General features: G+C 46.9%; 6 protein-coding genes and 1 pseudogene across 8 annotated transcripts; 6 read left to right on the forward strand and 1 right to left on the reverse strand.

The window, feature by feature from the left end:
• The first annotated feature begins 3,224 nt into the window (after positions 1-3,224).
• Positions 3,225-40,500, forward strand: SEC23B (SEC23 homolog B, COPII coat complex component). 2 transcript variants are annotated; one of them, XM_060120440.1, is made up of 20 exons: positions 3,225-3,677; positions 5,980-6,203; positions 7,600-7,657; positions 10,261-10,347; positions 11,706-11,942; positions 12,066-12,151; positions 13,301-13,445; positions 13,864-14,022; positions 14,381-14,496; positions 16,508-16,631; positions 17,870-17,950; positions 22,363-22,452; positions 23,171-23,277; positions 24,671-24,824; positions 27,460-27,537; positions 30,462-30,623; positions 31,456-31,542; positions 34,493-34,648; positions 35,032-35,097; positions 40,028-40,500. In XM_060120440.1, exons 2-20 carry the CDS (start codon positions 5,983-5,985, stop codon positions 40,115-40,117), a joined length of 2,304 nt encoding a protein of 767 aa, XP_059976423.1. In that variant the 5' UTR covers positions 3,225-3,677; positions 5,980-5,982; the 3' UTR covers positions 40,118-40,500. The 2 variants fall into 2 exon arrangements, with proteins under 2 accessions (XP_059976423.1, XP_059976424.1); XM_060120441.1 differs by having other exon boundaries at positions 3,225-3,659.
• An 11,261-nt stretch (positions 40,501-51,761) lies between these two features.
• On the forward strand, positions 51,762-53,202 carry SMIM26 (small integral membrane protein 26). The gene is made up of 2 exons (XM_060079038.1): positions 51,762-51,917; positions 52,891-53,202. Exons 1-2 carry the CDS (start codon positions 51,800-51,802, stop codon positions 53,055-53,057), a joined length of 285 nt encoding a protein of 94 aa, XP_059935021.1. The 5' UTR covers positions 51,762-51,799; the 3' UTR covers positions 53,058-53,202.
• A 7,856-nt stretch (positions 53,203-61,058) lies between these two features.
• On the forward strand, positions 61,059-177,802 carry DTD1 (D-aminoacyl-tRNA deacylase 1). 2 transcript variants are annotated; one of them, XM_060077880.1, is made up of 6 exons: positions 61,063-61,187; positions 67,011-67,101; positions 69,055-69,290; positions 88,113-88,219; positions 169,032-169,199; positions 177,210-177,802. In XM_060077880.1, exons 1-5 carry the CDS (start codon positions 61,145-61,147, stop codon positions 169,182-169,184), a joined length of 630 nt encoding a protein of 209 aa, XP_059933863.1. In that variant the 5' UTR covers positions 61,063-61,144; the 3' UTR covers positions 169,185-169,199; positions 177,210-177,802. The 2 variants fall into 2 exon arrangements, with proteins under 2 accessions (XP_059933862.1, XP_059933863.1); XM_060077879.1 differs by lacking the exons at positions 169,032-169,199; positions 177,210-177,802 and adding an exon at positions 121,899-122,137 and having other exon boundaries at positions 61,059-61,187.
• A 40,924-nt stretch (positions 177,803-218,726) lies between these two features.
• Positions 218,727-219,197, forward strand: SCP2D1 (SCP2 sterol binding domain containing 1). Its single transcript, XM_060119892.1, has one exon. It carries the CDS (start codon positions 218,727-218,729, stop codon positions 219,195-219,197), a length of 471 nt encoding a protein of 156 aa, XP_059975875.1.
• Positions 219,198-349,574: 130,377 nt separating this feature from the next.
• LOC132503778 (ferritin heavy chain-like) lies at positions 349,575-350,119 on the reverse strand. Its single transcript, XM_060120570.1, is given in 2 exon segments — positions 349,575-349,648; positions 349,651-350,119. Coding segments are annotated over 2 exon segments (513 nt in total). The 5' UTR covers positions 350,105-350,119; the 3' UTR covers positions 349,575-349,589.
• Positions 350,120-454,269: 104,150 nt separating this feature from the next.
• On the forward strand, positions 454,270-935,591 carry SLC24A3 (solute carrier family 24 member 3). The gene is made up of 18 exons (XM_060078238.1): positions 454,270-454,720; positions 523,175-523,303; positions 736,257-736,333; positions 801,160-801,234; positions 804,944-805,028; positions 805,378-805,481; positions 876,630-876,704; positions 886,230-886,255; positions 892,756-892,809; positions 897,676-897,809; positions 899,792-899,952; positions 900,719-900,983; positions 908,930-909,096; positions 911,949-912,063; positions 913,454-913,566; positions 920,631-920,693; positions 933,875-933,940; positions 935,442-935,591. The coding sequence occupies exons 1-18, from the start codon at positions 454,270-454,272 to the stop codon at positions 935,589-935,591; spliced, it is 2,310 nt and encodes a 769-aa protein (XP_059934221.1).
• A 16,166-nt stretch (positions 935,592-951,757) lies between these two features.
• On the forward strand, positions 951,758-951,842 carry LOC132477187 (U6atac minor spliceosomal RNA; annotated as a pseudogene).
• Positions 951,843-960,401: the final 8,559 nt, after the last annotated feature.

A 960,401-nucleotide genomic window follows, 5' to 3' on the forward strand; every position in this document is an offset into this window, starting at 1 on the left:
AAAGAAAAGCTTTGCTGAAACCCTTCGGGGCATTTCCGGGTTTTGGGGGGGCATGAGCCACCCATTACCTTGCACAGCCCTTCAATAAACCTTTCTCTGCCCTAAACTCTGACGTTTCAGTATTGTTTGGCCTCGCTCTGCGTCAGGCACATGAACTTGTGTTCATTAGCATATCTAGGGGTCCGTATATCCAAAACACTGAATGGTTCATCCTGGTTTTTGTACTGAATTCCTTTCAGCGTGTGTTGTAGGTCGGCTGCAGTGGCTCATGACTTGATCCTTATAGAACTGGATGGCAGACAACATTGTTTTACACTCTCTATGTGTTTGTGCATCTGTATGCCTTCATGGCTGTAATCGCAAAGGTCTTCACCTCTTGTAAGAGTGTGAAATGGTTTACTAACTTTAGAGTTCTAACAAATTCGATTATTACATCTTTTAAAGAAGTTTTGTTCTCATTGCCTCTTGCCATATTAATTATTTTAAGCTGGTTATTTTCTAGGAAACAGCAGACGTGGAAAAAACTCTTAGCCAAGTAGGAATTATCCTTTTGTAAGACACATTTACATTTGTAAGGGAAATCTCCATTTGTAGGTTGTCTCCCTCTCTGTACTAGAAAGAGGATTACCACATCTCTATAAAGTTATCAGTGGAGAAGGCAGTGACTTAAATCTGCTCAACAACCTTACCCTTGTTTACTGCGCTTTTCCTGGTGACTTCCCATAACTGACTCCCCACCCTCAATATCCTCTTTTGTCTTTAGCTGAGGATGGTTTTTAAGGTGAGGACTTCAAACATTTTGGCAAGTTACTCATTTTCCCTAGGTCTCTCCCATGTATACATGTTACTAAATTTCTATTTAATTTTCTCCTGTTAATCTGTCTCATGTCGATCTAATTCTTAGGCCAGCCAGAAGAACCTAGAAGGAAGGAGGAAATTTTCTTCCTTCCCAATGCCTATCAAGATAACTACACAGTCGCATAAATCAACTATTCCTAAAATTCACTATTCCTAAAATAAGGAAATTAAACTTCTAATACATTAACGTGCTAGATTTAAAAAAAATCCTTCTTACAGTAATTTCTAGTACTAGGAATCCAGGTTCAAATAAGTCAAGCAAATTTTTGGCAAATGATATTTTCTTAATGTTTGGTTAAAAAAAAAACAGCTATGTCTTTCTGTAAAAGAGAAGAATAAATCTGACTCCACACTGGATCTGTTTCTTTTACTTTAACCTTTGTATTCTATTGCTTTGTATTCTATTTTGCTTCAAGTTAATCACTAAAGGGATGTTGCCTACAGCTTAAAGTATACATAATGGCCAAACTCGAGAAATTCTGCCTCCCATGCCTGAGTGTTTAGCTCACAGGAAACATCCTGACCAGGCCCCCCTGTAAATGGCTGCAGGAAAAAAAGAAATTAACACATCCCCTCCTGAGTCTGGCTGGAACTGTGGCAGGAGGTAGATGGGCCCCAGGCTGAACAGTTTTTCCCCTGGGGACAGAAACTCCATAAAAGCAGGATGATGGGGCTTCCCTGGTGGCGCAGTGGTTGAGGGTCCGCCTGCCGATGAAGGGGACACAGGTTCGTGTCCCGGTCCGGGAGGATCCCACATGCCGCGGAGCGGCTGGGCCCGTGAGCCATGGCTGCTGAGCCTGCGCGTCCGAAGCCTGTGCTCCGCAACGGGAGAGGCCACGACAGTGAGAGGCCCGCGTACTGCAAAAAAAAAAAAAAAAGCAGGATGATGGAGGAGGTTGGGCTCTGCCCATATAAGAGATAAAAGACCACATATTCCTCATTCTTGAAGTCAAGGAGACCTCCCTGACTGCACATGTGCAGAAAGCTTCCTTGGAGGTCAAAAAGGGAGGGGGTGCCACCTCCTAGTATGTGACGTCAACTACCCATAGGCCTCTTCACTAGAATCCATCTTGGCTAAGAGATGCGCACCCACACAGGGGAGAACCCTGAGATATACCAAATTCGGACTCAGAACCAGACAAAACAAGATGATTGGTCAGAGGAAACCATGAAGAAGTGCCCCATAAAAGTGATTCAGACTGCCACGAGGGCATGAGCCCGCCCGTGTGGCTCTCCACACGTACTGTGTACCCTTTTCCCTCTTAATAAACACTTTACTTGCTTCACTACTTTCCGTCTCTATGTAGTTCATTTCTACACAGCTGATGGGCCGGGGCCTTGTCACTGGCCACTGGTCCCTGGTGGTCTGGTGGCTGGGATTCAGCGCTCTCATTGCCGCGGCCATACCTGAAGCAGGTCGAGGCCACCCGAGGTCAGAACCAGACTCCTGGCTCTGCGACTTTCTGAATAAAGTCGCTAGTCCTTGCCCCAACTCATCTCTCAATTGGCCTGTTGTGCGGCAAGCGGCACCAGCTCGGACTTGGTAACATTTTCTCACTGTGAAGTATGATACAAATGTGTATTGTATCTTAACTGAGTGCGTCTCTTTACTGAGAGAATAATTGATTCGAACTTCCTGAACTTATACCAGTTTAAGTATTAAAAAACCTACTATTACTCTTACATAATGCTTTAGATACACGAAAAGTGTAAACTTGTTCAATAAAACAACCATTATTCGACAAATTTTTAATATTAACAGCAATTAATTTCATAGCACATCGGCTTAAAACTAACTTCTATGATTTGTTAGTCACTTAAAACTTTGTACTAGTATTAAATTGAGCTAATTAATTCTTGGACGCCTTGATATGCTTTAAGCATACTTTTAAGTTTATATAATTTTGCTTATTTTTATATGCTACAGACGGGCTATATCTCTGGGTCAGATTAATAAACTGGTTGGCTTTGCCACTTATAAGAAGGGGTAAAAAGGCCATGGTGGCTGTAGAAAGCCGTGCTCTATGCAGTTTGGTGTTCCGTTAGTCTCTTAAAATGTTTGACTACGACAGTTCCCAATTATTCACCTTCTCATGGAAGGATGACAGGGATCGAGAGGGATTAGCCTCTGCGCTAACTAACGCCAGGCTCCGCAGAGAGCCGGAAGGCACCTGTGCGCGAACGAGGGAAGGAAACCCTGCAAGGTGAGGAAGAATAACTACACCTGTTTAACTGACAGGACTCCTGCGCGCATGCGTCCCCACGCTCAAGGCTCACGCTCCCTTAGCCTCGCCCCTTTCTGCGCGCCGACACCTCCTTCCGGCCAGCTTCGGTTTCCTCCGCGAGGAGCCCTGCCCTCTTCCGGGGCCACACGTCAACGTTCTCGCTTCCCGGTAACTAAGGCGATGAGAGGGACTTCCCACAGAAGCGAGCGGACGTCTTATTGGAGTAGGGCGAGCTCCTGAGGCGCGCAGGCTGCGCCTAGGAAACAGTTCCCTAGGCGCCGGTGTTTCGTGAAGCAGAAAGGTTTAGAGGTGAACGTGGAGAAACGTGTATTCTGAGTAATTGTGATTTTGAAGAGCCAACCACGTCTGTCTTGCCCTGTTCCAAGATGGCGGCGCAGCCTTTCTAAGTGTCTTGCTTCCGCTCGCCCGCCGGGGAGGCGCTCTTTGATTGGCCAGCGGGCGGCGCCGCGTCGTGACGCACAGGGCGCTAACCAATCGGCTTAGGGCTGAGTTGGACTTGGCGGTGGGAACTGGAGTCCGGCTGTTGCAGCGGTGGGTGCTTACGGCTGCGGCCAGGTGAGCGGCTCCGGCCAGGTGAGTGGGGAGCACAGGTTATGAGAGGCCGAGGGCAGGGACCGGAGTCTCTGCTAGGGGCGGGTGGGTTGCTTCTGGGGCGAGGCCTTTTCCCGGCGGTCAGAGGAGCTGAAGGGCCCGAAGACCCAGGGGTCTGCTGAGAGTGACGTGGTCCCAGCCAGGTGGGGCGGCCGGCTGGCCGGATTCTGGCGCAGAATCCCTCGGAGTCGCGGGGGACGGAAGGACCCAACGTCCAGTTTACAGTTGAGGAACTCGAGATTCAGGTTAAATGACTTATGCTTCGTGACAGAGCCGGAGCTAGAACCCAGGTCTTCGGACTCCCTTTAAGGATTAAACCTTGCTTTACCTTCGTTGTGTCCTGAAAAGTCATATCTTAAGGTGGAATGAATGGTACAGATTTTTTTTTTTTTTGGGCAGATACGTCTACAGGATCTTTACAGTTTTACTTATTCGTTCATTCAGCTGTTAACCTATTCTGAAAGCCTTCCCTTTTGAAAATATGGTGTTAGTGGTAGACCCGTCTCTCTAGAAAAATGCACCTTGGCTCATGCACACAAGTTTGCATGCAGTTTCAGAGGACTTATTGACCCTGTGAAGTCCCCTGTTGGCTATGTGCCCAGAGTTAAGAATCCATGCTCTTGAGAGAGTGACCAGAAGAGGCAGTGGGAAATGGAGAGCGCAGGTTTTAATATGTGGATGCCTGGGGACATGGGATGGAGATAGTGCCTTTTAATAATGAACTGTTTTGAGAAGGAAAACAGCCACTTAATGAAGTCTACCGAGGTGCTTGCTGAGAATTGGGATGTTAGAACTTGCTTTCATTCCCACCTGAATTACCCTTTACTAGCCAGGAAGCTGCAGAAGTGTTTTCTGTGTACACAGAACTACAGTTTCCCGCTTTTGCCAGAGATAACAAATAGATGCCTTAGAGTTTCAGTTGGAACAAACATTTGGAATTTTTGTGGTCTGCGTTGTGAGTAATAGAGTAATTCATTTGCATTTATAGCCCTGTGTTGTTCCCTTAGTCCAAATTAACAGTATGGCATTTCTCAAAATAGCTTGGAGACAGTCATTATTCAGCATTGCATAAGTGAACACCAGAGGCCACTTACAGAGTCTTTTTAAAAAAATATATTTATTTATTTTTGGCTGCGTTGGGTCTTTGTTGCTGCTCACCGGCTTTCTCTAGTTGCGGCGAGCGGGGGCTACTCTTTGTCGCTGTGCGTGAGCTTCTTGTTGCTTTGGCTTCTCTTGTTGCGGTGGCTTCTCTTGTTGTGGATCACGGGCTCTAGGTGCGTGGGCTTCAGCAGTTGTGGCTCACGGGCTTATTTGCTCCGCGGCATGTGGGATCTTCCCGGACCAGGGCTCGAACCCGTGTCCCCTGCATTGGCAAGCGGATTCTTAACCACTGAGCCACCAGGGAAGCCCTATAATAGATTCTTTAATTTCTTTTTTTCCCCATTGTTCTCGAGAGTTTTGTTCCCTTGAACCCTAATAGCTGAAGTGTGTGTTAGCCTAGATTTTAGTATGTAAACAGGATGGAGTTGGCATTATCTGGTTTGAAAAACGTGCTTAGTCTGAATGGCTGTTTTATTAACTGGAATCTTCCAAGGCATGAGCATAAGCAACTGTGGTGAGGGGACAGGAGCTGGTGAGGAACTCACTTAGCATAATAGCAAGTGTGCCTTTGTAATTTTGGGGATCCCAAGTAGAAGTACCTTGGCTAAGAACTGGTAGCTGTTCTTGTTGTGAATAGGATTCGCACTTCAGTATCCAGTTCTTTTCTCCATAATTAACAACGGAAGGAGGGAAAGGGGACAAAACCAAGATCGCTTGGAATGTAAATTATAATACAGTATTTACTGGAATAAAGCAAGGAGGAAAGGGGGTCAGGGAGGAAGGTAGCTGGGTGCTGAAACAGGGTTTGAGACTTAACCCTTGGGCACGGTGCTGAAATTGGCTTGGCTGAGATGATATGTGATCCAAGAGGAGATTTAAATTACTATTATTCACCTACATGCAGCTTAGAGATAACCAAATGATTGTAAGCCTTCCACCCCTTTTATTTTTTTAAGGCTAGAAAGGAGGGTTGAGAAAGGAATGGGAGAGGTAGCTGTGAAGTTAATTGGCTCTTGGGAGTCAGAGAGAAGTGAGATGTTGTCATCCTCCAGTGACAGGTTCTTCCAGACTAAGTGTTTAAGAAACGTGGTGTTAGGTGGTCATCTTTTTTTGAAGTTCAGTTAAGAATTTCACGTATGATTAAACTTTATCTTTAGTGGTTTTTTTTTTTTTTTTTTTTTAGACAATGGCAACATACTTGGAATTCATTCAGCAGAATGAAGAACGCGATGGCGTGCGTTTTAGTTGGAATGTGTGGCCTTCCAGCCGTCTCGAGGCTACAAGAATGGTTGTTCCCCTGGCTTGTATCCTTACTCCTTTGAAAGAACGTCCAGACCTGCCCCCTGTACAGTATGAACCAGTGCTTTGCAGCAGGCCAACTTGCAAAGCCATTCTCAATCCACTTTGGTATGAATTCTTTTAAAAACTAGTAAAAATGATGAATACAGTAAATTATGACTTTCCTGTGATTCTCCTAAAAGTGACTCGGTTGGGCAAGATGTCAAATTTGAGATGAGTAGTAAATGGTGAGAGTCTTAGGTGATGAATGCTTGTGGAAATCTCCGTGGCCTGATATTCCACATAGAATTAGAACTTATGGGAATGAGGTGGAGGTAGAGGGAAAGGATTTGTAATTTTTGTTTTTTTCTGATTTTCAGTTTGCTTTTGCCTTAACTGTTGTTTTTATTGGTGCCTTTTAAAGCATTTTCCAAAAAATATGCAAAAGCTTTAGAGAGTTTTGTTGTACCTACCTGGTATGGTGATGCTGTATGGCAGGAAGAGGTAATAGGCAGAAGAAATTTGAACTCTTGATGATTTTATTGTTAAGTGTTAACTTTTTTGTGCCTGAAATGGTGACCTATGATAGCTCTCTTAAATGTGGGCACTCTGAAAGAATTTTTTTTTTTTTTTTTTTTGCGGTACGCGGGCCTCTCACTGTTGTGGCCTCTCCCGTTGCGGAGCACAGGCTCCGGATGCGCAGGCTCAGCGGCCACGGCTCACGGGCCCAGCCGCTCCGTGGCATGTGGGATCTTCCCGGACTGGGGCACGAACCCGCGTCCCCTGCATCGGCAGGCGGACTCCCAACCACTGCGCCACCAGGGAAGCCCAGAAAGAATTTTTAAACAAGTGAAGAGTGTCATAAATACTCTTTAAAAGATAAACTTTTTATATGAGGGAACATTTTTTACTTCATTCTCTTTGCTCTTACTTGGTGTGCCCACGTATAAGATGCTGCTGCTCTTTTAAAATAATAGCTGATCGTTAATTTTCTAAATGTAGAAAGGGGGGGAAAGCAACTATAAAGCATTATCTTGAACCAGTTCTAGGAAGTGTATCAACCCAGAAGCATTCTGCTCAACTTCTTCAAGTGAACTAAGTGTGGTTAAAGTCTGAGTTGTTTTTCCTGTGTGTTAAATGTCCTTTTAGTATTAAAATTTCATAGTTTCATATATTTGAACAATAAAGACATTAGAAAAATCATAAAGAGTACGTTTAGATAACAGGGCAAAAGGAAATAGCCTATAATTTTTATAACTCACGAATTTCTAAATATTATCTAGGAAATCGGAAAAGAGCAAAAAGGCTTTAGTAGTTGTTCATTGTTGCTGCTTGAAGGAACCTTTCGGTGCACTCAGCAGCCAGAACTCTAGCTGCAGAGAATGTGTTGCATACCTTCATCCATTGAGGCACCCACACAGGAACACACATCCGTGTGATTTACTGAACAAGAAGTTTACACTTAAATGCTTTCTACCTTAAAAATGAAAATGGTATCTCGTTGTAATATTTCTTTTTCTCACAGTCAGGTTGATTATCGAGCGAAGCTTTGGGCTTGTAATTTCTGTTTCCAAAGGAATCAGGTATGTGAACTGTAATTATTTTACAAGTATTTCCTGTGTTTCAGTTTAGTTGTCCTACTCTGCAAAAAATTAAGTGAGGTTGAATTTGTGTCTGCCCTGGCACAGGGCACCTGTCAGGGTGATATTTCTTAAGCCTAATAATGGATGTTGAACATATGTGATTTTTGTTTTGAATGGTCATTCAGTTTCATTATATGAGTCTTTGTCTTTGCTGTGGAGGGGACATAGATTTCCTTTTTTTTTTTTCTTAAATAGGTTTTCTGTAAGCACTGAGAATGTTACTCTAGAAAACAGATAAGGTGTTTATATTACATTTGACTTCAGTTTATTCTAATTGGATAGTGTACATTACTGGATTTTCATTTTCTGATCTTTCTAACTTTTAGGGTCAAGTTGATCTTGTTTTGATTTAAACATTTTTAACTACTAAACTAGGAGCTCACAAATGATGAGAGAGACTTTTCTTTGAAATGAACTGTGCCTGTGGAGGAAAATGTTCAAAAAGTGGATTATGGTGATTATTGCACAATTCTGTGCATTTACTAAAAATCATTGAATTGTACATTTAAAATGGGTGCATTTTATGGTATATAAACTATACCTCAATAAAGCTGTTAGAAAATAATTATGCCCAACATAATATATAGTGCTCTAGCAGATCTTAAGATATTAATAACATCCACTTGTTTATTCTTATATTTGATCATAATTGGTTAACAGTCTCATTCTCAGATAGCACACACTGAGTCCAGTGGTGAAGAGACCAGTGTGCAGTTGATGACTTTTAAGTATAGTCTTGGGAATTAGAAGCAGATACCGTACAAGATTTATCTCCCTGGGCGATTCAGAGTATATGCAGATCTTAAAAACATTCCTACCCCCTATTATATTCAGAATTGATGTCTGTTTAATGTAATTTATTGTTAAAATTATAAGGCATCTAAAGACAATGTCAACAGAGTAAAAGTCCAACCCATAGAATGGGTGAAAATATTTGCAAATCATGTGTCTAATAAGGGATTAATATTCAGAATATATAGAGAACTCCTAATACTCAACAACAATAGGAAAGCCCAACTCAGAAATGGACAAAGGACTTGAATAGATATTTCTCCAAAGACGATAGACAGATGGCCACTAAGCACATAAAAAGATACTCATCGTCACTAATTATTAGTGATGTTTACCAAATGGTCCAGCATTCCCACTTCTGGATATATACCCAAAAGAACTGAAAGCAGGGTCTTGAAGAGATACTTACACACCCATGTTCATAGCAGTATTATTCACAATAGCTAAAACATTGTGACTGCTCCGAGTGTCTGCTGACGGTTGAATGGATAAGCAAATGTGGTCTGTTTGTTCAATGCAATATTAATAGCCTTAAAATGCAAGGTGTTCTGACTTATGCTACGTGATCGAACCTTAATGATATTACTGAGTGAAATAAGCCAGTCACAAAAGACAAATACTGTATGATCCCCCTTGTATTGAGGTACTTGGAGCAGTCAAATTCATACAGACAGAAGGTAGAGAGGTGGTTGCCAGGGGCTGGGTGGGGGTGATGGGGAGTTACTGTTTAACAGGTTCAGAGTTTCAGTTTTGCAAGATGAAAAAAGTTCTGGAGATAGATGGTGGAAATGGGTACACAACATTATAAGTGTATTTAAGACCACTGAACTGTACACTGAAAAAAGATTAAGATGGTAAAATTTACCACGATTTTTAAAGATTGGGGGAAAAAAATCAATGTACAGGCTACAAATTTAAAATGTTTGTAGCGAAAAAACAAAACACCTATGACATGTTAAGCACCGAAAAGCAGGTTGCAAAATTGTGTGTATAAGGTGATCTCAGCTGTGCTTAAGTAGAAAAAGTGTGGAAGGAAATACACCGGGATGTTGACAGTAGCTGCCTCCAGGTGATAGGAGCATGGGGGGTTTGTATCTTTTATCTTATATTTTTCTTGTACTTCCCAGTTTTTCTACAATGAACATGTATTACTTTATTGATAACAGCTAGAGTAGTAAACCCAAATAAAAGCTTTAGTCTTCCATGTAGATTACTGATGAGACAGCTAAAATTTCAGCCCTTAATTTGCAGGGCAACAATTTGGAAATGGTTTTTAATAGTGTGTGTTTTAATGATTTAGAAGTTACAAGATAACCTAAAACTGCATTAAGAAAAAGTTCCAATGTGATATAGATATAGAACAGGATTATAGATTTTAAATTCTGATTAAAAAATGATTGATTGATTGATTGATTGATGCCCCAGGTCTTAGTTGCAGCATGCAGGATCTTTAGTTGCGGCATGAGAACTTTTAGTTGCGGCATGAGAACTTTTAGTTGCGGCATGCACGCGGGATCTTGTTCCCGATCAGGGATTGAACCTGGGTCCCCTGCATTGGGAGCTCACGGTCTTAACCACTGGACCACCAGGGAAGTCCCTTAAATTCTGATTTTTGTATTTTAGTAACATGTTCTACATTTTGTGCTTTCAGAATTAATATGTGGTCATTAACTATTTTTATAAATGGAAAATAAAAGGCATAATGTATCTTTCAGCCCTCATGAAGCATTGCTTTGTTTTCTTCTCTTCAGTTTCCTCCGGCTTATGCAGGCATATCTGAGGTGAATCAGCCTGCTGAATTGATGCCCCAGTTTTCTACAGTTGAGTACGTGATACAGGTAATTGTTTGCTGCACATTTAAGGAGCAGTGTTAAATTGAGCTTCTTTTGAAATACTTTGTCTTCTTTGTCTCTTGCCTGTCTGGACGATTTAAAGCTGTGAGGCCCACAGGATCCTGAACATTAGGTCATGGCACGTGTGCACGTGTTGGCATCGTTTTCCCGTCTCCATAGAAGGCTACCAAAAAGGTAGCACTGATTGAGTTCAAAACCCGCCCTCCACAGCCTTGTCCGTCTCAGTTGATGGTACCCCATCTTCTAGTAGTTCAGCTTAGAAATCTTAGATTCATCCTTGACGTCTCTCTTTTTCTCACATCCCATATCTAATCCGTTAGGAAATCCCTTGCAGTCGATATTCACACTTGATCCAGAATCCAGCCACTTCTTTCTCCCCACAGCTCCTGTCCTGGGCCAGCCCCCGCCTCTCACTTGAATTATTGGGGCAGTCTCATAGCTCTTCGCCCTGACTTTACCCTTGCCCACTTTTATTTTATTCTTCACCCAGCAGCCAGGGTAACTCTTTAAAAACATCGCATTAGGTCTGTGTTCAGAAACCTCCAGTGGCGAAACTGGCTCCCTTTTCACCTGCAGTAATAGACAGCCTTCAGAGTTCTGTGTGAGCTGGCCGTGTTACCCCTCTGACCTCAGCTTCTTTTAGGGTCCTCGTTCAGCCAAATGGGCCTCCTTGACTTTGCTCAAGCGTGCTGGGAACAGACGTGCCCCTGGGCCTTTGCTCTGGCTTTTCCTCAGGCTAGAGCTTTCTCCCCTATATCTGTATTGCTCCCTCCCTCTCCTCCAGGTTTTTGCTCAAATGTTACTTTCTTAATAAGGCTGCCCTGACCTCCCATTTAATGGTGGAGCCTCCCTGCCCCCCCACCCCCACCCCATGCCCGGCCTTCACAATCCCTCCCCCTTTCTCTGTTCTGGAAAGTTAGCTCCTGAGGCAGGCAGGGATCTCTGGCCTTTTGGTTCGCTGATGTATCGCAGGACCTGGAACAATGCCTGGTGTTCAAAAATGTGGAATAAATTGTTGGATATAAAGTAGTCTTTACGTCTAGTTTGTTTTGATAAAACGTTGTTTAATGAAGTAAGTAGAGGTTTGTTTCGATGTTCCTATCCCTGACACTTAGTATAAATAAAGACTTGTTACTTACATAACCTGTTTTGCTTCTTTTTTGGCTGAGCCATGTGGCTTGGAGGATGTTAGATGCCCGACCAGGGATTGAACCTGGGCCCCGATAGTGAGAGCGTGGAGTCCTAACCACTGGACCACCAGGGAACTCCCTTGTTCTGCTTTAAAAAGAGCTGGTTATGTCTATTTGTATATTGATCATTGTGCTGTTTTTCTTTGCATAAAGCGAGGTACTCAGTCCCCTCTGATATTTCTCTACGTGGTGGACACATGCCTGGAAGAAGACGACCTCCAGGCACTCAAGGAATCCCTGCAGATGTCCCTGAGTCTCCTTCCTCCGGATGCGCTGGTGGGCTTGATCACGTTTGGAAGGATGGTGCAGGTCCATGAACTCAGCTGTGAGGGGATTTCCAAGAGTTACGTCTTCCGGGGGACGAAGGATTTAACCGCAAAGCAGATACAGGTTAGTGCCTTGCTTGTCCCCAAGCAGGACCAGGGATGTTTCTTAAAAATTCATTAGGGAAAAGGGAAAAAAATGTCATTCACTTGTAGTGTGAAGGGAAATGAGTCTTTCTGGTTTGTGTAGGACATGCTGGGCCTGACCAAGCCTGCCGTGCCCGTGCACCCAGCGCGCCCGGCACAGCCGCAGGAGCACCCTTCCATTTCCAGCAGGTGAGCTTGGACGTGCACATGCACAGTGGCAGCCGTGGGTGGGAGGGAGGGACAGCGGGAGGGCTTTTGTTTTTTATTTTTAGAGGGGAAAAAAAGACTCAGCCTAACCAATATTTAATGTTTAATAACAAACATGACAAGTCAGTGTACGTTTAAAATTTATAACTAAGTTAATATATAAATATATATATACACACACACATACACTTGGGGCAGATTTGCTCAAAATATTTTTCCTGTTAGAGTTGTATCATCACAGAGGTTTTGAGACCACTGTACGCAGTCATTCCCCCTCTTATTAGATACATGGCTCTTGTCCTTTTTGATTCTTAAGTAAAGCTGGGGAAACTGAAAAGGCTCCTGTTGGGTGTCCTCTAACAAGCCTGAGATCGGGCACTTCGTTTACATGGCCCGCTGTGCTCCTAGGGCTGCCCAAGGCTGGGTTAACAGTCGGCAAACATGATAAGATGCTTTGTTGACATGCCTGGCACAGCCTCTTCTCTAAGAAACTGGTGTTCCTCCCTGTATGACTCCCAAGGTTTAAGAGAAACGCAAATGGAGTCTTCAGAACATGAAGATTGTCCACGTCCATGAACCTTACATGGACTGAGTTCATGTTAGCATGTCCTTAGGGTTTTTTGCTGCTTAAAATTTAATTGAACTGATTTGCTCCTATTTGAAATTGATTTTTTTTTCCATGCTATATATGCAGGTTGCTATATGCTAGGCTTTTTGTTTGTTTGTTTGTTTTTGCGGTACGCGGGCCTCTCACTGTTGTGGCCTCTCCCGCTGCGGAGCACAGGCTCCGGACGCGCAGGCTCAGTGGCCATGGCTCATGGACCCAGCCGCTCCGCGGCATGTGGGATCTTCCCAGACCGGGGCACGAACCCATGTCCCCTGCATCAGCAGGCAGACTCTCAACGACTGCGCCACCAGGGAAGCCCTATACTAGGCTTTAAATGACATTCCTGAATAAAATTGCTTTGAGTTTTTTGTGTTTGTAGTTAGAGACAACTTTGAAGGAAAAAAAACTGCAGGTTTTTTCTACTCTGATACTTATTTTGAAGAGCAGTAACTATGTGTCATGCAGGCTGAAGACCAGAGTACTTTATTAAATCAGGTTTGACGTGTCCATTCAAAATCATGCAGATTTCTGCAGCCCATTCACAAGATCGACATGAACCTCACTGATCTTCTTGGGGAGCTGCAGAGGGACCCATGGCCCGTACCTCAGGGGAAGAGACCGTTGCGATCCACTGGTGTTGCTTTGTCCATTGCTGTTGGCTTGTTGGAGGTAACTCAGAATTTACTGGGACCTATCGGACCACACAAGCTTTCTCACAGAAGGTGTGTTTGTTGGCCTTGTCTGAAAAATCAGCTGTGACCGCAGTCAGCTGGCAGTGTTAATTTATCAGAACGTGGTTCAGTGATTGTTATTATCCACACTGAAGGAGCCCTCGGTGTTTTGAAAATACAAAACGTTTTCATGAGAAACACAAGGCCATTAGGGCACCAGGATCACAGTAAATAAAAGTGCGCCAGACCCTCAGGTTGAAAGAGAGAAGCTGCTTCTCAGCAGCGTCATCTGCCTTTTGCTGCAGTATTGTCAGTAGTCAAGACAGCTGAGGACAACTCACATTTGGAGCATTTCTGTGGGAAACATGCTTGGGGTGGGCTGTATGTTCCTAAAATGCTGCCACTTACTGCTTTAGGGCACTTTTCCAAACACGGGAGCCAGGATTATGCTGTTTATTGGGGGTCCCCCTACCCAAGGACCTGGCATGGTGGTTGGAGATGAACTAAAGGTTCCCATTCGTTCCTGGCACGATATTGAGAAAGATAACGCCCGCTTCATGAAAAAGGCAACCAAGGTAGGTGCTCCTGGCTCAAGGCTGTAAGTGTGGTCACCCAGGTGGGGTTTAGGCTGCCCTGGAGTGACAGCTGCTCTGCTGAGGCCATGCTTTGTGGTCAGTGAGTTCCTCTTGCTGAGATGACCTTCCAGATCTTGGCTGATGTTAAGTATCTGTCCCGGTTCTGAGACCTTGGTTAGAGTGGGTGGCCCTAAAACTGCTAAAAGTGTTTTGAGACTGAAAACTGCAGTTTTATTTTATTTGGATGTTATGAAAGAAACTGTCTCCATATTCCTCTCTGATCACATCCCTGGTGTGGTAAGGCACGCCTAGTGAGTGATGTTGCTGTTCCATAAAGATAATTTTTCTCTCTTTGCAGCACTATGAGATGCTTGCTAACCGAGCTGCTGCAAACGGTCACTGCATTGATATTTACGCTTGTGCCCTTGATCAGACTGGACTTCTAGAGATGAAGTGCTGCACAAACCTTACTGGGTATGTGGACAGTGAACCCCTGGGAAAAGTGAGAGTGCTTATTCTAAGGAATGAGACTTGAGTGATGGAACCGTGGGAGTGGCCAAGGCTGGCTCAGATGAGTGTTCAGGTCACTCTGGGCTGCAGTTTCGGTGCCTGGGGAGGGTGTGGGGGCCTCTTGGAGGAAGAAGCTGTGATCAGAAGGGGGTCAGGGGTCACTGTGAACTTGTCATGTCAGAGTAACTTCATTTCTTAGAGTTGTTGCAGACACCAAGGCAGGAAAGCAAGCATGGGGTATGTGGCCTTCAGCACTTCCTTGTGAGAAGGGGGGAAATAGGCTGAATGCTAGAGCAATTAGGAGCCCCCTCACCTGGCTTATTAACCGCACCTCGTGACAGCCGGCACTCGCTCAGCCTGGAGGGTGCGGTGCAGGGCGGGCTGTGAGCCCAAGTCCTTAAAGTGGGATGGTGCCCGGCCAACCGCCTTTGGGGCCCGTGGGCACACTCGAGCCTCACCCCAGACCTCCTGAATCAGAGGCTGAGGATGCAGCCTGGTGGTGGGTTTTAACAAGCTCTCCGGGGATTCTGGTGAGAACCACCGGTGGCACCACGAGTCTGAAGGCGCTGCAACATCAGCATCACCCGGGAACATTCAAAACTACTTTTGGTCTGGGTCTTGTTCTTAAAGTCGGATTTAATTAGCATGGTGCCTGGCCTGGGCGTCAGCATATTTAAAGTTCCCGAGCGTTTCTGACGTGGAGCAGAGTTTGAGAAGCACTGGTGTGGCCCCCGTGTGCTCCAGGCACGCCTGAACACAGACAGCGTCTGGGAAACCTGCATTTGTGTGCAAGTCCCTGGAAAAGCAGTGGCAGAGAGCTGTGGGTGGGCCTGGGGTTCTGCATTTCTAAGGAGCTCCCAGCTGGTGCTGTGGGTCCTCACTGAGTAAAGGGGAGGGCGTAGAACCCTGGTCATCTGCAGCTGTCCTGGGGACCAGCAGGCGCGTGAGGTGATAGAGGACCAGCGATGCTGGCCTGGCTGTGCCGCTGAGTTCACTTAATACGCTGGACTCCCCCCAGTGCCCTGCGGGAGTTCTCGTCTTGGAACATCACAGGAAAACTTCCACGTGTTTGTGAACACCCCCGAGTTTATACACCAGAGTTCACGTGTGTGTGTCTCTCCTCTGTGGCGAGGGACCAGCACTTCTCTCACACTCTCAGTGAGGCCTTTGACCCCTGAGTGACAGTATTTAGGGCACATCACCTGTTGCACAACTATAGTATCGGGGAAATATGTGAACAGTGACACTGAGAAAAAAAAAGACTTAGAGGTTTCAGTTGATGGCTTGAAGTGAGCCAACCGTTTGGGATGACTTCCAGCAAAGGCAAGGTGACCCTGGGCTGTGTTATGGGGTCCATTATCTTCAAGGAAGATCACAGTCTTGGTTTCCTTGGGGCTAGTCACACCTTACCCAGATTATATCATCATTTATTTTTTTAAACTTTTAATTTTGAAACAGTTAACAGATTCACAAGAAATTGCAAAAATAGTACAGCGAAGTCTGTCCATACTTTTCATCTAGCATCTCCCAGTGGTAGCATCTTACATAAAACATAAATACAGCACCATGTCAGAACCAGGAAACTGACTTGGTACAGCACAGTTAACTGTTGATACATCACGGACCGTACTTGGCTCTCACCAATCTGTACATGCGCTCATTTTTAAAAATCTGTGTGCATGTCTAGTTCTTTGAAATTTTTATCCACTCTATAGGTTTGTATAACCACCACAGTGATCAAGATACAGCACCGTTCTAAAGAATTCTATGTTTAATGTTTTAAAAATAGTGTCTTTCTTGAGTACAAATTGAACTGGCTGTTTTCCATTGTCAGTAAGTGATGAGTAGCACCTCTGTGGACAGGCTTGCTTTTTTCCTCTTCTCTAAAATAATTGTTCATAAATACCCAGGAAGCATCTGAATGGCTTTGAGTCATCCTAAAGGTTCACTTTCTTTTTCCGTTTTTCTTTCCTAGAGGCCACATGGTGATGGGAGATTCTTTCAACACTTCTCTCTTCAAGCAGACATTCCAAAGAATTTTTAGTAAAGATTTTAATGGCAATTTCCGAATGGCATTTGGTGCTACGTTGGAAGTAAAGGTAGAATAGATTTCTAAAACCTTAATGAAAGAATAGTGTTCTTACTTACTTAGTAGTCATAGTTGGGGGAGCCTCACCCTCGGGACACGGGCATCTAAAGATAAGTTCAAAAGTTCTTAGCAAAATAATCCCAACAAGGTATATTCATTCTGTCCTTTGCTTCTCAAGAATGACCTGCATATTTATCAGTGTTTTATTTATTTTATTTTATTTATTTATTTATTTATTTTTTGCGGTACACGGGCCTCTCACTGTTGTGGCCTCTCCCGTTGCGGAGCACAGTCTCTGGACGCACAGGCCCAGCGGCCATGGCTCACGGGCCCAGCCGCTCTGCGGCATGTGGGATCTTCCCGGACCGGGGCACGAACCTGTGTCCCCTGCATCGGCAGATGGACTCTCAACCACTGCGCCACCAGGGAAGCCCCAAGTGTTTTAAACCGTGAGATGTCTGCTCTCCCTGCAGGGAGGGCAGGCCTTACAAAGGTGGTGGGCTAGGTGCCCACCCAGCCACCGGTTTGTGTTTAGCACCTGCCTGCAGACTAGCCAGGGCGCTCTAAAATGGGGCAGCATTGTGAGTTTGGCTCTTGTTTTTCCACGTAGGGACTGATCACTCTACACGCTTGATTCTGAGTCATTGAGAAAACATTCAGAGGGGCCGTTAGAAAATATGATGGCAAATATTTCTTTGCAAATTGGCAATAATCATTAAATAATCTAGGTTAAACTTTAAACAACATTGTCAAATGTTTGAAGTTTTTTTAAAAAGATGAAGAAGGATGGACTTTGCTGAAATGAATTCAGATTTAAAAGTCTGAGTATGTTGGCCTCGTCATGGTGTCAGAGTTCATAAATTAAGTATTTTTAAAGCAACACAAAACAGCATATTCCCTGATTGACATTTGTAACTAGTTACAGCAGGTTTGTGGCACAGGAGAAGAATGCGGTAGTATTGGTAGAATTGCTGTCTTCCGTGTGCACGATAGTTTCAGGGTTGAGAAGGCAGAGCATGCTGCTGCGTCTTTGGAACAAAGATAACTCTATCTCTAAAGGAGGGTTTTATTAAAGTTTTAGTCAGTTCACAGCAGCCCTGGAGAAGCACATACAAGCTTTTGCATGCTAGAATCCCTGTAGGATTTTCCCTTGGTGGAATAATAACCCTGCCGTTTTGGTTGTGTCCTTTGTGAGGGGGTGGTTCTTGGTGGTTGTTAACTGTCTGCTCTCATGTCATTCTGCCTCAGACCTCGCGGGAACTGAAGGTTGCCGGAGCCATCGGCCCTTGTGTGTCTCTGAACGTGAAAGGACCGTGTGTGTCAGAAAACGTAAGGAAAACTCCTCCATCACCCTCACCGCCTGTGCCTGGGATTTGACCCCTTAGACGTGTCGGGGCTGGCTGACCTTGCATTGTGTCACCTGTTGGCTTGTGTCTGTGGTGAGGGGAGAGGGGTAACTCACTGACGCCCCCAGCCCTGAGGGGTTGTGTCATTTCTGTCTTTTTTCCATCCATCGGTCTGAACGGTCAGAGAGGAGAAAGCTGAGGCTCAGAGAGGTCAAGTGTCTTGCTTAGGGTCAGAGATACCAGCGGGGGAGCTAGGTAGGGACCAGGTTCCCCACCCAACTACCCTTGCTTGGGTGGCCACGCCAGAGAGCCACCAGGCATTGCATTCTGTGCGGCACAGTCCTGCAGGGACAGACCCATGTGCTTATTGCCCTTGGAAGGGCTCCCTCTGTCTCGCTTCGCAGAGACCGTTTTGAGCTGGTTGGGCAGTGGGTGGCACTGTGGCACATGGAGACAGCGGTGTTCCTTGAGTGACAGATTTGAGTACATGGAACGAAGTTCAGCTCTCACTAGGTGGGGCGATGGCCTTGCTGGTGGCCCACTTCCTCTGATGACACTTGAGCTGCCAAGTGAACACTTTTGGTCCAGTGAGGCCTGTCTAGGCTGGGTCTGGGCTGGGTTGTCACAGTTACGTCCTTCCTTCACCGTCCTCTTCAGCGTGAGGCTGGATGGGAGAGTCAGGCGTGGGCTCAGGGTGCAGGTGTGGCCCTGACGAGGTGCTTCATGGCTCTGGGATCCAGCATCTCTGTCCGGGAAATGAAAGCAGTAATGGGACCTACTGTACAGCACTGTGGGGAGGAATCCACGAGCAGCCCAGGTGAGGCACTTAGGAGAGTGCCCAGGATGCCCACCCAGGGTTTCACCTTCCCATTGAAGTTTTTGTCCTCATCAGCAAGGAACACTCGTTAGTGACTACTTAGAGTAAGTTTTTATTGAAGTTACCAGAGGCAGGCGGTTTGAGAGGATATTCCTGTAAGCCTCTGGGTGAGGCAGGTTGTTACCCAAGCCCCTGTGGTGAGTCCCTGATTACCCCCATGTACTCAGGGACGTGTACTCTTGTTTCTTGGCAGGGCTTTGGGAGGCTGCCCTGTTCCAGCATATTCTCCATAGACTTAATATCTGCCTAAGAAGGTATTACAACTTAGTACAGCTGTTCCAGGATCCAGTAGGGATCAGCCGTGAAATTTCTGGATAGGGGGTGGAGGAGGCAAAGGGGAGGAAAGTACAGTTTTCAGACACGCAGGGAAGTTCTGAGTAGAGCATAATGCGTCTGTGTCCCCACCACATAGAGTCATCGTTGACATTTGGTCATAATTCCTCTGCCCTCTTTTTGGCCACATTTGTGTTATCTACCTGATTTCATCTATTTGCCACATTCTTTTATCATATCAATATTTTGCTTTTGAAAGCAAGTTGCAGACGTCTCAACACTTAGTCTGTCAGTGTTGCGGTGTGCATCTTCTGAAGACAAGGGTCTTCTATGTTATTCTCAAACCTGAGAAAACAGTGATTTCCTAATATCATCTAACATATAGTCATATGCTTTCCCTAATTTCTCTCCAGATGCCCTTTGCAGCTGTTTTTCCTCTCTAACCACTATTGTATTTGATAATACATATCCTTAGTCTTTTAAAATGTAGGATGGTCTTCCTGTCATTTTATTTATGCTTTTTTGCTTGTTTTGTTTTGTTTGATGATGTTGGTCTGTTGAAGAGACAATGCCAAGTGCCAGGAGTTTTCTGTAACCGAGTGTCTCTGTTTCCTTGTCTGACTTGTTTTCTGTCCTCGCTGTATTTGCTGTGAAGTGGAGGTTAGATGAATGATTAGATTCGGGTTAAACCTTTCTGTCCCCCATGCTTCCTGAGTGATCTGTGTACCTCTGTGCTGAGTTGTGGTGAGGTGATGACTGTCCTTCAAGTACAGGGGCCCGTTTCCTTTTTGCCATTAGCAGGAGATCTGTTGAACAAGATTGTAGCACGACATGAGTATCTTGTTTGCCAGTAGCCTTTCACCTTACGGTTTTAGGTTATCCATTGATTATCCTGAATCAGTGTATTTGAATCACAATAAACTGCTGATTTCCTAATTCCATCTTTACAGTTCTTCTGATCAAGGCAGGGTAGACGCTTACATAAGGAATTTGTGTATTAATGAGAGAATACAATGCTTGTGGGACTCTGGAGGGTTTGTGGCCACACCTGGGGGTTGGTGCTATAGGGGAGGGAAATTTTTCTTTTTCCTCTACCCATCTTAGTTTCATTGGCTGGGACCCTGCAAATTAGACTGACGAAACACAGCTTAACAGGAGAAAAACAAACAAGTTTATTAATGTGTGCGTCACACACATAACACAGCGCGTACATACTCAGCGATGAGCCACTCAAAGAGGGAGTTAGACCTTGGGATTAGTTGCATCTTAACAATAAATGTTCTTTTACAATAAATGTGCAGATAAGTGACAAGACAAAGGAAAGGGACCTTGATCTTCTAGGGGTGGCAAGTTGTGGAAGCGTAGACAGATGGGGGAGACGGATGGGAAAGGAAGGTGGTTTTGCCAAGAGTTGTGTTACATATACTCTTCTGGTGCTACCTCTGGACTGATAAGCATCTAGCGTTGTCTTTGGTGGTTAAGAAGCTCCTGCCTTCCTGGTAGGAGGAGGACAGAGAGTTTTCTTATGTCTGCTTTTTAAAAATTACCTACAGCCTAAAATAATCTTTATGCCAGCCTGGCATATTTTGGGTGACATGCTCTGAATCCCCTTGATTTGAAATTTTAACAGGTTTCGTATTAAAAATGGAGTCAAAAGGTGTGGAGAGAGATTGGAGAGAAGGGATTAGCAAGGCAAGAAAGGGGGGCAGACAGGCTCCTCTTACTTCCTTGCCATTGTTCGTGGGTGCAGCCTTCACTGTCCAGCAGATGTTACGTGCCTCTTTTAGAAAAGGCCCTGAAAGGGAAGGTGAACGCCTAGGAATCCACCCATCTCACGATCTTGCTTAGGAAAGACTTGTGAAACGCAGGGTGTCCTCCCCAGCCTCCACCGCAGAGCTGTGGCTCTTTCCCCTCTGACCATCACCTTCCTGAGATTGCTGGTTCTGTGGCCAGGGACATGGGCTCCTGGCATGGCTTTGTAGAGAGACTGGACTGGTGTCAGCTGTACTCAGCTGACAGCGTACAGTTTGGGTGGATTCAGAGTAACAGAAGAGGTATCATGACTCTCTTAATGCATAATTGTGTTACTTTCTAAGGATGGTATCCCATGTTATAATGAGGTGTTAAAATGTATAATATTCACTGTCTCTAGAATGATCAAATGTATGTTTCAGAGTCTAGTCTTGGTTAATGGTTCTAGGTATTTGACACCTGCAGACTTTTCTTCTAGGTGTCATGCTTAAAACAGTGATACCCTTCATGTTTTAGTGTACTTTTTTTTTTTTTTTTTTTTTTTTGGCAGTACGCGGGCCTCTCACTGTTGTGGCCTCTCCCGTTGCGGAGCACAGGCTCCGGACACGCAGGCTCAGCGACCATGGCTCACGGGCCCAGCCGCTCTGCGGCATGTGGGATCTTCCCGGACCGGGGCACGAACCCGTGTCCCCTGCACTGGCAGGCGGACTCTCAACCACTGCGCCACCAGGGAAGCCCAAGTGAACTTTTTATTTATCACTGGGAGCCATTCAACTAGTCAACACAATGCAGCCTTCACATGATTAAAATCTCAGTTCTCTTACCAAGAATTTATATGTAGCTTTTGCATAAAGGAATTGGGTTAAAATTAATATTTAACAGCTAAAGTTCTGTAATTATTTCTTGTTCTAATCATGGTGGAAGAAGTACAGAAATCTTTCAGGCTAAGCAGGTAATTCTTTTTCTTTTCAAGTATTTACTCGTTCCCCATCCCTGACTTGATTGTCTCAGTTGACATCAGTGTTAGGTAGGTAGGTAGTGAGTGAGTGAGTGAGTGAGTGAGTGTGTGTGTGTGTGTGTGTGTGTGTGTGTGTGTGTGTGTGTGTGTAAAGCTCAACGACGTAATGAAAACTGACCAGAGTGCCAATATAAAAAGCCTAATCGTAAAGTACTGTGATAATGTTAAACTTTATTCTGGTCTGTAATTGTACTTGTTTCAGTGAAATTAAAATTTTTTTTTTTTCCCCTTTTCTTGGCCGCACTGCATGGCATGTGGGATCATAGTTCCCCAACCAGGGATGGGACCCGCGCCCCCTGAAAGTGCAGAGTCCTAACTTCAGGAACACCAGGGAAGTCCCAAAATTTAAATTTTCATTTGGAATGAGATACTCTAAGGGACCTGCCCTTCTCAGAGTCAGTGCTTTTCATCAGCAGGTAATCACAGGAGCATCTTTTTTGTTTCATTTCTTTTTAATCCCTCTTCTCTCCCCTAGGAGCTTGGTGTTGGTGGCACGAGTCAGTGGAAAATCTGTGGCCTGGATCCCACATCTACGCTCGGCATCTACTTTGAAGTAGTCAATCAGGTGGGCTGCATTTTTTCATGAATAGTCGCGTCTCAGTGTTGTGTTTTCTGATTTGTTACAGGCTGGTGGCCTCCGGTTTCTTTCTCCACAAAGTGATGCTACTTTGGGCTTGTGTTTGGCCTGATCTTAGTCTGACATCATCTTTTTTATTCCTTCCAGGGTTTGGTCAGAGTCAGACAGCAAACTGCTTTTGTCACTTTGTTGTTGAACTGATAAGGTCATCAGAAGAGGAATGGCTTTTGCCAGCCATCATAATGTTGGTGAATTTTTGAGTGTGTCAGTTTTTCCCCAGTGTTTTATTTTTTTAAATTCAAAAGTACAGAATGATAAATAGAATTGTACAGTGTATACCCAAGTATCAACCACTCAGGTTCTGTAACTAACATTTTGCTCTGATTTGTTACACATCTAGCCATTCCCCAATTCATTGTGTTTGGATGCATTTCGAAGCAAATTGCAGTCACCAGTGTCTTTCATCCCTAAACCCTTCAACATGTATATCAACTCACGTTCAGTATTTATTTCCATATGGTTCTCTTTTTTGAGGTAAAAGTTGCAAACAGTGAAATGCCCCGAATTTAAGTGGACCATTCAGAACGCATCAAGAGCCTTGCGGTCACTGCCGTGTCGGTCGTCTTAGGACGAGTGCACAGGCTCTGTGACCACTTGTGTGGGGTCATGCGGTGACAGTGACAGGTGCTGGCCTCTCATCCTGCAGCACAACGCCCCGATCCCGCAGGGGGGCCGCGGCGCCATCCAGTTCGTCACGCACTATCAGCACTCCAGCACCCAGCAGCGCGTCCGCGTGACCACCATTGCCCGCAAGTGAGTGGCCCTGGCTTCCTCTCCGCTGAACCTCTGGCTTTTTGCTTGGAGAGAGAGTCTAACATCTAGTAGTTTATCTCTGTGATTCCGCTGAGTGAATGGTTCTCACCAGCCCTCACTGGATCGTTTGATCAGAGCAGGACAAGGAGGAGGCACTGCCGGCGTATAAGACTCTCCTTTCAGTAGGAATAAGTTCATTAAAAGTTATTTTTCACGGGCCTCCCTGGTGGCGCAAGTGGTTGAGAGTCCGCCTGCCGATGCAGGGGATACGGGTTCGTGCCCCGGTCTGGGAGGATCCCATATGCCGCGGAGCGGCTGGGCCCGTGAGCCATGGCCGCTGAGCCTGCGCGTCCGGAGCCTGCGCGTCCGGAGCCTGTGCTCCGCAACGGGGGAGGCCGCAGCAGTGAGAGGCCCGCATACCGCAAAAAAAAAAAAAAAAAAAAAAAAGGTTATTTTTCATTATTTATGAAATAAGTGACCCATTAATATACCCTCCTTATAAAAGATTCAAGCAGCACATAATTATGTAAAGAATGGGTCTCTCCCACTCTCCCCAGAGGTAAAATGCTATCACCGTACTGACACGTAACTTCACAGTCCCATTTCTGTGCAGTTACAGACCACGTGTGTGTATTATATACATGATGGCTTATGTGAAGATATTCATAAGCTTTTCTCAAGAATGTGTCAAGGACACCTTCCATGTCAGTGCATAAAAGCCTCTACCTCATTCGTTTTATTTTATTTTATTTTGAAAAAAAGTTTTTCGAAGTATAGTTGATTTACAATATTATATTAGTTTTAGTGTATCGTATAGTGGTTTGAAACTTTTATAATTTATACTCCATTTAAAGTTATTATCAAATGTGGGCTATATTCTCTATGCTGTACAGTATATTCTTGTAACTTATTTATTTTATACATAGTAGTTTTTACCTCTTAGGCCTCGCCCCTTCCCTCTCCCCACTGGTAACCACTAATTTGTTCTCTATATTTGTGAGTCTGTTTCTGTTTTGTTATATTCGTTTGTTTCATTTTTTAGATTCCACATATAAGTGGTAACACAGAGTATTTAATATTTGTCTTTCTCTGTCTGACTTATTTCACTAAGCATAATAACCTCCAGGTCCATTCATGTGGTTGCAAACGGCAGAATTGCATTCTTTTTCATGGCTGAGTAATATTCCAGTGTGTGTGTGTGTGTGTGTGTGTGTGTGTGTGTGTGTGTGTGTGTGTGTGTGAAAATACAGGAACAGATTATGTGTGTACACACACACACGCACACGCACACACACAGACACACTCATCATGTATCCATGCCTGTGTCATACTGGAGAGCCAGCTCTCAGGCCTCTCCCGCATGCAAGCGCAGCACTCACTCTGGAATGGTCAGTTGGGCAGATGCGCAGAGTCAGCTCAAACACATCGAAGCAGCGTTTGACCAGGAGGCTGCAGCGGTCCTGATGGCGCGGCTGGGAGTGTTCCGAGCGGAGTCGGAGGAGGGGCCGGATGTGCTCCGGTGGCTGGACCGACAGCTCATCCGACTGGTAAGCTGGGGACAGTGGCACTACGTTCAGTCTTGGTCTCTGCTCTACTTTTGAGAAAACTGCCGTTTAAACCTATTATTGTATACAGCCAGTAAATAAGAATTTTATCAGTGGCTTACCTCATGCCAAACACCAGACGTTCTGAGAATGATGTAAAAGAAGTGTTAAATATGCATCTCCCCCAGGGGCTCACGTTACAGTTGGGAAGAAACCACACACAGGCCGTTTAGGTAATGGTACACATCTGAGTGTGTTGAGGGTTGACTTAGATGAGTCCCTGTGAATCCTGTGGTTCTCTGTTTTCCCTCTAGATCTTGGAGGGTTTGGGGGGAAGTAGGGGTCCATGGCCCAGTGAGTGTGAGGAGATGCCTGGTGTGTCATTCTGGGTCTAAGCAGGAGAGAGAAACCACGCGGTGGTTTAAACGGGGGGGGTGTTATATAAAGAATGAGTGTCACAAAGGGGATTAGAATAATGAGGGATGGTCTAGTAAGAGGTAAAAAGAAGTCTGAAGGATACAGGATAGTAGATCCTAGGGGTGCTACTTCCAGGCTGAGGTAGAACACCCCAGCAAGACCCGCATCCCCCCCAGGGCTGACGGAGCCCCAGGTGGGGCAGGGCCATGGCTCATTGGGTCTCTCAGAGCAGAGACGTTGCCATGGTGCCTGCTGGAGGGACTTAGTAGAAATTCACCCTCTGTGGCACCGAGAAAACCGTTCACCAGGAGGCGTCTCAGCAGGGGCGCACGGGGCTGGGGGGCTGCAGGCGCCCGTGCTGCGTGAAGACGCTGCAGCTGTCCGCTGACCAAGCCTAACTTAGTGCCCTGGCAGGGGAGAAATATTTAAGGGCCCCAGATCCATTTCACAGCCAGCGAAAAGGGTAAGTTTGGAGCCACGAAGCAATAAATCAGTAATTGAGATACCTTATGATCTTACCGTTTGGAAATTCCCAGCACGTGTTAGTGATCGAAGGTCCTGGAAAGCACAGTAACAAAACTTACGTAACTTGGTTTAGCCCTATGTGTACCCTTGCTGTCCCACAGAGTCATTTTTTCAGGGAACGTCAGCATTGCAAACGTCATTTGAAATTGAGCAGAGGGTCCAAGTGGTTGGCGAAGGCTTCTGGTGGGAAGTGAGCCTTGAGTCAAGTCTTTTTAAAGAGAGTAGAAGGCAAGGCTTGCCAAGTGGAGGGCCCAGCACCCACAAGCCTGTGGGGTGTAGCTGGGCATTCAGTTCATGCTGGGGACCCTGGAGAGGCCGCTGTCACGGGTGGCCAGCGACTACGGTGGGGGAGCAGCAGTGCAGGTCGCTTGAGCAGTGCCTTGACTGTAAAGTGAAGTCTCTGCCTGGGTGTTAGAGAGAGGGGAAGGGGTATAAGTGTGGTTCTTAGGCAGGGGCGTGAGAGCAGCATGACGCTGTGTTCACACTGCCCGTCCCTGTGTAAGATAAATCGGAGGGCGAAAGGGCTGCTGTTACGGAGGCCAGCGGAGGATTTCGCCGGCTCCAGGGAGCTGAGACCGAGGTGGCGGTGGGACAGTTGGAGGGGAGAGAAGCTTTGGAATCAGGCTGTATGCCGGGAGAAGAATTGACCCAACCTGGTCGAACTATACGTGGAATCAAAAATGAAGAACATCAATGCTAACTCAAGTTTTAAGTGTGGGCAACTGCAAGCGTGATGGAGCAGTGGGAAACAGGGAGGGAGCTCCAGCGGCTGTGAGGGGGAGGGAGGGGAACCCCCTTTTCTAATGTACTAGTTTAATTTATTTTGAATGTGAACTTGCACGTCCAAGGAAAGCCACCCTGTAGTTGGGATAGGTCCTGACAGGAGCTCGGGTCGGGGGTCAGCACTGCACGTGGGGGAGGGATTTGGGTGACTCTGGCCTGGCGGTCATGTCGTTTGTAGCCGAGGCAAGGAGGATGGGAGCAGTGGGCCAGGAACTAACCTTGGAGGAACCCGCCGCCGTCAGGAGGAGGCAGGGAGACGGGCTGTCGGATGAGGGGAAGAAGATCAGTCGGAGAGGTGACAGGATGTAGGAAGGGAGAGGTGACAGGATGTAGGAAGGCGCTGCTGCGGCGGCTGAAGGAGGGCTCAGGAGGTTCGGGGAGTCACGTGGCTCGTGCTGGCAGGGAGTTGAGGAAGGTGAGGTCTGTGCAAGGATGCGGTCGGAAGAGGGTCACTCCCAGAGATGAGCTCTCTTTAGACGGTGGGCATCTGACTCCCTGGTGAAATGAAGTATGTGACATGAAGAGGAAATAAAGGCAGGAAGAGACAATGTTCAGAGATTTGCCTGTGAGAGGAGGAAGAAAATGGAGTTGTAGGATAATAGAACATTAGACCTGTCTGTAACTGCTAGGATGTCAGAGTCCTGGAGGATTTTCTTATGGAAGAGGTGCCTGAGAAGGCTTCTCTATCTAGCCCCTCGCTGTTGGAGCGGCCTCGGCCGGCATCGCGTGGAAGCTGCTTAGAACGTGGGGCCTTCAGCCCTCCCCCAAGATCTGCATTTAACACCCCCTGGGTGTTGGGCGGGGCAGGCAGGGGCGGAGCTGAGAGTGGGGCATGGCCCTCCTACTCCAGGGAGTTTTCAGGTGACACTCACTTAGGTTTTCTGTGTGTTTTTTTTCTATTTTCTCTCAATAGTGTCAGAAGTTTGGACAATATACCAAAGAAGACCCCACATCTTTTAGGTTATCAGATTCCTTCTCTCTATATCCTCAGGTAAGTAATATATGTTTTTTAAAATAACTAAAGAAGGGCTTCCCTGGTGGCGCAGTGGTTGAGAGTCCACCTGCCGATGCAGGGGAAACGGGTTTGTGTCCCGGTCCGGGAAGATCCCACATGCTGTGGAGCGGCTGGGCCCGTGAGCCATGGCCACTGAACCTGCACATCTGGAGCCTGTGTTCCGCAACAGGAGAGGCCACGACAGTGAGAGGCCTGCGTACCACAAAAAAAATAAATAAATAAATAAATAAATAAGAAAGTGATAGAAATAAAACTTGCTGCTCTCGGGGTCAAGTCAGGACTCTGTGTGTTTCGAGACTCCATTTGGAGGTGATGAGGTCCTTCAGTTCAAGGCCAGACAGTGCCTGCGCCCCACGGAAGATGCAGGTGACACACAGAGAGCAGGTGCACAGACTTTGGGGAGAAGGCAAAACAGGATTGTTGCTGTGAGGCCACAACACGACCTCTGATTTGTAGAAGTTCTGGGTGGATGGTCACCCGTGAACATGAACACAGCAAAATGAGACCGCAGTTACCATAGTAGACGTTGGTGATGTGTCTGTAGTGGCTGTGCTGTGTCGTGACTGAGGACCCTCACGTCGGGGGACCAGGTGTGTGGAACCGTTCAGAGCAGGGAGGGGGTGGTGGAGCGAGGTGCCACAAGCGGGGGTCTGGGTGCTGCCTTTTCTGAGCCTCCACCCTTGTCTGTAAGTGTGGCAGCTGGGGCCCAGCCCCGCTTCAGGGGCGAGGCTGGCTGACCCCGGGTCCGCTACAGGCTAGGCACCCATTTGGCTTAGCGGCCAGGAGCCAGCTCCGCAGCTGGGCCTGGGGTATGCGGGTCGGGCCCCTCACAGATGCAGCTTCCCCAGAGCTGGAGGCAGACTCAACCTTTTTCCCCTCCTCCTTCAAGGATGCCTTAATGAGGAATAAGCAGGAAGAAGCAAACTCTCAATCTTAAGTGAACTTGTTAGGACTTCGGTACTCTATCGGGTATTACCTTTCTGAATACTTGATTTAGCAAGTGGATGCAGGCCTCAGTCATGAACTTGTACAGCTTGCACTCTCAGGGCTAAAGGAGGGGGGCTTCAGAGGTCACCTCACTGGATGCTCAGCCTAGGGTAGGGCTCTGCAGTCCCCACCGTGTGCCTGTCTGTCCTGTGCCCGAGCAGTTGAGGCTGGACGGTGCTGTGGAAAGAGGCCGGGCCTGGCCAGGGTCAGGGCTGAACCAGGTTCCAGTGCTGGCTGTGTTGCTACCAGTCTTGGATGAGGTCCCGAACCTCTTCAGAAGGATAGAGCTGGTCTGGGAAGTGGCATGCAGTCTTTCTAAAGCTGGGGAATCTTTTCTTCAAGAGGAGCCTCTCAACAGCCAGCACAGAGAGCAGACAGACGTGGTGACCCGCACCCCTGGGTCCCAAGGATCCGCTAAGGCTCGGAGGGCAGTTGGAAAACCACCAAATTTAGATGATTTCTTAGATTCCTTCTGTTGAAGCGTCTAGCATAGAGGTCCAGAGCCAGGCAGCCTGGAGCAGAGGCCGGCTCTACCGCTCAGTGGCGAGGGGTGTTGGGCAAGTTGCCTGCCCCTCGGTCTCCTTGCCTGTGAACTAGGGGTGGTAAGAGAGCTTTCCTCGTGGCTTGTCGGGGGGACTCGATCATTCTTGTCCAGTGCTCTGTGCCCTGCATGTAGGATGTGCTGACTGTCAGCCTGGGTCATTATTTAGGAACCTACAATTCATTATATTCAAAAGCTTCTCAGGAAGCTTTGTTTGTTTGTTTTATTTTTGTCTGCGTTGGGTCTTCAGAGCTGCACACAGGCGTTCTCTAGTTGCGGCGAGTGGGGGCTACTCTTTGTTGCGGTGCGTGGGCTCCTCATTGCGGTGGCTTCTCTTTTTGCAGAGCACGGGCTCTAGGCGCGCGGCTGAGTAGTTGTGGCTCGCGGGCTCTAGGTGCACAGGCTCAGTAGTTGTGGAGCACGGGCTTAGTTGCTCCACGGCATGTGGGATCTTCCTGGACCAGGGATCAAACCCATGTCCCCTGCATTGGCAGCCGGATTCTTAACCACCGTGCCACCAGGGAGTCCCTCTCAGGAAGCTTTGTACTTCTCAAGGCAGGTCATTTTCATCTTCTGGCAGCTCTTTAGCGTGAGCTCACAGCTGCTTTCCCACCCCTGCTCCTCGGGGGCTGGAAGGAATGCATCTCTGTCTGCAGTGGCGACTCCTGGCCTTTTCTCCCTTGAGCTCCTCACTCCCAGCAGTCTGCCTCTGTCTCAGCACTCTGGCCTCTCTTGTGTTGTCACTGTGCCTGGCGTCCCTCCTCTGCCTCTGGCTTCTTCTCGCACGTCTTTTAGGCCCCAGTGGCTTTGGGGACGCTCCTGCTGCACCTCCACCCCCACCCCATCATACCAGGACTTTCCTGCGCTGGGTTCCTGAGTGTGCCTTTTCCCCACTGGAGTGTGACCTCTTCAGAGCAGAAACTCTGCTCTGCAACCTGGCCCGGTGACTCCAGAAAGCAGTGCTTTGCCTTGCCTTTTTCACGCAGAAGCTTTAACACGCCCAGAGGGCCCCCTCTTTTTCTAAAAATTATGTTTATTTCTAATTGTAATGAAAACCCCATAACATAACATTGACCACCTTAACCGTTTTTAAGTGTGCAGTGTGGTGTAGTGTTACATATGTCTGATTGTTGAGCAGGGAATCTCGAGAACTTTCTCATCTCATGAACCTGAACTCTGTACCATTAAACAGCAGCTCTCCCCTCCCTCCTCCCTGGCCCCCGGGGCTTCCATTCCACTCTGGTTCATTGAACCCAGAGGCCTTGTTCTTAAGGGCTGGGTTCTCCTGTTTCCAGGGCGGGGGCAGGTCTGCTCTCTGCGTGTCTAGGAAGGTGACAGCTGTGTGCATTTGTCTTTTTCTCTGTAAATGCAGTTCATGTTCCATCTGAGGAGGTCTCCATTTCTTCAAGTCTTCAACAACAGCCCTGATGAGTCGTCGTATTATCGACACCACTTTGCCCGACAGGACCTAACCCAGTCCCTCATCATGATCCAGCCCATCCTCTACTCATATTCCTTCCACGGGCCTCCAGAGGTAAGGGCCGCTGTGAGTGCTTCTCCCACAGTTGGAATCACCTAATACAGACTTTTTTCTAGCACATTTACTCTTAGAGCAAAACTGTAAAAAAGAAAACTTTGAGTCTTTATAGTAATTTAACATTATTTCTGAATATTAAAAAAATGTGCATAGGAAAAAGTCACAGGACGTGTAAAATTAGAAAACAGTTTAAATGTTCAATAGCAGGAAAATTAAGTAATCTAAGAAATATTCACAAAGTTTATGTAACACAATAAAGTAAATCCTTATGTTAAATAAAAAAGTAGAAACTTTTCTAAATTATGACTTTTTAAAAGCCTGCAAGAATTAAAAACTATAAGGAAATAAACCAGAATTTCAATATTTGTTGTTCTTGAGTAGAAATTTTCAAATTTTGCTTAATGAATGTAAGTTTAAGTTACTTTTCTTATTGAAATAAAAGTCATAGTCAAATGTATTTTGTAGTAAACTTTAAAATTTGTATTAAAGGATGTTCTTTTTCATGTAGGCATTGGACTTCTCTGTCATCTACAGCAGTAGATTTGAGAGAAATGTGTCTCTGATAGAATGTATTTCTAGCACAAAACAGAAAATTTGGAATTATTTCTGGTTCCTAGAGCAAAAGATCACATTCATCTCACTTCGCAGTTGATGAGGGATTATTTGGAGCCTGTTTTTTCTACAAAGTTGAAATCTAGAACTGCCTAGTCAGGGAGCAGAATGTGGGAATTTGGCACGAAGCTGAGACCCTCCCTGCTGGGTGTGGGGTTGGCGGGTGGCCGTGTGGACACCGAGGGAAGACCCGTGCCATCTCTCCCTTTTGCTTCAGCCTGTGCTCCTGGACAGTAGCAGCATTCTAGCTGACAGAATTTTGCTGATGGACACATTCTTCCAAATCGTCATTTATCTTGGTGAGGTAAGATGAAGTTAATTTCTTTCTTACTATCATTTTTTACTAATTTAGGTTGTTATGACATTTGAAAAAAGAATTTGGGCTTAGAAAACCCACAGTTTATTATAATGAGTATAGTGGCTTTTATGCTAGTGAATAAAATTTTTTTTTAGGACCCTGAAAAAAGGGGGTATTTATATATTTAGTAATTTTAATATTACTTGCTATAAGTAAACGCCAGGTTGTCCTTTCATTTTTTTTAATTTTTATGCAGCTTTTTTTTTTTTTTTTTTTTTTTTGGCCACGCTGCAAGGCTTGCGGGATCTTAGTTCCCCAATCAGGGATTGAACCTATGCCCTCGGCAGTGAAAGCGTGGAGTCCTAACCACCAGGGAATTCCCTAATTTTTTATACACTTTTTAAAGGTTACTTTTCTCATGTTGTACAACACATCCTTGAGCCAGTAGTTTGTACCTCCCACTCCCCCACCTGTATATACAGTGCCCCCCACTCCACAGACCACTCGTTTGTTCTCTATACCTGTGAGTCTGCTTGTTTTTTGTTACATCACTAGTTGTATTTTTCAGATTCCACATGTAAGTGATATCATACAGTATTTGTCTTTATCTGACTTATTTCACTTAGCAGAATACCCTCTAGGTCCATCCATGTTGTTTCAGATGGCAAAATTTCATTCTTTTTTATGGCTGAGTAGCATTCCATTGTATATATCTACCATGTTTTCTTTATCCATTCATCTGTTGATGGACACTTAGGTTGCTTCCAGATCTTGGCAATTATAAATAATGCCACTATGAAAATTGGGGTGCATGTGTCTTTTCGAATTAGTGTTTTTGTTTTATACAGATATATACCCAGGAGAGTAGAATTGCTGGGTCATATGGTAGTTCTATTTTTAGTTTTTTGAGAAAACTCCGTACTGTTTTTCAGGTGGTCCTTTTTTTTTTTTTTTTTTTTTTGCGTTACGTGGGCCTCTCACTGTTGTGGCCTCTCCCATTGCGGAGCACAGGCTCCGGATGCGCAGGATCAGCGGCCATGGCTCATGGGCCCAGCCGCTCCACGGCATGTGGAATCTTCCCAGACCGGGGTACGAACCCGTGTCCCCTGCATCGGCAGGCAGACTCTCAACCACTGCGCCACCAGGGAAGCCCCACCTGGTCCTTTTAAATCACTATGATTTATTGCTTTCTGAGTTGTCAGGCAAGATCAGTTTACTTTTCGTCAGTAAAATTTTTATATTCACACTGTCCTTTCAGAGTTATGTTAGAGTCACTAGTAAATACTGCTAATTTGGGGACTAGAGTTTTTTCTCTGAGATAATATGGCCCAGTGAACCTTATGCCAGGTCTGTGGATCCCTAGGATGGCTATGGATGCTGTTCAGGGCAGCATGCATTTCTTTCTCAAAGAGGTTCATGCCCTAAGGAAAGGAATGGCTCCTCAGGAGAAAATTCTTTAACTGAGTGTTATATTCATGGATATATTCTGTTTTTTGTCTGTTGTACATTTTTTACCTTCAGTACATTGTTTTGGCAACTGACTTGACTTCCTGGTGTCTGTACATTAGAAGTGACTTCAAATGTCCTGAAAAGATGTAAATTGTGTTTCAGCATTCTTTAATGCCCTAGAAAGAAATGGTTTTTCTAATACTAACAGGCATTTTATAACTTTAAACTGTTTTCAGCATATTAACAGCCACTCTGCTAGCCACTTGCCCACAGGTGCCAGGTCATCAGTAGTGGTCCTAGACTTAAGGCTGGGTGACCGACCAGCTGCTGTTCCCACTGATGCCTTCGGGAGCTTCCTGTGTCTTCAGCTCATCCCTTATAGACATCTCTGACTACAGCCGCTATCCTGTTCCTTCACACGTTGATTGAGCACCTTCTGTGTGCAAGGGATAGGTTCTAAAGATGAAGGCAGATGACCTCGCTCTCGCCCTTTAAAAGTCCTCAGCCTTCTGATTGCGGGGGTTCTTATGAACTCTTGGTCCCAAGCAAGCCTATGGGCATTCCCTCCACACCACCACCAGTCAGAAATTAAGACCTGGGAAACAGTGCTGGGGCCGCGGGGGAGGTGAGAGCAGGCTGGTCTCCTGACAGCAGTTCTGTTTCCAGAACACATTCCTCACTTGTTACGTCTTCTTACTCCATTTTCTCTCTCCATTGCTTTCTTTTTTAGTATCCCCCAAATAACATGTGAAAGCACTTCTGTTTAGTTATAAAGATATATTAATCAGTCAGTGAGTATTCATTTCCGGCATGATTAAGGTGTGTTTCCTAGCACAGTTGCTGACGGGAATGAAAGAAGGATTGAGACACCATGTTTAGTTGGGGAGACAGTCTTTCCTTTCCACACTTTGGTGTATTGCCTTCTGCTTGTTGCCTGATTTACACCCATGCTTTGATTCTTAGAGTTTATCTCCACCACCAAGAGGCTCGGGGCCCGGGGGAGCAGGGGTTGGGGTGGAGTCGGTCCCACCCGCCCGTGGGGCTGCCGAGCACTGGAGGAGGGCATGAGATGTGTGCCACCAGGAAAGAGAAGGGACAGTGGAGTCTGTATAGGAAACCAGCAAACCCCGTTCCCTACCAGGGGTGGTGAGGACGTGAGGGCTAGACTGAGTGATAGCGGGGGAGGTGGAAAGCAGGGGAGCCTGGGGCTCCTTGGGGCACCCGATCCAGGGTGTTTGTCAGTACAGTTAGAAAGGGGAGGGGAGGTGTGGTGGGCACTGACATTTCTGGCGGGACTGTGCAGGTGGCAGTGTCGTGGGCGCAGTGCTCGGCTTACTCATGCTCCTGGTCAGCTCCACGTGGCTCCCCTCAGACACTTGTCTCTCTCGACAGAAGACTTTGTCACTGGAAATAAGTTCCGGGTGGGACGTTAGAATGTCAGGGGCATCAGAGAAGGCTGTCATCACAGCACCTCCACGATAGTTTTGATTTCTTTGTTTTGGTGTAGACCATAGCCCAGTGGCAGAAAGCGGGCTACCAGGACATGCCTGAGTACGAAAACTTCAAGCACCTTCTGCAGGCACCCCTGGATGATGCTCAGGAGATCCTGCACGCGCGCTTCCCCATGCCGCGGTACATCAACACGGAGCACGGAGGCAGCCAGGTGAGCGAGCCCAGCCCGGCCCTGATGCTCTGTTGGCTTTATGATGCATTCTCATGGCTATAAATCCAGACTGCCTGGTTCGTATCTTATATGGTGACATAAATTGACTTACAGGTCAGCTTCCAAATATGACTTCTTTTTAAATGAGTGGTCAAAATATGTTGGTGTAAGGTAGAGGATTGCCAGAATGAAATACACTTCATGTTTCAGGAACCCTAATAAATGGAGAGGCTTTGGGCTTAAACTAAAGAAATGGGTTCCTATGTGGTAAAAATTTTCTAATTTAACAAAAAAAAAGTAAAAACTTATTTTTCCTATTACACTAATATTAATGCCACTTTTAATCTTTAAATCTAAATCTCTCCCTCTTTTTTTTTTTAAAGGCTCGCTTCCTTTTGTCCAAAGTGAATCCATCTCAGACACACAATAACCTGTATGCCTGGGGACAGGTGAGTAATTGTCAGGTATTTGAGGAGGAGGCCAGGCTGCTTTTTTAAAAACTTGTTTTTAAATTCTACAAATTGGGGAATTCCTTGGTGGTCCAGTGGTTAGGACTCGGCGCTTTCACTGTCGGGGCCCAGGTTCGATCCCAGGTCCGGGAACTAAGATCCTGCAAGCTGCAAGGTGCGGCCAAAAAAAAAAAGAAAAGATAAATAAATAAATTCTACAAATTTATTGAATTGAATCCCTTTTGGCCCAGAGACAGAGTAACTTGGGTATTTTGCTGGGAAGAAAAGTTTGAATAATACAGTAATCCCCCTTATCCATATTTTCGCTTTACAAGTCTTTAGTTACCTGAGGTCGGCTGTGGTCAGAAAATTCCAGAAATAATGCATTAGTTTTGAATTACACACCATTCTGAGTAGCCTGGTGAAATCTCACACCTTCCCGCTCCCTCCCACCTGGGGAGTGCGTTATCTTTCTCCAGTGTTTCCACATTGTATATGCCAATATTAATTAGCACCTGTACAGGAAAACCTTAGTACGTGCAGGGTTCTGTTCTACCTGTGGTTTGAGGCAGCCACTGGGGTCTTGGAAGCTGCCCACCCTGGATAAGGGGGGGCTAGGGACTTCTGTGTAGGCTGGGGGTGGGGACATGCCCTGTGTGGATCCCCTTCTGCAGTACACAGCGGAGTCTGACAGGTTCAGGCCAGAGGACAGAACGCTGAACTGTGGCCTCTACGTGCTTCCCTCGGAGACACAGTGGCATTGCCCAGAGTCCCCACACCTCTGTCTCCCCCAGGAGTGCAGGGCAGACACATGGACTCACGCTCGCCGTTCCTTCTGCCGCCTCTTCACTTTTTAGCTCCAATTTCCTTCTTTATCTAATTAGTCCCAGCATTTATGTCTCCCTCAAATTAGTCTTTTCTTTCATTCTGTTTTCTTATAACATTTTTTGGGAGGTAATTGTAAGTTTATATGCAGTTGTATGAAACAATACAGAGAGATCCCCTTTGCTCTTTACCCAGTTCCCCCCCCCCCCCACCAGTGGTAACATCTTGCAAAACTGTAATACAGTATCATAACCAGGACGTTAAGATATGCATTTCCACCAGCACAATGATCTCTCATGTTGCCCTTTTATAGTTATGCTCACTTCTCTCCTGATCTCCTGTTTTATATTTCTATAATTTTGTCATAAAAAAGTTAACATGTGTTACATACACAGGGAACTGTATTCAATATCTTGTCATAGTCCATAACGGAAAAGAATATATGTATGTATGTATAGCTGAATCACTTTGCTGTATACCAGAAACTAACACAGCATTGTAAATCAGCTATACTTCAATTTAAAAAAAACGGTTACATAGGGCTTCCCTGGTGGCACAGTGGTTGGGAATCTGCCTGCCAGTGCAGGAGACATGGGTTCGAGCCCTGGTCTGGGGAGATCCCACATGCCGCGGAGCAACTAAGCCTGTGAGCCACAACTACTGAGCCTGCGCGTCTGGAGCCTGTGCTCTGCAACGGGAGAGGCCACGACAGTGAGAGGCCTGCACACTGCAATGAAGAGTGGCCCCCGCTCGCCACAACTAGAGAAAGCCCTCGCACAGAAACGAAGACCCAACACAGCCATAAATAAATAAATAAATAAATGTATTTTTTTTTTTAAAAAAAAAACAGTTACATATATGAAACCACATGGTACCTAAACTTTTGGGATTGGCTTTTTTCCCTCAGCATACTTATCTAGAGATTCATTTAAGTGTCGAATTTATAGGTAATTTGTTCCTTTTTATTTGCCGAGTAGTATTCTGTGGTATAGACATACTGCATTTTATTTAATCATTCACCCATTGAAGGACAGCTGGGTTGTTTACAGTTTCTTTTTTCTTTTTTTTTTTTTTTTTTTGGCCGTGTTGGGTCTTCGTTGCTGTGCGCGGGCTTTTTCTAGTTGCGGTGAGCGGGGGTACTCTTCGTCGCGGTGCGTGGGCTTCTCATTGTGGTGGCTTCTCTTGTTGTGGAGCATGGGCTCTAGACGCGCGGACTCAGTAGTTGTGGCTCGCAGGCTCTAGAGCACAGGCTCAGTAGTTGTGGCGCATGGGCTTAGTTGCTCCACGGCATGTGGGCTCTTCCTGGACCAGGGCTCAAACCCGTGTCCCCTGCATTGGCAGGCGGATTCTGAACCACTGTGCCACCAGGGAAGCCCTTGTACAGGTTTCTTATAAACTTTTTTTTGGGGGGGGGCATGCCGCACAGCTTGTGGGATCTTAGTTCCCCAACAAGGGATTGAACCTGGGCCCTCGGCAGTGAGAGCGCCAAGTCCTAACCACTGGACCACCAGGGAATTCCCTGAACATTTATTAAATCTATTTTTATTTCTTTCATCAGTGTTGTGTATTTTCACTTTCTTTTTTTTGAGTGACTGTGAATGGTGCTGTGCTTTTAATTTCAGTGTCCAGTTGTTCATTGCTATTACAGACCTTGCTCAGCTTGTGATGCAATTGCATCCCAAGAAATCCATCATCACTTGAAAATGCATTTAATACACCTAACCTACCGAATATCATACCTTAGCCTGGCCTACCTTAAATATGCTCAGAACACTTAGATTAGCCTACAGTTGGGCAAAATCATCTAACACAAACCGTATTTTATAATGAAGTGTTGAATATCTCATGTAACTTATTGAATGCTGTACTGAAAGTGAAAAACAGAATGGTTGTGAGTGTCTTGGTTGTTGACCCATATGATCATTGTGGCTGGGAGCCACCCAGTATCATGGGGGAGGATCGTACTTCATGTTGGTAGCCTAGGAAAAGACCACAATTCAAAATGTCTATGGTTTCTACTGAATGAGTACTGCTTTTTTTTTTTTTTTTTTTGCGGTACGCGGGCCTCTCACTGTTGCGGCCTCTCCCGTTGCGGAGCACAGGCTCCGGACATGCAGGTTCAGCGGCCATGGCTCACAGGCCTAGCCGCGGCATGTGGGATCTTCCCAGACCAGGGATCGAACCCGTGTCCCCTGCATTGGCAGGCGGATTCTTAACCACTGCGCCACCAGGGAAGCCCCATAACAAGTGATTTTTGATTGAGATGTGGACATTTTCTTATTTGTTTTGAGTCTCTGGATCGATTTCAACCTGTTTTGGCTGGCTTTTTGTCACATTGCTCTGGCAGGGAAGGGGACGGTACATTGTTTCATTTCTGCCAGGTGAGACGGGGGTTCAGGTTTTCCATTGGCCTCTGTTGACACCTGAGGTGGAGGGCAACTTCTTGTTACTGTGTGTGGGGACGGGAGTTCCAGCTCCCTACCTGGTTCCCATTGATTCTCCTGTGGAGGTGGCCTTGTCTCTGGTGGGTGATGGTGAAAGTGCTTTCTCTGCACTAAGCCTTCTCTGATACCACCCCAGTGGGTGGGGTGTGGACATCTTATTACTACCAGGTATGGGGTGGAAGTCCAGGCTCCCTGTATGGTCTCTGCGGACACCATGGGTGCAGGGAGACTTCTTACTGGCCAGCAGGGATGAAATTCCTGGCTCCATATTTGGCCCTTTCTGATATCACCCTGGTGGGATTGTTGGGTACTGCCATGTGAGGGTGCAAGTCTACACGATCCGCTCAGCCTTTTCTGTCTTGCTAGGCTGCCCTGGTCTTTTGCTAGAGAAAGTGGGCTCTTTTTGTTGTAGTTTTTGTCTGTGCTCAATAACTGTTGCCAGCTTTTTCAGCTCCAAGTCTGGCGTGCATGCATGAGGCAAAAAGGAAGCCCTGGGAACTGGCCACTGTGTGGTTCCCTGCATCCCAGGGTCGCTAGTTAATCTGCTGTCTTTTCACCACCTTTCAAAGTCTTCTTATGTTTGTTTTATATAAAACATCTAGGGTGTTTACTTGTACTTAGTTGAAGGAATGAGGAAAAGTACATCTACTCTTTCTTCCCAGAGAAATCCTTTTATAAAACTTTAATCATTCTTATATTTTTCTGATTATAACAGTAGTACCGTTTTGGGTTTTTTTTTGCGGTACGCGGGCCTCTCACTGTTGTGGCCTCTCCCGCTGCGGAGCACAGGCTCCGGACGTGCAGGCTCAGCGGCGTGGCTCACAGGCCCAGCCACTCCGCGGCATGTGGGATCCTCCCGGACCGGGGCACGAACCCGTGTCCCCTGCATCAGCAGGTGGACTCCCAACCACTGTGCCACCTGGGAAGCCCCCCGTTTCATTTTTAGAAGACTAGTATATGTAAAAAAAAATTTAGAAAGAAAGTTTAAATTACATAGAATGCTAGAGTTAAGTACTTCTGGCTTCTTTCTAGTTAATATAAAAGGTATATATATCATGTATATCTGGGTGTGTGCGTGTGTGTGCATATGTATATACATATTTTTTAACAAATTGGAATCTTATTAGAAATCAAGGTTTCTATTCAGTACTTTTTCCCTTAACGTTAATTGAATCATAAGCATTTCTTGGTATTGCAGAGATCCATCTGTTTAGTGGATACTGATTCACTCATTGTGAATACGCTGTTACCAAGCTTCTGTTGTAAGCAGATCATTTAAGAGCATCATGCTGGTTGTGGCAGGGTGGTGGGGAAGATGAGAGATGGGGCATGTGGGCCCCTAGGAGATCATGCCTGCTGGGAGCCAGACCCTGGATGAGTCATCAGAACTACACAGAGGGGTAAAGTAGAAGGGCATATGCTCAAAACTGTCTGTAGTGGCAGGAATGACCTGATATGGGTGGATCAGGGAAGGGCTTTGTGAGGAAATTATGCTTTAGTTGAAAAGATTAGCTAGGCAGAGGATGGGGCTGGGTGGCAGGAGTGCTCTTGGCAGACGGACAGCACTTGCTAATTTTGTGAGGGGAAGGGTCCTTAATAACGTATGAATTCCAACCAACTTCTAAGAGACCTGCCAGTAAACCTTTTTCACTAAACTTCAGGAAGCAGGAGCACCCATCCTGACTGATGACGTCAGCCTGCAGGTGTTCATGGACCATTTGAAGAAACTGGCTGTCTCCAGTGCCTGCTGAGCTGAGGACATGAGAAGGAAATGGAAGAAAACACTGTTACACTGTGCACACAGTTGTATATAAAGTCTTAACATTCCTTTTACTTTTCTGCTGCATTTTAATAAATAATCAAAAGAAGTGTTATGTAACTCTTTAGATTTTAATTTGCTTGTATTCCTTATCTGTGCCCTTTTCTTTACACCATAAAATTATAAGGTCATAAACGTTTTGGTACCGGTAGATGTTTATATGCTTTTTGTATCCTAACTTTTAGAGTCTGTATAAAATCAGAGCTAATGTATTTTGGCTGCTTGCTTACATGAAAATCGTAATGATCAGAAAGGAAATAAATCTGGATGAAGAAGCACTGGTTAAAATAATGCTAATACAAACTTGATTTCTGAGGTCTCTGTGTGTTTTAAGTAAATTCCCCAAGAGGTAATTCCTGAACTTAATCTTCATTTACTGTCCAAATATTAACAGACAAGGAAAAGGAAGAAATATGTGAAACTTTATTGAGGCAGAGTGGTCTGGAGTGGCACTGTTCCTACCGCACCTGAGATGCAGAGAACAGATTGCTGGTCACCAGAGGGGAAGGGGTGGGGGAGGGTGAAATGGGTGAAGGGGGTCAGCTGTAGGGTGCTGGATGGTGGTGAGCACACTAGCGCATACAGAAGTTGAATTATAATGTACACATGAAGCATATGTTATAAACCAATGTTACCTCAGTTAAAAAAAAAATTCCAGCTTATTCTACTCAGTGGAGTTCATCCTTGTTTAGAAGTTTATATCCCCTTTTAACATGGGCCAATTGCTAGGACAACTGTCATCCAGGAATTTCTTTTGTTTGGACTCCTAAGTTAGTTCCAGTTTTCCTTTTATCTCATAAGTCATTTTGCTGCCTTAAGTGACTGTTCCTAAAAAGAGCAGACAAGAGATAATTCACAGAACCTGTTCTGCCTTCATACCTGACAGCTTTACTGAGTATAAAATCTAGGCCCAAAATAATTTTATCTCAGAACTTTGGAGGCGTTTTCTCAATCATTCAACAAATAATTATTCAGTATTTGCTATGTTTGGAGTAGTCTTCTAGGGCCTGGGAATGTAGTCAATAGAACAACAATTCCTGTTCTCACAGAGCTTATATTCTGGGTAGGGGAGACCAACATTAAAAAATTAGAAGTAAAAAAGAAAAAAAACTAGAAATAAATTATATAATTTTTTAAGAAGCTAATGAGTGCTATGTAGAAAAGTAAAGCTGGGGACTTCCGGGTAAGATGGCGGAAGAGTAAGATGCGGAGATCACCTTCCTCCCCACAGATACACCAGAAATACAGCTACACGTGCAACAACTCCTACAGAACACCTACTGAACGCTGGCAGAAGACCCCAGACCTCCCAAAAGGCAAGAAACTCCCCACATACCTGGGTAGGGCAAAGCAGAGAGATTCCCGCACAGAGGAGCGGTGCCGAGCGGCACTCACCAGCCCGAGAGGCTTGTCTGCTCCCCCGCCAGGGCGAGCGGCGCTGGAGCTGAGGCTCGGGCTTCGGTCAGAGCGCAGGGAGAGGACTGGGACTGGCGGCGAGAACTCAGCCTGAAGGGGGCTAATGTGCCACAGCTAGCCGGGAGGGAGTCCGGGAAAACTCTGGAGCTGCCGAAGAGGCAGGAGACTTTTTCTTCCCTCTTGGTTTCCTGGTGCGCGAGGAGAGGGGATTAAGAGCGCGGGGTAAAGGAGCTCCAGAGACGGGCGCGAGTCGCGGCTGAAAGCGCGGAGCCCAGAGACGGGCGTGGGACGCTGGGGCTGCTGCTGCCGCCGCCAAGAAGCCTGTGTGCGAGCGCAGGACACTGTCCACACCGCCCTTCCGGGAGCCTGTGCAGCCTGCCACTGCCGGGGTCCCGGGATCCAGGGGCGGCTTCCCTGGGAGAACGCACGGCGCGCCTCGGGCTGGTGCAACGTCACGCCGACCTCTGCCGCTGCAGGCTCGCCCCGCACTCCGTGCCCCTCCCTCCCGCCCGGCCTGAGTGAGCCAGAGTCCCCGAAGAGGCTGCTCCTTTAACCCTGTCCTGTCTGAGCGAAGAACAGACGCCCTCCGGCGACCTACACGCAGAGGCGGGGCCAAATCCAAAGCTGAGACCCAGGAGCTGTGAGAACAAAGAAGAGAAAGGGAAACCTCTCCCAGCAGCCTCAGAAGCAGCGGATTAAAGCTCCACAATCAACTTCATGTACCCTGCATCTGTGGAATACATGAATAGACAACAAATCATCCCAAATTGAGGAGCCAGGAGTCAGTGCTGTGCCTCTGAGGTGGGAGAGCGAACTTCAGAACACTGGTCCACAAGAGACCTCCCAGCTCCACGTAATATCAAACGGCGAAAATCTTCCAGAGATCTCCATCTCAACACCAGCACCCAGCTTCACTCAACGACCAGCAAGCTACAGTGCTGGACACCCTATGCCAAACAACTAGCAAGACAGGAACACAACACCACCCATTAGCAGAGAGGCTGCCTCAAATCATAAAAAGTCCGCAAACACCCCAAAACACACCACCAGACGTGGACCTGCCCACCAGAAAGACAAGATCCAGCCTCATCCACCAGAACACAGGCAGTAGTCCCCTCCACCAAGAAGCCTACACAACCCACTAAACCAACCTTAGCCACTGGGGACAGACACCAAAAACAACGGGAACTACGAACCTGCAGCCTGCAAAGAGGAGACCCCAAACACAGTAACATAAGCAAAATGAGAAGACAGAAAAACACACAGCAGGAGAAGGAGCAAGATAAAAACCCACCAGACCTAACAAATGAAGAGGTAATAGGCAGTCTATCTGAAAAAGAATTCAGAATAATGATGGTAAAGATGATCCAAAATCTTGGAAATAGAATAGACAAAATGCAAGAAACAGTTAACAAGGACCTAGAAGAACTAAAGACGAATCAAGCATCGATTAAAAGCACAATAAATGAAATAAAAATTACTCTAGATGGGATCAATAGCAGAATAACTGAGGCAGAAGAACGGATAAGTGAGGTGGAAGATAAAATAGTGGAAATAACTGCTGCACAGCAAAATAAAGAAAAAAGAATGAAAAGAACAGAGGACAGTCTCAGAGACCTCTGGGACAACATTAAACGCACCAACATTCGAATTATAGGGGTTCCAGAAGAAGAAGAGAAAAAGAAAGGGACTGAGAAAATATTTGAAGAGATTATAGTTGAAAACTTCCCTAATATGGGAAAGGAAATAGTTAATCAAGTCCAGGAGGCACAGAGAGTCCCATACAGAATAAATCCAAGGAGAAATACACCAAGACACATATTAATCAAACTGTCAAAAATTAAACACAAAGAAATCATATTAAAAGCAGCAAGGCAAAAACAACAAATAACACACAAGGGAATCCCCATCAGGATAACAGCTGATCTCTCAGCAGAAACTCTACAAGCCAGAAGGGAGTGGCAGGACATACTTAAAGTGATGAAGGAGAAAAACCTGCAACCAAGATTACTCTACCCAGCAAGGATCTCATTCAGATTTGATGGAGAAATTAAAACCTTTACAGACAAGCAAAAGCTGAGAGAGTTCAGCACCACCAAACCAGCTTTACAACAAATGCTAAAGGAACTTCTCTAGACAAGAAACACAACAGAAGGAAAAGAACTACAATAACGAACCCAAAACAATTAAGAAAATGGGAATAGGAACATACATATCAATAATTACCTTAAATGTAAATGGACTAAATGCTCCCACCAAAAGACACAGACTGGCTGAATGGATACAAAAACAAGACCCATATATATGCTGTCTACAAGAGACCCACTTCAGACCTAGAGATACATACAGACTGAAAGTAAGGGGATGGAAAAAGATATTCCATGCAAATGGAAACCAAAAGAAAGCTGGAGTAGCAATTCTCATATCAGACAAAATAGACTTTAAAATAAAGACTACTAGAAGAGACAAAGAAGGACACTACATAATGATCAAGGGATCAATCCAAGAAGAAGATATAACAATTGTAAATATTTATGCACCAAACATAGGAGCACCTCAATACATAAGGGAAATATTAACAGCCATAAAAGGAGAAATCGACAGTAACACAATCATAGTAGGGGACTTTAACACCCCACTTTCACCAATGGACAGGACATCCAAAATGAAAATAAATAAGGAAACACAAGCTTTAAATGATACATTAAACAAGATGGACTTAATTGATATTTATAGGACATTCCATCCAAAAACAACAGAATACACATTTTTCTCTAGTGCTCATGGAACATTCTCCAGGATAGATCATATCTTGGGTCACAAATCAAGCCTTGGTAAATTTAAGAAAATTGAAATTGTATCAAGTATCTTTTCCGACCACAATGCTATGAGACTAGATATCAATTACAGGAAAAGAGCTGTAAAACATACAAACACATGGAGGCTAAACAATACACTACTCAATAACGAAGTGATCACTGAAGAAATCAAAGAGGAAATTAAAAAACACCTAGAAACAAATGACAATGGAGACACGACGACCCAAAACCTATGGGATGCAGCAAAAGCAGTTCTAAGAGGGAAGTTTATGGCAATACAATCCCACCTTAAGAAACAGGAAATATCTCGAATAAACAACCTAACCTTGCACCTAAAGCAATTAGAGAAAGAAGAACAAAAACATCCCAAAGTTAGCAGAAGGAAAGAAATCATAAAAATCAGATCAGAAATAAATGAAAAAGAAATGAAGGAAACGATAGCAAAGATCAATAAAACTAAAAGCTGGTTCTTTGAGAAGATAAACAAAATTGATAAACCATTAGCCAGACTCATCAAGAAAAAAAGGGAGAAGACTCAAATCAATAGAATTAGAAATGAAAAAGGAGAAGTAACAACTGACACTGCAGAAATACAAAAGATCATGAGAGATTACTATAAGCAACTCTATGCCAATAAAATGGACAACCTGGAAGAAATGGACAAATTCTTAGAAATGCACAACCTGCCAAGACTGAATCAGGAAGAAATAGAAAATATGAACAGACCAATCACAAGCACTGAAATTGAAACTGTGATTAAAAATCTTCCAACAAACAAAAGCCCAGGACCAGATGGCTTCACAGGCGAGTTCTATCAAGCATTTAGAGAAGAGCTAACACCTATCCTTCTGAAACTCTTCCAAAATATAGCAGAGGGAGGAACACTCCCAAACTCATTCTACGAGGCCACCATCACCTTGATACCAAAACCAGACAAGGATGTCACAAAGAAAGAAAACTACAGGCCAATATCACTGATGAACATAGATGCAAAAATCCTCAACAAAATACTAGCAAACAGAATCCAACAGCACATTAAAAGGATCATACACCATGATCAAGTGGGGTTTATTCCAGGAATGCAAGGATTCTTCAATATACGCAAATCAATCAATGTGATACACCATATTAACAAGTTGAAGGAGAAAAACCATATGATCATCTCAATAGATGCAGAGAAAGCTTTTGACAAAATTCAACACCCATTTATGATAAAAACCCTGCAGAAAGTAGGCATAGAGGGAACTTTCCTCAACATAATAAAGGCCATATATGACAAACCCACAGCCAGCATCGTCCTCAATGGTGAAAAACTGAAACCATTTCCACTAAGATCAGGAACAAGACAAGGTTGCCCACTCTCACCACTCTTATTCAACATAGTTTTGGAAGTTTTAGCCACAGCAATCAGAGAAGAAAAGGAAATAAAAGGAATCCAAATGGGAAAAGAAGAAGTAAAGCTGTCACTGTTTGCAGATGACATGATACTATACATAGAGAATCCTAAAGATGCTACCAGAAAGCTACTAGAGCTAATCAATGAATTTGGTAAAGTTGCAGGATACAAAATTAATGCACAGAAATCTCTGGCATTCCTATATACTAATGATGAAAAATCTGAAAGTGAAATCAAGGAAACACTCCCATTTACCATTGCAACAAAAAGAATAAAATATCTAGGAATAAACCTACCTAAGGAGACAAAAGACCTGTATGCAGAAAATTATAAGACACTGATGAAAGAAATTAAAGATGATACAAATAGATGGAGAGATGTACCATGTTCTTGGATTGGAAGAATCAACATTGTGAAAATGACTCTACTACCCAAAGCAATCTACAGATTCAATGCAATCCCTATCAAACTACCAATGGCATTTTTCACAGAACTAGAACAAAAAATTTCACAATTTGTATGGAAACACAAAAGACCCCGAATAGCCAAAGCAATCTTGAGAACGAAAAATGGAGCTGGAGGAATCAGGCTCCCTGACTTCAGACTATACTACAAAGCTACAGTAATCAAGACAGTATGGTACTGGCACAAAAACAGAAAGATAGATCAATGGAACAGGATAGAAAGCCCAGAGATAAACCCACGGACATATGGTCACCTTATCTTTGATAAAGGAGGCAGGAATGTACAGTGGAGAAAGGACAGTCTCTTCAATAAGTGGTGCTGGGAAAACTGGACAGGGACATGTAAAAGTATGAGATTAGATCACTCCCTAACACCATACACAAAAATAAGCTCAAAATGGATTAAAGACCTAAATGTAAGGCCAGACACTATCAAACTCCTAGAGGAAAACATAGGCAGAACACTCTATGACATAAATCACAGCAAGATCCTTTTTGACCCACCTCCTAGAGAAATGGAAATAAAGACAAAAATAAACACATGGGACCTAATGAAACTTCAAAGCTTTTGCACAGCAAAGGAAACCATAAACAAGACCAAAAGACAACCCTCAGAATGGGAGAAAATATTTGCAAATGAAGCAACTGACAAAGGATTAATCTCCAAAATTTATAAGCAGCTCATGCAGCTCAATAGCAAAAAAACAAACAACCCAATCCAAAAATGGGCAGAAGACCTAAATAGACATTTTTCCACAGAAGATATACAGACAGCCAACAAACACATGAAAGGATGCTCAACATCTTTACTCATTAGAGAAATGCAAATCAAAACTACAATGAGATATCATCTCACACCAGTCAGAATGGCCATCATCAAAAAATCTAGAAACAATAAATGCTGGAGAGGGTGTGGAAAAAAGGGAACACTCTTGCACTGCTGGTGGGAATGTGAATTGGTACAGCCACTATGGAGAACAGTATGGAGGTTCCTTAAAAAACTACAAATAGAACTACCATATGACCCAGCAATCCCACTACTGGGCATATACCCTGAGAAAACCATAATTCAAAAAGAGACATGTACCAAAATGTTCATAGCAGCCCTATTTACAATAGCCCGGAGATGGAAACAACCTAAGTGTCCATCATCGGATGAATGGATAAAGAAGATGTGGCACATATATACAATGGAATATTACTCAGCCATAAAAAGAAATGAAATTGAGCTATTTGTAATGAGGTGGATGGACCTAGAGTCTGTCATACAGAGTGAAGTAAGTCAGAAAGAGAAAGACAAATACTGTATGCTGACACATATATATGGAATTTAAGAAAAAAATGTCATCAAGAACATAGGGGTAAGACAGGAATAAAGACACAGACCTACTAGAGCATGGACTTGAGGATATGGGGAGGGGGAAGGGTAAGCTGTGACAAAGTGAAAGAGCGGCATGGACATATATACACTACCAAATGTAAGGTAGATAGCTAGTGGGAAGCAGCCGCATAGCACAGGGAGATCAGCTCGGTTCTTTGTGACCGCCTGGAGGGGTGGGATAGGGAGGGTAGGAGGGAGACGCAAAAGGGAGGGGATATGGGAACATATGTATATGTATAACTGATTAAATTTGTAAAATAAAAAAATAAAAATAAATAAAATAAAAAATAAAAAAAAAAAAAAAGAAAATGATTCCTTAAATTGGGAGTATGGAATTAACAGATGCACACTACTATATATAAAATGCATAAGGATTTACTGTATAGTAGGGGGAACTATATTTAATATCTTGTAACAAACTATAATGGAAAAGAATTTTTAAAAGATTATAGATGTTTACATATATATACAAATATATATAACAGAATCATTTTGCTGTACACCTGAAACTTACCTAATATTGTAAATCAACTATACATCAATTAAAAAAAGATGATTCCTAATTAAAAAAAATAAAAAATAAAAAAAATAAAGTAAAGCTGGGAACTCCTATTAATTGGCTGTCGGGCCATCTGGATTGATTCCAATGCTCTACCTTTTGAATTTGTACTTACTGCCGTCTTAACCTCTGCTCAAAATTCTGAGAGGGTTTCCTATCTTAAAATGTTTAACAATTACATTTTAAATGCCTAAGGCTTTTATTTACCTTTTCCATAGAATATTCTTCTTATATTTGGGATATAATTTTGAATTGAGGTAGATCATATAGAAGAGTACATAAGCCTGTGTATCCAGTTTAGGGTTGAAACTTCCTCCTTGGGCCTGTTTCCAATTGACAGGAGGAATGTGATAGACCCAGCTGGCTCTGGTGTCTCTCCAGTGACAATGAGTGAAGGTGCTAGGGGCACCCTGAGCCATGCAGGTCCCACTTGTGGGTGCTGGTGGCTGTTTCCAAAGAACGTGGAGGTGGGTGTTAGTGTTCTTTGGAGAGCAGCCATCCCGAGAGGGAGACACTGAGCCAGTGTGCCTAGTAACTATAAACTCCATCTTGAAAGCAAGGAAACTCCTGAAATGATCAATTAGGAGAGTGGCAGCCTGGATGGAAGGCTGGAATCCAGCCAAGGCCTCAACAGAGGCAGCTTTTAGACACAGGTGACGGATGAGGTGTTAGGTGAGAGGGTGAGTCAGGAAACGTTTCTTTCCTGTTGGGGGGTGGGGCACAGTAGGGGTGGCATTGATAAATTCAATCCTGGCTGCTCAGGGGTGGCATTGATAAATTCAATCCTGGCCGCTCTTGAGTTTCAGGAGCTTGTGGGGTGGAACTGAAAATGTCCTGCAGGTTGGCAGTAATTAGTATGCATTTATCTTTCAGGAGAATGTGGCGTATATTTGAGAGTCATAAACGTATAAAGTAAATTACGTGAGTAAAGTTGCTCAGTATGAGAAGAGAAGCAAGCTTGGAACAGAATACTGGTTTTCCTGTTTTGTTTTTAACAACCTTATTGGGGTATAATTTACATATGATAAACTGCACCCATTTAAAGTGTACAGTTCAATGAGTTTCAATATATGTGCACATCCATGAAAGCACCACCATCACATCACCATCAAGACACACAACATTTCCACTGCCCCCAAAGTTTCTTCAGGCCCCTTTTAGTCCTTCCCTTTCTGCACACCCTGGTCGGAGGCAACTACTTGTCGGCTTTCTCCCACTATAGATGAATTTGGTTCCAGAATTTTATGTCTGGTTTCTTTTGTGCCTGGTTTCTTTCACTTAGCATTACCCATCTGTTATCCATACAACTGCATGGATCAGTACAGTAGTTCCTTTTTTTTTTTAATATTTATTTATTTATTTTTGGCTGTGTTGGGTCTTCGTCTCTGCACATGGGCTTTCTCTAGTTGCAGCGAGTGGGGGCCACTCTTCATCGCGGTGCGCGGGCCCCTCACTGTCGCGGCCTCTCTTGTTGCGGAGCACAGGCTCCAGACGCGCAGGCTCAGTAGTTGTGGCTCACGGACCTGGTTGCTCCGCGGCATGGGGGATCTTCCCAGACCAGGGCTCGAACCCGTGTTCCCTGCATTGGCAGGTGGATTCTTAACCACTGCGCCACCAGGGAAGCCCCAGTAGTTCCTTTTATTACAGAGTGGTAGACTCACATTTCCTTTATCCATCCACTAGTTGATAGACATTTGGGTTGTTTCCATTTGGGGGCTCTTATGAATAAAGCTCTGTGAACACCCATATACGTACGTTTGTGTGGACATAATGTTTTCATTTCCTTTGGGTAAATAAGTAGGAACTGAACGTCTGATTCATACAGTAGGGGTACTTCAATTTTTAAGAAACTGCCAGTATTGCAAAGAGGTGGTGATATTTTATGTTCCCACCAGTAAGAGGTTTGATTGCTCCAAATCTGTACAACCCTTGGTATTCTCAACATAATTTTTAGTCATTCTAATAGGTGTGTAAGGGTGTCTCGTGGTTTTAATTTGCATTGCTGTGATGACTAACAATGCCCCTGTACTTATTGGCCATTTGTATATCTTCTTTAGTTAAGTGATTGTTGCCTGTTTTTCAGTTCGGTTGTCTTTTTTTTTTTTTTTTTTTTTTTTTTTTTTTTGCGGTACGTGGGCCTCTCACTGTTGTGGCCTCTTGCGTTGCGGAGCACAGGCTCCGGACGCGCAGGCTCAGCGGCCATGGCTCACGGGCCTAGCCGCTCCGCGGCATGTGGGATCTTCCCAGACCGGGGTACGAACCCGTGTCCCCTGCATCGACAGGCGGACTCTCAACCACTGTGCCATCAGGGAAGCCCATCGGTTGTCTTTTTATAATTGAATTGTAAGATATCCTTATATATTCTGATATAAGTCCTTTGTCAGATATACCTACTCTGAATATTTTATCTTGTGGCTTGTTTCATTTTCTTAACTGCCTTTTGAAGAGCAAAAGATTTAATTTTGAAAAAGTCCAATTTACCAATATTTGTTTTGTGGTTTATGCTTTTTGTATTCTAAGAAATCTTTGCCTATCCCAAGATGGCAAAGATCGCTTTTTAAATTTTTTATTTTATATTGGATGTAGTTGATTTCCAATCGTTGTGTTAGATCTTTTCTCCTCGGTTTGTAGTTTTAGCTTTTATATTTAAGCCTATGATCCATTTAGCGTTAATTTTTGTGTGTGGCAAAACACCAATTTCTAGAGGGTGGGAGAAATGGGAAGAGCCCTGAAGGATAAATAGATTCTGAAGAAAATTATGTTTTCGAAGCTATGAAAGGAGCAGGTGGAGTCGTATGCGCTGGAAATCAAGTCTGATTATGGCTGCAAAGTAGTTACTGGCTATGGCAGTTTACTGAGTGTCCACTCTGTGCCCAACACATCCCTTTTGCTCTCAAGTTGTTTGGTTTCTTGGAGTGGAGGTAGATTATGCTTCGAAGAAATGTACGGATAAGAGAAAAGCTGATGGTGGATCGAGTGGAGACTTGTTTTTGAGGCGCGGGCTGGTTTGTATGATGGAGTAAAAAACAACAGAATGAAAAGGGCGTGAGATGGAGGTGGACAGTTAGAGTGTAGTTGTTGGGCCAGGGCCCTGAAAGGCAGAGAAGAATGGGACCCACAGCCCAGTGGAGGGACTGATTCAGACATGGAGGGACCCACGCGCACCAGACAGGGCTCCAGGCAGGAAGATGGGGAAGATGAGTTGCGGGGCGTAGACGGGGTATCCTCGCAAACCTGAGAGCTGGAGGAGGGAAGGAATTATAAGCTTTTACAAGGGCCACCCAAAGCCTATGTAAAGCAGGCCTTACAATTTTGCAAGTGGGAGGTTTGCCTGAGAGAAAGTGTCATTGGGGCCCGTCACATAGGAGGCAAAATCGTCTCCGGAGCCCAGGCGCCAGACACGAGTGCGCTGCCCAGCGCGACGTCCGGACTACACGCCCCAGGATGCATCGGGGCCGGCGCAGGAAGCGGCCACCCGGGGAGGCTCCCCCATTGGAGGCGGTGGCGGCGGCGACACGCCCACCGGAAGGCCCGCCTCCGCCCTGGGACCCCGAGGAGCGAGGTATTCCCGGCGGCGTCATGCGTCCGGAAAAGGCCCTGTCTTGGTACCGGCGGATGTCTGTGCTGTACGGACTGGGCGCCTGGACCATGCTGGGCTCCTTGTTTTTGTGGAGTCAGAGAAAGAGCAAACCGCCAGGTACGGCCCTCGGGCGGGACCTCCGGGGGACGCGCGGCATTGCGTGGGGCGTGTCCGGGGGTCGCAGAAGTGGCTTCTCTGTGCTGCGCGAAGAGACCGGGAGCGGTGCTTAGAGCCGCGCGTTATCGTGGAATCTGCCAGCCATGACCTTTTAGAGCCTCTTCCCCGAACCTTGCTGGTTTATTGAGCGAGGCCGCCCCTATCCTCGGAATTTGAAGAATCCGTGAGGTTCCAGGTGGAATTTCAAAGACCCTGGATGGTGGTTTAAAGAGGCGATGCTTCTGTAACTTCAGCCCTGCTTTGGTCACATGGTCGCATTTGGCGACCAAACGATTTCGCTGACTTACACCAGCGAAGGAGTATTGAAATCTTCCCAGTTGCTGGGAGGAAAAGGAAATCCCGCAGCTTTCAAAAATGTTCTGGAAATCTATGGCTTCGTTTAGAGTAGGGGCTGCCTGGGGCTGAAGGGGAGGAGCTGGTGGGGGAGCGATTGCTACAAAATAAGGGGTTTCCTTTTGTGGATGAAAATATTCTACACTTTATTTTGGTGCTGGTTGCACAGATCTGAAGATATTAAAGACTGAATTTACATTTTAAATGAGTTAATTGTATAATAAGGATTATCTCAGTAAAGCTTTTTATGTAAAAACTGTGCTGAAGATTACATTTGGTGATGAAGATCACCAGTGGCCTGAAAGTGCACATGTCAGTATTAAGCATTTTAAAACATTTATCTCTGTAGTGGTCATTTAAAAAAAATTACCTAAATTTTATTTTTTACAGAAAGAAAACAGTGTCAGGAACCTGATGGGGGTGGGGGTAATTCTTAGTTTATTTTATTTCAAAGACTTTACTAATAATTTTAATGAGTGCTGCCTAAGTTAAAAGTTAGTGATCAACTATACTTCAATAAAAAAATAAAGTAAGATAAAATGAAAGTTAGTGATGCAGCTGTTCCTTTTTTTTTTTTAAGGTGGTGAAATAGAACAAAAGGATGTCTCAACAAATGAACTGTCTGAACCCCCGAAAGGGTTTTATGTGGAAACGATTGTCACATATAGAGACGATTTTGTTCCAGTTACTGCCAGGATCATCAACTATTTGAAATCATGGACTGGTGGCCCTGGACCAAAATCATGATGGACGGCTGAATTCTGAAAACAGGACTTTGGTTCAGCATATAAATTTGAGAGATACTGTGATTTCCACTTTCTCTTTGTGAAAAGTGTATACATTTAATTTTGCTGTAAAATAGAATCACTAATAATATGCAATAAATATTTCCTTGAAGAAAAGTAAATTTGCATATTCAGGAGGTGTCCTTCTATACTCACAGGAGTAAAAGATTGAAGTGAAATGTATTGAGTTTCCATAAGCTTGGTTTTCTGAAATTAGTTCATGTAACTTTATATTCCTTTCATGTTGTTGTCAGACATAGCTTTTGTGGTCCCTTTAAGCAAATCTCCATGTTCAGTTTGGGACTTAGAGCAGCCCTTTGGGCACTAGTGGGTGCTTGGTAAGTATGTTGTGAATTAGATTATAACTCCTGGATTAAACAGACTCGATCTGTTCTCTAGGAGCAGTACAGATACCCTCATTCTTTCAGCAGGAGTGGATTAAACCCCAACGGTGGTTACCAGTATTCTAGAGATAGGGGATACAAAGTGAGGACAGCGGGCTTCCTGCCCTTGAGTGCCTCAGTGTTCTCTCCGCTGGTCTCATTTGGTTGCAAGTAACAAACCCACATAAATGCGATTAAATCAGAAAGAGATGTTTATTAAAAATGTGTGTGGACAGGGAATTACCTGGTGGTCCAATGGTTAGGACTCGGTGCTTTCGCTGCTGTGGGCGTGGGTGCAATCCCTGGTCGGGGAACTAAGATCCCACAAGCTGTGCAGCGTGGCCAAAAAAAAAAAAAAACAAAACAACTGAGTATAGACAGCTCAGAATTCAAGCAGAGTATGTTGAGGTCTTCGGAGGGCCTGGCAGCAGGAACCGGAATGTAGCCACTCACTGAGCCTGCCTGGGGATTGCCTGCCTTGTTGCCTTTCTCGCTGCACACCAGTTTTGTCCCCGTTATTTCTGTAGTAACATCACTTTGCAGCTACCGTGTCAAAGTCTGATCAGCTTCTTCCCAAGCCAGAGTTTGTCTTCCACTCCTGTGAGAGTCAGTTCCCTGTGTATCGGATCCCTTCCCGTGGATCACTGGGTCCTGCCTCAGTAAGAAACCAGCATTCGTTGCCCATTTGGGTAGTGTTTCTTGTGCGCAGCTATTTGGGACCCTGTGAGGACTAGGGATTCCTGGTAGGACAGGAATGGGACATTTCTGGATTCCTACTATAGTACTGTCACCTTCAAACCTTTGCCTTGATTTCTCCTTGGTGTCAGTTCTACCTTGTGGGTGGCCTGAGCAGTGCTTTGGGGCAGTCAACCTAAGTGACAGAGGCTCCAAGATGGCAAGTAGCAGCTTCAGATGTCAGCAGAAGAGGTTCCTTACTGGACATCAGAGGTCAAGAATGGGTCAGTGCCAGTGGGGTGGGCACCCTGGTGGACCCCTGTAATGGGCATCAAACATGCAAGAAGCAGCATACGATGGTGGAAGGGAGTTTCTGAATGGCTTCCCAGAGCAGCCTGCTTCTTATCACCTTGGAATCTCAGTTTTATGCCTGGGCCCTGGCTGCCAGGGAGACTGGGAAAGCACGTTTCTGGCTTCCGCATCAGGGCTGTGTTGACCCTCAAAGTGAGGCATCTCCTACATATAGGAAGGATGATCACAGCATGCTGGGCAGGTAGATACCAGGACAAATGTCCACCCCAGGCAGCAAGCCAGACTTTCATCGGGAGGCACTAAGATACCTGCCTCTGTAGGTCAGTTTCCCCAGAGAAGGTTTCTCCACCCGGGGATGGATGCCTGGCTGTAGGAATTCTGGGAGCTGAGTGTGTGTGTGTGTGTGTGTGTGTGTGTGTGTGTAATATATATATATATTATATACATATATATATATTATATATTATATACATATATATATATTATATATTATATATATATATATATATAATATATATATATATATATATATATTCCTTCTTGTTTAAAACACTTCAACCCCAACTGCTTGTGCTAAGACCATGTTCTCTCTCCATAACGCTTATTACTGACCGACCAATAAAACCGCTGTGGCTCCAAACAGCCTGGAGCTTCAACAATTCCCGTAGTTCTGCTGAATCTTGGCTTAAATAGGCCTTTGTGGACTAATCTAACAACGAAAATATAATTTAAAGTGTTCTTCTGGGAAAAGGTTTTCAGAATTCCAAACGTCTATCTTGCAAGTGCAGTTGGAACGCGGTCTGTTCAGAAGTTGGGAATCGCCCATTGAAGGAGAGTTTGCAGGATTGGAAATAAGTTTCCCGAAATTCTGAGATCTGGTAGTATTTAGAGGGAGTGGGTTTTCTTTCTTTTTTTTTTTTAAGATGTATGTATCTCCGGGGCGTGCGCCCCCTTCCTGACATCCGTCCTGCTGGAGGAGCCATCGGGGACCATTCAGATGAAAAGGACTCCTGAGGGATAGTGGAGCAACAAGAGACAAGGAATTGGGTTTCCGGCCCTGTGGAGTACCACACAGCCCAGGGCTTTAGGAGAGAAAGAATCAACTTCTACGTAGTTTAAGCCATTGTGACTTTGGGTCTCTGCTACAGTTGATGTAACTCTAAGCAAATCACATCTCCCTATTAATTTATTTTTAAAAATGGAACCTAACTTTTCGTGATAGAAAAATCCCCTGTGTTTTCTGAGCTTTGGTTTCTTTTGAAGAAGAGGTATAATATCTAGCCTGTCTACTAATAGGGTTGTGACTGTCAAAGGAGAAAGTGTTTGTGCACACATGATTATTCTCAGGAATAGAATGTCTTAGCTACTCCTGGAAATGAGGCGTGAAAGGCCTTCTTTCTGGTGATAAATGCAGTCTGCTTCTGTCGTCCTCCAGCCGCTTTGCTTTCTTCCCTGTGGCCCCCCCCCGGGAGTTACCTCGTCACAACTGGCCTGTCCTCTGAAAACAGGGCTTCCATGGGTAGTACCTTGCTTCTTCAGCACAGCAGGTTAGCAGCGTGTATCAACATGGAAAATGGCACATCCTTGGATCCGGCAATCTCACTTTCAAGAATTTGGGAGATTCCTGACAAGATTTAGGAAGATGCCTCTTCAACATCACTCGTTCAACATGGCCTCGAGCTGAAACAACCTCTTGGTCGACCGTGCTGATTGCCTTCCCAGCACCCACTGATCCCACTCCCCTTTTATAGCAGACCCTGAGCTCACCCCGTCAGGTGCTTCAGGGGGACTGGCCCAGGTCCTGATTGGTCCAAGTCAGTGTTTCTCCAGGGGGCGCTGTAGCCTCCGTGGATGTTGACAGTCCACTTTGTGAGCTGCCCCAGGTGTTGCAAGAGCTTTAGCATTTCAAGTTCCTTGGGCACTAAACGCCTGTAACAGTCTTCACACCTTGTGACAGCTTCAGACGCCCCTCCCCACACACATTTCCGGTAACCCCTGGGGGGCTCTATGCCCCAGGTGAGAACCTCTTATCTGAGCCAGTCAGGGGGAGTAGGTCCCATCTCCCTTGCTAGTGATTGGGTTAAGCATGGTCATGTGATCTCACGCTGGCTGGTAAAACTCGAGGGGCTTCTGGGCAGGGTGTCCCAGCTTCAGAGGAAGCACCGGGAGGAGATAGTCTCCCGTACTTCTGAACGTTGTGTCTGCTTAGGATGCCCAGTACAACCACAGCCATACTGTAAATCTATGACCCCTTGTTAGCCAAAAAATCAAGTTCACACCTGTATTCATTCAGCAATGTTATCTGAGCTCCAGGCAGTGTGCCAGATGCTTAGGATAGAATGGTAAGCGTGAGATACTAATAGAACACATTATCGGGCACTGGAGTGATTGGAAGTTGCCAGGAAAAGAAAAAAAGTTGCCAGAAGATTATGAGGGAAAAACCATAGGATAGCGATGGAGAATAATGGGGAACCAGGACTCAGCTTTGTCTGTGTGGTCAGAGAAGTTCTCTCCGAGGAGGAGGCATTTAAGCTGAAAATGAAAGGAAGGAGAGGAGCGAGATGGACAAAGAATGGGGGAAGGGCATTCCAGGTGGAGGACCAGCGGATGCTGAGGTCCCGAGGTAGCAGCGAATGGATGACCTGAGCAATTTAAAGAAGATCAGAGTCTGGAACGTGAAGACTGTATTCCAGGAACCACTTGTATCTCTTATGGAGAATGGATTGGGTGAAGACAAAAGTTGCAGTAAGGAGACCACTGAGCAGCCGTAGTAGATGCAGGTGAGAGATGACGGGGCCATGGCGCAGGATGGCACTGGGGCTGGAGAGAAGAGGGCGCATGGGGTTCGTTTGGGGGAGTGAGGAGGTTTGTTGATGGACTAGATACTCAGGGAGAGGGAAAGAGCAATCATGAGTCACTTATGGCTGGAGGAAACAGTGGAGCCATTTATTTGAATCAGGATGGCCCAGCTGGTGGAGTGGGGGTGGTTTGGGGGGATTGCAATTCAGTCCTGGCACTAACCACCCAGACTTAGCACACACCCTGCAAGTCTAAGGGCACGTTCCCCTAAAGGGCAGCCCTCAGTTCAGATGCCAGGCGCACCTTGGGGGTCCCCAAGCCACCTTTACTTCCGACCAACTGGCTACAAATTTGGGAGTTTTTTATGACTCCTACAGGTTTGATAACTTACTGCAGTGACTCACTGAACTCAAGAAAGCCTTATACTTACAGTTTTATTATAAAGGATACAAATCAGGACTAGCCAAACGAAGGAACACATCAGGCAAGGTCTGTGAAGGTCCCCAACAGAGAGCTTCAGGTTTCTCTCGGTGGAACCAGGGTGCAGTTTCCTCATCCGTGTGTTCACCAGCCAGGACGCCCTGCTAAGGTTCAGTGTCCACAGCTTTTATTGGGGTTCCATCTCATACGCCCAACTGATGGACTCATCTGCTGTGTGACTGAACTCAATCTCCAGCCACATCCCACCGCCCCTCCTCAAAGTCCCCCCCTCTAACCACATGATTGGTCTTTCTGGTGACCGGCTCCCACCCTGAAATGTTTCATTAGGAACTCTTATCCCTTGGGAAATTCCAAGGATTTTAGAAGCTCCATGCCAGAAACCCAGAACAAAGACCAAATTCTTTTTTATACGGCAGAGGTGGAAAGCCTGAATCCCATTTTCAGTCTGTTAATTTGGTTCATGGAAGTGGAGAGGTCAAGAAGGCATTTGGAAGCACAAGCACAGAGGATGTGTTGGGAATGGAAATGAAAATGTGCAAGTCAATAGCACAAGGTGGAATTCAAAAACATGAGGAGAGTGGTGATTTAGCTGGCAAAGGAGAGCGTGCAGAGGGAAGGAGGCACCGCAAGAGGTGCTGCTGGATGCTTTTGCCTCCTGATATTGACCTTTTCGAGCTCGATAAATATGTAAAAAGAATCCTGGTGTTTTGGTATATTTTTTAAATGTTTTATTTTGAAATAAGTTACCTTCACTTATAGCCCAAGTGGTCAACATTTTACTTTGCTTTATCACTCTCTTTATTTCCTCTGTATATATCATTCTTCGCCAGATCTGAAAGTTGGAGATATGTTGTCCCTTTACGCCTAAGTACGTGTGTGTATTTCCTAAAAACAAGGATGTTCTCTTACATAAAAATCAGGATATTAATATTGATTCAATGCCATTATCAAATCCAGCAGTTCTCAAAGCATTCTCTGAGATCCTCCTTAGAGCTGAGATTTCCAACTATTTTTATAATAACATATAGACAATATTTGACTTTTTCATTCCTATTCTTTCAAGAGTGTACAATGGGGTTTTCAGAGGCTTCATGGTAAGTCATGATCTCATTGCTCTAATGTCAGTATATAATGGATTTATTATTGTCATTTAAAAAACTATCATAAGTCAATATTTAACAATTTTTCTAGGTTGTAATTTCTAGTACAAGTAAAAATCTTAAGATATAAGCTATTTGGGGTGTTCAATAATTTTTAAGAATGTAAAGGGGTCTTGAGATCAAAATGTTTTGAGATATGTTGATTTGATGCAAAATTTAAAAAAAAATTTACCAATTGTCCCAATATGCGCTTCTTTCTTTTTATTTTTTTTCTGGCTAGGATAAAACTCAGTTCATGCATCACATTTAGTTTTCCTGTCTCTTTAAAAGTCCCCTTTAACTTGGAACAGTTCTTCAGACTTTCTTTTTCTTGACATTTTTGAAGGATCCTTCTAGTTATTTCGTAGAGTGTTCCTTAATTTAGGTTTGTCTGATGTTTCTTCATGATTGGATTCAGATTCTACATTTTTGGCAGAAATACCACAAAAGTGACATGGTGTCTTTCTTGGTGCAATATCAGAAGTATATGATGTTTGTTTCATTACTGGTGATGCTACCTTTGGCAATTTAGTGTGCAGTATTTAACACTCAAGTATATTAGTATAGTCTTTTCTGGCCAAATGACTCTTCCTTGTTCTCCATTGGAAGCTTTTTCTTGTAGGAGAGGAAAAAGTTTCTCTCACTCTCTTGAGGTCCCTGGCTGGGTCTGAAAATTAAAGTGACAAAGACAGATGAACAAGAGAAAAGCATACAAATTTATTTAAGTTTTACATGACATGAGAGCCTTCATAAGGAGATGAAGACCCAAAGAAACAGACCTGTGTAATTTTTCTTTTTTTCTTTTGCGGTACGCGGGCCTCTCACTGTTGGGGCCTCTCCCGTTGCAGAGCACAGGCTCCGGACTCGCAGGCTCAGCGGCCATGGCTCATGGGCCCAGCCGCTCCGCGGCGGCATGTGGGATCTTCCCAGACTGGGGTACGACCCCGTGTCCCCTGCATCGGTAGGCGGACTCGCAACCACTGCGCCACCAGGGTAGCCCGACCTGTGTAATTTTTGTTGTTAGGTTTGACGAAGCATGAGTAGTCATGGAGGAACATGATAGGTTGAGGAATATGAGGTAGGCAGAGTAAACTGGGGGAAATTTACCAAGGCCTGTTGGTTCAGATTCTTCTTGGTGTGCTTTTGTCTTTGGAGATAAGGCTGCTTCTTCCCTCCCAGTATAGATAGGGCACCTCTCACATTTATGACCTGTTTCAGGAGAGAAGGGTGGGGACCTGGGGCCCTCTACCTGAGCGCTTGCACCTGGACAAACATCTACAGCAACAGATACAAAGAAACTATGAGACTGCAAATAACTGCACCCGTGCACATTCACAGGGGCAGTTATGAACAATAAGACACGAAAAGGCCACAAACCAACTGCCACTTCTGAGGTGCCAGGAGGAAAAGCAGGGTAGAGCAGACCCAAGTTTGGTTCGGGAACATCCTGAACTCCCTCCCTCTACACCCACCAGCACTATTAGGCTGTAAGAAGAAGACACACTGAGAAGGGCTTGTTTTTTATCAGTGATAATAATTTGTTAGAGTAATACTTGTACAGTCCTTTGCAGCTTTCTAATACTTTTGCACAGTGTATATTATTCAAATCTTCTAACAAGTCTGGGAGAGGGGCCAAGTATCAGTATTAGAGGAGGAATTACAATTACAGAATCACATATCTGCGCACTGCCAGGACACGGCTAAGTCAAATGAATACCAAAACAGTTAAATGACTATTTTAGGCAGCAGATACTCTCCTGTCTGGTTTCTGAGGAGTTACAGAGGCAGGAAGACAAGGGAAAAAGAATTTGGGAGAATCTGGGGGCAGAAGGGTGGAAACATGGAAGGAGGCACACGATTAGGATTAGGATTCAGCACAAAGCTGGGATTCAGGGATGACTGTCTCTCAGGCCGGGGATTGTGAAAAGAAACCGGGGCAGAAACTACTGTCTGGGAACCAGTGAGTCGGGCTGGGGTGTGAGGGCGGGGAAGGGGGTTGCGGGACTCCAGCATCCGGGCGGGGCTCATCTAGCTGTACGGGGCACAGGACCAAGAGTGGGCGGGGCCGGACCGAGAGCGGGTGGGGCCTCTCGCGGGGGCGGGGCCACACGGAGAGCTCAGATGGGCGGGACCAACCGGTGGTGGGCGCGGCCTACGTGGGCGGGCCGTCGACTCGCGGGTTCGGGGGGTCGGAGCGCGCTTCCAGGTGTCCCCGGCAGAGGGCGCGGGCAGCTGCGCAGCCCGCGGAGTCCCGAGGCCGGAAGCCGCGCGGCGCCGCCCCGCTCGCCCCAGCCGTCGCCATGAAGGCCGTGGTGCAGCGCGTCACCCGGGCCAGCGTCACAGGTCAGTCGGGCGGGGCCGGGCCGGGCTGGACGCCCCCGGGCCGCCGCCGGCCGCGCGCGAGCCCGGCCCCCGCCGCCCCGAGTCCCCGCCGTCCTGGGGCGCCGTCCACGGGCTGCAGGGTCTCCGCCTAGTGTTGCGGTGACCGCGCCTCGTCGTCTTCTGGAGCGTTTCCTTTAGTCCGGAGCGCAGGTGGCCTCCCGCATCCCCCGAGCGTCCCCCGAGCATCCCCCGGCCCGCCCTTCCACGCGGTGTTGCACAGACGACGCGTTCGGAGCGTTTCCGGGGCACACACCCCCTCCCCAGCCTTCTGCTCCGCGTTTCCCTTTCTAGCCGGTTTTCTCCGTGTCCCGGTTCACCTGGAGCTTGACTTCCCTAAGGTGCCCGCTCGTGACAGGTGCTCGTAGGGGTGGGTTCTGACCGTGTCTGCCCACGTGACCCGGGTGGGAGCCCAGAGGATCCAGGATTAGATGTTTCTCTTTTCCACCAGTTTCATGTGAACCGAGCCACGCAACCATCAGTCATGGCTTGAACACTGCGGTCTAGTTTGAACATCAGGGGTCCAGATGATTAATAGGTAGAAGGAAGTCCTTTTAAAAACTCAAGCCAAGATAAGCAGAAATAGAGACACAGAGGTAGAGAACAAACGAATGGACACCAAGGGGGAAGGGGTGGGTGGGATGGATTGGGAGATGGGGATTGACATATATACACCTACACTATTGATACTATGTATAAAATAGATAACTAATGAGAGCCTACTGTACAGCACAGGGAACTCTACTCAATGCTCTGTGGTGACCTAAATGGGAAGGAAATCTAAAAAAGAGGGGATATATATACACATATAGCTGATTCACTTTGCTGTACATCAGAAACTAACACAACATTGTAAAGCAACTATACTCCAATTAAAAAAAAAACCTCGAGGGAAGATAGTATAGATGTTAAAAATTCTTTGAATGATTAACTTTACATTGTCTTATAGTCTTTCCTATTTTTATTGGCAGAATTCTAATATTGTTTCAGTTCAAGTAGTTCTAGATATCCTTTCCTTCAAGCCTATACCAAATGTGTGTTCCTATGTTCAGGAAAGTATAAATCTAAAAACGAAACAACAAAATCCGCTAAAGAAACCATCAAACTCAGTAAAACCATATATTTAGATCCGAGATTCTACTTTTCAGTTCTGGCTAATGATTTCTAAGCTGTTCTGATAAGTGATTTTTTTTTTTTTTTGCGGTACGCGGGCCTCTCACTGTTGTGGCCTCTCCAGTTGCGGAGCACAGGCTCCGGACGCGCAGGCTCAGTGGCCATGGCTCACGGGCCTAGCCGCTCCGCGGCATGTGGGATCTTCCCAGACCGGGGCACGAACCCGTGTCCCCTGCATCGGCAGGCGGACTCTCAACCACTGCGCCACCAGGGAAGCCCTGATAAGTGATTTTGGATATCGTCCTGGAATAGTAGGGAATAGTATAGCTCTGGGACTTATGGAATTTTAAAACAAAGTGGGGTTTTTTTTTGTTTTTTTTTTTAGCATTTTAGTTAATATGTAACTTCACTAAAACTGGGAAAATTCATAGATGAAAAGATTTTCTTGCTTTTTTTGAGAAGAATCTTGCAGCCTGCCCTGTGTGGTCATGATGGCCAGTGAGCAGACTTCAGAGAATGTAAGTTTTGATCAGAATGGAGAACTCTCCATTGTGCTGATCTGGAATATCAAAAACACATTTCTGTGAGATTAGCCGAATAGTTTGAATGATCTTACTTTACTATTTAAGTTGTATGCTTTTAGTTAAAAACAACAAGTTAACTGTGCTGGAGGAAACTTTGAGTTAGCCTTGTCTTCTACTTGCATTGTAATGGAGAGAGGTTTTCTGATTCCTTTAGAATGTGACTGACTGGCTTCACTTCCATGTGGCCTTTCTCGAATGGCATTTTATTTCAAAGGTTCTAAAATGTCACTTCCGGTTTTATAGGTGGGACAGAGTGTTAGGAGTCACATATTACGTGGCAGGCTCACTTTATGAGCTTGGTCAGGCACATTTGATGCCTTAGCATGGTTATTGTGATGATCTAATTTTAAAAGCTTTATGACAGAACACTTCAAACATATTCATGTGGTTACACAGATGGAATAGTACCATAACCCCCATGTCCATCCCTCAGCTTTATAAGCCGAAATCTGAATAGAATCATAGAATGTTGGGAAGAGATTGGTTGGGTTTGAATGCGTTAATTTGCGAGCTAGTGAATTCTTCTCAAAGAGGAGGTCTTGGGTGATGCCACTGTACATGGCATCAAATAAACATTGACCAAATAGCTCAGGTCTTTTCTAGCCCTGTGACCTTTTGTCTAAAATGGTGATTCTCAAGTTTTTCCCCTTGGAAATCCGTTTGTCTGTAATAAAACATCACTTTAACCTCCTAATTCTTCTGCCTGAAGGAGGGACAAAACTTCTCCAAAATGAGAGAGCGAATTGTGTCATCTCAAGGCTTCGGTGCATAATTCATTTCTTATTAGGATAATACCACATTATAAAAATATTGGAACTGTTCAAATAGTGATTTGAATCACTTCAAATAGTGATTCTATTTTTGAGAATCTATTCTAAGAAGATAATCCTAATTATAGAAAAAGCTTTAGAAGGATGAACAGGTGGAGCACAGAGGATCCTTAGGGCAGTGAAACTACTCTGTACGATACTGTCATGGTGGATACGTATCATTACATTTATCCAAACCGATAGAATGTCCAACACCAAGAGTGAGCCCTCATGTAAACTGTGGACTTTGAGTGATAATGAGGTGTCAGTGTAGGTTCATCATTTGGAACAAATGTACCATCTGGAGGGGGACGTTGATAGTGGGGAGACTGCATGTGGGGCTGAGGGTATATGGGAAATCTCTATGCCCTCTGTTCAGTTTCACTGGGAACCTAAAACTGCTGTATATACGAAAGTATATTAAAAAAAAACACCCAAAACTTTAGTGTATAAAGATTTTCACCACAGTGTTACCTATTGAAGTGAAAAATTTTAAAACAAGCCATTTATCCAGCCAAATAAGATGGTTAGTGCATCCATGAATGGAATGCAAATGTTCCACTGGATGGGCTGCAACTATTAAAAGATGCTTAGGAAAAGCTCATAATGTGGAAAAATCCTTATGAAATGTTAAAAGATGAGACACGGGCTTCCCTGGTGGCGCAGTGGTTGAGAGTCTGCCTGCCGATGCAGGGGACACGGGTTCGTGCCCCGGTCTGGGAAGATCCCACATGCCGCGGAGCGGCTGGACCCGTGAGCCATGGCCACTGAGCCTGCGCGTCCGGAGCCTGTGCTCCGCAACGGGAGAGGCCACAACAGTGAGAGGCCCGCGTACCGAAAAAAAAAAAAAAAAAAAAAAAAGATGAGACAAAAATTTATACACAGTATTATTCTGGTAGTTGAGAACAAATATGAAGTAAAATCTGTGAATAGAGGAAATATCAAAAGGAAATCAGTAACGTACTAAAGTGCTTGTCTTCGGTTGTTCTTTTTTCTTTCCTGTTTCTTTTATTTTTTTAAAGTTTTCTATACTGCATATGCATTACTTTAATGGTGGACATAGTTCAATCATCATTCTTTTTTAAGTTTTTAAAATATACTCAGGAAAATTTTAAAAATATATTGATATTGTAAGAAAATAATATTGGGCTTCCATGGTGGCGCAGTGGTTGAGAGTCCGCCTGCCGATGCAGGGGACACGGGTTCGTGCCCCGATCCTGGAGGATCCCGCGTGCCGCGGAGCGGCTGGGCCCGCGAGCCATGGCCGCGGAGCCTGTGTGTCCGGAGCCTGTGCTCCGCAGCGGGAGAGGCCGCAGCAGTGAGAGGCCCGCGTACAGCAAAAAAAAAAAAAAGAAAATAATATTGACTTACTTAAAGAACAAATAAAGCCACAGTTTTCTAAAGCACTGCAAACAAGCAAGCAACCCCAGTTGTTTACTGCTTCTGTCAGGATAGCTGATTTGTTTCAGATTTTGAGTCAGTGGCTCAAAGGACAGTAAATCACTCATAGTCCATTATAAAAAAAAGCAGCACAGAAGAAAATATTAAAATATTTGTGTCTTCTTAATCATAAAACTAAGAGAAGTTAAGCTTTAATAGGAATTATTTCAGGGACTTCCCTGGTGGTCTAGCGGTTAAGACTCCGTGCTCCCAATGCAGGGGGCTTGGGTTCGATCCCTGGTCAGGGAACTAGATCCCGCATGGCGCAACTAAGATCCTGTGTGCTGCAGCTAAGACCGGCTCAGCCAAAATAAATAAATCAGTAAATATTCTTTAAAAAAGAGTTATTTCAGGAACAAACTGATGCTCGTGCTCCCCTTGGGTCTGTCAGATGGTCCCTCGTCAGACACCTGCAGGAAGAGGGTTTCTCACTCTTCCTTAGCTTGCAGGATGTGGCAACATGGTACAGTCTGTGATGCCTTGTCGGGTATATTTATAAATATTATTATCTAGCAGAAGCAAATAACGAGAAAATGGCAGAGTCGACCTTTCTCCTGATTGGAACATTAGGTCAGTATACAATAAAATAACCAAACATCAATAATCTAATGAGCTTCGGCAAAAAGTTGGCCAAAAAAAAGGAAAATTATGAAGATCAACATTTGAAACATGGATTTATTTTCACCACCATAATGATGTGTCTTGACCTAAGTACTGTGCCAGCACTGAGATACTGTCTACTGGTAGCAGAGTGTACATTTGACGCTAAATACATATGCAAATGTTTGGAATAGGAATCTATGTTCAAAGAATTTTTTTTATGCATGGACTGCCTCACTCAAAATGATTTGGAGATCATTGGCTTAGAATGCAACGTTAGTAATAAACTGGGAAATAATAGAAGTTTGCTGACTTGAAGCTTAACTTTTATTTTTTTTTAATTTATTTATTTTAAATTAAATTTATTTATTTATTTATATTTTATTTTTGGCCGCGCTGGGTCTTCGTTGCTGTGCGCGGGCTTTCTCTAGTTGCAGCAAGCGGGAGCTACTCTTCGTTGTGGTGCGCAGGCTTCTCATTGCGGTGGCTTCTCTTGTTGCCGAGCACGGGCTCTAGGCATGCAGGTTCAGTAGCTGTGGCTCACGGGCTCTAGAGCACAGGCTCAGTAGTTGTGGCGCACAGGCTTAGTTGCTCCATGGCACGTGGGATCTTCCCGGACCAGGGCTCAAACCCATGTCCCCTGCATTGGCAGGCGGATTCTTAACCACTGCGCCACCAGGGAAGCCCCTGGAAGCTTAACTTTTAAACTGTGTTTTTTATGTATGATATATTTATCTTTTCTGCAGTAAGTAGAGAAATCATTTCTTTATTTTTATGACACAAATGTTTTCCATTGTGCATTGTGTATTGTGTTATCAGGTTTGCTGATTTCCAAGAAGAGCAGGCATCTCCTTTTTGAGAATTACTGTAGCTGAGCTGGATTCTCTGGGGAGAAAAACTTTTGTTGTTACAGATGGGCAAATTCATAGAAAGTTTCAGGGGTCTCACCCAAGGTAGCACAGATGAAAGCGCGGCCTGAGAATCCTGCGTAATGGTTGTTCACTTCACACCTCATTCATTCCAAATGTAAAGTCAGAATGGACAAAGTATGATTATCATACTGCATCGACGTAACCCCTTTCATGTTTCAGTACCTACTGACTTTGCCAGAGAAGTTACGAGAAGTATGTGTGATGTTTAAACTTTCCTGTGGATGCTCAAATGTGCTTCACAGCACCTGTTTGGTTTTCCCTTTTGTTTCCTTTCCCTTTTGTCTCTTTTCCCTTTTGTTTCCTTTCCAGTTGGTGGAGAACAGATAAGTGCCATCGGACGGGGCATCTGCGTGTTGCTGGGTATTTCCCTGGAAGATACACAGAAGGAACTGGAGCACATGTAAGAGGCGGATTTCCACGTCACTGCCTTTCTAGTGGGACATGTGCTGGTCATCTAGCTGGCTGGCTAGCTATTTAAATAAATTATACATATATATATATATATATATATATATATATATATATATATATATATATATATATATGGAACTTCCATAGTATTTTGCTCCTATAAAGTGAGACTCTGTCAGTTTTACCCATGTCCCTTTTTTTTTTTTTTTTTTTTGCGGTACGCGGGCCTCTCACTGTTGTGGCCTCTCCCGTTGCGGAGCACAGGCTCTGGACGCGCAGGCTCAGTGGCCATGGCTCACGGGCCCAGCCGCTCCGCGGCACGTGGGATCTTCCCGGACCGGGGCACGAACCTGTGTTCCCTGAATCGGCAAGTGGACGCTCAACCACTGCGCCACCAGGGAAGCCCCCATGTCCCTTTTGATGCAGTGTGGTTATCTCTGTGTCACAGATGGGGAGAGCGAGGAAGAGCCGTCACCCAGTGAGTCAGCGACAGGGCAGGAGCACAACTTAGCTTCTGTCCCTATTTGCTGCTGCAGCCTTGAACCATTCTCTTAGTGTGAAAACCAAGCCTCTTTTCATAGGAATGTTTTATGTTTTCAGTTTGAGCAGTATGATCTGGGCACTGTTTACACATGTTAAGAATGCCCAGTTGTTCACCATTCACATTAGGATATGGAGCTCAGAGAGGTTACGTTACCTGCCGAAGGTCATGCACACGTCCTTAGCAAAAAGCCTGACTCCACATTAGAACCTAGGCCACCTGGCCTGGAAACCAGTGCTCTTTTTACTAAGGTGGGAGGTTTGTCATTGCTGTTGGCCCTTAGTACAGGCAGCCTGCCCCTCCTCATGTTCATTCTCCCCTGCACCACTTCGCACATGTACTTCAGATGCTTGGATCCATTTTCTCTGCCCCTGGTGCCCAGAGCCTATATGTGATGGTTGCCCAGTTGTCCCTTTTGTATTAGGTTGAAAACCAGACTTGGAACCAAGCTCCTGCTAAGGTGTTGATGACTAGTTCAATAACACTCACGGATGTTGGTATTTTAAAAGCTGTCCCCTGGATACGCAAAGAGGGAGCGAAGTGGTGTAATGGTTAAAAGCCGGGGGACTGGTCTGAATCTCTCCGTGGCTCTGACAAAATGGAGAGCTAGTACCTAACTTGGTTAAGAGCAATGACTCAACATAAGGCAGACCCTGCTGTGGAGAAGGGGTGATGAATAGCGCCCACCGCAGAGGGTGCCCATGTAAGGTGTTGGCGAATGAGTATTTGTTCAGGCTTTGAACATGTCTTCAACATCATCCGGAAAGGTGGCTTCAAATGGTGGAATTTTAGCTTTCACGGAGGTAGTTCTTTGTCATTCGTCTCAAGTCTGACCTTCTAAATGCTACCTGGTCCTCCTCCTTGCCAGGGTGGCCGTCCTTTGTCATCCACGTGTATAGGGCAAGCCCCGCTGGGGCGTAAGGAGCACGTGACATAGTTGTCAAGGTGTCTTTCCCCAGATCGTTTTGCATATCTGCAATGACCATGAGTTTTCTCCGGGGTATTTGCTGAATTGTTCATTTTGAGAAGTTCCAAGAAAGGGTATAAAAGCGGGGCATCATTTATTCCAGTGTAAAGATGGAATTCTGTAAAAAATCCGAATTGAGCCCATGTTTCATCCGGTTCCCACTGGAAGCTGCTATGAATTGGAGGGGCTGACAAAAAAAAAAAAAAAGCAAATCACCAATCAACGCTAATAGGTAGGACTATTATTACCCCTATTACAGATGCGGAAACTGAGGCACAGAGTAGAAAGTAACTTGCCTAAGGTCACCCCTCCTGTAAGTGATGGAACCAGCACAGTGTCCCTAGTCAGCAGGGTGCTGGTGACATTTGGGGGTGTGGGTGTGTCTGGGGGGGCTTGTGATTCTCCAGGTAGCTCTCACCCCTGTTTTCCCCCAGGGTCCGGAAGATCTTAAACCTGCGTGTGTTCGAGGATGAAAGTGGGAAACACTGGTCGAAGAGCGTGATGGACAAGCAGTACGAGGTGCTGTGCATCAGCCAGTTCACCCTGCAGTGCGTCCTCAAGGGGAACAAGCCCGACTTCCACCTGGCGATGCCTTCAGAGCAGGCGGAGAGCTTCTACAACGGCTTCCTGGAGCAGCTGCGCAAGGCGTACCGGCCGGAGCTTGTCAAAGGTAGGTGGGAGCCCAGCGCCCAGGAGGGCGTCCCCTGGACACTTCCCGGCTGGAGAAAGGCAATCTGCAGATGCAACATTTCCTTTTCCAGAAAGTTCACTGTTTACGCTTATTACTTTCTTAAAACAGCATAAGGGCCGCTGCCGCCACCATTGTTGTGCGTGTCCTCTGAATGCCCCAGTACCGTTTACCCTTCTTTATTCATCTGTCCACATTTGGAATGTTTAGCAGCCCAGCAGTGCACTTGATATAGTGGTGGTTCATTTCGGTTGCTTATCCTGCGCAACAGAGAAATACAACTGCCAGACGCAAATGGGAGCCATGTGTCATTTTAAATTTCTAGGAGCCATATTAAAAGAAAAAGAAACAAGTGAAATTAATTTTAAAACCGTATTTCACTTAGCCCAGTATATCCACAATATTCTGCTTTCACCCTGTCGTCAATGTAAAGAGTTGTTAATGAGATAACTCACATTCCTTCTTCTTACTGAAGTCTTTCATGCTCACAGTGCATCTCGATTCAGACCAGCCACATGTCCAGCGCCTGGTGGCCGTGTGTGGCCCTCAGCTGTCATTTGGACAGTGTAGGCTTAACGGCTTGTCATGGGGACTGCCAGCCTAGCCTGACTGATCAAGATTAAGCCTAGAAAACTGAGAAGAGTGAGAAGAGCGGGCCTGGTTTGTGGGAGGATTATGAATCGGAACTTATGAATCTTCTTAAGAGGGTGTGTTTCTAGTCTGGTTTCATGTTCCTAGTGTGCTTTTCCTTCAGAGTTACTGGGAAGCGTATTTAGCTTCCTTTGGTGGTGCCCCTCAGGGTGAGAACTTGCTCAGCAGGCTGTCTGCTTCCGAGTCTGACCGCAGCTGCTCCTGCTGCTGTCGGACTCTCGTAGCTGTTGAGTAGTTGTTAATAGTTGACTCTGTAGTGTTTCCTACACTTTAACTTTCTCTCAGTGAACCCAAACCCAGGTCCCTTTGTTATTGGGCCTGTTTTCAACCGTAAGTAAGAAAAGTCATGACATGACTTTGGAGCTCTGTAGCAGAGCCCCACATCTCTGAGGGTCGTCAGCTCCTCTGATGGCTCGTGTTCTGAGGAGTGATGTTCCAGACCCTCACTGGTATTTCCTTTCATTTTAATTCTCCTCTTACTTGTGTCAGGTGTCCATTTGCCAAAAGGACAAATGGATTCTATGTGATCAGGACCCTCCCGCCTTAAATCAAATCCTGCTCTTTGCTTGGGTCCTGGTAGAGCAGCATATGTTCGCTTCTTCGGGGAACATCCAAGTTTAGAACTCCATTGGCACGTCCGATTGTGGATGTCCACTGGGGTCCTCTGTCCGTCGTGGCTTTGCTGCAAACATGGTTCTTCCCAGAATTAGCAATTAAGCCAAGTGCTTTGAATAACAATTTTTCTTGGCTGAGCCAAGGATTAATGCTGCCAGCACTGTCTTCTCTGCTTGATGTTTATAGAATCATCCCATTTCTGAGTAATCTCAGACGTATTTGGGGATGCACTGAAGTCCTTTGAAGGATGAGCAGAAGGAATATCATGAAAGGGCTTCCCTGGTGGCGCAGTGGTTAAGAATCCGCCTGCCAGTGCAGGGGACATGGGTTCGAGCCCTGGTCCGGGAAGATCCCACATGCCACAGAGCAACTAAGCCCATGTGCCACAACTACTGAGCCTGTGCTCTAGAGCCCACGTGCCACAACTACTGAAGTCCGCACGCCTAGAGCCCGTGCTCCGCAACAAGAGAAGCCACCGCAATGAGAAGCCCGCGCACCGCAACGAAGAGTAGCCCCCGCTCGCCGCAACTAGAGAAAGCCCGCGCGCAAAAACGAAGACCCAACGCAGCCAAAAATAAATAAATTTATATATAAAAAAAGGAATATCATGAAAGCACAGGGGAGGGCCCTTTCCATGGGAGAACAGTGATGGTCTTGAAGGAATGCTTGAGTGAAAACAAAACCACTTGCGTCTAAAGCCTTAAAGAGGAGTGTTTTATTATTCAGTGCTTTGTGTTCCTAAAAACACCTTTTACGTTTTGAAAAAGTCTGTAGTTCATCCAGGTAATTATATGAAGTGCCTGAAGCAATGTACTGTAAACAGTATAATTTTTTTTTTTTTTTTTTTGTGGTACACGGGCCTCTCACTGTTGTGGCCTCTCCCGTTGCGGAGCACAGGCTCTGGACGCGCAGGCTCAGCAGCCATGGCTCATGGGCCCAGCCGCTCCGCGGCATGTGGGATCTTCCTGGACCGGGGCACGAACCCGCGTCCCCTGCATTGGCAGGCAGACTCTCAACCACTGCGCCACCAGGGAAGCCCCAACAGTATAATTTTATAATGTATCAGAATTTAAGCTCATGGGATATGATACCTCTGATCATTTTGATGAAAAACCAACATGAATTATGCCACAGGTTTTAATCAGAATTTATTTTCTGCTCCTTTGGGCTTTCAGAGGCACTACAGTGATTTCCCAGGGCCTCCCTCCCTCTTCGCCTTTTATCTCCTTTATGGTCTTCAGTGGAACGAAGCGCAGGGAGCGTGTTTTACGTGCTTGCTGTTTTTTGGTAAATTTTGAGGTTCTGGCTTCCAGCTCCAGTACGGAAAGTCCTCTGTGACCTGGAGGGAAGATGGAACGCAAACTGCTAAATACGTTTTCTTTCTTCTAGGATTTTTAGGACCTCTTTAGTGACTTTAAGACTTAAAGGAGTTTAATTCAAAAATTAAAACATTTAACCCTAACCCTAAAAAATTTTCCAGTTTTATTGAGGTATAATTGACCTATAACACTCCATTAGTTTTAGTGGTACAACATGGTGATTTGATATACACATATATTGTGAAATGATCACGGCAATAAGTTCACAGCCATCACCTCACATGGGTTGACAGCTAAGGTAAGGGTGCTGCACCTCACATCCCCAGAACTTAGTTATCTTCTAACTGGGAGTTTGTACCTTTTGACCACCTGCACCCTCCAACTTTGGCAACCACCAGTCTCTTCTCGGTATTTATGGGTTTGTTTTTTTTTTTAGGTTTCGTAATATAAGTAAGATCAGACAGTGTCTTTCTTTGTCCAACTTTTTCCACTCAGTGTAAAGCCCTCACGGTCCATCCATGTCGTCACGCATGGCAGGATCTCCTCCTTTTGTGGCTGACTGGTATCCCACTGTGTGGCGAGACCACATCTTCTTTATCCCTTCATCACCAGCGGACATTTAGGTTGCTTCCATGTCTTGGCTGTTAGTTTAATTAGACATTTATTTTCACTCCCTTCCTCTTTAATGACTGAAACTTTATTTCAAATGCATATTTAATCTGCTTCCCTTACTTGTTGTTAAGGGCTGGATGGAGGGTGGGTCATTGTCCTTTTACTCCTCTCTTGCTTCTGTGCCTCCACTGGTACCCATTGCCTTCTGGCATTTTCACCAGCTGCAGCTCCTCTCCACTGCCCAGCTGTGGCTCATGTGCTGGATGGCGAGTCTGCTGATCTTGGCTCCCGGCCTGCTCGGTGCTGTGACCCCAAGCGCTTTCCCTGGGTTCCGTGTGGAATGGGAACCCTGGAGGGCAAAAGCTGTTTATGGTGTGGTCCTCACATGTTTCTATTATAATTGTTACTATTATTAGTATTAGTGTAAAGCATGCCAGAAGACATCTCTCTGGGGCTTAGTATGTGCCAGGCACCGTGCGAGAGTAAACCCTCTTTGTGCTTACGTCACTGAACCCTCACAATGACCCTAGCAGGTGGGCACTGGGATCACCGCCATTCTGCACATGAGAAGACTGAGGTGCAGCAGAGTAACTGAGGAAGGTCACTCAGCGTCTAAGTGGCAAAGCCGGGAATGGAACCAGCCGGCATCTCTAGAGCCCGAGCTTCATTCTATAACACACCCGCTCTTGATTTGTTTTCCTTTTCATTGTCCTTCTGAATTCATCACATCTATTGGGATGCCTTCTCTGCTGCTCAGACTCAAGTAGGTCCAGTAAGAGGGGAGCAGGAAGGGTTGAGGCCAGGGGGTCGTACATCTCGGAGCAGTGATGTTAATCCAGAATTTTAGTCCTGTTTTTGTTGGGGGAGATTTTACTGGTTCTTTCAAGTCATTTCTGTGCCTCCTGTGTATGTAAGTCACTGTTTATCTGCCTGCCCCGTGCGGGACTCTGGGTATATGGTGCTGTCCCTGCTGTGAAGGAGCTTCCAGTCTGGTGGGGAGAGAGAGGGCACATGGCTGCTTCTGTTAGAGCAGAGAGAGCCTCTCATTCTGTAAAACCACCTCTGAAACTGCCAGAGCTCATGGCAAACCACTGATGACCTGTGGCTGGTCCAGAAGGGTGTGCACGCTTGTTTTCACTTTCATAAAATGCAGTCCAAAGAGCTGCTGCTGCCGGTGCCTGGGGCTTTCCCGTGCCCCCACCGTCTCGCTGCCTTTGCCTGAGAACAGCTCTGACCCCGTGCAGCCTCTGTGCTGTGCACACACTCCCTCGTTTACCACTTGTGTATGAGCGAGTTCTCTCTACGGAAACAAGTATGGGGCCAGAACCTTCAGTCATTTCAGTGTGATGCATGCTTTGAAGGACTGACCGACAGGGGTGGGTCCTAAGATAGCGGTGGCCGATGGTGTCTGTTCCCTGTTTATCTCCTTGACCCTTCACACTAATTCCCACCTGCAGGGCCGTTAACTCTTGATGCGTGTACTGGGCTTCTAAGTAGCACCCTGGCTACTCACAGTGGAAACACCCCACTTGTTTCTCTTCCCCAAACTCTAGGGCCTCTTCCCCTCCTGTTGCCCTGACCTGGAGCACTGGCCAGACGAACCTCAGAGCAGAGGTCAGGTTTACCAGGACTCTCCTGGATTTAGCGCTGAAAACCCTTCATTCCCAGAAACCCTTTGGTCCAGGGCAAACTGGGGCAGCTGGTCACCCTAGAAGTCGCCACGCAGCAGGGAGGTGCCCGGAGCTACCTGAGCCAGGTGGGGTCCTCAGTGCAGGGTGCACATGTTCAGTCCTGTGAGCATGGGAGGTGAGGTGGGGCTGAGGGTGACCGTCCTCCTCGCACCCACCTCATCTTATCCCCCCAGGGCCTCCCCACATTGCTTGGCTTCTTGGAGTAGCTGGATTTCTACCACGGTGCCAGCAGTAGGTGCTCCAAGGGACAGGAAGTGGAAGCGCCAGCCCGTGAACCAGGTCTGGCAAGTGGCCCCACATCACCCCCCAGATGCTGTTGGTCAGAGCAGTTTCTCAGCCCACCCAGCTTCAAGGGGAGGGGTGGAGACCCACCTTGCAGTGGAAAGAGTGTCAGAGTTTGTGGCCATCTTTACTCCCCCCCCAGCTCGTAACTCTGGTACTCTCAAAGGGTTTTCTCTGGGCCCTCTTCAAATAATTGCTGTAGGGGGAAATCCCTACCGCGCAAATCCATCAGCTCTCCCCTCTCCTGCAGAATGAGCCTGAGGTGAAGGGCGCTTTATTGGACCCCCAGCCTGAGTGGGCCCTCTGCAGCCAGGAATGTCCATCCTTCGCATGAACGCTGAAAGCACCCTTCAGTGGGGGTCATTCACCACTCTCAGAGTTGAGATTTGAGCATGCATTGCTTTTATAGTTAGGAAAAAACCAAATGTTATACCAGAATGGAATAGTTGAAAAGAGGGATCTCCACTCTCAAGCGTCTTGTTCCAACTCCGAGCTGTTTGTGATGGAGCCAGGAAAGCATTCACCCAAATCAGAAGCTTCCACGGTATTAAAAAGAGCTACCTGCGTATTCCCTGCAGGGCTGATCTGTCGTGGGCGGCAGAGAGCTAGAGAAATGTGGGAGGATGTGTAGGGAGTGCAGCAGCTGTCTGCCTGCCTCCCCTCTCTTCCCTCTGGGGTACCCCATCATACCCCAGCCCCTACAGGTTCATCTCGCAGAGAAAGTGCCAGAAGGAGTAAGACCACGTCTAGTGTTTGCTTCATGGTTAGTGTTTAATTTTTCACGGGTTTGCTTAATTTTCTTCTTTTTTTACTACTTAAAACATTTTAGCAGCATGAGTGAGCTTTCAGTGGAAGCCTATTTTATGTATTTTGGTGATGGCTGTGATGCCCGAGGCATTATTGTTCATGTAACTTTAGGAAATCACAGTGTGGGATCACATTTTTCCTGTGATCTGAATATGTAGACCCTGAATCAATAAGGTTGTAAACTCTTCCTATTTTCCCTGCTGAAAGATTCAGACTTTTCTTTTCATCCTGAGTTATTTCAAGTCTTTGGACAGTGACAACAGTGAAAGGAGTTTCTTTCCACCTATACCTGTATCTTCTTCTTTTTTTTTTTTTTTTTTGCGGTACGCGGGCCTCTAACTGTTGTGGCCTCTCCCGTTGCGGAGCACAGGCTCCGGACGCACAGGGTCAGCAGCCATGGCTCACGGGCGCAGCTGCTCCATGGCATGTGGGATCTTCCCGGACCGGGGCACGAACCCATGTCCCCTGCATTGTCAGGTGGACTCTCAACCACTGCGCCACCAGGGAAGCCCATGTATCTTCTTTTTAAAAATTGCCTTTATTTCTTCTGATTGAATTGCTATTATAGATTCTCCTGGGCAAGAATAAAGAGCTGGTCTCGCAATTCACGGCCAGAAATATGGAGGAAGCTCAGGAAAAGAGATAAAGGGGACGAAAGAGAATAAGAACAGTAGGTAGAAGGAGTCTGAGAGGAAGAGGATGGATGGGGCAGCATAGCTACCAGGATGAGCCCGTCCTCATCTCCCTGGACCCAGAGGTATTCCTCGCACAAAACAACAAGACACTGTGATATGTGAGGTGCTGTGCCGTGTCCTCGGGGTCCTGAACCACTGCCTTGTCACTGACCCTGGTTTTAGGTGACACAGACACTTAGGCAGGAAAGGAGAGCTGGTAAAATCAGGTGGTTGTTAACTTTGGAATAATCAACTAAGCAAATCAAGGAAATCATGAAGAGCTAGGATTGAAAAACAAAAATGGGTAGAACTGGCCATTTGGGCAGAGGGAAGGTAAATTATGGTAGCTACAGAAATGACATAGCGTAAGTGTAAAGCAAAAAGAGAAATGAGGAAGTTGATCCTCAAAATACTGAAGAGAGGGCTTCCCTGGTGGCGCAGTGGTTGGGAGTCCGCCTGCCGATGCAGGGGACACGGGTTCGTGCCCCGGTCCGGGAGGATCCCACATGCCACGGAGCGGCTGGGCCCGTGAGCCATGGCCGCTGAGCCTGTGCGTCTGAAGCCTGTGCTCCGCAACGGGAGAGGCCACAGCAGTGAGAGGCCCGCGTATCGCCAAAAAAAAAAAAAAATACTGAGGAGAGTAAAAGAAAAGGAAGGAAGAACAGAAAATATGCATGGATTTGGCCAGAATCAGTCACAGGTCTCTATGAAACTCCTGCGTGACAGCTTTGGCCCAGGCTGCAGTCTGCCGGGTGGGCTCTGTCGGCCCTGCACCTTTTTGCGTGTGTGAGGCTGTAGTATCCCCAAAGCTTTGATCTTCTAGGGTTTTTACCACCTCATAGATGAAAATGGCATCTCATCGTAGTTCTAATGTGCAGTGTGTGTTTGAACAGTTTTCAGATGTTTGAGTGACTTATATTAAATTTCTGTGAACTGTTTAGGTTCTTTATTTCTGTGAGCTTTTTACATAAGCTATGACTTGCAGATATTTTTTCATTTATTTTGTCATTTGTCCTTTGACCTTGCTTAGGGGATTATTTGCTAGACAGTCATTTTTCATCCTTAATTAGTTGATTATCATGTTTTGGAACTGTTTGTTGGATTTTTACTGTGCTTTTGTATCATGTAAGGTGTGTCTGGCCCACAGTACTCTTTGGAGTTTTCCTAGCTATTCTTTTTTTGGCCGCACCACGTGGCTTGCAGGATCTTAGTTCTCCGACCAGGGATCGAACCAGGGCCCCTGGCAGTGAGAGCACCAAGTCCTAACCACTGGATGACCAGGGAATTCCCCTAGCTATTCTTTTTTTTTTTTTTTTTTTTTTTTTTTTTTTTTGCGGTATGCGGGCCTCTCACTTTTGTGGCCTCTCCCGTTGCGGAGCACAGGCTCCGGACGCGCAGGCTCAGCGGCCATGGCTCACGGGCCCAGACACTCCGCGGCATGTGGGATCTTCCCGGACCGGGGCACGAACCTGTGTCCCCTGCATCGGCAGGCGGACTCTCAACCACTGCGCCACCAGGGAAGCCCCCCCTAGCTATTCTTAATTGTTATTTTTCTATATGCATTTTTAAATCAGCTTGTCTAGTTCCAGAAAATAATCTGTTATTTGATTTGCATTAAATTTATAAATTCATAATTCCTTTGTTTCATGATAATACTTACTCTTAGCATATTTCCTTACCTCCCTTAACTGTTTTGGGACAAACTGCAGCCCTGGCAGGACGCCAGCCCTCAGCTTACCCTGGGCCCGTGCAGCTGAATGTGGCTGGAGACAACGTCCACATCAACTGGCCTCACGGTCATGACCTTGACCTGCAAGTTGGCTCAGCAATTGTGATACGTCGGCCTGTTCATTCACTCGACTGTTCTCTCTCCTGAAAGCTCCATCCTTACTTCCCATTTTCCTGAGAAAACGGAAGCACTCAGAAGAGAACTTCCAGAATTCCGCCTGCTCCACCTGCTAACATCTGCACCAGGAACCAGCCTGCCTTCCTTCGAGGTGGCTGGCCCCATGCTCTCACCTGTGCAGGGACTGAGCAGGGACGTTCTTCTGCACCATCTTCTGTCTCTGAGTCAGTTTTGCTCCCTCCGCCCAGACCATCCCCACCAGCTTGCAGGTCTGCTGTTGGTCCCCCCATTGTGGAGACAGCCTGTCAGCCCCACCTCCAGCTCCTGCCCCAGTTCTCTGCTCCACTTGACTGCGTGGTCTCTGGAGGGCTGTCTGCCCCCATCCCACTCCAGTCCGCCTTTGCCTCTCTCACCGCTGTAACTGCTCTTGGCGAGGCGCCATGCCCTCCACTTGGCCGGGTTAGTTCTCATCCTCAGCTCAGCGGCCCATCAGCAGGTTGAGTCCTGTTGCTTCCTCCCTCCTCGGTGGGACAGTAGTCGTTCACTGGGCGTTTAGGACTCCGCACTCTCCTGCTTTTCCTCGGGCTTCACCACTTGCCGCTTCTCAGTCCTTGGTTACTTCTCCCTACTTCCTCGGCTTTGTAACATTAGAGGGCTCTAGCCTTTGAACTTTTCTCATTTACACTGGGTCCTTGGGCATATTGTTCAATGGCTTTTATTTATTTATTTATTTATTTTCTTTTTGTGGTATGCGGGCCTCTCACTGTTGTGGCCTCTCCCGTTGCAGAGCACAGGCTCCAGACGCGCAGGCTCAGCGGCCATGGCTCACGGGCCCAGCCGCTCCGCGGCATATGGGATCCTCCCAGACCGGGGCACGAACCCGTATCCCCTGCATCGGCAGGCGGACTCTCAACCACTGCGCCACCAGGGAGGCCCTGTTCAATGGCTTTTAAAAGCCATCTAGGGAATTCCCTGGATGTGTTCCAGGACTCCACACTTCCATTGCAGGGGGCACAGGTTCGATCTCTGGTCAGGGAACTAAGATCCTTCAAGCCGCATGGTGTGGCCAAAAAAATAAAATAAAAATTAAATTCTTGGGCTTCCCTGGTGGTGCAGTGGTTGAGAGTCCGCCTGCCGATGCAGGGGACACGGGTTCGTGCCCCGGTCCGTGAAGATCCCACATGCCTTGGAGCGGCTGGGCCCGTGAGCCATGGCCGCTTAGCCTGCGCGTCCGGAGCCTGTGCTCCGCAACAGGAGAGGCCACAACAGTGAGAGGCCCGTGTACTGCAAAAAAAACCCCAAAAAACAAACAAACAAAAAAACAACCGAATTGAAAAATTGGTGGAAGACCTAAATAGACATTTCTTCAAAGAAGACATACCGATGGCCAAGAGGCACATGAAAAGATACTCAACATCACTAATTATTAGAGAAATGCAGATCAAAACTACAATGAGGTATCACCTCACACCAGTCAGAATGGCCATCATCAGAAAATCTACAAATAATAAATTCTGGAGAGGGTGTGGAGAAAAGGGAACCCTCCTACATGGTTGGTGGGAATGTAAATTGATACAGTTGCTATGGAGAACAGTATTGAGGTTCATTACAAAACTAAAAATAGAACTACCATATGACCCAGCAGGCCCACTACTGGGCATATACCCTGAGAAAACCATAATTCAAAAAGACTCGGGCCTCCCTGGTGGCGCAGTGGTTGAGAGTCCGCCTGCCGATGCAGGGGATACGGGTTCGTGCCCCGATCTGGGAGGATCCCATATGCCGCGGAGCGGCTGGGCCCGTGAGCCATGGCCGCTGGGCCTGCGCATCCGGAGCCTGTGCTCCGCAACGGGAGAGGCCACGACAGTGAGAGGCCCGCATACCGAAAAAAAAAAAAAGACTCATGTACCCCAGTGTTCTTTGCAGCACTATTTACAATAGCCAGGACATGGAAGCAACCTAAATGTCCATCAACAGAGGAATGGATAAAGAAGATGTGGTACGTGTAATTGAGTGGGCCAAAAAGTTCATTCAGGTTTTTCTGTTAAGATGTTATCAAGCCTGAACGAACTTTTTGGCCAACCCAATACAATGGAGTATTACTCAGCCATAAAAAGGAACGAAAGTGGGTCATTTATAGAGATGTGGCTAGACCTAGAGACTCATACAGAGTGAAGTTAGTCAGAAAGAGAAAAACAAATATATTAACACATATATGTGGAATCTAGAAAAATGGTACAGACGAACCTATTTGTAGGGCAGGAGTAGAGATGCAGACATAGAGAACGGAGATGTGGACACAGAGGGGGAAGGGGAGGGTGGGACGAATTGGGAGATTAGGTTTGACATAAACACACTACCATGTGTAAAATAGCTAGTGGGAGCCTGCTGTATAGCACAGGGAACTCAGCTCGGTGCTCTGTGATGACCTAGATGGGTGGGATTGGGGGTAGGGGGTGGGAGGGAGGTCCAAGAGGGAGGGGATATGGAGATATATGTATACATATAGCTGATTCACTTCATTGTACAGCAGAAACTAACACAACATTGTAAAGCAATTATACTCCAATTTAAAAAAATAGTGTATTTCCTCCAGCTTCTATTGATAATATTTGACATGGCCACAGTGCCCTTAATAAGACCAGGAAATTAACTTTGCTGAAGCGCTGTCGACTGACCTACAGACCTTGCGTGAATTCTGCCAGTGTTCCCACTGGCGTCCTTTTCCTGGTCCCAGGATCCAGTCCAGAACCCACGTTGCACTTGGTCGTTGCGTCTCTTCCTTAATCTCTTCCAGGGGGTGACGGTTCCTGGGTCCTTCCTTGTCTTTTGTGGCCACTTCGGAAGGGTGGCTAGTTTGGTCAGTTTGTCTGTCCATGTCCCGCAGCATGTGTTTGCCTGAAGTCTTCTCGACATTAGGTTCAGGTTGTGCGTTTTGGCAGGAACACCACGGAGGTGATCTTGTACATTAGATCCTGGGTACACGCTATCGATCAGTCTGCTTATTTGCCAGATTTCTCTCTGGTCAAGTTATTCTTTTCCTCTTTGTGTAAATATCCTGTGTGGAGATACTGTGAGACTGCCAACATCCTGATATCCAACACACCCCACCCACTGATTTTATCTTCATCACTGGTCTTTGCTGCAGCAGTTATCACTGAAGTATTTGCCTAGTCGGTCCATCTTTTTAAGTGTCAGCTGTGCTGCCTGGGAGGTGGGGAAGGTCATCAGGGTGCCTTCGTTACCAACTGTGAAAAAAGCAGGTCACCACATAGTCTTTCTCAAGTTCAAAGGAGCGAGCTTCCCTTGCTAGCCGAGTGTTTCATTTTTTTTTTTTTTTTTTTTTTTTTTCCGGTATGCGGGCCTCTCACTGTTGCGGCCTCCCCCATTGCGGAGCACAGGCTCCGGACGCGCAGGCTCAGCGGCCATGGCTCACGGGCCCAGCCGCCCCGCGGCATATGGGATCCTCCCAGACCGGGGCACGAACCCGTATCCCCTGCATCGGCAGGCGGACTCTCAACCACTTGCGCCACCAGGGAGGCCCGAGTGTTTCATTTTTAAATAGGCAGGGGAGTTGATTTTTTTCCAGTGTCTTTTTCTCTAAGTATTAACCTGGTGAATGCCCTTCCTAATCAGGGGCTGTGCTGACTCACCTTTCACTGGTCACTGCACCGTGTTCCTCTGGTGTGTGTGCCTGCGAGAAACTGCCCACATGTTCCTGTACAGTTTTTTGCCTCTGTATTCAAAGGCGAAAATGGACTATGCTTTTTTTTTTTTTTTTTTTTTTTTTTGTATATCCAGTTTTTATGTTAGGGTAATACTAGCCTTGCAGGATAAATTGGAAAGCGTTTCATCGTTTTCCGTTGGCCTGGACCAATTTAATCAACAGAAAATATCTGTTTTAATAGATCTTGTCGGTCCAGCCCTTTGGGTGGCCTTCCTTGGTCACGGCCCTGGTCAGGATTTCCAGGACCCTTGAGCCCCTGTAGGCAGTTTGCCTGTGTCTCCTTTCCATCTGGAGTTTCAAATGCATCAGGAGGAAGCGTACAGATTTTTTGGGGGGGTGATTTAGAACGATCCCTGCATCTAGAATCATACCCTTTTCTCATTGTGGTTTGTTAGATGTATTTTCCCCCTTTGCTCTCTGTCAGAGTTTTTAATATTTTTTCAGAAAACTAGCTCTTATTTAAGGAGACATACATAGCAACCAAATGAAATGTGTGCCCTTGTTTGGATCCTGACTGAAACAAACTAAGTTTTAAAAAGATTTTAAGATAATTATGGAAATTTAAATGAGGACTAGACATTTGATACTATTAAGGTATAATATTGTTAGATATGTCAATGGTTTTAAGGGGTTTTTTTTAGAGTCTTTATGTTAGATGTCATATTAAAATGCTTAGGGGATAAGGAAAAAAAAAAGAAAGCTAGCTCTTAATTTATGAAGTCTGGTTGTATTTTTGTTTGATATTTTATTTTTTCCCCTTAATCTTCACTTTCGAAATTCTGCGTACCTCTTGTGTGTGGTCTATTTGGCTTCTTTTCCTGGTTCCATATTTCACGTACTTTCAGTCTTCTTCCCTGACAGGCGCATTTAAGGCCCAAAACTTCACTTTTGCTTGGCTCCTCTTTCCCCCATCAGCAGCTCCCGCGGGCCTGACCTTTGACATACACACAGAATCCAGCAGCTACACACGGCATCTGTGGCCCCCGCCCCGCCTCTCCTCCCACCCAAATTGTCGCGACAGCTCCCTAGTGGGTCTTCCGCCTCCACAGCAGCCCGAGTGAGTCACTTCTCCACGGATGCTGATCCTCAGGTTAGAACAAGCTTTCAGGTTTGGGAAACATTTTGGGATTCCCTCTGTCTTCTCAACAACAGATACAAGAACAATTACATATATATGTGTCCATGGGGGTGGGGAGCTTGCCGGCCACTTGAGCGCTGGGGCTGTAGCCCAGGAGGTGGCGGGAGCTGATGGCAGGTGGTCCGGAGCAGAGACTCCCTCTGGACAAGGGTCAGAGTTTACAGGCTCAGTCCTTTGAATCCATCTTTAAACACTGAGGCTGCTCCTGCTGTGTGTCTTTTGTCCCCAGAGGCCCTGAATTGGGTCAGAACCTTGCCGTGAAGCCCCTCCAGGGCCACTCTGCTCCCAAGGTGAAAGACTTCTTCCCTAGTCTGTGTCCTAGACCGTGTCCAGCCTTGGCTCGGCCCAGCACACGAGAGGTTGTGCAGTGAGGTGAAATGACGGTATTAATATATTCCAATAATAAACACATGAGAAACTCATAATAAAAAGCCAGCGACATGGAGAGGCCCTGAACTTAACTATAAACCCTCGCCCATTATCACAGTCCCAGGGAAAAGTTACAGGTCAAGTTTAAGTTCTGTGTCATATTCAGGTCTAAAGGAGTTAAAGTCTGAAATCAGACCCCGTGGCCGGACGAGCTCAGAAGCTGCCCTCCCTGGTTTCTCACTCAGCTGCTCTCGGTGGAGGGGAGTCTGCCTGGTGGAATAGGTTCTTTCAGAGCCCTGGCCTGGCTCTGTCACACACAGAGTCCACTCTGTCACACACAGGTCCACTTGAGCCCTTCAGGGCCTCAGACACTGCATCGTTCTCTTGCGCCTCAGTGAGGAGACCAGGCATCCTTGGACACGGGTATCCCAGGCAGCAGGACGCCGAGGACACCGGCCGAGCCCGGGGAAGTCTGAGCAAAGCTGGTGGTCAGGGATGACCTTGCCTTGAGCCTCCCTGTCGTGCAGGATGGGCAACTTCAGAGCTTCAGCTAGGACGAGAATTTAACCTCCCAGTGAGGGGTTAATTTTGGTCCTAGGCATTTACCATCTTAATGTCCGTTTCCCCAGAAGCTGCTCCTGTTCTTAGGTCTGCAGTTGGAATTGGGGACGCCCCTTTGGGGACAGGTGCCCTCACCCTCCTTCGAGGAGGCACTTTCCATCCTGGGCCACAGGGCCTGTCCCCCAGTGTCTCTTACTGTGGAGTCCCGGTCCCCAGATGCCTGCTGCCTAGAGCGGGTGTCTCCCTCCAAGGCCTGGACCACCGCAGAGCCAAGCAGAGACCGGCAGTTGGGAGGGACTTGGGCCCAGGGAGAAGCCGCAAGATTCCGGTCAAGGTTGCTGTTCTGCGGCCTCTGTGACCCTGAATGTGGCATGGAGTCAGATGGTGGTTCTGACGTGCCCACCTGGGCCTGGCCCTCACGCTCTGAGAAATCCAAAGGGCCTGGAATGTACCCTGTTTCTGACAACTGAGTATTTCCCCAGCCAAGGTACTTAGGAGACGCCGTTCCTTGAGCCCTGGTCTCTGCTCTCCAAGCCCCCTCGAGCTAGATCCTTACCCCAGTGGTGGTTCCCCCCTGGGCTGAGCTCTCTGGGGAGCCGGGGGCCAGGAAGCAATCGGACTCTGTAGAACGGACAGAGCTGCCCTAGCGCCAGGCACCCCCCAGGGCCACACTCCCACGGGGACCAAACTCCTCCAGCCCCATGGCCCTAGCCTCACCACCTGCTTAATTTGAGTCTCCGATTCCACACGTTTGCTTGATTTCTTGGTTCCCAGCCTGTCACTCGATGTTGGGGTCTCCATCAGTAACCCCTTTCCCCTGCGTGCCCAGGCTCAGAACAGGTTGAAAGGAGAACAGAGAGGAAGACTGGGCGGTGAGGATGCATCCTGACGGCAGAGGGAGCCGCCTTTGGCGGGGAGCTTAGATGGGCGGGCCTGAGGCTCAATGTCTGGTGCGGGTGTCCAGGACCGTCTGCAGAGGTGGGCCGAGCTCCAGCCGGGTCCCAGCTGCGCAGGGCCGACCCTGGAGAGCAGAGAACACTTGTGTGCAGGGCCTTCTGCTCTCCCCAGTTTTCTTCAAAAGCATCTTCTTCAGTTTTGTTTTCTGCTATTCCCCCCAACCCCCCACCTTTTGTTCATATACTCCCCCCACTCCCCTTTGCCCATATACCACATGGACAGTCGTAGGAGTGATAGCAGTAGTTGTGACCAGGTTTCCTGCACGCTGACTGCCGGGCTCCGGGCCCGGTGCCCTGCCTGTACTAACTCACGTGCACCCTCCTTGTGGTGACTGGCCTGTTGTCATCCTGGAACAGACTGGGGCACAGAGAGGCGGGGCAGGGCTTCTCGTTGGGTGGTGGCAGGCAGTCAGCTTTTGCAGGTGAATGGGGCGCTCTGGTTTGGGGCTGGTAGAGCCCTTGGACCCTGCAGGGTTGGCCCCAGTGGGGAGTTTTTCTGCTGGAAACATGGGGGACTTATATTTAAGAGTGACTTGATTATATCATCACTGGAGCCTAGATGTAGTTTTGTAGATATGTTTCTGTCTTTTAAGATTATTTTAAAAAAAGTTTTTATTTTCTCTGGCCAATGTAATTTTTCTTGGGGGCTTTACTCTTTGATGTGGACTGGAAAAGAATGTTACCATTTTAAGATCTCTTAAAACATGTCTTTGGATTTGTTATCCGAACAAATGGAAATTCAGATAATAGTTCTGTTCTTAACTGAAGGAAAACAGGAAAAGAAAATAAATTTCTTGCTACTTGGAATGATAAACACGGTGAAGCATATGCCATATATCCTGACAACAGAAATTCAAGGTCGGAAATAATTCCTTTCCTCCTGAGTCTGCCTTCAGCTTCCCTGCGGAGTGCAGGAGCTGAAATTTGTTCCTAATTGTAGCCGTAATTTTAGCCTGCAATTAAACACATGATTTCATCCCAGCTGATGTCTTTTTAGCTCTTCTGACATGCATAACACAAAAGCTCTGTAGATTGGAGCGGCCACTTTTATCTGATGGGAGGTCACAGGAAGTCACCGTTATCTGAGCATGACTGGCTGCCCAGTGGGAAGTAGATTCATCTTGCCTCTAAAAAGGGCACACAGCTCGGTTTCCAGGGCTACTGTCTGTGCCTGTTCTGCTGAGACCCTCTGTGAGGTCAAGAGTCATCGGAGCGAGTGCCAGCAGGTGGGGCGGAGTTGAGCTGGTGGGAGTCCCTTGCTGCTGCAGCGGGTCTGGTATCCAGAGCCCTGGAGCCGAGCTGCTCTGGGGAGGGAGCTGGAGGGGCTCCTGGTCCAGGCCCGTCCTGGGCTGCTCTTCTCCTCGGCCTGTCCCCCAGAGATTGGCCTGTCCTCCGGAGGTCAGCCTGTCTCCCTGGAGGTCGGCTTGTCTGCCCAGGGGTCAGCCATCTCCCCGGAGGTCAGCCTGTCTCCCCAGAGGTCGGCTCTCTCCCCGGAGGTGAGCCTGTCCCCCAGAGGTCGTCCGCCCCATGAAGCGAGGGCTCCCTGCCCAGGGGAGTGTGGGGAGCACCAGAATGAAACAGGCTTCCCTCCTCCAGGTCCTGAGAGCCCATCCTTGCTGCGGTGCATGGTGACCCCCAGGGCTGGCATGCAGGCATGGTCCCCGAGTGTGATGCTGAGAGCAGACCCTGATTCTGCACAGGCACGTGCCGGCCGCGGCCCTGAGCGCTTCTGTGCTCGGGCTCCTTGAACTTTCACCATGACCCAGGGCTTCTCGTTGGTCTCCCTGTGGTGCAGGTGGGATGCCGAGGCCTCGGAGCTGGCTGGGGGCTGGGTCCAAGTCCTGTTGCCCTTCACATCCTGAACCCGGTGGAGCCTCCTCCAGGGAGCCCCTCTGATTCCCTCCCCATCCCCTAAGTGGGGGGACTCTTACCTCCAGGGTCGGGATTCCTCAGGGTTGAACGGTGCCGCATCATCACCACCCTGCACCCATCTGTCGCCTCTGAGACCCTGGGCCACGAGTGCCGGGCTGTCCGCGCCCCTGAGCTGAGCAGGGTCTTCTGGTCTCCAGCAGCGAGCCTGGCGCTTCACTGCTGTGAGTTAGTCTTCAGCGGGGCGTGGATCTCGCGCTGTCTGCTCCGTCATGGTGGGAGGGAGCAGAAGGGCTCACACTGGCTTTGCTCTGTGGACCCGGCACCTTCCCCCTGTTGGGTTGATCAGGAACGGCGTGCAGTCACTCGAGCAGGTGTCCGCATGTGTCATTGGCTGCGTTTGGACCCAGTGCACATCAGAAGTTCTCGGGAGGGTGGAGGCAACGTTCGGATGACTGCGCGGCACCAGCTCTCAGAGCGTGTGCTGGGCTTTCTTTACAAACGTCGTTTGTGAAGAACGTCGTTCAGCGTTCGGGGGTTGATCAGGTACAGTTTGATTGATCGGACACAGTTGGCGTGGGTTTGGGTTAGAAGGTTCGGAATAGGACCTGGAGAGGCGCTTACGGGGCGGTCCGTGGCCACTTTGGGGACGCACCCCGGGGAGCAGGACGGCTCTGCAGCCTCGCTGGGGCGAGGGGGAGCCGAGTGGCCCCCAGCTCTGGGCAGTCCTGTCCTGCGAGGACCGAGGTGTCCCCTCGGTTCTCTGGCCTGTGGGACCTTCTGTAGGTTGACCTGCCTTTTGGCCTCATGGTGAGGGACCCCCCCCGCCCGCCGTGTCTTACACAGAGGGCCCCGCGGGCCGCTCACAGGGCCGTGTATGAGGTGGTTCTGGGGGAGCCTCCTAAGCTGTTTGCCTACTGTGTTTGATTTGTTTAAAAAAGTTCATTAGGAAACACCCAGAGAACAGACACCGGGGGCTCACCGGCCAGGCAGTCTCGTGCTTCACGTGTCTCTCAACCGCCCTGCCCCCACCCGCCCGTGTGGAGGTCGTTACCGCCCTGCCTTTGCCGTTCGTCTTCCTGCCGTGTTTCTTCATGCATCTCTCTCCACAAGTGATAGAATTTGTTTTGGTGTTTGAACATACCATCTAAATGGTGTCGCACTGATGTGTTCTCACCACTGTTTAAAGATCACATTGTGGGTTTGAGATTTGCTGCGTTGACAGGTGTGGCCGCCGAATGGTATTCTGTGGGAGAATTCAGGCAGAGATTCTGCATTGGTTCCCCTCCGGGACAGTCACACTGGGTCCACTTTCTCTCTTATAAACACTGCCAGAGTGAACACCCTTGGCTGTCTCCTTTTGGATAAGAGATTCTAGAGCAGACGCCCCAAAGTGGAATTCCAGGCTTGTAGGGTTCAGCTTGAACTTGACCTCCACAGTGGTTGTACACTTTATCTTCTCAGTGTCTCGCAGGCCTGTTAACCCACGTTTTCCCTGACCCTGCCCTCTTGCCAGGTCTGCAGGGCATGTGGAGGCACCTCTGCCGTGTGGTTTTGTGTTTTCCTTACTCGGGGGCGCAGAGGGGGGAGTTGGGTGGTCCTGCTCCCGGGTTTCTGATTACACTGATGGAGGTTAGCTTTAATCTGAGGTCTCCACCTCTTGTGACCGTTGGAATTGCTCTTACAGACGGCAAGTTCGGTGCCTACATGCAAGTTCACATTCAGAACGATGGGCCTGTGACCATTGAACTGGAATCTCCGGCTCCTGGTGCTGCTACCTGCGACCCAAAGCAGGTAAGCCCAGAGTCAAGGGTCGGGTCTGTCTCCTGGGAGCCGGGAACATCTTTTGGCCTTGATTGAGTTCCTGGAGCACTTTTGAGTCTGAGGTGGAGAAAACGCCTCATCGTAGTAACCTAGAGTTTATTTGCTACATCCCTTCCCGAGAACGCACCTGTCGCCCCGCGTCTCTGGGCTGTGGCCTTGCCTCCACCTGACTCCATTCCAGAGCCCAGCCCTCCAGGCCAGTCCCGGGCGAGGTGCCTGGGCGTCCACAGGCCGCTGGGTGGCAGCAGAGGAGCGGCACAGCTCCCCTCGGCCGGACCCGGTCCCCAAGTGTGGAATGGTTGCGTGGAGTGGGTTTATCCCAGGTGTGGGTAGATGTGCCACCTGAGGGTCTTTGTAAATCCTTATTTTTCTAAAGCAACGTCTGACCTGGATTTGCTGCCAACTCTGTAAGCTTTCAGAAAAAATTTAATTAAAACAGAGAAAGGAAATCTGTGCTAGTCCTTGTGAGCTGTGTGCTTCCCATAGGTGCTTAGCACTTCTGAAGGCTTTAATTAATGCAGCTGCTCAGTGGCCTTTGAGAGGCAGGAGGGCGGGAGGAGTGAGAGCGGGGGACGGGCAGCCCTGTCCTCCCCCCCCCCCCCCCCCCCGCCTTCTGGGACACCGAAGTGGAAGGATGCAGGGGTGGTGGGGAGCATTATGTAAACGTAAAGCTCTGTGACCTGTTCAAAGTCATCATTTCCAAGGGGAACAGACCTTTTCTCTTATGTTACTGATTCTTTGGATTGATAGAGAAGCAGGATCACATCTGGCGCAGTAGTGTTGGGCTTGAAAGGTGATAATTGAAGTTCCTGGAATTACTGATAACACGAAAGAAAATCACAAGTGAAAAGTCCACATGAAAAATTAAACTTTTTATTTTGATGTAACTTGAGACTTACAGGCAAGTTGAAAAGAGTCAGAGTTTCCATAGGCCCTTTACCCGGCGTCCCCTAAATTTCCCGTCTTATGTAATCACGGTCTGCTCGTCAAAATGTTGACCTTAATATTGATACAATACTGTTGGCGACGCTACAACCTTACTTAAGTTTCACTAGTTTTCTCTAGTGTCCTTCATCTGTTTCACGATAATCTGGGATCCCACGTGGTGTTTACGGCCTTTCCCGGTCCTCGTGGCTTTGGTCTGCTGCTTCTGTAGAATGTTCCTCGGTTTCCTTCCCTGTGGTTACACTGAGGTTGTGCATTTGACAGGTTCATCTTTACCTGGTTTCGCAGGATAGTGGCCTCTCCCGGTTTCCTCTTGCCCCTGGCTGTTCTCCCTCTGCTTTTATTTGATCACTGTTTTGTTGTTTTGATTGATTATTCTGCTTCAACTGTATTTGGAGAGAAAATTTGGTCAAGTTTTTTCATTCTTAATATTTTTCTAGAAGTGATAGAATAATACATGAAATCTTTAGGCTCTTCAACCTTCTTGAGCAAGCACCCCCTCTTTTCTTCTTTACCATAAAGAAAAAGACAACATTTTTTAAACTTATTAACAGGCCATGCTAACTTGTTACAATAAGAAAGTTAGTTTCGTTGGTTCTGAATCTTTTAGGAGCTTTCTCTTCAAATGCAGGAATTGTCCTGAGTCAGTTTCAATTACTTGTTCTAGTTAATGGACTCCAGAAGCCTCAGACCCTATAAACTGCCCAGATCTCTGTCCCCGAACTGTCAGGAGGTAACGATAGGCAGGCACAGGGTCTCTGGGGGTGGCCTGTCTGCCTTTTCCCTTTCAGTAAGAACAGGCTTCCTCTTCGGGCTTATAGCTGATTTGTTCACTTTTGTGTTGTGTTTTAAAATACAGGTTCTTTAAACCTGAACAAATGAACAATGTGTGTGTGTGCTTTTTTTTTCCTAATTGAAGTATAGTTGATTTGCAATGTTGTGTTAGTTTCTGCCGTACAGAAGAGTGATTCAGTTATACATATACATGTATCTATTCTTTGTCCTATTCTTTTCCATTGTGGTTCATTATAGGATACTGAATGTAGCTCCCTGCTCTACAGTAGGTCCTTGTGTGTGTGTGTGTGTGTGTGTGTGTGTGTGTATTTAGGCATCAGGTGTCTTTTTAGTGTGTGACAGTGTGTTGCGGGGGAGGAAGTGCCGTGACCTGGTCCCTGCTCCAGGGACGGATTCAGGGCAGCATAAACCGGGAAGGTTCTTGACAGTGACGGGGGTAAAGGACAGTGTCCGACAGCTTGGGACACATCACAAGGACACCACTTCATGCTCCACCTTAAACCCCTCGGTGCCTTCCAGAGACATCTGGGTTCCAACCTGAGCCACGTGCCCGGCTGCTGTGGCTCGCGGCCTGCTCTGCACCAGCCCCCTCAAGACCCCCGCTTCCCCTGCCTCTGGACCCTGGTCTCAGCGTTTGTCTCCTCCTCGGAGGGTATCCTCTGACCCCTCAACCCCAGTGGGCCCCCGTCAGCCCCTCGTCCCATTGCTCTGAGTCTTTTTCACTGCCTGCGGTGCAGTTTGTTCTGGAGTCGTGTGTCCTGGGCCCATGAGCTGCGTGTCTGTGAATGTTCTTCTGGCATTGCCGTCGGCACAGAGCTGGCCTGGACTCCCAGGGGACTGGTGGTTTTGCTGACCTTTAAGGATGTGAGGTGGGGGAGGAGGCATTCTCAGTTGTTGTTTCCAAACTTGCACTTGAAATAGGGCTAAATTCCTGTTTTTAAGAGTCCCAGAGCTCTATTTATGGGTCATGCAGCTACTGCTGCTGAAGACTGGGCTGGTAAAGGCAGCTAGTTGTGTGTCCGCCTTAACCAGGTCTCTGCTCGTGTCTGGAAGCGGCAGCCCCTGCACGTTTCCCATGGCTGCATGGGCACCGCGCCCAGCGCAGTAGGGGCTGCAGTGTGGGTCCCCTGATGTTCCCGACGGAGGGAAAGTGGAAGAAGAGGGGTCGTGCTCGCTCTGAGGGACATCCCCCGAAGAACGGGGTGGAAGCAGTAGCAGAGCCACCAGACAGAGGCTGTCTTCCCCATATGGCACTTTCGTGGAAGAACATGGTTCTGGTAGGAACATCCTGATTATAACCTAGAGAAGATCGGCTAGTGCGTGAGTTCTTCTGTGGGTGGCTAGATACAGGGAAATTTCAACACCCTTGCCAGCCGGGCCTGTGGGGAGAAACTTCCTGTTGCTCTTGTTTTCATCTTAATTGCTTTCCCTTAGAGGTGGGTGGGGGGGGTGGGAGGTGGTTCTTTAACCTGAGTCTCACATGGTTGGGATTGCACATGGTGAGAGCAGGTGGGGGCTTCCCCCCCCCACCCCAGGAGGGCATTTCAGTAATTGCAGGGCTCTTTCCTGGGGCCCAGGGCCCACCTAGTTCACAGTGTTGCCATTAAGTATTTATATTTTCACTGATTTAGTGGGCTTGTAAACCTCACCAAATCGAAAGGCTGGAAGGAGCTGAAAAAATGAACTTTCAAATACACATCCTTGAATTGGCTCATGAGTTTATTGACAGATCTCTGGGATAAGTTGACCAGTGAAGAATGGTGCCAGAGCTTTCCATTTCATGCTTCTCTGATTATCACCCTCAGTTCACCTGTAACTTTCTCTGCACTCGTCTTACCAGCAAGCACCCATCCCTTTGCCCTGAAACCTTGGGATGTCGAGATTGAGACGCTGGTGGCTTCTGTAGGGTCATCTGTAGGGTCAGGAGGAAATGTGTGGGCTAGAGAGGGGGTGCGGAGGGAGCGCCGGTCAGCCTCATTTACCCGTACTTTTCCGTAACACGTGCTGCAGAATCCAGAAGGTGCAGCGGAGGACAGGCCAGGACACAGGTGGCAGCCCCCCTGCAGGTGCACAAAGGCGGGTCTGAGTAACCGCACAGTTCAGTCTGAGGGACGGTCTAACGAGAAGCGTTCCGCATATAAGGACGAGTTATACTGATGCCCATACCTTTGCATTTCTTCATGGAAGAACACTTATTTAAATGTACGTATTCCCTTTTTCGTCCTGTTTTAGGCTTGAACTCTGGTGCGGACTCCCCGGTCTCTGTTGGTGTCAGTGTGAGGTTTTGCGTGGCCTGAGCCGGGCCACAGGGCAAGCTTCTGGGTCTGGTTGCCACAGTGGCCCTGGATCCTGTCCTTCACTCCGGTCGCTGGTTCATTGTGTCACATTGATCTATTGGACAAATGTTGACTGAGGGTCCTGCCTTGTTTATACTGAAGTGTTACTAAGACAAAAGCGGGAACTTAGCAAAGAGCTTCATCACAGAGTTTCTGTGGCTGCTTGTGTTCATCTTTTTTTTGTTGTTGTTGGTTTTTTTTGTTTGCGGTACGCGGGCCTCTCACTGCCGTGGCCTCTCCCGCTGAGGAGCACAGGCTCCGGACGCGCAGGCCCAGCGGCCATGGCTCACGGGCCCAGCCGCTCCGCGGCATGTGGGATCTTCCCGGACCGGGGCACGAACCCGCGTCCCCTGCATCGGCAGGCGGACTCTCAACCACTGCGCCACCAGGGAAGCCCTGTGTTCATCTCTGTCACCGTGTCACCGTGGGTGTGCTGGTGACCTTGAGTCCTGGGACCTCACCTTGTACGGAAACCTTCTGATGGGGCAGGGCTGGCACCTGCCAGACGGCTGGGCTGCAGGCATCCCTGCGGGTTTTCTCATCCTTTCAGCGCGAACATCCACTTTCCTGCATAACCGTCCGGCCAAGGGTCGGGTTTGGAGGCTGGGGGGCTTCTCTGCTCGAGCAGCCAGGGCCCCTGCTGAGTGCCATCGGTGCCGGGCGCCCTGCCCAGGGCATGTGTGTCTGGCTGGTCGGAAGGGTTGGGAGCCTCGTAGAAGTTCCCACCCAGGCTGACTGCTTCCACGTTGGGGAGCTGCAAGGGCTTGCTTTTGTTTTAGCATTTTAATTTGTCTTTATACAGATGGTTGTCCTAACTCAGTATATACCATAGAGTTAAAAAGAAGCCTTTCCAAGAGATACGTGACTGGCTCTGCCTGGAGACCCACTGATGAATTGATCAGTCGACAGAACTTCATCTGTGCTTCTTCAATCCATAATGGGTCACCGAAATTGTGAAAACTGAAAAGAGGGGCTTCCCTGGTGGCGCAGTGGTTGAGAGTCCGCCTGCCGATGCAGGGGACACGGGTTCGTGCCCCGGTCCGGGAAGATCCCGCGTGCCGCGGAGCGGCTGGGCCCGTGAGCCATGGCCGCTGAGCCTGCGCGTCCGGAGCCTGTGCTCCGTAACGGGAGAGGCCACAACAGTGAGAGGCCCGCGTACCGCAAAACAAACAAACAAACAAACAAACAAAAAAACTGAAAAGAGTTTGTTTCCTGCTATTGGAATATGGCTGGTAAATTAAACACTGCAGTCTTCTCCTCTTCCACCTTTGACACATGCAACATTTCTTAATCTCCAACTAGAGAAAAACATCTGTTTTGCTTTAAATAACTCTCTCAGGGCACTAATGGGTTAGTACATTTAAGGTTTAAGGGTTTTGTTTGTTCCTGTGTATGTGTTTTGGGCAGATTCTTAGTATTTTAATCTTCTAATCTCATTTGGGGATGTGTTAGAAAGACAAAACTTACGTTACTGAGTTGGCCTACTGAAGATTAACTAGCATCTTTCTTTATCCCCAAGGGAAGGAGGTAAAGTTTATCCTGCCAGGGATTACACATTGAGCACAGCAGTAATGTAATCATCCAGACTCAGGATTATAATTGGGAATTCTTAGCTTTTTAGCTAAGTTATTAGGAGCTTCATAGTCCCGGGTAATTGTAGAAAAATGTTCGGCCAGTCAGCGGTATTTTGTAGAAAGCCTTGTTCAAACATCTGCGTTACTAACAGAGAGAGAAGAATGATCTGGAAATGAAGGAAATAAAAAGTGCAGCTCTTCCTATAATTTTTTAAAAAGGACTGCTCAGTAAATAAAACCCTTAACTACCCAGAGGTGTTTTGCCAACATTTGTCAGCCTGACTGACCCAGGGTTTATCTTTTTTTTAAACCTGATCACTCTTTAAGATAAGGTCAAGATGGGAGGGTGGGGTGTGAATTGGGTCACGTGGGGTGTGAATTGGGTCACGTGGGCTTTTAGGGGTTCATGAACCACGCTGGGCTCACCCAGGTTTTCTTCGTGCCTGTGCGCGCCAGTGCTTTTGCTGGGAGGTTCCAGGGCTTTCATCAGACCCTCCGAAGGCCCCAAGGAAGCGAAGATGCTTGGGGGGCCGGGAGCAGTTGGGTTCAGGGATTACTGTTCTCTCTCCACCAGAGTCACTCAGGACCACCGACTGTAAGCGCCGAGGGTTTGTATTAAAGGGAGGAGTCTTGGACACCGCCCCACCCCGCCCTCCGCCCCCAGGTTTTCTGAATCCGAGTTCCTGGCGTGTCTGGACCTGGAAGGCAGAAGCGTAGCAGGTTTGTGTTTTTAACCAGTTCTTCCTGGGCCCTCCAAGGACACTGATGTCGAAGAACTGCTGGGCCGGAGACAACTGGACGGTCGGACGTTGCCATTTTAATCTGCTCCAGGCGTTGGTCTCTTCTGGACCACGCTCCATCCCCAGCTGAAATGTCTAAAAATACTTTACAACCTGTGTTACTGCACCTGCCAGGAAGCAGGCTGGCTGGGCTTGATTACTGAGGTCACATATGAGGCCGTTGTCATTCATCACCCACCTCAGTACCCATCCCCCACCCCCCAGCGGTGATGGAAGTATTCCCAGGGCACGGGGCCTTCTCGACGCAATTACAGATGTGTCAGGGAAAGCCGATAGAGCGACAGCGGCTCAGCACGTTAGTGACGTATGACAGGCCCTCTGCTGAGCAGCACTGAGGCCTGAGCTAGTGGAATAACTCGTTTCTGAAGAGAGATGAACCCTAAGTGTGGGCGAGATTGTAGTGCTGAAGCCTCTTAGAGTTTTTAGTTGAAAAGCAATTTATAGTTCTCTTGGTTTTTTGGGTACCAGACATGGAATGCCTTACTCACTGGTCGGCTTATTGATTGGACTAGAATAAAAACCCGGGATGATCAGCACCTCAGTCTTTGCTTGGAGAATTGCAGTTTAAGGAAATGCATGATGTCGAGGCTTCTGGGCAGTTGACTGATCACTTTTGTTTCAACACACGTGGGACACTGTTAAACGTTCATCTTTTATGGTGCATTACTTGTTGGGTTTATGGTAAAGGCTTTTCGCATTGAGCTGTGGGACTCGTTTCCTGCAGGTTATTTTACTGTTTCTTTTTTTTTTTTTTTGCGGCATGCGGGTCTCTCATTGCTGTGGCTTCTCCCATTGCGGAGCACAGGCTCCGGACGCGCAGGCTCAGCGGCCATGGCTCACGGGCCCAGCCGCTCCGCGGCATGTGGGATCTTCCCGGACTGGGGCACGAACCCATGTCCCCTGCATCGGCAGGCGGACTCTCAACCACTGCGCCACCAGGGAAGCCCCTATTTTACTGTTTCTTGAATACTGTGTTTCTGTTCATCCCCCTGAAATGAATTCCCTCTCTCTTTACCTGTTGCTGTCTTCCCCATCTTTAAGGTCTGTTTCAGACTGTGCTTCATCCAAGGTGCTCACCTCAGTGCCATCCAGGCAAGGCCTTCCTGCCTTTGAGCCTTCACTGCGTGGTGTGGTCCATGGACTGAATACCAGCCATGTTTCTCCTTTGTTAGTTTGTTTGTTCATTTCTCCATCTATCCTTCCACGCTTGTGTCCATCCATCTGTCCGGTCCCCTACCTACCACCCACTCCTCTGTCCACCCAGCAGATAACTCAAAGGGTGCGCGCTGCTGCTGGCCTTGCGTCGCGAACAGCGCTGGGCAAAGTTGTACCCTCATGGTGCTTGCATTCTAGTGGGAAACATACACAGCAAGTATAATTTAAAACTGTAATATTATAAAGAAATCAAAGCCGGGAGAAGTGTAGAAAGGGCTACTGAGAAGGGCCACCTCAGGCACAGGAGCTGGGGGTGGGGATGCTGAGCTGGGGGGCCGCCACGTGGAGATGGGGAGGAGTGTGCTGGACGGAGGGGCTGGCGGGTGCAGAGCCCCGGGGAGTGGTAGGGGGAGGTCGGGGGTGCAGGGAGAGAGCGGACACGAAGGCAGAGCCATGACCCCAGCCTCATGGCCAGGGTGAGTAGTGTGGGTTTTACTGGCAGCGAGCTGGAGGGTTACTAGAGGGTTACGTGTGTGTGTGTGTGTGTGTGTGTGTGTGTGTGTGTGTGTGTTCACAGAGCTGACTGAGACTGGATTGTAGAGCTGGCCGGGGCAGAGGTGGCGGGGGGCACTTAGGAGGTCCTGCAGCAGGTGGCCAAGAGCTGTGGACAGGAGCTGGACGCCCCTGGAGGGTCTCGGCCGCCCCGGTGCGCTGCCACCCCCAGCGGAGCTTCCCTAGAAAAGACTCGTGTTGGAAATCTTTTATCCCGTGGTGTGAGCGTCAGGACACTCTGCAAAGTCCAGCCCCCACTGGTCACTACAGGAAGGACCCTATTCCTGCCTTCCATGCAGGACGGTGAGGGAATCCCGAGCTTCTTTGAGTTTCTAGGTTAAGATCAGACATTTCGACATCAAGGGGTGTGACACTTGCCCTGGTCCTGAGTGACCCTGGGCACAGGCTGGATGCTAAACCAGAACCTCTTTTTGAAGCGGTTCAAAAAGAGCAGATTTTGGGGATTCAGTTCCCTGTCTTCAGGTCAGCGTGATGCTTCACTATGGCCCAGCTTTCCCCTTGATGCAAAAAACTTTAATTATAAGAAGAAATTGTGAAAAGCCCAAGAATCAACATTTATATTGAATTTGATTTGTATGTACCATTTTAGCTTATATTGTCAGGGCAGTTTCTAAGCCTTCAGAGCTTGTCAGGGAAAAGAAAGGGTTTATTTTTGGAAGAGTGTGTCCCCCTGTGTTCACCGCTCTTAGGAATTATGGAGAGTAATTGTCAGGAGGGCGCAGCAGCTCCAGGGCTGGAGGAGGCTGGCAGCAGATCCAGAATCCCACAGCGGCTGCTTTTGCCTGCCTTGTTCCCCAGCCTTCATTACTTTTGTCAATATGAAACGCAGAAGAGTAGCTCTTCCATGAAGATTCTTCACACAAAATGTATTCCTCTGACGACTTTCCATAGAATGTGAAGTCAGTTTCTTTTTCCATTTTTAACCATGAAAGTGCAGCCTGCAGCTTCCGTGTCTGTGGGACAGGAAGAGCTAATTTGTGGCCTTGTTTGCATTTCCACCCTTCCTGCCCCGTGGGGTCGCGGTGCCAAGCCAGGGTCTGTCAGGGAGCCAAGGCGCTTTGACGGCTCGGAGGGCAGAGGCCGCTGTTAACTGTCGGTTTCGTTGCTGGCTCATGAAACCTTGGGGGATAAGGACAGTATAAGATTTCATTTCAAAGTCCAGACTTCATCTGGCCTTATGCCCTGTGGATTCCTTTTTTTTTTTTTCATTTCATGTTGTCCCTTTGCCCTCTTTATTTTCTACAGGGAAGAGTCTCTTATTGTCATTTAAAAAATTTCATGCCAGCAGTGTATTGACTGGAAAGTACCAGGTTAGAAATGTTAGCATTATTATTATTTTTTATTTTTATTTTTATTTTTTTTATTTTTATTTTTTGCGGTACACGGGCCTCTCACTGTTGTGGCCTCTCCCGTTGCGGCGCACAGGCTCTGGACGCGCAGGCCCAGCAGCCATGGCTCACGGGCCCAGCCGCTCCGCGGCATGTGGGATCTTCCCGGACCGGGGCATGAACCCGTGTCCCCTGCACTGGCAGGCGGACTCTCAACCACTGCGCCACCAGGGAAGCCCATCATTATTATTTAAAAAAATTTTTATTTATTTTTTATTTTTGGCTGCGTTGGGTCTTCGTTGCTGTGTGCAGGCTTTCTCTAGTTGTGGCGAGTGGGAGTTACTCTTCATTGTGGTGTGCGGGCTTTTCATTGCAGTGGCTTCTCTTCTTCAGTAGCTGTGGCACGTGGGCTTCAGTAGTTACGGCTCGTGGGCTCTAGAGCGCAGGCTCAGTAGTTGTGGCGCATGGGCTTAGTTGCTTCGTGGCATGTGAGATCTTCCTGGACCAGGGCTCGAACCCATGTCCTCTGCATTGGCAGGCAGATTCTTAACCACTGAGCCACCAGGGAAGCCCAGAAATGTTTTTTTGGTGTGTGTGTGGTACGCGGGCCTCTCACTGTTGTGGCCTCTCCTGTTGCGGAGCACAGGCTGTGCACGCGCAGGCTCAGCGGCCATGGCTCACGGGCCCAGCCGCTCTGCGGCATGTGGGATCTTCCCAGACTGGGGCACGAACCCGTGTCCCCTGCATCAGCAGGCGGACTCTCAACCACTGCGCCACCAGGGAAGCCCTCTTTTCACTTAATTTTTATATATGGTGTAAAGTGAATGTCGTAAGGTTTTAGTTGCAGGCAAGTTGGAAAAACAGCACCAGTGACTTTCCCTGAGCCACATGAGAGTAAGTTGCTGACCTGATACCCCATCACCCCTGAACATGTTAGTCTGTATTTCTTGCAAGCAAAGACATTCTCTTATAGAACCCCCAAACATCCATTAACATCAGAAAAACTAGGGAATTTCCTGGCGGTCCAGTGGTTAAGACTCCACACTTCCTTGCAGGGGGCATGGGTTTGATCCCTGGTTGGGGAACTGAGACCCCACGAGCTGCGTGGTGTGGCTGAAAAAAAAAATCAGAAAAACTATCATTGGCATTTTAATACCATCCAGTCCTCAGACCCCATTCATGTTTTAGCGGTTATCCCAATAGCTGGTCTTTTGCAGTTGTTCAGAATCACGTTGTGTTCAATTGTCATACGTCTTTAGTTTCCTTCATTCTACGTTAGTTCCTTGGTCTCTCCTTGACTTTCATAACCTTGACTCTTTGGAAGAGTACAGGTCAGTTATTTTGAAAATGTCTCTCAATTTGGGTTTCCTTAGGATTACATTCAGGATGGATGTGTGTACATACATGCACATGTGTGTGTGCATGCATGTGTGTGCACATGCCCTTGACCTCCATGGTATTGTTGGTATTGTTCTGCATTTACTGTCCTGAAACAGGCTGCTTTTCCCACCAGCAATGTTGTTTGTGTTGTTACATCTACAGCTAGTTCATTCATTTTAACTGCAAGACAGGATTCTGTCATGTGAATACACTGCCTTTGATTAGCTGTTCTCCTTTTGATGGACTTAGGGGTTGTTGGCAGTTTTTTGCTGTTACTAACAATGATGCAAAAATCATCCTTGTTTACATTTCTTTTGTGGATGTAGATTTTCGAGGCAACAGACTTTTATTATTATTTTTTAAATTTGAAATATTTCAAACATGCTGAACGTATGGAGAGTGATAATAACAACACTGAACTTTAGCCAGTGTGAATGTTGGGTCTAGAATCTTTAAGTTGGTAAAGTTGTCATCCCAGTCAGTAAACGGGAGTTTTACTGACACTTGCTCAACGTTACTGTCCCACTGAGTGAGAATTATTGTTAATGATGAGATTACCTCAAAAGTGTGTAGCTTTAGGGACTTCCCTGGCGGTCCAGTGGTTAAGACTCCGAGCTTCCAATGCAGGGGGTGTGGGTTCCATCCCTGGTTGGGGAACTAAGATCCCACATACCGTGCAGTGCGGCCGAAACAAAAAAAGTGTGTAGCTTTATTAAGAGAGAGGTATTTTGGGAAAACCAGTCAGACTTAAAAAGCAGAAAATGTGGGCCTACCACCCAGATGTGAACTGGGAATAAACTACCACATAGGCGCAGCCAACTGTCCTTTTAGTTTTTCTTCACGTCTCTCTTAATAGAATTTAATGAAACAAGACAGGGGGAGGAATCACCGAAGGTTAAGGATAATGGACCTGAAAGACTTGGTTGGCCCCTGGGGAGACTCACCTCTCAGCTGGGTCCGTTCCTTGGCTCTGGCGTCAGGTGACGTGAGAAGTGCCTTCAGGAGTTCATTCGGAGCCTGCTTCAGGCCCCAGCATAGACCTGGGATAAATCAGCTCTGTGCTCACGTGTGACGTTTGGAAAATCAAGGGAAGGAGAGGGAGGGAATCAGGTCAGAGCCCAGCTGGCTTCACAAGCCACGGGAAACAGAATTCTCCGAAGATAAATAAGGCCATAAATTCAGGGCTTAGAGAGACGCGGCAGTGACAGGCAGCCTCTTGAGTTTTGCTGAAGCGTCTCATTTTTCACCTGTGGAAATGGAAACGCGCTGTCTCCTGATCCCCACCCACACCTCCAGGGAGAGCTCTGCGGGCCACCCTGGACTGCAGAGTCCTCGACTGCTTACAGCCTCGGCTGGAAGCAAGCTTATGGCCGGCTGTGTCTTCCCACCAGGAGTAGAAAAGCGGGATCCACTCAAACACCAGCTCCTACAAGTTTAGGAGAGAGATACGGTCTCAGTACCTAGAAGTGAAGTCTCTGTGTTCCGTCGGTGGGTGTTTCCTGGGTTTTGCTTCTAATGCTAAATAACATTCCTCCTGGCCTGTCTATGAATAGTGGAGTAAAGGGAACCACGGAGGTTTCCTAACCTTTAAACTGCTTTGGACTCCTGTTCCTGGCTGAAGTTGTGCTTGGTGGGAATGTGGCTTTCACTTTTTAAGTTCTGATACCTGGACTGTGGGTAGAAAAAGGAGAAAAAGGCTCACATCCTGAAAGACAGTGGCAGCAACGGTAACCACAGCCAGGCAGCTCATTTGGGGCCCTTGGGGATTCATTTTCCGTGCTGTGTGAAGTTCTGTGTCAGCATTTTAGCATACAGCAGAGTGGACATCACTTGTTTCGGTCATCACATGAGGATTCCGGTGTGGATAGTAATCCTGAGGGTTTTTCCTGCATCCTTTCTAGGGATGCAGAGTGTTCGGCCTTTGAAGTGATGCCGTCTGGGACCTCAGGCGGCTGCTGCAGGTCTGTAGGCCGGGAAGTGCCAGTGTAATGGGTACCTACTCACATGTGTCCCCAAGGCCCTGAAAGAGACCAGGGCGGAAGGGAGCCCTCTCTGGACAGGGGTGAGAGCAGAGTGGCCACGTCAGACCTTCACCCTAAACACTATCGCCTGCTTTCTGCATTCAAAGCAAGTTCTGGTTCAGTGGGAATCGTGGCCTCTCCGGGCTGTCAGCACCCCGCTTCCTCAGTCCCGGACCTGACATGCTCCCCTGACACCGTGTGCTCCAGGATGCTGTGTGTGGATGGGGCGGCAGACACACGTCGTGTGCACATCTGCCCTGCTCACGCGCACGCTCCCTTGTCCCACTGGACTCTGCTGCAAAACACAGGAGTCGAAGATAAAATTATTAAGCATTCCACGATGGCAGCGGCAGAGCAGTGGGCCAAGTGCAGGTCCTCTGAGCACGAGGCCCCGTGTGCCTGCTGGGATCGCGCGCCCGTGAAGCCAGCCCCGCGCCCTCTGTCATATTGCAGTCTGCACCTCCTCTTCCTCCCCCAGCGCCCACGCTCCCGGCCCCGACCCTGATCACCCAGCATCATACTACAGCCTGCCCCTGCCCCCAGCCTGCTCTGTACTTCCAGGGCCTCCTACCCGCCCCACTTCTTGCTCTTTTTTAAAGATTTATCACCTTCTAAAATATTATAACTGTAACTTTTGGTTACCTAAAAAAATCATCGTCTATTTCCCCTGCTAGAATGTAAGTTCCCAAAGGGCAGGGATCTTCCACCAAATAAGGGAAGGCAGTTCAGAATTGAATATTTGATATTTATGGTGTAAGAATATGACATGTCATAAAGTAGGCATTACACATTAATGGCAGAGGAAGAATTTCACAGTAAGCAGTAATTGGGCACCTGGTTGGCAATTATGGAAAAATTAATCATTTTACAGCCTTACTTTTTACTATACCTTAAAATAAATTCCAGTGGAATTAAAGAGATAAATGTAATTTAAAAAAATCTCACTGAGTGTACTGGCCTTCCTAGGTATAAAATGTCTTACAGCATTACAGTTGATAAAAACAGGTGGTGCTGGCTGAGCAAGAAACCTATCACCAAGGAGATGAGAGGCCTGAAAGGGAGACCGATTGTCTATGAGAAGTTTGGTTTGTAATAAAGATAGCGTTTCAGAGCAGGGCAAGAGGTAGGTTTTCATCAAAGGTGTTATGACAACTGGCTGGTTCATTTTAAAAATTGAACGCAGTAGCGATCTATAAACTTGTGTGAAAAACATAGCAGCTCTGTTATTGTATGAAACAAGCACATTTCCAAAGAATACATGTAGTGTGATTCCAGTTTTATAAAAGCAAAGACTATCTGTTGGTATGTATTTCATTTATCTGCCTCACACTCAGGGACCTGCCATCTCTCATACATTCTGATAAAGAGAGGATTTATCTTTTTTAAAAAATTGAGATATAATTGTCACATAACGTTATATTAGTTTTAGATGTACAACATAATGATTCAGTATTTGTATATATTGTGAAATGTTCACAAGTCCACTTAACATCCATCTCCATATATAGTTACAAATTTCTTTTTTCTTGTGATAAGAACTCTTAAGATGTGTGCTCTTAGCAACTTTCAAATATGCAGTACAGTATTATTAACTATAGTCACCATGCTGTACGTTACATCCCAGGACTTATTTATTTTATTACCAAAAATGTGTACCTTTTTTTTTGCGGTACACGGGCCTCTCACTGTTGTGGCCTCTCCTGTCGCGGAGCACAGGCTCCGGACGCGCAGGCTCAGCAGCCATGACTCATGGGCCCAGCCGCTCCACGGCACGTGAGATCTTCCCGGACCGGGGCACGAACCCATGTCCCCTGCATCGGCAGGCAGACTCCCAACCACTGTGCCACCAGGGAAGCCCCCAAAATGTGTACCTTTTGACCCCTTTTACCCACTCTGCCCATCCCCCACCCCCCGTTTCCGGCAGCCACCAGTCTGTTAAGAGAGGATTTATCTTAAACCTCTCAAGACTGGTCCCCTTGAGAGTCTCTGCATCTTCTGGCCCTCCCTGCGGGGCTCCGCTGACTGTATTCCTGGTTAGGTTGGAACTCCTGGGTCCTGGTATAGGGTGAACCCTAGGCAGCCTGCCCCACCTGAGACAGGTCAGTGTGATGTTTCTGGGGGATGATCTGAGCATCAGAGCTTCTCAAAGCTCCCCAGGAGATGCCAACATGCAGCTAATGCTGAAAACCACTGTTCTTGTTGGATCTGGTAAGAATTCCTCCTTTTGAGGCATAACAAGATCGAGGCCAAGAGCCGCTCCAAAGGGTTAGGGCATGGGGCTCAGCAGATTCTCACAGTTATACAGAGACAGACGTGCATCTGCGGTACTTCTGACCAGCCCACTTATTAAAGGGTGCAGAATGCCCTCTGGGGTTGTCTGTCCAGAGGATGGAGATGGAGCCTTTAACTACTGGTTCCCACCCCTGTTGGCTTTCCAGGCAGGCCAGCAGGCTCCCGTGACTTCTGAAAAGGCCCCGGGGCAAAAAGACCCTTAGTACTTGCTTGAGGGAGGGAGTCCCGGCTGTCAACTGAGCTGGAACTTGCATGGTACCATCAGCAGCTGTGGCCAAGGGGACGGCGTGCAGGCACTCAGAGTGATTCTGTGTTTAAGTCGCATATCCTTATGCACCCCATCCTTAACATTAAGTGCACTTCTAGGCATTTTGGGGGATTCTCATTAAATGTTACCTGGAAAATTATAGTTGTAAGAGTGAAATATTCTTTAAAGCGGCGAGGGAAAAGACTCATTTCTGTTTATGTTTTCAGTCTGGTAGAGGAGCTCCTAGGAAGAATAAGTCAATCAGATCCTTAGGCAACGCTTTTTCTTTCGTTCCTGCTTGGCTCCTGTTTGGGAACCAGCGGGCTGAGCCTGGAGGGGCCCATCCAGCCTTTGGACCAAGCCAGGTGCAGCCTGGAGGCCTCGGCAGGTGGTGATGGGTGAGGGGACCCTTCTGGGGATGCATGCAGTGACTTCCTGGGCCCAGCTTTGTGAAATGTGTCGCTGTGTGGGTACCTCATCTTGGGTGTAGTCTTGAAGGACATGGGGTCAGGGATGCCACATACAGGGCCCCTCACAGGGTCAACCTTCCCAGCCCCCTCGGGCACCTGGGTCTCTTTGGGGAATGCACTGGCTCCTTCAGCTGTGGGCACCCCCAGACGGGAGGGACAGTGGCACCGGGGTTGGAGGACAGGTGCTTGGAGCAGGTGTTGGCTGACTTGCTTTAGAAATGTAATTTTTTTTAACTTTTTATTTTATATTGGAGTATAGTTGATTAACAATGGTGTGTTAGTTTCAGGTGTACAGCAAGTGAATCAGTTATACATATACATGTATCTATTCTTTTCAAATCCTTTCGCATTTAGGTTGTTACATAATATTGAGCAGAAATGTAATTTTTGCGGATGTGGCATTTAACAAATATATTGTGCCTGAGTACCATGTCACCTAATATTAATTGAAGAATAGTGACCAGATTCATGAATTATCTTTGCTTGAACTTAAATACTGATCTAATGTATACAAATATTTGAAAGTAGTAGTTGAATTTGGTGCTTTGAGTGTGGAATAAAAATATGCTAAAAAATGAAAGCAGCTTATGAAATACAAGTAATTTTACTTACCAGGGGCGTATAATAATATGAGAGGTAAATCAGCTCAACAGACAGCCAGTCTGCTTGTTTACGAGTTAGCCAGACACGGATTCATCAACTTCTAAACTCTCTTCTCTCTTTGCATAGTAGCTCTGCTGTTCTTTCCAGAAGTTTCTTTTTTAAAAAAAGAAGTGCTGACCAAATGTAAAACTGATAGCTATTGGGAAGCAGCCACATAGCACAGGGAGATCAGCTCGGTGCTTTGTGACCACCTAGAGGGGTGGGATAGGGAGGGTGGGAGGGAGGGAGACGCAAGAAGGAAGAGATATGGGGATATATGTATATGTATAGCTGATTCACTTTGTTATAAAGCAGAAACTAACACACCATTGTAAAGCAATTATACTCCAATAAAGATGTTAAAAAATAAATAAAATTAAAAAAAAAAAATGCTTAAAAAAAAAGAAGTGTTGAACTATATCTAAAATAGATAACTAATAAGAACCTGCTGTATAGCACAGGGAACTCTACTCAATTCCCTGTAATAGCCCAATGGGAAAAGAATGTAAAAAAAAAAAGAGTGGATATATGTATATGTATAACTGATTCACTGTGCTGTACACATGAAACTAACACAACATTGGAAATCAACTATACTCCAATAAAATTTTTTTTAAAAAGTGTTGAGAATGTTTTTGTTGGGGAGGGGTGGAGAAATGTATAACTCTAAAAGTAAACCTTGCTTTTGAAAAATGAAGTTGTTATACATGAAGGAGGATTATAATAAATAGCAGACTGTCATTGTTAATAAAAACAAAGTTGAGAACTAACAGTTTCTAAGCTTTGCATCCATGCGTATGATCGTCACAACCACCGTGAGAGGGGAGAAGCTCAATTCTCTCCTTGATTAACTTGTTCAAGGTCTTGGAACGCGGCCGCTAAGTGAGTGAGCTGGGTTCCAACAGAAGACAGTCTTTTAGGTCATCCTGCCTCAGGCTTCTTCTTACTGAACTTCCTTAACTACCATCTTTCTGATTTATAACATGGTCTGTTCAAACAAAGTCCAGTGGGTGACGTTTGGTCCTTCAGGAGTCAGCTGATCTAGAAGTGGATTCATGTCCTTGCCAGTGACCTCCAGTTTACTTGTAGTTGCACTGAGGTTTACAGGTCTGTGTGTTCCTTTTCTCCCCAAAAGTTGGATGGTATTGACCAGAATCCTCAGTAGCTGCTTGCAAAGCCGTCTTTCAGGGCTTACTTATTCTGTTGTATTTCTCCAGGTTCTGGGAATCACTGGCCCATCTCCAGAGCCTCTGTATCTCACAGTTAGAAGTATTGTCTGTGTTTGATAGGCTGGAAACAATTTTGTTGAGTAAAAGTTTAGGTTAATAAGGGAATCATATGCAAATAAAAGTGTCTTACAAAGTTAAAAGAACCTACTTTTTTGAGCATTAATCGGTATTAACAGTGTTCTTTTTGGTAAGATCACCTTTATCTATCTATCTGTTTTACTGAGGGATAGTTAACATGTAATACTATGTTAGTTTCAGGTATACAACAGTGATTCGACGTTTAAATACATTACTAAATGATCATCATGATAAGTCTAGTAACCATCTGTCACCATACAAAATTACTATGGTATTATTGACTGTATTCCTTATGCTGTGTATTATGTTCCTGTAACTTATTTATTTTGTAACTGGAAGTTTGTACCTCAGTCTTATTCATCTTTTCCCAGCTCCCTCCCTCCTCAACTACCAGTTTGTTCTCTGTATCTATGAGTCTGTTTCTGTTTTGCTTTGTTTGTTTGTTTTTTAGATTCCACATGTAAGTTAAATCATATGGTATTTGTCTTTCTCTGCCTGACTTACTTCACTTAGCATGATACCATCTAGATCCATCCATGTTGTTGCAAATGGCAAGATTTCATTCTTTTTTATGGCGGTTTAATATTCCAGTGTGTGTGTGTGTGTGTGTGTGTGTGTGTGTGTGTGTGTGTGTGTGTATGTATACATACATATATATATATATATATATATATATATATATATATATATATATACACTCTATCTTCTTTATCCATTCATATATTGACGGGCACTTGGGTTGCTTCCATATGTTGGCTATTATAAATAGTGCTGCAGTGAACATAGGGATGCATATATCTCTTTCAATTAGTGTTTTTGTTTTCTTTGGATGAACACCCCGAAGTGGAATTGCTGCATCTTACGGTAGTTCTAGTTTTAATTTTTTGAGGACTCTCCATACTGTTTTCCATAATGGCTGCATCAGTTTACATTCCCACCAACAGTGCAGGAGGGTTCCCTTTTCGTCACACCCTGGCCACACTTGTATGGTCAGTTCATCTATGACAAAGGAGGCAAGAATATACGATGGGGACAAGACAGCCTCTTCAATAAATGGTATTAGGGAAACTGGACAGCTACATGTAAAAGAATGAAACTAGACCATTTTCTTACGCTATATACAAAAACAAACTCAAAATGGATTAAAGACTTAATCATAAACCATAAAACTAGAAGAAAATAGGCAGAACATGCTTTGACATTGATCTTAGCAGTATATTTTTGGATATGTCTCCTCAGGCAAGGGCAACAAAAGCAAAAATAAACAAATTGGACTACATCAAACTATAAAGCTTTTGCATAGTGAAGGAAACTATCAGCAAAATGAAAGGGCCACCTACTTAATAGAAGAAGATATTTGCAAATGATACATCCGATAATGGGTTAATATCCAGATTATATACAGAAACCATACAGCTCAATATCAACAAAACAATCCGATTAAAAAATGGGCAGAGACCCTGAATTGATATTTCTCCAAAGAAGACATATAAATGGTCAATAGACACATGAAAAGATGCTCAACATCACTAATCATCAGGGAAATGCAAATCCAACCCCCAATGAGACACTACCTCACACCTGTCAGAATGGCTGTCATCAAGAAGACAACAAATAACTAGTTTGGGCACATTATTATTTTAAAAGGTAATCATGAGTTGGAAAATGAATAAATGTTTATGGATCATGCTTCTGTATTTTATCTGTAAAATATAAAGTTATTTCAAAGAGTGTTTTTGGTTATTAATCTGTTTGACTATGTTTTGATATTCCATTTAAATTTAATTTCAGTAACAACAAAACAAGAACTGAATCTTAGGGTCTACAATATAGTCTAGAAAATGTGGGTCCATTGGAAATGCTTCCTATTCAATATATTTGTTTTTCAAACAAGGTCATGAACTGTCTTAAATTAATCTAGATCTAAATAGCTTCGATTACCACTGAATTTATGTGAGTGATTTTCGTAGACTAATGAGTTAATCGGCAGCCCATTCTAACCACTGAGGTACTAGAGCAATTGCTTTATCTGCCTGGGTTAGTTTTCTTGCCTCTTTTATTGAACATAATCATTTCTGATTATTGCAAGGGTTAGTCAGCTTTAATTATGGCAGTTTTTCTAAAATTTACATTTTTAAAACTTTGTATTATAGGAAACTTCAAACTCACATAAATAGAGAGGATGGATAGTGTAACAAATCCCCATGTACTCAGCATTCTGTATCAGTGCCTATCATCCATCACAGAAAATTCACATCTTATGGGTATCCCTGTGCGTGGCCCGGCTGTGGGCACTGCTGATTGAGTCTAGCAGAGCACACGTCAGGGGTGTGTGTGTGGGGACCACAGAGAACAGGTCGTTGAATGGCTGTATTATTTCCCTGTTTGATGGGCATTTAGTTTAATTTTTTTTTTTTTTTTGCTAACACAAATAGGCAGTGTGGCAGTAAACATGCTTGTATGTAATTTTTTTCGTACTCATGTGAGTATTTCTGTAGGATAATGGAGGAAACATCTACATATGAAGGAGGCTTGGATATTTTCATTCTTCCCTATGAAGATATTGTGTAACCTGCTAAATTTTAGCACTTTTGCTCTTTTCTTAGAAGTTCTAGGTTAATTATTCTCTGAATGGAATTATCTTTATTGGGACTATCTTAAGAAATGCTAGCTGCCACAGCAGACACTAAGAAGTCTCCATGGATTAACACAACAAAAGGTAGTATCACCAAAGTACCGCCTGGGTTGGTAGGGGTCTGCTCCACTTGCTGCCTCAGGGATCCAGGCTCCCTCCAGCTCGTAACATTGGCCTCCCCGGCAGAAGGAGAGAGGGGTGGAGGCACCTTACCAGCTCTGACGCGTCACCTCTGTTCATGTTTCTGTCAGGGTCACTCACTTCATGGGGGGCGTGGGGTTGTGCTTGGATGTTGGGTAAGCACCATGGCTGTGCCCGTCCTCAGCTGGCAAGGAAGGGGATGTTGTATACTTGACGGCCCTTGGCCTCCAGCCCCATGTTTGCCTGTCCAAACGCTTAAAAGTCTTTGCCCCCCAAGGGAAAGGAGGTTTGAAATCAAGCTTAGACTCCTTGTGTCTCAGTCCCCTCCTTAACTATGGCTGTGTTAGAATAGCCTTTCCAAGTGTGTTCTGGAAAACTGGCATCTGAGCCTGAGGAATGGATTTAGTGTCATTTATATTCTAATGGCAATATTCTTTTTTTTTGTTGCCTTAAATGTATTTTATTTTTTAAACTTTACCTTGAAAAGTTGCAAAAATAGTACCCAGGGGACCTGTATACCTTCACCCAGCTTCCCCTGGATAAATTCCAGTCCACAGATCTTATTTGTATTTTGTCAAAGGAGATAGTTTGACAAGTAAAGCCAGAGTTGCTCTCAGGTTCCTGTTTGTACATCCCCATCACCGATGGGTGGTCTCTCTTTGCTCACAGGTACTCCTTTTTTTTTAATTTTAATTTTATTCTATTTTTTGGCCGTACTGCGTGGCTTGTGGCATCTTAGTTCCCCGACCAGAGATCGAACCTGTACCCCCTGCAGTGGAAGCATGGAGTCCTAACCACTGGACCGCCTGGGAATTCCAGGTACCCCTTCTTTACAAATGAACAGGATGAACTGAGAATCACCCAAAGACCCCAGTCTGGGCCCCACACTGCTGACTAATCTGTAACCCAGTAGTTTATGCATTATTGCTCTATTGACAGGATGCCAGAAAAACAAGAAGGAAAGCCTTTCTTATTTATTAGATGATAACAAAGAACCTTCAATAGTCTTGGAGACTTTTAAGAGAAATATGACCTAAAACTCTTCTTAGATCATCACTTTTCCATAATCTCATCCGAGGCCACAGATAGCACTGCTAACCTTAATTAACTGAGTTATCCAAATATGGGCTTGGACACAAAGGATCAGAATGAGGGCGTCTAGATGAATCAGCAGAAAATCATTCTCACTGCTGCCTTAATTCAAGTCTACTGAATGCCTGGACTCTTGTAAAGAAATACAGGTATATTAGTCATCTATTGCTGGGTAACAAATTACCCAGACCTTAGTGGCTTAAAACAACCATGAACTTGTATTATCTCATACATTTTCTGTGAGTCAGGAATTCATTAGTGGGCAGTTTTGATGCAGGGTCTCTTGTAAGGTTGTAGTTCAGATATGAATTGTGACTGGAAGATCTGCTTGCTTTTATTATTATTATTTTAATTTAATTTTTATTTTATATTCGAGTCTAGTTGATTTACGATGCTATGTTAGTTTCAGGTGTACAGAGTGACTCAGTTATCACTCAGTTATCAGAGGACCCACTTTTAAGACAGCCCGTGTGACTGGCCATCTGAGGCTGGCTGTTGGCAGGAGGCCTTGGCTCCTGTCCACACGGGCCTCCCCATAGAGCTGCTTGACGTGACCACTGGCTTCTCCGAGTGAGCCGCCCAAGAGAGCGAGGTGGAGGCCACAGTGTCCTTCAGGACCTGGCCTCTCAAGCCACCCAGCACTGTTTCCTCAGGATCCCGTTGGTGACACACATTGGCCCTAATCCATGGGGGAGGGGGCGGGCACACATGGCCTGAATTCCAGGAGGTGAGGCTCCCGGGCCGTCTTGGAGGCTGACGACCACGGTGGGAGATGGAGCAGAAGGGACAGGGCATGGTGAGCCTGGACTTGTCGTTTACTGAAGAGGTCATCTTAGTTACAGTTCCCTCATAGTAGAGGTTGGGTAACCTCTACTGGATTTTAATGAAAAACAGAACAGAATCAAGAACCATCAGCATAAGGTGGGCCTCGTTGCACTTAGGTTTGGTGGCAGAAGTGGAGCTGTGGTCAGAAGGTGTGGACCCAGCTCCGACCTCTGCTTCCTGCAGGGGCTCCGAGTCTCCTCAGACACGGTGGGGACGATCCCTGCCCTGCAGGTCTCACAGGCTGGTCATGAAGGGTGAAGTCCAGTGCGAGGGGATGCGTGAATTGTACGGCGTGTTGTGGGAATATTAATTATGATAATGAGGAAGATTTTAAAAATGCACTGAGAGGGACTTCCCTGCTGGTCCAGTGGGTAGGACTCCGTGCTCCCAATGCAGGGGGCCTGGGCTCAATCTCTGGTTGGGGAACTGGATCCTGCAGGCCACAACTAAGAGTCTGCATGCCACAACTAAGATCCTGCATGCCGCAACTAAAGATCCTGCATGCCGCAACTAAGACCCGCAGCAGCCTAAACAAACAAACAAATAAATAAATATTAAAAACATAAAATGCACTGAGATTTGTTCAGTGCTTAAACCTGGAAGCAACTGATTATGTTGTTCAGACCCAGTATCTTAGGATTATTATTATTTTTGTGTGTGCTGGATAAAAGCATTGGTGACGAAGTGTCTTTATTATGAGGAGCTGTGAGGTGAAAGCCCTGGGTTGGTGGCAGGAGCCTTCCCGGTTCTGTAAGGAGGTTGAGACACAGGCGATACCTGCGTCTGGGGTCTTCTCGCAGCCTTCCCGCCTGGGCCTGGGCCCTGTTGCCCTCTCCCTTTGGCCAGTCCTGAATTCTTGCCTCAGCTCCTTGCCATAGATGAGTATTTCAGTCTAAGGATCCCCTTCTGCCTCTCCCGTGGTGTGGATGTGAGAACTGACTCAGGGTCCTCAGCCATTAGGTCAGAAAGAGAACAACAAATATCATATATGAACGCATATATGTGGAATCTAGAAAAATGATACAGATGAACCAGTTTGCAGGGCAGAAATGGAGACACAGAGGCAGAGAACAAATGTATGGACACCAAGGGGGGAAAGCGGGGGGTGGGGGGTGGGGGGATGAATTGGGAGATTGGGACTGACATGTGTACACTAATATGTATAAAATAGATAACTAGGGCTTCCCTGGTGGCGCAGTGGTTGAGAGTCCGCCTGCCGATGCAGGGGACACGGGTTCGTGCCCCGGTCCGGGAAGATCCCACATGCCGCGGAGCGGCTGGGCCCGTGAGCCATGGCCGCTGAGCCTGCGCGTCCGGAGCCTGTGCTCCGCAACGGGAGAGGCCACGACAGTGAGAGGCCCACAAAAAAAAAAAAAAGAAAGAAAAAATAAAATAAAATAGATAACTAATGAGAACCTGCAAAAAAATACGTTGATTTAGTATAAAAAAGACTTAAATAGATGTACTAGTTGCTCATTTTAGCAACTTAGAGAAAATTGAAAAATGTAAAAAAATTCAATAAATCCAGGAGACATTAAGAGAAAATTAAATTTGACTAGATAAAAATTAACCCTCCTGTAACGTAAAGAAATTCAGAAGATAAATGTTAGACTAGGAGAAAATATTCTCAACATTTTTGATGGAATTTTTTATTGAGGTTATTACAGGTTCACATGCAGTTGTAAGAAATAATAGTGAGATACTGTGAACCTTCACCCAGTTTCCCCTAATGGCAGAGCCTTGCAAAGTATGGTACAATCAGGACATGGAGACTGATGTAATCCATCCATCTTTAGGTAGTTCTTTTTTTGCCTATGGCTGTCTAGTAGGTCCAGCATCATTTGTTGAAAAGACTGTCTTTCCCCCATTTTTACGCTTTCGTCAAAAATCAGTTGGACTTACTTGTGTGGGTCTGTTTCTGGGGTCTCCATGTGTCTGCCGCTCCCCCATCACCACACTGTCTTTGCTCTGGTGTTTATACAGTAAGCCTTGACGTTGAGCACGGCGACTCCTCCCACTTTATTCTCCTTTGTCAGACTTGTTTTAGCTCTTCTAGACCCTGAGCCGTTCCACATTAATTTTAGAATAAGCTTGTTATGTCTATGAAAACCATGCTGGCATTTGGATAGGAATTGCATTAACGCTCTGAATCGATTTGCAGAGACTTCTGTTTTTTACTGTGTTGTGGCGTCTAATCCATAAACATGGTATGTCTCTCCGTTTATGAAACATTTTCTTTTTTAAAAATAAAGAACTAATTCTTAGAATGTATAAAGAGCACCTACAAATTAATAACAAACAAGAGGCCAAAAGACATAGGAAACTGGGAAAAGGCTACTATTAGGCAGTTCCCAGAAAAAAAGACAAATGGTAACCAAGGTTTGAATAGAAGCTTAATCTCACCCATGATGCAGGAAGTGCAGATTAGAAGATCCCTTTGTTTTGTCTGGTAAAAATTAAAAGTTGATGGCATCATTTGATGAGAGTACAAGGAAGTGGGGCTGTGATACACTGCTGGTGGCAGCAAGCGGGTGAAGCATTGTAGAAGACACTTAGCAACGTTAATCAAAATTAGTAGCAGATAGAACTTGACTGAGCAGTTCCACTGCTTTGAGCATCTCCTTCAGAAGTCTGTGCGCCTGTGCACGGAGATATTGGTACAAGGATGCTCCATACAGTGTTACGGAAACAACCAAAATGCTAGTCAATAGGGGAAAGGCTGGAGAAATTACCTCGTTCATAGTGTAGGATACTGTGCACTAGTTAAAAGACTGAGGCCCACCTGTATGCACTGACATCTCAAATTATATAAGAATGGCCACCTGTATGCACTGACGTCTCAAATTAGATAAGAATAGAAGTCAAATTATACCCCTCCCCCTTTTTTGGTTCTGCTTTCCTTTTAAACAGATATAAAACAGCCATCTGGTCACTACTGACTTTCTTGTCACATTGTTGAACAGATACAGCTGCTTCAGATAATTCCACTGTGGCTCAGGGAGGCTAAATTACTGATAAATTAACTTTATTTTTATGGCCCTTATTTCAAAATCATTTTTATTGCCTTCATTATGTGCCAGGAATGGGGAATAAAGGTCCAGGGCTGGGGGGAGGGCTCGAGCCTCAGCAGGAACGACGTGTCTCTGGCTTTTCCCAGTGGTCTGGCCCTCCCAGTTCCCTGGCCCCTTGTCATCCTACTTGGGTCAGAAGGGCATTGCTAACCCCTCTGAGAAATGGCTTTTCCTTTGACAAGGTCTTAATAGGGCTGGTATCCTGAAGAACTCTTGTTTTCATGATCCAGTTTGGCAGAAAAGTTTCATAAAAAGTATCTGACAATAGTTGACTGAGTACCTTGATCTATGCTCCTTTCAAAATGGATTGTGCATTTAATTTAGTAAATCAAAATATTTATTTTTTTCAAAGAAATTTCAGAACAGAGTTGCTTCTCTGAGCCGAGTTCAGCTTCTGTACGTTGTTTTCCGAGTAAAAATACTTTACTGTGAATGATTTAAGATAAATAAGAAGGAGTAAGACAGTAGACACTGGTGTATCCACTCCCCAACATAACAAAGTGTTCTTCTTACTTGTAGACTCTTTTTTTTTTTTTGGCCGCACCTCATGGCATGTGGGATCTTAGTTCCCTGACCAGGGGCTGAACCCACGCCCCCTGCAGTGGAAGCATGGAGTCTTAACCACTGGACCACCAGGGAAGTCCTTACTTGTAGATTCTTGAAGACATTCCAGTGAACGGGGTGGGGGAGGGGGCTGGCCATTTTAATGTCCCTTGTGCTAACGCCTTCTGATTGAGTATTGGTGTCTGGGGCCCAGCTCCTTGCTGCTTCTTGTACTGTCCCCTGTGATGGGAAATCCTCCAGCACAGCTCAGATTCTGCAGCAATGCAACACCATGGGAGCAGACTCAGGAAATGGCTTCTTGTGATTTCTCTGTAGATGAATTTTAATATTCAATACAGGGTTTATAGGAAGCTGTTCCCCTGCTCTTGCCAAGGCTATTGCAATACTGGCACTCTTGGGTGAGGCAGTGCAGGAGTCCAAATATGGTCCCTTTCCCCCTCCTGCTTCACCACCTCCCCATCTGTCCATCTATCCATCCCTCCATCCCTCCATCCATCCACTCCTTCATCTCTTCATCCATCCATCCATCCCTCTTGGCAGTCCTTCATTGACTGAGTGTTCTTTGAGCATTTCCTGTCGTAGGGCTCTGTCCCGGGCATGGCCAGGCTGTTGAAGTCCTGCTTAGAGCAATAAGGGCAGCTTAGACCACCCTTGACCAGTCCTACCCATCATTCTGCATCTTCTTCTGGCCCTGCAGTGGCTTCAAGGTGGAGCCACCCTCCATGCTGGTCCTGTACCTGGGGGTGGCTGTGACTGGGGGAGTTGATTTGATTGAGGATCTTGGGTCAGGCTCTGGACACCGTTTTAGGCACTTTGTATTTTATCTTCAAAGTCTTGGGGGGCCCTGGAAGGATTTTAAGCAGGGAAGTGACATGCTCAGCCGTTCTCATTCTACCTCTGGTAGTGGTGCGGAGTGCCTTGGGGTGGGAGGCAGGTGCGTGATCCAAGGCCAGCAGCTGGTCTGTTTGGAGGCCTGTGGGCCTCCCCCTGACAGGGCATCTGGAGCTGGGTTAGAGCCCCCACCAGCCTCGAATCCCACCTCCTCCCTCTCCCTCCTCCAGGAGGGAGACTCAGACACACAGGCTGCAGGGGCTACAGACTTAATACACCAGTGGCCTCCAGAGTGGGCTGTGGGGAAGAAAAGCCATTTGGAGAATGGGAAGTAAATATCACCACTCCTATTTATATGCATCTGATTTTTAGAACATTCTATTTTTAGGGCATTTATAACGTTCCTAGTGTGTGAGTTCCACAGGAGATGTACGTACGTTATATGTAAGTGAGTGTGCATCACTGGGGGCACACGCCCCGTGCCTTTTACCAGTGGGGTGGATGCTTCCTGAGGGTGGAGACCATTGCTGGGGGGTGCCGGTCCTTGGGGGGCTGGGGTAGGGGTGTTGGCAGTTGTGCCCGGGTCCCTTCCCATGACTGGTTGCTTTACTAGGGCCCTGGCGTTGTCTGCAGCACTGTCCTCAGAAGGCCTGTGCTGGCAAGGTGTCCACTCAGCCCTCTGGTGGTGGCTGACCTGCCCACATGCCACCAGTGACTGCCCCCAGTGACCCAGGTCACGGTTGGGAAGCCATCCACAGGCATCCTCTGTTGTGAGCTGGACACTGGCTGCAGGGTCAGACCTGCATTCCCATCAGGCCCTGGAAGTGGTGGTAGTTCTGCCTGGGGCAGGTCATTCAGATTTTCTGGGGACCTCTCCTGGTTTGTAAAACAAGGCGGGCCTCCTGCGCAGGGCGCTCCAGTGGAAGGGCCTCAGGCAGGGCCCGGCACGTGGTGTCCCCACACCCTGTCGCACACACGGGCCAGCACAGACCGCAGACTCCTTCCTGACGGTGTCCAAAGCCAGGACCCCAGGGGGCTACCACTGTCCCCTCATTAAGGCCCAGGGTTCCCCTAACACACTGATTTCCAGGAAGATCCTGGCTCACCCAGCCTGGCTATCCACCGTTCATTTGGATGGTGCCCCTGAGTTCAGAATGTGACAAGTGGCTTTGATAACAAAGTGAAAGGTCCTTAGCATTTGACGAACTACAAACACTAAGGCTCAAACATCCTTTGCTGCCTTTGTTTGCAAGGGTTACTTTGTAGTCTGAAGTCTAAAAACGAAATGAAAGTCAATTTTCATAGTCTTTGCAGTAACCTTGGAATATCTTTACAAAAGAATGAATCTGATCTGCAGGGTTTATTTTTATAATCTCTTGCATGTTCCTTGCATAATGTATCTTTTCAAACTTTTTATTTTGAAATGATCTTAGAGAAAAGTTGCCAAAATAGTAATAAGTTTCTTCGTCTGTGTTGACATCTTACCTGAGCACAACACGGTTATCAAAGTAAGGAATTAACATTGGTACAATACGATTACTAATCCTCAACCCTCACGTGAATTTCTCCAGTTTCCCCACTTTTCTGTTCCAGGACCCATGTTGCATTTGTCATGTCTCTTTGGTTTCCTCCAGTCTGGACACTGCCCCAGTCATGTTTATATTTATATCTTCATGATATATTTTTGAAAATGTGTAAATCTGAGTTGGTAGAAATCCTTTGACCGTAATTTTATTTTCTCCTCGAAGCCCCTGTGCCCCCAGCTACGACCTGGCGTTTTCTGCTGGGTCCCAGCGGTGTGTGCCTGGCACGTAATAACGGCTCAGTGAACGGCAGCCATGGTCGGCATGTAAACGAGGCGTGGTCACTGCTGTGCCGCATTCCTCACTCCCTCATGGAGAAGCTGGTCATCGGTCTCCTTACCTGGCCCCTGTGGGCAAATGCTTTCAGTTTTCTCCAGTTCAGGTCTCCACGTGCAGGTGTGAGATGGGCAAGCGCCCCAGGACGCTTGTGTGCCAGGAGCGCCTGTTTCCAGTCAGGACGGCAGAGGCCATGACGAGGCCAGCCCGCTTCTCTGTTATAGACATCCGTGCTCAGGCCAATGCAGGCCAAGCCCGAAAAAGCCCAGATCTCACTGTTCAGGTTTGTGCTCAGTAAACCACACTTCCTCTGGGTAGCAGACTGCTTATAGGGTGGCCTTTCCCAGGACTTTGGGGTGCTCTAGAAACTTCCCCGGGGCTGTGGAAGGATGTGTACAAAGGTGGCTCTGTGTTTACAGACTGGGCGTGATATTGGGCAGAAATCTGTTGTGGTGGTAGGTGGATGGCAGAGAGGAGGAAGGGCTGTTTTATTCTAGAGTTTTCTGTAAAAATGAGTTACCTGGACTCTGGAGGTGTGCCCAGCTTTTTGTGTATTCAGTTCAAGAGTCCCAGTATGTGTGCGTGTGTGCATGTGCACATGTGTGCAAGTGTGTACATGTGCGTGTGGGTACACGTGCGTGCACACGTGCGTGCATGTACATGTGTGCGCGTGTGTACACACGTGTTCGTGCGCACTGTGTGTACGTGTGTGCGATCACATGTGGGTACATGCATACACGTGTATGCGTATATGCATGTGTGTGCGTGTGTACATGTGTGCACCTGTGTGTCTGTGTGTGCCTGTGCTTACGAGACAGACACATAGTCACACACACGCAGAGAGTCAGAGATCAAGAGGCTCGGATTTGCCCAGCACCTAGGGCTTCTCTGGGACACAGGACTTGCAGCATTGACCCTGGGACGGTCCCAGCAAACTGCAAAGGACCTACTTGGGGCAGAAAGTGATAGGGATGGTGAGACCTGAGAGATCTCCCGTGTGAAGTTTCTAGTCATCGTCTTCTGCCATTGGCTCATGTCCGTTTTTAAAGAAATTCTTATTTTAAAAAGTTTTTTAAAAATTAAGATTATCAGCACTTAATTAGTCTTGTTTTATCAACTTCCTCCCTATGTTTTGCTGGAGAATTTTGAAGCAGTTCCCTGATACCCTTTCATTCCATTACATCTGATTTTTTTTAAGTAAAATTTTATTTTGGAGTAATTTTAGATTTACAGAAGTGTTGCCAGGAGCACAGACTTCCCAGATACTTCCCACCCATGTATATCATTGTCACCCTCTTGCATTTCCACGGCACGTCTGTAAAAATTAGAAACTGACATTAGTGCGTGACTGCTGATCAAACTCCAGGCTTTGTTTGGATCTCACCCGTCTTCCATTCACGCCCTCTCTCCGTTCTAGGGCCCAGTCCAGGGCACCCCATTACCTTTCCTTGTCTGGGACAATTTCCCTGTCTTTCTCAGTTAACAGAGGGAAAAAGCAGCATTTTTCATGACCCTGAAGTCTTGAGGCATTCTGGCAGGGTACCCTGCAGAATGCCCCCACGTCTGGGTTTGTCCCATGTGTCTTGTGATTAGACTGGGGTTATGGGCTTTTAGAAGGAGCACCGCTGACATGAAGTGCCCTTTTGTGTCTCATCGTATCGGGGGGGGGTGTGACATCCACGTGACGTAAGCCTTGGTCACCTGGCTGGCGTTGTCTTGGCAGGTCTCTTGGCTGCAGGGTTGCTGTTTTTCCATTTCCCTACTCTGTTTTTGGAAGTGAATCCCTAAGCACAGCCCACCATGAAGGGGTTCAGGGAAGAGAGGGCTCTACCTCCTGGGGGCGGAAATATCTACATGTATTATTTGTAGGGTTGCAGGACACCCAGATGACTTTGATTTTTAGATAAACAGTGAATAATTTCTTGGTGTTAGTATGTCCCTTGTGATATCTGAACTTCAGATTTAACTGAGCGTCCTGTATTTTGTTAAATCTGGCAACCCTAATTATTTGGAATTCTTCTGTAAGAAAAATCGGTCTCTTCCTCCCTACATTTGATTTTTAGTTTCATTGCACCATCTTCCTATGATAGTTTTCTTCCCACTTTCTGTCATTCTCTAGCAGAGTTTGATGTATTTTAGTGATTACACTTTGTCTACTTAATTTTCTTTTAAAACAACATGGAAAATTGTTTTGTTTTGTTTGCCTCACAAGATGAATTAGCGTGAGTGTGTGTGTGTTTAATCAAAGGATTTTTCTCATTACATGAGCCAAAAAGCACATTTGTTTCCAGCCCCTATAAATGAAACCCAGAATTGAAGGAAACAAGATTTGTGCTGAATTTGCAAGTGTGGATCGTGGGTGGGGCAGGGGAGCAGGACGTCCACGCTTCTTAAGCAGCAGCGAGCATGTGGATTCCACTGGACTTGACCATGCGTGGCAGGTGTGGTTGCCTCAGCTCCCTGACTTCGGGCAGGTGTGGGAGAGCGCTCACTGAGAGGATGTGCAAGTGCGGAGGGCTGGGTGGGCGGGGACTTCCTGTTTCCTGGCAGTCGCCTCGCCCCTCCGCTGGTGCTGCGTTGCACTGAAGCCGCAGTTCTGCAGCACCGTGGCCTTGGTGTTCTGTTCCCCGCAGCTGGTACCCATCACATCAGGGCTGTCTTCTCAGCAGCAGGTGTTCCAGGACTGCCCGTTCAAAGGTGCCCCAGCTCCCCCTGGACAGAAGGCCGCTGTGGTCCCAGGGCCCCAGGGGGGCCTCCCCAGAGCTGAAGTCGCCGAGGGGCAGGCAGAGGGGGTTCAGGGCTCGGTGAACGGGACGTGGCTCCTCCCTGCTGACAGTTGCCTTCCTAGTTCATTGGAAAGGATGCACTGGACTGGTTGAATGTCCCTTGGAGGTGAGAGCTGCCTGGAACATAGGAGGAGCTTTAGTAAATGTTGTCCATGGAATGAGGGCATCCTTCTTTGCCCGGCCATCCTCAGTAATTGTGACAAGGATCTACCTGCCCTACCTAAACTGACTCCCTTTTCTGTGTTAACAATGCCGGTCCCTTGTCTTTGCTTAACATCAGTTTTCTTGAACTGTGGGGGCTGACTCCTGCCAGGTCTGCACAGAAAGCCTCCAGCAGCCCCGGGGCTCTGGTGCCCTTCGATTCGAGCGCCCTCCCCTTTTCCCTGCGAGGATGCGGCTGCCTGTACCTCTGCTTCTGGAGGGTCCCTTTGCTGCCCCGTCTCTGGCACCAGCCCAGTCCTTGACCCGCCCTCATCAGGCTGGGATGGCTTTCATGGCCCGAATGAGAAACGCTTACAGGTGCAAAGATGCACAGGGCAACTTATGAAAATACCTGCACATGCGTACAGGTAATACATTTAGTCTGAGGCTGCCAGTGCTTTTTTCATAAGGAAACAAGGAGCATCGTTTTCCATATAGCTTCCCGAAGGTGTTACACGTGTCTGTGTTTGGCTCTTGTAATCCTGTTGAACAGAACAACATATGTTTGTCGATGTGTTTACGTTTTTTTCAGGTACCAGCTGTCTGTAGTACAAGTTTTTATTATCTATTTTTGAATTATGGTTTGAAACTTAAAAACACATTGTGAGATATTGCTGTGGAAAGGAGTGCTCCATGCTACCTGACTGTATGATTTGTTTTCGCAAGCTGTTTTGAGTTCTGAATTTTCTTGGATTTCTGTTTACGGGATGCCAGCGTGTTAAATACACAAATTGTAAAACAGTGAGGTCAGTTCCTAACCAGCTCTAAGAAGGAGCAGGCAGCTGTGTTTTCGGTGAGGACTCTGGAGGGAATGCGTAAGCACTGGAGAGTGACAGCTACATTCTGCATTATTTGTAGGTGAGGATGCCGGGGGCTGGGCCCTGGGACAGCGGCCCCTTCGTCGGGTCAAGTCAGCTTGACCCACACCTGTCGCAGGGACCCGTCCTGAGTGTGGCCCGGCAGGGAGCTCATGGTGTGAACGGGGTCACTGTCACAGAAACGAGCCCCCCCCATGATTGTTATGCGGCGTGACTCCGGGTTGGTGTCCTTCTGGGTCTGGAGTCGTGGTGGAATTGACAAGTGAAGTAAGCGACACAGCTCTCATTTTCACACAGACCACGACCTCTTCTGAACCGCTCACTGTCCTTTTATGAGGAAACTTAAATAGCTTTACTTGCCCTTTTCCAGATTTTTCTGCTTCTTTTTATAGCTGGACTATGAGGTCACCAGAAGGTTTTCTTTTCAGCTTTAATGTTACTGAATCGAACATTTTTGCAGCTGGGGCGCCTTGTTTTCAGATATTTGTTTCCCTTGGTTCTGGCTAACGAGCATCTCGGACGTGGGGAGTGTCTCCCTAGAAGAGGGTTCTCTGTGGGGCGCAGCCCCCCGCTGTCTGGGCTCCATCCTCTTTAGCGGTTAGGGAAGGGGACACCATGGACCACTTGTTTGCAGACCGCCTTAGCGGGGACCCCTTTGTACACATATGATTGCATCCTCAAAACTGTGGGGACCGGTGAGAGCGAGCCCGCGGGGGCTTAGTGCTGCACCTGCAGGAGGCGGTGGGGAGCGCGGGCCCTGAGGCCACCTCCCAGGCCACCCAGCGCGGAAGCCGCCCCTCTGGACTCGGGCGTCCGTGGGCAGGGACGCCGCACTCCTCGGGGTCTGTCCTTGGTGCTGCTACCTTCCGCGGGCCAGCGGCTCCCTCTGACCTTTGGGCCAGACGGTCCTGCTCAGAAGCACGTCAGCCCCAGTGTTTCCTTGGCCGTGTTCCTTTTCCAGGTCACCTTCAGCCTCTGTTGTCGGCCGGGCCCTTGGGACCTGCCCGTCTTCCTCGGCCACCTGCTTCTCACGGATAACCAGGGCCTGTTCGTCAGCATCTCGGGTGTAACGGTAACGGCACTAGTGGTGGTGACGGGGCCCGCGCTGCGTTCTCAGCCTCGCCCTCGCTCGGGTGACCCGTCCTTCCCGTGTCCTTGCTGAAGTGCGGGCTGCTCACCGCAGGCTGGAGTGACTGTAATTGCCCCTCGAGGGTCTGCACGAAGGGTTTCTGTGCCACGCCTCGCATCCCGGGCTTGCTTGATCTTTCTCAGATCTGTGATCACAGCCATCCCGCCACGTGTCTGCTGGCTCCCCTGCCCTCGGGGAAGATGGGACCTCGGCCTGTCCCTGCCTGGGTCACCAGGGCCTGTCTCCCATGGCCTCCCTGTCAGGGCCGACAGCGTCGGCGGAAGCTCACTGGTTTCCTCACCCCCAGGATGGGGCTCGAGCCCCTTCCCGCCGCATGGCCGTGTGTCCGCTCTCGTTGCCCTGAGATGTACGTTATTTCCATCTGACTTCTCTAGAGCTCGTGCCCTGTTCTGCATTAAATTACAAACCAGAGCTCCCATCACCGATCACAGAACGGGCAGTCGACAAGCACTCACGGTCTGTTAGATCTGAAGACAGTCACTGCTCTGTGTCCCTGCACGAGGATGCGGGGTTCCTAGGCCCCCGCCTTGTTTTCCATCCTCCACGGGAGCTTCACACCGAGCAGAACAAAGAAGACGGTGGGGTGAAACTTGCTCAGGTTTCTGTGCGTCGGGACCTCATCTCAGTGTTGTCCATTCACAGGCCGCTGTGGGTGTGGTGCCCTGGGGGGGGGCATCCACGTGCTTCTGAAGCTCAGGACGAGGCCTGGCTCCTCGAGTCTCGGCTATCCGCGGTGACAGCCTCACGGAAGTGGGGACGAGAGTTGCTTTGTCCCTCCTTGGTCAGCCTTCTTCGAACGTCTCCAAGGTGTAGATGCGCTTGAACCCGCGGAGCGTGGGGGGCCTGTGTCGTTGGCGGGAGGGAGGGGCCGCCCTGCATGGCTGTCCTCAGGCCGGGGGGGCGTTGGTTAGGGGGGCTCCTCTCTCCTTCTTCAGTATTTGTGCCATTCTGAGACTTTGGTGTGATTACAGTGTAAATTTTGTTCTCTTACTTTCGTGGCTTATTTAATTGAGAACATCTGATGAAAAAACGTTTAAAACATAGCAGTTGTAAAGGATCTGGGGTCCCACAGAGGTTAATTGATCCTTATGATGAATGAAAGAGTATCCTGTGAATGGCCTCCCTTCCATTATTTCCCAAGGCCTCCATCCCATCTCGATCAGCGCGGAGCAGCGTCGTGTTTTTGGCCGATTGCACTGTGGGTTATGCTGCTTTCAAAGCCTTGACTTCGTAACCGAGAGGCTGCACTGGAGTAAGCTGGGCCCCTCACTCCAGTGCTGTTCGTTGCACCAGGCGTTAAAAACGGCATCAGTGTGGTCATCTGTTCTATTTTTTATAGACTCTGTCATCGCTTTAATCGGTTGTTGTTAGAACAGCTGTTTTAAAAGGAAGATTTTGGCATGACTGTATTTGCTTATTTAATTTCTGATGATTTGCAGGACATTTATTTCTACATTAAAAAAAAAAAAAAGCTGTGGGCCATGGGAGCAGGGCAACCCGTTGGCCCTTTCCAGACCTGGTCCTGGAGGATAAGGAGGTGGCTGGGGAGGAGGTTTGCCGGGAGAAAACGTAAACTTGAAGAGCTCGGCCAGCAGGCAGAAACCTCTCCATTTACAGTCAGTAGGACATTCCAGAGCTATCTCAATGCCAAACCACCTTGCAGGATGGCTTTTAAGGATGCAGAAGCCAAGTTACCACTGTTTTCACATCAGCAAAATTAAAAAGAAAATCGTCATCCTGTTTAGAGAGACCATACTAGCCAGTTAAGGCTTTTGCAACTTTGATCCCTTTGTAAAGTACCAAGCTGACTTCAGACTTGGACCTGAGTTTGGTTTACATGCCACAGCTAAATAATCCAGTGATTATTTTTGGTTCTTTGAATTTGAGCGCTCATAGAAAAGCTTATCAATACTAACTTGCGAAAAAAAGATTTGCTTCCGTGTTTGTGCCAAAATATACTTCCTAAACTGGTATTTCATAGCAATGTTTGTAAAATAATATTGTAACTCTGTATTTTAAAGAATTTTACATTCAGAAAAAGCCTCTAAGGATAAAAGAATTCTTTGAAAGATTCTTTATTCTTTTATTTTATTTGAATCGTCTTCCCTACCTTTAAAAATTTTGGGGTAGCTGGGGGAACTTGTTGGTTAAACCTAGTAAGTCAGCATCGCGTCATCAGTGGAAGTGGTCATGGTGAGTCCTGTGGTCTGGCAGTTTCCTTCTGGCTAATCGATACATTGGCTGATCTGGGGCTGTGTGGTTACGATTGTACAGAAAATGTCTGTTATGAGAAGACAGGCAGATGCTGCTCAACCCATCATCAGGCTTCCTTGGTGTAGACGACGTCTCCTGCTTCTGAGCCACGGGGTGAGCATCTGCTGTCATCCAGCTGTGTCCTGTCTTACTCACTCAGTACCTGCTTGTCTGATGAATGAATTGCCACAGAGTGTACAAGTGACCAGATGTCATTTGTCCCTAGGGAGTAGCTTGTTGGTGGAGTGCCACCTGGTCTCCATGGTGTTGTCATTATCTGTGAGTGTTAATTGATAACCATGCTGATTAATCTGCCCAGTGTATTAAAGTCTTAAATCGAAATTCTGAGGTTTTCTTGGATGTTAGTGTGATTTTTGTTTTTATGTGATGTTTTAAACCATTTGAGATCAATTGATCAACTTTTTTTTTGAACTCACCTAAGCACCTTATGGTTAATAAAACGTCAAACCTTTTCTGGTGTGAAAAATGCTACAAATCAAAGAACATGTCTATGAGTCATATTTTATTTGGGGGTTGTTATTCATTTATTGGGGAAGGGAGTGGGAGGGGCTTAACTCTTTGCATGTTCCTACGCTTATGTAATAAAAAGGGAAAGGTCTAGAGTGATGAAAATTATTCTTGTCAAGTTTATGATTCTTGCCCTTTATAGAATAATGTCCGTGCCAGTTGATGAGAAAGGTGGGAGTGCGGTTTCTTTGAAATACCATCACTCATCGTCCTCAGAAGAACTTCAACTCTTTAAAACCTGGGTCACGTCTAAATTGACACTAAAAGCCTCCCTTCTACAGGGTAGGAGAAGTGGCATTTCTAGCTTATGCCTGGGGAAGCAAGCACAGGAGTCTTTGATGGCTGAGTGGGCTTGAGTATTTTTCATCCAAGTGTCCTGCTAACCTGTTCTGGCAACATTTATCTGATCCTTTTTCTCCACAAAAACAAAGTATCCAAAACGAAATAAAACCCTACACTGAGATAGTTTTCTGTTTAGAATTCACAGTTAAAACATTTTGTTACATTGTATTCTGATACCAACCATTTGAGAATCACTTTTTCAAAAATATTGGTAATAAAGGGGAGAAGATGCCTCTTTTCTTAAGTTACCAAATTAAATTTCTCAAGTTTACGTTTCCCCCTGTATTTGCATTGCTCAATTTATTTTTCCACGTAGATTTATATCAGAGGTACTTCTCTCCTACTTTCTTTTTTTTTTTCCAATTTACTGATTTGATGATATAAATATACATGGAAACTGTTGCAATTGAACTATTCTGAGCAATAATAATTTTGTTGACTTGGAAACCTGAGTTGTCTTGATTTCCAGTGTTTGTTTGCATTGCAGTGTTTAAAGTAACTGACAACCCTGAGAACCTTACCAAAAATTTGTGACAAAAAAAAAAAAGGAAAAAAAAAAAAGGAAGGGGTAGGGTGGGGAATGGAAAAAACGCTGTTTAAATTACAAACTGCTTGTAGCAGTTACGTAGGGAGGGCAGTTAACCCACGTCACTTAAAATATGGTCATAACATTGAGAGTTAAAAATAATTTTGATTGTAGAAGAACTAGGAGCAGAAATCAAAAAGTCCAGATGAGTTAAAAGTTCATCAGAGACACTTTTGGGCGGCGGGCACCATTTCGAGTGTTTCTTTGTAGAAGGTCATCTGTGCTGTGGGCTGGCCTGCAGTTTGGGGCCACATGTGTGATCTTATGACCCCAGGTTGATTCAGAGCGCTGTCTGTTGATAAGCTCAGGTGCTATCTCCTCTGGGGGGGGTTGGTGCCCCTCCGCTGCTGTCCCATTGAGAGTGTTCACCAAGCACTGCTGGAAGCTAGCTGGCCTCCCAGCTGTCACCGGAGGAGCCCTGGACCACAGTGACAGAAACGCATCCCCGCCCCTGTTCCCTGGGGAGCTCCCTGCAGAGCCGCCGCCTGTGCAGAGACCTCCCTGCAGCCACGCGGGTGAGGACCCCCCGCCCCTGAGAAGTGAAGCCTGCCTGGGTCATGTGGGTCGTGCTTTAAGTCAGACCATGTGTGTTAGTTAGCTAGCACTGCGTAGCCAGCTACCCCAAACTGAGCGGCTCAACACAATAGTAAATGTTTTTCACACAGTTTCTGTGGGTCAGGAATTTGGGCCGCGCAGCTGGGTGGTTCTACCAGGGAGGCATCTCCTGTTAAGTTACAGTCACCATGTTGGCAGGGCCTGTTTCCTGCGTGGCCCTCGGGGCTGGCGAGCTGGTGCTGCCTGTTGGCAGGAGGCCTCAGTTTCTTGCCACGGGGACTTTGCCACAGGGCTGCTCCGGTGTCCTCCCAACATGACAGCTGGTTTTCCCTAGAGCCCGCCCTCTGAATCACACGCTGTCATCTGTGCAGTGTCCTGTGGGTACACTGGCCAGCCCTGTGCAGTGTGGCTACACAGGGTCACAAGGTCCTGAAGAATCTTGAAGACTGGCCGCCACACCATCCCAAATGTACCTTCCAGTCAGTAAAATCCATCCTGTCTCCCCATCATGAACTTAAAGATGAACAGAACGCTTGCTGAGTGCGGGTACCATATAATGAATCATAACCTGGAAGCTTGCAGGGTGGCTGCCCAGACATAATAGAGGAAAGCTTCATCCTTGCTGAGTGCGTGGCAGAAGCATTTTATTCAAACATTCTTTTAAAATCAGTGATAATAGTTAATCTTGTCTTTACAAAGGAGAAAATAAAATCACCTTTTAATTCTACCCTCCACAGCACCAAATCTGTTTTCTGTGTAGTGCTTTCCCACACGCCCTCTATTTTAATCCCAAATTTGCAAAAATGGGATCACTCTGTACTGTTTTATAACCTAGTTTTTCCACTGATGATATCGTGGACATTTTTACACATCTTGAAATAATCTTTTCAACCTCAGTTTTAATGGGTGCCTACTATCCTGCCATGAGATGAATCCTAGTCTCTTTAACTAACTCACACTTGTTGGACATTTAAGTTATGTACTAGCCTCTCCTCTTAGGGGCGGTGCTGCGGTGAGGTGCATCGTGTCCTAAGTCTTGCCCCGCAGCCCGGGTTGATTCTTGGCATAGTTCCCAGACCGGCAACCACTGGACACACACTCAGGGTGTGATGCTTTTATCAAGAGCCTCCTCCATCATGTCTTTAGCAGGCGCCCCTTCCTGAGCATTGGGCTCTTCACATCAATGTGAATTTTTGCCAGTTTGATAGGTTAAAAAGTGGAAAAAGACAGAAATTTTGTTTATTCGGAGTATGCCTCACTTAAAAAAAGGTCAGTTAATTCCTAATTGCCCAAAGAAGTTGTGCTGAGGCGGCAGAGGGAGGGGAGGAGCCTGGCCGCGTGGAAGGAACGGCCACGCCGTTCAAGCAGAAACCCACGCAGCCTCCCCTGTGAGAAGCCAACTCCTCCACCGACGATGGAGCCAAGAAATTGGAAAACTGACTGTTACGTTTCATCCCTCATTTCCCTCTGACCCCCGCCGCAACCTGCAGGTTCTGTCCAGCTGAAGAGCAGAGAGCACAGCACAGGGGTGCCCATCCCCAGGGCGATGGGTGTAGCTTCCGAGCATGGGGGGCAGCGACATCCTGTACCCCTTTGCTGGCTCCTCGGAGGGCGTTTCGGTCACACCTGCTCTCGGCTTCAGTGCTGTGTGACTTAGGGCTCAGGGGTGGACAGACCTTTGGATCCCAGCCTGGTGCCCAATGCTCGTGTGTCCTGGACAGAGACCTGCTGGTCCTTTGAAGAATTCCGGCCCAGGCCCCGAAAGAGCAGGACTCGGAAGGTGCCGGGAACTGCCATGTATGCAACTCCAGCTCCTGTTTCCCAGCATATTTCTCTTGTTCTTCTTCCTACTAACTGCCCCTCCCCTCTCCAAGAAAGGAGCAGAAACAGGCCTTTCGTATACATTCTTTTATTCAAGTGACCAAGTAGTTAATCCCAGTCATAAGTAATGTACAACTTAAAAATTTCTCTTGCACGTGAACTTGATGGGGGAGTAAATATTTTCTTCTTCGGGGCTTTTGTTTTCTCTGCCTGGATTCACGAACTTGACAACCCTTTACAGCCTGCGTGCGTTTAAATGTTTGCAGCTTCAGTGTGCTGCTTCTCTCACCCTAAAGAAAACACACACAGCTCTTTCCCTTGAGGAGGTGAGAAGGGGCTGCATTTTTTGTCATCCGGAGCCCTGACTTTTGAACCTGATGCTGAAGAACCCATGTTGTCTCTGCAGCACTGATGACTCAGGGAACATTTCAGTGAAGAGTCATTCCTGGTTTATTGTACTGTTTTGTTTTGTATTTTCTCTGGGGAGCTGTTTTCTATCATCCAGGATACTGGACACAGGGGGTTGGGGCGGGAGGCTGAGACTGGCTCAGTGGCCCCCAGTGTCCACCCTGTGCTCTAGGTGTTCAGCCAGCACCGCTTAATGAAGACGTCTTACTTCCCCAAATGTCAGAACCTTCCACAGAAACACATCCCCACAGCTCAGAGGAGACCTGCTTCAGCTTTACTGCGGGGAGGGCAGAGAACTGTGGGGCTGAGTCTGGTGAGAACTAGACCCCAAATGCCCTAGTTTCCTCCCTTTCCTTGACTTTGCTAGACTCTTATCCGAATACATCCACAAACAAAGGCACAATTCAGGAGCATCTGCTCTACCACAGTCTTAAGCAGTGATTTGAGAAATAGAGTTGCTTCTTTTTAAAAATTAAGTCTCTACTCTGTACTGGACACACAAGTGTGATCTTCCTAAAACATGGGTGGTGAGAGGGCAGAGAGGGTCTTGATTCTACAACACTGCATCCTTGATGCTCTGGTCTCTTGGGTAGTCAGTGCTAAATGCAGGTTTTCCCGAGGTTTTCGAGATGATAGGAGAGCCTTATGGGTGGAAATATAGAAGAAAGGCATAGAAAAGAATTTGAAACCAAGAGGCAGTCAAGACCCAAATGTCCGTGGCGCCAAGATAGGGCAGCAAAGCAGGCAGTAGAGGGAGACTGCTTGTGCACGGGAGGAATCTGGCGCTGACGGCCTCGGGTCGGAGGGGCTCTTGGGAGGGCCAGGACCCCCACCTCGGCCAGCATCTGCAGGTGCCCCAAGCCCAGTCACCTGATGGGAGGAACTAGAGCTGATTGTAAGAGGTTCCCAGGTGCCGGGTGGACTGTTAACACCCTCACTGGTAATTCAGCTTTACTGCCTGGAAATTGTTCTTTCTTTGGAACTGAGTCTTCCTAGTTTAACCCACGGCCTGCCTCTCACCACCTCTCGCTGGCGATGTGGTGTCTCTGCAGTTCTGATAACTTGCTGGCCGTTTTCTGCACAATCATGGTAATACACTTCAAGGAATTCGTATTTTGAAACTTGATTACAGGTGAAGCCATATTGTAACTGTGATCTGTTGTGAAAGAAGAGATCTGAAACGTGTGTGAAACTTTCAGGACTTGAAATGAATATTGTCTAAATGCTTGATGTTGAGATGAACCATTTACCATCCAGGAAGACAACATTTTACCTTTTTGGTGTCATGCTCATTTTCTGTCTCGACCTCCCTCTGTCCTGCCCCTTGTCACCTCCCCAGCCTCTCCACTTGCGTCATCCCGTCCCTCCCCTGCTCATCCCGGGTCCCCATAGAGAATTGATTTCATTTCTTTTCAGTGTACTTTGGACTTAGAATCAGTAAACTCTTCCAGACACAGGTCTTCTCCTTGCTGTCCTGTCCCTTGACTTTCTAGGAGATCGCTTTTCTCCATGTTTGGCTTTACCATCGGTAGGATGGCTCATGAGGGATGGAAGGAAATGCTGGCGAGATCCCAGGCTTTAAGTCATTTGAATATTAAAGAAATGTCAAATTTGCTGTCAGAGTTAAGCTCATAATGAGCCACGTCCTCCTGAAGTCAATCCAAGAGTGAGCCTGGTTTTCCTGAGGCCACACTTTTGAGTTTTGAAAGCTTTCCTGATTTACATTTTCTTTGATTGCAACTGAAAAGGCCTGTTGGCCTGACAACAGTTGCTATGGCGATGATACTTGTGGTTAGTGCTGTTGGGCAGGTGCCTCTTTGTTCACGGTGTGGAACGAGGTCCTGTTACACAGCGCCTGATGGTGACTCATCCCCGCCTTGCTCTCTGCTCTCTGATGATACTCTGGGAGCCGTGTGACGCACATCCCATCTGTGGTACTGATTGTCAGTGGCCTCTGCTGTCTGTAATTTTCTAGGGAGTCTGGAACTTGAGGTCCGTTTTTTGAAGAACAGATATTAAAGATGAGATTTTAAAATAATTACCCTCTGATTTATATGTGACACTGACCTGTCTGATGGACAGGAGGGAAGATGGATAAACCGCTGCTGGGAACCGACCTAATCAACCTGGCCATGGCTCATATTCTTTTTGGTGGGTAATAATCACTACCAGAATGTTTGAGGTGGGTGAGGGTTAGTTATTTCCCCCATAACCTCTCTGCAAGATGAGATGGAAACAGTCATCAAACCAAATTCTCCACAGGACTGATTAGAGACGTGTTAAGCAGGTACGAAGCAGCTTCTCCCCCGTCCTGTCAGCTTGCTGAAGCCCCCATGCTCAAGTAGGTGCTGCATCTTCTAGACTTAGAGGCAGGAACTGTTACCTGTAGGGTCTGCACTGGGTCCCTGGGTCTGCATTAGGATCCTGGTGCAGGACCAGAGTACGTAGCATTGCTCACAGATGAAGGAACCTGGGGCACCTTTCCCAGGCATGGAGAACTACACACCTAGGCGGATACTTACACTCTATTTATGCAGGGTCGGGGAGTTTGCCTCAAATATTGTAGCCACTCCACATTTCATGAATACCATTTATGTCACTGGTGAGAACCTGTTATGCAGATTAACAAATCACTAATTTGCTACTGAGCGCCCACTTTAAAAAATTTTTTTAATTTATATTTTATTTTTGGCTGTGTTGGGTCTTCGTTGCTGTGCGCGGGCTTTCTCTAGTTGCGGCGAGTGGGGGCTACTCTTCGTTGCAGTGCACGGGCTTCTCATTGCGGTGGCTTCTCTTGTTGTGGAGCACGGGCTCTAGGCGGGCAGGCTTTAGTAGTTGTGGCTCACGGGCTCAGTAGTTGTGGCTCGCAGGCTCTAGGGCTCAGGTTCAGTAGTTGTGATGCACAGGCTTCGTTGCTCCGCGGCACGTGGGATCTTCCCAGACCAGGGCTTGAACCCGTGTCCCCTGCATTGGCAGGCAGATTCTTAACCACTGCGCCACCAGGGGAGTCCCCTGAGCACCTACTTCTGACATTCATTTGTTGGAGCATGGCCCGTGGCCAAGGGGTGGATAATGAAGCCCCTGGCACCGCTGCCTCTGGAACTGGGTCCTGATTAGAACACAGGCCGCCCCTCCTGCTGTGTCAGTTCTTGACGGGCCATGTGGCCAAGACCTCAGGCTTAGGGAGATAGCAGAGCAACCACGCAGCTACTTTCTGCAGCAGAGGCAGTGGCCTTTCACAAGGCAACCTGGAGCAAGTGGGAGCCCGTCCTGCAGGGGCTCAAAAAGTATAGGTGAATCCCGTTCAGAGTGGATGATGGGTTAAACTTTGGCAACATCATCCTTTTTTGTTTTTTGGCTGCGTGTTACAAAAGCACGGAGTCCTAACCACTGGACGGCCAGGGAATTCCTGGCAACATCATCTTAAAATGGTTCCCTGAATTAGTGAGTTGATTACAAGGACAGTTTTCTACACTATAAAAGTCTCCCAGTTGGTTCCTTATCCCTAAAAGCACCATGGATAGGCTTCTGTTTGAATGTGTATCAATAATTTATTGGGCTCATATAGTTTTTAAGCATTGTTTCGGTGAAGTTGACAAATAGCCAGCTGAAAGAAGTAAGCATTCTCTACTCTTTATCCCAGTGATTGTTTTTTTCGGTCTGGCAAGTGCTTAGTGGTTAAGTGATCCTGAGTCCCGAGCCACACACCATCCCACAGGAGCCTCCTGAGGGGGAATGGGAGTTCGTTATCTCTGGGTCAGATACCAGCTGGACATACTGAGCTATGTGTCAGTTTGGGGCATCTTATCAGCAATCAGATTCATTTACAGCCCGGTTTGCTTGCAAGGCGTGGAGTTCTTTTAAGCATTACAATGCAACAGTCAGGTGAGGCCTTTCACAGATGCTTTTATGACTAGAGGTCATCTACTTGAGCTCCATTAATTTGCCTGGATTGCACATATTGTTCAAGGTTTACCTCACTGGGAATTTTATGGGCTCCATCAGAGGGTGTCTATTTTTGGAGGAAGGTGTTTTACTGGAAGGTTTTCAATATGGAAACAAAACATCACTACCTAGAGAGGAATAAGAATAGGAATTAGAGGGGCTTCTTGTCAGAAACCATGCACACAAGAAGAGAGTAGAGAAGAATATTTCAAGTGGTGAAAGAGAATCCCACCAATCTAGAATTCTACATTCAGTGAAGTTACCCTTCAAAAGTAAGGGCAGGGCTTCCCTGGTGGCACAGTGGTTGAGAGTCCGCCTGCCGATGCAGGGGACACGGGTTCGTGCCCCGGTCCGGGAAGATCCCACATGCCGCGGAGCGGCTGGGTCCGTGAGCCATGGCCGCTGGGCCTGTGCGTCCGGAGCCTGTGCTCCGCCACGGGAGAGGCCACAACAGTGAGAGGCCCGCGTACCGCAAAAAAAAAAAAAAAGTAAAGGCAAAATAAGAACTTTCTCAGACAAACAAAAAGTGAGACCGTTCATCACCAGCAGACCTGTGTTGCAGGAGACGTTGAAAGAAGTTGTTCAGGGCAGGAGGAAAATGATACAGGTCAGAAACTTGGATCTCCATAAAGAAGAGTATCAGAGAAGGAATACAGTAAGGCGAGATCAATTTTTTATTTTTTATTCTTAATTGATCCAAAAGTTAGCTGTGTGTTCAAATCTGTAATTGTAATGATGCCCTGGGCGATGCTAGCATGTGGGTGGGTGAGCTGCAGGGCAGCCGTGTCACCAGGGATGGGAGGGAGGAATCGGCATGCCCTTACATGGGACCTGCACTCCAGGCGTTAACACTGCAGTGTTATTTGAAGGTGGACTTGGATTAGCTACAAAATGCATATTGTAAGCTCCAGGGTGGTCACAAAAGTTTTAAAAAGAAGTGTAGTTGGTCCACTGAGAGATTGAGCACACGTTCGTGGAGACGTGTTTATGTCCTCCTATGTTAGATAAGATGTTTCAGTTGCCCATTTCAATCCTTGATCAGACTCCTCCTCTGAGGGTGGTGTGTGGTACGTGTGTCTGGTTGATGTGATGTGTCTTTGCCCATTGTTGGACACTCCATGCTGTAGCGTGACCGTCTTTGGGTAGCTCTACGGTTTGGAGCTATAGCAGTGTCCCCACATGTGGGATGTATGTCCCCCAAACCTGAGCAACCGGACCAGGTGCTGTGCCTCCCGCTTGGTTCCCAGGGTTGGCAAGGGCGGCCGTTTACTTTAGTTGCCTGAGGAATAGCACGGGCGGCTCCTGTCCAGGTTCTTCCTAAGAGCTTGACTGTTCCTTTGGGCCCTTGGGCACTGGCTGGGTTTATCGGCCAGACTCTCTGAGTCACGTCTGCCACCACTGCCTTGTTCAGGCCTAGCTTGCGCTCAGTTTCTGATATTATATCATCAACGCGCTTCAATTTCTGATATTATATCATCAACGCGGAGTGTTATCACACTCAGGACCTGCATTCGGTACAGACCCTTCCTAACCAGGTTACAGCAGTAGCGGGTGAATTCAAATAGCTGTGGCAACACAGTAAACGTGAATTGGGATTCTTCCCAGGTGAAGGCGAAGCACAGTTGACTCTTTTGGGGTAGGACTTGAGACAAATGCAATTTACGAGATCAATGACTGAATGTCTCCTGTAGTTTGCACTTTTTCTTGGTCAGAATCCTGTCAGACTGCTGATGCTGTAAGCGTTACTACTTTCCTCAAGCCTTGATCCCCTGCAGTTCATCTCCAGGAGCCACCCGCGTCTTTCTCAGGCCACACAGGGCTGTTACACAGAGAACATGCTGGTACTTCTAACGTGTCGTTAATTAAGGCGGTGATTTCATTTTGTCCACCAGGTATTCTGTGTTGTTTCACATGAATGGTACGAGGTAGGCAACGTGTCCCCAGTCAGACGTAGTATCCACCTCCACAGTACATTCAGGTAAGGGGGGGTGCGGCCAGTTCACATGAAGTCTGTCCAGACATTCTACTTCTCACCCAGACTGCATCCGCGTATCCTCCCAGTCAGGGCCTCACCAGTGCGTCCTGGAGTCACAGGGCACTTGGCTCCATATCAGGGGGCCTCAGAAAAGCTTCTTCACTCGCGGGCCCTTTACCCACCCACGTGCATGTGGCCTTGGGTCCTCAGCCGGGGTCAGGCTGAGAGACTGGCTCCTTCATCAACTCTCCTCCTGACTAATCGGTCATAATATCACCCCAGTGATCGGGGGTCAGCCTTCACATCACCATCCTTGCCTTCTGGCTTTTACAATTCCTCCAGGCTGTAGGACGCAGAGCACATTTGTTTGGGTCCTGTCAGTATCGGAGGCCCGGGGGGGGGCGTCCGTCTGTTGAGCTGCCATCGGTAACGTCCCATTGAGACCTTTGCATCGACACTGTCAATGTCCAGCTTATTCACCTATTTCTTTCTTTCTTTCTTTTTTTTTTTTTTTGTGGTACGCGGGCCTCTCACTGTCGCGGTCTCTCCCGTTGCAGAGCACGGGCTCCGGACGCGCAGGCTCCACGGCCATGGCTCACGGGCCCAGCCGCTCTGCGGCACGTGGGATCCTCCGGGACCGGGGCATGAACCCGTGTCCCCTGCATCGGCAGGCGGACTCTCAACCACTGCGCCACCAGGGAAGCCCTTACCTATTTCTTAATAACCATTTAGAGACTCTGTGCTGTTGGGAGGGGTCTCTTGGCCACCCCCTTAGTCTTTCCCTGTTATCTTGTGAATCGTTCTAATGCTTTTTAGCATCTTAACCACCCTTAAGAGGAAGCTGAGACAGCAAATCTGATACAGTGTCTCAAACTGTTCTCGACTTTGTAGCAGTGAGGTTACCTGGGCCCCAGGTTAAGGGGCCTTTTCATCACAGCAGTTTTCACAACCTCAGTAAAGGGCACACATGTGGATGTACATCCCAGTTATCATACAGCCAGTCCAGAACGGCTTCACACGCAGTAAGTATATCAGCCACTTCATCTGGGGTGTTCTATTTTGCATTCAAAGGAGGGGCAGGATAAGTCTCCTTCTTCTTGTCAGCAAACTTTACAGTGGCCCAAGTCCAGTCTGTCAGGCTGGCTGTCCCCTTGGGAGCAGGCCGCTGTGTGTTTTCGTCGTGTCAGAGCACCACTGATTGTTCAGTCGTGAGCTGTGGGCCCAGCAGTGACCCAGACATGCACCTCTGCTCTGCAGTATTCAGAACCAAGGGTTCTGCTTTTAGCTAAATTCTTCAGGAATCTGGCAATATTGACCTGTAAGATGAGATAGCTCCTTCACTGTACACCCCTTGGTTTCAGCTGCAGTAGTTTTTTTGGTTTTGCCCTGACCCCTGGCCACTTGGAATACTTCTTGGTGACTGACCGCAAGTCACAGATGTGCTATCTGTTATTCCAGCACAATTTTTCCATTTGGTAGTGACCATGAGGCTAGTGGCCATAGCTCAGACTGCCCGAAATCCAAGCTTGATGCAGGGCTGGGATCTGAGCCAGCAATGTCCGTTGCTTTCATTTTAGTTATCCCAGCTAACAGTAATCAAAGGATTGTTCATGGAGGCTGTTTCTCATCATCTTGCATTGTTTATGCGTCCAGTGAGCCAATTCCTTGGGAGTTAGATCCATCATTTCTAAATTCCAGTGGTAACTCACCCCCAGCAGTGATCACAGCACAGCTGCCGTCTGTACCGTGATGACTCATTAGCCACCAGACATCAAAGGTTCAGTGAGTCCGTTGTTCTAGGGAATCCCACTTCTGACACGTCTCACTTCTGTCTTGGGGTCTCCAGGACCACCCTCAGGCTCGGTGATTTGCTAGGAGGACCCCGAGGGCTCAGAAGTTGTTATACTTGTGGTTATGGTTTATTACAGTGAAAGGATACAGAGGAAAATCAGGAAACCAGGTGCAAGCCTCCAGATGTCCCCCAGGTGCTTCATTCCCCAGGGACGATGTGTGACCATACGTGTAAAATGCTGCCGACCGGGGAACTCTGCTCCGTCCTTAGTGGCCCGGCCCTGTCCTGCAGGTGGGTCACGTGGGCACAGGTACCTGCATGGCTGACCTCAGTTACTGAAGCTCCAGCTGTTCCCCACCATCACCTGGTTAAGTAAACTGTCTGGACAGAGTGACACAGGGCCTCAAGCTGGCAGAACTCTTCATCGTTCAGAAGGTTCCAAGGGCTCAGTTCCCCGGAGCCTCCCCAGGCCGGTCATGAAAATGGGCCTTTCTCAGATGTGTGCCGGGTTTGAGCAGCCCAGGCCTGCACACCTTGTAATTTTTTGTTGAAGGCCAGGCGTGTTGACGAAGGCATAGGTGCTGAGGTCGAGAGACCCTGGACGTGAGGATTTACGTTCGTGAGCCTGGAGTCAGTCGTCTCTGCGAAACAGTTGCTGTAGCTGGAGGCGCCAGAGGCTCTTCATCGTTGTCTCCCTTCTCCTCCTTGGAGAAGGTCCGTCTCCAGCCCTTGGCTCTGTGAGCCCTCGTGGTTGCTGGAGCCCGTGCCGGGTGGTGAGGGCTGAGTGTGAGGGAGCATCTAGCCGTCTCCCCGTGAATGTCATCCCCTCAGCGAGCCTGTGTCTTGGGCTGTGGTACCGCTTCCCCCTCCACCCCCGGCTCCCTTCCCTGACTCCTCCTTCCTGGTCTGTTTCCCTGAAGCCCTGACCCCTGTGGCTCTGTTTTTCGGCCTCACTTAGACGAGGAGCCTGGAGAGGCTGGAGCGGGAGCAGTGCCCTTTCCAGAGCTGCGGTCAGGCTCTGCAGGGCCGGCTCCCCCGGGAGGAGGAGGCTTTGCTGTGGGCGGGGTCTTCCCCGTGGAGGCCGGCGCAGCGCCTGGTGGTCGGTCACATGCAAGTGTGAGGAAAGGACCCCAGCGCACGCCGGGCTCCACGCTCCGTGCCCAGCAGCCCGTCGGCGCCCCCAGTCCCGCGGCTCCTGCTTCCGCAGGCAGGCCTCGCTGTGTCTGTCTCCGGGCGCCCGTCTCCCATGTCGCGGGTGGTGATTCACTCTGCGACCTTGGTTCAACCAGAGTGGTTGGTGTTCAGTGTCTGCTACTTTCTCTCTTTGGATGGGAATGATGCCCAGGGTTTGCAAGTGTCGGAGCTGAAGCCGGAGTCTCTCAAAGCCCTAAGTGAAGGGGCCTGAGAACGGGTCCCCACAGAGGCTTCTGGAAGGAGGGAGGGGGTCTAGATGGAGGGCAGCTGAGGGCCAGAGCCAGTCCCCGCCTCGGGGCACGGAAGGAGGGGAAGGGGGGCGGGGCGAAGGTGCTGGAAGCTGGGGGCAGTAGGGGTCCGAGTGAGGAGCGTGGGAGAGAGACAGCGGCTCCTGCTGTGCGTCCGTGGCCTCGGGTGACAGGGGACGGTGCAGGGGCAGAGGGTCCCTCGGGGACAGGCGGCTGCCTCCTCCGGCCTGGGTGACCGTGGCTCGAGAACGTGTGGCGCCTGTGGTGGCTGCACTCACCCCCGTTCACTTAGCAAATTTAGAGGACGGAGAAACAGGGTAGTTCGTACCTAGTGCTTTGCTTTGGCTTTTCTCAAAGCTACGTAAGAGCTTGTGCTTTGATACCGCGTCACTGAGGACTGATGGGGGCGCCGGGTGATGCCGCCGGGAGTGTGGGGCAGGGACGCGGACACTGGGAGCAGGCAATGCAACAGAGCCCGGCAGAGGAGCCGCCGCTTCCCCCTCTCAGGTCGCCCTGGGCCCCGTCCTCCCAGCAAAGCCCCGCGGCCTCTGGGGGCTCCTGGTAACCAGGAGCCTGCTGGGCGCTTCTGGGTCTCACCTCCTCTCTCTGGGGCTGCACTTCTGCCACCTGGGTCTGTACCTCCCGAGCACAGGGTCAGCATCATGTGGGGCGCGGGGACCCAGGTTGAGACACGTAGTTACATGTATAAATTACATGTTATTTATCTGTATCAAGATAACAGAGTAGCCATAGTTTGTGTTCTGTGCACACTCAGTTATTATGTAAACATTTCCCCATTTTAACTGTTCCTCTTTATCATAATTGTAAATGGCCACAGAGTAGTCCATGATGTGACTATAACAACTTAAAAAAAAATCTATTGTTGGGTATTAAGTTGTTTCCTTTTTTGGGGGACGGGGGTGCAGTGCTGTAGTGTGTGTCTGTACGTATATTTCTGCCTACACCTCTGGTACCTTCTGTAGGGTAAAGCTCTAGAAGTGGAATTTCTATTATATTTCCTTATATATTTTGGTTAGATATTACCAGTTGGCCCTCAGAAGGCTTATAATTTACATTCATAACAGCAGGGTGTTCTTGCCAATATTGTGTATGCTTTTAAAATCTTTGTCAATTTTGTAGGTGATAAGTGATCTAGGTGTAACTTACATATCTTTTCTTATACGTGAGATTGACTCTTTTAAAATATTTACCAGGGATTTCCCTGGTGGTCCAGTGGTTAAGAATCCACCTTCCAGTGCAGGGGACGTGGGTTCAATCCCCGGTGGGGGAACTAAGATCTTACATGCCACGGGGCAGCTAAGCCTGCTCGCCACATCTAGAGAAAAGCCTGCGTGCTGCAACGAAGAGCCCACGTGCCTCAACTAAGACCTGATGCAGCCAAATAAATAAATGGATAAACAAATATTTTTTAAAAGTACATTTACTAGCTATCTGTATTTTGTGTGTGTGTGTGTGTGTGAATTGCCTGTTTCTTATTTCTTCTTTTTTTAAAAATCAAGGTATTCTTTTTCCTAGTGATTTTGTCTTGCCTTTTCTCCAGCCTGTCCTTCCTTGCAGGGGGCAGTGGCTTGGACTACTCATAAACCAGGTTACAGCAGACGTTCTTGTGAAAGAGATTTCATGAGAAGCTGACTCTCTCAGTTTTTCTACAGATATTTATCCAGCACCTGCTTTGTGCCAGGTGCTTCTAGACACTGCGATATGACAGTCAGCAAAACAGGACATGCACAGAGTGTGTATCATGCATGGTGTGTTGTGTGGGAGGGTGGTGTGTGTGGAGCTCTGGGAAACAGTACACACATAGACAGGTGAGTCAGGTGGTGACGAACGTGATGGCGGAGAGTAAGGCCGGGAAGGATGGGATGTGGGGGGGTCCTGGTGGGCCGCGTTTTTAGGGAACCGTTTGTATCAAGGCCTGAGGGAGGGAGGAGCAGTATCTTGGGAAAGGCATTCCAGGTGGAGGGAACAGCCAGTGTGGGTCCCAGAGTCGGGCAGTGCTGGGTGGGTTTGAGAAACAGCCAAAGAAAAGTGTGTCTAGCAGGGCACATGGGATGTGAGGGTGGTGGTGCTGGTGGGAAGGAGGTGAGGGGTGCCAGGCCGGGGACGTGAGGCCTCAAATCCGAACTGCTTTAGAATTTAGGACTGTGGATTATTACCGAAGGAGCTTCTGATGAGGAAGCAAGCACTTCCCAATGCTGGCAACCCAGGCCAGACTCAGTGAAATAGAGAAGAAAAAGGAGGTTCATTATGATTGTAGTAAATAAATATAGTGTTTTGAATGATGGATTCACAGTCTTTTGACAGCAACGAAGAAGGCAGTTTTCTAGAATTTGAGAAAACTTGTTTGCAGAAGGTTGTTTAACCTTAACTCCTCCTTAATCTTTATGCAAGTCTTCCTGACCTCCTCTTCTCCTACTTCTGAGGTCGTTCAGTTAGTCGTTTCTACCTTTAGGCAGGGGGCCATTTCCCACATGAGCAGTCTCATGCCAGGGGCTGGTTATCTCTCTGAGTTAGTAAAACCCCTACCCCCGCCATCTGTGTTTGAAGCTGAAGTTACATCTCAGGACAAGAACACATTTCCTTGACTCTCAAAAGATATTTGTTCGTTCAGTAGTTGATTTGTTCGTCTTTCGAATATTTATTGATTGATTACCTGCTGTCCCATACATGGTACTGGGACAAAACAGAGCCATTCCTCACTGTGGGGGTGAGGGAGGCATTCTCCAAATAGTCCTACAAATAAGTACGTAATTGTCAACTGCGGTAAATGCCATGAGGTGTAAATACAAGGGGTCATGTGAGTGTGGATCTGGGGTCCTGGACTCAACAGGGTGTCAGGAAAGCTTCTCTGAGGAAGTAGAGTTGAGCTGAAGAATGAGGAGCATTGAATGAGGTGAAGTGGGATGGGAAGAGCATCCCGGGGGCAGGAGCCACGTGTGCAAAGGCCCCAAGAAAGAGAGCAGGTGACTCGGGGGTGTTCTTCTGAAATGGCAGGGAAATGCATCACAGTTTTTTGTTTTTTTGTTTTTTGTTTTGCGGTATGCAGGCCTCTCACTGTTGTGGCCTCTCCTGTTGCGGAGCACAGGCTACGGACACGCAGGCTCAGCGGCCATGGCTCACGGGCCCAGCCGCTCCCCGGCATGTGGGATCTTCCCGGACCGGGGCACGAACCCGTGTCCCCTGCATCGGCAGGCAGACTCTCAACCACTGCACCACCAGGGAAGCCCCATCACAGTTTTTAGATGCATTTAAATACACTCAGGGTGTAAACAGTCACCCTTTGAGCATCTGGAAAGACCCTTTTCCGGAACAGTTTACTTTCCTAGAATAGGTAGCTGAATGCTATTTTTGTTGTCTGCTCTCATTTTATTTCCTAGTGTTTGGACTTCTAGCTACGATGCATTCACAGAAATTCCCTGAGCAAAGACTTCCTTCTTGGGGAAGCAGTGTTGAATCATGCAGAGCCCTGTGCTGGGGAGCTCGGAAGTCCTGGCCCCCTGCTCACCCACGATGGGGGTGGGGGAGGGAGACGGAGCTCCAGTGGCCAGGAGGGGAGGACTGAAGGAGAAATCGAAAATGCAGAACCCTCTGAAAGCATTACAGACCATCATGGGTTGAAATTAGAAGCAGTGTGTGCATTTTTAATATTCTGCTCGGAAAAGGCCTGTAGCCCATCAATGTTTAATGCCTGGATCATAATAGAAAGCTGAGCAGCTCTCCCTGGCCCCGTGGGTTCCAGCCTGGTCCAGGGGAAAGAAGTCGGGTTCTATTTTAGGCCTGTCTTTGGGACCTGGATCCCACCGTGTAGCGAAACCCTTGAGATCTGAGTTGCCTTTTCTCTCCCCTATGAATAGGTCCATCTGATAGAAGAAAAGTAGTTTGCTCTGTGTTATCCACCCCACCCCCTTGTATATATGCTATGTGCCGTTTTCAGGGGTTATACACAATTCGGTATTTATAACTTTTTTTTTACCAGTTTTCTCTCCAGATTTTTGTAGAATCAGTTGTAGACTTTCTTTAGGGTAGTTCTGTTAGGGATAGAAAAAGGGGGTAGAATACACATTAGCTGTCCCCCCCCTTTTAGCATTCATGTGAGCAGTGATGCGCTGAGATTTTCGTTTGCTTGTGGATGAGTGACCCCCTATCCCCAGGGAGATTTATTTGGACAGTGGCGTGTGCGGGGGCTTTGGGGGACAGGGAAGAGTCTTTCATCACTAATAGTGTTTTTACAGCTGCCAGTGCATGTTGACAGTAAAGACCAGGGTGACTTTTAGTCAGTATTTTTTTTTTCTTTTTTTTGCGGTACGCGGGCCTCTCACTGTTGTGGCCTCTCCCGTTGCGGAGCACAGCCTCCGGACACGCAGGCTCAGCGGCCATGGCTCACGGGCTCAGCCCGCTTCGCGGCATGTGGGATCTTCCCAGACCAGGGCACGAGCCGTGTCCCCTGTATCGGCAGGCGGACTCTCAACCACTGCGCCACCAGGGAGCCCTAGTCAGTTTTATGATTGTTTAAAACCATCTAGACTAGCACCGTCCAGTAGAGTTTTCTGTGATGTTGGGAGTGTATTGCGTCTGCGCTGTCCAGCACGTTAGCCGCCAGCAACTTGTTACTAGTGAGCACTTCAGATGTGGCTGGTGTGAGTGAGGAGCTCGACATTTAATTTCAGTAAGTTTCGATTTAAATAGCCCTGTGTGGCTGGTGGTGACCGTCGTGGACGGGTGCAGGGCGAGGCAGTGCCCGCCTGTTGCCTGCACCCTTGGCCCTACTGCTTGGAGGACCTCATGCCTGGTGACCATCAAGCCAGCTCTCAGGCTGCCCCTCACCTTTTGGTGTCGGTGCCGCGCATAGAGGCAGAAGACAAAGTGTGCCCGTGACAAACGTGACCACCTTGCTTGCAACTTAAGGTGCAGTGCCGAGTGTATAAAAGCGCATACTCTTATTGAGTGCCTACTGTCTTCCAAAGATGTGTGCGCCATATCGGAACTGTGCCCTTCTCTGTAGTTTACGCCTCACTCGGCGTGCCCATGGCCAGTGCAAGGACTGAATGGAGGTTCCCCTCTTCCGTGTGTGATTAGATAGCAACATGATGTTTGCAGATTGGAGGCTTTCTTTGTCAGAGATGGAGGTAATGGAATGGTTTCTGACTTCGTAGGGGTAAGTCTCTGGCATGTGGTGTGTTGGTATTAACATGAGCTACACGATCTCTGTATCTTTGCTTCCTCTGGCTGTTTTCCAGTGGGAATGCCACACGTCTGGGCCCTTGGGGTGCCTGGGGCTCGTGAAGGAAGAAGAGGTCGTCTCCTCTGCCTTTGTCACAAAGTTGACTGATTTCGCCAGAGCAAGGACTAGCCCGACTAGTAGATAGAGTCGTTGAGGGAAGAGGACAGGTACTCTGCCAGCCATTGATCTGGTTATCCATGAGGCCAGTGGCCTAAAGGGACGTCCTGGAGGCAGGCTTATCAGGCTGGAAGAGAGAACTGTGGCTCCAAACTGGGGTCGTAGCAGCTGACACCAACAGCCTAGGAGTTCCACTTACTTTTATAAAATCTGCCTGATGGTCTTCCTGCCAATAGGATAGAGCTGCAGATGAATTAATCAGCCCTCCTTCTTAAAATACCTCATACCTTGAACTCTTTTAATTTGATATATGCTGCTTGTACATTTGCACATTTTCTGGAAACATGACATGGATATAGATTCATCTTTTCTGCTTTTAATTGGCACCTGAGTAACCATGTCTCAAATTTTTGGTAACTGGTCAATTTGGTACCAGAATTATTCTTTGCTTTTCTTCCTGACCTTCTGTGCCCCTTCCTTGTGGTAGTTGGGGGTGGGTGGGAAGGGAGGGGCTATTTGTTCTCAAGACTCACTTATATCAGCGAAGAGAAAGTGGTCAGTGAATAATGTTGTTGTTTTCTACCAGCTTTTGTCCCAAAACTGCATCTTCAGCATGAGTCATGCTTATGTCCTTTAGCTTCTCTTCTAGCTCCTTAACTAAACACCTTGAAGGTACCAACCTTCACACCCACTGTGTGTTCAGTGCCAGTGTGGTCTCCACATGGGAGTGGACTTGTGCAGGGTGATGTGGGAGCGGAGGTCTGCAGCATCGTTGGGAAGGCATGGCGCTGCGTTACAACAGGATAGGTTAGACCCGGCTGACCATGGGGCAGGCACCAGCCACATCTGGCTGTGGAAGTTTAAATTCACCAAAAGTAAATAAAATAAAAACACCTTCCTTCTTTATGGCTGAGTAGTATTCCATTGTGTGTGTGTGTGTGTGTATACACGCACCACATCTTCCTTATCCAGTCATCTGATGATGGGCATTCAGGTTGTTTCCATATCTTGGCTATTGTAAATGACGCTGCAGTGAACAGGGGGGTGCAGTTAGTCTTTTTGTATTCTTTGGGTAAATACTCAGAAGTGGGATGCCTGGATCATATGGTAGTTCTGTTCTTAATTTTTTGAGGAATCTCCTTACTGGTTTCCATAGTGGTGGTGAGTATGCTGTAGGGTGTATAGCAGTGGAAATATAATGTTGTATACGTGAAACTTATATAATGTTATAAACCAATGTTACTTCAATTTAAAAATAAAATTGGGCTTCCCTGGTGGCGCAGTGGTTGAGAGTCCGCCTACTGATGCAGGGGACACGGGTTCGTGCCCCAGTCCGGGAAGATCCCACATGCCGCGGAGCGGCTGGGCCCGTGAGCCATGGCCATTGAGCCTGCGCGTCCGGAGCCTGTGCTCTGCAACGGGAGAGGCCACAACAGTGAGAGGCCCACATACCGCAAAAAAAAATTAAATAAATAAATTAATTAAATTAAATTAAATTAAATGAGGATGGTAGTACGACAAATGTTTTTTCCTGAGCCCCACAGGCCACACTTCAAGTGCTCAGTGGCCACCTGTGTCTAGTGGCTGCCGTATTAGCGGAGACCAGGACATTTCTGTCACAGACCAAGTCCTAGCGGAAGGGCTGTGGAAGGCATTTTGGGGATGAGCTTTATTTATCCAGCCAGCAGGTGTTGCTGAGCGTCTCCGTGTCAGGCCCTGTTCTGACCACAGGGCCACCATGAGAAACAGGGAAGGCCTGGCACTCACGGAGACCCCGGCGTAACAAACATCAGGACATCTGCGCCCACTGCTGCCTGGGGCTCCGGGTGCTCCTGGGCACTATCCCTCTCGTACAGGGACAGCATGTTTTACCAAAGGGGAGAGTGGCTAATGCTGCAGAGAAACAGCCCAGCACATCCTAGGCATCAGTTTCGTCAGCGTTCTGAGCTCCATTTTCTTCCATCTGGAGAGTGGGGCTTTCAGTACCTGTCCTGTGGAGCAGCGGTAGAGGTGCAGAGAAAAGAGGTATTTGTGAAACCCAGTGCTCAGCACTCAGCATTAGATAGACTCTTATTACTCTAATCTTTTCCATCACAGAAATGGTTTAGAAGCTTGAAAAGCAACTTCAGCTGGAGGCAGGGGGAGGGGTGGCCTTTTCCGGGAACAGGAACCGCAGGGTCAGGTGCAGCTTCCAAGCTCCATCCCAGCATCCGCGAGGGATGCCGCTCGGCTGAGAGGATGCTCCCAGTGAATCCCTGGTGTAAAGGGGGTGCTTTGCAGACTCCTGTTCTGTCCGTGTTTTTATAGATGTTTTGTTGTTTATACCCAGGCTCCGTCGGCCTCTGTGTAAAGAGCACATCTTCACTCACGAGCCTCTCTTAGAATTCTCCAGGGGAGCAGAGTGTGGGCTTCGCTCCCAGCCCTGGTGCGTTTCCCCAGGCTCAGGACTTCAAGTGTTTGAGCGAGTCAGGTCACCTGCTGGGACAGCCCCCTCGTCGGGGCAGGGGACAACAGCCTCTTGCCAAGATGCGACTGGATGGCCAGGTGACACCTGCAGTTTCCACATCTTTCTCCCAGATCTTGTCTGGTCTCCCCAACCCTTCAGGTCATGCTGACCCCAGGTGTCTGCCCTAGATTTGAGGGTCCTGTGTGGGTGATTGAAATGCACGTTAGTGAGGAAATTCTTGGGACTGAATGGCATGTTCCAGCAGTCTAAAAAAGAGTTACTGTGCTCGTAGGTGACTGTAGTTTTTTCTTGTTTTTCATTTAAAAAAACCTGAGAAACTAGAGGAAAATCTTGTACTCAAGACAGAGCACATCTTTTAAAAATGATTAAACAACATTACAAAAAAACCATTGAGCCAATGTACTCTTCTTAATGCAACAATTTAAATTTCTTCTTTATAGTCTTTTCCAAATATTCACATAATCTTTGTTTTGGTGTAATCACCACGGACGTCTTCCAGTTAAATCTTTTCTTAAATATCTTCAGTGAGGATGACTGATTTTTATATTTAGCATTTTTGTGTTTGTATATTAGTTATTAAGTCAGTCTACTATAACTTACTAACTTTCCTTTATGGTTGGACATCTAGATTATTTTTAATTTTTTCACAGTTGTAAGTAATGCCAAAGTGAACATCTTTATTCCGATAATGTTTTTTTTTTGATGTAAGAGAAATTCTAAGAAGTGGGTATGATCACATTTATGGCTCATATATATAAGCAAGTCAGTAAAACTTCATCAAAGCACACATTGAATTTTACTGTTCTGTTAGGCTTTTCTAGAATCTGCTGATGTATTTGTTTTTAACAGTAACTACATAGCTCAGTTCTGTATTGTTAATGAGAAATGACCTTAACTTTTTATTATGGAAACATTTCAACAGTTTAGACAAATATAGCATATAGAACCCAATGGACCCAGCGTCCATGTCATCATCACCCAGTTATGGCACCTCTGATATCATTAACCCTCTCACCTTTGGTTTTATTTTGAAGCAAATCTCAGTACTCGCTTCAGAATTGTTTCATCTCTTTGATATCTAATTGTGGTTTTGATTTGCATTTCCCTGAGGATTAGTGATGTTGAGCATCTTTTCATGTGCCTGTTGGCCATCTGTATGTCTTCTTTAGAAAGATGGCTCTTGGAAAGAGTAAGACGCGGAGATCACCTTCCTCCCCACAGATACACCAGAAATACAGCTACACGTGGAACAACTCCTACAGAACACCTACTGAACGCTGGCAGAAGACCCCAGACCTCCCAAAAGGCAAGAAACTCCCCACATACCTGGGTAGGGCAAAGTGGAGAGATTCCCGCACAGAGGAGCGGTGCCGAGCGGCACTCACCAGCCCGAGAGGCTTGTCTGCTCCCCCGCCGGGGCGGGCGGCGCTGGAGCTGAGGCTCGGGCTTTCGGTCAGAGCGCAGCGAGAGGACTGGGGCTGGTGGCGAGAACTCAGCCTGAAGGGGGCTAATGTGCCACAGCTAGCCGGGAGGGAGTCCGGGAAAACTCTGGAGCTGCCGAAGAGGCAGGAGACTTTTTCTTCCCTCTTGGTTTCCTAGTGCGCGAGGAGAGGGGATTAAGAGCGCGGGGTAAAGGAGCTCCAGAGACGGGCGCAAGTCGCGGCTGAAAGCGCGGAGCCCAGAGACGGGCGTGGGACGCTGGGGCTGCTGCTGCCACCGCCAAGAAGCCTGTGTGCGAGCGCAGGTCACTGTCCACACCGCCCTTCCGGGAGCCTGTGCAGCCTGCCACTGCCGGGGTCCCGGGATCCAGGGGTGGCTTCCCTGAGAGAACGCACGGCGCGCCTCGGGCTGGTGCAACGTCACGCCGACCTCTGCCGCTGCAGGCTCGCCCCGCACTCCGTGCCCCTCCCTCCTGCCGGGCCTGAGTGAGCCAGAGTCCCCGAAGAGGCTACTCCTTTAACCCTGTCCTGTCTGAGCGAAGAACAGACGCCCTCCAGCGACCTACACGCAGAGGCGGGGCCAAATCCAAAGCTGAGACCCAGGAGCTGTGAGAACAAAGAAGAGAAAGGGAAACCTCTCCCAGCAGCCTCAGAAGCAGCGGATTAAAGCTCCACAATCAACTTGATGTACCCTGCATCTATGGAATACATGAATAGACAACAAATCATCCCAAATTGAGGAGCCAGGAGTCAGTGCTGTGCCTCTGAGGTGGGAGAGCCAACTTCAGGACACTGGTCCACAAGAGACCTCCCAGCTCCACATAATATCAAACGGCGAAAATCTTCCAGAGATTTCCATCTCAACACCAGCACCCAGCTTCACTCAACGACCAGCAAGCTACAGTGCTGGACACCCTATGCCAAACAACTAGCAAGACAGGAACACAACGCCACGCATTAGCAGAGAGGTGGCCTAAAATCATAAAAATTCCGCAGACACCCCAAAACACACCACCAGACGTGGACCTGCCCACCAGAAAGACAAGATCCAGCCTCACCCACCAGAACACAGGCAGTACTCCCCTCCACCAAGTAGCCTACACAACCCACTAAACCAACCTTAGCCACTGGGGACAGACACCAAAAACAACGGGAACTACGAACCTGCAGCCTGCAAAAAGGAGACCCCAAACACAGTAACATAAGCAAAATGAGAAGACAGAAAAACACACAGCAGGAGAAGGAGCAAGATAAAAACCCACCAGACCTAACAAATGAAGAGGTAATAGGCAGTCTACCTGAAAAAGAATTCAGAATAATGATGGTAAAGATGATCCAAAATCTTGGAAATAGAATAGACAAAATGCAAGAAACACTTAACAAGGACCTAGAAGAACTAAAGATGAATCAAGCATCGATTAAAAACACAATAAATGAAATAAAAAATACTCTAGATGGGATCAATAGCAGAATAACTGAGGCAGAAGAACGGATAAGTGAGGTGGAAGATAAAATAGTGGAAATAACTGCTGCAGAGCAAAATAAAGAAAAAAGAATGAAAAGAACAGAGGACAGTCTCAGAGACCTCTGGGACAACATTAAACGCACCAACATTCGAATTATAGGGGTTCCAGAAGAAGAAGAGAAAAAGAAAGGGACTGAGAAAATATTTGAAGAGATTATAGTTGAAAACTTCCCTAATATGGGAAAGGAAATAGTTAATCAAGTCCAGGAGGCACAGAGAGTCCCATACAGAATAAATCCAAGGAGAAATACACCAAGGCACATATTAATCAAACTGTCAAAAATTAAACACAAAGAAATCATATTAAAAGCAGCAAGGCAAAAACAACAAATAACACACAAGGGAATCCCCATCAGGATAACAGCTGATCTCTCAGCAGAAACTCTACAAGCCAGAAGGGAGTGGCAGGACATAATTAAAGTGATGAAGGAGAAAAACCTGCAACCAAGATTACTCTACCCAGCAAGGATCTCATTCAGATTTGATGGAGAAATTAAAACGTTTACAGACAAGCAAAAGCTGAGAGAATTCAGCACCACCAAACCAGCTTTACAACAAATGCTAAAGGAACTTCTCTAGGCAAGAAACACAACAGAAGGAAAAGAACTACAATAACGAACCCAAAACAATTAAGAAAATGGGAATAGGAACATACATATCAATAATTACCTTAAATGTAAATGGACTAAATGCTCCCACCAAAAGACACAGACTGGCTGAATGGATACAAAAACAAGACCCATATATATGCTGTCTACAAGAGACCCACTTCAGACCTAGAGACACATACAGACTGAAAGTAAGGGGATTGAAAAAGATATTCCATGCAAATGGAAACCAAAAGAAAGCTGGAGTAGCAATTCTCATATCAGACAAAATAGACTTTAAAATAAAGACTACTAGAAGAGACAAAGAAGGACACTACATAATGATCAAGGGATCGATCCAAGAAGAAGATATAACAATTGTAAATATTTATGCACCAAACATAGGAGCACCCCAATACATAAGGGAAATATTAACAGCCATAAAAGGAGAAATCGACAGTAACACAATCATAGTAGGGGACTTTAACACCCCACTTTCACCAATGGACAGGTCATCCAAAATGAAAATAAATAAGGAAACACAAGCTTTAAATGATACATTAAACAAGATGGACTTAATTGATATTTATAGGACATTCCATCCAAAAACAACAGAATACACATTTTTCTCAAGTGCTCATGGAACATTCTCCAGGATAGATCATATCTTGGGTCACAAATCAAGCCTTGGTAAATTTAAGAAAATTGAAATTGTATCAAGTATCTTTTCCGACCACAATGCTATGAGACTAGATATCAATTACAGGAAAAGAGCTGTAAAACATACAAACACATGGAGGCTAAACAATACACTACTTAATAACGAAGTGATCACTGAAGAAATCAAAGAGGAAATTAAAAAATACCTAGAAACAAATGACAATGGAGACACGACGACCCAAAACCTATGGGATGCAGCAAAAGCAGTTCTAAGAGGGAAGTTTATGGCAATACAATCCCACCTTAAGAAACAGGAAACATCTCGAATAAACAACCTAACCTTGCACCTAAAGCAATTAGAGAAAGAAGAACAAAAACATCCCAAAGTTAGCAGAAGGAAAGAAATCATAAAAATCAGATCAGAAATAAATGAAAAAGAAATGAAGGAAACGATAGCAAAGATCAATAAAACTAAAAGCTGGTTCTTTGAGAAGATAAACAAAATTGATAAACCATTAGCCAGACTCATCAAGAAAAAAAGGGAGAAGACTCAAATCAATAGAATTAGAAATGAAAAAGGAGAAGTAACAACTGACACTGCAGAAATACAAAAGATCATGAGAGATTACTATAAGCAACTCTATGCCAATAAAATGGACAACCTGGAAGAAATGGACAAATTCTTAGAAATGCACAACCTGCCAAGACTGAATCAGGAAGAAATAGAAAATATGAACAGACCAATCACAAGCACTGAAATTGAAACTGTGATAAAAAATCTTCCGACAAACAAAAGCCCAGGACCAGATGGCTTCACAGGGGAATTCTATCAAGCATTTAGAGAAGAGCTAACACCTATCCTTCTGAAACTCTTCCAAAATATAGCAGAGGGAGGAACACTCCCAAACTCATTCTATGAGGCCACCATCACCTTGATACCAAAACCAGACAAGGATGTCACAAAGAAAGAAAACTACAGGCCAATATCACTGATGAACATAGATGCAAAAATCCTCAACAAAATACTAGCAAACAGAATCCAACAGCACATTCAAAGGATCATACACCATGATCAAGTGGGGTTTATTCCAGGAATGCAAGGATTCTTCAATATACGCAAATCAATCAACGTGATACACCATATTAACAAACTGAAGGAGAAAAACCATATGATCATCTCAATAGATGCAGAGAAAGCTTTTGACAAAATTCAACACCCATTTATGATAAAAACCCTGCAGAAAGTAGGCATAGAGGGAACTTTCCTCAACATAATAAAGGCCATATATGACAAACCCACAGCCAGCATCGTCCTCAATGGTGAAAAACTGAAACCATTTCCACTAAGATCAGGAACAAGACAAGGTTGCCCACTCTCACCACTCTTATTCAACATAGTTTTGGAAGTTTTAGCCACAGCAATCAGAGAAGAAAAGGAAATAAAAGGAATCCAAATGGGAAAAGAAGAAGTAAAGCTGTCACTGTTTGCAGATGACATGATACTATACATAGAGAATCCTAAAGATGCTACCAGAAAACTACTAGAGCTAATCAATGAATTTGGTAAAGTTGCAGGATACAAAATTAATGCACAGAAATCTCTGGCATTCCTATATACTAATGATGAAAAATCTGAAAGTGAAATCAAGGAAACACTCCCATTTACCATTGCAACAAAAAGAATAAAATATCTAGGAATAAACCTACCTAAGGAGACAAAAGACCTGTATGCAGAAAATTATAAGACACTGATGAAAGAAATTAAAGATGATACAAATAGATGGAGAGATGTACCATGTTCTTGGATTGGAAGAATCAACATTGTGAAAATGACTCTACTACCCAAAGCAATCTACAGATTCAATGCAATCCCTATCAAACTACCACTGGCATTTTTCACAGAACTAGAACAAAAAATTTCACAATTTGTATGGAAACACAAAAGACCCCGAATAGCCAAAGCAATCTTGAGAACGAAAAATGGAGCTGGAGGAATCAGGCTCCCTGACTTCAGACTATACTACAAAGCTACAGTAATCAAGACAGTATGGTACTGGCACAAAAACAGAAATATAGATCAATGGAACAGGATAGAAAGCCCAGAGATAAACCCATGGACATATGGTCACCTTCTCTTTGATAAAGGAGGCAGGAATGTACAGTGGAGAAAGGACAGTCTCTTCAATAAGTGGTGCTGGGAAAACTGGACAGGGACATGTAAAAGTATGAGATTAGATCACTCCCTAACACCATACACAAAAATAAGCTCAAAATGGATTAAAGACCTAAATGTAAGGCCAGACACTATCAAACTCCTAGAGGAAAACATAGGCAGAACACTCTATGACATAAATCACAGCAAGATCTTTTTTGACCCACCTCCTAGAGAAATGGAAATAAAGACAAAAATAAACACATGGGACCTAATGAAACTTCAAAGCTTTTGCACAGCAAAGGAAACCATAAACAAGACCAAAAGACAACCCTCAGAATGGGAGAAAATATTTGCAAATGAAGCAACTGACAAAGGATTAATCTCCAAAATTTATAAGCAGCTCATGCAGCTCAATAGCAAAAAAACGAACAACCCAATCCAAAAATGGGCAGAAGACCTAAATAGACATTTCTCCACAGAAGATATACAGACTGCCAACAAACACATGAAAGGATGCTCAACATCTTTACTCATTAGAGAAATGCAAATCAAAACTACAATGAGATATCATCTCACACCAGTCAGAATGGCCATCATCAAAAAATCTAGAAACAATAAATGCTGGAGAGGGTGTGGAAAAAAGGGAACACTCTTGCACTGCTGGTGGGAATGTGAATTGGTACAGCCACTATGGAGAACGGTATGGAGGTTCCTTAAAAAACTACAAATAGAACTACCATATGACCCAGCAATCCCACTACTGGGCATATACCCTGAGAAAACCATAATTCAAAAAGAGACATGTACCAAAATGTTCATAGCAGCCCTATTTACAATAGCCCGGAGATGGAAACAACCTAAGTGTCCATCATCAGATGAATGGATAAAGAAGATGTGGCACATATATACAATGGAATATTACTCAGCCATAAAAAGAAATGAAATTGAGCTATTTGTAATGAGGTGGATGGACCTAGAGTCTGTCATACAGAGTGAAGTAAGTCAGAAAGAGAAAGACAAATACTGTATGCTGACACATATATATGGAATTTAAGAAAAAAAAATGTCATGAAGAACATAGGGGTAAGACAGGAATAAAGACACAGACCTACTAGAGCATGGACTTGAGGATATGGGGAGGGGGAAGGGTAAGCTGTGACAAAGTGAAAGAGCGGCATGGACATATATACACTACCAAACGTAAGGTAGATAGCTAGTGGGAAGCAGCCGCATAGCACAGGGAGATCAGCTCGGTTCTTTGTGACCGCCTGGAGGGGTGGGATAGGGAGGGTGGGAGGGAGACGCAAAAGGGAGGGGATATGGGAACATATGTATATGTATAACTGATTAAATTTGTAAAATAAAAAAAAAATAAAAATAAAAATAAATAAAAAAAAAGAAAGGTGGCTCTTTAGGTCCCCTGGGGGGTGGGTATCATATCTTCTTAACACTTTCTGAAGATTCTGATTGGATTTTTAAATGTTCATTTCTATTTGCCCAATTAGCTCTGCTCAGAGTCAGTTGTTCTGTTTATTCTACATGATCCTTCTCTTTTGAGCTGTGGATGCTCCCTCAAGTATCTGGATGTTTTTGGCTGGCTGTCCGTACCTAAGAATGCTGACCGGAGTAGGTTAGGTAGTTGGTAGGTAGTTAGTTTTACAGGTTGGTCGTTTTGGTTTCCAGTGGGTCTCTTCCTACCGGGGCACTCAGCCTACCTGCATATGTGGGCAGGAACCTCAGAAAAACAGTGCAGGAGCCCTGCTTGACTCAGGTTTTGAAAGGGTCTGTGCAAGGAGTGGAAAAAAGGACACCTAACCAACGGCAAATATGAGAGACTTACAGTAATTCTAAGAACGGCGTTTTTGTTCTTATTTGTTTGTGTTTGTTTTTAAAAGTTATTTTTATTTCTCAACCATTTTGCACCCCAAGGACACTTGGCAGTGTCTGGAGACATATTTGGTTGTCACAGCTGGGGGAGGGGAAGTGCCACTGGCTTCTAGTGAGTAGAGGCCAGGGCTGCTGCTGAACACCCTGAAGTCCACAGAACGGCTCTCACAGCAAAGCATTCATCTGTCTTCAAATCTCACTACTGCTGAGGTCAAGAAACACTGATCACGGAGAGTGTAGCCCTTTCAAAGGGCCGTCAGGGCAGGGTGAAGGATGGACCTTCTTCACATAAGAACCTTGACAGCAGTGCCCATTTGGGGTGAAACAGGTCTTTCTCATAGTGCAGGGCGGTGCTGATGTGTTAGGAAAAGCACCTGCACTGTTCCTGGGTCTGTCTAGAAATATGTGTATTTTGAGGAAGGAGAATCTCGAAAGTAAGGTGGCTCTGAGCATTACTTCTGTCCTCTGATTTCATTGTTAGCAAACTTCCTCGCAGAAGGCGAGACTTCCTGGTGGCTTCCTGAAAAGGGACTTGTGGCTGATGACAAAGGTATCTCTGGGCGGGGTGGAGCAGCCTTTGTTTGTACCAAAACTATAGCGGGCGGGCGCTTTTATAAGTATGTTTTCTCCCACACAAATGGCATTCATAAAGAAAATAGTAGTGATAACACACGTTAGATTTCTGAGACAGTTTGCCTGCTGTGTCCCTGGCTCCTAGTGGGGGATCTCCGTCTGGATCCCAAGACCGGGAGCTCCGCCCCTGCTTTGGGCGCCTGGAGCCAAGGTTTCAGTGGAATTCCCAGAAGTGCCGTTTTCTCTGACGGGCTGCGAACTCGAGAAGTTTGTGCTCAGTGGTGTTTTCTCCTTGCCTGTTCTGTTTGGAGGCCAGTCAGGTTGTTGGAGCCGCTTGGGCAGAGCAGTGGCTGAAGATGAGGGGCTGTCGCTCGTGTGTGTTCTAGAAACATTTATTGCATGATCTGTGGTCACTGAAAAAGGACGTATGTAACGTGCGTGCGTACAAAGCCTACCGTTAGAGTGACTGCCCCCCACTTTCAGATGGGAGCCCCAGCCGCTGCCACCCAGGGCTGTCGCCGGCCCTCCCCTCACAACCCCCTGCCTCCCCCTGAGACACCCCGGTGCTGTGTTTTGTGCTGGTCCCCCCCACCCCTTTGTCCCGAGCGGCTTCAGCCCACGCGTGTGTCCCTGGCTTTCTTGTTGGGGCTTGTCTGCTGCACGTCGTTCTTTTCTGTCGGGCTCGGCCTAGCGGTGGGACCCTCGTGTTTCAACGCCCTCCGCCACCAGACAGGTCCTCGGAGCTGAATTTGTACTGTTCTCAAACAGCTGCTTTTTTTAATTGGTGAAGAGAGGGGAATTCTAGGGTTTGATGGCTGCAGCGATAAATTTTCCATAGCAACACCTCAAATGGTAAATCAGTCTGTACAGAATGTCTCATAATGTATTTAAATCCTCTTTCTGTGGACATTTAGATTGCTGCACAGTTTTTACTGTTGTAAAAAGCAATTTAGTGAACACCCTTTTGGATGTATCTTTGTGCACGAAGCCACTTATTTTCCACGAGATAAATTCCAGGAGATGAAACTATTGGGTCAAAATGTGCAGACACTTAGTGTTTGAGATGTGTGTTGCCAAATTGCGCCCCTAAGGTCCACATGTACTCTCCATCACCAGCATTCAGTGTTCCTTTCCTTAAACCCTTGCGAAGGCTGGTTTATCATTGTTTAATTATCATTGTTTAATCTGATTATCATTGTTTATTATTATAATTAATAATATATTATTATCATTGATTATCATTGTTTAATCCTTGTCAACTTGATGACTCATAAACGATCTCATTGTTTTTATTTGCATCAATTGCTAGTGAAGTGGCACTCTTTCTCATAAGCTTATTAGGCATTTGCGTTTCATCCCATTTAAGAAGTTGCTTGTGAATCTGAATTTTAGATCCCGATAAATTTAATTTCTCATTTACATTTTATATTTCCTTCTTCACCAGTTAGTTTTGGGACTTGTCACTCAATTTTCTTGGTTATATTACTTGACACAATTTCTTTATTACTCTCTCAAGAGGCTGGAGTTCTTCTGTTACTTATTTATGCATTTATTTTTTAAGGGTGGGCATGGCCATAAAACATTCTGGATACTTGCAAGTTTGGGAATGTCCTGGTTGATCCGGGAATGCTTGGGTCGCCAGCTTTTACCTTCAGGTTCTACAGGTGTCGTCCCGACGGTTGGTTGGCCTCCTTCCTTCCCTCTGTCTACACATCTGTCTACACATCATGCAGTCATCCCTTTGTTCATCCAACACACGTGTCACCAGTGTTTTACTGCATCCTGGCTCCCTGCTGGCATTTAGTGGTGTGCCCTCCGTGTGGATTTCTTTACCTAAATTCCCCTGACTGTTGGTGCCTCCAGGATACCCTGGAGCCCATGGGATGTTCTTCCGTAATGTCTTTGCTTATTGCTTTTTTGGTATCTGCTCTGATCTCTCCTTTTCTCCCATCCTACATATATGACTTATAAGTTTCTATTTTTTCCTCTGAGTATTGGAAGGGTTGCATGAATTGATTTTTCTGAGTCATTAATTTTTTTCCATAGTCTTGGATCTGTTGTTAACTATATCTACTGTATGAGTTTTCTTTCTTAAACAAATTTTAAATTGCTTATTAAAGCAATTATGTGCATAACTAAAAATCATTTAGTCCATAAAGGCTTGTAATGAAAAATAACCTTTTCTGCCTGTTTTCCCTCGTCCTTGTCCTCTTCCCCACAGGCAAGTGCCTTTAACATATTTTAAGCTATTTCTTTGGGTGCTTCCCCCTCTGTCCCTAAATAAGAAACTTTTACTGTTTCTTTTTTTTTTTAAATAAATTTATTTATTTATTTTTGGCTGCGTTGGCTCTTCGTTGCTGCGCACGGCTTTCTCTAGTTGCGGCGAGCAGGGGCCGCTCTTCGTTGCAGTGCGCGGGCTTCCCATTGTGTTGGCTTCTATTGTTGCGGAGCAGGGGCTCTAGGCGCACGGGCTTCAGTAGATGTGGCACGTGGGCTCAGTAGTTGTGGCTTGTGGGCTCTAGAGCGCAGGCTTGGTAGTTATGGCGCACGGGCTTAGTTGCTCTGCGGCATGTGGGATCTTCCCGGGCCAGGGTTCGAACCCGTGTCGCCTGCATTGACAGACGGATTCTTAACCACTGTGCCACCAGGGAAGCCCAAACTCCTACTGTTTTTTGATGTTTTAAGCTCTGACATCATTTATTTCATGCTACTGTAGAGGGGGAGTCAGCACTGCTCATGCCACACACCCTCCCATCTTTCCAGCGTTTTGATATCATTTTCATGGAATCAAAAAATGGTGTTTATGTTGCCATGACCCTGTGACTGTGGGTCACCACAGGGCCCAAGTCGTACCCTGTCATTTTTGTCCTTGTTCAGCCTTTTGCTTTTCCGGGAGTATGTCCTTGTCTTTCTTCTCTTCTTGAAATCTTGTTGGAAGCACTGTATTTTCTGCTCCTGCTCCCAGACCTCGGAGCCCAGGCGTTCTCTTTCGAGGCCCTTCCTGCGGGAGCCCCGTCTACCGGAGTGCTCGCCCCACTCCCCTGCCCTGTGGACGGGTGGCCACCCCCTGCCCCTCCCCGTGTCCCGGCTGCCGAGCACCCTGGCCTTAACTTCTCTTCAGGTTGTGTGCACTATTTTTCTGGGTCCCACATCTTCATTATTTTGCACAATAATTCTTCATCGTTCCAAATCTGTTCCGTTGGCATTTGTACATGTAAGACCCAGTGGGGCAGAGAAAAGGTCTCCCCTCTTTTTTAAGACTCTTGCAAATTGAAGAAACATTTTGAATCATTTAAGGAACACTACTAGTTTAAAATGCTCGTGAACAGTTTTCTGGTACCAATTATGCATTGGAATACGAAAGCTGAAATTGTTTTAGTGTCTCCTGAAACTTCGCTACAGCCCGTGATTATTAACCAGACACGTGCCAAGAGAGACCCCAGCCTGAGGCAGATGGTTTTTTGGTTTGGGTTTTTTTTTGAATTTTAGAATTTTATTAATTTTTTTATACAGCAGGTTCTTATTAGTTATCTGTTTTATACATATTAGTGTGTATATGTCAATCCCAATCTCCCACTTCATCCCACCACCCTCCCCCCCGCCCCTTTCCCCCCTTGGTGTCCCTACGTTTGTTCTCTACCTCTGTGTCTCTATTTCTGCCCTGCAAACCGGTTCATCTGTACCATTTTTCTAGGGTCCACATATATGTGTTAATAATGTTAACGCAGATGTTGATGAAGTAGGTGCCTGTTATTTCTGCCCGCAAAGAGCAGCGGCCTAGAGAGGAGGGGGAACTGATAGCTCAGCCGTGGGGCGGGAGAAGCCGCCGGCCTCCGGCCTCCGGGCGCCACAGCCACTGCTGCTTCCTCAGCGGCGGGGAAATAGTTACCTTCTTGCCCATTACTCTTGAAATTTTATAATTAGCCCCCATCGAAGGAAGAGGCCAGGCCACAGGAGTGGGTTGTGTCGTGTTAGAAGTGCAGTTGATACCTTATCCCCAGTGGGGTTAGGGAATGGAGGACAACAGAGTAAAAATCCTGGCTGCTAGAATATATCGTTTGCCCTGTATATGGGTGACCAGTTTTCAGAGAATTCACGTGTATAGTGAGATGTCACAGGACTGTACTGCGTACCTCAGTGCCTTCAGTGGGGGTGGAGTCCTCATCACCCCCATGGCCCTCCTGTGTCTGGGGTGCCCACCAGTGGAGAATACTGGTTAACACGGGGCCTGTAACACATAAGAAATGATCACGTTACAATGTGGCTCATTTCAAAGCATGTAAAATGCTTCTGGTTTGGGTGCCCCCCGAAGTGAAAGGCTTTCGGTACAGGTCTTCCCGGTACAGGAAGCACGGTGAGGGGTGGAAGTGAGACGGGGAGGGGGACCTGCGTGTCGGTGACCCCTGGGCACCCCCTGGGGGGCCGCATGGAACACATCTCAGCGTGGGTACCGTGCGGCCTGAGGGGGCTGAAGGTGGACCCCTAGCTCTCGTTTCCCCCTGGCCGAGATCACGTCCAGAAGTGCTTGTCTCCAGACATGTCTGCTGCCCACACTCAGGCCAGGTGCCCCCCTGGGCCCGGGGGCATCTTCAGGCCGAAGGTGCAGGTGCTCAGGCTGGAGGAGGTCAGAAGTCGTGGGCTGACACTGCAGGGACCTCTGGGCTGGGGGACGTGCAGGCCCTGACAGCCTCTGCCGCGGTGATAGAAAAATCCACGCCTTTGCTGACCTCGATCCCATGATGGCCTGAAACAAGCCGCCCCGGGTCCTGAAGGCTGGAGCCACCCCAGCGTGGACGTGGACGGGAGGAGAAGAGGGTAAGAATAATGGGAAAGACAGCCGGGCACCCCACCCTCACTGCCACTCCGCATGCCTAAGAGGGTTTTTGTAAACAATGGGGAATTAGAAAATAAAATTAGATTGCACGATTTCAGATGGGAACGGATGCCTCCTTGCCTGACTTTTTTCCTTTTTAATTCCCACGAAAACCTCAAGCAGAGTTAATAATGTATGAAAATTAGGTACCATGTGAGCACATTGCTGTGTAATGTTTTTATTAAGCAGCCAGTTGATTTAAAAATAACACAACATGACAGTTGACATAATGGCAGATGCTTCAGAGTGTATGGAAACATCCTCTTTGAGGGTTCTGTCAGATTTTCCATTACACAAGGACATTTTTAAAAAAGAAGCTTTCAGAATTATCACATAATATGAAATTATATCAAGTTACAATTCGATAAAACAAAGTTGCCCAAATATAAATTCCAATTGCTTTTTAAAAAATGGCCTAGTCAACTAGAGCTAATCTGTGGAAGTAGGTTTCTACAGATGGCTTAAAATTCCACAGTAGATTCACACTTCGGTCTTCTCGGAGTTTTGCGAGTCTCATAGGCTGATGGGAATTTGCCTTTTCTTCTTCCCCCTTCCCACTCTCTGCCCTCTGGCCTGTAGGCGGCAGAAGGAAACAGGGAGAAGCAAAAGGTCATGGACCCAGGGGTGTCCAGTAGCTCAGGAGATGTCCCGCCCGTGGCACGTGGGCATCGGGCCCGGGTGGAGGTGCCCGTTCCCGGCCTTGAGCGCTGGCCTCCGTCATTCCCTGAAGGCTCTACCCCTGAAGGGGTCCCCGCCTGACGTGGAGGGGCTGTGGGCTGCTCTGGTCGCTGTGCACGACCTCTTGGGCTTTCCTGCATCTCCAGGTGGTGCTGGCAGGCCGCCTCCGTTGTGTGTGGTCGAGCGGAGCCCCGGGCTTCCACCTGACCCCAGGAGGCCCGTGGAGGTGGAGTACTGCTCCACTCCACAGTGCGTCTTGCTTACTGCCTCGAACGTGTTAGTTATTCAGCAAAACAGTTCTCTGGTGTCAGCGTGCTCTGCAGGGTGAGAGAATGGTCAACACACTGGTTTCAATGACTCGGCACAGTCAGGGCATCTTTTCCTGGCGGTAGGAGGTGGTGGACACAGGAAAGACAGCGAGCCTCGTGGAGTGAAGGTTCTAGCGCTGTTGAAAAGGGTTCACGGGCTGGTGGGTTTGGGACATTTTGTCCTTTAGCTCCTGTCCTTCTAAGGGGACGTGCCAGCCATGTCCTTCTTCTGCAGCTTCCTGTGGTCGCCCGCTCGTGCCTTCTGACATCAGCAGGGCCACAGGTGTGGGCCAGCGCCCGCGGAGCCATCATACCTTGCGGTATTTTACAGCGTAATTGCAGAGGGGACATTTGATCTTTATGACTTTCTTGGAATCTTTGCAAGGGGTTGGTTAGAACAGAACCTTTCCATCTACATCACGGTCTATAAAAATCCTAGTAACTGACTTCATGGGGCTTGCGCTTTTCTTTTGTTACTTTCTTCACTCTCTAATTAGATTTTGCCCATTCACGGGACAGAACAGTCTGGCCGGAAATAACCAGCATTAAAATAACTCAAAGGCAGGGCTGTACCTGGCATCACCCTAGCAAGATCAGAGCAGGGTTGGCTGCCCCAGACCTGGGGCTAACCTCAGAAGCCCCTGTCCAGGTGAGCTTCGGCCTCAAAGGAGTCAGGTCGACTGGAGGCTCGGCTGGGAGTCTGGTGGCCTGAGGCTCCTCCCAGCCTGGCCACTGCCTGGCCATGGCCTTGAACTTGCTCTCTCAACTGACTCCACTTCCCTTGCGCTCAGAAGCAATCTGGGAGTAATAATACCTGCTCTTAACTTCTCGGAATGCTCAAGGTGACAAATTGGTTGTCACAATCTAAGGGGCCATTTATTTCCCTAGTGTGAAGACAGACTTTACAGGGATGAAATTAAAATCTCAGGTTATATTCGTGGGCCCTTTGAGGAAGGAGTTGCCCCTTTTAGTCAACTGTAGTCTAAAAAAGAAGAAGAGGAAGACCTGAAATCGTTTTTGTGGGACTTACGTGAACATACAAAAGCATCTACAAGAAGCTGTAATTTTTCACATCATTTCCCCAAATTGTGTTGGAAGCAAGTCTGAGATATGGTCTCGCTCGGAGAATTACCCTTCCATCAGGGGTTCCTGGGCCCCTGTTTTGTTTGGAAATGACTTGCAAAGAAACCATCTTTCTTGAACCCCTCCAAAACCGCTTCTAGTGCCTGTCAGCTGCGTGGTTTGGACGTTCCCGAAAGAGGCAGGCGGGTGGTGGCGACTGCAGACACAGAACTCTCTGCCAGCTCCTTTGAACCCTTCCAGCCTCGACTGGTGTCCCCAGCTGCAGAGCAGAGCCCTTGGCTGAGCTTCCCCTGCACACGTGGAATCTTGGGGACGCCCAGAGTCTGACTGTACGCAGAACGCGTCCTGGGAGCTTGTGGTGTCCACGGCAGCCTGGAGGTGCTCCTTCATTTAATGTTCTGTGTCATCAACCAGTGGATCAGCCCACAGGGTGAAGGGATCTGCCTTTGGAGATGCTTCAGCAGCGCTGTTCTATGAGAAAGACCAGGGCAGGTAGGAGTAACTCACATGTCTCAGAGCCTGTCCTCTGGTGCCCAGGGCAGGCGGCCTGGCAGTAGAGGCACAGAGGGCAAACTACCAGCCCGAGTGTCTCCGCTTCTCCCCTTCCAGTGGTCTGCTGTCCGCCCCCTACCCCGGGAGGGGTCCCTCCCCTGGAGTGCCCACACGGCGCCCTGCTCTGTGGGTCCCATGTGTTTCCTTCTCTTGTGCTGCTGAAGAGCGTTAGTTACGCCGCCGAAAGGGGCTCGAGCCGGAGCCTCCGGTCCCCCGGAGGCCATCACCTGGTCACTCCCCGCCCCCGTGCTCATTTGTCCAGTGTCTCATGTGCACTGCGGACTGCCCATCACCACGGCTGTGATCATCAATGGAGACTCAGGGCTCTCCCACACCCAGCCCCCCAGCCGGCCAGCATCGCCTTTGTGCCCCAGTCCTGGGTGATGGTGACCCCACAGTGCCCTGACCCCCTGTGCTCCCGGCCGGACGCCCCCCTTACTGTGGGTGCTGCGCCCTGGGCAGGACTCAACCCCCTCCCCCGCTTCTCCTGGTGGCCTTGACCTCACTCGGCCTCTCGCTCCTCAGCCTGTCTCGTGCAGCCCTTGATGTCCAGTTCAGTCACCTCTGTGTCATCACCCTGTGCCTGGGGGGCCTGCAGCGTGGCTGGTGGTGAAGCGTGAACACAGAGTCCCGTGCTGGTCCTGGGAGGCCTTCTCCTCCCGCCTCCAGGGACTCCTGTCCCGCCGTCAGCCCTGCTTCCGTCAGCCCTCCCTGAACTTGGGGGCACCCCCCACCCCCCGCCAGCCCTCCACATGCTGGCCACCCTGTGTTCCCTGCTATGATGCTCTGATGCTCACTGCTTTCTGGGGCTTCCCCGTATCAGTGGCCGGCCTGGGCCAGACTGGTCTCCCTCACCCTGGTCCTCCTCTCCCGCTGCCACTGACGGGCCCCACTGACAGGGCCTTTCCTTAGGTCAGGATCAGGGGCCCTGGAGAGGCCCTGGAGAGCTCCCTCTGGGCCCTCATTGCTTTGGGGGCTTCCCCATCCCGCTTCCTCCTCCAGCCTCGTTTCCGGCTCACTCATCTTAGGTTTGAGCCTTCTGATTCTTCAGCCACAGGGTAGAAACATACAGTCACGTTGAGGTCCTACAGCGGCTTGTTGCTGAACCACCACGGAGCAGGATCCGGGTTAGGGCCGGTTTCTCTTTAATTAGGCAAAGGGAGTAGGCTGAGGTCCCTGCGTGTTCTCCACCGGCGAGGACAAGTGCTTCAGGCAGGATGCTGGGGGCACCGGTGCCATTGGCTTCACTTCAAAGTAGGGATGGTGTTAGCTCCCTTCGTGCATGCCCAGGGCTGAGAACAGAGCCTGGCTCGTGAGTGGGGGTCGCCAGTTATTTATGTGATGGACAGTCGGCCCCGGGAAGCCAGCGCTCTGCTTGGTTCTCCTCTGTGTCCCTGGCACCTAGGACAGGGCATGACGTGTAGCCCAGTGCTCAATAAATATCTCTGACATGAAGTTCATAGATTAAGGAAGAGGGGCCACGTGAAGCCCTGGAAAGAATACGGAGTTTGGCGTCTCGAGGCCTGGTCCCATCTCTGCCTTTTGCACACTGTGCATGACACCTGAGCAAGCCCCCCACCCTTTTGAAGGCCCATTTCTCCTTTACTTCGATGAGTGTGTGGTGAGATGCTTTGCTTTCAGCTGCACGTGCTCCAAACCTGGCCGAGTGTGGCTGAAACAGGGAGGAGCTTAGTGACCCCCCACCCCCAAGAGGATGGCTGATTCCTCCGGCTCGGCTCCATCCCTCCCCAGAGGCTTCTCTGTACCCCTGGACACCTCATCTTCGTTCCAAGAGCTGCCACCGCTCCAGAGGTCCTTGTCCGTCCCCGGGTCTCCATGCACCTTTGTTTATTTGGGAGAGACACCTTTCTCTGAAGCCCCCTGGCGGTCCCTCAGGTCCTGGTGGCTGTGAATGCTGTCCCCTGCCCATGTGACAGCGGGCTCAGACAGTGCTACTTCTGAGCAGAAGGCTGTTCATGCCAGCAGGGAGAGACGAGGGAGCTGGAGGATGACTATAGTGTAGGCTGCCGACAGTGGCTTCTCTGGGGGACGCTGATGAGAATACAACTTTTACTGGGTTGTTCAGAGAAGTCGGGATCAGGTGGGCGGAGGTGCAAAGCAGGGTACCTATGGGGGGCTCTATCTACCCCACTGACTTTATACCTTTGTGCAGATGCTTGTTTAAAAAGAAGATGTGAGGGCTTCCCTGGTGGCGCAGTGGTTGAGAGTCCGCCTGCCAATGCAGGGTACACGGGTTTGTGCCCCGGTCCGGGAAGATCCCACATGCCATAGAGCGGCTGGGCCCGTGAGCCATGGCCGCTGAGCCTGCGCATCCGGAGCCTGCGCTCCGCAACGGGAGAGGCCGCAGCAGTGAGAGGCCCGCGTACCGCAAAAAAAAAAAAAAGAAAAGAAAATGTGAATGCCCTGGTAGGGCTTGCGGGAGGGCTTGTCCTCCGCAGTGTGGCCTCAGTCTCCATCCTGCCCTAAAGTCTTATAGTTACTTCCCTCATTTTGCTTCTGCCTGGTCCCTCAGGGCATTAGTACATTTGCAGGCCTCCGTGACAGAGCATTGTTCAACTAGTTTATTTGTACATTAGGCAATCAGAGCATGGTCATCTTAATTAAAAAGAAAGTTCTTTATTTTCTCAGTGGATTTAGGCGTGAGTCAGGGAGGTTTGGGTCTAGATATTCCAGCCCGCCCTCCTCTGGCCCCCGTCTTCAGAGATCCACCATGAGAGGCATGGGCTGGCCTTGGGACGGTTACCTGGCCCCTGGCCGTGTCTTGTGCCTGGAGTTGCCTTTGGAAGGTTTGGGTTTCTCTTTAAGGCGCTAGAGCCTGTATGGTTTGGACACTGTCTCCTTTGCAATATGGACACTCTCAGATGATTAAAAAGCAAACAAACAAAGAAACAAAAGTCCTCCATTTTGGTGTCTCGGTCCTGTGTTCACAGGCCTGTGCAGTTTTTATTCTCCTTGACGTAAGTGTGCTCGTTAACCTGAAAGCCGTGAACATGCTACAGGAGTCCGTGTGCAGCACCAATTTCTTTTCTTATTTTTCTTTCTTTCTCATTTGTTTCCTCAAAAAAAAAAAATCCAATTGCTTTCTTGCCTTAAGATGTAAATTCCACATTTTGGCTGCATTGGATTCCAAGTTTTCCGAGAAAAGGCTTACATTTATTAGGTTAGTTCACAATGTTCCCTCAGAGAACTTTTACTTTGAGGCGTGGAGCCATATGTGGTTGGGTTGTTTTAAGATAAATAATGAAAGAGAATCAGCATTACATCGTTTACAGAAACTTGGGCTATGCCTGTCCCTTCGATAATTGTCACTCGTGATTCAGTGATTCACAAGCTTCGTCCAGGGTGGTAGGGATGGAGCTGGGGTCTAAGGTCGCGCTGATGTTTCTGCAGTTTGGCTCGGTGTTGATGGCGCCTCTGGGCCAGTGCAGAGTCAGACGGTGCTGTGGGGCCCTGAGCAGCCTCTGGGAAGCCTGCTTCCGTTGGGAATTATTCCCCATCACCCTGCCAGGATCTGGCTTCTCCGCAGCATTAAAGAGTAGAAAGCGAATAACAGGTTGGATCACAAACAAGCCTTTGCGTGAGATGGAATCTCAGCAGTGTGGGAGCCTTGGTTTGGTTGTGTCACTGGCGATAGTCAACATTTTTTTATATTTACCTCTAAAGAGGGGAAACAAAACTGAGAAGGCCTCTTTTTTTTTTTTTTTTTTTTTTTTGCAGTACGTGGGCCTTTCACTGTTGTGGCCTCTCCCGTTGCGGAGCACAGGCTCCAGACGCACTGGCTCAGTGGCCATGGCTCACGGGCCCAGCCGCTCCGTGGCATGTGGGACCTTCCCGGACCGGGGCACGAACCCGTGTCCCCTGCATCGGCAGGCGGACTCTCAACCACTGCGCCACCAGGGAAGCCCTGAGAAGGCCTCTTTTGGAAATAAAAATCATGCTTTCTCAGTGTCTAACTTGGAACATGTTCACGGTTATATATGTGCGTTCGTAGATGTATCCATCCACCTACAGATATGTACACATATAGCACACACGTGTAAACACACATACAGACACTGATGTGAATGTAAACTGCTGACAGCAGAAGGCGACTATCACAGTTCACTGCCGAACACTGATTCCCAGATGTTTGGATTTCGTGAACTAGGGACATGAAATATAAAAAAGGAAGGGGGCCAGCACGAATTGCCAACTTCATGTTTTCTAAGGTCATTAAAAATTTTTTTTGGTGATGGACGCTAACTAGACTTACAGTGGTGGTCATTTTGCAGTATGTACAGCTATGGAATCATTATGTTGTACACCTGTAACTAATATAATGTTACATGTCAATTATATCACTATACAAATTTTTTTTTAGTTGTAAAATACACATAACATAAAAGTTACCATCCCACCCATTTTTATTTTTATTTTTATTTTTATTTTTTTTTTTGCGGTATGCGGGCCTCTCACTGTTGTGGCCTCCCCCGTTGCGGAGCACAGGCTCCGGACGCGCAGGCTCCGGACGCGCAGGCTCAGCGGCCATGGCTCACGGGCCCAGCCGCTCCGCGGCATATGGGATCCTCCCAGACCGGGGCACGAACCCGTATCCCCTGCATCGGCAGGCGGACTCTCAACCACTTGCGCCACCAGGGAGGCCCCATCCCACCCATTTTTAATTGTACAGCTCAGTACGGCTAAGTACATTCATGTTGTGCATCCAAGATCATTTTGCAAGAAAAAGAGCAAGACAGAAGGGCCCCCATTTACCATCCTAATCATTTCTTAGAAGAAAGAGCATTTAACACCAAAAGGGAAACAAGAAAGGAAGGCTGGCATCTTGATGAAGGAAATTCCTCCCACATCTGCGGTAGAACAGCACAGAGAAAAATAATCGTTCATGGAAAAATAATAGTGCAGAGGGAAATATATAGCAAAGAGCTCTTTAAAATGCTAATAACCTTTTCGTTTAGCAGTGTATACAAATGTCGAATCATTACATTGTACACCTGAAACTAATATAATGTTGTCTGTCAATTTTATCTCAATTAAAAAATGCTAGCCTGTTGTCGTCTTTGCTCAAGATCATCCTATTCACCGTGCCTGTACCTGAGCTGTTTTTTTTACCAGGCCATGGCCAGAGGAGCTCAGCTTTGCCACTAAGTGCACAGTTTAGCAGTGATACTTTTTCACAGCAAGACTTTGTTGACGAAGGAAGCTGTGTGTTGCTTTACATCCTGGCACGAGTCTTACCGTCAGTGGTCCGAGGGCCAGTAGCAAGCAGTCCACGTCTGACAGCAGTCAGCATCTCTGTTCTAGAGCTGGTTTTGTTGTTATAGAAGTGAAAGCTGACAGTTACAGTTGGAGCCCATGTATATTCATCCCACTGTGATCCCATTCTCTTCTCTTTCTTCCCAAAGTTAACTGGACTTGGTTTGTATGCTCCCAGTCCATCCTCCATCTGCCTGTTAGCGGCACGTAGTGCTTTGTGAAAATGGGATCCTACTGTTCTGGCCTCTGAAGCTTACATTGGTTTGTCTAACGTGGGTTTAGAGACGTATCTGTTTTTTGTTTTTGTTTTTTTTTGCAGTACGCAGGCCTCTCCCTGTTGTGGCCTCTCCCGTTGTGGAGCACAGGCTCCGGACGCGCAGGCTCAGCGGCCATGGCTTATGGGCCCAGCCGCTCCGTGGCATGTGGGATCCTCCCGGACCGGGGCACGAACCCGCGTCCCCTGCATTGGCAGGTGGACTCTCAACCACTGTGCCACTAGGGAAGCCCTAGAGACGTATCTGTTTTGATACATGACCATCTGCTCTAGATATCGCTCTGTGGGACTGTGCCACATTCTAGTTACCTGTCCTCCTACAGTGGACTCTCAGGTTGTTTCTAGGTTCTTGCTAAATACAAGCAATAGCACAGTGCACGTTCACAGGAGCCTTTCCTGCAACACGAGAGGGAATTTATCCAGGTGAGCTTTCTGGGAAGGGAGTCCTGGGTCAAAGGGGAAGTGAAGCCTTCATTCAAAAAATTGAATTAGCTTGTTAACCAAGCCAGTTGTTTACTACAGCTGTTCAGGCACCTGGGGTTGGGAGGTGGGGGAGATAATATCATAAGTCCACCATTAATAAACTTGGTTTTCTGGACCAAATTGAGAGATGCTGATTGTTGATCTACCTAAAGGTTTAATTCAGAGTCTGAGAATAATAAAGCGATGATCTGGCAGGTTGGTTACAGTAACTTTTCTTTGCGTCTTTACGGGGCAGAGATCAGCAGGGAACAGCTGGCCCCTCCCTGTTTCCCCCTTTCCACGTGAATGGGAAAATGTTTGCAGACTTGACCTGGGAGGCCCATGAACCTGGGTGTTGCCGTGTGTCAAGCTTTGTCACAGATGGTTTTTATGGTCCAAAAAAATCCCGTGACCATGGCTTGGCCCATCTCCTTGGATGAGTTTCTTGGCAGGTCTTTCTGGGGTGGCCGAACCGTTGTGCAGAGTGTCAGCGGATCCGTCTTTCCACTCTCTGGTCTGTGGTCTCTGAACAAGCTGGGGAGACACCCAGGGCAGCAGTGGCCCCGGGTGGCCTGTGGGACGTGTGCCCTGTGGCAGTGTCCCCGTGTAGCCACCACGCAGCCCGCCAGGAGCACCCAAGGTTTGGTCTGTGAACGAGTCAGGCTTCAGTCTCAGGACAAACCGAGGGCCCAGACGATGTCTCATGTGCCTGATGTACTTTATTCACAGCCTTCTCTCACCTTCAGCAACTGGTGGAGAAAACAGTGAGTGGGAAGACAAAGTGGTGAGAAAAAAGCTATAGAGACATCAAAGAAAAAATAACAGACGAAAAGCCTTTTCATTTACAGGCTCTGCTCAGCCTGTCAGAGAAGGCTGTTAGTGGACCCTCCCCAAAACCCCAAGACAGGCTGAGTCGTGGGGAAATCTGACGGACGTCATACATCTGATGTGTCTGTATTAAGGATGCTGGTGTCTGACAGACACTTGGTGTGGGATCTGGCACGTCGGAGCCGCTGCGATGCCCCACGTTATCAGACAGAAAGCGTTTTTAGTGGTTGCTGCCTGTGAAGTAATTGGTGCTTTGGACATACAGGCACGAGTTTACATTTGTAAAATAATTCTTTTTCTTTTTCATAACCAGCTGTCGAAGCTTGAAAAGCAACAGCAGAGGAAAGAAAAAACCAGAGCCAAAGGGCCTTCTGAGTCAAGCAAGGAAAGAAGCGCTCCTCGCAAGGAAGACCGCAGCGCCAGCAGCGGGGCTGAGGGAGACGTGTCCTCGGAGCGGGAGCCGTAGGGGGCCGGGGTGCAGGTAGGGCCCCCCCGGAGCTGCGTCGGCACCTCACGTCGGGGGCACCAGTCAGGGGTAGACGACAGGGTGGCTTTGGAGGCAGGGCTTGTTTTATGGCGGCTCCTTGTGGTTTCCTGAGATCTGCTTCCTCCAGGGCAGAGAGAAGAGTTGAGATGCGCCCACGTCAGGCAACGACTGCGGCTCCTGGCGCTTCTAGAGTGTTGCAGACACGAGCTCCTGCCTCGGCGCTCTCAGCAGCTGCGGGAGGCCTCCCCTCACAGCCTGCGGCCTCCACGTCCCCCGCGCGGCGCTGCCCGTTCACTTTCCCGAGACGGGAGTGCCTCACGGTTCCCTGTAGCTTGGGTCCACCTCCCTGCCTGGAGGTCACAGGCCTCTGGAGCTTGTCCCAGCCACCCGATGGCCCTCGGCTCAAGTTCATTCCCCGTGAACACATCACGTGGCGGCATTCTCAGGAGCAGGGAGGGGACAATCCCGCCAGAGCGCTGGGCAGTGCACCGGTGCCGGGACTGTGGGCCGGGTGGACAGGGACGTGGCCATGGCTCCAGGGGTCCAGGGTGGGACCTGGAAGGCCTGGTAGAGACGGGGCGACGGGGACCGAGGGCAGGGAGTGGCCCAGCGGAGAGCAGAGAAGGAGCCGGAGTTGTGGGTTCAGGCAGAGGCGGTAGGGAAGGGACATGGGGCCCTTTTCGGGAGCTTGTCTGAAGGCAGGGGCGGAGGAAGGGCCCGGGCCATACAGGGTCCGGTGTGCAACTCGGAGAAATGTGGGTTTTGTCCTGGGATCATGGGGAACCTTTTGAAAGCTGTCAAGTGCACAAGTGACACAGTCAGATCCTGAGTTTCGAAAGGTGACCCCAGCAGACGTGGGGAGCAGGCTGGAGGCGACAGGCCAGTGACAGGGCAGTTGCAGAAACCGAAGGAGCCAGGCCGGGCGTGCAGTCTGGAGCCTTCGGCTTGTGGACTGTGGTTCAAATCAAGTCGGCCTTGGGTTCGCCCTGGAGATGCCACATGGCAAGAGGGAACACTCGTGAGATGGCTTGTGCCTTCTGAAGGGGGTGGGGACCAGGAGTCTCCTGCGGAGTGTCCCCAGGATGTCTGCTGCCGGTGCTGAGAGAGATTGCCGAGCCCACAGCGGACCGGCCGGCAGACGTTAGTAGAGCAGACGGGCAGGGTGGAGAACTTGGAAAGGAGGGGTTGCTGAATCATAGTTTTATGGGGGGCTGTGGGGGATTGTCAGTCCTGTAAGGCCCTGTTGACTTTCCCCAGTCACCACGTTCTGTCCAAGTGTAACTCCGGGGAGGTGACAACCGTGCTCACGGGTCTGGGCTCACGCGTGTCACATGCCCAGGCGAGCGTGAAGCCGGAGTCACAGGGGAGCCCTTCACACTCGGCCTCATTTGTCGCCCCACCTTGTTCACAAGCCCCACCTTGTTCTGGATCTTGATGCTGTGGCTTCAAGCCGTTGGTTTTTATTCGTGAACTGAAACAGTTGTTATAAGTTAGGGAGAGTCTTCTGAATGTGGAATTTGGTGTATAAATAATGTTAAATATTCATGAAAACACAGTAACCTTTTATGTGGCATTTATGTTATGTAGAACTTCCCCTCCAAGATGATGGGGATTTGCACATCATTGTCAATGGTCAGTTTTGTTGTCAGAAATACCGCCAGTGCTTCTGATTTACGGTCCATCCAGAAATCCGAAATCTGGGGGTGAAACGTGCCACACAAAGACAGTGCACAGGGCGGCTCTTTAGGTTAGTTTTCTAATTATGCTAATTAATAAAGTGGGTCCAGCAGGGATTCAGAACCTCCTCAGGTGCTTATTGGCATCCTACCAATTTCTGTGTGACAGTGAGTAAGTTATGTAATTTCTGCTTCCTTGGTTTTTCTTCTGTGAACTTAGTGAGTGAAGCTCATCCCTTCAGCGACGTGGGGAGATGCAGGCAGGCACGAGCCACCATGCCCAGCAGAGCACCTGGTTTTAGCCACGCTCCCGGATTTGCAGACCTTAAAGGGGTTAGGCTAAGCGGCAGCTGGTACTCCACGGATATATTGGGGGTTTTGCTGCCCGTGGACTTTTGTTGCCCCTTCTGCTGGACTTTGTCATCCCAGTCGACCCCCAAAACCACCACCCAGTATTCAGATGTCTGTAAGAGCTGAATTACGTGGTGACAGACAGAAGGTAACCTTGGCATGGGCCCTGTTCCACTGAAAAACAGCAGCCCCCCCACCCCCCGCTCCCCCAGTGAGGGGAGCTGCCGTTTTCATTTGCTGCAGGTTTCATTTACTTTTCTTTAAAAACAGAAAGAGCCCTGGGGAGCCTCACAGGCCCTAAGGGGAGCAGCTTTGAGTTTCCGAGGCATGAGGGAGAAAAAAGAGGCGAGAGAAAATGGAATGAGAAGCTGCATGATCTTGGGTGTATGTTTCTTTGAAAATGAGCTCAAACCTCCTTGGTTCGGAGGACCTCCCCAGGGCGCCGCCATCTCTCTCTCACATTACAGACATTTCTTATTTTACCAAATGGACGTGAAACTGCTAAAATTAACTTCTCCTTTGTCCTCTGTCTCATTCCTTCGGGCTCCTCATCGTGCTGGGAGGATTCACGGTTTTCTGTGCGGCTGCAGCTCAGTTTCCCCCCCATTCTGGCCCACAGCTAAAGGGAGGAGGGCTACTTCTCATGCAAAGAGTGTGGTTTCTGCCTGTGATCACAGGCTGCAGTATCCACTCGTTTGAGTATTGACTTAACTGCCGTCGTGAGTGTGTGCACGAGAGGGGCACGCTTCGGGCCAGCACCCCGTGTTTCTGTCCTCAGATGTCAGCCCTCGAAACCAAGCAAGGAAAGCGTTTGGGAAGCTGCCGTCTGTTTGCTTTTCCAACTTGACCTTTGTCTGTATAGTGAGACGTGTCCTGGCCAAGCACGTTTCTTCCTGATGAGCTAGAGCAGGGGTGTGTGTGTGTGTGTGTGTGTGTGTGTGTGTGTGTGTGCGCGCGCACGCGCGCGTGCGCGCTCTGTAAAAGGCTATTCCATCACTTTGCACTGTTTTTTTCCCTGTAGAAGGTGGGATCTTTTATTCCCAGAGCTTCACTTTGCTTCCCTGTGTCAACATTCATACCACTTTTCAAGTCCCTGTGCATTTCATGGTATAAAATACACTATGCCTCTGAGGTAGTGTTTTTATTTTTTTTTTAACATTAAACAACCTTTTCTCAGTGGCTGCCCTAGAGTTTGCAGTATACATTTTTTTCCCTTCTTTCATAGGCATAAGCTAGTACTAAAATCCCCAAAACACTTACGGTGTTACTTCATGATATTGAAGGAACATACGATAAGATTTTCAAAGAACACAGTGGCAAAATATTATTTAATCCAAATTCACTGTTATATGGGCCTATGCTTTTTAAAATCCATGATGTTTATATTTACTAAAATCTGGAATATTTGAAAAATAATGTGGGGATAATGGGAAATTTTTACAGAATTCTAGGATGCCCAATAATGCCTGGATAGCATATGCAATTAGTGGAAAACAATAATCTATCTTATGTGACATATCAGTCAAAGAGAAATGATACCTTCCATTGTGAGGTTAATGAGTTATTCACAATTATGTCATTTATAGGATATAACAGAGTTTGTGGTATACATTTTTAACAAATCTGAGCCCACCTGCAAACAGCCTGGCCTCCTCACCTGTGCAGGTACCTCATGGCAGCATCTCCCAGTCCCTCCCTCATGTTCCTCGTGACCTGTGTCACTCACGCCACTTTCATGTGCTGCACAACCCAATGCATTGTTGCTGTTATCATTTCATAAGTAGCTTTTTAGATGAACTAAGAATAAGAAAAAGAACAGATCTTATTTTACCTTAATTTCATCTCTCATGCTGTCCCTTTCGTTATGTCAGTCCAAGTTTCGGAGCCGTATTGCGTCCCTTCTGCCTGAAGAACTTCTTTGAGCATTTCTTGCAGATCAAAGAGAGTCTTTGTTTCTCTTTCACTTTTGAGGGATAGTTTTGCTGGTATAGAATTCTGGTTTGGTGGTTTTTTTGGTTGAACACTTTAAATATTTTATTCCACTCTCCCCTTGCTGGCATAGTTTCTTCTGAGATGTCCTCTGTTATCTGCAGCCATGTGCCCCCTCCTCCCACTCCGCCCTCAGCTTCTTTCAAGACTTTCTCTTTGTTTTTTTGCAGTTTGCATAGGATTTGCCTAGGTGTGGTTGCTGGTTGGTGTTCTCTGCTTCATGATCTGTGATTCAGTGTCTCCTGTCACTAAGTTTGGGCCGTTCTTGGCCATTGTTACTTCTCTGTTCTCTCTGCCTTCTCCTTCTGGTGTGTGTATGTTACCCCTTTTGCAACTGTCCCACAGTTCTTGGATGGTCTCTTCCTTTTTCCGTTCCTTCCTCTCTTTGCAGTTCGGTTTGGGAAGCTTGTAGTGACCTGTCTTCAGGCCCACTGATTCCTCCCTTGGCTGATGAGCCTGTCGAAAGCACTCTGCATTTCCTTTTGATTCTTTCTGGGGCTTCCATGTCTCCACTTACATAACCCATCTGTTCTCGCCCCTTGTCTACTTTTCCCAGTAGAGCCCTTAACATATTAATCATAGTTATTCTTCCTTGTCTGATAATTCCAGCGTCTGTGTTAAACATCTAAGTCTCATTCTGATGATGGCTTTGGGTTTTCTGAGCTTCTGGAATCTATAAATGTATGTCTTTCAATACATTTGGGGAATTTTAAGCAGTATTTCTTCCAGCGTTATTTTTTGCCCTGTTTTCCCTCATCTTACTGGGAGGAGATTACTGTTGCCAAGCCGAAAGTGTTGTTCTGGCCTTTGTTATACAGGATGTTCTGCTTGCTCGCTGGTACGGAGCAGGCATATTATGTCACTTTACTGGCAGGGGGGTTGGATTTACTTCATGCCCAGGCTTGCTCCTCAGTTGCCTTATTTATTAGAAATAAATTGGCAAGAATCTGGCCATAATAATTGATTCTGTTTATTGCTCAAGTGCAGAGCTAAGCTTGGTGGTAACCTAGAGTGTGCTAATAGAGTAGGCACTACCTGTATGTGGATATTTAAATGTAAATTAATTAAAATGAAATAAAGTTTAATTTCCTTAGTCACAGTAGCCACATTTCAAGTGCTCAGTAGCCACATACGGCTGGTGGCTGCTGTGTGGCACAGAGCTGATACAGGACAGCCAGTCACTGCAGAAATTTGCTTGGGCAGCACCAGCCTAGAGGGATCAAAGTAAAGTTTGAGACTGTCATCTGAACCACTGTAAGTTCGGTAAGACGGACATGGTTAAATATATACAAATATACGTTACAAATTCTACATGGGGTAGAATTTAATCCAAAAAACAAAAACTAACTGCTGTCAGAGTTTGTTCCTTCCACAATCAGGCGACATCAGTTGGTTTTTTGTTTTTTTGGTTTTTTCCTGCTTGCTTTATTAGTTCACACCAAGCTTTCCTTTCTCAGTCAAAAATGGCATCACTGTCCCCATGTTCTCACCGCCAAGTCAGGACCCGCATGCAGCACTCACGTGCCAGAGGAGTGTCTGCTCTGACAGTTCAGTGGAGGCCTCACTGGGGTTCCTAACATGCTACAGGGGCTGCGTGAGTCCTTCATTGATGACATCGAATTCCCAGCAACTCATGTTTTTCTGTGGAACAGCCTGCCTTTTCTGTGTAAACGAGCTCATATTAGATTCCCAGCTTTGACTGGAAGTAAATAAATAAATAAAACTTGGATTGGGTTCTTTTGACTGTGGTTTGGAGAGCCGGTCTGTGGTGTGTGCGTATCCTGACTAGCACTCACGTCTTCTGGTTGCTCGAATGGCCTGAAGCCAGAAACAGATCAGCTGGAAGTCAGCATCTTTGAGAGACTCCGTGTTTAAACAAGCTGTGGAGGGATCCCTTGCTCCTGATCCTGGTCTATTCCCTGCTGCCCCCAACGGTTGAATGCAGTGAAAGAGAACCACCCCAGCAGCTTCTTTCATAAGGCCATGAAATGGTGGTGCCAGGCTATTAGACACCTCTTAATGCGTTTATAACATTTTCTCTAAGCAGGTGATTCTATGTCTCTCTAATTTTACAAAGTTAGAGACATACTGTCTGCATAAAGGTACCTGCTTTTGTCATAGAACAGAGTATCATGGACATCTTCTCGATCGTTCATTCTTTTGTAGTAAACCTTACCATCTCCATCTGCACAGCAAACATTTGAAGCATAAGTTTACTACCGCAGTTCATTAAAACATGTAGAGTATTTAACTGGTGCAAATGTAAAAGAATAATGTATTCAAGCAGGATCCCAAAGCTCATTTTAAGTTCAAAAGCAAAGGTTTTAATCTGTGCCAAGAACATAGAGTTCCCCAAAGGTGGAATGTGGGAACTCATTTCAGGATTGTGGTTACTAGTACTGCAGGTGAGGAAAGAGGTATTAAGAGGCCCCAGGTTCTTAAGTTTGGGTTAACATCTTGATTAAAATATAGGAGCAAGTGGGTTGCTTTTCTTGACTTTAAAATGGGAGTATTACGGTCTCCAGGAATTAGGTTGTGTATTCCCCTTGTGGTTTTTCAGGTATTTCCTAGGAAGTAGTGTTGTACTTTGGCAGCCAGGGTTCAGAGCACGAGGGTAGGCCTGGGGAAATTTTGATTCCTTGTGTGGGTCCAGATAGACCTGAAGAACATGGACAAGATGCAGTTCCAACCAGCCTTTCCCATGTGGGCCTGTGAGCCTCGGTGTCAAGCTGGGCTCAAGAATGGAAGGCTGGTCATTCCATGGAGGCGTCTGCTCATAACGTGACCCTTTCTTGAGAACGTGACCTGTGTTGAGTACATCTGGAAGCATGTTCACAGATGTGGCATCACCACGTGCAAATGACTGTAATCTTTTGAGTTTACTGGAGTTCATCCAATTAGAGTTTAGGTCTGAGGGAATAGAAACTGCTGTGTGAAGTTTGGGATTTAGTTAAACTTGGATGACAAACGCCTGCTGCACAAATCTTGGCACAACCAGCTGGCTTTTGTTGTGGGTTCAAAATTGCAAAAGGAAACGCAGGACACTTGGGCATTTTATACAGAAGAACCTGCCCTCCTTTGAGCAGTATTAAAGATATTCCAAGAACAAGCATTTAGTTTATACAATGTCCCTATGCTTTCTTTAGGCTCCCCACCCCTCTGCCTCCCTCATTGTTAAAAGGATGTGGAAATGAGACTTTTGTATTTTTTTCAAGGGATTTGTCCATCTTATCCATGTCTAATTTGTGGGCATAAAGTTGTGGTATACCCTTTTTATTCTTCTAATGTGTGTAAAGTCTGTATTGACGTTGTCTCTTTGATTCCTGATATTCCTAACTTGTTTTTTCTCTTTTTTCTTGGTAAGTCTGACAAGAAGTGTATCAATTTTATTGAACTTTTCATTTATTTTCTCTTTTGTTTTTCTGTTTGAAACTTCATTCCTTCCTGCTCTTGTTATTCCCCTCCTCCTGCTTGTTTTGGGTTTACTTTGCTTTTATTCTTTTAATTCCTTAAGGTGGAAACTCAGATTATTGACTTAAAAGCTTTCTTATTTTCTAATGTACGCATTTAAAGCTATGAATTTTCCTCTAAGCACTGCTATAGGCGAATGTCACAAATTTAGTTTGTTGTATTTCAATTTTCATTCACCTTAAAATATTTTCTAACTTGCCATGTGACTTCTTTTTGATGCAAAGTCCATTTAGAAGTGTGTCGTTTAATTCCCAGATATTTGGTTGGTGGCTTTTTGAGCTCTAAAGGTGAAGTTCTAATAAATCGGTGTCTCTTTGGTGAGAAGGTATTTGGATTTATACATGACAACACAGCAGATTTTTCACAGTAAAGTGAAACACTGTCATCCTCTTGTCGTTGTAAGAACTGAAAGGATATCTCAAGCTATTTTGTTATGCTTGGTCATATATTTTAATATGAATTGAAGGCAAATTTTGGGACTCTTCTGAGTAATGTGTCTTATCTTTGTTCTTTTTAGTGCATTATCACTGGGCAGAACTGGATCCTGAAAAATTCATGAAAGATGCTAGGCACCTACTACTTTAAGGATTTGGAACTGAATCCTGAAAAGGAAGATGGAAATAAGAAACTGGGAACATGAATAGCCCTGCAAATACAAAAACAAAACAAAATGAACCCACCAAAGTAGTGTTACCGTTTTCTGTTGCTGTTGTGATTTAGTAGAGGAGGGGGTGCTGCCAGTGTGGGGAAGGTGCCCCATGCACAGGGCAGGCAAAGAATACACCCAAGCGTCCCCCTCAGAATGGCTGTGTTGGTCCCTGTGATGTCTCAGCTTGCTCTCGGAACAGGCTGGCCCAACATCACTTGTCATCGAGTCCCCCTTTCACACTGTGGTGTATTTCCGCGTGTCCATGGTGGGTCCCAAGTGCATTCCTGCTGTCTGTGTTTTTCCCATCACTGGCTAAGCCAGGGCTCCTTTTAGGGTGTAAAGAGAATAGTCATCAATGATAACGTATTATGTGAGACCTTTGCATCTTGTAAATTTTATCTGTTTTTTTCTAAACAGAAATAAACTCCAAAGCTCAACAGACTACTTTATTCTTAAACAAATCCTGCTAATCCTGCTATGTTTCTTTTTAAGGATTTTGTCTGTAGAGATACAATGTGTCTGACCCTTCTCTGTATGTATGTACTTCTTTTCAAATAATTCTTAGCAAGAGGTCTTCCCTGAGTGGTGCACACAGGCCCCTGGTTCTATGGTGAGAGCCTGTCTGTGGTGATGTATAGCTGATGCCCTTTTCCTTGGACACAAGACAGCAGGAATGGGGAGTGTATGTGGGAAGGGAATCCTGTTTCAGAAAGGCCAGATGACTGATACCATGTGCGTGAGGCTCAACATCTGATTTATCTACCTTTGGGACGTGGGGGAGAGGCTTCACCATGTCGGACCACACAGCTGCCCTTTTTCCAGGAACTGCATGGTTGTCCATGTATCCAAGTCCCCACAGCAACATGAAGAAAGAACCACATTCTAACAAAGAGTTTCTCAGTTAGTTTTGATCTAGTGGTACAACGATAGTGATCATTTTTAGACTTTATGGGATGTCAATAGTAATATATCTATTGCCGTACATAATATACATTTATATAACCTATCTATAATATACTAATGCTTATATAGTTATCCTCTCTTGAAATACTTCTTGTCTAACTATAGAAGAGACGTCCTTATTTGGCATTTTGGTAATGCTGAAACTTTTTTTAAAGCCTACAGCACTGGCTATTCCCAGGCAGTCTCCCATGTAAGTACTAACCAGGCCCGACCCTGCTTAGCTTCTGAGACCAGACGAGGTGGGGCGTGTTCAGGGTGGCGATGCTGACACTTGATCTGCGACTTTGTAATAAGACCTGAGTCCCTCTACTCTGACCCAGTCGTCTGCTTCAGATAAGAACATAGCTAGAAAATATGAGGGGGAAAAAGCTCAAATCACATCTCCAGTGTACCTTCGAGTACTTGGAACATAGAGCTGGAAAGGGGGTTGCCAAATTGCCTTATTCTGACCCGATGCAGATGGTCCAGTAGAATCCCTGATGGCGTAAACCTCTCGGTGTGAAATGCCATCCCGGATGCAGAGCCTGGTCAGCTCCCCCAGCGCACAGGCACTCAGGTCTGGGGAGCTCTCCCATTTCCGTGGTCTATGTTGGTTTTTACAGAGTGAATTCAGATTCACGCTAAAGTTACTTGAATCTCCAGTGTTGTAAACTCAGCTGTAGGTTGGTGGACTTGCTGAACAGATTTTTCAGACGTTTTCCTGCCACAGCGTTTGATCACCAGCAGCTCGTGCTCAGTGAGCAGATGCAGCCTGTCGTGGGGTGATGGTCGAGGGAACCGCACAGAGAGAAGAGCCTGCATGCTCGACGTGTGGATGGTGGTGAAACAAGACCCTCGTTGCTCACACCCCGGCTCGCGAATCCCACTTCAGAGGGACTCAGACACGTCGGAGTGTGAGTAGCAGCGTGTGGTCAACTTGCTGAAAGGTCTGAAAAAGGTAAAGGGAGACAAGGGGAAAAAACCAGAACTCTGAATATCTGAAGGACGTGGAGGAGACGCTGGGTTAGAAACAAAGCTGAGAGCAATGGGTGTAAGTGTCATTAACACAGATGCTGTCTTGATAAATGAAACAACACAATTCAACAGGGGGTGACGATGTTGAGAGCATTGGAGCAGAAGTTCTGAGCCTACTTACGTGTGGCGGGAGCTTTTATTTATTTTCATCAGAGTTCCACGACCCCCTGCACACACCGAAGTTCGCAGGTGCTCAAGTCCTTTATGTAAAATGATGTGGGACACTCGGCCCTCTGTATCGGCAGTTTCGCATCCATGGGTAGGGAGGGCTGACTGGATTTTTAAAATCTTCCCTCCCTCACAGTATGCAGGGAAGATGGTAGATGTCTACTTTTGTAGCATTGGATGGAGGGAGGCTTTTGCATCATCCTGAAGGTCACTTTCAACTCCTAGCCACAGAGAAGCAGCATGTACACCCTAAAGACTGGCTGGCGAGGGTCAGATCTGACCACAAGGCAAGGTTATGAAGGAAAAAATGAAAGCTCAGGAAGAGACCGCATGACATCCACAGCTGCATCAAAGAGGTCCTTAATTTCTCCCTTCCCCCAGCTCCCTTCACTCTCCTTCTGAAGATCATTTCCAACTCTTGCTGTGGACGAATGGCTAAAATTAGACTTGGGGTGTAGTTCTGCTTGCAGAGTGTAGAACTCCCAGTCTTCACGTCCCAACATCTCCAACTCCTCCTTTCTGCTTATTTATAAAGCTTGCTGTTTATTGTCCATTAAAATATCGCTTGAATGAGGATGGGAGGGAAAGCCATGTATGGCTTTCCTGAGAGGTCTTGGCAGACCTCAGGCCTGGGACTTTACACAGAGCACTGCCGGACGACACTGGCTAGCAGGGGCTGTTTAATCTTGCCTTTCATGGTTTACTTTAGAGGAGACCAAACTCTTCTGGCGACACAAAACATAGACCAAATAAAGGCGCCTTCCAGGGCTGGACACTCCACAGTATCACCGCACCTCGGTGGTCCTTGCGAAGGCATCTTCTCTGCTGGGTGGCATCCCGAGTGGAGGTGGTTGCCAACTGACAGAGAACAGAGAAGCCATGCCGAGGTCACATGGAGGTCAGCAGTGCAGCCGGGACTCCACCCCAGGTCTGCTGAGACCAGCTTCCCAGAGGCCTTGTCTCCCCAGTGGGCAGAGCTGCACTCACTCTCAAGGTCACTCTCAAGGCCACATTGTGTGAGAAACTGCTGAAGAACTAGAACAGATCGTCCTGGAGAAGATGGACAGTGATGAGGCCTGAACGCGTGGCAGTGGCCGGCTCACCTGCCCCCGAGGGGTCTGTTCCTGCTCAGCCTCCTGCCTGTGCCCCCCCATGCCCCCTCCCTGAGTCCAGGCTGCCCACCTGCTGGCGGTGGTTTGGACCTCCCCTGCTCTCCCCCTCCCCCTGGCCAGCCCCACCTCGTCCTGAGGGTCTCAGCTCCTCTGGAAGGTGCACCAAGCCCACCTCCCTGCTGCGGAGGAGCTGTTAGCTGCAGCCCCTGCAACAGACACCCCAGTACACTGCCAGCTCCATGGTGGAGCTTCTAACCCACCGCCCCTCGGGCAAGAGTTAAAAACAGAAAAGTTATTTTAAGGCCCCCTACAAGTATGGAATATATTATCAAAAATGAGTTTAACAAATCTGAAATACCATCACTAGAAGATATTGTGCTAATGAGAATTTAAGGTTCTGTTTACCAGAACCTCTAAAAATTTAACGCACTAACCTCTATACCCCAGGAGAGAACAAGAACATGAATGGCAGTGGCCAGAGACCGACTTCCTTCAAAACTGATTTTCCATCTTCATCTCTGATACCATCAATGGGGGGCTCTACCTTTGATATTTAGTCCATGTCTTCTGAGATGAGGTGCTTTAACTCTATTTTTTAAAAGACCTAAATCAGCAATGAATTGCAAATTTAAGAATTCCCAAAGTGCCTGGCTGAAAAAGGGCAGAAATCTGACAAATCAGAAAGCTCACCTCTCTGGTTTTGGAGTTACACGTGATTTGTTCTCTGAGCTTCATCCCCCATCTGTTCACTTGGCGCATGGTTGTAGGGTTAAAGGAGAGAGTACGCCAGGCCGTCAGCACAGGGCCTCCCGGTGGCGCCCCCGGGCACACCAGGCAGGTCCCTGAGATGACTCAGCCCCACGTGATGGAAGCTGCTTTCTTGCAGTGGCTGCATCCCTTCTTTGGCTCACACCAGGCCTGCAGACGACTAAAACCCCACGCGTATCCCATGTAATCACTGTCTGGCCAGTGAAAGATCCCCAGTGAAGAACTTATTTGTATTCCTGTTGGGTGCAGGCCTCTTGGGCCCCAGTGTCATCCCGGCTATTCCTCCAGCTTTGCGTCATCTTCAGATGAGTTTTCTGTCCTTATCCAGGTCTCGGCTAAATGCGCTGTGTAGCACGGAGTTGGCACCCTGTTTGAGATCTTCTTACAGATCAATAGATGCATCAGTTATGTTCTCACTCACCCCACACTCCTCCTCCCCATGTCGCTGCTTTTGTCGAAATCAAACGACACTATTTTCACAGTATTTTGGTGATTAATCCAATGATCCCATCAAAAAATATTAGTACAGCACAACCTACTTGTGAACTCATGCTGGCTTCCGATGATCGCTGTGTTCTTTTCCACGGGCTCACAAACGATCTATTTCATCACCGGTTCTAGAATATTTTCAGGAGTATACGTCTAACTGGCCTGATGTGTATGGAATCCATCTTTTTGAAACTGGGATTTTGGACATGTTTGGTTTTCTGTCCCCTCTCTTCTTTTCAGAATCTTTTTCCAAGTTATCAATGGTAAGTCTGTTCCTTAATTGCATATTTAACTTGTTTCAGAATTTTGAAACTTCATTTCATTCAGAGAACCTAGTCTATGTCTCGACCTACCGCAGGGCCCCATATCCCCTTTCCGATGTTTATTTTGCCTTTTCTGAGTTTGAAACAAATAACTAACTTAAAGTGAGCACTTAGCCATGACCAAAGCTATTCTAAGTCCTTTGTGTGTCACCCCTTGTAATCACCAGAGCCCTTTATTTTCCCATTTTACAGATGAGCAGACTGAGGCTTGGAGAGGCGAGGTAGCTGGCCAGAGCTGTGAAGGGTATAGATCTCACCCCATTTACAGTAAAAAGCGAGCAGTAGTGGAAGCTGGCGTCAGCCTCTGCCGGCCCCCGAACTCCATCCCCAGGTGACCCACCAGGCCTGGTGATGCCTCCAAGACAGACTGCCTCCCTGCCCTCTCCGCTCCGTCCACCCTGCTCTTCCCGGAGGCTGACTGCTGTTGGGTTTGGACAAAGGAGGTGTCTGTGGGTGGTCCAAGGACCCAGTGACGAGGGCAGGTGTGAGTCCCCCTCATTGTGGCTCTGGGTGCTTCTCCCCCCACCCCTGGCCCACTCCTCCTAATCTCCGCAGCCTAATGGTGACCAGCAGTGGGAGGCGTGAAGTCATGAGGACCGTGGCCCGCTCCCAGTTAATTTTCTTGGAAAATTGTGGGGCTGCTTCTCCTATACTGTTCTTTCTGTGTCACATCCATTGTGTCACAGCTTTCTCTGGCCCCCTGCCCCCCTTTACCTTAAAGTCCTGGGTAGAGGTCCCTTGGTCCCGGCCGTGCAGTCCTAATGTTGCAGGCCGGAGCCCAGGGCCACCTTCCTCTCCCAAAGAGTACCTTCAACTAAAGGAAGAGATAGCAATGCTAAGTCTCTTGGTGTCCCCAAGTCTCTTGGTTTCTACCCAGAGTGTCAGAACTTTAGAACTGCACTGTCCTATACAGTGACCACCTGGCCACATGTACCGAATTAATTCAAATACAAATCCAGGCCCTCGTTCAGCAGCCACATTTCAGTAGCCACGTGTGCCTGGTGGCAGCTGTATCGGCAGGGCCCTTAGAGAACATTTCCATCATTGCAGGACGTTCTAAGGACAGCACTGATCTACAGATGCGTTCCAGGCTTCCTTCACAGGAAGGAACCCTGGGCCTCAGGAGCAGGCAGGGCAAGCGGAGGCTTGGTCGGCCTGTGTCTCGGCGGGCTCGCTCCCCCAGCTCAGGGGTGCCAGCCTTAGGAGGACAGCAGCCACTTAGCAAGCCCATCACCTCCAGAGCCACGTCGTCACCTCCACTCCTGTATTAGATGACTGTCCTCCTGGGGCGATGACAGCCATTGTTCCCTCTGCTGCCCCCGTTTTATGCGTCTGTGTGCGCACCGCTGTGCATGCATTGCTGTTGGGGCCCCGGGTTTGAGCTCACCGAGGCCTGGAGGAGACGTCTGCCTGTTGAGCATCACACAGTGGCACCAGGACCTTCTCTTTCTCTTACTTCTATTGCTTACAACTCTGGTTCCCTTCTCCTCCACCATCTCATGTAGGTACCATCTTTTTTTTTTTTTTGGTAAGTATGCTTACTTCTACTCTTAGAAAATTTCACATACATGATACAAAATTATTAACTGTAGTCACCACCCTGTATGTTAGATCCCCAGAACTTATTCGTCTCATAACTGAAGGCTTGTACACTTCTTAAAAAATTGTATGTTTCAGGTGTTCAGCATTACAAGTCGATATCTGCATACACAGCAAAGTGGTCACCACTGCAAGTCTAGTGACCGCGCATCACCACCCAGTTGCCCCTTCACCCATTTCACCCAACTGCCAACCTTATTTCCCTCTAGTAACCACTGATCTGATCTCTGTACCTATGAGTTTGTTTTTGTTTTATTTTGATTGTTTTGTTTTTTTAGATTCCACATATTGTGAAATCATGTATCAAGAGTATGTGCTTTCTCTGTCTGACTTACTTCACTTAGCATAATACCTTCAGGGTCCATCCATGTTGTTGCAAATGGCAGGATTTCATTCTCTTTTATGGCCGAGTAGTGTTCCCTTGTGTGTGTGTGTGTGTATACCACATTTTGTATATATATCACATCTTCTTTTATTATTTATTTTAACATCTTTATAAGAGTGTAATTGCTTTAAATGGTGTGTTAGTTTCTGCTCTATAACAAAGTGAATCAGCTATACGTACACATATATCCCCATATCCCCTCCCTCTCGTGTCTCCCTCCCACCCTCCCTATCCCACCCCTCTAGATCATCACAGAGCACCGAGCTCATCTCCCTGTGCTATGCAGTTGCTTCCCACTAGCCATCTCTTTTACATTTGGTAGTGTATATATGTCAATGCTACTCTCTCACTTCGTCCCAGCTTACCCTTCACCCTCCCTGTGTCCTCAAGTCCATTCTGTATGGTATGTCTGTGTCTTTATTATTCCTGTCCTGCCCCTAGGTTCATGAGAACCATTTTTTTTAGATTCCATATATATGTGTTAGCATACGGTATTTGTTTTTCTCTTTCTGACTCACTCTGTATGACAGACTCTAGGTCCATCCACCTCACTACAAATAACTCAATTTCATTTCTTTATATATATATATATATATATATATATATATATATCTCACATCTTCTTTATTCATTCCTCCTTTGCTGGACACTTTGGTTGTTTCTGTATGTTGGCTATTATATATAATACTGCAGTGAACATAGTGGGTGCATGCATCTTTTCTAATTAGAGTTTTTGTGTTCCTTGGGTAAATACTCAGAAATGGAATAGCTGGATCCTATGGTAGTTCTATTCTTAATTTTTTGAGGACTCTCCATACTGTTTTCCATAGTAGCTGCATCAGTTTATGGTCTCACCAACTATAGAGTTCCCTTTTCTCTACATCTTCTCCAACATTTGTTATTTCTTGTCTTTTCAATGATAACCATTCTAACAAGTGTGAGTTGAAGGCTTGTAACCTTTGACCAGAGTCTTCCCATTTTCCATGCCCCCCAGCCCCTGGTAACCATCATTCTACTTTGTGTTTCTAGGAGTTTGACTTTTCTTTTGATTCCACATTTAAGATCATACAGTGTTTGTCTTTCTCTGTCTGACTTATTTCACTCAGCATAATGCCCTCAGGTTCATTCCATGTTGTTGCAGATGACAGGATTGCCTTCTTTCTCTTGGCTGAATAATATTTCATTGTGTATATTGACCACATCTTCTTTATCCATTCATCCATCTCTAGACACTAATGTTGTTTCCGTATCTTGGCTATTGTGAATAAGGCTGCAATGAATGTGGGAGCGCTAGTATCTCTTGGAGATACTGATTTTGTTTCCTTCAGATATATACCCAGAAGTGGGATTGCTGGATCATGTGGTAGTTCTATTTTTAATTTTTTGAGGAACCACCATACTGTTCTCCATAGTGACTGCACCAATTTACATTCCCATCAACAGTGTACAAGGGTTCCCATTTCTCCATACCTTCACAAACACCTGATATCTCTTTTTAAGAATAGTTTTCCTAACAGGTATGAGGTGAAGTCTCGTGGTTCTAATTTGCATTTCCTTGAAGATGAGTGATGTTGGGCACTTTTTCATGTACCTGTTGGCCATTTCTATATCTTCCTTGGAAAAATGTCTATTCAGGTCCTTTGCCCATTTTTTAATCAGGTTACTTATTTATTGTTTGCTATTGAGTTGTATAGGTTCCTTACATATTTTGACTATTAATTCCTTACCAGATATATGGTTTGCAAATATTTCCTTTCATTAAATGGGTTTCCTTTTCATTTTGTTGATTGTTTCCTTTGCTGTACAGAAACTTCCTAGTTTTAGTCCCTCTTGTTTATTTGTTTTTTTTTTGCCTGTGCTTTTGGTGTCATATCCAAGAAATCATTGCAAAGAACAATACCATGGAGTTTCTTACCTATATTTTCATCTAGGAATTTTATGGTATCAGCTTTTATATTTAAGTCTTTAATCCATTTTGAGTTAATTTTTGTGAGTGGTGTAAAATAGGGGTCCAATTTCTTTTCTCTACATGTGGTTATCCAGTTTTCCCAGCACTATTTGTTGAAGAGACTCTCTTTTCCCCATTGAGTATTCTTGGCTCCCATGTCAAATATTAATTGAACATATTTTATAAGCATATACATAAATTAGGTTTATTTCTGGTTTCTCAGTTCTCTTCCATTGGTCTATGTGTCTGTTTGTTTTTTTTTTTTTTTTTTTTTTTTTTTTCTTTTTGCGGTATGCAGGCCTCTCACTGTTGTGGCCTCTCCCGTTGCGGAGCACAGGCTCCGGACGCGCAGGCCCAGCGGCCATGGCTCACGGGCCCAGCCGCTCCGCGGCATATGGGATCCTCCCAAACCGGGGCACGAACCCGTATCCCCTGCATCGGCAGGCGGACTCCCAACCACTGCGCCACCAGGGAGGCCCTATGTGTCTGTTTTTATGCTAGTATCATACCATTCTGATTACTTTATAATATAGTTTGAAATCAGGAAGTAAGATGCTTCCAGCTTTGTTCTTTCTCAAGATTGCTATGACTGTTTGTGGTCTTTTGTGGTTCCATATGAATTTTAGGATTTTTTTTCTATTTCTGTGAGAAATGCCAATGGAATTTTGCATTGAATATATAGATGGCTTTGGGTAGTTGGACATTTTAAGAATATTAATTCTTCTAATCCATTAACAGGTGATATTTATACAATTATTTGTCTCTCTTAATTTCTTCCATCAGTCTCTTATAGTTTTCAATGTATAGTCCTTTTACCTACCTTGGTTAAATTTATTCCTAAGTACTTTATTGTTTTGATGCCATTATAAATGGGATTGTTTTCTTAATTTTTCTTTCCAATAGTTTGCTGTGTGTAGAAAGACAACTGATTTTTGTATATTGACTTTTTATCCTGCAACTTTACTGAATTTCTTTATTAGTTCTAACAGTTTTTTGGTGGAGTCTTTAGGGTTTTGTTGGTATATAATTGTTGAACATAGTCTCTTATGATCCTTTGTATTTCTGTGGTATACAAAAGTATTAAAGTCTCCTGTTTCATTTCTGGTTTTATTTGAGTTTTCTTTCTTTTTTCTTTTATCTAGCTAAAGGTTTGTCAGTTTTATGTTTTCAAAAACCCAGCTCCAGGGCTTTGCTGGTGGTGCAGTGGTTGAGAGTCTGCCTGCCGATGCAGGGGACGTGGGTTTGTGCTCTGGTACGGGAAGATCCCACGTGCCGCGGAGCAGCTAGGCCCGTGAGCCATGGCCACTGAGCCTGCGCGTCCGGAGCCTGTGCTCTGCAACAGGAGAGGCCACAACAGTGAGAGGCCTGTGTACCGCAAAAAAAAAAAAAAAAAAAAAAAAAAAAACAGCTCTGAGTTTTACTGATATTTTCTGTTGATTTTCTTGTCTTTGTTTCATTTATTTCTGCTCTGATCTTTGTTATTTCCTTCCTTCTGCTAACTTTGGGTTTATTTTTCCCCCTATTTCCTTGAGGTATAAAGTTGCGTTGTTTATTTGAGGTCCTTCTTTTTTCTTAAGTAGGTATTTATCGCTATGAACTTCCCTCTTAGAACTGCTTTTGCTGAATCCCATAAGTTTTGGTATGTTGTGTTTCACTTTCATTTGTTCTGAGATTTTAAAAATTTTCCTTTGGTTTCTTCTTTGACCCATGAGTTTTTTAGAAGTGTGTTGTTTCATTTCCACATATTTGTGAATTTTCTATTTTCCTCCTGTTATTTATTACTAGTTTCATATCATTATGGTTGGAAAATATCCTTGATATGATTTCAGTCTTCTTAAATGTGTTAAGACTTGTATTATGACCTAACATATGATCTATCCTGGAGAATGTTTTTGTGTGCTTGGGAAGAATGTGTAGTCTGCTGCTGTTGGATGGAACATTCTGTGTATGTCTATTAGGTTCATTATTATCTAAAGTGTAGTTTAAGTCCAATGTTTCCATATTGATTTTCTGTCTGGATGATCTGTCATTGTTGAAGGTGGGAGTATTGAAGACCCCTACTCTTACTGTGTTGTCTATTTCTCCCTTTGATCAATTAGTATTTTCTTAATGTATTTAGGTCCTCCAGTGTTGGGTGCATATATATTTACAATTGTTATAGCCTCTTGATAATAAATTGACTGCAAGAAAGTGAGCATCACAAGAAAGCTAGTCACATGAATTTTTGGTTTCCCAGTGCATATGAAAGTTATGTTTACACTATACTGTAGTGTATTAAGTGTGTAATATCATTATGTCTAAAAAAGTACATTTCTTAGCTAAAAAATAGTTTATTGCTAAAAAAATGCTAACCGTCATCTGAGTCTTCAGCAAGTTGTAATCTTTTTGCTCATGGAGGGTCCTGCCTCTGTGCTGATGGCTGCTGACTGATCAGGGTGGTGGTTGCTGAAGGCTGGGGTGCCGTAGTTATTTTCTTAAAATAAGACAACAATGAAGTTTGCTGCATCAGTTGACCCTTTCACAGACAATTTCTCTGTAGCATGCAATGCTATCTGATAGCATTTTAAACACAGTAGAACTTCGTTGAGAATGGAGTCAATCCTCTCAGACCCTGCAGCTGCTTTATCAACTAAGTTCACGTCATATTTTAAATCCTTCGTTGTCATTTCAACAATCTTCACCGCATCTTCACCAGGAGTAGACTTCATCTCAAGAAGCTACTTTCTTTGCTCATCCATAAGAAGCAACTCCTCATTTGTGAAAGTTTTATCCTGAGATTGTGAAAATTCAGTCCCATCTTCAGGCTCCACATTTAATTCTAGTTCTCCTCTTCTCAGATGTTCTGTAACATCTGAAATTACTTCCTCCACAGAAGTCTTGAACCCCTCAGTCATCCATGATGGTTGGAATCAGCTTCTTCCACCCTCCTGTTAATGTTGATATTTTTACCTCTTCCCATGAATCATGAATTTCTAATTGGATCTTGAGTGGTGAATCCTTTCCAGAAGGTTTTCAATTCACTTTGACCAGATCCATCAGAGGAATCATTATCTATGCCAGCGAAAGCCTTATGGAATGTCTTTCTTTTTTTTTTCTTTGGAATGTATTTCTTAAATAATAACACTTGAAAATAGAAATGACTCCTTCATCCATGGGCTACAGATGGATATAGTGTTAGCAGGCATGAAAACAACATTCATCTCATTGTGCATCTCCATCAGAGCTCTTGGGTAACCAGGTGCATTGTCAATGAGCAGTAATATTTTGAAAGGAATCTTTTTTTCTGAGCAGAGGATCTCAACAGTGAGCTTAAAATATCCAGTAAACTTCTCCTCTCTAGATACTAAAGTCCTGGAAGGCATCTTCTAATATAAGGCTGTTTCATCTCATTGAAAGTCTGTTTAGTGTAACCACCTTCATTAATGATCTCAGCTAGATCTTCTGGAGAACTTGCTGCAGCTTCTACCTCAGCACTTGCTGCTTCAGCTTGCAGTTTTATGTCATGGAGACAGCGTCTTCCCTTAAATCTCATGAACCAACCTCTGCCAGCCTCAAACGTTTCTTCGTTTCTTCATTTCTTGTGCAGCTTCCTCACCTCACCCAGCTGTCATAGAATGAAGAGAGTTAGGGCTTTGCTCTGGATGAGGCTTTGGCTTAAGGGAATGTTGTGGCTGGTTTGATCTTCTATCCAGACCACAAAACTTTCTCCACATCAGCAACAAGGCTGTTTCTTCTTGTTTGTGGGCTCGCTGCTTCCTGGGGCCTTTAGCAGATGCCCAGTTGGCCCTGCAGCTTTGCCTCTGCCCTGTTCGCTGCCCCCCATCCATCTTCACTGTCACGCTGGTCCACATTGCTCCCACCTGGACGACCATGACCACTTCTGACAGGCTTCCTGCTTTCCCTGCCCGCTCCCTCCAGTCTGTTGTCTTATACACTGAATGATGTGAAACAAGCCACTTCCCAACTTAAAACCTTCCTCGGCTTCAGCTCCAGCCTCCTTATCGAGGTCTGTAAAGTTCCCAGTGCCTTGTGCCCACCTGGCTTTCTGCCCCCCACCCCTCCCCCATTCACCCTCTCTGACCTCACCTCCAGCATCACCAGTGTGTTCTAGTTAGTCCAGGTCTTTCCTGGTCTTAGCACTGAAAGTCTGACATCCCAGGAAATAGGGATGGTTGGTCACCCTACATCAACTCCCTCTGCTCTCAGACCTCACCTCCCACTCCTCCCCTTTGTTCTTTGTGCTATTAACGTCTTTGACCTTTGTTTTCCGCATTTGAGCCAAGCTCCCTCCTACCTCAGGGCCTTTGCACGTGCTGTTTCCCTGCTGGAATTCTACTCTGTCTCCAGCTGGGTTCTCTAAAGCTTCAGGCCCATGCTCAGTTGTAATAGTTCCAAGAAGCCTTTGTGAGCGCCCAGTGTTCAGGAGGATCCCTGTCCCTCCCACCAGTGCTCTAAGAGCACTCTGTTCTTTTCCTTCTGGCGCTTAGTGAAGCTGGACAGTCCACTCCCTGGTGTGTGGCCTGGTTGCTGTCAGGCTCTTCCACTGAACTGCAGGCTCCTCAAGGGCGGGTCCATCTGTCTTGTTCACCGGGAAGCCCCAACCCTGGCGAGGGCCATGACTCTGTGGAGTAAATGAGTAAATGTATGTGGAGATGGTCACCTGTTCGGGAAGTCAGTTTCCATCTTAACTAGCATTTTTAGTCTTCTCACAGAGAAACAGGTGATTTTCTATTGCTTGAACTATTTTTTTTTAATGAAAGTTTCTTATCATGATCTTCATTCCGTTAGGATTTCCCCAGATCTGCGGATGATTCGTGTAGATGTTTCTATCAATATTTGCTCCATCGACCTTCCAGTTAACTCTTAGTTTCCTACTAGGAGGGGAGGAGGATAATAGCATATTTTAGTGACAAAAGGATCCAACCGGATCTTTGCTCTGTCATGTGGGGGGCACGAAGGTGACCGGTTTCCAAGGTCTCATGCCAGAAGCCTGGGTCGAGTGCCGTGTTTACCCCCTGCCGTGGGCTCAGACAGCCTCCTGGCAGGTGCCGGCACCCCAGATGCACGTGCCTCTGGAAGAACACCAGTTTGAACTGCACGGGTCCACTTCCACAGGGATGTCTTTCAATAGTAAATACTATATATATATAAAATAGTAAATATGATCTGTGGTTGCAGAATCTGTGAATGCAGAACCACGGATACGGAGCGCTGACTATAGTTACACACGGATATTCGACTGCTCAGAGGTTGACACCCCTATCCCCTGGTTGTTCAAGGGTCACCTGTACATCACTCGGAGTGAACGTACACTCAGTGGTTTTCCATATGAGGCTTCAGGACTGCCCTTTTTAAAATTAAACAGACAAGTCTGTCTTCTCAGCCTCTGCTTTCTGTGGACCAGGGCAATGTTCCCTGCAGCCCTGGAGCAGCACAGACTAGAATCAGGCAGTGGAGAGGTTCTCAAATCCACCTGCTTGTCACAGTCACTTGTTGAGTTGGTTATAAAAACAGATTCTGGCGAGGGCAGTTCAGCACCTGAGCTGGCATGTGGTGTGTTTCTGATTTGGGAACTGCTTCTCTAACCAAGTGGTTCTCAAAGTGGGGTCCCCAGACTAGCAGAATCAGCACACCCCGAGAACTTGCTGGAAGTGCAGATTCTCAGGCTCCACCCCTGACCTGCCGAATTGGACACCGAGGGTGTGACCTGGCAGCCTGTGTTGTAACCAGCCTCCAGCTGGTGCTGATACAGCTAAGCGTTGAGCACCACTGCCCTCACCTCTCCAGGTAGGAGGCCCGAGAGGCACGCACCAGGGTAACAAGCATCACATCTCTGGGTCTACCAGGGGCTCTTGGCCTTAGCTTTCTAGAACAGTCACCTGGGGAGTTTTTAACAATCCCAGTACCCAAGCTGTGTCCCAAGCCCATGATATTCCCCAGGCGACTCCAGTGAGCAGCGAGGCTGAGAACCAGCGGGATGGTAGACCTTGCAGTGCACTTTCCCCTTACAAAGCTCCTTAACCACACCCTCCTTCCCTTAAACTATAAAGATAATGCACGGGGGATAGTATCTTACGTTTAAAAATGCTTTTGCAGACATGACCCCTGAGCTGGAACAACCTTGTGCTACAGCCAGAGACGGATCAAGAAGGAAACTGACTTGCTCGAGATCAAAGAAATAGAGACTGGGCCATGGCTTGAGCCCAAGGCTTTGTTTATTCATTCGTTCAGCCGTCTATGTCAGCTACTGTATGAGTTTCCAGGCACACAAAGATGATGTAACTGAGCCCTGATCCCAGGATGCCCTGTCTGCTGAGAAGACGGGCAGACAGATAGACAGGTGTGCAGAGCAGAGTGGCAAGTGCTTCAGTCCAGGGTCTGGAGGAGGCTGAGCAAGCTTTCCAGAGCCTTCGGGGGAAGTGACCTCTGAGGGGCATTTGCCGGGCAGCTTGCTTGGTGGTCGGGGATGTGCAGGGGCTGCTCAGGCATCAACGGACAGCTTATACAAAGGTGCATCTGGAGCACGAACCTGGAGAAACATGGAGCACCCTGGGAACCTCAGGGAGATTTACTCTCTGGACAGAAGGCGTCATCCAAGACCTTGCAAGTCTTTCCCATCTGAGTCTTCCTGTGATCCATAAGCAGGTTATTCAATAAAATGGGGGTGGTATCTTGAGGGCAATACCAGTCCAGGTTCTGGACCATTTTTGGTGGGAATCAGAGGAAATGGGCTTTGGTATCAGGGTCTTGTCTCTGTCATCTGGGCCAACCACAGAGGAGGCTTTGCCTTCTTTGTGGCATAATGAGGGGGTGCCCTCCTGGGAGGGCTCTGGGCAGGAGATGACAAAAGCCGATGGTGTCCCAGAGCTCAGCATTTGTAGAAGGTGGAGCAGAGAGGCTGTAAGCGTCCGGGCAGAAGCCGCAGGTCTGGCTTCCCATGTTGTAGAAGTTCTTAGCGGTTGTGCCTTGGTCGGGCCATTGGACCTCGGAGCCTCTTTCTTGTCTGTGTGGTGGCTGTGCCTCCCGCATGGCATTGCTGTGAGGCTCAGGGCGATGATGCCCAGGACCCCGTGCAGCGGGACAGCAGCTGCTCAGCCAGGGCTGCAGCGAGGGGAGAAGGGGCTGGGAGTGGGGGACGGGGACTGGGCTCCGATCAGGCGCAGGGGGCCACGAAAGGCCTGCCGGGGGCTTCAGGTTCCGGGTTTCCTTCTGGCACACGTGGACGCAACTCCTGCAGCTGGAAGAAACATAAATACCACGTGGACAGCTGACAGCAAAGAATGTGCTCCTGGCATTTCTCAGTACTTCCTGCAGATGGGGCGCTTCTAAGTAAGGGCAGGGAAAGAGGAGGCCCTCCCTTCCCCGGGGGTGGTGGGTGAGTCCCAGAGAAGGACGGACCAAGCTGTGCTTCGGTTGAGAGCAAGGTCTCAGGCATAATTACAATCCTCCCAACCCCGGAAGGCTTTGGCCCTGCACAGAGAGGGATCGTTTCCCCTCACACATGATATTCCGGACGCCCCTCCCCAAGATGATGATAACCCCTTTCAGTAAACTCACCTCTCAGAAAAGCAGTCTATATTAACAAAAAATAAACTATGTTTTGGCATTTGGGGGCCAGTGATATGAAGACACTAGAAATATGGAGAAAGATCCCTGGGTTTCCAGGAAAGTGGGATTATGACCTATCATAATAAACAGTTTAAAGGATTACATTTTAAACCTTTTGTATGGAAATAATTTCAAACTTACAGAAATGTTGTAAGAATAGTGCAGAAAAAATACCCTTATATCCTTTATCCAGATTTGCCTATTGCTGACATTTTGCCCCATTTGCATTATCGTTCCTCCCTGTTCCCTTTGCATATGTGCAAGTCCAGGTGTCACGTGTACTTCTGATGGACGGGCTGTAAGGCAGAGGTCCCAATCACCACCCCTTGGGTTCAATTAACTTGCTAGAGTGGCTCACAGAACTCAGAGAAATACTTAACTTACTTCATTAGCAGTTTATTATGGAAAGATGTAACTCAGGAACAGCCAGATGGAAGGGATGCACAGGGCAAGGGGTGGGGAAAGGCTCAGAGCTTCCGTGCTCTCTCCAAGCTCGCCACTCTCCCCAAACCTCCATGAGCCTCTCCAGACCCTGTCCTTTTGGGGTTTATGGAGGCTTCATAACTTAGGCGCAGTTGATTAAATCACTGGCCTCTGGAGATTGGTTGAACCTCCAGCCCCTCTCCCATCCCCAAGATCCTTAAGTGAGGTCCAAAAGTCACCTCACTCACATAATAAAGAGACCTTTGTTGCTCTTATCACTTAAGAAATTCCAGCGGTTTTAGGAGCTCTGTGCTGAAGACCAAATATATACTTCTTATTATAAACCACAGTATGACACCCGGTAATGTCCTTTGTTGCTACACTTTCACTCGGGATTCAGTCTAGGATCAGGCTGCCTTTCTGTAGCTTCTTTTTCCTCCAGACTAGCCCAGGAGCAGATCAGTTCCCCGCTGTGGGCCGTAGTTTCCTCATCTGTAAGATGCGGGGGCCTGAGTTCTGTGATACCTGATGGCCTTTAGATATTTAATTGAAGTCCTGCTTTCTAGAGGGTTGGGACTAGCTTTGTATTTGAGGGAGCTTACGTCTCACTTCCCTCTCTAAAACTGGACTGTTGGCATTGGAAGCAAATCTAAAGACTCTGTCCTGGTCTCTAAGAGATCTCAAAGGTTAATGGTTTAAAGTAATAATAGTAACAATGCATTTGGTGATTATAGCATATGGATAAGTGACATGAATGACACAATGTCACCAGGCATGGGAGGGAGGATTTGGGAATCCTCTGTTATAAGGTACCTGCACTACACGTGAAGTAGTGTAGTGTTAATTGAAGGTGGACCTAGATTCGTTTCAAATGTATATTTTAAACTCTAGAGAAACTACTACATGTTTTCTGTAAGAAGCCCACTTTAAATATAAAGACTCTGATAGGTTAAAAGTAAAGGGATGGAATAAGATATACCATGCTAACACTAACCAGAAGAAAGCTGGAGTGGCTGTGTTAATTTCTTCAGAATGAGGAAAGTTATTATGGGTGAAGAAGGGTGCTACTTACTGGTAAGTGGGTCATTTCCCCAAGAAGACATTACAATGTATGTGCCTGACACCAGATGGTCAAAATATGTGAGGCAGAAATTGATAGACCTAAAATCAGAAATAGACAGACCACCATTAGAGTTGGAGACTTCAGCATCCCCCTGTCAGAGACGGACAGGTCAGGCCAGCAGAAAATCAATGAGGATGGAGTTGCCCTGAACAGCACTATCAATCAACTTCATCTAATTGACTTTCACAGAATACTCCATCCACCATCCGCAGAATCCACATTCTTCTCAAGCTCGCATAGGACATTCATCAAGACAGATCACATTCTGGGTCATGAAACACATCATAAATCTAAAAGACCAGCAATTGTACAAAGTTCTCAGACCACAATGAATTAAACTAGGAATGAATAACAAAAAAAATGTAGAAAACTCCCCAAATATTTGAAGATTAAACAACATACTTCTAAATAATTCGTGGGTCGAGGAAGAAGTCTTGACAGAAATTTAAAAATATTTTGAACTAAATGAAAATGAACATGCAGCTTATTAAAATTTGTGAGAGGAAGCAAAAGCAGTGCTTAGAGGGAAATTTATAGCATAAATGCATATATATTAGAACAGAGGAAGGAACTAAAATTAATAACCTAAGCTTTCATCTTAGGAAACTAAAGAAGGAGGAGTAACTTAAATTTAAGGCAAATAGAAAAAGAGAAATTAAAAATATATTCAGTCCATCCCCCAACCCTGAAAAAAAGATGTGAGAAAGAAGTAGCTCCACTGCTTGGAGAAATAATTGTGATAGTAATCGAAATAATGACATTAACGATGGGGGTGGTAATGATGATGGTGATGATGGGTGATAATTCCATAGTGCTGTTTAGGTACCAGCACTGCTCTAAGCAGATCTCATGTGCTCACACATTTAAAACTTACAGTAACCCTCTGGGGAAAATACTAGTAGAACCCCCGTTTTACAGGTAAGGCACAGAGCCATTATGTCACTTGTCCAAGGACACACGGCTACTCAGGACAAGAGCTAGTATTTGAATGAGGCCATCTGGCTCCAGAAGAGGCAGAACCACTCGGTTCCTGTTCCGTGTCCTGTCCAGAAGAACAGTGACTGGTCTTCTAGAACAACGTAGGTGGATTAGGAAGATGTAAACGGTAGAAGGTGGGGCCGAAGATGCCATCACAGGCTGTGCAAGAAAGACAGTTGCTCTTATGACCCTAGGGAAGTTGTTACTAATGTTTGAGAAATCACACAGGATAGGAGTGCTGCCAGGAGGTTTGTGGCAGGTAAGTTCTCAGCAGAAATTTGCTGGGGGAGTGCCACATGCTGTGTTCCAGACAGGACATTTGTCAACAAAGGAGATGAAGTCAAGCTCATCAAGAAAGCAAATTTGTACCTGAAAGGAGAGCCTTGAGTGATGCCAGAACCTAGAGCCCACTTTCAATGCAATACAGTTAAACAAGTTTATTTGGGTGAAATAAAACTTGCAAAATACAGGCCAGGCAGGATCTAGCTGAAGAGGAGTTTCTGCAACAAAGAACTTGGGGTTTAGCAAACCACAAGCTACAGATGAGTTGCAAGTATGATGTAGCTGCCAAACATCTGGTTCTGTCTCCAGCCTCACCGAAAGGGATCTTGTGTTTGTGCTAGCGACTTTCGAGCTGGACCCCGCATCAGAGTGAAAGGACTGAAACACCTGAGTCCTGCCCCCAGAGATGCTGACTCAGTGAGTCTGGGTTGAGATGAGAGACCGAGAATGCTTAGAAGCTCTCGCAGTGGGATTGAGAACTACCGGTCTCACAGGCAGCTGCCCCAGAAGTGAAGTCAAGGCAGTTCTGAACATCAAAGTGGAGAGAGTGCGAGGAACTGGGCCATCCAGGGTCAGCCTGGTTCACAGTAGGGACCCGAGGCCAATCTCTGTCCAAAGATACCTCCCAAAGCTGTTACTTCACTTTAGTCTTGGTTCTTCAAAGAGCCCTTAACCTTGGTCAACTCCACATGCCAGAGGAGCCTTCCTCAGTTCTGGGCTTTCCCAGCTTTCATGAGAGATGCCGTGGGGATGACAGTGGTGGTTAGAGAAGTGTCTCGGAGGCAGCTGACACACAGCAGGTCCTCCTCCCCAGAGATGCTGGGTCTCTTCCTGTCTCTCCTTTGCTTGCTTTCCAGGTGTGAGGCGTGTACTATAGCCATGCAGCCTTCCCGGGTGGTGTGGTACCTAGCCTCTATGATGGCCCCTGAAGACTGTCACCTCCTGGTATTCAGGGCCTTGTGTAGTCCTTCTTTCACTGACCTGTGTGATCAGTAGAACAAGGCAAAACTAATGATGTAGGACTTCAGGGGTAAGTCAGAAAAGCACTGCACTTCAACCTTGTTTTCTTGGGGAAGCCAAGCATCATGGTATGAAGACACTAAAACATGCAGTGCCCATGCTTGATCCCCGCAAGGAAAGGAACCAGCTATAGCACCAACCTGCCACTCGTGAATGAACCACCTTGGAAATGGGTCCTCCTGCCCAGTGGAGCCTTCAGATGATGCAGAATCAGCGAACACCTTGCTGAACTGTCACCACAACTGCACACCTCCGACCTTCTTATCACATGAGAAAAACAAACCACTGATCTAAACTCTAACCCATGGCCTGGCTGCCTGTGTTTTGTAAATACAGTTTTATTGGAACGCAGCCACATTCATTTGTTTGTGTGTTGTCTGTGGCTGCTTCCACGCCACAGTGGCAGAGATGAGTATTTGTGATGGAGACTGTGTGGCCTGCAGCCTAAAATATTTACTATCTTATCTGGCCCTTGGAGAGAAAGTTTGCCAAACTTTTATCTGAGCCATTGCTTTTTTTTTTTTTTTTTGCCATTGCTTTTTTGAAAAAACTTTATTGAAGTATAGTTGATTTATAATGTTGTATTAATTTCTACTGTGCAGGAAAGTGATTCAGTTTATGTATATATACTTTTTCATACTCTTTTCCATTATGGTTTATCACAGGATATTAAATATAGTTCCCTGTGCTGTACAGTAGGACCTTGTTGTTTATCCATCCATATATAATAGTTTGCATCTGCTAACCCCAAACTCCCAATCCATCCCTCCCCCACCCTCAGCAACCACAAGTCCGTTCTCTATGTGTCTGTTTCTTTTTTGTAGATAAGTTCACCTGTATCTTTTTTTTTTTTTAGATTCCACATATAAGTGACATCATATGGTATTTGTCTTTCTCTGTCTGACTTACTTTGCTTAGTATGATCATCTCTAGGTCCATCCATGTTGCTGCAAATGGCACTATTTCATTCTTTTTTATTAAGCCATTGTTTTCTCCCCCTTACTTGCAGCTGAGCACAATACTTAAGTGATGAGTGGTCCAATCCACAGGGCATTTGCTCTTGAAAAACCAGGTGACTCAGTGATGGGGAAGCTCGTGAAGAATCTTGTCAGAAAGACCACCTGGCTTTCTAAACTCTGCACTGACTGAAGATTTTGTTCATCTACAGCATTAGTGAGGAAACAGAGTCCACCTTAGCTGCTTCAAGAGACTTTAACCAAAGGACTTCTTTTTTTTTTTTTTGTGGTACGCGGACCTCTCACCGCCGTGGCCTCTCCCGTCGCGGAGCACAGGCTCCGGACGTGCAGGCTCAGCGGCCATGGCTCACGGGCCCAGCCGCTCCGCGGCATGTGGGATCCTCCCGGACTGGGGCACGAACCCGTGTCCCCTGCATCGGCAGGCGGACTCTCAACCACTGCGCCACCAGGGAAGCCCCGAAAGGACTTCTTACAGAGGTGAGGGAGGGTCAGGAGAGCAAACACAGGACATTGCGGCAGCCAGAGGCCCTTGCCTCCTGTAGGCCTGTGGGGAGAAGGGAGGAAGTGCTGCCGGAGCCCGCTGGTGCCCTGAACCCCACTGATGCATTAGGATCAATGAATAATTATGAGCTACCTAAGAATGCAGATCCAGTTTGAATGAGCTGTGTCGGGGCAAAATTGGGTGCTGGGGCAACTACCCAGAGGAGGTAGCCTCTGGAATCTCTCTTGCTGCAAGTCTACCGTCTGAGGAACTGTGCAGAGTAGCTTGTGGCCTCATCTGTCTGCACCATTACTACCTCTTTACTTGATTTTGCATGAATAATCGCAAATGCCCAAACCAGGTTTTAGTTGTCATTTTATACAGACTTTAAAACCACGAGTACTATCTATAATGAAAAGAGAAACGGACTTCTTTTTTTTTTTTTTTTTTTTTTTCTTTTTGCGGTATGTGGGCCTCTCACTGTTGTGGCCTCTCCCGTTGCGGAGCACAGGCTCCGGATGCGCAGGCCCAGCGGCCATGGCTCACGGGCCCAGCCGCTCCGCGGCATATGGGATCCTCCCAGACCGGGGCACGAACCCGTATCCCCTGCATCGGCAGGCGGACTCTCAACCACTGCGCCACCAGGGAGGCCCCAGAAACGGACTTCTTGTAGCATTTTTCACCCCCAGGGAAACCCAGAATGTTCAAACTCTCTCCAAAGTACAAAGGAGTCTCTTCTCTAGAGATTTCCCAATTTTATGTTTATTGGGTCAGAGCAAAAGAGCCCTTGAAAAGCAGAACCAGACAGGATCTTCTCCCACTGCCCCCCCCCCCCCCCGCCCACAAGAGTCTTTGGCTCAGAGCTCAGCACTCCAGGTGGCCTCACCTGGTGATGTGCACACACGGCTGTGCTGACTGTTACTTTGGGTGTATTGGTGGTCTCACGTGTCAGAGCAGGACTGCCACAGCCCTTCGTTTGCTGAGACCCAGGTGCAGCCCCTGCCACGGTTCAGATGTTTGAAAAAAGGGGCCATAGATGCCTTCCCCCGGGCGGCTCCCGAGGACTCTGCCTGCGGTGCAAGCAGCTTCAGCGTAACTGCCCTGCTGTACACGGGCTTGCTTGCCGTTCCAGTTACTATTGCTATTTACAAATTACCGGAGAACTTAGCTGCTTAAGACAACCATCTTATTATGCTTAACAGATTCAGTAGGTCAGGAAGTTAGGCAGGGCATGCCAGGGATAACTTGTCTCTGCTCCTTGATTTCTAAGGCCTTTCCTGGGAAGACTTCAGTGCTGGGGCAGGGGTGACTTCACACTTGGGGGCTGGAATCGTCCCAAGGCTCCTTCGCTCTCATGTCTAGTGCCTGAAGCGGGAAGACTTGAAGACTGAGAGAGCTGACACTCACCCTCTGCTTCCCCACGTGGTTGGGCTTCCTCAGAACATGGCAGCCTCCACATGTTGACCTTCCTATGGGCCAGCTCAGGCTCCAAGTTCTGGTGTCCAGTGCACAAGGTGAAGCCGCATGCCTTTTTTGATCCAGCCTTGGAAGTCACACAGCATTATTTCTGACATTGTCTATTGCTCCAAGCAGTCATAAGCCCACCCAGATGCATAGGAAGGGAAAACAGTCCCCACTCTCTCCCCGAAGGGAGCATCAAAAAATTTTAGGGTCATGTTTTAAAACTGCCATACTTGCAAATGGGGGAGCAGTTTCCTGCGCCTGGTAGAAAGTGACAGAAACTTAAACGTAGCATTTTCTCATCTGGAGGTTGGAGGAGCCCACCCAAATAGATGCACACAGGGCAGGCTGAGTGGATTCTGTTGTCTGCAAATAAGAACCCTGCCCGCTATAAACTCTCACTAGCTCCCCTAGTGCTGTAGTGTAAATGTTGAACAGCAGACTCTTTGTCCCCCACTGAAAGCAAAAGAAAGCGAAAAGCCCTGTATCATTTTGTGCCTCCATCAGCAGTGTATGAGAATTCCAACTGCTTTGTCTTCTTGCTGACACCTGGTTTTGTCAGCACTTTACTGACGTTGGTAAAAGAAGGAATATAATTTTTAAAAATGATCCAATATCATAATGTGACTTTGGATGGGGACAAGACATTAACACACAAACACACACACACACACACACACACATTTTTATAAAGCTTGAAATGCAGTTTTAAAAAAAAAGCATGTTTCTTAGGTCTTTTGTGTCCAGCTCATTTTTTAAAAAATTTTTATTGGGGTATAGTTGACTTACAGTATTGTGTTAGTTTCAGGTATACAGCAAAGTGAATCATTTATACATATACATACATCCACTCTTTTTTAGATTCTTTTCCCATACAGGTCATTATAGAGTATTGAGTAGAGTTCCCTGTGCTGTACAGTAGGTCCTTATTAGTTATCTATTTTATATATAGTGGTGTGTACATGTCAGTCCCAATCTCCCAATTTATCCCTCCCCAGCTCCTCATTTTTTGACCTATATGGTCACAGATGAAGAATTCAGGGAAGTCTTCAAGGTCTTGTTTGATTTAAACTAGAAAACCTCTCCAAATCTGCGGGCATAGCTTCCCGAATTGTTCCTGTCTTCTCCTTGAAGAAGGGCTGTCTCATCACTGTCCAGGACAGTTTTCTTCACATCCCGGATTGTCCTATGAATGTGGGAGGAGACTATGACTAAAGCAGCTCAGGTATGAAGGTTCAAGCCCACGACCAGTCTGGAATTTAGGCGTCATTTTCGTTTTGAATAAGGAAGCACATTCAGAGAAGAGAGGCATATGGTTAGCAGCTAATTAACGGCCTTGGTGGAATTCTTATCAGTTCAGGAGACAGTGCTAATTTGAAACCATTGCCAGCTCCATCTGTTAATGAGCTGTGCTCCTTCCCTCCATGCTGCCCCCCAGTGTCCCCCCTGACTCCCAGAGTCTGTTGCAGCTGCTGGGGCTGGCGTCTGACCTCAGCTGCCCGGCTTCAGCTTTTCATCCACAGGGAATTTTTCTTGTATCACCATCCAAGGCAACATTCTCAGTACATGATCCCTGATGCCCAGAGAAATCCTTGGTTATTGGTGTCAGGGTCTTTTACAAAGGGACTAGGACCCAGTGCAGTGTTGTGTTTGCTGGTGTGTGTGCGTGTGTGTGGCAGGGATGGGGGAAATAGAAGGCAAGGTGGGTGACACAGGAGGCAGAGGGGTGGTAAGGTCCCTCATTCCAAAGGATCAAATAAATTACTTCCGGGTAGTCCATCATGTCAACATTTCCTGTTGCCTTTTCTTCCCTCCTTGGTGCTGACAACCAGACCCTTTGGGATCCGGTGACTGGAGGACACCTGCGCTGAACCGCTCAGGTCCACGCAGCCCATACTCTGCCTCTTGAAAAGTAGACATAGGAATTGCATTCATTATCTTGTGCTTCACCTTTGAGGCTTCCAGAAAAAGGAATTTTACTGTCAGGCCTCAGTGGAGGGAGTCCGTTCCCCTAACAGTAAGGAAAAGACTAAAACAGCACACAACGGGGCCTGTAAAGTGTGTCCTTCTTGTAGAATGTCAGACACAGCCTGTCATCTGGTTTTAACTAACTTGCCCAACTACAGGCACAGCTATACTCACTCCTGAATTCCACGATGGCTGTTTATTCCTGTGTTTTCACATCATTTGTGTTTGTGATTCTGAGGTGACAGATTTGATTCCCCTTGATTCTCCTCCCCACTCAGTGTTTGACCCAGAGTATCGGTTAGCTTTTTCTGTGTAACAAGCCACCTCAAAACTTAGTGACTTAGAATAACATATATTATTTTTAATTGACTTTATTTTTTTAAATTAATTTATGTTTTTTGTGGTGCGCGGGCCTCTCACTGCTGTGGCCTCTCCCATTGCGGAGCACAGGCTCCGGACGCGCAGGCTCAGCGGCCATGGCTCATGGGCCTAGCCGCTCCGCGGCATGTGGGATCCTCCCGGACCGGGGCACGAACCCGTGTCCCCTGCATGGGCAGGCGGACTCTCAACCACTGTGCCACCAGGGAAGCCCTAATTGACTTTATCTTTTAGAGCAGTTTTGGTTTCATAGCAAAACTGAGTAGAAAGTGCAGAGAGTTCCCATATACTCCTGTTCCAATACCTGCATAGCCTCCCCCAGCATCCATACTCCCCACCAAGATGGTACATTTGTTAAAATCAGTGAACCTGCATTGAGACATCATTGTCACTCAAAGTCTACAGTTTACATTAGGGTTCACTCTTGGTGTTGTACATCCAATGGGTTCTGACAAATTGATTACGTGTATCCACTATTATAGTATCATACAGAACAGTTTCACAGCCCTAAAATCCTCTGTGCTCCAGCTCTTCAGTCCCCACTACGCCCAAACCCTGACAACTACTGATCTTTTTCAATGTCTCCATTGTTTTGCCTTTTCTAGAATGTCATATAGCTGGAATTATAAAGTATATGGCCTTTTCACATTGGCTTCTTTCACTTAGTAATATGCATTTAAGATTCCCCCATGTCTTTCCATGGCTTGACAGACCATTTCTTTTTAGTGCTGGGTAATATTCCATTCTCTGGATGTACCACAGTCTATTTTTTTTTTTCTTTTTTTTGCGGTATGTGGGCCTCTCACTGTTGTGGCCTCTCTCGTTGCGGAGCACAGGCTCCGGATGCGCAGGCCCAGCGGCCATGGCTCACGGGCCCAGCCGCTCCGCGGCATATGGGATCCTCCCAGACCGGGGCACGAACCCGTATCCCCTGCATCGGCAGGCGGACTCTTAACCACTGCGCCACCAAGGAGGCCCCACAGTCTATTTTTTAACCTACTGAAGGACACCTTGGTTGCTACAAGTTTTGGCAATCATGAATAAAGCTGCTATAAATATCCAAGTGCAGGTTTTTGTGTGGACGTAGTTTTCAGCTCATTTGAGTAAATACCAACAATAGCTGGATCATATGGTAAGGGTATGTTTAGCTTTGTGAGAAACTACCAAACTGTCTTCCAAAGGAGCTGTATCATTTCATGTTCTCACCAGCGATGAATGAGAGTGCCTGCCTGTTTCTCCACATCCTTGCTAGCACTTGGTGTTGTCAGTGTTATGGATTTTGGCTATTCCAATAGGTGTGGAGTGGTAACACACATTTTTCATTTCTCATGGTTCTGTGGGTTGTCTAGGTGGCTCTTCTCACATGGGCTGCTCAGCTGGGGCTGGGTGGTCTAGGCATCTCATGTGTATTTCTGGGGCCTTGGCCACCATGGCTGGGGCCTCAATCCATGCAGTCTCCTATCCTCGAGCAGGCTAGCCTAGGCTTCCTCACATGGTGGTGGAATGGTTCTAGTAACAAGAGGGCACACCCAATCGTGTGGCACTTTTCAAGCTCCTGTTTGTCTTACAGTTGCTACATCCCACTGTCTAAAGCAAGTCACTTGGTCAGACCCAGACTGCAGGGATGGAGAGATGGACTTCACTTCCTGATGGGAGGAGCTGAAAACTACTGTGACCCCATTTCCTCCATCTATGACAATTGGTGCCTGGGACATCTAACTCAGCAATGGGATAACCTCTGACACTACATTTGAAACCCCTAAATCTCCATCTCAGGAGTCACCCAGAGAAGAAGTTTCTTGTTAATACAGGGAAATATTACAGGAAGGAGATTAGATAATCTCATTCTTCTTTTCTAATTACCCAGTTGGTTTTGTTCCAAAGGGGTAGGCATCATCTCCTCGGATCCATTAGCAACTCACAGCCTCTGGTCTTAATGCTCCATAAAAGAAGAGCAATACATTAATTCTTGTCTTCATTTCTTAACTACTGAGAAAAATGTTGTTGAGTTTAGGGGGTGATAATAAATCATGCGTCTTCCCCTTCCATCTTTGGAATCAGTTGAGAAATTGATGCAAGCAATGGGAATTGGAGGTCAAAGTAGCACCTCTGTTGCTGGCAGCCCTGGACCAGAGAATGTGGTTTGGGCGACAGCCAGACAGGGCTTCCTGCTTCTTCCCCTCCGGACTTGGGTTGCCCATGAGCAGTGGTACCTGGGTCTGCAGAGCAGGTCCACTGGTTTGAACAGGCAAAAGAATTGTTGCCTCTCACGTTTCAGGTCACGGCAGTCAAGACAGAGGGATCAGAGCGGCGCTTGGGATCCTGGGGAAAATGGGCCACCCAGGATCTGTGTGGCTCTGGTTCCTGCTCCCTCCTCACCGCCAGTCAGCCGTGGCCCTGCTTTTCCCACAGGTAGGAGTGGGGAGGGAGAGTGGAAGGTTAGGTGGACGCTTTCCTCCAATACTTTCTGTTCTGATTTTCGGGCAATTTTTCTGTGTGCATAAATATTTAAAACCTCTCATTGAAGCCTAATATACCTATAGAGAAGAGCACACATCATAAATGTATGGCTCAAGGACATTTTCCCAAATGTAAGACACTCATGTAAGACACCCAGATCAAGAATTAGAAAATTACCAGCCCTCTGGAAGCTGTATGAACTCCTTTTTGGCAGGGGGAGGAGGGAGTCTGGCTTCTTTTGTTCAAAATTATGATTGTGAGTTTCACTATGTTGTGTATAGATGTAGATTGTTAATTCCCATTGCTGTTTAGTATCCTACTTTGTGGATACCCTGTAATTTATTTATCCATTCTTCTGTTGATGAGCATATGGGTGGTTGCCAGATTTTGGCAACACATTGTAATATGTGTCTTTTTTGAAAACAAAATGCAGGTATTTCTGGTTGCTATATCCCTAGAAATATCGTCTGGGGCCCAGCAATTCCACTTGTACAGATATATCCAACAAAAAGACCTAACCATTTTAGATACTGAAAACTCTTTTCCAGAGTGGAACAGTTTGGCGCTCCCGCTGGTGGCATTATGAGAGTTCCAGCTGCCACCTCCTTGCCTTCTAATACTTTGGAAAAGTCCAAAGTTCCTGTTCTATAAATGAGGGTGAAATACCCAGAGAGGGAGAAAATGAATCCCCCTATAATTGAAAAGGGAAACAAATATTTTAAAATAATTTTTTAAAAATTAAAAATGCACCAACCCTTCTTATTTTTTGGTGCCTTTCAGAATAAGTTGCAGACAATTAACAGATGGGGTCTTTTTAGGGGCAACACCACCTTGCAAGCAGAAGAGTGATTTATAATCTAACTTTAGAAATGCGAGATGCTCTCAAAGTCTCACCCAGCTCTTCAGAGGAAGGGTTTTGAGGACAGGAAGTTCCCCCGCACAGAACTGTGATAAAGCACCAATTAGTGGCTACAGCAACATGCTCCTTAATTTGAAAACAGGGCACAGAGTGTTAGCAAGTGAAGAAGAGTGATTGTTCATCACTCAGTCTGATGCATCTCCTTTGCAGCAGAGGCGAGAGGAGGAAGCCTCTCTGCTCCATTTATTCTGGCTTTCGTCTGACTTCTCAGAGGAAGGACCAGATGCTCTAATGAGGGGTACCAGACACTGAAAATATCTGGACATCAGGAGAGAACATGCTGACAGCTTTCCCTTCGAGAAGGCTACCTCCCCTCCGAGCTCCTCGGGGCACTTTATATGCATTACCTGGCAGCAATGTTTATTATCTCTTTTTGCAAACAGTAGAAAAGTGGTGCAGAGAGGCTAAAGAGGCGCACTGGAGGCTACAGGGTAGCCAAATGTTCAGCTCAAAATAGAAACCGAGAGCCCTGGGAAATTCAGACAGCCTGAGAGGGTCCTGTAATCTCTGGACCCTTCTGTGTCTCTAGACAATAAGCCTTTCCTTGAAAGAGTTCTTTCTCCCTAACGACAGGACCGCCAGCTCTCCTCCAGGATGTTGTAAAAGGGTGACATTTAACAGTGGAAATTGGAAACTCTAATTGACTTCTCCTACAGCAGAAAAACAAGTGCCCTGTATTCCTTCTCTTGGCCCAATGTTTGTAATTGTCCCCTTGGGGTTCTACGTTGAGGGAAGCTGAAGAGGCAAAATAGAACAGTTCACTTGAACTGGTGTAGTTACACACTCGAGATTTGTTTTTCCTTCACAGTGGAAGATGTGGAGAGGCCATTGAAGCAGACAGGGACACTAGACCGTGGCACCGAAGCAACCCCAGAATCCCTTGCAGTGATAAATAAAGAGCTGGAGGTGAATCCTCCATTTCCAGATCTGGGTGAATGGGGAGGCCCGTGATTATTTGGATTGGTTGTGTTACTTGCTTTGGCTAATGGAATTTTAGCAGAAATGTGAACAAAGTCTTGGTATGTACTTGTGCAGGAGGTCTTGCCTTCTTGTGTGGTGGTCTTCCTCATGAGAAGAACCTGCCCCCAGGAGCCTGCTGGTCAAGAAGAGTGAGAGACACTCAGGGCCTGGAGCCTAGCCCAGTGGAGTACCCCCACTACATTGGCCAATCCCTAGCCTCTCTGCAACCATGTAAGCCAGAAATAATTGTCTATTGCTGTGAGCCTCTGAGCTCTGTGGTGTTTGTTATGCAGCACATTATGTTAGAGCTGACTGATACAGGGCTGATGAATGGAGAATAGGTAGAAACAGATTCTTCGTGTGCTGTGGACAAAATTTGCCAGTGTTCAGCTTGGACTCATCACATAACAAGCACCTACTAACTGTGAGAGGAACTGAATTCAACAGGGTGATTGTATTTCATATATTTAAAAAAGAATAGCATGAACCACACTATGTGTGCTGAATGTCTGGCCTGCCTGTGGAAATCTTCTTTTTAATTGACCGTAACTTTTATGAATCCTTTTCTAACAGTTTTTTTTCCCATTTCTTCACTGGTCAGTATGTTAGCATCTATCTACAATTCAATACTGGGCTGAATCATGAACACTCATATACCCACCACCTAGATTCTACAATTAACATTTTGCTGTATTTGCTTTGTTACATGTCTATCTATCTATCCATCCATCAATCCATCTTATTTTTTAATGCATTTCAAAACAAGTTGCAGGTATCAGTACACTTTACTCCATAGAGAATTTTAACAGATGTATATACCTGTCATCCCTGAAAGGCTCTTCATGCCCCTTCCTAGTTAAACTCATCCTCACGCCTCAGAGGAAAGACTATTTTGTTTTTTTCCATTATAGATCAGTTTTGCCAGTTTTAGAACTTCATATAAATGGAATTATATACTATGTAGCCTTTTGGCATAACTTTTTTTTTGAGGATTTTTGCATCTATATTCATCAGTGATATTGGCCTGTAATTTTCCTTTTTTGTAGTATCTTTGTCTGGTTTTGGTATCAGGGTGATGGTGACCTTGTAGAATGAGTTTGGGAGTGTTCCTTCCTCTGCAATTTTTGGGAGGAGTTTGAGAAGGATAGGTGTTAGCTCTTTTCTAAATGTTTGATAGAATTCACCTGTGAAGCCATCTGGTCCTGGACTTCTGTTTGTTGGAAGAATTTTAATCAGAGTTTCAATTTCATTACTTGTGAGGATCTGTTCATATTTTCTATTTCTTCCTGGTTCAGTCTTGGAAGGTTATACCTTTCTAAGAATTTGTCCATTTCTTCCAGGTTGTCCATTTTATTGGCATAGAGTTGCTTGTAGTAGTCTCTTAGGATGCTTTGTATTTCTGTGGTGTCCATTGTAACTTCTCTTTTTTCATTTCTAATTTTATTGATTTTAGTCCTCTCCCTCTTTTTCTTGATGAGTCTGGCTAAAGGTTTATCAATTTTGTTTATCTTCTCAAAGAACCAGCTTTTAGTTTTATTGATCTTTGCTATTGTTTTCTTTGTTTCTATTTCATTTATTTCTGCTCTGATCTTTATGATTTCTTTCCTTCTGCTAACTTTGGGTTTTGTTTGTTCTTCTTTCTCTAGTTCCTTTAGGTATAAGGTTAGATTGTTTATTTGAGATGTTTGTTGTTTCTTGAGGTAGGATTGTATTGCTATAAAGTTCCCTCTTAGAACTGCTTTTGCTGCAACCCATAGATTTTGGATCGTCGTGTTTTCATTGTCATTTGTTTCTAGGTATTTTTTGATTTCCTCTTTGATTTCTTCAGTGATATCTTGGTTATTTAGTAACATATTGTTTAGCCTCCATGTGTTTGTGTTTTTTTCCCTGTAATTTATTTCTAATCTCATAGCGTGTGGTCAGAGAAGAAGCTTGATATGATTTCAGTTTTCTTAAATTTACTGAGGCTTGATTTGTGACACAAGATGTGATCTATCTTGGAGAATGTTCCATGTGCACTTGAGAAAAAAGTGTAATCTGCTGTTTTCGGATGGAATGTCCTATAAACATCAATTAAATCTAACTGGCCTATTGTGTCATTTAAAGCTTGTGTTTCCTTATTAATTTTCTGTCTGGATGATCTGTCCATTGGTGTAAGTGAGGTGTTAAAGTCCTCCACTATTACTGTGTTACTGTCGATTTCCTCTTTTATAGCTGTTAGCATTTGCCTTATGTATTGAGGTGCTCCTATGTTGGGTGCGTGTATATATACATATTTTAATTAATCAATCAATTAATTAATTAATTAATTTTGGGCTGTGTTGGGTCTTCGTTGCTGCGTGCGGGCCTTCTCTAGTTGCGGTGAGCAGGGGCTACTCTTTTTTGCGGTGTACAGGCTTCTCATTGCAGTGGCTTCTCTTGTTGCAGAGCATGGGCTCTAGGCACGCGGGCTTCAGTAGTTGTGGCTCACATGCTTCAGTAATTGTGGCACATGGGCTCTAGAGCACAGGCTCAGTAGTTGTGACATACGGGCTTAGTTGCTCTGCGGCATGTGGGATGTTCCCGGACCAGGGCTCGAACCCGTGTCCCCTGCATTGGCAGGCAGATTCTTAACCACTGCACCACCAGGGAAGCCCCATATATATTTATAATTGTTATATCTTGTTGGATTGATCCCTTGATCATTATGTAGTGTCCATCCTTGTCTCTTGTAACATTCTTTATTTTGAAGTCTATTTTATCTGATATGAGTATTGCTACTCCAGCTTTCTTTTGATTTCCATTTGCATGGAATATCTTTTCCCAACCCCTCACTTTCAGTCTGTGTGTGTCCCTAGGTCTGAAGTGGGTCTCTTGTAGACAACATATATATGGGTCTTGTTTTTGTATCCATTCAGCGAGGCTGTGTCTTTTGGTTGGAGCATTTAATCCATTCACGTTTAAGGTAATTAGCAATATGTATGTTCCTATTACCATTTTCTGAATTGTTTTGGGTTTGTTTTTGTAAGTCCTTTTCTTCTCTTGTGTTTCCCACTTAGAGAAGTTCCTTTAGCATTTGTTGTAGAGCTGGTTTAGTGGTGCTGAATTCTCTTAGCTTTTACTTGTCTGTAAAGCTTTTGATTTCTCCATCGAATCTGAATGAGATCCTTGCCAGGTAGAGTAATCTTGGTTGTAGGTTCTTCCCTTTCATCATTTTAGGTATATTGTGCCACTCCCTTCTGGCTTGTAGAGTTTCTGCTGAGAAATCCGTTGTTAACCTTATGGGAGTTCCCTTGTATGTTATTTTTCATTTTTCCCTTGTTGCTTTTAATAATTTTTCTTTGTGTTTAATTTTTGTCAATTTGATTACTATGTGTCTTGGTGTGTTTCTTTTTGGGTTTATCCTGCCTGAGACTCCCTGCACTTCCTGGACTTGGGTGGCTAGTTCCTTTCCCGTGTTAGGGAAGTTTTTGACTATAATCTCTTCAAATATTTTCTCGGGTCCTTTCTCTGTCTCTTCTCCTTCTGGGACCCCTATAATGTAAATGTTGGTGCATTTAATGTTGTCCCAGAGGTCTCTTAGGCTGTCTTCATTTCTTTTCTTTCTTTTTTCTTTATTCTGTTCCATGGCAGTGAATTCCACCATTCTGTCTTCCAGGTCACTAATCTGTTCTTCTGCCTCAGTTATTCTGCTATTGATCCCTTCTAGTGTATTTTTCATTTCAGTGATTGTATTGTTCATCTATGTTTGTTGGTTCTTTAATTCTCCTAGGTGTTTGTCCTTTAATTCTTCTAGGTCTTTGTTAGACATTTCTTGCATCTTCTCAATCTTTGCCTCAATTCTTTTTCCCGAGGTCCTAGATCATCCTCACTATCATTATTCTAAATTCTTTTTCTGGAAGGTTGCCTACCTCCACTTCATTTAGTTGTTTTTCTGGGGATTTATCTTGTTCCTTCATCTGGTACATAGTCCTCTGTCTTTTCATTTTGTCTGTCTTTCTGTGAATGTGGTTTTTGTTCCACAGGCTGCAGGATTGTAGTTCTTCTTGCTTCTGCTGTCTGCCCTGTGGTGGATGGGGCTATCTAAGGGGTTTGTGCAAGCTTTCTGATGGGAGGGACTGGCATAACATCTTTGATATTCATTCCTGTTGTGTCTATCAGTAAAGGTCCTCATTTAAAAAAATTATTTATTTAGGCTGCTCTGGGTCTTAATTGAGCATGCGAGATCATTGTTGCCACGTGTGGGATCTTTAGTTGTGGCCTGAGGACTGTTAGTTGCGGCATATGGACTTCTTAGCTGCTGCATGTGGACTTCTTGGTTGCGGCATGTGGACTCTTAGTTGCAGCACGTGAACTCTTAGTTGCGGCATGCATGTGGGATCTAGTTCCCTGACCAGGGATCGAATCTGGACCCCTGCATTGGGAGTGTGGAGTCTTACCCACTGGACCACCAGGGAAGTCCCAGGTCCTCATTTATTTTTTAAAAATATTTATTTATTTTAGTCTTTGGCTGTGTCATGTCTTAGTTGTGACACGTGAGATCTTCGTTGCCATGCACAGGCTTCTCTCTAGTTGTGGTGTGGACTCCAGAGTGTATGCACTCAGTAGTTGCAGCGCGCAGGCTTAGTTGCCCCATGGCATGTGGGATCTTATTTCCCTGACAAGGGATCAAACCCACGTCTCTTGCATTGGAAGGCGGATTCCTAACCATTGGACCACCAGGGATGTCCCAATCAGGTCCTCATTTTTAAGTGAATAATTACAAGATCTTTGCAGACTCTCTTTACATTTGGGCTTCTGTTACGTGTATACAGTTATGGTAACCACTGTTAAATACTTGTACGAAACATCTTTCCAAAACAGGCATCACTCTTGCTTGTCTGTCAGAGATCTTGTTCTTTGGTTTTCACCCCCACCCCCCTCCCAGTTTAGCATTAATAAATCTTTCAAAGCTGACGAGAGAATTTACGAAGATTTGTCCCATAGGCACAGTGTTTTTGACTTACTGAGTTCAGGAAAACTTAGGGGCTGATCCAGCTCTTATGATTAATTGCATCTGACTTTTTTCCAGGGGGTTGTCAGCAATTTATTCTTCACAGGTCTCACATCCGGTCCAAACTGTGCATTAGTGGGAGTTGTCTTTTTGCTTTCCTCTGCTCTGGTGGGGTGACCACAGTCCATAACAGTGAGTGGGGAAAAAGGAAAGAAAATAAGAATAAAGCGGCATATCCTCCACAATAACTAAATGCCAGTGCTCAGCTTATTGGACCACTTTATCCCTTAGACTTAGCTTGAGATTTTAACTAGGATGTTTCTAAAAATCAAAGCACACTGCATGGTTCCAGCTTTGCTCTTGGACAAATTAGTGCAGCTGGAACTACATTTCTCAGAATTCCCCTCCCTGCAGACTTCTCGGGTTAGCGTGGGCACTGACGTCGTGGGAGCCTTGGGAGACAAAAGTGATGCAACATGTGTGTCTTTCTACTGGAAAAAGGTGGGCGCGGGTGCTCAGGTGCTGTTGAGCTCGAGGGAGCATCCTGGGTCCGGCTGGCTCGCCTGGTGAGCGAGGGCTTCCTCTGCCACTGACCACTTCCCCAGTGTCTGGGACGGGCTGCTGCCGCGCTGCCCTCAGACTCGGCCCCTGTGTAGCCAGCTCCCTACCCAACGTGGGGAAGGTCACATCCCTCTAACAAGTCCGTGATCTGTGCCATTCTTACCCCTGCCCCTTGGTGGTCTCCTGAGTGGAGACACCCTCTTCAGAGGATGCGCAGTGTTCACTCTTGGTTCTCCCTTTTCTTTCCTAACACACCGATTGGGTTCCACACTCCTCCACGCAGCCAGGAGGTTAGGGAAAGCTGATTGAGTCCTGCCTCAAAGGTGACTTGGTGAACCTGTCCGCTGAAAAAAAATGCACAACCTAAAAGCTGAGGATTATGTTTTATCTGGTGGACAAAACTGAGGACTTAAGCCTGGAAGATAGCCTCTCAGATGGCTCTGGGGACTGTTCTGAAGAGGTGAGGGAGCAGCCAGCATATCAGGAGTTTTGCAACAACCCCCCCCCCCCCAAAAAAAAACAGGTAGTGGAACATCAAAAGGTTATTGTTCCTTAAAGAAAACCTGACACCTCAAGTTAAGGAATTTAGTTGCTTTCCTTTGTATGGGAAGATCCTGAGATCATTCCTTTGATATGCACCTCAGCTCTCTAGGGTGGTTATCCTGCTTTTCTCCATACTGAATCCCTTCAGGGTGCACCGTCAGAGTTGGCTGTAGTGGCTGAGGGCTTGATGGCCACGACATCCTTGGTTTACTGATCTGGCAGGTGACATTTTCTAGCCACAGACCTAAGCTGATCCTGGTAAGTGTAAGGAACACCGTCCTAGCCAGTGAGATGGAGGCAAAGTCGCCGAAGGACTTGGGGAGAATATGCCCTTCCGGTAAAGCGAGAAGTGTAGGAGAAAATGGCTCTTGTTCTACTGAGTGTTGCCCCAAAGTGTTGCCGCCACAGGGGTCACTGGCCTTAGAAGAACGTGCAGCAGAATGATGGAAGGAAGGACCCTGGGTCCTTGAAGCCTCATTGAGCTGCTCAAGGAACCAACCCTGGAGTAGCCAACGCCTCCAGCTTGCCTGGGACTTGCCGGATTTAACACTAAAGGTCCTGTGTCCTGGGAAACCCTGGTCCTGAGCCTGCCTGGTGGTGCGTCCCTCTAGCCCTGTCTTAGGACTTCTTTAATGGGAGATATTCCCTTTACTATTGAAGCCCGTTGAGTTGTGGCTGTTTTTGGTGCTTGTAGCTGAAAGCATTCTAGATGGTCTAGGACAGTAAAAGAACACGCCTTTTGTTTCCGACAGTGGTTATAAAAGAGGTATTCTGAAAAACGTTTTGAATAATGTCAACATCATTGGAAAAGTGCACTGCTTTTCATAGAAACTTTGTGTTTTTGTTTGTTCAAATCAGTTTTATTAATTTATGGGCAGACATAACTTATACATTTTATCTAATTAAAAAAAAGTTACCACTTGGGCATACATATGGCATATGGTAAGATAAGTATAACTGTTTTATTTTAAGTATTTGCCTGTCTTTGGGCCTTTAGCTGTGTCTTAAAATAAGAAGCCCTTACATTGGCCAGTGATGCCTTTTGGGAGTGTAAGAAAGGGGTGATCTCTGTTCTATATATTTAAAAATATAAGTTACTGGGACTTTAAAAATATATTTGTGCATGAGTTTGGTGTAGTTCAGTGACTTTTTTTTCCAGAAAGAAAGGCTTCCAGGGCTTGGCACTGTCTTCCGGTGGGTGTAGTTTACTAATATCATTATTGATCTTTGCCCTTTCCTCTGTCTACACCTGTCTTAGCTTGGGCTGCTATAATAAAAATACCACGGACTGGATAGCTTATAAACAACAGAAATTTACTTCTCACAGTCCTGGAGGCTGGAAGTCCCAGATCAGGGTGCCAGCCTCTTGGGAGAGCCCCATTACATGTTGCAGGCTGTGGACGTCTCATTGTATCCTCATGTTAGAGAGCAGAGAGGGGAAGCAAGGTCTCCTGTGACTCATTAGGGCACTAATCACACTCATGAGGACTCCACCCTCATGACCTCATCCAATCCTAATTACCTCCCACTTCCTAGGACCATCACATGGTGGGGTTAGGGTTTTAGCATGTGAATTTAGGGGTTGTACAAACATTTAACCCATAACATTCTGCCCCTGATCCCCCAAAATTCATGTTCTTTTTGCATGTAAAATACATTCATCCTGTTCCCTGACCCCTCCAAATCCTAACTTGTTCCAGCATCAACTCTAAAGTCTAAAGTCGAAATTACGTCTAAATATCATCTAAATCAGATATGACTGATGCTCAAGATATGGTTCATTCTGAGGCAGAATTCCTCACCAGCTGTGAACCTGTCAAGACAAACAAGTTATGTATTTCCAAAATACAACAATGGAACTGGCATAGGATAGACACTTTCATTGCAAAAGCGAGAAATAGGGGGAAGAAGGAAGGGGGTATGGGTCCCAAGCAAATCCAAAACCTGGCAAGGCAAACTATGGGATCTTGAGGCTGGAGTACAATGCTCTCTTGGGCTCCATGCTCTGCCCTTCAGGTTGACTGGGTAATAGTCCCAGATCCTCTGGGGCAGAGGTGCTGTCTCCACCCCCAGTGCTGTGCTAGACAATCCCACCCCCACTACTTTGGGCAGATGCCATCTGGCCTGTTGAAAACAAGGCATTCACCCCCTTTTTGAAACCACAGAGGCAGCTTTGGTCTCTGAATTGCCTTTAGGATCATCCTTCCCTTGCTTTTCTTAGCCAAATCTTTAAGCTCTGCTTCCTTTTTGCTTAACAATTCTGTCTTGAAGTTGTTTCTGCCTTCTCACATTTTGCTACAGCCAGTCAGGAGGAACCAAGCCTCACCTTCCACACTGTGCTTAGAGATCACGTCAGCTAAATATCCAGTTTCATTACTGGCAAGTTCTACCTTCCATAGAACACTAGAACTTGGCCACAGTTCAGCCAAGTTCTTTGCCATTTTATAACAAGGATGGTCCTTCCTCTGGTTTCCAATAATGTGTTCCTCATTTCTGTCTGAGACCTCATTAGAATGGCCTTTATCGCCCATATTTCCACCAACATTCTGTTCATGACTATTTAGGTAGTCTCAGAGAAAGTTGAGGCTTTCTCTACAGCTCTGAACCCATCCTAAATTGCTGGTCCATTAAACCGTGAGCTCAATAAATGCTTATTGTGTTAAGCCATTGAGTTTGGGGGTGGTTCTGCAGTGTTATCACAGCAGTTGATAACTAAGACAAGTTTTATCCATCAGGGACAGCTGAATGGACTGTCGGAAGGAGTTACATATGTTGGCTTTACAGGCAGTCATACCTTATACACTTTCACTCAGAAGTTACCCAAAAATCACCCACTTACGCATGCTAATGTCCTATTTAAAGATAAATGTTACTGGACCATTTTAAGTACATATGTGCGTCTCTAGGCCTTTAGCCTTGTCGAAAAATGGTGTGCCCACCTGAACCAGATCCCACCAATGGGAGCTGGTTTCTGTTCCATATATGTAACAGTTTCAAGTGAGTTATTGTGGGTTTTGGGAAGGGATTTTTGTATGAGTTTGCTGTAATTCAGTGGTTAAAGATGGGGCAACATCCCCTAGATGACCATGTACCTTCTTTACAATGGTTAGGATAATGCTGGGGTTGCTTCCCAGGATGCTGATGGGTAATCATGTGTGACTATCTAAATTTAAATTAATTAGAGCTAAGTAAACTTAACTCAGCTCCTCAGTCATACTAGCCATATGTGAGTCTCAACAGCTACCGCTTTGAACAACCCAGACCCTGAACATTTTCATTATCTCAGAAAATTCTGTTGCGCGGTGTTGGTCTCAATGCTTGTGTTCAACTTTCTTATTTACAGAATCTTTTTGGTCTAAACATCTAGTTTCTACTTGATTATTTGATTCTGACAGCTCTCACTCTGTACCCTCTGGGAAAAATGAGTTATTATTGTCTAGGTTATCAACTCAAGCTAGTCTGTTTTGACACCTGCAATGTTAAATATTCTTTTTGTTACAGGTCACAAAGCTAAGCATTAAAGTGGAGTCTTTATTTGTTTATGTATACTGACAGAGGGAGCACCCCTTCTGCCAGGCAGAGTGAGGCTTGCGAGGGAGAGAGGGCAGCGGAGAGAACCAGTCTGAGTTTTAAAAACCCTAACAGCACTTCCCTGGTGGCGCAGTGGTTAAGAATCCGCCTGCCAATGCAGGGGACACGGGTTCGATCCCTGGGCCGGGAAGATCCCACATGCCGCGGAGCAACTAAGCCCGTGTGCCACAACTACTGAGCCTGCCGCTCTAGAGCCCGCGAGCCACAACTACTAAGCCCACTTGCCGCAACTACTGAAGCCCACGCGCCTAGAGCCCGTGCTCCATAGCAAGAGAAGCCACCACAATGAGAAGCCCGCGCACCTCAACAAAGAGTAGCCCTTGCTTGCTGCAACTAGAGAAAGCCTGCATGCAGCCACGAAGACCCAACGCAGCCAAAAAAATAAATTAAAAAAAAAAATAAAGGGAGTGACGGGCATAGAAAATGACCATTTAGCACACATCACACTGATGGGCCACAGATGGATGCAAGCAGAAGTAGGCTGGAGTATGATATGAAACAGGATATGTGCAAAGTCTCAAAGTATCTTCCTGCAAGATACTTATTCATCACAAAGGGAGAAGCAGTAACTCTGCAGAGAGAGACCCAGTGGACACCACCTTAACCAAGGGATCAAGGTCAGCATCATCAGCATCACCAGAGGTGGGACACATTGGCACCATGTACCCCCTGATACGATGCACTGAGAAGGCACAAGATCACTTCTGTGGTATTCCTGCCCACACTCCTCAACCTAATCATTAGAAAACATCAGGCAGACAAAAAGTGGGTTCTGGAGTCATTCTACTTCTGTTTAAACCTGAGTGCCCTACTGACTAGTTGTGTGACTTTGGAAAGTCACTTCGTTTCTCCTTGCCTCCATTTCCTCATCTGTAAGAGGAGGATTAAACTTAGTACCCACCTCAGAGGATTATAAAGAGGATTAAGTGTGTTAATACATGTACAGTGCTTAGAACAGTGCCCGCTCAGTGAGGGCTGTGTTAGTGTGTGCAGCCATCATGTGAGACCAGCAGCTTCTTCTGCTGATCTTAGGGATATTTGTTTCTTTTTTTTTCCTTTTCACTGTGCTTCTGGAAGCTTTCTGATGCAGGCCCTGGTGCTGATTCCTCCTCCAAACAGCTGTTTTGTTCTAACAGCATTTCTCACTCCACCCCCGGGCAGGCAAAGCATGCCTTAAGGATCATCTACTTTTGAAGGAATCAGAATAACTGCTCTCTCAGTTGAGAGAAAAAAGACAGAAGTGAGGGCTTCCCTGGTGGTGCAGTGGTTACGAATCCGCCTGCCAATGCAGGGGACATGGGTTCGAGCCCTGGTCCGGGAAGATTCCACATGCAGCGGTGCGACTAAGCCCATGCACCACAGCTACGGAGCCTGTGAGCCACAACTACTGAGCCCGTGTGCCACAACTACTGAAGCCCATGCGCTTAGAGCCCATGCTCCGCAACAAGAGAAGTCACCGCAATGAGAAGCCCACGCACCGCAACAAAGAGTAGAAGTCCGCGGGCAGCAACGAAGACCCAATGCAGCCAAAAAAAATAAAAAATAAAAATAAATAAATAAATTTCTTAAATAAAAAAAAAGAGTTGAAAAGACAGAGCTCATGTCACCAAAGAACCTTCTGGGGCCAGTTTCTCTTATTCCCAACATGGGGTCCAGACCTCTCTGGGCTGGGCTTGTGGAACCTTGTGGTTTGGGTGGTGGTGGTGTGGATCTGCCTCACAATGACCTGTGTGAGCCCTCACCCCATGTCACATTTTAGCATCTGCTTGGCCAATAAGACTGCAGCACACAAACCAGTCTCATCCCCCACTTGGCCTCTCCTTTGATGTCACAATATGAACTTGTGGATATTAATCTGGCTACAGCTGCTCACAAACCAGTTGGCAAGGTCAAGAGGACCAGCACAGTAAGATGTGGAAGAGAATTGACCATCAGCTCAAGATCAAAACCAGGGATGGGCCTCAGGCAAGCCAGCTCAAGGAATTGGGTCCAGCTCAGGAACTCACCATGCCACACCCTCTAGCGCCGTCAGAATTCCAGAGCTTCCCCGTGTTTGAGGACATCAGTTATCACATCAAAGAAGCAGGGGCCCAGCTGGTAAAGAAAGTCAATGCCATCTTTCAGCTGGACATCACCAAGAATGGGAAGACCATTCTGCAGTGGACCATTGATCTGAAGAATGGCTCTGGGAACATGTTTCCAGGACCCGCCAGGCTCCCAGTGGACACTGTCTTCACAATCCCGGAGCCTGTCTTTATGGAGCTGGTTTTGGGCAAAATGAACCCTCAGAAGGCTTTCCTTGCTGGCAAGTTCAAAGTGAGCGGCAAAGTTCTCCTTGGCCAGAAGCTGCAGAGGGTTTTCAAAGACTGGGCTAAGCACTGAGCCTGCAAATCTACCAAGGAAATGACCAGCACTTCCCTTTGATTATAACGTTCAGCAGAAATCACGCTTAAGCTGAAATTAAAACAAAAAGTATTCAATATGTTTACTCAGATTCTTCCTATTCAAGTTTAATTAATTTTCCTGCTGGTGTGTAAATTTGGAGCGAGGGTTCTAGAGCCGTAAAGAGTGTTGGAGCGTATCACCTAAAATCTTTGTCTTTTTCTTTTCTTAGGTTCATTTATGTCATAATATGCTAGGGTGAAAGCCCCAGGTTGAGAAATGGGTGGTTTTGACGGTTGGATTTAAATGCTCCAGTGATTGAGTTCCTGGGACTTTTGTTTTGAGTCTGGTGCTTTGGGAAAGAAGTGATAACATCACTGTGCAGGTCTGCATTCCAGTCGGTAGCTTGGCTCTTCGAGGAACCTTAACACGGGTGGCAGTGTTCTAAGAGGGTGGGCTCCAGAGCTGTGTGGATGGCGTGAGGCCGTCGAGAGGATGCGCTCTTGGCGTAGTGTGACTTCTGATGGATTTAATTCCAGGAGAGTCAAAGGGCTTGAACGATGTTCTAGGCTATTTGTGTTTAAACCAGAACATGCATCAGATTGCCTGGAAGCCCAGATTGCTGGACGCCCCTCAGGGTTTCAGCTCTGTAGGTCTGGACTGGGGACATGTGCATCCCCAGGTGATGCTGGTGGGACCACCCTTGCAGAAGCCCTGCTGCCGTTCATGCATAGCTCTCGTTATTGATCATAACTGTTCTACTCTAGACCCACAAGATGCTGTCATCATATAAAGATCTGCTGCAGGCAGATTACACAGCCCGCTTGTGGGCCATTTCTGGAGTGTCAGGAGCTTGTGTGCAGAGCATTTTTTTTTTTTTTTTTTTTTTTGTGGTACGCGGGCCTCTCACTGCTATGGCCTCTCCCGTTGCGGAGCACAGGCTCCGGATGCGCAGGCTCAGCGACTATGGCTCACGGGCCCAGCCGCTCCGTGGCATGTGGGATCCTCCCGGACTGGGGCACGAACCCTCGTCTCCTGCATCGGCAGGCGGGCTCTCAACCACTGCGCCACCAGGGAAGCCCCGCGCAGAGCATTTTACAAAATAAGAGGTCATGCTGGGAGACTTTCCCTGCTGGAAACCCTCTCCAGACACTGGGAGGACTGGAATGGAGCGGCTGCAGCCTGATGTGGCCTCCTTGTGAGTGTGTGGGTCATTTGTTCCCATGTGACCAGTGCGTACCTTATCTTGTAGGTTAAAGACACACAGTGTGGACCCTCTGAAACCTGTATGGGAGCTCCGTGAAAATGGCCATGCTCAAACACATGCCTACCAAACGATCCAGCTATTCCATTCCTAGGCATTTTCCCAAGTACAAAAATTTGTACGTGAATGTTCACAGAAGCTGTATTTGTGATTGTCCCAAACTGTAAATGAACCAAACGTCCATCAATGGATGGACAAATCATGGTCTGTCGTATCCTGGAATAGTACTCAGCAATGAAAAGGGATGAGTTTTTGAAGTGGGCACAAGTACACAATGGATGTCAGAACTGTGCCAAGTGAATGAAGCCAGAGAAAACCAAGTATGTACCATATGATTCTATTTATATAACATAGTAGAAAATGCCAGCTGTAGTGGCAGAAAGAAGATCAGTGGTTGCCAGGAGACAGGGATGGATGGGGAGTGGGTAGGGTTGGGGGGTATTATAAATGGCTATGAGGAAACTTGGGGGTGATGGATATATGTCCTGATTGTGGTGATGTTTTCACAGGTGTATATGTAGGTCAAACATCAAATTGTGCACTTTATATACACATAGGCAGCTTATTATGTATCAGTATAACTCAATAACACTGTTTTAAAAGCCTCCTGCCTTCCATTCAAAATGAAGTTGTTATAAAGAGAATTTAAGACTTCATGCTTCTCTGGGTGTGAGTCCTCTGACCTCATCCTGTGTCTGTCTTCCACTTTCACTGACCTGATGCCCCCGCACAGGCTCCCTAAGCTCTCCATGTCGGAACGAGGCAGAACTCACTGCTGACAAAATCTCATTCTCTCAGAGGGACGCGAAGAGACCATTTGTTGAGTTGACGCTCAGCGCTGGGGTCGGGAGTCGCTGACGGTTTGGGTGTGAGACATGGAGCCCCCCCTAGTTTCTTAGCTCACCTGGGTCACTTGGCAGGTGAGGAGGTAAGCAGTATGATGTTGCTGCCAGCGCCCCCGCCCAGGGCCGTGGTGGGCGTCTCAGAGGCTTCAGATGATATCAGATACCGTTGATATCCACGCTTACCTTGCCTGGTCCAGGCCTCACTGTTCAAGCTGTATTACAAGTGTCAGGCATGGCTGTGCAGGCGTTTGGGGGCTGCTGTTAGGGACATGGCTCGCCCGAGCCTGTTCCCTGAGCGGTCCTGCTTGTACCTCTGGGGATTGGCCCTAAGACGGGGTTGCTTGGAGATGGGGAGGGGGTGGGGAGGGGAGTTAGGATGGGAGGGGTTACAGAGGGTCATGCCTGGACTGGCATCTGACCACAGGCTGGAAGGGACCTGTGACCCATCATCACTTGGGACAGAAACATGACTCAAACCAGTTAGGCTCCTTCCTCAGGAATTCGGAGCTGGGAAGCTGAGAGATTGAGCTACAAGCGGGCCGTGGGGACAGAACCCAAAAGACTGAGATGTAGGAGGGATGCCTGCCATGGTAGGAGCTGGACAGGAGGGCCAAGCCTTGAATGAGGAGGGGGCTGGTTTTCTAGTGAGGGAGGAGAGTCCAGGCCTCGGGAAACACACAGCAAATCCCTGTGCAATCAAAAGAGCAAAATCACGTGATGCCAGGATGCCACATGGAGCAGCTAGACGGACTCAGATTTTGGAATCAGAAGCGTAGTTTCAAGCCAGTCACCACCTCACATCCATGTAATCACAGGGGATTAATGAACCACTCTGGCCTCAGTGGCCTCATCTGGAAATGGGCCCGTAGCCCTGAAAACATCAGGTTGCTGGGGTGCTGGGAGTGGGTCCCCCGCACGGTCACTGGGAGAGGTGGGTCTTCCACGTTTGTGGATTCCCCTTCCCTTCTGGGTGAGGGGAGGGGGGTCCCTATTGCCTCCTGAAAAGGCCCATGCTCGGGGCCCTTCTGCCTTTGCTCTTACACAGAAGGTCACATCTGGTTCAGGACACATGTCTCTGTGTTTCTTGTTCTGCACAAGGTTGGCCAGCACAGTGTTTTTAAAGTTTGAATGAGAATATTTTATACAAAAATCGGATTTCTGGATTCTCTTGAGGAGCTGGGTTATTTGGTCACACTGGGCCCTATTCCTGCAAAGCTTGGTGTCCGGGGGCCGGGATGGGCCCTCCAGCCGGGCCAGGCCCTGCCCTGCACTCTGCCTCCTTGCCCCCCAGGCTGTGTTGGCGGCCCTCCTGCCATCGAGACTACGCTGTTGTTTTCTCCAGCAGAGGCTGCTTTGCTGGGGTGCCATGGGTACCTGCCTACGTGACCTCAGCTCCTGTGGTATGGGCCTCACTCTCACCCTGATGGAGCGACCCTGTGTTAGTGTCTAGTGCCCTCCTACAAATCACCACCAGCTCTGCAGCTGCAAACAGCACCGTTGAGGCTCTCGCAGTGTCTGCAGCGGGGCACTGGCTTCTCTGCTTCCGTCTCATCTCGCAGGCCTGAAATCAAGGTGTTGGTGAGGCTAGGCACTCATCTGGGGCCCGGGGGAAGGATCTGATCCAGATCCTCTGGGTTGTGGCCTCATTCAAATCCTCGTGGTTGTCAGCCAGGGATGTTCTCTCAGTTCCTGAAAGCCACCCACGTTCCTGGTCACGGGGCCTCTCCATCTGCAAAGCCAGCAGTGGCACGAGGAGTCCATCTCAGGCTTCAAATCTCTCTGAACTCTTCTGCCTCTGGGTTAAAGGATGTGGGCGATAACACTGGGCCACCCAGACAATCCAGGATAATCTTCTCTCTTAATGTCAACTGATCAGTAACCTTAATTACACCTGCGGAGTTCCTTCTGCCATGTAAGGTAATGCTATGTGGACCGAACGATTACGCCCCCCTTCCGCTCAAATTCACACACGCGTGCCCTTTCTCCACCAGGTGAGGACACAGCAGGAAGGTGCCACCTGCAAACCGGGAAGAGAGCCCTCAGCAGAACCTGACCCTGGGGCACCTGACTTCAGACTTCCAGCCTCCAGAACTGGAGAAATAAATGCCTGTTGTTCAGGACACCCTGTCTACAGGGTTTTGTTATAGCAGCCACCGTGAGACAGGCAGTGTGTTCATGGGTATGATGTATCATCACATCCACAGTTTGGGGGATTGGGCTGTAGCATCTTCCTGGGGGCAGAATTCTGCCTGTCTCCCCCTTGAACCTACCATCTAAGTTCTACCCACCCTTTGGATCCTCCTCCAGGAAGCTGCCCTGATCCAGCTGTCATCTTCCCACCGCTCTTATGTCCCCCCTTTTTTCCAGCCCTGGGTTATGGCTATGGGTGGGCATTATCCTGTCTGGGTCAACCAGATATCTTGGTGGCCCAGGGTAGTGTCATTTCACACTGCTGTCTTTATTTGATGTTCAGTTGGTGGCACCCCCTTGGTCAGAGGGTCTCAGCCTGGATGACAGGTTACAGGGCTCGACTGCACACCCCCCAGTGCTGGTATGCCCCTGGGGGCAGGGATCAGTCAGGTCCTCGCCAGCTTTCACTTTATCTCATTCTCTTAATGCTCGATACCCACTGTACATGCCAAAATTGCTTGTTGAATGAATAAACAAACTCCCTAAAATTTTTTCAAAAAACACACGTGTGGAAAAAATTCCAAATGGTACAAAGGAGCACACAGAAAATTCAATTCTCATACTTCTCCTGACCCCCTTTTCCTGCTTTTGTACTCAAAGGCCCCTGCAGTTACCAGCTTCTTGTGTGTTCTTCCAGATGTGCACACATCCCAATGGGCATGTTCCACCTCTCACCTTTTTGTTTCTACGGGAATGGCAGCTGGTCTCAGATGTTCCTTTCCACCGTGCATTTTAACTTATTCCAAAAGGTAACACATAGATCTCTTCTTCAAAGAATGACCAACTGAAGAGTCAAAGTTTAGACCTGACTTACCCAACTGAAACTTTTTTCATAGTCACCTGTGTCCTTTAGGGAGACTCTCACGATGGGCTGCTTTACAAGTGAAGGATGCAAAATGGACTCCTCTACCTTGGAGAGGGATTTACTCCCCTTTGCTGTGTGAGCAGTCCTGCAACCCTCAGGAGCTGTGGGCCAGGCTGGGGGATGCCTGTACCTGTGGCTTCTCCTGATCTTTCTGTCCTTCTGGGCTCTGTCTGCCCGAGGCCTCACAGGAGTACCTAGTGTGATGGGCTCCAGGGGGAGGATGCGAAGACCCTGCCAGGCACTGGGCCCTCCCTCTGGGTCCACAGTCCTGATCAGTTGACATCAGTAACCAGTCCCTCTGGGACCACACACGGGTTGTCTCAGCTCGCAGAGGGAGCCCTGGCTCTAAAGCAGGAATCACCAGGTAGAGCTACAGAATCAGGTACTTCTGCAGCTGGCAAACATGGGAGCAGGAGAGAGTGAGGGACTCTGGTGGGCCCCAGGTTCACTAACAGGCATCCCAGTTTCCCCCATAGCCAAGAATATTGCATTTACTTGCCTGAGCACTAAAGGAGACAGAAAATCTATTCTGATGAAGTATTTTTTAAATCACTTTTTGGTGAGAGGCAAGGAATCTTTCTCCTGGGAGAATGCCCCCACCCCAATTTTATGTGGATGTTAAGGAAACCCACACTCGTGAGTTTTTCCGTTTTTCAGTGCCAGGTGATGACCGTGGACAGCTGGTATGGAAGTGAGGGGCTCTTTCCAGGAACAGCCCTGAGGTGTGGGTGTCGGCTTGGATGCTGAGCATCCTCAGAAGCTGGCTCTTCATCACCTATTCACAGCCTGCTCTTCAGCTTTCCGGGGACTTGCCTCTCTCTGATTGGGCGGGTAGTGCACGGAAAGGCCTCCAGGCTGTCAGAACTCAGTACAACCTCTTATTGAAATCTTACCATTTCAGGGGTGGAATGGCTCATTCATGTCACCAGCATTTATGGTGCATCTTCCCCGAGTGGGCTCCGCGCTCAGCGTTGAGATGCGGTGGAAGAAACACTCACTCCCAACTCAAGGAGACGACACCACCTTGGATCGGTGTCCAAGGGGATCAGAGAGGCGAAAAGCATGCCAAGGCCAGGTGGGTGGAAGGAGTTAGGGCAGGCCCTGGGCTAGAAGAGCTTCCCCGGGACGCCACCTCCTTCAGCACAGGGAAGGCTTGGCCGCGCCTGGAGCCGGGAGGGGATGGAGCAAATGGCTCGTGGCCTGTGGCGGTTTCTCTGGGGTGCCCAGGCCGGGATAGAGACCAGATGGAGATTCCGGAGTAGTGGGGGCCTCACAGCTGATTTCTCCACCCGTCAAATGGGAACCGGGCAGCCTCAGCTCCCACGGGTGGAGCCATCCACACGAGATCCAGGACAGCACCAGCAACGAGGCCAACTTTCCGTTCTGGAGAGTCTGAGTTAGGGCAGGTTTGGGGTTTTAGCAGTGAGCTGCCAGGTTGCATTTGTTCACTGACTTATCCGTTCATCTAATGACCTTACAGCTCCTCTGTCAAGTGCTGGGCACTCACGATATTAAGCGGGTGTGAACCGTTATTCACCAGGCCGGGGTTGGTCCTGGGTGGTCAGGACCAGTGCGTTTCTCCTTCACCACACACGTCATCCAACCTTCTGGGAGTCGCCGCTGGTTCCAGGTGCTGGAGGACAGTGGCCAGCTAGCCCAGGGGCCTCCTCTCCCGGAGATTTTATTCTCGGATGCGGGCAGTGGGGAGACAAACAACAAACAGTAAGTGACCAGACAAGACCTCAGAAAGTGAGTATGATGAAAAGAGAAGCACACGGGGACTGTGCCGAGGGGACGGGGTGGCCCGGGGCGCCTCTCTGAGCAGGGCTGCCTGAGTCTGCCGCTTAGGGAGCAGACCCTGGACAAAGAGTCACGTGGGTGGTGGTCCCTGGAAACACCAGTTGGGGTGTGGGGACGTGAGACCGGGCAGGAGCTGCAGGACTTGCATCTGAGCAGGTCACCACTGTGGGTGGCCGGGGCTCAGTCCCACAGGGCATCCGGGGAGATGCTGGGGACGCAGCTCAAGCCTCTCACCCAGGACAGGGCGGTGTGGGCTTCTCAACCTGCCCCTTCAGTCTCTGGTGGGGGGCTGCTCCTGGGATGGGGGTGCTCACTCCCAGGCAGAGCGGGCTCCAGGCACCCAAGGAAGCCCTCAGGCAGCTGCGGTCAGCTGGAGAAGACAGGGGGCAGTGATAGCGGGACCCAGAGAGGGACCTCGGCGGGTTCTGACTCCCAGGCACCCCAGCACTGGGGGCTCTGATTCGTGCAGGCAGCAGGACATGTGGGTGCGAGCCTGGACTCTGGGGCCAGGGTGCCTGGGGCTGGGTCTCGTTCTGGCCACTTCCTAGTTGTGGGACCTCGGGTACCTTGCTGTTATTTATTTATTTTAAAATATACCTGTTACAGGAGAAGGCTGCAAGCTCCAAGTGTGCAGCTCACACAAACTTTCCCGAATGGAACAAACCCTTGCAACCAGCACCTGGCTTGAGAAATAGGACACGACAGCACCCTAGGACCCCCCGTCACGCCCCTTCTGCTCTTCCCTCCTCGAGGGTGCCCACTGTTCTGACTTCTGACGTCATGGTGGTGCCTGCTTTTGTATTTTAAGTAAATGGCTTCTTCCTCCCAGCATCTTCCTCTTCCTTCTGTGTCTGAGCCCCGGGCACGTTTGTGGGACGTTATGGTTCATTCACTTTACTGCTGAGCGGTGTCCGTGGTATTCGGATTGTTTCCTGTTGGGGCCAATTTCCACCAGGGCTGCTGGGAACCTCCTCATGCGTCTGTGTGATCGGAGGTCCCTCTCCATCACACACATTACCGTGTGTTAGCGTCTCATCCAAGTTTGCAGTGACAGCCACCACATGGCGTCTTGCACCCAGCAGGCGCTTCATGAGTGCTGGCAGAGCCTGGGTTGGGAGGCAGGGTGAGTGCAGGGTGGAGAAGCAGCCCATGTTGGGGTCAGGCGTCTGGCTCGCTTGGTGTTTGATCTGCTCCATAGGCTGGGACCCCACCTGCTGGACCCCACCTTCTGGACCCCAGAAGGAAGCTCTGTCGGCAGGAGGGAGTCGAGCTGGTGCTCATCTGCCACACGAGTCCCCACAGCAGATGCTGGAGATGCTCTTTTCCTTTACTTTGGGGAAAAAATGTCTTCCAGACCTGCGACTTGGATAATCACAAGAAACATCTGTGACCTCCTAAAAATATCTGCTTCGTGCCATTTTGTGGAGCACAATGTTTATATAGCCTAGCAGTGTAATTAAATGGGTGTTCAGTTAACTCTCAAGAACAGCTGGAGGCTCCCCAAGCCCATGATGGGGTCTGCAGGCGCCTGTGAAGCGGGCTGCGCAGGGGACCCTGGCTTTCGGTGGGGCTGGGGCCTGGAGGGGCTATAGCGATGCGGGCCGGGGAAGAACCGGGCAAGAGACTGTGATGCAGGGCTCCTGCCCCCCGGACCGTTGTATGGTGCTTAGTTCCATGTTTCCATCTGGCAACCCCTGGAACATTTCCTACTGAGGAGAGGTTTTCCCTTAAAGAACTCATCAGAAAGTGCCTCATCCCTAAGTGGCTTTTTTGGCTGTTTTGTAGCCTGAGGAGACTAAGTGTGGTTAATGGTAGATTTTTTTCTGGAACCGTTCATGCTTGTTTCCAGGGAACTACATATATTAATCAAGGTTTTAGCCAGTAAGGACTGGAGCTGCGTGCTCTCTCTTTCTTTTCACCAATAAAGAGCACTGCTGAAGAAATCTTTTTGATGAAGGATTCCCCTCGCTTTTCAGCTGAGCAAGTTTATTTGAGTCCCCAGAGGCTTGCAAAGCAGGATCAGAGCCTATTAGGGTAGCGATCTCAGAACCGCTCTGAAGACTGTGTGTCCGAAACATGAGCTGGTTGGGGGTGCGATTCTAGGGGACTTTGAAGGAGAAGTCCGGAGTTAGGAAGAAGTCCAGGGACAGTGCCTCTCCCTTGACTACCCCGTCCTTTGGAATCCTGCTCTTCACATGCGGAAAAGGGACAGCCCATTTTAAGCATATATTCATTCATCAGCAATAATGGCTGAGCACCTACTACGTACTGTACCACTTGGCCCTTCACCCAGTATGAAGGATGCAATGGTGAGCAGAATGGACATCTCTGGTCCTCAGGGAACTTCTGGCGTGGTGCCTGGCTACATACTGTGGTGAGGGCTCTGAAGGAGAAGCTGGATGTGGTGAGGGCAGCTTCACAAGGAATGAGATCAGGGGAGTGAATGGGAGGTAACTTGAGGTGGGGCAGAGAAGAGACCACTCCAGGCAGAAGGAACAGCACATGCAAATGTCCTGTGGCTGGCAGTGCAGGATAAGCTCCAGGAACAGAAGACCAGGCCAGTGGGGCTGGAGCACAGCAGTCAGTGGTGGACAGTGGCAGGAAGCTGGATGGCAAAGAAGCACCCTGGACAGAAGGAGGCAGCCAGATCATGGCCCTCAGGCTGGGGCCAGGACTTTGCTGTCATCCTCATATGGTCTGAGGCTGGGACATATCTGCTAAGATCTGGATGCCATGCTGGCTGGCCTTATCTTTTTCTGGAAGAGAAAATTGGGTTGGGGGATGACCCTTTCCAACTGGATCCAAAGACTGGAAAGCTGGGATTTCCAGAAAGATTTAATTTTTTCCCCTATATTGAGATCTGTGGCTCCAGACTCCTCCAAGCTCTGATGGTGACCCTCACGAAAGAGGTGGCTCTATGACATCACTGGAGGGACAGTGACCAAAGGACCTAAACCCAAGACTCTGCTCCAGGAAACGGAAGGCTTCGTTTCAGTGTCTGTCCAGGCCACGGCCTAATGGGTCTCTAACAGACTCAAGAAGAGAAACAGCCGAGAGAAGAAGGAAAGCCACCCTCTTGTGTTCCCAGTGGCACCATCTTCTGAGTCTGCAGGAATCTCAAGGCTATGAATATGTAGCAAGGCGGTGGTGGGCAGTGGGCAGGCTGGCCCCATGGGGCAGTGGGAAGTGGGCGGCAGGGTCAGAGGATGCTGGTGGCATCTTGGTTGTACGGCCAACCAGCTCTGTGACGCCATCTTTTCCTCTTCAATGGGCTACTTTGTCTTCAATCCCACAATGGTGGGCATGACCCCAGCCAATCCCCACTTCCCTTGGATATTTATAATTGTAAAATAAACTCGGTATTTGGAAGGTAACTGGGAAAGGGGAGGTCAGCTCAGTGATAATAGTAAGAGGTGGCATTTAGGGCACATTGGTCTATGTGCCAGGTACTACATTGCGTGCCTAACACGTATCACCTCTGCTAGGAGAGGTCCTGAAACGATTCCCACTGCTTTGGGAGGGTGAAGACCCGTCAAGGTCCAGGCCTCAAAAAGGTGATGGTGCTCCCCCGCCACTTCCAACGCATGTGATTAAAAACAAACAACGTGCACAACTGTAAATCAAGTGCAAGATAGATCAATCAAATTCTGGTTCTATCTCCATGATGACTAGTTGGATGTCTTTGAAATATTATTATGTATACTTTTGGTGACTTTTACGTAAATTTGAATGATGTGATTCTGAAAGAGTTTAATATAAAAATAATAACAAAGTCTCACTTTAGGACCCAAATGTAAAATGAATACCAAGACCTTAAAGGTGGGCAGGAATTGTGCAGGTTCAAAGCCCTCAAGATAGAACGGTTTGTAAGCTGTGTTTAAGCTACTGTCTGTGCCAGGGGGCTGCTCTCACCTGGTAAAAGCATAGCCCACCATCCTTTGTGAGCACTGTGGAAAGCTTGGTCTTGACCTACATGAGCTGGTTTTTACAGGAGGTTTTCAGGAAAGCATATTTTGGAAAACAAAAAGCCTGAGTGCCTTTGCATTGCATTGAGTGCCTTTGAACTGCAAGTGGCCATGGGAGGGACCTGCTCTGCCTAGTGGGTCATAGGGGTGGGGGTGGGGTGAGAGACCAGGTGACTTGCACCAGGGCACAAGGTCGGGGTGGAGCTGGGATTTGAAAACAGGGCTGTGTGTCCTTGACCTCCTCCCATAGAATGGTGTAAAGAGCTAAACAGGACTTTGGAATTCACCAGATCCAGGGTTTGCCTTTCAGAGTTGAGTAAAAGGAACTCCAGAGAAGAACTGAAGGACCCAGGGCCGTGGTTGCCGTGATTCCCTGGGCTTCACCAGCTTTCCGGGGGAACTCCTGAAGGTGGACCCGAGCTCTGTTTCAAGCTGGTTTCCTGCCTCGCTATGTGACCACCAGGAGGTCACTTGCCCTCTCTGGCTCCAGTCTCTCTTCTCCCAGGGAATCAGATGAGTTGGATTAAGTGTCCTTTCACATTCCTTCAGGATGGAAAGTTCTCTAACTCTGATTCCACCCTCGTCTCATTGAGCCAGTTCCCATGTATCTTGGGAGGGGATTGGGGTGCTGGAAGTGGGCAGGCCCGGCGGGATGGGGTGGTGTAAGTGAACCAGGAATGCAGAAGCAGTCATTTTTCTAAGGGAAGTTTATTTCATAAAGAACAAATTAAATTTTCTTTCCTTTCTTTTCTCTTTTTTAAAAGAAATAGCCAGTATCAGAGCTCAAGGCAACTGACTAGGCATCCCATTAGTCATAAGGCTTTCTCACATCTCCAAATATTCTTTCTGAAGGTGGTCCAGTGTCTTTTTTTTTTTTTCGATTTTTTTTTGGCTGTGCTGCGCAGCTTACAGGATCTTAGTTCTCTGACCAGGAATCAAACCCATGCTCCCTGCGGTGGAAGCACAGAGTGCTAACCACTGGACTGCCAGGGAAGTCCCTCCATTGTCTTTTTTTGCGTGGCAGCATACCTTTACTTACAGCCACAAAAACTGCATCACACGTGACCTCAGCGCTCTGTGGCTTGACGTGGTGCGGTTCATTCTCACAGACCCGCAGGTTGGCCATGGGGCCGATAGTCCAGGCGGACTTGGTTCTCCTCCTTCTGTCTTTCCTCCCCGCTTCCTCCTCCTCAGACCAGCGGGCTGGTCCAGCCGGGCGTGCTTTCCCCGTGGCAGTGGCACAGAGAGCAGACCTGACCAATCCTGTGTGCACATCCCTGGGTAACATCCCACTGGCCACAGCGAGTCTCAGGGCCAAACCCAGGCCAGAAGTAGGAAAGTGTGTTTCCTGCAGTCAGAGGTGGGGGAAGAGAGTGGCATGTTGGGACAATAATTATTGTCACTGTCCATGATTACGATGGACAGGCTGTGGTGGCTTTGAAACATGCCTACAAATTCTTCGATGCTCCTCCCACGGAGGGGTGGAATCTAGGTCCCCCTGCTTTGAATGCGGACGGCCTCTGTGACCGCCTCAATGAATAGAATGTGGCAGAAGTGACCAGTGTGGCTTCCTAGGCTTCTGCCAGGGCCTCGTACCTGCTCAGCCTCGTGGGAGAAGTCTTGCCACCCTGTGGGAGACCCCACATGGGGAGACCAGGGAGCAATGCTCAGGGGTCCCCAGATTCCCAGGGAGGAGTCCTTGGAGAGGAATGCAAACACTGCATCTCTCTGAGCAAGAACTGCCTGGCCGGGCCCAGTTAGCCCCCAGACTCTGGGCAAAACAAATGATTGTTTTAAGCCATTTATTGGGCAGGGGGAGCTGCTGATTATGCAGTATTAGATAAGTAGGAAATCAAGGTTGCACTTGCTAACAAGGAATGGAACTCAGGGGTGAACAGCAGCTCCATCACTGTGCCCAGCTGTGACCTTGGATAAGCCCTGTGACCCCTCTGTGCCTCAGCTTCTCCATCTGTAAAATGGTCATGTTCCTGGCCTCAGAAGGTTGCTGTCATATTATGTCAAACAGGTAGCACAGACCTGGGTGATAGCAGGTGTTCCGTCCATGTTGATGGAATAAATAACCCCTTGCTGTTAAATGTGGCTCCTAGGGTGTGGAGGAAGGGGGCCAAGACTGGCTGGGAGACATAGGGGCCACGGCGTGGGCAAAGGTAGTGGCTGCAGCATGGCCACGGGTTCCCGGAGGCTGTGAAGTGCGGCTGTCAGCGGTTGCTGAGTGCGCTGTGTGTGCCTCCGATCTTCCCCTAAAAAGGAGTTTCTTGTACACATATTGGCTCCTTCCTCCTCTTAGCTGCACCATAATTCAGCTTACAAATATTCCGACATTTATTCATCCGTTCTACGGTTGGAGGGTAGTTTCCAGATTTGCTTCCCCTCTACCGGTCTCCCCAGCATGCAGAGTTCTCCAAGCTGTCTGAAACACTTAGAGCACGTGCTTAGAACTGAGGGCAATAAGAATGTTTCTTTTGTAAATTCAAATCCACCCCCCTCCAGCTGCCCACACTGCCCATGTGTCCTCACTGGCTACTCCAGCCTCTCCTGTACTGGGCCAGATTTCAAGGGGTGGTGGGTAAGAACCCACTCCCTCTCCTACCCCAACCTTCCCTTCCAACTGAAGCCCAGTCTTGGAGGCTCTTTCCTTTCCCACCATTAACATACAAGTACCCGGGAGGCATGTCTCTTGAGCCTTCTAAGTCGTCTGTGCCCAGAGAGAAGAAAGCCAGAAGACTTTTCCTAAGAACCTGTCTGGACCAGGGATCCAGGGACACTTGGTGTCTGAGGGAAGTGGTTTTCTATTTAAGGAGGAAGGGAGAGGGAAGTGCCAGAAAGCGAGGGTGGGGACTTTGACCACAGACTCTCTGCGGTTCAAGGTTCTGCCTGACTTTGGCCCCGTTTGGGGCACTGTGATGGAGTGACAGCTTGGATCTGGGTTTGTTAAAGCCCAGGAAATAGTACTTTCTTCAACCCAACCTAATCCTAAAGGGCACCTTTTCATGATGCCTCACTAAGGAATGGAGAACGTCACAATTAAAACCGTGGCACCCTGCTTTCTTATTATTTAGAATTTGTTTATTTATTTTATTTTATTTTATTTTATTTTATTTTTTTGGCTGCACCACACGGCTTGTGGGATCTTAGTTACCAACCAGGGATTGAACCTGGAGCCAAGCAGTGAAAGCACCAAGTCCTAACCACTGGACCACCAGGGAATTCCCTTAGAATTTAACTTATTGAAAGAACATTTTCAGACTCAATTACATGAAGATTTTATCATATATTACTCTTGGGTTAACATAAACAAATACAAGCAAAACAAATTGGTTAATGTATTCTAAATTTCTTAACATCCAGAGTCTGATTTTTCTGATTCACTTTTGACTCCAAATTGTTGATTCCTGTGGTCCCCTCTCCCCCCTGACAATAGCATCCCAGTGCCCTCAAGAGCCTTGTTGATGTAGCAATTCTTAGTATCATCCACACAAGAACTGAAAGCCATTGGTTTGGGGTTCTCCATCTGGCTTTGCAATCAGGGAGAGCTGGCCTGCTTCCAGTCCCCGCTTTGGGATGGCTGCCGACCACAGATTTCCCCTTCCTCTCGTGCCCACCCCAGCCGGGTACTCTATTGCCATGCAAGTTTTGATGCTGGTGCTTTTGACATTCAAACATGTACAGGCCACAGCGACTATATGACTGCTGGTTGTCAGGAAGTGGTTGTCAGGAACCTTTGATAATAAGCTGCATCTCACCCTCAGAGCTGATAAGATGGGAAAACAAGTGTGTCTTAGATTCGAGGCAATGCCACAGCCCCCCAGCTGCTTGCAGGTTGGCTTTGCCATCCACCAGAACCGTGACTTTCCATAATGCTACTGCCTGGTCATGGACTGTGACCTGTGTCTGAACACTTGGTTTTACTTCACCTTTCTGGAAATACTGCATGTAAACTGATGACATGGCTCCACTCCCCACACTCCACCCAAGTAAACCTAGGAACACAGCTCAGTGAGCTTTCTGGAGCAGAATGAAAAAGTCATATCAGACTTTAGACCCAGGAGGTCTGTGGGTGTGTTCACCATCTAGTCAGCATCAGAGCAGCCCCAGAGTGGGGGGGGGCATCTGTGTGGCCTCCCCCTTCCAGTCCTAGTCCCCTCATGTGGGGTGACTCCCGGGTCTGGACTGACAGGCATCCAGCCTGTGAGAGAAGACGGAGCAAAGGCCTAATTTTCTGCTTGACTGTCCGGGTTTGCCCAGGGTTATGCTTTAGCACTGGTGGATGAATGCTCTGTTCTTCACTGCAGCTCCGTTAAAGCACTGCCTGGAGACCCCTATAAAAAAGTCTGTTTATGTTTTGGACAGGGTTCATTCAGAAAAAGGCTCAGACGATTCCCCAGGGGAACTTTCCTGTTTATTTTTATTGACTCGGGAGCCTGGAAATTCAGTGCTCATCTCCCTGGCTTCAGAGCTTGCCCAGGAAAGGGTCTAGAGGCTTATCTTCCTTTTTAGAGTTTCGTTGCGGATGACTCAGCCACATCCCAGCCACGGACTGAGGCCTCTGCCTCTTTTCCATATAGGTTTTGGGCAAATTTACTTTCTTAGTAAATTTCCTGGAGACGTGTAGGGAGAGATCCACTTTCATTGAGGAGATGCTCTGAGTTTTGGAGACGAAAACAAATGCTTCAAGTCTGAATGAAAGAGGAATAGTTTAGAGATGAAGGGAAGGCTTTTCCCAAAGCTCTGGGGAGAGGGAAAGGGGGGAGGTGGCAGAGGCCTGGGGGGGGTTGGCAGGAGACCCCCTTGTGGGAGTCTGAATCATTGATCTCAATTCTTCCCCCAGCCGTAGGACAATGAGCCCACACCCTTGCCATGGCCTCACGGATGGGGGGCTAAATGCTCCCCCCGACCCCTGACTTTAGGTCTGCCCACTTAACTTGATCTGGCCAATGTGGTGTGAGCAGATATGCCCTGGGTTGAGGCTGGAAATGCTCTAGGACAGCTCCTTGAGTGGCACAGTTCACCCAGCTGACATCCAATCTCAATGAGAAAGGATACAAGCTGGGCACCAAAAATGTGGTTGTATTAGTCAGGGTACTCCATGGATATATATATATATATATATATATATATATATATATATATATATATATATATATATGTATTATCTATCTATCTATCTATCTATCTATCATCTATCTATCTATATCTATCATCTATCATCTATCTACCTATCTATCTCTCTATCTGTCATCTATCTATCTATCATCTATCAAGATTTATTTTAAGGAATTGGCTCACACGATTATGGAGGTTGGCAAGTCCTAAATCTGCAGGGTCGGCCATCAGGCTGGAGACTCAGGCAAGAGCAGATGTTCTAGTTCAAGTCCAAGGGCAGCCTGCTGGCAAAATTCCCTCTTGCTCGGTGGGGAGTCAGTCTTTCCTTGTATTCGGGCCTTCAACTGACTGGATGAGGCCCACCCACATAATGGAGAGCAATCTGTGTCACTCAAAGCCCATCAATTTAAATGTTAATCTCATCCAAAAACACTCTCACAGAAACATCCAGAATAATATCTGACTGTATAGCTGGGCCCAGCCAAGTTGACACACAAAATTAACCATCAGAGTGGGCTTTAATCTTTCTCTGGCCTTGAGCATAAGAAACCCTTTTGCTCCCATTGGCAGGTTTTAAGTTACCAGTAAGAGGGCTAGCATCCAACCAGAGTGCTTTCCTTCACCTCTCATCTTACCCCAGTGGAAGTGATGGGGGCCATTGTGGAGGAAATTTCGATTGGACCTACTGAATTCACCAAGCTTTGTCAAAATATAGTTGCTAACATTCTTTGAAAAATGTTTTACTGAATTATAGCATACGTCCACAAAGGTGCACAAATCAGAACAGCTTGATGAATTTCACAAAGTGGACCAACACAAGATCAACATCTAGACCGTGATGAGTACTCCAGAGACTGGAAGGTCACTATGCCCTTCCTAAGGCTCACCACCACCTCCCTTTCTCAGATCACAGATTAGTTTTGCCAATTTTATACTCACGGCAGGTATATTTCCCAAAGATGGCATTACTAATATACCCCTGCTCTTCTGAAAACGTGGTGCTGATGTTCCTCCACCGAGAGGTGGGGTCTCTGTTCCTTCCCTGGGAAAGCGCCTGGGCCTGTGACTGTTGCAGAAGTGACATCATGTGGCTTCTGGGGCTAAGTTACAAAGGGCAATGCAACCAGGTTTGGAACAAGTATCAGACGACCTCAGCGTCTCTGTGTCTGAATCTGTCAAGTCGTCAGGATGGTCATTTTCCCGAAAAGGAGCAGGAGGATGCATCCTTTACTCCTTGACACTGCAGGGTCCCAGAGCCTTTGGGGTGCTCCTAGCGGGCACTGCACCCTTGCCGATGAGGTCTTGGGTATTTGGGCTGGGACAACGTCCTCGGGGCTAACCATGTCCAGGGAAGCTGCTGAGAGGCCGGAGATGAGGACAACGCAGGCAGCAGAATCAGGAAGGAAGAGGGAGAGAAAGATGGAGAAAACAGTAGACCGGGAGGGAGGAAGATGCGGAGGAGGAGAGAGCCACGTGCGACAGAGATTGGCCGGGACCTCAGTGGGCTGCTCCCATGTGCCGCGTAGCACAGAACAATGAACTTGAAGGGGTCACGTGAGCCTCAGGTTCCTCAGCTGTAAAGTGGGATCATCTTCATCACCATCTACCTCCTCACGTTATCATGAGAGTCCATTGGCATGATGGCTATCAGGTCCTTATCAACGCTGGGCTGTTCACGCCTGCCACCCTCGAACCACCCTCTCCGTCCTGACAGGTGTCCTGAGAGGTTGACCACCATGGGCCGCACCACTGGACTCTCTTGCCTTCAGGTTTCCATCTGGGTCTGGTCCCTGGGTGGCACCAGAAGGAAGGACAGAGGTTGAGGTGTTTCCTCCCTCCCCACTGCCTGCTGGGGCCCAAGTGTCTGGAAGGGACCGTGTCTTCTGTGGTTACAGCTCCGGACCAGGGTCCCTCCTCTGAGGCTCCTGCGCTCACTGGGCTCAGGTGGTCAGGACTCCCTGCCACCTCAAGGCTCTGGGTGTTTCAAGGTGCTTGCCTTTATTCCCTTAATCTCTCCCACTTTGATAAATTCCTATCTTGGACTTAAAAGACAGTCTCTGTTCCCCATTTTTGCTGAACCCTTAAGACACTTCTCTGCCCAGCCTTGGGTCTTGCAAATTTCTTGTGTCTGCCAGTTGTTGGTGCTGAGATTGAAATGCTGTCCCACAGGCATCACGATGAAAGGGTGCCTTGAATTTAAGCCCACGTGGAGGGGACAGTCCTGGGGTGTTCTTTGACCAAAACTGTTCTATAAAAACTATCTTGAGTCCGTTTTCATAGGTCTGGATTGTGTGATGAGCAGGCAAAGGGTCCTTGTGGCAACTGTGGAAGGTTGGCAAGACTGTAAAAGGGCCACATCCCTCCCTCGTAATGTGACTTCACAGCTCCTCCCATCAAGAGGGGGCTAGTCCTGTAGCCTTGAATCTGGACTTGGACCTGCTTCAGCCAGTGGGATGAAGCGTAGGAGATGGGGGCCAGTTCTGGGCCTGTGCGAGAGGCCGTGCCCACTCCTGCTTGCTTTCTGCAGGCCCCGGTTCCCGTGGTGTGTGTCAGCCAGAGCTCACTGCCTAGGGAGGAGAGGCCCACCACAACCGGGCCGCTGCCCCAGTTGAGGCCTGTGCCTGTGAGGGGCCGGGGTAGACCAGCCAAGCCCTGTGCACCCGGTTGCAGACACGCGAGGGCACCTGGCTCAGGTCAGAACCACCCTGCTAAGCCCGACCTAAATTTCTGACCCAAGAATTGGGAGCTAAGTAAGTTGTTACTGTTTCAGAGAAATTTGTTGCAGAGCTATCGCTGATTGGTTGGTACACTGACCTCGGGTGGCCCGGCAATATCTTCCAAGGGCGTGGCAGATGGGTGTGGACATGGGTCACATCAGGCTGTTCGCAAGCTCCCATCATGTACCTCAGTTCTCATTATGGGGGGTGGGAATCGAAGAGAGACTCCCTTTCTTTCTTTTTTTTTTAAAAGATGTTGGGGGTAGGAGTTTATTAATTAATTTATTTATTTTTGCTGTGTTGGGTCTTCGTTTCTGTGAGAGGGCTTTCTCTAGTTGTGGCAAGCGGGGGCCACTCTTCATCGCGGTGCGCGGGCCTCTCACTATCGCGGCCTCTCTTGTTGCGGAGCACAGGCTCCAGACCCGCAGGCACAGTAGTTGTGGCTCACGGGCCTAGTTGCTCCGCAGCATGTGGGATCCTCCCAGACCAGGACTCGAACCCGTGTCCCCTGCATTAGCAGGCAGATTCTCAACCACTGCATCACCAGGGAAGCCCGAGACTCCCTTTCTTATGGAGCTTAGTGAGAGGAAGACGATAGTAGCAGAGCCGTTGCTTCTGCCCTCAGTGTCTGGCTCTGAGCTGAGAGCCAGAGCTAGCAGCGTATCTGGTCTCAGTGTCTCGCAACACCGCTTCCTCTGTCCTAACCCCTCTGTTGCTTTTCCTGTGGAAGCAGCTGCCTCCATGCTTCTGGTGCGTCTGTGTTTCAAAACTCGAGCCGTTCCCAGAAGGCAGCCCGCAGAAGCACAGACTCCCAGGTCTTGACTGTTCAGCCGGCTGCAGAGCCATCCAGGAAGCAGAGGGAACCTGCCTCTGTGTTGCTCTAAATGGAAGAGTTAACGCAAGGATGTGAGATGGACGGGAACAAAAGCCGTCATCAGGAAGAAAGCCGGCCAAGGATGGAGGGAGGGCTTCCCTGGTGGCGCAGTGGTTGAGAGTCCGCCTGCCAATGCAGGGAACACGGGTTCGTGCCCCGGTCCAGGAAGATCCCACAAGCTGCGGAGCAGCTGGGCCTGTGAGCCACGCCGCTGAGCCTGCGCGTCCGGAACCTGTGCTCCGCAACGGGAGGGGCCACAACAGTGAGAGGCCCGCGTACCACACACACAAAAAAGAAGAATGGAGGGAAATGAAGATCCTGGGTGGCACCGGGGCCCAGGCTCGCTGTGCTCCCCACACACTGCTCTCCCCCAGGCCTCCCTGCTGCTGGGTGAGCTCGCAGGGCCATCCGTCCCCCTCTGCTCCGAGGGCCCAGGGCCCAGATGTTTCTGTAGGAAAGGCGGGTGCAGACCCAGGCTGGCTCCCTGCTGGCCACTCCTCCTCTCCCAGATGACCTGGCTGCTCTTGGAATCCACATCCTGTGTCCACAGGGTGTCCTTAGTGTGAGTTCAAGGGCACCGGAGCGACTGAGGCTGGTGTGCCAGTGTTGTGTTGAGGACTGGTGAACCAGCAAACTTTGTCTTTTCCTCCAGATTTCATGACAATTATACATTTATTTCAATCTTTCCCGAATGCCTGTAGGTTCCCTGAACCTACAGGGGTCTCTTCTGTTTACAGAGGGATCCCCAGTAACTGGTACAGCGCGGGGCACTTACTGGGTCATACGTATATACAATATACATTGTAAGTCAACTATATACGTCAATTTGAAAAAACAAGCAACCTTGTTTTTAACATCAACCCTGAGAGGGAGGGAGACGGGAGACCGAGGCCGCCAGCACCTGTGGTGACCACAGAGGGGGAGGGGCTGGAGGCAGGCAGTGAGCAGTTTTCTTTGCTTGGGGGGGTTTCTGTACTTGGGGGGTCCCGAACTCGATGACTTTTCAAAGTTAGAACCAGACTCCTCAAGAGACAGGCACTCATGTGCTAATAGTAATCTGAGGTGAGGCTGGCTCCCCGGAGGTCTGTCTGATCTGCATTGGGGTTACCCTGTGATAAGGCTCAAGTGACCCAAATGAGGGACCACAAAGACATGGGGCTCTGAGATGGACTCAAACTGCTCTCCAGAAGGGCTGACTCAGTGTCTGGTCTTCTGCGTGTGTGTGAGGGACGTTTGCTCTGCTGTTCTCAGCACAAGGAATCCTTAGGAAGTGATGGGTGGAGGAGGATGTGTCATGTTGGGTCTCATTCATTGATGACCAGACCAAGACGATATGCTCATTTCGATATTTATATTTCTTCCTTTGTAAATTTTTTAATTTATTTGTCCTTTCTTTTGGGGTTTTAAAAATTGGTTTTGGGGGGAAACCCTAGGTCAATTTTTATTTCAAAATGTCTACACAGTTTTAATTCTCCATTATACAAATTATTTTTTATAATTCAGACATTATTCACTATGTCCTGTAGAAAAAATTTGATTTTTGAAGGCTCAATATGTTAGCTATTGAATATTAATTTATTTTTAAATTAATTTTTATTTATTTATTTATTTATTTATGTGGGATCTTAGTTCCCCAACCAGGGATGGAACCCGTGCCACCTGCATTGGAAATTCAGAGTCTTATCCACTGGACCACCAGGGAAGTCCCTTGAATATTATTTTTATACTGCAGGCTGAACCTAACTGACAGTTCCAGTTAACAGCAAACTCTTATTAGTTGGGTTATCTTTTGTTTTTTTGGCCATGACCCACGGGCCCAGCCGCTCTGTGGCATGTGGGATCCTCCCGGACCGAGGCATGAACCCATGTCCCCTGCATCTGCAGGTGGACTCTCAACCACTGCGCCACCAGGGAAGCCCATACTTGGATTATCTTTAAGTGTTAAAGCCATCAACCAACTGTCTCTCCTCTGTGTTGCACATCTCTTTTTTTCTGGATTGGATTTGACTTTTAGCTTTGTATATGGGTTGCTTTTGTCATTCAGAAAGCTTAAATTTGATGTAATCAGATTTGTCTTTTCTTTTGTAGTTTCTTCTTTTAGTGCGCAGAGAAAACTTCTCTACCCAAGATCATGTGGATCTCTATTAATTCTATCCTAGCTTTCTCTCTCACATCTAACTCTTGAAGGCAGCTGGAGTTTACTTGAGAGTCTGTTGTAAGGCAGGAACATACCTTTGTTTGTAGGAAATGGCATTTAGATACTTCAGTGGGGTCCTAGTTCCATACTTCCTGTGCAGGCATCAGGGAAAAGTTGCCTTCCAGCACTTTGGCATCTTGAGAGGTGAATCAAGTTAAACTCTGTGCTGCCTTGAGCCCGGGCGTCCTCTGGTGGGGTCGGGTTGGGGGGCGGGCAGGGAAATAGCCTGCTGTTAATTGACAGCATATTGCTGTTCCAGAGCACCCACCAGACCCAGAGCTCAGAGAACAGCTCTAGGCAGGATGACCACACATTTATCATCCACCCAGGACACTTTTGAGAATGAAAGGGAGCACATTAATAACTATGCAAGGCCTACAGGCATAAACTGGGATTTTCCCAGGCAAAACAAAGTGTTTTGTTCCCCTACCTACAGGGGACCGACTCTCTCTCCTCTGAGGACTGAGGACAGTTGTCTCCTCCGTGTGGTGACAGGGGCATCTGGGCACCTTATATTACTGACACCCAGCTTCTAGGTGAGCACAAGTTGTCTGGCCAGACCCTTTGACAAATAACTATGTCTCTTTTCAGGGAGGAAGCAGGAGGAGGAGAGAATTGAAGAAAAATCGACGTATGTCCATTAGGATGCTCGTTATTCCTGGGAGAAAGGAGGCTTGGGGTCACGTTCCCTTTAGAAGGGATGCTGGTCAGAGTTAGTTACATAGGAGATCAGTGGGCAATTGATGAACCAGTTTGCACACCCAGGGAGCCTTGCTAGCACTGAGTACAGTAATGAATTTCCCAGGATAAGAATGGCCTCGTTTTTCAGGGAAGAGATGGTCTGATTGGTTTTCTGAAATAAGCGATAGACGTGAAGATTTCCCTGCCTTCCGTTTCTCTCTTATCAGCACCAGAGCACCTCGTGCAGAGGCAGGATTGGGCATTGCAGGGACTTCGACCCATACGGTACACAGGCTCCTGCAGGCTGCAGCGGGCGATGCTGCTGCTTGGGTTTTTTCCTGCAGAATCGTTGTTGCTGATAGTGTGTGTGTGTGTGTGTGTGTGTGTGTGTGTGTGTGTGTGTGATTGTGCCCCTGCTGCTTCATTTTGTTGATAGAAGACGGGGTTGGCAATGGCTTAGAACCATGATAGGGTGTAAATGAAAACAGAAGCTTGCCCTGGGAACAGGCTCCTGTTTGAAAGTCAACTGCTTCATCGAAGGTGGTTAAAAAGCACTCTCTGATGGAATCAGAGGTTTATTATGTCAGTTGAGTAGGCCGGGACAGTGGATATAGATGTTAGCTTTGCTTCCCCAAGACACACTATTCAGGGTTTACTTATTTCTCGACAGGTTGTAACTGAAAAGTGAGGCTCACATATATAGATGATGGCTCTGCAAATGACAAAGGGTCGTATTGGTTTCCTGCGGCTGCTAACAAACCACCAGAACATTAACGGCTTGAGCAAGATGAGTTTATCCTCCTGTAGTCCTGGAAGTCAGAGGTCTGAGATTGGCTTCCCTGGGCTAAAGCCAGTTCCCTCTGGAGCCTCTGAGGGAGAGTTGGTCTCCTCGCCCTTTCAGCATCCAGGGGCCGCCTGTATTCCTGGGCTTGTGGCCCCTCCTCTGTCTTCAGAGGGCATCTCTGCTTCCAGTATGACAGCACCTTCTCCAACCCTCCTGCCTCCTTCTGATAAGGACGGTGACGATCACATCCAGATCCACCCACGTAGTCCAATCTCCGCATCTCAAGGTCTGTAGCTTAATCATACCTGCTAAGTCGATTTGCCATGTAAGGTCACATTCCTGGGTTCCAGGGATTAGGATGTGACCTATTGGGGGTCATTATTCATCCCAGCACAGGGTCTCTTGATCAGCCTTTTGGACAATAAATTCTGCATTCAGTCAAGGCCAATGGCTCCAAGCAGACTGTTTCTCCCAGGACAATGGTGATGCCTTTGAATTTGACAGTGTTTTTCCTGATTTATGAGGGAAAACTGGAGGCAGCAAGGCTCCAAGACAAGGCTGCTTGGCAGCTCCTAAGAGGCTGAGAGCTTTAAATGCCAATGGAAATACTGATGGAGGTGGACGCCGTGCACACAAGCAGATGGAGCCAGGCGGTACAATGTTCAGACGAACGTTTACCCAAAACAGGCTCCCAGATGTCAGAGAAGTTACAGACCACGGAGAGAGCAGTAGGAAACAGGGCTCGGTGTCCTAGGCGGTATCCCGAGGAAAGCAGCTGATGGCGGCCCTCAGAGCTGCCGGGAATTGCTGGTGCTCCTGGAACACAGCCAGCGGGGTTTTCAGATCCTGACTGGCTGGTTCCCTCTCCCAGCTTTAGAGCACCAGCTTCTTCTTGTATTCTGCCACTTGCTCCACTGCCTGCAAGTGTGTGGGAGGTTTGGTGTCAGTCACGTCAGAGGGGACTTCACTGCTGTCTTTGCTTAGTCTCCAGCCCGTAGACTGGGTCCTTCTACTCCACGGATGCTTTTAGGTGCATAGAAACAGGCTTAGGGAACAGCCAAGGGAGACCCGGAGGACCTGCTATTTCAGGGTGGGACAAAGAAAGCCCAGACAGTGCCCAGACAAATGAAAATAGGGAATGTGTAGCCACTGTGGAAAATAGTACAGAGGTTCCTTAAAAAAATTAAAAATAGAACCACCATATGATCCAGCAATGTCATTTCTAGGTGTACTTCTGAAAGAAATGAAATCATTACGTCAAAGAGATATCTGCACCCCCCATGTTCATAGCAACTTTATTTACAATAGCCGAGACATGGAAACAATTTAAGTGTCCCTCAACAGATGAATGGATAAAGAAAACATGGTATGTACATTCAATGGGATACTATTCAGCCATAAAAAGGAATGAAATTATGACACAACACATGCTACAACATGGATGAACCTTGAAGACATTACGTTGAATGAAATAAGTCAGATAGAGAAAGACACATACTGTATGATCTCACTTACGTGTGGAATCTAAAAAAAAACAGTGAGAGGCCCGTGTGCCGCAAAAAAAAAAAAAAATTATGTTGTACACCTGAAATTTATAGAGTGTTGTATGTCAATTATACCTGAATTTTATTTTTTGGCTGCACCATGGGGCTTGCAGGATCTTAGTTCCCCGACCAGGGATTGAACCCAGGCCCAAGGCAGTGAAAGCACCAAGTCCTAACCACTGGACCTCCAGGGAATTCCCATACCTCAATTTTTAAAAAAGGAAATGTGGTTTGGGCAGCAAGTAAAACCCAAAGACCTTGAAAATCAAGGCTCCCTTTGGGGCATAAAAGAAGAAAATCCTCAGAAAACTGACAAAGGATGGCTGAGATGTTGTTCTCATGGTGTTCCATGCCCCCACCAGAATCTCACACCCTGCCCCGCCATGACCCTTTTGACCATGCAGGTGGCCATGATTCAACATACAGCATCAGGAAAACATTACTTTCTAAGTAGGCTGTGTGAGAGAATGAAAGTCTAGGCGCTCTGGATTCTGGTCTGAGTCGCCCTTATTAAGACCCCAAACTTTCATGGACTATCTGTAAAATGAAGGCTTTCTCTAAACCAGTGGTTTTCAATATTTTGGAGGTGTCAGGACCTTCTTCAGGAATCCCACACCAGTAGTTGTATTTTTTAGTTGAAAGATAATATAAAACCGTGGCGTCCTACTTGTGTTCCACCGAAAGTAGACACTCCGAGCAAGGACTTGAGTGCCAGGAGTTGGTCTGCAAGGTGATTCCACAGAAGCCCAGATGAGGGGATGGGGAAAATGAGACTGGAAAGAGAGAGAGAGAAGCCAGTAAAGCATGTGAGGATGAGCAGGGTCACTCTGTGGGCAGTAGGGGCTCATCCTCTGGGGTCCCCTAAAGTGCTTCTCGAAGGATAATCCCTGAACCAGCGCGTGGGCATAGCCTGGAAGTCTTAGAAATACACATCCTCAAGTACCCACCCCAGACCTACTGACCAGAAGCCCTGGTGGTGGGACTCAGCAATCCACGTTATTCAAGCCTCCCAGGTGATTCTGCTGCACCCTGATGTCTGAGAACCACTGGTTTTCTAGAAACACCTGCTATTTTAAAGGTATGTCTTCTCTACAAAGAGAAGTGGCCTGAATTTGGAAATAATGAGTATAATGCTTTTTCTTTTCCATAGCAGGGTAATACTATGTTAAAGAATACTTTCTTTCCAAAGATAAACAGATATATTTTCACAAGATCATTTCTCCCTTATAAGGTGGCTTTGGATGAGAAAATTTTCTATAGAGAAGTATCTTATGCTCATTTTGATACTGCTTCATTAATTATTAATAGCATTTTAGGATGTGGAAAGAGGATAACTGTCATTCAAACTGAATGTTTGTTTACCCGGAATAATATGGCTCACTTAAAGTTTAATTTGATTTAACCAAAAAAAACAAAAACAAAAACAGAACCGACCCATTGAGAGGTAGAGGGGTGGGGGTGGGGAAGCTGGGGTGATCACTCAGCAACTCTGTTCCTTATTAGTTGAGGTTGCTTGGTGACCTGGACCCCCTGGCATCTACACTGCCCTGAGCACAGTCTGAGCAAGGTCCCCTGGTGCTGGAGAAAGCTCTCAGGCAGAGAAGCTCAAGGACATGGGTGCTTCAGGTGGGATGTTGCCATCCCATCATCTCAGGGTACAGGAACTGCCCACCGCAGCTGCAGGAAGACTCAAGAGCTTAGCTGAGGGTTGCTGGTCGGGCTCGCAAGAGAGTCTGCTACACATACTGAGAATTCCGTGGCGTCTATACATATTTACGCATACAGGTGCATATAGTGTGTGCATACATATATCACTAGATTTATGGTTAGGGTTTAGTTAGAGGTGGAGGGGATACTTATACTCCTTGCTTATTTAAATCAGTACAGAGCTTGCATGTCTGTGGATTTACTGGTCACATGGTGTGTAATAATGTAATTTTGCCCTGTCATCCATGTTGTAACTTGTGTGGAGAGACATAATTTTTTTTTTTTTTCTGTGTAAAATGGCTCAAGAAAAAGTCATCAGCTAGTGTTGGCCATGTAGGTGGAGAGAAGAAAGTTCTCAGCTGGATAAGAGACATAAGAAAAGTAATAGACAGTGGTGTCATCTGTGCAGTATTTAGGGTGATGAGATCACAAAGATGTGGGACGGTACCTCTTCCACATGTCACCGTCTGCAGGACTCTGCCCTTTGTGGTCTCCAGGTTCTCCCTACATGGCATAGAGAAGGAGGCTGGCATGAATTAGGCAGCGTCCCAGCTCAGAGAGCTGGCGTGCAAGGCACGGCTCTCATCCAAATAGGACTGGGGTACCACACGGGAAACTGAGGCAAAGCCCTGTCATCTGGTCCAAGCCACGTGGTAAGGATTAGGTGAAGGTTGATGGACATCAAGACATGGAGGAGGGCTCCCCGTTTGACGTTTCCCGGCTCATAATTCCACAACAAATTGCTCCACCCCCCGCTGGGTGGGGTGGTATCTCACAAGGCTGACCCATTGTGTTCTCCAAGAAGCAGATGCTGACTGAGTCAGCAGTGCACAAGGCTCCCGGAGCAGTAACGCCGAGGAAGCAGAATTGCGTCGGGGGCGTTGTCAGACCCAGACGCAGACCTGGAGACATCCGGCCCAGCCCAGCCGACCGTTCGAGGCGTGTTGGATAGAAATGTCTAGGCCCTTCTTTGCATTGCTGCCTTGCTCCATCCTTGGCTGTACGTGAGCTCAGCTTAACCCCGAGGACGTAAAGCTGGAGGCTGTCAGCAAGACCAGCGAAGTAATTTGCAGGGCCCAGGGCAAGATGAAAATGGGGACCCCTGCTCCAAAAATACCAAGAAAGTCAAGATGGTGACAGCAGAGCATTTAGCTAAGGATGGACCGGAGCCACTGTGTGGGTCACCTGGCCGAGAAGCCAGCCCTGGCTGGAGCCGACCACGCTGCTCGCACCTGCACGCGTGTCCTGTCTTGAAGGGGATCTGAGCAGTGCAGCCCCACATCCGCCGCAGGTCAAGACGTTCTGTGAAGTCTTAGGAAGTAGCTCACTCTGTCCCCGGCTCTAAAATACATGCCCTTGTTCAGGACTAACTCAGGAATGGGTGCCTCTGACAGAACAAGCCTAGAGAAGAAGCTGAGGTTGTTTGCAAAATAAGTGATGTTTTCTCAATTTATGGAGGAAGGAACTGAGAGAAGTAAGTTTCGATGACTTGCCAGGAGAAATGAGGCCATCATTTGCTTTGGCTGCAACATGGATCCCGCCCCACTCCCCACCCCCCCGCCCAGTCAGAGAATCCTCATGACTGGTCCTCCGAGACCACAGAACAACTTTGAGTTAAGGCTTTATGGACCACGTGTTGGCTCTCCCTCTGTGTGAGGGGAGAAGGACATCCTCCCCAGAGAATGGAAATTGACCTTTATTGGTCCTTTCCAGCAAAGACCCTGAGTTGGTGGTATGACACCTACATCTAATTTTTGGAAAGAAGGAGGGAAATTTCCAGAAAGCTGTTAAGATTCGGGCTGCCCTGGCTTCACTTTTTCCCTATTTTATTGAGATAGAGTTGACATATAACGTGTTAGTTTAAGGTGTTTATGATGATTTGACATATGTATATATTGCAAAACGATTACCACATTAAGTTTAGTGAACATCCATCAACTCACAGAGTTATAATTTTTTTCTTATGATGAGAACTTTTGCACTCTGTAGAGGGAGGAGTTGCAATGGCTTCACCTTTTAAAAAAACAACAGCAGTGCCATGAGGTGGTTATTGTTTTTCTTTTAACTTTAACTTTTGATGCAATCTCACATCTACAGAAAAGGTGTAAGAATATTTTTCCCAACTGTTTGAGAATAAGTTACAGACACAATACGCCTCTACGCCTCTGCCCCCTCTATTCCTTTTTATTTTATTTGTTTATTTATTTTTTGCGATACACGGGCCTCTGACCGTTGTGGCCCCTCCCGTTGCGGAGCACAGGCTCCGGACGCGCAGGCTCAGCGGCCATGGCTCCCAGGCCCAGCCGCTCCGCGGCATGTGGGATCATCCCGGACTGGGGCACGAACCCGTGTCCCCTGAATCGGCAGGCGGACTCTCAACCACTGCGCCACCAGGGAAGCCCTGCCCCTTTATTCTTTACCCCTTTATTCTTTAGAGTATATTTCTCCAAAACAAAAATCCTCTTACAGAAGCACTACCCCATTATAAAAATCAGGAAATTGAACATTTATAGAATACTATTATGTAGGTAGGCATCACTGGATTTCCATCCTTTGTAGCAGAAAAAAAAAAAATCCTAGCTCAAACACTGTAATCAGTTGTCAGGTCCCTTAAATCTCCCACAGTCGGGAGCAGACTTCAGACATTTTGTCTTTCATCACCTCGACGTTTTGGAAGAGTGTAGGCCAATTATGTTGTAGAACGTTCGTCATTCCGAGTTCCTCTGATGTCTCCCCACGATGAGACTCAAGTTGAGCATTTTTGGCAGGAATGTACAGAAGTGCTGGTCCGTCTCCTCAGTGCGTGATGCCAGGAAGCGTGGGACGCTGATCTGTCTCATTACGGGGAGCGATAACTTTGATCACTCGGTTACAGTGCTGTCTGCCAGGCTTCTCCGTTGTAAAGTGGCTATTTTCCCCTTGTAATGCATACGTGTCTCGTGGGGAGATGCTTTGAGACCAGGCAAACATCCTGCTATCACTCAGACTTTCCCCCTGAGATGGTTATTTTTAACCCACACTTTTCAGATGCAGAAACTGATGCTTGGAGAAATGAAGTGACTTGTCCAGCTCAGGATGTTTAGCAAGGAAAACTCTAGTTCGAATTTCCTGACTGTACAGCCCACCTGTGTCTTCTCATCTCCTGGCTTCACAATGTCAGTTCCTAAACCCATCCCTCAGGTACCAGATGCCGCCAGCGCCCCAGCTGTGTCCCCTCAGCCCATGTGCTGCAGCCCCTCTTCCAGATCCCCATACTCGAGGGCTTTGCGTGGCCATGGGCACCTGTCTGCCACCTGTGCCCTCCGGCACAGCCCCTGGGGACAGCCCTCAACTCACTAGGGACTGCTCTCTGGGATGGGAGTTGCTGTAGAAATTCCTCAGCGACCCCGCCCACTGGGTGGAAAGCTTGGGGTGAGTTCTCCCCTGTTCCTCAGATGTCCCTGGCTGGGTGGAGTTGCGGGCAGCCACAGCAGTGACCTGCTGCACAATTTACTCTTCCCAGCTTCCCTATATCATGCACCCCACATTGTTTCCTGGGATCACCTCCTAAATAAAGTGCTTGCACAGGAGTCCTCGTCTCAGGGTGTGCTTCTGGTGGGGAGCTAAACTGAGGCTCCTTGTGAAGTCTTAGGTTCCCTCCCCAACCCCCTTTCAGGGTCCCTTAAAAAGCAGGGTCCCCAAGAATGGGCACAGCCCTTGAAGGGGGGTTTGAGCAGGCCAGGTTGTTTCTACTGACATCTGAGAGGGGACCAGGAGGGGAACCTGAGCAATTATACCCTTGCTAAGCTTCAAAGAATAGGTCTGAGACATTTGCTAGTACAGAGACATGGCTGAGAGTGTGTGAGCAGCCAGAAACCCAGAGTCTGAGCCGGCAGCCGGGCAGCCCTCAAAGCCCAAGGGTTTGTCCCACCTCAAGTCCAGGGAGCGGGGCTTGAGTGTCCTGCACCAGGGCGGGCATCTAAACTCTCATGCGGGTCATGGTTCCCGAAGCGTAAGGGCGCTGGATGACATAGGTCCCAGGTGTGACCAGTGAAGCGTAAGGCCCCGAAGGAGGGGTGGGCACACAGAAATGGCATCTTAGTTTGCTAGGGCTGCGACAACGAAATGCCACAGACTGGGTGGCTTATGCAAAAGAAATCTGTTTGCTTACAGTTCTGGAGTCGGAAAGCCCAAGATGAGGATGCCACTGGGGTTGGCTTTGGTGAGTCCTCTCTCCATGGCCTGCAGACACCCCTCCTGCCGGCAGGGTTGTCACTTGACTTTTCTTCTGCGCCCTGATGCCCCTGGGGTCTCCTTTCTGATAGCGATGCCTGTCATACTGGACAACAGCCCCACCTTAACGGCCTCATTTTAATCACCTCCTTAACGGTCCCATCTCCAAATACAGTCACGTTGGGCATTGCGGCTTCAAGCTCTGGACTTTGAGGGATACAGTTCAGCCCACAGAAAATGGTAAGGGGGCTCTGAGGCCATCTGGGTGGAGTCTGACAGCGTCCGTGCAGGCAGACACCTCCGACTTCAGGTTGAAGCCTGGCTGTGCCTTCTTTAGCGACCACTTCACATTGTGGGTGCCTAGAAAGGGTCCTGTCACCAGAATCCCCAAGTCTTCCCAAGAGCTGCGCGCATCTCCCGGCTGCACACCAACAGACTCTCAGTCTTCACTCATCTTTTTTTCTTGATTTTTTAAAAAAAAGTTTTATTTTATATTGGAGTATAATTGATTAACAATGATGTGTTATTTTCAGGTGTACAACAAAGTGATTCAGTTATACATATACATACATCCATTCTTTGTTTTTTTAGATTCTTTTCCCATATAGGTCATTACAGAGTATTGAGTAGGGTTCCCTGTGCTATACAGCAGGTTCTTATTAGTTATCTATTTTATACATAGTAGTGTGTACAGGTCAATCCCAAACTCCCAATATATCCCTTCCCCCCACCTTCCCCCTGGTAACCATAAGTTTGTTTTCTACATCTGTGACTCTATTTCTGTTTTGTAAATTAGCTCATTTGTATCATTTTTTTTAGATTCTGCATATAAGCGATATGATATCATATGATATTTGTCTTTGTCTGTCTGACTTACTTCACGTGGTATGATAATCTCCAGGTCCATCCATGGTGCTGCACATGGCATGATTTCATTCTTTTTAATGGCTGAGCTTAGGCTTGGGTACTTCTTGCTCTGTGCCCTGCAATAAATGCTGTATTTTCCTTCACCACAGCCCTGGTGTCACTAAACTGACTTTTACCAGGTATGGTTCCGTAACAGAAGGAAGACTCATTTTGTCTCTGGGGGCTTCTTGATTACCACTCAGCTGGAGGTCGAGGCATTTGCCTTCCAGGGTGTGACTATCCCTCCAGCTCTGCAGCCATTTCCTCACAGACTGCCTGTAGCCCAGAGGAAACTCCTCCTTTTCCACCATGGCCACCCTACCCCCACCAGATGTCAGCTGGGGCCGCAGACACCTGGGGGCTTATCTGGGTCAAGTCCAAGATGCCTTCTCACATCGCCGCCACCTGGGAGCTGAGCTGGGTTGGCGGCCTCTTCAGCTCAGGGGTCTCAGGGCGGTTGACTTCTTAGATGGCAGCTATCCTCACTCCCCACCCCTGCCCCCTTCCCCCAGGGTGAGCATCCCAAGAGGACCCCGAGGAGCTGCAGGACTTTTCCCACCTGGCCTGGAAGTGACTCAGCATCTCTGCTGTCTCTGTTAACAAGTGAGTCCCTGGGGTGAGGCCACAGTCCCAGGCAGGGGACGCAGAATCCGCTGCCTCTGAGGGAAGAGGGCTGACAGTTGGCAGATGGATCTCAAGCCATGAGGGTGGTGACGTGAATTTTCCACATTCTCTGTGTCCTCATAGACATTTTGGTGGAAACTTGGGACAAGCCAGAGGAGAGTCTGGTTTCATCATGTTTAGTGGAAGAATCATCTCCCTGCTGTTGTTTGTGGGGTCTGGTTTGTCCCCCTGGTAGTGGGAGGGAAGCTGGGCACAGGCCGAAGCAGAGGGCTTCCCCTTAGCCAGGCTGACACGTGGGGAGCACAGGAGGGGGAAGCTGGGCGCCTGGTCTAAACAAGGACTTACCTCAGTCTGGAGTGGACCTGCCATTCTGCATTTTAACAAGCTGCCGGGTGATGCCGCTGGGCCGCTGGACCACACTGGGAAAAGCAAGGGGCTAAGCCGGGCTTGGGCGCCGGATCCTGCTGGCGTCATGTTCCTCATGGGCCATAGGCTAGGAGTGGGCTTTATACTTTTTTTTTTTTGCGGTACGCGGGCCTCTCACTGTTGTGGCCTCTCCCGTTGCGGAGCACAGGCTCCGGACACGCAGGCTCAGCGGCCATGGCTCACGGGCCCAGCTGCTTTGCGGCATGTGGGATCCTCCCGGACCGGGGCACAAACCCGCGTCCCCTGTATTGGCAGGCGGACTCTCAACCACTGCGCCACCAGGGAAGCCCGGCTTTATACTTTTTTTTTTTTTTTTTTTTTTTGATAGTTACAATTGCCCCCTCCCTTTATTTTATTTTTTTTAATTTTTTTTATTTTACAAATTTAATCAGTTATACATATACATATGTTCCTATATCCCCTCCCTTTTGCGTCTCCCTCCCACCCTCCCTATCCCACCCCTCCAGGCAGTCACAAAGAACCGAGCTGATCTCCCTGTGCTATGCGGCTGCTTCCCACTAGCTATCTACCTTACGTTTGGTAGTGTATATATGTCCATGCCGCTCTTTCACTTTGTCACAGCTTACCCTTCCCCCTCCCCATATCCTCAAGTCCATGCTCTAGTAGGTCTGTGTCTTTATTCCTGTCTTACCCCTATGTTCTTCATGACATTTTTTTTTCTTAAATTCCATATATATGTGTCAGCATACAGTATTTGTCTTTCTCTTTCTGACTTACTTCACTCTGTATGACAGACTCTAGGTCCATCCACCTCATTACAAATAGCTCAATTTCATTTCTTTTTATGGCTGAGTAATATTCCATTGTATATATGTGCCACATCTTCTTTACCCATTCATCCGATGATGGACACTTAGGTTGTTTCCATCTCTGGGCTATTGTAAATAGGGCTGCTATGAACATTTTGGTACATGTCTCTTTTTGAATTATGGTTTTCTCAGGGTATATGCCCAGTAGTGGGATTGCTGGGTCATATGGTAGTTCTATTTGTAGTTTTTTAAGGAACCTCCATACCGTTCTCCATAGTGGCTGTACCAATTCACATTCCCACCAGCAGTGCAAGAGTGTTCCCTTTTTTCCACACCCTCTCCAGCATTTATTGTTTCTAGATTTTTTGATGATGGCCATTCTGACTGGTGTGAGATGATATCTCATTGTAGTTTTGATTTGCATTTCTCTAATGAGTAAAGATGTTGAGCATCCTTTCATGTGTTTGTTGGCAGTCTGTATATCTTCTGTGGAGAAATGTCTATTTAGGTCTTCTGCCCATTTTTGGATTGGGTTGTTTGTTTTTTTGCTATTGAGCTGCATGTGCTGCTTATAAATTTTGGAGATTAATCCTTTGTCAGTTGCTTCATTTGCAAATATTTTCTCCCATTCTGAGGGTTGTCTTTTGGTCTTGTTTATGGTTTCCTTTGCTGTGCAAAAGCTTTGAAGTTTCATTAGGTCCCATGTGTTTATTTTTGTCTTTATTTCCATTTCTCTAGGAGGTGGGTCAAAAAAGATCTTGCTGTGATTTATGTCATAGAGTGTTCTGCCTATGTTTTCCTCTAGGAGTTTGATAGTGTCTGGCCTTACATTTAGGTCTTTAATCCATTTTGAGCTTATTTTTGTGTATGGTGTTAGGGAGTGATCTAATCTCATACTTTTACATGTCCCTGTCCAGTTTTCCCAGCACCACTTATTGAAGAGACTGTCCTTTCTCCACTGTACATTCCTGCCTCCTTTATCAAAGATAAGGTAACCATATGTCCGTGGGTTTATCTCTGGGCTTTCTATCCTGTTCCATTGATCTATATTTCTGTTTTTGTGCCAGTACCATACTGTCTTGATTACTGTAGCTTTGTAGTATAGTCTGAAGTCAGGGAGCCTGATTCCTCCAGCTCCATTTTTCGTTCTCAAGATTGCTTTGGCTATTCGGGGTCTTTTGTGTTTCCATACAAATTGTGAAATTTTTTGTTCTAGTTCTGTGAAAAATGCCAGTGGTAGTTTGATAGGGATTGCATTGAATCTGTAGATTGCTTTGGGTAGTAGAGTCATTTTCACAATGTTGATTCTTCCAATCCAAGAACATGGTACATCTCTCCATCTATTTGTATCATCTTTAATTTCTTTCATCAGTGTCTTATAATTTTCTGCATACAGGTCTTTTGTCTCCTTAGGTAGGTTTATTCCTAGATATTTTATTCTTTTTGTTGCAATGGTAAATGGGAGTGTTTCCTTGATTTCACTTTCAGATTTTTCATCATTAGTATATAGGAATGCCAGAGATTTCTGTGCATTAATTTTGTATCCTGCAACTTTACCAAATTCATTGATTAGCTCTAGTAGTTTTCTGGTAGCATCTTTAGGATTCTCTATGTATAGTATCATGTCATCTGCAAACAGTGACAGCTTTACTTCTTCTTTTCCCATTTGGATTCCTTTTATTTCCTTTTCTTCTCTGATTGCTGTGGCTAAAACTTCCAAAACTATGTTGAATAAGAGTGGTGAGAGTGGGCAACCTTGTCTTGTTCCTGATCTTAGTGGAAATGGTTTCAGTTTTTCACCATTGAGGACGATGCTGGCTGTGGGTTTGTCATATATGGCCTTTATTATGTTGAGGAAAGTTCCCTCTATGCCTACTTTCTGCAGGGTTTTTATCATAAATGGGTGTTGAATTTTGTCAAAAGCTTTCTCTGCATCTATTGAGATGATCATATGGTTTTTCTCCTTCAGTTTGTTAATATGGTGTATCACGTTGATTGATTTGCGTATATTGAAGAATCCTTGCATTCCTGGAATAAACCCCACTTGATCATGGTGTATGATCCTTTGAATGTGCTGTTGGATTCTGTTTGCTAGTATTTTGTTGAGGATTTTTGCATCTATGTTCATCAGTGATATTGGCCTGTAGTTTTCTTTCTTTGTGACATCCTTGTCTGGTTTTGGTATCAAGGTGATGGTGGCCTCATAGAATGAGTTTGGGAGTGTTCCTCCCTCTGCTATATTTTGGAAGAGTTTCAGAAGGATAGGTGTTAGCTCTTCTCTAAATGCTTGATAGAATTCGCCTGTGAAGCCATCTGGTCCTGGGCTTTTGTTTGTCGGAAGATTTTTTATCACAGTTTCAATTTCAGTGCTTGTGATTGGTCTGTTCATATTTTCTATTTCTTCCTGATTCAGTCTTGGCAGGTTGTGCATTTCTAAGAATTTGTCCATTTCTTCCAGGTTGTCCATTTTATTGGCATAGAGTTGCTTATAGTAATCTCTCATGATCTTTTGTATTTCTGCAGTGTCAGTTGTTACTTCTCCTTTTTCATTTCTAATTCTATTGATTTGAGTCTTCTCCCTTTTTTTCTTGATGAGTCTGGCTAATGGTTTATCAATTTTGTTTATCTTCTCAAAGAACCAGCTTTTAGTTTTATTGATCTTTGCTATCGTTTCCTTCATTTCTTTTTCATTTATTTCTGATCTGATTTTTATGATTTCTTTCCTTCTGCTAACTTTGGGATGTTTTTGTTCTTCTTTCTCTAATTGCTTTAGGTGCAAGGTTAGGTTGTTTATTCGAGATGTTTCCTGTTTCTTAAGGTGGGATTGTATTGCCATAAACTTCCCTCTTAGAACTGCTTTTGCTGCATCCCATAGGTTTTGGGTCGTCGTGTCTCCATTGTCATTTGTTTCTAGGTATTTTTAAATTTCCGCTTTGATTTCTTCAGTGATCACTTCGTTATTAAGTAGTGTATTGTTTAGCCTCCATGTGTTTGTATGTTTTACAGCTCTTTTCCTGTAATTGATATCTAGTCTCATAGCATTGTGGTCGGAAAAGATACTTGATACAATTTCAATTTTCTTAAATTTACCAAGGCTTGATTTGTGACCCAAGATATGATCTATCCTGGAGAATGTTCCATGAGCACTTGAGAAAAATGTGTATTCTGTTGTTTTTGGATGGAATGTCCTATAAATATCAATTAAGTCCATCTTGTTTAATGTATCATTTAAAGCTTGTGTTTCCTTATTTATTTTCATTTTGGATGACCTGTCCATTGGTGAAAGTGGGGTGTTAAAGTCCCCTACTATGATTGTGTTACTGTCGATTTCTCCTTTTATGGCTGTTAATATTTCCCTTATGTATTGGGGTGCTCCTATGTTTGTTGCATAAATATTTACAATTGTTATATCTTCTTCTTGGATCGATCCCTTGATCATTATGTAGTGTCCTTCTTTGTCTCTTCTAGTAGTCTTTATTTTAAAGACTATTTTGTCTGATATGAGAATTGCTACTCCAGCTTTCTTTTGGCTTCCATTTGCATGGAATATCTTTTTCCATCCCCTTACTTTCAGTCTGTATGTGTCTCTAGGTCTGAAGTGGGTCTCTTGTAGACAGCATATATATGGGTCTTGTTTTTGTATCCATTCAGCCAGTCTGTGTCTTTTGGTGGGAGCATTTAGTCCATTTACATTTAAGGTAATTATTGATATGTATGTTCCTATTCCCATTTTCTTAATTGTTTTGGGTTCGTTATTGTAGTTCTTTTCCTTCTGTTGTGTTTCTTGCCTAGAGAAGTTCCTTTAGCATTTGTTGTAAAGCTGGTTTGGTGGTGCTGAATTCTCTCAGCTTTTGCTTGTCTGTAAACGTTTTAATTTCTCCATCAAATCTGAATGAGATCCTTGCTGGGTAGAGTAATCTTGGTTGCAGGTTTTTCTCCTTCATCACTTTAATTATGTCCTGCCACTCCCTTCTGGCTTGTAGAGTTTCTGCTGAGAGATCAGCTGTTATCCTGATGGGGATTCCCTTGTGTGTTATTTGTTGTTTTTGCCTTGCTGCTTTTAATATGATTTCTTTGTGTTTAATTTTTGACAGTTTGATTAATATGTGTCTTGGTGTATTTCTCCTTGGATTTATTCTGTATGGGACTCTCTGTGCCTCCTGGACTTGATTAACTATTTCCTTTCCCATATTAGGGAAGTTTTCAACTATAATCTCTTCAAATATTTTCTCAGTCCCTTTCTTTTTCTCTTCTTCTTCTGGAACCCCTATAATTCGAATGTTGGTGCGTTTAATGTTGTCCCAGAGGTCTCTGAGACTGTCCTCTGTTCTTTTCATTCTTTTTTCTTTATTTTGCTCTGCAGCAGTTATTTCCACTATTTTATCTTCCACCTCACTTATCCGTTCTTCTGCCTCAGTTATTCTGCTATTGATCCCATCTAGAGTATTTTTTATTTCATTTATTGTGTTTTTAATCGATGCTTGATTCATCTTTAGTTCTTCTAGGTCCTTGTTAACTGTTTCTTGCATTTTGTCTATTCTATTTCCAAGATTTTGGATCATCTTTACCATCATTATTCTGAATTCTTTTTCAGGTAGACTGCCTATTACCTCTTCATTTGTTAGGTCTGGTGGGTTTTTATCTTGCTCCTTCTCCTGCTGTGTGTTTTTCTGTCTTCTCATTTTGCTTATGTTACTGTGTTTGGGGTCTCCTTTTTGCAGGCTGCAGGTTCGTAGTTCCCGTTGTTTTTGGTGTCTGTCCCCAGTGGCTAAGGTTGGTTTAGTGGGTTGTGTAGGCTTCTTGGTGGAGGGGACTACTGCCTGTGTTCTGGTGGATGAGGCTGGATCTTGTCTTTCTGGTGGGCAGGTCCACGTCTGGTGGTGTGTTTTGGGGTGTCTGCGGACTTTTTATGATTTTAGGCCACCTCTCTGCTAATGCGTGGCGTTGTGTTCCTGTCTTGCTAGTTGTTTGGCATAGGGTGTCCAGCACTGTAGCTTGCTGGTCGTTGAGTGAAGCTGGGTGCTGGTGTTGAGATGGAGATCTCTGGAAGATTTTCGCCGTTTGATATTATGTGGAGCTGGGAGGTCTCTTGTGGACCAGTGTCCTGAAGTTGGCTCTCCCACCTCAGAGGCACAGCACTGACTCCTGGCTCCTCAATTTGGGATGATTTGTTGTCTATTCATGTATTCCACAGATGCAGGGTACATCAAGTTGATTGTGGAGCTTTAATCCGCTGCTTCTGAGGCTGCTGGGAGAGGTTTCCCTTTCTCTTCTTTGTTCTCACAGCTCCTGGGTCTCAGCTTTGGATTTGGCCCCGCCTCTGCGTGTAGGTCGCCGGAGGGCGTCTGTTCTTCGCTCAGACAGGACAGGGTTAAAGGAGCAGCCTCTTCGGGGGCTCTGGCTCACTCAGGCCCGGCGGGAGGGCCGTTATACTTTTAAAGGGTTCTAGAAGAACAAAGAGGAGCAGCTGGCAGAGACCATCGGTAGCCTGCAAACCTCACGCTGTTTACCGTCTGGACCTTTCCGGAAGACGTCTGCTCACCCCTGATATGAGCTGTCCAGAGTTCATGCTGGGCTGGAGCTGTAGCTTCTCTGCTCTTTGGTCTGTCCCAGCTCCTGCGACCCACGTGGGGCCTTTGCCTGGGACCCCTGGGGACCCCACGTTGGGCTGCACACTTGGTGCTGCCTGAGAAAGCTCTTCCCCTTGAACTTTCACCCCTCTGATCCCTCCCCCGATGGCCCTCTCGCTAGTGCTCAGCCTTCAGTGGGCCTGTCCAGCCTTCAGCCCTCACTGAGTGTGGAAGGGGCTGGGCTGGGGGTGAGGGTGGGATGGGACTGCTGCGATCTCCAGGGTAGAGGAGGGGGATGGACTGGGGGTGAGTGTGGGAAGAGGCCGATGTAACCTTGGGGAGTAGTGTCTAAGGGCAGAGCCAGCTTTCACCCTGCCAGGATTAATCTCCCACACTTACATCTCCTATATGTAGTAGCCGTGGTCATTTTAAAACAAGGCCCCCAATTCTTTGGTATTTCCTCCCACTGAGAGGTAGGGTCTCTGTTCCCTTCCCTTGAATCTGGTTCTGTGACTGCTTGACCAGGAGAATACAGCTGCAGTGCTGCGGTGCCAGTTTTCAGACCCAGGCCATTCCTTCTCGCCTGGCCTCTTGGGGTGTTGCTATGGGAACCCAGCTGCCATGCTGTGCGGAAGCCCAATAGCCTGGGGGCGCCCGGGGGGAGAGGAGGCAAGGCCGCTGACCTCACCTGGCCACACCTGGTTGAACTCCCAGCGGACAGGAGCCCCGCCTGGGAATAATGGGAGTGAGTCATATTATAGCGGCCTGGTCCGGCCCCCACGTGCAGCAAGAGATGAGCTGTCCCAGCGCAGCCTGCCCAAACTGCAGATTTGTGAGCAAAACAGTTGACCGGTTGTTTTAAGTCACTGTTTTGCCGAGCAGCATTGTATAACTGGGAGATTCACACTGAATCTTTCTGGGCCTGGGCTCACGTGACAAGGCTCCCATTTGCTCTCCTGGGCCCGGGATGTGTCAGAGCCCAGGAAGCATAGGGTGACAGAGAGAATACAAGCCTCTCTTGCAACAGCTGGATGGGGAGAGCTCACTGGGAGATGACTCACCCACATTTTGTAACTTCCATCCTGCTTTTCCCACTGGCAGCAGCACTCAAAGGCGATGGAAAATACATTTGTCACAAAAACAATATTTGACTCGGCAGAGACACCATTAGAAGTAATCCCGCCCCTTCGGTATCCCCGCTAGGAGCAAATCATTTAGTTGGGCTGTATTTCTCTTATAAATGGGCTTGGGTCATGAGGCTTTTCTGTTAGCACTTGGGGATTTGGGGCATGTTTTCCCGTTATCCTAGTGTTCCTGCCCTAACGCTGCTCCTTAGGTGCTCCTTTGCAGGAGGTCTGTTATATTGACAGATGCATGTTGGGGGTATGTTTGCAGCCCACAGTGAATTCTTTAAACCACCTCCCTCATCCACAGAGGTGACCTGTGTCAGCCATATTTGCCCAATATAACCCCACCTCTCAGGGCCCAGTGGATCAAACTGGGGTGTGTGTGAGTAGGGGGCATGGGACAGTTAGCCCAAACTGTGCTTGTGTCTGTCTCTGAGGGTGGTGGGGAAGGAGGAGGTCCAATGGCTCAAAGAGAAGGATGCAGCCACACACAGAGGCAAGTGGAGGCTGGGGGTGAAGAGAAATCCAGGGCTCCGTTCCAGCCCTTCCCGGCCCGACCATTCTTGCTCAGGACTCCCTGGACCCTGACGCCGAGCCTCCTGTGTTACTGATGCTAGCTTGAGCCCATTTCTGTTATTTTTCACCACATTGTTGTGCACAGAACTGCTTTCCCAGAGTCACTCTCGTTGACTTGTAGATGTAAAATGGGCCACGAGCTGTGATCTGGGACCAACTTGCTCACCTTTGCTGAGCCCCCTGCTCAGTTCAGGGCAGACGGAGATGAGCAGCACAGGGTCCTGCATGTGCTCCATCTGCCCAGTCCCTGTGAGTCTGTAGAGAATTGCATTGTGGGAAGATCCTCCACCCCCTCAAAGGACGAGGTACCATGGCAACCATGAATGCCAGATCCTGAGTGTACCAAATTTCCATGCTTTTAGTTCCAAAGAAGAAAATTAAAAAGCCACCTAAATTTGCTTTCTCCCTTCAAAGGTTATTTTCTATTGAGGAAAAAATAAAAACAAAGTCACAGAATTCTTTTTTGCAAGGTACTTTTGGGGGCCTAGAGTGACCTTTTGAGTGGGTGGAGAGGTCTAAATAAAAGCACAAAATCTGAATAAAACTCTGAGACGATTGGATGAGGACCAAGTAATTTTTTTTTTTTTTTTTTTTTTTTTGCTGTATGCGGGCCTCTCACTGCTGTGGCTTCTCCCGTTGTGGAGCACAGGCTCCGGACACGCAGGCTCAGTGGCCATGGCTCACGGGCCTAGCCGCTCCGCGGCATGTGGGATCTTCCCAGACTGGGGCATGAACCCTCGTCCCCTGCATCAGCAGGCGGACTCTCAACCACTGAGCCACCAGGGAAGCCCCCAAGTAATGCTTTTATTTAAGATTCCGTCAATGCCAAGGGCAGAGGTTAACCGGTAAACTAATTAATTCCCCAAGCAAGCAGGTATTGAGTGCCTGCTCCATCCTGGCACTAACCAGGCCAAGGGAGCCCAGGTGTGTGTCAGACACAAGGCTGCTGGGGTCTCATCTCTCATTAGCAGCTTCAATAAAAATGCACGTGTCTGCCGGCTCTTTGTTAGGAGCTTGGAGAAGCCAGAGGAAGTGTGAGACACTGCTCATTCCCTCCAGGGCCTCATCATGCCCGTGGACTACGAAAGCTTATATAAAAGGACAAAAAGCTCCAGCACAAAACGTGTTCCAAGTTCACATGGGTGGTGCAGATGAGACTTGTCTCTGGGACTCAAGAGGGAGGGCCCAGTGGGCTGGAGTGATCTCGGAAGTCTTCCTGGAGGAGGCAAGTTTTGACTTGTCCCTTAAATGAGAGATTTTTGTTGGGCGGAGAGATGGAGAGAGGGTGTTCCAAGGGGAGGGTGTTGAAGGTGACACAGGCTGTCCGTGTCTCAGCAGCTAGATTGACCGGCTCCTGTACTGGGAAGCCAGGCTGGGTGTGGGCTCTGGAGGCTCAGGGAACTGGGCCGTACTCTTCAGGGAATGGGAAGCCATGACAAGTTTTGTAACCAAGAGTGGCACATATGAAACTGGGCTCCAGAAATCTCATCCCACCAGGAGTTGACAGCCCAGGTGGAGTGCTGGAGGCCAGAGCCGTGTCTGGGGACGGATGCCGCAGCTGGGTGAGAAGTGCTGGTAATTTCATGAGTGATAGGACCATCTGTAAATGATGTAACTACGAAAGCTGTGGTTGAACATCTGGAATCACCTCTCCCCCTGGTTCTGCAGGGCAGGGTTTTCTTCTGGGGGACTGACTTTATTATTTGATGTGATGGGGTTCAGGACACGCTACCCAAAAGATGGCACCTTGGCATACGGAACCTCCCCAGCTGGAGGAGTTAGAGAAGCAGCAGAAGCAGGAAGGCCACTCCGATGCCCACCCCCACCTGCCCTCCCTTCTTCCCTGAAATAGGTCAGAAAACTCCCATGTGTGAGATGCCCGTCCTGTGCCAGGAGGAAGGGAGACATTTTTAGCATCAGAGATGGGGAACTGGGGCCAAGAAATCTGCAAACAAACTTTGCTGAACTCACTCTCACTTTCCCACTTGTGTCTTCACCACGTGCTCCCCCAAACCCCTTTGTCTGGTCAATTCATCACAAATGTATTGATTCTTCATCTACGAGGTATGAAAGCTGCCTGCTCTGGTCACTTCATCAGGTCTTCGTTTTCTCGTGAAGGCTCCCGTGCACATGTGAAAATTCAAAAAAATGTGTATGCTTTTCTCCTGTTAATCTGGCTTTGTCAGTTTAATATTTGGAGGCAGCCAAGGACCCTAAGAGAGTCAGGGAAAATGTCTTTCTCCCTTACAGCCAATCCCATTTACAGCAACCCCAAACCCCAATGACTATGGGCTTGACCAGGGAGGCTGCCGAATAGCAGGTGAACTTGGCCTGAGAAAGCCACTGCAGTGTCCAAGAAATGGTGCTGGGCAGTATCCCAGGAGACCAGGGTAGATGTATCACTCAGAGGGCTCGGAAAACCCAGCTGTCGAAGCTCGCAAATCTCGCAGTGTCGCGGGTGGGTGGTTAGTGCCCTGCCCATCTGCCCTCCCTGTCACTGTTCGGGCGTGCTGGGCGCAGCCTCCTGCAAGTACCCCCAGCTCTCCACTGGAGGGCGCTCTCTGACACGCTTGGTTAAGGTGGGCAGGCGGAAGTTAGCGTCCCTGGGAATAGCCCTCAGCTAACGATGATGGTATTTGATGGGTACACACCCCACATCCTCTCCCCTGTCCCAAAGTTGGGACAGCTCTGTGCCCTGTTGTACACCGTCTCCCCAACTGCTCGGCGTGATTGACCCTCAGCTGCCCACAGGATGTCCCAATTCATCCCACCTCCTTTATTGGGTGGCTTGACTTCCTCCTCCCTGTAGCGGTACTTCCTGGGACCATCTTCCAAATAAAATACTTACGCTCAAATTTTCATTTCAGGGTCGGTTTCTAGGGGATCCCAACCCAAGATGAATCAATCAAAACCAGATACCCTGATATCCTGCATCTGGACATTCTGCTGTAGCATCAGGCAAATTGGAATCACTGCTCTTTGGAGCATGAGTCCACTCTGGGTCTACTTGTCCAGATGCAGGTAAGTTACCCGTGGCTTGCTGTGGGATATCCCACAAGTTCCGTGCCTGCTCCCTCCCCGCCCCTACCTTCACTCTGAGTGTTGTAGTGTCTTCAGGTTTCTGTCAGTTGGAACTTTGCACTGTTTGGTAGCTCTATGGATCGAAGAGGGTGCATGGTTGCTGTGTGGCATTTGGAGGCAAGGCCAGATCTAGGTATGGAGGGTAGGTGGCAGCAAAGTCTTGGTCATGTCTATTGGAACTTATCCTCTTTTCCTTAATGTGCTGGAGATGAATTTCAGGCTCACTGCTCCAGGGGTTTGAAAGTCTTTTTCTAGTCATGACTCAATCTTCCAAAAAGCTAGCATCCCCATCCTCGAACCCAGCAGTCTCCATAGCCATGTCATTTCTGAACTGTTTCCACTGTCAAATTTGAACACTTAAAGCCAACAGTGGGATGATTCCAATCAGAGCAAATTAGGGAGGACTCTTAAATCTTACAAATCCACTTGTTTACACATCTGAGACCAACACTTTTTGGTGCATGTGAGTAAAAGTAATTTATTAGCTCCCTTGTCTTTTCGTAGCTTCTCGTTCTGAGACTGACTCTTCCATGACTCCTTAGAGAGAAAAGTGAATGGGACTGAACTGTTTCTGGTAAATGATCTCCAAGTAAACAAATCAGACCAAGCCAGGGGACCTATAAAACAGCAGATGTGCATCAAAAAAGTCAGGCAATATGTAATTATGATTTTTTAAGATCAGAGGTGATTCTAAATAACCAGAAGTAATAGTACTATTGTCCTTTGGGTAGCAGTCGATTGCCAGAAGACCTATGAGGGCATTTTTCTTGGGCAATTTTAATCCCAATGATGTTTAAAACTTCTCTGTGAGGTCCTAGTTGAGCTCAAATCTCAGCTTGTGTGAGCTTCTAAAGTGGACTTTTATGATCTCAGCCATCAGCATGAAATCTTATTCATTTCTTTTTACATTCTCTTTGGACCTATGCTGATTGAGAAGGTAACTTTGAGGACAAAGTTAGAGCAGTACCATAAGTAACCAGCCCAGCCTTTTTTGTTCCAGAGATATCAGAAAATGTGTCTAGTACCAGAAGTTCTTGATAACATGCTGAGAAGTGGTGGGAGCCTTTGATGAAGGGGTGAAAGTGACTTTTGTGGGAGTGTTACCAACCAGGGTCCTTGGCGGTCCTTAATCAAGGGAAATTGACAAGAGTCCAGACAAGAAATACAGGCAAGGCTTTATTGGGGCCCCTGCTGCAGCAGGAGGGAGTGAAAGCAAGTAACAGGTTCCCCTGCTCATTCTCCGAGGGGGCGAGGGGGTTCCTTACATGGGGTGAGGGTAGGGGCGGGTCCAGGGGTCGGGCCAGAGGAGTGGCTTAGGTGGTTTGCCCACCCATTTGGTGGTGTTGTGTGCAGGGTCATGCACAGTTCCCTGCTTTTGCTCCCAACACCCTGTTTTTGCTCCCAGCTCTTCAGAAGTGGCAGCTGGGTTTTTGGTCTTTTTGTATCTTGTTGTCCATAATTTGCCCTAACTGCATATGCACACAGTTATTTTTGGTCACTCATAGTTTCTTTGTATTTTGTTGCTGGCGGAGATGTTTGTCCAGGTGCAAGCTCTGCAGCAAAGGTTCCCAGGTCCCAGCATGTCTCAGGAGAAGAGGGGAGGAGGGAGATTGGATAAAGTTATTAGAATGAGAACACTGGATAAAGTTACTAGAATGAGAACACTTGTGAACCATGCCCTTTTTTGCACTAGATCTCTAGAAATTACAGTAAAGACATAAAACACATCTATTACACCTCTATAAAATTGCAAGTATAACCTGTATTACCCTCATGGACCTGAAATTATGAGGAATGCATGAAAGCCAGAAGGGAGATGAAATCAGATTGAAAGTGAAGTTCACTAATCAAGCCACGTGCAGGTGAGATTCTTTAAATGGTGGGAGCAGTCCAGGGGTGCTGCATGAGGGCTCCAGCAGAGCTCCAAGCTTGAGGTTGGGGAGGCAGAGAGACAGGGGCTCTTGGGGTCATCCATCCAGGTGATTGATGGCGTATTGCTAGAGCAGCCAAGTGTAGCAGGCAGGTGGGAGCAGAGAGCATGGGTATTCAGGAAAGAGGGTAGTGTACCAGGTAGCTGCTGATATTATGGGTTGACAAGCTACTGACTCATCTGACATAACATCTTGATATTTACCAAACACCTGTAGCATTCGCATCGAAGTTGGGAACAAGACAAAGCAGCACAATCAGCATTACTATTAAACGTTGTACTGGAGGCCAATGCAATAGGACAGGTAAAAATGAGACATTTGGAGATGATACGATTACCTAGAAAATCAAAGAAATCGAGTGACAAATTACTGTAGATTTCTAGAAAGTGGTCTGGCATAAGATCAACATAAAAAAATCAAAAGATTTCTTCAACATTACCAATAATAAATTAGAAAATATAATACTAAATAAGATTCCATAGCCATAAAACTAAATAATATCTAGTAATAAATGTAATGACATGCAAGTTCTACATGAAAAAATTATAAATTCTTACTAAATGTCACCGGTTTGAGTAAGTGAAGAGCCATACTATTTCTATGCTGTCTATTTCTCAATTCTCACTAAATTAATCCATATAATACAAACAGGATTTTAAGAAAGCATATGATGAAGTGTATTACAGGGTTCTTGCATTATCAGCTATAAAATATTGATAAATCATGATATGCGTCATATCTATTATATACAATAAATTAGAAGCCAAAAGTACAAATAATTATAAACATATTAGAAGAAAATATAGGGACATTTGTTAATAATCTTGAGATAGGAAAATTTTCTTAAGCAAGACACAGATGCATAAGGCATAATTGGTAGATTTTGATGGATGACATGAAAATTAAAACTGCAGTAGAAGTGGTAGCACAAAACCATTGAATTACAACAATGTAATGACCAGAAAATATCTGTAACATCGGGCAGTTAAATCATTAATACTGTGAAAGGCACTCCAAAAAGCAATCATAAAAAAGATAAAACAATGCTATGTAAAAATGACTGAATCACAAAATTACCATATATTCAGAAGTGGAGATAAACTATCAATATATTCCGCTTTATTTCTCCGTGCCTGGTCTTCTCTCTCCAATTGTGCCCCTGTGATTTTGCCCACTCTAGGAAGCTTAATATGAACAAGTACATTACGTGGTTTCTTTAGGTTGATGCCAGTCTCATTTGGGTAAAATGCCTAGACTTCCTCTCTTCCATCCCTGCCTCCCTCCTCCCTAAGGTGCAGCTGGGTGTGTGAGTGAGAGGGGGGTTTGTGTGGCCTCATGATGATGACAAGCAGAGGGTTTACCTGTTGACTTCTGGCTCCTCCCTCACGGTGCCTCAGTCCTTATACTGATGACTCTCCAGGTGCCCCGCGTCCATCGGCCTCTGCAGCTCAGGTCTGCATCGCTGTCTCTCTCAGCCTGGTCAACACCTGGGGCCCCTTCTGGCTGACCAGGCCCCACTGCTGCCCTTGCTATGTCCCCCTTTCCCCGAGGTCTAGCTCTGTTCTCAAGCCACGTGGCCCATCCTGCCACTCTTACCTACGAGGAAGAGTTAGGGTTAGGGTTGGCGTTAGGTGAGCGAGCCACCTGGAGACGCTGCAGGAAGCTCTGGGTTCCAGCCCTGCCACATGTGGGGCGGCCAGATCAAGTTCAAGATGCCCGGTTAAATTCAAATTCCAGATAAACAGCAAAGAATAATGTTTTAGTGTATGTCCCAAATATTGCACATCTCAAAAATTGTAGAGTGCACAGTTACGTTACGGAGTCCAAGCTCGCTCTGCTCGCCGCACGACAGGCCAGTGAATTGGAGACAAGGTGTTGAGGCAAGGAATGCGACCGAGAGGATGGTCGACTAGTGTCGCAAAATAACCGTCTTATGGGGTCTGGATGCTGGTTTCCTTTATGGAATCAGAGAGGAAAGTAAAGTAAAAAGGCAGACTAGAGAGAGAGAGGCGGGGAGGAAGTAAAGTAAAAAGGGCCGTTGGTCTTGCAAAACATCTCCTGGAATGGCCAGCCTTCTGGAGGGGATGTGTTCATTTCCTCTTGCTTGCAGCCATCCGCAGGTGGGCAGGGTTCCCCGAGGCAGGCCATTCTGTATGATTATAATAACAAAAGCAACAAAAAGCAAAGGCTAAAGTCAAAGAAACAGATCCAACAAGGAGTCAAAATTGGCTCTTCCCTGTTACAGTTACACAAAAAACTTATTCATTGTTTAACTCCCAGGGAGCTGAGGGCTGCTTGGGAGAGTTTAACTCAAGCCCCGCCCCCACTTCCTCTGCCTGGCACTCGGCCACCTTGCACACTGGGTTGACTTGGGTGTGCCACCCCTGCTGGGGCCGCAGGTGAGCGCGGGACCTGGCTCCTTCCACAGTCTGCAAGGGAAGCGAGGTTGAGGTTCTGCTGCCTTTGGCTTTACCCCCCAGTTTATACACGTGTTTCAGCTCCTACAACCCAGAGCAATTAAACTAAACACATTCCTTTCTCAGCTGGAACTATCCTCCCTTCTCTCCCCATCTCCAAGGTCCCCTCTCAGGTCCTCCAGACTCCTGAGGGAGGGAGATGAAGGAATTTAGAAAATCCCCTTTTCTCTGCACAAAGCCTGGCTTTGGAGGCCATTTTCTCGTCATAACTCAAACCTCACAGAACAGCTCTTCTCTAAAGAAAAAGGAAAAAGCCGCTGTGAGATTAGAACATTGCCCAAAGGGAACGCTGCATGTTTTATCAAAATGCAATGAACAAGAATGATGATTTAAACCAAACCAAACCGAACCAAACCACACTTTCCCCACCCCCACCCCCAAACTCTGAAGTGGAATCAGGAAAGATAGAGGAAAAGTCCGAATCTGAACATTAATTCTTGGTATCACCGCTGTAGATAATTCTAAAATCCCTCCCTGGTCCCCAACCCCAAGGGTAGTTGAATTCCTCATGCTGACTACGGAAAGTCGGCTAAGGCATAATTTTTCAAGAAGTTAGAAATGTGGCATACAAATATAAAATGAATACATGTCTGAGATTTTATTTAGCTCATTAATTATTGAAGGAGTCACTCAATTAAAACAGATTCAAATCAGAATTTGAGTTACAGAGAGTTATATTCTCTCTGGGACAAAATCCATTTACATTGCTGCAGACAGGAACCATTTACATTGCTACTAGCTGTCTTTAATTTAACTGCTACCCCATACAGGCATGTAATATAGCCTAATCAATGGCAAGTCAATTAAAGGCATACACCTCTGCAGAATTTGATCATGTCAAGGCAATGCCCGGATAGCCAGTGAAGGGAGCCCCAGGGATCTCTTTTGCTCATTCTCAAATCTTGGACAGTTTTTTCCTGAAAAATTATAATATTCTCAAAAAAAATGTTTAACCTGTTACAAATACTGAAAGATAATAAGTTCAAAGAGGAAATATAAATGGCTAATAAATACAAGAGTAAATGTTCAATCTCACCAGCGTATGCATGGGAAACCCATATTAAAACAATGTAAGAATTTTTATGAGTTACTATCCAGGGTGAGGAAGCAAAGATACCCATACTTTGATGTTGGAAGTGTAAATTGGTTACATTTTCTTGAGCACAATTTGGTTGCGTCGATTGAAATTTTAAATGAGTCCATCTTTGGCCCAGCCATTTCACTTATTGGTCTATCACCTAAAGAAATATTCACAAACATGCAAATGACGGATCATTAATTCATGATCATTAATTCATGTATCCAATATTCATAAAGTGCCTACTGTATGCCAAGCTCAGAGATGCTTCTGAGAAATCAGTGAACAAACCAGGCAAAGATCCCTTCCCTCATGGAACTTGTGTTCTTACGGGAGTAGATAGACAGGAAGCAATTAATATAAGGAATGTGATAATTCTCTAGTATTTTAACAGTTTAATTTTTTTTTTAATTTTTAAAAAAGTTTTGGCTGAGTTGGGTCTTCGTTGCTGCGTGTGGGCTTTCTCTAGTTGCAGTGAGCGTGGGCTACTCTTCTTTGTGGTGCATGGGCTTCTCATGGCGGTGGCTTCTCTTGTTGTGGAGTACAGGCTCTAGGCACGCAGGCTTCAGTAGTTGTGGCTCGCTGGCTCTAGAGCGCAGGCTCAGTAGTTGTGGCGCACGGGCTTAGCTGCTCCGCAGCATGTGGGATCTTCCCGGACCGGGGATCCAACCTGTGTCCCTTGCATTGGCAGGAGGATTCTTAACCACTGTGCCACCAGGGAAGTCCTTCTCTAGTATTTTAGACCGTAATAAGTATGAGGGAGTGTAGGGCAGGAAAAAGTTTTCCTTGCCCTCTTAGGGTCTCTGGCTGGGTCTGAAAATTCAACAAAGATTAACAGGACAGAGGCATACAGATTTACTTGAAATATGTTTTCTGTGATGTGGGAACCTTCATAAGGAAATGAAGACTCGAGGAAAACGTTAGACCTGAGTATTCTGATGCTGGGTTTGGTGAAGAGACAGTCTTAGGAGGAGGAGTAAGAAAGACCATCGCCCCTCCTCTCCGCTCTCTCCGCACCAGCACACCGCCCCACCCCGTTCGTCCCACCCTCCCCCCAGAACTGAGAAGCAGAGACACTGAGAGCAAGGATAACGGAATCGGAATCCGAGTCAGCCTCGGTCTTGGGAAGGTGGAGGAAGCAGACAAACCTGGCTCGCCCTAAGGGGGGGGGGGTCACCGGAAAGGCGTGGGAACCTGGACGGGGATAGCATTTTCTCGTAATACCTCTTGATGGAAAGTGAGGTTGTGAAGTCAGACATTGGTGTGAGCATTTAGGGTCCCCAGGGAAGCGCTAATTTTGACAGATCTTGGAGGAAGCCGCTCCTGATCAGCACCCAAGGAAGCTAGTCCCCCAAAACACACATTCAACCCGGTGTCCTGAGGAAGGGGCTCTGTGTTTAATTCACTGTTGGGGTACCAGCCCCTCATGTCATCTTGAGCAAGTCACTCCACTTTCCCAGGCTTCACTTTCCTTCTAGTGGTGAAAGGAGGAAACAGCACGGGTCCATTGTCAGCATCCGTGGGTCTGTGCTTCCTCCTGTCTCGGGCAGCCTCACCCATTTCACTTTGGCAAATGTGTGCACCCCCTTCCTTCACCATGGTGGCAGCTCTTTGGCAATCGTCTGTTCCTGTGGTCTCTCTGGAAGGGTTCTTCCTGTTGACTCACGGCGCCAACCTCAGGGCGTGAGACAGAGGTGAGTGATGATCAGGATGCTCCCTGGTGGTTGAGAGATGGGCTTGGACCAGGGTGAACCTGAGGGAAAGAACATTATAATGAGTGTGTGGGAGCAGTGAGACCATCCGTGGGATGGTAGGTACAGCGCTAGGGAGATGCTCCCTGCTTCCTGTGTCCCCCCTGCCAGCTCCCCCAGGCTGGCTGCCCCCCAGAACGGTGCTACTTCATTATCTTTGCCGATACAGATTAATGGTAGTCCTTCAGCTTCTGAACGAGTGAAAAGAGAAGCTGTGTGTGAGTCACCCAGGGTCTTCTTCTAAACCTTGCTGGAAACTAAGCTGTGTTTTTTATGACTTCTGTGCTTTGCAGGGGCTCTGATTTCCCCTGTTGTCAACCATTATGGCACTTTAAATAGAAGGGTAAAACCACATGGCACATTAACCTTTGCAGATGACACAGCCAGATGATGCCTTCGTAAGCAGCGTGCGCTGATGGGAAATGAGACACAGGGAAAATGAGACACAGCTTTAATTATCTTAAAACTCATGCCCTGTGCTTTGCATAGCTTCCCCCCATGGCCCACGCGACACTTCGGAAGGGTCACAGACAACGCCGGCTCTGTCCTTTGCCCCTGGATGTGGGGAGAGGGGCTGTCACAAACGTCCCGTGTAGAGCAGGAGGGGGCGTCCGACCAGTTCTCACAGCCCCCTTGCTCTGGGCCACACTGACTCCCTCCTGGATTATTGCAGTAACTTTATGCAGGGTGCCTGTGTCTACAGCTGCCCCACAGTATATTTTCCAGCAGCAACCAGAGGGATCCTTTGACAACATAAGTGAGATCATGTCACGGCTCCTCAAAGCCCACCCAGGCCCCCATCTCACTCCGAGTACAAGACAAAGTCTTTGCAATGCCCTCTCCTGGCTCACGCTTCCTGCACGGGCCTTTGCACTGGCTGTTCCCTCTGCCAGGAATCCTCTTCACCAGATTTCCACAGGACCCCTTCCCTCATCTCCTTCAGGCTTTTATTCAAGTGCTAGCTTTCCAGTGAGCTCTTTCCTGCTCTAAAGATGCAAATGTATCCCTCACATTCCCTTTCCTCTTTCTTAATACTTACCAGCATCTAACATGTCATTTTAAAATTTAAGGCAAATGTCCACTGGTTATTTTCAAAATCACCAGTGTTGCATATAACATTTAAACAAATAACTTGCATTTATATCACATATAGCATATATATGTGATCATATACATACATATATAATATACTATATCATATATAAGTTATATATAAATATATATTTTATCATATAATTTATATATAACTTATATAAATAAATTATATCTATACATTAAATATATCATATATAATACTTATCACTATTATCATTTACTGTTTATCTTCCCCACATGAAATAAGCTTCATGAAGATGGGACTTTTTGTCTGTTTTGTTCCCTATTCTTGGGATTATATACTTTACATCAGTGTTTCTCACACTTTAACATGCCCGAGAATCACCAAGGGATCTCTTTAAAATGGAGATTCTAATTTGGTAGCTTTGGTGTGGGACCTGAGACTGCATCCCTGACAACCTCAGGTGGCCCACACCTGGAATAGCAGGGCTGGAGTCCATGTGGATCCCTGCCTAGAGCCAGGGCCAGTAGCTGTGTTCTTTCTAGCCAAGTTCAAGAGCCCAGAGCTGGGCTGACGGTATCAGAATCATGTGGGAGAGCTTTAAGGTACAGGTTCTGGGCTGTGATGTTACAGGTCAGCAGTAGGGCCTGGGAATCTTGTTTCGTGAAGCTCTCCAGGTGACTGGAATGCACATCCAGATGGTTACCCGCTGCTGGAGAGAAATTAAGAATTTCTTGCATGTGTGAATGTGATTCTGATTTTGCCAAATTGTCGTCTAGTGAGTACAAAATGAAAATTGATGTCTCCATTGAAAATCAAAAATTTTCTTTTTCCTCCTTTGCATCATTTGGTTGGCCTCCAAAAGAATCTAATGATTTCAACAGAGAAAAAAGGAAAACGAGTATAATCAACTCCGAATATCCCCATTTGTCACTTTAAAATTCTATTTAGTGTTATGAAAATAACACAAGTGCATGAGAAACAATTCAAACCATAAAAAGGTATACAATGAAAATCTAGTTTTTCTTCCACCCTGGATTTCCAGTCTCATTCCTTGGAGGAAATGATTGTCAACTGTTTCTTGTGAACATTTACAGAAAATTTCTAGACACACACACAATTTTTTTTCTTGTTAAAAAAAAAAAAGGGAAATGTGACCAAAGCTCTTGTCCCAGGCTTTTTCTTGTTTCTGTGTGTCTTGTTAGCCACGCATGGCAGGCTGTATTTCCTAAGATGGCTGCAACCCTGAGATGCCCTGAAACTGAGGTGTGGGAGCTATGGTCCTTTCCTTTGAATCTGGGTGGGCTTGTGACTATGTTGGGAGTGACACCGTGTGATTTTTGAGGCTAGAACATAAAAAGTGATACCATCTGGTCCTCTTGGGATGCCCGGTATGGAACTCAATCACCATGTTGTGGGGAAGGAGAGGGACCACACGGAGAAGCTGTATTTAGGCTTTTTTGGCCAACAGTCCTAGCTGAAGTCCCAGCCAACAGCTAGCATCAATCTCCAGAAAGTGTGGGCGTGAGAGTCAGATGATTCCAGCTCCCAGCCTCCAGACTCTCCAGCATGAAGCAGAGATGGGCTGCCAAGATATTGGAGACAAAATTTCCTAATCCTACTTAAAGGCGCCACAGCAGGGGTTACAGGAGGATGGTATTAAACTGAGTATCACTCGTAGGTGACCTTGAGCCAGTTTGTATGCGTTACACTAGGCCAGGCAATGCTGCGGTAAAAAACAAGTCTTCACATCGTACATCTTGACATCGTCAATGTTCTTTTTTCACTCCCATTACAGTCCAGTGAATGTCAGGTGGCCCTCCTCCACATCATGACTCAGGGATCCAGTTTCCTTCCATGTGGTGGCTTTTCTATCTTCTAGAACCTTCCTGGAATCCTGTACTGTATCCTCTTCATGTCACTAGAGGGCCTGGAGGATGGCCTAGGAGATCTCATGGCTCTATCATTCTGCCCACAGTCCACTAGCCAAGACCCAAGCATCTGTCCCTAGCCCTAACTGCGGAGGAGCCTGGGAGAGCTGGTCTTCTGGAGTCCTCAGGGAGAGCATCCAGCCAGCTCCGGCCACACAATGCCTCTGTGTCTTCTCTGTGCATGAAGACAGTAACAACACTAGCCTCACCAGGCAGCTGTGAGGATCAAAATGTAAGAAGTTGCCTTGTCTCGGAAGGAGTCCACAGGACCGTACACATGTTAGGTATTATGGTGTTTCCCATCAGAGAAGGATACCTGAGTGGATGGACACTTTTTATCATCATTCTGGGGTCCCTGTGGACAATGGGCAGTGATAATCCCTTGTCCCTCCCCAGGGCTATCCTATATCCTCACCACTGGCAACTGTGACCCTAATACCAACAATCACTTCTCCCCAGTGGGGAGAAGAACATGTTACAAAGAACAGCCCGCCCTCGTGTTATTCAAACTCAAAGAAAGGAGAGTCAGGAACGCAGCCAGTCCCTCACCAGGCAAAGTTCAAGTGGTGCATTAAGCAGAGATGCACTTGTTCCGTCTTCAGCTTTGTACTACGCTGGGACCTACCCAGACTCTGTTTCCATAGCAGCATGTAGACTTCATATAAACAAGAAAAAGATGAAGTTAAAGAAGCTGAAAACAAAGAATGTCAGTTCTTTCAGGTCCTGGTTGTCCACCAGGCTTTCTCATCCATTTCCTCAGTAAGATGCTTACATTTGAGGGAGCCCAGTCTTTTCGTCTGTACAATGGTCATGATGATACCTGAGCTGCCTAGATTAAGCAGTAGCGGAGAGGATCCCTTAAGGAAATGCTCTGGAGGGGGCTTTATAAACCACATCAGGTGTACTAGGTTTGGGTGGGTAATGGTGCTTCTCCTACTATTTATTGCTTGAGAAGCAAGGGCAAGGGCCTTGTCATGCAACTCTAAAAAATCACAGCCGCTTTTCTGATTATAAATTTTCTGTAGAAAACTTGGAAAATACAGGAAAGTGTAATTATAGCTTCTGTTTATTGAATAATTTCTGTATTCAATGGATTCACCCCCACAGGATGGGGAGTAGATCCTGCCCTTCTGTTTGCATAACAGACAGCTGAACAGATCTGTTAGTGTCAAGGCAGGTGTGCCTCTTGCTCTGTCCATCTGTTTCCAAAGCAAGCAGCTCAGCAATTTCACAGCTTGTGTCCAGAGTCTTTAAAATGTCCATTTCCTTTGACCCTATAAATTTCTTTCTAAGAATATTTCCTGAATATATAATCCTAAGCACAGCCCAGATTTATGGCCAAAGATTCAAAGATGGCCGCTGCAGGTTTATTTATAAAAAGTGAGAAGCTGAAAACGTAAATACCTGTCATTAAAGCAATGGTTAAGTAAATCATGGAACGTTCAGGCAGTAGAATATTATGTGATTCCTAAGAATAATATTTATGTTATACTTTTAGTGATATCGGAAATTGTTCATTACATAAATATCCACAGGATGGTGAATGCTATATATAGTTGTATCTCAACTGTGCTCAAAATGCATGGAAAAATGCCAGCAAAGAAATAGGCCAAGAGGAACTGTATTGCGTCTGGATGGTAGAAATATGAGACAATTTTGTGCCTTCCCCACCTCACCCCAACCCTTCCCCTGCTTTTCTGTAATACTTTTAAAAGTTTCTACATGGAGCAAGATTAGAAAAAATAAATTGCCAAACAAAAATTTCAAAACTCTGCAAATCCCCTCTCACGCTGACGTTCCCTATTTCAATTTTGTCTCACTTGTTTACAATTTCATTTGCTTTTTCTTATAAATGCTATGTTGCTATTGGTGCCATGGCACTAGGTGAAATTCAATCCAAAAATATGTAAAAACTGGAGCCACCCACGCACCAAGTCTTCACCTGCAGAGCGGAATCTTCAAAGGAACTGAGAGATAAGTGGTTCTCATGTTCAATTCCCACCTTCAGGCACAGGTCAGAAAACACAGTCAAATGCTTTACATAACGTGCATCATATCTTTTGCAAACAAGATTAAGAGGAAAAGGAACTAAAATCATGGATCCAGTTTTAGCAGCAGCCTGAACCTCTATGAAGAATCAGCTCAACTTAGAGGACCAGTTTGCTGAGGATGAGAACAGATGGGGTTTCCTTTAGAATCTGACAACCCCTGAGAACGTTCAGGGGAGTTTCATGTGAGTGGAGACTGAAGGTCCCTTCGAGGAATCTGCAGGGAGGAAAGTCAATGCAACAACCTCCGGGAAGGATGTGCAAACCCCAGCATCAGAAGAGGGCAAAACGTCCCAAACAGGACACAGTGTTCCCAGCAGCCTCCTGTCTACCTCACCTGTTCTTGCTGGCTCCCCACAAAGCCCTCGAGAAGACTAAGTTCCATGTGGAATGGCTTCTGAGCAGAAGCCAAAAAAGTCTGACATGTACTAAATAGCATGCAATTATCCATTTGTGCCAGGTGCAAAGGCAAGGATAGTATTTGCTCTAAGGGTCAGTGTTTCACAAGGCCTTGCTGAGCCTTGACAAACGGACCCTACAGATGTTCACGCTGCATCTTTCCTGGTGGGGGAGATGAGTCAAGCATAGATTCCTGTTATTAGAAATTGCCTCAAAACTCAAAATAAAATTGAGGTTTTGCTCAGAGGGTAGACTCTGTGAATGCAGTGGTGTTTGCTAATCCTGGGAATCTCGAGACACCCACACTCAGAAGGGAGCTTTATTTCTTCCTCATCTTTTCTGACTAGTGTCTGACTGCACATCAAGGAAGCCTGGTGAGAAGTCACCACGGGCCTTAAACCTTTCTGGGACCAGGAGTATTTGTTAAGGAGGATGTCATACATGGGATAGTCTAGTTTTGAGACTCAACCACACTTGACTTGCACTGAGAAGACTTTCATTCCCTTGTGTCTCTCATGATGTGGTTCCCGGTTTCCAGCTTTGGTCTCTCCTCCTCTGACCCCACGAGGGGCTCACCAGCTCCCCTTACCTTCCTGGGCGTGTTCTCAAATTTCCCTGGTGGTCTCCCTGACCAGTTCTGCTAAAGGCACTGCCTTTTTTTTCTGTGCACATAAGTACTTGTGGCAGGCGCTGTCATGTCTCCTGTCTTGGAGTCCCTGCTGTGGTGACCTGACTTGTACTCCTGCACCCTCCAAGTCCTGGAAAGCAGCTCTGCCCTTGCAGGATCCCTGGCAGATGTGAGTCCCTCCTTGGAACCCATGTCTAGGTCTTTCTGGTGCCAACCTTGCCTAAGTCTCACCCCCTCCCATCCCCTCCCCATGGGAGGGTCGCCAGGACTGTTGTCGCCTCTGCTATTTCACTTTGGGTCCCCAGCTTTCAGATGCTTTCCTGAAATTCAACATGTTATTGACCTACTCTGAGGACAGCTGCAGGGAGATACCTCCTCCTTAAAAAGAAGCTTTTTAGGTAACTCATTTCCACCCCTCAGACCCAGGAGGTGAGGGTGACTAACTCAGCTTGCTGCTGCCCAGGAGCTACTGCAGGTTCAAGAGTGGACTTCGGGGGGGGAGGGTTTTTCCCTTTTTCTTCTTTTATCCCCCCAGCTTTATTGAGGTATAATTGATTGAGGTATAATGGACAAATACAATGTTATATATTTAAAGTGTACAAGGTGGTGATTTGATTCAGGTACACATTATGAAGTGATTACCAAGGTCAAGTTAATTAACACCTCCATCACCTCACATAGTTACCTTTTTTTGTGGTGAGGGCACTTAAGATCCACTTTCTTAGCAAATTTCAAGTATACAGTACAGTATTATTACTATAGTCACTGTACTGTACATGGAATCCCCAGAATTTACTCATCCTATAACTGAGGCTTTGTACCCTCTCACCAGCATCTCCCCATTTCCGCCACCCACCAGCTCCTGGTGACCACCGCTCCACTCTCTCTTTCAATGAGTTCAACTTTTCCTTGTTTTCAGATTCCACATGTGGTACCATCCAGTATTTGTCTCTGGCTTAACATTAGCTTCTATTCATTTTGTGTGAGCGAGACTGAAACAAGATGCAGAAGCAGAGACAGATCTCCCTGCACGAAAGGCAGGTCATTCAGGAAAGCAAGACCAAACTGCGAGGATGATCTTGCAGCCTCTGATGACTGGGGTTGTACTGTCCAAGTATCCTCACCGACGTCATGAGATTTCACAGTCAACTGTGAAGCACGTGCATCTTCCTAAATAGAAAAACAAACCCCAGGTTATCCAAGGAGCATGTCCTCCAGGTGTGGGGTAGCTGGACCACACAGCCCAGATCTTGTCCTCCCAAAAGTAACCTTCTTCTTGGAGATTTCTCACCCACGTTCTGGCCTGAGTAGGGATGCAGCCCTTCCCCTTAATTGTATATCTGAAAAAGTCTGACACTCAACAAAATTTCCTAAAGTCTTCCGGATTGTAAAATGGAAATATACACTGGAAGGAACCTAGATAATCTGGCTATAAGGTATGGGTTTTTTGGTTTTGTTTTGTTTTAGTTTATTCTTGGGATGCTCTGAAGAGGATGCACTCCTCTTAGGCCCCAGATTGCTGCTATATCAGATCCCGGGTGGACGTTGGGAAATCCACGGATGACTTTCAGCAAGGTCCATTGATGCCCTGTAATTGTAATAGAATGTTTGTGTGCCTGTGCATTTTTCTGGGAATGGGGTCCACAGCTTTCATGAGGTTCTCAGAGATGCCTTTGTGTCCCCAAATGGTAGGTACCATCTTAGCCCCTATAACTGAGTCCCACATACCTGGATGTCTCATCTCCTCAAAGCCAAGAGATTAAAAGCAAGAGACATATGGGTCCTCTCTCTAGTTTCCTTCCTGGGCAACTGACCCCAAGAACAACCATCTTTTTCAAGGGGGACCAAGCCATACCAGTAGACAATTCAAAACATAATTGCCCTAGAAAAGGTATACCCCAACATTTGGGATCATGTTAGCCAGCCTCTGCCTGGCTCTTGACAAGGTCCCATACAAACCCAAGTTCCTTGTTTTACGGTGTAAAAACAGGAAACAATTTTGTTTAAAACCCTCACATCTTTTCTTCCTGGACTTCCAGTGAATTGGGTTTTGAGAATGTTTAGCAAATTTTGTTTTTATAGAACCCAGTGGGGAGAACTTTAACTTTAACCTGTTTTATAGTCTCAGAAGGTTAGAACAATTAATACTGTGGAAACAATACCACGTATAGTCCCAGGGATAGCTGTGAATATAAAATGATACATTAGTTTAATTCCCCCAGTGAATGGCTTATCATCTCTCTCAGCAGATGTGGCTTCATGTGTAATAGACAAAATCACACGGATACTTTTCCAAAGAATCCACGTTGGGCTGGTAGGAGAATAGTGGCAAAATCACCTGTTCTGACTTGATCAAATGTTGTTAGTGACGGATGGGGTCCTTGCAAACTGAAATAACAGTTTTGAGGCCCCATGGAAAGAACGCTCCTCTTGGGATGGAGAGGCCAGACTTATGGTGCTACATCGGGCACTAACCAGGTGTGTAAACTTTGGTAAGTTACCTGGTCTGTCTGGATGCTCACCTGAGCTCACCTGGATGCTTACCTCGTCTGTAGAATGAGGCTCTCTGAGGTCCAGTGCAGCTCCGATTTCTGTGGGTCTATTGACTATACAAATTTGAGTGATTCTGAAAAAGCCTGGGAGGGAACACATGGCCTTAAACTTGGGCAAAAGGAGCGAGGGTTGGGGTTGAACTAAAACAGGTTCAGGCAATGGTTGGATTAAAAAATTATTGGGATGGTGATAATCTTATTTCACCATTTGGGATGTTCAAATGGACAGTCCAAAATGTATCCAATGATTATATAATCCCCCACCTGTCTTTGGCTCCATCAAAGGAAGCAAACTTGAGCTGATCTCCAGAAACAAGAAGAGGTACAAACATGTTTGCTAATTAGGGTCACATTTTCACATCTACCATCATCTCTTTGCCCCAGTGCACATGCTTCTTTATCATGGCTGTGATCTGAAATGACAGTTATACATTGGACGACTATGGAATACATTTTAGGCTTATATTTCCCAGGAGGATTCAGATTCATGCAATGTCTACTGTCAGAGACACGGTGCAAGGTCCTAAGCCAGGGAAATATTATCTTTCTAAATAGCTCTACATAGAGAATAATGGACATGTAGAGTGACCTCCACCTGCAGACTTTGGTCAGTGGTTTAAGCAACGTCCATGCAGTCCTGCCAATGATGTGCGTGCTTCTCCCACTTCTCAGTTGATAATTTATTGTTGGTTAAACCTGACGCAACCTTGGCCCAGTGGTGATATGGTAAAAGTTGAGTGTCTCCACCTACAGTGTCTACCAGCAAACTCAGGTTTGAGTTTCAGAACTTTTTTTGATAGATGAAACTTACAGCGGCCCCATTAAAACTTCGATCCAACAGAGGGCACCATGTATAAGTATTTCCCAGTGAGCCCCAGGAGAGCCGAGGATACAGTAATATCCAGGTGAAGATAGAACTCAAATTGTTTTATCCCTCATGTATTGAATGTTTTGCTTAGGCCCAGCCAGTGACCTAGAAATTCATGGCTAGAAAGGTGATATTTCAAAATGTTTCTGAGTAAAATAATTTCCAGTAAATGTTATCTTCAAACACAAGTATTATGCTACGCTTGACACAAATGCAAGTCAGATACAGAAAGCCTAACCTAAATGAGCTTAAAGGGGAGGTGAATTCATAAATAACCAGGACACGTAATGACATGGGTAGCAGGATCTTTGAGGTAGCGGTGGAAACTGACAGAATTTCCACAGGACATGGTGCAGGAAACTAAGCTCAGCTTGGGTAGAAACCAGGTTGAAAGGATAGATTGGAGTCAAAACCTGTTCATAATGTTTTTGGCATTACAGGCTGGGACAACATTAACCTTTAAAAAAAAAGGGGGGCTTCCCTGGTGGCGCAGTGGTTGAGAGTCCGCCTGCCGATGTAGGGGACACGGGTTCGTGCCCCGGTCCGGGAAGATCTCACAGGCCACGGAGCAGCTGGGCCTGTGAGCCATGGCCATTGAGCCTGCGCGTCCGGAGCCTGTGCTCCGCAACGGGAGAGGCCACAAGAGTGAGAGGCCCGCGTACCGCCAAAAAAAAAAAAAAAAAAAAAAAAAAAAAATATATATATATATACATTCCCTCAACATGAACCTTTTTAAAGCTAATGTGTTGTCCCATAGACTCCTATAGACCTCTTAGGCAGTTGGAGGCCCCTGTTAGTTACAAGGTTCCCGGGAGGCCCTATCCCAGCTGGACTGTCTTTTGAAACTTTTGAGATATTTATTGAACACCTCTTATGAAAAAAGCTCTACAAAGCATTGCAAGAAATTCTAGGAAGAATCACCTTTGAGGATCTTGAACTGTAGAAACAATTATCATTATCTTAAGAAAGATGCAAGGAAAGAGAAAATAGACGCTGAAGAGGCATTTGATGACTGTCAATCTCTGTTTCTGATAAAGCTCTTTGAAATAGAAAGAGATGGATGGATCCTTAATTTGGTAAAGATAGGAGTAGGGACACTTACGGTTGTGGGGTCACTCCATGACTATTTTCTAATTGACTTAGGCAATTAGCATAACCTGTCCACTTGGCAACAGTGGCTGTTTAGGAATGAGTAAGTGACAGTCCACTGGGCCAGTGTGACATAAGGATATTGCTTCTGGCACCTGGGAAAGCAGCTACCTGGAGAGATGTTCTCTTTCTGTTATACGTGAACAAGAAAACATGCATCCCTGAGAGGCCTCAGGCAGCCATCCTGGGACCAGGGGAGGAAGAGGCCTTGCCCCTAAGACTGGAAAGAAGATGATGGACTAGATCAAGCCTTGTCTGAACTTCCGGTGGGGGGGGGGGCTTCTAATTTACTATATAGGCCAGTTTGAGTTTAGTTTTCTGTTACTGAAAACAGCTGAAAAATTGCTAACTGATTAAAACATTGATCTTAAATTAAATGGAAACATCACATTAAATGGAGAAACATTGGAGACATTCTCATTAAAGTCAGAAACAAGAAAAAATTACCACAGTCCCTTCTGAAATTCAATATTGCTTTATGTGGCATTAGCCAGTGAAGTCGGACACATAATGAGGAATGAGATTTGGAGGGGAAGGCTCATAGAGGATATTATTATTATTTACCAATTGTGCTATTTTCTATTTGGAAAACTTAAAATAATCAACCAGAAAGCTATTGTAAGAGACTTCAGAAATATGGCTGGGAGTCAAATATAGGGGGAAAATAATCTGTAATTCTCCTATATACCAGCAATAGTAAGTTATAAAATATGAAAAATGAGTTCACTCACAACTGTAACAAATAATATGTGGAAACCGGCTTTAAAATAACAACATTTTACAGAGGGCAGGCATTTCAGAAACATACTTGAAGAATCTGCCATGTCAGTGGGAATGCAGCCCCACTCAGACGAAAATGGTATACTCATTTTTGGAGCTCAGTGATGCAATGAATGCCAAAAGCTTTAACAGCTTCAAAACACGATTTCCTAACCTTTATTTGTCCAGAAATTTATCCTAAGGAAGTTACTAAAGATCTGTTCAAAGATTTAGTTCCAAGGACGTTTACTGAAATGTCTTTTATAAATACAGGAAATAATTAAAATGTGGCACAAAATGGATCAGGTAAATTCATTCTGGTATTTTTATACACAATGGGATAGTTTGCAATTATTGAAAACATGTTATAAAAGAGGATTTGTTGGTTTGGAAAGATATATATGCTTTTTTTCTTTTTCGTATTCTTTTCCATTGGAGTTTATTAAAAGATATTGAATATAGTTCCCCATGCTATACAGTAGGTCTTTGTTGTTTATCTATTTTATATATAGCAGTGTGTATCTGTTAATCCCAAACTCCTAATTTATCCCTCCCCCCTCCCACCTTGCCCCTTTGGTAACCATAAATTTGTTTACTGTGTCTGTGAGTCTGTTTCTGTTTTGTAAATAAGTTCATTTGTATCATATTTTAGATCACACATATAAGTGATATCATATGATATTTGTCTTTCTCTGTCTGACTTATTTCACTTAGTATGAGAATCACTAGGTCCATCCATGTTGCTGCAAATGGCAAGATTTCACTTTTTTATGGCTGAGTAGTATTCCATTGTATAAATATACCACAGCTTCTGTATCCATTCATCTGTCGATGGACATTTAGTTTGCTTCCATGTCTTGGCTATTGTACACATCACTGCAATGAACATTGGGGTGCAGGTATCCTTTCAAGCCATGGTTTTCTCCCGATATATACCCAAGAGTGGGATTGTTGGGTCATATGGTAGCTTTGCTTTTAGTTTTTTAAGGAACCTCCATACTGTTCTCCATAGTGGCTGCACCCATTCACATTCCCACCAGCAGTGCAGGAGGGTGTATATGATACAGTAAGTGAGAAAGAAGCTTACTAAGCAGTGTGCCCAGTGCAACCTCATTTTAAAGAAGAGATGACATGCCAGTCAGTGGGGATGGGGAGGGGAAGACTGGACTAGATGTCTTAGAGGATGTCACATGGCGTGGAGGCCACATGTGGATCTCAAGAAGGTGGGAGTTCTCAGGGGAAGGAAACAGCCAACAAGAAAGAAAGCTACTACGTGCTTTGTTTCTAATTCTCTGCCCCTGTGGTTCCACAAATATTCAGTAAAACACACTTGGTGTCATTGGATTTCCTGTGGAGGGCACATGGGGCTGAGTTTCCTGCTGTGTCACTGTGGGGGAAAGAGTTGTGTTAGTTATCTATTGCTGCATGGCCAACGGCTCCAAAACGTAGTAGCTTTTCTCTCACACAGACTTGATGATCTTGCACAGTTTGAGGGGCTTAGCTGGAAGGTGCTGGTTCAGAGTCTGGTGCTGTCCAGGCTTGACGGGGGCAGGAGGCCTCTGTTCCTCACCACGTGGCCTGTCCATCGGACTGCCCTCAACAGGCTCCCGCCACAGCGAGGGGTCAGAGAGAGAGAGGGCACCCAAAGTGCTTCAGGCCAGTCTCGGAGGTCACAGGGCGGGAGCCACACAAAGGTACAAACACCAGGAGACCGCTGGGCCATCTTGGAGACTGTGGGAAGAGAAGAGAGAGTTGGAGAAGGCAGGATGGGGAGGGAACCACGGTGATGTGAGGTCAGACATTTCGAGGGGACCACAGATAGTAGGCTGGATTCACCAAGCTGTGAAATTTGGGTTTGGAGCTAAGCTTACCTACATCTCGGAGGGTCACGTGGGCTCAGCTTGTGAAATGGAATATACACTGGCTTGGCCGCAGTCTCTTGCTCCCTACTGGGGAAAAGTTGGGGGTCAGAGAGAACGTGCTGGCGATGGTGCCGGAGAGAATATGGATGGATGGTGTTAACTAGGGAACTGAGGGGCTGAGAGGCTCTCCCAGACTGGGGAGTAGTCTTAGTAAAGGCAGGAAGATGGGGGTGTTGGGGGAAAGTTTTATTTGAGCATAAAATATAAAGAAGGGAGTGATGGGAGAGACGCAGAGAAATGAGCTGCCAGGGCAAGTCTTGTCAGTCGTGCTAAGCCTGCAGGGGGTTTTCGGCATAAAGGGACGTAGTGAGACTCATGCTGAGTTCCTACAGCCATCTGGGGCCACAGCGGGTGGAGGCCCACCGGGCAAGGGGGGAGGGGAGAGAGGAGAGCGTGGGGCAGGAAGAGAGGGCATTTGGAGACAAGCTGTTAGGCTTGCACGTGGAAGGTGAAGGAGCGGGGAGGGTCGAGGGTGACTCTCAGGCTCCAGTCGGGGAGCAGGTGGACAGGGCTGCCGGTGGAAGCAGGGACGGGTGGGTCAGGCCCAGCTTCATAGGCAAGTGTTTGTTTGGTGTTGGCCACATGGGCCAAGGAGGTGTGGAGTCAGCAGGGGACCGGATGCCCAGTCCCGGGGGTCAGGCCAGGGTGGGGGGTAGGCGGGGGTTGCAGGCTACTGCTGAGAGTGGAACAAGGAGCACGGGGATGGGGCGACGGGGAGGGCTGGGGGCAGGAGAGGACCCTGGGGACCCCAGCAGTCTCGGCACCCACTGTGGGACCAATGAGGGGGGAGGGGCGGGGGAAGGGGGTGGGCTGAAGGCCAGAGGGGCCATTGGCTCTGCCTGTGGAGAAGCTTCAGTGCCCGGGGCCAGAGCCTGGGCACGTCTGGCCATGGCAGGAGGATGGCTGGGAGGATGGCTGGGAGGGAGTGGGGCAGGGCAGGGGCTGCCAAGTGTCTGAGCACAGGGACTGGAGAAGAAGGGCCCGAGCGGGACTGCTGGAGCCCAGGATGCTAGCGTTGTGCTGCCTGAGTTCAAGTCCCAGCTCTGTGGCTTGCGGGCTGTGTGACCTTGGGCAAATCACTTAACATCTCTGTGCCTGTTTCCTCAGCTGTTGAATTGCAGGAAAAGTAGTATGTACCTCAAGGGTTGTAGTGAGGATAAAATGAGTCAGTAAGTGTTATGTTATGACATAATACATAGTAAGTGCTATGCCAAAGCTGCTATTATGTTACGCATGACGTGTAGAGTATATATGAATGTATATGCAGTATAAAGAATATAAGGTATATATTATACAGTACATATAGTATGTATGTATTTTATGTACTATATAGAACTATTATATATGCTATACATTTAATTATTATAATAAATACTACTATTATAACATACATATAACCTACTATAGTATAATTGTGTTTAATATATTTAATAGTATGTATTTTACTATTATATATAGAATACTATATAACTGTACGCGCTGCTATCATAGATATACTGCATATACGATTACTATAAAGGCGATTACTGTCACCATCATTACTTTATTTTCTTTTTTGTTTTTTAATTGAAGTATGGTTGATTTACAATGTTGTGTATCATCATCTAATAATTATTATTAGAATCCTTTCAATGCCACAGATGCTGAGGGTAATAGAGAAGCAGAGAGAACAACACAGAACTTTTGATCCCAGGTAGTTGGGTGAATGTTGACACTGACTAGAAATAAAGAATCTGGTTTGTGTGTGTGCGTGTGTGTGTGATGAATGTGGCCTTAAACGCAGAACCGTAGAAAGGGTTGGTAGAGCTCTCACAAGCCTTCTGGTTCAACCTGCTCATTTCACCGACGAGAATGACGCCTATGTTTCCCTGAGCGGCCTCGGGCCCCTAACCCCTCCCTTTTTGCACACCTGGATTTGGTTGGAATCCGATGGATGTGGTCAGCACAGAGGTCAGGGCGGGGTCGCAGGGGAGGCCCCCCACTGGAAGCTCTGTTGTCCTTCCTTTACTTGGGGTTCAACCCGACCTTCTCTTTTGCCTCCCCCCCCCCCCCACTTTCACTGACCATTTATGACTGCCCTCTGCCATCCAGGGCTGCTAATGTTTGCCTCTGGAGGGACTCCTGGTGGGAGGCTCAGAACAGTGAGGAATATTAGCAGATCAATGCTTCAAAAACCCGATTTAATACAAGAGGGAGCTGGAGCTTGTCTTGTCCTTGAGCCTCAGAACAGTGAGTCAGTGTGTCGTTACTGGTCAGTTTCCTTAGCGACATCACCTTGTGGGAACGGGCAGATGGATGAGCTTCCGAGGGGACATGTAGGATCCAGGACTGTTTTCCCGACCCCAAGGAGCCCAGGGACCGCTTGGTATTTCTGTCGAAGACCCTACTGAGGATCAAAACACATTCTCAAGACTTTCCCACGTCATCTTGGCTTGGAAGAAAAGATGGTAATTTCAGGCAGTTTGTGATTCTAGCGTTACTATGAAACATGTTTCCAGGTACATTTTGGGTTGTTGTCAGAATGATTCTAACCACTGACTTTTCTTTCCTGGATTGTTACGGGGCAAATCTGTGATCGATGCTAAGTTTGTCTTTACACCCTCTCAGCCTCCCCACGCCCTGTTCTTCTCAGAGACCGGGGGCTCTCATGCCGTCCAGAGACCCCCAGGGTGGCCGACCACTGTGCCCTGCCCTCTCTGTGCGTGCTCCCACCTCGCCCCTCCTCACCCTGCCCACTCCGGCCTCCATCTCGCCTGGGTCATCCTTGGCCAGAGGATGTCTGGGCCAGGAGCAGGGCTGACTAGGGGACTTCACATGAGGACGAGGGGCACGAGGGCTGCGGGGATCGGGTCCAGCAGCTATTCCCCCCGGATGGGGACAACCCCTGATGGGGACATCGTTGGCAGGTATAAGGGGAAGAGTAAGACCTTAGAGACAACCGAAGCGAGGGTATACTGAGTCCGCCCCATCCAGACTGCCCTTTTCTGTAAGAGTGCAAGCAGCAGGATCTTGACTGTAATTTTCAATTGAGTCTTCACAATTTGGGCCCTTTTTCAAACTAAAGAATTTTTAGAGCATTACTTTGGAGTGATGGAGCCTACTCCAAACTGTACTAAACATTAAACTATAACTACACACAACAATATAATACTGAGTTTTTAAAAGTCTCAGCAAATAGCATGCACCATGACATACTTTTAATAAAATTAAAAGCAATTAAAGTGAAACCATGTATTTTTAGAAATATATATGTGTTAAAACTATATGTAAGATAAAGCTGATGTTAAATCGGTGGTTACGTCAATTGTGGAAAGATGGGGGTAGAAGGGGGGAAAAGCACACGGGTAGGTGTAAATTATTGTCAACCTTTTGGGTCTTGTGTTCATGCTGTAGTCACACCTGTGAATTATATCTTATTACTAAAATAATATACATTATAATAATATAAATTAAAATGTACAGACCAATTATTGACCTGGTTAATGCCAATTCATATGCCAGATACTGTTCTAAGTACTTTATTCATGTTATCAACTCATTGAATTCTCGAAACAAACCTGTGTGGGAGGCATTATTATGATTTCCATTTCCTCGAGGAAACTGAGGCACAGAGGACTCAAGTAAGTAACCCAACATCACAAAGACGAGCTGGAGTTCTAATCCAGGTTGTGCATCTCCAGACTCCTGTTCTCTCAAGACTAGTATTAGGATTGATGCACTTCTGTGAATCTGAGGTCCATAAAGAAAGGGGAACAGCTAACTGAAGGAACCAGTCTCTTGATGAGCAGGTGTAAGTGTGCAGGAGGAGAGAGGGCTGGCTTTTTGCAGGAGCAAAGCAGATGGTTTTGTAGAGGATAGCCTTGCAGTCAGTTACCGTCTCTACCCTCCCAGGCTAAATAATTGCACATAGGCCAGGTCTTTTTGGATTGATTCTAATAGCGGGAATTTTGTGACATGGCTAACAGGGGGCAATCTGTTGCCTGAGCCTTTGATCTCCCTTCATGTCGAGGGGCTGAGCTGGCCTCCGGCTGGAAGGACTTGGTGTCTCTCACTGTTCTGTCTCAATATCTGTCATCTATTGAGCAAATATTGACTTCTTGAATTCACTCATAACATCTCCTGCAACAAAAGTCAATATTTGTTGATAACATATCTGAGGACTGAATAGTGAATTGTCTGCCCGTCAATAGGAGGACCCATGCAGGAAGCCTACTTTCCTTTTCCTTTTTTTCTTAATGTTAATGATATATTTTCATTCATTATGTACAAAATATCATTTCTACAGGAAATCATTATAAAAATTATTGAGATATTTTACATTATTTTTCTTATTCTTTCAAATTCAATGTGTAATATCAATATATGCCTATAATACATCACAATTTGTTTTTTTAACTTTATTGAAGAATAATTGACAAATATAATTGTATATATTTAAAGTGTACAGTCTAGTGATTTGATATACACAGCCTGCTGCAGAATGATGACCAAGATCAAGATGGTTAATACATCCATCCTCATTGCACATGGGGTGCAGATATCTCTTCAAGATACTGATTTCATTTTCCTTTGTGTGTGTGTGTGTATATATATATATATATATGCAGGAGTGTGACTGCTGGATTGTATGGTAGCTCTATTTTTAATTTTTTGAGGACCCTCCATACTGTTTTCCATAGTGTCTGCACCAATTTATAATCCCATCAACTGTGTGCAAGGGCTCCCTTTTCTCCACATCCCTGCCAACACTTGTGATTTGTTGTCTTTTTGATGATAGCCATTCTGATAGGTGTGAGGTGATGTCTCATTGTGGCTTTAAGCCTCCTTTACTTTTTTTATTTTATTTTTTTATTTTTTATTTATTTATTATTTTTGGTTGTGTTGGGTCTCCTTTTCTGTGCGCGGGCTCTCTCCAGCTGCGGTGAGCGGGGGCCACTCTTCATCGTGGTGCACAGGCCTCTCACTGTCGCGGCCTCTCTTGTTGCGGAGCACAGGCTCCAGTCGCGCAGGTTCAGTAGTTGTGGCGCACGGGCCCAGTTGCTCCGCGGCATGTGGGATCCTCCCAGACCAGGGCCCAAACTCATGTCCCCTGCACTGGCAGGCAGATTCTCAACCACTGCACCACCAGGGAAACCAAACCTCCTTTACTTTTAAGCTAGACGTTCTCTGTTTTCCGAGAGTGGTCTCCAGAACAGCAGGACTAACATTACTCAGGAACTTTTTAGAAAGGCAAGTTCTTGGGCCTCACCTCAGTCCTGCTGAATCTGGGGCTCCAGGGTTGGGGCCCAGCCGATGGTGTGCTGGTAAAGTTTAACAACTTGCTCTCTGAAAAAAATGCAAATATTTATGTATATAAGTTTATTATAAATTTTACAAGTATATAGGATAGTTAGCACACAATCTACAAATGATAATAATATAATATTCAACACTCCTTATTATAAATTTCATGTAGCAAATTGATTTTCACAGAATACTTTCATTGATTTTTGTGACACTTTTGTATCAGAGACAACCTATGGTTGCAATTGATGAATAAGTGTAGTTGCAATGTGAATGTTGGTTGGTATTTTTGTTTAGATTGAGGAGTAAGATGAAAGTGAAAGAAATGAAGATATATGTTACGTTAGAATGTCACTTGTTTGTCCGTGACGTGAGTAACGTCTTTGCCAAATCAATAATGGTTTTTAAATACAAATACTGGAAGACTGTTTCCTCAATTTTTAAATTTTATTTTTGTTTTTGTTTTTTGCTATTCACAAGGCAATAGCTACAGGCTGACATGTTTAAGATTAACCTGCATTATTAAAAATTCTCCATCATTTTCTTAAGTCTAGACAATCAACAAAATAACACATCAAGTCCAGACCTGTGGCCTTTGCCCATTTCTGTGGTGTAAATACTTCCTTGATGGCCAAGTTCATGATACCACTGAATGAGAAATTAGGCAGAGAGGTGCAGCGATGCACCATTTTATGCTGTTTCTACCACATGATCCAATAGATAGATGCCCTCAAGAGCAGTGTAATAGAAACATGAAGTAAAATAATTAGGAAATGCTTTTAATATAGTTAAAAACCATAATTTCTTTATTAAACAATTTTTAGGATTTATTTTTTAATGATAACTGTGTTTCACAACTGGCTTGCAAAATTCCTGCAAATGTAACAATTGGCTCTCAGGAGCTGTTCTGAATTGCTCCAGGACACCACTGGGTCCAGTAATGTGTGGTTCAACAAGCCCTCCAGGTGCTTCTGATGACACTCAATTTGGAGAGCCACTGCTTGAGCAGATGCTGAAGACAAGAAATGCATTTACCTGTAATTAACCTGGTGCTGCCTGCTTGGATCTGGCCAACCTGATGCTGTGCTTAAATGTTTAAGCAAATTCAGATTTGGGGAGGAAGGGAGGAGTACGTCTAAAGGGGTAGAGAGGAATGAGAAAATGTTTCAACTTTGAATCTTTGATATTTTTCTTCCAGATTTGGCCCAGATTGGTAAACGACTAATAGACAGCCAAATAAACCCTAGACCAAATTTGTGGCCCAGTTTATCCTCTTGAAACAAAATTGCAGCCAAATGTAACTGCTCAAATGACATGTCTTCCGGAGTCTAAAAAAACCTGGTTGATTTATTCAATAAGTACTTCTTAAGCATCTACCCTGTGCCAAGTGCTGTCTGGATACTGGAGATGCAGAACAAGACAGACCAGGACCTGATCTGAAAGGGTTTGTATTTTAGGAAGAAGAGAGTAAAAAAAAAAAAAAAAACCGAGTAAAAGCCAGATAAGCAAGATAATTGCTGGAACTATTATGGGCTACCAAGTAAACAGAATAAAATGATGTCATAGAAGGTGATGGATGGGAAGGGGCTAATTTTTTGTCCAGGGTGGTCAGGGAGGGCCTCTTTGAGGAGCTGATGGTTCAGTGAAGAACTGAGTGGTGAAAAGAATCCAGCCAGGGAAGTACCTGGGCAAAGAGTGTCCAGGCAGAGGGGACGATTGTGGTAAAGGTCTTGAGGTGGGAGCAGCCTTGATGTGTCCATGGCCTGCCTGGCAAGGAGGCCAGGACGCCTGGGACAGTGTGACTAAGGTGAGGATGTTAGGAGATGTGTCAAAGGGCAGACCAACTGGGGCCAAAGCAGGTAAGGTCTTTGAGACCACAGCGAAAGTTCTGGATTTCATTCTAAGTGATGGGAAGCCTTTGGAAGGCTTGAAGCAGGGGAGTGATTGGTCTTGTTTGTGCTTTAACAAGATCACTGGCTGCTGAGTGGAGAATGGGCTGCAGAAAGCAAGAGAGGAAGCAGGGGATGCATCGGGAGACTGTTGGAAGAGTCCAGGGACCAGACAGTGTGGCTCGGAAAGGGAGCAGCCAGGTTCAGGAGGCATCACAGTCAAGAGCGGATTGGACTGGCTGAGGAATCGTGACAAATTCTTTGTAAGAACACAATGAACCATTAACCCTACCGTCTTTAAGCAAAATAAACTAGAATTCTCTGTATTTATGCCTGCTAATGTCTTACCCACATCTGTCAATCTGTCACTTTCTACCTTCTTCACAGAATCATGTTTACAGTGTCTTGGGAAGGTGGTGGCCTCTTAATTGGGTGGGCGGCTAACGAAGCATCACTCAGAAGACCCTCCATGAAGACTCAGTATAATCCTCCGAGTCCAACCCCAAGCTTAGGTTGATAAGGGCCAAGCAGGAGTTAAGAAGAAAGCTCACCAGCAGCCCCTTGTGCACCTGTGTGCAGGTGGGGACAACTATTACCAGTGTAATAGTGTGTCTGTTTCCTTCCCACCCTGCTTGAATTGGGACAGTGGGCCCCGTGCACGGTGGGAACCTGTACCTTTCCCGTGTTACGTACTGGCCAGGTTGGGGTGGGCACTTGGCCAGGAGTGGGCTGGGTTCCTGAAGGACACTGGCCTGCAGGCTGCTTCCTCAGTGGTTGGTTGACAATGTCCTTTGATGTATATGGGACAGGAGCTGTCACCGGAAGATTCCCAGGGGTCCTCAGCTGGCTGCGGAGGTCATTATGATGGTGCAGATTTTGTAAATTTTTCAAGATATGGTTTGTAGTCACTGATTAAAAAAACAAACAGAAACACCTCCTTTATCCACTATTCTCTGAGAATATGGCATTTCATGTAAATCCATCTTTCATATATGCCTTTAAATGTCCAGGCAACTTTTACACCATGACCATTTTTGAGCATTTTTGAGAGAAGTCTTTCTAAAGCAGGTGACTCTTAAGCAGTGTGTCTATGTGGTTTAACTCCCCTGCTGACTCACATTCACCATTGTGACTGTCGGTTACTGCTTCGCACTGTAATGCAGCGACACAGCGACTCCATGCCCAAGGAAGCTGACCTCTGAGTGAACTTAATTGTTCTGTGTAGAATTGGATCCTCTGTCCAGTGTTTTACATGATTAGCACCCAGGCTGAGAGTAGCAGCAAACAGGGGTCATCCTTTGCTGTTCCTTGTTAGAAAATTGGTGCTTTTAAGAAGATGGATTTTATGGGGAGGTTTTGCCTAAGTTAGCTAGCCTGCTGTTACTGAAAGCAGAAGTCTCCAGAAGTGATGAGTATGTTTTTTTTTTTTTTTTAATCCATCTGAGTAGAACACACTATATGTGACCCACCTACATTTGTGTATTATTTATCAATACAAAACCTTCTTAGTATTGGTTCTGGTTCATAGAAACAGGAATACAGATGAGTCATCAGGATGATAAAGAAAAACAGCTCCTGGGTCATCCAAGCAGAAGCTGAAGGAAGAAATTTGACTGGGGCCAACCAGGAGCCCCCCAGGATGTAAAATAAGCTCAGTGAGATCCCTGTGTCACCAGTCCCTGCTACTCAGGCCACGCTGCCCTCTCACAGCCACAAGACGGGCAGCCATGCATGGATGCGCTGACGGGGAGCTTCGGGCAGTCAGTCACAGCTGTAATGCATCGCAGTTTTCTTAGAACTGGTTTGTGCATAAAAAGAACCTGGCTCCTCGGGGAGGTGACATCATGGAATCTTCTAGAGGGCCCATCACCCTGCTAGGATGTGTAGAAGCTGCTTTGCTCCAGAGTTTGTGATGAGAAGAATTTGATGCAGTCACTGACCTGAAAACATAGATGGTGTCTTTCTTCTAGTCCCTGGGTTTTGGAAAACAGAAGGCTCTCCCCAGTGCTCTGGGTCAGACGTCCTTATCTTTAGTAGCAGTTAAGCCTCCAACAATAAAATCACAGGCAGCACTGGGATGAGATTTTTCCAACAGGCCAGACACCAGAAGGCGGCCTTCTGAACTGAAACACAAGAGAGATGGACCAGGAAAGTGTCCCTGTTTTGCCTGCTGTCTGTTCCCCTCCTTTGGGGACATAAATGCTTCCTCTGCAGCTATTTATACACAGATGCAAGTAATCTTTTCTTTTCTAAAGAAAAAGATCAAAGATTATCATTGTCTGGGTCACATCAAACACACAGCTTTGGCCCCTTCCTCTGTTTTTTTGTGGTAATTGGCTGCGTGAACCATCAATGAGGCAGGTGAGGATTGAATACGATGGGACCCTTTGGGATCGGGCAAAGACGATTTCCCCGATGGGGGGCGGGTAAGGAACAGGGTTGCCCTGGGCTATGGGCTCTTGCTTGAAGAGAAATCCATGGCCTAAAGACTCTCTCTCTTTCATTCCTTGTTTCTCCCCTAGACCCGAGGGACGGGCACACCACCTGTCCTGCAGGGGGCGCTGTTGGAAAAGTCTTCGTGTCCTGTAAACCGTTGAATTGAGTTTTCTGGGCCATTACTGACCTTGGTTTACGGAGTGCTTTTGATGAGTAAAACCCTGTGCTGGTTACAGAAACACGAGGAATGCTTAAACATTAAACAAGACAAAACAAAAACAGAACAACAAAACAACCAAACAAACAAAATGCCCCCCAAAACAGCCCCCATACCACCCTTCCTCCCTACCTCCAGCAATGTCAGCACATTCATTTCATCCCTGGTCTCTTTTACTTGGATATGTGCTTGTTTGCTTGTTGTGGAGAGGGGCTTACGGATTTCCTGAGCTGGAGATTATCTGTACTTTATGCCCAAATAATAGGGCCAGAAGATCTCCCTGTTTTCTAGGTGCAGGGAACACTGTCTGTAACCCCCAGCCATCCAATGATGTTTTACAAAGAGCTTTCTGAACACTGCATGTCATTTGTGGAGGGAAAAAAATGCCTGCATTTAACTTCTGTCTTCTAATCTTCAGCTGACAGAAACCGGGAAACTGCTCAATTTCATATGTTTACTTCAAAATACCCCATGTTAGCCAAGTGGCCGACTGCTCCGTTTTGCAAACGCAAGGCACCACCATCACACCTGCCCCTCTTTTCTCTCCCTGTGTTGGCTGATGCTTCTGTCCAAAAGGCAGGCTTTCAACAAATTGCATCCTGATTGACTGACCTGGATTTCTGCAGGGAGCTGAACACTAAAGCCAAATGGATTTAACCAAAACTTGCTTTGCTGGGGTTTTTAGTCCCTTTCAGAAACAAGCCTGGGACATGTTTTATGAGACAGCTGAAGGATATTATTCAAGAACAATGGTGCAAGCCAGAGTCACAGTAAAGAGGGTTTTAGGGTTGGATGAAACCTTGGGTTATCTGTCCCAAGTGTTCAGCTATTCAAGAAGACTCCCGGGCTTCTTATGTGAGCATCTGTTGAGACCAAGTTTCTAGGTTCATGACACCGTGGACTGCTGAACAATTACAGCTGGTCTTTTGATTGTCTGTTCACCTGTTCATATTTGTTTTGAGCTCAAAACACACAGCTATTTCAATCCATCTAACCAAGGAGCCTGGTACCCAAAGTGAGATGTGGTCCCATGGACTTACTTCATTATGATCCTTGGTGGTGCTGGGGGTAGATCCAGGGATTCATAACCTCTTGACAGCTCTCATGGACCCTGCTCAAGGCCATCATCACCGACCACAGTGGCTTCCAGATGATTCTTTGGACTCCAGTCATTTCCTCTTTCAATCCAAATGCACTGTTTTCCCAGGCCCCGGAATTATCATGGTACTTTCCCCAGTCAAAACACTTGAATAGCTCCCTATTATTTTTCTAAAACAACCTTTTTAATTTTATAGAGGTTTTAAATTTACAGGGAAATTACAAAGGTAGTACAAAATTCCCAAGTACTCCAAACCCAGTTTCCCCTATTATTATTTACCATTAATGTGGTGCATTTGTCACAATAATGAACCAACCCATTTACATTATTATTAACTAAAGCCCATACTTTATTTAGATTTCCTTAGTTTTAACCTAATGTCTTCTTCTATTCCGGGATCTCATCCAAGTACCACAATACGTTCATCATGTCCCCTTAGGCTGCTCGTGACTGTGGTCGTTTCTCAGACTTTCCTTGTCTTTGATGATCTTGACAGTCTGGAGGAGGACTGACAAGGGATTTTGTAGGACGCCGCTCTATTGGGATTTGTCTGATATTTTTCCCTCATAATTTTGCACTGTAAAGTTTCATGGGTTTTGGCAAGTGCATAGTCACATGGTCATCATTACACTGTCGGTCAGCTAAATAATGGCCCACCAAGGATGTCCACATCCTCAGCCATGGAACCTGTGACTATATCCCTTTGTATGGTAAAAGGAACTTTGCACATACGATCAACTTGAGGCTTTTGGAGTGGGGAGATTATTCCGGGTTATCTGGATGAGCCCAATATAATCACAGGAGCACAAGGGTCCTCATGCTTGGGAGCCAGAGCTCACGGTTGGAGATATGATGGAAGCAAGAGGCTGGAATGATGCGAGGAAGGGGGCCATGGTCCCAGGAACGCAGGCAGCCTCTAGAAGCTGAGAAAGGCAAGAAATGGATTCTACCCTAAAGCCTCCAGAAGGAATACCACTATGCTGCCCTGTTGATTGTAGACTTCTCACCACCAGAACTGTAGGAGAGGAAATTTGTTGTTGTTGTTTTAAACCACTAAGTTTATGGTAATTTATTGCAGCAGCAATGTGAAATTAATATAGATTTTGGCACCTGGAGGTGGAGTGCTGCTGTAACAAATACCTAAAAACGTGGAATTGGGTGATGGGTAAAAGCTGAAGGGACCATGATAGAAGAGGTCAGGGTTGCCTTGAAAAGACTGTTGGTAGAAATATGGTTGTGAGGGCTCAGGAGAAAGCAAGAAGCATGAAAGAGAAAGCCCGTGTTGTCTTGTAAAATACCTCTATTGTCATAAACAGAACACTGGTGGAAAAATGAACATTAAAGGTGTTTCTGGTGAGGGCTCAGAAGGAAACGCAGGAACACGTTATTGGAAACAGGAGGAAAGGGGATCTTTGTTACATAGTGGCAGAACACCTAGCTGAGTTTTGTCCTAGGGTTGTAGAACTTGAAAGGAAACCAGGACTTGTAAGGGATGAATTTAGATATTTAGCTGAAGAGATTTCCGAGTAAAGTATTAAAAGCATAACCTAGTTCCTTTTTGCTGAGAAGAAAGAAATCAGTTGAAGAAAAGAATTGTTAAATAAAAGAGAATAAGGACTTGAAATTTGGGAAATTTTTAACCTATCCAGATTGCAAAAGACACCAAAATTAGAAGGCCCACTGCTGGGAAAGTGTGCTCTGGAAAGAAGGCAAGGTGTAGCTGGACAAGCTTTTGCTAGTATTTCAGAGGAAGAAAAGAGCACAGTTTTCAGTGACACACGGGGCTCTCTAAAGAGATTAGGTTTTTGACTCATGCACCCCCTCAGTCCTCTCAACAGAAGCCAAAAATAGGGATGGAATTACCTGGGAAAGATCTGTGGGAGAATCTCTTGTCTAGTGCAGTGAATCCCCACGACATACGAGGGGTTCATCAAAAACCTGCTGGTTTTTGGATGTGATACCAGCAGAAACACCACCAGCCATTATGTCTGTGGTAATTTGTTTTATAGCAATAGAAAACTAATATACCTCCCAATATACACCTACCTAATATCCGTGCTTCCTGTCTTTGTCGAGGTACCAAGTTTTTTTGTTTTTGTTTATTTTTTGCTTTTTTAAAGACTTTATTTGTTTAGAGCAGTTTAATATTCACAGCACATTGAGGGGAGATTGAGGGAAATGTCTCTTATACCTCATGCATCCACAAGTGCATTGCCTCCTCCACACATCGTGCCAGATGATACATCTGTTACAATTGATGAACCTACACTGACACCTCATAATCACCCAACGTCCATAGTTTGCATTATGCTTCATTCTTGGTGTTGTACATTCTATGGGTTTGGACAAATGTATAATGACATGTATCCATCATTGTGGTATCATACAGAGTATTTTTACTGCCCTAAAAATCCTCTGTGTTGTGCCTGTTCATCCCTTTCCCTACCCACCAACCTCTCGCAACCACTGATTTTTTTTTACTGTGTCCCTTGTTTTACTTTTTCCAGAATGTCTCATAGATGGAATTAAATAGTATGTAGATGGTTTTTTTTTAGATTGGCTTCTTTCACTTAGTAATATGATTTTAAGTTTCCTCCATGTCTTTTCATGGTTTGAGAGTTCATTTCTTTTCAGTGCTGAATAATATACCATACATATATTACCACAGTTTATTTATCTAATTCACCCACTGAAGGGCATCTTGGTTGCATCCAACTTTTGGCAATTACGAATAACTCTGCTATAAACATCCATGGCAGGTTTTTTTGTGGAGATAAGTTTTTAATTCCTTTTGGTAAATATCAAGGGGTATAATTTCTGCATTATATGATAAGAGCAGCAGTTGTGCTCAGCTACATTTCTCAACCTCCTTCCAACTGGAGAGAGTAAGTTCTGCTATTGAAAAATAAGCAGAAAATGGGACTTCTAGAATTGTTTCTTTTTTTTTTTTTTTTTTTTTTTGCTGTACGCGGGCCTCTCACTGCTGTGGCCTCTCCCGTTGCAGAGCACAGGCTCCGGACACACAGGCTCCGCGGCCATGGCTCGCGGGCCCAGCCGCTCCGCGGCATGTGGGATCTTCCGGGATCGGGGCACGAACCCGTGTCCCCTGCATCGGCAGGCGGACTCTCAACCACTGCGCCACCAGGGAAGCCCTAGAATTGTTTCTTAAAGTAGAGGAAAAATGGCCAGGAAATGCCTCTTTGGTCTTTCTCTCTTTCCTTTTTCTTGTGCCTGGAATCTAAATAGGATGGCTGGAGATTAAGCCACCATCTTGGACCATGAGGTTAAGCCATGGATGAAGCTGGAAGTCATGTGATAAGGAAGGTGGAACAGAAGGAGCTAAAGAACCCATGTCCTCAATGATGTTATACTGTAACTGCTATACTCACTGTAGACTATCAGCCCCTTGGAATGGGGTCTGTAATAGTTTTTCTTTGCTGAGTAACAAGTTACCGCAAACTTAACAGCTTAGAACAGCACGAATTTCTTATATTACAGTTTCTCTTGGTCTGGAGTCCAGGCTTGAAATGTGCTTGTGCTGTTGGGCTTGCCTTTTGCACTTCTGCCATCTCTGTGAGGAGAAAATGCTCAGGATAGCTTCTGGTTAAGATGGGTGAAAGGTACATGGAGCAGAATTGAACCCCACGCATTGTCTGGAGCCAAGCCCAGACAATCCCAGCCAAGGTCAGCTGTTCTTAGCCAAAATGCAGGTGTATACAAGAGTGAGAAATAAACGCTTATTGTTGTATGCCACTACAATTTTGGGGTATTTGTTACTCAGCAAGAGCTGACTAATAGCATTCTCATCTATTCACCCCACTGCCAAAGTCTCTGTTGTGAAATGCAGACCTGGCTTGTTACTGGTTGGTGTACAGTGTCTGATTTTTCCTGCAGGATGAAATGCCAAATGCTTTTCCTGACCTGTGAGCCCTGCCTTGCCCAGTCTCAGCTTCTCAGTCCCATCTTGTTCCACCATGACCCTGACTCATATGCCATACAAAATATTTGAAGGTCAGAATCATACTTTGGATTTTGACTCCCTCATACTTTTGTCTTCTCCTTCCTTCCGCCTGGACTCTCATCCCATACCTGCTTTGTCAATTCCTACTTATTCTTCAAAGCGAGCTCCACCCTGTGAAGCTTTGCTTTGCTCTCCCAGAAGTGGCCCATTGGTGACCCCATGGCACGTCACAGACAATGCTTTTGGAGGACTCATCCCATGGAGTTGCAGCAGATTGTGTCTGTAACCTGTCCTAGGCTGATTGCTTTGTGGTGGGGGGAGTGGCTCTTTTATTTTTGCTGGTGTACCTTATGTCTCTGCCTAACTCTTTTCCTGGCACATGGTAGATGCTCAAAGCAGGTGTAATGAGCAAATTTTAAGGGGCATCATTTGGCAGACTGCCCTTCTAGGCAGTGAGATGAGCTTGTGGAGAGCAGATGAATTCTAAGGTCTCAGGCAAGCAGCATTCCTGTGGTTCTCAGAGTAACTCTGCCAGGGAAGGAGATGAGCATGGCAGAATCTGTGTTCAAGACTCTGCTGGCTCCATTCCAGGACAGATGAGGAAGCAGCAGGAGCACAGGACAGAGAGTCAGGAGCGCCAGCTTGCAGCCCTGCCTTGTCACCAGTTTATCCCTTGTTTCTCTGAGCTTCAGGTTCTTAGCACAACGAGGCTCTTGGATTTGAGGGTCTCCCCAGGTCCTCCCGACTCTGCTGTACAGTTGCTGCATTCCATAGGAGTTTGGAAGCAAGGAGTCCCTCCAGAATTCCCAGGTCCCCACGCAGCATGCAGAGCTGTGAAGGATGGGGTAGCTGGATTATTGGAACCAGCCCCTTATTGTGGGCAGGGAACTTGGTTCTTACCAATATCCCCTGTATGCGGACGCTTGTTTGCTGGTTAAAAATGACACCAAAACTTAGTGGCTTAAAACAATAATTTATGATTATTTCTCATGCTTTTGCAGGTTGGCTGGGATTATCTGGGCAGGCATGTTCTTGTGCAGTTGCAGTCAGATGGCGCTGGGCTGCAGTTATTTGAGGGCTTGACAGGGTTGGACATCCAAGATGCCTCATCCACGTGGCTGACAATTGAGGCTGGCTGTCAGCTGAGGCTGTCACTAGAGCACCAGTGTGTGGCCTCTCCACGTGGCTTGGGACTTTCACAATATGGTGGCCAGGCTCCAAGTGGGAGTAACCCAAGAATGAGAGTCCCAGGCAGAAGTTGCAGGACTTCTTATTCTGTTTTTTAACTTTTTATTTTATATTGGAGTATAGTTGATTCACAGTGTTGTGATAGTTTCAGGTGTACAGCAAAGTGATTCAGTTATACACATACACGTACCTATTCTTTTTCAAATTCTTTTCCCATTTAGGTTGTTACAGAATATTGAGCAGAGTTCCTTGTGTTATACAGTAGGTCCTTGTTGGTTATCCATTTTAAATAGAGCAGTGTGTACATGTCAATCCCAAACTCCCTAATTATCTCTCCCCACCACCCTTCCCCCCTGGTAACCATAAGTTCGTTCTCTAAGTCTGTAAGTCTGTTTCTATTTTGTAAATAAGTTCATCTGTATTTTTTTTTTTTTTACATTCCGTGTATAAGAGATATCTGATATTTGTCTTTCTCTGGAAAGACTTCTTATGACCTGGGCTCCGAAGTCTTAGAAAATCATTTTTGCCCCATTCTTTTGGACAGGCCAGTCACTAAGGCAGTCCCCCCACCTCTCCATGGAGGAAGGTTGAGGAACTTGCATCATCTTCAGTTCAGCCTGGGAATGTGCTGAGATATGGATCTTGGAGCTGGAAAATCTTTCGAGACTGGAAAAGCCCAGGTGGTGTAGCTGAACATCTCAGGGTGCCTTAGAGGAGTGATCCTCAAGGCAGAGAGGGTTAGGAGAGTCTAGATCTCCTCCCATCTTTAATCATGGCACCTTTCTGAGGTTCAGCTTCAGATATTTTTTTTAAAAGCAGTTCTATGGCTTTTAAAGGTAATGTCATGACTGGGGTTCTGTGTGGGTCCCTAATGTCTGCTGAGTGAGTTGTTCCCTGGGGGCTCGAGGCCAGCGCAGGTGCCTGCAGCAGACAGATTCTCCGTCTTGGCTCGACCTTATAAAAGGAGGTGCATTCTTAGATTGGGGCTTCCCAGGAGCATGGGCAGAGCTCAGAGAGAACGTTTCTCTTCCCATAGGAAAAAACACGCTTTGGACCTTCATTAAATTTCTCACTGGTCTTTAGGTCTCTTAGTGTCTGTTGTCAAAATTAAATACAAAATGGAGACCAGAGCTGAGAATTCCCATAAGCCACATAAGCAAAACTAAATCTAGCTTATACTTGGGCTATTTCTTATAAATGTCTCTGAGAATCATAAAAGAAACCTAGGTCACCTTCCTAAAAATGTATCAGATAATCACTTGAAACCAACTCCCTGCCACCTGGACACTCCCACTGTCATCACCCATCACTGTAAAGATGAAACAATCTCCCCTTCCCCATTTTCGTTTTATAAACTACCCTGTAACGTCACGCCCCTGAGCGTCGTATCAGTTTTAAATTTGAAAGTTCCCAGTTTGCAAACTGTTCTTAATACGCACAAGAAACTCTTACTAAGTACAATTTCTTAATCTAGTGATTTTACTTTTGCTACTTCTGGATTTGGGACACTGTTAACTCAGTTTTCCACTTGAAAATTGGGTCCACAGTTACACCCTGTTGCACCTGTCACACTTTTGTCCTCTGGTGTATCATGAAATTTAAAGGGAATTACTAACTGAAAATCCTTTTTTTAAAAAAAAAAATAATTAATTAATTAATTTTTGGCTGTGTTGGGTCTTTGCTGCTGTGCGCGGGCTTTCTCTAGTTGCAGCGAGCGGGGGCTACTCTTCGTTGCGGTGCATGGGCTTCTCATTGCGGTGGCTTCTCTTAGTTGCAGAGCGCGGGCTCTAGGCACACAGGCCTCAGTAGTTGTGGCACACGGGCCCAGTTGTTCCGCGGCGTGTGGGATCTTCCTGGACCAGGGCTCGAACCCGTGTCCCCTGCATTGGCAGATGGATTCTTAACCACTGTGCCACCAGGGAAGTCCCTGAAAACCCTTCTTGAAAAAGCCCATGGGCATCATCTTCCTGTGCTGTTAGTTGTCATTTTTCCCATTAGACTGAAATCTATCTGTATCTCATTTGGTGCCTTATTTGCACACAAGCAGCTCTCCATGGGGTTTAGACTGGAGTTGGAAGAATTGCGAAGCTCTAAACTGTCCTACTGTTTCCTTGGGAAGCCCTCCACCAGTCTCTGAATGGCCCCAAGTCCAGTGCTTTGAGGAAGATGTTTTGCTCCTAAAAGGGAGAGGGTTGACTTTTCTCTCTTGATGGATTGGTGGCCAGGCTAGGTGACTCACCACAGGGGTCAGGGTGCACAGGGAGTGGGGAGGTCTTGGCTGGCCGAGCTGCCTGGGAACTGCTCCCACGCTGGGCTTGTCATGCGCCTCGCCTGCTTTTAGTCATGGGGGTCATTGGGTTCTGGGACACATGGCCCTGACTCTCCACTCTGAGAAGCGTAGAAAGATGGGTTGAGGACAGTCCAGGTCCAAAACCTGCCATAAATTTGTCATGATTCGACATGACAAAAGATACCCTTTTAGGGCACTGCACTGTGTCTATGTACTTGCGTGTGTCTGATGGAAGCCTGGGAAGAAGACAACTTGAGGACAGTTGGCTCTTCAACCACATGTTCTCGGCCCTTCTGGGTGTTCATGTCAGTGGAAAGAATGCAGAGCAATAACCGGTCCCTGGGAGGGCGGCACTCACCCTGCCACCTCCCTCTCCCTAGCATTAGCGGTTGGCTTGTTCTTCAGAATGATGAAGTTGAGTGGTTCTTTCTGGCACATGTGTCTGTTCCCTGGTGGGCCTGGCGGCAACAAGAAGGCTCTTTCTGGGCTGATGCAGCCAGACAGTGCTGAGGTCCTGAGTCATCAGTAACGGAATCTATCTTGGTTAGAGTAGAGCCTGAGACCACAGCTTGGGTGCAGATAGTTTTCTGGGAGGTGATCCCAGGAGGCAGGAGGGTGAGACAGGGGAGGAGAAAGAATCAAGATGAGAGCCTGCTACTGTAAGAAGCAGAGCTCAATTGTGCTAAGACGTCTGAGCAGCATAGAGCATGTCCCCCTGAAGGATGAGAGGCCAGGGCACTTACCACCAGCCTCTCATGCCCTCACGGTTGTGGGTAGCCCCCAGGGTGTTGACTTCCCTGCCTTCCTGGCTGCTCTTGTGCTGGGCTTTGGAGGGTCCTGTAGTGTTGTAGAGCAGCAGTCCCCAACTTTTTTGGCCCCAGGGACTGGCTTTGAGGAGGATAATTTTTCCACAGAAGGGAGAGTGGGGAATGGTTCAGGCGGTAATGCGCGCGATGGGGAGCGGTAGATGAAGCTTCACTCACTCGCCCACCACTCGCCTCCTGCTGTGTGGCCCGGTTCCTAACAGGCCACAGACCGGTACCTAACCAGTCCATGGCCTGGGGGTTGGGGACCCCTGTTGCAGAAGGTTCTAGGGTGGAAAAGTAGATACACTGGTGGGATGGGCTTGAGGTGAGAAGCTGTCAGTGAGAGGTGAGTCTGTGATCTCAAGGAACCTTCCGTGAAGCAGGTTAGAATCAGAGGTGGGCTGAGTAGATGTGATGTAGGGCATCCTCTACTTTCAACAGGACAACCTCTGATGATCTCTTGAACCATAAGGAGCGATGGGCCGTTGGGACTTAATGAGAAGGAACAGGAGCAGTGGGTTAGGTGGTGGGCTTGACTATTTCTGCAATGTCTAGAATAGAATTGTTACTACTGATACTTAGAAGACCCACCACTATTGTTTGCTCCTGGCTCTATTGTTACCAACTTAATATGTTTTCTCATCTGAGACCAAAACTATTCTATAAAAATATGTGCTTCGAATTTACCTTCAGTTTTACCATTTTTCACTCTTCATTTCTATAAGCAAATCCCAATACTTGAAATACTTGAAGAGACAATGACCAAGAATTGTCTAAAGAGCACAAGCAAGAGGCTTGGTGTAACCAGATCAGGAAAAATATAAAACACACACACACACTCCGTAGACAAACTGCTGATAAATCCAAAGATAAAAACTGGAAGGCAGCCAGAGAAAAAGAAATATTACATAAAGGAGAAAAAAAAAAAGACTATTTCTTCTGTTCGGTTCTCTCTCTCTCTTTTCCTTAATTACATGTATGTCCTCTTGATAGTGTCCCACAGTTTCTGCAAGTTTGTTCTATTTTTTCAGTCTTTTTTTCTTTCTGGGTTTCAGTATGTATAATTTTTATTGACCTATCTTCAAGTTCATTGATTCCTTTCTCAGCTGAATCCAGCCTGCCAATAAGTCCAGAAAAAGAATTAATCTCTGGAATTGTATTTTACATTTCTAGCACTTCCAGTTGACTCTTTTTGCCGCTCTGCTGAAACTCCCTGTTGGTTCATGTCCCCATTTGGTTCATTAGATTCATGTTCAATTTTCCCATTAGATTTTTCAATGTAGTCATCATAGTTATTTTAAAGTCTGTGTCTGACAGTTCCCACGTCTGAGTCATCTGAGTCTGATTCTATTGGTTGTTTTATCTCTCTACAGTGGGTTGTTCTTTCTTGCTTTTTTTGTGTATCCAAAATTTTTGATTGCATGCCAGACACTGGCTGTAGAAAGATAGTCAAGACTGAAATAAATGGTATTTATGCTCAGAAAAGGGCCTGTCTCTCCTGTCAGGCAGTCAGCCTGGGTGGTTGAGTCATTCTACATAGGTTTTGAGTTTGCTTCCTCCAGGACACCACAGGCTTCAGACTCCTCCACCAGTGGGCTGCTGTTATCTTGGGCTTAGTGTAGGGATGGGAGAGCTTGGAGGGTGAGGTTCCTGTTCCACACTCAGCTTTCAGTGACACCTGTGTGGTCAGTTCTCCACGATCTTGACACCCCCCAGTAACAGATTGATGCTCATGATGGGGAGGGTCTAGCCTCGGGCTTTGGTGGGGTCTGTGTGTCTCAGAGACAGTGATTTATCAGCACATCTCTTACCCCCCCCAACCCCCATGGAAATCAAACTCTGCAGCATTTATCTGTGTTGAATCTTGGTTGGGAGAGACGTTCCTGCCCCTCGCCCAGCAGCAGCAGACCTCTGCTCTGTATTGGTGCAAAGGTTCTGGTCTCAGGAGCATTTCCTCCCTACTCCAGCAGCTTTAAGTCATTGTTTCACCCAAAGGAGGGCGTGGGAAGTGGGCTGGGTGCAGGGCCTGGACTACAGGGGCAGCGGATCACCACCTGCACCCTTGCACCACCCTGGGATGCTTGTTGCACCCATCTTTCCCATGTGCTCCTGGTGAAGGCCCATGGCAAAGAATTTGTGAGTGACTGTGAACTCTCACTGTGTCTGGGACTCCCAATAATTCTAAACTGACATGCTGATACACACTTGACTTCCGGAATTCATTAAATTTTAGCTGATTTCTGCTCACCTGCTTCTGTCAGGCAGCTGGGTGCTGACAAAGGTGAGACAGGTTGTGTCCCATTTCTCCTCCATCCTTTGGAATTTCGTTCACTCAGCTACATTCAACTCTGATGGACTCAAAAAAATTACACTTTTGTAGGTTTCCTGGCCTTCCCTGGCTGTTAGGGTGGGAAGAAATGTCCTCCTGAGACTTTGCACATACTCTGCGGAAGTGGGGCCGCTGTTATTTGAATGTCTATCATACACAGGACACTGGACTGGGTCCTGTTCCTTGACTTTGCACTGTGACTCGTACCGTTTGACCAGCGCACCTGAAAGGCAGACAACTCTTCGGCCACCTTTTTGGTTCATGGAAAAGTCACCTCCTGGATTTCTCCACAGTCTTTGGGATAGTGAAGCCCATCCCAGTTCTGCACCCAGCATTCTGGGGTACCACTTGCCTGGGAGGGGATAGTAGGCACATCTATTTTGACTTCTGGGGGCAGAGTGGTGCAGTCAGAGGGGATCAGGCATGTAGTCGGAATTGCTGACTCCGTGACGGGATTGACCAGATGTCCCTTGCCTCAGGCTGATTCACACCCTCCAGCTGTGTGAGTTCAGGCAAATGCCTCCTCAAACCTGAGTCCCAGTTTGCTCGTCTGTAAGATCAGAGGTTGGACTAAATTCTCTTAGAACAGATGCCCTCCAGACCGTGATGGGCCAATGACTTTACCTGCACACACGTGTTTTCTCATTCAAGACGTAATAAAAGGGCAGCTGCTCTCATGTGAGGTACGAGAGATGCTCTGCGTTGAAAGTGGTGCTCAGATTCAGGAAGTAGGAAACCACGGCTGAGCTCCTGTGGTTTCCAGACAGGGTTGGCACTCCTGTCCACCCCCCACCCCATTTCATCCAGCACAGTTCAGACCTCACAGAGTTCGCTTCCTGGACTTCCCAACAAATGGCTGCTTGAAGGAAGCGTTTTATGAAAAAAAAAATTGAAATCCACTCAGAAATTAGATCCATGGTTGCTGGGGGTGGGGGAAGGGATCAGCAAAAGGAGGTAAGAGGTTTGGGGGATAGAAATGTTCTGTGTGTTCATTGTGGTGGTTGTTTCACGGGTGTGTTGTGTGTATTTGGCAAAACTCAAGGAAATGTATATATATATATATATTTTTTGAGATGAAGAGTTTATTCAGTTTATGTTTCAAGGCAATTACATAATGGTTTATTTTGGTTAACATAATATTTGGTTGCACAATTAGTGCTATTAATCTATACCATCTCTTTACAAGTTTTTTTTTACATTTTTAAAATTCTTATACAATTGTGAAAGGTTACTTTCCATTTACAGTTATTACAAAGTACTGGCTATTTTCCCCATGTTGTACAATACATCCCTTAGCCTGTCTTACACCCAATAGTTTGTACCACCCACTCCTGCACCCCTATATTACCTGCCTGGCTCCCCCTTCCCCTCCCTGTAACCACTAGTTTGTTCTCTATACCTGTGAGTCCGCTTCTTTTTTTGTTATATTCACTAGTTTGTTGTATTCCTTAGATTCCACATGTAAGTGATATCATACAGTATTTGTCTTTCTCTGTCTGACTTATTTCACTTAGCATAATGCCCTCCAAGTCCATCCATGTTGCTGCAAATGGCAAAATTTTGTTCTTTTTATGGCTGAGTAATATTCCACTGTATATACGTACCACATTTTCTTTATCCATTCCTCTGTTGGTGGACACTTACGTTGCTTCCATGTCTTGGCTATTGTAAACAGTGCTGCTATGAACATAGGGGTGCGTATATCTTTTTGAATTAGTGTTTTTGTTCTTGGAACTGTATGTTAAAATGGGTGAAATGTGTTATATGTAAATTATACTTCAATGAAGTTGGTTTAAAAATTGAAAGCCACTGCTTCAGATTAGTGTTTTTCAAATTTTTAAATATCCACTCCCTTCGATTAGACTAAAAGCCTCACACCGTTCTTTAGTCACTTAGAATTTCAAAATAAATTGTAGTGGGAAAGAGCAAATCAGAACAATGGTAATTTTAGCATACACTCTGTGAATCTGGAGATCAGAATAATAAGACAGGTACCTGTCTTCCACCTACTCGGAACTTGTATTTGCATTTTATCCTTTTTACTTCATTTTTTGTGTGTGAGTAAGTGTGGTGTGTGTAAGAATGTATATTATTGGTACAGTTGACGCTCCCTTGGTAACCACGGTTTCATCCCACTTCTCACCTCCCTCCCTGCTTTCCCTCCCTTTTTTCCTGGATGCAAAAATGTGGAAGTTAGGTGTACATTCCTACAGTCCATTTTTGACATCTTTTCATATATATATATATATATGTATACACACATATGTATGTAAGAACAATACATAGTATTATTTTGAACTTTTATTTGTAAATTTATACAGTCGGTTTCAAAATATACAGATCATTCTGCAATTGCTTTTTTAACTACCCTTATATTTTTGAAGTCTACTCATAGTGACATGCATCTAGGTCTAGGTTATTTTTCTTGCTGTTGTGCAGATTTCCATTATACTAACATACCATAATTTAGTTTTCAATTTCCCTTTTTTCATTAACGTCAGGAGCAATGTGGCTACGATCTTCCTTTCACACGCAGAGTGTTTCTCCAGGTTACGTCTACAGCTGGAATTCCTTGATCACGGGGCTAGAATATGCTTTTCCGACTACGCAGTGCATCCCAACTCCCACGCATAGATTTTATTTGTGGGGGTGTATATATTTATTTATTTGTTTTAAAATTTTATTTATTTATTTCTGGCTGCATTGGGTCTTCTTTGCCGTGTGTGGGCTTTCTCTCTAGTTGCTGGGAGCGGAGGCTACTCTTCATTGCGGTGCGCGGACTTCTCATTGAGGTGGCTTCTCTTGTAGTGGGGCAGGGGCTCCAGGCGCGAGGGCTTCAGTAGTTGTGGCTCGTGGGCTCAGTAGTTGTAGCTCGTGGGCTCAGTAGTTGTGGTGCACAGGCTTAGTTGCTCCGTGGCATGTGAGATCTTCCCAGACCAGAGCTCAAAACTGTGTCCCCTGCGTTAGCAAGTGGATACTTAACCACTGCACCGCCAGGAAAGCCCCACCCAAAGATTCTGATGTTCACATTCTCCCTGCCTATTACTTTGGCTCTGAGAGTCACTGTTCTAGAACAGGGGTTGGCAAATGTTTTCGCGAGTAAATATTTCACACTTTGCCAGCCAATGGGTAAAATCGAGACTACGATGTAGGTATTCATATAACCCTTTAAAATGTAACCATTAAAAGATGTAAAAACCATTCTTAGCTGGTAGGCTATAAGAAAGCAGCGACTGGCTGGATTTGGCTCCTGCACTGGTATTCACTGTGCCCTGCTCTAGACTCTTTCAGTTCTAGACAGTCTTCTAGTTCTAGTGTGAATTTACTAATAAACAGATAAATTAATACATGTATCCACACATGCACATGCACATACACACACACATGCACAGTGTGAGAGGTTAGGTGGTCGGCACACACACACTGTTGATTGAGGGAAGCCCTGGGGGAAATGGTGTCCCATTTCCTGCAAAGTTGCTGATGCCCTTGGTGTGTAAAAGCAGTGGACCTGAGAGTGGCTCCATTTTCCTCCCCAGTTGCCTCTTGCCCCTCCACTGGCCTGTGCCCCCATCCTCCTTGGGCACAAACACAGCAGTGATGCTCTGTCTTCCCCACACCCTAGGACTCCCTCACAAGGAATGTGACATGTGCCTCGGGCGGGATCTCGCCTGTGATTTTGAGGATGAGATGCTGTGGGGAGTTTGGAGGGAGAACGTGGAAATGGGTGGCATTTGGAAAACACAGACGTCAGGGAGCGTCGAATGCTTGACTTCATTTTTCTAAAGATGGGGTGGGGATGGGATATGGGGGCAACAACCCATCCCACATTCTTCCCCAAGACAACTAGAGGACCAGGGATTAGTGGAACAAATGACCATTAAATAGACTCAGGTTAAAGAAGTTTTTTTTTTTTGTTTGTTTGTTTTTTAATAAAACCCTGGTCCTAGGCAGAACTTGGCATGGCCATTCTATCCTTCCAGTGGGACTGCATCCAGATTCCCCCAGACAACTGACATCCAATCTGCTCTTTCGTATTTCTGGGCAAGGCATCTCCATAATCTCCTTCTTCAGTGACTTAGAAGGTGCCGTCGGGGAGCTGGCTAGCTTGGGGGGCTGTGTAAGTTTCCTCGTTGGTATGAGGGCAACCATGTTGTGAGGGAGGGTTGTGGGGAGGGGCAAAGAGGGAATGTGTGTGCTTGTGTGTGCACGCCTGTGTGTGTCAGGGTCGGGTGGATAGGGACACTTTCCCTTTTCCAAGTGTCAACTCACACACAAAAGCTCCCTCCCAGACCTCCGTGCCTCTCAGATTCTGTCAGTCCCTCCCAACGTGAATCACTCCAATGCCAGCCTTCCTCTCCTGCCATCCTCCTGCCCCTTCCTGTCCACCTCTCCAGATTCTGAGACCCTCCTTTTATTCCCCTCAGCAAACACCCTCCCCACTCCCACCCCAGCCCCACTGGGTTGACAGGACTCAGAGAAGACATGATTCAGGGCTTCCCTGGTGGCGCAGTGGTTGGGAGTCCGCCTGCTGATGCAGGGGACGTGGGTTTGTGCCCCGGTCCGGGAGGATCCCACGTGCCACAGAGCGGCTGGGCCCGTGGGCCATGGCCGCTGGGCCTGTGCGTCCGGAGCCTGTGCTCCGCGGCAGGAGAGGCCGTGGTGGTGAGAGGCCCTCGTACTGCAAAAAAAAAGAAAAAAAGAAAAAAAGAAAGAAGGCCAATTCACACAAGTTCTTCAAGACCCAGTGTCTAGACAGGGGCAGATCCCCCGAGTCTCTTCCCGGCCCCATCCCTGAGGGGTGGGACTTGTGTCCTGGCTGGACAAGGCAACCCCACAAAGAGGTGAGCTGGAGCCCTTCAAGCTTGTGGACTAGGTGAGGCTAATGAGGCTTCTCTTATGGAACTTTCCATCACTGCCTGGGGCGGGGAGCTGGTGGAGCTGGTCAGGTGCAGGTTTCCACCCGCTGGTTTTACCCTCTATTCACTAAGCCTCCTGCCTTTACCCAGAGCAGAAAGCTCAGCCGTGAACCCAGCTGCCCAGAGCTCAGAGTAGGTGCAGCCCACACAGAGGGCTGAATTAGACTGTTTGCACCTTGGCTGATGTCTTCCAAATTGTTCTGTGGGTAATGGTGTTTATCCCCCGCAGAGATGGAGTGATGCAGAAGGAGGAACTCAGAGGTAGGAGTCTCATGAAAAAACAAAGCTTGCTAGTGAACTGACCACCCACAAGTTTAAATATTTAAATTCTTGTTTTAGCTGCGGGAGGATGTATCGTTACGTATTGTCAGGCTCTACTGCTAAGTCCCAGCTCTGCAGCATGGAGTTCATCGGAGAGTCTTTTCTCCCCTCTAGCCTTTACAGATGCTGCTCCTGGCCATTCACACGCCTCTCCCGCCCACTCGTGCCCTGGTGAGCTCTTAGTCAGGGCATTGACGTCACCCTCGGTGCCCTTCGGGGCTCCCGTGGCACTGGACTCCCCGCCTGGGAACTTGTCACAGTGGGTTGTAATTGCTCATGCACTTACCTGAATCCTCCACCAGATCAGAAATAGCTTCTTTGCTGCTGTCCTCACAGCCAGACACTGTGCCTGGGACCAGACTCAAAGAGAAGATGCCCGCAGGTATCAGGTCAGAAAAACAAGAGTAGCCGTCAAGCCGGGTGCACAGCGATGGCCAGTGGGGAGAGGCAGGAGGTCAGGAGCTGAGGACGTGAGGACCAGGCTTAGGGATGAGTTCCCTGGGCCGGGGTTCTAGATGCTGACCCGGAACCACACCGGCTGGCCTGGACTTGTTCCCCAGCTGCCAGCTGAGAATGAGGAGGTCAAGCAGGGGTTTCGAGGTGCTGGGACAGTGCGAAGGCTCAGCGCTGGGCAGGCAGTGTCCTGAGCTGATTCCAGAGGCTCAGCCCAGAGGACACCAGCCCCCAGGGTGGGTCCAGAGGAAGGAACAAACCCAGGGGTGGCTCTGACGTGGACGCTCTCACAGTTTAGGCAGGTGAGGCAGACGAGGAGATGCTGGTGACCTGGCGGGTTCACCTCCCACGGAGGTTGATGCAGGGCTGGGGTGCACTGCGGAGGAGCCAGGCCTGCAGGGGGAGGAAGGGAAGGACAGATTTGTGGCCTCCAGGGTCTGCATGGTGCTGGAGAGAAACAAGAGCAAAGCTTTGATTAGGCTGAATCCCCCCAGAAGCAGACCCCAGGCAAGAGTTCCAGAGAAAGTGGCTCATTTGGAAGGTGGAGGTGGCCGGCAGGGGTGCAGCCCAGCATCACCAGTGGATGGAAGGAGGTGGTGCCTGGTAGGCGCCCAGAACTCCACCTCACCTCCGAGCCGCCCTGCACACGTGTCTGCCTGACGCTTCCTGCCCGGTGTTGGCTGAGAGCTTCTGGCTCAGGACAGTGATTTCTTCTCCCTCTCGGGTGGTGCAGTGATTTTAATGCCAGGCAAGGTACCCGCAGAGTCCCGATGGGGCCCGAGGGCTGGGGGCCCCAGCAGCTTCAGTGTGAAGACTCCGCCCTGGAGCATCAGGCACCAGGGCGCGTTTTGGGCAGCTGCACGCAGTGTGCCCATCAGCCTGGCTGTCGGCACGCCTCTTGCCCTGTTGAACTGGGTGTCGGGGCTTCCTGCTGGACTGAGGCACTTGTGCAGAGACCGTCTTGATTCTTCTGTGTCGCTTGTAGAAGACCCTTGAGAGATTTTGATTGAACAGGACTAAACTCCTGCTTGAAAGGGTCAGAGAGGAGAGGGGACCCACAGCTCATCCAAGGGCCCTGAGGCCACTGTCAGGGACCAGCGTTACCAGGTGGGGGCCTGACTCCCCTGACCCCCGTGAGCAGCCGCAGCAGCTGACGGCTGTCCGCCAGACCCTGAACTCCCGTCCTTATAACCTTGACCTCAGGGAGTCACCACTACCCCCAGGAGGCGGGTGCTAGAGGCAGCCCCTTTGTAAAGAGGAGGAAAGCTTGAGAGTCTGATGATCCAATTTCTCTTGAGCCTCTGTTCTTTGATGTCAGTGCCACAGAGAACCCTTACCTGCACCTTACCTATTACTGTGAGTGGGCACCTCGTCTCAAACCCGGGGCTGGTCGTGCCAGGCTGAGCTCACGGCAGGACCCCTGCATAGTGGGAAGCAGAGGTGGATCCGACTCCAGGTTTCCTGCAGCCCAGCCCTCATTTTACAGCGAGGGTGGGGGAGCGCCCTCTCCAAGGTTCCATAGCTGAGTCGGGAGCGCCCACCCAGAGATGCATCCACTCCTCTGCCACACAGCCGCTCCTGCTGATGCAAGGGCATTCTCTAAAATCATTTTGCTCATGTAGCCATTTTCTCAGTTGTATTTTCCCAGATGAATAGTGTATGTGTGTGTGTGTGTGTGTGGACATCTTATAGAATTGTCATTGCAATGTTTAGTCTAGGAGAAAAGGCCAATTATTGACAAGGATTCTGTGGCTATTAGGAAGAGCTTCTCGATGGGACCAAGGGCTGGACCTCAGGCAAGAACATGAGGGAGACAGAGGCAGCCCTGCCCTTGGGCATCTGCAGGTCCCGCACGGAAGAGGGGGTTGGCCTGAAGGCAGGGGACTCCCTGGGTTCACAAGTCCTACACGCTTATATTTAGGGCACTGACCAGGAGAATATTTAGGTCACTGACCAGGAGAATAACTTTGCTGCCAGAAAGCCATCTTTCTTCCCCAGATTTTTGAATGCATTTCGTTTTCCATTTGTGAAACGCGGGAGGGATATTTTCCCAGCTGGGCCTGTAGAGAGGAGGGGCCCAGGGGAGGGGCAGGTCACGGTCACTCTCTGGCCGCCCGTCCTCCTCCCACACACTGGTCTCTGCTGTTCGCCGGGGAGAGCACCGTGCTCCCCTGGCACCCAGCCATCTCTTGCAGGGATGTTGTATCTCTGTCCTGGCAGATTCAGTTTCCTTCAGGCTCAGGTTTCCAAGAGACAGAAGACCTGAGTGTCCCCTTCTATACCTTCTATGTGTCCACATCTGACACGGAACTATTCTGAGGCTATTTATCCTGATGGTTCCCCTATATCATCTGTGTCTGGAATTAACCTGAAAAATGCCAAGCCTTTCTGTCATTGGTGGGGCCAGACCAACATTCCCAGACCCCACTGTCTCTGGGAACTGAGAGCAAGAGGGTCTCAGTGCAGGGGCCCCAGTGGAGGCCCCTTCACCATGCCTGCTCCCTCAGCAGGGCCCCCGCTGTGCCCACACAATGACACCTAGAGGAAACGCAGGCAGGAGGTGCTGGGGATGAAGGCAAACACAACTGCACTGTCAGCCACGCCTGGAGGGCTTACAAAATTACAGCTTCTGGGAGCTTGTATCAGTTAGCTCTTGCTGTGTAACAACCTACTTCAAAACTTAATGGCTTAAAACATCCGCCATGTATTTAGCTCATGATTCCATGGGGCGTCTTCTGCTCTGTGCCTGCTCATCTGATCTTGGTAGGTTCACTTAGGCACCATGGCCAGCTTGCAGGTGGACTGAGTCCTGGTTTGTCTAGGAAGGCCTCCTGCACGTGGCTGGTGGTTGGCAGTCTATCGGCTGAGCGACCCATGCAGCTGGGCCACATATCTCCAGCAGGTCAGCTGGGGCTTGTTCACACAGAGCCCCAGATCCAGGTGAAGCCAGAGGATGAGCCATAAAGAACAGATGCCTTTCAAGTCTCTGCTAGTGTCACGTTTGCAGATGTCTTATTGGTAAACCAAGTCACAGGGACAAGCCCAGGGTCTTTGTAGGGCAGGACCTCCACAGGTCATGGATATGAGAGCTGTGAGCCCATGGCAGGGGAGCATTACTGCAAACATCCACCACAGATTCTCACTCCAGACCCACAGAACCAAACTCTAAGGGTGGCTCCAGGAATCCCTAGTTTTAACCAGTCCTCTGGGTGGTTCCCATGTGGCTGCTGCCGGGAAAGTCAGCCCGGACAGCTGGAAGCAATGATGGGTTAGTTGTGGGCTCAGAAGCCTGCAGAGGCAGGCAGGTGACATAAGATGTGATGTTGCAGCTGTAGGGTGACAGGGAATGCTCTGTCTAGGCAGACTGGACAATCCTGGAAAGGAAGGAATTCTTAATGTACTGACCAGGCCAAACCACTTATGTCCAAGTGGCACACAGCTGTGAGCCAGTGTCCCTCAGTTTTATGATGATGATTTCCCAAATGTTAGAAGGACAGGTGGCCCTGGGGAAGCAGGGCCCCGCATCACCCCACAGAGACCATGACTTTTGTCCCAGCGCCCGGCCGTCAGTGTTTACCCTGGGCAGCTGGCCCTCAGGACCCTCCTGTCCTTCCCAGCTTGGACTCAGACTCACGTTCCTGCTTCAATCTTCCCTGACCGACCTCTCTTTATTTTTCTTCCCCAGCAATTTAGCACCATATGACACATGTTTTCTGTTTACTGCTTTACTGCCTGCCTCTCTCCCACGAGAAGACAATCTCCTGGAATCCTGAGCCTATTGTGTCTACTTCTGGACCCTCAGGGCCTGGCACTCAGTGGGCACTTAATGACTCTTTCTTCAATGAATGGAGCCCCCTTGCTATTGGTTTTCATTTCGACCATTTCTCTTTGCCTCAGGAATGGCGCCAGCCTGGCCTCGAGCATCATCTCGCCGTGCTTGCCCTGCGGACTGAAGCCATGTGGATGAAATAGTCTCCGCCCATGTAGGCCCCTCTTGCCAAGGTCCATTTGCATCGCAAGAATTTTCTCTCTGGGATTCTCAGAGGTGGATGAAACCTCCTTGTTCCCTCCAAGCCAGGCCTCATGTGGAGGTAGATGGGGTGACGGGGGGTGGATGTAGGACCTGGGAGTAAGAAGGTGTTTGGAGACTTTTGCTTGGGTGCGCCTCTGCTCAGCAGTGATTACTAGTAATTACTAGTAATTAATGTGTGAGGACGTTTAAGTTCTACTCTCTTAGCAAATTTCAATTATACAACACAGCGTTTTCAACTCTATCACCATGTGTACGTTAGAGCCTCACCCTTATGCATCTTACAGCTGGACGTTTATATCCTTTTACCAATCTCTTCCTACTTCCTCCACCCCACAGCCCCTGGCAACCACTTTTTTACTCTCTGTTTCAATGAATTTGACTCTTTTTTTGTAGATTCCACATATAAGTGGTACCATGCAGTGTCTGTCTTTCTCTGTCTGGCTTGTCTCAGCACAATGCTCTCAAGCTCCAGCCCTGTTGTTGCCAGTGGCAGACTTTCCTTCTTTCTCATGGTTGAATAGTACTTTATTGTGTATATGTGCCACGTCTTCTTTTTTTTTTTTTTTTTTTGGTACGCGGGCCTCTCACTGTTGTGGCCTCTCCCGTTGCGGAGCACAGGCTCCGGACGCGCAGGCCCAGCGGCCATGGCTCACGGGCCCAGCTGCTCCGCGGCATGTGGGATCTTCCCGGACCGGGGCACGAACCTGTGTCCCCTGCATCGGCAGGCGGACTCTCAACCACTGCGCCACCAGGGAAGCCCCTGTGCCACGTCTTCTTTATCCACTCAACCACTGATGGACATTTAGGCTGTCCCCAGGTCTTGGCTGTTGTGAACAGGGCTGCACCATCCAGCATCTGGGGCTAGAAGGACTGCGGCTAGGAGAGAGCTGGGTGGAGGGGGGAGAGGTGTGTGCACAGCCGGTACAGGGCACTGAGCTCAGCACATCACAGGGGCTCTTACTTACCTGGGGGAGCACTTCAATTCGCTCCCCTGGATCTTACAGGTGAGGAAGCCGGGCTTCAGCAATGTTGGAACTCTGCCTGGGGTCCTAGAGCCGGCTCGAGACTTCCTCCCACCTCTCAGCATGTTGGGTTCCCACCACACCATCCTGTCCCCTCTCATCCTAAAGGGCAGAGCAAGTCTGAATTTCCTCACCATGCCAAATTCTGACTTGACTGCCCTGAAGTAAACAATACACATGGGCCCTAAAACACTTTTAGAAAAAGAGGAAAGGATTAAAGCTTTTTACAAAGATAAACAAAAACTCATGGGAAGCTGGGATTCAAACTGTTCAGGAGGGAACCAGAACCCCCGACATGAACTCTTGAGAAACGAGATAGACACAGGGGAGCAGGGAGGATGCCATGGGGGGACCGGTGTTCTCCATCAGGGGAGAATGGAGGCTGGGGAAGAGCTCACGTGGGGAGTCGGGGACGATGTTCCCAGCACTTCCCTGGCTCTCTGTTCTCGCTCAGACAGAATCGTCCAGCTGCTTGTTTTCCATCTCGTTGGAGGTAGCGGGGAGCAGCCCAGGCTGTTTTAGATGAAGGTTTGCTGGCTGGACTCGGGGCGTGTTTCCAAAGGCCAAAGGTTTGAGGCAGACGCACTGTGTTCCCGCTCAGAAACCTGGGACTTTTTGGACGAGAAAATCTCCCATAAAACATGAGAATTCAGCAGCTCCTAGGACCAGAGAAGGTGCGGATCCGGGTCCTTTCCTGATATGCCCCAAAGCGTGTCCAGATGGCTCGTGAGAAAAAGCATGTTCCTTCCGGTGCCGGCAGGGTGGCGTGCAGGGGTTTCCCATCATCTGGTCCAGGTGCGGCAGGGGCTGTCACTGACCGGGGCTCGATCCAAATGACACCTGTTCAGAGGAGATGCTCTCTGCTTCATTTGTGGAACATTGAGTCCCATCCCACCCCCACCCTGCCTGGGGCCTGGTAGGAGGAGAGCCCTTCCAGAGCATCCCAGCAAGTAACCCGATCTTTGGTTTGAGCCGAGCTGCACAAGGACAGTGCTTGCTAAACCTTCCCACCGTCCCCAGGGTCCTTGGCCTCCATATGGAAAGGCTGGTGCCTGAGGCCAATGGGATGCTGATTCTGCAGGGGGATAGAGGGGAGGAAATGGCCTTTTGCCGGTGCCTCTCACAGATGTCAGCCGTCCTGGCGGAGCTTCTAAGAGACTAGGCTGGGGACAAGTGACCGATCGGGGTAAACAAAGGAGAAACAGTGGTGAGGGTGAAAGCTCAGCCCTATGCTCGAGAATTTGGGAGCTGAGTAGACGTGGAAGTGTTTCCTACTACAGGAACTCTACAGGGTTGTCCCAGGACCGAGAAAGGAATCCTATGGGGCTGCCGATAGGACTCATTGTCAGCTAACTGAGCCCAGTGATGATTTTACCGAGGGAGGTAGAGGCACCTGCCAGCTTAATGGGGTTATTATGCACTTTTACCCACACATTTATGTGTCCAGCCCAGACCTCAGCCCTCATCTCCAAGTCTGTCTGTGCAGCTGCCAACGTGGCCTCTCCACTCAGATGTCTAACAGGCGTCTGGTGTCCACACCCCCAAAACCCGTTCCTGACCTGCCAGCCACTCCTGAGCCCCCAGCCTTCCCGTCTCGACAGCAATGGCAAACCCCCTCGGCCAGGGGCTTGGGCCGAACACCGTCCAGGCACACTCTACCCAGCAAACGATCCACACTCACCTTGCGGTTGGAAAATACATACCGTTGTACCAGGGTTAACGATTTACTTTCCAGCATCCGGTGGAAGAGAAAGGGCTCCTTGGTTCTCAGGGATCGTGGAATTTCAGAGCCCGGGCTTTGCAGATTGGGCTGTGAACTATGGCTGCGGAACAAACAGCCTGCAACTCAGTGGCTTAAGACAATGACAATACTTATTTTGCTCACAGATCCGCAACTTGGAGGGCAGGGCTTGGCGGGCAGCCCGTCTCTGCTCCCACGGCGTCAGCCTGAGGACATCAGAGGCCAAGGCTGAAATCCTCACGACTCATGTCCGGAAGGTGATGGGAAGGCGTGAGGCACCCAGGTGTCTGTCTCTGCTCGCCATCCCCTCCATGGAGCGATTCAGCATGGTGACTTCAGGAACCAGGCTTCTGCCGTGAAGCTCGGAGCTCCGAAGATGCACGTCCCGAGGGAAAGAGAGCTTCCGCCTTGCTGGCAGCTGAGTTACTTTTTGTGTCTTGACTCAGGACATCACACAGTGTCCCTTCCGCCCTGTCCTGCTGGAGGGCGTCATAACGGTCCACCTCCATTTGGCCATCTTTGCCACACAGATCTTTGCTTTCAGGTCTGTGGTGTGATGCTCCTCGCGGCCCCAAGCTTCCAGTCTGCGGTGAAGATACCTGTGTAGACCCAGAGATGCACCGGCTAATGATGGTGTGATGGGGGGTCTTCCCGGGGCAGAGCTGGTGGGCGCTCCCTTCCACCAGGGTGGTCGGGGGACATCCCAACCCAAGTGTTTGCACGAGTCCCTGCGCACTCTGTGTGGGGTCGTTGTTGAAAGAACAAGAGGGTGTTTGGAAGGAGAAGAGAAGGAGAGACAAGGGGAGGCAGTGGCAGGGAGTCGGTCCCCGCCCGGCCTCTGGGACTGTACGGAATCCCCAGGGGGAAAGCCAGAGACGAAAAGGCAAAAAACAGTTCCCAGGGGGCACTTTTGAGAGCTGCCGAGCACAGGCTGCAGAGTTGCAGAGTCCAGGCCTTGATGTGTAGCCCAACCATGGGAGCACGGCATCCTGTACTGCTCTGGCACCTTGGGAGCCAGGGTCTGCAGAACTGTGGAAGGTGGAGCACCGACAGTGATGGGCAAGGACTCACACGGGGCTGGAGCAGAAGAAGGCAGGGATGTTCATTCCTTTACATGAGGAAAACACCACTCTGGGCACATCCCACAGGAATGGAGGAGATGCAGGAGCACCTCCACCACCAGGTGCCAGCTTGGAGTGATGTGAGTGTGCCCTCGTCATGTTCACGGTCAGGGCATTTGGGGAGGGTCATAGCATGTTCAAGATACAGTCGTATCGTAGCCATACGTGGTGAACTGTGATGGCAGTCATGCGTGCATGCGTGTGTGTGCGTGTGTGTGTGTGAGAAAGACCAAAGTCGAGTGGGTAAGACTGACATTTTTACCGAGGAGCCCAGCCCTTCTGCAACACACTTTGACACAGGAGACCACTCTTTCATGGTGTGCCTGCCACACCAAGAAGCCCGTCATTTCTATGGCTGGTGGGTGAATCTCAGTCAAAGAAGAGGAGATGGGAATTTTGGGCTGAAAAGAGACTGCAGGGTTTCTGTGTTTCACTAAGGAAGATGTGATGCTCTTGAGACATCTGGGGACATCACAGCAGTCCTGGGCCTATCCAAAGGGTCTCTAACAATAGTCACTGGGGACTTGGTAATTCCTTCAGGGAAAATGATCAGACTTCTAACTGCTACAGTGTCCAATATATTTTACCATTTAAGAAAAGCTTTTTTCCTCCTTGTTTAGCAAAACACGTTTACTTATGAAAATCTAAGAAAAATTTGAATAGGTAAATAAAGAAAATAAAAACACCCTAAATCTTAATGCTCAGATATATCCAATATTAATTGTATATATATGAAAGGCATTAAACTATTAAATCATAAGTACTTGCATTTCTCCCCTCCTTTTCTGAGACAGGAGGTCTTTATTTTACTGGGTAGGGAGATTGGTGGGAAAGAAATTTGGACAAGCTGAGAGGCCCTAGCTGATCTCTCTATATAAAGGCATGGAGATGCTCTAAGGAGAAGAAGATAAGAGATGGGGAGGGGGGCTTCCCTGGTGGCGCAGTGGTTGAGAGTCTGCCTGCCGATGCAGGGGACACGGGTTCGTGCCCCGGTCCGGGAAGATCCCACATGCCATGGAGCAGCTGGGCCTGTGAGCCATGGCCGCTGAGCCTGCGCGTCTGGAGCCTGTGCTCCGCAACGGGAGGGGCCACAACGGTCAGAGGCCTGCGTACCGCAAAAAAAAAAAAAAAGAGAGAGATGGGGAGGAATTTGGAGGAGGTGGGGGGAGAGAAGAGAAGAAGAAGAAGGGAGAGAGGGGGAGGGTATGAGAAGGAGAATATTAGTAGAAGAGAGAGAGGTAAGTGATGAGGCTCAAAGTCTGGGAGTTTGGGGGGTGGGCAGTGAGCAAGATCAAAAAGAGAAAGAGAAGGAATACAAGTAGCTGTCGTGTGGAGTAAAATTTTGAGGAAAGGAAAGGATGGCAAAAGAAATGTTTCAAAGAAATATTTGTTACAAACACCACCAGAAACCTTCAGTAAAGACATGCATTACTCTTTAATTCTGGCTTGAAAATGACAGCCATTTTAAAGCCTAAAGATGACCCAGTTTTATTCAGTATATTTATATCCATCTATATAATCCCTTATTATTTTTAAAAATCAAAGTAAGGTCTTATTCTACACTTTCACTTAACAATATGTATAGAACATAATCTTTAATGATCACACAATACTCCAGTGTGGGAATGTACCATAATTTATTTAGCTCATCTCTCATTGGCAAGGTGGGTTATTTCCAATTTTTAAAATTATCCTAAGCAATATTGCAATGAATAACTTTGTTAGTAAATCTTCAAGCACATATATGATGATTTCCATATATGATGATTTCCTTAGGAGGCATTTCTTGAAGTAGTTTTTCTGGATCAATGGGAAAATAAAATGTTATAGCCTTTAATACCTATTACTGGACTGCCTTACAGAAAGGTTGACTAATATTCTCTTATTGGGCGGATAACTCCCAATCTATTGATCCTAAACTACTTTCCCTTGTTCTGTAAGTACATCCTGAGGGTAATTCAACTAGAATGTAAGCTCCAGGAAGGCAGCAGCCCTTTCTGACTCTACGTAGCATAGATTTAAACACATAATGGGAACTGAATAAATATGTTGGGATGAATGAGTGATTGGTTGGTTGGATGGATGGATGGATCTGGACTCCCCAAGAGCAGGTTTCTTCTTCTCTAAAGCCCTCTAATGTCTGGTACACTGCCAAGCACAGGGTAGGTGCCTAACACCGAATCCTCTGAGGAAGCTGGTCTTTGTCCAAACATATAGCCATTGGGAGTCAGACATTCTATCCATTCTAAGAAAGCAGATTGTTCAGTTGACCCTGAATCCAGAAGGAGTCTATGGCCTCAAGAAGGAGTTAAACTCCTGGGAGGATTGGGTCCCAATCTTTACTGCATCATCCATCCCAATGACCTCTGTCAGGAAGTTCCTCTTGGGTGACCCAACATGAGTAAATCGTTATCTTCTTCCAATAACAGATCAAACCACCCTTTGGACAGTCCTTTAAGATTCTGTGTTGTGGAGATGGAGGGAAGGAGGGATGGGAGGGATGGGAGGGAGGGATCCAGCACAATGCCCGGCACAGGGTTGGCTCCCAAATGGTGGCTGTTACTATGATCAAACCAACACCATCATTCTTCAGTGTCACCCCCAGTCTTGTCTACTCAAGAATAAAAGGTAAATAATTAACATTTTGTTAGCTTTGGAGTTGAACCCTCTCCATGCTGCTGTGACACAGGTATACTTTTTTCCATTTTGTAGCTCAGGAAACTGGACTTTGGAGAGGCAAAGTGACATTCCTGGTTTCTCACGATTATTAGTGGTCCGTCTGACTTGGGGAGAGACGTGTGCAGCGTCAGTGTCAGTCACTGGCCAGGCTCCCAGAGCACAGCTGCCCCTTTGACCCATCACAGATGGAGGGCAGAGCTGCTGGGTCTCGGGTGCATGGCCGATCACCTGGGTGCTTGTAACATTCCTCCAGAAGATGGGGGCTCTTTTCATCGCAGCTTCTCTGACAACGAGGCAGGCAGAGGCCAACTCCGTTTAAGAAATTCCTGTGAAGTCAGTCAGATGAGTTGTGATGGCTCAGGCCAGACACTGTCTAGGAGAATGAGGTCATCTCCTCAAAACACTCTCCCCAACATCAGGGGCGGTTCCTGGGAGGAAAGGACAGGAGTCAAGTGTTTGTCACGTCGGGTGGAAGTAACAGGATCACAGTCTCCTGTTGAAAATGAAACCATACTGGAGAGGCCGGGTTTTTTCTGCTGGTTGATTCCAGGTGTAGATCTGGCACTTTACTTGGTCCAGATCTATGTGCTTCTTAATCAGCTCCTGAGCTGAAGGCAGGCAGGGAGTTCTGGGCAGCACAGACCATTGTTCTGTCCTCTCAAACCCCATCACTTTGATCCTCTTTCGTGTTCTCCCAGCGATGCCGGTGGCAATGGAAAAGGGAATTCGCTCCAGTGGAATGGTTTTCCCCTTTGAATGTGTGAGTTTTTGCTGTTGGGAGCTTTGTTGTGAACCAGATCTCAGAGTCTAAACAGCAGCTGTAGCAACCCTGGTGTTTACGGGTGAAGGGTGGTGTCTGGGGAGGGAGAGCCTTCTGTTTTCTTGGGTCAGCTCTCAGAACGTGGTTGCTCCGGGGGAGAGTGCGTCTGGCACCATAACTTGTCCAGAGGATGCTTCCAGGGACAGTGCAGAGCTGAGCAGGGCTGTGGGTAGAGGTGTCTGCGGCCACACATACACAACAAACAGAGGTTTAGGCTTATACGTTGGGGCTTGCTCTCTTGCAATAACCGTGTTCACAACTCTTCCAACCTGAGTTCTGTGTGCGTCTAATTAGATACTTGAAAGATGGAGTCTGTGTGACAGCCCAGGCTGCAGTACGGGTCTGAGTGAGTCATGCACAGCATGGAGCTTCGTCTTCCTGACAAAGAAAGTGGGAGCCGATGATGTCCTAGGTTAGGACAATAGAGGTAAAAGTGCCCAGCACTTAGTGGGCATGTACTAAATTCTCAATTCCATCTTTATTTCTTTGGCATTAGTTTCCTTTCCAACTCTCTGGACTACCTGACATGGATGACTTTTAGGTGGCGAATTGTAAGGATAGTCCTGGCAATCTGTGCTGCTTGACTTGCTGCCTTTCCTAAGGCATCCAAGGTCATCGTCTTAGGAAGTCTGAGAGACAAACATCAGACTGTGTTCATTCTTTCCCAAATGGAAAGTGGAAAAATGCGGTCAAGCATCCAAATGTTTGGTCTATAAAATGCTCAGAACATTCAGATGTTTGGTGTTGGGAGGGCAAGGTGCCATGCGAGCATGTGAGTGTCATAAAATCACAACTGGCCCAGCCATTGGGATCGTTGGTTTTAATCAGGTAACCCAGGAGAAATAACCCAGGCCTTGTGGTTTAACTAATTTCTTCTCTTCCTTAGAAAACTTTATATTTTATCCTTATTCCAGAAGGTTATAAAGAAGGTTGCTTTGAAGTTAGTTCATTTGTAGTGGCTGGTTGGTCTTCTTAGAAACTGTATAAATATCTGACTTTATAAGGATTCACATTTGGATACTGGCTCCTTGTTTAGACCCAGCTAGGTCCAAAGGAAATTCTGGATTTGCCTTAGAGGAAAACAAAAATACATTATTTGTTTTCAAGATTGTGTAATTTTTCTTTTTTTTTTTTTTTTTTTTGCGGTATGCGGGCCTCTCACTGTTGTGGTCTCTCCCATTGTGGAGCACAGGCTCCAGATGCGCAGGCTCAGCGGCCATGGCTCACGGGCTCAGCCGCTCCGTGGCATGTGGGATCCTCCCAGACCGGGGCACGAACCCATGTCCCCTGCATCGGCAGGCGGACCCTCAACCACTGCACCACCAGGGAAGCCCAAGACTGTGTACTTTTTTAAAAGCTAGATCCTGTTCAGATCTTTCATCTATACCTTAACCAAGACATTTTCATTTTTCATCTTCCTTAGAATATAGGCTTATTTTCAATGCTATTCACAGATGAAAGTCATAATGTTAAATATTGCTCTGAAAAAAAAAGAAACAGAATAAAAAACTCCCATCATCAATGTTCCCTTCATCCATGGAGGTGGAAAGGGTGCTGAGGATGTGAGATCCACTCTGGTGCGTTACTTGCATGGATGATGCACTTTTTCACTCCTCTCGCTGTAGGCAGAGCCTTCTGCCTCCCACCTCCACCCCATGCCTGGCTCAGCCGTGTGACTTGATTTGACCAATGGGTTGTTAGCACATGTGATGGGTGACACAGCAGAGGCTGGAAAAGTGCTTACGCGTTGGGCTTGCTCTCTTGCAGTAACCGTAAGAACACACCTGAGCTGCTTGGTGGAGTATTACACCTGAAACATGGTCCCATCCTCCCTCATCCCAGCTGAGGCCATGATGACAACCATGAGAGTCCAGCTGAGAGCAGCCAGCCGACCCACAGCTGACCAGAAGCGTGAGCAGGCCCGCCTGAGATTGACAGAAAGACCCAGATGACCCACAGACCCAGGAGCAATAATGCTTACATAAATAAATATTTACATAATTATTAACAACCGTTACTTCAATCTACTGCATTTGGGGGTGTTTTGTTACAGAGCATTGTTGCGGACTCATACACTGTTGTCCACACTGCCCTGTGCTCTGAAATCTCACGGACCTGCATCATCCACACTATCTACGTGACAAGGCGTGTGTCACTCCTTCTCCTTTCGCATCACCTGAAATATGGAGGAAACAACTCCCGTCTGGCAAGATGGTGGAGCAGATTGGTATGGATCACCACCAAACAACCCATAACAGACCCTTAATAAATAGGGACCACTGCTGCCTTCATCTCTGTCGAGAACAAATGGACCAGTCAGGCAGCTGACGTTTGCTTGAACCACCCTGGTTTTTACAGGGACTCTTGGTTAAAGTCCTTGGGGAAAACCCTGGGATGTCCTTGGAAAACAGAAGAAATTTTATTGCCAGTAAATAACCTTCAAATCTGGACTATCATTTTAGCCTCAGTTTTCATTTGTGGTCTTTGAGAGAGGATAAAGTAGGGACAGAAACAAAGAAACAAACAAACACATACCCAGGGAAATTTCTAGACCAAATTAGTGTCTTTAATGCTGAGCTTTTGGATAGCCATGCAGGACCCACTGATTGTCTCTCAAGCAAGGATATTTGAGTTGCAGAGGGAAACGTATATAATTTAGGAAGATAAATTCCACCACCTCAATAGGTCTGTTAAAGTGGACACAAGGAATTGAGCATCTTGGACCCAATGCCTGGATGATGGAGTTGTGGAACTGTCCTTTGGGGTCCATTCTGTGTTTGTTTCTGGCTAAGATATGAGAGTTGACCAGTGAGAAAAAGGCCATGTTTGCACTATGTTCCAATATGTTTCCATGCTATGAGACGTCTGTATTCCCAAAATACCATTCAACAGAAGTCTTAACAGTTCAACTTTCTGCAGAATTCATCCAGCATTAGAGCCTGGCTGAACACGAATACTTAAGAAATGATTGTTGGATGGATAAATGAATGGATGAATGGATTTACCCTTGCCCCAAGATGCTAGTCTTCTACAGACACCGATAAAACCGTTGACTAAGCAAGGTTGGAATCTTTGGATGTGCACACAGAAAAGGGGGTTGGGACACTTTGTTCAGTTCTCGAAATTGATGAGGAAATAGTCTCAGAGAGATGAAGTAGTTTGGTCTCGGTCACTCAGGCAGTGACGTGCAGACTTAGGGATGTGTCCGTGCTGAGAATCCAGCTCTCCCATCTGCCATGCCAGTGTTCTTTCCATTTTGGCCTCTGGTCCTTCACCCGATATTCTCTTTTTATTGTCAAGTTACAACATATGGCCCAGGTCGTGTGCTGGGCTCTTCCACATTCCTAGCCTTTTACCTTCACTGTGTGTACTCTTTCCTTTGGAAAGTTCCTTGAGTTGTCAGAATTTCCCTAAAGTCCTGGATTTCATAATTGTATATGTGTATATTTATAATTATTTTTATGTAATATGTAATATATGAATACATACATATAAAATGATCCAACCACTGCACAAAATGACTTTCTCCATCCGTTAATTAAGCTACGCCCATCCCACTGGGGCCTCATCGTTTCCGTGGTAACTAATGCACTGCAAAGTGGGGAGCTCTGAGAGGAACTTGGTAGAGGCTTAAAAACAACACCATATATGAACATAAATAAAATGTGCCTTTGGAGGGGGCGCGGGAGAGGTCCGTAATGTTCTCAGTGGAATGTCTGCTTAGGAAAATCCCCGTATCTGACTCACAGCTTCGCTACTCGTAGCAATCAAAACTCTAGCATCCGAGGCTTCACATCCTTTCTACTAATGGTGTGGAGGCGCAGGGGAGATGTTTGCTGCTTGTTACCCACGGAGGAGTAGAACGGAAATGTTTGGGTTTCCCATTTTCCATTTGCCTGGAGACTCTAAAGCTTCCCACCCCCGCTGCACTTGTCCTGTAAATCAGCCGTGCGAATTACCGCCCCGCGCCTGGGGCTGCTGCTGAATCACTAAGGACCTTCCGGAGCTGGACATCCAGTTGCCTGGACTTCTTTCTTCCTTTTTTCTTTTTTCCTATTCTGTTTTGATTTTTCTCTCCTTCAGCCTCCCTTCTTTTTCTCTTTTGTCTCCCCCTCCCTTCGATTTTTCTTTTCTGTGAAGCTTCTAGCACCCACCTTCCTGTGGGCCCTTACTTTGGCCTCAGTTGCCCATGTGGCCGTCCTCCCTGGTACTTAGTTGCTGCAATCACTTGTCTTACCCTCCCTCCCACCAGTCCCCAGGCAGCAGCTGTCTCCTCCCGGCTCCCAGCACAGTAAGTGATGGCTGACCCATGGACCCACTGGCCTAAGCCAGTGGTCTTCAAATGTGAGCCTGCATCAGAATCTCTTAGTTCTCTGGGCTCCAGCCCCGTAATTTCTGACTCGGTAAGTGTAGGGCGGGAAGGCAACTGAGAATTTGCATTTCTACTAAGTCCCCAGGGGATGCAGCTGCTGCTGTCCGGGGAGCACACTTGGAGAACCATGGGCCCAAGTCAAGCATGGACCCTCGATCATTTGACATCTTGTGATTCCCTCTCTCTCTCTCTCTCTCTCCACGTTTAGCAGAATTGCTGTCATGCTACACACAGTTTTGCATCATGCTGGTGCACTCCACCGTTACCCAGGGATGGTGTTCTCCGAGCCCCTGTGCAGACCAGCTCTGAAAAATTAAATCTTGCTTGAGGGCAGTGGTAATGGGAAAAGGGTTCTCCTTTCTCTGAACCAAGTTGAAGAATTTATGGCAAGTGAGTCTGAGAGTTTCAGCTGGAAAAGCCGTGCTCGCTGCAGCTTGCTTACACCGACCTGAGCTCAGAAGTGAAGACAAGATGCAGCCCAGCGTCCCACGGCCAGGATGTGCTCACATTTCACCGCCGATGAGCTGAGCTACATCCCGGCGGACAGGCAGGGCCTGCGATGCGTCCTGCCGATGGCCCAGGAAGGGGGCGCTTTGTGCACAAGGGGCGGCAGGGTCAGCCTGCCTGTTCCAGCCTGCAATGGGTCCTGGAGGCACTGGAGGAGGGGGTCCTCAGTGCTGTCGTGTGAATCGGTGCACAGAGTGGCTGCAGTGGGCACGGGGCAGCCTGCGAGGACGTCAAAGGCACATCCAGGGGGTAAGTGCTTCTGCATGAAGAAAGTGCCCAAAGGGTCTCACCTCCATTTCTCATAGGGTTTTTGATAACAAAATATGTGACTTTAAGGGGAGGCATCTTATCCTTGAAAGATAGCCCCATGGCATCCCCAAGAACACGAAGTGGTCCATGTCTGATTTCAGCCACCGCTGGGGGGAACGTCTGTCCAAGCTTCAAGGGTGTGAGTGTGTCCTGGCTGCGTGTCTGTGTGTGTGTGTGTGTGTGCGTGCACCGAACATTGGCCACTGTGGCCAATTCTGGCATCCTGGAGGCTGGGGGAGGAGCAACCCCCTGTGGTGCCTCCTTCGTCCCCCTGTGCTCGGGAGACCAGCAGCCCTTGTTCGTGTCATTCAGGGAAGAGGCCAGAGTTCTCTGGTAGGAGCTTCCCGTGATGGGGACAGAAGAGCTGGTTAAAGCCCAGATCGGACGGAAATAGCTGCCAGTGACCCTGCCTGCAGCTCTGTTATGTCAATTTGAAATGTCCCAAGTTCTAAGGTTTCTCAGGGGAGTAATCAAGGCAACCCTCTCTCCTTTCTTCTATAAAGCCGTGTATCATCCCTCCTCCCTGATGAGATGTTCAAGGACGGGTCTGCACTTGGTCCTATTTCATCCCAGAGAAAAGAGAAACACAGACTGAGGAAGGCTTTGCTCAAAGTGGGGGTGAGGCCCCAGGGTGTGAGGAGATGGGGAGGGAGGGAGGGGCGAGGAGAAGAAAGAGGGACACAGAATGAAATGGAGAGCAGGGTGGGAAAAGACACGACAGGAAGGGGCATAACGGATGGAAGACTGGACGGCAAGGGGCACTCAGGGCTGCTCCCAGATTCCATAGGCTCGCCTGTGTCCAGGTGGGCGTGGTTATCCGCCATCTCCTCCAACGTGCACAATAGATGGAACTCCAGGGGTGCCACTGATTAGCAGGACCCTAGTGGAGAGTGCTTGGATCCTTGCCTGCCCCATACAATACCTCCATGCTGGGAGGCAACATGGGAAGAGGCATGTGGGACCACCCTGAGTTTTAGGGAAAAGGCTGAAATAAGACCAGGGTCCAGTCATCCGTCCCTGCTGGTGCCTTTGTGAACACAGAGGATGGCAACTCTGCGTGGACTGAGAGAATGGACAGCTGACTTCTCATCTTCTGGATTCGGCTCTTGACGTTTCCTTTTGGGAATCTGCTCCTCTTGGCATTTGACTCATTTCAGGCTGAAGGAGGTTTTGCTTGGGTCAGCCTCGGCAGCCGTGTTCACCTCTTTACCATGAATTGACTTCTGACTCCATAGCCTTCCTCTGCTCTGCATCAATATCCGTCTGGTCTGTCGTCAGCTGGGGGGTGGGCTGGTTTGGAGGGTCCAGGTGGCTTCTTCTCCAAGCTGATGTCTTGGCAGGAGTGGCTGGAAGGCAAGGCTCAGCTGGGCGGTTGACTGGAGCACCTGCATGTGACCTCTCCAAGCTGCGGCTCGGGGACCCCAGGAAGGATGTTCTAAGGACCAGGAGGAAGCTGCAGCTCTTCCGATCTTCCCCTGAATTCCCAGAATATCACACTCTGCCCTATTCTCTTTGTCAAGCAAGTCGCTAAGGGAAGTACTGATACAGGAGCTGGGGTTAGTGTAGGAAGGGAGATGTGGCCATCTCTCCTCCACCTCGCCCTATTTACATTCTCTTTTCTGTGGCAGTCATCACCGTCCACCATGCTATATAGTGTACTTATTTATTAGGCTCACTGCTTATCGTTAATCTAGCCACATCTGAACACGAGCTCTGCAAGGGCAAGGATCTTTGTCTAATTTCTTCTCTGGTGTTTTTCTTCACTGAGCACCTAAAATGGTGTCCAAAATATAGTAGGTGCTCAATTAATACTTGTTGAATGGGGAATGAATTCTACTTCATTTATTCTTCTCACTACCCCTTGAAAAAGCTACTATTATTATCCTCATTTTATGGATGAGAAATCGAGGCACAGAGAGGTGCAGTCACTCATTCACAGTCACACAGCTAGTGAGTGGCAGAGCCAGGGCTTGAACTCAGGTCTCTCTGATGTACTTTTGTAGATCAGAAACTAATTCAATTCCAGCACGTAAGAAGGTAAGCAAAGAACAGTAATCATGGCCTTTCCTTGCTTCTCAGACCAAATAAGTGACTGGCTGGGGCTCCATAGTTTTCCCTTGAAATGGCTCAACTTACACATTAGCTCTGCCTTCTTTTTACCAGAAAGACCTACAGGAAGATGGCTGTGGGGGTGAGCTGCGGCCTCTCTCAGTGCCACTGGCACTGACAGTCAATACAGGGGCCTTGGACATGAGAGACATTCCTCCTCGTTTGATTATGAAGTCAAGCCCGGCTGAGCTGTGATAAGCTGCAGCTTTCTGCAGTCCTGTTGAATAACTCCGTGTAACATCCTCTTGGCTGTCTGTAGACGTGACACATGGTCTTTGTGTTTGTTAAGATGATGACACAACCTAGGGGACAATGTCGCTGAAGCCACCCCAGCAGGCGGAGCCCGATGTCCACAGTCTCACTTCCCTTCCTGTCCTGTCCCCTTCTCCTCCCAAATGCCAAGCTTTCAGGTGTCTCCAGGGAGACGCCAGTCTCCCTGGATGCTCTTTGATCTCTGGGACGGCTTTGGTGAGATGACATTATATGACCTTGTCAAATCTGGTGAAACCCTCTCCTAAGTGTGAGTATTTTGGTGCGCGTGGTTTCCTCCAGGCTGGAGGGTAGGATTCTGGCACTTGGAGACTCTATGTGGCTTGTGAAGCGTTGCTCTTTTGTCTCAGCTCTGAGAAACCCCTCCTTTCCTGTCCCCTCTGCTGCGATGCAGCCTGTGCAGGGGGCTGGCCTGATTGCTAATTGGTGGCGCTGGGCCCCAGGGTGAAGAGATTTGCAGGGCAGAGTGATACCAGGTGGATGATGGAAGCCGTGGCCCAGTGGGGTTGTGATGTAGCTGGGGTAACAAATAGGGCCAGTAGAAGGTGGCAGAAAGCTACCACTAAGCGGGATGGGTTCCAGAAAATTAATGATTGGGGGCAAAATTAGATTAAGGACCAGAAAAAGCCAATAAGTGAATCAGAGGTTAGAACAGATCTAAGGCCCAAGGCTGGGGCCATTCATTCATCCCTGGACTTATTCTTTCAGCACCACTTACAGAGGGCAGACCGGGTCCCCAGCACTGTGTTAGGGGCTGCGAATGCAAGGCTCAACCAAACAGTCCCGTTCTCACCCGCGTGGAGTTGGCAGTCTACCTGGGGAGGTTGCAGGTGAACAAGCTGATAGATACACGCTTACAAGTGTGGTGTGTGTGTGAGACAGAAGGATGGGGGGGCCGTATATGTGGGGGGCGGGGGGGTGTGCTTTCTGAGGAGCCCCAGGGGAAAATATGGCTAAACTGGGAGAAGAGCGGCGGGAACAGCGTTCCGGGCAGAGGGAAGGGCATTTGAGACGGTGATGAGAGTTTGCACGTTTCAGGAATTGAGCGAAGTCTTGTGGGGGAGGCAGATGTTACAGAGAAGCTGGGATGGGAGTTCTAGCACAGCTGTAGTTCAGGAGGATTTTATGGGTTCAGCAGCTACTGCTGCAACTTGTACCCCAATAACTTCTTTTTTTTTTTTTTTTTTTTTTTTTTTTTGCGGTATGCGGGCCTCTCACTGCTGTGGCCTCTCCCGTTGCAGAGCACAGGCTCCGGACGCGCAGGCTCAGCGGCCATGGCTCACGGGCCCAGCCACTCCGCGGCATGTGGGATCTTCCCGGACCGGGGCACGAACCCGTGTCCTCTGCATCGGCAGGTGGACTCTCAACCACTGCGCCACCAGGGAAGCCCTCCAATAACTTCTTAACTGTGCAGTTCCTGATTCTCTGTAGAGAAAAGAGTGCAATGCCCACCCTTCTGTACTTCTGGATGCCTCTTCCAGGAAGCCCCTCTGTATTCTCTGCTAGAACCAGCTCCTCTAGGGTTCTAGGCAGGCACTGCACACACAGCACCACTAACTGTCTTGTGTGCCACACGTCTGCTCCCTTACAGGACTTTGTCCTTAAAGTCACCACCATCTAATTCCAGAACACTTCCCTCAGCCCACAAAGCCCCCTGTACCCCCTGTTCTCACTCTCCTCGCCCCAGTCCCCGGCAACCACTAATCTGCTTCCTGACCTGCCTCTTCTGGGCGCGTCATGCAAGCAGAGTCACACACTCTGTGTCTCACACCCTTCGCTCCCACCGTGAGCTCCGGCCGGGGGGGCGGTGTGGCCACACCTCCCCTCAGTGGTATCAGGTTCAGACGCTCAGCTCTCCTGGTGCGAACATGCCTGGGTCCACCCTTGACCGCTGGGGGACAGGGTGGGGGGTGTGCCCCTCCCCCACGTCTCAGATGGACGATGCAGAGGTGCGTTCCTCACGGTCCTCAGAGCGTCCCACCGGGGAGGAGCCTGGGCGCTGCCAGCGGTGACCAGCTCAGTGAGGTTTAGTCGGATCTGCACGTCTCTGATGACATATCTTAGGTGTTGTGAGAGCTGTATGGTGGCCCCATTTACCCTCGGCCATGTGCTGGTCAACGGGAGCCGGCGCTGAGAATGTTTCTCATCCAAGTCCTGACACATGCCTGTTACAAGGAGTCCTGGTAAGGCCAGGTCAGAAGTCCAGAGACCAGCCCTGTGGGGTTACCTTTGCACAGGTCTCTCCCCGACTCTGGCCTCCAGTGTTCTCACAAGTAGAGCAGGTGGTCAGGCTAGTGACTCCTACGGCCCCCAGTGGCCCTGAGATGTGGTCCTGAGTCCTCACTTTGTCCCTGGTGGAGGCTGCAGTTGGCCCCGAGGGGATGCACCCTGCTTCCTGATTGCCGTGTCCACCAACCTCTCCAACCTCTGACTCTCATTCTCGCCAACAACGCTGATGTCCAGACTCCCAGAAAGAGGGCTTCAGGACCCACGTTGTCCAGAAGGTGTGGCCGTAGAGTGTGGACTGGGCTGTGCCCGAATATCAGCCTGACCTGGAATCCTGCGACCCTTGCTGGGGGGCAGGGGGAGACCTCGATGGAGTATCAGTGCCACGTTGCAAACTCAGTCAAAGCCAATCCCAAGGGCATCTGCAGCGCAAAGGCAGGATTTTTCCAAAGGCACCGCTGTAGTAGCACAGAGGCCGGTACCCACGTCTGCTGCACACACAAGAGTGTCAGAACAACGGCGTTTAAGTTTCCACAGACGAACTCTGGGCTTTTCTTCCTCAGGGATCAAACGGACTCACATTTATCCAGAATGATTTGCTGCTGGTTTAGAAATTCAGGTTTGGAGACCAGGACGTTTCTCAAAAGGGCCCAGAAAGAGCTGGAAAAGATAATCTGTTTGGTCACTTGCCCTTGACCACAGTAGAAACTGGCAGGATGAGTCACGGCTCCTGGGGAGGTGGCTCCCTGCAGAAGCCACGGGGGGAGAGCGCTTCTCTGGAAGCATCGGCCAGGGTCAGGGTTCCTGGAACAGGCTGGGAACTTGACGGAAGGAGATTTGGAGGCTGCAGGTGCGCTGGTCAGACAGATGGGTGCCAGAGGGGGATGGATCTGGACGTAGACCCCCAAAGAGGAGGGAGGGAGGCGGGCCTGCCCTGATGGGGCGCCTACCAGAACTGGGGCTTTTGCAAGTGAGTCGACCTCTAGTCCACGACTCATGCCCTCCTCTCCCATTTTACTCCACATGTGGAACACCCACTGTGTGTCACGCCCTGTGTGAGACTCTAGTACCTTAAGTGAATATGACCCCGAGACCACCAAGGTCGTTGTAACTGCTAATTCTGTATAACAACTAATGTTAATTGGATAGAGATCTTATAATACGCTGGATGCACGATTTCTCTTTCTCACTGTGACCTTAAAAGACAGGAATAATAATGCCTACATTTTATAGAGAAGGGACTTGAGTGTCTGAGAAGTTAAATAGTTAGCCTTAGGTCACGACTAGCAAAGAGGAGCTGGGGGAGGAAAACCATTAGACCGGTGCATTCCAGCAGAAATAAAGTGAAGCACAGGAACAGTTTGAAATTATCTGCTGTCCACATTAAAAGCAGTAAAAAGAAACAGGTGAGATTAATGTCAATAAAATATTTTATTTAACCCAATAGATCCAAAATAGTATCTCCACATGTAACCAACATAAAGATTTTTGATAAGCTATTTTACATTCTTTCTTTGCACAAGTCGTGGTGTACATTTTACCCTTGACAACACATCTCAGCCGGGACTAGTTGATTTCAAGTGTTCCTCAGTCGCATATGGCCCGTGGCATCCATATGGGACAGGGTCGTTCTAAGGTGGACACAGGGCTTTAATGGAAGCTGGCTGGGAGGGTGGGGGGCACTCCCGAGATGCCCCTGTGTCAGAGATGCTTCTAGGCAAAGTGCCACCTAAGCTGGACCTAGGGACACAAATGCCACACCACTGTCCCCTGTTGGAACTGAAGCATCTGCCGAGAGTGGCAGAGCCAGGGACAGGCTGGGCGGCAGGGAGAGCAGGGTATGGCCGACCTCACGTGCCACCCCAAGGAGGCCAAGTGTCACTCTGCTCCAGTGTGGACTTGTGACACGGTGACATCACCAAGGGCTTGCTTCTCGGGAGATGACTCAGGCCACTGTGTGTCAGTTGGATTGGGGTGGGGGAGACAGGGAGACCGGGAGGGAATCTCCGTGGGCAGGAGAGCAGTGTGGGAGAGCTGCCCTCGGGCAGGGGCTGGGCGTGCAGCAGAGATACTAGGGCGGGATTCTGGGGTGAGCTGGGTTTGGGGTGAGGGTGAGGGGAGACTCCAGCAGGCTCCCATCCGCAGGGGAGTGTGCTTTTTCTGCAGAAATCCTCAGAAGCAGGACTAGACGCTCAGGAATTTGGATCCCGCCAGCTCTGCTTTATAAACAGAGACAGAGATTCAGGGGGCAGCTAGAATTCCCTTCAAATGACCTTGTCACCTGTGTCCCCTCCCCAGCACAGATGGTCTGCCTCCTGCCCACTCCTCTGCCTGTACTTCTAATGGTCGTGGCTATTTCTGTTTGTTTCTCCCGACGGCTCTCTGCTCTATTGGGAATATCTTTCTGTGGGGTCACCTGGGGAACTGCCGTCCGGAGCCCAAGGTTAAAGAGACCGAGGCTCACACACAGAGCTCCACCCATGGCTCCCACGTGGCTCCTCCCAGCTGGACCCCCCATCGTTTAATGACAGTCGTGGTTCCACTTACGTCGAAGTGCCCCCCTTGCTGTGAGGGGCCTGAGGCTCTGCATTTCCAAAACCCCCAGGGGTACTTTTGCTGCTGGCCTGTGAACTGCACTGGGGGTCCGAGGGGCCAGAGCCTGGTTCTCAGCCTTGGCCACTCACCAGAGAATCTCCTGGAGAGGCTGAACTTCCCGACACCTGGACTGTGCCCCTGGCCAGTTAAAGTGGAACCTCTGAAATGGGCCCCAGGCCTCAGTCACTGTTGAAGCTGTGTTTTTGCTCTCCCTCCGGATCCAGTCTCCTGTGAGGAGGTCGCAGCTGAGAGCTTGGACACCAGCAGGACAATCTCCATCCTCAGCCCAGGCCAGCGGCTCAGCCAGCACCACACAGAGCAGAGACGAGCTGCCCCATGGACCCTGCCTCAGTTCCTCAGCATCATGAGCTGGTGTTTTTAAGCCAGATGGCTGTGGTCTGTGAACCTCTGAGCCTGGGGTGATTCCTTATGCAGCAGTAGCTGACAGGTACAGCCCCAGGACCCTAAGTGCCCCCAGAGTGGGACCTGTGTTTGTTCACACTTAGGACCCTATGTGCCTAGCAATTAAGTAGGGATTCGGAGAACACTGGGGAAACACTGGACACCAGGGGAGGCCAAAGTGAAGGGCACAGTGTTGTCCAGGCCGGTGAAAGGCAGGAGGTGGAGGCTGGTTGTTTGGACATACGTTCAGGGAAAATCAGAGGAAAATGGGCACGGCTGCCCTACTCTCTGGAGGAGTGTTGCCTCCCACTCCTCGGCCGGTTCTGGCTGCCGTCCTCCCTCTCCACGCTCTCTCCACTGTCCAGACACGGCCCAGATGCTAGGAGCGATGGTCAGTGAGGGCCCCATGGCTTCAGGGAGCTCCCTGCAAGGTACTCAGGGTCACAGCGGGCCTCCCGTGGTGTCTCCATGGTGACTCAGGCTCCTGTGGGTCTCCCGGGGCCATGGCTCACGTGTCGTTGCCAAGGACGCCCGGTTCCCTGGGCTGAGGGATTGGTCAGTGTCCGCGGTGGCCCAGGAAGAGGAGTGCTGGGTCCCAGGCAGACTTTGCGGTCACAGGGGCCCTTGGGGGCAGCAGCTCCTGGCCAGTAAGGCCGGACCCTCCTCTGGGACACGGGCCCAGCTTGAGGGTGCAGGGTGGGAGCTGGACAGAGAGGATGCAACCACAGTGGCTTTGGCTCCTCTTGGGGGTCTCGTTGGGGCTCCTCCTCAGCAGCCTCCAGGACCCTCTATCTTAACTGCAGAGGACGAAGCCCCAAGGGCGGGCCTGGGGGATACAGGGGTGGGGTCTGCCTGCCCTCCACTCCCGGCCTTGGTGTGAGTGGACACAATGATGCAGTCTCCCCTGGTCCTTCTCCAGTGGGTCCACACCTCCCTCTGAGGGTACTTCCTCCTTCCAGAGGAAACGTCCACTCAGCCGGTGCCGGGGTGGGCACATGAAGACCTCTTTGGGTTGGCGAGGTTGTTAGGTGGCCCCTCCAAGTGGCCCACAGGCCAGGGTCAGGCCATGAACTCACTGGTACCAGTTGGTGACAAGACGAGCAGTTAGAAATTTTGACGGCATTTCAACATTGCTGCAGCAGCCACGCTTGTGATGTTGTATTTTACAAAAGTGTCAGTTCATGGTGGACTGGAAATAAAATAACATGGCCCCATCACCATGGAGAAGCAACACCATGCGGGGAACCCTGGGCTGTGCATGGAAACGCCACGAGAATCACTCCCGGGAATCCCCCACCTGCCTCGTGGCCTTGAGTTTATGCCAATGAAGCAGGGGGGAAGGCGGTCAAGTTCCCCAGTGTTCTGGCTAAGTCCAGCTCTTTCCACTCTGAGCTCTGCTCTCCAGTGGTTCTCCAAGTGTGGTCTTCGGGCCGGTGGCATCAGCACCATGTGGGCGTGTGTTAGACTCCGTCTTCCCCAGACCCCCTGCATCAGGAACCCTGGGATAGGCCCAGCAACCTGCTTCTACAAGCCCTCCAGGGGACTCTGATGCTCACTTAAAAACTTCATTACAAGATGAATGGATAAAGAAGATGTGGTATGTATATACAATAGAATACTACTCAGCCATAAAAAAGAATGAAATAATACCATTTGCAGCAATATGGATGGACCTAGAGATTATCATGCTAAGCGAAGTAAGCCAGAGAAAGACAAATATCATATGATATCAGTTATATGTGGAATCTAAAATATGACACAGATGAACTTATTAACAAAACAGAAACAGACTCAGACATAGAGAACAGACTTGTGGTTGCCAAAGGGGAGAGGAGTAAGGGAAGGATGGAGTGGGAGTTTGGGATTAGCAGATGCAAACTATTACATATAGGATGGATAAACAACAAGGTCCTACTGCATAGCACAGGGAACTATATTCAATATCCTGTGATAAACCATAATGGAAAAGAATGTGAAAAAGTATGTACGTATGTATGTATAGCTGAATCACTTTGCTGTACAGCAGAAATTAACACAACATTGTAAATCAACTGTACTTCAATAAAATAAGTTTAAAAGAACATCATTACAGACACTTTAAGTCTCTGCTTCTTTTGAACAGGTACTTCTTGGAACCATATTCCAAGCCTCAAGGGCAGAGACCCGGAATTCTACATCTTCTGTACCTTCTGCCCAGAGCTGAGACGGGGCTCAAGAAATCAGCCACCGACAGACCCTACCTCCAGAAATTTCCTCACAATGACTGTACCCATTACATAGCTGGACAAACTGAGGAGCAGAGGAAGCACGATAAAACTTATTTTAGGACCAGACAATGGAAGAATTGGGGTGAAAAGTCTCTCCTCCCTCAACCCGGCATCGCTTCCACCAGGAGTGGAGAATAACTCCCCTTCAGAATCTTGTCTTCACTAATTTTACCACCCCGATGGCTTCCCAGACCCTGAGCTTGCTGGTTGTGGCCTTTTGTAGCACCTGCCAGGTGTTTTAAATTTACAAACAACAGATTGAGAGGGGATTCACTGTGTTTGGCAACTTGGGCAGTGAAATCTGACCTCTGCGATGTCACCGCACTGCAGACAACACAGAGACAGCTTTGGGCATTTCTCACATGAAGAGACACTATCACCATCTTCCTAGACCGTCCCACGGGCCCTCGGTCGTTAAGTGGTGTCGTGGCACAGCCCTCAGAGGACCGGGGAGTGGGACCACCCATCCTGATGGTGCCGGGGATTCGGGTGGAAGGGCTGGGAGGTGGGCCCTCCTGCCCCTAGGCCTCCAGGTCTGGGGGAGTGACTGCCACGTGGCTCTGGGTCTTGGAGCTCCGTCCGGCCCATGGCCTGCTGAGCGAGGGAGAGAGAGGCTGCGGAGAACAAACGCGAGCTGGCAGGTTTCCTGTTCTCACCATCGAGTAATTGCCGTAACTCAAGTCAGGATATGGCGCAGAACAGCCGCAGGGAAGCAGCTGGCTCCCACGCTGAGGACCCCAACACCCCCTGGGGCATGACCCCCTGTCCTGGTCTCTTCTTCCTCCGAGGGGAAGAGAGGGTGGCAGGTCCTAAAGCAAGGCCACCCCTCACTCCCGAAACCCCCTTGTTCAGCCCGGGAGGGCAGGTGGCCTCCGAGCTGGCAGAACTCGGGGGACGCTCAGGATAATCCAGAGAAAGCCACTCCTCTCAAGATCCTTCATTTAATCCCACCATTTGCCATGTAAGGTCGTATCTGCAGGTTCCAGGGATTAGGAATCGGACGTATCTTTGAAGCCACCATTCAGCTCACAACAGATGGGAATCATAAGACGTGCTTTGCTCACTGCACAAAATTGTTGGCAAGATCCAAGGACATTTGCAGTAAAATCTGTGTTGAAACCGAGCAATTCCCTTCAAATCTTTCTCCTTAGTGACTTCTAGAAGAATGCAAGAGGCAACATAAAAGTGAGTTTTTGCACTGACAGCCAGGACGCTTGCAGGCATGCCACCACTGAAATAGGGGCTGGCACGAGGGAAATTTGTTCTGGCCTCGGTCCCCTGGATGTCACCGGCCTGGCCGCCTCTGTTGCTATCACAGCCATGCTCTGACAGCAGCTGCTTGAACTTATGAGTATTTTGCTGAAAAATTAGACAAGGCTAAAACAATGTGAGGGTTGTGGCCCTCTTGCAGTTTTGCAAACTCAGCAAAGATAACTAGATTTGCTTTGTGTGCAGAATACCGTTGCCTCTGGCAGGAAGCCCACAGTATCTTTCCATCAGGAGAATCCAGAGTCCAAATTAATGGCAGAGATGAAGGAGGGTCAGGATGGGGGGAGGGGATCGGTCAGGAGAGAAAATGATGAAGATGACCGTGGGGCTTCCTGATTCCAACTGGAATCACGTGGCAAATTTAAAGCCCCAACACCTGAGCCCCACCCCAGAGCTTCTGATGTAATCCTGGGTGTGGCCTGGGCAGCAGAGAGATTGTAAAGCTACCTGGATGATTCTAGTGTGTACCAGTCCATGTTCCAGATCACTGCACGAGGCTCCGGTTAGGAGGAGGTTATAACTCCATCCAGGTATCGGGGACATGATGGTCTCAGGTTGGCGGGTTCAGCCAGGTCACTGGATGGGGAGAGGGGAAACTGGGGCTTTCCTTGGGAGTTCTGAAGGTACACACACAGCTTCCCGGGTGATGTATATATAAAACAGGAGTACCCCTGCTTACCAGGGTTCTCTGGATTTGGGGAGCTGGTAATGTGGCCCCTGGGGACAAACTCGCGATCAGTGCTTCTCAGACTTCAAAATGCATGTGAATCACCTGGGGATTTTCAAAGACAGATTCGGATTTGATAGCTCTGGGGGTGGGGGCAGGGCTGAGAATCTGCATTTCTGAAAGCTCCCCGCACAAGGGGCACAGATGTGATCTGCTTTAGCAGCCCATGCCATCGGGCTTTGCCCGGGAACGTTTTGGAATTCAACGGGGCTGCTTCTAGCAGCAGCATCAGGATCTGTTAGGAGCTTGTGAGAAATGTGAATTCTTAGGCCCCAGACAGGCCCTCTGAGTCAGGACTCAGGGGTGACACCTGGCAGTCTGTGGTCTGACAACATTCCAGGCGATCCCGATGCACCCTGAGTTTCAGAACTGACTTTTTAAGATGTTGAAGCGGCATAAAGCTTGCTTATACCCTGCCCACGGCTGAGGGCACCTGACAGGCTGGACACGGCTCTGAATTCTCAGGAAGCCCTGAGCAAAACCAGGGGCTTCTGAGGGGCCTCCTAGGACGCTGTGATGCCGAGAGCCCGTGGGTAACTCAGCACCCTTCTCAGCCCCACTCCTGGGGGCCCGGCCCCTCTTTCGCAGGCCCTTCCAGCCCCAGATGTAACAGCTATTTAAAGTCTCAGCTGAATAATATTTTCCGCTGTGAGGCACAGACTTGACTTAAGGGTCCTTTGGAGCTTCCCAGGGTCCTGCTTCCAGCTTATCTCTGACTTGCCTGGACCCGAATCCCTGAGACACATCATCCGTCTCTGTTTTTCCCTCCTAATTGAGGCCTAATTGAGGGGGAGGGAGGGGAGGAGGGAGGAGAATGACCTAGAAGTCCCCCGTCCTTACAGGAAGCCGCCCAGAGCACACGTGACCTTCACAAGCCTCATTCATGTGAAAAGGCGGCTGCATTTACCCAAATTCACACAGCTTGTCTGGGAAGTCCCGGGTTTCAGATAGAAATCTCTGGGCTCAGTGGACTCTTTGTCACGGCCCCGCTGTATTTTAGGGGAGCCTCTCGACCCCCCACTCCATACTCCTCCTTCCCAGGCTTTGAGCCCACCACCTTCAGGGATGGATGTCAGATTTGGGTTAGTGAATTAACTGCCGGGGCAACAGGCCTATTCCCTGACATGTGGGCAGTGGGGTTTGCAAAACACCTCCTGAGAGACGGGGCGCCCGTTGGCATCCCTGGGCTGCACGGCAAAGCCCAGGCTGCCCCTTGTTGGGCTCCCAGCAGCGGCTGGCACACGGGCCCCCTCCCCAGAATGGGGACAAAGGCAGCCCCTGCTCTGGTGCCCCCAGGACCAGTCCAGACACCCAGGGCCAGCGGCCCGCTTCCAGGCCCTCCAAGAGCGCTCGTCTGCTTGTGTGGCCACGGTCCTCGGCAGCACCTGGGACACTGGCCCTGAGCTGGAGGTGCACCCCTGGGGGTGGTGGACGTGGGGGTGGGCAGCGGGCCGGTGGCCTGGGCTGGATGAAAGCCCGGGGGCTGGGCTTTGTCCTCCCCATCTGCCCGACTGCTCTTGCCCAGAGAGCTGCCAGCCAACTCTCGGGCTCCTGGGAGAGCTGGGCCTTGGCCTGATCGAGGGGCCCATCGCAGTCACACACTGGCCAAGAGGGAGCTTGGGCTGAGGGGCCGTGTCTCGTGCAGCAGCAGAGTTAACGGCATGGCCGTTAACAAGGCCTGAAAGCAGCCAGGCCCGAATCAGCCTCCAGACTTGGCAGCTGTAGGGCCTGTGGAGGCTCCAGCGGCTCCCTGTGACCTGGTCTCCTCAACTGTGACACGGACACCCTGTGAGCACACATTTTGTTATGAGCCCTAAAGGGACCGTCACGTGGAGCGAATTTAGCTCAGGGGTTGGCAAAGGGCTGCGGAAACAGCATTTTGTTCCTGACAAGGACCTCATGAGCTGAGGAACCCCACTGGAGATGGAGAAGGTGTGTCTGAGGACGGATAGGGACTTTGGGGGTCAAGAGGGTGTGCCCCTTCCTGGCACACGCGTGCACACACACACACACACACATTCACCTCACAGGGAAGGACGGCGGTGGCTGGAGTGCAGAGGACACTAGCGTCAGTGCTCAGGCTCTGAGCTTCTACATATGCTCGTGAAGCCCCATGAGGAGGTTGGGCTCCAAGGGCAGGGGAGACCTGAGCGGGCTGCCTAGGTGGGACAACCCCTTTGTGCAGCGGCCAGGCTCTGCAGGGCCAGGTAGAAACAGGGAAGAGTTCTCAGGTGTCCCTCCAAGTCCCCTGGGACCTTTCTGGGCCCCTGAGATGCAGGCAGATTTGACAGTGTCCTCAGTGGTGAGGACGCAGAGCCTGTGGACCGTCAACCTAAGCCTGCTGGGAACGCAGCCATGGCCGAGAACCAGGCGGGGCCGGGCAGCTCTGTAGACCCCAGGCTGGGCAGATGCCGCTTACGGTCTGGAGAGCTCCTGCCCCCTCCTTGATGCTGGTGTGCTTGCCTCCCCACCACCGGTTTTATCTGAGCTTCCCGGGAAAAGGAAGGCAAGGGAAAAATCCAGACTAAATCTGCAATGACTGAGTTGATTCTGTTATTTGGGGTAGATTAGGCTTCCTCACCCCCACTGGGAGGAATGGGGTCCAAGCGCGTGACTAAGTGACATTTTCGTAGCACCAAGGCTGCGTCGGTGCCCCGCGTTCCGGACCTGGAAGTCCATACCTGCCGCTTCTGAGCCTCTGTAGTTCTCTGGAGACGAATCCCCTGCTAGGCATGTCAACTTCCGAGGGTTTCTGCAAACTCCACCCAAAGGACAGCCAGCGGAGTGTTGCAAAGGTGAGAGGTCATCTAGGGAAGAGCATCCCATGGGTGTCACCGAGCCCCACAAATGTCAGAGGTGGGGGGGGGTCACGTGGAGGCAAACCGAGGGGGTCATCCCGAGAAGATGGCCCCCGTGCTAGTGTTCTAACTCAGTCACTGTGCCGCACAAAGTCCTAGACACCGTTTCCAGTCACTGTTAGAGATGCATTAACACAGGTGAGTAAAAAGCTCTTGAGCAAGTCATACTGGCTAATCCTTCTAATTGGAGGGCTTTTTTTTTTTTTTTTTTTTAAGCCCATAGACACTGCCTTGGGAAGTTACCCAGCATAAGCCTGTCAAAATCCCCTGTTTACAATGTTAGAGTGTCACGTTTCCAAATGCAACTTTCCTTTCACAAAGTAGGGAGTCGACTACTTTTCTGTGCCGGGTTTGGCCACTTGAGGAGCAGCGTTTCCACATGCAGGTGGCTCCCCCCTCCCCTGACACCGACCCGCCTTCAGGGTGTCTCTCGACCCCGGTGACTGCTTCACCCCTTGCTGGGCTCTGAGGCCCTTCTGGGGCTCTGGTCCTGCCTTATGATGTGGGGGGAGGTTTAGAAAGTTCAGGCCGGTTTAAAAGCTTTGGTGGTTCTGTCCAAGAAGTCTGGATTCAAATCCTTGTCTACACACCATGCCCATGACTTGGTGATTCAAATTAGTTGGGTTTTCTGCTGTATGAGATGAGTGGGGGTGGGGGGATGCTGCTGGTTCCTAACTCGAGACTCAGCAGCAGGGCTGCTGGGCTGCACACTACGGGTCCATTTCCGTTCCCCCCGACCCCATCTTCTACACAGTTGTTTCTCTAGGTGGATGAGACTAAGCCCCCATCAGCAAGGGGTGCGGTTGAGTGAGACATGCACGTGGTAGTGGATTTGCTACCATGTGTGTTTTCAGGGCTTGGGTACAAGATATGATCAAGCACCCATCATGACCACTGAACTCTGATTGTACCTGTGGTGGACACAGGGGCATGTGCCCAGGTCCCCCTCTGGTGAGGACTTGCTTCCCATCCGTGGGGAAGGCGGTCAGCAGGCTGCCCTCACCTGTCAGCTCCCCCGGGTCACACCCTCAGGGATGACCTACGTCTGGTGTCCAGTGACAGAAGGAGGTGGGGAGTGGAGGGCTGGCCATTTCACCCAGACCTGGGGCAGCTCAGAAGGCACCAATCATTCCAGAACTCCCCGCCAGATAGGCCTGCCTCATGGTTTGACTGCTCTCTGCCCAATGCTACTTCCTCTGCTTTCCTTTACAGTATTGACCCCTCAGAAGCACATTGACCCCTCCTAAGCAAATTCCAGCTCTGTGACTGTTTCCTCTGTAAAACTAAACATGTGAAAATGTCTGCTGGGGAAGCAGGGTGGGGAAAGCTGGTCCCATATACCCATCTGTGACTAAACACTGTCAGGAAAACATGGGGGGCTGCAAGGCGAGTGAAAGATGCCAGAGTTAGGAACCAGAGTCCCTTTTGTACCTACTCCCTTCCCTCTCAGAAGAGAGCAGATGTGCTGGAAGGCGAGTCCACGCCCTCTCCTCTCCGGGGCCCTGACACTTCCCCACGTGTACCCGTTAGCTGTCGCTGAGTAACAAACCAGCCCAAGACTCAGTCTTTGGGCCAGTTCTCAGGGGGCCAGCAGGGCCCTGGTGGAGGGGCTTCTTATGGGAGGGGGGTGTCTGGGGTCACAGAGGCTGAGTAGCTCTTGTTTTGATTCACTTTCTGCTACCTTTTCACTCTGTGTGTTACACACACGAGGGTTCCTTCTGTTCTCTCCCAGACATGCTGCAGGTGCCAGAGAGAGAACCATGAACAGGGTCCAGACCCCCTCCTACCTGTCAGGTGTAGTGAAACGCTACTGAGAATGCAGCTGTAATCATGGCTTCACCTTTCCTTCCAACTTCTGGTCACGTGGCCTTACTGGATGACGTCCAGCCTTTTATCCTGCATCCCGTCCATCACATAGGCTGCCATGTGACTGCGGGGCGGCACCTTTCACATCTCCTGTTAGGCACACCTGTGTGGTCTGTGTACATCCTACTTGGAAGCTTCCTTTGCTTTCCCAGTGCATTGCTGGCCTTGAAGCTGTTAGGTGAATTCTCATCACTTCCCTTTCTCTCCTGGGTCCTTTTTTTATTTTTTGTAATTTTATTTTGCTCTTATGTATTGATTTTTAAATTTGTTTTGGTTTTAATTTTTAAATTAACATACAGTAATATGAACTTTTGGGGGCACGCAATTCTATGAATTTCAACATGTCTGTAGATTCTTGTAACTACCTCCACGATCAGGATAAAAAATGGTTCCATCACCCCTTAAAACGCCCTCATGCTACCCTTTTATAGTCTCATTCTTCTTTTCCACCTAACCCCCCACAACCACTGATTTATTCTGCATCACTAGTTTTGCATTTTTGAGAACGTCAAATAAATGGCATCTTACGTTAAATAACCCTTTAAGATGGGTTTCTTTCACTCAACATAATGGTCCTGAGGTCTATCCAAGTTAATGCAAGTATCAATAGTTCATTACTTTTTTCTTTTTACTAATCAGTAGTGTTCCATCGTATAAATGTGCCCATTTGTTTATCTAGTCCCCCACTGAACTGAATTGCTTCAAGTTTGGGGGGTTATGAATACAACTGCTATAAACATTTGTGTACAGCTTTTTATGTGAACATAAAATGTTTATTTCTCTAAGGTAAATACCGAAAGATGGGTCATGTTTAACTGGGTACATGTTTAACTTCGTAAGAAACTGCCAAGGTGTTTTCCAGAGTGGCTGAACCATTCTGTGTTTCTCCTCATAATGATGTTCCACATCCCTGCCAGCATTTGATATCGTCGGCAATTTAAAAAAAGAGCTTTACCGAGATGTAATTCACATGCCATACAATTCACCCATTCAAAGCATACAAATAGGTTTTAGTATATTTGCAGATACTTGCAACCATCACCACAATTTTAGAATATTTTATCACCTCAAAAAAAATCTTGTATCCATGATCTCTTAATCTACGGCCTCCCATCCCCTCCGTTTCCTCCCTTCTCACCCCCCAGCCTTAGCAACCAACAATCTACTTTGCATCTCCATAGATCTGCCTATTCTGGACGTTTCATATATATGGAATCATAGAAAATGTGATATTTTCTTTCACATAGTGGACAGTTTTCAAGGTTCATCCATGTTGCAGACTGTATCGCTACTTCATTCTATTCTATGACCAAATTATATTCCATGGTATAGATACACTACATTTTATTTATCTGTTCCTTGATTGATTGACATCTGGGTTGTATCCAGATTTTTGCAATTGTGAATAATGCTGCTGTGAACGTTTTTGTACAAGTGTTTGTGTGGATAAATATTTTCAGTTCTCTTGGATATATACTTAGGAGTGAGATTGTTGGGTCATATAGTAACTCTATTTTTAATCCTCTGAGGAACTGCCAGAATGTTTTTCGAAGTGGCTGTACAATTTTACATTCCCATCAGCAGTGAATGAGGGTTACAATTCTCCACCTTCTCATCAATACTTGTCATTATTTGACTCTTCGATTATAGCCATTCTAAGTAAGTGTGAAGTGGTAGCTCATTGTGGTTTTGGTGTGCATTTTCCTAATGACTAATGATGTTGAGTATATTTTCATGTGCTTACTGACCATTTGTATGTCTTCCTTGGAGAAATGTCTGTTCAAGTTCTTTGCTTACTTTTAAAATTAGGTTGTTTCTCCTTTTGTTGTTGAGTTGTAAGCATTCTTTATATATTCTGGATACAAGTCCCTCATCAGATATATGAATTGAAAATATTTTCTCCCATTCTGTGGGTTATCTTTTCAGTCTCTTGAAAATGACCTTTGCTGTACAAAAGTTTTAACTTTTGATAAAGTCCAATTCATCAATCTTTTCTTTTGTTGCCTGTGCTTTTGGCATCATATTTAAGAAATCATTGCCAAATCTAAGGTCATGCAGATTTGCCCCCATGTTCTGTTCTAAGAGTTTTATAGTTTTAACTCTTAAACTTAGGTCTTTAATCCATTTTGAATTAACTTTCATGTGTGATGTGCACATGAAAGAGTGCACACTTTATTGTGTACATGAAGTACACATGAAGAGTCCAACTTTATTCTTTTGCATATGGATATCCAGTTGGCCCAGAACCATTTTTTTGGAGACTCTGTTTTTTTCCCCAATCAATGGTCATAGCACTCTTGTTGAACATCAGTTGGCCATAGATATATGAGTGTATTTCTGGACTCTTAATTCTGTCCCATTGATTAATATGTCTACCCTTATGCCACTACCATACACGGCTTTGATTACAGTAAGTTTTTTTTTTTTTTTTTTTTTTTTTTTTTTTTTGCGGTACGCAGGCCTCTCACTGTTGTGGCCTCTCCCATTGCGGAGCACAGGCTCCGGACGCGCAGGCTCAGAGGCCATGGCTCACAGGCCCAGCCTCTCCATGGCATGTGGGATCTTCCCAGACCGGGGCATGAACCCGCGTCCCCTGCATTGGCAGGCGGACTCTCAACCATCGCGCCACCAGGGAAGCCCTACAGTAAGTTTTTAAATCTGAAAGTGAGAGTGCTCAAAATTTATTTTTCTTTTTGGATTGTTTTGGCTCTTCTGGGTCCCTTGCAATTCCATATGAATTTTAGCATTAGATTTTTTATTTCTACAAAAACACTCCTTGGAATTTTGTTAGGGGTGGCATTGAATGTATAGATTACTTTGGGACATATTGCCATCTCAACAGTATTAAATCTTTCCATCCATGAACACAGATTTCTTTCCATTTATTTAGGTCTTCTTTAATTAGTTCAGTTATATTCTCTTTTACAATTACATATTAATCTGTACTGGTTTTTGTTTGTTTGAATAACATTTGCTCTGGTCCCTTGTGTTCACCCTGAAGAACTTTCATTAGTGTTTTTGGTAAGGCAGATCTGCTAACAATACATTTTCTCAGTTTTTGATCTGACAGTGCCTTTATTTTTGAAAGAGAGCTCTGCTTTCTTAGGATGCTAGTGGACAGTTTTTCTTTGATAACACTTTGAACATGTTATCCCACTGCCTTTTGACTTCCATTGTTTCTAACGAGAAGTCAACTATTTTTCTTACTGGTGCTCCCTTGTAAGTGATGAGTCTAGTTTTTCTTGCTGCTTTCAAGATTTCCTCCTTGTCTTTACATTTCAACATTTTTACTGTGATTTGTCTATTTGTGGATCTCTTCGTATTTATCATACTTGGAGTTTGTTGAACATCCTCAGTGTATAGATTGGGAAGTTTTTCAAAAGTATTTCTTCGAATATTTTTTCTACTCCATTCTCAACCTCCTTTTATTCTGGTAATTCCATTACGTGTATGCTGGTGTGCTTAATGATGTTCCACACGTCTCTGAGATGTTCATTTCCCTTCATTCTTTTTTCTGTCTGTTCTTTGGATTGCATAATCTCTATCAACCTATCTTCAAGTTTGCTAATTCTTTCTTCTGCCAGTTTAAATGTACCCTCAAGCCTCTCTAGTGAGTTTTCAATTATTATACATTTCAGTTCCAGAATTGCCATTTGGTTCTATTATATAATTTCTATTGCTATTGATATCTTCTACTTAATGCAACATTGTCATCATATATTCCTTTATTTCTTTAATCATAGCTTCCTTTAGTACTCAAACATATTTATAATGGCTAATTTGAAGTCATTTTCTGTTAAATCTGACTTCTACTCTCTCTCAGGCAGTTTCTGTTGCCTGTTTTTGTTTTTGTTTTCTGGTATATGAGTCATACTTTCTTGTTTCTTTGCCTGTCTTATAATTGTTTTGGGAAACTGGACATTTTAGATAACATATTGTAGCAATTCTGGATATTGGTCTCCTGTCTCTGGGACTCACTATTGTCATTTGCTTGTTTACTTGTTTAATGACTAGCTGGATTATATAGTGAAACCTATTTCCCTCTTCCCTTCCCTCCTTGCTAGAATGTGAAGCTTCTGGTGGTGCTTCCTGGGAGTATATCCTTTGGGAAGCCCACAGTCATCCTGGAATGACAGTAGTTTTATATGATTTCAGCTCTTTTTTACATTTGTTAGGTTTGTTTTATAACCCAGGATTTGGTGTACATTTATGAATGTTCCTTGTGCACTGGAAAAAAATGTTGTGTGGGGATGTTTTATAAATATTTATTAGATCCAGTTGTTCAATGGTGTCTTTCATTTCTTCTACATCTTTGGTGATTTTCATTCTACTAGTTTTATCAGTGACTGTGGGAGGAGTCCTGGAGTTTCCAACTGTAGTTGTGCATTTGTCTACTGTTCCTTCTGTTCTCAGTTTTTGCTAACAACTATTTTGATGCTTATTTTTTTGGTGTGTGCACATTTAGGATTATTATGTCTTCCTCTTGAATCAACATTTTATCATTATATTATGCCCTTCTTTATCCTTAATAATTGCTTTCCTCTATAGTCTACTTTGTTTTTATGTTAATAGAGCCTCTGTACCTTTCTTTTGATTAATTTTGCATGCAATATCTTATTCCATCTTTTTATTTATAAGGATATCATTATATTTGAAGAGAGTTTCTTTCAGGCAGCATATAGCTGTGCCATATGTTTGTTTGTTTGTTTTTCTTATTTATTCTGACAATATCTTTCACTTTTACTTGGTGTGTTTAGACCATTTACATTCAATATCATTATTGGAATTTTGGATTTAGGGCTTTCTTTTTATTATTTTTTTCTCTTTGTTCCCTCTGTTTTTTTCATTTCTCTGTTCTTCCTTTCTTGCCTTCTTTTGGGTTATTTGAACATTTAAAAATATTCCATTTTAATTAATCTATTTTGACTCTATATCTTTTCTTAGATAATTTAGAGGTGGCTCTAGGGATTACAATATACATACTTAATTTTTCATAGTTCATTAAGAATCGATATTTTACCTCTGTGGGTAAAGTGTAGAAATCCTTACTGTTATATAGATCTCTCTGACTACTCTTCTTTATCATGTAGTTGTCTTATGTATTACATCTATGTACATTGAATACCCCATGAGAAAGATGTTATAATTTTTGCTTTTCACTTTCAATTGCCAAATGTATTTTAAAAACTCAAGAGAAGAGTTGTATATTGAGCTGAAGAAATTTCTTTTGCAATTCTACGAGAGCAGTCCTACTGAAAATGAATTATCTTGGTTTTTCTTCTTTGAGAATGTCTTTATTTTACCTTCATTTCAGAAGGATATTTTCACTGCATATAGAATTCTGGGTTGACAGTTCTTCTCTTGCAACACTTAAAAAATATATCCCTTCCTTTTGTGTTTATGGTTTTTTTTTTTTTGGTACCAAATTACTTTATTTGAAGGAATGGTACTAAGGAAAAGACTTGTAGATATTTTGGTACAACTTACAGAAAAGGTAAAGGTAACCCAAACATGCATGCACAGCCTTGGTGACCAGGGAAGTCACCCCTGTAGCTACGGGAAGCCAGCCTAAGGCTTAGCTCTCATTATCACTATTTCCCAGGGTGTGCTTGTCAAAGAGATAGAGTGCCATGCCAGATTCGGGGGCCCCCATCGTGCGCAAGTTGGTTACGTGGTCACCCAATTCTTTAATGGATTTCACCTGCTCATTCAGATAATGAGTCTCAATGAAGTCACACAAATGGGGGTCATTTTTCTCAGTGGCCAGTTTGTGCAGTTCCAGTAGTGACTGATTCACACTTTTTTCCAAGTGTAGCGCACATTCCATTGCATTCAGCCCATTCTCCCAGTCATCACGGTCTGGTTTCTTGATATCCTGGAGGAAGATTCGGCCACCCCGTTGGTTCTGCAGCTTCATCAGTTTCTCAGCATGCTCCCTCTCCTCACAAGATTGGTGAAGAAAGTATTTGGCAAAGTTCTTCAAAGCCACATCATCGCGGTCAAAATAGTACGACATGGATAGGTAGACGTAGGAGGCGTAGAGCTCCAGGTTGATCTGGCGGTTGATGGCGGCCTCCGAGTCCTGGTGGTAGTTCTGGCGCACCTGCGAGGGGGACGCGGTCGTCATGGCGGGCGGCTGAGGTGAAGCGGTGGCGGTGGCTGCGCGGCACTGTAACGGCGGCGGGACCTTGGGGCGGTCGGAGGGCGCTGTGAGATGGTGGCGAGGGCAGGCTCTGAGCGGCCGGCCGGAGCGGGGAACGAGCGCCGGGTTCCGTCCAAGCACTGTTGAAGCAAGAAACCGCAGCGACTCTCCGCGAGGACTGTCGTGTTTATGGTTTTTGATGTGAGACCCATTGTTCCTGTATAAGGAATGTGTCACTTTTCTCTGGTTGCTTTTTTCTTTGTTTTCAGCAGTTTGATTATGTTGTATCTGTGTATAGAACTCATTGGGCTTATAATGTTTAAGGTTTGTCCATCTTCTTAAATCTGTATGTTTATCTCTTTTTTTTTTCTTTTTGCGATATGCAGGCCTCTCACTGTTGTGGCCTCTCCCGTAGTGGAGCACAGGCTCTGGACACGCAGGCTCAGCAGCCATGGCTCACGGGCCCAGCCGCTCCGCGGCATGTGGGATCTTCCCGGACCGGGGCACTAACCCGTGTCCCCTGCATCGACAGGCAGACTCTCAACCACTGCGCCACCAGGGAAGCACTGTATGTTTATCTCTTACATCAAATTTGGGAAATTTCCAGCCATTATTTCTTCAAACATCTTCTTCTGCATTGCCTTCTTTTTTTTTTTTTTTTTTTTGCGGTACGTGGGCCTTGCGCTCTTGTGGCCTCTCCCGTTGCGGAGCACAGGCTCTGGACACGCAGGCTCAACAGCAATGGCTCACGGGCCCAGCCGCTCCGCGGCATGTGGGATCTTCCCAGACTGGGGCACGAACCCATGTCCCCTGCATCGGCAGGCGGGCTCTCAACCGCTGCGCCACCAGGGAAGCCCCTGCATTGCCTTCTTTTCACTTTCCTTTTGAGACCTAGATGACATGAGAGTTAGACTTCTTAGTATTCTCTCACAGATCCCTGAGGATCTCTTCTTCTTCTTTTTTTTTTCTTCAATCTAGTTCAGTTTTTATAATTTCTATTGATCTACCTTTAAGGTCATTGATTCTTTCTTCTATTACTTCCATTTTGCTATTGAGCCCATCCAGTGACTTTTAAAAAAATTGGTTAATGTATTTTTCAGTTATAAATTTTATATTTGGCTCTTCTTTATAGCTTCTGTTTCTTTTTTTTTTTTTTTTTTTTTTTTTTTGCTGTACGCGGGCCTCTCACTGCTGTGGCCTCTCCCGTTGCGGAGCACAGGCTCCGGACACACAGGCCCCACGGCCATGGCTCGCGGGCCCAGCCGCTCCGCGGCATGTGGGATCCTCCGGGATCGGGGCACGAACCCGTGTCCCCTGCATCGGCAGGCGGACTCTCAACCACTGCGCCACCAGGGAGGCCCTAGCTTCTGTTTCTTTGCTGAGATTTCTTATCTTTTGATTTATTTCAAAAGTGTTCACACCTACTGTTGGAGCATTTTTATAATAGCTGTTAAAAGTCTTTATCAGATAATTCCAACTTCTGTGTCATCTTGGCATTGTCATCTGTTGACTGTCTTTTCCACTAAGACTTGTGGTTTTCTTGGTTCTTCCTATGTCAAGTAGTTTGGGGTTGTATCCTGGACATTTTGAATATTTATGTTATGAAACTATGGATCCTTAAAAATCATATATAGAATGTTGATATTCTTATTTAACCAGGCAATCAAGCTTTTCAAGCCACAAGTTCTCACCAGCCTCTTTAGTTATGTTTTCAATGTCAGTCACACTTCAAATCCCTTCAGTGCTGTCTGCATCTGTCCCACATATGCTTACCCAGTCCCATCTGGTATCTGGGTGTGGTCTATCCAACACTTCTGTTCCTGAAGTCTATGGTATGCTTTTCATTTTCAGATCCACGCATGTACAGCTTTATGGCTAAGCTCAGAATCATAACCAACATAGGTGGTTGCTTTCCTGACCTCTGCCCTGGCTGTGGCTTCTTTAGTACTTTCCTGGAGTACTTAGTTTCCCTGGAGCTTCCCCTTTGTGGTCCTTCAGCCAGAAACCTGGCTCTTTATTTATCCTGCTCTGCCACGCCTTTCCCCCAAGTGCACCATTCTCTGGGGTCAAGCAGCAGGAGGACAGAGAGAAAAGAAGCAATGGGGGTTCACCCTCCCACTTGGGATCACAGCTTCTCCAATTGGTGAGGAAAGTTTTCTTCCTCAGAGCTCTGGGCTCCTATAGGCCCTGTGATTTTTCTATTGGCACCAGATCTTTTAGAAGCTGGACTGTGAGAGAATGGAAAAAAGAACAAAGAGGGGAGGGTTTCCATGGTTTCCATGGTCTCTCTGAGTATTAGGAGACTCCTTTTTCCACTCTACAAGCCAGGACTTGAGGCTTCTTCTGGAGCTGTCTTGTCTATGCCTATGCCCACATCTAGGTTTTGGGTGGCATTGAATCCAGGCCAGAGAACTCTGGAAGAAAAGAAAACGGTAAATCACTGCCAGTCCAATGGCACTTGAAGTCTAGTCTTCCCTAATCTGCTTGTCACTGTTTCCTTTTCAGAGTCCTCAAACAGCTACTCTATGCCTTCTGGTGCACATTGTAGCTGCATCCAGTGCTAAGAACAAGCTGGAATGTACTTACTCCATGTACAACCTCCCCTGGGTCCTTTTTTTGCCTTTTGGGGGTCACTCTCATACTTCCCTCATTACTGAAAAGTACCCTTGTGACCCCTTCCCCTTGTACTACTCCTTTACTCATAAGGAACACTCCAACAACAAAATCTGTGGTTAAGCTCAACCAGAAGTATTGTCAGCCATAGAAGCCCCTCTACCTAGAATGGAACAAAAGATCCAGACCCCTTCCCCTATGACTATTTTTTAGCCAGGTCCTAAACCAAACATTTGCTGAGCAAGAATTACATAATTGGATCAACAAGGATCAATAATGATCCTTGTTGACCGCTGGGCATTTACTTTTTCTTTTTAAAGCAAATAGGAACAAGATAAAGAGGATGATAAGATACAGTTGTAATAATCTGCCCAGAGTGGGAAGAGAGAAAGATTCCATCAATATTTGTTAAAGTCATAGCAGTACAAATTGGTACAGTCTTCTTATAAAGGAGTTTGAAAAAAAAAAGAGAAATGTTTAACTGTTCATACATACATACATACTTGGGAATTTATCCCAAGGAAATAGCTCTAAAAATGAAGCCATATACTAAAAAGATGATCTCTGATAGCCAAGCATTGGAAATAGCCCCAATGTACCCAAACTAGGGAACATTTCATTAAATTATGGTATATAAATAATATCATATGGAATATAGCCATATAAAATGAATATTTTGAGTATTGTATAGGAGCATATATAGATGGATCAGTTATCTATTGCTGTATAATTTTAACACTTAACTAGACCAGATTAATATTTTTGTTGCTGAAAGAGACAAAAAGCTGTGGATGCTACCCAAATGAAAGGCAGAGGAAAGGAAGTTTCAACAGAATATTGTTGAAGCCTATAATTAAATAAATATAATTAATTAATATAATACATTAATTAAATAAAAATTAAAACATTTCATGTTTGTACCCAGCATGTTTAAAAAAAAAAAAACTCCACCAGATACTTTTATATCACCACATTATTTAATCCTCAATAATTTTAGCAGTTTTGTTAGCAGAGTTCTTTTGGGGGGGAGGGGGTGTCTAAGTATGCAAGCATATAATCTTCAAGTGAAATTACTTTTATCTCTTTAATATTAGTCCTGAGTGTTTTATCTTAAAGCATTAGGGAAAAACCTCCAAAACAATGTTGAATAACTATAGTGATATAGGAAAATCATTTCCTATTCTAGAATCTTTAACATAATGTATTACATGAATAATGTAAAGGAGAAAAAATATGATTATAGCAAGTCACATTTAGCAAATGTTAAAAAGGCATTGTATAAAATTCCACATTCAATCCTTTTAAAAGTTCTAAGCATAGTTGGAATAGGAGGGTATAAAAATGATGAGAGAAAAAGTATTTCCCCAAAGCAACTAACAAGCATTTTATTTTGTATGCCACTATAATAAAATCAAAATAGTCATTTAAAATGACTCTAAGTATATTATGTATCATCATTTAGTGAATACAGTTCAAGAATTATTATGTTAAATTGAATATCCTTGAGAGTTCTCATTACTTTTTTTTTTTAAGGTTCATCTTTTGGGGCCATGTCAATGAACTCTTTGATTAACCCCAGGTCATGAAGATTTTCTTCCATAGTTCCTCTAAAAGTTTGATACTTTTACATTTTACACTTAGAATTATGATCCACTTTGAGTTAATTTTTGTATAAGGTGTGGGTTTAGGTTGGGGATTCCTCTTTTTTGTGTGTGGATGTTAGATTGTTGTTTTTTTTGAGAAGACTATCCTTCCTCCATTTAATTACTTTTGCATTTCAATTTTGCTATTCTTAGTCTCTTAAAAATCAGTTGGCCTTTTTTGAGTGGGTCTATTTTTGGCCTCTGGTTTTGTTCTACTGTCTTAATTACTATAACTTTATTAAAAGTAGGTCTTAAAGTCAGGGAGTGTGACTCCTCCAATTTATTCTTCTTTTTAAAAATGACTTGGCCATTCTAGTTCCTTTGCTTTTCTCTATATATTTTAGAATCACCTCATTTATAGCTACAAAAAATTCTGTTGGGATTGTGACTTATATTGCCCAAATTCCATGTGACATTAACTTATTCACTAAAAAACAAAGTGTTCATCTGGGAATTAAATCATCTTTACATTCCTGCAATAAATCCTCTGTAGTCATGGTTTATTACCCTTTTAATATACCAATGGATTCAACTTTGAATGTTTCATTGATAATTATTTTGCCTGTATATTTATAAATAAAGTTAACCTAGAGTAGCATTTTGTTTTATTTCTGTTTTTGTTTTTGTACATCCTACATAAGTTTTTGCCAGTATGGTTAAGGTAGCTTCATTGAATGGATTTAGTACATTTTCCATCTCTTTCTATGGTCTGGAATAGTTTGATAGAGGAATTACACATTTTTTCCCATAGAAAAAATTTCTGCGTCTCTTCATATATTGGTTTTGTGTCTGGGTGTTGGATTCTTGGAATACTGCCCTCATTCAGTCACCCTTAAACATTTTCCCATAGTCTTACCTCTGGTATTGTAGGCAAGGTGGCTGATGCCAGCCCATTTCTTTCCATTGGAAGTAATCAGTCATTTCTTTTTATAAGCATGTAATATTTTCTTTTCCATAATTGGAATTCAGGAATTTCATCAGGAAATATATATGGGAGGTTTGGGCTTTTTAAAATATTATGATTAATTTTACTTGGGGCTCCTCTGTCACTCCTTTAACCTGAAGACTCAAAACGTTTTTCTTCTTGGAGAGATTTTCTTTTATGATTTCCCTATTTATTACTTCCTCATTTGTTCCCCTTTTCCCTTCTAGTAAACTTTTACTATTCACATAACCTGGCCTGTCCTCCAAGTCTCTTTTCTTAATTCCTTATGAATTCCACATTTATAAAATACTTATTCCACTTGACATTCCGAAAGAGTAATTTGGTTCTCTACAAAGGCTACTTCTTCTCAGTTGGTCTACTGAACTTGTAATTTCAGAAATAAGTTCTAGAAAAATTTTTTGTTCAGTGTTAAATGGAATGTTCTTGGGACTTCTCACTTGCTTTTTGTTTAAGATCATGTCTCTTCCATTAGCTCTATTTTGATAGTAGTCATCTGTTCTCTTTGATAAATTTAGTTTTCTCTCTCAGGTTGCTAAATTTCCTTAATTTGGTGGTTCTCACCCTTGGCGACATGTGAGAATTACTCCAGGAGGTTTTAAAAATCCCCAAGCCTGGGACACAGTAAAACCAATTAATGAAGAATTTCTGGGGGTGGAATTCAGGCATCAGTAGCTTTTAAGGCTCCCCAGGTGATTCCAGTGTATCAGCCAAGGGTAAGCACCTCTCTCTTAAATGGTTCTCATTTATCTATTGATGGGTGGGTATTCCCTTAGAATTTGTAGAGGTTATAGCTTTGGTGTCTCAACTGGCTATTTTTGCTCTAGTGAGGTGGTGGTGAAAAACCTGGAAAACCGTTCACTCTGCTGGAAAATGGGAGAAACCTGTCTCTGGGTCTCTTTGGGGACAACTCACAGTCCCCCCCATCCACAGGGACTGGTGTCATTGTATTTCCATGTGCATCACCCCTTCAGGTTCACATTAGTCTGTGGAGTAGTCAGGCTTTCTAAGGACCACATGCAGCAGGGTGAATGGGGGTAGGCAAAGACCTTCTTTTTGAAAGTGATCTTGGGTTGTACTTTGCTAGTTGTGTTATTCTAGATTGGAAGATGGAGAAGGGAAGTGAATATCCATGCATGTAAGCAGCCATCTCTGCAGAATCCCCTCTGAGATACTCCTTAGTAATTAAAACTTTATTACAATTTAGATTTTTAGGATCAGATGATCAGTGTAAATGTCAAATGTCTATAGTCTTAAACCGAGTTCATAAAAAATCCATGTACATATACACAACAACATGGATGAATCTCAAATGCATTACGCTAAGTGAAAGAAGACAGACGTAACAAGGCTACACATGGTATGATTCCATTTCTATGACATTCTGGGAAAGACAAAACATTGGGACAGAAAACCGATCAGCGGTTGCCAGGGGCTGAGAGTCAGGGAGGATGCTGGCTACAGAGGGGCACTGGGGGGGAATTAGAAGTGACTGAGCTCTTCTGTATCTTGACTGTGGTGGTTACATCAGCATATGCACCTGTCAAAACTCATAGAACTGTGCACTCAAAAGGGTACATTTTTTTAATTGAAGTATAGTTGATTTACAATGTTGTGCCCATCTGTGCTGCACAGCAAAGTGACTCAGTTATACACATATAGTCTTTTTTATATTTTTTCCATTATGGTTTATCACAGGATATTGAATATAGTTTCCCATGCTATACAGTAGGACCTTGTTTATCCATTCTAAATGTAATAGTTTTCATCTACCAACCCCAAATTCCCAGTCCATCCCTCTCCTTCCCCCTCTCCCTTGGCAACCACAAGTCTGTTTTCTCTGTCTGTGAGTCTGTTTCTGTTTCATAGATAAGTTCATTTGTGTCATATTTTAGATTCCACATATAAATGATATCTTATGGTATTTGTCTTTCTCTTTCTGACTTACTACACTTAGTATGATAATCTCTAGTTGCATCCATGTTGCTGAAAATGTCATTCTTTTTTATGGCTGAGTAGTATTCAAAAATGGTACATTTTATTGTATGTAAATTACACCTCCATAAACCTTTGTGGAAAAAAATCCCATGTACCTCCTCCATTGTACTGAGATTTTTTGCAGATTTCCCCCAAACCTCACAGGCCTCTCAACCTTTGTCCATTCTACTTGCCTGCTAAGGAACTCCCATTTAGCCTCCTCTAGGAAGACATCTTCATGTCTGTAAGATTCCTCCTTGTGTTTCTCTAACACCCAGTGCTTCCTGCTCTCCCAGCTCTCCTTCTGTGGGGTTGCAGGAGCTTGTCTCCGTGTTTGTATTCCCTGATAGACTCTAAGTCAACAGAAGCTTGGATTTCATCTCATTTACCATTGTGTCCCCATCACCTCACTCACTTCCAGTTACTCAGTCACCTATCAACTTGGTAAGGGCAAGGTAGCTGCCACCCAGCTCATATACCGATTTGCCATGAACTTGTGTTTCCAGGTGTAACAAGGAAGAGCCAATTTTGACTCCCCGGTGGATCTGTTTCTTTGACTTTAGCCCTTGCTTTTCATTGCTTTTGTTATTATAATCATACATAATGGCCTGCCTCAGGGAACACTACCCACCTGTGAATGGCTGCAAGAAAGAGGAAATGAACACATCCCCTCCTGGAGGCTGGCCATTCCAGGAGATGTTTTGCAAGACCGATGGCCCTTTTTACTTTACTTCCTCCCTGCCTCTCCCTCTCTAGTCTGCCTTTTTACTTTACTTCCCTCTCTGATTCTATAAAGAAACTGGCATCCAGACCCCGATAAGACGGTGACTTTGAGACACTAATCTGCCATCCCGTCTGCCGGCTTTCCGAATGTCGTATTCTTTGCCTCAACACCTCATCTCTGATTTATTGGCCTGTTGTGTGGCAAGCAGAGCAAGCTTGGACTCAGTAACACAGGAAGCCCCTAAAAAAATCAGGAAATGTCCCAGAAATTACTTGCAAAATCCTTGCACTGGAGCACATGTGCGTTGGTTGTGGAGCTCACAGATCATCCACCTGAGTTTTCCAACCTGAGCAGGGGTAACTCAAGGAAGATATTTTGAGAAGACAAAAGTGAGTTCCCTGAAAATCCATGGTCCATAACACCGCATTCATTTTTATAGCTGTACTCAACAAGAAAGCGTGTCCTATTTGCTTTCCTTGCTTGAAAAATATAATTTCAGAGACTGATGAAAAATGCTTTCAGCACTAGAATCAGTACTTCTGATTACGGCCCCCTTTGTGCTCATCTTTCCCCAGTGGAAACATTGCCAGGAAAGATGGGAAGATTTATGGAAGCCCCACAGCCCTGATTTTTATCTCCCCAAAAGCTGTCTGCTCTAATCAAACGCTCCATTTATTGTGAAGAATTTGAAGGCCGGGGTAAGGCTAACAGAAGAGACATGATAACTTTGAAGCATTCGCTATAAAGCTGTGGTACCTGAACAAATACGGACCCACCCACCTGTCTCTGCTTCAGAATCACATTTCTTTTCCTTCGGATTCCAAGCCAAAGGCATCTTGTAAAAGCTCTTAGTGAAGTTGGGAGATTCCCTATTGTCCTCTTAATCTCTGCTCCCAAGGAATTCTTATTCAAGATGGAAGAGGGAACACTTTCATTGGGAGAAGGGGCCTCTACCTCCCCCAAGGGCTGAAGTCCATGGAAGTGTTGCAATCTCAAGCATATTTCCGGTGAGTAAGAAGTGTGACCTCCACTAACTTCTCTTTTTAAAAAAAATTAATTAATTAATTTTAGTTTTGGCTGTGTTGGGTCTTTGTTGCTGCGCACGGGCTTTCTCTAGTTGCGGTGAGCGGGGGCTACTCTTTCGCTGCAATATGCGAGCTTCTCATTGTGGTGGCTTCTCTTGTTGTGGAGCATGGGCTCTAGGCACGTGAGCTTCAGTAGTTGTGGTGCGCAGGCTCAGTAGTTGTGGCTCATGGGCTCTAAAGCACAGGCTCAGTAGTTGTGGTGCATGGGCTTAGTTGCTCCACGGCATGTGGGATCTTCCCTGACCAGGGCTCGAACCCATGTCCCCCGCATCGGCAGGCAGATTCTTAACTCCTGTGCCAGCAGGGAAATCCCTAACTTGTCTTTAACTGAATTAATTTCTCCTTTGCATTTGGTTGGGTGTTGGGAACTTGTGCTTGGTTGTTTCAGGGTTTCTCCTCCTTTTACTTCAGGATTGCGTCTCAGTTCTGGAAAGCTGCAGAGGTCCAAAGTGTCCAGAGGTTAGGTGTAAAGGGAGGCTGTGATCTTGTGATTTGTAATTATAAATATACATACATTGGTCTCTGGGCCTGGTTCCCGACACAGTGCTCCTGAAACCCTTACTAATTCCTAAGGGACAAATATCTCTTGTTCCAGTGTTTGGTCTTTGACCCTGGTTCCTGACACAGGGCTCCTGAAACCCTTGTAATTTCCTGAGTCATAAGAGTGTCTTTTGTTTTAATGAGGTGACTGAGTGGCTCCTGGGTGGGGGCTGGTCACTGGGAAGAACAAGCCACAGTTAGAAGCTTGGAATTTTCAGCCCACCCTCCATTCTCTGGAGAAGGGAGAAGGGCTGAAAATGGAGTTAGTGATCTATCACAGCTACATGGTGAAGCCTCCATAAAATCCCCAAAGTATGGGGTTTGGAGAGCTTCCGGGTTGGTGAACAATCCATGTGGTGGAGGGTGATACACCTCAACTCCATGGGGACAGAAGCTCCTGTGCTCAGGACCCTCCCTGTGTTTCTCTTCCCCTGGCTCTTCATCTGTATCTTTTATCATATCCTTTAACAAACTGGTAAACGTAAGGGTTTCCCTGAGTGCTGTGAGCTGCTGTAGCAAATTAATCACACCTGAGGAGGAGGTCATTGGACCCTCTGATTTGTCATCAAATTGGATGGAAGTTGTGGGTCACCTGGGGACCTACTGCCTGTGATTGGTCTCTGAGGTGGGCTGGGAGCAGTCTCGTGGGACTGAGCCTTTAACCTGTGGGATCTGACGCTATCTCCAGGCAGACAGTGTTAGAATTGAGTAAAATTGTAGGACACCCAGCTGATGTCACAGAGAATTGCTCGGGGTGGGGAAAAGCCTCAACACATCTAGTGATCAGAAGTGAAGTGCTTTGTGTGTAAAATAGACCCACAGGAAAGAAAGACATTATAAGGCAGTACTGGGATTTTCCCTCCACAGGTGGAAAGCTGGGTTTTCCTTTTTAGAGACATATTCCATTCTCTGTTCTTATTCCCTCACCATGTACTTCATCCTACGTGGCCCTTGGTCATTGACTCCTGCAGGTCATTGCCTCCCAGACCTCCAGCTCCATCACTGTGTCCTCTTTCAACCCAGCTGCTGGATGGATCTCTCTCTTCCTATCACTGTGTACAGGGTTTCTGAGGTTATCTTGACCCACTACTTAGATGCTCAAGAGCTATCGTGTCTCTTCCTCTTCTTATGAGAGCACTAATCCCATCACAGGTCCCCACTCACATGACCTCATCTAAAGTTAATAACCTCCCGAAGGCCCCACCTCCAAACACCATCACAGTCTCCTCTCTGTCTTAGGTGCTGGAGGCATTAAGCAAGTCCTGCAGTTCCCAGGTCCATCAGCAAGTGAGGCACAAGGTCCCTGGCTCTTCGGAGTCCCAGTTATGGTCCCCAACTCCTAACTTACCTGAGTGGAGATGGATGGGTTGTGGGGTCCAAGTCCCTGTCTCAGGGCAGCCACGGGACTCTGGGCCACTAGATACCACACAAATATATGTATGAAATTGCCAATTTTATTGGTCCAAACTGGTTAAATAGTAGCAATTTCACACTAAGTTTAATTAAATAGAATAAATGCAGTGTGGGCCAAACCTACCAAATCACAGCACACAACTTCCAGTCTGCCCACCAACTTTGCAAAGACTTTTGTTGAAATGTTTCTAGCAAATTGGATTCCTCCTTGATGACATTTAGTTGTTCTTGCAAACTCATCAGAAGGTGTTGTGCTTGTCTATTTTGAACAAATTGTTTCTAAGCCGGTGACAGTCTTTGTTAGGAAGATTGTTGAAAAGGTTATAAAATGCTGTTCCAAGTTCTTAGAGTGTGAAGGGTGTAGAGTTTTTACACGTAACACACGTGATGAAAACAAATCACATAATATTGGGAACATATCCCAACACCTTTGATAAAAATGCTGTCTTCATAGCACACCTCTCTTTAAAAAAGCAGTTTCTTTTCAGTCTTTGTTTAAATGTCATCTTTACTTTGACCGGACACATGTGGAACTTCTTTTAAATAGAAATATTTGTCGGATAGCAGAATAGCGACAGCCACTTGTCATCTCAGGAAAGGTCAGCAAATCTGAAACACTTGTGTTTTTGTAAAAGTAAAGTATATAACTCATCTTTAAGTCTGTCACATCTTTTAAATACTCTGCTGTGAGATAACATACAAGAAGCTGCATATGACACAAACAAGTTTCAAAGTGGGTGCCTCAGTCTGCTCAGGCTGCTCTAACAAAATACCACAGACTGGGTGGCTTAAGCAACAGAAATTTATTTCTTACTGTGCTGGCGGTTGGGAAGTCCAAGATCAAGGTACAGGCAGACTCAGTGTCTGTTTAGAGCCTGCTTGCTGGCTGTCAGAAGGCCACCGCCTGGCTGTGTGCTTCTGCACTTTCTGTGGTGGGTGCTCATGGGGACCACGAGCTCTCACATCTCTTGCTTTTTTTATAAGGGCACGAATCCCATCAAGGGAGCTTCACCTTCATGACCTCATCCAAACCTAATCACCTCCCAAGCCTTACTGACATCCTATAGCTCTGGCACACTTCTGGCTGCAACAAACTTGTTGTAGGCGTTTGCCTATGAATGAGGTAGCGAATGAGTGTGTCTTACATGTTGCATTATCCTGGCAGCCTTACCCCAGAATTCTTTTTTAACCTCATAAGACCTTGTATTTAATAAAAATCTCAGTTGTCAAGAGTATATCCTTCCTTGCACATCTTTACTGTAGTTACTCTCCAAAAGTACCTCTTGTAGATTTCATTACTGAAACCAATCTGTCAAACCCCAGACGCTAAAGCCTGTTAGAAACATCTGTGTTTGATCTGTTTACAACCTCCCGCACTGCCACACTTGTTCCAATGCTTGTTTCTTCAGTGGTGTGTTCTTTGAGTGTCTACTGACACAGTTATGAATTTTAGTTTGTGACCATATTGTCTTCTGTGCATTGATTTAGTCATTTTTTATTGTTGTAGGAGGACAAGTATTATTCCAAAGCTAAGTGACTTTTTGTCCATCACTAATGAATAAAAAGATTCTTGAAATTTGGTAAAGTCTCTGGACAGAGACTTTAAATATCAATGAAAAATATCAATATTTGTCTTCTTATGATATTTGATCTTCTTACAAATATCAATATTTGTCATGCTTTAAAAAATGTCTTTCTAAACAGGGTGGCTTCATTCAGCCATTCTCAATTTAAGTAAGCCCCACAGATAATGATGTATTTTTCTGAGTTTCTCCAAGGAAGATGCAGCACTAGTTAGTAGTTGTTGTTTTAGGGCATTAGGACTTTATTTTCTGCAACTCCAGATGAGAAAGACTCAAAAAAGTCCTCAGACAAAATATAATTTAGGGTTACATCTATTATTAGTAATAGTAGATATAAATGTGTATTTTAAATAGGCTTATTTGAGATAAGTAAAAATCGCCACTAGCCCCTTTGCATTATAAAATTCCCATCCTTCCTTCAGAATCTCCAGGGACATGACTGGTGTATGGATCTAGTGAAGAAGCTATGTCATTCCATGAAGTAACCATTAGAAGGCTGAAATCTTTTCTATGTCTTTGAAAAAAACATATAAGTATAGGTTTAAGTACTAAATTAGTTAAATATTTTCTTTCTATACCCCAGAGAAGTGTCTGCTCTATTTTCTGGGGTGTGGGTACCTCATCTTGGAAATCACTGGTTCTTTGTCTTTTTTGAGTCACCATACAAGTTTTCATTGAGAATTGAGAAATTGTGGAGGGGGGATGATTATAAAGTGTTGATTTATATAATAGCAAAAAGCCAGGTGGGGGCTTCCCTGGTGGCGCAGTAGTTGAGAGTCCGCCTGCCGATGCAGGGGACGTCGGTTCCTGCCCCGGTCCGGGAGGATCCCACATGCCGCGGAGCGGCTGGGCCCGTGAGCCATGGCCGCTGAGCCTGTGCGTCCGGAGCCTGTGCTCCGCAACGGGAGAGGCCACAACAGTGAGAGGCCCGCGTACGGCAAAAAAAAAAAAAAAAAAAAAAAAAGCCAGGTGGACATGGATCCCCAGGAAAGTGTGGGAGATGGCTCTATTTGTTATGCAGCCTCATTGCAACAGCACCCAACTCATTCAGAAGAGGATGCCCCTGTAAATGAGCTGCAGTGCCTTGATCCTGGTTTACAGAACGAAAGTCAAGCGGCAGAACCAAACCCAACCTGCAACCTGGAACTAAGCCCTGTTGAACCCAGCAGAGCCACAGCTGGCCTGCAGGTCCATAAGGAGTATCACAGCAAAATGATGGCAGATAAACTTCTGAACATGAGGTCTGAGCATGCTCAGCATTAATATCAGCCTTGAGGACCCCTGTGCTCTGTTACCCTAAGTTCTGCAAAGATTTGTCAACACAGAAGCACCCAGATGCATACCACCATTCTCCAAGCACTTCTGCTCAGAATTACTTGGCCGTGACTTGGTTCCAAAGTGTATTGGTTTTGCATCACTGTAACTCATACATGTGGCTGTTGAATACTTGAAATGTGGCTGGTGATGTGTTGTTAGTAAAAGATATGAACTAGATTTAGAAGACCTAGTGCCAAAAAATGTAAAATAGCTCATTAATAATCTTTACATTTACTGCATGTCAAAATTATAATCTGTTAGAGATATAGGATTAAATAAAATACATTATTAAAATTTAAAAAATGTATTGGTATTTGGCAACTATGTCAGACTTTGAGTCACTCCCCAAATACACCTGATTATTTCTCATCATTCATGCCTTTGGGATGGAAAATGCATCAGTCTGTGTTTCGTCAGGGAAACAGACTCATTAGCTATGTTACAAGGAAAAGGGATTGGGGTTTACACAAATGCAGGGGCAGCTGAAGGAGTGACGGTCTGAAGGCTGCAGCGGAAGGATGGGGGAAACCGTCAGTTATAACTCAGAGCTAGAAAGACTGGATTCCCAGATGTCTGAGAAGGGCCTCATGGAGCTGTCAGAGCATAAGCTTGAGATGAGGTCTGCTACACAGCCGTGCTCCACACACCTGCTGAGTTTGACAAGGTGACTTCCCAAGATCCACGGCCCCTGCTTTACTCTGTCTTCTTCCCATGCAAGTTCTTCTCAGTGGTCATGAGTCTTTATCATTCAAACCTAGACCCTCTCAGGGAAGATGGTGTGGCCCCCAGTCTTAGGTGGGACTTCTGGTGGCGCCAGCTGACAACAGACAATTCGGCCAGAGGACTGACATTTGTTGTGTGTTTACTTTGTCAGCTTCCAACCCAGGGCTTTACGTACCTGACTCTACTTCTTCTAATAACACGGAGGAGTAGGAGTCCCCCACGTCCTCAGACGCTTAGAGACCAAGCCAGGGTGGGCACTGGGACTTCCCTGGTGGTCCAGCAGTTAAGACTCCAGGCTTCCACTGCAGGGGGCATGGGTTCGATCCCTGGTTGGGGAACTAAGATCCTGTATGCTGCTCAGCACGGCCAAAATAAAACATAAAAAGACAGGAAGACAGGATGGGTGCTCTGAAGCCCACGCTTTTGCCATCACATCTCACAACCGCCCATGTAGATCCCTCCTTACTACCTGGTATTGTCAGGGGTTATACACCTGTCTCTTCTACTGGACTCCAGTTTTCTTGGAGACGGGCATCTCTCTTATTCACCTACGATTCTTCAATTAATTGGAAACTTCGTATACTTTAGTATAGCATCTGTATATAGAAGGAATTCAGTAAGTATTTTTTTAAAATTCAATTGTTTAGATCTATAAACAAGAAGCCAAAAATGTAGATGAGAAGATGGATAATCAAACTCACCAATAAATACCATTCTTCTTCTCTGTCATTTAGGGTCTGTGTATTTTGAAACAGGAATTCTTGTCATACTCACCAAAGCCATTCTCTTGACACCAGGCTGGACTCCACTCCAACCAGATGGAAGACCAACTTTTATTTAATTAATTGACTTATTTTAAGATTCTCACAGTCTCTCCTGAATTTTCCCAGGAATACGAAGAAAAGGAATGGACGGGACCAAACATTCTGTTGCAGTCCATCCTCCAACAGCGCGTAACTACCCGGTGATTTGACGGACTATTTGCATTTAAGAAAAGCATCTGTTCACTTGGTCTCTGGAATTTGCTTTCATTCTCAACCCCACCCAGTCTGTCTCTCCCAGCTTCTAAAAATATAATCTTATTTTTGCTCTCCTTTCAACTTGAAACAGACATCAGATATACACATCTCATACCATTTACACCCAGAAGGCTGTCGGCAGAGGCGCTTGGGTAGAGAGCGTGTTTAAGCTTGAGAAGGAAATAGAATGTGTACACAACCAGCAAAACAAAGGTGTCACCTTGGCTCTGGCGTCCACAGCCCCCACGCGTGGTAGCAGCTACCGAGGTTTAGCTGTGAATCTCCATCATTGTCAGAGTCCTGTCAACGAGAAGAATTGCTAAGGCTTTCCTGCTCCATAGGCTCTGAGCCCAGCCAACCCACCAAGCCATCACTGCCGGGGTTGCTGGTTCAATCCAGTTTGCTGACTAAACCACGCATCAGAAGGAGTCGTCGGTACCCTGAGGGCAGAAGTGCCTGGGCCCAGGGGCGGTGTCACTTGCTGGAGTCGAATGTCCCTGGGAGGGTCAGACAATTCAATAATTATCAGATAATTCAATATTTACCCCCGACATCACCACCTCAGAAGCCAGGCTCCTGTAGCAAGAAGCTGTGCTTTTTCCTCACAGCTTTTGAGAAAGGGCAAAGCGTGTGTTATCTTCCCTGACATACTTAAGTGATCTGAAGAGGGAAGACAGGCCACTTTTACCTTTTTTACGGGGTCACTGCTGCTAGTTCCTCTTTCCCCTCCCCCTCCCCCTCCTTCCCTTCCCCTCCTCTCCCCCCTCCTCCCCCCCCCTCTCCTCTTCTCTTTCTCTTCCTTCTACTTCAATGATTTTGGAGTTACAAACTAACTTGCCCATAGACTCAGGCGCTGCTGGTGGAAGTTACATATTTATTAGATGTCGTTTTTATATATAGTGTGTGACCCAGCAATTCCACTCCTAGGAATAAACCCACCAGGAATGCATACATTTGTGCATCAAAAGACTTGTCCTAGAACATTCCCAGCAGTGTTTTTCATACAAGCCCCAAACTGGAAATAACACAACCGTTCATCAACAGTAGAATTAATGACCAATTTGTGCTGTAGGTAGCCAGTGCAGTCCCACAGCAATGAGAATGAACAGCATGAAACCATATGTCACAACATGAATGGATCTACAAACATAATGTTGAGCTTAAGAAGGCAGGCATGAAAGAGTGCATATTCCTGGGCCTGACTCCAAGTACATAAAGTCTGAAACCAAGAAACGTTTACTGATAGTGTTAGAAGGCAGGATGGGCCATGGTCTGAGACTGGAACGGGCCTAAGGAGGCTTCGGGGCAGGAGGGGGCGGGTGGCTGCTAGGATGTTCCATTTCTTGATCTGATTACACTTGAGTGTTCACTTTGTATAAGTTCTTTGAACAATACAGCAGTCATTTGTGTGCTTTCCTCTCTATCTATATATCTTACTTCAATAATATTTAAAAATATGAAAAATAAAAACATGAAGACCATGAAGACAGAGCTTACTTACATGGGTTTTTTTTTTCCCACAAATTGGCCGTCTGCAGAGACAGGAGTTGCTGATGAGCCCCCCACTGCCCACGTACTTGGCAGGGTCCTCTAGCCTGCGGTCCCGCCTCTTCTCCCCGCCCTCAAGCCCAGACTCACCTTCCCCCTTCCCTCTAATCCCACACTATAGGCCCACAGCTACCTCTCTTTCACTTTCCCACCTGCTGGGGTCCCTAACACTTGGGCTCCGCCGCTGTAACTGCGGGCATGCAGTCCGGGCCTTGACAGGGCTGGCCTTGTGCATCGGTAGCGCCTGGTACATGTTGAGGGCCTCGAAGCAAAACCTCAGCTCTTTAGGTCTCTGCATATCCCTGTGGTGTCTGAAATCCCCATGTTACCCAGCTCTTTTAGACGGTGGCATTGTACGCTCCTACTCAAGTGTTAAAGTGGACGAGGTGCACTAATGCAATTTTGTAATCCATCTATCAGCCGGGCTCTCCTTAAGGCTCCTGTGAGCCAGGGAACCTTCAGCCAATGCTTCTTCTGGAGTGGTCATCAGACAGTTGACCTTGAAGCTTTGAAGAATGGTCCAGACATTTGGGTGTCCTTCTGTGTTTAATAATTGTATTCCGTCTTTCTTGACATAAATTGTGGGTGCCAGAGATCTATCTAGTGCAGTGGGTTTTCCAACTGCTTTTTTTTACCTGCCATCTTCCTTCTTCAAATGCTGGGTAAATTAGAAGCACAAACACTTGAGACAGATGAGGGCAGAGTTGTTGGGTGGTGGGAACAGGGTCTCCCACAGCCCTCCCAGCTCCTCCCTGTGGCCCCTGGGGCCAGTGTTCAGGTCCGTTTGGGGGCTCTGGGGAGCTGAAATCAGAACACCAAGGATCTTGTCCAAGCTTTTCATTTACAGTCTTGGAGAGTGAAATGACCAGCTCAAGGACACTCTGGCCAAAATGGCAGGGCCAGGTCGAGAACCTCCCTCACCAAACAGGGCTCTTACCTCTGTCACAGGATGAAGGTTGGTTTTCCATCTTGCCTCAACATTTGCAAGTCATTGCTCCTTCTCTGTGTGCACTTTGAGTTCTTGAAGTCCAGCTTCTCCCCAGACACTTGTAATCCCTGTTTTAGGCACGGAGGTTTGCACTAGAACAAGGTGCTGGAAAATTAGTCCACGTGCTTGAGATTAGTCCAGGAACTTGAGTCTTGGCCTCAAAGTTCAGGGAGCCTGGAGAAAAGGCTTCTGCACAGATAAAGGAGAGAAGGACCAGCTGGGAGAATAATTAAGGCCTAGACACAGACCTTAAACCTTTCTTAAAAATTAACTCAAAATGGATCATAGACCTACAAGTAAAATGCAAAACTATAAAAATTCTCTAAGAAAATGTAAGAGAAAATCTAAATGACATTGGGTTTGGCGTTGAGATTTTTGATAAAACATCAAAAGCATGACCAGTGAAAAAGAAACCCAATAAGTTAGACTTTATTGAAATCAAAAGCTTCTGCTCTACAAAAGACATTGTTAAAAACATGAAAAGACAAGTCACAGACTGGGAGAAAATATTTGCACAACAAATAGCTGATAATTCGTATCCAAAATATAAAAAGAACTCTTAAAACTCAACAATAAGAAAATAAACAATCTGGTTTTAAAATGAGCAAAAAAAATCTGAACAGACACCTCATCAAAGAAAATATATAGATGGTAAGTAAGTATATGAAAAGATGCTCCACCTCATACATAATTAGAGAATTGCAAATTAAAACAGCAAAGGTATCCCATTATACACGTATTAGAATGGCTAAAGTTAAAAAAACTGGCAATACAAACTGCTGGTGAAGATGTGGAACAGCAGGAACTCCCATTCATTGCCTGTAGGAATGCAAAATGGTACAGCCACCTTGGAAGACAGTTTAGCAGTTTGTTACAAAGCTAAACCTAGTCTTAACATATGATCTGACGATTGTGCTGCGAGGTATTTACCCAATGGAGTTGAAAACTGTCCACACACATATATCCACGACCAAACGTCAAATAGATAGCTAGTGGGAAGCAGCCTCATAGCAGGGAGATCAGCTCGGTGCTTTGTGACCACCTAGAGGGGTGGGATAGGGAGGGTGTGAGGGAGACGCAAGAGGGAGGGGATATGGAACATATGTATATGTATAGCTGATTCACTTTGTTATAAAGCAGAAACTAACACACCATTGTAAAGCAATTATACTCCAATCAAGATGTTAAAAAAAGAAAAAAAACTGTCCACACAAAAACCTGTACACAAAGTTGTATAGCAGTTTTATTCACAATTGCCAAAAGTTGGAAGCAACACAGATGTCCTTCAGTAGGTGTATTGATAAACTGTGGTACATTCATACAATGGATTGTTATTCAAGACACAAAAAGACATGGAGGGAACTGAAGTGCAAATTATTAAGTGAAAGAAGCCAGTCTGAAAAGGCCACATACTGTATGACTCCAATTATATGATACTCTAAAAAAGGCATGGGGACAGTAAAAATATCAGTGGTTGCCAGGGCCTCAGGGAGAGGGAGCACTGTGTCTTGGGGGCTCGTTTAAAGCATATCGTACAGAACAGCACCCCAATCTCATACACTGTCGTCTCCTAGCTGTCCTGCACCTGAGCCCTCAGCACAGCTTTTCCAGCGCCTGTCACGCCAGCTGCTTCTGGGTGATGGGCACATGGAAAGACCAGTGAATTCCATGTGGGTGTGAGCCCTTTGCCACAACTCCTCTGTAGTAAATTATGTCTTCTGAGCAGAAACAATGTTGTCTGTGAAACCATGGCAATGGGTCAGACATTTCCAAAGTTCAAGCCCAGTGGGTCTGGCAGAAATGCTGTTGACAGGATGGAAACCCTCCTGTGGGGACAAAGCACTGCTCCCACCGGGATGGGAAAACCCAATGTAGTTAACTTCCCACCAGGGAGCTGACGGCTGCAGTATTTAGTATTGGCTGAAGCCACATGGAAGCCAGTGAGTTCTAGGGAGGTCATCCATGCTGTCCATACCAGCCACCTTTGGGGGAGATCCTGTTGGAGAAGGATAGAGAGTCACCAGCTGGACCGCGGAATCCCCTGCTCCGAGACTTTCTCACTGGTCTCTGATATTTTCACACTTCCAGGCTCTTGTGGCCGCCTCCTCTCCCGCCGTCACGTGGAGCCCTTCTCATCGTCGGGGCCACGCGAGGTACCCCGTGGCCTTTCCAGCAGTGTTCGCGGTGTTCACATTTTAACATCACTGTTTAAAGCGCTACTGCATGGAGGTGGCCCATTCCTCCGTGACCACAAAGCAGGGACCCTGGGAGCAGTTATTTGATTTGACTTCTTGGCTCTTGAGAATCACACCTGGGCAGCTGGCTTGCCAGCCAGGTGGACGTGGAAAGCCCCTGGGGGTTCACAGAGAAATTTGGGGGAAGCTTGATTTGCAGCAGTTCTTGGCAAATTTTATAGAATGATCCAAAGAGCAACATGGCTCTGGAGTCAGAAAATCCTGGGTTCGAAGGCAGAATCTGCCAAGTCCTGGAGGGTATGACTTTGGGCAAGTTACAAACCCTCAGGGAGATTCAACTTCCTTTTCTGAAAATTAGAAAAAAGAGTGACCCCCCCCCCAGGGGGGGTGTTGTTAGGAAGTTGGATGTGATAGTGCAGGTCAATCACAGTGAGGGTCCAATGGATGTCACCTGTGCTCCTTTGTCCCCTCACTGCCCAGGGACACATGGGACCCCGCCAGCCATCTGTGCGTCATCCCTGCACCTTGCCAAACTGCAGAATCTACAGTTATGGTTTTATTAAGGGGTCTCAGCACAGTGGGGGTGAGGCTGGGGGCTGCAGGATGAGTAGTGGGAGTGGGGAGTTAGCTCTTGTCCCCAGAGGCTGGGCTCAGCCATCTTTGCTGTAGAAGGGGAAAAGTGGGTTAGTTTCAGTGATTTGCTGGTGAAGGCTCTGCCTGTGACTGTTTTATCGCCCAGGTTCTCAGCCCTGGAAAGACCGCCAGACTGGCATGGTTTGGGAAAATTGTGGACGTCCTGTGTTTGTCCTCATGTCTCCAGCTAGTTTGTAAGTGCCTCGAAGGCAGGAACTGTTAGTTACGTTTCTCTGGTTACCCTGTGTGGGGCATCATATGTGCGATCGTTTAATTTAATTCAGCAAATATTTGTTGACCCCATACTCTGCCCCAGGCACGGTACCAGGCACTGGGGATTCAGCAATGAACATTTGCTGCAAGGAGGCTTGAGTGAGTCCCTGCAAACTAAGGGAAACCCCTGGGGGTACACCCAGTGGGGCGTCGGCGCTGATGTCTCTCGGCCACTAGGGGGCAGGAGAGGAGGCCCTTTTGCAGAGCCTGTACCACCTCCGAGGCATTGCCTGGAGTCTTAGAGACCAGGCTCAGCAAACCACCTAAGACCCAAGAAGGCAACAGGGTTGGGGACAGCACTCCTTGCGATTGTTTCTGAGCAATGAGCTTGGGGGTGGGTTTTGGTTTTTCCTTCTTCCCAAGGCATTCTGCAAATTGGAAAATCACTCAGTCATGCTAATTGTGACAGTGTGAGACCTCTGTCAAATTACTGCCGAGCCTGTGCTCTGGGGAACACTGCTTTTTAAACTGAAAAACGTCTTCTTATATAATAATGAACATCTTTTACCAGCATAAAAATGCACCAGAGGGCTCCCAAGAAAATGGCTTTTTCCCGTGGGTAGTTTTCTTCTTCTCCCCCATTCCCACGCCCCCACCCACTTTGGTCTAGAATAATTATGATACAACTGGATTATCCCTAGCTGATGGAGATGGTGGGGAAATCTGCTCAGTGTATGAGCCTGAGTTGCAGACTGTACCAGTTTCTCAGTCCTTGGGTAATTGTGCTGGAATAGTTCATCACTCTCTGGGTTTTGAGACATAGTCACATTCCTTTATTTCATTCTCAATTTTCTCAACTTTTTACGTTTATTAACTTCTAAGCCTGGTTGCATAATGAATAGGAAACTCTTGAATCTCTGTTTTCCCTCTTTTATTGCTTTAAGTTATTCTCATCAGTGGTGGACTGAACCCATGTCTGCCACTGGGGACCAGCTGGCAGGATGCAGGGGACTAACTGGTGCTTGGGATGGGGAAGTAGAGCTCTGAGGCCTGTGTGTACGAGCTCCAGAGGGTCAGAGAAAGAGTTAATCCAGTAGGTTTTATTCATGGCAGGCCACACAGTTAGTGTGACTGTGTGAACTTTCCCTGGAATAGCCTGCTCTGAGTGACCTGCTGCATTATTTTGGAATTATATCCTCCATGCTTGAGGGAAATAGCAAAGGGAATACATTTAATTGAAAACCAACAATCATGAACTGTTCGGTCAACAAGGCTTTATTGAGCATTTCCTAAAGTGCTCATCGATGTCTGGATCCTGGGAAAATGCAGGCTGGCTAAGAGGATGTGACCGTGCAGTTGGGCCACATAGCTGTGAATCTTTGTTCTACTGCTTTCAGCTCGTGACCTCAGGCAGTTTGTGTCATCTCCTCGCCCCTCCCCTCCTCCCTGGTGACCACTGAGACTTAAGCTTTGTTTGTTATCACTGCAGAACCTAGCTGAAACTAACACATAGTGACCATCTCCTGTCCCCTGCCGTCCGCCTGTCTGCTGAGCCCTCCTCTGACAGGTCTCCCTGCTGCCCGGACCCCTGCCCCCCTGGTACCTCCAGTCCACCTCTGAGGGCAGGAGGGACCTTTGATCCACCCTGGCCACCATCCTCACCTCTGTGCCTAGCCCGGGTCTCTCGTTGACCACAGGAGTCCCCGCAACCCCGGCCGAGACACCCAGATCACAGATGCCAAACTCAGAGGACAGAGGTCAGAGTTAGGTGATGTCACGGAGAGCACAGGTGGACACACCCACTCTATACCTCATAGCCTCTGAACTGGAAACCAGGCTGTCCCAGAAAAGACAGCCCTTCACTCTGTCCTATCATGTCAGGAAGCATGGTGGCCGCCCACGGCAGAGCAAGCCCAAGGTGAGGGGCGTTCGTTTTACAGCAACTATCTCTCCGGACATTTTCAGACAGAAGAGGTCGCCTCAGGGTGTGTTCTGATAGACCGCTGGTCCCCAAGGTGCTGTGAAGGATGCTCTGTGGGCCGGGTTAGCTGGGGCCACACCGCGCAAGACGTTCCTGTCGTGAGACTAGGCGTGAACATCAATGCATCCAGGCTTTGAGATGTCCTGCAATAAAACAGCCCTCTAGGGCTTCTCTGGTGGCGCAGTGGTTGAAAATCTGCCTGGTAATGCAGGGGACATGGGTTCGAGCCCTGGTCTGGGAGGATCCCACAGGTCGCGGAGCAACTAGGCCCGTGAGCCACAACTACTGAGCCTGCGTGTCTGGAGCCTCTGCTCCGCAACAGGAGAGGCCGCGATAGTGAGAGGCCCGCTCACCGCGATGAAGAGTGATCCCCGCTTGCCACAACTAGAGAAAGCCCACGCACAGAAACGAAGACGCAACACAGCAAAAATAAATAAATAAAATAAATTAATAAACTCCTACCCCCAACATCTTCAAAAACACAAAACACAAAAACAAACAAACAAAAAACAGCCCTCTAACTTGGTTTAACCAGACTTATTCAACCCTCGGCACATCTTCTTTTGTTCACTAACACCAGTAGGAACAAATTTAGGGAAATGACCAAATAGAGCGTTTATCCTTATTCGCACAACCTCTGACTTTCATAGCATCAATTGGAGCTAGACTGTAACAGGAGGTCTACGTTGGTTGTTGGGAACATTAGAGAAAGTATAATTCTTTAAGGTGGGCACTTTAAGTGATTTTCATAGTTTCACACTGTTCTCTCCTAATGATGATTAATAGGAAATAATGTAGCTAAATTTAGTAAATACTAATAAAATGAAACTATTTTCCTTTTAATATAGGAGTATCAAGGACTTTTCACTGGATGGGACAGGATGGTTTTGACATTGCACATAGTTATACCCCACTTTTCACAAAAGTGTGTTCTGGAAAAATGTATAAATCAACCTATTGAAAATAACATCTCGTTTCCTCATTGGCTTACATTATCAGTAATGCTTTCATCTCAGTCGATACCAGTCTGGTATTTATTTTTTCCATCTTTTATCCTCCTAATGTTTCACTCATTTAGCTAATAATCAATAAGCTCCTAAATGCACAAAGAAACCTAGCAGTGAATCTTTAAATAAGTGTTCACTCTCTATAGATACCTTTTGTAGATTTGGATACAGAGGCTTCTACATTGTAAACATTTCCTAAATATTTTCTAAGTGAATAAGTAATTTTTTTCTTTGGATTTTCTTACTGCAGCGTACACCCAAACATGGGGAATATTTGAGCAAAACCTAAGTTTGTGTCGGCTGTCGGAAATGTATTTCTTGGTTGGAAGTCATTTCCTATTTTTAGAAGGAAGTGGGAGCACCTGTGGGCAGTGTGAATATAAAGGTTTACTAGGATTCTTCTAAAGAAGTTCTCCTGGAAAGCAGGTTCCAGTAGAAAGAGGTGTTACGTGGTCAGGTTGGGGCAAGAAAATGAAACATACCAAGATCCTGAAGAAAGCAAAACAGGAAAGAAGAGTGTGTTTCTCTCAAGAGACAGGCCGTGCGGTAACGTCCGCTTTGATTGTTCTTTTCTTTGTGCTAGTTCTGCGTCACACCGCACCTCGCATCCCCTTTTGCGCTTGCCCGGTTCAGAAGCATCTGGGTGGGTCTCGCTGTCCATCAGCAGCTCTGCCTTCAGCGTCACATGGCCCCTCGTAGACCTGCCCGCCCCCGAGGTGGCCTTCCTGTCGGCTGTGGAGAAACTCGTCCCTTTGTTTGGGCAATGCTCCTCTTCACACGCTGTGGGGACAGAAGCGACGTCACCACTGCATGGCCACGGCCACTGGCCTGGGCAGTGCAGAGGCCATCTCCTGACCCCCTCTGCCCCCCTCGCAGCTGGGCCGCCTCCTCCATCCTCCATCGCCTGAGGGAAAAGGAAGGCCTGGCTGACTCTGGGCAGCGGGACCCCCTCCTGCTCGGCCATCCTCCTTAGCCCAGCATCCTTCTGGGAGATTGGAAGGAGGTCCAGGCCAGCCAGGTGCCATGTTCCATGGCAGCGGCTCATGTGGGGCACAATGTCCAGATCCAGGAGAGGCACCAGAAACGTCAGCTGTTTACCTGGCTCAGGTATTTCTCCTTGGTGATGCCTGGAAGGATTCTTTTATTCTTTACATTTTCCGTTGGGATATAACATACCTAATGTGCCTAAAGTGCATTTAGGAGTGTATCAGTCTATAAAACTCTGCATGTGGTATTCTGTGCTAGTCAACTCAGGCTGCCATAACAAAATACCGGAGACTAAGTGGCTTAAACAACATACATACTTTCTGACAGTTCTGGGGACTGGAGTTCCAAGATCATGATGCCAGCAAGGTCCACGGCTGGTGAGAGCTCCCTCCTTGGGTTGCAGACAGCCACCTTCTTGCTGTGTCTCCACACGGGAGAGAGAAAGAATGAGCTTTAGGGGTCTCTTCTTACAGGAGCACTAATCCTATTATGTCCGAGCCCCACTCTTCTGACTTCATGTAACCTTAATTACCTCCATAAAGACCCCCTCTCCAATCCAGTCACGTGGGGATCAGGGCTTCAGCGTGTGAATTTCAGGGGGGATGCGATTCACTCCATAGCACGTGGTGTACACACCCGCATAACCAGAACCCAGATCAAGATTCACGGCCCTCCTGGATCCTTAGTATCCCTGGTTACCCCTCCCAGTCAATCCCCCCACGTAAACATTCTCACCTCCATCTCCATCAATTAGTTTTTCCTGTTTTGAATGTCCTATAAATGGAGTCACACCACACATATACTTTTGTGTCTGGCGTCTTTTCCTCAACACTATGTCTGTGAGATTCGTCCATGTGGCTGTGTATATTCATAGTGGGTCCGTTTTTATTGCTGTGTAGCATTTCATTATATGAAGATGCCCCAGTGTATCCATTCTCCTATTGATAAAGCTGCTGTGGATACCCCTGTATATGTCTTTGGTTGGGTACATACTAACAGTGGGCCATATATATATATATATATTTTGATTGGCACAGTAAGTGGTTTACTATTCACAATAGCCCCATGAAGTTGGCATGGTTACCCCCATTTTACAGACGAGGAAACTGGGGTTGAGTGGAGACAGAGCCAAAGTCTTAATCCAGTACGGTTTGATTTCAGAGCCCACTCTCAGCTCTTACTATCCTCTTAGAGGGTTTCCTCCATTGTGGTGTTTCAGTGCTGTGCCGTAACATAGTGCTATAGACAGGCTGGCGTAAACAACAGAAATTTATTTTCTCACACTTCTGGAGGTTGGATGGCCAAGAGCAAGGTGTAGGTAGGTTTGGTTTCTCCTGAGGCCTCTCTCCTGGCTGGCAGATGGCAGCCTTTTAGCTGTGTCCTCACATGGCTTTTTCTCTGAAGACACGCATCCCTGGGGACTCTCCTGTGTTCTAATCTCCTGTTCTTATAAGGACACAGTCAGGCTGGATGAGGGCCCACTCTAAGGGTCTCATTTTAACTTAATCACCTCTTTAAAGGCCTTATCTCAAATAGAGTCACAGTCTGAGGTTAAGGCTTCAGTATATGAATTCTGCGGGGACAAAATTCAGTCCATAACAGGTGGCTTCTGTTTTCTTCTTTTTTTCTTTATAAATTTATTTATTTATTTTTTGGCTGCATTAGGTCTTCATTGTTGCATGCGGGCTTTTTCTAGTTGCGGCAAGCAGGGGCTACTCTTTGTTGCAGTGGACAGGCTTCTCATTGCAGTGGCCTCTCTTGTTACAGCACGGGCTCTAGGTGCGCAGGCTCAGTAGTTGTGGCACACGGGCTTAGTTGCTCCACAGCACGTGGGATCTTCCAGGACCAGGGCTCAAACCCATGTCCCCTCAATTGGCAGGCGGATTCTTAACCGCTGCACCACCAGGGAAGTCCCCCTGTTTTCTTTTTTTAAAATATAGTTGATATACAATATTACATTAGTTTCAGGTGTACAACAGTGATTAAATATTTTTACAGATTATACTCCATTTAAATTTATTATAAAATATTGGCTATATTCCCTGTGCTGTACAATATATCCTTGTAGCTTATTTATTTTATACATAGTAGTTTGTACCTCTTAATCCCTTACCCCTATTTTGCCCCTTCCCACTTCCCTCTCCCCACTGGTAACCACTAGTTTGTTATCTGTATCTGTGAGTCTGTTTCTGTTTTACTATATACATTCGGTTTAGTTTTTAGATTCCCCATATTAGTGACAACGTACAGTATTTGTCTTTTTCTGCCTGACTTATCTCACTAAGCATAATACCCTCCAGGTCCATCCATGTTGCTGCAAATGGCAAAATTTCACTCTTTTTATGGCTGAGTAATAGTCCATTTTGTATATAACCATATCTTTTTTATCCATTCATGTGTTGATGGGCACAGGTTGCTATTGTAAACAATGCTTCTATGAACATTGGGATGCATGTATCTTTTTGAATTAGTGTTTTCGTTTTCTTCAGGTATATACCCAGGAGTGGAATTGCTGGGTCATATGGTAGTTCTAATTTTAGTTTTTTGAGGAACTTCCATACTGTTTTCCACAGTGGATGCAACAAATTACATTCCTATCAACAGTGTAGTAGGGTTCCCTTTTCTCCACACCCTCACCAACATTTGTTATTTGTGTCTTTTTGATGATAAACATTCTGACGGGTGTGAGGTGATATCTCATCATGGTTTTGATTTGCATTTCCCTGATGATTAGTGATGTTGAGCATCTTTTCATGTGCCTGTTGGCCATCTGTATTTCTTCTCTGGAAAAATGTCTATTCAGGTCTTCTGCCCATTTTTTAATTCGGTTATTTTATTGAGTTGTGTGAGCTGTTTATGTATTTTGGATATTAACCTCTTATCAGTCATATTTCCAAATTATTTTCTCCCATTCAGTAGTTTGTCTTTTCATTTTAGCAATGGTTTCCTTTGCTGTGCAAAAGTCTTTAAGTTTAATTAGGGCACATTTGTTTATTTTTGGTTTTGTTTCCTTTGCCTGAGGTGACAGATCTGAAAAAATATTACTTAACTTATGTCAAAGAGTGTTCTGCCTATGTTTTCTTCAAGGAGTTTGATGGTTTCCAGTCTTACGCTTAGGTCATTAATCCATTGTTAAGTTTACTTTTGTATATAGTATAAGAAAATATTGTAATTTAATTCTTTTACATGTAGCTGTCCAGTTTTCCCAGCACTACTTATTGAAGAGATTATCTTTTCTCCATTGTATATTCCTTTCTCCTTTGCTATAGATTAATTGATCATAAGTGTGTGAGTTTATTTCTGGGCTCTCTTTTCTGTTCCATTGGTCTATGTGTCTGTTTTTGTGCCAGTACCACGCTTTTTTTTTTTCTTTTCCTATTGAAGTATAGTTGATGTAAAACATTATATAAGTACCATGCTGTTTTGATTACTTTTTAGTATATACTTTTTAGTATAGTCTGAAGTCAGGAAGTGTGATGCCTCCAGCTTTGTTCTTTTTTCTCAAGATTTCTTTTGCTATTCAGGGTCTTCTGTTGTTCCATATAAATTGTAGGATTATTTGTTCTCATTCTGTGAAAATTATCATGGGTATTTTGATAGGGATTGCATTAAATCTATAGATTGCTTTGAGTAGAATAGACATTTTAATGATATTAATTCTTCCAATCCATGAACACAGGCGATCTTTCCATTTCTTTGTATCATCTTCAATTTCCTTCATCAGTGTTTTATAGTTTTTAGAACATAGTTTTTCACCTCCTTGCTAATTTATTCCTAGGCATTTTACTCTTTTTGATATGATTTTAAACAGGGTTGTTTTCTTGTTTTCTCTTTCTGATAGATCATTGTTAGTGTATAGAAAAGCTACAGATTTCTGCATATTAGTATCCTACAACTTTTAGTGACTATATTTATTAGTTCTAATAGTTTTATGATGCAAACTTGTGCCATAGATTTAAGAATTTATTTTTATTCAGTTAACTTAAGCATGTGTGAATTGGCACAACAAGTAAGTTTTAGCTGTAAATAAAACCTGAATGTCCCAGGTTTCAATAAATTGCAGGTACAAATGGAAGTTTATTAACATCAAGTCTGATCATTATAGACTACCTGGTTTGAACCTATGCTCTGCCACTGAAGTAGGGGTACTTGAGCCCTTGGTGCCTCAGTTTCCCCCTCTGTAATATGTTGATACTGATCATCATAGCTTCTTCCCAGCAGTGGTGTACTATTTTACATCCAGAGAAGATTGTTTCAACACCTTCTCTTCTATATGACAAAATAATTTTTAGTATTAACCATGTAGTAATCATCATAACAATTTATTCCTTAATTTGTTCTTTAGTTTTAAAAACAATTAACATTAAAAAAGAAGGATTAAAATTCAACTGTAAAGATATTCAAATTTGATGAAATATTTCACGTCTGAACTAAAATAGTCATTTATCAAACAAAACTTTGCACTCAGTTTCCCTGTTTTAAATTTTAGTCACAAATAAAAACTCCATGTGGTGACATAGAATTGAAGTGACTTAAGTTCTGTGTCTTGGTTTTCACAATCACTGCGCTTTTCTCATTTCTCTGGAAGCTTTGCGCCACACACAGGCATATGCAGGACCACAGGCATTGGAGACACAAAGAGAAGACCAAGCCCCAAGCAGGAAGGGTTCCCAGTGGTTGTGAACTTATGCTTGAAGTGAACGTATGTTACTGAGTCTGTGTGTCAGAGGCCAAATCTAATATTGGGAATTCTCCTCTTTACCTTCCATGTGGAATACAATGTTTATTAAAGGGAAGTAATGAAAATGCGGTCACTGAAGCTTGCACCCTACTATTAAAACTTAGTGGTAACGACAGCAATTATTTCTAACATAGACCAGCGTTTGGGGAGGAATATTTTATCACTAAAGCTGTTCAGAATGACTGGCTCAGGGAAATAAGAAAAAAAAGGAGATGGACTCTGGTTGGTATTATTTCTGCTCTGACTTTCTCTCCCGAAAATGCATCTGCTTATTTTCTGCACCTGGGACAGAGCCCTCCCCATGCCCTGCTCCTGGGACTCTGCTTCCTCCTGGGAGTCCTTTCTGCTTCCACTTTCTTCATCCAACTAGGATGTACTGAGCACAGCGACATGTGAATCACCCGCCCCTGACACTGAGGCCGGAGAAGGAAAAAGTCAGGGCCCTGGGCCCTGTCTTGGGGAGGGAGCAAGGATAGATAATAAAAAGGAAACAAAGACTTATATCCTATGTCAGGAGTGAGAAATGTGAACACTAATAACACAGTTTAAGGAGGACAGAGAGATGGGGGATCCAATAGTTGATGGATGATCAGGAAGGCCTCTCTGAAGAAGGGACACATGAGCCACATGTACGTCCAGGTAAACAGAGGCCCCGGCCAAGGGCCCAGGCAGTATGAAGCCATTGGGAGGATGGGGGGGAGGGGAGCATCTCAGGAACAGGAAAGAGGCCCCTGTGACCAGGGTCAGACAGGAAAGAAGTAGGGGATGAGGTCATGGAAGCAGGGCTGGGTCAGGGGGCGAGGTCCTGTCAGCACAGCGGGGACACTGAATGCTACTCTGGGGGACATGGGAATTCCCTGAGGGCTCAGATTTGAGTGGAGGTCGTGTCCTGAAATGTTTTATGGGAACCTCTGAGGAAGGCAAAGGCAGAAACAGGAGAGATCTCTCAGCAACAGCCCAAGAATGACCGAGGATCCAAGTGAGACCTGAAGGTGGCTGAGCCAGGTCGTAAGAGCGGAGGTGGGAGAAGTGGGGAAAGTTAGGTAGAGCTGCTGGATTTGCTGCTGGAATGTGTATGCGTGTGTGTGTGGGTGGGTGGGTGAGACAGAGACACAGAGAGATGGATGGTCAAGGACGACCCCCTACAGGAGCTTTGGCCTGGCACCGGAAGGATGGGGTGCCTGCCAGTGCCTGGGCTGAGGAATACTGGAACACTGGGAAGAGAAGGTTGAGAAAGAAATCACCAGTTCAGCTGGTCATGCTTGGTTTGAAGTGTCTTTTAGACATCCAGGTGGGTGGAGGTAAAAATTCAGCAGTCATCCGTTTACATGCTGTGTAACTGGGACTAGCTGAGATCACCTCGGAAGTGATGAAAAGGAGGAGCCCCGATGTTTAGAGAGTTAGGAAGGGGAGAAGCGGATCAAGGCAACTTGGAGAAGCCAAGAGAGAGCCCTTCCAGAGGGTGGGGGAAGAAAGCGCTTTGTGGAGGAGGAAGGACAGATCCTGTATCACGTGTGCTGATGGGGCAGGAGGGATGGAGGGGAGACTGACCAGAGGGTTCCCGAGGATGAAACCAGCTGATGACCCTAGAGCAGGGCCAGGCCCATGAAGCACTCAATCAGCAACACCGTGCCCAGTACTGAATAGTAATTGTACGGTTCTTAATATTTTAATAATCGTTAGTATAATAGTTTTACTTATTATTTACAAACCTTGTCATTTACATCTGGGGATGCTGGCTGTTAGGCAGCCAGTTAAACCCTTTCCACCATTTGAATAGGAGAGAAGAATGTCGATTCTTTCTCTGTTATGATTATTTCCAGTGTCTTGTCACACACTCCTGTGGGCCCACTCCATTCCAGGGGCAGCGCTGGCCTTGAAAGAACTTGTGTTCAGTCTTGCTGGCATATTCTTGTTTACCTCTTCTATGTTCTCTTCTGCGTAAGCGTGTTGTGTGAGCACACTTCCCTGCTCTTTTACAGTTTTGTCATGAATGCGGTGATGATGCATCCACCTTGATAAACTGCACAGTGCATCCATCTCTTCCCTCTTTTCCTCAGCCACCTGTTCTCGGCTCTAATTTTTCCTGCCAGATGAGTAAGGATGTGTATGTAGCCCTGTCAAAAAATACTCAGGTGTCAGTGACATGTATCACACAACTATTCAAGGGCAATGTCCCTTGGAGGGTCTAGGGTCCTTGTGTGAGGTGGTGAGAAGTTGCTCTGACCCCTCACACCTACACCCCACAGCTCTCACGGGTGGAGAATGGACAGCCAGCGGTGGTTTATCTCCCCCAGTCTGGGGCAGTAAGCAAGATCCCGGTGTGAGGGTACAATCAAACACAGCTGTCCTTCTACTGCTGTGAACACTGCCTGTCACCTGCCCGGATCTGTCTGTCCTCCTCAGCCAGCCCTCTGGCCACTGCCCTGCTCCACGGCATCTCCACCAGGACAAAGATAACAGATGAGCGCATATCCAGCTGGAGTCCTGGGGACAACCCGGAGGAGGGCTGTTGGCCGGGACTCTTGAGTTTATCCACAGGCTTCATGGCGAATTGTAAGTCGGCTGCAGTAAAACTTTGTTATCTGAGAGAGGGGGACAGAAACGTGAACCGACTGGAGCCCAGGGCTGCAGTGGGGAGAAGCTTGGGTCATTGCTGTGCTCCTACACGTGAATGGACCCCCAGGTGCCTTCCTGACGGGACTATCCCTCCACCTCCCCACCTGGAGGCTGAATAACTGTCTCAGAGTGAACACATGCAGAGCTGACCCCCGATCATGCCGCCTCCAAGGCTCTCCTCCTGCAGCCTTTCCTGCCTCAGCAACGGTGACCTCATCCTTCCACTGGCTCAGGCCCAAACTCTGCAGTCACTTTTGACTCCTTTTTCACGTTTCTCATTTACCACAAAATAAATCCCAAATCCAATCACGTCTCAAGACCTCTGCTTACCGACAGGTCTGAACTACCTTTATGTCTCACCTGGAATCTTCAGTGGCTTCATGACCCATCTCCCAGCTTCCACCCCTGCCCCTCCCCCTCCCTGCCCACAGTCTAGTCTCACCCAGCAGCCAAAGCGGTCTGTTTTAAATATGACTGATCACGTCCACTCCCTACTCAGAACCCTCGGACTGCTCCCATCTCACCCAGAGAACACCCAGAGTCCTCGCCACAGCCTCAAGGCCCCACACCATCTGGTTCCTTTACTCCCCACCTCCGTCTTCTACTCCCCTCCTCTCACCAGCTCCACCCTGGCTGCCCTGGCCTCCCATTTGTTCCTGGAGCATGGCAGGCACAGCAGGCCACAGGACCTTTGCTCCTGCTGTTCCTTCTTTCTGGAGCTGTCGTCCCCAGTATTCACATGGCTCACGCCCTCTTGCAATGCCGCCTTTTCAGTAGGGACTTTCCTCACTACCCAGTGTCAAATTACTACCCATATACATTCCTCCCACCTCCTCAGCTTTATTTTTCTCTATCATATACTCACCGGACAAACTCCAACACAGAGCAAAAGGCTTAACCGCATGGACCCCAGAGACATACCAGGGCGTCGCAGGGCTTGATTTCATCATGTGGTAGCTCAACGACCTTGGGAAAATTGCTTAACCTTCTGTGCCCTGATTTCCTCATCTGTAAAATGGAGATACTAGTACTACCCACCTGATAGTGAGTTATTATTATTATTATTAATTTGTATTGCCTATCTCTACTCATTAGAATGTAAAATACCATGAGGGCGGGGGACTTTGTCTATTTTGTTTGCAGCTGTGTTCTTACAGCTATGTGCTGTAAGAATATGTGCCTGGCACATAGTAGGTGCCCAGTTAATATGTGTGGAATAAATGAATGAATGATGAAAATATAAAGTAAGCAGTTCATTATCTGTTACTTTGCAAAGAAAAGCCTATTTTTATGATTTTTTTATATTTTAAAAAACTCCAAGTAATAGAGCTGGTTTTTTCTAATGGAAATTCAAAACAATTCAGACAAATACACAATAAAAATAGTGAAAATTCTTTTCACATCCTCCTCCTCCTTCCTCCAGAGGTACACCCAGTTAAGTCTGCTTAGTATCCTTTTCAAGACTTTTAATTTAGTTACGTATATGTGTCTCAAATAAATATATAGTTTTGCTTTATTTTAGATTTCAATAAATAGCAAAAGGCAGGAATTTGTAGTCTTTATGTAGTCAAATATATCAATCATTTTCTTCATGGCATTAGAGATTGTGTCTGGCATAAGATCTTTATGACCCTTATATTCTTGTTTTTAACAGCTATTTTTGCCTTGGGAGCTTTTAGAATTTTCCTCTTCATCCTTATAGGCCAGAAATTTACCAGTATAGGTCTAGATGTAATTTTAAAGTTATCATGCTTATAAAGTTACCATACTTAGCATTTTTTTCAGTCTCAAGATGCATGCTGTTTTTCAGTGCAGATAAATACTCTATTCACATTTCTTTGATTATTTATTCCTTTCCATCTTCTCTGATCCTTCCTTCTGGAATTCCTATCAGAATTCCTCCTACATTTTTCCTACAGGTCTCTCGATCCAAGTTCTTATATTTTCCATCTCTTTGTCATTCACCCATATGTTTTGGCTGCAGAGAATTTGATAAAGAGGAAAGATAGTAAATAAAACACTTACTGGTCTGCTGCACGGCTTATCTGCTCACCTAGAATATCTTTTGCAGGGTGCATGTTATTCAAGAGAACAGTCATCTCTTTATCTCATAAAGACTTCGTGTCAGCTGGGGCCTCCTGGACCCTGAAACATTTAACATTGCCTTGGACCCCAAACCCATGGCTCGTTGATGTCCCAAGACCACCCCAAGATGTCTGTGGGTTCCCTGTATGCTCAAATTCTGGTGGCCTCATTGGACTGGGGTCACTGCTTTGTTGCATCAAGTATTTTCCTGCATGTGCTTGTCCAGGGGAGAAACTCAATCCATGCTTCAGCTTAAAAGTCACCTTCACACAAAACACTGGAGGTTGTTATTAAAAGGCTGGGGAGACGTTGCCTAATGGATCACACCACAAACAATCTAATCGTGTCTTCATTCCTTTTCTTCAAAGTCCTTTCCACACGTTCAGCTGCCTGGGGCTCCTCCGTGACTTGCCCGTCCTACAGCTTCACTGGATGCGCTCCCCGTCCTCCCTTCTCTCCACAGTCTTCCCCCCTGTTAAGCAGGTCACTCAGCTGCCTGCTGCTTCTGCTCCTACAAGAGCTTCACGAAGAATTTCTACATCCAGGGCAGACAAAGAGTTTCCCCTGACAGCATCCATTCTCTTTAAAAGGCAGTTTGGGTCATAAGTAACAATATTTTGTTTTGTTTTGCATGGCTAGAGATGCTGCCTGGTGATTTTAATTGAATGATTTTAGCATTTCAAAGATAGATTTTCTAGCAACACTAATGTAACAAATTACCCTTCTACGACTTGAGTCTGTTGCTTTAGAACCTCCCACTAAGTCCGTGTTTGATCTATCATAGAGCACCACCATGCAAAGCTGACACACCTGGACAGTTTCACTGTTTGTATTCCACCTAAAATCTGGTTTCTTGCGGCTTCTCATTTTTTTCCCCAGAGAGGTAAAGTCAACAGTGATGAGGAGTAACTCTGGGAAGTGATGAAGAAACTCTGAGGTTCTCTAGTTGACTAGGAAGAGAGTGCATCTCTTAGGAACTACATTTGGCTGCAAGTAATAATGACTTTAAAAAGTAGAGGCCGGGCTTCCCTGGTGGCGCAGTGGTTGAGAGTCCGCCTGCCGATCCAGGGGACACGGGTTTGTGCTCTGGTCCGGGAAGATCCCACATGCCGCGGAGCGGCTGGGCCCATGAGCCATGGCTGCTGAGCCTGTGTGTCCGGAGCCTGTGCTCCGCCACAGGAGAGGCCACAACAGTGAGAGGCCTGAGTACCGCCAAAAAAAAAAAAAAAAAAAAAAAAAGTAGAGGCCTATTTGTCTCATGTGAGAGGAAGCCTACAGGTTGGGCAGCCCGGATTAGTTCAGCATATTGAGACATCATCTCTGACCCAGGGTCCTTCTCCCTTTATGCTTTTCCTTCCTTAGTGTATGGCGCTGGTCCTTATAATGACAAGATGGCTGCCACAGCTCCAGCCACCACTTGCTTATATCTTATTAGCCAGTAGTGTTTGCATGACCACACGAAGCAGTGAGAGTTTCTAGGAGATTAAGTTTTTAGATTTCTCAGATTCTAATGTAGAGGCAAGCAAAGGAGAAGGGGATAAATGGAATCCAGGTGAGCTAAGGCACAGGGTCTCCCATACATGGTAATGGCTTCCGGGAACAAGGGGGACACAGGAGAAAGCACATGCTTTGGTGGGGAGGGCAGATTTGTTTGAGGGTAGATTGAATTTGAGCTGCTGGTAGGGTTATCCCAAAAGACTGGTGGTTGGGTCTGCTCCCAGCCTGGCCTATTTTACTGTTCCTTAACATAAAAGTGGCATAGCTAGAAACTCTTGGGTCAGGCCTACCTATCTGTAAATGGTGCACAGGACACAGCCAGGAAGTCAAGAAAGAAATCAAGGCACAGGTCTTGCCAGTCAGAATTTTCATCTCCTTGACCTTCATGATTGTCAAACAATACACACTTGACACATGACTGAAAATGTACCAACACGACTCACTTCTAGAGGTTTGGGGGACTACTGGCAAAAGACAATGCATTTTTCACTTGGATTGTTGATATTTGGGATATAAGTGGAGCTACTCATGGCCACTTGGCTACTATATGGCAAGACAGTGTTAGGAGGATGGCCCTGCATCTACCTCATGGCCAATGGACCCAACAAGATGGCATGTGGGGTGAGAAGGCAGATTCTTCTGGGCGCAGGTGGTGGCTGTGAGACTGGGCTGCCCATCCATAGACTAGAACACCTGGTTTTCCTAAAGCAGCAGGGCCAAAATAACAAGAGTGAATAAGGTTTCATTAGAAATTTTGTAATTTCTTCCAACTGTTTAACCATTTTTACAGAAGGCAGATTCCATGCAAGATCTGAGGGGGAAAAAAAAAGCATGTAACAATAGATATTGCAGCATTGTTTTTAATAGCAAAACCCGGCAAAATGTAAATAGCCAACAACAGTGAAACAGGTGAATTATGGCATGTCCATGCATGAGCATGTTATGTAGCCTTTAAAAATTATGTGTTGGGCTTCCCTGATGGTGCAGTGGTTAAGAACCTGCCTGCCAATGCAGGGGACATGGGTTCGAGCCCTGGTCCAGGAAGATCCCACATGCCGCGGAGCAACTAAGCCTGTGCGCCACAACTACTGAGCCTGCGCTCTAGAGCCCGCGAGCCACAACTACTGAAGCCTGCATGCCTAGTGCCCATGGTCCACCACAAGAGAAGCCACCGCAATGAGAAGCCCGTGCACCACAACGAAGAGTAGCCCCCGCTCGCCGCACCTAGAGAAAGCCCGCCCACAGCAACGAAGACCGAACACACCCCAAAATAAATAAAATTTAAAAAATAAAAATTATGTGTCAAACAATTTTTAGTGACAGTGGAAAGTGCTCATGATATAATGTTGATACAAAATTACATAAACAGTATAATTCTATTGCTATTTTTTTCTAAAAAGACAATTTGTAGATACGAGAGATTAGCATGAAATACATCAACATATAATGTTTTTCTCTGGATGGTGAAATTATGAATAATTTTAATTTTCTTCTTTATCCTCCCTATATTTTCCAGTGAGTTCCTACTATCATGATTATGGGGAAAAAACCATTATTATTTGTTTAAAAATAGGGAAAAAGAAGCACCATCTCTGGTCATCATTTCAAATCCATCCTTAACATTAAACTATATTTCCCTTTTTCCAGCACAGGGGGAATTCCACTGTGAATTCAATTTGAGCCTATATCCAAGTTCATCTTCATTGCTGGACCATAGACTCCTTGAGGGTGGGGTCCCCACCTTGGTCTTTTCTGACCCTGTGCTGTCCTGTCTTGTACACCCTTAAAATCTGATACATATTTGTTGAGGTGAATTGCTGTGTGGAGTCCAGGCTGATATAATTAAGTGCCGTATCAGGAAGAAAAATAAAGAGACAAAAAGATCCAAGAAGTCATCCTAGAGAAGGTTATCCCCCGCAGGACAGGAGGGTGTCCTGTACCTCGTTTTGTTCATCTGTGAAGTCGGCATAATGGTGTCACCCTCTTCATGGCGTGGATGTGAAGACTTCACGACTTAGCAGAGATAAGGTCCTCGTGGAGGTGCTGGGCACACAGGAAGTGTGCAGAGCATTTGTTCTTACTGTCAGAAGTGCTTGGTCAGAGGCTGCCTGTCAGCCCTGTGTGGGGTCTGCCTCTCCTGTTCCGTGATGGTGAACCTGAGGCTGTGTTTGGGCGCCGTCCCCCTCCCCACGTTCTGCCTTTCACTGGCTCACTCACAAACTACTTTACCCTCCGGGGTCATAAACCCCCTGAAATCGGAGACTTATTAAACTTTATATTCCCTTCGATACGTTGCACCTGGCAGGTACTAAATAAAGCCTATTTAATTAACTTTAAAATAATGTATTTACTTCTCCTCCCAGGTGCCGTAATTGTTCTTTTTAAATCACAGCATCCCTTAAACCTTAGTGTAAACATTCTCTGCTCTCTGCAAGCCAGTTCCTAGAGAAAGGCACACTCGGCTTCATGGCGAAGGGCAGGACTTGGGCCACTGAACGGGAGGTCATTTGTCCAGGCACACAGCCGGGCAACAGGAAAGACACACTCGAACCCAGGTCCCCAGCTGGGATCCCCTCACCACTTCCTTCCAGGAGCTAACCTTCAATGTAGAGAGGAAGCGACACACTTCTTGTTTCCTGTTTTTAGCCACCTGTGCGTGCACAGATCCCGGACACCCCATACATGCTCTCTCGAGTGAATATTTATTTATCATAAAATCCATTCATGGCCCCGGGCTGCTCAGTCACCCTTGCCCCAGTTCTCTGGCAGGTTTGCAGGGAATGGAAGCCCATTTTTGAATTATTCACAGTTCTGGGTTCTGTTAGAGGTGACCTTCAGAGCATCAGTTGGGGAGAAGCCCTTGCTTCCTTCCAGAGCCAGAACCAGGAGCTTTTTTGGTACCCAAACTCCACCCTACTTAATATAGATCTCAGTATAGATCACTACCACAAGGTATTCATGAAGCACAGGGTCAGCCCCGAACTGGAATTCTGTCTGTCCCACTCGGTGGCCTTTTTACATTAGGCAACCTCATTCATTTGCTCCACTGGAATGTTTTCCTCCGGCAGGTGGCGGCGGGGTGGGGGGGGAGAAGTCAGCCTGCTGTGACTTGCTTTCTCCCCTCCAGGAGCAAGGTGAGAATTCACATGTAGATGATCATTTTTCGAGCATAAAGGTGAATGGACAATAACCATTGGCTCTGTTGATTTAGAAGCCTCTGGAGAATGCTTCCTGTTTAATCTGCTAATAAAAGTTCCAAGTTTTTTTTGTTGTTGTTGTTTTTTTTTTTTTTTTTTTGCGGTACGCGGGCCTCTCACTGTTGTGGCCTCTCCCGTTGCGGAGCACAGGCTCCAGACGCGCAGGCTCAGCGGCCATAGCTCCCGGGCCCAGCCGCTCCGCGGCATGTGGGATCCTCCCAGACCGGGGCACGAACCCGTATACGCTGCATCAGCAGGTGGACTCTCAAACACTGAGCCACCAGGGAAACCCCCCTTCATTATTTTAAGGAGTGAAATAACTCAGTTAAAATGTATTTGGAGAATTTTGCATCTCTGAGATGTTGAAAAATCTGAATAGGGAATCCCAACTATTTTGACTCAAAAGTAATAAAGCTTTAGGTTTAAAGAATACAGTTGAAACACTTCCCACTTTAATTGGTCCATGCCCCTATGCAAACACATCACAGACACTTAGGACCTGTCCGGGAGGCTGAGGCGTCACCATGTCGTTAGGGTACCTGGGAATTAGGGTACCTCGGTTCTGGTTGTAGTGATGATTCACACACTGGTGTCCTTGGGAAAGACAAGTTAACCCTCTGAATTTAGTTAAAAGTGGGTTTAGGATCATCTGTTCAATCTCCATTTCTTTCTTCACTTTTAAATTTTAAAATTAAATACATGCAAAATAAGTTTTGTAATAAGAAGAGTCACAAATGCGTGAGATCCTATACTCACCACCCAGCTTAAGTGTTGAAATATTAACAATTTCTCTGAAGCTCTTATGTGGCCCTCCCATACCCTCCCGGCCTCTGGCCCCTCCTAGGGGTCATCACCACCTTGGGTTTTCTGTTTATCCCAACCTTGCTTTTATTTATAGTTTTATTACACATGTGAGTATCTGTAATCAACATGTTTAATTCTGCATGCTTTTTCACTTTAAAATTTGATGTGTACCTACCTATTCTTCTGGGACTTGCTTTTTCCCTTAACATTATGTTTTTGAGATTCTTGCAATTTGTTTTTGAGTTCATTCGTTTGCATTATTCTGTGGTTGTCTATTAAATGACTGGACCGTATACCATCTAATTTCATGGTTTCTATTTGTCCAGTTTTTCTTTTTTCTCTATGCCTCCATTTTTCTGGATTGTTTTCTTTTCCTTTTTTTTTTTTTTTTTTTTTTTAAGCTCCTTCAACTGGTTTGGAAGTTTTGTGTTCCATGTTTAATCTCGCTGACTTCCTCTTTTTCCATCAGCCAAAGCAGTCTCTGCTTTTAAGGGTCCCTGTGATTGGATTGGGCCCATCTGCATAATTCCCTATCCTTTTTTTTTTTTTTTTTTTTTGCAGTACGCGGGCCTCTCCCTGTTGTGGCCTCTCCCATTGCGGAGCACAGGCTCCGGACGCACAGGCTCAGCGGCATGGCTCATGGGCCCAGCCGCTCCGTGGCATGTGGGATCTTCCCGGACCGGGGCATGAACCCGTGTCCCCTGCATCGGCAGGCAGACTCTCAACCACTGTGCCACCAGGGAAGCCCTGCATAATTCCCTATCTTAAGGTCACCTGTTCTGTCTAATATGACCTAACCATGGGAGTGATACCTTTCATCCTCATAGGTTCCATGGATCAGGGCCGAACATCTCTGTGGCATCACGTTAGAAATTGTTCCGCAGCTGTGACCATGTCTGACTAACAGGGTTGGCAGAAATGCCTCTACGTGACTCGTGAAGCTGGGTCGTGAGAGGTGACCCAGGCTTCCTCTTTGTGCACTGGCACGCCAGGAAGTCAACTTCCCAGAGGCCACCATGCTGTGAGGAAGCCACACCACACACAGGGGTCATGGGGGGCCCTCCAGCAGGCAGCCCCCAGTCCTGAGGCATCCCAGGTGTGGCCCCAGAACTGTGAGGGGCCAGCCCCCACTGTGGAGTCGCTCCCAGTCTTCAAGTCCCCCCAGCCGAGGTTCAGACGTAGCAGAGCAGAAACGAACCAGCCCCCTGGGCTCTGTTCAAATTCCTGACCCGCGAATTCAAGAGCCTAACGAAATGATTGTCTTAGTCTCTCCTTTGGGTGTAATCTCTTATGCAGCGATGGTAACCGGGACAAATCTGAAGGTAGAAAAAAAAATCAAATTTTCTCACTGACTTTTATTGAAGGGCTTGGGTGGGAGGAGCGTGGCACCCCTGAGCATATACCCTTTCCCCGGGGGCTTCTCATATGTGATGAAAAACACAAATTTAAGTATTATTTAAATATTTGTTGAGAATCCCCTGGTGGTCCAGTGGTTACGACTCTGCACTTCCACTGCAGGGGGCATGAGTTCGATCCCTGGCTGGGGAACTAAGATCCTGCAAGCTGAGAGGTGTGGTCAAATAAATAAATAATAAATAAGTAAATATTTGTTATTTACATTTACCCTGTGCAGGACACTGATCAGGGTGCTGGGACACAGGTGCTGGATGGGGTTGGGGGAGCATCCCTCCCCCCGTGGAGCTTAGAGGCTAGTGAGGAAGAACCAAAAATGAAAATCCAAGCAGGTAAATATTCAAGATGATTTCAGATGTTGACACTCGTACAGAGGAGGGAGTGGAGCCCTGTGTCGGGGTGGGGAGAGGCCCTTCTGACTGGGCAGCGGGTGAAGGCTGCTGGAAGGGGTAGCCACTGAACCTGGGATATTCTGCTATCATGCTTGTTTTGGAATGTGACTGCGTCCAGTGGGATTGCTATATTAGGAAACACGTTTTGCATTTGCTGATGTGTGATTTCATTTGCAAAAACATTGGGGAAACACAGAAAACTGCACCCAGCTGAACTGAGCTGTGAAGGAATACAGTCAAGGCACACACGTGGGCCTCCAACACCTGCCGGCTCCCTGGGCTCAGGGCGTTGGTGACCAGCCATGCCCGTGCATGGCTCCTGATTAGCTTCTGTCCGATTCCAGAAAACCTCCCTCCACCCCATTCACAGTAACCACAAGCTACCACCCTGCCGACGTCCACTTCCACAAGCAAACTTCAGGCCTTTTTCTAGGTTAAGGGACACAGCTATGGTCATATTTATGTATTTCCTCAACCACTCACATGTGTAAAACTGGGTCACCATTCTTATTAGGTTCCAATCTTTTTTAATGCGTCACTGACAGTTTTGAATGCTGTGCCCCAGGCCCATGGCCCTGTAAACCCTGTGGTTTGGATGGCATGATTCTGCACAGCTCAGCGATTTTCAGGAAGACGTAGGCCATGTTGTAGCAGGACTGGCTGTACAAGAAGGATGTTGGAGATCCTGGGAGTCTTGGAGCGACAAGGCCACTGTCCCAGAGGCAGGAGAGGGCTTCGTGTGCCTGACGAGCAGGGTGACTGCCTGACAGGGCAGAGGGTGACAAGAAAAGATAAAGAGGGGACAACCGGGGTTGGGGGGTGGCTGGGTCATTTGCGGCCTTCTAGTCCATAGTGAGGAGTTTGGATGGGGCACAGTGGAGTGATCAAATATACCATCAGCCTCATCACTGGTGGAGCTGGACCAAGGGTCACAGGGGAGGGGGAGGGGAGGAGAGGGGTCAGCTGTGTGCTGCCCCCTGTGGGTAGGTGTGTGCAAGGTCTCTCAAGGAAGCACCAGTGGGGGGAAATGGGTTTCCCCAACAACTTCAATTCACTTTTTTTTTTTTTTTTTTTTTTGCGGTACGCGGGCCTCTCACTGTTGTGGCCTCTCCTGTTGTGGCCTCTCCTGTTGTGGAGCACAGGCTCCGGACGCGCAGGCTCAGCGGCCATGGCTCACGGGCCCAGCCGCTCCGCGGCATGTGGGATCCTCCCGGACCGGGCCATGAACCCGTGTCCCCTGCATCGGCAGGCGGACTCTCAACCACTGTGCCACCAGGGAAGTCCTCAATTCACTTTTTTTTTGCTTTGCACCAGTGCACAGCCCAGTGCTCAGGGGTGACTATGAGAAGTGGGGCATTCCCCCTGGGTGACATCATCACCATTACCTGGTCCCACCTCAACTCCAAGAGGGGAATGATTTACTTACGTTCATGATGGCAAATCTGGGACTGGAAAGAAACCAAGTCTAAGTCTTGATGGATTCATTGATGACTGACTGCTTGATTGGCAGTGGGTGAAGGCAGACATTTTCACTTTCCCAGGGGAGCAGTGCCTTACATTCCTAAGTTGTTAATAATACCCACATTGAAGGGATTTGAAGAAATTGTGTTTCTTGCCACCAATATCTGCCCATAAGAGTTATGAACTTCCTTGGCTACCTTAGAAATTTTCCATGATGACATTATTCCCATTCAGAAATGTTGATGCCCTTGACTTTCTAATGCTCTCAAGGACAAAGATGTGCTACTCTCTTTGATCTCCCTGTGATTGGGGTGCCTTAATTCTGGGAAGTCTTTTTCCAGCACCAGGATGGGGTTTTAGCAGGGTTGATATGTAATTAGTGGAGGAATTCCAGGTGAGCTGTGAGTGGCAGAGGAGAAGTACAGTGGCTCTATCCTATGGGTGGGGAAACCAAGGCAGTGGGGAAGGATAACCTACAGCACAGCAGGTCTCAGGTGTCCAGGATGCATGATTCTACTCCTCTCTCCCACCACCTCACTTCCTAAGCTACTCCTCACCCAGACAGAGGGACCAGCACCCTCCAGGTTTTAGCCATTGGGTGATGCTGGTGGGCTCTTCCCTGGGCATTTAGTTTCTTCACACTGTTTAGGGATTCTGCCGTGAACCGGAGGTCTCTCTTGGTCTTCACTGAGGCTCTTCCTCCCCAACTGCCCATACCCCTCCTTCTTCCAAAAGGACCTGGTGTGGGAACTCGCAAGGACCTTCCCTCAGACCTGCCGAGCTTGTCCCATCATCCCTGCCCGTCTTCTGGCTCATCACCACCATCCAAACCCCTCACATTTCCTAAGGCCTGGGTACATCTTGCTTCCGTCATGAATATCGCCAGTGATTCCAACACTTGCTGACTCCCCCGTCTATATAGGTCTGTAGTCTTTACATCCAAGTCAGAAATCTTTCATTGATGAAGAATAGATTCACACTCAGATGAGCTCAGGTTAAGAAATAGCAAAATAAAGGTAGTCTATGGGAAATTTATTCAAGAATTTGGCAAGGAATAGGCATGGCTGAATGACTAGGCTTCAGGCTGGGTGTGAATGGGTCAGTTCTGAGAAGGGAGCTGGCCTTTTCTGCATCTCCAGCTCCACCCCACTGCTCCCTCCTTATTTGTTTCTCTCTGTTATTTTTACCCAATCTTTACTTCCCCATGGCTCCCCTGTCCGCAACTTGTGATGCTCACATGCACCCACAACTCACCAGAAACCTTCCTCTTAATCTCTTGGTTCCAATTCTTGGGACAAGAAGACTTTGTTTGACCCAGTTTACCCTTTTGAACCAGGGCACACAAGCCATAAGTCTGGCCAGCCAATGGACCACCCAACCCTAGGTCAGGGGTCCATCCTCACTCAATCAACGGTGACCCAAAAGATTAGGGTGACATGGCATGATGCCCATTGATCTGGGGGTGCATGAATGGAGGCCTCATTAAAGGGGTGTGTGCAGGGTAGGGGTTAAATTGGCATCTTCAGTTCCACAGAGTTTAGTACTTAATGGTCCTTGTAATGCTTCATACGTCTTACTCTTGCCTCCTTTATGAGATGGGCCCCGGCTGGCTCATCTGTCAAACAGTCCCTGTTCTGCTTGACCTGAATTTTCCAGTGTTGTGGAGAGGATCCACAGAACTGATGTCTGTTTTAAACATGAAATGTCAGCCTGAGTGTCCAATGAAGGGCAATTGATTAAATGAATTAAGGCAGTCCTGTACAATAGAAAACTCTTCTACTATTAAAATGAAGTAGCTGCAGAATATTTATGTGGAAGATGCTTAAGACGCTGTTAAATGGAAGAAAATGAATTCTAAACAGTGTAAACATGATGATTTTGTTTGTGAGCATGTGTACACACACACACACACACACATTCATCCTTGTAGGTGGAAAGATGCTCCCCAAAATATCAACAGTGATCCAACCTGGGTGGTAAGATTACTGATGATCTAAATTTTATCCTATTTGCTTAGCTATGTTTTAATTTTTTCTGTGATAAGCATTTATCGCTTTTGCAATAAGAAAAAGAAATGAAAGGAACTACAGTGTAATGCAAGGATGTAATTTCCTTAAGGATAAGTTTTTTTTTTTTTTTTTTTTTTTTTTTTTTTTTTTTTAGATCTCACTGCAATCAATAATTTGGGGCTCCCTTAAATATTATCTGGAAAAGTTGTATATATATATATATATACATGTCTATGCCTGAATGTGTATGCATGTACAAATGTGATTACCTTTCAAACTACACTGAATGGCTTTCTTAGGTTGAGCTTCCAAGGAGTCAATAGTTTACTTGAGAGGTGATCCCAGGAAGTACTGATAGGAGAGCAGGGAAGTGAGACAGAGAATGGAAAAAAATAAAAAACACAGCCTGTGTGTTACTGAGCACCTGGGGGGCCATCCCACTGGAGAACTCCGAGACAGTGAGAAACTTGCCTCAGAGCTGACTTCCCCAATGTGCGGGGAAGTTGGGACATGTGTCCACTCCTCCTATCTGCTAGCCGTTTAAGACTGCTTCCAGAGAGCGTTTCCTCTGGCACTTCCAGCCTCCAGTGCCCAAGCGGACAGGGCTCCAGGGACCAGAAAAGGCTCTTGGTCTGGCAAAGCCTCTTACAGTTGGAAAGTGTTGAGTTGACCTACATGAGAATGGTAAGTCTCGAGGGAATGTGAGCTGGCTACTAACAGCATCCCCTGCAATGGCATTCTGCTTTTCTTACCAGCACTACCCCGCCGGGTTTTACTTGAATTTCTGGCCTGGTGGGCCTGGCACTGTGGCAGGAGGGAGTAAAAAGGTTGAGATGTAGAAGGCCAGAGGGGAAATGCTATGACTGTGCTTGTTGCTACCCTGTCACCCACCAAACGCCTGTGTGTTCATTTTGAAAGCCAACCCTCCCTGGTGATGCTGGGAATATTTGAAACAAAAGTTGTGAAATCCAGGTTTCATCACAAACCCACTTTGGCCAGTGAAGTTGAAGAATGCACCAGGAAAACAAGATGCACTTAGAGATGTTTATTTATGAGTTTGGCAAGGTCTTTTTTAATTTTTTTATGATGTGTCTGGACTCTTCTGCATATAAGGCAGATTCCATCAACCCGAGTCTATAAAATCCCTCGCCATTCATTTTATGATGTGTTTGAAATACCGAAGGCTGAATTATTAGTTGATGATTTGTCCTTTTTTTTTTGACACCCCAGCTGGGGATTATGCTTCCAAAAATAGGGTTGCTAACTTCTTGGAGACCCGTGACCATGTTTGCTGGCTACATCTGTGCACCAGGACAAATAAATATTTATTTATTGGGCCAAGTGGGTAGCAACAGAGTTCTGGAACTTAGAAGCTCTAGGAAGAACATAGACTTGTAGAACTAGACTAGAATCACACATTTTTCATTTATGGTCGAGGAAACTGAGGCCCAAAGTAACCCCAGCAGGTGTGAGGGGACATTGGAGTAAACTCCACTGTCTCTTCCTGGGAAGTAGCCCGTGCATGAGGGTTTGATTAGTTGGCTGGTAAACGATGTTGATTTTATAATTCCGTGATTCATGTAAATTGTCCAGTCAGGCCCCAGTGTGGACTTTGATGGAGTCTCCCTCTCCTTGGCCACTGAGTGCTCTAGCAGTGATGTCACCCTCTGCAGCTTTCCTGAGCCTTTTCCTTTCTTAGATTCTCCTTCTTCCTCTCCTTCAGGAAAAACAGGCTGATTACTTAAGGGCATTGCCAATCAGCTAGAACAAGTCATCCTGTGTTCCTTCTATAATATTCTGGAGTGTTAGGGATGAGATAAAGAGAAGAGATGGCTGGGAGCCTGTACACTTGCATTCAGGCTGGTCTACTTCCCATCCCTGTGGAGGCAATTTTGAGGATAAATTAATTAATGGGTGGAAGGAAACCATTCTGTTGTGAGATTGAGTTCATCAGAGATGAAATGTTCAGAGGGAGAAAAGGAAGTGGGTCTCCTCCAGGATTCAAGCAGAACATCAGCTGAGGTCGAGGAACCATGTGTCAGAGCTACATGCCGGCTGCTGTAGGAAGGCAGGGGCTTAGCACCAGGCGAGGATAAGGTGGGCGGATTCTGGAGCCCAAGCTTTGGCAGTGCATGTACAAATGGGGCTGAGAACTTTAGGTTACTAAGCTAAGAAAATAACCTTTTCAGCCTCCAGGCATTCATTGGTAAAACTGGGATAATTTTCTTTTATTTCTTGGATAGATTAATTAAGATAAAATAGAACAAGCACATAGAACAGTACAAAGAATGTAGTAGCATTCAATAGATGTTATCTATTATCTATCTATCTATCATCTATCTGTCTATTATCTATCTATCTATCATCAGCATCATTAACACCATCAACAATAATGACAAAGTAATGACCAACAGACACAGCTTCCTCTTTCATCTCCTCCCAGAGGCTTTGTGTTTTCATACTCATGTCTAGCTCTGTGCTCTTGCTTCCAAGGGAATTTTGAGCGGAGCTGTAGCTCACTCCCCTTGGCTGCTGCCTTCACCTGCTCTGCACCTGTACAGACACGGGGCTCAATCCCTCTGTCCCCACCACCCAACCACCCATGCAAGGTCTCTGCAGGCACTTACTGCAGGCCCTCGGGGTCTTAGGGGGCCCATGGGGCAGCAGAACTGTGGCAGACCTGCTTTGTTCCTAACTAATAGCCATTCCTCCTTCTTTGTTAAGTACAGAACCCCAATTCTGTTTGTGGTGGTGACATGCTCAACTGAAAATAGTCACTTCCTCAGACTCCCTTGTAGCTAGGAGTGTGACACACTCTGTCTAACAGGGTGAGCCTTTGCTTTCCTAATAGGGACACCATATCCTGACTCCTTTGTTCTTTTATCTTCTTTCTGCCTGGGAGGTGATTGGGATGCCTGGAGGTACAGCAGCCTCTTTGTGACCATAATGGGGAAAAAAGCACATGCTAAGGAAGACAGAAAGAATCTTTGCTCTTGAGGACATTACAGAGCAGCTAGACCATCCCTGAATGTCAACTTTGGACTTACCGTCATGTAAAAAAAAAAAACAAAAAACAAAAACTTCCATTTGTTTAGGCCTGAATCAAATGCTACCTTAACATGAAGACAAACGCCAGCCTAAACTGAAGACTGCATTTCCTGTTTTATGACACAGGTCTCCAGCTTCTTCTCCCAGTGTGGGTTCCAGCTTCCAGCTATTGTCCCACCTCTATTCCCAGCCCCATCCTGATCAGCAACTCCAAAATTTCCTCACACTTTGTTATCCAGAGAAATCCAGTGCTTTTTACATCTTTATTTCCCAGTTCCTTCACTTCCTTAAAGATTCATAAGACTTTCAAGGAAAGGAGCCCTATTGACATGAATTAGGATGCCTATTTACCTTGGGAGAGAGAATTGATTAAAGCTGGTATTATTCTATATTATATACATTTATAAGCATTTTATAGAGAAAGATCGTTCAATGTTGTTTCTTTTTTTTTTCGGTACGCGGGCCTCTCACTGTTGTGGCCTCTCCCGTTGCGGAGCACAGGCTCCGGACGCGCAGGCTCAGCGGCCATGGCTCACGGGCCCAGCCGCTCCGCGGCATGTGGGATCTTCCCGGAGTGGAGCACGAACCCGTGTCCCCTGCATCGGCAAGCGGACTCTCAACCACTGCGCCACCAGGGAAGCCCTCATTTTAAATTTTTAAATAAACTTGCTTCATGATTGGACAGTCAGTGTGTATAGCGGGAAAGAGGATTCAGATTCAAAGAAAAGGACTAAGGACACTTTTTAATTCTGACTCTGATAAACAGCCCAGGGAATTAAGAAGTTTTCTTAAAAGGAAAAGAAGAGCCACTCTTTCCTTCAACGGAGCCGGACAATAGCTGTGTTGGAAAACAGAGACACATATTAAGGGTCTGGCCTTCTCTAGACAGTGCTGGGCTCAGCTTCACTTTGCATACAGTTAGGAAGTATAGTTATTCATATACGGAATTCTTTTAGAACAAAGATGTGCAGTTTCCCAAGCCTATGGTAGATTATATGTCTGTTTCTCTTGGTTTCACACATCACACACACACACAAAATCATCTGGGCACAGGTGCGGGTCCTAGAGGCCTCACCCCCTGACCCCCATTAGAGGGATTCACGGGTGGGGTCCCAGCTCTCTCCAAGGGACCAGCTTCAGCCATATCTTCGGATGAGTCCTCATCATGTAGCTGACAGAGCAGGCTCTGTGCAACTCCCAAGCCGGCGGCCTCATAGCGCCTGTTCATTAGTATTCGGAAAGGTAACAGCGGGCTTTTCTTGAGCACCTCCTCTGGGCCAGGCATTGCGATCTCAGTAACTCTGCCCTAAGCCCCCCGCAGAGAGCACTGCTGACACTGGGCGGACTGGATCCCAGAGGGGCCAGCTGACCTGTCCAGGTCACGTGCCAAGAGACCCAAACCCGCCTGTATCAGACTCCAGAGCCTCTTAATCGCCATGGTGCGATGATCTGTTTCTCTTGTAGTTTATTTTTGGGCAATCTTCTCATTTGAGAATAGTTTTAATTTTTAATATTTTAATTAATTTATTTATTTAAAAATTTTATTGGAGTATAGTTGATTTACAATGTTGTGTTAGTCTAGCTTCATTCTAAAAACAAAGGTTTCACCATTAAGGAAAAACTGGGGGCTTTTTTGTCCACACCACGTGGCTTGTGGGATCTTAGTTCCCTGACCAGGGATCAAACCCAGGCCCTCGGCAGTGAAAGCGCGGAGTCCTAACCACTGGACCACCAGGGAAGTCCCTGAGAATAATTTTAAACGTGCAGGAAAGTGTGGGAGACAAGTTCCCATGTGCCTCTCCATTGTGAACAACTGACATTGCCTTTGTTTCTGTTTTATTTTCTTTCTTTCCCTCTTGAATTCTAAGATTCACCTTTGGACTATGAAAAATTGTTTCTTTCCCTGCTTTCTTTTTCTTTTTCTTTAACCTTGGCCTGCCTGATGCCTTCTTTTGAAGGGGAAGCTGAACTAGAACTGTGGAGAACTAACCTCTCAGAGAGGTGAACGCTGCGGCCTGGGAGAGAGAAGGGCAATGAGATGCCCAAGAAACCAGACAACCAACCTCCCGTGGGCTGTGCTAGCAGCAGCCGAGCCCATGGAGGCCTGGCCATTGGGAGGACCCGTGGGGAGTTTTCCAGTGAGAAAGCCAACAAGAGCTGCTTTTCTTGAACAATCCTGTTTGCTTTAGACTATTTGTACCAGCTTTTCAGCAGAAGACAAAGACGTGTTCGTGAAAGCTCCAGCACACCCCTCTGTTCTTGCATTGCTTATTTAAGATGGCAAAGCTCCTTAAGGGCAGGGGGACCCCTGGTCTCCTGCATGTTGTCAGCCCGGCAGGCAACCCAACACTTTGTTCAACGAACCCAGGAAGAAGGTAGAAAACCAGACCCGCGACCTCATCCTGGGAGCAGCTGCAGTGAGAGAGGCCAGTGCCTTACCGCATCGTGTATGTCGTTTTCTCCACCCCCAACCTGGAGCCTCGTGTCAGTGAGTCCCCATTGAGAGCCCTGCTGTTTCCCAGGCTGTGATCTCACACAATCACAGATGGGATGGTGGGCCCCAGCAGGAGGAGTGGGTCAGGGCCAGGGGCACACTGAATGCATCCGATTGCCAGACATGCAATCCGTATCCTCACGCCTTAGCCTGGTACCCAGGCTTTTCCCATCACACAGACCGCGCCCACACCCTTGTGTGTGTGTCCCGACTCAGTGGGGGTGGGGACAGGGGTCTGCTGCCCTACGCCAGGGGGCTAGGAGCAGAGAACTCCATGGAAGCGGGTGAGGGTAGGGCATGCAAAATAGGAGATTCTTAAAAATGTGTGAATTTAAGGCATGAAAGCACCTTCACACACACACACACACACACAAAAAAAAACCCTTAGGCTTATCTGTAAGGTTTTATGGGACTGGACCTGCTTAGGGTTTTCATTTAGGAACAGTAAGAAGATTCAGGAGATTGTCCAACACATTCTCCCGTCCCTGATCACGTTGAAACTCTTTCATCTCTGCCAGAGGCAGTAAGAAGGCCTATTAAAGTTCAACCAACAAGGGAATTCTCCCCTCCCACCCGACTTGGCAGTCGTTAGTAGTAGTTCACTAAGAGTCGGCCAAAGCAAGAATGACTAAAAGCTTACATCGGGAGAACACCAGAGCTCAGCCCCCCTGGGTGCACAGGGAAACCCTCGTGATTTGCAATATGTAAGAGCCTTCAACTGGCTCCTTCCGCCTCCTTCCGAAAATAGAACTCGTCCACTTAAAATGTGACGCTACCCACCCCAGGGAGTTCTCCTTCCGCCCGATCCCGCTGTGCTGTGGGTGGACGAAGAGCCAGCCAGGTGTCACCTGGAGATGAGCTTATGAGACGGTCACCGGGGAAGACTCAGCCAGGCTGCTGGGTGAATGAGAGAGTATGCGTGTGTGCATGCACACGTGTGCCCATGCATGTGCCACTTGTCTCCAAAGGGTGTTTGTGTTTCAGTGGAGGCTTGTGCAGAGGCAACGCAAATCCCGGCCCGGGACTGTCTACGCTCGGCATTAGCGTCTGCTTGTTGTTGCTTTGTCTTTCAGGTTTGGGGACCTCTTGTTTGGTTTCTGTCCCCCTTTCCCTTCCTCTCTCCACCTTCCCCCTCTCTGTTACTCCCTAAAGGTTTCAGGCGGGCTTCTGACAACCTGACTCTGAAAAGCAACTGCACTCATAGAGCGCGTGACCTTCACCCTCAGACACTTTTCATCACTGCCTGGGATCCTCACAGCCTTTGGGGTGGGCGATGGCGGCAGGTGACGTAGGAGGGATTAACTGCAGCAGATGCTACCGTCATAGCCTCACCCACGACCCCGAGGGGCTCTTCACCAATTTCCTGCATGCCCAGGGCCCGTTTACGTCTGACAGCCAGCTCCCCTGCTCTGTCAGAAGACAGCCCTCCAGCTGCTGGGATGGGCTCTGCTGCACAGGGAAACCTTAAAGTCCTTGGGAAATGTTCTATTTTATTTTATTTTTTATTTTTTTATTTTTTTATTTTTTTGCGGTATGTGGGCCTCTCACTGTTGTGGCCTCTCCCATTGCGGAGCACAGGCTCCGGATGCGCAGGCCCAGCGGCCATGGCTCACGGGCCCAGCCGCTCCGCGGCATATGGGATCCTCCCAGACCGGGGCACGAACCCGTATCCCCTGCATCGGCAGGCGGACTCTTAACCACTGCACCACCAGGGAGGCCCTATTTTATAATCTACCAATAAGTGGGCAGATTGGACAGGAAGCCAACACAGTGAGATGGCAAGTTCACCCCAGGCCTCTGCCTCTCCCTGCCTTGTCTTTTAAGACATTGAGTCATAATTTATATTCATCACAACCTGCAGATCTTGGGTTTTGACAATCGTATATGCCTGTGTAGCTCACACCCCCTTCAAGATAATGAACATTTTCTTCACCATCAGCGTTTCTTGGCACCCTTCCCGATCAATTCCCACCTCTCCAAGACCACAGACAACCACTTTCTAATTTATATTAAAATCATTTAACTTGACCCGTTCTAGAACTTCATGCAACTGGAAGCATACATTATATACTCTTTTTTCTTTTTTTTGAGTTTTATTTTATCTATTTTTTATACAGCAGGTTCTTATTAGTCATCCATTTTATACACATCAGTGTATACATGTCAATCCCAATCTCCCACCCTTACCCCCACCACTGCTTTCCCCCCTTGGTGTCCATACGTTTGTTCTCTACATCTGTGTCTCTATTTCTGCCTTGCAAACCTGTTCATCTGTACCATTTTTCTAGGTTCCACATATATGCGTTAACATACAATATTTGTTTTTCTCTTTCTGACTTACTTCACTCTGTATGACAGTCTCTAGATACATCCACGTTTCTACAAATGACCCAATTTCATTCCTTTTTATGGCTGAGTAATATTCCATTGTATATATGTACCACATCTTCTTTATCCATTCATCTGTCAATGGGCATTTAGGTTGCTTCCATGACCTGGCTATTGTAAATAGTGCTGCAATGAACATTGGAGTGCATGTGCCTTTTTGAATAATGGTTTCCTCTGAGTATATGCCCAGTAGTGGGATTGCTGGGGCATATGGTAATTCTATTTTTAGTTTTTTAAGGAACCTCCATATTGTTCTCCATAGTGACTGTATCAGATTACATTCCCACCAACAGTGCAAGAGGGTTCCCTTTTCTCCACACCCTCTCCAGCATTTGTTGTTTGTAGATTTTCTGATGATGGCCATTCTAACTGGTGTGAGGTGATACCTCATTGTAGTTTTGATTTGCATTTCTCTAATAATTAGTGATGTTGAGCAGCTTTTCATGTGCTTCTTGGCCATCTGTATGTCTTCTTCAGAGAAATGTTTATTTAGGTCTTCTGCCCATTTTTTGATCAGGTTGTTTATTTTTTTAATATTGAGCTGGAGAGCTCAATATTATACGCTTGGAGAGTAATCCTTTGTCAGTTGATTCGTTTGCAAATATTTTCCCCATTCTGAGGGTTGCCTTTTCATCTTGTTTGTAGCGTCCTTTGCTTCACAAAAACTTTTAAGTTTCCTTAGGTCTCATTTGTTTATTTTTGTTTTTATTTCCATTACTCTAGGAGGTGGATCAAAAAAGATCTTGCTGTGATTTATGTCAAAGAGTGTCCTTCCTATGTTTTCCTCTAAGAGTTTTATAGTGTCCGGTCTTACATTTAGGTCTCTAATCCATTTTGAGTTTCTTTTTATGTACGGTGTTAGGGAGTTCTCTAATTTCATTCTTTTACATGTAGCTGTCCACTTTTCCCACCACCACTTATTGAAGAGACTGTCTTTTCTCCATTGTATATCCTTGCCTCCTTTGTCATAGATTAGTTGACCATAGGTGTGTGGGTTTATCTATGGGCTTTCTATCCTGATCCATTGATCTATATTTCTGTTTTTGTTCCAGTACCATGCTGTCTTGATTACTGTAGCTTTGTAGTATAGTCTGAAGTCAGGGAGTCTGATTCCTCCAGCTCCATTTTTCTTTCTCAAGATTGCTTTTGCTATTCGGAGTCTTTTGTGTCTCCATACAAATTTGAAGATGATTTGTTCTAGTTCTGTAAAAAATGCCATTGGTAATTTGATAGGGATTGCATTGAATCTGTAGATTGTTTTGGGTAGTATAGTCATTTTCACAATATTGATTCTTCCAATCCAAGAACATGGTATATGTCTCCCTCTGTTTGTGTCATCTTTGATTTCTTTCATCAGTGTCTTAAAGTTTTCTGAGTACAGGTCTTTTACCTCCTTAGGTAGATTTATTCCTAGGTATTTTATTCTTTTTGTTGCAGTGGTGAATGGGATTGTTTCCTTAATTTCTCTTTCTGATTTTTCATCATTAGTGTATAGGAATGCAAGAGATTTCTGTGCATTAATTTTGTATCCTGCAACTTTACCAAATTCATTGATTAGCTCTAGTAGTTTTCTGGTGGCATCTTTAGGATTCTCTATGTATAGTATCATGTCATCTGCAAACAGTGACAGTTTTACTTCTTCTTTTCCAATTTGTATTCCTTTTATTTCTTTTTCTTCTCTGATTGCCGTGGCTGGGACTTCCAAAACTATGTTGAATAATAATGGTGAGAGTGGACATCCTTGTCCTGTTCCAGATCTTAGAGGAAATGCTTTCAGTTTTCACCATTGAGAATGATGTTTGCTGTGGGTTTGTCATATATGGCCTTTATTATGTTGAAGTAGATTCCCTCTGTGCCCACTTTCTGGAGAGTTTTTTTATCATAAATGGATGTTGAATTTTGTCAAAAGCTTTTTCTGCATCTAGTAGATGATCATATGGTTTTTATTCTTCAATTTGTTAATATGGTGTATCACATTGATTGATATGCGTATATTGAAGAATCCTTGCATCCCTGGATAAATCCCATTTGATCATGGTGTATGATCCTTTTACTGCATTGTTGGATTCTGTTTGCTAGTATTTTGTTGAGGAGTTTTGCATCTAAATTCATCAGAGATATTGGTCTGTAATTTTCTTTTTTTATAGTATCTTTGTCTGGTTTTGGTATCAGGGTGATGGTGACCTCATAGAATGAGTTTGGGAGTGTTCCTTCCTCTGCAATTTTTTGGAAGAGTTTGAGAAGAATGGGTGTTAGCTCTTCTCTAAATGTTTGATAGAATTCACCTGTGAAGCCATCTGGTCCTGGACTTTTGTTTGTTGGAAGATTTTTCATCACAGTTTCAATTTCATTACTTGTCATTGGTCTATTCATATTTTCTATTTCTTCATGGTTCAGTCTTGGAAGGTTATACCTTTCTAAGAATTCATCCATTTCTTCCAGATTGTCCATGTTATTGGCATACATTTGCTTGTAGTAGTCTCTTAGGATGCTTTGCATTTCTGTGGTGTCTGTTGTAACTTCTCCTTTTTCATTTCTAATTTTATTGATTTGAATCCTCTCCTTCTTTTTCTTGATGAGTCTGGCTCATGGTTTATCAATTTTGTTTATCTTCTCAAAGAACCAGCTTTAGGTTTATTGATCTTTACTACTGTTTTCTTTGTTTCTATTTCATTTATTTCTGCTCTGGTCTTTATGATTTCTTTCCTTCTACTAACTTTGGGCTTCGTTTGTTCTTCTTTCTCTAGTTCCTTTAGATGTAAGGTTAGATTGTTTATTTGAGATTTTTCTTGTTTCTTGAGGTAGGCTTGTATTACTATATACATCCCTCTTAAAACTGCTTTTGCTGAATCCCATAGGTTTTGGATCGTCGTGTTTTTGTTGTCATTTGTACCTAGGTTTTTTTTTGATTTCCTCTTTGATTTTTTCAGTGATCTCTTGGTTATTTAGTAACACATCATTTAGCCTCCAGGTGTTTGTTTTTTTTACGTTTTCTTCCCTGTAATTGATTTCTAATCTCATAGCGTTGTGGTCAGAAAAGATGCTTGATATGATTTCAATTTTCTTAAATTTACCAAGGCTTGATTTGTGACCTAAGATGTGATCTATCCTGGAGAATGTTCTATGTGCACTTGATAAGAAAGTGTAATCTGCTGTTTCTGGATGGAATATCCTATAAATATCAATTAAATCTACCTGGGCTATTGTGTCATTTAAAGCTTGTGTTTCCTTATTAATTTTCTGTCTGGATGATCTGTCCATTGGTGTAAGTGAGGTGTTAAAGTACCCCACTATTACTGTGTTACTGTCGATTTCCTTTATTATAGCTGTTAGCAGTTGCCTTATGTATTGAGATGCTCCTATGTTGGGTGCATATACATTTATAATTGTTATATCTCCTTGGATTGATCCCTTTATCATTATGTAGTGCCCTTCTTTGTCTCTTATCTTAATTTTAAAGTCTATTTTATGATATGAGTATTGCTACTTCAGCTTTCTTTTGATTTCCATTTGCATGGAATATCTTTTTCCATCCCCTTACTTTCAGTCTGTATGTGTCCCTAGGTCTGAAGTGGATCTCTTGTAGACTGCATATATATGGGTCTTGTTTTTATATCCATTCAGCAAGCCTGTGTCTTTTGGTTGGAGCATTTAATCCATTCACGTTTAAGGTAATTATCGATATGTATGTTCCTATTACCATTTTCTGAATTGTTATGAGCTTGTTTTTGTAGGTCCTTTTCTTCTCTTGTGTTTCCCACTTAGAAAAGTTCTTTTAGCATTTGTTGTAGAGCTGGTTTGGTGGTGCTGAATTTTCGTAGCTTTTGCTTTTCTGTAAAGCTTTGGATTTCTCTGTCGAATCTGAATGAGATCCTTGCCAGGTAGAGTAATCTTGGTTGTAGGTTCTTCCCTTTCATCACTTTAAGTATATTGTGCCACTCCCTTCTGGATTGTAGAGTTTCTGCTGAGAAATAAGCTGTTAACCTTATGGAAGTTCCCTTGTATGTTGTCATTTTTCCCTTGTTGCTTTTAAATTTTTTTCTTTGCCTTTAATTTTTGTCAATTTGATTACTATGTGTCTCGGCATGTTTCTTCTTGGGCTTATCCTTTCTGTGACTTCCTGTACTTCCTGGTCTTGGGTGGCTATTTTCTTTCCCATGTTAGGGAAGTTTTGACTATAATCTCTTCAAGTATTTTCTTTCTCTCTTTCTTCTCTTTCTGGGACCACTATAATGTGAATGTTGGTGTGTTTAATGTTGTCCCAGAGGTCTCTTAGGCTGTCTTCATTTTTTTTCATTCTTTTTTCTTTATTCTGTTCCATGGCAGTGAATTCCACCATTCTGTCTTCCAGGTCACTTATCCATTTTTCTGCCTCAGTCATTCTGCTATTAATTCCTTCTAGTGTATTTTTCATTTCAGTTATTGTACTGTTCACCTCTATTTGTTTGTTCTTTAATTCTTAGGTGTTTTTTCTTTAATTCTTCTGGGTCTTTTTTAAACATTTCTTGCATCTTCTTGATCTTTCCACAGGCTGCAGAATGGTAGTTCTTCTTCCTTCTGCTGTTTGCCCTCAGGTGGATGAGGCTATCTAAGAGGTTTGTGCAAGCTTCCTGATGGGAGGGACTGGTGGTGGGTAGAGCTGGCTTTTGCTCTGGTGGGCAGAGCTGCATAAAACTTTAATCCACTTGTCTGCTAATGGGTGGGGCTGGGGTCCCTCCCTGTTGGTTGTTTGGCCTAAGGCGACCCAGTACTGGATCCTACCCAGCTCTTTGGTGAGGCTAATGGCAGACTCTGGGAGGGCTCACACCAAGGAATACTTCCCAGAACTTCTGTTGCCAGTGTCCTTGTCCCTGTGGTGAGCCACAGCCACCCCTGCATCTACAGGAGACCCTTCAACACTAGGAGATAGGTCTGGTTCTGTCTCCTATGGGCGTCACTGCTCCTTCCCCTGGGTCCCAATGCACACACTACTTTGTGTGTGCCCTCCAGGAGTGGAGTCTCTGTTTCTCCCAGTCCTGTTGAAGTTCTGCCATCAAATCCCACTACCCTTCAAAGTCTGATTTTCTAGGAATTCCTCCTCCCGTTGCCGGACCTCCAGGTTGGGAAGCCTGACATGGGGCTCAGAACCTTCACTCCTGTGGGTGGACTACTGTGGCATAAGTGTTCTCCAGTTTGTGAGTCACCCACGAAGCAGTTATGGGGTTTGATTTTATTGTGATTGCGCCTCTCTTACCATCTAATTGAGGCTTCTCTTGGGTATCTTTTTTGGTGAGTTCCAGTGTCTTCCTTTCGATGATTGTTCAGCAGTTAGTTGTCATTATGTACTCTTTTGTCTGTCTTCTTTCCTTCAACATTATGTTTATAGGATCCATCCATCTCGTTGTGTGTAGCAATAATTCTATCATTCTAGTTGCTGTGTTATATTCCATAGTATGAATAGACTACAGTTTGTTTATCTATTCTTTTGTTAATGGAAATTTGAGTTGTTTCCAGTATTGGGCTATTGGGCTAAAGCTACTATGAATATTCACACAAAGGTCTTTCTATAGACCAATTATTTTCTTCCAAGTAGTTTTTCCTCTGTCCTGCTTCCCCTCCTTGAAGCATCTACTCCATTATGTGCTTGAGGGTGTATTTTGATAATTCTAAAGCAGAGAAAGGGAGTTTTCTTGCCTTAATTTTAAAAGCTTGTGCCCTTACAAAGTAGCATGGTGAAACATCTGAGGTCTGGAGGAGACAGGACTTCCTCTGCACAGACCCTAGAAGATTTGCTCAGATGGGAGTGGTCAGGAGAGATGCAGGGAGAAGGAGACACGCAGGGGTCAGTGGACCCCAGAGGAGGCAGACAGAATTCAATGGGGTCACGGGGCCAGAAATGAGAAAAATGTGAGCATAGGGCTATGGAACTGGTCCAGAGACTTGGTTACATACAGAAAGCTCAGCTAAATAAAGGAGTAGAGGAATTTATTGACTGATCAAATCAAGAGAAAAGCATGGAACCATGATCAGGAAATGGGAAGAAGCTAAAGGAATTTAGGAGGCTGGACTGTTAGTCAAGGTCATGTCAAAGAAGTGGCCTGGTTGGGATGAGATGTGGATCCCGAATGCATGAGCTGACACCCTAGACCTTGAGTGCATGAGCTGACACCCTAGACCTTGAGTGCATGAGCTGACACCCTAGACCTTGAGTGCATGAGCTGAGATGCTAGACCTTGAGTGCATGAGCTGACACCCTAGACATGGAGTGCATGAGCTGACACCCTAGACCTTGAGTGCATGAGCTGACACCCTAGAGCTTGAGTGCATGAGCTGACACCCTAGACCTTGAGTGCATGAGCTGACACGCTAGACCTTGAGTGCATGAGCTGACACCCTAGACCTTGAGTGCATGAGCTGACACCCTAGACCTTGAGTGCATGAGCTGACACCCTAGACCTTGAGTGCATGAGCTGACACCCTAGACCTTGAGTGCATGAGCTGACACCCTAGAGCTTGAGTGCATGTGCTGACACCCTAGACCTTGAGTGCATGAGCTGACACCCTAGACCTTGAGTGCATGAGCTGACACCCTAGACCTTGAGTGCATGAGCTGACACCCTAGACCTTGAGTGCATGAGCTGACACCCTAGACCTTGAGTGCATGAGCTGACACCCTAGACATGGAGTGCATGAGCTGACACCCTAGACCTTGAGTGCATGAGCTGACACCCTAGACCTTGAGTGCATGAGCTGACACCCTAGACCTTGAGTGCATGAGCTGGCTCCACCACTGCTGCCACCCTGGAGACTGGAAGGCACAAGCTGACGCCTTTGTCATCTATGTGACCCCTGGATGCAGATGCTGAGGCCACAGCCATCTCCAAGCCCTGAATACTGAGGCTGGACCACCACTGCCAGGTTGCATCTTACAGCCACCCTGGGACCTGGGTGCTGGGCCTGGCCCCAGCCACTGCCACCCTGGAGGCTAGAGCTTTCTCATCTGGAATTGCCACTGGCACTGCAATAACACTGAACACCCCCACCCTGGCTGCCGGAATGGCATCTAAATAATTCCCGCCTCCTTGAGTCACTGGCTGCAGACTCAAGGACCGGGTTTTCTGAGGTCATGCCCACACCCCTCACTGGGGAGGGGGAGAGTACCTGGTCTTTTATCCTCTCTGGTGGGAGACAAGTGCTGTCACAATGGGGATTCCCAGACAGAACAAGGGGTGCAGATGCTGGTCAGATCAAAGCACCCCAACATTCAGCACAGTCTCCCCAAGGGCCTCCTTCAAGCACCGGGAGCCACTTGTTGCGACCACACACACCCTACTGAATCCAACAGGCACCGTCTGTGACCTGCAGCAGGGCTTTTGTCAGCTGTCCTTGGACGGCCAGAGAGGAATTTTCCTCAACAGCAGCCGGTTGGTCACCAAGTCCTGGCTAATTGGGACCAATGGCTGCTTGTGCTGGAGCCTTAGCTTGGTGCCCACCCACTGAGGCCACCCCCATGGACCCCTTTCCACCTGGGAATCAAGAGAAGGCAGTGGAGCCCGGAGTCCTAATGGGGCACTGGTTACGGGAGGAAAGAGCTCTATCACATGAACTGCGGAGGTTTCCCCAAACAGACTAGCTGTTTATTGTAGGAACTACAGAACATACAATGGCCTGCAATCCATGGATAGTTGCTCCGTATACCTCAGCCCTCATATGATTACTGTTCATTTCAAGATAGTGCAGTCTGGGGGCTTCCCTGGTGATGCAGTGGTTGAGAATCTGCCTGCCAATGCAGGGGACACTGGCTCGATACCTGCTCTGGGAGGATCCCACATGCCGCGGAACAACTGGGCCCGTGAGCCACAACTACTGAGCCTGTGTTCCGCGACAAGAGAGGCCGCAACAGTGAGAGGCCCGCGCACCGCAATGAAGAGTGGCCCCCGCTCGCCACAACTAGAGAGAGTCACACTGAAACAAAGACCCCACACAGCAAAAATAAATAAATAAATTTATTTAAAAAGATAGTGCAGTCTGTATCTGCATCATCTGAGGGCAGGCAATATACATGGGACCACTCTGACCTCCCCTGCAAAACTAGAGAGGGATGTTCCCCAAATGATCCTCGGGTGTGATCATGCACTAGAAGGACTCACAGAACTCACAGAAAGCTGTTATACTCATGGTATGGTCTATTTCAGGCAAAGGGTTAAATTCAGCCAAGGGAAGAAGAAGGTCCAGGGTCCAGGAAAGTTCTGAACACGGAGCTGCCGGTTGCCCCCTCCCTATGGAGTCATGGACCGCCTCCCTTTCCTGGTACTGACATGTGACGGCATGCACGGAGTGCTACCACGCTGGGAAGCTTGCCTGGGCCTCGGAGTCCAGGGTCTTTACTGGGCTCCACAATCTGCTGCCCATGTGGCTGAGCTCACTCTCAAGCCCCTTGCCTCAGGAGGCTGAATTGCTACCACATGACCCAAAGCCCCTCACAATCACATTATTAGACTTTCTGGTGTGGCCAGTCCCACCCTAAATGAAGACCCTCCTTTCAGGCATGACATTCCAAGTGTTGAGAGGTTACCTCCTAGAAGCAGAGGACAAAAGCCAGATCTCTCTTAGGGCAGGATTAAATTCTTTACTACACAGTATCTCTAAATAAACGCAACTTAAAAAAAATATCGTCAGAAAGAGAAAGACGAATACCGTATGCTAACACATATATATGGAATTTAAGAAAAAAATGTCATGAAAAACCTAGGGTAAGACAGGAATAAAGACACAGACCTACTAGAGAATGGACTTGAGGATATGGGGAGGGGGAAGGGTAAGCTGGGACAAAGCGAGAGAGAGGCATGGACACATATACACTACCAAACGTAAGGTATATAGCTTGTGGGAAGTAGCCGCATAGCACAGGGAGATCAGCTCGGTGCTTTGTGACCGCCTGGAGGGGTGGGATAGGGAGGGAGACGCAAGAGGAAGAGATATGGGAACATATGTATATGTATAACTGATTCACTTTGTTATAAAGCAGAAACTAACACACCATTGTAAAGCAATTATACTCCAATAAAGATGTTAAAAAAAAAAAAAAAGGGCACCGCGCTGCGCGCGGGGCGGGGCGAGGTCACGTGGGGCTAGCGTGGGGCGGGGCGGGGCGAGCGGAGCGGCTCGACCCGGCACTTGGAGCCAGCTGCGGACTCGGCACGTCTTGGGCCGTGTGCACGGGCCGCCTGGGTAGAGAGACGGCGGCGGGCCCCAGAGGAAGGAGGGTATGCCCTTGTCGGGGGGTCTGGAGGGCTGAGCAGAGGAGTCGAGGTTGGAGCTGGGCCCTAAGGGATGAGTAGGATCTCTGCAGGTGCAGAAAAGGGACAAGGGGATTCGTGGCCCGGGAGAGACGATGTGGTTGGGCTTGGGGCGGGGAGGGGATGGCTGGGGTTTAAGCGCTGCTGGAGCAGGGGATGGGAGTGGGTGGGCCTTAGGAGCACTGCTGGGATAACTTTTTTATCCTGTAAGTAATTGGGAGTCCTTGCAGGCGTTTAATGTATTAACTAGAACTTTGGAAAATGCACAACAGTAGAAGAAAGAAAAGGTATTTTCCGTTCTGCCATATTTCAGTTCTGTTTGTTGACATTCTAGCATATCTACTACCAATCTTTTACCTATACTTAAAATAAATTATGCTATATTTTGTATTCCGCTTTTTCATATAGCATTAAACGTGGGCATTTTTCATGTTGTGAAATAGTATTCATAACTGTAATTTTTAACATTAGCATTCTGTAAGTACATTACCAGTAACTTATTTGATCATTACCTGTAGTGAATAAACACACTGGACGTGGATGTCAGAGGGCAAGGCACTTGAGCATTCCCAGCCTCTGTGTCCACATGTTTTTACAGGTGTTTAAAACAAACAAACAAACAAACAAAAACCCCGCTATACAATTATCACACCTCAAAAATGTACAATAATTCCTTAATGTCATCACATAGCTAGTCATTGATCAAATTTCCACTTATTTTACGTATCATAATTTTTAACAGTTTTTTGTTTGTTTGTTTGTTTGAATTAGGATCCAAGTAAGGGCTACATGCTGGTTAAAGTAGCTGGTTAAAGTCTCTTATTTTATAGGTACCCCCTCCATACTTTTTCCTTGCAATTTATTTGTTGAAGAAATTAATCTTTTATTCTGTAGAACCGACCACAGTCTGGATTTCACTAACTGTCTCCCTGTGGTGTGTGTTAACATGTTCCTGTGTCCCCTGTATTTCTTGTAAATTGGCTTCTGGGTCCAGAGGCTCAACAGATTCCTGTACTTCATACATGGTGGTGTGCTCCCCCTTGGGGGCCCCTGTTATCTGGCACCTCTGTTTTTGTGATGCTGGTAGCCATCAGTGGTCATTGCTTACATGCAAGCAAGCACACTCACCAAGATGGGCACTCTTTCACACCCAGAGACAACAAGATCTAGTCTCATACAAAGAAAGGACCACCTCCCTCCTTACCAATATCCCCAGAGTCACTGGGCTAAGGATCGTCTGGCCCCCCTGGCTTACATTGTACACAAGTCCGATGGACAGCCACAGTGGTCCTCTCTTATCCACGTGGGATCTGCAGTCCCAACCTCAGTGAGCTGCTTTCCACCTGGCAGAAAGAGAAGCGTTCTGCCTACAGCATCATACTGCTGTTTTACACCTGCAAAATCTAAGACCGAGAGAGGTTTAATGACATGTCCAAGGTCACACAGCTGATAAATAGCAAAGCCAGAATTTAAACTCAGGTCTGTGTCTTCCCAAAGTCCACACTCTTCCCCCGTCCCCTTGCATCTTAGGTAATAAGCTATGGGCACCTGTAATTAAGAAGGAAAAAGGGATGCAAGTCCAGTCTTTGACTTAGTTTTTTTTATTATAATTAAAATAAAAGGTAGGCTCAGGGCACAAGTGGCCTTTGTGAAATAAAATACAAACGAATGAACCTGGAGCTGCAGGGGGATGCTTCTGAAGGTGAACGAGCAACGTGAGGGCACCCATGCAGAGCAGTGACTCATGAGGGCCTACAGGCACAGGAAGTGATTAGGAGAAAAAGACAGGGAAATTATTCAGCTCTACTCTTGTGAAAAATATCTTCCTAAAATGTGTAGCCTGGGAAAATGGAACATGGATCAAACAGAGAAAGCTGGAAGTTCAGAATCACTGCAGGGTGGCAATCCTTTTCTGTGCCACCAAGTACAAAACAGAACAAAACGAAAAGGTACAGGTGATCATCCGACTGATTTAATTGCATTCACAGAATGCTAATTTTTTCAAAACTTTGGAAGCTCTGGGCTTTAGAAACACCTGGAAGTTGTACTTAAACTTTGAAATATACTTTTCTGCAGGCTCTTGGTTACTGGTCCCCCAATGTGGGGATTAGCCATCATGCTGGGAACACTGACTCCCTGCCTACCACCAGGCTTTGTTCCAATGTTCTGAGGGTGGGCAAAGCAGGAGGTCCCTGAGGAGGTGTGAGCAGGTGAAGACAGCCCAGCAGGTGGATGGCAGACCACCTGGATCAGCTGCACACTCACAGCTCCCTGCACGGGTGAGGGGTCGCTGAATATGTTGGAGGTAAGTGTGAGTGTGTGGGGCATGCTAAGAAATGTTACATTTATCAGAACAGAAACATTGAGGGAAATAAATCATTCTTTCCATAGTAAAATAATCAGGATCTTTGGTTCAAGCTTCAGTGTCATTGATGTGCTTGTGGGAGAGTAATGTTTTGAAAGTAAGAAAAACCAGTAAGATTTTTATTTCTATTCCTTGTATATTACACAGTAACAGTTTTGGAAAAACAGCCAAGTGAGGGAGAGGTGGAGACCCGCCTTGGGAAGGAGGCTTTGACATCCCGGCTGATGGGAAGTAGCAATGAGAGCCCCCAGGGAATTGTGGGAAGGAGAAGGGATGGTGATGGGGAAGATGGTGAGATGCACGTCCTGACTCCTCCTCCTTAGATTGGGGGAGACTTAGAAGCAGAGAACATTGGCCATGTTTCCCACGTGGAGTGAGAGCTCCTCTGATCAGGCCAAGAGGGAGAAGAGAATTCGAGTTAGCGCTTCCCTGAGCCCTTGATACCCAGGTGCCATGTAAGGATCCAGGCAGACCCCTGGGCTCCGAGGGTGGGGAATAGTGGTAAAGCCTTGGGAAACTGAAAGAGGGGTTGCTGTGTTGGGGCAAAGTGACTCGTAGCCAAGAGCTGCAGGGAAGGTCACCCAGGCTGGGGACTGAATTGAGTCCCAAACAGATTTTAGCACCAGAGAGGGCTGGGTTGGGAGGCTAAGTCAAGAGAGGAGATCCCAGGCTCTGACGGGGCCCAGAGCTGGACCACGCACTCACCAGCCACAGTTCCAGCCTCCACTGCAAACAGTGGACTAGGGGCCTCTCCAAGGAGGCAGAGGAGCCACAGCTGGACCTGGACATGTGCGCATGGACCTGAGCTCCCTCCCCCATCAGCAAGAAGCCGCCTCCTCAAACACCACATAACACCTGAGAAGGAACAGAGATTTAGAAGGCTAGCCATTAATTCAAAACATGCCGAGTTAAGGGGATTCTTCAGTATTTTGGTTCAAGTTAGAATTGACCAGCTTAGACCTGGTAGGATGAGTGTTGGGATCCTGTGGAAGAGCTGCTTTCTTTGAATGTGAATTTGTAGTCTTGTTACATGGAAAAGCAGAGGTGAGATACAAGTGTCCTGACCTCGGCTCTCTAGGTTGAATTCTTGGATAGGTTGAGGGCAAAACTGAAAGCTGAGGGCATTTGACTCATGTCCCTTTAGAAACGTGGAAGGAGGCTGCTTCACAGGGCCCTCTGGACCCACACAGAGAAAATGCAGAGGCTTTGATTAGACAGCGAGCTTGAGTTTAGCTTCCAGGCTCTCCTTGTCTTCCCTGCAGCAAGGAAGTGATGCGTTAAGTTCTACACTGCATGGAAGGATGTGGAAAGGCTTCGATAGTGCTGCAGCCAGCTTACCATGGGGGACATGGTGACTGGAGTAAAATAACTGATTGGTCTCCTTAGCTGAGGACCAGTCTCACGAGGGGCATCTGTCCCTCCGTCCACATCCCATTGTCCAGAACTAGTCATATGACCAGACCCAGATGCAAAGGAGGCTGGGACATGCAGTCTTCTGTTTGCCCTGGAGGTAAAGGAAATGTTTAGTGAACACAGCACTGTTTTGGCTGCAGGACAGACCACAGGTGCACACGCCGGGCCAGCAAGAGCTGAGACGGCCAAGGTTAAGTATGGAAGCTTGCTGAACCCTGACAGATTCACAACTGGAGACCTCAGAAGGGATACTACCAGGGACACTGTCCCCCCCTCCCCCCAGCATGGGGACTCCATGAACAACTGCACAGGGACTCCCCCCACCGCAGTGTTCCCAAGAGAAGATACGCACTTCCTCATTCCCGGGTGCCATCTCAGGGAATAGAAGGAGGAGAGGCAGAATTTGAAAGACCCAAGCATTTACCTGAAAGAGACTATTATGAACTGAAGGAGACGGCTAAAGCCCAAAGACAGAATTATTGTTCATTGTCAAGGTTGGTTCCCGGTTACCCTGAGGGGTGCGGGCAGGGAGGCTCCCTAGGGAGATTCATTCTCTTATTGTTAGTAAGGAAGCCACACATTCTTTCCTCACCTGAGTATGGAGCGTGTTCATGGGTGGCCTTGCACAATGTTTTATTTAGCTGAGCTCAAAATCCACACCAAGAAATGAGTTTTGCATGTTCTCTTTTTTTTTTTTAAGATTTTTTTGATGTGGACCATTTTTAAAGTCTTTATTGAATTTGTTACAATATTGCTTCTGTTTCATATTTTGGCTCTTTGGCCGCGAGGCATGGGGGATCTTAGCTCTGCGACCAGGGATCGAACCCGCACCGCCCTCATTGAAAGGCAAAGTACCAACCACTGGACTGCCAGGGAAGTCCCCTTGCCTGCCTTCTTGACTGGCCTAAGGTATGTTCCCACTGGGTTGCTCTCCTTTAAGACTCTTCCTGGAACTCTGATGTGGGATTTCTGGGGATAGGACCCCCCTTGACCTGAGCTTTACCAAGAATCACAGCTTGAGGTCTGTCTGGAAGCAAGAGGGTGGGCAAGATGTCTTCTAGTTTAATCGGTCTATGGTGGGTAATACAGGGTGCCTTTTAAAAAATGTGACCGTCAATATTAGTTTAGCTACTGCAAGCTGAAAAGTCAGCTTGCCAGTAACAAAGAGGTAGTGTTTATCGCCAGAGTGAGGCATTAGGGACTTGTGGTGACTGTGGCAAAAAGACCCCATGTCCTGTCCAACAATATTCAGATTCATTAAAAAAAAAAAGCACAAACCACTAGGGGGTAACTAATGGATGTTCCCCCTGCCTTACTGTCATCAGCTGCCAGCCCTAAGGGGCCAGTTCACCTTCCCTTGATGGGGACGCCCTCTCACCTGCTCAGCACATGGGCACCAGCAACCACATGGCCCAGAGGGGGATGACATTTGTCTTCTCATCTCAGCGTAAGTCCTGTCTTCCCAGGTGATGTGCTCCATTCAGTGTAGACCTCTTTCCAGTGGTTTAGAGTGTGAACAACCTGCAGAGAAACACTTGCAGGACTGTGAGTTTGCTGCGTGCCTCTCATGACATCATTGTTACAGAACACGGCAGGCCAGCATCCAGACACACTGTTATCCAGGCTTTGGGATACCAGGGGATGGATGGACCCTCCGAAACATGTTGGGTTCTCCTAGCCCAGTTCAGTTAGTCGTCAGTGTTCATCTAGTATGAAGTAAACACAGTTTTCCTTGCTCACATTAACTCTTCCTGACCTGTTCATAGAAAACGACACCTACCTTCAGAAGCACAGCAATGATATGGGCAGTTGAGATCCATACTGGGAACATGTTCGTTTCTCCCAATTAAGTAACAAATCCTACAGGCACAGCTCTGCTAGAACACAACAACTTCACATTCCCCCAAAGAATACTTAACCTCTCACTCCCAACATCAGCATTAGGTTAACAGTGAACCCCCGAGAACACTGCGTGGGCACTTGACTTATTCAAGCCCAATTTAAAGGGCCACGGTGTTGAGTTCCTCCTGAGAGTAAAAATCACATTCTAGGGCTTCCCTGGTGGTGCAGTGGTTGAGAGTCCGCCTGCCGATGCAGGGGACACGGGTTCGTGCCCCGGTCTGGGAAGATCCCACATGCTGTGGAGCGGCTGGGCCCGTGAGCCATGGCTGCTGAGCCTGTGCGTCCGGAGCCTGTGCTCCACAATGGGAGAGGCCACAACAGTGAGAGGCCCGCGTACAGAAAAAAAAAAAAAAAAAAAAAAAAAATCACATTCTAATACTTCTAGGTCAGAGAGTGACAGAGACTTTTAAATCAGTTTTTTTTAGGATTATGGGAAGAATAAAAGTGTTTTTTTCAAGGCTGGCTACAGTTTGAGCCACTTAGCTTAGGATAAAGGCAGAATTTCTTGTAAGGGAGAGCCATTCTGTAATTTAGTTAAATAATTATAATGGGTGTATATATGGGGTTAAATAAGGTCCCCCAAATTCATGTCTACCTGGAACCTCAGAGTGTGACCTTACTTGGAAATAGGGTTTTGCAGATGTAACTAGCTAAGATGAGGTCCTACTGGATTAGGGTGCATCCTAATCCAATGACTGGAGTCTTTATAAGAAAAGAAAACAGAGACACACAGGGAAAATGCCATGTGACAATGGGGCAGGGATGTGTCTACAAACTAAAGAATGCCAAGAATTGCTGGTAACCCAGAAGCTGGAATGGGCAAGGAGGGGTCCTGCCCTAGAGCTGGGAGGGAGTATAGCCCTGCCCACACCTGAGTTCAGACTTCTACCCTCCAGAGCTGTGAGAGAATATATTTTTGTTGTTTTAAGCCACCCAGTTCATGATAATTATTTTCAGCAAACCTAGGAAACTAATACTGTGTATTTGATTTTGAAAGGTGATGTCCCTTTGAGAATAGTTGAAAGTTTAAAAGAAGTTTGAAAGGTATTTTTTAAAGTTTTTTTCTAAGTTTAAAGTTAAAAAAAATTAGAGCTCTGTATAATAAAGAATAGAAATTTTGAAGCTTTTGTTGGCAGGTGCTTCGATGAGGAAGGTGGGACAGAATTCAGGCATAGAATGTGGCAGGAAAGGTGACCACAGGAAGATCAATACCAGGAGAAAATCTTAGGGTTCACTTTGTCCTGGAACACCCCACGACATTAGGGCACCATTACAACAGTTTTGAAAATTATGGTATCTTTTACCAATGATCAGAAACAAGTATATGCTATAGAAAAGACACCAGCAAACCAGAGCTGGTAACTCTCAGTATTTGGGGAACATGCACTATAACCATGTCTGGGGGGAAAACGTCTGGCCAGACCACTTCCTGTTTGGCTGAGTATGTTCTCTGTGGGAGAGAAGCAGCTATACAGGTTCCCTGGAAATACAAGGCATGACTTTCTCATCTCTCTGTGCACTTCTCAGATGTTCCTCCAGAATCTGTGCCCCAACTCCAAACAGACCCCCTTGGACCCTGTGGTAGGCAGAGCAATGGCTCCCCAAAGACGTCCTAGTGCCTGGAAACTGTGGGTATTGCCTTCAAAGGCAGAAGGAATTTTGTAGATGTGATTAGGGTTGAGGAGCTTGACATGGGGGGGTAGTTTCCTGGATCACCCAGGTGGGTCCAGTCTAGTCACATGAGCCCTTCAAAGCAGGGCACCTTTCCAGCTGTGGTCAGAGAGATGTGACATTGCAGGCTTTGAGGCTGGGGGAGGAGAGCCATGAGCCAGGGGGTGGAAGAGCCTCCAGAATCCAGAAAAAGAAAAAAAAAGCATTCTCCTTATATTAGTCTGCTCAGGCTGCCCTAACAAAATAGCCTAGTGGCTTAAACAACAGAAATTTATTTCTCACAGTTGTGGAAGCTGGAAGTCAAGACCAAGTCCTCTTCCCGGCTTGTAGGGGGTGCTTTTTCTTGGTATGTGCACACAGTGTGAGAGATCTCTCTCTCTTCCTCTTCTTATAAGGCCACTAATCCTATTGGATTAGGACCCCACCCTTATGATTTCATTTAACCTTAATTACCTCCTAGAAGCTCTAGCTCCAAGTATAGTCACATTGGAGGTTAGGGCTTCAACATATAAATTTGGGGTGAACATAATTCAGTTCTCCCCTTAGAGTCTCCAGAAAGGAATGCAGTGCTACTGATGCCTAGATTTTAGCCCAGTGAGATCCATGTTAGGTTTCTGACCCACAGAACTGTAAGATAGTAAAACTGTGTTGTTTAGCCACTAAGTTTGTGGTCATTTGTTATAGCAACAGAAAACCAGTACAGACCCCCTAACCCTCTCTTTGGCATCCTTCCATCTTTCATGGACTAGGTTTGCAACGCAGACTAAGTGGCTATGTGCCCAGCAGTATGCTACACACAGCATCTCCTGTCCTTCAGCACCTATGGGGCCCTATGAGTGTACCTACAGACAAGTACTGTGGGACCCTAGAGGGTAGGGATTGTGTTGGTCATGCCTCTGCTGGCCTAGTCCAGTGCCTAAAACATAGTAGATGTTCAATAGGGATTTGTCAAATTGAAAAAAAACAACAAAAAAAGGAAGGACATTGATGTTTAGAAAGGTTACATAACTTTCTCAGGATCATGGGATCTGATCTGTCCATCCAAATGAAAGTCATACATTTCCCATCACAAGGTGTAAACCCCCAAATTATAGTCCTTGAATACAAAAGCCAGAGAACATATATTTATTCAATTCCCCCGTCACAGGTTCTTTTTATGCATTTTTTTCATTTGGGTCTTAGGAGGCAGACATTAATTGTATTCATTGGATGGGTGAGAAAATCAAAACTCAAAGAGGTTAAGAAATGTTCTCCAAGTTTTAAGAGTCGTAGTTGTGGCAGAAACGATTTCAAAACCCAAGTCTGTTAGGTTTTTGCCAAGTCAGTGTTTTTCCCACTGCCTCGCACTGTGCGTGTAGTATTTATTTTCATTCGCACATGTTCATGAGTTGCCCTATGAAAGCAGAATCTTAGAATGTTCTCTTTGAATGTTCTAACTGTTCACTGTGACCACGATCTTTCGAAGGCAGGAAGCATGTCTACTCCTTTCCTTTTATTCCGAGTGGCAGCTCGTTTCAAGTGGCACATCACATACACACCCGGCAGCAGACTTCCTGAGTTTAACACAGATCTCAGAGGTATGCTTATACTAATTAGAGCTGCTTCAAAACTTTAGAACAGCTGGAAGTATTTTGTTCTAAAGAGCCACTCAGTCAAGACATTTTTTGGATGCTTGTCATACAAGACACACCATATGGAGGATAGAACCAAATCCACCTGGAGGCAGTACGCCCTGGTTGTTGATGCCTGGGTTCTAAAGTCGGACACGTCTGGCTTTGGATCCCTGGACCACATCACTTGCTAGCTATGGGACTTTGGCAAGTTATCCCAGCCCTCTGAACCTCAGTTCCCCATCTCTAACACTAGTTCTTATTTCCCAGGTTTTGTTTGGTTTCACTTTATTTTGATTTGTTTTTGTTTTTGGGGGGGGGGTAAGGATTAAGAAAAATAAATGAGATGCTATTAGCATGGATCCTGGGACATAGAAAACACTTACTAAATGTTAGCTATTAGTAATAGTAGTACAAAATGTAATATTTGTAAAGTACGTATTAATATGATGTCTGGCATATACTGAGCACTGAAAACTATTATATGGTATTATTAATAAGATGTGGTCACTGCCATTATGAAACATCAATCCAGATAAGATATAAGACTGACACGCAGAGATTTTAAAAACCTCAGAGTGAGACTTCCACTTTCCGGTCTAGCATGTAAGGAGCTTGGCAGTCATCACTTCTGTCTTCACAGCAAGGAAAAAGCTGAGCTAGCTGAAAATCAACAACTCTTCTTAGATCCAGGTCACAGGGCAAACCACTCTCCCCCAAAGCTGAAGGGACTGCCAGACACAGAGAATCACAACTTAACTGGGCAGAATCCCAGGAGCAGAAAACTCCACAGGAACCAGTACTGAAGTAGGAAAACCGGAACCGTAATTGACAAATTTCTGTGGGGCTCAGCGTGGGCAGGTCTGAGAGTTAAAAACTCTGGGTCTTTGGCAGGGGTCCTCAGACTTGAGTGAGTTTTGCTTCCAGGTGCCCTACCAGATTCTCACTATGAAGATCAGAGAAAAATACCCTCATGCTTTTGGTGTGGTGAAGAGCAAAATACACATTCTTCTCAAGCTCACATGGAACATTCACCAAAGTAGACCACATTCTGGGACATAAACACACCTCAACAAATCTAAAAGAATAAAAATCATACAAAGTATGCTTTCAGACCATAATGAAATTAAACTGGAATTCAATAACAGACATAGCTGGAACAGAATACTTGGAAAACCCAAAAAACTTGGAGGTTAAACACCATACTTCTAAATAACTCATTAGTCAAAGAAGAAATCTCAAGAGAAATTTTAAAATATTTTGAAATAAATGAAAAAGAGATTGTAACTTATCAAAACTTATGGGGTGTAGTGAAAGCAGTGCTTACAGGGAAATTTAAAGCATTGAATGTTTGTATTAGAAAAGAAGAATCCAAAATCTCTAATTTAATCTCTTACCTTAGGAAACTAGAAAAGAAGACCAAATTAAATCCAAAATAAACAAAAGAAAAGAAATAATAAAAATTAGAAGAGAAATCAATGAAGTTGAAAATAGGAATTCAACAGAGGAAGTCAGCAAAACCCAACACTGGTTCTTTGCAAAGATCCATAAAATTGATAAACCTTTAGCTTGGTTTACTAAGAAAAAAAATTACTAATATCAGAAATGAAAGAGGAGCTATCACTAATCCTATGGAAATTAAAAAGATAATAAAGGAATATTATGAATAACTCTATACTGGCACATTTGATAACCTAGATGAAATAGATCAATTTCTTGAGTTTATTTCATGAGTCTAAAAATAAATCAACCACATCTATCATATCTATCAATCTACTGCAACTCACACAAAGAACAAGAGATAATCTGAAAAGGCCTGCTAAAGAAATTGAATCAATAGTTAATAATGTTCCAAAACAGAAAACACCAGGCCCATATGGCTTTGCTGGTGAATTCTACCAAATAATTAAGGAAAAAATTGCACCAATTTCCTACAATTTCTTTTTTTCTTTTTTTTTTTCTTTTGCGGTACGCAGACCTCTCACTGTTGTGGCCTCTTCCGTTGCGGAGCACAGGCTCCGGACGCGCAGGCTCAGCGGCCATGGCTCATGGGCCCAGCCACTCCGCGGCATGTGGGATCCTCCTGGACCGGGGCACGAACCCATGTCCCCTGCATCGACAGGTGGACTCTCAACCACTGCGCCACCAGGGAAGCCCTCCTACAATTTCTTAAAGGAAGTAGAAGCAGAGCGCATACTTTCTAACTGACTCTATGAGGCTAGCATTACCCTAATACCAAAATCACACAGGACGTTACAAGAATGAAAAACTATAGACCAATATCTCTTGTGAACATAGATGCAAAAATCCTCAATAAAATTTTAGCAAATTGAATCCAATACATAAAAAAGAATTGTACACCATGACCAGTGAGATTTATTCCAAATATGCAAGGCTAGTTCAGCACTGAAAATTGATTAAATCAATTCACCACATTGACAAGCTAAAGAAAAATATCTGATAGTGTTAAATGTAGAAAAAGCATTTGACGTGGGTATATACAGTACCCATGATAAAAATGCCTAGAAAACTAGGAATAGAGGAAAATTTCCTGAATTTGAAAAAGAATATCTATTTTAAAAAACAGCTAGGGAATTTCCTGGTGCTCCAGTGGTTAGGACTCCGAGCTTTCACTACTGAGTGCCCAGATTCTATCCGTGGTTGGGGAACTAAGATCCCACAAGCCCCACAGTGTGACCCCCACCAAAAAAACCCAACAAAAATCAAGCAACCAACCAACCAACAAAAACAACTAAAATCATACTTAATAGTGAAAAACTGGATATTTTCCTGCTAAGATCAGGAGCAAGTCAAGGATATCTACTCTTACCACTCCTCTTCAAGATTGGACTGGAACTCCTAGCTAATTCAAGAAGACTAGAAAAGAAAATAAAAGTTATACAGATTGGGAAAGAAGAAATAAAACCATCTTTTTTTGCAGACAACATGATTGTCTATGTAGAAAATTCCAATAATTCACTCCTGGACCTATAAGTAATTACAGCAAGGTAGGAGGATACAAGGTTAATATACAAAATTTAATTGCCTTTCTATATACCAGCAATGAACAATTGGAATTTGAAATTAAAAGCACAGGACCACTTATATTAGCACCAAAAGAGGAAATATATAGTTGTAAATCTAACCAAATATGCATAAGATCTATGTGAGGAAACTCTGATGAAAGAAATCAAAGAACTAAAAAAAATGGAGATATATTCCATGACAGATAAACATATGAAAAGATGTGTAACACCACCTATCACCAGGGAATTGCAAATTAAAACAACAGTGAGATACCACTGCACACCTATTAGAACAGCTAATTCATTCTGGTTCCTCCTGATCATTATTTTACTACATATCCTTTTGATTTGATGCTACTAATCTATATTGGTGTTAATGATAAGAAATAGAGTCTAGATGGTTAATGAGTACCTTGCATATTTTTATAGGATCAATCGTAACCTCCCCACCCCAATTCATATGTTGAAGTCCTAAGTCTCAGTACCTTAGGATGTGACTTATTTGGAAGTAGGGTAGTTGCAGATGTAATTAGTTAAAGTAATATGAGGTCATTAGGTGTGCCCTAATCCAATATAACTAGTGTCCTTATAAGAAAGGGAAATCTGGACACACAGACACACACGCAGAATGCCACTGAAAGATGGAGGCTGAGATTGGGGTTATCCATCCATAAGGCCAGGAACACCAAAGATTGCCAGCAAACTACCCGAAGCCAGGAAAGAGGCACAGGACAGAGTCTTCCGCACAGTCATAAGAAGGAAGCAACCCTGCCAATACCTCGATTTCTAACTTCTAGCCTCCAGCACTGTGACACAATGCACCTCCATTGTTTAAGCCACCCAGCATGTGGTGCTTAGGTACTGCAGCTCCAACAAACTAATCCTGTGAGTCCATCAACTGGACTCGAGATTGGCTCTTCCACAGGGATGGCTAATGGTGGTCCCCAGGATAGACTAGCACATGAATGCAGCTGGCCCTCAGTAGCCACAGATGTGGAACCTGCAGAAACAGAGGGCTGACGGTACGAGGCCATTTTATGGAAGGGACTTGAGCATCTGTGGATTTTGGTATCCATGGGGCTAGGTGGGTCCTGGAACCAATCCCCTGCAGATACAGAGGGATGAATGCATTGACCCCCTGCCCCCAGTCCCAAGTGCTCACAACGATGACTTTTCATGACCTGTTCACCTTGAACTTACCTTAAAAACACCCATGATGGTACTTAATAGTGCATTACTGCTGCTCACCACTAGGAAGGAATGGCTCAGGTGTGCCAAGAAAAGTGTCACTCACCTGTAAACTTTGTGTTGTTTTAGAGATGCCAATGGGGGGCCACCATCCAGTCATGTGGAGCCTGTCCAAGAAATCGGCTGAGAGGTCACCAGATTCCTTGGGGGGGTTATTGCCCACTCTGTTTGATTTTGATGTAATAGTCAAAGTAGTCCTTTTCTATCTTCTTACATAAATACATGGCAAAAGAATTCTTTGCACTAGAGAGGGACTTCAGCAGCCATCAGAGAGTAAAAGGCTTGTGTTTCCTATCACAGCAGAATACAGCCCTCAACATCCCCCTGGGGTGGAAGAAGTATCCTGCTCTCACGCCTTGTGATAAGGGCTGACCCAGCCATGTTCCTGGTGGTATGTGTTGTGGTCTGGGGTGTGCCTACCCACAGTGCTGCTCCCTCAGTCCCTTCCATGCAATGGGCATTTTGGGTTACTTTTCAGGGGGTGGGCCTTGACCAATATGACTGGAGTCCTTATAAGAAGAGGAAATTAGGACAAGGACATGCACAGAGGGAAGACCATGTAAAGACACAGGGAGGAGAAATGGCCATCTGTAGGCCAAGGTAAAAAGATTAATGTCTGCTGTTTAAGTCACCCAGTCTGTGGTACTTTGTTCCGGTACCCCTAGCAAACAAATACAGTGCAAATCAATCAGCAGCTCCGAGGCCTGGGTTTTGACTGGTCCTTGTCAATTGAGGCATTGGCATTCCTGTGAAAACAGTGGCTGGTTTACTTGTGAGAGCAATAGATTGAGTATTTAACCTTAATCTTCACCTATATTTACACCCTCATCATGGCTTCATCCTGAGCAGTGTGTAAGTTTCCTGCCCCTTGATTTTGGCCTTGGCCATGGGACTTGCTTTGACCGGCAGCATGTGAGCAGAATGGACACAGTGCCAGTTTCACACATAGACCATAAGAAGCTTTCTGTTTCCATTTCTCCTCTTGCACCCCTGCCATTTCTATGACAATAACATGACTCGGCCTCAGAGCCTGTGAGAATGAGGGAGGTGCCGCAGAGCCTTCCTGGCTTAAAGTAGAGCCATCTGGTCAACCCAGCCTATATCAGCACACCCCCACCAACCTGCAGACGCAGGAGTGAGCCCAGATGACATTAGCAGATCTTCTTTCAGACGACCGCCAGCCACATGAGTAACACTCCTTGTTAAATGGCACCAAGACGGTGTGGTTATTACACAGCATTTCATGGCAATAGCTAATGTATACAATGAACACATGACCTGGGATTGTTCAATCAAGATAGAAACCAAAGATATTTTTTTTCAGCATTGGGAAGAGTTGTTCTTTCTCAGAGGGAGCACATAGTGTGGAAATGTTTGACAGCCACCTTGTGCCCAGCTTGCAGATGATCCTGAGGAGCTAGAACAGAAAAATGAAAGGAATCTGTGTTCTTATCAGCGTTGTTGAGCCACGAGATCAAATCAAACCTAAGTCTTGAACTACCTCTAAAATACCCAGTTACACGAGCAAAGAAATTCCCTTGTTGTTTAAGCCCAGGTGGTTTAGATTTTCCATTACTTCAAAAATATAGATTCAGAACTTCTGGCTTCAGCTCCAACATGTAAAGAGCTTGGAAGTCATCACTCCTGTTTTTACAACAGAAACATTCTGAGTAAACTGGAAATAAACAGATTTTCTCAGACCTATCAAGGATTTGAAATCAGAGGGTAAACTACCACCCCCAAATTTGGAGAGATGGTGAGTGAACACAGAGACTCTGCTTACCTGGAGCAGAAGGTGGAGACATAAATGGGTAGAAACACTTACATGATGATTTTGATGAATTGCTGGAGGTGAGCATGGACTAGCTTGAGAGTGAGAAACTTCTGGAGTCTGAAGTCTTGATGGGGGGCCCATGCTTTTGAGGACCTACTTTCAGGAACCCTACCAGGTTCTTATCATGAAGCCAAGAAAGATCCCTTCATGGCTATGACAGGAGGAGGGGAAAGCATTGTGTTCTCCAAAGCAAATGCTTACTCCTGAGGGGGAAAGACTTTACCAGAACCTAAGGGAAGGGGAAAAAAGCTAAGGAACCCTTGTGAAGGTCACAGGCCAGGGACATAGGCCTCTGAAAAGACTAAGATTTAATCAAATGGTTACAGAATGCTTCCCCTCCCCAGCACCTTAGCACAACATCAGTAGGGCTCCAGTATAACATTGGATTACAGCTGAAAGAGCTGCAAGGCACAGACCCTATTCAAGGAGCCCAAAGGCAACAGGAGAGATAAAAACAAAGATGCCAGACAAATACGAAACTTCTGACATCTACAGTTACAGCAAACATTAAACACAGCCCAACTCTTAGATTAACACAGAACCTTACACTAAAGGCTTTTACCTCAGTTCTTATTACCCAATACATCATGTTCAACATTTAATAAAATATTACAAGGTATGCTAAAAGGCAAGAAAAAACACAGCCTGTAGAGAAAAAGGAAGCATTAGAACCAGATGCTTTTTAATTCCCTGGAATTAAAAATAACTATGATTAATATGTTACAGGCTGTAATGGAAAAACTAGACAACACTCAAGAACAGATGGATAATGTAAGCAGAGAGATGGAAACTATAACAAATAATCAAAAGGAAATCCTACAAATCAAAAGCACTGTAATAGAAATGAAGAAAGCATTTAATGGGCTCATCGGTATACTCAACACAGCCAAGGAAAGAATCAGAGAGGTTAAAAATGTGCCAGTAGAAAGTTCCCAAACTAAAATGAGAAAAAAGAACAATAACAACAACAAAAAAAGGCAGAACAAATACACACTTGGAGTACCAAAGGGAGAAGAAAGACAAAGAATAAGATGAAGATGAAATATTTGAAGTAATAATGACAGACAAGTTTCCAAAATTAATGAGAGACACAAAACCACAGACCTAGGAAGCTCAGAGAACACCAAGATAAATACCAAAAAAATCTACACTTAGATAGACCATATTTAAATTACAGAAAACCAATGATAAAATCTTGAAAGAAGACAGGGTGGGGGTGGAGGGGTCTTATCTATAGAGAAACAAGGATAGGAATTACAGAGGACTTCTCATCAGAAACCATGCAAGCAAGCAGACGGTGGTGTGAAATATTTAAAGTGTTGAAAGAAAAAAATATATAGAATTCTATATCAAGCAAAATTATCCTTCAAAAGTGAAGGAGAAAGATTTTCTCAGTAAAGCGAAAACTGAGGGAATTCATTGCCAGTGAACCTGTCCAGACAGAAATGTTTAGAAAGTTCTTCATGAAGAAGAAAATTATATAAGTCAGAAACTTGGATCTACATTAAAAAAGGAAAAGCATCCGAGAAGGAATTTTTAAGAAGGTAAAATAAAAACTTTCATTTTTCTTGCTCTTTTTTTCCACCCTCATCCATTCTGCAGACCCCTAACCCCCAGACTGGCGATCACCAATCTGTTTCCTGTGTCTGTAAGTTGGATTTGTTTTAGAGTCCACATATAAGTGAAATAAAACAGTATTTGTCTTTCTTTATCTGACTTATTTCTCTTCACATAATGTCCTCAAGGTCCATCTATGTTTTCTCAAATGGCAGGATTTCTTTCTCTTTTTATGGCTGCCTTTTCCTTCTTTTTTATCCACTTGTCACTTAGTTTATTTCCATGTCTTGACTATTGTAAATAACACTGCATGAACATGGGAGTCCAAATATCTTTTCAAGAGGCTGATTTTGTTTCCTTCAGATAAATTCCCAGGAGTGCCAATACTAGATTATATGGTAGTTCTATTTTTATTTTTTTGAGGAACTGTCAGACTGTTTTCCATAGTGGCTGCATCAATTTACATTCTCACCAACACTGCACAAGGGTACCCTTTCCTCCACACCCTTGCCAACACTTGTTGTTTCTTGTGGTTCCCCACCCCTCCACCTGCAACCCGTGGCTTGTAGGATCTTAGTTCCTGGACCAGGGATTGAACCTGGGCCCCAGCAGTGGAAGTTCCAAGTCCTAACCACTGGACCGCCAGGGAATTCCCACATTTCTTGTGTTTTTGATGATAGCCATTCCATTGTGATTTTGATTTGCAATTCTCTGATGATTAGCAATGTTGAGCACCTTTTCAAATACTTGTTGGCCTTTTGTATGACTTCTTTGGGAAAATGTTTATTCACTTCCTCTGCCCATTTTTAAATCAGATTATTAGGGTTTTTTTTCCTATTGAGTTGTATGAGTTCTTTATATATTTTGGATATTAATGCCTTATCAGATATATGATTTGCAAACATTTTCTCCCACTCTGTAAGTTGCTTTTTCATTTTGTTGATGTTTTCTTTTGCCATGCAGAGGCTTTTTAGTTTTATGTAGTACCTATTTGTCTTACTCTTAATTGATCTTAAAGTATAACTGTTTAAATAATAGTAACAAAGTATTGGGTGATTATAGTATGTGGATACATGAAATGAAGGACAGCAATGTTATAAGGATGAGAGGGAGGAATTGGGAATATTCTGTTATAAAGTAGCAGCACTACATGTGAAGTGATGGTAGTGTTATTTGAAAGTGATCTTAGATTAATTGCAAATGTTTATTGCAAACTCTAGGGCAACCACTAAAATTTTTTAAATAACATAATCTGTATGCTAAGAGAGGAGAGAAAATGGAATAGTATAAAATACTTAATTAAAACTAGAGAAGGCAGGAAAGAGGGGAAGAAAGAAAAGAAACAAAAACAAATGTGATGAATAGAAAACAGTTATAAGCATGGTAGATATTAATCTAACTATATCAGTAGTCAGTAAATGTGAATGTTCTAAATACCAAATCTAAAAGACAAAGATTGTCAGAGTGGATGAATAAACAAGATTCAAACATACCTTGTCCACCAGAAATTCTCTTTAAATACAAAGGCTCATAAAAGTCAAAAATAAAGGGATAGAGAAAGATATATCATGTTAACATGAATCAAAAGAAAACTGGAGTTAACTACATTAATTTCAGATAAAACTGACTTCAGTTCAAGAAAAAAATGTCAGCTATAAATAAGGGCATTACAAAACAATAAAGGGGTAAATTTCCCAAGAAAGCATAATAATCCTGAGTGTGTATGCATCTAACATCAAAATATGTGAGGCAAAAATTAAAAGAATTTCAAGGAGAAATAGAAAAATCCACTATTACAGTTGGTGACTTCAACACCCCTCTTTCTGTAATTGATAGACAAAGCAAGTAGAAAATCAGTAAGGATGTAGTTGATCTGAACACCACCATCAGTCACCTTGACATTTATAGAATACTCTTTCCAATAACAGCAGAATACACAACCTTCTCAAGCCTACGTGGCCCTTACACTGATTGACCATGTCCTATGTCATAAATCACACCTTAACACGTTTAAAAGAATATAAATCATACAAAGTATGTTCAGACCACAGTGGAATTAAACTGGAAGTCAGTAACAGAAAGATAGCCCCCAAATCCTATAACAGTTGGAAATTAAAAAAAAAAAAAAAACACTTCTGAATAACACACAGGCCAAAGAAGAAATCTCAAGAGAAATTTACAACTATTTTGAACTAAATGAAAATACAACTTGTCAAAAATAAACATTCCCCACTGTCACAGCCATCATGCTAGACTCCCAGAGAGTAGCCTGTGCTCTTCCAAGAATAAGGGTACTTCTTCAGTAAAGCTGTCACCTAATCCCCATGTAAGGATCTGACTCAGTCACAGAAATGATATGTTCCCTTCTGAGGTGGCTAGGGCAGACACAGGGTCCTTGGTAGATCTGAGGGTCAGGCACACTGTGGTTGAAGACTTCAGAGAATAAGCTTTTGGAGAGCTTGTTCCATACAGAATGTTCAAATGCTGTCCCCCCCTCCCCGTTTTTTTAATAGACACCCTAACAAAGCTATAAAACTTTTCATATCGTAAATTTAAAATATTCTAAAAGTGACTTTGCATCCCCAAAAGATCTGAGCCTCTAGTCTGCTTGCTAGTGCTTACTTAGGCATTTTGAGTTCATTTGGGTTTCACAGGAAATGTGGGCACAAAGTGTAAGGATACATCAAAGTTTAGCTTTGACCTCAATACTAGGCTCTGCTTTGCTTTTTGGCTTTACCAGGTCATCATCTTCGGAGGTCTAAAGAGCCTAATTCATCTATTTCACCACTCTATTTTGTAACCCTATCTTGTGTTTGATCGATGATCATGTGATTGTATAGAGACCACATATCTAATCAGAAATGACGCCACTTTTCCAGTGCTGATTGGAATAAGGCATGTCTTTTAGATTTATCTTTCATATTTGAATATTTATTTCCAGATATAAACGAGCATTTCAGAGGTAGCTGTAGCTTAGAGCGAAAAGTCTCCAAATTTTGAAATTCTGTTGAAGTATAAATAAATACTTTACTTATAAGAAGGTATTAATAAGAGAAAATACTGCCTGCCTTATCAGTAAACTAAAGATGTCATCATTAGCCATTGCAGCCACCCTCCCACCACACCCCAGGGTGAGCCCTGAGGGAACTCAGGAAGGAAACAAAGAATACCTGCCATCTAGCAGCCATCAGACTGCAGCCACACTCCAAGGGTGCAGCTTGAGGAAACTCAGGATGTAAAAACATAGATAGCTGAGATGTATATCAAAAGAAAGATTTCAGTGAACCCAGACTCTTGCATCTTCCCATATATAGAAAAGCGCTAAATTCCTTAACTTGAGATGTCTTGTTTTCTTTAATTAACAATCATCTTTTGATGTTCAGACCACCTGCCTTTGTTGCAAAACTCCCATGTATCCTGGCTCCCCCACTCCCCTCCTCAAAGCAGTTTTCTCAGGGTTACTTGAGAAATTGCCTCCTGGGCTTGAAGTCCGCCGAATAAAACAAAACTCTCAGATTTTAGGTTGTAAATTTTTTAAGTCCACAAATGTATATTTATTGTTATAAGAGTAAAGTGTTGTAGTGATTAACGATCACTGAGAGTCATTAAACTCATGTATAAACGTAATTAGTATTTTCAGACATTTTAACAAGAAAAGAGATTGGTAATTATTTGAATTTTTAAAAGAGAGGGTTTTAGCTAAATAACTGTAATATGGCCAACCTTTTTATCCTTTCTGAGCAAATGTTTATAAAAATTTGAATAATAATTGTATTAGTATGTTTGAGCTGCCATAACAGGATACTAAAGACTGGATGGCTTAAACAACAGGAATTTATTTTCTCATAGTTCTGGAGGCTGAAAGTCCAAGATCAAGGTGCCAGAGGGTTGGTTTCTGGTGAGAGCTCTCTTCCTGGCTTGTAGGTGGCCGCTTCCTTGCTGTGTCCTCACATGGCCTTTCCTCTCTACATGTGCTCCTGGTGTCTCTTCCTCTTTTTTTTTTTTTTTTGTTTTTTTTGGCTGCACCATGTGACATGTGGGATCTTAGTTCCCCGACCCCGTGCCCCCTGCAGTGGAAACTCGGAGTTTTAACCACTGGACCACCAGGAAAGTACCTCTTCTTCTTCTTATAAGGACCCTGTTGGATTAGGGTCCAGCTCTTATGACCTCATTTAACCTCAGTTATTCCTTAAAGATCGTATCTCCATATACAGCCATATTGGGGGTTAGAGCTTCAACATGTATATTTGGAGGGGCACAATTCAGTCAATAATAATAAGATAATGTAAGGGAAATAATAATAATAAAATGTTTGTTGTACCAGCATCCATAGCATTAAATGAAATTAACTTTATGAACTGTATTCATTTTTAGTTACTTAATGCGATATAAGCTACAAGAAAAAGTCTTATATGGGACTTCTCTATTTCTTATGATGACAGATTAAAAGCGGAACTTTAACTTTGCCACCTCAAGATTCACAGGGAAGAAAAAGATTCAAAAACTGTGATAAAACATCTTCAATCCAAATGTAATAAAAAAGAAAAGAAAGAAGAAAAGAAATACTTTGAAGATTGTGAGACACATTGTTGTTACTTATAAAAATTCAAATCAACAGAATTCCAAGTGCCTTAAGAAGAAAATTCTTTAAATTTTTGAGTTAATAGGAGCTTAAGTTGTAAACAAAATATGTTAAGGTAATTGTTTTAGATTGCAATCATTCTCAGTAACTGTAGATGAAGCCATGGATCCTACATGCAAAGTTCCTTCAAGAATATTATAAAAACCTTTTACTGAATTAAAAAATGCTGTACTCAGAAAGATCAAAAATTATTTAATGTGCCACTTCTATATCTTGCATCAGGCATTTGAAGTTGGGTGGGATCAGTCCTCTGAATTTATTCTTCTCTTTTAATATTGTATTGGTTATTCTGGGTCTTTTGCCTCTCCATATAAATTTTTTTTTTTTTTTTTTTTTTTTTTTTTTTGCGGTATGCGGGCCTCTCACTGTTGTGGCCTCCCCCGTTGCGGAGCACAGGCTCCGGACGCGCAGGCTCCGGACGCGCAGGCTCAGCGGCCATGGCTCACGGGCCCAGCCGCTCCGCGGCATATGGGATCCTCCCAGACCGGGGCACGAACCCGTATCCCCTGCATCGGCAGGCGGACTCTCAACCACTTGCGCCACCAGGGAGGCCCTCTCCATATAAATTTTGAAATCAGTTTTTCAATATCCAAAAAATAACCTGCTGAGATTTTTGATTGGAATTGTATTGAATCTGTAGATGAAGTTGGGAAGAACTGACATTTTGACAATATTGAGCTTCCTATCCAAGAATATTGGAATATCTCTTTATTTATATAGTTCTTTGCTTTCACCAGAGTTGTGTGGTTTTCTCACATAGTTCTTATACATTTCTGTTAGATTCATGCCCAGGTATTTAATTTTTTGAGTGCTATAAATGCTATTGTATTTTGAATTTCATATTCCACTTGTTCATTGCCGGTATATAGGAAAGTGATTGACTTTTGTATATTAACCTTGTATCCTGCAACCTTACTATAATCATTTTTTCCAGATTTTTGTTGTGTTTCCCTTCAGATTTTCTACAGACACCATCATAACATCTTCCGGAAAAGACAGTTTTATTTCTTCCTTCCCAATATGTTTACCTTTTATTTCCTTTTCTCTTTTTTATTGCATTTGCTAGGATTTCTAACTATGCTGAAAAGTGGTGAGAGTGGTGAAAGTGGACATCCTTGCCCTTTTCGTGATCATTGTGGGAAAGCTTATAGTTTCTCACCATGAAGTATGATGTCAGCTTCGGGGTTTTTTGTAGATATTCTTTATCAAGTTGAGGAAGTTCCATCTATTCCTAGATGGCTGATATTTTTTTATCATGATTCGGTGTTAGATTTTGTTCAGTGTTTTTCTACATCTATTGATATGATCATGTGATTTTTCTTCTTTAGCTTGTTGATGTGAAAGATTATGTTTATTTATTTTTGAATGTTGAACCAGCCTTGGATACCTGGAATAAATCCCACTTGGTGATGGTGTATAATTCTTTTTATACATTCTTGGATTTGATTTGCTAATATTTTTTGAGGATTTTTGTATCTGTATTCATGAGAGATATCAGCTTGTAGTTTTCCTTTCTTGTAAAGTAGTTGTCTGGTTTTGGTATCATGGTAATGCTGGCCTTGTGGAATGAGTTAGAAAGTCATCCCTCTGTTTCTATCTTCTAGAAGAGATTGTAGAGAATTGATATAATTTCTTCCTTAAATGTTTCATAGAATTCACCAGTGAATCCATCCAGGTCTGGTATTTCCTGTTTTAGAAGGTTATTAATTATTATTATTTAAACATTAAAAAAATAAATTTATTTTATTTATTTATATTATTTTTGGCTGCATTGGGTCTTCGTTGCTGTGCGCGGGCTTTCTCTAGTTGCAGCGAGTGGGGGCTACTCTTCATTGCGCTATGCGGGCTTCTCACTGTGGTGACTTCTCTTGTTGTGCAGCACGGGCTCTAGGCATGTGGGCTCAGTAGTTGCAGCACACAGGCTCAGTAGTTGTGTCTTGTGGGCTCTAGAGCGCAGGCTCAGTAGTTGTGGCGCATGGGCTTAGTTGCTCCGCGGCATGTGGGATCTTCCCAGACCAGGGATCAAACCTATATCCCCTGCGTAGGCAGGCAGATTCTTGACAGTTGTGCCACCAGGGAAATCCCAGGTTTTTAATTATTGATTCAATTTCTTTAATAGATATAATCATATTCAGATGGTCTATTTCTTCTTGTGTGAACTTTGGCACATTTCAAGGAATTGGTCCATTTCATCTAGGTTATAAAATTTGTGGGAATAGAGCTGTTCATGATGTTCCTTTATTACCCTTTAATATCCTGGGATCAGTAGTGATGACCCTTCTTTCATTTCTGATATTAATCATTTTTCTTCTTCCATTTTTTCTTAATCAACCTGGCTAGAGGCTTATTGATTTTATTGATCTTTTTGAAGAACTCATTTGATTTTGTTGATTTTCTCTGTTGATTTTCTCTATTGATTTCATGCTTTCTATTTCATTGATTTCTGCTGTCATTTTTTTTCTTTCTTTCCTTCTGCTTACTTTGGATTAAGTTCATTTTCTTTTCCTAATTTCCTAACATGGAAGGTTTTTAGATTATTGATTTTAGATTTTTCTTATTTTTTAAATATAAGCATTCAGTGCTATAAATTTCCCTGTAAGCACTGCTTTCACTGTATCCCACAGCTTTTAATAAGTTGCATTTTAATATTCATTTCGTTCAAAGCATTTAAAAAGATTTTTTCTTGAGATTTCTTCTTGACTCATGTATTATTTGGAAATGTGTTGTTTAATCTCCAGATATTTGGGGGACTTTCCAACTATCTTTCTTTACAGATTTCTATTTTAATCCAGCTGTGGTCTGAGAGCTTACTTTGTGTGATTTCTGTTCTTTTAAATTCATTAAGGTGTTTTTTATGGCCCAGAATGTGATCTATCTTGGTGAATGTCCATTTGAGCTTGAGAAGAATGTGTATTCTGCTCTTGTTGGATGAAGTAATCAATAGATGTCAATTATACCCAGTTGACTGATGGTGCTGTTGAGCTCAACTACGTCCTTACTGATTTTCTGTCTGCTGATCTGTCCATTTCTGCGAGAAGGATGTTGATGTCTCCAACCATAATAATGGATTCATCTCTTTCTCCTTACACCTCCATCAGTTTTTGACTTGTCTATTTTGACACTCTGTTGTCAGGCACAAACACATTAAGGCTTGTTACATATTCTTGGAGAACTGACCCCTTAATCATTATGTAATATTCTTCCTTATCCCTGATAACTTTCCTTGATCTGAAGCATGACTGGTCTGAAATTAATACAGCTACTCCACTTTCTCCTTATTAGTGTAATCATGGTATATCTTTCTCCATCTCTTTATTGTTAATCTATGCATATCTTCATATTTTAAGTGTGTTTCTTAGAGACAACATATAGTTGAATCTTGCTCTTTGATCCACCCTGACGATCTCTTTTATTTGTTATATTTAAACCATTGGCTTTTAAAGTGATTATTGATACAGTTGGGTTAAGATCTACCATATTCGTTATAGTTTTCTATTTGTTGCTCTGTTTTTTTGTTCCTATTTTTGTTCTCTCTGTTTCTGATGATTGTGGGGTTTAGTTAGCATTTTATATGATAATTTTTTTTTCCTTTCTTGGCATATCAGTTATACTTCTTTTGGTGGTTGCTCTAGAGTTTGTAATATACATGTACAACTAATCCGAATTCACTTTCAAATAGTGCTACCCTCCTTCACAGTTAGTGAAAATATCTTATGGTAACAAGATAATCCTAATCTTCCTGTTCATTCCTGTATCATTGCTCATTATGACAGTAATTCACATATATATTAATATATCTCACAATCAAGTACATTGTTGCTGTTATTATTTGAATGAACTGTTGTCTTTTAGCTCAATTAGGAATAAGAAAAATAAAAGTTTTTATTTTACCTTCATTTATCCTTTCTCTGGTGCTCTTCCTTTCTTTATGTAAACCCAAGTTTCTGAACTATATCATTTTCCTTCTCCCTGAAGAACTTCTTTTAACATTTCTTGCAGGGCTCATCTACTGGGAACAAATACCCTCAATTTCTATTTGCCTGAAAAAGTCTTTCTCCTACACTGCTGAAGGATAATTCTCTAGTGTTCAAAATCCCAGGTTGGAGTAGTTTTCTTTCAACAATTTAAATATATCACACCACTCTTGTCTTGCTTGCATGGTTTCTGAAGAGAAGTCAAATGTAATTCTTATCTTTGCTCTTCTATAGGTAAGGTGTTTTTTTGTCTGACTTCTTTCAAATTTTTTCTTTCTTTTTGATTTTCTAACATTTAAATATGATATGTCTTAGACGGTTTTTTGGCATTTTTCCTGCATGGTGTTCTCTGAGCTTCCTGGATCTGTGATTTGGTGTCCAACATTAATTTGGAGGAAATTATCAGTCACCATTGTTTCAAATATTTCTTTTCCTTTCTCTCTCTCTTCTCTTTCTGGTATTCCCATTATGTGTATGTTACATCTTTTGTAGTAATCCCACAATTCTTGGATATTTGGTTCTGTAACCTTTTCCAGTCTTTTTTCTATTTGTTTTTCCATTTTGGAAGCTTCTACTGACACATCCTCAAATTCAGAGATTCTTTCCTCAGCTGCGTCCGGTGTATTAGTGAGCTCATCAAAAGCATTCTTCATTTCTTTTATTGTGTTTTCAATCCCTTGCATTTCTTTTAGATCCTTCCTTAGAATTTCTGTCTCTCTGCTCCGTTGCCCATCTGTTCTTACATGGTTTCTACTTTATACATTAGAGCCTTTTCTGTATTAATCATGATTGTTTTAACTTGGTCTGAAAATTCCAACATCTTTTATGGTACCTCAGTTTGATTTAGATGCTCATTCTGTCTCTTCAAACTGCATTTTTTGTGTTTTAGTATGTCTTGTAATTTTTTCTTGATAGGCACGATATCCTGGGTAAATAGAACTGCCATAAATAGGCCTTTAGTAAACTGGTGGTGAGGTGTAAGGGGAGGGGAAGCATTCTACAGTCCTGTGATTAGGCTTCTGTCTTTCAGTGTCCTGTGTCTCTGACCTGTGACCTTTGTAAGTGCTCCTCAGTTCCCTCCCCCCACTCTCTTAGGTGGAACAGACGGCTAGAGTGGGGTGGAGTTGGGTATTTCCTGAGTCATCTAGGCTCTGATAAATCCCCAATAGTTTAGGCTCTGATAAAATCGTTTCTCTTGAGGACAAGCCTGGTTAAGAAGAACAGAATGCTCTGTCATATTTCAAAGGGCTCCTTTTCCCCTCCCCCTGCGAGAAGCATGAGGAGATTTTCATTCAATATCACTGTGAAGATCTGGTCAAGCCCCAGGAGGTAAAAATCACAAAAGTGTAGATCCCTCCTGTGACGACCCCACCCCCTGGACTTTTTAACTCTCAGACTTGTCCACCCTGAGCCTCCAGTGGTTCATCAATTACAGTTAGTATTTTCTACCTTGGTACTGGGTCCCTTCGAGGTTTGTACTCAGGGTTTTCTGCTCTGGTAAGTTGTGATTATCTATATTTGCCTGTCTGTCTCTTTAATTTTGAGGGCAACAGTTTGCCCTGTGACCTCACTTCTCTTAATGGTTCTTAAAAGAGTTGTCGATTTTCCAGTTATGTTATGTTAAAAGACCTAAGTCAAATTGTTAGGAAAGGGTGGCGCAGTGGTTAAGAATCCGCCTGCCAATCCAAGGGACACAGGTTCGAGCCCTGGCCTGGGAAGATCCCACATGCTGCGGAGCAACTAAGCCCGTGCGCCACAACTGCTGAGCCTGCGCTCTAGAGCCCGCGAGCCGCAACTACTGAGCCCTCGTGCCGCAACTACTGAAGCCTGCGCGCCTAGAGCCCGTGCTCTGCAACAAGAGAAGCCACTGCAATGAGAAGCCCGCGCACCACAACTGAGAGTAGCCCCCGCTCGCCGCAACTAGAGAAAGCCCACGCGCAGCAATGACAACGCAACACGGCCAAAAATAAAAACAAATAAATTAATTAAAAAAATTGTTAGGAAAGAGTGGCAACTTCCAATCTCCTTATATGCTGAACTGAAAACTGGAAGCCCATATCCATGTAGATTTCAGGATGAGCTTGTTTTTCCTTTTTTAAAAAAATAGATTTATTTATTTATTTTCCATCTTTGTCTGTGTTGGGTCTTCATTGCTGCACGTGGGCTTTCTCTACTTGCGGTGAGAGGGGGCTACTCTTCATTGTGGTGTGCAGCCTTCTCATTGTGGTGTGCGGCCTTCTCATTGTGGTGGCTTCTCTTGTTGCAGAGCATGGGCTCTAGGCACGTGAGCTTCAGTAGTTGTGGCTCGCGGGCTCTAGAGCACAGGCTCAGTAGTTGTGGTGCATGGGCTTAGTGGCTCCATGGCATGTGGGATCTTCCTAGACCAGGGATTGAACACGTGTCCCCTGCATTGGCAGGCAGATTCTTAACCTCTGCACCACCAGGGAAGTCCAGAATCAACTTGTTAATTTCTGCAAAAGGGCAGCTGAAATTTTAACAAGTATGGCTTTAAATCTGTAGGTCAATTTAAAGAATACTGCCATCTTAACAATACTAAGTTTTCCAATCCATGAACACAGGCTGTCTTTCCATTTCTTTAGGTCTCTTTAGTTTCTTTCAGTGATGATTTGTGGGTTTCCAAGGACTTGTTTTGCTAAATTTATTCCTAGTGTTTTATTCTTTTTGAAAATATTATAAATGGAATTGTTTTAAATTTTATTCTCAAATTGTTTCCTATGATGATGGAAATTCAATTGATTTTTGTATGTTGATTTTGTATCCTGCATCCTTGCTAAACTCATTCACTAGCTTTAATACTTTTTGTGCAGATTCCTGCCAATAGAAATACTTTGCCCTTTTCAATCTGGTGCCTTTTATTACTTTTTCTTGCCTGAATGCCCTGGCTAGGACCTCCAGTATCATGCTGAATAGAAGTTTTGAGAGCAGACATCCTTTTCTTTTTTCCCAGTCTTAAAGGGAAAGCTTCTGTATTTTACTATTATGATGTTTCATAGGGTTCTTCATAGATGCCCTTTGTTGTTTTGAGGAAGTTCTCTTCTATTTGTAGTCTGTTGAGTATTTTTATCATGAAGGGATGTTGGATTTTGTCAAATGGATTTTTGAATGTCAAACCAATCTTGTATTCCTGGGATAATTTACACTTGCTCATGGTGTATAGTCCTTTTTGTATGTCAATAGATTCAGGTAGTTAGTATTTTGTTGAGGATATTTTCATCTATATTCATAGGTTTTTCTTTTTTTCCCTCTGTGATGTCATTGTCTGGTTTTGGTATCAGAAAAATACTGGCCTCATAGAATGAGTTGTAAAATTTTCCCTCCTCTTCTATTTCTGTAAGAGTTTGTAAAGCATTCATTAAAATTCTTCCTTAAACATTTGGTAAAACTCATCTGTGAAGCCATCTGGTCCTGAGCTTTTCTTTGTGAGAAGTTTCTTGATTACTAATTTTACCTCTTGTTATAGGTCTATTCAGATATTTTATTGATCCTTGAGTCAGTTTTGGTAGTTTGTGCCTTTCTAAGAATTTGTGTATTTCATATGGATTATCTGATTTCTTGGTATACAACTGTTCACAGTATTTCCTTATGTTTGTATTTCTGTGGTGCTTGTAGCAGTATCACCTCTTTCGTTCCTTATATTAGTAATCTGAGTCCTCCCTTTTTGAGTTTTCTTGTCAGCTTAGCTAAAGGTTCATCAATTTTGTTGATCTTCTCAAAGAACTAAAAGAATCTTTTAGTTTTATTGATTTTTCTCTATTTTCATAATTTTACTTATTTCCACTCTAATCTTTATTATTTCCTTCCTTCTTCTGGTTTTGAGTTTAGTTTGCTCTTTTTGCTTTTTGTAGTTTCTTAAGGTAAGAGATTATTTATCTGATTTCTTTATTTGTTTTTAAAAAATATAGGCATTTACAGCTGTAAATTTCCCTCTAAGACTGCTTTAGTCGCATCTCATAAGTTTAGGTATGTTTTTGTGTGTGTGTGTGTGTGTGTGTGTTTTCATCTAAGCATGTTTTCTATTTTGTGTGTGTGTGTGATTTCTTCTTTGACCAGTTGGTTATTTAGCAGTGCCTTGTTTAATTTTCATCTATTTGTGAATTGCTCAATTTTCCTTCTGTTATTGATTTCTAATCTCATTCTATTCTGGTTAGAGAACATACTTTTCATGATTTTAATTCTTTTAAATTTGTTTAAACTTGGTTTTTATCCTAACATATGGTCTATTCTGGAGACTGTTCCATGCATAATTGTGAAAAATATATTTCCTGCTGTTGTTGGGTGGAGTGTTCTATAGATGTCTGTTAGGTGTAGTTAGCTTACAGTGTTGTTCAAATCTTTTATTTCCTTGTTTATCTCCACTATAGTTGTTCTATCTATTACTGAAAGTGGGCTACACAAGTCTTCAACTTTTTTTTTTTTTTTTTTTTTTTGTGGTATGTGGGCCTCTCACTGTTGTGGCCTCTCCCATTGCAGAGCACAGGCTCCAGACGCGCAGGCTCAGCAGCCATGGCTCACAGGCCTAGTCGCTCCGTGGCATGTGGGATCTTCCCAGACCGGGGTACGAACCTGTGTCCCCTGCATTGGCAGGCGGACTCTCAACCACTGTGCCACCAGGGAAGCCCTTCAACTATTATTTTTGATTTGTCTGTTTCTCTATTCTCTTATGCCATATTTTGCTTCATGTATTTTGGGTACTGCTGTTAAGTGCGTATACATTTACAATCATTATATCTTCTTGAAGGATTGACACTTTTTATTATTATAATATGTCCTTTTCTCTAGTAATTATTTTTTTGCCTTAAAGTCTATTTTATTTGATATTAATACAGCCACTGAGCTCTCTTTTTCTTACTTTTGCATGGTAATCTTTTCCCCACCCTTTCAGTCTCAACCTATTTGTGCCTCTGAATCTAAGGTGTGTCCCTTATAGAGAACATATAATTGAAGGAGACTTTTTATTTCATCCATTCTGCCCATCTCTGCCTTTGAACTGGAGAGTTTAATCTATTTCCATTTAATGTAATTAGGCAGGATTTATATCTGCTATTTTGCAATTTTTTCTCCCATTTTTCTATTTTTTATACTTTTTGTTTTCTATGTCTGATGTTTTTGTTTCTCTGTTTTTTCATTATTGAAGTATTTTGTGTTAAATAGATATTTTCTAGGGTATTATTTTCTTGTCATTTATTCTACTTTTAGAAAAAGTTATTTTCTCAGTAATTGTTTTGGGGACTATAATTAACATCTTAACAATATCTCAGATTCATACCACCTTAAATTCAGTTGTATATAAAAATTTTGCTCTTATATAACTCCATTCCTTCCCCCAGTGCTGTTATTGTCATCCAAATAACATCTTTATACATTGTGTTACCTTCAACACAGATAACTATAGCTTTATACAGCTGTCTCTTAAAACATTTAGTATAAAAAGGTTACAAACATACATTTATAGTGTCTTATATATATATACCTATGTAGTTATCTTTATCATGCTTATTTTATTATTATCATGTTATTTTTTCATGTGGATTAGAGTTACTCTCTTGTGTCCTTTTATTTTTGCCTAAAGGAATACCATCAGTATTTCCTGTAGAGCAAGTCTGCTAATGAAGAGTTTCCTGTTTTGTAAAAATCTGGTAATGCCTTAATCTCTTCTTTATATTTGAAGGATAGTTTTGCTGGATATAGAATTCTTGGTGGACAATGCTTTTCTTTTAGCACTTTGAGTTTGTCATCCCACTGCCTGCTGACTTCCATGATTTATGATGAGAAATCAGTTGTTAATCTTATTGAGCTGCCCTTGCATGTAATGAGTCACTGCTCTCTTACTGCTTTCAGTATTCTCTTTGTCTTTCAACACTAGGAAGTTTACAGCTCTGACTTATCCTTCTCCTCCTACTTGCTCAGAGCCTCAAGTCAGCCAGAAGTGAGAACTCAGGGCCTTCTTGGGTCATTCCATAGCATGGGTACAGCCCTGGGCATGCACACTGTCCTACACATGTGTGTGACTTTCCATAGTCCCAGGAATACTGGGAGTTTTCAAAGCCCTCTATGAACATCTCATTCTGTATTTTTTGTTTCTAAGCTTTTGGTTAACCTAATGTTTGTCCCTTCTGTTATTCACTGCCATAGGCAGCTATGATGTTAAACAATTGTCACTGATTGTTTTCAACAAATTTCCACAGGTAGGAAGCTGTTTGTCTTTAATGAACTCTAAGTCAGGTCAAATAAAGAGAGGTCTTCTAGAGAACCACCAGGCATGTCAAATAATGACAACTGCCCCTTCCACTGGCTGCTAGGCTGCTTGTTCTCACTGTGACTGTGGGCTATTTGTTTTAAGGCTACAGTGGAGCTGAGACATGGGGGTGGGAACAGGGCAAATTAAAATGCTACGAAACTTGCTCTTCTTATTTAGCTTCAGTCATTTTCTCTTGACTAAATGCCCCTCCCCCAAGATTGCTGGTTAATTTTCAGAGTCCTGAAAAAGTTGATTTTAATTATTTTCCCAGTGTTGGCATTGCTGTTATGGAGGGAAAGATTTTTGGACATATTCCCTTTACAATTCTTCTGCTCATGGAACTTTAAAGAGCCAGTGAAACACTGCCCAGGTGAGATTTTGCAGCACAGTAGAACATCTCAGTAATCGTATTACATGTGATGATTACTATAATGAGGAACTCACAAAGATCAAAAGCCTTTATGCTTGTGACCACCATGGGAGGGGTTAGCAGTTCCTCCTACCAGAAAGTTGAATTTCCTGATAACTGTATACCACTATGAGTGATGATATAATAGCTCTCTATCTTAGAGAGAAGAACGAAACTGAAATTTTTATGATTGAGGAAAAACGCACCTGGGGGTTTTGACATTCTCCTAATCCTACATATCATTGGAAAACCCAGAAATATCTCCTGGTTCCTTTCAGCCCTCTTTCTAGCAAAATATTCACTCATAGTTTTGAAACCAGAGATTGTTGCTTAGGAAGGAATAAGCATGATTGACATGTGGAGCAAGGAGCCCTTGTTGTAACTTCAGTGCCTCTGAGGTTTCCCTTAAATACAAAGAGAGAAGAATGCATGTTTTAAGAACAAAACCAAACACCTTTGAAGCATGAGGTTTTCAAATTGGTCACCAATAGCATAATACCCAGTAAGTCTGACCAAAGACTTCTCCAGGAAAACTCTTTAAAGTGATCAAAGAAAAAAAGGTGTCTATCAAAAGAATTTGTTAATACTAAAAAAAAAATGGATGACTTAAAAAATGCCATCTATTTCATTGTACATAATTACCTCAGCTTGACTTATGCACTTTCCTAACACTAGGTTTGGGATCATGTAGGCAGTTAGTTATTAGATTTTCCCACTCTGAACAGCATTCTTGTCCTTTTTTTTTTTTTTTTTTTTTGCGGTACGCGGGCCTCTCACTGTTGCGGCCTCCCCCGTTGCGGAGCACAGGCTCCGGACGCGCAGGCTCAGCGGCCATGGCTCACGGGCCCAGCCGCTCCGCGGCATGTGGGATCCTCCCGGACCGGGGCACGAACCCGTGTCCCCTGCATCGGCAGGCGGACTCTCAACCACTGCGCCACCAGGGAAGCCCCATTCTTGTCCTTTAAAGGCACAATTCTAGGGCCTCCCTGGTGGCGCAAGTGGTTGAGAGTCCGCCTGCCGATGCAGGGGACACGGGTTCGTGCCCCGGTCCGGGAGGATCCCACATGCCGCGGAGCGGCTGGGCCCGTGAGCCATGGCCGCTGAGCCTGCGCGTCCGGAGCCTGTGCTCCGCAACGGGGGAGGCCGCAACAGTGAGAGGCCCGCGTACCGCAAAAAAAAAAAAAAGGCACAATTCTAAGTCTTATCATCTTTGATTCCTTAACTGGTAGATTCATATCTATGGAGAGGTTGTGAAATCTCATCTAGGAGATCTTGAAGTTGAGTGTTGCACTTGCAGCTCCCTGGGATTCCAAGACAGGATAGAACTACAGCATGTCGGGGGGGGGCCCTTTTGGTTTTCTGTCCCTGCCCCTCATTTATTATTTGAACATGGCTCCCCTCCCTTCTCAAATTGCCAGCCTGCTCATATACATTTTAAGTCTCCTCCAGTATTTATTAAATACCTCAGGGAAATGGTAAGTAACTTTTTATAAAATGGTTGAATACCACAATAATCATTGTTGGGGACAAGATCCACCAATGGATGCTAAAATGAATGGGTGAAATTTTGAGGAGAAACAAGTTCTCATAGTTTCAAAGTCTTACCTCCCTGGATATGATGCACTGAGAATTCACCATCGTTTCATTGCCAAAAATGTTCGACCTCATGCAAATCATGAGAAGACATTAGACCTAAATTGGGGAACAGTCTACAAAATAAACCATCAGTACTCCTCAAAAGTGTCAAGATCATGAAAGATAAGGAAAAACTGAAGAACTGTCAGAGATTGGAGGAGACTAAGGAGAAAAAAAATAACTGAATGGAATTTGGGAGACTGGATAATTCTATCTGGAACAGAAAAAGGATATTAGAAGAAAAAGTGATAACATTTGAATAAGGTCTGTATTTTAGTTACTAGTGTTGTACCTGTGTTAATTTTATAGATTTGATTATTATACTATAGATACCCAATGTAATAACCTTAGGGGAAGTTCAGAGGGGTCTACAAGAACACCATACTATTTCTGCAACTTTCTGTAAGTTTAAAATTTGTTCAAAATAAAAAGTTAAAAAAAACATTGCACACAATTTTTAGCATGTCAAAGGACTATTTTTTTCATTCCTTTGATCATTTTTTGTCATTCTACTCAAAAACTTGATATTTTTGGATATAATATTCTAATGAGAATATAACTAATGCAGACTATGGGTGGAAACATTTTGAAAGAAAAAAGTATTATACCAACGTAAGGTTGTATTCTCAAATTCTCATGCTGCTTTTTCAAAGTTTAATTTACACCCTGTTTTGTGTTTAAAATGCATTGTACACTGGTAGTGTTGTGAACTCACATAGTTTACGACAGGCGTGGGATTTAACTTAGAAATTCTTCTTTTGAATACTTTCCAGATTGGAGGGACTTGCTATTCACAGCTGAACGTTTAATGGTGTAGCTGGAATTTTTATTCCTTAGGGACTTCAGAATCTATTGCTTGTAGACTAATTTAAATGCTCAAACATTAGGAATTTGGTTTTGTTGGTTTTCTATAGTTAAGAAGTGTTTAAAAGCAAATGAGACACGGAAAGTTGAACACAATAAAATGGTACATGCAATCTTGAGAGCTATAATTTGTAGTAAGCCATAACTAGGGGAAGTTATGAAGTCCCAGTCATCTCATCTAAGAGGAAGTACCAACCAAGTCCATGCTTCTCCATCTTAACGTGTACAGAAATCTTCTGAGGATTTTGTTAAAATGCAGATTCTGATGCAGCAGGCGTGCGGTGGGCTCCGGGATTCTGCATTTCCAACCAGTTCCCAGGAGATGATCCTGGTCCATGGACGACATTGTGAGTGGCAATAACCTACATGGCTGGAAAGGACACGCTATGTATGAGTCCTGTCTACTGCAGGTGTACATTTTCAAAGTGGATTTAGTTTTAAACAAGTGAAACGTTTAAGTACCTTCAGGCAGTGCAACCGATAGCAAAATTTTGAGGAACTCTGTCCAAGGAAACAAAGTCTGGAGGAAGGGAGTGCTGCGTGTGACGCCCCAGTCACCCCAATGTCAGGCGTTGCCTGAGCAGAAACTCGGAAGGAAAGGGACTGAATCCAGTCCGAGATGAAGCTGAACGAGTCCATGCCCAGCCCGTAGGGTGGAAGCAAACACATCCCCAGGAGCATGTCTACCACCGCCACCAGGGGGCGCGCCGCCACAGCTTTTCCAGGCCGGCGGTGTGGACCGTCAACCTCACCTTGGGCGGCGCGGGGATGAACCGAGATAAGGAAACGGATACAGCACCTTACGGTGGTGGTGGGGCCATCCCACTGTTTCAGAACCTGACTCCGGGTTTCTCCGGTGACAGGGACTTGGTGATGGGTAATGTGTAAACAACTCTTAGGATGTTACACTGGCGTTTGAGCTGGGCATGAATTGAATCCAATTCCAATCTGCGGTTAGATTCCAGGTGTAGGGGAGGTGGGGTTTGCGGTGGGGACCCTCACGCGGATAACACCGGGCTGTTAAAGTGAGAAGAGCGACTGACTTCGGCATCTCTTTCTTTTGAACGTTGTGTGTCTTCAGAAGGCCTCCTGGCTGCAAACATCCTGCCGAGGAAGGGCTGCCATCATCTTTCTAGTTATCATCGAGGGAAGAAACGGACTGCACATAGATCTGTGGCCCAATTCGATGCACAAGTCCGGCTTCCTGCAAAGGCCGACCCCCCAGGGTGGGCTGCCCTCCTCGGCCATCTTCCGGCCCCTCAGAAACCAGCAGGGGCGTAGGGCAGCCAGAGAAGCCCTGAGCGCATGGCTCACGCAGGCAGGCGGGGCCAGCATCAGACTGTGTCAGTTCCCTTAATTGAAGTCAACTTGTCTTAACTACTTACACATGAACAGATTCTTTTAATTGTTCCTTATTTTTTAAATTAGAAAAATAGGACCTGCTGATGCCAGAAAAATAATTCTAAAAATAAAAACAGTATAAAAGTGAAAGTCCTCCCTCATTCACTAACCTCCACCCCAAATCCTGAAAGCCCACCTCCAGAAATAACCATTGCTGCAGACATGCACTCAAGTGATTTTGCTTAACTTTGCAAAAATGACATTATACAGTTCATAATGCAGCTTGCTTTTGCCACGTAAGATGCATATTGTAGTCTATCAGGATGAGTTTTGAAACTTAAAAACGATCAAACGTTTTACAGATCTGTCTTCTTGATTGAAAACAGGATTCCTAAGCCTAATATATATATATATATTTTTTTCTTTTTGCGGTATGTGGGCCTCTCACTGTTGTGGCCTCTCCCGTTGCGGAGCACAGGCTCCGGATGCGCAGGCCCAGCGGCCATGGCTCACGGGCCCAGCCGCTCCGCGGCATATGGGATCCTCCCAGACCGGGGCACGAACCCGTATCCCCTGCATCGGCAGGCGGACTCTTAACCACTGCGCCACCAGGGAGGCCCCTAAGCCTAATATTTATATGTTAACAAAAATGCGCCCCCAGGGCGCTTCTGAGCTCCTCCTGCCACACTCAGCATCCTGTCTGCCCCAGTTTACAGTGACAAAATGAGTGGGGTTTACATGTTTTCTTTCCGAATGATTCTGATAGAATGAGCAAATTTCTCAAATTGTGAATGATTAATTTTTGTCCTCTGAGGATTTAAAATTTTAGCCTCTTAATTATTTTCCCTGGCTCTGGATTTTTTTTTTATAGGACTTTTTTTTAATAGCACTTGTGTGGAACAGGAGACAGTTGTAGCCATAGCTATAGGATATGCTTGTGTCCTCTCTGTTTCTTCCAAATAACCAAAATAAGTCAATTAAAAATATTGACAAAAAGGGGGCAGGTAATACATTTTTCCTTTTTAGATTTTCTCTCCAGGATCCACCAAAAAAACATGCCAAGCTGTCCCTTTCTTTTGAACAACAGAGCTCAAACTTTAACACAGAAGAATCCCTGGAAGCTTCTGAATGATGGCGATTTCCATGCCTCCTGAATCCCATTTCCTCAGGATGGGCTGGGAATGGATGTTCTTAACAAGATCCCTTGTACTTTTTATGTCCACCGACATTGGATTGAAAGGATCCTCCATGGCTCTGCCCTAGCTCGGGGGGCGGGAGAGGGAATCTTTCCTGACAGTACCTTAACTCTACTTCTCATTTAGAAGAAACGGGATGGAAAGAATGTACATGAACTGGGTTGTGCTTTTTCCATTAAAAGCTGCCTCCAAATTTTATGCTCATCTTAGGAATTCTTCTAGGCTTGTCTTGAAAAGCCTAACCCCCTAAGTTTGCCAGGTGACCGGCTGTCCTGCAGTTACCCCTGGGTGGTGTAACCGGTTTGAGAAGCAGCCCATGACTGTTTCAGTTTCAGCTGAAGTTCCTTCTAAAACGAGCCAATCTGGGAGGTCACTTGTCTCTGATCCAGAGGCAATGGTTTGGTTATTCTTGGCTTACACTAAACTTGGAAAGGAGCTGAAGCATCAGGTAAAAAACAACCTACACCTACGCAGCACGAGAAAGAAACAATCACAGCTCTACACACCCGTGTGGAAAGATCCCACAGAAACAAGGTTGAGCAAAAGCAGCCTCCGTTCACCTGAAGTTCAAGGACAGGCACCCATGACCCAGGGTGAGAGAGAGGTGGGAAGAGGGGTCACCTTCAGAGGGTTATCGCCTAGTGGGGGGTTGGCACGAGGGGGACTTCAGGGGGGCAGAGAACGTTCTAAGTCATGATCTGGAACCTAAGTACATTGTCCATGCATAGATAAAGTTATTGAGCTAAACGTTAAAGCTGTGTGCAGGTTATTATACATAAATATACTTCAATAAATTAAAAAAAAGACGATGGGCAGCTCTGACTATGACAGTGGTCCACTAGGAAAACATATCTACAGTCACATCCATGTAGTGAGTCAAAATCACTCAACAAATGCCAACCATTGGGCAAAAAGAAAATAAAAATTGGAAACAATTATAAAGTAACTGATTCACTTTACACCTGAAACTAACACAACACTGTAAATCAACTATACTCCAATAAAAATTTTAAAAAATAAAACAATAAAACAAGCAGTTTCTTTGAAGTCCGTGTCTAACTGAACTATTAAAATCCCGTGAGCCCCACCTTGCTGAGAGGATGCTCTCACACACCTCCTGACCTGGAGTGTGGACACATACACCCACATCTAGGAGTGAACGTTTTGTGCTCTGTGAAATGCCGACAGCTCAGGAAGCGTCTAAAGGAGCAGTTTTACCAGCTTTTTGATGAGGGCATCAAACAAGGATGGGGAAGGGATAAGTGGTCAGGCGCCCCTTGGTGAAGCTGGGGTTTTGTTGGCATCTGAGTGCCTGATGTGCAGGTGACACGTCTGGAGGTGAAGAACAGCCAGATGGTTCTGCCGGGGCCGCAGTTGACCAGACCAGGCCTGAGAAGGGAGGCCTGGGAGTTTGTGTCTAGGCAGACAGGAAGGGGGTGCCACACTGGAGGGCTGTTCCAGGGTCACCCATGCAAGAGTGTCTCCCTGTTCTCCCATCCACCGACACTTGGCCTTATTGTGTTTGGAGGTGTTCTATGAACACTTAGCGTCTGTCCTCTTTGCTTGGGTTTTGTCTCCCTGTGTGAGAAGCGGCCACAGCCAGGAGGCTGACTTGTCGCCTCACCAAGCAAGTGGCTCTCCTGATTTTCTCCTCTCCTCCGTCCCTTCCTCCCTCTCCATTGGTGGCTTGTCTAACAACTGGCATTGGTGTTATAGAGGCACAACCCTGCCTTGTTGTGGAAACTGCTCTGTCAGGTCTGGGCGCTTTTGGCAGGGGAGGCCGGAGCCTGGGAATGAGGCCGGAGGGCACAGAAGACCCTGGTGGTCTGGGCCTCCCTCACTGGGCTGACATCAGCACGTGCATGTGGCCCTTGGTGATGGAGGCAGAACGATGAGAAAGACAAACCACTTCTGTGCCCTCATATCCAGTCCGAAGTCTCCGCATGGAACTAAAACTGGAACGATTTTAGGAGGTAAAAACAGGGGGCATGGACAGTGACCCCAGCATCCAGCCCAGGGTGCCAAGCTGAGGAGGTGCCGTGCCTGGATCTTGGAAGGGTGCAGGCCCTGGCACATCTTGGGGGTGTTGCTTCTCTTTCCAAGCAAGCGAATTCTCAGACTAATGTATCAGGGCCTGGAATTTTCTCCCCGAGGCTCTTTGCACAAAATGTGAGATCAAATGCAAACAGATTAAGAAATAAAAGGCAAAAGCTGCCTCGGGATTGATGAGGCTCCTGATGGTGAAAGATAAATAGCACATGAGTTATTTCAGCTCCCGTTCCTTCCAAAATTCCGTTTCCTGGGGGAGCTTCCAGAGACTGGGAGAGGGCAGGCAGGACAAAAATAACTGTTGTCCTGGGAGGAGGAGCTCACGGGGGCCTCTGTCTCCCTCCTCCAGTGCTGCCAGAGGACTTGACAGCCTGCTCCCCCCAACCCTACCCCTGCCCCCAAAGCACGCCTGCTGGAGGGAGGGGGTGCTTCCCTCCTGCGTGGGGAGCCATCCTTGTGCCGGGTGAGGGACCCACCGGCCGAAGGTGCTGTCAGGCTGGGGACCGGAAGTGCCTATTTCTCTTCTCTGGGCGGTTGGCTTCTTGGGGGTCTTTGTCTCTGCTACACCCCACTTGGCTCTGAAACCTGTCAAAATGAATATGAACTAAAAATCATTTCTAGGCACCCCGGGAGTGATCTCTCATCTCTCTGTCTCCCTCCCCTCCCCCAACCTTCCTCCCTTTCTTCCCATCAGTGCAGGTGCGGAGAGCATTTCCAGGGAATCGCCAACTCCTGGTTTCTCCCCACCTCCCTCCTGCTCTCTCCCCCGACACCTCTCCCACCCCCAGATTACACAATTCCTTGCGCCTGTGGCTCATTCCCTAACCCAATTAGTTCCAGATTCCCTCTCTCACTTTTAGTTTTCCTATTTACACGAGAAAAAGCGATTTGAGTGTCTTTCCCGGTTAGTTGAATAAAGGACAGTATTCCAAGCTCCTAAACTTTCCTGTCTATGTCTCTGAATGTTGATGGAGAACCACCTTCCCCCGCCTTCAGCCTGGGCAAACTTCCACGGGCTAAATCCTCCTGGGTACCCGGTAACCAACCAGAGAGGGAGTGAAGGGTCAACCACAAGGGGGTCGTAGGAGAGGTGCATCCCGGAAGACACCAGGCCGAGAAAGGAGTAAAGGAATGATACGCCCAGGAGGCGAGATCTTCCAGGCTTGTTGGGTGAAAATGACCCCTCTGTGGTAAGGAAGCCACCCAGGAAGGACTGTTTTGTCCTTTGCCATCACCTGCTGTCCCCAGATGCTGTTGGGTGTCATCTGGGAGGCGTGGGCTAGGAGGTCACCCACAGGTGGGAACACACTTGGACTCTGTGGGTCCTCCCAAGACCTAGGAGTGGAGAAACCTGTACAGAGCTTCCCTCCTTCCTCCTCACCTCCCTGGCCATCTGCATGCAGCTAGATTCCCTGATATGACCGGACTCCACGGAGAAAGTCACCTGGATTTCAGTGATCCTCTTTTGAACAAGCCCTTCTGTTTTCAGCCCTACCTCCTCCTTGGGGCTAGATCCACCATCCCAACCAGCAGCCCAAGCCAGGTACCAGGGAGGAGGCCGGAAACCCCAGGAGGGAGGGTGGGTGTGCCTGAGACCACTAGGTGTCCTCTCTGCACCGGGCACCTTCTGCAGGGCTGCAGGTGACGGCTGGAGCAGAACTGGGGGCAGAGGAGTGGGGGGATTAGGGCTCTGACCTCAGGGGTGGGGGCAGGCAGGGGCCTCCTCCCGAGGTTGGCTGGGGACCCTCGGGCCGCCTTGACCCGGGACAGGGCCAGCTGCCCACCTTCCCTCAGCCACAGCCCTGGGCTTGGTCCAGGACGACCGCGAGTGAAGTGTGAGCCCGGGCCAGCGGGGGGAGCCAGGACATCCTCAGTGAGCCAAGAGCCTCCGGGGAGTCCTGTTCCAGATCCCAAGCCGGGCGCGCAGGGGGATCCCCGCAAGGGGGCGGAGGGAAATCCAGGAGGCCCGCGGGAGGAAGCGAGCCCGGCGGCCGGGCGCGCGCACCCACGCGCACTCGCGGCGCCTCTCTCCGGGCACAGGGTGGGGAGGGGACCGGAGAGACCCTCGGCTCCTCCGAAAGTTTCGGGCGAACCCTTTTGCCCAGAGAGCTGCCTCTCGGCTGCGCGTGTGTCCCGAGAGGGGGCCTCCCGCGCCGGCACGAGCGCAGGACCGCGCGCGGGGCTCCCTCCCCGGCTCAGTCTCCTCCCCACGCGCCCCCTCTCCGCCGGGCTGGCCAGCGCCGCCGCGTCCCCGCCGCTGCCCCCCGCCCGCGCCCGCGCCCGAGCCCGAGCCGCCGCGTCGCCGCAGGCTGCCGCCTTGCCCCGAGCTCCCGGCGCGCTCGGCCCCGCTCGGCCCCGGCCCCGCGCGCGGACCATGGAGTAGGCGGACGGCCCCGCGACGCGCTCCCGCAGCCCGCGAGGCCGGAGCAGCCCCGGTGGCCTCGCCCGCCGGCCGCGTTGGCCCGCGGCGGGTCCTCCTCCCGCCGGTCCTCCCCGCTCCTCCTCCTCGGCTGCCGCCGCCCCCGCCTCCCGGCCGCCCCCGCCGCCCCCGCCGCGCCGCCGCCCGAGGCCGAGCGCGGACGCCGAGCGTGGGAGCCATGGAGCGCGAGGAGGACGGGGACCCCGAGCGCCGGGAGGCTGCGGCGCGGGCCGGCGGCGACGAGGAGGAGGAGGAGGAAGAGGAGGGACTGAGCGACAGCGACGACGAGGACGAAGACCGGGAGACCCGCGGCGGCCGCGAGGAGGAAGAAGAGGAGGCGGCGGCCGCCGGGCGGGAGCGCAGCGAGGACGCGCCGCCGCCGCCGCCGAGCGCGGAGCTGCCTCCAGCCGCCGTGCCCGCCGCGGCCGCCCGCGACCGGAGCGGCCGCCGCCCGCCGGGGCCCCAGCCGGGGCCGCTGCCCTGCCGCCCGAAGAGGATGCCGTCGCCCGACGAGGAGGAGCGCGAGCGTCGCCGGAGCCGCCGGAGGGACCTTCTGCTGAGCCAGATAGGCTTCCTAGCCCTGGTGGCGCTGCTGCTCTGGTCGCTGTCGAGCATGCAGGACCACGACGGTGAGTGCTCGCCGCCCGCCCCGAGTGGGCGCTGCGGCTCCGGTGGTGCCGGGCTTCCTGGCCGGGCCGGCGGGCGGGGTTGCCGGGCCGAGGACGCCCCCTGCCCCTCGGAGGGGGCCCCGGAGGCGAGGACCACGCGGTGGGGCCGCGGCAGGCACGCTGGGCGCCTAGCTGCCCTGGGAACCCTCACCTGTGCCTCCCGGCTCTGACCTTCCTGCCACGAGCTGGAGGGACTGGGGGCGGCGGCGGCGACGGTCCCCCTAAACGAGTGCCCCGTGGCCATTAAAGTTGTCCTGGTGAGCTTTGGGCCCCAGTGCGCGTGACCACCTGTGCACTCCTTGGCTTGTGGAGGGAGGGCTGGTTGACTGGTAAGCATACAGTTCTCAAAACCTCTCAGGCGGGTTGGACCGGGTAGGAAGCTCCATCCTCGCCTTTCCAGAACAGGTGCCGGGAACTCCTGATAGGAAAAAAGTGCTGGCCCCCGGCTAGGGTTTGGGACCGGTTCTCTTTCATTGGCCACTCGCTGGGCAGACGGATCCCTTTTGTGGACTTGCATCCGGGGAAGAGGCCATTAGGCTGGACTGTCCCTCATTCTGTTCACTGCTCTCAGGGTGCCCTGCGGTGGGAGCCCCCTTTACCCACAACTTTTGTCTTATTTTTGTCCTTGGCCTTTCTTGAGCTGAAATAGACCTGGTGGAGGAATGTGCTCAGAACAGTTGTCCACGGTAAAGAGTTTGGACCCTGGGTGTGCAGCTGTCAAAGAAACAGAGGAAAGTCTTGGAAGAATAACTGTTGTAAAACGGTTTTATGTCCCGGCCATTCAAGTGGCACGGTTCCTGGGAAAACAGCCATGGAAATGGTCGTGAGGAAAAGCAGTTCCAGATACAGGCTTTGGTGTTAAGATAGACAGAGCTCCAATACAAGGTGTCCTGAAGTGCAGAATGAAGGCATTTGGATAGTGATGGTCAAATGTTTTTAAGGGTGCTGTCAATTAAAAACGGGACCTCCCCCAGTTGACTGTCTCGTGCCTGGTGGGGAAAGCAGATGGTCGGTCTTGGTCCAGGTCTTAGCAGACTTCAGCATATATGGTAAAAGGAGAGAGCCCGTCCTGGTCTTCAGTGGAGCCTTTGAGACTCCCGGGTTCTCTCCACTTCTCCTGGATCCCAGAATCTCTGGCCATGAGGACTGACACCAGGAAGGTGACCGTGCCGGGTGAGGGAGGCTCGACCTCTCCAAGGGCAGTCTGACCTGCCAAGAGCAGTTCCTGGCCGATTCTCACAAAGGGGGTTTTCATTAACCCCCTTTTCATCTTCTCAGTTTTGATGAGTGCAAAGCCAGTCCGTATTTCATGCCACCTTTGGAAAGGGGAGTTCCAAGTCACTTACATGCCGGCCATTTTCCTGCAGGTTGGGGTTCTCTGAGCCATCGAGTTCTACCACTTTCAAGGCTACAAAAGACATTTTTCTGGATAGAGGATGTCACCCAGATGGGTTAAGTCCGTCGGTGGCAGGGGGCTGCCTGGGCCCTGGGAAAGCTGGGATGTTCGGAGGGAGGGGGTGTCAGACACTCTGCAAGCTTGAAACTTGGTGACTAGATGTCATTTGGAGATGGACAGAAATGTTCCTGTTAGGGACTCATGCACAGCCCTTTCCTCCATACCTTCCCTTGATCTGTCTTCCTTCCATCCACGTTCTTCTTTTTTTTTTAATTTTTAAATTTAATTTTATTTTTCTTGGCCGCACCATGTGCTCAGCATGCGGGATCTTAGTTCCCCGACCAGGGATCGAACCCGTGCCCCCTGCAGTGGAAGCACGGAGTTCTAACCACTGAACTGCCAGGGAGTCCCCATCCACATTCTCCTTCTGCTTCTCCACCCCTCTCCACCCCCTCCCATAAATGTGGTGCTTGAGAAGACCCCCCAGCCCAGTAACTGAAGATAACAGTGAACGTCAGTGGGGGGGACCGTGTGCCATCGAGCCGGCGGAGGGCATGCTAGTTGTAATTCTGTCTCAGATCACCTTTTCTTCCACTAGATATTGATAATTTCATTACACGATGCACAGCAAGATTTCGCAAGGCCCAGGTTTTTCGAGATAATTTTTTAAGATACTAATTAATGTGTGTGAATCTGCAAGTGATTATTTTGCTTGAGGGGTTGCCATTCAGCATACTTAACCATCTGAATAATGACTTTTACCCCGGAAACTTGGGGGATGCTGCACTTGAGGGTACTTCAGTATGGTTAAAGTGTTTGGAATTTAGCCTTGTATAAAAGGCACCGTGACTTGGAGAGGCCAAGTGATTCGCTTAAGGTCACACAGCAGTTGGGGAGCAGAGGAAGAAACCAAGCCGAGGTGACCTGGCTCTTTGATCCCACCTGTGTCTCCTGGTATTCATGCCACCATCTGGGTGCAGCTTTGTAATATTTATATAACCACAGAGCGGGGTACCTTCATAATGATCAAAGGTGATATTTTTATTTATTCACCTTGAAAACCATGCAGTGATTAAGTGTAACGTCTCAGAAGCCTCTTTTCTAACACATACTGATTTTTCTTTTTTTTACATAAAAAGGACAGTTCTTTTACCAAACCAGAATAGAGATGTGTGGAAGTTATGTTATATAATCTTGTATAACATTTCGAATTGTATGGAGTTGGAGATCCCTTTCAGGACATCTAACCAAACTCAGTATAGATTCTTTCCTGCTCAGATGGGACAGGAGCACTGTTAAGCTTAAGTCAGGAAGAATTAGCGCTGGAATCAAGAAAAATGTTAATTCTCACAACAACAAAAGCAATAACAATATTAACCGGAATTTGGCAGGCTCTTAAGTGCCAGGCCCTGGGTTAAAGTCCCCTTTCTCTGTGTTGCCTCCTTGAAGCTGCAGACACTTGAGCTTCCAGTGGTGGAGGAGGAAAGAAGAGCCCTCGGTGTCCTGTTTAGTTGTTGTTGATGAAGATCTTGGTCTTGATCTGTTTTCAGAGCCAGTTGAAATACGGTGTCAGATTTGCTAACGCGATTTTCTTTTATTTTTTTGCAGTGTGAATGGATCACTTTGTATGTTTTGAGTGGTTTAAAAGTGTCTAATTTTTCTTTGCAGTAAGAAACCTGGTCCTCTTTGTCCATAAGTGGTGTGGACAAAGCCCAGAGGTCCTAACTTGGGAGTAATTAGAGACATCCCCTCCCAGAGGTCCCTAGGGTGGTGAATAGTGAAGAAGGACAGTCATACACAGGTATATACGTATAAACTTTGAGATACTCTTTGGCTCAGTTGCTGTTGCTACATAACAGATCACCCCCAAATAGTGGTGTAAAACGACTCTTTCATGTTTTTACTCAAGGATACTTTGTGTCAGGGACTTGGTCAGGGCCTAGTGGGGCTGCCTCTGTTCCATGATGTCTGGGGCCTCAGCTGGAGACACTGAAGGCCTGGGGGACTTGACAGCTGGGTCTGCAGTCGTTTGGAGGCAACATCACTACTGTGTCTGGGGTTGATGAGGGTTGTTGGCTGGGCCCTCAGCTGGGCTGTCAACCAGAACACCTACGTGTGGGCTCTCCATATGGCCTCTCCACGTGCCTTGGTTGAACTTCCCCAGAGCATGGCAGCTGGGGTCCAGGAGAACAAGGTAGACGTGCCTGGCATTTTTATGTGTCAGCCTCAGGTGTTGCATAGTGCCACTGCCACTATTTTCTGTTGGTTAGGGCAGTGACAGATGTCAACCCGAGTTCAAGGGGAGGGGACATTGATGCCACCACTTACTCCATGGAGGATTGTCAGGATACATAGTAAGGTGAGCACATGTGATGGGAGATACTGTTGTGGCCATCTTTGGAAAACCAGGATCTAAAGGGATGGTAACTTAGGAGTGATTGTGGACATTCGCCAAGATGGTAAGAGGCAAATAATACATACATATATACACACACACATATATACATGTGTGTATGTATATGCGTGTATGTGCATGTATGTGTATGTATATGTGTACGTATGCTTATGTGTGCATGTATATATGTTTATGTGTGTGTATGTATATGTGCGTGTATGCATATATGTATGTATGTATATGTGTGTGCATATACATGTGTATGTGTGTGTGTGTGTATGTGTTTATATGTGTATGTATATGTGTGTGTGTATGTGTGTGTGTATGTATATGTGTGTATACAATGTCTATTGAAATACCGTCTAATTATGCTGCTCGCCTTACCTGGTTGGGTCCAGAGATGATATTTGAAGAGCGGCTGCAGTGGGGATTTGAACTGCACATTTCAGTTGCAGAGCTAAGAGCTCGCATTTAGCTTTGTGGCTTCCCGCCCCTCAGAGGACCCTGACCATGACCTTTCGGTCCCTCCTGTGGCTTCCTGGGAGGCCTGGCTGGACTCTCCAGCTGTTTCTTCCCGCCCTGCCCTCCCCTATCCGTGCATCACCACTAGGGCCTTTCTTCTGCTCCTCAGAAGGGGGACGCTTCTGGCCCTAGACCTCTAGCGCCTGCTGGTCCCACCGTTACCACCCCAGCTAGTTCAGCCTGCATCCTTCACTTCCAGGCCCAAGAGCTTCCCGACTAGACCAGGTTCCCCCACTGGTCTGTTTGCTCTCTGAACACACTCTGTTTTACCTTTGTAGCATTTTGTTGGCAATTATGTGTTTCTTTGGTTATGATTTAAGTACCGTCTCCTCTTCACCAGAGTCTAAGCTCCAGGAGGTCAGGGATCCTGTGACCTTTCCTCACCTTTGTCACCCCATCACGCCACCCAGAGTAGATGCTCAAAAGGCATTTGTTAAGTACGGAAGCTGTTTTGATGTCTGAGCGACAGTGCCTGTGATAAAACCTAGCGACTGTGTGTCAGAGGCCCACTTACAGGCACACTGTATTTTCATGACTTCTAATTCTGCCTCCAATCCAGCAAGTTCAATGTTGTTACCCATTTTTTATGGACTGACCCTGAGCTGAGAAAGGTGAGAGCGTCCATCAGAGCCACTTCATTAACTGGCAGGGTTTGAATTCAAGCCTGCCTGCATCAGAGCTGCGTGCCTCTGCATCCCTAGCCCCAGCCTAGGAGGACTCGAATAGAAAATGGGAATCACACTGCCTTTTTCAGTCGACTCGGGAGTAAAGGAGTAACAGAAGGTTGCTTTCATAGAAGCAGTATTTTAGAAAAACATTCCTTTTCAACCTTTTCTATTTTCTGCCTAAACATATATAGATGTGTCTCCTTCCTCCTGGCTTTTCTTAGCTGCTCATCAACCCAGATTTTTCTCAAAGATTTCCTCCCCTTGTGAGTCTTAAATCCTTGTGGGAAGATTTTTTTTTACCCTGGAGGGTTGGCAAAGCCAAAAGAATTGCAAAACCAGCCATTTGCTAAGGATTCCAAGGCCTGGTGGAAGTTGGCTGATAGGATAGGATTTTGGCAACGCTCTTTTTCCTTAAGGAGATTTTTCTTCCTTGAGCAAAATAATTTCAGAGGGGGAAATAACAGTATGCAGACTTTTATAATGAGGGAACTAAGGTCCGGGGAGTTCAGAAAATGTCCCTGAAGTTGCAGAGCAAATGGGTAGTCCTGCCAAGAAGGGAATTTGAGTTTTCTCGCCTTTTCCTGCCTTCAGTTTCTGTGGAGCTTATTTGGCAGTGGTTTTTGTTTCTCATTTGCAGTGGTCTCAAACATGGTGTCATTGTGTGGGATTTGAGAATTTCAAGGATTGAGGATTCAGTGGAAGAAGGTTTTCTATGAGTGAAGCGGTGATGGGTATCTCTGGGCAGTTTAAACCATGGAGTCATGACTTCCCAGACTTGGATGGCATCTTCCAGACTTCCTCCTACTGTTAGGACTCAGTCTACCTGCTGTTCTCTCTTCATCCTCATCCCTGGGCTGGTGATGCTCTTCATTGTTGTGAGTCCTGGGGGCTTCACCCTCCCTCAGTGGTCTTCCCAACCCTGCCCCCACCTTTGTAAACGGTCCCTTATGAAACTCCCTTAACAGCAGCAGTTTCTTCCCAGACCCAACTGGTGTAAGATACAGGGACCTTCTCTCCTTCATTCAGTAAACCTGTGGCTGGGGTGACAGCTGTGTCTCAGACGGATACCCGGAGTACCCTCATGATGCTCAGACTTTAGTGGGAAGAGAGGCATTGAACAACTACTTTTCAAGAATTATGAGAAATACAAAAGAGAAATACAACATGGCATGGAGGAGATGCTGGTGATCAGGAGAAGCTGGAACCTGGAAAATAAAGGAATTAGGTTGGTGAAGAATGGAAAACAAAAACAAACTTATAGAAAAATAGGTAAAAGAAATGGGAAGGGAATTTGCAAAACCAACCAAACAAATTGCAAATGGCCGAGAGACACAAGTAAAAATCCTCAGCCTCGATAGTAACCAGGGATATCTAAATTTTAAAATTATGGGTTATCATTTTTCCATATCAGACTAGCAAAAATGAAAATGAAGTGTTGGCAAAGGTGCAGGGGAGACCACTTCTCTCATTTACTGCAGGTGAAGATGTAAATGCACTGGTACCCAGCATGGTGGGAGGCTGCAGCGGGTTGATCAGGTGTTAGGCACAGACCCTCCGTGAAGCCTCAGCCTTTTAACGAGATCCATGTGTAGAAAGGGGAGAGGTGGGATGAGAATGCTAGTGCAGGGGTATTTGAGACTTGGATAGAAATGCAGCTTGCCTGGACCCGTCCGTGACCATGGAGCAGGTTGGTCCTGACCCTGTGAATCTAGAGCGTAGAGATTAGCTGAGTGTTCCAGGGAACAGGGGAAGGGCCCTTGTCATTTCTGGAGCTGTCCAGACCCGTACAAGTTGCTTATTCAAATGGTGAGATCCAGCCATTATTTTTGCTTGTCAGTCACTCTTCATTTCTGGGAGAGGGGGAACAAATAAAGTCAGCTCATCAGTGACCTAGTTCAGGGGAATGTCACATTGCAACTTTGTATTTTTCTTTTCATTTTTCTCTTTGTGCTTCTGCATTGTTTGGCCTGAGCAGAGGTCATTTTCACTTTGGTGACATGAAACTGATCTTGTGAAGGACAGGAAGTAACAGACGGGTTTCTTGAGCAGAATTTTGACCTAAGAACAAAGGGCATGGGCGACCAGGAGAAAGGGGGTGTCACAGTGGACATCAAGAAGTCACAAGCGCCATTTTTTTATATATTCTTTTTCAGATTCTTTTCCATTATAGTTTATTCCAAGATATTGAATATAATTCCCTGTGCATTACAGTAGGACCTTGTTATTTTATAAATAGTAGTCTGTATCTGTTAATCCCATACTCCTAATTTATCCCTCCTCCAGCCCGTTGCCCCTTTGATAACCATAAGTTTGTTTTCTGTGTTTGTGAGCCTGTTTCTGTTTTGTAAATAAGTTCATTTGTATCATTTTTTTAGATTTCACATATAAGTGATATTAAATGATATTTGTCTTTCTCTGTTTGGCTTACTTCACTTAGTATGATAATCTCTAGGTCTATCCATGTTGCTGCAGATGGCATTATTTCATTCTTTCTTATGGCTGAGTAATATTCCACAGTAGATATATACCACCTTCTTTATCTGTTTATCTGTTGATGGACATTTTGGTTGCTTCCATGTCTTGGCTATTGTGAGTAGTGCTGCAGTGAACATTGGGGTGCATGTATCTTTTCGAATTAGAGTTTTTTCCAGTTATGCCCAGGAGTGGGATTGCTGGATCATAGGGTAACTCTGTTTTTAGTCTTTTTTATTAGTTCCATTTTTAAGAAAGAACATGAAATACACACTTTTGGACATTTTGACTTCGATTACTGGTAGGACATCTAGGTGGAATATAGCTGATGATTGAAAGTCAAGATTATAAGTAGTTGCTACAGATAAAGGTCTGTGAGGTTATGCATGAGGGTGAAAATTGTACCTTTGGTTAGTTCTGTGGGTCTCAATCTTCTGTGCCTATTGTAATCACCGGGGAACTGTAAACCTCATGTCTGGGTCCTACCCACCAAGGGATTGTGAGGTTATGCTCCAGGGTGTAGCCTGGGCATTGGGATTTTCCTGGAACTCACATATGTGTCTTTCTTGGTTTATTCCTTCATTTTTGGTATGCAGTTTTGGGATCACACACTCATGGTGCCTCCTAAGACAGGGGGTGTGGAAATAACAAAACAAAGGTTTGAGACATTGTGGGCTTGAAAATATATTCTATCCCCACACTTAGAAGATCTTTAGGCTGCATCAAGGGTTTGGGTTGGAGCACATTTTCTTTAGAATTTTGAAGGCATGGCTCTTCCAGCCTCTGGTGTTGCCTCTGAGAAGTCTGACACTGTCCTAGTTTTTAATTGTTTTGTATGAAACCTGTTTTTTCCCCTCTAAAAGCATGTGTGCTCTTTGCTTTGTTCCTGATGTTCAGTCATATCGCAATTAGATGACTGTTAAGGTTCTGTTTTCATGGATTTTCCTGGGTACACTTGCCTGGTTCTTTTAATCTGGAAACTTGTGTCCTTCAGGTCTGGGAACTTGTCTTTTGTTATTTCCTCCATCCTAAATTCTCTCTTTACTCTTTCTGGATTACCTATTATTTGGGTGTTTGACTTCCTGCATTGATCTTCTGATTTTCTTATCTCTTCTCTCCTGTTTTTTTTTCTCATCCTTTTACTCTAATTTCTTTAGGTTTTCTTAGCCATACCTTCTAATTCTTATGCTGAGCTTTTGATTTCTGCTGTCATATTTTTAACTTCCAAGAGGTCCTTTTTCATCTGAAAATTATTTTTAGTACCATCCTGTTCTGCCTCATCAATACAGTATAATTTCTGATATCCTAAAGTATATTAATAGTAGTCTTTGAGGTTTTCTTTTCTTTGTATGGACACTCTTTCTCCAAGTTGCTGTTGTCTGTTTGTTGTTATTTTTCACATTATGTGCTTTCTTCTTATGTCAAGGGATCTTTGGCCTCTACTCATATTTAAGGGAGGCCATTAACGAGGATTGGGAACTATGCACATAGGAGGGTCTGCTGATGGTGCCTCTGTAAGGTGATCTGACTGGGCCATGTCACTGGGCAATGCTCCTTTCTCTAGTTTTAGATCTTTATCATGGGGTGGTGAGATTTCCCAGAGGAAGGTCACCCAATGCCCTGTCCTGTGGGCAAAGACCTGGTTACTTCGGGGAATCCAGTGGAGATGAAGTGGGGGTTGTGTATATGTAGTGGGTTGTTCAGCAGAAACACTCCTATACTCAAGGGCAATGTGAGTATGAAAGAGCTGACAATTTATTTTGATACATTGCAGGACCATCCCAAGCTGCTTGAAGTCTCCCTCCCTCCCTCCCCTCCTCCCTTCCCTCCTCCCTTCCTGCCCTCCTCCTTTTCTTTCTTTTAACTCCTATGCACATGAAACTGGTAAGAATTGTTGCCTCCTGGGATGGCTAATGGTCAGGGTAGGGGAAGGCATAGTTTTTTACCATATCCTTTTTTATTAATTGAATTTTTTGTATAGGGATAATTGTAGACTCACTGCAAGAGAGAATACAAAGAGATCCCTTGTATGTTTCCTCCAACTGTAACATTCTTGCAAAACTTGAGTATAATGTCATAACCAGAGTAGCAACAGTGATGCAACCCATGAACCTTATTCAGATTTCCCGTTTCTTTTTCCAGTGCATGTGGGCGCAGGCGTGCATGTGTGTGTATTACAATCTCTCCAGTTTTATCACCTGTGTAGGTTCCTGTAACCAACCCAGTCAAAATATTGGACTGACTCGACATCACAAGGATGACTTGTGTTGCCCTTTTATAACCGCACACACTTCGTGTACCTTTTTGTACAAAAGGAACAGTCATGTTAAGTAACTCCTATCACCTACTCCAAAAATAAAGCTAATTAGAAAATTATAACTTTAATAATTAAGGGAGAGATTGAAGATGGCAGAGGAGTAAGATGTGGATATCACCTTTCTCCCCACACATACATCAGAAATACATCTACACGTGGAATAGTTCCTACAGAACACCTACTGAATGCTGGCAGAAGACCTCAGACCTCCCAAAAGGCAAGAAACTCCCCATGTACCTGGCCATGTGGCTGACAGAGTCTTGGAGCTCCAGCCTGGTGTGCGGCCTGAGCTGCTGAGGTGGGAGAGCCAAATTCAGGACATTGGTTCACCAGAGACCTCCGGGCCCCACGTAATAGCAAACAGTGAAAGCTGTCTTAGAGATCTCTATCTCAACACTAAGACCCAGCTCCACTCAACGACCAGCAAGCTACAGTGCTGGACACCCTATGCCAAACAACTAGCAAGACAGGAACACAACCCCACCTATTAGCAGAGAGGCTGCCTAAAATCATAATAAGTCCACAGACACCCCCAAAACACACCACCAGACGTGGACCTGCCCACCAGAAAGACAAGATCCAGCCTCATCCACCAGAACAGAGGCACTAGTCCCCTCCACCAGGAAGCCTACACAACCCACTGAACCAACCTTAGCCACTGGGGACAGACACCAAAAACAACGGGAAATACAAACCTGCAGCCTGCAAAAAGGAGACCCCAAACACAGTAAGATAAACAAAATGAGAAGACAGAAAAACACACAGCAGGTGAAGGAGCAAAATAAAAACCCACCAGACCTAAGAAATGAAGAGGAAATAGGCAGTCTACTGAAAAAGAATTCAGAATAATGATAGTAAAGATGATCCAAAATCTTGGAAATAGAATGGAGAAAATACAAGAAACGTTTAACAAGGACCTAGAAGAACTAAAGAGCAAACAATGATGAACAACACAATAAATGAAATTAAAAATTCTCTAGAAGGGATCAATAGCAGAATAACTGAGGCAGAAGAATGGATAAGTGACCTGGAAGATAAAATAGTGGAAATAACTACTGCAGAGTAGAATAAAGAAAAAAGAATGAAAAGGATTGGGGACAATCTCAGAGATATCTGGGACAACATTAAATGCACCAACATTCGAATTATAGGGGTCCCAGAAGAAGAAGAGAAAAAGAAAGGGACTGAGAAAATATTTGAAGAGATTATAGTTGAAAACTTCCCTAATATGGGAAAGGAAATAGTTAATCAAGTCCAGGAAGCACAGAGAGTCCCATACAGGATAAATCCAAGGAAAAACATGCCAAGACACATATAAATCAAGCTATCAAAAATTAAATAGAAAGAAAAAATATTAAAAGCAGCAAGGGAAAAGCAACAAATAACATACAAGGGAATCCCCATAAGGTTAACAGCTGATCTTTCAGCAGAAATTCTGCAACCCAGAAGGGAGTGGCAGGACATACTTAAAGTGATGAAAGGGAAAAACCTACAACCAAGATTACTCTACCCCACAAGGATCTCGTTCAGATTCAACGGAGAAACCAAAAGCTTTACAGGCAAGCAAAAGCTGAGAGAATTCAGCACCACCAAACCAGCTTTACAACAAATCCTAAAGGCACTTCTCTAGGCAGGAAGGACAAGAGAAGGAAAAGACCTACAATAACAAACACAAAACAATTAAGAAAATGGTAATAGGAACACACATATCGATAACTGCCTTAAATGTAAATGGATTAAATGCTCCAACCAAAAGATATAGACTGGCTGAATGGATACAGAAACAAGACCCGTATATATGCTGTCTACAGGAGACCCACTTCAGACCTAGGGACACATACAGACTGAAAGTGAGGGGATGGAAAAAGATATTCCATGCAAATGGAAATCAAAAGAAAGCTGGAGTAGCAATTCTCATATCAGACAAAATAGACTTTAAAATAGAGACTATTACAAGAGACAAAGAAGGATACTACATAATGATCAAGGGATCAGTACAAAAAGAAGGTATAATAATTGTAAATATTTATGCACCCAACGTAGGAGCACCTCAATACTTAAGGCAAATGCTAACAGCCATAAAAGGGGAAATCGACAGTAACACAATCATAGTACGGGACTTCAACACCCCACTTTCACCAATGGACAAATCATCCAAAATGAAAATCAATAAGGAAACAGAAGCTTTAAATAATACATTAAACAAGATGGACTTAATTGATTTTATAGGACATTCCATCCAAAAAGAACAAAATACACTTTCTTCTCAAGTGCTCATGGAAAATTCTCCAGGATAGATCACATCTTGGGTCACAAATCAAGCCTTGGTAAATTTAAGAAAATTGAAATCATATGAAGTATCTTTTCCGACCACAACACTATGAGACTAGATAGCAATTACAGGAAAAAATCTGTAAAAAATACAAACACATGGAGGCTAAACAATACACTACTAAATAACCAAGCGATCACTGAAGAAATCAAAGAGGAAATCAAAAAATACCTAGAAATAAATGACAATGAAAACACGACAACCCAAAATCTATGGGTTGCAGCAAAAGCAGTTCTAAGAAGGAAGTTTATAGCAATACAATCCTACCTCAAGAAACAAGAAACATCTCAAATAAACAACCTAACTTACACCTAAAACAATTAGAGAAAGAAGAACAAAACCCCCCCAGAGTTAGCAGAAGGAAAGAAATCATAAAGATCAGATCAGAAATGAAAAAGAAATGAAGGAAACAATAGCTGAGGTCAGTAAAACTAAAAGCTGGTTCTTTGAGAAGATGAAACAAAATTGATAAACCATTAGCGAGACTCATCAAGAAAAAAAGGGAGAAAACTCAAAGAATTAGAAATGAAAAAGTAACAACTGACAGTGCAGCAATACAAAGGGTCAGAGAGATTACAACAAGCAACTCTATGCCAATAAAATGGACAACCTGGACGACATGGACAAATTCTTAGAAAAGCACAACCTCCTGAGGCTGAACCAGGAAGAAATAGAAAATATAAACAGACCAATCACAAGTACTGAAATTGAAACTGTGATTAAAAATCTTCCAACAGGGCTTCCCTGGTGGCGCAGTGGTTGAGAGTCCGCCTGCCAATGCAGGGGACACGGGTTCGTGCCCCGGTCCGGGACGATCCCACATGCTGCAGAGTGGCTGGGTCCATGGGCCATGGCCGCTGAGCCTGTGCGTCTGGAGCCTGTGCTCCGCAATGGGAGAGGCCACAACAGTGAGAGGCCCGCGTACCGCAAAAAAAAAAAAAAAAAAAAAAATCTTCCAACAAACAGAAGTCCAGGGCCAGACGGATTCACAGGCGAATTCTGTCAAACATTTAGAGAAGAGAGAACACCTGCCCTTCTCAAACTCTTCCAAAATATAGCAGAGGGAGGAACACTCCCAAACTCATTCTACGAGGCCACTATCACCCTGAGACCAAAACCAAAGATGTCACAAAAAAAGAAAACTACAGACCAATATCACTGATGAACATAGATGCAAAAATCCTCAACAAAATACTAGCAGACAGAATCTAGCAGCACATTAAAAGGATCGTACACCATGATCAAGTGGGGTTTATCCCAGGAATGCAAGGATTCTTCAATATATGCAAATCAATCAATGTGATAAACCATCTTACCAAAATGAAGGATAAAAACCATATGATCATCTCAATAGATGCAGAAAAAGCTTTTGGCAAAATTCAACACCCATTTATGATAAAAACTCTCCAGAAAGTAGGTATAGAGAGAGCTTACCTCAACGTAATAAAGGCCATATATGACAAACCCACAGCCAACATCATTCTCAATGGTGAAAAACTGAAACCATTTCCACTAAGATAAGGAACAAAACAAGGTTTCTCACTATCACCACTATTATTTGACATAGTTTTGCAAGTTTTAGCCACAGCAATCAGAGAAGAAAAAGCAATAAAAGGAATTCAAATCGGAAAAGAAGAAGTAAAACTGTCACTGTTTGCAGATGACATGATCCTATACATAGAGAATCCCAAATATGCTACCAGAAAACTACTAGAACAAATCAATGAATTTGGTAAAGTAGCAGGACACAAAATTAATGCACAGAAATCTCTTGCATTCCTATACACTAATGATGAAAATTCTGAAAGAGAAATTAAGGAAACACTCCCATTTATCATTGCAACAAAAAGAATAAAATACCTAGGAATAAAGCTAGCTATGGAGACAAAAGACCTGTATGCAGAAAACTGTAAGACACTGATGAAAGAAAATAAAGATGATACAAACAGATGGAGAGATATACCATGTTCTTGGATTGGAAGAATCAACATTGTGAAAATGACTATACTACTCAAAGCAATCTACAGATTCAGTGCAATCCCTATCAAACTACTAATGGCATTTTTCACAGAACTAGAAAAAACAATTTCACAATTTGTATGGAAACACAAAAGACCCTGAATAGCCAAAGCAATCTTGAGAAAGAAAAACGGAGCTGGAGGAATCAGGCTCCCTGACTTCAGACTATACTACAAAGCTACAGTAATCAAGACAATATGGTACTGGCACAAAAACAGAAATATAGATCAATGGAACAGGATAGAAAGCCCAGAGATAAACCCACACGCATATGGTCACCTTATCTTTGATAAAGGAGGCACGAATATACAATGGAGAAAAGACAGCCTCTTCAATAAGTGGTGCTGGGTCAACTGGACAGCTACATGTAAAAGAATGAAATTAGAACGCTCCCTAACATCATACACAAAAATAAGCTCAGAATGGATTAAAGACCTAAATATAAGGCCAGACACTATAAAACTCTTAGAGGAAAACATAAGCAGAACACTCTAAGGCATACATCACAGCAAGATCCTTTTTGACCCACCTCCTAGAGAAATGGAAATAAAAACAAAAATAAAAAATGGGACCTAATGAAACTGAAAAGCTTTTGCACAGCAAAGGAAACCGTAAACATGCCGAAAAGACAACCCTCAGAATGGGAGAAAATATTTTCAAATGAAGCAACTGACAAAGGATTAATCTCCAAAATATACAGGCAGCTCATACAGCTCAATATCATAAAAACAAACAGCCGAATCCAAAAATGGGCAGAAGATCTAAATAGACATTGCTCCAAAGAAGATATACAGATTGCCAACAAACACATGAAAGGATGCTCAGCACCACTTATCATTAGAGAAATGCAAATCAAAACTATGGTGAGGTATCACCTCACACCAGTCAGAATGGCCATCATTAAAAAATTTACAAACAATAAATGCTGGAGAGGGTGTGGAGAAAAGGGAACCCTCTTGCACTGTTGGTGAGAATGTAAATTGATACAGCCACTATGGAGAACAGTATGGAGGTTCCTTAAAAAACTAAAAATAGAACTACCATACGACCCAGCAATCCCACTACTGGGCATATACCCTGAGAAAACCATAATTCAGAAAGAGTCATGTACTACAATGTTCACTGCAGCTCTGTTTACAATAGCCAGGACATGGAAGCAACCTAAGTGTCCATCAACAGATGAATGGATAAAGAAGATGTGGCACATGTATACAATGGAGTATTACTCATCCATAAAAAGAAACGAAATTGAGTTATTTGTAGTGAGTTGGATGGACCTAGCGTCTGTCATACAGAGTGAATTAAGTCAGAAAGAGAAAAACAAATACTGTATGCTAACACATGTATATGGAATCTAAAAAAAAATGGTTCTGAAGAACCTAGGGGCAGGACAGGAATAAAGACACAGACGTAGAAAATGGGCTTGGTGACACGGGGAGGGCAAGGGGTAAGCTGGGACGAAGTGAGAGAGTGGCATGGACATATGTACACTACCAAATGTAAAATATATATAGCTCGTGGGAAGCAGCTGCATAGCACAGGGAGATCAGCTCGGTGTTTTGTGACCACCTAGAGGGGTGGTATAGGGAGGGTGGGAGGGAGACGCAAGAGGGAGGAGATATGGGGATATATATTTATGTATAGCTGACTCACTTTGTTATACAGCAGAACCTAACACACCATTGTAAAGCAATTATACTCCAATAAAGATGTCAAAAAAAAGAAAAAAAATAGGACTTCCCTGGTGGCGCAGTGGTTGAGAGTCCGCCTGCCGATGCGGGGGACACAGGTTCGTGCCCCCGTCTGGGAAGATCCCACATGCTGTGGAGCGGCTGAGCCCGTGAGCCATGGCCGCTGGGCCTGCGCGTCCGGAGCCTGTGCTCCGCAACGGGAGAGGCCACAACAGTGAGAGGCCCGCGTACCGCAAAAAAAAAAAAAAAAAAAAAAAGAATTAAGGGAAATTCCACCACTAGTAATGTTGTTCTACTCCAAAGACTGCTTGTAACTTTTGGGAGGGGAGACAAGTGTAAGGAAGGTCAGTTTGCATTAGTGAGGTTAGGACGGACATTGGGGGGTGGTTCTCAATCCCTGCAGTTTGATTACTTTCAGGTACAGTAACCTGAACTAACTGCCAGATAAAGGCCATGCACGGCTAGCTAACAGGTTCCTTGATGAATAATTTTTTCTGTCATTTGCACAATATTTCTGAATGAATGCTCTGTGAAAATTGTTCACTCAAGTACTTTGTTACTCCAAGCAGTTTAGATGCTCTTTGAAACACTGCTTTCACCATTATTTGTCGGCTGTTGTAGAATATTGGAGATGGAGATCTTGGGGACCTTGTATTTTAACATCTGATTTTATGTTTGAGGAAACTCAAATGAAAGAGAATTTAAATTGGGGCCAGAACCCTGGTTTTCTGACTCGTTGCTTAGTAAATACTTAAGAAAAAAATAGCAGAAAGGTCAGATCAGAAATATATTTAATGCAGATTGCCTGGGTGAAATTATTTCAAATTCAGAAATGTTTTTGAAGTGCTGGCATTTTGCTGGGAATTATATGGCATGCAGTGTGGTCACTAAATGGGGAAAATGAGGGAATTTTTGAGTGAGCTACTTCCTGTAGCAAATAAGAGACTGTTTATTCAGAAATATTGGTTCTCGGGACACTCTTAGCTTGCTTTAGGAGGAAGTTAACATTTTGGCTCACCTTCTACCTGGATAGTCACTTCATATACCCATGAGAATGATGGGTCGTTTTGGAAATTAGTATCCATTGAATTTTCTTTTTAGGGGTCTTTGAGTTCACAAGATTTCAACTATTTTCATCCCTGGTGTTGTAATTCTAGTCTGTGATCAGAACATGAGTTCCAAAGAAAGCAGTTTCCTAGGACCTTAACAACCCTGGCTTTGAAAATCTGATATTAATGACCTGCTGTGTGGGATTTTATGGTTTGGTCATTGGAAATCACAAATGTTTGTTGGGGTATGTGCAGAAAGAAAACTCATTGAACCTACTTTTGATAAATCTGGGCATGAGGACAGGTCAGTTTCAGTGTTTTCCAACATTGTGGTATACTTCCTCCCTTACATATTTTAAAATTGATGTAATACTGTATATAGTGTCTTGAATCCTGCTTTTAAAATTAAAAGCAACTAACATATAGTGGAACTGACCCACAGTCAGGATGCAGAACAGAAATATCACCCCTCAAAACTCCCTCAAACTATCGCTTTGTAATCACACCCTCCCCCATCCCTAAACCACTTGTTTTCTGTTCACTGTAGTTTTTAGAATGTCATACAAATGGAATTCTACAGTATGTAATGTTTTGACACTGGAGTCCTAGTTTGTTGAGAATTTTTATCAGAGGTGGATATTGAAGTTCCATCACATGCTTTTTCTGCATTAAATGGTTCGATCCCATGGTTTTTCTTCTTCAGATGGTTAATGTGGTGACAAGGGTGTGTTTTTCATGGTATATCTTCCTGGATTTGAATTGATCATATTTTCTTGAGGGCTTTTGCATCTGTGATCACCCAGGATATTAGTCCTAGTTTTCTTTTCTTGTACTATCTTTATCTGGTTTTGCTGGGCCCATACAATGAAATAGGAGGTATTTCCTTCTCTTTTATTTTCTGGAAGAGGTTGTGTAGTGTTGGTGGAGTCTGCTTTTTAACTTATCATAAACATTTCTCTATGGCATCAAACTTTAAAATTAATTTTTAATGTCTGCATATTATTAAAATCACAATATTTCTTAGTATTATGTGACATTTATTATATATTATATATTTATTACATATAAATATATGTGTATATATATAATGCTTATTACATATTAAGTGACATTTATTGAACACTGTTCAATGTTTGGGGCACTGTTCTAAGTGCTTTACCTGTACCAATGGAGTAGGTACAATTATTATCTCCATTTTACATTCAAAGAAAAGTAAGGCACAAAGAGTTTAAGTCAGTTGCTCAAGCTCACAAAATTTCTATGTGGCCAAGTAGGATTTGAACTCAGGCTGTTTGATTCCCCATCTCATGGTTTTAACTATGACATTGTACCCTCTGATTATATCAGAATTTGTTTTTTAGGCCTCCCTTTGAGATATTTAGGTATTTTCCATGTCCTCACTGTGATGAATCTTCTTGTCCTGAAGTCTTTGATAACCTCTGACAGATTCTTTAGGTGGGATTCCTAGAAGTGCTGTTTCAGTGTCAAAGTGCGTGCCCATTGTAAAGGCTAACACACACCGCTGTATAACTTTCCAGGAATTTGAACGAATTAGAAATTCCGACAGCACTGTTTGAGAATGCTCAATTTAGTGTTCTCTGCCAGAATTATTATGGTTATTTTATGTATTTTCAATTCAGTTTGATTGCAGAGATTGCTTTAGTTTGCCTTCCTTCTTTACTAGTAAAACCGAATATTTTTAAAGATCATTATTGGTCATTTATATTTTTTTCCTTGTGAGAAAAATGTGTTCCTGCCTGTTCTCCATTTTTTTTTTCCTAGTGGGATAACCGTGTTTTTCTTAGTGAATTGTTTGAGTTCTTTATATATTCTGTATATAAATCTTTTATCCTATCTCATAAGTTTTGCCTGGATTTTTGGCATACAGAAGAAATTATTTTTATCTAGTCAAAATGCTCTCTCTTTTCCCTTGTATTTTTTTCATTGTTTTATTCTCAGATCCAGGATCTCAATTATATATATATATTTTTTTTTAAAAATAAATTTATTTTATTTATTTTTATTTTTGGCTGTGTTGGGTCTTCATTGCTGTGTGTGGGCTTTCTCTAGTTGCGGCGAGCGGGGGCTACTCTTCGTTGTGGTGCGCGGGCTTCTCACTGCGATGGCTTCTCTTGTTGTGGAGCACAGGCTTTAGGCACGCGGGCTTCAGTAGTTGTGGCATGTGGGCTTCAGTAGTTGTGGCACGCGGGCTCAGTAGTTGTGGCTCACAGGTTGTAGAGCGCAGGCTCAGTAGTTGTGGTGCATGGGCTTAGTTGCTCTATGACATGTGGCATCTTCCGGCACCAGGGCTTGAACCCGTGTCCCCTGCATTGGCAGGCGGATTCTTAACCACTGCGCCACCAGGGAATTCCCTCAATTATATATTTATATCACAAAATCCTTTATGTCTTCCCCCCTATTTTTATGGTTTAATTAAAAAAAATTAACCCTTTACTTCATTTGCAATTTATCTTAGCAGGAGATGGAGATTTAAACATATTAACAGTTTTAACAGTCAAATTGTTTATTGAATAATACTTCCTTTACCCACACATCTGTGGTGCCCCCTTTATTCCATGCTTATTCTCTTATGTACCAGAAGCAGTTTTTGTGATGTCTGTTTGGTTCTGTTTTCCCATTAATTGTTGTAGTTTATTCACATGTTAATTATCTGATAGGGCAAGACTCCTTGCCTCTTGTTTGGGGGTAAAAAATCATTTGCTATTATCACTCGTTTATCCTTCTGGGTGAATTTTAGAATCTCTGTTAAATTTTGTCCAAATGCCTCTAGGTTTTGACAAATCTGTAAAAGAATTGTGGAAATATGGCATCTTACGGCATTGATTGATCTCATTCATAGTGTGCTTCTTTATTCAATCAAGGCTTTAAAAAATATCTGTCAAGATTCATGATTATTTCCCTATCTCTTTCTTACATTTATTTCTGAAAGTTATTCTGGTATTAAATACTTATCGTTGCTATTGTTTTATTTTTATATGTTTTTTGGAAATATTTTTTCTTTATAATTTCTTTTTAATTTTATTCTTTATATTTTATTCTTAAATGTTAAGCTATGCAAGTAATAATAAAAATAATAATTTGCTATTTTAGGGAATTTTTAAGATTCATGCTGTAGTTGAGTAGTTTTTTAATGTTGGCTGTTGGTTAATCTAGTTATTTTTCATTATGCTATGGAAGTTTCCTTTTCTAGTTTTCTAAGGATTTTCAAAAAAATCAGCCATGAATGTTGCAGGTAGTCAGATGCCTTGTTAACATTTATTGAAGTGTTTAACGTAACATGATGTAAGTAAATATCCATATTAAGCTGCTCCTGAAATAAATCTTAGATAGCCATAATATATTTTTTCTTTTAAAATGATGTTAGATTTGATTTGTTCATATTTTCTATAGAATTTTTGCTCTTATATTCATGACATAGTGACATATAGCTTCTTTGTCATGATTTGGTGTTATCATTACACTTGCTTTACAGAACAAATTGATGATTTCCATGTTTTTCTACATTCTAGAATATTTTATGAAGCAGGGAATGATCTGTAACTTTAAAATTTGAAAGAACACTTTGTAGTACTGCCCGGCCTATAGTTTCTTGAAGATAATTTTGTACAAACTTTTCAATTTCTTCCATTGCTACTTTTCTGTTTAGGTCATTTGTTTTCCCAGAGAAATGTCCGTTTCATAAAGATTTTTAAAATGAACAGAATTATACATTGCATTTAAAATTTTAACTTGCTCCATTGGTGATTATGTAACATTTTCTTATTGCTAACTTATATGTTTCTCTTTTGTCCTTGATCAAAACTGACTGTATTTGGTTTATTTTATTATTTTTGGAAGGTCCATCTTTGTGTATCTTTATGAGTATTGCTTTTTCTCCTGTTTTATGAATCATCGATTACAGCTTTAATAGTTCTTTAAAATCTTCTGTTCATTCCTTTGGTTTGTTTTCTAATATCTTGACTTAACGTGTTTTATTTATTTGTTTTTATTTTTTGCTGCTAATGATGTATTTGCCTCTGAGAGCAGCTTTAGACTCACCTTAAAAGTTTTAAAATGTTATGCAGTCATTCCTGTACTTTTCATATAGCCTTGTAATTTCATTTTTTCCATAATTAATTATTTAGGGGAGTACTTTTTAATTTCTAAGTTGTCAGGGTGCTTTTATGTATCTATTTTTAAATACCAATTCCTAATTTTCCTTCATTTTGTCAAGAGAATAGGACCTTTGATTGGAATATGACCTTCTGCTACCTGGTAGTTTGAGTGTTTAGATGGATCTTTATTCATATAATTTTGATCAGTTGATAGTTCTTCCCAGGGGCAGTAAAACCTACACCCCCAGTTTGTATCCTTCCCATGATTCTTCCTGTCTCTCTTCTTTTCTTTTGTTCTCCAGGAGGCAGTATACCCTCATCCCTTCCTTCTTCCCTGGTTGAGTTGCATTTCCAGGAATTGGGGGTCTGTGAGTAGATATAGAAACATGTATTCTTGGGATGGGGGTGCCCTTGAAAGCAGTTTCTTTCAGCAGCTTGTTTCTGAGAGAGAGGCTCACACCTGGCAGTCCCTGTGCTTTTCCAGGTCCACCTGTCACGTTCCATTCTTGTGTTTCAGGGGCTCATCCACACTCAGCGTGCTTTATGTATTGCTGTATTTTTTTTCAGTGGGAACTCAGGAAAGGGTGAATCCCATGACATTGACTAATTACCATAATATCCCAGAATGCCTTTCAGATTTTAGCTTAAAATTTCTAGTTTATTACAAAGAAGAAGTTTAATTCATGGATAGAGGGATGTAGCAACAGGTAGATTGATATATTAACCAACTGGTCATTGTGTTTTCCAGGTTCACACCTCTTTCACATATTTTACCTCACTTAATTATTTCCACAGAACCCTGGGTTAGGTACTAGTACCCTCGCTTGAGTCAAAGTGACACGCCCAAAGTCTAACACATAGGCAGAGGTAGTTTCCACTGTGTTAAACATCTCTGAAGAAAGAGGTTTTTGAAGATTTCCTGTTGGGGAGTTCAACCAGAAGCTGTCCCAGTGTGGTGGTCAGAATAATTCCCCCTCGCTCTCAGAGATGTCCGTGACCCAATCCCCAGAGCCTGCAAATGTGTTCCTTCCCGTGACAAGGGGGAATTAAGGTTTCAGGTGGGGTTAGGGTTGCTAATCAGCTGACTTGGAGCTGGGAGATGATCCTGGGTTATCCAGGTGGGCCCATTGTCGTCACAGGGGTCCTAATCCATGAAAAGAGGAGGCAGGAGAAGTCAGGGAACGTGCTAGGATACCGTTACCGACTTGAAGGTGGAAGGGTGCCAGGAGCCAAGGAATATGGGCAACCTAGGATCTGGAAAAGCAAGGAAAGGATTTCTCCCCTAGAGCCTCCAGAAGGAGCAAGGCCCTGCCGACACTTTGAATTTAGCCCAGTGAGACTCCTGTTGGACTTCTTACCTCCAGAAATGCGAGATTTGGGTCTGTTTCAAGCCACTAAGTTTGTGGGAATTTATTACTGCAGTGACAGGAAACTAATACACTCAGCATATCAAATAATGGCCATGATCTGGCTTTCTGAAAAGCGAACAGGAAGTCCCAGAGTGGTCGACTCTGTATGCACCTCACACAGGCAGTTTACCTGAGCAGGTGCTGTGTCCTCATTTGATGTTCTGTGTAGGTGTTTTCTCATTAGGTTGCTACCACCTCTCCCCCTACAATGGGAACGTCAGCTTTCTGGGAGCAGGAAGAGCCTGGTATGGAAGAGAAGCTCCATAAATATTTGTTGGATTATTTCTTTTTGCCCAAATGATATTGTACCAACGAAATGAGACCTGATTTGCATCCTGGATGGAATATGGCCAACTATGTAAGCAACAAATAAAAAGAAAAAAGAAATTGAGTTAAAATTATCCAGGATCAACTATTAATTTCCAGTGCTCTTTGTAGTATTCAGTCATATGCATAAATATTTTTATATATTCCTCACACGCTGAATGATCTTCCCATAAAATAAGATAGGTGGTCATCATGAAATAAATACAATGCTATACTTTGCATTTTTGACTTATAGATATGATGCTTCATGTTGCATTTTGAGGACTTAACATACTTTAAAGAGAACTGTCAGTTTTTTTTTTTTTTTTTTTTTTTTTTTTTTTTTTTTTTCTGCGGTATGCGGGCCTCTCACTGCTGTGGCCTCCCCCGTTGCGGAGCACAGGCTCCGGACGCGCAGGCTCCGGACGCACAGGCTCAGCGGCCATGGCTCACGGGCCCAGCCGCTCCGCGGCACATGGGATACTCCCAGACCGGGGCACGAACCCGTATCCCCTGCATCGGCAGGCGGACCCTCAACCACTTGCGCCACCAGGGAGGCCCTGTCAGTTTTTTGTAATTACCATTTCACAGACTGGTTGACATTCCATTGAGTGTGTAGGATAGTCCACCGAATATATTGAATATATACATATATAATTAATGTATTGTTGGTTATTGAAAATATTATAATTTATTGAAAATATTTGATAACTATTAATGAAACACTGTTGTGCATGAGTCTGTGTCAAGTCACTGTGACTCTCTAGTTATTACTGTGGTTGTAGTCATCCGGTAGGCCTGGGCTAACTGGTAGACCTGTGGACAATGCCTGTGGAGTTATAGGCCTTCCAGATGTTTCTGTATAGAGCTCTGTCCACAAGGGTCCCTGTCTTAGGGTGCTTTGAATGGCTCTTAAATTTTTGTTTAATTTATTCATAAGGCATTCTCTGCCTGGCATCAAGCATCCCCACCCATCTCAACCTCAGATTGACCTTCTACCGAAAATTTTTCCTCATCAGAAATCCCCAGAACCTCTACAGGAACTGGAGGCAAAAGCAGAATGTTAATGGGACAGTGATGACAAAGAAGAAATACCCACTTGGAACGCACATCGAGAGGGTTATGAGTGTCAGATGAAGGCATCGCCTTAAAATATGTCACATGATGACCTTCACTTTTTTAAACAGACGTTTTGTTTGCCTTATCTTCTCTTCTTGACAGTTGCTTTGGTTTTCCTACATGCTGACTGCTCCTCTGATAACAAAATAAGAAGGAAAAACAAAATTTTAACTGTTGACTCAATTTCGCAAGAGCAGTGAACAGTCCGGCCGTGGGGGAGGGGATCTCCCCAGGCTCCCTCTGGTTGTACAAGCCAGCAGTGTGCACTGAATTACAAACAACAGCTCTAAGCCCGTGAGGAGAAGGATGTCCCCTCCGAGGCAGATCTGGACAGTTGTTTTGCCTAAGATGGCAAGAACATCATCTTTCAATCTCGAGCCAAGAAAGCCGTAAATGGGCACATCTTGTCCTGCCTGGGAAGGGATGCTCCTAAAGGCTTCTGGGGTCCCACAGTGTCTCTTGATGACTCGTTCACTTTGGTGTTTGGTTTATAAACGTTTTTGAGTCCATCGGGAGGCAGGGTGGGAAGGAAAGAAGGAGGAAAGGGAGGTGAGAGGTGTGCTTGCCTGGGAGCACTCTTCTGATGAACATTCTGAGTGTCAGCACAGAATGAAGGTTTATTTTAGGAGACAGCAGGAATGAAATCTTTTATGTTAATATTGTGCAGGGGGCTCCCCTGGTGGCGCAGTGGTTGAGAGTCCGCCTGCCGATGCAGGGGACACGGGTTCGTGCCCCGGTCCGGGAAGATCCCACATGCCGCGGAGCGGCTGGGCCCGTGAGCCATGGCTGCTGAGCCTGCGCTCCATAACAGGAGAGGCCACAACAGTGAGAGGCCTGCGTAAAAAAACTTTGTGCAGGACTGATCCATCTTGTTCCAGCGTGAAAGACAGTAAAAGTTCACGATCCTCTGGCATCTTTATAGTTTCTGCTGTGAAAACATCCATGGATAGGAAACTTGGCTCTTACTGTTCATAACAGGAGTGCTGGACAGCGAGTCTGGAGACACTGGTTCTGGTCCCACGCCTGTAACTAACCAGCAGGGTCACCTTTGTTCTCAGTTTCCTCATCTGTAAAATGTGAGCATTTATGCTGAGTTGTGAATTTGTCCATGTAAATTGTCTTTACATCGGTAACACTAAAACTCTAAAATTTTATCGTTAATTTTAAATCACTAGCCTCCTGGAAAATGTTGGAAATATGCTTCCTTTGAAGGCTAATTTACAGCTGGACCTACATAGTTTTGCTGCTGAGCCGCCCCTGAATCGTTATTCATTTTTATTTCATGAGAATTACTCTTACAAATGTTGGTTTCATAGAGCCATTGAGATTGCATGGCTCGATGGATTTCTTCTGCATGTCATAAATTTTTGCTTCTAGAAGCCGGTAAGGTTCAGAGCCAGATCCTTGGATCAGTAACATCAGTATCACCTGCACCCCCTGTGAGCTTGCTGGACGTGCAAAATCAGGGGCTCAATGCCAACCTGCTGAATCGGAATCTTTGGGGACGGGAGCCGGGACACTGGGTTCTAGCAAAGTCTCCTACTGCATGTGACGGAAGTTTGAGAAGCGCTGCTACAAGTCACAGAGCACACAGGCGCTGGGATCTTCCCTCCGCACGTGAACCAGTGCCAAGCGTACGGTTTGCTCCTTAGTGACTGTACTTCAAACAGGCCTTGAAATGCCAGGATAGAGACCTTTCTTATTCTTGAAGCCCCTGCTGCTCCATTGAGGGCCTGAATGTGTTGAGAGGGAAATGCAGACCTCCTTGGGGTGGAAGGGAAGATGGGCTTCCTTTCCTTATGGGATGGCCTCCAGTCCATCTTCCTTGTCACCCCAGGGAAACATTTATTTTCACTAAGATGCCTACCTTCATCTTCAAGTGTGAATGTTACTACAAGAAAACTCATGGACTTACCTTCTAAACCAGGGTCCCTTCACATTTGGGTACCCAGGTGTGATACCTGAGCATCCTGGGTTCCTGTGTCTTCACTACACCAGCATCCGGGAGGCTGGAGTTCTACATCTTCTTCCTTCAGTTTCTCCCTCATCTTTAAGCTTGTCTCCCCTCAGGTCCAGGTTCTTGTCATCTCGTACCTGCACCTTCTGGCCCCTTGTCTCTCTGGCCTCCAGCCCTCAGTCCCCTCACTGCTGACCCTTGCAGCACGGGGCACTGAACTGAGCTTCCGGAAGTGGCGCTGGGATGGTGGCAGGTGCATCCCCACTGAACACCTGTTCGTATTTCCTGATTCTTCACTCCTTCTGGAGTGTCTTGGCTTGGGCTGCTACAACACAAATGCTCTAGATGGGGTGGCTGAAACAACAGACATTTATTTCTTATGGTTCTGGAGGCTGGTAAGTCCAAGATCAAGGTGGTGGCAGATTCCCTGTCTGGTGAGGGCCCTGTTCCTGGTACATGGACAGCCGTCTTCTTGCTGTGTCCCCATACGGCGGAAGGGGTGAGGGAGTTCTGTGAGGTCTTTTTTTTTTTTTTTTTTTTTTGCTGTACGCGGGCCTCTCACTGCTGTGGCCCCTCCCGTTGCGGAGCACAGGCTCCGGACACACAGGCTCCGCGGCCATGGCTCGCGGGCCCAGCCGCTCCGTGGCATGTGGGATCTTCCGGGATCGGGGCACGAACCCGTGTCCCCTGCATCGGCAGGCGGACTCTCAACCACTGCGCCACCAGGGAAGCCCTGTGAGGTCTTTTTTATAAGGGCACTAATCCCACTCATGAGGGCTCAGCCCTCATGCCCTAATCACTTTCCAAAGGCCCACCTCCTATTACTGTCACGTTGGGGATTAGGATTTCAACATGTGAATTTGGCGGGGGACACAATGATTTAGTCCATAACATAAAGTAAGGCGGATCCCTGAAGTCTGCAATTGAAGCTTCCAGAATGTCAATCCAGCTTCCCTTGGAGATGGAGCGCCAATTCCATAGCCTGTAGGGTCAAGGCGGCATATGGCTTGTGAGTGAATTTGACAGGATGGAACCCTGGGTGACAAACCAAAGGAAGTGACAACTTTGCTCCTTCTTCCCGCTTGGGTTGAGTGCTTATACTATGGCAGACTCTCCAGTATTTAATCCGACCCCTCTTTCAAGGCCTAACTCAACTCCTGTGTCCTTGATGCTTTATCTCATGGTGAACTTTTCTTTTTTTGAACTTGTTCATAATTAATTTGATGTAATTAAGCCAACTTTTATTGGGGCACCACTCTCTGTTGGTACCATAGGGAGCTAAGTAAGACACAGTCCCCCCAGTCCATTAGGGCAGTAGGATCCTAATGCCACACGTGAAGTGCCCTTAAGGAGAGTCATAGGAGTTTCCGGAAGGGGCACCAGCTCTGGCTGGCAGGGTTGGGATGCAACACACACTAGAGGTGGCTTGTGCATTCACCTTTTTAAGTGAATTGTTATTACTGAAGAAATTCATGGGTTACTTCCTGCTTGTGAACATTTAAGACATCGCAGGTAATGCTGGTGTTGTCTTGAGCCCCCTGGGTCTGTCCCCAATATCTGCAGCCATGTCCAGAAGCCACACCGTAATTGGTTGGGCGTGTCTCCATTTATGTACCTTTTTCTTTCTCTGTAGTAAATGGGTGGTATTTCGTTGTAGTTCAGTGATCTCAGTCTGTGTATTTCATTCTGTGCCTGGCTTATTCTCATTCAACAATGTTACAGATTGGTCTCCCTGCTTTTGCATGTCAGAATAGCATGGCAGGGTATCCTGTGCAGGCTGGGACGCCTTCCTCACCCCTCCCTGCTCTGCTCTCGTCTCAGGAAGCTGCACTCCCAGCTCCCTGGCCCTCTGACTTCCAGGCAGATTCGGCAGGAGAAAGTGCAGGAGCGGGCGGGGAAAAAAAGAGCCTCTCCTTCCCCTCCCCCCTCGCCTCTCCTTCCCCTCCCCCCTCGCCGCTCCTTCCCCTCCCTCCCCCTGCCTCCCCTCCCCTCCCCCTCGCCTCCCCTCCCCTCCCCCCGCCAGGCAGCCTCCCTGGCTGTGACTTTCTTCCTGCTGGAAGCCCCCCCCCTTCCTGGCCCGGCTCCTGAGCTCTGATAACACCTGCTTCTCCCTCTGCCCCTCCCACCCTAGGGATGCTTCAGCTCCCTGCTGGTGCTAATCTCTGGGTGCCCCACCAGCCCTTTCAGCCTCTCAGCTACTCTGTCACCTGTACAGCCAATTCTCTGTATTAAATTCCCTCCCCTTGAAATACCTGGTGTGGCTTGTTTTCCTGTCTGTTCTGACTCATTCATCCGGATATCGCAGAGATGATTTTGCTTTTTAGCTCTTCCCATCGTGTTGGACATTTGAGTTGTTTCCATTGTTTTTTCCCATCACAGTGTTGGAGGTGAACTAGGTGACAGCAAGCAGTGGGGTCGCCAGCTCAGTTATTCACCTTTTCACAGGGAAGTCTATTCAGGTGGGTCCTGGATCTCAAATGCCTCCCCATCCCTGCAGTACATAGTGAGTTACTCTGCAGAGAGAAGAGTTGACGAAGTAGCTGTTGAACGAATGAACGAATTTCCATTAGGCAAGCATTGCCTAATTGATCTCAGGTGAAACACCCCCAGGCCTTTGGCTCTGTTCCATGGCCTGGTCACCTTGAACAGAGTCCAAGGGCCCCTTGCCCTAGAGAAGCTGATCCAGGAACCAGGGTCTGTTGCTTTGTTCAGGATCCAACACTGTGTCTAGGGACAACGGTGTGGCTGGTGTAAAAATAGAGCTACAGAGAAAACGCCTCCATTCCTCTACGATAGGGCTTAGGAAACCAGGTGTCTAGCGTGTTTTGGGAGAATGTTGTGACTTTGAGGGTGGGTGTGGGTGTTAATAGTGAGCGATTGGGTTAAGACCAAAAAATAACTCAGGGGGGCAGCAGGCAGCTCATGGCTCTAGAAGCTTTGGGTCTCCATCCCTCCCTAGAGAGGCAGTGGGCTGGCCCATAGTTCATGGTAAGCTTCTCTACACCCCCACGATATTTTTATTGATAGATAAGAAACAAACTTACAGTGAGCATGTAGGGCGTATTGAAAGGCCAACCGATGTGACAGAAGACCCATCGCCAGGAAGGCAGGTGAGGAGAAGGAGGGAGGGAGAGTCCCTTGGGGATGGTAGATGTTCTAGCTCAGTGTCTGCAGGTTAGTAAATCTTACTTTTTTTTTTTTTTTTTTTTTGCTGTACGCGGGCCTCTCACTGCTGTGGCCTCTCCCATTGCGGAGCACAGGCTCCGAACACGCAGGCCCAGCGGCCATGGCTCACGGGCCCAGCTGCTCCGCGGCACGCGGGATCCTCCCAGACCGGGGCACAAACCCGTGTGACCTGCATCGGCAGGCGGACTCTCAACCACTGCGCCACCAGGGAAGCCCCTAAATCTTACTTTTTAAACATAGTTGAGCCAGTAGAGTTGCCCCTGTTCGTCCTGAGGCTGTTATTCCCCAGGGAGCTGCCCAGACAGTTCCAAATCCTACGATTAACTTTAAAAAGGAATATTATGTGATGCTTGGCCTGAAACGATGATAGTAAGAAATTATGGCAGCACAACAAACACTGGATGAGCTCAGCCCTCGTACCCACCCCGGGCAGTGATCACACGGGGTCCCCTGTTGGGGAGGATTCTTTGAACTTTGAGTTTAGAGCCCTCCAGCTTTCCAGAGCTGCAGACGTTCATTCCTTTTTCTTGTAAAGCAGAGTTCTTTCTGTGGTGGAAGGGGAGGGTGTGGGGTTAGGAATCGTGGTGTCCAGTGTTGCTGGCCCGGCAGCGGTGAGTTCTGGCTTGGTGGCGGATGGGGTATCGGTTTGGTCAGCCAGTGATACTGTCTGCTCCTCTAACAGCTTGGCCACTTGCCTTCGCCCGCCTGGCCATCTGTAAGTCATCCTGCAAAGGGATTTCATGAGAATTACCTTCGGAGAAGGCCTGGCATGGGACTCTGTGTTCTCCGGGTCCAGCATCTGTTCAGGTCACTTGTGAGCTCAGCTTTTCCAGTCTCTTTGAGGCATCCGGAAATTGGCGGGGCCAGGCTGGAATTTGGGGTGCACCTTTGACCCCTCACACATTCTCCTCGTGTGGTACCTCCACCTCTGGTTCTTTGTCACCTCAATACACACGCAGGGTAATTTGCATGAAAAATTGATGGCGGAGCCTCAGTGTGTGGCCGAATTCGGTTGGGTTGAGGTCTGCCCCCATGAGAGGAAGACTGGGCAGGGTGGAGAGATGTGAGTCACCCAGTTCTCACGTGGGGCTCTGATTTCGACTCCTTCTCACCCGTTTCCCACCCCCACCTCTGCTTTCCCTCCCAGCCTCACTGTGCCTGAATTAAGCCCAGACCTGAGTCTTGCTTTCCTTGATTTCACTTCCAGGGTCTAAGCCCCTTCCACATTTTCTTCGCTGCCTTCTATGTTCAACCCGAGTCAGAAATGACAAGGATGGTTTCAGTGCAGAGAGAGTGTGATTCATTTTGTTACTATTAAAAACTTTAAAAAGTATACTAAACTTCAAAATACATAGGCACACACAGAAAAGTTTATCTACGTAAGTGTATAGCTTGATGAATTTTCACAGACTAAACAGCAGCTGCCAGATCAAGAAACAGAGCAGGACCTGCACCCCTGAAACCCTCCTTGTGGACCTTTCTGGTCACCCCAAGAGTCACGGCTGAGCCAACTTCTAACAGCATAGTTTTGCGTGTTTCTGTGTTATGTCACTGTAGCCTGTGTATATATTCTTTTGCTGAACATTATGCTTGTGAGATCCATCTACATCACTGTGACTGGTTATAGATTATCCATTATCATGGCCACTTAGTATTCGATGGTGAGAATTGATGGGCATTTGAGTCATTTCCAGCGTTTATCTCTTGTAAGTCGTGCTGTTCAGAACATTCTTGTATGTGCCTTTCTGCCTTTCTGTGGTCACTGTGTGCGTTTTGATGAGGTCTGCGCCCCCCCAGCATGGAATCATGGGGTCTTGGGACGTGCCTGTGTTTGGCTTTTGTAGATCCTAATAAGCAGTTTTCCACAGTGGATGTGCCTTTGTAACGTGTACCTTGGATTTTAAAGCAAAGTGGACAATTGAGCTTGAACTCTGTGCTCCTGTCTGTTGGATTGAAAGGCTTTGTGGGCAAAGCAGAGCCAGGAGGGGTTGGAACTTTGGGATGGAGGAGTCGCTGGCACCATGGTGTCCCCACTGTTGTTTGGTGTGGAGGCAGGGGGTGGCCTTCTCTAGGCTGAAACAGTAACCGCAGTTATTATTACTGTTATCCATCCTTCTCTGCTTCTCCCTCCCTCCTCCTCCTCCTCTCCATAGACTTTGCTTTCTCTCTTCTCAGAACTTCTCAGTTCTGAGAGTTGTGTTCCTGACACACACACACACAGACACACACACACGCACACACACGCACACATGCACGCACGCACGCACACCGTGTGGGAGGACAGCTCCTGAGGTCGGGATGCAGCCTGGCAGTCACAGTGTGGAGAGGAGTGTTAATTACACGGGAGCCAGTGTGATTGAAATCACCGGAGCTCTTCAGGGAAAAGCTTATTTAAGGAGAGAAACAGTAGAGTCTTCCCAAGGTCATGGCGTCTGAGATGGGAACTGCCTGGGCGCCCTCAGGGGAGTTGATGGGGGCGCCTCCTCCCCTGTCCCCCCCACCCCATGACCCTGCTCAGGGTCCCAGGGTGCCCCCCCGGGACACCTGTTTGGGGCGTTTCTCTGGGACTGGAGGCTGCGCCTCAGGCCGGTGACTGTCCCCACGCATGGGCTGCTTCCCCGGGGACGTCTGCAGAGGCCAGCTCAGACCCTAGGGGCCTAGGTCACGGTGCTGTGTGTCCTGGGGGCCCGCAGGCCACGTGGCCCTCGCCCAGGGCTGGACACGGGGCTGTTCCGGGGGGCGGCCCGGCTGGGTAAGCAGGCCCTTGACCTCTGCCCTTGACCTCTGCAGAACCCAGGACTGGAAGCTGGCCCTTGGACGCTGGGAGGCACCTCGGTCCCTGGGGTGGGGGGTCCTCGTCCACTTCCTCTGTCTCCTTTCTGCCCCTCCCAGGACCTGAGAGACCGTTTAATGAGGCGTGAAGATGGTGGTTTTAAGTGCCCGTTTTATGTTCTTCCACCCATCCGATGCCTGAGAAGATTCTGTTGACTCATAAGTCCAGGTTCATAAAGCATGAATCTGTTCATTTTCCCCGGAAAATCATCAAAGGCCCACACGGCTGCTTTTCGGGGCTTCGGGTCGCCCCGTGATGACTGGTGCTGCCGTCTGAGTTTTATATAAGTGCAGCTGAACGCAGAGGCTGGTGGCATTTCCACCGGTCACCGCGGCCCTAACTGGAGTGGACCTGAGGCTTCGGCAACTTGGAAGCAGCACGCAGATCCTCAGTACTGCGTCGACCAACCCCTCGGTGAGCAGACGTTTCCAGGGCTCCCCTGGTTCTCGGGTGCTGGGGGCTCCAGGGACGATGGTGGCCTGAACACGTGTGTGAAGACCTGCAGCCAGGCTCCAGGAGACCAGGGAAGCCCGCCCGGGTGCCGCCTGCAGTAACTCAGCCTCCTCGGCGAGGAGTGGAGGAGTTACAGGGCGTCCGCTCGCTCTGGTCGGCAGAGCCTGTTTCCCGGGCCAGTGAGTTATGAGGGAGGGAACTGGGTAAAGTGGAGTGAGGTGGGAGGCAGGCTGAGCTGGGGTCAGCTCATCCCACAGGGAGCTCCAGAGCAGCTACATCAGAGTCGATCCTGTCTGGGGGCACAGGGGCTGCCTTTACACCCCCCATCAGCCACTCACTGGCCCCTAGTGGCCCCTGGCATGGGGCGCGGGCTTACCTGCCAGGTGAGGCAGATGCTCTGGAGAAGGGGTGGGTGACAGCCATTCACAGCCAGTGCTCACCGTAGCCGGGGTGGTGTCCGCGAGGTGCAGGGGGGCTGGGCAGGTACCAGCAGTGAGCCTGTACCCCCCATGACCTGGCCGGTGATGGGCCATCACCTCTCCCAGCCCCGTCCCTGGGAACCGGGCCTTCTGGACCCGCCAGCCTGGGTCATGCCACTTGAACATGTCTCTGTGAGCCTGCTAGGACCTTGCAGTACGTTTCCAGAAAGCAAACCACGTGGATCCAAGAAGCCCATGCACGGGGGCAAAGGAGCGGATAAAGTACGCGGGCCTGTCACAGCTGACAGCCCTGCATTCTGCTTAGTCCGTGGGCTCTGAGGCACTGGGATCTGTGCAGACACCCAGCGGGCCTTGGAGACTCCATCAGGTACCCACAGGACCACAGCTCTGCTGCCGGCCCCCACCGCCCCCGTGTCGCCCCGTCTCAGGCTGGGGACCCTCTCTCAGGAGGGCCTGGCTCCCCTTCAGGCCGTTCTCCGTTGTTGCGATCTTGAGGGTGGGGCTGGTGGTGAGGAAAATCTCTCCCAGGTCTCACTCAGGCCCGGGCAGGTCCGAATTCCGAAAGCGTTCGCAGGTGGGTTTGCTGAGCCTGCCTGGGGTTCCCAGGGCCGCACTGATGAGCAGGTAACAGCTGCATCCCTTCTTGGCTAAGATACTCCTTCCAGTCTCACCTTGTGGCTCTGAATTCAGGGCTTTTGGCGTACCTAGCTCTCATTGAGTGCAATCGGGATGAATAGTGAATCAGCATCCTGGACAGTGGGGGGTCATCTTACTGCAGAATGGCTGCCCTTTGTCTCTCTGGCAAAAGGGTGCTGAGAAATGAATGTTAAGGGCTGTAGAAATGCTGAATAATAAGTGAACTTGATCCCACCAGGCAGCAAGGTCTGAAAGGCTCCCTTTGATTGACCCAGTTATACCATCAAGGTCCTGAGACCGGTGCTTTGGGAAGAGTGATTGGCTCCAGCATCTCCCTGCGTGCCATGATGCTATCAGATCTCCACTGCAGACTTTCATCTCAACTGGGAGTTTTAGGTTTTGAGAATTAAAACTCCAAGGATTTCCTGGAAAAGGAGGAGGAAGGGAGGTGACCTGTGGGATTGGGAGTGGGTGTCCTGGAGTCCCAGATCTGAGAGGAAGGTTAGTTTACATCTCAGAGGGAGAGGGGGACAGCTTAGTCTAGGAGCCAGTCTGCATGGGCCCTGATGGAGTAAATAAAAACCCCAGTTTTTGTAGGTGTTCAGCTTCATTCATCCATGTACTTACCTGTTGAGTCAACAGACAGGTGTGGGGTGAGGTCAGTTTTGCTAGCGTTGTGTTCAGGGTGTCCCAGTAGATGGGGGTTTGGACGACAGAGGCGTGGGCTGTGGGGAGGAGCAATTCTTTTTCCCAAGACTTTGTTGCCAGCAGCTGGGATTGCAGCTGACATTTTCTGCACAGTCCAGTGTACGGAAAGGATGGGTCGGTTTTTAATTTTCTTTCTAAACTCACGGGGTAAGTTCCATCACTCCTTGTTAAATAATAATTTTCAGAGATGGTCGACCTCTCATACAGGTATAAAATGAACCCATGTTAAAGATTTTATTCCGTTCCTTGTGGATGAGGAGTCTGGTAAGATGTTACAGACATTTCAAAGGAGAATCCACGGAGCAGACGCAGGGATAGATCAGGAAGATTGGAATGAATGTGCAAAACTGGACTCTTCCTCGGTCGGGGAGAGAAGTCAGGTGAACCTACTGAACAAATTTGCATGTGTAGACAATAATTATTTTGCATCACTATCAATTTACAGAGCTGTAAAATAGCTCAAGAGCAAAGAAAAGTTACGATCAAACATCCAGGAAAGGTGTGTACTAGACAATGTTTAGTTTTCTGTTGAAGTGCAAATTTTCCCCTATACTCTTCTTAGTGAAGTCCAATTTTTAAGCATTAAACTTACTCAAAAAGTGCCTTTATTCCTTTTTTTTTTTTTTTTTTTTGTGGTATGCGGGCCTCTCACTGTTGTGGCCTCTCCCGTTGCGGAGCACAGGCTCCGGACACGCAGGCTCAGCGGCCATGGCTTACGGGCCCAGCCGCTCCGCGGCATGTGGGATCTTCCCGGACCGGGGCACGAACCCGTGTCCCCTGCATCGGCAGGCGGACTCTCAACCACTGCGCCACCAGGGAAGCCCTATTGTTCCTTTTTAATGTATAAGTAGCAATAATAAAAATTTTTGTTTTTCATTTGGGGATGCTTAATGTCTGTTTTTTGTGATACTAAAGCAAGGTTATTACTCTCCAAATAACTTGAAGAGTTATCTTGGAAGAGAATTACTGAACTTACCCTGTGTGGTTTCCTAGGACCTAAATTAATGAGTAGAAAGTGTGATCTGTAATTTTACATATATGATCTATAAGATACTAGGTATATTAATAACATTGGAATGGTGGATCTGTGAACCAGAAATGAATTGGCTCAAATAACATAGAAGGTTCCGAATCATAGCTGTTGGGGGGTCGGAGGTGGGAGGTGGGAAACATCTGTATAATTCCAGAACACAGTTCTCCCCAAAGTAATTGCGAATTTCTTCATCCATTAATTTTTAGTCTCTGAAAACGGTAAACGTAATTTAATTGAAGCCAACATTTTTCACAGTTCAAAAGGACCCGGGATCCTATATGCTTCTATCTTGTTTGCCTTTCTGGAGTTTATCCTGAAAAGCTGTGTATTGCTATGAAAAATGGGAGTACTGGGGCATTGCAGGCAGGACTTAACTTGCACGGCCTCTTTTGGCTTATTGTGAAAGCATTTCTTCTTGACCCTCTACTGCAGCCCTTGACATTGCTGTCGGAAACCCAGCCCTTCTTTTCTCGACCCTTCACGGTCCCTGTTTTTCATCTTGGGGGCTCTTCTCTGTGTCTTTCATTGGCCCCTCTTCCACCCTCTTTCCATTTGCTCCTAGGATGCCACCCCAGGTGCTGTGCTCATCTCTCCCAGCCACCTCCCCCTGAGGCTGCATCCTCCTCCAGAGAACACCTCCTCACCCCAGTTCACATGCTCACAATCCTGCTCAGGAACCCCACGCCAGCATTTCCAGCTGCCACTGGACATTTGCACCTGAATATTCTTACACTTCATACTCAGTATGTCTAAAATGCAGATAATCCAATTTGTTCTAATGAAATGTTGCTCTTCTTTGAAAGTATTCTTCCACCCACTTACCAAACACTGTCAATTCTTTCTTCCCAGTGTCTCTCCTACCTGACCTTTCCTTTCATTGCCTTGTTGAGCCATAATCTAGGTCCTCCCTTCCCCAGTGAGTCATTGCTATGACTTCTGCATTGATTGTCATTCAGTCAGTCTTCCTTTATTGCCCTGAGTGGACGCCATGAGCCAGACCCTGACCCAGCTGTGAGGGCTCCAACGCTCAGGGTCCACTGAGGAGACAGACACCAGAGAGATACACTGTTAAGTGTGTCATCATAAGCCGAGATAAGAGCTAGGAGGTGTCGACGAAAAATGAATCAGTCCCTCTAAGAAAGAAATGGAAAAAAAGTTTTGAGCCAAATTTGAGGATTATAGCCTGGGAACAGCATCTTAGAAAGCTCTGAGAACTGTTCTGCCTGTTAGAAGTCAAGGCACAGTTATATAAGTTTTCTTGAGACAGAGGGCTGTGCATCAATGACGTATTATTGACAGTTTACACAATCCAGGTTTAAGCATCATCGTGGTGGGTCATGTGACCCTGTACAAGATCAAGGAGGAACGTTATCTTTTAAGGAGGGAGTTGTCTTGTGGGTGCTGGGAGAATGTTGCTCTTTATGGTTGAGCAGATATGTCTGCTGATGGTGGAAGTCTGGTCGATGCATAATGCAGGTCCACAATGCACAGTGTGGGAGAGAAGAGGCCAAAGGGCAGAGGAGAGTTTTTTATGCTTAGATTTTTCTTGTCTTACCATAAAATATGGACTTTATTTCACGAAGGAAATTGCTGCAAGAGCACGTAGTGGGAAACCCTGAATTAGCCTGGAGGGCCAGATAAGGCTTCTCTGAGGAAGTGATCCCCGAGGGCATCTAAGAAGCGAGTCGGCGCTGAGTTCATGAAGGCAAGGAGCCCAGTGTTTCCCACGTCCTTGAGGTGGTTGGAGACTGAGCATGAAAGACCCACATGCTCCATTGAAGCGAGTGGGGCAGAGGGGTGTGGGGGAAGGCAGGGCGGGCTGGTGCTACGATGCAGTAAGAATTCAGGTGTCTCCATGGATGGACCTTGAGGGCATCATGCTAAGTGAAATGAGACAGAGAAAGAGAATACTCTATGATCTCACTTACATGTGGAATCTATAAAAGCCAAACTCATAGAAAGAGAGAATAGAATGGTGGTCGCGGGGGGCCAGGGGGAGGAGGATATGGGGGGATGTTGATCAGAGAGTACAAACTTCCAGTTGTATGATGGATAGGTTCCAGAGAGCTAATGTACAGCATGGTGACTGTAGTTAACAATACCATATTACATGCTTGAAAGTTGCTGTGAGAGTTCTCACCATACACATACCATACACACACACCTATGTTAGGTAATGAAGGTGTTAACTAGCCTTATTGTGATAACCATTTTGCAGCATATATGTGTATCAAACCATCCTCTTGTGCACCTTAAACGTACAGTGTTATATGTCCATTATATCTCAGTAGAGCGGGAAAACAAAAAAAGAATTCAGGTGTCTATTGTCAGAGCAAAAGGGAGTCTTCGAACGGTTTAAAGCAGGAAGGAAATGACACGCCCAGAGAAGCCCTTCATGGTGACTGCTGTGTGGTGTCCAGGAGACACGATAACCTGAAAACCCTCCTGATCCAAAACAATAGGGAATGCTGGATAATATTATAGCCGAGCTGAACTTATTAGGAAGTAAGAGATGTCATTGGAACTGTCCATAGAGAGATGGCGGAATACTCAGGGAGCATCCTGGCCCTGACGGCTTCATCTTCTCTGCTGGCATTGACCTATCTCAGTAAACAAGGGAGAAGGCAAGGCTGGGGGTGTAAGTGGATTGGGGAAGTTTTCTGAGACCCTGACATGAAAGAGGAACCCTGTGATTAGTACAAGGGGGACCATGAAAGAAAATGCTAGGAAGTTTGTCTCTTCTGACCTGGGCTTTGGATGGGGCTGGGACAAGTCTTCTCCAAGAACATCTTACCATGGAAATGCCCCCAATTGGTTTGGGACTCTTTATATGACCTGGAACCCCATGCCAAGAAATTAGCAAAATAATGAGTCTCACACTGGTAGTCACCCTGGGATTTCTAGAAGAAGCATCACAGTTTTCTCTGAAATTCAAAGTAGAATTAAACCCTAAAGAATGTCATATGACAGAATGTATGTGTGTGTGTGTGTGTGTGTGTGTGTGTGTATAAAGAATTTGAAAATGTTTTAGATTGTATAAAGCAATATTGACCCTGTAAGTAGATCAATTTGGGCAGGTAATCAGAAAAACATTTTAAGTCTTTGTACTTTTGCCAGAAAGAGTGACTATATTGATTGATTACAATGTTATTAGTTTATTAAGTTAAATGTGCGTGTTAAAAGTTATGGGGATTACTAAAATGATAAGAGTAGGATATATGATTTCCAAACCAATAGATGTAGGCACACACTACCCGAAAGACACCATTGGGTTGGATAAGATTGGGTATTATTATTCATTAAAATAGATTTTAAGGCAAAAATTATTCTTTGGGATAAAGAGTGTTTATTGGTGATATGGTTAACTGAGAAGATGTAATAATTCTAAACTTCTAAGCACTTAATAGTCTCAAAGTAACAAAGCAAAAACTGATGGTTTTCAAGAAGAAACAAGAATCTGATGAATTTAGAATCATATTGAGAGATATTAGTACAATTTTCTAAGTACAGTAAGTCCCCTGCATACAAACGAGTTCCATTCCGAGAGTGCATTCTTAAGTCCAATTTGTTCGTAAGTCCAACAAAGTTAACCTAGGTACCCAACTAACATGATGGGCTATATATAGTACTGTACTGTGATATGTTTATAATACTTTTCACACAAATAATACATTAAAAAACCACAAAAAATAAAACATTTTTAATCTTACAGTACAGTACCTTGAAAAGTACAATAGTACTGAGCTTCTTAGCAGGACCAACTACATCACCACTGCTTTTACGCTTGCGTCTGGACATCCTAGGCTTGAAATAAAGATACTGTACTACTGTACGCTATACAGTACTGCACAGTAAGGTACACAAAAGCACAACCACTTGTAGAGGATGCATGCATGTGACAGTGTATGCCAGACCCGTGAACTAACATGTGATGGGACACGTGAACGCACGATCGCATCTTTGAAAGTTCTCAACTTGAAGGTTCGTGTGTAGGGGACTTTATGTGACTCATTGATCAAATAATAGAAAAGTCATTAAGGATAGGGAGGATTTGAACAAAGGTTTTATCTGATGGACATATATAGAGCACTATTCTCAAAATATATAATACACATTATTTTCAACATATATAAAATAGAACATATATAAGAATTTACCTTGTATCAGGCCATAATAAAGGTCTCAAAAATGTCACAGAATTGACATCATGTAGATTAAATTCTTTGATCAGGGAGACATGTATAACCTTGTTACGTATAGTATGTTACATTATATTGTATTACATTGTATTTTATTATATCAGAAAAAAGGGAGAGTAAAAATAAATGAGTTAATTTTCAGTTTAGGAAGTTAGAGGAAAGAACAATAAATAAACCCAAAGCAATTATAAGGAAGGAAATAATAAAAATAAGAGTAGATTTAATGAAATAGAAAACTGAGCTATAATCAATAGAATTACCAAAGCCAAAATTTGGTTCTTCATAAAGAACAATAAAATACACAGGCTTATTGACAAGCCTGGCCAGCACAAATGAATAATATTAGGCATGAAAAGGGGTGCATAGATACAGTTATAGATTAAAAAGAGTGACTCTCAAGATATTAGGAAACTCAGATGAAATTAGCATTTTTCAAGAAAGATGTAACTTAACAACTTGACTGAAGAAGAAACTGAAAACCTCAAGAGCTGTGTAATATTAAAAATGTAATCAGTAGTTTAAAATATATTTATTCATATGTTTAAATGCATTAATGTGATTTTCCTCACGAACAGATAAGAGCAACGCGATCATCTCCACAGATGCAGGAAAATATTAAAAACTTCAAACCTATTGCCTATTTCTCTCTTGACTTATGTTTCTAGCTCTGCACACCAGGATTAACAGGCAGGTAAAGAGTATCAAAACCTTAAAATAAGTATGTAATCATTAAGAAACATTAAAAGCTCTTCCTTTAAAATTAGGAATAAGCAAGAGTTTTCTTTATCTCTTGTGATCAACTTTTTATCTGAGGTTATAGCCAATGTAATAAGTCAGGAAAACAGTCAAACGTGAAGGCATTCCAATGCAAAAAATAAACTTAGTTACAAAACTTACGGTTACCAAAGGGGAAAGGGTCGGGGGGATAAATTGGGAATTTGGTATTAACAGATACACACTAGTATATATAAAACAGAAAACAAGCAAGGACCTACTATATAGCACAGGGAACTATATTCAATATCTTGTAATAACCTATAAGGGAAAAGAATCTGAAAAAGACTATATATGTATGTGTGTGTATATACACACACATACATATATATATGTATCTGTGTATGTATAACTGAATCACTATGCTGTACACCTGAAACATTGTAAATCAACTCAACTTCAATAAAAAAAGAAGATTGAGATCAACTTGAAATCACTTCAAAAAAGAAAGAAACTTAGTTACAAATATTGTGATTTTCTAATTTAAAAAATACAGATTATTAGAATTAATGAGAAAGGTCTTCCAGATTGTTGGATAGCAGCTCAATATACAAAAGTCAATTTCCTATCTATTCATCAACCACATATAAATAGAACAACATATACCACTTAGAAAGCAAAGCCGATGCCCACACTCAGGTACTGTCTCCCTCTGTGAGGCTTCCCTGACTAGGCCACCTTCCTGCTTAGGTGCAGAAACTGTTCCTGGCACATCTTGATGCTCATCCTCACTAGAGTTCCTTCCTCAGTTACTTGGCTTCATAGTTTTCTGACTAAAAGAAAATTTAAAAAAAAATTTAAATCCAATTTCTGCAATGTCTTCAGCTCTTTCTAGAGATCTATGACTTTCCCAGTACACTCTTTAGGAGGCAAGGGTATAATTGCCAAGGCAGTAATTTTGTGGATGAAAATATGAGGCCCATAGCCACAGAAATGTTCTTTCCTGGAGACACAAGATGATTCCCTGTCCTGTCCAGCACGGTAGCCAAGGGCCACAGGCAGCCAGTCAAGCACTTGAATGTGGATTGAGGGATCTGTAAGTGGAAAACGGCCACCAGATTTTGAAGACTTGGTTCAAAAGAATGAGAATATCTCCTTAATAATTTTGTATTGATTAATGTAATGATAATAATTTCGATATACTGGGTTAGTTAAAATGAATTAGTAAAATTAATTCCATTTTCTTTTTTACTTTCTTAATGTGAATACTAGAAATTTTGTTACATGTGTGGCTTGCATTTGTTTTTTGTTGTTGTAGGTTTCTGATTCCTGCTTGTGTGGTTTGGGGTTAGTGCTTCATTTTCTCTCAGGCTTTTTTTCTCTTTTATAAATAGGGGTGATGAGTGTCTCATGTACCATACATAGTTGAGAATATTCAGTGGGAGAAGCCCATTCCCCAAATGAGTACTTGATAAATGGTAAAGGTTTATTAATTTATTTATTTTTGCTGTGTTGGGTCTTCGTTTCTGTGCGAGGGCTTTCTCTAGTTGTGGCAAGTGGGGGCCACTGTTCATTGCGGTGCGCGGGCCTCTCACTATCGCGGCCTCTCTTGTTGCGGAGCACAAGCTCCAGACGCGCAGGCTCAGTAGTTGTGGCTCACGGGCCTAGTTGCTCCGCGGCATATAGGATCCTCCCAGACCAGTGCTCGAACCCGTGTCCCTTGCATTAGCAGGCAGATTCTCAACCACTGTGCCACCAGGGAAGCCCGGTAAAGGTTTATACCTGCACCAAATGGTTTTGTTTCTTGTTCATTTTTGTTCCAGAGCACAGCATAGTCCCAGAATGAGGGGGCAAAAAAGGTCCTGGAGAAAATTGACCACATTGCTGGCATCTTGCTTATTTATCAGAGGCAGAGATCAGGACCAACCTCTAGGCAAAGTTTTGCTATTTGTCTTCTTTATGAGCTACTTTTAGAGAGAATTCTGTGTGCCTGACATCCTTTTAATCCTGCCAGGGTTGTACAGAATGGTAAAAATGACCATGCAAGCTGGAACTATCCAAAGCAATCTTAAAACTCAGTGAGAAAAATGATGGTGGTTTTGTGAACTTTGAAGTCTTTTGTCACATCATGAAAAACTGTCTTACTGTTGGTTAGAGATGTATAGTGAAATGAATAGTAAAACTAGTATTTAGTACACTGAACTAAAAATATTAGAAATATCAAGAATTAAAGTGTTTCATTTCTTTGTAAAGAAACATAAGAGTAGTTGGAATAGCACTGACAGTATGGGCTGAGCATCTTTTCTATGCCTTGGTGAGCTGTTCCACCACTTTCTGAGTTTGGATCAGCCCCCAGTATTTTATCTTCTGCATGTTCCGTGTCATGAAGCATCTCCAAGAGTTCCTTTAACATGAAGCTTTTCACTGGCCTCCCTCCCTCCAGGACACCTTCATCCTTTTGGTCCCAGCCACTCTCTTCATTTGTGCTGCTGAGTTTGTCTTCTCTACGTTCCTCTGGCTGCACCTCTCGAGTTTCTCCAGCCTCGTGAGTGTCAGCATCCCCTCGCTCGGCGTGTCTCCTTCGGGTCCTTCTTTTGATTACGCATCTTGTAAAACATCACATGGGTTTATCACTGTGAGACAAGGGGCAGCGCCACCACACGATTTGCGGTCTGTTGGTGGCCCGAGTCCCTGATGCAGTGACTGATCGTGGTGGGCTCTGAAAACAGTGATGTGCTGGCTGCTGATCATGCCATGCCTGTTATTTACATACTGACTGTGGACCCAAGAGCTAGCAGTGAGTTTGCGCTTTTAGCAATTCCTCATGGTTAATACATCGTGGTAACGGAAACTCGGACTGTGTTGTTGGGTCACAGGTGTTATTCATCTAAACTGTGGCACCTGAAATTAGTGCCTCTGAGAACCATGCAGAATGAGGACTACCTGTTCCTGGCATGCTCAGAAGGTTATTCCTGGGGGGAGAGACACACCGTGCCCTTGATCTTTGCCTCTTTTCTCGTCTCATCTGGAAGGCCATCCTTCCTATTTATAGTTCTCAGACCTTATCTTGTGGACATGCCATGTGTGCAGGGGGGATGTGTAGGGGTTGGTGATCATTAAGTCTTTTGACACCTATGTGCTCCGTGTCCATCTGTGCTGGGTGCTGTTAGGCGCTGGCGTGTTTTCTGACAACTGAAAGTACCTTAAATTGCTCTCATTTTTGGTTTTTGGCAGATAACTTTCCAGCATATTTTCCAAACCACCACTTACACCATTTGCACTAGGTTTTAAAGTGACTTCTCACTGGCACAGGTGCCCACCGTCTTGATGCCGGGATGCACACGCTGTAGGAGCATCGCGTTCCTGAGATGGGGGTATGGTCTCGGCATGCCAGATGGGATGGTCCCCTTTCTAAATCCAACAATCAACTACTGGACACAGTCTCAACTTGCATAGTTGATGGTTAATTATTCAAAGTATGTGTCATCCAAGCCAATCACATTTCTCAGCATCTTCTTTCTTGTGTTTTTAATTGAGCTGGGAATTATGGCTACCACACTCTAAAGGGTGTGTTATGGTTTATTCAGAATCCAATGTCTTTGTCTGGAGGGTTAAATTCCATGGAGAAACTTTTTCAACCAGAGGAAAGGTGTGGCCAGAGGGAGAGGTTTATGATCTTAGAGCTTTAAAAAAAATGTTTCAATCCTTTTGAGAGTCTTTGCCATTAAATGCATTAAGTCGTTTTGACAAATAATGTATTTGCTTAAGAAATCGAAAATACGTTTTATTAAACATAAAATAATTCTGTTCCCTGCACCACTGGCTCCCAGTGGTGCAGGGAACCAAATGCTTATTGAGTTAGAAGTGTGCCAGGAGCTTTTATGTATCATCACGTGCAGTCCCCGTAAGAGTTTTGTAGAATAGGAACCACGATCTGCATTTATACAGTTGGGGAATCTTTGAAACCTAGACAGGTGGATTAAGATGCCCAAGATCTTCAGTGTTAGAGCTGAATTTTCAGTTTTGAGTTTGTCTGATTCCAGAGTCTTCATTTATACTTTTCCATATAGAAAGGATTGTGAATGCCTAGCATACTAGCCACCATTCTCTCATCCTGGTCACATTACAGACATCACTAATTGAGAACCGATATATTCTCCCTGCCTTATGTCATGCTGCTGCCTATGAAGATGCTGAATGGTTCTTAGAATGGAAAATCCATCTCAGCCCCTAACTGAAGGGTCATGTGAGCAGAGAGATTTTAGGGAGGTCCAGACTAGGGAGGCACTGGCATAGCTGCTGGTGGGCAGCTTTCAGGCCAGTTTGGTCTCTCACTACTGTTGAGACAAAGGTGTCCCTCCCTCCTTCTAGTATTGTCCCTTTGCCCACTATTTCTATATTTGGGAAACTAAGGGAGAGCTAAAGTGCTCCCAGTGGAATAAGCCACAGACAGGAAGAAAAACCATTATGAATTTAAATCCTGTCTGTTGAGCCTGTGTCTTGGTTTGGGTTTCCCTAAAAGCAGACCCTCAGACAAGGACTTGGGCACAGGAGGCGAGCCAGAACCTCCTCCAAGAGAGGGAAAGAGGAAAGTGAGACAGAATGGGAGGACACACTGACAAGAGGTGCTGTCTTAAGCAGAATGCTGCCGTGGGCAACTGGTCAACCCTGGAGGTCTGGTAGGCTGTGTGAAATATGCCTCAGGGGCAGGAAGCAGGGGCGTTTAGCCACCATATCCCATCTCCTACTGGGGGAGGGTTGCTCACATTCCTCCCCTCCCCCAGAATTAAATCTTCTAACACTTGTCCCTCAGCATCTGCGGGGGAGTCATTCCAGGACACCCCTGCTACCAAAATCCACGGATGCTCAAGTTCCTTACCTAAAATGGTGGAGCACAGTCAGTCCTCCGTACCCATGGATGCAGAACCCGCAGATTCAGCCAACTTTGGAATCCACAGTTGGCGAATCCGCGGACGTGGGGACCTGTGGGTACGGAGGGCTGACTGTACTTCTCAGCTGCTTCTGTGTTGATTAACCTCCCCTGGCACTGGAGAGGGCGGTCAGGCAGAGAAGCAGCAGCTGCAGGCAGTGGGTGGGGAAGCCAGCGGCCACTGCCTCAGGGATACTCACCTGGGGGCCTGGAGGGGTGGGCTTTCCCAGTCTGCCCTAGCTAGCTTCTGTTGGGCGATTTTCCCAGAGAGTGGGCAGAAAGTTAAGCTGATTCCATTTCCCTTGCTTTAGAAAGTCACCCAGATTCTTTATATTTTGAAACCCTAATGCCATGGGACGTACGGACCCCAAATGGCCTTTCTGTGTGGCCAGGCTACATTCTTAGTGGTTGCAGCCCAGCAGAGTGGATTTGAAATTTACGGTGGTGGTTGATTCCATCAAAGACAACGCAGAGCGCTCCTAATAAATTCCTTGTTATCTTTTACAATTATCTCGGGCAAGCATTGTTCCTCTCAACACCATGTCAGCCAGAGTGAATGTTATCCCAGATAACCATGAATTGAAGGCTTAAGAGTTTGGGGGCCAACATAACTAGCTTTGAAATGGAGCCAAAGAGTCTTTCACCAGTGGAAGAGGCAGATCTGAGGCAGGGTGAACTCAGATGACCTTTGCCTTGAAGAGACCCTTAGCTTCGGGAAGTCCCTGAAATTGTGGGTAACACAATCTTAGCCACCAAATCTTGGAGGAAGAAGAAAAAGCAGTGGTGGTGACAGGGTAACGATGTATTTGTGGTAATAGGCGCTCATTAACCCAGAGGGCTGATTTTAATCATTGCTGTCATCTGTTGAAATCAGCTAGCTGACAAGAGTGGTACAGACTCATCTTTTCCAATAGGCAGATACTCAACAACTGGTCTATTTTTCCTTTCTACCTCTCCTCTTAGATTAAAAAAAGCCTCAAACTAGAATAGGGACACATTTTTTTCCCAGAATCCCCTTACAGTTTCCCTTGAGTTGTCTTGGTATATTCTTTTGTATGTGGCTTTGCTCACTGCATTGGGTGAACTAGACAGAGAGCACCTCCAAATTTCTTAGTCGACAGTTTTTTTCATGGCTGCCATGATCAACTTCTCCGGATCTTCTAATAGAGCTTCAAGTATGGGGGCAGGGTCAACATACACTCAGCATTGCTGTGTTGATGGCTCTGTGTTACATGCTAAAGAGATGCATGAAGAGGTGGTACTTGATTTCACAATCTCATAGGAGCTGTGTGTGCATTTAGATTTATAGAATTATGCAATGGGTCCTTTGCCTCTCGGAGTGAAGCAAGGTCATGTGGAAACATCTGGAGCAATGCCTGGATGCTTGGTCTCCCCACGGGATTAGGCAATAGTGCTGGTCCAATAGGCACCCCGGCAGTGGACAGGATGGTATCATTTATGGACGGCATCCCAGCATTTGCCCCTGCGGTCCATGGGCTCATCCGCCCTTTCCTATAGGAGTGGGTGGAAGAGGGGGACAGGCCTGAAGCTTCCCCTCCCCTGGGTGTCCATCCAGGTGTCCCAGGGTCCAGGTCATGTCCTGGGAAGTTCAATCAGCGACCCCACATGTTGAACATAAGTGATCTGCCTTCGTTGGTTTGAGGAGTTGGTCGTTTTTAAGGCATTCTCACCTCAGGAGAGGCATGAAATTGTTTCAGACTGCAGGGTCTGATGAAGGCGTGCATGGCACATACTGGCGAATCCCGTGTCAAGCGTCTCCCTGGCACAGCCCCAGCACTACCCCCGGGGCCTGAGCTCTCTGAGCAGCCGGGTCGGAATCGTCTGCACTTCTCAGACCCTTGAGCCGCACCACCTGGCATTCACTTCCTCCATTGTCTCATGGTTGTTAATTTTGAGTCATCGGCATCTTTGCTGATAGGAATCGTGTCTATTCATGCTCCGTGGCCTTCCAAGGTGTTGGTACAGGTTCCACTAGCAAGAAGCTGCATGACGTCCTGCATCTCTGCCCTGGTCCTCCTCAGTTTCCCCATCAGACTCTTCTCCTCACGCCATCACCTTGTCAAGTGCATGCCGTGGGCCCAACCCAGTGTGGCAGGAAAAGGAGCCGAGAGAAATATATAAATGTTCTTTTCCTCAAAGAGCTTCTGGAATGGATGGAGAAATGAGGTATTCACATGTGAGAGAAACACAAGCTCTGACTTTCCAGAATTAAGTAGGAGCAAGAGCAGCCCGGAAGTGGGAGGGCAGAGAAGGAAAGGCCTTGAGTGCAGAGAGGGCAGGTGTCATCACAAAGCAGGAAGGATGCAGGCCGCCCCAGCTCCAGGTGTGCTGTGGGCTTGGCTTAAGGGGAAAGGTAAGCCAGGGCTGCTGGATAAGCCGAGCTTCACCGTCATCCTCCCTCCAGTGCACGTGGTCTGCGTCTGTGCCCAAGGGCCTGGTGAGGGACAGTATGGAGCGGTGGGGAGTGGGGTGAGGGCAAGAGGGCTTTCCTTGTCCAGAGAGGCGGAGGTGCCCCGCTAAGTGCCTATGTGGCAGGGACTCAGGCCTGCCTTGCCAGGTCTTCTGGGTTTTCCAAGAAGCTGGAAATCTGGCTTTTTGTATGAAATCGGGGAACTCTTACAAAACGGTATGAACCAAACTAAACATATGTGCTACTCTTCAGCAGGATTGTGACCTTTGGCCTTTGCCATCCCAGCATGTCCTCCTACAGGGTGACATCGCCAGGGCAACCTGATATCCATCTGCTCTTTTTTTTTTTAAGCATCTTTATTGGAGTATAATTGCTTTACAATGTTGTGTTAGTTTCTGCTGTACAACAAAGTGAATCAGCTATACATATACATATATCCCCATATCTCCTCCCTCTTGCGTCTCCCTCCCACCCTCCCTATGCCACCCGTCTACGTGGTCACAGAGCACCGAGCTGATCTCCCTGTGCTATGGGCTGCTTCCCACTAGCTATCTATTTTACACTTGGTAGTGTATATATGTCCATGCCACTCTCTCACTTCGTCCCAGCATCCCCTTCCCCCTCCCCATGTCCTCAAGTCCATTCTCTACGTCTGCGTCTTTAACTGAACACCAACCAGCCTGCCTGCCTTTGTATGGTCACCCCAGATGCCCCGGGGGGATCCCAGGGGGAGGTTAGGTCATGGGGACCCCACTCCATCCTCAGTGAGCAAAGGCTGGGGAGAGATGGTTCACCTGTGGGGAAGCTGCCTTTCCCGCCCGCACTGGGCTGCTTGCTGTCTTGGGCTAGGATTTCAGGCAGTTGGGTGGGGGTGGGGGTGGGGAGCATGGTTTTGGGGACAAAAGCAGTGAATCCAAGTGTTGTGGAGTCTGTCATTCCTCAGCAACAAACTCAGCAGCTCTCCTTCCAATTTAATAAATCCAGACCCTTGTGGCTCATACAACAAGCATGATGACAAGTAATAATAACTCATAAGGAACATTTTTTTTGTCTTCCTGACTCATGCCTTTAGTATGGGAAATCTAGGCAGGAGTGACCACAAGTGAATGTTCCCTGGAGCTGGAAGGCGTGATTCCAGAGACCGTGCTGCATGGGCGGGGAGGTCCTCAGGGGTCCAACAAAGAGGAGGAGAAGTCGTGGGGAGAGACCTGGGCTCCCTGGATGTGCCAGGTTTCTCCAGGGAAGCGTGGTGTCAGGAGGCTGGATTCTGGAGCCCACTGCCTGGGTTCAGATGCCTGCCATGCTGCTTACTAGCTCTGTGACCTGGAGCAACTTACTTAACCTTTCTGTGCATACTCTTTTCATCTTCAAATGCAGATAATAATAATTTTAAAAATCTCTCTTTTTTAAAAAGTTTTTTGAGGAACCTCCATATTTTCCATAGTGGCTGCATCAATTTACATTACCACGAACAGCGTACGATGGTTCCCTGTTCTCCAAACCCTCGCCAACAATTTTTATTTGTGGTCTTTTTGATGATGGCCATCCTGACAGGTGTGAGGTGATATCTCATTGTGGTTTTGATTCGCATTTCTCTGATTATTAGCGATGTTACGCATCTTTTCATGTGCCTGTTGGCCATCTGTGTGTCTTCTGTGGAAACAAATTATTCAGGTCTTCTGCCCATTTTTAAAATCAGATTGTTTTTTTGATACTGAGTTGTACGGGCTGTTTATATATTTTGGATATTAACCCCTTATCAGTCATACCATTTGCAAATATTTTCTCTTATTCAGTAGGTCGTCTTTTTGATTTGTGGGTGGTTTCCTTTGCTGTGCAAAGGTTTAAAGTTTTACTAGGTCCCATTTGTTTATTTTTGCTTTTGTTCCTTTTGCCTTAGAAGACAGATCCAAAAATGTTGCTACAGTTTATGTCAAAGAGTGTTCTGCCTATGTTTTCTTTTAGGAGTTTTATAGTTTCTGGTCTTATATTTAGGTCTGTAATCCATTTTGAATTTGTTTTTGTGTATGGTGTTAGAGAATGTTCTAATTTCATTCTTTTACATGTAGCTGTCCAGTTTTCCCAGCACCACTGAATGAAGTGACTATCTTTTCTCCATTGTATATTCTTGCTTCCTTTACTGTAGATTAATTGACCATAGGTGCATGGGTTTATTTCTGGGTTCTCTGTTCTGTTCCATTGATCTATGTGTCTCTTTTTGTGCCAGAACCATATTGTTTTGATGACTGTAGCTTTGTAGTATAGTCTGAAGTCAAGGAGTGTGATACCAACAATTCCACTCCTGGGTATTTATCCAAAGAGAATGAAAACACTAATTCAAAAAGATACACACACCCCAATGTTCATAGCAGCACTATTTACAGTAGCCAAAATATGGAAGCAACCTAAGTTGTCCATTAACAGATGAATGGACAAAATGATGTGGTGTATATATACAATGGAATATTATTCAGCCATAAAAAAGAATGAAATTCTGCTATTTGTAGCAATGTGGATGGACTTGGAGGGTATTATGCTCAGTGAAATGAGTCATACAGAGAAAGACAAATACTATATGTTATCACTTTTATGTGGAATCTAAAAAATAAAACAAATGCATGACTATAACAAAACAGAAATAGATTCACAGATATAGAGAACAAACTAGTGGTTACCAGTGAGGAGAGGGAAGTGGGGAGGGGCAGTATAGGGGTAGGGGATTAAGAGGTACAGGCTACTATGTCTAAAATAAGCTACAAGGTTATATTGTACAGCACAGGGAACATAGCCAATATTTTGTAGCAACTTTAAATGGAGTATAATCTATAAAAATATTGAATCACTGTGTTGTACACCTGACGCTAATGTAATATTGTAAATCAACTATACTTAAAAAAAAATACCTCCCACAAAGGGTTGTGAGAATGAACGCTGCTGTATATAAACTGCTTAGAAGACTACCTCATGCGTAATAACTGCCATAGAAGCATTTGCTATTAATTATTATTAGTGTGCATCTACAGAAGAAAGAATGCATCTGCTCTTTCCCATCAGTAGTAAATGCCTTTGATTCACTGGGTGGAGATCCACGGGCAACATTATTTCTAAGGGGTGGAAGTTCACCCACTCTCCTTAACCCAACAGACTCTCCTCCTGGTGTGTATGTATCTCCTCTCATGAGCACCCCATGAAGTAGGGGATGTATGTATCGTCCCTCTGTCATAGGGTCTCAGGGAAGGTGAGTGGTTTATTCATGGTGACCCATCACTTTAACCTTTGTTGCCTTTCAGCAGCTACTTCTGCTGGGAGTCAGCTGGTCCAGATGGTGGAGAGGTGCTTTCTTTAGGGTGACTCTGGGTGGTACCCCACCCTTGCCCCACTGGGCCTGTGCCCTGGTTGAAACAGAATGATGGCCAACCAGGTTGGGAGTGTTGTTGAGGAGGGAGAGTGGACCTCCGTGGATGTCTGTCTAGCCTGTTCCTTTTCATCTTTATCCTTGCTACGTGGCCCAGTGCGTAGGTGAGGAGAAAAAGCATGGTGCCGTCGGATGGGCCCAGCACTGGGGTTCACACTGAGATGTAGCCACTGACCAGCATGTGGCCTTGGACAAGTAATTGTCCTTCCAGGGTTTTATTTAATTTTCTGAAGAAAGATGACAGGATCTGCAATAATATTGGAGCCGTGAGCTACACGTGGCCACTGAGCAGTTCAGCTGTGTGCCACGTGTACAAGAAACAATAGCTTTTGAAGGTTTGGTACAAAAAGAGAGTGTAAAACGATTCATTGATAATTTTTATCCACACAATGGGACATTATTCAGGCATTAAAAGGAATGAAGCACTGATACTGCTTCAACATGGATGAAACTTGAAAACATTAAATCAAAAAAGCCAGTCCCTGGACTTCCCTGGTGGCACAGTGGTTAGGAATCTGCCTGCCAATGCAGGGGTCACGGGTTCGAGCCCTGGTCCGGGAGGATCCCACATGCCACTGAGCAACTAAGCCCATGCACCTCAATTACTGAGGCTGCACTCTAGAGCTCGCAAGCCACAGCTACTGAGCCCACGCGCCTAGAGCCCGTGCTCCGCAACAAGAGAAGCCACCGCAATGAGAAGCCTGCGCACTGCAACGAAGAGTAGCCTCCACTCACCGCAGCTAGAGAAAGCCCACGCACAGCAGCGAAGAGGCAACGCAGCCAAAAATAAATTAAAAAAAAAAAAAAGCCAGTCCCCAAAGACCGCATGGTGTGTTATCCCAATGATATGAAATGTCCAGAAGAGGCAAATCCAGAGACAGAATGTAGATTAGTGGTTGCCTAGTGGGCAAGGGGGCAATGGAGAGTGACTGCTAATGTGTGTTTTCGGGGTGATGAAAATATTCAAAAATTAGATTATGTTGATGGTTGCACAACTCTGTAAACATATGGAAAACCATTTCACTGTACACTTTAAGTGGGTGAATTTTATGGTATGTAAGTTATATCTCAGTAAAGGTGATGAAATAGTTTTTATACTTACTGCATGGCGAAATGATAATATTTTGGATGTATCAGGTTAAGTGCAACATATGATTAAAATTAATTTCACCTGTTGCACTTTAACTTTTTTAATGTGTCTGTGAGAAAACGTGAAATTGCATACGTGGCCTGCAGCGTATTTCTGTTGGACTGCACTGCACTCACATTCTCAAAGGACCTTCCTGGTTCCAAAATTATTTTCTTCCATGAAACCCTCCCAGGTTTGGACTTCTGATGACTCATCTAGTACCATGGCTAAAACCCAACTTGAAAAAACGTTCATTTGGGTCTTTTTTTAAAACCATTTGCAAAAATAGGTTTTTAGAGAGAAATCCTGGAAGGAGACGCAGAGTCACGTAAGGTGAGCCAGCGAGCCGTGCTGTCACTTTCTTCTGCCCCCATGAGCCTTCCAGAGCCATCTGTGACTGTGGACAGGGCTGTTTAAAAAAAATTTACAGTCTGAGCCTCAACAATGGTTTCCTCAAGCGATCCTCCTCTTGGAAAATTGACTCTGGGACCACCACTGCCCAGAGGAACAGGCAGTAAATCTCTGGGTGACAAAAGGGCTTAACAGTTGCCTGGCTGAGCCGGTGTGCCTGGTTTCCTCACGTCCTTATGGCCCAGCCGGAGACCACTAGAGTGTTCTCTATCCCCTAAAAGGCTCATTGTCAAAGCCCGAAACTTGACCTCCAATCTCACCTCCAAGGAGATGATCTTGGGAAGTGTCTTCTTCCTTTAGTTGTCCTCTAGGAATGATTTATTGAAGGCCCATTCTCTCTCCTGCCTTTTGCTGGGTGCTGGGAAATTCAGAAGTCAGAGTTATAGCACTTCGTGGAAAGACCTGGCTCCTGCAAGAACTGGGAAGTATCAGTGAAAAAAGCCCTTGTACATGGCCTGTATTTCCCCTGTGAGCTAGGCCTTGCCCCTTTGCTCATTCAATGACCTCTTTAAGACTGGAAGAGTCTCTGAGCCCGGCGGCCACAGGCCCTGTCAGCTCTGCATTCTGCAGCCTCTGCACAAGGGTAGGTCCCTGTTGGCAGTGTTGAAACTCCTTTACCCTTTTTGTACCTGTTTTCATTTAAACAAGGGATGCCAGCGTTCACAGTTTTGAGCTCCTGGAGACTGGCACCCCTGTGCCACCTGCTCCCACCAGCTGTCCCCCCGTGTCCTTTGATGGGCTGCTTCCTGCACCGTGATCTGTTCTTGCCCCTTTCAAAGTTTGGGCAGGGGCGTGGGGAAGTGAAGTCCTTCTGTAAAAACCACTTTTAACATTTCTTTAGGGAACAAGGCAAGAGGAAACTTCTTTAGTTCCTGGGCTTCTTTTGAATTAATTGAATTCACAGAGAAAGAGTAATTGAAACAGTCATGATGAGGAAGATAGGAGGGTGAACGGTTTCCTGTAGCTTTTCCACTAAGTCTGAGCTTTCCAGAAAAGAATAAGCAGGCCTGGAGCTTGCACAGGGGGATAAAGCACAGGAGCAGAAAATTCTCCAAAGGCTAGGGTGGTCTGTGGGATGCTGACTGACTAACGTTGAGGTCCTGTCTCGTCCTGGCAGTAATTCACCAAAGGAACATGCCGTTCCTCTAGATTTCCATTTTAACATCTGCACAGGGATAGGGCCTGTTTCACAACTGAAGAGTCAGGTACGTTCTCCTGTCAGGGTGAGATCCAGAGGAGGGCTTGGAAATAGAGCTGTTCAAAGACAGTTGGCCTCTGAGCCGAGTCATTTCCTGGCTCTCCCAAGAGAGGACACTTTGCTGGTACAACTTTGCTACTGAGGGGAAGCCCTCCAGACCCCTCTGATGAGAAGATAAGTCCGGCCGAGGTTCTGGAAGAGGAAGTGAAACAAGTGTGGGGCTTGGGAGATGACGAGGAGCTGGGATGTCTTGCCTCATGTGGCAGGGGCGGAGGCTCAGGCATCCACGTGTGCTGGTTCCGGAAGGGACGCTGCCTTGAGACTCTCTTCTCAACGATGGGTGTTTGTGATACACTCGGCCACGGTGTGGGTACCATGCCACCTGGGGCCTTTTAGGCGTAGTAGATACGGTCTTGGAAGCAGAGCACGGCTGAGCCGCAGGACCCCAGCCGAGGTGTTGGACCACACAGTGGCTCCCGGCCGGCCCCCTCTGGAGGGGTTCCCTGTACACATGGATCTTGGCCGCGTTGCAATAATCTTTCTTTTTTTTTTTATCACTCTCAGATACTATATAGGGGATGCCATGAATATTCACGTACCTCTGGGACCTTCTGCAACATTACTTTCCCCTCAGCATTTTATATGAAAATATCCATCCATACAGAAACATGGAAGGAACTGTGCAGTGAACACTCGCATACCCACCACCTAGATTTCCCCATTAACATTCTGCTATACAGTATTAACTACTTTTTTTTGCCACAGTAAAATCACAGTAAAATCTCCTATCATATTTTACTTTTATAAAACCAGCCCTGTCCCTCCCACGTCTCAGATGGAAACGTCACAGGGAAGATTATACAGAACAGCATCTTAGTGAGGCTGAGGCAGGAATCCAGGCATCCTGAGCTTAGGGGGGTAAAGGGAAAGGAAGGATTCCCAGCGTGGGAGCTACCAGGCGAGGTGCCAGGCCAGGCTTTGCTGCTAAAAAACCAGAGGGCATCTAAGATCTGTGTCCTGCCAGGAATGTCCCCAGGCCTACCTTGGACTGGGTGCCACCTGCGATCTACTTCAGGACTGGGACCTTGGGCAAGTCGCTGGCCTAGGGTCCAAGAGATTGGTTTCTCACAGGGGAAGTGGGAGTAAGAACACCCACCTCCCAAGACTGTTGTAAGATGAGTGAGGCGTTGAGAAACAAGACAAGGGCCCCAGTGGCACCTGGCAGGAGGTGGGCCCACGCAGAAAGTCAGACATCCTGAGTCCGGGGGGGTTCATGCGCACCTCTGTATGGCGCCCCGCGTGCCTTGCTCACGGAGGGTCCATTCCTTATGCTGCGGAAGTTACAGCTGTATTGTGTTTAGAGATAGTGATGGTAGCAAGAGCAGTAGTGATTGTAAGGTTAAGGAAACCTAAGACAAAAACAACCAGAGATTTTAAATGTCCCAGTTTACAGCTCGGGCATTCTCTGTAGACATTTGCGGAAAGAGCTGTTACATCTGACTCCGGAGAAGAGAATTTTCTGGTTTATTGCTCCTCATAAAAGGTGGAAGCATGGAAGCTACGAGAGCGCTGCCCTCTGCAGCCCTTTGGAGACTCCGTGGGCCCCAAGGCCCCGGGCTTCCTGACTGTGGAGGGCATGGGGCCAGGAGCTCTGCCCTCCTGAGTTAGGTGACCTCCCCAGCCCGGACGGACACACTCCTCTTACACGGTGACTTCCCGCTGATCATCTGGAAGCGGTGACAACTCACACCTGTCATCAGACAGGATGGGATGAACTCAAGTCACAGATGCAGTGTTTCCAACTGAAAGCCCCAGCAGGGTGGCCCCGCAAGAGTAGGCTTCCCAAGCACCTGGGAGGCTCCATCCCCTCCCTGGGCTCATCACAGGCTTCAGGCTCCTTGCAAATCAAATGACACCGTTCAAGGTGCCTTCTGTGGCTTCGAGGAACTCTTCTGAGGAGGAGAATCCTCTTGGAGAGACGGGGATTTATTTGGGGCTCCTCATCCCTTTCCATCCTACTCTATTGCAGTTTTGAGCTGAGGGCTGCTCGGGCGGCTGTCAGCCTGCCGTGGCGAGGGGGACAAGGGGATGTGTGAGAACATGCCAGGTGCTGTCCCTCACGCCGCAGGGTGATGCTGATGTGACCTGACGAGTAGTGGATCCCTGAAGAGGGGGACAGTGAAGAGCTTTCACTGCCTTTATTATTTTTAAAATTTTGGGGTTTTTACGATTATTAAAGGTTGCTCTCCGTTTATAGTTATTATAAAATATTGGCTCTCTTCCCCATGTTGTACAGTACATCATTGAGCCTGTCTTATACCCAGTTGTTTGTACTTTTGGAGGTACAAACTATTGGGTATAAGATAGGCTCACCATCTTTACTAAAAAGCTTTGGTCCAGGTAGGCTGGTATTTGGGATAGGTCACATGTGTGTAAGGCCAGCTTCTAGGAAGAGGTTCATGCAGTGTAAGGTTGGAAAGCTGCAGAGCCAGAATTTGAACCGAAGTCTGATGTTTCTCAGGACAATACTTAGATCTTAACACAAGGTTTCATCTGATACATCAGTCATGACACTACTTGCTGTCAAAAGAAGAAGACAATTCAAAATGCCTAAGGCATTGGGGGATTTATTGGAGGCTGTTTCTGCAGGTAGGCTGGTGTCATCAACGGACCAGCAATGTCACCCAGGGGTCCAGTTTCCTTCCCTCCCCTTTCTCCCTTCCTTATGTGAGTACACGATTCCGGAAGAGATGGATATGGCCCTTGGTTCCCAGAATCCCTTGTTGCATCACCCCTTCTCAGCCGGTGTGTGTGTGTGTGTGTGTGTGTGTGTGTGTGTGTCTTTTTATTGACCGCCTCTCCCTTGTTCCCTGCTTCCTTCACTTTTAGAAACAATGGAAGAGGCCTTTCACTTCCCTGTTTTCTCTCTGGCTCCCTGACAGAGGACTTACTGGCCTTGGCTGGTGGTGGCTGAGATGGACGGGATCTCTCAGGCTTTGGGAGAGAGAGTGGACCAGAGGGGGAGATAGGCGTGCGCGGTGCAAACCTCACAGAGTGGAATGAGGAGCCCTCGGCTGGAGGCCCGTAGCGGGTGGGCCCCAAATACTGAATTTTGATGATCATTTTCTGCTCTTCTTAGGGCTCTAGAAAATAAAGCCTGATTCCTTAGGCAAATCCTGAATCCATAGAAATTCACTGGGAGGGATGCACGGGATGAGAGCAGGGGAGGTGCTGCCATCGGGCTGAAATGACAGAAGCAAACTGGCCCTTGCTTAGGTGGCAGGTGGTGGCCTGGAAGGTGGTATGCGTCAACCCATCCCCATCTGGCCATTCGTGGGATTGTTCCCTGTCTTCCCCTTCCTGTTGGTGGATCTCTGACTCGTGATGGAAACCCGGGGCAGAGGGGCGTGGAGGCTCCTTTCTCTCTACTCAGCCTTGTTGCTCTCCTGTGGTGGGCGTCAGTTTCCAACTTGGAAAGCTGCAAGCAGTGGGCTGAAGAGTAGGAAAATGTGAGAACCAAGTGACTCTCCACCTAAAAGAAACCCACACTGCCTGTCCCCTCTTTAGTCCTGTGCTCTCGTTGGGAAGCATCCAGAGAATATTTTAGTTCTGGTGTCAAGTTCCGTGGTGAGAGAAGAGGGAGAAAAGGAAAACATCATTAGAAAATCTACACGTGGCCCTGGACCAACCACATCTTCCCACTTGCTTCAAGAGAGACTGTTTCCAAGATAAGGCCAAGGTTACCTTCGGTAGCTGGCATCACTGGGTGTCCCTCGAGACACCCCCTCCATCGTCCTTCGGGTTCAAGCCGCAGCTGCAACAGGCAGGGCAGTGTGGGTTCAGACTCTGCTGCAGTGACGGTGCCACCTCAAGCATGGGCCACGTGTCTCTGGCTCGGGGTGTTCCCAGTAGGTGGGAGCTGACATGGCCCACCCAGAAGTGCAGCCTGGGGGAGTTCATGCTCCTGGGGCTGTGCTCAGTCAGGGGGTGATGAGAGCCACAGCCCTCATCCTGCTGGAGGACAATTTTGGGAGGAATCTTGGGTGCATCTCTAAGCTTCCAATGGGATCGTGCCCTAGTTGCCATGGCAGCAGCCATCATATACATCCTCCATTTATAACTTCCTTTATAGCTCCTGTTTCCCTTTCCCCATCTTGCTTTCCACGTGCCCTCACTCCTTCATCCTGGGATCCCCTTCAGAATAAACTACTTGCGCTCAAGTCTTTGTTTTGGACTTGGCTTTCAGGAAACGCAAACCAGGACGGCTCCCAACGTGGCAAATGCTGCATTGCAATCTAAATCATTACTACAATTTCACAGTGACATTTGAGGGTTTCCCTTGTTTGCCTGGGCCGGCCTCTGGGTATTTGGCGGCGGGGGGTGTTGCACAGACTCTGTACCTCCACCATCAGGGGCCAGCCTTCCTCCTTGCAGCCTGTACTTGAACCCCTTGCAGAGGAAAGAAAGCTCTGGGTTTGGCTCTGCTCACCTTTCTGTGCTGGCTGCATTCCTGGACTCCCAGCATCCATGCCCTCCTTCCAGTTTCAAGCTCACTGGGAGAGAGTGGGCTAGGCTCTCTCCTGGGAGCTCTGTTTTGATTGGCTTGTCTCAGTTACAGACACACCTAGGAACCAATCATCATGACCTTCAGGATATGGGGCTTTGATTGGCCAGGCCCTTAGCGAATGAGTGAGTGATACTCCGCTCAGACCAGGTAGACAGGGTATGGGGGAGGGGTCGTTTCCCAAGGAAATTCTGAGGTTGATTCAAATTAGGGGAGAAGGGATGTCGGCAGGGAGGGGTGCAGGCACCACACTCCAGTTTAGTTAAAAAAATTAATTTCCTGATGGAGATGTATTGAATCCCTCCTCTATGCAAGTACTGGGGGCCAATAAAAAATTGGTGTCAGGCAGCTTACAGTCTAATGGAAGAAATAAGAAACGTATACAGGTGTTGGGACAGCATGTGTCATCTGAAGCTGCTATCTCCAAACTATTGGAGAATGGATATTTATTTAGAAATTGTGCATAATTAATATTGTAATATATATTATGTATACACATATTTAAGCCTTGTATCTAACTTTGTAAATTTTTCTGTTTGAAAGAGGGAATTCCCTGGTGGTCCAGTGGTTAGGGCTCCGTGCTCTCACTGCCGAGGGCCCAGGTTCAATTCCTGGTCGGGGAACTAAGATCCCACAAGGTGTGTGGCCAGACAAAAAACTTTAAAAAAATTTAAAAAATAATAAAAGAAAAGAGAGACCTCAACATTACATAAGCTTTAGGCCCTACAAAACATGGATCTACCCCTGACTTTTATATATCAAGAAACATAAGAGGAAGAAAATAAAGATTTTATTAATAGAGCAAAACATTTCAATTTTACTGGAGTATTATAATTATTAATATTGTTATGGTCTGTGAGTACTGTTTTACTGAGGACAACATAATTGAATATATTTAAATCATTTTTGAAAATATTAGTTCCATATTTTGAGGAACAGCCAGTTGGAAGTCTGTTTATTTTCATTTAAGGTTCAGTTCAATGCTGACATTTAATGGCTGTCCTAACTGAAATAGATAATTCACCAAGATACACAGATCCAAATGGAAGAAAAGCATCATAGACCATACCTACTAAATCAAGACATTAATTTTGCAATTTCACCCACCAATTATGCAAAAACTTTTGTTCACATTTCCCCATTTTTCCTGGTTTCAATCAATTAATCATGCTACTTTTCAGAAGGTGTTGAATTTACATATTTTTAACAAATGGATTCAGAACTCATTGAAACTCTTTGTGTGTGGAATGTTTTTCATCAGGTGACATAATTCTGCTTCCATGTTTTAAGGTGGAAAATAGATTGCTTTAGACACTAATTTCTGTCAATTTTGGAGGTTAACACAGTTTCTTGATATTTGTTTTCAAAATGTTCTCTCCATAAAACAAATTTCTTAAGGAAAGTAGGTGCTTTTTCACCTGGTTGTTAAAATGTCACCTTGAAGGGTGTGTGTGTGTGTTCTGAATATACCTGCTAGGTGCATCCTTAGCTGGTGGCCACAATGTCTTCTCAGAAAAGGTGGGCATATTTGTAGCAGTTGTCTTATTGTAAGAGAGAAATGTGTAATTCATCTTTAAGTTCAAAGAATTTTTTTGAACTTAAAAAACTTTAAGTTCAAACAGTTTAAAAGAATTCTTTGCCAAAAGATAGTCGGTGAACATCCGTATGGTAGAAAAAGATTGCATGATCATGCCCCCATCTCATTTCAAAATAGTGTTGTAAAGATTTTACTGTCTCAAATAATATCTGCAAATCTGCTCCACTGAGTACACGTAAAGGGTCCTATGCCGGACACTCTGAGATCAAGTGAGCCCGGAGGGCCCCACATCCACCCTGCGCTCTGCCTTCAGGCCCCTCGCCTACCCTGGGTGACAGTGCCCTTCTATTACATTAATTATGGGACATGCTGGCACGTGGGCTCAATGGTGGTGCTGCTGTCAGCCTGCATTATAAATATTAAATATGTAATAAGATTGGCACGCGATACAGACGTGGGGGTTCTCATATTTTCTTCCCACTCTTCAGTAAGTCATATAGCCCAGCCTCCTGGGGTACCCAACTCTACCCGAGATTTTTTTTAAAATCCAAGCTCAAGGACTTCAGTGGTCAGATTATTCAAGCCCTTCAGTTTTCAGATGCAGCAACTGAGTTAAAGGGATTCAACTTCCCAACAGCCCACAGCTAGGGACAGATCTGGCCCTAGAATCCCAAGTCACCAGATGCCCAAGATGGCGAAGTCCTGAGACCAGAAGCCCAGTCCCCAGGGTCCTTGGAACACACCCATTTGCTTTAGTTAGTAGGGCAGTGAAGAAAGATGGAGCTGTTTGGAAAAGAGGAAGCTCTGAAACCTGGCTGCCGGGACCTGGTCTTCTCACGCCTTTCGAGGCAGATGCAGGAGGGAAGCGTCTCAGGGCGGCCAGCCAGCTCCCTGGATGCTGGAGCACGCCTTCTGCAGGGGCTTGTGCTCAGCAAGGGACCTTCCCGCTCCCTGGGGATGGGACTTACAGGTGGAGAGATCCAGCAGAGCGCTGTCCTGGGAACTTGAAGGTGCTCAGCGACCGAGGTCTGTGAACAAATGGGAAGAGAAACACCCAGCCCAGCACTGGCCGCAGAGCTGCCTGGACCCTACTGTGCACACAAGTCATCTGTTTAAATGCAGTCTCACGTGGGGGGTCTGATGCCACGTTTCTAACAAGCTCCCAGGGGAGGCTGATGTGGCTGGTCCAGGGGCCACACTTTGAATAGCAAGACTATATAACGCAAACGGTTTTGTCCGGGAACCCTGAGCGCTTGGATTCTGTTTTAGGTTTGCCACTAAAATTCCCAGGCCTGTCATTTAAACTTAGCCTCAAATCAAGGGGCATGACCCCTGAGGGAAGATGTAGGGGTCTTTCCTGGGAATTGGGCAATGACTCCCCAGCCCCACCTTGAGGCAAGCGCTGTGACACTGTGGCTGTTGGACACCCACCGGGTTTCAGGCAGGGGTGTGGGGGAGGGGCACAGGGAGGAGAAAAGCCCTGACAGCCTGGGTCTCCTGGGGCCTGGGACAGGTGGGGGTCGCAGGGCGGGGGGAGCAGCGGAGACAGTCAGTGATGAGTCCATCTGTGATGCGAGCTCTGAAGCAGAAGTAGCTCTGGGGCCTTGTGCGGAGGGGACGTCCTGGAAGGTCAGGAAGGCTGAGTGGAGGAAGGGGTTCTCCCTGGGAGCGGCCGGGGTCTCTCTGGGCTCCCCCACCTCGGCCTCCAAGTCTCACAAGCAGACCTGCCTTGTTTTGCCCGACAGCCATGGCAGAACCTGCATCCGGGGCCACTTGGGACTCTCGCCTTTGGGTTGAGTGCCTTGGGCTGCCCTTGTTCCCAAGGCTACTCTGTCGTGGGCTCCGCCAGCCTCTGTGTCCTGGGGAGGGTGTGTGGCCTGGGCTGTGAGGGTTGGTGTCAGGAGGGAAGGAGGGGCACAGCAGCAGTCAGGACTTCTTGGGCCGCCCGTTCCCTCCCGTGGGAGGGTTTGCACGGGGACGGGTCATGGGACGGGCCTCCTCGGATGCAGGACACGACTGGACAGCACTTGGTCCACAGCATGACCCAGAGCCCCGTCCGCCTGCTCCCTTTCTCCATCGGGACCCCAGCAGTGCTGGGCAGGGACCCTCTGCCTACGCCGTGCAGCCTCTCTCTGCCTCTTGTCCTTAGAAACATCGTCTTTCGGCAAATAACACTTGAAGCTGTTTCCTGGGGCCTGGGAGCAGCAGCTCAGACTCCACTGTGCTCTGTGCAGAGTCCCGCTCCGCGGCTGGGCGCTGCGTTTCTCACCAGCCCGCAGGAGATGCTCTTGCTGCTGCTGACCTTGCGCTCTGTGCAGGAGCCCTGCAGAGGTCGGGCATCAGCAGAAGGGCCCATATCTGTGTGCAGGTGGCCAGGGGTTACTGTTCCCTCTTCCCATTAGAGGGACCGAGAAACCTCAACCTTCCGTAGGGTTTTCCTCTTGAGTGGAGGTACGGCGCCTTGATACTGGGATGCGGTTTAAGTGCAGCCTGAGAGCTGCGGCTTGTCATCGCCATGGCGCAGCCGGAGGGCAGGAGATGGGGGACCCGCTGGGCAGGGCATGTAGATGCAGAGAGAGGAGAGGTTTACCTGGAGTCTATGGCCTCCCCGCAGCTTCGAGTTCTCTGGATCTGCCCTTCTCTGTCTTTCTGGAAGCTTTGAGGCTGTGGAGGGACCCAGTGCCCAGGACGTTCAGCCTCCGGCTTCTTCCTCTCCTGGCCAGTTTGGAGAGCTCACAGCCTCTCCACAGTCTGTGCTCCTTTCCAAGGACCCAGAACCACTCAGAGCCACGCTTTTCCTCCAGCTGGAGAATCCGCGTGAAGATCCACAAGCAAGGGCCAGCCCTGCCCTCCTCCCCTGTTCACCCACAGAGGGTGAGAACCTCGGCGGGTGGGGGGTCAGGATGGTGGCCGTAGGGAGAGGGCGCTGGAGGGGCAGCTGCACCCCACTCGTTTGCTGGAGAGTCTGCAGAAGGCGGTCTCAGGGCTGCAGGTTGATGCAAACCCGCCCTCTGACCCGGGGGTGAAGACCCGGGGCGCCCAGAGTGGGGACAGCTGTGTAAACAGCAGGGTGGGGTATTTATAGCCCTGCTGAGCACCCTGAGCCTGAGCCGGCCTGAGGGCTGCAGCCAGTCCTGCCGCCATGGGCTCTGTCACTTGTTCTGTTCACTGAGTTTTCTGGACCTTCTGTCCTCAGGGTTGCATTAGGCTCTGCAAGACTCAGTTTCCTCACCTGCTGCCCTGATCCTCTGGGTGGTTCTCTCCATCCCAGTTTTCAAGAAGAAATGCTGGGTTCCAGATCTGGGGGAGGGGAGAGCTAACACGACCCTGCAAGGGGGCCTGCTGACCCCAGGAGGCCACTTCCCCTGGGTTCCTGAGCTCTGGGACGAGGTGGGACACGCACAGCTGGGCTTTGGAGTCAGATCTGGGCTTGAGTCCCAGCTCGCTGCTTTACCCCATCAGTGAAATGGGCGAAACTCCGGGGGTAGCGCGGAGTGAGAAGGTGCAGGATGGCTGCGAGCACACGGGCAGGGGCACAATTCTGATGCTGCTGAAGCAAACCTGCCTGTCTGCAGACCCTCATCTGAAGGGGGTCCTCCCCTCCTCAGAGGGTGGCAGCTCCACCTCTCCGCTGGGCCTGGGACCCTATGTGGGACGAGAAGCATGTTAGTCTTAGGGTGAAGCCGGGACATGGGGCACTGAAGGAAATCCATTCTTGGGGTCAGAAAGCCTTGGGCTTTCCAAGCCCTGGTCATGGGGAGGTGGAAAGGGACAGGGAGACAGAGAGAGAGAGAGAGAGAGAGAGAGGGAGGGAGAGAGCAAGAGAGGACGAGGGCACAGCTCTGTAATGGAAACTTGGCTCCCAGCCTCACACTCTCTTCTTCCTTAGTGCGTGTGCTTGAGTCTCAAGTTGAGAACCTCTTCCCCTCCAGCAGGCACCCCACGCTATCTCCACGGCCCACCCTTGCCGCCCTGCTTGGAGCTGGTGACATGTGACATGTGAGCCTGCTGCCTCCCTCATCACCGCCCCCACCCCCTCCTTGACTAATTAGGCCAGCTCGCCACTTCCAGGGCCTGGCAGGCGGAGCCAGGCAGGCGGTGGATGGGGGCCAAGGGCTTTTATTGACATTGCTCAAGTGTAGCGTCGAGGAGCAGCCCCTGCCGAGCCAAGAAGTCCAGGGAAGCCGGGGGTGATGAGGGGAGAGCAGCGGGCGCCTCCCCCAATCCCCTCTGCCTTCCCCACTTCCCACCCACTCCTCCCTAAATCCAAGACTGTAACCCTCCATGTTGTGACCAAGGGGCCAGCTGAGTCTCTGAGAAATCCACGCTCAGCTGAGCATCCTGCATCCAGTGGGGTTTCAGGACCGTTTTCTTTTGTGTGCGTGATGCTTTCATGGGATGATGCTCCTGACTTGCCACTGTTCCTAATAGTTTCCGGGGGAAGTAGGTCCAGTGACACTGTCTCCGCCCCTCACCTAGTATAAGGTGCAGGCTGCATTGTGGATCTGTCTTGCTATAGCTGAGTAATATGGCCAGATGGATTTCATCCTCTGCAGGGATCTACCAAGAATGTGGCTTTTGGGGTCACTAGACCTGGTCAGATCCTGGTCAAATCCCCATTCTGCTCCGCTTTGCTTGCTGTGTGACTTTGGGCAAGTCTTTTAACCTCTTTTGTGCTTCGGTTTCCTTATTTGCAAGTAGAGTTAATAGTTCAAAATAAGATGTTAAGATGAAACATGGCGAAAAGTGGCAAGTTCTTCGCATAATAGACACTCAATAAATGGCTGTCATGATGATTATTAACTGGCAGTGGATGTGGCCATGGGTGGGTTCCGAGTTCAGGCAGATCACTTCTACTCTGACTTATTTACTCCAGAGGTAAGTTGACCCGAGAAGCAACTGCCCTTTCCTACCTTACCAGCAGTTTTGCTTTTCTCTTTCGACTTTTTTTTTTTTTGTCTGCATTGGGTCTTCATTGCTTTGGACAGGCTTTCTCTAGTTGCGGTGAGCGGGGGCTACTCTTCGTTGAGGTGCGCAGGCTTCTCATTGCGGTGGCTTCTGTTGCGGAGCACCGGCTTTAGGCGCATGGGTCTCAGTACTTGTGGCATGCAGGCTCAGTAGTTGTGGCTCACGTTCTTTAGAGCACAGGCTCAGTAGTTGTGGCACACGGGCTTAGTTGCTCCGCAGCATGTGGGATCTTCCTGGACCAGGGCTCGAACCTGTGTCCCTTGCATTGGCAGGTGGATTCTTAACCACTGCGCCACCAGGGAAGTCCCTCACCAGCAGTTCTGTGAGGACAAAGAGAATGGGGTGTAATATTGTCACACAGTTCTCAGTGGGAAGTAAGTGAACGCAGTGCTCTGGTTTCATCATCCTCATTTTCTCAGACTCTGGTCTCCACATCTGTGTATCAGTGGTCAGTGGTCGTATATAATTTTTTGAGATAAAAGTTTGTAGGTTTTGGAATCCAGAGGCGCTGCCTTAATAGCCTCTAATTCCTGAAGCTATTGAATCATCATGTAAAAAAATCCTCTAATTTTCTGCTACAATAGCTGGCTTTATTTTTGTATCTCTTAATTAGTATCAGCTTTTCTCTCGGAATTACAGAACCATGGAAATTTGGCCTAAGCAGGAACTTTGCAAGTCACTGGAAGGGATGCTTTTGCTTCTTTGCAGATTTTTGGAATCTTCCTGGAAGGCAGCTATGCTCACCACTATACAAACAACGCACATTGGGATCTTCCTGAATGTTAGGATTGCAGTACCACAGAGCACTTTTCTTTAACCCACATTACAAGAAGAGCAGAACGGCCAATCTTTTGGTCTCGTGTAGGCTGGAAGATGCCATCGGCATCCTGCCTGCATCACTTTGTCCTCATGTCTTCAGTGCACATGGGCACCGTCCAACTTTCAGCACCTGCGTCTCATTATCTAAGGCCTTTTACTGGGTACCAGTGCCCACTTTGGTTGGAAGTGCCAGGGAATTAATGTCCCCTGGGAACAGCCTACATTCAACCCATGGCAGACCAAGAGCAGGTAGATAAATACCCCAGCTCCCTCACCCCTTGGGTGTCTGAGTTGCATGTCTACCCTGGCCCCCAGAGATTTCCAGAGGGGTCAAGTGCTAGTTCACCCATTTTAGCAATGGACTTGAAACACACCTCCATTGGCTGGCTCCCTGGCCCTGTCCCACCACGGGTGCTTCCTGAGATCACCCCCCATGTAAACCACCTGTGCTCAAATCCTTGTCTTCAGGGACTGCTTCTGTGGAAACCCAGCCTGAGACAAACGGGGTGTCCTTCTCCACACTCTTAGACCCTTTATGATAATATGGTGTAATATTCACATTTTAGGTCTGCCTGTTGAATTTTTTTTTTTTTTTTTTTTTTTTTGCGGTATGCGGGCCTCTCACTGTTGTGGCCTCCCCCGTTGCGGAGCACAGGCTCCGGACGCGCAGGCTCCGGACGCGCAGGCTCAGCGGCCATGGCTCACGGGCCCAGCCGCTCCGCGGCATATGGGATCCTCCCAGACCGGGGCACGAACCCGTATCCCCTGCATCGGCAGGCGGACTCTCAACCACTTGCGCCACCAGGGAGGCCCCTGCCTGTTGAATTTTAAGGCAACGGACCTTATTCCTTCTTTATGAGTTTTTTGCAGTTTTTTTCTCTGCTTGTCACTGTTCTTAATCCTAAGAATTAACCACTCAGGTGAACAAGACTACACAAATGCCTTGCTTTGACCTTGAAATATCTTTGGGATTGTCCTCACAATTACGGCTATATATATATCTGGACATCATGTAGGTTTCTGTATTTCAGAGTCTTAAGTTATTGTTTATTCTAGTTGGGCCCCACGTTGTATATTTTTTTGAGAATAAACCTAGGGGCTGTCCTAGCTAATGTGTAAAAGTTGTAATTAGCTACTTGATAATTTTCCATGTGGAGCAGGTTCCATTTGACTGAGGAAGACCTCAGTTTGTGAGCTGTGGATGTTACTGTGTGTCCTGTTGGCTTTAGGTGAGGTGCCTACAAGCATTGTGATTTCCAGAAACTTCCATGAGTTTTACTTTATCCATCCACACAGTGGGAATGGTTACTCTGACACATACTTACTGAGTACCTACTCTGAGCCAGCAGTGATTAGGTGTCAGAGAGAGAGCAGTGGACAAAGAGACAGTGCCCAGGCTCCCTCCTTCTTTCCTGAGCATTGTCAGGAGGTTCCAATTATATAATGAAAGTGACATCATTTAGGAAACTAAAATCCCCATGGAAATAGAGGAAAGGGCATGATGACCTTCAGCTCTTCATGGACCATTTCAGAACACTGTGCTGGTGTGGCTCGGTGGGGCACACCCTCTGGCCTTGTGTGAAGGCCACTGGGCCCATGAGTTAGAACCTTGTCTTGTTCTTCGATCCATTTTCTGACCACAGCAACTCTAGACACTCGAGAGGTAGCCAAAGCCTCATGTCACATCTTTCTTGAGTTCCAAGCCACTAGAAAGAGCCATCTGTGCTTGCTGTTTCCACATCCCAGTGACCCTGTGAGGTCCCGCTCTGTTGTGTCTTTGCATTTGTCTTACGTGATTTGTCCATGGCAGTCAAGGCCATCGGCCACTTTTTCCTTTTTGAAATTCTCCTTCTGCTTACCTTCTGTGACACCACTTCCCTTGCTCTTTTCCTCCCTTTCATGATCTTTTGCTGAATGCTTTGACTCTACCTGCTCCCTGAAGGAATGTTGAGTTTCCCATGGTTTCTTCTTCCATTCCCTTCTCTTTAGGAAACTGCATCCATACACATACTCTTCCCTATTTGCTTATGATTCTCCTGATGTTCTGTGTAGCTTAGCTGTCTGCCCTGCGGTGTCTGCACCCACATTGCCCGGGCAGCACGCTGCCCTGTGGATGGTCCACAACACGTCCTAAGCAGAAGCCACCATATTCTCCCCTGATGGGCCCTTCTGTCTCTGTTCTTTCTCGTGGCACCTCCACCCCCATGGTCATCTCAGCCGGAGACCTCAGCCCTAGTCACGCATGCAGTGATGGACTTTCCCCTTGTTCATGCTCTCATCTCGTGCTTACTGAAATCTTGTTATGTGGTTTCACTGGCCCAGGCTCTGAGCGTATTGTTGTGGTGTCTTAGCCTGGGTGACCCCGAGAAGCAGATCCTGAGTAGGTATTCAGGGGCAGGCGTGTATTTGGGAGGCGGTTCAGGGAAGTACTGGTCAAGGAGTAGATGCTGGTGGGTAGGTGCCAGTCACCCTGACTTAGTGGACCCAACCGTGCCCTTTTTTCCCCAAGTCCATGTTCAATGAGATCACGTTGGTAGCTCGAAATTGGACATGATGGGAATATTTACACCATGGAAGTTGTCCAGTGGATACAAGACCAGGACTTTTTCACCTGGAGAGTTGGTTGTTCAACATTTCTCAGCAGGTTATTGGGTGCAGGGAATTAAGACAGGGAAGGACAGCGGCCAATGAAGTGTGTTTTATCAGGAAAGTCACCTTGTAGACACCTGGAGAGTCATCCCAGTGGAGAAAACTGGATTCCAGGGTAGAACACACCCTTCAGAATCATCCCACTGGAGCGTGAGGTGTTTATACACGGCCCCCTCCCAGCCGTTGGCTGAGGGCTGCGGCTGTGGGACCCAGTAGGGTTCAGGAGCTGAGGAAGCCCTTGGGAGCTAGAGGCAGGATGGTGAGCGACGGTGGTGAGAGGTCTAAGGGGTGTTGGCCGGACTGAGTGCTGATGGCTGAAGGCGCTGGGCACCCAGCCTGGGGAAAGATGACACCCAGCTGTTAGTGATGCTTGGCTGTGACCTCTTTCTCCCCAGACCTTGACTTCATGGACCTCATCGGGCAAGACAGACAGTGGACCGTGGGGAGGAAGTTAATGCAGGTGAATGACTCGCTGACTTCAGAAGATGCAGGGCCGCGGAGCAGCAAGAACTGCACTGAACCAGGTAAGACGGTGGATGTACTGGGGGCTTCGTGCTGCAGGCTGGGCTGCCGTTCTCTCTGGTGGAAGCCCAGGAAGAGCCAGATGCTGTGTTTTTCCTTTGAGTTCTAATCCAGAGAGACTCTGAGGATATTTAGGGGCAGGTGTCTAAGACCCTCAAAGGCAAGATCCCAGGGGACAATTCAAGTGTGTTTCTGCCTCTGTTTTCTCTCCCTCGGACAGTGGGGGAGAAGGTGAGTCAAGATACCGTTATCAAATGTGGATGCTGGTGCTACCCAGGGGGACACTGAGTCAGGAGCAGGATGGGTGAGGACGTTCTGTGGCATCTTCGCTTTGATGCCTGGAATCCTCTCTGGCTGGTTGTTAATCGGAGCCTTGTTTCTGTCACAGTAAAGGCACAGGTGTTGAACCAGATTCTTAACTGTGATGTTGAGCTCCTTGGAAGAAGTGAATGTTTGTTTATCAGCTATTATGTTTGATAGCTATTGTGCCTTTCCTCAGAACATTTTATGTCTGATGTTTCTGAACCTAAAGGGAAAACTAACATAGGGGGATGAAGAGGACTTGGAATGATGAGGACTCAGCTCAGGAAAGGGCAGGTACCCTCCGGACGGCTGAGGTCCTGCTCATTTAGACCAGGGGTCAGCAACCTTGTCCTGGGAAGGGCCAGACAGCAATATTTTAGGCTTTGCAGACTCGTTACTGTGTCTATAGTATATTTTAAAAGATTTTTATAATCCTTTAAAAATTTTAAAACCATTCTTAGCTCGCGAGCTGTGGGATGTACCAGGCCTGTGGCCACTTTGTCAACCCTGACATGGAGTTCTCAGACCTTGGGGGGTCTTCCTTCCCTGCCTGGCGGGGTCTTGGGTCTCAGGTGTGTGGTGAGCTCGACCACACAGTGATCCCAGGTGCAAAGGCCAGCCTCGTTTTGAGTGTCATCTTAGAAGGACATACACCATCTTCATTGCAGCCCAAAGAACCTTAGTCCTCGGAGTACGGAAGGTGAAATTGTGTGTCTGCGCTTTTTTGGGACGGTAGATAGAGGTTCCCTTTCCCACAGCTGGAAGAACTAAAAATAGATTACCCCTCCCGGCCAAAAAGCAACCTACAACCCGACATGATCTATATGCCTTAAGCTAGAGGATTTAAGGGTTCCTGTGGCTGTTTTTAATGCTTGGAAGGAATACTCTTGGAAGTGAGTGAAGCATGTGGCAGCTGCGTGAGCTAGAGATGAAAACTGGGGACGGAGGTTTCAAGTGCCCCACTGTGCAGACAGAGCCACGTGTCTTCTGAGAGCTGGGCATGCAGGGGCCTGGCCTGAAGGGCAGGTCATTGCTGTGCCAGGAAGCCTGTTTGCTGATCTGGTCTTACAGCCGAAGATTTGTCAACATCTCTGCCACTAGTAGGCAGGCGGTGACTGGGATGTCAGAGACAGGAGATTCAATACTAGGGGGCCCAGCCGTTGCCTTGGGTGTACTTTCGTATGGGAAAGAATGGAGTCAGACAGATACGGTGCCCTGCTTGCGGGATTGGGGTCCAGCACTGCGCAGGGCCAGTGGGATTGTGTGCTGGGTGGAGCTGTCACTCTGTGAGTGGTGCTGTTTACTGTTTCAAGACATGCCGTTCTCAGAGTGACAGGTGTAAGAGAATAAAGCACGTGAAAGCCATGGCAGGAGAGGAATGACTCAGCCCACAAGTAGAACAGAAGATGTCCAGGTTTCTAAAGCGAGCTCGAGCCCAGCACCTGCTGGTGTGGGCAGGGAGGGCACAGGGCAAGGAGGAGAGGAGAGCCTCCAGGAGGACAGTGGCGGCGGGCGAACGAGAGTTCCCCGTGCTGTCGCGTAAGGCAGTTCCCAGAAGGACAAGGACGTGGGAGGAGCGTCCTTGCTTTCCTCACCTGTGGACCACGACCACGGGCACTGGGCTTGATTCCTGGGGTCCTTGACTCCAAACCAGATTCTACAGGGAAGATGATCATGCCTGAAACAAGGGTCCTGTTCAAATCCTAGCACATCCAGGGCCTGCCTGGAGCCTCTGTCCTGCATGAAGCCTGCTATGACCGTTCTGTTTTCTGAATGTTTTTGGTAGAAAATATCTCTAACTATGCTGTCCTATCGATATGGACATTCAGCGGCCCCTTAAGTTCAAATTAATTTAAATGAAATACAATTAAAAATTCAGATTCTCCGTTGCCCTAGCCACACATCAAATAGCCGGTGGCTGTGTGTGGTTCCTGGACAGCACAGAACATAGAACATTTCCGCCATCGCAGAAAGGTCCATTGGACAGGCTGGTCTAGAATGTCCATTTGTCTTTGAACGTTTCTCCTGTCTTTCCAGCTCAGTTGCAAACATCTTGAGGACATACAGTGGATATGTAAATCCGAGAGCCCGTCTCTTACCTGGGTCTTGGGGTCGCACTCACGTGGGTTTGAATCTTGGCTGAGAAGCTGAGGGCAAGAGAGTCAGACTCTCTGAGCCTTTGTATGCTTCTCTGTGAGATAGAGATGATCATTCCGACCTTTCGCGGCTGCTGTGAGGGTTGGGAGTGATGTCTTCAGGTGTGTGTACCCAGCTTGGTGCTGCGGATGGAGGGTCCACAGTGGGACCTCACTCCCGAATTTCCCACTGTCTGCTGGGGGCACCCGTCCCTCCATCACACGAGCATCAAGGAACTAAATACATTCTCCAGGCCCGAGCAGTGGCCCGCTGGGTGGAGAGGCTCAAGCACCATCTTGTAACAGAAGATCTCCCCGTGTTGTTGAGCCCAGTGCCTCTGAGGAGCCCTCTGTTTCTATAAGAACGTCATCAGGTCATCGGGACTTCCCCGGTGGTCCAGTGGTTAAGACTCCGCCTTCCAGTGCAGGGGGTGCGGGTTCGATCCCTGGTTGGGGGAGCTAAGATCCCACATGCCTCGCGAAGAGGCCAAAAAAAAAAAAAGAAAAAAACAAAAAAGAACGTCATCAAAACATTGTCACCCAGTTGCCTCGGTGCTCTTTCTAGAAAGCTGTCAGAAGTCTGCTTCTTACCCTCGACTGAACAGATCTTTTATGAAGAAAGTTGAGAGCACTCAGAAGATCCTGATTTTGAGTTGAAACGGAACGGTATTCATGTTCTCTACCCCTCACCCACTGGAGGATGAGGGGACCAAGCTGGTGTGAGCCAAGGCCAAGCCACAAAACGTTGCCCAGCTGCCCTGAAGAGGCCGGAGCGCCCTGTCCGTGGTGGGTGTTACCCGTACTGGGACGACGTGGGGTTCTGCTCCCAGAGTCTCCTGTGGGGGGCTGGGAGGCGAACCATCGGGACGGCCTCTTTCCTGTTTGTGACGGTGTCGCCGAGCGGGGCGCGCGCACAGGGATGGTGTCAGGGCTCTGTCTGTGCCGAAAGCTGAGCGTTTACACGGGGACCTGAGCGTTTGGGGGCCAGGCTGGCCGTGGGAGCAACAGTGTCAGGGTCACGGATGGGAGTTAATTTGGCTCTGGTTGTAAAGTGTGCCGAGTGCTGCTCTGACGTCACAGGGCTTCTCAGGCTGTGTTCTCGGAACCCCTGGCTGGAGGTGCCGTGGGTGTGAGTGAGGTTGATTCGGAGGCTGGCGATGGGGTGGCCTGTGTTCTGGTCCTGAGAACGGTTGGGGGATGGGGCTGGCTTGCTTCGCAGACGTTCATTTCCTCACCTGGGAAACGGACCTGGGACTACTTTATCCCATCTGTCTCTTCCGTTGCACAACTGCAATCGTTTCAAGTGATTTCAAGAATAGGAATTCACAAAATCTTCCACCCTCGAGACGCCCAGCTGCACTTCCCTTAGTAAATTACTTCTTTACGTTCCCAGAATCCCATGCCCTACTGTCAGCCTCGTTTTATCCTTCTCCCTGCCTCCGTTTTCCTCTCGCTGTCCACCTCCCTCCCCCTCCCCCTTCCCCTCCCTCTCCCTCTCCCTCCCCATCTCCCTCTCCCTCCCCCTCCCCATCTCCCTCTCCCTCCCTTTGATAACCAGGAGCCCTGCAGGGCAGGGGCATTATTCAGTGGCAGTTCTGTCTTTGGTGGGTGTGGCAACCTTGGGATGACTCACTCTTCTTATGACAGCTGCCACTTTAAAGACATGTTGGCTGAGTAATATTCCATTGTATACATGTGCCACAGCTTCTTTATCCATTCATCTGTCGATGGACACTTAGGTTTCTTCCATGTCCTGGCTATTGTAAATAGAGCTGCAATGAACATTGTGGTACATGACTCTTTTTGAATTATGGTTTTCTCAGGGTATATGCCCAGTAGTGGGATTGCTGGGTCATATGGTAGTTCTATTTTTAGTTTTTGAAGGAACCTTCCTACTGTTCTCCATAGTGACTGTATCAATTTACATTCCCACCAACAGTGCAAGAGGGTTCCATTACTTAGCCATAAAAAGAAATGAAATTGAGTTATCTGTAGTGAGGTGGATGGACCTAGAGTCTGTCATACAGAGTGAAGTAAGTCAGAAAGAGAAAAACAAATACCGTATGCTAACACATATATATGGAATTAAAAAAAAATAGTTCTGAAGAACTTAGGGGCAGGACAGGAATAAAGACACAGATGTAGAGAATGGACTTGAGGACACGGGGAGGGGGAAGGGTAAGCTGAGACGAAGAGAGAGAGTGGCATGGACATATACACACTACCAAATGTAAAATAGCTAGCTAGTGGGAAGCAGCGGCATAGCACAGGGAGATCAGCTCGGTGCTTTGTGTCCACCTAGAGGGGTGGCTTAGGGAGGGTGGGAGGGAGATGCAAGAGGGAGGAGATATGGGGACATATGTATATGTATAACTGATTCACTTTGTTTATAAAGCATAAGCTAACACACCATTGTAAAGCAATTATACTCCAATAAAGATGTTTAAAAAAAAAAAGACATGTTGGGTGTTTTGGGATTCTTTTTTATAAAATGGCATTCTTCCCTTGCTCCTCCAAGACATGGTTTTGGTGAAAATTTGTAAGTTTTTCCTCTAGATCCCTACGAAAAAGACTGAGTTCCAGGCTCTAAGCTTTCTGCTATCGTTCCAGCCCTCTGTGAATTTTTAAGGTTGTTTTCTTAGCCTGACACTGCGATTTCATCTCAAGCCTGGAAGCATTGCCTTCTGGCAAATAACATTTGAAACTGTTTACTCAGATGACCTATTATGAGAAATTCAACTTTGAATAAATTCGATCCGTGGAAAATTAAGTTAGCTAAATGTAATATTGAGGGTGGTACACAACTGTAGCAGAGATGGATTCTTGGGAATATTTATTGGTACACTTTGCAGAATTTTCTTTCTACACTTTGCAGTCTGTTTCCAGAAAAAAAGCTATCATCTTTTGGTTTTTAGTTCTTTGATATTTTAAGGAAATGAGCTTCTCCTCAGAGTGCCTCTTTCAAAGAAACTTGGGAAGAAGGAGACTATTTAAAATGATAGCCTTTGGTGTGGGCTTCGCTCTGAGATCACTGTATTTTCTTTTTCTTTCTTTCTTTCTTTCTTTTTTAAAAAAGTTTATTGGAGTATAGTTGATTTATAACATTATGTTAGTTTCAGGTGTACAGCAAAGTGATTCACTTATACATATACATATATTCATTCTTTTTCAGATTCTTTCCTCATATAGGTTATCACAGAATATTGAGTATAGTTCCCTGTGCTATAGAGTAGATCCTTTTTGGTTATCTATTTTATATTTAGTAGTGTGTTTATGTTAACCCCAAATTCCTGATTTATCCCTCCCCCCATGTTTCCCCTTTGGTAACCATAAGTTTGTTTTCGAGATCTGTAAGTCTGTTTCTGTTTTCATTTTCTTCTAATAAAGTGCCCGGCTCCCTCCCTCTGCCTGGCTTGTAGGGTTTGAGGTCTGTGGGGATGGGGAAGCCACCCTGAACCTTTGCTGCAGGACAGAGAGGCTGGTGGGCACTCGCCCCACGGGGCTGTGCAGGAATGTTTACTGGATCAGGTGGTTGTTTACTGGAGTGGCCAGGAACCACACAATCTAAGAGTCACCTGTGAGCTGTCCTAGAGGAGGAAAGTCAGAGGTGGGAGTGAGAGAAGCAGTACGGGGTGAGTCCAAGGGTAAGTGTGGACCATGAACAGAACCTGGAGGCCAGGCTCAGAGTGGCAAGCATGTGCAGGCTGGTCCAGGTCCAGGTTGTGAACAAAGGCAGGGTTGGGATCCTGCTGTTCTTGAGTTTAAACCATAGCATCAGGGTCAGCTGGTTTAATACCACGGGGCTGGGCATGACCAATCTACAGAGCACTAAAGGTCCAAATCTCTCACCTTTTGCATGAAAAAAATGAGACCCAGAGGGCATAAAGGACCCCTGGCTGTCCCCCATGGATAATCAATGCATGTCAAAATAACTATCTAGAAAATCTGACCTTTGCATGATCTAGAGGAACACGGTCCTGTAGAAATATAATGCAAGCTACAGATGTAATTTTAAAATTCCTAGTAGCTACGTTAAATACTTGAAAAGAAACAGGTGAAGTTAATTTTAATACTATATTTGATTTAATCAAATATTTCCAGAATATTAGGAATGACAATTTTCAATCACCTCCATGTTTTATCCCTGGGTTCGAACCCAGGAAACAACTAAGATTTTTTTTTTTTAAGTTTTAAAAGAAGTTTACTTTATTGTACTAGCTCACAACTTCTCTCTGCAGTTGTAATTTTCATAATGATTCAAATAATTGCTGCTGACACTCTTAAGTGGAACACCTTAGAAACTCATTGAGATCTGCTTTTTAATCTGTGTCAGATTCTTTACTGGATTAGGGTTATTGTACCTGCTGTAGCAAATAAGTCCTTTAGACCTTGGGGTAATATAAAAGAAGTTTCTTTTTCTCATGTGAAGTTCTGGTCTGTGGGTGGCCTTGTTGCTAGAGGTGGCCCATGGACTCTGGAACCTTCCATTGTGAGGCTCCCTGTCCTCACACTTGGTTTCCAAGATACTGTGCTTCTCTGCTTTAAGGGGAGAGAACCAGGAGGGCTGTGCATAGCTGAGTTTTATGGACCAGACCCTCCCTCCCGCTCACATTCCATTGGTCAGGACTCAGTCCATGACCACTTCTAACTGTAAGGGAGCCTGGGACATGGATTTTAGCCCAGTGCCTTGGAAGAAGAGAAAGCAGTTTTTCCCCCCAGACTTGTTTCTTATTGAAAAAACAAACGTCTCAATTTTCCTTTATGTCTCTCTTATTTCAAAAGCAGTATACCCCCTGTATAGAGAAATCATAACCCAAACTTACATCTTCTGAGGCTGGCCTAACTCTTGCTTTAAGCTTCATGATTCTTACCTGGTCAGGTGACACAATTCGATTCTCTTTCCACCTTGAGAGGATCACAAGTCAGGTAGAAATTGTCCCAGTTGTGTCTGTTTGCAAATTGCATCTTTTCTTTGTAAATGCAAGGAGCCTAGGAAAAACAGTGAGTGTTTGAGAATGTGTGAAGTCATTGGCGGTAACGTGGAAAGAGCTTGCGTTCCAGAGTAAATCCTAAATCTCAGTTTTGTCACTTTCGACCTATGTGACACCAGGTGAGTTTCCTAAATTCTTTGAACCTCATTTCTGCCATCTGTAAAATGCAGATTAAGATGCCCGTGCATGAAGTGACATAAGCTTCGTAAAACAGCAAAACCTCAGTCATGGTAGGTGTTTAATAAATCGTGGCTACGTTATCTTTGTTACCAGAAGGATCCTTGGGGGTCTTGTTTAAGAGAAGAATAAATGTTCATCCTCTAAAAATGCTTGAAAACCCCTGGTCTGGACTAACCCCTTGTTCCAGAGTCTGGGTGTCCAGACCACCTGTTCAATCTTCCTTGCACCTTGGAATTGCTTCCCTTTGGGTCAGAGGGTGACACATTCATGTGGGGTCGGCCGCCGGTGAGCGCGTGGTGACAGTGAGCACACCTGTGTGTGGAGGCCACAGGCAATGGAATGGGGGGGGCTGGGGACACCCACCATGGGGTCAGCTCAAGCATCAGCCAGCTCCTGGCCCCACACCTCTCCTTGGCTGCACCCTTGTGGTCTGTGGCAGCAATGGCCACTTCTTCCTTGTGGCCAAGGAGCAAATGTGGCCCTGGGTGCGTCTCCAGCCCTCTGGGGTTCATTCTTGCCTGGTCCCCACTCCTGAACTGCTTCTGCAGCAGCATCATGCCTGGGGTGACTGGGAGCTCTTTCCTTGAATTATGCATTTGGAATTTATCTTGTTCCATAGGTAATCTCGTTTCACTGATGATGCCAGGACCGAGGTCTAGAGGCATCTCCAGGGTCCACCTCTGGCTGGCAGCAGAGCAAGGACCAGCATTTGCATTTCCTGCCTTTTCTGGCCTCTTGCCCCAAGGCTGGGCTGTGTCCCCTCGCCTTTCTGTGAGCAGAGTCAGCCTGAAGTCACATCTGCGTAGGGGGGTCCCCAGGAGGGCACCACGCTGTCCTCATCTGAGTGCTCTCAACTGCCTGAGGGCAGCGGTTCTCAAAGTGGGGCAGACCAGTGCCAGCAGCAGCCCTGGGAGCTTGTCAGAAATGCCCCTTCCCGGGCACCACCTGAGCCCTGCAACTCAGAACCTCTGGGGAGGGGGCCCAGCCATCCAATTTCCTAGGCTCTTGTGGCGTGGCGTGTGCACTGCGTTGTGAGGAACCCCAAGGAGACTTCCAGTCCAGGCGCCACCCCAGGCCAAGGAAGCCCGAGTCTCCGGGACTGGGAGCCAGGCACCAGTGGTTGGAAAGCCGCCAGTGATGCCAGGGTGCAGCCGAGGCTGAGAGCACGGCCGGAGATCCCCTGCATGCCCTGGACAGCTCTGGTCAGCCGGCCCTGGGAGTCTGGCCGAGGGGAGGGTTGCTGGGCCTCATCTCCTCCAGCCCCTCAACAAACAAACTAACAAATAAACAAACAAACAGATGGAGGGTGTCTGCCACATTTAAGGCACCAGGCCTGTCTTGCCGGGGGCTCCTCATCCATTCAGCATTTCTCGTGAGTCACACGGATAGTCATTCATTTGGAGACTCCATCTTGGGGGTCCCTGGGTTTTCTAAGATTTCTTCCCCTGAGAAACACCAGGGTGGAGTTTTACTTTGCAGTGTCTTAAAATGTGTGTTCTAAGAGGGAAGTTTATAGCAATACAGTCCTACCTCAAGAAACAAGAAAAATCTCAAATAAACAATCTAACCTTACACCTAAAGGAACTAGAGAAAGAAGAACAAACAAAACCCAAAGTTAGCAGAAGGAAAGTAATCATAAAGATCAGAGCAGAAATAAATGAAATAGAAACAAAGAAAACAATAGCAAAGATCAATAAAACTAAAAGCTGGTTCTTTGAGAAGATAAACAAAATTGATAAACCTTTAGCCAGGCTCATCAAGAAAAAGAGGGAGAGGACTCAAATCAATAAAATTAGATATGAAAAAGGAAAAGTTACAACAGACACTGCAAAAATACAAATCATCCTAAGAGACTACTACAGGCAACTCTGTGCCAATAAAATGGACAACCTGGAAGAAATGGACAAATTCTTAGAAAGGTATAACCTTCCAAGACTGAACCAGGAAGAAATAGAAAATAGGAACAGACCATCGCAAGTAATGAAATTGAAACTGTGATTAAAAATCTTCCAACAAACAGAAGTCCAGGACCAGATGGCTTCACAGTTGAATTCTATCAAACATTTAGAGAAGAGCTAACACCCATCCTTCTCAAACTCTTCCAAAAAATTGCAGAGGAAGGAACACTCCCAAACTCATTCTACGAGGCTGTCATCACCCTGATACCAAAACCAGACAGAGATACTATAAAAAAAGAAAATTACAGACCTATATCACTGATGAATATAGATGCAAAAATCCTCAACAAAATACTAGCAAACAGAATCCAACAACACAGTAAAAGGATCATACATCCAGGGACACAAGGATTCTTCAGTATGCGCAAATCAATAAGTGTGATACACCATATTAACAAATTGAAGAATAAAAACCATATGATCATATCAATAGATGCAGAAAAAGCTTTTGACAAAATTCAACACCCATTTATGATAAAAACTCTCCAGAAAGTGGGCACATGGGGAACCTACCTCAACATAATAAAGGCCATGTACGACAAACCCACAGCAAACATCATTCTCAATGGTGAAAACTGAAAAGATTTCCTCTAAGATCCGGTCAAGACAAGGATGTCCACTTTCACCACTGTTATTCAACATAGTTTTGGAAGTCCCAGCCACGGCAATCAGAGAAGAAAAAGAAATAAAAGGAATACAAATTGGAAAAGAAGAAGTAAAACTGTCACTGTTTGCAGATGACATGATACTATACATAGAGAATCCTAAAGATGCCACCAGAAAACTACTAGAGCTAATCAATGAATTTGGTAAAGTTGCAGGATACAAAATTAATGCACAGAAATCTCTTGCATTCCTATACACTAACGATGAAAGATCAGAAAGAGAAATTAAGGAAATAATCCCATTCACCATTGCAATAAAAAGAATAAAATACCTAGGAATAAACCTACCTAAGGAGGTAAAAGACCTGTACTCAGAAAACTTTAAGACACTGATGAAAGAAATCAAAGATGACACAAACAGATGGAGAGATATACCATGTTCTTGGATTGGAAGTATCAATATTGTGAAAATGACTATACTACCCAAAGCAATCTACAGATTCAGTGCAATCCCTTTCAAATTACCAATGACATTTTTTACAGAACTAGAAGAAAAAATCTTAAAATTTGTATGGAGACACAAAAGAATAGCCAAAGGAATCTTGAGGGGAAAAAATGGAGCTGGAGGAATCACACCCTGACTTCAGACTATACTATAAAGCTACAGTAATCAAGACAATATGGTGCTGGCACAAAAACAGAAATATAGATCAATGGAACAGGATAGAAAGCCCAGAGATAAACCCACACACCTATGGTCAACTAATCTATGACAAAGGAGGCAAGGATATACAATGGAGAAAAGACAGTCTCTTCAATAAGTGGTGCTGGAAAAACTGGACAGCTACATGTAAAAGAATGAAATTAGAGAACTCCCTAACACCATACATAAAGATAAACTCCAAATGGATTAAAGACCTAAATGTAAGACCAGACACTATAAAACCCTTAGAGGAAAACATAGGAAGAATGCTCTTTGATGTAAATCACTCTTTGACCCACCTCCTAGAGTAATGGAAATAAAAACAAAAATAAATAAATGGGACCTAATGAAACTTAAAAGCATTGGAAAGCAAGGGAACTATAAACAAGATGAAAAGACAACCCTCCGATTGGGAGAAAATATTTGCAAATGAATCAATAGGCAAAGGATTAATCTCCAAAATATATAAACAGCTCATGCAGCTTAATATTAAGAAAGCAAACAACCCAATCCAAAAATGGGCAGAGACCTAAATAGACATTTCTCCAAAGAAGACATACAGATGGCCAAGAGGCACATGAAAAGCTGCTCAACATCACTAATTATTAGAGAAATGCAAATCAAAACTACAATGAGGTATCACCTCACACCAGTTAGAATGGGCATCATCAGAAAATCTACAAACAACAGATGCTGGAGAGAGTGTGGAGAAAAGGGAACCCTCTTGCCCTGTTGGGTGGGAATGTAAATTGATACAACCACTATGGAAAACAGTATGGAGGTTCCTTAAAAAACTAAAAATAGAATTACCATATGACCCAGCAATCCCACTCCTGGGCATATACCCAGAGAAAACCATAATTCAAAAAGACACATGCACCCCAATGTTTATTGCAGCACTATTTACAGTAGCCAGGTCATGGAAACAACCTAAATGCCCATCAACAGATGAATGGATAAAGAAGTTGTGGTACATATATACAATGAAATATTACTCTGCCATAAAAAGGAATGAAACTGGGTCATTTGTAGAGATGTGGATGGACCTAGAGACTGTCATACAGAGTGAAGTAAGTCAGAAAGAGAAAAACAAATATTGTGTATTAATGCATATATGTGGAATCTAGAAAAATGGTACAGATGAACCGGTTTGCAAGGCAGAACTAGACAGATGTAGAGAACGAATGGACACCAAGGGGGGAAAGTGGGGTGGTGGTGGTGGTGGGATGAATTGGGAGATTGGGATTGACATATATACACTAATATGTATAAAATAGATAACTAATAAGAACCTACTGTATAAAGTAAAAAATAAATAAAGTAAATAAAATAAAATTCAAAAGAAATAAAATAAAATGTGTGTCTATGAGGGTCAGTAGGGAATGTCTCTGCCTGGTCCTTAAGTGGCTTTGACCTTGCCTTCCTTACCAGGAGCCTCCCCAGCTCCCTCCCTCCTTAGCAGAGGCTGACCCAGGGGTAGGGCTGACCCACAGGCAACCATGGGCCTGAGGGCAGGGCCTCAGGGCACAGGCTGCCTCTCCCTGAGGCCCTCCCATCCTGATCTGGACACCCTCAGGCCTGGGATGGCCTCTGGGAGCTTTGGGGTAGGAGGTGGCCCGGGGAGGGCCCAGCCTCTCTCCCCAGAGGCTCCCAGCAGCCTCCCGGGCCTCAGACTTTTTAAACAGGCTCCCAGGAACAACCGGCAGTGTGGCCAAGGGATGGGGGGTGTGTGTGTCCGAGTTAACCCGCTGAGCATGGTTCCCACTGACTGCACACTTGGGCATCAGGCAGTATCCTGTTTCTTCCTCCACCTGGAGGCTCCCATGGCCACCTACCCGTTTGCATCCCCTGGGACTGGCCTGGGATGACAAGGTTCCCTTCCCACCTTGGAGAGGAAGGTTAAATGAGTCCATTGTCTAGTTTCTCATACTGGCGCTTCTGAGGTTCCTGATATAATGTGAAACCATTAGTGTGGCTGAAATTTCTATCCTAGAACAATAAAATCCCTGAATTAAAGATTAGCAGCCTTTTTTAGAAGCTTACTCAGAACGGAGTGGATGTGAGCCCAGCCCAGTGGCTTGTCCATCCCGGCCAAGACCTTGTACCCCAGCCCTGAGCCTGCAGCGGGATCTCAGGGCTCATGCCACTGGGGTCGGGGACGCTGGGCTGAGGAAGGGAGGAGAACAGGCTGCAGACCAGTGGGTCAGGCCACCCTGGCAGGAGCCTGGGAAGGGGGTCTAAGGTCACTAAATAGGCACTCAGAGTACCCACCCTGCCTCAGCGTCATTGTGAGAACCAGAAGGTAAGGGATACCCACGTTTTGTAAGCATAAAGTACCTCTGGGTGGAGTTAGGGATGTGGTCCAGGGTCCTACAGACCCGGAGAGGAGTCCTGCTTTGACATCCATGGACTGTGGGGCCCTGGACCAGTCATTTAACTTCTCCAAGCCTGGGTTTCCTCCCCTGCGAAGTGGGGATAATTCATGGCAGAGACAGAAAGGGTTGCCATGGAGAGTCAATGCAATAAAGTGTGTGAAGAACTTAGCACAAAGCAGATACCCAACTGTGGACAGATGCCCATTTCTGGAGCGCCCACCATGTGCTCAGGGGTCCCACACACAGATCCTCCGTTAGTCATGCACAGGAGGATGTGGTGATTACTCAGACACTGATTAGGGCATGGAGACTTCTCCTCTAGGAGGAGAGTAAAGTCAATCTGGCCTGTACTAATATTGTAATACCTAGGTGGAAAGTAAAAATATTCTTAATTTTTAAAGCATACACGTTGGGCGCATGAACAGCCTGTTAGCATCAGCCTCTGCCTCCCAGGGGACCTTTCTTGGGGAATGGGAATTCCACTTATGCTGTAATCTTGTTGACTGCCCTGGGAAAATCCATAGAAAAGTCACCGATGATGGGAATTTGGGTCTTAAGACTGAGTATGCAAGGTTGGGTGTGCAGAGTGGATATCAGCGGATGGAGGAAGAAGAAGTAAAGGGCGGGGCTTCCCTGGTGGCGCAGTGGTTGAGAGTCCGCCTGCCGATGCAGGGGACACGGGTTCGTGCCCCGGTCTGGGAAGATCCCACATGCAGCGGAGCGGCTGGGCCCGTGAGCCATGGCCGCTGGGCCTGTGTGTCCGGAGCCTGTGCTCCGCAACGGGAGAGGCCACAACAGTGAGAGGCCCGCATACCGCAAAAAAAAAAAAAAAAAAAAAAAAAAAGTAAAGGGCCGTGAGAAGGTGCGAAAGCAGGTGGGCTTGTTCTGTGCTCAGTTCTCTCCCCTTTCACCATAGTGGGTTTGCCCTTTGGACAAGCCTTAAGTCAACTCATCCAAAACAAGGTGATCTGTGTCCCATGGGCAACTGTCCTTCCATATTCCAGAAACATAAAGTCTCCTTACTGCCTGCACCATTTAACCACAAATACTAGACCAATTCATTAAGTTAAATTATCATTTAATACTGAATTTAAAGGAAGGAAAGATGTAACACAGCGGTACCCATCCTTCTGCCAGGTGTTTTGTATCACTGACACTAGTTGCACGCAGAGCCTTGGCCTCTTTGCAGGAATCATTGTGTGTTTGCGGCTCACAGAAGGATGTTTCCTTTTATGGGGCCCAGGACAAATAATGTGGTGCCTGGTGCATCTGCTTAGCGGTTCCCAAGTGTACACAGTCTCTCAGTAGTAGCTGTTATGAATCTAGAATTATTGTCTTTTCAACGCCACAGTGTCATCTGTTGTTAAAATTTTGCATCCTCTGTCTCCCCATCCAGTCTCAAGAATCTTGCCTTTAGGTATTTTTTTCCCTCACTCCAGCATTTTATTAGGAAAATTTGCAAACATACAGAGAAATTGAAAGAATTTTACAGTGAACCCCCACAGACGCAGCACCTAAGTTCTATAATTTGCATTTCACTCTACTGGCTTTATCATGTTGATTCATCTCTCCACCCCTGTATCCATCCATGAAGCCATCCTATTTTCTTTTAGTGAATTTTGAAGTAATTTGCAGAAATAGATACACACCGTCTCACATAGGTTTAGCATGTGTGTCATTAACTAGAGTTTATGATTTATTTACCCCTCTTTTTGGGTAACATTTATACTCAGTGAAGTTTACAAGTCTTAAGTGTACTGCCAATGAGTGATGACATATGCAAACTCCCGTGCCCAGCTTCCACCAAGATATAAGACGTACCATCATTCCGGGAAGTTTCCTCATGTCCCTTTTCAGGAAATCCCCAGCCCAGCCCACCCCAACACAACCACTCTTCTGATGTCTATTACCATAGATTAGTTTGTGCCTGTTCTACAACTTTCTATACATGAATCATACACTATGTGCTCTTTGATGCAAGGCTTCTTAAGCAGCACGCTGTTTTTTTCTTTTTTTTTTTTTTTCTTTTTTTTTTTTTCCTTTTTGCGGTATGTGGGCCTCTCACTGTTGTGGCCTCTCCCATTGCGGAGCACAGGCTCCGGACACGCAGGCCCACCGGCCATGGCTCACGGGCCCAGCCGCTCCGCGGCATATGGGATCCTCCCAGACCAGGGCACGAACCCGTATCCCCTGCATCGGCAGGCGGACTCTCAACCACTGCGCCACCAGGGAGGCCCAGCACGCTGTTTTTGAGATTCATCCGTGTTTCTGTGTGTAGCTACGCCCTTGACTATACATGCACACACACGTACACACCATGCAGATAGACATGTATGCATATAGATTACACATACACATGTGACACACTTTCCACACAAATGTTAATATGTTGGGTACATTTCTCTCCAGGAAGTGCCTTGTAGGATTTTGGTCACTTTTGTTATATACTTATTTTAGGTCCACTTTCAAAGAGACTTTTGTGATGTCTGGCAAATTAGTAAGAGCTTCGGTTGGCCAGGGGAGGTTAGTTATCAACAGGGCCAGTCGTCCCTAATGTCCCCTCTCACTTCCCTCTGGAGCAGAACCATGAACTGGACTCTGCAACCTTGTGGTTGTAAGAAGGGAAGTGGAGGAGGGGGAGGGGAGGGGCCATCTCCCTCATCCTTAAGGCCTTATAACCTCTCCATAGGCAACACTGCACATTCAATTATTCAGTGATACTAGGAGGTGGGTGAAGAAGGCCCGTGAAGGTCCACAAAACGGTCTGATTCACTGAGTCAACAGCCTTGTGTGTTCTGCTGTGGAAGCTGCTTCCCGGGGGCCAGCATGGCATCCTTCCCCGCTGGAGCTGGGCATGCTCCTCATTACAAACAGCATCAGAGAGAGAAAGGGTTCCCTCTCTAAGCACCTGCACAGGGAACTAGATGCCTGGCTAGGGAAGGGGACCAGCCCCGCACTCAAGTGGGAACTGTGTGGGTGTTAGGGTCTTTGGAAAGGCCGAGAGCCTTGTTTTCCCAGACAAGCTCTGTCTCAGCAGAACCCTTTGTTGGCCCGGATCTTCATTTGTCTCTTGGTGTTCCTTGTTTACTTGTCATTTCCTGACACACAAGTTGACTTGGAGTAGGTCCTCTGAGATGCACACACGACTATCCAGGGATGGCATACTCTGGGCAGTCATTCATTTCTTGCTGTAACCATCAAGTACCTTGACTCAGTTCTGGTTCTCTTAGAAGCAGAGGCTGAGGCAAGGGTTTTGGGTGCATGCAGTTTATTTGGGAGATGAGCCCAGGAAACACCTGGGAGCAGGGAGTGGGGAAGTGAGACAGGGGAGGGAGGGCGGGGTGGCCAGTGCCTGGCATGTCATCAGCCAGTTACCACTGTGGCCAATGGGGTTAATGACCTGGGATAGAGTATAGAAGACACCTTGATGTTCTCCTGCCCAGGGGTGAGGGAGCTGGAGTATTGATAAACCGGCTCCTTTCCGTCACTGGTTGAGGACTGTTCCCAGGTGCAGTGATGCCCTGGTACACCCACCCTGCCCCTTGCATGGGTGGAGCAGCGCCCAGGAGCAGAGACAGCCCCAGGGGAAGGAGGGCAGGTGCTGGCAGTTAGAAGTTGGGCCAGTGAGCACCCAAGAGCTAAGGAGATGGAAGGTGAGCAGGGCAGCAACAGCGATTGCTAAACACCTACTTCCCTGTTTCCAAGGGCATGGTTTCATGTTGTTGAACAGGTTGGAAAGCTCGTCCTAACCCAGCAAGGGCAAGTAGCGGCACTTTGCACTTCCTCTGTGTGTGCACGGGTTTGTCTTGCTAGGAGAAGCCCTTGGATTCATCCCATTCATGTTTCCTGCATCATAATGTGTTTGGTCAAGTGCTGACTGCTTGCCAGGCCCTACTGCCCCAAGCAGCAGCTTAGGTGGACCCAATAGGGAGCCTTTCAGGCCTGGCCGAGAGCAGAGGGCTTTCGAGAAAACCAGGAGACATCCTTCCCTTCATCATTCATCTGACTGCCTCTGTGCCTGCGTTGGCCTTCGGGGGACCTCAGGGAAGCTCAGGACATGTCAAAATTGAGAAAAGGGGAAACCAAGAAATGCTACCTAAGCTCCTTCTGCAAGAAAACGGAGCCTTTGCCCACCAGGCAGATCTTTTCCTTTTGCAATGAACTAAAATAAAGAATTCTTTCTAGAAGTGTTGCTGGGGCCTGAGTGCTGGAACTTATGTAAACTCAGGGTCGAGACTGAATGTGAACCCTGAATGGAAATTGGGAAATGTGGTGTCACTGTGCACATGTGGCCCGTCCTTCAGTCTCTGGCATATGTGTTATTTTAGGGGCATTCACTGGCTTTTCTGGCTTCAGAGTCAGAAGCCAATGTATCCATATCCCCAGATAACCATTTAATCCCTCACTGGGCTCTATCTTGTGTGAAATGGAATCCATACTTTGCACAAAACCATCTTTCAACGTGACTTGCTATGTTTAAAGTGGGGAACCCTGTAGCCCTGGTATTTGGGTCCTATGTGCTTTCATATTCCTAGAGCCCCCCAAAAGTGGGACTTCCAATGGCTTCCAAAAAAATACATCCAACTGAGTGATGTTCTTCAGCCCAAAGCCTGGCACAATGAGAGGTAATTCCTGCCTGGAATTTGAGGTGTCTAGGTCCCTCGAAGCCTGAGAAATGTTGCTTGTAGCCCCCGAGGAGGAAGGACTGTACCGTATGGTGTTTCGAAACGTGCCCACAGTTGCTCTGATGTGTCTTTCGACATGAAATGGGCCTTATTCTCCTCCTCTTGAATACGACTGGCCTCCGTGATTCGCTTCTAACAGATGGACTGTGGCAGAAGCTCTGTGATCTCCAAAGCTAGGTCATCAAAGGCAATAGAGTTTCCACCCAGCTCTTTGTCTTGGGATGGTGGCTCTTGGAACCTGGGCGCCGTGCTGGGAGGAACGCAGGCATCACCAAGGCCACGGGCAGGTGCTCCAGCTCACAGCCCCATCGAGGGCCTTGCCAATATTGGACAGCCAGCATCGACACCAAGACGTGAATGGAGACACCCTCTAGATGACCCCAGCCCCCATCAGATGCAGACACACGAGACCCCCCTGAGGGAGAACTGCCTAACTGAGCCCAGTCACCCCAGAACCAGGAAACATAATAATAAATCATTGTTGCTGTTTTAAACTGCCAGTTTGGGCTGGTTTATTATGTCATCATAGTGACTGGTACCCGCGTCACTCTTGGTCATTATGCTAAAGAACTCCTGCTAAAGAACTTCTCCGCTGTTGATCACCTACTTCTTTTGTCTGGGGAAGTGACTCACTTCTTGCTCCCCAGGATCGTGTCTTGGTGTCTGGGGGGAAAGAGACAAGGACGGGCGTGTTTTTCGGATTCCCCGAGCCACCAGCTGGCCACCAGCTTGGCGACCTCGAGGCGGCATGAGGTTTCCAGCTGTTCGACCTCAGCAGATTGGGGGTCAGGGGCCTGGTTTGAGTCTGGCTGCAGGGGTGGCGGCTGCCGTGGGGAAGCAGCCCTCTGCGTCGTCCTGGAGCTCTGGGCTCCTGGGTTGGCTCTGTACATCTAACTGGCTTTTGTGTGGTGACCTCCATGATCTGGCCTGTGCCTGGGGAGCAGCCAGCTGGAGGGTGTGCGGCAGTGTGGCTCCACGGCCCCATCCAGTGCTTCAGGCCTGTGGAGTGCGGGTCCCCATGCACCCAGCCAGGGGGCTTCTCTCTCATGTGCCCCCCACCGTGCACCTCTCCTGGTTCAGCCCAGGAATGGCTCCCCCATTTCTTCAGTGTCTTGGGGAGAAATGTGAAAATGCATGGGAGAGAACGTTGACAGTCTTGCAAAGGTGTTGCCACAAACGGAAGGTACTACTGAGGGATTAATAAGCAGGTCCTGGGTCGGGCAGGAGCGGCACACCTACGCGGCTGCTTTATCTGCTCTGAAAACCGTTAACTTAGAGTCACAAACTGTCAACGCTCAGAGACTCTGAAAAATCACGTGGCCCAGCAGCCCATATAAGGCCTGAGTTCCCTGTGCAGCATCACTGGAAAGTGGTCCTCTGTTGTATGCTCGGATGTCCCCAGTGATGGGTAGCTCACTCCCCTCCTCCTGTGAGACGCCTTTTATTCCCTGGGCAACAGTTGTCTTCCTTGTGCTGAACCAGAGCCCTCTTCCTTTTAGTCATTCTGAGTTCTAAAAAATAAATCATATTCCTGTTCCGCATGGCATACCTGTAAGGTCAGCTTCAGGTCTTCCTTGTTTGGGTTTCCCACCCTTCAGTTTTTCAGCTGCCCCCATCCTGCCCCCAGCCCCTGTGTGACAGGAGACCCCCCCTCACTATCCTGGTTACCTTCTGGGCCAAACATTAATCTCCTCTTCAACTCTTAAAAGTTATGTTTGAACAACACGTGAAGAAGTTGAACTTGATTCAGTCACGCTCAGGTGTTGGATATAATTATTTCAGATGCAAACCCAGCATTCCTGAGCTAGGGTTTAAAGCCATAGGTTCTTTCCAGGGACAAGGGAAAGGGACCGGGCATTGGTCAGGTGCCTCCTTGGAGTCAGGGCTGGGCTAAGTGTTCTACCTGCAGTGTCTCTGTAGTGTTCCTACCGTGAGTCAGGTATCCCTTGGGCAGCGGGGGGAGGGTGGCGGAGCTGGAGTGAAACCCACCACACCCAGGTGCCCCTTCCAAGCACCTCGGCTCTTCACTGTGCTGACCTCCAGCTGGGAATGTCCTGTTGATGCATCATTTCCACATGTGCCGGTCCTCGCCTGAGAGAGGTAAACCCTGTGTGGGCAGGCAGCCGGGCTGTCTTGTTCACTGTTATATCCCCAGTGTCTAGAGTATTCCCTGAATGTCTCAAATATTTGCTGATGTTAATTCTTAGTTGAACAAATGATTGAATGAATGAATAGATCCTTGGAACTTCTTTGTGACGGTTGTTGTTTTTTTTGTTGTGTTTTTTTGTTTTGTTTTTGTTTTTTTTTGGTACATGGGCCTCTCACTGTTGCGGCCTCTCCCGTTGCGGAGCACAGGCTCCGGACGCACAGGCTCAGCCATGGCCGCTGCCCAGCCGCTCCGCGGCATGTGGAATCTTCCCAGACCGGGGCACGAACCTGTGTCCCCTGCATCGGCAGGCGGATTCTCAACCACTGCGCCACCAGGGAAGCCCGGTTGTTGTTTTTTTTACATTTTATTTTGAAAGAACAAAAATTTTAAAACTCTAAGGGAAAATATAACAAATCCCAATGTATTTGTTCTGGGAATTAATAAATGTTAACATTATTTGCTTTCAGTCTTTTTCCATTTATAAGAAATACAACATCGCAGACCAGGTGGACATTCTCTTTATTCACCTCCTCCAGACTTCCACCTTCAGAAACAACCATCAACCTTCTTTTGGTTGACCCACGTTTAATTTTTTGCCTCGTGTATTAGTACATATGAGCAATAAATAATATTGTTTGGTGTGCTTTCAAATTTACATAAATGTTATTTTACTAGACGAATAGTCTGCGATCTTTTTTCCATAAATATATTTTTGGGATCTCTGTGTATGCACTAGTTCATTCATTTGAACTGCTGTCTTGTTTTCCATCATATGACTCTGTTGCCATTTATTTATCCATTCCCCAGTATTACAGATGTGCATTGTTTTCAGGTCCCTGCTGGCGGTAACTAATATTCTCCTCACCCTAAGTTTCAGAAAAGGGACCTTAGAGCCAGCAGTTAAGTGACCCGTCTAAGGCGTCACGGTTTCAGCAGGCACTAGAGGCAGAGAATGAACCAGACTTGTCTTCCGTCTCAGGCAGTGGTCTCTCTCACGGTTCCACAGCTGTGTCCCTTCAGGAAAGGAGATGATAAAGTTGGAGGAAGTGAAAGAAAAGCTCCAGAGAGGAAATGACCATTTTTAGAGAATAGTGTAAATGTTTGATGCCAAATGAGGTCACCCCACGTATTTCAAGGCAGAGAACTGACCTTTGTGTGGTAGGAGGGTTGCCCCGGACTCGGGATCTTGTCTGTACTCTCCAGGGTGTCTTCCTGGGCAAACAAGATAGGATGAGTGTTACCACCACCTTGAAGCCGGCCCGCATTTCACAAAAACAGCAAGAGGCCCTGGTAATTTTTTTTTTTTTTTTTTTTGTGGTATGCAGGCCTCTCACTGTTGTGGCCTCTCCCGTTGCGGAGCACAGGCTCCGGACGCTCAGGCTCAGCAGCCATGGCTCACGGGCCCAGCCGCTCCGCGGCATGTGGGATCTTCCCGGACTGGGGCACGAACCCGTGTCCCCTGCATCGGCAGGCGGACTCTCAACCACTGCGCCACCAGGGAAGCCCAGGCCCTGGTGACTTTTATCTTCCAGCTCAGAGGGTTCCTGAGGGACCCCTTCTGTCTTGGGGGGCCCCATCCTTTTCTCCATTTCAACTGACTGTAGTGTCACCATAGAGCAGGTTTTGGAACCAGTTAACTTAAAAAGAGACTTATCATGTCTCTCCTCATTGCCCGTTAAAAATGAGGGCTTTGAAAAGACTCCTGAAGTTTTACAAATTTACCGAAAGACAGTCGAGTTTCTGAGACAGTAACGATCTTTTCCCTCCTCGAGGATGGCATCACGGCCTTGAAGCCACCTGGCTCGGTTACTCGCTTTGGAGAGGTCCCGGGGCCATTTTCGTAACTTCCTGGAATTTCAGTCTCCTTGTCTTTCAGCGCAGATGCCGTTGATAACCACCTCCCTGCCAGACCAAATGGACCAGGAATGTGAGCCTCAGGGTTCCTCACTCGCTGGGGCCCTGCCAAGATCTTCTATCTTAATTTTCATTCATAATTTGATACGCTTTTTAAAAAAGAGGGTCCCCCAAATTGTGTAAGCTTTGGCCTCAGAAGCTCTGGACCCGCCTCCTTGCGTATAGGTTGCTGTCAAGACGCCTGTTGCATAATTAGTGCACAGTAATTGTGAGCCGTTGTTGGGATAATTATTTAATGAATAGTGTGTGCCGTGAGTGTAACCCCATTCCTGGAACTGGGTCGGGGCTCAGTTAGTGGCAGCTTTGGTTCATCTGTTCTCAAGTTCTGCAGAGTTCAGCTTTCCCAGGGTCTCCATCTTCGAGGACTATGTGAGAAGGACCAGAGTTACTTTCTCAGGCCTCTGCCACAGATTCTCTGTGATAGAATAGATGAAAATCCTTTCATTCCTTAAGAGTTTCCCGCCTGTCTTCTCTCTTCTTTTTTCTCCATCCTCCGGCTCACCTGTGGGGTCCAGTTGACCCTGCGCCCCACGGGGAGGCAAGCAGACAGCTAGACAGGAACACCAAGAGGCTGAGTGTCATCTTCTTCTGTGCTTTTTTCTCTTCTTAAAAGAACACGAGTATGGCAGTGCCTCATCTAAAAGCTAATGGCAGAACATTTGACAGGAAAAAAAAAAATGTATGAGAGAATGCCAATTACCCAACAAAAGAGTGTTTCTGGAGAGGATGGCATTGTCAAGGAGGGTGCAGTAGTGATGAAACGTTTCTTCTTGGGCATCCTCGGCGCCTTGGCTTCTTAACTAATCCACACCCTGCAAACTTGGACCAGGATCTTTGGGCCCCGACTGAATTTTAAGACCTGATGAGTTATTTTTCTCTTTACTTCTTGAATGCAATGTGACAGTTGTGTTTCTAAATGTAACTCTTCCTGTTTCGGTGGCTTGCAATATTTGTTCACAGAAGACCTGTGTGGGATGAGAGCAGCTCTCCATGCAGGATCAACGCTGCTAGCTCAGTCCCATCCCCGGGGAAGGAAGCCTGGGGAGGGATGGTCCCAAGGGCCTGGGGATTAGTACCTCTTGGATGTCACCTTTCTTTCTTTACAATGATATATATATATATATTCCCCCCCCACAACCCGGGGTTAGTTCCTCAGGCTCCCCAGTGCACCCCTTTTTCTTAGGGTGTCCTGGACACTGCCTCTTTCATGAGGAAATGTGAAGGATGGTGGTTCTTTCTGTGTAATTCCACAATAATGAGAGAAGATGGAACCTCAGTGAACAAGGCGTCTTGTTTGTCAAGCACTTTGCAGAGGAATATTCACCCCAGGAAACCTCCTGAGGGCAGGTCTTGGTCTGGCAGTTCCTGCTCTTTTCCCGGAGCCCGCACCACCCCTTGGACAGAGTGGGCTCGTCTTGGATGTGTGGGAGATGAATGAATGGACAGCATGCCTGTCTTTGGAGGCCATGAGAGCCCAGCGTCAGCTGTGGTCCCCAGATGGGATGGGTCAGAGGAGGGCAGCTCCGTGGATGAGGAATTGGCTTCAGCTGTCCGTCTTCCTGCTCGAAGACTCGTAGAGCTAATTTAAATAAAACAAATAGTAACACTTGCCTGAGAAGTAGGTGCAGCCTGGTACATACTGAAAACGTGTTCCATTTTCCAGCAATCTGGCCTGACTTGGAAAACAAACCTAGGGGGAGGGGCTTCCACAAGCTGCTAAGCTGAGGAAATGGGCCACCTGTTTTTGGAGACTTTCATGTCAAAGCCTCTGAGAACTTCAGGAAGAAACCTGTTTGAGTTTAAGCCCACATTTTCCAAAACAACTGGGTAACGGAACCCCTTTCTGGTAATTCTTGTTAGCTTCCTTAGAGTCCAGGATTCCATAAAAAACACTCGGGGAAATGCCCATCCAGGTGAATGTGAATTATGTTGCCAATTGTGCTTTTCTATCCAAGACATACAGTTCCAACTGTTTTCAAAATCAGGTTGTGTTCCTCTGGGATGTCTCATTCTGGGCAACTGATTAAAATTATAGAGGTGCATGTCTTTGGTGCCCGGGAACCCTCTGAACTAATCACGTATCTGTGGTGACCAAGCAGATGCTGGTTTACTTACCCTAACTCAGCACAGGAATATTTGCATTTTTCTTGTGCCTGGTTTTAATGGAAACCAAGAAATTTTGAAAGTGAAATGTCATCATCTTTGTTTGTCATTATAGCCGTGTGACACAGAGTTCCCTCCAAAGGGGTGTAAAGAGGGACCTTGGGAAGTGGACGGGGGTTTCCTAGGTGGATGAGGGCCTGGTTAGTTCTCTTCCCTTCAAACGGGCGGACCATGGTTTAAATTACAGATGAATCATGTAAAGTAGATTTTACTTCCACGCTATGAGGTTTTCTGATGGACAAATAAATGCTCTGAAAGGGGAAGGTCTTTTTGAGGCGTGTTGGCCAACCTGACGTTACCAACTCCTTGACTTTTTGTTTCTTCAGCTCCACGGCTGTAAGCATTGCCACAATCGCCCTTGCAAAAAGAAAGCTCCTATTTAGGCTGGGCGTGGTTTCATTTTGAAATTGCAGAAGGCTAAAGACACTTTTATTTCCATATGCATTTTGAGAGTCTAGAAATCAACCTTGGAGTTCAGCTTTGCGTTCTCCAGACCACTAGCTGGGAGGGGTGGCATCTGGTTTCTTCCAAAAGCAGATGTTGGAGCCCCCATTGGCTGAGGGCTTGTTGGGATAGATTTTTTTTTTTTTTTTTTTTTTTTTTTTTTTTTTTTTTTTTTTTTTGTGGTAGGCGGGCTTCTCACTGCTGTGGCCTCTCCCGTTGCGGAGCACAGACTCCGGATGCGCAGGCTCAGCGGCCATAGCGCACGGACCCAGCCGCTCCGCGGCATGTGGGATCTTCCCAAACCGGGGCACGAACCCGTGTCCCCTGCATCGGCAGGCGGACTCTCAACCACTGCGCCACCAGGGAAGCCCTGGGATAGATTTTTTTACTTGATGCACCCTGCAGACCTTTGTTGAGCTCTTTTTTCATGAAAATGTCTGAAATCAGCTGTGTCATTTGGAACGTGGGGTGGAAAAATACGAAACTGGGCTGCAGTAGGGGCTTGATTTCATTGTCAAGGAGCCTGTATCATGACCTAACTACCTCGTTTATCTGGTCTCATCAAGGCATCTTTTTGAGCCTTGCACATCTAGGAACTCAACAGGTGTTTGTCGAATACGGTTGAATGAACTAAATGAAACATCCCATCAAATGTCAGACCATTTAAAAACGTGATAAGCATTTGATTGGTCTCTTTCTAAAGTAAATTCCATACATTCTTGCCTTCTGAGACCCAAGGCACTGAACGTAGATTGGACTTTCTCCTGATAAACGGGGGCCCTCATTTTGTTGAGAAAAGAACATAAGCATTGGTGACTAGACTTGAAATCCAGACACCCCCATATTCTAGCTGCAAAACTCAATCAGATTTCCTAATCTCAGTGACTGTTGACTTCTTCATCTGTCAGGGGAGTGTCGGTGCCTGACCCCATGGTGGTGCTAGGAGATTAAATTAACTAATGTAAATGAAGGGCCTCACAGGTGGCTGGCACATTTTCTAGTCTTTTGCTTCTCAAAGTGAAGCCCAGGGACTGATGCAACAGCTTCATCTTTTGGGAGCTGGTTAGAAACGTGGAATCTCACACCCACCCAGACCCGCTGACTCAAGGTCCGATATTAACATTTCCCCAGGTGATTCCGTGCACATCAAAGTTTGAGAAGCACAGGCCTCGAGCTGCCCTTTCCTCTCCTATTTGGGAGAGAAAGCACTGAGCCAGCTTCAGGGAGTCAAGGGGCCTTCTGGAAGGGGGCAGGGTCCTGAGCCTCCTCAGAAGTGGCCTACGAAAGGAGAGTGGAAACTGGGTTCTGGATTCTTCTCCGGGTAGGTGGGCTAGTTTGAGATGGCCCTTTCTTGTTCATTTCTCAGCTGTCCACAAGCAGATGTAGGGTCATCGTTTGGGGGGTGTAGGGACAGGGACGCTCCTCCCCCCAGGAGAGGTGGGCTTCCCGCCTGTGCCCCGTGCACCCTGTGCTCCGGGAAGGTCCCGGGTCATCCGCCAAGTCAGGGGCAGAGCATCCCCTCTCTCCGCTACAGCATCCAACCTGCCCAAGTCCTGACCCTGCACCCGGGAGAGCCCAGCAGGTCCTGAGGGCCTGAAGCAGAGCCAGGTTCAATGCCAGAGGCAGCCCCGCGGGACGGGTCCGGCCTGCTTGGTCCTGGGGGAGCTGGTTCCACCTCCCGGCCACCTTTCCCAGGAGCCTTGGCATCTAATCGCCGATTTTCTGTTTCTTGAGCAGATGGGCCCTCGCTTTCACGCTGCCCCTTCTAACATTGGTCCACCTTGTTCTAAGCTCACGCTACTCAGTGTGGTCTGAGGACAGAGGTGTCGGCATGGCTGGGGGCTTGTCGGCCACCAGAGGCTCAGGTCCACCTGGACCCACTGAATCTGAACGTGAATCTCACTCGTTCCTGACGATTCACGTGCACAGGAGACCTTAAGCACCGGGCTAGTGTGTGCTCAGCAGTTATTAATTCTCTCTCCCTTTGTTAAACATTGTGTTTCAACAGGAATAAAGACTCAGACGTAGAGAATGGACTTAAGGACATGGGGAGGGGAAAGGGTAAGCTGGGACGAAGTGAGAGAGTGGCATGGACATGTATACACTACCACACATAAGGTAGATAGATAGTGGGAAGCAGCCACATAGCACAGGGAGATCAGCTCGGTGCTTTGTGACCACCTAGAGGGGTGGGATAGGGAGGGTGGGAGGAAGACGCAAGAGGGAGGAGATATGGGGATATATGTAGGTGTATAGCTGATTTATTTTGTTATAAAGCAGAAACTAACACACCACTGTAAAGCAATTATACTGCAATAAAGATGTTAAAAATATATATATTAAAAAAAAACAACCCCAAAACATTGTGTATCAAATAAAAATGAGCGAGGAGGCTCTGCTTGAGAGCTTGAGGGACGAAGTGCAAGATTTCGGGGAAGGGGTTTCGTGGGTGCCGCCTCCTCTGTGTCTGGTCCAGGCCAGGCTGCTCCAGGACCGACCCGTGGTTACCTGGGAAGGAACCATGCTGCTCTGGCCACTTGTTACTCGTGCACAGCTGCCGCCCTCAGAACCCTGGCTGGAGACAGCCATCACCTGTGTCACAGTCTTGGGGCCGCAGGAGTGTAAACAGAGCGTGATGCCGCCGTCCGCTCTTACATGACCGCCCTGCAGTCCTGCTCTCCAGATGTTGTAGGTGGACCCACTCCCTGCCACTTACACTTACCTGTTTCTTTAGCCGTGTTCAGCTTCTCCGGGGAAAGGTCAGAGGCAAGCTCCAAGGACAGCTGAGGGCTTTACATCTTCTGGGAAAATGCCTTTTTTGAGTTCATTCTAAGCTGTGTTTATTTGCTTCCCTGGAGTCTCTCTGAATTTTTTTTTTTTCTCTCTCTGTAATCTTTCTTCCCTTCCTCCCTCCCTCCCTTCCTGCCTTCCTTCCTCAAGACCACAGTTTGGGGCCATTGGAGCCTCGGTTTTGGTTGCTCACATATGCTCCTGTGAACTTGAGTTCAGATCTCGGAGGACTTTGGACGTGAACCTCACCCATGTTCCAAGGGCTCAGGGCCAGAGGAGAACCAGCTGCACAGCGGGCAGCTTTGGGCTACCGGGTCCACCAGTGGTTTCTCACCATGCGATGAATCGCTCCAGGGCCACACACAGGGAATCAGGACGAGGTGCTGACTTACAGATAGGCCCACCCCCTCCTGACTTTGGGGCTGGCGGGTCCCCTGAGGGTGGGGGGGCTTGGTCTGAAGGATGGGGGACATCTGGCTGCTTCCCTGCAGGGTGATGATCACTCTGCTGAAGGTGTGTGTGTACACCTAGTGGCCCAGAAGAGGGTGAGGACGACGGCAGGGGCAGGGGAAGAAAGGCTTCCAGGAGGAGGCGTCTTTGAGTTGTCAAGCATCTCCAGAGGAGAACAGCGGTTACATTCTGTCACCCCTGGGAAGACGATGGCGCGTGCAAGGAAGTGGGCGGTGGGATGAGCGTGGCCTGTTTCACATTAGCAACAGCACGCAGTTCCCTTCTCGCTGCCCTGGTCAGCACAGAGCTCATTCTGCAGCATCGTCTTTCAAAAGGATGACACCGAAGAAAGGCAGTTATAGTCGCCTGGGGTAACCTTGGCCCATCTGAGAACGTGGCTGCCCGGGCTCCGTTTGTGGCATGAGGACTTTTTTCTCTGATTCTCTCTCTTTCCTCTGTCTTGAGTAATGAGTAATTTTGCACCCATTTCCTGCTCGTGTTCTAATGCACATCCCAAACACTGGAATAGCAAATGGACGTGAGCCTATAATCTAAGAACAGTAAATTCAAGGTAGCCTACTGTCAGGATGGAAAATTACCCTGCGAACCAGGACACTCGATTACTTTATGAAGGTGATGAGGTTATTTTTAAGTGGCAATGGATGTCTGTCCTTCAATTAAGTCACAGTTCTGGAAGAGTGTTCTGGAGGCTGAGACCCAGGGCTCCGTTTTCCCTTTAGCAAAGGGCTCCTTTCCTATTCCTGATGTGCGTGCGGGATGCCGGTCAGCTGCCCGGCATGTGGGCAGGTGGAGGGGAAGGCATTCCAGGAATCCATCTAAAGGTCCAGTAATACGGAAGCTTAGAACAGCTGAAGTATATATAGCTTTTATATCTTTGGCTTATTTATTTATTTTTCTTTGGCTTTTTTAAATTGTAAGAGTCATTTAAGAACACACACTTAGCCTAGAAAATCCACACAGTATTGGATCCCGTAGAGTAAAAGTTAAATTCCTCTTCGCGCACATGTCATCTCCTCCACCTGAGCTCCAGGGAGACAGTCGTTGCGAATGGGGCGGCCCGGAGGGCAGGATCCTTCAGGACCTCTTTTTGTTCATTCACAAGTGCAGAGAGAGAGATTATTAAAACATAGGCGGGACACGTTTTACACTTTATTTTGCTGTTTGCTGAACCGCTACCCCTGATGGGTTTGTTTTCTTTTGTTTTCTGCTCACCTTTTTGTCCAGACCGCATGTGACACATGTGATGGAGAGGGGCCTGGGGTGCTGGTGAGCTTTATTTCAGCCCTTGCGTGAACTAGGAGATGCCACATGCTTATACCATTGCTCAGCATCTCAGAGCCCCACAGGCCACCCTCCGAGGTGGAAGGCAGTCAGAGCCTCCCCAGGAAGAGCTGGGGGGAGGCTGGTTTCCCCCATCCCGGGCACTGGACCTGTCTGGCACTGAATAGGCCCTAGGAGCCTGGGTGAGTCTGGAACCCAGCCCCGTTCTGGACCAGGGCCCATCTCAACTCTGAGGTGAGGCCTAGACTTGCCTCTTGGAGGCCTTTCTTTTCTTAGTTGACTTGACACGTCCAATTTTGAGATTGAACTGGGAATCTGGGGCGTGAAGTCTCCTGTGGCTGCGGTGTTCCGGCTGCTGGGTCCCAGTGGACACGTGGCAGCTTCTGCCCTCAGAGTCGGTCCTGGGGTTACGAGACGTGGGGCGAGTCGCTTTTGTGCTTGAACCTTTTCTTCTGCCCTTTTCCAGCTGGCGACAGGAAGGTGCCTCGCTGACAAGTTTAATCCCTCTGGGGCTTTAGAAACTTGCTGGGCGACCTCCCTGCCCCTCACTGGGAGATTCTATTTTGCAGAGGGTGGGTGGAGGGTGGGCGATGCTGCACAGGTGGGCCGAGTGATACCAGTTCAGGTATCGGGGCACAGGGAGGAAACCTCTTTCTGTGAGCATTTCCTGATGGTGTGCATGGACCAGTCGCCTGTGCAGGTATCTAGCTCCCCTTTATAAAACCAGGCGCTGTTGAAGGACGACAGAAGCTTTTGACCTGAAAACTCTTTGCCCCGAGTTTTTCTCTGGTTTTGTTGCAGGGTCAAGGGTCACAGGGCTGCAGACAGGCAGGTGTGCTTCCAGGGCCAGTATTTTCTGAGGAAGGCTGGAGTAAGGGAGCAGCTGTTGCCTGATCCTGTTCTAAGCATCTTCACTGGTGTTCTGGACACTTGAGTTTCCTGGCTTGAGTGAGGGTTTTCCCTGTCTGCTGGTTGAAGGGTGTTGCTGTGGAGGGTTTTGGCTGAGCAGGCAGCCTCGTCCTCCCACTGCCAGGCACGCTGCCCATCCCACGGTCTCCCAGGAGGAGTGCCAGTGAAGGCTTGTCCTGACACAGTTTGGCGTTTGCCAAGCTGTGGCCTGTCAGTGTGTCTGGACACGGACAGGAGGCTGCGTCAGATGTGTGATTTACACGTGGCGTCTGCCCTGTGCGGAATCACGCGTCATCTGAAAACACTAACTACATGTTTCGGCCTTTGGTCAAAGGCCACACAGGAAAAAATGCTGAAGGAGAAATTTGCTTTGATTTTATGGGTTATGGGGCCAAGCAGGCTGGCAGTCAAGTCACCTGCTTTTGGGGCACCTACATTGTGTCCCAGCTGGAGGAGATCATCTGTTTTGTTTTTGTCTTTTTGCAAAGAAAAGGGCCTTTGTGTCGCTGTACTCATACCTGCTCACCTCACCCCTGTATCTGTTTCCTGCACTTTTACACATGATTGGTTGATTCCCTCTGTGCCCAGTAGACCTGTTTTTCCCTCTTTTCCACCAGACTAGGAACGTTTTAAATGAGAAATAGAAAGTAGGCCCTGGGCGGCAGCCTGGCAGTGGCCCCAGGGCTGGTTTTCCAGAGCGTGATGCTCTTAGGACCAGTTTTCAGGGCGGGGGGTGTGGTGAGCCTCAGAGACTCCCATTCAGGTACAAAGTAGGAGGCATGCATTGGAGGCATTTTCCATGTAGCACCAAATAGGAATAAGTGGAATGCTCTGGAGAGACGTGGGGTCACGGTCCCACCCCAAGTAGGTTCAATGGCTGGGGGCAGCTCCTTGACCTTGCAGGGCTGAGGCCACCCCTCTCTCCTATAGTCACGGTGATCTCACGGGAGGGGCTCTGTGCTCATAGTTTTACCATGATCACGCACACTGGTGATTTTTTTGTCTGTGTGGATCCAGTGGCTCTGCTGCTAAGAGGGTTGCTACTCTGCTGGGTAGCACCGCAGCCAGAATCCCCAGTCCCCTGTTCACGTGTGCACACAAATATTTGGAAGTGTGGGTGTAAGGGGTCCTACCCCTGCACGCTACCTAGGTAGCTGGGGAGAGAGGTGAGATGGAGGCTCAGAGGCAGCCAGAGGAGGTAAGCAGGTCCCCAGGGTGTATGTGAATCAAGAAAGGGAGCCTGGGGCTTCCCCGGTGGTGCAGTGGTTGAGAGTCCGCCTGCCGATGCCCCGGTCTGGGAAGATCCCACGTGCCGCGGAGCAGCTGGGCCCGTGAGCCATGGCCGCTGAGCCTGCGCGTCCGGAGCCTGTGCTCCGCAACGGGAGAGGCCACAACAGTGAGAGGCCCGCGCACCGCAAAAAAAAAAAAAAAAAAAAGAAAAAGAAAGGGAGCCTGCCTGCAGCCGCCTTGGGGGTGGGGGCGTGGAGCGCAGAGGACATCAGAGTCTGGCCTCTGCGCGCGAGGACGTGGTCCGTTTGCAGGACAGGGCTTCCCTGTGTGATCTGAGCTACGGTTCATATATCAGTCAAATAAAAAAAATCCAATCTTGAAAATGTCCAGTAGTCAGAAACTCTGGGATTAAGTCACCCCGGCGGGAGCCGTAAATCAGCGGGAAGCTAAGTCACCCCGACTGCCGGGAGGGGGGTATGACCCAACCTGAGGTCAGAGGAGGTTGCAGAGGAGAAGGTGAGGAGGACGTAAGCCTTTTGGGGCACCCAGCTCTCTTAGCGACATTCTGAAATGCGGACGTCCCTGGATCTTCTGGGGAGCGGGTGAGGCGGGGCGGACGCCTCCTTCACGGGATCAGGGTCGCCTTGTTTCCGTCTCAGCGATGCTTGCATTTCTCCTCTGTTCCCACGGTGACTCCTCCCTGACCTGCTGTGTTTACAGAAAAGAAGCAAAAGGGAAAAGGGCTCTTCGGGGAGAGCCAGTCAGCCCCGCAAGGCCGCCACCCTCACTGCTGTCAGCTGAGCGGTAGGAGAGACCTGGGTCCCGAGTCACACCTGCGACCTGCCGGGAGCACCTGTCCATAGAAGGCAGACAGGGAAGAGCCACCGGGGCTGCCTGTCCTCCCTGAGTTGCTGTGAGGGGCTCACACCCCTTTCGGGGTCTGTCTTGCCCTTCCCTTCTTGTCGGGGAAATGGGATTGCTTTTCTGGGTGTGTGGTCCCGGCCGGTGTTTCCAGGACACCTTTCTTCCTTTACGTTCCCGTGACCTCAGGCAGCCTGGCAGGGTGGTCAGAGCTGCTCCGGGTCTCAGGGAGCAGAGACTGCCCGCCCCGCTCCTGGTTCCTCCCCCCGTCCACTCCATCTACTCCAAGCGCTGGGCCCCGCGCCTCGCGCTCACTCCTGCCCGCTCTCCCTGGAGTCAGAGCCCACTTCGCTCCCCTGGTGACAGGCCAGAAGGTCAGGGGCCTTAGTGAGGACAGGACGGCGGTGAGGACCAGGGGTGAGGGGCGGTCATGCCACGGCCACTCACAGAGTTACAAGCCACCTCGAGGGGAGAGAGATACCCCATCTCCAAGGTGGTTTCTTTTCTCCTTTTGGGGCAGCCCCTGTGCTTACATAGTGACCTTCCTTTTGTTTCCAGCCTTGTCTGGACCTCAGGGTGCAGCTGTAAAGGGTCCTGGTCTGGGGACATGAGTGTCCTCACAGCTGTTCCAGGGGCCCCCCTAGTTTGCTGTCGAGGAGTTCACCCCAGGGCTCTTCTTGGCCTCTTCCTGCCCTAGACTTGCCAGGCGGTTTCAGCTTCCTTTCGGGGAGTGGGACAAGACCACAGTGAAGCTAAAGGAACCCGGTTCCACTGTCCTGCAAGTGGCAGGTGGGAAATACTGGGAGGGACCGAAGAGGCTTAGTTCCTCATTCTCTGTGTGTGTGTGTGTGTGTGTGTGTGTGGTATTGTTAACATTTCTCTCAAGCCAGCACTTTCCAGCAGAACCGCCTTAGAGAACAATCAGTGCTTCAGGCTCAGCGCCTCCTGGGACCCGCTCCTGAAATGCGGGTGTGGCTCTAAGGCAGGTTCGGCCTCAGCAGGTGCACTCCCCCCAGCCCCGCCCCTGCCCCCTCTCGCAAACCTGCCCCGTCGCAGGCGCTCCTCTGTATTTGCCGATGCGCTGCACTCACTGTTGGAAGTGCTGGGATGCTTTGCGGAAACGAACAAAGTAGACCCCTCACCCTGGAAGCACTGGCATCTGGAAGGCGAGAGTGGGGTTTAAAATACTCAGCAGTGACAAAGCGCGGCCCTGACAGATCAGAACCGGCTGCTGTGTCGGGTGGAGCGAGAGCCCTGTTCTTGTCATTTGGATCATGGGGACGTGGTGCTGGGGGTGCTGGCGGGGTTGGGGGGAGCAGTTATGCACCACGTGGTACAGAGTGCTTTGATATTTTCACAACAGGTACATCGATCCATACCGTGTGCACAGCCACCTGTGCCCATTTGACAGTGGGGCATGGGTCCCTGACACCTAAGGAATTGGTGCATGGGGCTCGCCCAAGGGCAGCAGCAGACGGTGGGTGGGGGGTTGCATCAGTGGGGACTCCCAGAGCTTCAGCCCACAAACTCCCGGGGGTGCTGGTTCTCCTGGGCCTGCCTGGCTCCAGAGCAGCAGCAGGGACGGACTGGAAAAGCAGGGTCCACCCAGCTTGCTCACCTGTAAGTATGTTCACTTGAATCTGCCGGCATGTCAAGGCTGCACCTGGAACCCAACGTGTCTAAAGGAAAGCTGGCCCGGGAAGTGCCGACATGCTGTCCTGTGCTGCAGCCGGTTCGTGGCTTTGTTGAGTCTTGTTGGGCGCAGAGAAGTCAGGCTGTCGTTTGGAGAGGTGGTGCACGCATGTGTTTTGTGTTCCAGTTAAAATATGGTGATTTACTAACATCACAGAGGCCGAGTTACGAAATTAACATGAGGGGGTGCCCACGTGGAGCTTCAAAGATTATTTCCACCTCATTTGGGAGATGGTTGCAGAATCGCTATTGTGGAGCTCCTGGGTCTGGACATCTGCTTGTCTTTCTGGGAGGCATATTGCCCCTCATTTGGTTCATGCTGTGGTCCTTCCACCTTGAGAGTGCTGCTCTTATGGACGCTGAGCATTTCTGGCTCTGTGTCCACATCCTGTGTCGGGGTTATCACATGTGCTTGATCTCTCTCTATGTGTCTATACGTAAGTGTGTATATTTCCTCTGTGTGTTTTCCAGCACCATGAAGCAGTTCTCTAATTCCAAGTGGACACTGACTGGGTGTCCTGCAGATTTGATCCAAATCCTGACACTATCCACCTGGAGAGTGTCATATCCCACAGGTTAAGGGCTCAGTCCACAAGGCTGCCCCGCTTCAGACACAGGTCACAAGTCTGGGGTGTCACCTGGGCTTCTGACCCACTGGCTATAAATTGGAGGTTCCTACCACCCCCTTCTTGGAGAAACATTTACTTACGTTTACCAGTTTATTTTAAAGGATATTGTATGCATCAACTATATCTCAATAAAAAAGTGGGGAAAGGCTATTATAAAAGGATACAGATACAGCCAGATGAAGAGGTACACGGGTGAGGTCCTGCACGGAAGCTCCGTCCCCATGGGACTGGGGTGGTACCACCTTGCCGTACAGGAATGTTTTCACCAACCTGGAAGCTCATCAACTCTTGTTGTTGGAGTTTTGTTAGAGCTGAATCTGCAGACCCCGCCTTCCCCTTCCCAGAGGTTGGTGGGTGGGGTTAAAAGTTCCAACCCTCTAATCACTTGGTCTTTCTTGTGAGCAGCTCCATCCTGAGATTCTCCAGGCGCCCCACCTGACTCACCTCATTAGCCCCAAAGGGGCTCCCTTAAGAGTAAGAAAACCACCCCCATCACTCAGGAAATTCCAAGAATTCAGGAGCTTTTTGCCAGACAGGGACCAAGACCAAATATATTACATTGAACATGTATTATTATTATTATCTACACATATATGTGTGTGTGTCTATATATATATGTATATATACATATAAAACTTATTTGTTTGGCAAAATCATTTGAAAGTAAATTGCAGACAAACATCACGACTCTTTGTCTCTAAATACTGGGGGCTGATCTTCTAAGAATGTACATCCCCATCCACGAACACTACGCCACTCAAGAAATGGAAGAGCCACCTCAGAACCTTTTAAAACAATACAAATAAAGTTTTGATCCAATTAAGACCTGAGTCTCAGAAGCATGCAACATTATTAGTAATTTATTGAGCAGACATTTACCAAGTCGTTGGTATGCACAGGTCACTACACTAGGCTTGGAACTAATGAAGCAGAGGGCAGAGGAAAGACTGAATTGATAGATACTGAAAATATGTGAGGGGAAAAAATTTTGAGGCTCATGCTAAACGACTTCAGTCTTGGAAAATTGAAAGCCACGTCTATTTCCAGGTTATCAGATCATCCAGGAATCAATACATATCATCTTAAGGAGTAAGATTATCTTATCCCTTGGGTCTCTAAGACATTTGTTACATTCAAATGTGTTAAAAATAACTAAAATAACTAAAGTGTGTCAGAGGACCGCAGAGAAAAGATGCTGTAGAGTTTCGTATAGCTCCCTTCCAATACGTTAAATAAACACAGCTCCATTTTCTGGTCAAAGAAATCATGTCAATAATATCTAATATTTACCCATATTGATATTTCTCACAGTTGTCCCCAAAAGCCTTTTATTGTTTTATTTTTAAAATCAGGGATCTAGTCAAGCTTCACATATTGTGTGTGGTTGAGTCTCTTTAATCTACCTTATTTTGGAACAGTTTCTTGCCTTTTTCTTTTTCTTTCCTGCTGTTGACATTTTGACGAGTCCAGGCCTGCTCTAGATTTGCCTGATGGGCCCTGATATGACACAGGGTGGACGTTTTTGACAAGAATTCTGCATAAGTGCCCTTCCCAGCGCATCTCATCGGAGACATGATGCCAAGGTGTCCCGTAATTAATTCTGATCGGTTGGTGATGGTGCATCCCCTGGACTGACATGTGGCATTTGTGTCACTGCTCTGCTTCCCAGTAGCCTTTATCCCTGTGGCTTTAGCGTCCGCGGATCGTCCTCACCTGGATCAGTTATTATATCAGAGTCTGCAAAACGGTGATTTTCCTATTCACTCACTGCTTCTACATGAGCTGGCCTTCGCCCCAAAAATGAGCCCTTCCCCCTTTAGCATCACCGTGGAGTCTTTTTTACCCCCCTTTTAAAAACATTCATTATCATAATTATTTTTAAAATATTTTTATTGGAGTATAGTTGATTTACAATGTTGTGTTAGTTTCTGCTGTATAGCAAAGTGAATGAGTTATACATATACCTATATCTACTCTTTTTAAGATTTTTTTTCCCATATAGGTCATTACAGAGTATTGAGTATTGACCTGTGCTATACAGTAGGTCCTTATTAGTTACCTGTTTTATATAGAGTAGTGTGTATATGTCAATCCCAATCTACCCATTTATCCCTCCCCCTCTTCCCCCACCCCGTAACCATAACATTGGTTTTTGCACCTGTGACTCTTTTTCTGTTTTGTTAATAAGTTCATTTGTACCATTTTTTTTAGATGCCACATATCACATAGGCAGAACACTCTGACATAAACCACAGCAAGATCTTTTGTGACCCATCTCCTAGAGTAATGAAAATAAAAACAAAAATAAACAAATGGGATGTAATTAAACACAAAAGCTTTTGCACAGGAAAGGAAACCATAAACAAAATGAAAAGACAACCCACAGAATGGGAGAAAATATTTGCAAACAAAACGTTCGACAAGGGCTTAATCTCCAAAATATACAAATAGCTCAGGCAGCTCAATAACAACAAAACAAACAACCCAATCAAAAAATGAGTGGAAGACCTAAATAGACATTTCTCCAAAGAAGACATACAGATGGCCAAAAAGCACATGAGAAGATGCTCAACATCACTGATTATTAGAGAGATGCAAATCAAAACTACAATGAAGTATCTATCACCTCACACAGGTGAGAATGGCCATCATCAAAAAATCTACAAACAATAAATGCTGGAGAGGGTGTGGAGAAAAGGGAACCCTCCTACACTGCTGGGAATGTAAATTTGTGCAGCCACTATGGAGAACAGTATGGAGGTTCCTTAAAAAACTAAACATAGGGGCTTCCTTGCTGGCGTAGTGGTTGGGAGTCCGCCTGCCGACGCAGGGGACACGGGTTCGTGCCCTGGTCCGGTAAGATCCCACATGCCGCGGAGCGGCTGGGCCCGTGAGCCATGGCCGCTGAGCCTGTGCGTCCGGAGCCTGTGCTCCGCAACGGGAGAGGCCACAACAGTGAGAGGCCCGCGTACCGCAAAAATAACAAAACAAACAAACAAAAAAACCAAAAACTAAACATAGAACTACCATATGATCCATCTTTTTTTTTTTTTTTTTTTTTTTTTTGACGAGCAAACTGCCCCAGTTTTGGCCACAGAGCCCATTCAAGCTGACACGTCTGCTGATAACTTTCCAGAGTCCCCTCACCCTGCTCTTCCCTGCAGAGGTTTTTAGACTTTCAAAGATCTGGGATTTCTCTCCACCTGCACCCACCTGTTCTATGATATCCACCTAGACTATAACAGTTTTTCCTGTGATAACTGAGCACTGGTCTTAAAAATCTGACACCATCCCCAGGCCAGACCTGAGCCAGCAGCCATGAGCTCGTGGAAGTCACAAAGGCAAGCAAAGCCCTTCTCTGAGCTTGTCGGGATGAATCCTCCTTGTCAGCTAGAGCTGATGAAATGACAGTGAGGCACAAAACATGGGAGCACAAAGACACCTCTTTGGATGAGGGGCTTGTTCCTTGGAGGAGAAAGATCTTCTTTATTCTCCCAGCCTATGAAGCATTGAGAAGAGTGTTGTAAAAAGAATGACCTGGAGGGAAGTTTGACTGTAACTTGCTAACTGGTGGGTAGAGGGTGAGCAGGTCAACGACACAGAAGCCTTTGGATGGCCCAGCCTGGAGATGTTTTAGGATCTGGAGGTTTCACCCAGGTAGGGTTTTTTTTTGCCAGGGTTGTTCATTTCTTTTATATCGAAGACTTTCTCTGGTCAGGGCACCTCAAGAAGCAACGGGATCACGTCAGCCAACAGGACTAGACGTGCATATTCACGTGACAACATGCCACGATGCCAGCAGCATCTTTAGGCCTCTGTCGTTGCTCTCACTCTGCATCCCACACCCCGTGGCTTCATCAGGAGGGTAACATGAAGGCTGAGGCCTGAGGGGGGACTTTTGCAACCACTTACACATGTTATGGAACCTTCCATCAGCGGGGTCCTGGAAACCACACTTACCACAGGAGAAGCTAAAACCAGGGCCTCATTTGCCAAGAGGGCCGAAGAGTTGGCTTTAGCTGGAAAATTACTCCTTTCTCCTGCTCTGTTCTAAGAATTATTTTTTACAGCTCAGCCAACCATTTAATTGATATTATTATCATCAAGACCATCATTAGCATTCAAACAAGTCTACTAAATGAGGACCGTTTGCTTTCTAGTATGTCGGAGGCAAGACTACCTTGCTCCCAAGATCTCTCAGCACCAGATGAGACCAGGCACAGCGGGTTCCCCACATGATGCCTGGTGTAGGATCGGAGCTCAGAAAACGTCGGTTATGTTTATTGAACATAGTTGGTTGCTGTGACAGTCTGGCTTTGGAACACTTCAGAATAATAAAAAATGCTCTTCCCAGGTCACTCAGTGGTTCCTATTTTTTCAGTCATTTGAAATCTGGCTGTCTGCCCTGGTGGCTGATAACTTACAAATTGATGTCAGAGGGCTAATTTGACTGCCCCTCCTCCTCGTTAGAGGTGGGAAATCAGAAGGAATGCTGCTTTTCTTGGTGTTAAGACTCCACTCAGATCCATTTGAAACCTTTTTTTTTTTTTTGCGGTACGCAGGCCTCTCACTGTTGTGGCCTCTCCCGTTGCGGAGCACAGGCTCCGGACGCGCAGGCTCAGCGGCCATGGCTCACGGTCCCAGCCGCTCCGCGGCACGTGGGATCCTCCCGGACCGGGGCACGAACCTGTGTCCCCTGCATCGGCAGGCGGACTCTCAACCACTGCGCCACCAGGGAAGCCCCATTTGAAACCATTTTTAGTTTTAATGTTTTCCTTGAGGACTGATAAGATCCACAGTGAGACTGGGCAGCAAACATATCATCAAATCCAAGTTATAAACCTTTTGACGTTTACCATGGGGCACTTTAAAAATATTTTTTAATTAATTAATTTTTTAATAAATTTATTTTATTTATTTATTTTTCACTGCACTGTGTCTTCATTACTGTGCATGGGCTTCCTCCAGTTGCAGCGAGCGGGGACTACTCCTCCTTGCGGTGCACGGGCTTCTCATTGCGGTGGCTTCTCTCGTTGCAGAGCATGGGCTCCAGGTGCACGGGCTTCAGTAGTTGTGGCTCACGGGCTTCGGTATTTGTGGCATGTGGGCTCAGTAGTTGTGGTGCGTGGGCTCTAGAGTGCAGGCTCAGTAGTTGTGGCGCACGGACTTAGTTGCCCTGGGGCATGTGGTATCTTCCCGGACCAGGGCTCGAACCCGTGTCCCCTGCATTGGCAGGCGGACTCTTAACCACTGCACTACCAGGGAAGCTACCATGGGGCACTTTTAAAAAAAATTTATTTTATTCAAGTATAGTTGATTTACAATGTTGTGTTAGTTTCTGCTGTACCGCAGAGTGATTCATTTATACATATATATACATTCTTTTTCGTATTCTTTTCCATTATGGTTTATTACAGGATATTGAATATAGTTCCCTGTGCTCTACAGTAGGATGTTATTGTTTATCCATCCTATATATAATAGTTTGCATCTGCTAATCCCAAACTTCCAATTCATCCCTCTCCCATTCCCTGTCCCCTTGGCAGCCACAAGTCTGTTCTCTATGTCTGTGAGTGTTTCTGTTTTGTAGATAAGTTCATTTGTGTCAATATTTTAAATTCTACATATAAGTGATATCATATGGTATTTGTCTTTCTCTTTCTGACTTACTTCACTTAGAGTATTAGAGTATGATAATCTCTAGGTCCATCCATGTTGCTACAAAACCATGGGGCACGTTCATTGCTCCAGTCGGTGGATGGGAAATTCTGCTTTTGAGAAAAGTTCTTTCTCTGATTCACAACAAGAGGTGTTACAGACCCACAAACCGAGTTCACGGTCGCAGAGCTCTGTGGTCCCGGCTGCCCTGGTCATCTTCGTTTCCAGACTCCACACTGTGCTGATTTGACATCTCCATTCATCCATTTAATCAGAGAAAACCAAGTTGTGGATTCATTAAAGAGATGCCCTTAGGCTATGTCTATAGTAGGCCAGTTATGCAGCTGGACATGGGGGGAAAGTCAATGATCTTATTCTCCCAAGGATTTGAACACAGTCAGATATTTGCTTTAATATTGTGACACATGCTGTCCCGGGGAACATCTCAGACTGTGGTTCAGTGAGCTCATCCTCCCTGTATGTTCACGTTTCAGTCTTTGCCCTGGCAATTGACAGCCCAGGAGCACACTTTGTGGTTTTGACAGCTAGTGGAGGTGAATGGAAGGTGGGACTTTTTTTTTTGAGATGACACTGTCTCATTCTTAGCCCTGGGCGTCATCCTCTTGCATTCCTAAAACAACTTAGGTGGCCTTGAGGTCAAAGTGGGGTCCACCCCATCAAGAGAGGAGCCCAGACAGTAGCCTTAGCCCGTTTTCAGAGTCCATGGCCAGTCTCTAAGCCCTGCTCCCTGCTGACCGCCTCCGTGGCCGAGGATGTGCGGCTGCCAGGACTGCGGGATGGGGGGTTGTCTTTCCCTCTGAATGTGGTGCCCCTACCTTGGAACATGAGCTCTTCCTTCAGCCAGGGTCTGGGAAGCAACAGATGGGATGCTCCCAAGAGGCGACGGGGATAAGTTTCAGGAAAGATCCACTTACCAAGAAATGGGCAGGACGAGAGGACCAAGAGATGGTGCAGCCCCCAGAGTTGCCATAATGAGGGGCCATCATTGCCTGGGCCTGAGGAACAGAGGAGGGCAGGGCCCCCCAGCACTGGGAGCTGTGGCGGGGCTGCTTGACAGGAGCTCTGGGCTGGGAGGGCAACAGGGGATAAGTGCCCTGGATGCTCTCCTCCCATTCTTTAAGCCCCTGCCAGTGGCCAAATCCACCTAGGAGCCAGCGGCCCTGGGAGCGGGGTCTGACCTTCTGGGGCTCAGAGCAGGGACGGGGGCCTAGGGATAGTGGGTCGGGAGGGGCAGAGGGAGAATCTCCAGCACATTCAGTTTTCCTTTAAAAAAAAAAAAAGGGGGCTTCCCTGGTGGTGCAGTGGTTGAGAGTCTGCCTGCCAATGCAGGGGACATGGGTTCGAGCCCTGGTCTGGGAAGATCCCACATGCCGCGGAGCAGCTAGCCCCGTGAGCCACAATTACTGAGCCTGCGCGTCTGGAGCCTATGCTCCGCAACAAGAGAGGCCACGATAATGAGAGGCCCGCGCACCGCGATGAGGAGTGGCCCCCACTTGCCGCAACTAGAGAAAGCCCTCGCACGGAAATGAAGACCCAACACAGCCATAAATAAATAAATAAAATTAAAAAAAAAAAAGAAAGAAAGAAACACAGAACAAAACTTGTTTCCTTTGTTTTATAGAAATGGATTCTGTGGGAAGCCAGGAAAAATAAATCATGCCAATAATTAGGTTTCTGTTTAGAGATTCACTAGAAGTGGACTTTGCACCAGGAGAGAGCGGTGGCCTGACCGTTTCGTGAAGGTTTACTGTTCCCTCCATTTATTTATTTATTTATTTATTTATTTATTTATTATTTTATTTTATTTTATTTTATTTTATTTTTTTGCGGGGATCTTCCTGGACCGGGGCACGAACCCACGTCCACTGCATCGGCAGGCGGACTCCCAACCACTACGCCACCAAGGAAGCCCCCTCCATTTATCTTGATTAATATTTCTTTATTTCTTTAATTTTATTTTTAAAATATCCTATTAATATTTCAGTATACCAAATATCAGATCATTTTGTTCTATTCTGATTCACACGATGGGAAGAGAACTTCCGAAGCCCCGCCCGCTCATGGTGGCTGGAGTCTGGCATCCTGGGAGATAACTTGAGCAGATACCGTCAGCCTCTCCAGCTTCTGAGACGGTCCTGGTTGCCTCCCTGTGTCCTCCTGCTCTGTGGCTGGGCTGGAGAGGGCTGCAGAGGCAGGCGGCTCCAATGGCTTTGTCCCCAAAGTCAGGGCACATGGGTCACCAAGAGAAAGACCTACTTTCATTTCCCTGTGCAAGAGTTCCCCCAGGTAGAGATGCCAGGGGTGGAAGGCACGAGATGGCGTGGATGTCACAAGTTGTGTTACCTGCACAGAACGTGTTGTTCTGTCTCCATGACTGTTTATTCCATTTATATGTGGGTTTTTTTAAAACTGAAGTGTAGTTGATTTACAATGTTGTGTTAGTTTCAGGAGTACAGCAAAGTGATTCAGTTATACATATACATATATATCTACTGTTTTTCAGATTCTTTTCCAGGTCATTATAAGATACTGACTGTAGTTCCCTGTGCTGTACAGTAGGTCCTTGTTGTTATGTGGGCTTCGTCATTATCCTATCCTGAGGATGGTACTGATTTGCACCTGTCTGCATCCAGCCTCGGGACCCTCTGAGCATTCTCGGCTCACCATACTTTATTTATTTATTTATTTATTTATTTTTGTGGTACGCGGGCCTCTCACTGTTGTGGCCTCTCCCGTTGTGGAGCACAGGCTCCGGATGCGCAGGCTCAGCAGCCATGGCTCACGGGCCCAGCCGCTCCGCGGCACGTGGGATCTTCCCGGACCGGGGCACGAACCCACGTCCCCTGCATCGGCAGGCGGACTCTCAACCACTGCGCCACCAGGGAAGCCTTTGGCTCACCATACTTTAATGGTCTACTTGTGTATCCTTATTCTGTCCGCTTTGCTACAAGGTTGTGTAGAGACACGTTCATTCATTCCATCTGTATCTATTGGGCGTCCACCATGTGTTACCGTTATGTGTTCTGGGACCTACAGACAAGGAGGAAAAAGCCGAAGTTCCTCCTTTCCTGGAGTGTCCATCCAGGGTGGGGGAGGAGCCGTGAGGACAAACAAAAACCAGATACAAGTAAACGTCAAGGACGCTAGAAAGTGGTAGGTGCTGTGAAAAACGCCGAACCAGGTAACAGGTTTCTGTGCGTCTTCGAGAAGGTGACTTTCGATCAGTCTCTGAAGAAAGGGCAGGAGGGAGCCTTGGAGACGTGACATGTCTGAGGATGAGCATTCCAGGCAGAGGGGAGAGCCCAGCGTGCTTGATGCGTCCAGGAGATGGGCGGGGACGGGGCAGAGTCAGTGTGACAGGAGCGGGACGAGGTGGGAGGGAGGCGGGAGGTCAGAGGGCCTGGCAGAACCTCGTCACTTAGTGCCTTGGAGGCCAGTGAGGTCTTTGGCTTTTCCTGTGGATGGAAAGCCGCCTCTTACTCCAAGAAGTGACAGGACCAGGCTTATGTTTTGAAAGGATCGACCAGAATGTGGGTTGATCATATAGTGTAGGGGGCAAGGGTGGAGAGGGGCAGACCCGGGAGATGATTACAATGGTTTTGGCTCCGAGCAGGGTGGTGACCAGGGAGGGTGTCAGGAGACATTGGGCTTTGGCTCCAGCTTGAAGGCAACAGGATGTCCTGAAGGGAGAGATGTGTGTGTGGGAGAAATAGGGAATCTGGGGATTCTTGACCTAAGCTGTTGCAGGAGCCAGGGAGCAGGCTCTGTGGGGAGATGTTAACTTTGAGGCGTGCACTAGGTGTCCAGGTAACAGGAATGAGTAGGGGGCTGCAGTGCGCACCTGGGCAGGGCCAGGCTGGAGGTAAGAACTGGGAACCCTGTAGTGTATCCAAGCCATGGGATGGAGGAGGTTCCCCCCGTGGAGCAACCGTGGACAGAGGGGGCCCGTCGGGGAGCCTGAAAAGGAGACTGGGAGCCAGCAACAGGGCAGGAGGCCCAGAGGATGTGGTCAGTCCTGGCAGCCCAGCACCTGGGAGGTGGGTGTGAGCAGGGGAGTTGAACATGGCTGATCCATCGGGTGACACCAAGGCCATCGGTGACGTGCACGAGAGCAGTCTCGCAGCTGGTGGGTCCGAGTTCCTGACTGAATGTGTTCAGAAGTGGACGGGAGGTGGGAGAATTGGAGGCAGATCACATAGGTCACTCTTTTGAGAAGTTTTACTACAAAAGGGTGAAGAGAAATAGTCTAGTATCTCATAGGAAAAACGGGAATGAGAAGAATTCTTACTTGTTAGAAAAATCCCAGTATCTTTGTCTGCTGGTAGAATAGTCTCTGCTCACCTGGATGTAAATGTGTTGACTTTACAGAATCTTTTTCTTTTTCACTTAATACATTTATTCCTCTTACGTCCTTCCACAAGTGTGCCTTCCCTCTCCTCAGCAGATCCAAACCGTCATCATTCCTCCAGGAAATGCACAGTAAGACATCCTTGAGTTCCAGTTTTAGTTCATCTGTTCATCGGGTGCATATAAACCATCTGACAGTGCTTAGCAGAGAAGCCTGTTCTATTACTTTGATCATCGTAATATTTGATGGTTGTATTCTATTATATAGCCACGAAGCTATTTTTTTTTAATTCATTTATTTATTTTTGGCTGCGTTGGGTCTTCGTTGCTGCGCGCAGGCTTTCTCTAGTTGCGGCGAGCAGGGGCTACTCTTTGTTGCAGTGCGCGGGCTTCTCATTGCAGTGGCTTCTCTTGCTGCAGAGCTTAGACTCTAGGCGCGCAGGCTTCAGTAGTTGTGGCACATGGGCTTAGTTGCTCCGCGGCATGTGGGATCTTCCCTGACCAGGGCTCGAACCCGTGTCCCCTGCATTGGCAGGCGTATTCTTAACCACTGCGCCACCAGGGCAGTCCCTCATGAAGCTATTTTGTACGTACTGTTATTAAGTTTGTTATTTAGTATACAAGGCAACGGGAGCTATAGAGTCATTGTTTGAGGAACAGATACGATCCCTCTTTCTAGATTTTCTACTCTAGAAATGGTTCTTCTACACAGCTGATTTACCTAGGTCTGTTAGTTTGTAGTTGAAACCACGTTCATGAGTCCTGAGTCTGTTGTTTGGCCCATCCTGTCCACTCCATACACAGTGCGTGCTGTCCTTTTACCTGTGCCATTTCAAGGTCAAGATTTTGACCTTGGCAGCTTGCTGGGACTGATGTGATCTGACATATGTGAAATCTTGCTTGCTGTAGCTTGGAGGCCTGTCACGTGGCTGGACATCCCTTGAGCTGGTTGAGATCTGTGCTTTAATAACCTGGAGTCTCTAAACATGATTTTAATTGAAAAGGGCTCCTTAACACACATCAGAAACCATTTTATCCTGCGTTTGTTGTAGCATGATTCTTGGGCTAACCAGATCACACGCTCGTATTCTGAAACATAATCATGCCTTCGTGCGGAACCGTCTTAGCTATTTGCAGGGACAAAGTGCTGGCGTCTCTCAGCCAAAGATTCCCGTGGGCAGGGCTGACTGAGGAGGGTCTGTTGGGCTCTGGGTTTGGACATGCTAAGACTTCACAGGGCTGGTTTCTCTTCACCCCAGAGGAGTGAAGGAACTTCGCAGACCTGTGGCTTGGCCAGTTAGGTGGCCCCCTGTGGTCCAGAGCCTCAGAGTGGGTTGCTATAGACTGTAGTGTTGTGTCCCCAACATTTATATGTTGAAACCCTAATTAGGTTTAGATGAGGTCATGAGGTTGAAGCCCCCGGGATAAGATTAGTGCCCTTATAATAAGAGGAAGAGATCAGAGCCCTCCCTCACACTGAGAGGGAGACTGTCTACAGACCAGGAAGAGGTTCAGAGGTTGCAGAGTCTAAGCGCGTGGCACCTTGACCTTCGACCTCCAGCCTCCAGAACTGTGAGAAATAAATACCTGTTGTTTAAGTCACCTAGGCTATGGTATTTTGTTACAGCAGTTTGTTATACCAAACTGACTATGACATGGGGGAATGCTCATTTTCCCCAAAGTCACACTTTAGGGAAAAACGGCAACCAGGATCTTATGAATGTACGTAAAAATTAGCTCTCTTTAAAAACAAACAACCCAACCGAAAAATGGGCAGAAGAACTAAATAGACATTTCTCCAAAGAAGACATACAGATGGCCAACAGGCACATGAAAATATGCTCAACATTGCTAATTATTAGAGAAATGCAAATCAAAACTCAGACAGGTAACATCTCACACTGGTCAGAATAGCCATCATTAAAAAATATACAAACAATAAATACTGGAGAGGGTGTGGAGAAAAGGGAACTCTCCTACAGTGTTGGTGGGAATGTAAATTGGTAAAGCCACTATGGGGAACAGTATGGAGGTTCCTCAAAAAACTAAGAATAAAGTTGCCATATGATCCAGCAATCCCACTCCTGGGCATATATCCAGATAAAACTATAATTCAATGAGATACATGCACCCCTGTGTTCATAGCAGCATTAATCACAGCATTAATTAGTCAAGACATGGAAACAACCTAAATGTCCATCGACATGATAAGATTATCATACTAAGTGAAATAAGTCAGACAGAGAAAGACAAATACCGTATGATATCACTTATATGTGGAATCTAAAATACAGCATGAATTAATTTATCTGTGAAACAGAAACAGCCTCACAGACATAGAGAGACTTGTGGTTGCCAAGGGGTGGGGGTGGAGGGATGGAGTGGGAGTTTGGGGTTAGTAGATGCAAACTGTTGCATATAGAATGGATAAACAGCAAGGTCCTACCATATAGCACAGGGAGCTATATTCAATGTCCTGTGATATACCTTAATGGAAGAGAATATGAAATAGAATGTGTATATCTATGTATAACTGAATCACTTTGCTGTACACCAGAAATGAACACAACATTGTAAATCAACTATACTTAAATTAAAAAAAAATTTAGCTCCCTTTACATAGGACTCAGCTTAAAGGGGCTCCAGTGGGACAAATCTGGGACAGTTTGAACACCAAAATATAGAAGGACAGGAATGGAGTATAAACAGTAAGAATCCATGATTCCATACTCACAATAAATAGATAAGCAAATAGAGAAACAAATGGGGAGGTAGATGCTAAACACTGGTAAATGTAGAGAAGGTGCTGGGCTGGGAAAATCATAATTTTTCAATCATCACAGTAAGGAATGGATCAGGTAACGTCATCAAATCTGGGATGCAGAAGCTGGGGGAAAGTTTTGATGAGGAAGAGCCTATTTACATGGTCTTAAAATGTACCCCCCCCGCCAGTTTGCTTATAAATAGCAAGAGAAAATATAGTAACTCTGCAGTGAATAAATCCAGTAGAATGTTGACTGGATTACTGGAATTGACTGGATCAAAGTCAATGTCACCAGTGAGACCAGGTGGTCCAGAGGTGATGCTCCAGAAGGAAGGGTGACTTTTGCCTCCATCGTATTCTGGCCAGGAGTACACAACCTGAATCTAAGTGTGAGGAAGCGCCAGAAAACCCTGAACAAGAAACATCCCCTTTAAATGAGGAATTGTGTCCTTCACAAATGCCAGTGTCATGGAAGACAGAAAGGCTGTCCCCCATGAGAGGAGACAGGGCAGATGGGGCAGCTACGTACAGATCTTGACCATATCCTGTACTGGAGGAAAAATTGACAAAGTTTGAGTATGGACAGTAGATTGGGTAAAAGAATCATATCAGTGGTAAACTTACCGAAATTAAGTGTACCTTGGTCATGTAAAAGAATGTCCTTATTGTTGGGAAAGAAGCATTGAAGTATTTAAGGGTACAGGGCCATGATGTGTGCAGCTTACTCTGCAACGGTTCAGAAATACTGATGGATAGATGGATGGATGGATGGATGGATGGATGGATGGAAATAGATGGATATAGATAGAAATTATATAGATAGATAAAGTGATAAAGCAAATAGGGAGCATATTAATAGGTGAATCTGGATAAAGGGTTTATGGGCGTTCAAGGTACTATTCTTGCAGTTTTTCTATAAGTTTGAAATTGCTTCTGGAAAAAAAAAGTTTAAAAAAGTGCCCCTTTGTTAATGGGTTGATTGATTCACCCATTCACACAGGATTTATGGAGCATCAGTCAGGTCCCATTTCCCGTGCAGTGAGCCACACACGCAGACAAGCCCCTCGTTCTCATGAAGCTTCTGTTCTGGGGGAGGTGACAGAGTAAATGAACATACAAAGAACACCAGAAAGTGTCAGGTGGTAATTGGTGCTACGGGGAAGGGAAACAGGGTCATGAGGTGGTAATGGGGTTGATGGGAGGGGTCTCATTTCGGTCGGGACTGCAAGGGGAATGTAAACCTGGTATGGGAAGGAGTTGATGCTGTATCCACCCAGGGAAGAACTTTCCAGGTGGAGGGACCGGGCACTGCAAAGACCCACCTGTAGGACAGAGATGCTTGTGGAACAGAGAAGGACATTGGGACTGGGGATTAGGGACAGGCAGGAGTCAAAGCCTTGGGGGGCCTCACCAGCCATAGTAAGGAGTTGGGACTTTATTCTAAAAAGGAGTGGAAGCTGATGGCAGATAGGAAGAATGGAGGTGACATTAATGAATTCATGTTTGCAAACATCGCTCTGGTTACCTCCTGGAGTATGAATTGTAGGGAAACATTGAGCAGGAGAGGAAGCCCGGGGGCCACATCTGCGGCCCCCACCAGGACCAGGAGAGGCAGCCCAGGCGTCCCTCCCCTTGTCCGTCCTCCCCACACCGACTGGTGTGACTGTCTGTTGGAATACAGGGTGACTGTGTAAGCACACGGTGTCTGTTATACCAAAACATGTCTTTAGTGCAGTCACTCAGTGCCTCTCAGCAACTCTAAAAATTGACCAGACTTCTTTTTCCAACATGACTTTGGCAATGCCAAGAATGACAAGAATGCATCTCTCTCCAATTTTTTTTTTTTCTCTTGAGCTACTTTCAGGCCGGAGTGTTGGGGAAGAATAAATAGAAACCCAGAACATGACTAAAGAGGCCCCGTTCCACAGGGAGAAAACCACCCAAGATTCCAGAGAAGTATTTGAGGGATCACGGGAGCCCCTAAAATAGGAGGGGTGACAAGGTGACATAAGTCCCGTGGGCACTCTGAGGCCTCTTGGAATATTTTAAAAGAAATAAAGGCTTTTAACCTGCTTCTACTTTGTGCCATCAGCAACACTTTTCTAGAATCTGGAATCCTGAAGTCTGGGAGCTGGGACAGCTTAGGGGGGACACTCTAAATAGCCCTTGTTTTTGCTCCCGGTGTCAGATATACCGGGTTTTTTCTTTAGCAGCGGCAGGTGCCTGGGGACTGGGTTCTTATGGTGGCTGGATGGCTGTTTTGTTGAGACACGATCCTGTCAGCAGGTAGAAATGGGAGGCCTGGAGAAGGGGTCCTCCAGGGCAAGGGTGATTCTTCAGTGTGTGCACCTCTTGACCTTTAAATGTCAGGCCGTGTGTGTGTGGTGAGCGTGTGTGTGCGTGTGCGTGTCTAGGGGGCAGGCAGATACACACGGGGATGGTAGATGTCTCTGGGAAGACATTTTCCTGGGATGTCAACAGTCCTAGTCAGATACGTTGATGGTCATGAAGAGTGGTACCCTTTTATCTTCCCTCTGCATTGGTTTTCTTGTTCTACAGCACTCACTCCCCCACTACAACCAGGGTGCCCAAATCAGGGTGTGTGAAGCAGGTTCTGGTGGGGGCTTAAAGGGCCCCAAATGGATGCTCTCTGTGTGTCTGGGGGGAGGTGGGGACTTGGCCTATTGTGGAGCAGTGTGGGAAGGGGAGAGAATTATACATTTCACCAAAGCGGTTTGTGGCATCAGTAAGAATCAGAGAACTCGGAAGGAATGGAATTTTTAAAAAAGAATATATTTGTATGTGTGTGAATTTGCATTTTGTTGAGCAAAGTGTAACTGAGTCTGGTCTTGCTAATTTTTATTTTTGGCAGTATGAATAGGTGAATCGATAACTGAACGTGGTAATTTCAGAAGGATGCGGGGGGGAGAAGGCGACGTTCGCATGACTACTGCTTACTCTTTTGTAACCCTTCAGTGGTAGTAAATGATCCTCCAGTGAACATGACTGTGAGTTTTGAATGTAGTCACAAGGCCGTCGAGAAGGAATAATGTGAGATCTCACTGCCTGTTACAATCTCTGGTGAAAGAAGACAACAAAAGAGACGGCTGCACAACCCTGTGAATGTACTGGTGGCCGAAGGGGATCGGTTCCAGGACCTGCCTTGGGTACCAACATCTGCAGATGCTCAAGTCCCTCATATAAAACAGTGTAGTGTTTGCATGTAACCTATGCTCATCCTCCCTATACTTTATTTTTTTATTTTTAAATTTTTATTTATTTTAATTTTTTTTGCTGCACCGCACAGCTTGTGAGATCTTAGTTCCCCGACCAGGGATTGAACCCGGATCCTCGGCAGTGAGAGTGCCGAGTTCTAACCACTGGACCGCTAGGGAATTCCCCATCCTCCTTATACTTTAAATCATCTCTAGATTACTTATAATACCTAATGCAATGTAAATGCTATGTAAATAGTTGCCAGAGCGAGGCAAATTCAAGTTTTGCTTTTTGGAACTTTCTGGAGTTTTAAAAAAATATTTTCGATCTATGGTTGGTTGAATCTGCGGGTGCAGAACTATATTAAAAAGGTTGCCTTGCACATTTTAAATGGGTGGATTGTGTGATATGTGAACTGTGTTTGAATAAAGCTGTTAGGAAAAAAAGGCAGCAAAAGAGAAATAGGTTTGACATGAAGAAATCAAATTTTTAAAAGTCACACTGGGGACAACACACACACACATGGGTGCTTGTAGTCTTCCATGTGATACAGTCTGCTTATTGTAAACATTTGATATTGGCTGAAAGGTCCTTAAGCTGGACTCTGGGAATAGCTTTCAGAATCAGGGACTTACTGTCTTCGGTTTTCTCAATGGGGTCAAATGTCTTTTGAGGGTGGTTTGATTTTTGGAAACAGCTAAAATGATACAAAGGTAGGTTTGACAATTAAGCAAATAATCAAGCTGAGAAATTTCAACACAGTAAAATTTTAAAAATTAAAAAATGCTATAGAGTAGAAGCAGGTATTTTCTTTTGGGAGATCACATATACTGACTCCATAAATGAGCATCTTTTTCTCCAGTGAAATTAGCCGGTTTCCGAACACTGAGATCGGATGTCAAGATAAATAGGACCATCTTATGATTGTGAACGACCCAGGCAGTTGTCTTAGTTGGGTTCCTCTGGAAGCCCACCCAGTCGAGCCAGTGCAGGGGGTGTTCCCAGCAAGTGAGCAACAGCAGGTGGGCAGCTGGGGCTCACTGTCACCGGGCATGTCTGGAAGCCCCTGGGGAACATCCCCAAGTCACCCGAGCCAGGGAGTGAGGAATCCACTGATTTCCATGTGTCATTTGTTGAGCGCTGCCAGACGGCCCTGCCCGTGAGCCGAGGTGCTCTCCCAGCCAGAAACAGAGCCTTCAGGCAGAGTGAGAAGTGCTGGTAGCAGTTACTGTTTTACTTAAGTCTCAATCAGCACTGTCCAATAGAACTTTCTTTGATGAGTGACATGTTCTATAACCTGCATTGTATGGTAAGATAGCCACTAAACACTTTGAAATAAGACTAATGTGACTAAAGAACTGAACTTTTAATTAATTTTAATTAAAAACATTTAAATTGCTACATATTGCTAGCGGCTACCATCGTGGACAGTGCAGGTCTAAATAGAATTGTAGGAAACAAATCCATCATGGTCTCAAAGTCTCAAAATTAGGCATTAAGATGACTAGAATATAATGAGTGGTACCTAAAGATGTATTTTCAATGCCTCTTAAATCTTCGGTCTTGGGGCTTCCCTGGTGGCGCAGTGGTTGAGAGTCCGCCTGCCGATGCAGGGGATACGGGTTCGTGCCCCGGTCCGGGAAGATCCCACATGCCGCGGAGCGGCTGGGCCCGTGAGCCATGGCTGCTGAGCCTGCGTGTCCGGAGCCTGTGCTCCACAACGGGAGAGACCACAACAGTGAGAGGCCCGCATACCGCAAAAAAAAAAAAAAAAAAAAAAATCTTCGGTCTTTTGCACTTTAGCTGGATAGGTTTTCAGCATCTGTTAGCTGTCACAGGTGGTACTTTGTGTGCTCAGCTGAAGAGAATTGCTAATTAATGCAATTCAGGTCTTTCAATGACTGCTGTAGGAAGGTTCTGTGTCTCTGCATCCCAGCTCGGAACACAGAGAAGGGTCACACGTGAGAGCCTCTGCTGATGCCTGTAGGACTGCCTGGTGCTTGACTCCTCCCAGGTCAAGGCTGCCCAGGTAGATATTGTTGTGAGGGGGTGACTGGAATTATTCATTTGGTTTGACGCCTATAATTGAAAACAGTAGTGGTTAGGCAATTTTGTTCAGTCCTTTTTTAGCTTCGTTATATTGAGCAGCTCTTGACTTTGGGGATGGTGTGATTGAATATGTTAATCAGATCCCTGGGTTAAGGGCATTCAGAAGACTATTCACACCTGTCTGAAAAGCAGACTGAATGTTCAACAATTAATTTTTATTGGAAACCGGCAGCAACAATATAGACCACAAATGACAAAGGTGAGGGATACCTAACTTCATGCCATCTTTCTCCCCTCCCTTGCCCAAGGCAGAGATTGCTAATCAGTGCTCTTTCTTGTGGATCCAAGATAGAACCTCTGGGTCTTTCTTAACACAACACTCCTGGCAGACACTGCAAGTCAATCAAGGTTAGTATCTTCAGTTAAGAATCAATGAGTCTCATACCTGACGGAAAAGAGTGGGTGATTCAGAGGTCACTTCTGTGTAAGAGACTTTTAATACACTTCTACTTGTTTTTTTTCTTGACTCGGGGGATGGAGGGCACTAAATAGCCTATTTCCCCTGCCCTGGCCCTACCCTCTAGGCTAGAGCTCAGCAAACTACCCCTGTTTTTCTAAGTGAAATTTTACTGGACGTAGCCACGCCCAGTTGTGTATGTGTTGTCCATGGCTGCTCTTTTGGTACAAGGACACATTCAAGACCACGTGGCCTGCAAAGCTTAAAATATTTACTGCCCATCCCTTTATAGAGAAGTTTTCTGGACCCTGACTTAGATTCTTCTTTTGACTTTTTTACGGGGAGAAAAAAATCTCTGCTTCCTGTCGGCACAGGGAGCAGTTCGAGGAGCCTGTGCTTATTCCCTCCTGGACTGGGTGAAGCTGGTGAAACTTCCAATCTGCAGAATATATATGAACTTGATACATGGCCCCAGTGCAAACTTTTTAACCCCAACACATTGCTGTTAATGAATTACAGAGACAGAACTTCTGAGGCACACTCTGGAAGCTTGTGAGCTTGGGAGAAGTTGGCCCTGGGGTCACATGTTGGATCTGCCACTCAGTGTGTGGCCTTGGGCCAGTTGGCCCCTCTGAGTCTCTGTTTTTCATGAATAGGAGAATGTTACATCACAGTCCTTATGAGTGGCAGTCGAGAGAACTTTGCAGGGAGGATTAAATAAGAAAATGGACTACAAGTAATATCCAAGGGCCTCACACATAGTAAAAGTCCATAAATGGGAGTTCTTCTCGAAGCAGCATGTTTTAATAAATAAGATGATGGCCTAGGAGAAATGGCTTGCTCAGAATAAGCTCATATCTGCCATGTGAGTGTCTTGGGGAAATAGTCTCCCTTCATACTTTGGGAACCCTATTGTATCTGTTAGCTATAGCTGTGTAACAAGCCACCCTAAAGCTCAAGTGTTTAAAATAATAAGCATTTACTGTGGCTTCTGAGTCTGTGGATCAGCTGGGTGGTGACACTGATCTGGTTCAGGCTCGACCGATGTCAGCTGAGTTGGTTCCTGGGCCTGTGGTCAGCTGGTGGTCAGCTAGGGGCTGGATGGATAGGGTGGTCTCATGTGTCTTGAAGCATCATTCCCGCCACATTCTCTTGGCCAAATCAAGTCCCAAGGACAGCCCAAAGTCAAAGAGTAGCTCCCCCCAAAGATGGAATGAGCTGAAGAATCCGATTGGAAGGGGCATGGACAGGGATGAATGAGGAACTGGGGACATCTTTTGTAATGGATCCTATTGGCCCCTTCACCAAGATGATAAAAAGTCAAGAAATTGCAGACATTATGCCTCTCATCCAAATGAATCGTTTTGTCAAGCATCCAGATATTTCAGCTACTACTGTTTAGCTTTTTCTTAAGACAATGAGTATACAAGCTCTACCTTTAATAGAAAGAAGCCATGAAGTGAAACTTTTGATGAGGAAGTTCTGCATGGCAAACACCAGTTCTCCCTTGCCCTGTCCTCCCTCAGACTTGGGCCAGCAGAGCCTTTGATGGGACGTTAATTTGGGGTCTGCCTCCCGCAGTCTGTCATGTCATAGGGCCAGCAAACCTCAGGACCCACTGGCTGGTTGCATAGCGGGTTTCCCTGACGTTTTTACAAGCACCCCAGCCCTTGGATTCGTCTGCAGAGGAGCCCTCAAGCCCCCACGTCTCAGCCTTGTGCAGCTCCCTGAGGCTGTGTCTGCTCACTGCCACCGAGGCCACTTGAGAAGTGAAAATTGTGGCTGGATGGGGCACCGTCTTGGCCTCTGGGACCAGGCAGTCCTGGATGACGTGCTGGTTTGATCTTATTGACCCTTCAGTTTCAGCCAGTTGTTCGGAGTTGGACTAACTCTTGAAAGCATGAGCTTGGACTCTGGAGTCAACAGAACAAGGAAACCTGGCTCCACCACCTGCAGGTGTGACCTTGGGGAAGATCTTGACCTTGAGAAGCTGGGGGTCAAGACCTTGGGCTCTGGAGCCAGTAGAACAAGGTAACCCGGCTCCACCACCTGCAGGTGTGACCTTGGGGAAGATGCTGACCTCGAGGGCTTCGGGTTTTACATTAGTAAGCTGGGAGCAAGAACAGGGCTTATGATCTGGGGCTGCAGAGATGCCACGAGTTAGTGCTTGGGATGCATCTGACTTCAGCGTGTGGGGTAAGCAGTCACTTGATGACAGCTCTTATTATCGAGATTATTTTTATGGGTCTGACTCCAGTGTAGTGAGCCCCTAGGCGATTTTTAAGTCTGTGTTATATGCCCAGTTTTGCCTCTTTGAAGGGGTCTCCACCTCCTTTCTTAAGCCGGGTCTGGGAGGCCCCGTTTGAGTGGAAACATCCGTGGATTGCCATGAAAATGTCATTTTTGATTCGCACAGGGACTTTTGGGAAGGGGGTGGCTTCTCTTCAGCAAAGGGATGGCTGCCAAGCCTGCTGAATCGTGGAAAGGCATCCTTGGACCTGACGCTCCCAACAAACCAGACCTGTTTGTCATTAATTTGAATGCTTCCAGAGCGTCGTATCAAACCCGCCCTGGTGTATTCCCATGGGGTGCTCATCGGGCAGTGGCTACGGTTTGGAAAACCCTCTGCAGTCCTCATTCTTATCGTGTGGGCCACGTTGCAGGGAGGGCAGTTATTTTTTGTCTCCAGGTAGCTGTTTCATTTATTTTTCTCCCTGCTCAGCATCTGTGTGGGTGTTTGCATTGCAGAAGGGAGCTCGTAACTCAATATACTTGGTGAAAATCCATGGGGATATTTATTCCTACGCTGTCTCTGAAACCATGTAACCATTTATAGGAGAACACAATGTCAGTTCACTTATTTAGCTGTTCAGAGATTCTGATATTTCCTGTTTTCTAAGGAAAACTAAAAGGAGCAGGCTAGGAACACGGAAGCTACGGGAAGGGGTGGCCATGTTAGAAGAAACAGAAATGGCTTAATAAACATTGGCGTTCACATTGCACTTGGCTTCCACGTGGTGTTTCAGAGAGACCCCGCCCTGACCTACCTGCTGGGTAGAGCTGTGTTCTTAACCCAGGGCTGTGAGGTTTGCCAAGCCCTGCGGGCTGAGGACCAGAAACCGTCAGGGGTGGGGACAGGGCTGGGCTGGAGACAGACTTTGTTGAGTCCTGACCTCGAGTTGAGTCGCTTGGCCGAAGCTCTGAGTTAGTAGCACCTTAAGTGTTCCATCCATCATGTGTAACCCATGGTAGGTTGGATAGAGGGAGACAGAGGGATTCCAGACAGAAATAAAGTGAGTTGTGAATAATCCCCAAATGATGTACTTGTGACAGTGCACAAAACAACGGATGTTTGATGAAGCAACCTTCTAATCAGGACCCCCGCCCCTGCACGTACTCTGCAGCCATCTTTTGTCACTGGGACATGGGGCACGGGCAGGACCCAGTGGGTGATCTCAGATCTTTAGGGTTAGGATGGTGTCTGTTATGGATTGCATTGTGTCCCCCAAAAAGCTATGTTGGTGTCCTAATCCTCAGCGCCTCAGAATGTGACCTTATTAGGAGATGGGGTCTTTGCAGAGGTAATCAGGTTAAGATGAAGTCATGGGGGTGCACCCTAATCCAGTATAGCATGTGCCCTTGAAGAAGGGGCCATTTGGAGATGATTCGCTTTGCCACACAGCAGAAACTAACACAACATTGTAAATCAATTAGACTCCAATACAAATTAAAGAAACAATTCTGTACAACCAGCAAGGACCTACAGTGTAGCACTGGGAACTATAGGCAATATTTTGTCATAACCTATAAGGGAAAAGAATCTGAAAAAGAATATATGTATATATGTATATGTAACTGAATTACTGCTATACACCTGAAACTAACACAATATTGGAAATCAACTATACTTCAATAAAAATAAACAGGTAAATTAAAAAAATAAATGTAAATTAAAAAAAATTAATAAAAATTAAAAAATTTAAAAAAAGAAGGAGGCATTTGGACACAGACCCAAGGAGACGCCATGTGAAGGTGGAGGCAGGCATGGGGTGATGCTTCTACAAGCCAAGGATGCTGAAGATGGGCAGCAAACAACCAGAAGCCAACAGAGAGATCTGGGACAGCGTCTCCCCGCAGCCTCAGGTGGAATCAATCCCCCTGATGCCTTGATCTTTGACTTCTAGCCTCTAGAACTGTGACACCTATATTTCTGTTGTCTTAGTCACACAATTTGTGGTACGTTGTTGATGCAGCCCTAGCAAACATATACAGCTCGCATCGAGATAAAGGGCATGGATGTCGCACCCATCACCCCACTGTGCTGTGCAGAGGAAAGAGCAGGGGCTTGGGGACCAGGGATTTCCAAGTCCCCCAAAATGAGGCTGGGAACCATTTGGCAACTCAGATTCATATATTTCTAATCAACATCCAGAAATAACATGACGAGGTGTGGACTTCTGCCTCTTGTCATCTGGATTTTCTGTATATAACAATAATGATAATATTAAAAGTACAGTTGTACGGCATGCTTCATTGAGGGAGTGACGTACCTGCATGGGAGAATTTACATGCAGGCCACGCTTTGTCTCCACCACCAGTGAACGAAAGTCTTGTTGGGCCCATTTGTGAGGAAACTGAGGCTCCAGAGAGGAAGTGACTTGTGCGAGGTGAGTGAGAACCAGAGTTCAAGTCCAGGACTCTTGCTTTGCAGGATCTGTGGTCCCCCACTGTTCTGGGGGACAGGTGCCCAGCGGGGGCCACCTGGAGAGTTCTGAAGGTACTGATGCCCAGGTTGTCCCCAGAGGGGCTGATTTAATTGGTCTGGGAAGTGACCTGGGCATGGAGAGTCTTCCCGTCTCCCAGGTTGAGACCCAGCACAATAGGTAGACCAGAAAAGTATTTTAGGTTGAAAATTTTAAGTTAGCTTATGGAGAAGTTCCGACAGAGATTGGTGAGAATCACCAGGGGAATTTTTCCTTGAGTACAGATTTTTGCTCCTGCCCCACCCCCCTTCCAGGCATACTGGATCAGAATTTCTAGGAGTGGAGTCCAGGTGTCTGTATTTGACAAAAGGTCTGAAGGTCATTTGAAGATCATACAGGTTTGGGTTCTGGGGTGTGTTATAGAGGGATTCCAGACCATGAAGAACTTTATGTCTTCCTGTAAAGCCTGGGCTGTTAACACTCTACCTACTGACCTAGGGAGTATGGCCATCTGTTCACTTCAAAGATTCTAAAGGTAAATATTATAGTGTCACACAGAAAGGACCCGGGACTTAAAGATGGAGTAAATACTTTTGCATTGTAACTGGGTATAACTCCCAGCCACCCAGGAAGCCTGTTTTGGAATTTTACAGAGTTTTGAGGAAGTCCACCAAGTGGAAGAAGTTTCCCATTCCATAAACCCTTAGAATGCAGCCTTTTGGACATCACTGGGCTGATTTCTTTGTTCTACACATGAAGAAACTGAAGCCCATAGAGAGTGTGGCCACCTGTCTAATCCCCACAAAAGGTGGGTCTAGGATGGGACGCTCCAGATACCAACTTTGATGTTCTTCTCGTTGTCTCTGTTTCTGACCCTGCACCCATCTGGCTGCAGCTCACTGACACAGCTCACTGACCACTGTGAGATCTGTGCTCTGGATGGGGCCCTTCCTGCAAGAGTCACTATGATGTGGTGACCAGCAAGGCTATTCTTGGCTAGAACCTAGGCTAGAACCCAGGGAGTCTGCCCAACGAGAGCAAGAGCACACTCCACACTGCATGGCTCAGAGCAAAGGGGGTCAGGGCTTCTGCTCAGGATGTTCTGTGGAATGAATGACACGGCCTTCTCTGGAAGGTTGTCCACACCACCCTAATTCCGCATCCTGTAGACCTGTGCATGTCATCTTGCACACATCAGGGACCGTCTGTTCTGGGGGTTGTTCATCATGCTGTGTAGAAAAGAGACCTTGGAGAAGGAGTGTGATGTAGTGGAAATGAGCACAACATCTGGGCTTGGACTCCTGAGGTCTAAGTCTCAGCTCCACCCTTAATTGCATTAGATAAATTCATCTAATTTATGGGCTCTCTGGACTCTCATTTTCTCATCTCTAATAATGTCTACCTTTGGGGTGTTTGGGAAGAGTACACAAGGTAGTAAGTGTCGAAAAGCATTTTAAAGCTTTATATTAGTTATTACTGTTGTTATTATTATTGGATTGTTGGTCTGCATCAGGTTGATATGGAAACCCAAGATGGGGCACCAACTTTACTTTGTACCTTCAAGAAGAGTTAAGTACCAATTTCTGTTTGTGGGTTTGGTTTTCTTTTGCCAGGTTTCAGATAATTTAGAAATATAATGCCCTATACAGTAAGTTAAGCTGATTAGCTCTCTGTTCTCCTGATGCTTAAAATCTAAGGCAGAAAATATTGGCAGTGACAAAGGTGATTGGGCCATTGGCCAGAGCTGGTTCATTAATTAATCTGCCTTTATATCTTGCTCAAGCACTGTGGGAAGCTGGGACGGAGCCATGGCACCTATACCCTGCTCTAGGTGTACCCATCAAGATAAATTTCTGCTGAGTTGGCAGTGTTAATCTTTGGACATATCAGATGATCAGATAAAATCATATTCAACTGTAGAACAAATATACATTGGAATATTGGTCAATTATTAAAAATTAGGTTGTTGAATGTTGAGTGACATGGGAACATATTTACGATAAATGTTTTAGGTGCAAAAAAGCAAGTTACAATATGGAACTATAGGTACCAAATATTAAGAATGGGTTTCTGGTGGTAGAAAGAAGTTATTTCTGTTTTCATCTTTGTATCTGTTGGCATTTTTCAAGGAAATACTAATTCTGCCTGATGGTGGTGGCTTCTCTTGAATTGGGTCTTTTTTTTTTTTTTTGGTTTTGGTTTGTTTTGTTTATTTATTTTTGTTGTTGTTATTGAGTTGGGTCTTGATGGATGCATAGGAGTTGAAAAGGCAGGAGGGCCATCCTGAGGAATGGGAGTAGCATTTGTGGAGGCAAAGAGGAATGAAAGCCTATGGCCTGTTCTGGAAATGGCTGAGCCACATGCAGATGGTCAGCAATTTAGGGTTTACAGCAAGGTCTGGCTGGAACAGAGAAGGACTAAGGTGCATTGGGAAGCAGTGTTGGATAAGTCCAGTGAATCCAGATGATGGAGGGCCTTCTAGGCCTGGTGGTAGATTTATCACCCATAAAGGGACAGGGGATTAGTATGTGTTGTATGCTTGTTACAAATGTTAGAGCATAAGGGGCCTTGCCCCTGCCATGTTTCCTAAATCACTGCATCATGGAGCCAATCACCTCACCTGGAGCCAATACTGATCTTGAAGTATTTTGGACCTCAGTCCACAGTCATGGAAATAAGCCCTGGTTTCTGAGCCTGGAAGGAATCATGGTGGACTTCTCTTCTGAGCATTGGTTTGTGGGTTGGGGAAATCAGCTGAGTATCTGTGGGCACTGCCTCCTCCAGTGAATAAACAGGACTTTGGTCGATGGTAGGGAGAGCAGTAAACATGTTCAGGCCACAATAAAGGGTATTGCTACATTATTGAAAAAGTTTTTGTGTGCTGTTTTATTGTTTTAAATTTATTTTTTTGCTCCCTCATTATTTTTGAAATTTAATAATAAGGTTGAATTATATATCTGGCTGAGTTTCTAGCAGAACTGCCATTCCATCTCTGAACAGTATGTGCAAGCATTCTGAATCCTAATTTCTACGCCTGTGGATAGAGTGAAACCATTGTTACCAGTTACAGCTTTGCGTATGTACAAGGTTTGGGCTTTGGTTGGGTTTTCCAAGAATCAGACTCTAATAGAAGGATTTGAATTTAACTAGTTTATTTGGGAGGTGATCCCAAGAAGCACTGGTAGGGGAGTGGGAAGTGAAACAGACAAGGCAAGGAAGCCAACAAGCAATATAATAATGTGTAGGTCACTTCTTTGGGCAACAGGGTTCAACCTCCCTGGGGACCACTGGGAGCCTGCAGAAGTACATGCAAGGTTGTCCCCCTCAAGGGGTGAGGACACTGGGGAACATTTATCAGCTAACCCATGTCCACCATCGGTTGAGGGTTACTTCTGGGGAATTAACTCCCCAGCATTCCTGGCCTTCTGCATGTAATGGGCTGAGCCTGCTCTGTGGCCAGAGAAAGCCCTCAGACAAGGACAAGTGGGTGCCAAGGGAATACGGGTGGAGTATCTACTACTCCATGTCACATGGAAGGCTTAACAATAAAAGTAATGGCCAGAAACTAGGTGCTTTTCCCCCTAAGATTGGGTACAAGGTAAGGATGTCTGCTCTCACCACTCTTATTCAATATCATACTGGAAGTCTTAGCCAATGCAGTAAGACAAGAAAAAGAATAAAATGCATACACATTGAGAAGGTAGAAATAAAACTGCCTTTGTTCACAGAAGTCATGATTGCCTATGAGGAAATCCCAAAGAATCAACAAAAAACCTCATAGAACTAATAAGTGATTATGGTTACATTTCAGGATACAGGGATTCAAAAGCCAATTGCTTTTCTATATACAAATAACAAATAATTGGAATTTAAAATTAAAAACACAACACTATTTACATTAACAGCAAAATAATGAAATACTTAGGTATAAATCTAACAAAACATGTACAAGATCTATATGAGGAAAACTAGAAGACTGTGATGAAAGAAATCAAAGAACTAACTAAATGGAGAGATATTCCATGTTTATGGATAGGATGATGCAATAGCATTAAGATGGCAGTTCTTCCGAACTTGAGATTCAAAGCAATTCCAGTCAAAATTCCAGCAAGTTATTTTGTGGATATCAACAAAGTGATTCTAAAGTTTATTCCGAGAGGCAGAAGACCCAGAATAGCCAACTCAATATTGAAGGAGAACAACAGAGTCAGACTGACACTGACTTCAGCCCTTACTATACAGCTACAGTAATCAAGGCAGTGTGATATTCACCTGAAACTAATTTAATGCTGTACATAAGTTATACCTCAATAAAGAAGATTTAAGTAAATTTCTGTTGTTTATTAAAAAATACACTGTGGGGCTTCCCTGGTGGCGCAGTGGTTGGGAGTCCGCCTGCTGATGCAGGGAATATGGGTTCGTGCCCCGGTCCGGGAAGATCCCACATGCCGCGGAGCGGCTGGGCCTGTGAGCCATGGCCGCTGAGCCTGCGTGTCCGGAGCCTGTGCTCCGCAACGGGAGAGGCCACAACAGTGAGAGGCCCGCGTACTGCAAAAAAAAAAAAAAAAAATACACTGTGATATTGCTGAAAGAATAGGCAAATAGATTAATGGAACAGAATAGAGAGCCCCCAAATTGGAAGCAACCAAGATGTCCTTCAATATGTGTATTGGTAAGCAAACTGTGGTCCATTCACATGATGGAATATTATTCATCAATAAGAAGAAATGAGCTGTCAAGCCACAAAAGAACATGGAGGAATTTAAAAGCCTACTGCTAAGTGAAAGAAGCCAATCTGAAAGGGTTACATACTGTATGACTCCAAGTATATGATATTCTGAAAAAGGCAGAATTATAGAGGGAGTAAAAGATCAGTGATTGCTTGGGATTCCAGGGGATGGAGGAAGGGAGGAATAAATAGGTGGACCATTTAACCCCATATATAAGATATTTAGAGTGGTGAAACTCTTTTGTGTGATACTATAATGGTGGATACATGACATCATTTGTTAAAACCCATAGAACTGTACAATACAAAGAGTGATTGTACAGTGTAGATTCTGGGCTTTAGATAATAATAATATATCAATATTGGTTCATCAGTTGTTATAAACGCATCATACTAATGCAGGATATTCATAATAGGGGAAACTGGGCTGAGGAGGGAATGGGGGCACATAGGAACTCTCAATTGTACATTCCACTCAACTTTTCTATAAACCTAAAACTTCTCTTAAAACAAAGTCTATTAATAAATGAAAAAATAAAGCAAACGTTTTATAGTCTGGAGTTTTAAAAGTATTAATATTTGTGAGTGATTAACTTATAAAATAAGTTAGAACAGTCCTGATCTTGCCCATAAAAAGTGATTCCAGGGTGAAGATGAAAGGGTGATGTTATCAAAATAAAAAATATTGTGGGCATGTATATGGTGCAGGAGAAGACCCTGGACTCAGGAATGACTTATGCTGAGCCCCATCCCAGTCTGTGCCTTAGAAGCAGACTTTAGATGAGTTAGAAATTGGCTTCATATGGTACTGCTATTTTTAGTTTTTTAAGGAACCTCCATACTGTTTTCCATAGTGGCTGTATCAATTTACATTCCCACCAACAGTGTAGGAGGGTTCCCTTTTCTCCACACCCTTTCCAGCATTTATTGTTTCTAGCTTTTTTGATAATGGCCATTCTGACTGGTGTGAGGTGATACCTCATTGTAGTTTTGATTTGCATTTGTCTAATAATTAGTGATGTTGAGCATCTTTTCATGTGTCTCTTGGCCATCTGTATGTCTTCCTTGGTGAAATATCTATTTAGGTCTTCTGCCCATTTTTTAACTGGATTGTTTGTTTTTTTGATATTGAGCTCCATGAACTGTTTGTATATTTTGGAGATTAATCCTTTGTCTGTTGTTTCATTTGCAAATATTTTCTCCCATTCTGAGGGTTGTCTTTTTGTCTTGTTTATGGTTTCCTTTGCTGTGCAAAAACTTTTAAGTTTAATTAAGTCCCATTTGTTTATTTTTGTTTTTATTTCTGTTACTCTAGGAGGTGGGTCAAAAAAGATCTTGCTGTGGTTTATGTCAAAGAGTGTTTTTCCTATATTTTCCTCTGAAAGTTTTATAGTGTCTGGTCTTACATTTAAGTCTTTAATCCATTTGGAGTTTATTTTTGTGTATGGTGTTAGGTAGTGTTCTAATTTCATTCTTTTACATGTAGCTGTCCAGTTTTCCCAGCACCACTTATTGAAGAGGCTGTCTTTTTTCCATTGTATGTTCTTGCCTCCTTCATCATAAATTAGGTGCCCATATGTGTGTGGGTTTATCTCTGGGCATTCTATCCTGTACCATTGATCTATATTTCTGTTTTTGTGCCAGTACCATACTGTCTTGATTACTGTAGCTTTGTAGTAGAGTCTGAAGTCCAGGTGCCTGATTCCTCCAGCTCCATTTTTCTTTCTCAAGAGGGAGGGGATTTGGGGACATGTGTATGCATATGGCTGATTGCCTTTGTTGTGCAACAGAAACTAACATGGTATTGTGAAGCAATTATACTCCAATAAAGATCTATTAAGAAAAAAGTCAGCTTCAGACTTCTCATATGCCAAGTGAGGGTGGGGCTATGAAGGGGAAGGGAGATGCTGTCTGTAAAGAGGTTAGATGACAGCCATTGGAACTCGGCTCCTTCACCCCTCGCCTTGCCTCCAGACCTCTCAGGGTGCTGTACACACTGTACACATGCTTCTCTTTGATCCAGTCAAGGGCTGTCCATCTTTGGCAGCTGGCTGCCAATTGATGACAGACAGCGACTCTGACAGGTCACGACAAGGTGGAAGTGGACCTGGCTCCTCAAGGACATCTGTTCAGGCTCAGCTAGAAGCCAGGTTCTCCCCATGTGGGGCTTCAGTTTCACACTAGCACTCAAGACTTTCTTTATGGGTGGCAAAGGCGTTTCACACTTCAGACGGACCTCTTGAGGATGATTTGCTTTCTATGAGGAGAATTGGGAATTCCCAGCCGATTGGAAGGTTCTGTTCATTCTCATTTTAGCACTTGAGGTAGAGTCTCCCATATGTGCAAACGCAGCCATATGTGGATGAGCAGTCAGTCTGGGGTAGGAGCTGAGCTGTCACTGGGTTGGATGGTGCAGATATGGATGATTTCCATCATCTCAGAAAGTTCTGTCGGACAATACAGATAAGGAATATTCTGTCTCACTCACTAACTGCCTTTTAATCTCCTGCTTGCATCTGCTCCTTGCCGTGTGTGTGGTCACCACCCCAGTTCTGGCCCTCACTGCCCATTAACATGCTGATTGATTGATTGACAGAGCTGTCCCTTAGCAAGGCTGGCAAAATGCTATACCTCTGGCTTCTCAGATGGCACAGCTGTGCCTCTCCTGGGCACTTGAGCCCTTACCAGGACCCCAAATCATTTGTACCACCCTGTCTCCTCCCATTCCCCAGCACGTGCCTGAGTGCGTGGCACACGCACGCCAGGCTTCCTGCTGTCCTGTGAGCTCATCATTCCCCTCCGTGCCCCTGTGCAAGGTCGCATGTCACCCTCCACTCTTGGAGTGGTCTCCCTTCTCTCCACCTGTCCTGTGAAAGTCTCCTCCATTCTGTGGCACACTTCTTAAGTATCACCTCCTCAAAGAAGGCCTTCATGGCCACCCAACAAGATAGTTTCTTTCTCCGGGAAATTCTCTGACAATTTATTTTCCCTCCCTTGAGATACTGAGCACATCTTGCTTCAGGAAATTTATCTGTTTCATTACCCATCCCCACTTCCTCCTGGAATATACATCGCTTTGAGGACAAGTGCTCGGTCTCCTTCATCCGTGCAGACTAGCCCTATGCTTTGCCGAGCAATACATATTTGGTGAATTAAAAGACCCTCTGGCCAAGAAACAATCTCCAGAGTTACTTCTCCAAGAAGCTGTTTCCTAAACCACTAGGAACAAGCCAGCACACTTCCGCGGACCCCACACAGGGAGACCCTGCAGGACTCCTGTCTCATCCTGTCTCTCTGCCCCTAGACCAACATTTAGCCACACTGGTCATGTGTCCCCTTCTGCACACTAAGAGGATTGGCTTGTATACCAGACACTGTTGATGCCCAGATTATGTCTCTCAGGCCTTATTCCTTACATGTGTACTGCCCATGCTTCTCATTGCCTGAACCTGAATCCCTTTGCCTGGGGGTTTTGGGATGTTCTCCAAAGCCCGAGAAGACCACTCTACCTGCCCCACAAAGCAGACTAGAAGCTCCAGGGAATGAACATCCTTGGGAGCAGTGCTCCACCAAGAACTGATGAGAGGTGGTGTATAGATACCCCAGCTGCATCTTCTGTTGTGTGGACGGCTCTGAGCTAGTGCTGTATGTGGTTTCCAGGAGGATTGAGCTTCCATCTCCACGGCCCAGCTGGCTTGATAACTTGACCCTTTGTTGGCTGCCTTCCTCCCCCATCCTGCTTCCCCACTATCAGGGGATAAACCTCCCAGTAAACTAGCTGCCTTGAATCTTTGTCTCAGGTTCTGTTTCCGGGGAACCCAATATCAGATTTTTTTTTTTTTTTCTTATCCACCACTTTATTTTTTATTTATTTATTTTTTTATTATTAGTTTCTGCTTTATAACAAAGTGAATCAGTCATACATATACATCTGTTCCCACATCCCTTCCCTCTTGCGTCTCCCTCCCTCCCCCAATATCAGATTGAATGACTGCAAAGTCACCTTCATTTCTGACATTCTGGCTTCTTTGGTTTTCTCGTCCTTCAATGGGCTCTGGTTGGTATTTTGTCTACACTGTTTGCTCCCTGTGAGGCATACGTCCCTAAGCTCTTCGCTGGAATGATTGCTTCATTCATGTGATAGGGCTAATCCTTGGGGGTGACATGTTCAACTGGGGACCCAGCCGGATGAGGAGCATGCCTTGAGGCAGTGAGCACAATTGGAGGTCTCCAGGAATTCCAGAGAAAAGGGTGCGGTGACATCCTTGGTGGCCCTCGCTGTACCTGAAGCCAGGGATTATTGAGAGTTACCAGCTTTGCTGTTTCTAGGGAATGAATTTATAGCTGGGGAACTGATACATGAAAAATGTGAAATACTGTTTTAATGTTAAATATCTTTTTTCCTGTAGTTCACAAAAAGAACATTTCATTAAAATAGAACTTGGTGGAAGAGATCGAAGTTACTTTGCGGAATTTCTTTGACAGACTTATTTTTACCTGAATTTGCTCTTTCCTGAATTCATGCCCATCTGTCCTCTCTTTTCATCCTTTTCCTTCCTTTCTCTCTGCCTCTCCTTTTAACGCTATTATTTGTGCTACTGTATTTAGATGATGTTAAAATGTTTTCTTTTTTAAAATACGTATACAAGTAACTGGATCTAACTGTTGAGCATTTGAACTCATTAGAACTTTCTAAACGAGACAAGGCCCTATCTGTGGCACACGTGCTGCTCTCTGACCTCTGCGGCTATTGCCAGACATCAATAATCAATCACCATACCCTTCTCAACCCAGAGCTTAAAGAAGCCATTGCCGATTGATTGGCATTCGCATAGGAGATGAAATTTTCATGATTTAGTATAAATGATTAGAATAGGCAGACCAATTCAGGCAGATACTTGATATGCCTGTTCTTTTCATGTATCCTTTGTTAGGAAATTGTCAGAAAAAAGGAGGGTTCCAGGACAGCTTCTTCTTGAGTTCTGTGGGTTGTGAGTCAGGCTTGGGTGCCCCACTGCGCTAACCTGTTCATCACCTTGAGAGAAATCCAAGAAAGAGGAGAACCATGAGCTGAGTTTTCCACTCTCCTCTGTCCCAGCCCCAGTGGCAGCTTATTGAAGATGTTTAACAATAAGTACAGATGGGATTCTTGCCCTTTCTCTCCTCCCATGGGTTTTATACATATTAATGCCCCCGGCTTTCCCCTTGATCAGGTCATCCCAGGTCCTTTGATCACTGTCATCACCTCCCTCGGATGCTTTCATGCTGGACTCTCTGCGATGGTCCCCAAGGGCTCAGGCCGGGACTGGCCTCCCTAGCGTGTTTTGAGACATTTTCCCTGCATCCGTGCCTCATCGGCCTTCCCCAGAAACCGGGCCTTGGCGTCAGGGGCACCTCCCACTGCTGCTCTGCCAACCCCGCTGAAGGTGCGGGCTGACTCCTGTAGATTTGGGGGGATCGTGGCCTGCTTTTCAGAAGTCACAGCTCATGCCTGCTCTTCCCTGTCTATCTCATCTCTGCATCGCGGGTTAAGCAGCATCTGGGCTGACCCACAGGGCTCAGCTGCTTGTTCTCTATCTGAGTCCAGACGTGACTCAACGGGATCCTGGGCCTCTGACTTTCTGGCCACCCCCGTCCCTTCTGGCTTCTTCTCCCAACTTGTCCTTGTGTCCCAGCCTGGGAATCAGCTTGGAGAACTTCTCCAGTGTTTGCTGTGTCCTGGAGTTAACTGATTAAGCTTCTCACCAGCCCTCGTCTGGGCATCAGCGCTGGTCGCTCGCAGCCTCCCCCAGATTCCTCTCCTGGGGTATTTGTCAGGGTCTTTTATGCTACTGACACTGACCAGAGGTTTGTCTTTGTGTAGCCATCTTCTGTACCTCTCCCGAGGCTCCAGGAAGTGCCTCTTGTTCAATTGCTCCGTGGTCTTGATTTCCCCCAGGTGATTGGTTTGGGTGATTGGTTGAACACTGTAATACCCAGAGATTCTGTGGGTTTTAACAGGCACAGAGTATATGGAAGACTTCTTCAGACCCTTCACACTCCGCTGGCCAGAGAGTGTGGCTTCAGAAAGTCGTACCCTTGGCATCAGTGCATCAGGAGGAAATGGTGCCCCGCAAGTTCCTGGATGTCTCGGGTTCCTGGAGGGCAGGAAGATGGGGATTGACGAGCACATGTTTTATTGAGGGAGAGCTCTCAGCAGGACAAGGCAGGGGAAGAGCCCAAGAGGGATGCTTTCTCAGGCCAGGCTCAGCCTTGACCTGATGTGGGAGCAGGGGGGGAATCCTGTAGGTCAAATCACACCCAGGATCGTCCCCGCTTGAGTTAGGGGTCTGAGGGTACTTGTATCAGTCAGTCCTTGGACATCCCCGGGGCTGGGGAACCCAGCCTTCCAGGGGGCAGTTCTGAGGACAGAGTCCCAGCTTTAGCCCCGGGAGCTGGGGGCTGTGGTACTAGCCACCATGGCCATGGCAGCTCAGGAGGAAGGAAACTAGCAATTGTTGCAAGGCTGCTGTGAGCGGGTGTGTGGGGAAATTCCACATCCATCCCGTCATTTAATTCTTAAAACGCCCTACAAACACAACATTGTTTTCCCCTCGGTGGGATTCAGGAGCTTTCTAAGGTCTGAGGAATCAGGAGTGGAGGAGTTGGGATTTGAACCCAGATCCCTCTTTCTTGGTTTCTTTCCCCAAAGCCCCCAGTTGTCTACTCTGGACCTCACTGCTGAATTAATGCTGCACCAGGGACCCCAGTTTCAACATGTGGATTCTCAGCGCTTGATGAGGTAAATCATTACATAGGAATCTCCTGGACACTTTTTCCCAAAAGTCATCTTTTAAAAGTCTTTAAGGCTCTCCTTCAGACCTATTTGCTTTTATTTATATGGTCATCCATGTAGAAGTCAAAACAACCTTCTTTGTCTGCTTCCCAAACAAGCCTACAGTATATTCAAATCACCAGTTTGGGAGGTGGGTTAGCTACAGGTGGGGAGAGGTGGTTTAATCACAGCAATCAAAAAAAAAATTAAGTCTTGGGCCATTCAGTGTAGAAAAACCTACAGTTTAACACTCTGTTAGGCCCTGAGAATGTTATTATATTACATCCCAGAATTAACTGGAGTTCATTTGCTCAGTTTTTCAACAGACTTAATTTATTGAGTACCTACCAGGTGTCAGGTACTGTGCTAGAGAGACACAAGGATTACTGAGACACGGTCCTTATCCATAAAGAACTTACATTGTAAAAACTGCTTAAAGAGGAAGAAAGTGTCTCCCCTGAGCAGGGTCCTTTATTACATTAACCTGACTAGTAAACATATATAAGCTGATAAGCTCATGAAAGGATGCACAGCATCATTAGTCATCAGGGAAATGAAAATTAAATCTACAATGAGATACCACTGCACACTCACTAGAATGGCTCAAATTTAAAAGCTGATAATGCCAAGTGTTGACAAGGATGTGGAGTAACTGGAACTCTAATCTATGGTTAATGGAAATGTAAAATGGTGCAGCCACACTGGAAAACAGTTTGGAGTTTCTTATAAGTTAAACATACACTTACCATATGACCCAGCCATTGTACTCTTAGGTAGTTTCCCCAAAGAAATGAAAATATATGGTCATGAAATGATATGCACGTGAATGTTCATAGCAGTTTTATTCATAATAGCCCCAAACTGGAAAAACCCAGATATACATCAACTGGTAAATGGGTAAACAAATTGGGGTACATACATGTAATAGACTACTACTCTGCTCTTAAAGGAATGAACCACCAAAACACACAACAACCTGAATGGATCTCAAAAACATCATGCTAAATGAAAGAAGCCAGACACCAAGGGGTACATACTGTGTAATTCCATTTGTATAAAATTCTAGAAAATGCAAACTCAGAGGCAGGAAGGAGATCAGTGATTACATAGGTGCCAAGTGGGCCCATGATGGATGCACCAAAAGGGACACAAGGGAGCTTTGGGGCTGATGGAATCGTCCACTTTAAATGGCTGCAGTTTATTGCATGTAAAGTATACTTCAGTAAAGTTGATTTTTAAAAAGCACCTAGCAGCATGCCTAGCTCATAGCAAATGCTCAATAAATGGTAGATTTAAAGGAAAAAAATATATATATGTGGCCCACCACCTGCCAGGTTCTCGCCAGCCTTACTCCTAAGATATGCCACTTCTCCTTCTGTGGGCAGCAGTGGGATACAGAAACCCCCCACCGTCTTCCCGGTGGGGCAGAAACACTGACCCAACTCCCCTTTTCAGCGGCTCTGAGTGGCGGACAAGGCTGCTTCCTCCCAGAAGCAAGAGTGTTCTCTTCCAGTTTGGCATCCTGTGACTTGGAGTCAGACTTCCCAAGGCCTGGCCACACCCCCAGCCAGGCTGAGGAGGGAAATCAGCCAGCTCCCCGAGCCTCTGCCCAACCCGGGCATCCTTCCGGCCTGAAGGGAGGAAGCTGCATATGGTTCTAATCACCAGATTACAGACTCAGCCTTCACTTGGGTTGCAGTTCATTTTGGAGGCTCCCTTAGAGACTTGATCCACGAGTTGCATTTCAATCCGAGTTCAGAACAATTCACAAGCGAGGCCCTGGGTAAAATCCAATGAAAGGAGACTGAGAGGAGACAGAATAAGGGTGGTGGCACATTTGACAATAGCTCATCTGGGCTCTGCTTTCTTTACCTGCTGAGGTAAGCAAGTGCAACTTTCCTTTCGTCCTTATAATGGAATCTGACTTTTATATCTGACCTCTCTGTCCTGAAGCTGTGGGGACCCCCAGGGACCGTCTGTAGCCACTGACCCGACTCCTCAGGGACCCCCAGCCCCTCTCCTCCTCCAGGGGCACTTAACCCCATTGGCAGTCTGGTGAATGATCTTGTTTTTTTTTTTTTTTCTTCTTTTTGCGGTATGTGGGCCTCTCACTGTTGTGGCCTCTCCCGTTGCAGAGCACAGGCTCCGGATGCACAGGCCCAGCGGCCGTGGCTCACGGGCCCAGCCGCTCCGCGGCATATGGGATCCTCCCAGACCGGGGCACGAACCCGTATCCCCTGCATCGGCAGGCAGACTCTCAACCACTGCGCCACCAGGGAAGCCCAAGGATCTTGTTTTGAATACACAGGATAAAATACATACGGCAACAGAAAGTATCAATATTTTACCTATGTTGAAATACAGTTATGGGCATAGTGAATAAACAACCTGGTGATGGAGTAATAATCTATGTCCTTCTTTATTCCCACGTTCAATAGCAAGATCTGGTGGAGGGTCTGATAACTACTGTCATTTTGAATTGCTGATGAGCATAAATGCTATCTTGAGGTATCTGCACACTGTCACGGGCTGTAAAATACATGACAGCTATTGGTGATAAAGGCAAAGAAATTGCTAATATACCATGTGGTTTGCTGCCCACATTCATAAATAGAAGGAAATGCTTCATTTCAGGTAGAAGTTAGTTAAAAAGATGTATTCCTGGGCTTCCCTGGTGGCGCAGTGGTTGAGAGTCCGCCTGCCGATGCAGGGGACAAGGGTTCGTGCCCTGGTCCGGGAAGATCCTGCATGCCGCGGAGCGGCTGGGCCCGTGAGCCATGGCCGCTAAGCCTGCGCGTCCGGAGCCTGTGCTCCGCAACGGGAGAGGCCACAGCAGTGAGAGGCCCGCGGACTGCAAAAAAATAAACGAAAAACAAAAACATTGTGACAAAATATTTCAGACATAAAGATGTATAGGGAATAATATAATGAATATCCACATAGCCATCACTCACCCAAGAAGTAAACTGTTGCAAATATATATATATATATTTTTTTTTTTTTGCGGTACGCGGACCTCTCACTGCTGTGGCCTCTCCCGTTGCGGAGCACAGGCTCCGGACGCGCAGGCTCAGTGGCCATGGCTCACGGGCCCAGCCGCTCCGCGACATGCTGGATCCTCCCGGACCGGGGCATGAACCCGTGTCCCCTGCACCGGCAGGCGGACTCTCAACCACTGCGCCACCAGGGAAGCCCTGCAAATACATTTTGAAATCCCCTTTGGATTTCTCACTGCTCACATTTGCATTCTGTTCCCTGCCTCCCAGGGGCCACATTGTGTCTAGAACTGGGTGTTTGTGAACCTCCATATGTACCTCCAGGCTTTTACCACAAGCGCACATGTCCAGAAATAGCATCAAGTATCAGCTGCATGTGTTTGAACTTGGTATATAAATCATTTCACACCCTGTGTGGCCTTCTGCAACATGCATTTCTCCCTCGATGTTGTATGCATGAGATTTGTCCATGTCAGTGTCTGAGGCTCTAAGTCACTGACTTTCAAAGCTGCATGGTACCCATGGGGACGAGTACATCATGGTTTAGTTAGCTGTTCTCCTGTGGATGGACATTTGGATTGTGTCCAGCTTTTTGACATGACAGGGCCACACTGAACACTCTTGTGGGTGTCTCCTGGTAAGATAAATTTCTCGAGCAGTGGAATGGCTGGATGGTAGGGTATGTGCCTCCTTAGTTTTTATAGATTCCACCAAACTGCTCTCTGGCATGGTTGTATTGATAGATTTACACTGTCACCAGCAGGAGATGTGGGTTCCCATTGTTCTCCATTGTCATAAATGCTTGGTATTGTCAGACTTTTTAATATCTGCCAGTCTGATGAAGTGTCTAAGTGTGGCTTTAATTTGCATTACTGGCTGGAGTGACATGAATGGTGTCCCCCAAAGACATGAGGTTCCAACTCCTGGAACCTGTGACTATTACCTTATAGGGTAAAGTTTTTACAGATGTGATTAAATTAAAGATCTCAAGATGAGGAGATTACCTTGGATTATCCACGTGGACCCTAAATGCAATCACAAGTGTCCTTATCAGAGAGAGGCAGAGGGAGATTAGACACCCACCAGGTAGAAGGTGATGCAAAGATGGAGAGAGTTTGGAGTGATATGGCCACAAGCCAAGGAGCACCAGCAGCCTCCAGAAGCTGGGAAAAGCAAGAAACAGATTCTTTAGAGAGCCTCCAGAGGGAGTGAGGCCCTGCTGACTCCTTGACTTTGGACATCTGATCCCCAGAACTGTGAGAGGACAAATTTCTGCTGCTTTAAGGCACCTAATTTGTGGTAGTTTGTTATGGCAGCTGGTCAAGTTCAGCTTCTGCTTATAAGTTTATTACACATTTGTGTGGTCTCTTCTGTGAATTGCTTACTCATAAATTTTGCCTGTTTGTTTCCTATGAACTGTAAGAGAACTTTACATAGTCTGGATATAAATTCTTTGTTAGTGTTACATTTTGTCCAAGGCTTGTCTTTTCTCTGTTTGATGGTGGTTTTGATACACAGAAGTTTTAAACCTTAATGTAGTCAAATGCATCATTTTTTTTCCTTTGTGGTTTGTGTTGTCTTTCTAAAAATGTTTTTCTGTTTTAAATGTTTTTCTTCCAGTTTTATTGAGATATAATTGACATGCAGCACAATGTAAGTTTAAAGTATACAACATAATGATTTGACTTATATACATCATGAAATGATTATCACAATAAGTTTAGTGGATATTCATCATTTCATATAGATACAAAATTAGACAAATAGAAAAAAAAGTTTTTCCTTATGATGAGAGCTCTTAAGATTTCCTCTCTTAACAGCTTGCATATATAACATACAGCAGTGTTCATTATATTTATCATGTACATTACATCCCTAGTACTTATTTGTCTTATAAATGACTCTGTTTCTGTTTGGTTATATTTGTTCATTTGTTTTGTTTTTTAGATTACACATATAAGTGAAATCATACAGTATTTGTCTTTCTCTGATTTATTTCACTTAGCATAATACGCTCTAGGTCCAACCATGTTGTTGCAATTGGCAAGATTTCATTCTTTTTTATGGCTGAGTAGTATTTGTGTGTGTGTATCACATCCTCTTTATCCACTTATCTATTTGTGGGCACTTAGGTTGCTTCCATATCTTGGCTGTTGTAGATAATGCTGCAGTGAGTATAGGGGTATATATATCTTTTCAAATTAGTATTTTCATTTTCTTTGGATAAATACCCAGGAGTGAAATTGCTGGATTACATGGTAGTTCTATTTTTCAATTTTTGAGGAATCTCCATACTATTTTCTGTAGTGTCTGCATCAATTTACATTCCCATCAACAGTGCACAAGGGTTCCCCTTTCTCCACATCCCTACCAATACTTGTTATTTGTTGGCTTTTTGATAATAGCCATTCTGGCAGGTGTGAGGTGATATCTCACTGTGGTCTTGATTTGCATTTCTCTGATTATTAGTGATGTTGAGCATCTTTTCATGGGCCTGTTGCCCATCTGTATGTCTTCTTTGGAAAAATGTCTATTTAGGTCCTCTGCCCACTTTTTAATCCAGTTGTTTGTTTGTTTTTTGATGTTGAGTTGTATGAGTTCTTTGCATATTTTGGATAATAGCCCCTTATTGGATGTATCATTTGCAAATAGCTTCTCCCATTCAGTATGTGACCTTTTCATTTTGTTGATAGTTTCCTTTACTGTGTGAAAACTTTTTAGTTTGATGTAGTCTCATTTGTTTATTTTTGCTTTTGTTTCCCTTGCCTGAGGAGACATATCCAGAAAAATATTGCTAAGAGAAATGTCAAAGAATGTATTGCCTATGTTTTCTTCTAGAATTTTTATAGTTTCAGGCATTATATTTAAGTCTTTAATCCATTTCAAGTTTTTTTTTATATCTGGTGTGAGAAAGTAGTCCACTTTGATTCTCTTGCATGTAACTGTCCAGTTAGCCCAACACCATTTATTGAAGAGGCTGTCTTTTCCCTATTGTATGTTATTGCCTCCTTTATCTTAGATTAATTGCCCATATAAATGTGGGTTTATTTCTGGGCTCTGTATTCCCTTCCATTGACTTATGGTCTGTTTTGTTGCCAGTACCATACTGTTCTGATGACTGTAGCTTTGTAGTATAATTTGAAATCAGGGAGCGTGATACCTCTAGCTTTGTTCTTCTCTCTCAAGACTGTTTTGGTTATTCAGGGTCTTTTGTGTTTCCATACATATTTTAGAATTATTTGCTTTTAGTTCTGTGAAAAATGCCATTGGTATTTTGATAGATATTGTGTTGAATCTGTAGATGGCCTTGGGTAATATGGTCATTTCAACAATATTAATTCTTCCAATCCATGAGCATGGTATGTATTTCTATTTGTTTGTGTCACCTTCAGTCTCTTTAAAAATTTTTTTCTTATCGTTTTCTGATACAGGTCTTTTACCTCTTTAGTTAGATTTATTCCTAAGTATTTTATTATTTTTGAATTGATTGTAAGTGGGATTATTTTCTTAATTTCTCTTTCTAATTGTTCATGGTTAGTATATAGACATCCAACAGATTTCTGCATATTAATTTTGTATCCTGAAACTTCACTGAATTCATTGATGAGTTCTAGTAGTTTCTTTGGTGGCGTGTTTAGGATTTTCTATGGATAGTATCATGTCATCTGCAAACAGTGACAGTTTTTCTTCTTCCTTTCCAATTTGGATTCTTTTTATTTCTTTTTCTTGTCTGATATGTTGCATCTTGTTTAGGAAGTCCTTTACTACCCTGAGATCAGAGATACAAATATCCTGCTATTATCTTCTCAATGTCTCCTGCTATTTAGGAACCTGGCCGGCCCCTGCCTTTTGGGTGAGAGACCCCAGCAGGGGAAGCAAAGCCGCCCAACATTCCATCAGCCCATGGAGCACTGGCCTGGAAACTGGTGTAGCTTGCCTTTTTCACACCTTGATTTTGACAAATGCCCATGCAAATTAGTTTGATGTTTAGCTTTCAAAGCTATATCTACTTTTGTACTTTTTAACCGTCACTTGTCATCTGCCACTTTTCAGTTACCACCACTGTAGGTCCAACTAAGGCAGACTTGCCCCTTCTTCTCAGCTGTGAGTCGCCAGTATTGTTCTCCCCCTCGCTCCAACTGTATCATCATTTTTGTTTATTGTTTGTCATTTCTAAAATTCCAGTAATGACAGTTTTATTTAGTTTTTTCCTGTTGATAATCCAGACCAAGTGCCATGACCTCAGATGCCTTCAGGGTGAAGCATGTGGTGTAAGAGGAAGGAGGTGGGTGTGTGAGCTCAGGGGTGGCTTCCTGGGGATGAGTCCCATCTGAAATCTGATATTGGCCACACACATTCCACCTATCCAGCTCACCTGGGCACATCCCACCCACCCACCACACCTGGGCACATGCCACCTGCCCATCACACCTGAGCTCTGGCTCCGTGCTTGATGACCTGTTACAGATCGCCACCATGTAAACTGTGACCTCATTTTGGAAAAAAAGAGAAGTACAACCTCCAGCAAATAAGGTGACTCTTCTTGATTCCCTTTGTAGCCTTAACCAAGTCATTAACTACTCTGCATCCTTTGTGAGCTTTAAATGGGATTAGAGACTAGCTTACTTCTGAGGCCCCTTTCAGCTCATAAAAGTGTCTGATGACCCTTAAGAAATCCAAAGGTGTTCACTTTCACAGACTTCTATCTTACTTTTTTAAAAAGTGTGGTAAAATAAGTGTAACATAAAATTTACCACTTTAACCATTTAATGTATACAGTTTAGTGGCACTTATTCCATTTACAGTGTTGTGTAACCATCACCTCTTTCTAGTTCTGAAATATTTTCATCAACCTAAAGGATGACCTGTACCCATTAGCAATCACTCCTTACCCTCCTCTGCCCCCAGCCTTTGGAAAACACCAATCTGTCTCTATGGATGTGCCGATTCTGGATATTTTATATAAATGGGATCATTTATATAAACCTGTGGCCTTTTGTGTCTGTCTTATTTCACTTAGCATAATGTTTACAAGATATAATCCATCTATAATCATGTATCAATATATGTATATATACTCACGTATCAATATAGGTATATATATTATCATGTATCAGTATATTATCACATATAAATATCAGTATTGGCATGTACCAATACTTCATTTGTTGTTTTGGCTGAACTGAACAATATTCTGCTGTGAGGCTGTACCACATTTTGTGTATCTGCTCATCTGTTGATAGACATTTGGGTGTTTCCACCTTAAGCCTCCTGTCAGTGGTGCTGCTCTGAACATCATTAGTGTACAAGTTTTTGTTTGAACATCCCTATGGTCCATGTATTGAAGAAATGCCAAACTTTTCCACAGAAGTTTCACCATTTGTATCTCTTTTTGATCCTTTCTCCCCCAATAAGAGATTCTTATTCAGTCAAGTTGCCCCTGTTCTAAGATTCCTCTGTCTCTGTAAGCATCCTTCATGCCTGCTCACCCAGAGAGTCTAGGAGACATTTGCTGTGAACAGTCTACATGGAGCTCCAGCACCTCCTCTCCCCATGGAGGGACCCGTCGTGAGAGCCCCCCTCCCCACCCCCTGCCCCAAAGAAAGCTGTCAACTCCTGTTGCCACTGCTTCACATGGGCATCTGGGGGGCAGAGGAGAGAACCTGCCCTTCCCTGTGATGTGGTGGGAGGTGAGCTTGTCCTCCACCCGGGAGGGATGTCATGGATGTGAGGCACCTCCATGGATTTCCATCATTGGTGCCCCTCGTCCTCAAGGAGCAGGTCCCACGCACAGGCTTCAGCAAATGTGCAGTGAGGAGGTGGTGACCTGGTCACCTGCGGATGAGGATGTGTCCCCTCCGATGAGGTCCTGATTCTGCTCTCCGACTGTCTGCTTGGAGACAGGACTGGTGCTTTGGAGATGGCTTAGTTAGGGTTCCCACCAAAATCAAGGATTTGGGTACAAATAGATTGTTTAGGAGGTGATCTCAAGAAACACCAGTCGGGGATGTTACCATTGAGGAAGCTGGGCTTAGTTCCAGTGAGGACCCTCTGGGAGACGGTGTCGAGCCACTGACAGGTGAGGAAACTGGGGTGTTTATCCCTCAAATCTTGTCCACATAGGTTGAGGGTCACCCCAGCATTTCTTGTCTGCCCGTGTAGAGGCTGCGCACCCACCTGGGCCCAGATAACATCCTCCGCCAGGGAGATGCGGGACGCCATGGACATGGATGGAAACTGTCCAGAGAGACCTCCCTGGTGGTGCTGGCATTGCTGCGGGGAAGGAATGTTGAAGATAGTGCCGAGAGGGAGTCCACACCTGCGTGTTGGGACCAGCTCAGGTCATCACGTTTGAAGTCAGATGAATGAGAAGGTCTTTACATCTCAACCTGTGGCTGTTTCAACATCTCAACATGGGACTGTCTCGCCAGGTCCTGTAAATATCTGTACGTATCAACATGTGAGAATCTCAACATCTGGATCTGGGAACGTGTCAGTGTGTCAACCTGAGAATGTCTCAACGTTGAATATCTTGGCATGTCAGTGTGCAAATGTCTCAACATTTCAACATGTGAACGTCTCAATGTCTTGACATGTGGATGGCAACCTGTGAACGTTTCAACAGTTTTAATGCACCCATGTCTCAACATCTCAACATGCAAATGTCTTGCCATCTCAACGTATGATTGTCCACATAACAACATATGAATATCACAGCACCTCGGCTCCAAAGAGTTGAGTGAGCCACTGTCTTCCTTCAAAACCCAGTCCCTCAGAACCCTGGTGAATACTAGCACATGGAAATCTTAACCCTTATGGAAGTTCTCTTCTTGTACAAACCAGCACTAGATTTTACAGGTGGAAAGATACTTGGTCAAGCTTTTTAACAGTCCGGTAGCTCTCCATTTATACAGAAATCAGGCTGCTGGCAAAATCAGGTACTCCCAAATCCTTATTGGGGGAAATGCCTTTCAGCCTCGTGGAAGAGACAGCCCAAAGGCCCATGCACTTTCCTGAAAGTGGCTGTGAATTACTCTCACGATCCCACCCAGATAAGTGCAGATAAAATGAGGTCACAGATTAGAAGCAGAACCTCTGACACTTGTAAAGCTGACCTCAGGGGGAGGAGAAGGAAGTCCTGTAGAAAGTAGACTCCCTCGGGAGGGAGAGTGGAATTGACTAGGATGGGGGCCAGGGAACCTTCTGGGGCAGTCATAATGGTCGTCATCTTGATAGAGCTTTGGGCTACAAAGGTGTATTCATTTGTCAGAACTCAGTGAATGTTCACTTAAGATTTGTGCATTTCATTGTATGTGAATTGCATCTTGATAGAAAAGTACCATAAGCAAATATTGATTTGATATGCATGCTGAAGAATTAAGGGAGAAGTGTGCTAATCTCTGCAATATAATTTTAAATGCATTTTTTAAAAGACAGATAAGTAGATGGATAGAGGAATGGATAGATGGGTACCTGTGTGATAAAACAAGCCTTTTACAATGTTATGTTACAGGCTAGATGGTGGGTAACGTTTTTTTCAACGTTTTGGAATATTTGAAAATTTTCATAGTAAAATATTCTGGCAGAGAGTAGGCTTGTTAAATGAACAGGTCCAGCCATTTGGGGCTGCTTTACTCACATCACAGACTTTGAGAACGTTGCTCGATTGTATCTCATTTTTATGCCTCATACTCATTAATGTCCTCAATTATTTTTAGAAATCTTAAAATTCGGATCCATGTGTATTTAAGATAGCAAAAGAGAATGTAATTACTATTGGAAATTTTCCATTAAAAATTTCTGCAAGGTCGATTCGTCATTAGGGGTGACCTTTAGATACCTGGAATGTTCCACTTAAGTGAAATTGCTCATTCCCTGACAGTACAGGACGCATGAGATGCCATTTTAATTAGCATTTCTGGTTCATGGATGATCACATCATCTTACCTTTGACTTGGCTTCAGTGTTTTCAGGGCATTTTTTTTTTTTTTTTTTTTTGCTGTACGCGGGCCTCTCACTGCTGTGGCCTCTCCCGTTGCGGAGCACAGGCTCCGGACACACAGGCTCCGCGGCCATGGCTCGCGGGCCCAGCCACTCCGCGGCATGTGGGATCTTCCGGGATAGGGGCACGAACCCGTGTCCCCTGCATCGGCAGGCGGACTCTCAACCACTGCGCCACCAGGGAAGCCCCTCAGGGCATTTTTATACGTACAGTTTCAGGATTTTAGGGAAAGGACTTTGGCGCTAGAGTCACCCGAGTTTGGATTCTATCTAGGTTGTCCACTTGCTGTGTGTGTGGCCATGGAGGCATTTCTTGATCTGTTTGATCGTGATGCTTTTTTTTTTTTTTTTTTAATGGTACGCGGGCCTCTCACTGTTGTGGCCTCTCCCGTTGCAGAGCACAGGCTCCGGACGCGCAGGCTCAGTGGCCATGGGTCACGGGCCCAGCCGCTCCGTGGCATGTGGGATCTTCCCGACCGGGGCACGAACCTGTGTCCCCTGCATTGGCAGGCGGACCCTCAACCACTGCGCCACCAGGGAAGCCCGATTGTGATGCTTTTATGTGACAAGCACACGATGAGACCTAAAATACAGGTTTCTCCTAAGACATAAGTCACATAATGCAGGCAAAGCCCATTAAGGAGCCTGACACGTAGTAGGCTCTTCATCGGGTGGAGCTGTCTGCCTCAGTTCCGTTCCCGAAGTCCCCATGACATTTCTGTGAAGCAGAACAAACACTGTCTTACGCGTTTCCCAGAGAAGACGGCTAGCATTTGGAGACATTCAATTACCTGCCGACCCCCAACCATATGGGATCCCAGAGTAGAGGGAGGACTTGAACCTGTGTCTCTTAGTCCACTGCTGTTTCTGCTTCAGCCAGTCTTCTAGTGAGATGATAAAGGAAGCAGAAGGAGGGTGTGAGGATGAAGTGAACTGGAATCTCCTGTGGTCTCAGGACAAAAAGGATGTTGCTTATACTGCTGAAGGTCGAAAAGAATTTTGTTGAAAGTTATTAACATTCATGGAGGAACGGTAAAAAGGCAGGCTGAAATTACACAGCAGACTTGCGCAGACTTTTACAAAATCTTTAAACATTTGAGCCTCACACCTGTCACCCAGGTAGCTTGGTCTGGGACGACTACCGATCATTTGAAGTCACACTGTTAGCACCAGCCACTGTCTTCCCGTCGTCGGGAGTGTCCTGGGTGTGAGGACAGCTCCCACATTGTCACGTCCGGATGCTCTTCACTCCGTCCCCCGGGACCTTCACTGTCCTCCACGCCCGGCACTTCCCACCTGGGACGAGGCAGTGGTGAGGAAGCCCGGGGCACAGCTGAGGGCACTGGTATTTGGAGACGTTCAGTGACCTGCAGACCCCGACCCTGTGGACATAGACCCTTCCAAAGTAGACGGAGGATTTGAACTCTCACCTCTGAGTCCACCGCTGTTTCTGCTTTAGCCAGTGGCAGTGGGTCAATGGCTCCATGATGGCCTTCCAAAGGGCCCTGGGTCCTTTCCAGACGCTCTCTTCTTTTCTTCCTTTCCCTTGGCCAAAGCTGTTGAGTTTCCGCACACAGCAACTGAAGAACAATTGTGTTACATACCAGACCATTCCCCTGGGACATCGCATCTGCCTTAGACCTGGTCGTCCTAGACAGCTTTATGCCAGACATGTCAGTTTTTTTTTTTTTAGAATGTAAATTTTTTTAATTGAAGTATAGTTGATTTATGATGTGTTAATTTCTGCTGTCCAGCAAAGTGACTTTGTTATACATATATATATATATATCCCTTTTCATATTCGTTTCCATTATGGTTTATCACAGGATATTGAATACAGTTCCCTGTGCTCTACAGTAGGACCTTGTTGTTTATCCATCCTATACATAATAGTTTGCATCTGCTAATCCCAACCTTCCAGTCCATCCCAGACGCCTCAGTTTCAATGGAGGTTTGCCTATCTTCTTAAGTTCATCACCCAGAATTGGCTACTGGCTTTGTTTGCCGCGTAAAGGAAGGAAAAAGTGTCTACTTGAGAACGACGTCAACTGTTTGAGTGCCCCACCAGTGCTGAAAGGAGAGCCTGGAGCCCAGCGTGTGTGTCTGGTGGGGATGCCCATGCAGGGTGCTCTGTGGCATCACAGAGACCATGGAAGGAACAAAGTGAACCCCCCCCCCGGGAGAGGAGCAATGGCCAAAGAACACACGCCCTCAAGGGGCTTATTGTTCTTAGAGCTGCTGCGGAGTTATGACAGACTGTTTGGAGCCTTAACAATCGCTTATTTTGTATTGGATGTTTTAAAAAAGCAAAGGATTTTTTGTCCTTGTATATTACACGTATGCCAGGAAAAATAGTTCCTGGAGAATGAAAACACCTCGAGGGTCAGTTTGCAACTTGAGAGGGGCCATTGGGCCCTGTGGCCAAGATGCCATTTTCTCCTGAGTGATGCATATCCAGGGGGGAACACCGATGCGGCCAGGAGGATGAGCTGATGTGGGAAGATCTCCCCTCTTCAGAGTGGGTACTGCGGGTGCGGTAATAACCTCACCCCTGGCCCGGAGGGATGTGGGTTGCAGAGTAGCCGGTGTCCAAAACCGAATGGGGAACAGGACTAGTCAGAGCCACGCTGGGCTGACGTGGCTCGGGCGGGCCTGGTGTCCGCGGCTCAGGAGCAGTTAACGTGTAAAGCCCACGTTGCCTCAGCGACCCACCCAGACTCCAGACCCCAGGTGTTCTCTGGGCAGTGCTGTTGTCTGTGGGCCTGAGAACGGGCCAAGTTGAGGGCTGTTGGGGGGATGGCACGGGGAGCAGCCACAGCAGTGGAAGGAGAACGGAGGAGCAGCCCAGCTTGCCGTCTGCCTGGGGCTCCCATGAGACCACAGAGGGGCCCTTGGGCGGGCGCTCATGGTCTCCTGAGAAGGACACGCCCACACGGCATGCGGCAGGGCTGCTGCTGACACATGCTCTCCTGGGAGGCCTTGCACTTGACACCGGCAGCAAACGAGAAGGATGCTCCCCCACTGGCCTCTTCAGCCTGACTTTCCTTCCAGCAGACTTGTGGGAACCACAGGAATCACTCAAGCAGCGAGTGTTTCTCAAAATGCAGTTTTAGGACCAACAGTTCCCTGGGAGTGTGGGAGAAATGCATGTCCTCAGGCCCCGCCCCACCCCTCCTGAGTCAGGATTTCTGGGGCGGGGTGGGCCCAGGAATCTGAGTTTTCCCACGCTCTCTGGAGCCTGGTTGCACTCCTAGTTCAGGATCCACGGATGGAGAGGAACAGGTACGGGAGGGCCTTGAGGAAGAGTTGGGGCAGGATCTGGCTGAAATTGGGGGCACTGGGGGATTTCTTTTGAGCTGATATACAGAAAAGCACAAGGTTACTTCCTAAATGATAGGTTATAGGTCAGTACAAGCAGTAATGTCTTTCTAATGATGTTTTTGTTCAAAGTTTACATAAGAATGAGAAGTATTCAGTGGTTCGTTTCCAAGGCTAGTCTTAGTAACCCTGGTCTGTGAGGGGTAGTGCTAGGGCCCCGCCCCCAGCCCCTCCTTCAGGCTCCCTCACGGACACCTCCAATAGCAAAGGTTGCCTGTTTCCTGATTCAGGACCTACCTTGTGAAAATGAAGATCCTTTTTTTTTTCTTTATGATTTTTCCCTGACACATGGGTCCAGGTATTATTTATTATCTGGTTTTGCTCCCTGCCTCCAGGCAAGGACTACATTTAAGCCAATTCAAACTTTGCAAGTCTTAAAAATCACTCTCTCTTTGCTCACCCCTTCCAGGTTTGGCAGGGGCTTCTTTCAAACAGGAAATCCATCCGTTTCTGCCTTCCCAGGCCTCCTGTTTAACTCACTCCATGATCTGTTCTTACTTTTTCAAACTACAAATTGACGGGGTCATTGTGTGTGTGTGTGTGTGTGTGTGTGTGTGTGTGTGTGTGTGTGGCGGGGCGGGGCTGCGGGGCAAGGGTGGGGAAGGGTGTCCACTTTTCCCCTTCCATTGCCAAGGGTCCTGATGTTCAGTGTGGAAGGTTACCGTCTTTAAAGGCAGAGCAGTCATGGCGGCCCCTTGTGAATAGTTGTGCCTTCTGTTCATCTTTATCTAATTGTTCCTAAAAGTTATCCCACCCTTCCAGAAGTGAAAGTTACTGTGACTATTTTAAAGAACAACTTTTAACTACCGCAGGCCCATGGCATACATTTAAGCCAATAATTATCTCCAACGTGAATTACTTTCATACAGAAGGAAGACCTCCGGAGATTTTTCTTTTCCTGTAGTTCCTTCATTTTAATGGGCTGTTGAGTGTGACTGTGGATCGTGGATTCAGATTCTCTTCCCCGACTACCTCCCCCACATCCCTAATGACTAGACTTTTTCTGTCCTCCAAAAACCATGGTATTCATCAACTCTCCAGTCTTGGAGGGGACCCCAAATTACGTATGCCCCTCTCTTCATGAAACCCTGAGTAATAACGACGGAATCATTGGTCACAGAGAGACCTTTGGTAACATCAGACTTAACTTTATCAGAAGTTAAGGAAAACAACAGGAACCAACGATCGGGTTCCATATTGAGGTGACTGTTTCAACTGGGTGAGAAGTGAAGTGGGAAGAATTTAGAAGGTGAAAGGTCAGTAGAAGAAAGACAAAGGTCAAATGCCTCCCCTTCTCACCTGCCCACCCCCAGGTGTACACCCTGCACCCACCACCGTCCATGGGTGTGAATGGAGAGGATGCTCTGTGAGGTCCCGGCGTGGCTCTGACCCAGCTCCCTCTCCTTTGACATGGGGGGGTGGGCATCAGCCAGCCCCCATCCAGGAGAACTCCCTGCAAAACAGAATGTTCTCTGCACTGTTCATCGCACAGAAGGCGCTTGCCATACGCGTCCCATGAGCACTTGACCTGTGGCTAGTGCAACTGACGAGCTAAATTTTGACCTTTATTTAATTCTATTTAATTTACATTGAAGTGGGCCCAGGTGGCTAGTGGCTGCCACTCTGAGCGGCGCGGAGCCTGAGGGAAGGAAGCAGAGTGGCCGGAGCCGTGCCAGCTCTTCCTTAGCCCCTGGATAACTCCTCGGGACTGTGGTACCAAAGCAGGCTCCCCACAGAGGAGGCTGTCCTCCATTTATGAAACCTGGAAGCTGAGAAAGGAAAATACCATGCTTTTGCAAAGAAATTGAGATAATTGAGGCTTGAAGTTTTCACTGAAGTGAAACAGAGCTTTCCTTCATTATTAACAAATAGGCTTGGAATGAAAGCAGGGGACTCAACAGAAAGGCCTGCCTTTTTTTTTTTTTTTTTTCTTTTTTTCTTTTTTTAACCCTTCTTCATCCACTAGGGACAAATTGGAGAAAACTCTGGGAGTGTCTGGGAGCTTTTTCTTTTTTTTTTTGGACTAGGAAAAGGATGGGGCAAATAGTCGTCTGATTAGACACCCAGGTTCTCGGAGTGTCTGTGGTCTACCTACCTTCCGTTTTCCCATCTGCTGAGCTGCACCTTACCTGGAAAGGGAGGGAATGAGCACCAGTTGGTTTTGCCCTTGTTGGCTGTGTTCGGGAGAGGGTCTGGTGGGGAGAGGTGTGAAACATCCCCAGATCTGGAAGATCCTAGGTAGCCCTGTGCCCATACCACTTGGCATTGGTGAGTTCAGCATGTTTGTCTAAGAAAACTGCTCTGTTATGGAATGTTCTTTATAATGATTAACTGGCATCCATCACTGGACATCTGCTGAGTAACAGGCTCCGTGTTTCATGCTTTGAGGTTCAGAAGAAACATTAGTTATGACCACGGCACATGGCACCATAGAGTAGGAAAGGTAAAATACGCACTCTTGGAATAAATGGCGGAAGAGGTAGCTATCCCAGTGTTAATTTTTCAGTAAAGAATAGGAGTGTGAGTGCGTGTGTGTGTGTGTGTGTGTGTACACACACACACATTTAACTAACACGTTGGTGGCAGTCAGTGAGACAAAAATGTTATTGGAGGGAAGTTGGATTCCTTTTAAACTGAGAACCATCTTGGCTGGTCTCTCTACTGAGAACAGTCTTCTAAGTGGTGATCATGAAGGCTGATAGGCAAGGTTCAGCCAGAGAGAAAATGGGGTAGACAGAGTTAAAGGCAGCCAGCTGGGGTCCAGAGACTGTGCTGGGAACCTGGCCCCCTGCTTGCCTGTCCCTCTCTCTGATGTTGGCTCGCGTCACCAGCCTTCCTGGCACACCCCTGTGGTCAGTGTCTGCACTGGTAGCCTCTCCAGCTTGGCTCTGGCTGTGGGGCTGGTGTGTGCCCTGCGTACACACCGTGGGTCACTGCGTTCAGCCAAAGCCGGGCCTTGTCCTTCCTCCTGGGCGCTAAGTGGGTCCCACCCACCCCCTCTGCAGTCCCAGGCCCCCTGCTATACCTCTCTCCCCAGACGAGCAGCCATGAGAACCGTTGGCCCCAGGACCCAACAGTGTAGCCAAAGGATGCTTTATTGAAAGAAGAGCGCTTAGTAAACGTTAAATCTCTTCCGAAACAAAAATGGGGCCTGTGGTCTCTCAGTGTCCAGAAATTTCTCAGTCCTGACGTGGCAAAAGGACACAGCAGCCAGCTTTGGAAGGAGCTCTCACTGGCCAAAGCTGGGACAATTTGAAATCAAACTAAATAATGACAGTAACAGGTTACAATCCATAGAATAAGAGAGGAATCTGTGAGTTCACATTTGAATAAGTGAATGGATGAATGAATGAATGAATGAGATGGAAATAACTCTTCCTTTGTGTAGGAGAGATGGTGGAATTAGAAAAATCACCATATGGCAAGGATCATAATTGTTTCAAGCAAGAACCAGAAATAGTACTACAACTAGTGACTAAATGCTTGATAAACAGGATATTTACATAGTCTTAAAGTATATTCCCACGGGATACTTACTAATTACAAAGGAGAAAATGGGAACTTGATAGTGAGGAAGCTGGCTGACCCTATCCTAACCGAATATAGGGACAGGTTGGCATCGTGCCTCCTGATGGGATGCCCTGGAAAGGATACACATCACTTCGGGGATTGTCTTGTCACAAGAAATCATCAGGCAAACCCAAACTGAGGGGTAGTCTACAAAATCTGGCCTTCAAGGGCATGAAAGCCCAGCAAGACAGAGCAGCCATCCCAGTTTGGAGGAGGCTAAGGAGACAGTCCATGTAAGTGCTGTGTGTGATTCTTGATTGAATCCCGTGCAGAAATTTTGCCTTTTCCTCTAAGACATGAGTGAGATAATGAGCAAGATGAATCAGGTCTGTAGCTTCGATCATAGCATTGGTATCATTGTTTATGTCCATATGTTGACAGTTTTGCAGTGCATGTGTAAGAGAGTGTCTGTGTTCTTGGGAAGTACACTGAGCGGTGTAGGTGTAAAGGGCATGAGACCTGCATTTGACTGGAAGGGGCACAGGGGACCTGCTGGGGTGATGGGATGATCTGTCCCTTGGTTGGGTTGTGGGTCACCAGGGTGTCTGCATTTGTCAAAACGTACTAACTCTACACTGAACTTCTGTGCATTTTCCCGTGTGCAAGTTATGCTTCACTGAGAAATTAAATCAGAAAACATTGAACACTTCTTAAAAAAGACAATTCCAAAATTTTTTAGTATGTAAAGCCATTGAGGTGGGTGAAAATCCTTCCAAAATGGCTACGTTAAAATTCTAGAGTTGTCCCTGCTCCAAGCATGTTGATTTTTAAAAATAATTCACTACTTCATGGTCGTATATGATTTCACCTCCTAGCATTTAGCACAGTGAATATTAGCCAATTGTGATGATTGCCATCTTGACACTTCATCCTATTTGAGACCTGGAAGACAGGAAAGACATTTGTGATACTAGGGGAGGGACAGAAAGCCATCCCAGGTCAGAACTTTCTAGGTGCTCACAACCTTGATGGAAATACTTTCCACCCTAGGAAATGCTCCTCCATCTGCCAGGCCAGCTGCGGGGCTTGTGGTTTGGAGCCTGACAGTCTACTTATTGGACTTTCCTTTTAAGGGACCCCAGCCAGCTCCCCGCTTTGATTGCAAAGGTTAGAGAATGTATTTGTTGCTTTTCAAATCACCCTCCTGTGCCAGGAAGCTTCAGGATGGTGTCATGTCTCCACCTCCGAGTCAGATGGAATAAAAATTTCATGCCAACCTCGCCCAACGACAGGACGGGGAGGGCGGACGTGAAGTCAGGACTCTGAATCAAGAGCAGAGGAAGCAGAGTCAGGACCTCACCTGGACAGCATCTCGCCTCACTGTGCTCTGGCTGCTCAGAAAAGGAACCCGACTCCCACGTCCAGCCAGCACTCGGCTCTCGGGAGCCTGGTAGCTCACTGTGGTGGTCCCTGCCCTTTATAACGCTTGGGTTCCCAGCAGCATTTTGACCCTCGTGACAGATGGTGACATTTGTTTCAGAGGCTCAAAGAGACCGAATCACTAGAGTCTAGGCTTTCTTCCCTCTTTTCTGAGGTTCTTCCCGGTACGTCACACAGCTTGTCTTAGCTTGGGCTCCCAGGAGTGGCCCTGAGCAAGGACTTAAATGTGGTCCTCAGTTTGGGAGGTGAGCCAGGGAAGGCAGGGAGGCCCTGGAGGGGGGCAGAGGTACATATACACCCACTCCCTGAGTCGTTGGTTGAGGGCTGTGGGGAGGGGAGTGTACATCATTCCATCCATCACACAGTTGGGCAAAGAGATGTTGATGTTGATAGTGAAGTCAAGGGGGCAGGGACTGAGGAGGTGGGGGGGGCACCCCAGGCTGTCTGTCAAGGGCCAGACCACATGGAATAGGCTCTGAGAGCTTTGAGGGGGAAAGAGCATCATGGCCTGGACTCTGAGCCAGATCTTGGCATCGGATCCCTCCGCCTGGCAGCCAGTGACTGAGCCGTGGCTCAGAAAGGCAGTGGGAGGGGAGAGGGACGGAATTCTCTGATTAATTCCTTAAAAGGGGTCTAAGCTTCCCAGATGCCTGCAGTGGGTAATAACCACCCCCTACGCCCCAATGTGGGGCAGGCTCCCTGACAACACTCCCTCCCCTGGGGGGAAAGCCTCAGGCTGCCCCTGCTTTTGAAGGTCCTGGATTTCCTTACCCTTGAGGGTGGGACCCAGGACCCAGTTCTAAGCCCATGTCTGGAAGCCCAGGCGCGTGACACTGAGTGAAGTCTGTGACTCTGCATCTAAAATCCCTCCTGTGCTGCAGTTGTATTTGCTTGGCACCTTCTACTTTCTTGAAGAGCCAGAGACTGAGGGCAGGCAGGAGAGAGAACAGAAGAGGCCCTGGAGGAGGCGGGCGCATGACCCCCTGGCATTCTTAGTCATTGCCACATTGCACCCAGCCAAGGCGGCCCTCTGAGGGTGAGGGATGCATTTGGAGGAAGAAGAGCAGATTGAAAACAAAAAACAAAAAAAGGCTCATGTGTGAATAAAGGTCGTGACCTCGACCTCATTGCAATCCCCACCCAATTATGTCATTCGTATGTTTATTAAGAAAATGGTGAAACAAAACAAGAAACAAAACAACAGGCAGACATACCCAACCTCCCACCTCAGAGAAGCTTCCTGTCTGTTTCCCAGCAGTGAAATCTCCTGGAGAAAATGGGCATTCCCTCCTCTGAGTCCCACTGGCTCCTGCGACACTTAGACCAGGAAGGATGGGCCCCCAGGGAGAATCAGCGAATGTGGGGCTTTCACTCCACGTGCTCACCCTCACAGAGCAGGGGACTTGGGAACAACCGGCAAATTTCCACCTTTCTCCTTGGCAGCCAGAATCACAGATTTAATCAGGTGGCATCAGAAGGCAAATATTTGGACCTGTCTATGGAAAGTTCTTGTGCTGCACCATTTCCTGTGGTGGCCCAGGGCTGGTTGGGACCACAAGGGAAATGAATTACATAGAGAGGGCACATGCCTGACTTAGTTCCCAAGAAAGAAAGAGAGAGAGAGAGAGGGAATGAGAATGAGAGAGAAATCCTTCAGCTTTGTGACTTTTTGTCCCTTTTCATTAAAGGGAGGTCCTGGCACTCGGCTCTGGTCAGGGGCCTACAGATTAGCTCCCTGCCCTTGTCCCACTTTGTCTTTTCAAATGGATGCTTTTCGGTCTGGTTTTTGTTTGCTGCCGGTGTTTAGTTCCTGAGAGGGGATCTGACTTATATAAGCTAATTTTTCCCTCTGCGAAGGCCAGAGGGAAGCCAGCCAGAAGCAGAGGCCTCTTGCGGGGGCCCCTCTGGGTCTCGCCAGCATCAGCCCCCCTGTCACCTCCTCTGCAAAGGCAGGGCCTGAGCCGGGCAGTTGGATGGGGAGCCGGGGGTCTGGATGGAGCAGTGCAACATATTGGTTTATGGCATCAGAAGTTCTGGAAACCAGAAAGGACTGGGACTCAGAGAGAGAGACAGAGAGGATGGACTTTGGCTTCTCAGAGAAGGGCGCCGGCCCTGGAGGGCACTCATGACTCTCTGACCCTCATCTCCAGCTCACCACGTGCCTTTGGAAAATCTGGACCTTGTTTCCTCGTTGGAAGAAGAAGAGCATGGTGTGTTGTGACCTCTAAACCCCAAAAGCAGAACCAGGGGGAAGAGAGAGAAAGCCAGGGGCCCCGGGCAGAGGGCCTGGGCTGGATGTGCTGCCAGCCTAGGGCAAGTCACTTAACTGTGCAGAACCCCGTTGGTCCCCCTTGCATCTTCCCTGAGTGGCGGACGCATCTTGGGGGACCCTCGGAAAACCACCACTGAGGCCACGAGGATGTCTCAACACCCTTGCCTCCAGGGTTCTCTGCCTGTCCCTCATTGGGTACGTGTAGCCAGTAAACTCAGACAGCCTTCTGAGCGATCTGATTTATTGGAAGGTTTGAGGGAGGAGAATCACTTCTGAGGCTAAAACAAACAGGAGTAGATTATGCTCTTCATCTAAAATGTGCTTGAATTTTAAAGATGATACTTTGAGAATAATGCCTGTAAATGGATTCCATGCCTGCCTTAAACCACTTGTGACAGGAGCCTGGCCACTGGTGTACCTGTTCTCCATCCCTCTGGTTGGGGCACTTGGGTGAACATTAGTTGGTGTATAAATACCCCAGCTCCCTCACCCCTGGGGCGAGAATAACACTGAGGTGTGTGGTTTATGCATTTTCCCGAGAATTCCCTGGGAACTGGGGTTAGGCCCCACTTACCCACAGTGATAACTGGCTTCCCGGCACATGCTTTACTGGCCACCTTCCCTTCCTGGGGTCACGTCCCCAACTCCTGCTGGCCCTCCTCCACAAGTTAGTCACTTGCATCGTCATCCTTGTCTCAGAGTCTGCCTCTGTGAGAACCTGAACTAAGACCCAGATTCTTGGGCACCAAATCCTGGCTTCTCCCATCTGGGCAGCAGTGTTTCCCCCACTACCTTATGGGGGCAAAGTCTCACCGCGCTCCTTAGAGAGAAGCCAAGCTGTCTTCCCAGGCTAAGGCCAACCAGTCTTAATAATACTGTGATGCAGAGCATGTAGCTAAGGTCGGGGGATTTTCTTTCTTTCTTTTATTCTGAACAGAAAGGAAAGTGACTATACTCCCTGGCACACGCCCCATCCGCCTCCCAGATCAGCACTGTTTCTTATCCATAAAGGGAAGCTGGGGAGGGCAGAGACCCAGGAGGAAACCCCACTGTCAGAGCTTCTGGCCTCGGAAGACTGGGCCCAGAGAGGTGACAGAGTTCCCCAGGTTACTGCGGTTACTCTGCATGTGGTGTCACGTTCTGTCAGGAAGGGCTGTATCAAACTCAGCTGCAGATGTCGTAAAGCGTGGAAAGTGTGCTGAGGCCACCTCTGTGCTGTGGCTTGGAAATGAAGCCATCTGTCAAGCCAGGAGGCCAGGCCGCAGGCCTTACTCCCCTGGGCTGGGCCTTGGCTAGGAGAGGGGGCACTACTGAGACGGTGGGGTGGTGGCGGGTTCTGCACCGCCTTGAAACACTCCTGAGAATCAGAGGAGTTGAGAAAAACACGTCAGAGTCTCCTGAGAAATGTTTTCCACCTTTGGCAGAGATGAACTAGGATTTGCCATGCCAAGGGGGGAGGACCTTTTTTTTTTTTTTTTTTTTTTTGCGGTACACGGGCCTCTCACTGCTGTGGCCTCTCCCGTTGCGGAGCACAGGCTCCGGACGCACAGGCTCAGCGGCCATGGCTCACGGGCCCAGCCGCTCCGCGGCATGTGGGATCTTCCCGGACCGGGGCACGAACCCGTGTCTTCTGCATCGGCAGGCGGACTCTCAACCACTGTGCCACCAGGGAAGCCCGGGAGGACCTTTTTAAGTAAAGCAAGATCTCCAAAATTCTTAGGCCTGTTTAGAAGCTTCTCTTGTGTGTCTTGAAAGAGGTTGAAACAAAGAGGAGTTGTTGAGGACAGCCTGGCTTTCTTAGTTAAAACTGATTATTAAAGTTGGATCATTCTAACCCAATACAAGAAGCGTATATGTGTGCACATGTGTGAAGGCAAACGTTGGAAGAAAATATACGAGGGCGAGGGAAAGTGGGCAGATAAGGAGATCTCATGGAATACATTGTGGAACCCAATTTATATTTCCTGTAATTTTGTTTGTAATCTTATTTGTTGTTCATGAACTGCCATCATCGGAACAATGTTTTGGGTGCTAAGCGCAGTTTCCAACAATAAACCAAAAAGGGAAAGGAAAAATGGAGGCCTCTCTGCGTTCGAGATTGCTGCTTGCTGGTTTTCTGGTGAATGATAGAGAAAAATTAGGAAGGAGAATAAATTGGAACCATCATACACAGCAAGGGGCCAGCATCCTCCCGGCTTGCTTGTGACCCTGTTCTATCTGTGGGTCCTTAGCGTGGATAATTGTGATCAGGCTGTCATTCTAGCCTTGCTGGGAGCCTGTTCCCAATTCATTATTTCATTCTTCTCCAGGAACAAGCCAAGGGAAAGACTGTGCCCAGAACCGGAGTGTTCCAGGTTTTCTGAAAGGTCACGGCTGCTTTTTTTCCCAGTCGCACCCAGTTCAGCAGAAATGCTTGGACGTCCACCCTGTCCCTGTCACCGGGGCTTCTAGCTGACTCCGTTTCTTTGAGATAAAACTTCCCTCCTGGTCCAGTAGCATTCACGGCTGACTTGGCCACGAGACAGAGGACCCTGTGTTCCTCATTATTTCTGGATGAGAAGTCCCGCAGGCGAGTGGAGATTCAGGGCCAGGCTGGCTAGGTGGGGCAGGCCTCAGTGTGCAGTGGATTGTAGAAGCAGAGAGATAATTAAATTAAGAGCGCCAGGTGCAGGCATTGAAAGATAACCATGGGTGTTAATTATGCAGCCCGGTTTCATAGGCCAGTGTCTAGTGGAGGAAATGCCATGGGCCTGTCTGTCACGTGGCAGTTTGAAAGGCTTGGGGGAGAAACATTCATGGTTTCTAGAGAATTTGCCAGGGCTGCCTACTTGGGATTCTGGTGAAGCAGGGATTATGTATGAGTGGGAATGTGTGTGTTTTTTTCTATTTCACACTGAGCCAAGGTGGTCCTTTGGTGTGGGACGAGGGAAGGGGGGCTTTGATCCACATAGAAATTTGAGTGCAGCAGGGAGAATGGTGGAGTCGGTTGTTTCTGATTTAGGCACTTCTGGAAGTATTTATTCTCTCTGATTTGAAACGAGTTTGATCATAGGGATCTGGGGCAATGTGTCCCCGTCATAGATGAAGCGATACATCTCACGGTGGCCTGCAACACACCCGTCAAGGGGTGTGGACAATGAAGCGGCAGCAGAAGCATGGCCACATCAGACACCGAATATTGAGCAAAAGAAGCCAGACCCTACGGTCCATTCTGCCTGATTCCATTTTAGTGCAGTTCTAGGTGGGTTAAACTGAGCTCTGGTGATGGACGTCGGGTGTGTGGCTGCACCAGGGAACTTTACAGGGTGACTGTATTGCTCTGTTTCTTTCTTGGACTGAGGGTTAGTTACGTGGATGTAAACATGTTTCAGAATACATTGGATGTGCACTTAAAATCTGTGCATTTCATTGCATGTAAGCTATTTGTCACTGACGGAAATGTGAAAAGACCTTCCAGTGCTTTGCCCTGACGTAGGTTTTGAATCCTGATCCGTCTTTCTCAGATTTCATGTTTGTGCTCCGTCCTCACCACCCAGCCTTTCCCTGTTCACTGAGTTGTTCAGAAAAGCCTTTCATTAGATGGAAGCAGAGTCTAATGCCTGATGCCAAACTGCAGCCTTCGGGCCAAATCCATTCACCTCCCATTTGTGTAAATACAGTTGTATGGGAACACGCCCATTCGTGTATGCTGCAGAGATCCCTGGTCCACAAGCCTGAAATATTGACTGTCTGTCCCTTTCCAGAAAAGGTTTGCAGCAGCTTGGTCTAAAGGATGGTTTCTTTTTGGAACTTCTTTTTGGAACTTGGGGAAGAGTCAGGTACAGATGTCACAGTTTAGATCAGTGGCTTCTCACCCCCTGGAGTTTGCTGGGCATGCTTGGTGCCAGGGACCGGTAGTGGAGTACAGCTTGGCCTATATAAAGTTTAAAAAAAAAGTCGTCTGTGTTGCTTTTAAGGAGGGAGAGATAAATAAGGCCTGGAAGCTGTCCATGGCCAGAGCAAGACCATTTTAAACCCTCAGCCTTTGCCTGTAAATTATCCCTGCAGGGAAAATAGAACTCAGCCAATTGCTTTTGAGAAAAGTACCTGTGGTCTGGGTGAGACCTGATCAGTGTGGTTGACAAGGTTTATTCAGTAAATGAAGTAACACGTTGAACAAATGACCTGATGTCAAACTTTAGGTTTGAATTTGGGGCTCCACGAGCCATTTTGTTGAAGATGCTCTTTATTGTTGATTGTTTACAAAGGTTTAAACTTCCTTTTCTGCTTTACCTTCTCCCCAAGGTGAATGCTCGTGACCAGGCGGGAACTCTCTGGGGGGCTTGGTAATGTGGCACACGGGCCCCCAAGCTGAGTCTTTCTTCATTTTGCAGTTATTCTGTATTTCTTTCATTTGCCTATTTCCTTATTCTGTAGTTACCAGAAATAAAGTGTTAGGTCTTGGGGAAGAGGCATCAGTAGTTTTTTTTTTTTTAATTTTATTTATTTGTTTGTTTGTTTGTTTTGGGCTGTGTTGGGTCCTCGCTTCTGTGCAAGGGCTTTCTCTAGTTGTGGTGAGCGGGGGCCACTCTTCATCGCGGTGCGCGGGCCTCTCACTATCACGGCCTCTCTTGTTGCAGAGCACAGGCTCCAGATGCGCAGGCTCAGTAGTTGTGGCTCAGGGGCCTAGTTGCTCCGCGGCACGTGGGATCTTCGCAGACCAGGGCTTGAACCCGTATCCCCTGCATTGGCAGGCAGATTCTCAACCACTGTGCCACCAGGGAAGCCCCGGCATCAGTAGTTTTTTTTAATGAAAAGAACTAAATGTGATCAGTATCACCTAAGCTTGAGATTCAGATCTCTGTTCTCCTTAAGAAAGGAAGAAAGAAAGAAAAAAAATATGTATATATATATGTGTGTGTGTGTGTATATATATATGTGTGTGTGTATATATATATATATATATGTATGCCGGGAGCTAATTATAGACCCCAAGAGTCCACCTAATTGGGGACTTAAAAAATCAAGGCTGTGCTTTAGTGGTACATTAGGCTGTTCCTTAATGGCTCCGGGTTACAATGGCTACAAGCAGGTGAGGCATAATTGTTGGAACTGGAAAATTACCGTCTAACCGAGAGACTTTCAGAAACAAGCAGATGAGTCATGCGTGGTGGAGATGTGCTCCACAGAGTGGAGTGGTACTGATTTGATCATGTGTCCTGTGCCTCTTAAGTGGGACCCATTCTTTTCGTCAGTCGCGTATACATAGAGCCTCCTATGTGTCAGGCGCTGTGCGGTGCCATTTTTTACTTCTTTAGAAACGAGGAGTCCCAGGGCATGTGCTCATACTCACACACCTCTCACTTACCTTTATTAACTGGAGCATAATCAAGGATTATCAGAACTCAGCCAGCACTGCTTCTACTGCATGGTAGTATCTAAAATGATTTTTAAGTCTATACAAAAGCCTCCCTTCTCCTTCGGGGCCACTGCACCTGACAACAACAATAGCATCAACGGCCACTACACACACACACACACACACAGACACACACACATACACACACACTCACATCATAATCTGATGTTTTTTTCCTTATGGCTTCAGGTATGTATTTGGGATTGGGGGAGAATATGATATTTCAGATTTTTATAAAGTATTTCTTTGGTTAGTATTTGTTAGTGTTATTATAGAATTGCTAACAGTAACCCTGTGATCCAGATGCTGGCTGGGTAGCATTGAATATGCATTCATTCATCCGTCCATTCATTAACTCATCTTGGTGGGACAGGTTGCCCTTTGCCAGGTGCCATCCTTGGGGCCAGGGAGTAGTTAATGAGCAAAACCAAACCTGGTTCTTACCCACAGGGAGCTCACAGCATTGTCATAGGGGAGATAGGTGGTCATCAAATAATATTCAAATGTCTCTTTACCCGTTTAGTGTTGTATAGTATTGTGACACAGTACCGTGAGATCACACAATGGTTTGGGGTCAGGAGGGGTTCATAGAAAAGTAAGTGACCCTGGGGCTGGAACCTACAGGAAGAAAACTTACCAGGTGAAGGTTGAGGGAAGTTGTGCAAAGGCCCTGTGGTCAGGAGTGCGGCACATCGGAGGAACTGATAGAGGGCTTCAGGGTGGGGAGGAAGGAGACGGGTTCCAGGTGAAGCTGGAGGCTCGGTGGCGCTGCGACAGTGCAGGTCTCTGTGGGTCGTGTTTGGGAAGCAAACTGGATTCTGAGAACAGCGGGAGCCGCAGCAGTGCTTGCACAGGGTGGATTCACGTCTGGAGAAGGTCCATTTGGAGCCACATTTGGAAGGGTTGCTCTAGCCACCACCTGGTGTGGACTAGAAGGGAAGGCTTAGCCTGCAGTGACAGTGATGACTTTCTGCCCATCTGTTTCTCTTCTCTCACTTTTCCTCTGGATGGTGGGCTTTGGGCTGACTTAGTCTCTGGTAGTCTCTGAGGAGAAGGACGGGTCACGGGTATTTTATTAAAGCAAGGGTGGATGGAATATTCTGGAATAGTATTCCTTGGGATCTGGAATGAGTAGGAATATCACATACGGCATTAATGGGTGAAACAGAGCAATTATGGTGCTGACAGGTAAACTGATGTCTGGAATGATTCCATTCACCAAACCTTGGCTGTGAAGGTTAAGTTCCTATTTTAAACCGGTTTTTCCTTTGACGTCCAGAATAACGTGTAAGAGGTTTTACTTGGCAGCAGATCTTAAATGACAGAGCGCTGGGGAAGGATTTCCAGCTCTTTGTAATTAGGAGCCAGGCTAAGATCAAAATAGGTTAAAACACCCAGGTGATGAAGAGACCAAGCTGGGGGGGGGGGTTGGGGGAGGAGAGGATAGAAGTACTTAGCTCATCAGTGTCCTGCATAGATGGTGGCTGTTCTTAACATGAGTACCACTATTACCAACAGGAATGTGCTGCATCGCTCTCTCATCTATTGTATTTACTTATTCATTCATTCAATTCATCCTTTTAGCAAATGTTTATTGAGCACCTACTATACCAAGTGTTATTACAGGTGTTGGAGAAATAACACGGAGCAAAACTACCTTCTAGGTGCCATAAAGCTTATGTTCTGGTTGGGGGAGGTGAATAAGTAAATAAACACCAAATAAATAAATGCATTATCTGGCCAATGGGAATAAGAGCTGATTAGAAAAATAAAGCAAGAAAAGGGATTGGAGAATGATGGATAAGATGGTCCAGGAAGGCCTCTCTGAGGAGACACTGTTGAGCATAGATGGGAGTAGAGGGCATGGACTGTGCAGATAACCAGGAAGCTGGAGCAGCAGGTGCAAAGGCCCTGTGGCAGGGGGTGCTTTCAGGACTTGAGGAGGAGGGAGGAAGCTAGCACGGCTTGGGAAGTGCTCTGTCCTGTGAGTGCCGAGCTTCTGTTATTGTATAAGCACAAATCCTTAAGAACAGGCGTGGGCCCCTCTTCTGGGTGGAGGAGGTGGGCAGCTCTGCTAGGAGTGATTGGCATCCACTTTCAGGTTTCTTTCTTTGTTCCTTGGGGCTCTGATTCCACCTCCCTTCCACTGTTTTCACGCGGCTTAGGTCAGCAGCCATTCCTATACGAGGTGAAAGTTCTGGAAGAAATGTCTTGAGAGTTCTAGCAAGTCAGAGCATTATTGTGTCTCCTTTTTGACAATTTTCAAGATTGACGGAAGTCCCCATTTGTCTAGCGACATGGTGACAGGAGGGGCAGGCTTCCTGTTGAACACGGAAAGAAGCAATGGGATTTGACGTGCTGAAGTAGAAATGCAAGGAAAGACATCTTTGGAGGAAATGGAACCACCCAAGTGACATTTGAGTTGTCTGCTCTGCCTTCAGTAGATGATGTTCCTGCCACGAGCCGGGTCTCTCCTGGGGGCCGGGAAGCATTCTTCAGTGTGTCAGCATCTCTGTAAACATGTCAACGATTTGTGTGATTCACTCCACGTGCATAAAGGCTGTGATTTTGGCTGATCGATCGGGATGCCAGGGCCCGCAAATGTGGGAGAAAATGCCACTTCTTATCTGTGGGCGGAAATGTGAAAACCAGAAGCCCTCCCCAGGATGGTTGTTACACAATGAACGATTGGAGTCTGTGAAAAGTTCCAGAAACTTGATTACTGTTGATGATGATAATATGATTAATTAAAGCCACGTAGAGATTAGTCTAATTTACCGCAGTGGGAGGAAGAAAAAAAATTGGTTTAAAAGGAAAAGAAAGTGAGTTTTTTTGTTTTGTTTTGTTTTGTTTTTGTTTTTTAACCCTGAGAGTCATAGTGATTAAAATTAAGCAGCTTCCTCATCTTTTTAGCGGAGAACCTGGAGAGGCTGTTACCTGTGCCCTGGGGGCCTGGTGGCTGGTGGACACGTGATGTGGACTCACGTGTCTTTCCTGATGGGGGCTGCCCAGGGCCTTGGTGTGACCAGAGTCTCTCTGTGCAGTGCCTTTCCCTCTGACCTTTCCAGGCAACGTAGAAATCTCTGGAACATACTAAGACAAGATAACTAAAGTGCACAAATGCAGAGGGGAAAAGAGGGTTTAATTACAGCCCCTCTCCATCGCCTGTTCTGTCTTTTCCCACCCAGAAATCAAGTGGTGAACAAACACAGCATATCGGGCCGAAGAGGACCAAGCCGGAGCCTCTTTGGCTGCAGCCGGTCCAGGCAATGGAGCTGCCGTTTGCTCGGGGCTCCGATGCACTCAGTCGAGCAGCTGCCCCACGTCTCTATGGCAAATCCTGCAAAATTGTGAGCATTCAGCTCTTACAATTACCACTGTCTCGGCTGCCAAAACATATTTTCCATCCATTTCTGACAGAGGCTTCTGTTTAAATAGAGAGGGGAAGAGAGATGATGTCTTTTCAAAGTGATTCCAGCCCGATTCTCTGAGTGCAAGTGGTAAAGTCACCAAGTCCAGTTGGAATGAATTGATTTATCTTCTTTGGCAGCCCTGATGAGCACCCTCCCAAGAGGCTGGTCTATAAATGGGAGGTAATCATAATGATATACATATTTCTCTGGATGCTGCTTGGCTAATCCAGTTCATTTTCTGTAGATATTATCACTTCAGGCAGCTGCTATTCTATTGCTGGTCTTGAGTTCCTTGTTTAACCCTGTCCTTCAGGAAGAGAAATCTGGTGGTATTTTGAAGGCAGTTGAATTCAGAAAAGATACAGGAGGAGCCCACTCTCCTGTAACATTTTTCTATGGAAGTTGAGCGTTTTTGGTTTTTTTTTTTACTTCCACCTGGACAAAAATAGAATGATCCTGTGAAATGACATAAGCATGTACATGACATACACATAGTAATCAATTCACATGCGGGCTTAAGATGCCCATAATAATCCGTTCCCATGCATGTACCGATACCGACGTTCTGTGTTTATGTGTTGGATCTATGGGGCTTCCAGTTGCATTTTATCTGTTTTTTTTGTTTTTTTTTTTTTTTTTTTGCGGTATGCGGGCCTCTCACTGTTGTGGCCTCTCCCGTTGTGGAGCACAGGCTCCGGACGCGCAGGCTCAGCGGCCATGGCACACGGGCCTAGCCGCTCCATGGCATGTGGGATCTTCCTGGACTGGGGCACGAACCCATGTCCCCTGCATTGGCAGGCGGACTCTCAACCACTGCGCCACCAGGGAAGCCCCTATCTGTTTTGTTTGATCCGCTGGGTTAGGGGCTTCATTCGGGTGAAACTTGGTGTATTTGCATGACCTCCTCATTACCCCTGCTGACTCCTGCGTAGAAACCTTGAGAACCATTTCCCTCTTGACCTGTTTTCCCCACCAACTGTTTCCACCCGGAAGCTGACAGCTTTCTGCAGGTGTTGCTTATTAATTTCTTATGACCTCAGCACTTTCAACTGTTCAGTGCTTTGTCTTCCCTTTCCTTTGCGATTGGTCAGACCTCAAGGTTTCACTCGGTTTGGGATGGTGTCCTCATCCGTCTCTGTACTTTGCCCCCTCCCCACAGCATGCTTAATACACAGTCATTAAGTCAAGCCTTTGTCTTTCCCCCAAATGGCCCTGTGGTTCTGTTAACCTTATCGGGGGGCCGTCCTGATCCAAGATTGCAGCCCTCACCATCACAGGCACCTTCTGCTTTGTATTGCCTCATGAGATGTGTTGCAACCTCTGATATCAGGTATTTACTTGTTAATTTTTCCCCGTCCCCAGTAGAAGCTTGATGAGAGTAGGGATTTGATTTGTTTATTGCTGAATCTCCAGCTTAGGACAGGGACTAACATAGCAGATACCCAATACATTTTTATTCAATGAAAATATAATAGCTTAACTACTCACAGACATAGATAACAAACTTATGGTTTCCAAAGGGGATAGCGGGGTGGGGGGATAAATTAGGAATTTGGGATTAACAGATATACACTACTATATATAAAATAGGTAAACAACAAGGATCTACTGTATAGCATAGTGAACTATACTCAATATCTTGTAATAACCTACAATGGAAAAGAATCTGAAAAAGAGTGTGTATATATACATATATTATATATATATTCAGTTATATATAACTGAATCACTTGGCTGTACACTTGAAACTAACACAGCATTGTAAAGTAACTATACTCCAATAAAAAAAAAAGTGAAGGACAGTACCAGACACTGCTAGAATAAAAAAATATGTATATAATAGCTTAACTAATAGAAGAGAAAACATAAAACTTACTGTACTCACAGCTAACATCATACTCAGTGGTGAAAGATTGAAAGCTTTTCCTCTAAGATCAGGAAAAAGACAAGGATGCCTTCTTTCACTACTTCTATTGAACATGACACTGGAAGTCCTAGCCAGAGCAGTTAAGCAAGAAAAAGAAGTAAAGGCCATCCGAAGTGGAAAGGAGGAAGTAAAATTTTCTCTTTGCAAGTGATGTAATCTTTATCTAGAAAACCGTAGAGATTTTACCAAAAAAAAGGAATTCAGCAAAATTGCAAGATGTCAATACTACTCAAAGTAATCTACAGACTTAATGCAACCTCTTTCAAAATCCCCACAGTGTTTTTTGCAGAAATAGAAAAATACATCCTAAACTTCATATGGAATCTCAAGGGACGCTGAATAGCCAAAATATCTTGGAAAATAAGAACAAAGTTGGAGATCTCACACTTCCTGATTTCAGAACTTATTACAAAGCTACATTAATTGAAACAGTGTGGTACTGGCATAAAGACAGGCATATAGAGCACTGGCATAGCATAGAGAGCCCAGAAATCAACCTTTGTACATATAGTTAAATGATTTGGACGAGGGTGCCAAGATCATACAATGGGGAAAGGAAAATCTTTTCAAAAATGGTGATGGGAAAAGTGAATATCCACATGCAAAAGAATGAAGTTGGGCCTGTACCTTATACCATATACAAAAATGAACTCAAAATGGATCAAAAACCTAAATGTAAGACCCAAAACTATAAAACCCTTAGAAGAAAACAAGGGGGGCAAAAGCTTCACAGCATTGCATTTGGCAATGTTTTCTTGGATATGACACCAAAAGCAGAGGCAACAAGAGTAAAAGTAGATACACTGGACCTGTGCAGCTAAGGACACAATTAAGTGAAAAGGCAACCTACAGAATGGAGTAAAATATTTGTGAATCATATATCTGATAGAGGGTTACTATCCAGAATATATGAAGAACGCCTACAAGTCAACAACAACAAAAAACCCCAAACAGCCCAATTAAAAAATGAGCAAAGGACTTGAATAGACCTTCCTCCAGAGATGATATACAAATGGCCAACAAGCATATGAAAAGATGCTCAATATCACAAATCATTAGGGAAATACAAGTCAAAACCACAATGAAATACCACCTCATACCCATTAGGATGACCGCAGTTAAAAAAAGCAGAACATAACAAGCGTTGGTGAGGATGTGGAATAATTAGAGCCCTTGTGCACTGTTGGTGGGAATGTAACTTGGTGCAGCCAGTGTGGAAAGCAGTACGGAGGTTCCTCACAGATTAAAAATAGAACTACCATATGATCTAGCAATCCCACTTCTGGGAACATATTCGAAAGAATTGAAAGTAGGCTCTCAGAGAGATATTTGTACACTCATGTTCATAGCAACGTCATTCACAGTAGCCAAAAGATAGAAGCAAACGAAATGGCCAACCGTGAATGAATGGATAAACAAAATGTGTGTATCCATACAGTGGAATATTTTTCAGCCTTAAAAAGGAAGGAAGTTCTGACACCTGCTACAGCATGGATGAACTTTGAGGACATAATGCTAAGAGAAGTAAGCCAGTCATAAAGAGACAAAGACTGTATGAAGGTATTCTAGAATAGTCACACTCATAGAAACAAAGTAGAATGGTGGTTGCCAGGGGCTGGGGAAGGGGGTGTTTAGCAGAGACAGGGTTTCAGCTTTGCAAGATAAAAAAGTCCTGGAGATCTGTTGCATAACAATGGGAATACACTCCATGCTTCTGAACTGTACACTTAAAAATGGTTAAGATGATACATTTTATGTTACGTGCATTTTACCACAATTAAAAAAAAATCACCCATCATTCCACCACCAGAGTTGACCACTCAACATTTTGGTGAGTAACTACATTAGATTTATAGATTTTTCTTTCCTACGCAAGTGTGTTTGAAAATATGTGTGTACATGCGCGCATGCACACACACACACCATTCACTGTGTTGGCCCGACAATGTTGTAGGCACTTGGAAAGGGACAAATGGAAGGAGAGCAGACAGAGAAGTAATTGAATCATTACAGGGAAACCCGGCTGTGCTCTAGTAACTAATGCTGAGAATGTTCTGCGGAAGCAGAGCAGGAAGGGTTTGCAAAGGAGGAGGCATCTGAGTTGGGTTTTAAAGTATGTGTAGGAGTTTTACAGGCAGAGAAGGAGGCTCAGAGCATGCCAGAAAGAGGGAAAGGCTGTGAGGAGTTTGGGAAACAGTGAAAAGGTCTGTGGATGTGCTGAAGTATTGGGATGAGATGGGCAGCAGTGGGGCTGGGCCCGGTTTGGGGGCTCCCGTCTGCTAGCTGTCAGCCAGGGAGGTACCCCCCCCCGTCCCTGCCCCAGAGGTGGTTTTTTTGTTTTGTTTTTTTTTTTAATAATGAGAATGACGTTTTGGCAGCGACATGACATTAAAAGGATCCCCAGGAACCAGTTGTCACCGCATAAGCTGTGCAATAGCCTGTGATGGTGACCATTTACTGCTCTGAAACAGGAAATTACCCATCACCTGGTGCTCCCAGAGGATTAAACTTTAATGTGTGTGGTATTCACCAAAAGGATAGTCTCCCCTTTTTTGGTTGCTTTTCAAATCTACATACTTTAAAGTAGACCAAGCAGCGAGTCTATAGGATATGTTAACCTTTATTGTCTAGAATGGTGCTACCTAATAGAGACATAATGCAAGACACAGGTGTAATTTTAAATTTCTAATAGTTACATTAAATAAAGTAAAAGAAACAGGTGAAATCAACTTTAATATTTAACCCATTTTATTACTTGTTGAAATAGTATTATTTCAACATGTAATCAATGTAAAGTCACTAATGAGGGATTTACAATCTCTTTTTTATTCAAAATCTCCTACACTTAACAGCACTTACCAGCCACAGTGCCGGCACGCAGGAGCCACATGCCATTGGGCAGAATAGGTCTAGAACACTCAATGGTTTAAGAGAAAGAAATAAGTGCCATGCATTCTCTAACCCTTTGATTGGAATAAAACATGATCAGTAGCAGCATCCATTTTAGAGACTTTGCTCACAGCACAGATCAAATTACTTCCCTGGCATTTAAGAAGGTTTAAGCTGATGGAGTATAATTTTCACTGACACTTCCGTTTGCCAGGATCATATGGTGTCTAAAAAATATGCAGTTATGTCAAATCATGGTAATTAGTGCCAGAAAAAACTTGCCAGGGGTAGGCATGCAGACTCCATCACTTCCCCTTGGCAACCCTGCATATGGATGTTCTTTTGCATTTTCATCCGTCAACAGAACTGAATTCTGCTTCAGGATACATCCACGTTGGCCTGTGTTAGAAAGGGTGGGATTGAATTTAGCAGGGAACTTGGCCTGAAGGGTAAATGAGAAAAAGTGATCATCAATGTCACTGTTGGAGGTAACAAACACGAGACACTTTGATATGTACTGTATGTCATGTGTGCATTTCAACCCAACTCAGTAGAATCAGTGCTTTCAGTCACAATGTAAGCACATTATCCCCGCTCTTCAAAACTTCCCTTGTTCCCTTTCTTGCATATTTTTAACATACAGATTTGGAACTCTTAAATCATACATTATCTTTTTCTCATTAGCAAAGTTTCTGCTGCAAGCCGTATGTTTTTCTCCCCGCAAAATACAAATGATTTGTTTCTCATCATAACCAGTTAGGTTCTTGCCAAAGGTATGAAATAATCATTTGAGATGCAAATCTTGACGCTCAGCCTTCCAATCAAGATAACAAACTAGTTGGAAACCACAGCATTTGGAAAGAAAATGAGACCTAAGCCCAGGAGTTTAGCAGTGTTTTCAAACTTTGAACAAAAACAATATCCTAAAAACAGCTTATTAGACAACAAACATTTATTGTCTTCCAAAGAAGGACTGACTGGCTTTGTCTTTATCTCTTATTTCATTTTACCTTGAAAATATGTGCCTTTTTCAAAATGTCGGTGGTCATAAAGGGAAAGATTGTGCTTTTTAAAAAAGTGGTAGTTAAATAGATAAGGGAAACAAGGTGAAGACTCAAGTTTGAGGCTGGAGAAAACAGTGAGGCTGTTGCATCTATTATGTAAGTTGGAAGCTTCAGGTAAAGAACATAATTTGGAACTATCTTTGTGATGCTGAAAGGGCTGTTAGTTCTTGATGCAATCTTATGAGAGCTTGAAGAAGGAGGAGTATTGCAGCACAAGCTTTGCTGTCTGAGGACCTCGGTCCACAGGAGGTGAGATTCCAGGAGGAAGTGAGATGCTAGTAGGAAGTGAGAAACGTGGCTTATTTTCCCTCACCCACAGAGGAAATCAACACAATTTTCTTAAAATATTGCTTTAGAAGAATGTAACATACCTTACAGGCATTTTATACTTTATTCTTTCTCTTAAATCTTTCCTTTCTGCTTATTTCAAGAATTGGAGCCTTTTCTCTTCTCCCATTGGTAATCATTTCCTTTGGGCTTATGATTTAACTTCTAAGACTCCTAACTAACATGGCTTCATTACTTAATTTTAACTTTAAAATGCCATGATTTTTTCTTCTTCTTCAAAGAGCTTCTTGGGATTTTGTTGAATCTGTAGGTCAAGTTGAAGAGAATTGACATCTTAACAATAATGAGTCTTGCAACACATGAACGTGGTATATCTCTCCATTTATTTAGTTGCTTAATTTCTTTCAGCAATATTTTGTAATTTTCAGTGTACAGATATTTGCATTGATATTGTATTCTGCAGCCTGCTAAATTAAATATTAATTTTAGTAGCTGTTTATGTATTGCAGCTGTTTGTGTTAGTTCTTCTATATAGCGGATTGTGGTGTCTGCAAGTAAATACAGATTTACTTCTATCTTTACAATCTGAGTGCCTTTTATTTCTTTTTCTTGCCTTATTGCACTGGCTAGAGCTTCTGTAACGTTGAACAGAAGTGGGGAGACTGGACATCCTTGTCTTGTTCTATATTAGGGGGAAAGCATTCCAATCTTTCACCATTTACTAAATGTGAGCTCCAGGATTTTTCTAGATACTGCTTATCAATTGAAGAAGTTCCCCTGTATTCCTAGTTTGCTGACAGTTTTTTTTTTAATCAAGGATATTGGATTTTGTCAAGTGCTTTTTATGCATCTATTGAGATGATGATAAGATTTCTTGTTTTAATTTGTTAATATGGTGAATTGCATCAATTGATTTTTGAATGTCAAACCAATCTTGACTCCTAAGATACATCTCACTTGATCATGGTATTTTATCCTTTTAAAATATTGTTTGGTTCAATGTGCTAAAATTTTATTTATAATTTTGCATTTATGTTTATGAGGGATATTAATCTATAGTTATCTTTTCTTATAATGTCTGTGTCTGGTTTTGGTAGGTAACATTAATACTGGCCTCATAAGTTAAGTTGTATGGGATCTGGAGTATTTTATGTAGGATTGGTATTATTTCTTTCCTAAGTGTTTGGTAGAACTTACCAGTGAAGCCATCTGGGTTTAGAGTTTTATTTATAGTAAGGTTTTTAACTGTAAATTGAATTCATTTATTAGACAGCTATTTCTAATTATCTATTTCTTCTTGAATGAGCTTTAGTACCTTGTTTGTCAAAGAATTTTTCATTTCATCTAAGTTGTCAAATATATTGGCATAAAGTAGTTCAGAATATTTACTTAGTATCCTATTAATATGTATATAGAATCTGTACTGATGACACTTATCTCATTCCTGATTTGTAAATTTTATTGACAATCTCTAGAACCAACTTTGGGTTTCACCGATTTTCTCTATTGCTCTTTTGTGTGTTTCTTTTCTATTTCATTAATTACCACTCTGATATTTATTATTGTCTAACTTCTACTTACTTTGAATTTAATTGTTCTTTTTTAATCACTTTATTGAGGAATGATTGACATACAGAAATATCAAATGTACACAACTTGATGAGTTTGGAGATAGTTAACATCTGTGAAACCGTCACTACAGTCTATGTCATCAGCACATCCATCACCTCCAAAAGTTTCCTCCTGCCCTCTTTATTTATTTGTTCTTATTTTTTGTGTGATAAAAATACTTAACATAAGATTTATCGTCCTAGAAAAATTTTTAGTGTAGAGTACAGTATTGTTAACTATAAACTCTGTGCTGTACAGTAGATCTCTAAGACATACTCGTCTTACATAGCTGAAACTTTGTACCCTTTGACTCATACCTCCCTGTTTCCTTCTCCCCCCAGCCGCAGGCAACCACTCTTCTACCCTCTGCTTCTGTGAGTTTGATATAAGTGGTATTACATAGTACTTGTCCTGTAGTTGGCTTATTCCACTTAGCATCTTCTCCTCCACGTTCAATTTCCACAAATGGTGGGATTTCCTTATTTTTTAAGGCTGAATAATATTCCATTTTATGCAGATACCACATTTTGTTTATCCATTCATCTTTCAGTGGATGTTTAGGTTGCTTCCTTGTCCTAACTATTGTGAATAATGTTGCAGTAGACATGGGAGTGCAGCTATCTCTTCAAGATACTGATTTGAGTTCCTTTGAATATATACTTAGAAGTGGGATTGCTGGATCATATGGTCATTCTTTTGGGGGACCACAACAAACTAAAAAGCTGCTGCAAAGCAAAGGAAACAGTCAACAAAATGGAAAGGCAGTCTATGGAATGGGAGAAAATATTTGCTAACCATATATCTGAGAAAAGATTAATATCCAAATTTTATCCCAATATAAAGGGAACTCCTACAACTCAACAGCAAACAAAGAACAAAACAAAACAAAAAACAAACTACACAAATAACATGATTAAGAAAATAGGTGAGGGAACTGAATACACATTTCTCCAAAGAAGACATGCAGATGGCCAACAGGCACATGAAAAGCATCACTAATCATCAGGGGAATGCAAACCAAAACCACAGTGAGATATCAGCTCACACTTGTTAGGATGGCTATGATAAAAATAAAGTGTTGGCGAGGATGTCAAGAAAAGCAAACCTTTGTGCACTGTTGGTGGGAATGCTACATGATGTAACCACTGTGGAAAATAGTATGTAGGTTGTTCTTTGCCTAATTTTTTAAAGGTGGATGCCAAGGTGGTTGATTTGAAACTTTTTTCTTTTTCAGTATAGATATATAGTGCTATGATCTCCTCTTTGTGACATTCCACAAAGTTTGATATATTTTTATTTTCATGAAGTTCAAAATGCCTCCTATTTCTCTGTATTCTCCTTTAACATGTGGCTTATTTAGAAATGTATTATTTTGCTTCCAAATATTTGGGACATTTTTCAGATATCTTTCTGTGATTGATTTCTAATTTACTTCCATTGTGGATGGGCAACAAACTTTGTATAACTTGATTCCTTTTACATTAATTGAGACTAGTTTTATGGCCCAGAATATAGTCTATTTTGATAAACGTTCTGTGTGCTCTTGCAAAGAACAAGATTTCTGCTGTTGTTGTATGGCATGTTCTGTAAATGTCAATTAGGCCAAGTTGGTGGGTAAGATTAAGTCTCCTGTCCCCCTACTTACTTTCTGTCTGCTTATTATATTAATTATTGAGAGAGGGGTGTTGAAATATCTTTGTTCTCTGTTTTATTTTAGATCGTTTCTATTACTGTATCTTTAAGGTCACTAATCTTTACTTCTGAAATGTCCAGTCCACCATGAATCCTGCCCAGTACCTTTTCACCTCAGACGTTGTAGTTTTCATCTAGAGAATCTCAGTCTGACTCTTGTTAATATCTTCCATATCTCTGCATAACTTTCTGAACTATGGAATGCGGTATTAATGTCCTTGCCTTCCACTTCTAACATCTGTGTCAGTTTGGGGTTGTTTTGACTGATCGCTTTATGTCTTCAATACGGGTCCTATCTTCCTGCTCTTTTGCATGACTGGTCATCTTTCACTGGTTATTCAGACATTGTAAATTTTACCTTGCTTGGTGCTGGGTATTTTCATATTCCTATAAATATTCTTGAGTTTTGTTCTGGGATCCAGTGGTGTTACTTGGAAACTTGAAGCTTTGTCTCAGTATTGGCTTCCGGAGGAACCCAGATGAAGACCAGCAGCTGCATGAGATCATTTATAAGCATCAGGAAGGGCAGGATCAATTAAGACAGAAATCCCCCCCCCCCTTTTTTTAATTTATTTATTTTATTTTTATTTATTTTTGGCTGCGTTGGGTCTTCGTTGCTGTGTGCGGGCTTTCTCTATTTGCTGCGAGCAGGGGCTACTCTTCGTTGCGGTGTGCAGGCTTCTCATTGCAGTGGCTTCTCTTGTTGCAGAGCACAGGCTCTAGAGCGCAGGCTCAGTAGTTGTGGCTTGTGGGCTCTAGAGTGCAGGCTCAGTAGTTGTGGCGCACGGGCTTAGTTGCTCTGCAGCGTGTGGGATTTTCCCTGACCAGGGCTCAAACCCGTGTCCCCTTGGCAGGCGGATTCTTAACTTCTGTGCCACCAGGGAAGCCCCTAAAAATCCATTTTTAATGTGATGTTATGAAAGAGGAAAGAAGGAATTACTGCTCTAAATCTCTAACCTAAAGATTAGACAGAAGCCTTGAAGGAAATGATCATGAAATAATCAAATCCATGATGCACTCAGTAGGAATAAAGCCCAAAATGAAGAGTCCATTTCAGGAAAACAGATTTGCTTAGGTTTTCTCTCCAGGTACTTTTTCCCGAGCATTATATGAAAAGTGAGAGATGAATGCAGATATCGGAGCTGTTATTCAACAACCTAAACTTTTCTTTAGAAACAAATGAGCCAGAGTACCAGAAGGACAGAACTGATGAGAGACCACACTCCAGAGTTAGGACTCATAGGGAATGAGGCCAGATCCTCCAGGAGTGGCCCAGCGACATCAGGGGCAGCACTGAGAGGGCCAGCATCCAAAGGAAGTTGTTAGCAAAGGGTGTGAAAATAAGGAAACAAAACAAAAAACAAAAGAAAAGACCTAGAACATTTAAAACCCATGGGGTAGAAGGAAAGGATCAGAGAAGCTAGTTTCTTTGACAGATGAAAGCTTTTAAAATCTCACTGTGTCCTTTCAGAGAAGACCAGCAGTGAACTAGTTCCAGTTACAGTGTTAGGAAGGAAGGTAAAGCCCAGATAGGGGACCATGTGGTCCAGGATGACCCAGAAATATGGCGTGTGTCGGGCTAAGCAGAAGCTAGAACAGTGCTGGCCCAAAAATGTTCCACATCTTCTTTATCTATACATCTGTCAGTGGACATTTAGGGTGCTTCCATGTCCTGGCTATTGTAAACAGTGCTGCAGTGAACATTGGGGTGCATGTGTCTTCTTGAATTATGGTTTTCTCTGGGTATATGCCCAGGAATGGGATTGCAGGATATGGTAATTCTATTTTTAGTTTTTTAAGGAACCTCCATACTGTTCTCTATAGTGGCTGTACCAATGGGGTTGACGTATACACACTACTATATATAAAATAGGTAACTAGTAAGGACCTATTGTATAGCACAGGGAACTCTACTCAATACTCTGTAATGACCTATATGGGAAAATAATGTAAAAAAGAATGGATGTGTGTGTGTATGCGTGTGTGTGTGTGTGTGTGTGTGTGTGTATAAAACTGATTCACTTGGCTGCACAGCAGAAGCTAACACAACATTCTAAATCAACTATACCCCAATAAAAATTAATAAAAAAACAACCCCCCCCAAAAAGTTCTGCAATGGTGTAAAACGGTCTTTATCTGCACTCTCTAGGACAGTAGCCATTGGCCACATATGGCTATCGAGCCCTTGAAAGGTGACCAGTGTGACTGAGGAGCTGAATTTCTCGTTTCATTTCATCACTGTGCTCTTAAGAACAAGTGGCTAGTGGCTTCCGTATTAGACAGCCCAGATGTGGAAGGTGCACCCAGGGTAATTTGAGCTTTGAGACATCACACAAGACAGAGGATGGACCAGAGGACTGGGGAAGACCTGGTGTGGTTTCTCTACTTTTACATGAGAAGTATGACCTTGGCCCTGGCTTGTCCAGTGGTTTTCAAGTACTTGCGATGGTACCCCCACGGTAATGAACTTACTCAGCATCTTAGGCAACATCTTAATGCCTGTTAAACTTGTCATTCATTGCTTCAATAAGCAGTTATCGGGTAAGACATGAATTCAGCTCTGTATGAGGACAAAGTTGTGAACAAAATAGACCCAGTATCTGTCCTCGTGGAAATGATAATTTAGCAAGAGGAACAGACATTAGACCAAGGATGGCACCATTTAGTTCATTTTAACTGTGAGAAGTACTCTTAGTAAATAGGACAGATGCTGTGAGAGCAAAGAATAGGGTCTCAGACTCATCTGAGAACAGCAGGGGGCTTTGTTGAGGAAGTGACCTTTAAGTAGGAATTAGTCCAGCAAAGAGGACGCCATGGGGGGCTAGGGAAGGGCATTCCAGGTGGAGGGAACAGCATGCAGATGGGTCCTGGGGTGTGAGATGCCAGTGAGATGCCAGTGTAGCCAGATTTAAGGAATTATAAATATTGTCAGGTCGTAGTGTCTTACCAACAAAAAGGCCAAGTGGTTTACCGACAAAAAGGCCAAGTGGTTTTTACTGCCTTTTATTATTAGCAGTGGAATTCTTTAGTCAAACGAAAAATTGTGCAGAGTCTCCTAATCAAACAGATGAAGATGAAGGCAGGGTTCCTGTGCATCTCCTACACAGAAGCATCTCTGCAGAGCTTTGGGGCTCGACATAACAGAGTTGGAAACACTGCAGAGTCAGCTCCTGTCTTTTCACAGGTGAGGAGACCGAGGCTCAAGGCAAGTGTGTAGCTTGATTAAGGCCCGGCAGCTTGAGGAGGGCAGAGGAAACCAGCACTGTGGTCGTCTGCCTCCCACGCCAGCCCTCCCCTGCACCCCCCGCCCCGCTGCTGTGTGTTCTTTTTGCTTTACTGCAAAGGAAAACATTCTGAGCCTGTCACCGGGGATTCCTTGGAACCCCCTTTCAGGATTCAGTTCTATTCAGCAACTAGTTTTGAGGACCTGTTAGATGTGCCTGTATCAGTTAGCAAAACAGGCCACGGTCCTTTGTGGAGCTAAATTTCCTGAGCTTGTGTTCAGACAGTGAAATCCTGGGCTGGATAAGCCCACGGCCATTCTAGTGGTAGAAATCCTTAGGTTCTTGTGACACAGCACTGTGGGCAGAGAAAGATGCCCTTATCCACTTGCCCTGGTGAGAGTAAAAGTGGAGAAGTCAGTGGTCACCGAGTGGTACTGAGTCCAGGGATTGAGTAAGTAGACGTTGGATGGGCGTTACCAGGAAACAGGAGACTGTGGGGTCCCAGGCTTTCCCTGCCCTTCCACTGGCCCCTCCATGCATTTGTTCATTTGCGTCAGCCCAGGGTGAAGACTCGGGCATGAGTTTTAATCCAGTTCCAGGCAGGCTTTGATGGGATGCCGCACGGTATGATGGGGCCGGGGTCGGGTTAGACAACCCGTGGACAGTCAGTTCCAGGCAGGCTTTGATGCATTGCCGCACGGTATGATGGGGCCCAGGGGTCGGGTTAGACAACCCGTGGACAGTCAGGGGTGACCTGTTCCAGGTATGAGGCAGTCGTCATGCAGTGTCTGCCACTCCTCATGGGAGTGAGGACCGATGACCAGTTGAAGACGTGAAGGGCTGTCCCCAGAGCTCTGATTCTTTCCCCTGGCATCCAAGCCAGGTGGCCTCCCACTCCTGGTTTCTTCAAAGCCTATCAGGGTTGACATAGTCTTATTTATTTATTTTTTTAACATCTTTATTGGAGTATAATTGCTTTACAATGGTGTGCTAGTTTCTGCTTTATAACAAAGTGAATCAGTTATACATATACATATATCCCCATATCCCCTCCCTCTTGCGTCTCCCTCCCACCCTCCCTATCCCACCCCTCTAGGTGGTCACAAAGCACCGAGCTGATCTCCCTGTGCTATGCAGCTGCTTCCCACTAGCTAGCTATTTTACATTTGGTAGTGTATATATGTCCATGCCACTCTCTCACTTTGTCCCAGCTGACATGGTCTTATTTTTAAAAGCCCACTCATTTTCTTCCACTTTCTCTCTCAGGGTCCTTAGGACAGAGATAACAGAGGGTACAACACACCCCAAAGTGGTCCCCCCACCCCAATGATAACTAGCCAGTGTCCCAGGCCATCCTCTGCCTGTGGGGTGCACTCTTGCTGTACGTGACTCCCTCTGGGAGTCAGGAATCGCCTCTGCCCCCAGCATGTCTGGAGTCTTGATTCCAAGGTCTGGTGTATTTCTCTATCACCTTGGTCACTCTGTCGCCCAGAGGCCCGCTCCTGGCATCCTCTCCAGCATGGGGGCAGGAGTAGGGAGCTAGTGTGCATGTAACTTACACCAGGCTCCCAGTTCAGTGCTTCTTCCATCAGGCTCTTCAGGAAACCAGGACCCACCAGTGCTATCAGAACATCAATCTCTAATCCATCGTTCCATTTCTTCTGTAAAGTTTACAGCTAGGAAAATCAGTTCATGTTTGAGAACGCAAAATTTGAGTGAGCCTTCTATCAGCCTTCTGTCCTAGCTACCTCAAACTCCTTTTCAGTTTGAGGTGGGACAGACACAGGTAACCAAAATGCCATTGGTACCCTGACCACATCGATGGAAAACATAATTGAAACATAAAAGGCAGAGTGGCACCTTGGGTTTGACCATAATGGTGGAAGCAGAATTTCAGTGGCATATCACTTCACAATTGTTACTTTGTCTACATTTTCATCAGAAAATCATCCTGACATAAATAACCTAATTTCGTACATTTGGCATCAGCACTGTTTCCAACTGGTTTAAAACAAAATCCCAAACCTTGAAGTATTTGAAGAATTAAAATTTGATTTCTACTAAGGAAAATTAGGAGTGTGCACACCAGACAGTACCTAAAATTTAGGTGTTTTTTCTTTTTGTAGAGAGAACTGCGGGTGAAATAATGAAATCGTTTTAACACATGGATTTGCAGATATGTTCATGTTTGTTCGGCGAATGATTTCCTGTGCTGAAGGTGTGTGTTAATAAATACTCCGACAGCAAATGCAATTTCAAAAAAGAACCTCTGAAAACCTGATTTTGAATCGCCTCATGGAACCTGCTGAAATCTTGTACCTGCCTTCCTTCTCTGATTGCTTTGGAAAACTTAACAGTTCAGACTGAGAGGCTTACTGGCCTTCCACGAAATTGGGGTGACATCACCCAAAGCACTCAGTATTTTAGCAGAATGTCAGTGTTCTTAAAAATATATGACTCGTGTGTGTGTGTGTGTGTGTGTGTGTGTGTGTGTATGAGAGAGAGAGTATTTGAATGTTGGGAGCAAATCACACCCCATCCGGAAGATTCCATTCTCTTTGAAATTCCACCTGAGTATTCTTGTATTTGCTTACATGTGAGAACAATGGTGAAATGATAGAGGACTGGCAAAGTTGATTTAGAAACTGAAGGACTTGGAGTTCAATGTTAGAGCTTTTCTGCCTCTTCCTTTCATGTCCATACAGAGACTAAAAGAATTGACTTTTTAAATTAATTTTTATTGGAGTACAGGATTTACAATGTTGTGTTAGTTGCAGGTGTACAACAAAGTGAATCAGTTATACATATACATATATCCATTCTTTTTTAGATTCTTTTCCCATATAGATCATTACCGAGTACTGAGTAGAGTTCCCTGTGCTATACAGTAGGTCCTTATTAGTTATCTATTTTATATATAGTCGTGTGTATATGTCGATCCACTTTTAGCTCATCCGGAGACCCAGTTGAATTCCATTCAGAAATGTTTACTGAGAAGCCATTCTCCGCCCGTCCACTCTGCAGAATCAGGATGGGATGTGATTCCTACCTTAAAGGAATCTTCCGTCTCGCAGGGGAGAAAGACATGTGACAGATTTACTAGAATGGAGTGATGGCTGCAGTGAGCAGAGGGGGGTCGAGGTCCAGGAGTGTGGCAGGAAGCGCGAAAGGCAGCACGAAAGGGACATGATTAAATTTGGGGGCCTAGGGCTCCAGCAGGGTCCGTGGCATTCCCCGTGTTCTCCGCGGCCAGTGCAGTCCCCCGGCTGAGTGAGGCAGTGCCATGGTCCCCCAGTGCGTGGGTGAGGTTATTTAGTCGCTTTATCTATTGTATCTGAGAGGAACCTCCCGCCCCACTTCTAAGGTATGAAGTTGCCAAGATACAAGCACAAGCCTTGGGGAAGGCGGGGGATGGATCTAGTCAGAGATGGCAGCTGGCGGATGTGAAACAGTCCCGGATCCCCTCCACGGCTGTCACAGACAGACACCACTAATCAATCATGGCACGCTTTCCTGCTGATCTCTGACAAGATGGTGAACCGGGCAGTTTCTACCAACCAGTGAGGTGGGTACCAGGAAGATACCTGTTGACTCTTACAGAGGGTCTGTTTCCAAAAACTGAGTAGAAAAGTGGGCGTTTATTTGGTTTGTTGATCCAGGGACAGTGGAGGCTCCCAGGGACCAGGGCTGGTTCCCGTCAGTGACTCCCTGGGCAGAGCGGCTTGGTCGTCCTGGGAGAGCCTTGGGCAATGGTGCCGAGAGCTGCTAAAGAAGGTCCAAGGCCAAGAAGTAGTGACGGGTCCCTGTGGTCATCCCGTGAAATGATGGAGGTGGGAGATTTGGGGAGAGTGGGACGTGCCCTTCAGACGGCAAGCATTTGTCATTCTTTAGTTGCTCTGTGTCCCACTTTCCGTCTTCCTCCTGGGAGTGAAGAAGGGGCGGGCTGTGCTCCCTCCAGCTGCTTCAGGCATCCAGGGAGGCCACTTGGCAAAGGGGGGGGGGCTGCCTTTCATGTCAGAAACACAGAAGGGAAAACACAACGAAGTTGTCCTGGCTTCAGAAGAAAACTGCAGGAAAGATGCAGCAGAAAAAGGTCTTCCAGGAGAATAAATGAATCACAAAAGTGTCTATTTTAGGAGTCTAGTTACTGGTAATTATCTCAGGCATGGGAAGAAAAAAAAAGGAGAAATCTAACCTACAACAGCACCAGTAATAATGAGAGTAATCATTTAGATATGTCAGTTCCCCCTGTGGTTCCCTTTCTCCACCGTGTTGAACCATATATATATGTATATATACTGAACCTTCTATAGTTGAGCAAGGAAATGTTGACAATGCTGTGTTTCTATTGTGGTGTCTACACCCTAACTAACTCGGCAGAGGGTGTCAGTGAGATAGAGTATGTCCTGGTGCCTCTTTCCACTTTTGTGGGGTTAGGGCACAGCAAGGCTAAGGACTGCTGATGCTTCCAAGGGAACCTTGCAGGTTTTACAGGATTAAACCTGTAAAACCAGGTGCCAGGACCGGCCCAGGCCCTCCATGTGTGAAGATCGAGGAGAAGATCGGGGCAGGCCTGCGGGGGCAGCCTGGACAGGCTCAGTGGGCTGAAGGGAGCAAAAACGTGAGCGTACATGTTGACCTTGAGGGATCTGGGGGCAGGGTGGACCCATCAGGTGCAGACTGGGCTGTGCAGCTCTTGGACAGGACAGGTGCCCTAAGGAGGAGAGCATCCTGTAACCTGCTCTGACCAGTAAACTGGAGAAAGTTCAGGGCACGTTTGTGGCTGAGCCACTGAGTCAGAAGAATGCAGCCCAATTAAATCCAAATGTCTGCTTGGAGAAGAGGTTGATGGAGAGAAATTCCTTACACAGCTACAGCCCCAGAGGGAAAACAACCCAAGTGTCAAGTTAGGAAATGATGCAATAAATTAGATCCGTAGTATAAAATATTAGGCCACTAAATCATGGCTGTGAAGAATTTTAATAACATAGGAAAATGTTAATGATACTATATTAAGTTTTTTTAAAAAGAGCTAAAACTTTTTTTTAATAGTGGTACAATTATGTAAAAATATATATACATGCACAAAATATATACAGAATAGAGTGGTCTTGAATGTTGATGGGGGATGTCTCTGGAAAGTAAGATTATGGTTATCTTTCATTTTTATACTTTTCTGCATCTTCCAATTTTTGCATGTACATGCATTACATCTCCATGAAAAATAAAATATATGGACCCTTTTTTGAATGCTGGAATTAAGATGAAATTCATCGCATAGATACTCAATTATAGAACAAGACAGAGTGGTGAGAACAGGGACATTCCTAAGAAGAATGTTGAAAGGGGCCAGGGAACAAAGCAAGTGCCTTGCAAGGAGCCGGGAGACTTTGTCAGAAAGCTTGTTAAGGCCCAGAAAAAATACTTACAAAGAAGCAAAGCGATGTGGTCCCCAGAGGGGGAAAAATTAAACCACCCATTTGCCAAAAGGCATTAGACAATGTCCTTGAAGAAACTGATCCTCTGTGCAGTTGTGACCCCAAAAGATAAAAAAGGATGGAAGGAAAAAAGGAAGGCATTGCTTTGCTGTGCGTCTCAGAACAGAAACTGCTGTGCTCTGTCCTGAGATGCTGCGTGTCAGGCCATTTCACTGCAAGGACGGTCCGCGGAGGAGAAAACGCAGGCAGGGGAGTGGGAAGGAGGCAGCTGGGGGGTGGCTATTTTAATATTTAGCCCCCCCCCGCACTCCCTGCCAGGTGCATGCGCTCTCCATCTTCTTTAACAGGTGAGTGGTCTGATTTCAAGCCTGAGTCAGTCCCCCTCCCGCCTGGCGCCCCCCGTGGATCACGGATGCAGAGGTTGTGTTGTAGGAAGAGGGATGGTCATTTGAAAACAGACTTAGAAGAGGAACAGCGTTGGATCTGGAAAGACTAGAAGAATGTATCAGATAATGAAATGGTGAAAAGATGGGACAGTGGGAATACGCCACTTCCTCCCCTACGAGGCAGAAGATTATGCATCAGCGTTGCCATCAGGTCTGTGGCTTCCACGAAGGCAGAACCACATCCCACCTTGCTCTCCATTGGAGCCCCAGCACCAAGGATCTTGTCTGTCACATAATAGGTGCTCAGGAAACACTGAAAATAAAGGGATAAAAGCATCCAGTGAACCATGAGTTGAAGGTGCCTTAAGAGGTGATGCTATGAACAAATTCACTTATTCTTTCTACAGATATGTATTGAGCATTTTCCTGTGCAAGACACCATCTTCAAAACCGATATGAGTTCATAACAAATTCGACATTGGAATGTGAAAGGGAGTGGAGGTGGGTGGTGTTTCTGGAAACACCTCTGCCCTTTTGAGGTGGAGTCTGGGAGAAGCCACGTGGTTCCTTCCTGGTTCCTTGGTCCCTCATGGTGGCCACGCATTGACTGACTTGCTTCTGAATCCCTTCCAGTCGGGTCGACTCTCGGGGGGGCGTGTCCTGGACCGAGCAAAGGTGGCTTCTCTGCTGGCTGCTGTGGGGAAGCCTGTTTGGCCCCGGGGTCATCACGGTGTGAGTGACGTGACCCTCAGGCACATTCTTGCAATCGGGGTGCTCCCAAATCCCTCTTCTCCCAGACGTGGTGAATCACCCCTGTGTCCCCAACCAGGGCCCACCGCCTCTGTGCCTGGAAATGGTCCTTCTTCAAATTCCTCTTCAACAGAGAGTGTGGTGTTTTTAGGGGAACAGACACCACTTGGTAGCACGAGTCTTCAGCATCCTCTGATGCCATGTTCGTTGGCAAGAAAATGAAGTCGATGTTTGGGAAACGTCAAGATATCATTGGACCTAGCGGCCTTGGCCATCACCAAGCAAGCAGCTTGATGATGGCTTCGGCCCTGTTTTGGGGTCTGGATCTTTCAAGGGCGTCAGTGGCGAGGCGTGAGTTGGATTTCTCAGGGAGGGGAAGGCTCTGGCCATTGGAACGGCCTGATTTCAAGGCAGGAGTGAGTCAGGCGAGCTTGAAGTAGAAGGGACTTAAGGAAAATAAATAGGGAGCAATGGAGGAATCACTGGGGAACATCGCATTTGCTTCACCCTCAAAGCTTTGGTCATCTTTCCATCAGCTTGGATAATTGTGGGTTATGGTTTTGAGAAGTGAAAACCCAAATGTTCTGCTTTAGTGGCCTCCGATACAGTCTCTCTCTGGCAGCTGCGCACCGTGGCTTTGGGCCTGAGGGCGTTGACTTTCCCTTGACACTTCCAAAATACCCACATTTTGTTTCTGATGTATTTGGTGAACTTCCTTTGTGTTCATCTCAGGATCTCACAGGGTGTAAGAAATGCACAACGTGAGCTACAGCAGGGTTGCCTTACGGCCCCTCACTCCCCATACCTGTTCTTGTCGTGTTTTTAGCTGTGGGTGTGCATAGGGTCATAACCTCTCCTCCTTCTGCAACAATGGGGGCACTTTTGAAGGTATTAAATGACAGTATTGTTGAGTATAGCACTAGGCAGACTTCATACCCCAGAAAGTAGGAATTTAAAGTATTTGGCCTGTGAATTTATCTCATGCTATTTTTGTTCAGACTCATCCAAGGCATCTTTGTTTCATGCCTAATGAAATTATTCAGGCAGAGGGAGTGACCCAGACAAAGAAAAATGCGCTCGTTGGGATGGCAGGACGGAGCCGACAGCTCACAGAGAAGACCTTCCTATAGGACAGAGATGGGAAAATAATGAAGAAGATTGCAACCATTGCATTTCCCTCGTGGGTGAAATGCCAAGTTGGAAAATAAAAGGGGATGAGGGGGAGAAAGAGGCAGGGAGAACCACCCAAAGGCAACAGCTTGGCCAGCCTGACCAGAGGAAGTTATTTCAAGATCGCTCAGTATAGGGAGCTCACTTTGGATGCTCTTTTGCCTTAATATCTTGCAAAAATGGTTCACTGACTCACAGCCTGAGTCCCCTGCACTTCCCTGGGTGTGGAGTAACAGCTGGACAGCTTGCAAATCATTACCTGATCCGCTTCTAGCCACTCAACTCTCCCAGTAACTGGCCAGTTCATTATTTTGTAGGTGTCCTTCTCTTCAACTAGTCTCTGTTGAAGATACTGCAATGTTTTCAGGATAAAAATAAATGATAATCAGGATTGGGAACAGTAGCTGATATGGGAAAGAACTTTCTAACTTGACGCATGCTGTGGGAATGCACCATCTTGGTATGAGTGCTCGATTTAGGGAGGTCAGCAGATGGCCATCCGGGACCTTCCACAGTCTGTTAGCACCTGAAGGAATGTTCAACCCTGTTGCATTTTGGCCACCTCCTTAGTCATTGAGAGCAGCCAAACCCAGAGCTCTGAGGCTGGGGGAATTGGCCTGGACCTGTAGGTAGTGATGTTTTAAGTCAGACCCTTTTCTAAAAACACAGGAAGAAAATGGAAAAATGCGAACACGGGTTTGTGATGCTTCATGGGGTGTCTTGGGGAAAGCTAAGATGCAGTGAATATTTGTTGTATAAATAAATAAATGGCACCAGACACTGAGATTCCCTGTCTTTATGACAACAGAACAGTACAGAAGAACTGGAGAAAATACTGAAGGTTTAGAAAAATTTCCCAACTCCTCTTCAAAGACAGGATTGCCAAGTTCCAGGTGGGCCCTTTGAGTTGCCCAGACGTCTGTCCAGTATTTTAAGAGTCCTGTCCAGGAAGATTCCTGAAGGTGCAAGTTCCAGCCACACTAATTGCCTCCTCTAGATCCTGGTTTTTGTTTCTATCAAGGATTCGGACACCCAATAATCACCTTTTCCTTTTCCCTCAACCCCTCCTTTGCAGTACAGACTAACGATTACGTTTTGATTTGCAACTTCCTTTTCTGAAGCAAGTGAACAGAAGGAAAAACCAAAGTCTCTGTGACATTCTACTGCAGCTCCCTAGAACAGGAATATTTTAGTCAGGTTCCCTGCTGGAATTGTTTAATGTAAATGCTTTAAAAGAAAGCAAGGTGGAGGCAATCCATAGGTGTGACTTCATAACATTTTAAAATTTCTCTTCGTAATGCTATTAACCAGCAGATATCAAGCTGGGAAATGTTTGAAACAAATAGGACAGAACAAGAAGATTAATATTCCTAACATATAAGGAATTCATCCAAATCAATAAGAAAAACATTAAGGCCCAAAACAGATACCCGAGTAAGGGACAAACAGGTCTCCAAAGTGGAAATGCAAATGGCAAATCAACATACAACAAAACATCCAGGCTCACTGGTTTTCAACACAATGCAAATTGAAATAGCCAGGGCACATCATCTCCCCCATCAAATTAACAAAGATGCTAAGCCGATGGTCCAGAAAAAGGTGCAGTCAGATAGAATGTTGTGTGCCACTCAGGCAAAGAACAGACTTTCTGGAAAACTGTTGGCCCGTACACATCAAGAGCCTTAAAATATGTGGAGGCCATTTGACCCTAATAGTCAGCTTCTAGAAATGTATCTTGAAGAGGTCCTCGGAAACGTGAGCCCTCGTTGTTGTGCAAAGACATTTGTAACAGACATGTGGTTTATTAAAACACTAATTACAAAAGACCTGAAATGCACCAAATTATGAGAACGGCTCAATAAGTATGGCTTTTCTGTTCCATGAAATATAGAGCCTTAAAAATGATGTGTGTGAAAAGTTCTTCATGGCATGGAAGAACTCAGGATAGAACATGAATAGAAAAAAATAGGAAACTATCACCACATATGATTTCACCTATATTTTTTAAATGTTCCACATAGAACAGAAGCCTCAGGCCACATCCTTTCCTGCTGTGATGTGCTTTTTCAGAACCATCGAGACTCTGAGCCTGGGTCATGCAGCCCGTTCCTGGATGCTATGAATGACGCCCCTCCACCGCCCGACCCCCCAGGGAGGCTGCTCTCAGCCCTTTTCTTTCTTCTCAGAGGAATTCCAGCTCTGTTCACATAGTGTGGGCAAAATCTTATGACAGACCCCAGGGCCCAGTCCCGTGGATCTCTACATCAAAGTAGAGGTGGAAACAAATATTTTAGCCATATCATCCATTTTCCCTTATAAAAAAAAAATGTAAATAGGTATTTGAAATTCCACTTAAAAAAAAACAAAAACAGGGCTTCCCTGGTGGCACAGTGGTTGAGAGTCCGCCTGCCGATGCAGGGGGCACGGGTTCGTGCCCTGGTCTGGGAGGATCCCGCGTGCCACGGAGCGGCTGGGCCCGTGAGCCATGGCTGCTGAGCCTGCGCATCTGGAGCCCGTGCTCCACAACGGGAGAGGCCACAACAGTGAGAGGCCCACGTACTGCAAAAAAAAAAAAAAAAAAAAAAAATCACTTAGGATCAAAGCAACCTTTCAAAACTAACTCTGGGGACCCGTCCAGGGTCTTCTGCTTTCTCCTGGCATGGGGTGTTGTAACCCTGCACACGTTTCAGAGAATTTGCTCTGATTTGTCATCAGATTCTGTTTCCAGGAGGGGAAACCTAGGATATATCATTTCAGCCACAAGTTAATGTATTAAATTAAAAGAAATGATACCTTTCCTTCTGGGTGTGAAAGGTGGTATACCAGGGTTTGTGGGGTCAGACAGACATGGCTTTTTTTTTTTTTTAAATAAAAAATTGTATATATTTAGGGTCTACAGCATGATGTTTTGACACATATACACAGTGAAATGGTTACTGCAGTCGAGTGAATTAACATATTCATTCTCCTCCCAGAGTCACCTTTTGCGGGGGGTCAGAGCACCTGAGATCTACTCTCCTAACAGATTTTCGGGGTGCACTATAGCGTTCTTAACCACCGTCACTGTGCTGGACTTGACATCTCCAGAGCTTATTCATCCTGCCTGACTGAACTCTGGACCCTTGGAATTACGGCTCTCTCACTCACGGCTCTGTGAGCTTGGAGGTGATGCTTAATTCTTCTGAGCCTCAGTTTTCCCATTCGTAAAGACAGACAAAAACAATAGCTAACGTTCTGTGTATTAGCCCTGGGCTGAATGTCTCACATGTATTCACTCACCTCACCTCTCACCACCGCCCCGAGGTGGGCTGTGTGTGGAGCCCTGTGGCAAATGAGGAAACAGGCACAGATAAGCAGAATAGTCTGCTGTGATTCACACAGCTTGTTAAGTGGCAGAGCCTGGATTCTTATTTAGGAAATGAGGCCCCAGAGCCTGTGTTCTTTTTTTTTTTTTTTTAAGATTTTTTGATGTGGACCATTTTTAAAGTCTTTATTGAGTTTGTTACAATATTGCTTCTGTTTTATGTTTTGGGTTTTTGGCCCCAAGGCATGCGGGATCTTAGCTCCCATACCAGGGATCGAACACTCACCCCCTGCACTGGAAGGCAAAGTCTTAACCACTGGACCGCCGGGGAAGTCCCAGAGAGCCTGTGTTCTTAACCGCCGTGGCTTGGCTCGTACCATCTACCTCAAAGGATCCCCTGAGGATTAGGTGGAAGGTCATGTGACCCATTCCCCACTCACCCCCAATTCCAGACAATGATATTAGGGGAAGTCACACCTTGGGAGGGAAATTAACACTCCCTCCCTTTGACTGAAAAGACTTTTGCTGATAAAAGCCCCCCCTCCCCGTTTCACAGGTGAGGAAACGGAGGTCAGGAGAGTGGACTTGGCCATGGACACCTGCAAGTTGGCATCCTGTCCCAATGATTCCTAATCATGGCTCTTTGCTTGGTGCTATGATGCCTCCTTGATTAGAGTAAATTGATAGTGCAGGAGAGACTTAAGGAAAAGATGGGATTTGAACAGTTCACTGATGAAAGCCTAGACTTAAATAGGAGGAGAGGAGAATAGGAATTTTAGGTTTGGAAATAAGAACATTCACTCCTTCCCCTGCTTGGTGATTCTATTAATATTGAGCATTTACTGGTTCCTGGGCTCTGCGCTAAGTTTTTGAGAAACAGACACAAGGAGTCTTGCAAGGAGCTTCCAGACTAATGGGAGGGACATACAGATACCACACAATGCAACAAGTGATGTAGCAAAGCTTTGCATAGGTGCCATCAACCCAGAATCCACAGGAGTAATCTTGGAGGACTTCTTGGAGTAGGTGACATTGAAGCTTAATTTTTTAGGATGAATAGGAGTTAGACAAGTGAGGGGAGATGGGAAAGACAGCACAGTCTGGAGGGCAGCATGCACAAAGGCCTAAGGCTGGAGAGAATGTTAGGTGTCCAGGGAATTACAAGGAAATTCATGTGTATTAGACTGGAGAGGTAGATGGGGAAAAAAACGTGAAGGACCTTAAATATTAACAAATCAGATTTTGTCCTGAAGACAGTAAGGAATGTCCAAAAGGAAGTAAGATGGTCAGATTTGCATTCTATTAAGAATTCCTCTGGCAGAAGTATAGAAAGTAGATCAGAGATGACATTTGACTAAATATGGCGCATTGTATATTCCTTCACAAAACCCGTGGATGTGATAATAATATAAATTAAAAAGGCATCAGTGGAAACTAATATAATGTTATATGTCAAACATACCTCAATAAAAAAAGAAAGGCATCAATCCACAAGTTCTAAGACGGCGGAAGCAGATAAGATGGGTCAACATGGTTCTACCACCTGTCAAGTGGAGGGACAAGCAATACCTGACTTAGCAGACAAAGCTGGACCCCCACCCCTGCAGGATGGGAACCACGGGGAGCCAACCAGAAAGCAGCTGGTTCACTTTGAAGAACACTTGAAAGGCTCAGGTGTCAAGGTGCCGAGTACCTATGAAGGCTCAGACTTGAGAAAGGGCTGGAAACCGATCGGCTGGTTCTTTGTCAGAACAATGATGTAACCTTGTAAATATCCTCACCTCCCACACCACACAGTCAGGAAACCAGCCCCACCCCAGCCCCAGCAGAGAACCGAGGGCACCTTCTCTGAGATGACCCTGAGACGTTCTGACTCAGGTATCAGCTGAGCTGAGGGTGCTGGATGTGGCCCCGTATTGCAGCAACGGGGGGTAAGTGAAAATCTGCACACTGAATGGCCAGATCGCTGCTTGCACTCAGCAATGGGAGCCAGACCTATACGCTCCAGACAGGAAGTTGGAGTGGAGGAACCTTTGGGGAAACTCATCAGCTAAAAGACCTACAGTGTAATGTGGACATTGGAGGTCCCCTGAGAATTTGCTAGATCCCTGCCTGGTCAGTCTGCACTGAAGCCCAGAAGGAGACAGCCTCTTCCTCCCCAGAAACAGGGCTTTCCATCAGCAATTCAGCGCCTTACTCAGATATGAATGAACAACAAGGGGTCATCAGACATTCAAAGGGGAAAGTCAGCAACCAAAGTGAGAAAGTAGGACAGAAAGGAATTTGATGGATGGAGTGTGGAACACATATGAAATATCCAGAAGATGGTGAGTGATAGCCTTGAATGTAAGAGAATTTATTGCACCCATGGAACAAGAACAGCAGGCTATAAAAAGGGACATTCAGAGAACATAAAAGAAATCCTGGAAATAAAACATCTAATAGCAAAAGCAAAAAGTTCAACAAAAGAGTAGTAACATACGGTTGAGGAAAGCTCCCAGAAAGTAGAATAAAACAAAAGTGGAATGGAATAAAGTAGAGGGAAAATATTTTTTAATTCAGGAAATGGGTCTATGAAATCTAAAACCCAGATCAACATGAGTTACAGAAACAAACAAAAAACAGAATATGGAAAAGGAGAAGAAATTATCAAATAAAAAATACAAGAAAATGTCCAACTCACAGGTGGGAGTTGCCCACTTTGAAAGGACCCACTGAGTGCCCATTACAGTGGATTTAAAAAGACCCTCATCTCTAAATACCATTCCCCTTTAAAAGAACCAGAGATCCTTGAGGAAGTGGTTGATTGTAGATCTGGGGTAGGAAATACACAAGATGGAACTTGGGTCAAACCAGAGAGCAAAGCAGTCATTGAAATCTGGGTCACGTGGGTAGGACTCAGGAGCCACTTTGGAGAGGTTTCCACTGGCCAAGGAGGTGATGACTTGAGCCTCACTTAGACTAAGGACTGCACACATCAAACCACAAGTCCGTCATGACACTTAAAAGGAGAACTCATTGGGCCACTTTTGGAAGATGCTAGGGAGCCACCTCCTTATTCTGAAAGCTGGTAAATAACAAGAAAGAATCAAGCATTTATTTTGTCTTCCTTGTAAAACTGTACCTCAGGTAACCAAACAATGGATGAGAGAAGGGTTCTCTATAAAACTCCTTCAGCTAATGAACAAAAAAAGGAAGGGAAAGAATGAGAACTTCACCGTTGCATTTCCTAGTGAAATTCAGGATCCAGGTAAGATCAGTGGTTGTCACTGACAACACAGAAAGAGTGACGTGTGCCTCCCAAGAGAAGTACACACCACCGCCTGTTGGCACCAACCAGACAGTAAAAGGCCAGTCTCTCCTTTTCCCAGCTCCCTAAGACAGAAGAGGAAACTTTAGGCTGAGGCTGAGTTTATTACCCAGTTTGCACAGGGACTGGGGATCTGGCATAAAGTCTTTTGCAGGTGACTGATTTAATCGTTAAAATGAGTACTCTGGTGCCTCCAAGCAAAAGTCCCTGAATCTCTGCCTAGAAGGGATATTGGAGGTTTAACCCAGCTGTCCATCCATCAGGTGGGACAGCGCTGCAGCCCCTCAGGACCCCATGGGGAGGGGTGTGAAGGAGCCTCGCTCGGGGTGGCATAGTCAAAGCTGCTCACCTTTCCTACCTGTCCACGCCCCGCACCCCCCCCCCAGGAAGCAGTGAGCCAAGCTCCTTATGCAGTGCCTCTGTCCACTTCTGCGGCTTTTAGAGAAGCCTGGGCTCAGAGGAGTGACCTCAAGTCCTCCTGTTGTCTTAGCTTGGGTTCCTCCAATGGCTGAGTGTAAACCAGGGCTTGGGGGTAGGAGCTGGGCCCAGGAAGCAGGGTGACAGAGGGAGGAAGGGAAACAGGAGCATCAGTGCAGGATGCATCAGGGGTCCAGTCACTGTGGGCAGTGGGGGCTTAGCCCCACTGGGAACCTCCGGGATGACCCTCCAAGGGAGGAGGGTCATCCACCCATCACTTCCTCTATTGGCTGAGAGCCTTTGGGATGCTCGCTCTCTGACCCTCTGGTTGGTACCACTGAGCCCAGTCTCTGGCCAGAGACCTCTTGCAGACGGGGGACATGGGACACTGCCTATCTGGAGGGAACTGCCTGCAGGTGACCTCCATGGTGAGTCAAGGTCAGCAGAGCCAAACTTCCTGGCTCCCGTGCTGTGCTTGTAAACACTACACTGAATTGGTCTTGGGGTCTTTTATAAGGTGCAGACCCAGAGCTTGGGGAGAGAGGACAGGCTGACATGGCTGAACTTGCTTAAGGCCAGTAGGTGATGACTTGCAGGTGTCACACGTCAGGGGAGCAGGCGCTTAGGTAGCTAGGGCTGTGCGTGGGTGCCTCTGGCATCATGCACCCCAGAAAGAATCAGGGATACTTTTCTGCTCCATGTGCTGGCTCCAGGACTTGGCTTCTGACCTGGGTAGTCCTCTCGAGTTTGGCATCTTTGGCAGCCATCTCTTAGATGGAGAAATTCTGCCCCTTGCCTGGCAGCTTTGGTGAAATGCTTCTGGCAGTTCTCAGCCTTGGCAACACATTACGATCACCTGGGGGCCTTTCAAAAGATAGGTCACTCCCCAGAGTGACAGAAGGAAGTAATTGGTCTGTGGTGAGTGCTGGCGTGGGGAGCTTTTAATGCCCCCCTGCCCTAGGTGTTTCTAATGAACAGCCACAGCTTAGAGAAAGTTCTAAAAGCTTAAGCAGGAAGTCCCTTTTGCAAGCAAGTATTATTTTAGCAATCAGGAAGGAATTTCTCACTTCTTTATGAAACCCCACCCACTAAGTGGGGTGGCGGTGGGCCGGAGAAGGAGACTCAGCAGAGCCGTGTGTGAGCAAGTCCCTTTTTCCTGCAGGCCACTGGTAGAATCTGGGAGTTCCTACATGAAATTGATTAGTGATTGATAAGTGATTTGGAGAGGTTCACCATTCAGAAGCCCCTGTCTCTGTCACCTCCTGGCCGTAAAAGCCTGTTTACTTTCTGCTGTGCCTCTTCAACTCCCAAGCTTGGTTTGCACATCTCTAAAATGAGGATGTGCACGCTGCCCGAGAAAACGCACATAAACTGTGTGCCGAGCACGCGCAGGGCAGACGCGGGCAGCCCCCGCCCCACGTGCAGCTGGACGGACCGAGGGTGGTGCTGTGTTCTGGGCCACAGTGAAGCGGCGTGAGTGGCGCAGGGGATGTTCGTTCCTCTGTGTGGGGCCGGGCAGCCGGATGCCATGCCAAGGAGACTTTTGAGGAACCAAACTCGGGAGGGAAGATCACCCTTCCTCCAGCTTTTCCTGCTCCACCCACTCAGCCCCAGCTGCAGAAGCTGGAAGCCAACAGTAGTTCGAGTGCGATGTGATAAAAGACCTCCAGTCAGCCTGAAGGAGGTGGCTGGCTGTGGTCGGTTGGACAGAGGCACTTACACACTTTTAGGGTGCTTTCCCTCCCCAAGAGCAGTGAAGCAGGAGGCCCCAGAGGTGGGAAGGATTTCCTGACGTCAGCAGCAGGAGCATTTGCAGAATTGTTACCTCTGCTCTCAGGGTTCGCTTTCTGACTTGCTGTGGACACTGAATGGTCTTGGCCTCCCAGAACCCCTTGTGCTGTTATTCACAACCCAGGATCATCCAGAGCTTGAGCAGAGTCGGGCAGTCAGGGAAGCAGGCATCCTGCTATGTACAGAGGGCAGTGTATTCAGAGACATCCCTGTCCGGCTCCCACGGTCGGTCAGTTCTGTAGACATCGGGGGTGCCAGGTCCTGATGGTACCATCAGGATTTGAAGCCACTTCTCTCTGGGGAGCCTACTGTTTAGCGCAGGACACATGTCCAAGGGTTCATTTCTATGCACTGTGATGCAGGATGTGTTAGAGGTAACACCGGAGCCTGGAGCAGGGTGGGGGGATGTGCAGAAAAGGTGTTTGTCCAACAAGGAGTCTTGTCTGAGATGAGTTTAAAGGAGCCGAAGTTACAGTATGAAAAGACAGGAAGAAATCCTTAATGGTGGAGGGGACCACATCAGCCCTGGCAGAGTGGGGAGGAAAAGTGTGATGTGACAGAGGAAGTGCACACAGACGGGCGTGATTGGGGCGACAGGTGCAAGGGTTTGGGAGGTGGCGGGGTGACAAGAGATAAAGCGGGGAGAGCGGGCGGAGACCAGACACCCAAGACCTTTTACTGGGTCAGAGTCTAGACTTCACTCTGTGAGCGATGCAGGCGAGGAAAGACTTTCTTGCTCTCCAACTTTTTATTGTGAAACTTCCAAACCTGCAGAAGCGTTGAAAGACTAGTACAATAAATAACTGGACACCCTACACAGGGATTCCCAAATTGTTAACATCTGCCCATTGGCCTTCTCTCCTTCGCTCTGTATTATTTTTCTCAGATTCTTTGAAAGCAGATTACAGACGTCATGACTAAGTACTTGAGCGTGGGTCTCTAGGAGGAACGCACGTTCGTCTTCCTGCACGACCCCGATGCCATTACACACCCAAGGACTGAACTTTGACAGTACGTTGGATGTGTTATCTGACATCCAGTCCATAGTTAACTTTCCTCCATTTCCCCCAAAACGAACCTGACAGCTCTTCTGTTCTGTAAGTAGAGTCTGATCAGGGAGCCATGGTGCATCTGGGGATGTGGCTCTCAAGTCTCCTTCAACGTGGAAGGGCCCCCAACTTCTTCTTGTGTTTGGTTTTTCCTGGTTACTGTTTGTTGAGAGGAGAGTGCAGGCCACTTGTGTATAGACTGTCCCCCAGTCTGGACCTGTGTGATCGTTCACTCATAATTAGACAAGGGTTAGACACTTTTGGCCAAAGCACCGCGTGGAGAGGCCTTCCCCTTGCCTCCCCGCAGGAGGCTCGTGGTGCTAGCGTGTCCCCACATTGCCCGGCTGAGTGCTTCCCTTGGTGTCACCAGGCCCCTCCATTGTGCAGACACATCGTACCCTTCACATCTAAGGGTGGGTCTGCAGCTCTGTCCTTCCTTCTCCATTTGCAGATTGGCATCCTCTCAGGAAAACCCCCCACACCCCACTTTTTAAAAATCATCACTTTATACAAGGGATTCTTTTTTTTTTTTTTTTTTTTTTTTTGCGGTACGCGGGCCTCTCACTGTTGTGGCCTCTCCCATTGCGGAGCACAGTCTCCGGACGCGCAGGCTCAGCGTCCATGGCTCACGGGCCCAGCCGCTCCGCGGCATGTGGGATCCTCCCGGACCGGGGCACGAACCCACGTCCCCTGCATTGGCAGGCGGACTCTCAACCACTGCGCCACCAGGGAAGCCCAACAAGGGATTCATTTTATATTCAATGTGTCAGTGCCATTGTTAATTCATTAACACTCTTATGCTTGTGGCTGCCCAGATTGTCGCAAACTGGGCCCCTGGGAGACCCTTCAAGCCAGCTCCTGGGTCCTCATGGGTCCCCGTTTGATTGAGCACTTCTGGGATTTCTGCCTAAGTTGGTACTTTCATGGCCCAGACTTGGAATTAACCTCTTCTCTGAGGAGCCCTGGTTCCTTTTCATGAGGAATCATCATTAGAAACCATGGTTTGGGCACCGACTGTGCTCCATGACTACAGAAATGTCATTGCTTCCAGGTCTTTGGGTAGAGAGTGTGAGGAAATGTATGTGTTCTAAAACTTACAAGTTTATTCCAGTAATACCCATTCATCACAAGGTTCTTCCCCCCACTTCCATTTCCCCACTTTGGCTCCCAAATATATGAACACATTCGTTTATTTGCTGCATCCTACAGTATCCCCAAAGTCGTTCACAGATTACTAAACCAATAACACCACCACCACCAGATTTACTCAGTGAGAGGTAAGATTTCTTTGCAGTTATTTTCCTCTTTAGAATATATTCCACCAAGGGTGTACAGTCCAAGTACCTGAATTTATTATTTGTGTGTGCAATTTATAAATGTGTACAAATAGGTTCATCTGTATATAATTAGAGTTCACTTTTTCATCTTCAGTTTTACTTTTTGGAAATGTAAGAAACTTACATTTCAAAAGTCAGTACTTAGGAAATTGTTTATGTAGCCAGTCTCCGAGGGATGGGCATTTGGTTGGTTCCAGTATTTCGTTCTTGCAAATAATGCCACGGAGAATTACTTCCATTCACGAACGTGCGTCGTCCAGGTAAACTCCTAAAAATGGGGTTGCGTACTGATGGACAGAGGCACGTGTGATTTTTTGATGTTGCCATGTTCCCTTCCGTGCGGCTGCACCATTTGAGTTTTCAGGAGGTTCTGTTGGACAGTGGGTTTGAGAGGAAATGAGGTCAGACATAGGAGGTCCCCATGGCCGTCCAGGCAAGTGATGGTTCAGGGTCTGAACTGTGACAGTGGGACTGGGGTGGGGATGGGGGATGACTGAGGGCTTTAGCTCTTGATTGGTTGCGGGTGGCAAGGGAATAAAAAGAACAGAAGGACAAGGGAATGAAGACTCCCAGGTCCACACTGAGACAGGAAGCAGGAGGAGGAAGAAGATGTGTGCATCTGTGTGGACCTGTATGTGTGTCTATATGTGTATGTGTGTGTGTGTGCATCTGTGCATGTGTGTGTGCATGCACACATGTGCACGTGAGTTTGGGGTAGAGACGTGCAGAGCCTGGAGCATGCATGGTACAGCCGGCAGCAATAAGCCCCTGGCACAAAGAGCGCCCTGAAAACCACGATTATGGTTGAGACCAGTCCATGCACCACCTAGTGTCCCCAACCTCTGGACGCACAGGGAAAATGGTACATTTGTTTTACTTTCCTCAGATGCACACATGGACCCACTGCTTTAAATTTACAGGCCCTTCACCCAAAAAGTCATCTGGAGGTTGAGGAAAAATACAGTGAGCACATTATGTAAAAATGTAACTAACTGCTGTTAAAAAGTAAAGGGAGGGCTTCCCTGGTGGCGCAGTGGTTGAGAGTCTGCCTGCCGATGCAGGGGACACGGGTTCGTGCCCCGGTCCTGGAGGATCCCACGTGCCGTGGAGCGGCTGGGCCCGTGAGCCATGGCCGCTGAGCCTGCGCGTCCGGAGCCTGTGCTCCGCAATGGGAGAGGCCACAACAGTGAGAGGCCCGCGTACCGCAAAAAAAAAAAAAAAAGAAGTAAAGGGACTTGATGTTTCCCAGACCACACGTGGGTTCATAGCCCCGTTGCGGGTGGGAGGATGCCCACTGGTCCCAGTATGAAGCATGATGTCTCTGGTTATGAAACAAGCTGCTGGCAGAGGGTCTCGTGGGCAGTTCCTGTGGTGCTCCTGTCCGGCAGAGAGACCTGTCCTTGTCCTTATCCCCTGACTGGCTTGTCCTGGGCTGACCCAAGGGTAGTAAAGTGTTTGCTGGAGGCTGGGAGCACTCAGAGGCAGTGGGGGTCATTTCAGGGATGTGCTCCTCGGGGACCTACACAGGCTCCCTGGAAAGGAGCCCTTATCTTCCACCTGGAAGTGTGTCTTCACGTCCAGCGTAGTTTATGTTTGGCTAAAGGTGGGGTCCCCTGTGTTCATGCACAACTTCACAGTGGACGAATCCCACTCTTAGAAGCTTGTCAACAATTCTGCTTTCCACACACACGTCAGCTGGCGTATCTGCAGGGACACATCAGGGATCCGCATGGCCGTCCTCCTCATCTTTGAATTACTCAAATAATTGAGAAATTCCTTCAGGCACCAATTCAACAACGATAACTTGGTTTATCGTTTACTTTGGTTTTCATTGATTCGAGTGCAACCTTTCTAAAATCGTTCTCACCTCCTCACCCTGCCTAGCGCACGTGTTGTAGTCATTTCTTAATAACTCAGTAGAATTAAGAGAGAATTCGCCTGGCCTGGTTGTGACGATTGCAGGTTCTGTCTGCTCTCTTCAGGGTTGGCTGCCAGCTGCTACCTCTGCTGCTGACAGCTCTTTTCACACCCGTATAACCTCGTCACCCTCCTTTCTGTTTGCTGACTTGAACATGCAGTGGACTTGGACACAGTGACCCATTCTCTGTAGTGTTAATACTCTGTGTTGAAGCGGAGCCCTGAGGTCCTGAGAGACTTCTCCAAAGTGAGCGCCTGACCAGGCGTCCTGGCACCACTAGCAAGGGCTGAGGACTTCTCCCTGAGAGCGAGGAAGGGCCGGAAGTTCTACGTCTGGATGGTGGAGTCCTACCTCTGCGCTGGCCTACAGATCTTCCTCGAAGTGATAAAACCTCCAATACAACTGACCCAAAAGAAGCTTCCAGTTCAATCAAGGCTGTGAATTCTCTCCTTTGAGGGAATGGGGGCAGTACGGGCAGTCCTCAGTCTGTCTCTGGGAGGCAGAAGAGAAGAGAATGGCTTCTGAGTTCGCATCTACGAATGGAGCTGTTACCTGCCTCGCCCAGATGGTGAGCGTGGAAGGGTTTTACCGGAGCCATGCGGCTACTGACACAAAATACCCTTATCTACACTTTGGGGCTAATTTACACGTATGAAAGATGAGGTATGGTTTTCCAGTTGTGATTTTTCTCAGCTACAGCAAGTGTGGGATGTTTTCTTTCCATCTTCAAGTTCCCCCTCCCCCCTCCAGGGCTTCTTTTACCCACCTCTACCCACAAAGAATTTTACAAGGAAATATAATGCTGTTCGAAAAAATCTGAAATAGCATCCCCCTGGGAGGGCTATAATTACCAAGAGCCAGAGTCTAACTTCTCTGAAGGTCACCCGATGTAGGAAGAGGTGTGAACCATGTGGACAAAAGCAAACAAGTCAGACGTCCCCCGCTAATCTCACCTTTACCTCTATAATCACCGAGAAAGGAATCCAGGGGCTGGGGTGTGAGGCTGACCCATAGGAAGCTGCTGACATTTGACCACTTTTAACACACAAAAAAAATGCCAGTTTCCAGTGGTTTCACCTAGTGATTTCCAGGAGAAGAGAATCATCCTTGTTGTTCAGGGTTATTCAAGCAGTATTGCAAGATAATGCTGCACCTCTCATTTTTATGGTGAAAAAATCTAGGAAATAAACGTAGGGAGTGCTGTGTAAATGAATGCAAAGGTAATAAGTACACACAGCATCTCCACTACTCTGTTTTCCCCCATATCCAGGAGATACCGTTCTTTCTTGAGTCTGGTTCAGTCCGGGATGGAGACACACATCCATGTGGAAGTTGGGAATTGAACTTGGATTTATTTGTCATTTTAATATGCCGTTCCCTTTACTTGACAGTGAGTTTCGATGAGCACCGTCTTCGATGTACCGCTGATCTGCTAAATAAATACTGCCCTGGGCTGGTGGAACCTATAGACAGTGCCTCGCGGAGGCTCATAAATGTGCCCTCCCAGGAGCACTGCCCGGCAGTCACTCCGTCTTTATTTCCCACTGACCCCTAAAAGGCATCGCCTGTGTGGCTGGTGACCGCCTTGTCATCTGATTTGAAGTTAGGTCCCCCTAAAGCAGGGAGAATCTCCTCACAGCCCATCTCTCATGTTTAATCCAGAGCTGCAGTGGGGAAGCCTGTGTGCACAGCTTAGAGAAAGAAACCTGGTCCTGTGATTAAACAGATGCAGGATGAAGGCATTGCTGCGCTGCTGGCTGCTGGAAGGCATTCCCTGGGGGCCCTGGGGTCCAAGGCCCAGGGAGCGGGGCTGTGCTTGGTCTCTTCCTCCCCACCCCACCCACCCTGCCGTGTCCTTTGCTCTAAGCTTCAGTTAGGCTCTTGCTGGGGTAAAGCCTGTCCCTGGTCGGGGTCCTGGGGCTCTCAGCTCTGGGGCATGGGTTTTCTCCGGACGTGGCAGAGACATCGTGGGCTCTCCGGGCTCATCGAAGAAGAGAGGACAGAGGCTGAAAGCCTTTAGACAGAATGTCTGAAGACAGTCCTCGCTCGGCTCCCCGCTCAGGAGGTCCTGTCTCCAACCAGACAAGGGGCCCCGATGCCCAAAGAAAGAAACCAGAGGCAGGAGGGGAATGGGGAGAGAAGGAGGAAAAGGAGAGGGGGCAGGAAGGGGGGGTGGTGAGGGGAGAGGGACGTGGAGGCTGGAGGGGAAGGAGAGGCGAAGGCCGCTCTCCCAGGTGATTTGTGTGGAAATTAAAAACAGACCCTGGCCTGTAGGGTTTCCGCAGCCTTCATGGAGAGCGTTAATGGGGAAAATAGGGCAGAAAAACGCAGCTGATCCATGGTAGGCAGCCCTGCTCCCTTGAGAGCCCCCTACCCCAGCCTGTGACCATACACACATATGCCTGCACACGTGCACAGGTGTGGATGCGCACTCACGGGGACACGCGTGCACAGGCACACACACGCAGGCGTGATCACACCCTGCCCCATCCCTCCTGTTTTGAGTCTTGGCCTCTGCCCTTGACTCTGACCCTGGTCAAGAGGTGGGGTCTCCACAAGGTCCTGTCCCTTACCCGCTGCCTGCCCTCAGGACCCCCCTGGTCAGCTACCTCTGCTAGGATACGGGGCACACCACGGGCTTTAGGGTCAGTGCAGAGCAGCCTTTATACACCCGTGAAGGTTTTCACTGGCTGGTCAGCCGACAGAAAGGGAGTGTTGCCACGAGTCTGGTGAGGTCTTGGGTTTTGCCCTTGGCTCAGCTCCCATGGGGCGTCCCAAGGTCATCGGGGGAAACTCCGAGGAGGGACGGAAAGTGCAGGGACTTTGTTAGGGCAAAGCCTGTAGGAGGGCATCTGGGGAGGCAGGGGGGGAGCGTGAAGGAGGTGGGGGAGGAGGCTTGCGGGAACCTCCTCCAGGAGGGCTGCGGCCTAGGAAAGGTTCCTCGGGGCCATCAGGGAATTACCGAGCCAACGCTGGCCCTCAGGGGCACCCCACATCTCCCAGGGACAGGCCTGCCTTAGTGACCCTGCTGATGTGGCCGTGCATCCCGCCCCCCGCCCCGTAGTCAGCGGGCGAGGTAGGTCGGGAGCTACCAGCCAGGTGCGCGGCCCCAAAGCAAACAGAAGTCGACTGAAACTGAGCCCAAGGAAGAAGCAGTTACCTGCTCTCTTTTATACTGACTTGAAACAGAAAATCAACAATTCAAGAAAGATGTTCACGTAAAAAAATAATTTAGTCAAATAATCATTTGCTAACTAGGTGCTTTCTCCACCTGAACTCGGGGCGGGGGGCGGTCTCTGCACGGCCAGCCGGGCAACATGCAGGCCCCCTGTTCCTAGCACCGAGAAATGCCAGGATGGCAAGCTGAGTCAGGGGGCGGTTGGCCTGGAGGTACGGAGGACTTGCTGGGTGGCAAGGGGGGCTTTAAACATTGCACAGCGTTGTAGAATCATTTTGTTTTAGGGTCTTTAAAAATCAGGTTCAAATCCTGTCGGTTTCAGATCAGTTGAATGACCCTGTCTGAGGGGAGAGGCTTTGTCATCCTAACTTCCCTGACGACCTAACTGCCCCTCTCCCCCAGCACTGGGCTGGGGTCAGCAAAAGGCATTGATGGGATGATGGGAGGTCAAGGTCTTCCCATTGAGGCCAAGGAAACATCCATAGAAACACAGCACTTACCCCCAAAGCAGGTAGTGTGAGAAGAGTGTGGTCACCTGACATCATTCTCACGAAATCAAACAGGTGTATATGTAATCTTAAGGATCATCCTGATAAACAATGGAAAATTTCAGAGTTAAAAAAAGCACCCCGTCAATCACAGAAGGCAAGACGGTGCCTGACTATTTTTAGTCTGTGGTTGCTCTTTTCCCAAGACCATCTTTAAGTTTGCCCATCTAGCTTTCTCTGCTGCCCACAATAATTCAGGTAGAGGCAGATGACCCCATGGAGAATTCCAGGCTGAAATCTGATTCCACCACTGCATGCATATCTCAGGCCCCAAGACATTCATAAGTGAAGGAAAAATGTCAGCAACAAAAGTGAAAGGAAGTCTTCGGTCAGGAACGGGATCTCTCGTCCGACTGGGTAAATGTTACTGCAAAGACCCGTTCAGCTCTGCTGGCCCCTGTAATAGGGGGAATGATTTGCCAGTTCTTAGTAGCCAGATGCATTATTGAGCCTGTGTTCACCAAAGCATCGTAAAACACTGATTTCGTGCTGTAAATTGCAAGAAGTATAAATCCCTGTGAATATTTCAAGCTTTCAGTGAATTTTCTTTAAATGGTGGTGGTTGTAATTCTCTGTATCTTGACTAACCCTAAGACTATAGTTCCATTCTTCAGGTAGCTCCAGTTAAGATGTAGATATTTTATCCAGTGCAAGAATCTCAGGATTCTAATCAGAAGTCCTCCCACTTAGGATTTAATGGCATATGGGCTTTCTCCATGGTGTATCATCTGGAGGTATTTTAAGTTATGTGTGGGGCAGTATGGCCCCCAAATTTTATTAGTAGATTAATGACACATGACCAAATCCTTATACAGAAAACATTTATATTTTATTTTTAGACTTCGGGAGTTGAAAGTGGGTCAAATCCCAGAGAGCTCTTACACAAACTAATGAGGTTACAAAATCTAGATCCTCAGAAATCATGCTTTTGCAGAGATTTTAATGAATTTTCCAAAGGGAATGCACCAAGAGTTTTCCTTTTAATCAGGCAGTGACAAAGGTCACTTTAGGTAAATTTTCTCCAATATGCAGAGTATTAAACTTGCATCTGCATATCTTTGATTATTTTTTCAATCACAACTGTTGGTTTTCTTCTTTGAAAAGCACAATAAAGATGAAGCACTCAAATTTTTCTGCCGTCTTGTGGGAGGTGGATGTGGAGTTTGGTGAGAGTGACTTAGTAGAGACTTCTATCTTGCTTTAAACTAAAAGGTATATTTATAGAAAATTTGATAAAACCAACAGATCCGGAGACGACTGCGATTGAAAACACAGTTTGGTTCTCACAGTTCCCCAGAGAAGGGGGCATGCCAGGCTCGCAGGGCCACATGGGGAAGCACCAGGGTGGGTCAGGAGTCAGAGGGTGAGGGGGGTCTGTGGACAAAGCCTTTATTGTGGTCTCCACAGGAAGGAACAGAGAGGCAGAGTGGGCAGTCTCAGGCTTGGCCTGTTTGGTTAGTCTCAGCAGTCTCTGGGGTGTAGTGACTGTCCTGGTTGTCTGGTACCTGGCCCTGGGCTCCAGATTAGGGCAGGTGGATAGTGGCCTGGAGGGTAAGAGCTCCACAAAGGAGGGGGTTGGCGTGTGAGCTCTGGATCGATTGGCTCGCATTTGAATAGTGTGCTCAGTTTTACTATTTATTACCCACACATTTGCTCTAGGAGTTGGCTGACCCTGCGAGAGACCCTACCTCCTGGGCCAGCAAGGCCCTAGATGGCAGCCCATTAGCATTCAGAAAGTAAAAGACATGATTCATGCACATCTCCAAGCTGAAATTCCAGTGGTTTATCAAACAAGAGGAGTGAGGATTTCGAGCTACATTTGTGTTCACAGAAACCCCCATATAAGGGAAATTTTCCTGGGCATTAAAACAAAGAAATCACAGAACTTTGTTCTCCCATGGAAGCCGGCAAACCTGGTGTTCATCAGCCTCTGCTGGTCACTCAGTCGAGAGGCCTGGGTGGCTCCGCCCGCTTTGAGAGAAGGGGGTACAGGGTTGAGCTCCAGTGCACAGGGTGGAGGGGGCGAAACAAATGAGTAAACATTTTCCAGGTGGCCTCAGCCCGAGAAGGTTTACACTGCAGGAATAACATTTCAATTGCTGGATGAGACGGAGAGTATTGTCGAGCTGCAGCCTGTACTGTTGGCTTTGGGGATGAATGACCTTTTTGGGAGAACTTGCCATTTACTTAGGAAGAGGGAAGGTGGCTGTCCATGGTTCCTACCACGTGGCTTCCTGCCCACCCTGCTGCTTCTCCCTCTGCACACCTTGCACGAGCTGCACAGCTGCCTCTTGGTGGTTATTTGTTCTTGGCTAATTACAGAATGAAGGGATTTTACAGTCTTTACAGTTAAGAACCCTCCTTTTCCCTCTTTTCTTAGAAAAAAATGGAACTCATGCCTAATTAGAGAGTCCTGTAGGCAGGGAATCGAAAACACTGATGCCCACGTAGAGGGAAGGAACCCTTTCCCTTTGGGCCGACAGCATGCAGTGATTTCATTTTTTGTTTTAGAAGCTACATAACAACCCAGAGTTCCCTTGGCCACAGCCAAGAGTCCCCTTTCCTTTGCGTCGTCACTCACTCTGGGGTACTCAGCACATCTTTCAACAGGTACTTTTTGATCAACTGATCCAACTACTCTGGCTTCTGCCAAAATGACTACAAAATGACCGTCCCTCTGTATTTAGGGACAGTCTGTAATGGAGAGAGAACAGAATTCCACACCATGCAAGTCCAGGTGCAGATCCTGGCTGAGCCACGTACCAGCTGGACACATTTGGGCCACTTCCTCACCTTCCCCATACCAGAATTTCCTCCTCTGTAACATGGGCCCGCCAACACCACCTGCCTGCAACAGGAGGGTTGGATGGTGCTGTTTGTGAAAGCCCTCGAGGGGGCAGACTTGTTTTTCTTTCTTTCTTTTCTTTTACCATTCACTTTATTTATTTTATTTTTTAATTAATTTTTATTGGAGTATAGTTGATTTACAATGTTGTGTTAGTTTCAGGTATACAGCAAAGTGATTCAGTTCTACATATAAAATATCCCCACTTTTTTAGATTCTTTTCCCATATAGGTCATTACAGAGTATTGAGTAGAGTTCCCTGTGCTATACAGTAGGTCCTTATTAGTTATCTATTTTATATATAGTAGTGTGTATATGTCAATCCCAATCTCCCAATTTATCCCTCCCCCCACTTTCCCCCTGGTAACCATAAGTTTGTTTTCTCCATCTGTGACTCTGTTTCTGTTTTGTAAGTAAGTTCATTTTGTTTTTCATGTCTTTTTAATATTTCTACATCAAACAACACCAGAGTATTTTGATTAAGAAAGGCACTTATTGTCACCATTTATTTTCTATACTCTAACAATGAGTACAGTTTCAAGGAGAAATATTGCAGAAGGAGCTCCACCTGCCCACTAAAAATGTTAGGAATCCAGAAGACTCTATTTGCCTAGAGGTTGTGTTCACAGCTGGGTGCTGGGCCTTTTGGGGGTGTTTCAGGGCAGTTGTTATGTGAGGAAAGGCCTCATGGTCAGCCTTACAGAGCGTTTCCCCAGGCACAGGGTGACCCAGTAGGATCCCCCTCCTGCCAGGCGCCAACGTGTGGACTCAGAATCCGAAGGTGACTGTAGTTTTCTCATGTGTCCAGTGAGAGTCGGTGACACCTTTCTTCATCGTAGGGTCCCCTCCAGCTGGGACAGTCAGTGGTTCTAGGAGAAGAAGAACAAAGAGGTTTAGCCTCGTACATCGCAGTGGTCACCCATACTGGTTCCAAGAACGAGGGCTGCGATGACCCAGACGCTTGCCGCCCTGTGTCTCGGGTCTGCAGCTTGACCACCGGCAGCTCCTTGTCCCGGGTGACCTGCTGCCAACTCCTTGCCACCAGTGCTGACCCGGGCTCGGTGAGGAGACTGGCTTGAGGTCTTCCTCCCGATACTAATAAAGTGCTAACAAGAGCTGACATTTATGGAGTGTTTACCGTGTGCCACATACTGTCCTGCGAACCTGACACCGTCAGCTGAGTCCTCATCCCCTATGTGAGGTGAGGACCATTCTTATGGGGGCGTGTACGGACACACCACGTTTGTATTCGCCCGGGGGAGGAAGCTGAGGCCCGAGCGGTCTGGTGCCTTTGCACGTGGTGGCCCTTCTTTCCTGATGCTCACGCTTTCACGCCGAGTGGGGCTGCCTCGTTTTCATCCTTCAGATCCCAGGGAAAAACACCTCTCCAGAGAAGCCGTTCCCAAGCTGCTGATCTAAGTCAGGTCCCGCTTTATTTTTCTCCGTTAGAGACCCCTTTTCCCTTCAGAGCACTCACAATAAATCCTAGTCATTCATTGAAGTGCTTGTTTACTTGTTCCTTGCCTCTGGGCTCTGGCTGTTGGCTTCCCTGTATACTGTCAGTGCCTCTGCAGTGCTTGTCCATCAGTAGGCGCTCAGTAAATACTGGAGGAATAATGTCCCTGTATGTGTGATGATTTTATGGGGAGATCAAAAGCAGATGGGCTGTGCCAGCGCGGTGGGGAGAGGGCAGAGGGAAGACAGGGAAGAGGAAGGACCCCGGAGTCAGAGGAAAGAGCGGAAAGTGATCAGGGCACAGGGTGCCCCCGAGACTCCCAGGAGGTGGTGGGAAGGGCCCCGGGCCCCCCTTTCGTGTGGGGTGAGAGTTTACGTCGGCAAGGCGAACATCCAAGGCGGCGATGGGCGGTGGGAATCTGGGTTGTCACGGCTCGACCTGCTCTGTGTGCTCTGTAGCAGGTGCGTGTGTCCAAGGGGAGGCGGGTGGGTGAGCCCTCGTGCTCTGTGTGCGCTGGCTTCTGTTCCCCATCTCCATCCTCCTGCCCCTGCCCGCCGCCCTCCCCTCCCCCGCTGCTGTTGGGGCCCAGCTGCAGACCATGCCTGCCTCTCACACCACGCTTCCAGAAAATTCCCCACTGCCACTTCCCCCACGTCGGTGAAGCCACCTTATGGAGGTCAGTGCTGTATGTTCAGAACAATATTCTGTGTGCAAGCCTCACTCCCCGGCGATCCCGAACCCGTGGAGAGCACAGTGGCATCCCTGACCAGCTCTGGCGTCCGTGCCCCGAGCACTCTCCTCGCTTCCAGGTTGAGCCCAGTGGCCCTGTGTTTTCAAAACGTGAACTGATCATTGAGAAAAGGAAGTCGATTGAGCTTGGCGGGTCCCCAGCGTCTGGGCACCGTGCTCTCAGCTGTGAAAGGACAGTGCTGGCATTTGAGTGTACAAAAGGCATCTGACAGAATGAAGTGGCTTTTCATCACTTCCAGGAGGATAAATTAAACCTTTAAAAGGAGGCCTTCATTTCAGGGAGGTCTGGTTTATACAGTGACTGTTTCTGAGTGATATAGCAAGATGACCTTGGAGACCCTTAAAGTTGGTTCCCCCGACCCATTGCCTGTTTGGGGGTCAGTAGGCAGTGTAGACAGCAAGCCCTTCCTTGGCCTCTGTGCCCCACGGAGTGATTTTCAGACCTCACCCATGGCTGACCAAAGTCCTTTGATCACGCCCAGAGCACAGCCAGGGCGAAGATGCCCTTTGGCCCTGGCTTTCTGGAATCTGAAGTAGCTTCCTTGAAAATAAGGCTTCTTGCCCCCTCGTTGGCGCTCTCTCCCCTGTACAGACGGTCCCTCTGCTGCTGTTTCCATCTCCTCCCTGGTGTCCACGGTCGCCCGCGGACCTGAGGCCCCCGAGCACATGGAGGCTCCTGTCTGGACCATGACCCCGTCGTTGCATTGATGTCACAGGGCAGCCATCCCTGCCTTGAGGGCCAAGGCTCCCTCATCCCCAGCAATGTTCTTGTAAGTTTAAGGCCTTGTCGGGACATGGCAGCACATTTTTGTCTTTGTATTTTTCCTTGGTTTTATATCATCTTTTTCCCCCGTAGAAAACAAACACACAAACAAAATCATACACTGGGGGAATAGAGTGGCCTCTTCATGTCGATTTGACTGGATTTCTCGAACTCAGAGATGTACTTGTGGAACATTTGTGAATGACTTGTATCTTACGTCATTTATGTAATTTTGTACAGATTTTGTGGGCACATGTGACTCCTCAGGACCTCACAAAAATAGACTTATTCGTAATAGCCTGAATTCACCAAAAGCAAACCAAACTGATTTCCTTCCAAATCTCTTGCATTTTCCTTTTCTTTTGTTCATAAATTATGTCTACATAGAGTCAGAACATCTAGTGGATTTGGTCTTTGTGGTGGGCAGCTCAGAGGTCTCTGAATGAATATGAACTTCCTAAACGGAATGCCTCATGGTAATGATACATGATTTTTAACTAAACTCCATAGTTTACTTTAGGGGTCACTCTTTGTGTTGTACAGTTCTATGGGTTTCACCAAATGTGCAGCGCCATGTATCCACCACTGCGGAGACTACAGAAAATCCTCTGTATTCTCCCTGTGCATCCCTCCCTCCTCCCCAGCACCTGGAAACCACTGATCTTTTTACTGTCTCTATAGTTTTACCTCTTCCAGAATGTCATACAGTTGGAATCATACAGTCTTTTTAGACTGGCTTCTTTCACTTAGTAATATGCATTTAAGGTTCCTCTGTGTCTTTTCATAGCTTGATAGCTTATTTCTTTTTATCACTAAATAATATTTCACTGTCCAGATATTTGTTTATCCACTCACCTACTGAAAGACATCTTAGTTGCCTCCAAGTTTTGGCAATTAGGAATAAAGCTGCTGTAAACATTCACGTACAGGTATTTGTGTGGAGGTAAGTTTTCAACTCATTTAGGTAAATAGCAAGGAGTGCAACTGCTGGATCATATGGTAAAAATATACTCAGTTTTGTAAGAAACTGCCAAACTGTCTTCCAAACTGGCTGTACCATTTTGCATTTCCACCAGCAGTGAATGAGAGTTCCTGTTGCTTCACATCCTCACCAGCATTTGGTTTTGTCAGTGTTTTGGATTTTGGCCATTCTAATAGGTGTGGAGTGATATCTCACTGTTGTTTTAATTTTCAATTCCCTAATGACATATGGTGTTGTGCATCTTTTCATATGCTTACATGCCATTCGTATATCTTCTTTCGGGAGTTTTGCCCATTTTTAAATTGGGCTGTTCATTTTCTTATTGTTATGTTTTAGGAGTTCTTTATATATTTTGCATTAACGGTCCTTTATCAGACAAGTCTTTTGCAAATATTTTCTCCCAGTCTGTGGCTATCTTCTCATTCTCTTGATGGTATCTTTTGCTGGGCAGAAGTTCTTAATTTTAACGAAATCTAGCTTATCAGTTAATTATTTCTTTCATGGATCATGCCTTTGGTGTTATATCTAAAAAGTTATCACCAAACCCAAGGTCACCTAGGCTTTCTCATATGTGATGTTATCTTCTAGAAGTTTTATAGTTTTGCATTTTACATTTAGGTCTTTTTGGAGTTAATTTTTGTGAAAGTTGTAATGTCAGTGCCTATTTTTACTTTTTGTGTGTGGATGTCTAGTCCCAGCAGCATTTGTGGGAAAGACTCTCTTTTCTCCATGAATTGCCTTTATCTTGTCAAATATCAGTCAGCTATATTTGTGTGCATCTATTTATGCATTCTCTATTCTGTTCCATTAACCCATGTGTCTATTCTTCCACCAAAATCACACTTTCTTAATAACTGTAGCTTTATCGTAAGTGTTAAAGTCAGGTGATATATCAATCCTCTCTCTTTGTTCTTCTTCTCCAATATTATGTTGGCTATTCTGCATCTTTTGCTTCTCCATATGAACTTTGGAATCAGTTTGTTGATATGCACAAAATTATTTTCTGGGACTTTGATTGGGGTTGTATTGAATCTATAGATCAAGTTGGAATGAACTGATATCTTAACAATATTGAGTCTGTCTGCCTATCCACGAACATGGAATATCTTTCTACTTATTTAGCTCTTTGATTACTTTCATCAGAGTTTTCTAGTTTTCCTCGTGTAGACCTTGCACATATTTTTTCAGATTTATACTTATGTATTTCTTCTTTTTGATGCTAATATAAATGTATTGTGTTTTTCATTTGAAATTCCAGTTGTTCATTGCTGCTATGTGGGAGAACAATTGACTTTTGTATATTAATCTTGTATCCTGCAACCTTGCTGCACAGGCATCCCTCAGAGATATTGTGGGTTCAGTTCCAGACCACCACAGTAAAGTGAATTTTGCAAAAAAAGCAAGTCACATGAACTTTTTGGTTTCTCAGTGTATAAAAAAGTTATGTTTATACTATACTGTAGTCTTTTAAGTGTACAATAGCATCATGTCTAAAAAAACAATGTACATACCTTAATTAAGAAATAATGCCATTGGAAAAATGGTGTTGATAGACTTGCTTGATGCAGGGTTGCCACAGATCTTCAATTTGTAAAAAAATGCAAGATCTGCAAAGCACAATGAAGCAAAGTACAATTAAATGAGGTATGCCTGTAATCACTTACTAGTTCCTGGAGTTTTTTGTTGATTCTTTGGGATTTTCTACATTGACAATCATCTAATCTGTGAGGGGGAAAGGACAGTTTTATTTCTTCCTTCCCAATTTGTATGCCTTTTATTTTTCTTGTCTTACTGCATTGGCTTGGACTTCCAGCAGGATGTTGAACAGGAATGGTGAGAGGGGATACCTTGCCTTGTTCCTGATCTTAGGGGAAAAGTATCTAGCTTCTCATCATTACTTTTACTAAGTCCTTCATATGACATGGTGTTGTGGGTGCTCTATTCATATTCCCTTGGCACTCACTCCTCCTTGTCTGAGGGCTTTCTCTGGCTGCAGATCCCAGGGTCAAGAACTCAAGCGCAAGTTGTTTGTTTGGCAGTGCAGTTCAGGGAATGGGAAAGTGAGACAAGGAAGGGAAGAGCACTGAGATAGGTGCACCACCAGGGAAGTTATGACCCACAGGTGTAACCACAGTTATAACTTCCAGACGATGCAGCCTTTCTTGGTGCTCTTCCCTTCCTTGTCTCACTTTCCCACTTCCTGAACTTCACTGCCAAACAAGTGACTTGCCCTTGAATCCTGTGGGTGACTGCAGCCTGGTCCCTGTGGGGACATGGGAGGTGGGCTGTAGAGCACACACAAGAAATGAGGAAGTGGATGTTTATCCACAGCTCCCGTCAGCTATTGGCTGAGAGGGGCGCTGGGGGACATTGAGCCCCTGGAGTTTCTGGCCGAGGACAAAGTTGGCTTTGACAGTCAGAAGGAGCCCTCGGGCAGAGAGGTGCAGGTGTCAGCAGGTGGAAGGCAGGCAGGTGTATGCTGCATTGGTCAAGGTGAGGGGATGTGAGCAGCCCACCAACAGCATCTGCTAAAACCTCTTATAAAAATGCCTTTTCTGAGGCTTAGCTTATTTAGTAAGTATGTAAAAAGGGGAAAAAAAAAGAGCACCTGCTGTGTGCCAGGTCCTGGGACCTCGTTCTGTACATGTAAGAACCCTGGGAGGAGCTGTTGTGACCTTTATCCCCACTCTCCAGATGTGGGAAGTGAGGCTGGTGGGACTTCAGCACTAGGACTGACTCACCAGTCCAGGACCCCAAGCTGCCTCTCAGAGAGTGTGGCTCAGTGACCCTGGAGAGCATTCCGGAAGGAAAAGGCTGTGGGGGCAAAGAAAGCTTAGTCTGAGCCAACTTTTGGAGGCAGCTACAGAGAGTGCTGAGAGCCTTTTAATTAAACATTGGAAAGCACAGGAGATTGAAAGTAAGCTGCTTCAATGGGAAAGCTAATATTTACAGATAAAAAAAAGTATAAAAGTCTGGAGATCCAGGTCTCTCATTAGGTGCAGTATAATTACCGAGTTTCTGTTTCCTAGCAATAAGGACAAAGATGTTAATTCTGGGTCCACAGTTTGCCCTGGATTTGGTCACTGGCTGAAGACTGTTGCCAAGGGACGTGTCTTCCGGTGTTTGATTGGAGGCTCGTGTCCCAGGGAATTGCTGTGGGAAGGACGGAGTTACTTTTATCCTCTGCCTTCAGGTGACTTGGACCAGCCCTTTGAGCAGTGAATGTCAGAAAGGGAGAGTGCCCTTCATGTGACCTTGACTCATTCTATCAGCATGTCTGCCTCCAGTGGGGATCTTTGGGCAACAAAGAGACTTCAGCTTTGCCACCAACAGGCTGTTGGGCTTTGGACAAATCCATAGAACTCTCTGGATTTAGTGATTTTCTGTCAGGTCCTGTTGAGATCTCTTTTTTTTGTGTGTGTGTGTGGTACGCGAGCCTCTCACTGTTGTGGCCTCTCCCGTTGCGGAGCACAGGCTCTGGACGCGCAGGCTCAGCGGCCACGGCTCACGGGCCCAGCTGCTCCGCGGCATGTGGGATCCTCCCAGACCGGGGCACGAACCCGCGTCCCCTGCATCGGCAGGAGGACTCTCAACCACTGCGCCACCAGGGAAGCCCCTGTTGAGCTCTCTTAAGTGCATACGGCAGACAGGAAAACGCATGGACAACAGAGCCTGTGTCCTGAGGCCCACACGGCACCCACAGGGCTCAGGGTCTGCTGCCAGCATCTGCCACCAGCTCATGCCACCTTTGTCGTTAAGTGGCATCCCCCAGGCCAAGCCTGGCGATTTACTGCCGGGCCCCATTGTTCAACATCTCCCCCGTGACTTGGATGAGGGCCCTGAAAGCATCCACACCCACCTTATGGATCCCATAATGCTGGAAAGATGAGCAGAAAGCACATTGTTGAATTACTTGAAGTGGCTTTAGCTGCTGACATAGATAAGACCCCAAATTCCAGCAGCTTAACACCATAGAAGGTTACTTCTCACTCTTGCAAGGTCTGATGCAGTACTCAGCAGGCACCTTCCATACAGTGACTCAGGACCCAGGAGCCCTTGCGTCCAGCTCCTCCCGACCTAGCTCGTTCTGCATCCTAGGGGAGGGCCACGGTAGCAGCCACTCCCTCCTTCCAAAATGCAGGATCCAGGGTCACTGCCAGTCCTGCCCAGTCCAGGAGGGCCAGACCTGGTCTCCAAACGCCCAGCCCCAGCTCAGACGCAGGCACAACACCAGATGCAGTGCTCTGAGCTTATCTTAGCATCACTAATCACCACATTGGTCCTGATAGCTGCCATAATTGGGTGCTTGTTATGCACAAGTCACTGATGCTTACTTTGCATAATCTTTTAATCTCAGAAATAAGTGTAAAATTGTCTTTATAATCCACATTTTCCAAAGTGAAAACAAAATCTTGGGTTTCAGAGAAGGTACGTGGCTGATGCTCGATGCAAGCCTACTCTGGCCTTACAGCAGTGTCATGTGGATGGCGCACGCCTTCTGTGAACCCTGAGATCATGGCACCAGACAACTGATTATTCGTCCTTTCTCCCCAGAAGAAGCCTTGAATGGTTCCCCACGTCCATGTTGTATCCCCATGTTTGTGCCAATGGTTAATTGGATGAGGCCCCCACGGTCACGATCAGGGATGTGAGAGTTTGGACTTCACACCACCTTCAGGTCAAATCTGGGCCCCACCATTTGGTAGCACATCATCCTGAAGCCTTAGTACAGTGTAGGTGACACTTGAGCCAATCTCGCAGGATGTTGTCCATGATTCAGTGAGATAAACCTGCAAAGCAAATTAGCATGGTCCTGGCACCTAGTAAATGCTCCGTGAAGTATTAGTATTAGAGGGAGAGCGGAGGCCTGCAGGGCATTTCTCCTCTTCCTTTTAAATGGGGGTCGGGGGGTGGGGGTACCTCACATCCTGGACAGGGAGAGAGAAGCTGGAGGCAGTCCCTCGGCAGCCCCTGTGTACACAGCTCTGGGGTGGGTGCCTTCAGGGACCCTGCCTGTGTGATTCAGGACCCCCTGAAGCAGCAGAGTCGAGACAAGGGCTGGAGTAGTTCACTGGGGGAGTGATGACGGGAAATAGAATTGGGGGCCGGGAGGGGGAGGTGGGAAGGAGGGAACAGAGGGGACTCCGTGGCATGAGAGCTGCATACACCACTCCTGGAGGCTGTCCTGCAGAGATGACGGCAGGGAGAGTCCTCCACCAGCTCTGCCCTCTGTGCAGCGTCACTGGCCATGGCCTGCATCCCATGGTTGTCATCTTGGTACCTGCCTGTCCCCTTCAGCATGTGGTATGGTCTTGAGGGTAGTGGCCACTTTTCTCGGGACACCACTGGCCTATAGAAGACTTTTGTGCGCACTTGGGAAAGGTGTCCCTTGCCTGGTCACAGCCTTGGGAGCACTGGCTTAGTGAACAGGGGACACCTTGGTTCACATTTTTTAAAGGTGCCCTTTGGTGGAGTACTTCTGGGGTCCTTCTGATGTTCTATTTCTGGACCTGGATGCTGATGACCTGGGTGAAAATGTGTGAAAATCACTCAAACCTGGAACATTCAGTTTATGCACTATTCTTATATATATGTAATACTTCAATGACATTTACCAAAAATATTAAAGGAATTAGAAAATATATTTTAAAAAATACCACTTCCTCCAGCTTAGCTTGGCCAAGGCACCCAGTGGCCTCTTCAGCCAGGGGCCCTTGTGCACTGCACATCCTACACCACTGTGCATGACCACCCTGACCTTACTCAAGGTCGTGTCTCTCGGGGGCTTCCTGTAACTGTGCCTGGCCCCTGCCAGGTCATCTTGTCAGTGGGCGTCCACTTGGTCTATTCATCAGTCGTGTTGGGTCTCTCCAGCCCTAGGAGCAGAACCAGCTCTTTGTCCCCTGCATTGCTGATGACAGCTCAGCTGAGTGGCAGGCTCAGTGGAGAGGTCCCTTTGTCCCCTGCATTGCTGATGACAACTCAGCTGTGTGGCAGGCTCAGTGGAGAGGTCTCTTGTGCAAACTTGAGAGTTTTGTCACTCGAGCTAATCCCCTGCCTTTTTAAGAGCAGATGAAAGGCTGGCCAGCAGCCCCTGCGGGAAAGACGTGGTGAGTGATGGCTGCAAGTGCACGTGGGACCGGGAGGTTCTCAAGGTCATCAGAAGCTTAGATGTTCAGCTGTCGCTAAGTAACTTTCCACTGCTTTCTTAATGACTCCATCCCTTTCTGGTGCTGTTTCCCTCTTCCCTGCCTCTGGAGGGGACCACAAGCCACTGGATTCTCAGATCTCAGGCTGTCAGAGGAAAATCAAACTTTGCCTCTGTTTCTTTTTTCTTCCTAGCATTGCTAGAATGGGCTTTCAGCCCCATAAAGGGAGAGAAGGAAAAATCTACCAAGAAGCTACTTCCCCAGCCTTTTCTGCTTTTCCTGACACGCCTCTGTCTGTCCCCACGTTATAAGACAGGATTGTCTCGGTGGCTATTTTCAGGAGCCCACGCCACATCTCTTCCCAGCACAAGGACATAATTCAGAGGAGCCCAGCTCCACTCCAGGGAAGCATTGTGGGTGAGAGATAAGGCGCTTGGGGCTTATCCCACATGTGCAGTAGTTCTATTTCAGCCACAGACCAACGTTTGAGATGCCAAGTGGAAGAGATGGAGTACTTTTTAAAGAACAGGGTTAGAATTCTCCAAGGGTGGGGTTACAGTTTTACCAAAGACCTACTATCGGGCCATCAGGGTCCCAGCAGAATTTCTGTTCTAACTGTCAGAACTCATCAGTGGCAAAGCTTAAAAAAACGGAAAGCAGGTGGCTAATGGGGCCTGAGGGGTGCGTGGGTGGGGGAGGGGAGGCGGTGGGGAGAAGGATTATTAGGGAGGAAGGGAGGGTGTGGAGAGTGGTGGCACCGTCTGGGATGGTCACTGGGGATGACTGAGGTGCTTGGCTGGGAAACGCCCTGAGGACAGCAGCCAACCCGCCTGCTGGGAGTGTTAGGCTCCGCCCTTCCACAGGGCATCCTTGAGGGGCTGTGGGGCATCTGTTTGATCCCAACCCTGATCCCACCCTTTGGAGAGGAGAGTGTATTGATGGACACAAGAGCACACTGTCAACCACCAGCGTCCTTAAGGAGCCTTAACAAGTTCTGGAGGGCCTTGGCTTCTAGTCTCAAACGAAAAGCTGCCAAGATTCCAAGGAGATGTGAGGAGTGGTTGGGGGTGGTTAACGCTGGAGGGGAGGAGCCTGGGGACGGAGGTGGTGAGTGTGGAGGTTCTTTTCTTAATTGAAATATAGCTGATTTACAATGTTGTGTTAGTTACTGCTGTACAGCAAAGTGATTCAGTTATACACATATATACATCTGTTTTAATATTCTTTCCCATTATGGTTTATCCCAGGATATTAAATATAATTCCCTGTGCTATACAGTATGAGCTTCTTGTTTATCCATTCTATATATAATAGTTTACATCTACTAATCCCAAATTCCAATCCTTCCCTCCCCCACCCCCCTCCCCTTGGCAACCACAAGTCTGTTCTCTATGTCTGTGAGTCTGTTTCTGTTTCATAGATAAGTTAATTTGTGCCGTATTTTAGATTCCACATATAAGTGATATCATATGGTATTTGTCTTTCTCTGTCTGACTTACTTCACTTAGTGTGATAATCTCTAGGTCTATCCATGTTGCTGCAAATGGCATTATTTCATTCTTTTTTATGGCTGAGTAATATTCCATTGTATATATGTACCACATCTTCTTTATCCACTCATCTGTCTATGGACATTTACAGGTTGTTTCCATGTCTTAGCTAATCTGAATAGTTCTGCAGTGAACATTGGGGTGCATGTGTCTTTCTGAATTATAGTTTTGAATGGATATATGCCCAGGAGTGGAATTTCTGGATCATATGGTAATTCTATTTTTAGTTTTCTGAGTAACCTCCATACTGTTTTCCATAATGGCTGTACCAACTTACATTCCCACCAACAGTGTAAGAGGGTTCCCTTTTCTCCACAGCCTCTCCAGCATGTTATTTGTAGATTTTTAAAAAATATCTTTATTGGGGTATAATTGCTTTACAATGGTGTGTTAGTTTCTGCTTTATAACAAAGTGAAATCAGTTGTACATATACATATATCCCCATATCTCCTCCCTCTTGCGTCTCCCTCCCATTCTCCCCATCCCACCCCTCTAGGTGGACACAAAGCACCGAGCTGATCTCCCCGTGCTCTGCGGCTGCTTCCCACTAGCTATCTATTTTACATTTGGTAGTGTATATATGTCCATGCACTCTCTCACTTCGTCCCAGCTTACCCTTCCCCCTCCCCGTGTCCTCAAGTCCATTCTCTCCGTCTGCGTCTTTATTCCTGTCCTGCCCCTAGGTTCTTCAGCACCATTTTTTTTTCCAGATTCCATATACATGTGTTAGCATACGGTATTTGTTTTTCTCTTCCTGACTTACTTCACTCTCTATGACAGACTCTAGGTCCATCTACCTCACTACAGATAACTCAATTTCATTTCTTTTTATGGCTAATATTCCATTGTATATATGTGCCACATCTTCTTTATCCATTCATCTGTCGACGGACACTTAGGTTGCTTCCATGTCCTGGCTATTGTAAATAGAGCTGCAATGAACATTGTGGTACATGACTCTTTTTGAATTATGGTTTTCTCAGGGTTTATGCCCAGTAGTGGGATTGCTGGGTCATATGGTAGTTCTATTTTTAGTTTTTGAAGGAACCTCCATACTGTTCTCCATAGTGGCTGTATCAATTTACATTCCCACCAACAGTGCAAGAGCGTTCCCTTACTTGTAGATTTTTTAATGATGGCCATTCTGACAGGTGTGAGGTGATACTTCCTTGTAGTTTTGATTTGCCTTTCTCTAATAATTAGTGATGTTGATCATCTTCTCATGTGCCTGCTGGCCATCTGTATTTCTTCTTTGGAGAAATGTCTCTTTAGGTCTTCTGCTCATTTTTGGATTGGGTTGTTTGTTTTTTTTTGCTGTCGAGCTGTATGAGCTGTTCGTATATTTTGGAAACTAAGCCCTTGTCAGTTGCATCGTTTGCAAAATTTTCTCCCATTCTGTAGGTTGTCTTTTCATTTTGTTTATTGTTTCCTTTGCTGTGCAAAAGCTTGTAAGTTTGATTAGGTCCCATTTGTTTATTTTCGGTTTTATTTCTCTTACCTTGGGAGAGTATCCAGGTTCTGGGTGAAGCATCTTCATGATGTCTGCCTCACATGCTCCCCATCTCCTTGTGCTGTCTTTGCCATGTGCTCGGCCCCCTGCACCGTGCCCAGCGCCTCCTTTCCTTTATGCAGGACCCTGGCCCGCACTCACACCCACCTGATCCTGCTTCCTCTCCTTCGAGGACTTGCAGGCCCTGCCCACTGATAGAACAATGGGGGCATCCAAAAACAAATGCCCAGGAGAGGGCTTTTGGGGATGGAGAGTATTCTCAGGCTGCCCTTAGAAAAAGACTAAAAACATACCCGAAGACTTCATTTATTGGGATCATTTGGGCAAAAGATCGCCAACACCGCGGACAGGAGCCATTTTCCATGTTACAAACTGCTGACTCCAAATTTTATGTGAATTACTCCTTGCAGAAATCTGGCTAGCTTGGTGACATGGCCATTTCATAGTGCAGGAGGCGGAGATGCTGGGGGTTAAGAAGTGTGCTCAAAGCCAGGGATTTAGAGACAGGTCTGATGTCATTGAATATTTACAGACCCAAGGTTGGGGGAGAGGCTGGCAGCTGGTCCTGCTCACTTCCCGACCATCTGAGGAGTCAGCTGTTATCAGGCCAGCGAGGGGAGGACATATAGATGTTGTGTGGTCCCCAACCTGTGACCCCGTGACCCATGATGGATTTTAGGTTCGTGGAGGGCATCTTTTGCACTGGTCCTTCATTTCCTGGTTTGTGATAGGATTTCCAGGGCAGTGATTAAGGACTATGAGGTAGACAGAAGGGGTCCTGGATAGCGTACAGCTGGTGTGTTAGCAGCTGGTTGACAGATGGCTTCAAAACTGTGATTAATGGCCTTGGGCAGGGGAGGAGTCCTCTCTCATGGCCCTCTTGACTCCAGCAAGTTCATCATTTTTTACAAATGATAGTGAATGAGAAAAGTCAAGCCATAAAAAATTTCGCTGAAGACATAAAAGGCATAATTATCACATTTGCAAGAGACCCAAGGGTTGTAGTCGGAACCACAAAGCGTAAGGGAGAACCAGGGTTTGAGACTCTCTCCCCAGCCTGCAGATGGAGAAGATGAAATTTAATCAGGGTAAGTGCAAAGTCCCACACCAACTATGTTCCCAAAACCAACTACACAAGTGCAGGGTGGGGAACTCTGGCTGAAAAGCAGTCTCTGTAGAGGGCTTGTACCTTCCGGTTTTCTTCGTATTCCTGTGATCAGATGGGGCTGAGGATGTGCTTTATTAGGAATGGAGTGTGTGCGGTAGCATCGCTCTCAGAACTCCCGCTCTTCTTCCTTCCCTCCCCGCCTCCTGCTCCGTCTCTTTTTCTCAGCGAGGCGGACTCTCAATGCCCCTTTGAAGACTTACCCCTCACATCTCATGCCCATGCGGGTACAATGGAACCACCGTCATTGGTGACTGAATCCCTGCTTGTGAGGAGGACTCATCATGCGAGCAGGATCGGGATCTGGAGAGGAGGAGGGAGGGGAGGGCTGGGTGTTGGGGAAGCAGGCAGAAATGTCAGCTCCTCTTTGATGCTCTGGTTCTTTTTTATCTTCCATAGAGTCTGGTCCAGAGTTGGGTCATCGGTGGGTTGGTTAACTATCAGATTTTTCCCCGGCCATGGCCATGTGCTCAGCCTGAACATAGAGCAAGCCGAAAATGCCTGGAAGTTAATACCCCGGCAGCAGTCTTCAACCCGTGATGTATAGGAGTTAGGAGGTAAACACTAGGTCCCCTGACTCTTTGTGGAACTGTTCCAAGGTGATTCAGCCTCGTCTCTCAGAGCCTCCTGGGTGGGATTGAGCTCCAGCTGCCCATCGAAGTCACAAGCTCATGACCACACCTTGGACTGGCTTCCTTCCCTCCCAGGTCTCATGCCCTCACTCCCTTACTGCTGTTTCCTGGGACCACTCCCCAGGTAAACTACTTATCTTGGGGTCAGCTTCTGGAGGAATCCAAATGAAGGTAGAGGCTGAATAATTCAAACCACTTGGTTCGGAGACTGAAATGACGACTGTCACCATAATATATAATCAGTTCCCTGAGTGACATTTATTAGGCTCCTATTATACATACGCCATATTAGACATTCTTTTTTTTTCTTTTTTTGCGGGACGCGGGCCTCTCACTGTTGTGGCCTCTCCTGATGCGGAGCACAGGCTCCGGACGCGCAGGCCCAGCGGCCATGACTCACGGGCCCAGCCGCTCCGTGGCATGTGGGATCTTCCCGGACCGGGGCACGAACCCGTGTCCCCTGCATCGGCAGGCAGACTCTCAACCACCGCGCCACCAGGGAAGCCCCATATTAGACATTCTTACACAAACGAGTGAGCTGTCAGTTTACAGTGTCCTGGGGAAGATCAAGTAGGTGTGTACCACCTCACCAGTTCTCTATGTGCCAGGCAGTGCAGCGTCCCTCAGGAATCCTGTGCTCTGCTGTTCTTCCCTGTCTGTATCCATAGAACTTTTTCTTAACGTTGAAAGACCCTTTAGAAAATGATGGAATGCTGCTGTTTGGGGCCCCATGATTGGGTAGCCTTGGTAGGAGGGCTATGGCCAGAGGAAGGCACGTGTTCATTTCTTCTTGGAGCAAACATCCATCCCCTTTTTCAAATCCTGCCATCTTGTCTTGAGATGGCCAGCATTTCAGTAACAGACTCTCTCCCGAACTGCTGCTCTGCAGCGTGCAGTGGCTTAGAAATCTTGTCACCCCACAAATCCCAAGCCCCAGTCGTTGGGCAAGGCAGGCTGGCAGGGCCAAGAGAGGGACTGTGGGGGGCACCTTCAGCCTTGGGGGGCCTGTGACCTGGGCATAAAGCGCTCCGCAGCGTTCACTCTGGCAGGCCCGCTGTGTTTGCAGTGACAGAAGATGATACTGCGAATTTGGGCAGAGCCCCCGTTTAATGTCTTGGAAGCTTAAATATTAGATCCCGAGCTTTCTCTGGGGATTAATATAAGGGGAGGCGTGTGCCAGATATGGCTTCTCCATGAGCTCTCTGATGCTATAAAAAGAAACACTGCAAAGGGCATCCAGAAAAACGTCTGAACTCAAGAAAAAAATGAATAATGTAGTACTTACCAACATGTGGTGGTTTGGGATGTAAAGGGAAACCGTAGTGGCAGGATCCCAGGTCTTCCTGGAGCCTCACGTTTTACGAGCAGAGTCTCCAGTCGTGGTGGTGGAATGTCCAGAGGAGGACAGGCCTCTGGGGCTTAATTTGCTGGGTGACCTGGGGCAGATCAGTTTACCACCTTGAGCTTGAACTTTCAGATGAAGGAATTAGACTGGGTCATTTTCAAGCAGCATATTTTTTTTCATGATACAAATTCAGACTAAACTAAAAATTATTTATGGCCTACCTTTTTTTAAACTCAAATGAAAATGCTTGATTCGATTCTATTTGAGAAAATGTGTATTTAATTAGCTGATTTCCTCGACTGAATTAAAGAACTCCAGGGAAAAAGTCAGCGCTGCTTTTTACCCTCTGAAATGTTCATGGCTGGGCGCTTTGAGAAGTGGTGTAAAGGGGGAAGCTTTCCAGTGTTCTGGCCTGACCTGGCTCTCTGGGCTGTCTGGGGAGCCCAGGCAGATGCATGCGTCCTGACAGCTGCACATCACTCATCACAGGACCAAGCCTTCAACGCAGGCTCCCTTTGAGGACAGACACTCCCTGGGCCTGTGACTGGGGCCTGCCATGTGTCCCATTTGGAGGAAGGCGAGGGAGTCAGCTGGGTGAGTGTGCAGAATGGTCCCCGGAGAGGCCCACATGGCTTCTCCAGGAATTAATTACCTCCAGCCCATGGTAATTGGAAGTGGCAGCCCCAACTATGAGGCTTGGAGGTGGCAGAGTCTTGGGATTAGGTGCCCCCACGTGAATCACAGAGCATCTGGGGGGCGGCGATGGATCTGTTCCCCAGATTTGTCCTTCAGAAAGTCCAGATTGTACACACTCTGCAGTTACATAAGTATCTTTTTCTACATGACTTCTGCACACCTGGGTTGGCAGGACTGGGTGGGAGCTGCAGTGGGTCGTAGGTCTGGACGAGTTCTGGATTCACGCATCCTACATCTTGCACAGAGGGTGGCTTCCAGCTCATCTCACGCATGTGCACACACACGTACACGCATCACATGTACGCACATACACATACATACAAACACGTATATAGGCATATGCATGTCTCTCTGTGTGTCTGTCTGTATCTCAGGGATAGTGGAAAAATTTGCTGAGTTTTTAGCTGTGTGAATTTTGTCAAGTCACTTGATGGACTTAAGAGTTGTTATCTGGAGGAGCTTGAGAACTTAGGACTAGTTAACACACTTGCTTTGCTCATTAGAATGGTTAAAATATTAGTGTTATCATCGGACTCACTCAGAACTCACTTCTCCCCTCTAGCGTGGGCCTGGGGGTCCTTGGACTGTCCTGAATTTTTGGAGGACTGGTCCCAGCACCGGCCTGTGGGAGGCTGTGAGCGTGGTGGGTGATGGATCAGTCTTGCTCGACTTGAATTGGGTGATTGACGTGGCTTATTGAGTTGAGTTGCTTTTAATGGAAAGTATATACATTCAGATCTATTTTAAGAGATACTGAGCATAACCCTGGACATCCCAGCCAGTCTTGGTATAGTCACCAGCATCTTCTTCCCAGTCACCAGCATCCCCTAAAATCACCGCACCCAAGGCTCATCAGATAAGACGGTTGAGTCACCGTGGATTTCTTGCAAGACCTCCTCGTATTAGTAACCTACTCATTGCCATTCTTCACATCTTTCAGTTGTGCCAGGAGTGGGAACTTGGGCATGTGCCTGACACATTATTCTTTAAGTTCTGGGTACATTTGAGACACCATGTAAATATGGATTGATTTTTATTGCACAGACGGTATTGACATCATGCAAAATTAAACAAACTCTTCGTACTGGGTAGAACCTTATGGGGCAGTGGTTCTTCCATCCAAATGCAACGTGTGAGCTTTGTTACATATTTAATAAGTGGTCAATAACTTTTTTTTTTTTTTTTTTTTTTTTTTTTGCGGTACGCAGGCCTCTCACTGCTGTGGCCTCTGCCGTTGCGGAGCACAGGCTCCGGACGCGCAGGCTCAGCGGCCATGGCTCACGGGCCCAGCTGCTCCGCGGCACGTGGGATCTTCCCGGACCGGGGCACGAACCCGTGTCCCCTGCATCGGCAGGCGGACTCTCAACCACTGCGCCACCAGGGAAGCCCCTCAATAACTATTTTAATCTAATCAGTGTGCGGTCTCTCTGGGAGCTCAGTGTGGATTTGTGATCTTCAGGTGGCTGAGAGAGACCTGGGAACCCTCGGAGTAGCTTCCTCCCTAACATCAATCCCCACCCGCTCCGCCCTGCCCCCCAGCACCAGCAAGCCTGAGAGACAGCAAATACCAGGCAAGCCGCAATTTCTGCCGTTCCTCAGCCCTGCCAGCTCTCAAACTTTAATTTTGCCCATGTGAATCGCCCGGCGTCGTGTTAATATGCAGATGATGATTTGGTAGGTCTGGAGTAGAACTGAGGTTCTAACATGTCCCTAGGTGATGCTGACGCTCTGGTCTGTGGATCACTCTGCAGAGCAAGGCTCCCGGGAACAGGGGTGTGGAAGGAGTGGGGCCAGGGCTGGGGTCAGCGAGGAGCATCCGGGGCACAAAGACTAAGGAGGCGCTTGCCCTCAGTTATCCAGGCGCACCCAGGGCTGCTCGCCCTCTCTGCGTGCGCCAGCGCAGGCTGCCTTCACCCCGAGGGCCAGCGCCGCCGTACATGCTGTGCCTTGCTCTCCCCCGTTCAAGGGGCCTGGTGGAGGGGGGAGGCTTTCCAGCCGGGTTCTCACGGCTCCAGCTCCCACCCTGACATCCGGGCGCGTGCCTCGCCCTCCCTGAGGCCGGCTCTCGCTTTGACCCCTCCCCCACCAAGGATGTACTTGACGCTGACGATTTTCTCCGTGGTAGCCCCCGACCCTGGTTGCACACTCGGGGGCCTGTATCTTTGGCAGGTGGCGGCCACACGGCCCGTCCTACCGCCCACGCCGCTGCCGTCTTAGAGTGACTGCTCTTCATCAGAGTCCCGGCCCTCCTACCTGTCACATCCCACGCCCTTGAAGCCAGGGGTTGGCACGTGACACATTTTCCGCCAACGAAACGTGGCAGAAGCAACGTGTGCTGTCCCTTGCGGGAGCTGTAAAAGCTGAAGGAGATTCCTCACGTCCTCCCCCCACCCCCGCCGCAGGAGGTGACCATGGGGGCGGAGTTGAGATGGAGCCTCCCTGAGTGGTTCCCAGGGAGCTCAGCCTCCTGCCACCCCACGCCAGACACGTGTGAATGAGAACCACCCGAGGTGTGTATTACCGCAGCGTGGCCTTGCCCACCCCAGTGATGCTGCCTGCTTAGGTGCAGGGTTACCTGTCCTCACGTCGGCCCATCACGCTGCGTTATGCAGGTTCAAGTTGCTGATGACTCCTCCCAGAGTTTTCACAGAGGAACCCGCCTCCTGACTGCTTGGAGCTTGGGTTTCCTCCCGCGGTGTCCGGACTCCTCCTGGGCAATCCACGCATTCCCTAAGGTGTGTTTGGAAAAGTCTTTCAGGCTAAGTCTGTTCTCAACATCCATCTTCCTGAAAAGGTCCCGTCTTGTTGATTTTCAAGCAACTGCCTCTGCCATTGCCTTGAAAAAAGAAAATATCCGTGAATGGAGTTGGGATTCTGGTTAAAGCATTCCACTGTTCATCAGAGGGAACCACTGACAAAGCCCCTACACCCTCATTGATGATGTTCCAAGTAAGTGGTGAGGCCCGTGGGACCCTCCTCCTCAGTGGGCCACCCTCGAGCTCTCCAAGGGTGGCCACTAAGGGTCTTTGTTCAGTTAGCCCATGTGTTATGGACGCCTCTCCTTGTCAACATAAAGAGAAGTATTCCATGGCGGTTAATAACTGCGTGCCGTTGCCCTACATGGATGCTCCATGTTTATTCCCCTAGGCTTCCCTGGTGAGGCACTTAGTTGACTCCCAGTTTCTCTGCATCGTAAACAGCCTGCATCCTTGTGCATCCACCTTTCCTGACACCAGATTCCTGGAGTGTATCTGCTGGGTCCGGTCATGACGGTGTTTCCTGAGTGAGCTCACGTGCACAGGGTTGGCTTCCCTCTTTGCCAGGGCGAGGGTGTCCCTCACAATACCTCCACCAATTAACACTTCAGCCGTGATGAAATAATGTTGCAGGTGTCTGTTCACATATTTGTGTGGAGAAACACCCCCAGAACCCCTCCACTGAAGCATTTATCCCTCATCATCCTCTTTTTCTATCAGCAAATATCAAGATACAGGAGAGCGTTTTACCATCTTTTCCGTGATCTGTTCTGAGACAGCTCCCCGGGCAAATGCAGAGCATGAATTAGAGGTGGTGACAGGAGAGGGATAGACAAGGGGTCGTGGACCATCACAGATGGTGGGCACCGCGGTGGGCTCAGCCAAGACAACGAGGGCGGGAGTGCCTCCTTAACGGCGCTGGTTGCCCTGCTGAGAAGCTGGACCGAGCAGACGGGCGGCCTCTCCTCTGCTACGTGTGCGGACTGAGAAATTCGGGAGAAGGTCCGTCTGGCAGGGATGGCCTGGACATGGAATTAAGGCAGAGAAGGGCACGGAGAAGGGGGGTAAGGGGCTCCTCCTGGCTGGGTGGGGGTTCTGTGGGGAAGGGTCGCAGCCCAGGCCGCACTTGTCACTCACCAGGCTCTCCCAGGATTGCTGGGGGGCAGCCCAGGTGGAGGTGGGCCGTCCTGTCCGTGCAGAGCTGCTCTGTGACATGTCTATGACCTACGCACTCTCCTCTGTGACCGCTGGCTCCTGAGGCCCTGAGTTCACATACATGTGCATGCACGTGTATGTACACATGCATGCACATGCACACACATACATGCACATACATACGCTGCCAGTTGGGGTGTATGGGGGTGTGGCCCATCCGAGCGTGTGCTCACAAAGAGAGGGACAAAGAGAAGGATGAAGTCAGCTGGGAAAGGACAGACCCTGCAGATTCCTGTCTGGTCTCAAACCGGATGAAGACCTCTCCTCGCTCATTTGCTCCCCGTCATTCTTCCTCCTGGGCCTGGTTTCTGGGGGCTGTTTGTTAGTGCTTAAAGTTGTTAAAATGAACAACAATAATAGCATATTCTGTGTTCAGAGTACATTTCTCAGGAATTTGTCTCCCTTTTGGACAAGGCTTCATGTACATTGAAGCTTAGAGAAAAAAGGAGAGAGTGTGCCCATTATACAGATTAAGAAACTAAGGCCCCCAAACACACCATGAGTTCTTCTTTTCTCAGGAGATTGTGGATGCTACTTAGACATTTGATCTTCTTTCACTTCTTCATTCCCTACTCAGTCTTTCTACGGGGACTTTGGCCAGGATGCTGTAGGTCCAGAGCAGTGCTGCCCAAGAGAAACTTCTGCAGTGACGGACATACTGTGCACCAGTCCTGTCCGATACAGCGGCACCCACCACACCAGCTGTTGAGTGCTTGAAACATGGCTAGTGCAACGGAGGACCTGAAGTTTTAATTTTACTGAAATTTAACTAGTTTAAATTTAGCTAGCCGCATGTGGCCTGTGGCTGCCGTATTGGACAGGCCTGGAGCATGTACAGGAAAGCGCACTTAGGAAGGCAGAGTTTGTGGAGTAGATGGTAGGTGTTCCTGGACGGCCTTCCATCTGGGATTCCTTCCTGGGAGCAGGTCAGGAGGGCAGAGCGGTGGAGAGCTGTGAGCACCCAGGGCTCATTAACAGCGTGGAAACATCGGCAGTGTCCAGTCCTCCAAGAGAAACTTCCCACTTGGAACAGGTTCTCCCATAAGGGACTTGGCCATATTTCTTTTTCCAGAAATATAAGATGTTTACTCACATTGTTTGCTAGAATGCATATTTGTTTGCTGTGACCCGGCAAATGAGCAATGACATTTAGTTAAGACATGTCCCGCCGAAGCCAGAGTGGATGGTGTGCCTGTGATATTACTGATTCTGTCCATATGGTCAATTCATGCTCAATTCTGGGGTCTTCCAGGAAAACAGGAAATCTTATCTCTGCAGAACAACTTGCAGTCTCCCCCAGCAGAAAATGAAACTGGTGTGGCACAGCGTGTTTCCGTTTTGTTGTCTTAAAACAGCCAAGCAAAGTCACTGCCCTGTCGTGCTCAGTGGTTTATCTCTGAGATGTCGTAGAATCTAACCGTGTTTCTTCTGGACAGGCCCTTCTACGACTGGAAGCATATTAGAATCACCAGAGAACTTTAAAAATAACCCACTGAGGCCCAGACTCCACCCTGGGCCAATTAAACCAGTCTCTCTAGATGCAGCCTAGGAACTCACATCTTTTGAAGCTACCGGGGAGCGTATATTGTGCCCCCGGGTGGTGCACCTGGCTTTCGGTGGTCTTTTCGGTGTTCCCCTAGCTTGTCTAATGTTGTATTTCATTTCCTTGTAAGCTGCCCCAGGTCCATTAAGAAGTAGACTGGTAAACCTTAAATAAAATTCTCCATCCTACCGGTTAGAGAAAGTATACCATATTTTCACCATATATAGAAGTTTAGCTTTTCTTGAGTATAGGATCCCAAATGATAAATCTGAGCAGAATTGCTGTAAATGTCAAGTGATTGCGTTATTTCAGACCGATTGTCTGCTACCACTCCCTACAATAGTTCTTTTGACCAGAAAATCTCATTGCCTCAGGAAAGATGCTTCAGACTTTCCCTACGCGGGGATTAAGTCAAATGCACCTAAGAAAAGAGGGCAGTGAGCAGCTACGATGCCTGCGGCGACATGGGGTAGGGAGACCAGCTAGAGCCACCTCTTTTATCCGTCGATACGCAGTGGAAGTGGCCCCTGGGTATGGTGTGTTTGCATCAGAGGGCAAAGCATAATCTCTGCTCCAGAGGGAAGCCTCTTGTGCTTCTGGAATATCTCCCCGGTCCTCCTTCCCTCAAAAGGTAATAAAGTATGTGCCTTTGCTGATTAGGAACAAATGTCAAGTGTCCACCATGATGGAAATCTCCGATTTCCATGGCTCTGATCCATTGCAGTGAGAGCTCATGAATCTTTAATGGCTGGCCTATATTTAGGGGCTTTCAGTGTCTGAGGGCGATAAAACGTCCCGCAGAGATAGACTTCTCCAAGTGCCCTGTCTTCTGCCAGGACTGGGGCCTATTTAAAGCACATCTTGTCTTTCTAATGCACAGAGATTCTGCTGACCGCAAGAAGCTGTTCTGGACTTGAGATTAGATGATAAGACCTATTCCCCCCAAAGTGTTTATTATTTTTTCCAAAAAATATGATAGTGACTGTACACTATGTGTCTGGCCTCGTGCTGGGCACGGTGGTGAATAAGACAGGGCCCCTGACCCCTGAGCTTATATTTTAGTTGGAGGAGGTAGACAACAGTCAAGAAAACAAATAATTGAGGTAATTACAGGCTGGGATAATTGCCGTGAAAGCAATAAGCAGGGTGGTGTGACATGTTTTAAGCACAGAAGTGACATGACCTGATTTGCATTTTGAAAGACCACTCTGGTCACCAGGGGCGGGGGCGAGGGAGAGATGGATTGCAAGGGGCACAAAAGTGAAAGCCAAGACACCAATAAAGATGCCATTTCAGTGGTCCAGGAAAGATATGGTAATGGCGGTAGGGGTGGAGAGAAAGGGCAGACTTGTAACCTATGTGAGAGGACAGTGAAGAGGACTTGCCAGTGATTTGGATGGGAGAGCAGCAGGAAAAGAAGCAAGAAAAGCTCCTGAACATGTGGATCAACAGCTGGGTGTATTTTTGTAACTTTTCCCAAGACAAGGAAGATGGAGGTGTGGGTAGAAGGGACACGTCTGGGGGGAAATAGCGAATGTACTGTCATCTAAATGATCCATGTATGGATGTCATCTAGGTGTAGATGTGCCTAGGCTTCTGGCATATCTAGAGATGCATTTTGGAAACAGAGCTTATAAGTGGCATTTAGAGCTCTGAGCTGACCTGGACGGACGTTGGAGATTGAACCCTCTGGTCCCTTCACCATGCGGATCCCGTAGGAGAAGTACCAGTGAAGGAAGCCAAGATGGAGTGGCCAGTGGGGAAAAAAAGAAAAAAAGAGCACGGCATCCTCAAAACCAAGAGAGGTCAGGAGGGTGGTCGCCAGGGAAACAAGGTCAGAGGAGCATTCATTGAGATGCCTGACACCGTTCAGTCTATAGCAACCCGGCAAGAGCCATTTTAGAGGGAGGTTGGAGGGTGGGGAGTGGATTAAATGATCAAAGAGTAGCCAAGTCCAAAAGTAAGATGAGGAAGTTGAGTTTACCCTTTTGCAAGTTTTTCTTTGAAAATGGAGCACAGAAATGGGGCAGCAGCTTGTAGGATGTTGAACTGGGGAAGACTTTGGTTTTGTTTTTGTTTTTTTGGTGATACGCGGGCCTCTCACTGTTGTGGCCTCTCCCGTTGCAGAACACAGGCTCCGGACGCGCAGGCTCAGCGGCCATGGCTCACGGGCCCAGCCGCTCCGCGGCATGTGGGATCTTCCCGAACAAGGGCACAAACCCGTGTCCCCTGCATCGGCAGGCGGACTCTCAACCACTGCGCCACCAGGGAAGCCCAAGGCTTTATTTTTAAGATGAGGCACCTCCGGATGGAGATTCTGGAACCTGTTTGTTTGCTGATTGAAATGATGGAGGAGAAAGGGAGATTCAGTGTTTCAGGAGCAGAGGGGAGACTAGGAGGGTAAAGTTATCGACAGTCTGGGAGGGGACGAGACCCAGAACACGCATTCCCCGACCTCCTTCTAAAGCAGCAGGGACGCTCCACTTTAACAGCAGGAGGAGAGAGAGGATATGGGTGCCTCTGGGATCCGGTGGAGGAAGATGAGAGCCTGATTGCTCCTAATTTTTCTGAACATAAGGCAGAGTGATGAGCTGATGGAGAGGATGCATTTGAGGAGAGAGAAGAAAGTATGAAGCCATGACCCCAAAGAGTGGGGAGCAAATTATATAGAAAACGTAGTCAGATTGCCTGTTCCCTGGGTACCCCTTTGGGTTTTGGTGACCCCGTTTGAGGGGAGCCCTTCTAGCCCAGGTGTGTAGCTTTTCTCTGGCCATGTCAGTTGCTCAGGGGTGGCCCATAGGAGGTAGAGGGTTGGCTTTAACCACAGTCTGAAGTTTTGTCACTTGAGTACCACACAGGACGAGAGGGGCCAGGAGGCTAGGAGATTTGACAAAGAGTGATTAGAAGGACAGATGGTGGGACCTGGTGGGCCACAAGGGCAGTGAAGAAAGGAAGATGATGGATAGTGAAAAGGGGGTTTGGGCCCTGGGGGAGTGGTTCTAGAGTAGGTGGCCTGGACTGCTGGGAGGTGGTGGTCAGAAAGGATGCTTGTAACAAGGATGTTGGATGTTAGTGATGTCATTTGTGATTACAAGAGTCAAGTCTTAGGAGGGACAGAGAACCTGGACATTGGAAGTGATAGGATCAGGAAAGTGAGAGGTCAGGGCCCTGAACCGCTGTCCCAGGGATGCTGACGTCATCATGATGATGCCAGGAGCAGAGATGGAGAAGCAGGGACCGAGCTGGGAGCCGAGGAAAAGGGAAGAGCAGCAGAGGGGAGCTTTGGTGGAAATTAAGACTCTCTGGGATGCTTGATTTTCCTCACTGTCTGGGCTGGGAGCTGGGGTTGTACTTAGTGCTGTAGAAGCTTTTTGGAGAACGCGTCCCCAGCCTTGAGGACTCCCAGCTGCTCCTGACCCGACCTGCTGTGTGGAAGAAAGTACAGCTCAGGGCCGAGCAGGGGGAGCGCCCCGTGGCTGCCTTCCCTCCTGAGCGGTCAAGTCCACATAGTAAGTGCATTCACCTGGGGATGTCAGGGAACCTGAGGACCAGCTGGCTCTGCCAGGCCCTCCCTGTGTGACTTTGGACATGTGATGCCACCTGTTTACTCATGTGTAACCTGAGAGAGTAAATATACTTCTTGATCTAGATTTGTTCTTGCTCTGGCCTTCTGTGTCTCTTCATGTCCACACCTGGCCTGAGGTCTCTCTCCATTAAGTCTTGAGAAAAACCAGCAAGCCTCCATTTGTTGAGTTTGATAAAGAATGCCATTAGTTTATGAGTATTGATGAATCAAAGGGCTGTTGTCACAAGCCCATGCATGCATGTCACAAGCCCATGCATGCATGTCACCTTGCCAACTTCAACTCTTTGAGCCTAAAAAGATTCCCATGCAAATGGGACACCCATCTCAGTGCCAAGGGGGTATCTGTCCACATAGACCTCCTCTCTGCCACCTTACAGGTGCTCTCAGCCCACCAAGGACCTTCGGGTTGCCTGTGTGTGCACGGAGGGGCCCCATCCCGACCCTACCTCTTCAGCACCTTGGAGAGTCCAGCGCGACCTGCCTTGTCTGGTAGTTGGGGATTCAAACTGGGGCTCTAAGCCTGCCCACAGAGGTTCACCCAAACATCCTTCCTTTCCTTTCTGCTGTAGGACTAGTGATATATCTGGCTTCCCAAAGCGGAGTGGCTTGGCATGTGGCTCCGAGTTTGAGACAGGAGGCCTGGCGGGTCCCTGAGCAGGGCTCTTATCTCAGCGACTCTAGTGTGGGATTTTAGGGTTGGCCTTCCTTCTCTGAGAGGGGAGTGGATTGAAACAGGAGACCAGGCTGCACCATCCAAGTGCAAAGAGAGGGCTCTTCTCTCTCCAAAGTAGCTTTTGCTCAGACGCTAAAATACGGATCCTATCATGGGCTGGGAGATGACTACGTGAAGTTTGCACACAAAACTCTTCCCCCTCCTTTGTACATACATGCACGTGTATGCGCACACATGCACACACGCAGACAAGACCACTCTTGGCTGATACTGACACTGACAGCACCAAATCCCAGAAATTAGACACGAGGGAAGACTGACCCACTCCTGTGTGTCCCCTGTGCCTACAGGTAGATGGCAAATGCAAGTGTCTGTTCATTCGTTTGTTTATCACTCATCCACGTTAGTGATGGGAAACCCACATCATCCCCCCACACTTTGGAAGGTGTAGTCTGGTAGCGGTGAACACACACACACACACACACACACACACACACACACACAAACAGGCTGTATTGCCAGTGTAGTAAGTGACATAAGATACCTATCAGCCAAACACCATGGAAGTTCAAAGTAGGGTACATTTCTCCTAGAAGGGGGATTCAGGAAGGCATGGGGATACCTGTGAAGGAGCAAGCCCCCAGCAGAGCAGGTGTCGGGCTCGGAGGGCACGTCAGGGATTCTGCGCCTGTTGTGATGTTTTGGGGTCAAGATGTCTTTGAAGAAGCAGAGGGAGAAGCAAAGTAAGGTGGGGGGCCTCCGTGCCGACACTGCGTGTGGCAGTCTGGCGGACAGCGCTGGGTATGGCCGTGACTGTTGGCCCCCCGCTAATGGCAGAACCCCGATTTTGCCTGATCTTCGCTCTAACCTACTATTTCAGTCACTCCATGAATGTGGTCCCAAAACATTCACAGAAATTGCTTCAGACTTCATCCTTAATTAATATGCCATTAAGATAAAGTTTGGCACCAGTTTCTTCCCTAGGGTTCATTGCTAATGCATTTCTGGTTTTGGTCTGGAAGGCAGAAAGCCAGGTGCTATCTCCGTGAACATTCCAGGTTGACTGAATGTATCTAACTACGTATCTACTATCTAACTGAGATGGGGATGCCCGGTAAACTGGCTCTGGGAAGAAAAAAAGCCCCTGTTTGTGATTGGTAGCCTTTGCCGATTCCTTGGTGTGGATACTCCCACAATGGTCAATGTCATGGTCATAACAATTTAACAAATGGCTTGTAGAATTTCTGAATGTTTAACATGTGGCTTCAGACCTGGTCCAGGATGGATCGAGCCCATCACTGGGTGGAAGAAAGGGTGGGGATGCAGAAGTAAAAGCAAGAAAGTTCGAAAAGTTTCCTTGCCTTGTGGCTTGCTGTCTCTGATAGCACTCCCCATCACCAGCTGCTATGTTTCAAATTAAAAAAAAAATTTTTAACTGAATGGATGCAACCAGTTTATGTACCTATACCAAAAATTTCAAACTGTTCCTTTAAAATAGAGCAACATTTGAAAATTTGAAATATAAAGATAGGGACTTCCCTGGCAGTCCAGTGGTTAAGACAATGCGCTTCCAGTGCAGGGGGAAGTTTGATCCCTGGTCGGGGAACTAAGATCCTGCATGCCTCGCAGCACGGCCAAAAAAAAAATATATATATATATATATATATATTAGTATATAAAATACCTATATAATAGTCTGCAAATCTCTGCATAACAGAGAGATTGTTGCTTTACAAAGGAATTTGCCATGTAGTTCTTTAAATACCAAGTAATCTCGCGGTTTACATACGATTCAATTTTGCAAATATTTAGCTTACTGTTTCTTAAACTATTTGTCTTATATAAAGCAATGGTTCTTCATTTGGGGTCCATGAGTCCCTAGAGGGATGCACTGGGGTGAGAGTTTAGGGGGTTTGTGGATGCTTTGCATTCATGCACATACGCTTTTTCTGTGGAGATGGTGGCGCTTTCAGCAAATTCTTCAATATGTTTCTTACTTCAAAGGTGATGGACTCTGTCACCTGCCACGGGGCCCCATATCATGAACATCATAAATGCAGGGGTGGTCATGTCTGTGGATCCCACAAGGCATTTCAGAGTTGGAGGCGCGTTTAGCGTTGGTGCAGACTTAGTCTGTGTCACAGTCACCTTTACCTGCTGGAGAAATTGTCTTGCCCTCAAGTGAGAGGCGGGACATGGGCTTTTCAAGGAAGGGTCAGTCTGATGGTGACAGTGACAATAATGATGCCACCTCAGCTTTACAAATGTGGGAAAGACACCAAGCCAGAAGCCAAAGCTCATGACCTCCCTTCTCCATGGATGAGGCCACTCTGCCTGTTTATGGGTCTCTAGGGTTAAAACACATGTGCTTTTCACCAGGGCTGTGAGAGACAATCTTCCAGGACAATATTAATCACCAGGGGGTCTTACAAAAAGTTGATCTCAGGCTCCTGGCTCATTAGGGGAACCAAGGCTTTCCATCTGGCCTTCCCAAGGACTGGGGGATTTTCTGCGAGAGGAAGGGGATTGTAGCTGGCTGCCCCCCGCAACTCCGCACTTCCCAAGATGGCAGAGCCAGTTAAGCTGGGGCACTGCACCCCTTTCAGTCATGCGCGTTCCTGCCTGGGAGACCCCAGACTCCCAGACCCTGGCGGGGTCTCCCTGTCAGCTTCACGCTCACACATCTGTATAGGCCCCAGGTGTCAGCAGTGGTGGGAGATGCTCCTGAGGACCCCAGGAAGGCTGAGGAGGGAACATGGAGCCTTCAGGCCATGGTCTGGGACACTCAGCCTGTGTAGACGCTCTGTAGGTGTTGTGAGCCATGGGTTAAAACGGCTTGACCGCCATGTGGCGCCCCTACGGCATCTGGTCCCAGACTTAGCAACGGGTCTCTCCCCACCTCTCTGACCCACAGAAGCCTAGCTTTGCCACAGATATTTTCTGAACCACAGATATTGCTCCTGAGACGTGGCGGGTCAGGGTTTTACTTACCCGGGGGCTCTAGTTACACATTCAGCAGCACAGAAAGCCACACAACCACCAGACTCTGCAGGATGTTATTTAATATTTTTATGTGCAGGTGGTCATCATTTAGTGAGCAGGATTAAATTCGGTTTGTAAATCACTGCTCGTCACTGGGAAACTCACTGAGAGAATGCAACACTTCGCTCTGTGATGACCACGTTGGCTACACCTCGTGTGGGTGGAATTCTCTCAGGCTCCCCCATAGTGGGGTCAGTACGAGTTCTCGTCTCAAACTCGGTAAACACCCCATGTGGTCAGACAGCCCATCTCCACTTGCCCAGCTCCAGGTGTGTCCCTGTACCACCTGCAGGTGATACTTTTGCACATCTCTGGGCAGGCATCTCATCGTCTGCAGAAGCAGTGATTTCTTTAAAAAATCATGAGCAAATGGTACATCTTCACAGGGTTGGTATATAAATGAATGCTATTCTGAGGCATATGAGTATTTGAGTCTCAATATAGTTGCTGTATAGGGAATGTTTTTTCTGCATGAAATTTGTTTGAGAATCCATGGGATAATTTCTTTCTTTTCTTTTCTTAGCCTTTAGGATTTTAAAACACATATTCCTTAGAACTCTGTAGAACAAGCTAGACAAATACTACTTATTTACATTATAAAAGTAAGAGGACTGAGGCTGGGAGTTTATGGAATTGGCTAAGGTCAGAGGTCTAGATTCCTAGCGCACAGTCCATCCCCCTGTCTGCCAGGGAGAAATAATCATAATAATTAAGCAGTGGTGGCACTGGTCGTCACACCAATGACAGCTGACCTCCCATGGGCATTTCCTGGGACTGTGCCTAGTCCTTTAGTTGGCTTTTCTTCTTCATCCTACACCAACCTGTGACATCCGTAGGCACTAGCATTATTCCCATCTCCAGGGTCACCTGGCAAGTCACTCACCTGCGTCCAGGTAGCTGGGGCACTGGGGTGCCGGGGTCTGAACCAGATCTCCCTGACCTCACTAACCCCTTCTAGTAGAATCTGTGCAGACCACACAAGACCCTCCCCCCAGGAGCCCTCCTCGCTTCCACTGAGGGCCTGGGAGCTCCTTTGCAGATGCAGATGCGCTGAAGAGCTCTGGGCAGGGCCCCCCGGGTGGTATAGGAGGGATGGGCAGATGGGCTGGCGCAGGCCTTGGCACCAAGAACCTCTCCCTATTCTTTCCAGGCAGATCAGTCCTTAATTTGGCAGTTGGGTCTGCAGAGACTTCTAATTAAAAGATGGATTTTTTAAATGAACTTTTATTAATTCAGCAATCTGCCTGGATGCTGAATTGTCATTTTTGCTAATAGAGAAAAAGGCTGGGTTTATTTTGCAGAACAGTGAAAGTCACTCAACTTAATTAAACTGTCTGAGGAGATTTTCTCCTTGTCTCACTGAGCTCGGGCCTGTCAGCCACAGTCGAAACTCGAGTCCAGCTTTTCTCTCGAAGTTGGGGTGATTTTGGTGTCAGCTGCTTCTGAAGTTCCCAGCGTGTTCTCCATGGCACCGACCTGAAGCAAAGCACATAGGGTATGCATTTGCTACGCGGGGTTAACGAGAAGGCCCCCAAGTCCTCAGGGGACTCTCCCACTGCCCCTGGGCAGGGTAGCCTGACAGCGGTGGAGGGAGGTGTTTTATTTCCAACGGCTTAGAATTTCATCATAACCCAGAGTTTAGACTCTAACTGTGAGAGTACCCTGGAGGAAAATTAAGAATCCAGAACTGCTAAAGGAAACACTAACTAGATTTGGCAGGACATTAAAAGAAGTTTCTCTCATGAGCAGGTAGGAGTTGATCTCAGTGATGCAAAGACTGATTAAGAGTGGAATATCTATCAGTGTCCTATTTTGTACGGATGGGTCCCCATGGGGGGAAGAAAACATTATATGAAAAAAATGTGATGTTAAAGGGAAGGGTATCCCCCCATGTCGAAAAGACTCTCTCTCCCTGATCCAACAATCATCAGTGGAGGTGACCAGAAAACACACATGGCCCATAAAAATCACAGCCGTGATAAAGAATGGCCACAGTGATCATGTTTATTTAACATGCTCGCTTCAAAGGTGCTATTGTAGCTATTGTCAATAGAAGAATGAATGTTATTTGAGGATAATGTAATTTTATACCTAGAAAATCGTAAGAATCTATTGGTTATCTTTTCTTTTTTTTTTTGGCCGTGCCGCGAGGCACGTGGGACCTTAATTCCCTGACCAGGGATTGAACCCACGCCCCCCTGCAGTGGAAGCGTGGAGTCTTAACCACTGGACCACCAGGGATGTCCCTACTGGTAATCTCTTAAAATTAGTAGGAAAGCTTTAAATGGTCAGATACAAGATAAATATGCAAACATCAATAGCTTCCCCAAATATTGATAGTGACCAGTTAGAAGATACACCAAATCTTTTATTCAGATAACATCAACATAAAAAGTAGTAATATAATAACTAAGATTGACTTTAACAGTGCACAACCTCTATAAAGAAAATGTCAACATGTATCTAAATATATATTAAGGTATTTTAATAAATAGGTTTCTTGGGGAGAAGATGGAAACTTATTTTTTAATCATCTTTCCAATTCAATTTTAAAATCTGTAAGATTTATTTTTGGTTTTACCAGAAGCCCTGAAAATATTTTGAAGAAGAGCAATGAAGGAACATTTTTTTCCCTACTCTATATGGAAATGTGTTTAACATTTTATTAAAGCTACAGCACTGAACCAGACAGGTAAATAGTACCCAGGAGATGGCCCGAAACTGACATTAGGCCGTGAGCCTAATCTCTAACAAAGGAAACAGCCTTGACCAAGGCAGAGGGGAAGGCTTTTTAACAGTGTGTGGGAAGGTCAGCAAATTACTTGGGAAGACTCCAGTTGGCTTTATGCCTGAGCACACGTGTAAGGTCCTCCTTCCTCTCCCACTCCTCTGTCAGACCCCACACCCTACTCGCAGATGGCGGAGTGTGAGCTGGCTGCCCTCCCAGCCTCTTTCTCATGGGCCTTGCCACTGGTTGCGTGAATGGCTCTTGGAGGTCCATTTTGACGAACAATTGCTATGACCCCAAGATGCTGGTGGTTAAGTCATGGTAAGGCTGAGCTCGCCTCGGGCGCAAATCCTGGACCTGATAGAAGACAGAGCTGAAGGCAGTCCTGGTGTTCAGACTACTTAGCAAATGACTTTAGTTATAAAATAGAGGCCTGACCGTAACATGAGAAACTCTTAGAATGTAACATGGGAGAAAATCTACATGGCCTTGGGTTTAGCAATAACTTTTTAGATGCAAAGACACAAGCCATGGGGGTGGGGGGGGGGAATGGTAAGTTGGGCTTTATGGGAAAAGAGTCTAAAAAAGAAGGGATATATGTATATGTATAACTGATTCACTGTGCTGTACACTTGAAACTAACACAACATCGTAAATCAACTCTAATTTTTAAGAAAATGGCAAACTTTGGCTTGGCGAAAGCCACTGTTCAGAGAATAAAAAGATAAGCCACAGACTGGGAGAAAATCTTTGCAAAACACAGATATGATAAAGGCCTAGTATCCAGAATACGTAAAATTGTACAACGTGTTGTTGCAGAGAACTAGGTGAGTGCTTGGCGGTGGTTGCCTCAAAGAAGGAGGGAATTGTGGTTGTGAACTTGTGGCTTTTGTCGGGGAGGGTTTGGGATGTCGTCATCCATAATTACGGAAGCCTCAAGGGGTCTCTCCCAAAACACAAAGAATTCCATAGGCGGTCCCTGGAGGAGAGATGCCAGCAGTGCGTGCTTGTTAATCCTCCTTTTCTCTATTTGTATCACTGTCCTGACTCTTCTGGGCACCGTATGGGATTTCTAGGAGCTGTGAGTTAGGCACAGATAACCCTGCAAGGTAAGGACTCATCTTCCTTGTACTGGATGAGCGCACAGGGCATCTGCTGAGGTATGGACTGGAGCATGTAGAACATCACAGTAAGGACTGTGGTCCCCACTCGGTTGGCAGTTGAGCGGGGACAGGGTCACCACGTGAGCAGAAGTGAGCAGGAGAGATTGCAAAAGGAAGGATTAGAGCTGGAGAAACATGCTTGTCACCAGCGCCCAATCACATGGGCCGCCAAAGGGCCTGCCCCCGATGGTCATGCGGTGGAGAAGAGCTGATGGGTGGAGGACATAGGCCTCCTGATTTGGAAGGCCCTGGACATGAGCTGGGTCCAGCATAGGGAGGCCAAATGATTCCAGATCTTCTGTTCGGAGCCTGTGTAGGGGCTGCTGCTATTTATAGAAATAAAGAAAGCAGGAGAAAGAGGCAGGTGTTTGCAGCTGGAGAGACCTGCAGGGAATAAATAGATTGCCAATTTTAACTGAAGACAAGCTAGGTCCACCAAAAGGAGGGATTTTAATTGCAGATTAATTTGCTACCTGGAGGTAGTTTTGAGTTACAGAGTTTCTCTTCTACTGTATACGTGTGTGTTGAACTCTTCAGAGAAAGAACAGTGCTTAACCCAGAGTTAAGAATCACAAGTACCCTAGTTCTTGGATAGGGGAGAGTTCTCAGCCAAGGAGTCACCAGCTCTCCCTGGCCTCACCTGTCAGGGGGGACCCGGTGTCAGTGACACCACAGTAAAGGCAAGTGGCTTGATCAGCGTCTCTGATGATTTCTCCCATTTGCCAGCCTGGCACATGAATACAGTAGAAACTCTGTATATGCCCTATATCAAACCATTTAGACTTGAGGCCAGAAGGAATTAAATGACTAATATTAGGCTTGGAAGGTATTGGAAGTGAATGAAGTAATGTGGTTGTCATTTTCACAAAGGAAGTAGCCTCTAGAGGGAGATAGAAAACTCTACAGAGAAGTAGAAGGCCCAGGTCCCTGGACATTCACTCCTTGCCTTGGACGGCCTTCAGAAATCCCATCCACGGTGTCAGCAAGGAGGCCTCAATCATGCTTATATTTATTGCCATTTGTCATCTTGATTCTTCGTAGGCATTTCATTTAGTGGTCTGAATCCAGAAATTATCTGTCCGGAGTCAGGAGCCAGAGGGTGACCTTGTATGGCAGCTCTGGTCTGTCCCAGCCTTCCTGCAAATGATAAATGACACACCCCTCCCCCGACGCCCCAGGGAGAAATGAAGTGCAGGCTCGGGGCCTTATTGATTTTCCATAACAACAGATGCATCTTTAGGATTCTATTTTGATTTCAGAATTGGCCTTCTGACCTGATTCAGGTCCGTAAATCAACCGACAGAATGTATTGATGCTGCTCTTCTTGGCAGGATCCTTTGTGCCATGGTTTTTTCTTATATTTGACGTGGAGAATATCCATGGGGTTCAGGTACACCCCCTTCTCCACTGGGGGGCTTTCCTGATTTGTTTTTAAAAGGGGAGTGTCGGGCTACCCTGGTGGCGCAGTGGTTGAGAGTCCGCCTGCTGATGCAGGGTACGTGGGTTCGTGCCCTGGTCCGGGAGGATCCCACATGCTGCGGAGCAGCTGGGCCCGTGAGCCATGGCTGCTGAGCCTGTGCGTCCGGAGCCTGTGCTCCGCAACGGGAGAGGCCACAATAGTGAGAGGCCCACGTACCGCAAAAAAAAAAAAAAAAAAAAAAAAGGGAGAGTGTCAGGGCCACAACCCTTGATCCGTTTGGTTTGACAAGTCAAGCTCAGAAAGCTATGGTGCGCCCCAAATGTGACTGCGCTTCTGGGGACCAGCAGTGTTTCTCAGCCCCCCCGGGGGGAGAGGGAGCATTTCCACCAGCAGGAGTCTGGGCCCACAGCTACTGTGGCCGTGTGTCACTGCAGAGCTTTTATGCTCATGTAAGATAAAGGTCAGGCCCGTCGGGCCACTTATATTACATGACAAGGAACCATAAACTATAAGCACTTTGAGAGCAAAAACTGTCTCAAGTTCATCTCTGTCCCAAAACACAGCCGAGGGCCTGGCACAGTCAGCTCCCGTGGCTGAATAGGGACTGGGCGGCCTTGGTTACCAGTGTCAAGTGTCCTTAGAAGGTAGGCATTGCCCAGGCACTGTCTGAAGAACTTTCTGTTTCCTCCTCTGGAAAATCACACTGTTGTCTCTGCATGCAGGTTCCTGGGATGCTGCAGAATTCCCCCAGGCCTCTGACAAGCCCAAGCCAGGTTCGCTCAGTGGCTACCCCTGAGTGGAAAGGTCAGGGTCCAGCAGTCACCGCCCCAGTCCTCTGAGTCTTCTGGAGCTGCATAGGCACCTGTAGCTTCTTTTCCGCCAACCCCTGATTGGTTTCAGCCCCCCTTGTCAGGAACCGCTGACCCCGGGCAGGTCCACAGGTTAATTACTTGTTGCCAGAGTCTTTCACTTTATCCGCGTCGCATGTGGCTCTTCTTGGCTTTGTAATCGCTCCTCGTCTGTGTTTGTGGGGGAAGCCACCACCTCCCGACTGGCTTTCCTGACGTCTCTCTTATGCTCCCCGTTCTCACAGACATGGAGAGAGGACGGCCCTACCCTTCTCTCCCGCTGTCTTAGCCTGGGCTCCCCAAGGACAAGGAAGAGGTTTACCTGGGAGGTGATGCCAAGAGGCATGGGTGGGCCAGTGGGGAAGGGAGGTGGGTGAAGGAAATCAGTACAAGGTGCATTAACGAGCAGGTAGCTTTGTGGGCAGGTGGGGCTCAGCCCACGTGGCGGAGGAGGAGGCTGGGGTTTGTTACCTCCTGCTCTCATCCCTCAGTGGCCGGGGCTGCTCCGGGGGTCATCCACCCCCGGCTCTTCTGGTCTGCTCCACGGTCCCACCTGCAGGATGGGGGAATGCCCTTGGGTGGAGGGTTTCTGCCCCTTGCATGAGGACCATGAGTGTGCAGGGGACACGGCTGGGACACTAACAGCATCTCAGGTTTTGAAGGAAAATTCAGCCTCTGGGGCTTTGGCTCCATACGTGCTTGCTAAGCAGACTGGGGCAGGTGCCCAAACTCTATGAGATGCAGTTCTTCCCTCGGTAAAACAGGGATGGTGGTGGTACATAACTGATAACAGTGGTTGCAAAAACCAGGAAATGCATATAAAGCACTTATCATGGGGCCTGGCTGAGAAGGGACAAAGACATCTCAGCCACTGATGGTGGTGTTATCATCCTTGTCTTTTGCCGCATGTTTTAGACTGAAATTTGTTCAACAGTGTGATCTGCAAAATTTGGAATTACTAGGAGACGCAAGGGTTTGGGTGTCTGGCCTTAAGATGAGTGAACTAAGAAGTCGTTTCATGTCTCTGGGCCCGTTTTCTCATTGGAAAGTTTGGACTAGAGTGGAGGCACGGGGGGGCGCTCAAATCCTTAATGATTCTCATGGGAAGCCGTACTTTACTCCCCACTGTACATTTTGCCTCTGAAACCCATTTTCACACACCTTAGTGACCTTGGACTTAGGAACCACACTTACACCGTTGGACACACAGCTGCCTGAGTTTGGGGTGTTCAGAAAAATGGTACCAAATTTGAGGTACACTTGCAGTAACTAATTAGGGACTTGCCCCGCTGGTGGTCCAGCTGATAGGAGGTGGGGTCCTCCACTCTAGACTTGGTTCTGTGCCTTTGTCAAAAAAGCTAGCCCATTTAGCTCCTGAGACCCCACTCACAGAAGAATCCAGAATGTTCTGTAGACCCCGTATCTTTATCCTCACACTCAGCTGGGGGAAGACTCTGTGTGATGATTTTGGAGAAGGGAAAAGTCCCAAGGGGACAGTTGACTTTGCTGAGTTTCCTGGGGCAAAGGGCTCAGTCTGAGAGCTGAGTTTACTGCTCAGGAACATTTGGGTCCTGGGAGACCTGTCTTTCCTGGCACCAGGGCCTTGGTGTCCTCCTGGAAGTCTTCGAAACAGCAAAACTGAGTTATGGGGGCTTCCCTGGTGGCGCAGTGGTTGAGAGTCCGCCTGCCGATGCAGGGGACGCGGGTTCGTGCCCCGGTCCGGGAAGGTCCCACATGCCGCAGAGCGGCTGGGCCCATGAGCCATGGCCGCTGAGCCTGTGCGTCCGGAGCCTGTTGCTCCGCAGCGGGAGAGGCCACAACAGTGAGAGGCCCGCGTACCGCAAAAAAAAGAAAAAAAACTGAGTTATGTAAGAAAAATCCAGAAGGATTCAAAAAATGCATATTGACTCCATTTAATAACAAGGCTCTGAGAGTCCTCCGCGTTCTTGGCGGGAACGTTATAAATGCTTGTCCTTCCCACTGCCGACAAGCTGCCTGGACTTGTCAGATGCCTTATGACCGCACTTGTGCAGGAGGAATGGCCACTTATGGAGCATCATATTCAGGGCCTTGAGCACGTTCAGGGGGAGCTTGGGAGGCAAATATGAATGAGAGACAGTCCCTGCCTATGAGGAGTTGGAGTCCAGAGGAAAAAATGCGTATTTGAGGCGCCGCTCTCAAGAGAAGGCACTGCCCTGCTACAGCTTGGCTGTCAGTGTGCGCAACGTGGGTTGAAAGAAAAAGTAAAATAATGATGACGAACGTGTATTGAGCAATTACTGTGTGTCCGACAGTAGATTTAGGACTTTACATGCCTCCATGCTTAGCTAGGAGGCAGTGGCCACGATTTCAGGTGGGGACTTTGAGGCCCAGAAATGCCCAGCCAGAGGCAGAGTGAGAATCTGGGAGGCCTGGCTTCAGACCTTATTAGAAATCCACGCACCAGGGGGAGAAGGGTCTGACGGGGTGGAGGGAGCCGGGGCCTCAGAGATCTGGGTCTATAGGGCCATCAAGCGTCTGGAGAATTCAGGCAGACTCAGATGTTTCAGCTGGGTGCCTGGGGAAGGAGCGGTCCTACCGGTCCATAAAGAGAATGCGGGATGAGAGCCCAGCGTGGCTCTGAGACAGGAGGACAGTGTGAGCCTGGTTGGGGATGGGTGGAGTTAGATGTTGGTGGGATGGTGGGGGGGGGGTGCGGCGTGCAGAGGGCTCCCTGGGGAGTCAGAAAAGTAAGGCCAGTTCACTGGGTGACCTTCCCACATGACCTCTTCTCTGCAGTGGCTTCGAGGGCCTCCCCTATTTGACCTCTGCCCCGGGGTTCTCCTTTGAGCTCTAGACCCAGCTGACACCTCCTCCTGGAGAGCCGTGGAGTCCTCACACTCCACGTGTCCAAACTGACCCCTTGACCACCCCCAGACCGGGTGCCCCTCCTACCTTCCGGTCCTCTGTGCCCCACTCAACCAGCCGCGCACTGCTGAAGCCAGAGACCCGGACGTCCTCCTAGACCCGCCTCTCCTTCACACCCCACGCCAGCTCCCTGCCCAGCGCTGCTGGCCATCCCTCCTTGCAAGCTCTCGAATCTTCTGGCCACACGTCCCCGTGGGATGCCTGCCCCTCTTCCTCTCTCCTGGGCTGTGCTGTGGTCCACGTGGCTATCATCCTCTCACGCTTGCCCCACATGACGGCCAGCGTGATCCTCCCACAGATGGAACCTGATCAAGCTCCCCCTTTTAAAAAATACGCCAAAGCCAGCACTTCCCACCTGGCCCACCTGGGTGCATGGTCTAGCGTCGCCCCCTCCGCCTCACATGCCCTCACGCTCCCCTGCTTCTCCCCCTCCAGCCTCACTCTCCTTCAGTCGCATAGACACCAGGTCGGTCTCCCTGCCTCCCGGCTGCACTAGGCTCTTTATCTTCCTGGACAGGTTTCCGTCTGCTTACCTACCTCACCCCTGCTCTTCTTCCTCCCCGTGTAGTAAGGGGGGGTCACAGCCCCCCTCGTACGAGCTCCTAGAGCCCCAGGGAGCATTCTCCTGTGCTCATCCTAGTTGAAACCATACCCTCATTAGTGAAATTAAATGATCAATCACTAGGCAGGAATCTCTCCGGATTTAGCAAACAGCAGACAGGTAACAGGCGCTCAACTGATGTTACCTGAGTGAACGAATGAATGAATGAATGAATGAAACAAGCCTGGGAGAGTCTCCCTTCTTTCCCATTTGGAGAGTGTTCTTGCCTCTGTGAGGACAGAACCCATCCCTTGCTGAAATGTTCCAGACAATGAGAAGCCTTTGCTGAGATATTTCCTCCAGCCGCTGACTTGGAGGGACCTCAGAGATTTCAGGAAGGAGCCCTGGGCAGAGTTTGAGGACACCCCGAGCATGGGCCCATTCGGTACCAGCCTCTGCCGCCGTGTGCACTGAATTGAATCGCAGGGCTCATGATGCAGCGCGAAGACCAGCCCAGCAGAGGGGAAGTGTGCTGGCTTATGGGAATGGGCCATGGGGTGGCCCCGGCCTTTCCCTCTCTGAGGCGTGGCCTTCTGGCTGAGCTCACATGTCAGCACACCTCCTGTGTCCACTGCTGCCATCAAGGCTCTGCAGCAATAAATTACCTACTTATGATTAGCTTGTTTGCTTGTGATCAGTGAGTGCTGAGCCAGGCAGATCAGAGCCAGTGAGCAGATCAGATCTGACTCATTGATCCAGCTTCTCCACTGACCAAGGCCTCCAAAAACACCTGCCCTCAATCACCGATAATCCTCCTCCTACCCGGGCAGTGGAGGTTGACGTTTCACAAGCAATAGCTCCTTGGCAGATTTCTAACTGAACTTGGCTTCCCAAAGCAGTGGGAAGGGGAACCAAAAAAGAAAGAGTTCTTTGCCATTGAAACAAATGGAAAAGGAGTTCTAGAGGCAGCCAGCCTGGGATGCTGGACACAGGATTTGGCTATCACATTTCAGTGGCTTGTGGGGTTGTGGAGTAGTTGTGTGTGTGTTTGAACCAAACCTAAATTTAGGGTTTGGGATATTTGGATCTGAAGGATAGATGGCATTTGTATCAGCGGTTCCAGCTGTTTTTCTTGCCTCTGAGGTTAAACCATGTTCCAAAGGCCCCGCCTCCTTGGTGCAGGCACTGGAGTCGCTGCAAGCTGTGAGCAGGAGAGAAGCCGGCAGGTCTACGCAGCCAAGGAGGCTGGGGTCTACGCAGCCTAGTGCCCCGAGGCCTGAGCAGATGCGGCCGCTGTGTCACTGTGTCGGGGGCTTCAGAAAGGGCCGCTCTGCTCATGGCCAAGCTTTTTGCAACTGCAGGGCCAGCTGCTAGGAGTTTACCCTACAAATATACCCGTCCAGGTACACAAAGAAGTGTGTGTAAGAATAGAGCAGCCCGACTTGCACAGCTAACAGCTGGGAACAGTGTAGGTGCCATCACCAGGGCCCTGGGTAGATGGGTCGTTCCTGTGCCCCAGGCAGTGATGACGCAGCTGACTTGATGTGCCCACATGCAGAGCTTTCCAAGATATGTTAAAGGAAGATAGCAGCACACAGACCATGCTACCATTTGTGTAAAATTAGCTACCATTTATGGAACAGGAATGGAGGCGCTATGTGTTTGTAGATGTCTAAGAATATCCATGCCAGGGCCCCAGTTGGGCACCTGGTTGTCGCTGGGCCTGGCGTTGGGTGATTGGAGGACTTCATTCCTTCTAGCAAGATTACTTTTCACGAGCTTATATTACCTATTCCAAACAAGTGCATGCACACCTAATGTAGGCATCCAAACAAACGTACACTTTTTCAGAGTTGACTGTGATAAGGAAGGCCCAAGGCCAAGCAGTTTCTCTGAAGGCTCTTTGGTCCACGGCTCTGCGGACCAAACCACCAAGATTCACCCACTTGTAGAGACTCCCACCTGCTCCAAAAGTCCTCCTCACATGGCCAGAAACACTCAGCCGGGGATGGTAACAATTCGAGATGCCTGTGGTCGCTGAGGGTTAGGATTTTTATGATTTTTAAAGAATATCCTTATCTTGGCCTTCCCTGGTGGCACAGTGGCTAAGAATCTGCCTGCCAATGCAGGGGACATGGGTTCAAGCCCTGGTCCGGAAAGATCCTAAAAAAAAATTAAAGAAATAATATCTTTATCTGTCATTTATAACTTCATCTGTATTTATCAAATCAGCTTGCTTTCCTCTTAAGACTTTTTTGAGGGTTTTCCTACTGCAGGAAGATAAGTTTCAATTGTGAGAGGAAAAAAGAGGAGAAGCAATTTGGGGGCACAGGTGCTTGGGGGCAGAGAGCAGGGCTCATGCTGAGGGAATCTGGGGCTTCAGAGGAAGCTGCACCCCAGCTCCCACCCAGAGGGGAGAGAGGAGGCCCCAGAAAGTGGGAAACAGGTCAGGCTGTGGAGGGGGCCCCATGGCCACAGATCTGCTTTTTCCCCCAAAACCCCACCTCCCTAGACTCACTTCAAGAGAGAGAACCCCCCTTCTAGGACAGACAGCATCCTCTCCCTCATTCTGTTGGTTTGGGGCCAACAGTGCTATTTCTTTTCAATTCTCCTATGCTTTGTCAATCCAGTGGCTTAATCATGGGGTCGTAAATATCTAAGAAGAGAGAGACGACTTGGGTGTGGCTTATGTTGTGGTTGAATTGGAAGAGAAAACCTGGGTTCCAGTGTCCCCCGTCCAGACCCCCTAGGCCTTGTCGCATCAATAAAGAATGTGATTCTGGGGACTTCCCTCATGGCACAGTAGTTGAGAAATAGCCTGCCAACGCAGAGGACATGGGTTCGAGCCCTGGTCCGGGAAGATCCCACATGCCGTGGAGCAACAAAGCCCGTGTGCCACAACTACTGAGCCTGTGCTCTAGAGCCCGCAAGCCATAACTACTGAAGCCCGTGCCCCTAGAGCCCGTGCTCTGCAACAAGAGGAGCCACTGCAATGAGAAGCCCGTGCAACACAACGAAGAGTAGCCCTCATTCGCCGCAACTAGAGAAAACCTGCATGCAGCAGTGAAGACCCAATGCAGCCAAAAATAAATAAATTTAAAAGAAAAATAAAAGAAAGAATGTGATTCTGCACTGGGATCCTGGGAATTGAAGAGACTCCTGCCTCTTTGGATGGTGGTTAGAGTTATAGACGCTGGGATCAGTCCAACAGAGGATTGAGTTCTGACTCCAAATCCTTGAACACAGTTGTTTAAATGCCTAAACCTCAGTTTTATTCATCTGTAAAATGGGGACAATAATAAGAATACCTTCAAAGAAGAATTTGGAAGATCCATTCAGTAAATGCAGAGCATTAACTATTTTTTACAGCTTTTCTTTGGCATCAGAACCAAGGGCTCCGATGCTACATAGATTTCTCTTGGACTGAATTAAATGCCCTGTGATGTGCTAAGAGGTTCTCAGAGTCTGGAGGATCCTCCTGCCTTTCTCCCAGGAGCACAGGAGGGCTCTCTATCTTCTCACCACCTTCACTCTCCCTCTCTTCTTTTCATCGTCCATTGCGTTCATTTCCATCACTCCTTCTTTTTCACTGCACTCTGACTAAACCCGATTGGTTTCTTTTGCACCAGAATCAACGCTTCTGAGTCATGATAACAACAGCACCTTATAATTTCCAAAGCAAAACTATCTTTTGCGTGATTTGGTAGGTGGGGAGACTGCAGCTCAGAGGAGATACACGACTCGTGTGGTGGACACAGAGCTCTCTAGAGAACTGCATCCCAGCTTGGGCACAGCTTAGCATCAGTATTAGAAGACTTCAAGAAATTCCATCTGGGCCTCCCTGGTGGCGCAGTGGTTAAGAGTCCGCCTGCCGATGCAGGGGATACGGGTTCGTGCCCCGGTCTGGGAGGATCCCATATGCCGCGGAGCGGCTGGGCCCGTGAGCCATGGCCGCTGGGCATGCGCATCCGGAGCCTGTGCTCCGCAACGGGAGAGGCCACAACAGTGAGAGGCCCACATACCGCAAAAAAAAAAAAAAAAAAAAGAAATTCCATCTTGAGCCAATCACTCCCCCTAAACCTAGTCAGTCCCTGGGTAGAGAAGATGAAGGCAAAGGTCTGTACGCCACACCAGCTGCCCAGCAACTTTACCCGGCAAGCCGTTAGCTACTGACCTTTAGAAATGCTCTCTGACTGCCAAGATGCCGGTACCTCTCGGAGGTCAGGAAGCTCTGTTCCAAGCCTTCTTAGAATGATGTCTCTTTGTGGTTAGCTGCTGCTTCAGTTTTGTCATCAAATTCCCCACTGAGTTTTGTTCAGCTTGCTTTTTCCGGTAAGGCTATATAGGTGGGATGTTTCCCTCTTTAAATTCAGGCTAAACTGGGAAAGGTGTTGCTAATCCTCTCTGCATGTTTATGTCACTACATCCCAAACAAACCCTTCCATCATCGTACCCCCTTCTCCAAAGACTGATGGGGAGGGGACAGCGTCACGAAGGAGACTTTCTTACGCTAAGGAAGAGGAGGTAATGTGACTGTGCGTGTTGACTCTGGCTTTCCTCCCATGGTCACAGCTGCAATCACAGGACCTTGGGCAGTGCTCCGTTCCCTCATCTGGGCCAGGCAGAGGCCGGAGGGCAGGGGCTTTGGAGAGAGCTGGACCCCTAACCTCAGCCCTGCTCCCTGCCCACCTTTGAGGGTGGATCGCACCTCCTTCTTCCTGCCTGAGCGCTTCAAGGATTGGGCTGAGAAGTTAGGGAGTGACCCTTTACTTGGAAGATAAATCAAAAACAGGGCGACGCTTTGTTAGAGAACTTCACAGGTTGGGTTCTGTTCTCCTTCAGATCGAGAGAAAGATCTAAGAAAGTACCTCCTGTAAATGAGTGAGAAGGGTAGCCCGGCCCCACCCACCTCATCCTCCCAGAGGAGAAAACACCTGGGGCTCTTGGCCCTCCATTCCAGGTGCCACCAGGTGATGCTTGTTTTCCTAGACTTTGGCCAAACTACATTTCAGCCTAGTTACCAATGGGCAGAGTAGTTTAACTAAACTGCAGTTTAGTTTAAAATTGGCCAAACTACATTTCAGCCTAGTTACCAATGGGCAGAATAGTTTAACTAAACTGCAGTCACTGAGATCAGTCACAGAGCCGAAACCTGGATACTTCCTAGCTGTTTTCCCTCCTTCTGCACTCAGAAAAATGGAATAGTTCAGCTGCTCTTAGAATTTCTGGGGCGGATGCATGGCCTTACACAACCCATACATCCAAAACTCCTGCTTCCGAAACCTGAAAAAGAATGGATATATGTGTACATGTGGCTGATTCACTTTGCTGTACAGCAGAAACTAACACTATACTGTAGAGCAACTATACTTCAATAAAAATTAATTTAAAAAAACCTCCTGCTTCCTATAACTTCTTGAGACAAAAGGGCATTGTGCCTCATTGTGATGGAGAATTACTAGACTCTCAGCCCCATTCACAGGGACTAATCAATAAAGACAGGGGCCCCCTTCTCCATATGATTGACCCACTGGCTCCATGAGGTTTTAATTTTTTTTTTCCTCAGTGTATATGGGCTTTCATATTTCAGAATCCTGACTTAAGACATAGCTTTTAATGGCAAGTATTTCATTTTATATTATATTATTTCATTTTAATTATGATGGCAGGATAAGGCAGCCCATGACTCTAGAAAATTAAGCAAACACCAGAGTAATATTTTCAACAAGGGTCATATCCTTTGTTCTCAATTCATAATTTACATTTACTAAATGCCTGAGGTTCAGTAGATACTATTATAAACATTTACATATTTTGCTCTTTTATGGATATTTTCCCAATTTATTTTTTCAGATGAGCTCAAGGGCCTTTGGAAGAAAAGTTAAAAGTAGGCTGTTCCAGGATTCTGTCAGCCAAAAATCACTCTTCAGAGACACCGGCATGCTTATCAGTGACATTTTTAACTGCTGTTGAGCTTAATCGTGGCCCTGAGGGTCTGTGGGTCCTGAACTGTCTTTTGAACTTGGAAGAAAAATCAAACTTTGTTCAAAAATGCTGGTGCTGGGTGTATTTTATGGCATGTGGTCTTTTTAATCAACAGGCGGTGTGTCAGCATCCTGACGGTGGCTCCCTCTGCAATGCTCCATTCCCTTGACCATACTGAATACCAGAGTCAAGTGTTGCCCCATTCTCTTTCTGAATCCAGCGCTAAATCTTGGAGGCTTTGGGTAGAAGGAAGTAGAGACTATCTTTGGGAATAGAGAGAGGTCGTATCATTTGTGTGCGTGTGACCTTGAATTGCTTACCTATCTCTAAATCTGTAAACTTCCAAAGATCTCTCCCTAAGAGATCCCAGAAACCACGCTTTCTGCTCATTGTTGGCCATATGAACTGTCCTCTTGAGCACAAGGGGCACGTTTCTCCCATCTGTTCCTGTGGACAGTAATGAGGTGACCATCAGTCTTGAGCCCAGGGTAACACCTCTTTAACGCACAGCCCGTGGCCCTTCGGGAATTGGGAGAGTGACACCTAGTCGAGTCCCCACGGAGGAAACTCTTCTCAGACTCACAAGAAAGCTGGCAGTGGAAGCTGTCTCCTGACCCTCACTGCATCCTCCTCCAGCCACTAAGCCCAAGAGAGAGGCAGGTCAGAGCCCAGGGGTCCCCCTGGCTTTCTTTGTTGCTAAACCACCTAGTTTTCTGGGGAAAGAGACGTCTGGGTGCTCCCATGTTATCCTTTACAGAATTAACTACCTTAAAAAAGCTCCAAAGACAGCTATTTGAACCACTGAGAAAGCCTGACCGGGACATTTGCCAAAAGACAATAGTGACTCAGTGATTGATACAGTTAGAGCTGTTATGAAGATGGACAGGTTAGGTACCCGTGAACAGAGGGGTTGCGGCAGGTCCCCACTGTTGTCCACTGTGCACCACATCTGAAAGTGTCAACCGAGATGAGAGGAAACTCTGAAACCTTCTGACCTAGACAGAGTCATATGTGTCTTCCTTAACCTCTGGGCCAAATGCTTGCTTCCTGGTGATCAGGACATCGTGGTTAAAGCGTGGGCTCTGGAGTCAAAGGAAACTGCGTTTTAGGTCTGACTCTAACTCTGAGGCCTTGGGCAAGTTGTTTGCCTTCCTGAGTCCAGTCTTTTCATCTGTGCGATGGTGACAATTCCGTTCATCTGCCAGGCTGCATGCATGGCCTGGCACCAGGGTCCAGCCCACCGTATCCGATCAATACGTGGGAGGGCTTATGGTCATTCATCTTTCTCATCTGGGAGCCTGGGAATCCGAGAGGTCAGTGCTGCCATAGGACCCCACTCACTGTGGACATTTGACCCTTTAATCCCCAGGCCAAGGTGCCTGTACTTAGTTGCCTGCATTCCGTAGTTATATGTTATATACTTCATGGATAATTATTTCCTTTACACTTTTCTTAAAGTAAACTCACTTTCAAAAAAATCTATTTCTTGGGCTTCCCTGGTGGTACAGTGGTTGAGAGTCCGCCTGCCGATGCAGGGGACACGGGTTCGTGCCCTGGTCTGGGAAGATCCCACATGCCACGGAGCGGCTGGGCCCGTGAGCCACGGCCGCTGAGCCTGTGCATCCAGAGCCTGTGCTCCGCAACAGGAGAGGCCACGACAGTGAGAGGCCCGCGTACCGCAAAAAAAAAAAAAAAAAAAAAAATCAATTTCTTTTTAAAGATGCTTTTTATATCCCTCTCTTCCATAAATGAACGTGGATATTTTATAATAACATGAAAATAACTATTAACATGAAAAAAAAGTTTGTCCCTGAATGGCCCAGCATCACCCCACACATCCCTGGAAACACACCGGCGTTCCCGCCGTGCACACTCCCTGCTCTTTCAGTGTCATCCACCCCCAGCGATGGACTTCAACAGCCCTATAGCTTAGGAGGCATTTACGAGTAAGGTATTCCTGATCTTTCCAATAATGTTTATATTTTTGATGGCCAATGTCTGACTCTAGGCAGAGAATTCTTTCTAGACCCTGTGGTTGCTGGTGGAGCTGGCAGGTAGGTCTGCATTAAATGGTGGGTTCTGACCTCATCGCTACAGTAACAGGAATCTGTACCAGCTGACCAGGTGACCCAGTGTGTGAGGCTGAGTTACAGGTGTAAGCCATTTCTTTGTCTGTGGTCTCAGTGACTCTCATTCCCATCCCCGTGGGTGGGTCACACCAGCAGTACCATCCCAAATTACATCTCTGGCATCTCGGTTGGGAGGACCTGAAACCCAGGGAAGGCCACCTGCTGTGCATACCTTAGAAGAGGCACATGATGCAGTGAGGTGTATATATGTTAAGAAAAAAAAAAAGTGAGAAAGCTAAGCAAACAGGGTAAGCATTGCCTATTTACTCACAGATACAGTGCCTGGTGCAGAGTATTTACTCCAGAATTTGTATCGAATAAATAAACCAGGTACTAAAACCATACTGTATAATAGCCATGCATCTCCGGCAACCACCATTTACTGACTATTTTCTGCACTTTAGGACCAGGTTCAGGATAAAAGAGCAGAATAGTTGAAATGCAAAGCGCTCGTGGAATGTGAGGGGGTGGGTGGAGGGGTGGGGAATGTGGGAGTTTCTTAGGGAAAGAGGACCAAGCAGAAAAGGGTAACACTGAAGGGGTCAGCAGTCGGTGTCAGGGGTCCAGCATCTGGAGCGCACCTGTACCGCCCACCGCCTGCTCATCCACTGCCTTGACAGATGGTCCAGCCCGCCCCCCACCCCGCCCCGCCGCCCACGCAGAAATGCGGCTGATTCTCCTGGGGCGAGCTGCGGGCAGACCACGGTGCCTCCTGCCTCTCTGGGTCCTCGGAAGAGACCTGATTTGTTGGGAACATGCTCTCTTGGGCGTGCTTGCTGGACACTGTATCTCTTGGCTGTGGCCCCGTTGGCCTCGCTTGCCCCATTCCAAGTTAAAATAGCTCACGCTCCTTCCGGGCGGGACCTAGCGGAGTCCCGGAGGGAGGGTCTGCGGTTGCCACACTTCCTTTGGACGGGCATCTGCCCGCGCCTCTCAGCCTCAGCCGCCAGGCCTTCGTGGGACCGGCAGAGATGCCAACTGTGTCATCTGAACATTTAGAGCCTGGGGTTGTCCATCTGCACTCCCTCCTGCCCAAATCAGTCATGTGATTGGAACTTTCTAGACATTTTTAATCCTTGCCGTGGAGGAGAGCAGTGTCTCCCTCCAATAGCGAAGTACTCCCGCAGTGACAGGGCTCAGACTCCAAGAGGACAAGAGGTTCAAAATTAACCAAGGAAAGTGATGCGAGCACTAATCTTTGGGGCATCTCAGCAGGGATGCCTGGTTCGTCCAAATTCATTACCTTCCAAGGGATGGAATCATCTGGGAAATACATTTCTTATTAAAATATAAAATCTCCCCAGAATCCCTCTTCAAACTTCAAAGGGAGATTTGGGGGCAGGAAATCCTACCCAATTTTAATTATTCCAGGGGTGTTTGTGGTAGGGGGGCGGCAGGAAGCAGAATTGTTTCTTGGTGCCAAATCCAAATCTGCTTCTGTGCTATCAGTCGGTTTCCAGGGCACACAGCTTGGACTGCAGCTTTGCTCAGGCCTGGGGCTTTGCTCGGAACAGAAAGAGTTAGAACCACTGGTCCAGCTCTGGGCTGCAGTGATTCGGAGGGAGAGAAAGAGGCGAAGCTTGCTCTGGTCATCCCTGAGGGCACGGGCACTCACCTCTCCCCTGGGTGTGCATTTTACGTTTTAGTGAGAAACCTCATTCCCTTGGAGACTTGAGAGCAAAAACCAACTCAAGAGGCTGTCTTGGGTTGGGTCCCCGAAATAGTGATTTTTTTTTTTTTTTTTTTTTTTTTTTTGCGGTACGTGGGCCTCTCACTGATGTGGCCTCTCCCGTTGCGGAGCACAGGCTCCGGACGCACAGGCTCAGTGGCCATGGCTCACGGACCTAGCCGCTCTGCGGCATGTGGGATCTTCCCGACCAGGGCACGAACCTGTGTCCCCTGCATCAGCAGGCGGACTCTCAACCACTGCACCACCAGGGAAGCCCCTGAAATAGTGATTTATTAATGGACAGTTCTTATGCAAAGGGGACTGAGACAGGCTCAGGAGGAAGAGTCAGCCAAGGAGTAATTCTCAGCTGCATGCTGGCCTCAGCCTGATCTGGGACCAGAGGGCATGGATGGCACCATGGAGATATCCCACCTTGAGGCTGGGGTTGGCTGCAGACTGCTCTTGAAGCAAGGACTTAATCTTCCAGGCGTTTAGGGTGAGGTGTCTCGCATCAGCAGAGGGCAATTCTCAGGAGAAGGATGCCCTCAACCTTCCTGGCAGCAGGTGGTGGGTGCCCCAGCCTAGTGGAGGGCATCTAGGTAGCCACCGAAAGTGTCCACCACAGGGATGCTGTCCTGCTTGACTTCACCTGGACTGGTTATAGTAAAACTACAAGTTCTTGTCACCTGGACAAGGAAGCACCACTCATCTGTCTGTGAGAGGTTCGCTTTCCTTTCCAGACCATCATACCTTAGCAGGTGTCAGATGTGTTCTGTAGAGGGATGGGAAGGAAGGTGGATACATAAGCTAATGTAGCTGGTCAAACATGATAGCTTTTCCCTCGGACCCAGCACCGCCAGCCACGGACGTAAGCAGTCACTATTCATTCAGGCTTGTTAAAAATCGGGGCATAAAAAGAGCTGATTTCATTCATTTTATAGTAATGCAGTTTCCCCCAGGAAAGGCGAGACTGGCCAAGATGCGTGTGGTCCATACCTTTTGTGCGAAAGATGTTTTCAAGACTTTTCTCCCTTGTATATGCCTGACCCTCCCCTGACTGTTACCATGGTTCTCGTGTAATACCCACTTACTTATACTATGCAGCCTTAAGCATACTTAGGCTGTTTCCAGCACTTGCCTTTCTGTTGTTTGGAAATGGTCACCAAAATTTACAACTTTTTCCGTTCCCAAACCCAAGTTCCCATTTGCTTTCACACCATGAGGTTCTGATAACCAGATCCTCTATACACCCCAGATTTGGGGCTGGGTGTTCTGTTGTCACCTGAGTCTGTTCCTGCTTCTAACAGACCAAGACAGAACCAGAAATCCTATTCTGTTTGGCTATTTGGATTTGAGCTTCCGGGTAAGAAGATTTTGTTTTTTTTAAATGATGTGACAGGAGAACGTAGAAGTGTCTGGAAAGTGTTCAAGACCAGGGAAAACACTGTGAGAAGGCGATCCCACTCCACCCTCACGGCTCAGACAAGTCAGATGTGCCCCTGGCTCCATCAGTGGCACCAGCCGTGGAAACTTTGGCCACGGGTAGCTATTTCCGAGGCTTCTCCACTCGCTGCCTCACCCCATCCCGCTCTGCTTCTCCCCGCCCATGTCTCAGAGCAGGTCCAGTCCAGCATTGTCCCATCCTAAACCCCAGCCAGTGCATCTTCAGGTGGCAAGGACCCACAGGCAGGCTGGGGTCTCAATGAAGAAACGCCTGTCACTGAACACGAACAGGCCACTTCGGAGCTGATGGGCAGACAGGCGAGGTGTGTGGCTCATATGGGATCCCGTCATTTGTAGGGAAGGGACGACGGACTGCCATGCGCACAGCCAGGGATGTGAGAACAAGTTGCCCCCACCACCACCCGCCCCTGCAGCCTGCACTCGTGTGGCCTGGATCCCATTCCCGCGGTGACTGAGTGCAGGATTCCTTCGGGATGATCAAGGGGATGTTTGTGGGAGAAGCAGCGTTCGTGTGGTTCCCGGGTTAGCCTGGCTTCCCAGAAACGGAGCCTCATGGCATGAGCGCTCATGTGAGAGTGATTTGGAAAGGGCTCCCTGGAAAACTAGTGGGAGAGCGAATAGTGGGACCAGGGAGGGTGGGGACGCTGTGCCAAGCAGAGACTTTGGCTCAGAGGAGCCCTGGATGCTGGCTCTTGGGGGTGGAAACACCCTGGCGGGCCGGCATGAGGAAATGGTGACGGATCCACGGGGAGGCGGGTGCAGCACAGGCAGGGCTGGCTTGGGTCCCTCCCAGCGACTTTCCGTGGAGTTCACAGGAGTGGTAGCTGCGCCAGGACAGTGCTTCCTCCATGTCAAACCTCGCTCTGTTGTAAGCTGTCATCTTCCGGGAGCCCTGATACCAACTCTTTGCATCTTACACTGTGGGTCCCAACACACCAAAGCAGATATGGGGGTACCAGCATCCCATGGCCAGAAATGTGCAAAGCATAAGATGGCGCCCTGGGGTGGAGCTCCTGCAAAAGGTGCCAACATGCCTTCCGTCAGGATGTAGCTCAGGTCCCAGGAGAATCTAGGTCGACTCCTAGCTCATTCTCGGCCGATGACAAATGTCAAGATGCAGGTAGACTTTCCCAGCACTTACATGAGGCAAGAACGCTGGGCCAGTCCCTTTTGGGGTGGAAAGGGCCAGAAAATTGTTCTGTCTGAATAGGAGGCCCTGGATGCAGAAAACTATTCACTGCAAGGCGTGCGGTGGAGCAGAATCCCAGACTCGACACAGTCCAGGGTTCTGTTTCTCTAGCCCGAGGCTTAATAAACAGCTAATCAGGAAAGCTGACCAATTTTCGTCTTGGGTCCCATTCTGGGTTCTAATGTACCATGAAATTCAGTGCAATTCCACATGCTCTTCAGATTCTGGGAGAAGTCTTTTCTTTTGGAAAAAACAAAGCTAGGGTTTGCATAAGCATGTGCTTGATCTCTGTGAGCCTGGGGAAATGTGACCTGAGCCCTGACTCGTGGATTCTGAAGAGGCTACTGTGGTGGAGAAGAAAGGGCGCCTGCCTTAGAGGGCCTGCCCCAGGGACACGCTTGCTTTATGAATCTGGCCTCGATTTCCCTCTCTGTAAAGCACAGAGCTGTGCGGGTAGCTGTGAGAATTAGGAAAGGTCACATTAGGGAAGCCGTGACCTCGTCATGCAAGAATAGCTCCTACTGTTTCCACTGGAGAACTTGGCTTTCATTCAGCGAGAAACACATGGAAGAGTCCCCACCTCATTAAAACCCAGACAGCTGTGCTCCTTCCACCTCCACACCTTGGTCTCTGATTCCTCCCCACCTGGAGGGGCATCCTCAACGGCCTCCCCTTCTTCAAGGCTCCACCTAGGACTAACTCACCCCGTGCAGCCCTTACGCGCTGCTCTGGTTCACGTGGGCGCTTTAGTTCCTGACCCCAAATACCGCCTACTCTCTAACCCATGTTCATGTAGATACAGATAAATTATTAATGTAGTTATAGATAAAGTAATCATTTCAGACAGAGGGAAATAGTGGCAGAGTTCATCTTCCCAAATGGCTGCAACAATAACTCCAGGACCACGTGTGCTTCCAGAATCTTGTCCGTCCCCCAACCCCCCACCAAAAATCTAGACAAAGAGTCTACTGCCCCATCCCCATCAGGGCAGTCAGGCCTTTGTAAGCACCTGACCTACAGAAGGTGGTAGAAATGCTCTGTGTGACTTCCCAGGATCCGTCATAAAGGGCTGTACAACTTCCTCCTGGGTCTCTGTCTTGAAACACGTGCCTTGTAGTTCTGAGCCCGTGTAAGAAGCCTGCACGCTGAAGGGACCTTGAGGAAGAGAGAGGGGTGCCCAGGAGCCCCAGCAGTTCCATCCCCTGGTGTCTGAGTCTCACCAGCACAGGTGCTAGAAAGGCAGTGAGGGAGGGAGCTTCATGTTTCCAGTCCCAGCCGCTAGGTCATTGCAGTTGTGTGAGTGGGGAGGTAAGGACCACTTACCTGGGGCCAATCAACCCCCAGAGTCCAGAGCCATAATGATAAAATGTTCTGGTTGTCTTAGACGGCTACCTTTTGGTTAGTTATTATTCAGCAACTGATATGTATCATATACACATACACATATGTGTGTGCACATATATACCTACATATATGTTTGGGGATATAGCCTGCTTTCTATTGTCCTCCAATTTGTGTGTTTGCACACTTAAATCTGGCTTCCTCAACTGGGCTGCAGACTTCAGGAGGGCAAGGCTGTGTGGTCTGCACCCTAGTTTTCCTCTGCCGGAGTTAGACCAGCACGGTGGGTGTAACAACTACGCCATGCATTGTTGAGTTAAATGGATGGAGAAACGTCTGTGTGCACATCTGTGTCCCTGAAAAGCCTGCTAGCATTACAGGATGCGTCTGTGATCATAAAGAAATCAGAGTCTTTTTGGTCTTTGAATCATTCTCAAAGGAACCTTGTACCCTTGGAGAGAACCATTTGCTTGAAATCACTGAGAATAAGCCACTTGATCTGCTCTGCTTCTGGGTCATAGATAATGCAGCTCTCGCCAGCCCTCCCACCTGTAGGCACCTGACCACCGGCCTCTTAGATTAGCTGGTGATTATGCCGGACCTTGTTTCCTTGGTCCAGGACCCCCAAGGAGTTTGCCATTTCCATCTTCAGATGAAAAAGCAGCCCCTTTGCCCATCTCCTCATCTTCATGTTACCTAGGACATCAGAGATCTTTATGCAGTTAAGTTTGAGAGTCTGATCATATTTATTTGAGCGATGCAAGAAAACATAAACATCGGAGTCGATCCTAGAATAATAATATTATTTGTTCCCTCCCACCCCAAAAAAATACATATCTCAAACATCAAAAGGGTCTTTCCTTTATTTTTTTTTAATTTTTTTTATTTTACAAATTTAATCAGTTATACATATACATATGTTCCCATATCCCCTCCCTTTTGCGTCTCCCTCCCACCCTCCCTATCCCACCCCTCCAGGCAGTCACAAAGAACCGAGCTGATCTCCCTGTGCTATGCGGCTGCTTCCCACTAGCTATCTACCTTATGTTTGGTAGTGTATATATGTCCATGCCGCTCTTTCACTTTGTCACAGCTTACCCTTCCCCCTCCCCATATCCTCAAGTCCATGCTCTAGTAGGTCTGTGTCTTTATTCCTGTCTTACTCCTATGTTCTTGATGACATTTTTTTTCTTAAATTCCATATATATGTGTCAGCATACAGTATTTGTCTTTCTCTTTCTGACTTACTTCACTCTGTATGACAGACTCTAGGTCCATCCACCTCATTACAAATAGCTCAATTTCATTTCTTTTTATGGCTGAGTAATATTCCATTGTATATATGTGCCACATCTTCTTTACCCATTCATCCGATGATGGACACTTAGGTTGTTTCCATCTCCGGGCTATTGTAAATAGGGCTGCTATGAACATTTTGGTACATGTCTCTTTTTGAATTATGGTTTTCTCAGGGTATATGCCCAGTAGTGGGATTGCTGGGTCATATGGTAGTTCTATTTGTAGTTTTTTAAGGAACCTCCATACTGTTCTCCATAGTGGCTGTACCAATTCACATTCCCACCAGCAGTGCAAGAGTGTTCCCTTTTTTCCACACCCTCTCCAGCATTTATTGTTTCTAGATTTTTTGATGATGGCCATTCTGACTGGTGTGAGATGATATCTCATTGTAGTTTTGATTTGCATTTCTCTAATGAGTAAAGATGTTGAGCATCCTTTCATGTGTTTGTTGGCTGTCTGTATATCTTCTGTGGAGAAATGTCTATTTAGGTCTTCTGCCCATTTTTGGATTGGGTTGTTTGTTTTTTTGCTATTGAGCTGCATGAGCTGCTTATAAATTTTGGAGATTAATCCTTTGTCAGTTGCTTCATTTGCAAATATTTTCTCCCATTCTGAGGGTTGTCTTTTGGTCTTGTTTATGGTTTCCTTTGCTGTGCAAAAGCTTTTAAGTTTCATTAGGTCTCATGTGTTTATTTTTGTCTTTATTTCCATTTCTCTAGGAGGTGGGTCAAAAAGGATCTTGCTGTGATTTATGTCATAGAGTGTTCTGCCTATGTTTTCCTCTAGGAGTTTGATAGTGTCTGGCCTTACATTTAGGTCTTTAATCCATTTTGAGCTTATTTTTGTGTATGGTGTTAGGGAGTGATCTAATCTCATACTTTTACATGTCCCTGTCCAGTTTTCCCAGCACCACTTATTGAAGAGACTGTCCTTTCTCCACTGTACATTCCTGCCTCCTTTATCAAAGATAAGGTGACCATATGTCCGTGGGTTTATCTCTGGGCTTTCTATCCTGTTCCATTGATCTATCTTTCTGTTTTTGTGCCAGTACCATACTGTCTTGATTACTGTAGCCTTGTAGTATAGTCTGAAGTCAGGGAGCCTGATTCCTCCAGCTCCATTTTTCGTTCTCAAGATTGCTTTGGCTATTCGGGGTCTTTTGTGTTTCCATACAAATTGTGAAATTTTTTGTTCTAGTTCTGTGAAAAATGCCATTGGTAGTTTGATAGGGATTGCATTGAATCTGTAGATTGCTTTGGGTAGTAGAGTCATTTTCACAATGTTGATTCTTCCAATCCAAGAACATGGTACATCTCTCCATCTATTTGTATCATCTTTAATTTCTTTCATCAGTGTCTTATAATTTTCTGCATACAGGTCTTTTGTCTCCTTAGGTAGGTTTATTCCTAGATATTTTATTCTTTTTGTTGCAATGGTAAATGGGAGTGTTTCCTTGATTTCACTTTCAGATTTTTCATCATTAGTATATAGGAATGCCAGAGATTTCTGTGCATTAATTTTGTATCCTGCAACTTTACCAAATTCATTGATTAACTCTAGTAGTTTTCTGGTAGCATCTTTAGGATTCTCTATGTATAGTATCATGTCATCTGCAAACAGTGACAGCTTTACTTCTTCTTTTCCCATTTGGATTCCTTTTATTTCCTTTTCTTCTCTGATTGCTGTGGCTAAAACTTCCAAAACTATGTTGAATAAGAGTGGTGAGAGTGGGCAACCTTGTCTTGTTCCTGATCTTAGTGGAAATGGTTTCAATTTTTCACCATTGAGGACGATGCTGGCTGTGGGTTTGTCATATATGGCCTTTATTATGTTGAGGAAAGTTCCCTCTATGCCTACTTTCTGCAGGGTTTTTATCATAAATGGGTGTTGAATTTTGTCAAAAGCTTTCTCTGCATCTATTGAGATGATCATATGGTTTTTCTCCTTCAGTTAGTTAATATGGTGTATCACGTTGATTGATTTGCGTATATTGAAGAATCCTTGCATTCCTGGAATAAACCCCACTTGATCATGGTGTATGATCCTTTTAATGTGCTGTTGGATTCTGTTTGCTAGTATTTTGTTGAGGATTTTTGCATCTATGTTCATCAGTGATATTGGCCTGTAGTTTTCTTTCTTTGTGACATCCTTGTCTGGTTTTGGTATCAAGGTGATGGTGGCCTCGTAGAATGAGTTTGGGAGTGTTCCTCCCTCTGCTATATTTTGGAAGAGTTTCAGAAGGATAGGTGTTAGCTCTTCTCTAAATGCTTGATAGAATTCGCCTGTGAAGCCATCTGGTCCTGGGCTTTTGTTTGTCGGAAGATTTTTTATCACAGTTTCAATTTCAGTGCTTGTGATTGGTCTGTTCATATTTTCTATTTCTTCCTGATTCAGTCTTGGCAGGTTGTGCATTTCTAAGAATTTGTCCATTTCTTCCAGGTTGTCCATTTTATTGGCATAGAGTTGCTTATAGTAATCTCTCATGATCTTTTGTATTTCTGCAGTGTCAGTTGTTACGTCTCCTTTTTCATTTCTAATTCTATTGATTTGAGTCTTCTCCCTTTTTTTCTTGATGAGTCTGGCTAATGGTTTATCAATTTTGTTTATCTTCTCAAAGAACCAGCTTTTAGTTTTATTGATCTTTGCTATCGTTTCCTTCATTTCTTTTTCATTTATTTCTGATCTGATTTTTATGATTTCTTTCCTTCTGCTAACTTTGGGATGTTTTTGTTCTTCTTTCTCTAATTGCTTTAGGTGCAAGGTTAGGTTGTTTATTCGAGATGTTTCCTGTTTCTTAAGGTGGGATTGTATTGCCATAAACTTCCCTCTTAGAACTGCTTTTGCTGCATCCCATAGGTTTTGGGTCGTCGTGTCTCCATTGTCATTTGTTTCTAGGTATTTTTAAATTTCCTCTTTGATTTCTTCAGTGATCACTTCGTTATTAAGTAGTGTATTGTTTAGCCTCCATGTGTTTGTATGTTTTACAGCTCTTTTCCTGTAATTGATATCTAGTCTCATAGCATTGTGGTCGGAAAAGATACTTGATACAATTTCAATTTTCTTAAATTTACCAAGGCTTGATTTGTGACCCAAGATATGATCTATCCTGGAGAATGTTCCATGAGCACTTGAGAAAAATGTGTATTCTGTTGTTTTTGGATGAAATGTCCTATAAATATCAATTAAGTCCATCTTGTTTAATGTATCATTTAAAGCTTGTGTTTCCTTATTTATTTTCATTTTGGATGACCTGTCCATTGGTGAAAGTGGGGTGTTAAAGTCCCCTACTATGATTGTGTTACTGTCGATTTCTCCTTTTATGGCTGTTAATATTTCCCTTATGTATTGAGGTGCTCCTATGTTTGGTGCATAAATATTTACAATTGTTATATCTTCTTCTTGGATTGATCCCTTGATCATTATGTAGTGTCCTTCTTTGTCTCTTCTAGTAGTCTTTATTTTAAAGTCTATTTTGTCTGATATGAGAATTGCTACTCCAGCTTTCTTTTGGTTTCCATTTGCATGGAATATCTTTTTCCATCCCCTTACTTTCAGTCTGTATGTGTCTCTAGGTCTGAAGTGGGTCTCTTGTAGACAGCATATATATGGGTCTTGTTTTTGTATCCATTCAGCCAGTCTGTGTCTTTTGGTGGGAGCATTTAGTCCATTTACATTTAAGGTAATTATTGATATGTATGTTCCTATTCCCATTTTCTTAATTGTTTTGGGTTCGTTATTGTAGTTCTTTTCCTTCTGTTGTGTTTCTTGCCTAGAGAAGTTCCTTTAGCATTTGTTGTAAAGCTGGTTTGGTGGTGCTGAACTCTCTCAGCTTTTGCTTGTCTGTAAACATTTTAATTTCTCCATCAAATCTGAATGAGATCCTTGCTGGGTAGAGTAATCTTGGTTGCAGGTTTTTCTCCTTCATCACTTTAATTATGTCCTGCCACTCCCTTCTGGCTTGTAGAGTTTCTGCTGAGAGATCAGCTGTTATCCTGATGGGGATTCCCTTGTGTGTTATTTGTTGTTTTTGCCTTGCTGCTTTTAATAGGATTTCTTTGTGTTTAATTTTTGACAGTTTGATTAATATGTGTCTTGGTGTATTTCTCCTTGGATTTATTCTGTATGGGACTCTCTGTGCCTCCTGGACTTGATTAACTATTTCCTTTCCCATATTAGGGAAGTTTTCAACTATAATCTCTTCAAATATTTTCTCAGTCCCTTTCTTTTTCTCTTCTTCTTCTGGAACCCCTATAATTCGAATGTTGGTGCGTTTAATGTTGTCCCAGAGGTCTCTGAGACTGTCCTCTGTTCTTTTCATTCTTTTTTCTTTATTTTGCTCTGCAGCAGTTATTTCCACTATTTTATCTTCCACCTCACTTATCCGTTCTTCTGCCTCAGTTATTCTGCTATTGATCCCATCTAGAGTATTTTTTATTTCATTTATTGTGTTTTTAATCGATGCTTGATTCATCTTTAGTTCTTCTAGGTCCTTGTTAACTGTTTCTTGCATTTTGTCTATTCTATTTCCAAGATTTTGGATCATCTTTACCATCATTATTCTGAATTCTTTTTCAGGTAGACTGCCTATTACCTCTTCATTTGTTAGGTCTGGTGGGTTTTTATCTTGCTCCTTCTCCTGCTGTGTGTTTTTCTGTCTTCTCATTTTGCTTATGTTACTGTGTTTGGGGTCTCCTTTTTGCAGGCTGCAGGTTCGTAGTTCCCGTTGTTTTTGGTGTCTGTCCCCAGTGGCTAAGGTTGGTTTAGTGGGTTGTGTAGGCTTCTTGGTGGAGGGGACTACTGCCTGTGTTCTGGTGGATGAGGCTGGATCTTGTCTTTCTGGTGGGCAGGTCCACGTCTGGTGGTGTGTTTTGGGGTGTCTGCGGACTTTTTATGATTTTAGGCCACCTCTCTGCTAATGCGTGGCGTTGTGTTCCTGTCTTGCTAGTTGTTTGGCATAGGGTGTCCAGCACTATAGCTTGCTGGTCGTTGAGTGAAGCTGGGTGCTGCTGTTGAGATGGAGATCTCTGGAAGATTTTCGCCATTTGATATTGTGTGGAGCTGGGAGGTCTCTTGTGGACCAGTGTCCTGAAGTTGGCTCTCCCACCTCAGAGGCACAGCACTGACTCCTGGCTCCTCAATTTGGGATGATTTGTTGTCTATTTCTGTATTCCACAGATGCAGGGTACATCAAGTTGATTGTGGAGCTTTAATCCGCTGCTTCTGAGGCTGCTGGGAGAGGTTTCCCTTTCTCTTCTTTGTTCTCACAGCTCCTCGGTCTCAGCTTTGGATTTGGCCCCGCCTCTGCGTGTAGGTCGCCGGAGGGCGTCTGTTCTTCGCTCAGACAGGACAGGGTTAAAGGAGCAGCCTCTTCGGGGACTCTGGCTCACTCAGGCCGGGCGGGAGGGAGGGGCACGGAGTGCGGGGCGAGCCTGCAGCGGCAGAGGTCGACGTGACGTTGCAGCAGCCCGAGGCGCGCCGTGCGTTCTCCCAGGGAAGCCGCTCCTGGATCCCGGGACCCCGGCAGTGGCGGGCTGCACAGGCTCCCGGAAGGGCGGTGTGGACAGTGACCTGAGCTCGCACACAGGCTTCTTGGCGGCGGCAGCAGCAGCCCCAGCGTCCCACGCCCGTCTCTGGGCTCCGTGCTTTCAGCCGCGACTCGCGCCCGTCTCTGGAGCTCCTTTACGTGGCGCTCTTAATCCCTTCTCCTCGCGCACCAGGAAACCAAGAGGGAAGAAAAAGTCTCCTGCCTCTTCGGCAGCTCCAGAGTTTTCCCGGATTCCCTCCCGGCTAGCTGTGGCACATTAGCCCCCTTCAGGCTGAGTTCTCGCCGCCAGCCCCAGTCCTCTCGCTGCGCTCTGACCGAAGCCCGAGCCTCAGCTCCAGCGCCGCCTGCCCCGGCGGGGGAGCAGACAATCCTCTCGGGCTGGTGAGTGCCGCTCGGCACCGCACCTCTGTGCGGGAATCTCTCCGCTTTGCCCTACCCAGGTATGTGGGGAGTTTCTTGCCTTTTGGGAGGTCTGGGGTCTTCTGCCAGCGTTCAGTAGGTGTTCTGTAGGAGTTGTTCCACGTGTAGCTGTATTTCTGGTGTATCCGTGGGGAGGAAGGTGATCTCCGCGTCTTACTCTTCCGCCATCTTACCCGGAAGTCGTCTTTCCTTTAAAAAATTATTTCAGTAGGTTTTCTCCATCGATCTATATGAAATGCTCCCAAATTCGGTGTTTACATGAGAAAAGGTCAAAGAAGTAATGATATGAACTTCTTTTTCATCCTTTGAAAGTCTGCTAAGTCATCCCACCCTACCCACCTGTCCAGTGTGCCAGGTGACCTGCAGGCCCACGTCCTTAAGTACGTGTTAAAACAGTCCTTCGATGGTGGGGGTGGAGAGAGGATGTTCATTGCCTTTGATTAGCCTTTGCCTCAAATAGGCCCAAGATTTTTCCTGGTTTATGACAGTAAATGCGTACGTTTGCCTCTGGCCTCTGTGACATCATGATGAAGTTTATTACATGATGAAGTTTATTACATCACAAAATTTATGCCACCACCTCTGCATCTTCCTGTCCCCAAATAATCATGTTGATTTCTTTAAGGAGTTCTTTGACTGTTTTCAACTCCAACCAACCCTGTAATGAAATATAAGCACATAGAAAGACACAAGCTAGCCAGAAAAGACAAAAAATCGTAGATTCTGAAGGGGGCAGGCAATCATTGACTTGTCACGGGGAATGTGAGGGATTTCTGACACCAGAACAAAGTGAAACCTTTCCTTTCGCCTTATTTTTAACACAAGTTGTGCTATTTCTGAGTTTGGTCTCAACCAACTCAGGAACTGAGCAGAATTTTCCTTTTCTTCCTTTAAAAGAATATTAAACATTACTACTTTTATGTGCTTTATGTAATGGCCTGTTTTAGTCAAAATTTTGTTTGCTGCCTACCTTTCTTTTGTTTCTGAAGCTTCATAAATTAGTCTGGACTTGGAAAGCCTTTATTAAACACCTGCCTTCTATTGCTGTGAATTCCAGCTTGCCAGCTTCATGTGCGACATCAAAATCTGACACTTCGGGGAACATGTATTCCTCCAGACTCCAAAAGGAAAGTGGGATGTGATTTCCCTGCCTTGGCTGTAACTGGTTTCTGGTATCACTTTGCCTCCTAACACACTTTCTTGCTTCTGAGCCTTCGGGCATCACCTTCAGAGACATCAGAACTGCCACAGATGCGTCTTTGGATGGCCTTGACCTTGAAATATTTATAGCTGAGGGCTTTGGAAGCCTGCAGGATCTCTTCCTGAATCTTTCACTGTACTGAGTGCGCTATGTCCAATCCTTGGTTTAACCATGTGAGTTGGTATGAAATTAGGTCACCTCCCAGCCCTTTCATCATAACTTGCCAGCCCATCCAGTGACCTTCACTTTCCCCAGCATGCTATTTACCAGTGGGTCACACAGTTATTTCGGGCTGCATTAGTTCCATGGAGGACTTAATGCAGCTAGTAGCAAGTTTGGGGAACATGTCACTGCAGATTATGATCTAGGATATATTCTGGACTTGACTTCCCATCATTGGATGCATTGGATTAATGCTCCTGTAGGAACAGTTATCAACTCTGAACAGAATAAAGAAAGACAATTGTTTAAAAGCTCTGGAAAGTGAATAAATAAAGCAAGCCAGAGACTGGAGGGTTTATGATGTTTCAGAGAAGGGAACCACACTGTGCGAGGGCCACACCCATTGGCTTTTCCCAGTGCAAGTTCCCAGGATGTGTGCACTGCGTGGGGATAGAGCTCTAGCAGAGCTACACCCGTGATCTTATTGGACTGAGACATCAGAGATTAGAGTGAGGAGCTCCCGAGCAGCTGGAATTTGGGGGACATCCCAGAAAGGAAGAATTCACAGAGAGAGAGCCCAAAACATGCATATCAATTCCCCTCAAATTCTTGACTGACCCCCAAATTGTGCATGCCTTCGGGGCAACTCCAGGCAGTTACTGGGGAACAGCAGCTGAAAGGCTGGAACTGCCGAGTAGAGATTTCAGTAGCTACCAGCGCTGGGGAGACAGAGTTTGCAGTTCAAGTCTCCAAAGTTAAAGAGGGTTGCTTAAACAGCTCAGACTTTCCATTGAAAACCTAAGGACCGTATATCAGGACTAGGAGTATAATAAAAATAGCCTTTATTAGAAAAAAGCCTAAGACCAGCACCAGAGATGACCCACCACTAATTTAACTTTCTGCTCCAACGAAACTCAGCACTTTTCAGAGGAAGACACCAGAATCCAGAGTCTCCTCAGTGCATCATCTGTACAGTCGAATATACAGTCAAAAATTACTAGACACACCTCAAGTAGATTCTAGATCCTCTTGCTTTGATCTGCCTGCTCCAAACTGTGGCCAGTTTTGCTCTGCTAAATACAAGACAGCACAAGGCTTTCTTAAGAAATCTTTTTTGTCATCAGTTCATATACACCCTTGGTCTATACCCTGAGAGCCTAGTTGGAGAACAGAGTCCATTGTGGAATCAAAAGGCATTTAGTCTCTTTCACTCAAAGCTGTAATGTGCCGTTACTTGAGCCCAGTGATGGGCTAAGAAAATGGAGAGAAATGGCTATAAGAATTACTTTTTGTTTAGGATTAATTATACTCCTCTTAATTTTCATTCATATTCAGTGACAGATATTTTCCAAAAGATGGATCCATGATAGTTGGAATCTAGACTTTGGATGCACAAACTTAATGATCCAACAAAAAAAGCCTTGAGTTCTAGTCTACCCTTCAAAGAGTTTCTGGTGTAACTAGAAGATCCTTGAGTGTTTTGACCCCAAACCATAGGTAAATTGTCAAAAGTATCTAATGTATGGTAACATAAAGGGAAAATGGTTTCCTCCAGGTAACATCTTCATTTTTCCCTCAAGGAGAGTCCAGGGGTTGCCAAATACTAAATTAAGAGTAAATACAGCTTGTATTTTGCCAACTGAATTAGCCAATAGTTTGTCTATTTATTTACATCTCTTCCTACAACTAGCTGTGAGTTTTCTTAGATATTTATTTCATTATTATAGACTAGATTTCAAGATAATATTTTATAAATGGGTAACCACTAATACATCTGCTTGAATATATTTGGCATATTTGGGCGATCATATTGAAACTTTTTTTTTTCAGTATGAGTTCTGAATATGTTGTTTTTAATTGAGATATAATTGATTATTGAAGCACTTTTAATCTCCCTCCAGCTTTTCAATGGATTATACTCGAAATCAGGTGCAGATCAAAGGAAATGACAGTTATCACTATTAACCAGGAGTAACAAGGGCCAGTTATTCTTTCTTTTTAGGATTTTGTCAGCAAAGCTTCAGTGCAGGGAAATAAGAAGCACACATGCCCCCATTTCCTTTCCCATAACCATGGCAGACATTGTTAGCACATCACGATGCTCTACCACAATGAACCCCATCTAAGACGCAGCCTAACCGTCAGTCATTACCAATCAACTGATGAACATATGAGATGAGATCTACTTTCTATCCCTGAGATTGATGATCATGGAATAACATCATGGAGAAAAAGAAAGCAGGTTTTAAAAGGGGAAGCAGAGGAGAACTTTAACAGTGCTTCTCACCAAATCCTTCTGCTAACTACCTTTCCATCTACAGACCAATAGAACACTAAAGGTTGCTCTAGCTCTGAAATGTGATGAGTTAACATTTTTAAAAATCACTGATTTTGAAACTGCCAGCCATTTGGCATGCACACTTCATCTTCAGTAGAATAAATGCTTAAAGAGTGAATGTTTTCAACATAGATTCCTGTAGGGAATTGTTACATTCAAAAATAACTATTTTAATGACATTTCTCCTAGGAAAGTTTTTCACGTAGCCTCATCCTCTCCAAGGGTGCTGAGAAGGAATGGACATTCTTTCCAACCCTCGTGGGTTGGAGCCATGTAGTGGGTTTCTGCATACATCAGAAACCCACTTGTTGGTCTGTATTTCTCTGGATCGAGAAGCAGACATGGGAACACAAGAGATGCAATACCTGGGTCAGACCCCAGTTCATCCATCCAAATGTTCTGTCTCTGCCATTGGCACCAAGGGGCATTTTGAGGAACAGATCAGCCCAAGGAGAGCATAGTTCTGAACACCACGGAGCTCTTTACCATAAATATTTCATTTCCTTTAATAAGAATTCATGACTGACACAGCTGTGATGATCCCACAGGAGCAACAACTGCGAGTGGTAGGCTCTTGCCTCTGCAAAGAGGCCTCCTTCCCTCTGCAGCTATGCCTGTGGCCTGAGAACACAGCATTTTATTCATGGGATCACTGTATTTTCTACAGTAGCTGCTGGCTCAGGCACTTGAGCAGCATGGGTGCCTTGGTGTTTTATTATTGATAAAGAAATATGTTTCTAGTTCATCAAATTACATTTCAGGGCCCTGCCAGGCCAAAATTCTATGTAACTAATGACTGGGGTTCTTCAGTTGCAAAGAATGTCTGTTCCCTTCCAGGAGAAAAGCTTGTGGGATGATTGTTTAAAATCTTTTGCCAATATGGACATGAGAAAAAGAGCTCTGGAGTGGAAATCAAGGAGCTTGTCATGGGTGTTGGATCAACTTCTGCACCATGAAAAAGGGGCATAGACCATCTCCCAACCTGAATTCAGGAGGGAGGTGGTTCTGTGCTGCTGTTGACAATGCAGGATGCATCACTTCTCCATAAATGCATGGAAATGAGGTCATTACTAGAGGGAAAATTCACCTGAATATGGATGACTTCTCTGCTGGAAAGACTAACCTTTGTTGAAATGGAGGGGTGCAAGAGTGCAAAATTCCTAGCTCCCCCTGTCTAAATATGGATTTGCCAGAAGTAGGCCCTCAGGCAGACTCAAGTACAAGTTTATTTTGGAGATGGTTTAGATAGGGGAGTCAGGAAAGGAGACAGGGAGGGGAAGGCAGCCAATCAAAGGAGTGTTACAAAGCCAGTTGTCACTCTGGGCAGCTAGAGCTTAATCCCGCTGAGAACTGTAGCAAACAGCACAGAATACACCTCAGTTCTCTCAGCCAAGCGGTGAGGGAGCTGGGGTACTTATACACCCACCTCTCATCAGACTTTGGTGGAGGGCTTCTCCTGGGGCAAAGAGCCATAGGGATTCTCCAGCTCATCCAGCCTGCAGGATCTGGGCAGAGCTCCCATCCTCAGCTTTGCAGAAAGCCCTCAGGCAAAGAGATGCAAGTGCTGGGGGTTACCCAGACTGAAAATGTTAGGACCCCAGGAAGGTGGGCAGGGCGTTGATGCCTTGGGAAACACCCCCTGTCCCTATTTCTCCTTCTCCATTATTTAATAGAGTAAAAGGACCTACCATTTAATCATTACTTACCTGATTCTAGGTACTACATATTTCCTAAGGATCATCACAGTTAATCCTCATAATAACTGTATAAACTGCTATTGTTTTCATTCTCTCATTTGCACATTAAGAAATTAAGACTGGAAAAGGTTCAGGAATTTTTTCCAAGGCGACAGAGCTCATGAGTGGTGATGGAGGGCTTCAAATCCAGGTGTTCAGGCTCTTATAAAACCCTGGCTTCCTGTGGTAAGCAAATGTCACCACATAAGCATTTGGCTGAGACGACCTTTGTCAGTGAATTTGACTCTGCTACCTTTTTGAGTAATAGTTTGAGGGACCCTAGATTGAGGCTTCAGGTTACCATGACCCGTGTTACATCCTCCTTCACAGAGATGTTATCCACCATCTTGCTTCCACACACACAGCAACCCACTTGAGTCCAGGACTTCGTTTCTGGCTTTTGAAAGGGAGGACTGGCACCCTTAAAAGTCAAGGGAAAAAAATGGTCCATTTGCCTTTTCTAATACAGAGGGACCAACATGCTAGAAAGTCAGACCTCAACTATGACAGCTCCTCCATGAATGTGGTGTGAACATGGGCTGGTTACTTGCCTTCTTTGGGCCTTGGTTTGCTCATCTATAAGTTGAGGATAATGATTGCTATCCCATAGAAGCAATGAAAAAGTGGTAAATACATATTTACAGTACTCCATAAAGATTAGTTCTGTGCTTCAATTCAGGATGCTTAAATTATTGGTGTGATTTCAGACTTGAGGCTTCCCTTGCTTCCAGCCTAACCTTTTGTTCACTCATCTGTTAAATCCTCAATGATCAGGACTGTGCATCCTTTATCTTTCTGGGACTGGGGTTAAGTACAGTACCCAGAATATGCATGGTAAGGGCTAAATAAGTACTTTTTTGGCACAATTTTGATTTGTTAATAAATTTTCCATTGTTATTGACAGTCCTTAGAATGAGACGCAAATTCCATTGATGACCTCACAGCAGCCTGCACCCTCCTGTTGCCATCAGGCTCCCCCTTGTACCCCCGTGTTCTGCTCAGCCTCACGAAGCCTGAAATGCCTGAAACTGTTCTTTTTTTTTTAATTGGAAAATAGTTGATTTACAACGTTGTGTTAGTTTCAGGTGTACAGCAAAGTGAATCAGTTATACATATACATGTATCCACTCTTTTTTTTTTTTAGATTCTTTTCCCATATAGGCCATTACAGAGTATTGAGTAATCCCCTGTGCTATACAGTAGGTTCTCATTAGTTATCTATTTTACATATGGTAGTGTGTAAATGTCAATCCCAATCTCCCAATTTATCCCTCCCCCCCTTTTCCCCTGGTAACCATAAGTTTGTTTTCTACATCTGTGATTCTATTTCTGTTTTGTAAATAAGTTCATTTGTACCCCGTTTTTTAGATTCCACATATAAGCAATATCATGATATTTGTCTTTCTGTGTCTGACTTACTTTACTCAGTATGACAATCTCTGAGTCCATCCATGTTGCTGCAAATGGCATTATTTTGTTATTCTTTTTATTGCTGAGTAATATTCCACTGTATATATGTACCACATCTTTATCCGTTCCTCGGTTGATGGACATTTAGGTTGCTTCCATGTCCTGGTTATTGTAAATAGTGCTGCAATGAACATTGGTGTGCATGCGTCTTTGCGAGTTATGGTTTTCTCTGGGTATATGCTCAGGAGTGGGATTGCTGGGTCATATGGTAGCTCTGTTTTTAGTTTTTTAAGGAACCTCCATACTGTTCTCCATAGTGGCTGTACCAATGTACATTCCCACCAACAGTGTAGGAGGGTTCCCTTTTCTCCACACCCCTCCAGCATTTATTGTTTGTAAATTTTTTGATGATGGCCATTCTGACCACTGTGACGTGAGCCTGAAACTTTTCAAGTTGTGGATACATCCACTTTCACAGATTCTTTTGCAGGTAATTTTGTTCAGGGGCCTTCATTCATGACAAATGTGTTCATTTGATCAACGAACACTCATTAAGCAACTGTCTATTACAGGTGCTTAGGTAGGCACAGGTGATACAAAGAAGAATAAATTTCCTCCAGCCTTACCCACCCTTCCCCAGTCTAGTGGAGAAGACAGAAGAAACCAAAGGTTGCCTCGAAGCTTCACGTGCAAAATGCTGTAGGGATGCTGAGGACATGTTTGCTATTGCATTGCTTGGATATGCTGGGTAACAAACAGCCCCAAATCTCAGTGGCTAAGAAGAATACAAATGCTGTTTATTACTCATGCTACCAAATGTGCACGTCAGGGGTATGGGATTCTGATATCAGTTACTCAGGGACCAGGCTGATGGAAGATTCATCCTGACAGATGTTTCCATGAAGGCTCAGCCAAGAACGCGCAAGGTAGTAAGTCAGACACCGGCTGTGAAAGTCTGCCTAGAAAGGGCAGACAGCCTGTCGTTTTGTTCACATTTCATTAACCAAAGCATACGGCATGGCCCCATCTAACCATGCAGCGGGCTTACACGTGTGCTCCTTCCAGGTCTTGGAACAAGAAGAAATGGGATATTTGTCCACAGGCTGAAAGGCCATCCAAGTTGGAATCCAGCTGTTGGGTGTTTTATTGAATTGTCCCTCTCAGTGTCCTTTCTCAGCTAATAATTCTGTCCTAGGCCTACACAAAAGCTGTGTCCTGGGAGAAGGGCTCTCTGAGTCCATTCACTTGGTATTTGTCATTCTCTTTCGTGGACCTGGACCTGGTGGGTGCTACCCAGAGAGAGGTCCTGCCCTCCGGGAGCTCACAGGGTGGTTGTGTCCAAGGTACGACTGCAGTTTGTTGGAAAGTCACGTGTTGGGTACACACACAGTATGACAGGGCCACCAAAAGAGGGTCGGGAAGGCTCTGTGGGAGGCTGAGTGTTACCACACCTGGCAGGCTGGGTTTTCCAGTGTTCGTGCCAGGGTACCAGGGAGCAGCAGGCATCACGGGGACGAGGGGTGGGGGAGCACCAGGACAGATCAAAGCATCTAAAAGAGAAGCGTGGCATCACCCATTGCTGCAGGGGAGGAGTTGGGCAGTGTCAAGACCCCAATCTTTGGTGCGATCCCCAAGGGGCCAATCAAGATGCTCTAGGTATTTTGTGATTAAAAAAGTAAACAGGGGCTTCCCTGGTGGCGCAGTGGTTGAGAGTCTGCCTGCTGATGCAGGGGACACGGGTTCGTGCCCCGGTCTGGGAGGATCCCACATGCCGCGGAGCAGCTGGGCCCGTGAGCCATGGCCGCTGAGCCTGCGCGTCCGGAGCCTGTGCTCCGCAACGGGAGAGGCCACAACAGTGAGAGGCCCACGTACCACACACACACACACACACACACACACAAATTACAAAAAAAACCCCAAACAAACCCTGGATGAGAGCAGGGCGTTGTGTTGGTTGCAGCCGCACAGATTCCTTTCACTCCGGTGTTTTAAGGGAGCCTGGCCTTTTCAGGTGTGTTGATCTTCACTGTGGGCCGCTCCATTGGATCAATACATAATTAGTACGTCTAAAGATGCTGTGAAAGCCCCTGCTGCATTAAAAAAAAAAAAAAAAAATTCTCCATCCCCTTCAAACCGCCATTTAGACTCGTCAAACTCAGGCCTCAGGAAAGCAGCCAGGAGAGAGAAGCAGGCCGCTGATTGCCGTTGCCTTGGTAAGGGGAATCCGCTCCCTCCAGGCTCTGTGGTTTCCATGGGAACAGCACTGCTTGCCTCTGCCGCCCCGGGGCTGGCAAGATGTGCTGGAAAGAAAATTGGGGGAGAGAAAGAGGAGCAGAAAGAGACTTTGAGGATTTTGAAGGTGTTTGGGGGAACCCTCAGCTGGATGTGTTGCTGTTCCTAGCCTGACACGGGAACCTCGGGCTCCCAACAGCCCGAACAGGGAAGCACTTACCAGAGCCTCATGCACTCACGCAGCTGCTTCAGACTGAACGCCACCCTGGAGAAACAGACGCAGAGGCCAGGCAGGCAGGAGTTGGTGACTGGTGGATTTTAACACCAACACTGTGAGGAATGTGTCCTTGGCCCCCTGCCGGGCAGCATCCCACCATCATTATAATTAGGAAGAAATGCAGCAGGTACCCGGGAAACATGGCGGGAGGTGTTTCACACACGCTGTCTGTGCTCTTCCCAGCAACACTGCACGGATGGCATCCACACATCATCTCACAGATGAAGGAGGTGGGCTCAGAGAGGAGAAAAGATAACCTGTGAGTGGTATAGGTGGGATGTGAGCCCAGCCCTGATGCCCCATGGTGGGTTCTTACATGGAATCTAACCAACAGTCCCAGGATAACGTCAAGTTCCCAGCGATGGTGAGCACCCTAGCTCAGGCCTTAAGAAATGCCTTTGGTTCTTTTGGATTTGGATGCAAGAAGCGCCGCCAAGTGGAGGGCAGCTGGGATGGCATCAGTACCTCCATCAGCTCTGCGGGGAGGCACTGCAGGCCCCGCCTGGTTTTATAGATGAGGAAACTGAGGCCAAGAAGTGCTGGGCAGAGTCTTCCAGTCCAGCGGTCCACCCTGTCTCCATTCACTCTTCTTGGGCAACTGCAGCTCTTCTGAAAGCACCATTTCTGGGGCGTGTTTGTGTCCCAGAGTCTGTGCCAGCCTCAGGTGGGGCTTCCTCGGCCTCAGAGAAGCAAGCTCAGCCACTGCCGGCAGCTGTTTTCTTGAACAGTAGGGCCAGCCGGGGAAGGCTGACTCACTCCATCCCTGGTCAGTGTCCCAGTCCCCTGCCTTCAGAGCTCTTCATCCTGCTGACACTTATTAGGCACCTGCTGTATGCACTGACCGTACTGTGTGCGTGGACCGGAGAGAGCGGAGATGAGGAACCGCAGCCATTTTTCAGATGGGCCAACAGGTGGATTGAGGCCCGCAGAGGTGAAGTGGCACGTCGACAGAGGCCACACCGTGGGAGGCCTGGGTGTGACCCTCACAGCTCCAGATGCCCAACTGAGGACGCTTTCCATGGCCAGTCATGGGTTCCGACAGGAGGAGACACCCTTGACCGGGGACTAGGAGTTTCCGGCTGGTGATGAATCAGGCACCAGGCCAGGAAGAGCAGATCAAGACGGGGACACTGCCAAGCCTCCCACTCCCCAGAGAGAGAGAGGAGGGTCCCTGAGCCGTAAGGAAGGAGGAACCTGAAGGAGAGTGCTGTGGTCCTCAAGCCCACTCCCCGCTCCTGTCCCCTCACCCCACCCCCGCCCAACACGTGCTTGGCCAGGACTTTGGACAGCAGTCAGCCCCTCCGGCGTCAGCACTGGGCTCTGTGGGTCCTTCCCCATCCAAAGGCACAGCCCTCAGCCTGGTCCTATCCAAGAGCCCCAGACAGGTCCCAGGGTTGGCTGGGCATCCAGACCTCTGCCGAGACCCTCCCCTACCAAAACTCAAAGCCCAGAGGATCCACCTGGTCATGGTCATTCCACTCACTGTTGAGTGCCAAGGGGATTTAAAAACCAAAATGCCTGGATTCAAAACATAAATGTATCACATACTGACATAGTACCCTTGATCAAACCGTTCCTGCAGGTCCTGGTAGAGAGGCAGGGATGACGGAGCTGGCACGGTGTGGGCGCCTTGCAGACACAGACTGGCGAGGCTGCCTGCACCGTGGCCTTCACTCCCTGCTGCCCTCAGCCAGGGTGGGGTAGGAGGGATGAAGGTAGCTGGCTTCCATGTATCAGCACCAGACGTGCCTCGATGCCCCCTCACTTTTCCCACCTCCTCCTCGCCGACGGTAAGCGGTCCCCACGCATGAATGTTCTGCGTGGCGCCCATCACAGGGCAGACCCTGGTTTCCGTTTCCCCAGGATGACGGCTGTCCCAATCGATACACTAACCAGGCCGACCAACCAGTCTCCACTTCTGGGGGTAGGTGGGCAATGGGATGGCCACATTTACCCAGGAACTGCCCGGTGCTGAAAAGCCCCATGGCAGCTGCACAGAGAAATGCAAAGGAACAAAGAGCCCACCTGCTTCCCTCTGGTGTGTGGAGGCAGAATTTAGATCAGATCAGGTGCCCTGCTTGGAGGGGGCCCCCAGAAGGAAGAGGTTACCGGGTGGAGTAAGATGGGAAATAGATGCCGGGAGCCGGGATCACAGCAGTGAGGGTGGCCCCGGCCCGTCTGCTGGGTGCGTGGTCCTCGTTGTGGAACCGCTAGCATGGTGTCCAGTCCGGCTGCCCCTCAGATTCCTCGTCTACAGCACGGGAGCAGCAGCTTCCCGTCCCGGGTCAGAGGCATAGTGGGTGCGAAGTGCAGGGCCCATGCCTGCCAGAGCAGAGCTCACTGCGTGCGCCGTTGTCAACTCTGCACGGGTCTGTGTGGCCGTCCTGCCCTCAGAGCCTCCGTCTGTGCCCATCCCGGCCTGTCAGCAGCCAGCCCGTCCCACTGGCGCTGAGAGTTCATACAGACAAAGGGCACATCAGGAAGGACCTGTGGGCGGGGCTTGTCATCTTCAGAACCACGGAGTGGGGCGCAGGGTCGGCCAGGTCCAGGCGCACGGTGGGCCGGACGGTGACAGGAAATCTGGGCTCTGGGTGCCCGAGGGTGAGAGACAGGCCTGCCCTGCAGGGTTCCCTCTCCTTAGCTTTGCCTCACAGCGGCCATCAGCGTCCTGGGTTTGGAAGGTGGGCAAAAAGGATGATTTCTCATGGTTTCTGCACTGTACTGGACTCCCTGGGGAAGGGAGGGCAGTGTGTTATAGAAGTGAGAGCTGGGAGGGAGTCGTAAGAGGTCCAGGCCCCAGGCCAGGGCAGGAGTGGGACAAGGAAAGGAGGGACCGAGGGACAGTTTAGAGCAGGGACTTAATCCTGTGTGTGCCACGGACCCCTGGGTAATCCCTGAAGCCTGCAGACCTCTGCTCGGGAAAACATTTCAGTGTTTGCAAGATGTGTGCGGTGACAGAGGGAGACTGAACCACTGAAATGAAGTTGTCACTGTGTTAGAAGGTAGACCTGCACGATCGTGGTTCCCGTGTTTTCTCACGAACCCTTGGTCACAGGTAGCGGTCTGCAAGCCACCCTCAGGCTAAAATGATGAGTGAGCCATGTGGATGGCAGGACAGAGGACCATGAACGTGTCTCCTGGGGGCAGAGCCCAGGTGCTTCTAGCACAGCTGCAGTTTGTTGCCTCCGTTCTTATCTGGAGGAAACACCAAATTCCAGTTAGAGATTTGTGAACATGAAGATGTAATCTTTCCTCATCCAGGTTCGTGGACCCCATATCAGAACGAGGATGGCAACGCTGTCCCAGACCTCCCGCCCTGAACGTGTTGTCACCTGTACTGAGCTGGTTTTCTCTCTCCCCTCTGTAGCCCTGCACGAGTTCCCCAATGACATCTTCACCAACGAGGACAGAAGGCAGGGGGCGGTGGTCCTCCACGTGCTCTGTGTAAGTACCCCTCTGGTGGCCCTGCCTTCAGGGCTGGAGGGAAGGCCTGGCAGGGGTCTGGGGGTGGGGGGTGCAGAGAGGTGCCCTCAGAGGAGTCTCCCCTCCTGCTCACATACCTGGTAGGGGGCCTGTGAGCCCCATGGAGGGCGATCTCCAAATGTACTTTTTAAAAAATGTTTTTATTGAAGTACGTAATATATATATGTGTGTGTATATGTAGTGTACCTATTCTTTTTCAGATTCTTTTCCATTATAAGTTATTACAAGATATTGAGTATAATTCCCTGTGCTTTACAGTTAGTCCTTGTTGTTTATCTATTTTATATATGGAAGTGTGTATCCAAATGCACTGTTTCTAAGAGGCCACAGGTGTGTACACTGGAAGATACCTGGATTTTTCTTTCCCTGATACCCATGCCCAGGGCGTGGGTTCTGAGGTCAGGCAGAGCATGGGCTCTCTCTGCTGAAACGCCACCTTCTTGGGGAGGCCTTCCTTTCCCAACCAGCCTTTGTAAACTGCCTGTCCTTCCCCTTACCCGGCTTTACTTTTCTCCACAGCACCGGGCACTCTGTGACATAATGTTATAGAGTTATTTGCGTATTACCCGTCACCCTCACTCACACCTCAGCCCCATGAGAACAGGGACGTGGTTTTGTGCGTGGCTTCCTTCCCAGACCTGTTCCTGGCACATGATGGGGCCAAAGTGTTTGTTAAATTCGTGGATGAAATGTAATGGCACGGAGTAGGTGGTCCATAAAGTGTGTTCTGGCTCTTAATATCCACCACTGCCCCAGCACTTCGTCCACAAGCCCAGTGGCTTGAAGGCCTTTGATTTTTCTTGTCCCCATTCGGAGAGTTTGGGGAGGGTGCAGGGGTGAAGCTGTCTCGAAGGAGTGGCTGCAGAACCAGAAGGACCCAGGGCAGAGGCTCCACTGGGTTCGTCACTGTGCTTTCCCACCTCGGCGGCGTTCACTCTCCCCCGGAATGCTCTTAATTCCATTCCGGTTATTTATTGCTGGGAAACAGTCTCCAAATTTAGTGACCCACCCAATAACCACTTTCCGTTTCTCGTGGGTTCCAGGGGTCAGTAGTTCAGAAAGGGTACAGAGGGGATGCTGTACCCCCGGATCCGGGGCCCGGGGTGGGACGATTCGGTTGGCTGGTGGTGACGCCGACGGCTGGGGCTGGAGCCATTGCTGCTGGAGGAGCCCTTGGAGAAGGCTCGTCCACTCCCTTGTTTGCTGTCCATGTCTGCAGTGCCCAGAGGACTAGCCCGGCTGCGACTGCTGACCAGAGCGCCTCGGTGTGGCCCCTCCAGCGTGGCTCCACGTGGCAGCTGAGGGTTTGCAGAGGGAGGGTCACGGTGACAAGGAAGAAGCCCGTGGCCTGAATGGCCCGGCCTCGGAAGTCACACTCATCGTTTCTAGCGGCCTCTATTGCAGTCACACATACACCATGACTCAGGGGAGGGGACACAGAGACCTTACTTTTCCATCCACACCTGACCTGAGTAGGTCAGTGGGCACACCCTGGGCTCTGGAGTCAGACCAGACGTGGGTTGGGACCCAGTTCTGTGCTCCTTGCTTTGTGCGTGGCTTCTGGTGAGATATTTACCCTCTGGACCCGTAAGCTGCCCTCAGCGTGACTCCCTTCCTGGTGAATGTCTTTCCCCACTCACCCCAACCGGCCAATACTCTGCCTGAAAAAAAGGCACGAGGGAATCTTCTGTCAGCAAAAACATTCTCTAAAAATACCAAATGACAAAGCAGACTCTGCAGCCTCCTGCCCTTCAGGACAATTACAGGCACAGAGCAGTTACTGTGGATGCCAGCTGCCACCCCTGGCACCAGGGAGCCTTCCCGGTCACCAGGCTGAGAAGGCCCAGGCACTGCGTCGGGTCCAGAACGCCCCAGCAGGCTTAGCGCCCTGATGCCTCGGCATCTGAGAGATGAGGCTTCCACTCTCGGCCCGGGCCCGACGGCACGAGCTTCCGTCTCCCAAGGCAGTGCTGTTGTCGGCCGATGGCGGGGCTCCACCTCCCACTGGGGTCCTGTGAATCCAGCTGAAGGCAGAGGAGGGTGCGTGTGCCTTGTCCTTCGTGAGCCGAGGGTCCCCGTAAGGCCTCTGCCCTCTGTGGCAGTGCATCCCAGGCAGGCATGAAGGCCAAGCAGACAAACAAGGGTAATTCCCCCCTTTGCTTAAAGGTGCTTTTTTTCCCCACATGCCTAAAAGAGTGAACATAAGCCTGCAGCTTCACACTTTGTCATCACTGGTTCTGATCCCCATCCTCGGCCCTGGGCCCTGCATCATAGAAACCACAGGGCAGGGAGTCCAGGGGACAAGGTCAGTGTCTACCCCTTCAAGACCACACTCCAGGCACCCAGAATTTCAGAATTCTCCACCCAGGCAGCCTGGACCTGTGGCCAAGGCCTGCACAGGCCTCCTCCCCGGACCCACCTCTCAGAGGGAGGAGACCCCGGTGGAGAAGCCTGACCTGCTGCCTGGGGGGGGCGGTCCACGTGCAGGCAGGTGCAGGACGGGGCCGGGCTCGGCCCAGGAGGGGCCCCTCTTCTCCAGGGTGGGCCTGCTGGTGGCCTCCCCAGGGTCAAGGAGCAAGTCTATGTTATCCTACCCTTGAGAGTATAAGCCCCCTGGGGGGACCTGAGCACCACGAGAAACCCTTATGCAGCGTCTGAAGAGTCACACAACAAAAGCTGCTCAGTCCCTGATTGTTCAGCACTGAGACAACCATTCTTTTTACCCCTCCACCCACTATGGCACCCAGCACATTTAAGGCGCTCAGAAATTGTCAGATGAACGTTTTTGGATGTAAGAAAGGCTGCCAGGGCTAACCTGAGCCGTTTTGGTGGCCAGTGAACAGATAAATGCATGAGTCAGAGCTACAGGAGCTACATACAGGTTCCTGCACTCAGCCTGCTGGAAGGCATCTCCAAGCCCATGCAACATGGTGGCACCGGGCTGGACCCTTCTAAAAGCCCGAACACGGCTCACCCTGCAGGAGCCCGCTGTCTTGTAGGCAGGCCCAACTCTGGACCGCTCCCACGGTGTGTGAGCGTGGCCGTGGTCCCCCCAGTGCCGTGGGAACGCAGTGAAGGCTCCATCCAGTGCTAGGGGGCAGCTGAGTGGATTTGAAAAGCGGGCAGGCATTTTCTAAAGGAGAAGGGGGAAGGGATTCCAGGCAGGAACCAGAAACCTGTGATCGAAGATGTAGACCCTCGAGTCCAGGGGGTCTGGAGTGAGCGGAAACTAAGGTGGGAGGGTGGGAGGTACCAAGAGGGGACTCGGCTGCTGGCTTGGAAGTGCGGGGAAGCAGCCCCCAGTCGCCATCCCTCCTCGCCTGGGGAAGTGGATCAGGCACGGCCAGAGGTGACCCAGAGCAGCCTGCTCCCCAGTCAGGCGACAAAGGTCCAGGAAGTCCGGTGAGGAAGGCTCAGGGCCATTTGGGGAGGGGTCCCAGAATCCAGGTACCTGAGGAGCACCTCTCAGGACATTATAAATGGGATGTGGGGACTCATCATCTGGCCTCCTCCAGTGAGGGGAGGGAAGCCCTCTGTGGGAGGGTCCCAGAGCTGTGTCCTGTCACCCCAGGCTGCCCCAGGGAGAGGGCCCCGGGAACCGACTGGCAGTGATTTGGGGTCTCCACCAGAGCGCCTGAGCCTTTCAGAGTATAACCCAAAACCTGATGAAACTTTACATTTGCACCTAAACTCACATACCCCTTTCCACACAGACCCCGTGAGTTTGCTTTTCACGGGAGGCTTTTCACACAGCTGCTGACCTCAGCCGGGTGCTGGCCTCTGGTCACAGGTGGTTCCGAGGACTCCCCGAAACAATCCTTCAATCTTACTTGTCAAAAAAGCTTACCTGTCTTTTTCTTTTCTTTCACGCAAATACTTCCCTCTTTTGTGTGAGCTTTGTGGAAATCACATAGCCACTTCTGGTTAAAATTTCCCCACACTGTGACTTTAACGTTCCCTTGGCTCTTTCTGGTTTTGTGGCTGTCAGAAATGCTCAGGCCATGGGCTTCCCTGGTGGCGCAGTGGTTGAGAGTCCACCTGCCGATGCAGGGGACACGGGTTCGTGCCCCAGTCCGGGAAGATCCCACATTCCGCGGAGCAGCTGGGCCTGTGATCCGTGGCCCCTGAGCCTGCACATCCGGAGCCTGTGCTCCGCAACGGGAGAGGCTGCAATGGGAGAGCCCGCAACAGTGAGAGGCCCACGTACTGCAAAAAAAAAAAGAAAAAGAAATGCTCAGGCCTGAGATTGCACTAGAAAAAGAGTCCTTCCGACTTTCTTTCCATATGGGTTCCTTCCTAGAGTGGAAATCCGTCGTCTGTGTAACTTTATCAACAATGACTATCCCCAAGGAAACACACTTGTCTGAGAACCTGCTTTACAGTCAGCCTGTTCTAACGTTGAGATGCGGAAAGCAGTGTTCCTGGTCTGTGAGGAAATGTACACCCTAGAAACTCATGGACCCTGCCCCAAATGGACAAACAAGCCTGGAAATAACTTTCTGGAATCATGTTTTTGTTGGTGATTTATAAATACCTTGTGAAATTTTGCTGCTTATCCTGCATGTAGACAGCTGAATCTTTGTGATTGTGAGCCACGCTCCACATTTTCTCTTCCAGTGAAGAAGCTTTAAGTAATCAATATTTGAGATTATTTCTCAAGACTGGTCTGTCTTTAATAAATCAGCCTCCACAGCAGAAGTAAATGCCCCCTGTGTACCTTGTTAGCTTTCGAAGGGATTCTGCCTAAGGTTTGAGCCTTCTTTTTGCATTTTTAGTGTGATTCCTCTCTTTCGGCGGGCAGAGATTTCTACGTGCTTGGGTGTGAGGTGGTAAAGTATCGCACTCCTGGAACTGAACATGGAGGCCTTACAAATGCAAATTCTGCTGAGTCTGGAAGATGGGCTGCTAGCTGGTCCAGTGACTCAGACCCACCCATGGACCAGCCCAGGAAAGAAACATCAACGGGAATGTGTCTGGCATCCATCCTTATATTCTAAAACCTAGACACTCTGTGCCCACGGAAGAGACTTCTTCCTCCGAGGAGCTTTTAGGGTCACATCAGGCTTCCCAGGGTGGCCAAAGGGATGCTCAGGCCACCAGGAGGTCCCTGACCATCTGCCTTCAGCCAGCTCTGTCCGGTGCGGGGGACTCCCTTGTCCATATCTCCATCCTCACTGCATCCCAGTGTCCAGTGCCCATTTTAGTGGCTCCCACGTGACGAGAGGAGGTGGGCTCCCAACAGCGTGGGTGTTTGAGAAGCACAGGCAGGAGCCGTGTGCTGGGCCATCGTGCGAGGGCTCCCACCCAGGGAGGTGCTTCAGGAGCAGCAACGGGGACCGTTCATGTCAGTCCCTGCAGCATCCCCATAGGATGGTGTCCAGGGCTGGATCCCCAAGGTTGGTGGTCTCCCCAAGCCCCCAGTTCCTGTCCACATTTCTCTCCTCCTTCTCTGCCCCGGAAGTTCTTAATCTGGTCTGGGAATTGGGGAAACTCACTCTGTGAGCCTGCATCCAGATTCTCCCTTATTCCCAGATCAGCTTTTTGAACTCAAGAACTTGCTCATTTCTGTCTTGTGATTCCATGAAGACCTCCTGTCTCCCCAGAGCTGCAGAGGAAAACAGCTGGCACAGAGGTGGTGAAATGTGATTGGGATTCGAGGGTGAGGCTGTTCAGATATCGTCCTCCCTCTGCAGTTGTGGTCTCTCTAGGTCCAGTCTGTATTTCCTTGATGTCGCGGCATTGCCCGCCTAGCCCAAGCAGAGTGCCTGCGTGCCCTGGCTCTCTCTGTCCCGCCCCCTCTAGGCCATCTCTGCCCCCGAGCTGGCCCCGGCTCCCCCTGGTGTCCTCTGCCCCTGCTCTGCTTGCTCACTCCCCGCCCCACCCGCACTGTTCACTGTCCCTTAATTCACAACCCCCGGAAGCCTCGTGTTTTTCCTGCCAGACCATGGGTCACCAGCCGACCCGACGCTTGGTCAGGTCTTCATCAGTCAGGGTGACTGAAGCACAGGAGGGTGGGCGGATCCTGAAGGGGGACTCTTGGCTTGGCAGCCTGCACCCTAACTCCAAGCTAACCCCCCACCCAGAGCGAGGTGAAGGCTACTTGGGATGTGCTCCTTGGGAACCTGGGGGAGAGGCCTGTCTCAGGTGGGAAGGACTCCCTTCCTCTCCCTGACTCCTCTGAGCTCAATCCCCTTTCAGTCCCGGGGGAGGGGATTCTGTGGAAGGGGCCTCACTGGTGGATGTCATTTCCTTGTGGGCTGGGCTGCTTCCAGTTATCTGTTTAATTATAATATCTGGAAAATGGTTTCCCTGGATCCACTCCCTTCCCTGGGGCCTAGATTGCTTTTGTTAAGAGCCAAAGAATAAACTAATTGATGCCCTAGCCGGTTCTCAGGGAATGGAGGGGCCGGGGTACCAGCAGGAGGTGGAGGAGGTCCTTCCTGCCCACGCACCCCCCCACCCGCCCCACACTGACTTGGAGAGGCAGCTTTGCATGTCAAAGCTCCACCTCAGCCCCAGGGGTTATTTTTAGCTCTCCAAGGCCATCCTTTTGCTTTTTTGGGCCTGAGACTCATATAGACCAGCGCTATCTAGTAGAACTTTTTGTGCTGATGGAGGTGTTCTCTCTCTGCTCCTTCCAATACCGGGGCTGCTGGCCACCTGTGGCTACTGAGCACTTGAAGTGTGGTTTGTCTGACTGAGAGGTTAGTCTGCTTTTAAATTTTATTATAATTAATATAAATTTAAATAGCCACAAGTGGAAGGGGCTCCCCTAGAAAACCTAGGGATGAATTCTAACTCAGCATCATCCCTCCCTTTGCTTATGTTGTCAACTCAAAATCACGAAGCAGAGGTGGCCAGGAATAAAAGGTCACCAGGAAAGAGGCGCTGCTCCTTTACCCCAGCCTCTGATGGATTTAGTAGCTCCAAGAAACGGGATGCAGAGATGGCGCTGCCAGGCCGCCAGGATGGGATGTTTGATGAGAGAGTAGGACACTGAGATTAGGAGTGAGAAAGTTTGTATATCACCAACATGCTGGGGGCTTTGGAACAAGTTACAGAACTTCTCCTGGCCTCAGTTTCCACATCTGTAAAGTGGGAGCACATAGTAGATAACTCAGGAAATGTTAGGTTCTTTAGTCTTCACCTTCTCCCCACCCCACACCCCTCTAAGGGCAGCTCACCTGTGCTTAACCCATCACAAAGGACCAGAGACAGACCCACTGGGAGACAGCCCTGTCCTTGAGAGCACCAGGACAGGGAGCGTCCCAGAGACCTCTGTGCAACTGGCATTTCCGCCAAGCCCAGGGCTCTGGGAGAGGGGCTGCCGCAGGGGTTTTAACATTTAAGGGGACCCACAGGATCTGGTCAGCAAGGTCTTGGCACAAACTCACTGGTGAGGTAGACGTGTTTAGTTAAGGGATTTCACCCTGGAAGAGAAAAATGATTAGAGGAGCTTGTGGAATTTCCTGTTTACTCTTGGAAAAGTGCTGAGCATGTCCTTAATTTGTCAGTGTCAAGTCAAAGCTAAAACTGGTGTCCAGAGAGGATTAGTACAAAGAGGGTAAATTATGTTCCGATAGATCTTAAGTTACTCACTCCTCTCCTTGCATGAGACCTCGTTCAGACGACCCAGGGCTGATCATTAGGCACCATGGGCTGCACACAGGTTGGCTGGTGGTTGATTCTCCAGCACCCAGAGCTGGATATAAAGCCTGGCGGTTTAGAGCGTGCACTTGGAGTGAAACCCACCTGAGTGTCAGTCCTGGCTTTTCTACCGATAAGCCGCGTAGCCATGACAAGCTGCTTTACCTTGCCAAGCCCCAGTTTCCCCATCGGTCACTGGAGGTAAATGCAGCACCCATCTCATCTGGCTGCTTTCAGGAATGCATGAAGATAGGCGTGCAAAGCTCTTGGCAGAGCATCTGGCGCTGCCTGGATAATGCCCCACCTGTACCCACTTAGTATTTACAGCTTGTGCGTGCCTGCCTGACTCCCATCATCCAGCCCCCGTGACTCTGGGCTTTTTCTGGTCCCCAGAGCCCATTCTACCAGAATGCAGGGCAGCGCAGATGTGCCAGGAAATCACCAGCCCCCAGGAGTAGCCCTCAGACAGAGAGGGGTTGGTGAATAAATACCTCGGTTCCCTCGGATGTGCTCACGGAAACGCCACCCTGTCTCCCGCGGTTGTCCAAGCAGGGATAAGCTCTAGGTGCCCATCCAGCATCTTGCTGGATAACACGCCTTGATGAGCTGCCCGTTCTTCCCCAACTCATTTTCTTGCTCTTCTCTGGGGGGCGCTTCCTGAGATTCCCCCCTCCCAGTTAAAAGACTTGCAGTGGAATCCTGGAATCCAGTTCTGCTTCTGGGGCAAAGGCTGAATAGATATCACCTACTATTATTATTATGCACATCCGTTCCCTCTCTAAAGCCCATGAGGCTACAGGAGATGCAGAATTCTGAGACTCCAACCCCTTCTGGACAGGCACAGACTAAGGTGCGACACGAGTTGATCTACTATCTCTTTGGTTCACGTCCTGAACCCAGCACAAGAGAGAAAGAAGCTTGGGGGGAATGAGCTTTGGAGTAGACAGTGTCACATTGGATCTTATGAGGAGCCCCAAATGGTGATGGGAGAGAGCGTGCACATTGCTTAGATACCAAACGTTTACCCATGGGGACTGGACACCTGCAGCCTGCTGTATGCTCCTCTTCATCTTATTTACCTAAGTTATCACTTGGTCCACCCTTCCCCACTCTAATTATTTTATTTTCCTTTATTTTCTTGCATACAAATCAAACTTAATTTTTGTGTTCCTCTGAGATGACATTGCCAACAGTCCCAATTTGTGAATAATAGTTCTATACTGACTACAATTTTGTAGCATTTTTTCCTCTGTAAAGTGTAAGTTCAAAAGCTAAACACACAATGAGATACTGATACTTAGCCTAAAGAACTAGTCTTTAGCAAACATTGAACAAATCAATCTGGAAAGAATAGCCCATTACATGCTCTAATTTATCAGAAAACACTCCATGTATTTTTCTTTTTGAATTTTATTTATTTTTTTATGCAACAGGTTCTTATTAGTCATCCATTTTATACATATTAGTGTATACATGTCAATCCCAGTCTCCCAATTCATCACACCACCACCACCCCCGCCACTTTCCCCCCTTGGTGTCCATACATTTGTCCTCTACATCTGCGTCTCTATTTCTGCCCTGTGAATTGGTTCATCTGTACCATTTTTCTAGGTTCCACATAAATGCGTTAATATACGATATTTGTTTTTCTCTTTCTGACTTACTTCACTCTGTATGATAGTCTCTAGATCCATCCACCTCTCTACAAATGACCCAATTTCGTTCCTTTTTATGGCTGAGTAATATTCAATTGTATATATGTTCCACATCTTCTGTCGATGGACACTTAGGTTGCTTCCATGACCTGGCTATTGTAAATAGTGCTGCAGTGAACACTGGGGTGCATGTGTCTTTCTGAATTATGGTTTTCTCTGGGTATATGCCCAGGAGTGGGATTGCTGGGTCATATGGTAATTCTACTTTTAGTTTTTTAAGGAACCTCCATACTGTTCTCCATAGTGGCTGTATCAATTTACATTCCCACCAACAGTGCAAGAGGGTTCCGTTTTTCTCCACACCCTCTCCAGCATTTGTTGTTTGTAGATTTTCTGATGATGCCCATTCTAACTGGTGTGAGGTGATACCTCATTGTAGTTTTGATTTGCACTTCTCTAATAATTAGTGATGTTGAGCAGCTTTTCATGTGCTTCTTGGCCATCTGTATGTCTTTGGAGAAATGTCTATTTAGGTCTGCCCATTTTTGGATTGGGTTGTTTGTTTCTTTAATATTGAGCTGCATGAGCTGTTTATATATTTTGGAGATTAATCCTTTGTCCGTTGATTCATTTGCAAATATTTTCTCCCATTCTGAGGGTTGTCTTTTTGTCTTGTTTGTAGTCCTTTGTTGTGCAAAAGCTTTTAAGTTTCATTAGGTCCCATTTGTTTATTTTTGTTTTTATTTCCATTACTCTAGGAGGTGGATCAAAAAAGATCTTGCTGTGATTTATGTCGAAGAGTGTTCTTCCATGTTTTCCTCTGAGAGTTTTATAGTGTCCAGTCTTACATTTAGGTCTCTAATCCATTTTGAGTTTATTTTTATGTATGGTGTTAGGGAGTGCTCTAATTTCATTCTTTTACATGTAGCTGTCCAGTTTTCTCAGCACCACTTATTTTTTTTTTTTTTTTTTTTTTTTCCGGTACGCGGGCCTCTCACTGCTGTGGCCTCTCCCGTTGCGGAGCACAGGCTCCGGACGCGCAGGCTCAGCGGCCATGGCTCACGGGCCCAGCCGCTCCGCAGCATATGGGATCCTCCCAGACCGGAGCACGAACCCGTATCCCCTGCATCGGCAGGCGGACTCTCAACCACTGCGCCACCAGGGAGGCCCAGCACCACTTATTGAAGAGACTGTCTTTCTCCATTGTATATCCTTGCCTCCTTTGTCATAGATTAGTTGACCATAGGTGCATGGGTTTACCTCTGGCTTTCTATCCAGTTCCATTGATCTATATTTCTCTTTTCGTGCCAGTACCATATTGTCTTGATTACTATAGTTTTGTAGTATAGTCCGAAGTCAGGGAGTCTGATTACTCCAGCTCCATTTTTTTCCCTCAAGACTACTTTGGCTATTCGGGGTCTTTTGTGTCTCCATACAAACTTTAAGAATTTTTGTTCTAGTTCTGTAAAAAATGCCATTGGTAATTTGATAGCGATTGCATTGAATCTGTAGACTGCTTTGGGTAGTATAGTCATTTTCAAAATATTGATTCTTCCAATGCAAGAACATGGTATGTCTCTCCATCTGTTTATGTCATCTTTAATTTCTTTCATCAGTGTCTTATAGTTTTCTGCATACAGGTCTTTTGTCTCCCTAGGTAGGTTTATTCCTAGGTATTTTGTTCTTTTTGTTGCAGTGGTAAATGGGGGTGTTTCCTTAATTTCTCTTTCAGATTTTTCATCATTAGTGTATAGGAATGCAAGAGATTTCTGTGCATTAATTTTGTATCCTGAAACTTTACCAAATTGATTGATTAGCTCTAGTAGTTTTCTGGTGGCATCTTTAGGATTCTCTGTGTACAGTATCATGTCATCTGCAAACAGTGACAGTTTTACTTCTTCTTTTCCAATTTGTATTCTTTTATTTGTTTTTCTTCTCTGATTGCTGTGGCTAGGACTTCCAAAACTAGGTTGAATAATAGTAGTGAGAGTGGACATCCTTGTCTTGTTCCTGATCTTAGAGGAAATGCTTTCAGTTTTCACCATTGAGAATGATGTTTGCTGTGGGTTTGTCATATATGGTCTTTATTATGTTGAGGTAGGTTCCCTCTATGCCCACTTTCTGGAGAGTTTTTATCATAAATGGGTGTTGAATTTTGTGAAAAGCTTTTTCTGCATCTATTGAGATGATCATATGGTTTTTCTTCTTCAGTTTGTTAATATGGTGTATCACATTGATTGATTTGCATATATTGAAGAATCCTTGCATCCCTGGGATAGATCCCACTTGATCATGGTGTATGATTCTTTTATTGTGTTGTTGGATTCTGTTTGCTAGTATTTTGTTGAGGATTTTTGCATCTATATTCATGAGTAATATAGGTCTGTAATTTTCTTTTTTTGTAGTATTTTTGTCTAGTTTTGGTATCAGGGTGATGGTGGCCTCATAGAATGAGTTTGAGAGTGTTCCTTCCTCTGAAATTTTTTGGAAGAGTTTGAGAAGGATGGGTGTTAGCTGCTCTCTAAATGTTTGATAAAATTCACCTGTGAAGCCATCTGGTCCTGGACTTTTGTTTGTTGGAAGATTTTTAATCACAGTTTCAATTTCATTACTTGTGATTGGTCTGTTCATATATTCTATTTCTTCATAGTTCAGTCTTGGAAGGCTATACATTTCTAAGAATTTGTCCATTTCTTCCAGGTGTCCATTTTATTGGTATAGAGTTGCTTGTAGTAGTCTCTTAGGATGATTTGTATTTCTGCAGTGTCTGTTGTAACTTCTCCTTTTTCATTTCTAATTTTATTGATTTGAGTCCTCTCCCTCTTTTTCATGATAAGTCTGGCTAATGGTTTATCAGTTTTGTTTATCTTCTTAGAGAACTAGCTTTTAGTTTTATTGATCTGTGCTATTGTTTTCTTTGTTTCTATTTCATTTATTTCTGTTCTGATCTTTATGATTACTTTCCTTCTGCTAACTTTGGGTTTTATTTGTTCTTCTTTCTCTAGTTCCTTTAGGTGTAAGGTTAAATTCTTTATTTGAGATTTTTCTTGTTTCTTGAGGTAGGCTTGTATTGCTATAAACTTCCCTCTTAGAACTGCTTTTGCTGCATCCCATAGGTTTTGGATTGTCATGTTTTCATTGTCATTTGTCCTAGGTATTTTTTAATTTCCTCTTTGACTTCTTCATTGATATCTTGGTTGCTTAGTAACACATTATTTAGCCTCCATGTGTTTGTGTTTTTACGTTTTTTTCCCCTGTAATTGATTTCTAATCTCATAGCGTTGTGGTCAGAAAAGATGCTTGATATGATTTCAATTTTCTTAAATTTACTGAGGCTTGATTTGTGACCCAAGATGTGATCTATCCTGGAGAATGTTCCATGAGCACTTGAGAAGAATGTGTAATCTGCTGTTTTTGGATGGAATGTCCTATAAATGTCAATTAACTCTATCTGGTCTATTTTGTCATTTAAAGCTTGTGTTTCCATATTAATTTTCTGTTTGGATGATCTGTCCATTGGTATAAATGAGGTGTTAACATCCCCCACTCTTATTTTGTTACCATCAATATCCTTTTTTATAGCTGTTAGCAGTTGCCTTATATATTGAGATGCTCCTGTGTAGGGTGCATATATATTTATAATTGTTACATCTTCTTCTTGGATTGATCCCTTGATCATTATGTAGTGTCCATCCTTGTCTCTTGTAACATTCTTTATTTTAAAGTCTATTTTATCTGATACAAGTATTGCTACTCCAGCTTTCTTTTGATTTCCATTTGCATGGAATATCTTTTTCCATCCCCTCACTTTCAGTCTATATGTGTCCCTAGGTCTGAAGTGGGTCTTTTGTAGATAGCATACATATGGGTCTTGTTTTTGTATCCATTCAGCGAGCCTGTGTCTTTTGGTTGGAGCATTTAATCCATTCACGTTTAAGGTAATTATCGATATGTATGTTCCTATTACCATTTTCTTAATTGTTATGGGTTTGTTTTTATAGGTCCTTTTCTTCTCTTGTGTTTCCCACTTAGAGAAGTTCCTGTAGCATTTGTTGTAGAGCTGGTTTAGTGGTGCTAAATTCTCTTACCTTATACTTGTCTGTAAAGCTTTTGATTTCTCCATCGAATCTGAATGAGATCCTTGCCGACTAGAGTAATCTTGGTTGTAGGTTCTTCCCTTTCATCACTTTAAATATATCATGCCACTCCCTTCTGGCTTGTAGAGTTTCTGCTGAGAAATCAGCTGTTAATCTTATGGGAGTTCCCTTGTATGTTATTTGTCGTTTATCCATTGTTGCTTTCAGTAATTTTTCTTTGTCTTTAATTTTTGTCAGTTTGATTACTATGTGTCTTGGTGTGTTTCTCCTTGGGTTTATCCTGCCTGGGATTCTCTGTGCTTCCTGGACTTGGGTGGCTATTTCCTTTCCCATGTTAGGGAAATTTTCAACTATAATCTCTTCAAATATTTTCTCAGGTCCTTTCTCTCTCTCTCTTCTCCTTCTGGGACCCCTATAATGTGAATGTTGTTTCGTTTAATGTTATCCCAGAGGTCTCTTAGGCTGTCTTCATTTCTTTTCATTCTTTTTTCTTTATTTTGTTCCGTGGCAGTGAATTCCACCATTCTGTCTTCCTGGTCACTTACATGTTCTTCTGCCTCAGTTATTCTGCTATTGATTCCTTCTAGTGTAGTTTTCATTTCAGTTATTGTATTGTTCATGTCTGTTTGTTCTTTAATTCTTCTAGGTGTTTGTCCTTTAATTCTTCCACGGCTTTGTTAAACATTTCTTGCATCTTCTCGATCTTTGCCTCCATTCTTTTTCCAAGATCCTGGATCATCTTCACTATCATTATTCTGAGTTCTTTTTCTTGAAGGTTTCCTATCTCCACTTCATTTAGTTGTTTTTCTGGGGTTTTATCTTGTTCCTTCATCTGGTACATAGCCCTCTGCCTTTTCATCTTGTCTATCTTTCTGTGATTGTGGTTTTTGTTCCACAGGCTGCAGGATTGTATTTCTTCTTGCTTCAGAAAACACTCCTTGTATTTTAAATGTTGGTTCTCCGTGGTTTTGCTCTTTGTCAAGTTTCATGACGATTTCCCTCTATCATCCTGCCCCTGGTGTAACATGGAGATTCCAGATAGGGGGTTCAAGTTTAATCAAAAACCTGACCTTAAAGTCCAGAAGCTTCCACACCCCAGGGACCCAGATCTGCAGCCAGTTCTGAGGACCATTCCCTCCTTGCAGATCTGCACCAGAAGAGCTCCCATGGCCCAGACATGTGTCTCAGGCAGGGGCCCCCCAGAAGCCAACCCTGAGACAAGGTCCAGGGAGGCACTTCACTGGGGGATGACCCCACCCTGGGGCATGAGGCAGAGAGGGAAAGCAGCCGGTGGAGGTTATGTGCTACAGCCAGTTACCTTGCGGCAGGCACTGGAGCTTATCCCTCAGGGACTGGCAGCTGATGGAGAGCATGGGCCTCCGATGATGACCTGAACTGAGGTGAGAGGAAGCTGCGGTATTTATCCCCCGCCTCCTGTCAGGCACGGGCTGAGGGCTGCACTTCAGGGGGAGATGACTGCTCTGAAGCCCTTAGCCAATAGATGGATGTTGTCGGGATGGAGTTCCAGGAGCGTGGGGGCCAATGATGAGGGCGGACACTCCCTGTCTGCCAAGACCAGTGCCAGCCACGCCACCCCAGATGGGAGCCACCTGGCACCTGTGCCCACACCTTGAGCTCACCCTCAAGATCTTCTCCCCAGCCCCATCCGGCTAGGAACTCCTGAGGGTGGAGACTGTCCTGCAGCTTTGCACAGTCTGTCTGAACCAACGGAGGTGGGTGGATGGAGTGGAAAAATGATGTTATCACTCATCCAGTGAATGGGGAGGAATCTGCCTGCAGCTCCCCAGTCCCAGCACCCACCGTGTCCCCTCAGGTGTGCTGCGTCACCCCTCCTACCCCGCCCCAACCACTTTTCTTTCTGTTCAGCCCACACATTTCCTTTCCTGCCGGCATAGCAAGGCTCTTGTCTTGTTCGGGCTTTTGTTTCCTTTGGTGCGTCTCCTCCAGCGCTGCGTCTGACTTTGGACTTGACAAATTCTATTAGTCCTACCATCTCTCAGGATTAGTGAGAAGGTCGAGAGTGTAAACCACATGCTGCCTGTGTGGTCTTTAATGCTCTGGGCCTCAGTGTCCCCATCTGCGTATGGGGATAAGGCTAGCTGTGCCCTCATAGGAGTTCCATGTGGTTAAGATAAGGCGTGTGATGTGCTTGGTCCAGGGCCAAGCACAGAACATTAACCATCATTTTCATTGTTCTTCCCTGGATCCATCTATGGTCACCTCTTGCCTGGACAGTGCCCATCACAATGATCTTCCAGCTTCCTTCAGGCCCCTTCCAGTTAGAATTAAACACCACAAGCATCAGATTAACATCTCGAATGCAATGTCCAGGTCCTGCTTTGCTCAGGACTCTCCCCCCAGCAACGTCCCCACAGCCAGAGGGCCAGCTTGGCTGGGTCAGGGTTGAGTCACAGTCCGAGGGCCTGAGTTCAATGCCAGCTTCATGGCTCTTTAGGTACGTCGCCTCGGGCAAGTTACTTCGCTCCCCTTAGTTTTCAGTAACAGGAGGATAATGACAGTGTCTGCATCAGAAAGCTCGCTGTGTGGGGCGGTGAAAGAAATCCATCCTCCCAAGCGCTTAGATCACAGCCTGGTGCTCGAAAGGGCTGGGTAATTGTTAGTCATTGTTCTTATTCTTATTTCAAAGTGTCCCCACCATCCATGTGCCAGCCATTTGTCTTTTTTCCCCTTCTTCTCTGCACTCATATATCATAGTCTCACAAAATCAGATTCTTCCTCACCCCCCAAGGAATGCCAGGGCCTTCCTGCCCCCAGTTCCTGGCCAGGCCGCTCTCACCTTTGGTCTCCTTGGAATCCTCTGAGCTCCAGCTGGATGCCGTCTCCTCCTTGAAGCTTTCTCTTACTTCCCATAAGGGAAAGTGGGACTTTTCATTGGCTCAGATCTGCCCCTGCTCTGAATCCCCACTTTCTTTGTTTGTCTCCCAAAGACTGTCATGCAGGCCGTCCTCGGTTACAGTGCATCTTACCTCTCCCCCTCCCCAGATCAGTGTGAGTGAGCGGGGGCCATGCTGCCTTGACGGCACCTTGCACGCAGGGACAGCTTATCCAAGGCGTGGGGTGTGCACGAGTGAATGAGTGATGTGTGCTTAATATCTTGGCTGCTGAGTGTAGGGTCTGCCCACTAGGCTGGTGGGTAAGATTAAAGCAATGAAAATAATATGATGCTTCTTAAGGCTGGGCGATCCATCAATCCTGAGTATAATGAGATGGCCTTTTGGGAATGGACTTTATTGAGAGATGTGTCCTGAGTTAAATGCTCAAGATACCCCAGAGTACAAGGCAGGAGAGAGTAGATTAAAGCAAAAACACCGATGCCACCTACTCCAGTTACATGCCTTGCCTCTCTCCACGATGTCAGTGGCGCCAGGTGGCTTGGGCTTCTCAGAGATGCAGGGACAGCAGAGACCCTCCCCTGCAGAGCTGTGTCTGTTTCCCAACTTCACAACGACTCAGTGTCCTTTCTGAACATGTGTACCAAGATGTAGCATCTGAACAAACATGTCATTGATGACAGTCACAGTGTTCTCTTACACTACTAAGTTAAATGCTTTCCCTGAAATGTTGGCCTCTATTTACTGAGCTATTATTTCAGCAGCCAAAGCCAGTGCCTGCGTATGAAACCACCCAAATGTGTTATCAGTTAAGGAATGGGCAGAGGTGAGGTTTGGGATGTCGCGGAAGGAGCCAGGCCTGTGTGTCTCAGACACCAGGACTCCACTCCCCTCCCTTTCCTGAGATCCAGAGAGGGTCTCACCCTCTTCAGAGGCTCCTGAAGATTTTCCAGAACTGTTCCCATTGCTGGTGCTCTCTTGTCCTCACACTTTAAGGAACCTCAAGGGCCCCCAGAGATAACTTGCCCTTTCAATAGGCACCCCCTCTTTCATCGGGGAATTTGGGACCCATTCCCAAGGAGCTGGCTTAGAGGATATTTGGAATAAACTGTCAGTCATCGACCTTCCCACTCACTGTCAGCCGGGGACCAAGATGGCGCCCATCTACCCAACTCCTAAACCAACGTGTGTGTCCTCGGCTCCTGGGACACCTATGATGCTTTCTCTGAGAGTCTTGTTTCCTAAGGCGCACTTCACCTTTCTCCCAAGGATACCAGGAGCTGTTTAAAAATAGATTTCTTGATGAAATGCTCTTTCACCTGGAAATCACAAAGCAAGAATGCAAGTTAGGTCCAACTGTGGCCTCATCCTTGGGCCTGTGGCTGGGATGCTCTTCGTGGATCCTTGTGGTGTACCCTCAGAATACTGAGGACTTCCTGCTCCTTGCCCGGGAATGGACTCCAAAGGTAATCATGGAATCTGTCTTGTCAGCTATTTCATTAGAGCTCCGTACAAGGGTAGAAGCCTGAGGATCTATTTTTTTCCCCTCTTGAACTTGTGAAAGCTATCTTTTCCTCAGCGCTGTGGACTACAGGGCTGAAGGCAGACGTGTGTGTTGGGCAGTTAGTAGAATGCTTTTCAGCCTCTGAAGCTGTGATGGGCTCAGCAGTCTTGGCTTGTGCTGGGTCCTCTCATCCTCTCCTGGACACAGGCCCAGCTTCATTTGACTTCATTGCTTTCCTGTTTTACAGAGTTGGCTTGAGACAAAACCCATTACTCTCCTCTGCAGAGGGCGGGTCCGGAGGGTAATTTTATCCCCAGGCTCATGTGCACATACAGCACATCTGAATGCACACGTGACACACACAGATGCTTATCTATGGATACCATAATCCTCTTTTAAAAGACAATAGGAAAGAAATTTTAACATCTTAGGCATGATTACTTAAAGTGGGATTCTGGATAAATAAAGGGGTGTGTGTATGTCTGTCTGTTTTTAATCTCTCCCTTGGCAACTCAGAACTCCATTGAAGAGGGAGCGTAGGTTGATATGGAGTCGGAATACAGTTTGAAATGGAGCTGTGAGTTTTTAAAAGACAGCAACCTTACATTCTCCCCTGCGAACCCACTTGCCCCTTGGCTTGGCCATCTCAGAAATCGTTGCCGACATCCATTGAGTGGCTCAGGTTGGAATCTTAGGAATCAGCTTTGGTTTCTTTCCTTCCCACCCCGCCCATCAGCAAGTCCCGGACATTCCATCTCTAACCTGTGGCTCTATCCCAGTCTCCTGTCTATCTTTGCTGGCACGGCCATCATCCAGGCCACCATCATCCCTCCCCTGGACCAGCATGCCCCACTCATGTCCACGTTCCATGTTACAGTCCAGGCAGTGCTTTAAAGACATACATGGGGATCAGGCTGCATGTTCTGGGTCTGCCCACCTCTCCAAATTCATGTCCCCCCGCCTGCCCACCACACTTCTGCCCCACTGACCTTCCTCGTGTTCCTTAAACATTTCAAGCTCGTTCCACCTTGGGCACCTGGGTGTACCCCTTCCTTCGATTCCATGTTGACCATCTCTCCTGCCATCTTGTGCGTCTTTTACACATGCCTTGTTTCTCACGTGCGAACACTCCCTAACTACCCGCCGCCTGAAAGTTTTGCTCCACTCTTTGCTGGCAAAGGAACCAGATTTTTCTATACCAAAAATGGGAAAAAGTGGATCCTCTTGTCTCCCTTCCTATAGTAAATAGACAAGTCAGTTCAGAGAGGAATCTGTCCAAACTAGAAAGAACTCAGTATGACTAACGAGATGATTTACTGTGTCATCCCTTATAAAATTAGCTGGCCCTCGTTTAAAAAAAAAATGTTAGGAAGGAGAAAGCTCTTTTGTGAGTGTGTCTGTCTCTGCGTGATTTAGTGATGGTGTTGGCATGGAGACGCAGCATGGGAAGGGAAGGAGATGTCCTGCACGGTAAGATGCGGCAGAAGCTAGAGTGTTTCCCATTGTGATATTTCTAATAACAAGGTGCAAAGAAGTAGCAGTTGCTGGGCATCAACAGGAGAGCGATGCTGCTTTGGATGTCTTCAAACCAGTTGAGTAGTCTCTGTTAGTCTGAGTAGTCGAGGGTCTCTCTCTGTTTGTCTTTGGGGTAAATGGGCGATGGCACCGTTCACCAAAGGAGAGAGAGTGTGGCTGGATGAGGATGTCAGTATCTTAAGCTTGTTGATTTCCATGATGGCTCAGTGGTAGTGGGTCATTCTGTCCCAGAGCTACCACTGTCCAGCTCTATGACCTTGAGTAGGTCACTTGCCCTTCTCAGATCTTGGCCTCTTCACCTTTTTTTTTTTTTTTTTTTTTTTTTTGTGGTATGCGGGCCTCTCACTGCTACGGCCTCTCCCGTTGTGGAGCACAGGCTCCGGACGCGCAGGCTCAGCGGCCATGGCTCATGGGCCCAGCCGCTCTGCGGCATGTGGGATCCTCCCAGACCGGGGCTCGAACCCGCGTCCCCTGCATCGGCAGGCGGACCATCAACCACTGCGCCACCAGGGAAGCCCCTCTTCACCTTTAAATGAGAAAAATGTTCTCAAGATTCGGTCCAACTCCAAGATCCACAATTGGTGCAGAAAAAGGTGAAAGGGCCCCTGAGTGACTTCAGGCGTCCATCCCTGGTCAGCCGCAGCACTGTCTGATTCCCTGGGACTCAGCCCCTTCCGAGGAGCCTGGGCTGCCTGGAAACACAAAGAAGCTTTGATATTATTGCCCAAGTGAAACTCACCAGGCGGTGGCTGGGAGCTGCAGCACTGGGGTACAGCCAGGCACTCTCGGAGGCACTGTACCTTCTTGTCACAAGAGAACAGGCTCGTCTCCATGGCCCTGGCGTTATATCAAGTCACGTGACCAGTGTGGGCCGAACAAAGGCCCACAGCTGCTTCATATAAGGAGCAGGACTTCTGGAGAGAAACAAGAGCCACTGCCCCCAGAATAATATTCATGGCTAGAGGCAAGATGCTAGACAACTCCAGAATCAGTTTGCCGGTGGTCCGTATACTGCAGTCCGTTACCTGTGCACGAGCCCAAGGCATCAGGGTGGGAGCTGGACAGAAAGGTCCCCCGATAATGCTCAGCTGAAGCTCAGCCACCAGGGTAACAGGACACTAATGCCCCCGCATCATTTTTCAGCCATCAGTGGACCTGGCAGTGGTCCAGGTACATCAGAGGATTTCCCAGAAGCTCAGAAAAACAATCAACCAAGTAGTTACGAACTTCTTCTCTCCCACTAAGATGCTGACAAGGGAGAGCGGGAGAGAGCACCGTGGTACTTGTGAACATACAATGCACAAACACGGCGTCCAGCTGGTCCGCTCCAGGCTGTGAAGGGAAAGGGGAGGGGGAATGGCATTGGCCGGTGGTCTACCACATGGGGAGGAGCATGCGGAGTCTTCCTCACACCTCCTCCCTTAATCCTCCCATTTTATAAATGAGTAAACTGAGGTTTGGCAGAGTAAACAATCCAAGGGAGCAAATTGCTGACACCGTATTTAGACCAATGTTGAGTAAATATCTCGGGTTGAATCAAAGTTATAGTTATGGAGACGTTTTGTAAGTGAGCGATGCAGGACGGGGACGGGGTCCTCACCTCCCAGGGGTCGGACATCTCGTAAGACGTGAACTGAGAAACATCACAAGGTAACGGAAGGTGAGATGCTCTGAGAGCACTGTGTGTGCATCAGCTTCTCCTGCCGTGAGCTGTTCTCGTTTCTGTTTTGGAGATGGATCAAGGCTCTGAGAGGGTCAGTGACATAATACCTAGGATGCAGGGACTATTTCCCCATTTCACAGGTGAGGAAACTGAGGCACTGAGAAATTAGGCAACTTGCCCAGGGCATAGAGCTCAGGAGTGACAGCTGGGGTTGGACCCAGGTGCACGGCTCCAGAGCAGGGGCGGTGGGGAGAGAGGCCCCCTTCCATGGCAGGGACCTAAATGATGATTTCGGAAGGGACTCCAGGCATGGTCAGTGAGCACGTTGTTTGCTCAGTTTTCAAAGCCTTTATTCTGGTCACAGCTCTAGAAACCTCCCAGTTCCTATAAGCTGCCAGCAGACCCGGGGGTTCTGGGGTAGCCCCGGGGACTGTGGCCGTGCTGCCAGGGCAGTGTCACCCGCCTCAAGTCCAGCGCCAGGGCAGGCTGGGCATTCTTGGATGGGCTTCACACCCCTCTGTGTCCAGACCCCTGAGTGCCTGCAGTCTGCCCACGTTACTCCCCCATCCACACCCCAAGGAGAGGGGCCATCAGGCCAGACCCTGGTTACAGCTCCAGCCGGGGCCCTGCCCTGCCCTGCCCTTTGCTCTAACCCGAGCAGCCAGGCCGTGTGAAAGAGCAGGAGCCCAGGGCACGGGGTTTGCAGGGCTCAGCCGACCCTATCTGTGACCCTCGTTTGTCTGAGATTCCGGAAGCCTTTGAAGAGCACTCATGATAATTACAGAATTCCCACATATATTGATGAGAAACAGCTACATAAATAGCACAGCTTGGTATTTACAAAGTGCCAGTTCTCTGTAAATAGAGGATTTGGGCAACCTCTGCCAGGCAGCTCCTCCACCTCCTGGAGGCAGCTCTTGTCTTTTTCAGCTCCTCCCAGAGGCTGCTTCACATCACCTCTTGGTGGCCAGTCCCGTGATCTCAGCAGGTACATGGAAGCCTCCACGTGGTTGGGAGCCAAGAGCTGAGGCCCGCCCCCCATCTATGCTGTAGTGTGGGGATGCCTGGTTGCCATCCGAGGGGTGTCGCGACCACCCTGGCACCCTCTCTGCATAGACACCTGACCCCCTTACAAGCACTCGGGCTTCTCAGCGGATCTGTGGTCTACGGGCTGGCAATCAAGACTCCTTTATTGATCTGGAACAGCATTTTCCAAACTTTTCTCAGGACACTGCAGAAAGAAAGATATCCATAGGTGTTGTGTGGGCAATAGGATTCTTTAATCAAGTGGTCAAGAAATGCTAAGTTATTGTCTGATTATTTTCTAAATGCAGGGTTTCTCACAGACTTTTAATGTGCTGATTTCGACCATGAATCTCCACATGGAAGTATAATAGCAGGGTTTTCAGAACTGACCACAGAACTCTCCTTTTCACAGAGTATTCTACAGGAGTTTGCTAACATCCTACTTTGAGTAACAATGACTAACCAGCCTCAGGGATCATTAATGATCTCAGCACTAAAGGAATGATGTTGTGTCAGTCAGCTTCAGCTGTATAACAAAGGACCCTCCATTTTAGTAGCTTAAACCAAGAACACCTTATTTAGATATGGTTCTGTGGGTCAACAGTTTGGGCAGGGCTCTACCAGGTGGTTCTTCTGGTCTGGGCTGGACTTCCTCGTGTGTCTGTCATCAGTTGTCAGCAGCCAGGTAGCTGGGCTTTGGGCAGATGACGGGCTGTCAGCTGGGGCCACCTGTTGTATCATCCTCCAACGAGCTAGCCTGGGTTTAGTCAAATAGCAGCTGGACAAGGTCCCAAAAGGTCAGTCAGAAACTGCCCTCGGCTCCCCACTGGCATGGTGTCACCTCTGTTGCATCCTGTTGGTAAAGGCAATTCACAAAACAGCTCCCGTAGATCCAAAGCCAAGGAGAAATGAGCACAAGAAAATGAAGGCTTCCAAATTTCTAGGCAGGAGGGTCTTTGGGAGAGGTGATTTGGTTGGGAGAACAGGGCTGGGGTTCCTGTTGAAGCTGTATGTGCGGAACAAAGAAACAGAGTTTTGGAACTAGATGGCATGTTTGTTTGGGGTGTCGGGAGCGGGAGGGGCTGCTGATGGAGATTACACAGGACTAAAACCACCCTAGAATCCACTTTTCCCTGCCCCCACTGGAGGTGAGTCTACACTTCTCCCTCCCAATAAAATGGGATTCTCAGGCATCAAAGCCCAGCAATCAGAGACAACCAGGAATGCTCCTTCCGTCACTCCAGGACCAAGTTCAGTTTTTTTCATTGTTGCAGCAAGAGGACTGGGGGGACAGGCCCAGAGGAGCTTCCAGAGCATCTCTGGAAGGGGGAGGTTAACCTGGGCCGCACCACTCTGAGGAGAGATAGTGGAAGGAGGCGGAGGATGCCTGGGTTGGATGCGTCAGAAAGTGGGTACTGCTGGTGATTGGATTTCTCCGTAGTGTCTGTCCAGGAAGCAGGAGAATGTGAGCAGGGATGCTGGTGTCACAGGATGGAGCCAGCAGCAGTTGCCCCACAGGCAGGATGGGGGTCCTTTGGGGCTTGGGATCTGGCTTTGTCCGCATCCTATTAGGTACGTTGCTCAGGATCTGTAGGCCAGTGTGGAAATGACAGAAGGCTGTTGGGAACACTGGGCTTTGGTCACCTGTGGGCAGATCTTTACATCGTCATAGGCCAGGATGGAAATCGGTCTGTTCGAGACTCGACCATGTGCCAGCCTCAGCCAGCCGCCAGCCGCGGCCCTGGGCTTCTTCAGTCATGGTGGAGGCATGGCAGCGTCAAGAGTGAACCCCCAAGTGGGGAAAACAGTTGAGCCGGCAGGTGGCAGCCTCGGCCCTCTGCTGGTCCATCCCTTTGCCCACAGGAAACACTACACAGATGGATACTGCCCAGAGGACCCCTTGGTTTGTCAGCCTTGAAAGGAGCACATGCATTGGAGGAGTGACTCTTGGAATATCCCAGGACAAACCACTTGACTGCCAACAGGAATACCAGCATGCGGCTACCTGTCCCTGCTCACCTCATAGGCCTCCAGGGGAGTTTGTAGAAAATCATTCAGGGAGCACTTCGAGAGGCCACCTCTAACATGCGTAGTGTCTCTGGATGCATGACAAAATGGCGCCCCTTCCTGGGCAGAGCAGCCCAAACAGGGCGTAGAACTAAGCCACTGGGTAGAGGCTGGGAGCTCCCTCCCCTCAGCTGAAAGCCCTGTGCAGTGCACACACTGCACAGCTGTTCCCAGTGGTCTCTGCAGTCTTTGGAAGAAAGTTTTCTCTTCGTGATCTGTAGCAGCATGAAAGCACGGTCATTGCTCTGCTTAATTCAATATTTTACTTGAGATCACTGTTTGTTCAAGTGCATAGCAGTTAATAAAGGAGATTCTTTACCTTGGATCAATCAACCAACAAATACACAGTTGATCTCATTATTCACAGATTCTGCCTTTGCAGATTGGCCTACTTGCTAAAGTTTATCTGTAGCCCCCAAATCCATATTTGTGCGCACACATTCTCTGCTTAGGTCGAGCGAGGCAACACCCGGCCTCCTGCCTGGGCTCTGATACTGTCAACGAGCATCCTACTCACAGCCCACTTGGTGCCACACTTTCCTCATTTCTGTGCTTTTGGGGAGTGATTTTGCTGCTCCCAGTTGCCTCCGAGCACAGTGCTAAAGAGCTGTCTAGGCTTCCTGCGCCCGAAGGCTGGGATGTGCCTGACGGAGAAAATACACGTTAGAGGAGCTCCATTCAGGGATGAGTGACATTGCTGTCGGCCATGAGTTCAGCGCTAATGACTCAACAGTATATGTTAAATAAGGTGTTTTTAAAGAGAAACACAGATAAAACAAGGTTCTGGGTTGATCCTTTGATGAAAACGTTGTGACTCAAGGCCCACAGGGACCTGGCCCTGTATTTCCTCTTGGGGGAAGGGGTTGGTCCTCGCTCTTTGGCGTTTGTGGCAACCTGATGGGCCGTGACGACTGTGAACAGGAGGCTGGGTGGTGTCGGCATGGTCCCCTTGTACCCGCAGCGGAGCAGCGTGGTGGACTACCCATCTCACCGCAGCGGGATCCCTGATTTCGGGATGTGCCTCATGTCAGCGACGGGGTGGGGGCAGGACCGCACGGTATTAGGCGGGTGGGCAGCAGGAGACCTGTGTTGGGATTCCACCTCCCCCGAGGGCCAGGGCGAGACCGTGTACCTGTTACATGGCCTTCCTGAGCTGAGTCTTCCCTCCTCGAAGACAAGAAGATAATATAACCTACAGCGTGAGGTTGCTGTGAGGATTAGATGGAAGATGTATATAAAACACTGCCCGGTGCTGGACTTCACCAGGTCCTCAGTGAGTGTTGCCTGTTATGAGAGAGATGACCCTGGCTTTTCTCAGGAGGAGCCAGAGAGCAGGGGCGGATCGGAAGAGGACCAGCTGAGACCATCCTTTTCTTTCCAACATTTTGGATTTCCTGAAAGGCAGAGATGCCTGTGTTCCTGTGCGAATACCAGGACCCCTTCAAGAGCCAAATATTAATGCATTGGGGACTATTTGTGTTCATGTCCCTCTACATCAATGCAACGTTGAGAGATAACGGTCTTTTCATGTGCATTGCTGTTACTGAGTCCAGCTCGTATGCATGACAGGCCAATAAGTTTGAGATAAGAGTTTTTGGAGCAAGGAATAGCGACTTTATTTGGAAAGCCAGCAGACCGAGAAGGTGGCTCCCCCAAGAAACTTCTTGCCTGCGTTAGAATTCAGGCTTCTTTTATGCTAAAAGGGAAGGGAGTAAAGTCAAACATTTCCTGGTTCCTTTAAGCCTCCGGAGGGGATTGTGAATTTCTTCCTCCCCCCCACCCCAGTCATTCACAGGTGGGCCTGGTCAGGATGTTTCCTGTGAGCTAAACAAAGGTATTTTAGCTTAATGCTCATTACCCGGGAGGCAGGTTTCCCAGAGATGGGCCATTATGTGTAATTTAAGCTTATAGCAACATCCTTTTAGTGATTAACTTGTAATAGAATACAAAAGGTTCTTCCCTATTACATTGTAAGTTTTGAAGCTGGGTCTCTCTTTCGTTAGTACAGCCTCACCCCCTGCAGAAGCCCCATAATAGTGAGGGATTCTTATAAAAATCAGACCTTCTATACAAGGAGGACATTTCTTCTTTGTTCCTCATCCTGAATCGTATTTCCAGGCACCTGAGAGACAGGGCCCCTCGGGAAATGTGACATGTGCTCTGCACAGTTGTTTGCCCTCCTTTGGCTAAGTTTGAGGCACCTGTATTTTACAGATTATATGAAATTTTCTGGGGTTCTGATTTCTCATGACTCTGGGTCTCTTCACTCTCCTTTTATATCCTTTCTCTTTTGACTGGCATTTTCAAGGAAGATTTTTTTTTCCTTGTTTTTTGCCTACTTTAGTAGCAAGAATTCCATTAGCCACAGACGAAGACCGAATCCCCTAAGTGTGTCTGTCCCAGAGACTTCCAGAACTGTCACTTCTCTTACTCTTCTGCATGCTCTTGTCCTCCTGCAGGCTAAGGGCTTTATCCTAAGCTGAGAACCGAGTTCTAGCCTCATTCCCCATCCCTTCCAGGCTTATCCCTTTATTTCCTTTGTATACTTCATTACCCAGTGGCACATTCCCAAGGCTAGTGGTATTTTCACAATACACACACACACACACAGCAAATGATGCTTATTCAGAATCTATTAAAAATCTGTTACAAATCAATAAGAAAAAAGACAGACAACCCTGTAGAAGAAAAAGAGCAAAAGAAGTGAACAAACACTTCACTGAAGAGGAAATTCGGATGGCCGGTCAAGGTATGAAGAGTTGCTCAGCTCCATTAGTCATCAGGGAAATGCAAGTTTAAAACGTAGTGCAGTACCAACTCCACATCCACGGTCACGGCTGAAATGAACGATTGGCAATCGCAAGCATTGACAAGGATGTGGAGCAACTGGAACTCCCATCTGCTGCTGGTGGAATTATGCATTAATGCACTCACTTAGTAAAACTATTAATATTTGTCAGTAAGGACTGAAGCTGAACAGCAATGTGGGGGTGCTCTGTGACCCAGCAATCCCATTCCTGTGCATCAACAGAAATGCACATTGTGTGTGCCCCAAATGTTCTAGAACGCCCATGGAAGCACCATTTATAAAGGCCAAACACTGGAAACTATGCAAATGCCCATCAGTATTGGAAGGGATAAACAAATGGTGCTAATGTCACACAGTGGAAGACTACACAGCCATGGTAATGATCTACAACTACTTGCAACAGTGTGGCTGAATCTCACACCAGGGTACTGAGCCTGACACAAAAGAATGTGGACTGTATGATTCCACTTATATTAAGGTACAAAAACAGATATAAGTCAAGATAATGGTTAGTCTTAGGCATTAGTGACTATGAGGGGCTTGTGGGGGTACTGGTCATGTTCTGTTGTTTCTTCATCTGGTTACTGATGCCATAGGTGGATTCAAGTGTCAAAATTTATCAAACTGTTCGATTATAATATGTCCATTACAATAACAAAGGAAACATAAATCAGAATCCTTGAGTCACTGGTGAAATGTGGCCTAAGCACAGAGACCGCTTCCTGCCTTCTGCAGCCCTGGGTGGCAGCCTGGAGTGCACACCCACGCTGGATCTCAGCTGGCTGAGGGTGCTGTTCACACCAATGGCCCAAGAGCTCACTGGGTCTGCTACTCACACTTTTCTTCCAGGAGTTCAAGTTGCCAGAGGCACAGCTGTTAGCCTCACAGTGTGGGTAGGTGGTTAGCACAGACCCTGGACCCATCTTCTTTCGATACCGGTGGATGATGGACATCAGTACTCATAACACAGACACAGTAAAAAATGTATACATATTTGCTATAATCTGCTCCATTTTACAAATGAAGAAACTAAGGCTCAGAGGGGACAGGTAGCCCATCCAAGGTCACTCAGGAAACATGTTCAGAATCAGAACTGGGGTCTCCCACACTCCAGAATCTGCCTTCTAAGTGGTGGTCCCTTCTGCCAGGAGGAGGAGTGTGGGAGACTCAGCTGGTCCTGCTCGGGCACAACCTGCACAACCCAGAATGCTCATATAAAATGCAAACTAGGGCTTCCCTGGTGGCGCAGTGGTTGAGAGTCCGCCTGCAGATGCAGGGGACACGGGTTCGTGCCCCGGTCCGGGAGGATCCCACATGCCGCGGAGCGGCTGGGCCCGTGAGCCATGGCCGCTGAGCCTGCGCGTCCGGAGCCTGTGCTCCACAACGGGAGAGGCCACAACAGTGAGAGGCCCGCGTACCGCAAAAAAAAAAAAAAAAAAAAAAAAAAGCAAACTAATTCTCTAATCTGCCTTGAAAATGCAAAAGCTGTTCCTTTACAGAAATGTGAAACCAGAAGGTTCTCAGAGGCCGATAACACCAACTCCTCCACATTGTACATTCCAAACAGTATGGAAGGGATGAAGCCAGTGCCAAAATGAGGAATAAACATCCCATGTGTTACGTGTGGGTGGTTAATAGTGCATGAAGACTGGCGAAACGGATTTCCTGACATTCTGTGCTGCAGGAATGGGGAAGAGTTTGCATTTGATTTGCTTTATTTCCAAAATTATTTTCAGAAATGGTAAAGGAAGCTGAGAGGAAAAAGCAAAACATCTCCGACCTTCCTTTCCTTTATGGTGTCGTCCTAACTCATCTGTCACAATCACCAAAGATCAGTGACAAGTGTTAATAAAAAGAAAATCTCTTTAAATAGCAATGTCACTTTAAATGTATTTGACATGTATAAACATTGAAGTAATTTAAAAATTACAAATAAGTTAGTACTCTCCCATGCCCCTCCCCTGCTTCTTGTGGGATAACCCTGAAAAACCATGCTTGGTGAGAACGTGAAATGGTGAAGACCTAAAAGCTGGCTGGTATAAGAAACCCCATACCATTAGCTCACACATTCTGATTTAAAAGCAGTGTTTAACTCTGTTCTCCCTTTTGAGTGAACACATTTTGCTTAAACCTTCCTTTTGGACCAAACTCATGATGACTTGTTTGAAAGAGTTGATAATAGTAACAACGCTGACAGTGGCAGTGCACTGGGAGACGTCTCTAGATGTTCAGGCTGACCTCATCCTTCTCCATCCCAACACGTGTTTTATGCTCTGGGGGATCGGTCTCCTGCTCCACCCAACCATCTCCTTTCTTTCTTCCCCACTTCCTTCCCAAGTCAACGTAAAGCTTTCATTCACAAGTATCACTGTTTACTTTGTGCTGTCCCTGGTTAGGACACATCCTGAAGGAAGATGGTTTGGAGGTGTAATCCAAGGATGCGGAAACCTCCCCCTCCCCCTTCCCCATTTGCCTGGAATCCCAGCCTCCTCGCACCTCAGAACCAGTCTTAGGGTGCGTGGTCTCATTCCTCATCAAAGTCATTTCTTGGGAACTTAGTCATTATTTCCAGAATGTCCCCCTTAAAATATAAAATGCTCACCTGAAATATAAGAAACGTTAGCATCATTAAAATAAAAGGGGTGGGGGAGGGGACGTGCTTACCAGTTGGGACTTTAGCAAGCAGGCCTGTGGGATGGGAGCTGTGTCCAGCTGGTCTATCCAAGTTCCTCTTCTCCCACATCCTCCTGGTTTGCAAGTCATCAGCGGTAAGGGATGAGTCAACACGCATTGTGACACTCTTACTACGTGCAGGCAACCAGGCCTGCCAGGGGGTGGGGGCGGGGGCAGGAGAGTAGGGAGAGAATGAGGATAAAGCCTCCACTCCTGCCTCCAAGCGTTTACAGTCTGGCAGGGATCCAAACCAATGGCAACTCCAGATGAGACTCCAAAGGATCCCACCTGGCAAAACATTGTCAAATCAACCAATCGGTTTGGGGGCCCAGTAGCTGGGCTGGAAGGTGGAGTCAGAAGGGGAGAGATGGGGGCAGCGTTGAGAGGCAATGTCCAGAGCAGGCACACCTGAGCTGGCTATTGAATGCTGAGGCCCAGGTGAAATTGCGCTCCTATCTATACAGAAACCCTGGAGCATGTGAAGTTGTCAGATGGTGCATGTGTCACTACCCCTGGAGGGGGCCCTGACAAGGAAAGGGAAAACTGGACACTGGTGGATTTTTGCAGAGAAAGAGAGTGTTGTTTTGAAGTGCTGGGTCATAGAAAATGTTGAGACAGCTAGTGATGTTGGGCTGTCATTGTGAGCCTCTGAAGGACCTGGCCCACAAAGTATTCATTCAGCAAGTCTTTATTGAGGTCCTGTTATGTGCCAAGCAGGTGCTTGTGCTGGGGATGCAAAGGCGAGTAACAGAGAGGTGACCCGGAGGCTCCTGCAGGAGCCATGGGGAGGGAGCCCTGGGTGGGATGGGAAGTCTTCAGAGGCCATAGAGGAAGCACTGCATCGTGTGTTCTGGGAAGAACCAGGCACCACGTTTTGTAGGTAGCCGGCAACCAGTAAGTGTTGGTTAATTTGAAAAATAAACTAGGTTTCCAGGGACAGCTGGTTACCTAAGGGTAGTATCTGTGCAAAGAGGGCGGCAAAGCTCTGAGCTTTAGAATCCAGTGTTGCCTCAGGTGCAATTCCTGGTGTAAACAGCAAGGTTTGCCTTTACATAGATTCCAGAATATACTCACTGAACTGAGCCGTGCCCTCTGCAAAACAGTGTCCTGGAGGCCACACATTCATTCCAGTGATGTGCCCTTATCCCAAGCGTTTTCAGAGCCCTTCCTTATCGGGGAAGAGTTTGGGGTATATGAGTAGCTCTAGAAAATCAGAGTCCTTGTGTTATCTTCATTCTTTGTTTCCATCGCGAATATGCTTATGTAGCCTGGCCATCCACTGGGTTCACATATTTTACCCCCAGAGAGTTTGGACCACTTTCCAAAATCAAAACTACCTACCAAGGACCTCATCTACCACATCTGAAGGTGTCAGAAAGGACCAGCCACAGGCTGGGAGAGCGATTCCAAAGGATAGTGGTGACATCTCAGGCTCCTCCCCCAAGGGGCGCTGATTGCTGCCCGGTGTGCACCTGGCTCCGTAGAAACCCAGCCAGGCGAGACCACGCCCTGTCTTCCTGTGGAGCGGGGAAACAAGAACAGCCTGGAAGGTGGACGGTTCTCATTCCTTCTCTTTGTTCTGAGATTCTAGCCATCCAGGCAGGGCGCACAAATAGCATCACCAGAGACCTCAAAAGAGAAAAAAAAAAAAAAGCATAAACAGAACACCTGAAATTCTGGCGCTTGTGCAAGATGTGCAACCGGAAGTCTGCCCAGGTGGTATCATGCTTGCCCCCAGAATGAAATTCTCCCAGGAGGAGGTGATGGGGGGTGGTTGGTGATCACCACACCTACTCCGCCTGTCTGGGGGCGTCTCCTAGCAAAGGACAATAGCAAAATGAAGAACTAGCTGAGCATCTGACAACCTCAGCACCAAACTCTGATCGTTCGGTGGAAATACAGGCACAAGGCTGGGGTGGCACAGTCACCACTATGGACCTGATACGCACGTGGGACAGAAAGAAAGGGAGCAGGCACACACGCAGGTCATTTTGAGTGAAGCAACCTGCGCGCTAGTAACTTGAACTCTGACCTCAGATCAGCTTCCCTGCAGGACACCAAGGGGAACAGGCAGGGGGATAGGAGCGGCGAGGAGGGATGCCGCTTCCTCCTAGCACTGGGTCTGAGGATAAAGGAGGAATAAGGCTGTGTATGTTCATCATGAACACAAGACATAGCGGGAACGAACTCACATGGTGTTCAAGAACCACACAGCTCCCTTGTCAGGCTCAGAGTGGGGACAGAGGTGTGGGGAATACGTATGGGGAATAGGAGAAGGGGCTCGTTCACTCGAGATGCTTACAGTGCAGGTGGGAAGACCACACATTGCTGCACACAGTTAGTCAGCCCTCGGGAGCAGGTCTGAGTTGGTGAGTAGCTCAGACAGGGAGGGGGACAAATGCAGCCCTGGAAGGAAGGACTCCCAGCTTCCATACAGGTACCAGGTACGCCTGAGCTCCGCATCAGAGCTGCTACCCTGGGGTCAGCTGGCTTCGCTCCTACCCTCGTTCAGAGCAGCTCCCTCTACGCAGACTGTGTTTAATTAAGACCAGATAAAAGGGCTTCTGTTTTCCGACTCTTGCTCCCATGTGGAGTTGAAAGGAAGCAAACATCTAGGTCAGCCGTACTCGCTGGCCCGTCCTGGGAAAGGAGGGATGTTATTACCGAGTCCCTCAGAGACAGGATTGGAGATGCAGAGTCTGGGTCCTGCTGCTTTGCCACCTCCCTTCCCCATCCCCCGTGTATCCCGTGGCCACCTGCCCCCACCGAGGGACAACCTGCAGTATGTCCACGGAGCAGGGCTGAAGTGCAGTTTGGAGGCATGTACTTTTTCAGGTTCCTGGAAGAGACAGAGAACTGTTTAAGTTCCATTTTCCCTTTTACTGATACAAACGGATGGATTTGTAGGATGCTTCCGTTGCCTTAGAAGTAAACACCATCCCTTCAAATCCTCCAAGCAGGTAGCTGGCCTGAGCCTTTCTGCCTTGGGCCTTCCCCAGGATGTAGCTGGTGAGGAGGGTTTTGTGGCTGGTGCGGAATCAGCCACAGCCTCCCCACACCCCTGAGCCTGTGGAGGAACCTGGGGCCAAGATGATAAGCGGACTTTTCTGTGACGGCCAAACATCAGGCCACAGTCTCTTGATGCCACATGATTCCACATCCTTTCATTCCTTCCCCTATTTTTGTTTTTTGGTTTTTTTAGAAATAGATTGTAAACCAAATCTCATCAATATATAAAACAGAGCTGCTTTCCAGAAGTTACTGGAAGAGCCGAAGCCCTGCCCCCCCACCCCATCACTCTTTATCCTTCATCCCATTCCCGCCCCTGCCCCCCAACAAGGCAGGAAACTCCAAGAACTGGGAAGCATGGTCTCCCTTCATTTTCAGGAATGGCAGATGAATCATTTTGAAGGTCTCTTCCCGTCGGAGATTCTCTTCTCTGTGGCATAGTCACAAGCACTCACTCTCAAGCTGTCTGCGCAGAGAAGTAAATCCAGGCCTTGCCTCCCAAACCTGGCCCCTTTATGGACTCTCCTTGCTCTGAAATTGGAGCTTCCCTTCATGTAGTTGCACAGCCTGGAAACCTGGTACCATGTGCCTTACTGAAGCCACTACCTGGCCTTCTTGGTCCTGGCTACTCAAAGTGCTACCCATGGACCACCAGTATGGGTGTCACCTGGTGGCAGATAGGATGCAGAATCTCTGCCCCCCTGCCCAGATCTACTGAATCGGAATCTACATTTTAGCAAGATCTTCCAGAAACTCGTATGCACATTACAGGGTGAGAAGCAAGTGGTACCCAGCTCTATTTACTTTCCATTTCTATTGCCCATTAACCCATGGGCTCTTGCCTCTGGATGGGACAGCTCTCTGGGGCCGTTCACACTCCAGAGTCCTCCTCCGGATCAGGCTGAGGCTAGCATCCCCCCAGGTCCTTCCTTAACCACCCACCCATTGCACCCCCGCCGTGTGCTCCCACAACTGTGACCTGCTTCCATTCCTTCAGCTGTCTGTTCTCCTTCTTTGTAAGGTTGATCACTGTGTATCCCTGAGATCTCAGCTAAGACATCACCTCCTCTCTGTAGCCTCCTCTGACCCAGATCGGGTCACATCTCCTGTCTGTGTGAGCTAAGAGCACTCTGGACCTTTCCTCTGATAGCAGTTATCAGAATGTGTAATTATACAACAATTTATGGGATTGTTTGATTAACATCTGTCTCCCTGCTGGTCTCAATTCTCCATGAAGGTAGGGACTGTGTCAGTTTCACTCATCACTCTATCTATCCCAGGCCTGACACATCATGGATGCCCCACAGGCATTAAGCTGAGCATAAGAAGTCTGGTACAAAGGACTAGGTGCTGTGTGATCTGTTCTGTGAAGTTTGTAGAAAAGTCAAGCTAAAGATATAGAAAGCAGATCATTGGTTGCTCGCATATGTGGGTAGAAGTAAGGACTGGCTACAAATGGACTTGGAGGAACTTTGGTGGCGGGTGGATGTGCTCTAAAACTGGACTGTGGTGATGGTTGCACAGCTGTATAAAATTTGACAAAAATCATCAAACTGTACAGTTACATGGGTGAATTTTATGGTATGTAAATTACACCTCAGTAAAGCTGTTCGAAAATGAGTGAAATGAAGTGAACCAGAATCTCACAGGTGACTACATCGACATGGCTGCTGTCATATTCCCTCCCCACCCCCTTCCAGTGCAGAGATGTGCTTGTTCAGCACAGCTGGGTGAATGACCAGGCCCAAATCAACTCCCTCCCCCACCCTCCCTTCACTCTGAGCTGAGCTCAGATGCAGGTTTTGAAACTGCAATTCCTTTGATGGTGCCCAGAACCAGGGCAAGAGAAGATTCATGATTTCTAATAAACCTCAGCCCTCGTGGTAGCTCCACCCTCTCTCTAATTGGACAAATCTGCTTTGGGCACAGCCCAGAAATGAGGACATCTGTGTAGCGATCGCTGCAGAGTTTAGCAAAATAACCAAGTATTGGGAGCTGTGGTACAGTCAAGGATTCCCCCTTCCCTCTCAGATCATCAAAAATGCCCAGCCACTTTTAGTCCTACTAGACTTCTTCTGACTGCATTCTTTTCTCCTCTGAATTTGCACGGCTTTCTCAGTCATCCTGCAGATTAGTTCAAGCCTGGTACGTGGAAGAAAGGGGCTGTAACATGAAAGGTGTTGGCTTACAAGCCAGGCTGACATTCGGCCCTTCTCAGCAGCGCCGATCGGGCCATATCTATTCTGACCTGCTGGTGTTTGTCCTTCCCTGGTGCTGCATAGTTAGAACGGCCCCTCTGCTTTCAAGGAACATGCTTGTCACAAATTAGAAAGCTTGACCTGCAATGTAAGGTATTTGTTTTCACATACACTGACACTATAAATAACGGCCTTGGAAAATCTGTGTCATTAATGAGAAGCTTTCTTTATCACTAATTTTCTAAAAATTTGACAATGAGATGTTACATGGAGTCCACCTCTAAAGTAAATAGGCCAATGTGCCAGTTAGGGAGGTTAATTACAGTCACAAATAGATCCTGTGTTAGTTTCCCATTGCTGTGTAATAAGTGGCCACAAACTTAGAAGCTTAAAACAGCACCTATTTATTTTCTCACCATTTGTAGGTCAGATGTCCAGGCACACTGTGACTGGGTTCTCTCCTCAGTGTCTCACGAGGCTAAAATCAAGCATCAGCCATCAACGGGGCAGGTACCTATCACTCTTTGAATCTCTTTCACCAGGAAGAGCTCACCTGTGTAGGTTAGCCCCACCAAGAATTATCTCCCTGTCTGAAAGTCACCTGCTTCGAGATCTTAATTATACTGGCAAATTCTGTCTTTAGCAGCAACTACATTAGTGTTTGAATAACTGCAAGAAAGTGTATGTGTATCACCAGGGCCGTCAGAATTCTGCCTACCACAGACCCCTAAATGCATCTTGGCACAAACCGAACAAAAGACACCTCCTCCTCACACAATATTTCGAGAAATGGGGTTAGCCCATTTCCAGGTCAGCCAAGGGCATGGACCCATGGGGCTTCTGCCATCTTCTACGTGTGGCTTCTAAGATCTTCCTGACCATGACAGCAGCCAGCAGAAGGGGTCAGACGTGGAGGAGCATGATACGAAAGGTCTTTATGGACCAGGCCTGAGAGTGGCGCCCGTCACTTCTGCCTGCTTAAATTTGATTGACTGGAACTCAGGCACAGGATGGCACCTCACTGCAAGGGATGCTGGGATGTGCTGTCTTTAGCTGGGTACGACTTCCCAGTGGCATCTATACAGCCTGGTTAGGAGAGCACCCGTTTTGGGTGGATAGCTAGACATTCGTCTGCTACAACTGCTCTTTGGGGAGATAGTATGGAATGAATCCATCCAAATGAAGGATATTGTCCTCCAAGGTTTAAAGGTGACATGAAAGAACCAATATCTCAGTTTTGACCAAAAGACAGGCACCATTTTTAAAGACATCAACATACGTATTACTCCTAACTTAATATCATTGTATTTACTAGATTTCATCTTAAAAGCCTTTGATAGTTTGAGAAATCATATCCACTCCCAAATGATGAAGAGTTGAATGACTGGACTTTTTCTGAAGGATATGATACTCAAAATCTGAATTCCAAATATGTTTTGAAAGCCAGAAAACTTGAGAAAAATGGTATCACCTCCCAAGGGGACTACTTTTAATTACGACATTAATTAGAAAATAAAAGTTCTCAATATTTTCTTTAAAAAATCTCGTATTTGAGTCATACCTAATCATTGTCAGTCCTTCATATTAGGAAAAACTTTGGGTGAAATAAATATAAAGGTTCTGAATTGCCAAGACAGCATTTACTAAATTTGGTCTGCTTAAATTTCTGAAAGTTACTTTTGCCATGCTATTCTAGATACAACTCAAGAATTACAGCAATTTCCTTTTTCTTCCCACTCCATTTTTCTACTTTACATCCTTCCTTTTGGTTCTTCAAAAGGCAACAGATAAAATAAATTTTAGAGGAAAAGCATGTTTTCTAAGAATGTGCCATTTGGGAACCCCCAAACAATGCCCGTGGTATCACTGACCTAATTTCTGTTGTGTCCTGTAAGATTCAACACTTCTCACAAAGGAGTGAGGAAAAGGGAGACCCAGTGGGAGGATGGGGCTGGCAGTCGTTTTCAAAGACTTACCTTAGTTCACACAGTGAGGCAAATGAACAACTGGAAATTGAAAGAATTCTACCTTCTTGACTTATGTGTAGCCACAAAATCACAATTAGAGAAGCTTGAGGTTTGGTGTGTTTCGTGTGTGTGCCCATGTGCACATGTCCGTGTGGACAAGAAAAGTGGAAATTCATTTCTACCTTTTATTTTGAACTTGAAGCCTAGCAGCATAATGTCAAAATGAAATTAGGTCTTTGCACAAGGAGATGTCACTCCGAGCCTTCTCTCTGTGTCTGCTAGACCCGTACATTGTACCTGTGTAGAATGGTAATCGCTAAGTATGGTTGAGAGAGGAAGTGCCTTGAAAGTCATGAGCAGTTAAGGAACTGGACTGAAAAACTTAAAAAGAGGCAGTAATTCAGAGCAAATGAGGGTAAAGGTGAGCGTGGTAGGTACATTTGAACCAAGTTGTCATGAGGTCTTAGAGCAAATGAGAGTGGGGAGGGGACAGGAGAACTGGAGCCACGGCTCAGGTGGGCTCTGCATCACTGGAGTTGTGTTCAGTTACAGGGGATAGAAAACTCAATGAAGAGTGGCTTAAACTCATAGGTGCCTATTTATCTCCAGGGAGGAATTTCCCAGGAGTCAGTTCAAGGGCTAGCGCCGTGCCTTTGCAGTGTAATTGATGTGCCATCCTTCTGGCTGGCAAAGCTTCTCTTTGGTCCTCGTGGTTTCAAGATGGAGGCTCTATTTAGGGAAAGGACTGTTGGAGTCGGGATGTTAGAGGAATACACTGGGAAGGCGGAGAAAGTGATCAGGGTGGAAGGGATGGATTTGAGGTATTAATAATGACCAAGTCTACCATGGTGTGATTCCACAGGTGAGTATCTGAGGTAGGGTGGAGGATAAGACCCTTGGACGGGAAGAATTCAAGAAACGGAGAGTGAGGATGTTGAGAAGATCATCCACATCTATCATATAATGAAATCTCCAAAAATTAAGACAGAAATGGTATTATTTTTTAATGAACGATCACTCCCTCTTCACCATCACACATCCATATGACCTTCCACTGCCCTCGGGATGGGCGTAGGAGACCAAATTCCTTGGTGCAGTTGCTGTAACGCACCATGAGTCTCTTGTTTTTCTTTGTACTCTGTGTCCTTCTGGTCTCCTCTAGAGACCTCTAGAGACACACCGCCCTGTGTTGGTGAGACAGGCGACCTTTAGCCTGGGAACACTCTGTTCCTTTGGCTCCTGGGGACTAAAGGACTCCAACGGAAGGCCATTCTCCTGCCGATCCCCCACCCTGTGGGGCACACTCTCAACTTTCCTCCTAACGAATCCTAGGATCGCTTTCGAGAGATGAGGTTCATACCTTCTTTCCCCCTTCCCGTCACTCCCTAGAGGACCGAACAGCCTGACTTAGGCTGCCTGATCCGCTCTTGGGGCTTAAAATATATCAAAATCTCAAAAGCCAAGACATAAAAAATAAAACAAAAGCTAGAAAGATGATTTTGCTGACTGTGTAAGAAGCTACTCACTTCCTTGTTGCTGGCTCTTTCATTGGCTTGGAAACAATTTTCAATTTAGTTACCTCTCACCTAAAAGATTTCCGTTGCCTTAGAGATTTCTCTTGAGAACAACTTCTTTCTTTCTTTGAATGTCTCATTGTTAGTACATTCTGGAAATAATCCTCTCCCCGTAGGATACAAAATTGGGGCTTAGGCTTTAGCCAGGAATAGAAAAATTCCGCTAAGCCTCTCCCTTTAGCAGAGGAAAAAGCAGCTAGGAACAGCTCTCCTCCCACATCCCCAGATCTCCGCAGACAGCTTTGGCGTCTGCAAAGTAAAACTCAGTAAAACCTGTCAGGTTGCTCTCTCCACAGCTACCTCCCAGCTGAGGGAAAGACCACCCAATACATCCTACTGATGTGGACATTATCCCAACACCAAATTGTTGAGGTCTTTAGAGCATAGCTGCTCCTCCCGCGGCCATCTCCTTAGAAGTTTAGGAAAATAGAACAGGTCTCCCTACTTTCCCCCAGTTGTGGCATATCTTTCCATTATTTTGTGCCCCAACAGGATTCATTCCTTCACTGTTGACCAGCTGGATCTCTGGGCTCCAGCAAAGGGGCCTGATATAAGTTCATTACGAAACAGCATCTGATGTCAGCTGATTCCGTTCACTTCTGACCTGGAGGTGAAGCATTTCAGAAGATCTGGTTTTCTTCCTTCTGCTTCCTCTTGAAATTCCCTGTTTGGATTTGCTCGGCCGCCTCCACTCTCCTGGGCTCATAACTCTCGCTGTTGGGGAGGTTCCCTCCCGACTACCTTGGGTGTCAGTTTCTATGAACAAGAAGGGACAAGATTGGGTGACAGCCTACACCTGTGTCATCTTGCATCCTCAGAGGAAAGAAGAAGGACATACTTACCAGAGTCCCTAAATGCATACTCAGTAGGACCTTGTCACGTCCATGTGGTGGGTGAGAGCCTAAGTGTACAGTTCTCAGAGCTTGCAGAGACCCCAGACCGGCTTGCGTCTCCCTGTCTCCCTTCCTTTTCCTTTAACGTCCAGAGAGTTGTTCTGCCACATCATATGCAATTTACAGCAGACGGGCAGCCTGTCCACCTGTGTGTGCGTAGTTGTGCGTACCTGTGTGTGTACACCTGTGTGTGACGGATGGCAGCGGTCGTGGGTATGGCAGAACACTTAAAAGCTGTGGGGAGAGGGTATGCAGATTACAGATACTATAAGGTGACTGCATCGCAAGAGACTGAGGTGACTTTCACAGTGAGAGGGGTACACTCAGCTCAGAAGCTGTGAGCTCTCACTCATCAAAGGCTAGAATGGCCTCTCTGAAACACAGCTGTGTAAACTTCAACAGGCTGGAGTCCAGATGGGAATAATCCTTACCTCTTCCTCAGCCCCTCAGGATGTGTCTCTGACATTGTGGGCACTCAGTAAATATTTAATAACAGAATGCCTGACGAGGTGTGTAAAAGGACCGCAGATGAAACCGTTTACGTGCAGTGATGCCATACATGAGCTGACATTGGGATGGCCACCCCAAGCCTCTTAAATGATCTTACGCAAGTGAAGACGACCCCCAGGACCAGGGGCGTGGGGCAGAGAGAGGGTGTGTGTTGAATGGGCAGGTCTGCCTTGGGATGTTTCCAGGAACGTACACCGTGGAAATATAAAATGTTGGGATATAAAAGAGAGGGCGCATTCAGAGAGCCAGACAAGCCGGTGCCCCTTTGGGTGATGTCGTAGGGAACTTATGCAGGTGGGCGGACCACCTGAGAACAGCCGGCAGTGTGGGAAAGCAAGGAAGATGATTCAGAAAAGGCAGACAGTGAATCCGAGGTGTTGATCACAAAGGCAGAGGAATGGGTCCAACGGCAACAATGCAATTTTAGAAGAAATAACCCAAAGATGGAAAATGGGGCATTCTTTGTGCATACCCAGCGTGGCTGCCACCAGCCACAGGTGTCTCTGGAGCCCTTGAAGGGTGGCACGTCCCAACTGAGGTGTGTGGTAAGTGTGGAACACACCAGATCACAAACCCCTAGTGTGGAAAAGGAGAATGTAAGATAACACATTAATATGTTGATATCGATTGCATGTGATATAATTATGTGATTATCATGTGGATATACTCAGTTTTAAAACACATTAAATTAATTGCACCTGCTTATTTTTACTTTTTTTTTATTGGAGTATAGATGACTTACAATGTTGTATTAGTTTCTGCTGTACAGCAAAGTGAATCAGTTACACATATACATATATCCATTCTTTTTTAGATTCTTTTCCCATAAAGGTCATTCATTACAGAATATTGAGTAGAGTCCCCTGTGCTATACAGTAGGTCCTTGTTAGTTATCTATTTTCTATGTAATAGTGTGTTTATGTCGATCTCAGTCTCCTCATTTATCCCACCCCTCCTTTCCCGCTTGGTAACCATAAGTTTGCTTTCTACATCTGTGACTCTACTTCTGTTTTGTAAATAAGTTCACTTGTACCATATTTTTTAGATTCCACATGTAAGCAATATCATATTTTACTTTTTTGAAGTAAAAATATTACTTCAAAAGTAGAAATTTGTAAATTGTATGTGCAGCTCACGTTATATTTCTCTTTGCTAGCCCTACTCTAGATGCTCTTGCAGCAAAGTTTAGGGAGATGGGAAGAGGAAGGGTGGAGAGAGAATGTCATGGGAGTAGCAGTCGCGCTGGGCTTGGGGTGAGCTTCCTGCTGTGGGCCGTTGGGCAAGTTACCTCATCTCGGTGAGCCTCAGTTTGTACACCTGTAACACGGTGCTTGCTGACGATGTCGGTTTCATGGCGTTGCTATTACACCTGAGTAGGAAACTATGCAGAGCCTCTCACAGGACACCGTGCATAAAGCACAGGGTCCTCAAATAGCAGTTCCTTTCCTCCCAGAGTAACACATCAGAGCATCCAGAGGCAGCGAGACGGAGCTGAGATAAAGGTTAGCAAACTCTGAACGTGTCTCGACTTTCTCCATGTCCTGGTTTTGCAGCGGTCTGGGCAAGTGAAGAGAGGAAAGTCCATTGGAGAAACCAAACGGAGGTGAGAAAGGACTTCCACCAGCCCACGATGACAAAGCCAGTCTACCTTGTTTGGAAGGCGATGGCAACACAGAAAGGGTCCAGAGAGTCAGCGGGAGAGCTCAGGAGGGCCCTGTCCAGTATTGCTAAAGGCTGCTCTCTCATGTACTTGGATTAAGCAGATACTTTTGCTTCTGTTAGGTAAAGCAGTGTGGTTTTCTAGTTCTGTGCAATTTTGGAAAATGCTTTGAGTTAGACAGAGCCTTGGCAAACTCTAGCATTAATAAACGCCCCAAACAGCTGTTAGCATCCCCAAAAAAGACAGCAAAACCTGTGCTTATTGTTCAGCTCAAAGACTCACTAGGAGGAGAGGAACCCATGTACTTGCTGCTAATAAATAAGAGATGTCACCTCTCAGAGAATGTCCCGCGATCCTGGTGGGGCTCGGCGGCAGCAAAGGTGAATTCTTTCGGAGACCCCTGGTGGTGATTGGACACTTTCTAACTAAAGGAAACTGAAGCCAAAGAACACTGATGGATGAGAAATCCATCGTCCAATTCCGACCTGTCAGATTCACTGTTCAAGAATGGTCAATATGTCTTCTTTCATTAGTCTCAAGGAGGGGAAAGGAAAATAGATGCCTGGCTAACTGAGGACAGCAGATAATCACCAAATTACTCCAGGTGGTGTCCCGAAAACCACTGGTCTGGAAAGAGTTCACGAGACCTGCTTCTCATGCAGTGGCACCCATGACTTGGTCCATTCCCCCCAGGAACATCCAGGCCCTCTTCAATGGAACTCAGTTTCTTATTTATAAAATGAAGATCATCAGCGCATCAAAGGACCTCCTCAAACCAGTTCTCTTATCTTATGGGGAAAAGAAGGCCCCAAAAGTCATTCTGTAAATGACTGGAGGGCATTGTGAATTGCCCTGAGCTTTCAGGGACCCCCCTCCTCGGTGGCAAATACACCACACCGATGGTTTCATCAACCCAAGCCGAGGAAATGCTGACCACCTGAAAGATGCACAAAAAGACATACCACAGGCATTGAAAATGGCCCACTGCTCATATTCTTCACTGTGCGCCTTAGGCATAAAGAAACTTCCAGGGCTTCCCTGGTGGCACAGTGGTTGAGAGTCCGCCTGCCGATGCAGGGGACGCGGGTTCGTGCCCCCGTCCGGGAAGATCCCACATGCCGCGGAGCGGCTGGGCCCGTGAGCCATGGCCGCTGAGCCTGCGTGTCTGGAGCCTGTGCTCCGCGACGGGAGAGGCCACAACAGTGAGAGGCCCGCGTACCGCAAAAAAAAAAAAAAGAAAAAGAAAAAGAAAATTCCAAAATACACCTGGTTTCTCCCTAGCAGTATGTTCTCCTGGGGAAATTGGTCTCGGTGTTAATAGTCAGTTTGTCTTAATAAATTGTCCTCTTCCCTACCCCATCACCCAAATGGGCAGAGAATTCCAAGTCAGCTGCATAATTTCACCATTGAGTGAAGCCACTTAATAAGCGTGGGCTTTCTTCTGGCAAACCCTAACTAATCTTGTCACATTGAGAAGGAGGCAGTGTTTTTAGCCAGAGTGTAAACATGTTGCTTTAGTAGCCAATGTGTTGAAAGGAAGGAAGAAAGGGAGGCAGGGGGAAAAGACAGTTTCAGCTTGGCAGATCCGACAACTCAGAGGTAACTCACTTCTCCCACAGGCCTGGGACACCTGGTTGGGACACTTTTCCCCAAAACTCCCAAGTGGTGAGGTTCATGCCATTCTTCCTCTGTGTTGCCTTTTCTCTCTTAAGGCACAGACAGGCCTGTGCTACATCCTTACGACCTCAAAACCCAAAATTATAGAAAAGGAGTCTAATGAGAAAAACACTACATGTGAATATTCGCCACACTTCTCCAAACCCAGTTTTTCAAAGTCTTCCCTTCCCTCCCAGTGGCCTGAGATGTTGGGCCTTCTCCACCGTCTGATTGGTTTTTTGGCCTCTGCCACGTGCTGCCAACGAGATGCGCAGGCCTCTGGGCTTGTCCAGAGCCCCGGCCCTTTGGGGGTCTGTAGGCAGCACGCTCTTCTTTGGCACAGCATCCTCGTGGGGCTCGGGTCCCTGGATGATTCCTAAGTCTGCAGCTCACACACTCGTGAGGGCAAACTGTGGTTCTTTTCTCCCTACGTCTTCTTTGCTGTCCTGGGATGGTGACAATGTGACTTTTCTATGGCTTTTATCAGCCAGATAAAGGGGACTCTTCCCCCTCCAAACACGCGTGAGATCCTCTTTCCCAGTCACCAGTATACTGAGTCCTGCCCCCTTCGCCAGCCACATCTGTCCCATGGTGTGCTGGCAATGGCTCCACCTGGCTCACAAGAGCCAACCATGCATGTCTCTTTTTTTTTTTTTTTTTTTTTTTTGCCATGTGGGATCTTAGTTCCCTGACCAGGGATCGAACCTGTGCCCCCTGCAGTAGAAGCACAGAGTCCTAACCACTGGAAAACCAGGGAATTCCCCCATGCACATCTTTTCCCGACTTCGCCATCATGGAAGTGGCCTAACATTGGCCATGGGGGTGACATTTATACCATGGGAATCGGCAAATGCTGCACATCAGGACTTCCCCTGCACCCAGAGTGTCGGTTACTAAACATCTACCAGCTCCTCATTGTGTCCCGTGTATTGGCATCACCACCTCAAACTCAACAGCCATCCCCAAAACCACCTGCCCACTTCCATTTTTCTTAAAGATGAGTTTCTTCCCCCAAAAAGTTAGACCTAAATTGAATGTTTCAAAATATAATCCTATTGTAAAAGTTTAACAGTTCTTAGCAGTAACATACCCCCTTTTTGGACGAAGGCATAAGCAGAATAAATGTGTCTATATATGTATGTATGCATGTACATATGTATTTACACGTGTATATAAAACAGGGAAAAACAGGTCGTGCTTGATTAAAGCATAACATAAGGTAGCAGATGGGTCGGGGGAGACATGAAGATGGAGCTTCCCGTGTTTACCATGTCCTCATTTCAGTTTCCTCAAAGAAACAAGAGACTCTCTGGGTCACATTTTGAGAAATGTGGAACTGCTTATTTTTTGGATCACCTTTATTGAGGTATAATTTGCATACTAAAAATCACCATTTTAAAAACTTTTTATTTAAAAATAACTTTAGACTTACAGAAAAAGCTGCAAACATAGCACAGAGAATTCCCACATACGTTTCTAGCTTTCCCTAATGGGAACAACTCCTATAACCAGAATACAGTTATCAAAACCAGGACACTAATACTGGTATGGTACTATTAACTAAATACAGAACTTATTCAAATTTTACCAGCTTTTCGTTTTCTAGTCCAACCCCGGACCCCACACTGCATTTAGTTGTATGTCTCTTTAGTTGCTTTCAATCCATGACACATCCTTAGTCTTTCTTCATGACCTAATTTTGAAGAGTCCTAATTTTGAAGAGTCCAGGCCAGTTTGAGTTTGTGTCCTGTTTTCTCATGATTTGGTTGAGGTTATACCTATTCAGATGAAATACCCCTGTGACCTGGTGCTCTTTTCAGCCCGTCCCATGATGGGGTGGGGTGGGGATGACATTGGTATGTTTTATTACTGGTGATGTAACCTTCATCACTTAATGCTTTTGAGATCCATGCATGTAGTCGTGTGTATGGGTTGTATACAGAGGGAGTTTATCCCATGTTATTGCCAGGTAGAAACCCATTGTACAGATGTACCACCATTTTTATCCAACCACATCTGGGTTGTTTTCCAGATTAGGGTTCTTATGAAGAAAGCTGCTATGAACATCCATGTACAAGAGTTAGTGTCTACAGATGGTCTCATTTCTCTTGGGTAAATATCTGGGTGTGGTATGTAAGTGTATGTTCATCTTTTAACATTTTTCCGACATGCGTGTACCTTTTTGTATTCCCACCAGCAATGTATGAGAGTTCCTGTAGCTCTGCCTTCCCACCAACACTCGATACTGTTGGTCTTTTAAATTTCAACCGTTCTAGTGAGTGTGTGGAGGTATCTCATTGTGGTATTTACTTGAATTTCCCTAATGACTATTAATGTTGAGCATCTTTTTTTTTAACTTTATGAAATTAAAGAGTCGTTATTATTTTTTTATAAATTTATTTTATTTATTTTTTGGCTGCATTGAGTTTTTGTTGCTGTGCATGGGCTTTCTCTAGTTGCGACAAGCAGGGGCTACTCTTCGTTGCAGTGCGCGGGCTTCTCATTGCAGTGGCTTCTCTTGTCATGGAGCACGGGCTTTAGGCGCATGGGCTTCAGTAGTTGTGACACGGGAGATCAGTAGTTGTAACTCGCGGACTCTAGAGCACAGGCTCAGTAGTTGTGACACATGGGCTTAGTTGCTCTGCGGCATGTGGGATCTTCCTGGACCAGGGCTCGAACTCATGTACCCTGTATTGACAGGCAGATTCTTAACCACTGCGCCACCAGGGAAGTCCTGTTGAGCATCTTTTAATGAGCTTATTTCTCATTCATTTATGTTCTTTAAGTGTCTGCTCGAATATTTTGCATGTTTTTAACTGTGTTGTTTGTCTCCTTATTTTTGAGTTCTAAGTGTTCTTTATATATGTTGAATACAAGTACTTTACAAATATATATTTTGCAACTTTTTTCCCAGTCTGTGGCCTTCCTTTTCATTTTCTTAACAGTGTCTTTGAAGAGCAAAGTTTTGTTGTTTTTTTAAAATTCTATTTTGATGTGGCCCATTTTATTGATATTTTTCTTTCCTGGTTTTCCTTAAAAGTTTAGTGTTCTATCTAATAAATTTTTGTGTAACCCAGGGTCCCAAAGTTTTCTTCTATATTTTCGTCTTGAATGAGTTTCAAGTGGCAGTAGCTCCTGGTGTTTTTTTTTCTTTCAGTTTCTCTGCCTACTTCCTTAACTCTTAATTTAGAAGCCAATCCTCCTCCAATAGTTGAGTGCATGAAGAATCATTAATTTGGCCAGTGAAGGAGTGCTTATAATAATCATGGCGCATTTGATTCTTTTGTTCCATAAATGCTCATGGGTTGGTTCAGTGGGGCACCTACTACTCACGCTCTTCGTTTGGATGCTTCCAAAACAAACCCGGAGGCAAGGACTAGGCTGAAGACTGTGGTGGACTGGTAGACATTTAACAATTGGCTCTCCTGAGGAAAAAAAGCTGTGATTTGTAGCATTTGCTCATTTCCATGGTGTAAATACCTACACCATGACCAATTTTAAGCTACCAATCCATCAATGAACTTACAACCCTGCTGAAAGTTTAATAACTGGCCCTTGTGAGCTGACACGAGCCTGTTCCAGCACACTGCCAGCTGCAGGAAGTTTATTTGAGGTGAAGCCCTGGAAGCAGAAGCCAGGGAGTGGAGCGGGGAGACAAGACGGGGAAAGGAGGGGAGCCCGCCAAGGGGGTATGAAAATGCTGGTTAACACGGTGAGCAGCTGGGCTTAATCCCACTGTGGATCTTGGGGGAGCGGTGTAGACCCGACTCAGAATTGTTCAGTTGGGGCTGAGCAGGCTGTGAGTGGGGGTGGTGACCCCGACTCCTGTCTCTCTCTTGTTGATGGTTGTGCCGTTGTTATCCTGGGCACCTTCAGGCAGCTCTGCCCATGGGCTGAGGAAAGCTCTCTAGCACTGGAGGTGGCCTCAGGCAGAAACGCACGGAGCCACTGGCCCCAGGTGAGGTAGGAAGCCATCCTGGGTAGGAAGCTGCCAGGGTGTCTTAAGTTTTCCAAGGGGCATCAACAGCATCTGCTCCACGTACCACACGCTTCTTTACACACTGGATTACCACTAGTAAACAACCCCCTGGGTCCCTCTAGGTCCACGGTCAAAGGCACCTTGTTTGGTGCAAACTGGCTGATAAAATACAATGGAGAAGAGGTGCTTTCTGCGTCCATTAGGTATTGCTTTCTCTATCAGCTCCTATCAGTGGATTCGAAGTCCCCACCTGACCCGACCCAGGGACACTGGCATTCCCTACAGGAGCCATGACGTTTATTTTTCTTCCTTTCAATTAGTAGATTTTGTTTTCTTCAAAGAAAGGGCAAGGGAAAATTACTTCTTTGTCAGTTCTTAAAAAGACAGGTAATGGGGGCTTCCCTGGTGGTGCAGGGGTTGCGAGTCCGCCTGCTGATAAAGGGGACACGGGTTCGTGCCCCGGTCCGGGAAGATCCCACATGCCATGGAGCGGCTGGGCCCGTGAGCCATGGCTGCTGAGCCTGCGCGTCCGGAGCCTGTGCTCGGCAACGGGAGAGGCCACAACAGTGAGAGGCCCGCGTACCGCAAAAAAAAAAAAAAGACAGGTAATGGAAGTATGAGGAATAGAATCCAATCAAATAATTCCCTCATCCAGGCCACTTAATAACTGGAATTATATATGGGGTGGGTGTGGGGTGTTTTACCAACCAGAACACAAGTCATATTCAAATATTTTCTTATGTCCAAAATGCTTCACTTGTGGTAAGATCTTGAGCTTGGGAAAGCCGTCTGCATTCCTGAGGCTGTCCCACTGACCTTGCCTTGTTGGCTGTCTGACCTAACGTTTCTGTGGTTTTCTCTGTAGATCACAGACAATCTTATCATGACAAACAATAAGATATTTTCTTAAATGCAAACGTCCCGTCTTTCTTGGGGCGAGAGGAAGTTGTTTGTGGCTCTGTCTTCTCTGCCGGGGAAACTTCCCACAGACGGGGAACAGATGGGCCTAGATTTCGACACCATCTGCTTTTCAGTTGTAATTAACATCGGATCCAGGGGTGGGTTGGATTTTACCACTGCGTTGGCCATCCCCGTTGACCACTGGGGAATCCTAAATCACGTGTTTGTTGGAATATGAAACTTGGGTTGCATTTCCGTGGATAGGCAGCAGCTCTTATGAGAGGAGGAAGGAAAAGGAAACCCTTCCTGAGTGCCTGCTTCCATTTAAGTGGCCCCCAGATACAGTTGAAGAGAGGAAGATGCCTGCTCATCTTGCCTTGTGTCTGTGTAAAGAACAAAGTGTGAATGATTTCCTGAGTCCATTTCAGTTCAGTTGGTTCCACTTTTCTTACAAGTTAATTGAAATAATCATGACCCTGGCAACAGTAATATTATCCAGCATTTATTGAAGGCTTGCAACATTCCAGTTAGGATGCTGAGAATTTTGCATGCATTATCTAGTTTCAGAACCACCATATGAGGTAGGTAATGTTATCTTTCCCATTAAAGACAAGGAAAACTGAAACCTTAATGAAATTGAAATACTCACCTTGGGTCACACAGCTGAGATGTGGACCAGGCTATCTGATTCCTGCTTCATAACCACGGTTCATCCCAGCCTCCACCAACTTCTTTACACGGAGGGAGAGCAGGAGCACCCCGGCCAGCAGCTTTCTTCCATTCCTGCTTTGTAGGTTCCAGGAGAGAATGCAAAAACTCAAAGCTGCCACTGTTCTCCAGTCCCTTTATAGCCTCAGGGGAATTTCTCTCTCTTGTACTTCAGCGTGCTTTACCCCCATGCCTTGGGTTTTTAGTTGCACGTCTGCATCTTGCTTTTTCTGAGCCCTGGGGGAGGTGAGTGAAAACATGATTAAATTTTACCTCTCTGCCTTGAAGCCCCAGCTCCTAACATTCGTGTCAGCATCTACAGACTGCAGCAAAAGTCGGTCTCATTACCAGTGGTATTGTTCCTCCAGCAATGGGGAGGATTTTTAGCAGAACATCTGAGAGCATCTCTGTTTTGAGCCCTGATGCTTTCTTGTTTTTTTTTGTTTGTTTGTTTGTTTTTTTGCAGTGAGCAGGCCTCTCACTGTTGTGGCCTCTCCCGTTGCGGAGCACAGGCTCCGGACGCACAGGCTCAGCGCCATGGCTCACGGGCCCAGCCGCTCCACGGCATGTGGGATCTTCCCGGACCGGGGCACGAACCTGTGTCCCCTGCATCTCAACCACTGTGCCACCAGGGAAGCCCAAGCCCTGATGCTTTCTAAGGGCACAGCACATGAATAGAACACAAGAAGGACACCCAAGACCAGCAGTCATTCGTGCTGTTGTCCAGGTACAAAGGATTCCTTGAAATACCCTGAACGTCAGCCCAGGGGAAGGACCCTCTGTGCCCAGCTAAGCTAATTGCCTGGCAAGAGAGGTTTTGAACCTCCTAGATACAAGTCCATAATAATCACCTGGGAGTGATTTTAGTGGATTGTCAATGAAGTGTGAAACTGAAGTAGTGTAATATGAAGCTTTGGTCCGGCTTCGTTAACTGTACTAGATCTTAAGCGATAAAACGAAGGTCAGAGTTTAAGCTCCACTTAGACACACAGCCCCAGACTGGACCCCTACCCACAGCCATCCAGCCAGTTGGCGCTTTATACCAATCACAAGCAGGACGACCCAGGGTCACCCTCCACCACTAATGGGAAATCTCCTTCCACTCCCGGAGCACGTGATCCTGGGTCAGTTCTGATAAGAGGACACAGTAAAGACACGCAGTTAAGGAAGTGGTTCCAACCTGGCACATCACCATGGCTTTCAACTGGGTGCCCAAAGCTGGACTGTGGGGTGGCCATCTGAGCACCTTCTCAAGTCACTGACCTACCAAGAGCACTAAAACAAGAAAGATGGTGCCGCTTAACTCAGGTTCCCGCACAACGCAATTGCAGACAAATAAGTTGATTCCCTCCACCTGAAGCAAACAGCCACCTATAATAGAAATAAAACAGATCTTCCTGCTTTTTGCAACTGCCAGCCTATTTCTATCACATGTACTTTGTAAGCACTCACATCATCCCACCAACTGAAATTTTATTTTTTTTAAATTTTAGTGAAGTGTAGTTGATTTACAATGTTGTGTTAATTTGCTGTACGGCAAAGTGATTCAGTTATACATATATATTGATGTATTCTTTTTTTAATATTCTTTTCTATTATGGTTTATCCCAGGATATTGAATATAGTTCCCTGTGCTATGCAGTAGGACCTTGTTGTTTATCCATCCTATATATAATACTTCGTATCTGCTAATCCAAAACTCCCAATCCATCCCTGCCCCACCACAGTTCTTCCTTGGCAACCACAAGTCTTTTCTTTACATCTGTGAGTTGTTTCTGTTTCATAGATAAGTTCATTTGTATCATATTTTAGATTCCACATATAAATGGTATCATAAGGTATTTGTCTTCCTCTGTCTGACTTACCTTCTCTTAGTATGATCATCTCTAGGTCCAACCATATTTGCTGCAAATAGCATTATTTCGTTCTCTTTTATGTCTGAGTAGTATTCCATTGTCTATATGTACCATATCTTCTTTATCCATTCATCTGTCAATGGACATTTAGGCTGTTTCCATGTCTTGGCTGTTGTAAGTAGTGTCACCAGCTGAAATTTTAAAGTTGAACAATGCATAATGTGTTTTACTACCTAAATATTAGACATTAAAACTTTGAATTTACCAACAAGAAGTTGCCTACTTAAGAGTAATCCTTTTGCAAAAGAAACTTGAAAGAGGATAGCAATTACAGAAAAAATGGGGGAAGATTTTGTAGAATATTTTTCAGAATATTGACTATGCCTGAACCAGTGGAAATGCATTAGTAAGAGGCTTGATTTCTATACACATTTTTTTTATTAATGGAAGATGAGTTTCTCCTCCCCTCTCCACTAAATAAATGTTGAGTAAATATTTAAAGAGCATGGGTCTGAAGAGGCGCCAGATGATAAGCCCGCCTGAAGCACCCGTGTCTCGGGCCAACTCTGTTTTTGGAAGTCCTGGTTGCCTGCCCAGGATTTGCCTGCCATCCACTGTTTGATGTTATCTGACAACTGTGGTGCCCACCAGTTCCCAAGACTGTGTTTGGACAGAGAATAACCAAAAAATGACAGAATGGCAAGAATGCAAATATCTTGATAACTTTAACCAGCCTGGTATCTTTCAAAGGCTCCACATTGCACAATAAGCTTAGCTCTGACTCTGGCATGGAAATTCCTGCTGTATTGTGGTTTGCCTCGGAAAGGCTCGGCTCGGGTTACTAATAAAAACTTTAAGTCAAGAAGCAGGTTTCTCACCAACCTTGAAGTGAAGAGTTCCAGCATCTTGCAGATAGTTGAGTATATGTTGGAATTTCAAAGTCCTCCAGAAAAGTTAAATTCTCTATTTTTTACAATATATCCTCAAGTTAGAGGTCATTATCATTTTCTCAACGAGCCTGAAGAAGAAGAGGCCAGTGCTGGCAAACAAACCTACGGTTAGCCCATGTCACATGGGGTTTTCAGACCTCCCAGTGTATGTCACAAGGGTTTAGTGGCGATGGAAGAGGGGGGAGTTTCATGGAGAAGTAGGAGAGGCAGAAAGGGAAGAAATAACTCAAGGAAGCATGAGAGGTCTTGAGAAATCTTCAATCCAATGAGCATCCTGAGCATTCAGACCACATCTCTTCTCTTGCTGCTGAAAGCAATTTGGGTTCAAACCATGACTGGCTTGGGTTGGAGTCATACAAACGGGGTTGAAGTCCACTTTCTGTTTTGTATTGGTGCTGTGACCTTAGGCATATGTTCTCTCTGCCTCAATTTCCTGTCTGAAAAGTGGGGATAACAACAGTACCTACCTCATGGGCTAGTTGAGAGGATTAAGTTTTAAAGCAGTTCTATGCTTGTCATATGGTCAGTATGCTCTGTGGTCATGTGCTCAATGGTCAATATTCAAAAACTGTTAGCTGTCATCATCATCAGCATCATTATCTTTCTCATCATCACCACCATCATTATCATTGTCCTCATCATCATTACATCACAATCACTATCATCATCATCATCCTCCTCCCCATCACCATCACCGTCATCATCATCATCACCATCCTCACCACCACCACCATCATCATCATCAGTGTCATCATCATCACCATCCCCACCACCACCACCATCACCACCATCATCATCGCCATCCTCCCCATCACCGTCATCATCACCATCCTCACCACCACCACCACCACCATCATCACCACCATCACCGTCATCATCATCATCACCATCCACCCCGTCACCATCACCATCATCATCACCATCCTCACCACCAGCACCAGCACCACCACCACCACCACCACCATTGTCATCATCACCATCCTCACCACCACCACCACCACCATCATCACCATCACCATATCATCATCCTCACCATCACAATCATCACCATCACCGTCATCATCATCATCACCATCCTCACCACCACCACCATCATCATCATCACCATCCCCACCACCACCACCATCACCACCATCATCATCGCCATCCTCCCCATCACCGTCATCATCACCATCCTCACCACCACCACCACCACCATCATCACCATCACCATATCATCATCCTCACCATCACAATCATCATCATCACCAGCATCGTCATCACCATCACCATCTTCATCATTGTCCCCATCGTCATCCCATCACCATCGCTGTCATCACCATCAACATCATCACCATAACAACCACGATCACACCGTCAAAAACACCTTCATCATCACCATCGTCATAAGGTTTTTCCAGTAGAGTCAACGGTGATTCCTGATCATCACAGACAGTCTGCACCTGTGCATCCAAGTATCTCAGCCTAGAGTAAAGGAGCCTCTCCAAACTGACCTTTGCCTATTTCTGCAGCCTCGTCTGTCTCTGCGTCCTCACTCACAATCTGCACTCCAGCCATAGTAAATAATCTGTAGTTTTCAGCACAAACCATGTTAATTTATGACACCATGCTTTATTCATCCTGTTCCCTTGCCTAGTCAATTCGGTCCTGGTTTCTTTGCTTGTCTAACTCATGTTCATCTTCTCAGACGTGATAGAAGCATCAACTCCTCCAGATAGCCTTACCACACCCTTTCCCTCACTCTCTGAAACCTAGGTTCCATACATTCCTTTAAGCTCACAGAGAATCCAGTGAAGAGCTCTGTGTTTAGCTTTAATACCAAATACTGTGCTTAGGGACTTCCCTGGTGGCTCAGTGGTTAAGAATTCGCTTACCAATGCAGGGGACACGGATTTGATGCCTGGTCCCGGAAGATCCCACATGCCACGGAGCAACTAAGCCCGTGCGCCACAACGACTGATCTTGTGCTCTGGAGCCCGAGAGCCACAGCTACTGAGCCTACGTGCCAGAACTACTGAAGCCCACGTGCCTAGAGCCCGTGCTCCACAACAAGAGAAGCCATCGCAATGAAAAGCCCACGCACTGCAACGAAGAGTACCCCCTGCTCGCTGCAACTAGAGAAAGCCCATGCGCAGCAACAAAGACCAAACGCAGCCAAAAAATAATAATAATAATAAAATAAACTTATTTTAAAAATTCTGTGCTTGGGCTTCACTGGTGGTGCAGTGGTTGAGAGTCCGCCTGCCGATGCAGGGGACACGGGTTCATGCTTCGGTGCGGGAAGATCCCACATGCCACAGAGCGGCTGGGCCCGTGAGCCATGGCCGCTGAGCCTGTGCGTCCGGAGCCTGTGCTCCGCAACGGGAGAGGCCACAGCAGTGAGAGGCTGGCATACTGAAAAAAAAAAAAAAAAATGCTGTGCTTACATATTTAGCAGACACGTTGGTGTTCCATTTTCCTGAGCAAAGATTTGGGCAGTTGGACCCGACCTGAGGTCACAGTGCTGACAGTTGACAGGTTTCGTGTGGTTGGCTGAGTGCTTTACAATCGTTGAATTCAACCATTCATTCAGGAAGTATTTATTGAGCACATACTATGTGTTAGCCCTGTTCTGGGCACTAGGGATACATCAGAGGACAAGACAGACAAAGACCCCTGTCCTTGTGGAGCTCGCATTCTAAGGAAGGAGACATACAATAAAATAAGCATCATAATAAGAATTATCTGGTGTGCTAGAAGATAATCTGAGTAATGGAAAAAAAGAGGAGGTGGAGCAGGGTCAGAAGCAGGAGTGGGAGCATGGGGGGTGCAGGAGAGGCACATTGAAGGGTCAGTGGGCTCCACAAGGGTGAGGTTTGAACAGAGGCTGAAGGAAACGAGGGACGGAGCCACGTGGACGGCTGCGGAGAGAGTGGGGCAGGCGGAGAGAACAGCCGGTGCAAGGGCCCGGAGGCACAGCCAGCCGAGCTCGTTCAGGGAACAGCCAGACCTGTGTGCCTGGAGCAGAATCAGCAAAGGGAGAGTAGGGGCAGCAGAGCGTCTGTACTCATTACTCAACAGCAAGAGATGTTACCGGAGTCCAGATGTGCAGCTTCTCTCTTGGCAGATCAGAAGCTCTGGCCATACTAAGCACATATTCTCATGCAACGTTGGTCAGCGCAGAGCACAGCCTGCCCACCTGAGATGGGCGTCCACCGTCCAGTGAGCCACAGACCCTGCCCCATCCATGTGTCTCATCTCCACACCCTGCGGGCCCCTGTGGGCAGCTGAGGCCGTGGCACTGGGCAGTAGCCTCTGGCAAGGATGCCCAAACCCGCCACCAACTCCCTGCCTTCAGCCCTGCCTTGACTGTCCTCTGCCCTGATCTGTGCCTGTTCCGTGTAAGCCCAGTGAAAACTTCTGCTAAGCAATACTCTGAAAAGGAAGGAAGCCCACATAGATGAAAGGGAGTTTTCATTTCTGATTCTGCAAAGGAGACTCTTCCTTTGGAAAGAATGAATGGACTTCTCGAAATGTGTGCACAGGCTTGTGGGGAGGGTCGCCAGGGGACCCGGGAAGCATTGCTCTTGCTCTGTCATCCTTGTCTCCTGTCCTGACAGCAGGGCTTCAGGGGGATTTTATTTCCTTTTTCAAAAATGAACTTATTAACCAAACCCAAAACTGTGTCTTGATCATACCCTCACACCCAGTAGGATGGCTACTATGAAAAAAAAAAAAAACCCCAAAAAACAGAAAATAACAAGTGTTGGTGAAGACGTGGAGAAATTGGAACCCTGTACACGGTTGGTGGGGATGTAAAATGGTGCAGCCACTATGGAAAATAGTATGGCAGTTCCTCAAAAAATAGAACATAGAACCACCACATGATCCAGCAATTCCACTTCTGAGTGTCTACCCCCAAAGCATGGCAAGCAGGGACTCAAACAGATATTTGTACACCATGTTCTTAGCATCGTTATTCACAACAGCCACAAAGGCGGAAGCCACCCAAATGTCCAGTGACAGATGAATAGATAAACAGAATGTGTGTATCCGTACAAGGGGATATTACTCAGCCTTGTAAAGATAGGACATTCTGACACCTGCTACAACATGTATGAATCTTGAAGACATTATGCTGAGCGAAATAAGCCAGTCACAAAGGGACAAATACTGTAAGATTCCCCTTATAAGAGGTCCCTAGAGTATTCACATTCATGGAAACACTAGGGATACTTTCTATGAAAGTAGAAAGGTGGTTGCCAGGGGCTGGGTTGAGGAGAAATGGGGAGTTAGTGTTTAATGGAGACAGTTTCAGTTTGGGATGATGAAAAAGATCTGAAGAGGGTGGTGGTGATGGTGGGACAGCAATGTGCACGCAATTAATGCCACTGAACTCTACACTTTAAAATGGTTAAAATGGTAAAGATTGTGTTGTGCATGCTTACCACAATAAAAAACTTAAAATGGAATTTTTAAAAATCAAAAAACAATATTGAGGGCTTCCCTGGTGGCGCAGTGGTTGAGACTCCGCCTGCCAATGCAGGGGACACGGGTTCGTGCCCCGGTCTGGGAAGATCCCACATGCCGCGGAGCGGCTGGGCCCGTGAGCCATGGCCGCTGAGCCTGCACTCCACAACGGGAGAGGCCACAACAGTGAGAGGCCTGCGTACTGCCAAAAAAAAAAAAAAAAAAAAAAAAAAAATATATATATATATATATATATATATATATATATAGAGAGAGAGAGAGAGAGAGAGAGAGAGAGAGAGAGAGGTATCTCTTTATAATATATATCTATACATGTCTATATCTTTGTATCTGTATCTATATCTATCTATCTATATGTATATAGACAGAGAGAGAGAGAAGCATGTACTTAGGAGAGAGCTGGGTCACTGGGTTCACATCTTGCCTCTGCCACCTAGTAGCTGCGTGACCTGAGCCAAGTTAATGAACTTGGTCCCCTCTGCGAGGAGGCAGGATTAACCCAGTGCCCCGTCCTGCAGCCATTGTTGCGAGGGTCATTGGAGCATGTGTGTGCCCGGCCCCCAGGGAGCCCCTGTAAGGCTCACGTGGACATCAGCCCAGCTACAGAAACCTGTCCCCAGACCCTGCCTTTAGTGGATATTGAGGGGAAATGGCAGTGATCACCCCCACTCCCTTGAGAAACTGACAACCAAGCGAAATAAATGAGGTCCTCAGGGACTCTGGAGCCACTCTCAGAGTGGACCCTGTGCGAGAGGGATCTGGGGTGGGAGGGAGAGAGAGGAGAGAGAAAAAAGGAAAAGGACGTTTCTCCAGAGCAGGCAGATCTCATTCCCAAGGCTCCAGGACAGTGACCCCAGTTGTGCTGACCTCTGAGAACACCGTCAGCCACGGGCTTCATCTGGGCATCGTGAGAGGCTTCAAGTAACAGTTACAGGGTTTATGCCAATGAGCAGGTATATTAACATACACTCACTTCCTTTAGCATTTGAGTCCCTGCGAGAGAATCCTCTTCAGGTGGAAATGGTTCCAAAGACCTTCGGATGCCAACTACAGAAGGACTGGGGGTGGAACTAAGGGGGAGCGTTCACATGTTCTGTTGGTCTCAGCTTTGAGGGCGATGCCCTGGCTGGGAATACACTCACCTGGGCCGGACAGCTAGTGCCGGCTCCAGTGGATGTTGCCCCAGTCCAGCCTCAACACTGGCTCTATCACAACTGCAGGACCCACCTCAGCAACAATCCACAGGGAAATTTGAAAAGGCAAGGTTTATTACTCACAGATCCTGGGGGGTACACGGCATGTCTGGGGCCGCACAGTGAGGTCACGGGGAGGGGGTTGGGAGGAAAAAGAGAGAGAACAGTCTTGAGGTTCTGCCTTTATTGAGGTCAAGGATGGGGTGTCTCGAGTTGCTCTGGGTCGCTCTTTATTGGCGAATTTAAAACATAAGAGCAGGAATTATGGTGCAGGTAGGGAAAATCAAGGTCACTCAAGTGGTCGCTTATCTGGGTCACCCAGGATTTCTGAAAAGGGAACTTCCAGGGTGGGGTTACCTGTCTCCTCATCTAGTTGTGTAGCTGGCGATGTGTTTACTGAGGTGGATGCCTTTGGAATGGGGGCATCCATTAGGGGATCAAAGCCTAATGTCGGGCACTTATATTACAACCAGAAAAGCTCATGGCCAGGCACTTACACTACTGTCCCCACTAGACTTTGGGAAGACAGTTGTGTCTGAGAGTGGTCCAGCTTGATTTCATACTGCGTTTCGTTCCTTCCACAGTCTTCCTTAACCCACTTCCCTCTTGTTTTAATTTGGGCTGTCCTAGAAGCAGACCCTTGGACAAGCATTAGAATTCAGTGGTCAGGGGCTTCCCTGGTCGTCCAGTGGCTAAGACTCCGTGCTCCCAATGCAGGGTACCCAGGTTCAATCTGTAGTCAGGGAACTAGATCCCACATGCTGCAACTAAGAGTTTGCGTGCTGCAACTAACACCTGGTGCAGCCAAATAAATATAAAAAAAGAAAAAAGAAAGAAAGAATTCAGCAGTCACGTGGAGTGCAGGAAGTAAGACAGAGAAGGGACAATTGCTAATAAAAGGTGAGCGATGGAGCTTACAACACTATGGGCACCTTAAGCTTAATTCACCTGTGGGAATCCAGGCAGACAGCGTGGAGGGACCCCACCCAGGGGGCGAGGGAGCTGGGACTGATGCACCAACTCCCATCGGTCAAGTCTTCAAGGACATTGAGGCAGATTCTGACCATTGAAAGGCAGTAGAGTTCTCTAAATTAATAACACCTGAATAATATGGCAGCCCCAGGGGGCACCCCTAGCCATCTGCTACCTTCCTCTTCCCTGCAGCCCTCACCCCCAGATCCTCCTGGTCAGAACCCAAGTCTGGCTTGAGGCTGTATTTCTCTCTCTAGTCACCAGGGAAGTGAGCACTTTAGAACGATGGCCTGGGTGGTAGCAGACAGAGAATGGGCATGTGAGTCAGTCCTGCCATAACATCATGGGGCCACTGGACACCAAGCTTGTCAGGGGGGAGAATGATTTTTAAAGAAATAACTTTTTTACCAAGTTTAATCATATGTGGTCACTTGGAGCTATGAAAAAGGCAGAGAAGGAAAGTAGGTAGATTTTTTTGGTTATTATTCTAACTGTATTCCCTGGGAGATTTAGAACAATTTCCACTAAGGCCAGAGTTCTATAGATCTTCCCTGGAAATTGCTTCTCCAGCACCACCTTCACTGAAATTAAAGACAGAGCAACACGAGTGCAGATGATGTCGTACAAGGAAATTGTCTGTGAAAATCCCTGACTGTAGATGCCACATAAAACGGCGGGGTTAATGTCATGCTGTTGGGATATGTTTGCCCTCACAGTATGGAAGTCCTTATGTGTATCGACATTTCAGCTAGAGCCTGTTCACCTTCATTAAGCCACAGGCTATGACGATTTCCTGTTACCTTAGGTATTTTTCGGTTTAACCATTGTCACCAAAGTTCTCTAGTTTTATTAGTCCCAATCAACCTTTAAAATTGCCTGATGAGATAGAATTTATCTTTCAAAATCCCAGTTCAGTAACCACTTTCTCTGTGAAGCCTTCTCTGACCTCCTTCTCCTGTGCCCAGCAGAATGAATCTTCTCTGCCCTGTATTGGTTAGGGAGGCACATGGCTGCAAGTACAGAAACCCCAACTAATGGTGACTGAGGCAAATAGGGGATTCATTTTCTCACAGAGTAAGAAGTACGGAGGGAAGTGGTTTCTGGCATTAGATCAGCTGGTGAATGGCGTTCTCAGGGCTCTCTGCTCCCCTTAACATGTTGTTGTGTTTTGTCATGCTTATTGTCTCATGGTCACATAATGGCTGCTGGCATTCCAGACATCACATCCGAGTTCAAGGCAGGAAGAAACGGTGACTTTAGTTGAATCTGTCCCTTATTCTCATTGCCCAAAATTGTGTCACATGACCATGGCTAGTACCAGGGAGGCTAGAAAAGCTGAATATATTGTCATTCAAAGCAACGAGAAAGTTTGATTTCTTGGAAGTTACTTCTCGTTATTATTATTTTCACTCTGGCTCTTTTTATCACCTTGGCTGTAGCTGTTACCTGTTGCCACAATAATGCTGTGTAACAAATGGCCTCCAAACCTCAGTGACATACAACAATAAACATTTATTTAGCCCATGGGTGTCTGGGGTTCAGCAGAACTGGGTTGAGCTTGGCCAGGCTCAGCGGGGCTCGCCCGTGTCTGAGGCCGAACTGCTCGCCAGCTGACCTCTGACAGCCTCAGCTGGGAGAGTGCGGATGACTGGCAGCAGCTGCTGTGCCAGTCATGCTATTCGGCCACTTCCCTTGACAGCTTCCGAAGGTGACACCAGCTACTCTGTGAGCACCCCCCGCCTTGGAACCCATTCACTCCAGGTGAGTGGGGCCCTCATTCTGTGCAAGCTTGGGACAGGGTAGAGAGGAACGTGTGAAGGATGCAGATGCTGCCATTCAAGAGAAGGGAGGCAGATACATGAACCTGAAACAGGGCCCGGGGTCGTGGCGGCACAGGGTCGATGTCAAAGTACAGATGCCCTGTTAGGTTCCTGGAGAAGAGAAGCCCCTGTGGTCTGAGACTTGAGCTGAAGCTCACACAGGTGCCCCTCTCCTCTCCAGACACCGTCACTCATCTTTAGAACATGGCCCGCATTGGCCTGTCCTGGTTGCTGTAGCTGGGCTGCAGTTTCCACAGGGACCAGTTTCCATGTGGGTGGTCCCAGGGTATTGGGCCAGCTCAGCCATTTTTGAGACTTCCAATCTGTCTTGTGTTTTGTAGCGCACCTTGTAAAAATAATAACATTAAAGAACATCATCTAACAACTCCCCATCTGGAAGTTTATCCTAGATATGCAAAAGGATATATGTTTAAAGATTTTTATTGCAACACTGGTTGTGGTCCATTCATTTATAAAGGAAAATAGGGATTCACTCAAAATACAGAGGTAGCGAGGGTTTACCCATGTTCATGCTGATCACATTTATACTTGTATGTAAATGGTATATTTATGGACGTAGACAATGGACTTTAGGATACGGGGAGGGGGAAGGGTAAGCTGGGACGAAGTGAGAGAGTGGCATGGACCTATATACACTACCAAATGTAAAGTAGATAGCTAGTGGGAAGCAGCTGCATAGCACAGGGACATCAGCTCAGTGCTTTGTGACCACCTCGAGGGGTGGGATAGGGAGGGTGGGAGGGAGATGCAAGAGGGAGGGGATATGGGAACATATGTATATGTATAGCTGATTCACTTTGTTATAAAGCAGAAACGAACACACCATTGTAAAGCAATTATACTCCAATCAAGATGTTAAAAATAAATAAATAAATAAGGACATCAGTGGCTCTGAAACAGCAGCCCCCAAAAGGGGATGGCTAGGATTCAGAAACCATCCCTCCCTCTGTGTGGTTGGAGAAGACAGCTTATTAGTAGGCGAGCTGAAAATAGAAAGTGGAGATGGGATAGCAGATCAGAAACGACCTCTGCAGCGGGCGGCAGCCGGGCCCCACGGGAAGGCCTGGAGAGGGTCCTTGGATGAGTTACGATGCTCTCTGAGGTGCCTGGGAGACGGGTCCGTAACACCCTGCCTCCCATGGGAGTTAGAAGAACTGAGTGAGAGAGTCCTTGGGAAGGGCCGGAGCAGGCCTAAGTTTCTGGCCCCACGAAGAGTGGCAAATATTATTAATAGTGATGGTACTATTATCCTTGTCAATGATGCTATTGTTATATCCTTTGGAAATGTAGGACTGGTCAAATTAATCCCCAGATGCCTCATTCTCTAAAATACGTGGACCAGTGGTATTGATAGGACCATCGATACCACACTTCCAGTAGGCTCTCTGCCTCTTCAAGTTTGACTTTGTACATTTGTTTTGTTCCTCGATGCTGTTTTGGTTTTGTGTTTTTATGAGTAGTAGACCTTTTTTTTTTCTTTTTTTTTTGCGGTACGCGGGCCTCTCACTGTTGTGGCCTCTCCCGTTGCGGAGCACAGGCTTCAGACACGCAGGCTCAGCGGCCATGGCTCACGGGCCCAGCCGCTCCGTGGCATGTGGGATCTTCCCGGACCAGGGCACGAACCTGCGTCCCCTGCATCGGCAGGCGGACCCTCAACCACTGTGCCACCAGGGAAGCCCCAGTAGTAGACCTTTTTAAGAGCAGTTTTAGGTTCACAGCATAACTGAACAGAGGATACAGAGTTCCCACATCCCTCCGCCCCCGTCACACACGCAGCACCCCCATCAATATCTTGTTCTGTTTTGTTTGTTCTTCCGGTGGGATCCCGATTTCCAGTGGGTAACATGGTTAGAAGAGAGTTTCTTGTAAGCAAAGTGGCATATGCCACCCTCAGATGCCAGGAGGTGCTCTGCAGCTGGAAAGGAGCCCCATGGCCTGGCAGGCCCCTGGGTGTCAGAGGAGCTTTGTCACAGGGTATCTGAGGGCTGGCATCCCCACCTCACGCTGCCTTGTGCACGGCACCAACTTGGCTTTCAACAGCCATCACCCTTGAAAGCACAGAGAGCCTGGCAGATCTATTCATTTCTGGTCCTAATCCAAGTGTTGACATTGCCATGCGTTAGATGGAGCTTCTTGCCTCGAAACAGGATCAATACATAGTATTGGAACATGGTCTTGGAGAGAGAGTTTATGGACTTGTAAGCGGCATTGGGGGTTTTAGCCTGTTGAGTACGTCAGCTACGGACAGCTTATTTAGTTCTTGGTTAATCCACAGATGTGTAACTCTATCCCAATTACTGCATTTGGCTGTCCCTGCAAAGATAATGGTAAAGCCTGCATAATATGGGATCAGCCAAATCATATGGCAAAAGAGGGTTTGAGTCCATTGCAACTTGGGAATGTATATTCTGACTCACCCACAAAGCTATAAAATACAGCGCTAATTTTTTTAAATTGACATTTCCACTCCCCCCACCCCGAAAAAGCACCCCACAGGCAAAAAACTTTGTACAGCGTATGAGTAGACCAATCAGTAGAAAGTTATTTTTAAGGCTTCTCGGCATGGCTGGCTTCCCAGGCTCACCAGAGATTAGAAGAGTGTAAGAAAGAGTCCTGACCTCTCAAATCTCCCACCAGCTACAAAAATCACATAAGAAACACAAATTCAAGGTGGACAAATCAGAAAATATGGATAGGAATTATAAAGTGCAGATAGAGTTACACCAACCAAGGGAAAAACTATTTTGATTTATGGTCTTACAAACTCTTAAGTGTGTGTATATGTATGCACTCATATACATAGATAATTTAACAAAAAAGAGGTTGTACACAATGTTTTATAGCATTTTTTATTTAACAAGGGATCGTAAATGCCTTTCCTTGTCACTAAATATGAATTTACATAATCCCTGTTAACAGTATTTCCTTGAATGAGGAATCATTACTTACATAATGCATCCCCTATGGTATATTTTGTTAGGCTTTGGTAATTTATTATAATCAGCATTTTGGAATGAATATCCCTGTTGCATATGTTCCTGTGCCCTTGTCTGATACTTCCACAGAATCAAGTGTTAAGATGCACTTTAGAATCTTACAATCTGGTTTAAAAGACCAAACACATAGATGTGAAAAAGAGAACCAGTTCATAAAGGGGGAGGAGTGTCTAAATGAATGCAACAGCCAAGAGTCAAAGGCCAGAGAGATCGTCTCATGCTTGAGTTGCTCCAGAAGGCTTCTAGAAGGACAGCTGCAAGTGACAGAAATGCAAATCAGCTTAAGTATCAAAGGCACATTATCAGCTCATGAAATTGGAGAGTGCACGTTGGTTTCAGGCTGAGCTGGGCCCAGAGTTCACATGGTGTCACTGGGCACGTGTGTGTGTGTGTACACACGTGTGTATCCACCTGTCCTACCGCTTGGTTCGGGTCCTTGCTGGGTGAGCTCACTCTCAGGCAGGCTCTCTAGGGCAGCTGCAGACTCAGGTGGTCCTTTTATCTCCAAGGGGAGAGGCCCCCTTTCCCAGCTTCTCCATTGACCCCTGCCCGGCCCCTTGAAGACCTCTTGCCCACCCACCACTGCCTGATGGAGAATGGCGTGTTCCGGTGCCCAGCCTGGGCCCTGTGCCTATGCCCTGTGGTGAGGTGGGTGGGGTATGTGATAGAGGCCCTTCCTGCAGAGCAATTAGCCAAAGGAAAAGATGCTGGGAGGTCAAAATACGAGAGAGAAGTGACTCCTGAGGATGCTGGAACTTGAAGGATGAGCAGCCACGCCCATTAGAAGTTTGGGGCTGCAAATAACAGGGAAACTCCAAATCAAATGGGCCTGTTTGCCGGTATGTTATGCTATGAAGTCCAGAGGCAGGGGGTGGCTCAGGGATCATGTGATCAATGGCTCAGTGACGTCATTACATCGACTCAGGGTCGACTTCATCTCAAGTCAGAGTTCTCTCAATTTGTTGGCCAATGGCAGTCAGGACTCCCAGCTTCCTGGTCCACAGCTGGAGGGTGAGGACCCACTCTCTGTGGCAAGGACTGTAAAGCCTTTCCTGCCATCTGATTGGGCCAGCCAAGGTCACGTGCCCACCCCTGAACCAATAGTCATCCCTGAGGAATACTGCACCCTGATTGGCCTATTGGGGTGATCTACTCCTGGAGGAAAGGGTGGAGCCACCTTCCACATGGGAGCAAAACTGGGGTCCTATTAGGAAGGAGTGGAGGATGGATGCTGAGTGGTCAACCAACAATGGACTGCGAATAAGATCTCATTAATTAGAGAGGAGACATAGAGTTGGTTAAGGTAGAGAAGTGATTTGTGGCCCAAAGGTAGAATTCCAAGGAGTGCCTTGGTTATGGTTGACCAAGGATATGGAAGCAAGATTGCAGGGGCTGTCCTGCAGGGAACAGGAGTGTGAACAAACTCAGTAGGAAGTATTCATCTATTTGTTCCTTCATTGCACATAAATTTATTGAGCACCTACTATGCACCAGGCCCTGTGCTGAGTGCTGGGGATCAATGAGATAAAGTTCATACCCTCATAGACTTTTAGAGGGGGAAAGAGACAACAAACAAATTAATCGAACATAAAAGAGGTCAAGAAAGACAAAGCAGAATAAGGCGGGTGAAGAGAAAGGGGAGGGAGGGGAGTCCAAGGCCCCTTGCTTTGATTGACATTAACCCAGGGACCTGAAGGACATGGAGGACGGAGCCAAGTTGATCTGGGGGGAACGTGTTCTGGGCAGAGGGAACAGCACGTGTAAAGGCCCTGGGGCAGGCATCCGTGGTGTGTTTGGGGACCTAGGAGGTGGACACGGTGGGAGGGTGGGAGGTGGCAGGCACTGCACCGACTTTGCACGTGGTGTAATGACTCTGAGTTTAACCCCTTCTCTCCTCTCTTCCAGGCCATGTACATGTTCTATGCGCTGGCGATTGTGTGTGATGACTTCTTTGTCCCCTCCTTGGAAAAGATCTGTGAGGTATGTGTCTGAGCGCCGGTACGGCTCCAGCCTCCCCCACTGAGGTCCTGGGGAGCCCTCCATGCAGGTGGGGTGGGAAGGCCAGGCACCAGCATGCTTCAGAGCCACGGGCAGTATTAGTGCAAAAACATCTCCAATCTGCTTAGAATTTCAGTGTGCAGATCCGTTGCTGGGCTTTAACCCTCACGGCCAGTGGTCCTGCCCCACTGGGCGTCACTCAAGGTGCCCTGGGCTCTGCTCCTGCTTTCTTTTTTTTTTTTTTTGCTGGTACGCAGGCCTCTCACTGCTGTGGCCTCTCCCGTTGCGGAGCACAGGCTCTGGATGCGCAGGCTCAGCGGCCATGGCTCACAGAGCCAGACGCTCCGCGGCATGTGGGATCCTCCTGGACCAGGGCACGAACCCGTGTCCCCTGCATCGGCAGGTGGACTCTCAACCACTGCGCCACCAGGGAAGCCCCTGACTTAATTTTTAAGTTCACTAATTCTATGACTGTGTTTTGTTAAGGTTATCCATTGCTTTTTTTTTTTTTTTTTTTTTTTGCGGTACGTGGGCCTCTCACTGTTGTGGCCTCTCCCGTGGCGGAGCACAGGCTCCAGACGCGCAGGCTCAGCGGCCATGGCTCACGGGCCCAGCCGCTCCGCGGCATGTGGGATCCTCCTGGACCGGGGCACGAACCCGTGTGCCCTGCATCGGCAGGCAGACTCTCAACCACTGCGCCACCAGGGAAGCCCCTGCCTTCTTTCTCTTTAAGCCTGGCTCCTCCTTTCTCCCCTCACTTCCTCCATCCTCCTCACCGCCCTTTCCTTCTGCCGCTGCCGTAACCCTCCCTCGTGATTCGATTCGTGGGGTCCTCACAGAGTGAGAAGTCTTCAGCCATACCTCCACTGCCCTTCCTCTCCGTGTATGTACAGAGACGCTCCAGGCAGAGGCCTGAAAGGCAAGACGATGAAAGAACTGGCCACAGAGACCAGGAAATCAGCCCGGTGAACGCCAGGCTGAACACCAGGTTACACCCCTTTCATGTGAAAACACTTAGCATATCTAGAACTCTTTCATTCTCTTGCTTCTTTCATCTCTTTTTCTGGTTTGAAATGTAGTTTGCTTTATCTGGAAGCTTTCTGTTTTATTTTATTTTTAATTCAGAATCCCATTTGCAGAAGGGGTCTCTTCCCCAGATGCACTTCCTGTCCATCCAGAATGCCTGCTCCTTCACGTAGCCTTCAGCCTGGGCTGACCCTCCCTTTCTTCCCTCCCTTCCCCCCAGTGTCTGATTCACTGGGACTTGGGGGACAGTGGGGAACAGAAGTAGCATTTCTATTAAGTTCCCAGATGATGTGGAGACTTGGTCTGGAAGACACACTTCGAGAACTGCTGACTGAAGCAGTTTCTTCCACATTCTGAATTCTGTTAGTTTTGTGTACTTCAAGCAATAAAAGAGAATCATGCCACAGCAACCGTGGAGAGGCCCCGGGAGTGGAGGTGGGAAGTGGGAAAAGAAAATCAGTGATCTGGTCTCTGAGATGGACGCCGGACAGCATGGAAGCCTTTTGTCCAAAGTGGTTGAATGTGAGAACAGGGTCGCCTGATGGAAAAGAGGAGAAAGCATGGAAGCACCTGTAATCGGGCTCAGCTGTGATCTCTGAAATCCACCATTTGGCAGTTTACTCCTCATGTGAAGCAAACTACTCTCTGTCCCACACGTTTTTTTAATAGCAAGGTTAAGACCTCGTGCTGGAAATGTACATACAATTGTCAGAACGGGTTCTCCTCCATTGAGGAGACCCATAGCACCTGTGAGCACAGCCCTTGGGGAGGAATCAGGGTGAAACACAGCATGGGCCTTGCCGTCGCGGGGCCGTGAGACGCTGGGCAGCTCCAGAGTGAGACTCAGGGGCAGGTGAAGTGCTGGAGCTGGAGATGCAGAGGGAAAAGGAGGTGAGAGAGTGACTGGGCCTTGGGATCGGGGAAGGGCTTGTGCAGGGGCAGGATGGGAGCAGCGGTCTCAGTGGCAACGTCTTACAAGGACGGATATTTAAGCCGAGAAGAGTCTGAGCAGGAGAACCAAGTCTGGAGAACCCGGGGCGGGACTCAGCGTGCTTGCGTGTGGGGAGCCCTGAGGACGCCAGGCTGGGGCATCAGGGGGGAGCTGGGAAAGCTTCTGAGGACTGTTCTGATAGATGGAAAGGGTCCTGAGGCAGGAAGACCCCCCAGCTGGTGACTCTAAGCACCCAGTGCCAGGTGGCCAGGGCCAAAGTGAGGGGTGAAAGGGGAGGGGAGGTGAAGGAGGAAGAAGCAAAGTGAGTGAACGAAGGAGCGAGAGGAGCAGGAGATCAGCCGGGCTGTGGAGTCCACGGCTGATGCCCGAGCTGGAGCGGACACAGCAGGGAGAGGACAAACCAGCCACGGAGCGTGAGCACTGTTAGGGTACCTGCCCGGTGAGACGGGATGCCCGGCACCGCTCACAGCCACACCTTTCACCTTGAGGTATCATCACCTCCATCTTAGGGTCTCCTCAGAACCACTTGCAATGTTTAGCTTTTCAGCCAAGATGGAGGGAACCCAGGTTTCCAGGTCAAAATGCTTAGTAGGGCTCTGGCGGCAGCCTCTTGATGGTCATTCGAGCTGGTGGCCTTCGCCGAGGCCGTGCTGCCCCTCCATGGCTGAGCAAGGAAGTGCAGCTGCGGTGCCGCTGGGAAGAGGGACCAGGGACTCTTAGCTGGGATGCTCGGAGGGAACTGGCTATTTCCTGACAGCCAGCAGCTTCCTTTCTGCATCAGCACTGGATGCAGAAAAGCTCCCCACACCACCCAGCCTCAGTGTCACGTGTCTTCTTGCAGATCACCTTTCGGATCAACAGACGGGGTAACCTGGACAGTTCATTGTGTAGCTTATCTTGGCGGGGCTCATCATCTCTTCCTACTCATCCTCATCACCCCCCTTACTCCCCCTACCCCGGGATTCAAGACTGCATTGAGAATGGGGGTGGGTTTCAGGAGGGTGACCCTCCCCACTCCCAAAAGCCTCCATAGCCTCCTAGACTTAAGGCTCTAAAACTGCTTACCAGGAGCCTGATGTAGACCGAGATCATCAGCATAGTAATGAAAAAAATCAGAATGTTTTACGTAAAAATGTGTATTTGGGGGTCTCTTTAAATAGGGATACTTGGCCACACAGAGGGCACTGAGCTTTTAAAAAGGAGGTGGGGCTTCCCTGGTGGCGCAGTGGTTGAGAGTCCACCTGCCGATGCAAGGGGTGTGGGTTCGTGCCCCGGTCCGGGAAGATCCCACATGCCGAGGAGCGGCTGGGCCCGTGCGCCATGGCCGCCGAGCCTGCGCGTCCAGAGCCTGTGCTCCGCAACGGGAGAGGCCACAACAGTGAGAGGCCCACGTACCGCAAAAAAAAAAAAAGGAGGTGAAATCCCACTTGCCTCACATGGCCCGTGCCCATCCCCCCATTATCTGTGCAGCCCCGGGGGCATTTGGCTTGGGATCCCTGGATCTTGTCAGAGCCTTTAATTGGAGGGAACATGTAGCCCCCTCCCTGATATTGCCCCAGAGAGGAGGTGTGGCCCAGCGTGGGGGATGGGCCGGAGAGGCCGAGCTGGGGAAGAAGGGGAGGCTGAGGATGGACCGAGCTTGGGACCTGGGGAGTCACAGTCACCTGCGGTCCCGGAGAATCCCGACTCACCTGTGCTTTTGCTCCTCTGCAGCGCCTGCACCTCAGCGAGGATGTGGCTGGGGCCACGTTCATGGCAGCAGGCAGTTCAGCTCCAGAGCTGTTCACGTCGGTCATAGGTAGGTGCCCACCTGGGCAGCGTCTCAGCCCTGCTCCCCCTGAAGGACAGGGCCTCTGGAAACGAGAGCCCTGAGACCCCAAGGGGCAGAACTCCAGCCTCCCACCCACTGGGGTTGCTGTTATTAATTTATTAAAGTGATGCTTTTGCTTTGCATCAATGGGTGGGTCCCAGAACCAGTACCAATGGTCCTGTGGGACAGAGAGCCCAACAAACATTAGCAAGCTCTCTCCAACCCCCTGCTGTTTCCTATAGATCCTAAAAACAGTCTAATGCTTACAAAAGCTCCCCTGCACCCATCTTGGGTGCAGCCCGCTCCAGCAGCCAGCCGATGTGGGTCTGTGTTTCAGGCGTCTTCATCACCAAGGGTGACGTGGGAGTGGGGACCATCGTGGGCTCTGCGGTGTTCAACATCCTGTGCATCATCGGCGTCTGCGGGCTCTTCGCCGGGCAGGTAAGACTGGCGGCAGAACGTGGCATGGGGAGGGGGAGGGGCGGCGTGGAGGTGAGTCAGGGGCCTGTCTCCCTGGAGCGCACCCACGTCGGGGCCAGAGGCCTCGGGCGGGGTGATATGGGGTCTCACACCCCAGGAGGCTGGCCCAGCCGGGACTGGAAACCCAGGCACCATGATTTGGTCTCCGTGACGATGGATCGTGGAGTGCGCGGATCCATGTGAATAAGTAACCAGCCTGCGAATCTGAACGTGTCACGCTCATTTTGATATGTTACTGAACTGAACTAGAATGATGTAAAAATACTCTTAGGAATGGAAATAGAGTTAATGAGAGAGAGAGAGAGGAAACAACAGATTTTCTTTTTCTGCTAAAAACAGTTTGTATTTGTCACAGTTTGGGGCGAGTTCTCTCTTTTTCGACAACCATCAAGCATTTGATTTCTGTGTCCACTTTAGCTTACTTTGGGGGTAATGAGGGGCTTTGCATGCCTGCCTTTTATCTACAGAGACTATTCCACTGCCAGGAGGTGTCGTGGGGCCTGTGTCCATCTGGTGTCTGTCTTGGGAAGTCTTGGGAAGACACCCGAAGTCACCAAAGTAATGAGGCTGCCGGGCATCCACAGCATTGCAGTGGGTAGCTGGGGGTCTGCGGCCACCCTGGGCAGCTCTGATGCCCTAGTTTCTTCGTAGGGAGATTATTCAGAAACGCAGTCCTGAGCTCTCTGCCCAAACAGCCAGGACTCGGTATCTTCCAGGAAAAGTAACTTCTAGTTACTAGCCCATGAGGGTCCCCAACGTGCAGTATTAAGGCACCGGGTGACCCCCCCAGCCTCCTGGCTGTGGACGGAGGATGCAGGGTCCTGCTAGAGCAGCTGGTTGGTTTGCAGGGCTAAGGAAGCTCCTGCACACCTTCTCCCACATCCTTTTCCAGACCCCTCGTCGTGTGGTCAGCTGGCCACGGGCGCCCAGCTCGACCCGACTCTCAGGCAGACTCCAGAGTCTGTAATGCCAGCTGCGCCCTGGCACCACTGCCCTCTGCATCGCCTGCTTTTCACTCCTGTCTGTCTTCTTTATGCCGACTGATTTGTCTAGGTTGCCTGGTGGGTTCGATGCTTCTGGGCAACAAGGCAGAGGGACACCTTGATCTCGTCAGGGGTCGGCTGCACAGCCCACAGTTGGATGCTTACTTCTGAGAGGAAGCTGCTGGGCAGCTGGGTCCATACGCGGTGATTGAGTTCCACCCAACTTGCAAGACTGAACGTTTTCTTTCTTCATCCTTTCAGTCAGTTATCTCTTGTCTTAGATTTTGTGGACCCACGATGTGGCGTTTTTTTAGATCTCCTATAAACGTGGTTAGTATCGCAAAAAATGAGTGTCCGTCTTTGCCTTCAGGGCCATCTGTACTTTCTGGTTCTCACCTGTGCTGGCCGTCCTCTCATTGCCTCCCAGAGATGAAGTCACATTCTGCAGAGCCTGTGGCTGTCAGCACCGTCTTAATTAGCATCGTCACCATTAGCAGTATGAATATTAGTGCTGTCACTAGTTCATTAGTCATTTGTACCTGAAGCCTGATGCAAAGTCAGGCTCGAAGGGGGAGAAATAACGTAAAGAAATGAAACGACTGGCTGGAAAATGCCGAGTAAATACCACGCAACTAATTACATAGGAGGTGGGTTGAATGCATTTGTGTTTCATAAGTTATTAGCATTGAGGGTAATCACTGGCTTGGTTAGAACAGAAAAGACACATTGTTTCTTGAACTTTAGCAAGTGCTGGTATCAGTCAGTTCACCCCCCGACCCCGGGAAGGTCTTTGCCAAGCTCATCTCACGTGATTGTGGAGAGAAACACCAACCACCATGATGGTGTTAGGAGCAGCCCATGCGATGATTCTGGGGGCCGACCCTCCCTTCTGACTTTCCTTGTCCTGTGTCCACTCAGAGAGCTCCAAGGCCACCCATCTCTCTTTTTCAGACCTTTGTAGAATCCCGGAAGTCTTCGCAGAGGGAGAAAAATGATGTTTTGGGAAGATCATGAGCCTGGGGATCAGACTGGCCTGGGTTTGAGTCCTGACTCTGCCATTTGCTGACTGTGGAGCCTTGGAGAAGTTACTTTACCTCTCTAAGCCTCAGTTTTCTGTCTATAGGATGGGTACAAGGGCATCTACCTCCTAGTGTCACTGTAAGGATGAAACATAACATGTTCAGCATCAAGCAACACCTGGCCCACATGGTAAATGCTCAATAAAAGTTAGACACCATGATCAGCTCTCAGGAGAATAAGGTTCCCTGGGGTCCCTGCCACTAGATTCCACCCTAGGTCACTGCAATAATTTGACCTAGCCGTTGACAGAGGTTTTTTTTGTTTGTTTTTTTTGTTTTTTTTTTGCTGTATGTGGGCCTCTCACTGTTGTGGCCTCTCCCATTGCGGAGCACAGGCTCCGGATGCACAGGCTCAGCGGCTATGGCTCACGGGCCCAGCCGCTCCGCAGCATGTGGGATCTTCCCGGACCGGGGCACGAACCCGCGTCCCCCGCATCGGCAGGCGGACTCTCAACCACTGCACCACCAGGGAAGCCCGACAGAACTTTTTAATGAAATAGTGGAACAGCCACAGGATGCCTGGTGCGGAGGGACAGGGAAGTCAGGGAGAAGGTTTTCTAAATGAGAATCAAGAGGAGGAGGAGTTGGTAGAAGAATGGTCTCAGAGGACTGGTCCTTGCCTCTGTGTTTTCTGATCAGTGGGAGGAAAACAAAAACCTGTGAGACATAGGTACTGCCTTACCTGTTGAGAAGCCTCCCCGGGCAGTGGCCCTGGTGCAGAGGAACGTTCGTTACAGCAACAATGGATGTGGGGAATTGAGCTGATTAATAGATCTGGTCGTGGGTCTCACTTAGCAGTGTTATTTACATTGCTCCACACTTTCACTGGCTGGGAGAATTACCAGTGAGTGCCCATGGGCCTCTCTCTAATGTATCCCAGCGTAAAGGGCTGCTTGGGACCAAGTCTGCTACCCAACATCTGAAATTAAAGTAATAAAGCCATAAGGTTTGAGTTCCTGTCTCAATTAGGGTTTTGATGAATTCGATGGAATTAAATGTCTGCTGTGTCTGCAGTTTGCAAGCATAGCCAGCGCTTTGGTGTTCGCCTAAGGTACTTTGGGGAGTTTTATGGGACAAGAAGGAAATTGCTTCTTAGAAAGTGGCTTCTAGAGAAATTCTTGGCATCCCGCCAAGACATTTACAGGGCTGTGGTCCTGCAAGGTTTCTTTATTTAAGAGCAAAAAATAATAACAAAGACAGAACCCCAAGCTCTGGAGGCAACCTGCTAATGTATCTCAGGGATTGTATTGAAAGAACTATGCCAGTTTTGCAAAACAACGTACTTATGAATTTAAATCTACCATTCAGAGTGTATTAAGCTTTAAAAGCATAACCACAGACAGACAGTAAACAGTTTAACTGAATCCCAGATACCGGACTTTCATATTCCGGTTATTACAGGCTGTCATGAGCCCCCTTGTCAGCTCTCCTGGATCCTAGAAACGTGCCTGATGTTCTTTGGTGAGGTCTACCTAATTTTGGCTGGGTTTGCCTTTCTTCATCTAACACCCTGTCCGTGCCAGCCCCTTTACACAAACCCAGGCAGCACCCAGAGGTGGTGCCTCTGAATGGAAACCTGCCTTGGATTGGGTTTCCCCAGTAGAGAATCTAAGCCACAAGTTCAAGTTCAAGTAGTTTAGCTAAAAGGTGATCCCAGGACAGACCAGCCAGGAAGTTGGGGAGTGAGATAAGGAAGAAAAAGCAGCCGAGGAAAGTGTGTTCCCAGCAAGTCCCCAGTGTGGGCAACTGATTTGACTGCTTCTGGGGGGACTGGGAGACAGTGTAGAACACAGCCTCCAAGTTATCTCACCCAAGGGGGAGGGAGCAGGGGTGTTTATCCACCAGCCTCCCCCATGGTTGCCTAAGGAGTGCCTTTGAGGGATGTGAATTCCCCAGTGTTCCAATTTTCTGGACATAGGCAGGATGGACTTTGGGGTCCAGAGAAAACCCCTAAGCAAAGAGACATGTGAGGCTGGCTGTTGGAAGGACCTGAAATGGTAAAGGTGGGGAGGTATGAGTGAGGTCCATAAAGCACGGCTACAAACTCAAAACTCAGCCTTCAGACATAAGCCATCCAGTGGGTCTCATCTCCAGCTCCCTGGGAGAAGACAAGCCTCAGTGCCAGGCTGCCTCCCAAGAGCTCAGGGCCAGGATAGCTTGCACATAGGGAAAGCCCTTCATGTGCAAAATAACAGCTGCCATTCTAGGTGCTTTTGCTTCCACTTGGGATGCAGTAGACCTGAGCTCCCATGGGAGCACAAAGAGAAATCTGGATAATGTAAAAATCATCCTTATATATGGATATCAAGGAACAGTGGAGACAAAGCTTGATGAACTGATTTCCAGAGAGAGGAGCCCGTTGTACGTGAGCTGTGAGCTCTGGTGGGTCTGGATGCAGGGGAGCATCAGGACCCAGAACTTCACTGGGTGGAGACAGGTCAGCTGAGCATCAGCAAGGGTGGAGAGAGGTGGGATGCACTGGAGTCTGAAAGACGATCCAGGACAATAATGCTTTGATCCAGCCACCCCAGATCTGTTGAGAAAAAAAAAAACGGAAGTGAAGGCAGGGCCCACGAACAGAAAGAAATCATCCCATCTGCCCCATCTCCCACCTTCTCCTGAGACCTGAAATTGAGGCACCCAAAGGGAATTGGGAATCTGGAATGCCAGACCAAACCCTGATAAGAACTGTGAGACTGGCCCTTCCTTAGGAAGCTGGGTGCAATTGGGCCGAGCCGAGGTGAGCTGACATTTGAACCCAGGCTGACGTGTGAATAATCACCTCCTCCCTTTAGTCAACAGAGGAGAGAAGAGCTGGAAATTTCCAGAGGGAAAAGAACCAGTATTATTCTTCAGTTCTCACTCTTCCATACATAATTTCCAGGATGCAACAGTAAATTACAGGACCTGTGAAGAGGCAGGAACAAACTGATAACCAAGGGAAAACAGCAGCAGAAGTAAACCACAGATGATCCAGATACAAGAATTGGCAGCAAAGAATTTAAACTGTCTACCATCTACCTTAAACAGGGAAAGGTGGGAAGAATCAGTGAGGATGGGTCATTTCAGCAGAGAAATGGAAAAAATAAGAAAAACCAGATAGATGCTATATATGTTAAAAAATAATGCTACTATTGGGCTTCCATGGTGGCACAGTGGTTGAGAGTCCGCCTGCCGATGCAGGGGACGCGGGTTCGTGCCCCGGTCCGGGAGGATCCCACATGCCGCAGAGCAGCTAGGCCCATGAGCCGTTGCCGCTGAGCCTGCGCATCCGGAATCTGTGCTCCGCAATGGGAGAGGCCACAGCAGTGAGAGGCCTGCGTACCGCAAAAAAAAAAAATAAATAAAAAAATAATGTTACTATTTACTGGGTTTCACCAAACTGCAGGCACCACACTAGATGCTTTATAAATATTTGTAGAAATACACCCCCTGACTTTTAAGATAGTATTGTCCTCATTTACAGACAGGGAATTGAGTATCTCGGGGCAGAGGGCTACTGTGAAGTAGTTCAGCCTGGATTTGAGCCCACATCTGCTGACTATAAAATCCATTCTCTTTCCACATGGGAAACTTATGACTTAAAAACCTCCAGATGCTATTATTGGGTTCTTATAATTATCCCTTAGCTCATGTGTGTTCCTTAGAAATGTTGAGTGTAGGAGCTTGGGACAAAGCGAAGAATAGACATGTCAGCACGATGGTGGTGACCCAAGCTGGGTGATGGAAGCGCTCAGCCCAACAAGTGCTCAGGTAGAAGCTCCTCTTGTAATCAGCTGGCATCGTCCTCTGCTGGGCTTCCACTTCCACCAAAGAGATGAGGGATTCAGGCTAAGAAACACATTGAGAGGGCCACAGACCACCCCAGTTACCTGTACACCTTGGTTCCTGGCTTATTGTTCCCCAGACAAAACCCAACAACAAACACATCACCTATCAAGTTCCAGTTCTGAGAAGCATCCAGTTTCCCCAAGAGACCAGAGACTGAGGACAGGCGAGGCTGAAGACCTCACCCCACTAGTTGCCAAGCCTAAAAATAGGAGCTAGAGGCTTGCCACCACTACTAGAGTGTGTGTGGGGGGAGTCACAAGGAAGAGAACGAGTGATCTGTGGAGAAAGGAAGTGGGCAGGTGCAGGTGGAGGCCTCACCTGGGAGGCAGGATGCTCTAATATTTGATCCGGTGAGGAGCTGGAGAGGAGAATTTGTGGTGCAGGAGTAGACCAAGGCCAGGGTCAGGTCCAGCTGGTAAAGTCACTGGATTCTCCCACATTCCAGGAAAAGCGAGTTTCTCCCAGTGTCATCTGTAGGCCGCCTGCCTCAGGAGAACCTTGTTGAAAGCAGGATCCCCTGCCCTAGTCCAGACCCACTGAATCAGAAGAGCAGCTGTACCTGCTTGAACCCCATCTGCAGGCTTAGCTCTGCTCAATTCTCAGACCAAGCTTGACCTTGGGCAAGAGGCAGCCCTCCTTGGGCAGTTGGCCCAGGCAGCATAAATGGTCCCCTCTTGATGCCCCTGTCCTATGACTGGCTGTCTGCCTGAGGCTGTCTCCCTCACTGTTCCCTGGTGTCTTTTCCCTGGCTGGTCCCCCACAAGGCCAGGTCCTGACAGAGCCCCACACCTGATCTTTCCCTGTTATATGCTGTTGTTCCTGGCCCAGGTTTCCTTTAAGGTCACCCACAGCTCTGTGCTGCTCCATCTCGATGGCCACTGCATCCTCATCCCAGATCTCTGTGTTCGCTTTGACTTTAGCTCACAGTACTTGTTCCTGGTTTGTTCTACTTCCTTGAAATGATCTCTGGAGATAAGATCCCACATCTAGATTAAGTAAGAGGTTTTTGGTTTCAGGTAACAAAAAATCCCCAACTCTAACTTGGCCTCTTCAATGATGGAAATTTATTAGTGTCTGAAAAATACAGAAGAAAATGGACATCAGGCATGGTTTGATCAAGACTCCAGCACCATTTTCTGTGATTCTCTTGTCACTAACCTCCTCTGTTCCCTTCCTCATACGTGTTTTCCTTCATGGCGCAAAAGGAGGCGGGGCTGTAGCAGTTTCAGGCCTCATATTTCACACTGACCAGGAAGGAGGAGAATATCTCCCCACCCTTCATCCCTCACCTGGCATCATCCAACAAAAATCCGATTGGGCCCACTCAGGCCACCTGACCATCCCTGAACCAGTCACTGTGGCACGGGAACTAGAGTTACCCAGTTGGCTTAGATCACTCAAGAACTACCCACCCATTTCCTCCTTCTCCCCAGAGGTAAGGATACAATTGGTTCCACCTCAGATATATAGCTTTCGGTCCCTGGTTATCATAGAAAGCAGATAAGTGACTGCAGAACACAGCCTGTGCAGTAGCATGTGCTGCCTTACTGGCTGTGTTCCCTGGGCTGGTGTAACATAAATGATCAGATACGTACAGATCCGTCACAGGTCTTTGTGTGGACATATGCTTTAATTTCTTTGGGGTACATAACGCAGGAGTGGGATTGCTGGGTCATATGGTGAGTATGTTTATAAGAAACCACCAACAGTTTTTCAGAGTGGCTGAAGCCCTTTTGTATTCCCACCAACAATATGTGTATTCCAGCCGCTCTGCATCATGATCAGCACTTGGTGTTATCAAGTTGTTTTGTTTTAATTTTAGCCATTCTAGTGAGCACGCGTGGCACCTCGTTGCGGTTTTAACTTGCATTTCCCTGATGAGTCATGATGTTGAACATCTTTTCATGTGCTTACTTGCCATGCATGTATCTTGTTTGGCAAGAGTCTGTTCAAATCTTTGCCCATTTTTTTTTTTTTTTCTTTTTGCGGTATGTGGGCCTCTCACTGTTGTGGCCTCTCCCGTTGCGGAGCACAGGCTCCGGATGCACAGGCCCAGCGGCCATGGCTCACGGGCCTAGCCGCTCCGCGGCATATGGGATCCTCCCAGACCGGGGCACGAACCCGTATCCCCTGCATCGGCAGGCAGACTCTTAACCACTGCGCCACCAGGGAGGCCCCTTTGCCCATTTTTAAGGGGGGTTTTCACCCTCTCGTTCTGTGGTCCAGCAGCCTCTGTACCATGACACTCAACTACCCTTCTGAGACATTCTGTCCAATTCATTTCCACCTCCAAATCAGCAAAGACTAGGGCTGTTACAAATGCTTTAAAGTGATCGTGGCAATGTTTTGTTAGTTGTATTGGATGCATTTGGGTTTGCAAGAGGGGTCCTCTGAAATGGCGCTCTTCAGTCGCGGGGGAGAAAATGGAGAGGTCATTTCCCTTTCGTCCCGCAAAGAGTGTAGCAGTAACGAGACCTGAGATGCATCCTTCCAGAACGTGAGGAGGACAGCAGGAGTCTCTGTGGCCGGGGATGAACCTTCCTTCCGTGTAATTAAGTCTCACGTTGCTCCTCGAAAATGAGCGAAGGGGATAGAGTTTCAGGTCACCGTCTAGGTCCTTGGAAATGCTGCCCTCAGTGCTGGTGAGGGCTTTCAATATGCGAGGAGCCCAGAACCTTACAGCCGTCCCAGCGGAGCACCACCCCAAGAGGAAGGTCCATCTTTAGGGCACAAATGTCATTTTCTTGTCATGATCATGCCCAGACAGATGCCACACCCCCCGTGCTGCCTCTGGTTACAGCCAGACCCCTGCCCCACGAGCAGCTGAACCGGGGGCTGAAGGGTCAGTGGAGCGGGGACAGAAGATTGGCTGGCTGGCAGATGCTTGTTGAATTGTTTCTCTTTAACAAGCATCCCTGGTTGTCAGTCTGGCACTATTCTCACGGCTTTATACGTATCAACCCCTTTGGTCCTCACAAGAACTCTCTGAGGAGGACACTGTTTTTACAAAAGAGGAAACTGAGGCTCTGAGAGGCCAAGTAAACTGCCAGTCATAGAACCGTTAAGTTGGGAGGCTTTTAGGGCTGTAGGGGTCCTAAAAGCACAGCAGTGGGAAGATCCCCACTCCAGACCAGCTCCGCCAGTAGGTCTGGACCAGGGGTCTCATACATTAAGCTCCCTCCATACCACAGCCATCCTCCCCATTCACAGCTCAGCACCTTCCTATCCCAGTAAAACCCGCCTCGCCAAGGAAGCAGAAGGGCGTGACCCGGTGAAAAGGGGAAGGTGGGCCACCAAATGCCTCCTTCACCCCAGGGTAGCATGTGTGGCATCTGCTGAACTTCCGTTCTGGTGGGTCTGGCATCTTGGGCCCCACAATCCACCCCTGAGCTCCCTGAAACTGCCAGGTGACCCCAGGCACCCCCAGCCTGGGCACAGAGACCAACTGGCCCAGCACACAGGCCCTTAATTCGCAGGCAGAGCCTGCAGAAAGAGGGAAGGTGAAGAATTCCAATCAGGGCCTTCTAACTCCATCCCAGGTGGAACGTCACTAGGAAGCTTTCAAAACAGAAGGGACCAGAATGTTCGCAAGTGGTGACTGTGCATGTGCAGAGGATGAGGAAGGCCGCTGCATCTCTTCCCATAGCCCGGTGTCCCCCGGAGTCCCCATCTCCCCTCCTGTCACCCCGCCCTCACAGGGCACTGCAGGGGCCATGACAGAACAGACCACATTTCACGCTTTGGGGACGACCAGCCCCCGAGGCCTGTGGCTATCCAGTACCTAGAATCACAAGCCTGTTTTTGCGTAATAATATTAACTCAAGGTGGTTTGTTTCTTCATATCGTCATCTGTGAATTTAAACCCATGGTAGTAATCCATGGATTGTGTTCTGGGGGAAATGTTTATTATACTTCTTCTTTGGGCAGTAAGTCCATTCATTGATTCAACAAATGTTTTCTGAAAGCCTGCTGTGTACCAGGCACTGTTCTAGGCCCTGGTGAGACACCAGTGAGGAAAGGACAGAGTTGGAGCAGGCTGTGGGGTGTTGAATATCCAACAGGAATGATGGATGGGTGGATGGGTGGATGGGTGGGTGGATGGGTGGGTGGGTGGGTGGATGGATGGATGGGTGGATGGGTGGATGGATGAGTGGGTAGATTGGTGGATGGGTGGATGGGTGGATGGGTGGACGGATGGGTGGATGGGTGGATGGGTGGATGGGTGGATGGATGGATGGATGGGTGGATGGATGGATGGGTGGATGGATGGATGGGTGGGTGGATGGATGGATGGATGGGTGGATGGATGGATGGATGGGTGGATGGATGGATGGATGGGTGGATGGATGGATGGGTGGATGGATGGAGAGAGGGATAGAGTCTGAGACAGTGGGATAGTGAATAGGGAGAGGGTATATGTGTCCAGGGGTGGTCAGTGCTGTGAAGAAAAATAAAGCAAAGTAAGGATTACAGAGAGTGGGTGGGAAAAGAGATACTGATTTATAAAGGATTTCCAGGAAAGGTCCCTCTGCGAGCATTGATAGTGTAATGGAGTGAGAAAATACTACTAAATTCCACTCCATAAAGAAAATGGCACCAAATAAAATTAAATTATTTTTGAAAGACTCTGGTTCCAGCCACTGTTTCAAACATTTAAGTTCCTCTTTGAGCAGAAGGAGCATGCCGGCTAAGCAGATAGACTGTCATGGCCCCTGGGATGCTGTAAAAGGCTGGTGGGCTAACCTTACAGGCTAGAGCAAGGAAAGGGCAATGCCAAGGGCAGCAGGAAGAGGTGTGCACTGACCACCCCCAGCCTGGCGATGATGGGATGCTTGAGGAGGCTGCAGAAGTGAGGGAGATAGTCGCGGTGCCAGGCTGTGAACTCCCTTGAGAGCTCAGCCTCCCTCCACTGGTTCCCACTCTGTCCGCAGTGCCGAGAGTGTTGCCCGTGTATGGGGAGCACACGGTCAATCTCTGATGCGTTTACTAAGTGATGCGATACCCTTGGTACCAGAGAAGGGGAGGGTTGTTGTATGGATCAGAGAGAGAGTTCACGGTGCCCCACAGCTGGACACAAACACGCCCAGGAGCTATTTTACCAGTGCCTGGGGCATTAGAAGATGTGTGGGTGCATGTCACAACTTGCCATCAGGTGCCACAAAGACCAGGTGGATTGAAACAGTGGATTGAAACAGAACTTGAGACACAGTCTTGAAATAGATTGATTGGTGTTCTGAGGATCTCTACTCACTGCCTATTATGTGCAGAAACAGGGCATACAGAGTTGAGCAGGACGAGAAAGGTCCCGGCCCTCCTAGAGCTCCTAGACCAGTTGCAGGACACAGACAAAGAGTGTGGAAACCAATAAATGATCACATAATAGTATGAAGAAGAGACCTTGAAGGAAATGCATTGGGCAATGGGATGGGGGAACTGCAGGGGAAGGGGAGGGGAAGCTTTAGGGAGGTGGTCAGGGAAAGTGTCGCAAAAGAACCCCAAATCACGAAGGCAGCACCGTATGGAGACCTGGGAAAGAGAGTTCCAGGTGGAGGGACTAGTTGGGTGTTCAGACAGGAACAAGCACGGTGTGTTTGAGGGTCAGAGAAAAGGCCAGCTTGGAGCCTAGTGAAGAAGCGGGGAGGGGTGTGGCTGGGAGAGAGCTCTGGCAGGGACCGATCATGGTGGGGATTCAGGTGCTGTGGGAAGCTGTCAGAGGGCTCTAAGCTGTAGAGTAACATTATCTGATGTATCATCTGGGAAAGTTCGCTCCAACTACTCCGCAGAGAAAGGAACCCGATGGTGACAAGATGGTAGCGGGGAAACCAGTGGTGAGGCGTGAGTTGAAATCTGGGCAGTAAATATAAGAAGTGGTTGCTGGATTTAGAATATTTTTGGAGGTGACACCAAGAGGATTTGCTGGTGGATTGGAACTGGGGGTGATTGAATGAAATAAATCAGGGAAGATTCTGGGATTTTTGTCCTGAGAGATATACATGGGTCCTGACTGTACAAATGAGAACAAACTGGTCATGAGAAATTTGGAGAGTTTGTTTACAGAGAATAGACAGCCCTTTATCTAACATATTCTGAAGTCTCCCATGGTGTGTCAGATCCAGAAACATGGTAGGGTCCCTGAAACACACTGTGAGATTGTTTTTAATTGAAAGTCTGGATGGTCATCGGTTACTGGCCACTTGGCTGGGTGGCTTCTGTCACCAAGAGCCTGGCTCAGCCTTACCGAGCAGCCCCCCAGCTCTCTCCTGTTGGTGTCACTTGTGGGGAAGGATGTCATTAGCTCCTTCCAGGATCCCAGACACAGGGATACCTGAGTTCTGGACAGCACTGCCCATCTCGTGCCAACCAGCCTTTGTGAATTTACAGTTGGCACCTAGGAGCTCATAGTCGTGATTTTGCATATGGTGAAGCCGGATCAGAACAGTTGAAATCCACGGCAGGTAACCTGGTGTGTCTTGACCCATCATAATCTCCACTGTCCCCTTCCCCTGCCCCTCCCCCTGCCCAACCTCGGTCCAGATAAAGCAGGGATATTTCATCAGATCATACTAGGCTGCAGTACCATGGGGTTGTCCAGGCTCTCTGAGTTCCTGACGAGCCATTATCACTACCCGCAAATTCATCAGGCAATAGGGACTTGGAGAAGCAGGGGAGGTGACCAAGGAAAAGTTTGTTCTTTTGGTTTGGGGGCCTTTTTTTTTAATATAACAAAATACTTTTCTGGTCCTTTCTTTTTTATTCTGGCCAATCTCAATTTATTTATGTGAGGTAAGAATTTATTCCCTCCTCAACCTGAATCTCCAAGAGAAAGAAACAATAGTCATTAACCTTTCCAGATAGTGTACGGACCATCTGGGGCAACAGGTGAGCTCATGTACCAAACCGTCTGGCTTTTACAGGCAAAGTGAGATGGAGCAGCAGTGGGCCTGGGGCTCTCGCTCCCCTGACTCAACCACAGGGGATGCTCTTTCCATGGCAACGAGGGGAACTCTTCCTTTCTTGTAGTGGGCATACGTGAGTGCCACTCCCTGGGAGACGGGAAAGAAAACAGCCTCGTGGGCTTTATTTGTTTGTGATTATTTTTCCAAGATCAAGCTATGGCTACAGTTGTTAGAATTAAGGTACTCAATATGGTAGCCAGAAGCTGGGAGATTCAAGGGCTAGGTCAGCTATCAGATAACATTAGACCCTTGGCTTTAATCATTTTAAGATCTTGTTCATCATACTGTAAACCTTATTTCTTACCCCTCTTGCTCTACCTTTGGTCACTGCAACATGCAGCTTCTAAAAACAGGTGTCCCAGCATCCCATGGCATCTTTGCTTCCCCCCCCCCTTTTTTTTAACAATATACAACTTTCTTCTGCCCCCTATCTATTTTTCTATTTACTTTTATTTTAAAGTAAAGACAGTTTTCAGATTAATAGCTAATCTTTATTGGGATCTCAGCTGAGTTGATACAAGATTATACATATTAACTTGTTTTAATACTTATATCTACCATGGTGTAGATATTGGTTTTCTTCACTTTTTAGACAAGAAAACAGAGCCCAGAGAGGGAGGTGGGGAAACTTGCCCCAGACCACACATCCAGGAATAGCAGAGTTGGAACTCAAAACCAGGCAGGCTTGTTCTAGAATTTGTGTCCTTAATCTCTATGGGACTCTGTAAACCAGCAGAGCAAAACAATGCAGAGCACAGCACCCCCCCCAGCCCCCGTGGAAGGTCGTAGAACTTGTCTCATGATTGGAGGAAGAGGCTGTCCTAGATTGTCAGACAGCTCTTCTGTCTGGTCTAGATGTACAGGGCATGTCCAGGGCATCCTTGAAACTTTTTGTTTTAGAACCTGTTATAGAAAGTGCTGAGATGGGTGACCCCGGGGGAGGGTGGGTATTTCCAAGTGAGAAACAAGAGGATGTCTCCCTTTGGAAACTGAGACTCTTGTGAACGACGTTTACACGTGCCCTGATTATGGAGGTCCTGGATGTGGTGGAGGACTAGATGGATTTTAAGGCTCTTTCTATCATCAGCTTCTAAAACCAACCCAGCCCCGTGAGCTTCCCTAGCACGAAGCGGCGGAGGGTGAGCCCCTCATTGTCCCATGTTGGCTGGCATTGCCCTGAGTGATGTGTCCAGCCCACCCTGCCCTTGTTCTCCATGCTCTCTTTTTTAAGGGAATCAACTCTGTTTCAGGGACGAGGAGGAAAGGTTGAGGGGACAGCTAGATGGGTTTTCACTCATGTAAGGGAGGCAAAGTTCAGGTGTGTCCCCGGTGAAGTGTTTGCTTTCCTTTTTGGCATCTCTTGCACTGCCTCTAAGGCCCCTGTGAGCCTTCCTGAGAGAAAGCCTCCATGCCTTCCCCACAAAGCTGTGAACAGAGCAGGGACAGGGACTCTGTTGCTCTTACCCCAGCAGTGGGTCACCTTCCGCCCTCTCTGCCTCTCCCTGCCCCCGGCTCCAGCCTCCAGCGCCCGCCAGCTCCACCTCGACAGACGCCAAGTGTGATTTAGAAGGAAAAGAGGCCTTACGAATAATCGGGTCTCTGGCCCCGGTTTGTCCAGAGCTGGGGCTAAGTTCACCTCCTACCAGTCCTGGGCTGAAATTCTGTGGGGTTTTGGTCTGTGTGTTCCTGGCCACCATGCAACATCTGCCCACGGACTGGCCAGGCTGCTCAGTGGGGGATGAGGGTGTGTGCAGACTTTTTACTTCTCCAACTTCAGGGTCCCTGATGTCTCTCTGTTTCCAAAGAAAAGAACAGTGTGGAAGCGGGGTCCATAGTGGATATTTCTGAGGTCATTATCAGGCTTTTGGTGCCCATGTATCAAGCAAGCTCCATCAGAGATGGAATCAATAGACTCCATAAATAGTTCAGAATGACTTCGTATCTGTGACCAAATCCTTTGGGGGTCTGAACACCTGTTTGCCCAGTAGGTTGGCTGTTGTCAAACCACTTAGCCGTTGTTTGAGAGGAGGAAGTCCTTGAGCCGTCAGAAGAAAGAAGTTTCCTGGAGCTTGCACAGGTTGGGTCCACGTTTTCCCTTCCGTTCTGTTTTTAGTTTTTTATTCATTAAATTGCTTGTTTGTTTTGGAACCAAGGGTTCTGGCACGGCCTTGGAGCCATGCATGCATGTGCATATGATCCGAAAAAACTGCTGTGACTTCCTGGGGTGCCGGCTCCAGCTTCCTTGGTGCCCCGTCCACAGAGCCTGGTGCAGAGAGAAACATCCAGCCTTCGCCTCTGTCATTTCTGGGTCTGCACTGAGCCCCATTGCTCCAGGTCTGTGTAAGGATTTCCAAGGAAGTCCTGGGACTCCAGTGGCTGGAGTTCTTTAAAGGGCAGCAGAGGCCTTTACAAGCCCTGACAGCACCAATGTGGTCTAGTGATTTACTCCATCAGTGCGTATTTCCTGAGTGGTAGTTCCAGCGTTTGGGAAGGTGATGGTGGGAGCACAGGCCCCTGAGTTCTCCTGGTGACTATAGTCTAGCGGAGGGAAGACCGATGGTAAACAAGGCCAAGGACCCAATGCATCAGCAGGGTAATTTCAGACAGAAGTAGTCTGACGATTTCCTCTTTGATTTCTTCAGTGATGACTTCGTTATTAAGTAGTGTATTGTTTAGCCTCCATGTGTTTGTATTTTTTACAGATCTTTTCCTGTAATTGATATCTAGTCTCATAACTGTTGTGGTCGGAAAAGATACTTGATACAATTTCAATTTTCTTAAATTTAACAAGGCTCGATTTGTGACCCAAGATATGATCTATCCTGGAGAATGTTCCATCAGCACTTGAGAAAAATGTGTATTCTGTTGTTTTTGGATGGAATGTCCTATGAATATCAATTAAGTCCATCTTGTTTAATGTATCATTTAAAGCTTGTGTTTCCTTATTTATTTTCATTTTGGATGATCTGTCCATTGGTGAAAGTGGGGTGTTAAAGTCCCCTACTATGAATGTGTTACTGTCGATTTTCCCTTTTATAGCTGTTAGCATTTGCCTTATATATTGAGGAGCTCCTATGTTGGGTGCATAAATATTTACAATTGTTATATCTTCTTCTTGGGTTGATCCCTTGATCATTATGTAGTGTCCTTCTTTGTCTCTTATAATAGTCTTTATTTTAAAGTCTATTTTGTCTGATATGAGTATTGCTACTCCATCTCTTTTGATTTCCTTTTGCATGGAATATCTTTTTCCATCCCCTCACTTTCAGTCTGTATGTGTCCCTAGGTCTGAAGTGGGAAGCAGCCGCATAGCACAGGGAGATCAGCTCAGTGCTTTGTGACCACCTAGAGGGGTGGGATAGGGAGGGTGGGAGGGAGGGATACACAAGAGGGAAGAGATATGGGGATATATGTATATGTATAACTGATTCACTTTGTTATAAAGCAGAAACTAACACAGCATTGTAAAGCAGTTATACTCCAATAAAGATGTCAGGGCTTCCCGGGTGGCGCAGTGGTTGGGAGTCCGCCTCCTGATGCAGGGGACACGGGTTCGTGCCCCGGTCCGGGAAGATCCCACATGCTGCGGAGCGGCTAGGCTCGTGCGCCATGGACGCTGAGCCTGCGCGTCCGGAGCCTGTGCTCTGCAGTGGGAGAGGCCACAACAGTGAGAGGACCGCGTACCGCAAAAAAAAAAAAAAAAAAAAAAAAAAAAAAAAAAAGTAGTCTGACGATAGTAAAATAGGGTAACGTTAGTGACCAGCAGGGAGCAAGGGGGCTGCGGTGGAGCCACGACAGATGGTACAGGGCCACGCTGGGGCTGAGACTTGACTGGTATGAGGGAGGAGCCACGTGACGATCTAGAACGTTCCAGGCAGGTGAGGGGAGCAGAGAGAAAGCCAGTGCTGCTGGAGAGCGGGGGCCCGGGGGAAGGAAGACCTGGGGGCCAGGCGGGCTTGGCGTGGGCTCCTGAGACCTAGTGAAGGGTTTGCTTGCGATCAGGACCATGTTCTAAGGAAATAATTAGGGGCACTTTCCCTGGGGAGACGTCACAGACGGCGGAAAGGAATCGGAAATTCGGGTGTTACCCGAGATCTCTCCAGGTGTTAGATGCCATGTGCAGACCTTGCTAACATCACCCAGGTGTGGGTCTCCACCACAGCCGTGGATGCCGGGGGCAGTGGAGGAGGGTTGGCTCCAAATCCCCGGCTGCTGGCTCTGAGGAATTGTGCCCCGCGACGTTCCTCTCCCCACCATCCCTCGCGAGCTCCGTGACCTCCATTCAGTGCCCTTCCCACCCCCTCAGCCTCTGTTCCATTCTTGAAATCTGATGAATACATTAACCTTGGCTGTCTTCTCCTCAGTGTCTTATTCCCAATCTTATCCGTTTTTCCTTCAAATTCTCAGCATTACCATCTTCCTGGTGAGCATCTTGATCAGCTGGTCCCCGGCTCTAGTGATTGCCTACCCAGCTCGGGGGCCCGTTCTCCACACCCTCGCCTGCATCAGAACACTTGGTCTCAACAAGGTTTATGGTATTTCCAGGTCCAAGAGTTAAATCGGGAAGTCCAGTTTGGGTGCGGAAATATTGGAATTTGGTTGGACTGTCAGGAGGTTTATTATGAACAGCAGGTTGGAATATTTGTCCATGGCGGGGGGGCACTTTGTTGGTCCACCTTCCACGGTTAAGTAGCCATCTCTTCTGAGTTGTAATTTGTCAGATTTCTGTTAAAGCTGTGCTTCCTCTACTTCCCAGACTCTGCCCATGGTGCCTAAGCTGAGTGTCCCCCAGACTAGAGTTGCCCCAAATCCTAGTGCAAGGGGACAGGCTTTACTGAGAGCAAGGCACTGCTCATGCATTTCCTTATTTATTCCTTGTAATAACATCAGGATAAATTTAGTCCAGTTTGGAAAATGAAGACATTTGACAAAGGTGGCAGGCAGTCCCCAAGATGGTGTTCCATTGACCCCAGGCTCCTGGTGTTCAGGCCTTTCGGTTCCCTTCCCACACTGAACAGGGATCATCCACGTAGCCAGTAGTATATTGTGGAAAAGGCAGTGTGTGTCATCTGAGCTTGGCCATAAAACTATAGCACTAGAGCTTCTGCATCCCTTTCTCTCTTGGGCCACTTGCCATGTTGTGAGGACACTCAGGCAAGCCTGTGGAGAGGTCTACCTGGAGAGAAACTGAGCCTCCTGCCAACAGCACAAACTTAACCTGCCGTGAGACCGAGCCACCGTAGAAGCAGCTCTTCTAGTTCCTGTGCGTCACCGGGTGACTGTGGCCCCAACCTAGTGAGACCGTGAGCCAGAACAACCCCACTTCCAAATTCCAAACCCTCAGAAACTCTGTGAGATAATGTTTATTGTTTTAAGTTGCTAAATTGCGGGGTAATTTGTTACACAGCAGTGGGTAACTAATACAGTAAAAGTTACCCCCGTTTGACAAATGACAAAGCAGACATCAGGGATTTCCAGCAAATGACAGAGCAGGGAATCATGCCCACATCCGTTTCACGGACAAATCCATGCTCTTCCCTCCCTGCATAGCTGCCTGTGGCATCAGACTTTTGACAGGCAGGCAGTATCAGGAAAAAGCAACAGACCTCATTGACTTCATCTCAGTCCTGAAGTGGTCCTCGATTTGGGGAACCCTGAGATAGCATGGAATGAGCAAGGGGATGATGTCACAATTTGTATGAAGTGTTTGATAGATCAGATTTAATTAAAGCTCCGTACTCACCCAGTTCAGCCACAGCTGGCTGATGTTTAAAGACTTTTTCACCGTGTTTATTTCTATGTCTTTCTCTTATAATTGTTTAAAATCACTTTAGTCCACAGCTTAAATAGTCTCTTTCCAATTAGGACTTCTACTAAGCTTTCTCCACAAAAGAAGTCTTTTCTTTCTTCTCTTTTCTCTTCCCCTTCCTTCCTTTCTTCCTTCCTTCTTCCCTCCCTCCCTCCCTCCGTTCCTTTCTTTCTTTCTATAAAATGTAGCCTTGCTGCTAGAATTTCATAGCAATGTATGAGTTTCGGAAGCTGTCGTCATCTGATTCTTAGGATTTGCAGCAATTTGTATTCACTGCCATTAAGAGATGAAGGTTCAGCCCCACAGCCTGCCGTTCGGATTATTGTCAGATTTGCTCATCCAGAGCTGTCATACAGGCCGTCTTCTTTGGGGGAGACATTCTTTTTTTTTTTTTTTTGGCGGTACACGGGCCTCTCACTGCTGTGGCCTCTCCTGTTGTGGAGCACAAGCTCTGGACGTGCAGGCTCAGCAGCCACGGCTCACGGGCCCAGCCGCTCTGCGGCATGTGGGATCCTCCCGGACCGGGGCACAAACCCGTGTTCCCTGCATCGGTAGGCGGACTCTCAACCACTGCGCCACCAGGGAAGCCCCGGGGAGACATTCTTTACAGCATGGGCTTTCTGATACCTACCTGCAGAGTCTCTGTTTAGTGACCTGATTTTTCCACATCTTCCTGGCAAGTTACAACCACCGAATTGTTACAGCTTCAGTTTTCCCCACAAATCAGTCTGGTGAACTTGCCAAACCAAAATAAAACAGTGCAACTTAAGAGCTTTGAAAGGAAAACAGAAATTCTACCTATAGGGCTGCTTTTGTTCCAGCTCCTCCATTCGATGACGGCTGGAAGCAGCAGCTAGAGATTCCATAGAACTCAGAGGAAGATACTGCCCCTCCCTGGTCCTCCTGGTTCTGACCAGCTGTGCCCACTTTCTGAAGCCAGTTCTGACACCCAGCTCGCACCCCTAGGCTGGGAGTCGTCGGTTCTAAAGCCTGGAATCCCCTTTGGGTGAGGCCTCATGATGCCCCTCACCCAGACTTGCTGTTTGGCCCTGGTCAGCAACTCAGCAAAGGAAAGTCATCCGAACTAGGCAGCCTCACACTTCAATGGCCTGAGATAAAGCAGGCCTGTGGCATCGTGCCTGGAGCCCCGTGCTAACAGACTCCTCAACTGAACGTGGTTCTGGGGTGCAGGGGAGAGTGACTGCCCGCTTGGGTTCCCCGTGAATGAGCTGCTCACTGGTGTGTGTGTGTGTGTGTGTGTGTGTGTGTGTGTGTGTGGACTTGTCTTGTTTTAGGTACTGCTTGCTGAGGCCTTAGAGCTCCCAACATGGGGTAGGGTGACTTATATCATTTAACTGAGCTTCTTACAGCAGGGATGATTCTGGCAGAGATTGGTTCAGTGTCCATAGAAGTAATGGCTATTGGTATTGATTTTATTTTTTATTCCATAGCTCAGAGTATTTAAAAATTATTTGGTGCTGAAATGCAGAAACACCCATTTAACTGTAGGGGATTTCAAGCTCCAATAAATCTCCAAGACCTCTCCCTAAATTTGAATGTGAACAACTGCTTGGCAAACGGTATTCATCAGACTCTGATGAGTGAATTTTTAGAGCCCAAGGAATGGTGCTAACTACCCTCCTCTCTGTCCGTAAACGTAAATAGAGGGCATGTGTGCACCCCTCACGTGTGGGAGGGAGATCGAAGGGGCACTGAGCATGTAGGACTGAGGGTGTAGAGAGAAGAAAGCCCGGGAGGGTCCTGAACCCCAGAAGAATGACCAGGGGGACGGGTGGACCGATGCTCAGTGCGGCAGGGGGTGGGTGTGTGGCTTGCCCACGCACATGGCTAGTTACTGTCCCACTGTGAATGGAACCACGCGGCCGTGCTTCGAGCCCAGCCCCCTTCGGCCATTCCGTTGTGTGTGGCCAAGCTGAGCTTTATACATGGTCCACCTGTTGGTCCTGCCCCTCCGGGCCCTTCCTGAATTAACAAAGAGATGCGTATGCACGAAGGAGAGAGGGACATGCTGCCTGGGTCCAGACAGTTATCTTCAAGGAAGGCACCAGAAAGATAAGTCAACTCAGAGGTATTCTTGCAGAACCTATGACCTGTGACATGCCTGTTCTCCTGCCCCCACTTCCTTCAAGCTCCTCAGACATCTCCTCCTGGACACAGATCCAGTGAGCTCTTCCCACCGGGCATCCTCTTCACCTGCTCTGCTCTGCAAAATGCTTTCTTCCCCCTGAATCCTCACTTCTCTCACCCCAGTGGGCACATCCCTCCCCCACAGAGCTGCCCTTAGTCCCATCCCCCTCATATGGGACAGACTCATCTGGTCTCGGGACCTCAGCTTCCTCTGCTGGGCACCGCACTCTCCATCCCTGGCCTTGACTTTTCTCGCATCCTCAGGACTTAGTTTGCAAATGGGCTGCCAGACCTTTCCAACCTGGGTCCTCTGGGACAGCCTCCAAATCAAGGTCTAAACCTTGAACTAGACTCTACCCATTGACTATTAGTATTAGTCTGGGTTCTCCGGAGAATAGATGTATACATATAAACAGAAAAGTCATATATACTATATATGCAAAAATATATATGTATATGACTTACCATAAGGAATCAGCTCACACTCTTACAGAGGCTGAGAAGTCCAAGAGCTGCAGGGTGAGTCAGCCACCTGGAGGCCCCAGGAGAGCCGATGGTGTAGGACACTCAGGTCCAAAGGCCTGAGAACCCCGAGAGCTATTGATGTAAGTTCCAATCCGAGTCCAAGTCTGAAGGCAGGAGACCAGCGTCCTAGCCCGAAGACAGGCAGAGAGAAAGAATTCTTTCTTCCTCAGCCTTTTATTCTCTTCAGGCCCAGGCACCCACCCACACTGGGGAGTCTCATCCGGAAACACCCTCACGTCCATGCCCCAAAATAAGGTTTAACCAACTAACTGGGTACTTGTGACCCAGTCAAGCTACATGTAAAGTCAGCCGTCACACCCTCCCACCCGAGTCCTTCAGGTGCATTGAGCGCATCCCTTGGTTTCTGTCGCTCACAATTTAAGCCTCAACCTCATGGCAGACTCTCCGCGTCCAGCCCACTGTCAAATCTGATCGATTCTTCCATCACAGCATTTCTTGTATCTCTCCTTTCCTTTCCAAGTCCACTGACACCGTTCAACGCAGACCTTCACTCTTGGGCACCTGAACTACCAGAGGCCCCTCGCCCCGTCTTTCTGCTCTTTTTCCTCTCTTCCTCAAATCCATTTTCCCATTGATTAAACTTTGTGAACCTCCCCTTGACCTCGTCTCTTGCCTGCAAGGCCCACCTTGCATGGTCATTTCCCGTTTCTGGCTGGCTTTAACCCATCCACACTTAGAACAGAACTGAACCACTGCTTACTGTGCCTCAGAGTCTTACCTCATTCAAGTGCTTCCTTGTGTGCTGTTCCTCCGGGCTGGAATGCCCTTCCTCATCTCTGTTCATGCCACACCATCCCCCAGTTTTGAAACTGCATGCCATTTTTGTTCTACAAGTATATATTCGATGTCACCTCCTGCAAGAAGCCTTCCCTGATTTCACCAGGTGAACATAATCTTCTCTTCTTCAAACTCCCATAGCAGTCTGTTCCGTTTTATTTTGTTATTCATGTCTGTCAATGATCATCTCTAACAGACTCCTCAACCTGTCTGTCCAAACTGATTCTTCTGGTATAGGCTTCTTTGGTGATGGTGATACAGGGGTGAGGGTGTCGAGAAAATACATCCACGTGTGAATATTAATTAGCACTATGAAATGTAAATATGTGTCAAGACAACAAACAATGTGAAGTTATAGGTTGGTAAATGGTTACCAAATGAATGGTACAGTTTTCAAGATCCCAACACATTGCTCTACAGCAGGAGTTAAAGACGGTCCTTCGGTGTCTGTGTCCCATCAGCACACGCCGTGCTATGAAGAAGCATAACTCAGTAACTTTTTTTGCAAATTAGCAACACTTGCTGCGTGTTTCAGGTGCGCTTTTGTTGTCTCTGTAAAATCACCATGTCACAATAAGGCTTCAAGAAAGAAGAATGATGATGTGCTTCTTTTAAGTGCCAGAAAGAGGGCATCATGTATGATGGAGCCGGGGTTCCTCGTTGATCTGCATCCAGTATTGATTATCCAAGCCCCTGCTGTTAGCAGTTTGCACAGGGAGACAAAGTTCCCAAAGCACCAGTATTCACTAATGAGCAGGGCACTGGAGAAAACTGGCCTCCCCCCCGTACAACTTTCCCTACTGAACAACAGCATCTTTTCCCACCCATTACCTCAGCCCCTGTGTCCAGTTTATGGGTGTTTGTTGGACGTTCTAACATCCCATAAAAATGCAGATTTCCTGAAGCTCATGTGTTGGAGAATTGTTCACACCCCAGTCACAAAGACGTTAATACATGAGGATCTCACAGTTGAGGAAGAAAATGAGACAAGGATGTTGACACAGGCCCCATAATCCTTCCAGAAAGAATCGTTCAAATATTAAAGGATTAGGACAGAGACTTGGAAAACTTGATGAAACTCTTGAATATTTTCCCCCAGACTCTCTCTATGACTAAGGGAAAATAAAGCATGGGGGGTGGGGTAGCATTGTAATCCCATGTCCTTCCACCATTTTATGGGGAAATTACACCAAGGGACAAGCAATGCTTGATTCCAATCCCGTTCATTATAGCAAGCAGGGAGTGATTGCTCTTAGAACATACATTTTTTAGGGAAACATTAGGTCCATAGGTTTTATTTCTCAAGATAAAAAAAAGAACTTTTTTTACTTAATGCAACTTCCTCTCATTTCAAGTAGTTTACGTGTAGGCGTCTTTTTCCTCTGCTAGCTTTCCGCAAGTTTATTATCTTTAAATAATGGGAGAGGTTTCTTGCTCTGAAAAAGAACCTTGAGATCCAGAAGTGTGCAGTGTGGATGTCTCTGTATTCTTGGGAGTTGGTGGAAGTGATAACAGTAATGAACTTCGCAGTGTTTGCCATCAGTTAAGGGAATAATTGTTCATCTTGGTCATAACCACGAATCCTCGCTTTATACTCACCACATCAATATGCCAGTGTTGGACTGCATACTGGGAACCTGGGTAGAAAACTGCTTATTTGTTCTCCCTGTGAGCTCGCTACTGTCCGTCACTCCCGTTCCAATGAAATAAAGCTCTTCCCGAAAGTCGGTGCTTTTTTCTTATTCTTTCTTTGCTTTTTCTTCTCTGCCCCTCCTCTTCTCACCATTGTCCTCCTCCACTTCCTTTTTCTCCCTTTCTTTTCTTTCTTTTTGGTTTTTGTATTATTTCACTTACACAGGGGTACCTTGGGACCTTTCAGCTACACTTTTTCTTCTTCAAGATGTGGAACATTAATGCTGATAGACCTTCCCTCTAGCCCACTTCACTCAGTTGACAGATGAGGAAACTTGGGCTGGAGTCAGGAGGGTAGAGCTGGATGGGGCCCCACCCAATTGTTCACACATGCACCTCCGCACCCGACTCATCCACAGCTCAAAGCCGCGTACATCCCGCAGGCAGCTTCCTATCCTCCTCCTGGCAAGGATGACCAAGAAGAGGAATCACACAGACCTAGGGGACACCGGATATTGAAGACTTCCCCACACATCCACTTTTATATTCCCCAGAAGTAGATCCTCAGACAAAGATTCTAGAGCAAGTAATTTGTTTGGGACCAGATCCCAGGACACTCTGGTAGGACGGTGGGAAAGAGAGACCACGGAGAGAAAGAAGGCACCCACGCACTTCCCTAGTGGCGCAGTGGTTAAGAATCCGCCTGCCAATGCAGGGGACACGGGTTCGAGCCCTGGTCCAGGAAGATCATACATGCCACGGAGCAACTAAGCTTGTGCACCACAACTACTGAGCCTGCTCTCTAGAGCCTGTGAGCCACAACTACTGAAGCCCGCGCACCTAGAGCCCGTGCTCCACAACAAGAGAAGCCACTGCAATGAGAAGCCCGTGCACCGCAACGAAGAGTAGCCCCCGCTCGCTGCAACTAGAGAAAGCCCGCACGTAGCAACGAAGACCCAACGCAGCCAAAAATAAATAAATTAACTAATTAATTTTTTTAATAACATTAAAAAAAAAAAGAAGGCACCCAAGGTTGTGCTATCAAGCAGGTGACTGCTCTGGACACTGGAGATTCAGTCCCACAGGGGACCCCTGGGAGGACATGGGGGTATGTGCACATCAATTCCCGTTAGTCCTGGTGGAGGGCTGCCCTCCCAGGGCGTGGGACGGGGGACTCCCCAGCACTTCAGTCTGCTCTAGGTGAGGGCAGAGCAGGCTCTGGCAGCTGGCGAACCTTCAGGCAGAGTCACTGGTGCTGGAAGTTGGGAGGCCAGTCTACGTGCATGGAAGTGATTGGTGCAGGAAACGAGCCATGCTCTCCACACACCACATCCCAGAAGCTCACCGCAGAGATGCAGAGTCCACTGCTACTGTCATGGAAAGATACTGGTTTTACAAGTGCTCAGTTCCTTTTTCAAGAAGGATGGGAGGAAGGGGAACCAGAATGCATGATAGACCTAAGTGACTCCCACCCGGAAGGAATCCTTTGGGGCAAATCTCATCAACACACAAAATGCTGCTAATTCAGTGAGTTTATGGACTAAGTTTAGGATAAAAGATGCATCTTTTTATGCATCCAGCCTGTCTCCACTGCAAGATTCTACACTTCTCTGCCTGTTTGTCAGTCTTCAAAGTGAAGGTTAAATCCATCACTGATGTGGTTCCTGGGACAGAGAGAGGAGAGGCGGTGGCTGTAACTGTTCGAGAGATTCTCTGCAAACAGTCATCCGTCTGATACCTTATCTAGGATTCCTGATTCCTCAATCAGGACTCTCTGAGCAGAAGAGCCTCCATAAGTGATTGGTGCCCTTTTCATCCCTAAAGCCACTGGAGGAATGGATCGACTTGGGGAAATACATCTGAGTGCTGCTGAGCCTTTGGTCAAGGCCAGACCCTCTTCCAAGTCTTTTTGATCTTCAGGAATTGGGGTCGTTTTTTCCTTTTCAAGGGCCCTCCACACCTCAGAACTTCTTCCAAAATGAAAACATAAGAGTCTAGAATCTTCGGGTTCAAAGGGGACATCAGGGCGTTTTCAGGCCACATTGTCTCCCAGTAGAGTAGCCCTCGAGTGAGCTCCTGATTGCACCCGAATCAGGCCTGTGCCCCTCGCATCCCCGTACCTGCTCTCACCAAAGTCACAGTGACCTCCAAGTACCTGAATCTAGATGGCTCTGGGCCCTCTTACCTGGTGTAACCATGGTACATAGCACAGTCCTTCGCTCCTGGAAGCACTTTCTTCCCTCGGCTTCTGGGCTGCACGCGTCCTGGCTCTCTCCCCTCTCCCCCCGCTGCCCCTTCTCGGCCTCCTTGCTTGGTTTGTCCTCACCCTCACCCCCCAACCCTCACTGGACTGAAAACCAGGGTGTCTGCCCTCTGACCATTTCTCTTTTCTCTCCACAGTCGTGTCCAGGCTGTGGCTTTAAATACCACCCCATGCTGATGATTCCAGACCCCTGTCCCCAGTCAGCTACGGGACATCTCAGACATGTCCAAGTCTGGGCTCTGGACTCTTCCTGCAAATCTGCTCCCCTGACAGGCTCATCAGTAAAGGGTGTCTCCATCTTTTTTTTTTTTTTTTGCGGTACGCGGGCCTCTCGCTGTTGTGGCCTCTCCCGTTGCGGGGCACAGGCTCCGGACGCTCAGGCTCAGCGGCCATGGCTCACGGGCCCAGCCGCTCTGCGGCATGTGGGATCTTCCCGGACCGGGGCACGAACCTGTGTCCCCTGCATCGGCAGGTGGACTCTCAACCACTGCGCCACCAGGGAAGCCCGTGTCTCCATCTTTTTAGGGGCTGAGTCATCCTTAGTTGACTCCATACCCCATATCCTATGTCCAGATGGTCACGAAACCCTATTGGATCTACCTTTAAAATACAGCCAGGATCCAACCACTTCTCACCACCTCCACAGCGGCCACCCGGGCCGAGTCACCATCGTCCCTCCTCGGGATGGCTGTGGCGGGCCCCACACTGGTCCCCCTGCAACCAGAATGACGTTTGCAGGTCTAAGGCGGAGCTGTCACCGTTCTGCTCCAGCCCCACCTTCGGGCCCATCACACGCAGAGGAAAAGCTGGACAGTGGCCTCCGGGGCCTCTGCCCTCGTCTCCTACAGCCCTCCCTTCACTCCGCTCTGTCCAGCCTCACTGGGCTCCTCGCTGATTCACAGACACACCCCGGCTCCTGCCTTTGCACCTGCTCTTCCTTCTTTCAGGACCACTCCTGGTCCAGACAGCCATGCTCACGCTCCCACATCCCTCATTCGTTATTCAAATGTCACCTCTCATGAGATCTTCCTGTCATCCCGCTGAAAAGGTCACACACATCCCCACCCAGAGCTCTCAATCCCCTTTCTCTTGTTTTTCTCCACAGTAGGTATCATCACAGGACAGGCTATATCATCTACTCTATATTCCTATGTTAGAGACCTTCCTCCCATGGGATGTGAGTGTGATGGGGCAGGTGAGTTCATCAGTGTTGCTTCCTGCTGTGTCCCCAGTGCCTTAACAGCGGTTGGTATCCATTTGGCCACTGACAGACGGAAGGACAAATCTCACAAGCAGGTGTCCATCCATCCTCCGTGGCTTGTCATTCAGTGATGCCAAGCTCACCGTTCTGCAAGGTGCTTCTATGAATTTTTGGAAGATTTCTTCTTTATGCTGCTGGGCTCAAATCTCCCTCCTTCCTTGGTCCCATTTCTGCCTTCACTACCAAAGTGAAATACATCTCTTCCCTGCTTAATCAATAATGAAACCCCGATCTCAGATCAACCTCAGGTCCCTCCACCTGGGGTGGGAACTGTGCCCTGGCTCTCTCAATTCTCCCTACTACTCTTCCAGAACTTGGCCTCAAGACACCTGTTCCTCCTCGGGACGTTCATGCATTCATGCATGGTCAACATCTCCATCCCAGCGCGTGGTCCACACCTGGAGGACCATATTGTGCACTAGGTGTGTCATGACCGATGCTGGGCACAGGGAGATGTTCACCTCTTACCCATCACATGAAATGCCCTTTCATGCACCTGGAGGCTGCATCGGTCTGTGTAGCAGTTGGGTCTCATTCTTGGCTCATGGGAACTTTGGAGCAGCTCCAATCTGATGCATGGGTAATTTTCCCATGCACCACCCTGTTCTATATTTAGGTGCGAGAATTTTTTGCATTCATCCCTCTCACACTGCCCTTGTTTGTCTTAGTACAGGCTGTTGGCATCTTTTTAAATCTTGATGCTCTCACACGGTGCTCTCTGTCTCCCAGTTGTACGTGTCCACGGATCTGATAAGCAGTTTCAATAGTGTGATGAGGATGGAGGCAGTTTACATCTGGTGTGTTTCCAGTGAAGACTGGTCTTTCTCCAAATGGTAGGTATGAGTGCTGATGAGAATAGGGCCAGCCAGAGCAGGTGGCCCCCCCACGAATGTCGATCATCTTTGGATGAGTGGCAACCTTGAGAACATGCCTCTCAGATTTCTGACAGCAGTAGGAGTACAGGCGTACCCCATTTTATTTCTCTTTGCTTTAATGCACTTTCTTGCATCCTTTGCAAATTGAAGGTTTGTGGCAACCCTGCAGTGAGCAGGTCTGTCAGGGCCATATCAGACATGCTCACTTCATGTCTCTGTGTCACATTTTGCTAATTCTTGAAATATTTCAAACTCTCCACTAGCAAAAAGATTACAACTCTCTGAAGGCTTAGATTATGGTTAGCATTTTTAGCAATAAAGTGGTTTTTTTTTTCGTTTTTGGGGTTTTTTTTTTTTTGCGGTACGCGGGCCTCTCACTGCTGTGGCCTCTCCCGTTGTGGAGCACAGGCTCCGGACGCGCAGGCTCAGCGGCCACGGCTCATGGGCCCAGCCGCTCTGCGGCATGTGGGATCCTCCCGGACCGGGGCACAAACCCGTGTCCCCTGCATTGGCAGGCGGACTCTCAACCACTGTGCCACCAAGGAAGCCCAATAAAGTGTTTTCAATTAAGAAGTTTTAGACATAACGCTATTGCACACTTAATAGACTATAGTGTAAATATAACTTTTACATTTGCGATATCTCCGAGGTGGGCCTGTAATTGACTGACCGCCCTGGCAGTTGTGTTCTGAGATCCATCACAGCATCTGGGCCAGGACAGTGCTTGCCCCAGGCTGCTCCCAGGGATGCTAAGTAGTCCTGGGAGACCCAGGACTCCTCTAACCAGTGACTTTGATTTGAGGTCTCCCTGACAGCCAAACTCTTAGAACTTAGACTTAAAGTTAGAACGTAGACTGCCACCTAAGACACTTTTACATCCCAAGCTGTCTACAATATTCCCCTGAGTCTGGTAACCCCCATCTGGCTCTGCAGTCAAGCAGAAAATCACCCTTTGTAGTCTTTGCTGATTCTGCAGAACTGTAGGGGTTGGTCGGAGTGGCATCTTGAAAAGCTTGTGATTAAGAGTGTGATTAAGTGTTTGGAATTCGGAGTCACACTTTTGGGACTGAATCCCATCTCTGCCACTTGCTACCTGTATGACATTGAATACATTACTTAAACTTTGTGTGCCTCGGTTTTCTTGTCTGTCAAGTGGGTTAATAGTTTTTACCTTGTGGGGTCCTTGTGACAGTTACATGAATGAATACATGTAAAGCACTTAGAACAGCACCAGGTGTATCATAAATATTCAGTAAAGGTGGCCTCTGACTATGCTCTTGCCCAGGCAGTACTTTCTCCTAAATGCACTTCCTGCAGGGCCAGGCCCAAGCCCTTTCTCTCCAGGCTGTTGTCCCTTCCTGCTGCCGACCCATCAATTCCCCTTCACTCAGACATTGGTCTTCATCTCTGAACCTTGCTCTGGATCCCATTCTGCTTTTCTTCCCCACTTTGCACACGTTCTTCTGGGTTGCCCAGCTCGCCTGTGGGCACTGGGCCACACACGTGCACTCCTATATTTCTGTCTTCCATGCAGTGCCCGATGCACGGCAGGCTCATATTAACCAAGGACCAGCTCACACTGTCAAATCAGGAAAGCGTGGTCTGTGGCTCTTAGGTCCCTTGGGATGCCGTGTGGCTTCTGATTAAACTTCCTCCAACTCTGCAGCTGTCTGTGACCTGGCTTCTGTTGACCCACATGGATCCTTGACTTGGATCTCTCTGCTAAGAACACTGAGACCGATAATGAAGGCTGAGGCTGAATCCCTAGGAGTGTTCAAGGAAGATCAAATGATCCGCTGGGTTAGCATCCAACAACCCAAATTGAAATTTGCTGGAGGCGTGTGTGTGTGTGTGTGTGTGTGTGTGTGTGTTTTGATTAGTGAGTCCTCTCATTTGCTCATCATCCAAGCCATAATCCCTTTTTTAAGCCATAATCTTTTAAGCTTTAATCTCACAGATTATGTGGTCTTTAGCTTCATCTTTGAACAGACCTCTGTGGGATAGAGGGTCTTTCCCACCAGGGGATTTAATTCCTTTTCCAGTTGGTTTTATTATTGTTTGGTGTAGTTTGGTTTATGTTTGGGTTTTGTCTCATTTTTTAAAAAAATCTATCAGGGAGAGATGAAATCAGGGAGAATCTAGACATTTTAAATGAATTAATGACATGCTATCACCAGTCGGGTTTTCTCAAGCAGACACCCACCAAGACGGAGTTCTGGAAACAAGATGCTTTTAGGGATCAGTACCTATGAAGGGAAGGGGGAGGGAGATGAAGTCTGACTGCAGTGCAGGTTCTCCGAAGCCTCGGCCGACCTGGCAAAGAGCTCTGGAACAAACATGGCCCACTTTGTACACCACGTGTCTCTCAGTCAGTGAACGAGTACCACCAAGGAAGGCCGTGACCTCGGGCAAGGCTGCTGTCTGCAGCTGAGGCAGATCCAGCGCAGGGGAGCTGCCAGCTGGAGGCCACCGGATGACCTCACCCTGGAGCTGGGCAGCAGGTCCTTCCGACCCTCTGGACAGAGCCACCCAGGACCTCTGAGCATCCACACGCACCTGGTCAGGCGACAGCATGGTAGGGGAGGTAGGGTGAGTTCTCGGCAACATTTTAGTAAGTGCCGTGACCCCCCAGTTCTCAGGCCCACTGTCCATTCTGCGACGGCTGGCCTAGACCTGCCCACTGTGCCACCCAAACAGCAGGCACTTGAGCTAGGAATGGAGTTGCTATGTTCAAATCACCCTAAGAAAACGGGTGCCAGGAAGTGTCTGATTATTCAGAGGGTATTGGAAGGCCTGGGAGCTGTTGAGGAGTTTTGATCAATCAGTGCTGAGCCCCATCCATAAGGATGCCAGCACCCCTCCGGCATGGCAATCCTCCTGAAGACTGCTTCAGCCAAGTTGCCCAAACCTGGTTCTCTCCCAGGTGCTGCTTGTGTAGCTTAGAACTCCCTCCCGGGCCTCTTTAAGGAATGAGAGAAAGGAGAAAGCAAACCACCTCTGCAGGTGCCTCAAGCTCCCCACCGGGTGGGAGATCTATGGATCTCTCACCTGCTGTTTCATTCATCCAACATTTATTGAGTGCCTGCTTGTGGCGGACCGTGCAGGGGAAGCCCATGTCCTCGCAGGCCTGGCAGCGGGGGAAACGTCTGGGCCACCCATCACCACTCTGGATTGCATGCAGGTCAGGTGGACGTGGCCCCAGCCCGCAGAGCTTACAGTCTTAACGGGACAAAGCTCCAAATGAAGCTGATGTCACGGGCTCCTCTAGAGCAGATCCTTTGTGCCACTTCGTCCGGACTCCATCCTCTGATGCGGTGTGGGCATCTAGACCGTGCCAGTGCATCTGGGCCCGCACACCCATGGGCACTTGTGAGTTTCCAGAGATGCTAGGACAGAAGCCTCCGGGACTGTGGCAACCAAACGTCCAGGTCCTTCTTCCTGCTGCGCTCACCACCAGCCAGCAAGGAACATAAGCGGCCCCCGGTCTCAAAGCTGCGGGACTCTGAGATGTCCAGTGGGGCCCGCTTCGTGCCTGAGGTCTTTTCTTCTCACCATGGACGCCATCCATGGCATTTGTTTCTGGCAGATCTGGGAGGACAAATGGGGGTGGAAACCTGCTGTTCTAACCAAGCCTTACTGTGGGGGGTGGTTCAGGGTCCCTTCCGAGGTCAGAGCCAGGGGTTGTCCAGGGCGGGGGGTAGGGTGCGGGGGTCTGCCAGCCAAGGTCTGAATCACAAACCACCCGCATGCCCACATACTCTCAGCACCACCGCCGGGCCGGGACACTTTCTGCCTGTGTCACAGCAACAGCTGTAAAAAGAGATTTAATCAAAAGAGCGGTGGTGCCCCAGCGGGACTGTTTGGTCCCCGGTTCAGCTGAGGCTTCAGGTTACATAACCGCGGGGTAATGAAGGCGGGGAAGCTCCGAGGGGCCATGGGATTTTTCTTTTTGATCTCAGACTTCCAAGCCAGATCCCAGGGAACTTTAAGTCTCCCGTCGTCCTATTTTAAATGATCTCCTTTCAGGTGTTCTTTTTTCCTGCCTCACTTGGATTGGCTTCTTCTAGCATTTGCACTGAGCATCCTCCTTGAAATGTGCAGGGGAGAAGGGCCAACCTGTCTCAAAATGCATTGGTTGCTGCAGGGGGCAGAGGAAGGAAACTGGGAAGAGGGTCACTGATGGAGACCCCCAAGGAATGCTCTCCCAGTTTCCAGCCCCGCCCGAGTGGGCTGAGTAAGAATGCCCACCAGAGACAGGCTGCCTGGGTCCAGATTCCAGTGTGCCCACTGCATTCGTTTTCTAGGGCCACCGTAACAAAGCACTGCAGGCTGGGGGCCTTAAACAGCTGAAATTGATTTTCTCACAGTTCTGGAGACTGAAAGTCCAAGATCAAGGTGTCTCAGAGCTGGTTTCTTCAAGACCTCTTTGGCTTGGAGATGGCCGTCTGTCTTCTGCATCTTCACATGGTCTTCCCTCTGTGCACGTCTGTGTCCTAATTTCTTTTTAGACGGACACCAGTCATATTGGGTTAGGGCCCATTCATATGACCTCATTTTACTTTCATCACCTCTTTAAAAGCCCTAACTCCAAATTCAGTCACATTCTGAGGTCCTGGGGGTTAGAGCTAAAACACGTGAATTTGGGGGACACAATTCAGCTCATAACAACCATGTACTAACTAGGTGATCTTAAGCAAGTAATTTTTATGCTTCTGTGCCTCTGTTTCTTCATCTGAAAAATGGGCACAGTGATCACGCCAGCCTCATGGGGTTTTTGTGAGGATTAACTGAGTTAATAACTCATGAATTATGTATGAATTAGAACAGTGTCAGGAATTGTTATTTTGGGGGGAAGCAGAGTGAATTCTAAAGGCACAGCCTTTTCACTCTAGAGATCCATTGGGAAGAGACATGCCCAGCTCCATCCTCAGATAATGGAAAGGGTCTGTGGTCAGTTATTTTTACTGTTTGAGAGTACCGAGTGGTTCCAGTTCCTCCAAACCAAAGTGTAAAGCCATGGCAGGTGGACCCCCGGGGCAGCACTCCTGCCCACCTGCAGTGGCTCAACATGTGGCAGCAAATCCCTTTACTTTTCTCCCATCAAGAAATAGAGTCTGCAAATAGCATTATTTCATTCTTTTTCATGACTGGGTAATATTCCACGGTATATATATACCACATCTTCTTTAATGCCATTTGCAGCAGCATGGATGGACCTAGAGATTGTCATACTGAGTGAAGTAAGTCAGAGAAAGACAAATATTGTATGATATCGCTTATATGCAGCATCTAAAAAAATGATACAAATGAAATTATTTACAGAACAGAAACAGATTCACAGACTTAGAGAACTGAACTTATGTTTACCAGGGGGAAGTGTGAGAGGAAAGGATAGTTAGGGAGTTTGGGACTGACATGTACACACTGCTATATTTAAAATCGATAATCAACAAGGACCTCCTGTATAGCACAGGGAACTCTGCTCAATATTCTGTAACAACCTAAACGGGAAAAGAACTTGAAAAAGAATAGATACATGTATATGTATAACTGAATCGCTTTGCTATACACCTGAAACTATCACAACGTTGTTAATCAACTCTAGTCCAATGTAAAATTAAAAGCTAAAAAAAAAAAAAAAAAGAGTCTGGTTCCCTTCTCCTTGACTGTGGGCTTGCTGGTGCGTCCCTTCCAGCAAACACAGTGAGAGAGAGGTGACATTGCATGGCTTCCCAGATGGGTCCAAAAAGGCCGTGGGGCTTTCCCCCGCCTCTCTCTCAGTTTCTCGGGACATGGACCTTTGGAGTCCTGAGCCACCGTGAAAGAAACCAGCTACCCTGAAGCTGCCATGCTGGAGAGGTGCTCCAAGGTTAGAGAGAGATGCCCAAGGAGCCCCAGATTTCCTGCCCCAGCTGTTTGACTGTGTCCAGCCCAGAAGCCAGACATGAGAATAAGCAATCCCATTTCATAGGATTCCAGCCCCTGCCCTGATCCTCAAGCCACCACCACCAATGCCCACTAGAGCAGAGACAAGTGGTCACCGTGGACCCACGGTGTCTGTGAACATGGGTGTGGTTGGTTTATGCCGCCACATTATGGAGTAACCTGTTATACAACGGACAAAGCTGGAGCCCCAACTTAGCTGAAATCCAGCCACTTCTGGCGGGCATTGTGGGGTGCTTCTCCCGGCTGCAGCCCCTCCCTTGGAGCACTAGGGTGTAGATCTATGATAAAGAGCTCTACAACCCGTTAATGTTTGTGTTTTGTTGCGTTTATTGAAAACTGGCAGAAGGAACTTTGGTTTACTGGCCATGACAGTTGGTCTTAAAAAACCAGTTCTCATTATAGCTTGTCTTGGGAGTAATAAATTATGGGTGCAAATTAAATGATAGCAAGGGAAAATATTCACTGATTGGAAGGTTGATCAAGAAGGAAAACACAGAGTGGGGGGATATCTGTGGTTTTAGGACACTTTATTCTGAAGGAAAAAAATTACTTAGGACCCACCAAAAGGTCACAAAGGCCATCCCCCTCTCCCCCCAAAAGGCCCTCCTTTGCATTTTCAGAGGAACTAGACCACTTTTTTCCCCTGGTTGACTCACTCCGGAATCCCCAACCTTAACTCAGTCACTGGGAGTTTCACCAAAATCTGCCTCACCTGAGGGTCTCCCAGTCCATCCAAGCTATAATCCTGCAAAGCCTCCCCATGTCACCTCAACTCCTTAGCAGATCATTTTATCATCAGGGCAGCTTCCAGCATGTTAGAAATAAGAATAAATGGTGATTCCTCTCCCTTTGGGGTAAAAGAAGGGATGAATTGAGGATGCTTAAGAGTCTGTGTGCTGGCAGTCCTCTTTGGGGGAGAAGCTTGATGAGATAATGATCGCACCTCAGCATCTCAAGTTCAAAGCTCTTTCAAACCAGTACGTTCTGCAGCACTCTATAATGGGAAACCTTATAGATGTTGAGAGACTAAGCATTCTTGAGGGAAAGAGACGGGAAGAATAAGAACTGACATCGCCAGAACGTTAGCTGTTTGACGTTACAGCTTGACCACGGGCTGAGGTTCACCGGGGTGGGGTGGGGGCAGGCAGCTGCAGGTCCACCCCAGCTGTCATCGGATGTCACTGGGACACCCAGCACATTGATGGGGGAAAGCAGATGAGACCCCGCCTGCTGGCACATTACTGGGTCTTCTGTCTTGTTTTGGCAGAGCGGCTGGATGGGTAGTTCATTCACTCCTTACCTGAGAAATGAGGCTTGAGCTTCTGTCCTGGGTGAGAGATGAGAAAGGAGAGTGTGGAAGGAAGGTGAAGGAAGCTGCAGCTCGGCCTCATTCTGAGCCCGCGTTGCAAAGACAGACAGAGAGAGGTAGAGAAGGCTGGGCTTCCAGCTCTCATCGCACCTGCCAAAGCCCAAAGACATTTTTCAAGGGCCCTACTTTAGTGTCCTGCAGAATAAAATATTACTGGCCCTGACAAGGTCTCTTACTTGAAAAATAAAACTTTCTGTGCTGCCAGTCTCTTTCTGGTTTGGGTTTGATTTGAAAGGTGTCTTTCAGGTTTTCTGTTCTCTTCCTTCCGTGGCCGTTTTAGAGTTTGTTTTCCAGAGTCTTCACCCTCAGGAATTCCCTGAAGGTCCAGTGGTTAGGACTTGGTGCTTTCACTGCTGGGACCGGGCTTTGATCCATGGCTGAGAACTAAGATCCCGCAGTGCGGCCAAATTAAAAAAAAAAAAAAAAAGTCTTCACCCTTACAGTCTGGGGGTAACAAAAGAAGCCAAATAACATATTTTCTAACAGCCCCCCCCCCAAAATTCCACCAAACTTCCTGTCCTTAAGGGTCCCTCTTGATTGACATCTGTCCAGTTGTGGCTTTCTCTGTTCTGACAGCAGTCCTGCAAGGATGCTTAACTGGATTTCCAGAGGTTGACATTATCAACCCAATAGATTCAAAATAGATGCATTTCCCCTATATCTCTTAACTTCTTAAATAGTTAGCCCCACACACCCCCTCAACAGTACCCCTTAGCTCTTAAACCTCACTTCCTCAGGCTGTGTTTATGGACAGAGGGGTTTGTTTTGTTTTGTTTAACTAAGGCTACTTCATATTGTTCACCTCATAAGGAACTGGATCTTGACATTCTTTTTCAGAAAGTTGTCCTGGGCCAGTTGCCCAGTGTTGGTCCTGGTCCCTCCAGGAGTCATACCTAATTCCCAAACGTGAAATGAAGTGTTCCTTTTTGTAGGACTCCTATCCCTTAGGTATGTCCCAAGTGTCTGTTTACTTCTAAACCAGTGTTTCTCAAATTTTAATGTGCACGTGGATCCCTGGGGGTGTAGTTAACATGCAGCTTCTGACTCAGGAGGTCTGGGGTGGGGCCTGAGGTTCAGCATTTCTAGTCGGCTCTTGGTTGGTGCTGCTGCTGCTACTGTTTCCCAAACCACACTCAGGAACAAGGCTGTAACTTAATTCTTTTACATGTAGCTATCCAGTTTTCCCAGCACCACTTATTGAAGAGGCTGTCTTTCCTCCAATGTATATTCTTGCCTCCTTTATCAAAGATAAGGTGACCATATTTGTGTGGATTTATCTCTGGGCTTTCTATCCTGTTCCATTGATCTATATTTCTGTTTTTGTGCCAGTACCATACTGTCTTGATTACTGTAGCTTTGTAATATAGTCTGAAGTCAGGGAGCCTGATTCCTCCAGCTCCATTTTTCTTTCTCAAGATTGCTTTGGGTGTTCGGGGTCTTTTGTGTTTCCATACAAATTGTGAAATTTTTTGTTCTAGTTCTGTGAAAAATGCCATTAGTAGTTTGATAGAGATTGCATTGAATCTGTAGATTGCTTTGGGTAGTATAGTCATTTTTGCAATGTTGATTCTTCCAATCCAAGAACATGGTATATCTCTCCATCTGTTTGTATCATCTTTAATTTCTTGCATCAGTGTCTTATAGTTTCCTAACACCATACACAAAAAGAAACTCAAAATGTATGAAAGACCTAAATGTAAGGCCAGACACTTAGAGGAAAACATAGGCGGAACACTTTATAACATAAATCACAGCAAGATCCTTTTTGACCCACCTCCTAAAGAAATGGAAATAAAAACAAAAATAAACAAATGGGACCTAATGAAACTTAAAAGCTTTTGCACAGCAAAGGAAACCATAAACAAGACCAAAAGACAACCCTCAGAATGGGAGAAAATATTTGCAAATGAAGCAACTGACAGAGGATTCATCTCCAAAATATACAAGCGGCTCATGCAGCTCAATATCAAAAAAACAAACAACCCCATCCAAAAATGGGCAGAAGGCCTAAATAGACATTTTTCCAAAGAAGATATACAGATTGCCAACAACACATGAAAGGATGCTCAATGTCACTAATCATTAGAGAAATGAAAATCAAAATTACAATGAGTTATCACCTCACACCGGTCAGAATGGCCGTTATCAAAAAAATCTACAAACAATAAATGCTGGAGACGGGTGTGGAGAAAAGGGAACCCTCTTGCCCTGTTGGTGGGAATGTAAATTGATACAGCCACTATGGAGAACAGTATGGAGGTTCCTTTAAAAACTAAAAATAGAACTACCATATGACCCAGCAATCCCACTACTGGGCATATACCCTGAGAAAACCATAATTCAAAAAGAGACATGTACCCCAATGTTCATTGCAGCTCTATTTACAATAGCCAGGACATGGAAGCAACCTAAGTGTCCATCGACAGATGAATGGATAAAGAAGGTGTGGCACATACATACAATTGAATGTTACTCAGCTGTAAAAAGAAACGAAATTGAGCTGTTTGTAATGAGGTGGACGGACCTAGAGTCTGTCATAGAGAGTGAAGTCACTCAGAAAGAGAAAAACAAATACCGTATGCTAACACATATATATGGAATCTAAAAAAAGAAAAATGGTACTGATGAACCTAGGGGCAGGACAGGAATAAAGACGCAGACATAGAGAATAGACTTGAGGACACGGAGGGGGGAAGGGTAAGCTGGGACGAAGTGAGAGAGTGGCATGGGCATATATACACTACCAAACGTAAAATAGATAGCTAGTGGGAAGCAGCCGCATCACACAGGGAGATTAGCTCGGTGCTTTCTGACCACCTAGAGGTGTGGCATAAGGAAGGTGGGAGGGAGACACCAAAGGGAGGGGATATGGGGATATATGTATACGTATAGCTGATTCACTTTGTTATACAGCAGAAACTAATGCAATTGTAAAGCAATTATACTCCAATAAAGATGTTTAAAAAAAAAAAAAAAAAGAGCAAGGCTGTAGGGCATTTCCCATCTTCTGCCCTGTCTGTCTTGCCCAGCATCACCTGCTCCACCCCCTTTCCTTCAGAAACCCTCCTCTCTGCTGGTCTACTCCTGCTGGATCATTACCATGAGGCACTGAAGCCCAGAAATGCCACATCTCCTTGTTGCAAATGCAGACCTGTCACTTTCATCAGACGTCAAGCATCCGTGCAGCCCCTTTCTTGCGTCAACATCAGGGAAGATGCACTAAGGTGCTGGGTCCCAGGCACCTCTCCTTAGGGAGCTCCTGCAGACCTCCTGCAGAGTTCCTGCTGTGCACTTGCAAGGTCAAGGGCACAGAGAGAGAACCAGATGAGAAAGCAGGAAGGGTTCGGGGCTGCACTGGGCCAGTGCCACCAGCCTTCAGGAACTTGAGGAGCAGTTGGACTGGATGCGGGCTGGGGCACTGGGGCTGGATGCTGAGAAGATGCCTCAAGCGGCAGGTGAGATGGTAAGTGAACACAGACCCGCTGGAATGATGAGATGGGCCGAGAGGAGACTGGCCTGCTGACGGCTGAACATCGACCAGGCTACAGAGGATGCCAAATGGGGAACCTGAGACAGTGTGTCTGGGTAACGTCCAGGGTCTGTGAGTGACCAGTGCCTGGAGAGAGCTCTCTGCTTGTCCTGAAACACAGCCACAATGCACACCCTCAAGGAAGGGTTTCCAATCTGAAAGAGCTGAAAAATGAAAACCCGTTTGAGGGAGCGGGGTCCAGAACGTTCTCACTCCCGTTCTTGATGTCTGTGTAGACACCACACTTTTGGCTCAACTGGGGAATAGAGTCTCTGAAGGCCGACATCACATTCCAAACATGCTGTGTTATTTTCCAACCCCGGAGCATAAAGATGAGCTCACTGTAAGTTTTCTGGGGGGCTTGGGGGTTAGGTTTGCTTTCTTTTTTAAACAAGAGAATCTACCAGATGCACTGAGTTGAGTTCCGAGTCTTCGTCCAACCAGAGAAAGGGGTTCCCATCAGCAACATTGGCTGCGCGCTCTGTGCTCTGGGTAACTTGCCCTGGAGGCTTGAAAACCACAGGCCCATTTTTCTCTCGTCCATTTGATTTTGATGGCGGCAACTCTCATGCCCTAAAACCTTTCTCAGAAAGTGTGGTTCTTGGCACTAGAAATTTAACTTTTAACTTTCTGTGCTGACTGCCAGGCTCGGTGTGCTCAGCTTTGAAGCAGGAGCTGCAGGAGAGGCCGCAAGCCCGTGGCCCCCTTTGCCGAGGCTGAGCCTATCAGTAGGCTCCATTTTTTAAAATTAATTAATTAATTTTTGGCGCACTGGGTCTTTGTTGCTTCACGCGGGCTTTCTCTAGTTGCGGCGCGGGGGCTACTCTTCTTTGCGGTGTGCGGGCTTCTCATTGCGGTGGCTTCTCTTGTTGCGGAGCACGGGCTCTAGGCTCACAGGCTTCAGTAGTTGTGGCACGTGGACTCAGTAGCTGTGGCTCACGGACTCTAGAGTGCAGGCTCAGTAGTTGTGGCGCACGGGCTTAGTTGCTCCACAGCATGTGGGATCTTCCTGGACCAGGGCTTGAACCCATGTACCCTGCATTGGCAGGTGGATTCTTAACCACTGCACCACCAGGGAAGTCTTAGGTTCCCATTTTTAACGAGTCATATTCATTAAAGGTTCACGATGTCCTGGGGTTGGTCAGCACACTGCCCTCTAGAATTGTGCTGTCTAGGATAACAGCCACTAGCCACATTTAAAATTTAACTTAATTTAAATGTAAAATTCAGTTCCTCAGCCATACCAGTTCCATTTCCGGTGCTCACGAACTGCTCCTGGATAGCAGTGACCGTCTTGGACAATGAAGATTCTAGACTGTTTCCGTCATCACAGAATGTTCTGTGGGACAGCTACTCTAGGCCTTCTGCACACACATTGCCTTGATACCCCGTGCTGGATGGAAAATGGGCCTATCCAAACATGAGCCGAATATCTGGGGAAGAAGAGCAAGTATGTGCCTAAGAAGAGAGGCCACACCTGGATCAACCCAGGTGGGCTGAGCTACCTACCAGGTGCAGACCCCTGCTGGCCAGTCACATTTCTGTGTTTTGGGAGGAAGAGACAGCGCTGAAGAGTTTACTTAATTCTCCACAAAAGTCCCCCCTTTTTAAATTTTTATTTATTTTATTGAAGTATTGTTGATTTACCCTGTTATGTTAATTTCTACTGTACAGCAAAGTGATTCAGTTATACATACAGATACATTCTTTTTAAAATATTCTTTTCCATTACGGTTTATCACAGGATATTGAATATAGTTCCCTGTTCTATACAGTATGACCTTGTTGTTTATCCATTCTATTGATTACAGTTTGCATCTGCTAACCCCAAACTCCCCAAAACCCCTTTTTCTGAACTAACTTAACAGCTCTTTCTCTTGTCAGGAGGCAGGACATAGACCTCCCTAAAAAGAGCCAAGGCCTCAGGAAGTCTTTTTGGGCTTCACCTCCTATTATTTTTCTTCAGGAACTTACTTGCTTTGACCAGGTGCCTCCAGCTCTTGTTCTGAGGCCTCTTTACCTGGCCTCTGCCTTTCCACCCATCCCTACTCTCTGATGCTTCGATAGGACTCTGCTCGGTTGATCTTGCCTTAACCTCTGAAGAGCTTTTTCTAAACTCGCTCAGTGACTACTATGCAGGCTCTGGGCCCAGAATCCTGAAACCCAGGCCTAGAATGGTGCCTCGCTTATCTGGGAAGGAGGTTGACACAGACATATAGGCCATGTCAAAGTAAAGCTGTGTGTTTGAGTCAGCTAGTGCTGTGTAACAAGCAGCCCCTAAATCTCAGTTGTATGCAACAAGAAGCATTTATTCTCACATATCTGTTCATTCTGGGGCCGCGATTGAGACAGCAACAGCTACTCAAGGGAAGGTCTTCTCATGGTGATGGCAGAAGTATAACAGGGCAAGAAAAATACGCCAGACCTCTGAATTCTAGGCTCAGAGCTGGTGAATCGTCACTGCTGATCTCCTTCCAGTGTCCGAGGGACTTGGAAAGTACATTCCACCTTTTATAGGAAGAATTGCAAAGTTATGTGAAATGGGGTGTTGCTCCAGCGTGAAGAATCGGGGTCAGTAATTCAGTCTGAGACACTATGCTAGACCATTTACCAGATCTTAGAAAGAGAAAGTGAGCTCATACTCACGGAATCCTTATTCAGTGTATGAGTTCTGGATAATGTAAGTTCTCTATTGCTCGTAACAAACTATATGAAAAGTTACAACTATTGTCTATAGTTCATGATTCTGTGGGTCAACCATTAGAGTTCAGCTCAGTGAGATGCTCCTTCTGGTCTGGGCTGCTCTCAGCTGCATTTGTTTAATGTCTCAGGCTGAGAAGGCTGCACATCACATTCTCCAGCAGGCTAGCCCCGGCTTGCTGGTGGAAGCGTTCGCACTGAGAGCCAAGCTCAAGGCCTCTAAGGACCCAGGCTTGGAACTGGCACCCCAGCACGTCTGCTGCATACAGTGGCACAAAAAATCAGAGCAGACTCTGGGGAGGGAGGAGGGAATAGAGTCCGCCTCTTGATGGGAAGAGCTTCAAATAATCTAGGATCATATGTGCAGTTTACTACATAGATCCAGGATATATATTCCACAATTGGAAATAAAAATATAAGGCTTGGTCCCCATCCAAAGTTTACCATATAAAGTCAACCTGAGGAGCGACAAGTATAAGTGCAGTAGAATTAAGAGAAAGATGTGTCTCTTTCCTCAATTTCTCCCTATGCAGTAGGGGCGTCACTGCATGCCCTGTCTTACTTGGTGAGTCAACATTTAAAAGCATTTGACACTATATAATATACTATGATGGCAGCCAGTCATTATGAATCCAACATCACTCCAGCAACGACTCACTGGGTCTCATCCAAGACGATTTCCATGAAAGTCCAGCCCCAGCCAGTACCACCTGCCAGGTCTTTTCTAAGGGTTGGAGTCGCAGCTGCTCATAACAGCTGTCAACAACAGCTGCAACCATAACACTACACTACAAGTTACTACACTTCCATTTTTTCTAGGAGACCAAGTGACTGCAAACATATATTGTGTCCTTTATCCCAACAGGAGTATATTTATTCAGGAACAGTTGGCATACAAGTAGTAACTCCTTAAATTATATATCTTTTCCATGGAGTCCCAGTTTTCCTTTTCATCCCACCAAGAGTTTTAATGCAACACTCTCCTACTTCAGATATTTTTAATCTCTTCATCTGGTTCAGATTTCTTTTGGATTGCCCTTTCTCCATATTTGCTGGATTCTGTTTTTCTTCCCATTTATCTGTGGGACTAGTTTGTTCACTTTCCATACTTTAGTCCACCATAGCTTTGTAGGGTGTTGATGAATTTGTTTTAGTAACAGTTATTATTTTTAATGTTACTTGGATTTATAAAATATTTCAACTTAGTAATAGTCACTTAGTCCAATAAAAATCCATCAGGGGCTTCCCTGGTGGCGCAGTGGTTGAGAGTCCGCCTGCCGATGCAGGGGACACGGGTTCCTGCCCCAGGCTGGGAGGATCCCACATGCCGCGGGGCGGCTGGGCCCGTGAGCCATGGACGCTGAGCCTGCACATCTGGAGCCTGTGCTCCACAACGGGAGAGGCCACAACAGTGAGAGGCCCACGTACAGCAAAAAAAAAAAAAAAAAAAAAAATCCATCGGAATTCAGAATGAAAGGTAAATTAATGTTTCTTGAGTGCCAACTACATCCAAACTCCACAGTAAGGCTTGACATCCTGTTCATCCTCATGTCAGTCCTAAAAGAGGAGGGTTGTCATTTTCACGTTTCAGCTGAGAGATCTGAGGCTCAGAACAGTGAGCCTTTCCTAAATTCTCGGAAGAGAGTGAAGAAGAGCAAGAATATTATTTATGTCACTTTTCCTGATGACAAAGTTGTGACATAACTGAGACACAGAGTAAGTCAGAAATTCCAATTTTTTCTCAAAACCATCCACTTTTTTTTTTTTTTTTTTTTTTTTTTTTTTTTTTTTTTTTTTGCGGTATGCGGGCCTCTCACTGTTGTGGCCTCCCCCGTTGCGGAGCACAGGCTCCGGACGCGCAGGCTCCGGACGCGCAGGCTCCGGACGCGCAGGCTCAGCGGCCATGGCTCACGGGCCCAGCCGCTCCGCGGCATATGGGATCCTCCCAGACCGGGGCACGAACCCGTATCCCCTGCATCGGCAGGCGGACTCTCAACCACTTGCGCCACCAGGGAGGCCCAAAACCATCCACTTTTATACTTTGTTCATCATAGGTGATGAAAGATGGGTGTTTAATTGAACAGAACCAAATCCATCTTTAGGGTACCAGGACAATTTATGTCACGAGGAAGTGATTAGTTTTTGGTCTTATCCTCCTGGGTTCTGATTATGTCTTCCCAGGGAAATATAAGAGACATGAAGCTGAAGTAATTAGTGCGTCCTTGTGAACTGTCAATGCCAGCACTTTATATACTCTACATAAAACCTGAAAACTTTACATAAAGTTGCTCTGGGAGTCTTGCTCCACCCACAAGTATTCTAACCACCAGGCATCAGGAGGAAGAATAAACAATATTGATGTAGAGGAAAAAAATTAGCTTCCAAGGCCTGTCTTCCAATTCTGGCAAGGCTTTGCTTATTTCAGCTACTGACAATATGCCTATTTGATCCTTCTCCCTCCCACCGCCTTTCAAAATGAATAGGGGCTGTCATGAAGAGCCAGTTGAAAGATCATATAGAAGGTCTTAGGGGAGATCATAGAGAAGAACTTGGATCCCAAACTCCTAACTGGGGACTCTTCCTACAAGGTTATACAACTAGGAAATGCCTGACCCACTGGAGACCTTCATGTCAACCAGGAGTGAAGCCCATTAGAGCCGTTCAAACTCCCTTATTACCTGCAAGGCAAGGGTAAGACGGGTCGGTGTCAGTGTTGGAGTCTGAATGCAACAGGCACTTAGGGAAGGTCCAAGGAAATGAAGGCACTCACATGGGGTCCCTTCTACTGAAGGATGAAGCTACCTGTTCCTGTCCTTTCTAAGAATCTGTACGGTTGCACACAATCCATTCTTCCCAGTCACCATCTCCCCATTTTTCCATGTAAAAATATTGTTATTGTTATTCCATTATGTCTGGATTTTCTGCTTTGTTAGACTACCTCTCCCACTATCACCATAGCATCTCCACCTTGCAAGATTTGGGCTTTTTGGAAGAGGAGAGAATTCCTTTACAGGCAGACCTCAGAGATTTTCAGGGTTCAGTTCCAGACCACTGCAATAAGGGGAATATCACTATAAAGTAAGTCAGGAATTTTTTGGTTTCCCAGTGGATATATAAAAGTTGTTTACTATACTGCCGTCGATAAGTGTGCAATAGCATTATGTCTAAAAAATGGTGTACATACGTTAATTTGAAAATAATGCTGTTGGGGAAATGGCACCAATAGCCTTGCTCAGCGCAGGGTTGCCACAAACCTTCAATTTGTAAAAATCACAATATCTGCAAAGCACAATAGCAAAGTTCAATAAAATGAGGTATGCCTGTACTTAGTTTCTGCACTCATAGGCATAACATGATTTTTGACCATTCTGCTTTTAGAAACCTCAAGGCCACTTATACCTTTTGTAGACATAGAGGAATCCTGACTCTTGTGTTTACGAGGCAGATGGGCTGAGGATGGATGAAAAGGCACAGGATGAAAACTGTTCAATATTCTTGGGGGAGGAGGATTATGATAAAATAGATAAAGGAACCACACGCTGTAAGATACAAGGAAGAGAAGACCAAGTCATTCCTGACCACTATTATTTTAATCGTTCCACTACATTAGTGAGCAGTGGAAGGAACCCCACAGTGCCTCCCCTTGAGAAGAATGTTCAGTTGAGTGATTTGTGAGATATTTATCTGTCACAGTCATTGAACAAGTGTAAACACTGGGTAATGATAAGAGACAGGATTTCGTAAGGAGACATGGGTTAGAACAGGTAGCAGCAAATTTGAAGTAACTTTAAAGAAAATTTTAATTAGCTTCCAATTAACAGATACCATAAGGGAATACCTGCAAAAGTGGAAATGCTCTTATCATTGATGAGTAGAGAAAGCATCAGAGTGATGGCAGCAAGACGGGGGAATAGGAAGCCCAAGGCACTCCTTCCCCCATGGAGACACCAACTTCACAACCATAATGTGGACCAGGCACCCCTTCCCCTGTGGAGACACCAACTTAACAACAGAATATGGACCAGGCATCCCTTCCTCTATGGAGACACCAACTTAACAACTCTATATGGTGTATGAACCATGTATTGCCTTTGTGAGAACTTCAAAAGCCAGTTGAAAGGTCACAGCACCCCAGGTGAGTGCAATGCCAAAAAGAGGTGCATTGGGGCAGGGAGGAAAGTCCATTGCACTCACCTGCCATAGTCAGTCCCCCTCCAGTGCAGTTCAGTATGATCAGGAGAAAACTCCCAACTCACTGCCCCTCCCTCTGGAGGGAAGAGAAAGGTGGAACGCGTGTCCAGTGTTCTGGCTTTTTAGGGTGCTGCCCAAGGGACCAATTTCTGTCTTACCTGACTCAGATCACTGACAGGGAAAGCAGTAGCGACCTTGGATGCTTGGGGGGCCACTGAGAAGGAAGGTGAACCCCCTGACTTACCACAGCACCGGAGAGATTGCAGCATCGCACACAGACACCAAGGGGAGCTCATGGACAGAAAGAGAGGCACATTTCTCCAGCTGGGAAAGTACACAGACAAGCCTAGAGAAGACGCGACCCCGGAAAAGGTTTGAGGAACCTATAGAATTTCTCGCTGGGCTGCTTGGTGACGATTTTTCCCTGTGTCGAAACAATCTGTAAAGACTGGGAGAAGTGGCTATTTTTTTCAGATGCCCAAATCTCAACAGAAGATCAAAAGGCACACAAAGAAACAGGGAAACATGGTCCAATCAAAGGACTAAAAAAGAAAAAACAACTACAGGGGCTTCCCTGGTGGCGCAGTGGTTGAGAATCTGCCTGCCAATGCAGGGGACACGGGTTCGAGCCCTGGTCTGGGAAGATCCCACATGCCACGGAGCAACTGGGCCCGTGAGCCACAATTACTGAGCCTGCGCGTCTGGAGCCTGTGCTCCGCAACGGGAGAGGCTGAGATAGTGAGAGGCCCACGCACGGCGATGAAGAGTGGCCCCGGCTTGCCACAACTGGTGAAGGCCCTCGCACAGAAACGAAGACCCAACACAGCCATAAGTAAATAAATAAATAAAATTTTTTAAAAAACAAAACAACTCCAGAACCTGACCCTAAAGAAATGAAGACCTATGAATTGTCTGACAAAAAATTCAAGACAACTATCACAAAGGTACTCAATGAGCTAAAAGAGAAAACAGATAACTAAATGAAATCAGGTAAATAATACATGAACAAAAGGAGAATATCAACAAAGAGAAGAGAAACTATTAAAAAAGAACCAAACAGAAATTCTGTAGCTGAAGAATAAAGTAACCGAATGGAAGAATTCATTCAATTCACAGGAATGTTTAGAATAAGCCAAAATACAGCAACTCTCCTCTTTTTTAAAATTACATTTTAAATTCTATAGCGTCCTAAGGCCTCTTGCCTCTCCTTCGGTCCCGTTTTGACAATCAGGAAGAGCAGAGGAAATAAATGTGGTAGAAACATCATTCTGTGTACTTTCTCATTAGTGGGATTTGTGGAGAGGAAGGGTAGGTTGAAATGGGCTTAAAGAAGGATTTTGCAATTATCTTTCATTCCGTTGTAATTAGTAAGCCTCTCTGTGGGCAATGCAGGGACTGTTTGACCACACTTTCGTCTCAGAATTCAGTGTTAGCATTCTTGAGGACCAAGAATGGGTCCCGAGTTTCTGTAAATTTGGACTCTATGTACTACCCAGTCCACACAGCCCCACCCTCAGCTGTGCTAAGGCTTCTCTGTGCGTCAGCAGGAAATCATGCAGGGGTTAAAAGCGTGAACACGGGTGAGCCTGGAGAACATTATGCTGAGTGACATAAGCCAGGCACAAAAGGACAGATGTCGTATGATCCCACTTACATGAAGTACCCAGAGGAGTCAAATTAATAGGGAGCACGTAGAAGGGCGATTGCCAGGAGCTGGGGGAGGGAATGAGGAGTGAATGTTTAATGGGTACTGAGTGTTGGTTTGCGAAGATGAAAATGTTCTGAAGGTGGATGGTGGTGATGGTCTTACAACATTGTGTTTTTTACTCTTTCAGTGACTTCAAATTGATAGTCTATTCATTTACAGAATTCACTTATCCCGTTCATTTGCTTAAAAGCTAGGATTCAAAGTGTTAAAGATTTGATTTGCCCAAGTGCAAAAAAAGACTAAGTAATCTTTTTTTTTTTTTTAAAGAAGATGTTGGGGGTAGGAGTTTATTAATTAATTAATTAATTTTTGCTGTGTTGGGTCTTCGTTTCTGTGTGAGGGCTTTCTCTAGTTGCGGCAAGCGGGGGCCACTCTTCATCGCCATGCGTGGGCCTCTCATTATCGCGGCCTCTCTTGTTGCAGAGCACAGGCTCCAGACGCGCAGGCTCAGTAGTTGTGGCTCACGGGCCTAGTTGCTCCGTGGCATGTGGGATCCTCCCAGACCAGGGCTCGAACCCGTGTCCCCTGCATTGGCAGGCAGATTCTCAACCACTGCGCCACCAGGGAAGCCCCGACTAAGTAATCATTGTTAAGCGCCGTTTCCGAAGAATATGCCCCATGTTTCAAAATTATTGTTTGTGCCTTTAAATGACAATACTAACATCCTAATAATGACCACATTATTCACTAATGCCACTGAAAAGTGGTGAAGATGATAATTCTTATGTCATATATATTTAACTGCAAAAAAAAAGAGTTTAAAAAAATACAAGGAGGGCTTCCCTGGTGGCGCAGTGGTTAAGAGTCCGCCTGCCGATGCAGGGGACACGGGTTCGTGCCCCGGTCCGGGAGGATCCCACATGCCGCGGAACAACTGGGCCCGTGAGCCATGGCCGCTGAGCCTGCGCGTCCGGAGCCTGTGCTCCGCAACAGGAGAGGCCACAACAGTGAGAGGCCCGCGTACCGAGAAAAAACAAGGAACATGGGCTTCAGACTCTGGCAAATGTGGAGCTAAGTCTGCCACTTTCAGCTGTGGACCTCGGGCGAGTCCCTCTGCTGTTCTAACCTCTGTTTGCCTCTCTGTAAAATGGGAGTGACCACAGGCAACCACACAGGATTGTTAGGAGAGATGGAGGGTGAGGCAGGTTCATTAAAGACACCCACTCCCCAGGCACTGCCTCGGGTACAGGGCTTTGGGACCCCAGCTGGCCTAAGGAAAGCAGGACATTTTTATATCAGGAAAAGGATTTGAAGCACATTCTGATTTGAGCCCTTGCTGGGCGTGGAATCGGTCGAGGTCAGGGCCGCCTGGCACCTGGCATGTCGAGGTTCATGCTAGGACAAGTGTATTAGTTTCCTACCACCACTATCACAAAGTACCACCAACTTAGGGACTTCAGACAACACAAATTGATCTTCTGACAGGTCTGGAGGTCAGAAGTCTAAAGTTAGAGCGTCCGTAGGCCTGTGTTTCTTCTGGAAGCTACAGGGGAGAATCCAGTGCCTTGTCTTTGTCAGCTTCTAGAGGCACCTGCATTCCTTGGGCACCTCAGCCCCTTCCTTGTATCACTCCAGCCTCTTGCTCTGTCATCATGTTTCTCACTGCTCCCTCTGACCCTCCTCCTTCCCTCTTCTTGGGGCCCTCGTAATTACTTTGGACCCAACCAGGTAATCCAGGAAAATCTCCCTATCTCAAGATCCATAATTGGACACCTGCAGAAAGTCCCTTTGAGCATGGAAGCTAATACATCCTCAGGTTCTGGGATGCTGATGTGGACGTCTCTGTGGGCCATTGTTCAGCCGCCACCCCAGGCAGTCTGTTTTTTCAGGAGACCATCAAACAGCCCCTTATATTGCCCCTGAGCCCAGCCCAAAGGGTGAAGGCTCTGGGCACGCTGTCCTAGACAGTCTTTTTTTTTTTAAACATCTTTATTGGAGTACAATTGCTTTACAATGGTGTGTTAGTTCCTGCTTTATAACAAAGTGAATCAGTTATACATATACATATGTTCCCATATCTCTTCCCTCTTGCGTCTCCCTCCCTCCCACCCTCCCTATCCCACCCCTCTAGGCGGTCACAAAGCACCAAGCTGATCTCCCTGTGCTATGCGGCTGCTTCCCACTAGCTATCTGTTTTACGTTTGGTAGTGTGTATATGTCCATGCCTCTCTTTCGCTTTGTCCCAGCTTACCCTTCCCCCTCCCCATATCCTCAAGTCCATTCTCTAGTAGGTTTGTGTCTTTATTCCTGTCTTACCCCTAGGTTCTTCATGACATTTTTTATTTTCTTAAATTCCATATATATGTGTTAGCATACGGTATTTGTCTTTCTCTTTCTGACTTACTTCACTCTGTATGACAGACTCTACGTCCATCCACCTCATTACAAATAGCTCAATTTCTATTTCTAGACAGTCTTTTAAAAACGCTCAGCCTGGTCCTGGAACTTCTTGGGTTGTTTGGATTTCACAGCCCGGCCGGGTAGACTCTACCTCCCACGTGGGAGTTTGTCTTCCCTGGGCGGTGTAAGCTCCTGCAAGATAGGGGCCCGCCTTCCATTTTATTTTTATTACTTGAGGCAAAAACAGTCTTTTATATAATGCTTACAAGCCTGAGCTTTGGAGTCTGTCAGCTGGCTCCACGACTGGGTACACAAGCTTAGCAGGTGACCGTGATCCTCGGTTTTCCACATCTGTAAAATGCAGACAGCATCATGTAGCGCTGTGTGCGTCAGCCAGGGCTACCTTAGCAAAGTACCACAGACCCGGGGGCTTAGATGACAGAAATGTATTTCTTACACGTCTGGAAGCTAGAAGTCTGAGATGCAGGTGTTAGCAGGGTTGATTTACTCTGAGGTCTTTCCTGCTGTGTCTTCATGTGGTCCTCCCTCTGGATTTCCTTTTTCTTTTTTTTTTTTTTTTTTTGGCCACGCTGCGAGGCATGCAGGATCTTAGTTTCCCAACCAGGGATGGAACCCGTGTCCCCTGCGGATTCTTAACCACTGGACAGCCGGGGAATTCCCCAGATTCCCTCTTCTTATAAGACACCAGTCACAGGGCATTAGAGCCCGCCCTAGGAAACTCATTTTAACTGAATTACCTCTTTAAAGGCCCTATCCCCAAATACAGTCCCATTCTGAGGTCCTGGGAATTAGGGCTACAAAATGTGAATTTGTGGGGCGAGGCACGACTCAGCCCATGACAACCACCCGCCTTCAAGAGCTGCGTGGGAACGAAATGCACTAAAGCCTGTAGAGAAGAGTCATTAGGATGGTGCCTGGCACTTGTAAATATTCAGTGGACGGCTACTGCTGCTGCTATTCTTTCTCAAGGAAGTTAGCCAGCACTCCCTCCCACCCCTTTCTATATCTGCTATAAAATAGTTCACATGTTTATAAGAGGAAAAAAAGCCTCCTTTGCCTTCCGTTTCCTTTGGAGTTCCCTACTCAGCGTTTATTTTTATGCTCATAGCCGGGCCTAAGTACTGAGTTGCTGCCAGTCTAAAGGGATGTGTGTTGTTTGCTCCACGGTAATGGAATTTATATGCTGTAAAAGGAAGCTGCTTATCTCTTTGAAATGCTCATTATCAAGGCATGCCTGAGTCACCTTCTTCAGTGCAGCAATGCTGGCTTTGATTTTCACAGGCCACTTTTGGTTGGCTCATGCCCTTTCACTGCTGAGATCTAGAGTTCAGTCCTTCATAGAAGAATTGAGAAAATGAGTTTCGCATTGACAGATCCCTGTCGCCCAGCTGGCACCAGGAATTCTGCCGGGGAGACTCTTGGCCCTCTAAGGAGGAAATGAAGGGCTTTGCACTAGATGGATCCAGATACTCACCTATATCAAAAGACTTGTGCTAGAATAGTCAGAGCAGCTTTCTTCGTCATACCTCAAAACATCCCAAATATCCATCGACAAGTCAGTCGATAAACAAATGGAATAATGATCAACGATAAAAAGGAACAACGTATTGATACACACAGCATAGACGAAGCTCAGAAATATGCTGAGTGAAAAGAAGCACATGCAAAAATGCACACATTGTGTGATTTCACTTATACGAACTTCAAGAACTGTGAAAACTAAACTATGGTGATGGAAACCAGATCAGCAATCGACTAGGTAGTGATTGGCTGGAAGGGGGATAGGAGACACTTCTGTGGGTGACAGAAGTGTTCTGTGTCCTGACCGGGGCAGCGGGGCGGGGGGTTACATGGACATACATATTTGTTTATAACTCATTCAGCTGTACATTTTAAATGGATGCATTTTATTGCTTGTAAATGAAACTTCCATTTTTTTCTTTAAAAAGCAATCAACAAATAAAACAACATCCAACCAAACAGAAGAAAAGTAATCTCATCAATTTCACAGCCCATGAAATTAGAAAAAGAGACATTTGACTGCATTTTTCGTATTTGTGCATCTGTTTATCTCACAGGCACAGGCTATTTCTAATTCCCTGATGGCTGTGGACTGTGCCCATTTTTGAGCAGAGGATCTGTCTCTTTATCTGGTTGGTTCTCAGGAGGGATGCTTACCTCCCCTGTCTACAAGCTTGTGGAAATAAAGGTGTGATGCACAGAGGGAGTGAATCCATCGCTTCCCGGGCACTAAGAATAGTCTAGAAACTTTCATGAGTTTCTACAGGACAGAAATCAGATGTGATTGTTTTTATCCAGAGCAGGGAAAACTTCCATCCAGTGCACCTGTAGGAAGGGATGAAGGTGGAGATGGGTGCACTTGAGGGATGTCCTGGGTCCTGGAGGAGATCTCAGAGCTTCCAGCACAGAATCAGAGGGTGCGGTGTGTGAATCAGGTGGTGGGGAAGGAGTTATCAGGGTCATTCATCAAAGAACCCTGTTTGCACCTCGGACATCTATTGCTCTGTAACTAGCCACCCAACTTAGTAGTGTGAAATAACAACCATTTAATTCTCAGTAAGTCTGTGCTCTGGGAACTTGGACAGATCCCAGGAGGGATGGCTTGTCTCTGTTCCACAGTGTCTATGGGAACACTGGAAATACTAGGAAATACTAGGGATATGCAGTGTCACTGGAAATACTGTACTGGCCGGAGGTGACCTGAATGGCTGGGATTATCTGGAAGATTCCTGGCCAGGGTGACTTGAGGCTGGGCTCAACTGGAACTGTCACCTGGAGAACCTGCCTGTGCCCGCCCCCCCCTCCACCCCGCACCACGTTGCTGGGGACTCCTCACACCATGGCAGCTCCAGGGCCTCAGATGACTTTCCCAGCAGCTCAGGGCTCTGAAAATAAAGCAGACACTCTATGGCCTCTTGTGACCTATCCACTTCCATTTGTACTCTGTTGGTCAGAAAGCCACAAGCGCACCTGGATTCACAAGGAGGGGTCATAGAGCTCAACTCCTGATGAGAGGCGTGTCCAAGAACTTGTGACCATGTTTGAAAACCACCCTAACCCTAAAGCAAGTAAATCAGTTGGCCCTTTCCCATCTCCATCAACTGACTACTGGCTTTCCCAAGGTAGAACCAGAAAAGTGGTCTTTAAAGCAGGGGAAGATCTGTCTAGGGAGACTTGTGACTTCTGCTACTGTAGTTTGTGGCTGAGAATGCCAAGTCTGAGCTAACACTGGACCTTTACAATGTCCAGAGTTATAGAAGACTCATCAAGTAAGTAGTCAGGTAAACACACTCAGGTATTACATCCCCTCTCTGGGGCCCTACAACACTGACCACACACCCTGAAGTGAAGCTTGCCTACCTGCATACCCTATGTACCTTCACAGAGCTAGCAACCAGCTCTCCCATTTAGAGGAACTGGGGGAAGTAGGTCCATTCACCTGCAAAGAAGACTCAGGCTAGTTGTCATATGACTTGGCTGTTAGTTCATATGTATGATCAAGCCTCCAAAGATCATCAGGCATTTGAGGATCTTTCCCAAAGGAAGGGTCAAAATGGGCAAACAGAACAGCTGTCCACCAAGTGACTAAAGATAATTCAGGTGACAGAAATGAACTTTAAAAAATGTAATTCATATCCTCATGAGTTTCACAAGGATATTGAAGCCATAAAACCAGAACAGGCTGGTATTTAAAAGGTGTGGGGTTAGGCAATCAATAAAAAGGTAAAAAGAAATTGTTTTTAAAAACTTTTTTCAAGATTTTGCATTTTTTTTCTTTTACATTATGGTTTATCACAAGACATTGAATATAATTCCCTGTGCTATACAGAAGGGCCTTGTTGTTCATCTATTTTATATGTAGTAGTTTGTATCTACTAATCCCAAACTCCTAATTTATCCCTCCCCCTTGTTTTTAAAAATTTCAATGTGATTCCCAAATGTTAAGAATATGAAAAGGACTAAAATAATAAAATTGATATACTGCTGACGAGAACAGACTTGAGAGACACAGGAATCATTCAGAGAGGGAAGAAAAAGTGACGGGAAATATGACAGAAAAATTAAGAAACATGGAAGATCAATCTGGGGGCTCCAGTATGAAATCTAACTGGAGTTCCAGAAGAAGAGAGAGCAGAAATTGGAGAGGAAGTCAACAAATATACAATAGTAGGAAATTTCCTCTCAACAGAAGGAAAACATACATCCACATATTGAAAGAGCTGATACAGTGGCAGACACAAAGAATGAAAGTAAACTTGTACTTAGAAACATCTGCCTGAAATGTTGAAACATCCAGCCAAAGATCCCAAAATTTTCAGAAAGGAAATAGGTCATGTACAAAGGAATGGAATTGGACTAACTTCAGACTTCAATTGGCAACACTGAATGCCAGAAGACAACAGAACTATACTTTGAATGTTAGGAAAGATAATGAGTTTGGACTGAAAATTCTATAGTTAGCTAAACAAACAATCAAATGGGAGATAAAATAAAAATATTTTCTAGCAAAAGCTTCAGAATTTTACCTCTCACTTAACCTTTTTTAGGAAGCTGCTTAAGAATGTGCTCCAGCAAAATAAGGGTAAAATCTAAAAAAGAAGTTGGCAAAATCAACACAGAAGTCCAATGAAAAGAAATCCTAAAAAGCCAGCTGAGCAAGCAAGTCTAAAAAGGAAATGCTCCCAATTTTCAAAGAAAGAGGGTTCTAAGGTCTCCAAGAAGATGAGTGGAATTAATTGCAAGTCATATAAAAAAAAATGTAAGTGTCTTCACATGCTGGTAATATGGGGAACAAGGCACATGTTGAGTCTCCCAACAAGGAAAGAAATATAGTTTCCAACTCCAAGACAAAAAAATCTGTGCAAGAAAAGTACTGTGAATATATAGTACAAGCTAAAATATGGAATAGTTGTTTTTTAAGAATGATGTTTAAGGTAATAGATTCTACTTTATGTTGACTAAAGAACATTATCTTTTGAATGGCAGGTGGGTCGTGGTGTTGACCCACAAGAAAAAATTACGTTCTGAGCACACTATTTGAGTGGGAGTATTCACTTACTAGTAGTAATTATGTGACTGCTATTTATTGTTTTTCTACATTTAGACTCAACCTTTAGATAAAACATAGACAACTAAAAGATGGTGATAGACTAGAATGTAAATGTTCTTAACGTTGACAACATAAAAATCGAGTTATACCTGAGAGAAGTTTAGAACGTAGAAGGTGGGATGAGGAGGTGGCTGAAGGGGGGATGTGAACGCTCTTGCTCTACCTAATATGGAGTGAATAAGTACTTCCAAAAGCTAATGGAATGTGAAATAGAGGAAAAAACCTTCAGATATATATTAGCCCAAATAATAATAATATGCCTTTCAAATATTAAGAGAATAAGGGGGGCTTCCCTAGTGGCACAGTGGTTGAGAGTCCGCCTGCCGATGCAGGGGACACGGGTTCATGCCCCGGTCCGGGAAGATCCCACATGCCGTGGAGCGGCTGGGCCCGTGAGCCATGGCCGCTGAGCCTGCGCGTCCGGAGCCTGTGCTCCGCAACGGGAGAGGCCACAACAGTGAGAGGCCCGCATACCACAAAAAAAAAAAAAAAAAAAAAAAAAAAATTAAGAGAATAAGGGAATGTAAGGAAAGATATAAATGAGTTAATCTTTATTTTTCATAGTGAGATTCAATAGATGATATCTAAAATGGATAAATCTAGAAATAGCTATTATGATCCTTTAATTTGGCATTAGGAAATAAGAACAAAACAACTAAAAATGAAAATAATTCAAAGTGTACACTGCTCGGGCTTCCCTGGTGGCGCAGTCGTTGAGAGTCCGCCTGCCGATGCAGGGGACACGGGTTCATGCCCCGGTCCGGGAGCATCCCACATGCCGCGGAGCGGCTAAGCCCGTGAGCCATGGCCACTGAGCCTGTGCATCCGGAGCCTGTGCTCCGCAACGGGAGAGGCCACACAGTGAGAGGCCCACACACACACACAAAAAAAAGGTGTACACTGCTGACAAGAAGGAGGGGTGAGGAAGCTGTTTTTCCTTGTAGACCCTTAAGTACTTATCTAATTTTTTTGTGCAATTTAATTTTCTTAATATGGAGATAAAGTCATTAAGATAACCCCTAGAAGAACTAACTCAAATATACAGGAGAGGAGGGGGAGGAACAAGGGAGAAGAGAAACACGGAGAGTAGCTGTCTCTTATTACATAGGCTTTAATCAGAGTTCTCAACCTGTTACACAGATCAATGCATTTGATCCTCATAATAACCCTGGAGGGGGATGCTGTTATTAGCCCCATTTTCAAGATGGTAAAGCTGAGGCACAGACATAATAGCTTGCCCACAGTCATATGCCTGGGAGTGTGGGGGCTGGGATTTGAGCTCAGAGACTCTGGCCAGGGGTCCTGGTCTTCACCATCTGCCCTACTGCTTTTCTCGTGTTTCATAGTGAGAGGTCAATAGAAACCAATATATAGAGGTAGAAGCAAATTAGTTGGTATTAGTTTTGTGACACCTAAAATAGCCCAAAGCAGAAATGTTTAGAATGGTTACCTCTGGGGACTGAGACGGGGGTGAAGGGCAAGGGCAGGCAGGAGATTTTTATTTTCATTCACAGTCAGTTGTACTGCTTGATTTTTTTAAACCATAATCATCACTTTTATATTTGAAAGTTTATCTTACACAAGACCTACACATTTCAGTGGATTATTAATTGCAAATCAGATAGAAATAGGAAGAAGTTTATGAAAACAGTGTATGACCCTTGTGTCTCCCAAGATTGGAAGTAATTTGTATAAATGTGCATGACTTAGGCAACCAAATGCACCCTTAGGAAATTTGATTTAAACATTTTGGGACTTCCCTGGTGGTCCAGTGGTTAAGACTTTGCCTTCCACTGCAGGGGGTGTGGGTTTGATCCCTGGTCAGGGAGCTAAGATCCCACATGCCTCGGGGCCAAAAAACCAAAAAGAAACGTGAAACAGAAGCAATATTGTAACAAATTCAATAAAGACTTTAAAAATGGTCCACCTCAAAAAAAAATTTTTTAAATAAACATTTTATTAAGTATTTGTTTTATTTGAAGGGAAGTATATTAAAACTTTCTTGCTAATACTTCTATCCAACTTTAAGGCTCCAGACAATGATTAGACTTGATCAGTCTTGTGACTTAGTAAAAGTGAAGCTATATGACCTTTGAGACCAGCTTATAAAAGGCTATGCAGCTTCTGCCTGTTCTCTCGGGACACTTACATTTGGAGCCTAGAGCCCTCATTTAAGTGGTCTAACTGCCCCGAGGCTGCCACACTGTGAGGAAGCCCCAGCCACAGGGAGAGACCATTGGTCGGTTAGGCCAGTAGCCCTAGCTGGGAACCCAGTTGACAGCCAACATCAGCCACCAGCCTCTCCAGTGAACAAAACTTCCGATGATTCCAGCCCCCCCCGCCTTTGAGTCTTTCCAGCTACAAGTGACACCCAGCAATTCCACACTTCTTCTTTTATCCTGATGTGACTCAAATTTTTATTGTAAATCTAAAAGAGATATTAAAACAGATCTACTTTATAAGCAGACTGATGGATGACAACGCTGCTAGTGTGTGGGCTCTGAAATATTCATAAGGAATAGGTAAAATCTATTGTTATTTCTCAAAATCACATACACATAGGCGGGGTTTCCTTCTGCGTTGTGTGGGACAGGGGATGCCTGGTAGTTTCTCATTTCTGATTATCTGGACATCCTTCAGCCTAACAGGTGGTAGCAGGATGGGGCAGTGGTCTCAACCCCTGCTGGATGTTAGGAATCACTGGGAAGCTTTCAAAAATCCCAGTGGCCCAGCCAGAGCCTGGCTCAGCTACCTCAGCATCTCCAGGGGTGGAACCCAGGCATGAGTGTTTCCTAAAGCTTCCAGGTGATTCCACAGTTGAGAGTCTGATTCAAAAGGCCTGGGGTGGGCCCAGGAATCTATTATCAAACAGACCCAGGTCATTCTTATGATCAGCTAAGTTAAATAATCCCTGGCAAAGGGGTAACTGTGTGGGCTCCGCAGGTATTCAGACCTGGTTCAAGGTGTGGCTCAATCACTTTCAAACTCTGACCCTTGGGCAGATTATGTAACCTTGCTTATCCTTGGTTGACTCATCTGTAAAATGTCAAGAGTAAAAGATTGGAAGGAAAAAGGCAGGAAAAGTGCTTGGTGCAGCGTTTGGCACATAAGAACCAACTTTTAAATGTTGGCTGTTAAGGAGGGGGCTCCATCGCGGGTCATGACCTCCTGGGAAACAGCCCGATACCGGGTCCCTGAAGGCCCCAAATTGTTCAGAGAGGCTTCTTCTTTCCTGGGAACGAGACGGGGCGCTCCAGGTAAAGCCACTCTTTGCTCCTAGTGCCTCCATGGACGACCTTCCTCTCACCCCGGAATCTTAGGGTCTTCTCAGACAGTATTGCATGGATCCTTGCATGATGCTGAGGGGCTGGTGTGGGTAACAACGGTCATTCCAGGTGGAGACGTGAAGTGAGGATGAGCACAGGCTGAGCTTCTGCTCACAGCACGTGAAGGGCGAGGCTGGGGAGAAGCTCAGGCCTGCAGGCCGTGCACTGGGAAGAGTCAGGGGACGGAGAGGAGGCACAGATGGAGGGGCGAGTGCCCACACCCACCCCAGCCCACCTCATGTCTCCGCCTCCTCCAAACAGGACAAGCCCCATATCCTTACTGCTTTACTTTCCACACCGCATTTGATTACACTTCTGATCCTGGGAACAGCTCAGGCACTCACTGCTCTCCATCTACAGGGTCATTTGCAAAGTGAAATTAACATAAATACTTAGATAACCTCTCCCCGTCATTTTGGCTAAAAACTAGTCCGCTCTTTGGGGAAGGGGCTTTTGTCAGCTGGCAGGTTTTACTGGCTGCCTCAGCCTCTGCTTCACTGCTTAAGGCAGATCAAGTCTAGATGTGTTTTGATGTTACCGTATTTTAATCCTCAAGATCTTTAACGCAGGGGGGAGTTATCTTCCAAGCATCCATTAAAGAAACCTTCTTGTGTTCAGTTTTCCGTGGCTGCGGAATTGATTCATGGGCATCCTGTTCTCTCCCTACCCTGAGTCACAGAAAGTACCTAAAATAAATTGCCTGATGGATCAACTGGGGCCGGATGAGCCACACAGACGCAGCAACCAGTATTTCTTGGTATGAAAATATCACTGCACACCCCCGAGATCAGAGCGTGACCCTGAGTCCACACCTGAGAGGGGACAACTGCTTCCTTTCCAACCTGGTGCTCCCATGGTGGCAGCCACCCACGTTTCCTTTGGACACAGAATAGGTCAGATGAGCTCCCGATATGACGCAAGCTCCAACCCTTGTCCAATAGTAGGTAGAAAGCTTTGTTTTAAAGTACACGATCCGCATTTCCTGTCCTCTGTAACTCGATGAAGCCAGAGAAATGTGGATCCTTCCAGGTATAAAACGGACCCTTCCAAATCCACACCCAAGCCTGTGGACTGAAAAGTAGCTGTCTCTCCTGTCTTTCCATCCCCCCTTTGCCTCCAGCATTTTAATTTCCAGAGAGACGAGAAGGAAATGGAGCATCTTCCCCTTATGCTTACATTACCGGTTTTCTGACAGCATGGGAAACATCATGTGGTAATGTAAACACCAAATGCTAATGTAATAATGTACTTTTAGCCAGGTTCTTACTTCCAGAAGCTTCAACTCAAATACACGGTCTTAGCTGTCTGATTTCTGAACTCACATGATATGTATTAACTTCCTTTTCTATCAGCACTTCAAAGGCAGGGAAGCCCCATCCCATTTTGGAGACCCTAGTCCCACAAGACTGTGTTACAGATCGGGACAGTGAAATGATCCCTCAAGCTTGACACTGTCCTTTTAGGCTTCATAATGGATAAAATGAGGAAATATTTCCCTCCTCTGTGTATCTGGCTACTAACCCAAATGGTATAAAGTTAAAAATAAATTCAGCACCACTGATTTGGATTTCTTTATATCGTCTTTTCAGTAGGTCGAGTACGAGGGCTTGGGAGGGAGCAGGAATGTTCTGGCCTGGTTTGTACCAAAGGGTGGTTTCCCCCAGCATCTTAAGCTGGGTTGGTGCTAGAAATTGATGAAGTAGGAAACCCCATGCAAGCGGTGTTTCTAGTTTGCACCTGCAGCTCAGACACACCCAGTTGCTCTCTGGCGCAAAGACCCTAAGTGGCGACCCATGCCCACTGCATCCTGTCCAGACCCTCCACCCCAGGGTGAGGGCCGCGGGCCCCAGTCTCTTGCTGTTTATACTGCAAGGTCACAGGTGTGACTCAGACTCCAAAATTCTCCATCCCCTAAGCCAGCGCTTCTCACACGTAACGCACATGTGGGTCCCCCCGCCATCTTGTTAAGAGGCAGATTCGGGTGCAGCGGGTCTAGAGTGGGGCCTGAGAGCTGCAGTCCTAACAGGCTGTCCCCCGACCACACTTGGGTAATTAGCGGAGACGGCACCAAGCCGTGGAGGGAGCATCTCCTCAGTCCTCGGTGGAACGACTTCCACGCGGCACGTACCGGTCTGAGATAAGAGATGGCATGTTGTAGGAGCCACGTTAATTCTTCCAGGAAAACTGTAAATGTAGCCAAGTTCCTCTCTGTGATAACAGATGAAACAGAAAGCACACATAATGGAAATCCACAGACAGCCCCGAACAGTGTTTTTGCTGTTAGCTTCAACCTCCTCCCCCTAAGTTCTTATCAGCGCAGCCAGGGTGGACGGAGGGCCACCTTACCTCCCGTCCTCTTCTGGTGGAGGGACAAGTAATTAAATGTCGAAAAGCCAGGGACCGAGAAAGAGTAGAACCTCAGTGCTTCTTTTGCCAAAATCTAGATTAAGGGGCCTGTGAACTTGGATGAGAAAAAATACATCTTTCTTTTTGCTAACCACTTCTATTTAACATTTCACTTCATTATTCATGAGGAAGAGGCCATGGTAACGTGAGCTGGGATTTTGTCTCCAATAGACACATAAGCTGTTTTCATGCTATGTTACAGTTACTGCAGGTACTCCAGACCCTTCCCACTGATCACTACACTTAAACAACTGATTTCTTAGAATAAGGAAGTTTACTGGCTCTTGTTAATAGAGAGGCATGTATTACGATATCTTCAGTTCTCAATGTTTTTTTTTTGTTTGTTTGTTTTTAAGAAGATGTTGGGGGTAGGAGTTTATTAATTAATGTAGTTATTTTTGCTGTGTTGGGTCTTCGTTTCTGTGCGAGGGCTTCCCCTAGTGTGGCAAGCGGAGACCACTCTTCATCGCGGTGCGCGGGCCTCTCACTATCGCGGCCTCTGTTGTTGCGGAGCACAGGCTCCAGACGCGCAGGCTCAGTAGTTGTGGCTCACGGGCCTAGTTGCTCCACGGCATGTGGGATCTTCTCGGACCAGGGCTCGAACCCGTGTCCCCTGCATTGGCAGGCAGATTCTCAACCACTGCACTGGCAGGGAAGCCCCCTCAATGTTTTGATAACTGGATTTCAGTGAATCGGTTTCTTTATAGTTCTTTGTTTTTTTTTTTTTTTTTTGCCTTTTAATACACAGTTCTGAAAAGGGGTCCAGTGAGTGCAAAGCAACACGTAGCACAGAATGTTTAGAATCCTGAGCACAGCGTTGGTTGTAAAGAAATGGCCGCTGGTGTGTTCAGCATTGTCAAGGCTAATTAAAATAATTCTTCTAGATTAGGGATCACAAATGCCTGTCCTGGCAGCGCACAGGTATACAGAATAAATGAGTGAAGGGGTCAGGTCCGAGGACATTAGTAGCAGAAAGGAAGGAGTACATGGTGGTTGACTCTAGCCTTTGCAGCTGAGGAACATAGAGGGAAGGGGAGGGGACAGTGAGGGCTGAAGGATGCACATCCACCTAAAAAGGGCTCCGCTGACAGCTCCACGGTGGCACGAGAATAACCCCCTGTTGCCAGGTCTTCAGGCTTTTTTCAAGAGAAGGCAAAAGTCTTGGTGTGGTAGAAATCTCCCCCAAAATTGTAATGAACATGTGGGCAATTACTACAATTAACAAGAAACAAAGGGGGAAAAAAAAAAAACTCTGAGCAAGCCAAATGGCCGGAATAAAACAGCAGTCAATATCCAGCATAAGTAGACAATGTAGAAAAGGTTCAGCTTTCCCCTCATCTTAAGAATGTTTATTCCCAAATCACTATACTTCCAATTTTGTGCTTATCCAAAGAAAGTCAAAATAGTTATCTTAACCAATGACCAAAATCTAATACGTAGGGTTACCAGATTTCACATAACATAGGGCATCCAGTTAAATTTCAGTTTTCAGATAAGCAACAAATATATTTTCAGTATATTCTTCCAGATGATACTTGAGATCATACTTTTAAGTTAGTTATCGTTTACTTGAAATTCAAATTCAACTGGGTGCCCTGTATTTTTTCTGGCAACTTTACTAATAAGCCAACTCCAAGTGTGATGGAGTAGTTACTGTTAAAATAAATACGTAAAATTCACGTTAACAATTAACCTTGTAATTGCATTTTTGTTTTGTTTGAATAAGATTTTTATTGAAGTACCACATAGATTCAGAAGAGTGCACAGCAGTACACAGAAGTACATCATAAGTACAGCTCAATGACTTTTCACAACTGAGCACACCCCAGTCACCAGGACCTGATCAAGAAAGAGAACAGTCCTGGCCTCCAGGAGCCCCTCGTGCCCTTTCAGACTCTACCCCCGGCCCCAGGGGAACACTATTCCAGACTTAAAACAGCATAGTTAATATGCTCTGCTTTAGAACCTTATGTAAATGGGATTGGGTTTTTTTTTTTTTTTTTTTTTTTTACTGAAGTGTAGTTGATTTACAATGTTGTGTTAGTTTCAGGTGTACAGCAAAGTGATTCAGTTGTACATATGTATATATTTATTCTTTTTCAGATTCTTTTCCTTCGTAGGTTAATACAAAATATTGAGTATAGTTCCCTGTGCTATACAGTAGGTTGGTTGGTTATCTATTTTATGTATAGTAGTGTGTGTATGTTAATCCCAAACTCCTAATTTATCCCTGCCCCGCTTTCCCCTTTGGTAACGGTAAGTTTGTTTTCTATGTCTGTGGGTCTGTTTCTGTTTTATAAGTAAGTTCATTTGTATCATCTTTTTAGATTCCACATATGAGCAATATCATATGATGTTTGTCTTTCTCTGTCTAACTTACTTCACTTTGTATGATAATCTCTAGGTCCATCCATGTTGCTACAAATGGCATTATTTCATTCTTTTTTTATGGCTGAGTAACACCACTCCTGGGCATATGTCTGGAGAAGACTATAATTTGAAAAGATACATGCACCCCAGTGTTCACTGCAGCACTATTTACAATAGCCAAGATGGAAGCAACCTAAGTGTCCACCGGCAGATGAATGGATAAAGATGTGGTATATATATGAGTTGTATTTTTAGGCTTACAAAACTCGTGTGTGTGTGTGTGTGTGTGTGTGTGTGTGTGTGTGTGTGTAGGAATGCTTACTCTGATTATTGGATTATTATGTAAATCCACATTTAGGGTTAAAGCACACACTGCTGGTGCCCCACCCATGACCCTCGCCCTTACCGTTTCAGTTGCCACTGGCCTGACTTCCCCCTGCCAGAATTTGCGTTTCTCTGTCTGAGGGCCCTCCTTGGCCAGGGAATCAACACTCTAGGTGCAGCCCTGAAGCAATGACTGGTGGGAGTAGGTGGATAAATACCCCAACTCCCTCTCCCCTTGGATGAGACAGGAGAGAGGCATGTTCTCCAGGGTCCCCCAGAGCGCCCCACCAGGATCGTGCCCCAGTCTCCTGCTGCTGTGACTTGCTTATTACCTTTTCATTACCTGCCTCACTTCCCCCAACAGCGTTTCCTAGAATCACCTCCCACATAAACCATATGCACTCGAATCCTTGCCTCAGGCTCTTCTTCTGGGTAAATCCAAGCTAACACGTCCGCTTACATGAAATTACCCTAAATGCCCTACTTTTATTCAGCAAACTTGTACCTAGTGCTGGTCCCCAGGGTTGGCACAGCAATGCCTGGCAGTGAGTGCAGACCCCCCACCTGGTCCTAGGTGACTAGGCAAAGGGCTCCAGGAGCACAGCCGGTGCAGTCCTCCCCTAAGACGGACCTGACCCCCCTTAATTCTGATGTGTGCGAGAACAGTCCGAGCTACCAAGTTTTGAAGGCCTAGCAGGCAACACTTACATCCAATGTGAAAACTCCTGCACCTAATATTTTGAATGATTGAGAAGGCACTTCTGCATCCCAGGCACTTCAGGTCATTAGAGCATCTGTGGTTATTGTTCAGCTTGATCAGTGAAGAGCATTCGGGAGACTACTATATGCCTGCACGGTCCTGATGTGGCCTTGTTTTTATTTAAATGTATCTCGAGCAGCAGCTTCTTTACTTGTCATTTGTCTTCCTTAAGTAAAACTAGAGCTCAGAATGGGTTTTCTTAGAAAAAATAAAGTTTAAAATATGAATTCATTTTCTCTTCCTGTTTGCAAAGATTAATAAGAGGACATTCACTGTATTTTGCAAAAGCTTATTATTGTCTTTTTACACAACCTATTTTTTAAAATTTTATTTATTTTTTTATACAGCAGGTTCTTATTAGTTATCAGTTTTATACATATTAGTGTATATATGTCAATCCCAATTATCATGACCTATTACTGTCCATTCTCGGCTGTAAATTTCCAGAAAGCAGGAGCCATTTGTATTTCGGTGACTTTTCCCCGGATCGAAGTGTTTTGAAAGTGTACTTGAATAAGGAACAGACGGTAGCGCCAAGACCTCTCCCTCACCTGCTCTGACCCCTAGCGCCACTGGTCACCCTCATACCATGTGGGGGACACCCCAGAGCCCCCATCCCTGCTCCACATCACATGGCTGTCTTTCCTGAGATAAGAATTGGCTGTAGGGACTGTGTCAGCTCAAAAGCTTGGAACAAAACTCATGTTATGATTTTCAAATCCCTTTTCCATGAAATTTGTGTGAAATAACATTTCTCTGAAACGATAGCAGTTTTATGTTTTATGTCATGTAACTATTATGGTGTTCTGACTGCTTCAATGGCTTTTTAAAAAGGCAAAGTGCTCACAAGTTGAGGGTATCTGTTCCTTTTAAAATGTGTCTGCAATGTCAAATTCCATTCTCCATCAAGAAAAATCATAAATATTAAATCATATATATGCTATCTATCCATATGTATGTGTGTATATTACCATATATATCAATAGCTGTATATAGATTTGCAATACAAATCCATATACAGAAAATATATAGTTTTATCATGAATAATTAATTTTAACCTCCTGGAAGGAGTGAGAATTCCAGATTATCACTCAACATTTGAATAAAGGAGAAGGCATTTTCCTCTGTTTTGGAAGTGTGGATTGTTTTTTTTTTCTTTTCGCCTCATGCCACTCTGAAGCTAAATGAAATTATAAGAAGGAAACTGAAGCTGCATATTCAATAGAAAAAGAGTGAAATGCACTCCAGAAACAGAAAAGAAATATCAAGATGAAATTCCAGCTGGGAGGGATTCCTAGAGCTATAGGGGAAAACAGAGCCTCTGGCTTTAATTTATGGAGGAGTCTGCCGGCGGATGGCCTCTTATAATCTGTGCCATCTGTATTATTGATTAATGAGGTCAAGGGCAGCATTACTCACTGTTGGTTCTCTCCCAGGACCCCTGTTCACTTTGCAAAGTGCTCAGGAAGCACTGTCTTCTCATCACCATCTCCCCGGCTCTGGGTTGGGTGATGCCTGCCAACAGATGCCAAAGAGCCTCCCTCCCATGTTGATGCAGGGGTGCTGACAGGTCCCTCCCTGCCAACAAATGAGTCAGATGGTTGCTGGCCTCTTCTCGAGATAAAAGCCCCTTCACCAAGAAGCAAAGAGAGTGGCTTAGACCCAAGCATCAGTGTATCCACATCTGTGGAAAAGTAAAATATTCCATCAGCAAACAATGAACTGTATTGGTGTTTTTTTTAAAAAAAAAAAAAAAAAAAGACTAGCTAAATGGAGTAGTTTCCCAGTTTTCTAACTGACTCTCTCCCTCCTGGAATGTGTCCACACCCTATCTGTATCCCTGTCTGTTGTCACTGTGGTCACTCCTTCTGCCTTGATAACTTGCCCTGGGTCTCTTTAGAGCAGTATATTTTTAAATTGAGCCGTGGTAGCTGCTTTTTGGTCTCTCACCTCCAACTCTTCCCTCCTTTGGCTACCATCTCTAACGCACCTGCCTAATGGCTTAATGTCATGGAGAAAAAAATATCTCCATGGGAGGTGTCACAAATGGGTATCTGCTTTTACCCCGCCTCTGTTTATGCATTGTAGCATAGAGTGTCAGGTCAGGGCCATGAGACCCAGGCTTCTGGGTTCAGATCCAAGCCCCCACCCCACTGGTAGTTGTACAACTACGGTCAAGGCTTCACCTTGGTCAGGTCCAGATTGCTGGCCAATGAGGGTGACACTGCCCACCTTTTTGGGTTGCTGTAGGATTGAATGAAATAACCCTTTCAGTCCTCTTGTTTTCAGGAAGTGTCAGGTAAATCTTCACTACTGTGGTGAGTAGTGGTCACAGAAAGGGAAGATAGAGGTGGACCTGAGGTCATGGTCACAGCTTTCACTATAGATACTGCAGAATCAACGATGCTTTAATTCCTTCTAGAGTGTGGAGAAAAATTATTCCCTAATTTGCCTCCTTATTTGTCCTCCAGTTCATTGCTTCTATAGAAAAAATTGGTTTTGCATAAATAGACTCACAGACATAGAAAACAAACTTATGGTTACCAAAGGGGAAAGTGAGGGGAGGGATGAGTTAGGAATTTGGGATTAACAGATACACACTACTATATATAAAATAAACAACAAGGACCTGCTTATAACACAGGGAACTATATTCAATACCTTGTAATAACCTGTAATGAAAAAGAATCTGAAAAAGAATATATACGTGTGTGTGTGTGTATGTATATATATATGTGTGTGTGTATATATATATATATATATATATATATATATATATATATACCTGAATCACTTTGCTGTACACCTGAAACATTGTAAATCAACTATACTTCAATTTAAAATATTTTTAATAAATAAATAAATTTTTAAAAAATTGGTTTTGGTAAATGTAGGCTCTGAATCTGGAGCTGAACTTTGGAGATAGTCTATACATTGAAAACTATTCTATTTATAAAGAGATAAAATAGATCACTATCCATGCAGATTTGACATCTAGGCTCAGCGTGAGGTGCATTTCTTGCAGGAGTAAATCTAAGTGGATAACTTGTATTATACTTTCTTATTTTAGTTTTTATTTTCATTAAAGTTATACGCACAGAGCTTAAAGAGGCAACCACTTCCAGAAGGCTTATGATGAAAGACAGCCACCTTCCCGTCCCACCCTTCAGAAGCAGCTACTTTCCACTAGTCTGGTTGTTCCTGACACGTGCTCAGTGTCTCCAAATAACGTGCTTCTATGGCAGTTACTTGACTTTCCAGTTTCCAGAATGTTCCATGGCTTCACAGCCGTGTGGAAGAGGAAGGTTAAGGTCTCTTTCACCCCTGCCCACCCCGACTGCCCAGCCCTCAGTCCTCCCCAAACAAGTATACCATAAATTTGCTTAGACAGTAGTTTATGCTGTGTTTATTATGACTGTGGGACCACTGTTTAGAGCTGAGCCAATAAATGGTAATGATTCATCTTCCTTTCCTGCACAACTCTGTGTTTTCCCCATGGTTTAGAACTGTCTTTTTTTGTTGTTGTTCATTTGCTGAGGTATCTATGCTCTGTTCCCAGAGATCTCCAGTCTCCTTTCCATGGGTTCCAAATCATAAGAGTTTCCATCAGTTTTGTCCTTCTGGCATCATTTCGTCTGAGTCTTCTGACCTGCTGCAAAAGTTTCATCTTGGAATCTCCTTTTACCATCATTTCGGAATCTTCCTTCATCACTATTCTGGAAATCTTCTTCACTTATTAGGATAGATTTTTATTGTTTGGTTTAATGGTTTATTGTAACATAATTCTCTGTAACAATTGTTTTACTCCCTGATTTTAGTGGAGCACATCCTCCAGTAGCTTTCTGGGAAAAGATATGTAGGAATTACATTTTTTCTGAGATAATTACACTTTTATTTTTAGTCTTCTGTTACTCTTTTTTTTTTTTTTTTTTTTTTTGTGGTACACGGGCCTCTCACTGTTGTGGCCTCTCCCATTGCAGAGCACAGGCTGTGGACGCGCAGGCCCAGCAGCCACGGCTCACGGGCCTAGCCGCTCCGCAGCATGTGGGATCTTCCCGGACCAGGGCACGAACCCGTGTCCCCTGCATCGGCAGGCGGACTCTCAACCACTGCGCTACCAGGGAAGCCCTCTTCTGTCACTCTTAATGAACAATTTGGTTGAGTGTAGAATTCAAGGTTGAAATCACTTTCCTTTCTAATCTTGAAGGCATTCCTCCATTGTCTTCTAGCTTCCAGTGCTTTGGTTGAGAAATAAAATGTCATTCTGGTTTTGATCCTTTGTATATATTCCTGTTTTTCTCTCTTTGGTAGTTTCTAGGACCATTTTTTGGTCCTGGTATTTTGAAAATTCACAAGGATGTGCATTGGTATGCATCATTTTGTCCTTTGTACTGGAAAATGCACATCCCTAACTTCTGGGAATTTTTAATTATTTATTTGATTATTTCCTCTCCTCCTTTTTCTGGAACTTCTCTTCTTTAAATGCCAGGTCTCCTGTTTCTGATAAGGTGAGGGATGTGCAGTCACTGGTCTGCTTGAAGAGAGGGAGGAGGTTTGGGATTGAATTCTTAAACAGTCTCACAGTCATCCCGTTTTCAGGCCACATTTACCATCACTTCTAGAGCTTGGCCCACTGCCCACTGAATGACCAATTGTTCTGCTTTCAACCTCCAAAATTTCGTTGCTCTGATCAGCTCTTCTATTCTCCTTTCCTCCCAGGTTTATGTCTTGTTAAAAAAAAACAGTCCTTTTGCTGTTACCCTGTTATAGTGCAACAAGAAAGAGCAGGGCCTCCCTGGTGGCGCGGGTGGTTGGGAGTCCGCCTGCCGGTGCAGGGGATGCGGGTTTGTGCCCCGGTCTGGGAGGATCCCGTGTGCCGCGGAGCGGCTGGGCCCGTGAGCCATGGCCGCTGGGCCTGCGCGTCCGGGGCCTGCGCGTCCGGAGCCTGTGCTCCGCAGCGGGGGAGGCCGCAGCGGTGGGGGGCCCGCATGCCGCAAAAAAGAGAAAAAAAAAAAAAAAAAGAAAGAGCAAAGGTACTGGTATGTGTTCAATCTGCCATCTTTAATTAAAAGCCCAAGTGATTTTTTAGGAAAATTCAGAATTGATAGTTGCCACATGTTTTAAGTCCGTTAGCCTAACTATAATAAATTTTAAAATATTCACCACGTTTTATGACCTGATGGAAAATGAACAGTCTAGTCCAATTTGTTCTGTTCCATAGACGGTAAGTGATGGTCACAGGTTCTGAGAGTATACGGTCCAAGGAGAGATGATAAAAGGGTAAAGTTTGTTCTAAAGTGATTCTCGTGGCACAAGTTCTTTTCTTGACAACCCTGTCATCTGTAACTTGGATCTGCAAATACACACCCATATAAGGCAAAATTAGCAACAGAAAATACCTCAGTGTCCCTACAGCAGTGGAAGAATGCGTTAATGAAAAGAAGCTGGCCTCATTATTCATTTATGGTTCTATTTAAGTCATATCTTTCATGTTATTTGAATCCAGAAAGCCCTCTCTGGTTTGACTTTGCCTGATCTTTTCTTCATAGCCGCACACAGCAGTAGGGGAGGGAAGAGGTGCCAAAGGCCGCCTTGTCCCTGGAATCCCTTTTCCTGTTGTCTTTGGTGCACTGTGTGCCTGTCATTGTCCCAGCTGAGAGGTGGCATTTGCTGTGTCCTTTTCCGTTTATGAGGCCAAGGGCAAAGGCAGCTAGAAGTGTCCTGTGGCCCTGGGGTGGCTGACACTTTTCTAGGGAGGTGGGGGGCACTGTGAGTGACAGCCCAGGAAGCAGCTCCAACAGGGCACTGGGACTCTCCCAGGCTCCTTCGGGAGCGTCTGCAAAAATGGACCTGCTCTGCAGAGCAGAGGAAAAATACCAGCTTTCACTCCAAAAGAGACTTTGAAGGACTTGCAGAGGAGAAATGACTCTTCCTCCAGAGCAGGGATCTTAACCTGGGCCCCTCCCCCTCTCTCCTCCCCCACCCCTCCCCGCAGCCCCTCCTCCCACAATGCCCAGCGGGGCCCCTCCCCTCCTACTGCACCAGGGGCCTCCTTCTCCTGCAGGAAGTCTGCACACAGGAGGCCAAGCCTGCTTATCCTCCAGCAAGGTGTCCACTGGTCTCAGCAGAGTCACCTCCTCTTTAAAGGGACAGCTCCCCACTGCTAAGATAATGTTTTCTCCAGATCAACATGCAAATCAATCTTTTAAAAATTCTGATTAAGCCAGGGGTCAAGTGCCCACAAGGCCAGGCATATAATAGAGAGGAGAGAAGAGGGCGCGGGAAGTCGGGGGGAGACTGCAAATCAGCTGTCCGCGCCTTTCTGAAGGGTGACAGCTGCCCAGCCCTGGGTAGAGTGTTGACAAGGTCACAGGGTCAGGAGCTCCTACGGTCCGCGTGGCGTTAGGGATGCTGAGGCTGGCGGGCTCCTGGGAGACATGCGACTTTGGCTCGGCTGTGCAGAACCTTCCTCAGATTGTCCGTCTACCCAGCTTTCCCTCTCCTCTGGGGGTCAGACCCCAGTCATGGCTGGGCAGCCCTCCCAGTTCCCCAGCCTACTCCTGGTCTTCTCTCCTGGGCATCTCCCCCTAATGAAGTCCTTGCAGGTTCAACCCCATCTTGGCATCCGATTTTCAGGAGACCCAGTCTGTTATGCCTAAAGACTTAAGTAAATTCCTATCAACTGGCAGATGGCCTGGGTCTCCAGGACAGAGACACAAGTGCTAGGTTGTGTGTCTGGGTCATCACTGGCCACGGCGCCAGGAGCCAGGCTGTCTCCCTCGCACAGTCGATGTCCTGTTTCTCACCTCCCTTCCCCTTTTCCTCCAGGTTGTGGCTCTGTCCTCCTGGTGCCTGCTGAGGGACTCCATTTACTACACGCTGTCCGTGGTCGCGCTCATCGTGGTAAGTGTGTGATGGGCACCTCACCTGGGTTCCTGGCCTCTTATCTCCCAGTCATCCTTCTCAGCTCAGGGGGACGTGTGGCTCCTCCAAGTGGAGCAGGTGCGTGGAGGCAGCTACTTTGACCACTCAGAACCCCAGCCTGATGGTCCGGTGCTCAGAACAGGAGCTGGCTCTGGTCCCCCAGCTCCATGAGCATCCCCTGCTGTTTTCCTATGATTCCCCCGACCCTTCGCACTCACTTTCCTCATGGGCTCCTCTGTCACTCCCTTCAGCATCCCTGGGTGTGGACCTTCCTTCTCCCCCTTACTCTATGCACTCTCCCAGGACACGCCCTGCCCGTCCCACAGTACCCGTTGCCATTACCGCCTTCACGCGGACACGCCCACACTGTGTCCCTAGCAGTGGGTAAGCAGCTCTCTACTAGACATCTTCATGCCCCAGACCCAATGGGTCTCTACACTTAGGATGATTTCCCCAAGACTGGACCCTCCTCCTTTATCTCAGCTCCCGTTCCTACCCTGGCTACCCAGCCTGGGAATGATATTAAACTGACCTTCCCCCCAACTTCCAACATACGCATTTAGCGTCATTGTCCTGTGGATTTTCACTTTGTAAAAGTCTCCCCAGTGTGTCCCCCGTAGCCCATTGTCCTTGAGGCTTTTTGCATCTCTGGCCTGAACTGATGAGGCTCACTGCAGATTAATGTAACGAGTAGCATCACAGCTGCCCACCCCCTCCCCCTCTATTCCCCCCTCCCTGGTCAGTCCTCAGAGCTGTCCAGACGGTGTCTCGACAAAGAACACCTGCAAGGGCCAGTCCTGTGTTGATATGATCAGTGGCTCCATGTCCTGTGGGGACAAACCCAAATGCCTTAGCTTGGCAAGCCGAGCCGTCTAGGAGAAGGCCAGCAAATCAGAACAACACGTGGGAATCGGGAGACCTGGCTCCTAATTCGGGTCCCCTTCTCACTAGCTCTAAGGACCTTGGAGAAATCAGTGTCTCCAGGTCTTAGTTTCCTTACGCACAGAACGGAAGTAGATCCTCTGAAGGACTTACTTACCTGTTTACAAAGCACTTACCTGTATATTATTTAATTATAAATAATTTAATTATAAATCAGATTTAATTATACAGCTGTATACAAATAAGTCAAAAGTGATGTTTAATACAAGACTTTCCCCAAGGAATCAGATGGGTTAGTTAGTCAACAGCAGCTCCAAGTGAGGAGCTTGGGTTTACAACCACAGCGCCCTCATTCCAGGGGCGATTGACGATCAGGAGGGTTGAGACCAGCCCCAGGGGCTGAAGTGCTCCGACGCCCACGTTGGACTGAAAACACAGTGTGTCTGTTGAATTCCCAGTCAGCAGACTTAAGGACACCTATGAGCTCTGTATTCTTGTACCTGTGGAACGATCACCCTAAGATCTAGAAGCCTCTGTTCACCCAGCCCAGACTGCTCAAACACGCTCTGCAGGGTCTTTGTCCTGTGATGCCCGATCCCATACAGCTCACATGCACTCTGCTCTTCTGCTGTCAGGGTATTTTAGGATGATTTCTGAAAATTACATTTTTCAAGAGACGTGTTAGTGGATGGTGTCAATGAACGCAGTTCTCCATTTTACTGAATTCCAGAAGGAGGTGTCCACCCTCCTAGAGACAAGGCGATGAGCCAGAACTGTGCAGTCCAAGACCCCCTGGGAGGGACTTCCCTGGAGGTGCAGTGGTTAAGAATCCTCCTGCCAATGCAGGGGACATGGAAGATCCCACATGCCGTGGAGCACCTGAGCCCAAGAGCCACAACTACTGAAGCCCGTGTGCCACAACTACTGAAGTCCATGCGCCTAGAGCCCGTGCTGTGCAACAAGAGAAGCCACCGCAATGAGAAGCCCGCGCACCGCAACGAAGAGTAGCCCCCGCTCCCCGCAACTAGAGAGAAAGCCCGCACGCAGCAACGAAGACCTGACACAGGCAAAAATAAATAAGTAAATAAATTTATACCAAAGAAAAAAAAAAAAGACCCCCTGGGAGCACGGACTCAGCAACGTCCACGCCCGTCGGCAGATTTGCCGGCATCGGTTTCACTCTGTTTTCACATAGACACCTCCTGGACCGTGTGTGAAATAACCTGTCTTCTGTCACATTTATCTGGACGTGTTCAAGATAGAACAAATGTAATTGTCGCTAACGACGTGTGAAGAAACAAAGCGGTTTTGCATCCTCAGGCTGTGGGCGACGCTCACCCGAGCGGGGTCTTTGGGCAAAGCAATCACCTGCTGAGGACGAATCAGAGCTGACTCAGCTGCTTGCAGGATGCCAGCAGCTCTGTGTTCCCTCCGATGGCAACAGAGTCAAAAGCAAGTGATTCTTTGCTGTGACCTAGAGATTGGACTGTGTATTTACCGACCTGACATCAAGGCTAGATGTTTATGATCTTGAGAAAAATTACCTTTCTCCACTGTTAGGAAGTAATGCAAAAGAGAACGTCTGGGTCCTCAGGGTTTGGTCTTGGTTCTTTCTACTTTAAGTGGTGTTCCTCCAAATTCAGCAGCACAGGAAACACTCAGCATGCCTCCTGGAAACATGCAAACCAGAGATTTTAATTCAGTAGATCCTGGGGTTGGACCCAGGAAGCTTCACTTCAAGCAGGATCTTCCCCCGTGATTCTGATGCCAGGGGCACCCACTGCGCTTGGAGAAACTCAACCTCAAATACGGTTGGACACCATTTCCTCAGATGTACATCTGCTGCAGGTGAGGATCGTCTGGAAAGGGGAAGCATCATGGCAGCTTGGTTGTCTGGATTTCTGAGGGCTGTTCGTTCTTGGGGTCATTTTCACATGAGACTTAAAACCAGCCTGAAGAGCAAAACAGCCTACTACCCGAAGAGCAGCACTTCGCAAAGGAGGTTCCTCAGTGTCCACAGATCTCTTCCATGTGCCAGCCCCAGGCTGCTGGTCCACACGCCATATCTTTTTGTCAAGGTTTCCTAGTCTCCTCTTTCTATGTTTTCCCTGATGTCATGGTAACAGCACCACTTTTCTTTGGGTTTTCCTTGTATAACACAAAGCTTCTCCATCGGACTCTGCAATGGGCACTGAAAAGTCCTGTATTTAGAACCCTCCTCCTACCCACAAATAATTACCAATAATTATCTGAATAATTTATTTTAACTATTAGGGTTTTTTTTTACCCTCTCCCCCTTTTTATGGCTCTGAAATGTTCAGAAGGCAGTCCCCCGAGGTGCCACAACGAAGAGCTCATTCACCTGGAGGGCAAGTCCCGACTAAATGGGACCAGAGGCCACTTCTAAATACATCTGCCCAGAGGGAGGAGCCCCGAGGACAGTCCCTCAGGGCTGGGGATCCAAAGAGCAGGAAAGACCACATCTCCAGGGAGGCTTAGGGCCGCTGGTCCAGGGAGTGCTGACGGGGTCGTTACTACCTGGATTCTGAAACAACTGACATGGAAGCTGATGCAGAGGGCCAGGCCAAAAAGCAGAAACACAGCACGGGTGTTCTGAAACCAACAGAGCTTCAAACGGTTAACTTAGAGACAAGGGACTCAGTTCACGTCAATATCTGGGATTTACCTGATCTTTGCTCTCTGCTATTTTCTAGTTGGTTTGTTGTTGCTGTTTTTTAAAGAGAGAGCGAAAAAATAAATAGATAAATAAAGAGAGAGCGGAAGAAATTAAGAACATGCTCTCCTCTAAAGCAGTTCTAATTGCAAAAGCGTACAGCACCTGTCTCTCAGCGCCCTTCCCCCGCCCCATCAGGCATCCCCCTTTAGCCCAGGTGACATTCTCTACAGGGAAGCATCAGGCCCTGGAGAAGCTTGGCATGGCCCAGGAAGCTCGCCCCATGACTTGGGTCTCTTTCTGCAAGAGAAGTGTCGCTGTTTAGGTTCTGAGAGCATCCTGGGCCCTTCGGAGCATGTCCTGTGTGCATCTACACGGTGGGTAGTCTGCAGACCCTCATGGACGTTCTTGCTGCCCTCTCTCACACCAAGGACCCACCCCCATCTGACTGTGGCAGCTCCAGCCTCCCCATCTTCTTTCTCCAAATTCCAGCAGACCCGACAGACAGTCTCTTTTATTGAAATGTTACTGTAATCTACATAATCATGTAATTTACATAAATGCAAATGATTCATTACATCGTCAATCTAACAGCTGCCCTAAAAGGAATACTTTATTTTTACCCTTCATCTCTGCTTCAAGATGGGGGATTATGAGCACGAAGAGAAGGGAAACTTCCAGGGGGTATGGAGAGGCCTCTGAGACAGGTTCCAGATAACAGACAGGCTCACAAATACAGCTTGGGGGAGGAGGGGCTACCCACCTGGAGAAGGGCCAGGTGGGCCATGGGCAGTTGGAGGGCCCCTCAGGGCAACCTGAGCACCGGCACAGCAGCAAGGTTCATCCGGGGTGACACTGCCCTCTCACTCAGTGCAGCCCCCCACTCTGATAAAGAGAGACAACTCAGCTGATCCATCTGCCAGAGAGAGCCTAGGCAGCACTGTCCAATATGATAGCCGCCGAGCACATGAGCCTTTGAGCTCTTTCTTAAAAATTTTTATTTTATATTGGAGTATAGTTGATTTACAATGTTGTGTGAGTTTCAAGTGTACAGCAAAGTGATTCAGTTATACATATACATGTATCTATTCTTTTTCAAATTCTTTTCCCATTTAGCCATTGTACTCGTGAAATGCAACCATTGCAACCAAGGAACTGAACCTTATTTCATTAATTTCAATGTGTGAGGCCACATGTGGCTAGTGCCTGTCATCTTGGATAGCACAGTTGTAGAGAGCAAATCCTTCCATAGAAAGTATACCTACATTCTCACGGGCACTTTCAACAGGCATAGACTCCATACTTCCTACGGGACTGAGTACAGTGTTGGGTCTGTCGATGGAGATTTCCTCGTTCAGTACTCACCACTGCGCAAGCAGCTGCGATAGGTGTCCCATTTTACAGATGGCAACACCAAGGCTCCAGAAATCCAGGGATTTGCTCAAGGTGAGTGAGCTGCAACCTCTCAGGCCAACCAGAGCAGGAGGATAAGATGTACAGCTGCATCAGCCCAGCAAAGAATTCAGGTTTTCCCTCCAATAAAACCTGCCTCGTACAGTCTGGCTTTACCCCACCTACCACGAAGTCCACCTTCACAGGGCCGCCCGAAGGAAGCGCTTACTTTACATTTGGAGACTGAACATCTGCCTCCCTCTCCTGGAAGTCTTTCATTAAGACAACTTATCTTAAATCTTATTTCACCCTTTCTGTGAGAGGAAAGTGTCTGACATGTACCCTGCTGACTGTCCTCTGGTGCCCGCTGGCCTCCACAGCCCGTTCCCTTCGGGCCCTTCCTCCCTCTCCAGTTTGGAGACCCTGAGGCCCTTCTGCTGATGATTGCATCTCAGGGCCCCAGCAAAGCGGGAATGACTCTGGCAGCCAGAAGATTCTCACAGAGAAGGATGTGAGAGAACATTCAAGTTCCTCAAACAAACCAGGGGGTCCCCTGTTCCCTAATCCCTGCCACAGTGAGGAGACAGGGCTGCTCTAAGTGGTGCCGGGGTCGGGGAGGGAGCCGGGGCATCCGAGCATTTGCTCCTGGAGCCGGGAATTGGCTTGGCTGGACGGGATTCCAGGAGACTTGCTCTTTCCCGAGGACAGCAACCTGGACATTTTAGTTCCTCGCCTGTGTTTTTGCGCTGCTGAGCGAACGTAACCTTTTGCTTTAACAACCGTCATCTCCTGTATCCTAAATTGGTCCTCTCATCACTGTTTCTTCTGCTGTGGCCTGCCCTGCAGGTTGATATGGGATGTCCAGCTCCGCTCAAGCCCTGCCTTTAGTTCCTACCCTCCTGCATCCCCAGCACCATCAGGTCGACCAGCTGGAGATGCTCGTGTCAGAATTACTATTTACCCTTCAATTGGAAACCATATCTGTGCCTCACAGCTGTTTTCCAATGTATTCCATCTGATTCCTCCCCTCAGAGGGAATCGCCATGGGCTCCGCTAAGCCACCCGCACCCCTATCCCTGAAGCCGGAGGAAGGCAGGACTCCGAGTAGGCACATCTCCTGAGGGCATCTACGCCGTGGGGGGGAGCAGTTTCCCTTCCCAGCAACGCGGGGAAGATGTTCAAGGTTTCAGTCTCTTGAAAGAGAATGATGGTGTTGATTTTCTCCTTTTACCTTCACTGCTTAAAATTCTGATGGTGCCAGAGATTACTGTACAAGCTACGAGATCTCAGCTCCAGCACAGCAGCCGCCCAGCGCCATGGTTACCGCTTACAACCAGCCAGCCCAGGGCCGCTGTGCGCTGCGGGGCCAGCCTGGCCTCTCCTCTCCTGCCCACTCGCCTGCGACTACCGGCTGTCTGTTCCTTGCTGTTCCGCCTTGAGTTCCCTGGGTTGCTCGGTCATCCAGGGATTCACCTGCCTGATGGAAGCCTGTCTCTCTCGGAAGAATTCTAGAGCAGACACCAGCACTGAAAAGCTGGTTTCCATGGTACCCAAACGTTTCGAGGAGGCCTGGAGGAAAAGAGGGTTTTTTCAGATTCACTCCTGTGAGTTCCCATTTAGCTCGTCTGCGGAACACGTGGAAAGCTTAGCGTGAAGCCGGGGGTTGCTCTGGAGGAACCAGATGTGGGTCAGAGAGCAGGTCCCTGACCAGCCATGCAGCAAATCTGCGGCCCAGAGATCAGCGCGCCCACGCGGGCCCTGGCTGGGGGTGGCGCAATAGCAGCCTCGCCCCAAACACAGCCAGCAGAGCACAGAGAGCTGCTTTCCCAAGGCTCCTCTGCAAAATCCCACTTGGGAAAAGGGTGGGGCAGCTACGACCGCTGCGCTCAGGTCTGGGGACTGCGTGTGGGTGTAACTGAGGGACCCACATGGCCCCATCTCAGAGCACGGGGCAGGAGCTGCCTCCAGAACGTCACCCCGCCCCGTGATGGCAGTGGGCTGGCCGCAGGCGGCTGCAGGAAGCCGTCTGTCCAGGGGCCCTTGCCCACCTCCCAGGAGATTTCATGGAGCCGCCAAGGGGACTTGGTCCAACTTGATCTCAACATCTCTGCCCGGGGCCGGGCCGCTGGGATGCGGGGCCTAGACGTGAGCGCCACCTAGTGGGGACCGGCTGGAACTGGGGGCGCAGTTTCTTGTTTCAGGTGAGGCAAGGCGTGTTGATTTCAGGTTCTCTTCTACCCTAGTCACCCAGCCAGCAGGGGTGGGGAAGTTGTTTTGTCTTCTTTTACTCACCGAGTGAGCATGAAAATACAGAGGGATGTGCAACACTCGTCTTAGGAGAGTCAAATGAAATAAAATCTGTAAGGAATAAGAAATCCGCTCTAACCATCAGCCACACCAAGTGAGATTCACCATCTTTGTCGTCCTACGTTTTCAGACAGGCTGGTTCCATGCTCTGTCGGCATGGTCCAGAGATGTGGTCTACCCAGGGGAACAGTCTGTGAACAGTGCGGATTTCCTTCTGGGTGGGTGACAGTCAGCCGGCCGGCCCCCTCCAGGCACCACCAGGCTCTGCAGGCAGGTCTCTTTCGTCACCACACACAAGTCTCTTTCCATTCAGGTTTTCTCAAAGGCCTGATTTATAGTCCCTTTTATCAATGTTACTGTTCTTTTTTGGAGGCTCTCGTGTTTCCACCCAATCCTCTTGAAGCAGCGGGGTCAAACCCAGACCGTATTCATTCGTGGGCCACAGGGTAGCTGAGGCCTCAGGGCTCCAGGTGGTCAGGGACCAGCATCGCTGCCTCTGTCGTTTGGAAGTTTCTGGTTCCCTCCCCCCACCACGTTTGCATCCAGGCGTGCCTCACTATTTCTCTGGTATTGTGTTCCCTGTAAATTCTGTTCTCACTTTGGAATCCTTTATACAATTAAGTCCATTCTGATTTTTTTTCACCTTTCAGTTAGGTGGCACAAAATAAGGCTTCCTTAGAGCTGCTTGCATATTGCGGAGTGTTGGCTGCCCTCCCCAGAGAGGACCATTAAATTGGTGATCTAATCAACTCTTTACTAGTATCTTGTGCTCTCTTAAGTGGCTCTGAATTGATTGTTCCAGCCTGCTGCCCAAGACTGATATTGAATTAACTTCAATTAATAGAAAACATTTTCCAACTTAAATCACTGCTTCTGTTCCATGATTTCTTGGGTTTTTTGAAAGCTAGCAATTATGTAACAGCGGTTGGGAATGAATTCCATACCATTCAGCCTGGATTGTGGGGCGGTTCCCTTTACTTCTTTATTTCTCTTCCCACTCTGGTCTGACATTTTCATCCAAATGCCGCCCTGTTGGATCCGATAATGACAGATGACAAAGCGGCAAAAACTGATGAAGCCAGTGTGTTTGTCAGTGTCTTGTTGGGAAGAGTGGGTTACAAAGAAGAGGGCGGCCCCCTTTCTCCTCATCCTCCTCTATGCTCCTTTGGGGCGACTGGAGGGAGGTCCTCTTGCGCGCCTTTTCAGCTGCACCTGCTGGTCTTTGAGGTTTTCTCTGTGTCTCTCACAACTGGTGGTCGTTGTCATCGCCGGGGACTGAAGCGATGTCCCGTTGCTAGCCGAGTTTACCACCTGGGTGCAGTAATCACCCTCTACACCCAGATGCTTCTGCCTGAGAGTCTCCAGAGGGCCCCTGAATGAAAGTTGCTCAGAGATGGTCTCGCTCAAATCAGTCATGTCCTGTGAGTGTGGGAAGAAACAGCTTCCTACTTGAATGAAATAGAAGGGCATTCATTTGGTTTCAGCCCCATACCATCTGGGCAAATAAGGGTGTCATGGAAAGAACACGAAGTTAAGAGCCAGGGCTGGGTTCTAGGACTAACTCTGCAGCTATTTGGGCAACCCCAGGGAAATTACTCACGTTCTCTGCAGCTCCGTTTCCCGTATAAATCAAAGGGCTGGGATTATACCACTTTTTCCCCCCAGAATGAGAAGTGATCTTAGATACTATGTGGAGTAGGACTTAAATAAACTCAGTCCTGTTGTGTGTTTTCTTCGGCTCCTAACTGATCAGGGAGGTCTCTGTTTGGCCCTTTGCACTGCTTCTGACCCTCGTGAATCTCCATAGAAGCTCAGGTGCTTTCATAAAAGCTCCAAGGTGCTGTACGATGTGCAGAGACATACAGACAGCTTCCAGGGGACCCGTAAGTGACTAATGTTTGCAAGCACCCACCAAGCTCCGCATCCCCTTCCAGATCTGAAATTCTACAAATAACGAGGTTGGGCATGCTTCCCTCTCACTCCATCCTCTGACAGAACTTGCAGGAAGGCTGGGATGGCCTGATGCCCACACCAGTCTGCCAACAAGACCTTCCACTAACACTGACCAGAGACTATACCAGCACAGAGGGGAGTTTGCCCACAGATGCTTCACACCCCAAACCGGCCCCAGCCCCGATTCCCACCAGCCAGCCACAAGGGCGGATAACATGCAGTTATAAAACATGTGTGTGCGTGTGTATGTGTGTGTGTGTGTCTGTCTAATCTCTCCTTTTTATTTTTTTTCACAGTTCATTTATGATGAACAAGTTTCCTGGTAAGTACCTCTTTTCCCCTTCCAATTTCCCCTTGCTATGTGGCAGAGACAGTATAGTAAAGACCAAGGTCAGGGTCTAGGAAAGAAATGGAAATGTCGGGGCAGCTTGGAACAACTAGCGTTTCTCAGGAACCATCTCAACAAAGAAATTAAATCAGCTTTCACGGAGCAGAGACCGCTTCCCTTGGGCTGGCCTGGTAGGCTTCCTTTGGGGACCCTGTTATCTTGCTGTCTTTATCATCCAGATTAGACAGTGTAAGGCAACTGTGCCTTTCCACGGTCAGTCACGGGCAAGGCCATGGTTAAGATTTGATGAACCTTTTCCAGTTGTGCAGACCGCATCGGCATATTCCAAATACCATGTATTCAGTATATCCCAGGAACCAGAGGTGAAGGCATGTCAGTGACCTTTAACCCATTAAAGTTCTGCCTAACATTCAAGAAGATCTTAGAGCTCTGAAAAATCAGTGATTTTTTTTTTGATAGATTAGAAAAAATGCCCAAATTAAGTATACGGGAACATTTGCATTTGGGTCAATGTCCAAATCACCTTTTTTGAGATGGGTTCTGAGCATGTCAACTGTGTTTGAAATGGAAATAGAAATTGGGTGTGTCATGCATTCTTGTTACATTTTTCAAATATTTGATCTGCCGAGGTAGAGTGATGTGAAAATACACCTACTTCTTCTGAAAGAACATCTCAGAAACAGGTAGTTGTGATGCTGTAGGTAGACGACTTTCGTGGTATTATCTAGAGCTAAGAATGAGCTAGAAAAAGAAGCACAAACAGCGAGGTCCTACTGTAGAGCACAGGGAACTATATTCGATATCCTTTAGTAAACCATAATGGAAAAGAATATGAAAATAATAATAATAATAAATTATACCTTTAATTAAAAAAAGAATTACAGAGCCCAGCAGTCTTCGTTTTCAGCAAAATGAGTGCTAGCCCTTTGCTGGAGCGACATTTCTGTGTCCTAGGATGTCTCTGTGATTTTCAGAATTCGGGGTGGTGGGGAGCATATCACATGGACCATAAACGTTACACACTCTCCAGGGTATTAAGGTACTTTTGTCGGCTCTCTCTCCTCTGTCCAAGAGGGCAAGGGGGAGACAGCTGGGGGAACTTGCTCTAAGACACATAGTCCCTGTACGGACTCATAAAAATAAGAAGGAAGTCTTCTTTGAATAACAGTGATCAGCAAGCTGAAAGGGATCAAGGCGCCTGGGAGCACCGCAGGTCAGAGATCAGAGGCCAGAGGTCAGGAAGAACCTCCTCGTGGGATCCACCTGGACCTGGTCGCCATGTGGAGTGGTGACATTTTCCCCTCATGTCCTTGGGGATTAAGTGCAGCACAGGAAAACGTGCAGAAGCGTTCCCATTCAAACTCATGGCGTGGTTAGCACAACCCGTGGTCTGCCTCAGCAAACAGTAGGTGCCTAAGTGTTGCTCAGTGTTGCTGCTGTTTGCTAACAATGCTGCCATAAGGAAAAGCAAGTTATGATCACAGTTGATTTCAGAAGCTTTTCTGCTGCTTTTGTGCAGAAAACCTGAAAAAAGGAGACCCGTGGGTGGTTTAGTGTCTGTCAGTCTTAGAAGGAGCCCTCTCTCCACATCTCCTTGGCTTTGCTCATGAAAACCATGGCAGGAGGAAATGAAAGCAGGTTCATGACAAGCCTATGTCAGTCCTTACCCTCAAGGTGTCCTTTAGGATATTTCAGATGGGAAGGAGCAAGAACAGAAGAGTCAGTTTCCTCTTCTTTCCAAAGGCTGACCCTCCTACGATGTCAGAGGAGAGAACCTGGGTTCCTAGGCTACTCCCTGAGCCTGTGCTGAAGGCCGGATTCTGAGGTCATCAGCCTCTCAGCCTGGGCACCCAGGCTCCCACAGGAGGGAGGAGGTGGGAGGGCCACGGATACAGGAGTCGCAAATTCCCAAGCGGGTTTTGGTCCAGCCTGGGGTGGGTTGGAATCATAACTCATGCACAGGTGAGACTGTGGGAAGACCTAGGGGAAGCTTTCACGGCACCGACTGTCATTCTCAGACGGCCGACCTGTTACATAATCATGGTTATCATGTGGATGGGGTGACGGAGACTGTTTTTCACGAGTGAGGCTGAGAAATTAAAGTCTGCACCACTGACCCATCACTGCTTTGGGATTTCCAGGGATTTCACCTCCTCTTTTGACTGCAAAATATACTGAAATTTAAGATATTTTTTACTGTCCACATCTCTTACCTTCTTACCCAGCCACCCATGAGTATTTATTTTGCTGAAAGAGTGAGTCTAGGAGCTGATTCCTCTGATTTCTGTCCTAAGAGATGGACTCTTCAATCTGTGCAATTAAAGCACAGTAGTATTTCAATAATTCCTTAAACAGTGAATTCTTTTCCTTGTTGTAGGACATTCCAGCATGTTCTAGCAATGTCAAGGCAGGTAACCAATTCACCCCAAATCCTTGAAAGGAAACTAATGTCAGTTGTGCTTATTTTGAAACTAAAGTACTCTTTAGGAGGAAAGGAGCCTTGTCAAATACAAGTACACAAGGGGAAGGGATCCCCACCATGCATGGTTTAGATTCCTTTACTGTTCCTCAAGCAGCGTTCCACAGCAAGTCACATTCAGCCAAGAAGTGGCCATCAGAAGGCTTTTAGTAGCAGGTAGTAGAAAAGTCAGCCACAGTGGATTACAGAAATAGTGGTTTATTTTTCTTACATATCAAGTACCCCAGATGTAAGTAGTACAATGGCTCTGCATTTCTCTTGACCTTTCCCTAATGACCCCAAGATGGCTGCTGTGGTTCCAGCCATCAAGTTTGGATTGAAGGCAAGAAGGAAGAAGAAGGGGCTATGTCGTTTCATTGAACACCTTTCCACCTTATATCTCTTTGGTCACAACTGCGTCTGCTTTGACCAATAAGTGTCCAGGGGGGAATAGAATGACAACTTTAGACCAATCATTTATCCCACCCTCCTTGAGATCAAGGGTCCCCAGTTACTGCCTCAACATAGTGGGATTCCATTAGCAGGAAGAGGCAGGGGAATACCCGTCGGGTGCTTTTTCATCAGATACCTGCCCCAAAAGACGTCTGACATAGATAGCATCAGAGATCCACCTAGTAGGGTATGTGTTCACCCTGCCCAGCAAGACCCCCACTGTTGCCAGAAGGCATTCAGAATGTGTCTTCAGTGAGTCTGAAGGCCTGACAAGAAAACGAAAGGACGCAGGGTGCTGTTCTTGTCTCTTCTTTGAGCGAGTCGTGACTTTGGGGGAGAAAGGAGAGCCTGGGACGCGACCTGGACAGTGTCCATCTGCATGATGTTGGAGACCGGCTTTCGTGGTTCTGGACCCTGTTTAGGAAGTGGAGACGTGCCCTCTGGGCGAGGGGTGGGGGGATGACAGGGCGTAGCCCTCCAACACGGAAAAGAACAATCTCTGGCAGGAGAACCCAGGGCCAGTTGTAGGTGGTTCAGAGTGGAAGTTTGTGGGAAGGGAAGAGTGCACCCAGATCACACAAGTCCAGGTCCTTGGAGGACAGTGGCGGGCTGTGGCCGAGAGCGGCAGATGGGAAGAGTGTGTGACATCAGGGTCTGCAGTTGGAGTCACTTCAAGTCCCAAACTGTTCATTCCTGAGCACCTCCTGGCTGCCAGCCTCCGTTCCAGAACTGGACACAGAATGCAAAACCCAATTCGGCCGTGGCCTTGGGGATGTCTGAGACTAGGGGGAGCAGACATGTCATCACGGTGTCATTTGGAGATACTCATGGCCCCGGGGGCAGGAGGTGGGGGGGCGACACCAAAGAGCAGGAAGCCAAGACTTGATGCTCAAACACGGAATCAGGCCGAAAAGCAGAGGGGCCTCAGAGAGCCTCACTTGAGGAGGAGGCACTGGGTGGGCCCTGAGTCTGGGTGCCAACAAGGCAAACCTGAAAGGCCATCAGGAGAGGGAGCCCCGCCGCCACAGGCATCCCTGAAATGTGACGGCAGAGACGCTTACTCAGATACTGCAATGGAAGGGCTTGCTTTGACTAAAAAATCAAAAAGATACAAAGGAATGAGAGAGTATAAATATACCTGTTCACCAAGTGCTGGACGTAATTCAGCCTCATGGGGATGTCTCTTTGACGTTGGCTTGTTTTCCAATGACCCCTCACCAAGTCTGTAAAAATGCATCTAAGCAATCACATGACTTCCCTCCAGCTCTTGGGTATCTCTTCCTTCAGAATAAAGCTGGAATAAAAATTCGCTTTTCCCAGTTATGTTTATGCCACGTGTACATTGGTTTCAATGAGATAAGGACCACACTCAGGCCCCTTGGAGGTGTCTTGCAACTGAAAATTGACATTTCAAGAAGTCTCACCTGTGCAGATGAGCTGAGCGCTGCTCTGTGCTGGGGAGGGAGGGGTGCCTGCTTCGGGGGCACTCTGTCAGGCAGGCTGATCCAAGGAGAAACCAGATCGCTGAGGCGGGAATCAGATGTGAGGAGTGGTGTCGAGCGACTGCTAGAAACAGGCCTTAAATGTGAATAAGTAAATAAAGAAGATAATCCCAGACTGGTCAGAGGTTTAAAGAACACAAACAGAAAGTGAAGGAGGAGTAGGCAGGGAAGACTTCTTGGAGGAGGTGACGTTTAAGCTGACATTTGCAGGATGCAAGGGACCAGCGAAGGAGTGAAGGGAAAAGCAGAGGGGACGTTAAGTGCAAAGGCTCTGGGGAGAAGGAAGGAACTTGCCATGTGCAAATGAAAGGAGGCCAGGTTGGGACACAAGAGGATTGGGGGAAGAAGGAAAAAGAACCGGGTTTTGCAGGGAGGGGCACCTTTGATTTTTTTCTCAAGACTCTTGGGAAGCAATTGAAGAGTCTTAAGCAGAAGAATGACAGGATCCAGAAACATTGAGGAAGGCAGTTCAGAGGCTGAAATTAAGGTGGGGGAGGGAGGTAACAGTGGAGCGGGCACACACCCACAATTCCAGAGATATTTTGGACACAGAGTCCCGATGGGCATGGGGGGGTAGAGAAGGGCTCCCCTTTTATTTCCAGATGTGGGGCTTGACTGTGCAGTTCACTGACATGACAAAGCCCTGGAGAACACGAAGCTGGGGCGTAGGAATTAGGAATTCTGTTCCGACCTGCATCTAGACGCCACGTGGAGAGGCTGTACTGACAAGTGGATCCTGAACCTGGAGCGGGGAGAAGTGTGACGTGGACGTGTCTGTTGGTTTTCCAGAAATAGGACAAGAGGACATCACCTAGAGAGAATGTTAGAGATCACACTGAAGAAGTGGAGGGGATGCAAAAGGAGGGAGAAGAAATTAGGGGACAGGAGGAAAACCAGGAGTGTGGCCCTCAGAAGTCAGGAGAAGAGAGTGTCTTATGAAGAGGGTGGGCAATCAACTTCCGATGCTGCAGAAACACTGAACAGGATGACAGAGGACCATCTCTGTGGCTGTGCATATCTGCAGAATCGTTCTCAGCCAACGCATGGTAGCTCGTTGCCCTGTGGACGTGCCATAACTCACATTCCCGATCCTTCATCTGATAACCGCCTTGCTTCTTTCCAAAACTTCAATTTTATAAAACAGCACTGCAACGAAAACGCTGTGTGCCTCCTCTTTACATTTGATCACATATTTCCCCAGGATCAGTTTCCAGACATGGAACTTGAAAAAGCGAAGGAACGCCATAACCTAGAATTTCTTCATAGACCATCCTCCAGGAACCTTAAAGCCAAAATTACTCCCTCAATTAACTAATTAAATTCTACAGCTAAAGGGGAACCTAGAAGTCAAGTTCCCTTGCTTTTTAACTGAAAGTTACTAAAATAAAGAAAATAGAGGAAATATTCAAAGTATCAGAAGTTCAAGGTACATTCCAGAAGGTTTCATTATTTTTCTTTCTTTCTTTCTCTTGACCATTTTCCCACTCATTCATGCTCATCCTTCCTGCTAGCACCTTCCCTGCCCAAGGTGTCTGTCTCTCTCCCGCTCTGTCCCTCCCTCCCTCTCTCCCCTCCCCCCCAACTCTTCTTCCTTTCCCTCTCCATCTCCCTCTCTCTACACATGCCTTGCTCTGATGTACCTAACAATCCCTCGGTTGCCCTTATCAGTTCCTCTAGTTTGCCCTTTGTAACTGTATCTGAATAGTTTCAGTGAATGATTAAGCTGTGGTCAGATTTATACACATACCCCTATATTCAGCTGCATTATAGAAGGTTTGCTGGGTTCAAAATATTCTTTGGGGTGAGGGAATAACAGAGAAGAGGGAGCATTTTCCTTTCAAGTAGGGGAGGAAGAGAAAGATCCTGAAAACCTGGATACAGCCTAGGAAATGTCTGCAGACCAGGAAATATGTGGAACTTGTTTGCACGTCTGCTTCATGCCTGCCATGCTTGGCAGGTGAGCTGCCGTTCACATCACACAGGTGTCTGAGAGGACCTGGACTATGGCACATCTGTCTAGGGCGGCTTCTGTTAACTGACCATTCTTGGTTTGTCCACAGGTGGGAGTCTTTAGTCCTCGTGCTGATGTATCTCATCTACATTGTCATAATGAAGTAAGTAAAATACTTTCTTAGTTTGTCTCCCAAAACGTTTTCCTGGGCTTCCCTGGTTGCGCAGTGGTTGAGAATCCGCCTGCTGATGCAGGGGACACGGGTTCGTGCCCCGGTCCGGGAGGATCCCACATGCCGTGGAGCGGCTGGGCCCGTGAGCCATGGCCGCTGGGCCTGCGCATCCGGAGCTTGTGCTCTGCAACGGGAGAGGCCACAAGAGCGAGAGGCCCGCTTACCACACACACAAAAAAAACCCCAAAAACCAACCTCTTTCCTACTGTCAGCATTATGTGATAATGTGGACAAAGGAACAGGGGACAGGGCGGGTACCTGTCATCAGAGGCTCACTTGGCTCCCTGGGCAGCCTGCTAGGAATCAATGCAATCTCGACTTATAGCAAAAGCATAGACCCTTCCAACCCAAATGTATGATAGAATCAAAGCTTCATGGTTTCATTTGAGAAATCTCTCAAACCCTTGCCCCTCTTCAGGACCTGGCAGCCTAGCTTTTGGCTGTTTTTTCGGTCACTTTCATAACAAGAGAGGAGGTAAAGCTCAAAGTGTTATGTTTCCATATAGGTGGAGGGAAGATGGGACCAGAGCTGGATAAGAGATAACTAAAACCATGGATCAAATATCTGCAGACTTCCGTTATTCGTGTTGTATTAGTCAGCTATTGCCGCTTAACAAATGACCACAAAACTTAATGGCTTAAAACCACAAACGTGTATTATCTCGTACAGTTTCTGAGAGTTAAACATCCAGGAGCAGTTGAACTGGAGGGAGCTAGCTCAGGGGCTCTCATGGGATGAGAGGTAAGAGCTTGTCCAGGGCGGCTGTCATCTGTTTGGGGCTCCAAGACGGCCCACTCATGCTGCTGATGAGTAGATACTGGTCGTTGGCTAGAGGCCCCAGTTCCTCACCATGTGGGCTTCTCTTCAGGGCCACTCTGCCGTCCCCACACCTGGGAGTTGGCTTCCAAAAGAGCAGGTGATTCAAGAGAGAGCAGGAAGGACCCAGCAACAGCTTTTATGATCTGGTCTCACAAGTCACACACCGTCTCTACTGCCGTGTTCTGTGTATTAGAAAAGAGTCACTCAGTCCAATCCTCACTCAACGGGTCTACTTTGCCTTTTGAGGAGTAATTTTTTTAAATTAATTTATTTATTTTTGGCTGTGTTGGGTCTTCATTTCTGTGTGAGGGCTTTCTCTAGTTGTGGCAAGTGGAGACCACTCTTCATCGCAGTGCGCGGACCTCTCACTATCGCGGCCTCTCTTGTTGCGGAGCATAGGCTCCAGACACGCAGGCTCAGTAGTTGTGGCTCATGGGCCTAGTTGCTCTGCGGCATGTGGGATTCTCCCAGACCAGGGCTCGAACCTGTGTCCCCTGCATTGGCAGGCAGATTCTCAACCACTGCGCCACCAGGGAAGCCCTACTTTGCCTTTTGAAGAGAGGAGTGTCACAGAATGTGTGGATGTATTTTAAAACCACCACATTATGCGTTCTTGTTCCCCTTGGAGTCTGGACAGCTTACCACCTGTATCAAGAGTTATGTCGCTGATGTTTCCTGTACTCTAATGTAAAATGTAAGCACCGTGGTTGAAACCTGCCAGCTCATCTTTTTGCTGAGTGCCATGGAGTTGAGGAGGTTGTCAATGGTGCAGAGATATTCTGTGCTGAAGATTCCTGCCCCACGGGAGCTGTTCCTTTTGCTCTAAGTTAGTCCATACTCTCCCCAGCCTATGTGACTGCAGGAGTGATCACCTTCTGTAGGGGGCAGGACAGCAGACCGCTCTCAGAAACTGCCCATTTGGACCCATCAGGTAGCAGTCTGCAATGGACATGTCAAGTTTTCCTTGCTGTTGAGGCCTGACAAAGATTAATTCTGGTGGCCAAGAGCCCGTTGGGAGAAATCAGTGTGGCCATTGACAAACATCACAGGAACAGTGAAGGTAGGAGCTGGCTTGACCGATGGCCAGGGTGGGCCGTAAGCCATCTGCTGACATTCCACTAAATATAGCACCCAGTTTCCACCTCAGGAGCTGTCCCACAGTCAGTGTGGACCCAGTAACTGGGTCATGTGACTGGAAGAGGACATTTCTACAGATAGAATAGGACCTTACCCAAACTTATCCTGGTGTGGGGTTACCATGAGGTAGCAAACAAAGAAACCAGATACTTTTACCACAAATCACCTTGCATTTAAGCATCCCAATACATCAGCTCCCATGAAAACCAGAGCTGGCCCAAAAGTGTTCCACAGTTTCTAGATTCCAAGGAAAAGCCTTTAAAGATGGAACGAGCCAACTTGTTCCTCTTTCTCTCAAAGAACAAAACTACTAGGGAATCGGTGCCACAGTCAGGAAACCTCAACAATAGACGTCTTCTTTCAGCATTTTTTATTTCACCTTTTTTTTTTTTAACATTTTGATGCTTTGAGACCCCAAAGAGTCAAGAGCTCTCATATTCCCTTTTGAAAAGGGAATCCGTCAATTATTCCAGAGAATTGACTGAGTGTCTGCTATAAGCCCAACGTGGATCTAGGGTTTTAAATCTGAATTTAGATGAAAGCATGTCCCATACTGAATTCACCAGGGGCTACACGGAATAAGGAGGTCTTCAAAAAGTGTTTTTCATCTAAAAAGAAGGAAGATTGAGGAATTTTGCTAGTGTGCATTCTGTGACCACAGTACCCCTCTACTGAGCCATCGTAATGCCCGTGAGTTGCCGGCGGGGCACGTGGACATAAAGATAACACAGTGAACGATCTCCCTACCCCAAACCATGCCCAGTGTGAAAGCTAATGAGGTGTGTTTCTGCTGATGCCTCAGCTTTACCAACCTCCCAGCTGTTCAGACCAGCAGGATACAAATAGACGGGAAAGGCAGCTACTGCGCTCGTGGAATTTTCTGCATAAATTCTAGTCCTAAGTTCTAAATTGAAATCTCTGCTCTTTAGCCATCCCGCTCCATAATCAGAGGCTTTAATCACTGGGTTTTATAAAATCTGATTTATAAAATTGCATGCTTCACAATAAAATAGCTTCAGGGTGCAAGCACAAAATTTAAAACATTCAATTAAAAATATAAAACAGAGCAGCAGCCGTTAAAAACAACATGTATTAGAATCATCAGCTGCCTCCTGGGTAGATGGCTTTAAAATAACTTTAAACATTCTGTCTGAAGGTCAAAAAGTAATTCCAGTTTGGCCCAACAGGTAGAAACCTTACCGAAGCCTGAGGCATACCCGGCCTCAGCGAGGGTTGATTTCTGTACTGCTGGGTCACTCACTTCTCTGGGGTTTCGTTCCCCAGATGAGGCAGTGTGGTCTGGTGGTTAAGATCAAGTGCTTCCTGTGCAGCCCCGGCCATGGGACCTGGGCCAGGTGATTCAGTCATTTTGCATCTCAGTTTCTGTTTCTAAAAACCGAATGAACAATGCTTCCTACCTGAAAGGGTGTGTGTAGGATGGAACATGATGGAAGAGTTAAGTAATTAACCAATATCTGCTTCCAAGAAAGCGCTTATAATAATACGATACATGGTATTATTATCCTATTATCCAAATCCAAATAAATGTATAACACACAGTTGTTAACTTTTAAAGCAAACACCCAGGCGAGTCAGTATTTCTGTGGGGAAAGTGGATTCTGAGTCAAGATGCCAGGAATACCACGTCTCCCCTAGAGCCCCATCAGGAGGGGAGAGAAAGAAAGTGAGGAGGCCTTTCCATTAAGAAGAATGTTGACCGTGCAAAGCAGTCAGCAGACTAGCATGACACACCCCGCATGCTTGCCAGGAGCCCTACAACCATCAACTAGCTTCCTCCACCCACACCCCTAGCAGTTTCCCTCTCCCCACGTGACCTGAAGCCCCAGACATCATGTCAGTTCACCTACCCAAACGTCAGTGCATGTCTCTTAAAGGACTCATTTTTCACCTAACCGCCATGATCACAACTAAAAGAACGCTCATTCTTTGATACGAGTAAGTATCCAGTCAGTGTTCAAATTGTCAATGGTCTCAGAAATATCATTTTTATAGTTTTATTTTCATCTCATAAATGTCATAAATATTTAAAAAACCAGTGAGTTTCCTAGGATTCCTCTATGGGAGTCTTCTAATACCAACGATAAAGGGACCAGGACATTTACCTGCCAAAACATCCTAGGAACTTGACTAAGCTTCCTCCCTTCCAACACACATGGAAGAAGCACTGCACAATGTTCTGATTCTTTTTCACTCAATCGTTCTGGAGAATCATAGCCTAGAATTTTTTCATAAAGCCAAGGGCGCAGCAGACCTGGAATTATGGCACAACAGTGACAAACATTCGCAGGCTCCCAGCCTATGACCTCAGGAAACCAAAGGCAGATAGAGACCTCGACAGCCAGCCTGCCTGTACACGTGGACCATGATGCAGAGCCTGGGGTAGCAGCAGAGACGGATGTGATGCCTTGACCTTCCTCCACCAAGCATGCCCCTGACAGCAAAGGCCCTGGGGACGTGGCCCAGAGGAGGGAGACCTTGCCCATCCCTCTGAGTCTCACAACAGCCCTTCCACGCACAGACCCCGAGTAAGGGAACTCAATCCCAGAGGTCCCCCTGCTGACATGGAAGACTCTGCAGAGAAAGCAGTGTGTCCCTATGTATCTATGTGATGTTGGCTTTTTTGTCACTTACCGTATATTCTCAAGTTGGGAAATGGGCAGGTGGGATATTCTGGGGGAAACAGGATGATAACGTAATAACCTAATAACTTAAGGCACAGGGTCCCCCACAGGCGTCCAGGCTCGGGGAGCTGCGGGGAGCTGGGAGCCGGGGAGGCATGGCCGTGCTGATGGGCTCTTTCCGCTCATGGCCATGTCCAGATACAACGCCTGCATACACCAGTGCTTCGAGAGGAGGACCAAGGGCACGGGAAACATGGTCAACGGCTTGGCCAACAACGCTGAAATCGACGACAGCAGCAACTGCGACGCCACCGTGGTGCTACTCAAGAGAGGTAACCCTAGGGGGCTGCGTCCCCCGCCAGGCCCCAGAGGGTGTGCCTGCCCCCAGGGAGGCCTCCCTCCCTCCCTCGGTGCATCGGGCGGGGAGCAGGTTCATCCTGGTGATGGGCAGCCCTCGAAAGCCAGTGGAAGTTCTTGGACCAAACGTGCTGGGGGTGATATAGGGAAGGTGGGGAGATGGTAAAGGAGAGGAGGCCGTGGGTGTCAAGGTGCTGACTCCGTCACATTCTGACTGAGTGACCATGAAGCAAGTTCCTTAACCTCTCTGAGCCTCAGTTTTCTCTTCTGCAAAATGAGGATAATTTTTGTAACAAGTTAAGGAGATAAAGTCTGCAGAATACTCCATTAATTATAGTTGTTATTAGTGTATTATTACATCCAAATTCACTTTCAGGCTACATTACCTCAGTTTCCGAGCTGCAAAATGACAGAGGAAATGACCCTTTTTTTCCCCAAAGTAATACTTACGTTCAGTAGATGCTTATGAAGCAGCTGATACACAAAGAGATAATACAGTACTCTCTAATAATTTTCTTTTTTCGAGGAACATGGAAAATTATCATTTATGTTTGCCTAGAATGCATTTCAGTTTTCATTTAATTTCTTTTTAACTTTCCCCTTGAAATGTGTGGGTTTATTTCTTCTCAGTCCCATTTTGTTTGCTTTTCAGGCAAAACAAAAGAAATTAGAAAATCTATAGGTTATTTTCAAATGCATATCTAAGTCTGAAATTGGTGGGTACATATGAGAATTTGAAAATCAATTATTTGATATACTTTTCTCACTAATTATATGCATGGTGAACAAAAGACTTATGAGTATTCAGTGCCATCCCACATAAGGATTTCATTTAGTCTCTTCTCTTCAGGGTAGTTCATAACCATGAAAGGAATACTCTTAGGGAACCAAAGAGAGCTACCTATTATTAGTCAGTTTCCAGAGATCATTTCATGGTTTAGTGGTCTGGAGAACAGGAGTGAGGCCTTGGCCAGGTACCCATGAGCTGTGTGCTCATATTGCAGCATCCACAGTGAGGGGCTGGGGCCATGAGGCAAGTTATTTTCAGGCCTGCCAGCAGATCCTAACGCAAGATTTGCCCTGAGCCCCCTCTGGACTTGAGCCCAGCTCCCCACCCCTAGCCCCCGGGCAGCCCTGCTCACAGGCTGGGCTGCAGCAACGTGGGCATCCCCCCACCGTGTCCTCCACCTGGACTAATGTCAATTCTGCAGCTTTTAACAGCTCAGAATGAGCACTGCTGACATTTGAAGGGCATAAAGTGTTACTAAAGACTATTGGGGTCTTTCCTATGCCTACAGATATGAGCGGCAGGAAAAGAATCCTTTGAGGACAAAGGGGGATTCTCTTATGTTATCACTCATTCTCACCATGTTAGTGAAGGACTCTTAAATTGTTCCAGGTCATTTCAAAGAGGTATCGATGAGCCCCGTAGAAAGCAGATTTTAACTCTTCTGCAAATTTTGATCATGACAACCCTTCCAGGATGGATGAATAGTTGGATGGATGGTTGGATGGATAGTTGGAAGGAAGGAGGAGGGAAGGGAGAAAGGAAGCGGGAGAGGGAGGGAGGGAGGCAGGGAGGGAGGGAGGAAGGATAGATGGGTAAGTGGGAGGATAGGTGAACGGATGGATGGGTGGATGGATGGGTGGACGGATGGATGGATGGATGAATGGATGGACGGATGGATGGATGGTTGATTGGATGGTGGATGGATGATTGGATGGATGGATGGATAGATGAATGGTCGGATGGGTAGATGAATGGATGGATGGGTGATTGGATGGATGAAAAGGAAGAAGAAGGAAAGGAGGGAGGGAAGAAAGGAGGGAGGGGAGGAAGATAGGAGAAAAGGAGAGAGAGAGCAGGAAAGAAAGGAATGGAAGGAAGGTGAATGAATATCTCTTTCCTGCTCCTAGTCTCAATGTTATTTTTATTTTATGTTTTTAATTTTCCCAGCCAATTTCCACCGCAAAGCATCAGTGATCATGGTAGATGAGCTGCTGTCAGCCTACCCACACCAGCTTTCTTTCTCTGAGGCTGGTCTTCGAATCATGATCACCAGCCACTTTCCCCCCAAGACTCGACTCTCCATGGCCAGTCGCATGTTGATCAATGAGGTATCTGGGAAAGCACAGTCCGTCTGCCATGGACAGGGTGGGAAACTGGAAAGGGGAGAAAGTTTCCTGGTCTGAATGTAGAAGCACCTTCCTCAGTGTTTTGCACAATAATATCCCACAGCCATTTCCCAATGTCTTTGCTCTCTGGACCAGCTGTGCACCTTGGTCCTTGCTCTTCCATCCACATGTCCAGAGACGTGGTCCAGCTCCCAGTTATACAGAAAAACTCTTCTATCCCTTCTACCTACCTTCTTCTTTTTATCTTCCATCTGAATAAAGCCCTCCGATGTGAATGCACAGAAGTAGTTGCTAAATCAAGGTTACCCTAGTTTAAAGTAACGCAGAGTCTCTGACCTGAATTTTCCTGGGTGTTCCTTTCTGCAGAACGACAGCCTTATTGATACAGTAATCCAAACACATGTGCATGGCTTTCTCACATATGGACCAAGGAATTCCTACAACCTGGAGGAGAACGTTAACACCCCAGCACACAGGGAATCAAGAACCCTGATAGGAAAGCAGAACCCTGATAGGAAAACATAGGGATTCTCCTCTGAAGGGATCTGCAAGTTCCAGTGGGTTATAAAGATTAATCCTTCCTCCCAGTGTTGGTTATTACTTTTAGGAGTCCCTTAGAACTTCTCTGCAGAGTCTTCTGGAAGCACCTCCTTGCCAGCTGACTGGGAAATATCCCAATAGCTGGTGTTCTGGGTGTGAAGACTTGCAGCCCCTCTGGCTGTATTAGAACGTGCCTTTCTTTTTCCAGAGACAAAGACTGATAAACAGCAGGGCTTATGCCAATGGGGAATCCGAGGTGGCCATCAAAATCCCGATTAAGCACACGGTGGAGAACGGGATGGGGCCCAGCAGCACCCTGGACAGAGGTGTGAACGGGACTCGGGGGGACGATGTTGTTGCTGAGGCTGGCAACGAGACGGAGAATGAGAACGAGGACAACGAGAACGACGAGAACGAGGATGAGGAGGACGAGGAGGACGAGGAAGGGCCGTACACGCCGTTCGACCCCCCCTGTAAGAGGTCCCGCGTCTGGGCTGGGCTGGGGTCTGGAGCTCTTTTGAGGCCACTGAGTTGATGCCCTTGACTGGGGTGACCTTTCTGATTTTAAACTCAAGGAAATATCTCTGTATGACGTAGAAATATTTATGTTAATTTTTACAGCGGGTAAGACTCTATTGTAGGGGGTCCAAAGATGACCAAGATGGTGACACTCGGTCATGGGTTGGAATGTGGGCATTTCACAAGGAGGCTCTCTCTCAGCTGTTCCTCGGGGCCCCCTGGAGTTAAGGAGGAAAGCCCGTGACCCTGTTGGCCAGGCACGTGGTGCTGCGGGGGAGAAGCCCTTCACCCACCCCGTTGCAGTTGGTGGGAGGCTGTCCTGGCAAAGCCAGCCCTGGGGGCCCAGCAGCCCTCCCAGGTGGCCTTTGCTCTTCCCTCATCCCCGTTCAGGCCCCACCTGTCCCAGGACCTGCTATTTCCAGGGTGGGCACCACAGGGGATGCACACCTGGGTAGAAAGTGCCTAAATCACACCGCGGGGCTGGCCCAGGGCATCTCCCGGCTCCTTGACTGGTAGAGCTTTCAGGACCCCGGCCACCAGGGCAGTGTCCTCCTCCCCCGTCTGCTGCCTCCAGCAAAGACTTGGCTGTCCCCGCAGCCTTGTCCCCCAGCCCTACCCATTAGGGGAACGGGTGGACCAAACCCAAAGAATTCTGCTAGACCTTCCAGAAGTTTCTGACTGTTTCAAGAAAGAGTGTGATGGTCCAATTCGCATTCATTGCCAAGTGTGTGAAGCGTAATTAGCCTGTGTGTCTTCACTGAGGTGCTGGGATGGATGGGGGCTGTAGGTTTTCAGGAGGGAGTGCTGGTTCCACGTGTAAGGCCGTTTAATGGTGAGACATGGGCACAGGGTATCAGAGTCGTGTGTTACTTTTGGATGCAGGGTCCTTCTGTGCCCCTCTTTGTGTCCAGGGACAGCAGGTAAAGCTCAGGGGGGTGCCGGGTCCCCCTCAGGGCCCCTGAGATCCCAACCTGGTCAAGGGCTGACCAAAACTAACTAGACAATACCCACCCAGATTCCTAGACCCCAAACTCCAGAATCGCCCACCCAGAGTTAAATCATTACTTGTTAGTAGGTTATCTTGCTAGAAAAAACTACCCTGGCTCTTTATCCATTTTGCCACCTTTGGCAACATTTCTTGGCAACCTTCCTATCGCCCAGGACAAACACACGTTAAGGATGAAATGACCAGACCCCCCGCCCCTCCTTCATGTTCATTTTCTACTGCTTTGTAACAAATGAGAACAAGCCTCGCAGCTTAAACTGGTTGGTTTGCTCGGGTTCTGGGGGTCAGAAGTCCGGCGTGGCCTGGCTGGGTGTTCCGAGGCTCACAGGGCCGTGATGGAGGGGGGTGGGCAGGGCTGTGGTCCTTCCTCGAGGCCCCGGCACACTCGGTTCCTGGCAGGAGTGGGTTCCTGGTGTTTGCAGGGCTGAGTCTGTCTCCTCCTCGTGGCTGTCACCGGGGCTGCTCCCTGCCCCAAGGCCACCGCCTTCTGCTCCCGTGGCCCCTCGTCTAGCAAACCAGCACCGTGTGTTGTGTCTGGTCCTCCCCACACTCCTCATCCCTCCAGCCTCCCCTTCTGCTTCCGAGGGCTCCTGTGATGGATCATGACCTGCCCGTCTGAAGGTCAGCTCTGCCCTAGAGCCTAGCACAGTTAGGGCTGGTGGTTCATCCTTCCCGCAGGCTGTGAAAACTGGGGCACAGACCTTGGGGGCCGCACCTGGAATTCCGCCTCCCCCAGCCCATGTTTTTAGAGTTCACCATCAGCAGCCCGCAACCGAGCTCCAGGAGTGCTTACTTGGCTAAAGTCTTACCCTGACGAAGGAAGCCATGAGGCCAGTTGACGAGTTTGTAAGTGGCTGGCGCTGTGCTGGACCCGGAGCCCAGGAGCCCACGTGCACCCCTCCAGGAAAACATCAGAGCCACGTGTGTGAGGGCAGACAACCCTCATCACTCAGTGGGCCAGAAGGGCCCCCTGTGGGTCACGTGTTCCCTGTTCCTCACCTGGACGAGGTACACCCCAGACCTAACTGTGAGGTTTCGGGGTATCTTGAACTCCTGCTCCACCCCCTTGCCCCTGGGATTAGGATGCAGGTGTGGAGGCCCCAGGGCCTTCTCACGTGTTGGGAGACATGGCTGCAGGTGTGGGCTCAGGCACCCACCTCAGGCACCCTCTGTCCTTTGGAGGCACACACAGGCCTGCAAGGAGGAGGGATGCTGTGCGTGGTCCTGCCACCCCAGGGGTCTCGGCTTCACCCCAGGGCCCCGAGGTGCTGAGACCGGAAGTGGGATCCTGAGTCCCCCTACACCAGCCCTTCTCACCTGGGCATTCTTGACAAAGGGTGGGCTCCGATTCGGGGGGTCTGGGTGTGGCCCGAGATTCTGCGTGTCTAACAGGCCCTCAGGTGATGCCGATGCTGCTGGTCCAGGGGCCACCGCGGGTGGCGGGGGCTACAGGCCCGGGGGCCCACCAGCCATCTTCACGGTTCCTCTTTGTCGCCAGGGAGCCTAGGTCAGGGCCTGGTTCTGCCTCTGAAGTGGAGGATGGGCTTGTCCAAGTGTGGCCCCCTGTCCTCCACCAGCTGCTGACAAACCCCGTTCCCGGGCCCAGAACCTCCATTCGAGGCTGGGGGCTGAGTGTCCGGCCAGGCCTTCCCCTGGGCAGGGCCGCTTCGTCCCAGTGGCGAGTGGGTGGAGGCCCTCAGGCCAGCAGAGGGCCCTTGAGGGCCCTCTCAGGTCAAGTTCCTTCGGCCTGAAAAAGGCCCCTCCACTGGGTGAGGATGTGTTTCCCTCCCACGGGAATCCTGCAGGGGCCTGGGTTCCCTGTGTTTCTGCCACCAGGGCTTGACTAGAGTGTGTATAATTAACAAGTAAGTAACTGTGTGGGAGTGTGTAAACAGACGCATATATAGGACATGTGTGTATATGTGTGTATGTGCATATATGTACTCTGTGCACATGTATGATTGAGTTAATGTATGCATGTAACATGGTTTCTATATACTGTATACATTTAATATAGTGTATATTAATACACGAATATTTACACATATTTAACATTGTATATTATATAATATATACACCTATATTAACACATGTTTATGTGCATATAACATACATATAGGTTGCATACATGTATTTATTATATATACCTATGCATAGTATATGTATCTATATGTCTACATACATATAAATTGTACTTATATTCTTACCTTTTATGAGAAGAAAGCCTTCTTACCACTGACTGACAGAAAGAGAAACAGTTACATGTGTATGGAGGTAAATACACTTCCCTGGAGCACAAACTGAAACAAAATACACCAAAATATTAGTATGTTTATCCGAGGTGAAATTATTTTTTGTTTTCTCTACATTTTCCATTTTAACACAATGTGCATTTTTATTGCCTATATAATTAGAACAAATGTATATACTTAGTTCTAGGTCTGCAATACTGAGTGATGATTTTTCCTCCATCTGACAGTATTAAGCTTCCTAAAAAGCTTGATGAGGACTGTAACTCAGTATGGTCTCAACTGGTCTCAAAGCTGTGACCATTTCATAATACATAAAAATACTGAATCACTATGTTGTGCACCTGCAACTAATGTCACATGGTATGTTAACTCAATAAAAATAAAAATTAATAAAAGTTTAAAAATAAATTTTTAAAGGACTATAACTTGGGAACAAGTTCTCTGCTTTTTAGGAAGAGTGATGCTCAAAAGGGGTGCTCTGTGCTCAGAGTCCTAAGCTCACGCCCTTGCTTCATCCCCTGACTTTCTGGCTGATTTTGAAAACATCACATAATCACTGCGACATCAGGTTCAGGAGCAGGGAGTGTTGTTTTCTTAATTCGCTGCTATGTCCTCAGCAGTGGCAGCACAGAGCGGTGTAGTGGGGGTTCAATAAATATTCGTTAAATTAATGAATAGACCTACCCACCACCAGCCGGGGAAGGCTGTATTTAGACCACATGACAATGGAACAAAAGATGGGGAAATGTCCAGAAATACTGGCTGAAGGAAGAAAGGATACAGTTTTTACCCCTTTGTTCAGAAATGGAAATTTCGGGCCTCCCTGGTGGCGCAAGTGGTTGAGAGTCCGCCTGCCGATGCAGGGGATACGGGTTCGTGCCCCGGTCTGGGAGGATCCCATATGCCGCGGAGCGGCTGGGCCCGTGAGCCATGGCCGCTGAGCCTGCGCGTCCGGAGCCTGCGCGTCCGGAGCCTGTGCTCTGCAACGGGGGAGGCCACAACAGTGAGAGGCCCGCATACCGCAAAAAAAAAAAAAAAAAAAGAAATGGAAATTTCGACTGGCTAAAATACGGACGATCCTTATCTGAATGCTCCTGGTGCTCGAAATCACTTAAAAAGCACATTTCTGCATCACTTGGTTTGTTTGAGGAGTTACATTTGTTATATTACATTTAAAGGTTCGTTGCAGATGATACTCTGATTTTCTGTTTTGTTGGTGTCAGAGTGGAGCTGTAAGTTAAAGAAAGCATATCATTTTTAATGATAGTGAAAACTGTTTTCTAGATATCATGCCCTTCCAGTGTCAAGTTAGAATTTTTTTTTTTTTTTTTTTTTGCGGTATGCGGGCCTCTCACTGTTGTGGCCTCTCCCGTTGCGGAGCACAGGCTCCGGATGCGCAGGCCCAGCGGCCATGGCTCACGGGCCCAGCCGCTCCGCGGCATATGGGATCCTCCCAGACCGGGGCACGAACCCGTATCCCCTGCATCGGCAGGCGGACTCTTAACCACTGCGCCACCAGGGAGGCCCTCAAGTTAGAATTTTTAAAGCAGCTGAGAGAAAAAAACTCAGAACTCACTGGTGTGAACTTACACTGCTTGCAACTTTCTCTCACCAATATCATTGGCTAATCTCTTGCAGTCATAGTTCTGACCTCATTTTCCTCTCTTTTTTATCTTCTGAAGAATGACAGAGCCAGATTGAAGTCATTTCTCTCCCCATTCTTGTGTTTCTTTGTTACTTTGATTGGGTGTGTATTTTAAATGAACCAAGTCTCTCTCTCTGTCTGTCTGTCTGTCTGTCTCTCCCTTCCCCTGGGGGGGGGGGCATCAGGAGGACTGGGAAGTCAATGAGGGGATGCCGAGGGCCCCAGGTGGATCCATCCCTTATCACCACAGTGCAGGGTTTAGGAATGTGCGGAATTCCAGGAGGCATTTGGGATCCAAGGATCTGGCCGTGTCTGGATGGTGCAGCGTTTGAAAGCCCCTCACAGAAAACTCCCAGACAGCCTCGTTGCTTTGCAATCCAGCCAGACACAGCCAGTGTTCTCACTGTTCACTCACCACCTCCAAACCTTAAATCTAACCAGATGCATAGCAGCTAATGGAGAGAGACTCCTCCTTTCTTTCAAATGTGTTCTCTTTGCTTTATTGTGCACCTGTAAGTGGGATACCCTTAGATTCTCAAAAACAAAGTTTCCTTTGGTCCGTCTGATTAGATTGTTCATAGTTATGTCATTACTGTTGATACTAATATGTATGGAGCATGTGATGTGTGCCCTGCACTGTTCATGGCATCAAAACAGAGTGGTGAGCAAGCTGGAGAGAACACTTGTTCTTATACAGTTTATATTCTAGTTTGGGGGCAACTGAAAATAGTGAGCAAACAAACCTGTTAATTTCAAATAGAAAACATTTGCTATGAAGCAAATAAGTGCAGGTGATGGGAAAGCAAGGAGTGGGGTGGGAGGGGATCTCAGACTGGGTGATCTGAGGGGTCTGGTGACATTTGTGTTGGGAGGTCACCTGCTCAACAGGACAGACACAGCCACAAGCTCTATCCAGAGGGAACCACAGATGCAAAGTCCCTGAGGCAGAAGGAGGCTTGGAGCCAGGGGAGTGTGTAAGTAGGGGGAGTGGCAGACAGGAGCCAAACCAGTCAGTGATTTGCCTTGTGGGAAGATGTGGTTTTACTCTGAGGGCACTGGAAGCCAGTGGAAGGTTCTAGAACAGTTTGCTTTCGGAGACTCTGGCTGTCAGTGGCGTGCAGATGGAGGTGGGGCAGGTGAGGGAGCTGGGAGTCCCCTTAGGAAGCCAGGTCATAGATGGAGGACCTGGTCCAGGGAGAGGCCATGGGGATAGGTGGATGCAGACAGATCGAGTTCCCTGGGCAGGTGGCCAGGGTTGAGGTGGGGAATGAAAGAATGGAGAGTCAGGAAAGATTCTGAGGGTTTTGAGTCCAGTAACGTGCAAACTTATGTTGCCCCAACCCCTATCCTAATAGTTCATTTAATTCTGCCAGCAACGCTCAAGCTCAGTGTTTCTGTGTCCACATTTTACAGATGAGGAAACTGAGGCTTTGGGAATTTAAGTAACTGAGGCACTCGACTCTGGCAGAACGGGGACTGGACCCAGCGCTGTCTGATGAGAAAGCCCCCATCTCCCCCTAGAGACCACCCTGCCATCTAGGGAGACCAGGGGCCAAAAGTGGCATTGTGTAACTTTACTCTGCAGTTTTCCTCTTAAATAGTTTCAGGAAACTGTTTGGAGACTGGTAAGAGATGTATGAATAAGTGCTGGATGCTAGCATAAAATTATAAAATAAATTGTAAAATTATAAAATAAATTTTATTCATACTATTCAAAATGTAATTTTAAAAATACCTCCTTAACTCTGGAGGGAATATAAAATGGAATAATCATTTTAGAAAACAGTTTAGTAGTTTCTTACAAAGTTAAACAAACACCCACCCTATGACTCAGCAATTCGACTCCTGGCTCTTTGCCCAAGAGAAATGGAAACACGCCCACAAAAAGACTCCTACAAGTAAGCTCCCGGCCTCTTTCGTTGTAATACCTGAAAACTGGCAACAACCCAAATCCCATCCACGGAAGAATGGATAAACAAATCGTGGTGTATTCACAGGATGGGACACTACAGAGCAATTAGGAATGAATTACTGACACATGAATGAAACTCAGAAAACTTTATGTTGAATAAAAGAAGGTAGACACACAAAAAAATACTATATGATTTCATTTATTTGAAGCTGGAGAACAGGAAAAACTAATCTATGGTGGTAGGGGGGTGGGATGTTGACCAGAAGGATGCACACAGAGAACTTTCTGGAAGATGGAGATCTTGATATTTCTTTCTAGAGGTGAGTTAGCACTTAAGCAGGATGGTAATAATGGCCAAAGGAGAACTACTGTGTTTTTCAAATCTGAGGCTACAAGAACTCATGGTAATGTCACCAAAATAAGCATTTATGGGTGTCTCTGATACTCAGCACTCAGGCAGCGCTCAGAGATGGTAGGATCAGGTCATCACTGACAGATCCATCATCTTGTCCATGGCAGTAAGTAGTTAGAACCAGGAAGCAATTATGGATTTGCAAATCCATAGCAGCTTGGGGTGCAGACACACAATCGGTGTTTTGACAACCTTGAGAGCTTTCAGATGGTCTTTCAGGATTTCAGCAAGTTGACAGAGGATGTTGAGCAATTCCACTAGGTGGCGCTGTGCCCGCTGACGCCTTAGAATCTGGGAAGATGTAGCTGCCTGTCCATGGGGAGAAGGCCCCAGAGGCAGCTGACGGTCTCTACCTCCCCTCCCCCACCTCCACCCTGACCCCTCACTCTCCCCCGACCCCGTTTGTATCCTGAGAATCCTCCTCATCCTTTTCCACCTGGCTCCAGTTGCCTGACTAGCAGGTGGCAGTGGATAACTTTTTATTCTGCTTGGTTTTGTTGCTGGTGGAAAGCCATTTGAGTCTACCGGGAAAAGAGCAACATGGTCAGGCTTATTTCACAGGCCTTCCGTTAGGATGTAAATGTCCGGGGACAGCCATGCAGAGGGCGGAGCAGAGAAATGTAGCTCGCTGATTTTTTTTCTTTCTTTCTTTTTGCCTTTGTTGTTTTCCCAGCTGGCAAACTGGAAACAGTGAAATGGGCGTTCACCTGGCCCCTGAGCTTTGTCTTGTACTTCACTGTCCCCAACTGCAACAAGCCCCGCTGGGAGAAGTGGTTTATGGTGACCTTCGCTTCCTCCACACTGTGGATCGCAGCCTTCTCCTACATGATGGTGTGGATGGTGAGTCCAGGACCCCGAGCAGTGCCGGATCTCTTCAGAGAGAAATACTCTCAACCAGAGGGGAGTAGGGGCAGGGGTTTCAGCCCAGTAACTGTATCAGTCAACTATCGCTGCAACACACTGTGTAACAACCAGCCCTAAATTCCGTGGTTCAGAATCACAAGACTTTATGCTCCTGCTCACCTGTCGACAGGCAGACCATAGAGTAACTGATCTTAGCGGGCACTGGCTAAGCAGTCTGCTTCCAGCTCCAGCGTGGTTACCTTTGATTCAGGCAGCAGGTGGGGTTCATGTCTACTCCGTGTGTGTGCTCATTTTCTTTGGACCAGTGGCTACCTGGGGAATGTCTTCTCACGGTGGATCATTGGAATGCAGGAGGGCAAGGGCAAACACAGGTGCCTCCCAGGCCCTTGGCTTGAGACTTCCACCCACACTCCATCAGCCAAGCCCGACATCCATGGAGTGGGGGAAATATACTCCACCTGCTCTAGTGGAAAGACCAGCAGGGTCACAAGCAGCCAGGGTGGAGGAAGGGTAGGAGGCATGGGGGGGCTGACAATCCCATCCATCATAGTCACTCCTCATCTCCGCTCAGTTTCTTCAACCAGAAAATGAAGTCATTGGACCAGGTGAATGCTCAAGGGTCCCTTCTGAAGCTGAAACAATGATTCAAGGATTAGCATGGATTGAGAGACCATTGCTCAAAAGAGCCTCGGCCCTAAAGCCATTCCAGGAAACCCAGCCACCCAGAGTGCACTTCCCATCTATGACTCTGGTTTCTAACTGAGGAGTGAACCTAATTCATTAGAATTGGAGTTGGGCAGAAATTAAAAGCCATGACAAAATTATGTGCATATAATCATGCTTGAGCATCAGGTAGAGATGCAGTATAAATTCTGGAGAATTAAACTCAAGAGCTAAAAAGAGGTTCTGAAAAGATTATTTTAGAGGTAATAACAAATGTGTAAACCTGACACAATTAACTCATAATTATCCCATGCCTTCAACATCACAGACAAACAGATAAGTTTTTTTCAACCCAAGTCTTATAGCCAGGGGTTTCTCCTTCATCCTGTGTTCATTGACGTTTTTATTTGACACATTCATTGGGTGCCAGGTTTGGGGAATAGCATTGGTGTCCCTCAACTCCAGGTGGCCCAGTGGTTTTCTCTGAAAAACTAACACGCAAAGTAGCCGACGGATCCGAGGTTCACCCTCCTTCTGTTTGCCTCCTTCCACTCTGGGGGAGGTTCTGAGAAGCCCTGAGAAATGGCCAGGAGTAAGCGGGAAACCAGGAGAAGCCCCTGAGACCTGGTCCAGCCACCTGAAGAATCACTTCCCCCAAACGCCCGCCTCAGCCGTAACCATGGTAACCACAGTAACAGCGGGGCGAGGGCAGCGGCCCCTTCCCAGGCCAAGCCCCATGGAGCCAAACCAATTCCTGCAGAGACCCCGCTGAGGGTGAGAAAGGAAAAACAAGGGTTAGCCAGGACGCTTGCAGCTCCATTTCACAAAAGGCTCCAGAAGAGCCAGAAGAAACGCTGTGTTTCTGCTCTCACTTTCCTCCCTGGAGAGGGGAAAGCAGAGAACCCGAGGCCACCCCAAATTCAGTTCAGCACTGGATGGAAATGACGTGCATTCCCTGTTTGAAAGGGACCAAGCCAGGCATCCCTACGGATTTAACCAACATCCCCCAAACCTTTGGACGGGGAGGGAGTGAGGCCAGGCTCCAGCACAGGGGTCCCAGAGGAGCTGGGAGGAGTGGGCTACTTACCACAGCCCATTTGCGTTTCTTGTAATTTTACAGAAAGTGAGGGAGGGCACGTGGCATCCCACAATGACCTCGTCGGTTCACCTTCTGCAAGTTATCCTCTCCTGAAGCCAGCGGACCCGGGATGGGTCTCTTTCCACTTACTCACTTTTGCCACTTGCCCCTCCTCACGCCTTCTCACCCACTGCTTTCCTCCCAGTTTGCCCATCTGGAAACTGGGGGCCAGAATGGGCTCGTTTAATGGGATGGAAGCACTGCCTCCTCGTCAGCTGTTCTTCCTCCAGCGAAGCCCCTCCTGTGTAAATAGAGGTGCTGTCAGTGCCCACGGGCGCAGCCTGAATGCCTGGGTGGGAATGTCCCTGCACCCCGGGCCACTCCCCAGTGCATGGGCCTTGGGCAATGCCTCCGTGTCCTCGTGTGAAGAATGGAGATAAGCACCTACTCCCTGGGGTTGTGGTGAGAATTAAATAAGTTAAAGCCCACGAACATCACTCAGCACTAACAAAAGTGCCTGAGTACTAGATAAACGTAAGCCACTGTGGAGCAGAGGTTGACGTGGGCAGAGATGATGTCCCCAGGCGTCCAGCAAGAGAGGAAAGGAATCAGCTGCTTATGGCTTTTCCTACAAGGCTGGATGGTGTAAGTCAGCCCCTTCCCAGCTCCTGTAAAGTCTCATTATGCAGCCAGCATGGGACGTGGATGCTTGCGTTCCCAGCATAGCATGGCAGCCATCTGTTCTGGGTTTCCCAGGAACATCCTGAGTTCAGATACTGTCCCTATATTGCCTTTTCCCAGAAACCCTGTTTCTCCTCTCTCAGGCCGCCTGCCTCACCCAAAGGAAAAAGTAAGAGAGGCCAGTCTTTGGTTGGAGAGCATGGGCTCCAAAACTGCACCCAGGTCCCCTGCCAGCAGCCCCGTCTGCGCCCTGAGGTGTTCCTCACCCTCTGTCTTGATACAGAGAGCAGACGTGGCCCCCAGAGAGACCGCCCAGATTGCAGACTTTTCAGCTTTTTGCTGGGAGGGTCTGCGGGCAGGTGGGGCTGGTGCCAGCCCTCAGCTCTCCTCTTCCTGCCTCTCCCAGGTCACGATCATCGGGTACACGCTGGGGATTCCTGACGTCATCATGGGGATCACCTTCCTGGCAGCTGGAACCAGCGTGCCCGACTGCATGGCCAGCCTCATTGTGGCCAGACAAGGTGGGACCCCGAATGGGGCGGGGCTGGGAAAGGAAGGCAGGACTTCCTACTTGGGGGGCCGGGGAAGGTCACAGGGCAATTACCGGGGCACCAAATCCCGGCTGGGAAGGAGCACTGGGCCACTTCAGTGCCATGCTGGTCAAAAGGCTTCCTGGCATCAGAATAACAAGGAAACAAACCAGCAGGTCTACCCTCGAGGAAGGCAGAGATGCTTCCTAGGTCGCACCCACATCCTCTCTGGAGGTTGTATTACTTCTATTATTAAAAATAGTAATAAAGAGCTTCCCTGGTGGTGCAGTGGTTGAGAGTCCGCCTGCAGATGCAGGGGACACGGGTTCGGGCCCCGGTCCGGGAAGATCCCACATGCCGCGGAGTGGCTGGGCCTGTGAGCCATGGCCACTGAGCCTGCGCGTCCGGAGCCTGTGCTCCGCAACGTGAGAGGCCACAACAGTGAGAGGCCCGTGTACCGCAAAATAAATAAATAAATAAATAAAGACAATGATGGCTAACCTTTGCTGAGTGCCACAACTGAACAGAGCAATTTAAGCACATGATGTTACTTAACAACTCTATAAGTTAGAGACAATCATATGTGCATTTTATGGATGAGGAAACTGAGGCTTCAAGAGGACAGACCCCATAGCCTAAGGTTTACCCACTGCAGAACCCCTCAAAGTGCCAGCTGCCAGAGGTCACTCTTCAGTGTATGACAGACCCTTCCTCCCTCAAAACCAAGATCACAGTTTACCTGCCCCACCCTAGGTGGATGCCCCCTGGATGGCCGTGCACCTCCCAGCCCCCACTCTAATTTATGTGCCTGATTTGTGCGGGAGGAGATTGGTTTTCAGCAAACACATCCTGTGGCTCCCAGCCTTAGCACAGTGCCCTCCACTGGTCCTTGTGAAATTCTGCTGGTTACATTATTTTCCTTAATGTTGCTCAGTTATTTAGAAGAAGAATTGGATACAGCGTAGAGCAGATGGGTGATGACACTGAACCGTGGGTTCAGTGAACCGGGGGTCGGTGAACTCAGGAGCCATTTATAGACTGCTGAGTTTATTTCTTTCTATAGGATGCTTCAGAATTTTTGGAACCATAGTTGGTTTTCAAATTACATTTAACCAATGATCATGTCTGAAGTAAAGCTCAGCAGTTCAATAGAATGTATATTTCATTCTGTTTGATTGAAAAAATGCACACAAACAAAGAAAATGCGTATTCAATAGACTATTTTACAATCTGTATCATCCTGCAGTGATGGGTGGCCTGGGAGAGACCCAGGCACGTGGGTCTCTGGCTGTCAGACCAGGGGCTCGAGAGAGTCCTTTGGGGGCTGGAGCACCCCCCCAGGGACCACCTCCCTCACTCAGGTAATCTCTTGTCCTCGCAGGCATGGGGGACATGGCCGTGTCCAACTCCATCGGGAGCAATGTTTTTGACATCCTCATTGGCCTCGGGCTCCCCTGGGCCCTGCAGACCCTGGCTGTGGATTACGGATCCTACGTAAGTGGTTTTTCCGCTTTTCGTGGCCTCGGCCACTGTAACTGTGTCTCAGGGCAAAGGAGATGTAGAAACACTCACGTGGAAGGGAAAACAAATTCTCCTGGCCAGGTCCTCGCGAGGTCAGGCTCATGTGGGAACATTCAGGACTTGAGAGCAGAGCTGGTAGGCGGTTTCTGGGGAGGGCCAGATAGTAGATATTTTAGGCTTTGCCGCCCGGACAGTCTCTGTTCCAGTTGTCATCAGCTCTGTTGTGGTGGCCTGAGGCAGCCACGGATGATGGCAAGTGGATGAGCGTGGCTGTTTCAGTCCAACTTTATGTATAGAAACTGAAATTTGAATTTCAGATAATTTTCACACGTCATGATACATTCTGATTCTTTCGAATCTTTTCAACCAATGAAAAACGTAAAAACCCTTCTTAACTCATGGGCTGTGCAAAAACAGCCGGGGGGCCAGGTTTGGCCCATGGGATTTGTTTGGCATGCAAAATATTTTTAGTCATGAAGGAAGGGCACAAAATACCCAATGCTGTCTCTGCCAGGGACCTGGCAACAGTCAGACCCCACAGTGATGGCCCCCGCGCGCCTTCTCAAGGCTAAGCCGACCGTGACTCCAGGTGGATTTGCAGGTGGGTGACACGGGCGGTCCAGGTAGATTTCAGGGCTCTTTCCCAGCTTCCCAAAGTGTTCCCTCCTCTGCTCATGGGCACTTCTCTCCCAGACACTGTCCAAAGATGGAGGGAGAAACTTCAGTTAGAGATTTCTCTCTGTATCTGGAAGAAAACAGTATTATTTATGCCTCTGAAGTTTTCACACCCAACCCAGTGTTGGGTGCTTCTCTAAATGTGTTACTGAGCATTGCTTCAGTCTATCTGTGTAATGTGTTGTCAGTAAGTGTGTTTTCTGAAGAAAATATGGTGGCTCATTTTATCAGATGATGGTTGTCTCCGAGTTGCTTCACTCATGGCTGTTTCAGGTAGGGAAGGTGTGTCCGGTGATGAAACTGAAATCCATGCAGGAAGGCCACACGTTTTTGGTTCATTTGAAGCTACCTGTTGGCAGAGAGGTTTCACCAGAGGGTAAAGATAAGCCCAAGAAGTTGGAAGGAAGCAGAACGTGTCCTAAGGAGCCGAGATCTCTTCTCTGCTGTCTATGAAATTGTGGGATGACGTGGTGAGAGAGGACGCATTACGTTACCTCGGGGGGTCTGGGAAGGCTCCTTACAAGAGGTGACTGTGAGTTGAAGTCTGAATAACTAGAGAGAGACAACCATGGGAAAATTGGGGCAGGGCAGAGCAAAAGCATTGCAGGCAGAAGGAACAGCCCGTGCAAAGGCCCTGAGGCAACAGTGCACTTGGCCTGTTGGAGAGAAGGAAGGGGTTCAGGGTATAAATGGAGCAGAGTGAGCCTGGGGGCTCGTGGCCTGAGATGCACTTGTGGGACAGGCAGGCCCAGATCATGTGGGTGCTCTTTCGACGGTTAATAAAAAATGACAACATTCAAACTGACGTGATATATGGATTTACAAAATGATGTTTTTGATGGCTTTTATGAGAGATTCAGCAGCATGAGTTTTTTCTTTAACTGTGTTTTAATTGATCTTTCTTTAATTACCAGAGAGACTGAGTATTCTTTTTTACATGTATTGGCCTTTTGGGTTCTTCTTTAGGATAATTATCTCTTTATGCCCTTTACTCAATTTTCCATTAGAGGTTAATGTGTTTTTTCTGGGTGAGTTGATTTTTTTTTTTTTTTGCGGTACGCGGGCCTCTCCCGTTGCGGAGCACTGGCTCTGGACACGCAGGCCCAGCGGCCATGGCTCACGGATCCAGCCGCTCCGTGGCATGTGGGATCTTCCCGGACCAGGGCACGAACCCGTGTCCCCTGCATCGGCAGGCGGACTCTCAACTACTGCGCCACCAGGAAGCCCGAGTTGATTTTTTTTCATTTTTTTCCCTTAATAATTTTTTTAAAATGTATTTTATTGAAGTATAGCTGATTTACAGTGTTCTGTTAGTTTCTAGTGTACAGCAAAGTGATTCGGTTGTACATATATATACATTCTTTTTCATGTTCTTTTCCATCATGGTTTATCACAGGATATTGAATATAGTTACCTGTGCTATATATTAGGACCTTGTTGTTTATCCATCCTATACATAATAGCTTATATCTGCTAATCCCAAACTCCCACTCCATCCCAACTCCATTTTCCCTCCCCCTTGGCAACCACAAGTCTGTCCTCTATGTCTGTGAGTCTGTTTCTGTTTCATAGATATGTTCATTTGTGTTGTATTTTAGATTCCACATATAAATGATATCATATGGTATTTGTCTTTCTCTGTCTGACTTACTTCGCTTAGTATGATGGTCTCCAGGTCCATCCATGTTGCTGCAAATGGCATGATTTCATTCTTTTTAATGGCTGAGTAATATTTCATTGTATGTATGTACCACATCTTCTTATCCATTCATCTGTCGATGGACAAATGTCCATTGGGTTACTCTCATGTCTTGTCTGTTGTAAATAGTGCTGCATGAACATAGGGGTGCATGTATCTTTTTGAATTAGAGTTTTGTCTGGGTATATGCCCAGGAGTGAGTTTTAATCCTGGGCCCTAAGCCCAGGAAGAAGGACCACTTAGCCTAGGCTGACTGTAAGGTAAACAGATGCTCACCAGAGGCCAGCCCTTCAATGGTCCCCCATCAGTGCTCCCGAAACACCATGCCCCCCCGACCACCTGCTGTCTCGGATATTGCACAGCGCTGAGCTAGCGCCCTTTAGACTCACAGCCCCTGAAGGTGCCCCGTGCTTCCCCTGCTGGAGTCTTTCCTCCCGCGGACTCTGACTCAGATGCACACACTCCCCGTCACTCTTCCCATTTGAAATGATGTTCCTCCCTCCAGGTCTGTTGCAAATGCCACTTCATTCAGGACTCCTTCCTGGACCCCACCACCCCCCACTGCCTCCAAATGGGATCTCTCTCCACAGCCTTTATTTCTGCCTCACTCACGGCTCGTCCTAAATCTGTGAACTTGCTTCATCTTATCACATGTTAAGTGGCATGTAAGAGACACTGAAGAAATGTCATCCAGGTTGGCACCTGAAGGAGCATCATCCATTGGGTGGTCACAGGATCCCAGATAATCTTCCAAGATTCCTAAGAGTACCATTGTTGTCAGTCAGAATCTGATGAATGGACTCACATCAACCAAATTCACAAGAGTTTGATGTATATGCTAGAATGCCAGCAGATGGTACTAACATACCCAAGTGCCAGATAGAAAGCATACTTATTGCCGATGACTTGCGCTCTGTTTTCCTGGAGAAAGATCTTATGGGGGAGGTATCTGGGGAACCCCGTGACCACCTTCAAGTGCACTGACTCACCAGGAGTATTCATGGGACTCAACGGCAGGTCATAGTCACAGCTAAGGTTTATTAGAGTAAAGGGTTTAGAGTAAAAGCCACAGGCAAATAAGATGCATCAGGAGAAGTCCAGAGAGGTCAGGTGCAGCCTTCCAAGTCCTGCCTCACTACAGGGCCACGTGCAGGAGATGGAGTCTGAGGCTCTCTGGAGGGCTGGTCAGGTAGACACACTCCTGCAACATGTACAGCCGTGATCACAAAACTTGGAATCCCAGCACAGACACCAGGTACACATCATAAGCCTTGCCGAACATCCTGCCAAGCTGGTCCATAAAGAACATTCCAAGGGCCACGTTCTCATCGGCCTGAGAGTTCTAGGCTCCGCTGGAGGCAAGCAGGATTGAATAACCAGACCTGTTGCATTGATACCCTCCCCACGGAAGGTCAAGTTAGAATTTTATTTCGCAGAATAAGCATTGCTACTACTCTATTACAAATAACCACAAAATCTCTCTGGGGTAGCCCAACGAAGATTTATTTCTTGCTCAGAATCTGCTGCAGTTGTTTCTATCCTGGCAGCTCCCATGGATGCTTCAAGCAGAAACTCAGAGATTGAGGTTTTTCCATCAGGTGGTTCTACCATCTTGGAGTCCTTCTCCAGAGGCCACTCAGAAAGCTGAGAGGGCAAGGGCACGGAGGATGGTGCAGATCGGTTTTGGATGAGGCCTGGAAGTGGTCCATGTCCTGGCTGCCCCGACCCACTGTCCAGATAAGTCATACGTTCCCGTCTAGCTATAAGGGAGCTCCAGGTCATTAGTTGAGTTGTGTACCCAGGAAGGAGTGGAGACGCGGATGAGTCCTGCAGTCCAGGGTGTCCGGTTGAGAGTGGAGTCCAAACAGGAAGGATTTGCTGGATAACCTTCTACTGGGGCTGCTGAGCTGCTGCCGTCCGAGCGTCCACGCATATCATAGGGCCTGTCTCTCTGCCACCCCGAGCTGCCCCCTCCACTCCAGCCATTCTGGGCGCACTGACTAACCCTGCCTCTGAGCTCCTTTCCCTGGGTCCTCTGTGGACCACCTCCCTTCTGGTTAACACATCTTTTCTGTACTTAATCTGAGAACAGTATTTTCCACTGTGTTTACACTCTCATTAAAGCCTCGCTGCTTGCTTTCAGTACAAGTCAGCTTGATTCTGTTTTGCCATTCCTAAAATAATCTCTTGGGTTTTTCCCACAGTCCACGAATCTGAACTTTACTTTTTTCTTCCTTTTCTCTGATTATAAAAATAGCTCATGGTCTTCATAGAAAATTATAGAAACTTTAATTAGAGAAATTCTAATTAGAGAAAACTCTAGAGCAGTACCTGTCCAATAGAACTTCCTACAGTGATGAAAATGTTCTAGCCGTACTGGGGGATATAGTAGCCACTAGCCCCATGAGACATTTAAGCACTTGAAATGTGGCTGGAACAAGTGAAGGCCTGAATTTTTTAAATTTTTATTTTATTTTAATGAATTTAAATTTGTATAGCTACATGACTTGTGGCTGCCCATGAGACACTGCAGCTTTAGAGGATGAAATAAAAATCATATAGTCCCATCCAGAGATATCAACTGTTAACATTTCTGCATAGTTTTCTCTTCCTAGGCTGGTTGACATAGCTGATGTCACGCTATACAATTTTGAACATTGATTTTTTTTTTTTTTTTTTTTTTGCGGTACGTGGGCCTCTCACTGTTGTAGCCTCTCCCGTTGTGGAGCACAGGCTCCGGATGCGCAGGCTCAGCAGCCATGGCTCATGGGCCCAGCCGCTCCGTGGCATGTGGGATCTTCCCGGACCGGGGCATGAACCCGCGTCTCCTGCATCGGCAGGCGGACTCTCAACCACTGTGCCACCAGGGAAGCTCTACACATTGCTTTTTAAAATACTTCTTCTTACACACAGCAAACATATTTTCCTTAAAAATCTCATTAAAAACATCATTATTAGGCAGTTTAATATCCTTGTTACGCCAAAATTAATCATTCTGCTGCAGTTGGACATGGATGCTGCTTCAAGGTTTTCACTGTTATAACTAATGATGCCACAGACATCTTAGTACATCAACCTTATAGAGTTTAAAGAGCTACAAAAATTAACCACAAAACTGCATTTACATTTGAGGCTATTTCTTTTGATTATTTTCCCAGAGTTGGATTTGCTATAGAGAAGACGAACATTTTGGAGCTCTTTACACATGGCTCGTTATTTTTCAAAATGACAATATTCATTTCATTTTATTTTATCCTTATCTCATTCCTGCAGTTTAGGGGCAGCTTCATGGCACCCGCATATTCTTCTCCTTTTTTAACACAGCCTTTCCCTTCATGTTCTCACCACGGGAAGCTCGGTGAGGATGAGCATCCTCAGAGCACACAGGATGGGGCTCGTACATGCTTGAGCCACGAAAAAGGTGTTGAATGTCATGGAAGCCTTGAGTGAATTGTCCGCTGCACTTGCACTAGCCTCACCAACAGCTGCCTTTCATGACTTAGAGGGAAGCTTCAGGTCCAAGCTGAGACCTGAGGGTAGGGGAAGGTGCCCCTCCAAACCAGTATTTTTTTTTTTAAATTGGTTCAGGGACTTCCCTGGTGGTGCAGTGGTTAAGAATCAGCCTGCCAGTGCAGGGAACACGGGTTGGAACCCTGGTCTGGGAAGATCCCACGTACCATGGAGCAACTAAGCCCGTGCACCACAGCTACCGAGCCTGTGCTCTGGAGCCTGCGAGACACAACTACTGAGCCCTTGCGCCACAACTACTGAAGCCCGTGTGCCTAGAGCCCGTGCTCTGGAACAAGAGAAGCCACCGCAATGAGAAGCCCGTGCACCGCAACGAAGAGTAGCCCCCACTCTCCACAACTAGAGAAGGCCTGCACACAGCAATGAAGACCCAATGCAGCCAAAAATAAATAAAATTAAAATAAATAAATAAATGCCTTTTTTTTTTTTAAAGTTGGTTCAACATTTATTTTTGAGGTGAGACGATGCTGCCTGAGCAAAGGATAGAGAAAGGTTCTGTCATTCAGCCTTCCCCGTTATCACCCAGTTCAGCTCAGGCCTCAAGCCTGTGTATCCCACTCCAAGCAAGAGCCCTGCTGTGAGCACACCCGGACTTCCCCAGGACGTACTACAGGTTGCCCTCTGCCGTTACATGGTCATGCTCGGTCTTGGGTGTCTCCTTCCTCTCTCCAAGGGCTCTGCCTCTTCTAAATGCAGTGTACTGTCTGTCATTTCATTTCCTGATCCATCTTTACTTCCCATCTTTATCGGCACCCCAGACTCCCCCTGGCTTCTGTGTCCCTGAACCCAGCTCGGAGTGCTGGGTATGGATCCATTGAGTTCAGCAACAGTCCACCTGGTTGATTCCTGTTTGTTTCACCTTCGCACTTTCCTCTTGTCAAACTTGTGAAGAAGTAAACTTCAGCCGTACATGAATTTCAACCACTTTTTGTTTTCTCTAGTGGCTAAAAAGCATGCAGCAAAACGATGAGAAGAAACTATGCTCTAAATAACCTGGAAAATCAGTCCATGAATAATAGATTTTTACCACCTTGAGTCTCTCCAAGGAGGGATAAACAGGCAGGAGCAGGGAACGCAAATCCTTCCAATGTCCCTAAGATCCGTTATGTTTATTTTTTCTTTACTGGGATTACAGGGTACAGTCACAGAAGGTGAAATCAAAAACATTGAAAAACAAAACTCAGAGGTCATCCTGGAGGTAAACCAACCCCTCTTACCAGCTGTGAAATCTTCCTGATTGAACATGAACTCCCAACTCCACGAGGCACTTTGTCTGCCATAAATCATGCCCTCTTTTCCTCTCCTGACATTCTCCCAACACTCTTTAGAGAACAGAAAATTAAACATAATTCTCATATCAGTAACACCCACAGCCATGAAAACACACCCTTTTCAGGTTCCAACTCTAGTGGCAGGGTGATATCATGAACACAAAAATTCAGGCCCTATTAGATGTCTGGCCCAAGTTCATGTTTTCCATCCGTGGATGACATAACTGGGTCATCAGTCCGCCTGGTCATTCTTCTGGAATTGTACAAGGAGCACATCAAATTCTGTGGTTGAAGATTGCCTTTATTTTTGAAGTTGAGGGGGAAATGCAGGAGAAGAAGCAGGCCACTTCTGGTTTATGAGCAGCCATGGCACACAGGAGAGTGCTGTTGGGGGAAAACGTTTGGTTGAAAAGACCAGAGAAAGAAGCCTTTATCCAAATGCTTCTGTTTCTGTAACCAGTGCCAGAGAGATCTTCATTTTATTCCAGGGATACCAGCGTCCAATGTAGGCCTCTCTTTTGCAAGTAGAAATTCAATAATCTATAAACAGTTCATGAGCCCCAGGGAAACCAAGGGAGATTTCATTTTGCATATGGTGTGAGGTAGGGATCCAAGTTCACTCTTCTGCATGTGGATATATAGTTGTTTCAGCATCATTTGTTGAAAAGGAGATTACATTTTGAACTTTTAAAATTCTCTGGGGGAAAAAACCTAGTTAATTTATTTTTCAGTACTATTTAAAACTTAGTAACTGTTAGGAAGTCCATGGTTATACTGCAGTTAAAGCAGTGTATTCTAGAATCCATGTTTAATAAATAGTGATAATCTTCACTGTCAGGAAGAGTTTTCATCCTGAAGCAGAACTAAAATGTAAATGGGCAAGAAGCAGGTAGAGGCAGCCAGGTGAGCTGAATCGGGGGTGGTGGGGGGCGCAGAGTAATCAAACCACCCTCAGATCCAAGTGGCATTCTTTAAAATGCTACTTTTTACTTGTTTTTCGGAGATCATTTCATCTCTTTGATTGAGAGGGCATTCAGGGAGGGAGGAAATCTCTATGAGCAGACCCCCCGAGTCCTGCCCACACGCCTGACTCCTCTCATCCCTCCAGGCACTGCCCCCAAGTACAGCCCATGCTGAGCATCACATAAGCTCTTCCCCATGTCCCTGTTGGCCCCCTCTCTTCCCTACTTTGTCTGACAGTTATTTACCCGGATCGGTTCCCTGTGTCTGGAGCCTGAGTGTAAAACCTTGTCCACTTCGCGTTTGCCATCCACACGGCAGGACATTTTACTTGTTTCAATAGAGAATACATTTTATTTCCTCAATTGCAGAGGCGAGCAATCCTCATACATCAGTGGCTCCTGAGAGTGTTGCCGTATTTCAGTCCAGTTAAATAATGTATATTCATGGTGGTCATTCTCAGTCATCCAGACAAAATTAAGAATGAAATAATTTCATCAAAAGCAGTCAAGGTGCTGGCATGTAGAAAGGTAGACTTTCATTTTCTGGGAAACTTTACTTGTGCCGGCTACCTCTTTGTCTAGTAATGGTAGACCAAAACAGTGGCCCAATTTGGCCCAACCAAGCTGTGTCTTTTGGTTTTCCTGTAAGTTAGTGATCGAAGAAAACTGTCCCCTGGAACCAGACCACCTCACAGAGCGGGGAAGGGCCACCAGCAAGGACTCCCCTTGTCTCTCTCTCCAGTTCATCCTTTGGGTATCAGCTTGGATGTCCACTGTGATCTCCCAAACCTGAGTCAGATGTCGCTGCTGTGTTTTTCATCAGCAGATACCATCAAGGCTGACTTTGCCCCTTTGTCTGAGCCTCCCGCAGAGAAGTGATCGCCCCCAGGGCAGGAACTGTGCCCATCTTACTCATTTATTGTTTCCTCTCTGCCTGGCACAGTGCCTGGTACTTAGAATGTGCTCAAGAAATAGTTGTTGGATGGATTGATGGATCCTAACCTTCCCATCAGCACCACCTCACTTGGGGAGGAAGACACGTGAGCAGAGCAGAAGGGAGGAACAGGCTGACCTGAGAAAAGTGCAGGGGACAAACAGAGCAGCACTGAGAATAGCTTAACAGTCATTGAGTCCCTGCTATGTGCCAGCAACTCCAGGGAGGCCATGCACACATGGGCTCATCTAATTCTGGCAACAGCTAAGTAAGACAAGCATCATTTTCTCCACCAGTGCGTATCGTGCTTGTACTATGTGCCGGGAACTTGGTGAGGAACTGGGAATACAGAGTGAACAAGGCAGGCCAGCCCCTCCCCCTTAGACCGTGTGTCGGGTTGAGGGAGACAGACTCCATGAGGGACAAACACGGGGGCACTGACTTCAGAGGAGAAGCCTGTGAAGATAGTGAGGTGGGCGTGTGACAGTGAGGGGCGCCCGTCACCCTGGACCCGCTGCCCAGGGCGGTGGGCTCTGTGCTGAGCAGTGAGTGGCCAAAAAGAGTGGGGGGTTTGAGGGGCAGGGGGCGCCTTGTAGAGAGAGGGTACCCCGGGCAGCTGTGTCTGAAAACAGAAGGAAGGCCAGGGCACGGGGCGCCTTGTAGAGAGAGGGTACCCCGGGCAGCTGTGTCTGAAAACAGAAGGAAGGCCGGGGCACGGGGCGAGGCGGGCCAGGGTCAGGGATTCACTGCAAGCGCAGTGCCGTTCTAGGCCCGCTTCTGCAGCTCAGGCACCCAGGGCCTCAAAGCTTAAATTCCACAGCCAGAAAGAGGCAGAGAGAGGACAGTGAGGTTTCTTCTCTTCACACTGGGCCAGGGAGAACCGTGGCCAAAACAAATCGTGGCACAGAGGCCGCCGTTCCTGGCTGGTGCCCAGGAGCGTGAGGGTTGTTGTTGGGGCCCCTGAGTTTGAGTCTTTGCTGGGAGAGAGGTCAGGGTCTGCTTATTAAGGCTTCGGTGAGCACTTCAACTTCATGTAAAGAGAGAAGGAACCGGGAGGGAAGAGAACTGACGCCCAGATTTCACAGGCATTGGTGCAGCTCAAATCGCCACTGCCTAAGGCTGCAGTAAGTGGTGAGTCTACAGCGGTTTCTATCTGAGTGTTGGAAGAACTGCTCTGGATCCTTCCATGAAGATGATCCATTTGTCCAGGCCCTGGCTCCCTCCACCGCTTTCATCAGGCCCTTGGGGGCCAGCCCCCGTGCCCAGGCACACTGTAGGGTCACCAATGTGTAACTTCATGCCGAGATGCAGAAGTTGCTTGGAAAGATAGTTCCAGGTTCATGGAAAAGCGCATTTAGAGGCTTATTGGCCATGAGCGATGTGGTCTTCCCTCAGGTCCGCCTCCAGCTTTTCCCGAGAGAGGGTGTCATTTCCAAAAGGACACTCAGGGGCCTCCATCTATTAGCATTTCAGTAACCACATGACATCTTTCTGTAGCTCTGACATTGGCACCAGCAGCCTGTGTGGGTTTAATGGCCTCCTCACCCTAGCAAGTGACCTGCTACAGTTCTGAAGCAATTTTCCCATCTTGCCTAGATGGATTTCCAGGTCATAATTTTTGGATAATTACCACCGAGACAGCTGTTTTGTGCAAGGATTAGGTTCAGGCATCTGACAGCAAGGAACCAAGGCAGTTTTACAGATTTTAGCATTTCTTAGTACTTGTGTCTTGCTCAGAAGCCAGCTAGCTACCTAAGTGCCCCCAATAAAAACTATTTCTAAAAGTCAGTTTGGAAAATGAATACTTCTTGTCCCATTTTGGTGACAAATGTCTGTTCCGCCTACTCCAGCCGAAGGAAGAAAGTCACCAGGCAGGCTCCGGGAAGCCAGGGCAAATCTGATTTCTGAGCTGGGGTTTAGAAATATAAAATAAATCGAAGAAGCAATGAACGGAGGCAGAAGAGGGTGTCTGTCTTTTTCTGTTTCCAAGCAAGAGCCCTCCTGATTCCAGAATCCACAGAGGTAAAAAGAAGTGATCAGAAATGTTCTCATCCTTCTTCTGGTCAGACATGAATCGACTGCTTTCTGTGTGCTAAGCTGGTCGCCGTCGCTGGGGACACCTCAGTGAGCTGGACAGACACCGTCCTGTGCTCCTGGAGCCCCAGCCTGTGGGAGATGACCACACAGGCAATTCCGAACCCAAGTGTGATGCATGCTCTCCTGAGAGCTGGTCATGCGGGAGCCGTGGCAGCATGTGGTTGTGTGTGGCAGGGATCAGGGCACCTGGAATGCATGTGAGGAAGTGCCACTTATTCTGAGAATCTGAGATGATCAGAAACCAAGCAGGTAAAGGTGAGAGGCTTTTTCTAAACAGAAGGAACAGCTAGTAAAAGACCAAGGTACTAGAAAGTTCTGTGCACGGAAGGACCCGAGGACAGCTCCTCTGCCTGGGGGAAGAGGGTGGGGGTGGGAGGAGGGGAGGCAGAGGGATGAGTGGCAGGAATGAACTAGAGCCCAGAGAGGCCACCTGGGCAAGGGCGCTGAGAGCCGTGGTCATGGAGACAAGGAAGGGGGTGGTGTGATTGTCCTGTTAGGAAGAAGATTCCAGCTACTGCGTGGGGAAAGGGTTGGAGCCAGACAAGACAGAGGCCCAAGACCAGTGATGAAGCATGTGTAGGAGAGAGAAAATATGTGACCTGGGGAAGACAAGCCTGGGTAGGGGTGGAGAGGAGCATATGTAAGAGGCAGTGCCCAGGGTTCCATTTAGGACAGATTAGGTTTGATGTGTCTGAGGGTCGTCCTGGTGGAGATGTCAGGTAGGCAGTGGGATAAAGGTGGCTGAAGTTCCGTTGGGCAGTCGAGAGCATTAATGTGGGTCTTCAAGCATAAAGCTCCTACAGGAAATAAGTGTAAATAGAGAGGAGAGGCCGGAACCATATCCTGATGTCAGGTAGGAAAAAACCATCCAGTGAAGGAGGCTGAGGAGTGGTCAGCCAGAAAGGTGGGGGGGGACTGGGAGGAAGTGGGGCCCGAGAATGTTTCCAGAAGGAGGGAGTGGCCACGTGGAGGAAGGCTTTTCCCAAGGCCGGCTGTCTGCCAGCCATCACCTCCCCCAGGAAGCTGCCCCAGCCATGTCCACTGCCTCTGCAGTCACGTGGGTGGTCATCTCCCCTCCGCCTCTGAGAGCAGAACTGTGTCCGGCTCAGCCAGCGCGCCCATAACCCGCCAGTTGGTTCTGGATGCTTCTGCATCTTCCTTCTCGTCTTTTTAGCGAGCATTCCTGAATCAGGCTCCTGGTACCTGGATGCTGCTCCAGTTGCCGGACCAGTGTTTCCTTTTACTGAAAACGCTGCCCCAACCCCCAGGGGAAGAAGAGACTTACAGAGGTCTTCCCCACCCCACCCTTGGTTGGCACCTTGCACTTGACCTTGGCAGTATTGACACCATGGACACCAGCAAAATCCAGAAAGCGCTGCCAGGGCCTGTCTAAATCTGAGCTGTTCCCACAGACCTGGAGGGGTAACTGGGGGATCTCTGGGCGACATGGCAATGAATGGGGCTCTTCTTGAGGCTGTTCTGACAAGACCCTGGGGGCTCCCGTGACACCACCCAACCCCCTGAAGGTGAATCTTTCCCTTTAGATTTCAGGTGGTGGTTCAGGAAAATGAGATGATACCTGGGGGAAGACAGGGTCTTTACTGGCCCCCCAGGAAAGGGCTGACCTGGGTCACCAAGGCCTGAAGCAGATTCAGTCCCACTGTCTATCCAAGTTTAGATCCCCCAGAGACCACTGCATCCTGAGACAAGGATGGGGTGAGGCATTTATTTGCGGGGGAGGGAGGAGGAAAGCCCAGTAGGGAGCGGGGAGGTGTGACGGGAAGGTAGGCAGCAGCAGCAGCCGGGGGGACGTTGGTGGGGCGGGGGGCACTTCCGCAGTTCTGGGAGGAGCCCTCAGGCACAGACGCCAGTACTGGCTCTGGGGAGTCAGCTGGCTCCACCAAAGGGGCAAGAGGATGGGGGCAGTACGGGACCTGGATGGGGCCCCAGGCCTCTGCTGCACGGGCATCTGCTGCATGGGCTTCTGCAGCAAAGGCCCAGATGCCACCTTGGAGAGTTCTTAGCAGGTGAAGACAACTCTGGCTTTTTCCCTGTGCCCTACAAGGTGCAGGGAAGAGTCTAGAATTTACAGGCTGAAGCCCGACTCTGAGTGCAGGCTTGACCCCTTACCAGCTCCGTGGCCGTGTGTGATACTGTGCTATGATAAGAAATATACATTTACTCTTCGTTTCTAGCACAGGGCTCCTAAAACCCTCAGAATTTCCTGAGGAGAGCTACAAAGGTGTCTTTTTTTTTCTGTTAATGAGGTGACTTTAGGTCAGCACCTAAGGATGGCGACTGCTTGGCAGGAAAACCAACCCTGTGATTTGAGGGTTGGAACTTTTAGTCGCAACCCCCTGAAGTCTGGGGTGAAGAGAGGGGCTGGAGGTGCAATCAGTCACCAGTGGCCGTTGATTTAATCAGTTGTGCCTCTATAATGAGGCCTCTGTAAATGCCCCAAAAGGACAGGGTTCAGAGAGCTGCTGGGCTGGTGAACACGTGGAGATTCAGGGAGAGTGCCCCCCCCCCACCGAGAGGACATGGAAGCCCCCAGCCCTTTCCCCACACCTTGCTCTGTGCCTCTCTTCCATCTGAGTTATATCCTTTTATAATAAACCGGTGATCTAGTAAGGTAAAGGTTTTCTCCGAGTTCTGTGAGCCCTCTAGCAAACTAGTAGAACCCAAGAAGAAGGTTCCTTCTTGGAACCTCCATGGGGACCTCTAATCTATAACCCAGTTGTCAAAAACACAGGTGACAACCTGGACTTACAGCTGGCATCTCAAGTAGGGGGAGGTGGGTACAGCCTTGCAGGGCTGAGGCCTAACCTGTGGGAGCTGCTGCGGCTTCCAGGTAGGTAGTGGCAGGTTAAAGTGCAGGACACTCAGCTGGTGTCGCAGAATTGCTTGGATGTGTCGGGGAAACCCACACCCGCGCACTGGTGAGCAGAATCTTACCTTGGTTAAGAGCTTCACTGCCCTGAGCCTCAGCTTTCTCACCTTTACAGGGAGAACAAGCCACCTCGAGGAGTAGCCACTAGAATTCAGTGCAATCCTGTGTTGGTGTGCATGCTCTGGGACGGAAGGGACTTGGGCACCAGCTGCCTTTAACGTGCTGCTTTTCTGTCGGCTTTTTCACTTTCTGACGTCATTTAATTGTTCAAGGAGAGAGATCCCCGCCCTGTGATGTTATACAGCGTCAAGTCACGGCTGGACACATCCATTTGGAAGCAAAGCCCAAGCAAGTGTTCAAACTACCCAAGGCAGAAAATGCAAAGGACACACCACATGTGTTCCAAGTTATAAACCAAATTAGAGAAAATCCAGGGGCTTCTTGTTTTTCTGAAAAGAATTTGCTGGTTGGGTGGAGCTGACCTCAAAACATACAGAGATTTTAAACTGTAATGTGGGGAGAGTCGGAGTCTTTGAGGCTGGGGGTTTTTTAGGTCCTCAAACAAACGGTGTAGGATTCAGGGAGCTGTTTTATGAGCCACGTGCACACGGGAAACTAGGGGTGTCATGGTCTCTGTGTGTGTCCCTACTAAAAACCACACATCCACAGAGCCTAAATTCCTGTTGACTTGGGGACAAGCCAGCCTCCTGTTTCCTCTCCAACAACTGCCAAGAGGGAATTGGGGAATGAAAATTCGTAGTTTTGAAGGCAAGAAATAAAAACAACGTTAAATGTCAGAGCTGAGCAATCCGAGTGTGTTGCCTGCACTCAGAAGGGCATTGCCATGGGGACTCTCTGCCTTTGCACTTCCTGGGCTTCGCATCTCTGAGGCAGGAGCAGAGAGAGGCCAGTTTAGGTCCATACTGTGCAGTTGGAGTTCCAAGTCTTTTCCAGAGGTTAGCATCTTAGCCAACCCTAAGATTGTCTGGCTTAGCAAGCCCCCAAGAAACTAGTTGTTTGAGAGGGTTAAGATTTGCTGCCCTCAGGAAAACATACTGGGGTAACGAAAATGTTTTATATTCTCGTTGGGGTGGGGGTTACCTGGGTACACACATTTGTCAAAACTCATCCAACAGTCCTCTTGAGATCTGTGCATTTTACCATATGCAAGTTTGCCTCCACTGGGGGGAAAAAGGTAATTTTGGTGCCCTCTGACTTTCTTGCTTAAAAAGATCAGGCTTAAAGCCACCCTTCACCGTTGGCAGTCTCCCCACCCAGCTCTCCAGTCGTGCCCCTTGCCATCCAGCCTCACTGCCTTACACATAACACACACACACACACACACACTCTCTCTCTCTCTCTCTCTCTCTCAGCATCACCAGCAGATGCTCACTTAAACATACAGTGTGTGGAGTTAGGGGGGCAGTTAGGTGCTGTGTGGAATGACAAAAAGCTCAAGACCCAGGCATCTGCCCTTAGAGCACTGGGACTAGCTGGGGAGGTAAGAAGCCGGCCCCTCCGGGGAAAGTTAGGATGAGATCAGCGTCAGCTGGGGGATAAAGCCAGCAGGGGCCCAGTGAACTTGGAAGAGGCAAAGGACCTAGGGAGGGATGGGCAGAGTAGAAGTGGGAAGGAGGTGAGGGCCCCATCTGACTCAACTGCATGTTCGCAAAGAGGATGGGCGTGGGGGGAGGCTGTGAATTGCTCCAGTTTAGTAAGCGCTACCAGTGCCTGACGGCAGAGAGGGGCTGCCAGCGTGTGAGCTGGTGCCTTTGAGGTCCCGGAGGAGTCCCGAGCTGTCTTCATTCTCTTCATTCTCCTGTCTCCACTGTCGGCCTCTTTTCATTTTGCTTGTGTTATAAAATCAATACACACCAATAGCCCCAAACTGGAAGCAGCCCACCAAGAGGAGAATAATTAAACAATCCATCATATATGTACGCTGTTAAAAAAGAACTGAGCGGGCTTCCCTGGTGGCGCAGTGGTTGAGAGTCCGCCTGCCGATGCAGGGGACCTGGGTTCGTGCCCCAGTCCAGGAAGATCCCACATGCCACGGAGCGGCTGGGCCCGTGAGCCATGGCCTCTGAGCCTGCGTGTCTGGAGCCTGTGCTCCGCAACGGGAGAGGCCACAGCAGTGAGAGGCCCGCGTACCACAAAAAAAAAAAAAAAAAAAAAAAAAAAAAAAAAAAAAAAGAACTGAGCATATTTGAAAGTTGCTGAGAAAGTAGATCTTAAAAGTCCTCATCACAGGAAAGAAAAATGTTTATAATTATGTATGGGGACTGATTGGGGGGATCATTTCCCAGTATATACAAATATCAAGTCATGATCTTGTACACCTGAAACTAATATAATGTTAGGTGTCCATGATACCTCAATAAAAAAATGAAGTGAGCTATCGATGCAATGAAAAACATGAAGGGATACATTAAAAAATCGTATGCTGAGTAAAAGGATCCTGGCAGAAAAGGGTGCACGCTGTGAGATGCCCTTTATACGACAGGCTAAACCAACGTATGATGGAGGAGCTTAGAGCAGTGACTACCCCTGGGTGAGACTGGCTGGGAGGGCAAAGGAGAGCTTTCTGGGGTGAGGGAAGTACTCTACGTCACGGCTGGAGTTCGGGGGACATGGCTGTATGCATTTCTCAAAACACATTGAATGGTGCAATTATGATTTGTGAATTTCACCATATGGAAACAGCATCTAAAAGGAAAAGAGCTGTGAACTACTAGTGAACCCTGTGTAGTGAGAGGCAGGCTGAAGTGATGGGGGTGACATGTCCTAGGTTACTTTGAAGTTCATTAAAAAAATAAGATGCTCTGATTCTTTCAACTTTTCTGAATGCTTACAAGAATTCATAATAAAGTGTTGGGTGAAAAAAAAAGCTATACACACATAGAAAAAGTGGGGAAGGGAGACAGGGAATTTGGGGCAGGGATTGCATTGCTTCTGGAACATCATCCAGGGTCTCTCTGGCCAGTCCACCCTGCCCCACAGAAGCACTGGCCTTTTTGTAAACCACACACAAAACGCCACCTCAAGGGCATTCCTGATCATTCACCGATTATGTATCAAGCACGTGGTCTGTGCCCAGCCCCGTGCCAGGCAGAGGATGAAATGCCATGGTCCCTGCTCTCATGGGGTTTGTCACCTACTGAGGCATTGACCAGGGAGCTGCCAGGTGACGACCGTATCAAAGTAGCAGCTGGGGGGCCAGGGAAGTGGGCCCAGGCAGATCACGAGTGGATGGAGAATAATGGCCCAGATTTATTGAGGACTTTATACACCGGCTCCTATTCAAGCTTAACATGGATTAATTCAGTTAGTACTCATAGCCACTCCCTAAGATGGGAACTGTATCGTCCCCATTTTATACATCAGAAAACTGAGGTCTGGGGAAGTTAAGTCACTTGTCCATGATTATATAGCGAGTGGGTGACTGAGCAGGAAGCTGGTTATGGAGCCCATGCCCTAAACCAGGGGTCAGCACACTTTTTCCAGAAAGGGCCAGAGAGGAAATACATTAAGTGCTGTGGGCCATACCGTCTCTGTCAGAACTACTCAGCTCTGCCATTGTAGCATGAAAGCAGCCACAGACAATGTGTCAATGAATAAGCTGAGTTATAATAAAGTTTTATTTATAAATGCAGGCGATGGGCCAGTTGTGGCCCATGGGGTCACAGGGACCACAACTGGCCCATCGCCTGCATTTGCCAACCCCTGACTCCAACCACCGATAGTCTCCAGTGGCTGGAGGTGTTCATGCCGGCGCAGAGGCAAGTGAAGGAGCCCTAATTCCTGACTGTCACGTCCATGGGGAAGGGGGTTCAGTAAGGTAGCAAGGAACCGATGCAGGCGTCGAGAGCCCAGGTCTCTAATTAACAATGAAAAACCAAAAATACACCCCTGGGTGCGTGTGGCAGTCCATTAGCCAAGAAAGCTGCAGAGAAAAAGTGAAAAATACTCAGAAACCCCACAAAAGTTGGTTGTCTTTAGTCTTTAGAGATGACTTACAATTTCAGCAGCACTGTCCTTTGAGACTTTATGTGAATGTAGACAGGGTGAAGTTCCAAAGCTTTGGTTGAACATGATTCCTTTTGAAAAGCCTTGGCCAAAGAGAACAGTCCTGCTTTGCTTTGCTCTCACTGGCTCTTGGTTTCTTAAAGGCAGGAAATCTCTTTACTCAATCCTTGTTGCTGACAAGGATTGGAGCCTGGAGCTCATAGGGTGAGCTGGGCTGGGAATGCAATGGCCCCCTTCTGGGAAGAATCCACACAGTGTTGAGAATTAAGAGCTCAGAAGAGACTCTCTTTCAGTACAAGTCATTTGTGATGTACTCCCGGGTGCTGGCCTCTTTATACTAACACAGCTGATGAGAGGGGGAAACTCTATCCACAGCCTGGCTGAGGGTCTGCAGGAAGTTAAGCTACCAGCTGGACTGAGATGGGGCTGATCTCCCATTTGTCTGCGATGGATTCACTGGGTCAACCCATTGCTTTAGTGTCACGGAGATATGATTTGTGTCCCTTAGTCTTCGGGAGGCATATGGTATGGGAATAATTTCCCAGCTGGGGTTCAGCAGATGGTTGGCTCACAGGGATTGTGTGGGCAGGGGAGAGTCCTGCCCGTTCCCTCCGACAGAACATTGCTTAGTGAGATGTGTTAGGCTTCTGGGTCCCCACGGAAAGGGTTGGCTATTTAGGGTATGTAGTGTCCTGTCACCAAAAGATGAACTAACACACCCATCTTTAGAGACACCCACAGGTTACCATACCCACACCTGGGGGTGAACTGGGGCAAGGGCAGCAAGAGGCACCTTGAACCTTGCCCAAACCACTCCTACTAATAATCACCACTTAGTTCTGTAATGAAATCAATCAACCTGCCTCATTTTCCTTTCTGTGAGCACAGGTGAGCATTTGACTCCCAGCAGGACAGTGTACATTGCTGAGGGTCGGGAGTAGTCCCCCAACCTGGCTGCACATAAGAGTTTCCAAGAGAACCGGGGAAAATGAATGTCAAAGTCCCATCCTCAGGACGCTCGGAGGTCAGAAGTGGATTGACCCTTAGGACTTTTTCTTAAACTTTCTCGTGCATGCAAACTGTCTGGAGCATCTATTAAAATACAGGTTGATGAGCCCTGTCCCCAGAGTTTGCTGATTTGGGAGGTCTGGATGGGGCCTGCGATTCTGCGTTTCTAACAAGCCTCCAGGTGATGCTGCTGCTTCTGCATTTGCCAACCCCTGACTCCAACCAGAAGTCAACCCCTGACTTCTGGTCAGGGGAGGGTGCCCTGTGAGCACGGCTGCCCCAAGGCACCCCTCCTATTTCCAGGCAGCCGGCCTCAGGACCCTGGACAAAGCAGAAGGGGCATCTTCTCGACACCATGGAAGAAACTTTACCATCTTTACCGGCCCGGTTGGCCCCTTAATACTCTCTATCTGCCCTGTCCAGTACTGCAGCCACTAATCACATGTGGTTCTAGTAATGTAAATTTGAATTAATTAAAGATAAGATTAAAAGTTTTGTTCCTCTGTTGTTTGAGCCACGTTTCAAGTGCTCAAGAGCCCCACGTCCCTAACGGTTACCATACTGGACAGCACAGATGTAGGACATTTCCATCATTGCGGGAAGTTGTACTGGACAACGCTGTTCCCTAAGAATTCCAGAAATTGGTATTTTTCTTCAAAGTTTGCCAGTTAACCCCACTGTATTACTGTGAAAAACAAACAAAACAAAATATCAGAAATGGAATGTTAACTCTTTCCTTTCTTTGCTTGCTCAAGATAGCAACCCTCACTCACCACTTCCCATCAAGTTTGGGTGAAGGTCACAGACATTTGAATGCAACAGAGATAAAAAGTTTAGTGATATTTTTCAAAATGTTGCTCCCGTGACCCATGTTATTAAATTTACCCTAAAAGTTGTGTGTCGAGCAAGCTGAAGCTCCCTGGAGGTCAGGTCCCCAGGAAATAAGAATTAGGCCACACAGGATGGAGAATTCAAGTGGCCGAGGGGCAGTCAGTGGACACCTGCTGGAGGCCGAGAGGGATCAGGCTGAGGATGGACCAGACAAGGGTGCACCCTGGGTGTCCAGGAAATCGCCCGTCCCTACTGCGGAGCTGCCGTTTGCTCTCCATCCCTGGACTCACTGGTACTCACTGCCCCGCACTCCGCAGACATGCTTTCAGGAGCCTGACTCCATGTCATCCTTTCTTACAGATTCGGCTAAACAGCAGGGGACTGATCTACTCCGTGGGCTTGCTCCTGGCCTCCGTCTTTGTCACGGTGGGTCTGCAGCTCTCTCCACTCTCCAGTTCCCATGTTCCCCCCCACCCCCGTGGGTCCTGTGGCTACAGTTTGTTTGGACACCAGATGGGCGTGGCCTTCTGGTGGATAGAGACAGTCAGCCACCAGATGCCCCATCTCATGGCTGTTTCTTCCAGAAGTGGATCCTGGCAACCCATGAGAAAGCCTTCTCCCTCTCTGAGAGGAGCCAGCCTCCTCTCAGAAGCTGGGTCCATCTCATGTCAAACACAAATTTTTATCAAAAGCCAAAGGGAGATCCCACTTTTCCTGCGAGATTAGTCGATGGAAGGTTATATCCCAATTAACGGACTATTCCAGGTTACTAAACATCTTCATAAATCCATGGATTTGACCAATACTCAAAGACCGAGAACAGACTTGATTGACAGTGCACTTTTATTGCCACTGCACTACCTTGGCCATTACATCCATTTGTACGATTTAATATTTCAACTCAACTGACACATTTGGTGGGAACAAGTTCACACCACCACACGGACTGATCCACTTGAAGTGCCTGTTAACATACACACGTTACAGAATTTTCACAATAAGAGACGCAGTGTGTTTTCTCCTGAATTTTTCAAGGAAGTGCTCATTGAATCACACCTGGTATGTGAACATACATATACTAGAGAACGGGAATTCAGAAGGGCAGGAGAAGTAATTAACAGGATCAGGATGCAAGTCCAATGTCAAGGTTTTACCAAAGTAAATACTGCCTTACACAAAAGTGAAAACCCATATAAATCTATCCTTTTGCCGTTTAGGATTTTCTTCAGGTGGGTATGACTTAGGGTTATACTTGTAATGGCCACGCACTGTGCTTAATGCGCATATTCCCCCATCTGGAGCTCACCAACCCGCCACCCCACCCCGTGAGGTAGTCACTGATATCAGCCCCATTACCCAGGCCTGTAGGGAAGTTGTGTGTGACATCGGAGTGCTCGTTCCTAGCTTCGGGGCATCCCTGTGCTTCACTGAAGCCCTACAATGCTGGGAGACGGGGTTCACTACTGACCAGCTGTCCAAGCTGGGCTGTTGAAGGGCTGAGAAGAAGTAGGTTTGTGGAGGAAAAGTTCAGACATCTTAAGTCTGCAGCGCCTATCTGACATCCAAGGGGACAGGTCTGGACAGCCGTTGGAAAGACGAGTCCCAGCTAAGGAGCAGTCTCACGCTGGACACGCCAGAACATTAGAGGGGTTTAGAGCCGAGGAGTTGGAGGAGACCCGCAACGGAGTGAGCGTAGACAGGAAAGTGAGGCCTAGGTGTGAGTCCCGGCGCCCTGGGACAGTGAGAGGTCAGGATGAGGGCACAGGGTCGCAAAAGGAACAAAGAGGGAGCCATCGGGGAGGCAGGAGGGAAACCTGGTGCACGGCTTCAGGGAGCCGGGGGCGGGGGCCGGGTGGGGGCGGAGTCCAGGGAGAAGGACTGGGCGGGCCCCGCCCCGCGCCCTCTGACCCTGCTCTGTGCCTTGCAGGTGTTTGGCGTCCACCTGAACAAGTGGCAGCTGGACAGGAAGCTCGGGTGCGGGTGCCTTTTCCTATACGGCGTGTTCCTGTGCTTCTCCATCATGACTGAGTTCAACGTGTTCACCTTCGTGAACCTGCCCATGTGCGGGGACCACTGACCCGCGGCCGCCGCCAGCCGCGGCCCCTCCTTCTGTGCAATACAAGCCCGGCGCCCGAGTCCGGCCCCGCGGCGTGAGTCTCTGCGCGGCCCACGGGCCTCTGCTCCCGCCCCTGGGTCGCCCCGCCCCCGGCCCCTCCCCGCTCCCCGCCCCCACGGCTCCGCCTTCCCGCCTCCTCCGCGTGAAGACTTCCGACACCCGCGTGAATTTTCAAGCTCCATTTTTGAACAGTGACTGAGATTCTAGAAAAACTGGCTGCTAACTGGCCCAAGCCAGGCAAAACTTAGTACACCCCTCGTCCTTTTTTAAGTTATTGGATGGAAGACTAGCCTAATTTATGACCCTAGACTGTGGAAGGAGAGAGAGGAGAGGGTCCATTGATGGTAGGGAGTGTTTGGGATTTCTTTATATTTGGCGCTGATTCCTAGGTTACTGGGTCTGGGGGGCTGTTTGGCTTTGGAGGATCCCCCTTTTTCTTCCTTTGCTTCCAGAGATTGAGAGTTTTTCTTGCATCTTCTTTCACTGGGCTCTGGGTCCGTCGATGACCCACGGGTGTCCCAGCTGCGTCCTCTGGGGTCGAGTCCCAGGCGCTTTGGAGCTTGTATGGATTTAGTGCTGATCCGAGGAGCGGCTGGCGAGGCCCTGGGATAAAGGCGTGACACGTCACACCCGGGGGTCTCCGCCAAGCCCCGCAGGCCTTCCCTAGGGCACAGGGTTTTACGGGAAGGAGATGGCTGCCCACCTGTCCATTTTGACCATCACTCTCTCCCCAGGTTCCTTCTAGCCTCTCAAGCAATAGTTGTTGCCTGCCTGCCAGAGGCCTTTGACTCGGGGCCCCGGTTAACCTCTCCATCCGAGAGCGCTAGGCAGCCAACGGCAGGAGCTTCCCCGCCTGTAAGTCCCCGAGATGTGCTCTCTTTGCTTGGTGTTTGGGGTGACAGGGAGTGACCCAGAGGCCAACACCGCTTTACGCGCAGGAGGTACAGACACTGGTTTCTTGGGAAATGGAGAGACGCGCACTTTGCACAGACGTGGCCCCTCGGTACTGAGTACACTGGACCCTGACCGTTGGCTCGAGGGCCAGCGTTCTAACTTCGGGACGCCACCGCCCAGCAGTCCCAGCTCCACCGCTCCCTTCTGGGGGGTGGGGGGTGGGGGCGGGGGGGGCGGGCGGGAGGCACAGGAAGGAGAAAAGAGAACGGACACCTTGGAAACCGCAGAATGTGTTCAGTGCAGACTCGCTCAAGGGCATAAGTTATTGTGGACGTTGTTGCCAATCACTGCCCAGCAGCCCTGCTAGGTTTTGTCTGATGCTGGATTATTACGCAGATAATTCCACCGAGTTGAGACCCACCCATGCTTGTTATACTTGTATTTATTGAAACTGTGGATTCTTGCCCGTGCCGCCCCATGTATTTACTTTAAGCACTGATCACTTATTCATTTGGTATGGTTTTCCCCGTCCCTTGTACACATTCTGGTATGAATTGTATAAATAACCTGCTACAGATGGGTTGAATGTTTGCCGATGGTGCAGACTGAGGCCTGCGTTCGCCGAGGGGCACCTGCCGGCCGGAGGAGCGGGAGAGGAAATCACCACTTCCGGCTCTCAGAGCCAAGACACACATGGATTCTGTTACACATTTTGCACTGGTTTACAGCGATTGTTTTCTTGGACGGATAGTGTAAAATAAACTTCTCTGTTCTGTATCTTTCCTTGAGCTGCGCTCTTTGCTTTCTCCCCTGGAGTGAGGAGGATGCAGGGAAGGTAAAAAGATGGTGTCACCACGTGGTTACTGTTTCTGGGTTGACGCACATGGAAAACTGGTCCGTGTCTGGCAGATTGCAGGTACGAGGTGACAAATCATGGGTCCCCTCTGAATCTTGAAGGGACTCTGGACCTGTTGTCCTGTAGAATACATGCGACGTTATGTTAGGAATTCTTTCAACTGGACGTGAGAGGAAGAGCATTCCAGAGCTGACAGTGATGTCCAGCAGGGCTCAAGTCACCATCCTGTCTGATTTTACTAGTTTTCAACTGTGAAAGTTAAGACTTCCCCGAAGTGGATACCTTAAGAAAGACAGTAACACATAATCGTAATAAGCCATATTCTAGATGACTCCCAAGAAATCATTGTGGGGGACTTCCCTGGTGGTCCAGTGGTTAGGACTCCATGCTTCTACTGCAGGGGGCACGTGTTTGATCCCTGGTCGGGGAACTAAGATCCCGCATGCTGTGAGGTGCGGCCAAAAACCAACCAAACAAACAAATCATTACCGGGATCTAAAAGTAGACCAAGATTAGTAAACAAGCCAAGTTTCCACCTGAAACTCAATATAACGGATTTATAGGAATCAGAAGAAACATAGCTGGTAATTCACAGCACCACCTTTTATTTAATTATTTAAAAAAGTCTCTTCCCAGGTGGTGGAAAAATACTAGAAACTTAGCTTTGTTTTGAGTGTTTACATCTAAAGATGTTTTACTCCTATATTTGTGCTTTTTATAAATACACTCTAGACATGGAGCGGGTATTATCATTATGCAGATTGGTGCTTACAAAGCATAAGATGCTTTTATGTTAAATATTCTGTCATACTGGTCTTAATTAGTTTTAGTTTAAGTCTTTAGCAAAGACATTTGATCCAAAGCCTGAGGGGGTTTTTTTGTATTTTTTTTTTTAACTCATTTGCTGTGAAATCTTGAGAAACCATAGTTCCATGCTAAGTTTCTCAGAGAGGAAATTCTGGGGCGAGGTTGTTTCCATGTTTCATGCATCATGATTACTGACGTAGGAACTGGGGAGGTTTCCTTTCTGAAACGAGCCCCGGGCATCTTTCTGCCCACATCTCAGCCATGCACTTTGGGTCTTGACCTGTCGATGGAGAGCGTGCTTCTAACTGGGCCGGCTGTCCAGCAATGCAGAACTGCTGATGTTGCTGTTTTCACTGTGCTGGGATTTACTGGGGAGAGGTTGGGATGGATTTGAGGGAAGAACATTTTTTCAGGGTCTCAAACCTGATGGTATCACCAGAGGAACCCTTTCAGCGGTTTTCTGGGATTTGCTCGTTTTGGTAAATTCCCAGGCTGTGATCTCATGCACGAGGGGACATCTCTGTGGCCCTGAATGGGGCGGGGGACGTGCACCCCGAAGCTTGCACTTCCTCCTAAATAGCTTGGTTGACCACACAGGGAGTACTGCCAGAATGCCCTCTTTCTGGAAAGTGTGTTCCCAGTGTGGCCCGGGCCTGCCAAAGGTCATGTCCCCACACATGCCCTTAGGTGGCCTGGGATACACTGAGGGGCCATGATGGGGGAAGTTTCCAGATGGCTTTGCCCCTTCCCAAAGGAAAGCTGTGGCCCCATCTTTCTAGAGAGAGTGCACTTTTATACGTACATGGTTTGTACAATATTTACCTCCAAAAAGACCTGGAGGGCTGCTTATTATGTTTTCCTAAATCTGTTGCTTCTGACATTTGTAGCTTAGTCCTAAATTTACAAGCTAGGGTTTGAGACTCTATATAGCCCAAACAGCAAATATGAACTCATTTTAAGCACCCAGGCTTCAAAGAAAAGCCTAAATATTTTTTTTAAAAGGGAGGTTAGGGGTGATGATATGCAAAGTCCAGACAGTTTTCAGTTGTGGTATATAAAATAGGAATAACAGTCAACCTGCAATAAATATAATTAAGTGTAGCCTTAGAACTTTACCTAATTGTTCAGGAAGATAGTCAAATTTGAGGGAAAAATAGAAGTAGGAAATTAGAGATGGTGATGTTGCTGTTTCCAAGATTTATTTTAATCTTTTCAAAATAGGATGATTATCCCATTAATAGATAATTATCCAATTATTCTGACCCATTTTGATCAACTATTTTGAAGTATTTAGATGGGACATCTCCATGTTGGATTTTGTGTAATCTCGTACTAATAAGTCTCATTTATTTTGATATTTTCTGCAGTGGCTGCTCAATACACACACACACACACACACACACACACACACTCCATCTCTCTGACACCAAAACTTTGTATGAAAACAATTCAGTGAATCTTTGAAAGTTTTCCAGTTATCCAGCTGTCTGTTGCAATCCAACTGCAGGAATGGGGTGGATTCAGCCAACTTTCCTCTGATAAATAAAAAGCCATGTGTCCATTGCATCATCATCTAGAGATTCAGGGCACTACAGAGATGCTGGAAAAGTCAGGGACTGAGGCCATGGACGAACAGAGAAGATAGCAATGTACACAAGATAAATTATGCCTCAGGATTGATTTCACATTGAACTTTGTGGTTCATTTCAAAACAAAGGGCAGGGTAATAAAGCTCCAGCAAAATCTTTCAGATGGCTTACTGCTGCACTCAGGACATTTATTTCCCTAATAAAATATACCCAGGAGTCCCATTAACTTTTTCCTGAACCTCAGTTTAGCAAACACTCTTGCCAAGTTGTAGAGATTTTAAATATGGTGAGTAATCGTAGTTAATACTCATTCTGGTTTTGATCTTTCTTTTTGCAACAGGTGGGAGGAGGGGAAAGCTGTAAGATGACAGTTTCAGCATATATGCTATTCAAGGCATAAACTGAAGTCATTTCATAAGCGAACGAAAATATATATGAATCGCATTTCTTCTTTACATAACGTCCATCTTATCCTGTTTATCAAAAGCTGAATTTAGCAATATAGCTTCCCGTTTGCTGGGACAATTAATCCAGTAGCTGATTCCAGAGAACTGCATACAAAACTGGCAATGAAATTTGACAAGGAATTTCTGGATGCCTACAGTTGTTTTTTGGATACTTCTGAGCCATGCCTACAGGTTATTGCTAAAAAGAGATGCACATATGTGCAACATGCTTTCAGCATAAAACTAATCTTTTAAAATTTTTGCAGAAAAAAAATGTACCCACTCAGTTTCATATCTTTCTTTCTCATACATAAGTCAGATATTTCCCCCCTGTCCCATGACTGGTGAAGATGATTCATTCTTCAAATGCTAGATACAGTACTAACCCTATGCTCTGGTCAGACACTTTTACCCTACCCACCAACGGGTTTGAACCCAGATGCCTGCTGCTTTATTGTTAGGAGAATTTATTTTGTCCACTGGTTACAGGTTTGAGAAATACTAGTTCTATAATATCTAAAAATTCATTGTCATATCAGGTTGAATTGTTCCCTCCAGTTGCTTAAAAGTTAAGTATTATTCAACTTCATATATGAAAAAATGCATTTACCCGCATTTACTCACTTATTGTCTAAATCAGTGTTTCCCAAGTTCAAGCATGCATCAGAATTACCTGGAGACTTATTAAAATACAGATTTGGGGGCCCCACCCCTGAGTTTTTGGTTCAGTAGGTCTAAGGACAGGCCCAAGAATGTGCATTTCTCACCAACTCCCAGATGCTACCACTGCTGGGTCTGGGTCCCACTTTCAGAACCACTGGTGTAAATAATGTCTTTTGCTCATTAAGCCACATTTTCCCCACACCAACATCTACCAGTATCATTGGTTTACCGCTTATGGAAAACACACATATACAGACATGTACTACTTCTTTCATTCTTTCAAAATTCTTTTTTCTTTCTACTTCCATGAAGATTTATGAATGGCCGAAGGTAGGAATAGAAATATGGTCAGTTCTTCAAAACCCACATTCTCTATCATCTGGCAGGGTGCATCTGCTCCCAGCCAAAGACAACCTTTAAATTAAAACTAAAGCAGATCAAAGCAAATGGTTTAAGATGAAGATGGAGGAGAGCCAAGATTCTGGGGAAGTATGAGATTGAGAGAGATGTGAGCAGGCAACCACCAATTTCATTCCAGGTGAAAAAGATTTTGTTCTAAACTCCAACAAGACAAAGTATTGGTGAATATAGGAGACATTTTCTACACAAAAACTTCTGCTTGCACATTACAACCATGTCTAAATAAGTTCCTAACCTAAAAATGTTGTTCTGATGCAAATCCACCCAACAAAGATGTCGTGACTCAAAAAAGAAATAAGAGGCTTGCACCAGCGTCGGCCGTCATGGCCCAAGTGCTTCAGACTGACACACGTGTCCGCATCGTGGTCTTGCCTATAAAACAGGAGCGGAACCCCCCCGCCCCAGCTCGAGATCCTGCCTGGGGCTCAGAAACCTGCCTCCACAGTCGGCCTGGATCAGCTCCCACCTGGAAATGATTGCCTTTCCCAGGTGAGACCGTCACGGGCATGGCTGTGCCTGCGGCCAGACCTTAACTTGGACTTCCTGGCTGACCCACGGGAACCACAGTGGACACACTGGGCTCTGGAATGACATGGTAAAAGCCACATTTTTTTATATCCACTAAAAGCTTTGCTCAGAGTCAGGAAGTGGGTTTAGATATTGCTATGCCCAATCGGGGAGGGGTAGGACGAGGAGGAAAGGCAAAGTCTTCCCTTCCAGACATAAAACATTTTATACTTGGCTATGCTGGAACAGGGGTGGTACCGGGAAGGCAAGGAAATCTCTCCCTGCGCTAAGAAGCGGTAGCATCGCCCATCAAGTAAACTGCGAGCTCCCCAGGCAGCTTTGCTACTGAAAGGCTCACGTGTGTCACGTTACAGTTAATTGAACGTGACGTACGTCTTCTTTTTCCAAGCCCCCTTGGTAATGGAGGCAGCTCGTTACACTCCGAGGCAGAATTTAACCTGCCGACTGGATGTTAACCAAGCACACTCCTTAGGAGGAAGAACAAGAAGTTTGAAGATATAAAAGAGATCTTCACGTGCCTTGGATGACCAGGTAACAGCGTTGTTTGTATGACTCTCAAAAGGAATCTAATCCAATTCCAAATTGTAAACTCCATTTTGGTATCTGTTTCAGGCAGGAATTCTGGCCCGGTGGTATTTTTACCCTGGGTGGGCTGGCTACGCAGAAAGTTTCACAGTTTCTACGCGTGAATTCTGGGACCAGACAGCCTTTCGGGGTGAGTGGTGAGTTTCCCTGCACAGCCTGCAGGGAGGTGACATCATGTGTCACTGTTTCTTCTGAGAGTTCCCTGTTGTGAGTCAGTGGTCTGGAAAGCAGACCGGGTCCCTGTGTTTCCTCCCCCCACTTCTCATCCGTCACTGGTCCTGATCAGTCTCACTTGGCACTTTGTCACGTGTCACAGCCTGACCTGACTTCTCCCTTCCGCTTGCCTGGAGGTGGGCAGAGCTGGGTTCCTCAAGGGCTCTCATTACCAGCTGAGCAGGGATGCTGACACACCAAGTCCCCAGACAGGGAGGGCTGGGGTACCGGGAGACCCACGTTCTGTGATACATGAAATAAAGACAGGGGATGTTTCTAACCCAACTTTCAAGCTCTTGGATAATGACATGGTGGCCATAATAGCATCCTTCTTCTTGTGAAAGGCATAATTCAGAGGAGCCAGCGAGGTCTGGACACAAGGGCAATTGGAGACACAAATCCCGTAGAGATGAACTAGCTCAACTGTAACCGTTTGCGTGGTTTTCATGGGCCTTCTTGGCCCAGGCAGTGTCTGTTTCCCAGTGAGAGGGGAGTTCCGGGGGCAACGGATACACTGAGAATAGTTTCAGAGGGATACGGATGGGTGTCAGAAATGTGTTACCGTAAAAATGTTTTACTTTCTCCACTATACTTGTGTAAACGAGGCAGGTTTCAGTTTTACCCTCCATGTCTGCAAAACACCTCTTCTTGTGTGAGAACATCGTAGCTCAGGGGCCTCAGTTTCTAAGTCCCAATGAGAATTTTAAAGTAATAATAGTTGTGAAAGCTGCAAGCTTGTGTCTCAGACTTCACCTGAAAATGCAGGCACTAAAAATCTGCAAGTAGACCAAACCGAGAAGTCTGCTCACTGTTCAGAGACCCACCCCCCTCCCCGGAGAATGTCTATTTTGACAACAAGCCCAGAAGACAAATCCTAGGCCTCCCCACTGTGTGTCAGCGCTGGTCACGGTACTGAGTTCAGTCCTAAAGCAGCGGTCGTTGGTCCCACATTAGAATCACCTGGGGTGTATTTACGATTACCCATCCCCACCCCTGCCATAATTCGCAGCTGGGCGATGCGGTTACCTGTTTCGGGCTACCCGGTGTTTCTACTTGTGTCCCTGGTTCAGAATCACAGCTCGTGGAAGTATAATCAGACCATTTGGGATATTTTATTGTGCAGATCCAAAAAGGAATGCTGTGTGTCCTGTAGGTCTTTGCTACTCAAAGTGTGGTTAGGCCTGCACCTGGCGGCTCTGGATAGAACGAGAGATTTGGGGAATTCCTGTAGAACGGCACCGTCAGCTGGAACTTTCGGAGATGATGTGGATGTCCTACATCTGTGCTGTCTGATACGGTAGCTGTGAGGCTCCAGTGGCTGTTGAGCACTTGAAAGGTGGCTCCGGGCAACTAAGAATAACATTTTAAATCTTGTTTAATTAATTTAAATTTGCTTTAAAAGAGCCACATGTGATTAGTGGCTGCAATACTGAGCAGAGCAGATAGAGAGTATTAAGGGGCCGACTGGGCGGACAAAGATGGTACATTTTCTTCCGTGGTGTCCAGAAGACGCCCCTTCTGCCCCAGCATCTCCTGGGTCCTGAGGCCGGCCACCCGGAAATAGGAGGGGTGCCTCAGGGCAGCCGTGCTCACAGGGTGCTCCCCAGACCACCAGCAGCAGCGTCTCCTGAGGGCTCTCGAATCAGAATCTGCATTTTAACAAGGTCCCCAGGTCACATGAGTTTGAGAAGCTCTGCCAGCAAATGCTACTCTGCTCTCCAGGGGACACGTGGCCACTTACACACACTCTTTTCTAGGAGGTCACTGTGCGTTGTTGCTGGCATCCACGGATGCTACAGGAAGTACCGAATGGGGCAGGCACAGATGATGTGGAACAACACACTGGAAATTGGGAGTGGATTGGTGAATTTGGAAGGCAAGGGAGTCATCTTTTTGTTCTGATAAGCCCTCATTTTCATTGGATAAAGGAATAATTGCGGAGAACTTAATTGAAGGGCCAAGATCTAACTCAGGTTGACTCTCACCCAATCTTCAGATTCACCCCACTCTTTAGACGTGCACACCTTGGATATGCTGCCAGGTGTATTGCTAATATTGGAAATTCCTGTGTGGTACTGATGAACTAAACAGGCCTGTCTCCTTTCTATAATGAAGCCGGGACTGATACTACATTTTTCCTTTTAAGCCCCATAAGATTTTGCTTCACTTGCAAGATGAGAGATTTCCTATGGAGGAAAAAAATAGCTCAGCAAAGAAAGTCATTGCATGTAGCAAAAGGGGGCAGAAAATAGAAAAAGGAGGGGAGTGGCTTATATAACAGCAATTTCTTGTAGTGAATGTGGGGACAGGTCCCACCGGGAGGACATTTAGGCTGTCTTTTGTGTGTGTGTGTGTGGTACGCGGGCCTCTCACTGTTGTGGCCTCTCCCGTTGCGGAGCACAGGCTCAGCGGCCATGGTTCATGGGCCCAGCGGCTCTGCGGCATGTGGGATCCTCCCGGACCGGGGCACGAACCCATGTCCCCTGCATCGGCAGGCGGACTCTCAACCACTGCGCCACCAGGGCACCCTAGGCTGTCATTTTTGAAATGATAATGGGGACCCAGGTTTGAAGCCAGAAGCAAACACAGCCGGGAGTGGAGAGCAGATGACGCAGCCCCCAGAACATGGGAGGGCTGGGATAATTTCTTCACCCAGGGGAGCACCAACAGTCATCCATGGTGTTGGTGGTATCCTGCAGTCATCTTGGTGCGAGTGAGAAGGAAAGCATTCCTCAGGCAGCTCATGTGAGTAATTTAATCACAGCTCTCTGCGTGCCAGTCTGGCTATTTAGCCCAGACAGCCTCTGAACTTTCCTTCCCTAGGGACCTCCTGCCCCCCTACTCCTTTCCCTAGGTGGCACCCCCAACCCAAATACAAAACAATACAACTGGGAATGGGTTTTAATGCCTCCTTCACAGCTGTCCAGGCCATTCGAAATCCTGCCCCCTAGAAAGCGGATTCAATGATTTCTTATCAGTATTCATCTCCCCTCTTCCCCTTACACAGTAGCTATTTTTTAAAGCAATCATAGACTTTCATTTGCAGAAAAGCACAAGATGAAAACAAAGGAGGTATTTAATTCTGGCATTTTGTGTGATTCTACCCACACGTAAGTGCAAAGCAGTGAGGGGATTCGGTCAGTCACCTCCTCCGGGGGACCTGCAAGCACACCATCGGAGCTTTGACACATAACTTCTTATATCCCACCACCAGAACAAGGATACGGAGAAAAAGTCATAAGTATGTCAAAGCACACATTCAAAAAGTTTTTCGAGATAACTCTCATGCAAAAATAAAAGAAGGGGACAAGTATAGGTCTAAGAATTGTTAACTCATTATTGCAGGAACCAGTGACTTGGTAGAGCTGGTCCCAGGGGCATTTTGAGGATCTGAGGGTTTGGAAGTACATACAGGGGCTGGGAAAAGAAAAGTGCTGGGGCTTCCCTGGTGGCGCAGTGGTTGAGAGTCCGCCTGCTGATGCAGGGGACATGGGTTCTTGCCCCAGTCTGGGAAGATCCCACATGCCGCGGAGAGGCTGGGCCCGTGAGCCATGGCCACTGAGCCTGCGCGTCCGGAGCCTTTGCTCTGCAACGGGAGAGGCCACAATAGTGAGAGGCCCGCATACTGAAAAAAAAAAAAAAAAAAAAAAAAAGTTCTGTGGTGCTTCTCACTCTAAGTGTAATACATGCACAAAGCAGTGAAAAACTGAAACATAATATAGTGTTAATTTCTATTTGGAGGGATTCTACAGAAAGAAAGAAATTAAAGCATTTTGAAAGAAGCTCATTCTTAAATATTATTGTCACCTTAAAAATAAGATGAAGCAAGAGACAAACTTTGGTTTCCTTTTTAAAAGAGATACACTGACTTTATCATAAGTAGATGCTGAATTTTGTCGAAAGGTTTTTCTGCATCTGTTGAGATGATCATATGGTTTTTATTCTTCGATTTGTTAACGTGGTGCATCACACTGATTGATTTGCAGATATTGAAAAATCCTTGCGTCCCTGGGATAAAGCCCACTTGATCATGGTGCCTGATCCTTTGAATGTATTGTTGGATTTGGTTTGCTAATATTTTGTTGAGGAATCTATGTTCCTCAGTGATATCGGTCTGGTTTTGGTATCAGGGTGATGCTGGCCTTGCAGAATGAGTTTGGAAGCATTCCTTCCTCTGTGATACACTGATTGTTTTCATGCTTGTATGAACACACTTTCTCTATATTTGTTTTGCCATTCATGGTAGAGGACTACTTGTGTTTCTCATTCTTTTTTCTGATTGCATGCATTAATTAGGAGCTTAACAGAGGTGAGAGCATGTATTTTTTCAATTTTTCAGTAATCTAGGTATTTATAAACCAGTCTTTCTGTATTTGAAAAAGTTGGAGCTATTGGTAAAGCTAGGAAAATTTCACAATACTGTTGTTCAAAGAATAACAAGATTTGTCACGTTTTACTATTTTGATTATCTTTTAATTTACTTTGATAATTGTTACAGATTGAATTGTATCTCCCCTGGCCACACACACACACACACACACACACACACACACACACACACACACACAAAATATGTTCAGGTCCTACACCCTGCAACCTGTAAAGTGGCACTATTTGGAAATAGCCTTTGCAGATATAATCAAGTAAAGATGAGACCATACTGGAGTCAGGTGGGCCCTAACCCAATGACTAGTGCCCTTATAAAAGGGAAATTTGGACACAGACACACCCAGAGAATGCCACATGGCCACGGAGGCAGAGGCTGGAGTTATTCTGCCACAGGCCAAGGACTGCCAACAACCACCAAGCAACTCAGGGAGAGGCACGGGACAGACTCTCCAAGTCATGGATCTCCACGTCTTTCTGTCTTCGGAGGTCCCCCTTTCCTTTAATATCCAAATACTACGTTTCTAGAAATCGTGTTCCAAATGGCAGACTAATCATACACATTTCCCTCCCTCCCCTCCCCAAGTCCTCTTAAAATGAAAGTAAAAGTGGACAAGAGGAATTAAATCCGTAAAAACAATGACATCTACATGAAATTCATCAGGAAATTTGAACCTATGATAAATTTATTGAAGATAAAAGCAGATACGAGGGTACTGATGGATACAACAAAGCAATGTAGGAACGCTCCAGTCCCAGACATATCCCTGTGAATTTTGCAACTTGGAAGATTAAGAAAACTTTCCAGAGGAAAAGAAAATCAGATCAATTATAAGGAGAAGGAGATTCAGACCAGCATGGGTTGGATCTCTTTTCAACGACATCATATAGTGAAGCACAATGGAGAAATGTCTTCAAATTAAGAGGGAATGTATTTTGAACCTAAAATGTCACTGTTAGTCAAAATATCAATCAAGCATGAGGGCAAAATAAATATGTTTTCAGACATATACAGACTCTGAAAGTTAGCCTTTTGGCACCCTTCTTGAGATAAAATGAGGAAGAAAAAAAGATTTGAGATCTATTGATAGAAAACAATGGATCTACCCTGGAAATACAGGGGAGAAAAAAAACAGCCTTGGGACTATAATTCCCTGCAGATCTAGAAAATAAGGAATTCAGACTGGAGCAGAAACGCAGAAGTCTCTGGAAGCACGTTTTCAGAAAGAAAGCGGATTTTCTGCAGCAGTTTGTAGAATTGAAAGTCTGGATATTTCTGAAGGTCTGTGGTAGTAAATGTCCTGTGTTGACAGCAGAAACAATAAAAAATTGTAAAAGGAAGGACAGATGGAAGAGAGGGAGGGAGGGACGCAGGGAGAAGGAAGAAAAAGAAAGGCAATTAGAAACCTCCTGAGGAAGGGACCATTTAAGAAAATAAGGATTCAAACATGAAGTGAGCTGAAATACAGCACAATCATAATTTTGAGGAATTGAAGGGGGGCGAGAAGAGAATTCACTTGACCTTGATGCTAGAAACATTTCCCTTTAAATGTCATGGGAATAGTGACGCTGGATTCACAGAGAAGGAAAATTCACCTTAGCTCATGATGAGCCTGCAGAGTTAGCACTGGTTATCCGTGTTAATGTGCTTCACTGGTGTTCAGTCTGTAGAATCAACCTCTAAACAAAGTCTAGAAAACTGACTTATGATTACAGAGCAGGACGCACCTGTAGCTGACAATGACAGTGTCACCGAGGCCGTCAGATGACGTTTGTCCTCTACACGACGTCTCCTCTCCCAGATCTGTTGGGTTTGTTGTTCAGCACGCCTTGCAGGGCCCAGCTCTGCACCTCGGGCCTGTCTGCTCCGTCTCTCTCCTTCCAGCCGAGCGGATCTACCCTTCAGGCTCCGGCCGGTCCCTCGGCAACCCCAGTGGATGATGACCTCACTGCACGTTTGGGGATGGCTTCTCAAGCTCAAGGTGACTACCCGATGTAGGAGATGGGGGATGTTCTCTTAACACTACTTATAAAATCAAAACGCGCGCTGAATGTGATAGCAAAGGGAAATTCCAGTGGCTCCTTTAGAAAACTAGCCTACAGCAGGGAACCTGATCTATCCTTGAGCTAATATTCTTGATCGTTTCAACTTTCAGGACAAAAGCAACACACCCTTGTGTTCTCGCCACACTCATTAGCAATCACACTTAAACTGGGCACGTGCCCCTTTTCTTACTGAGAAGAGCAGGGGACCAAGCCCGTGCCCTGAGGGCACCTTGCTATCTGGATGGAGGACCAGTGGCTCTCACCGTTGGCTGCATGCTGCCATCACCTGGGGAGCTTTGGAAAATCCTGACCACACTCCAGACCAGTTCCCTCAGAACTTCTGGTGCTGGGGCCCAGGCATCAGTGGTTTTTGTTGTTGTTGTTGTTGTTGTTGTTTTCGGTACGCGGGCCTCCCACCGCTGCGGCCTCTCCCGCTGCGAAGCACAGGCTCCGGACGCGCAGGCCCAGCAGCCATGACTCACGGGCCCAGCTGCTCCGCGGCATGTGGGATCTTCCCGGACCGGGGCACAAACCCGCGTCCCCTGCATCGGCAGGCAGACCCTCAACCACTGTGCCACCAGGGAAGCCCCATCTGTGTTTTTTAAAAGCTTTCCAGGTGATCCCCAAGTATAGCAAGGCGAAGAACTGATTTGCAGGCTGCAGCTTCTAGACTTTTCTAGGACTTTGGCTCCATATTAGAATCACCTGATAGCTATAAAGCTGCTGTTGCCAAAACGACTTTGGCTACATATTAGAATCACCTGATAGCTATAAAGCTGCTGTTGCCGGCACCTCACCCTAGAGACTAATAGGTCAGGGCTGTGACCTGGGCCTCAGGGTTTTATCAGACTCTCCAGGTGCATGTAATGTATGGCCAAGGTTGAGCTCCGCTGCCCCGTGTATAACAGAGCACTGATGGTGGAGAGGAATGGGCGAGAAACCCCGTAGCAGGAGCCAGAGGATCCTCCATGTGAAGGAAGACACGCAAGAGACAAGTAAAGCTACCGACGCATGTGATGGTATTTGAGGGAATAGAGTTTTTCACTTACATCATTAGAGAGACAGAGAACTGGGTAGCGGATTAGGTGATCAATTCCCACTTTTAATTAGAAGAAAGCTTCTACTTTCTGCTCTTGCCTCTCCCCCCGGACCCCACTACCCTGCAACAGCGGCCATAGGCCCTTTCCCCACAGGAATCAGCCAGCATCCTGGATGCAGCACCAAAGCCCGCTGTGGTGACTGTCCCTGGAAGGAGGCTCCCAGGACCAGCAGCCCCTGGGCATTCCTTCCTCGAGACACCAGGGTGGGGCTGGCAGAGCCTGGGGGAAATGGTTTTCTCCCAGTGTTGCTTTTTCTACGAATTTAAAGACGAAACCTGGACCAGGAATGTTTTCAGTGGAAGCCAGTAATAGGCGTGACCAACGAATGTTCTCCAGAGCTTGAGGCGCTGCTCAAGGGCCCCTCCCCTCCCCCACTGCAGTAGGCAGAGTCTGACATGGGGTCAGAGGGCGTCGTGCTCCCCCACCCCTGGAGTTCCATCCTGTAATCCTCTCCTCCCATTTGCACAGGACTGTGACTCGCTTCTAGCCTATAGAACATGGCAAAGGTATGGCTGTCACTCCTGTGAATACATAATGACATATATAAAAAACCCCGTCTTACTAGTGATGAAATAAAATTTATATTTTAAGGCAGGACAAGAAAAATTAAACATAAAATTCTCTCCCTGCATTTGTTTGGGCCTCCTCCCTCCTTCCCCGCTCTGCAGTGTGCATCTGAATTACACATGAACCAGAGCTCCTCAAAGATGGGAATGCCTGGGTTTCCCTGGTGGCGCAGTGGTTGAGAGTCCGCCTGCCGATGCAGGGGACACGGGTTCGTGCCCCGGTCAGGGAAGAGCCTGCGCGTCCAGAGTCTGTGCTCCGCAATGGGAGAGGCCACAACAGTGAGAGGCCCGCGTACCGAAAAAAAAAAAAAAAAATAAGATGGGAATGCCTGCCCAACGTAAAGATCAATCTTTTTCTCTCTTCTGATGCTAGCAATGCAACTTCTTAAAAGAATAGTGTTCTTTCTCAGCTCCATAGGGAGTCATGGTGACGTGCTGCTCGCTTTGTAGGTGCTTACCGGGACTATGTGTCCTTAGTGAGCTTTATGTAAAATATCCAGATGTCACTTTGATGTATAATCCTTTGTCTCGAAAATGTGTATGACTATGCCTTCCACTTCTAACAGGCGGAACAGTTCTCAGGGCTTTCTGAGAATCTGCTTCCCAGGTTATAAACTTCAGTTTGGATTTAATAAAATTCCTTTTTATTTCTTCTTAACTTGATAGTGAGTTGAATTTTCAGTGACATTAGAATGCATTAGAGTGACAGATGCTCTCTGCTGGTCCCAAAGAAGCAATTGCCATGTTGTGAACATCCTAAGGAGAGGGCCATGTGCCAGGGGCTGCCTCTAGGAGCTGAGGACCGGCTGTACCAACAGACAGTGGCCAGGCCATAGGTAGAAAGAGAACCCTGACCCACAACCTGCAGCAACCAGCCCTGGAAACCAAGCCGTTATCTATAGTAACCAGGAAGCGGCCACCCCATTTACAAGTCAGGCTTGTAGGACATAAGACCGCCATCTCTAGCCACTGGTCCAGGAAGCCAAACAATGCCCTCTGTAGCCATTGGTCCAAAGTGCCCAGAACTTGTGTTATATGAAAGGAGAGAAGGTTAACGCTCCCCTTAACAAAACAACCAGACTTGATTAATAACTGACAGCCTCCTGATTTTGTCCCGATTTCCAACGTGGGACCAAGCAAAGAAAGCCAAACACGCTACCGAACAAGCCACACAGGATGCTCACAGCAAGTCAGCCCGCCTCCTGCTTCCCCAGCCCAGCAGCCCTGGTCCGGGCACACCTGAGCTGAAGCTGCCTCTTTTCTCCACTGTAAAGCTTTCCCAACCCCCTACCTGCCTTCGAGTCTCTGCCAAACTCAAATAATGGTGGCCGACTCTCTTGCTATTGAAAGCTCTGAAAAAATGGCCTTTCCTTGTTCTCATTTGGTTGGTCTTAATTTATTGCCACCGAGCCAAGAGCCTCAGCCACATAGCTGCAAGGGAGTGAATTCTGCCAACAAACACATGAGCTTAGAGAATCCAGAGGAGGGAGCAGGGGTCTCAGCTGAGGTCGCAGCCCTCGCCAACACCCGGCTTGAAGCCTCGTGAGGACAGGAAACCCAGCTAAGCTGCACCCAGACTCTTGACCCACAGAAACTGTGAGATGATACAGGTGTGCTATGTCAGGCTGCTACGTGTGTGGCGATGTGACATGCAGCCACAGAAAACGAGTACACAGATCCTTACGCTCACGAGGAGCGATACAGCCTGGAGCCAAGCTTGGACCCTCCCCCAGTACATATACCAGTTAGAATAGCCAGTACCTTCAGAATGTCATGCCTGAGGGGTACCACTGCCAGAAAGCAGCAGCAAATGTAACAACATACACCACCTGAAGCAGAATTACTGGAATGGCCACACCAAAATTTTCAAATAAGCCTGATAAAAATGTTAAGAAGGAGAAATTAGCCATATGAAACAAGAATCAGACATCACACCAAAGGGAAACAAGTGGAAATATTATATGAAAAAGAATAACTCAGAAATGATAGGTGGAATAAGGAATAGATGGATATCGGGAATTCCCTGGCAGTCCAGTGGTTATTACTCCATGCTTTCACTGCTGAGGGCCCAGGTTCGATCCCTGGTCAGGGAGCTAAGATCCCACAAGCCACACGGCGTGGCCGAGAAAAAAATAATAATAAATGGATGCAAAGAACCGATGAGCAGGAAGATGTGATCCAGGACCTCTCCAAGGAGGCCTTGGGGGAGACTGGAGATGGAAGGTGGAGAAGTTAAAAGGCTCGGAGGACGGAAGTCAACGTGCAGATCCAGAAGGAGAGGAGGAGAAATTTGAAGGCATGTCTTTAACTTCCCCTGAATTAAAAAAGATGAAAGTCTACAGATGGAAAGGTACATAGGGCACCTCACTGTGGATGGGGAAAACGCTCAGACCCCATCATAGTGGAATTCAAACACACTGAAGACAAAGCTATTATTCTTCAGCTTCCAGATGACAGAAGCAGACCACCTACAATGGAGCAAGAATGAAACTGACCTCAGGCTTCTCAACAGCCGTGTTTTGATCAAGAAGACCAGGGAGTTAGATTTTTGAATAAATATGACTCTGGACCTAGAACTTTATAACTAGCCAAACTGTCATTGAACTGTGAGGATGTAATAAAAACATCCTCTGGTCTATAAAGTCTTCAAAAGTGCGCTCTGTGCCAGTGGTGCAAATATGCAAAGGACCACAGAGAAAACAGCTCGTGCAAAGGCTCTGAGGCCGGAATAAGCCCCGTGTGTTCAAAGAACAAAGGAAAGACCAGAGTTGGGTGGCTGGGGGGTGATGGGGTTAAAGGCAGGGCACAGGCCAGAGTATGAGGACTCTGTGAGCCTTGAGAAAGACTTTGGATTTCCTGAAGAATGATGAGAAGCCAGATGGGTGAGCAGCAAAGGAATGTGATCCAATTTCCCCTCTAACTGCAGTGCATCATTCTGCTGGCTGTGTGTAGAAAAACCCCGTAGCGGGCAGGAGTAGATGCAGTTTTCCAGGGAGAAGGCTCCTGATTCGCTCAGCCTAGCCTGGTGGCAATGGAGGTGGAGAGAAGGGGACAGATTCAGGTTAGCTTTGTGGGGAGAGCAGGAAGGTGTCATCAATGTGTCTGTAGCTGGAACTAAAGAAAAAGCAAAAGTTATGTCTTTGTAGGTTGACAGATTTGTAAACAGACTTATCGTGGGGATCATTTTGAAATGTATGGAAATACCGAATCACTTTGTTGTGCAACAGGAACTAATGTAGTGCTGAAGGTCAATTATACTTCAAACAAACTCATAAAAATGGAGATCAGATTTCTGGTTATCAGAGGCAGGGGTTGTGTGGGGGGGGGAATTGGCTAAAAGTAGTCAAAAGGTACAACCTCCAGTTATAAGAAAAATAAACACTAGGGGTGTAATGTACAACATGATAAATATAATTAACACTGCTGCATGTTATATATGAAAGTTGTTAAGAGAGTTCCCATCACAAGGAAAACATTTTTTATTTCTCTAACTTTGCATCTATAAGAGATGATGGATGTTCACTAAACTGATTGTTGTATCAGATAGATGTATGTAAGTCAAATCAGTATACTGTACAATATACAGTGCTGTATGTCAAGTATATCTCAATAAAACTGGAAGAAGAAAGGTAAGAGAAAAAGAAAAAGCAAGAAATTAAGGAAAATGCAGAGATAGGGAAGTCTGGGGAGAGTTTTACGGGAGCAAATTAGGAGTTCTAACTTTGGTATGAAAACACTGAGTAGCTGTTACCTCCCAAGCGTAGAAGATGTAAGAGGATTGTCGAGTGTAGAAGTTTGTCGAACACGTGAGAGTTCAGGGCTGGGGTTACAGATTCATGATCGTTGGCACAGATAAAGTGTTTAATTAATTTCCCAGAGAGAGTGAATGTGTATAGAGATGGGGCACGGCAGGGGGAGGAGGGACTTGCTGGCATCTGGTGTCACAGGAAGAGGCAGCAAAGGAGAAGAGAAGCAGCCCAGGAGGAGGCGCAGATCCAGAGAACATGCTGTTGGCACAGAAGCCAAGAGACAATGGGGCTTAATTGTATGAGGGAAATCAGTTTGTGTGGGGTCAAATGAAGAGAGGGAAGTGCCCACGGAATTGGCAACATCCTGGCAATGGCGACTGACAAAAGCCATTTCAGCCTAACATCAGGGCAAATGGTGGGTGAGGAAGACGCGGACTTGGGACAAGCGTGACGTGATTTCAGAGTTACAGGTGGCCCAGTCCAGGGGACAGCAGCTTTTCAATAAAGGGCCAGGTGGTGAATAGTTTAGGCTTCGTGAGAAAGATGATGGTTTAAAATGTAGGTTTTATTATTAGTCAGGTTTGGCAAGGCAACAGCTCAGGAGAGGACTGACACTGAAAAGACAGTTTGTCACTCACGGTTTCCAAGGCAAGGGGGCACAGCACACCACAGGGGGCCTCGTGGGGAAGCACCAGGGTGGGTCAGGAGGCAGAGGGTCCACGGGAAAACGTGGGCGGGAGACTTTATCGTGGTTTCTGCAGGAAGGAATGGGTGAGGAAGGGTAAACAGACTTAGGATTGGCGAGTTGAATTAACTTCAGCGGGCTCTGGGGTATAGTGACTGTCCCTACTTCTTGCCTGGTCCCTGGCCTTGGGTGCCAGATGAGGGCAGGTGGACAGGGGCCCAAGTGGGAGAGGCTGATGAGGGAAGTGGCTGGGGTGTGGGTTTTGAATGGCGGGTTTTCATATGAAAGGCAGGCTCAGAGGGTGAGCTGTTCGCTTTCTCTAGGTATCTGCTAACCCAGGGGAGGGCAGCCCCGTTCATTGTCAGCAAGGCCCCAAGATGTCAAAGCATCAGAATAAAAAGACAAGCTTAATACATAAGGTCTCTGTTGCAGCTTCTTAACTTTGCTGTTGAAGCATAAAAGCAGCCACAGACAATATGCAAATACATGTGGCTGGGTTTCATTAAAACTTTATTTACAAAGCAGGTGGTGGGCCAGACTTGGGGCACAAGCTGTGGTTTGCTGACTCATGTTTAGTCAAAGAAATCAGACCAATTAGAACAGAAGCAATAAGCAGAGATATCACTAAAGAAAAGTTTTTAAAGGCTGCAAAAGAAATCATTACAGACAAAAATCAAAATGTTTAACTGTGTTGCATACCAAATCAGTGAGATGGTACTCATACTCTAACACATCCTGGAAGAATGCTTAAATTAGAAAGATGAAGAAAAAGTCTAAAAGCAGGCAAAAGCAGTGCTTATGATAATGAAGAAAAACAAATCAGGCTGAACTTAGACTTCTCACTAAGATTAAATGTTAGAAAGTAATGAAGCAAAGTTATAGAGTTTTGAAGCGGAAAGAGATCAGTTATTTATTTGCTGTTCCAACACTTAGAGACTTGAAACAAAAACAGTTACTTATGTCATTGTGTGGGTTCGCTAGGCTCCCCGCTGGTGGTCCTTCTGCTCCGTGTGGTGTCAGCTGGGGTCGCTCACATGGCTGATTTAGTGGGAGCTCAGGGCTGGACAGTCCAGGATGGCTCAACTCACATGTCTGCAGGAGCAGCTGCCAGTCTCAGACTCCTTCCATGTGGTGTCCCATCATTCAGTGGCCTATCGCGAGGTTACATGGCGTTGGATCTCATGAAGGCAAAAATGGGGGCTGCCAGGGCTTTGAAGTCCTAAGGAAAAGCCACCCAACATCACTTTTTCCATGGTTAAAGCAAGTCAGAGGGTGAGGCTAGATTTAAGGAGGGGGAGATGGACCGACCTCTTGATGGAAGAGTGGTATGCACACGGTGGAATGAGAGAGATTGCCAGCGCCAGCTCTGCAGACAATCCATCACAGAAAGCAAGAATTCCACACACATTCGTGTGTAAAAAGATAAGGTTTCTCAGACACAAGTGTGCTCAGCAAACTCATGTCCCTTATGTCCCTGAAAAAAGGTTTTCATGTTATAGTCTAGCTGGGCTATAATCTGTTAAGCTATATTTCTAGTGGATGAAAAGGGAAATCGTTAACATTCACAAAGACATGATACAAAAGACAGGTGATCCATATTGAAACGAGTTTAAACATTGAATGAAATCTAAATAATTGTTATACATAGAATTGAAATCTCAATTCAGATATACAATTAATTCTCAGCAGATGAGTCATGTAGAATACAAATAATTATTCAATGATGTAAGTTTCTATCCCAAAGCCCAGTATATATAAGCAAAGACTAGAAAGAACGGGGGACCTGGGTCTGGGATGTAAGCAGGGAACTGGACAGCAGGGTAAATCCCACAGTGTACCTGGGCGGTGTACCTGGGCAGAGTCAGGGCAGGCAGTTTTCAAATAAACCAGAGATAGCCAGGAGTCTGTATTTCTCATTTCCTCAAAACTGCTCCTGTCTCAGAAAAGGGCACCGCTATTCATCCAAGTGCTCCCCGAAAACCTAAGCAGAACGGGGCAGGGGGTTCCTCTTCCCTCTCCTCCACAGGACTTCTTCAGCATGCCCTGAGGACTCGTCCTCCCACTGAGGTATAAACACACACACACAACACAGGCAAGCTCGTGCACACACAATTTCAAAAATGCCATCCTAGGTGTTTCATTGTAACTCAACTGTCTCAAAGGAGACAGTATTTTTTCAGTTAATGTCAACAAATATTTACTCTTTTGAAGTCACCCGCCAAATTTAGTCAATGTACTGATGGCTAAACTCAACTAAAGTGTAACCTAAATTGCATCCAAACGTAACACAGGAGAGATGTAAAGGAGCGTGCCCTGGTGGTTCTATCTGCATAGTGTAGGGGAGGCAAACTTTCCCTCTGTCTTTTTGGATTCTCTGGCTGGGCCCAAGGCTTGAGTTGCTATAAAACAGATCAACAGAAGTAAAGCACACAAATTCTCTTTTTACATGTGCATAGGAGCCTTCACAGGGAAACCCCCAAAGTGGTTAAGCCTAAGTGCTTATAAACTAGGTTGAACAAAGAGTGATTGTGAAAAAGTAACTGAAATATACGAGGAAGCAAAGAGATAAGGGTTCTTTTCATGTGTTTGTACAGATTCTTCTGAGGCTCATATATTTATCATATAGCCACAGTGCCTGGAACTGTGCCTGCCACCCAGAACAGAATCATAATTGAATACAGGACTGCATGAACTACTCTGGGTAAAACAAGAACTACACTTTTCAAATGACTGGAGAACCTACGAAGACATAGAGTACAGTCAGTTTAACCCAAAAGCATAGAACTCAGGAAATGGCAGGGGTTTAGAAAACCCCCAAACCATAAAACAAGATGGCAAAAATGGAAACAAATTCACCAGTTGGGTTTAAAAAGAAAATTCAGTTATATAACCGAAGATTCAGTTGCTTCAAAAAGACTCATCTAGGGCTTCCCTGGTGGCGCAGTGGTTGAGAGTCCGCCTGCCGATGCAGGGGACACGGGTTCGTGCCCCGGTCTGGGAAGATCTCACATGCCGCGGAGCGGCTGGGCCCGTGAGCCATGGCTGTTGAGCCTGCGCGTCCGGAGCCTGTGCTCCGCAACGGGGAGAGGCCACAACAGTGAGAGGCCTGCGTACCGCAAAAAAAAAAAAAAAAAAGACTCATCTAAATAAAAAGATGCAGAAAGATTTAAAATATAGGATAGACAAAAGAATTTATTAAATGAATACAAACACAAAGAAAGCAGGGGTCATGATACGAATTTCAGAATAAATCAGGACAAACACACTTAATGGGGCAAAGGAGGTTTATTATACTGATAACTATGCCATCCACGGTAAAATCCACGTAAATATATATGTATTGTGTAACAGCATGAAAATGCTAGAATATGAATGGTAGAAAAGTCAAAGAAAAACGTCAAAACTCCAAGTGAAATGGAAGATGTTAACACATCTGCCCTAAGTCCATTTTATTCAAGAAGGTGGGTAGGGGAGAAGGCAGGATATCAATTAGGAGATTGGCAAAGAGAATAGTAAAAATAAACGATATGGAGAATTAGAATAAATATAAAAGATGAATTCACATTTAATTAATTGGTATTCAAGTTCAGTAATAAACAGTTTTGAACAACTACTATATGCTAAGTATGAACTAGATTATGGGGGGCGTTTAATAAACCTTCTTTTCTGATAAATATGGAATTTTTTTCAAAATAGATCATATACTAGGTTACAAAGAAAGCCCCAATTAATTTCAGGGTGGCTATGGGGATTGAGCAAGGTAATGTTACCCATTACCACTGCAGATGAAAAAATAAAGAATGACCATCATTATTATCGTGATTACGGTACAGCTCAGACCCTGGAGTACAAAACCACTCTTCTGAGGTCATTCTGTGTGCACAGGACACTCACCTCTACTTGCCCTGCTCAACAGAGGAGAGAAACAAATTGGTGAGTTGCCAGCTCTGGGCAATGCTTCCAGACCAGTGCTGCTTGGTTTACTCTGGAAGGGAAATAACTTCATTAGAAATGACATGTTCTTGGCTGGCTGGTCCTCAGCTGACAGAAGTGCCCCTGGAGCACTTGTGATCTCTGCGGCTGATTGGAGTGCACGTTGCCATCTCCAGGGACCCAGAGCAGGAGGCCAAACCTGCCGAGTATAAGTCCCTGAGAGGGTCCAAGGCTTGTTATTTTAGAGTTGTTTGGTTTTTTTCCTGGAGTTTTCTCTGACCACCTATCTTAAATCACAGCCTCCCCAGTACCCTCTCTTTCCCCACCACCAGGTTAATTTTTTTCCATGGTACGTTTTATCAACCATGTCACATATTTTCCTCGCTCGTCTGGTTTCTGGCCTCCCTCCCCGTGAGACCGTAGGTTCCAGGAGAACACAATGTTTTATCTTTTGGTTCCCTGCTATAGCCCCAGAGCCTACAACAGTGCTTGCACATACACAGTTGCTACTCAATAAATAGTTCTGATGAATAACCCCAAATCCATCTCTACAGTAAGATGTTTTCCAGTGGGGGTGGGGTGGGGTAGGGGACAGGGCCAAATGGGCCCCAAGTTCTGGAATAGACTAAGCCTGTGTCCACAAGATGAAGGAAGTTTTCAGGAGGGTGCCTGGAAAGGGAGACAGGGAAAAGAACAGGAAGAAAGGAGCAGGGGCCATACCTGTTCAGCATTTACCTGGGGCACTTTGTCTACAAAACACAATCAATCCGGCGGGAGAAGGAGGAGAGATGTGGGACCAGGTCTGTCTCTGTCTATTTCTCCCTTCTGCCAACGTATCCAACCGCAGAGGAATTCCTGACTGTTCTACCTGCAAAATAAATAAGAATCCATACTTCCCTCCAGCTCCAGTGCCACCACCCTGCTCTGTGCCACCTTCATCTCCAGCCAGGATTATCTCAACAGTCTCCTAACTTGTTTCCACCTTTGCCCCTTACAGTAGACGCTCCTGTACAGCATCAGGCCCATCTTTCAGCAACATAGCCAGACCACATCACTCTCCACTCAGACCCTCACGATGTCCAGCCAGCGGCTCAGAGCCTTTGCTAGTTCTCTCCCCAGGTATTCCCTTCCTCACCTGCCCAAATCCCACCTTCTCAAGCGAGCCTCCTCTGACCACCCCACCTGTTGGATCCCACACACAGCTCCACACACTAGCACTCCCCAACCTCCTTATTTGGCCGCCTTATTCTGCCTTTTCTTTGGTTCCCTATCACTGACCTCTTCTACCATCCCAGATAATTAACT

This window comes from Mesoplodon densirostris, chromosome 16 (genome assembly GCF_025265405.1).
Source record: "Mesoplodon densirostris isolate mMesDen1 chromosome 16, mMesDen1 primary haplotype, whole genome shotgun sequence".
Lineage (NCBI taxonomy): Eukaryota > Metazoa > Chordata > Mammalia > Artiodactyla > Ziphiidae > Mesoplodon > Mesoplodon densirostris.

Excerpts from the sequence above, each read along its gene's own strand:
- SEC23B (XM_060120440.1), top strand. The coding sequence starts at position 5,983 with ATGGCAACATACTTGGAATTCATTCAGCAGAATGAAGAACGCGATGGC. Across the intron at positions 16,632-17,869 it reads GTGCTACGTTGGAAGTAAAG|ACCTCGCGGGAACTGAAGGT; the intron begins GTAGAATAGATT and ends ATTCTGCCTCAG. Across the intron at positions 35,098-40,027 it reads ACCTGTATGCCTGGGGACAG|GAAGCAGGAGCACCCATCCT; the intron begins GTGAGTAATTGT and ends ACTAAACTTCAG.
- SMIM26 (XM_060079038.1), top strand. The coding sequence starts at position 51,800 with ATGCGTCCGGAAAAGGCCCTGTCTTGGTACCGGCGGATGTCTGTGCTG. Across the intron at positions 51,918-52,890 it reads GAGAAAGAGCAAACCGCCAG|GTGGTGAAATAGAACAAAAG; the intron begins GTACGGCCCTCG and ends TTTTTTTTTAAG.
- DTD1 (XM_060077879.1), top strand. The coding sequence starts at position 61,145 with ATGAAGGCCGTGGTGCAGCGCGTCACCCGGGCCAGCGTCACAG. Across the intron at positions 61,188-67,010 it reads CACCCGGGCCAGCGTCACAG|TTGGTGGAGAACAGATAAGT; the intron begins GTCAGTCGGGCG and ends TTTCCTTTCCAG. Across the intron at positions 67,102-69,054 it reads CAGAAGGAACTGGAGCACAT|GGTCCGGAAGATCTTAAACC; the intron begins GTAAGAGGCGGA and ends GTTTTCCCCCAG.
- SCP2D1 (XM_060119892.1), top strand. The coding sequence starts at position 218,727 with ATGTGGAAGAGAATTGACCATCAGCTCAAGATCAAAACCAGGGATGGG.
- SLC24A3 (XM_060078238.1), top strand. The coding sequence starts at position 454,270 with ATGGAGCGCGAGGAGGACGGGGACCCCGAGCGCCGGGAGGCTGCGGCG. Across the intron at positions 523,304-736,256 it reads CAAGAACTGCACTGAACCAG|CCCTGCACGAGTTCCCCAAT; the intron begins GTAAGACGGTGG and ends TCCCCTCTGTAG. Across the intron at positions 900,984-908,929 it reads CACGCCGTTCGACCCCCCCT|CTGGCAAACTGGAAACAGTG; the intron begins GTAAGAGGTCCC and ends TTGTTTTCCCAG.